The 1094581-nt window shown below is 37.5% G+C and overlaps 2 protein-coding genes and 1 long non-coding RNA gene across 13 annotated transcripts; 2 read left to right on the top strand and 1 right to left on the bottom strand.

Moving 5' to 3' along the window:
- The first annotated feature begins 84938 nt into the window (after positions 1-84938).
- Positions 84939-101398, top strand: TIGIT (T cell immunoreceptor with Ig and ITIM domains). Its single transcript, XM_057697941.1, has 5 exons — positions 84939-85002; positions 86009-86338; positions 88481-88587; positions 92581-92583; positions 101162-101398. Exons 1-5 carry the CDS (start codon positions 84939-84941, stop codon positions 101396-101398), a joined length of 741 nt encoding a protein of 246 aa, XP_057553924.1.
- Positions 101399-121267: 19869 nt separating this feature from the next.
- Positions 121268-890604, bottom strand: ZBTB20 (zinc finger and BTB domain containing 20). 5 transcript variants are annotated; one of them, XM_057696835.1, is made up of 13 exons: positions 890555-890604; positions 783004-783142; positions 778131-778184; positions 669798-669843; positions 569484-569557; positions 461121-461168; positions 420192-420211; positions 287048-287087; positions 177782-177882; positions 170218-170381; positions 169654-169841; positions 140722-142326; positions 121268-129973 (listed from the first exon to the last, which is right to left on the bottom strand). In XM_057696835.1, exons 10-13 carry the CDS (start codon positions 170226-170228, stop codon positions 129552-129554), a joined length of 2226 nt encoding a protein of 741 aa, XP_057552818.1. In that variant the 5' UTR covers positions 170229-170381; positions 177782-177882; positions 287048-287087; positions 420192-420211; positions 461121-461168; positions 569484-569557; positions 669798-669843; positions 778131-778184; positions 783004-783142; positions 890555-890604; the 3' UTR covers positions 121268-129551. The 5 variants fall into 5 exon arrangements, with proteins under 5 accessions (XP_057552818.1, XP_057552819.1, XP_057552817.1 ...); XM_057696836.1 differs by lacking the exons at positions 420192-420211; positions 569484-569557; positions 669798-669843; ... (1 more) ...; positions 783004-783142; positions 890555-890604 and adding an exon at positions 523839-524114; XM_057696834.1 differs by lacking the exons at positions 420192-420211; positions 569484-569557; positions 669798-669843; ... (1 more) ...; positions 783004-783142; positions 890555-890604 and adding an exon at positions 523839-523913 and having other exon boundaries at positions 169654-170381.
- A 338-nt stretch (positions 890605-890942) lies between these two features.
- On the top strand, positions 890943-914601 carry LOC130830644 (uncharacterized). 7 transcript variants are annotated; one of them, XR_009047816.1, is made up of 6 exons: positions 890943-891077; positions 897988-898098; positions 904750-904835; positions 906471-906574; positions 912180-913479; positions 914312-914601. It is a non-coding gene; the product is annotated as an uncharacterized LOC130830644 (long non-coding RNA). The 7 variants fall into 7 exon arrangements; XR_009047815.1 differs by lacking the exon at positions 890943-891077 and adding an exon at positions 891163-891288; XR_009047813.1 differs by lacking the exon at positions 890943-891077 and adding an exon at positions 896537-896854.
- Positions 914602-1094581: the final 179980 nt, after the last annotated feature.

Here is a 1094581-nt window from a genome sequence, read left to right as displayed (position 1 = left end):
AGCTTTTGGAAAAATACAAAGCTTTCTGATTGTTCAAGGATATTTTCACCTTTGAGGCAGGCTCAGGCCCAGAATGCCTTTCCTTCTGCAACTAGGCCATGTTGGAAATCAATGGCCAGAAATTACTCTTTCCTGGGGTCTGCAGTTGGCTAATGATATCTTAGCCTCATCTCACCTGTCAGGTAGGAGGGAAGCATAAAACCTTGGGATACTTGTTACCATCTTACTGGACATTTTACTCTGCTGGGGTTTGACAGCTACTTAAAAATAGTACAGCTGAGTGTCGATGACTAATTATGTGAAGGGAAACCCTCAACTCTGAAAATCAATTCTGAGCCTGATGATGGAATCAGCATTGCATGAATTTCTGATCTACTTATTTTTTGCATTGCACTGTCTCTGGTCTTAGATTCTTTACAGCAGCAGGTGGGGGTAAGCCTTGGTTGTCCAGGCAGTTCCTGATGAGTTGTGGGTGTGGGAGATGAAAGCAGAAAATGAGTGAGATGCTAGATTACTCCCCACTTCTCAGCTAATTGTTTCAACTTCCTCCTTCCTTAGATTTAAAGAAAAAAAATTTTTTTAAACCAGCATTGCTTATATAACACAGAACTGAGCTGAGTTTTCTCCTTTCTTTCTCCTTTTCATAGATATGCTATAAGATAGTAAACTGGTCTCAGGTAGGAGAAGTAAGGAGCCTGGAGAATTCATTAACTTAATAATGACTCTCTAAGTAATTCATAATGATCACCTAGTTTCCCCATCAGCAAAATGAGGGTAATCATACTCACTCCAGAGGGTTATTGTGTAATCAGATAAAATTATATATGTAGAGTCTTGGCACTGTGGGCAACTGGGCCTGGATAATTCTTTGTTGGGGCAGGCGGTGCTGTCCTCTGCATTGTAGGGTTTTTAGCAACATTGCTGACATCCACCCACAAGATGCCAGTAGCACTCCTCTACCCCCAGTTGTGACAGTGAAAAAAAATCTTCAACATTGTCAAATATCCCTTGTGGGGCAAAATTGCTCTCCTCGTGGAGAATCATGGCTCTAACATAGTGTCTGGCATGTTGCACTTAAAATATTATAGATTTTATTGTTTAAGGGCAAGTGGGAATAGGTGAGGGGGTCAAATAAACTACAATTGCAGAGTGTCTAATGGACTTGGAAATTAGGAGATTACTTATGACCTCAGCAAAGCGTGCTAGTTAAGAGTGGGTGGAAGTGAGAAAGTGGAGAAGGCAAGGACTAGAAGATTATTGCTGGTCTTACTCTTTTAAGAATCATTACATATAACACTACTTACAAATTTTAATGGGCCTTTGAATTTCTTACACAGTCTTTATAGTTTATTCTAGCATTTCTCAGAGTAAGTGCATGATCTACTTTAAAAAAACAGAGGGACAGAGCATGGTCAGGCCCCCATCAGCTATGACATACATCCTGCTTTGATGATATTCAGTCCCTCACTGTGGAACCACAGTCTGCCTGGAACATCTGAAGCTTGCCTCACTTGGGTTCCTGGTTCCATACCAGGCTCACATTGAGTTTGTTAGGAAGTTATTCATTCAGATTCACAGGGTTTTAATTAGTCTCTTTCTTCAAGGCTATTGAGTTAAGCAAAAACCAAACAAGAAAAACAAAAACATCTCAACCTCCTTCTGAAGACAATAGTCACTACCACTTTTGGCTGCTACCGTGTGCCAGGCACTAGTACTTTACAGATATTACCTCGTTTTAATATTTATAGTAACCCTGAAGGTGGATATTGATATCTTCCTTTTATAGATTAAAAAGTTGAGACAGAAGTGCAGTAATTTTCCTAAGATTATACAATGTATAGGGGGGCTACGTTGAGCCCAGGTTTCATCTTGTGTGTCCCTGTATTCAAATCTCATGACTTATTTAATGTGTCTGTGCTGGGGTTGGAAGTTGATGTGGGCAGTCATCTCCAGATAGAAATGGTTTTTCCTAAACCCAGAACAAAACGCCTTGATAGCAGGGTTGTAAGACCAATTACTTGTATCATAGATGGTCTTTGACTGTCTCTAAATTTTCACTCAGTTACATCCTGACCTCTAGTCTCCAGAGCTTTTCTGGCTCGGGGCTTCAATGCAGACTTGCTATATTGCCTGAAAAAATTAATAATTATAACTAACATAATCATTATCTTATTTAAACCTCACAACAAGCTGGTGAGGGAAATAGGTGCTATTATTATGCCCATTTTTGCAGATGAAGAAAGTAAGTAACAGAAAGATTAAGTATCTTGCTGAGGTTATATACCAGTAATTATGGAGCTGATTCAACCCAAGTTCTGTCTGCTTCCAGAGCTTCATGTTCTTAACTTCCCCATTATTCAGGGGAGGGAGACAAATCTGAAATGGAGGCTAATTTTAAAACCTTGCTTTTCCAGAGTATCTCGTGCACATGACCTGACCAAGCTCAGTGAAGTCAATGCAGGTGCACACAGCACATAGAAACTGTGGGAGTTACATTGTCATTATTATTAGAGGTAGTCTTTAGCATTTCTATGGCACTTTATACTTGAAAATTGCTGTCTAGTTTATTTTCCTAATGAAAATTCACAAGTGCATTGAAATACAGAGCATATTTATATATTTGGGCACCTTTACATTGTTGGCAAATATACAGAGAAAAATCATAGCTGGTTACTGAGATCCAGTAGCTAAGGCAATATAGTTTTTTCTTCTTTAAACTTGCCCAATAAAGCAGAACGTCCCCACTTTCCATCACAAATTCTAATGTCTGAGCATCCTAGGATTCTATCCAGAGATAAAATGGGGAACTCAATGGATCCATCAGTCAATCAATAAGTGAATATTAATTGATGACAAACTTCAATGCATTAGAAATTGAATTTAGCATCGGGTAAAATCTACTTGGTATTTGTTTTAATTCAAATCCCATAATAAGCAGGCTTCTGTGTGGATTCTTTAATATCAGGCATGCATTTGGATTCTCTCAGTATTTTCTATGCTCAACACCCCTGCACACTGCTAGCCAAGCAGATCCTTGAAAATGTTCAGCTACAAATAAACAAGTGTCTGAGTAAGAATCTTTCTCATGTTGTATCTGCTTCTCTTTGGCTACAAGAGATCCAATGCTGCGTCAAGCAGCGATGCTTTACTCCTACCCAAGGACAGATATTTTCCTGACCTTTTAGTGTCTGTAAGCAAAGGGCTTCACCTGTAAAGTACAAACAGGCATGCAGAATATGTTTAGAATCCAAGTTTCACTTTGCTATTACTGCATTATTTGTGCATTCATTTTGATAGTATTTGGTTAAACTAAAGTCATAAACTGGAACAAATGTCTAATTGCAACGACTTTCATTGACCCAATAAGCTATAGTAAGTAACAAAAGTCCCACAATTAAACAACAACAATAGCCTCAAAATCATATGCTGTCATTAAAGAAAATATACACAGTCATCATCTCAAGTACTGCATATCTCTATTGGGAATAATTGGATTCTGACTTGGAAACAGCCTGGCTTAAAATAGACCATTGAAAACAGTGCCTCTCCAAACCCTCAGCCCTGGATTACCAGGGTGCTGAATTGGGGAGTTTAAAATAACAGACCCTTTCAATTAAGTAAAACCCTTAAGAGGAAAACAATCAAATTCCATAGAAATCTCAGCAATAGTAACAGCTTTTTATTTTCCGTCTTTTAATTCTTCCTTGCTATAGCTTCTAGAGCCCATGAGGATCTAATTTTGGGGGAAAGAAAGAGAAAGAGAACAGGTTTCTACCATCCAAAAAATGAGGAGAAAATGGAAACAGTTTTCTCAGTGGTTCAAGTTTTCAAATAAGAGAGGGTACAGAATTTTAATGCATGTTCTCAGAGAACCACAGAACCCCAAGCTGCTTAAATAACCTCTCAGAAAAACACTATGTATTAAATTAGAAATGAAAAGAAAAATTACTTACCCTGAAAATTTCTTCTGATTTCTGGAGACTGTGGGGTTTAGCACCTCAGCTCCTGGAGCCATTTACTAACAGCAGACATGCCCAAGCAAAGCAAACTTTGCCTTGCCCAGGATACAGAAACTGTGGAAATGAACAGAAAGAAAATCACCCATTTTTGTCTCTAAGTTGCAATCACTTGTGTGCTGCTCTTCCAGCTTCCCTATTAGACCTTACTGCATGTTTCATGGCAGTTTTCAAACACATCGTTTTCTCTAGAGGATTTGGGAGGGACCCTAAGCTGCACGTTGCTTGGGTCAGCCCTTCAGAAGCTCTGTCCTTGGTGCTGAAAGAGAAGTGTAGCAGGCAGAAGCGGGATCCGTTTTCTACCTTGCTCTTCTCTTTTCCTTCTGTGCCTCTATGTGCTTTGTGCTATGCTTTTTAGTACATGTGTACTTTCCCCTGTGCTCTTTTGAATCTCAGTTTTCTCTCTGTCTTTACTTCTTTGCTTTAATTTCTCTTGAATAAGTCTCACCTTCCTGAGTTTAATTGTCATTCCAGCTTTTGGTGGGTGTAAAGATGATTGGTTCAGAAGAAGGAGCAGATCAACAAATTGATACCACAAGTGGTTAACAGAAATCAGTACAATTTAAAACACAACTGACAGAATAATTGAACTTGGAGGTGTAAGCCTGTCTTGGAAAAGAAGGGTAAAGGAAATATATTACAGTGGAAGCAAAACTGAGGCATGAAGTATAACTGGTGATCAAGATGATAAGCTTCATACTGTGAGAAATGTTAAATGTTTATTTAGCGGCGCTCCTTATTTTCAGACATTTGCCAACAGAAACATTTGCCAATTCATTCTTACTGCTCTTCTGAGGTAAATGTGAGTAATTGTTAAAAACTCAACTTCGGAACTGGCTAAAAGGAGATGCAATGAAGGACAGTCAGGGAAAACGTCAGTTTCTGAAGCAGCCCTAGAACTTAAACAATCTTAATTCATTGCCACCTGTTCATATAACATTTAACCATGAAATCCTAACTATTCCCTACCTTCTTGTTTTTGATTTCTTCTCCTTCCTTCAGAAAGGGTGGTACTTCTTTTACTACTTTCTCGGCCAACAGTGGATATGTTTGGCAGCTGGAGTCCAGACTGTCACGGGGAAGCAAGTTCCAGTTTGGCTATGGTAGAGACCTCTGCTGGCTGAGAAAGGCAGCAGCAACAAGGTCTAAATGTTGCTATTAGTAACAGCCATCATTTATTGAGCACGTGCTAGCAGCCAATCATTTTAATGCATTCTCTCTTTTAGTCCTTTCAACAACCCTAAAAGGTAGGTACTGTTTTCCCATCCCTAATTGATAAATAGGGAAATTGAGGCTTAGAGAGGTTAAAGTAATTTATGAAGGTCACACAGCTAACAAGCAGTAGAGCCAAGATTTGGATCTAGATATCAATTAATTCTGGAGCACGTTGTCTTAACTGCTATGCTACAATTCTTCCAAAGATGGAAAATTTAGATTTCCAGGAGACTGACAATATATTGTAGAGAATAATAATTATGATGACAAAAAGGATGATATCAATGATACAATATTGCTATGGTGACATAATTTATAAGGCATTTTCTAATTCATGCTCCCATCTGCATCTTACATAAATCCTATTGATGCCCATTTTTACAGAGGCTGTTATGTGTGGAATTGTATCCTTCCCAAATCCATAATCTCAGAATGTGACTATATTTGGAAATAAAGTCTTCAAAAAGGTGATTAAGTAAAAAATGAGGCCATTATGGTGTGCCCTAATCCAATCTGACTGATGTCCTTGTAAGAAGAGGGAGAGACACCAGGGAGACACACAGAGAAAAGGCCACATGAGGACACAGCAAGAAGGCAGCCCTCTGCAAGCCAAGAAGAGAGTCCTCAGGAGAAACCAGACCTGTCAACAAGTTGATCTTGGACTACTAGCCTCCAGAACTGTGGGAAAATTAATTCATGTTGTTTAAGCCATTCAAACTGTGGTATTTTGTTATGTATACCCTAGCAAAGTAATAGAAAAGTTTAGGGAGTTTAGGTACCATATCCAAGGTTGCTCATGATTTACAGGACATAAATCTACTATTATGTGGCATAAACATATTGAATATGCACTAAAGCTGGAATTCCCAGCTTGAATGTAAACCCTGAGGCTCTTCTTCCCTTGGATTAGGGGACCAAGAGAATATGAACTGTCAAGGTTTGGCATGTCTCATGTGTAACAGCAGAGAGTGTGCAAGTAGAATTAAGCAGCGTCAGGTTAATTAGCTCAGGGTCATCACTGCTCATTTTCAGCATCATGGTTCCACTTTGCATATGCTAGGTTTAGTTTCTGTTACATTTGATGATATTGTTTCTGATGATAATGCTTCCCTGAAAATGTGTGGATGTAGCAGGAAAGGTCACATTTTTAACCTTTCTGTGTTGGGAGTACATGGTGTATCCTCACAGAACTGCTATAAATGTTGCTGGCAGAATTTTCCTTGGCATTTTTGTAATGCCTTTCTTGGCAAAGTTCAAAGGAAGATAAAGAGGGGTGAAGACTTATTCTAATTCTATGTAGGAGCAATAGATGAAGAAATTAACTGACATGCCCGAAGTCACACATCTAGGCAGTCAACTCAGTCTCGACTCAACTGTCTCTCTAGTTAATTCCCTGAATGCCTTAGGGAATGGAAAGGGGGTGGTAAGTGAGGGGGTCTTTTCTCTCAGGACTTCAGTGTAGATGATACTCAGCAATGGCTCCTTTTAATCGGGCACTTTCCATTCATACAACACTGGGCAGGTTTCATTCTTTTAAGTAAACAGAACACTTATTCATGATTGGCATTGAAGATTTTGAGATCTGCCTTCTGGAAAGGACTCCAGGACGCCTACAGAACAGAGATTCTTGGGAAGAAATCAAGAAAAATATAGATCATTCTCATTTTTCTTCCAGGAACCCGTCTCAATAGTATGACTGGAACATAAAATGTTTCATCAGGGAACAGTGCTTCATTAGGGAAGTCTTCATCTTTTGAACCTGAACTAGGGGTTTGGAGCAAGAGGTAAGAGGTAGTGGGTTTCTGATACACAAGCATACTCAGTGGTTTTGTTTGAAAGGGAATTGGTATGAAGTTTGTGGTAGAAATATTCCCTTCTAGTCTTTGAGATGCTGCTCGAGGGTAGCAATTCTTCAGTTTCATCACAGGAATCTTGCCTTCAGCATCAAACTTTGAGTGCAGCATGACTGTCTCACATCACTTTAAGCTGCCACAGAGCTCACACTCAGCAGGACAGTGTGGACACCAAATGAAGCAGGGTGGGGAGCCAATTTTCAGGGCCCAGTGTGAACAGAGAGACATTTTGTTTCCATGTTTCAATGTAACTAGGATTTTTCATTGTGAACTGGTAGATTTGATTATTATGACAATCTTAAATTACATAAATACCATAAAAGGATAGCAATTGGGTATTTTTTACACTGGAATCAGACCTCAAGTTATAGAGTACAAAGGTAATTTGGCAAGTACAGTAAGTGATCCAGGTAGTATGGCTGCATTTTCCCAATCCCAGCCCCCATTCCTCACCAGTGACACGGTGGTCTTGCCATAGATGAGAAAGCCCTAGGTTTTATGTTTGAATTCACACTGCTGCTGTAATAAATGTATGAGAGAGAAAAATAGCTCAATTCATTTATTGTTGTCTAGTACTGGGCTCGAATCTTTCTTCCTTTTTACTCGAGAAAGGCAGCAAGTTACAGTGGAAGCTTCCCAACCAATCAGATTAGTACCCACTCCACTCTTTTACAGGTAGCAGATTAAGAGTAGGGAAGGAAGTGAATAAGTGATGTTTATATTTATATTTATATCAACTTTTCTGTGTGCTTGCATCTTCCTTCCTTTTTATACTTCCATCTTCACTTTTCCACCTATTTTCTTCCCGTTTTTTTCATACTCGCCATCAGATAATCTTTTATTCTTTTACCTTTTCCTCATTTCCCCCCAATATTCTATTTCTTTTCTTCTTTTCCAAATTACATATAAATGGGAATGCGTATGGGATAGAATGAAAGAAATTTCTATCTTAATTAATTTATCATTTGTTCAAAAAGGACTTTGGGTTGATGAGTAGGGCAGATTATATCTTCCAAAGATGACCACTATTACATCTCCCATCCTTCCTGCTCTTCCAGAACCTTGCCACTCCACCATCAAGAGTAATCTGTGTCTCTCTTCTTGAACCCGGTAGGTCTTTTTAACTGCCTCAACTAATAGAGTATGGCAGAAGTGACACTATGTGATCTCAGGTCAGGCCATAAAAATGCCACATACTTCCATTTTGTTCTTTTGGGACACTTGTTCTTGGAACACACTCACCATGCTATGAGAAAGCCCAAGCAACCCCTGCAGGGGTCCAGATGGAGAGGAACCAAGACAGTTGCCCCATAGCCCTGGGCGAGCGTCCAGCTAAAAGCCAGCATCAACTTGCCAGCCCTAAGAGTAAGTCATTTTGTAAGTGGCTCCTCCAATCTCCAGTTGAGCTGTCCCAGTTGATGCCATATAGAACAGAGACAAGCTGTCTCTGCAAAGCTCTGCCCAAATTTCAAATTCATGAGCACAATAAATGTTTGATACTGTTTTAAGCCAATAATTTTATTGTATAGCAAACGATAATACACTGAGATTCAATTTTTCTAGAACTTGTCATATTTAGTGTTCAGAAGAGCACATCTCAAATTCTATCAAATCCCATCACATTCTGAAGCAATTGCCATTTAATTATTTAGCATGTTTTGTTTGAATCTCAGATGCTATTTATGTAACTGATTTTATAAAACTGTGTTACTCAAAGTATGGGCCATGGACCAGGAGCAGCAATAACAGTTTCACTTTGGAAGTTGATAGAAATGGAGAATCTTGTGTATCACCCCAGACTTGCTGAATCTAGAATCTGCATCTTAACAAGATGCTCAGGTTAAAGTTTGAGAAGAACTAGTGTAAAAAACAAACCTGTAAAAGAGATGCAGTTACAGACACGACCTGAAGAATTTATTATTTATTTTCCATTCGTTTTTATTGCTCCCCTGGAAATCAGGAGGCTATATGTGTGTGTTTGGCGGGGGAGATGAGGGGAATGGAGGAGAAATGTTATTACAGAAGTAGAGATGGCTAAGAAAGCAGGGATCTGGGAGCCCAAAAGGGGCATAGAAGCTCTAGACTGGCTGAGGCATGTTTCAACTGTTTTACATTAAGGGGTGAGGGACATTATGGGGAATAGGATGGAGGGATAGTAGAGGTTCTTTAACTTTTTCATAGTTGACAACATTCTTTATAGAATAGGTTGTGCTTTTTTCTTTTTTTGCAAATGCCTAAATATAAAGGAAAAATGTGTTTATTTTGTAAGAAGAAAAAAAGTTTAAAACCCTTTAGGATTTCCAAGGAGGAAATGTTCTCATGGATTAGAAATAGACTATTATTACTGTTGCCATAAATTGAGGTTTGAGTGTTCACACACCATGCCTCTCTTGGGTAAGTGCCTTTATAATAGTTTGATCCCTGCCCTAGAGCACAAAGGAGCTCCTTTATCTTCATATCAGATTTTTTCAAGATTCTCAGCATGTATAAAGTATATCTGTAGTCCATTCTCTATGGGTTACATTTTCTAATCCTCAAAATTTCAGTTCTCCCCAGCACATAGGACTTGTAGAACTTTGTATGTTAATGACAATAATCTTGCATTCAGTGGTAGCTTTTGTCCCCTCCACAGCCCCTTTGCAAACGTGTCATTGATGTCCAGATATCCTTCTGTGCTGCCATGATTGAAATACAGTCACTCCCAGAGTAAAGAAAAATGACAGATTATTACAAAGTAACTGGTTTGAAAAAGGACAAATACAAGCATCCAAACAAGGGTATCTGGTGTCACTAGAACTCTTGGGGGAATTCTAAAAAACTCAGATTTATTGGGATGGCATTCCTATTCCTAGTAATGCTCATTTCCTCCTCTTTCCTATCTTATTTTCTCTAAAGAGAGGGTTTCTCTTTCACACTGGTTTCAACTCTCTTATGGTTTAAAGATGGCATATTAAAGTGCTGGTGATCACCAAGCTCTGGTCATATTATGGTGCTTAGTAGAACCGTAACTGTAGCTCAGGCACAAGAATTGTGCTTATATCCATCTTGATCACACCCCTGAAATAAGACACCAGAGAATTTCAATGCAGTTATGCTGCTTGTACCTTAGGAAGGGAAAAGGAGAAGAATATATGGGGTATGCTCCTCTCTCCACAAAGGTATCCTGCTATGCTTCCCAAAATACAAGGGGGAGAATCAAGTTTATTATTTTGGCTGGGGCTTTGGCAAACAACAGGAAACCTCCTTCTCAACTGAATTAAGTGGTAAGTAGTTGATTATCACACGTAAGATGTAAAGAGGTAGGTAACTTCACACTTATTCATTAGGGATAATGTCTATCTTTCTGCGCTGCCAGTCTTAGCATGTAGGTCTTGTTCTTAGGCTGGCTTGCCTCATGGTCACAAAATGGCTGCAGCAGTTCCAGGTGTTCATATTCTCACAACAACATCTGGAAGTGGAGAAGGAGACCTGCTTTTAAGATTGGGAAACTCATTCCAAGTAGTCGTACACCAAATTCTTTTTACATTTCATTTGCCAGATTTATGTCATATGTCCATGCTTGAGCCAATCACTAGCAAAGGGAATGGAAACACTGTTTTTGACAGATTTAGCAGGATGTTTTCCTTAGTCACAAGGGAAAAGCCTGGATAACTGAACAAAATATGAGGTTTTGCTAACAAAGGAGAAGGTAGGAAGTGGTAAATGGCTACCTTTGAGATTAAAATGAACCCTTATATTAAAGAGAATAATCTAAAATGCCATAAGGAATATTATAACAGCATTAAAATGATTTTAAAAAGAATGACGATAATCATGCCACTCTAATTTCATTTTGCAAATTTCATTCTTTGTCCACAGGCACACATACTTTTACACAGTTGAAATTTTAATTTTGTAATCAGTTATCACATAAAATAATTGTGAATAATATTTGTACACTTTTTATATTATTGTTGTCTTAAATAACTAAATTCCCTTTTATTGGATTGGCATAACTTTTTTTTATAGTTTCTTTCTTTTTTTTTAAGAACTTTTATTGAGATGCAGTTGACATACAATAAACTACATATATTTAAAGTGTACAATTTGATATTTTTGTCTTGTTAGTAATGTATATATGGCAATCCCAGTCTTCCAATTCATCCGCCTTTCCGCCCTCCCCCCGAGGTTTCCCCACTTGGCATAACATTTTAATCCAGGCTCTATCATTTGCAGCTTTTACTGTTATTAATATCATTGTGATAAAGCTTTAAAGTGATATTTATATTAAGCAAACATGAAGCGTAAGTTTGTTACTGACACATAGGAAAAGTGATGGCAAGTAGCTGAAAAATCATGAGACTTGGAACTGGAGACCAGAGTTTTGTCTTGACTCTGCTACATGCTTACTGTGTACCCTTTGGTTGGTTTATCAACCTTTGTGTTTCAGTTCCCTTACTTGGAAAGATGAAGTTGAAATAAATAAATTCCAAGATCATTTCCAGGTTCCATTGTCCATAATTTTACGAATTCTGAAAATCTTTGGGAAGCATCAGTGCTTGGGCCTCAGGCTAGGACATTGACTTAATAGAAGCATAGAGATTGAAAACTGGTGGCCACATTATGCCTGGCCACATGAGACTTGGGTTTACCCAGCACATTTTTATGTAAAGTGGATGGAGCATGAAGGATGCATTTTGGCTGCAGTTTTCTCCACTCTGTTATTTTACACTAGGATGCTTCTGCCTTTCATAGTACCCACTTGCCCCTGAAGGGCTTTGAGTTTGTAACTCCTGGAAGGAGGTGAGACTGTGGTGATTAAATACATCATCCACCTGAACCCAGCACCTAGGTTTCCATGGAAGTCTTCCTTTGGAGGATTGTGAAAGGCAGCCTTACTCTTTTGCAAGATCTAGTGATGGTTTCCATGTTATACACATAAACACCTTGTCAGGCACCAGAGACAGGTTGGAGAGGATGATTGATGGGAGTGGGCTTGTGAAATCACACCTGCTGTCACAGCAGATGGGGAAAAAAGCCGGAGTAACCTGTGGAATTGCTGATCTTTTTTGAAAATTCACTCTTAAAAACATTATTTTAGCTCTTTTACATACTTTAGAAAGAGCTAGTATCACAAACCAGACACTAGGGGAGCAACTACTATGTGAGTTTTCAAGAGTATAATTTCAACAAAATAGCAAGAAGCCTTCACCAACCAGGTAAACCAGTGTTTGAGCTCTGGGGTGGTAAAGTAATGCTTTCTTTGCCAAGCAAAAAAAAAAAAAAAAAAAAAAGTCATTCAAGCTGCAATTTCTGGCTGGCTGCCCACAGGGCATATAAGCCTGTCCTCAATAATGTTATCCTAATCCATGCATAGCATTGCTTTTGGAGCACAAGATGCATCCTAAAGAGGAAAAAAGAGAAGAAATAACTGCGCAGAACAAACCAGTGAATGGGCAATGGAAAACATGGGCCATTACATCAATAGGGAATCCATGTGGATCTGAGGAAGTGCTCTGAGGTCGTTGGCTCTGTCTTACACAACTTAACCTTATCCTAATTTTACCTGGTACGCATCTGAGAAAATTTATTCAGCAATTAGTTACTGAGTTTTCACTATGTTCACTGCACTGTTTATGGAAGGTACAAAGACGTGTGTTTGCACGTGTGTGGGGGGAACATGCACATGTGCTAAGTTAAGAAGCAAGGGGAGAGTTTAACAGGACTAGGCAGCAGGCTGCACGGAGAGGTCTCAAGGTAGGAGATGATCAAATTCAAATGAACCCTTCAGACAGAGCTGTGTGCAAGGGAGAGAAAGTACAGCCTCTGAGTGGAATGGGAAGACTTTTCAGAGAAGCTGGAAACTGATTTGGGTGCTACAGTGCATGGGAGTTAGGGTCTAGCTGGGATATGGTGAGGGAGAATGGTTTCACCTACCAGAGTTGAAAGTCTCAGGCAGTTCAATTTTTCATGCATTCACTTACTTGTTCAACAAATTTACTGAGCATCGATTTGATACCAAGCCTGTTTTAGGCCTGGGGATACTGTGGATAATTATGGCAGACAGATCCCTGCTGTGGTAGAGGGAGACAGAGAATAAAACTGACTAACAAAGGAAAGTCTCGGGTAGTGGTGAGCTTTATACAGAGGTAGAATTGGGTGATGTGACCGTGACTATGGTAGAGTAGGTGTTTTCTTTGCTTCTCTGAAAAGGGGATGTCTAAACTCAGATCTGAATGACAAAAAGCAGCCAGTCATGCAGAGGTCAGGGGAAGAGTATTCCTGGCAGAGGCAACAGCTGGCACGGAGGCCCCGAGATGGGAACACGTTTGACACACTTGAGAAGGCCAGTGTCACCGGAGTGTAGTGGGTGACAGGAGGGGTGGAACAAGGTGAGGCTGGAGAGGGTGTATGCCAGATGGTGTAGGCATTTGGATTTTATTCTAAGTGGAATGGAAACCATTGGAGGACTTAAGTGGAGGAGAAATGATGTATCTGATGTGCTGATCTCTCTGGCTGCTGTGTAAGAATGGATCACAGCAGGAGCAAGAGAGGAAGCAGTGACCAGTGAAGAGGCCATTGTGGCAATCCAGAGCACATGGAAGGTTCCTTGGACTCCAATGGTGGTACTGGAGATGGGGGAGTAGTGACTCCACTTGGGTTACATTTTGGATACAGACTTGACAGGACTTACTGGTAGATTGGATGTGGGCATGAGGGAAATGGAGTTGCCAAGATAGTGATAGAATTGGACTTGGTTATTAAGGATATGCAAATTTCTCTGAAATGCTTCTGGAAACTCTGTCATCCATCATGAACAACGCTGAGGTCTCCAAACACAGGTAAGCCTATTGTGGAAATAAATGAAGACCAACTAAATGAGAAAATCAAAGACTATTCAGGGTGTGCTACGGCAAGTGAGTCAGCCACTGTCGTTTGTATTTTGATAGAGACTCAAAGTTAGGCGGAGACCCAAAGGCAGGTAGCTTTATAGTGAGAAAAGGGAAGGTATGCCCTGGTATGCCCTGATTAGCGGATGTTGGCACGGGGAAGCTCTAAGTGGGTTACCTGGAATCAGGGCACCCTGTGCAATTGGTTAGGGGTGCATATTTGGCTTTTTCTGGTTGGTTCTGAGCTGGAAGAGGGGACAAGAATTAGGGAAATCTGTCAGTTATTAATCAAGTCCTGGCCGTTTTTGGCCGATGGTTATATAAGTTACTGTTTAGCTTCCTGGATGGTTACTAGAGTAGCAGTCTGGCTTCCTACAAGTCTGACTTATAGCAAACTGGCTTCTGGGGTTACTTATTGTAAATAACTGGTTGGTTTCCTGGGCAGGTTGCTGCAGATTATAGGGCAAAGTTCGGTTTTATATATGGTCTGGCCATTGTCTGATTGTATATTCAGTCTTTCAGTGTCTTAATCAAACTTGTTTTTCTTTTTGAAGCAGGTCATAAATTCCTATATATTTCTTTCTCCAAGCTTCTGTGTATCTATTTCTCTCCTCCTGTTCAGTGTTCCCTGTTCTTTCTCTGTTTCAACCTCAGTTTTCTACTAGAGATCAGGCTTTCCTTCAGTGTCTCTGAAGGAAAGAGACAGGTCTCACCTCTCCTGGGTGACTAATTTATCACAGATATCAGTTGAGCTTCCAATCCTAAGACCCAGGGTTGTCTGATGACATTTATGTCCACCTATTCCAATTGTCAAAAGAACATTCTCTAGGATTCAAAGCGTGGTTTACCAAGTGGGGCTGGTAGGTAAACTTTGTTACTGGTCTGAGATAAAATAAATACAGAAATTGAAAGTAAGTGTTCAAAAACATTTATAACAATTTGACAAAATGATTTTAACTCTGTTAAACTTATACTTAAATTTTAGGCTTATATGCCTTTTTTTTTTTTTTAGTTTAACCAATCCAGTGCACGGGTTGGAAATTTTAAAAAACTCTGAACTTTCTTAACATAGAGCTTGAGAAGTACAGTGCTGGATTTCTTACAGTAGTCAGCACTAGAATACCTGGAATGAGAAGGGAAATAAAGAGGATAGCAGACAGTAAATGCTTACTTGGGCCGTCGGAGACAGTGGCAGGCCTCACCGAAGAAGGGCTGCTGCTCCAGCCTGGAAGGCTCCCTCTCCCTACCTCTCAGAGGGTTTCCTGAATCAACTGGGCCTACACTGGACTTCTGTTTCTCAAGCTCTGCTGACACAGAGCATCTCTGCTGCATATAAGAGCCTTTGTAGCTTGGTGGCCACAGTGGGGTGGGGGAGGGGTTGAGGAGGAACACACTTTCCTTGTATCCTAACTGGAATTTTCTCAAACACTCTCCCCTCCCATTCTTGTGGTTTATGTGTATCTAAACCTTAGAATCCTTCCTACACTAAAGACATAAAGGGATACAATATCAAAGTCTAGAAAGCAAAATCTTAAAATAAGCATCTTAAATTTCATTTTTTCAGTCTTTTTGGGTATGAACGAACATGTACCCACAGTTCGAGTGTGTGAACCAGTTTCAGCTTAGCTTTTGTGCTGAGTTCACTGAATAGGTACAACTTAGATGGTCTTGTTGCCCTATTCTTTTGTCACCACATATTCTAGAGGCTCCCGGTCAGTTTTAATTTAAAATATTCTATCCTGTAAGTAAATTCACGTCTGTCAGATCATGTGTTCTGATTTTTGATTCATAAAATATGGTCAAGGTGTCAACCAGCTTCTGTCCCTGTTCGCCTGAGTGACCGAGACAATATGCCTTAAATGATATCCCCAAATGACACAGCCAGTGTGACCTTTGTCCACCTCCAATCAGTGCGTTAGACTCAGTTTCCTCTTTTTTTCCATCCTGGTGGTTTTACATGTAGTTGTGTTTCAGAAGGCACGGCCTGCCAGGTCCCCTCTGAATCCTGAATCCATTATCCTTTCTGCCCTTCATGTCTCTAAAGATGTGTGGGGAACACCACCATTTCTGATCGTACACAACCGTGTTGTCAGTTTTCCATGTGATGAGCTTCAGACTTAGTACCTGCTTTTCTGTGTTCCTCTGAAGGCAGGCATGCTGCCTTGTCGCAGAAAAGTCACTTCCTACCTTGCCTCCTTCCATGGGAAAGACATAGTCTTGGAGCATATTGCAAAGGTTTTTTTTTTCTTCTGAAATCACTCAAGTAAAACAAAGTCTCCTCTTGCTTTCAAGTCATTTATCACCAATGTTCAGAGCAAAATCTCCTTCATGTAGTCATCAACAATGAAGAAGGAACAACTTTTCTAAGACTTGGGGGAGGCTTGTCTGCTCTCAATTCTTAGGAAATTCCCCCAGGCAGGTATCTCCATCAGCTCTAATCTACTTATCAGTGATTTTCTTTCAAAAGAAACCACTTGAGGTCGAGCCAGAGGCTTGTCAAGTGCCTTAGTCCTTGTGGGGGACAAGGAGGAAGGGAAGGAGGGTGGGTGAAGAAGACGATGGGGGTGGGGTGGGGTGGGGTGGGGTGGGGGGTGAGGGGGAGGGTGATGGAGGAGCTTATGAATCTGCTACTAAATAGCAGGAAACCTTTTCTGGTGGAAGATTCCCTGAATTCTAAGGGGAGAATGTTATTGCACATAGTTGCTTTTGTTTTATTTTTGTCTTATTTCTTTGCAGTAACTGGGAGATTCTTTCAGAAATCTCTGTAAAATGAAAGCCACGTAGGTGTGGCCCTAGTCTAGTTAAGGGATGTCAAGTGACATTGCACTGGGTCACCAGACACATCCAAGGATGATAACAAACCCTAGCAAAAGTGTGAATGTTGAAATAAGAAGATGTTAAATGTCTGTAATCACAGTCGATAAAATGTGTAACATTAGGAAATACCTCAATTACTCACAAGTTAGCTAAGCAAAGTAACCAAGTTGCATAGCAATCTTTATTACTCATGTAATAACAGAGACTGGCAAATAGAGACAATAAGATATCAAATGACTTTTTTTTTCCATTATGGTTTGTTACAGGATATTGAATATAATTCCCTGTGCTATGCAGTAGGACCTTGTTGTTTATCCATTCTATATATAATAGTTTGCATCTGCTGGTCCCAAACTTCCAATCCATCTTTTCCCTGCTGCCCTCCTGCCCCCCTACCTCCTGCGCCCCTTGGCAACCACAAGTCTATTCTCTATGTCTGCAAGTCCATTTCTGTTTCATAGATAAGTTCATTTGTGTCATATTTTACATTTCACATGTGAGTGATACGGTATTTGTCTTTCTCTTTCTGATTTACTTCACTTAGTATGATAATCTTTAGGTCTATACATGTTGCTGCAAATGGCATTATTTCATTCTTTTTTATGGCTAAGTAATATTCCATTGTATATGTATATCCACATCTTCTTTATCCATTCCTCTGTTGATGGACGTTTATGTTGTTTCCATGTCTTCGTTATTGTGAATAGTGCTGCTATGAACATAGGGGTCCATGTATCTTTTTTTTTTTCTTAATTTTTTTTAATTGGAGTATAATTGCTTTACAATGTTGTGCTAGTTTCTGCTGTACAACACAGTAATCAGCTATATGTATACATGTATCCCCTCCCGCTTGGGCCTCCCTCCCACGCAACTCCCTCACCCCACCCCCGTCCCACCCCTCTAGGTCATCACAGGGCACCGAGCTGAGCTCCCTGTGCTATACAGCAACTTCCCACTAGCTATCTTATTTTACACATGGTAGTGTATATAAGTCAATGCTACTCTCTCAGTTCGTCCCACCTTCCCCATCCCCTTTGTATCCACAAGTCCTTTGCTGATCGTAAGGCAACTCTATTTTTAGCTTTTTCAGGAATCTCTATACAGTTCTCCAGTGCGGCTGCACCAATTTACATTCCCACCAACAGTAGTGTAGAAGGGTTCCCTCTTGTCCACACCCTCTCCAGCATATATTATTTGTAGGCTTTTAAATGATGGCCATTCTGACAGGTGTGAGGTGGTATCTCATTGTGGCTGTGATTTGCATTTCTCTAATGATTAGTGATGTTGAGCAGCTTTTCATGTGCCTATTGTCCATCTGCATGTCTTCTTTGGAGAAATGTCTATTTAGGTCTTCTGCCCATTTTTTGCTTGGATTCTTTGGTTTTTGTTATTGAGTTGTATGAGCTTTTTGTATATTTTGGAAATCAAGCCCTTGTTGGTTGCATCATTTGCAAATATTTTCTCCTACTCTGTAGGTTGTCTTTTCATATCATTTATGGTTTCCTTTGAGGTGCAAAAGCTTATAAGTTTGATTAGGTCCCATTTGTTTATTTTTGCTTTTATTTCTATTGCCTTGGTGGACTAACCTAAGAAAATGTTGATACGATTTAAGACATCAAGATGACTTTTTAAAGTTATTGGTCTTGTTGTTGAAACATCTAAATAGTTTTACTTTCAGGTTTGAAGTTAATTCAAAGTGAGGAGGGGTAACTAGTATATTGCAATGTGGCTAGTTCAGTTAGGATTCAAAAGTGTTAAATAGAAAGCATTTCTATTTATAACACTATAAAACAGTTTAAAATTATAAAACATGTTAGTTGCATGTAAAATACCAATTGATTTAAAAGCAGAGGTTGGGGAGATCTGATTTGACAACACTTACGGGACTAAGACTTTGAGGGCAATGATGGATTGGATTCTAAGCTTAAAAAGATTTAGCTGTCTGATTAAAGTAAAGAAAATGTCCACCAAACTTCAAAACTGTGCCACCTTAGGCAGTATAAACAAAAGTTCTTAAAACCAGGGAGAGAATATTCCCTTTGTGTTCCATACTGTCCCTGTCACCTTTGCAATGTTGCTGTGAAACAAGGGCACAGTTTGAGCAGGATGGCCATGTTGGTATCCATGACGTAGGACTAATGCAGTGTCTTTCACGCCAACTATGCTACACAATCACCCCTAGAGTTTTTATTTTTCAAATTGGAGTATAACTGACAAACTACACATATTTAAAATATGCAATTTGATAAGTTTTAACGTAAATTTGATACCCTCGACTATGATCAAGATAGGCAACATTGTCATCACCCCCCAAAGCTTCCTTGTGCCCATTTGTAATCCTGCCCAACTATCCCCTCTGTATCTAACCCCCTTCCCCAGGCAACCATTGCTCTGCAATCTGTCCATATAAATCAGTTTGTATTGTGAAGAATTTTTATTTAAATAGAATCATACAGTATGTACTCATTTTTACCTTTCACTTGGCATAGTTATTTTATATCCATTCATGTTGTTGTTTGTATCAATAATTCATTTCTTTTTATTGCTGAGTTGTATTCTGCTGTTTAGTGGCAGCTGTGAACATACCTGTGCAAGTCTTTGTATTGATGCTTGCTTCTTTTCTCTTGGATACATTCCTAGGAGTGTAATGGTGGGATCATGTGATAGGTGTAAAAACAGTACCACACAAGTGGTTGTACTATCTTTACATTCCCACCAACAGTGTATAAAAGTTCTAGTTCCCCCATATCCTTATTGGCACTTGTATGACCAGCCTTTATAATTTTAGTCATACTAATAGATATGAGATGATATCTTATTGTGGTTTTAACTTGTGTTTTCCCTAATGAATAATGAGGTTGAGCATATTTTTATGTGCTTATTTATCACCTCTATATTTTTGTGTTGGAGAAGTGTCTATTCAAATTCTTCCCCTATTTTATATTTATTTTCTTCTTATTGAGTTTTGAGAGTTCATTACGCATTCTGGAGACAAGCTCTTTATCTGACATAAACTTTGCAAATATATTCTTTCCAGTCTATGTCTGTCTTTTCATTCTTTTCATAGTGTCTTTTGAAGGGCAAAAGTTTAATATTTTGATGAAGTATAATTTATCAACACTTTAAAATTAATTAATTATATTTATTTATTGGCTGTGTTGGGTCTTCGTTGCTGCTCATGGGATTTCTCTAGTTGCTGCGAGCAGGGGCTACTCTTCAGTGTGGTGAGCGGGCTCCTCATTGTAGTGGCTTCTCTTGTTGCAGAGCACAGGCTCTAGGAGAGTGGGCTTCAATAGTTGTGGCACACAGGCTCAATAGTTGTGGTGCACGTGCTTAGTTGCTCTGTGGAATGTGGAATCTTCCCAGAGCAGGGCTCAAACCTGTGTCCCCTGCACTGGCAGGTGGATTCTTAACCACTGCACCACCTAAGAAGTCCATCAACACTTTCTTTTTAATGGATTGTGTTTTGGTGTCTTATATAAGAAATTTTGCCTAACCCAAGTTCACAGAGATTTTCTTCTTTTTTTTCCTAGAGGTTTCATAGTATTAGGTTTTCCATTTGGGTCTATGATAAATTTTGAGTAATTTTTGTTTATGGTACAAGGCATGGCTTGAAGTTCATATTTTTACATAAGGATGTCCATTTTTCCCCTACCTTTACTTGTTGAAAAAGCTATTCTTTCTCCATTGAATTGCCTTTGCTCTTTTGTCAAAACCAAACACCCATGGGGGCTTCCTAGGTGGCGCAGTGGTTAAGAATCTGCCTGCCAATGCAGGGGACATGGGTTCGATCCCTGCCCCAGGAAGATCCCACATGCTGTGGAGCAACTAAGCCTGTGTGTCACAACTATTGAGCCTGTGCTTTAGAGCCCATGAGCCACAACTATTGAGCCCATGTGCTGCAATTACTGAAGCCCACGTGCCTAGAGCCCGTGCTCCACAACAAGAGAAGCCAAGGCAATGAAGAGTCCGCGCACCACAACAAAGAGTAGCCCCCACTCACCAGAACTAAAGAAAGCCTGCACACAGCAAAAAAAGACCCAACACAGCCAATAAAATTAATTAATTAATAAAAAAACAAAACAAAACAAAAACAAACCTCCATGTATGTATAGGTATATTGCTGGACTCTCTCTTTTATTCCATTGATTTGTTTATCAGTTAAAACAATCATGATACCAATACTGCACAATCTTTTTTTTTTTAAATATTTATTTTGGTTGCGCCAAGTCAATTGCAGCAAGCAGGCTCCTTAGTTGCAGCTCACAGTCTCCTCAGTTGTGGCATGTGAACTCTTACTTGTGGCATACATGTGGGATCTAGTTCCCTGACCAGGGATCAAACTGAGGCCCTCTGCGTTGAGAGCACAGAGTCTTAACCACTGTGCTACCAGGGAAGTCCTGTACATAATCTTGAAATCAGGTAGTGTTAGACCTCTCTGACTTTGTTCATCTTTCCCAAAGTTGTTTGGCCATTCTAAGTACTCTGCATTTCCATCTGAACTTTAAAAGCTTGTTACTTTCTACCCCAAAAGTATGTAGGGGTTTTGATTGGAATTGCATTTATTCCATAGATCAATTTAGGGTCTTCCTTATAAATCAATGTTGAATCTTTCCACATGTGAACAAAGATATATTTCTTCATTTATTTAGGTCTTTCTTAGTTTTCCTTAGCAATATTTTATAGTTTTTAGTGTATAGGTCTTTCATTCCTTTTGTCAGATGTATCTCTAAGGAGTTAGTATTCTTAATTCTATTGTAAATGATATTATTTTGTAATATCAATTTCCAATTGTTTGTTGGTAGTGTGTAGAATATACAATAAGATCAATATATATTGATCTTATATCCTGCAACTTTGCACTTATTTGTTCTAGCGTGTTTTCTTTTTCTTTCTTCCTTTCTTCCTTCCTTCCTTCCTTTCTGTCTGTCTGTCTTTCTGTCTTTCTTTCTTTCTGTCTTTCTTCTTTCTTTCTGTTTGTTTTGTGTGTGTGTGTGTGGATTCTTTTGGATTTTATACGTAGATAATTGTGTCATTTGAAAAGAATGACAGTTTTCTTTCTTTCCAATCTGGCTGACTTTTATTTCTCTCCTCTTTGTCTCTCTGTCTCTGTCTCTCTCCTTCTGGTTCTCTGTCTATCTTTCTATAAATATACATATACTAAAAAACTCTTCTGGTGTTTCGTTTTTGATAGTTTCTGTTTTTATGTCAAGTTCACTAATATTTTCCTCTGTGATGTCTAACCTGCCATTAATCCCATTCAACAAATTTTTCATCTCCCATATTGTAGTTTTCATTACTAGAAATTCAATTTTGCTGTTTTTCCTTTGCATGCCTCTACTTAACTTTTTAAATATAAAGAATGCAGTTGTAATAATGGCTTTAATGCCCTAATCTGCCAAATTTAATATCTGTATTAGTTCTGGGTCACCTTTGATTGATTTTTTCCCCCTGTCATTATGAAAAGTCAATAACTATTGGAAATAACCCCTGAATGAGATTAAAAAATTCTCCTGGTTTAACAACTGCTCAGTATGCCTAAAATTAAACAGCCTAAATTATAACATAATATCAGAAGATCCATGAAAAATGTCTTTAAAGAGTCGTATATATTATGAATTGATTGTTAAGAACCTGACAGTGGAAAGTATGATATTGATGAGATGAAGCAAAAAAATGTCTCTATGAATGAAAAATAGTAAGAGCAGCAACTGCAAAGAAATACAATTAGAAATTCAGAGAAAACCAAGGGCATATGAGAAAATCATGTTATAAATATGAAGTAAATGACACTGTATGATTAGAACAATTGATGGAAATGAAAAAGCAGTGTTTTCTGAAATAATGAAGCAAAGTATCAGATAGTTCAGGAAAATGAAGTGGATCAACTGATGTTTTGTATTCATGTGTAGTTTCTTAGGGCTTGTCCTAATTACTAGATTTAATCATGTTCCTGTGATGTATTTAGTTTTCCTCTCTTGAAACTAATTTTTTTTTTTTACAGGCTATTTTTCCTTTCAGAGCAGTCTGTCCCTATTAATTTCCTCCAAAGTTTCAAATTTTGTTCTTTCTTTAAATTAAAAAATAGTTTTGTTCTTGCTGTTTAACCTCAGTGATATCTTTAGATACTTAAAACACAGTTGATGAAGTATTAGTTTTAGAAACTTAAACTTAGGTCTGTTGAGAAACATTCCAAAAAAAAACAACAACAACAAAAAAAAACCTCTCACACAATCACTTAACCCTCAACGTTTTTTCTTTCTTTTTCTTATACCTCAAAAATTGTTTTGGATGGAATAATTATTGTTTCAAAGAAATAATTTTCTGAAGGTCAGTGATGCCCAAGATTTCCTTTTACAATTGGTCTTTGATTTATGATGGTTCCAGTTTAAGATATTTTGACTTTATGATGGTGTGATAGCTATTTAGTAAGAACCACACTTGGAATTTTACATTTTGACCTTTTCCTGGGCTAGTGATGTTTGGTAAGATACTCTCTCATGATGCTGGGACAGTGGCAACGAGCCGTTGTTCCCAGTCAGCCACGTGATCACGAGAGTAAACTACCAATACACTTGCAACCACTGGTACCCGTACAAACATTCTGTTTTTTACTTTCAGTACAGTATTCAATAAATTAGACGAGATAGTCAACACTTTATTATAAAATAGGCTTTGTGTTAGATGATTTTGCCCAACTGTAGGCTAATGTAAGTGTTCTGTATGTGTTTAAGGTAGGCTAGGCTCAGCTGTGATGTTTGGTAGCTTAGGTGTATAAAATGCACTTTCGACTTGGGATACTTTCAACTTATGATGGGTTTATCGGGATGTAACCCCGTAACAAGTTGAGGAAGATCTGTAGCTGCTTTCTCTTGCGATTTCTTTATGTTCTTAAAGGGAAAGCTGTCTGTTGGAGTGTTACACAATTTGAACACTCACACAGGGGTTCCTTTGCCTTCCGGTCTAGCCATAGAACAATCATCATGAACAGTACCAAAGTGAGACTTGTTTCCTACGAAGAGGGTTAGAACAGACTTGGTCTTCATAATTAGTCGTATCCAGGAAGCAGTGTGCTCTATTTAAAGATGTTGACACAGTTATATTGATTTTTCAAAAACATTTGTAACATAAGGTGACCTGGATACTAGAAGCTAACAGGAAGATTTTAATTGCTTGAGGAACTTCATCTAATTCTTACAGTGACTCCAGTCCTGGCTATCATCCTGTTCACACCTCCTTTCTCTACCCTACTTCATCCGTTGAATGAGGCACGATTGTATAGTCATACAATAGAATAGCATTCACATAGGAAGTGTCCATTAAATGTTTGAATGGAGGAATAAGTGGTCTATTTTATTCATCAGATACCTGGAAACTAAAGTTAAATAATTCTTCCTTCATTTAAAGTTCCACAGACAGGTGTTGATACCTTTGGTAGGAAAGTAATAGTGCTCTAAAATAATATTAGCTGTCATTTGTTGAGCTCTTTGATGTTTGCCAGGCTCATTCCTGAATCCTGTATATGCATTGTTGGATTTATACCTTACAATACCTTATGAGCTAGGCGTTGTTCTCCTCATTTTACAGAGGAAGAAACTGAAGCATTAGAGAGATTGGGTAACCAGCTCATGAACTCTCTCTCAAGGAACTGCAGACCTGGGATTCAAACCCCAGGGTGTTTGGATTCAAGCCTTGAGCCCTTAACCACCGGTCTAGATTCTCATGGGGAAGTAGCCATTATAAAAAGACAGCTGAGCGATTGTAGAACACGTCAAATCCTGAAGGGAACTGAAATGAAAGATGATCTAACAAAGGCAAATGTTAATTTTGTGTAAGTTTTACCTGAGACCCTGAGCTTATGTCTGTCCCCCAAACTATCATAGGGAATACAGTAACGTCTCCCCAAATTCTTCCTCACATTAAAGGCCTTAAAATCGTTTGGAAAATGTAGTGCCCCAGAAATGGCAACCCAGGAAGTAGCTGTCGGTAGAAGCAAATTTGACGTCCCTTACCCCTCTCCGTAACCTTTTCCACATCCCGGATCTGAGAGGGCTATAGTCCAAGGCATCCAAACTATTTTCTGTGTAAGTCTCTGCTGATGGTTAAGTATTTAATATTACAGTTGGTTGAGTACCTGCTATACTAGACGACAGTCATTATTTTAAAAATTATGGTAAAATATGCTTAACATATAATTTGCCATTTTAATCATTTTTAAATGTATGATTCAGTGACACTAATTACATTCACAATGTTATTCAACAATCTCTACTATGTATTTCCAAAACCCTTTCATCATCTCAGAAACTCTGTATCCATTGAGCAACAACTCCTCCTTCCTCCCTTCTCCTAGTCCCTGGTAACCTCTAAGTTACTTTCTGTCTCCATGAATTCACCTCTTCTAGATATTTCATGTGAGTGGCATGATATAATCTTGGTCCTTTTGTGTCTGGCTCACTTCACTTAAAATAATATTTCCAAGGTTCCTCCATGTTGTAGAGTGTTTCAGAACTTCTTTCCTTTCTATGGGTGAATAATATTCCATTGTATGTATCCTGTATACCACAATTTGTTTATCCATCCATCTGTTGATGGACACAGGTTGTTTCTACCTTTGGTGATTATGAATAATACTGTTATGAACATTGGCATATAAGTATTTGTTTCAGTTCCCATTTCACTTATTTTGGGTGTATACCTAGGAATAGAATTGCTGGGTCATATGGTAATTCTATGTTTAACTTTTTGAGGAACAAGCTCTTTTGCATGGAAGCTATGCCATTTACAGTCCCACCAGCAATGTACGAAGGTTCCAATTTCTTCACCTTTTTACCAACCTTGTTATTTCATTTTTTAAAAATAATAGTCATCTTAGTAGGTGTATCTAATTTTGGTTTTGATTTGCATTTCCCTAAAGACTAATGACGCAGAGCATTTTTTTAATGTACTTATTGGCCATTGTATATCTTCTTTGGAGACATACTCTTTCAAGTGCTTTGCCCATTTTTAATTGAGCTGTTGTCTTTTGTTTTTGAGTTGTAGGAGTTACAGTCATTATCTTCAATCTTCATCACGACCCTGAAAATTAGGCATTATTACCCTAACGTCACAGAGAAGAAAACCAAGGCTGGGAGAGGCTGGGTTGCTTGGCTGTGGTCCTACCATACGGAGCCAGAATTTGAACCCATGTCTGGTAGGCAGCCTCTAAGATGCATCTCCACGATGCCCCTTCCTGGTATTCACGCCCTCGTAGAATCCCCCTGAGCTTGATGAGGGCTGATGTTGATGACTGATGTGAAACAGAATACAGCAAAAGAGATGAGGTGCCACTTCTGAGACTGTACTCCAAAAAACTGACTTCCATCTCGCTCACTCGCACTCTCTTTCTTGTCTGCTCGGAACGAAGCTGGTTGTCATGTTGAGAGCTGTGTGGTGGAGAGACACGAGTGGCAAGAAAGTGAAGGAGGCCTCTATTCAACAGCCAGGGAGGAGGTGAGACTTCCCGTCTACAAGACTGTGGGGAACCGAATTCTGCCAACAACTATGTACGGAGTGTAGAAGTGGATCTTCCCTCAGTCAAGCCTTCAGAAGAGACGGCAGTCCTAGCCAGCACCTCGACTGTAACCTTGAGATACAGGCATCTGGCTAAGTTGTGCCCAGATTCTTGATCCACAATACACGGGACATAATAAATTCTGTTTTAATCTGCTAAGTGTTGAGGTAATTTGTTTTGCAGTGATAGATAACAAACAGCCCATGTTTGCTGCTCTTTGGTAAGAACCCCAAGTTGATTCATATGTCAGGAAAAGACATTTTAAAAGAAGATAAGTGAATACTTTCTCTGGGCCTGTTTGGGCATAGCAGCCTGGGCCAGCTTATAGGAAGAGCTAAATTGGGGAGTGGGAGTTGTCCACTGCTCTGTGGTTGTGAACAGTACTGAAAATATTTTTGTGTATTGACCTTTGGATGGTTCAGGTATAGCCTACACTCTAGTCTCCTCTAGGGGCACAGAAGAGCTATCTTCTGAGGTATCTTTACCTATTTCCCTGGCCTCTGTTCTCTCATTGGGTGGAAAGGTACCAGGAAGAAAGATAAATGGGTTATGATTTCTTCCTACTTTAGAACTTGCTCCATTGAAACCCCAATGTTTATTTATCAGCGTCATTCAGGCTTTGGGAAGACTAACTCACACAAGGAAAATAATCCCTCATCAGCTACTGATGGTGCCTGGTATTCTGAACTTGTTCACAAATGAACTATAAGGGGTTCAAAGAAGCCTTTGAAATTATAGGCATGACGGTGTATGTCTGTGCAAATGTACATTTTTCTGCAGAGAGGGCCATGACATTCATAGACTCTCAAAGAGTTACAGGATCCTGAAACATTTAAGAACCACTACTTAAATTTCTTATTAGCATGGCCTACTCCTGGTTGCAACTCTCTCTTTATTTTGAATCTCAGATTGGGGATAGACCTTTGTACTGTCTAGAGTCTCCTGTTGCTGTTATTCAGATCATCAGACTGGACTCTTTGGATACTGACAGAAGCTCACGTTGGACTCAAGGTATCTCCTCAAGATACTGTGCCTGGGATGGCCAGACAAGCTTCTAATGGGACCACTGGTCCAGCCAGTAGAGTCTAAATCTCTCTCCCTGCTGGCCCATGGTGAGGCTCCTTTGTGCTTTTACTTCTCTGTCTTTCATGGCAACTTACTCTTGGCAGTTGCCTGATAAGTCTAAGAAGAGACTCTGGCAAATTCGAATCTCTAGTATATGAATGATAAATAATTAGCATTGAATGTAGAAAACCTCTCATCCAACATCTATATTATTTTATAATAGTCTGAAATTCTCCAGTGTTGAGAAATTTCCATCACCCTTAGAAAGAGGCTATCCTACTGTTGGAAAACTTTTGTTGGAAATACCTTTCTGACTTTTAGGTCCCCTGTGTTTTCTGTGACTTCTACCCATCAGTCTTTGTTCTCTCCCTGGGATGGCCCTAAGGTTGTTCTCTTTCTTCTCCCATGTTGGCAGTCTTTCCAATAACTGAGGACAACTCTCGACTCAAGTTACTTTAAGAGTTGTTCATGTCATGTTTTTGAGCCTGCTCATCTCATTCAGTTTGAGAGCGTCTGATTGTCATGGTTAAGGAGAGTGTTTTTCTTTTCATGTATGTCTGGAAATGAGTGGTATTCATTAAGCCTACTTTCCTCCATCAATGTTTTGTGACTTATGGGTGGGAGGCTCTAGATGCTGGAGGAGATGTTGCTAATATTATGTTTATATATGCATGTGTGTATGTTTACATACATCATGTTTATACTCACACATCCACACATATATATACCATTCCTAACAAGTGTTAACATCTAATTTCCCCACCCTGTAAAGAGAAGCCAGCATGTAGTAAAGTCTTACTCTACTATCCCCATCATAGCTGTGATGGCAGAGAGAGTAAAGAACTTACGTTTTCCAGTCCCACAGGACGTGATTAATCTGAGGGTGTCAGATGGCAACGTGTATTCTTGGAGTTGATCAAGGTGCCCCTAAACTGATTGAAAGGGAACTTCCTGCCTCTCAAGCCAGCAGAAGCTTGGAATAGATTGTATGACTAAAGGAAATAAGGAGATAGAATGTTATTTCACACTTGGGGGCTGTGGACTAAAATTCATGCCACTACGTAAGATTATTTAGTTATATCTTGTTTATGGAGGTTTTCATAGCAGATTGCCCAATTGCAGTTTTAACACTACACCAAGGAGCTTGTCCATTTGAGGCATGTGTCTAAACAGTGATGATCCTTTTAAGGTGGTGTACAATCTGTATTCCTGTAGCTCTTTCTAGTTTATGAAACTATTTTTATTTCCTCCAACAATATTACAGGCAGGAATCATTACTTTCCATTTTAAAGATGAAGAGACAGAGCCTCAGAGAGATGAAGGGCCTATCCCAAAGGCACAGGCATGGTGAGTGGAAGGCAGGGTTCCTGATGCAGGCTTTGGATTCCAAGTCCTGGATGTGATCTACTTGCACAGAGTGGGGCACAGGGAACTGGGAATGGAACTTCTGGGCTGCCCTTTTTCAACCGGTATCAGAAAGGTAAGTTGAAGGTGAGGAATATCAAAGTTGCTCCTCTTGTGGCCTCCTGTAGGAGAAGTAGAAAAGCTTTTTTTATAATGAAAGTATAATTTACGTACAGCGAAATGAACAGAGTGTGCAGTTTGATCACTTTCGGCAAATACAGACACTCATGTAAACCACATACGATCAAGGTGTAGAACATTTCCATCACTCCAGAAACATTTCCGTCACTTCATGTCCCATCTCTATCAACCCCCACCCCCCAATCAGGTCTTCCTGCCCAAAAAACTCAGGTCTGATTCCTGTCCCATAGATTCAGAAAACTCCTTTAAGATGGTTCTGTTTTGGTCACCTATGGGAGGGGTTGGACTGGCAGCAGGGACCGTGTCATCTCTTTTGGTTGCCATGGTTGTCCTGGTACCAGGTTACATGCGAGCCCCTTTGATAGAGCTGCCAGCTTATGTCACTAAACAGAAGCAGTGTCTCTGTGACAACAGCTCCCTTCTGCATTCACTAGGCAGCAAGTGACATTTAAGCAGCTTCCAGACCTTGCCTGTGGCTCTTGTTGGCTGGGATATAACAAACCACCGGAATCAAGAAAATGTTGCGACAAAATAAAACATCAGCCCCGTCACATTCCCCACTCTTGGGAGAAGGGGTTATAAGCTCCTAGACACCTACTCTGGGGTTCCCGCTCAAGGGACAGGCTCTCCGCTGCATGCAGGGCTGGGAAGGCTGAGCCATGCCTGAAAGCCCATTAGCCAACAGCATGGTCTACAATGGCAGTCATCACTACTCCCATCTATTAGTGGTGACTGTGGTGATTCTGTCTAGGGGACCTGCGTATGAAGGCCCCTCCCTTCTGGGGGCGGAAATAGGTTTGGGAAATTGGACTCTACCCAGAAAGGTGGCAGGTTACTGACTGGTCTCAGACTTAGGACGTGCTTCTAAGGAGAGAGGCCTGTGGCCCAGTCCTGTATCCCATACATGAGCCCCATTTCTAGCCTGGGAAGCTCTTTTTGGGGGCGAGGTGTCAGCCAGGATGGCCCCCCTTGCACCCCTACAACTGTCCTTGCCAATTCCTTGAAAGAACATTCTTTATCTGCTTCTATCCCACGCACAGCTTGACTGAGGCTGCTTGTAGCTGGAGCAAGATCCGGCTCAAGGTTTTCCCATCCTCAGCTGAGACCACTCTCTGTCCTGGTTAGAAAAGGCGCCAGGAGAGGCTGGAGAGTGGAGCACACTGCCCAGCCGAGCTGAAGGCAGCAGAAGGAGGGACCCATTTCTTTGGAAAGTGCCCACGACATGCTCTTCTTTGTCATCCTGGTGAAGAGCAGGGGTGAGGACCAGTTCATCTGCACATCCCTAGTCATGCAGGAGAAAGTGGGTCCAGACAATAACTTATTTTCATTCATGATTGCTTATCTTCGCCTGCAGTTGGCAAGTTAGAATGAGGCTGGCACTTCGGCAACAGCCGCAGGGAGACGCAGCCTTTTCACAAATGTGCAGAGGCACGGGGGCGGGGGGTGGGGGGGCCATGGCTCAGGTGGGGCCCGGGGATTTTATGATCTTAAAAAAAGGTTCCAGTTTCTTCTTTTCTCCTTGGTAACTGATAGTCCATTTTCCCAGCTGCTTCTCTGTTGCCCCTGTCTTATTCAGAACTGCACAGATTCAAACAGCCCCACTTCATCTAGACAAAACACATAAAAAGAAAAGATGGTCAATCAAGGTTCTGCTTGCTGAATGTCTTGGGAGAAGGCTAACACGCGTCTACAGGGATGAAAATAAATGGTGCTGAGTCTGGGCTGTGGTCCTAAGGCTGACCTTGTCACTGCCTAAGTGAGAAAGGTGATGGAGGGAATCAGAGCTCTGGCGTGATTACAGGTGTAGCTTTAACAGGACATGGCCATGGTTTCGGCATTCAGTTATGTTTGCTGTGCATGTGTGCATATACACACAGGCACACACGCACACATCACACACGCGCACACACACACGCAGAGCTGGAATTGAAATCATCTCAAGTGAGAATTCTTGTGATGCATTTAAGGGGCCTGCATTTGACAGGTTGCTACCTAGTTATGGACTAAAATCTCACCAGCACCCCCATAGCTTATCGCCTGTCATTTCAAAACAAAGACATCCTGCTTTCCCTTTCTGTGTCACATCTCATCAGCTCCTCAGCAGAATCTTACTTTTATGACGAGCTCGGTGCCACCTCCCTGACTTTCATCAGATGAGAACTTGAAAAAAAAAAAAAAAGGAAAAGGAAGAAAGAAAAAAGAAAAAAAAACCCATTGCATGTTTTGACTTGGATTCTAGGTGTTATTCTCTCAGTCCAGCTTGAAAGAAAAAAAAAGGCCCACCCCAGGAGGGGGCTGGCCTGCTTTCCTGTCTTCTGCCAGCACACAGCCTCTGAAGTGTGTGAAGAAGAGAGGAAGAGACAATTAACACTCAGCACCAATCTGCATTTCCTTTTTAGCTGCCATTTACACGCTGCTCAGGTTTTGAAAACCAGCATTTCATGCTACTCCCTAGAGAGCCCGCACCAGCTTCAGCAGGATCCATCCGCACAGCAGTCACAGTGCTGAAATCTTCAGCCAACCCAGAATTCATTTATTTATTATTTTTTGAAAAATGAGAGAGAGAGAGAGAGAGAGAGAGAGAGAGGAAGAGAGAGAGGGTGTACGAGCCAGCAAGCTGGGTGAAAAGAATAGATTAGAATCTGGTAATATTTCACACGCACGCTTGACCAATCCCTGCGCTGGTCTAGGCGGGGGTGAGTCAGCGGAGTTTTCCTTTGATCATCTTCTAGATTCGTGTGAGCGGTGAGTGAATGAGCAGGAGCGTGTGCCCACAGGGGATGACAGGCTGTGGAGTTCTAGGCAGGAAGGACACACTGGCTGAGCTTTTGCGCCGCTTGTCAGCGTGTGTGTCGGCACGTTCTTGCTAATGGGGAACGGCGGGGAGAAAAGCTGTCCTGGGAAGTCGCTGCTGGGGTAGGACGAGCTACGAGATGCTTCTGGAGGAGGGCAATGTGTATCATCAACTCCTCGGTATGGCCAACTCACCTTATTTCCTCCAGCCCCCAAAGGGTTGAGAATTGAAGCCTAATAGCTTCGATAAACTTGCTTATTTTATCATTACTACCTTTTAAACTGAATTCAGCACCACAGGAGGTCATAGAGTCAATGGTCACAGCTGGCTTTTAAAAAGGGGTTGAGTCATTTTGTGATTGGTAAAACAGAGACTCAGCCTGAGATGGGGCCATCAAATTTCCTGCTTCAAGGGGTCAGAAAGAAGTGTTTTTCTCATGCAGGTCCTGGCATGAATATCTAGGTGAATGCAAAGCAATGTTTCAAAAAAAAAAAAAAAAAAAGGTTAGCTTCTTTTCTTTTTTTTTTTTGAGAGAGCAGCAGGGCTGAAAAACCCAGCCTTACTTTGACAGACCAATGAGTGCTCTAATTCCATCTAGCTCTGCTCAGATGGCAGTTGTGATTATAGCGTTATAGACACATTTCCCAACTGAGCAGGGCAAGATGGTACTGTCTACGTGGGCCCAGATTTGCCCATGGTTGGGCACAGGTGTGCTCAGATGGGGAAAATACTTTAGGGAGGAGTAGGAGGTAGGGTGAGCACATGGCAGTTGAAATAGAAATTGGTGCGTTAAAAAAAAACAAGATTCGTAAGAAGCTCATGGTGATCTCTGGGTGCAGTTGTCAGGTCAAACCACACGTTCTCAGGATTCAAGGGTGTTTTGCATCTGTTGTAGCAACACAGATGTGCAACTCAGCTTTCTCAGTCCACCAGAGAGGTGGCAAAAAATAAATAAAAAACAGCTTTTGCTTTTCTGGCTCAGTCTGTACTAGGTGGGACCTCCAGTCCTTCAAATTCTCAAATAGTTTTTGGCGTACCCCATGACAAGGATGTCCCTCTTCTACTGTTTCTGACCAGCGCCACTGCAGTCAGACTGTGTGGGTTCAAATCCCGACTTCGTTCGTTCAGTCAAAGTACATTGAAAAGGAGTCCCCACTATGAACCCGACACTATAGGAAAGAGCAGTTCAAGTTCTCATGGAATTTAGATTCCAGGGAGGGGAGACACATAAATAAATAAACAACTGAGTCGGTAATATTCCAGGTAGAGATAGAGGCTATGGAGAAAAATACATTGGGGTGGTGGTTAGGGAGGATGGGTAGTTCCGTGCTGGATCAGCTGGGCGCTGAGGGGCTTACAGCTGAGGTGAGTCTTTAGTAGAGACCGAAAGGAACAAACCATCTGGGGGACAGAATCCCGGAGGAGAGGGCAGCAGGCGCGGAGCCAGGGGGCAGGTGTGCTCAGCATGTCCCTGGAACAGCCAGGAGGCCGGCTGACCTCATGACTCTGGAGGTCAGAGGGGAGGTGTAGGCTGGAGCTGTCACCCGAGGCGTGGTTGTAGCCAGAGACGAGAAAAGACCTAAGGACTGAAACCTTAGGAGATTCCAACATCTAAATGTTGAGAGAGACGAGGAGGAGCAAGCAAAGGAGACTGAGATGACCAGCTGGTGAGAGAGTGGTGCTCTGGAAGGGAAGGGAGGGAAGGATTTCAAGAAGGAAGGTGTGAGCATCTGCGTCAAATGCTGCTGGAAGGTCAAGTTAGAATTTAGCACTGCATTTAGCGTTGAGTGGTCATTGGGGACCTTGGCGAGAGCTGCTTTAGTAGGATGGAGGGAACAAAACTCTACTTGTGATGTGTTCAGGAGAAGACAGAAGAAGGGATTCCCTGGTTGTCCAGTGATTAGAACATGGCACTTTCCCTGCCAGGGCCCAGGTTCAATCCCTGGTCAGGGAACTAAGCTTATGCAAGCTGCAGCATGGCAGAACAAAACAAAAGAAAAACAAACAAAAAACCAAAAAAACACAGAAGAGAAGAATGGGAGAGAGTGAGTGAAGACAACCAGGTTAAGCAGTTTTGTTGTGAAGTGGAACAAAAATAGAGCAGTAGTTTGATTTAGATGTGGGCTCAAAGGACCTTTTTTTGTTTGTGTTTTGATTGGTGAAATAGCACTGTGTTTGTATACAGATTCAGTGGATAAGGAAAATTGGTACAAAAGCAATATCATTGAGTAGGCATGAGAGGATGGGATATAGTGCACAGTGCAGAGGTTGGCTTTAGATAGAAGATGGACAGTTCATCCACAGCAACAGGTGAGAAGGTAAAGTACATGGACATAAGTGCAGAGAGATGTAGATGTGATGGTAGAAACTCGTGCCAATTCTTTTTCTGACTGCTCAACTTTTCTCAGTGAATTGGGAAGTGAAGTTATCAGCCAAGAATTCTCAAGGAGGAGGAGAAGGTGTTGGTGGTTTGAAGAGAGAGAGGAACAGGTGAAATGATCCTGGGAGAGGATTGGGGAAATATAGCAGGTTTCCAGGCAACACTGGGACCCACTTGAGGCCTGTGATATTGTCTAAAGTGAGATCAGCCAGCAAGGCTGTTTTCTTCAGTCACACGTAACTGCTCAGGTGCAAGTATGGAGTAAGGGGAGAGTTGGCTTGAACTAGGCTTAGGGTTTTGCCAGCTGAGTGCAACGAAGGGAGAGCAGGTTGAGGCCACTGAAGGTCTACACAGGGAATAATACAGTGATGGAATCTAAGTTGGGTAAGAGGGCAGGAGGTAGGGCAGGGGTGGGAGGCAATAACAAGGTGCCAGGATCAATGGTTTGTTGGTTCGGATGTGGTCCAAGAATTGTTGGAGCTGGGAGCCTAGAAAAGAGGAGCTGGAAAGAGAGAAGGCAATGGTCTCGGAGGGAGATGTTGGAACAGAGAATGCAATTGCATTGCAGTCAGTGATGTCCCGGCAGGGGCCTGAACACGGGCTGGCCGGCCAAGATGGTAGCAGCAAAGTCACTGGAGGAGAGGAGCTGAAATAATGGGAGAGGGGCGGGCAGCACTTGGGGAGGGAGGAGCATCTCCCTGCCAGGCCCCTCCCCCTCGGGCTCCCCCACTTCCTGCTGTGGTTTACATGGGTGGTGCCTTCTGGAGCCCAACTCCCTGAAGTCTAGTTGGATGTTGAAAGCAGACAGAATTAAGACAGAAGAAGTAGCTTTGGAAGGAGTCCAACTAACTCAAATCAAGCAAAGAGTGGGAGGGACGCCGAGGGCAGTGATCGGGAAGGGACACGAGGAAGCCCAGCTCACCCCCAGCCCAGGGCCTCCTGAAGAATGGAAGTAAAGACAGATTCCATCATGGTGGCTGCAGGTCCTCCGTTTGTTTGTTAAGTGACTCTGGGAGAATTATTTAACCTCCTCGTGACTCAGTTTTCCCAAATGGAAAATGGAGGAATTAATTGTACCTCCCTCACAGGGTCATTCTGGGGATTCAGTGAGATAATGTATGAAACGTGCTTATAATACAGTACATGGCCCAGAATTTTTTTTTTTAATTATTGAAGCAGCTCTATCAGTTATCTGGGTTACCAGAGCCCAGTGTTTTCGAAGGGACAGAACAAGCTCTTGGCAGGTGCTGAGATGTTGCTCAAGGAGGGCGAGGTGCGGGTGAGAGTGGACGAGATGCCGACTTCGCCCTGAGAGCTTCACAGAGGAGGGCGCAGAAAGCAGGCCCTCTGCCAAGACAGAGCAATTACGTATGTAGAGGGCTGAGAGGCTTGACAGGAAGAATGGAAGTAAAGCATGTTTCTAATCAGAGCCACGACGAGGGCTGCCTGGAGGCTCTGTTGGTAATTGCTGTGCCTCTGACAATAATTAGAAACAATTTCTGGGGACTTACAGCACAGAGTCACCTAGTGATATTATTTACCGCGGAGAGTAGTGTCTGGAGTGAAAATGGATGTTATTATTTCCCCAGAACACGTTAGAAGGTGACTTCATGGTGAATAGAGTTTTCAAGATATTCGACGTTCTCTCCCTTTCCATTTAACTCCTCGTAGTCACGGAGGCCATTACCGTGAGGACAGTCCCTGGATGTATCTCCGTGAATGGCAGAAGACGTGTGAGAGAGAAGTCCTCCTTGCGCGGGCCCTGGACCCCTGGGTGTAGCCACTTTGCCTCCCCAGCCCCTGAGACCTGAGGGGTTCCAGGAGCACAGGTGGCCCGAGTGCAGCTCCAACCCAGGAGCGCCTCCCCCACAAAGGCTGAGGGGCGGGATCAGCACGGATGGCGTTGTTGCCTTTTTCTAAGGTGACCTTTATTTTATGTCACTTGGCATTGAGAGTATGCAAAATGCGGAGCACGGAGCCTAGCACACAGCAAGTGCGCAGAAAGTGTTGGCTCATTCATTCTTTTTTTTTTTTTTTGAAGAGTTTTTGCTGTGGACCATTTTTACAGTCTTTATTGAATTTGTTACAATATTGTTTCTGTTTTATGTTTTGGTTTTTTTGGCCGCCAGGCAGGTGGGAGCTTAGCTCCCTGACCAGGGATTGAACCCGTGTCCCCTGCATTGGAAGGAGAAGTCTTAACCACTGGACCGCCAGGAAAGTCCTGACTCGATTCCTATTTTCTTGGGTTTTTTTTTTTTTTTCCTGAGAAGACTTAGGGGCCTTCCATATTTGGCGCTCTCCAAGCCCTGGGAAAGCGGGAAGAGTTGGGGGAGGATCAGTGGAGCCACAGAGCAGGTTATACTCTCCTTGGAAGCCTCAAGTTTCAGCGGCTTGAGTTTTTTCTTTCCTTTTTTTTTTTAAATTAATTAATTTATTTTTATTTATTGGCTGTGTTGGGTGTTTGTTGCTGCACGTGGGCTTTCTGTATTTGTGGAGAGCAGGGGCTACTCTGTTGCAGTGCTCAGGCTTCTGAGTGCAGTGGCTTCTCTTGTAGTGGAGCACAAGCTCTAGGCCCACGGGCTCCAGTAGTTGTGGCACTTGGGCTCAGTAGTTGTGGCTTGTGGGCTCTAGAGTGCAGGCTCAGTAGTTACAGTGCACGGGCTTAGTTGCTCCGTGGCATGTGGCATCTTCCTGGGCCAGAGCTCGAACCTGTGTGCCCTGCATTGGCAGACGGATTCTTAACCACTGCGCTAGCAGGGAAGCCCTTGAGTTTTTTTCTTGAGTGGGCTTTCCTTGGGGCATCTGCCTGCAGGCAAAATGCCAAATGGCAGTTCACCAGCGAGGGTACCGCATAGGGGTCTGAAGTCAGAGCTTTATAGATCAGACAGTATGCACTTGCCTTCTGCCCTCCCTGCATCAGCAGTCAGGTAAGTGGTGATGCGGTGCCTGGGGAAGAGGCAAGGAGTCCAACACCTATAATTGTAACCCAGCCTCCAGGTTGAAGGAGCAGAGCCCACTTTACCAGGATGGGAAACAACAGTAAAGGCTTTGTGAGGTCTAAACCCTCCAGATGGTTCTCAAAAGTGTTATTAGCATTTCAGGAGGGACAGTTCTTCAGCGGGTGGCACTGTCCCAAGCAATGCAAGATATACGGCACCTGTGGACCTTACTCACTAAATGTCAGGAGAACCTCTCACCTCACAGGCGCTGCAATAACCAAAAAGACCCCACACATGTCTTAACCTCCCCAGGCGGGGAACCCCAGTATGAGGGACAACATGCGTAGGGTGTCCTCCCTGCAAATATGCCTGCACACCAGCCACCTGGCCTTGGCGGGGCCCCTTCCTGTTCCTGGTTCTCAAACGGGCGAGGCTAGCGGCGCGAGCTCTCATGGTTGAACAAGTATTTAAAGATTGCAGATGCTGACTGTCTCCTCCCTGGGGATGTGACCCGCTCTGAAAGGGCTGTGTTAATCGCACTACCTCCAGCCATGCATAAGTGTCCCACTTGGTCATATGCCACCAGCAGAGGGGAGGATTGTCACTAAAGCTGAAGAAGCTTAAGATTCGGAGACTCTGCCAAGGTTCATGTAGGAAAGAAACTTGATAAAATCCCCAAATCTGAAACCCTTCTAACATTTCATATGATGTTACTATCATTTGAGAAGTTTGGCTGCGGAATGATATTAAGAATAGCTACAAATTATTACCAGTCTGTGCGTGTGCACCAGACACTGTAATACCAGGTGCTTTCAACAGTCCTGTGAGTTCATTTTTTTTCATTACTATCTACTTTATGATTGAGGATTGAGGTGCAGAGAGGTTAAATGCCTTGCTGAAGATCACCCGGCCAACAGGGTTAAGAGTCAGGTTTTGAACCCCCACGTTTCTGATTCCAAAGCCTCACCTACTCTGCATTTGGTGACACTGCCTCTCAGGCAGGGGCGTAGTTAATACAAGGAGGCGCAGGTCAAGTGCAAGGGGGAGTTGGTAAGGGGGCAGGAGGTAGCAGCCCGAGGGAAGTTGAAGAGTTTGACGCGGTCCAACTCAATCTGGAAGTTACTCTTTCTGGAAAAAACAGCGATGTTGCCCTCCTCATGCTGACCAGAGTGCACGAAGCCATCAGGTTGGCCAGCTCTGGAGCAGAGGCTCAGGCCTGGCAAACAGACAGGAAAATCAGCAGTGAACATCTCGCCGAGGATATTGGAGGGAACAGCTGTTTGAGGAGAGTTGGTAAAGACGTGGCATTTGGAACACATGTTGAACACATACAGGTATCAAGAATGTACCTCTTCAGGAAATAGTAAACAAGGCACATCCACAAGAAAGATATACCCCAGCATGGACTCGTGTGGGGCAAAAGCAGTGCCCAATAGAGAGGAGAATTCCAGAGAAGCCAGAAAGAGACGCATTTTCTTACCCACAACAAGCAAAGGTGTTTCTTCAGTTTCCTGGTGGGGAAGACTTTGAAATGTACAAACCCCTTTTATATCACTTATTCAGTGTTGTATACAATTGTGCTTAAGCTGTGTGCAGTTTTTATTACGTAATGTAGATTTATTATCAACAACCACCTTTTTTTGTCGTTACAAAGATCCACTGGGTAATTTAACAATTAGCAATGAAAAATGCACATGTTCTATGAGCCACTTGTTGGAATGTGTCTTACAGAACTACTAGCCGGGGCACATAAAGCTGTATAGACAAAGGTATTTATTATAGCACTGGTTGAATAAATTATGGTTCAGCAGACAGTGGATAATTATGCAATTATTTAAAAAAGGTTTGAATAGATGTTATATTAAGTAAAGAAAGCAATATGCAAAATAATCTTATTATACAACATACAAACACAGTCTTATCATTAAAAAAAAACCACTGTATGTGGATGTATATGCCTACACATACTTGTGTAAACATTAAAGACAATAGTCTGGAAGGACTGTGGATACCTTTCTGAGCTGAAGTTAGAAATAAGAAGGAATTTTCAGTTTTTACTTTATCCCCTTCCCCAAAAGGTAGAAGTGATAGGATTGCGGGTGATTTTTATTTCCTTTTTATGCCTTTTCTACATTGTCCCCAATTTCCTGTAATGACCCCGTATTGCTTTTATGATCAAGCTTCATTTCTGCCTGCGTGGTGCAGATGCTAAGCTTGTGAGTCTGGAGTCAGACTGCCTGGGTTCATACCCCAGCCCTGCTGCTCTGCCGTGTCGGTGGATGACTTCACCTCTCTGGGACACAGTTTCTTCATCTGTAACGTGGAGATGACAACCATGTGCACCCTGTGAGATTGTTGGGAGGATTAAGTGAGATCCTTTGTGTAAGGGGTGTGGTCAGGATTGCGGAAGTGTTGGCCATTACTGTTGAGCGTGGACCTCTCTACAGGAAAGCTTAAGCTCATGGGCATCGGTAGATGGGTTGGTGTTGAGCAAAGGGCTATGCTTTGCTGTCTTATCTGATATTGGAGGGACAGGACCCAACTGGAGGCAGAAACTTGCCGATGAGAACATGAAAGTAGTGGCAGGACCTCGATCAGGGTGCTTTTCCTCTCTCAGTAGAGCCACAGGGAAAAGGTCCAGAATAATCTTTTCATTTGGGTTCTTTCCCGCCTTTCTTGTGGTCCAGCAAGGTGTTTCTTTCCTCCTGCAGGCTTCACTCCCGCCTGATAATCTGCAAATGAAGTCTGAATGTTTTGAAGAGGACCCACCCTCGCCCTACTCCACTGGCAGGCAGGGACAAAGGGAGTCCATCCTTCCTCCCAAGATCTACAATCCCTTTAGCAAATCTGGCCAGGCTGGACCTGTCACCGAGGCTTTCCTCAACTTTCTTCGTTCTAAAGCTTGAACAAATGATCAGACACCAGAAACTGGGTTCTGCCCACAGCGAAAATTGGTTTCTCAGAATTTACTGTTGGGCTCTAAAGCTGTGGACACTGAAAATGGTCCCATTTGGGAGTCCTTTTCAGAGACGTCATAAGCCAGACAAGTCCACACTTTGACTGGTTAATGTAACAGGAAGGCCTCCAAATCACTGAAAATGGTCGCCTGGATGCGAAGGACAGCTACACGCTGAAAAGCAGCCCAGCCTGTGGAAGCTCCAGGTCTGAGGGCAGCCCTGCCTCTTGCTGGGTTAGACCGCAACTGTGCCAGATCGCCTCTTGAGATCCCTCACGGCTCTGAGAATACGGGGGAAGGCACGTAGGGCCGCAATGCCTTGCAGTGTGGCCCCGGTCAGGACAGCAAGCTTCACCTCCCGCCAATTTCCCTTTCCGGCCCTCCACTCCCTGCCCCCCAAGCTGTCGTGAGACCCGCTGGTCTCTGACATCCAGGTCACGTTTCCCTCTCCAAGCCAGCTCGTGCGCTCCCACCCACAGTGTTTTTATGTTGCTTCTCTGATTGGCTACTTCCAGTGCGTCTTGAACCCCCCATTTCAACTATAACCTGTTCTATGATGTCTTTCTAGAGCCTTCTACACAGAATCGATTGTCTCCACTTTGGTGTTTCCTAGCACTTTGTTCATACTTCTCTCTCTAATTTTCTTTTTTACTGCATTAATATTTTATTTACTTATGATATGATTTTATTACCTGCACTTATTTATCTTATCATGGTGTGTTATATAGTTAATTAGTAGTCCTCAAACCTCAGTGGGCAAAAGAATTTAAAAGCTGCAGCTAAAACAACAATCTATTGAACATCTATGATGTGCAGGCCTAGGATTAGAAAAATAGTGGCCTCCCAGATAGACGGGGCCCCAGCATGTGTCTTAAGATAGTGTGTCCTCTCTCCCAGGTGGGACTTCTGATTAGGTGGCTCTCCCACGGAGCCTGGGAATCTGCATGTATTAGTTAATTATAATCCCACTGGATTCTGATTCAAGGGGTCAGAGAGACACTCTTTGGGTAGCAATATAGTAAACATAGCTTATATGGATGTAATGAATATTATTTATAATATTGGTGTAGTATAAATTTGAATCCAAGTGTGTGAGAATTAGACATTAACTAGTGAGTGAAGCTAACTAACCATCTAGGCCCCTCATCTCAATGATGCTTTGTGGTTTCCTTCCAGTCTTTGAATAAATGGTGCTGTAGTAGTTCCTAAACAGGTATGCTGGGCAACTCGATTCTGCAATACGTGGAAACACGTGCTAGGTGCTATAATTGCAGCGTAAAGAAAGTACTAGTGGGCAACAGAAGAGGCAGAAATTAATTTTGACTGGGATAATTAATTTATAGCTAGCAGTTGAATGAAATGCCAAAAGCAAACAAACACACACAGGTGTTGAGGATTGTTTTTCTGACACCATGTGCTATTCCCTGTGTGTTGCTTGCTGTGAGCAGGAACATGGGCGCAACTGGAGATCTGTGACTGCCAATCTTCCAGACAAGAAGCTGCCAACGAGGACTTCGATACGGTCAAAGGATTTTATTTTGCATTTCAGAAATCTCATTACAAGTATACCTGGACAGACAGTATTGAGATATATTCAATTCCAAGCCCAAGAAAATCATAACCTGGGGAAAAGGCTTTGCAGACATTACATAATAACTTACCTTTATAGAATTTTGACATTCCCCAGAGGAAGAATGAAATTATGCAACTTTTGTATGACTGATTAGTTCCAGAATAGTCTGTGTGTCTGAGCAGTGGACGTTTGGCAGTTCTCTCTCTCCCTGTAGCAGAGCTCTGTTGATCAGCTGAGGATTTAGTCAGGGGAGCTAGGGAAAGACCCTGGGATTTTGCAAGAAAGAATCATATTTACACCAGACATGTATGTATTCATTAACACATTCTAGAATTATTTGTTGAGCACCTACTATATGCCAAGCATAGAGTTAAGCACTGGGAGTCAGTACTGCACAAAACAGGCCCGGACCTCACTCTCATGCAGATACGGTCTAGTGGGAGTTACGGAGAAGTCAACAGGTAGTTTACAAGACAATGTGACAAACTCTATATCGGAGTGCGTACAGAGTGATATGGGGCACTTACGAAGGGTCTCTATTTACATTTGAAGTGATTGGTAAAAGCAGTGAAGACTGGTTTACGGCCTCAGAAGTAGGGGTAATGAGATATTCTTTGGGAGAACCCATAAGCTGACTCACAGGACAGACAAGAGAGGAAGTGCAAAGTCAGTTATCAGGGGTAGCAAAGAGGCAATTAGAGGCAGCAGTTTAAGGACTGCCTGTGAGTGAGCATTCCTGAAAATGATCCTTTACTCTGGTGTCTCTAAAAGCTGGGCATGGGTTTGTGGTGTCTTAAGGGTGCCGTCCAGGGACTAATGCTCGCAGATGTGAAATGGCCTGGGCCTGGGACAGGACCTCCGGGTAGACTGAGCGTATCTCTGCCTAGTGCCCCAGAGGCTCACAATTCATGCTTTATATTGGTGGATTCAGCTTCATAGAACGAAAACCATTCTAATTAAATTCACTAATTTAAGCAGAAATATTACCAGATACTAATATTGCCATATATTTGGTGGCTACAAAATTACTTGAGGGCTGGAAGAACTGACTCTAGGATGAGCTTCCAAAAATAATTCCATCCTCCGAAGTCATATAAACCTCAGTTATAATCAGAACAGTTGCATTTCTGCTGCAGGAGACTGCTGAATTAGGAAGCTACTGACTCTGGAACGTGCTGCCTCTGCCTTAATCCACGCCAACAAATGGATGGATGCTCTGTCTCCCTCCTTTCAAGTTTCTTCGGTGAAACTTGAGTCTTTCTGGAATCCTGGCTGCAAGAGGATCTGGGAAATGTAGTTTCTGGCTTTCTGGACCCTTTAGCACAGGCAGGCACACCAGGAGGAGGTTAGAATAAATTTGGACCCAGCTAATTACAATATCTGCTACAGGTGCATATCCCTCCTAGGTCTAATCAGGTACTATGGGGAGATATGATAAGCCCTAAGAAAGTGGAATATTGGATCCTTCTGGCCCTGAAGGGTCAGGGACTTGGGGGAACTTGGGGGGTTGTGGGAGCTGGAGAAGGACAGCCATGGAGTTGACGAGGATGTGATGGGAAGGGCCAGGCGCATCCGACAGAGTATTAGGGGAGCAGTGGGGGATGTGAGAGGAGTAATGAGGGTACAGAACTCAGAGAGAGAGCAGAGTCTCAGCAGAAGAGAAAGATGTTGAGATTTCAAGAACAGGAAGTCAGGAGTGGCCACCTGGTTGTTCTGATTAATTCTGCTAGAAGTCATGATGTTGAGCCACTGCTGAACTAATCAGGAGGGCACAAGCATAGCACTGGTGTCTTCCCAGCTTCCTGGTCACTCATTGGTTGATTGCAGCCTCCAGATTTCCCGAGAGACAGATCCCTCAATTCGATTACCTCGCTGAGCAGCTTGACTTCTGAGACAGGCCTTGCCTTTGTCTTTCCTGGTGGGATTAGGTTATGAGCCCTCATCTGCAGCCTCAGTCTGATCCAGATCCCTGCCATCCTGTGGCAGAGGCAGGGGGTGGAAGAACTCCAGCCTCATCATTCAGGAGGGTTCAGGATGACGACTACATGCCAACAGATCTGGGATGTAGGCCATCATAAAGATCTATTCCTTTATTCACTCACTTAACCACATCTGTGGAGCCCCTGTCCTGCAGCGGGCACATATGTGCTCTGCACGGTGATACACTGGCAAGCGGTCTGGAAGATGAGTCAGGCCCCTTTAGGCGGAGAAGTGATGGAGAGTAGATCGGGCAGAGAGAACAGGAAGTTCACAAGCTCCGTGGCTGAAGTGGGAGTAACGTGAGGTAGCATGAGGGATGGGCAGGGCCTTATTGGCCCCATTAGGGAGCTTTGGCGTCTCCTAAGGATAAAGGGAAGCCACTGAAGAGGGTTTTAGGTGGGAGGATGGGCATGATCAGATCATGTCTTTTTATCAATCCCCTCTTTTCTCTCTTTCTTGAAGGACTGATAGAATGGAGAGGGACAAAGTGGATACTGGGAGATCAGGTAGGAAGGCTTTGCGGTGGTATTGAAGTTAAAAAATGATAACAAGTCAGAGGGTGATGGTGATAAGAGAAGAGAAAGGGACAGGACAGAGATATTTGGAGGAGGAATACGAAAATGAGAAAGAAGAGCAGTTTTGTTCTTTCTCTCTACTCTAGTCACTTCAAACTCTATTTTCACTTTTGACTTGGCTTTCTGTTTTTATATTTATCTTTTCATCTTATATCCTTGTATAAGAAAGTGTCAGGGAGTAGATTTGTTTAAGAACAGTTACATCACACAGTGGATATGCTTACATAGGACGCATGCTCAAGACTGAATTGGTGTAAAAATCTGTATTTTTTTAAGTGCCATGGTTAAGAGCATGGCTTTTGCAGACAGAGTATTCACTATGTGACCCCAGATGAGCTATTTCACCTTTCTAAGCTTCAGATTTATCATCTCTAACATGGGGGAAAAATAGTACCTACCTTGATGGGTAGCTGAGAATTAAATGAGATAATGCACACAAGGCCATCAGCATGGAGCCTGGCATAATGAAAATGCTCCGTGAATATCAACTAGTGTGATCACTCACAGCGTTCAGCTCACCATCCACGGTGCAGCTGACTGAAGCTCTTGCGGGCCTTCAGAGCCAGCACGGAGCACGGTACAAGCCGTTATGGTACGACAGACTCGTGCACAGATTGCAAGGACTCTGAAAAGGTGGCTCAACATATTGAATCTAATTCTGCCTGTTGTCTCCCAAGTCAGGTTCTGCCTCTGAGACTGTGCAGAACTTGTTGGAGAAGCGCTGCCTGGTGGGGAGGTTGGGGAGAAGAGGAGGCAAGTGGAGGGATGAAAGGGAAGACTGTGAAGTGGAACACAGGATTTCTGCTCCTGTTGGCTCATTTTGGCGGTAGTTTTATTATGGCTCATTTTTTAAAAATAGGGCTCTGATTTGTTTTCTTATTCCTCATTCATTTAATGAACAATTGCAATGTGCCAAGCATTGTTACGAGTACTGGAGATGCAGCCATGAACAAAGTCCTAGCTTCTGTGGAGCTTATATTTTGGTGGGGTTGTCTCTCTTGTTAGCAGATGTTATTCTCCTGGAAGTCTTAGCTGGCCCAGACTTCTTTCTCCATGATAGGAATGAAAGGAACCCACGGGACACGTTGCTTGTTCTAGATCCTTATTGAAAAGAAAGTTCTGTTGTGTGGAGCTTGGACCTTACTCCTCTTGGGGGAATTCAGTTTCTGTTTTGTAAGGCGGCGGGGGGTGGGGGATAATGGAGAGGTCAATAACCCCAATGAACATTCCTCCTATTAGTCCTCAAAATATCCACATATATAATGTATTAGTGTCACAGATGAAGAAACTGAGGCTAAGATGTTGCATGATTTTCCCAGTGGAGGTGACACTCAAGATTTAGACTTCACATCTCATGCTTTATTTCTTTCTTTTATATATTTGGAGTTATTTGCTCAACTGCAAACAAATAAATTTAGTGACATTGGCTCAGCTGGCTGTTGATGTTGGTGGTTGGAATTTCTGTTTAATAGATTTTATGCTTTCAGATAGACTAGTATTCATGAAATGAATAGAACCAAAAGCATAGCTTAGTGGTTCCCAAATGCTAGTCCATGGACCAATGATGGTGTATGACAAAGTTGTCACCAATCTCAGAAAAATGCAAAATAAATTTAAGTTAAAGGCTGTCTCTTTCATAATCTGTCTACCCAAATTTCCACTATGGAATGATTGTGTTAGTAGGAGGTAGTTAGGTTTTTGTTTGTTTGTTTGTTTGAAAATGTTACTTTACAAAATAAAAAGTTGGCAAGCCTATGTCTGTCAATTCTTTTTTTGTTAAAATTTACCGTTTGGTAAATTCAAAAGGCTGGGGAAACCTGATATAGCTAACTACATGAAAATAGAAGTTCTGTTTCTGGCAATATGGAATACTAGATATTAAAAAAAAAGTCCTTCTGGTGCAGAGCACCTAAAAAAGAATGTAAAATTGGAAAAATTATATATTTTAAAAAATGCATAGTTGTATTGGCAAGAAAGGAAAATTCCTAGAGGCCAAAAATGACAAGAAAGCAGAAATCAGAGAAAACTACATTTGGGAGAGAAGAAACAAATCTCAAGGTGTTAGCAAGGTGGAAAATAGGATCAAATACTGTTGCCTAAAGCTAGTGTTCCCCAAAGACAACATCCTTGGTGGAAAGAGGAAATAGGAAAATAATGTGCCCCTCAAAGGAAGCCCAGTTAAATACAAATTCTCACCCTTGGGATGCGAGGAAGGGTAAATTTCTTCTGAGAAATTCATAACCATGAGCCACTCTCATTGGATTTAAGGCTAGAATTCCTATCATTAATATGAGCTGAAGAATCCCAAGCTGAGAATTCAAAATAACCTGACTTGGGTAGTGTCTCCAGGTACCTAATAGGAGCAAACATAAATTTTCTCTGAAGGCATGTACTTTGATTTCAGGCCTCAAAAAATCCCTGCAGTTATGATTCCAATGAACATTGGTTCAAAAATTTTAAAAAATCATACAATAAATGAGGAAATAAGATGATAGGGGAAGAAATCAAGAGAAACGTCAAGAAGCAGAATCAGAACTTTAAAAACTTCAAATATTAGAAACGGATACAATATATAAATAGAATTATTGAAAGGATAAGAAATTACCAAGAATATTTAATGAAAAAAATGAATTAGAGGGACTTCCCTGGTGGTCCAGTGGTTAAGACCTCGCCTTCCAATGCAGGGGGTGTGGGTTCGATCCCTGGTTGGGGAGCTAGGATCCCACACGCCTTGTGGCCAAAAAACCAAAACATAAAACAGAAGCAATATTGTAACAAACTCAATAAAGGCTTTAAAAATGGAGCACATCAAAAAAAAAATCTTAAAGAGAAAGAATCAATTAGAACTTTTGTAAATGAAAAATATAACCACTGGCATTTAAACGTTTCAGTTACACAGGTGAAAGAGAGTTAATGAATGTGAAGATAGATATTTTCAGATTACTTTGAAGGCATGGAGGAACAAAGAGATTGAAAATATGGGAGAGAAGTTAAAGAGAAAGGGAAGATAAAGTGAGAAGGTACAATATACATCTAATTGGAATTAAGGAAAGTGATAACAGAGATAATGGCAGAGGTGCATATCCCAAGTTGTAATGAATGAAAAGTTTCCAGAATTGATGAATACAGGAATCAGATTCAGAAATCCTTATGAGCACCACACATGATAAATTAGAAAACCACACCTAGATACTTGAATGTATTGAATCCTATTAAAATGATAGAATATTGAAGATAAACAGATCTTGAAAGAAGCTATATAACCTGTAAAGGAATGATGATAAGCTGATAGCTGACTTAACAGCATTGATGAAAATGAGAGATATACATTCAAAATCCTTCACCCCCCAAAATAATAAATAAATAAAATTAAAAAAAATAGTTAAGAAGCCAAAAGTCCTGTCTAAAGAATTACACCTGTAAAGCTTTACATTTGATTAGCTTTAAGAACACACATTTTCACCTGTTAAGTGGAATGAATTGCCTCACAAACTTGGAAGTTGGATATGGGCCTTCCCCTGCTATTTTTCCAATTAGCCACTAATTCACATGTCCTGCAGGCCTCATTATTACGAAGCTTAGCATCTTCTGAGAGTTCTTATGCCCCTTGAATTAAACTAAGAACATCGAACGCTTACTCCAAAATGGGTTCGTCCTCGAGGGACGTGAAATTTGGTCCATTTATGCCACGTAGTGCAGTTACCATTTCACTGCCACCTGCATTGCAGTCGAGCAATCCTATGGATCTCTGTCCATTACAAGGACGCCTTGACAAGTTCAGATCATTGCATTCACACTGAGATCCCGCTTGGGGTCTCTTATGTCACAACCTCCTGGAGCGACAGTGATAACTTCCCAGGGAGCAGGAGGTCATACTAACAGCCACCACGCCTTCAGATGCAAAATTACTTTTCCTGTTTCTCAGAGTGGCCGCCTTCCTTCCCAGACTGGAGATAGAGTTTTAACCATAAGAAACACCAGGGGTCTTCTGTTCATTTTTCCCAGGTGATGCTGATTTTAGCCATGTAAATGGAGTCTGAATGAAGTGCCCCACAAACCTGGAATTTAAATGTGGACATTCTCCCTGTTTTTCCAATCAGCCGCTTGATGGCCCACGTGTCCTACAGACCTCAGTATCACAAAGCACAGCGCCTTCTCCTGAGAGTTCTCCTGCCCTTTAAATGGAATTATCTAATAGCATTGGGCACTGACTCTGAAGTCTGCTTAGCTTATACGTATGATCTGGGGAGATGACTCAATGACTCTCATAGAAAAGAGATCTCTAGGTGATCTTTTCTCCTCCGCTATAGATTGTGTCTCCTCAAAATTCATTCTCTGAGCCCCCATCCCTAACGTGATGGTATTTGGAGATGAGATCTTTGGGTTGTGATTAGGTCATAGAATGGAGACCTCCTGAATGGGATAATTATCCTTATAAAGAGACCCTAGAGAGCTCCCTTGTCCCTTCCACCATGTGAGGACACAGTGAGAAGATGGTCATTTTATGAACCAGGAAGAGGTCTCTCCTCAGATACTGCTAGCACCTCGATAGTGAACTTCCCAGAACTGTGAGAAAAAAAACTTGCTGTTCATAAGCCACCCAGTCTATAGTATTTTGTTATAGCAGCCTAAACCAAGACATTCTCCTAAACCAGTAAGGTCATCTTATTGCTCTTTCACAGTCTGCTTTAAGGAACTGACCCCAAATGGACAGAAGTTACATATATCACAGCACTGCTGCTAATTTCTCTTGCTAAAGGAGAACAAAATTCACGAAATCAGTCTCTTGCAGGCAACTCTATTGGGCAAACTGTTTCAACTGAAATACCAGAACAGGGTTTTATCTGTGGGTGACAGATTTTCTTGTGGGAAAATCCCACTCCTTGTTTATTTCTAAATAGGGAAAATATTTCTGATGGTATATAATTCCCAATGAAATAATGTTTGTAAATATTCACATGTATTGTGTGGGAAAATCCTAAGGTATAATCAGTTGATATCGAATTCGTTTTCCTTACTGGAAAATAGCTCTGATTGCTTGGCATGAATATTATGTTGGAAAAAAGGCAGCTAGACTTCTCTTCACTCAGAACACTAATATATATCACAAAGTCTGAAGGTAAGTACAGTGTCACAAAACCACATTCATTCAGTAGTAAACGTTTAGAAATCAGCTGAGGCCAGCAAATATGTGTGTGTAGGTCCGCGCGTGTGTGTGTGTGTATGTGTACACAGCATATTGATATTAACACAAATCAAAGTACTTTCCTTGTGACTAACTCCAAGAAGATAAAAACCCAACCACTTACTAAAAGGCATTTATAAGTTAGCAGGATTTTAAAAGGAAATGAATGTTCATTGAAGAGTGCCTATTCTGAACTCTCATTTTTTATATTATTGTATGTTGACTCATTTTTAAACTACCTTATTTATTAAGTGTGGCCAAGCAGCTCTGAATCCTTGATCACAATTGTTTTTATTTTTTTAAGGTATAATAACACCAGGATTTTAAAGATCCTGTAATATAATTCATGTTTTATAAGAAATAATAGGAGCCACTTTTATTCCAAGGTGTCTTTTTTATTAAAATATTTTAAATATTTATTGCAAAATAATACATGCTCTTTATTTCTAAAAATGCAAACAACACTGGAGTATATAAATTAAAAATGGAAAGTTCTCTACAACCCTGGTCCATCCCATTCCCCATAAAGAGTCACAGGGAACAGTGTGACATTCATCCTTCCAGATCTGGATTTATTTCTGCACCTTGCTCTTCTATCTAATGCTGGATCTGGGAGACATTTAAACAACACTACATAGGGAGATACCTTATTGTTTCATAGTATTTCATAGACCAGATGTACTATAATTTCCTTATTGATGGACATTTAGATTGTTTTCAAAATAAAACATTGTCAATATATTCAAAATAAAACAATATAAAACATTTGTTTCATGTAAAAAACAAAATTACAGTGATTTTGTTTTTGTACACATATCTGCACATTTGTGAGAACAGCTCTCTAGGCTAGATGGCTAGAAATTTAATTAAATGTCAAAGGGTCTACATGTGTTACATTTTAATACATTGTATGCATTTTTTCAAATTTAAAATTTTTTCCTGAGTTTTTCATTAGTTAAAACTTAGCTGGATTTTATTTAGTTTGTTGTAGCTCTAGTTTAGCCTCTAGAAAACTGCTGACATGGTTTAGAGAAGCCCCCCTGCAGGGGAGTAAAGGAGCTGGGAAACCAGGGAGGAGAGAATTAGGGCTCACCTGGGAAAGCCACACAGCTACACAAGCACCCCCACGTCCCTGAGAAAATGTATCAGAGCAAACTAGTATATGGAAGAAAAAAAAAAAAAAGAAAAAAACCGTAAAGGCTTAAATAATCTTAAATGATGCAGTAAAATGTGTCCATTCATATGTGGATCCTTATTTCCTTATATAGAAAATAAATGCGGCAGTATTTTTAATATTCTAATTTCCTACAAGTTTCAAGTGTTTCATGACTTAAGCCTGCCTATTTCTCACAAAGACTTGTGTTCTTCAAGACTAGAGATAACATTTTAGAACAAAGAGTACTTTCAACAAATCTTTATAGCGCTGCCTTCAACTGCCCAACTCTCCTGTCACTAGACAGAAGTGAATGTATATATATTCCAGCTCCTGGAACCAAAACTCTCAGTTCCTAGTTGGCTAAGGACTGAAGTCCTGGACAGTGACGGGATATAATAGGAGCTCAAGACTTAGCTACTACATAGCTATATATATATATATATATATATATATATATAGAGAGAGAGAGAGAGAGAGAGAGAGAGAGAGAGAGAGAGTCACAGTGACTTTCTATGGGAAATGGGATGGACCAGGGTTGTAGTGAACTTTCAGTTTTTACTTTATATAATTCACTGTTGTTTGTCATATATATATGACAAATAAATGGTCAAGGCCCTTTTACCTTTCAGACATCCCCAAAATAAAGAACCAAATTCAAATTTCTAGGCTTGGCTTTCAGAGAAGTCTGAGAGAAGCTGCTCATACATTTCTTTTCTTCTCTTCTACAGCACTCTCCTCCTCATTGTTTTTAAAATATTCCTGAGATGACTTAGTGATATAGCCTGTGGAGAGAGCTATGGCTGAAGTTTCTTCTAAGTGCATGATAACCATGAGATCTCTCTCCTGGATGAATTCTCAGATGCCAAGTAAGGTATTTCCTTTGGCTCAAAGAGTTTCCTTAGTAGTTGTATTCAAAAGGTCTTTTCCCAGTATAAGTGCTCTGATGTTGACTGAGGTAGACCCATGTGTGGAAGGTCTTCCCATGTATCTTACATTCATAGAGTTTCTATCCAGCATGACTTATTCGAGGGATGAGCAGCAGCTTAAGCCTTTCCTATAGTCACTGCATTCAGAGCAATTCTCTGAGCAGGACTCAAATGTCAAGGGTGAGAAAAGCTATCACAAAAGGCTTTCCCATGTTATTTACACTCGCAGCTTTTTTCTCTAGTGTTGATCTTATTATGCTGGAAAAAGCAGAGTGGTGGGCAAAGGCCTTTCCACATTCCCTGCATTCATAGGACTTCTCTCCAGTGTGACTCCTACTGTGTCAAGAGAGGAAATAGCTATAGTAAAAAACTGTCCCACAGTCTTTACACTCATAGGGCTTTCAAGCAGTGTGGGTCATGCCATGTAGGAAAAAAATCTAGTTGTAGGTGAAGGTCTTTCCACAGTCACTGCGTTTGTAGGGCTTCTCCCTGGTGTGAGTCTTCACGCGTCCAGTTAAGGAAGTGTTATAGTGAAAGGCTTTCCCACATTCTTCACATCCTAAGAGTTTTCTCCAGTGTGGGTTATGTTACACCGGACAAAAACAGATTGGTAGTTGAAGGTCTTTCCACATTCACGGCACTCGAAGGGGAAGGGCTTCTGTCCAGTGTGAATCCACTAGTGGTACACAAGGTGTGACCCACAACTGAAGACCTTCCCACACTCTGCACACTTACAGGGCTTCTCCCCAGTGTGCATCCTCCTGTGCTGGACAAAGCTGATCTTTTCATGAAAAGCTTTCACACATTCCTGGCATTTGTAAGGCTTCACTCCAGTGTGAATCTGCTGATGTCAAACAAGGAGGTAATTCTTGTTAAACACTTCCCTGCATTCTTTGCATTTGTAGAGGGTCTTCCCTGCAGAAACCAAGGTGTCTTTATTTGGTCCCTGTGAGTCACGTTCATGGAGAACGTCTCCTGCAGAGTCTTGTTTTTGTAAAACTCTTGAGCACAGATGATCATCCTTCCCCACCCCACTGTGTTCCAGGCTCATTTTCTTTAGGAGAGTCTCTTTGTGGGAGACTGTAACTGGCTTTAAGCATCCTTCCTGTATTTCCAACAACCCTTCCTGCTCTCTGGCTTGCCCCAACCTAGAGAACCTTCTGGCTCCCTGAATCAGTCTTCCCTGGAGCAAGGCTCACCTGGACAGGTGCTTCAGCAAAGGCTGCTTCTGCTGTTAGATCAACTCTGGTTTGGGAACAGTATGGCCCACTGAGATAGAGTCTGTAGGTCTCTAGTGTCACTTCTCAGGACAGGGTCTTCTGGGCCTAGTCCAGAAGACCCCACTCTTAACAAGTGAAGGTTGCGGACATGTCCAACACCACTGCCTGGGATGCTGCTGCAATGGAGAAAGACAGAGATCCATGAGGCATGGGCTTCTGCCTGCGCAGAGCATGCCCCTGACTACAGATACCAGGGAGCCCTGCGCTCAGCTGGCAGTGGGACTACAAGTCCCAGAGGCCCCTCTGGGAATTGAGTTTTCAGTTACTCTGGAAGGAAGTTCACAACTGTGGTTGGAAGTTGTGGCAGGGAGAAAATCCAACATGCACGCGAACATGCATGCTAACATGCATGCAAGGAATTTAGTCCTGCAGGGTGTGGGGAGAGAAAGAGCCCTACTTACTGCTTTGCTTTATCCTCTGACCCACATCAAACTGTACCCAGAGGATGGGTGCTAAAGTCAGTTCAACTGACTTTAACACCCAACTACAGAGTTCAAGAAAGCTGAACATTCAGGATCTCTTTTACGTTGCTAATGGTTCTGTCATCAGTAGAACCATGTTGAAAAGTTTTGACCTTGCCTCCTAAACATCTTTTCAAAGAGAAGCTTTCCCACACAGGTACCAGGAAACATGTACCAGAAATTTCATGATCGCAGGCTCCTGGAGAGAGCCCAGGAAGGAGGATGCATAAACAGCTTCTCCACAGAATGGAACATTATTCAGTGGCCTGGCAGTGCTCTAGTCTGCTGCTGCAGCTGGGGAATCAGAAGCATCACAATTTACACTGCAGAATCTTCCAAAATTAAGAGCTTGTCAGTTCCAAGTCCCTCTGGAACTGGTGAGGAGGGGAAACCATCATGTGGAGAATGGTGACAGCAGTTTGCACAGGACCCTGATCCACTGCCCTGCCTGCTCACGCTGGAGCTGGTTATTAAGGTGAAGAAAGGATCTTGGAACTAGAGAAGGAGAGGCAAATTCGAAGGTTCTGGCAAGCAGTGGAAAGAAGCAGTTTGATGGTCACTGACATCGATGAGGTGCTGAGACCTCCACCATCTTTGCTTTTCCTGGCAGCTGTTTGGAATGTTCTTCTCTGAGAATCTGAGTAAGAGGAGAGACTAAAGATACTGATGTTGCAGGTCTCCCAGTGAAATGACCAGGCAGGTTGACTTTTAGCAAACATTTAAACCTTGTTTTGTTTGTCTGTCTCCTGTGCTGGCCAGAACCTCCATCGACATTGTTGAAGAGGAGGAGAGATAGCAGCTGATCTTTTCATTTTCCTGGTGTAAAAAATTCTTCTAATATTTCATAATTTAGAATGTGTTTAGTATGGATTTTTGTTGGTATCATCTGCTTAATCACTTTCATAATATATACAAATATTAGAGTCAGAGAAATGAAAGACTTGGGAAAATCCAACAGAGTTTCTCACCCAAAAGATTTGGTGGAAGTCAGTTCAGTCAGGTTACAAGCCAGAGAGCTCAGCTGTGTTTTGCAGATGGCAGGACTCTCTCTAGGATGGGAGGCAGTAGTGAATGGCCATGACTTAGGTGGCTAGGCAAGAACTGGTCTGAATAGGTGCTGGACTATCTTGCCTGGACAGGCGTCCCCATCAGTCTCAGGATGCTACACATTTGAGACCAAGTTCTCTCCAGCAGTGGTTCTCTAAGTGTGGTCCTTGGTCTCAGTTATGTCTACTTTTAAGAGTTCAAGAAAGGCTGATGTCTAAATACTGGTGTCATAACTGTGATAATGTGGGCAATTCCAAAATTAGTTGGCTTTGCTTCTTGGAAAAGTCTAATTTTTTTCTTTAGTGAATTTGTCTTTCAATGTATGGTTTAAATGGTATATAACAGTTTCCAAAATGGTTAATACTCTCAGTCATTTAGGCTACCCTAGTGGCAGTGCTTTTAACTAACCTGAATATCTCAGCAGGAGGTTCGTATAAATTAGGTCGCATCAATACGTAGGCTGCACTCAGAGTCCCATCTGGGAGCTCTCAGAGGGACTTCGCCTGAGGGCTCATGTGTCAGCCTGGGCTACTGCAGGTGACTTCACTATTGTGAGTGGACTGTCCACCTGCGCTTTTCAGTTCTTGGACACAACCTTGGGTAGAGTCTCTACCACCATTCCTCTGCCTCCCTTTAGCACTGCAGTCCAAGCATGAACAGAGACTTTTTCTCTCCTATTAGACAAGGCTGTGAGTTTATTAAGAGCTTGCTGAAGACTGGGGATTGCAGAGGGACGTCCACACGGAGAATAACTTACAACTGGCCTCTTGCTGTGGCTGTTCTTAGACCCCTTGGGTCCCAGTCTGTCCTCCTGGGGCCTCCATAGGACTGCTTTTCTGTACAAAATCCATTCTTCCCACTTAAGGAAGAGGCCAGGTTTCCTCTACTATCCAGAAGCACCTCAGACATGCCTCCACTCCCGAGTCTAGGCCCAAGTCAAGGTTCAGAGAGAGGAAGAAATTTCCTTCTCAACCCTGTTTCAGGCCTGTCTTCCCCACTTTTTATTTCTGTCTTTTACTTGGATGGGTGACTGATTGGTGTAGTACCTAATTCCTTTAGTGGAGACTCCATCCCCGTTCACACAGTTTTGGCCTTACCTTGTGTCTCCAATAGTATGAAACACAACAGAGTAACGTTTCTACAAGATATCATACTTACTGTTATGGGTTGAACTGCATCCCCCTTCAAAAGATGTTGCAGTTCTAACCCCTAGTACCTGTAAGTGTGCCTCTGTTTGAAAATAGGACCTTTGCAGATGATCAAGTTAAGATGAGGTCATTAGAGTGGGCCCTAGCCTAATATGATTATGTCTTTCTTTTAAAGCTTCAGAAAAAAAGAGAAAGCTTTAAAAAAAAAAAAAAAGATTGATTATCTTGGGAAAGAATAGTGTTTTCAACAAATGCTGCTAAAACAACTGGATCCGCATGAGAAGGAAAGACTTTGGATCCTTACCTTACACTATACACAAATATTAACTCAAAATGTGTCATAGATTCAAATATAAGAACTAAAACTATAAAACTCTCAGAAGAAAACATAGGAGTAAATTTCTGTGATTTGGGGTTAGACATGGCACCGAAAGCGTGAGCAACAAAGAAAAAATAAATTGTGCGTCATCAAAGTTAAAAACTTTTCTGCTTCAAATGGTTCTGATGAACCCAGTGACAGGGCAAGAACAAAGATGGAGATATAGAGAATGGACTTGAGGACATGGGGTTGGCCAGGGTGCGAGGGGGAGGCTGGGACAAAGTGAGAGAGTAGCATTGACATATATACACTACCAGATGTAAAATAGATAGCTAGTGGGAAGTTGTTGCATAACACAGGGAGATGAACTTGATGATGGGTGATGACTTATAGGGCTGGGATAAGGAGGGTGAGAGGGAGTCGCCGGAGGGAGGGGATATGGGGATATATGTATAAATGCAGCTGATTCACTTTGGTGTAAAGAAAAAAACTGGCACAACAGTGTAAAGTAATTATATTCCAATAAAGAGCTTTAAAAATAAATAAGTAAAAACCTTTCTGCTTCAAAGGACTCCACTGATAAAGTATTGATAAAAAGACAACACACAGACTAGGAGAAAATATTGGCGAATTGCATATTTGATGAGGGATTTGTATCCAGAATATATAAATAACTCTTACAACTAAATAATCAAAAGACACAAAGCTTAATTCAAATGGGCGAAGGATATGAACAGCTATCCATAAAGGGTAAACAAATGGCGAATAGTACATGAGAAGATGCACTAACACCTTTAGCCATTAGGGAAGTGAAAACAAAAACCGCAATGAGAAAATCACTCCACACCTGTCAGGATGACTAAAATTAAGAACACAAGAATGAGTACTGGTGAAGATGTGGAGAAACTGGAAACCTCACACATTACTGGTGTGCATGTAAAAGGGCGCCAGCCATTTTGGAAAGCAGTCTTGTAGTTCCTCAAAAGTTTAAACACAGGACCCAGAGATTTGCTTATTCATTCATCAAATGGGGTTTCTTTTGGGGGTGTGGAATATGTTCTAAAATTATACTGTGGTAGTTGGACAGCTCTGTGAATATACTAAGAACCATTGAATTGTATACTTTAAATGGGTGAATTTTATGTATGCGAACTGTATTTCAGTAAGACTTTTTTTAAAAAAAGAGAACCATATTCAAGTGTTCAAAGAATACTTCATCTCAGACATATCAATGATAACATAATGACCACTCATTATTTACTATGCAGCTTAATAAAGAAAAACCTACAGATGTGATGGAAACCTCCTGTGTGTTCTTTCTCGATTCAGTGAACCTAAAACCACCTCTGGAAGTAACTAGGTTGTTTACCAGAGGTGAACTTGACATTTATCATTTGTTAACATTTCTAGAGCATTTTATTCTTTTGCTACATTTGTATTTATGTATTTATATGAAAACATGTATTTATTCATAAACAGTTTATAATACTGATATTCATACATTACCCCTTTTATTTCTAACTTTCCTAAAGTTTAGGTTGTTCAGTTTTAAACAATACCTTGTATAGGACATGCACAGTGTAATTCAGTCTGAGTTTCCACAATCCTTGTGGGGATCTACTTCCAGAAGCCCAAAGAGAGGTGAAGATCACTCTGCCTACAAGCTACAGGATCAGAAAGGAATTCAGCTCCTTGAATGATGGCTGCTCCGTTACCTCTACTTCTCAGTGGTCTCCAGTTCTTTTAGGAGATGTTTCAGTATGGTTAACATTCCGCGGGAGAGCTCTGTGTTTCCCGTGTTCTAGAAAAGTGTGCATTTTGTTATCTACATCTGTTCTGTTGCCAGTTAGCAGAAAGAGAGTGCTCCCATCACTTTGTTTTCTGGTCCTGGAGTCTGTAACAAAGGATCCCAGTTCTGTCACTGAGAAGACCTGGAACAGGTCGTTTCCACCTAGGAAGTCCCCGAGCACAGCAAGGTGCCCTTGGGCTTCTTTCCCCCCTGGCACTAGGTCCTTCATGGGTCCCTCTGTGCTGATAGGCCTAGAGTCTCTGCACATTTATCCTCTACAAACCTTCGGGTGAGAGAGAGTGTCCCTCACCGCACCAGATTTGTCTGCCAGGCTCTGTGTAAAGCACAGAGGTGGGGAGGAAGAGGAACTTACAGTGTGAGCACATCCAGGTCTGAGCTGTAGAGCTGAACCGTCTCCTCCCTTCACTGGGTGCAGGTAGAGAGGAGGGAGCAGATGGGTCAGGAGTAGGTCTGGAAAACGGAAGAGAATGAGGTGGTATCCAGCCCTGCCAAGATACTCCGCTTTGGCCTTTGCGGCCATCACTTCTCATTTCAGGCACAACCCACAGATTAGCTTGAGTGCAGCCAAGTCCCATTCCTCCCACCATATCAGGCCAGTGAAGCTGGCCCTTGAAGTTCTTCAATAAGGAGACGATGAAAGAGAAACAAGAAAGTTGATGGGCCCTGGGCTCTTAGCAACAGGGTCCCCGACCTTCAGGCAAGAAAATGAAAATCAAAATAGTGACTTTTAAAGAGAGTGACATGGGTGATATGTTTCAATGCTGACACATTTTCTGCCTTCAGAAGAGAAAAAAGGAAGTCCAAGAGAAAGGGAAGGTCTTGAAATGTTTTAGAGGTGTGTTAAAACAGCTTTAAGTGCTGGTGGTCTTTTGATTTTTCCCTTCCCCCATTCCCACTCCTGGAGGAAGGAAGCCCAGTGGGAGCTTGAGACAGTATTAAAGCAAAGGCAGACAAAGAAACAGCTAAAGCTCCTTAGGCACTTCTGGTGGTCTGCCAGATTCTAGAAGCTTATTAACTCAATTTCCTTCTTCCTCCTGTGGAACAGGCCTCTTGAAGTACTCATCCTTTCCAGACTCACATATGTCTTCTTTCACCTCTCTGTGTCTTGCCCCTGCCTGGAATGTTCTCACTCCCTCTCTAAATGTCGCAGGCCAAACAAAAACGTCCTTGTACCCCCAAAATACAGATTCTCCTTGATTCTCCATGTTAGGAATAAACCCTCCTTGTATTTCCCTAGTCCTTTATGCTTAATCTCACATCGTTAACCTTCACCTTCTGCTTGGCGATAAGGCTGATGTGGGCGTAGCCTCACTCTCCCCAGGCCACAGCTCACGAGAGCAGAATTCCTGTGGAATTCACCTTTATATCTCCAGGAGTAAGAAACGCTGTAGCTTGCATGCGAGCCATGAGCAAATACATGTCTGGTTCAAGTTGATTCCTTTTATAACTCAGAAAAAATTGTTCTCTAACCTTTTGACCAACTAAGAGAAGCATGGCCACAAAATGAGACTGATCTGCCCACGTTGAAGTCTTTCTGCATCGTTTACTGCTTCAAACAATATAAAGCCTAAAAACAATCAATAAAAAACCCGAATGTCAAAGCCAGTAACGCGTATCCATTGGTTATCTGTTTTGGGAGCCAACTTCCCTTTGTGTGGCTCAGCTCTGTTTCTGCATCACCAGGAAGCCAGTTCACTTCTCAGGCAGAAGCACAGCGTTCCTGCTGCCACAGTTGAGGACCAGCTCCTCTTCCTTTTCTGCTTGTGGGAGTTGCCTCCGGGCATTGGAGCTACTTGAGGAGCTCAACACCTGCTTCTCAGATGCCCAGAGGATTCTGAAGTCCTTCCCCATGGTGGGTGCTGTAGGGAAGGATGAGTTTCTGTTTTCCTCAGAAGGTATTCTTTCTGACTGGAGGTTTCCCATGTGCTTCTTGTCTGTTCTACTTGTCTGTCATTTGCCGACAGGTTGCCTGACTCCTCAGTTTTTCATATAAATAAATAAGTAAGTAATTAAATATTTATTTGTTTATTGGCATATTTCCCATTACCAGGCCAACAGCAAATCCTTCAGAGGTTGTTATAAGGTGTCAAAATCTCTTTCTGTAACATCCCACTAAAAAGATTCAGAAATAGGAACCAGAGAAAGCTTCATTGCTTCTCGGTCTAAGAGGGTTTGACACCTCAGTGTGGGGAGACCCAGGTTTGTCAGTTTCTTCATTGAAAAACGGGGATTAGATCAGATTATCCTGATCTATGAATTTTCCATCACCACTTTTAGGCTATCTCAATTAGTCTGCAGTGAGACTGTAGGACGTGGGTCATATAGGTCCGAAGGTGAAAAAAAATGAGTAAATCTCAGGCTAGGAAGCGAATATCAAAAAGAAAATGTCCGAATCAGAGTTTGTGAATTCACAGAACCGTAATTACATTTATAAGTCCAATTTGGGATATAAAAGGCAAAAATTAGATGGACCACCATTTTCACTTTAATTCAGCATATCTCAGGATTCCCCACGTCAAAACTCTCGAAGTTCTTTGCCGAAAACTCTGGTCCAGTCTTGGCAGTCTCTAAGCATCTGGATGGATGAACATGCTATCCCTAAGAACTCCTTCACTAACTCCTCCCATTCCCATATTTCCCAACAAGCCACACTCAGCCACAGGATGCGGGCTAAGGTGAGGAAGAAAGGACCCTGGGTAAAATCCGTGTGAAAGTCTAGCGGAGGATGCCTGAGCTGTGCCTTCCCATTCTGGGCTCTGCTAGCCCTTGCTCATCACTTGTTTTCTTGTCCAGTTTGAGGCTGCTCCATCCTGTTGCCCAAAGCTGCCAATTGAAGCCTCTGCAATTCGTGGCTAGACCCGTGTGGCTGTTACTATTTGAGAACTTCAGCTGTGCCACTGAAAAATTTTTCGGCCTCCCTTCCATAAAGGGCGTAATGGAGTGCATCTGGGGACATGCTAGGACTTTTTAAATTTTTGGTAGGCGTAGAACGGATTGCTGTGGGGCTGCTCTCTGGAGCTAGCTTCTTCCAGCCCAGTCTCTTGCTTCGGGCTCTTCATAAGGCAGTGCTCAGTTTTATAGTTTTTTATCATGCCCAGAGTTTGAAATTCCTCCCTAGGAGTTGATAGAGAATAGCTCTTCATCGTTCTGACATTCTGAGTACATCCCAGAACCCCGGAGCAAGACTTCCTTGGGGAACCCTCTCTTCAACATTCTCTGTAATAGAGGTGTATATATCCTTTAAAACACCCAACTGATCTGGTCCCTAAGTATTTCTCAAATAGCCTCTTTGATGTATTCATTAACGCTTAATTGATGGACTCTGGTTCTGGCCAATATAGAATAGATCCATTTTTCGCTAGTCTTCCCTCTTACAACTGAAAAAAAAAAAACCCCAGACATAATACAACAAACACAAGGGAGACTCTGAAAGTGGAAGGAAAAAGGTATACTGCTTCCAGTCGCAGGACTTGAGGAGAGACATAACGGTGAGTTCCCTGGGCTTTCCTCCAGTATATCCCAAACTGCAGGATGCTAGAGAAACCTTCAACCTGGGACACTAACAGGCAGAGATGAAAAAAAGCCCCACGATTCTTCTCTCTCTAGTCAAAAGACCAGGAAAAGAGCAGCCTAGTAGAACAGAAAGTCTTTTTGATAATACCTGACTCACTGCAGCCAAAAAGCCAATATGTTGGAAAACTGAGGATCAATTTGTGGTAACAGATATAGAAAGTACAAGAGTGAATGATGAGAGAGAAGTCTGAAGATGTAAGCAGGACATGCATGTGTCGAGGACCCTGAGTACCAGATGAAACATCTTTGTTAAAAATCTTTGGACTTTGTCTTGTAGATTTAGGGGCACTACAGACATGATTTAAGGAAATAAGAAGTTTAGATTTGAATTTTAGGTGGATCACTCCAAGGGCTAACTCCAGGTGAGAGATGAGGCAGGCTTCTTCCTCTTGGGCAGGGACACTGGAGATGTGGAGGTGGAGAAAGATTCCGAAAGTTTAAGCACCTGGTAACTGGATGTTGAGGGTACTGGAGGAAACACACTAAGTGTCAAGAATGACTTCTAGGTTTCTAACTGGGTGACTGTGTAGATGGCATGTCATTGACTGAGACAGCAGGGGAATGAGCATGTCTGGAGGTGGAAATGTTGAATTCACCGTTGAACATGGTGTGTTTGAGGTGCCTGTGAGTCACCCAGATAGAGAATTCCCCTGCCATCCTCAGCTGTCCCAGTCTGAATGGGAGCTGTCTGAGGGGAAGAAGTAGATTAGAACCCAGTGAGCATGTCGCTGACACCCTGGGGCTCCCGGTCCCTTGCAGATGAGTCTGGGGCATATGGTCATGACTCACCCATAGTTTTCCCCTGGAGCACGTAGGTATTTGGCTCAACCAGGACCTTTCAGTCATTTTCTTTCCATGGTGCTGCACATCTAAGAAAGAGCCCGGGATTTTTTTATTTTTTAAGACCTGGGCAGCCAGTATTTATGTAGTACCGATAATTAGATTCAATTAAACTCTCAGGGAGCTCCTGTCTCAAGTTGAGCCCTTTGAACAGAGGTAAGGATTTTTAAGGTTATCAAAATGGGAGCAACCTCACTTCCCCTGAAACTCCCCCCTGATATCTGGCAGGAGAGAGAAAGAATGAATCACTGCTGCAACAGCAGACGTCTTAAACGAGAGCTGCAAAGGACACTAGTTTTACTATTAGTTGAGTTGAGGGAAGACGGCAAATTTGCCTACAGAAGAGGCGATTGTGGTCAGAAACAGCCTTGACAATGTGCCTTCCTCTGATGACTCAGATAATCTTGAGTCGGCTTGGATTACCAGGCCCCTGGCAGATGCAGCCAGCAGCATTCAGAGCCACAGATCAGCAGACATCAGCTTACGGAGAACTCGGGAGTTCTGCTACCAAACCTTGCGGAAACTCCTTTGTGCGCAGGCGGAGGGAACGTGTGATTCACACGCGCGACCCTGGATAATGAAGGCAGTCCCTGGGAGAGGACACAGCTTCAGGCCCCACAGTCCCACGGAGGCGATGCTCACATGTAGTCAATTACTCATGAATGCTGTGACTTAATCCTGAAAAGAGACAAGGTGGTTGATTATGAATTTAAGAGCTGTCTCATGATGAGGGAGAATGGGGTGGGGATGTTTTAAAGTTAAGTTGGTTATTAAGGATTTATTAAGCCTCAGTACTTTGCTAAGCCCTGCGGATGGTGCATTAGAGAGGATGAGGATACAGAAGACACTGTCCCTACATTCGAAAGGTCTACAGTGTGGGGGCAGAGAGAGATGTTCACAGGTGGAAGTGAAGTCTAGAAGATGCTGTTAAAATCTCTCCATGCCATTTGAAGTCACAAAGGAGAGAGTCAAAGACATAAGATGGTTAGAATCCTTATATTTATGTAGTGATTCTCTTCAAGTCATTTATATGTTTTGGTTCGTAAAATGGCCCTTTGAGGTTAATAAGTGGTATAACTCACAGTTTATGATGAAGAAACTTAGTTCAGTCAATTCCTAGTGCATGAGGTAACGGCTTAAAAGTGGCAGGGCCTGTGCGAGAACTTACACCTCCTTGACTGGGCCTCGTGGAAACGGCTTGCTGGTAACACGCAAGGAAACACCGCTGAGCCGGAAGCGGCCTTGCCCACCCGGGGTTTGGAAAAGGAGAGCAAAGCAGGGGAAGGAGCAGAGCAGTGATCTTTCTCTTTTCACCTGAGTTCGCCAGGCCTCCTCTGCAGACAAGAATGGGGCTGATTGATTTCATAATTCGAATCTCATTCCCTTTTGCCTGTTGGTGTAGGCTTCCTGCCCCTGGAACACTCTCCCCTACCCTGGGGAGGGGGTTCACATGGACTCTCTGCCAGGGAAAACGTCATCACAGGGTATCCTGGGAAGCCCCCTCCATGGGAAAGCAGAAGAAGACCCCCACCCCCTCCTTAGTGATAAACTCAGTTGTAAGGAGGCGTTAAAGTAGGGACAGGGAAAGCTCTTTCCGTTTTTATTCTAAAGCCTCGTGTCTCACTAGAATCCAGGCTCCAGGCTGTGTCTCAGGGTTGCGAGCTAGGAAGCAGCCAAGTGTCGCGTGCCGTCAGGACCTGACCATCCCAGCGATTCTGAGGACCGAGGTTTTGCTCCTAAGTCAGCTTGGCAGTGCCTTGCGCTGCCTTCTGTCTCCTGGGCTTTCTAGTCAGTCTCTCCAGCAAATAGGTTCCTGGCAGGTCTGCCCCATCTGGGTCAGACATACGCAAATTCCAATTTCTATGATAAAAAGAAGGGGCGGAGTTGGAAGCAGGGCAAGTAGCATGTGAGATACAGAACAGTAGCTCTGAAGTGGAGGACCGAGGTGGCTGAGCCCCGTAAAATAGCTCAGAAAGGAAAAACAGAGGGTGTCACAAAGTATCTTCCAGACACGATGAAGAGACGGGGTGGGGATGGAGACCTGGGGGACGTCCAGACTTCCTGTGACCAGGCACAGCAGCCTAGTCAGTGAAGAAGGACCCAGAAGGCCAAAGTTGGCATGTTTGGACCCCTAGGAAAGGATCTGAAGGATTGATGAGGTCAGATGCACTGAAAGGGACCATTTGATTCTTTTTTTTTAATATAAATTTATTTCTTTATTGGATTTACTTTTTTATTGGCTGTGTAGGGTCTTCGTTGCTGCACATGGGCTTTCTCTAGTTGCTGCGAGTGTGGGCTACTCTTCATTGTGATGCGGGGGCTCCTCATTGTGGCGGCTTCTCCTGTGGAGCACGGGATCTAGGCACGTGGGCTTCAGTAGTTGTGGCTTATGGGCTCTAGAGCGCAGGCTCAATAGTTATGGCACACAGGCTTAGTTGCTCCACAGCATGTGGTATCTTCCTGGGGCAAGGGCTCGAACCCGTGTCCCCTGCATTGGCAGGCAGATTCTTAACCACTGCACCACCTGGGAAGTCCCACCATTTGAGTCTTATAAACCTGTACCACCTCCAAGAGCCCTCAAGAAGCAAAGAGAAGCCCAGACAGTTGAGAATAACGGTAGGGCTAATCAAGCTCTTTTCATCTGGGTCTGGAAACATGGTAGGAAACACTGTGGGTGACATGGCTGAACTGTAAACTGCTCACAGCCGTTTAAAAAAAGGTCCCCAATGCTGTGAGACTCCTTCCACTGAGAGGTAGTGTCCATGTCCCCTTCTCTTGAATCTGGGTGAGTTTGTGACTGCTTTGACCACTAAAGCATGGCAGAGGTGGTGCTATGTGACGTTCGAGGCTAGGTCATGAAAGGTCATGCCTGGCTCTCTGGAGGCAGGTGCCAGCCTCCACGTAAAATGTTTGACTAGCCCAAGGTGGCCAGGCTGGAGATGCCACCTGAAGGCTCTCCGGTCAATGGGCACAGCTGAGCTCAGCCTTCTAGCCATCCCCACCTAGGCACCAGGCAGGTGTTTGAAGCCATTTTGGACCCTCCAGACCATCCCATCTGACAACTAAGTCCAACTGAGTGACACCAGTGAATGCACAAGGAGCAAAAAACCCACTATATGGCCGGAATTGTATTCCCCTCAAAGTTCATATGTTGAAATCCTACTCCCCATCCAGTACCTCAGCATGTGACTGAATTTGGACATAGTGCCTTTAAAGGGGCGATTAAGGTAAAATGAGATTGTATGAGCAGGCTCTAACCCAACATGACTGGTGCCCTTCTAAGAAGATGAGATTAGGACACAGACACACACAGAAGGAAAGACCATGTGAAGACATATGGATAAAGTGGCCCTCTACAGCCAGGAGAGAGGTCTGCTAAAAGAAAATTCTCAGGACTTCCCTGGTGGTCCAGTGGTTAAGACTCCACGCTTCCGATGCAGGGGGCACAGGTTAGATCCCTGGTCAGGGAACTGAGATCCCACGTGCTGAGCAGCGGGGCTGGGAAAAAAAAAAGAAAGACGTCTCCACAGATGACTTACTGCTCTAGTAAGCTTCATTCGGCAGCACCCAGCCTAGTGGGTAGAAAGGAGCTCCAAAGAGTTGTAGAAAGTGACCAAAGTGAGCAGGAACGAAGAAGTTACGCTGGGCTTTTGCTGATGGGTTAAAGCAGGGTTACTTTCCTGACCTGGAGCAGAGGGGCGTCTGGGAGCTGGTTCAGGTCACTTGTGCTGAGTAGGCAAGCCCTCCTCAGCTGACCTCACTCTTCCTTTCCTGGGAGAGCTGAGGGTGGAAACTCAGTTAAGTTTTGGTTTACAAATGTGGGGTTTAGCATGAGTGATTCCATCGTGGACTCATGGTCACTTTACTAGGTCTCAGAAGGAATCAACACCTGGTCTTGGACTTCCAGCCTCCAGAGCTGTAAGAAAGTTAACCTCTGTTGTTCAAAGCACCCAGTCCATGTTCCACTGTTGTGGCAGCCCTTGCAGATTAATATACACACAGAAACTGTGAAAAATAACAACATGGCACTGTTTTAAGTCACTACGTTTTGGGGTAGTTTGTTCCACAGCAATGGGTATGGGGACAAGCTTGGACTTGTAAAGTGCCTCTTCTTTTAGGGCTCCCTCTTCTTCTCTCCACACTGCCAGTTGAGGACGGACTGCAGCGGGCGACCTTGAGGAACTGATACCACCAGAGAGAGGGAGGGTATGGAGTGAAAGGCCAGAGCCCAGACTCGAGGCTTTGGTGGCGCTTGAGAACCAGAAACTTTTAAACAGAGGTTTAAACATATTTTCTCATTAGCCTGGGAAACATGGAAAAAACGGTGCCTACAGCACAGCTTTCTATAGCTATTTTATGGGTATGACATTTGATCAGGTGGGATTCCTCGGGAGAGAGAATTACAGTACGAGACTGCAGGCTGAGGGCCCCATCTGACCCACATGCGGATATTTTAGAAGAGTGATTATAGCTCTGGAGGCAGGGGTGAGGTCTCACGGTCTCCACCAGGAAGCACTTTTCTGAGCCATGGGGGATATTACATTACAGCTAATTACAGGCTGTCTGCTAAGATTTTCTAATGACTTCATTTACATTCATCTTGCTTTCTAAGGAGCCCATACACTTTGGGTAAGCATCTTGAGGACAGGGGTGTGCATCTCTGGGTTTTCTTCCCCAGGAAGAGCCCAACTTGGTGGTCCCACCCAAAAGACATCAGATCGCAGAGGCAGGTGGTGGATGATGAGTCACGGCGGGCATGGGTTCTGGGGTCAGCCCGGCTGGGTTCGCATCCAAATTTTTCCTCTTATTAGCCACGTGACCTTGGGCAACTTGTCTAACCTCTCCAAACCTGTTTCCTCATCTGCAAAATGGGAATACTAATAGTAACTACCTTATAACGCCGTTGGGACTATACCTGGCACCTAGTAAAAGCTCCATTCACATTGTCAATATTCACATTAATAACCTTTTGTTTTTCCTTTCATTTGGCTCTAACAGTTCAAGAGCTCCCTCCGACTCACCGCCTGCAGGTGTGGGGTTCGCACGTGGGGAGAGGATCAGGGAGCCGAAGCTGCCGGTGTTAAGGGGTGTGGGCTCTGCAGAGATCTAAAACCCAGCTTCCGTTTGTGGAGGTGGAGTGAATCTGCATACACCCGCCTCTGTGTCACAGGGCCTTGAGGCAAGGATTTCTAAGGCAGGGATGTCCCTGCTTCTGTTTCCCCCTGCTCTCGCTCCCAAGGGGACAAATCCCAGGTGACCATCAGGCTCCCGTATGAGACAGGAGGCCCCACCAAAGCCAGAAGGACTAAAGATCTACCTTAGCCGTGGCAGGGGCTTCGAGAAATGAAAAGGGAGCAGGTTAATTAGAAAATGCTTAATGAGGAAGCCAGTTCCCTAGAAGAAAGGGAAATAAATGAAACATAGACCTTAATCAAGAAGATTTGGGCCCCCAAATCCAGTGCTGGCGCTGGCTTGTTTGAGATGATTGGGCACTTTCCAAACTTCACATTCCACGACATCTTGTTGGTGGCTTGGTAGCTAGAAATTACCACAGTATTTAAGCCACTGATATTGACCAAGGCTACAGACCTGGGACTTTTTTCTTGGCGATCTGTCGTTAATCATTTACTATCATGCAACTGCAGAAGTCTAACCTGTGCTCCTAGTCACAGACCCATGTGCCTCTGCGCCTAGAAACTTGTAGCACTTGAAGCACCGTCCTTGCAACGTCTTGATGCCTTCAAAGCTGATGTCTCCAAAGTAATCTGCACAAGATGAATCATTGGGGAGAAAAAAGAAGATCTCACATTCGTTATTTTTAAATATTTTTAGCTAATACCTAATTTTGTTTTCTATTCTCACTTTTTGTTTTATAATGTATAAAATACATTACTACAGCCACATGTGTACATACTTTATGTGAATATACACATTTCGGAGGTCAAAATGATTATGTGCAGAATACAAAGGAAGACGTGGACTCCGTGGTTTTAGGGTAAAAGAGAAGGGAATTAGTTCTAAGAAATTCAGACAGGATGATTCAGGAGCAGTGTTTTTGTGTATGCTGGGGGTGGGTGGTGATATTAGAAATTAGAGGTGAAAATAAAAGGTGGAAAGGGTGGCCTCATCACTGTTTTAGGGTGAAGTATTAATATGCAAGAAAGAAGGCGGGTCTGTTCAGCGATCCAGGTGGTGAGATGGGTCGTTCCTCCAAGACTTGGAAGGAGAGTCCTTGCAGGTGGACGTCACGACTGCTCAATCACCTGGGGACTTGTCATTGCAGAGACGGCTGCCCCCAAGCCCCCATCCCCAGGATGTGGATTCAGTAGGTTTGGGGTGGAACCTGGGAATTTGCATTCTTTCAAGTTTTTAAGTGCTGTGATGCTGCTTGGCCAGGCCCACACTTTGGCAACCAGTGATTTAAAGAAGAGTTTAGGAATGAAAGTGGTATTGCTGATGACAGTCTGTGAGACCCAAGAACAGAATGGGAGAGTTTGGGGTGGGTGAGGCCAGAAGGGCGGGAAATCAGGTCGGATTGGAGCCTTAAAGGAAGGGAAGCCAGGTGACGAGCATTGACCTAGGCTTGGACTTCTGACGTTGGCCAACATAAGCAAGGTTACAAGTCGTGCTGGGCTTAGCCCTGCATAAAATCTCCTCGTTGGCAGTAGTCTTTGGGGGCAGATTGTAATGGTGAGGCGGGAGGTGGTTTGGCTTGGCGGAAGGTGGGGTGAAGTCTAAATGAGAGCCAAAAGAGCTCAGGAGGGCACACCTCAATCTTGACCCCTCTTTGTCCTCCGGGCAGAATGCTCTGTGCTCTTGGCTATTCATTTCTCAGATCATGTCTCACCTCATTTTTGGAAGTCTTTTGTTGGACACTTTGGAAGGGTAACTTCCATTCCATAAGGTGAAGAGAACGTGTGTCTGTTTCAGGAGAGGGCGATGGTGGGGCCACCGTCTGACCCTCCTACTCGCCCTCTGGCTCCACAGGAGGCAAGCTAACCCTCACCACTGTTACAGGAGCATCAGGTATAAGTGTTGACACTTCATCCCTGGCCAAGGGAGCAGGCTATGTGCACGGACCCGGTGAGACCAGGCAGGGACTTATGAATCAATAGATCCCTCTTTTACCGAGACTTCTGTCGTACCTTCCCTTGAGCCACGACACCTTCCACCTCTATAAAGTTTTGTTTGTCATCATATATGTTTGTTAGCATCGTCTAAGCGTGCGGGTGTCCTCCTGTATTTCTGAGGGGTTGCCTAGGAGCACACGAATCTGGGTATGCGGGTTAACAGTGTTACTGCAACTCTGTCCGTGCATTGGCTGCTTGCCAGTGCTTGTTACTGCTTCTGCATTTACCTTTATATTATTTGGATATATCTCCTTGCTCTGAGATGAGACATCCTAGCTTCATCCTCACGACTACCGCTTTCACCTTTTACTGGATGCAAATAACTATCCTATAAACCCACCATTGTTCCTGTGTATGAGTCATTTGCACCTATTACCTAGCTTATATTTTAAATTATTTTTGTTTGGGTACAAAACTTCCTAACTAGATTGTAAACTCCTTGAGTAAACTTCTTCCTGTCAACCATAATGTCTAGCACAGCAGTTTTGCAAAGTAAGTGCTCAATATTTGTTGATTGATTGACATGAAGAAATGTGTTGAGGCTGTTAGATTTGTTATGACAGAGAATCAAGCAGCCTTAGCTCAGACTAGAAACTGCCTATCCAATATGAGGAATTTGGCTAAACACTGAAAAGCTCCTTCAATTATCATGACATTTAAAATTAATTATATATTTCCAACTGTATTTTTCAGTTGTACCCATAATTATTATGCTGAATAGTATTTACACTTAAATGTTTGGTAGTTCATGTAAGCGACTGAAATTAGCAATGTTTTACAGCTAAACCAAATTCATTTTTAATTGTTCTTTTCTCAGCCTTACTATTGACAATTTCTCTGATGCAATATGCACGTGAATTCTAACCACCCTATCTTACGGGCAGATGGAATAAAACACAAGGGCTCTGAGTTCACTCCTACAACAGGCAGGGGTTTCCTTGTAAGGGGTCTTCCCCCTGGGCTCTTCGTCCTCGTGATCCCCCAAACTGCCTGCACAATCTGTCTGATGCCCTGTTTATCCCAGCTGCACTTGAACATTTTCTTGCATTTAATTTTGACTTTTTACTACGAATTTTGAAATGACAGAGAGGTAGAGAGATAAAAGTTAATACCCATATTTCCATAGCTTAAATTTAACCATCAACATGTGGCCACCCTTTCTTCATTATTTAAGGATTGAAAACTTACAGATATTAGTACATTTCACGCTTAAAAACTTCAGCAGAGATCTCTAAAAAAATTTTCCTGTGTAACCACAATGTCATTGTTACACTGTGTTAGTTTATCAGGACTGCTGTAACAAAATGCCACAGACTGGGTGGCTAAAACAACAGAAGTGTATTTTCTCACAGCTCTGGAGGCTGGAAGTCCAAAATTAAGATGTCAGCAGGTTTGATTTCTTCCAAGGCCTCTCTCATTGGCCTGCAGATGGCCACCTTCTCACTGTGACCTCACTTGGTTGTCCCTCTGTCTGTATCTCTGTCTTTCTGTCCAAATTTCCTCTTTATAAGAACGACAATCATATTGGACAAGGACCCACCCTAAAGACTTCATTTTAAGTAAATCAGCTCTTTAAAGACCTTATCTCCAAATACAGTTACATTCTGAGGTGCTGGGGGTTAGGACTTCAACATAAGAATTTGGAGGGAGGGACACAATTTAGGTCACAACACACACTTAACAAAACTATCAGTAGTTTATTAACATAACTACTGCACAATCCATATTCAAATGTATTTGTTCAAAATTAACGGTCAGTTGAGGACCATGAATTGCATTTGGCAGCTATAGCTCCTAAATCCATTTTAATCTAGAATAGTCCTTTTCCCATCTTTTCCCCCATGACATTATCTTATGGAAGGCGTTGCCCCACATGTTGCATTTTGGGGGAATTTAACTTGTCCACCTAGATGCTGTACTGGGTTTTGTATAAGCTAGAAGTTAGGAATAAATGTCTGCATAGATTCAGGTTAAACACTTTGGGAATGAGTAGTTCATGGATGACATGCCCACTTAATATTGGGTTCCCTTACGTGGCACAGTACATCTGGCTGTTCAAATTTAAGTGGTGTTTATATGAGTCACTGGGATAGAGTGGGGACAGCTTGATCCCTCCCTTGAGCAGTTACACTCCCCCCTTGTGACCAGAAAGCAATCTGTGAGGCTGCTCTTAGCCCCTTGGAACACCCGCTTTCCTGTCACATTTCACCGAGTGATTTTTGTTTCCACTGGTGATCCTTAACTACATGAATTATTTCATTAGGGTTGACAAATTTTATTCTCTATTTATTAGCTGGAATTATTCTGCAAAGAAGTGCTTTCTCTTATCACCTAGGGCTATTTAGTTATCCTTAAATACGTTTCCAAACAGAAAGATAGGATAAATCCTTTTAACTTTACCAATTTTTAGAACAAGAAGTTGGTGTAGTCACTGCCTCCGACAGTGACCAGTGAGGCTTGTTTTGTTTAGAGTTTTTTGTTTCTGGGGTGTCATTTATAGATTTGTGGCCTTTAATATATCCTTATAGCCACTTTTCTTTTTCACACACTAATTGACCCAACTTTGGCCGTTTGTGGCCCCTGCAAATTGGTCTGGTCTTTTTGACATGACCCCATGAATCTTTGAAAGAATGATATCGCCCAGGCTTGCCTTGTATATTCCTTGATCCAAACCTGGAGTCAGTCATTTTTCTCAGAAGCCCTGGTCCCTCAAATGCAGAACGGGTTTTAGAAAGCCTTCTGCCTCTAGGGACACTCATTGCTACTGGAATATGGTTGTTTTGGGGCTATTTCAATGGGCCACGCTAGACAATATATATATATTCTTTTAATTCATGGCATTGTATTGTTCAAATTTAACGTTACAGGGTTTTACTTAATTATTTGAATTTATACTTCTATCTACTTTCTCTTACACTGAAAAGCTCAGCTTCTAACAACATTCATGTAACAACTTTGTTGTTTCATTATTTCAAAATTGTAATACAATGGAAAGACTGGACTGTATGCTTTTTATCCTAGTACATATTCCACTAAGTAAATACAAAGTGCTAAGTTTTAAACTCGGTTGATTATTTTCTCCGTGTGATTGATTTATTCATTTTAAATGTGATTAGATTAATTTGTTTCTTTTTTCCTTTGATTTTTAGGGATGGTTTTTCTTTTTCATTTTTACATAATATTAATCATTTGAATGTGTAAAACAGTCACATGTCAGAAGTTAAAAGCTATATTTTGGGACTTCCCTGGTGGTGCAGTGGTTAAGAATCCGCCTGCCAATGCAGGGGACACGGGTTCTATCCCTGGTCTGGGAAGATCCCACATATGGCGGAGCAACTAAGCCTGTGAGCCACAACTACTGAGCCCACATGCCACAGATTCTGAAGCCAGCATGCTTAGAGCCTGTGCTCCGCAACAACAGAAGCCACTACACTGAGAAGCCCGCACACTGCAAGAAAGAGTAGCCCCTGCTTGCCACAACTAGAGAAAAGCCAGAGTGCAGCAACGAAGACCCAGTGCAGACAGAAGCCCTTCCTCGCTGAGGAGTTGGAGCTGTGGCAGATGCAAGCCCCTTCTCTGCTGCCTCATTCTCTTCCTCAGGGCTCCCTGGTCTGCTTGCTCTCCGATGCTGCCCAGGACAAGCAACCTCTGAAGTCTGGACTACTCCATCAGAAGTCAAGTAGGAGGCTCTGGGGAGGGAGCACTGAATCCAGGAGGCTAGACTACTAGGAAGTCCTCAGACACAGAGAAGATTAACTATAGAGAACTCTCATGGAGTCCTGTATCAGAGTCTAAGACCTGGCTTTGTCCGACAGTCTGCAACTACCAGTGCTGGACATCTCACACCAAACTACAAACAAGACAGGAACACAAACCCACCCATCAGCACACAGACTACCTAAAGCCATATTAACCTCACAGATACCCTAAAACACACTGCCTGACATGGCCCTGCTTATCAGAGAGAAAAGACACAGAGCCACACACCAGAAAGCAGACACCAGACCCCCCCACCAGGAAGCCTACTCAAGACACTGGACAAACCCCACCACAGGGGGCAGAGGGCAGAAATAAGAGGAATTACTACTGGGCAACATAGGGAAAGGAGACAGCAAATCCTATAAATTAGACAAAATGAGAAAACAAAGAAACACCATGCAGGCAAAGGAGCAGGAAAAAAACCCACAAGAGCAAATAAATGAAAAGGAAATGGGAAAATTGCCTAAAAAAGAATTCAGAGTAATGATAGTAAACATGATCCAAAAATCTCGACAACAAAATACAGAAAATACAAGAAACAGTTAATAAGGACACAGAAGAACTAAAGAGCAAACAAACAGTAACGGACAACAAAATAACTGAAATTAAAAATACTCTAGATGGTATAAACAGCAGAATAACAGAGGCAGAAGAATGAATAAGTGAGTTGGAAGAGAGAATGGGGGAAATAACTGCCACAGAGCAGGAAAGAGAAAAAAGAATAAAAAGAATGGAAGACAGTCTCAGAGACCTAGGTGACAACATTAAGCACACCAACATTCAAATCATAGGCATCCCAGAAGAAAAAGAAAAAAAGAAAGGGTCTGAGAAAATATTTGAAGAGGTTATAGTGGAAAACTTCCCCAACATGGGAAAGGAAATAATTAATCAAGTCCAAGAAGCGCAGAGAGTCCCACACAGAATAAATCCAAGGAGAAATACACCAAGGTGCATATTAATCAAACTAATGAAAATTGAACACAAAGAAAAAATATTAAAAGCAGCAAGAGAAAAGCAACAAATAACATATAAGGGAAAACCCATAAGGATAACAACCGATCTTTCTGCAGAAACTTTGCAGGCTAGAAGGGAATGGCAGGATATACTGAAAGTCCTGAAAGAGAAAAACCCACAGCCAAGAATTCTCTACCCAGCAAGAATCTCATTCAGATTCAATGGAGAAATCAAAAGCTTTACAGACAAGCAGAAGTTAAGAGAATTCAGCACCACCAAACCAGCCTTACAACAAGTGCTAAAGGAACTTCTCTAAGTAGGAAATACAAGAGAAGGAAAAGACCTACAAAAAGAAACCCAAAACAATTAAGAAAATGGTAATAGGAACATACATGTCAATAATCACCTTAACTGTAAATGGATTAAATGCTCCAACCAAAAGACACAGACTGGCTGAATGGATACAAACACAAGACCCTTCTGTATGCTGCCTACAAGAAACCCACTTCAGACCAAGGGACACATATAGACTGAAAGTAAAGGGATGGAAAAAGATATTCCAAGCAAATGGAAGTCAAAAGAAAGCTGGAGTAGCAATACTTATATCAGACAAATTAGACTTGAAAGTAAAGACTATTACAAGAGACAAGGAAGAACACTACATAGTGATAAAGGGATCCATCCAAGAAGAACATATAACAATTGTAAATATCTATGCCCCCAACATAGGAGCACCTCAATACAAAAGGCAAATGCTAACAGCCATAAAAGGGGACATTGACAGTAACCCAATAATAGTAGGAAACTTTAGCACCCCACTTACATCAATGGACAGATCATCCAAACAGAAAATAAATAAGGACACACAAGCTTTAAATGACACATTAGACCATCTCGACTTAATTGATATTTATAGGACATTCCATCCAAAAATGACAGAATACACTTTCTTCTCAAGTGCACACAGAACATTTTCCAGGATAGATCACATCTTGGGTCACAAATCAAGCCTCAGTAAATTCAAGAAAATTGAAATCATATCAAGCATCTTCTCTGACTACAACGCCATGAGACTAGATATCAATTACAGGGAAAAAAAACTGTAAAAAATATACAAACACATGGAGGCTAAACAATATGTTATTAAACAACCAAGAAAACACTAAAGAAATCAAAGAGGAAATCAAAAAATATCTAGAAACAAATGACCATGAAAACGCAACAGCCCAAAACTTATGGGACACAGCAAAGCAGTTCTAAGAGGGAATTTTATAGCAATACAGTCCTACCTCAAGAAACAAGAAAAATATCGAATAAACAACCTAACCTTACACCTAAAACAGAGAAAGAAGAACAAAAAAACCCCAAAGTGACGAGAAGGAAAGAAATCATAAAGATCAGAGCAGAAATAAGTGAAAGAGAAATGAAGGAAACAGCAAAGATCAATAAAACTAGAAGCTGCTTCTTTGAGAAGATAAACAAAATTGATAAACCATTAGCCAGACTCATCAGGAAAAAAAGGGAGAAGACGCAAATCAACAGAATTAGAAATGAAAAAGAAGTAACAACAGACATCGCAGAAATACAAAAGATCATGAGCGACTACTACAAGCAACTATATGCCAATAAATTGGATAACCTGGAAGAAATGGATACATCCTTAGAAAAGTACAATCTTCCAAGACTGAACCAGAAAAAATAGAAAATATGAACAGACCAATCACAAGTACAGAAATTGAGACTGTGATTAAAAATCTCTCAACAAACAAAAGCTCAGGGCCAGATGGATTCACAGGCAAATTCTATTAAACATTTAGAGAAGAGCTAACACCTATCTTTCTCAAACTCTTCCAAAATACAGCAGAAGGAGGAACACTCCCAAACACATTCTAAGAGGCCACCATCACTCTGATATCAAAACCAGGCAAAGATGTTACAAAAAAAGAAAATTACAGGCCAATGTCACTGATGAATATAGATGCAAAAATCCTCAACAAAATACTAGCTAACAGTATCCAACAGCACATTAAAAAATCATACACCATGATCAAGTGGGGTTTATCCCTGGGCTGCAAGGATTCCTCAATATACACAAATCCATCAATGTGATACATCATATCAACAAATTGAAGGATAAAAACCATAGGATAATCTCAATAGATGCAGAAAAAACTTTTGACAAAATTCAACATCCATTTATGATAAAAACTCTCTAGAAAATGGGCATAGAAAGAAATTACCTCAACATAATAAAAGCCATATATGAGAATCCAAAAACCAACATCTTTCTAAATGGTGAAAAACTGAAAGCATTCCCTCTAAGAACAGGAACAAGACAAGGGTGTCCACTCTCACCATTATTTTTCAACATAGTTTTGGAAGTTTTAGCCACAGCAATCAGAGAAGAAAATGAAATAAAAGGAATCCAAATTGGAAAAGAAGATGTAAAATTGTCACTCTTTGCAGATGACATGATATTATACATAGAAAACCCCAAAGATTCTACCTGAAAATTGCTAGCACTAATCGATGAATTTAGTAAAGTAGCAGGATACAAAATTAATGCACAGAAATCTCTTGCATTCCTATACACTAACAATGAAAGAGCAAAAAGAGAAATTAAGGAAACTCTCCCATTTACCAATGCAACAAAAAGAATAAAATACCCAGGAATAAACCTGCCTAAGGAGGCAAAAGACCTGTATGCAGAAAACTATAAGACACTGATGAAAGAAATCAAAGATGATACAATCAGATGGAGAGACATACCATGTTCTTGGATTGGAAGAATCAACACTGTGAAAATGACTACACTACCCAAAACATTTACAGATTCAATGCAATCCCTATCAAATTACCAATGGCATTTTTTACAGAACTAGGACAAGAAATCTTATGATCTGTATGGAAACACGAAAGACCCTGAATAGCCAAAGCAATCTTGAGAAGGAAAGATAGAGTTGGTGGAATTAGGCTTCCTGACTTCAAACTACACTACAAGGCCACAGTGATCAAGACAGTATGGTACTGGCACAAAAATAGAAAGGAAGATCAATGGAACAGAATAGAGAACCCAGAGGTAAACCTAAGCACGTATGGGCACCTTATCTTTGACAAAGGAGGCACGAGTATACAATGGAAAAAAGACAGCCTCTTCAATAAGTGGTGCAGGGAAAATTGGACAGCAACACATCAAAGAATGAGATTAGTACACTTCCTAACACCATACACAAAAATAAACTCCAAATGGATTAAAGACCTAAATGTAAGGCCAGACACTGTAAGAGTCCTAGAGGAAAACATAGGCAGAACACTCTATGACATGCATCAAAGAAAGATCCTTTTTGACCCACCTCTGAGAATAATGGAAATAAAATCAAGAATAAACAAATGGGACCTAATGAAACTTAAAAGCTTTTGCACAGCAAAAGAAACCATAAACAAGACAAGAAGACAACCCTCAGAATGGGAGAAGATACTTGCCAATGAAGCAACTGACAAAGGATTAATCTCCAAAATATATAAGCAGGTCATGCCTCTTAATAGCAAAAAAGCAAATAACCCAATCCACAAATGGGGGTAAGAGCTAAATAGACATTCCTCCAAAGAAGACACACAGGCAGCCAACAAACACATGAGAAAATGCTCAACATCACTAATCATTAGAGAAATGCAAATCAAAGCCACCTCACACTGGTCAGAATGGCCATCATCCAAAAATCTAGAAACAATAAATGGTGGAGAGGGTGTGGAGAAAAGGGAACTCTCCTGCACTGTTGGTGGGAATGTAAGTTGGTACAGCCACTATGGAAAACAGTTTGGAGGTTTCTTAAAAAACTAAAAATAAGACTACCATATGATCCAGTAATCCCACTACTGGGCATATACCCAGAGAAAACCATAATCCAAAAAGAAACATGTACCATAATGTTTATTGCAGCACTATTTACAATAGCCAGGACATGGAAGCAACCTAAATGCCCATCAACAGGTGAATGGATAAAGAAGATGTGGCACATATATACAATGGAATATTACTCAGCCATAAAAAGGAATGAGATGGAGCTATATGTAATGAGGCGGATAGACCTAGAGTCTGTCATACAGAGTGAAGTAAGCCAGAAAGAGAAAAACAAATATTGTATGCTAACTCATATATACGGAATCTAAAAAAAAAGTGGTACTGATGAACCCAGTGACAGGGCAAGAATAAGGATGCAGATGCAGAGAATGGGCTGGAGGACATGGGGTTGGGGGCAGGGGGCGAAGGGGAACCTGGGACAAAGTGAGAGAGTAGCATAGACATATATACACTACCAACTGTAAAATGGATAGCTAGTGGGAAGTTGCTGTATAACAAAGGGAGACCAACTCGATGGTGGATGATGCCTTAGAGGGCCAGGACAGAGAGGGTGGGAGGGAGTCGCAGGAGGGAGGGGAAATGGGGATATATGTATAAATACAGCTGATTCACTTTGGTGTACCTCAAAAGGTGGTACAAGAGTGTAAAGCAATTATCTTCCAATAAAGAGCTAAAATAAATAAATAAATAAATAAATAAGTAAATAATAAATAAATAAATATTAAAAAAAAAAAGTAGCCAGAGTAAACAAGAGGATTTTTACAGGCTATAAAAATCCAGACTAAATATCCTGGATAAACTTTGATGTCTTATAAAGTTTGTTTGTTTAAGTATCATAAATTAATTTTCTTAATAAACATGCAGTAAAATTGTAAAAAAAAAACAGACCCAATGCAGCCAATAAATAAATTAAGAAATAGATAGATATTTTTTTTAAAAGCTATATTCTAAGAAATTTCTCTTCCATCCCAATTCCCCCCGCCACCCCTTCCCCACCACCTAACAGTAACCAATTTTTAAAATTAATTCTGATCAATTCTTACAGTCCTTCTTATTACAAATACGGGCAAATTTGTACTCATATTCTTACTCCCTTCTGCCCCTTTCCGCAAAGATTGCATACTGCATACACTGTTTGGCTCATGATTTTTCATTAATAATGTCTCCTGGAGATCACTCCACATCAGTACACTGAGATTGCTCTCGTTCTTTTTGTGTTTGCCGGGGTCTCCATTATGTGGGGGTACTATAGTTTATTCATCCAGGAACCTATGGATGGACATTTGGATCGTTTCATGTTTTTTTTTTTGTTTTATTTTTGGCTTTTTTGCTAGTGAATGATGCGTCAGTGAATAACTTTGTGTGCATATCATTTTCTATTTGTGCAGTTATGTCCTTAGAATATATTTCTAGAAATGGGATTCCTGGGCCAAAGGGTAAACACAGGTGTGATCGTGATAGATATTGACCAATTTCCTGCAAAAGAGTTGTATCATTTTTTTATTCCTAACAACAATATGTGACATTACTTTTTCCCCACAGCCTTACCATTAGAATATATTGTTAAAATTTCAATTTTTGCCAGCTTCGTGGGGGAGAAATGGTATCACAGTATAGTCTTAATGTACCCCCTTCTCTCTTTATGACTGGAGTGAACTTTTCAAATGTTTAAGGGACATTTGTATTTCTTTTCCTGTTAACTTTTGGTTCATGAATTTTGGTCTTTTTTGTATTGATTTCTAGAAATGCTATATGTTAAGGAAATGAATCATTTGGTTGTGAAATAAGTTCCAATATTCTTTCCTAGTTTGTCACTTATCTTTTGAACTTTATGATTTTTTAACAAAAAAAAATCTTTATGTCTTCAAATTGTGCACCAATTGTATTTATTGATTCCAGATTTTGAGTCATAGTTTAAAAAGTTCTCTCAGTGCTTAGATTTTAAAGGAATTCACCCATGTTTTCTTTCTGTATTTGTAGGTTCCATTTGAAAGTCTATTTGGATAGCTCATTCATTGGGGTGAAGTTTTCTTAATATGGCTTTTGCGCATTTCTTGCTACATTTATTTCTAAGTATTTTATTTTTTGCTGTTATTGTAAATGGGAATTCTCTTCCAAAATATTTTCTAACTAGTTAATGATTGTATGTAGAAAGACTCTTTATGTATTTATTTTAATTTTATATCCTGCCAATTTTACTGAATTCTTTTGCTTTTGATACTTTTCCCATTGAGTCTCTTGTGTTTTCTATGAGAACTAGAGATAGTTTCATATCCTTGTTTCTAATTCTTACTCCTCTAACTGCTGCTCTTAATTGAATTGGCTAATACTTCTGATAAGTTAACTAGTTGTGGCAATACTGAGTATTCTTGTCTTATTCCTGACTGTAGCGGGAACACCTCTAGTGTTTTCCCATCATAAGAGATGTTGGCTTTGGGGCTGGTGTGTGTGTATATAATTATGTTAAGAAAGAATTAATTTTTATTTTACCGAGTGGTTTGTTTTTTTTTTCAGTCAGTCGTAGGGATTGAATTTTCTTTTCAGCTTCAGGAAATGACCATAGGCTTTTTCTATATAGAGCTCGTATTAAATATTAAAGGATTTCCTAGTATTGAATCATCCTTGTAATCCTGGAATAAACTCTACCTGGTCATTATGCATTTTGCTTAATTTGCTATTGGATCTGTGTGTCGATATTTTATTTAGAATTTTCCCCTGAATATTTGTAAGAGATTAGGATCTGATTTTCTTTTATTGTGTACTGTCCGTCTTTTTTAACAACAGTTTGAAATTCACTTCATGAAACGAATTTGGAGGTGTTTCTTTATGTTCTATGTCTGTATATTTTAAGTAACATTGAAATTATCTGCTCTTTACAGGTTTGTTTTTGTCCCCTTGTGAAACCATCTTGGTCTGGCATTCTTTTTGCTGGTGGAAGGAGGATGCTTGATGATTGAGACATTCTTTGAATGTATTTCTGTCCCAATCCTAGTTGTCCTGGGTGCTGAGGGATGCAGGTAGTAGGAAGTAGGAAGTAAGTTTCCAGGGGTAGAAGACATCTTTCCCACGGCAGATGGGGCTGGGGGGGGGGTGACTGATAGCTTCATCACATCTAGGATGGGGGAGGAGAGAGGGGGAAGCGATGTTGGTGGGTGGGAGGGCTGTGAAGAGAGGCTTCAGGAAAGGCCTAAGCTGAGGACAGAAGATCAGCTGCTTCCCCCCAAAGACTTTTCTTCTGATTACATTCCAACCTCTCCTGGGAGTCTCTGTCCTATTTTCACAGCTGGGAAGGCAGAGGAAATTTCCCATAAGCCACAAACCTTCTTGGCAGCCTTTGTTGGGGAAGGCTCTCAGGGTCACCTCACCCAAAGGAGCTGGACAGATAATAGCAATCTCACCCCTGAACTGTCCCTGTTTGCATTCACTCTGAGCCAGGGGCAGCCAACAAACCGCACGGCTCACAGACTTATTAGAGTCTCAGGTCAGAGATATTCCTTTCATGTTGAGTCTTTGATTTCCCCTCTCCACAGGGGCTTTGGCACTGCCAGCCACTGTTTGGGTGGCTCCGCTGTGAAGTGACTTTGCTATGGCAAAGGGCGTGTGGGGCTGACGGGGATGCAGGACAGGCTCTTCCAGGTACCCTGGGTGCCGTGGTGACCCCTTCTCGCGCTGGTTTCCTGGCTCCCTGCTCCCTCAGCCCTCTGTGGGACCCTCGGCCACAACACAGCCCACACCAGGAGGCGCTGGGCCGTGGGGCAGAGAGTGGGAGCACTGGGCTGGGAAGGTCCCCGCCCCTGCAGCTCTTGGATGCTGCACTTGGTAAGAGGCCGGGAAGGGCGGGGAGAAGACAGTGGCGATATCCCGAGGCTCCGCACCCCTTCTGAGCCAGAGGGAAGACTTTGGAGAGTGTGAAGTTCAAAGACACAATGGAGAGATTGATCTGTGCCCCGAGAGAACCCTAGGTTGTGTTTCCGGTATGTGAGTCATGGGCCTGGTGGAAAGTGTGACCACCCTCAGCCCCCTGGGCCCAGGGCTGGGACCCCTGCCAGGCCGTGGGCTGTGGGCTCATGAGGGGCTTGCAGGGCGAGGGGAAAGCGGGCTGTGGAAGGGCGTGCGGGGACTGGGGAGTGTTTCTCATTCTAGGCCAGTGCTTCTTCCCCTTTCACGTGCAGTCCCTTCCGCCGCACCCACCCCCGCCCCACTGCCTCAAGGCTAACCATATCTGTTCAGCCCACAACCCCAAGTTCCAGGAGAAAAATATGGGGCTCCTGTTAGAGCTTTAAGTGGAAAAGTGAGTTAGCACCAGACTCACCACAGGGGTTCATGCTTTGCTGCAGGGGCTGCCAAGGTGGGGCCTCGGAAGGCTCAGGGTGGCCTGGGGAGCTCTTGGTCCAGACCTGCTCTTCGCAGTTGCGGGCCGATCTTTCCAGGAGGAGTCCTAGTAGGAGGGTCCCAGAGGGATTTGGGAGTTTCCCTGGGGAGACTATTCCGTCATTCACCTTCCTCCAAGGCCTCCTCAGGGTTTGGCTGGTACAGTGGCTACTTTTCTGCAGTAACATTTTCTTCTCATATTTGATATCCGATGCCTAAGCCAGAATGAAGCGGTTTGTAGAACTCTGGCCTTGGGGTCCAGAGACCAGGATTTTACTCCTGGCAAAATACATTACACAGGGGACTTTCCTGGTGGCACAGCGGTTAAGAATCTGCCTGCCAATGCAGGGACATGGGTTTGATCCCTGGTCTGGGAAGATCCCACATGCCACAGAGCAACTAAGCCCGTGCGCCACACTGCTGAGTCTGTGCTCTAGAGCCCGCAAGCCACAACTACTGAAGCCCGCCTGCCTAGAGCCCAAGAGAAGCCACCGCAATGAGAAGCCCATGCACCACAACAAAGAGTAGCCCCTGCTCACGGCAACTAGAGAAAGCCTGCCCACAGCAATGAAGACCCAACGCAGCCAATAAATAAATGAATAAATAAATAAATTTCATAGACAGGGATAGTCTCCTCTGATTTTCCTTTCATTTCTTTGATGTTATTATCAATACTATCATTGATGTATTGAACCCTTCCTGTGTTCTAGGCACTGTGCTAAACACCTTACCAGACATCAACTCACTGAATCCTCATAGAGACCTTTTGGGGGTGGTGAGGAGGGGGTACTATTGTTTTTATTTACAGATGAGGAACCCAGGGCTTAAGGAGGTTGAGTAATTTCCCAAGATCACCAAATCAGGATGAATTTGAACCCAGGTATTTTTCATTCCACAGGGTGTTAGTCACCACCTTCAAATGCCTCTGGAGAGCAACGCTGATCCAAACAGGCTTGACCATGCTCCTCTTTGGACTGATTGCTTTAGAGAAAAATAGGACAGTTCTTTAACCCAGTCTAAGTTTCTTTGGATTTCTCATTATACAGTCATCCTTCAGTATTCATGGAGAATTGGTTCTGGGAACCCTGAAGATGCTCAAGTCCCTTATATAAAGTGGCTTAGTATTTGCATATAACCTAGGCACATCCTACCATATAATTTATATTATCTCCAGATTATTTATAATTCCTAATAGCATGTACATGCTATGTGAATAGTTATAATCACAATGCAAATGCTATGTAAATAGTTGCCAGTGCATGGCAAGTTCAAGTTTTGCTTTTGGGAACGTCCTGGAATTTTTTTTTTTTTAATATTTTCGATCTGTGGCTGGTTGACTCTGCAGATGCAGAACCCATGGATACCAACCCTTACAGAAACACAGTCTGTAAGTATTTTATAGTCCAAACCTCAGCGTCCACCTCTCTCTGGGCTCTATTCCCGTGAGCTGCTCTCAGTTCTCCCACTCCTGGCTCCTCTGCCTTGGCAACCAGTTTCGAAAACACCCCTCCAGTTCAACCTCTGCCTCTGCATTAGGTGGACACGCATTAGGTCTCATGGCTTCTTCAGCTGCAGGCTCTGTGACTGTAGAGAGGGGGTGGTGGAGCTGCGTCTTGGTGTGAGCCTTGAAGGACAGGTTGAATTGGGGTGGGCAGAGAGAAGTCGGTGAGGCACATGTTGTCTAAGGGGCTGGGGGTGGAGTGTAGGGGGTGAATGGGTCACAGTGTGGGGTTGGGAATAGGTAGTACCCGGGGAGGGGAGGAAGCTGGTTAGAGATGGAGCATCCTGCAGAAGAGAAGGAGGACAGGAGCGCGGAGAGTGTGGAATGCTCAGGATGCCGGGTGGAATGTGGGGCAGAGCACCAGGGTCTGCACGCCCCCCCCAGCAGAGCAGCAGACGTTCAGGGTATGCAGCACGGGGCTTGCCCACGGCAGCAGTGGTGAGCCCCAAAGGCAGATGCGTGTGTCCCCTCCACGCCTCTCCCCAGGATGTGGCTTTACCAGAGAGCAAGCTTTGACTGTGGACTGTCTGAGAGCGGGGCCTGTGATTATCCAGGCTCACATCTTCAGAGCCCAGTCTCGTGTCTGATGCTTTGCAGACACTCAGGGACTTTCAAATGAATGAACAGAGAAGGCGGGGCAGGAGTGGGTGGGTGGTGGAGAAGCAGGAAAGAAGGGTGGGTCAACAGCCTTGAGGGTGAGCTGGGGGCCCCAGACAAGCGTCAACCAACCCCCACCCAGGGTCAGGCAGCTGGGGCTCACCCTGCTCTGCATGCCGGATTGTCACTGGGTCGCGGTACAGGAGCAACGCACTCTTCCCGTCTCCTCTGATTCTACCGGCAACAAGGTCTCAGTTCAAATAAACAAGACAGAAGCAACAAGACCCAAGGAGAGGGAATCTTAGTGCTTTCCTTCATTCAAGGGAAAGTTGCTCTGTTTGACCAAGACTTTGGTCCCACGTATGCCTTCTTTCTGAAGTAAATGCCTCTAGTTCCCTCAATCATTAGATTTCAAGTGCAACTCCTGGCCTTTAGGTGCACAAACTTAAGTTTCTCTTACCACTGCACACCCTTCAGTAGGAGGAAGTCGGGGCAGCCCGGTGAACCCCATCAGGAGCAGGTCTCCAGAATCTCGGGCATTACACAGGTGGCCTTGAGCTCGTTACATAAAGGCTGATTTAAACAAAAAGTGCATTGAGAAAGACCTTAAAAACTGCAGGTTGACGAATAGTAATCCAAAGACCAGTGTACCTCTAACCACATTTTTGTTTATTTTTAAATGTGTTTCCTTCATGGCCTTTCTTGTGGCTCGCCCTGTGCAGTTTGTGAACTTGTTGTGAGCTTTGTCTCTGACGTTGTTTCTGCTGAACTTGGTTTTTCCGAGACCCTCTCTCCTCAGAGGCTCCGTTTCACACTGCCATCAGCAGTCGGCCAGTTTCGGTGGCAGCAGAGGCCACAGCTGCTTCCTGTCGGCCCCCTGGGCAGAAGCATGCAGTGGTGTCTCCTCCTGCTCTGGGCCCAGGGGCTGAGGCAGGCTCGCCTCCCTGCCTCAGGTAAGGCCTGAAGTCGAGCCTGGGACGGGACGGGGAGGGAGAGCGGGCAGGGGAGTGGGGCGTCTGCAGCCATTGCCTCGTCCCTCTGAGCGAAGGAAACACAGTTTTCCGAGTCCTGTGTCCCCTGGTGTGAGAAACGGCTGTCTCTGAGACGGAGATACAGTTCTTTTTTAGGAGGCAGATGAAGGACTTGGGGATGGGGTGGGGGGGTACCTGACTGGCCCACCCAAGAGAGGAGGCAGGAGGAGAGAAGGGAGCTAAGGAGGAGGGCTGATGCGTTTGCTGGGAGACGTTCACTCCTGCTCCATCGTCCTTTCTTCTGTCCTTGAGAACTTCTAGGAAAACACTGTATGTTTTCTGTGGATCAAAAATATCTTTGTCACAAATTCCAGAGATTCTGCTATTATAGATCGAATTTATGTTAAATCTATTTCCGTCTATATTAAAAATCACAAACAAATGTGTCTGGGGGGGCAGAAATATTTAAAAACCGTAGTATAATTTTGTTTTCCTGTTGCTTTCTGAGCCATCTGAGGCGGGTCCGTGCCGAGGACAGCGGTTTTGTCTGGGAGAAGGAGAGTTGCTCTCCAAGCCTCCTTTTCTTTGGATGTTGTGGCTTTCCTGAAACATTTTCCAGGCACCCCAAATGGCTGTCCACCAAAACAGCCAGGTTTTATTTCAAAGGATAATGTACCCAGCACATCCTGCTGGAAGATACAATCAAACAGAAGCAGTGGCTGACAAGGGCTTATATTCTAGGTAGAGAGACCAAATAAGTGTGTGGAAATAATCAATGAGCTCATCGGAAGGTATATTCCAGCAGAACATCCTGAGAGGGTGAAGCGCTACCTTGTGTAGCAATTACAGTCTGTGTGGGGGAATGACAGGGCCGACTGGAGAGACTGTCTTTCCAAAAACCAGTTCTGGCCTCAAAGCTGCCTTGCATTTTCTACAGGAAGGTTCAAAGCCAGCTGTTAAAAATGCATGTTTTTTTCCCTTTCCCTAGGAGCTGTGACAGGCAGGATAGTGACGAGGGGGAACATGTCTGCAGAGGAAGGTAGCTCTGTCACCTTACAGTGTCACCTCTCCTCCACCACTGCCAAAGTGACCCAGCTCAACTGGGAGCAGCAGGGCCACATTCTGGCCATTCATCATGACAGCTTGGGATGGCACGTCGACCCAGCCTTCATGGAGCGAGTGGTCCCAGGCCCCGACCTGGGCCTCACCGTCAGGTCGCTGACCAGGAACGACACAGGAGAGTACACCTGCATTTATCACACCTACCCTGATGGGATTTACAAAGGGACACTCTTTCTGGAAGTCCTACAGAGCTCAGGTATGCCCTCTGGAGTAGGATAGAAGATGCATTCCTGCCCGACACTGCAGGGCAGGACCTCCCAACCCTGGCTCAAGTTCAGATCACCTGGGAGCTTTTAAATGATGCTGGTGCTCGCACCCCATCCCAGACCAGTTCAGCCGGCATCTCTAGGGGCAGAGCAGCTTGTGTCAGGTTCCAAAAGCTGCCCTGATGAGTTGAATGGGCAGCCGGGACTGAGAACTGCTGTTTGGGAACAAGCATACCTTACATATATTTGTTAGGAAGGCATGTTGTTCAGATCATTTGAGAAAGGATCTCATTGATTAGTTTAGCATTGATCATGCAAATTAGAATTAGCCTCTAAGTTTATAAAAGATTAGAGCTCAGTATGTGCTAAGTGTAAATGTATAATAATTTATATTTCCGTGGTACTTCTTAGTTTCCAAAATGCTTTCACTTTCATTATCCACCTGGATACTTAACCCAGCTCTCTGGAGGGTGCGAAAGGGTTGTTATCATGGCTGAGGGACAGGAGAGCAGAGTCACGCGGGCTCAGGCAGCCTGGGTCCAAATCCTTGAGCTGCTGTTGACCTCAGACACGATTATTGGGCGGCTCTGTGCCTTGTTTTTCTCGTCTGTGAAATGAGGAAAAGATGAAAGACCGCGTGAGGAGCTGACGTAGGATTGAGTTACTTATCGAAAAAAAAATGCCCTTAGAACAGCCCCTAGAACATGAGAGGTGTTAGCTATGAATACGATCCCTCGATTCCCACCTGACTGTTGGGTGGTCCCATCTGATTGCTGGGTGGAGGCAGAAGCTGAGGCTTGGCCGTTGCTGGGAGCGGTGCAGCTGAATGTAACACAGGTGTTCTGGTTCCACTCGACCACACCCTCAGAACTGCTCTTTGCTGACATCAGTGGTGTTGGAGGTTAAGTTTTATGAGTCTGCAAAATATATGTAAACTGAGAGGACAACAGGCTATCTTAAAGTTTTTTCTCAAGGGCTGCTTCTTGAGGGGCCCTGGCATCAGCCAATGCAGCACGTGGGGAAGAGCCTACGTCCTTTTCTGGTTCTACGGACACCTTCTGCAGCCCCTCTGACCCCCTCCAGCTTTACTCTCCATCTGTCCTCTTTCCCTCCCTGTGGCCAAGGCAGGAGACTGAGTCCTCAGGGCAGGAGGAACACATTCTGGGGAATTTGGGCTCCCCTCCCCCTCCTGACACCTTGAGGGTACCGTGGGCACTGCCCTTGTCCTAAGTGATTGGCATGCCTAAGCCCTCTTTCTGGCAATCTAAGCCCTTTGTTAGAAGGAAGAGGGCCCGGCCTCTGCTGCACCCCTCTCCTTTTGAGACTGCCCTGAACACCTGGGTTCTGCCCAAGTTCCTGGGAAGGACGTGGGATGGGATGGGATGAGGCGGCCTGGAAACCTGTCCGCCTCTAGTCCAGCACACATCCTGGCAATTGTCCTTTTTCCCTCACACTCTCCTTGGGTCAATATCACTCATCTTTTCACAACCATCTTCCTGACTCTTCCTCTTCGCATTTGCATTTTACGTCTTAATAGAGATTCACTCGTTCGTGCTTTACTTCATGTCGTGAATATTTATTAAGTGCCTGCCAGGTGCCAGGTGCTGGCAAAACAGCAAAGGAAAAAGCTCCAGAACGTTACTCCCTCCCTTTCACAGCCTAGCTGGAGCAAGTGTTACAGGCTTAAGGCGAAAGGTTATATGCGTCTTTTCTTCTTTGCACCTTAATGTTCTTTTAATTTTTAATTAAACTGTTTTTACACTAGTATGATTATAAATAAGAAGTTTAATAAAGAAAATGTTCACTTGCTGTTTTTTTTTTCTGGATGTTATTTGTTTTATTTCACGCTTATGACTGAAAGTGATTTTGTCAGAGAAGGGAGTGTTAAAAACGGTCTGCTCTGGTGTCAGAGGTGTGGGGTACAGCTCCTGAGAGATCAGTCATTGATTTCATGATGGGCCAGGTGGATGCACTGCTGTCCAAAGAGCTGGACTTGAAGACTCCCATCCTGTGGTCAGAGAAAGGCCTGGCCAATCCCCACGCCCATGCCCTGACCCTGAGGCTTCCCTGGGTCATGGTTACCCTTTGCTTCCGGCCTCCACCCACTCACCTTTGTTTTGTCTTCCCTCTAGTGGCTGAGCACCGTGTTGGGTTCCAGATCCCGCTGCTTGGAGCCATGGCCACAGTGCTCACCGTCATCTGCACAGCAGTCATCGTGGTGGTCACATTGGCCAGAAAGGTAATGGCTCAGGCTGCCCATCTCAGTCCTGGGCGTCCCATCCCTGCCACCCTGGTCCTTTCATGTCCCCTTTCTGTCTGGATGTGATCTCTCCCACTGCTCTTTGCGCCTTCCTCATGGTCCTTGCTCTGCCTTTCAGTGGCATTGTTTATGCTTTTTTGCTCCCTTCCCTTGCCTGGGAGCTCCAGAAAGGTTGGACCTGTATCCTCCCCATCGTGCTGTCGTCGACAGTTCCTGGCGCCTGCTTGTCCCTTAAGCCACTCCTCTGAGAGTCTGGTTTATCTGCTGTGGGTCTGATGCACCTTGGGCATCTACTCTGTGATAGGGGTCTTTGAACATTAGCTCCTTTAATTTTAACAACCCTTCAGTGGTGCTGGGTAACCCTCCGGAGGATGAGGCATAGAAATAAGCACTCCAAAAATTTAGGGATAAAAGGTACATGGCACGATCAGTAGGTTATACATCCTCCATTTCTCTCGTTTGAGAGGGCATGTGGCTGAAAGTGTATTGGATGGGGAATTGGAGGTTTCTAATCTCAGCACTGAGTGTGTGATGATAGGGGTGTTGTTTCGTCTTCCAAATCTCCATTTCCTCATATATAATATGGGGATTATGATTCTGCTTGCTCTGTATCGCAGCGTTGTGAGGAACAGGTGGCATATTGCATGTGAAAGGTTTGTAAACAATGAAGAAATATATCCACATCCTTGTGCTGTAACTGGCAGTTAGTGATTAGAGTGAGCTAAAGAATTCCCACTCCTTGCTTTGTCTGCCCTCTTGGGTCTTTTAAGCCCTTGCAGGTTGCCTTAATTTAAGTTACTAAACAAACACCTTGGGGAACACAGACCTGTGATTCCCAACACTGTTTTCCACCTTGTTCCTGATCCCCCTCCCTGGTGCCTGGCTCACTTTCCCTCCAACACTGGTTCCCCTCAGTTAACAACTCGACTCTGCAGCCCTGCTTTGCTCTCTCTGGACTGGTACCCGGTGCTGTTATTCCTGATACCTGTGGGTTTACAGTTACCGCCTTATTTTCTTCATATTTGTTTTGCCTGTTTTTTTGCCCCAGTCTTTCTTGCTGCCTTTTGAGTGAAGTGCTTTTTATTATTAAAAAGATCTATTTAGTAGTTATGCATTTTTCTTTTCTTTTAGTGGTTATACTAGAGATGACAAAACAGACCCCTGATTTATTAAAGTCTAACATGTATTAGTACTTTTGTTTCTTGGGTTTTTCAAGAACCTTAGAACACATTAACTCTTTTTTTAAAGAATTTTATTTTATTTATTTATTGGCTGCATTGGGTCTTTGTTGCTGCACACGGGCTTTCTCTAATTGCGGCGAGCGGGGGCTACTCTTCATTGTGGTGCCGGGCTCCTCATCGCAGTGGCTTCTCTTGTTGCAGAGCATGGGCTCTAGGTGCATGGGCTTCAGTAGTTGTGGCACATGGGCTCAATAGCTGTGGCTCATGCGCTCTAGAGTACAGGCTCAGTAGTTGTGCACAGGCTTAGTTGCCCTGCAGCATGTGGGATCTTCCTGCAGCAGGGCTCAAACCCATGTCCCCTGCATTGGCAGGCAGATTCTTAACCACCATGCTACCTAGGAAGTCCCACATTAACTCTTTACCTACCTCCTCAATTTACTGCTTTTATTGTCATGAATTTTAATTCTCTATTTTAAACCCCAAAGAAATGATAATTGTCTTATGAGTCAGTATTCATTTAGATTTGCCTTTTCTGTTGCTCTTCACTTCTTCCTGCAGTTCTGTCTTATAACTAGGACAGTTTTCCTTTTGCCTAAAGAATATCCTTTAGTATTTCCTTGTGGGCAGGCATGCTAGTGATGAATTATCTTGCTTTTTGTTTGGCTGAAAATATCTTAATTTTTCCTTAATTTAAAAGTGATATATTCTTTTTGCTGGGTATAGAATTCCATGTTGGCTGTTATTTTCTTTCAACACGTGGAAAATATTGTCCCATTGTCTCTGGCTTCCCATATTTCTGTTTGAGAAATTATATGAGAGTCTTATTTTTGCTTCTTGGAAGGTAATTTTTTTTAAAATTTTATTTATTTATTTATTATTTTTTTGGGGTACACCAAGTTCAGTCAACTGTTTTTATACACATATTCCCATATTCCCTCCCTTCCTTGACTCCCCTCCCCTTGATTCCCCCCCACCCTCCCTGCCCCAGTCCTCTAAGGCATCTTCCATCCTCGAGTTGGACTCCCTTTGTTATACAACAACTTCCCCCTGACTATCTATTTTACAGTTGGTAGTATATATATGTCTGTGCTACTCTCTCGCTTCGTCTCAGCTTTCCCTTCACCCCCCCCCCCCCCAAACCTCGAGTGGTAATTTTTTTTTTTTTTTAAATTTCCTTCTCTTTGGTTTTCAGCAATTATACAGTGATGTAATTGGATATGGTCATCTTTACATTTATTCTCTTTGGGGTTTGGAGTGCTTCTGGAATTTGTGGCTTGATATCTTGTGTCAGTTTTATATCATTCTTGGCTATTATTTCTTCATGTATTACTTCTTTGTCCTTGCTTTCCTCTCCTTCTGGAATTCTAATCACGTGGTATTTTCAACATTTTCACTTTTTCCCATGTCCCTTACCCTCTTTTTTTTTGTATTTTCCATCCACTTGTCTCATCAAATGTTTTCTTTGGACGTGCCTTCCAGTTTACTAAGCCTCTTCTTTGATGAATCTAATCTTCTGTGAAACCCATCCATTAAGTTCTTAATTTCCATTATATTTTTCAGATCCAGGACTTCTATCTTGTTCTTTGTTTGAATAGTTTACATTCTGCCAAAATTCCCAACTTGTTTTTAATTCTTTGAAAATATTGATCATAGTTATTTTGAAGTCTGTGCCTGATAATCCTATTAATTTGATTCTCTATGGGTCTTTTAATAGTCTCTCTTTTTTCTTGCTTTTTGGACCTCTCATATTTTTGACTGTTTACTTTTCAGTGAGTGCTGTACTTTCTACATGAAAATCTGTGGCAATAATTTGAGGCTCTAGATGATATCATCTTCCTCTAAGGGAGATTCCTTTTTGCTTCTATCAGATGACTAATCTTCAGGCACTAGCATTCTCATCACCTTAATTAAATCAGTTGTGAGAGGATTTAAAGCTGGACTTAATTGCTGGTACTCCTTACTTGTAGGGTGTAGTCCTTTGGGGTCCCACCTCAAGGCCTGTAGTGTTTGCTGAAGTCTCCTCTCCTCGGTGGTTTCTGAACTCCAAATTTTGTCCCTCGAGCCAGAAACTCTGTGTAGCTTATTTGCCTCTCAGCCATGACTTTCAGGCAATTTCTCTAGGAGAATCACCCACCCCCCAACCCCACAATCCTCATCTCATCTCTCTGGGCTTGCTACTCCTGGATCTTGTTCCCCAGACCACAAATTTCTCACTGATTTGATAGATTTCAGAGTAATACAAATAGATGTTTATAATATTTTGTTCAGTTTCTCTAGCTATTCTAGATGGAAAGTTTGGTTCAAAGCAACATAGGCAGTCATTGTTCTACTAGAAGCAGAACTCCTATTTCTGATGTTGTATTTCTATATCTGCACTCAAAGGCTGACTCTTACAAGCAGGACATATTTACCTAGCCCACCCACTCTGTACCTTGGGCTATGGTGGGTCAAGACCCTAAATTTGAGTTCTAACCCCTCTGTACCTGGTTCCTGACCAGCCGTTTAGCCTGAATGTGGCCGGGTCACTGCCAGTCCCAGAAAGGAGGGATTTGCACAGCTGTGTGTTCTTAGGCTCTGGTTCCATCCTGCTTGCTTATTGTGAGGTCTTGTCCTCTTTTTCCTTTTTGCCCTCTCTCAAAAATGGACCATCCTTTGATTTTCTCTTCTTTCTTAGTTGATATCTATTTGACTATTTTACTCTTGTCACTCCTCTGAAGACCATAGAACGCTGCTTCCCTTTCCAGGCCTCAGAGTTGAGATGAAATTGCACAAACTAGAATTTCTTAACAAGAAAGTGTTACTGTAATGTTCTTCCATTTAGACCTCATGGTATTTTGCATTTTAAACAGCCTTAATTCTATATCCCTGCCTAGACTTCTTCATGTTTGTTTTCCTACTGTTAATTCTGCTCATGGAGTTACACTTTTGTCCACACTCATGTCTATTACCAGTGACTAATCTTGAACTTTTAGTTTAATATCTTATGTCTTAAATTCTCTTAGTTTTCTGTGTAGACAAACCCAGTTTGCTTTCTGTAACCTACCATCAAGAATAAGGGTATTGATGTAACAATAACATGTTCAATTTGACACATATTCTGTCTTCAGTCATATTCACAAATGAAGAGAGCCCAGGAACGCTTCCTCCAATCTTATTTTACTGAGAACAGATTGGAGTGAGGACGGGAAAAGGCATTTTGGTAGCACAACCAAAGTCGTGTTCCCCTCTGAGTTACAAATTGCCCAGGTCTCCCCCAGTCAGTGGTGTAACAGTGCTCCAGGCACCTGTTGTAACTAATTTGGTCCAGAGGAAGTAAAAGAGATTCTCTGAATGGTAGGAACGCTCATGTGATAGGTGAAAGTTACATAAAGTCTGATACCAGCAGATGACTGCTTGGTCCATCAATTCAGCTGCAAAAATCTCTTGTCCTATGGTTCAGACCCTCACTTCCAAGTTTAGGAGGCAAATATTGAGATTGCTGACCTACTTATTTCATAGAGATGTGGCTACTTATTCCTTGTCATTCAACAGGCCTCATGCAACAGCGTGCTAGAGATCCCACAGTGGCTGAGTTGTGGCTAGTGCTATCGAGGAAGCCAGTGACTTATATATATAGTATTTTCATTTACGTCTTGGCTATCACAGTAGACGGGTTTAGTAAAAGAAACCTCTAGGGGAAGATGAGGGCAAGAGAAGTAACTGACTAGAGGGGAGAGGTGAAGAGAATGACTGTTGATCTCTGAGCTGGGCAGGGAGCGGTTATAGTGGTTGATGAACAAATGTCCTCTGCTGTCACCAGAGCTCTGCAGCTCTGGCATGGAAGTATGGAAAGCTCTTTGGAAGCAGCAGAACACATTTTCCTCTTAAGGATTAAGACTGGTTCATTTTCAGGCCAGTATCCCAGACTAACTTTGGTCATCTCTGTACAAGGGAAAGGGGAAAAGAAAGAGTCCAGTAGCTATCAAGTTCTATGGCTCCCGCTCTTTGACCTGTCCACTGCCTGTCTAAATCAGGTGCTCTCTGTTTTGTCATGTGCCTTCGCTATAGTTTCCAGTCTTCTTTGCTCAAATGCATTTTATACTTGTATTATTTAAGGTCCAGCAGGGAACACATAGTACTCTCAAGTGGAGTAGTTTGAGGACAGTTTGATAAGGAGATTTACAAAGGACTGGAAGCATATAAGGAAACCATATGCTCTCTAATTTGGAGTTAGCAAAGTCAACACCAGTTAGTGTTGTTACCACCCCTAGTTCTTTAGGGGAAAGGAGAGAGAATGATTACTGGAACCTGGGAGGGAGGGTGATTATTAGGACCTGGAAAGAGAGAGTGGTGTGGAGGGGACCACCTTGAGACCTACTATAACCTGCTTCTTCTTTTTTGGCTGCGTAGGGTCTTAGTTGCAGCATGTGGGATCTTCGTTGGGGCATTTGTTGTGGCCCGCAGGCTTCTCTCTAGTTGTGGAGCTTCTCTCTAGTTGTGGTGTGCGGGTTTTCTCTCTCTAGTTGCAGTGAGCGCAGGCCCCAGGATGCATGGGCTCTGTAGTTGCTGCACGCAGGCTCCAGAGCTCATGGGCTCTGTAGTTGGCAGCATGCAGGCTCTCTACTTGAGGCATGAGCTCAGTAGTTGTGGTGCGCAGGCTGAGTTGCCCCGTGGCATGTGGAATCTTAGTTCCCCGACCAGGGATCGAACCCACGTCGCCTGCGCTGGAAGGCAGATTCTTTACCACTGGACCACCACGGAAGTCCTGAGAAGTACTATAATCTTTGATTGAAGGTCACAGCCAGTCCAAGTCCACTCTGCAGGCAGAATGCCAGGAGAATATATACCCTCACCTCACACACTTTCCCTGCATTCTCCTATTGTTGCTTTGCATTGACTGAACCCAAGCTCAAGCCAGAGGGCAAGGGAACTCACGGATTCAGTATGCGTAGTTCAGTCCTCTTAGGGCATAGAAGAGGGCGCAGAAGGTTGGACAGTGAACTTGAGGGGTGAACAGACAGTATCCACACCAGTACTATTATAGACCTGTAAATGGGTAAGAAATCCTGACTTTCCATGCTTTAGACTTCTCTCATGTATCCTTGATCTCTTGATTATACATTCAAGCAATACCTTGTTGGCTGTCCCTCTATATTTCTCCTAGGAACACTAGGCTTTGCTAGCCATCTTAATATCCCTGTGGGCCAGGCTGCCTTGGTTGCCATCGCAGTAGTTATATCTAAGTGCTGCCATCTGCCCATCTATTATTTTGGGATTTCCTCACCTCTGTTGCTACCGGGGATCCAGTTCTATAAAAGCATCGCCTGCTCTGGCCCCAGCCTGCAGAGGAGAGCTGTCTCTGAGCGCCTCGGTGACGTTGGTGCCCCCCTCCCTAGCACATTCCTCTCCAACTTTGTAAATGGGTGTCTCCTGGCTCTTCCCTAGAAACACAATCAGCTGTTGGATTTTAAAAATTATGCAGTACAGGGATTGGCGAAGTTTCTTTGTAAAGGGCCAGGATCTTTTAGCTTTTGTGGGCCTTCCAGTCTCTGTTGCAATAGTTCAGCTCTGCCATCGCACTGTGAAAGCAGCACAGACGATATGTAAATGAGTGTGGCCGTGTTTCAATAAATCTTTATGTATAAACACTGAAATTTTAATTTCATAGAATTTTCATGCTTACCAAAATACTATTCTTTTGAATTTTTTTCAGTCAGTTAAAAATATAAAATCTCTTTTTAGCTCGTGGACAGTACAAAAGTCTGTGGTGGCCCAGATTTGACCCATGGGCCTTAGTTTACCAATCCCCGGTTTAGCAGATTGTATTGGGAAAAACTCTGTTTGTCTTTTCCTCTTCTCTACTCTTAGCACTGCACAGAACCCTTCTGACCCCAGATGTGTGGGTTTTTCTTTCCACACTGACCAATTCTTCTACACCTGAGTGTCCTACGATCAATCCAGTTCTGACACTATCTACCTGGAGTTAACATCAGGTTCCACAAGTCAGGGGCTCAGTCCTCCAAGATTGCCCTCACTTCAGATGCCAGTTGCAAGTCCCAGGTTGTCACCTGTACCTCTGACTGACTGGCTGTAAACTGAGGTTCCCATGACCCCCTCCTCGGATTCGATAAGTTGCTAAGACAACTCACAGAACTCAGGGTAACACTTACTTACATTCACCAGTTTATTATATAATAAAGAATTTGATAAAGGATGTGGATGAATAGCCAGAGGAAGGAAATACATAGGGTGAGGTCTCAAAGGGTCCTGAGCACAGACGCTTCTGTCTCCATGGAGCTGGGTGTGCCGCCCTCCTGGCATGTAGATATATTCATAACCTCCGAATCTCACACTTGTGGGGCTGTTATGGGAAGTTCATCACATAGCCATGATTGGTTATTAGCTCATTTTCCAGGCCTCTCCACTCTCTGGAGAATAGGGAGTAGGGCTGGAAGTTCCAAGCTTCTCATCATGGCTTGGTTGGTCTGGTGACCAGGCTCTGTTTAGGAGCCCACTGAAAGCTGTCTCACTGGAAGAAAAGACACTTCTGTCACCCAGGATATTCCAAGGGATTTAAGAGCCTTGTGTATGGCATGCCTATTGCTTAGGATATTTGGGGGGGTTTAAGGAGCTCTGTATCAGGAACTGGGGTTAATAAAGGCCAAATATTAGCAGGAACTGGGGGTAGAGACCAATACATGCTTCTTACTATTCCACACGGGCCCGTGATAGCATCCCCACTTCTCTGAGCTTTTTGTTTCTTTTTTCCCTAGATTTCCAAAGCACTGTTGGCATCTCTGTTGACAGCAATGCCCTGGGACATTTGTGAGGCTGTTAGATCTTGAGTCATAGGATGTGTCCTAATATTCACAAATGATGTCCCTCATCCAGTCTTAAGTTCTACTCGCCCAGCCCTGATACACACCGCTCAGGATTCACTCCCAAACATACTCTCCCAGTTCTACCAGACATGTGAGCCCCTTCTGTTACAAACTCTTTCCTCCCTCAGCATGCCCGGCATCCCCTCAGTTAGTGTAGGCTGAGCTTTTAGCATAATCATGGGCCAATGGCCAATGGGGGAGGTGAAGGCATGTCCTGACGGGGCCCGTCTTCCCTCCAGGGGAAGTGGGTCACCTCTGGAGCCCCAGATGGTGCAAGAGAAGCAGGTGGCTCAAGGCTCCCAAATGCATCTACCCAGATTTCCTCCTCCCAAGTCACAGCGACCCCTCCTTCCCCACCCAGAGCCTGATTTTGGCAAGGAGTCTTGCCCAGGCTCAGAATTCAGCCTTCTTTGACGTTCTGTCTCGCTTATAAGTAGGTCCCCCCCCCCCCACTCTTCAGTGTTGGAGATGAGTGTCTCTTTAAATGCTACCGAAGAAGAGGAGCTTTGAGTCTCATACTTTGCTTTCAGTTGCTGATAAACCTGTCATGTTCTCTTCTCAGTCCAATAGTGGAGTTTAGTAAAAGCCACCCAATCCCATGGTCCTAATAAGCACTACCTACGCCACACTTCTCACACGTCAGTGCTGTGGCACTAACGCATAATCCCCTTCCCTCGGTATCCCTTCCCATTTCACCACCAGTGGTGGGGTCTATATTCCCCTCCAGCTGATGAGGGATCCCCACTCCACAAGCCCATCCTCAGAGTCTGCCTTCTAGGGCCATTCTCAGAAGCAAGTGTTTTAGATTAGGTCCCAGACGTAAAATCTGGCATGCGACTTCCGGTGTGAGTGACTTATTGGGCTGGGCTCCCAGATGAAGGGTAGTGAAGGAAGCAGCATAGGGCTAAGGAATGTGGTCTCAGCTGGAGATGTGGTTGAAGCAGACTTGGTCTCACCTTGAGGAGGAAGCCAGCCTTTTGAAAACCCACCTCCGTCAGTTGTTGCCTGCTGGCTGCTCACCAGGAAAGGTCCAAGAGCAACTCTCCAGAAAAGGGCAGCTGAGAGCCACTCACAGCCTAGATTCCCAGTGTCTGGGGAATGGGAGCACTGGTCAGGTGGAAAGGCTATCTGAGCAAGGCACCAACAGCGTTCCCTACAGACCCTGAGAGCCAGTAGGTTGCATTCTTTAGGAGTTTGGCCTTTGGAATCAGACGGACCTAGGTTTTGGATCCTGGTTCTACCACTTGAAGAGCTGGGCCACCTAACTTTGCTGACCCTCAGCTTCTTCATCTGTAAAATGGGAATAATTATGGTACTGCCCTATTGGGGTTGTAGAAAAACTCAAGGCAAATAATTCATGTAAGGCACCTGGCATTTTTCCTGACATGGCTTAATAACTATTATTTATTAAGTTCTTATAATTATTATAAAATTTATTTACCATAGCACCTCATCATACCTGGTGCTCAGTAAATAGTTATATTGCATAGATTGATTATGAGAAAATGAATGAGTGTTATTTGCCAAGCAACTATTGGGAAAAGTGCCCCCAGGGGACCTTCTGCGAGGAAAGGAGAGATGGGTGTGTCCAGGGCCAGGACAATGACTACCAAGTGTCTGTCTTCACCTTCTGCAAGAAGGCAACATTTGTCCTGCAAATCTCCATAGCTGGCATCTCTGTAGCTCTCTTTGTTCCTTTAGAACAACATCAGTGCATTAATCCCAGACTTGTTTTTCACACTGATTACAATTACAGGGTTCCCTACACAGGATGGAATAAAAACAGAACAGCCGAGACCCATCTCAGGCATATTTATGTTTCCCAGAGGATATCTGGAAGCCAAAATAGTCCTAAGATTCAAAGGCAGGGGTAGGCAGCCTAAGAAGGGGAACGAGAACACCCCAACACAGAAAGTCACATTCAGCTCTTTGAGAAAGAACTGGGTATTTGCATTTTTGAAACAGACAGGATGCATCAAGGGATGTAGGACTTCTTGGAAGTACAGCATCAGTGTGACCTACAATAACCAGCCTTTTCTTCACACCTGTAGTCAGGCACAGCCACTTCTACTGAAAAGGAATGAATGAAACAATCCATGCGCCCAGCTCCTAAGGGCCTGCAGTGTGGCCCCGCCTCTGATTTGTGATAGACACCCACCCATACAGCCCCATCCATCCTCCCGCTCAGCCTCTCTCCGTCTATTCGTGCCCTGCTGAGCCTGACACTAGCCGACAAGGGTGGTGACGGTTCCCATCCTGGAAGAAGTGGGGTGGGCAGAATGAAACTCCCTTTGTGTTTGTTGTTATTTTCCAAGCCTGTGTATGGTGACTCCTTGTGATCCTGTCATTCGGACCTACAGTGGGGCTGGGTGACCTGCTTTAGAGCAGTTTCCATGAAGGCTGAGCGGATGTCACGCGTGCGTTGCATGTCATGAGGCATTTCTTCCGCCTTCCCACTTGTGCCTGCTGTCCTTTGATTTCCTGGCCTCTGAGCACAAGCCTCACCTATGCGGCTGTCGTATGGATGTGATGGCTAGTTCACATCCTTGATTTTCCCAAACAGGTTCCACTGTCTCGTCTCATAAGTGCAAATGTACTTGCCTGACCATGACTCCATATTTTGATTTGGAAAATCCTGTTCATTTAGATTTGGGGCTGGGGGAGCGGGCGGGGGGTGGGGGAGGAGAGAGAGAGAGTTTGTGTGGGTGTGTGTTTGTGCGCATTTCAGTCCTAAGACATATATGGAGCATCTGTTGCGAACTCTGAGGTTACCAAGAGGAATATAGCACAGATCCTTCCCTCAGGGGAGCTCACAGTTTGGGGCCTGGAAGAGACAGAAGGGTAAACAAATTCCAGACAGCACTGAATGTTACAACAGAGAACACCCGGGGCTGTAGTGGAACACACAGGAAGGATGTTACTCTCCCGGAAGAGTCAGGGACGTCGTCGTGGACAACGTGTTGTAGAGCTGAGTCTGGAGGAATGAGCAGACAGCTTTTCAGGGAACTGTGGGGAATGGACAGTGGCAGTAACATACACCAAATTGGAGAGGCAGGAAATAGGGCAGGGCATTCGAGAAACTGCAAGATGAGAGGCAGCTTGGCTGAGAGGGGCATGGAGTTTGACACACACAAGTCAGAACTGGGACTTCACCTGTCTGAGCCTATCAGCTCACTCAAAAGTAGAAACTTCAATAGGGTTGTTGCTGAGATGACATACAGAAGCTAGGCCACTTGGTGCTCATAGCAGATTCTCAACAAATAGTGCCTCTAGGGCATCTAGGTCCTATACCAGAAGCTGGGGTGCTGCTTGCGGAAGCACAGCAGGAAATGAAGCTGGAAAATGAGTGTGACCAAATCGCATAGGGCATTTGGGGAGGCACTGCACACGGCATACAGTGAAACTGTGGACCTTCTTCCCAGAAGAATGCACTTTACACGATGTTGTTTATACAGCTTCAGGGGTCTGAAGGCCACCTGTGGCTTTTATAGGCAGTTAAGCACCCACCCATAGACAAGGGGGGCCATGGATGAGTCTCAGGCAGAAGCATGGCAGGATCCAACTTTCATTTTTGAAAGATGGTGGCCGTGTGAAAGTTGGACCTGAGGTTAGAGGGACTCTAGGAACCGGTGAGTCTGAAAGTGCAGGTGAGAGATGAGACCCAGAGGTGGAGGTGGAAAGGAGGGAATCGATTTCAGAGCTACTTGGGGGTAAAATTAGATGGGATCTTCTGGCCCACGGAAGTTTAACACTAGCCTCCAGGTTTCTGGTCACCTGGTATCATAAATCAGGACAGAGGATGCAGGGACAGGTGGCGTCTGGGCTTGCTGTGGGTGGAAAGGCCGTGAGACCGAGCCGGCAGCTGGACCTCTGGGTGTGGAGCTCAGGGCAGAAGCCTGGGCTGGTTTGGATAGGGATTTGGGGACCCTCAGAAGACAGAGGGTGGTTGCAGATGTACACGAGGATGAAGTGTTGAATGTGCTGTACAGAGGAAGAGAGAGTGGCGGGTGTGAGAAAGCAGAGGCCGGAACCCCGAGGAACTTCTTTTTTTTGGAGAGCTGAGGTGTAAGCAGAAAGAAGAGCAGGCCTGGCCGCGGAGGAAGGTGGGGTTCTGAGGCGGAGGACAGCAAGCGGGAGAGAGGGATGCCCTGGGAGCCAGGGAAGGAGAACATCTCAGAGAGGAGGCGGTCAGCAGTGTCAGAGGCAGCGAGGAAGGAGTAAGAGAGAGTTGGGACTGGAAGCCGCCTCCCCAGGCTCAGGCAACAGGAAGCAGCGCACGAGGGGACGCTGTGCGCCTGCAGCCGGAGCCTTTTGGGGGAGCGGTTAGTGCTGAAATCTACTGTGAAGAGGCTGAGAAATGAAGGGTTAAGGAATTGGTGTTGATGAGAATACAACTGTGTGTGTGTGTGTGTGAGAGAAAGGAAGAGATCATTATAACTATGGATCATGTTGGGGAGTAAGTTTTAAATAGCATCCCCACATACTCACTTTGTAGTTTTTTGTTTTTTCAAGAAATCTCTCAGAATCCGTTCTGCGGAAGGTGGCCTCGGGAGGAGGCCGGCTGAACAGGAGGAGTGGAGGCCCAGTGTCCTGTCCCCGTCCTCTCCGGGCGGATGTGTGCAGGCGGATGCTGGCCTCTGCGGGGAGCAGCAGGGAGAGGACCACGCGGAGCCGGAGCCGCACGACTACTTCAACGTCCTGAGTTACAGAAGCCTCGCGAGCTTCAGCTTCCCCTCCGAGAGGGGTTAGCTCCAGGGGGCATCCTCTGGGAGACACAGTCCTGCCTTTGCTATCACAGATGGACGTATTGGCAGCTGCACATCACGGCTTTGTGTGTGTATGTGTGTATAGGTGTGTATGCATGTGTACGTCTGTGTGCAGCTGTGTTCAGTTGAGTGAATGTATGTCATCCTCCTCTGTGTGTGCATTTGCTCTCCAGTGCCATCCTGGCAGACCCCGGTGAGGAACCTGTATCTTGATTACTAATGCAAAGGTAAAAACCAGACACACACTTGACCTGGTTTTGAATCTGGCAGTTGGAGCAGATCTTGTGGCTGAGATTTGCATTCTGCCTAAAAGCGCTGGGCAGAATTTGGGGCTACAGGGCTTTGTGGCAGATGATGGAGATGGGGTGACTACAGAGCCACCTCATCTCATTTGTCACTGTCATTTTCATCAACGTTCGTCTACTCAAGCATTTTAGAAATAAGGCATGTAACCAGCCTCTGTGGGGAGATTGGAGGATGACTAAGCCATCGCCTCGGGTCCCAGCCCTTTAAGAACTTACAGTTAAGTGGGGAGACAACATTTATATTAAAAGGTAGTGAGGAGGTAAGGGTCCAAGACACAGGCCTTTGGGAAGGGATGTCGGTTCAGGGTGAGGCGGTCAGGATAAGCTTCTCGGTGGGGAAGTGGCCTGGGAGGATGTAGGGAACAGTGAGGCCGGGCTGGGAAAGCAGGGGTTTTGTCTAGGGAATTCATAGATACTGAAGTTGGGAGCTGAAAGTCCCACATGGAAGACCCTGGCAGCAAGAGAGCCAGCAAGACTTCAGATTTTATTCTTTGGGCAGACCGTTCAAATCTCCTTTTGCTGGATGTACTCAGAGGCCAGTGATGGCCTGATACAGAGGACTCTAGGCTCGTCCAGTCATGTGCACTGGGGAAGCCCACATAAATGATGCATGTCCACTGCAGGAGCTGTAGTTTGGTCCTTGGGCGTGATCTACCTCTTTTGTATCAATCTACCATTAAGCCTTTGAAGAAAGAATCTGTTTCCCACCAAAAGGAAAATCTAGATTTTTAGAATAGGGACTCTTCCTAGAAAAACAAAGGAGGGTGATAGAAAGTTTAGAAAATGAGCACCCTCAAACTGGTTGCCCGGAACCCTTAAATTCATGCCCTGACCTTTTTGTGTTGGGGTTGGAGTGGCATCTGAGCTGCTCATTCCTGTTTAGCTGGTATTCAGGCTTTATCCTCCCACCACCTCTCTTAGAAGAATGAAGGAGGTTGGGTTTCCAGGAGACTGATTTTCTTTCATGGGCACAGGAACTGAAAGAAAATGTGAAGCAAGACTGTCCTTTGCCAATGGTTAAAACAGAACGTTGCTCTACTCCCTCAGAATTAGGCTGGTTGAGGGAGGAGATGGGTCGACTCCTACTCCTCCTTGGATTTCTCACTTCTCTACCAAACAGGTATGTAGTCAGGAGCAATGAGCTGAAATTTGTCCAGAGTGCCAAGTCCTTTGGAAGAAAGATGAATATCTGTAAAAATGCTGTTATTTGCAACGGCAGTTCACAGCTTTTTTCTTACAAAACTAGTGGAGACTGGTTGGGAGTAGACGATGAGTCACAATTCACAGTTCACAAATGAACTAAAACATAATGACAAAAAGGGAGCGGTGGTTTGATTTGGAGAAGATGTGTATTGGGCTGAGGCTGGAATGAGAGTTGGGTGTTATTTAACATGATTAACATGATTATGGTAACAGGGAAACATTTACAAATGCCATGTGGATGGTGTTAAAAATACAGAGGGACCCACAGATGTTGTAAATGGGTCGGGTTACTAAAATGAGATTGACTTAGACAGAAAATAAATTTGAAAGTGGAATTCATTGAACTAGATTTTCCTTGGAGAACTGAGAAGACAATCCCCTAAGAGCCAGATTCCTGGAGACATGCCTGTCCAGTATGGCAGCTGCTCTCCCTGCGTGGCTGTCACGGGGGATGTGGTTAGTCCTACTGAGATGGGCTGTGCTAGAAGTCGAAAATACATATCAGATTTTGAAGACTTAATGTGAATAATAAGAATGTAAACTGTCACATGAGTAATTGAAAAATATTGATTACATGTCGAAATTATAATATTTTGTATATAGTGTGTTAAATGAAATGTATTATTAAAGTTAATTTCACCTGTTTCTTTTTACTTTCTCACACTTGATCTTAGCCAAAAGGCCGAGAAGCGATCTTTTTACTTTCTCAATGTGGCTACTGGAAAACATAAAATTACATGTGTGGCTCCCATTATATTTGTGTGGGACCATGCAGCTGTACACTCTAAACCCCAGCCAAGGGGGTACCTGGTGAAGGTGTCTATCTCTGACTGGTGGCCTCTGTCTCTCTCATTCAAAATAGGGCTTGAGGAGGCTTTACCCTCTTATTATGTCTTTTGAGAAGTATAGGGAAGGATCACAGGAGGGACTGAGGTGGGGCACCGCTAAATGCAGACAGGAAGAGATCCTAAGCTCTCTTGGATCCCCTCTTAGATTCCATGATAGAGATCAAAAGAGCAGTAGCTGTGGTGTGTTGCGGATTGGGAATCAGGATACTTGTCCAAGTGCTGACATGAGAAACACTGGTGTGGTACATATCCCATTGGATTTCAGAAAACTTGACCTCAAGTACTAGTTTATGAATTGTTTTATATTGGGAAAGACACATATTTCTGAACTTCTGTTTCTACAAATTTGTGTAATGATGTTTCACAAGGTAATTGTAGGGATGGATAAAGCATGTGAAGGAGAAACTTTATAAACTGTAAGTGCCTTATGAGTAGTCTCTGTGCCATTTACTACCGTTATGGTCCATACATAAGCCACACCGCCACATTCTCAGCAGGCAGGGAAGAGGGCTCCGGAGTCTGTGGATGGTGCACAGAGAGATCAAGGAGGACTCTGGGTGAAGTTGGCCGTCATCATCAAGATGTTGCTAAGATTCATAGAAATCAAATAGGGGAAGATCATGCAACAGGAAGGTGCTTTCTTCTTTGTTTTCTACTTCCTAGAATATCAGGTGAATTTAGGGATTCAGCGATTAAGCAATAAGTCAATATTTAAATATAGAGGTCACCTTCTAGCCCAGAGTTCTCCCCATCCCAACCCCATGTCTGGGTATCTTTGTGTTTTTCACACTGGTGAAAATGTCTGTCCACAATTACCTCCTCCAACCCAAAGCCTGCATGTTCTTGGGGGTCCCCAGACTCGACTGTTTATTCCTTGGACCCTTCCTTGAAGTACCTGCCCACGTATCTTTTTGTTAGTTTATAAACTCCCACGGCACTGAGAATCTCAATGGTACAATCTAACTCTTGATTTCTATGAATCTTTATTTCTTGTTGTTAGATTTTAAAGCTCACCAGAGCAGAAATAATTTCCTCCATTTATTGCACACACTGCACAGTTTTGAGTGACACGTAGATGCTTACTGAAGACAGAAGATCTAATTCAGTTGGGTTGACTTCACTCGGGACAAACAAGATGTAAGTTTCCTCCATCACACCAGCAATTTCTGTGAGAATGATGAGGGTAGGGAGCCCTTATGGGTAGGGTCGAGTATGAGAAAGGGCCTATGGAGCAAACAGGAGTCCCTCATTTTGAGCCATGGACTTTCTTTGGATACAAAGATACAGGGATAGATGGGCATAGTGTCATATGGGATTGGTTATTTCCACAGTAGGCAGAGAGATACTGATTTGCACATGGAAAAGGTGAAAAAAAGGTGAATCACTTTAGACAACAGTAAATGAACCATGTGCCATTTATGAGGTGAGGACAGGAGAAGGAAAATGCCCCAATGGGCCTTATATTTCCCCAAAGTGATTTCAGTATCACCAATCCTGGATTTCTTACTTTTTGTAGCAAGAGGATTGATATGTTGAGAATTTTCCCAGCCTTTTAGGTATAATCCTCAATTTGGATAATCTCAGATTAGGCCTAGGCCACAATGTATGGAAGAATGTGTAGAAACACTGCCACAATATAAAGAAGACACAATAGGAAACCAAGAGAAGAGTTTTTTTTTTTAATTATTCCTTCATATTCAAACTTCACAAACAGTGTGAACTTGTACAATACCTCGGAAAGTGAAACTTACAAAAAAAGTGCTGGTAACATTTAAAAAAAAACAACAAAAACCCCAAAAAACAAACATCATTCTTAGCAACATCAATTACTCTTCCACACAAAACAGAAACCTTGTAAAATTTATTTTCGTATTTTTAAGGCGTAATACTTCCGTATAAAGTATATGCAAGAGATAAAACTTCACAGTATTCCAAAATGTCACAATAATAATAATAATAATATAGTATAATGAAGCGCTACAGTTAATTTTTCTTTTTTTTGAATGTTTTTTTTTTCCTGTTTAAATAACAAATACAAGTCACAGGTAAATATACGTGAGAAAAATACGAGGCTAATATTAAATGGCAGGTAAGGATACTGTCACTGTAAGAAAAAACTGGCAGGATGTGTGTATTTAGTCTATATTTTAAAGCACTTGATAGAAAAGGCGTATGCAAGGTTTTTCAAAACAATTTTTTGTTTGTTTGATAACTGACAACAATTTAAGAGTATAATGAGAAAAAAAAGGAACAAACTCCCTCTCAAAACTATTGACCTGCTCATCCCAAACCACGTGTATATATTGATGGGTGGATGGGTGTGTGTGTTCGTGTTTCCATGGGTTTTTACGGTACACAGACTGATACAAGCAGTGTCCCCTGCCCACCCGCAAAGATTGGAGGGTACAGTCTCTGCAGTCATTGAGCCCAGATTCCTTGTGGGAAATTATTCTTTCAGTTTAAAGCTCTCTTTTTTCCTTGCCTCTCCCTCTTTCCAAACTCTTCCCCAATTCCCAGGTCTTCAAGTCTGAAAAGACAATCTGGTTAGAAAAGTTGCCCTCCATTCAAAATTCACTGGGAAATAGAAACTGCGTAAACAGTGACACCCACACAGACACTGAAAATACCACTTGGACGAATGAATCTGTTTGTACACGTGTGGTGTGTGTGTGTGTGTGTGTGTACAGTAGCAACTGCAAAAAAGGGACCATATTCCTTTCCATATGAAGGTACAATGTGATAAGAAACATTTCTGTGCAGGGAATAGGGTTTCTTTGAATCTTATCACAACACTGTGGCGGGAAGATCAGGAAACAGGTTCACCTTTCAGCAGTCACCACAGTAAACTTCACTGAGAACACACATGCCCAGCCCACTGGTCTGTGTGCATGTGTGTGTTAACAGCTAGCCATTCAGCCAACAGGTAACAGAAAGACAGCAGATAGCAAAACACGTCAATAAGGTGCTCAAAGAAAAAAGTGGCATCCATTCCCTGAATGGATGGCCACATTAAGGTGCTTCAAAAAAGTTCTTTTTTTTTTTTTTTTTTTTTCAGTTTTATTTCAAACATTAAGAGAGTACTGATTTGCACATGGTAGTTCTGAGTCAGGCCAAGGGTTTTGAGATTTCTGACATCTTCCACTGAAAAGGGCTTTCACTGTAGTTGCTTTTTTCAGTTTGCTGTGGGTCACTTGAGTTTAAAAAATTTAATAGCGAAAAACTGAAATCAAATCAACATGACTAAAAGAAGTAGGTGAAATGGTATAGAACACTACCGCATTCCCATTGGATCAAGATGGTTTCGCCCATTTTTCCTCTTTCACTAACACTGTTCCTTTTTTTCTTTGTTACAATCCATTCCTTGTGAACATACAGAAATGACCAAAGTCACTGCAAGTGGCGGTTTTTAGTTTTTGTGATCTGTTGCAAGAGTCCAACCTTGTTTCCTCTGCTGCTTTTTGTGTTGCATCTGGTTTTGTAATGAGCATCTGGATTTGTTATGTGCATGTGTGTATATATGCACATATACACACCTATACATGTATAATATATACACTATATATATATATGGATATATATAGGAAGTGTGTATACATTTATACATAATATAGTGTATATTGTTTCAACTGGAGATAAACTGAACTGGGTTCAGACACTAGCACATGTTTATCTTTTCCCTGCCCCCTCTGTACATTTTAAACAGTCTGGAGCTTTTATTTATTTATTTTTAAAGTGCATTTTCAATGCAGAATAACTATAATCCACTGATTCCTTGGAAAACATTTTTGATGAGAAAAATCCGATGGTTCTCAGCCCCCAGCAAGAGAAACCCCAGTTTGGTCGCGCCAGGGGCTGATGTGGCAGTGCCAGGCTCGTGCCTGAGTGATTACTGGGCGTTCTGGACTCTGGGCACCTCAGCAGCAGCAGCAGCAGCACCTTTACGAGAAGGCAGAGATAGAAGAGGAAGAAAGAAGGAAAGCTCAGATGCGGAAGGATGAGTTTGCAGTGTGTTACAGGTCAGAAGTGTTAATTCTGTGTGGATTTGTGCAGTTCCTGCTTGGCGTTGGCTAAGAGATGCCATCTAGTCCCTTCCCCACCAACGGACACCAGCCTCCCCACGCCCTGCGTGCTTCAGCATCACCCAGGCGTCCCCATTCCCGAGGCTGACTTACGGGACAGCTCTGTGTGGGGATGTGAGTGCCAGCGTCCAGTAGGAATAAGGCACCAGAGAAATCAAAATGTTACAGAAAAGATGCAAAATCCCACTTCAAAGAGCCTCTCCCATTGCTCCATTAAAATATTGCATGTGATACCATTCGTGTGTAAAGTGTGTCAAATGCAGTCTCTGAAAGGAACTGGAAGCCCTTCAGCACCAGAGATCTTTAGGAATGCACCCTTTGTCGAAACACCCCCACCCCCCACCCCCCACCCCCACGCCCACCCCATGCCACACGCAAAAGCACCAAAGTGGGAGAACAAGGCTGTGTGCCATTGCTCGCCTCATTTTTAATAAAGATCAAAGACGTCTACGAAATAAAATTTTCGGGAATTGCTCTAAAATTAAAAGGGGTTTGGCTGTCATGTATCTGGTTATTTGATGCTCTAAAGGTCCAAAGAGTATGATGAAGGGGTCGAAATGTTTGTGTTAATGTTTGGGGGAACGTGCTAAACAAAAATTACTTCCTAAATGACACCAAAGTCCTCCACTAACACGTCAACCTCCCCTATTTTTTAAACATTGTAAAAAAGGAAGAGGTTCATCTAACTGCAAAAGGAAAAAATGAAGGCACATGATTTTATTCGGTCCCACAATCCTTAAGAAAAATGGTATTTTGCAAGTGTGTGTGTGTGTGTGTGTGTGTGTGTGTGTGTGTATACATGTACACACAAGTGAAATGGAGACCAAGGGCCATTGGGGCAGTAATCCAAGGAAAGCTGGAAAAGGAGAACAAGAGAGAATTTCAAGGCAGAGAGAAGAAAGGAGAAAGGAGGAAAGAGAGGGCTCTCTTCAGCTTTCTGTCACAGACAGTCTCAAGATTTGGCTGCTTTAGGGTCCAGAACGGAATTCATTTGTCTTGGTCTAGAAAGTGCCCCCAGTTAAATATCTCCAGTTAATCATGTTACAGCTTTTGGTGTTTCCTTTTTCCCTTCCCTCCAGCCAAATGATTTTTTTTTTTTTAAATCACAGTTTTAAAAAATTATTTTTTCAAACTTGAAAAAATATGGAAAAGCTATTGAACAGCCTTACGGCACTCTGCCTCTTCATCTTCACAGTGAGCAGATGGATGGACAACCCCCAGAGTCAAAGATGATGCAGGCAAGCTCCCTTGTGCTAGAGGGTCCCTTGTCCCACCTTCCCCGGGGCTGGGGGTGCCTTCACAGCACCCACAGCCATTTCTTTCAACTGGATCCTTCCTCCCCCCGCCCCATCCATGGAAGGTGGGCTGCCGAGAGAAGCAAAGCCATTCTAGAGGGCAATGTTAACAGGAAGGTCTTAGAAGCCAAGGATGGAGGCCATGGGGGAGCGGGGTCTCTCTTCAGGCAGGTCATCACTGCTCTTTCAGCGGCCTCACTGCAGGATGGGAGAGCGTGGCTGCCGGCTGAGAAGTTGAAGTTCCACTCACACGGTCTTCATGAGACCTCAACTCTCAGGCTCACCACCTTTCTGCCTCTGTTGCATCAGAATTAGCCCCTAGTCCTTAAGAAGGCAATGATCCAAGACAGAGAGGCAGAGTCAGCCGGCTGTGTCATACAAAAAAGGGCTACGGACAGTGGGATTTCAGAAAGAAATTTAACTTTGGTTTCCCGACTTTTTCAAACCATAAAAATTAAAGCAGGGCTTCAGTGGCTTCGATCATCTGACAGCTGTTACATTTTTTTTCATTTGGCAAGGCTAAGGCGGGGGGTGGGGGGAAGAGAAAAGGGATTTCCCATAATTGGTCGAAGACACAGGGTGGTAAAATGCTTCCACACTTAAACTCACAGTCCAGTGTTTTTGACATTTCATAAATAGCTTTTTTTTTTCTCTAAAAAAGAATAAAACAAGAACAATCCCTTTACTTACTCATCTGAAACAAAATAAACAGCAGTGGGTACAAACTTCTTCTTGTAACAATTACAAAAAACAACAATATAATCCCAACTTTTAACACGCATCTTGAATCAGTTATTTTTTTTTAACCTCAAAACTGCAGCATATCCTTAAGGGCAAACTTTTCGATTAGTTTTTTTCTTTTTTTTTTTTTAAATAATGTCTTCACCAAAAAAACAGTCTTGTACCAATAAAATGCATTCAAAAATAGAAAATATTACACAACAAAAATATGTATCCTTCCTTTCCAAAAAAGATTCTTCACAAAAAAATGTAGAAAAAATTCCAACAATTTTTTTCCTCTCCTAAACATTAACTTTCAGTCTAGGGCACGATTATTTATTGATTTAAATGTCTGCTTTTGCATAAAACATGGAAGATGCAAAACAATTACTGTATTAGGTTTGTAAAGTTACGTCCACTCCCACCCCGACTCTAAAACAAAACAAAACCAGAAAAACCCAGCAAATATTAGACAAAAGATACAGCTGGTTGACTAGACAAAAATCTCTCTCTTTCCTTCCGCGGTGCATCTGCATGGGTTAACTGGCTGGCTCGGTTGGTATCTGGGAATGCTCAAGAAGGGAGATCGGTTTGGAATCAAGAGGTTCTTTAGCATTAGCTGATGCTCTGAGGAGTCGTTTACAGTCTCCCATGTTGTGGGCCTATCTGCTGCAGATCCTCAAGGAGACAAGAAACACATGAGGATGGGCAGAGGACTAAACTGTGTCCATGTGTGTACTGTACAAATACCTCTATACAAGCCAGTTTCTCCATCGTAGCACCTTTTTCTTCCCCCTTACAATGGAGCTCAGGCATAGGATAAAATTTAATGGAGAGCTCCAGTGGTGTGTGGAAGGCTGGGGCTATTTCCTCCGTAGTCACCTTGTCCACATTTAACCAGTTTGGGCATTAATTGGAACAAAAATGAGATCTCAAATCTCAAAGCAATGCCCTATTTTCTCCATCCTCATTGAACCCAGGTATCTTCTCTATTTCAGTATTGTAACTTAAACGATATATTTTTCTTATTTGATGGTATATAAAAAATAGATTTTTTTCCCAAGCTTTTTTTCCCCTGTTGCTTATTTGATTGCTGGTTTTTTCTTTGTGGTTTTTGTTCTGTTTTGTTTCTGATTTTTTAAACAGTGAAATATGTCCAATTTTATTTCCAGTGCATTAAACAAATTTTTAAATTAAAAGAAGAAATAAAACTTTTCCCCCATCCTTCTAAAGGAAATGACTGATAAAAGTATAATATAATAAAATCAGGCATTGCCAAAAATAACATGATGTGCAACCTCAATTACATCAAAGAAAAACAAACAGACAAACAAGAATTATAAAACATAAGCATGAAGGAGCCAAGACTATATAATCCCAACTATGGTATGATTGGCAAGCACTGGTTAAAAAATAGGTAAGGCTACTCTTAGATTTCTAACTCAACATGGTTAACCACTGCTCTTCTGTCTTTTCCTTCAACTCTTAATCTTTCACTCACTAGTTCTTTATATCTTTAAAATGAACAAATTTGTTTTTATATTTTTGGTCTACAGTAGAATTACATATTAATAATATAATAAAAAGGTATTTCATTAACAGGTTGGTACTGCATCCATGTGGGGAAAATAGAAAAAAAGCACTCAAAGAGACATAGCAAATGGACTCTATTCTTATAAAAATAACCACAAATATGATAGAAATTATAATCAGGGGGCAACAGATTCAACAGAAAACAGGTGGAAAAAGATATATTTTGGATAATACAAACTCCTGACAAGCTATGCCCTAGAATCGCAGCCTCCAAACCTTTCCTGTGATTTCCACCTTTCTATAGGATCACTCAAAATTCAAATGGAAATGGAAACAAAATGAAAATAAAGTGGACAGGTGGTTGAGCCAGCCAAAGCTTCCAAGTTATCTTAGTTGACTGGTCAAGACTAGCTGGACAGCATTCAAGAAACTGGTAGGCCACAGGGGAGCTGCTCATGGTATTTGTTTTTAATTTTGGAGGAGTTCCCAGCCCACTAATAAAGAGAGAAACCAAGGAACCAAGTAATTCTTCTGGTACCATATAATATATGAGATGAAATATAATTCTGATAGAGGGGATATGAGGGTGAGGTGGGAAAGAGAAGAGAGAGGAGAAATAGGCAAACTTTGGGCACCACTTCCCTTTGTTTTCTTCCACACATTGGTTTCCTTCTTTCTGAGCATCCTTTAGGATTAGCTCTGGGCCCCAAAGTCCTCCGAGCAAATATGTGTCAGCTCAGCTCTTGACATGCCATCTATGCTTACTGGCTTTCCTCAGGGCTCGGTGGCTCTGGAGGCTCCCCGCCCCCCCATGCCCTTGATGAAGCAGAGAAGGGGTGCAAAGTTGTAATGACAGAGGCCCTTTCTATTAACCATTCTTACCTGATGGTTAATTCACACCCATGGTCCCAGTGTGGGGGAAAAGAAATAAGAAGGAAAAGACTTGGTAAGCGTTGAGTTTGGAAATCAACAAGTGTGAAGTTTTCTTTCAGGAAAAGAAGAAGAAGAAGAAGACGACGACGACAAAGAAATGGGGCATCAGTCAGGAAATACTGCTTTTGGTTTCTTTTAACTTTGAACTCTCCTTGGTTTTTCTCTCATTCAGTTGCTCCAGTTTAAAGTTTAGAATCTAGTGCAAATATCATCACATCACAGCATTCCAGGAGCAATACCCTATCCCTTCATCCTAGGTGAATACTATCCCTTCAGACCTCCTCAGAAGACTGGGGGCAATGATCTAGAAAAGTATAACTGAACAGATGACTAACCGAGTACTCGCTACAACAAGAAAGGCACTATCACAACAGATCAGCCTCAGCATTTTCCTTGCTGCAGGCATGGATGTTTTCACCACCCCAGCAACCACAATGAACCCCAGACTGCGGCTTTTCCAGTACTTGAACTCGTGGGTCAGTTGTCTGACTCCCCCACTGGCCACTGCTCTTGGCTCCGGCCGTGCAGAGCACTGACCCGCTCTGTGTCCCTGCTGCCCACGTTTCACCAATGATCCTTGTTTGCTTCTAAATGATTTAGCTCACTCTCTCCCATGAAAGTTTCTTTCTCTCCATCAGTCTCCAGGTCATGACTCTATTAAAGACTAGTTTACAGTGTCAAGTACTATCGCTTATTTATTTTTTCCTATTTTTGAAATACCCTAAGTCATAAAGACAATTCAGTAGCTCCTCTAACAACAAGTCTCCTGTAAATATCACTGTGAACAGAATGAAAACCAAAGTATCATCCCTTGACCACCAAAGCATATCCCTTGAGCCAGCTGTATTACTTTTGTCTGCAAGAGAGGAGATGGGGCTCTGGAGAGTAAAATCTTTGGTGACAAAACTGGAGTGGGTATGCAAGTTTTAAGGAAGAAGTTATTTTCCAAAAGCCTCAAGAGAAGTATCCGAGGACAGTTCATGTGAATGTATTTTAAAAAGTCAATTATTTCTGTCTATAACTTTGGTTTGGTGCCGTTGATGTCTTCTCAGTGCTTACCCAATGAACATCTCTAAGCACCTGTTAAGAGCTCTGAATTTAGGGTTTCTTATTTAAAAGGGAGATAATACTTTGAGTGCTTAAGGGATTGCTTACATTAGCTTTGAAAGCTCTAAATGGAGTTTTTCTGCCTAGCTAGGCTGACAGCTTCCTTAAAAATGTTTTAACTTGGAAAAGTCGACTTGGATGGATACTAAGGAGGAGAAAGAGGTAAGTATCAATGTAATCTTAAGAAAGGTTCTCAACTGAGAGTTTTCCCAATTGATGTCCCAACATGTGACTGTGATCAGAGAAATTCAACATCACTCATTGATACAGGTTGTGACCCTTTCTTACTGAACCAGAATCCTCAAAGCTGTCACCTCGGATTCTGGACGAGTCCTTCAGCATCTTCACTCTCCTGTTATTATTCCCTACACAATCTATTGCTTTTCCTGCGGTAGAAGATTCTTTTACTAATAGTCACTAAAGAGCTGTCAGATTCTAATTACTTCTAAGATTTACAAAGGCAACAAAAATAAATCCAATAAAGAAAAATTGATAAAAAAAACAAACAAACCCCAACAACTTCAAAACTAGGCTTTTAGGCACTGTTAAGGTCTTCTGCTTTATAAAGGATAGTTTCTGATGGAGCAGCTAGTAAGTAGGTTCTGATTAATCCTCCAACCCTTCCTCCAATTTCAAAGTTGGCCTAGCTTGTTGAAATAAACCTTTCACCTCACTGGTTTTCAATATTTATTGCACTGTTCCCTTACTGTCATCTTAAAGGATTTTTACCACATGCATGGCCTTCCTCTTTGGTTAGCCTGATCTAGGTTTCATCCAGAGATGAAAAAGAAAAGCATGCTCAAGCTGAAAGGATAACTCCAATATGGACAAGGTGAGCTTCTTCTGAAAGGAGGCCCTACCCCTGGTCAAGGCGAAGACTTTCTGGTCCCCTCAGTTGGCTTCCTCACCATTGCAACTCTTACTGAAAGCTTAACTGGAGACAACATCGAGCAAACTTCTCCTTAAACATGTTCAATGTACAGTACTAACTCAGCTTCTTTATAATAAGAAAACAGATCCTTATCAGCATGGCAGTTTCTAGGCTTGATCAAGAGCTGGCAGATTGCACAGATTCTCACCAACCCTGCTAAGACCAAGCATGATGGAAATAACCCTCCATTTTTGTGGTGCTTCTAGTTTCAAAACTTGCCTCTTTTTTTCCCATACCTCACACACTCTCTCCCGGCACAAGTAAATACATTTCAGTAGTGCAATGCAGTGCAGTCATATTTATTTAGTGCAAAAAAAAAAAAAAAAAAAAAAGCCCTATTACAGACCCAAGCTCAACTCTAAACAGCTCTTACTAAAAGTTACCAGTGCCACAAAAGTGGGAAATTCAGTCTTTGCCTCACACTTTCGTGAGTCATCTCTTTTGTTGCCCCTGTTTGTTTCAGCTCAAAGGAAAGAAACAACTAGCACACACCTAGGCATTATTCTGTAAAACGTTAAGCCAGTAGACAGAAAATAAAGGAAAGGAGTTGAGTTGAAACCAAGGGTAGTATTTTGAAGAGGAGAATAGCTATTTAATGCAAAGGTCAGTAGTGGTTTCTATTGAATGGTTTACATCATATCAAATGGCTCCAATGCTAAAGGGAATGGGTACAGAAAAAGATAAAGCTTTCCTGTTTCCCAAAACACGGTCCTAAATTTAACAGTGCTGGGTTCTTATTTTTGAATAGTGCAATCAGCTATTCCTCAAGGGCTTCAGGCAGCAGTCACCTTACCTAACATAAATAGGGACACTAAGAGCACTCACTTTTTCACATTGAACTTCTCTCTTGCCTCATTCTTCTCCTGTCCACTTTTTCTGACTACACATTAAACACAGATCTACATACACATATACAGAAATTCTCAAGGCCCCTCTCAGGATGATAGATTAAAAATTGGTACAAATAGCTCAAGGACACACTCACACAAAAAGTATAATTATTAAATATAAAAGTGAATTATTACACCAAAATTGAGAGTCTGCATTGTACCTCTTCTTGTATTATTTTGCAAGAAAAAAAAAATCATAGCAGGATGTCTTACGGAGCTTCCTTTTTGCTTAAGATTAATCTGGCCCTAGTCTGGGATATGGCACGATTGAGTGATTTTGGAGAGATGCCTTGCATCTGGTCATCCTCCAGAATCGTCTCTCCAGTTTGTCTGGGTCTCCACCCTCCAGGCATAAATCTGCTTGTTTGCACAAACCCACATGCACGCTGGAAGTCTCAGGAGAATCAATATGCAGTTTAGAATAGATTATAGAAACATTTGGCATAGTGGGGTCAAATTACTTTGAAACATTATGTTACTGTAGAGTTTCTTGATTCTATCAACTTCTTGCCTTTGTTTTGCCATGAGGAGGATTACCAAGAGACTCTGCTTTCATTTCCTCTGAAAACCAGAATTCTTTTAATGATAGTGCAAAAAAACAAATTTAATTAGATATGTGAAAGTTACCCTCAATTTATATCTCAACAGGCCCCTCGGTAAAACGTAATCAATGGGACTAAGGAAGGAGTTTAATTGTTGACAAAGCTTTTGATAATTCTCTCCTACAAATCTGCATATAGATGGTTCCAAATCAAAGTTTGTCTCAAGGAGAGCAGGAGCAGAGTAACTTGCCTTATTTTTCAAAGAACCCTCTGGCAGTGAACATGTACTAAGCACTTTAGTCTATGTCTAAATCTTGTATCAAATTTGACCCCTTATTTTACTGTCCCGTTCTCCCTCTGCATGAGCCCTGGAGGGCAGATTAGTAATAGGAGCAGCCAAGGGTTTCTAGAATTTCTCTCTGTGGGTTTGATAGTATTAAGAGAAGTCTTAAATCACAAAGAAGTGAGGTTATTTTACTAATTCTCAGGCCTACAATAGTGAGAGTAGGCAAGAATGACAAAGGATGAGTGGTGCTGACTTTCCCTGCTAACCCTGAGAACTGGCTTTAGGAATCCAGACCTGTATCAAATTGAGTCCCATCACATTGTCCTGTTCCCCCTCTTTGCTTTTCCTCTCTTCACTTAATTGAAATTGCAACCATTTAAAGAGTCAGCTAGAATGCAAATTATAGCACAAAAGACAGGTTATAAAAAGGTTGTCAGGCTATCTGTAAATTGAATTGAGTTGAAAACAGTATGCTTTCAAATGAAGCACTGCAATTTCCTCTTTTGTTTTTTTTTTAAAAGTTTCTAGTTTGGTTTTTCCCTCCTTTGTGGTGGTGAGAGTACAGATGGGTGCCAATCTCCCCTGTGACTATCACCTCCCGTGCCAGGCTGGGGAGATGAGAGGCAATGGTGTTCCACCATTTAAGACCTCATGAACACACACAGTTTTGAAATGAAGAGAGCAGAAATCTGAACAATTATAGCAATCCAGAGATTGACTGATTTTGGCATTTTAGTAGCATCCTTTCTTTTTCTTTTCTGGTGACTCTATACTATATTAATAAGAAACATCCAAAGAGGATTTTCATTACATTAGTTTATCTTCAGCCTTATTTCAAAAATTTGAGGAGACAATAAGGATTTGTAGTGTGAAACTGCATGACCTTCACCTGCAATCAGTTCCCATCCTTAGGCCTCATATCTGTAAATTTAGGTAAATGGGGTTTCTTTTTCAAGAAATAGCTTTTATTTTAACTATTCTACCCTCAAAGTGCAGAGGGAATCTTTCTCCTCAAAGCTCTCACGTGCTACTAGAAAAGGAAGATAAGATTTTCATGGAGAAAAGACTCCTTAATGATAGAATGGAAGGCTTTTCATTCTCAGAGGGAAAGGAGCAAGGTGAGGGTGGGCAGTGATTTGACCGATGCCTACAGCCATGGACAGTATCAAATTACAGAACCAAAACTACTGTCTCGAGAAGAAAGAGATAGAGGGAAACAAACAAATCAACAAACAAACTTTACTAAAATACACATTCCTCCAGTTTCAGGTTTCTAAAAAGCAATAATGATGCTTAAAAATCAAGGTTTACAGATAGCGAACAACTGTTTTAATGTGTAAAAGTATTATCCCTTTGCTTTACTATGTTAGTTTCACTTTCTTTGAAGGAATTGTATCTGTGCACACTTGTCCTAAAGTCCAGTGCAGAAAATAAACTGGTTTGCTACCAGCCTCAATCTCAGAACATTTCCTAAGCTATAGCTGCAAATCCTAAAACTACATATCTGTAAATTGTGATGCAGAGTTTCTGAAATGCATTGTGGTGGTGGGGGGCGGGTAGGGGAGAAAGCAAGCTTTTTATGGAGGAAAAGAAAGAAATCCCTTCTTGTCCTCCCAACTACATACTGCAATGTTTCTGACCGTTATTTTGCTGCATTAGTTACCATTAGGGCTATTGGTTCTCCTGACAGGTGTCAGCTTAGAAAAGCAGGAGGCTCAAAAGCAATAAGAAATTCACATCCTGGACTCTCTAGAACATTAAACAGGATTTAACCATTAATCTAGACGAATGCAGAGGCTGTGGTGAGAAATCTGGGGTCTCAGGGCTAGAGCTCTTCTTGGGGGACTAGAAGGAACAATGTCAAGAAGACATCCTGGAGGAATTCCAGTGATAAACTGGACCAAATGGGACCTACCAGAACCAGATCCTCTCCTCCTCCACATTATACTTTAAATGATGGCATTTAGGATTTAAGAGAGTCTTTTATTCTTTCAGAAGTCAAGGCCTGAGGAGAGGAGTACTTTAGATTAAGAGTACTTTAAAAAAAAGAAGGAGTCAGAATGGACAAAGGGAGAGAAGGAGATAGGACTGATGGGAAGACAGGCCAAGCGAAGATAATAGTCCTAAGCAACATAAATACTGACTTTAAGAAGTGTTGGTTTCCTACCAGATATGTGACTCAGGATGAACCTCTTCTTTATTTTGCTGCTCTCTATGGTGTGAGATGACTTTAAAAATTGGTTTGATTAAGGTAAAAGCTGGGTCAAGCCTCAAATCAAGACTACATTTCTGACATGAATGTTGCTTCTGTTTGTCAATGGGTAAAGCAAGAAATGAAAGCATATCCCTGTGTGCTCAAAAGCAGGTAGTGCTCTAAATGCCACAAAGAGCCGAGAGCCAAAGCAGTATCACAGTAAGAGTGTTGGACTGGGAGTCAGGAAAGACGGTTACAGTTGTTCAGACTGTGTCATAAATATCCTGTAAAGGGGTAGACTCAGAGCTCTGTGAATCTTTCGGACAATGCTCTGGCAACGAGACAATTGTAACTCACTGAAATGAGATCTAGCGTGATGACCGGATTACATGGTGAATGTTTAGGTACTGGGGAGTGTATTACATGGCTCTTCAAGTATCCGTTCTGCTCTATTATTATTTCATTTAAGCACATATTAAGTTTGTGTTTAAAACTATCTGGTTGCAAAATAGACACTTTAAAACCTCTATGGGTCTTTTCCTCCCTTAGTAAATTACCGCTTAAAGTTCTAAACCAATAATCAACAATTATTTGTTTTTCGAAAACATAAGAAATGGAAAAAATTCTTCCTAATTGTCTCCTATGTTGCCCTTGAGTAGAATTGGATTTACCTGTTTTAGAAGAGCTCACTAAGGCTTGAGCAGTTATCAAAATTATTCTGAAATGTGACCCCTTTCATTAAATTTCTCTGTCTAGTATCTGGTAAGTATGTCATTTGACTCAATATTAGCAGGAGTTGAAAGAGTCATCATTGATGATTTTTTTCTCCCTCAGAAACGGTCTACTCATATCAGGAATCTGAATACTGTGGTATTTGAAAAAGAGGGAAAAAAACCAGAAAATAATTTTCTCTTTATCTTTGGCCAAATGCAAAGGTGAAAAGAATTCATGACCTCAGCTAGTGTGACTAACATTTAAAACTGTGACTCAGGTCCTCCCACTCTCAAAAGGATATTGATAACTTTTAAAACCTGAAGGTACAGTGAAGACATGCTTCACTCTGCCTACGAATCTCATGCTGATAAACTCACTCACGCCAATGCTCTTTCAGTACATAAAGCTCAAAGAAGGACATTCAGAACAGGGTAGGAGGAAGGAAGGGAAATGAGCCCTCAGGGGTCATGATGACTAGAGTTCTTAAGGCAGTGAGGAGAGGAAGAGGTAATTTAAAATCTTAGAGAGAAACAGGAAATAAAGAGAAAGGGTGAGGAAAAGGAAAGAGGAACATAGTGAAGTTGGTACAATTTGGGTATTAAGTGATCACCCTCAATTCACTATTATTTGTCTAGTAGAAATACATTTAGTTGAAAACTTTGGAGAAACAGATAGGTAATTTTGCTTTCAGACTTAATACTAGCCCCTTCCAAGCAGATTAGAGCAGGTAATTCCTTAATGAGTCCAGCAAGTAGAGGGCATGGAGGGGAGCTGGATGGGGGGTGGGGAGGGCTTGTTGCAGGGGCACAGCAGAATGGAGTGGGATTCGAAAATTAAAATCTGCTGGGAAAGATGAAAGGAAGGAACCGGTGTTATTCACACTGAGAAGACTTAATAGTGGTTCACTGTGTGAAGGGCTCTCATGCTGATCAACAGCTGTTTTCATCTTGTCCTGAATGTAGACCTGGTCTCAGGCACCCAGGATGAATGCAAAGTTTCTTTATCAGTGGGGTTTTCCAGGTATTGGGTTGGGTAGCTGAGGGAAGCTGAAGAAGCTCTTTACCTGAAAATACTATTTGAAAATAGTTCTTGCTAGGAAGACAGGATGCCTGATTTCTGACGTTTCCACGATGGCCTGGCTGGAGAAGAAAGGCACTAAGTTCCCACCTTAACAGACAAATGTAGATATGGAGGGCTAGATACCCAAGAATCACTATTTTATGGATTCTGCAGACGAAAAAAATGAACTGTGCATTTCTGAGTTCTAGTTCTATCAGCCTCTGTCATGAAAACATTCCTCAAATTCTGATTTTATTAAAAAAATCTCCTAGGAAAATGAATATCATATTGCTTAGCTGCCTCCAGGGAAGCATTGAAGACTAGTCAACATAATCATAAGCATACTGAAAACAGAAAGTAGTCAGTAAAGAACTAGTATTAAAAATCAATATTTGAAAATATAGGTGGGACAACCAGGCATTTAACTGCCTTCTGCTTCTCAGATGAGCAGCCCTTTGAAACGCAGCCTATAATTGTTGGTCAGAGCATGTGGAGGTTAAGTGGCCCCTTGGTCATATTTTTAAAAGTAAATATAGATAGTGACAGTCCTAGAGGGGAAAATCACAGATACATTCATATGCACTTCTTTTGTTCTTCAGATATTGAGAGGGTCAGCTAAACAAGATCACTTTGACCATAAACCTCTTTGTGTCGGCCACACCAAAAAAGAAAGTTTTCTTAAAAAAAGTTTTCACTTTCCTACATTTGCTAAGTCTGAGCTTAAAAAAAAATTCTAAAGTCCTGTAAAGACAATACTGAAGCTGATAATATAAAAAGCAAACTAGAGCAGTAATGATTATTATTAAATGCACCAGATTAACTGCAGCAGGTTGGTGATGGGTGATAAATGCAAAGAAATAATATTTCAGTCAACTCATGATCATAGGCAGATTCAAAAGTTAAAATGAATATAATGTAATATATATTTCAATATAGAGTTGTTATATATAATGTGTATGTTCTAGCTTTCAGAAATACTGCAATGTAGTGTACTGTACTTAAGTAAGCATACCTAAATAGTAACTCATATTTTTCCACAAAGTCACTAGTACTGTTAATTAAAAAAAAAAAAACTCATTTTTTTTCCAGTAAAAAGAAATACCTATGGTTACAGTCACAGACTTCTTTTGGATATAGAAAGACAATATACATTTAAAAAAATAGTAACAACAAAAAGATTGCAACTGTAAGTAGCCTTACTTAATGGGGGAGGGGAAAAGTCACCAAAAGAGAAGAGGAAAGAAAATGTCCTCTGAATTCTGTAAGTGAGCAGAAATAATCTACACGTCATAAAAAAATAAGAAACCATTGAGTAAAAGAAGGGCGTGGGAGTGAGAAAACTGAATCTGACTGTTTCCAGGCCACCCTCCAAAGTGAGCTATGAGAGCCAGGTCCGTTCGTTCAGAAAAGTGCACTAGAGCACATGCTACTTTAACGTTTGAGATGGGCAAGAGCCACCAATTCTTAGAGATTACCAAAAAAGATTCTTCTGAGAGTCTATTGGTTTGCTAGACATGGTAAACAACCCACTCCTGGAAAGACTTGGGCAAAGGCCACATTGGTTTCAGGAGACACAGTTTGTGAAGATGACGGTTTCCTGCAGATGCACGCAGGATGAGGAAGCCTTCGTTTGGGAGTCAAACTTACAAGTGGCTGGGTGTTTGTGTGCATGCACTGGGTTGCATAGAGGAAAGGAACGGAGGCTTTTAAGCCACGGAAGGGCTCAAGCAAGGTTTGTGTGGCCCTTGCCTGCCTGACCTCGGTGCCCCCTCCTCCACAGGAAACCCGGGGAAGAGGGGGTGCCCCAGACTGCTGCCCCCTCTTGTCTACCTGCCAGTTAAGTATGTCTGTTCTGCCTTCTTCTGGAGGAAAGCAGCCTGTCGCTGCGGGTTTGCTGTGGATCCAACAGGCTGCCTTTGTTTCTCCCAACTCTGAAACGCTACAGAAAGCAACAGAGTGGGCAGGTGACTGCTTCCTGGGAAGGGAGCCACCAGTCTTGAGCACGATGGTAGGAAGCGGCAACTGTATCTACGCACCAGGACCTATGCTTGTGTGTGCTTTGTGTGAGACGCACGCACACTCATAGACTACAGCAAGTACACACGCAGACACACACGTCCACACGCACGTCCGTAAATCCAATAGAAGTGCGATACATTAAGTGCACTCTACTCCACACAGGCATATTCAAGTTTCTCATGAAAGGGGTACATAGAAATTCCTGATGGTCGGGCTCCTTCCGAATACCCTAGAGCCTCATCACAGACAGTGGACCGCACGAACGCACCCAACTGAGGCCACGGAGCAGAAGCAGATGCGTGAGATACGTGAGACCTCTGACTAACTGGAAATTCCGGACTCTATCTTGTTGTCAGTGGCGAATACGAATGTGGAAGAGTTTTGTACAGAGAGCACCTCACACTGCGTGTGTACATGCATAACAGAGACTCACGTACAGACATTTTGGACAGCAGCTGTGACATACTAGATGGGTTAAGTCCCTTTCATTACTAGAATCTACATATACATTGCGATGGTTTTGCTGGGCAACAACAAACTTCTGTTGCCACAGTAGTAGAAACACGTCTCCTATGGGGTTAATTTTTTTTTTTTTCTGTCTTGGGTGTATTAGAATCTCATTGAAGCATTTTGAATCAAGGAAACCTCTGAATTTGAAAGAGGGCTAGTTAGGGACTTTTGACACCCTAATTAGGTATCTCAAAAGCCAGGACTCCAATAACTGTGGCTAGATTTTGCCTATGATCTGCCGATTGTCCTCCTTCATTGAAGACTTGAAAGTTGTGAGTTTGCATTTAAACAAGGAACCACCAGATAAACCAGATGCTCACTGAAACTGAGAGAAAAAAAAGTTTAGAGATATACACTGTACAGGAAAAGAAAGCTTTTCATTGAGATTGTTCTCCCTGTTGAAGAAATGATTCAAACTAGCATCTTAGGCACCTGTGATCATGTCTTATGGGACTCACTATTTAGCTAATAGGATGTCTATTTTACATCCAGTCCAGACCTATGTCACTGAAATAGGAGAGGAGATAGCAGCCACTTCCTGAGAGCAGCCAGGTCCTGACAAGTTTAATGCCTCCCCCCAAAGTCACCATTTCCATAGTCTTCAGTATTGAATAGGGCTCATTTTTTGTAATAATGCAACCATTAAAAAGCAAGAAATGTTCACGCCTTCACACCTTTCCAATCTCTCTATCTTCTGTTCTCTTCCCTGGGCTTTCTGACTTAAGGCAGTAATTTTTTATTATAAGTGGCTTCCTGTGAAAATACCTTAACTGAGGTCACTTCAGATTAGATTTAGTCTGAAATTATTCAGTTTTTGGAGCAACAGGCCGGGCCTGAAGAACTACTGGAATCCAGGCGTTTTTGGTCAGTGGTGTGAAAAATAATGTTTCTTGTTTCAATTCAGGGCATTTCTACGCCTCGTTCAGTGAAACACATCGTTCTGAAAAGGAACCCATACCGTGCAGCCCTCATCTTCTCCCTCTTCACCCTAAAAAGAACCCAAACAGACTCTAGTGTTCCACGCCACTTTCTGGGATCTGTTAACACGCACTGCTGACCACGATGGATTCAGTGTTCCAGGAGGAAAAAATATTCAGAGACTTATCAAAATCTTTGGGGTGTTTTGGTCAGGTTAAGCATTTTAGTACCTAGTGCTAGAAATGATGCTTTGAGTTAGTGATTTCTAGGCTCTGTGTTTATAGGAACACAGAGTCACCACAGCTTTCCTGCTTGAGGAGGTTTAAGCAGTATCAGAAATGGCAACTCTACACAAACAGCTGTTGGGAATCTGAAAATATTCTCTCTAGAGCAAGAGTTCCTCTGTGCCCCTTTTCTGTCTCCATATGCGGCCTGAGCACCAGGGTAGAGATTGCTTTTGAAAGTTTGCCCTGTGTCATCTATTTCCTGGGTGCCTAAGAGGACAGCCCCCTTTTTCAAGAGAATGCAGAAGAGAAAGCAGCTGCTGCTGGACCACTGTGAGGGTGCGTCTGGCCTCGGGGAGCCCAGCTCAGCTCAAGCACCCCCTTCACACACTGCACACTGAGAGGCACTGGGTTGCCTGGCTCTTCTGTGGAATCAGGGAGTCTATTGAAATTCTAGTGCGCCCTTCCTTTTGTTTGACACCAAGTCACATGGTTCTGTCTTTAGTGTCCTATTTTTCTCTTTATAAAATTTCTTTCTCTGGGGCACAAAATTGGCCATTTAAATAAAGTTCTTTTATAGTGAGTAAAGAGGTTTCTCAGAGCCAGAAATCACTCAAAAGAAAGTTTGTCGACCCTACCCATGGAAAAGCCCAGAGCTTTCTCTAAACACCTCTTGCCAAACCTCCTAGTATTGCGATTGGATGCTTTCTGGCTTTGCATTATTGGTGCTGAATATGTTTCGCAATCCTTCTGTTCTCTTCCCTAGGGCTCCCAGTACCCTGGACTTCAACTCATGACTACATTAAAGAACTCTTTCAGAAGATTCTTCTTAAGAGTCAGGCCACAACAGAAAGGGCACCCTCCCTTCTAAATCCCAAGGGCATCTCAGGTGGTGCCTACTCCTCCCTTGCACCTTCATTTAGTTTCTTTTTGCTGCGGCAGCACACTGGCTCTAGCAGATGCAGACCTGATGTGGGTATCTGATACCTTTGCTGCAGAGTTACACATCCTCTGCTCCCAGCCCCAACTGATTAAACGACACCTTCTAGAACATTAGAGGAAGGCTCCAAAATGGGCATCGCTAGTGAGAATCCAGGCCAGATCTACCTAATTGCTCTCTTTTCTCAGGACAACAGGTATTGGGAACATTCTGGAGGAGCCATACCAAGGACATGACATGACCCTTATCATGTTCTCTGGGGGCTCTGAGGGATTTTATAAGGAGCACACCTCACTCTCAACTTCTGTGCTGAGGGAAAACACTGATTTGGGGCCTGGGCTGGGCACATACTGTTGGTGTGCTTGTATGATGGGGAACAGGTAGGTGAAGGCATTAGGACGAACATGAAACTAACACACCCAGAGGAAACCTTTTCTCTTCACATATCACAATGCACAAATTCTAACTGTTCATGAGTTGGAAGAAGTTTTCTTGGTCCTTACAGAACATTGAGTTGATACAAAATAAAATCCCCGTGACTTTTAAACAAAGCAAATTCAAGTCTTTCTTTCTAAGGCCAGGAGCTACTGTGACCTCCGAGATGCCTAGGAAGAAGGAATGGGCTTCAGCCTGAACAACAGCAGGGAAGTATCCACCACAGTTACTCATGGCACAAACAGATTCAGCACATTAGGAATTTGGGGAAGAAAAAGTCTATAAAACTGTTATTAGAAGCTAAAGGTTATAACTCAAACTGTATAGTAAGAAATACTTTGATGTAGAGATTTTACTTCAGATTCTTTTTTGGCCTGGCTTGTTTCTCAATCTTTTCCCATGTGTAGATCTGTATCAGATCCACGTGTCCTAATTCCTTTCTTTCTTGGGACTCTATTTTACACATTTGGGGTTATGGGGGGGTACAAATATTGGCACTTATTATATTAATAGGGGAAAATTTGCCCACTCTGTTAAGTTGCTACTGATGTTTTAGTGCTAGGAAATTTTATTTTTCATAAACTGTATCTAAATGTCTTGAGATAAACATTCCGCTTTGACTATTTTTTCCTTTACCTTGTCCAGCTAATCCAGTTTTAAATCATAAATTGCTAAAAAAAAAAAATGTACTTTTCCATACCAGTTCTTGTTCTCTGTACTTACCCTAAGAGGTCTTAAATCTGGAACATTTGCTTCCATTTCATCTATTTTTTCCCCCTTGGCTGCTGAATTTTTTTTTTTTTTTTTTAGCGCTCATAGCAACCTAGCATAAAGTTACAAATGCAAGAAGGTTGTTGGATTTGAAACTAAGAAAATAAAAGAATCCATGCTCATCTTCTATTCTTGAAGCAAAATGTTACCCCTTTCCTAAGATGTTGGTGATTAAGGACTGACAAACTAAAAGCATCTCTAGCCTTCTGAAACAGGGGCAGACTGGTTTATTTCCTAGAGTGTAGGTCAGTTTGGAAAGCAGCCCTTTCAGAGGCCAGAGCATGGCCCCACAGCAAGCTCCCCAGCTTAGATCTTCCATTCCAGTCTAGCTTCTTCTTTTCTCCAGAGAACACTCTGCCAACTGTTTTGGACTATGAGATGTCTGGGAAGAACAGACACATGGTAAGAAAAAGTCTACTGATGCAAACCTGGGTAGTCCATATTGTGATAATGATTACATCACCTCACCAGGAATTCATGGGGAGTCCTCCAACATTTTAAAAAAAGAGATACTTCATTTGAAGGGAAAGGATGAATATTAGGATTTAAACCCAACTGGTATTCCACCCCCCCCCCAAGTGTTCTATAACAAAAGTAAATTTTAACCCAATTGCTTAGTTTTTTACATGGCAAATCAGCGTTAAGGCAAATGGGTCTCCCTCAGATTTGAGAAGCAGATAGCCAAATGTGGCCCATACTGGCACCCAAGATCAAGTTCCTGGAGGTCTTATAACATCTGTCTACTTTGCTAAGGTTTGAGCAAGGACACCATCGTAAACCAGCTACTGTCAAATAACTCAAAATATTTTAAAAGGGCTTTTGGCCTTTTTCCATTTGTAACATATGCCGAGTGATTTCATGTCATTTTCCTCTAGATTAAAATGATCTTTCTTTTTAATGTTAATTTTTTCTCTTTTTACATCATGGGTTGAATGACACATTTTTCAAAATATCAAAATTCTATGACATGGTTAATTAACTAATGCTCCCTCTATTGGTAGTAAGTGGAAATACCGGAGTCTTAAGAGCTATTTCAAAAAGCAAAATTAGCAAGAGAAAATGGACTCTTTTCTTATTTCTGAAGCTGTTTCCCACTAGCTTTTAAAACAGGTCAATTTTGGACATATAGTTTTTGGTGGACTCCTCTTAGAAATCACGATGGGTGATACTTAAAGGTCAGTTAATCATCCAAGTCTACATTAAAACTTCTAGCAAAATATTTACTGAATTAAGGACCACAGGACCAAATCAAACTCACATATACGCCAGTTGCACTAACCCTACTAAACATCACCAAGAACTTATGGAAAAGACACAAGTTAACCAATTCTAAAATGTATGAGTAAAACCAATTTAGTTATTATACAGTTGCTTCCCTTGGAAGATTTCTCCTCATTTGTTGCACAGTTTTTGTAAATAAGGAAAACTTGCTGATAGGAAAATTAAATTAAAATGCAAAGTAATTTTGAAACTGAAATACTCTTTCCTTTTTTTTTTTTTTTTAAATTGTAGTTTAGTGTTTTTGCTTTGTTTAAAGATTTACTTTTCCCCTTAAGTGTGTTAAAATATGCCCAGCAATGAAATCACCTTTGGAGTTTTCATTAGGTTTAAGAATTCATATATTTGAGTTGGAATCCCTTTAGGACACTGTCTATAATGGAAAAAACCTCTATTCTGATACCTTGATCAGGACCGAGGAGAGAAATCCCAACTAGGAAGAGAGAGTGGCATCTAAGATGATACAATGAATTGGTGGCCTCTTGAATGGTGGATGTTGGCATCTGGGAGATTTTTGTTAGTTTTTTCAAAACCTTACCAACAAGCAAGGGTTAATAACTCATCTTATTTAGCCCTCTCAACCATGGTGGAAATAGTCGGAAGGTGATCTTTGAAAGGAAGAAAGTAATTTTGGCATCAGGCATCGTGATCTGCAACAGGCTTCTGATAAGGCCGCCCTCTGCAGTTGTGAAGGGTGAGGAGGGAAGGCAGAGTGTCATGAACTCCTCCTCCTGGCTGACCGCAAAAGGAAAGAACCCATTTGTCAAGGCCTCTAGACGACTAGTGTTTCATCAAAGAAAGAAGATAAAGTCAATAGAAATTCTAGAATCATAAGATCTCAATGAACTTTCAGAGAAGCAAGAAATCTGTTTCTGAAAGATAAAGTCCCTCCCGTGAAAAAGAACAGAATTCTAGATGAATCAGTTGAAAAAAATATTCAGTGGAGCAACATAAGCTTGCTAAAAGTCGAAAAACTACATATCAAAATACAAAGCAGCAGTTCAAATTACAGCAGGGATGGGCTGGCCAGAGGCCCTCATCAACCCAGGCAATACTTAAAATAATAGAAATTAAGAAAAATTTAAAAAAATATGAAGAAAATATCCTTCCTCTCTTTCAAATATAACTTTAATTGCCTTTTATTCTTTCTATCTGGAAGCAGTATCGCTAACCTTAACAGTCTTGACTTACCAAAAAATATATATATGTGTGTGAAATAAAATAAAAGAGAAGGGATTGGTGGCGGCAGTGTATGCAAAACCAAAATGAAAAAAAAAATTACTTTAACAATCTCACTTTTTTTGTTTTTTTTTACACAAATACTGTTGTAAATATATTAAAAAATCAGCATTCTATCTGGTAAACGTCACTTTTGCCCCTCTATAAAATTTTGAATTAAAAAAGCCTCAAGAACTTTTTATTTTCCCCCCACCCTCCATTTCTCTTTCTTTTTCTCTTCCACAAGAATATATCCTGACACTTTTTTTTTGTTTGTTTTTGTTTTTTGCAAAGATTGTTGGAAATAATCCTTCTCTTGTACCTAGAAACGTAGGTGCAAACCTCTGATATCTTTGTTTTATCTGCATTCCTGCCTTTCATGAAAGTCCCTCTTGATTGTGCTGAGGCTGGGGCTCAGCGAAGACACTGAATAAATACGAAAGCCACTGCTGCTTGATGCTTGTCCAAGTCTTCCTGGCTTCTGCTGAAAGGGGGTGGGGTCTGGAGGAGGTGGGCCAGGGTGTGTGGACCCAGCAGAATCTGGGGGAGAAGCCTGCCATTTGCCTTTCTCACACCACCAAACCCACGCCCCTTCCCACCCCCACAGCCCTTGTATGAAATCAGACAGTGTGGTAGGTGGAAAACAGCAGGGCCTTTCCTCTGGGTTTTCAACCAGAAAGTGATATTCCACAGTTTTAACTGGTTACTGTGAAGTCCAAGCGGCCAGAATTGTGAAAATGTCCACTGAAACACTGCAAGCGGTGTACTTAAAAGACAGTAGGCCTTTTAGATTTTGTTATATATTTTTGTAGTGCTCTTCACAAGTGAAAAAAAAATTTTTTTTTAACTTTTTTTTTTAAAGATTTTTTTGTAAAGAAGGGTTGTATTTAGAGGCCAGTAGCTAGAGATCCAACCAGTGGACCTCTTGAAGCACTACCAGGCCTTAAGGCCACCATCCGAGGGAGACTGGGAGAACGCTTCCTCCCCCGAGCCTCCGGAAATGTAATGTACCAGCAGGCAAAAACAGTTCTTCATGTAGTACAAAAGGAAAAGAAACAAAAACAAAAACAGAAAGTAAAAACGAAACCAAAACATTTCTTAAATTCTAGTGCCATAGCTTTTTTTGTTTGTTTGTTTCTTTTTGTTGTTTTGTTTTGTTCATAAGAAAGAGAGAAAGATACTACTTATCCGTCAGACACATGCATCCTCATGTGGTCGTTGAACTGCTCGATTTGGTCAAACTTTGCTGGACAGACGGAGCAGACGTAGGTGGTCCCCTCCGTGCAGGCCACCACCCCTGGGGGGCCTGCACGGGCCCCCGGAGGTGTGCCCGCGGGAGGGGTCCCGTTGCTGGCACTGTGCAGGGCCACGTGCCGCTCCAGGAGGGTCTTGTGGGAGAACTTCTTTTTGCAGATGTAGCACTCATAGGACTTCTCGCCCCGGTGGAGGCGCATGTGCACGTTGAGGGAGCTCTTCTGGGTGAAGCGCTTGTTGCAGATACTACACTGGTACGCCCTCACTCCCGTGTGTGTCACCATGTGCTTGATAAGGTAATCCTTTAAGGAGAAGGAGCGCCAACAGATGCTGCATTGGTGGGGCTTCTCACCTGTTCACGTGGGAAGAGACAGCAGGCGGGACAGAGCGAGACACAGGGAGGGAGGGAGAATGAGAGACAGAAAAACGACAACAGAAAACAAAAACAAAAACATTAAAAAAGAATCTGATCGGTTAATGGATCACCCCTGATTGGAAAGATCCAGTCCTTCCTGGCCTCTCATGTTCTGGGAAAAGCCTTGCTTTAAGGTGCTGCCAGGACAGTCTAGAGTTTTCCATGTCCCCATGCCAGAAAATGGCTCTCTTGGAAAGCTACTTGACATTCCCCAGTAAAAGTCTTCCAAGGTCATTCTGCGGAGAGAAGGGAGTGCTTCTTTAAGGGGGTCGCTTCCAGTGCCTTCATTAGGGGATTTAACTGTCTGTTTGCCATTTGCATTATCAAACAAATATAAGAAATAAGAGAAAGAAAAGTTATTTGGAGGAATAGGGGTCTCTAGAATCTTTGGGAATGAAGGATGGTGGTGACATAGCTTGGCTCTTTGTGGACAGTCTCCATTTCCAATATTTTGTCTGGTAGATGTACTCATGCCTTGATTATAGGTCTGGAAAATATTGGCCAACATGGGAATCAATCATTCTGAAGAGCCATGCCTTTGATTTTTTACCTATTTTAGACAGGAAGCATCCTAAAATGTAACTTAAGAGAGTTAATTGACTATTCTGTCTGGACTGCCCTGAGCTGCAGATTGGCCTTGTCTGCTGTGGAGGTTGAGTAGGTGGTAGAGAACACGACGGTCTCAGAGTCAAGTGGTCTTGTTCAAATCCAGGCACCAGTGCACTGCCTGCCACTCTGACAAATCTCCAAATGCCTCTGAGGTGTATAGTTCTGCTTACCTCACTGTGCTGGTGTTGACATAAATACATATGAAATCACTTTGCAGACCACCAAGAGTGGTGTGGGAATACTTGCCTGGTATTCTTATTACAAGACTATCCCTCCCCCCCACTCCTCAACCCCCCCCCCCCCATTAAATGGTTCCATACGCTTTTTTTGAACTTTTGGGTCAATTTAAAAAATAGTTTTCTCTTTCTTTGCTCTCAGTGTGTTGGCTGAAACCCTTCTTTCTCCTCAGTTTACTGTGTTGGTTTGCTGTTGGCTTAGAAACCAAATAATAAGCTTGCTAAAAACTGTAACGTAAACAAGAATATTGTCACTGAATGACCGCATGAAATGTTCCTCTATAAGTAACATCCATGGGCCTGTATCTCTTGGATAAATAGAGACTTGTTTTTGTTGGTGCTGTTTGTTCTCAGCTCTGCTCTCGGCGGGTGAGATAAACTACATTACGGTGTTTCCATCTCTCCCACCTCACCGCTGACTGCCCAGGGCAGGCACCCACCTCTGAGAGGAAAGCCCGTCCACGTACTCTTCCATAACCCAGCCTAAAGCCCAAAGCCTCTGAAACTCTCTGCGGTAAATATTTCAAGATCTGGATGAGGTGTCAGGGTAGGAAATCTAGTTCTTGAATTTGAGTTAACTTCCACTTAGAATATATGCCTTGACCGTGCTTCCATTTTTCGCATCGTGAAACAGAAGAGGTTTGCTGTGTCGTGGGGAGAACAGCAAGGAAAACAATCACCACGTGTTCTGTGCTTCCTGTGGGCCAGGCTCAGGGTTAGTGCTTTCTGCTCTATGTTTTATGAAACCTTATCTCATCAGAAAGCTTTCTCGTTGTGTTTATAAACATAAAAAGATATATTTTGAAGCACACGGTCCTGAGAAATGGCTATTTGTTTCAGGAATGACTCCACAAATTTCTAAACCAATATTTCCTTGATCTTTGAACTTTTTCCTGTAGTTATTCACAAATGTTTTGGCCTAGCTCCTTCTCCCCTCTGCTGTCTTCCAGTTTCCTTTCCCTTCATCCTCACTGATGAAACAGCAGTGAGCCACAGGATCGCAGGGTTAGAAGTTTCACTTTTAGCCTAAAATGGGGGACTTTAGGGAAGCCTCACTCCTAAACACAGACTTCAGTCTCTGCATGGTGTTTACGTAGGTACATTTTTATGAAATCAGAGATTCCCTAAGAGAGATAGTCATGCATGTTATTTTTAGTTGGAACATTTCTGTCGGCTGTAAACATGCGTGGAACTCAGGCTGGTCTTTGCCATCCTTGTGCTTTTAGTACACTTTCTAGAGGCTATGCTAGGCCGGCCAACTATCTTTTAAAATATGTCCACATGTAACCTTTAATGGGAAATGTGCCTTCTTAAGTTCCAGATGGTATTTTGGCTGCTAGGAAGCTGAAACTTTATCTGTGTTAAAAATTCTCCTGCTGTTTGGAACTTTCACCTTCTTATAGTGTATTTTTCCTCTAGGCAAGGTCAGGGATGATGGCTTTTCACTTTCACACCCTTCTAATCTGACTGTAAACTGATCCTTCACAGTTGTCAGTTTTCCCTCCATAGCATACATATGTCTTGATACCTTGTTTGTATGTACCTAGTATTGGTTTAGCTGTTAATTATCCACGTGACTCTGGCTTTCCTAAGTGTTTTCACCTCTCTGGGTTTGTTTCCCCTTCTCTAAGTGAGGAGTTGGACCAAGCTCTTGCCACGTCCCTCTGCAGATTTAGTGGCCTTCTGCCCACCGTGGTCCACGCCCCAGAGAACTCTGGCCCGGGTCTTGTCAATGCATGAGCCCAGGGCAACTTGTTTTAATCACTCCATGCATCCAGCAGTCCCACATTTTAAATAGGACAAAGTATCCTGCTTCAGAAAAATGGTGTTATAGTTAATGAGGGAAAATGTTTGCAAAGCACTTGGGAGCTCCAGAAAGGAAAGTGCTCTAAAGTTATTCAGGTGCTGTGTTGGTGGACCATAGGCATTCCAGGAACTGTGCTACTAAACAGGGTGCATTTTCAGATTAGTTAGGTGTAAACAGCTCATTTCTCTATGTATGGATTTGAAACAATATCACTCACTAGAAATGAGTCATTCTTTCCCATGATTTTCCTGCATGTTACTAATTGCGATCCCCGAAGGGCTTTCAACATTATACAGGAGAGGGATGTGGCCTGGTGATTACTGCTCGCAACGTGGAGAAATGAAGTTAAGACGAATGGTAGTGGGTGGCTTTCTGGGCCCGAGCCTACATCCAGGAATGGCAAGTCTGACTTGTTAGAAGAGAACACAAATTACTAAGCAGACGCTAGAATTAGACGTAGGACGGGGAAGCTCATATAAACCCTTGCACTTCAAAATGACCCATTTGGGGACCGTACAGATGCAGAAGTCAGATATGAATTCCATTTCCTTGCTGAATGACCTGGGCATGTTACCTCACCTCTCTAAGCCTCAGTTTTCTTATCTGTAACTTGAGAATAATTCAGTTATGCGCTTGTCTTGTGAAGGCATTTTGAAAATTAAAGTGATAAAGTTCTTTGCACAGAGTATGTGATCATTTCAAGAAAAATCCAACTGTTCCCTTCAGTACAAAGGAACTGGTGATAAATGAAATCAACTGGAAAATGACTTGCATGGCATGGGGAAGCCAACGTAGGATTCTGAAAAAAATTGTTTCAGGTAGTCAATAAAGCAAGTGATTATACGGCAGCTATGCAATTCAGAGTCACGGGGCTAGTCTAGTTTCAGCCACACATGCTAAGGGAAAGAAGTGGCACCATGGATAAAGTGTCAGCAAATAGCATAGACAGAGGATTCCTTAGCAGGCAGCAGCGGAGCTCTGGAGGCTGAAAAACCAGACAGCAAGTGAGGAACAGACGAGGAGGCAGTGTCCTTTACAATCCCATGGTGGGGGAGTAGTGAAGGCATATACTTTTCTCCATTTTTGGATGCCTGCTCTCTAAAGTGTCACTTTTCAACTCCTTCTTGTGGACCAGCACTGACACTCACTCTCCCATGACTGACAGGGAGGGAAAAAAAGAGCAAGAAAGACACTGTTAGGTTAGTAGATGCAGAGGGTCTGCCCAAAGCTTGGGGCTGAGCCACCCCAATTCTGAATAGTCACCGCTGTACTGCAGCGCAGCAAGAACCCATTTATTCTGCTGATTCTTTTTCACTCTAACCAGGCTTCTCCTAGGCTGCAGAGAGAGGACAGTGAATGCTGTTGCCAGGACACTTGTTTGAAACACTGTTCCCGCCTGTATCGCGCATTCTCTCGGGCTCTCCATCACCTGCTCTAGCATACACCTTCCTTCAGGTGAGTACAGTGTAGGGGTCAGAAAACCAAGATGGGGTGCTTGGTGAGAGGGCAGACAGCAGGGGAGGAAGAGGGGAGTAGGGGCAGGGGCAGGGAGCTCCTGGCGAGGAAAGCAGAAGGGGTCCTGGAAACTGCAGGTCCTCTGAAAGGGGGAAATCAAGACTGGAAAGGAAAATGGGAAAGGTTCAGTGACACGAATGGAAGGTGCTCAGATCGGGTCATGCAGGGCCTTCACTGGCTGAAGAGTTTGCTCTCCACCAGAGAAGTCGAGTTGGAGGGGGGCCTTTGTGATTGCCTGCCAAGCCTTTCTCTCCAGTTCCAGGGGTGTGACCCTGGTGCCAGCCTGGACTGTGAGGTGTCTGGGGAGGACTGCTTACTGGGGACACACTGTATTCACAAAACCTCTGTGGCTTTAGTGATAACTAAAAAGTTTTGGTGTCAAGTAGAATTTTAAAGATCTCAGGGACTTTCACCCACATGACTTGACTTTTCTTACAACTTTATGAGGGGGTAGATGTTAACATCCCCAGAAGATGCTGTCTCCATTAGAGAGGTAGAATAGCATCCTACAGGTCATTCTGCAAATCAGTAATAGCTGAAAGTGTGACACCAGCTGAGCCAGATTACCCCCTCCTTCTTCGGTGAACACATTTCCTGCTCTCTGGATTATGCTGCAAAATGTATAATACTGCTATAATACATAACAGGTAAGTTTCCTAAATGGCTTGGGTAATTTTAAAGTATTACAGGTAAGTGCTTTCATATAAATTATGTTACTTGATTCTCAGAGCAACCATGTAAACTAAGTACTATTAAAATCTGTACCTATGTGACCAAAAACTGAGGTTCAGATTGATTACAGAATTTACCTAAAGTCACTCCATCAGAGAGTGGTAAAATCAAGGCTTTCTCACTTAAAACCTTAGACTTGTTCGTTACTTTACTGGCTTGATACAATTAATAGCCCAAGCTCTCCCTGAGGATTATCACATCACGATCTTGATCTCACTGTTATTATTATATGAATGACATTGTTATGTTACTATCATCACTATATCTATTTATAGAAAATTCATGGCCAGAAAAGCTGAGCTTCTCAAGGTAACAAAGAAAACGATCAGTTGTCCAGAGGACACTAATGGGCGTTAGTGACCATCAAGTGGGCTGCTGACTCTATGATTCAGAAAAGGCCTAAACATCTACCATTTGTTGGTGAAGAAAACACAAGTGCGAACACAGATACAATATAGTCTTTGTATATAGAAAAAGAAGAAAAGAAAAAGAAATTTAAGTCTTGCTGAGAAAGAATGCATTTATGTATAAGTCCCCTGAATTAAATTATCCTGGAAAGCATGCTCACATATTTGAACATACATTCACTCACTCAACAAATATTTGTTAAGCAACTATATATGCTAGCCTGTATTCATCTGTGGATTTTAAAGCAAAAGTCCTAAGATTGGGTCTTAAAAGAAAGTTCCACCTGGATAGCACTGCTAGATAAAATACATGGTACCCAGTTAAATCTAAATTTCAGATAAACAATGAATACTTTTTTTAGTATATCACAAATATTGAATGGGAAACACTTACACTAAAAAAAATTTGTTGTTTATCCAAAAATTCAAATTTAACTGGGCATCCTGTATCTTTGTTTGCTAAATCTGGCAACCCTATACCTGGTGATAAATAAATACCCTGAATGCCACCTTAGTCAGTCTTGTAATTATGCGTGCAATTCTGTTGCACAGAGCAAGGCACGGATGAACAGAACGTGGTACCTGAAATGTGTTCAGATCCTTGGAGAAAGTACTTAATATGCAATTGTGCAAAGTATTTTTGCATTATTTCTATGGAGCTATATCTTACAATAAATAAACAACTCTGTGGAAACAGACCACTTTTCCTTTTGCAAGTGATTAGATATCATTGGAGAAGGATTCAATTCTTTCACTGACCAACTGTTTCTTGAATGTTTACTATGCGTAAGGTATCATGCTGGGTATATTGAAGTATAAGATATACGTTTCTTTATATATCATATATATGTAATTATGTATAAAATTGTTTCTGTTTCCACAAAGTTCACATCCTAATGGACACCCACGTAATGATAAGTCATTGTTATAAGTCAATGCTAAGTGCCAGCAGGGGTGCGCTTGCCATGGAACCTTGCATATGCAAGATATTTGCTTCCATAACACAGTTTATCACTATAAAATCAAGCTGTTGTCCATAACTCTGATTTACTTTTTCCAAACGCATAGGTTCTTGTGAGTGGAATTTTGGGGAACAATGTTATGTAACAAAAGCAACCTGAAGCCATCCTCCTCCTATTCACCCAGGCCATCTAGGGAAGCAATTCCCTACTTAGTGTGAATCAGGGCTGGTTACAACACAGATTCCTGGGTTCCCTCACCAGAGTTTCTGACTCAGGTCTGGGAAGGGCTCAAGAATCTGCATGCTACTGCTAGGGGGGTCACACCTTGAGAAGTACTACTCCTGCGTTATCTTTGAATGTTCCGTATTGCTGGGCTTCCACATCCACATTCACACCCAGGCTTATCCTCCTATCTCCTGTCTTTCCCTTCCATCCGGTTCCTCTGACTTTTGCTTTTTCTCTTAGGAGAGGGCATAGAGGAGTCCTGCTTTGTTCCATGCTAGGATGGTTTGTGTTATCTTTGCTTTTTTCTAATTCTCTTGTTTTCAAATGTGTCCTTAACTCTCGTTTTCCTTCCTCACAACTTTTATGAAGCTGCAGTAAAGCGAACTTGAGAAAGTCCTAGAAGAGGTGAAGTCCTTCCATGGTTTGTTTGGCAGTAGATAGAGTGGTTTGGTGAGAGATTTTCTTAAAAGAAAATCCTTAAAGAATGAAAAAAAAAAGGTAACGTTATCGAGGAAGTTCAAGGGAAACACTGCTTCAGCATTTGAATTCCAGCGAGGAAGGAAACATGTCGAGAGTTTATTACTCACAGATTGGAGACAGAGCAAAGAAGCTCAAAGTCTCTGGGAGGAGGGGGTAAAGTAAAGAGAATGATTTAAAAAAAAACATTAAGTAGCACTTTACCTTTTATGAAAAGCTCTCACATGCATAATACATTTACAGCTACTCAAAAGGCAGGAAAATTATTATTTCCACTTTAAAGTCAAAGAAGCTGAGGGTAATGAAATTAAGTGACTTGCATAAAGTCGCAATTAGGGAAACCAAAATCAAACCCAAATAACTCTAATTCCAGCACAGCCTTCGTTCCCTACAATAAGTTTCAGTGTTACAATCATTATGGAATATGCTCTACAACCAGGGCTTCCTTGGTTCTCTAAGGTAGAGCTTAGTTCCAAGGTCAATACGATGGACTACTTATTTGTCACTCACACGTCCTTTCGGTGAATATGTGGATCATTAACATAGAGTTATACAGAATTTTATTTGGAATTCAGATTTCAGAATTGATTCTCTGCAATTGTTGAAAGCAAGTATCAATTACATTAAAACTTGCAGTTGCTAAACTGCAAAGCCAGGTACCATGCCTAGTATCTGTGATGCCAAGAACCTAAACTTCTTTCCTTTTAGCTCTGTCAAGCTACTCTTTCCTGGTAAGATTCTTTTTGGTTAGACTGTAGGTGAGACTATAGAATCCATCTCTACTCTTCCAAGTACCCCGTGTACTTTCTGGAATCTTATTTTAGGCTAACATCTGGACTCTTGCTATGGGTTCTTATCATTTCTACTAGGCTCCTATAAAGTTGGAAGGCACTTTTTTGATGTTTTCCCAAGAAATTGGAGAGAACTTTGTTTTGAAATGTCAGCCAAAGTGAATCCAGGTCTTGAATTACTTCCATATGTTTAGGCTGTCTTGCCTTTTGAAAACCTAGACCAGTTGTTCTTAAACTTTGTTAAGTTATGGACTCTTTTACTCAGACAAAAGTCTTGATAGAGAGATGACTGCTCTAAACTGCCACTGCCAAATGATTTGGGGGTGAAAGGGAAGAGTGTTGATTCTTTTAAATGAAGTGCTCGAGTGATATATGTACATTATTTATTGTTCCTGGATGTGGCCAGGTTACACACACCAATACAAAGACCTTTATAAGTTACTGAGGAACTTCATAGTTTACTAGAGATGTGAAGGCCAGCCTTTTAAGCATAACTCAGATTTATAAAATGACTTTACTTGTAGCTTTTGTATCTATGATGTCTAAATCTGTAAACCCATTGCTGGTTTTCTTATGGGCAAATCTAGTTATCTGGGTGAACTACAAAATCCTTTGGTGAATCCACTTAATAAATGTGTTTATACACCAACAAGACAATTTTCTGTAGTACACTAAAAATTTTATGTTCTAGATTTAGGGCCTTATTTCAATATGTGAACTAATACTGTATGTAAATTTTATATCTGCTAAGTCTACTGGGAGAGATGCAGAGAAGGGCAGAGTGGAAATGTTCATGAATCCAAGACCAGCAAAGTCAACTTTGGCGAAGAATGCACTTCCACAAATTGTCTCCTTCTTTCCCTCTCAGTCCTTAACGATGGATTTGCATGATAGCTGCTCAGAGGAGGAAAGGATGTACACTATGGGAGAATACTCTGTGAACCATAATTGCCACATAAATAAAAATATTACAATTTGATTAATTTCCTAAATAGTGATGATACCCTTATGACATGGAAAATGTCCTTGATTGATCACAGATTATTAAATATTCACATTTACTCCAAGTAAACATAGTGACTTACCACTACCTAATCTTCTTCCTAAATTCAGTAGTGAGTCACTGTGTTTTTGGAGGTAGGAAAACTGTCATCCTTAAGAACAACTGATTCACATAAAGGCACATACATGGATCTACGTATTGTCTTGACTTAAGTGGAACTGCAAAGAAGGAAAAATTCATCTTAAGCGATGTTCTGTTTCAGTTGTTCACTTCCATGTTGATGTGCCTGTTGCTGTCCTTCTTTTCCATTCCCCAATTTAAATTGATCTACTTTGTGTCCTGTCCCCTACTTATTCCCATTAGCTGACCTGAGAAACAAGGTTGCTTTAAGGAACTAACTTGTGTTCATGTATTGTAACTCACATATGTAATTCCCCCCTAACAATTTATTTGTCATTTAACAGGGATATTCTGGAGCTAGAGGTGTACCAGATGAGTGATTCTCATAATAGGAATCTGAAATACAGTGATCATCATTGGGGTAGGTATTTTCAGGTTCGAGAGAATCCATGTGAAATCCTGTCACACATGTAGTCCCTTATATGGAGGGGCATCCGTGCAGTTTTCACTTCTATGTCTGTCCCATTATGGAGCTAGGATAGGGCACTGACTGGGTGGGTCAGGAGACCTTAGCTCTAGAATCATGGACTCCAGGGATGAAACACCACCTTGCTCAGCTACTCACCTGATGTGTGATTGAATCCCCTCTATAACATTGCTATGAAATGATCTTCCATTCTCTCCTTGAACATCTCTAATTATAGGAACTCACTCCCTTTGGAGGTTGCCTATCTATCTTAGAGCAACTCTACTTGTTAACAAACTTCCTCCTTTATTTAATTGAATCTCTTTATAGCTTCCATTTATTGGTCCATTTCTACATTTTGGCCCCAAACAAAACAAGCTTCCTGTGTCTTACCTTCAGATCATTTAATAATGCTAATAGTGTGAACAATAGCTACCACTTATACAGTGCTTATTATGTGCTGGAAACTGCTTTAAGAACTTCATATATATTTATTCATTTAATCCTCAAAATAGCACAAGAAAGATATATCACTATTATTCCCATTATATAGACAAGGAAACGAATGTATGAAAAAGTTAAGTAACTTTGCCAAGCTGACAAAGCTCGGTAGGCACTTTCAATTCAAACCTAGGCACTGCCGAACACTTCTGGCACCTTCAACCATGACTCATATGCCACGGCCCCACGGCCCTTTCCATCTGACTCACGCTCCTCTGAGTGTGCCCCAGTGAGTCCACTGTCCTCTTAAAAGGGAGTACCCAGAAACTGACTGTGGTCTCTAGATGTGTAAAATAGAGAACAAGCACTAGAAAACAGAGTCTATCACTCCTCATTTCAGGGACCATAAATGCAGCCTCTGCTTGCATCAGCCTTGCTGTGTCCTCTTCAAGGGGATGGTTCACATAAACCTTACTACAGACTAAAACCCTTATCCCTGTTCTGCCTATATGACTTTGGTCTGTAACAAGGGGACTGGAGTATATGATCTCCAAGGACTTTTCCAGTTCTAAACCTCAAAGATATATTTCAAAATATATTTCAAAGCTCAGTGTATCTAAGGGATGTTGTGCCTGCAAATTCTGTATTAGGTTTTCTCCTTTGGCCCCTTTCCACAAAGGGTTTCTGTGACTTTGTCTTTCCGTGACAGGGTTCTTGGTTCCTGTGATGGGGGCACAGTTAGGGCTTCTAGAAGATGGTGTACAATGGGATCTTCCTTAAAATCTGAAAGATGACTCCATACTTTCCCTTCCACCTGCTGTCCTGTCCCTCCCTTTCCCAGCCCCCTCAGCCCCTCCTCCTGCTGCCAGGCCTCCGGAGGGGGCCTGTGCTCACCTGTGTGTACGAACATGTGCTTGACGTAGTTCTGTTTGGCGGTGAAAGTCTTGTTGCAGAGAGTGCACTCATAAGGCTTTTTTTCGCCCTGCCCACTGGCTGTGCTGTGGCCTGCGGATGGGGCCAGGGGCTGTGGCGCTGGCAGCTGTGCAGTAAAGGTCGACAGGCCGGGCTGGGACACTGTCACAAACTGGGTCTGCTGGCCTGCTAGGGGCTGTGGCAGGCTGAAGAGGAAAGGCTTGGGGCCGCTGCCCGCGGGCTGGGTAGTGAAGAGGGCCGGCAGGTAGGTGTTGCCGGCTGTGCCAATGACCTGTGTGTTGCTGGTTAAGGTCAGAGGCATCCTCAAGTTGCTGGTGAGGGTTTCCGTCTGGCGTAAGTAGAGCTGAGTACTTGGCAATGGCTGCCCGATGGACGTGTTGACCGAAGGCTGCTGCAGGACGCTCTTGTCGGAGCTGTTGCTGACAGTGATCACCGTGTTGTCCATCTCCACCTCGCTGCTTCTCTCCGGGGAGGAGGCACCGGTCTCCAGCTGGTGCGGCTGCGGGGCGCCCTCGGCAGGGGCTTCCGCAGCCTGCTCAGGTTGCGCGGGTTCCGGCTGGCCGTCCCGCGCCGCCCCGGGCCCGAACTGCTGCTCTACGGAGTCGGGCTCGGTGCCTATGGAGGAGCTGACGCCCGAGTCGAAGCTTTCGCCCTTGGGCTCGCTCTCGGTGCCCTCGGCCTGGTCGGTGTCTTCCGTGCACTCCTCGGACTCGTTGCGCTCCAGGATCTGCACCCTCTGCTGCCCGTAGTAGTCGTAGTCGTCCTCCATCTCCTGCTTGATGTGGATGTTGCCCACCAGGGTCTGGATGCGCACGGGCCGGGGCTGCTTGCGGCAGTGCGTGGTCTCGGGGGTGGTGGACAGGTAGCGCTCCATCTGCTGCGAGCGCTCGTGGATGCGCGTGATCCAGCTGGGGTCTTCCATGTGGTGGTCGCGGGGCAGGCCGAGCGCCGTCTCGTGGTGGCTGACCACCGCACCGCTGTAGAAGGAGCGCTCGCCGCTGCCGTTCTGCATGGAGCAGGCGTAGAGCGCCGAGTAGATCCTGTCCACGCTGTGCTGCGGGTGGCTCTGCAGGTAGCCCGACTCGGTGTCGCTGCTCTGGCCCGAGGTGCCCGACTCGGGGGTGCCCCGCGGCGTGTCCTGGCCCGAGTCCTGGATCCCCGGGAACACATCGCCCACGTTCTGCGACACGATGCGCGTGCACTCGTCGATGACCGTTTTGATCTGCAGGATGCTGGCGGCCGTCAGGATCTGCAGGGCTTCCGACTGCGAGACGCGCAGCACGCCGCTGTACATGAAGTCAATGAGCTTTTGCACCGACTGCACCGACACCACGGACGGGATCTCGATGTCGCTGTAGCCCAGCAGCAGCTTGTCCTGGAAGAAGGGGCTGCCGGCCGCCAGCACGCAGCGGTGCGCGCGCAGCATGCTCCCGTGGATGCGCACCGTCACGTCACAGAAGTGGCCACGGTTGCGCTGCTCGTTGAGGGTCTCGAGCACGGAATTGCTGAAGTTGTGAAGGTTGATGCTGTGAATGCGCTCGGTCATCCCCTTGCAACTGATGTCACCTGCACGGCAAGACAGACACAAGACAGGGCGTGGGTCAGAGCTGGCTGGCTGCATTCCTAACATCTACGTCTCAGGTGGGCGATGCTCATGGCTCCTAGAAGCACCCCCCGCCCCTTGCACACAGAAGCAGGCTCTGTGGCAAGAGGGACAGGCTTTGCACCACGGTCCACTTGTGGGTGCGATGTCCTATGGGAACAAGGTCTTGAATTTTGTTCCAACAGTGCCCCAACTTTTCTGGTGTGTTGAATCCTTATTAATCCCCTAGACCTTCAGCCATGGTTGTCAGTTGAAGCAGAGCAGCCTAAAAAAACAGATGGGTCATTGCCTGCTAATCCTACAGCTTCAGGAAAGATCTGAAAGGCAAATGGAAGACCTGTTCTCATGAAACTCTGCCTCCACTTTAGACAGGCTTAAGCAGGTCCTTTAAGAAAGCTTACATTTTCCTTAATTTATCAAAATTTCTTAATTTATTCATAGATAGCAGCAATATTTATAGTTAAATTCCCTTCCTATTAATTTAAATGGCACATGCGCCAAATCCACCCCATGTACGCAAAAATTCTTGGAAAATCCAACCCAGTCTAAGATATCCACCAAACAGCTGCCACCATGTTTTCCATTTGAGGCACAGGCTCTAGAACACAATCTGCTAGCTAAAGGGGCACCTGCCCACTGCTTTCTGTATCTACGCATCTTTCTTGTCATCTCCCACAATCTGTTTGAGTACTTTCTAGGGTGGTTGTATGTGATTGTCTGAATTTTTTGAGGCTTACTGAAGAAGAAATGTTATAAAGGGCAGAGATGGCAGCATTGTCCTGGGAGACTGGAGGACGCTAGGTGACCACATTTTCCATTCCAACTGGGCACTTTTGAGAGTGAAAGGGAGCACTGTTAATAATTAGGTCAGGACAGCGGGACTAAACCCAGGGTGGACTGTACGATCACCCAGGAATTGGGTGCTCTCTGTGCTTGCTAGAGGGACGTATCAAACAGCTCCCAGTAGGAAGGTAGCAGTCAGCCACGTGCAGCATGTGGATAGCCTGACCCATTGCCGCCCTACACCCCAGGCTGTGCAGACAAGGGATAATATTGGTAACATCTAGACCCCAGATTGAGAAGGATAACAGGTGTCTATAACACTAAGTCTTAGGGCTTTCCTATTTTTCTACTTCACCTCTCTAAAGAATCCCTCTCTCCAAACCACTCTTCAGTCAGATTCCCCATTCTTGCCTTCACACTGAATGATCAGCTTGAGGGTGGCCAAGTCAGTAGGGTTTCAAAACCAAGGTGACCCGAGTATGGCTGTGACCCAGATCCCTATGTCTTGTTAGAAGTAACCCGGAAGTAATGGCCTACACACAGAGGAATGCCCACCTCCTCAGGGCTCTCTCCTCTGCCTTGGGAGAGAGGACCTGCTCAGGGAAGTCTGAGCTTAACTAGATTTTCTACCTGGCTACACCATACCGCCTCATGCTGAGTTCAGTTGGTGTGACCACATCCTTATATACTCACTCATTTCCTTTGCTCTCAACCTTACATTAGTCAGCCTCACATATATCCACTTCACTTAATAAATGTCTACGGGCTCTGTGTTCTCTTTCAGTGATATGATTTGTGCAGATTTTTACGTAAGGGAATTCCTTCTCATTCTGACTCCCATTAAGTCTGTTATACGCCTAAAATATTTCATTAGGCTACTGTTTTTATTTTTTTCCTTTATATAAAACAAAGTGTCTTTGCCAGATTAAGGAATCATGGTGAATCCTCTATAGCTGTGTTAATACAAAACATGGCACCAGAGGAAGCCCCAGTAACCTAGGAAGGAAAATTCAGGAAATCAGTCAGCAGATCAAATTCCAGTGTCTTGCTGAGTCCCCCATGCACGTATATTGCAATAAGCATTAACAAGAGCAAACATTTTTTAAGATCTTACTATGTGTCCAGTTCTAACTACTTTACGTATATTATTTCATTGAATCCTCACAACAACCCTGTGATGTCAGCAGTATTATTATCCCCATACTTCAGATGAGGAAACTGAGGCCAGAGAAATTAGGAAATCAACTCAAGGCCATGTAGGCAATTGGTGGTCGAGCCGGCATTTGAACCCAGGCAGTCTGGTTTTAGAGTTCACACTCTTAGCTGCTTCACTGTATTGCACGCTGTACCACTGAATGAAGTCTGGCCCTTGGGTGTGTGAAAATGTTTGATCAGTATTCCCTCCAGCTACTTCTATACCTACCCGTAAACTAGCATGCTGTTCATGTTTCTAGGCCTTGGGCCTTCAACATAGGCTCAGTCATCTAATAAAGAACATTTTTTTTAAATAAAGCTTACAAATGGAACAATGCAAGAGATAAAAGGGAGGCCTGGCACTAAAACATAGAGTTTTCTATATACAATTTTACTATCACCAAGATCTCTTTCATTTAAGTAAAATGGTAAGCACTAAACTTGGTTGTGTCTCTGATAAAATCACCATCTCTGAGTAGGATGTATTTATTAAAAAAATTTTTTTTCCACACAGGTAAAAACACTCTTTAAATATACAATTGCTCATAGCACCAGTCACAGTTATATCACTAGAGGTATCATATATGACAAAGAGTTGTTTTCTTTCTGATAATTCTGGGAAGAAGCTCAATCACAGTTATCATGATAATTAATAACCATGTAGCGTTTTACAGTGTACAAACTCTGTCACATGTATCATCTCATTTACTCCTTATAATAATCCTGTATGTTTTCAGGACAATTCCTATTATTACTATTTGATGTAAGAGGAAGTCGAGGCTTTCAAAGTCTCTAAATGACTTGCCCAACATTTTACACAGCTAGTAAGGGGCACGGGTGCGATTTGGACCCATGCCCCTTGATGCTCTTTTTATCACATGATACTGGATTACTGATGAATGAAACTTGGATTACTCAAAGGCTGAGGGCCATCCTAATTCTCAGGACATAGAAGAAAAGATAAAGACACTGAAAGGGATGATGGAAGTTGCTTTAGAGATGGAAATGGTCAACAAGAGCTATCATTGTATCCCACACACTCATACACACACACACACACACACACACACACACACAGTCTCAAGAAAAAAAATTCAAACTGCTTGTTGGATTAACTTGAACTGGTCAAGTCTACCTAAATAATCAGGTAACCCTATAGAGATAATCATAAAAAGATTGTCTGCTAAATAGTCTGAGTTATGGTTATTGCAGTAATGTTGTTACCAACTTCATTAAAAACCACAGAGAGAAACTCAGACCTGCACATGTATACAATCTGATGTGACAAGCCTAGTCAGATTTCTATAGACACAATTTTTAAGCATTTCTCTGAGTGTACTGGTCCTGCACTGCAGTGAGCGAGCAGCCGTGAAAGGCTGAATCGGTTCTGCTGATATGTGTACAGATGCGATAGGGGACCCTGCCGGGCCATTCAAGCTTGCCTTGTCCCTCCAGCGCACAATGCTGAAGCAAGTCCTTTCCCAGGCTTCCTTTCATTTTTAACACTAATACAGTGGGAAAAAGTTTTTGCCACGGCAAGGCAATATCCAGGCTTTTGTGAAACAAGTCCTTTTCATCCAGTGGGCATTAATGTATAGATTCCAACGGAATAAATCTGAAATACTCTACTGTAGAAGATTTGTTCCCCATTGAAAACAAATCTTGATTAGATGGTTATTCACAGACTGTATAGGAAGGAATGGTGTGAAAATGTTAACACCATTCTTTCTTAGATTGGCACTGAATAGGCATTTGGGCTATTCAAAAAAAAAAAAAAAACCCTCAAGTCTACAAAACCATACAACTTTACAAAGATTTTGTGCATCTGGGGTTGCTACGTCAGCTTCTCTTCAAAAAAAACCCCCACATTGGTGTGAACATAGAACTGATGGGGCAGAATGAAAAAAGTGATAAAAATAGTTCTCCGTGTGTTTTAAAATAGTAACCTACCTTCTTTCCACTAGAGTAAAAATGTAGCATCAGCCTGTGATGGCATTCACTAGAACACACAACAAACTCTGTTCCTGAACGTGGTCATGTATTCTAAGTGATTGTGTTCTGTGAGTGAGCACTGTATGGACCAGGCTGAGGCAGGAGTGAGTACCAGAGGGGGATTCTCTGCTTGTGGTGAAAGAGCTGATGGAGCGCCTGGCTCTCTGTGTTACAGAAACCCAGCTCCTGCCTGTCCCTGAAACAGCAGGTGTCCAGGGATAGGACTTAGCATGAGAATAAAAAAGCTGCCTGTGCACAGGGAAAAGGAACAAGAAAGGAAACAGCAGGCAATACAATCTCTTTTAATTAGGTGTGAAATCCAGTCCTTTCTCAGCCCGGATGTATAAAATGAGACTAGTGCAAGGGCGAGGTACTGTAGAGGGAGATGGGAATTGGAAGTCTCTGTGGCTTGGAAAGAAATACCACCTCTCAAATTAAACCAAGATGAATTTTGGTCAACAGGCTGAAGTCAAATGTCAGGGACGAAGAGCCCTTGAACTTTCAATCTGGGCCACCAGGTTCACGTGTGCTAGGTGGGTCAGCACACGAAATAGGGCCAGGTGGCCAGGCCTCCACAAGTCAGTCTCTTAACACACCCTTCCCCAGACTGTGCTTTGATAGCATGTTGAAGTTGCTCTTTCATATATCAGGTGATAAGTGAAGATGTTAAACTTTTGCATTTCGGTGCTACTTACCAAGCTGGTCCCACTAGGAAAGAGCCAGTTCTTGCTGGAGAAAGCTGGGATGCACGTGGCAACTCAGGCCTCTTCCTCCCCAAATTGACATCTGTTGCCCTGCGAGGGGCAAGACCTCAGTCATGTCTATACTTCACCTGTGTGACCAGGGGACATCTGCTAAGCTGCTGCACCATAGGAGGTTAGAGATTGCTTGCTTACAGTTTCCACCATCTAGAACAGATGGTCCTGCATGTCCCTACCCTCTTGTTCTATCTCACTGGCATCTTTACAGTCTTTTTTTTTTTTTAACAAGCTTTGGAGATTGGATTTTATTTTTTTAACTCAGCAAAATTCTCTGCAGAGCCATCCAGATTGTGTTATGTATCAACGGTCCAATCCTTTTTACATTGCTGAGTAGTAGTCTACAGTGTGAATGTACCACAACTTATTTCCCCAAAGAACATTCAGCTATTGAAGGACATTTGGGCTGTTTTTGGTTATTATAAATAAAGCTGCTGTGGACAATTGTGCAGTTTGGTTTTGTGTAGACTTAAATGATCATTTCTCTAGGATAAATGCCTAGGATTACAATTGCTGGGTCACGTGATAAATAGACAGACTGATAGATAGAGAGATATTTTAAGAAACTGCCAAACTGTCTTCCAGAGTGACTGTACCACACGTTCCTGCCAGCGGTGCATGAGCCGTCACTTCTCTGCATCCTTGCCAGCATTTGGTAGTGCCATGAGTTTCTTTTATCAATTTTAAGCCATTTCAAAAGGCATATAATCTTTCATTGTGGTTTTGTTTTGCTTTTGTTTTTGCATTACTCTAAATATTTTTCCATGTAATTATCTGCCATATGTATATTGTCCTTGGTGAAATGTCTCTTTTCCTGTCTTAAGCCCATTTCTATTGGGCTTGACTTTTTTTTTTTTTACTGTTGAGAGTTTGAGTTTCTTATATATTCTGTATATTGTACTAATCAGTCGCTGGATATATGATTTGCAAATATATTATCCCATTCTGTAGTTTGTCTTTTCATTCTCTTAGCAAAGTCTTTAACAGAGCTAAAGTTCTAAATTTTTATAAAGTCCAGTTTGATCAATTTCTCCTTATATGGATCATACTTTTGGTGTTCAGTCTAAAAAGTCTTTGCCTAGTTCTAGATTCTGACAATTTTCTCTTATGTTTCTTTCTAAATATTTTTAATTTTATATTTTACATTTGAATATGTGATTCATTTTGAGTTCACCTTTATATAAGGTGTGAGACAGGTCAAGGTTCTTATCTTTACAGTCTTTGGAGGGTGGCTCTGGGAAAATCACTTGCGCAAGTAGAAGGCAGCAGGCAGAGCAAGACCTCATTCTTCTACCCTGGCTCCACACACCTAGCATATCCCAGCTCTCATTGCCCCTATAGATGAACTATGGGAAGGTCTTCTTACGAGAAGGAGAGGTGCAGTGTTTTACTTATCCATTCCTGGTGATAAGGGGATGCTTTGGGCCATCTCCCAATTAGAGTTCTCCCCTATCTTACAGATTGTCTAAGCCTGGGCCACAGGAATCATTAGTGATTTCATTTTTTTTTTTAATCACCAGGAACAGAATTCTTCTCCTAAAACAAAGATCAATTCTTCAACTTTCAGAACTTTGACTTTCAAACATATTTTCAAGAATATAGGACCAATGAAAGTTGGGAGCATGCTGTATCTACTTTTTATAGTCACTGCTTATTATTTCAGGTAGACAGAGATATTAAAATTACTAACACTATTCTATCTAGATCTTACTATTACAATTGGGTATGTCTTTTATATTATTTGAATTTTCATTCATAGATGTAGTTCATACATTCGTTCTGGAGCACATTTTAAGTATGTAAAGGTCCTTAAGAAGCATATATAATGGTATACATATACAATGGAATACTACTCAGCCATAAAAAAGAACAAAATTTTGCCATTTGCAGCAACATGGATGGACTTGGAGGGCATTATGCTAAGTGAAATGTCAGACAGAGAAAGATAAATACTGTATAATGTCACTTATATGTGGAATCTAAAAAAATACAACAAACTAGTGAATATAACAGAAAAGAAGCATATTTGCAGATATAGAGCACAAGCTAGTGGTTACCAGTCGGGTGGGGGAAGGGGCAGGATAGCAGATGGGAGACTGGGAGGTACAAACTATTAGGTATGAGACAGGCTCAAGGATATATTGTACAACACAGGGAATATAGCCCATATTTTGTAGTAACTGTAAATGGAAAGTAACCTTTAAAAACTGTATAAAAAAATAAAAAAAGTTTTAAAGTGTGTATCTCATATACTTATGTGACTGTAAACTCAACAAAGGAAACAACAGTATCACCATCATCGTTGTATGAATTAATGAATAAACTGTGAATTTATTAATGAATAAATTAATAAATAAATTGTTTTGTGACAAATTAACATTAAAATTTTACTTGAAAGAGTGAAAAAACCTTTAGGCCACATTTTAGCAACTGTATAGGACCTATGGTATGTTTTGCGTGTAAAATTTACCCTCAGCCTCACTCAATTCCTTATTTCACTTCTACCCTGATTTCTTTTTTATAGCTATATATACATATATTTTTCTACTTATTAAAGTATTAAATATTCTTTCAAGCCAACTTAAATTCTTTTAGTTATGAGGTGAGGATATTAGCAAACAATTAATCAACAAATGATTGTACCTCAACTGGTATTATCAAGCTACATGCTTTATGAATGTATATAATTTGAGCATCTGATTCCAGTGGAATAAAACTTTGAAAGTTCAAACACCTTTACTCTCTTACAGTACAGCTTGTGAAAGCTAAGTTTTAACTCTGTGAACAAAGGCATTGGATAACTATAATTCTAGACAACATTCTGAAAGACACCTATGCCCTCATTCCAAAGCTGAAATGAAATGGCTTCTTCTTGAAGAGGGAGGACCTGCTGGGACTAAGGAGAAAAGTCAATGAAATCTGAGGTTGATGCCTTTAAATCCTCTTATATCGTAAACCTTTTGAGACACCTTTTAGGAGTTTGATTTTTTTTTTTCCTAAAGCTCTTTCCTTACAAATTTAGCCGCTGCCCTATTGTAACCTTTTCCTTTGTTCACTAAATCTGGGGAACAAAAACACAGAGATACAGCATCTGTGGGTGGGATAAAAAAATGAACAAAAGATCTACTTAAATTCACAAAGTATGCAGTTTGAACTTGGCTTTGGATAGGCCTTAAAGAAGGGTCTATAATTCAAATGCACAGTTAATAAAGTTCTTTTTTTTGCTTGAGAAGAAACTATACAGTTAAAACGTGTTTATATAAAAACAAGCATCTTTTTACTTACTAACCTGTTCAGCTTTTGATCTCTACATCATCATAGATTTATTTTTAAAGGAAAAACAAAATTTTAACTTCATTGAGTTCAGAGATCCAGTGTAACTCCCAGGAATGGCATTCCTTTGGAAAATATCAAGTGGGTAATGAAGTATAGTTAGGTAAGAAATTAATTTTTTGACTTTGGGAAAATATTTATCTGAACTTCAATAAATGAGAAAACAGAACTCTATAGTGTCATTTTAAAAAAAGCTTTTTGACTAAAATAATCACAGAGCTTCCCAATTCACAGAACTGCCTCTGTTGCTCACTCTTCTGAAACTGCTTTTGAAGCAGATTCAGATTCGTGGGCAAATGTTCTCTTTGCTTATGTCTCCCTAGAAAAAAAACAAGTTGCTTCCATTGTGACAACTGGTTTTTAAGCATAGCTGTTTGTTGGTAGGAGGAGGCTAAACTCATTCTCTATGGAAAGTGTGGATTTTTGCCATGATAGATTGTTCTAATGAGGAATGAAGGCTTTCTATTTCAAAGTCACAAGGAAAAGCCAAGGAAAAAGGTAACTTTGTTTTACTGGATGACTGGTTAAGACAGACACACAGAGGTGATTTGATGTGGGTCAGTTTTAAGAAAGTGGCAGAAACTACATCTCAACAGCCCACCTAGGGTGATCCATTATAGAAGCAAGGAACAGGATTTCCTTAAGATGTAAGTTCCTTTTTGGCTCATGCTGAGATGAAGAAGAGTCTAAATAAGTGTTGTCAGAATTTAAAACCTTTGGAAGCACTTGTAAGTAAGTGAAGTAGAAGGCATACCTTTTATTCTCATTAGGAGTAAGGTATTGTATTTTTATTTTATTTTTATTATATTCTTGATGTATTCTTTTATATAATATTTTATTATATTATTTACATATTACAGGAAAAAAGATATTAAGCTGTAAGAGTCTTCTATTGCTATAGGTAACATTCTAATTATCTTGACTTACGTTGCTGATATGATTTGATCTTATTTTCTCATTTTCCCCCAAATAAAATCTCTGCATTAATCCAAGAAGTTGGACATTTTGCCATCTCTTGATGTATTGCATTCATTCTTAATTCTCTTCTGATGAATTTGTCCTGAGTTCTGAGATTATTGTGCTTTCTCTACTTACCAAACCTGATGTACCATTTGAGAACCCTATTCAAAGTTCTTTCTTCCCTGTGGAGCTTTCTTTGCTTACTGAACTCCATCCTGAGTTCTCTCTTTTCCTAGTTTCCACTAATGCATGAGATAATAAACAGAAACATTAATTTCTTTTTTTTTCCCCAAGGAATTAGAAGACTTTCATAAAAATAAGGCGATTAAGAAAGACCAAGCCTTGCAATATGGTTTTGGGCTTCCTTACACCAGGGACTTATGACTTCAGAGCCCAAATCAGAAGCCCTAAAAACAAAGGCCCAAGACAGAAGGCTTTGTTTTTTGAATCTAGGTCCTCTAAGGGGAATTAAGCTGGGCCCTTTCTGGAGTGAGGAGCGGGGAGGCTGGTACTTTGGAGTTAGACTGAGGTGGCCTGACAGAGGAGAGAAAGAATCAATCTCCCCCCAAATGAGGAAGGTGCCAAGGTTTGAGGTCTCTGCCTGTACACAACTCCAGCTGGGATGATTGCTTGGCACAATTTTGGAGGCTGGACATAAAAAAAGACGCTTCGTTGAGAGGAGCAGTGATGATCTTTGGCTGGGTCCATGGTCAGTGGTGAGGACCATCGTGAAGGATGGGTGTAAACCCAACTAATGCAGTAGTGCCGGGCAGTCAGATGGACCAGCCAAAATGGCATCCTTGTCAGGCAGACAAGCACTGTTGATGGGGGAGACCATTATAGACTAAGGACCTGACCGCTTCCTCAATTTCATGAGTCTTGTGCAAGTCTAGGGAGGGGAAAGGAGCCCTAAAACGTGAGTAAATTTCTTGCTAACTTAGTGATAGGGGCCTGGGGTTTAATTTTCTGTGGAAAAATAAGGAAACGTTCCTTGCACCTGAGTGCTGTCAGATAGGTCTGAACTTTCTAATGGTCCTTAACAGCATATTATTGAGTATTGCGTCTTTTCATTTTTCTTCACTTGTGCCCGCCTCATCTCCATAAGAAGACTCCCAGCTTCCTGAAGGCTAGCCCCTTGCCTTGTGATAACTACAAACACCCCTGCACATTATCGGATCCCTCACACTGCCCAGCACACTTCCTTCCACTGAGTAGGTCTTGTCTCAGGATTTACTTGCTCTGCTCTCCACCACACGTCACGAACATGCTAATGAGGGTGCACCTTCTCTCTGAGCTGTGTCTGCATGCTGTAGTCCCCGGGGTCTTTGTGCCCCTGAAGCTCTGGGTAATGCTCTTCCCCCTGTCTTTTATCACCATACCCCCTCTCATCAGGGAAGTTCAGTGTTTAGTATGAACTCAAGGTCTAAGGCAATTGATTTTTTATGTGTTCACTGCATTTCCCACAATATGTGCTCTTTCACTTATGACTTCTGACACATGCCATACTGTCCCCATCTCTTTGGTTCCATTTCTCCCAAGAGACAGCTCACTGGGTCCTCCTGTCATCTGAAGATTCAGTGGAACCTTGCAACTCAAAGTGAGAAGAGACGGCCAATCTGTGATGTGATGGAAAAGTGATCAGGCCAGATTCCCACCACTCTCGCCTAACTTCAGGAAGCTAAACTGCTTGGTAACAGATGTTACAGAGATTATCTATCAATCAACTTTGATAATGGGTGTTTATATTTGCATAAACAGTGTCAGGGATTGTTTAGAATATTTTCACTTGGTGGCCACTGGGTGTCCTCATTTACAAAGTAAATATGCAATATTTAGTGTGGGTCACCAGAGAGAATAAAAAGACACTAGTTTTCTCTTTGGCCTTTCACATACTGGGTATAAATTTACTGCTGAACTCACAACCAGGTCACATATTAGTACTGTTTAAAAACCTTCAGGTCAGCTGTTAAAGTTTATAATCAAAAGTAACTTCTGCAGATTCCAGACATGAATTTACAAGGCTGCTTCCTCAGCAGGGGGGACTGTGATCCAGCCTATTAGAATGAACCCTTATTCATTTGGAAATTGGCATGGGATTCTGACTGTCTGCCGAGAGAGCCAGGAGAGAGGAGCAAAGAAGGTCTTAATTTATTTTTGAAAGAAAAGAGAACACCAAATATCTCCATGGGATATTTGTTAAATTCTGTTTTTATCTCAACTTTTCTGAAAACCAATTAAAAATAATAATGAGAAAGATAAAATATGTCCTTTGCTTGGGAAACCTGAAATAATGTGAAAAGTAATACAATGAGCTGTGTCATATAATGGTTATCAATCATTTCATATTTAAAGACAAAGAATTAAGTTATTCCTTTGTGGATCAGTTATCTCATGTGTAAAAGAAAGACGCTTGTGCTTCACAAGGATGTTGTAGGACAAATAAAATAGAATATGAAGGCACATAGGGTTCCTAAGAAGAGAAACAGTGTACAAGATAGATTTAAGGCATTACTAATCTTCTAATTATGGGTGAGTCACAGTTGTGTGTGAGTTGTTTCTGATGGCAGACAGGAGTCAAGGCCAGAGCTCACGCAGCAACAAATATTTACTGTTTCGACCACACCAACGCACTGTGTGTGACATACTTCTGGGCAATCACTTCGTGCTCCCTAAAGTGAGTTTTGCATGTTTAGGATTGTCAGTGCTTCTAAATTTATATTACATATATCTCTGCTGAGATTCTTTCCTTGCATGGCCGAAAGATTTCTGTCTCCCCACCATGCAAATTCTCAAACTTGAGATAGAGAACTACTACTGAATATATAACAATACTTGCCTTCAACTAGCTAACGTTTTTAAAAGCAAAATTAACTGTAATATTTTTTCACTAGTGTATATCCACAGATTAAGAACTATTCTCTGGCATGTCATTTCAGTACATAAATTAGCAATATGATTCTGTGCCGTAACCAACAATTTATACAGATAATATCAGGGAAAGTAGAAAGATCTGAGAGCTATTCACTGCCTTGCAGAGATGTTCTCTGGTCTTACTTGGCTTTGCTTAACAGCCTTTTCTGTTTTTAAAGGACCACCCACCCATGCCTCTAGTGCAGCCATCTGTAACTCTTAATCAACTGTTTAAATCCGCAACAGTGAACAATAGCCAGGTCACTTTCACCCTGAGATTCTACTAAAGGACTGCCACATATTCAGAGTGTGTGGAGAAGTGTCTCATTTCTTTGAAGATCCTTAAATTCCTGGGATCTATAGCATTTTCCGGCCCTTTAATTAGTAGATTCATTTCTGAACTACTGTAACCCTAAGACACATATCTGCAGAGCCCTCCTGATCGCGTTTTATCCTAAGCCTTTCTCCTTTCAGTCTCCTTAGTTCGCTCCTTTAATTTCACTTTGAGCACTTCTCGAGGCTGGGTGACTGAGCGCTGCACAGCGCAGGTCTTATCTGATGTGCCGGCGCCTGGTGTGGTCTAAGACACACTGGTGTTTTGTTCTTGAAGTAGGGGACGGACGTTCTGAAACCTAGACTCCAACACAAAGGAGATGATTAGCCCATTTTGAGTGTCTCTCTTCTTCCTGCCTGGCCTCCTCCTACCGTCCCCAGTCCTTCCTTAGTCCTGTGCACTGGCAGCAGATGGCAACCATATTCCCAAGCTGAGTATGTACGAAAATCGTGCCATGGAGAACAGAGTGGCTTCAAAGTTAGCTTTCTGTTCAAGTGGGATGGCGGAGACTTCCGGAGGCGTGAACTCATCTCTCATTCATTTAATCCTGTATGTATTCAGCCAGGAATTTGTTTTTCGACACATCTTTCTACTCTCTGGCCAGTGGAGGGAGGGTGGGCGTGAAGAACTCTCTGGAGGGCCCTTCCAGCAGGAGGGCACCAGGATTCTACGCCAGCCTCTTGTCTCCCTGGGCCAGCTCTGCCTGCTGCAGACCACATCACGCCCTTCCCGTGAGAGAGGCCTGGGAGCACTGTGTGTGGAGTGGATTTCTCAAGAACTGTCTCTCTGCTAGACTGACAGTCACACGCTGTATTCCCTAGGCAAAGCTGAGACTGGGGAAAAGGGTGAGACGAGGAGGGTGTGGGGTTGCAGACGGCTGTGCAGGATGGTACAGTAATGGGAAGTGGGAGTGGGAGAACCTTTCCTTCTTGTTGTTTCAAGGTTTGCTGGAGCTTTCGCCTAATCATCTGTTTGAGCATCTTGAAAATAAGTGTCTATTTTCATGATATCTATCAAAAACAGGCACCAGATTATCCTACAAAGTCGACCTTAACCCTGCCATATTGCTACTAGAATCAAAGCATGTAGCAGCCTACATCCAACAGAAAGTGATTCTGTTTTCCCAGCATAAAAACCAGAGGGTATCTGTGATGCACTTTGTTTTGTAGGTCTGCTGAAAGAAAAAATCACATACAAAATCAGCAACTCTCCTTTTACAAAGGGGAGGAATGCTCACAAACACACTATACTCTCACTTTTGCTCAGTTCTCCCTACCACATTCATTCACTCTTTTATTTGTTCAATAAATGTTTGCTGAGCACCTACTATGGCTAAGCACTTCTCTGCTAGGTGCTAAGAATTCATCAGTGAACAAGATAGACAGAATTTATACCCTTACAAATTCTTCTACCTATCCGAAATAAACAGTTAATCATTTAACTGCTAGAATATTATTTGAGAAACAGGAATAATTAATTTGTCTTACCTAGTATTTCCTCTGACTCTTTCTCAAACATGTTTCTTGAAGGTCCAGCCTCCTTTAAGCAAGAAGTTCTGTCTTAAAACTCTATTGTTATATTCATTCCTTTCTTGGCTACAATGTTGAGAGTTCAGATTGCAACTGCTACTTTTTTTTTTTTTTTTTTTTTTGGTGGGATTGCAACCCTGAAGATCGTTACTTTTCAAGCTACACATATTTTCTCTGTAAATATTGTATCATCTAATTTGTGTCTTCTGATTCTGCTGATTAGCCATCAACATGTGATTTAAGGAATACAGCATATGAGATGTAGAAAGTATGACTCAGTAAGTTATTACTTTAAAGCTCTGACTTGGGATTTCTGCCGACTTGCACACAATCTAGTTAAGAATTTGATCTGTGACTATTACTAAAAGCCTTATAGCTCAAGTTCCATACCCATGTGTTTTTGGAATTCTATACTCAGCAGCAAAAGTGCTCCAGAGTTGGGAGAAGCAAATGTCTGAAATGATCTCCATGCATTACCCCAAACTATGGGGGCACCACGGAACAGGAAAGGCGCACTAGGTACAATCAGCCAGCAGGTTGTACTGAATTTCTTAAGGTTATGTTTTTTCCCCAACTATTGCAAACTGCTTCAGAATAGAAGAAGGTAAGCGAGCTGAGTGATTAAGAGACTCCTCCTCAGCAGTGGAACACATTTACTCTTCTAACTTTACTTCTATTTTGATTGATTTCAAAATACTCTGAAGCCATCAGGCAGACTGTGTTTCAAAAAGATAAAAGATGTATTTCTTTTATGCATCATTTTGGAAGGGGCTCTCTGATGTGGCAGCATGACAGTTTGCCCATCCTCAGGACCTGATGTTTTGGTCTCTTCAGGTATCAGGGCTGGAAGATGGACAGTTAAAGGATGCCTAAGGGGGCACAGTAGGGGCACAGGTTCCACAGTGCATTCTGAGGTCAGACAGCACACAACCCACTCTCCATAATTTGAAAATCTCTCATTGATTAGAATGTACTTGAGAACAAGAAGGAACTTAATAGGTTAATGCTATAATGTAAATAACACTCTAAGCCTTCCCTAGACCAAGAAGAAAACATTCAGAAATTTTTTTTTTAAAGGAACCACAGTTTCCTTATCTGTAAAATGGGGTGTTTTGTAAGCATGATATAATGTATTTGACAAAAAGTAGATGCTAAGTAGTATCAGTTCTCTTCCAATGTTAGAAAACACAAGAAAAATGGGGGAATAAAAGAAGACAAAAAGGTGATGGAGAGGCTTCCCTGCCCGCCCAGGCCTGAATCCAAGAAGGGACAAGGAGAAGGGCATTGGCCTTTTCCTGACGTGAACAACAGACTCTCCTACAGGCCCACAGCTTTTCTCTCATTCTCAGGGGGAGGGATGGAGCACCTTCTACAACCTTCATTTATGTTGCATCAATTTTAGTTCATATATACTTAATAATTTAAAACCCTTAAACTATAGCTAATGCTCAGATTCACTGAGTGCTGTCTGTCTGGTCTGTTTTACGATCTTTCCATATAGCACTCCCTCTAATCCTTACAATAACGCTATGAGATAGATACTATTTTCATTCTCACCATGCACTCAAGGACATGGAAACAGGGAGGTTAAGTAAAGGCACATAAACTACATGGATAGGCTGAAGTTCACATGAGAAAGGGCAAACCACCAGACCAAGGGGTAAGAAAACATTTTCGGAGCAACACATGGTCCAAATCTTAGTTCCAAGTCTGCTAGCATACCTGCCCCTGCCCTGCAGGCACACTGAGAACCTGAAGGAGCTTCCGGAGTCAGTCCCCATTGGACTTTTCCTCCTTTGCTTCTTAGTTTACTCTTGGGGTCCAGGTTTGAGAATGCAGATTCTGACTGGGGTTCGTCCTGGGAAAGTGGCTCTTTCCTTCTTTTAGTTCCCTGACCCCAATCTGAGGAAAGTGATACACTCGTGTCCAAGAACAGCCTGCACGTCGGCATGCCGCTACGTGTGCCTATCTTCTCAGGAAGTTCATAGACTCTGTGGGGGAGGCCCAGTCAAGGTGCCAGTGGAGTTTAAGGCCTCCAGCTCAGGAATTCCTCTTCTGGAGGGAGGGGTTACCCTCTCGTAAAGTCTCTGCCCGTGTCACAACCCAAGGACACCAAGTCTGCTGGGGAGTGCCACTCGGCACGTCAGCCCAGGATTAGGAGGCTGCTTCAGGAGCATAGGACCCACGCACCCCTCTCGGACTGAATGTCAGGAATAAAATGGAATGGGCTAGATTTGGGGGGGGCGGTTCTTAAAATTGGAAACAAAAAATATCCAGGCCTGCCTGGAGAGATCCGCGACATTTCCCTGAAAAAAAAAAAAGATACACTTCCTTTTCCGTGGGTTTAACTTCTGGGTTTAACTTCTCGTGGTTGAAGTCCAGAATTTGCATGTGCATTTTCTATGAGATGTGGGATTACACTCTGTAGCTCAAATTTATATACACCTTTCTGTCATTATCTCCTTTATATCCAAGTACAGGTTGAGATACCAGGCAAAGAGACATTAAGCGATTATACGGGAAAGGAAATGATTACAGCAGAAAACTGAGTGACAAAGTTAATTTAGTTACCACTTCCTGAATTCTTCATGTGGTGTTCTACGTGCCACACCAAGCTTTCTTAAAAATTATGCATGCCCTCATCTAATACTGCATGAGATCTTGGTATAAAATTGATAACACGAACCTAGCTAAAACCACTGAGGATAAATGAGTCGGAGGAAATTCTTTTTTGGAGTTAGAGAGGAAAGGAAAAACTCCTCAAGGTCCATTTTGACGTCAGCTATGAATTTATTGCTCCCTGTGAAATTATAAAAACTCATGTTCATAATTCCTCCATGTGGTTGTTTGTATAATTTCTAGTAGTGATAAAATAATTTTCTTATTTAGTTCTACAGTAATTTACTAGCAGAGCAAAATAACATTTCATTGAGTTGGTTCCAGAGCACCACTCTGAAGTAGGAGTAGCTGCAGATACTGTGTCCAGGGGACCACGGCCCTAGGGATGTCTGTAACCATCAAAGAGAACAATACAGACTAAATAAACAAGTTAAAAATGCCCCATAAATAATGAACTTGACGATGTCTTGTGACAATGAAGGAGTACATGAGAACAACACATGGGCTTGTTATTAGCAGCTACTCGAATTGGATCTATTATGAAAGAGAGTAACAGAATGTGGCATTTTAAAAAATGGATTATGCTTTGAGATAACTTGTTTTAAAAAATTTTAGAAAAGTTAAAGGCTCAAAGGATATAATACCTGTCCTCTACCTAATGCTCAGAGATTACTGAGTGTTGGTGAATATTTGTGAAGTCATCCGAAGAGGATGCAACAATTCTTGCAAAACATTAGTTCTTATTAGCTACAGGGAAGAGAAACCAATGTCGGGAAGAAGTAGAGAAAGAACTAATATAATAAAATTACTGATTCTTTGGGCTTGGGTAGTGATTTCAAATTTCCTTTACATATATTTATCATCCCAATTGCCCTGTAAAAGGAGAGATCTAATTCTATCACCTTGCCTATTCAATTGCAGAGTCTCCCTTAACACTGGTTTTTATTATTCAGTCTATAAGTGGGACTGGGGCTTTTGTATCATAAAGGTATTCACCACCCTGCTTTTGCATTACCTGTTCATTATTTCTTTTCTTTCTTTTTTTTTTTTCAAAGAGTTTATTTATTTCTTTATTTTTTGTTAGCTGTGTTGGGTCTTCATTGCTGCACACGGGCTTTCTCCAGTTGATGTAAGCAGGGGCTACTCTTCATTGCAGTGTGCTGGCTCCTCACTGCAGTGGCTTCTCTTGTTGCGGAGCACGGGCTCCAGGCACATGGGCTTCAATAGCTGCGGCACACGGGCTCAATAGTTGTGGCGCATGGGCTTTGTTGCTCCGCGGCATGTGGGATCTTCCCAGAGCAGGGCTCGAACCCGTGTTCCCTGTATTGGCAGGCGGATTCTTAACCACTGTGCCACCTAGGAAGTCCCATTATTTCTTTTTAAAGTATTAAACTTTAAAAAAAAAACTGGTTCATTGTTGTTGGTTTTCCATTCATTGTGTTTGTTCCTGAACCCTTTTTTTTTTAAATGTATAAAAGTACTCATTTAATTTGCCTTTTCAATATCACAATGAAAAAACTCATCATCAAAGAATAAGAATGCAACTTTGAAGCCTATAATAAGGTCTGACCATTCAGAGTATCTATGTGAACATCTCTGCATCCATCTTCAGAAATCAGCAAACTCTCCGGAACATACTCAGCATGACTTGACTTGGGTCCTCTTTATTCAGTGTTGAAAACATCCACGTACCCTTTTTTTATGGTGTTTTTGTGATGCATCTGACTCCGTTCTCTTGACAGCCTCCAGGAAGCTACCAATCTTTGGCATCTGCAGCACCTAACACTGCTTACCTTTCCTCTCCCTGATGGTCTCTCTGCATTGTCTGGCCATCTTTTCTTTCTCTCCTTTGAGGGTTCTTTATTTTCTTTCTCTTTCTTATCACACAGTGTAAATAGTTCCCAAGGTTCTATTTTCCTTTTTGTCTCTCAACAACATCTTCTTTGAATTTACTCCCACGTTCATGGCTTAAAGTATGGCCCTCTTGGCCTAAGCACTTGCTGGCCCTAATTTCAAATCTTCCTGCTCTACGCCGGTACCCTATTTATAACTCTGTGTTAGTTGTCTCCACAGGATCTATCCCTGGTATCGCATACTCAGCATTGTGTAAAACTGAATTGTATTCTCTTCCTCTAATTGCTTCATTTTCATCTTCTCTCTTTGATATCTTGGAATTATCTTTGATGCTTTCCTCTCTCTTATCTAATACCCTGTCAGCTCCTGGAGCTGTCCACCCTCACCCACAAAGTCCGTTGAACCTGGATCCTCCCCATCCCCCATCACCAGCCCCCTCAGGTTACCAATAATCTGAACTACTGACAAAGCCTCTTGGGCTCTGTCCTCTCTCGAGTCATGCCGTTCCACATCCAAGCATGTTCCACATCCCTGTTGCTAGATTAGATCTTCCCAAAGCAATGTCCAGATCATGGCAACCCCTACTTAAAACCCTTCCACTGCTTTGCTCCAGAATACAAACACCTTAAACCTCACCCTAATGCCTTACTTCTAGTGAAATTCTATTCATCCTTCAAGAGACCTCAAATGGAACCTTTCCTGATAAACTAAACTGGATGTTAGTGTTAACTGGATTATAATGTATTTTACGAACTTTCTAAATTCTATCTAAGATAATGGTGATTTGGGGTCATGTACTAAGTCTTAGAATTCTTGGTGGCAGGGTCTGTTTGTCTCTACCTTTCTACGCTGCAGAATGCAGTGTAGTGCCAGACACCTAAAACGTGGTCTACACATGCTTGCCAAGCCAGTGAATCGAGGAAATCGATGCTCTGGTGTATCAGGGCGCACAGGGACGTACTTTTAACCACCCTGCAGGGAGCTTGGTTGTGAATGTAACTGATCTTCTCCATGAGACTCTAAGACTCTGGAAAAAGGGCTGCAGTTCACAAAACTGCATCCTGTACAATACCTAGGCTTGGTCCTCTACATGGAAAGCATTCAGTAAATTGATGGATGAATAGTCCTGACTCCTTCTGGTTCAGAAGGTGTAAGTTCTCTTAGATGTAGACTCAATAACAGGCAGCACAGTATGGTGGGGATGGAGGCAGTAAGGTTCTATTTTTGGCTCTTCCACTCACTATGCTGAGAACCTTTTGGTATGACCTTTGTTCTCTTTGGGCCTCAGTTTCCCCGTGTATATAGTAATAGGTTTAGACCAGTTAAACTTAATCTCTTTCAATGCTGATAAAAAGTTCTAACTGCTATACATTCCTTAGAGAGAACAAAAGATGTAGGAGCAGAAGAACAGCAAAAAAGAAAGCAGACGTGCTTATTCAGCCGACGTGGTAATAAGAGGTTTCACTACGGGACCTGGTATGAAGTGATTGGTGGAAGGATCTGACTTGAAATTTCGAGACTTTTAAATGCATGCTCTCAATTGATCAAATGATCCATCTCTGAAGGCTGTAGTACATTTTTTTTTTAAGTCAGGATGTGAGAAGCCCTGACAGATATGGAGGAACACTAATTTTATATAATGAAATTTGCCATGAGGGGAGGAAGCACATATGAAACTGTCACCAGCAGCTGCAGATAAGAATTAAAGATGTGCTTCAGCAAGATATGAGATGGGAAGATGAACAATGGAGCCCTGAAGATCAGCAATCAGCCTTAATTACACTTGGACAATCATGAGCACACACTCATGCAGTATCTGGCAGAGCTACACGGCATGGTGTGACTCACAGCAATGGGCCATGAGGCCAGATTTCCCAAGGGACCTGGGAGGCTTTCATAAGAAGACTGATTGCTAGAATCTGGAGGGACCACAAGTCGACGACAGAGCTCCAGCGTGGCACTTACAGGTGACTTTGTGGCTGCAGGAATGAACCTCTCAATAGGAAAAGTTATTTTGAACCATTCATCAATAAATTATCACTAGATTTTTCCTACTACTTTCCCACATCTACTGACCTCATGCAAAGAGAGGCACTTTTTTTTTACCCATTAGAAAATAAGTGGTGTCTTTATTATTCATTCGGAAAGCAAATGTCTCTAAAGGGACATGCAGTTCAGCCCAGCTGACGTGTAATGACAGGCAATGTTACCCAAATACAAACTGCCCTGTGAGTTTATATTAAAATGAGGCGAACCATAAGAAGGTCTGAGTCTGGTAACTGAACTGTTCTGTTTTCTGAGAACACCATGCTCTTTTTGTGCCTCTGTGGTTTTGCTTATGTTCCTTCTGCCTGGAAAGCCGTTCCCTCCCTCTTCTGCTTTACACACACCGACTCCTTCCTGGTCCAGGTCTAATGCCACCTGCCCTGCGAAGCCCTTTCCACTGCTTCAGGAGGCTGGGAGCTTCATGTCCATCATCAGAGGCTTTCACACCGCATTTGTGGGTCCCCTTTACAGGTTTAAAAGTTGGGAAAGTGTGGGGGACCACTGTGAGTTCCTCAAGGGTGGGGACGATATTTTGTTTGTATCTTCATGCCTGGCACAGATACAGGGGTTCAACAGCTTTTGATGCGTGACTAAATGGGGGAAGGCATGACTGAACGAGGTAGCAGGGACTTCTGAAAGTTACTAAGTCAAGTGGCTATGGAAGATGTCCAGTTACATTCGCACTGTAGGGAGAGGACAGTTTTCATTTAAAAGAGAGACAATTTCACAGAAACAGGTAGATTGTGACATGAAACTTCAAGATGTGATTTTTAAAAATAAATGTGTCTCCAGATATACTAAGTGGAAACTCTAGGGAATTAGAGCAAATAAAAAAACTTAACTGGCCTTCTAATGTATAAGTGTGGGATTAAGCACTGAAACCTCTCAATAAGAGGGTATCAAAGGTAATAAAAATAATTCCAAAGAGATTATGTATCAATTAACTCAGAGAAAGAAAGGTGACTTTTAAAACGGGAAAGACTATCTTTAAAGAAATTAACTCACACTTAATAAGTAAGAGGTTTACTTGGTTAATGAAATAGCAGGAGAGCAAGTTTAAACTGTTAGCAGTGAAAAGGTAAATATATAATTCTTTATGGGAAGTAGAATAAAGACGAATGTGAGGCACTCTGGGGACAATGAGAGCATTTAGTTACATCAAAAATGCTCTATTTACTGTTTAACTGATATGGAATCTATTAGAAAATGAACAGCAAGCCATAGGAGAACAACGATCTGTGGTGGCTTATTTCATCCCATTGTGGCTCTATTTCTTCTGCAAATTAGTGGGACCCCAAAGTGTTTTCAGGATTGTCCAACTTGTCCTAAATTCCATAAATAAACTCTTTCAGAGGATGCTGTTTTTTGCCATGTCTCTATTACAGTTCTTCACAGATGGACCATTTTTGTCCTTCCAAAGTCTAAGAATAACTCTTTCAGTTATCAAGACATACCAGAATCCAGTTCAGCTGCTCCTGTGGGATTCCAGTTAGTTTAGACACATCTGCTGAGATACATGCATTTGAATCCAAATGAAGCTTTTGTTTGATGATACATTTTGAACATTTATGGAGGTTTTTTGGGGGCCAAAATGTTTTTCATTTTTTGGCACTCCAAACAGAGATCTTCAGTTATAAACACTGCCTTCTGAGCACCTCCAGAAGAAATCCAATCTTTTCATGTGAACAGGTGCCTCAGGAAGTTTTTGGAAGGTTTTACACTGAATCAGCTTTCTGATTGGAAACTTTCTGAACACGCAGTCGAATTTGCCAAAGAGACCTTCAAACTTGCTTGAGCAGTTTTCACTCATAGAGACATACATTCACACGTACAGACAGCCCAAGTAAAAGCAAATCAGAGCCCTGTAAAACTGAAGTCTTTTTCTTAAAGGTTAAATACTACACCCAACCAAACTAAACAAAAGGAATATATGACAGGAGAGAGAATGAAGAAATAGCAAGTACAGAGGCTCAAATTTTCCATAAGCGTGTTCCTCTTAAAGCTTTACCTGAGAGGTTAGATGACAGATCCCCTTCAGTAAAAATTCTATCTCACCCAGTTTCAAATAGGCCTTCAAGAATTTGTGCTCTTAAACACTGTACCTTCGAGTATTGCTACTAATTCTCTTCACTAACAAACTTGTTAAACAGTTATTTTTGAAACTTCCTTCTCTAACACAAATGGGTCAACCAGATTCAAATCTAAAAGAATTAAAAACACTACTCTCTAAATCAGGGGTTCTTTGGAAAAACCTCTATTTTACCTGATTCCCTACAACTTTTACTTTCCAGTTTGAATATAAGCTGAAAAGCTGTTATGGAGGAAGACAGCTTTTTAAGCCTTAAGCCTAAAGAGTTATTACAGAGTAAAATCACTCCCCCATTGGGCATGCCCGGAATTCAGGGGGAAATCTGCTTTCAAGTTGTTCTGATGGCCCTGGACCAGATGCTCTAAGGTGTCCAGAAACCTTTGTCTACACCCACTTAGCAGATTTCTGGCTCTTTATCAGGGACCAAGGTTTATTTGCAGAAATGAATCATTTCCTTCAAAATATCCTTTACCCTATTTACACGCTTGCCTATTCCTTCCATTTTGTTTTCCCCCTACAGCTTTACTAAGGGAATTAATTATCTACTAGAACAGGAACATACAGTAAGTACATCTGAGATACAGGATGAGACACAGTATGTCATCTATTAGGCCTGGCTAAGACCAGCAGCTGATGCTAAATGGGAAGGAACATGCACCAAATGTTTTTTAATCACAAAGTTAGTAATTAATTGCTCTTTAAAATACATTTTATGCTTCTTTCTGTCTGTGTACATGAAATGCACATTTATTACATGCCAAAAATTACAACATTATGGTTTAAATGTGACTGGCACGGAAGTCCGGAAATCAGAGTTAATGTTCCCACAGCAACTTTAATTCTGTCCGTGCGCACATGTAGAGCTCTAATCCTCTTCCGTTCCAGGATAATACGTATAGATGGTTTGGGAAGGGAAGCTAAAGACCCATATCCTCAACTGTAGTTACAGGAAAAAAACAAAGGATAAAAGCTGTGTTCCTTTCCACGTACGTGGATGAAAAACAATGTCCCCATGCCTGGTGTTGTGTAATCCGGGAATGAAAGAATCTGCTGTGATGCCGGCACTCAAGGGGACAGTTTCTGTTGCTGTGGGAACCTGAACTTTGCATTTCCTGACTTTGGGGTAATTAAAATGTCAGCCTTAATGTGGCATTAATGGAGTTTGCCATAAAAAATCCTCTCTGTTTTGTTCTCTAAAAAAATTGCTTAAAAGTTCATACTGAACCAAGTGTCCTAAAATCTTCAGTCTTGGGGACTGAAGCAAAGGGTTGGGAGGGGGAAGGTCAGTGAAGGTGGATGGCAAGAGAGAGCAAAGGAAGAGCCCACCAGGCTCTTCGACAGTATTCAGCCCCAGCAGATCATGCTACCTACAGAGCTCAAGTTAAACCCACCCACACAACAGTTTGGTAATGTGTAAAGGTTGAATTAAAAATAAATAAAAACTGTGACTGTGTAAGTGCATCTTGGCAAGGATACAAAAAAATGAGACAATCCGATGAGGCCAGTGCAAAACACAAAAAGGTAAGTAACCACGGATGTCGGCTTCCAACAAAACAAAGACTTCGGACTAGGTGGTTCTACAGTCCAAAGCTGGGATACAGCCAACGGTGGGGAGGTGGCTTCTCCCTTCAATGGGAGCCTAGTTTGGGGGAAAGCAAAATGAGAGTGTCTATCACATGTACATGATTGTGATGTGCTACGGCTTGATAGCTGTCAAGAAAGGTTTTCCCGTGGAGAGCTTCCTCTGCTCTCCTGACTTGGTTTAGTCGTATTTAGGAGTTTAAAGGGAGAGCCTGGCTCAGCTCATCCTCAGCCTGTGCACTGGGAACTGTTCTGTCAGACGCCTAGGGGTTTGGTACCCTTTGCAATCCGAAACTCGTCTTAATGCCTTCCATTCCCATCATCTGCGTTTGTTTACCATGAGATTGTCAGAAATGGTGATGAGGTGACGAGCTAGGGGGTGACAAGGGAATACTGCTAAAAGGTGATTGCAGTGGGTGCACTGAAAGCAGCACACATTTCAGTGGCGATATTAACCTCATCATTTCACCAAGGAAAGCGTTTCTTAGCCATATTCCCTTTTGTTTTGACTTTTACTGGGATCTTCTGTTGAATTTGAAGTGGCTCAGCAGGTTAAATAGCCAGCTGAGAATTTAAGGGGTCAGACTTGTTCTCTTTGCTCCAAAACATGGCCTGTGTCCTTTAGAGGCAACAAATGGCTTGCCCACCCTGATCAGTTTGTATGCAGAGCTGACTTTTCTTTTGCTGGGAATGCTTACCCATTGTGTTCTATAACCTCGTCACCAATATGAGTAGCTGCACATTTTCAAGATGCCTGTTTCAAGCCAGGAATGCCATCTACGAGCTCACAACACAGAACTCAGGCTGCTCACAGTGAGGGCAAATCCACAGCCATCTCCCCTCCCCCTCTCTGTATCTGAACGAGTTAACTACCAAGCATGGCATTCATCTATCTGGGTGTCGCTTTTCTCAGTTTTCTCATCTGTAAGTTGGGAAGAATGATAATGACTGATGGGATATGGGCATTAAGGCATGACTAAGAATAATTTTGCTAAACACATGACAAATAAAAAGGTGCTATAAAAATTCAGGCACTTGTGAAAGCTTGGAACACCACATACTGGTGGAATATTTCTGAAGTTAAAGATACTAACAAGTCAAGGGCACTATTTTTAAATGCCCCAAATCTGTTAGTTCTAAATAGAAACCGAATATTTTACCTTAAAGAAATTAGGCTTTTAAATTAATCTATGGTAAGAATGACATTTGAAAGTTAAAAAAAAAAAATCCTCTTGAATGCAAGAAGAGCATCCAAAAATTTTAACAGCTTAAAATAAACCTCTTTCCTGTCTTCTCTCAAGCAATCTCCAAATGGACAGATTTCTGTGAATCTTTCCTCAAAACAATTTTCTTCTAAGTGTAGGCTCAAATCAGGACAAACTACAATCCAAATATATTTGGAGAAAAGTATGATCAATTTAAACAACAGGTTGGCGCAGAGAAGACTTACACATCTTAATGGCAAAATCAGAATGACTTTCTGAACAGCTGGAGATTAGGCTTCTCCTCCCTATCTGTTCTCCTTCCAACTGCATTCAGACCTTACTGAGCTCGGATCCACTGGCTTCCTCAGGGTCACCAAGGGGCTGTGCCTTGTACATATTCTAAGCTAAGGCCAAGGCCTGGTCAGAGAATGCTTATGGTAAACTATAATAAACAGAGCCCAGTGCTCTTTCTGTTCAGCAAAATATTCATTTTCTTGTAGCAGGATTTCTGGGCCGAGGCCATCCTATGTCATCTTCCCCATAAGCTGTGGCAGAACGCCAGGCGTTGGAGGTCTGCACGCAGGAGCTCCAGGCCCTTCTCCACAGGAACAGGCTACCTTCCTGGTAGGTAGAGGCCGTGCACACACGGCTATGGGCACCGCGCCATGCTATTTTCCAATTCTTCCTGTAATTACTATTAGGCTGGAGACTGCCAGGCCAGAGGGCCAAGGATGTTGCTGTTTTGATGGTCCACAGAACACAGTCCCTGCTTCTGGCCCCCAAGTTTCTCTATAGAAGCAGCAGCTTTGTACAACTCACACAGGCTGCAGAGATTTGGATCTCGTTATTTCTTGTTTCGTTTTCTAGCGACAGCTGGAGTGTGGTCTCGGCTCAGTCACGAGTAGAACAAGGCTCCTTCACCCGAACCCCAGCCCCTAGGTCATGTCCCTTTATCTGGAGACTACTATGATGAAGAAAGAAGGGAACGGAATGTCCCAGCCCCATTCACCTCTCACCCTTTTTGCTGAGTTACGTTTGCTTTGTCAGAAAAATAACAATAGGAGATTTAGAATCTCATTTCCTAATTAATAACTTTTGCTTTGTGGACAGGATAAATGGAGTCCTTTTTTGAAAATAAAACTTTCTTGGTCTTATCTTAATCCAAAGAAGAACATGCCAGCTTTATGCCTGACATCCCTGTGGAGATCAGTTCTGCAGAGCTGTCGGGGGTCTCAAGACTATAAGGAATATTCTTTCCGATTAGACTCCAAGTTACTCCATTCCTTTCCTTTGTCAACACACGTGCTTCTTTCTGTCTGAAGTATTGAGTTATGTTTCAGAAAGAGAAAATATCTCCTAAACGTGATTTATCAACTTTCTTAAAATAGAACGTGAAGAAGTGACTCTCAGCTTAGTCGTAAGACAGCAAAAACAAACAGCAATGGAGTGATTTCAATGGCGACAATCTCATTAAGCTGCCCGTTTCCAAATTTAGCCCGTAGGCAGTTTTTTTAATTAAAAAATATTTTTAACCTGAATTCTTATTGGCTATGTGAAGTCTGGGTGGCTTCTGAATTCTTGGAAGCCATACTCTTTTCTTCTGTAAATTTATGCTGTCCTTTAACCACTTCAAAATAAATTAAAAACTGGAAAGACAGAAATTCAGCCAAGCTACAACACCTAATGCAAAGCTCATTTGTGTTATGTAATTTCAAAATGGAAGTTTCCTTTTGAGGTCCATCTTTGGTTGTTCAATTTCGTCATGGTGAAAGTACCATTATTCAGATCATGGGGACAAAAGAATAATTAGAAAACAGCAACACGGCAGCTTCTGTTTTTGAGTTAATGTTATGAAAGAGAAGGTGGTTCATGTAATCAGCCTTTTGAGGCCAAATGGTTGGTCACCTGGTTTTGAAATGCACTCTAGCTTTGAAAATATAGATGTTGCCTGACTCAAAATGGTGGCAAGTTACTTCTGGCTACTTGGGAAGACCAAATAGAAACAGCTTGCTCTGAATGCAAAAAAGTCCGAACCCAGGGGAGAAGCCTGCTCCAGACACCGCGAAGACACCATCACCCTGGTGGTGTAAGTGGTGTACTCACAATCAGATGACCCGGTGTGAGCGTGAGAGTTTGTCAGTGAATGTGTTGAGTGGATGAGGGCTGGGCCTGGAGACAAAACAGCTTCAAAGTTCAGGCAGGGAAGGCCGGGCTTGGCGCTGGATCCGCCCGGCTGAGTAATCTCATTCTCCTCAGATGCCTTCTGGTTTTCAGCTGTCTTGGGTTTCTTCCTGAAAATAAACAAAGGGCCCTTTGAAGGAACTGACTGCATATTTGGGAAAAGGCATTTTTAGAATCTGTTAAAGATAACTTGATTTTTTTTTTTTTTTCTGAGGGGGGATGGGAGGGAGTCCAGTATGTCCCTTGTTTTAAAACAAGCTGATTCTTGTTTTTTTCCCTCCAGTAATGGCCTAACTGGGAACACATGAAAGCATATGGGCCAAGCAAACAGCACCACATTTGGACTCTGTTGGCTGCATAAAAAGACCCTGTCCCAGAACTTTAGACAGCTTGAGCTACGTATGGCTGACATTATCCAAGAAAGCATCCTTTTTTCCCCCTTAAGAGTTTTAACATGGTCTGGAAAAATACTAGTGGAGGTTTTACCGTTCTAGCATTTGTCAGGAAGCTTAGAGACAGGACCCGTGGAGTAATGGGAGGAGCACTGGACTGGGAGTCTGGAGACTTGAGCTATGGTACTAGCTGTGCCTCTAACTTGCTGTGTGGCCTTGGGCACCTCACTTCACCTCTCTGGGCTTCAGTTTCCTCATCTGTAAAATAAAGGGCTTGGATTAGAAGGCCTTAAAGGTTCCTTCCGGTTTTCAGTTTCTATTCATGGAACACATTATGGAACAGTCAACTTTTTTGTTGTTATTAGATTTTATTTTAGATCAACACATAATTTCAAATCAATCTAAATTTGCAGGTTGTACAGATGAGAGGGGTAGTGATGAAAGGATTTGTTAAAGCAGCAAATGAAAAGTGAAAAAAAGAGCTTAGACTCCAGTAGGTAAAGAAAGAAGGGGTCGCATAGAGATCCTCTATTCCAACTCTTTACTCACCCACAGCTTAAGATTCCCTCTGTTTTTTGATTTAGTGTATGATCCTGGAATACAGGAGTGTGATCGTGTGTTTGGGATTGTGTGTTTGGAAAGAGATGGGTGAAGGGAATTAGAAAGTTACTGTCACTAATTGTGATTTGGGACCAGGAATAAGAAGTAAAAGAGCTCAGCCATCAGTCAGCTCCTCTCCCGAGGACCATGCAACTGATATAAATGAATAAATACTTAGCTTATGCTGCATACACCCTAGGCCCTAGCCAAACTGGATTATTTGTCATACCCGGAACACCCTCCCCCCCCCAATTTCCTTGGTTCTGTGCCTTTTCTATGATCATGTATATGGTGAACAGAAAAAGGATTTCATTTTTTGGTTTATGTTAGGAGATTATGTGTGGTACAGAATTTGTTGTAAGTAGGTCTATTCCCATGTTTCCCTTGTTTCTCTAAGCATGGCAATGGACTTGTTACACAGAATATTTTGTATTGAAATTTGCTGTACTGGGTAGTTAAATCTGCCCTCGCAGAATATGGTGTTATGATTAGCATGCTGTGTTCCTGGTCCAACAGGTTGTGAAATCAAATCTGCTTTTCCAGAGGGCAGGAGGCAGAGATGGCATGGTAAAGATGAAAGTAGAGGGAGAGCTTTCAGACATCATTTTCAGGATGGAGGAAGCCAATACAAAAGCAACAAGCTGGATTCCTTTACCCACTCTTTGTTGAATGGGTGACTAAGGAACAGACCCCCAAATCCTGAGTGTCTACATGGACCTTCAAGGAGCTTGTTTCTGATTTTCAGTGTAAGGGAGTATCCAAGATCAAAGTTTCCAAAGCCCAACTCCTTTTTTCCCATGAAAACCAATGCTTTCTCTATGGTCCCTATTTCTATCCCTGCTGTCTGTCGCCAGGTTCGTCCCTGGGTTGGAAACCTCAGGGTCATGCACCTTCGTCTGCCTTAAAGCCAGTCTGTCAAGTCCTGACAATTGTGCTTCCTTCATATTTTGCACATCTATGTGTCTTTTCCATTTCCATGGCTCTCAGCTTAACACTTTTTATTTAGACTGTTTACTTTCTGACTCCCATCCTCCTTGACTTCTCTACTCCCACAGCTTTGCATTCACTAAATCTGAGATGACCATGTTAGGCTGACATTCAAGGTACATTCCATGTCTATGAGACTGTAAACTCTCTGAGGGTAAAACAAATGTCGTGGTTCGTTTTTAATTCCCTGTGTTCACCCATTCGTTCCTTCTTCCTTCCCTCCCACTATTCATTTATTCATGTATTCATTTCAAAAACACTTATTATGTGCCTATGAGGTGCCAGCATGGGCTAGGAAATAAAACAAGCCTGGTTTCTGCCCTCCCAGATTTGCTGTCTAGTGTACACCATTCAGCAGAGTTGCTTAGACAAAGCTGTCATTCAATATAGGTTTGTTGATGGAATGAAATTGAGTTGAAATTAAAGTATATTTTGAGAATAGTTATAGTCTGAATCCCAATTAAGTTTCCTACTCTTTATGCAGCACGGAAATCTACCCTGACTGGCTGCTTTTCCTCTGAATCCATGAAGTGCATTTGGTAAGAGTAGGACCATTTTCCCCACTGCAGCTAGGCTGTTCCTCATGAGTTATTTAAACATCGGGATGAAACACTAATGACAGACATCACTTCACAGAAAAAAAAAATTATTTCCGATGCTCATAAAGGCCTAGGTAGTTTCAGATGTCTTCTTCAGGAAATTAAGGAATCCCTCTTTCAAACATGAGTATATCATCAACCCACCAACATCACTCTATTTTTAGCTTTGTAAAAGTTGTATTGTTCTTTATTATCAGTGGCCTTGCTTCCCTCCCTAGATTTGATCCTGCTTCCTGACTGACGTCTTGCTCCATACTCTCCTGTTTGTTGTCTCAAGGGTCACCCCTGGAGAACATTCGGAGCACAGAGGCACTGAAACCACCTCTACAAACAGAAAATGTTGAAAACGCAATCTTCGGACTCACCCCTTCATTTGCCTAATATCACTTTACTTGTCCTTAGACCACTGGGCTGTTTCCCAACTGCACAGATAACAGAGAGACACTCATTGTCCTTAGAAACAATTCATTTTCCATCTCACTCTCTCTAATAGTCCTTTTGGGCTCTTTTTTCCAGAGCTGAGAAACACTAAAACATAGCAGCAATCTACGTCTAGACATGCACAGGTGCTGTTATTTTGACCCTATTTTTTCAGTTCATATTTTATTAAGGAGGGAAAAGCAATTCCTGTAGTAATTAATTGAAAATACCTTCTTTGGTTGTGTTACAGAATTACATAAACACGGCACATCTGAGGGGAAGTCGCTCCCAGCCTCGGTGGCTATGCACTATTCCCTGGAGCCTTTAGAGGGCAGCAGCACACCGGCTGACTCCAGGCAGCACGTCAGGCAAAAACTCCCCACCACACCAGAACCTTCCTCCTGGTCACCATGCCAAAGGTTGCTTTGCCAAGCTCTGGCCGCTTAGCCTCTTCCTTTCTTTTCTTCCTCTCTCCCTCTCTCCGCGCCACTCTCTCTTCCTCTCTCTCTCTCCCTCCTCCCTCCCTCCCTCTCTCCCTCAATGTTAAAATTATACACTCTGATGAAGTCGCCCCTCAACCGGAAAATGAAAGCTCCAATGAAAAAGTTAGACGAGCCAACGACAACAAAGAAAGAAACTGGAAGAAAGGGGAAAGGGGGCTGTGAGGGGGAAGGATTTAAGAACAAGAAAAGGGCAGATGTTTCGTAAATATATGCAAAGCAAAACTGGGTGTACCCTGAACACTTCCACAGAGAAACAAACCAATCATTGTGCACTTCCTCCCGCCACACTGGCGGAGCTCTGCATTTAAAAAAAAAAAAAAAAGTGTGGCCACAGGCACCTGCCTTTCAACGGTCAGTTCTGACATTCTGACTATCTCCCAATTGTCTCAAGAGAACAAAAACATTTTCATCTCCCCTTTGCTAATATTTCTGTTATGAGAAAAAAGCTGCTTCAAGAACTGGGAAGGCGATTTAAGGTGACGGGTGGCTCAGTTCGCCAGCAGGACCTACTGGTTTTTAGCTCTCCTTGTGCTGGCCCTGGCAACAAGTTTTGGGCTGAAACATAGCAGTGAGCAAGGTTGTGGATGATGTTGGCTCTTGCCTTACTAGACCATATTGTATGTGGCAAGAAATATACATGAAAACATATTGAGGAGATGGTAGGTATTAAGCATGCTAAATGCATGGAAATTAACTAGATCGGTGGCATTTGATGTATAGATTTCACACTTCTTTGCAATAGTGCACACATACAGCAACGGCAGTGCTTTCTGCAACATATGGGAAATAAATATTTTATCTGTGTGAGCTCTCATCCATCTCTGGGGCTGCCGAGGGGAGAGTGTTCTCCTCTGTCCCACTCTCCCAATTTTCTCTCTTTGCTGGCCTCCCACCCTCTCCTGCACCTTAACGAGCCTTTCACTTATCAGCCTGGTTGGATGGAAAATAATTTGTCAGAGTTCTTCCTGAAAAATACTTAGTCATTGGATCAGGACAATTTTGACCCATGACCCTCCTCATCACTTCCTCTACCCCGGCCCTGATCTTTTTGGCGTGGTAACTATTTCTTTAGCCTCCTTCCCAATCATACATGGAAGAAGTTTAGTAGAGTGTTTGGAGAGAGGGGCAAAGGGGAGGTGGTAACAAACCACCCCAATGGGGGTTGGCAGTAGAACTGAGCTCTACCATCAGTAGCTGTGCACCCTAGGTAGATTCCTCTGCTTCTCTGGGCCTCCGTTTCCTCATATGTAAAATGGAAATAACAGTACCGTCTAGGGCTGATGTGAGGATTAAATGAGATAATTCCTATCAAGGGATTGGCACAGCCCTGGCACACGGTGAAGGTAGCTCTTTCACAAAGAGCGTCAGTTCTGCGTTTTTCATCATTTCAGCTAGACGGAGGCACTTCCTTTATCTTAATAATCTTTTTTGATATCCAGATTAGGGCAGGGGCAAATGGATTGTAATTGTAGCCAAGGCAGAAAGAATGTAGGGTAAGCAACCTCTTCTTCCACACTTTGATTTTACTGTATCACCCTCCTGACACCTTCTTTCTGTTCACATGGTTGTCATTGCTGCTGCTACACTATTAGCTCCTCTTGAAGCTGAGGGTCAAGCAAGCTACACTTGGCCTAGAGAAGCCCATCAAACCTGAGCACTATGGTCTATTCATTGAAACCAACCTTTGGCATTCTATCTTATCACGTCTTCTTACAATTTATCCTTTCACTGCTTGGTCTAATGTTCTCAGATCCATTTAAGATGTTTTCATGATTGAAATATTTTATTCTCTCAATTTTTTTAACTTTCTTGGCAAGGTTGATTTACAATGTTTTTCAGTGTATTTCTCCCTCACTGTATCAGTCAGGATCTTGGCAAGAAACAGGTGGTACACTCAGAGGTTTTAACTGAAGAGAGTTTAATAAAAGGATGCCCTACTGAGGTACAGAGGAGGTTAAGGGACCCTCGAGGGATGGTGACACCCCAGGGACTAGCAATACTGCGAAGCTGTTACTCTCAGCTTTAAACTGCTAAACTGAAGGAGCGAGGAAAGGTGTGGAGTCCCCTAAGTCCAATCAGAACTGGAGTTGAGAAAGGGCTGGACTGGTAATACCCTGACCCCACTCTCCTACTACTCTCATGTCTCTTGCTGATGCCTCCTTTTGGCTAAATTTAAAGGGAAGCCAGAGGAGAAGGCAGCCGAGGTCCAGAGAGGTCGGTCTCCTGGGCCATGCGTCAGGGCAGCGGCTGTTCTGGGGTCCTGTGTGTGTGTGCTGGGGGTGAGGGGGAGATGAATCAGCATACCTATTCCTCCCCTCTCCATTTCCTTTACCCTTTTCTTCCCAATTATACTTTCTGGAAGGAAAGACACCGCAAATAAAATGAAATCAGTTCTTTGTTAGTGTCCATTTACCTATGTTGTCTATTTGCAATTTATAGGGGAAGAAAACTGAGCATAAGCTCTGTGAGAGTAGGGATTTTGTTTTGTTTTGTTTGGTGCCATAGCCCTAGTGCCTAGAACAGTGCCTGGCACATAGTAAGTGCCCAGTAAATTTTAGTTGACTGAGTAAATACACTCATGTCTGCTGTGTTGGACACTACCTATACGTTATCTCATTTAGTCATTGCAACAACTCAGGTTAAGTAGGCAGGTTGCTGAGCATGGTTGCGCAGGTGGTGTGGGAGTGGGTAGGTTTTAAAATCTAGCACTCACCCCCTCCCTACGCAGATCCAAGCCTTGAGACTCCGCTCAGGTATTGTGAACCCATAGGGAGGGATACGTTAGTAATTAGGCCACGTTTATATCATATTCATCTTATTGAATGAGGTTTTGCCCCTATCAAATCTCTGTAAGTTTTATTATTTCTCTTTTACATATGTTTCTGGAAAACAAAGGCTGCAAGGATTAGAACCCAATTTGTCCACTCTCCAGCACCTGCGAAATGTGAATACAGACACAGGCATTCTACACAGGGGAAATATGTCCAATGCCACAGAGGCTCCCTTGTGGGCTTCCCAGAGGTTTTTAGGAAATTTTAGGTCCTGATTTCTGGGTTTGGTTCTGGGTTCTTTGCAGTACAGGAAGGTAGGAGTGGCAAAGACTCTTTTCCCTCCCAAAGGATAAACCAGGCTGAAACTGTGATGCAGCACCAGGCTGCATCCTGGTGTGCCTGTGATACTTGCACCAGAAATAGTTACTCTGTGATGAAGAAAAACTCAGAAAATTGTCCGGATGTGGGGATTTCTAAGGCATTCTTTCGCTTGAACTTAAGGATAAATGAAGGTGCTTACACAAGCAAGTTCCTTGCATGGATATGGAATGAAGACACTCTATTTTTGACCTTTTGTCATGTCTTTAGTCCCCAGTCCCTTGAGCCCATTAGTACTGTAGATGAGTCTGATGGTTCCCGTCTCCATTCCGGCCAGGCAGGCCTGCCTATCGCCTACACATCTGCCACAACCAATATACGATGCAGGTGACTGACAGCATTAAAGTTAAAAAGCAATGCAAAATAAAACAACACAAAACTCTGACTTCATCCCTTTGGGTTTGATTTATGCCAGAATAGCTAAAGACATGGAAAATATGAATGTGAAATTCCTACCTGAAGCCTGAAAGGGATGTTAGTCTCCCAGGTTTAGCGTTTTCCAGTAACAGAGATGTCTGTAAAACACCATCCCATTACCTGCCTCACATCATACAGGAAAATGTGTAAATATAACAACCAGAATGAGTTTTTGTTTTAAAATGTATAATTATTTTGCATGCGTAGCCTCTAAATAATTTAAACTTCTGGTTTTCCTAGTAAAAGAGAGCATATATTCATCTGTTACTTCTAGCAATGATAATGTCACTCTTTCATCAGTATTTTCCTGTAGGCATCATAGGTCCTCCCCCAACTTATTTCTGCAACTCGACTTGCAAGGGTTGTACTTCTTCTGCGTAAATGTCTGATGTGGAGGGAACTAAAATAACTACTCAGAGCCATGCACCCAGAGGGCAGAGCTGACCTGGGCACAATGGTTTAGAGATGTGGCTGAAGGAGCCTGCAGTCACAAGGGTGGGCACTGGCCTTCTTGATTAGCAAGGAGACCACAGCACAGGGCACAGAGATGAAGCTACATTACAGGCACGGAAAGCTGGCTCACGGATGTGTCCAGGGTGGCGTGAAATGACAAGCTGCAGTGAGATTCAACAGAGTGGCACAGAAGGGTGATGAGAGGCAAACAGATAGGGCTGGAGCTGCCACCGCTTCAGGCAAAGGCACAGATGACCAAGCAGAACAGCACGGGTCCCTGCAAGGTGTACTCAGATGCAGCTCAGCACAGCCACCCGGCAAGGCGGGTGCCATGCTGCCCAGGGCGCGCACTGCAGGCTGGAAGCCGAGAACCAGTGTGGGTGCCTCAGGACTGAATCTGGTTTCCTCGCTGCATCCAAGAGATGAAGCCATCTAAAATTTCATCTGTTCTTACAACTGTGTGAGTTTTTTTTTTAAAAATTAAACAAAATGAACTAAGAAGCCTTTCATTAGAGGCATAATGTACTCACAGTAGTTTTCAAATAAATGGTGTCACTCTTCAGGTAAATCACTCCAAGGCTTGGGCCTAGTGCAGATGTTCATTGGGGCAGGGAACAGAGAGTGGCTGCATCTGGATCAGACAAGAAACAAAGAAAAATAAGGCTGTTAAATGAAGAGGTGATGGTGCTCACTCATTCTGATAGAGCCAGAACTGTGGGACTTGGTTGAGAATCTGGTCCTGCACTTTGCACCAGAGAACGGTGGCCGAGTCAGGGGACAGAGATGGAGAGGTGTTGTCCAGGCCCCACTCTCAGTGCTTCTACCTGACTGCCTGTCTGATGTGAGGTCACCAACAGCACCCACCAGCACAGATGGAGCTGACAGTGTGGTCCTGAGTTGGAGCTGAGGTGGAGTGTGAGGGTAGGGGAAGCGGGGGTGGTGTCCCTCTACCTGGCCACAGTGGATTCTTCTTGGAGTGTTCATTCCACTGCAGTCTCTCTCTTGTTGTTGCTCCGGGATTTCTTGCCTATCTTAAAAACGCCCACTGACCTGGCCATGTTTCTGAGCCCTTGTCTTCTCTCCAGCCTTCACTACAGTCTCTGTTTCCTGCCATATCCTCTAACCCTGAGGAGTTTAGCCTCGGGGGCTACAGAATGGACCCCTGTCTGTCTCAGAGCCTCAGACTGAGGTTTTTTCCTAGGACTTGCCCCTTTGGCCACACTGGGCCCCAGTGACCACTTTATTCTGGAAACTCTCCTCCCTTCTCATTGGGACGCTGCATCACCCTCACTTTGTTCCCACTCTCAGTTCTCTCTCCTGCCTCTTTTACTTGCCTGCCTTCTTTCTCCTGTTCCCTAAATGCAGACATGCCTCAAGATTCTCTCCGCAAGCTTTGCCCACACACCCACCCTCCACGGCCTCAACAATCACTTCTCCACGGAGAACACCCACTTGGCTATCTTTAGTTCTCCCTTGTCTACAGAGTTCCAGACCCATATTCTAAATAACTGCTGGTTATTGGTCCATTGATTCATTTGCTTGTTTGTTCATTCATTCATTGTTTACATAGACTCTACTAGGCACCTGGAAAAGATGAATAAGACGGGGCCTCTAACTTTGAGAAGCTCACATCTCCATCATACGCTGCACAGGCACTTCTATTTCAGAAAGTTTCCAGCAGAATTCACTTCCGTTCCTTCAAAATATGTTCCCTCTCCAGCCTTCCCATTTCCTGCTATTGGTACCATCTTCAACCAGTTACTTGTGCCTTCCAATGAGGAGTCTTCTTTAATTCCACCTTTTCTTTCATTTCCCATGTCCAATCAGCTGCCGAGTCCTGTGGATTTTACTCGGGCTGTGAATCAATACTCACTTTTTATCTCCACACCTATTTAACCCTTTATCACCTGTTGCCTGAACTTCTGTGAGTGCCTCCTAACTGGCTTCCCTTCCTCCAGATCCTCTTTACCTTTTGTCCATTCTTCACACCAACACTACATTTACTGTTCTAAAATACCACTCTAAACACATCACTCCTTTGCTCTTTGCTTACTGGATTAAATGCAAACTGCTCAGCTTGGCATTCAAGGCTCCTACAATATAGCTCCAATCTAATTTCTTACTCTTTTTTTCTACAGCCCATTCTGCACTGCAGAAATTCTACTCTTTTCCACCATAGTCATGGTTTTTCCTCTCCTTTCCCAATGTCTACATGCAGCTTCCTTTAGGGGTCATCTAAACAGCACCTCACTTATGAGACATTTCCCAAAGGAAAGTGCCCTTCTCAAATCCTTAAGCACTTTTTGTACCACTCCCTTCCCATGTTCTATGGACTCTAATAATTATTTGCATAATTTGTCTCCCCCCCCAAAGCTTCTTGAAGGCAGAGGCCATTTTTACTTTGTATACTTTTTACTTTACACCCATAGTGTGCAATGCCTTGCACACAGGTTAGCACTCAGCTGGTGTCTGCTGATTCAGACCCTGAATAGCCAAAGCAATTTTGAGAAAGAAAAATGGAGCTGGAGGAATAAGGCTCCCTGACTTCAGACCATACTACAAAGTTATAGTCATCAAAACAGTATGGTACTGGCACAAAAATAGAAATATAGGTCAATAGAACAGGATAGAAAGACCAGAAATAAACCCACACACCTATGGTCAATTACTCTATGATAAAGGAGGCAAGACTATACAAATGGGGGAAAGATAGTCTCTTCAATAAATGGTGCTGGGAAAACTGGACAGCTACGTGTAAAAAAAGGAAATTAGAACATTCTTTAACACCATGCACAAAAATAAGCTCAAAATGGATTAAAGACTTAAATGTGAGACCAGACTATAAAACTCTTGGAGGAAAACATAGGCAGAACAACCTCTGACATAAATCACAGTAATATCTTTTTCAACCCATCTCTCAGAGTAATGGAAATAAAAACAAAAATAAACAAATGGGACCTAATTAAACTCAAAAGCTTTTGCACAGCATAGGAAACTAGAAACAAAATGCAAAGACAACCCACAGTTTGGGAGAAAATATTTGCAAATGATGTGACCGACAAGAGATTAGTCTCCAAATTTACAAAGAGCTCATGTGGCTTAATCATCAAAACAAACAACCCAATCAAAAAAAGGGCAGAAGACCTAAATAGACATTTCTCCAAAGAAGATATACAGATGGCCAAGAGGCACATGAAAAGATGTTCAACATCGTTAATTATTAGAGAAGTGCAAATCAAAACTACAGTGAGATATCACCTCACATCAGTCAAAATGGCCATCATCAAAAAATTCATAAACAATAAACGGGTGTGGAAAGAAGGGAACCCTCCTAAACTATTGGTGGGAATGTAAATTGGTACAGCCACTGTGGAGAAGAGTATGGAGGTTCCTTAAAAAACTAAAAATAGAGCTAACATATGATCCTGTAATCCCACTCCTGGGCATATATCCAGAGAAAACTCTAATTGGAAAAGATGCATGCACCCCCAATGTTCATTGCAGCACTGTTTACAATAGCCAGGACACGGAAGCAACCTAAATGTCCATCGATAGGTGAATGGATAAAGAAGATGTGGCACATATATACAATGGAATACTGCTCAGCCATTAAAAAGAATGAAATAATGCCATGTGTAGCAACATGGATGGACCTAGATAGAGATTGTCATACTGAGTGAAGTAAGTCAGACAGAGAAAGAGAAATATTGTATGATATCGCTTATATGTGGAATTTAAAAAGAAATGATACAAATGAACTTATTTACAGAACAGAAACAGACTCACAGACTTAGAGAACGAACTCACTTAGGGTTACCAGGGGATAGGGGGGAAGAGTGGGGGTAAGGGATAGGTAGGGAGTTTGGGATTGACACATACACATTCCTATATTTCAAATGGATAACCAACAAGGACCTATTGTATAGCAAGGGAACCCTGCTCAATATTATGTAACAGTCTAAATGGGAAAAGAATTTGATAAAGAATAGATACATGAATATGTATAACTGAATCACTTTGCTGTACCCCTGAAACTATCAAAACATTGTTAATCAACTATACTCCAGTATAAAATAAAAAGTTAAAGAAATTGTTTTAAAATAAAAAGTTTATTAAAAAAAATAAAAGCAATAGAGATGCTTGCTTAGAGCCATGAGATTGAACTGGAAAGACCTTGAAGCTCATCTACTTCAGCCCCTCACTTTTCAGATGAGGCAATCAAGGGAACTGACTTGCTCAAGGCCACATCCTTGCTAGTGGCTGAGCAACAACAATTGATAGGAAAGGTCACAAATCTCTAAATATCTACCTGTTCTTGCTTGGCACTAATAGACCCAGCAGACCATCAGCAGTCACCAGACCAGGGAGAGTGAGGGGTTGGGGTGCATAGCTTGCAAGGCTACACTGGGTTCCACAACATGAAGAACTTTGTTTCACTTATTCACTTCACTAAACTGAACTAATAAATGTCCTTTTATACTTAAATGATATTTAAAAATGAGAGTGGATTTAAAGAACAAGGAAGCAAATCTTTTTATCATTACCAGCAGATGGGATTTTCCAGGTGGTCCAATGGTTAAGAATCCACCTTCCAGGGAATGCGGGTTCAATCCTTGGTCGGGGAACTAAGATCCCAAATACCCTGGGGCAACTAAGCCCACAAGCCGCAACTACTGGGCCCATGCACCACAACTACAGAGCCCAAGTGCTCTGGAGCCCACGCCACAACTGGGCCCATGCCACAACCAAGACCCGACACAACCAAAAAATAAAATAAATATTAAAAAAAATTACCAGCAGAAACAACTTGTGACAATATTGCAATACCACTGAGGTGATCAACTCAGGGTGAAAAAGGAGAATGAAGAAATTTCTCACGCTTTGGAAAAGCAGTGGATTCAGCTGAAGTTCTTGGTGAGAACATGCTGTGGTGATTCTACAGTTAAATTCATCTTAGAGAAACACAGGCTATTGGCAATCTTGCTATTATGCTACACCAATAAATCTTTTCCCATCTAGCTTTGCCCAGTATTTATCCTATAGGTTTGTTTAAATTTTTACTTATTTTCCTTTCATTATATCACCAAGCTACTTGTAGAAAAGGATAGATGACTACTCCCAAGTCTGTTCTAAATTTTGTCCCTTGTTCTTCTCTTGAGGTAGAAGAAACATTGTTTAATCTCCTCTCTACCCTCATTCTCAAACAGAATCATTTTCCTTCACCTGAAGATGTAAAGCTCAACCAAACATGTTGTGGTGATAAAAGTGTTTACCTAGGTGAGGAAAACAGACTTTTCCAGGTGCTCTCAGTAGTTTTTACTTGTCCAGAAAAGCCCAGCTCTTAAACGCTAGCTCCCAGTCCTACAAGACCGCACCTGCCTCCCCCAGGTGAGCATGTTACTCACTGTTACTCGGCAGAGGAAAAGCTTGGTACTGGTCACCACATTCTCTTTGGCCAGTGTGGTGGAGCCATGCTGTGCATTGAGAGATACATTAAATAGTAGCAGCCAGGAGCCACATAAACAGCAAATGGGGCTCAAGAGCTCCCCATAGTTCTCACTAAACCATCACATGGCCGGACAGGTTATGAGCATTTTACCAGACGGAGCTTCCTTCTCTTTTCTTCCCTTGGCAACTACATTCAAATGACAGGGGAAATTGCTGGTCGATATGTCTAGTATATTGCAGTGAAAAATCACCTGGAAGCATACATGCCCACTGTGTAATTACGTAAGCGTACATTTCAAATACGCCTAACATTTGATTTAAATTGTGCATTTTATAATTAAATGGAGACATACTCTTTCCGACCTTTAATCAAACTTCTCTTTCTCAGCTCCACATCGTCTTGCTATGATTTTCCTTTCATTTCTGGGCAAATTGTCACCTCTCTCCTTCTTCTTATTTCCCCTCTTGCCTTAGCACACACCGAGGATTTTCAATTAGAACTACTGCATGGTGTGTCATGTTTTATTGCTTAAAGAGTAGTTATACTCTAAAAAAGACTCAGTGAAAATGATTTCATGAGGTTTCATGTTTATCCTTTCTCAATGGTGTCCCTATCCAATGTACTCAGTTTTTAAGTCAAAAGGTAAGAGCCTGCTGCAGTTATACATTTTTCCCAGAATCTGGAAATCCAGCTGTTCTCTCTGCCTCTTACATCATCACTGTAATAAAGAATTTGCTCTGGGAGGCCCACTGGCAAGGTTCTGGATGGTGTCAGAAGCAGAGGAGACAGTGGGTCATTGCCATTCCAGACTGCTATATGTTGACAGCTCTGCAGATCTGTCTTGGAAGCCCTTAGAGAGCAGAGCTGTTATGTAACACACTGCTACAGATTGCTGTGAGGAACTTTCTGTGGAGATCTCATTTCAGTATGGCTATTCCCATTCTTTGGAAATCACACAGAATCATTCTAAAATGATGGGGGCTTCTATGACAAAAGCTTACAAAATAGATAACAGTAACAATACTTTGTTAGATGTATAAAAATTGTCAGGGATTGTATGAGGAATTTTTATGTGTAAATTCATTCTTATTTAATCCTCACAGCAATGCCATACTGTAGGTATTAGTATACCCATTTTACAGATGTGGAAAAGTGAGACTCAGAGCACTTAATGAACCACTCCAAGATTAGGAAGTTGTGGGTAGTGAGACCAGAATTCAAACCCAGATCTTTCTGACTAAATCTGTGCTTTTATTTTTTCTTTTTACTATATAACAACTACTCCAACACAGCATGGACACATTTCTAGTTCCCACTGTGATTTTAGCACAAGAAAGAGGCTTATGTTATTTCCATAATGGTTTAGAGTCACTGAAAGAACTGGGAGCACAGACCTCAGGTGAAGGAACTCTCAGAAACCATCAATAAGTATAACTCCTTCCTAGCTCCTTTCTGTTTGAAAAGGATGCCTTATATTGGTTTTCTCAAACTCTAATGAGGGAGTGAGTCACCCAGGATTTCTGATTCATCGTGTCTGTGATTCTGCATTTCTAACAAGCTCCCAGGTGATGCTGATGACACTGATCTGGGTACCACAGGTCCTATGTCTGACACTCACCTTCCTACTGAGGGTTGTTTTCAAAGGAGCAGTTCAAGCTGAAAAACTTGGCTAACAGCTCACACGACATGACTGGCTTCTGATTCTGGGCCAATTTGTCAGGTCATCGGGCATTAGACATAATTCAAGGAGTTTCTGGCATAGAGCACATTATGAAAAAAAATCGTTTCTAGATCCCACAGGGCTTTCTTCCCCTCCACCTGGAAATTAAAATGATAATGTCTCTAACATGTAAAGTTCCTATTTTTTTACATTATTGTTATTTTTAACAATAATTATCTGGTAATAATTCAAATAACACCTTTCCTCTGAGAAATTCAATGAGCTTTACTAACCTTAATTGTCTAACAGCAATTCCCAGGTGTAGATAAAGCTGTCTCAAAGATCACAGTAAATTTAAAATTGTTCCACCTCCCTCCTTTCTTCACCACAAATGTAGTGATGAATTAGTGGTAAGGGGTTACTAATTGGCAAAGACCCACTAGCTCATAATTTGAGGCACAGAAAATTTCATAAAGCAAGGGTAAATCCAAGAAATAATCAGCAGAGAGGTGATTGTGGGTGCAGAGAATGTTGGTGAGAGAGAAAAGAAGAGAGTTAAAAGGAGTAAGAGTAAGGAAGGAGAAAGTAAGATCATAGAACTAGTGGCATGACCTTGGATGAGTCCTTTAACCTCTAGGTGGCTCAGCTTTTTCATCTGTAAGAAAAGGAGGTGGATTTTATGATGTTAAAGGTCCCTTAAAACTCTAATAGTCCCCTGAGAAGAAAGATGTGGGAATTAAGCAGCTCATCAACCTGTTAAACCATTAAACCTGTTAAAGAAATCTGTTTGACTTTTAACTTTTTAACTAATTACCTGAAATAAATTCCCAAGTCTATATTACCAATCCCACCTCTCTGGAAACTGGTGAGAAAACCATTTAATGAATAAGGCGCTAAAGATATCATGGCTAGAAAAACTAACCAGGGGACTTCCCTGGTGGCACAGCGATTAAGAATCCACCTGCCAATGCAGGGGACACGGGTTTGATCCCTGGGCCGGGAGGATCCCACACGCTGTGAAGCAACCAAGCCTCGGTGCCACAACTACTGAGCCTGCACTCTAGAGCCCTTAAGCCACAACTATTGAGCCCACAAGCCACAACTACTGTAGCCCTCGCACCTAGAGCCAGTGCTCCGCAAGAAGAGAAGCCGCCACAATGAGAAGCCTGCGCACTTCAATGAAGAGTAGCCCCCACTAGCCACAGCTAGAGAAAGTCTGCATGCAGCAATGAAGACCCAACAGAGAAAATAACTAACTAAATAAATATTAAAAATAATAATAAATAAAAAGCCCTTTCCTCTTGGAAAAAAAAAGAAAAGGAAAACTAATCAGGAACCCCATCTTCAGTTTTTTGCTGCTATAAGATATGTTTTACTTAGAAAAATTTTAGCTCCTTAATTAACCACTAGTTAATACCCATGTCCAGAAGAAGTACCTCTGATGGCCTGAAGACTCCTGGGATAGCCCTGCCAATAGAAGGTCTCACTGCTTGTCCCTTCAGATCTATGCTAATTTTCTCTACAGAGACCTTGATTCCTCTTTGACAATTCATAAACTCTGTGAATAAGAGTTGCACATCCCAGGAGCCTTAGTGCTGTCAGGTACAGTTGTTTTTTGTTTTTAAAATAAGAGATCTTTGGGATCAGGTGAGATCATATATATATATATGCATATATACATGTATATATATGTTTATACATAGGATGATACTTTTTCTGGTTTTAATGACTACCTGGTGATGGACACCCCTTCTCTAAGTCATTTGATACTGGAATCTTCTGGTTCAAAAAGCCTGCCACAGGACCTGGTCATAAGGTCACTTTAAGCTCTGTAATGAGGATTCCAATATGAGAACATTTTACAGTGCACCATGTTATCTGGTGTTATATCAGAGTTATCTACACTTTGCCCCTTGCACTGAGCACGTTTTCTGGACTAATCACTACATTTGTGGCTAAATGGAGTACCAAAATGGCATTGCCAGGAAGAACACATTGTCACTGTCTCCAAAGTGAAAATCACTTCCCTCTTCCTGCTCCCATCACCTCCGTAGTAATCTGGCCACCATTATTAAATGCTTATTGTGCAGCAAGTCTTGTGCTTGGCACTTTTTATACATTATTTAACTTAATCTTTTACATGTACTCTTTGGAGATGGGAATTATTTCTGATTTTATAGATGAGGAACCTGATATTTAGGAAAGGTGAAGTTTTTTTCCATAGATCACTAAAGCTAGAGGGTAGCAAAGCAAGATTCTGGGGCCAGGTTTGAACCACAATGTTCTGGGGCTTAACCTACACCAAGCTGTGATCACTGAACAACTGATCTCCTACCTTCATTCCACTGCTGCTCATTTGAGGTCCTCATCATAGGCTCATCTAACATGGTATTAGATTCTCCATCATGGTCCTCTAATGACTTCTTAAACCTGTTTTTAACCTTTTCCAAAACCATACTTGATTTATGTTTTCCCTCCCTACTTTGATTAATACTTCAATCCAAAACCCATTATCATTTTTTCAATAGAACTTTATCATCATCTTTTTCAGCTACCTCTCAGCCCTCATTCTCATTCCAAATTACTCTTTTGAGGCCTCACATCTGATCTCAAGTGTTCCAACCCCAGCTTGAGAATTCCCCTTTCTTAATGCCTAAGGAAACTACTCTTTTCATCTGGTCCATTAGTAGGCTCCTGCTGGTTTCACTGGATGTCTTTGTCCAATCTGACCTTATCCCATGATCAACCATTTCAACACTATTCTCAACTACTCTCCAGATTTCTTTGTTCCCCTGACTTTCCATGTACGGGACCTCTTCTTATGTTATTCAGTCATGAACCCATATCACCACTCACCATTCCCTCCTACTGTCAGTATAGAACCTTACACATGCCTGCCGTCTGTACCCTCACTCCTGCTCAGTATTGTTTCTAAGTACAAGCCTACAGTAGTTTTTCTTCACATGTTTTACTTTATCGTCTCATTCTTCATTCTCTTTTTCAGTTGATGACTTTACCTCCTACATTAGTAAGAGGATCTAGACCATCCAGTGTGGTAAGCTCACTGGCTCTCATCTCCTTCTCCAACATCTCTGAAGTTTCATCATTTTGTTTCTTCAAGATATTTCTATATCTTTTTCTACATTCTCCTCCCACGTTGGAGGTTATCCGCTCTACTGATCTCTACCCTTCCCTTTGGTTCCATCGGTGATATCTCCTTTTTCTGTACTTGAAGACATATCTATTCATAATAGTACTAAATTAATCATAAAAATATAGTGTTTTGTCCCGTCATCTACTCCTGCCCTTCAAAATCTTTCCAGGTGGTATATCTCAAAGTGAGTTTTGTAGAACACTAGAGCTTCAAGACGAACCTCAAAAAAAGTTCCTTAGTCAAACAAATACAAGAAACACTGAATACTATATGTCTCTCTTACAAACTCATAACGCACATAAGGATATTAAAGATGCTAAAGACCCCAGAATTGTCCAAACTTATTGCATTATAGATCTACCCCCACTCCCCAGTCTTTCTAAAGGCATATTCATTAACTTCAGAATATACTTAGAGAAAAGATGCTTTAGTGGATTTCCCTTGGTTCCAAACACTTTGCTTGGGTATGTTAGTTCACTGAGTCTATATCAAATAAGCCCTCTCAGATTTCCTTTCCATCAATACTCCATTTGGTCTAAACTAGTTAACTTACAGAGTGTCAGAAAGACTCAGCACGTTCGTATCTCTGAGCCCCTGAACATACCATTTTGGCTGCTTGGAAGGCCTCTATGACCTTTTTCTCATCTAGGCCTTTCCCTTCTTTCAAGGCCTGTATCAAATCATGTATCTCTTATGAAAATTGCCTCAGCCAATGTTGACCACTGCTACTCATTTAGCACTTAGGTAAATGGCTATAGTTTAACCCGTTTCCTCTATCACTGCTAAGAAGGTAAATTCTCTAGAACATGGACCTTGGTTTACACATTATAGAAACTCCACATCTAGGGTTGCCCTTTGTGCAATACTAGGGGGTTATAATCATATTAATAGTGGCCATGAACAGAAATAGTTACCACTGGGGCATGTTAGGTCAAAACTTGATTTCTAAAAAAAAAAAAAAAAGCAAAACAAACAAAACTTGATTTCTGTAGCTGTGGGGACAGTTAAGTATGCTAAAGGCCCAGGTGAATATACCACCACCTTGTAGGGAAGAAACACCACCCACTGTTACCATCATCACCTCTGCAGATGGTAACATGTATGCTTTGGGGAGATGAAGGCTCAATCTAGAAGAGCAAAGGCAGCTCTGTTCTTTGGTGAAGATCAGACTTTGCCTGAGTTGACACCAGATGGAGAGAAGGCTAAAATAATCTAGGACCATCAGAAGACCCAGGAAAGGAACCAGTGGAACAAATGCCTCTTTACCAACAATGAAATCACCATTCATAATCCTTAAATCATGGTACCTGGATGATAAACCAAAACTTCTTTTCCTACACAAGGAAGTCAGCCTCGTGCGAGGATGCACTGCCTGTCACCGCTCCTGGGGCAGAGAGTGCCATTCTGCAGGGCAGCAGCCGCTTGCAGGATGTCAAAGAACAGAACGTGCTCCCGCCTCCCAGGCATCTTCCAGCCTCTATCTCTTTGGGTCAATCTGGAGACACGTTACATTGAAGAAGTTAAGACAGTTTGGCCACCACCAGCACAACATGTTACCCCCCAAACAATGAATTCCATCATTCCCATAAAACTCTTTTTCTGCCACATCACAAAGACCACCAAGCAGGTTTTAAGTGTCAGGTGAGAGTGCAATAACCAGATATTAAGGGGCTTTGAGTTTTTCAGATTAGATGTTATCTGAAGTTAGGACTTAATGGATTCCCTAATAGTGAGTTTGCAGTGAGGCTAAGACTAGAAATTTGGTCTCTTGATGCCTAGTCAGAGAGTTTGATTATGAGAGAAACAGGGTATAGCTTTCTTCCTTAAAACTGCAGCAACATATAATTTTCACATTTTGGTAAGAGGAGAAAATGCATTTCATTAAAGTACAGTTTGTGAAGTATTTTGCTAACTTCCTGGGTAAAAAGTGGTATACAAACCAAAGATTTAATTAAAAACTATTTATAAATGAGAATGTTTACTTAGGCTTACTTCAAAATGGGTATAGACTGTATTATATATTGTATGAAAATAGTAGGATAATGGTAAAAATGCTATGATAGAAAATTCTGTGCGAGTCCTTAGTTAAAATTCATAATAATGTACTAGAGTATTTATTATTAGTAGTAATCAATAACAAACATTTTTAAAACTGGAATTTTTATTGTGGGAGATTACTGGGTGGGTGAAGCTAAGTAGCTTAGCTCTTTTTCTGTCATATCCTTGTTTAGAGTTGCCTTTCTGAACAATTTACACATTTGAGAGTGAAAATGAAGGGTAGCCTGATTTCTGAATGTGTCACAGGCCATTGGGTCAAGGCTGTTGTTCTCTGAGAGCCATGGGCAGTTTCTGCAGTAAAGTATCTTAACTTCTTATTTTTGTTGTAAAAATAGTTTATGTTCTAGGTGAAATCTGAGATCTCTGCATCTCTTTCCTGATGTCACACGTGGTAGAGACGGGGGGGATACTGTTGGTAATGTTTGCATTGATTTAGACACATCAAAGCTTATGTGGTACTTTCATGGCCACTCTTTAAAAGTAAGTTCTTCCCACCATGAGTTATGTAGCTGAGAAGACTGGAGTGGGGGAGGTAGCGTTAAGTTGCCCAGCTAATGAGCAGTAGAGCTTAAATCTAAAAACCATGGTTTTCAGCAGAAAATCCTTTTTTATCCCCCCAAATGCCATGGCTGCCAACAAGCTTTGCAGCAAATCCGAGAAGCAGAGCACTAGGTGGAGAATCAGAAGAATTACCTTGTCTTTTTGAATCTGGTAAGTGCTAGTTGTGTGACCATGGTCCAGTCACTAACTTTTCAGTGTCTTATAAAAATCACAAACAAGGAAACAACGAATGACATAATTACCTCCCAGCCATAAAACCTCTCACCTGTAAAATGGCACTGATTAGTCATGTGTGCTTGGCCTAGCTCCCAAAGCTGTGAGGTTACAACAAGCTGATGGACGTGAAGTGCTTTGTATCGTGTGAAGTATCAAATCAATGTGGTCTCAAAGAACAGCCTCTGGAGGAATGAGGAAAGGGCCCCTGTATGTGTCCATACACACAGCTGGTCCACGTCCATTCAGGCCTGGGGAGAAGCTGTAATAAAGCACTGGCAGCAGCTCCAATCCCACCCCATCCTCTCCCGCTTCCCGCGTGCTGCAGAGTGTCCCTGGAGCAAAGTTACTTGAGTGGGTGAGCCAACCACTCAAGTTCCAACTTTGCTGAGTAGGAGCCACAGAGAATTCTGAGCCACAGTACGGGTGACAAGCACTGTTCCTCCAGGTGTGTCTGAACACTAGGGAGACCCTGGGGAGGGATGTACAGGAAGCTGGGGAGGGAGGTCAGACATCCCTGTTCCTGAGGCCCAGTTTTCTCTTGCACTCAGCTCTAGCCCACATGATTTCACCTGGCAGCCCCAGGAGACAGAACAGACCCAGAAAGAGCAGCAGCCTCCTCTCCTGATAACCCAAGTGCTCTGATTGAAAGGCAGAGGGTATCAGCAGAATGGCTGTACGAGTCGGCATTGATTTCTCCAGCCTTTGTCTGCGTCTGGTTTCTGTCTCGTTTGGAGGTGGTTACTGTTACTACAAGCAGCATGAATCATGTCTCTGTTAAAAAACAGAGCTTCAATTGTCTTACATAACCCCTGGTAACTGAACGTCTAATAATAGCAAGCCATTTACAGGTAGGGAGTCTGTCTTCCTCCCAGACACACACACACATACACACACACACACACACACACACACACACACACTACTCCCAGGGCCTCACAGTAAAGTGCGACAGGCAGGGAGGAGGCAGAGGGAGAAAGGGGACAGCACAATTGACTTTCGGAGGGATTTTAAAACATATTGAATAATCATGCATCACAGGGCCTGATGACCAACATGTTTAACTAAGCTAGTTTTATAAACTGTAGGAATCAAACATTCTTCTTCAAAGTATTTGAAATAGCAAGGAATCCAAACACACCAGATAGACACCTTCTCTAGCATCCTATTACTGCATTAAAAACTCCAAACCCCAAAGATGGGGGGGAGTGCAGGGGGTAGGAAGGAGGAAGGAGTTTCACTGGATTTGAAACTAGCTTGCACCAGATAGGTTTAATTTTCCAAGGACTTTTTCTCCTCTCCTTTTTGTGTGACTAGATAGAGATATTTCAAAGATTCTTGGCTATAGTCATTGCATAAAATTCTAGAGAGTGAAAAGCCCTGAAAATGTGGCTGCAAAGTCCCACTCTGCAGGCTATACCTTGTCAGGCATTGTTACCTGAGCCACTTTCTTTGGGACGGAGAATTTTGCATCTGAAGACTTGTATTTTCCCCATCAGCATAATCTCTGCCTTGTAAGATAAGATGAGGTCTTTTCATACATGATCCCCATTTCACCACCCATTAAGGTGATGACCAAAATGCAAAATAAGAGGACAGGTTGAAAAACATGACTCCAAAATTATGAACATAAGTTTTCCTTTAAACTGCTCATTTGATTGAGAAAAAAAAAATGGCTCTAGACAGCAAGTTAAAAAGCGTATGAGTAAAAAATAATCTAAATTCGTAACATGCATGTCTCCATTTTTTCACTGCCTCATCATGGCCATCCTAAGAAAAATCACTCAGGGCTATGTTTTTGGAGTGTGCATTCCCAGGAGCCCGGTAGCTCTAGATATCATAGAAATTGGACCAGGGGAGGACTTCATGGAAAATTACAGAGAGAGGCTACATCCTGTCACTCATTAGGGCTAGGACCACAGAAGGAAAACTTCCTTTTCTATTTTGATTGTTCAATAACATGAAACAGTGGACTCGGCTAGCTCAAACCAAAGAATGCCCTAGGACACACCTACTTTGAGGAATACCACCTGGGCTATTGTGTATGCTCTTCAGCTGTTTAGGAATACAAAAAGGCATATGGATATAGTTATATGTCAAAATGGTTATGTTGCCCCCAAACAGGATTTGTTTTGATATTTCTTTTTGGAATACTCCTCACATCCATAAGCAAAAGAGTTTTGAATAAAAGGAGGAAAAAAGAGAAAGAAAGAAAAAGAATAAAAAAGAGAGGAGAGAGGAAGAGGATGGAAAATGACTAATGTCCTATTATCCGTGCCTGCAAACCTGGCAGGACTTCATAACAAAACTGCCACTACTGCTGTCTAGTAGTCTTGGCTATGTGCCATGTGGATATGGTTTCTGAAGGAAATGAGTTCTGGATTTTTCTCACAAATATCCAAATGTACAAGAATAAGGATGCAGATGCAGAGAATGGACTGGAGGACACGAGGTTGGTGGGGGTGGGGGGCGAAGGGGAAGCTGGGATGAAGTGAGAGAATAGCATAGACATATATATACTACCAACTGTAAAATAGATAGTCAGTGGGAAGTTGCTGTATAACAAAGGGAGATCAACTCGATGATGGGTGATGCCATAGAGGGCCAGGACGGGGAGGGTGGGAGGGAGTCGTGGGAGGGAGGGGATATGGGGATATGTGTATAAATATAGCTGATTGACTTTGGTGTACCTCAAAAACTGGTACAAGAATGTAAAGCAATTATATTCCAATAAAGGGCTTTAAACAAACAAACAAACAAACAAACAAATATCCAAATGTAGAATAGTAGGGATCTTGACCACTAAATCACCCCACATAACAACAGGACCACTAAATCATCCCACATAACAGCAGTGGGATGTAGCTGGTAGGGCTACACTCTTACTTCATTCACTTTGTGAATTATATTGCTCTTAGAGTTGGTATGCTGGTGGACTCAACGTTTTAATAAAAATAGCCACGAGACACCACAGTTTCTTTCACAAAAGGCTACCCTCTGACTACTGTGAATACATTGTTAAATGATTCCTTCTTCTGGAAGAGTAGGTGGTTTTCCTCTTCTCCTTTTCTTGGCCTCAAAAGCCAGGCTGTTCTACGTATCTGTGAAGTGATTACACCCACCCGAAATTTCAGGGCACTATGTCAGCCAGTCCCTTCACAGTGGTGTGTTTGGCACTTGAGCTAGGACTCGGTGGGCCAGACACAGTTAAAATGTAAGAGTGGACTATTACATTATTTTGCGTTGCAACAGTAAGAGTATTTCTGGATTGTGGCTGACAGATCATAATAACTGTATGTGGTGCAACAAGCCACACGACATTGTATCAGAAGCTCAGAGGTAATATTTTCAAATGACCCATAGATTTTTTTCTTGAAAAAGAGAAACGATGGATGCTTTTTCCCCCTTTCAATAGGCATTTATTGAATGCCTATTGTCAGTGATGGACCCTTTATTCCCAGAAGGGAGCTGGGCTATGTCAGACGCTCACCATGTTCTTTCTCTTCTATCACTGAACGAAATATCAGTAAAACACCAAGTACAGCCTTTTTTCAACCCGATAGGTAATCAGTATGTAGTAACCGGCCATGCTGATGAGAGCAGGAACTGGTGATACTGATGGCAGTGGGAAGGACTTCTTTACAAATGCACCTCAGTTTAAGAACATCTTAGGGACAGTTCAAAGGGGATACTTAAGCAGATCTGGTTTTACCTATTTATGCTTTCCAACAAAGGTCTAGAACTCTAGAAACCTTGAAAAATCTAATAATATGATCCTGCCAATTTTATAGGAATGAGAGGATTTTTATGAAGCAGAGACATCTATATTTATCTAGTGAGCTTCTCTGTAGAATACTCAGAATACTTCTGAGAACCCATCTTAATTTTTAGAATCATTTCGAAGAATCCAGCAATTTATTATTTTAAAATAAGCTTGAGTCCAAAGAAATTAATTAAGAAGCTTGTTGAAAATCAAGATATACAAAGCAAGGTTGGTAAGATAAGGCAAAGTTAGAGTTCTCCAAAATGACTGCAGAGAAACTGAAGAAATGACAAGAGTATTTGGCTGGAAGGCATCTGACCGTAGATTAGATAATGTGGGTCCCCAGCCATGTTTGTCAACGGCTGTAAGCATTACAAGTTATGAAACTTCTCCTGAGCCTCACTTTTCACCTGTGTAAAATGGGAGTGCTGGATTTTATGGTCTTCAAGATTCTTTCCAGTGGTAACTTTTGATGATTTTAAAGTAAGAAAAGATGACGCAGTGATTCCCTCTTCCTCTCGTTTTGGTAAACAGGTTGCTTTCCCTTCATCTGTCTATGTGGTGTGCATTGGGCTTTAGGTTTCTAGGTTCTAAAAGTCATATAGTACATTTTCAAGTCATTTTTCCTTGTGTACATGAGCAAACGATGGTGGAACAACACTCTCTTTGTTTCCATATCAGTGTCTCTTCTCCAATCAGACTTACACGCCTAACATGAAAACACACTTATCCCGACACTGACAAAGATGCTTCTCACCCTCGTCACAGGCCCTCACTCACGCTCATGCAAGCTTATCAGATTGGGCTATTTCTATATTTACGTCCTGGCTATTTTTTCTCTTCCAACTTGTTTATGAAATCTCTGGTAAGCATAAAGCTGCAAAAACAAAAACAAACAAATAAAACAAAACAGCTCTGTTTGAATAATTTACTTCAGTTAAGGGAGTATAAGAAAACATTCTAACACTCAGGGAAAAAAAGCTTTAAAAAATACTCCTGTATCTTAGAAAAGACTACAATAAAATGTTATATCAATGATAGTTTCATATGCTGGTATTCTTTTTCATCATAGAGAATGCTACCTATTGGGTTTATAGTCTGTTGTACAGATGTGGGTATTTTTCCCAATATTTCTCAGGCCACTGCATCCTTGAAACCAAGAAGGCCCAGAGCCCACCGAGCTAGCTTTACATAGACAAAGGAGCCACACAGAAAACCCAGTACCTGGAGCTTATGTTCACACCCTGCCTAGGCATTCGAGTTACTCATGACTCGCTCTTTTCCATCTGTGTCCTGTTCCTTTGCTGGTTTGACTCCTTTCACCTAGAATGCCCTCTGTTTGCCTCCTCTTACTGCTCAAAATTCCTGCTATCTTTCAAGACCCACCTAGCTCAAGTCTCAGTTCCAAGAAGCAACTTATGTTGACCCAACTTGGGACCCAGTGATAATTTTCATGGCTAGCAATCGATAATTAGCCCTTGCAGTAAGTAGAGTCACTGAGAACACATATCTAAAAAGTTCTCAGAGAACACCAGAGTAAAAGGTTGTAAAGAGTTGCAGGGTCCTCATAAAAGGGGGGAAAAAAATGCTAGCTTTAAGATCAGTCCCTAAAAGAAAAGTTGTAGCCTTGTAAAGAAAAGTCGTAGCTTGTACAGAAGGGAGTTTTTAGACTTGCCTGACCTTTTTTTTTTTTTTTTTTTAATAAAGCGAAAGATATTCTTTTTTAAAAGAAAGAGTTAAGACATTGGATATAGCAATGTACAGTATCATGAAGTTTGATTGCACTAATTATGAAGCTAAATTATCAAGGTTTTAATAGAAGGAAAATGGGACACAGATTAAAAAGGCAAAGACAGAGGTGTGTGTATAAAATCTGAATTTCATCTCCCCTCAGCCCTCCTCAGTCTGATGGCCACACCATGCATTGCGATAAACTCTGCCAGTGCTTAGCTGGGCTTAAGTGATGATATATTCTGATGGTAAAAGAGAAAGAAGCTAAGGAATGCTGGATGCTATTATACATGTATATGATTTTATTTATGTGTATATTTTTATATCTATATATACAAACATATATATTTGTATGATGTTTGGCAACCTCACCCATGGTATTCCTGTGAAGTAGGCATGTGGTAAACATAATTAGCCCATTAAACAGATGGTAGGGCTCTGGCATATCTCACCATATTCTAAAATGGTGGAGCTGTGAGCAGGGACTGGAGAGAGAGTGCAGTTTGATATACGGGTAACTGCAAAGCTCTGTGAATTGCTACTTTCCTGAAGACAATCTGGGTAGGTTGTATTTGGCTGAGAACTGGGGATGGTTTGGGAAGCTTTAAAAATATACAAGGGGACAACTTTTCACATTCATTCAGATATAGTATCTTCATTTTTACTTACTAGAGACGTTTTTTTAAAAACAGCCTTTTCTCTTAACTCATCTGTGTTCCAAGCAAACTCAAATTGCTGAGCAGATAAAAAAACCAAAAAAAACCCTATACACCAAGTAGAAACACCGGGTAAAAATCTTTTTTCATTGTCTTCACAAAGTGCACTCTTGGAAAGGATCACGTTGAACAGAGGTTTGGTACCATAAACATGAACACATAGCTCTCATTGTAGCTCAGTGACCAGATATGTGCAAAAGCACAAATGATGAACTTTTACCCAGCTGAATTATGTGGCCATGGCATTGCCACTCCATGGTACAGCTGGCTGCAGAGAGCCTGTCATCAAATATTCTAGCCCAATATTTGGTCAGTTGAAATAGGGGCTAGCAGAAGTGAAAGGGTTACTAAAAGTTAAGACTTGAATGTACAAATGTATTTGAACTGGCTTCAAGAAGGCATGAAACATCAATACATCTGGAGAATAGAACTTGCAATTGACTGTTCTTTACCATCTGGTCTCAAGAACATTTTCTGCTTGGAAGTTGCATAAGCAATGAAAAAACACACAAACAACTTCCTGTACCATGCTTTTGGTCACTCATAATGACGGATTACAAAGTAAACCAGCTAAATATGAGCAACTCTGCTTTACTCCAGATGACAACATACATTATACGACTAAGATCAATGACAGGGAACATCTTTATTTTAAGAAATCTAGGCTAGAAAAATATTCAAGAATAAATATTCTTCCTTCTAAGGTGTTTGTCTTGAGTAGTTTTGGCTAGATTGGTTTTTAATTTCATAAAAAAATCATGTCTAATTTTCTCCAAATTAAAAAAAGAACAACAAAAAAAGTTATACTGGGGAATGGAATGTTCCATATATATATTTTTAATGATATAAACTTGCCTCTTTAAGCAATAAAATATATGCTACACTTTTTTTTTAAATAGAAAACTTTTATATATCCCTGGTTTTTTAAACAGAGTAGGCTACTATCATTTACATTTTTCCTTATAATATAGGGTCATCCTGGTGAATACCCATCGCTCCTGTCTTTCAGAAACACACTTTTCTTTCTCTTTGGGATCAGCCTCATCTCTCACTGCTCAGTCTAACGGCCACAGGAGGTGCAGCCCACGGTCCACGGCCATAGCTCAATGATATCATCACTGTCCCAATTTTTAAGAGCCATCTCCTTCCAACTCTTTATGCTCAGTATATTTTCTACTCTGCTTTGGTTTGGAAAATCAGATAAATGAGTGCTATAGAGACAATATTGCCTGGAAGGGTTTGGTTGGAAATTTTGGGATGTTCATTTTGATGCTTGAAGGTCTTCATTTATTTTTTTGTTCAGGGTTGTAATTCAGAAGTCTGAACTGTAAGAAATCAGACTTCGAGATATTATTGTAAAGCACAGAGTGTGACATTTATGCTCTTTTATTGAAAGGGTTTTTATTTTCAAAGAGGTTGCCCGGAAATCCATTCTTGATCACTTTATTTGTAGGTCTCTGATCCATTTCATTTCACTCCCTTGATTTCTTCAGGCAATGGAACTAACATGTTATCACTGAGAAGTAAAGAAACAGGACATTTTTTAGGATAAGATGGGAGAGTCTTGGTAATTGACTTCAATGAAGGGATGGACAAAAGTATATAGTCAAGTTAGAAAATGTCTCTGGACTTCCATATTTTCCCCTAGATTTTGAACGGGACTCTGGCCTTACTGGACATTAGAAAAACATAAAAAAATTGTAAAGCTATTTATGTTAACTTAAGCATTCAGAAAAGTAACATCTGATCATCTTTTTTCCCCTTTCCCCAAGGGAGAAATCAATGTAATTCAAAATCTGTGATAGTTGGGATAAGGAATTTGTTGAAATTTACCTTTTCCCTAATCTCTGAAAATAGGATTTCTAAGTAAATTAATAGTGTTAAGATTGTTGGGAGGGAGGAATGAGAACCATGTTTAACCTATAGGAGAGGAAAACGAAAACGTAAAATATTTAAAAATACACACATCTGATACACTACTGACAATTCTTATAGAAATCTGTGCTTAAGAAACTCTACCTGTGAACACTTTGAAATCTCAGTTCAAACCACATTAAAATATTCCATGATTCACACTTTCAGCCAATTCAGATTGGTATCTCTTTCCCAGTTTATCTGAACTGGTGAAGTTCTACAAAATAAACATCTTTAGCTTTCTAAAGTTACATTTTTACTTGTTTGAATTATTTGCTGATTTGTAATGCACTTCTATGATAAAAAATACTAAATAAGTGCTAGGACTACTGGTTAGAGATTACTTTTAGATCAAGAGAGTTTGTAAGAAACTGTCAATTTCATAGCAGCCAAGGTTATGCAGACTAAAGCAGAAGTTCTCCACAACAGCGTCTGAGGACATGGTTAACGAGTTCTGAAATTCATTCACAGCATTGCTAATCTTTTAGGACTCTTATAACCTTGCCTGACCTTTCTATCATCAAGGGAGAAAAACCTTGACAGGATTAGAACTACTTGTCATGTCTCCCTTCCTTCCAGTGATACACTTTTTTTTTTCCCGGTATTGGAACAGTCAAAAGACTCCATGTTTTTAAATTCCATAGAAGACTAACGATTGAATAATTTTCTCACATCTCTGTTTGTACTTTCGCAGTCTGGTTGCATTGATTTGTGTCTCGTAAGTAGACATTTCCTTTGTTGGTTACAAATCAATGCTATAGAACAAACCTGCCAGCACATTCCTACCTCCCCGTACCCCCGCCTTGCAGTTTGAAAAACAAAGCACAGTTTTCTTTTAAAAAATTAATTTCATTGGTTGGTAATATATTAAAAAAGAGAGAGCCCTAGAGTTTAAAAAAAAATCCGTGGGAAAAAGAGCTCCTCCGAAGCAGGTGTCTGTGTCTTCCCCACCACCTAAAGCAGGGGCTGCCTCGCGGGAGGGCAGTGCCCAGCCCCACCCTCCTGGCTGCTCCCTTAACCCAGTCACGGGCCTCAGCTTCACAGGTCACAAGGCTGCCCAAAGCAGCTCACTGTGATGTCACAGCCAGATGTGATTTCAAGGCAGGAAAGAAACAAAAAGGCAAGAAAGGTTGAATGTATTCTGCTTTTATTCAAGTCTTCTAAGAGGGGGCAAAAGGGAAGATAATTCTTTTTTTCTAGGAGAAAAAGACCACACGTTCTCTCAATGTGAATGTGAAAACTCAGTTCGGAAGATACCCTGATGCTTTTACCCCAAGCGGATAAGCACAAAGAAAGAAGCACAAAGAAGTACTATCATGAATCCGCATGCTCTTGCCTGCACTTAGCTACAGGTGGAAAGCAAGCAGGCACGATTTGATTTACCTAGATTAAAAGAGCAATTTTCTGTCCTCTGTTTTTCCTTTTAAAAATAGTCAATTGATTTTGGCCTAGCTATTGCTGACTGTACCAGGTCCATTTTCATACACCACTGATTAAATGGTATGCTCATGGCTGAAGGCACTAGAGCAGGAACAGGCAGACGCTGCTGAAGGAATGGGGATGGAGACCAAAGGCCAGAGCTCAGAAAGGCCACGGGTTCACGCTAGCTCGGTGCTCCATGAAGGCCACCGTTACTAGCACTGGACTGTTGAAAGCACCTTTTAGACTTGGACTAGCTAATATGATTCTGGGAGTTTGAAGCCTGGGATTCATTTAGCTTTTTAAATTGTGACCTTAAGTATCAAGGGAAAAAAACAAAGAACAAAGTCCTTTGTGTGTGTATGTGTTTTGTTTTTTTGTTTTATTTTAATATGGATGGGGAAAATATTGTGTCCTAAATTGCAATGACATCTGACATGAAGATGGGAATTTGCTTCAGGAACAAGCTTATTTAACTGTTCTATGAAAAAGTTAAATTTTCATCTGTTACAGAGTGAGAGTCATCTACCAAAAGAGGATCTGATTGTTTTGAGACCTTGGTGGTTGAAACTGCATGAAAATGAAACACAGAATACAGGACTTTTAAATAGGGAGACTTTATGCTGGGATTCATTGAGCAGCCCTCTGAAAAGAGAGAGCTCTACTAGTTCTGGGAAATAACCATCTTGGTTATGATGAGAAAGTACAATCTTAACCAAAATCCGTGTGGCTGGAAAAATAAACTCTGGAGGGATTCTCTCAGGTAACTCTTAGAGAGACCCAACATCCACAGATGTGTGTTCAGAAAAAGGCAAGTCCACCTGACAGGTGAGGCTGTAGCTAAACAATGGATCTGAGGACACTGGGGCTGGGGCTGGGAATTAGTAAAATCCATTTCTAAAACGTGAATCTACTTTTTTTTCTCTTTCGCCTACTGCTTCCCCTCTCCCTTCTCTCCTTTTTTTCCCCTCTCCCATTATTGTTTACTTAATTTGAATCCTGGCCTTAATGCAGACAGAACTGTATCCAGAAGTACTATTAAGATAAGAAATTTCAGGAAGAAAGATTTAATGAAGGGCTTAGGAGTTTTTGGAGGAGGAATAAAAAATTATTCAGAGAGAAACGAGGGAAAAACTAAGAAGTTAAATATCAGAATCAGCAGGATGGCTGGAGACTAGCTTCTGTGAGACACAGACGGTCTGCATTCTCCAGAACAAAAACAAACAGGAAGTAACAGGGCCAGCACCCCCTCTCTCCTCCGTTCCTCCCTCCCATATAAGTTGAGGGAAAAAAACAAAGCTGTGTTCAGATCAAAAAGTTTTCCTTCAAACGCTGGAAAGTGACCAAAGTAAAAGAAATGAGAGAGAGAGAGAGCTGGTTCTAGCAGGTAAAATGCCGAAGGGACATCACGTTTTGGGGGTGGGAAAGAAATTAGGGATCAAATGCACACACAGTTTGGAGAGAAGTCAGGGTTTATAGCTAAAGAAAGGTGAATGTAGCAGACAGGTGGTAAATTAGAAGTCTGGAGCAGAGAAAGGGCTTCGTTTTGGGCTGTCCATTTCCTGGAGGAGGGGTTGGGGATGCTTGGGAACATGACTGCTCTTGGGGTGCAGGGGACACAAGAGGCTGAGAGGAGGGCCGAGAAGAAACTAAACCAGGGAGTCCTCTGGGGACACAGGGCCAGGTCGGGGTTCATTTTGGACGATAACAAGCTCTCAGAACATGGCTTTGAGTCTTAGAGAAAAAGATCGCTGGAACAGATAGCTATTTACAGGGTTAGCAACACACTAAGCTCTTCCAATTCCAAATCTGATGCTGAAGTCCTGCCTAGAGCAGCGAGCATGCATGTACACGCAAAACATCAAAACCCCGTGAGCTGGGGGTTCGGGGCCAGAGGGGAGGTGTGTGAAATGCGCCACCACCTCGTGTACACCCCAGGACAGCACAGAACCCTGGCAGGGGAGTCGCCAGTGAAACTGTAGACTTCCAAGCTATCCCACAGAGATAAACCACCCCAGGTCCCCAGCGACTTCAGGCAGCAACGAGGACAGTTTTCATGTTCCAAAACTAATTGGACAGTAAGGAGTGTCTGTAAGAATAAAAGAGGGTGGGAGTGGAGGATGGAAATAAAAGGGGAAAAAAGTGTCCTTGTTGAAAGTTTTAAATTACAGGCTCAGTAAAAAACTGGCATTCCACCACATCCGGTCTAGTTACCAAATGGAAAAACAGGGTCATTAACATGTTTATTTGAATTACATTAGTCCTTCTCTTTCATATTTAATTTATTCTGTTAGAAAAAAAACACAAGGCTTTGCATGCTGGTGAAAGGCAGGAGTGTAATGGATCAGGGAGCTGAAATGCAATGATCTTTACCCGTTATCTACCCTGCTAAGGCTTTTCAGAACTTACTAGGATCATTCGGGGATTCTGCCCCTCAGGAGGAAGGAAAGGGTACAGAGAGATGTAAGGCTCGGATGCTGCTGAGTTATTAAAATATTGAGGTACATTTGAACTAAGGAGTGGAAGTAGGATTTTAATGGAAAGGAAGTTCAGGAAAAGAAAAAGTTAGGATAAATGACCTCTTCTCTGGATTGAACGTCTGGACTCAAGGTCCATGCTAGGCTTATTGAACATTCTCCACATGATATGCATGGTGTAGGACGCAGAGAAGTCTCTGTGTTACTGGTATTCTGGGTGTTAAAAGGTCAAGTCTTCACGATGATCTCATGAGCTTTGCTGTTGTCCAAAACAGCTCCAATCAACATAAGTATAAGCAAATCTAATGCAATAATACATTTAGGGGAAAATGAAAGAAAGTATATTTTAGGATGGTGTCTGGAGATGACCTGATTATCACTGTGGTAGTGACAAGACCAGTCCTTACTCTACAATTTACTCGCTACACGTGCACACATAATTTAATCAGTTTTCCTCATCCACAAAATGGGACCGTGAGCATTTACCACAGAGTTGAGAGGAACAAGTAGGATAATCTATGTAAAAGTGTTTTCCAAAGCACTGTACAAATGTAAGACATTCTTATTTCCTCAAGACTGCGGCGCCAAGTACAGGCTGAACAATGTGCCAAATATCCTTAGAAACAGGATTAGAAACAAAGCAGGAAATGCTCTGACTAAACGGAGGGGGACATGGATCTTCCATCTCAGTGCTGACTGGCTGTATCGCTTGCTACCTGCAGGGATTTCTCACTGGGATGCTGACCTCGGGGTCACAGATTGCCTCCACAGTAGGCTGCCACCCACTCACAATGAGTCGTGTAAAGTTCAAATCTTCCTTCGTGCTAGCGATGCTGAGGCAGAGGGAAGCAGGTTTAGGCTTTTTAGTTACAGATTTCTGCTGCAATGGTCAAATTGGTAGCCCCTGCCTCTCACTGCAACACGGGCCAGCCAGCCCAACCTACACTTGGTCCTGGGCCCAAGAGTGCTCCAAGTTCAAGTTCCAGTTCCAATGGAACAAACGGGATAGGGAAGCATTACCTTGTGCCTCTTCCTTAGGATCTCCAAAATGAGTGACAATTTCAGTCTCCACCTTTCCCTTCAGGCTAGTTTCTCACTTTGCCACAGACAGAATCACATTTTCTGTGATGATTCTTTCTTTTGGTCCTGTTTGTTGAACATTTTGCCAGCTGCCTCTAAGCTGAACCCTGGCTCAGATACAATTGCATTCACATTAAGATCATTCTGGTTTGAGCCCAGAGTGCACTTGGGATGCAATTTTGACAGAGGATGGGGAGAGTTAGATGATAACAGCTGTAGTAAAGATAATGGTAGCCCATTTGTGGGACATGGTTTCTGGATGAGGCACTTCAATAAACAAATAAACAAATAAGCAAATAAATAGAGAAGAATAGAAGAGCTCAGAACCAATGGAAATAGTCATCATATAAGAGGAAGGTTTTCATTGATAATGACCAAATCCAGGAAGGGATATGATAAATGTCTATAAAAAATGAAAGACCTGGGTAAAGTGAATACTATGGATTTGTTTATAAAATTCTAGTCTATGTGAGATAGAAATCATCTTATTACTCTTTAAAAGAAACAAATTAAGACAAAGTAAAAAATGCTTTATACAGTAGGCAGTAAACTTATAAAACTCATTAAAGGTTGATGACAGAAACAGCATCATGAAGACAGCTAAATTCATGGATAATAAGTCTATAGTGGCTTATTCAGGGAAACTAGGATGTCTGGAGGAAAGTAACTAATTCTTGAAGTTAGCAAAGGACAACCGTGTCTTCCATAACAATTTCCTGGTCCTGTGATCAGAAGGTGAGTGCTGAGCTGAAAGGTCCATGGGCCCACCCAGTGGGGCTTTTCTTACAACCATATGCTCATAAGAAACTAGCAGCTGGGACTTCCCTGGTGGTCCAGTGGTTAAGACGCCACACTCCTAAAGCAGGGAGCCCGGGTTTGATCCCTGGTCAGGGAAATCATGCATGCCACAACTGAGTTCGCATGCCACAACTAAGGAGCCTGTGTGCTGCAACTAAGGAGCCAGCAAGCTGTAACTAAAGACCCCTCCTGCCACAACTAAGACCCAGCACAACCAAATTAAAATAAAGAAACAAACAAACAAAGAAAAGAAACTAGTGGCCCACTCTAGTACTGGCAGTAAGCATGCTGGGGCCAGCAGTGCCACAAATTCTGGAAGCTACAGCCACCTGTGTGGGACTGCCTAAGTCACGTCTTTCTCTATAGCAATTGTCATCATCTCCATGTCTCAAATGTGGGAACTACGGAGCAGAGAAGTTCAGAGAGGAAAAGTAATCTAACAAAGGTCACACAGCTGGGAAGTGGCAGACCTGGGATTTGAACTCAGGATTATCTGCTTCTGAAGCTCTGCTGCTCCACTGTTGCTGTTTCTTTCCCAGTAGCCTGATATATTGACAGCTTACGATGACCAGTGTCACCTGTTAAAGCTACGGGAAGTCTTGTTCTGCATTTCCCTCCATATCTAAATTGTGTGTACAGCAGCTTCTTGCTAAGAAACCATGTGAACATCCACAACTTTACATTAAGATGACTCCAGGTCTCATTAAGAGGGAACAAAAGAAGCAAGCAGATCATGAGAGGGGAAAGGCACATGGTCAGTAACACATGCAGCCCTGGATTACTGTGGAGTACCGCTGGCTGCAACGTACACTAACAGCACTTCTTTCTTCTCTATCGGCCCATCTAAGGATGCAGTCTTAGTTTTCCTAATCTAAGCTCATATGTTTCAATAAGAGTAACATCTAAGAAGTGAAGGGATATTATGGATGCCAACAACCTCCTTGCCTAATTAATTCTAATGATGATGGGATTATCTAAATGGAAGATGGGAAACAAGAAAGATCTGGATGGTGGGGAGAGGCATGGTGAAGAGGAGAAGAGGAATGAGAGGAAAATCCAGGGTTCACTTTCCCAGACTCTGGGTGATTAAGTCCTCATGAGCTTGGTTTCCTCCGTATTTTGAAGAGTTTAAATGCAGTTGCAGGAGACTTTGTGATGTAAGAGTGCTGCTAGCCTAAAGGCTATGACAACGTATTTCAGGAGCTTTCTGTCCCTCATAACAAAAATAAGAAGCCTTTCAAAATTGTTTATGCCTTTGAGTATGCTGGTAAACACCTGTATCTTGATTTTTGTTCTTGTAAAGTGGGGCCAGTTTTTTTTTTTAATATATTCAGGATTACTGTATATGTTTATAAGTGAATAGGAGAGCTATTTCTGTGTATTATTAAAAACTCAGGTAAAAGTAAAGTCACCTATAATCCTTTATTCAGAGTTCTCTTCCATTTTCTTCTTTACATTCTTGTTCCTTTTTTTTTTCTTTTTCCATGATTTTAGCCACAAGTATACGTTTCTTTAACACTTTCTGGGAACTCACTGCTTTTACAAATACTCCCTTGGAGATGGACTACACAAATAGAGACTATCACTTGCCAATGAAAACTCAGTGTGGTATGATGTTATTTAGAAAGGACTGGAATAATTCCCTGAGCAGAAATTCTTTTATTATTTAAGAATACTTCCTACCTAAAGACTCATTTTCTCTCAGCACTGATTTGACAGTCTCACCCCAAATAAGGCCTGGGGATGTGGCATTACCAAACCTGGCAAAGCTATGTCATGATGTCAATGCTTAACTGAATTAAAGAAACTGGTAAGTGCCCAAGCAGAAAGAGGATATGAGAAAAATGTCAGAGGCTATTGTCTAGACTCAGAGAAAAACCTCTCATTGTGTTAAAAGACTCACAACCTCATGCATTGACTGGACTCGCTTTGCTTTCCATGAAGCAATATTGACTGTAATATTTAATTTTCATAGTTTTTTCCTACTGATAAAATATCACTGAAGACTGGTTAGCTCAGCCCCTTGACTTTAACCCTGACCGTGTTCAGTTGTGGGATTGATCTCTGCTCAGCTCACGCGCTTTGACTCGGGGGAGGAGGGACATACAGTGGACAGAACGTTAGAGTCATGACCAGCAGTTTTGAGTTCTGGTTCTGGCTCTTGATACTAATTAGATGTGTTGAGTTGGGCAAAATGACTGAACTGTCTAGGCCCAAATGCCTTCATCTGTAAAGTGAAGGACTCCTTTCAAATCTAAAGCTCCGATTCTGTCTGACTGGTTTTCTTGGTTAGAACATGGTTTCAATGAGGTTAACATCATAAATTCAGTTCTCATACAAGAAAGATGGCCTAGTATAGAGCTTCACACATAGCACTTGCTCAATGAACATTTGTTCAAAGACTAAATCTCTTAGTATAGAGAAAAACTCTGTTTCATAGTCAAAGATTCTAATTTAAGTTAAAATGGAGAGCTGCCAGGAGAGACCATAGCGCTTAGTACCAATGCATCTGAGCCCCTGGGCAAAATAATCCAAAACACAGGTCTCACTAATGTTGAGTCAGTGGTATTGCTATAGCTGGTTGTGGTATAAGAACAAAGTCACCATTCGTTATTCCTAAAATCAGCCAAGAGCGCTCTTCCCAGTACTATCTTCCAAAAAGATACTAATTCTGAAAGAATTCTCTGAAATTGAGATTGCGGGATAGCTCAGCCAATCCTCATGACACTCACTTGGGGTGTGAAAATCACAGATAACTTGCTCTTCACTTTTCACGTGGGAAAAGAGAAGCCTGCTTCCACTGCAGGTCACCTTAGCTGCTGCCGGGGTGGGAAGCAAGTAACCCTTTAATACTTTAAAGCCTGAACCACAATCTCTTTGTAAAATACCTGAGTCTCGACTTCGCCCATATGTAGGCTATCCTGTGATTCAGATGCCGATATACGCCCCAATTTTGCCTCAGATAATGAGAATCATGTCATGAAAGAACATGTAAAAATATACGTTAAGTGAGACAATATTGGGCACCTGACCAGTATGATCAGATAAACCATAATTTGAATTATTTGGCAATACTTTAAAAACTAACTAAAAAGAGGGATTAGAACCTGGAAGATGAAGGATCAACCATTAGAACAAGTCACCTCAGATTATAAATATTCTCTGACCTCTTCAATTTGCTTCTAACATCTAGGGTTTCATTTCGTTTTCTTTTGTTTTTGGTTCCGTGAGTGTATTGTGTTTCCCTTCTCTTCTTCTAGAATCTGGCCAAGTATAGATGTGGAGGGTGAAACCTCATCATAGGGGGCTGACAGAGCTCCACCTCTGGCCTACAGAGCACACCCACCAAGTCTCAGGTCTCTTGGGCTGGCCGGCAGTGACAAGGAAACACTGGTTTTATTTTAGTAGCTCTGTTGTAGTTCCACAGGCAGCTGTCCTTACTGCATACAAGCAGTCCCTCTTTTCAAGGGGTTATAACTCAACCATCAAAATACCAAAATATGCTCTGGTTTGAAACTTGGTGTACAGAGTCCCAAGCCCCAGAATGACTGTGGTTTACTTCCAAATTTAAGAAAATATTGAGTTTTGCAGGTTATTTGTTTACTGTTTTCAAATATGTTTGAAGAGTCTTTTAAACTTTCCATAGGAAAATGTACTAAAAAAGACACACCATTTTTTAGTACCTTTGGTAATTCACTCTGAATTTCAGCACACCACTGAAAGGACCAAGTGATGGGGAAGAAAAGAATTTATTTGTTTTATTTTCTTACCAAATACAGATGTTTTGACCACTTGGGTCCTCATCAGTGTTCAAAATACTGGTGTGTTGTAATACAATAAAATAAAGGCGTTAACTTCTTTGTTTCGTTCCTTTCAGTGACGTGCAGAATGGATTAATGAGTTCTTGTTTGGGCCCTTGTATAACTCAAAAACTCATTTCAACTTAAATAAATTAAGTAAGTAATTAGTTCATAATATGGCCTAATCACCTCTGGTATTCTGAAACAAACAAAAACACAAAAATGGCTGTTGTACATTTGTACTTAATTACTTCCATATAAAACACCCGTGCATTTTTTTTATTATAGAAGGCATACATTTCAATCTAAGCTTTGTTTGCGATAGAAAACCTGGGCTAAGGTATTATGTAGATTCTGTACCCTTCCCTACTATTTTCCTAAAGAAAGACAGTCTATCAACAAGAACACATTCTTGTTCTCTTAATTGGCAAAGGAAAGCACTTTATTTCAAAAACTCTGGAGAATAGGTTACTTCCTACAGAGGCTCAAAGGATGTTAATAAAAAAAAATAGTATCATTTCTAGAATGTATGCAATGTTCAGTTTTTGCTCTTGGAGTCTGAGCTGTTCTTGTTTGCATACATGTCTATCTGGGGATTGCTCTTGGTGATCAGGACAGCCTTATGGAAATCCTTCCAGATGAATACACCCAATAGAGCAAAAAATCTTGCTATGTCTCTAATGTAAAGGAAGAAAGGACTTTTAACAACTGTGTAATTGTGAGTTTTAGCCTTAAAGGAACTTTCTTGGCTTGGATTTCTTCCACCCTCCCCCTCAGATACTTAATAATCAAAGTATATGCCAAGAAACTAATGATGCAAACCAGAGTATTGCACATAAACCTGGACCTCTTTCCCATCGTGGGGTGTGCATAGTGTGACCAAGATTGGACTCAGGAAGTCAGCGACAGAAAATAGACAATCCAACATGATCTATCGGAAGGTGCTGCTAACTTGGGTAGACTCACAGATGTATTTCCTATCCTCCATAAATGGGTAAAAAGAGCCCCAGTATAGGTTTTGAAGCTTCTAGGCTAATCTGACAACCAGCTGCAAAAGAAAGAAAGAACAAACCTTCATTTGTAAACATCCAGGTCACTTCCTTGGCATGAACCCACTGCTGTGTCAGATGCATACCTCGCTGTGCTTTGGTGACATTTATAACACCTGCTGAGTTCTGATACAGAAATCTAAGCAGAAACAAAAATTTTCTCAAGCTGTGACAGCTTTATGTATTTCACTCACTTTAGTACTTAGGCCCACTTTTCTTTGGATGTGTGGCCTGGTAGTGCTCCAGCTTTAGCTTTCTAACTCACACAGATGCATCTAATGCAGATCTGCGACCCTTGTCAGTTGTGGCCACCCCTTCACTTAGCGATGCCTGACACGTAGTAGGTACTCCATCAACACTTTCTTTCCAGAACTGAACTAGCCTTATTGTAAAGGAAAAGGGAGTACATAAGAGAGATCTAAATGAACTTGAAGAAGGACTGATAGATCTTGAGTACATTAAAAAAAAATTCAAACAGTGAAAACAGTTGGGGTTTGATACAGCTTCCCAAGGGAAGTAGTGGAAGTTTCAGGACATTTTAAATGAGAGTAGACAAAACACTAGCGGGGTATGTTGAAATAAAATATGTGTAGTCCGTCTGTGAATTAGTGTTTACTTTCAATATAATTGTAAGTGAAGCAACACTGTAATGGGAATTTTTCATACACAGGAAAGCTATGGCTACTATGTTTCCCCATCGACCATATGTTGCACATACTGGTTGGTGTGGATGTGTATCCCTACTGCCCTCTAGTGGATGAAATGTAAGACCTACCTGATCAGACCCATCTAGCAAGCTACTATGGCCTCGGGATATATCAATCCTTAATCATTTAGGGTAGAAAGAAAATAGCTGTGTTGATGCATTTTCCATCAAATTATAAAATTGAAGGGCATTAAAAACAACAGAGTCAAACTCTGTAATTAAGACTGCCATTTAATGTTTGTTCGCACACGGTATTCATTTCTGTGTATCCCTGCCAAAGATCCATTGTGTAATGTTGTCCTCACATGACATTAAAAACACCAGTTCCCTGGAAAATGTAAAAAAGAAATCGTGCTGCCTTGAAATACATGGAGTTTACTTTTGGAAACAGAAAATTAATACAGACGCAGTAAGATAATTTGAAACACAAATAATGGCTAGAAGAAACTTGAAAATCAGGACTACTCTTTAAATCTGAGCAAGCCTGTTAGCAAACAATGGCTGTGCTGGATGATACTCAGAAGAGGGCAGGCAAAATGGGCTTCAGGACGGGGCAGCCGATTTAAAGAGGACGGACAACACACTCTTACCCATAGTAATGGGCAGGAAAATAAGTCAAAACACACGTTTGGTAGTGTGGGTATATATTTAATGCCGTCATATTGAGGCTGCGTTTCAGGTGTAGAATCCAGAGGCTCTATCCACTAAAGAAAGATATGGCTCAGTGTAGTTCTCTAGTGTTTTGGCGTTAAGACAAGGGATAAATCTAAAGGCAGTTCTCTTTGTATAATATTAATTGCTTTAAAGAATTTATACTTTAATCACTAAACTTTCATTTCAAACATAGCATGTAAAATAATCCTCCTAAAATACTGAGAGGGAACAGTTGTAAAATCTGAGTTGCCAAAACAACTGAAATACCAGTTAGGGTAAATGAAATCGGAATGAAGAGAAATGTATCCTATGCATGTAGAGTGTGGCAGGCCAATGGCCATTACTACAAATGTGTGTGTGTGTGTGGGGGGGGGGTGGACTAGTTCTTTAAATACCATACATTATTAGAAGCTGGTGATGTGGATGGTATAGGTAGGTATACATTTGAGGGGAGGGGGATCTGGATGGCATGAAGACAGATTGCTCCCTTTGAGGGAGTGACAGTTTCACAGCACCTGATTTGGTAAAGGAGTGATGTTTAGCAATCAAAGGTACATTCTAGAGCACTTCTTATCAACTTAAAAAAAGCAACAGACCTTCCTAGATCAAGGTGAAGAACAACATGAAATCTCTCATCACCTGAGTGACCGGGAGGAAAATCTGACCCAATAAATATCCTGGAAACTTGGTTTTCACCTCAACCAGATTTACTGTGCAGCAATTAGCATCCCTATAGACAGATGACTGGAAGCCCCAGGAGAGCTTGGGGGGAAGCAGTATGGGCCACAGGGAAGAAACACAGCCAATTTCCTACTTAGCACCACGGACAGAGCTGTCAGCAGAAAGGAACATCCTTGGAGTTAAAGAAACACAAAGAAATCAGTGCTGCGTTTTAAAGATGTTTCTTATCCCCAGTATGACTGGCTTGTGGGATTGTGTTGGAATTGTGTTCTGCTGCTTCCCTACAGTGTAGCCACTCGAGCTGAAAAGGACTAGCTCTGAATAAAAGGTGTCTTGCCCACCTGTGCACATGGAGAAAGGAAAGGTTGATACTGGAGGATGATGTCTCCTTGACCTTTCTGTCACTTCTGGTTTTTGAAAAATCACAGTACCCGGAGGAATAATACCCAGGCTTTCCTATGACAAGATGAGTCTACATGTATTTCAGCCCTAGGACCTCTAGGGCACAGAAATAGCTATGGGGCGGAACTAAGGGAAAAGACTAAGTAAAAACAACCTTAAAAGAAAGTCAAGCACCTCTATTCCATCTTCTGTCATGCAGATCACAGATCAGATCCTCTTTTTTCTTTTAGTTCTGGTCCTTACACAGTGAAAGGCACTGTTCAATTCTGTAGCTGAATAACAGAATCTGGGAAATTAATGTTCTCTCTCTCACACCTGAGCAGTGTGAGCAGTGAGTGGGTCTCCCTTTCTGCCCTGCTGAAGCTTGATGTAGAGCCCTAGTTTAATGAAAGAAAGCATCGTGGCACAAATTATCTGACAATAAATCTTATTGTCACGCTGAAAATTTGGTCAAAGTTTTTCCTATTTGATTAACAAGAAACTTATCATTTCTAAAAGAACCTAATTCCAGGGAACTTCTGGGTTGCAGTTTTAATCATTTTTTTTAAGGTTTTTAGGGTCTTCTTTGATATCTTTTGTTTCTTAGGCCTTTATGTCCACAAGGGAGTTTAGGGGGGCTGTAAAGGGAGCTGGAACTTGGAATTTCTGTCAGCTCACTACACATGTTCACCAAATGGTAAAGTCTTCACTTGAAATCCCAGCAAGACAAGATAAGCTCTGTCTGCCCAGCAGCCTTTCAGAGGCATTAAGGGTAAGAGAGAAGGTAAGTAATTCACTATGCGTCCCCATTTCTATAATGGGGAAGGACGTCTTGATACATTTACAATACTCCTCTGGGGATATTTCATCAGTTATACCTAAACTCTAATGGACAATAATTGATTTGAACTTTCCACTTAGCACAGAGCTGTAAACAGCTTCACTGCAGACGGCAGCAATGAGCTGACGTTTTGTAAAGTGGAGAGAGATTCAGAAAACTTTTGTACTGGGTCAGGCTGTGGACTAACAGCTTTTGTATCCAGGGAAGAAACAGTTTGTCCTCCTGCTTTTAATAGCTGGGCTAATCGAGTTTCAAGCGTGCAGCAGGTATAGGTTATCTTTTCAAGGCATTCCATTTTAACCCCTCACTATGATGACGGGTTTATAACGCAGCCATAAAAATGCATTCCTGATTTAGGCATACATCAGGACACACTCCAAAACTTAACTTTCAGCATGCCAATTTCCTGATGAAGGGAAAAAGAAGACATTAAAATCATTTTAAGGCTATAGTTTTTTTTTTTTTTTTTCCCCCAACCTCTCAGAGAACATATTCCCTTTCCTCAGTGTCCCTCATCTGGATGACATCACTCTGTCTCTTCCCCTCTCCCTGGGCACCTCACTTTGCCTCCTGGCCTTATCCTAGTGCAGTTTTCCACAGAATGACCCTGAAGCCTCACCTGCTGGGAGGCTTGAGCCGAGCACGAGGGTACCTATGTTGCACAGCTGCTTCTGCAGCCCCTCCCTAGCCCTGCTGAACACAGAAGTAAATGAAATTTGAGGAATTTTTATTCTATTTAAATCAGTTTTTCTCTCCCCCTCGGGCATGACAGCAGGATAAAAAATAAAGAAATGAAAGATGAACTACATTTTGCTTAGACCACTGCATCTTCTGTTCAAATTTCGGCTTTCCTACCTTGTCCTGGGATTTCTCAAAACAGGATTCAAAGCACACCTGGCCGCTGCTCTAAGACAACAAAGGGCAGAGACCCCTTTGGAGCTGTTGCTGCCGCTTCTCTGGTGTCAAAGATCTGTAAACCTCATGGCAGGGCCTTACACAGCTTTGTAAAAGCAACTTTGGTCTGCTGTGTGCGGAATACACAGCAAGAAGGTACATTTTGTGAATATAATGCTACCTGTCATTACTCACCTTATGTGAGTTTGACACAGAATATGAATTTTCTGGTAATTCAGCTGATGAGATTATCAAAGCAAAAATATCTCATTGTCAGAAAATAGATTTACCCTTCGCCCCCAAGTGTAGCTCCCTTTCTAGAAATCTACAGGTAAAACAAGATACAATCAGACATTTTGTAAGATGTCCAGATTCTGAAATGGGTTTAAATCCAACTAAACATAACTTGCTCCACTTGGCCCTGAAAAAACCAGTCTGTGGATTCCAGACATCAAGCCTAGTTCTGGTTTTGAGTCTCATTGATTATATAGGTTAACACTAAGCCCTGGCTTTCCCATTTCTCATTCTTCATTCATATTCATAACCATTAGTATTCATATACATTCACTTACTGATGAGATGAATGAAATTACATGATAAGCTCCTAGACAAAAAGATGTTATATATTTAAGGTCAGTCACATTTAGAGTAGCATGACCAATGACTGACAATAGTCAAAGTTCACTGCATTTTATTCCCTTCTTGGGTAGAATGCCACACGGAAATGGCATTTTCTACTTCTTGGCTCTAGCTCTACCCAAGTTCTTCTCTAGGCAAGCCCTTTTCTTCCATGGTCAAAGGGAAACATTTTAATATTTGACCTTTGAATCAAATGTGGCATCCTCAAATTTGGTTTTACCAGTGTTTAAAATTCACCTAGCTTTCAGTTGAATCACCAAGACTCTCTCTCAGCATTAAGCATCCACGAAATACTCTTTAACTACAAATTTTCATATACTGGTACCCAGTGTTCTCAAATTATTTTCTCGATAATCAACAGTTTAACAATTATTAGTCTGTGGGTATTTATATTATAGACCATCACTGTATCAGGTTCTTCTCTCCTAGATTTTGCTAAGCATAAAGTGTGCTTTAAAAAATAAAATGATGACAGAAGTTAACAAAGAAGTGGATAACTTCACTCCATCTTTTATATCAACCTTAGGATCCAAAGTTCCATAATTAATGGAGATGGGAAAAGCTTAGAGTGGGTTCAGGGCAAAGGTAAAAGAACTCTCCCTCCTTCCTTGCCCAAAATATTTTAAGAGGTGATTTGATAATGGTCAGCAGCAAGATGATGTGTTAATAGATGTTTTTCATCTATAACTCAGATCAAACATTTAAAAAGGGGGCTTAAGAAACATCAGGGATTTAGTTTAGTTATAAAATTCTGACATAGTTCAGGAGATGTGAAATCCTCATATGAAATACTGTGATGTCCTATTATAAGTTTAATGAAACACATTTGGTCTCCTTTTGTCTATGACAATTTAGCTACAAGGCAGGGTAGGTAAACAAAATGAGTCCTACACTTTAACTTGTTATAAAAGTTAAAAATGAGTTGTAGAACTTATCTTAAAGTACTGTTTCACAAAAAGTGTATGTGTGATACAAAGACTGACACATCCCCCATGCTAAGTTGACTGCTGTCACAGGGAACCGATCTCATATGAAATGTTTGATTCCATTATTGATCAGTCTTTATAAATGCTTGGCAGAGGTCAAGGAAATAGATCTAACACCTGTAAAACAAGTAAGAGATTTATTTCCTTGTTTGCTTTTAAAAATGACATTTACTGATTTTTTTCTCTATAGTATTCAGCTGTATGCAGCCATATGATAATTGTCATATAATAACCTTAATTCAGGGACACATTTTTTAAAACAATGTATTATTCAGCAACCTTCAGCAAACATGCAATTTAGGAGTGGAAAATATGCACACAGAGACAAGTAATCATAGATACAAAGCATGGTGAATTTCTGTGCCATGCACTTCACACCCCAACTCATCTCACAGGGAAACTAGAGAAGGGGCAGAACCATTTCTATTATGATAATTCACAAAGGGAGGCCATATAGATATGCATGCAAAGTCTCTCCCCACCTCTCCATTTACATGCCAGGATTTCAACTCTGCGACACTGAGTCCCTTCATTTAGCCAATTAGTCTTTCCAGCTTCATGTGATGCACGCCAAGAAGAAGGAGAAATAGAAGTGCTGACGTTCACTGCTTTGAAAGTTGCTATTCTAATGCCAAGGCTGCCTCTTGAGCAATTTCCAGAATGTATTAACATGGGAGCAAAGCTCTATTCCCAAAGACATGGATCACATTATGCAGGAGAGCCCCCTTCAACGTGTCACAATTGCACAGAATCTCCACCATCTCTCACAAGACCTTAACCGTTGTAGTTAGCATGGACTCAAGTTTATGGTCCTTACTCAGGCAAAACCTAGGAGGTCTTCCTGAAGAAAAGGGGCCAATTTAAAAATATTTAACAAGCAGGTATTAAGAAAACGACACGTTTTCTGGACTACAGCACTGGCCAAGTCTTTGCGTGGCTGTACTGAAGAAAGCCAGTCAAGGTCCAAAGCAAACCAGTTTCTCAGTTTAGGTTAGAGTAAAGGATTCTTCAGTTTCAGCCTTTTTTTTTTTTTTTAACCAACCAAGTCTAGTTTCAATTTTAATTATTTTAATTCAACCCCTGGAATTTTCTCTCAATATTGAAAATCAAGTTGAAAAGAGTTGATATTTAAACAAAATATAAATATGCTTCTACACTTGCAAAACTGTATATCTGTGCATCTTGTGCCTGCTTACACATATAAGTCTGATACTTAGCAGGCAAGAAGAAGTTGCTCTGAAATACTCAAAACTATTCATTCCCCTTCTTCAGTTGACCATCCTGGCCAGAGCTGAAACAGTGATGGAGACTTCAACATCACCCTCTCCTTTTCTCTTATCAACGATTTATACAAGGCATTTTGTGTTAGTCTGGCCTCTACAAATTCAGCCTTTCTTTGCTTAATTCATGACATTTGCAAGGAGTGATTGGACAGGTCCTTCACAGAGGGAGCACAGCACAGTGGAAGGAACAGGTGACCATGGTCAAAGACCCCTATGACCTAGTTCTGGTTCTCCTACAAGTTAGCTCTGCTTATATGACCACTTCTCTCTTTGAGGCTTCCTTTTCACCACACACAGAATTTGGGCATTGGCTGAGATGATATGGCAAGGTTCCTTCAATTTCTTGCTGTTTCCCTAAAAAGCTTCTCAAAGTGGTTTCTTACTTTGTCTTTGCCTTCCGTAGTTTAAAATCTTAGCTCAGTATTCCTTTACTATCTCCTAACTGTGCTGTCCCTTGAAAGGCACCATCTTAAGACTCATAGTTTTTTCTTTATCTTCCTACAATCTACCTCTCTTAGTTTTGGTTAATTAAGTTACTTTAGTAAACACTTCTTCAGAATACCTCTGATGAGATCTTCTGCTAGCACCTCAACTTCCCTATAGAGCATTCTCTCTTTTTAAATCATTCTGCTACTCAAATGTCATAAAACCGCAGTCCATGACACCATCCAATTCCCCAAACTTCTGCTAAACTTTCACATTTTAAAGTATTTTGCTTCTATATGTACTCAATTATCAAATATAGAAAATTTCTTAAAATGATCTTAAACATACATTTTTTACTATTGTCCTTGGCTAGCTCTTGATCACAGTATACCTAGGATATGAAAATTGCCTCCTCACTCCAAACATCTTCTCAGTGCTTTGACAGTCACAGTTCCCCCTTCAGTCCTCCAGTGGCTTTCTGTCCTACTTCAGATCAGTTATGAATTCCAAACTACCAGCACTGAAAGCCCTTTACAGGTTTGTTCATCTAATCTGTCAGAAAATGGTGCCATGAAGGCCTCCCCTATGTCCACTGAGGAAATCTCCTTTGCCTTTTGGCTTCTTCCCATTGAGAGTCTGTCCTTTATGTGGAAAAGTCCATCTCTGAACCTTTCCCACATAAGCCTGCATCTGTGGAATAATTCCTCAGCACTGAAGAATGTCTGTCCTTCCTTCAAATGATAACTTAAACGCTGCTTCTTCTAGAGAGACTTTCAAAATTACTGTCAGCCAATTGTCAATCCTCTAAAACAGGGTAAAAACCACCACATGTACTTTACCACACTTTAAAACATTTATTGTATTTTAAATGTATATTGTAATTGCTTATAAATTCCACTGGTGGTAGGAAAAATATAGTGGGTATTCAACCAATACAGTTTGATTAATTTATTGTGTTGCAACTTTAGGCCTTGATTTCAAATCAAGCAAAAAAAACTGTTTTGCTACTTTAAAACATGTAAACCTCCTTAAGTCTCCTGATTTTTGAGAACTGTCAACTGCTATGCATGTGGTAGGTATCAGCAAAACACTTGCTGAATTGGGTTGAGGAGGAATCATCTTAAACAGTTTACTCTTGGAGAAGGGAGTGATCAGAAGAAGACAATTAACATGCATATTCTATAATAGCATCTAAGTGTAATAAAAAATAATACTCAATGAGAGTTTCTCAAATTTCTCTCATCTTCGTGATTATTTAATATTATATTGATAAAAATACACTTTTCAAAATAGCTTTGATTTTAAAACACTAAATTTACACACCAAGAATTAGACACTAGCAAAATCTCATAGTCTGATTTATTTCTCTGTAATATATCTGTCTTGAGAACATCAGCAGGAATACACCAAAGAAATATGTCCCTCACGGGATCAACTATATAAAAAGACAGAACACATCATCAGCACAAAAATCATTATCCATCTAATTTCTCCCATTCTAGATGGCTCCGGTGAGCCCCTCCATCATTACTGACTAGGGTTAAGATAGACCTTAATGGATTAATTAAACCAAAGCAGGACTGCACTGCAGACCAAAGAGGAGGAGATCCTGACACAGACGAGGCAACAACCCTGTTCTTTCATTCAAATGTGTAAGACTTGGCTACCCTCAAGTGCTGTACATCTATACTGTAAAGTAGTTGTCTAAAAATAAGATTTGGCGTCTGTTGCTTGGGTCTTCCCCTTAGCACTCATAAAAATCTAATACTTGGGTGCTTATCAAAATTTATCATGTAAGAAATTAAATGTCAGGACTTTTGCTTCAGGAAGGTGGGGGGAACATCTGCAAGGGAGGCAAAGCAATAGAGGCAGCGTGGTCATTTTGGTAATCCAGAAGGGCCAGCTAGGGGAGAGGTGATTGTTGGAGTGCTAGTGAGGCTCTGAGAGAGGGCCAAGACACAGAACAGTCACAAAGAGCTGAACGGAAGAAATGCCCACCATAAAGTCACCAGGACACACCCAAAGGCAGCTGTCAGTAATGGAAACCTTGAGAATTGCTCATTTAAAGAGCATTTTGAAATTCAAATGTAAAAGGAGAAGATGTTAATCCAAAGGCACAATTTAGGGTCTTTTTCTTCTTGTAAAAGAAAGAAAAAAAAAAAAAAAAAACCCCAAACAACCCAGAAGTACTGTACCATACTGGCAGTTTACTCTTTCAAGAACTAAATCAGCATGTTAATGACATGAACACCTACTTTCTTGATGGGGACAAGCAGGCTCTATCACACACAACATTAAGTCTGCAGGTATTAAAAGAAAAGGAAAAAAAACAAAAACCACTAGAAACACCTCACTCTGGAAATGGTGAGGCTGACTAGGGCAGACTGTCATTAATATCAAACATACCCTGAGAGTCTAGAAAAGCAACTATGAAGACAGACTGGAACTGGCAGGCCTCATTTTCACCAAAGAGGAAGTATCCTTAAGGATCCCAGAAGTGGAAATCTGGGCAGCTTTAGTTTCTTTTTTGAAATAACAGAAGCAGGGCAGGCTCCTCTGGGGGTCAGGCTGGCCCCACCATGTTGAATCCCTGTGTCTAAGTGATAAGTAATTGAAATAAACAGACACCAATTTCAATGGTTGCTCTGAGTTTTAAAAGCAAGTACAAATTCCCAGCCCCCTAGTAGATTTCATTTGTGATTCTTGCATTAGGGGAAAAACTCGCACGAAGTTCAAACAATAGCATAGCTCTCAAAAACACACGTCATTTCTCACCAGAGAGAAAAAAATAGAATTATGGAGTTGGAAGGGTTTCCTACCTTAGTGATTATTTAATCTAGTCATTTTGTAAATGAGGAAACTGAGGATTTGCCAATGGTCACAGAGTTAATGATGCAGCTGGCAATTTTATCAGTAATGAATTCACAGATAGATTCATGGCTGTCAGTGATTCAATGGAACTGTGTCCCTTAAGGCCTTTCATTTAAACAATTATATATATATATATACATATATATATATAAACACACACACACAGAGGGAGAGATCCATAGATATAGATATGCATGTATAAAATATATTGCTGGACAGTAAAAACTAGGATCCTGTGTCACTATCATGGCCACTATCATGGTCAAGAAGCCACAGGCTAAATTTGTTTACTTGACAAACATTTATTGAGCTCCAACTATGTGCAAGTATTATGAAAGTAAAAAATGTATGATTAGAAATAGTTTGTGCTGTCTCAAAGAATTTTACATCTGCAACACAATCACACGGAATAACTGAGTAGTCAAACTTGTTCCCATTGGCTGAATATAAAACCTAATCATTAACTTTGAATCAAGAGAGAAGGCATTATGTATTGTCAGAGATTGGAAATAATTTGGAATGTTTCTAGTACCCCAGATCTAAAGGTTGAGTCATTGACTTCAGCAGTTCTATGCATTTAGACATGTTTACTCTTCAGAATCTATCCCAAATTCACTGCCCTAAGTAGCTCAGAAACAGGGATCTCTAGGCCTTGCTGCTCCACTCCTGACGGCCTCTGAGAGGGTATTTAGGTCAAGGATGAGGGTGGGGCTGGGGATAAAGCAAAGAACCTGGCTGAGCCATGCGTCTATTAGCTTTAACACACAACTTCATCTCCAAGTCATTTCGTTAACAGTTATATTTCAGTATACAGCACAGCAGAATGATTTCCTTCGAGATGAACAAAAACTGAGTGGCTAAAACCTAATGAATATGATTGGTTCAAGTAATCTGGATATGCAGAAAAATCACTAACACTAAGCTTAAGACCAAAGAAGTGATCATATCACCCAGGCATTTCTCTTAAAAAGAAGAGAGCAGAGAAATAATAAATATAAGTGCCTACCATGTTTCAGACACTATGTTAGGGGATTTACATATCTCATCTTATTTAATCCTGACAAAAACTTTCCAGAGTTGAGATTATCATCCCCCTTTCTTCAGGTAGAGAAACTGAGGCACAGCAAGATTGTGGTTTAACCAGACTCACAAAGTAGAAAGTATTTTATGACACTCATATATGGATCTAAGTTTGTCCAGCTACAAAACCTGTGCTCTTTGCCAAAGTTTGCTAAGAGGGAAACCCAGAGGTGAAACAACTATGAATGCCACCGGAAAATATTTTTAGTGAGTGTCTCCTATATGCTGCTAAATTGTGTAAAGAAGTTTATACAAATATAAACACACATTTTTCTACCACCTTGACATTTAAATATGCTAACATGAACAAACTGACATTGGACCCACCAAAAAGAATATTAAATGTAGAAAATTCAAATGACTCATGTACAAAAGGGTATTTTTTTCAACGGTAGAAGACAGTCTATTTGACATTGCAAAGCTTTGGTGCAACTAATGCTTAAAAACATAAACAAACAAACAAAAAATCCCCACACTCTTTCAATACCAGAAAAACATGCATAGTCCCCACAAAAATCTAGCACAATCAGTTCTCCAATAATTGCCAATAGACAGGGATTCTTCCTCAGAAAGTACTTTAAAGGTAAGCACATAGTTTGCACATAAAGGCTTCATTTTCAATCCAGGGTTGCCATTATCACTGCCTCTGCTTACCTTGTCTTCGTAAAGTGTGGAAAGGGAAAAAGGTTTGAGTTTTTCTTCCACATATGAAGGCTTAGCTGTGGGGAGAGGTTGTTTAAATAAAAACACCGAGTTTCTTTCCTAGTGGTAGGCTCAGGCATCAGGAGATCCCCTCCTCCCTGCGCTCCACCATCCCCACACACACACACACACACACACACACACACACACACTCCAGTTCAAGCTTCCACCTAGTTGCATGAGGGGTAGAAAAAGAAAGGGAAGAAAAGAAAAGCGGGAAAGGGTGAAGAAGAGGAAGAAAGAGGGAGGGATAGGAAGAGTGGCTAAGGAAGTAGTGCCGTTCGTTCTCCAGAGTGCTCCAGAAAGTGAAAGTATGCAAAGAGCCAGCTTAGAAGCACGCAGCTCCCAGATCTCCAGGGATGGCTCTCTCAGAGCATCAGCTGCAGAATTAAAGCTTTCTGTGGTCAGGATGGCACTGAATGAAGGAAGACGCTGGATGGGGTTGGAGAGTGATACTAGAGAGCTTTCCAGCCCCTTCTACCCCACCTGTAAACACAATTATTCGCAAAATACTGTAACTTCCCAGGGTCTATCCAATGCAAGGAAAAAGGTACATTCTAAGATGAAATGTGATGGAAGAATTTTAACTATTTATTATTATGTCACAATTATTTATTTTAATTATCTGTCTATGACACTGCAATCTTTCATTGCTACTTGATAATCATGATTGACAACACGTCACTTTAATTGCTTTGCTAAAGAGATTAAAAAAAGAGGGGTTGAGGCGGAAGGGAATTGTATTGCAATAATAAGGAAACATGACCGAGATCCCCAAATCAACAACAAAAATGTCGATGGCAAGGACCTGAGATCATGGGGGTTTGTCCAATTTTTCCACCATCAGAATCAAAGGTGAAATATACGTTGTGATAGGCCCTCAATAAGCTACTGCAGTTAGTCTTTTCTGAATAAAACTCATGGCTGGGATTCCAAAGATTCCCCCTTGCTGGAAACTTCATTCACATTAGCTTTTGGGGGGGGGGGCACCCAGGGGAGGGAAAGGGTAGAAAAGGAAGCATCCTCTTCTACCACCTTGACGGGGGTTAGCTGAAGGCCATGGAGAATAACGGAGGTGCAGTGGGCTCTTTCTTACACAGACAGCAGAGTGGGGGAAACCACACAGTTGTATTTTGCTAATGTAAAAGTCCCAGTGGAAACATTAGCACTCAAAGACATTAATGTGGATTTGGGACACTCCCTGAAGGATTTTGATTCCATTAGAAAAAAAAAAAAAAAGACGGTGACAGATATAATCCTGCTTTGATATGTTTAATGCCATTTAAAGAGAAACTGCACCCATTTACCTCAGGCCGGGACACCAAGAGTTCAAAAAGTGAAATATCATTTCTCAGTGCAAAGAAAAAGCTTGGAAAATATTATGTGAAAATTAATTTGGCATGCTTCTTTGAAATTTTAGATTTCTGGGATGAGCAAATGGGTACAGTTTTCTTTTAACTGTTTTTGAACACCATGTGTTGAGAAGAAAACAACAGAATGGCAATTGCTCATCCAAAATGCTAACTTGTGGCATGGCACAGTCAAGATGGCCCGCCACAGCCAGGAAGCAGGTGTAGGCTGTGCCTCTCGCTTCAGTAGCACGCGCGCCACATGTCCCTGCGAGCGGCAACCTCTTGCATTTGCTTTTGGAACCTTTCTGAGGGGGACAGTAAACATGACTCAACAGAACGTCTAGCCTAGGAGGGACTGGCTCCCCTGGCTCTCTGTGAGACAGACTCTCTGAGGAAGAACCGAGGCAAAACTGGAATAATGTATCTATTTTGGAATTCTGTGACCTAGTACAAAAGTGACTGGTTTCAGATCGTTTTCTGTGCTTGAAGTGCAGGATCTAATCAGGATGGAGAGTAATGGTGACGCTTTTGTGTGGCCGGAGAGGGTCTGTGCAATTGGCTGTCTCATTTGGGCTGAGGACACGGTCAGTGCAGCTCGTACAGATCATAGGCATCTAATGTAAAAGCTGAGAGTAATAAACCCCTCGCCTCTCAGGTTCACCAATAAGCTCAACACATAGGATGTTTAAAATCATTTGGTGTGCTGGGATGCCAAAGCTCCCTCAATCTGACATTATGAATCTGATATTACATTTGTTCCAGAAATTAAAATGCTTTTATATAGACTAGTTCTCATTCAGCTATGTAACAGTCCTATGAGGAAGAGGAGAGGACAGAAAAAAAGAAAGATTTTCCCTCTGCACTATAAGAGGCCTGATAAAGAAGCCAAATGAAAACTTGTAACCATTTCTAAGCCTAAGCCAGGTACCATGTGGAATGACATCTCAAGATATCTATGTTGCAAGGGTTGACAAGGTCCGAAGGTAAAGATGTAGATGGGGGTCAAAATGACTATTTCAACATAAAGAAATGGGAAATTACTGCCTTATTCTATGATTTTAATTGATTAATCAAGGACCATTTATTAAAAACCTACTATGTGAAAATATTGTTAGCGAAGAGTAGGGAAGAATGAAACCTATAAATAGTAAACTGGAAAAAAAAATCCTAGAGTTTTATAGATATAATTGAATGATATACTCTGTAGGTTACCTTCCGGGTAGGCATTTATGGAGTTTAGAAAAGCTAGTTTGTTGCCAATTACTTATATGGTATTGTTAATTCCATTCATTAAAATTACATTATTCACCATGTACCTTTTATTTCTGATTGTACATTCTAGGTGTTGAAGGAGATACAAACTGTATAAATACAATCTCTGTATTTATGAGCTTGCTGTGCAGTGGTGGGAGGAGTGAGACACACATAAACATACTCTACTACAGGACAGTGTGTAATCAGTGCCAACTGAGACATATAAATAGGTGCTTTAACAGTTCAGAAGAAGCAAGGCCTCCTGGCCACGGAACAACCCTTTCATAGATTTACTAAAGTTGCTCAGTGCGCAAAAAGGAAGGGATTTGGACCAAACTTTAAGAAACCAGCCATCCGTGTGCATAGGGGTTTAGCTAGGCTCTGAGGGCAGGAATAGGTACCCTGGATTCATAACACCTCTTGCACTGAGTTATCCTGTAATTAATGTTGACCAAGAGCGTGCATGGCTGAAAGAGGACTCAATATGGATGACAGGCCAGGTCAGTGGGTCTGCATTAGGCCTGGATATTAAGATGATTATTAATTCCCTGTTTGAAGTTGGCATTATAATGACATCATTTTCTTCCCATACAACTTGAAAAGTTCAGTCTTTTATCCACTCCAGAGTGATGGGAGGTACAATTCAGGGCTCAACCTTCCAAGTGTGGGAAACACTTTGCCCATGTAAAATGCCATTGGTATAGGAATCACAAGGTTTTTCAGAAGAGCAACAAATGAAATCTCCCCCACCCCCACCACTTAGGAGGATGAGTCAGAATCTACGTTCCCTAGAAATGACAACAATGGAGTTGGAGTGAAGCAGCTGTGTTGGGATCCACACAAGAAGGCAGGTGACCATTCAGTAGGAAACAGAATTGGGGTGTCCTGACTTCTAGGTCTGGGTTCTATCTATAGAATCACCTTCTTTTTCAATTTTTTATTCCTCTTGGATACTCTAGCCCTTTACATCATGAATAGTGGCCTTCTGTAGTTGGTCTGTGTGTTTGTGTGTGTGTGTGTGTGTGTGTGTGTGTGTGTGTGTGTCTTTTTAAGAGGGAGGATGGCATTACTGATGTGCTTTTGTAAAGAATTCAAGGTTGTCTGGATCCTCAAAGAATGCAATTGAAAAAAAAAAATACTGTTTCTTTGATTCAATGGTGCTTACATTTGGGCAGAGTTTTCTTTTTCCATCCTCAAATACAGTATTTGAGACAATTTGCCCACAATGGAAAGCTTTTAGAGCTTCAAAAGTGTAGGCGAACCAAATCAGAATTAATCTCTGAAAACGGAGACTCGGGCACATGGAAAAAGTTTAGAAAAAATTCTGGGCAGGAGGCAGTCCCACAGAAAGATGCCTGACATCTCTCGTCATTTAAGGTGAGCTGGAGTAGGACAGGTGAGGAAGGGTCATGGAAAGTTCCAGCTGCCATATGATCTGCTGTCTCACCTATATCCATTTAACTTAAGTCTGTGTTATCAGGGGGTCTGGTTGATCTGGTTAAAATGTGTCCTATGATCTGACTGCATGAACCCAGAGGAGGCTAGTAAAGGGAAGTCTAGGCTAACTGGGGCGAAGGTGAAGTGGCCAACAGCTATTTGCTCAAAAAGGACTGACCAGATCAGTCTGCAGGGTATCTCCAGCAGTGTTGCCTTTTATTACCATATTAAAAGCTGTGCATTTTATTGGGAAAAAATTAATTAACTAAAAAAAGCAGCTTGCAAACCATAGAAGCAAAAAGGGTAGAAGATAACAGTAATCCCCTTTAAACACTTGGTATATGCCCATCGGTTTTTCTTCCTATGCGGACTTCTCTACGTATGTTATCTTATTTGATCCTCATGATAACCATGAAAGATTGATATTTTGCCCATTTTCTATGTGAGGAGACTAAGGTTCAGAGAAGTTCGGTGAATATCCTCTGGTCACACAGCTAGTAGAGGCTAAGCTGGGATTCAAATCTGAGCGGTAGGACACAAAGCCTGGGCTCTTTTCCGTGCCGTGTGCTTCTCATGGCATGAACTCAGCGTTGGGGGAGCTCTGCCCAGCATCTCCGGTGAGCAGAGTGAATCACTTTTAGCATTTGCCAACATGCCATAGAAAAAAGCCAAAACAACAAAAAAATGAAACCTCCTGGCTCTAGGAGATCTCCTATCAACCACCTGAAGTTTGGCTTGGTTACATATTATTTGAATATCTGACACTCGTATAAAAAGTTTAACAAGAATAAAGATTTTTTTCATTTATGCTAGCTCCTATGTTAGTTAAAAATCTCCTATTCCTCCAGAACAATGTGCCTGGGGGACGCTCTCACTGACAGAAACTTATCTGAAAATGCTGAAAAGGCAGAATTGGGGGCCTATATACTGACTAATATTACCAGCGGTGAGTCGGCTTGAACACCAGTAATATGATATTTCCCGCTACACTTTGATTTGGTTAAAATGTGTTTGAAGTTCACCCTTTTATTAACTAGAATTACCATCTCCTGAAACGGGAGGGCCCCTGAGAGCAGGCTGCTAGTGCAATCCAACCTCCCACCCGCCATCAGTGCATTTCCTGGCAACAAATACTATTAAATTGATAACTACAGAAATAGGTCAGAATGTCTTTTCAATAGTTGCTAATGTTCCCCTAATGCTCCATCGCCTCCCTTTGATTCTCCTGCTAATATTTTCTCTAACATCAGAGGAGCAAAAACTAGTAAAGAGAAATGACTAGAAGATGGAGAAGTTGGCAGCAGTGGATGCAGGAGGTGTTAGGACTTCCCCCAATTATCAGAAAAGGTAAACTTCTCTAGGGGCCAAGGGCCCCAAAATCAGAGCCGCCACTGAGTGGGGTGACCCGGAAAAAAGGGCTGTGTCCCACATGAGCCTCGGTACCCTCCTCTGCAAAAGAGGAAATTCGAGATGACTGATTATTCAAATTTGCAAAATGCTCAGAGTTCACAGGAGATAGGAGCCTTGACTAATCTCAAAGCAGTGGGGTTTGAAACTTATTTACACTACTTTCATAGCCATACCCCTTAGAGCCTTGGCTATCCAAGATAGAAACTTATTTTTATGTAAAAAAAATGAATCCGTGGCATATTTTTTATGAGAGGGACCCTCTGCAATCATCCCGGGTTTGATTACTCACTAGGTAAACCCACATTCCCCTCTCCCCGCCAAAGAAAGTTTGCTTTTCTGAATTTACATCACATATGTGACCAAAGATAAAGAAGCAGTTGGGCGGGTACAGCTGTATCAGGACATGGTTGATTCTAGGCAGACAGTCTGGCTCAGAAGGGACAGCCACCTACTGCAGGCAAGGAGCATAAACCCCCCTGTTAATGAGGTACATTTCAATTTCCAGCACCTCTTCTGAGATGTAAACTTAAGGTAGAGGGGTTAAGCCCTTCGTGCCTGGATGCTCTAATCACTTCAATCCCAAGAGGGTTACCTCAGTGTAAAGTAGCTTTGGATTGGAGCTGAGGGAGGGGATAGGGTAATTTGGGAATGGGGGAGGTTGAAGGAAGAGATCAGATCAACACTGGGCCCTGGAAGCAGAGAAGAGGAAGGCAGTGGTCATGACTGAAAGGACTCAGTCTGTTCAGCAGTTTTTGCTCAGGGCCTTGTCAAGAGCTAGTGAACCACCGAAAAATCTCTTGGGAGATGCTATGGTCTCTGAATAATGCTCTTGACCTTTCCTCTGTGCCACGATTGTGCTGTCACTAGACAGGAGGTCAGCATTCATTTGAAAACTTGCAAACTTCAGCCTACCTGGTTCAAGCAAATAAAGGTTACTCTAATCTCCTGTAATTTAAACTTACAGAGACTGCCCAGTCTGGAACCTCTCCATTAGATGCCTCCTGCCTTCCTTCCTTTCGTGGGGAAGGGAGACAGAGGTGTGGAAGAGTGGGCACGGGAGAGGAGGAGGGGCGGTATAAGGGGCTCGCCTTCCGGAGTTTTCGCTGTGAGTGAGGCTTTGTGTCAGATGAGCCTCTCTCTGGACCCTCCCGGTAACCCAGGAGACACTGTTAGTGGTAGGAAGCATTTTATAGGTTCAGGGAGGCTAACTAGCTTAAGGGGGCCATTCAGGTTCCTTCTCCTAGCTCCAGGTTCCTCTGGCATATTTCCTCCTCCTCCTGCTTATGGGTGCTTAGAAACTGGTTTACAAACCCGTCATCTAGAATATATCTTTCGGGCATATTGAGGAGGCCCTGAATAATCAAAAGCATATCTAGCTGGGAGTCAGGAGCCTTGAATTCTCCTGGTTAAGACTTAGTCCCAAAAAACTGTCACTGAGGACAAATCCAGGCACCTCTATGGGGTCTGATCCTGACCCTACAATCCTGCCATTCACACTCATCAAGGTGGCGGCAGGGGTGTGAATGCACAGAATTCAGCAGAACCACTCTCATCAGACGTCACCTGCAGATTAAAGAAAGGAGCTCCCTCCTCCTCACGCCAGTTTTGGGTGAGAAGGATGAAAGGACCGATAGCAGCTGAAAGCATGAGAAGGTCATAAGAAGGGTGTAGAATACACAGCAGCAGCAATGGTAGGAGTTTAAGAAGGATGGGGTCAGGGCTGGGAGATGAAACTGCTTTTTGTGTACACTGACGTGTTTTATCACACGATGCTTGGGAAGTCCTAGCCTAAAATAAGCTGAATGTTAGATGTTCTTTGTAAAATCTCAATTTAATGGTTGAAGCCTATTTTAACTACCCAATAACAGGCAAAACCTTCATTACCACAACCACTTCGCCCACGTATTAACCTCTAGCGAAAAAGTATTTGGCTGAGACCACTTCAGAGTTTCTGATCACAAAACAAGACCATCTTGATGATAACCATCTTGTCTGGAGGAAGGAAGGAGAGCTGGCTCCTTCTGAACCATATTGTATGGACAGAAGTCCCGAGAGTCGAACACAGGAATTAGCTTCTGAGGAACTGAAAGAGGATCATTTTCGGTAAGAGAAGATAGGTGACTGATACCTGAAGCTGGCATGCCAGGAAAAGATAAATTCCAGGCAGGAATCTGTGGGGCACAAGGCAAAATGAAAACGCGGGGCCCTTTATTAAAAAAAATCATTAAGAATTTCAAGACAGCAACAGCAGCACCTTAAACCAAGCCCAGGGCCCTTCTGAGCGCAGGGCTCAGTGTGACTGCACGGGTTGTACAGCCAGGAAGGTGGTCCTGATTCTAGCTGTATTGTTTTCACCAAGGCATTCCAATCCCATAGTCACCAAGACCTAAATTAAGAAAGATGCACCACCACTCTCAAAACTCTGTTAACCCTGTCTTTTTAGGGTAAGGACGCAACTGAGTTCTGCAATAAGGATCAGAAAGATCTGGGGTCTGCCAACGTGTTTGATAGACTGCACTGCGTTGGCTTCTGCTACATTTGTTACAGCCACCAATCCCCACTTCTGTCACAACCTAAAGATGCCCAAGATATCAATGTCTGGGAATTGAAACATATTTTCTAAAAACACAAATTTCCCTGAAAAAAAAAAATCAAGCAGAAGCTACTAAAAAGAAGCTGAGTTTCCTCGATATAAGTCCAATCCCTGATTTCTTTCTGGCCTTACCTTGAGGAGGTCTTGGGCATGTGCACTCAGGCTCAGAAACACAGGTGAATTACCACAATAACTCTTTTCAGTTTGGGAAAAAATAGAGGAAACAGGAGAACCTTGTCTTAGCCCGGTAAAAACTCACTGAGTTCACTAACAATGTGCTCGCTCCCTTTCTCTCTCTCTCTCTCTCTGTCTGTCTCATTATGCTAAGTTGGAGCTATGACTTCACTCTCCATGGAAGCTAAGTTTCTCTTTCCTGGATGCTTGGAATGGACCAGAGAAAAGCTATTAGAGGGTAATGGTCATGTCTAAAAAATCGCATTTATTTATCTTCACCTGCCCTCCTCCTGTCATTATCATTCCACTGAGGTCTGTATATAGAAAGCAGAGATTAAACAGCCAAGATGAACATCAAAAGAATAACAGCAGTACTGAATAGATGAATGAGACCTCTTTCCCAATGATCTTAGGGGTTTTATACATACTGAGCCTGATTCTCATAGGGACAGACCAGTAGCCTGGGCACATGCCTAGGATGTTTGTGTAGGCTGCTGCTTATCCTCCCCTTACTATACATCACCGTCCTATTTTCTAAAAAATAAGTGTCTAATATAGAGAACTAGTTCACTTCCACAGCCAGACTTATACCTTGATACTAGACCTTGATTTAGGATTTTTTAAAAATATATCTATTGGCGGGGACTTCCCTGGAGGCGCAGTGGTTAAGAATCTGCCTGCCAATGCAGGGGACACAGGTTCAAGCCCTGGTCCAGGAAGATCCCACATGCCGCGGAGCAACTAAGCCCATGCGCCACAACTACTGAGCCTATGCTCTAGAGCCTGCGAGCCACAACTACTGAGTCCATGTGTTGCAACTACTGAAGCCTACGCACCTACAGCCCATGCTCCACAGCAAGAGAAGCCACCGCAGTGAGTAGCCAGCGCACTGCAACAAAGAACAGTCTCTGCTCACCACTAGAGAAAGCCCGTGTGCAGCAACGAACACTCAACACAGACAATAAATAAATAAATAAAGTAAATAAATTTATTAAGAAATATATATCTATTGGCAAAACTAATTTGTTACTTTGCTTAATAGGTTTGTGTAAGGCCACTAGGGTCCATAAGTAGATGGAAATGTGTCTGAACCTCTATAATTATGCTTAGGTTTCAAAAAGTCTTCCATTCCGCAGAAGTGATATAGGCTCAGTCATCATTTTCAAATGTTTTAACAATAGATAATTAGCAGACAAGGTCTTAAAATTAAAAAAAAAAGTGAGTGACCTTCACAACAGATACATATATAAAATCCTGATTCATTTATTTTGAAATCATTCTCCCCTGCTGGAAATAGATAGCTATAACATATACATTTATATAAGTGTGCACAAACAGCCCTAGCAATACCACTGTGAAGGAGATGAGGATAGATGGTTTTCCCTTTATTTGACAAATACGCCATTACATAGACAGGTTATGTGATTTGTCCTGTAAGGAAGGGTGGAGCTGGAAAAAAAAACCTGTCACGTCAGCTCTCAGGTTATACCACTCTGGAATTGGGTAGCCATTATTGTTTTTGAGCAACCTGATCTAAATGTTTGGCAAGGCAATTTTCCTGAGAAAAGATTTTACACTTCTTTTTTTTTCCCTTGGTACTTTCTTTCCCTCTCTCTCTTTCTCCTCTCTAGGATTATTATAAACTATTGATAAATGTGGCCACTCTAAGTTTATGCTTGCTCTTCATGGATTTGGATGGATTTTAGCTCTTAAGAAAGCATAAGAAAAAAAGTCACCTCCGAAAGGTAATAATGATAAATAATGCTGGGACAGTGGGTTTGAGTTAATGTCACTGTAATAGTAGAAATGGGTGCAAGTGAGGTCTTGGACTCACCTTTCACAAGAGCTAGTGTATTGGCTCTGAACTGACCCAACAAGAAGCAAAGGCTTCTATGAGGCAGAACTCACTTGTCAACTCCTGGTTCTTCTCCTGGGATCTCAGACATGGGCCAAACCTTTCTGCTGCATCTTTCTGTGAACTGCTGCATCTTGGAAGTGCCCTCTATTCTGCATTAGGGCTACACCCTCCAAGTTCTTGAGCTTAGATAGTCCTTCTCTATTTTGGTGCATGTTTGAATGATGCTCACAGTGCTATATTTGATTTTAAAAAATGGCCTGTTATTTGGCCAAGGAAAGACTATTTTGGTATTATTTTAATTCTTTATTATGTATTTTGTTAATTATTTGTGTGGATAAAAAAAATCCTAGATTTCTTGCCTCTTGTCATGCTACTGTTTCCCAATGTTATCTGGTAAATACTTAGGAAATACAATTTTATTTTAATAAGTCCTAAACAAAACACAATTGTGAAAGAAAACCGATAGAGAAAAACATACAATAAATTTTGAAGATAAATGTAATAGCAGTTAATTCTGAAATATCTGCCACTCTTACTCCTTTATATTAGAACCTAACATTGCCAAGAAATTAGTTATCCATACTGATGTTTTTTTTAATGAAGGGACAGAATAAGTCTCTTTTCTGATGATAAGAACTGTAACCCCTGCAGTATGACAGCACCTGAGTAGCATCTGGGATGTGAAACTGGCTTCTGTGATTTCTCTTAAAAGAGACTGCTCAGTCAAGACCTTCAAGAAAGCTGCTGCTGTTTAGGACCCAGACTCCACGAGGAATGTCCCGGTTCCCTACAGAACTTAGGCTGGCTGTCATCCCATCCGGTATCCAGTCTGCAGTTGCCACTCAGACATGTAGAGCGTGTGCCTGGGGACGACACACAGTGGAATAGAAAAGGATACAGAGCTCTGTCGTACCAGCACATTTATTGTAAGGAACTAGTTATGCTGCAACTGCTTTGCTCTTTTATATTCTAGGCAACACACCGGTGAATATAAGTCATAATGAACATATTCAACATTTTTTCCATCAGTTCAATACATTATTCATAAATATTAGAGATGGAAAAGACCTAGTAGATTACTGAGTCCAAGCCTCCTTTCTGTATCGCCCTTTCCCCCAACTGTTGATGCTAGCTCAACAAAACAACAAATTACACAAGGAAAGCTCCAAATTCACAAGTTTTACAAGTAAAACGGAAAGCTCCAAAGAAGTCTGTGCTGAGGGTGAGCAAGTTCAAGGCCTTCCCTTCCTGCTGGTGGAGCTCTGAAGACTAAAACTACAGTGGCCCTTTCCTGTGAAGGCGAGCCAAGGGAGAAAAATGCCAGTTTCTCCTCTTTAGAATCACAATTCAAGGTAAAGCCCAAGGGGCAATCCCATGTCCTTGGCCAAGTGCTTCCTATCTGTCTCTACAACCTGGTGTGGACTGAGGCATCCTTCTCTCCTGTTAGAACTTGAGATACTGGCGATAATGATAAAAGAAAATGTATAAATGAATAGAGAGTTAAAACTACTAGAGAATGCTCCCTGGGATTATCTGTACTATCAAGAAAGGAAAACTTTGCAGATGCTACTGTCTCTCTAGAGGAATAAATGCTTGCTTTTTAATATTCTCAGCAGCTGGTTCCTGTTGAATGCCATCAGGATGATTCAGCCACCCACCAGGAACACCAGTAACAGCAAGTGCACACAGAGAAATCTGCAAAACTTTCTTCTCTTGATGCCAACACTATTACTCTGGCAAAGTCAGAACCCTTTATTGAATTACCAGTTCTACTAAATGTGACCTTGTTCCCCTCACAAATACCAGCTCGCACTCAAATAAATGGAACTTCTGGCTGATTAAGATGCAGCATTCTTCTTGATTTGAGCACACCCTGCTGTCAGACTCTCCTCAGACATGGCCATGTGATCTGCCCCTTCTTAATTTTCTCACTATTCACTGTAACCCCAAAGAACCAGTAAGATCCATATACACCCTGAATTCACCTTGTCTTCCCTCCTGCCTCTAGCTGATCCTAAGCATTTAATTCTATATCTCTACTCTGACATGCCACAAGTTATTTTATCATTTCCAGTTTTTAGAGGTTTCTCATTTCCACAGAATGGGGCTGCATGCCAGGAATGTGTAGATGAACTGTATTGACCCCACACCACATTAATAGAGAATTAGCAGACCATATTCAAGTTAGACAGAAAATCCTTTACTCAACCCCTTCTTCAAACAGACCAGATTAGACAGTAAAAGGAAGAAATGCCAAAGATGACAGCTAGCTATCAAAAATGTCTCACTGCCTCATTTGCTTGTCCCCAAAGCAAAATCTAAGGACTTTCAACACAGATTCAGGTGCTCTCAATAGCCATGAAAATATATGGCTGGAGAGGGAATCTATAAATGTAATGAATACACAATTGGCTTATAACAGATGCAACTAAAATTAAATTCGATATCTTGACCTGCTCTCCAAAGTGAAAGTTTCTAGTTCAGGCTGCAGACAGAGGTATAACCAGCTCATTAATCACATGAACCAGAACTATAAGCTGACACTTCTGGGGATGCTGCAAAGAGCAATCCTACGTGGTTGGGGGGCCTGTGGGGAACCTGAAAGGGAAGGCAGCACTGACAGTCTACAGTGAGCAATACTGATATCTTTTATGGTGTCCATAGGTCGGCCAGGACTCTCTATTCTAAACTTCCAGGAAAGAATTGAAGGATTTTTGTAAAAAAGTAATGGGACCTATGCACTTGCACAAAAAGATTCAATATATTTTTATACAATTCCTATTATGTAAAAGTCACTGTGTTTATTGCTTGCAGAGATTTTGAACTCAATAAGATCAATCTATGAGCTCAAGAAGAATATTGTTGGGGAAGAACTAGGGGAAAGGGACTACTACTAATAGTAGTAGTAGTCGTAGTAACACCGGTGATGATACTGAGCGATGACCATGCCCTAGTCATGGCACTAAGCACTCGATATACTCCACTTCAGGAATTCTTACAATATCTCAGCAAAGTAGTTATTATTTTCTTACTTAATAGATGTGGAAATTGAGGCCCAGTGAAATTAAAGGCATTGCCCCAAATTACATAGACCTGTTCCTTACATTACAAATAAGCACACAAATGGCTAGTCTATAAGAGAGAATATGACAAAAGCCATTGAAAGATGGAGTATTATAGAAATAAAGGAGGTAGAATTTGTTTCTACTTGGGAGCACCAGGGGAAAAGAAAAAGGGCGTGGAACTGTAGTGTGTGCTTAGGAAACATGGAGGAGCACAGATAAAATGTGTTTAAACTTGTTAACTCAGCACCCTCTGATTAGAACTCACATTGTGATAACACAGTAAGATACATTGATCTGTACAGGAAGACTTCCAAGGAGGACTTCTTTCTAAAGGATTTTCTGACTACAGTTTCTCAAAAATTTTTGTTTCTTTTCTTTTTTCTTTCTTTCTTTTTCTTTCTCTTTCCCCCCACTTTGGTGGAGATAGCGTGAAGAAGAGAAATGAGATACAAGGTCATGTTGGAGGGATATGAGGGTGGCAGGAGGGAGCCATGTTAACAGCAGAGGGTGTCCATGGAGTGCCACGTGGGTGCATTTTCTTTCCCTCTCCAGAATGCCTTATCCTTACCACACACATTTGCCCCCTACCCCATGTAGGGGGGCGGGGAGGGGCGTTATTCGTATAGAAATAGGAACCATAAGGGCTTGGTTACTTTGCTATCTTCCTCAATTACTTCTGGAATATCATCAACTTTTTATTTTTATAAATTTATTTTAGGGGTCAGGCTTGTGGTGAAGAGTAGAAGCTAGAAAACTTGAGTTCTAGTACAATTTGCCTTTCTCATCTTGAGAAAGTTTTATCACTTTTCCGTTTACATTTTCTTATTAGCATGGTGTAAGCCCAAATGGCATTTCTTCTTCTGTTAAACACCCTGGCCCTCTGTTGAAAATAAAATCTTGCGCTTTCTTTAAAAATTTCCACTCCTCTATTTAGAACCCCTGGTTCACAGAACCCAATGTACAGCCCCACTAGTCAAAATGAAATTGTAGAGCTTTAGTTTCTCTGTTTTTTAAGCTTTTATTTTAAATAGTGTTTTCCAAATATAAGTCATAATATATCAAATACATGGGCCTGCACCAGATATTCAGTATTCCTTTCTGGAGCGTTTGCTAACCCACTCACCCTATTGAGATATCTAAGCCTCCTTCAAACTCTAAGATGCCATGATTACGATTCTATGATGCTGACATTTGCTTTGTTGACACTTAAAGTGGAGCTTTTCAACTTCAAACAATAGCATAACAAGTTGCAATAACAATTACACTTATATGAATCTTTAAGCAGATGTGCATAACAGCTCTTTACAACCATTATCACACTGGACCGCCAAAGCTTAGGAGGTTGTTAAAATTCACTGCAAAAGTGAATTCTACAGTTGATTATATCCTATAAGGAAAAGTATTGCCTTTCTATCTACTTTTAAAACCGACTCACTCTTTTTTTTTTGGTATCTGTTAATTTTGCAGCGAGCTACGAGCTTTAAGCATCACCCATAACTTTCATCATTAGCCTCCACTCTGGCATGGCTCCGGTGTCTCACCCTTCTGACCTTGCCCACTGAGGTCACTCTTCCTGATGTAATCACACATGCTTCTCTGTAGTTACATTCGTCACAGTGCTCATCAGAATTATCATCACTCCTACTGCACCTCAGGTCAACGGAATTAAATGTGCTTATGCAGTTTGTTGTCATTTTAATTTTTCAGCCAGGATTTCTTCATCCAGAAGGACAATTTTGTTTTATCTGATCAATAAATAACTAGCCAGTTGAATGACTCTGGTAAGATTGGTAGAAAATCGTTCACTGGGGCAAAATCTTAAATCTAGAGAGGTTTTTGTAAACTTGGATAGTGGCATTTCACTGACCTTGAATCCACAGGTCCAAAATGTATTGATGTCAATTAGTCTTTCAATCTAATAAAGCAATAAGGATAAAATATGAGAGATTTATATTTATGTGTGCTGAATTTAATAAATTAATTGAGTCAAGGTATTTGTAAAGAAATATTCAGTCTGTTCCACAGGGACTAATTCACCGACTTTCAGATATAGCCTAAACTATTCTTTTTGCTGTAGCTTTAACCTTTTTTTTTCAAATAAAGAACATACATAGACTGTGCAGTGGCAATGTAGTCCACTGTGACATTCTATATATTCCTCAACTTTTGCTCTTTCTATGGTCACGGTATGTACAAATAAATAAATCTACAGTAGTTTAAGTCTAGAAACTTTTGTTTGGCTAACCTCTGAAAACAGCTTAAATAGAGTTGAAAGCTTGGCATCTCATCATTTCTTTATATTACAAGGCTTACAATGCCACCTTATAAAAGATAGATTCGTTTATTTTCATGTTCAATCAAAAGTGTAGGGTTTCAGGTCTAGGAATGGATTACAGATCGTTCTCTCCTGGTTATTTTTGGCTTTAAGTATATTGATCATTTTATCATTTTCTTGTTTTAAACTGCTTTAAACACAGCACAAATGTTATTCTCATCATGCCAGAAATGGGTTTGGAATTGATTTTGAGTTTCCATCAATTTTACTCCTTGCTCTCTGTGAGAAGTTTTTCACTTGCTTAAATTCAAAAGGATAGTTTTGTTCAAAAGATATCAGAGTACAGCCTTCAGAGATCCTTAGCTGGACAAGAAAACGGACATTTTCTATTTTACAAAAAAATAAAAATCATTGCATCTATTGCCATGGACTTTATTGAAATTAGTGAAGAATCATTCATACGAATGCAATGTCAAGGGCTTCCTCCCTCTTTCTCTTCATGTAAATGTTCGACAAAAGCATGTACCTTCTGAGAAGCTGGCCTGATTGGTCCAGGTTGGCACTGTTTCAGTGTTTGGCCTACGGCGGCTGCTTAGGAATAATTTTGTCTCATCCTCTCTATTTTCCTGGACCGTATCGGACTCAGACACGTGGTATGCAAAGGAAATCCAAGTCCCTTAAAAATGCTATTTCTTTTGGTACTAAAGCCAAGCCCAGTTCTACTTTGGCCAAATGATCTTATCAAGATTTAACAAGAGATATTCAGTAATATCTCCAATCTGGGAGAAGACATTCCACTAAGAAATATAATTTACTACAGAATACATATATTTTCCCTTCTGGTACCAGGGAAGGACGTGATCGAACTTACCCTACTGGTAGTTGAGAATATACTGACGCAAATTTTATGGCAATTATTCATTTCAATTAATTTAAACAGAAATAAGCATGTAGTTCTTTCCATATTAAAGCAGATTCTGGAGATCTATTTTCAGTTACTGCTGCAAATATCTTGGCTTCCATAAAGGTAGCTTCCTAACACAGCTGCTTTGCCCTCCTCTGCACCGTCACAATTCAGAATTTGCCACATTTCAGCCAGGTTCTCTAGACTAATCGGATGAAACAATTGCATTACGGTATTAAGATTCCTTTGTAGAATCAAATGAGAGGAGGTCTGCACCGTTCGGATAGCCTAGAAGATTTGCAACAAACACAGCCCAAATCCTATATGTTCCATACATCTCTCTACACTCACAGTAAGAATCACTTTCATAGCAAGTGTTAGGATTTAACTTCACACTCAAGAACATCAACAAACACAGGGAGAAATTTAGATATGTAAACTTCATTTCCCACCCCATGCTTACTTCTTCCCTGTGCTGTTTTGTGTTTTAGAGCGAAATGCTTCATCTTTTTTGAAAAGTATCAGTAAATCTCTTCTCTAGCAATCTAGGTCCTTGATTTTATATGTGTAGTATGACACACCTTGAAACAGAGAGCCCCACAAACCAGAGTGGGATGTTAATTTAAATACAGACTTAGGGGGAACAGCTCCATCTACTGAATCCGTTAGATCACAGTTTGCACCCTACAGTTATCCCAATTCACTGCTTTCAACCTCTTACAGGCTCTGCGGAGAACTGAAAAGTTACAGACCCCCAGACAGCTTTGAGTCTTATGCCATTTTGAGTATTTCACTGTTACCCTGAACCCCTTTCCTTTGCCCTTCCCAATCTCCAAAGCTTTCCATGTTTTAATGTAAAAGAAAAATGGGATGCTTTGCAGTATAAATCATCCCTGGAAAAAGGTAGAAAGCCATTGGTAATTGAAGGAAAAGCCCCAAATATCTGAAAGGAAAGCAACAGAAAAAAATCGCTCTACCTGACCAGTTGCCAGCCCAGGTAAGAAGCAAAGGGAGGAGTAGCCTACTTACTCCTCCTGCCTTGTATCATTGCTGGGGAAGTCTGCAGCCACCCAGGATCAGCTCTTCTGGGCTCTCCCCAGCTGCACAGTGTTGTTGTGGCATTGGGAATTTGCTGTGGCTTCGTAAGATTATGGGGATATGCTGCAGCAAGCCAAAAAAGTCACAAACAAAATTCAGGAGAGAAAAAAAAGTACAAAAACAGCTGATCTTGCTGGAGAAGCGCTTGGCATTTTCCTACATATGCCACAATTTTCTTTGGTATTTCCTGGTTCTATGATCAGAAAAGTTATCATATCATGTTTATTATTGCTGTGTTTTCAGGGTTGCTGGTGGCGAGGGGTGGTACAGCGAGAGCTAACAGAGAGGGAAGTGGCAAGGTAAAGATTACTTCTACTTGTTTGAAAGCTTTCCAGGGGATCACGAGGTTAAAAAGTTTCTTCTTCAGAAGACTGAAGACATATAGAAAAAATATATAGGAAAAAAGAGCCATAGCCTTTTAGATTGGGAAAGCAAAAAAAACTTTTTAACACAGTAAGAGATGCGGAACAAAGCAAATCATATCTGAGTAAACCTGAATGTTAATACAGCTGCATAAAATTCAGGAGTATGTAAGACATAAAAATACTTTATAAGTTAAGATAAATTATTAGAGTACAAAAAGACATTGATAAGTATGTACATATATCAAATAATCAGAGGGAGGCAACAGTTAATTGGATTTTAAAATTACAGAAAAATAATAAAATATAATAAATTAATAAAAGTTTGCATTAATGCTAATCCTATTTATGCAAAACATAGAATTAATATAAATGTAAAGTGAAGCTGTGCCTCTGTATCTGTGTGTATGTGTGTATATATATGTATATTTGCACAAAGTATTACTGACTGACATTGAAAGGTGGTATGTTGCATAGAAATAAAAACTTTGAATTATTTTATATTGAGCATTTAAAGTATCAGCATTAAACTGGCAGGTTCTTTTCTTTCTTTAAAATACATTTAACTTTCAAGTTCTATTTTAAATCACGGAAAGAAAAAAAATTAGAAAAGCATTGCATAGATGCACAATATGTATTTTGTAATAAATTTCATTTGCATTTCTTAGAATATTTAGTTCTCAAAAAACGGCTAGTTGGCTTTTTCTTCAAGCCTCTGCAAGACAAGTTCAGTTCTGAGTCAAGAAAAACTATGAGAAATTTCACCTCAAAATGAAATTTGTTTGGATAGTTATAAAGGTCTGAAAAATGAGATTATCTCCACCATAACTATAACAACCAGCTAATGAATAAATATATTCTGGCAAGAATCGATCAGAATTGCAAAGCCTGAGAGGGTCATCACAGACTTGAAAAAGGTAACCAAGTGAGGAAGCATCAAATGGAGTTAATGGAGATAAAGCATCCTGAAAAATGGAAAGTGCTGACAATCACCGGCAGGCAAGAATATACTTTCCACAGGGATGACAACAACAAAATGAAACAGAACAACCCCAAGCAACTGGAAATACACATCTCCTGGAGCAAAGTGTGACTACTTATTTAGCAAGAGGAGAACCTACTGCTTTGTCATTCCCTTTGGAAGCCTGGCTTAAAAAAAAAAAAGGTTGCACAAAAGATACATGTGTTCTTTTTCTGGTATTATTACAGGCCCACCTAGATTTAGCTTTCGATTCCAGATGAGATCAGGCGTGTTCAGACTAGCACATCTTTGCTCTGTAAGCACAGAGCTGCTATCATTTCAATAGCAAATTCTCGGATCCCAAATCTATGCACAATAGATGCCCTTAAAAATCTGCAAATTTTCTACTTCAGTCAAATACCTCATTGAGTTCAATTTTTTTCTCGTTTTGACTCTGCTAGTATTAAGCCGAAAAGTTAAGGCAGGCGACTCCCATAAGAAAGGAAAGTTGAATAGTACTTACCCTAAGTATAATGTGCAAGCCTTAATGGGGGCATCTACTTTTGCTCTATGGTTTTTAGAAGGGAATCCAGGTCTAAACTCAGCTTTTGCCCTTTTCCCTTCTGGAAAACTGAGTAGACTCACTGAAAGTGGCTCTGCGAAAGATCCTACAAATCAACAGCCTTACCTGTGGCCATTCAGAAGACTGCAGTTTGGTGTGTGTTTAAAACTATGAATAAAGTCAGATACAGCGCATGCTCAGCAGGCAATTTGAAAATATTTATAACATTGTTGTTTCAAAAACAAATTTCCTCAAACAAAGCAAAACTCACATTTCTGGTCCATGCCAAGTTTAACGTTCTGAGACAAAGCTGTTTTGGAGTTTTCTGCTGGGGAAAAAAAGGGCTTCTAAAATTTTTTGTTGAACGAAAAATAGTTCTCTCTTCCCTTCTGGGTACTCTTAAAGCGGTGGAATAAGATATCCTCTAAGTTTCAACAAAATTCATTTTGGGCTGAGATAAGACAGTAGAAATTTAAGGTCTGTAAAAAATAATTTTGGGGAAAGTAACAAGGAACTAAAACTATGAGTTTAAAGAATGTAATGGTCATCTGTACCTTCAAGGCAGTCTATAAAAAAAACCCTGATACAAACAGGATATATTATGTTATGTACAGATAAGTTATACGTTGATGAGAATATTGTATAGACAACGATTTGCATACCTAGAGAAGTTATGTTTTTCTTTTGCTAACTAAAATCTGAACTCTTGAAAACTGAAAAAGAAATACATTGAAAATTTAGGGGAAACTCAGTAATAATGTCAGTATAATTCCTCTGTTTTACATTACAGGCATGGAGAGGAAGGCAATCACATATCTATTAGCTAAATTTTGAGTTACACAAAATAAAAATTGGATTAAATACGGTTTTTAAAGTCCTAATTGCAGCAGGAATGCCTGTTATCCCTGGCTGGGAATTTTTCCTCTTTCTCCTCCTTGAGTAACCCTAAGTATTCCATTTTCCCATCTATCACCAAACCCTGTCCAGCCCACAATCTCACAGATCTTATTTAAATCTCTCACTTAATTCTTAAGTCTCTGAATGACTTTCAGCCCCTGCTCTACTTTCCAGGGGTGCTCAGCTGGCCTCACAAAAGCTCCACAGACACATCTTTCAGTATCTCTGACGCTTTCAAGCTCAGCAGAGGGTGCCAAAAAAAAAAAAAAAAATCAACGATTAAAAAAAAAAGTTTATTAAAGTGAAACTAGGAGTGCAGATTTGAAGAAGTTGCTTCTACTTTTATTTCCCTCTCAACTCAGCACAGGTGTTTCCTAACTTATACTATTGTGCATGCTGATGAGGGGAAGGGTGAAATTAAGGTGAGGGATTGGGCCAAGGGCCGACCAGCAGGCATTTGGGATCTCCAGGCTCATGTGTTAATGGACATGTCTAAAAATGGACCCCCCAAAAAGCCTAGAATGAAGTTTCTTTCTGGCAAATGATTAAACCACTACACTGAAATAATTAAAGCTTTGTCCTTAAAGAAAGCATCAGATCAACAGAACAAAAACAAAGATAAAAATTGCACACACATACGCACGCGCACACACACTCTCTCGCACACACAGATACACAAAACTAGCGGGTGAGGGGGGGAGGAAATTAAATAAAAGAAAACAAACAGAGTCCTAACAGGCCATTCTCCGAAAAGGAATCTAAATAAAAAGTCATATGATATCTGATAGTGCAGGACACGTCGCCAAGAACTGGAGCGGATTGCCTACAGGAAGAAAGGGCCAGTGTATTCCAGCTCAAAGAGCTTTTCTTTCCTCCTCCTCTATTTTTTTTTTTCTCTTTTCTCCTCGACTGTGAATGTGTTACTCTCAGGTCAGATGCATGAAGAATCCCAGAATGACAGCTATCACCTTTCACTGTCCTCCTGGCGGCACAACTGGCTGATAGGAGCTGCCTGAGTTGGGATCAAGAGGGGTTGGTGCAGCTTTCAGAAACAGCCTCTTCCAGTAGCCCCTCCGTCCCTTTCATAGACCCCCTTGGTCACATCAAAAATAGACCAAAAGAAAAAAAAAAGCACAAGCAAAAAATCAAAACAAACAAAAATGCAAACACCACAGCCCACAGCAACAAAAGAGTTCGGGGGAAAATAATCAGAAACAAGCCAAAAGGGTTGGGGGTGGGGGGGCGAAGCTCTTGCTTTCCGTGTAAAACTTTTTCAAGACCGAGTTTCTTTTCTCTTATTTTGATAACTTTCTTTTTAAAGATCTTTTTCTCCTTAAGCACTCTTAACAGCATTAAAAATCCCTACAAAAATATAGAAAAGTCTCAAGGCAATACAAGAATTTTCTTGAGGAAAACACGTAACTGTAAGAAGTGAGTTACCCTAGAAAAATTTGGATTTGCCAAAAGTTCCCCTAATTGTAATGTCTTTCAGCGAGTTCAAGTGCAAACACTGGCCACCTAGCTCTTGTTTTTTCTCTGATGGGTCATTACTGAGGCAACACATACACAGTAAGGTTTCACGAAAAGACTCCTTGTTATCAAGTTACTTTAAACATAAGGCGCTCACACCTCCCAGCCAGAAGGGCTTACTGACTAGACACCACTCTCTGCCCTGATATGCATTACACCCTGAAGAGCAGTTATTTAAATGTATTCTAAAAATATGGAAGAATGTATATATCTATATTTTCCCTACAGTTTCCCACCCCAAGGACAGGAACAGATTATATTTTCAGTGAATGGAAAAAAAAAAAAAGAAAAAGAAAAGAAGAGTTCCTGAATCTTGAAACAACTGTTGTAGCTGGTTTCCACTTAGTAAAATAGTTATCTGTAGTTAGGTATTGTACATAATACATATTTAAGGATTTTTGTGGTGCTTGTGAATTTTCCCCCTGTTCAGTTTTGTGTCTGTTAAGTATCTTAAAGAGATTTCCAAATAGCAATCGAAATATAAATGCATTAGGAGGAGAACTTTTAGAAAGAAAACATTTTCTTGAGTTTATAATTCAAGGATGTCCGTACAAAGATATAAATGTACAGCATATGTAAAAGGTGGAAATGTTTACATGTTTTGCACAGACAGTTCACATGATTTCTTTCTTCTTTTGTTGGAGTATTAATTTGAAAATGATAAGCATTCTGGGAAGTTTGCTACAAACACAAATTCATGGTGAAAATATACATGCATAGGCAAAAAATCAAACAGAGAACACGCAAAGCTACGTGGCAATCAGAATCGTAGAAAAATCTGTCTAGACTATATTTCGCTTGAACTAGTGTATCACGGATGGGGCAGTAATCTCTCTGGGGGTTTTGTAATTTACATTATTAAATAGAAACAAAAATAAAATACAAATATCTGCTCCCTTAGTACCTTTATTCTTAATAACTGACAAGTGACACAAGCGGTACCTTTTAAACGGATGCAAAAACTTGTGAGACCGAACGAACTAATGTACCCCATTGGTATTTTGGAACCCAAATCCCATAATTAACTTTTTACCCAAGTGGCAAAAGTGGAAGATGTTCTTGCCACTAAATTGATTATATTGTGGAGTCTTGTTCTCTTCTCCACAGGATTTTAGGCACCCAGAATGGGTAAAGAGATAAGAGAGGATGCATCCTGAACAACTTTTATTGTGAGTAGAAAAAAATAGCATAGAGTGAGCATAAGAACAGTTGGATTTAGAAAGATTAAAAGACGAGAAAAGAGCAACATATTCAACTTAATTAGTCTTTTTCCTTTTTATTTTTTGTGTATATATATTAGGGTGATGGGGAGAAAAGACAACTGGATTTCTTTTGAATGTCTTTGTGTCTTTATAGAGTGAATGTTCTGTTCCTGTCTCTCTCTTTTTAGGCGAAAAACTAATAAAAATAGAAAAACATATATCAGACATTAAGCTCACTCCCCCCACCCCCCCCCCCACCCCTTCCCTTTGTAAAGAACTCTTTGTTCTCTAGTGAAAATGCTGAAAAATCCCCGGGCAGCTACTCCCTGAAACAAGTGCAAAACACTTAGAGGCTTTTGGGCTGGCTGGGAGCCAGGAACCCTCCCGCTGTCTGGTTAGAAGAAGAAAAAAAGAAGAGAGAGGGAGAGGGAGAGAGGGGAAGAGAGATGGGGGGCAGAGAGCGAGAGAGAGAGGAAGAGAGAGAGAGAGAGGAAGAGAGAGAGAGAGAAAGAGAGAGAGAGAAATTGGAGCTTCCTTTAATAGACATAGGAAGCAGCGTTTTTTTTTTTTTTTTTTTTCTTTTTTTTCAAAACTGGCGGTCAAGCGTTAAGTAACTCCCGTCTAAATCCACCTGCTAGAAATGAACTTGGGTAACCCCCCAGGGGTGCACAAAGACAGGGAAGACAGTAACATAGTCCATACTCTTTCCCACCCCCCGTCGTACTGCTTCCATTCTTTCTGCTCCCATACACAAATGCCCACAGATCTCACGCCACCCCCTTACCCCCCAACAACAAACACAGAGAAATACATGCTCCCTCAGTCTCCTAAAAAAAAAAAAAAGCCTTTTTCATCTCGGTTGCGACACAGTGATAAGGGGTAGCGAACATCTCATACCTGGTGTGAATGCTAATCAGTCAGGAGTTCTCCTTTTCCCAAGACAGGGAACTGTTTCCTTCCAAATTTATTAGAACCTCCTCCACTGCCTCTTTGAAAAACCTTCTTTGTCACCCTCTCCCAAGTCCCGATACTTCTTTAAAAAAAAAATGGCTTCGGAGCTCCTTCTATTCTTGATATTGATTCTCTCTCTCTCCCCCCACCCCTCCTCCTCTCTCCTGTCTGTGTCTCTTCTGAGTGGTCTATTGATAAGTCCCTGGAGGCACTGGGTCAGCCTGCCCGTAGGAAACCAGACACAATGCACAAATCTCCGAGTGCCATTCTGCCATCAGCAAGCAGACCACGTTTAGGAGAGAGAGAGAGGGAAAAAAAACAGTAGAGCAAGAGACAGAGAGAGAGAGAGAGAGAGAGACCAACCGAGGGAGGGAGAGACCGAGGTGGGGGGGGAGAGAGAGAGAGAGAGGGAGAGAGGGAGAGGGGGAGAGAGACAGAGGGAGAGAGAGAGACACGGAAGGAGAGAGAGAGTGTGAGAAAAAGACTGATTGGAACAGGAGGGAGGGAGAGAGAGAAAGGGAGAGGGAGAGAGAGCGCGAGAGGGAGAGCGACACTGCCAGTCAGGTTAATCATCCCTACTTTAATTAGCTGTTCGGCTTAGACATAAAACAATTGAATTTGAATGATCTGTCAGCAGGCTCGGCTGAACCAAAGGGGAAAAGCGAATATTACAAAAAGACTGTTGGTGTGTTCTGATAAGCAATACTGCTCGTACTGACAAATCCTCAAAGGAGGAACTATTAAAACTTACAACTAAACAAAAAGTGCAAATACGAATGGCACTAGATAGAGGTCTTTTTAAAAAATGGAGTTTTCTCCCCTAGTTTTATCCACGGTAGATATTTATGTGCAGGTGCCAACATATTAGGGTCTGTGTGTAATGTGTGAAAGTTTATTAACGCTGGTCTAGGAGTGTAGCAGACAGATGCTGCAGAGAACAAGACAGGTACAGTCGGATGCCGAGTCTAGATCTTGGAGGGAGATGGATGCTGGGAGAAGAGGCACGGTGGCAAGAGATCAGCACAGACAAAGTCAGTGGGCAGACAGGCAGACAGATTTTAGGCACGGCACGATCTCGTCTAAAAAGGCAAAAGTTCTGATGCAATAATAGGTGCAAAACAATCCATCCATCCTCCTCTCCCGGGAGCACTCCAAGGTACAGTTAAAATGGATTAATCTTTGTGACAAACAGAGCTGGCAAGGCAGACTGTGGCAGACACTGAAGGCGATTCGCAGACCCAGAGAATAACAGAGCCGGGAAAAGCCACAGAGATCAATTTCTTTAACACCCTAATTTAGCGGATGAGGAAACTGAGGACCAGAGACTCAGGCTAATAAATCACAAAGGCAACAGCAGTGTCAACATTGGAACCCAGGGCTCCAGTGGCCCACCAGTGCTGTTTCCATCATACCAGCCAACTTCCAGCTTTCTTGAAAGATTCTGGCCCAACAGGTATGGAAATCACCCTTGTCTCCAGAATAACAAGATTCTTTCATCTATATAGTTAGTGCACAGACCTCCAATTTTTAAAAATGTCTAAATAGCTAAGTGGAAATTATTTTTGGTTCATTTTGAATTCTAGGGATAGGGATTTAAGTGTTTAATTCATTCTCAGAGAAAAGCAGAAATATATAACAGTGTACAGGCCCAGTCTCAGCAAGGTATAGCTGGTGCCACATTCCAAGCTAGTGAAGGCCAGTTGATCGATCTACAAAGACCTCTCCTAGAGTTTGCAATTCTCTTTGTGAATATTGTCTGCTATACATCACCATGTAAAAAGATGTGGTTCTTTGATACAACTCATTTTTAAAACATAGGCACACTGTGGGTGAAAGAGATTGAGTCTTTCAGCTTACAGTGTCCTTTTCAATCACTGGTGAGACTTTCTACCTGGAAGATTAGCTATAGGCAACTTTTCCTATGTATTTCAACTGAAACGAGCTACTAAAATAGAAAAAGGGAAACTGTAGTATCTGCCCATGTATTTGATGGTATCTTTTTTGGATGATCATATTCAGGAAGGATCTTCGTCTTACAGCAGATAATTGAAGGTAATTTTTTTTTAAGGGGGAAAGAGGTGCTTATGAAGAGAATAGTGCCATCAGATGTTACTGGAGAGATTAAGTCTCTTGTCCTAAAACAAGAATCATGGTGTATATAAAAGCGAAAACTCTCAGTCATGCTTCAGCAACGACATTGCTACTTGGGGTAAAAGAAGAAAACTGAAAGAAATGTCAGGCACCTGGGAGCCCACTCAAAGGCAAGTAATCTGAGAGAAGTCATGGCCAGAGTAATTTAGTTTATTTGCATGCCAACCTCTTTAACAATGGCTACTGTGACATGTCTAAAACACATGGTCCACCGTCAATCAACTAAGGGGAAGGAGAAATCAGTGATTTTGACATTGGTAGGTTCTCCTGCAGGTCTCAAAGCACCTGATAGGCAAGAACCCAGAGCAGAAAAGTGCAGTCCTTAGTGAATGTGTTTTGTGTGAACTGTGTGAAACGGGAATTAGCTTTGGAGTCAAACAGACCTTTATAAAAGTATGTACGTCATAGCTGCTCTCAGAGTCTCAGTTTCCCTGTCTGTAAAAAGGTGGTAATATTCATCCCATAAGGTTATTTTGAGCATGACATGAGCTAACACAGATTGAATCCGTGGCTGGTCATGACACGGTAGTTTTTATTGAGGATGGCAGAAAATGAAGTTGTGAATAAACAAAACTACATATTATGGACGTGCTGAGTGTGTTATGTTCAAAGCACGCGAATTCAAGACATGAATGCACATAGCAAAGCAAGGATATGATACACAGACTTCTGTTGGAAAGGGCAAAGTTTAGAACCCCTAAATTTTGGAATGTAAACTTCAAGGATCATCTGATGGGTGTTTGATCTCTTTGTTTCCAGACTTTGGTATATTTCCTGGCTAATAATAATAATAATAATAATAATAATCAGTTTATCACTGAGCACGCGATTTGTGATAAGCACTCTTCTAAGTACTTTACATTCTTCATCATACTTTAGTGCCAAACAACTCTCTGAATCAGGTACTACCAATCTTCACTTCATAGAAAAGAAACTCGAGGCATAGAAGAGCTAGGTGACTTGCTCAAGAGCACACAGCTAGTAAGTGTGGAGCCGGAGATAAAACCCAGGCAATCTGACTGTAAAGCCTGTATGCTTAGCCATGATGCTGGGCTGGCACATGGTAGGTGTTCAGTAAATATGTGTTGGATAAATGAGCAAAGGCATAAAAACTATTACAAAATTTTGATTTCATTACAAAATAAATGAAAATCCATGCACGATCACTTGAGAGAATCTTGTGCTTGGATTATACAATCTGTACCTCCTCTGTAGCTCACTTCTGGCCCTTCCTCAGAAGCCAGGGTCAGCCACGTCCCTGGATGGGGTTGCAAATGGATGAGGTGAAGATCGCTGGCTATGACCACCCAGGGCATTTAAGTATCTGACGGCATTTTCAGCACTTTGAGGGTAGTGTTAGCACACGGGTTATTAATTGGCTTAATTCCAGTTCGGATAATTACATCGTGTCTCTTTAATTTTTCCCTGACTATGCCATTCTTCACTTCCTGTCACACACAAAAAAGCATAGGAACACATACAAACATATAGTTATATTTAAGGTTTGTATAATCATTTAGGGTGTTCTTTTTTCTAAATGATTAGTATATAGTAGCCATGTAATGAATGAATGGGCAAAAGAATTAAAGTCATTGCAAAATAAAGATAACTAGTTGAAGCTGAGATTTTCGTTTGGCACTGAAATAAACAGATTTTTAAATCATTTCCTTGGTGACAGGATTCCAATCATTTTTTTTTTCTCATGGGCAGATATTTCAAGAGCTGATAACCTGCTCATGATAAACTGATTTCCCTATACTGTGTAGTTTCCAGAATAAAAAAGCAGCAATGAAAACTAACCTTTTATAGTAGAAAGTAAGACTAGGTCCTGAGTGGCATAGTATATCGAACTCACAGGTTTTAGAATAGTCATTAATCCAGTTATTAGACCCTGACTTATTTAGGAGTGTTTTTCTTCACCAAATATATGACTAGAATAATCTTCAAGTTAAGAAGAAAAGGACAGGGTTCCCAATTTAATAAGCTTAGGAAAGTTTGACAGTCATAAACAGACACAGCCCATCTCCTTTTCCCAAAGAGTTCTTGACTTTTGGAACACTGGCTGTGTCTACATGATACCAAAGAAAATCTCCTAGAGGCATCCATTTAGAGTCATGTGCACAAATAGTCCAGTCCATCCACGGCAGAGCATGGTTTATCAGTCCTTTTCAGTGTACATGTGTACAAACAAGTCACCAAATAGGAGGAGCATAGAAAGTAAGAGAATAAAGGGTTAGTTTATTTACTATGCATGAGAGTTTCTAGACCTTTGCTTCCTCAGCTTTCAGTTCAAAATTCCATGCATACTCCGCACATAATAATAAATGCCATAATTCAACGTATGCCATAATTTGATTTACTCTCAAGCACCTTTTCTGGTTCAGCTCTCAAAGCTTTCCTTCCTATAAACTTCCTCCAAATTATTCTCCGTGGCCCTCTGTAAATCATCATTTGAAATTGGTGTTTGTGGGATAACTCTGATGCTGTAGAGAGATTTGTATCAAACTAGCCCTGTTTCCTTTTGAGAATCAGTGGTCAACTTCCATGCCCTTATCAGAGAACAAGCCAAATTAAATTAAAAAAAAAAAAAAAGGAATAAAACCGGAGCCCTTTCCCACCTCTTTGACCCCTGTAATGTAATAATGACAGCAGTCACTCAGTGACTGTCTTCTAGTTTGTTACTCATGCCTAGAGACTGAGCTCTTCGGGACAAGGTCTTTATACCCTGCTTGGCATATTTCCCTTATTGTCTGGTATCACATCTGGCCATGGTGGTAGATGATATCTCAGAAAAGCTGGAGGCAACAACTGTTAACCCTCTTAGTTCTTCATATGCAATTGCAATTTATTTTCTCTGTGCCTCAAGTTTCCAGCATGTAAAAGGGGTACACTTATTGCCCTAAGACAAGTGATTTGATACTTAGACTAAAGTAGTATTATTGGGTAAGATATTTAAGAATTAGCAAGGGAAAAGCACTTGTACTAGAGATTTTTATAGCCTCACCACTATTTTTCACAGCAAGAAGTCCTTGGATAACACATTCTAAATTCAAATTAAATTTTGAATTCAAAACAAAAGTGAATAATATTTATATTGAATATTAGAGATAATAAATAAACTCTTGGTTTTAAATTTAAATGTCATCTAGAAACAGCCTGATAGATTTTATAAAAGCATAGAATCTTAGACCTAGATGGTATTTAGCAGAGTCTCTGGTTCTTTCAGTTTACAGAGAAGAGCTGAGTGACTTAGACATTTCATCTTATAAGCACTGGAACCCAGTTTCTCCATTTCCTGGTCCCATGCTCTCCTCAGCCACACTGAGGCAAGACGGATGTCACACTCTTGGCTTTCACAGTCCTGACCACTCTCCTTTTGGACATATTTTATTAAAGAGCCTCTTAAACTCTGGTGCTGAGAAAGGAGTTCCATGTTCTGTGTGTAGTCTGATAGACATGCCACAACGGGACTGTGGTAGGCTGAATAATGACCCCGAAAAAGATATCCATGTTCTAATCCCCAGAACCTACAAATGTTACCTTATATGGCAAAAGAGTCTTGTGGATGTGATCTAAATGTAATGACAAGGGTTCTTATAGGAGGGTCAGAGCTAGTAGTAAGAGATGTGATGACAGAAACAACAGGTGGGAGGGGTTATGAGCCAAAGAGTACAGATGGCCTCCAGAAGCTAGAAAAGGCAAGGAAATGGATTCTTTCCTACAGCTTCCAGCGGAACCAGCCCTACCACCAGCTACCTTGATCTGGACATTTTTTTTTTTCTTGTCCTTGATCTGAAGATAGCTTTTTTTTTTTTTTTAAAGCAGATATATTACTTTTTTTTTTTTTTTTTTTTGTGGCTTGCACCTATTTATTTATTTATTTTTTTCTTTAAGAGCTTTTATTGAGATACAATTGACATACAATAAATTGTATATATTTAAAGTGTACAATCAATTTGATATATTTTTCTTATTAGTAATGTGTATATGGCAATCCCAATCTCCCAATTCATCCACCTGCCCCCCTCCCACCCCGTAAAGCAGATATATGACCTTATTGATTTAAACTGAGCTTGAGATACAAGATTTCTTACTAGTCTTCAGAAAAATATTGACTAGGATGGGTCAAGAATTGGTCTCCCCTTCTTGCCTGTAAGAACTTCCTCCTAAGCTGACATGGAGAAATCTATCTAAAGATTATTGGTTAATGGATTAGTTGCCTATGGATCTATCTAATCACATTTGCCTATGTCCAATCTTAAAGCAGCTCTTCATTGGTGGGTTGGTACTTATCTCCAAGTTAATCTACAACAGTTGATGGTAGGTTCTAGTTAGAAGCAAACTGAAGCGCTTGCTAAAGGTAATTCTGGAGTGCCAGAAGATCTAAACTTTTCCTAAACAGTGAGGTGCTCTCTTGTTAGCCCTCTACCCTAAATTTATCCCAGTTTTTCCTAGTGGAGGTCAGAAATGGAGCTTATGCTGCTTCATAAGGCAATATCATGCAAAACAAACTTCCTTCTTAGGACTATCTTGCCTTAACACATCATTGCCAGTCAGATGTGCATACAATCTGTAGGACAGTGCTCCTAAAAGAGTGGTTCTTGGAAGCATCAGCATTGCCTAGAAACTTGTTAGAAAAATAAATTCTTGCACCATACTCTAGGCTTACTGAATCACACACTTGGAGGTGAATATCTGAGTGCCTATGTTTTAATAAGCCCTTTAGATAATTCTAAAGTCTAGCTGAGAATCATAGGGCAAATCTGTGAGGTCTGGCAAGGCTAGTGAAAAACATGTTGGACTATGAGTGATATCACCTGTTCATCTGGGTGTAATTTAATTGTGGCTCTGTCGCTTGCCCACTATGTGACCTTAGATCATGTTCTTAGTTTGTTTATCTCATCGTGTACAAAATGGGAATGATGGTATTATATTAGTATTAGTATTAGTATTATTGCCTTGTCTATGCAAAAGGCTAATATAGGACTTAAGATCATGAAAATACTATATACTTTATAACTGCAGCATTATTATTATGGAAGAAACATCAATTTGGATTGCGACTGTCCTGGGACCGAGGTATTGGGGATATCACCTTGATATTTCACATTAACTGAGGCTCTGAAGTAATAATAGTAAAAAAATTCAAGAAGTAATAATAGTAAAAAAAGTTCCAAGCCACAATGAAGCCTGGGAGTATGTAGACTTTCAAAGGATGTGATCGTGAATGGAGGACCCACTGACATTTTTAGCTTTTAGAACCAACCAGGTGCTGATTTTTTTTGTTTGAAACTCTACCTTTCTGTTCATCAGGTAGCAAAATGCAGTGGCAGTTTTGAATGCTATATTGCCAATAAAAGCCTGTGGCTTGTGAGATTCAGAGTCACACTTCTTTATAAATTCCCAGTGCCACTCAGGTTTAGTAAAGTGGCCCATGATCTCTTTCATTTCCATACCATATTCTTAAGTAAGTAAGAAGCTCCAGGAAGCCAGCTCAAAGACAACTGATTATATTCACAGATTTTTCAATGGAAAAGACACAAATCCTGGTAGGTGGAAAGGGTTGTCCAGATCAGGATTGAGACTTTGTTTGAACTCCAAGCTCTTAAGGAGATGAAAAAACTCACACAACCCGGTTAGACACAACCATGATTTTCATGGAAAATCTTTGGGATTTTATCCAGTCTCTTAGTAATGAAAACTCACAGTGTTTACCAAGGGCTCTGTATAAGTGGGGAAGAAACATCTTACAAAAGATAGCTAACCATCCCTTTTCCTTCTTGCATGAAATCATAGCAGGTATGCCTTTTGGCCTGAAGGCTCTTCCATTCTCTCACGACTAAAGTCTACACGTCACATTTTGGCAACTCTTCAGTGCCTGGTGCTTTGCAGGACCGTTGTGGTGTGTGAAAGATTCTGTTTGGGTTGCTGCTTCCTCTGAGCCAGTCACAATGTGTGCATCAGGGGAAGCAGCTGCACGTTTTAAGAGTTCTGTGTCCTTAAGCACGTCATCTGCCCCTTCATAGATTTTTCGCTTGTAACATGTGGATATGTGACTTAATCTCACAAGTTGTTGAGATCACAAGTTGAGGATCAAAAGGAATGATATATTCTAAATGCTCTGTAAGCTAAAGGTCCCATTTACTTGGCATTATTGATGTTATTATTTACACTTCAACAGAAGAGTAAAGGTATATAAGGAGATACTGCGTATGGTAGCCTATATACTTTCAGACATTTAAGTTGTATATACCACTACGGTTTTCTCCTTAACTTAACATTAATCTCTTTGTCAGGTTATAGCTAAGGTGGTAACTAAAGATGTAATTTCCTTTAAGTCCCCATATGATCTCTGGGTTGATTATGATCAGTTTTACATTAAATAGACACTGCTGCATAATTTATTATGGTTCTGTTCTGGCCAATTCTACTTTGAACATAGTCCCTAAGTAAGAACAATTTCAGTTTTATAAAATAAAAGAAAACATAGCATCCAAAGCTGGTATCGAAGAGTGAAAATATCTTCAAAGGCCATTCCTTGGTTGCTTAACATCAAACATCTACTTAGAAATATCTATTAGTTCAACAAGCATTTCTGAAGGAAAATCTGTAGCAAAGCTACTGGGTGTTCAACATTTAAAAAGGAGGAATGTGTATTTTGCCATGATGCAAATTATTATTGCTTGAATTGCCCAAACTTTGTTTAAACTAACCTATGAGTCGAGTTCAGCTGAAAAGCCCACATGTTGTTGCCACTCAGTAGCAATAAGAATATATACTACCCAATCAATAAGTCCTTCCAATGGAAGGGAAATTATCTGGTATATTTTAATATAAATAATTAATGCAATTGTGCAAAGAACATATGTAAATACCTAGAACTGTTATTTAAATCTTTGATTGCTATATACCACCCCATCTTTTCGGTCATGCATCCTTAACTAGACTATATGTTCCCTGAGGATAAACCCTGACTTACACTTCTCTGAATTTCCCAGTGCTTCCAGTACAGTGGTTTACAGATACCATTTGCTTCCAAAATATCTGCTTTTTAATTGGATTCACTTCTTACTGGCTTTTCTTGGGGGTAATTAAGCCACATAAAGTGCCCATAGATAAAGGCATCATTATTACTGAGGTGAAAGTTACATTTCTTAATTTTGTTTTTAATTATGGATTGGGCCACTTATTTTTCCCGTGTGACACTTAACCTGGCTAATTATAGAAGTGAATAGAAAAACACGATTCTTTTTTAAAAAGCTCAATTTACATGCGACATTTTTAGGAATTCAGCTAATATGTCAAGCAGAATCATTCTGCACAATGAAGGTGATGGTGAGTATGTACTACAGCTTTGACAGCAAATATTTTAAATTAAAGCAAGCTACCCACAAAATTACATAAACATAAATATGCACTCTCTCACAAACTCACATTTGCACATCCTTAAACTTGAATTAATGCAAAGAAGAGATACATTCTTTTGTTCTAGTGGAATACAAATGATGAAGACTAATGAATGAATAAGTAAAGCCCTGGGTAACCAAATCAGTGTCTGCTCAATGCTGGTCAAGGAGGTGAAGAGAGGTTTCCCTTTGAGTCAGAGAATGTAGTGGATAAAAAGGACGTGAATAGCTGGGGGGATTTCCTGAGGCCATTGCAGACCAGTTCATATACTGTTAAAAGGCTCGTTTTTTTATGAGACTTTTGGTTGCATTTGTAACGCTTGCTTGAGGTCCCCTAGAGCATTAAGTGCCACATCACAGCACTACAACTACAGGGCTAAATGTGAGAAGGTACATTCCAAGCTTCTTTATCTTTCAGATCCAAATATCTGGGAATTTATAGATATTTTCAAGACCGTTTTTCCTCCTTTGTCCCCCTGCCCCCGCCAAATTCCCCCTGACAAAAATCCTTTCTAATAGGACTACAGGGAAAGGACTCTCTGTTTTCAGTACAAAACTAAATTCTTGTATTTAAAAAAACGACCAACTGTAAAACCTGTGGATTAGTACTGTTAATTATTACCATAGCTAGAACGTATTTCATTAAAAAAAATGCACAACAAAACCTGGTCTGACTGGTAAGTTTGTTCTAGATTAAGGATTTAGCCACAGTTTGATAAGTACTTGTTGTCTATCAGGCTTGGTGCATATTAATTGGTGCATATTTTAACATTTCACTACTGCATTAAATTATTGATATTGTGAAATTATTAGCCGGTTCAAGTTTGGCTCAAAACAAAAAGTCTGGAATCTAATTTGTCAAGAAAACTATGAAGTTCAGAAAAAGGATAGGAATCACCAAAAGAATGAGATCCAATCTTAAAATCACTTAATCCTCAAAGCACATGTAAAAGCAGACATTCTGGTTTTGTTGATGAGGAAGCTGAGGCTCTGAGAAGTTAAGTAGCTTCCCCAAGGCACAGAGTTGAGAGGTGGGCAGCACTGTGTGTCACACCTTGGTCTGTTCTATTTTCTCTTACACTCTCCTTCCCCAGAAAGTCTCCGGTTATCCAGGAGCTTCTTTGGAATCTGCCATCAGGGTCATGGGGAGACATAACAATCACAACAATTACAATACTTGTTGAATGTATATGTGTATTATTATGTATTAGGTACACACACATATGCTTAATATACGTATGATTACATATACTATATATGCCAGGTATATGAGTGCTTAATGACAGGCAACACTTAGCACTTAGAGTGTGCCAGGTATTATTCTGAGTACTTTATTGTGTAGTGTTTATTATTTGCTGTTTAGTATTATTTACTTAGTTCTCATAACATCTCTGTAAGGTAGAAAGTACTATTATTATCTCGTTTTACAGCTGAGAAAAGTACATACAACTAGAGAGCGGTACAGCCCCAGCTACTCTCCATTACCTTACCCTCTCAGGTGCATTTTCCTATTTGTTACTACCTTGAGAACATACCTGACCTCTGCCTATTCTTTCAAGACTTTGCTCCCTCTTAGGAGGTAATGAGTAGACCTTAGAAGGTAGAGTAACTTCACTATTAAATAGCCAATAATTTACTTGCTAGGAAACAAAAAGACACAACTTAGTGGAAAATTCCCATTTGCAGAAGAGAAAGTCTCCAAAGCAAGATATTATGACCTGGAAAGTAAGTCAGATACTTTGGGTAGGTGGGCTTTCTGGGTCTTTCAAACTCTAACACACATACAACCATTGAGACATAAACCTAATTTAATTCAATATATATTTAATGAGCACCTGCTATGAGCAAAAGACTCTGCTAGAACCTAAGCTCTAGAAAATAGCTGCAAAGATGAGTAAGAAGCCATAAACCTAATGTTTAGAATATGGGAGAAAATAAACATCACGTAACTAAAATACAATGCAAAAATAAGGCCATTACCATAAAGCGTGGCTAACAAAATTCCGTAGGTTCAGTGGTTTGAGGAATATCATTTGATGATGGACACTGAAAAAAGTTACCCTAGGAAGGCAGGGTTTGAGATGGACTTTGGAATGTGGGAAACATTCCAGCTGTTAGAATTTAGGCAAGGAGCATGGAATGAATAAAAGTGTGGGGATAGGAAAGCACAAACTGTATTTGGGGCTGATCTGATCAGCTTCTAGCATACTTGAAGGATAGCAGCAGGTAGTTTGAGATGTTCTTGGTGACACATCCAGGTGGGAATGTATAGTTGGCAGTTGGAAACCCACGTCTGTGGTACCAGAGTCTGCAAGCCAGAACTAGATACTTAGATCTTCAGGGAGGTGATCCGAATGTCTGGATGAAGCTAAAACTGCTCACAGACTTCAAGAATGCAGTGAGGGAAGAAAGAAAGGCAAACTTACATTTTGTGGGCAGATGAAGGAGGAGGGGGTGAGGGGGCAAGAAGGAGCATTCAGATGAACAGGAGAATCATGAAAACAGATGTTATGAAGCCCAAAGGTAAAGAATAATCTAGAGAAGTGGAGATAGATGGTCAAAACAGTCAAATCAATAATGGTGAAGAAGCATATGTAAGAGCTGGAGTCTTTCTTCATCACTGAACTCATCTTTGAAAGGACTACCTTTTATCCCTTTCTACTTTTCCCCTAAACTCATACATGTACTAAACAACACACATAAACAAACTATTTTTTTCTGGGAAAAATTTATGGCATTATGAACTCTGAAGCACCCAACCTATGTCTGGAAGTTTTATGAGTAAAGTTCAAATTTTATTGTTTGATCTTTATTTAAAAGATGACTGACTTTTTGATGTGCAAGCCAATTGTTTTTTTTGGTGGAAGTGCAAATTTATTCATATTTTATTTAACAAATACTTTTGGAGCCTTTCTTATCTGCCAGGTATGGTGCTAAGTGCTGGGATCAGAATCATTTCTATAAATGCTTAGATGGCTTTTACCTGTGAGTTTTGCTTCCTATGGTTGGAACAACTTTGATGCCTTTGCGATGATGACTTTCCATTCCAGCCCTTGAGAGTTTTTGTGTTCATATTATAAAGTGCATATTTATGTGAAATGTTTCTGCTCCAAGATGCTTTCAAAATGTTTTGAATAATTTTTGGTATCAGCAAAGGGTGCTTTAGAAGAACAAAACAATTCCAGGTCAACGTAAGAGTTAGTTCTCTTGCTTTGTCATGGTGGTAGTCTAGTGTGTGGGCAAGCAGGAATAGCTTCTCAAGTATTTAAAGCAACTCTGAAAATCGTATTCTTAATTGTATCCTCTAAAGAATAAAGGCAAGAAGAATAATCAGCTTCAGACAGAGAGCTAAAAAATAGCCTCAGGGTATGTTCCAACTGTTGGGTAAAAATGGAGTAAAGTCATATGGAAGGGGGTCTACAAAAGATACTCTTGGGGCTTATTTATTAACTTATTTGTATACATTTTTTTTGTATATGTATACTTTTTTAAGCCTGCCCTGAGACATCATTTTAGCCTTTTTCCTATGTGCATAAATATTTTCTCTCCTACAAAACAGAAGTCTTGCTGTACACTTTGTTTTGTAACCTCCATTTTTCAAGACATATATTTTTAAGCCCTGTATAGTATCTCATTCTATGGGTATATCAACATAGTTTTAAGCTAGTCCCTATTCTGGACATTTTTATTGCATCTAATTTTTATCATTTTCAATAATGCTTTGTTGAGCACCAGCAGGCATAGCCTTTGTAATACTATCATTTATTGGAAAGAAATTTTCGGAAGCTTTAAAACTTAATACCACAAGCAAAGAAAGCAAGGAAACGATACATATACTATAAGCAAAGAAAGAAAAATCAAGTGCCTCCAGGAGCCGGCATGATAGAGTAAATCAGTTTAGTGTATGTGGCATAAAATGTGGGGCAATAGATACTTTGTCTAACTGGAGATGACATGGCTTGTCTGAAGGGAACAGTTACTACCCAGTTCTAGGTACTGGTCCTGTGTAAAATTGCAGGTCTAACATTTCAAGGTTGCCACATTTTTTTTCAAGAGAACCTGGAAAAGATCTGGATTTCTTTTTGGTGAGATCTCTTGATCTTTAAAGTTTGGCTCAAACTCTCAAATTTCTTTAAAATACTGTATGGACAATTTTTTTTTTCTTCTAAAGGCTAGTTTGATGCAGCTAACAGGTCACTGGTTTGTAACCTTCAAATTAAAGAAAATGAAATATGGTGTTTGAAAATGTATTTCTAGGCAGTAAGTTAAGCAAATAAAGTTCGCTTCAAGTTTTTGTAGTAACAAGAGCTGCGACTGGAGAAACTGAACCTAAATATGCAAATCTTGGAAGACAGGTAAATTCTGCTCTTCATTTAATCATCCATGAAAGATTAGCTAAGAGAAGCTTCTAAAATGTTTCAAACTTCTCAAAGAACTATGCTTTAATTATACAAAACTTTAACCCAGTGTACTCTATGATGACATCTAATGATCATTTCCCTTCATTTTCCATCTGAACACATATTTTCACATTAATATCCACCTGCACTACTTCCTTTCATAAAGAAGAGGTGGTATTTGGCTATTCTCTGGTTCTGATTCATGAGAAATCAGCCCAAGACCAACATTTCTGTTCTCAACAGATTTTGGTTTTTAAATCTGAAGAACACAATGTTTCCCTGGGCTGAGTTCTAACATGCCAAGTTTTGGCTGGCCACAGACTTTGACATCTGAGTGAAAAATCTTTCAACAATGGCATTTAAACTGAAGAATCAACAGACCTTTAATTATAACACTGCTTGTAATCTCCCCACCTCCCCCCTCCTTTTATCATGATGTTCAAATTGCCTAAAATCACTAACTGCACGGACAGCATGTTATTTCATTTGCCATTGGAAATATCATAATTTGGAAACTTGGTAGCTTGAGATCGTGTATTAATTTTTGAAAAATCAGTACTGTTTTATTCACTATAAATTAAAGAGGCGTATGGAATGAAGTTCAAAATTATTGATTCATTAAAAATAGGAAACATACAAATTTTCAGTTTATCTAAAATGTTCAAGATTTATTTAGATAAGAGTAATATTTCTACTTAGAAATTAGGCATTAAATATCTCAAAATATGGAGTCTTTTTCTTGTGAAGTTTCTCTAAGTGCCTCGGTATTTTTCCATAAAATGTTAAGTGATCATTTTTTATGGCTGTTTTTTATGACACAGCCAGAGAGTACCCTATGTTTCCCTTATATAATAACAAAAGACACTTCTAAACTGCTGAAGTACATTAGGAATCCTTTGAAAACTTCCTTTTTAGAAATCAACGTTGAAAAAGTATAGTTTATATCCAATCTGTCTATCTGGATATACTTAATGGACAAATTGGGGCTAAAAATATAAGTGCAGAAAATATTTATTTCCATATACTATAGTAGCTAGATAGTTTTTTGTTTGTTTTTAAATTTAGAGCTTGGTTATACGTGGAACTTAGGCAAAATTTCAGTTCCTTTTCATCTTGAAGAGAAACCTGGCTCTAGATTTCCAGGAAATGCATTTATTTAGAACAAACAATATGCCAGCTTTTTATGCATAATTTCTAATCTTCATAATATGTCTGCAAGATGGGTATCATTAATCTTGGTCTAATTATTTGATTTATCTGAGCCTCAGTTTCCTTATCGGTAACAGATTAATTACAGGGGCTTTTGAGTATTTTTGTTATTGGATTTTAAGTGGTGGAGTTTGGTTGTAACCCCACATCTGACTTCAAAGCATCTGCTTTCTCTTTTGGGGGGAGAAAAACACCTCCCTGAAGTGTAGAGAACTGTCTCCTGTGTTACTGACCTTGCTTTCTTAATACAATGGGTTATCAGAGAGGTCACTTAATTATGTTTAGCACTCCCTTGTGACTCTGAAATTCACCTTCATTCAGAGTATAAAATTCACAGTATAAGAAGTCATGTCTCTGATTTCCTGCAACAGACCTGGTTTCAAAGCTTGCCTTTTATTATCCCTGCAAATATGCTTGTATTTATAAAATTATATCCTGTTTTTGTTCAGAAAATATGGTCCCTATCATGATCAACATTCTGTGTAAAGTAGCCGAAAAGGTCAGGTTCAGGGAACGGGTTCTGGCCAGCACATCACACTCAAGGATTAGATCCTCCAAGGTAGAACCAGTAGAGGAAAGCCAAATCAAAGTTGTTGAGGAAAGTGGAGATAATAAATAATAGTAACTACATGTATTGAACTCTTAACAAAATATTCCTGATCCTATTTATATACCATAGCTAATTCTTACCGTATGCCCATTTTACATATGAGGAAACAGAGGCTTAGAGATGATAAATACCTTGCTTAAGGTCATACGCCTAGGAAGTGGCATCTGACTCCAGAGCTAAGCATCAATTTTACTAAACTATCTCCAAGATCAGGGGAACAAAATCTAAAGAGGTAAATTTAAAGAGCAGTTATAAGATTATAAATAGAAAATGGAACCAAGACTCAGAATCTGGAGTGGGAACAGATTATGAACAAGGTGGTGGGTCCTGCGTGGTGGGGGCCAGCAGGTGTTTGATACATGGAGGTGTCATGTGACATTGAAAGTATAACAACATGCAGAGCTGAGAGAGAGGCAGGGTGGGAAGGCTGAGAAAGAGAGAGAGGGAATACGTGTGGGAGTGGTAGAAAAGATACAAAGGGCTGCTTGGCTGATTTCCTATGTTATTATTTCTTACATATGTAAATAAAGCTCTGTGTGTTGGGGCACAGAGGGCAAAGAGGATGGGTCTGAGAGCCCTACTCAAAAATATCTCTCTTTACATGTCATTAACTAGAGGGAAAAAAAAAAAAAGGTTCTCTAACAAGCTTCTTTTTTAAAATACAAATTTCTCCAAGAGGGTTAAACCTCATTCACACCTTGGAGTAAATTACTTTAATGAGGCTACCAGACCACCTAACTGAGTGTAAATAGTCAAGATGCCACAGTTTGACTGGGGACAGGTAATGGATAACGTGGGGCTGAGGAGTAGAAGAAGGGTGATGAGTGGTGACACAGATGAGGATGAGAGAAGGAGTCCCCTAGGGGAGAGGTAGGGGACCAAATCTGATTCTGTGAAAACACTGTTAAGATCCATGTGAATGTCATTATCATTAGTTCTCCTCTGCACTTAGGTCTACAATTTTGGTCGTAGCCAGCGCTCAATCAAAATCACAATTTGTTGCTAATTTTCTGATGTAAATAAAGACTCAACAGAATGCCCTACTTATAGCAGCTCCTCAATAAATACTAGTTGGGATGTCAAAATTAGTTTGGAAGTTGGAAACATTCAGATTTCCTGTATTCCAACCTGTTTCTCCAGTCTAACCTGACAAGTTCAGGAGACTGTTTCCTCAGTGGGAGGAAGGAAGGAAGAAAGAATACGGAAAGTGAAGGAAGAATTGGCACTTCAGTCCTTTCCCTTCTTCTCACCTGCGTGGCCAGGACAGCATGCTGTAGATTCTGGGGCCTTGAGAATGTATCTTTTATTGCTGAGGCAATGCTGTAATAATGGAGCTATGCACAAGTTCAATTATGAAATGCATGATGAAAAACGAACAAAACAAAGAGGGTATGCTAAAGGTGAGCCCTTTAACCAAGCAGAGGGCTCATCCTCCACTGGAATCTCAATAGGCTTTAAAAAAGTTTCACTCTAGGCCTGTTCTGGGTCTGCCCTATGGTCTAAATGTCTGTGTTCCCCTCACCCAAATTCATAACTTGGACTTCTAATCCTCAGTGTGATGATATTAGAGGTGGCCTTTAGGAAGCGATTAGGGCATGAGGATGGAGCCCTCAGGAATGGGATCAGTGCTCTTCTAAATGAGGCCCCACAGAGCTTTCTAGTCCCTTGTGCCACGTGAGGACACAAGAAGTCTGCGACCCAGGAGAGGATCCTCACCTGATCATGCTGGTACCCTGAACTTGGACTTCTAGTCTCCAGAAATATGAGAAATAAATTCCTGTTGTTTATAAGCCATCCAGTCTGTGGCACAATATTTTGTTACAGCAGCTCAAACAGACAAAAATAGGGTACACAGGTACTTGTGAAATGCTGATATATGCAATCTCAACAAGCACGGTGGGAGCATTACAATCAACCGTAGAGCACAGGCATAGCTGCGTTCTGGCTGTGTGGCTAGTCCCCGGGTGCACAGAGAAGCGCTGCTGTAAGTGCGCGCATTCCTGACCCTCCCTGGTTTTCTGCCCCTTCCACCTCCCCCTTCACACTTAGCTTTCACATCTTATAACATCACAGGAGACTTTTAAATTATAGTGCTTTTCAGATATGTTTTCTGTCTTATTCTTAAAGGAGAGGGGGAGTATTTTGTTATAGATGGAATTTGTTATTTTGGATATGTTTTTTTATTAGTGAATTGTGGCAAAAATGTCCATTTTGTCTGAAAGATTGATAACTCTTTAGAATGTACGACCTGGAATGTGTAGCCCAGTGGTTACCAACCTTGGCTGCATATCAGAATCACTTAGGAAGGTTTAAAGAATACAGATTCCTTGGCCTCTGCCCCTCCTGTTCCCAAGTGACTCTTACATAATGTCAGTTTTAGCTGCTTGCAGCCAGTTATGGTGACCAGGGATCTTAATTGACATCTTTATTTAACTGATGAAGAATCTGAGAGGTACAGTGATTTCTCTAAGGTCACACAGGAATATATTATATGTGAAGATAAAGACTGTGGATAATGTGAAATCAATATCATCAGCTATATTCCAAATTGCTTCATAACTTTAGAGTATATATTGTATATTTTTATGTATAATTCACACATCTGCAAGCCACTTACGTCACACCTGCAAGCAGCCAAAACTGGCATCAAGTACACTACACATTAATCCCTCAAGTCTCTCTGATAAGCTCTGCTCTTGCCACTTTGTCCTCTCTGTCTTAGAGACAGAGATAAAATCTTGATCTCCAAGTCTGGCCCTTCTGCTGCACTGTAGCCTCCAAAAGCCCAGTTGAACTCTCATGGATACCCCGTCAGTACCTTCATGCTGTATGTTCAAAATTAAACTCGTGGTTTCTGCTCCCAAATCTGCTCCTGCTCTTTAGCCCTCTGCTTCTGTTTATGGCCCCACTTAGGCTCAGCTTCGTAATGATGTCTTTGGTGCCTTCCTCTCCCTTGCTCCCCAAATATAATGGATTCATTCTCCTTCTGCCACGTCTCATCAATCAGTTTACCAGCTCCGTTTGTTCCCTCTGCCCCTGCCCCTGCCCCAGTTAGGGCCCTTGTTGCCTTTTCCTGGACTATTGAGAGAGTCTTCTACCTGATCTGTGTCCTCTGGTTTCTCCCTTCTCCAATCCATTTTGCTCACGGTTGCCAGATTAATCTTTCTGAGGCACAGCCCTGACTATGTTACTCTCCTACTAAAAACTTTCAATAGCTCCCTATTGTCTACTGAATAAAGTCCAAATTCCTGGCCTGGTAATCAAGTCCTTTCACTTTCTGGTCCCAATTTATTTTTACCACTTTGTTTCCCACTACTCGCCTTCACACACTCTATGCTCTAGTTAAACCAACTACTTCTTTGCAGTCATTACCCTTTGATTCTTCCAGGCTTTGCTCGCAGTTTCAGAAATTTTCTTTTCTTCTGTCTGCTCAAGTCCTCCCTGCCTTTTAAGGCCCGATTGCAGTGTCACCTCTTCTGGTAAAGCCCCCAGTGAGCTCTTCTCTGAACTTCAATAATACTTAATGTGTACCACCTGCATAGAGCACATCACTTTCTACTATGGATTCTAGCAAAATAGGCACAAATCTCAGACCTGCTGCTGGATTAAACCTTTTCTGAGGGCAGGATTTGTGTCTTGTTTATCTGTGTATCCCCTCCACTGCTGAGTACACAGTCTACTGTACTCGTTTACATATTTATCAAGTAAATGAGTAAACGCAAGGACTTCATGTGCAACCTAAGTGATGCTGGCTGTTTTTTTTTTTCCCCTATTCTGAAACAGCTTAGAAGCAGTGCATTAGAGAAGGAATGAGGATTAAGATGAAGCTTGCACAACAAGAAGAAACGATCACTATAGAACAGAAATAAAAACTATAAAAAGAAGGCATGAGAACTAAAAATATTATAGTAGTCTGGGGGTAAATAAGCACAGAAGCAAGTAATCTTACAGACTAAGGACCAAATAGTTAATGCCACATGCAACTGTTTGGAAACCACAAAACAATATTCAAATACACAGCATTATTTTTATATTTCCACATCCTCATCAGCACCAGTAGAAACAACACAATTGTTGTTTAATGATGACCCTCAGTCATTGAGAACAGTATGAATTATGGTAAATATATTCTAAGAAAGCTGGATATGAATATCAATTTAAGATACCATACATCAAAACTTAATATTAATAAAATAAAATATCTTTTGATAATTAAGAGGAGATAAGCTTGTACTATAGGGGACATTCTATTTGCATAAACTCATTTCCATAGTGAAGTCAGATAAATAAGCTCTCTCCCTTCACACATGAATACACCTATATATTTTTCTAAACATAAGAGAAATACTTTTTGTGTTATTAAAAATAAAATATGCTCACAATATACAATTTAGGAAAACAGAAAAGGGGTAAGACAAAAAAACAGAGTTTTCCAGGATCTACAATTTATTACTAAAAAAAAGTTAGGATTACACAATATGTATAATTATGTATGCCACCCTTTAGTATATAGCATAAGTAGTCCAAGTGATTATAAACTATTCATTAACATTTTAATGACTCAAAAATTCTATCTGATGACTGTCATAATACACTTAACCAGTTCCCTAGAGTTGAACATATAGCTTATTCTTATGTCTAAGAAGATTTGCTATGAGCTGATAATTGTTGAAGCTGAGTGAGGAACTCATAAGGGTTCACTATGATGTTCTTCCTACTTCTGTATATGTTTGAAATATCTACAATGAAAAGGTAAAAAAAAATTTATGATAAACATTTTCTGTACAGTGGCTTTTATTTACTTGTAATTATTTTCTTAGGTTAGGGTTTAGTACTAGCTGCCTGGTTCAAACTCTGACTCCATCATTACCTAGTTTTGTAATTGCAGGCAAACTGCTGATGTATTCTCAAATTTAGTCCCCCCATCTGAAAAATGGGTGTAATAATGATAACTGATAGGGTTGTAGTAAGGATTATCACATGAGATGATATACATCATGTGCCTTGCACAGCATCTGGGATGGTGTTAGTGTGCAATAAGTATTACCTTGAAAAAACAAAATGTTGGCTGCGTAATTATACGTGTTGTGGTTATAAAAATTCATCATGTATAAACTGAGAAACATGCCAGAAATAACACACTGAAATGTGCATCATGGCCACCTCCAGGTGAGGCATTTATTCTAAAGATACTGCCCATGCTAAAATAATTTAGGCTCTTAACTACCATTATGCAGCATTTCCTCTGTGGCCGATACTGGACGGAATGCCTCATGTGCATTATCTCCTTTCATCTTCATGAGAATTCTGGGAAGCAACTACTACCACTACTATTCTTATTTTATAACTAAGGAACTTGAAGCTTAAAGATTAATTAACTTGCCCCCAAGGACACAGAAACAGACAGAGCCTGTTGTCAGACATAGGTCTGAACCCCTGGACTTCACCCCTCAGCTACTGGAAATGGCCTTTGGACCTTGCTCTCTTTTGTAAAGACCTCTGTGTTTCCAATCTTTATCCCTCAGAGGCAGATTTAAGTTTCGGGCAAAATTTTGGCCCAACTTTGGAAGTTAAACGAGACCTCTGGTCAGAGCATATTTTCCTTCCTTTCACTTTCGTCAGTATTATTTAATTAAAACAATGTATTCTAGGAAACAATTTTAGAGAAGAAAAAGAAGTACTCCATAAAATAAGCTGCTCTTTAAGAATGCATATCTCATGGCCCCCAAAATTAATATACATATTGGCTTAGAACAATGATTTCCCATTGGCTTAATTTATGTCCACTATAAAATAAATCATTATCAAACATACACACATATGCACACTCTTTAGAAAACCTATAAAGTGGTCCATATTACATACTTCACTTTAAATATATAATCTCTAAATGTGTCTGCATATGTGTATATGTGTAAGATACAGACAGTGAAAGTTTGAATTTGGAAAATGCTTCAAAAGTCTGAAAAAGGTGGTTTTCTATAAATGTTATGAGAAATTAAGTTACAGGTCTTAATTAAAAAGAGAAAAGGTCAGATGGCAAATTAAGTCTTTTATTTTGGGTCTGGGGAGGCTAGTCCTGTGCAACGTCCTCTAGACAAGAAACACCAAACGGGATGCTGCATGTCTTCTGCCTCAGACAGCACATTTAGGCATCTGTATTATAAAAAACGTGCCAGCTCTCACAAGCTCACAGTACTGAGCAAAGTGCTACAGTTACAGCTGGGGATTTGTCTTTCAGGGCTGGTTCTACTTACTGGTTGGTGGTTTTTTTTTGGGGGGGGGAGGCCTGTTTCTCTCTGGGGGTCCCAGTGGGGTGTTTTTTGTGTGGTGCAGTGATAAAGGGGGGAGTTTTTGTGAGTTCTATTTTGGATTTTGGTGAATAGGAAAGCAGGGAATTTGCCAGCCTGTTACTCAGTTATACTGAAACATGATGCAAACTGCCTCAATTTGGAGCACAGAAGGTGCTGAAAAAATTTTCTGAGGAGGTCTTGAAATATCTAAGCCTGTCTTCAAGGAAGGACTTGTTTTTCTCAAAAATCACCCAGTAAATAATAGAGTATGTTGTTGTTGCCTCTCCTCCCATAAGTGGCCCCCTAAGTCACTACCCAAAGTATCACACTCGAAAGGTGGCCATTATGATATTAAAAAATTACATGGTGTTCTTTAATTCCCAGGAGAGTATTAAGAGGAATATGCTTGAGTGTGGGTCTTCTTTACAAAGTCCCTTCTACATATGTACACTGATAGAAGTAAGGGCTGCAAATGTTTGAACAAGCTGTATTTCCATATTTGCATTGTCCAGTCTATTTTTTCCCTATTTTCCTGAATCTGCCTGAACATATGTGTCCAGTATAAACCTACAATTGCATGGCCATGTCTACATGTGTTTCCAATTCCAAACCATCTTCAAAATGGTTCAGCTTTCTAGAAACACAGCCACATAATTTGTTTTGATTTGAAAAACTACTCAGCAAATGCATGCAGGGCATAATGGCAGGTAACAGACCATTTATTGAAGTGCTGAAACAAACAGAAAACAAAGTCCAGGACACCATCACAGTGAGCGCTTCCCTTGTGAGATCCTCTCAGCTGAGGAAGGATTGAGTGAGACAATAATAAAACAAATACCCTTAGGCTTTTCAAACAGTAACAACCAGCTCAGGGTTAGCAGCGTTTCTAGACCTTGATGGTACAATGATGTCCTCAACCTTTGCTTTCAGACACTGGATTGCTGCTTAAGTAGCCTTTATCATTTCCTCCCTAATTTTTGTTTAAGATGCCCTTGAAATTAGATCATATTTGCCCCTGACAAAGCATATGCATATTGTGGCATCACTCTAAAACCAGCGATTGGTTTTAGCTCTACGAAGAAAAAAAATTCCAACAACCTTTCATGCTGAGACTTCTCATGCTAGTTCTCAGCACAGAAGTGATTTTTTTTTTTTTAAAGTTGCATAAAGCCTAGCAAGGTTTAAGTTTTCCCAGCACGGAGAAAGTGTTTTTCAGCTGTTAAATTTTTGAGATGCTTTTTTTAAATTTGGATAAAACTCAAAAACATGTTTGTTTTAAAATGTAAACCTTTTTATGTACACAGGTTTGCATATAGAGAAATGCTAATACTATGTTTAAAGGTACTGGCTTTTGAAATAAGGAAGTCACGGGCACTTAAATATAACAAACTATACGTTGCTTTATGGACATTTCATTAGGCACTAACATAAATATGATGTTCTGGAGGACCACGGAGCACACATTTGCTGGCAGGATCACTTACGACACTGGTAGTGGGTGTATTTCTGTGTGAGAGCAAATGGTGGCCAGGTTTGGACTGAAGAGCATTCTTACAGTTAGCTGGTATGCTTTCTCAAGACCCTTTGCTCCAGTTGCATGGCACTTCTTGGCCCTAAACTTGCTTAATTGCTCAGCTTGTTGTCTGTGCCAAAGTTGATACAGCATATGATATTTTAAGTGCAAAAATGAGGAAACACGTTGAGGTCTCAGCAGAGAGGCAGAGATGAGGGTAAGTCATCAGAAGGTCTGCTGTCTGCCTATTTAATGGGTCTAGTCACTTCAATTTTAAGCACCTTATAGATATGCTGAATAGAAAAAATATATTATCTTGATCTACCCATTTGTTTTCAAACATTTTTATTGAAGATTCACAATAAGAAGTTCATTTTACATGTGACCCAGTGATTGTTTACATACATACATGGAGATAAACACACACACACACACAGACGTGTGTGTGTTCCAGAGACACAAGGTAACCAATCTACCCACATTTTAAATCTTAAGATTCTTTATAATTCTATTGAGTATTTTTAAGAATTTTATTTTATTGAAGTATAATTGATTTACAGTGTTAATTTCTGCTGTGCAGCAAAGTGATAGTTATACATATATATGTGTGTATATATATTTACATATATATACACACATACATACATACATTCCTTTTCATATTCTTTTCTATTATGATTTATCACAGGATATTGAATATAGTTCCCTGTGCTATACGGTAGGACCTTACCATTCATCCATTCTAAATATAATAGTTTGCACCTGCTAATTCCAGACTCCCAATTCCCAATCCATCCTTCTTCCCCCCCCCACTGAATAATTTATTGCTTGCAATGTTGAATATCAAGGATTAGAAATTCAGCACACTTCAAACTTCTAATCAAGTACTTTCCAAAATTAAGAAAAGTACCTGATCTGCTGGTTTAGTCTTTGAAATGCCAACAAAATTCATTCTTTCCTGTATTCCTTCATAATTTATTCATTTATTCATTCTCCAAACATTTATTGACAGCCTACTATATGCCTTACGCTATATACCTGCAACATGTTTCTAGGCCAGTTACTTCACAGTTGCTTTAGAATTTATGGCAGGGTTGGCCAGATGGTTTCTGAAAAGGAGAATCTTCCAGAGTAAAACAACCTGTTCATAGTGCTTTCTATCTAGCAACTAAGAACCCTGATAGCATTTCCCCTAACCTCTTATCATGGGTCTAGTATAAAACCATGTCTATTTTTATTTACTTTTCATATTTAACCCTCATTTAAAATGCTGAGTACAACTATGAGACTTTAATATAAGAAATTTGAAAATAACTTTCTCATAATAAGGTCTTCCTCACATCTTACGTGATACATAGAGAATATTTACACAGATTTTCCCATGCTACTGATACGCAGAAAACTATTACCTACTTTACAGTGATTTTGAAAATAAATGCACTAAAGCATGTGAAGTTCTAAGAAGCAGAGTAAATAAACATTATCATACTAGAACCACCAGAGACAGTGTGTCTGCTCCCCTCTTGATGAGGGCAGTATATGTACAGTAAGAAAACAGGTTCTAAATATTTATTACTGGACCTTCTTTAGGTGGGCATGTCCTTCTATGGCAGTAGAAAGCATTAGATAAGGATAGAGTTGGAGCCCAATTCAATTACTTACATGTCTCTTCCAGAAAATGGTTAACTCTGTAGACCAGGGACTTAGAAAAATGCAGAAGACTGACAATACACACAGGTGGAGGAGACATGAGTCTCTCTCCTCATCATGTAGGTCATAATTCAAGGTCATGGAGTTGCTACATTTTAAGAGTAAAATGTTTTGAGACTTTTAAGAGAATTTTAAATGAATTAACTTTATTTTGGGAACTATGATTTGGGCATTATTAAAATATTACAATTGGATATTGTTTCATAAACATAATTATAGGCCACCTTTTCAAAAGATCTTAATAGCTCAGTTTTTTTATGGGTACAGTCAGTTGTCTGCTTAAAGTTATTCCATCTTCCAAAGCATGTTACTTTGCACAAATGACAAACTGGCATGTGCATATTGACACAGAGAAAGACGGAACTTCTAAGGTCATATAAGTAGGGACCTGGCAGGCTTCAAGCATGGAGGCCAAAGGCGCCAGAAACATGAGCAAACAGCTTAAAATTGTCCCTTCTTATGTGTGTGCATTGTTTCTATACGGAAAATTACATTTCTCTGAGAGTATATGTGTAAATATGCATCTGCTAGTGTTTTGGCAACTCTAAGTTACCTAAATTAGTTTTGATCAACACTGTCGGATTTTTAAACCCACCAATGTAATAAAAGCAAGTTTAAAAAAACACAAACAAATCCTACAGTACATTGTGTGCTCTGCTGTTCCAAGCCTCAGTTTCAAGACAAAAGGAGAGCGAGACTTTGTCATTCGCTAGCTGTTAATAATCAAGAGAAGATCTGCCAGACAAGCTCTTCGAGGGCTCTGTCTGTCTGGACCAGGTATATACTGCAATACACAAAGGGCTTTGCAGGGGGAGAAAAATGAGTGTTCATGGACAATGATGCAGCTTTCTTAATTAAGATTTTCATTACTGATACATACATTAAGTTCTGCAACTGCAAGAGCCAAAGCACTGTCATGTGCAGGTAGATGTCCCTGATTCCATCTTCAGGCAGTAAAGCTAAAACATATTAAATGTGCACCCAGTAAATGTTGTGGGAGCCAGGAGAGCTCCAGAAATATTTCTGTTGAATGCAGAGAGGCCCCATTAAAAACAAATTTGTAATGCATCTAATAGGCAGGAGAAAAGCCCATACCAAGAGACCGTGTGCGCATGTGTTTTTGTACGGGACTGCTTTGAGGGCCCAGCCACAGACAAAGGTAGCTGTAGCTGACCTAGAAATAATCTCGACTATCACATCAATAGCTCAGGCCCAAAACGGACCTTTGATCTTTAAGTTTTTAAATGCCTATGGTAGAGAAAGGAAATAAATGACTGATTTGAGGTAGCTTTTGGAAGATGGTAAAGACTCCTGTCTACAGCTGGCCCTGACTCTGTCCCTCTGGATCACTCAGTCTGTTTTCCCTGGATTCTCAGGCTGGTCCACAAGTCAGTATGATCTGCCAAGGGTGTACTGTTCCCACGAAATAATCTGACTGTGGTGTGGGGAAATCTTTCTACTTCGATCAAGTTATTTTTTGCTAAGAGATGAGAGGAAAGTAAACCCCTGCACAATCCTAGAAATGGATGAATATCTAGAGTACATGTTTTCGATTACATCTTAACTAAAGCCTAACTCGTTTCAGGGTTGCTGGCACTGTTACTGTGCACCCAGCTCTCCCTTGTTTTCCTAGCTTCTAATTGTATCCCTTCCTGTTTCAAAGTCTGTGTTCCTTTGGGACCCACAGAACTCCTGTCTCCTCTCTAAAGAAAATCTCTATCTCGTGGTCATTACTAAAGAAGAAATGATTATTATACACTGACCTCCATGAAAGATCACTGTATTAAAAGTCAAAAATTGTACTTTCATTTCTTATTAGGTAAAAGCATTTATCTGGAATTTAAATGTAATCCCTCATTTTCTCAGAAAGAATAAACCAGAATCCAACACCAAAATCGCTCAAAAGGAAGTCTTTAAAGTGTTTTGGCTATAGTTATTTGTTGTTTGGGGAAAATTCCCAATAATAGCGGCCAGTAAGATTTCTCTTGAATTTCTGCACCAAGATTCAGATCTCTGAAGTAGTTTTCTGGATGTTAGCATATATTTCTGAAATTCTTTTCATAGGTATATCAGAGAGTTGGAGTGGAGTGGTGAACACACAGCCTACTGTGAGGTGGCTGACCTCTGTACTGATGCTAGATGAGCCATGCTAATGACTAGTGATAATAAGATGATCAAGAAATTGACTCTTGATAAACAGATAGAGATAGACAGATAGACATAGACATCTTGTCAACAGATACTTAATGCATTTTGGGAAACTAAACAGTGTTAAGATTCTTCCTAATCTTCACCGAAAAGTGCTATTATAAAACTGATAGACTGGTAGTCATATAGGCTCAAACACATTCTAGAAGAAAAATCTACATTGTCTTACTCTCCTCCACCACATTTTATGGTTTTGATGTCTACTTTTGCACCTTCATGTTCATCCTTTTGCTGTTGATTGTGGTTTATCATCATTTTCACAGATTTTTTTTTGATATTTTAAAGAATATATATATGTATAACTGAGTCAGTTTGCTGTACAGAAGAAATTAACACAACACTGTAAATCAACTATACGTCAATAAAATTAAAAAAAAAACTGGTAGAGGAGTATGTGGAATCTATTGGTGAAGAACTAATGTAGTGGACACTATTCAAGTCTGATGATGATGGAAAAAAGCAGGGGGAAAATCCCAGAAAATGATTCTGACTAGAGACTTCCTGTTACTTCTCTTATGCATCCTTGACTAGCTTGTAAGGCCCACAATGAAGGACATTGTTAGAGGGTTTAGGTGCACCTTTTACTCAAATTCTGTCATGAGACACATGCTTCTCTCAACCCAAAATACAGGGTTAATTTTAAATTGGAGGTGATAATTACGTTCCATGTCCCAAAAGCCTAGAAATTTCCAGGAAGGAAGGAACTAAAGGTGGAAACAGTTTTAGCCTACCAAAATGTGAGAGGTAAGGTGGCCCATTCTAAATAAATATCTGGAAACAATTCTCTGGAGCAAGGTAGGTATGCCTGACTTGTCTTCAATAACCTCACGTTAGAAGAAATGAGAAATAACGAAGAAACTACAGAAAGAGTGCGTAAAAGAAGAATCTAATGAAAGAAAAAAAATCCTTAATTTTATCACTACAAAGACCTCCTGTACAAGAGAGTAGAAACATTAAGTAGGTGGCATATGTACCATATATATATATATATAATGTATACCCTATATATATACCCCTGCCCAGCTTTGAATTGGCAACCATGTTTGGGGAAGAGAAGAAAAGGGTGAGAAAGAACACAAGGAAGACTCAACGTTAATTGATAACACTCAACATTAACCATCATTATTGGGTTCTGGTTTGGCCTCTGAGTATAGGCTAGGTTACAGAGGCAGGAGTATAATATGTGAAGTTTTCTAAGGGCATCATTAAGAAAGCCAGACACTTAGGATTCTGAGCCGGCAGCATGGCAGCGCAGCCTCTGCTCCAGGGCCATTGCTGAAAGCTAGCTCGTACACGTGCTCCCACCTCCTGGGCAGTTTCACTGCCCAGGTAGAGGAGTTATTTACTAGGCCTGGTTCCTATCACTTGCCTTAGCTTGTGATTGGCTTACAGGAGCTTCTGTATAATTTTGAATGTGATTACCTCTTTTCTGCTTCCTTTCTGGATACTGCCTAAGGGTTTAAGGCACTGCACACGACTTTTGGACATGGTTTTCCGTTAAAGAGGGAGAAAGGATGCCCTGGAGCACATGTCAGCCCTTATCATCTGCAAATGAACTTTGCGTGCTGAACGGATGCTCCAATTACTACTCAGAACAGTGTTGCACAATTCCTGCCCCTCTGAGAGACTTGGGACACACACTCCAGGAATCAGATGCTCTCTATCCCAAAACACAGGGAAGATGCTCTGTCAGTCTGCACTGTGAAGGGTAGGGGCTGATGCTGTCAGTGTGGCATTTCTGCCTCTCTAGCATCTTTCACTTTCCCTGAAGTTGCTGAAAAATATTCCATTTCATTAAGTATGTAGTGATACACATGGGAGTCAGAGAGAGAGAGAGGGAAAGGTGGAGGACACTGATGACATGGCCTCTAGCACTTTATTTATGAGAACATCCAGAAATCTCTATCTACATCTGGTAGAAGAAGAGTGTCAATTCTGCCCTGGAGACATGGATCAGGCAATGTTGCCAGTGTGTATTTTTCCCTTCCCAATAATTTACTGATTCTGGAGTCTGATGGCAGAGCTCAGATGATCATTTCCACATTCATGTGAGTGAACAATTAGCCTGCCCCTTTGGGGGATGAAATGTATGTAACCAGGGGAAGTACTAGCTGTCCCTCACCCAGAAACTCCGCAGATCCCCTGCGCGGTGCTTTTCTCCCCACAGCTTTCCCTGGGAGGGCGGTGAGGGTGGTGGCTGACGGCAGAGCACAGCAAATAGTGCTGGGGGTGACCTCGCAGGACTTGAGGGAGCACTGCCTTTGACCAAAAGATGAGATTAAACAACTAAACACTTTTGAGGCTGCTCTTTCCAAGTTTTTACTGTATTATTCACTTTTTCACTCTTGATTTATACCTACTCTTAAAATATTAGGGATATGTCAAAATATTTTCCCCGTTTTTTTAAAAAAATACTTTCTACCATAGTGATTTTTATTTTCATGGAATAAAATTTAATACATTTTTCTTTAAGTTTTCAGACTTGATTGTATGCTTGGAAAAAGCATCTCATACCCTCAATACGAAACTCTTCACTTACATGGCAAAAAGTACAATTGACAATTACAGCACCCTCTTCCCTTGCTGGTGGGGGTTTACATTGATACAATTTTGCTGGAGGACAGTTTAGCAGTAGATAAATTTTACTTTGGCAGTTCCACTACTAGAAATTTATCCTAAGGAAATAGCCAGGCAAATGAATTTTTTAAAAATGCATGTATGTATAGAGATGGTTACTGTAGCATTGCTTAGTTAAAAACAATTTCCAAATACCCTAAACGTCCATCAACAAGTGACTTATTCAATAAATTACTCTCTACTGGAGTACAATGTGGTTGTCAAAAAGATAATGTAGATCTGTGTTTATTAACATGGAAAATGCCTATTACAATGTTGAGTAGAAAAACAGGTTACAAAAACAGCCAGTAGACTTTCCTTTCATTTTGAAAAGAGAAAGACAAAGAGAAAGAAAAAGAGACAGATTAAGTAGATATGTTTGGAAATACATTCCCCAAAGTGTTACCAGTGGTTATCTCTGGGTGGTGAGATTCTGAATGGATTTTTTTCTTTTATATCATCATTGTAACAAATGCAAACCACACTAAATGTATACTTTAGAAGTAGAAATTAGAGTTTTAACTTTAGGGGAAAAAAGCTTAGATAAACCCTGCAACAACTACTTAAAAATTCAGATATGAATTTCGTAGTCATTAGCAATTAGTAACTCTCTTAATAGGGTGACACTATTGCCTGACCATTCTCTTGATGGGTGGCATCACTGCCTGCCTCAGGTATCCTCCCAGTTTGACAATACAGGTGACACATCATAGTTCTTACCTTAAAAGGCTTTAAAGTATAAATCTCAAATACTGGAAATAACCCAAATATCTATACCTAGGGCATCGTTAGGAAAATTCTGGGGGTTTTATGTGATAGAAAATTAATTAGACATTATGGTGGCATTTATAAAAAGTATGTAATTACACTGAGGAGCATTTATTATATAGTATTTGGTTAAAAAAATAGGATACAGCCCTATACATACAATGCATCCTCAATTATGTTAAAATTCAGAGGAAAGACTAGAAGGTGATCTAAAAAATTGTTAATAATAGCTTTTTACTGTTTAGTGGGATTGTGGATGTTTTCTCCACGCTTCTATACTTTCCATAAATGTGAATTATAGAATCATGAAAGAAGTAAATATTAAAAAAAAATACAGCTGCTTTGCTCGACAGCTGCCAAATTTTACCCCAGATGTATCTGCAATTTAGTTTTGAGGCAAATAGTCCTACTGTCATTTCCTAAAAGGAATCTAGCAGAATGGAATGTGTTCAAATAAAGGAAAGCTGTCATTGCCACCACCTCTTTGTAAGCCACCACTTCATAACACTTAGAATAAATTTGAGTGAGGAATCCTACTGCTATTGGAAATTAGGAATTTCTGGATTCTTCAGGTCTTCTTCATATGTTGTCTTACGTTGCCAGAAGCTGGCAGGTAATCTATAGTACACTGGAACGTCTCCAGGTCTGGAAGCTGTTTTGGAGGATGGTGGTGTAGGCCACCATTAGGAATGGAGGCCCACCTACTCATTTCAAGTGGGAGTTTCCTTGAATAAAACGGATGAACTGCTACATAAGGTCCTCTATAGATAATTAGCTTTCCCCTCTTCTTTCCTTCTTCTCTTTTAATTACCTACTCTTTCTCTCTCCATCCTCTTTTAAATAAACAGCCTTTCTGTATAGTTAGATGGAAGCTCTTAAAATTTAGAGAAAATTCACACAGTACCAATATTACACTTCAAGTAGATGATCTAATTGTTCCTAAATGATCATATTTTAGCAAAATGATGATGGGAGAAATCAGAATTGTCACTCATGTATGTATGATGCATATTAGAGTCTTGGCAATAAGGCAGACAGTAGACATTTTGTAAGAAAGCAAGAAAACAACTGGGTGATGCCAGGATGGGAGGAATGAGCAGGCAGAAGAAAGAGAAGTAATGACATGGGTTTATGTGTCTTTTGGCAAAGATTCTAATCACCTGCTCCTGGCCTTTTGGACTACATGGCAGCCTTTAAACTTCACTAGACAGTTTTTTCTGTACCAAACACAGTGCCTGGTGCAATGTAAGTGCTCACCAGATGCTTAGAGAATTGAACTGAGCCCTCATGCTGCCTTTATATTCTGGTCTCCAACTGAACCAAAAAGAAGCTAAAACCCCTAATATCTTTTATGCATATTAGGTAAAACTCCATCCTAATTTGAACTCAAACGCACATGTCTGAGCTTCCACCTTTGTCACTGAACTGCTGGAGAAAATCACACAAGACAGATACCACATTAACCACCAGACTCACCTAGACCTTCTACACTGCCAAGGAGAATCCTACTATGTTTTTCTGGTCAACCTACTATCCTATTTGTTCCGAGGACTATTTTAAATCTCTACTTTCCTCAAATATCCTCCTCACTCATTCTTAGCAGCGTCTTGCTCCCTAGGAGCTGTCATTTGGGAAACCTCTCAACAGCTCAGCACCAAACCTACATGTGGCTTGCATCTATCTTTACCCTGCCTTTTTCTTTCTTGTAACTATAGAAGAGATGTCACCCCTTCTCTCCTTCCATGTCTGTCCTCATTAGGAATCTTCCACCCCCCCCCCCCCCAATTATCCCATCCTCTTGTCTCTCCCATACACTGAATCTCTCCTCTCTACTGTATTCTCCTAAGCATATAAAAATGCCAGTCTCCATTTATTCCCAAAACTTCTTTTGACCTCACTCCCCCATTCCTAAGATATTATGCTAGCTCATTTTCTTTTCTTTTACTATAAAACTTCCAAGGTAGGTTATTGCTTCTACCATTTCAACAAACCACCTTTTGCTAAGGTCAACAATAACCTCCAGATTAATATATAAAGTGACATATTTTTCAGTCCTTAACTTACTTGACTTCTCAGTGGTCACTACTGACCACTCTCATTGAAACACTTTCTTCTGTGCCAATGTTTTCTCATTTTCTTACTACTTCTTAGCTGTTCCTTCTGAGGATATTCAAAGCCTCATTTTTCTCTACCAGCTGATTAAATATTAAGAGTTCTTCAAGTCCCAGTCTGGGCCTTCTTTTCAATCTAACCTTGTCCCTAGGCAATTACCATCCACGCCAACAGCTTCATTCGCCTTTACTTTACTTCTGAATTCCAGCTGTATATATTCATCTGCCTACTCTATACGATCACTTATCTCTAGCAAAAGCATCTGTCGCTAGACATTTCAAAAACAGATCTCAAGGTCTTTCCTCCACCCCAGCTCGCCTCTGGTGCTTCACACGACCCTGAGAGGCGCCACCCTCCGTACTGATCACAAGCATAAAACCAGTAGTCATAGTTGCCACTTCTGTCTCCTTCATCTCCCACATCCAGTCCACAAGAAAATCCTGTATATTTTGCTTCTGGATTAGCTCTTGATTCCATGTATTTTTCGTTCATTCCCATTGTCACTACCCTAGTCTATCTCTTATCTATTCTACTACAGTAGCCTCCTTACTTTTGCTCCTTCTAAACCATTTACCACAATGAAACTGGCTTGATTTTTTTTTAACTTTTAATTTTAAGATTATGGTAGTTTATCATGCAATTATAAGAGATAATACAGAAAGATCTGGTACACCCTCTACCCCTCTATCATACTGGCCCAATATAATAACTTTAACTGTAGTACAATATCACAGTCAGGAAAATGACATTGGTACAACCCACCCGCCTTCTTCAGGTTTCACTCGTTTTACATGTACTCATGTATGTGTGTGTATGTAGTTCTATGCTATTGTATTCTTATGTATAGATTTGCATGACCATCACCACAGTCAAATACAGTTGCATCATAAGATTATTTTGCTCTATGCTTTTATAGCCACTCCATCTCTCTCCCACTCCGCAATCTCTGATAACCACTAATCTGTTCCCCATCTTTATACTTTTGTCATTTCAAGAATGCTACATAAGAGAGACAGATATAGAGAGAAAACACATGGACACCACGTGGGGAAAGCGGGGAGGGTTGGGGGGAGTGAATTGGGAGATTGGGATACCAAATGGTATGCTCTAAATATATGCAGTTTATTGTATGTTAACTGTATCTCAATAAAAGTTCAAATAAAAAAAAAGAATGCTACATAAATGAAATTGTCTTTTTCACTGCGTGTAACACCTTTGTCATTAATCCAAGTTATACGTATCAAGCGTTCATTTGTTTTGAGTGCTGAGCATTTCCATGGTATGGCTGTACTAGAGTTTAACCATTCACTCATTGAAGGACATCTGCGTTTTTTCCAGTTTTGAGCTATTACGAATAAAGCTGCCACAAACTCTGTTTGTTATGTGGATATGTTTCTGTCTGTTGGGGATAAATGTACAAGAGCAGCATGATCTTTCCAGAATACAAACTTGATCATGCCACTTTCATTCTTACATTTGCTTTCCCATTGCCCTGAGGCAAGTCCTTAATGTGGCCAACAAAGATCCTGACGTCCTCTGGCCCTGTATTTTCTCCTCAGCCTCAGATGCCAGCTCAGTGCCACTTCCTCAGAGAAGCTTCTCCTGTACTTCCACACTACTTAGATCCTCCTCCTGTATTTGCTCTTAGGGAACCTGGCACTTTTACTTCACAGCAGTAAACACAGTTCACAATTATAAGTTCTTTTGTGTGACCGTTTGATTAATATCTGTCTTCCATCCCCCAGATTACAAACCCCAGTAGGGCAGAGACTATGTCTGTTTTGCTCACTATTATATTTTCAGCACTTAGTAGACATTCCCTTTGTGTTTAATGAAATTCAGCCAAGGCCTTTAAGATAGATAGTCTTGGATTCAAGTTCTATCTCTATCACTTCCTAGGCATTCTTGGAAAAATTACTCAAACACGCAAAATCTCCATTTTATCTTCAAAATTAGGATTGTAACCATCTATTTAATAAGAGTAGTTTAAAAGGTTAAATCATATAACCATTAAAAGTATTCTGTCCTAATGAGAACCTGCTGTACAGCACAGGGAACTCTACTCTGCTTCACTGTACAGCAGAAACTAACACAACATTGTAAAACAACTATATCTCTGTTGAAAAGAAAAGAAAAAAAAAAAAGCATTTTGTCCAGTACCTAAGGAAAGGCAAGCACTCAACAAATGTTATTTCTTATTGTTATTACTAGTTTGACAAAAGATAAGAGTTTTTGTATTTTTTTTCCCAACTAGGTTTTAGCCCATTATCTTCATTTCTCGCTTGTTCCTGGGATTCTGATTCTGGTAACTTTGAGAGTCTGAAAAGGAACCCTCAGTTTAGATCTGCAATAATTCTATCTCAGGTATGTCCCCTGAGGAAGATGAGAACCTTATTTGGTCTCCTGGCTCTGGTTCCTATTTTCCTCTTACTCAATACTTCCTCCTCTTGTTTTCCAGCCTGTGAATCCTAGGGTTTGCAGAAATGCCTCTTCCCACTCCCAGTTTCCCTAAGGAAGTTTTGTAAACATATCTTGCCTCTGGCCTCATTCCTTATACTTCTCCAAGGAGAAGAATCATCCTCTTGGCAAGACAGCCCTTGGTCCATATTTCTCAGTTAGATGGAACTGATGGATCAAAGTTTATATGTGCAGGAATTTAGTCTCTCTCCTTCCTTGACTACTTAGATTTGTGGGAGTTAGTGACCTGGAAAAGTGTTGTTCTTATGCAGATCCAAGTTTTCCCTTGGGAGGAAGGGAGTCAATGAGCCCCTTTCACCAGTACCTAAGTTACACCTGTCCACCCAGCCTTTAGCAAAAATTTTGGTTCCTCAGTTCTTTTGTCTTATTTTCCAACGGTTTAGAATTTGAGTGTGGAAACACAGTGCTATTTATTGTACCCCTTCAAAGAGTCCCACAATTAGGCTTATGATTTTGCTTGGGATATCATTCCCTTACTCTTCATCTTTCTTACATTCTAGCCATTTTTCAGCATCCAGCTAAATCACATTTTACGTGAAGTTTTCCAGCCCTCAAGGCTCTTTCTCATGAATGAAATCCTATTGTACTTATTGGAGTCTCTCACTCCTTTTGGAATTGTTATTTATTATCTTCTATGCATATGGAACACTCAATAGTATGACTTCTTTTCCTAACTCAATTTTAAGTTTCTTAAGAGCAAGCAAGGGCAATGTCCTAGTTTATGTTTAATTCTCCATTAAATGATTCTTTGTATATAATAAGTACTTATATCTTACACGTATTGGTGTGTGTTTGGATATATGTATAGGTAGCGGAGTTGTACCCTATCTTGTGCTGTGTTTTCATTTTAGTAATTTACTCTTCCCCATTTCCTTCATGAAAAGCATATGGAAAGCATGGTCTAATAGGTAGAAAGGTTAAAGGAAATGCAAGCAGAGGGAGGCAATGCTCTTGGCTGTGGTAGACTGGTCTGTGGTGTTTGGATTCTCTGAAACAGAAGACGGAAAAAAATAGCCACTACTACTACAGGAAAAAAAAAATGAGGAGGAAGGGTCCTGAAAATGGTATCTGAGCAATGAAAGACAGTGAATATTTTAAAGATCACTGAATTTAATTTATTCAACCTAAATGCATAAAAGTACAGGTGGGGACATTATTTATGCAGGTATATGCAAATCACTTTATAAAATAGGCAAAGCCCTTCTGCTTTTTATAAGTTGCCAAGGTGGTTCCTGATATTTTAAAAGCTATGCACCTTTAATGTAATTTCCTAAGAGTTGGAATCCCTCTGTCGGAATCATAGTCATTGTCAGAGCAAGTTTATTTTTTTTCTCTCCTCTGGGACATTTACAAGGCTCTCATAACCATCACAAAAAAGAGTGGTTTCCACAGAGATGTGACTGGAAAAAATCACTTGGAGATCGCTGAGGAGCAAGTCACAATGTTCAAAGCAGAGAACATGGGCTTTGAAAACATGAACCCATCTGACCCCTTGAATTTAGAACAGTGAATTCCTGAGCTCTGAAACATGGGGCCCGGCTGTGCATGCCATATTGGTGCTATAAGACTGGCAGTAGGTTGGCTGTGGCATGGTCTATTTCAAACTCCTTCACAGTGCCCAGTGTTGCATGTTCCCAGATGACATTTGGTTGGCAGAAGCTGGGCCTCCAAAGCTGGCAGTCTGGAATGGAGCCCACTGTGTTTTGACAAACACATAATTGACCATCTGATCACCAGCCTACGTTCTGCACTCAGGTCACTGAGGGGCCCTGGGCTTTCAATAGGTCCCTACTCCTTATCTTGTTCATCTCCTCAAACCTTTCTCCAGAAAGTAACACAGAGAAGACTTAAACACACCCACACACATCCTCCCATTTGCAAAAGAGAACATGGTACATGCAACATAAGCTGTTGAAAATTTCCTTTAAATTGTCCTGGCAGCCCAAAGTGAACAAGAGCAAAGCACACTTCCGGGGAACTCTAATTCAGAAAGAAGGAACAGATAGACTGCACTGTTCAAACACCAGGCTGTGCATCAGCTGCAATTCAGGAACGTCTTCTCAGAAAAGGGCAGCAATGGGCGAGTGATAGGAACCTGGGGCACTGATTGACTTTAGGTGGAGATTACTAAGAAATGGTTTCATTTTCAGGGGAAAGAAGGGAAAAGCTGGACACTGGCAATGTCCTCTCCTTCGTGGTCTGCCACTCCCCCAAGGCCACTATGGGAGAAGGAGACACACATCTCTGGTGACCTGTAGGTCAAACTCAAGTTGAGGTGTTTGGTGAAGGTACCATAAAGGTGTATTTTGGCCTGAAATTTGGCCCCCCACAGCACATCAGCCTTTATCCTACAAGGATTATGCATGGGTCCAAGCCAGGCAGGCATCAGGCAGATGTCAGTGTCTATGCCAGCACTACAGAACCCCCTCCACTCCCAGCCCCACTGCACAGTTCAGGCCCTTGGTTTTCACCTCTGACCCGGTCTCCATTTTTTCGGTCAGACACCAGACCACTCTTTCTCTAAAAGATAAATCTACTTATGCTCTACCTCAAAGCCTCACCGAGCCTCCCGCTTCCAGTCTAAACTCCTTTGCTCAGCATACAAGGCCCTCCACGACCTGCCTCCTGCCCACTTTCCAGCCTCACCTCCTTTGAAAGGATCCCCTTTCAATCACCAAGCTCCAGCCACGAATTCGGGATCTGGCTGCTGTGCGACACCTCCTGACTTTGTAAATGCTCTGGCTTTTTTCCTAGTTATGATCCCCTCTTTCTCCCCGCCACCCCCCACATCCACCTGGTAAATTACAATTCATTCTTTAGACTTTTAGGCCCAGCTTGGGCACCTCCCACATGCAGATGGGTGCTCCTTTCTTGTTCCCCTCACTACATCTTGTGCGTGCCTCCATTCCAGTGCCTATCACATGGCATGGCCTTTATTTACTATATATCTCCCCTAGGGGACTGTCAGATTTTTAACAACTGGGAGCATTTCTTATTCATCTAGCAGTTTCAGGAACCGAGCATAGTGACTAGCTTTCTGAAAATGCTTGTTGACTGAAAACTGAATAAAGAGCTGTGCATGATAACCAGTCAAAACCTAAGCCAAGCAGTAGTAGTAGTTTCTAGAAGGAGGGTAGGGGCCTACTAGCAATCTAATGAAGGCCGAAGACCCCAGCAGTAAGGCACTTTAGATGGTTATCACAGGGTGAAAGTAAGAGTGAGGGTTAGAGGGTGTGATGGAGGAAATGTCTTGATAACAGAGCCTGTAGGCAGTGAACTTTCAGCCTTTTCAAAATTTAGTTTTCAGTATGGAAAGGTATTGTTCTGAGAATGAATCTGAGTCCAAACTGTAGAGAGGTATACCTTTTTTTTTTTAATATGGCTATCCAGTTATCTCAATACCATTCTTTTTTTTTCTTTATTGGAATATAATTGCTTTACACTCCCGTACCAGTTTGTGAGGTACACCAAAGTGAATCAGCTGTATTTATACACACATCCCCATATCCCCTCCCTCCCGTGACTCCCCCCCACCCTCCCCGTCCCGGCCCTCTAAGGCATCACCCACCATCGAGTTGATCTCTCTTTGTTATACAGCAACTTCCCACTGGCTATCTATTTTACAGTTGGTAGTGTAAATATGTCTATGCTACTCTCTCACTTTGTCCCAGCTTCCCCTTCGCCCCCCCGTCCCCCCAACCCCGTGTGGATAGGCCTAGAGTCTGTCATACAGAGTGAAGTAAGCCAGAAAGAGAAAAACAAATATTGTACACTAACTCACATATACGGAATCTAAAAAAAAAAAAAAAAAAAATAGAGCGGTATGCCTTTTAACAACCTAGTGTCTTGGGACTTCTGGTGGCGCGGTGGTTACGAATCATCCTGCCAATGCAGGGGACACAGGTTTAAGTCCTGGTCCGGGAAGATCCTATGTGTCGCGGAGTAACGGAGCCCCTGCACCACAGCTACTGAGCCTGTGCTCTAGAGCCCGTGAGCCACAACTACTGAGCCCAAGTGCCACAACTACTGAAGCCTGCACGCCTAGAGCCTGTGCCCCACAATAAGAGAAGCCATCGCAATGAGAAGTCTGTGCACTGCAGCAAAGAGTAGCCCCCACTCGCCACAACTAGAGAAAGCCCTTGTGCAGCAGCGAAGACCCAATGCAGCCAAAAATAAATAAATTAAATAAATAAATTTATTTTAAAAAAAAGAACCTAATGTCTGAAATATGGCGAGTCTGAGCTCTCTGCTTCGAGGCAGCATGGCAGATGATGGAGGGCTCCTCTTTGCTCTGCTAAAGATTAATGGGATGAAACACTTTGGGGGGAACATCTGGGAGCTATTCAGCTCCTGTCGAAATCTGTGTCAAATCCAGACTGGGACTCTGGACTAAATGCAGTGCTGAGGAGAAAAAGTCGAACAGGCAGAATGCTGCACCTGTCTGAAGGAGGCCATTCAAGAGGCACTCGGAGCTACAAGCAGTGAGGAGAGAATGTTTCGATCTGTCCCCAAGGAACTTTTCTTCTTTTGATGGGCACCTGGGGCACCACCTCTGGAGCCATCAGCTCTGTCTGTGGGGCACTTGAGGACAGCAGGACTGTCATAGGCCCTGTCACCCTTGAAATAAAGTCAGTCTCAGGATTTGGAACAATCTAAGCCAGCACGGAGCTTGGTCTGGGGGCCGGGAAAAGGTTAGTGGGTGCGTGGATGGGCTATCAGCCCATTCCAGGTCATTCACTCAGCCTCGTCACTGCTGAAAAACTTGGATCTCTCTAGAAGCTGTCGGATTGATGGTTGATGTAGCATAGAATCAGTTTCCCACTTTCCTATGAGCCAGAGACAGCCTTTCAATTACGTTTTTTATCTCACAGGTCTCCCCTCGATTTCTAATCTCTGACCCAGGTCTCCAGGCCCCTGCACGGCTTGTGTCTGAGGCGTGCCCTCCAGTGCTGACGTCATAATTGCTGAGCCGCGGGGGCAGGAGTGCACGGTGCTGACTCATCCCTGGTGATGTGAGGATTAATGCCTTGTCTAACACAGAGCCATTACGTGAACTGTTTTTACACAAAGGAACTGTAACAAAAATGATTTGCCAGTCAGAGAACTAGAAACACGCAGTGCTAGGTAACTGGAGTAAGGACGCGGAGACACAAAGTGGTAACCACAAGCACACATACGGACACCCTCCAAAGCACTGACAGACCCACTCTATCAACACCAGGAACGAGGAATAGTGAGACTTGTCAGGGGCAGAGAGGACTCACCCCTGCTGTATAAACGCATCACACACAGCACCAGTCTTTGGGGAGTTTAATCAATCTCCTTTCTCTGTCAAATAACTGTCACTTCAGACTTTAGCCTTAGCATCCTTTGGAAGATTCTGCTCCCCTAAATATATTTGCAACTAGCTTCTAGGAATGTGAGTGGAAACCACACACAAGCAAAAGAGCCATGGGAACCTCCTTTCTCTGCAAATGACTGTAATACGAGAAATACCTCGGAGTGCAAAGGAGTCAGCAAAGTAAGATAATACGTTGTAAAGAAGGGACAGTGTTAACCATAGAGTGAGAAGCACTTGGGAGGACGCTGATACTATTTATCATGTGAGGTGACTGCCACTACCTGTAGCATCTCTTGGGTGGTGTCTCATGTAGTGATGTAGTGACTTTGATTATTTGGGTTCATGGCCCAAATAATCAAAGTCTCTTTCAAGCAGCTCAGGGTAAAATTTATCCAAACCCACTCAGTACAGCCTGATTTGGGCTTTAAATAATAAATGTTCTCTCTTTTCATCTGAAATCAAGTTTTGTTTCTTTTTCCTTCCCCCAAATGACTTTCCATCTTTTCTAAAAGAAGAATGGTACCTTCTATAAACTTCCTGGCACATGTAATCCTGGATTTCTCCCTCTCTTTTTTTTTTCTGGACTTTACAATTTCACACATAATTTTAGCCTAAACGACTGAAGTTTTGTACTTCTGTCTTGTACCTCCTGTAAAAGGATATTACAAATTTTGTCCAAAAAATGAAAGCTCTGATCTAGAAGTTGATATTAAAAACTATCGGACCTAGGGACGGGTGTATAACTAAAGCATAAATAATTGCCCATTGATTGACAGCAGAGCAAAAGCCCAACTGTGGCTGGTATTCTGGCTGAAGAATGTAAGCTGTAGTTTAGAAGAGCACTGACTTTTGCAAACAGCAGCTGTGGCTGAGTCAAAGGCAGTCTTTATGTAAGTCCAATGGCTTGGGCTGCTGGTCTTTTCAGCCCCTTCATGATGGCAACTACTACTACCACCAACAGCATCAACTCCAAACACGAAAGAAGCTAATTCACACTGAAGAAGCACTGGAAACCACAACAACGTCAACTGGAGAACATGCCAATAAAGATCCAAATTTCCCAAATCTGGCACTTTTTTGAAAAGGGAAAAAAAAACCACTTTTACTTACATAAAGAGAAGGGGCAGGCCACAGACTGACGGTCAAGGAACTGAAAATCAAAGACAAAACAAGGAATTAAAAATAAACCCAATGATACTGTGGTGAGAAGGAAAGCAAATCTACGTTTAGACAGGACTAGTTGCTCCTAAAGCATGAGCAGTGAGAGCCAACTTTGTCACCTGGAGCCCAAGAAAAGGGAGATTCAGCATCATAAAATTTCCAAAGATGTGACCTCCTACTATCTGTCCAATACAGAAGGAGTGCCAACCTCTTTCTTGGTTAACTTCATTCTGATCGGAATCATAGGAGCCTTACCTAGAGCTGTGCTGTTCAATACAGTAGCCACTAGCCACATCTACCTATTTAAATTTAAAATACTTAAAATTTAATAAAAAATTAAATGTTTAGTTCCTCAGTCTACTAGTCACATTCCCAGAGCTCCACAGCCACCTGTGGCTACTGGCTGACTTACAGATAGAACATTTCTATCCTTGCATAAATATCTATTGGGCAGCACTGACGAGAACAGATAAAAGCTTTACTATGCAGTTAGTGCATGACATATCTTAGCTAATTTTGACAAAGATGAGTTGAACTGATAAACTTTGCTTCTTTTAAGGGTAGATTTAGTATGTTTAATGCCCAGAAGATCCTCTGGACAAATTCAAAACCTCCATGTGTTGTCAATTGCTAGTTGAGGGCTGCTACTGCCTTGTCAACCCTGTCTCACCAGACTAGGAGTGTCGCCTCTGACAAAATGATTTTAAACAAAGCATCTGTCCCCCAAAATGCATTTTTAATAATGAAAACTTCAGGTATGGTGGGAGTTGACCTTAACAGTTTCTCATTTCTCATTCTATATTCAAGCCTGATAATTCTCCTTTGTAATCTTCAACACACAAACCAAATAAGTGATTACGAGACTGGCCTGCTCATCATTGGTTTTGGTAGCTTTTCTTACAGAAGAATAAAACTGAAGTAACAGAAGGTCCAAGAGAGATTAATAAACCAAACAAGGATGCTGAGAAGACAAAGCAGGTCTCCCTATTCCACCCCACTCAAATATGTCAAGGACTTCATACACGCTGATTGAATTCTTGCCTCTCTGACACCATGATTTTAACCACTTTCACATAAGGCTTCCAGAAATATGCAAAACAAACTGTATTGAAAGAGATCAAGTAGAAGGACCTGACTAAACAACTTAGCATAGAATAAGGCTGAAGTAAAAAATTGGCAATTAGAGACTTCACTTCTCAGCAAGTTTTCTGGACAAATGTACCACCATAGAGGTTCCTCCAAAGAAAAAGTATTTCCTTTTATGGACAAGGTGAAACCTTGTTCCATGAACGTGCAGGAGCGAAGGATGGTATTCCTCTCTTTGGACAAGAAGAGTTAAGATGAAAATCTGTATCCTGGACCATAATGTATACTAACACAAAAGAGGTTGGAGGTCTCCAATGCTTTTTTTTTAAATAAACAAATAAATAAATTTATTTATTTATTTTATTGGCTGTGTTGGGTCTTTGCTGCTGCACACGAGCTTTCTCTAGTTGTGGCGAGTGGGGGCTACTCTTCGTTGTGGTGTGTGGGCTTCTCATTGTGGTGGTCTGTCTTGTAACAGAGCATGGGATCTAGGTGCGTGGGCTTCAGTAGTTGCAGCACATGGGCTCAATAGTTGTGGCTCATGGGCTCTAGAGCACAGGCTCAATAGTTGTGGCGCACAGGCTTAGTTGCTCTGTGGCATGTGGTATCTTCCTAGGGCAGGGATCGAACCCGTGTCTCCAGCATTGACAGGTGGATTCTTACCCACTGCGCCACCTAGAAAGTCCCAGGTCTCCAATGCTTTTAAATTCTTTCGCAAAATTGATGAGCTTAATGAAAATTTTAAGCAACATAATAAACTTATGTATGATTCACTGAAAGTACATAAAAACTTGAAATTATATATATGTATTATATATATATATAATTTTAAAAAAAAGACCAACTAGCTTCAAAGACTATAAAGCTCTAAGTTTTGCTACATTCTAATCCCTTCCACAAGCTAGGATCCTAGACCATTGCACTGGTGCATCTTCTAAAATATTTTTCCTTCCTTCCTTTCTTCTTTTCTTCTTTCCTTCCCTCTCTCCTTCCTTTTTTCTCTCCCTCCCCTAACTTTTTGAGCTTGCTTTCTTTCCCAACCTTTGAGAAAATGGAGAAAAATATTAGTGGTTATCTATGCCATGTGCTCACTTACTTTGCTGCTGCATGTTTTAAACCCAATAAGTCTCAATAATAATTATGCTCTTTTTGAATAATATTTAGTATTTATGCTCTTATATGTAAGCACATAACTTTCTAAATTTCAAGGAGTATTTATTCATAAAAGTTAATTATTCAAAATTAAATTTTTGATGTGATCAAAAGAGATCGATGTAAACTGTACCCAGATTGACTAATACATCCAAGGTCTGGAATGAAAAGCTATCTTTCCTGGATGTCAAATGACATACAGGCTGTCAATGATAGGAATCCAAGATGGAGAGAAAAATCACAGTGTGTATGTCACAGTCTAAGACAAATTAAAGCCAAGCTAAATTGAAGATTTTATTGGATATAATTGTTGTCTTTATGTATTAATGAAAAACAATAATATCTATCCCAAATTTTATATTAAGATCAAAAATTTAATCTCAGCGTTCTTATACAATTTATAAATGTTCATAAACGTCAAAAGGCCGTTTCTTGATTGAATTACAATCTGCTATGCAATTTTGAAAATATGTATTAATCTACATGGGTTTATTTTTGTCCCGTTCAAATTGTTATTTTATTGATATGTGCCCTTTCTGCCTAAGTGATATTCACCTTGTATGCTTGTAAATTGTTTTCATCTGAAATGCAAAGAATTATCTATAATAGTTTTGCATAAGCTTATAAACATTTGCATTAGGCATGCTGGGTTCAAAGCACAAATATCTAGCAAAGAATATAGGACTGTAAGGCCCAAATGAATCAGGACCTTAAAATATGGTGGGAGAGGCAAGACTGGAGAGGGGGAGAAAGGGTGACTTGTGGTGAAGTCTAATTTTGGTTTTGTGATTTCTGAATAGAAATTATTATACAGTATCGATCTCCAAGGAACTAAAAGTATTATTAACTGTGACTTAAAGATTAGTCTATTCTGATTCCTGTGTATGTAATGTTCTAGGGCAATGGTTCCCAACCTTTGAGGTGATACAGATCCCTATGAGAACTTCTCCTCCCAGAAATTCTTCAAAAACACCAAGTTTCAACTATCTCCCACACTCCATGTAGGTCTTCTAAGAATTACAGGTGCGAGAGGGGAGAAAATGCTCTTTCAGTCCCCCTGTTCATCACCTGTAGCCTGTTTTAACAAGTCGCTATAAAGTTTAAGCCAGGAGTAAATGAAATGCATAGAAAATGGATCTCTACGTGGGAGAGCGGGTGTCACTAGAGACACACAGACTCCTTTACGGGACTTCCAGATTCTGCCTTTCCTAGTCCTTTATAACTTCTTTTTAAAAAAGTCCATAGAGACTTAGGAACAATGAGGTAGAGGAATAGTGAGGAAAGAAATGATAATAAGAGGTACTATTCACTGAATATCTTCTGTGGTTTCAGGCAACCCAAGTAAATGCTTCTTAAATTTGAATATGGGTGTAATACCCAGGGAGGTGGGGCAGTGTGACAAGAGTACGCAAAGCCACAAAATAAATAATAAAGACATGGCTGTCTCTTTATAGAGGGTCAGTTGTCTTTGTGGGTAAGTAATTTAAAGTCTTATTTGTACACGTACTCATTTATCCAGTAACTATTTCTTGGATGTTATAGACAAAAAGAAGAGATCCTGTTCTTGTCCTTATGGAACTTCCAGTATAGAGAAACAAACAAGGATATATTGAAGAGTAGAATGCAAAATGTGTGCGTATTTTTAGGGTGAAACCTGAGACCTCCCTGAGAAGCCTCATTTGCGGTGGACTGTTTCAGGCGATGTCCTGGCAGCCTGAATACTGGATGCTCAGGCTAGCTTGAGGATGACCTCCCTGGAAACGTTTGAAAAGCAGCATTAACAGTATATCATTTAATCTTGACTACAAGAGTAAATATTATTATTTCCACTTTACCAGAGGAAAAAGGGAGATTTGAGAAATTAGGAAACTTACCCTAAATCAGACAGCTGCTGGGATCTGAATAGGTCTGTACCATTCTGAGGTCGACATATTTATAACCCTTAAGTTCCAGTATCTCTAGCTGTTTCCCACTTTATGTGTGCCCTTGAAATCTGGGCTCATTCAGTATTTTGTAGGCCAGTTTAAGCTTCTCCTTTGGAAGGAGACATGCTTGACCTAATTTGCATTCTAATTATTTCATGGTGGTAAGGGAAAGCTATTATTACACCCATTTTTTTGGCGTAGAAGCTGAGCCAATTGCCAGCTGAGGTACCTGGCTGGGTTAAAAAAGGAGTCCTGGTTGTCAATTGCTCATTCCTCTTGACCAACTCTGAGCCTAGGCAATGGTACTGTCCAAGGACTTTTCTGCATGTGGGATTCACACTGGCTGATAAAGAATGAGAGAAACTTTGCTAAGGGAAAATAATAGTGCAATAAAAAAATGGAAAATAAGTAACCATAACTCACAAAAATTGGTTACTTTTAGCATTGTGAATAGAAAAGGGAGAGCTTACTCATCACAAATGAATCAGAAAATTAGAATGTGTCACAGCATTGATGACAGAGCTGAGGAATTGAGATGAACTGAAGTTCAACACTTATCCTTCTATCTGAAGAGGGTAAATGGTGTGACAACAGGATGGAAATGACCTCTTAGACATGACTTTAATCCTTCAAATCTTTTTTTTTTTTTTTTTTTTGCTACTACTCCCTTTAGCGGTTAGGTGGGTTTATATCTTTATTTTCTATGGGTAGAGATAACATTTTAACATCCTTTTAATGTTCTAGAAGTATTGTGTTAATTAATTCTTATGTGGGAGTCATTCCAAATAGTAGGATGAAGATTTTTACCTTATTGATTTTTCTAATACCTCTCTGGCTTCCAGTGTTTTCAAAGGATGAGGCACTATTGGATTTTTAGATTCATATGTCTCAGAATAAGTGCCAGCTTCATAGCTTCCTGTCAACTGATATTCCATCTTCACTCTGGATACATGATTTCCTTTATCTGACAGATTCAAGAAATTTTATGCTAGATTTAATGACATTTCATGCACCCTGAATTTGGAGGTTTTTAATTCTCTATTTTCTACCTGGCAAAAGATTTATAAGTTAAAGTCAGATGGAAGGGTTATTCAGATGTGCATTCAAAGCATCTCAATTTCCCATTAGGTACTTTGAGGTTTCCTGAAGTATTCTCATTGCTTTGGTTAGTCTTAAGGAGACTGACTACAAATGCCACAAATGGGCATTCATATCTTCGGGCCTGCTTTTCAAGACCATCTTGAGAAGAACAACAGAGAAATCACAGTGATGCTTTACCTTTCCTTAATATGCTATGGTCACTCTGAATGATGTCTATCTTCAAAAAATGAGATGATAAAAACATGATCAATAAAAAGAGAGAATTCAAAAACTAAAGTTCAGCAATTAGGTCTAGATAACTGTTTCTGAGGCTGACACACTGCTGAGATACAACTTGACACTCTACCCTCTTCCATACAAATCCTCTTGAGTCTTCCTGATTCTTACAGGTATAAAGCCCGAGAAATTAGCACGAAGTAAAAGCAGTAGGGCTGGAAGGAGTGGCAGGGCAGGGTGGGGAGCAGTGTTAGGAACTGAATTTATTTAATATATTAGTATGATTTCTTACAGCTCCTAAAACAGACCTAACTCAATGGCACGATGACATTCAGGAGCTCTCTACAATCTGATTTCAAACAACTTTTCCTTCCATATTTCAAATGCCTGAAATTATAGCTTTATAGGTTCCAAATGGATTGGTGTACCAGGACCTTTTATTATTGTACATTAATATCTTTTAGGGGATGCTGAAAAGATCCGATATTGTTATCACGCGGTCCAATCAAGTAGAAACACTTGGTCATAATGCTCCTCACAGCCTACCATTAATGCCATTTGGTACAAAAAACTTGTGCTTATTATAGGACAAACTCATCCCAAGGCTCCTTGGTATATAAACACAGAAAGTAACATGCTAGTGGTACAGAGGGCTTTGGAATAAATATGGGCACAGCAGGAGGAAGAAACATCCAGATCAGTGTGAACAGAAGGCTGTCTTTACTCAAATGGTTCGCTTGAATTTTTTTCTGTTACAAAGGGAAAAATTATGACACAAAATTTGTATCAAAAGATATAAATTAAGCAGGTACTTTTACCCAGTAGTCTGTTAGATACTATACCAAGAAGACAACGTGGACACAGTCTGAGTTTTAAAGACTTGATAAAAGCTTTCCATAATACAGATTGGAAAATGTTACTTTTGTCCTTGTCGCCACCAACTATTTGCTTAAGAGCAATCCAAGATCTTTCAAGATCTGGCCCCAATCCACCTCTCTTGTTTTTTCCCCGCCACTGCTTCCTTATGTACTGTGACAGGCTATTTGCTCTCCCTTAACATGTCCAGGACACCTTTGCCCCTGAGCCTTTGCCAACAGTTCACACTAGAATCTCCCAAGCCTAGCACAGTCTCCTAAACACAGCATGACACTCCAGTGTTTGTTGAATAAATGCTGCCCATCTATTTTAGGAGACAAAGATGATAGAAAAACGTTGTTAAATCAGTAAATGAATAGCACCAGAGAGAGGTCAAGGAAAAGTTAATTTTAGTGCATTTTAGGAGTGGGGGCAAGATGAGCCTTTAAGATTAGGAAAACCGATGCTCTTTATTCTTGGGTCTAGCCAATGCTATGAGTCAGTTACTTTTTTGGGAACTAGTTTCAACCTCAAGGTTAAATGAACACAAATGCTCTGTCCATCAGCATATAATGAAAAAGCTGTGGCTATTTCCACATCAGCACAGTGAAATTAAAATATGCAGTGCCTTTCGCAGGGGCATCATGTATGACAGAACTTTTTAAAATAGTCCCCTTTGCCACTCTTGTACAGAAATAGCTATAAAAATAGTAAATGTTTAAAAAAACTGGAATAATTCCGCTTAAGAAAGAAAGAGCTAAGGTGTATCATCATGGTTTTCTGGCTATAAGAGGAGTTGTTATAAAGAGGATAATGATTGGCATTTTTGTCCTCGGGCAAAACGATATGAAACTGTCCAGTGAAGAATTTAAGTTAAGACTTAAGGATGAACATCCTAAAGGTACAACTGGTAAATAATCAAATAGATTACTAAGAGCTGTTATGAAATTTCTATCTTCACAGTTATTTAAAAATAGGAAAGATCCTCATCTGTTTTGGATGGAATAAATGCAGCTCTGCCTCCAGCCAGGAGGGTGAATTCAAAACTTCTCTAGTCTTGTTTTGCTCTATGTGACTGCAACACAGGTGAGTAAAATAAATTCTATGGTTTGAAGGGGATAAGGCAACAGAAAGTCTGTAAGTTACTAAATTCAAAATAGTGTATATAGTGCTTATGTATCAATTTGCCAAGAGTATATTAATTACTCAAGTAGAATCAAGCAAAAATATACTGAATCTGCTATGGTTTTAACATAATGATTAGCTACAGTAAGACATTCTAACAATTAATTCTTTCATGTCCAAGGAATATAGCTGAATACTTCATAAACCTGTTATGAATATGCATATAAATTCAATATCCAATTTTTTTTAAGTTAGAAAAAGACCAGAAAATAATATAAGAATTCACTGTTATTATTCCCAGGACTATCTTCAAAGACATCAGGAGAACCGGTGAACAAATACTTTTAAATGGCCAGAATGGGCTCCATATGATTAAGAATGTAAACCTAATGACAGACTCGGGGAAAGTTCTACCAGGGGTGGCAAGTTACTGGCTTTCTCGTCTATTTACCTTGCAGCTTTGGAGCTCAGCAGAAGTGTCCATTACATGCAGCACACTGGATTAGACGAACAGTTCCAATGACCTTGTCTGAACCAAATTCATTTAAAGCCGTTTGCCACATTTCTTAAATAGAAGATGAGCCCTTTCTATCTATGGCCCAGATTTGGACTGGATCACTGAACTATTGCCCAACTCTTATAAGCAAAGCATTAACATGTACCAATCAACAGGCAGCCCATAGCAGAGGCATCAGGAAGGTCAAAATACACACACATAAGAAATTGGCAGTACATTATAGAAGAAAGCTATTTCTAAAGATGGACTTTGGCTACTAAAACATTTGAGTGTTATTCAACCTTTGCTAGGAAAAAAAATCAGTCCCAATGTAACTTGTTAAAGATCTGGTTTAAAAAAAAGATTTAGACAGAGAAATGTTTTATTTTGCAAAACACTATTTTCATAAGGACACGAATCAGAGATCAACTACGCCAAGTTCTACATAGCTGACTTGTTATAGGATTATTGTTCTAGGCTTCACTAAGACTTCTGGAGGTTGGTTATTGCTGTGATCAGGAGCTGGGAGGATAGAGGTCTAAGACCTTTCAAGAGAAACATTTTGTTCAATATCAGTACAGAAAAGAAACCCAGCATTAAGCTGACTTTGACAACCTAACTAGGATAATGGTTGGTGCATGCAGCCATTGCTTATGCTGTTTCGAATGTCAAGAATGAACTGAACAGCAAAGGTGTCAAGCTAACCAGCAACTGGAATTTTGAAAGGCTGTGGTGCAATAGGCTGATAATGTTAATGTTAGAATTCATAAAACTTACTCTTGGTTCCCTCCCGCCATCCCTTGCTATTTCCACATCCACATTCCTATCATCAGGCAGTTGAAGAAAAAGAAACAAATGTGACCGGGACTGCCTCTTTGGGGACACACTCAGTCAGCTCTCCAGCCTCCCCAACCCCAACCTGCTCTTAGTCATCAGAAAAGTTATTAATTTAACTGCTTTAATACTTCTTCTTAGGGGAGTCAGCATTTTCTTAACTGTCTCTGTAAGATCCAAATTCAGGTTTTTCCAAGGTAATGAAAGAAGTATTTGGTGATTGTGTGTGTGTGTGTGTGTGTGTGTGTGTGTGTGTGTGTGTGTGTGTGGTGGTGGTGGTGGTTGTGGTGATGGTGGTGGATTCTGCTCTGGACTCTACAAATTTTTCAGCTTTACTGTCCAAAGGGTTCACCTGATTCCCCATCTTAAGAAGCAATGTTGCCTATAGTTTAACTGCAAGTAAAGTATACACATATAAAGTATATATGTGTATGTATATAACTCCTTTTGAAAGTTACAAACATTTTGGGACTTTCTGTCTATACACTCAATGAAGTGTCCCTGCTGATGTCAGAGTAATTTAGGCAGAAACATAAGAAAATATAAACCGTTTGCTCTGAAACTTCATGAACATGATCTTTGTTAGTGATTTCCTCCCCATTAATCTCTGTTGGTTCCTGGCTCTTTGGAGCATGTGCTGAAGGAGACTTTTTCTTTTTTTTTAAGCTCTTTATTGGAATGTAATTGCTTTACACTCTTGTACCAGCTTTTGAGGTACACCAAAGTGAATCAGCTGTATTTATACATATATCCCCATATCCCCTCCCTCCTGCGACTCCCTCCCACCCTTCCTGTCCTGGCCCTCTAAGGCATCACTCATCATTGAGTTGATCTTCAAGGAAACTTTTTCACAGTATTTTTTTGCCTCAGAAAACCCTGTGGGTGCAATTTACTTATAAATACCTGAATTCTTGTATTCACTTATTAATGATCTAGGAATTGAAGATGTTTTCTGTCTGCTCTTTCACCTTCCACTTCATGAAAGGATTAGATTGTAAACAACCTAGCGGAATCCTTCAGGCCAAACCCTGGCTGAGCTGATCTCAGCAGGCGGGGAACCCGTTGCAGCCTGTGAAACGCAATTATGAAAATAGAAAGAATTCACCCATACTTTCAGGAAGAAATTATGTTGTTTCCAAGATGAGACCTAGAAAATACAGCACATTGAAAGCAACTGAGCAAGATATGATTCTAAAAAGAGTCAGCAGAGGTAAATTTCAAAAAGCACCAGATTTGCCAGAGCCTTCTCAAACTGCGGATTCATGTTCAGTGTCTGACAGTGGCCTGCACCAGATATTTCAAGGGAAGTCCATTCGTCTCTGACCAATGAAGCCCAAAATACTCACTGCACAAAAGGCAGTGAGTATTTCTCATCTATAAAGGCAATCAATTTGTGCCCCAGTCTGAGGGTTCCGGGCTTTCTTTTATTTTTATGTCTGAAGGTGCGTGGTTCCTCCTGCATGAGTGGGTCCTGAGGAAGTGACCCACCCACAACTCCACAGAGCTAATTAACCCCATACTGAGCTTTTTTTTTTCCCCTCACTTCACACATCCACTCAATTTTTTAAATGACCAAGCAGTAGCATGATTAGATGATTTTTTTTTTCTTCTCAGTGAGGAAAGCATGGTGTTGGGAGAGCTGGGATATATCTGCTCTAATTCAAAACAGCAGTGTGACTATAAAACATTACTAAATAACACTTTATCAGCAGTACAGAAATGCTCAAAAATGCTTGAGTGAAACCCTTTCGTGTTATTCATCCAACTCATTGAAGTTTCTATTTTTAAATAACGACTAATACATAAATACTGAGGTAGAGAAATTTGAGCTATATCCAGAAAAATTTTCTAAAATCCCGTTTTACTAGAAACGAATTAAAAAGGCCCATGGTCTTCTCCCCCATCTTTTAACAGCTTTAAAGAGAGGGGCCAATGAGAATAATGATACAACTCATCCTTTTTTCCATTTCAAAGAATAGGCTCATGTTTTTCCAGATTTATTTTTGCCAAACTGAATGTCTTGAAAACTCTAAGATGATCGCTGTTTTCTAACTTTTCAAAAAAGAAAAGAAAAAAGTGAACATGATGATGGTGGGTGATTTAATGGAATCAGCTTGTCAACGTGATGAAACTGAAAAAGCTTTTACAGAATATGTCCACATGCTAAAATAAAAAATCTTTAACATAATGTATATAGTGTAGCATGATTTTTGTTATGGCAAAAGAAGAGAATATCATTAATTTAGACAGTAAGTGTAAGGTTCTGCTAAAAACTCCACGGATAAATCATAGAAATACATCTTGGCCAGACAAATGGAGCCAGACAAGTTCTAGTTCTTTCAGAAGCTATCAAAAGAGCCATCGGATTTTAAGTCTGTCATCTCTGGTATGTGATAAGAAAAATTCTGAGCTATTTCCCTCCGTTACACTAGTATATAGCTTCAAAGTTTTAATGATTTATACATAACTGGACAAGAAAACGACCTCTCCTGAATGTCCCATTTTAGGCAAACTATCAGATCTCTTTTGTTCTCAAAAGTTAGTGGCAAATTGGCTCATTTTGGTAGGACTTGGTCATAGAATATGCATGTCTTGCATGAACTTTTACCTCTCTTTCCTATGCAGAGTGATTTATATACACAATGCCCAGGAATTCTGTAATTCTTAGCACAGTGGTCAGTCAGTACAAGGGGAAACCTATCTAATATTTAAAGTTCATGTTTGAAGTGCCTTAAATCCTATGCTTTTGAACCGAAGACCTTATGCCAGTTTTAAAACACATTCACTACTTCTCCCTAAGGGTCTTGTAGGTGTGGCTGCCAACTGAATGTTAGGTTGGTAAAACTGGTTCAGGAGGCATAAAAAGGGAGTCCAATGAGACAATGTTTTTATTTACACTGGTTGGAAATTTTATATTTGATTTAGAGTCCAAATCAAGCTCTTACATCTGTGCCTCCCGCCTTTGGCTGGAAATGCTTCATCTGATCATTCTTCAGTGGGATTGTTGTTATGATTTCAAAGATTCCTGCCCATCACTGATTCTTGGGATTCTAAAGGACTTCCCATGGGCTATGAGGCCCAATCCCTCGCTACCTCTCTAATCTCATTTCTTATCCCTTGCATGCAAAATTGGTCCAAATGCAATAAAATATGGTTATCTAAGTGGAAAAAGAATAGGAATGGGAATGAGGTTGAAATGAATAAACCAACAACAATTAGTGACTCTATGCCCTTGTGAAAACTCAATTCTCTCATTGGAGAGATACCAGTGTTTATAACTGAGCCTAACGAAGTGCCTGAACTTTCCTTGAGAATTGGTTAGATAAGGGAGGACATGCAAAAGCACTGTCCAGATGGGGGCATTCATTCATTCATTCAACAGAAGTTTTTTCAGAGTCTACTATTAATTACTCTGCTAATTGGACTCCATTCCTGCTCTCAAGGACCTCCACTCTAATGCACAGTTTAGAGGGTTTTTATGTCTCCGTTATCAGTAGCCCACTTAGGTCAAGTTACCACAAACATAATCACCTGCTTATAATAACTTCTCTTGTTCCTTATTCACTCTTTTCAATTGCCTTGTGACATCCGTTAAGCCCTCATCAATAACCTCACCCTCTGTGAGCCAATATTATCAACTCAGCTAATTTCAATTTAGATAAGAAACCTTTTCCCCACCACAACTACCTTTTCTTTTTCAAATAGCCAAGAAAATATCATAAATGTCTGCTCAGAACTATTTGTTTGAAATGGGTCCTTACAATCTTATCTAAAACAGCACTTTTTCTTTTCTTTTCTTTTCTTTTCTTGAACAATTAGTGGAGCATATCTTGACTTACAGCCAAATTATGAGCCAGTGGTGTCCTAGACACAGCACTCACTACTCTCTGGGGGTAGAACATTTCAGCACCCAACACAGGGTCATCATCTTAAATAAGCTCAGTCTCAGGAAGGGTTTAATGGAGCACATGTCTCTGGTCCCTATGCTCCTTGTGTAGAGGTACCCCTCCATCATAGTTCAGTCTTTCTGAACTTAGCTGTCTTAGGTCAATTGCAGTGAACATGGTATAAAGAACACTAATTCCTCCTCAAGGTGTTAAACTTTTTCTCCCTCAAATTCTTTATAAACAAAAATACAAGAATTTAATGTATGTACATAGCAGCAAATTTTCTCTCCCTGTTTTTCTGCAGATATTTTCTTCTTACATAAACAGTGGTGATAGAATTATAAGTGCCATTGTTCTGCCTCAATATTAATACTCTTATTATCTTGTATAAACAGGAGTGAATGAATACGTACATGACACCAATCAATCCCTTTTTTTAAAAATGCAGTCCTCATCTTTTTAAACAGCGGAGGAAGAATTAATGAATTCAACATGTAGTTTACCTGTTTATATTTTGAATGTTAATAAAGTAAAACCAAATTATTGCCTAAGTTCTTTTCAGACTTACATCAGCCATTAACACTCTCCATGCCAGCCAGGGGAAAGTGGAATTAATGGCCTTGGGTCCACGTCCCTGGAGTCAGCTGGCAAGGGGCTTGGCAGGCTGGAGAGGATGTTAAGCTCCTAGGGCAGGAGATTTTGGCTTGCTGGGTAGATAGGAGACATTCGCTGGCAGTGAAAGAAATTTTTTTTGTAGAGCACATTGCTAGGGAGAAGGTTATCTGGGGGCGTTAGGTAAGAGGAATATCAATACCAAACATAAAAGTGCTCTGAGGAAACCAGGGAAAAGGGAAAGCAGTATTTTTTCCATCTCCTCATAGGCTTCCCCTCTTCCTTAGCAAGCTTTCTCTTTCCATCATTTCATACTTCTTCCCCCTCCATTCTTCAGGTTTTCCTCTGCTTCTTTCTAACAAAGAAGCATCTAGGAACAATTTTAGGGTACAATGAGACCAAAAACAAATTAAAGAAGACTTACGATAATATACTGTACATTTATATATACGCAAGAAAATACAGCCTATGTTTGATTGACCAAGAACTAGAAACTGGGACTTTTGAGATTTAAAAAATTCATGGTATGTCTGGTCATATTAAACTCCAGAACAGCTGGTTTTTAGCATCACTGGAGAGAGCTATAAGAGAATCATGAGCAGAAAAAAAAAAAAAAAAAAAAAAAAAAACTGGGGAAAATGAATTTTATAAGGATTTATATTTGTAAGGAGGAAGGGACTTTAGAGTTGTCTATTGAAATTCCCCCCAAATTATTTCTTGGACTTATATATGACAGAGAAGGAGCTTAGGAATTCTCATTGAGTTCAGGGAGCTACTAAACCCCACGTGTCACGTTCCTCACAGTTGCTCAAGCACATAAAGGATAACTAGAGCATGGCATCTCACAGTGAATAACGTGGTTGGTCACTTTGCCACGCTGACATATGGAGGCAGGGCCCACAGGAGCAGAGGTCTCCTTATGAATACTATAGAGAAACACTCAAGTTCATCTGAATGCATAGGGAATGAAGGATTCGCTGTACGGTGTCATCTGTGAAGTACCTAAATGTATTCTCTAACCAAGCACCATCATTTTAAGCCTCGTCTTATTGGAAAAAAATTCCAATACAAAGCTTATGGGAATACTTCATTTGGTCACTGGGTGGGGGAAGATGCTGGGACAAATGACAACACTCAATGGTCAAAGACAGGAGGAAGCAAGAAGAAAGAGGAAACCCAGAAGGGCAGAGTGAGTGCCAAAAGAAGGGTGCCAGCTCTGGAGACTCTCTAACCGAATAGACAGTGAATCTTAAGAGACATAAAACAGCATGCTTTGAGGGAAATGTCAGTATACTTTAGGAATCTGAGGCAAAAAGGAAAACTGTTTGCCTCTTGTCAGTTTTCACCAGTGTCCCATGGAAGGTTCCTCTTTCTTTCACGTCTACATACACAAGTATATTTTTCTCCTAAAGATAAGCCTTCTGTGATAATGGTGGTAACCATGGCAGTCAAATTTTTGGCAAAGTTGGGAACGAAAGTCTGACCTCCAGGCTCTGTTTCTGAGTCCGGTCTATGTTCTCCAAAGTGTTCAGTCTTCTTTCTGTGGTTTCTTTGGGACCAGTGGCAAAAGATACACGTGGTAGGGGCAGGGCAGACTTCCTTCTTGGGATATATATGTCTCTGGGAAATAAATACCATCTCACCATGACTTTTAGATTTTCATTATTTTCCTTTTTTCTCCTAGGCTATTAATCTCCAATTTCTTCTCTACCAATCTGGGCCCTCATGGTTAACTTTAAAGACATCCACCATCGGTTTTCTCATCTATGGCTCTCAACTGTACCTCACTAGTTCTCGAGGCCAGATGGATCCATTCACGTGTGTTTGCCTCAGCACCCAGGCTGCTGAGTAACGCTGAGGAAAAATTACAAAACTGGTGCCCCTCCAGAGTCCTGGTTTCCAACCTGAGCTGGGGTTTCGGAACTACTTTACAGTTCTTTTGGTTTTCCCCAGGCAGTTTCCTTTTTCAGTCCCCAGTTTCCATTTATCATTATAATTAACTCCTTGTAACCTACCTCCTACCCTTTATTCTCAAGCCCTGTATTAATCTTGCCTCTTTTTTCACAGAGGAGACAGAAGCCATCAAATGCCAGTCCCATCATGCTACCTCTGTCAGAATGCTACCCTGACATCTCAGAGACTTCTTCCTCTAGCGCTAATAGTCTCCTCCAGGATCTTAATACATCAGTTACTCCTTCCTTCTTTTTTTCCTTTTTCCTACTGCATGCCAACATGCTTCAGTTGCCCACATGTAAAACAAACGGTAACAACCATAACAAACTAACAAACAACAAACCATCTTCTGTGACCCAATCTTCCCTCCTTTCCACCACCTTCAAGCTTCCTAAATTCTGATTTATTCCTCAACACAGTAAACTCTGGTTTCTCTACCTGTGTTTCCAATTAAACTACCAAGGTCTCCAAAAACCTCTGAAATGCTCGTTCCTAATGTCCGTACTTGTCATTTTATTTCTCCTTTTTAAAGTCAGGCTCATTGATGAATAATTTACATACTACAAAACTCACCCTTTTAATGCCCTTCTACAGTTCAATAAGTTTCAGCTTCTGTGTTGGTTCCCCGATGTCTGTAAAATAAAGTCTAAATGCCTTGAATTCATATACAAATCTCTTCAAAATCTCTAGCAGTCTTGCCCATGTAACCCATTGTTTGGTCCCATACACCATTTAACGAAATGTGCTCTGTACATTCATGCCTCTGGGACTTTCTTCACGTTTCCTCTCTATAAACACACATGTTTTTGTGTAATATAGAAAACACTATTAATATCACTACCTCAATTTCCATATAGAATTATAAAACTAGATGCTATTTTGAGAAGTTGATGTTTTCAAAATAGAAAGTAACCTTTAAAATGTAACTACCTGAAGATCTCTGCTGTTTTAGTCTTAATGGGTTGAAATGTGTCTTCTTCAAATTCACATGTTGAAGTTCTAGCCCCTAATAACCACAGAATGTGACCGTATTTGAGAACAGGGTCATTGCAGGTATGATTAATAAAGATGAGGCAACCCTGGAAGAGGGTGGGCCACTAATCCAATATGACTGGTATCCTTTTAAAAGGGGAAATTTGGACATAGACAAGCACACGAGGAGAATGCCATGTGAAAATGAAGGCAGAGATGAGGGCGATGCTTCTTTAAGCTGAGTAACACCAAAGATGGCCAGCAAACCATCAGAAGGTAGGAGAGAAGCAAGGAACAGATTCTTCTTCAGAGCCCTTGGAAGGAACCAATCTTACCGACACTTTCACCTTGGGTATTTAGCCTCTAGAACTGTGAGACAACAATTTCTGTCATTTAAGCCATCCAGTTTTGTGACACTTTGTTATGGTAAACTATCAATAAATACATTTAGCCAATAAACATCTTTCAGTATGCTGGAATACTGAGTAGCTCATTCACTCATCAAGTCCTTAATAAATACCTACTATGTGCTAGACACTGCTCTAGGATACGAGGATACATGGTATACATGAAAAGCTCAAACTATATTTGTTGAATGAATGAATAAGGACTTCAACATGTTACTGTATTTTTTGTATACTAATAGGCAGTTAATCTGTTAATCAACATTGCATTGACTAAATGCCTACCATTTATTCACTGGTCAAATATTTATGGAGTATCTACTGTGTGTCAAATAACATTCGAGGCACAGAGGATAAGGTTATAGATAGGACAAGTTCTCCACCTTCATGGAACTTAAATTCTAATCAGGGTACAGACATCAAACATGAAAACAAGTAAATAAATTATGTAATTTCACTCTGTGCCCCACACTGACAATCATAAGCATTTATCCTGTAAGCCCTCTAACTCTTGAACAATGCCCAGGTCAGTACTAATACTTAAAAATATTCCAGTACCATGCCCGTTAGTTCCTTTACCTTCTTGCAATCTCATATAAGCCTGAAATACCCCTAAGATTAATGGCCTTAGGCTGTTCTTTAGACCTTCTGATTTAAGCATAATGTTAGTAGTTTACACATTATTTCAGAGTCTACAAAATAAAGATCAACATGGGAGTCCGAGAGCAGAAGCAGGGTGATCCACGGGCAGTGCACAGGCTAAAACTGTCTGAGTAGGACACCTCAAAAGTTGGCTTTCTCAGTCAGTCAATGTCATTCAACACACACTTCTTTAGCATTTCCAGTGTGTCAGCACCTGCGCGAAGATAGCAGAACTGTGGGCAGAGCAGGCATGGTGCTGACCCCCGCTGAGCTTACATGCCACAGGGAAACACCTGAGCAGCTAATTTCACAGCCTGTTTCTTTCTTTTTTTCTTTTTTATGATAATTGTTTTTTATTTCAATCTTTAATGCATTAGACTTATAAGCATATTCAGATAAAAGCTTCTTGAAGACAGGGGCCAACGTATATAATCCATACAGTACATAAATCACTACACAGTCTGTTTCTTATTTGCAGTTGTGATGGGGCTGTGTGAAGAGAGCTAGGAGAGCTCCTGGGTTAGGGAACTTGGCCATGAGGGGTTAGAGAAGCTTCCTTGAGGAAGTGGTACCTCAATACTGGCTTTGGGGCGGGGGTATGGGTCTTTGAGCAGGGATCACGAAGTCTTATGTTTCTTCTCCCTCACTTCCTTTCATCCACGTGCACGCATTTCAAATACTTAAAAGCATTCTTCAAATATACTAAGAACACCAAAACTAAACACAAGAGAAGGACTCTCCAGAGGAAGGGGGCCAAAAATAGAAGGGAAAAAACCCCTAATCTCACCATTTGTTTTGAAAACACCCAAAATGATTAAAACACATTATAAACTAAAACATATGAACTAATCACTTGCCAAGTTTCATTTTTAAATCATAGCTGTTTTTGAGGTTCATAAACTGAAAAAGAGTCTTCCATAAGAACTTGTGTTTTTCTTTTCTTGGCCCTCAGTTGGCTTGAAGCATTTGCTGTTAAGCTGGTTGGGGGAAAGGGATCCAGCTCGTCAGGAACACGTGGCGTACCTCCACTAGAAGGTAAGCTCCGTGAGATCAGGCCTTTGTCTCTTCACAGTTGTACCCCTAATACACAGAGGAGTGCCTGGAAGATAGTAGGGGCTCCACAAATGCCTGCTGAATGACTAACTGAATGAACATTCTGGGCCTTTGCAGGAATTCTCCAGCTCTCTTTTCTTACCCAAGCCACACCTTGCTTTAAGCCAGTGGTTCTCAGGCAGTTTTTGCCCCCACAGGAGGCATGTGGTGATGTCTAGAGACATTTTAAGGTGTCAAGACTGGAGAAGTTGCTACTGATATCTAATGGGTAGAGGCCAGAGATGCTGCTAAACATTCTACAATGCACAGGATAGCTCTGCATACCAAAAATTTATCTTTCCCCAAATCTCAACAGGGCCCAGGTTGTAAAACCCTGCCCTAGGCCCTTTTTACTATTGGGCTGTACTCAGGAGTACAGCCCTCCGTATGTTCGGAATAAGCTCAGTCCTAGAGGAAGCACCCAGAAAAGCGTCCTTGCTTCATCCTCATTCCCTCCATGAACGGCTCCCACTGGGACTTTTGGACCCACTGGATCAATATGCAGTTGCTGGGGAAACCACCTGAAAAAATCTGTCTCTACAACTGTAGGGAATAATTTTTACAGTGTACTGGTAATTTTCCTGAGCTTACCTAAGAATATAACCTAATTTAAATAAAATTAATCTGTTTAGAGTCATGTGTCTGTAAGAAAAAGGAAAGTCCTCCCCTAATTCAACCAGTTTCTCCATGTCTGATCAGGATCTGCACACCAGTCTGGCTTTATAATAAATACGATCAACTTCAAGAATCCACCAAAACCCAATAATGTGCCTCTAGAGGGACTGGGTTTACAGTAGTTCCTTTGCTCCCTTCCTTGCCCTGCATATTAAATCAGTAGTATCTGATTCTGATTTCAGTGGGGAAACTTCTGTGCTGCCAGAGGAGTACATGTGCCGATTTCCCCATGATGATGGTTGCTCCAGGAATCTTGGTATTGTGGCGTGTGTCCCAGTTACCATAGAGACTGCATACACTAACAGTGTAGCATTAGGATTGGTGGGGAAAGCACATTTTGCAGAAGCTTTTTGGAGGGATAAAGAGAAGACACAAGAAAGAAAGTGAGACCGCCAATAAAGAGGCTCAGCAAAGAGAAGTCCCTGATGATACAGATTCTAGAAAACTGGGACCACAGAGATTACAACTACTATTATAAGACCGACATAAACTTTCCCCCAAAGGCTGCCTCTGTCAGGATAATTTCAAGTAAGAGGAGAAAGAACTAATATAAAATATTCTAAAACAAAACAGTAAGTAAATGAACCTAGCAAGGTCTAGAGGTGGCAAAAGTGGTATGGCAAGAAAACATTTTTAAGTGATTCAAGTCAAGGGAAAAAAAATAAATCTAAGATAACAATAAAATTGGAAGTTACATTCCTGAGGATGGCTGACTTACAGAGAGGCTGGTTGGCAAGGGGTAACTTAAGTGCTGAGTGCCTATGTTTCCTGCCCTGAAAGTGGAAAGAAAAAAATAAAGATGAGTCCCCTCTCATTTTTTAAATAAGGGTCTCCTTAAATCTCCCAATGGTCTGACATGATAGCAGATGTACATGATGCATGCCAGTCAAAGAAAATCTGACAAAAACTCTTAGCAAATATACAAATTAGGGGACATTTTTCACAAAGCAAACAGGCTCATTCCATAGTTTCATAAAATAATGAGAGCTTAAAGTGCACTGACAGTGCGTTCTCATGCACACACTATTTCTCTGCATACAATTTTGAGGTATAGAGTTTTTATAGAGATCAAGGCATGTCTGCAATATAAAGGGTCCAAGTGTTGAATTGTAGGTGTTTTTAAATAGAAAGGAAGGCTGGAGATAGGATGTGGGTTGGTGCAGGGGATGAGTGGGAATGAATTTAGGAGAAAACCAGTCTAGGGAAATGTCAGATAAGTGATTATGTCTAGGTCTCTGTCTGGTAATGTTTCATTACACATACTTCAGCCTAATATACCCACTGCCCACTGGAAATTCCTGTCTCCAAGTTTTAATTATCCTCAATATATTAATATTCTTTGAAATCTACATCTTGAGCCATTAGTTCTCTCCCGACCTCTGGCCCTCTATATCAAATGACCTACTGGACAATTCCAATTGGATATCACAACATGTCCAAAGCTCAATCATCTTCTCCTTCATAGGTTCTCTCCTTCCTATGTTCCCTATGTGAGTGAATAGCATCAATATTCACCCATATGCCCAAGTCCCATACCTGGGAACCATCACCCTTCAAATCATCACCGGATTTGTAATTCTAATGCAATTTCTTTTAATAAACAATGGTGGCTTTTGTGCATAGAAAGCAATATTTACAGTTCATTGGATTTTAAACTATTAGATGTGTGCATGTGTGTACCTATATATATACACATAGATTATTCTGTTTATTAATCTAACAACTTTTGTACACAATAAGAAAAAACGCTTTCAGGAAGGGTGAGGTTACTAGGTAGAAAATTTGGGACCTCAAACTATTTCAACTATTCAGGGGGTTGGAAGAATGAGAGTTAGGATCTGATCTGGGAGCACCTTCCAGAATGATTCTTTAGGGTCACCAATGAACACACCAAATATTCTTATAGTGACTATGACGATGATGGGTTCTAAGACAACATCCTGTAAGGGGAATTTTACAACTCATGTCCTCTATGTCCAAGTTCCACTCTTACCTAATTCTGTATAATCGCTTTCTACTTTATAGCCTGATAAAGGTAGACAGCATTTTGTTTTCTCCATCAACCAGGTTTCTTGACTCTGGCGACCTTTTACTTGATGATGACTCTGGTGACCTTTTATTTGATGTTGTTTCTTACATTTCTAGGTCTCCTGTTCCCACTGCACGGCATTAGCTTAGGTCTCCATTACCTGTCCTATGGTAACTGTCCATTGTACTAAGTTCTCTTACATTTCTGAGCCTTCGCACATGTCACTACCCATGTCTAGAACAGCCATATCCCCTGATAAGCATTTACCAAATGAAAACAAATAACAAATGCTTTAGATGTTGCTGCTTTGGGTGGTAAACAGAAATAGTGGTCTATCTAATATTCTGGATAAACCTGCACAAAGTGCTCTTACTTTAAAAATTAATTTTGAAGAATTTGAAAATTTTGCCATGGAGAATCACAGGGCCCATGCTACAATATTAAGTTTTGCATCTAATAAAAACACCTGTAAACTCAGAAGAAGAAGCACTGATTTCTTTCTTCAATTCACCCAGCAAATATTTACTGAACACCCTTTATATACCAGGCACTGTTCTAGATACCGGGGATCTCTTAGAGTACAAAACAGACCAAAAAACCCCACCAAGATACAAAACCCTGTAACAATGGGGCTTATATTCTATGACAAGGGGAAATAAATATGTAAATAGAACACTTATCTGAAAGGAATAATCGCTATGAAGAAAAATGAAGCAAAGGAAGGGGGTACAACTTTAAATATGGTTGTTATGAATGAACTTACTTAGAAGTGGAAACTGAGCAAAGACCTGAAGACGGTGAGCAAACAAGCCTTATCTGGGGAAAGCACTGTAGGCAGGGAGAAAAGTAAGTGCAAAGGCCCCGAGGTGAAATCATGTATGGTAGGTGACCAGAGCAAGGAGGTCGATGAAGCTGGAGAGGAGTGAGCAAGGGGTTAAGTGCTAAATGAGGACACAGAATTAATAGGGGAAACTGAATAGAGGGCCTTGTGGACTACTGTAAAGGCTTTGATTTTTCCTCTGGGTTAAACGGGGAGCCATTAGAAAGTTCTGAGCAGAGGAGAGATGTGGTCTGACTTAAATTACATAATATGCATTACAAAGAATCGCTCTGGCTACCATTTTGAGAATAGACTGTATGTGGCAAGTCCAGAAACAGAAAAGATAAAGATGGAAGGCTATTTCAATAATCCAGGTAAGAGGTGATAGTAGCTTGAGTCAGGATAGTAGTGGTGGTCAGGATAAGAAATGGTAAGATTCCGGATGTATTTTGAAGGTAGAACTGCAGGATTTGTCGATAGGTTGGATTTGTGAGATAAAGGGCTGGGAGAGAAATAAATTTTTGACTTGAACAACTCTAAGGATGGAGATGTAATTTCCTGAGGTGGGAAAGAATGCCTATGTGTTAGGTAAAATAAGGAATTCCATTTGCAGATAAGTTTGTGGTACTCATTAGACTTCCAGTGGAGATTTTGAGTAGGCAGTTGAATGTGTGAGCCTAGAATTCACATCTTCTAGCCCAGGGTAAAGGGCTGGACTAGAGATACAAGCTTCAACTGTAAGCTTGGGTATGAATATTAAGGAAGTGAACAGAGATTAAAAAAGAGGTTCGAGGGCTGAGCCATAGGACCCTCCAGTGTTTACATGTTGGCAAACATGATGAGAATCTATCAGCCACGAAGAGTGAGAAGAAAGGCCTGTGAGGTTGGAAAAAAAGTCAGGTGAGTGTGGAGGACTGAAAGCTAAGTGAAGAATGTGTTTTAATGGAGAAAGAATAACGAGCCATGTAAACAATGCTGAGAGATCAGGAAAGACTGCGAATGGGTTGATGGATTTAGCAACATGGAAGTCACTGATAATCTCAGTGTGAATTGTTTTACCACGTTGGTGGGTGCAAAGCTACCCAGAGAAGGATCGAGAGAAAAATTAGAGAATACGACTGGAGAGTGTCTATAGTGAGTATCCTGACATTTCTTGAGAAGTTTTGCTATAATGGGAATCAAAGAAATGGGATAGGGGGTGCGGGGTCAGAAGAGAGTATTTTTTTAGGGTGAGAGAAATTACCACATTCTTGTGTGCTGATAGGAAAGATTTGGTAGAAAGGGAAAACTGATGAAGGAAGAGAAAGAAGGAAGCTCTCTCAGGAGGCCTGTGGATGAGCGCATGTGAGGGGCGGGGTCCGATGCACACTGAGGGGTAGGCCGGACACGAGCAGGCAGAGCTGCACGAGAGAAAGCAGAGTGTGTGGGCACGGATGCAGATGGGAGGGTAGGTGTGATGGGGAGCGAGTGTTTGTGCAAGTTCTTTTTTGATGGCTCCTATTTTGTCAGTGAAGTAGGAATGAGGGTCATAAGTTGAGAGTAAGGATGGGAAAGGAGCTGTTGGAAATCTGAAGGAGGGAAAGATGAGGAGTATTTTTGTAGTGACATAGGAAAACAAATGGACACGGAAATGTAATGTAATTGCAGGGCAGCACGAAGAGCCTCTCTGAGGGATCCTGAGTTTAAAGTAAGAGTCGTCAGGTCACCTGTGTGTTTTTCTCCAGCCACACTCAGCTGGTACCCTGGCCTGGAACTGATGGGGAGTGGCATATGATTGGTGTAGCTGAAATTTGCCAGTTGAGGACAGTGAAGCAAGAGAAGATCAAGGGAGTTAAGGGTGTATGCAAAGAAATGAGTAAAATCATTTCTCATGGAATCTAGGCTGCATAAGGAAGGGAAAATATGAGGGGTGAAGGGGCAGCATCAATGTACTGGAGGCCCTAGTAGGCTTCGGGGATTGGTGGAATAGAGGGAACAGTGGGATTGGGCTATGAGAATATTAGGTGGTTGGTTGGAGAGGGGGATGCTTGAAATTGAGATTCTGGAAAGTTTGTAATTGTTAGCAAATAAAAGGTCAAAAGTATAATCACGGGAGTGAGTAGCTGTGGTAGGAGAGAGGGCAGACCATGAGAGAATTAAGGAACTGAGAGGCAAAGTATTGGAAGGATTACATATTTAGACACTGAAATGACCAAGAACTGTGATGAGGTAGAAATGAAAAGAGCGCTAGTGAGCCAGTGGCTAAGACCGTCAAGGAACTGGAGGTGGCAGCCAGAGGTGTAGCTGATCACTGCACTGAGAAGGGGAGTGGGAGCAGTGAGCCTTCCTACCCTCTTCCCAGGTTTTCCCCTTTCTCACTTACCATCTTCCCAGATCACACGACTGGCATTAGTACACTTTTAATTTCCCAGACTAGCTAGCTGTAAGTAACTTGTAACTACCCTGTGTTCTATTTAAATTATTTCCAAGTCTGAAGAATTTCCACTTTCAAATATTTGCTCTCCTTTCTCCCCGTTTTAAGCCATCAGTACACTTGCCAATCACTCTTTTTTCTACAACTCAGTTTATTGTTCTTTATGGTACTAATCACCATCATAAATTATCTTGTTCATTTATTTATTTGATTCTTGTAGGAGCGAGGTCCCATTTTCCCTCATTAGAATGCAAGTTCTAGAAGGAGAAAAGCCTTGACTGTTTTGTGTTTGAAACATAATATCCTCCTTAATAAATATTTCTAGAATGAATCAATGGATGGTCCCCTATCACATACTGATGAATCCTAATTTTCTCAGGTTCACACACTGGCCTTACTTTACTTACTGCCTCTTTTTACTTCCTCTCCTGCTCAAACCATCCATTTCACTCAGTTAAGGGTATTATACTGCTCTCCTAAACATCCTGTTAATTTCTATCCTGGTGATTTCATCATATTTCTCCCCTGTTTTTAATGTCAGTTCCCCACACCCCAATTCTTCAAGGCTCAGCTTGGGTCTCATCTCCTGGATGGCTTTTCCATGATCACTCTGAGACCTGCTGATGTCTCCCTTCCCAAAAAATTCTGCTATGCCTTATAACTTCAACTGCCTTATATTTTGTAATTGTTTAAGGGGTGTTAATCTTATCTTTTCACTTTGAACATAGGTTTATTTTTGGCTCAGGGATCCAGACTTACATCCATGGTATGCTCCATAATAATTAACATAACGAAGGACAGATAATGAATGTTCCAAAAGATACCACGGATTGTGTCATTGACCTCTAACTTCCTCAACCATCTGACACACTTGACTCCTTTCATTCTGCTTTCTGCTAAATCTTACTATTCTTCCTGCTATGCCAATATTGTCCTCAGGACCACGCCCTCTGTCTGCCATGCAGAGTTCTGCACCCCTGCATTGCAATTTCCGTAACTAGATAATTGTCTTTGCCATTATCGTTCCTAGAGCTTCTTGGCAATTTTACTACGCTCAGGACAGAGCTGCCGAGATCATCTTTCTTCGTGGTTGATTTCATTCTTTCTTTAAAAAGAAATCTTTGCAGTTCTTTTTCATCAAACTTTATGTATCCCCTTGGGATTTATTTTTCCTTGGCTTCATCCTTGGCCTGGTTCTTCTCCACTTTCTCTGTGTTCAGTCCCTGATTCTCACTCAGTTTGCCCTTTGTCTCATTTGAGGGAACTGGTTTTCATACCTATCAAACCACTTGTATATTTAGAATAGTTTCTCAAATAATATAAAATTTATAATATTTATGAATAAGTGACACAATGCCAAGATATTCTGTCTCTTCTTTCAAATAACATCTGAAGATGCACCTGTACCACTGAGTTCTATATTTAAGATATTGAATAAGTATCATTCATCCATCTGCTTTCATTCTGTCTTGCATTTTTCAGGACCTGCTTAAAAGTTGCATTGTGAGGTCTTTGGGGCTGGGGACTGCCCGGCATAGTTCACAAACTGGACTTTGCTCTGTATATTCATGTTTCATTGACAAATAATAAATAATAATAATAGCCCATTGTGCTTTTTTACATTCCGTGAATAAGTCTCTGGAAAAAGAAAAACTAATAACCAGGGATTATAATAGAAACACTGAAACAAAACTAACCTCTTACCAGGTTTTGCTACAGTAACATAGACTTCTATCGGCCTATATTCTAATAAATAATTACCTACTTAAGTCATTTGTAAATTGTTCCTTTGCCAACATTATGTATCATATCAAATGCCTATGTGGTTTTTAGGACAGGGAAAAACAACTAGAACATTACAGCTATGTGGGGGATCAGAGCAAAAGCGGCAAAATAAGAGGTTTACTCTGCTGGGTGCACAGTTTGTAAGAATTAGTCTCACAAGTAGAACTACTTGACAGAATACAGCCTGCTCTCCAGCTCCCCTCCTCCCCTTCCTTTCCCTTTGCCACTCCAGGTCTCTTCTCAATAACGCAAGGCTTCCTTTCTTTCTTTTGCTACTTCTTCTTCTTCCTTTTTTTTTTTTTTTAAATTCCAGGTGGGAAATGTATCGTTTTGTATGAGAAATCTGTTTCTCCTGTGAATATAACAACTGTTCTGATTGAAGCTGCTCTATGAAAACGACTGTATGTCTAACGGAGGAGGAGGGGACTGTGGCAATGGGCGGAGTGCCTCCATACTTATCCACAGATGAGCCACATTTACATGCCAGTTTTCAAATGCAGACAAAAATGTTACCATTGCCTGGTTACTGCAATGGCCACTAGATGGCAGGTCCAAAAATCTGACTGGAACTTCACAGGAGGGCAGTTCTTACATGGGAAGTAGAATAATTCTGACACTGAAGCATTCGTTTGTCTATAAGCCTCTGTTGTTTGCCAAAACATGGGGTGGATAAGACAATATCCATGTTACTTCACAGGGCTGCGATGAGAAGGAAGCCCTTTGATACCTAGGTTTGTAGAGCTCTGTCATCACATACTCATACATCCAGATACAGCTAGATCTTTAGACTTCTACTAACAGGCTTTATCAGACCTGGTTTTTAATAAATGTTCAGTTGTATTTCATTATTTTATGGCCTTGGCAATACCTTGCCATAATCTCAGGGGTATAAAAAGTAGTTGTCTAATCTGCCTCTGTAAGAACACATGGAAAAGACTGTCAAAGAGGTTGGGGGTATGTATAACTACCCTCCATACCACTTAGCAATACATATTTACCAGCAATTCCAATTTAGTATTTTATATCTCTACCTCTATATGTCTATCTATATCTGTATTTCCTATACCAGAGGCTGACCATATATTCAGGTAAATTGTCTTGGAAAAGACAATATTTGCATATAAAAGACCTGTTATTTAATAGGAAAGACAATTAAGCCCCATGATTGAAACGGATATGAGTAAATTTAGAACAAATTCTTTGTTGTACTCGGTGTCATTTCCATTTCCTGCACTGAGATGGAAGACTTCTAGAAGTGGATCTTATGACACTGTAAAAGAAGTCATTCTTAGGCCAGTTATTCTGAAGATAGATTGAATCTCTCCCTTCATGGTATTTTTCTTTTTCTGGTTACTAGATCATCCTGATATAAGTGCTCTGACTACATGGACATTGAGTACTTTTCTTTACCTTTTAATTAAACAACTGACCTTATGATTTTTAAAAGTAAAGAATCACAAATTCTGAGATAATTTGTCCTTCTCACTTGAGAAAATATGTTCTAAAGTCAAATTTATTTTTGTACAAAAGCTGTGACGTGCATTTTGATATACATTTAAGCATCCATGCCAATTAAAATTCTGTAACAATGAAAGCAACATAAACTCAATTATAGCCACACAACTCACTCATCACTCATCTTTTGTTCCCTCTTTCTTTCAAAATTTAGGTAAGAGAATAATAGTAAACAGGTTGATTTCATCTACCCTTGCTCTGTATATTTGGACTGTTCAATGTTTACATGAGACATGAGAAGAAGATGGCATATACACTGATATTCAGAATAAGAAGTAAGCTTTTTTTTTTTTTTCACACGGAACAAATATGGACTATACTGATTATCGCAGAAGAGATTTTACATCAGCACTAGCTGACTTCCTTTCGTTTGGCAGTAGAATTTAAAATACGATGACAGGAACAATTTATGATGAAGCTCCATGGTTATTTCTAAATAATTGTGGTGAATGGAATTTAACTTCCTCTTTCCCCCCACCAAAAATGCTAAAGCTTGTGCCTCCCTCACAGAAAAAGCACTGGAATGGAAGCTGAGGCCTGGGCTCCACCCTGGTTTTGACAGGGCTTCACAGGGTGAGATCTGGAAGCTATGGCCTCCCAGGGCTCCTCTTCTTCACCTCTGAAATGAGGCTTTATTAAGGAGAAAGCCTGTGATCCTTCTCTGCTTTAACATTCAGTATCCAGTGAAGAAAATTACCATGCATTGCAGACTTTTTTTTCCTTGGAAATAGGCTAATTTTCTCAGATGAGAGAACCAAGTTAAGGAGTTTGTACTGAAACCTAATATGTCCCAACATCATGGTTCCGACTCATGAAGGGGAAGCTGGAATTGTTTCTTCCTTCAACCACTCCTTTCCCCATTCTGCATCACTCTTCCAAGGACTTCCCCACGGTCTGTAAGTCTAAGTGCTGCCTCAGAGGCCCTCCCTGATCCTTAGGCAGCCACTGGCAAATGATTCAAAAAACCCTTTACCTCTCCTCTTGGACATATAACCAAACTCCATTTCCCAGCACCCACTGCAGACAACTACAACCTCATGACCAAATTCTGGCCAGCGGGATGTCAGCAGAGGTGACGTGCTGCTCCAGGGCTTAACCCATAAAAGCTCCTTTGCAATGATTGCCCTCTCGCTTCACCAGTCTTCTGGCTGGATGTCGCACCCAAGGGGACCTTGGAAGCTACGTGCCGAAGATGACAGAGCGGTGGCCAACCTGGATCCCTGACCAGTCTTTACAAGAGCAACAGATAAACTTTTGTATGAGGCCACTGAGACTTGGAGGTTTACACATTATAGAAACTAATGGTACCTTAACGAAGAAGCCCTCTAAATCAGAGATTGACTCTCCCTCCAAGACATTTTATTTATGTCTCTTTGATCATGTTTTCACCTTGCAGTGGACTCTTTACTGATATGTAAGATCTTCGAGTACCGTATGTATTCTATTCATTTCCTCATCCTCCATAGATCTCTAGCTAGTTGAATAAATGCTGAATAGAACATGGCCAGTTTGGGAATTGCAGAAGGTTGTAAGAGAAGTTTTGATTAAAAAAAAAAAAATCCTAGCTTTTTTCTTGTCCTATTTGGGTGGAAGGCAGAGATGATGAGCTTCTTGAGAGTGGAAATTTATATTGTGACAGCCATAGCCATTTAATATATTTTGGGTACCGCCTTCCTAATAACCATGCTCCCAAAATAAAGTGCAAATTAAATATATTGAAAAATTTTTTTAAATGCCAATGAGGGGATAAGTGAAGAGATAAATTGGGAAATGTGAGAACTACAGGATTAAAAAACATGTCTGGAGTTACAGGGGGCTTCTGCTAGCCCAACCACGTATGAAATCATAGCTATAAACTATTATCTCAAACAGATCATTGCACTTTAGGCACCTTACTCTCGGTGTTAGTATTGACCTCTTTTGAGCCAAATTCCTTGGACATTTTCTGTTTTCTATTTACTTGGCCTCACCACAGCCCCTCCCTGAGACACTTCACCCTTGGTTTCCTCAGTACTGGCTGGATTCTCTGTCTCTGACTGTCCTCTCTCACCTTTTCTTTGGCTCTCTTTCTTATCCACTCTTTAAGTATTAGAATTTCCTAGTATTCTGCTCTGGGATTTTTTCCTCACAACTTGTCCTTGAGTCATCTCACCCGGTCTCATGGCTTCACCAACCACTTCCTAACAAATAACTCCCGAATATCTCCGGCCCAGCACTCCCTTTCTCTGGAGCTTCGGACCTATGTTGTCTATGGTGTCCTGGACATTTTAAGACAATCTAAACCTCTTGCAGCAACCTTAAATACGAGTCCCAAAACAAGCATGACTTAACCTTTCTTGGCAAACCTCTCCTTCCTTTCTCCTGTGCTCTCTCTCGGTAGATGACATTGAGTCTGACACATTAAACTCTCCTTACTCTTCTCTGTCCCTGATTTAAATTAGCTAATTAAATTCTAAATCCTAAAGTGTTTTTACAGTCTTTTTGAGATTTTTAACCTAAGTTTGAGGACTAGAGGAGTGAAGGCAGATTAAAAATAGGACTTCTTTTAACTCAATGTCAGAGACTTACCAATATGAATTTCTTCACACAAACATATAAAAAAGGCAAGAAATACAGAATGACAAAAAGAATATTTTCATACCCTTCCATCATACCTGAGTTACCCTGTAAACCAGCAGAGTATCATGAGAGCTGTTCTGAGAGTGTACATTCTCACATTCTATTTCTTAAATTGGGACTGCTTTGAAACAAAATTAAATCAATGGAAAGAAAGAATTTCTGCAGAGGTGACAGGAGCTTTGCTCACTGCTGTTCCTTCCATAACCTCTGCAAAAGAAAAGTTTAAAAAATGTCGCTGATGTCTAAACCTACAGAAACTCTAGGCCTGTGGTTTTCATTCCTCCCTGGGTATAATTGTAAGGGCTTGCATTGATTTTAAGTGTTTTATTTTCCATTGACGTTCAAATGAGATTTCCCCTCATGTAATCAGCTGCTTTGATTTCTTTGCCTTAAAATTCATTCTTCAATGTTTTCTACAATTCTTCAACATTAATAATAACTTCCTATAGCAACTGTGGTCCTTTTTCTTTCCCTGGTGATATATTTATCATCTATTATACAAACCTCCTCTTTGCTTCCTCCCTTTGCACCACCAGCTCTAACATCTTAAATTTTCATTTGACATACTGCTTACGTAAATTATTTCATGTGTGTTCCCATCCATGGAAATTCATTTTTGTGTGACATAAATCCCTACCCTATTCTATTTCACAGTAATAAAACTTTATACTGAATTGCCAAAGAGATAGGTAACCAACCACGCAGTTTAAATTAAGTGCAAGATACACGTTTGAATATTCTTCTCTCTAAGATGTGTAGAGACAGGTCCTGTTTGTGTCTGAGTACTCTGTCATCTTACTCAAACTGTTCAAGTTAAACCACATAAGAACTGTTTTCTCACTTTGAGTCAAAAGTAACTTCTGCTATGAAAAAATAAAAAGCACAGTAATGAAATCATGTGTGGGTTAAAAAAATCTCTTATAAATAATGCTTATGATTGGGTACAGTCTATGAAAGGAGCAGCTCCTGACTCGAGCACATGCCAGCGAGATTACAACTCATCCAGGGGTGGCATTCTCATTGACTGCTGTCCCTCAGCACCTGCAATGGCTTCCAGTCCTTGTCCATGCTAACCTTTGCTAGTTGTTATAGCCACGGTAAATATTCTGTTTATTGGATTTTATTAGCATTTTAAATTTTGACATTTGGAAAAAGCACAATCCTCCTTCTTTTTCATCCTGTCATTTTTAATGTATAAGTGTCCAGGATTTTTCCAATTTTAAATTTCTCTCTCCTAGCTTCAGAATTTTCAAAATTATAATTTTGGAAAGTCACAATTCTATTGCTAGAATGTATCAATTCCATATAATAAAATTTTAGTCAGAGGCATGATTCATACAACTTAAGCACCAAGGATTACTTTTGTTCCAGTTTTTTGGCATTTTTGGTGAAATGGGTTTTGGTCTGAATCACCAATTTAACTATGTTGATTCTCCACCACTTTTGGTGATATAATATTTATAATGCTAGATATGTGCACAGCACTGTTTTCAAAGTGTTGTCATATACACAGTTCTTATTTGACGCTCAGTACACATCATGTTATAAGCAATCAGATATTACAGCCATTTTATAGATAAAGAAACACAGGAACAGAGAGTAACACTCTGGATCATACATGGTTAGCAGCAAGGCCAGAACAAACTCCTATTCCAGGGTTCTTTCTACTATATCACATTATTATTATTATTATTATTGTTATTATTATTATTATTTAATTACTATTGCATACTTATTACTGCTTTTCAAATATGCAACCATCACATCCTTCTCTGCACAGCAATGATATTCAATTTTGTTTTTACCCTATTCTATTTGATCTCTTTATTAGGTTGTACCCACCCTTCTAGTTCCCCACAGCCCTCACTAGACTGTGAGCTAGTCAAGGACAATGTTTCACCCATGTTTGTATCTCTAGAACCTAGTGAGATCCTACCATGTGTTTGGCAAGTGACTGTATTGTAAATATTCACCTTCTCTTAGTTGTAAACTGATTTCAACCCATGATTTTTAAAAATACGATATAAAGGTTAGTATTATCTGAGAGGAAGACGTTTCATCCATATCACAAGTAGGAGAATGGAAATATCAAGAGAGTGAATATGGTTTATTTGAGAGTATCGGTGAGTCAGTCACAGAGACATAAAACAAAAACAACCCAGGGGTCTTTGTGCTCAGGCTGCATCTCTACCACCACAGTCAAACTTACTGGGACCAGACAGTCTGTGGGGGATGTGTAAGCGTGAACAGTATTTCCACATCCCTTGTGCAGACTATAACTGTTTAAAAGAGCTGTGGCAAACTGGACATTTTGTTCCCTTCTAATTTATCTGTGTTCCTGTAGCCATGTCTCCACTTCTAAACACTAATCACTTCTCTAGGTGAGCTTAAGTACCTAATTATTAAGAGCCCTCCAAATTTCTAGTGCCATCTTCAATACAGTTAGTGCCCTTTCTGTCCCATTTGCCCCCTGTGCTTGGTACTGAATCAGTATAGCAAATATCCCTAATGAAGAATCATGACACAGGGTTAAATTTACAAATTAAGCAATTCCTTTCATTTTTATGTCGATTCCTTTCATCTTTGAATCCCCATCCTCCATTTGCTTAAAATACATCCCACTGTGAAACTAAAAAACAATGCTACCATGACAGTATTCAAAGAGAAATACTGAAACCTAGGCCATTTTCCGGAGAGAGATTCTTGTCACCTGGAAGCTCTTGCATATAGCATCAGATAACCTAGTCTTCCAGGGAATGGTAGGACAATACATTAGCAGATTTAATATTAATCTCTAGAATCCCAGATTTATTCCTGTCCAGGTTAAGTGCTCTTTTGATTATTAGAGCAAAAAATAATACAAAAAATTGATTACAACCATTAATGGAGGCTTAAAATATTAACTTCCATAGCTTTAACCCAATATCTATAATTAAATGCAAAAAAGCTAAGTTAATGCAATGTTAAGGTTGAGCTTCTAATTGCACAAAAGTCATGAAATTTAAAATTAAGGTTTCTACTGCCACTCTCTGTTAGTTCTACAACATTCCTTATACAATTTTCTACAATATATATTTCATTTAAACGTGTCAGGAGTTCCTAAGAAAGAAAATAAAGTACAATAGATTAGAATTCAACTCGTACATAGATGTCTACTTAGAGTTTTATACAATCAAAAGTACTGGAAAAGTGCAATTAGTTTTAAATTACAATGCCCCATTTGAGTGATTACCATATTCTTGTTTAGGAGTTTGTCCATTTCCCCTATAAATCTTTTAACCTTCACTACTAGCCATCCCCTGGAGAAGAAAAGAGAATGTATATAAAAACAAAAACAACCTGTTGGCTGGGATAGTGCATATGGGTCTGTTCTTTCAACATATGACAAAATGTATTCATGTGAAACTACTACTTAAGAGAGCAACTCAGAATATTCAAGTTTATGGGTACATCTAATAGGACAAGCCAAGGCTCTAGAGATGGGTAGATAGGGATTCAAGTCCTTTTAATGCTACTTACTAGCCCAGCTGAACTTGAACAAATTACTTAACCTCTCTGAGTCTTATTATTGGAGTAATTATACCTACTTCATAAGGTTATTGTGAAGATTAAATGAAGTGACATATCTAACACAGGTTTTGCAAATCTCTCTTGGAATTTACAATACCATCTCAACTGTTACCGTTAAAGAATGAATGACTACAATTTAACCATCATTTGGTTGTCCATATGTATTTCTGAAATACAAAATAATCATTTAAGATCTATTCCATTGAAAGGTACATAGAGCTGTTATATATATTTTTCATAATAGTTTCTTTAGGATAGGTACCTGTCTGTGGCTTATTAATGAGCATCCAGATATGTTCAATACATGATGCATCGGGTACATCAGCTAATTCTGAAGGCAGATGAATGAAACGAATTCTTGGATATTGGGCTGCCATGCTCAATATTTTCTTCAAATGTTATGAAACATTTGTGTCTAAATAGAGAATATGCTTGAGAAATTCTAGTCCAACATGTAATTTAGAGAGAAAGTTATAAATCATAAATATAAGGGCTTAAAGCTAAAGTGCCACCTCAACCAAAACAATCATAAAAACTCCTAAGTGCATCCTGGCAGGAATAAATAAAAGCAGCAAAGCCTGCTGTGGAGGGAGCAGAGCCCAGGAAGGTAACCAAGTGAGTAAACAGTAAGGCAGGATTATCCTCATTTGGGAGGAATCCATTCCAGACAGGAATTAAAGGGGAGGGGGGTGAAGGAAGGAGAATGGAGGTTGGGAGGAGGGGCTTTTGTATCTGAAAGTAGCTAGATTACCTTGTGGAATGAAAAGAAATTTGTTCTTCGCTGTCAACAGTAATCTTGTGTGAGGTCTAGCAGACAGGTACACAAAAGATACATGTGTTCCACCTGCTCAGTTGTTCTCCTCTGGTAGTGGGGTGTACAGGCAAGGCTCAGGTTAATCAGACCCACTCAGAGTAACATGGCCAAATTCCTTTTCAAAGGTATAAATACTGATTCTTCAATAGCTTTATTCAATAGACTGATAATTCATTGCACAGTTCCTGGCACATCCTGACAGAATTTGTTCTTGGTGTACTACAATGCAGTAAATGGATTTAAATGAAAGGTGGGGAGATTTATATTGAAACCATGAATCACAACTGATAATTAATTACTGAAACCAAAAAAATCTCATTCACATGGAATACCCAGAAAAACAGAAATAACCCATAATTTCTGAACCCTGTTAAATCAATGGTATAGATGAGATTTCGAACAGAGGGGAGTAGTTGGATCAATGACCTCAGCATCACGTATCATCTCTGACTTCCTGTGAAGTGGAACAAGTTCCTGATACTTCATTTTCTTAAAAATTAATAAATTGACTGTAAAAGCTTTAGCTAATATAAATTTGATTAGAAAATGGCCTGTTTCCAGAATAAGCCAAGGACCCTAGCTACCTATACCCAAAGACTTATATTCCCCTTGCTTTTTAACAATATCAGCCTATGTTTATAATATTACGGTTTACACTTTTAAGAACAAGAAAATAGTTAAGGTTTCAGTGGTCATAAAGAAAACAGTGGCTACTTTCTGAGAAAGGAAAGACTTCTCTTTCTATGATAGTTTAACTCAAAAACTTTTGAAGTCCTTTAAAGATTTTCATATTTTACCTTTGAGAGTAAGCACGCAAAATCTCAGGAAATAGGTAAATATTGTTAATTTAAACATATCCCTCCCCACTCCAGGAAACCTCACAAAACTAGATGACAAACAAATTGGAGGTACTTCATTAATTCATTCAGCAACAATTTATGGAGCACCTACTATGTCTGACATGAGGCAGTGAACCAGAGGGTCCATGGATAGCACAGAAACCCATCTTCTAGTACCATGAAGGGAAGACTAGTCACCGTTAGGCTTAGTGGTTTTGGTTATGAGGTAAATGAAGTTCAAAACAGTGATCACTTAAGTTTCATTTCATTAAAGAATTTTGAAATAATCATTTATTTATATCATTTAAGTGTTTGTTTATGAATTATCGCCTTGCTAAAATGTTGAGAATTGCCAACTCTAGCCATTTTTGAAATAACAAGTCAATAAAAAACACAGGGATGTGGGGGGAAATTCTATTTTATAAAAAAGGCACATTACCTAAGACCAATAAAATTACACAAAATGTTCTTAAAAACTATATTTTCAAATGTGTAGGTTATCTCCCAGCTATGCTGAAAATTCACACATTCAGTCCGTATTTCATTAGTGTCTAGAACATGCAAGATAGTACCTCTAGGAGCTACTTTTACTCCACCAATATATTTAGAAGTATGACTACCTATTTCATGCAGTTATCATGAACAAACCATGTCAGAAAATGAAAATGAAAAGGCTCATGAAGTTGACACATATATTAAAATATATGAATTCTGCTCACGCCTCTTCTTTCTCCTTGGGATGGCATTATCCATGACCAGCCCTGTATATGAAGGAGGGAAAAACTGCTTTGGATATTTATGCTTCTGGCTAGGCTAGTCAAAAAGGAATATGAACTTCGTTGTTACTAGATGCTTCTGGATGCCACAGAAGAACAACTTATGGCCTTTCGTACATAACCAAAAGGCCTGCTAGTTATCTTTAGAGTGTTTAGAATAAAAGCCATTTATTCTCTTTTCAGGGTAATCTGAACATTGACCTTCTCAGGACTTTCTGTTTCCCACATAAACTACCATTTATGTGCCACTATATAGATTGCAAAATGCTTTCACGTGTGTTGTGTCGTTCAGTTAGGAGGCAGAAGAGTGGGGACTAAGAGAATTGGCTTTGGCACCAGAGTGACCAGGGTGTTTACCAAAGTCACTTACTAGTTGCGTACTATGTGCAAGCTGCTTGGTCACTTTAAACCTTTTTCTTATTTGTAAATTGGGGATAATAATGCCTACCTTGCAGCGAGGTAGAGGTTAGCTATGCTGCAGTAAAGTGTGATTGTCACCGACGACCCACTGCAGGGACACCAAAGGCTTCTCCATAGTCTGCTTCTCTTTATCAGGCTGGAAGAAGTGGGGTGGGGGGAGGTCTACACCAGTACTTAAGAGTACATAATCCAAGCCTCTAGTTAAAGTAATGGGCTCCTCAAATCTTTGATCTGAACCATCTTCATAAAACGTTTCTTTAATTCATGGCCAAAACAGGCCTTTCCATATACTCTCAGAGAGACAGGCCTTCTTTGGGAGCAAGATATAAAACTTAATTCTAGGTCTTTTTTAACCCTGAAACTATGTTCCCTGAAGCAATCCATGTGCTTCCATCAGATTTTATTAGGTGGGCCAAGATAGAGTCAGAAGGAGCTTTTCTTACATAATAGCTGTCCCCATGAGAACTTCAGAGAGTCAGTTAAAGTTTTCTAATGAAGAATTTTTGAGATCCATAAGTAGAGGAAGAATCTTGATGGTCTCTCCCCCTTACTGATTCATTGATAATTCTCCAACATGGGGCTGGCACAACTAGAGTAAAATTTTGCACAGTGTAAAGTGGTGGGTGTGCATGTTTTTGGAGCCAGTCAGTCTCTGGCAGCTGACTGAGTCACACTTGTGCTTTGCTGCCCACTTACATCTTCAGAGAGCAGCCTGGGTGGGGATGCTCATCAGATGTGCTCATTTAAGGACAAACCCATTTGAATATGACAACAACATTTGGCAGACTTCCTCTACCGAATGGTGAACCTGGCCCACTGCCTCTGAGAACTATTGCTTGATTAGGAAACATAGGTCCTTTGACGTTCTTCACATGGTAGACCATACTCAAGGCCCCCCCAACTAAACACCCTGTGTTAGAGTCCTGCTCCTCAAGCATCTTCAAGCTCCTGGCCTGGACCACTGGGTTACAGAAGTGCAGTGAGTCCTTTTACAACATATGGCTATTTTTAACCGTGTGTGGAGAATCCAAATGTCTTATGGAGATCTAGAGGCCACATACTTCATTAGGAAGTCAACAAATGTCTGCTGAACTCCATGTGGAGAGTTCTGTACCATACTTACGGCAATGCTCTCTACTCCCTTAAGATGTTTTTAGTCTTTTTGAGAATGAGAGGACAACAAAACCTCTACAGGCAAAACTACTTAACACTTCTAGATCAACACACAAGTGAGTACAGACAGGATATATAAAGACTTCAGGGTAATAGGACAAAAAAGAATGTGGAAGGGAGTGATGGATCTACATTTTCTAAAGCAAGAAAGACGAGCATCACAGAATGGAGAGGGGGCACGGGCAAGGGCATGGAGGTGAGAAAGGGCCAGCCGACTCCCCTTGATGTAGAGAAAGCAGGGCAATCAGAACAGGAGGGTCACTGCAGGTGCAAGGAGCTGCAGGAGGAACTGACCCACCCGGTTATAAAGACTGCCAAGATGACAGCAAAACTCCTATTCATTCTGCTTTGGGGGAAACAGAAGTTAATGGGGACCTTGGAGTTGAGGAAGAAAGAGAGGCCAAGGAGAATAACTGGTAGTAGAGCAGCTTACAACCAGATGAGGAATTTGGATTTTAATCTAGAGGTAGAAAAAAACAACAGTAGAATCCTAAACCAAGAAATGAGATAAAGAAAATGATGGGTGAGAGCAATTATTTTAGATGCTTAAAGGATTGTTTTCTGAAAACAGCCTGCAGGAAGGGTGGCCTATTTCTAATGGTTCAAAAAAGAGATGAAGGCCATCTTCTCCAGGCCCACTCTGAGGTCCTGAAAATAAAGAGAAGAAAGAGGCCAACTCAAGAGATGTTGTTGGGAGAAGACTGGTAGGATTTAGTGACTGATCAAATGGGAAGCGAGGGGCAAAAGAAGAGAATTTTAAAATGATCCTAGTGCCAGGGCCTGAGAAAAGGGTCTTATGGACAGCAGCTGGAAAAGAAAGTGGATTCCTGGAATGGAAGACGCTTTGGGCAGTGATGAGATATCCAAACGATTAGAGGTGTGTGTGTGTGTGTGTAAATTATAGGTATGCAGATTTAGGAGTAAAGTCCCCTTTCCCTAATGTTACACAACAGCTTACAACTTTCATTCAGTTACCGACTATTTTATTAAACACATATTTATGAAGCGCCTCTAAATGTGTAAGGTTTACAATACAACTATGTGTAAAGCTTACAATAAGGAGACATAAAAGTTCCACCACTGAATGGAAAATGGTTTAAACCTATTTGCAACATTATTTAAGGGGTACATTTTCATTTTTTATATTAATTTTCTATTGTTTGTAATTCTTAGGCCACTGACATAGCAGTGCTTTCATCAGTGATACATGCGCCATCTCGACACAATTTATAATCAAGTAATTTGTGTCAGTATACTTGGATATCCTCTTTTTCCTCAAACAGCATTTAAATGAAGCCAGTGAATATGACGGCTTTTGGTTACAGCAGGTTTAAATTTCCACTCAGATCAGTCCTGATCAAAAACCACGTAGCTCCCTGGAAAGGATACATGTCTATGTGTATATTCTAGGCCTCACTCAGGTTTTGGTGTTATGGCCATGGTATTGGAACTACTATAATCATACTGTGAATTCCGGTTTGTTTGGGGTTGAGAGGAAAAAGGAAAATTCACAGTTATTTTGTACAAAGCACTGTGTGGGAATCCAATGGCTGTAGCCTCTGTTCATCCTCAGTTCAGGTATGATGGAAACCTGTGGGGAGCTGACCTACAGCACTGATCTCTTACATCAACTGCCTTCTCTCATGCAACTGATGTCTAAGGAGCTGCCGAACCCCAGGCTCTAGTTAGTCTCAGAATCGAGTACACCCATAAGTATACCAAAAGGAAATCATTTTAAAAACATGGCTGGATTATTTCTTAAACATTAATATAAAGCAAAAAGAGCACAAGAAATGGATGTAGGAGCCTAATTTCTTTATAATTATTAGGACCTGAAAACCTACTTTGAAGAAAACTAGTCATGGATAAGAAAATAACTTCTTCACAATGGTTAAAGAAAAAAAGTACCCAAAGAAATAAACAAACATATGAAAGCCTCTTAATATACCAAGGTATTACTATATTTATTTCTGACCTTTGGCTACTGAGAAAATATGAAGTGTGACAATTCTATAAGCTATTCTATATAATGGCAGATGCTCCTCTTATTCAAGGAAACAAAATCCTTTTATGACATTTTACTAAATGTCTATCCAACCAAAGAGCATTTTATGTGTTCATTTTAGATAGTCTTGTTCACCAGTCCTTATAAATATAAATAAGACCTTTTCTTAAGCAGTCCACCTTGTGTATGAATGTGTTGAATATTTTCTTTAAGTGTTAATTTTGTTGTACATGATCTAGTAGAGTGGGACAATTATATACAATAATTCTTCTATCAGTCCTATACTTCTACTTCCTTTTCTAAAATATATTTAAATTAATGGCAAAATTCTGTTAAGTGTTCAGAGCATATCCTCACTGCTGATTTTTTCACCATGGTACTATTACAGGTACCACAATGGCTCCTCATGTCTTAAGTCTATGCAGTACAATCCACTCTCTACTATAGCATCATTTTCTTTTCGTAAACAGAAATTTGGCTTTCACACAGCAATTTCCACCAAACTATAAAAGTGCTAATGATGCCCAATTTAGGACATAAACAATTTACTACTGCCCTCCTTTGAGCCCTCCTCTTTTTTAATTTCTCTAACTCACTACACTAAGAATATTCTTTCCTGGAAAGCTGTGGGCAGGGTTGATTTCATAACGGATTACATGTTGACTTTTTTAAAAAATTGATGCTGATATTAGACTTTTGGTTAACATATCAGTTAAGAAGTGTACTTTATACTTGCATTTTACTTGCTTGAGCAATTGACTCCAAATATCCTTCTTCTGTTTTGCTTTTCTCACTGTGCTCCCTCAAATTTCTTTCTATAAAATATCCTTTCTACTTCTGTATAACTATATCTTTATTTTTTCTCATTTTTCACATCTGATTCTATTTTCCTTATGCAATTACAATATTTCCTGAGTACATTTCAGTAGTTAGTTATATTTACATCACTTATTCCATAGTTTGTTTGATGTCTTGCATAAAGCACATACATTTATCAAACTGACTCACATTCACTGTGAATAAACAGAAGTCCAAATTGCATAATGGATTTGTCTATAGCTTTGTGTAAGCATGATGGTGGACAAGACTGTCATTCTTCAACTCTGTTTCCTCTTCACTTATGGAGGAAGCCTCGAAGACAATAAGTGTGTTGTTTTAGCTTTATAATTTTTTTTGGGGGGGCGGGTTGTCTTTAAGAACTTACACTCACCCTTTAGGAAGAAAATTATAATTTCTTATTTTCTGGTCCCATTCTTGATCTCTTTATTTTCTTCCGGTTTGTGTATTTGTTCTCCATTTTAAAAATCATCATTTATGAGTTATCTTTGGAACATGCAGAGCTTAAGATAAATTTTCTAAAGGGGATCTAGAGTAAAAAATGCCTGAGCATATGAAACAAAGGAGCTTATAGACTCACAAGGATTAAATTTACTTTCATTGTCTTTCTAATTTTGAGTATAGAGATGCTTCTATTTGTAAGTCTGTCCTTCTTTAAGTAGTATGACTCAAAAAATTTCCTGTTTGCAATAAGAGATTCAATTTGAGTTATAATATTTATTGAGAATCTACTATGTGTCTAAGACATTATACCAAGTAAACTTCTTTCGCTTACAGAATTCACACCTAGCAGAGGAACTAGTCTAATATCAGATGATGACACAAATTAACTACTAAGTTTCATACAAGCACCACCAAAAATTTGTGGAGGGAGGGGTTCCTAGAAGAATCAATGACTTTTGCTACAGAGAAAGGTGAAGAGAAGTAGGCATGAAGGGCTGCTTAAAAGCAGTGGACTTTGAGACGGGCCTTAAGGCAACATATGACAGATGGAAATGAAGAAAGGGGTATCTATGCAACTAAGTAAAGAAAAGAGTATTAGATCAAAAGTGATATTCGGAAAAAAGTGCTCTTCTATGGAAACCGTAGATAATATTCAGATTCTACTCTTATAAATTATTCTAAGCAAAGTTGCCACTCATTACGTGGTACTCAATGTAAAATCTCCTAGCCTGTAAGGTACATTGCTAGTGAAGCCAAAAAGGATGTAAGTAGATGTGAGGCTGTGACTAGACATACCCTGATTGTGCCCCAGATGTTTGTGTAAACTTCTCAATATGGTCTTTAAAGAAATAAACCTCACAGAACTTTTATTGTTTTAGAACATTTTTAATTCCATAAATAAATGGAAACATCTGTAGCTAAAAACATGGAGATTCTAGATATCTAGGTATCTATTTACTATTACAGTTTAACTATATTTCCTTATTATTTTGTCTCTAGCTGAAGTTCTCTGGCAATAGACATCAAGGGAAAAGACCTCGAGAGTTATGAAATCTAATCCAAAAAGATGATGGAGTCAAGGACAGTGGCACTTTTTTGAACTTTTTACTGGAATCCTCCTGTTTTTTTACTTTCCTAAGTCATTCACTACTCCGTTCTACTTTACAACCATCAAAATAACAGAAAAGTCACAGAGATTCAGTAAATGTTCCTATGGCTCGTTTCCAAACAGCCCACCATTAATGAGGGAAATAAAGTCAAAAGAGCTTTTTCTCTGACATGAGTTTCTAAACAATATAATTATGGTTCACTCCGTGGTTATGTGCTTTAGGAGCTCCCACAAAAAAGTCTTTGCTGCAGATGTGGCCACTGGTTGCTATACCCGGCAATTTGATCCATGTTTGCTGTTGTTTTAAACACACACACACACACACACACACACACACACACACACACACACACACACACACCCCTTCTCGCGTTTGGTAGAGTAGGATGAAGCTAGACACAAAGGTCAGGTATTCTAATATGGTCTCTCTCTATTTGCTCATTCATGATAAAGGTGGAAGCCTACACATTTGATGCATGTGAAGATTATGCCTATCACTCTGTGTTACATTTCTGACCTCGGAATTATTTTTTTTTTTTGAACAACACTATTTTATATAAGCACAAAACATAAGTCCAAGCTGGACTACTGATGTTGGGTCACTCCAAGAAGTATCTTCAAGGTAGCTTCAAAAATTTATCCTCTTCTCTCTAAACCTAGGTTTATTTCATGGGAGAGTTATATGGTGTCTTGCCAAGAGAGTAACAGAGTAATGCCTCATGTGTAATTGGGAATTTGGACTTGAGAAGCAATCCAGTCCAAGACTTTACCATAAGAATGCCAAAGCAACTTGATATCAGTAACCATATAAAAGACCTTAAGCACTCCACCATTTTGTTTTCTACCTAGATCTAGGATGTGGCACATAAAGTATTAACACTTCATGAGCATAGTAGCTCAATTTTTACCAATTTCTGGCATGTACATTATTTTGTAGGAAAAATGTAATAAATTGAAGTATAATTTAACTTCCATTTTCCCAAACACTTAGCATCTTCTTACCATGCTTCCTAAAGTATTTCTTTGACCCTTGGCAAATCAGTGAAAAAAAAAAAAAAATCAAGATTTTGTGTTTGATTATGTGTCCATTTATTAAAAGCATACTGGGTTTCCCTTTTCTGATGCTATTAGGGATTAATTATAACTTTCCTAACCCAACCTTAGTATTAGACTGGTAAAATTTATTAGTTAAAATGAACACCATAAATTTACAGTAAAACTTATCTGGTATATTCCTTCTACGTGTAGTTTGAAAATGTTCTGTTCAGGGCTGAATGGCTCAAATATAATCAGATTTTATTTCTAGAGAAGCAAAGACTATAACTTGTATGTGACCCCATCAGCAATTAACTTTGTCCTAATGGAATTAATACAGTATACAAGTTCAGAACTGGGTAGACGAGAAGAGGAAGGGAGAATGAAACTCATTCACTCTCTTGTTAGGTTCTCTAAAATAGCTTCCTTATTTCCACAGTGTGATATTTCTCTTCCTTATTTCCAGCATAGTTAAGGTCAGTAGCCCTAAAAATCTTCCACATAGAGATTTATGTTTTTTTCCCCTAAAAATATAAAGATGAGCTTGCAATTAAAAAAAAAATGAAGTCTCCTGCTAAATTGTAGTGTCATATGGAACAGTTACCAAGCAAAATTTTGAAGAGTTAGTCATACTTCATGCTACCTTTCTATCCTTGCCTGCTTCACTGATTTGAGGACGGGGGTCACAGCGAGTTGATCTCTTTGGGTTAGAAAGCCTTTCCAGATGAGGTCATCATTTTCATTACTCTGTTTCCTTCTCTCTCACCAGAGTGTCTTTCTAAAAGCAACCGAGGACCTCGTTAGTGAAATAGTGAAGGCCGGGGATGCCGAGAATGATTAAAAGACACAAAGCTTTCCCATAGCGCCTGTCCTTTTTTTCAGGAGATGAGGTAATATATAATCTCCTTCCTATATTACTACCACAAGGGCAATTTGTGGGAGGAAGAGATGGATTTCTGGGAGTAAAATCCTATTGCATGGCCAGGGCTATTTTCAGAAGGGCTTATCTTCAATATCCTCATTTCAGAATTGCTCTCTTTGCTCAGAGTGGTACCTTGGGCAACACTGAGAACCCCCATCTTCAAGGTAAGAATAGAAGTTATTTCCTTGTGGTTGGAATATATGATGAAGAAAAAGGAAGATGCAAAAACAAGAGATTCTGCTAATATAAAAGGATCTGTAAGAATAAATGTCAAATCTTTCTGCTATTTCTCCTGTGGTTTGTGTCTGATACCTCTATTGACTCTTTTGCTCTGCAGTTTCTACTACTGGACAGCCCACATGTGTAATCTGGACAGACAGCTAGTTTGCTTTTATATAACTTAAATAGCCTCAAGTGCCAGCAGACCTCTGTATCTTTTTAATACCCCAATAACCGCTTCAAGTAGGAACAGTTACACAGAACCTTACCATAGGACATGGAATTTGCACTTGCTAAAGAAATCACTACATGTATAAATTAGAAACTAATCATTTCTTCCTTTCTGGATACAGTGCCAGCTTTGCCTCTGAGTTTATGTTGAAATATACATTTTTATGAAATATTTCTCACTGTAGTCAGCATCAGTTTAGCAGTATCAAACACTGATTCCCAGTGTCTGCACACCTGAAAACTGGAGAGAGTGCGAAGAGCTGAAAAAGGTAACTGACAAAGACTGGACTTTTCCTACATTTTAAGAGGCCAGTTGTATTTGTAAATTCCTGATTAAAAACCTGACAATTGTCGCTGCCAGGCTATTCCTGGGCTTCTTCATCATACATCTTCCCCTAATGTCTCAAAGAACTGAAGGGCTTCCAGAGATGAAAATAAATTTGACAATCATGCTGCAACTCAAACAGATCCTGATTCTTTTCGTCACTTTTTAATTCCTTGCAGATGGTGTAAATGGGACGCTTACTGGCTGGCAGGTAATGAGTCTTGTTGTAGATAATAGTGATGGACGGGCTCTCACGCCTGTTGACGGCCTGGCACCTCAGCAGCTGTATATGGCTATCACCTATTGCTTGGTAGCATGTACCATATCGTGACAGGATACAAAGTCAAGTCCATTTCCCTCAAGAGACATGATTATTCGTACACCTGAATCTCACTAGTCACATATGAGTTGCACTGATTTCATGCTCACTGTCCGCACGCGTAGACAGTCTAAGATGTGATCTAATGTCTACTGCTCTAAGAGGAAAATGTAATCTGTTTAAACATCCAAATACTCCTCTTCCCAGGTACCGCCATTCATCACAACTGTCAGTGCTTCTGTGGAAGAGTAATGACCCTCAGGCATGGGATGCTGCTCCGTAGGGGCCTTATGAATGCCACTGCCAAGCACAGACATTGATCGGTTTTCTGTGGAGTTGGTATATGCGTCATGAAAGACCTGCACTTACTCACTAAATTACAAGTGGCTGTTTACTCCTTATACAATAAAAGCCTGGGTTAGGGAGCCACAGACCCTGCTGACTTTAATTGTCCCAAACATGTGAGCACTAGATTTGGGCCTGTCAGTGAGATAGATTTAAACAGCTTGAAGCTGAAAGTTGGATCAGAGTCATTTGAAAATGCATTGGGAGATAACGTAGGTATTGTTGCCTTCCACTCTTCTTTCTTTTCCTTTTTCATCCTCTCTAGTATGGAAGGTAACAACATCCCACTATCCAATACAAACACAATTAAAAAAAATAAAAACAGAAGTGTGCCCCTGAAAAGTTAATTCTTTGTTTCCTTCCTGTGGGCTTCCCTCCATTTCTGGATTTGCTCACACATTGTTTCCACAAAGTAGGATAAAGATGAACAGTTACATAGTATGAACTCCTGATTTTTCAAAATATCTCCCAGTAGCTCTATTTCCTCATTTAACCTATATTGACCTTTTCCTTTAAATCCTCCCTACACTCCCAATCTCATCTACATTTACTATCAAATCTCCTTGGGAGACAGACTAACTTGCATTCTAGATAGACTATTCATACCTTGGTAAATGCTCTATCGTTTGAAAATTTTACTCAAAATATATCTCTTGCTCAGCTCTCAGACATCATTTTTAAAGCTGGATATTCTCTTGTGACCTCTCTTTTGATTCTATCTCCTTTAGTTCTAGTACCAGTACTATATTTTCAGGGCTTTTAGATTCTAGAAAGTCACCATATTTTTCATATTTCTGCCATTTATTCCCTTATATACCTTTAATTTTTAATTTCTGTCCAATCTTTTTTGTCAGTAACCTCGACAGCACTAAACACTTAATGACTATAGTTTATTTTTCAGTAAATAGGTTTTGGTAGTTCTCTTATTTTACTAGATCATAATATTTTTATGCTTTTCTTTTTTAAACGGGGGTAGAGATAGCCAAAACTGGAGGGAAAATAAAAGATACCCTTCAGAATGTCTCATCTACGTTAAAGTCGCAAAACATTAGTTGCTCTTTCCTTGAAAATTGTTTTCCAACCTATATGAGCTGAGTAGTTCAACATAAATAAATGAAGGAAACTAAATCTTTTACTCACATTGACTCATTCCATTCAAAAAAATTTTTACTAAGTAATGAACGGGCCCTTATGAAATCGTTATAGATGGGAGAGCTCTTTCTACTTGAGAGTTCTCTGTTCCTTTGGCAGTTCAGGGTTATACCCAACTTAACTACACTTTTGGTGTTCACAATATTCTGATTGTTAGTATTTCTAATGATGGGACTCAGACACTTTCCTGGGAAGAGAGACTTACAATTAGAGAGATCTTAATAATTAATGAAATATACCAATGAGATAATGAAATTGGAAGCTCTCAGTGTACTGCCAGGATGAAGAAATCTTTTTGAGAATTAGGAATACGCTAGAAGACAATAAAAAAGATCAGATAGTGAACTGAGCAAAGTGACCTTTGATGTAAAGTGTCAGCTAGAAATGTCAATCCAATTCAGGACTGGATACAAAGGGACATTGTGTTGCTGAGCAGAGAGGTATTAAGTTACCTGATTATCTTCTCTGGAAGAATGCATTATGGTTTAGACACTTTTATTACCTGAAAGATGTAGACAAATCAGGAAAGATTAACAACCAGTTTTATTAGGAGGTAGCAGATGAGCTGGCATGAATAGCTCTGGTTGTTAAAAGTTCTGTATTCTCTTCTCAGCATTGATATGTTCTCACATGGGAATAGTCATTCTTGAAATTTAGATAGGATAATTTATATTCTGTTCCCCAGAGACAGGGCGGTTTGGGAACTGAAGGGAGGGAAGGGTTTAAAACAGCAGAAAGACCTGGGGTGGCAGAAGGACTGAAATTCTATTATAAGATTTTCAACTTTAATTAAAACAACAAAACAAAAAAAACAACCATTTGTTAAATCTTTGTTTAAGTAAGTTCAGTACATTTATTATGTGCAATATGTTTTTCATATTTAGTACCTAATTGTTTTTGGTACATGGAATAAGATTATTCCATAATACTACACTATTATGCTCTTGTTTCCCTGGAAATATAATTTGCAAGGCTATTCTAGAAACTTTGATTATGAAACTCAATATCACTTTCAGTTAGTTACCCTTAATTCTAGTGCAGTTTTCTCATCTCTTCACACTTACCCTGAAGCTATAACCTCTGGTTTCATAGGAATGTCCCGTTGGAAAAGGCTCCTGCCCCTGGCCTTCTGAATGATTTTCTAGATATATTTTCATATATAATTGCATATTTTGCCAATTAACATTATTTATGAATATCATTGAGAAATGATTCGTATAATTTTCTAGTTTATTAGTGAAAATAAGTTGTCCAGAAGCTAACAATTAATTACCATTTTTACACAGGCCATTATTCCTGGGTGTAGTTATTAAGATTTATCACTTATTAAAGGATTTCAATTGGTTGACAAAGTATAATAGAACTAACTTCTTTCAAGCAATGTTGGTGACTCACTTAGGTCCCAATACATTGTACTAACATCTACCCTGGACTTCATCTTTTAATTCTATCGGGAAACACCTATGAACATAACATAATTTCCTCCTTTTTTGATGTTCATTCAAATTACACTACATTTGCCTCCAATCACTATAGTACTCTTCTCAGTAGACTACTTCGAGGGGTAGATGGTTGTAAAGAATCAGGACGTTTAAACTCATATTTAAAAGGGGCAGAAGAAGAGTTTAGCTGACATGTGATCTTAGGCAGGTTTTAGGAGAAGAGGCAGACTTGTGATGAGCCCTAGTAAAATGAGCCCAAGCTCTCAGTCACTCCCTTACCTATCGAGGGGCCCAGTTGCTGGTGACTTTCTCAGTTACTTTAACAATCCTCTCCCACCAAATAACTCTGCTTCATTTGCAATCATTGTTGGACTGTGTCCACATTTCCTTTTCCTCTTCCTCTAAGGAAGAACATTTTTAGGCCAAAATAATCCTTTAATAGACCAAAGACAGGAGATGCTACATATCATAAATCAGTTTCTGCTCTCTTGGGTGTTCAACATAAGACATCTCAAAATCTCCATGAAGCAATATATTACACTGTCATGAGATTATTTCCTATCTTCAATTTTGGACATTTTCTTAACTATTACTTGGGATTACTTCTCTTCTTGCTCCCCTACACTTCATTATCTCTATACAGCAACTACAATGATTTCCTCAAATGTGAAATCAGATCTTACTACATAAATCTCCAATAGCTGCTCACCATAACTAGAATAAAATTCAAACTTCTCATCCTGAAGCCTGCATAATCTGGTTTCTGACTCCTTTTCTGATCACATCTCCAAATATATTTCTCCTTATTCCCTGACCTTATTTCATAATTCACATGCCTAACTCATTTGAGTCTCAGAGTCTTCGCTGTTGCTGTTCCAGTTTCCTCTAGATCTTCACATGGCTTGTTTCTAACATCATTCAAGTCTCAGACAGAGGCCCTCTTTGTATACGCTCCCTCTATTAGGGTGCACTCTCATTTTCTTCGTTTCACTTATCAGTGTGTGCTAGTATGTCTGCATGTTTATTAACTATCTCCTCTAACTAGAATGTTCCATGAGGAAAGAAGACCTTGTGGGTCCTGCTTACTATTATATTCCTAGCGCCTAGAACAGTAGGGGTTCATTAATATTTGTTGAATAAATGAACACAAGAATGAATACAACAACAGAATGAACCGTAAACAAGGGCACAGCAATGCTTTTCATCCTGATGGTTCTTTAAATGCACCTCAAATGCTTAAAAAATAAAAATGCACTTTCCTAGCACGTTAGCATCAAAATTACTAATTTTACTAATTAAAAGACTGGACCTCAATGTAAATTAATAACTGGTACAAAATCATGTGACAAATAAGGATTCTACAATTCTGGTGTCAAATTATGTCAGATGAATTAGTCCCACAGTTTTTCTTAGAACACAATTGTAAACCAGGGATAATTAATCTGAGGTCCACCATTAGGCTTTAGGGGTTCTGTGAATCCTCTGAAAAGGCATTATGTCCTCTTTTGGGGAGAGAGTCCACAGCTTTCACCAGAATTTCAATGGAAGACAAACTGGAGGAGGCTAGGAATCCTTTCAAGCAATATCATTCTAAAGCACTATGCCATCCCACTCTCCTTTGTGATAGTATACTTTCTTTTGAATATAAAGATGCTAGGTAGCAAGTTTCAACCACTGTCTATTTGAGGTTTTTTTTCTAATCATTGCCTTTGCCTGTTAGGGTGAAGCTCACTTTGCCCTGCAGCTTTCTTATGAGTTTTAGACTGTCATTTTTTGGGATGCAATACATGCCTGCATCCTCATCTCTGCTAAAATACCTTTGGCCAGTTGGGATTCAATATCATCTTTACCTGAATATGTTATATATAAACACTTTATTAGCCTAAATTCTACATAACTCTGACATTTATCAATTATAAAATTAGGGGAAAATTTTAATCCAAATCCTAGAAGATCCACATGAAATAACACTGGGTAAAAAAAATAACATAATAGCAAAGCAAAACAAACAAAAATGGATATGGTGAGCCATATGAAATTGCCATTTCTGTAGGTCAAAATGTTGGAATATTGGCAAAGTGAAATGGTTCAACCTGTGGTTCAGATGTTAACTGCTATTGTTGTTAGAAAAATTATTCTCACTCTCCAATCCTCCCTTCCTGTAAGCATTTCTATTCATGTGGAATGTATTGCAGCTAAGTGGTGCTGGGGAATGAGGTTGAATTTGCCCACGATTTTAATTCATAATAGATAGGCTTTCTTAATCCTTACCATAGCAGGTACCTCCAAATGACAGAGAGCCTGGAGAATGGGCCTTAGAAAATTAAATTCATAGAAGCTTATTTTTCTCATATCCAGATGCACTTTTAACTGGACAACTTTTAAATAGATACCAAATCCACAGAGCAAATTCATGGGGACTGTATTGACTTCCTATTGCTGTTGTAACTAAGTACCATAAATTTAACGACAACAGAAATCAGAGTTCTGGAGGTCAGAAATCCTTAAATCAAGGTGTCAGTGGGCTGCATCTTTCTGGAGATTCTAGGAGAGAATCCCTCTCCTTGTTATTTCCAGCTTCCAGAGGCAGCCTGCACTCCTTGGCTCATGGCCCCTTCCCCACATCTTCAAGCCAGCAGTCTAGCATCTTCAAATCTCTCTTTCTCTCTGATTCTACTTCCTTTGTCATATCTCATTCTCTGACTCTGACCCTCCTGCCTCCTTCTTTCCTTTACGAAACCCTTGAGATTAATTTAGGCCTACCTAGATAATCCAGGGTAATCTTTCTATCGCAAGATCCTAATTTACTCACATCTGCAATGTCTCTTTTGCTATGTAAGGCAATGTATTCACAGGTTCTGAGGATTAGGAAATGGACATCTTTGCGGGAGGGGGCCATTATTCTGTCATTAGGTTCAAAATATTCCAGGTACTCAAATTTCAAATGGCAAGTAAGATAGAATCATATCATTTCTTTATAGCTGCATAGAAAATTTTACACATACCCTCATAATTTTTAAAGACATAGTAACTTACAACGCTCCAGCCCCACCTTCGGCACATGTGTATAGAAATCATAGTCTTAGTTTGGTTTGTATAGTCTTATTTTATCCCTTTACCCAGTTTCAGTTAATCCTACTTATATTCCAACTTGTCCTTTCTGTGGAATCCATACTGCTATCTCTAGCCAAAGAATTATTAACTAGTTCTTTCAGCACTACTTTCTATTAACTCTAAACAAAAACAAAAGACACAGATTTTTAGCCAAGAAGCAACCAGGACAGATTCTGGCACTTCCCGTCACACCTTTGTTGTGCCCATCCCTCAGGCACTGTATACAACCTGTCTGAAAAAGCTAACCAGCACTTGCAGGTGTTAACACGTGACTATACCATGAGAAATTCCCTTCCTCAGATCCTTGCTTGGATAAACTTAACTCAAATGTCTTCCTTCTTCTCTCACCTAAAAGACCTGCTTCCCTGACCCGCATCTCCCCTGTCCACTATCTCAGTGAACATTAGCCCTTAAACATTTCGGCCTCATCAGCGCAGGCCCATCATGACAGCATAACATCCTTGTCCTGCTAGAAACTATTCAGCATCCAGAGGACCATCTTTATGCTGATAACACTAAAATATAAAATAATGCCAACAGCTGGTGCTACAAATGGCTTTTAAAAACGATGTTCATTCACTAAAATTCCTCTTGCTACTTTTGACATGAAACACGCAGTCTCTAATTATTCTGATCAAGACGGTGAAATACAAAAACAAACTTTAATTGTGTTTAACAGATATTTAATCAGGACTCACTGAACTACAGATTAAAGCTGAAATTCATAAACCATAATTACCCGATTGTCGCAATCTTTTGGTCCACATTCTCCTTCCGTCTGGGCGTCTGGCACCTTGCCCCGAATTTCTTTTACTGTCTTCTCAGCTTCGTTACTGTTCATGTTTTCCAGCAGAGATTTAGCACAGATTACAAAATATCTGTTCTTGGCAACTTTCTTCATTAGCTTTTTTTCCCCCTTGCAAAAAAGTTTATTTTTTTTTTTTCCTACCAGAGTAGCTGGAGCAGGCATACGTTTAGGGTGCTTTGGTGACACAAACTAATTATATAGTTATCAGGAGATAATAAGGCAATGATAACGAGAGTTACTATGGCTATTATGTAGGTATCATGCAATTTCTCCAGTATGCCATGCGGTGTGTCCCAGTCACCATGTAATCACCTCATGTCACTACCACGTTGTTTTATGGAAAATGCTTATCTCACCCTAACAAAACCTTTTCTGCCACATTTGGGAAAAAAGTGGAATTCTTAGTTCTTATTTCCAGTACCACTTATTCGCGGTAAGATGCTATCTTGTGGATTTAGGAGAAACACCTGTCCTCTCCTGAAAATTTGCTTTTCCATGGAGCAAATGGAGCAATACTATTTTCTTTTGCTTTATTTCACCCAGGTGAGAGAAGTAATTACCAACAATACATACATTTTCTCTCTCGATTTTTTTTTAAAGCAAAAAGACAAACAAAAACACCAAAAAGAAAAAAAAAAGGACCCAACCTCACCCTATTTACTTAGGATTCGTTTAGTCTGGCACGTCCCCCCTACTCTTCCCTTTCAAATCTCAGTCACTCACATTTGTTTTTTCCTAGAATTATGGTGTAAATCATTCTTAACAAGCTAGCTTGAAACATGTCTCACTCAGTAGAAACACATAACGCCACTGTAATTGAAACGTGGAACTGCAAGCTTGAAACTCTCTCTAACTATTTTTTTGGGCTACTCTTCAGAAGGACACGCCGAGTTTCCCTTGCAGTGCCATAACCCCTGTGTCACACAGTGAGGATAACATCACAGACCAAGACGAGAGGATAACGAGAAGGCACTGGCAAAAGAAGAGGTCGGTGGTTCCTTTATTCCCCCCAGTTGGGCAGACAACCCTACGAAGCAAGGATTGTAGTTACTACTTATTTATCTCAAGTTGATGGCTTGAAGTTTGACCTCACTAAGACCTCTGGATATGACATCCCACCTGAGAGTTCCAGCTTAAAACAGGATGGAGTGGCTTACTTTGCAGCACAGATGAAAGCGGTTTCCAATTCTGCTTTTATTAGTCACCTCCCAGTCTGATAGCTTCCCATTCAATTGTACACTTAACTCAGGTTGGGGTCAAAATCACCTCGAGATTTAGAAGGGCCAGAAAAATTGCTATCCTATCCTATAGCATTGCTCTTCAATCACACAGTTCCTCTAAATATAGTTGACGGCCTTTGAGATGCAAAATGCATCACTTTAATGTAGTAGAAGTCCCTTTCACTGCATTGCCAAATCTATTTAGCAGAATCTTCTTGGAATAATCTGTCCCTAGACCTGAGGATGCGCAGTGATTTTAAGCATTTTAAGCTAACGATAATGGTTAGTGCTGAGAACAGATGTACCTGGCTGTGATGTGATCTATTCCAGTAGGCTTTTATGAGCTGTTCATTCCTATTGACTTAGCATTTTATGTCTGTGCTTTTGCCTGGTGTGATGGTTGCATAGGGGTGTCATGTGTGTATTTTCCTGATGTGTGATGGCTGCATGGGGGGCTGTGTGTATTTTCTCAGTGCAATGGCTACACAGGGTGTTGTGTGTGTGTGTTTGCCTGGAGTTATAGCTGCACGTGTGATTGTGTGACTCTTTCCCCCACCATTTGATGCATACTAGCAGGTCCTATGTGTATCTTTCTCCTAGTGCAGTAGTGGCACTCGTTGCTCTGCTAATGATGGACATTTCTAGCAATTATCTATCTACAGGGTCCTGGGGAAAGAACTGCAGTAAAATCAATAAACAGTTCTAGACAGGGCCTTGTAAACATGAAATGACACCCCTGCATAAATGCCTTTTCCTACCATAGCATGTTAAAATCCAAGTGCTGTTACCTTATTGGCATTGGGATAAAATTTCTATGGTCTCTCCATCTCTTTCATATATTGCAATCGTTTGGGGGAGTTGAGATTACTGCTGGTTGGAGGGCTTTTACACATGAATCTATCTAATGACATTTTTCACTACATTGTCCTACGCATCACCTCTTATATTCCATCCTGACTTGCTCTGGTATAATAGCTGATGTTCTGCAAGTGAATGTGGCTTTTATTTATTCCTGCATTCTCACCAGGCCCTCCCCACATGCCCACTACATCACACACACACACAACCCCCTCCCTTACCACTTTCTAGTCTCTGTATCCCTCCTGCGTCCACCAAATGGAACTGACAAAGAAAAGAACCAATGAGGTTAAAGTCTTTTGAAACCCCTGGAATACAGATGAGCTGGGAGGCATCTGGAAACAAAACCAGACACTTGAAATCAAAGAGACAAGTAAATTACTATCCTAATCTAGGAAGAATAACTAAAGGTGTCAGTGGGGTTCCATTGATAGCACTTGGCCCTGGGCCAGAAATGCCAAGGGTTCAAGCTCCACACCAGCTTTGGGCGCAGGCCCAAGACTTTCCACTGCAGGGTGCAGCAGCATGTGCAGCAGTGTGAAAGGTGTCAGCCTTCTGCAGAGAGGTTAAGCCCAAGTCCTTCTGCCTGCTTGTCATTATACCCCAGAGGGATGCAGAGATAACCCTTGCTTCCTCTCCAGTGCCTTTCTTGACAGGACAGGCTGCGGGGAGCCAGTGCTCAGCAGCAGTATTTACTAATATCAGTATTGTACAATTAGTGAAATGCCCCTTTTCTGATAAGACTGCTTGAAGAAATAAAGTATGTGCAAGAACATCCAACTGCCTCCCCCCTTCTCCCTCCAAAAAACCTGATGTCTGTCCTAAAGATTCTTCTATCAATGCAAAGAGCTAAGTTTGGAAACCTAAAACCACGTGTCTAAATGAAAGGAAATGTTTTCATTGGAACAGCTTACATGTCTGGTACACTTGCATAAAAACTATTGCATAGCATTTTAGAGCTAAAATTGCTATAAAATGCTTAATACAGTAAGAATAATTATGAGATTTTGCACGCACAGCTGGTATACAACTAAAGTCTCAGCCACAGATTCAGTGGAGCATGGGAAAACCATTTATAAAAATTCCTGGTATGCCAGTTTAACTCACCGTCAACAGCTCATCAACACTTCCTCCATTCTTTAGGTGGATGGGGAAGATTTTTACCTACCGAATGCTTTATTTCTCCTGTATGGATGTCATTAGTACTCGATTCAAGGAATTCTAGTCATTACTTGAAGTGGCAATATGAATAAATTGTAATAGGACACAAATGACCTGAACACAAAGCTTTTCCATTGAGCACAGGACTTACAAATACAGTAAACAATGAACCAAAAGACCACATTATTAAGTCTACCTGCAGTATCATCCCCCTTTTTCCTTCCTTTTTCTCCTATTCCTTCACCTTTTCTCATCTCCCTTCTCCTTCTTTGAGATTCAGATCCTTGAGTGACTTCCTAGGCACTCTGGATGCCCCTGGTCACAGCACACCTGGCCTTGCCTTCCCCTGGGTAACACCCAAGGGCAGAACTCCACATTCTCCTCAAATTATAACGGTTCTTTCTTCTCCACTCCCTTCAGCATCAGCTAACAATCACTTGAAAAGGAGCTAAAGTAATTTGGATGAGCTGTTAATGGTTAATAATAATTTAATATAGATTATTTCTTGATAAAAATTGAATTAAAAGATATGGAAGAACCTCTTTATTGTGGCTTTCTCGGGTCTATGGAAAATGCCATAATAGGTGAGAGAAGTGTAAGCTGGATGCTTCACTGCCTGGCCTAGGTCAGAGAAAGAGAAGCCACAGTGGGTATACGGGAACCCTCAGGGAGACAGTCTGGGGACACAAAGGCAGCATTGTACAATATAAAATGAATTGGACCAGAATCAGGAAATCAAAGTTTGAGTATCAATAAACGTTGCCAATATGTGTTTGGGTAAGTCATTACGTTCTCTCAACTGAGAAATGAGGCCATTGGACTAGAGAATCTCCATGGCTCCTTCCAGGTCATGTCATGGCTCTCTGACTGAAGACTGGTTGTTTCTCCTAGTTTAGCTGCTTCTTCTAGCTAAGAATTAGTGGGTCTGAATAAAAATGACTGACATTCCACACGGAGCCATCTGACTAAAGGAGTGTTGATGTCCATAAATAAGTTTTAAGTTCTTTGCCTACTACCTGCACATACTACTTCTGAGATGGCTCCTTTATGCTCTACAGATATTTTCTTAGCATTGCATTTACTTAATCTGACAAACATTTAATGAACACTCTCTGTATATGAAACACAGACCTAGTCACTGAAGACAAGGCAGAACAAGACACCATCTTTGTTTCCTAAGATGCACAAATGAGTCTACTATTCTTGTCCATTGTCTCTCTCTCTCTCTTTCACTTCTGTGCATAAACATGGATACTTCTAAAACTATAAGTGTAGTATAGAAAAAAATACGGGGAATTAGACTTATCTAATCTGTGCCCAGTTCAAAGTACTGTTTATCTTCAGCAAAAGACTGAAAATAATTGGTATTAAAAAATTATAGTCATTCAAATATGCACTTCAATTGTATAAAGGGCATTTATCAACATGTATTTTGAGGTCGCTGATGTACAGTAAGAACAGCAATTTGGGTGGTAAGAAGATTATAAAGGCAAAACAATCCATCCTGTAGGAATCCTGATAAAATTGTAGGATAAAATTGGTGACTCTTGTAAATAGTCTCTGGGGAAGTTTAGAACACTGAATCTTTTTGTTTAGTATTTTTTTCTTCTGAGAATTTTGGGTTCTTATCCCCTTCTGGAATAAAAATAATAACTGTCATTTAGTGAGTGCATATTAAATTACAGGCACTTCCAATACAGTATTGCACAATAAGAAAATCATTCTGTAATGTAGATATTATTACCTTCATTTTACAGATGTGGAAACTGAGGCTGAGGAGGGTGAAATAATTTGTCAAGGATAATACAGTGTGCAGAGTTGGGATTTAAATTCAGGTTTGTCTTTGTGAAACATAGCTCCATAAACATGTCTTGGTTCTGCCAAATCTACTTAAAAAATAAATAATCTTGCTTGAATGCTTTGTTAAGAAGCAAGGAAAACAACCTTCATATTCTTTCTTCACATTCATTCATTGCATCACATATAGCACAATGAAAACAGGAGATGGTTAACATTTTTCTAAGATTTGGCTGCCTTTTCATATTTATTTGGACTGAGATGAATAATCAGATTTGGGGCTCTCAATCAAAGTAAAAGAATGAGCTATTTGCTATCTGAATAAGTATTTGTTGTCAATTGATCAGACATGGATAAGGTGTGTTATTACAGCTATATTTGTGAGATATGATTTACGTTATTCTACTATATATTACTCTGTGCTGTTTTTCATTTTCTTGTGCTTTGGACTTTTTGTTTTGTTTTAACAATTTGGTCACAGTTGGTTGTGTTTTGAACTTTGTAAAAATGTAATTCTAAGAAAATTAAAAAAAGAAAAAGAAAATATTTTCAAAATGATGTCAAAATCAAATCTACCCCTCACTAATTTGATTTGTAGGAAATGGAGAACAAAGTATTGCAAGCAGAATGCTTTTAAATACATCATAATTACTTCAATGTGCAAATGCATTGACTAAATCAAAGCATGCATTTAACACTTTGCACTTCAATTGTGCTTATTCATCTAAGTTCTATAGATAGCATAAAAAAAAAAACAGGAGATAAACTTCACTATAGTCACTCATTCTACAGTTATCTGGGGAAAACTATCATTCTTAAATTCAGGCTTACCTCTCAAGTCCACTCACTTTTGGACTAATGATCATTAGTCTGAATAATACAAAATAACAGATAACTTACTGCAGCTACTCAGTTTCTCTTCTGCTTTTAGTGGGTGAGGCGAGGGAATATGGGTAGTAAAACCACACAGTATGAAGCAGACAGAGTGAGTCCTTAGGAGTGGTGCCATGAGCTGGAGGTGATACACAATATGGGCCGGGATGGAGTCATGATGTCAAGGTTACCTAGGGCTTGGTCTGGGACCCTACACCAGAATCTCCTGAGGAACATGTTAAAAAGACATATTTCAGAGTCTCATCCCAGAGCTACTAAACTGAATGAGTATCTCTTGAGGGAGAACCCAAAGATATACATTTTAAACAACCTTCCCAAGTAATTCTTATGCTACTGAAGCCTGAAAAGCACTGGTTTATGAACTTATGCAGGTCTCTGATTTCTGATTCTATATGCAGGGACTGCCCTGCTAGTGTGTACCTTCTGTCCCAGTTGTCAAGATGCATGTGCAGGTACAAAGAGCTGACCTGGGAGGCATTAACTGTAGCAATAACAGCCCAAGGGCTTAGCCAGGCATGGTGCTGTTTGATATGCAAGATCTCATCAGATCCCCACAACAAGGACTACAGTTAAGTATTATTACTATTCCCATCTTTAAGATGAGGAAATTGAGATTCAAAGAGATGTAGTAAGGTGTTGTGTCACAGTAATTATTGCAAGAGCTCTCAGGCTTTAACTCTTTAACTCTTAGCCCTGTGGAAAAAATATGTTCTCGAAAGATGTTTACTCCCAAAGATGTTCATGATTTGGTGATAACATCATTGTAAAGGAACTTACCTAAATACTAGCAAAATTTGTTATATGATAATACATACTCTTCCCTTAGGAAATTTTTAGAGTTACTAAAATCATCTAAACTAAGTTGCTGATCTTTCATTAGTTCATTCAATAATTATGCACTTTGCTAGAACCTGAGGTGAAAAGGATAAATAGGACAAGGACTCTGCCTTCGTTAGACTCACAGTTCAGCAAGAGAGATGAGCTTGTGTACAGATGGTTCTGGGTTAACTTGTAGTCAGTGGAGGCCTAAGCTGGAGAAAGTGGTCATTCTGCTGGCAGAAAGGAAAAAAGGGTGCAGTCTGGAAATTTTTAGTTACTCCAGCACTATGCCATTGGCCAGTGAAAGGAATTTAGATTTTTTTTTTAAGATTACATTTTACTTATACAGTTTTGTCAGAAGAAGGGCAGACTAAGTCACTTGTGTATTTTGGGCTGATAAAACTTTATGTGGTTCATTCTTTCTGGCATCCAACTGGGTTTCTTTTTTGGCTAAATTCTGGGTACAGAGCCAAGTTAGTTGTTATGTTTATTCATTCTTACATAGAGCAGCGGAGATTCTCCTCTTGAGATGGGTACCTGATAAATGTTATCGGTAGTCATTCATGCCACCCAATAAAACTGACTCTATATAGACATATTGGCTGTGTCCTTTACTTCATTTTCATCTGTTTCAATTACTCAAAATGCCATTATTAGATTATGAAATTTTTACAATATGATAAATTTAGAGTTAAAAACAACTGAAAACATAAAGAGTGCTCCAGATTTCCTCCCTTGTGATAATCTCACATACATGTAAATGTGGTCTGAGCATATTAATGTCAGAGCTGATTGATGGACTAAAAAAATGAGGTTCTGGAATGTTAAAGGTCAGGCTGCTAACCTAAGGCAAATGTACAAGAATCCAAAGAAGAGAAAGAAATTCTGGGAAACACTAGGCAATAGAAACTATATAATTCAGAAAAAATATATCAAATTATGTTAATATGATGATTCTAAAAATTGATATCTCAAATACCTCAAAAGCTTAATAAACTGGAAAAGCAAAACATTTTAATCCATTTATGAAGTGATAAATAGTAGACATATGTTCTTAAGTTGAATTATTATCAGATTTGGAATTATTTTTATTTAGATTATTTGCTGTTTGCTTAAAAATTTTACTTTTCTAATCATTGGAGTAATTTTAGAATATTTAGAAAGTTTAAGAAAAAGAAGAAACAAAATATCACTTAATTCCGTCATACACAGGTACTAGTCCTATTCACATTCTACTGTATTTCCTTTGATTGTAACCAAATACTTGCATTCGTTTTTCTAATTTGGTATCATGTTAGGTATACAAATTTCCTTTGGATCAGGCATTTTCAGTTACAATGTTTCATGAACATTTCCTAGTAAAACAATTACTTAAAATACCTTTAATAACTATGTAGTTAATAACTATTATACAATAACATGTATGTATGTTCCATAATTTGCTTAATAATTTCTTTGATTAAATATTTAAGATATTCTCTTCTTTCACTTTTATAAGTGATACTGTGATGAACAGGTCTTTGTATACAAATCTTTGTCTGAGTTTCTGGTTCCTATTGATAGATTTCCAGAAATTAAATGACTGGGCCAAGGGATACAGTTTTAAAGAAAGATTTTTGATAATGTAATACCATATTACTTTGCAGAATTTTGTGTCAACACATGCCCCCCCCATCACTATTATATGAATGACAGTTTTACTGCACATTTATCAGCACCGAGGATTATTATTTTTATAAATCATGTCTTTGAGTGCTAGTGAGTTAAAATACTTTTTCATATGTTTATCAGACATATGTATTTCCTCTTTCATAATTATTCTTTTTATAATCGTTTTAGAGTTTTTTGAACAAATATACACCTCAGTACCTTCACATCTTTTGCTTCCACTTCATCTGTGATGCTATCACTATACTCTAGACTCTCCTTACCTATCCTGAACCTCGGCATCATGTCTGCCTAGTCTGTAGTTCAAATTTCTTCCATTCTGATCCATTCTGTGTACTACTGCCTAACAGTACTTTTGAAAATACTGCTTTTGTCATGTCAGTCCTTATCAAGAACCTACAGTAACTCCCACCTATTTATCTATTGGCTAAACTCAACTGCCTTCTTCAGAGGGAAATTAATCCTGTTCTTGGATATCTCCTTATGAATTCTATTGATTAACTTAGGTTATCGTTGTATGGAGCTTATATGCAGTTAAATTTTTATATGTAAGTATTTATATACAATAGAGAGAGAGAGATACACAAGATCGAATACTAGACATGAGCACTGAAAGGGGATTTACAGAGCATCAATCCAAACTCTTCACATTTATAAATGAAGAAACTGGCCCAAAGAGTTCAATAAATTACCCAAAGTCATAGAGCTAGTTAAATGATAGAAGTGGGACTAGAAAACACGTCTCCCAATTCCCAGTTTAATGCCTTTTAAATAGGGAATACTAAAGAAAATCATCTTTACAATTTAAAGAATAGAAACAGCTAGGAAAACTGTTTAATTTCAATCTATTCTTAGGTGTAAAAGATTGTTAAAATCATGTCACATAGAAGGCTTGAGTGTTCTTGTAAACATGAAAAATACGTACTTATAAACTGATCAAAGCGTCATTAAAATTTTCATAAAATTTGCACATCAGCAAAGGACCTAGTTTATACTAGTATGCTTTCTTCTTGTTAATCTACATTGTTTTATTTAATCTGCTTTGCTACAATGGAAGCACGGTATTTTTATTCTAGTATGCTGCAGATCATCATTAAGTTTGTTGGTAATATCTAGCAGTATTCAATGGAAAATCCAATTTTCCTAGCAACTTCTATAAAGAATTTCCTTTGACAATAATTGGGGATCTTTAGAACCACCCTTAAAGAAGAATTACTTCAAAATGCCTCTATTCAAATAGTAAGCAACATAAACTATTTTGTAAGAAAATGGGCTGTGAGACTGTGAGTCGCCAAATATAGTAATTATTCATAGGGATAGGGTAGGGCAGAAAGGGTAAATGTGGGAATAGCTATGCATTGAACTAACTTCGAAAGGAGCTCTCATTGATTGTGAAGGGTTGCTTCACAAAGCATGTGTTTGCCCAACAAAAGCACTGACAGAAGGAGTAGTTATTAAATTATGTGGCAGTTACACAGTTACAAAATCCAAGGTTTAAATGAATAGGTGGGTCTTCCGGCCATAGAGGGAGACTAAAGAGATCTTAGCTATGTTTTCTTTCTCTGTGTGCACATGTGCACACAAAGTAGGTCTATTCATTTCATAATAAACAAATATTTATTAGGCACCTACTTTGTGCTAGAAGCTAGTATTGAAATAAATGATCCAGCTTTTTGTGATTATATTCTCCACAGCTGTATCATAGAGACAGATAATAATCTATACTTGACTAATGCATTATAACAAAAACTTAGAAAGTGGGTAGGAGGAGAGGAATGAAGAAGTGGCATCCTAAATTTCTCATTTCATACAGCATACAATTTCGCTAATGTTGATAATTTAAGAAAATATGTCTATATGTTTTTTTTTAAAAAACAGTACTATTACTAGAAGACTAAACTGTGCTTTAAAACTTTCAAATTGCTAGATTGATAACAAACAAATAAAAAAAAACATATACCACAAGAGAAAAAGAGAGAGAGAAAGGACCAAAGATGCGGAAAAATATAGGAAGTATTAAATAAAATTTCTAAGACAGTACCAGATATATTTTTTACAACAATAAATATTAAGTTAATTAACTTATTATTAAAATAAGCACCATAACATAGGCTTTAAAAACCCACAAAATCTAACCATAGCATAGTACTTTAAGAATACTAGTTTTGGAAGTGGAAAACACTGAGTTCAAATATTACTTCTGCTATTTACTAGTCATAACCTCTTTCCTAAGAGGAAATTTATTTAGCTTATTTATATCAATTTCCTAGTTTATAAAATGTGAATAATGATAACTGAGTATAGAGAGGATTGAATAAAATAATATTTATAAAGTTCAGTGCCCAGCACCACTAACCATTCAATAATAATAACTATTATTTATAATATTTGTTTTAAAATAATGTATCTAAATGAAAGAGAGGTAAAAATAAAAGCAGTGTTGTCCAAGATATACTGATAACTGAAAAAAACTGATACAATATAAAGTGAAAAAAACTAAAGAGGCAGATAAGACTTAGAAAGTAATCATTTCTGAAAAGAAACAAAAAGTAGTGAGAAGGGTTGAAGCCATAAGCCTACTGAAATCTAGATCCAGAAGCACACAGAGGTGACTGGGAGCCTAGGTCTTTGGTGGAGTAATGGGGCCAAAAAGTTCCATATGGAAAGGTGGACCTAAGTCTATCTCACGCTTCAACAAGAGGCTGCACAAAATATGGCCAACTGCTGCCTGGGGCAATAGCTTATGTAGAGCTGTTGGCACTGAAAGGTGGAAGGATGAAGATACAGCCTCAGCCTCATGATGAAATGTTTTTAAAAGTAAGCTGAAAGCCACATTTATAGGATTTGGATTGGGACTAGAAAGCCAGGAATGCAGATGGGGCAACTGGAAAACCACTAGTCAGGAAAGTATGAAAAAATTAAGAGAGAGAGAGAGGGAGAGAGAGAGAGAGAATGCCAAGAGGCAAGACAAAAATGCCTTATGACAGGACTCCCTAGGTGGTGCAGTGGTTAAGAATCCGCCTGCCAATGCAGGGGATGCAGGTTCGATCCCTGTCCCAGGAAGATACCACATGCTGTGGAGCAACTTGCCTATGTGCCGCAACTACTGAAGCCCATGCATTTAGAGCCTGTGTTCCACAACAAGAGACACCACCACAATGAGAAGCCTGCGCACGTTAATGAAGAGTAGCCCCTACACGCCGCAACTAGAGAAAGCCCATGTGCTGCAACAAAGACCCCCACTGCAGCCAATACATAAATAAACAAATAAATTTTAAAAAATCCCCATGTCCAACATTAACCTGCAAAACAAAATTCTAAAACATAGCAAGGTAGGTTTATTCCTAGGCGTTTTATTCTTTTTGATGCAATGGTAAATGGGATTGTTTCCTTAATTTCTCTTTCTGATCTTTTATTATTAATGTATAGGAATGAAAAACAACCAAAATATTAAAAATTGGAACATTCACTCCAGATGAATTTGATTTTATAGTATTGTCTGACAATGACCTCAAAATGAGTATATTTGCAATGTTGAGAGATAAATAAAAGAATCATATCTGTAACAAGAATAAGAAATTATTAAATAAAAATAGACAGCAATAAGATAAGAATAGGTGAATAAAAATCAGTCAGAGATCTTAAAAATGAAAAAAATGTTCACTGACATAAAGATGGGGTAATAGATGGGATAATTTAAGATCGGGCATTTTTCAAGGAGAGGATTAAGTGAGTTGGAAAGTGATATTAAGGAATTCACTCAGGAAAAAAATCACAGAAAGTAAAACACGTTTTTAGAAAATCAAAGAGCAGTTGAGATATGGTAAATTGACTGGGAAATTCCAATATATAGCTATAAGAATCCCAGAAGAATAAAATGAAGGTAATGACAAAGAAACAATAAAAGAAAAAAAATAGCTGAGAATTTTCCAGAATTAGAGTCTTGAGATTAGAAAAATATATCCTTAGTTCATGACTGATAATTTAAAATAAATCCACATCTAGACACATTTCAGAGAAACTATAAGATATTAAGGATACAGAAAAACTCTAAGAAGCTACCAGAGGGAAAAGGCAGAGTACTTAAAAAGAGATGAAAAACAGATTGATAGCAGACTTCTCTTAAGTAATGGTAGTTGACAGAACAATAGTCTAAGATATAACTGAGTAATATCTTCAAATGCTGAACAAAAACACCCAGATAAATTGTTATTTAAAGTAAAAGATAAAATAAAAACATTTTTAGATATACATAAAGAGTGTACTACCCAGGGACCTCTCTAGAGAATTACAAAAAGATGTAATTTGACAAGAAGGAAAGTAAATCCAGAACGGAGGTTATAGAATCCATAAATAACGGTGGGTATAGTAATAACTAAAACATATGAGTAAATACAATTAAGTATTGATTATAAAGAAATGATAATTATTTTTGATATGTTTAAAACAAATAAGTAAAACCAAAACTCTATTCAACAATTATAATAATGAGATTGATACTTAAGAAGTAGATAAAACATGCTAGACACCTCGTTTTTTTTTTTTTTTTTTTCATTAAGGAGAAAGTCAGAAATACTATGAAATGGATTTTATTTTTTATTAGAAAAATATGTAGTTAGGTATACATACAAAAATTTTAGCAGGAACACTTAAGAAAAAGGTAAGCCACCTATGGAGTTCAAACCCAGCAGGAAAATCCATGTACTAGGTCTGAAAATAATTTTTAAAACATTTTTTTCAATCAAAATTATATAAAACACATCTCATTACAGTGCAATTAAATTCAGAATCAGTAATAAAAATAGAGCAAATATATGTTTAGAAAGTAGGAATATACACTTTTTTTTTTTTGGTCCATATCGAGTGCTATATGGGATCTTATTTCCTTGACTAGGGATTTGAATCTGTGCCCCCCCTGCAGTGGAAGCATGGAGTCTTAATCAGTGGACCACCAGGGAAGTCCATAGAAGCATACACTTCTAAATAACTTAAGGGTTAATAATAAATCAAAAGAGATATTACAAAATATTTAACATTGAACAAAACTACATATCAACACATGCTATGCAGCTAATGAGATACTTGTTACACAGCTAATGACAAACTTGAATGAGAATTTAGAGACTGACTCATTTTAAAAAACAGTAAAAATTATTAAAATTAAGCGCGTAATAATTCAACTCAAGACGCTAGAAAAAATGATCTAAATAATAAAGTAGAATAAAGAAAAGTTGACAAAAGCAGAACGTAATGATATAGAATACAAAGACACAATAAAATAGATAAGCAAAATCGAAAGCCAGTTTTTTAAACAATTAAATGAAACAGAAAAATGTCTAATGGCCAGTAAAAGAAGAGAAGAGGCTAACGCAAATAATATTAGGAATAAGAAGGGGACTAACTAAAGATGAAATTAAAAATCATAACATGATGAAGAGCTTCATGCAAATAAATTTAAAAGCATAGATTAACTGTTAATTGTTTATTTTCCAAAAACAACTTCTTAAAATTGACTTAAGAAGAAACATAACACTTGAATAAACCAATAGCCATGGAAGGAAAGGGACCGATGATGATCAGCGGTCCATCCTGCACCACCTACCCCCACTAGCAGCAAGTAGCAGGCCCAGATGATTCCAGAGGTAAATTTAACCACATCTTCAGAACAGGTAATCTGTATAATATAAAAACCATTTTGGAAATAGAAAAAAATAAGAAAGAAATGTTGCTCAACTTATTTTATGAGGCTAGTATCACCATGACACCAAAACTCTACAATAACATTTTTAAGAAAAGAAAATTAAAGACTAATCTCCCCATGCAAATATACCACATAAACCATCAGCAAATTAAAGTCAAGAGTGGATTTAAAAAACACACCAGGACCAAGTAAATTTTTTTGCAGGAATGTAAGAAATGTTTACAATCAAGAAATGTATGAATATCACATAAAATATTAACATGTTAATGGGAAATTTTATATTATTGATGCAGAAAATGCATGAGATAAAATTCAACCAGTATTCTTGATTTAAAATGCTTAGCAAACTTTAGAGCTTCCCTAGTGGCACAGCAGTTAAGAATCTGCCTTCCGGGCTTCCTAGGTGGTGCAGTGGTTGAGAATCCACCTGCCAATGAAGGGGACACAGGTTCGATCCTTGCTCCAGAAGATCCCGCATGCCGTGGAGCAACTAAGCCCGTGCACCACAACTGTTGAGCCTGCACTTTGGAGTCTGTGAGCCACAACTATTGATCCCATGTGCTGCAACTGCTGAAGCCCATGCGCCTAGAGCCCGTGCTCCACAACAAGAGAAGCCACGGCAATGAGAAGCCTGCGCACCACAACGAAGAGTAGCCCCCACTCACCGCAACTAAAGAAAGCCCACGCACAGCAAAAAAGACTCAATACAGCCAATAAAATAAATAAATAAATAATAAATAAATAAATAAATACATTTATAAAAAAAAAAAAAGAATCCGCCTGCCAATGCAGGGGACACAGGTTCAATCCCTGGGCCGGGAAGATCCCACATGCCATGGAGCAACTAAGCCTGTGTGCCACAACTACTGAGCCTGTGCTCTAGAGCCCATGAGGCACAACTATTGTGCCCATGTGCCACAACTACTGAAGCCCACGTGCCTAGAGCCTGTGCTCTGCAGCAAGAGAAGCCACCACAATGAGAAGCCCTTGCACCACAACAAAGAGTAGCCCCCACTCACTGCAATTAGAGAAAGCCTGTGTGCAGCAATGAAGACCCAACACAGCCAATAAATAAGTAAATAAATAAATAGATAAATAAATTTATTAAAAAATGCTTAGCAAACTTTAAATAGATGATGGGATCTTTCTTACAATAATTTTGATTCATCAAAATCCTAAGCAAATACCACATTTCCAAAGCATTTCCATTAAAGAAAGAAACAGAGCATTCCTAATATTACTGCTTCTACTCCATGCTATATAAAGGTCACAGTAATGCAATATGACAGGAAAAAGAAACTGAACATTTAAGAACTGAAAGTTAAGAGACAAGTTGGAATTATTTACTGATGATATACATGTCTATGTAGAAAACCTAAGAGAATTTCAGTTTAGCTAGTGGAGCTAATAAGAGAGTTCAGCAAATTTGCTGAGTATACACCAATAATAACCAATAAACAATAAAGTGGAAAACAGTTTCTATACATAATATCACGAAAACTTAGTCATATGAGAGGAAGTCTAACAAAACAGGGTCATGCAAGACCTTTATGGTGAAAAGTATAAAACATTATTAAAGAACTTGAAGGAAGAGCTGATTAAGTAGAGGAATACAGTCTCAATGCCAGAAAGACACAATGTTATAAGAATATACATTCTCCTCCAGATTATAATCTAAAGTTAATGTAAATACAAATAAAATTCAGCAGGGATTTTGCCAAGCTTGACTAACTAACCCTAAAATTCATACTGAATAGCAAAAGGTCAGAAGAACCAAGAGAATTTTAAAGAAGAACAATACAGAGAGATTTACCTTACCAAATAATGAATATTGTAAAACTATGGTAATTAAGGCACTTTGATGTTACACAAGAATAGAGAAACAGGCCACTGGATGAAATAAAGATCCTAAAAACAGATTTGATGTAGGCGAAAGATGGCATTACAAATTAGTGGGTAAGGATGACTAATTTGTTAAATGGTGCTGGGATAATTGGGTTACCCACATGGAAAAAGAATAAAATAGGATGCATGTAAGATACCATATACAAAAATAAATGCCAAAAAGATAGAGATCTAAATATAAGAGGCAAAACTTTAAAACTGTTAGAAGAAAATATAGGAAAGTTTCTTAAGAATATTGTCATATGGAAGGATTTTTTAAAAATGATATGAGCACAAACCATAGAGGAAAATATCAATAAGCTTAACTGCATCAAAATTAGAAACTTTAAAAAATAAATGCTACTACAGACTCAGTTAAAAGAGAAACTAAAAATTGGGAAAGGATCTTTGCAATCTATATTGGCCAAAGGATGAGAATCCAGAATAGTACAACCATGACCAAAACCAAAACCAAATGCTGTCCAAAACAATAGCAAAACAAACAATCCAATAAAAATATGGGTGAGGGTACAAATAGGCAACACCTGAGGAAATCCCAGTGGTTTACAAGTGAAAAAAATTTTAAATGATATATTATTCAATTCCCCTCAGTCTGACAAAAATGTAAAACCATTGGCCATTCCAAATGTTGTGAAGCATATGGAGAAGATCTCATAGATTGCTAATGAGAATATAAATTGGTACTACCAATTTAAAGAAAGATGTTTTATAGTTCTTAGTAAAGTTAATAAACTCTAATTTAAAACATAAAAAATAATAAATTTCAAAATGCATTATTTCTTACAGTTTAGCATGTCCTCCTCTCTGTACAAACATGTATAAAAATGTTAACTACAATTTTGGTGGTAATTGGGAAATACTGGAAATAATGTCTAACAATTAGAGACTCAGATTTTAGTGGTACATACAGTAGAATGCATTTTATATGTCATAATATATGGCTTATGTAAAACTAACTCATGGTTATAGAGATCAGAGGAGTTTTGTTTGTTTTTATCCTTTTGTTAAAGTTTTGGAGGATATTGTCTATCAGGGGGCATGAGGGATCCTTCCTAGGTATTGTGAATGTTTTGTATCTTGGATTGAATATTGTTACATGGTTGTATACTTACATAAAAGCTCATCAAACTACACACTTAATTTGTGTACTTCACCATATATAACTTAGAATAACACATGATAAAAACAGGTTTGGAAATATATTTTCCACATTGATTGAGGTTTAACTTGGGAGCTGGATTCTTATATGTTCGCATTATTCTTTATACTTTTATATGTTTGAAATATTTCACATTAAAAAATTGATATGACAAAGCGTAATGCTTTTCCTAACTAGAATTAATCAAGGTAAAAGAAAGCACCAGTGTCATCTTCTCTTCACTATCCCTCACACTAGGTCCAACTATTGCAGGAATCAATAAACACTTCACAGCCAAACATACTTACAAAGTGATCATTTTGCTGAATCATAAGCAAAACTTTCATTTCCTGACTATATGTAGAATCTAGGCTTTCTTAAGTGAATGACCAGCAGCATATATTGTTGACACGATGCTACCAATGCACAAAGATCATTCATCCATTTAGGTTTTTCGACTGATGAAGTGGGGGATGCATTGCCAAGAAGTTTTTTGATGTGAATCAACAGGTTGTTTGGCATCAATACTGCTATTTCTTTCTGGGCTTCACCTCTGGTTTGAGAAAAGAAAAAGAGACGATACCTTTTCAATGCTGTATTTCAAGTCAACCATATGGAAAGCAAGGTTTTATTCCAGCCAATTCTCTTTCTCTCAAAACGTGGAGGAAAAGTGCCAGCCACTGCTACTCTCGCCACCAGCCACGGTACAGATGTTTGGAAAATGCAAAAATAGAGAAATGAAACAAAAAGAAAACCCTCAAAAATAAGTTTTGCATAAATGAAAAATAGAGTATATAATTATCATAGCTGCAAAAAGGTAAAATGCATTTTGTATTTTTTTCCCATGTGTTAAACTAAAAGAACCAAAACAAACAAAAACATTGATGTTCTAACTTAATGTTTTGTTGAAACTGATGATTACAAGGACCAACTCAAATGTGGCTAAAAGTGGGAATACAAAACAGATTTCTTTTAATCTGATAAAAGATTTTTTATCTCTAAGAATGTTAGAATATGACCTACTTAAATGAATACTTATTAAAGGAACAGACTCATTTAAAAATACATGTTTTCAGGTGCCAAGATGGGAATGGAGAAGTGTTTCTTTGAAATCTTGTAAGAGAAAAGAAATAATTGGAATTATAATGGTTGCTTTATGACTCAGGGAAAATATAGCTTGGGAAGAAATGTCTCCAGACTGTTCAAATGTATATCCCTGAATTGGCTTAGCCAATTCGCAGACCCAGTTTTTCCAAAAGCCAATGTCCTATTAGATTTAAGCACATCAGTGTAAATTATTCTTTGTTTAAAAGAAAGTTTTAAAAAAATGAAGTAATTTCTGAGAGAATATTGCCTGCATTCTAAGTCAGGTCTTGATTTAGGCCTAGCTCGGCCACGATCTTGTTGTGTACCTTTGTTGCTGATATAGAACATGTTTGAGTCTCAACATCCACATCTGTAAAGCGGGAGTATGACACAAAGACATGGCCCTACCATCAAGTTCCTCTCCCGCCCCATCATTCTATGAGTCTAATGAAATTACTCCAGCATGAGAGTTTTTTTCTTCCTTCCTTTCTTGCTTTCTTAAGATAAATAAACAATCAAATAAGTAAATATATTAAAAGCATATACACTAATCATCCATCCCTTTGGATAGGAAGAGAGAACATTTTTTTTGTTGTTGCCACTATCTATTCCCTAACGTGCATTTAAAAAGAGAGTTCCCATAAAAAAAGATTTTTATTTTCTCCTGAATCAAAAATAGCATATCATTTCATTGCCATTTACGTTCTATTAAGAAAGAAAACAGAAATTCATTACAGAAATCATATTAGGAACTTCAAGAAGGAAGAAAAAAGTCACTAAAATTCCATTTAAAATTCAAATGGTTCATTTACATGTTTTCTTTGACAGAAGGTATAACTGCCACCTCAAACTACCTTCACTTCCTTTGCCAGGGGCAATATCCTTAACTGTGTGAAACACAGGACCCTCTTCACACACCTTTCCCACCTGTCTTCTAAGGTAACAAAGCTAAGGTATAGATTACAGCCTGAGATACTTGGGATGGGAGTAAAACATTTCACCTGGGAGACAGTACTGTGATCAATTTGCCAAATCTAAAAGAAAGTTAAACCCCATCACAACTTTGGCAAGAAATTTCGGCTCTCATGGCTGAACAATGATCATCATTTTTACACAAGACTTTAAAAAATGAAAGCACCTGGGGCACCAGCCCGAAAATAAGTCTGTGAATGCAAGTTTTTCTGTCAATATTTAAACCAGATAAGACACTATTGATGCACCCTTAACGAAGGGTTTGAAAAGAATGCAGGGCACCTGACACCTTGGTGAGTAAGAGAAGCTCAGCTTTATGAAAAGGCTAAAGTCCTTGGGGCGAAAGCACCATTGTTCCAAGTGCTGATGCACCTAAGGCACCAGCAGGGGCAGAATGCTTGGAGGCAATAGGCAAGGCTCCTGTTACAGGCTCCAGCTCTGGTCTGTATGCTGATAAACCTGGGACCCACCAGATGCATACTCAAGGAACACCTAGGGTGGGTCCCCCTGGGACGGGAGGGCTCCTCAAACGGAAAGGCGAGAGTCGGAAGTTGCACAGTGTATGAGCACTCCCTACTGGCTGCTGAGGTTGGAGATGAACTGGTGATGTCTTAGAAAGGGCTGTCCGGGGCTTCTGTGAGGAGGCTGATGGACGTACCTCATTTTCTAGGGGATAAGAGCTCTAAGTTTAGATTGCTCCAGATGTTATGCTGAATGATGAGGCGGTGAGGAGAGGCTACTGATAGGAGGAAACCCAACAACTGACAAAACCTGTGTAAAACTGGTATATAATTTTCATTAACTCTTCCAGTTACAGTACTCCTCCCTTATCTGAGGAGGATAGGTTCCAAGACCCTCAGTGGATGCCTGAAACCACGCAGAGTGCCAAACCCCATATACACTATATTTTTCGCTATGCATACCTACCTATGATAAAGTTTAATTTATAAATTAGGCACAGTAAGAGATTAACAACAATTAATAATAAAATAGAAGGAATATAACAATATACTGTAATAAAACTTATGTGAATGTGGTCTCTCTGTTTCTGTCTCAAAATATCTTTTGGTACAAATTTAATGACTTTTCCACCTTAACTAAGCACTTATGTATTGTGGCCGTAGCTACTGCAGTTTGAGGTGGGACAGCAAAACTAGAATGCATTTCTTTTTCCTTCTTCAAAATCTCATGGATAGAAGATTCGTTCTTAGTATAGACCTTAGCAACCTCAGCATACGACTTTTTCCAACTAAAGGAAACACTTTACAGCTTCTCTTTGGCACATCCGATTTGCAAGCTTCACTAGTCTTGTGCTTTGGGGCCGTTATTAAGTAAAACAGGGTGACCTGAACACAAATACTGCCGACTCAGTCGATCTGATAACTGAGCCTCCTACTAAGTGACTAACTGTTGGGATACACTAGACAAAGGGATGATTCACATCCCGGGTGGAATGGTATGAGGTTTCATCATGCTACTCAGAATGGTGCACAATTTAAAACTAATGAACTGTTTATTTCAGAAATTTTCCATTTACTATTTTCAGACTGCAGTTGACCATGGGTAACTGAAACCAGGGAAGGTGAAACCATGGATAAGGGGGGACTTCTGTATTCATGTTTTATAAAGTATATACAGACCTGTGTATGCGCATGTGTGTGTTTGGGTGGAGAGGGTGCGGGAGGAAATGAATTTGTATGCAGCTCCTTTTATCCCAGCAATAGGAATCCCTGGGACAGTCCAATGTGTTTATACCATTTATGTTTTACCAGAGAATCCCATCCGTACACTTGATGGAACTGCCTGGTATGTTCGCTATAGCGCTGCACCTAAGCCCTAGACAGGTGGTCCCAGGCCTGGGGCGGCGATACTGGTATGTCTCCAGTGCCCTGCTCTGTTTGGGTTCTTCTGAATAATAAGATGAAGGTCAAAATGGCAGTCTGCTAAAAGCAGAAGCATTTCAGTTGCAGGAATAACTTGCTTGTCATCAACTTGTTAATGCAATATTCAAACATTTCTTTGACATGTACAGTATCAGCTAACTTCAACAGATAAAGGGTCTAGAACAGGGAGATGCTGCAGATGCTTTAGCTTGGAGGAAGGCTTAGCAGAGCCAAAACGTCAGCAGGGCCTGTTTGTTCCATACTTTCCATCGGGCTTTGTGAAAGAAATGTTAGATTACTGCAATGACAAGTTTGTGACAAGCAAGTCATTTGTGCAACTGGTGCGCTCCTGTTTTTATCTGTTTACCATTCAGACTTGTGAATGCCATTTCAAGCACTTACAGGATTTCTGGCTCCCATTAAGGGGAAATGGTTTCTCCATGTTTAGAATTTTCTGCCTCAAAGAGAATTACTAAGCAATTATTTATCCCTGTGGTCACAGTGTCACACAAAAGCACTCTTGAGTTGTTTAGTTGGACTCTGAATCATGAAATGGAGTCCTGGGGACTGGATAGCTTGGAGCATCAGAAATTTCTCATCGAGTTTATTGGAATGACTACAAAGCAAGTCTGTAAGAGTCAATAAAATTGTGGCCAGCTTGAAATACCTTGCTCTTTTGCTCTGGGATCATATATCAAGGCCATATGCTTCAAGGCACATAAACTCACTTGTAATGAGTAGATCCTGAGAAGCCAAGGCCTGACTATGTCACAGACACTGACATGTGATCTAACATATAATAGTTTTGGTGACAAGGACTGCTTTAACTATTGAGAAGGGAATTTACATGGCCTTCTCCCTGTGTTCTTGGGGTAACCAGAGGCCCAATCCAAATCTGGAAAACACTTTAAGTGTGTGGTAAAAGGTAATCACGACCTAAAATTAACACTTGGGATCATCCTTCCTAGTCTGACTTTTGCATAGTAAATGGCAGATTTTGGATAAAGAATTCAAGACTGTTTTACTAGATTCTTCATCTGAGATTGCTGAGTGACTTTTAGTGAGTCATTTTAACCTCCTGGGAGGAGGGTACAAAATAATAATAGCTATTCCTTGTTTAACTGACATGAACGGTCTCGGGGTCAATGTTATAAAACATGACGAATGCCTTCAGAGCTCAACAACAATATTTCCTAAAAGTCATGTATTCTTTTTAGGATTTAAAATTTTTGTCTATTGTTGGTACAGAATTTATAAATGATTCTAGGTATACCTCTTAAAGAACATGGAAGGATGAAGTTTTGAAGCCAGGAGACAGACGCTCACAGTATCTAGGAAAGCAACTCAAAACTGGAACAGAGGTTGGAATGCTAAGAACCAGCCAGAAAGTGATGATGCAAAATGAGGCAGAGCTTGGTATGGGTGACTAGAGAATGTTACAGAAATGGATAATTGTCCCTGCTGAATAAAAATTTCATTATTAAAAGTCATTTGCCAGATACTACATGCATTACACAATTAACATATCTAATATAATCTTTATAACAGCTCTATGGTGTGCATATTATCAATTTTTTCACTTGTGGAAACTAAAATTTAGAGAAATTTAAATACTTTACCATAATCTGTTTAAAGCTATTTTCCCTTAATCCAAAGCCCTGATACTCTTAACCACTGAAGAACTGAAATCACTTCCATTGCCTTCAGAAGACTTTTTTTCTCTAGTTTACTGGAACACATATTAATCTGAAAATGTAGATATTCGAGAATTTGATATAAAAGGCTTGGTGAGAATATTCTGGCGCTAGCTGTGTTGCCATCCTTCTTAGGCCTCTGGGAAAGCTGAGCTTCATCAAGATGTCATTCCTTTTGCCTCAGCCTGACCTATTCCAGCTTTAATATGCTGGGGAAGAGGTGAAAGGGATTCTAACCTAATCACGTATCTGTGTGCCGTGAATGCAGGGTGTTTGGCTGCATCTCCCTGTGTCCATGCCAACTCCTTTCTCTCTCTTCGTGTGTATAGCCTTTAGTTCACCCTACTCCTTGCTCCTATGTTACCTCCAGGGAGCCTTCTTTTGTCACTTGTCTGCTATTGTTTTTAGGTGGGGGGAGGGGCGGACATCTTTCTTACCATGACAAAGATTACCGAAACAGTCTAAACTTCAAACTTTGCACAGAATGTATCCTTTGTTCAGTCTTCTGCTTTGTTTCTCTATAATGATAGCTTTGCCACAGGTTCTTCCTATGTAACTCAGAGCTATGCAAATCAAACTGGTAAGCAAGACTTTGCAGCTGTTCTATCTTAAAATGAGTATGTGTCCAAGAGGTGGAGCCCTGAGTGAGGCATGTCTTCTGAATATCTCATGTCTAATGGCTGCTTTCCTTGCATGAGTGGCAAAGAATGAGCTCAGTGAGATCTGCAGTGACATTCCTTGGTCTCTTTAGTGTGTGTTCTAAGTGGATCACCAGACGTTTTAGTTTACACAAACTTTTTGTTTCATGATATTTCTACTTTTTAAAAAATTAAAAAAAAAATTTACTTCTAGGGGTTTCCCCAAGAACAAGATTTTTGCTTAAAAGCTACTCAAAAACACACCATGCATCATGTAGAATCATAAAATCACAGGGCAACGTGTAAAGGACCCTAAAAGCCTGTGGTCTGGGTCTTGATCTGGTGCCTGAGTTTGCTCACTGCGGTCCTTCAGCCTCAGCTGCACACCACCAGGGGCACGGTGCTTTCAACCTCACAGGCAACCCTACCCTGCTCTAGGACACTTCTATTTGTACACAATGTTCTTCCTTATATTAAACCTTAACATGTCTTTCTAAAATTCCCCACCATGGCTTCTAGTTCTTTTTTATTGCATCTTTCAATCCTGAGAGCTTCAGAGAATTAATAGTTTAATGGCTCATTTAATGACAATTCTTGTGCATTTCATATACCAACAAGAGGTTTAGATTGTCTTGCCTTTGTCCCTCTTCCCTCAACACACATAAATTAAATTCCCATTCTACCTCTCTGACAACCCTGGGAGAAATGAAAGTCAGTCAGTCTACCCTATTTTTTCAATTCCATTTGGATGTAGATAACATGTGTGACAAAGCATTCTTAATCTCTTTGATATTCTGTCCTATTCTGTGGAAGTTCTTGCTAGACAAACCTCAGGCAGACTTGACAGCTATAGCTATTCATAGGGTGACCATACAGTTTACTGTCCAAATGGGACACTATTTGAGGGTGAAAGGACCCTATAAATAATCATACCAAGACCACAGGCAAAAAGCAGAAACGTCTCGGGCAAATCAATACAGTACTTTTCACCTACCTTTACTCCACCACAGATCTCTTCACACCATTGTTCTCTATTTCCATGTCTGCTTCTCCCGCCAGTCTGTGAGCACTCTTCAGCGATAGACACATTTATCTGTGTACCTCTAGTTCCTAGAATAGTACTTGGCAAATAGGAAGGACTTGGTATATGCTTTTTTTTTTTAATTGAGGATATACTTTTTCCTACTTGTATACTGTGGACTTCTCCCCTTATTTTATAAGCAAATTCCACCAACACACATTGGCTTCATATTTTTGGAGATGAATCAAAAATACTTAGTGTCGTAAGAAGGGAATGATTTAAGTTTAATAGAAATGAGTTTGACTTTGAATATTGAGAGCAACAAGCAGAGAGTGAAATGTGCTAACTTTTCCCCTAAAAGTCTACTGTACCTCTTCACAGAACACTGAAAATATGTTCTAATCTCGTTGTTCACAAGTAATTTTTTTCAGCAGCTGTACCCACAATTCCAAGTTTGTAGTAAATCAATTATTATAGGCAATGATGGTAACATAGTGTGACAGTTACATATGTAATCATATGGAACAAAGGGTAACATAGCGTGATTTCTGAGAATTCTCCACTAAAACATTGGTGACATTTCTGTTGCTTTCACCTTGGCCAAGCACGTTTAGCAGTCCTGGTGGCTTTTAGCAGTGTTTGCTTCTGAATGATAGTAATTTTTAAAAAGAGAGAGAAAAAATTCCTGGAAAATGAGAATCAGCTAGAGAAGTCATTCCTTTCCTTCTCACTGACACATTTAAACCATTCCATAAAGATGTGAGTCTATCTATTCTGTTTAGGTTAAAGAGCTCTAGAGAAGACAAATCCAGAATTTCCCTTTCAGCGTTTAGAAGCCTCACTATCAAGAGCCTACCTTATTATCAAACCTAAAGATTTTCTATTGCAATATAAGCCTATTTCATCACTATGTGGCCTCAGTGAAGTCTCATTTCTTACTTCCCATAACTTGCCTAAAAACTAGTCTTAGCTCACTATCTCAATCTTTTTTTTTAAGATGAAAAAAACTCAATGGTTTGACTTTTCCTTAAAGATTTTTTTCAAAATTTTATTTTTTTAAATTATTTTTTATGGCAGTATAGTTGATTTACAATGTGTTAGTTTCTGGTGTACAGCAAAATGAATCAGTTATACATATACATATATCCACTCTTTTTTAGATTCTTTTCCCATATAATTCATTACAGAGTACTGAGTAAAGTTCCTTGTGCTATACAGTAAATGCTTATTAGTTATCTATTTTATATATAGTAGTGTGATTACGTCAATCCCAATCTCCCAATTTATCCCCTCCCCCTCGCCTTGGTAACAATAAGTTTGTTTTCTACATCTGTGACTCTATTTCTGTTTTGTAAATAAGTTCATTTGTACCACTTTTTTAGACTCCACATATAAACAATATCATAAGATATTTGTCTTTGTCTGACTTCACTCAGTATGACAATCTCTAGGTCCATCTATGATGCTATAAATAGCATTATTTCATTCTTTTTATGGCTAATATTCCACTGTATATATTTACTATATCTTCTTTATCCATTCATCCATTGATGGACATTTAGGTTGCTTCCATGATTTTGAATTTAAATTTTACTGGGAGGGGTTTAATAACTCTTCCTCTCCAAGATGTTCATATCCAATTTCAGTTAAATTTCAAACAAGCATGATTAAGTGTCTGATCCATGCTCAGAGGAAAAAGTAGAAATGTCTATATTCTTCATGCTTCTTATATAGTCCGCTATTACAGCTATGTTTAAATTTTGGTTTTACATTTCACACTCTTAATTAACTTTCTATGCTCTACTTCTAGATACTATTTTGCCCACACAACTAGCCATTCTTATTTTCAATCCATCAGTGACATTTACCAAACCATCATGGATAATGGAAAATATAAGACTTGCAAGAAGTTTCAACAGAAACAAAGTTATAAGCCTTCTCTTACATATAACAAACTTATAGAGAAAAAAGACAACCTTATAGAAAAGAAGCAACGTGGATATGCATATTCTGCTACGTGGTGTTAGCTTAGTAGCTATTAAGATATGCAAGCTAACATGGCTATATGAAATCAGATATAAATGATGAGAGAGTAGTGGAACAAGTTGCCACTTGTGATGTTTATTTTCCTTCCTGAAGAATATTAACATTAACCTTCATTTAACAACATTCTGTTGATTTTTTGTCTTGGGGGTGTTCATTTCAAATGACTGTCCTTTTTCTGAAGTGGTTGGTTATACCTATGTCTCAAATTGCTGCTATTTAGACACTGTGCATAAAAGCATTGCACTTGGAAAGCATGCATTTCCTGTCCTCAACATCTAAAACAGTGATATACAACTAACTGTTTAGAATCTCAGGTGTCCTGCTGTTCATGTGATTTTTGCATCACTCTTCCCTGGCTATTCCTTCTTAAAATATAATTTTATATTAAAATTAATTTTGTTTTGAGATTTTTGAAATGCTGCTACCAATAATTTAGAATACATTGGGTTTGTTAATATTGGAAAACATGTCTAGTTAATCAAGGTAATCAAAAACTAGAATCCAGAATGGCATACCATTTCTACATTTCTCCATATTGACTCCTGAGAATTCTGAAGTGCTCGGCACCAAATAAACAGGTCAGAAATTGTCTTTGTTTGTTTGTTTTTTTGTCATTTGAAACAAAATTAAAAGCTCTGCTATTTAAAATTTGTGGAGTTAGATCATAACTCTAGCTTTGCCCTAGTTCACCAGTGCTCTCGTTGGACCAAGAAAGAAGACAAGGTATTATGCAGCATGGCATTGTGCTGGTTAACACCTAGAGTCCTGGTACTGTCAGAGAATTGCCGAGTAAGTTTTACCAGGGCTTTCCTGGGATATTTTATTGCACATAGGTTAGATTTCCATGTTTATAACTTGACGATAGCAGGATTAAAATGGTTGTAAATGGTGCAGTTTCCCAAATAGTGAGTTTCATTTTGGCAGAGGAGAGTGAAGGTAAATATAAAAGTATCATCACTCACAAACCAGAAAGGTGAGCTAGAGCATGACTATACCTTTCTTAGGTGATCAGCCACAGAGCACCATTTTTTTTTTTTAATTGAAGTATAGTTGATTTACAATGTTGTGTTAGTTTCTGGTGTAGGGCAAAGTGATTCAGTTATGTGTGTGTATATATATACATTATATATATTCTTTTTCATATTCCTTTCCATTGTGGTTTATCACAGGATATTGACTGTAGTTCCTTGTGCTATACAGTAGGACCTTGTTGTTTCTCTATTTGATATGTAATAGTTTGTTTCTGCTGATTTCAAATTCCTTTTTCCCTCTCCCATCCCCTTTTCCACTTTGGTAATCATAGTTTGTTTTCTACGTGACTGAGCACCATTTATACAAGAATTTGAATTTCTCTACTGATCCTATTTTTAAATTTCACTGAATATAAATACAATAATGTTGTTAATAAGCAGTTCACTTATTAACTTTATAGAGAAACTTTCTCCAAAATAGATTACTTAGTCCAATCTATTACTTTATCCAATCTATCCTCTATTTTGACCCATATAGTTATTATAGCATTTTATTCTATAAAAACCTACATTATATATTTTCTAAACAGTGTAATCTATTCTTATACCCAATCTATTCCACTCCCAACATACAATTCCAAGAGACTCTCACATATAACTCAACATTCATTACTTTGGGGCACAAAAATGATCTCTGGGTCCTTGACTTCTAGTTGAGCAGGTAGCTTCCAAGCCACTATTATATTAGTAGAAATTGAAAACTATATGCTTTATAATTATTGAGTAAAAGAAGACTTTCATTATGGAGGATCATATAGTTATTTCAAAAGCAGCAGCTTTCAAAAGCAATGGTCCCCACTGTGGTGTATGTACCTCAGAAATTTGGTATTATATCCTCCCCCCCTCCCCTTTTTTAAAGTAGATCTCAAGGTGAGTACTAAAAAGCACTCCTTTGGTAGTAATAACACCTCTTACTTGCGGTACTTTTGGGTTAAAACTTGGCAAGTGGACTTTTTAGGAAGGCAGAAGTAGTAATCATTATAAAATAATTCAATCATTCATAAACTAAAAATAAAAAGACCCAAAATAGAGGGGGACAGATGTCTGAATAAAGGTACTTTTGTGACTGGGATATAACAAAACTGCAACTAGATAGGTCATTTACCTCTGGTGCCTTTTTGGGTGGGGGTTGTGGGTCTCTGAGTGGTGTCTAGCAATAAGGTATCACAGAGTCATCAACAAAGCTCATCTCCACAATAACAGTAGATTTTACTTTATGTTAAGATAGACATCTGTTTTTAATTTTTGAAAAAATGTTTTTTATTTTATTTTTTGATTGTTAGGTTAATATTGTGATTTTATTTTATTTTTTTTAAATTTTATTGGGGATTGGTGATTTACAATGTTGTGTTAGTTTCAGGGGTATAGCACAGTAAATGTCCATCAACAGAGGAATGGATAAAGAAGATGTGGCACATACATCCAATGGAATATTACTCAGCCATTAAAAAAAAGAACAAAAAATGCCATTTGAAGCAACATGAATGGACCTAGAGATTGTCATACTGAGTGAAGTAAGTCAGACACAGAAAGACAAATATCATATGATACTGCTTATACATGGAATCTATAAAAAAGGCTACAAATGAATTTATCTACAAAACAGAAATAGAGTTACAGATGAAGAAAATAAACTTATGGTTACTGGCGGGTAAAGGGGAGGAATAAATTGGAAGATTGGGATTGACACACACTATTATATATAAAATAGATAATAAGGACCTACTAGATAGCACAGGGAACTCTACTCAATATTCTGTAATGGCCTATATGGGAAAAGAAGCTAAAAAAGAATGGATATATGTATATGTATAAAAGACAGACTTTTAAACAACCCCATCAAGTGCTCTGTTGATTATCAACCACAGAGTCAGGCAGCTGTTTCTTTTTTGGCAGGGGCAGCCAAGGCAGAAGAGTCAGTATATGTGCTTTCCCTGCTGAGGTGGGACCAGGCACACTCCCTCAGCACTTTCGTCCCGCTGTTCTCATTTCTCTCACTTCACTCTGCGATGAGTAAACAAAATACACACCAGGGAAGAAAAAGCTGAAGGAGTTGCTAGGATTTCTAAGGAAAAAGAACCCAAATCTTTCCTGCTTTTAGGCAAGAGGACGTTTTAGTATTAATGAAAAGAGATGGTTAAATTACAGCCCATCAAATTTCAAATACAGTTCCAACGTGTGTCTAAAATGATCCAAAAGAAAGCAAAATTCCTCCTGTCCTTAGCTACAAATTCTGCCGGCTGATCCCATGTTCCCTTCTCATTCCTGTTTCTCGCTCTGCTGCAGAAAGGATTAGTGTCTAACATTAAACAAATAGTATACAATAAAGAACAGATATAATATATACTTATAACATTCTGAGTTCAGAGCAAGAAGAGGCTAAGTTCTTAGCCCAGCAGATGAGCCTTACTGACAGTAATAGAGACCTTTTCTAATCCATCCATAGACGTGCTGAAAATGTTCTCTAATATATCTTGAGATGAGATTTTGGTGGTATAAAAATCTTGTGGTTAATATGTCATATTGTTGCTGTTGATTTTCCTCCTCTCTGGGACCAAAAGAGCAGATCTAAGTACAGACAGAAGCAGGAGGGCATTTTTATTTCTTCTTTAGAAGCTTTAGATGTTACTATATTCTATTGTAAATGAATTAAAAAGAAAAATACCAAATCCCTTGATGCAGGCCATGTTACAGATTCATGGATTCCTATACTTTCCTTTTTCCTATTCTCTCAATCTTTGTGCCCACTTTTTTCTTGTTTGAATTTGAGGCTTGCCCTTACATTGCCAGATTATTTCTGGTGGTCAGAGCCCTCATGACATTCCTTTGTCCACCCATGCTGTCTAGTTCAATACAAACTCCCAAGGGGCCTTTCTCCTACCAAAGATGGTGACTGATTGAACTAAAAATGATTACTTTTGTATTATGACACAAAAGCTGGAGTCAAAATGAACTTTTAGTTATACAAAAACTCATCATTATGAGGCAAATAAATATGTGTATTTCCCTTTCTGAAGTATAACTAAAGGCCCTAGAGGTCCTAAGTTTGTCTCCAGTTGTATTGAAACTGCATTAGTGCAGTTCATTAGGCATTTCTTTTCACAGTTCCAACAAGAACCACCCTGAAATCTTCTATGGTGTATAGCAGATCCTGGCAGCCCATATGAAAGCAAGTGTTCAAATGTTAGGGACTTAAATTGAAAATCCAGACTGGGAAAGATCTTGAGTGACATGAAACTTGGGTGAATTCATTCAACTTAAGAGTTATTGCTGGTCCAATGGATCCAAGGAAAAGGCCATTACTGACCCACTCAAGGGGCATCAAGAGTTCCAGGATAGTCTCTCGGAGAGCTGGAAATCTGGCTTATTTGCTCTGAGCATGACCTAAAGCTTGGCCAGTTCTTCTGTACTTATTCTACGCTGGATGCAGAGCTCCAAGATACTCTCATCTTCCTTCTTCCTTTTTTTAAAGTTCAGATTCTTGACATATTTTCATTACACAGGGGTTGAGAGCACATGGTAGTTCAGTAACTAAAGTGTTACCTTAATATTGGTCTCCCTTAGAAACCATGAAAGGCCAATATGCTATTATCTGGGGCAGTTCATGGGAAAGTTGACATAATAATGCTTTAATGATTCAATTTATAAATGGGCCATTTCATTGGCACAGTAGGCAGGACACTAAGAAACATTTGAAAATGTAAATAGTTTTTGTTTCAGAGAACAACCTTATCTCTCCAACTCATTAACATTTCTTCATAATGTAGCTAAATCTCTTATCACACTAGGTTCATATACAGTCTAGGAAGACTTTACTTAGAAAGTCCTAACATACAGTCTTCTTTCCATATCCATGAATGCCATTTTATACAAGAGACTTGAACATCTGTGAAGTTTGGTATTTGTGGGGATCCTTGAACCAATATCCCAGGGATATCAAGGGTCAACTATATATATATTTCTACCATGAAATGGCAACAACAATCCTGGTTCAAATATCATAACCTAAGCAAAAAGAAACACCTAAAATATAATAAAAATGTATTACCTATGTATATAGCTATATACAGATCTTCCTTGATTTATGAAGGGGTTACATCCTGACAAACCCATCATAAGCTGGGAAATATCTTACGTAAAGAATGCATTTAATACACCTAACCTACTGAACATCACAGCTTAGCCTAGTGTACCTTAATGTGCTCAAAACACATTAGCCTCCAGCTTGGCAAAACATCTAATGTAAAGCCTATTTTATAATAAAGTGCTAAATATCTCATATAATTTATTGAATACTGTACGGGAAAGTGAAAACCAGCATGGTTGTGTGGGTACAGAATGATTGTAAGTGTATCGGTTCTTTACCCTCATGATTGCCTGGGTAATTGGGAGCTGCAGCTCGTTGCCACTGCCCACCATCAGGAAAGCATGTTGTATGTACTGCATATCTTTAGCCTAGGAAAAGATCAAAATTCAAAATTCGAAGTAAGATTTCTATTGAATACATATCGCTTTCGCACCATCATAAAGTCGAAAAATTGTTAACTGGAACCATTGTAAGTCGGGGACTGTCCGTCTATAAAACCCACCAAATCAAGATTGTGCAATGATGCTGTTTACTTCAGTTTCATTATAGTATTCTTTGAAATTCCTATTTTTGTATATAGAAGGAAATGACATCATATAAATGAAGCAGACAAACAGAAAAGTGCAGAGGGCGAATGCAAGATAGCCATATACTGTCTGTCTACCAAGTGTTGCCAGTTGTGAAAGGATTTGACATGCTAATATCCACTCATTTGGACTCGTTACTGAGACACTAAGAGCTTGATGGCTGGCAGGCACTACATTTAAGTGCGGTTACTGAGGCCCCCAAATATTGACAGAGTGCCAGATTCTAAGAAACTATTGATGTACACAGCCGGCCACAGCTCCAGACACCTCTCAGACAGAGTCTTTAAATGTCACAGATAAATGAATTTTCATGAAACTGGGAGAGAGAAAGAACACTAAATGGGAAGCAGGATAAGAAAAAAAAAAAGAAGAAAGTCATTTTTACAACACTGACATGAAAGCATGTGGCATCCCATCTCTAAAGAGCCTTACAAAGGATGTGAGATCAAGCCTTCTGAATGCATTCTGTGTTATCAAACACTAAATCACCTTTAATAATTTCACTGTGTATTTAAAAAGTTAAGGAAGATACATGTTAAAGAATAGCTTCAACAAACTATTTATGAACAAAATTTGGTTCAAATATATAGTAGAATTCAATCATAAAAAATTCAAAATAAAATAAAGTAAGGGAATCACAGGTACAAATAAACATGAGAATGACTCCTAAGCAGTTCTCTACGTATATTAAAGGTTAGAAGTCAAGGTGCCATGAAATCCGTTTTTCGCCAAGGCACAGATGTGTCTTCTGACAATTTCCTTCCAGAGTCCCACTGAAAGCAGTGACACCTAGTGGGTTTATAACAAGATATTGAGGAATATCTCTCTCTTTCCCTGCCTTTCCACAGAAAACACCTACCAGGGAAATATGTAAGGTAAGTCAGTTACTTGACACATGATAACAGAAATGAGCCATGGTTATAACTAGAACAATCAAGTGTTCCTTAGAAATCATGTGTAACTCAATACATTTTAAATGTAAATGAAGCCTTTTCACTTTGTAAGTCTTCCATCTGCTGAGGCCACCTTCCCTTGACCTTGATGTGCTGTGTCATCAAAAGCAACCACATTTTCAAGGTTAGAATAGTTAGAATACGGCTTGCTTGTGCATTTACTTTTCCGTGTTAGAGTTGTGCAATCTCCACATTTTACATAGAGCAATCATGCCAATGCCCACAAACAAAATTCTTCCTCCTACTGAAAAGCACATGAGTAATTTTTTTTAACCTGCAGCAATATGATTTTGAGAAGGCTCACTTGCCTTATTACTAGCATCCCAGGAAGTCTTGATATACATTATTTTCCACATCTGGTTCTCTGTCTTGGGTACCTGGGACATTAGCAGGTACTTGGAGAATAAAGTTCCATAGCTCAAATATTCAAAAGGGGTTTTGTTTTTGCATCAACTTTTCAATGATTTCTTAGTGCTTTTCTTTTTTATGTTAGGAGATAAAATGAAAGAATTTAGAGTTCCTGCCATGAGAAAAATAATTATTTTCTCTGTTTTTAAAGGCTTTTATTTTGAAGACAAAATCAGTTTTAACTCAAGTGGAAATTGCAGTAAAATCTCAGATACTGTAATCAGTGACTGCATTAAAACTCTCAAGAAGTATGCCAACTTCCATGTGAAGCCACAGTTCAGCCAGAATCACAAAGAGACATCACCCACCTTACCTCTGGCCATTCTAATATTTTATACAGTAAAATTAGAGGTGAAAACCATCTCTAACATGTTCACACAAATACACTCACACACATACACACACACACGCATATAGTGATTTTTTTCTTCTGTGGCTGTGTAATAAGCAGAGAGGTTTTGGTTTACTCTAGGCTAAGGTCTAGCAAATACATAAAAATGGGTATTAATTTTTTCTTACTATAAAAGTAGGAGTATTTACCAAATATTCAGCAACTGATTTAATACCTGTGGTATACCCCTACAAGGAATACTGTGAAGTTGTTAAAGACAGAAAAGTAGATTTATATACTATATGATAAGATATAAGACATAAATGGGCACAAGACATATAAGACATTCATATGTAATCCCTCTTGTATGAATAAAATGAGGACACATGTAGATATATACTGGCACATACGTAAAGACATTTTTTTGGGGTACAAGACACTTATGATTGGAGGGATGAGGAGAATTTTACTTTCAATTAAATATTTTTCAATTATATGTTTAAAAATTAATGCCAAGGTGCTGGGAAAACTGGACAACTACATGTGAAAGAATGAAATTAGAACATTCTCTAACATCATATGCAAAAATAAACTCAAAATGGATTAAAGACCCAAATATAAGACCATAATACAAGACTATATAACTCCGAGAGGAAACAAATATAAGACCAAATATAAGACTATAAAACTCCTAGAAGAAAACATAGGCAGAACACTCTTTGACATAAATCGTAGCACCATTTTTTTGGCTCTGTCTCCTAAAGTAAAGAAAATAAAAGCAAAAATAAACAAATGGGACCTAATTAAACTTAAAAGCTTTTGCACAGCAAAGGAAACCATTGACAAAATGAAAAGACAACCTGCTGAATGGGAGAAAATATTTGCAAATGATATGACGGATAAGGGATTAATATCCAACATATATAAATAGCTCATACAACTCAACATCAAAAAAAAAAATAAAGAAACCTGATTAAAAAATGGGCATAAAATCTGAATAAACATTTTTTCCAAAGAGGACATGTAGATGGCCAATAGGCACATGAAAAGCTGCTCAACATCACTAATCATCAGGGAAAAGCAAATCAAAACCATAATGAATTCATCAAAAAGAACACAAATAACAAAGGCTGGAGAGGATGTGGAGAAAAGACAACCCTTGTACGCTGTTGGGCAGAATGTAAATTGGTGTAGCCACTGTGGGAAACAGTATGGAGGTTTCTCAAAAAACTAAAAATAGAATTACCATATGACCCAGCAATTCAACTCATGGATATATATCTGACAAAAACAAAAACACTAATTTGAAAAGATAAATGCACTTCAATGTTCATAGCACTATTTACAATTGCCAAGATATGGAAGCAACCGAAGTGTCCATCAACATATGAATGGATACAGAAGACATGATACACACACACTCACACACACACACGCACATACATACACAGTAGAATACTACTCAGAGATAAAAAGAAGGAAATTTTGCCATTTGCAGCAACATGGATGGATGGACTTGGAGGGCATTATGCTAAGTGAAATATGTCAGACAGAGAAAGACAAATACTGTATGATATCACTTATATGTGGAATCTAAAAAATACAACTCGTGAACAAAAAAAAAGAAGCAGACTCAGATATAGAGAACAAACTAGTGGTTACCAGTGAGGAGAAGGAAGAGGGTAGGGGCAATACAGGGGTAGGGAATTAAGAGGCACAAACTATTAGGTATAAAATAAACTACAAGGATATATTGTACACAGGGAATATAGCCAATATTTTATAACTATAAATGGAGCATAACTCTTAAAAATTGTGAGTCACTATATTGTACACCTACAACTTATCTAATATTGTACATCAATTATACTTCAATTAAAAATTAATGCCAATAAGGCTGAGTGGCAAAATTATGAGGAATTTTTTTCCTCGTTTTTTTCTGTATTAAAAAATATGATATTTTAAAAGAAAAAATCTCCAAAATAAATTTTATAAAAGTAATTCATGTTAGTTATAAGAAACTTGAAAGCACTAAAAAAAAAATAAAAATAAAAAAAACATAATTCTCTGACCCAACAATAACCACTGTTGAATTTTTGGTGGGTTGTGTCCAGTTTGCAAAGTTTCTTCTCTGCTCTCCTTTAGGAGTAAGAAGAATCTTTTTCATTCTTTTAGGCAGAGGGATCCAAAACAGCTCTATAGATGCTTTGCTATATAGCTTCCTGGACACCCTCCAACACCACACAGTTTTTTATTTCTAGAACATTCTTGGAGCAGCATAAGCTATATGTGACACTTCTCAAAATTTCATCGGTCTTCCTTCATCTGGTATTGCTCCCTGAAAAGCATGATCCCTGTGGCACCTCACAATCTCCACGAAGTTGGAGCAGAGGGGACCTCCTGACGCCATACAATTATTTGCATTGAAATCGTTTCTAGAGGACTCAGAAATGCTCTGTTCTTCTGAACACACAGAGATGCTTCTCTGCAAGGTACCTAGCCTTAGAACATCTTCAAAAGTGAAGGAAGAACACAGAGAGGTGATATACTTGGTGTTATTTTTTAGGCAATTGACCTAATGATCACAACACCTTCAAGTACTTTGGTCAGGATCATTTTCTCAAGAAGGGTATTAACCCTCTCTTCCACACAGACACCTGAGTGTTACTGTTACTGTACATCCTTTAAGTACCTTATGCTCCTCTCAACAAATTTAAGCATCTTCCACCTTTGTTGCTGCTGTTATTAAAAATAATAATGATTATCATTATTTTTACTATGGTGAACTTCCATTGATTGCTTTCTATGGGCTGGGCAGTTTACTTACACTATTTTCATTTAATTCTCAAAATACTTCTGTTGTTGTTGTTGTTATTATTCTTCCTATTTTATAGATGAAAAAACTCAGACTCAGGAATGTTGAAAAACTGCCAGTGTCACAAATCTAGCAAGAAGCAGATGAAGACTCAAATCTACATCAGACTGATTTCAAACCTTCCTTAAGATCATTTTCCAGATTAGATTTATGTGACTCCTTACTCACAGGTAAAAACCATGCCCAGAGCTTTCTTATCTCTCTATTATCTTTCTCATGCTGTGTGTGTGTGTGTGTGTGAGAGAGAGAGAGAGAGAGAGAGAAATTCAAGTAAAATGTTATAAAATTTCTCTAGAACTCCATTTTCCTCACCTCTAAAATTGATAGCACCTACCTCAGAGGTTTATTGTGGGGACCAAACAAGATAATATAAGGGAAAGCACTTAGTACACCTAAAATAAAACATCATCATTATTGCCATACAAGTTTCCCTCCTTTGCATAATGTATGTGTTCTGGAGAAGGTGATTATGAAAATGTATAGGCTTAACTTCTATTATCAAATCACAGAGCAATTGCATTATAAAATCATAGAAAAAAAGACTGAACAGATTGAGATGAAGACTTGATGTAAAGCAGGGGTTCAGGTAGAGGTTGGGTCTGTGAATGTTATACTGGGAGCAGTCTGTGTGTTGGCAGCACTTTCTAGATACTCTTATCTCCCTCTCCTCAGACTCCTTGGTCTGGTAATTTCCTAATCTATCTACTCCAGCAGTTTCCAGAGATGATTTTCTCCTTTTCCTTTGCCTGGTTATGAAGTCCATTGGAAGCTGTATGCAACAATACTTCACCTGATGGCCTTATCCCACACATGACAGACAACAGTTAGGAAGTGATTTAATTTGAGATTTCCAATTAGGTAAATTCCTTAGTGCCCTATTTACTCTGTATGTTTGGTTATAAGTTTCAGTCATATGTATTAATAATATTCGCATTAGTTTCATCATGCTTATTATTTGAAAGGCTTCTGGGTCAGAAACCATGTCTTCTACTTTTTTGGAAACCCTACACTTACTAGTGAGTCCTATAAATAAAATGAAACTTTAAATAGTACTGACTTCACCTTCAAATCATAAATAAACCTGACTCTGGGCTTGAAGTGCTATTTTCTCCCTATAGTCTCATCAGATGTGAGTGTGTCATGTTACTAACTGAGGCCAAGCTATATGCTCCCACAATTCACTTCTAACAACCAGCTGCATCTTGGTGCTTGCCTTTTCTTCAGGTACCAGGACTTCTTCTTAAATTAATCCCTTAATTTTTCTCTCAGCACATCCTTTACTTATGGAAAATATTCGGAAAGAATGGAATTTTAAAAATAAACCATGTGCTGCCCAAACCTTGGGAAAAGCAGTGATGTTTGAAAGCATCAGATTCAACTAATCAGAAGCACAAAAGCCTTATTAAATGTTTTCACTTTCTTATCTTTAGAGCTCAGGTAGGAATCAAGATCCAGCCTCAGCAAACCAATGGGTATCAAGTGAGAGAGGTCAGCATAGTCCACACTGTTATGAGCTAGCTTGAATACATCAGCTAGAAGTATTCTTAAATTCTAAAAGGAGATCTTGTTCCAGATTATCTCACACAAGACAGCAGCCTGGGAAGCCACCAGACAGCCTCCCTTGTTCTAGACCAATTCAGACAAAGCTCATTGGTATTTTATTTAATATTTTGTCATAAGACTACAGGATCTACTCAAGACCACTTTAATTTTACTGCTGGTCATAATTTCATATCCGTCTGCTATCCCCCCATTTTATCACTCATCCATTTATTCAGTATATAATAAATATCAAGTACCTTAGGGGATGGGTAGATAGATAGATGATCAATAAATAGATACATCAATCAATAGACAGATAAATCATTTCAAGCAGAATAAACCGTATGAACGAAAAGGTTATCAGGCATTGGGAAAAGCAAATCATTTGGTTTGTGAAAGGGAGTAGCAAGGAATAAAATTGGTAATGTTTAGGCAAATTAGGGCTAGATCACAGGGGGACTTGAGTAGCAACCAATTACTCTGTCAATAATCTAATTCTGAAGAAAGTTCAGTTAACAGCTCAAAAGCATTATAATTTCAGTAGAGAGTACTAGAATACATCACAGATTCTGAGGCTTTGGGTTCCATAGGGGAGATGCTGTATTAGTGGTAAAGAAAATGTCTTCATATCTAATGTCTTACTCCAGCTAAGATTATTGTGTTTCATCTATTAAGATCAATCATATCACATGACTTAAACAAGAATCTTACCAGTCCCTAATCACATTGACATTGGTCCTTCATTCTCTACAATAAATCCTACAGAGTTGCCTAAAGGCTAATGGTTAGTCTGGCTTAGATGAGAGAGGTAAGTAACCTAAGCACATGTGAGACATCTGTAGAAAAGTTTGACATAAGCTGTCATTTGAATTTGAATAGAACTAACACATTCATAAATAATTGGATACTTATGTAAGTTTAGTTCTGGTTCTTCCTATGATACACAAAGTCATTTCAGTATGTTTGGAACTCTGAGATATCCTTACATATTCTTTAAAGGTCATTGCTGAATGTGTAGGATTTCTTGATTCTAGTCATCAAAGAAACACCCCTTTCCCAGCACTTCCTATCCCCCTCCCTCTTTCTTGCTCTCTGTTGTACTTATAGACTTCTGATATGCTTTATATTTTATGCATGCAATTGTTTATTTTCTGCCCTTCTCCTCCAAAAATTAGCTCTTTGAAGACAAGAATTTTCTAATGTGTCTGTTTTGTTCAACGTGTAACCCCAGCACCTAAAACAGATACTTGTTGAAAGACCATTTTTGAACATGAAGGAAAAATGTAGAAGAGTGTGAGCAAATGTTAACTGGAGGGACTTCTATGGTGGTGCAGTGGTAAAGAATCTGCCTTCCAATGCAGGGGACACCGGTTCCATCCCTGGTCAAGGAACTAAGATCCCACATGCAGCGGGGCAACTAAGCCCATGCGCCTCAACTACTGAGCTCATGTGCCTCAATTAGAGAGCCTGTGCTGCAAACTACAGAGCTCATGGGTTCTGGAACCCGTGAACACAAAACTAGAGAGGAGAAAACCTGCATGCCACAACTAGAGTGAAGCCCGCACGCCGCAACGAAAGATCTGGCGTGCCTGAAAGAAGATTTCATGTGCCGACCCGATTCAGCCGAAAAATTAAATAAATAAATAATCAAATAATAAAATAAATATTAAAAAATGTTAACTGGAGTGTGGGAAAATAAAGCTTTCCACATAAAACTTCCCTCCAAAAATTTATATGCCTTATCATTTGAAAATATTATCAGCTAACTTCATGAACTAATTTTGTATAGAACTCAAACATTTAAAAAGATATCTATTTGCTTTTTTACTGTTTTTGAAATAACGATCTCTCTCTTTCCATTGACTACAGATGGAAATCACAGCAAGGAGATCTGCTCTGGGGTACACCAAATGAATTCAGGGCTTCTGACTCCAAGGGCTAGGTTCTATGCAGTATTTTATACCAGTTTGTATTTCATAATTAATAAGATTTTAGTGCTGAATTGCATAGGGTACTAGAATTTGAACCAATAATGCCATTAGCTTATAGCCTCTCTGCTAGCACGTGGGCTTCTCACAGAAACAAAGAAACAAACAAAAAACAAAAACAAGCAAACAGCAATATAGAAAGAGGAAAGGTGAAGACCTCAAATGGCTAAACATGGTTATTCTTAATTTTCCTTTTAAAATCCAGATTGGCCTTTTCATCATAATTGTATTGCATCCTGCTGGCAGAAAGGAATGAGATTTAGTGTACTATCCAAATGATAGCAGGTTAGCCACAGCTTATTAAGCTCTGGGAACATTATGGCTTTCCTTTCCTAGATCCTCTTTTATCCCAAAAATATCTTTTGGATTAAAAATCTCATTCAATAGATTGTATTTTTCAATATAAAAATCTAAATTATCAAAGTACTAAAAGAAAACATTGGCAAATCCTTTCATAATCTTGGCATGGGGAAGGACTGTCTACCTGACTCAGTATCTAGAAGCCATAATAGAAAAGATCAGTAAATCTGATTATATTAAAAGCAAACCTCTGTATGGCAAAAAATATATATATATGTCATAAGCAAAGTGATGTAAAAAAAAGACAAACTGGGAAAAATATTTGCAACTTGTATAGAAAAAAGAAGTATCCCCTTAATGTGTAAATAGCAAGAAGTCAGTAAGAAAACCAAGAACCGAATCAAAAGAAAAGGCAAAAGATGAATAGCCACCTATCTAAAAAACAAACACCAAAATTATTAAACATATCAAAAGATGCTTGGCATCACTCATAACAAGGAAAAGGCAAATTGAAAATGCAGTGAGATATCATCTTTTACCTATAGAATTGGCAAAAATCCAAAGTTTAAAAAAACTACTTTGTTGAGGCTGGGAGTAAAATGGCACTTTCATATATTGCCAATGGGAGTACTCAGCAATACAAGCCCTGCCGAGATCCATTTGGCAAAATTTCTCAAAATTTAAGATGCATGTAATCCTTTGACCAACAATTTTACCTCTGAGAATTTATCCTGCAGAAAATTGGCGCATCTATGAAATGATTTATGTACAAAGTTGTTCACTGGAGCATTGTTTGAAATGACAAAAATTGTTTATAAGTAGGAACAGGTAGAATAAACTATGATACATTTACATAATGAAATACTGTGCAACTGAATAAAAGATTAACGTAGCTCTCTATGTACTGAAATGAAAAGATCTCCAAGATATACTGGAGAATGCAAGATTGAGAACTGCACTGAAAATGCATTGAAAAATGTGAGATTGACTAATTCAAGAACAATATCATAAAGTGAGAATGAAAGTGTCCTTGCCATGACTAAATGGCTCCCTTGCTCCCCCATCTTTTAGCCACTGGTGTAGCCAACATTTGGGGAAATGTGGCCAGTATTTAGCATCACTGGGACTCTAACACCTTGAACCATAATATGCTCTAGGTTCTTCCTCCCTAGCTCTGTAGCATTCTTATGATGTTATTAAACACCTGCTCCTTTCTAAGCCCAATGGAATTTTTAGTAAAATATAAAATGTCATTAAAATGTTTCAACTATGAACTAGTTGGGACACATCCCATCTAAAAGCCTGGGGTGATTCCCCATATATTCTACCACCCACGTGTTGAGTGGAGAATATCTGGTAATCTACTCGATGCTATATAAGAAAAATAAAATACATTTCTCTAGGAGTTTAAATGTATGAGATTACTGAAAATAATGAGTGTGATATACGTATTTGATAATATTTATCAAGATTCTGAAGTGCTCAGGTGATGTCTCCAGTAGGCACAGGATTATTAACATGAGGCAGAATATAGCACTAGGTTGATGATGTATGTTGAATACTTGGGGGTTCCTAAAGGAAAAGCCTATGTAAACAGTGCATTATAATTAATAATAAATTTAATAGCAGCAGCCTAATTTTTGTGAAATAAGCAACGCATTCATTCATTACTCAGAAATTATAGCATCAGTCCAACAAACTGTTTCCCCACAGGTTTCCTCGTATTTGTAGTCAGAATGCTACCTGGAACAATCTAGGGGTCACAGAAAAGAGCATGAGTTAAACTCCTAAATTTGATTTCCCATTTCCTTTGTTCTTTTACTTTTTTGGTAAACAGACAACAAGTGGGTTATCCATTCTGTGTAAAAACATCTTCCTCTGGGTTCTGTTATTTATTTTAGGCAATTACTTTAAAACAAGGAGGTAGGTAGGGAGGTAGTATTGATTGATTGATTCATTCACTCATTCTTCATTAGTTAAACACCCAATACATTCTGGCTATTTTGCTAACATTAAAGATACAAAGATAGAGGATACAGTCCCTGCCCTCAAATATTTCAGTCTACTGGGGAGAAGGCAAAGTAAATATCCAAATAATTATAACATGGGGTGATGCCTGCTGTAAATGAGTTAAGCATAAATCACCATGGCAGAACAGAGGCGTGGGACCCTGACTTTTAATGAGGAGAGATGGAAAGAGACACCAGGTAGAAGTGACAGAAAAAAAATTACAGAGCAAGACAGAATATAGTCCATGCAGGGAACCGCAGCAGGTGATTCCGGACAGAGCTCTGGGTAGCATTTGGGAATAGCAGGAAATGAGGTTTCAGAGGTGGGTTGGGCTCACCCAGGCTGTGATGGAAGCAGCACTTTAGATAAGGTGATCAGGGAAGGCTGAGAAACTGAATGAAGAGAAAGTCAGCCATACAAAGCTCAGGGAGAAGAGCATTCCCAGCTGAGAACTGTACCTAGTGTACAGATAAGTCTATTCCAAGGAGTGGTTAGAGAGCTAAGGGCTCTGATTCCTGGTTGTCAGAGATGAGCAGAACTATTCCAAATACTGCTCCCCTGACTATTATCTAATCTCTTTTGTTGTCTCTGGAACCATGGCTCTTTCCCATCAATGAATTCATTCAGTCCCTGTAATCAACTCTGATTAGTGTTGTTTAACATCAATCTTTTCTACTTTTTTTCAAAGAAAGATACCAATCAGTTCTGCACACCCCTGCTTGTTAAAAGCAGCACCTCTCCTGCTGACTTACCATTCTCTTAATCAAAAGGGCAGGAGGAAGCAGTTGGGATTCACTTTTCTCTTTTTTTCTTTCAAAGTACACAAATGTCAACTTCCTCAAGGATGTTTGGCATAGCGGAGTTCAGTCATGTAACGTACAAAGTCAGCTTGATCAAAAGGTTGCAGGCTGCCCACTGCTAAAATGGAGGAAGAAAAGGAAACCGAGGGTTTCCTTGAAGTGTGAATGAGTGCATAGGCCACTGTCACATGTGTATTTACACTGAGGACATGCTGAGCCAACAAGGGAGCTCAGGAAATGTAAACCTCTACCGCTACGCTTCTCTATCTTCACCTTCCAAACTCGAGCGGCACTTTCTTTTCTTTTCTGCTTTTATTGTTGTGCTCAGCTAAGGACTTTCCATTTAGCTTTGTAGCAACCCCAAGTCATGGACATGTATACATATTTGGCTACCAGTCCCCCAATGTTTAGCTGAAGAGTGTAACCGTCCTTGCCTCCATGGAGTTGAAAGTGTTAGCACAGAGAACAGGCACCAGGTTGTTCACTCATTCACTCATACCTTCTCTTACTCTCTCAACAAATCAGTATCCATCATGTGGCTGTCACTATGACAAACCCTTGTCAACAGTCCACATGGAATATGCTTCTGTCAAAAGCAGAAAATAAGTTTTCCAAAGAGTTTATTATCTTAAACAGTAACTCAATTTGGTTTCAGAAATAGGTAACAAGTCTGTAAATAATACTTACGGACATGTCTAAACCTGAACACACATTCCCATCAAGCACAGAAGTCATCATATATGGTCTCCAAACAAAGTTACAAAAGTTACTTACTATTTATAGCAATGTAGAGCTGGTATAGTTCACAAACAACATTTTGTGCAAACTCATCATCATTCTTAATGTGAAAACTAAAGTGACGAGAAGGTAAGTCACATAGCTCTAAGTTCCAGACAGAACTAGAACTCAAGCTCCAAATTTCTGATCTAAGGACTTCTATTTCATGACAGAACCATTTAATAGGTAGGGATGAGGGGTAGGGAAGAGGGGAATACAAAGTTTTAAGGTCACTGATTTGGAGGGACAAGGAGAGACAAGAGATGCTATAAAATCATTGGTATAAAGAAAGGCTCTTCTTTTACTCTCTTGAAATGCCTCTGAAATCTTGGGAAGAACATAGGAGAAGTATATATATAAAGTCATCATTCCCCCTCTATATGTTCTAAAAATATCTCTTAGAGCTGTGTTTCCCAGACTTCCCTGATCATAACAATCAACCTGTTTCAGATACAAATGCCAAGGTCACTGCATGGAAGTTTCTGATTATTTAGGTCTGGCTGCATCCAGACATGTGAATATTTCACATGTAACCCTGATGATTCTTAGGATCAGGGATGTTTGGGAAACACTGTCCTAGAGAAACCTTTGCCACAGCAGCTAGAAAATTCCTTGTTCATAATGAATTGTCCCATTTCAGCGTTTCTGTTGTGACTTTTAAGCAGGTGCAGACTCTCATAGGAAGCCATGAACTTACATGTTCATTTAACATGACTTTGATACAGGTCCTGAGTTACAGGGCTTTTAGCAATAGCAAAAAGTCAAATGGGGTTCTTACCTAGCTCATTTTCACAGAAGCAGCAACATATAACTCCCAATTATCAATCCCTAATTTTTTTTAATAAAAGCCTTTGCTTGGGCAACATAATTTAACTGACTACAGGATTTCTTTTTTTTTTTTCATTTTCATTTCACTGTCAATCTTGTTGATCAAATTACTAATTTCTACCCCACTGAAGGTGATCTTCAGAAAAATCAGTCTGCCTTTGTTGCATAGTAGAGATATTAAGAATACTAATAAGAGGAAAGCACACCAAATAAAAATAACTAGGAAAAGAAAGCTCTACCTTTGAACCCAGTCCATCTCCTATTCAGTGAAATATCTGTCATATCTTTTTGACATACAGAAATAAGCCCTTTTCATATCATCTCACCTCTCTTTGATAAGACAGTCTATTTCTTTCCAAATTTTGTCTGAGACAAAACTCTCCTGCTTTCTCACCACCTTTTAGAAAGGCAAAATCAGGAAACACTGTCTTAGATGAGCTCACTTCTTGTATCTTTCAGTCAGACTTTTATTAAACAGATACTATGCAAGCCAATCAAGAAACAAAAATACTCCTGTCACTTGCAATAATGCCACAATCTTGAGGAAACTTGAATTTTGGGGAAGATGATGGTCCTTATCCTCTTATAAGGATGAGAGGAGGGGCAATGACTAAAAAGAAGTCTCTTAATTGTGGTTGTACTGCAGTTAGATTAAGAATTGCACAATTAATTTCCACTATCAAATTAAACTGCTGAACAGGCCTAGATTAAAAACGCAAGTTTGCTTGTTTTTCTCAGTTGTATACAAAGTAATCATAAATTCACTTTGCCATCACTAGCATGTTTTTACTTCGGGGGAAAATATCTTTTTCCTCACAAGGAGTATTCACTTTGAGATGATAAAGACCATGGACAATGATGTATATAGTTGCAGGGGTGTGACAGCTGCTAAAGTAAGCACCTAGTTTAGTAGACTATGAAGCATGATAATTTCTTCCTACTGGGAGGGAGTGTGTCTCTTGAGTGGGGCAGAGGCTGAGAGGCAGCCTGCAGCAGGAAACACACTTAACAGGCAGAACCCAGGAGGATCAGACAGCATCAGAACGGTGTCAGAGACAGTGCCTGGAGATAGCAGAGATGTGCGGACTCTTGAGGTATGATTGAAAGATGACAGATGGTGGCTGACCATGGTTGTAAGTGTCCATCATCACTGGCCACAACAACACTGGCAGTCAACATTTGCAAGGTCTCTCTAATTATGTCAGTGGCCAAAGCTAGCCTCCCAGGTTAGGCTGGAACAACAACGAACAAGCTGCCCCTAGCCTCCTTCAGGATTCAGATGATAAAGCCACAGCAATCCACGGCAGCACGAGCAAGAGCACAGCTCTGACCTGCAGTTCTTGCCCATCAAAGAGCTGTGCCCTGCCTGCTGCCACTGACAGGCAGATAAATACAGAGATCTGTTGGCAAGTACATATTTATGTGTAGCTACAGCTCCTTCATCCAGACCTACAGAGAATGCATAACAGCTTCCAGTGGTGTAACACATGCAACCCACTAATGGGGTGACACCCATTACTCACAAATGGGTGAAAAGAAGCATCAATGTGCAGGTCTTAACCCCAGTTTGTGGGCAGAAACCTGTCATTCCGTTGCAGGCCGATAGGTCCCCTATTCAGACAGTGCTTGCTTAATTTTCCAAACACCCTTCCTCTAAATGGTGCCATTCTACACTGTGCAGACAGACAGGCTTGACAAGCGGAGCCATCAATTTCACATTCCCTATGCCAACCGCTGGGGAAAATTAGGCTTAGTAAGTACCTGGGATTGACTGGCTGGGGAGCCAAAAGAGTTTGGCACTTAGGAGGTATCTTCCACATCAGAAATCAGGATGGAAACCTCACAGAGGGTTTTCTCTGTTCAAAATGCACGAAATCAAGAGAATTCAAAAATGTGTACTGGTGGTCTACTGTGGGGCATATGTTACCATGAAACCAGAAGATAAAGAGAAAAGTAAAGCATGGTCCTGTCTAGAAGGAGCTCTGAGTAGGCAAGAAAAGGCAGTCACTCAAATAGCCATAAGATAAAATGGGGCACTTGCCTTAGGAATGAAACACAGCAATGTGTACGCACGATTCTTGGCCAATAAAAAGTTGAATATAGATGTGATATGCTGGCCAAATTGTTACCCTTCGAGACATGTCAGAACTGTCCAAAGAAAGGTCAACTGAGTGCATGACTGATAATGGTGACACACAGCAAAAGGCAAATTAACGAGCACTGTTTCTCCCAACAGAGTACCAGAATACCCTTGGAGACTCTGAGACTGTCTAGCAGTAAGACAGAGCTTAGATGTTCTTGAAATCTCTGCTAGCATATAGTCTCTACTGAGGTTTCCCTTTGGTGTTGATCTGGTTCAACTGAAGAAGGGAGAACATGTAGAAGGGTTCTATCACTATTACAGGAGTTAGATAACGAGAGTTAAGAACTATACAGTTAAGAACACTCCTTCAGAATCTCCCTGAACGGATCAGCACTCTTTGATGTGCAAGATTTCCCACAGAGTCTTGCCTATCAGGAACTCATAAGTGTGAACCCAAAGGAGTCTGTGTCCTCTGAGTTTATTCCCCAAGCAGTCAAACTTCGAGAGCATGTTCCATTGTTCAGGAATATAATATAATAAAGCCCTCACTGATTAGAGGCTTAAGTAAGCCTGAGGGTCCATTCTTCATACTGATCCTGTCTTATAAGTAGTGATGGACTTCACTAAAATCAAATCAAAAAGCAAAGAGGATCCCACATGTAGGAGATATTTTCCAGTTAAAGTTATGGTGGGACTAGGGTTACGGTTGGTAGGAAAGAGACAGAGAGAGTGCTGTTAATGTTTTTAGAAATGTCCCTCTTTTATCTCCACAGTCATGACTGTGTTTGAGCTTTGGTTGCTCTACATCTGAATGACTGCAATTGCTCTCAGCTGGCATCTCTGACTAGTCTCAACACCCTCAATCTACCCTGTACACTGTAGCCAGGTTAACTCTTACAACACCACTTTCATTAGTTTTGCTTGCCTCTCTAAAACATGTCAATTATTCCACAAACCCTTACTGAGTTCTAACTGTATGCTAGCTATTGTTCTCATCATCCACATAAAATAAATTTTGGGCCCCACCTGCCTTTCCAAATTCATGTCCTAATCTTCGCCAATATGGATCTTATTTCCAGCTTCATTACTTCCCGTACACATCAAATTTACTCCCATCACTTCTTTCAGGTGAAATTTTTTCCTTCATTCTCTCTACTTCCCTATTATCTGATATCATATGACTGCATTCTGTCTTCCCTTCTCTCCAAAAGACCCTTTTTCCTTCATCCTTCGAGGCCTAGATTTTACATCTTCAGCCACAGTTCTCCCTGTTATCAAGCCTTCCACATACCATTAGAAACCACCCTGATGTGAGTTCTTGCAGCACTCGCTGCCTTTCTGTACTGCTCATTTTGGTGCATAGTAACAGGCTAGTGATGTCCACCTAATTAGTTTTAGGATCTAATTACTAACCTCTGCAATAAGACTATACAAACTAGAAGCTCCTTGTAAGCAGGTATAATCTCTGATAATAGTAAAATTGTTAACTATTGTGAGAAATACTAATTAAGTTTAGCATCATACTTGTTTCTAAATTTAAACTGTACCACTTCTCTTCTTTAAAAAAGTTTTTCCTCTCCTTTTTATGAGTCTGTTCCAAAAAAAAAGTGACAATAAGAGGAACACAATAAATACAGCAAAATATAATGGTGAATGGTGTTTACCAGCTGCAGCAATGTTGTATTTTGCTCTTAGTTTCGCTCCCTTTTATATGTGATATTTACTATTAGATGTACTCTACACTATGCCAACATTGCCCAATTAATTTTTACATTAATTAAGTTTTGGATGTTGTTAGTATCAGCCTAGGGGTAGAGCAGGTATAAGGCAACTGAGACCAGGTTCAAGATATCAGATCTCTGATATTTATCAAGGGACTAAGATAAGGACCATTGTGGAGGCATAACAAATGGTACAACACTTGGTCTGCCAAAGTGGTTGAATGCTTTTTCTTACAGATAGGGCTTGATATCAGCTTTCACTTACTTACTGTTGATGTAAGCATATTTTCCTCAAAATATAATGAAGATAGAAAAGGGTGTGTGAATAACATGATATGAAGATCAAAATCAAGGTTAGAACTAAGGGCATCAGATTAAAATACAGATGGGTAACAATCACTTGTAGGATTAAAGTTCAAATTTCAAATGGGAAGAAGCTATAGACAGAGGCATAAAGAACACAGTTCTAAGGATAGTGACCAAGGTTCCACGAAGGAAAAGATGAGGCAGATAGGAGGGTAGGCCTACTATGGTAACTGGATATCAGTATTGAGAGTTTTAAATCAGGCAAGAGGAGAAAACTAGCAGAATCTGGATTGGAAGACAGAATAATAATTAGGGTTAGTGAATGCAGTAGCCTAGGTAAACAATGAGGTTTTACATTTACAACAACAGGCAGCCAGCACTAGGATCTAAGTGAAGAGGGTGAAAATAGAACATTCATTCACTGCACATTTATTTGTTGAGCTGCAACTATGATGGTGAACCCATCAATAGACTGGGACTAGATCATGCTAAACAGAATTTATGATTTAGGAAGGACTTAAGTGACGAGATGAGAACAACTAGAGTGAGTAATAAGAGTGAGGACCAGCCACTGAGTAATTCTGCATCAAGTACTTGAAACCAGTGAGAAGGCTAAACTTGGTATCAGGTCCACCTCATCCAAAGCATAGAGTCCTTATATGCCCTCTGCTTAGGAAGACATTGCAATTAACATATAGGTGAGGCTTAAGCCCACAGCTGAGGTAAGTAAGCACTGTTAGGTGGATGGGGTGTTTGCATGTATATTTGCGTGTGTGTGTGTGTGTGTGTATGTGTGTGTGTGTGTATGCACACACATGTGTAGGCATTTTCCTAACAGGTATTAACCAAGACTCTATAGTATAGGAATAAGTGATGAAAAGGAGGATGGAAATGGTGATTATAATAGCAGCTAATGTTTATTGGGCGCTAACTGTGTACCAGGTATTGGTTTAAATATTTTACACTTATTAGATCGTTTACTCTGCACAGTAACTGTATAATGAAGGTATCATCATCCCCATTTTATATATAAGACACTAAGGCACAAGAATAGCTTTCCTAGGATCACAGAACTAGTAAGTGGCAGAACCCAGAGAGTCTGCCCTCTTAATCACTCTGCTATGCTGCCTAAACCCAGGAGAACAATAGGAGAATTGTACTTCCTCATAACAGAGTACTTATCTATGTCTACATAATATCTCTTTTTTTTTTTTAACTCCCATGTATATAAATGATTTGAGGATACTCTTACTAGAGCAGTAGCACTTCTCAGAAATGTGACCATGGCATATTACGTCGTTCAGGAATATAATGAAAACATCTTGGTAACAGATGAGAGAGATTCAGCTCTTACAGACTTTAATTTTTAATTATACTATTTAAGCAATAAAGAAATATTGTGATGAAGCAGTAGAACAATAGTCAGGCTATCATGGAAAGTAAAAATTTTAGTCTTGGCCACTAATTGTGGGTCCATCTATCTATCTACCTCTCCCTCTTCCCTTCCTCTACAGGGTGATATAAGGGTTAATAACATCACTGAAAACACATTTACCTTATGGGGAGTCATAAGTTCTATTACTATTGTGGTTTTCTGAACCATGATAATCCTGCCGGGATTTCGTATTTAAGACAGTATGTAGATAGATGACTCCCAAGCTCAGGAAAGAGGGTGACCAAATAAAATATCAGCCATAATGACTGAATAAATTTAAACTCCAGTGTCTAATTTTGTAGTGGCCTCTCTGGACAAAGTTGGTAGTTAATGTAGGGGCACAAACGTTTTCATTAAAACTGAAGAGAAATATACATAGCTTTGAATCTTTCCTTGCTGGTCGCCTGGAGTCAATTCCAAAGCATCATCTAATAAACACAATTTGACAATTTGCAATTTTATTTAAATTTATTTTCTTTAGAATTTAAACACTGAAGTCAGCTATTACGGCTTCCAATTTTCAGCTTGACCTTATCCCAGGACAGAATGGACCCTTTAGACATCTAGGGAATTACTTTTGTGGGGCATTGTATACTCTGTACCTTACTGGATACTACTCTAAGACTATCCAGACCTGGTATTTTCATAAGTGAGCATGGGTCAAGACAAAGAGAGGAAAGAAGGGGCAGACACTTATAAGCTGTAAGCTCTGAAGGACACATAAATTTAAAGGTCCCTACTTTTCTAGCCTCAGCATGCTGAGAGATTCTGACCTTCAGCAGAATACAGAATGTCTTCAAGCAGAACAAGAACACCTATATTCTGAACTCATTTGGGGGCTTTCTGGCCCCTTTTAACATTTGACCTTCAATGAATAATATAACTGCTCCTAGCCCTTAAGCTATACCAGCTGCAAAGGTGACAGATACCTGTCATATTTTAGGACAGCTCATCACCTCAGCCCCTGGAGTGATTGAGTATTTATAGACACAAAGATAGAAACGTAAGACACATACGTATAGGCAGGAGTTCCTCGGAGGTGGCGAGTAGGACTAGGCAGTAATTTTAGCTTGAGGTTCCAATGACTTAAATAGCCACTTGAGCTCCGCTCTTGCCGTTTACGATGTCAATAGCAGCCCTAAATGAAATTACAGCCTTCTGATACGCAGCAGGACATCCTTTCTTGGCCGTGCAACGTACACGGCCAGGAGAAATTGCTCTGTATATGGAGTTTCACTAAAGCAGAATTTATCATAAGGCTGCTCTGCTAAAATATCATTATGCTGTTATTCACTGGATAACACATCTAATGACTCGGGGTGCACTTGATAGCCATGTTTCAGTGAACACAGACGCACGCCCTGATGTGAACTGGGCACTCTAGTGCTTCAAAGCGCTATCGATTTCAATTCTACCATAATTTACACCTGGCTTGTTTTGCCAATAGCTTGAACCCATGCTAACACTGGAACATACACATACAAGTATTAGAGAAATCAGAAATGAACTGTATGGCAAAATGCACGCAGCAAACTTTCCAGGAATCTGCCTTTATAATCTCCCTTAATGCTAATTAAACATTCTGTACTACTTTCTCTGTTATGCTTGGGCATTTCCTCTGCTAGCACTGTCCATGGTTGGTGGTAATAGTAACCTCATATTTTTACAAACTCTGGGTGCTTCTACAGCAGGATCTGGGTGCTAGTCATCTTGGTTCCTCCACCATCTAGCACGATGGCTGGCACTTAATAGTTGCTCATAATAATCTCTAAGGCTCCTCTTCTTCTCTCTGTTTCATAAACGTGGTTTACTCCAAGGATCCTCAAGAAAATGTATTGACAGAATTTAAACTGCTAACTCCATAATTTTAACTATTACCCTGAAACTGATGATTCGGATGATTGCCAGACTTTTCTCTATCCCTGACCTATCTCCAGCTTTCCTGACTAAATCCAACAGACTACCAGGCATCAGTCTGGATGCTTCCCCAACATCTCAAAACTAACACATTCAAAAGCAAATTTATCATCTTCTCCCAGCCTACAAAACCCATTCCTCCCCCTCATAGCTTTCCTTGCTTAGTTGTATACGGCAGAAACTTGGGAGCAATCCAAAATTCCTCCCTCTCTGGATGCCCAGCCCAAAGGTTATTAAATTGTGTCCATCCTACCTCTTGTCTCTCGAACGCGTCTCTTCCTCTCTATTCCCATTGTTATTGTCCTAGTTCAGGGCTTCATTGTGTTCTGTCTGAACAATTTTAGTTGCCTCCTAACTCATTTTTCTGTCTCTATTCTCCCATTCCTCCAATCTATCCTCCACGCTGCTGCCAGAGTGATCTTCTATAACACACTTTGATCATTAACCTTCTCTACTTAAAACCTTTCAATGGCTCCCCAAATGCCCCAAGATGAAGTTAAAACATTTTTGCATGGCAATCAAGGCCCAACATGATTATTCCCTGCCTACATCTATAGCATCTTTTCTCCACACGTCTCTACTAAACATTAGTGATACTGGTCCCCAACCCTGCTATGCTATTTCCTATTTAAGTGTTTTTCGCCCTGCTGGTCCTCTTACTGAATGTTCTTCTTCCCTCTGACCATCTGGGAAAGTCCTTCAAGGCCCAGAAGGGATTTATTAGCTCTTTTATGAAGCTTTTCCTGACCCTCTAGCGCAAGGTACATTCGGGTAAACATTCACTACTTTGTGCCTCCGAGGTTCCTTGAGCATCCTTCAGTTACAATACTTAGCATATGGCATTATCCCAACTCGTTTCCCTATCTGTCTCTGCACCAATGAGCAACCTGAGGTCATGTCTTTTCATGTTTGTATTGTCAGTGACAAAGCCAAAAGCTTCTCAACAGCATATAAAGAGCTATGTACTCAGGCCACTACTGCCTCCCCCGCCACATCTACCATCCCGCTGCTTGCCCACTCTGATCCTGCTATACAGACTTGTAACACTCGAACTTGCCTGATATGTTCCTGTCCAGGGCCTTTGTACTCAGTAGCTCCAGGCCAGAAATGCCTTTGCCTAGATATCCACAAAACTTGCTTCTTCTCCTTTCTCAAATGTTGTCCCGTTAGTGAGGCATTCCGTTTCCATCCACCTTACCCCTGACATACACTCTCTCTCTCTCTCTCAGTCTCTCTTTCTTATTTCACTTTTCTCCCATAGCACTTATCACTAGCTAATATACTATATATTTTACATATGTACCTGTTTGTCGTCTTTCTCCCCTGCCTGAAAAGTATTTTGAGAATATAGACTTCCGTTTGTTTTGTTTACTGTAGAATCCTCAGCCCTCAGAAAAGTGCCAGGTGCATAGTATGTGCTCCTTAATAAATATTTGTTAATAAATGAACCAATCTTTAGCTTCTAGAAAAATACCTGACACAGAATATGGTTCAAAAATGTTTCTTGCATTAATAAATAAATGAGTGAACGAACGAATGAATGTTAAATCCATGTTTAATGAATGTAATGAAGAGACAGACTTTGTAATTTGATCCTCATAACAATGCTGGTAAATAAGTCAAATGGGTACTGTTATCCTCACTAGACAAATGAAATAGATGGGTAAGGATAGGAGCCTAAGTTAAGGCAATGCGAGTAGTTTGTTTGCTACTCTTTTCAACTCACTGTTAAAAGGAAGAGACTTTTTTTGCACTCTGTTCGTGATGTACGTCTAACATTTATTACACTATTTTGGTTCCTTTTGACTAGGAAGGCAATTAACAGGAGATGCAAGGTGCTAACACTTTTTATTACAATTTGTGTCTTTCCTTATTAGGTGCTTTTCATAAAAACAGATCCTTTTCTTTCATTTTCAAAAGTGGATTAGGCACTCATACAATTTTGCCCCTCAGAGTAGTTTGTACATGACTACCCAGGAGGACATTATGCTACAAATCCTGCCAGAGTGAACTGAAAGGTGCGTGTGGCATTTGCAGCTCGAGAATGAACAGCTTGCTTGGTGCCAAGCTTGTGTTAATGGAGATGTCCTCTACGTGTTAACACCCAAAGGAGAACATATTCAACAACAAAACATTTCAGTTTTTGGCATGTCTATGGGAGTTAACTTTCCATTGTTCAAGGGTTAATTATCCATTATGTGAATCACGCCTTTTTCTCCCTCTGGCTGCTTACATCTAGGGATTCAGTTTACTAGAGGATAAATAGGAAAAATAAAAAGAGATAGAAATAAAACTAGTACATTTCATTTATACATATTAGAAGCTCTAGAAAAGAATTCAGTGTAGGAGACAGAACTAGATGTAGCCTGAGGATCGCTCAGTTGATTGACCACTGATAACAGATGTACTTAAATTTCATAAAATATTTTGGCTTCTTTTAATTATTGTTTATTAGGGTCAGCTTGTAGTATATTGTTAGTCTAGGGATGTTATTCATGTCAACAGGGTACCATTTAGGTTGCTGGAATGGGCCCCTCACCTCCGATGTGCCCAGAGCACCAAATGTGCCTTAGTGTGCTGCAGCTTACTAACTGAAGAAGCACCAACAGATCCCACCAATTTCTTTACTCATTCATGAGAAGCTATTGCACTTGGCTATTTTCAGTGATTATTTGCCTAAAACCGGGCATTTAATTAGTGCTTGTTAACATAATGGAAATGATTTGGCTGCCTGTCCTCTTGCCCCTCTCTTTATGGTGCTGTCTGCTCAACCCCTCTCCTGTCTAGTTCACGGGCATTCATAGCTAGTCTTCATGGCTTTCCATGTCTGACGTCAGCCTGAGCTCCTTAGATGTTGAATTTGAGGAAAGGAAGAGCCACTGACTGACTGTAAACAAGTATTGACAAGCTGGAGGAGCCTTTGGTCAATGTGACACATTATAGGCGAGTCTGGTACTTTCAGACTGTAGGAGCAGACCAACCTGGGTATTTGGCACCCTCACAAGTTCTGGAAAATGAATGGAATTACTGCAAGTTCAAGACTCCATGTCCCATCAGAAATCACCTGGGCATTGTGGAGTTTAGAAAAGCTATGCTGGCAAATGACTGGAGTGGCTGTCAACTAGTTGGAAGGTCTAATATGGGAGTTTAAGGGATTCAGATATAGAAGAACCTGTTGATTTGTTTTCTGGACGTATTTCTTCCTCATGGTAAGCAATATGTACTCAGTGTCAATGCACTGCCATATAGGTAACATCCATCCATCCATCCATCCATCCATTCATCACCTATTAATTGATCCTCCATTCAGATTAAGGCAATTTGACATTGGTTGGAAGGGAGATAAATAAACAAAATGTAGTGCCTGCCCTCTAACCACTGGTAGTTTCATATATGTAAAGAAACCTCAGTTCAAAGCAATACATGATAAGTGTCAAGTGAAAACTACAGATTTTTTAAATGCAATTAATGTCAGAAGGGGAAATTCACTTTTAATCTGGGTTATTACAGAAAGCTTCAAAGAAAAAAGTGTGACTTCACAAGGATATGTTTTGGCTGCATATCTTGAAAAGATATTTGGGAAATTATAGTTGCTGATGCTGATATGTAAATACAGCATCAAAGTATTTAATGCACAACTAAGTAGCCGAGAAACTAGAATAAACTGGGTCATTTGTATATAAACTCATTCTTACAAAATAAAGTGAATCATTAAATATATTCTCAATTTTCAGATAATTAAAAGCAATTTAATTTCTTTCTACTTAATTTTAAACTACTTTATACATATGGCAATTAATATTATGAAGTTGTACACAAATAGAATTTAGGCTTATAATCTAACATGTATGTTTGATGAAGGATAATTACCAATCTTATCAGCTAACCAAATCTTATCTTTTGCAGATACTGTTCATAAATATTTGTGTAAAATTTCTGTGTTGTCAATGTGATAAAATGTCAACTACATGTCACTTACGGTCAATTTGCAAAACACGATACAACAAATCAATGCCTTCTTTCTAACGTTTAAAGATACGAGTCTTTTAAAAGGAATCACATAAATATCAAAATGCATTTCTATATAAATAAGAAAGAATAATTTCTTATTGGGGCAATAATAATTCTGTTATTTAGCAATGTCATTTTTGTCTATTTGTGACTGCCTAATTAAATGAATATAACACACGGGAAGTGCTTACAGTGGAAATGCACAGGCAAGAAAATATACATTTTATAATATGCATCCTCTGAAATGAAATTAAAATTTTGGGGATCAGCACTGGAAAATTGAATTATTGATAGTACACAATGAAGGTTTGTAACATAGGTTTTGAAAAGATCAGGTAACCATTTACACCATTTAAACGGAAAGAAATACATCATCTTGCCTTTCTATCAAAGGTGTACTGATCAAATTCTGATTTAAATACTCTGACTTAGCCATAGAATTCTTTCTTCCACAGCCATGTGGAACTACAGATCTTGGCAACAATAAGGAAAATTTCTCTGTCAGGTTATATTTTTAAAATGTCATCTCTTGGGATATACTCAGATATTTGTGTTTCCCTATTTTCTGCTTAAAGATGCTCATAAAAATTCACGTACGGGCATACAGGATTTCAATAATAAAATATTTTCTAAGTGTTAGATGTCCAGCTTGCCTCTGCAGTCCTAATAGACATCACCCCTACCAGAGATTAACAGACAATTCTCCCAGGAATCTGTGCAGCCTGAATGTTAACTGAGGAAGGCACAACTTCACATAGGTCTTGGTGGCAATGGAGTAAAAGCTAGTTACATTTTTTACATCGCACTTTTAAGAAATTTTAACACTATTTTCCCTTCCAGCTCCTTTCTTTAGAGAAAAAGAGAACTAATAGAAAATCCCCAAGAAACATGATACATGCAAGTAGTATGGTCATATCTAATATGGCCTAACTGAAATAGACAAGTTTCCATTATATACCATTAAACTTTCAGCATACTGATCCTAATAAAACTCTGGGACTGCTTCATATCACAATGACAGCTCAGGAATCTGATGTGCCTCACAAACTACAAGAATTGTGAAAGAAAGCCGACTCTTTGTTCCAGGGGTCACTGACAGACCCTGACGAGGCTGTAGCAGGGGTCAGTCTCTGTAGGGACCATAATAACATATAAGCATGCATGAGTTCTATGGTTAAGAATGTGGATCTCCCGGAGTAGCAAACAAAATTCCAAAGCTAAGTATCAATGTAATATGCTGGATGGCTGTACCAGCTTGGATAAGAATACACACAACAGGCACACACAATACACATCTGGTTAAATGTAAAATCAGCTATTCCTAAAGCATTTTTAACTTTTAGGAGGAATCTACTGGCAATGTGTTAATAGCAAGGAAAACTAAAACAATAAAATAGCATCTCTTTCCAAATATTTAAGAACATCGAGTAAGTGCCCCTTAGGCTGGGTTGTGGTTCTTGGAAGTTTTAGCCTATGAGAACCATATTGGGGACATCAAAGACTCCTCCCTCTCTCCAAAGAGCAATTCACTTCAGATGCTGCCACACAGTCAAATGCTTTTATGGCCACCATGTTTTTTTGTTTTTTGTTTTTTCCACTCAATATTTTGGAACATGCTGGATTCTTGAAATTGGAAAGAAGACAAGAAAACACAGTAAAATCAAATACCTCTGAAAGAGCAACTAAGTAGGGACCTGATGGTAAAAGACAAATACACATTCCAACTGAAACTCCACTTCCAGAGAGAGTGTGAATTATTAACAAGGACATGGAAGGCACGCATTGGCACCAAAAGCTGGTCTGTTGACTCCTCTGCTAGTCTCATATCAGACAGCAAGCAACCACCCCCATTCATTCCTTTGACAACTTCCCAGAGCACACTCAATCAGAGTCTCTTATATTGAGGACAATACTATATTTGGGTTTAATACCATGAGGACAGTCATCTAGTTTTCCTATGTCACGATGATAAATTTCCTTGGAACCAAATAAGGATTCTCCTTGCATTCTTCTGTTCGATATCATGAATGCAGAAGAATAAAGATGAGGGTATGACAAACAATATTTTCTAAAGGTCTGGTGGGGGGAGTTACCCTAACATTTAAAAACAGCCAGTTTTTAGCAAAGTGATCTTTAGAAGAACAGAATCAACAATATTCTTTTGCTATGCATCCACTTTTCTTCCTTGCTTAGCTGGGTACGTTACATATTCTGAGCATAATGTAAATGTGCAGAAGAGAGACGCATGAAAAGTTGGTAGAGAGAAACTCCAAACAAACCATGAATCCCACTTTCACTTCCCCCTCCTATCACCCCAACTACTACCTCCCAGCCGCACTCACTCACCTATCTTCCTCCTCCCACAAGCATGTTTGCTAGGCATGTCAAGGCTGACATCCATCAGTGGCAGCATGAAACCTATGCCTGCAGGCTCCTCCTGAGCACAGACTCAAGGCTCAGCCATTGTCCATAGAGTGCTCTCAGCTGTGCATAGTAAAATCGGGCCGTTGGATTGTTTGGTAGCTTTTTAAAAAAATTGCATGGTTTTCCTTTTTAAAAACACTCGTTATTTCCTGACTGCCTCAGAGACACCAAGAATAGAATCCTTGACACATCAAATTCTGGAACCTCACCACTCACCAGGACTGTGGTTCCTGATCCAAAGAGTATCGACTGAGAATCAGCACAGTCTCTTGAGAATGTCCAGGCCTGGCTGCTAAGCTCCCTGCTCTGATTAGTTTGTGGAGTTCACAGTGTTCCAGAGTGCTGAAGCACAGAAATTAGGGAGGGGAGGTGGAAGGAAAATCACTGGAGCCTCTTACGATCTAACTTCCACTAACTGAGAGGAAATGTCTTATAAATAAACAACAGCAAGAGAAACAAAAAAAAAAAAACCATCCCATCCTGCCAGAGGAATGTACATGATTGTCTCCCGACGGAAAACTTTATACCACACCAGAATGCAGCCATGTCTCCTGAAACTACCTCCCTCAAAACAGAAAGAAAAAGAGAATCAGAAAGAAAAAGAGAACAAAAAAAGATTTTTTTTCATCTTCTTGAATTCTGTTGGGAAGTTCATGTCAGTTCCCAATAGACAAACTAAACTAAGCAGTTTCAGCAGTGTCATTGTTCTAGGATTTCTTGTGGAGCCTGCTTATTAGCAAAATTTCATTTCTGCCCAGATCACTGCTGTGCCATCCGGACATTTTCAGAAGGGAAGTTCAGGGAAGGGGTGGGGGAGGGTGCGATGGTGGAGGAGAGGAAGAAGAGAGGACAAAGGAACATTCCTGATGAACCGGAATGCCCTAGACACGGCCATGAAAGAGCCAGCCCCCGCCCGCCACCCCACTACTGCTTGTTGAGGACTTGGTGATGCAGTGTGTTTAATCTACTTACTCTTTCTGCTCGGGAGGCTGAGGTTCCTACATTTCCAGCTCATGCTGGACTGTACCGTAAGCAACAAGTGAAATGAGTTCAGTGATCTCATTCTAGTCCTTCGACTCCTGTCCACATCGCTAAGCGACTGCACAGCTTGGCACAGGCCAGGATGAGTCAGCAGTCTCTGGTCATGAGAGGCCAGGCCTGGAATAGCAGGGGGGTGGGGGGGGGTTAGGTCAGGAGCAAAATGAAGCAGAAAGGCAGTCTAGATGGCAGGGCTCAGCTCTGCAATTCACGGAGATACTGCAGGTCAAAATGAAAGAGCCTCATCAGCTCTGGGGAGGAGATTGTAGGATTGTACAAAAAGGAGCAGCAAGGGAAAAACTTAGAACAGCTGCCTACCAAACATAGCAAGAACAAATTAGAGTACCACAGACAGAAAAAGAGGGCACCGGTAGAGCCCTGGAGGAGAAAAGATGCTCATTAAGATCTCTGGAATACCTTTTTTTCCATGTGCTCCTGAATTTCATTTAAGAAACAGTGGTTACCTATATACTATCCTGGTATTTTGGCATTGCTTTCCCAATTTGGTAAGCAGCAAAACAAACAAATAAAAGCACTGCAGTAAAATAACAAGAGGGAGGCTCATGTTCCATAAAAGAATGTAATTATAAGTAAAAGCCTAATATCTCAAAGACGTGCATTTGGGTCAATAGTGTCCTTGTATAGCCTGAAATATCTGGTCACAAAATGGTTAAAGAGAAGCACTCCTTATATTAAGCTTGGATGGCAGTAGAGAAGAGCTAAGAGAAAAGAGAGACATAAGTTCAATGATGAAACACAAGGGAAATATGAGATTGTGTCTATATTTCTACTCAATGGGGTCAGCACAGACCTCCATAAGCAAGTGACACTTCTCGTCAACAGGACTTTCAAACACCTCTTTCTGTGCAGTAGTACTGTCATACAGCAAGAGGAGAGGGAAAATAAAACAGCCAAAGGAAAAAATCAGGTTCAACATGAAAAATAAATCAGTAACAGACGTTTTGTTTTGGAGGAGGGAAATCGCCTGAATGAGTCAATGGATAAAGAAGAGTGCATGAAACACACTTAGAGGAACCATTTCTAGGTAAGGAAACAGAGGTGGGGACAGAACTACCCGCAAACAGTGGTGATGGCCCCAAAATAAGGAAGAAAGCAACTTCAGGTCAGATGGGGTGCAGCAAGAACTGAAAGGAAAAGAGAATACCACCAACAGAGCAGGGAAACACTAGTAAAAGATGCCTTAACAGTGCTTTGAACAGGACTCATAAGGACCCACCATATATTCCTAATCGTTATCCCTTAAAGATGTACAGAAGTGTAAGATGTGTAAAAAAATGTAGAGTAAATGTTATTTAGTTTTCATTCCAGAGATCACCAAATCATCTCAAAGCGTCTTTGATAAATGCTTAACTTTGAGCAAATGAGCGCTCTAGCCTCAGTTTTCTTTTCTTTGAAATGGAGTATTATCACTTTGAATTATTATAAGGACAGAATCAATGTTTGTCAGTCCTACCACAGTAGTATCTATCACAGGTTGAACACTCAATAAAGTGTTATTGTTTGTATTTGATTATCATATCATCTTCATAACGGCCCAGGGAAAGAATCATTTCCACTGTCATTGCACTGGATTGAGTGGAACCAATGCGAAGACTCTAGTAAAATCAGATGAGTAACATTCCTCAGAGAACGCTGCTTTAAAAAGCTTGTTTCTCTCTGGATATGTTAAGCATTATGCTTGAACACAGAGGATGTTAAAAATCTATTATGTTAAATTCTTGATTTGGGGTATCTATATTGTCAAAGCAGCTTGGAGCTTAATAGCATTCAGTAACTAGAGACCTAAAAAAGAAAAAGAGGGATTTTTAGAAGCTTCTCCAAAAGCAACAGGATAAAAGTGCTATCGGCCTTGACCGCATGATGAGGGTTTTTTACCAAAGGGAAAACTTAGTCCAGTTGATCATCCTAGCCTAATTGATTAATTGTAGGTCTGACCATCTGGCTGATGAATGCTGACACCCAGCAGTGATTACTGTGTAACACAAATCCGGATGTGCTCTCCCCGATGCCTCCCACAATAATGGCAACGCTGAACTTAAGGTTAGTTTATTCAGGCCTCTTGGCTCAATCTCTTCATGGAACAGTGGTTGTGGCAGGGAATATTTTACTAGACCTGGTCAAGCATTATCTTCTCTTATTTCAGTTACCCATTCCTTTCCAACTCCACGCCTACCCGCTCCTGAGCCCTCTCTTGTATATAATCACTTTTCATGCAAAGCATTCCATCTGTAGTTTTCATCATACTGTCTGATTCTCTCATTTCCGGTTGCTCTATTCTGAAAAATATTCGACTGGTTTAAAAGGCCCATACTGATATTTCACAGAATAGCATCTGTGAAACAGAATCCTATTGAAACATTTTTATTGTATCTTCTTTGCTACTGGTTTACTTCAAATTATCCTGTGCTTCCAAATAAAGAAAATTATTTCATCTAACTCATGAACCTGATTATAAGGCCACATATGGTTCAAGTTCCCCATGAGGTTAATAGAATACAAGGGTTCACAGAAGATAAGTTTTGCATCTTAAACCTACATCTGATCCTTAGTTAGGGTGTCCCTAGGAGAAAATTCTTCCTGCAAGGACTCTGGAGTACATTTCAGAGCTAGAGAAAAAAGTCAGGCTCACATAAATAACAGGAATCAATAGCAACGCCACCCAGAAACCAATCAAGATAACCTGTACATGGGCGAATTCGCTAAGCAACTCATATCTGAATGCATAAATATAAACCCTGGGGAATTACAACCAAATTATTTTATTATTTTTTGTGGGAAGGCACAGGGGAGTAAACAAACATAAAATGTCTTGCAGAAAGTTGGTCAGAGTCACAAGGAAGGAGAATCATCTATTCTCCTCTCTTTTTCTCAGACTGATTTCCATCTCAGAATTCATCATTTTTCTTGCTCCCCACAGATGCTGAATTCTTCTATGTTCCGGGCTGGGTTAGTGTTAATTTTCAGTAGAGGATGGCAGTAGCATGCTGAACTACAGAGTTCCAGACTGGGAGTTGGGAAATGTTTTTGGCCTGACTGTCAGTAAACAACTATGTGTCTAGGGCAAGTCAAGTCCCTTAACTCCCCATGTCTCAGTGTCTTCATTGAAAAATGATAGGGTTGGACTGCACGAACTCCATAGTCTCTGCCAACACTAAGATTCTATGGTTCTATAGCTCATTTCCTTTTTCTCTCTGGCACCAATTGCTCAACAACTCTGCTTATAGTCATTTTTCTGCTCTCAGTTACTGATGGAAAAATATCGCCTTCATTTACTACCCTGTATTTGGTGTTTGTAACCTTTCTCTCTTTTTTTGATGCTAGATATTTTGAGTCATAAACATGAACATATCCAGATAGATGCTTTAAATTTGAAAGCATTTAAGGAGAATAGCTTTCCCATGTAGAAGCATTTAGTGCAGCTCGGCATGGAGGAAGCCAGGCATCCAAAAGTGGAGCAAAGGGGCCAATTCACAAATGAGAGGAAGCCTTTCATAATAAGAGTCTCCAGACTCTTCAATTTAGATAAAGCTACCAAGTTCCAACTACTTTTCCAATCAATCCCAGACACCCTCACAGACACTTAGGACTACAAATTTGAGGACCAGCACTGGCAGTGATGCAGTTCTTATTTCACCTCCACCATGTATTGCCAAGTAGGATTTAGGATGGCATAGTAATAAGAGCCAAGAGGACAATCTGTCATTTATTTTCCTCCAAACTTTGAAATTTCCCATTTGGGCCCTGTTTCCCAGTTTTAATTTGGTAACTGCCATTTTTCAGCATTTCTTTTAACAGGTTACTAATAATTTCTGATACAGGATCTCATATTTCATTTTGTGCTGCTAGAACTGCTGTTAATATTTCATCTGCCTTCAGTTCAGCTCTGAATAAAGGCTGCTGGGTTTTTGATACACAGTTAACACCTTGGTTCTGGGGATTTGATCACAGTGTTCACCCAGTTTGTCCACATCTTGTTAGGTAAGAGTAATAGGTTGTCTCAGAAATATCTCAGTGTGTGCTACACGTTCTAGGGATACAATACAGTTTCTTTATCTGGATCTTTGATGAAAACAACACAAACAAGTGTTCTGTGTTTGTTCTCCCAGGTAGCTGGCTATTCACTTCAGTATGAGTGTTCTGGAAGCAGAGAGCAATGATCTAGAGCCAGGGCTCAAAGGCAGATATAAGTTCAAATTCTGGCTCTGAAATGTAGTATATATACCATGTTAAGCCAGTTCCTTAACCTTCCCAAACCTCTATTTTCCTATTTGTAAAATAGGGATAATAACCTCTATTGCTATGAGTTCTCAAAAAATGATGGGTATCATTATTTCCCTAGCATTAATAATCTACATATTCACATTATAGTGTTATTATTTTGCCACAGCTTTTGGGTCCAGACTTTCGTTGTTTGCCTTATTATAGTTTACATTTTAAAAAACTCTCAGTGAAATTCAGTAAAATATTTTAAAATTGGGTCCTTAAAACCATATATACAGTTAAAAATAGTATATAGCATCATATTCTTATGTCACTTTTCAATCTAGCATCAAATTCTCAAAGCTCTTTGTTCACCTAACAGCCAGGCAGGCCTGGATAAAGCATATCATTCTAATGCTAATCCATTCCATAAAGAGATGATTGACTTCCCCTACTCCCAAACAATACAGATTATTCCAATATTTCTTGGTCATGTATCAGTCAGGGTCCAACAAGAGAGGGAACCACACAGCAACTGAATAGGAAAAGTTGAATATAAAGAATTATTAACTATAACAAGGGATTGGAGTAATGAGAGAGTAATTAATAAGAAGAGAACTGTAAATTACACAAGAATAAGCAAACATAAGGAGCAACCACAACTTCTAGGGCTGACAGAGAACGCCCAGGGAAGAGTCCCTTATGCCTCTGGTCCTTGTTGGACGAGGCACAGCCAGTGAGTGAATGAATGGCAGAGAAGCTGCTGGAGAGCTGCGTCAGGAAAACCTCCTGGAAATCTATACTCTAGGGTTCCAGGGAAGCTGTTCACGGGGAGGCTGTCTCACTTGAGGCACACTGCTACGTAAACCACCCAATGTGGGCATGTGCGCACGTGTGTGCAGGTGTGCAGTGTGGGTGCTGGGGATAGCTGTCAGCTGCTGGGCACTGGAGAGGTGACCTGTGCTTCAGCTGCTGGGTACCAGGGCAGCTGCGTGTGCTGCAGGAATCAGGCCTCGGAGAACCAGGCACACTGCAGGAGGCTGCCAAAAAATACGCAGGAGCCAGGAAGGGAAACCTCTTCCTCCTATAATGTCTGAATCCTCACTGACACGGTTATTCTCACACAGTTAGGAAAGGAAAAATATTTAAAGAACCCAGATACATTTTTGTAGGGCAGGAAAGGAAGGGTAAACTTGGATCTGAGAGGCAGTACATTGATAACTGGTAGAGATATTTGCCTACATACTTTATGAAATAACTCACTTTGGAGGTTACGGGCCAGTGTTCTTCCTTACTACACTACTTACCAGACCTGCTGTTTACCTTTACTAATATGCTGTCTTTGCATAACTAAATAAATATTGTCAGAAGTAAGGAAAATAATATTATATTAAATAAGTGGCAACACTAGTATTTGTACAATGCTGCCCACATGTTTTAATTGTTTATAATTAACAGATTAGGAAAAATGTAAAGAAATACTAAACTGTTGACTTAAATTTATGCATTAGTGATCCCGTCCAGAATTTCAACTAAGTGGGTAATCAGGAGAGTCATTACAAACAACCCACAGCTTCAAGAGTGGTAAAAATGACCTCAACTAATATTTTTCCTTTCTCTCTCATTTTCTTTTTATTGACTCTAGAACCCAAATTTGCTGTTCCCATGATTCATTTCTGGGGAGGCTGTTAACTATAGGTTGCTATTTTTCAGAAAAATATATCACATATTTAGCAGGAAATTTTTCCTATGATTCTTGTCCTATATTGTTCTACCTTCAATATTAAATTGAAAAGCATAAGTAAATGACCAGTTTAATACATTTCTCAAGGTATACAGTGATCATTCTCAGAAGTAATTTTACATATGGATGGGGAGGTATACTCAAGTACCTCCATCTGTTTTCACCCAATTGCTTAATTCCTTTAAGAAGAAGACAGAACCGTTTATTCTATAACTAGAGGTAGGGTTTAAAAACACACAAACACTTGACATTAGAAAGGGTTGTTGGTGATGAGAGGCTGAGAGCACACAAAGCACCCGTCTCACCCATTCATCTATTTATACTGATGCCTGGCTATTTCAGTACTATCTGTTCTCACTATTATGGGAAGTATCTACTTGTTTCCTTCAGTTGTGTTTTCTGAAAACCAGTGGTATTATCAAGCAAAACAAGCCCTGTTGGACTGTCTCACGATCACATTGTAGGCACTGCTGCCAGCTGCAGGCAGTTGTCTTTAGGATTTTCTTTTGTTTGTGCTGTGTGTGAAGACTGAGGATATACCTAATGACCCTGCATACATTTGATCCCCACCTCCCCAGCAAACACATACACACACCTCTCCCCTGCAATTCCAGAGTCCAAAAGGAGATGATGACAAAGGAAAATAGCAAGTCCATGTGAATCAGGAAGGCAAGTCCGTTTTATTTTAGTTTGCCCTTCTGTTCAGCTGGCTTTTCTGCTCTGACCCACTATACTTACCCTGTCGGCTGCTCTTACTAGCAACATGCCTTTTTAATCAGCCTTCCTGGGGTCTGCATTTGATTACAGCATTTGTGTTCTATTTTGATTCTTTTGTACTGTGCCCTGTGGTGTTAGCTTGAAAGGTGTTATTTATAAAATGAAATTCTATTGTATTGCCACTTGGATTCAAAGAGGACATATAATATTAATGCAGAATGTATTTAATAATATCTTGAATCTATTAAATCAATTTCTTCATGAGAACACAGAATGGGAGGGAGGCAAGGGGGTTGGTAAGCCAGGTTATAAGACTTAAGAATCACCTGAACTTTCCTTCACAAGCGTTCATGAAAGCTGGCATGAGAATCTTTCTCTTAACGTCAGGGTTTCCAGAAGGAGGAGACTACCTTTCCTCAGCCAGACCAGTGCAGTATGCACCTGTTTAAACATTCAGTCGTGAAGACCAAACATTTTCCTAGGCCTCAGATGCAAATTTTTTGACTAAGGAAACCATGAGACGAAACACGGATGTGACTTTTTTACTACCTAGGAAGATTTAGGTAAAGAAGGAAATATAATCACCTGTTTCCAAGGAGCTGCTTGTAGGGTTTGTAAAAAGAAGTCAATTCATTATGTCCCTAACTCCCTTCAAAAGCAGGCTAGGAAAATTCTAGTGATGCTAAGAACTGAGGCAGAGTTTCCAGGGTGGCATGTTTAGAATGACATTCTCACCTAGCAAAAGCATAGGTTTCTGTATGGCTGCTAGGCCTATAGTCAGATGTTAATGGATCAGATTGACGAAGGAGTCCCCAACTTTTCTTCACTTCTAATTGTAATGCAAACCGAAGGCTGGAACATTATATCACTATATCACAGCTTGCATGTCACATCTGTTGCTGTACACATTCCATTCTCTCACTATAACCCCCCCCCTTTTTTTTTCCTGGTGATACATCTGAAATCATCAATGGCTAAGCAGCTGTTTAGATAAAGAATCAGGAAGGATCAGGTGTGGAAGATAGTTTAGCAATCCAGCTCTGCAGAACTTGCTAAAAGAAACTGTCACTTACAAGGGAAGCTGGTTATGCAGTCCTGGAGTGAGGGTTCCTAGATTTTCACCTGTTCTCCCTCACTTGCTCATTTGTATAACTCCTGGAAATTTAGGGTCCAGTTTTCTAACCACTAAAATGTGAATAATTCTATTTACCCATTTCTACTTGCATTGGACTTCTTTAGGGATGAATGAGATAATGGTCTGGAATGCTCTAAATTCTCTGCAATGCAATTGCACAATATCATTAAAATGATAGTTCAGACCCCCTTTTCTTTGTTTCTCCAAATCCAGATATGAGAAACATGAACAAATGAATGAAGTTCCTCCCCTTTGGGAGTGAATCATATGCTGTCATTTGTAAGGGACCTTCCAAACATGAGGAGCTAGGATGTGTTGGGAAATATATAACTCAATCTTGAATGCATCCAGTAGTAAACTTCTTGCATGAAAAAAAATCACATTATTTATCTCTGTATCCATCTAGGTCCTACCATATTGATTTGCATTATGTAAGTACTTCATTAATATTTGTTTAATTGAACTAAAAAATGAGACCATGTAATTTCAGAGTTGAAAGTAGCTAGAGATCACGTAAGTCCAATTACCTTATTTTGCAGATGAGAAAACTGATGCCCAGGCAAATTAAATGACTTATCCAAGTGCAATATTAATAATGTTACAAGCCTTTGGAGGAGTTAAAGATCTGTCACTGGAAATATATAACTCAATCAATTAAAACAAAATAAATGTTCTTTTGTCAAAATAAAAAGTACTCTTCAGCTAAATAATCTGAAGTATTCTAATGTAACCAAGGAGGCTGAAGCCTAAAGCAATAAGTAAACTTCACTGAATGGCTATAGACCATAAGTGTGCTAGAAATGCCATTACTAAGGTTACACATTTTAATACTGTACCTATCCCCCACTCCACTGGCATATTTTTCAGGTAAAGTTAAGGTCGTGAAAACAAGATGTAATTGCAAGTTCTTGAAAATATGTGGGGTTCACAGAGGTGCAATTCAAAAATGAAATTACTTTTACTTATTATTTCAGTTTACTATTTAGCCATATTGTAGATGATAAGCCAAATTTAAATTCTAGGGTTCGGGAAACAAAATAGGACAAGACACTTTATCCTTTGTTAAATAGAAAGTGAGCAGGACTATGAGAAAGATAATTTCCCTTTAGTGGAAGTTACTCATGTGGTATTTGCAGAAACAAGTTTGTTTGACTCTGGCCTGAGTTGTCTGGTTAAATCAGTACCATAACAATAAAAGCCAGTCAAACTATCCTTTTGACCGACTTGATTTTTTTTGAACAGTATTAAATTTTTTTCTGTACTTAAATCAATCAAGATATTTAAATCCTTGATTAGAATGTAAACAATTTACAGTCAGGTATTTTAATGATCTCTGAAAAACTGCAGCAGAGGTGACTGGCATAGAACAGAAACTGAATAAAAGTAAAATGTCAATTACTGTAAAGTAGGAATCTAGGAATCTCCTATGGACTACTTCTCATTTTTCCAAAGCGCTTCTCACAGTGGAAAATCTTGAAGGTCACAGAGAATAGAACTTGGAGAAAAGGGGGACAAGTGACAGTAACAGACATGATGCTTCCAATAGTTGGAGGGCCTGTTGGAGACTATCATTTGTACATTACCACAACTTTACTCCAGAAACATAATCAGGTTTTCACAGATCAAGTTCAAATTATTAACTTGATATTTCAGCCTCTATTTCTTGCTCTACCTTGCTTAGGCATCCCAAGTTCCGGTACCACCCAACAAGTATTCTAGAGTGTAGCCAGACTATATTAGTGTCCCTTTATCTTGGTATTGCCAAGGGAGTCCTAAATTTTAAATTTTGTATTCTATTATCTCCATGATTTATTAAATCATGTCTGGACTTCTGGGTTGGACTATTATGCATTCATTTACTATGATTCAATAAGCATCTACTATGTGTGAGACACTAGAAAAATAAATAGGAATAAGCCTTACTTCCTGCCTTCAAATGCAGTGTCTACTTCCTCTATGTAGTGTATATGTTTCTGACTTGAAGCTTTTGTTCTTGTTAGCTGGAGTGTCCTATTGTCATTCTTTTATCAATCTAATTGCTTTAGTTATCTTGTAGTCCAGCTCATGTTCTATCACAGTCATAAATCATTTTCCAGTTTTTATAGTCCACATTAATATTCTTTCTTCTTCTTCTCCTTTTTTTTTTTTTTTTTTTTGACTAGTACAGCTGGAATAGATACTATTGCCTGCTCAGTATCCATTCCCCCAGTTCTTCCTACCTTCAGACTCCTATTTTGTTCAGAGTGGCAATGTGCTCGGTCCTGAACGATGAGTTATGATATTTCTAAGCCAATTATGACAAATCTGTTCCCTGATTTTCTTGCCTCCCTAGCAACCGAGGGTGGCCTTGGGACCCGGTTCTAGTCAATAAGATCTATGTGGCAATCTGCTTGAGAAGCTGGTTTCTGAGAAAGCTTTTTCTTTTCTGATAGAGGTAGAAAGTGATCCTTCTGCTTTTTTCTTTTTTCTTTGAATATGGACATTATACTTCCAGCTGCAGCAACTATTTTGTGACCATAAGGCAACAAGCACCAAAAAAAAAAAAAAAAGCAAAGAGAAACCCGGAGATGTTGGCCCTGACTTTATCACACACCAGCAGCTCTCCACCTCTGGACTTGAGAAGCACAAACCCCTATTTGTTTAAGCCATTCAAGTCAGAATTTCTGCTACCGAACACGTTTCTAACCAAGAAATAACTTTCATAAGTTGAATTATCCAAACTGTTCTTCCTAACTAGATGGTAAACATTGGTCACAGTCTTGGTATTTAATAAATATTCATTTGCTTCATATCTTGATTATATATACTAGACATTCAATAAATGTAATGAAATGCTCGCTCTGAAAACATGGGGGAAATCTGTATTAAGAAAAGAGGATTAAACCAGGTCAAAACAGAAAAATTTGAGTCTAAAAATAAGAAGTTCTATGACAACAATTTGTTACAACCTAGTTCAGTTATTAATACAACAAAAACAAACTTGTAAAAGTTTTCTAAAATTAATAGAAATATATTTTAAGTAAGAAATAAGACATTAGACTAAGCCCCAAAGGAATGGATGTTTTAAAGAAGAGATGATATAAATACGACTTCTATTAAATATAGAGAAGACAATGCAATGCAGTTCTGGCTCTGTTAAAACTAAGTGAGGAGCCAGCACTCATTACATATCACTAGCGACAAGACATTTTCTCTGTCCCTCAGGTAGGATGGCTGTGACTCAATTGCTCCACACTCCTTAGCATGCTAATTAGCATCCAAAATCTTTCACCTGACATTTGAACCCACCCATGAGGAAACTATTACGGTATAACACGTGCTTTTGGAGGAAAGGCTACATAAGTTAGGACAGAAGCTATTTTCAAGTCTTCCAAGTATTACAAATAATGGGGAACTGTTGAAGAGAGAATTAAGTAGCTTTGGGTCATTTTAGGTTAGTGACCTTAAATATAAGGTGTGATTTAATCAGAAGCCAGAGTAATCATGGCAGGAGGTGGGGAAAAAGACTCAGAGCTGCCTGGAGTTGAGGAGGACTTTGGTGGCAGCTTTCACCTCGAGCTAAAACTGCAGGATTCTGTCAGAGGCTCCACAAACAAAGCGCTGCATTATGTAACACATCTTGTATTCCTTTGTGAACTATTCCACAACAAAGTTTCATTAGTTTTTTCCCCCCAGACATTTTACCACTTCCAGGCTGCAACTTGTTGTCCAGAAGGGAAACTTTCTACCTCGAATAGAAGTTTAAGTTGCAAGAAAACTGACATTTTTCCAGGAACTAAATCAAGTTAATTTGAACTTTATACAGACTAGGAAAATACTTCTTAAGCTAGGTGGACTAAAGTAATCTCATTTGAAGAATTTCCAGATAATTCAGCAATAGTTATAAATAGTTATCAAACTCCTTCGAGCTGTCATTTTCTGGTAATGTTATTCTGTGTTAAGCGTACCACTTTTATAAAATGCTATAAAATATAGCCTTTTATAGGCAAAATTGGAAGACAGCATGTTGCATGGATGGTACATATAAATACATCCTCATAAATAGTATCTTTTTTTCAAAACAAAACTTATTTTTGTGACTGTCATGAGGATATTTTAAGATTAAATACAGTCCTACATTATCAAATTTAGTTTTAGTACATAAAAATCTGTTCTTAGCAGTTTAATGATTTTATCAATTACTAATATAATATTACATAATATTATTTTGATCAGCTGTAAAAATAATTTAACTGTTGGATAGATTTTCCCTCTTGACATTTCAAATGATGGCTTAATGCTTGTCACTTAGACGTGACTAAGGTTTACTGGGGAATACTGCTTAGAACACGTCTCTTGGTCTGAGTATCTGGGTTGTGCATAGTCAAAGTTTAGATTGGAGCCCCCAACGAGCAAATGGTATAAAAAAAGGTGGAATGTGAATCTCAGCAGGTGGCACTCTTCCTTCTGACTTGGTCTTAAATGGATGCCCCCAGACTCTGTCATCTCTTGGGCAGAGCATGAGCCTGAAGCATTCAGTCGTGCTTCCAGTGCTTAAGAACCAGCTTCACGGGAATTGGGAATCAGGGCAAGTTACAGGTCAGAAATAGGAATTTTCATTCAAAATGTGAGATCACTCTTAAACCCAGAATTATGTCCTTTAAGCTGAGTGATCGTATTTCCCTGTTTACTCAGGATAGTTTCAGTTCCAACTGTTCAGGCTCAATTTTCTCTGAAAAGTGCCTAGTTTGGATGATAAAGTATGGGGTTACCCTACATATAAGCTTTAAAAAAAGTTATTTATAACACTATTTACAGCGATAATCATTCACTTTAGGGCAAATTAAAATAGTCACTATTTGTCAACTTCTGTAAAGAGAAAGAGATGAACTAAAACTTTATTACTTTAATCCCAGTGCTTCAACCAGAGATATCTTGCCATATAAAAGCTTATTTTAAGATAAGAATATCTTATCTTAAAATGGAAAATCATATTTCTATGAATTATTTAGGTTTCCTAATCTTAGGTAGTACTGTTTTGTTTTTTTAGCCCTATTTTATACAAGAAAGTATACATGCCCCTAAACTTTGTTGTAATGAAAAAAGCACAGTACCTGAAGTAAAATTCTTTAACTCTTGGATCTGAATCCTAATTCAACTATTTGCTCAGTTGGCAAATTCAAATAACCTCTGTGAACATCATTATTATTAACCCCTTCTAAACTGCCTTTAAGGATATTTTAAAAACCATTCTGTAAAAAGTTGATGATTTCAAAATACTCACTATTATTATTTTTTTTGGGGGGGGTACACCAGGTTCAATCATCTGTTTTTATACACATCCCCGTATTCCCTCCCTTCCTTGACTCCCCCCGCCTCGAGTCCCCCCCACCCTCCCCGCCCCAGTCCTCTAAGGCATCTTCCATCCTCGAGTTGGACTCCCTTTGTTATACAGAAACTTCCCACTGACTATTTTACAGTTGGTAGTATATATATGTCTGTGCTACTCTCTCGCTTCGTCTCAGTTTCCCCTTCACCCCCCGCCCCCTCCCATACCTTGAGTTCTCCCTCACTATTATTATTTTTTTATAATAAAGACAGCTTTTGGATGGACTGTAGAAAAACTGCAGTAACTAAGACTGAGCACACATGTGGGAACAGGGGTCTTTCTCTAGAATCTCCTCCTTGTACAGCTTCATCACATTTCTAGGTGACACATGTGCATGAACAGTGATGGCCCACAAAGATCTAAGGGGGAGCAACTATGGACCTCATGCAGAGGCCAGAGAATGAAAGGCTGAAATTTCACGTACACAATTCTGGTCAAAAGTTTTGTTAGTGGTTTCATGAGTTTCTGATATAGTTAATCTTTCCTCAAAGGGAAAGGAAAGGGAAACTTGGGAGCAAGAGGAGCTGGAGTAGAAGGGCTAGTTTGTAGAACAGAACAATTTTCTCTTTGCTCCTCACATTTTAAAGGGATTCCTGTATCCCTACTGATATACTCTTCTTTCTTCTTCTTGATGATTCTCCTCTTTCTTCTCTGAAATTCTAAATTCTTTGGCCCAGAAAAAAATCTAGGTGTTCAGAGTTAATTCTCTTAGTCTGACATCAAAATTATATGGAAAGTGTTTTTTAGTTTTTCTTTTATATGAATGTAATCAAATGATTTTATTTTTTAAAAGGTCTCTGACCTTTTCCCCCAATTTTTAAAAAGACATTTCTTTCTTTTAGTAATAATAGGAACGTTCTTTTAAATTGCCCTTCATTTAAATAATTAAACAGGTAAATACACTAAATGGAGAGGTAATCCTTTAACGTATAGCATTTTTTGTCTGTTCAAATTGACTACTATGAGATTTAGGGCTCTAGTAACTAATTTGAGGCCCAAGACCTTCAGGTTTGTACAAGTTTTATCAAGCAACTCTTTAATAATTCTCTGTTTTAAATATGTACTATTTGTAAAGGTTACTGGTAGGATAAAAGGAGTGAACGGTGAGAGCCTGCAGAGGGGAGAGGAATGCCAACAAGACTGTACTTGGTACCTCTGAGCTGAGAAAGAGCACTAGAAATCTTCTCCCCATCACTTAGAAAAATCTCTCTCACACATTCCATCTATTAGAAGTTCATTTGTGTTTAACAAGCCCCTGTTTTAAAATGCAAATCTGCCTTGTGAACCTGTAAACCTCATTCACACCTTATTGTTAATTACTTTGATGTTCTAGAATCTGATCAACACTTAACTGATATTGGCAATCTAGGAATGAACAAATAGCTCAGGGTGCAAAAAAGGAAAATTTGGGTGGAGTGGGGCTGGAGGTGGTAGGGTGCATACTGATATTTTGCAGTTTTGTCCAGGAGAGTGGCAGTAGCTTGGCATACCACAAAATGAGAACTGTTCTTGATTGCCAATGCCTGGCTGAGATCAGAACAGGTCTGGACCTGAAAATTTCAGGTTTCAAATATTTAGCCATAGCAAGTTAACTGAGTTTACTCTTTCCTGGAGACCTTACTAGCTAATCCTCACTATCTCCCCAACTTGGCAACCCTGGAATCTAAGACTCATGGTTCAGCCTCCCAGGTTTGAAGCTCAACTGATAAATGAATTAAAAAAAAAAAGTGAATGCAGCCATCATTCACATTTTTGGAGACTATGGTATGTAATCCTAGAACATACTATAAGCAGTTTCAGAAGAATATAAGATGATATATGATTTCTGTATCTGTTTTAGTAGGTGCCATTCAATCTGATATCAAAGGGTTGCAAAATTTGAATTAGACTTCAGTTGACTTAAACTGAAAGTCTTGGTTAGGCAGAAATTCAAGGAAAAATATTTTATGACATAACATTATTAATCACCTCTCCTTCTATATGAAAAATAAATATGCTAAAATCATTGCTAAGAAAAGTGGTTATCTTTCCCGCCAAAATGGCTAATTTTAGTTTTTATGTGGTTGGATACATTTGTAAACTATTACATGAAAACATATGGTTGGAACATGCTTATTCCTTCATGAGTATTCTTTTGAGGCTGCAAAAATTTCCTTAGTTGTTCCATGTGTTATTTTGTGTTGATGACTTCTTGTTCTAAACAATTTTCTTCCTTTTCCATTGTTAATGAAATGAATTCTAATTAGGAAAAAAGGAGCCCTCTAATGAAAATCTCTTTCTTGTAGATGTAGGCTGGGAACTGACACAGGTCACAGGGGGAGAGCAAACATTATGTCACACATTCTTCAATCAATTGATCCTTTTGTGATTTGTTCACCTGAATGTATTTTGACAAGTAGTGAAGCAATAGTGGGAAAGGGATTATTTGTGTGGCTAATTTTCAGTTACTTATAAAGTACTACACAAGTTTTTCTTTTCATTTCTTATTATCTACACACTTTTATGACCCATAAGATCAGTGAACCACAATTTTAAGCTATGTCATCCATAAGGAAGAGTGAAAAGTCCCAAAGATATTAAAATTTCACAAAGCCTGAATTTGGAGTTTTGGTATATGATTCTCAGTTGATCTTTGAGTATAATAGTCAACTATTAAATTGGCATGGTTAAAGTGCAGCTCCTCAAATACTGTAGAAAAATTGAGAATCCCTCCAACCATTTAATTTGATTTTATACTTTATATTTTGCCTTTACCTTTCCTTATTATACTCTTCTCTTTTCCCCTACATGTATTTACTCCCATACCTTCCCAATTCTGTTTGACAGAGAGACTCTACTGTCTTGGCATATGAAAGATTCTCTATAAATACTTGTTGAATGCACAAAAAGCCACTTGGACAAATATTTTGAAGTGGAAAAACAGAAAAACTTTAAAATAAGCAAATTAACAAATCTACAGCTTTGGGGAAAAATCCATGAATAACAAAAATTATTAATTTTAAATATATTTAGGAATATATTATATAATTTTTATATATTATAATTTTAAATATATTTAGCAAGGATGAAGCCTAGAGGTTAAAAATTAAAAATTCTAGAATTAGAAAAGAAAAAAAATGATATAGTTCAACATAATTGAAAGCACATGCAGAAGGAAGCTAATACATTGTTTATTACAAAATTAAATGAAAAGACTGAAATTAGAATGCTAGTATTATTATATCAAAAGCAGAAAGTTATTTCTTTCTTCTCCAACTCCAGAGAGAAAATCAAATTCTCTAATGCCAACAAGAACAGAAGTGAGAAATGTTTGGAACTTAAGAGCTGCAGTATATCTAGTTGTTCAAGGTAAGCCAGACTGGTTTGTGTGGTACCAGTTTCCAAGTTCCCTATGATCCCTGCCTCCTGGTATTCACACCCTTGCATAGTCCTGCCTACAACCCCTATCAGGATTGACTTGTGTGACCAAAACAATGTGGTAAAAGTGATTTGTATGATTCACAATGTGAGGTTAGAAAAGCTGTTGCTGTTTCTCCTTACCCTCTTTGATCACTCACTGTGGGCAAGCCAGCCCCTGTCTTGTGAAGACACTTAAGTAGCCCTATGGCAAGGTCCATGTGGCAAGAAACTGAGACAAACGGTGAACACTGACTTCTGGGTCATGTGAGTGAGCCACCTTGGAAGTGGATCTTCTAGCCCTGTTCAAGCTTTCAGATGACTGCAACCCCTGCTGACATCTTGAATGCAGCATCGCGCAAGATGAAAGATCTGAACCAGAACCACCCCGCTAACCTGCCCCTGAATTCCCGATTATGAGAGATTCCTGAAAGACAATACATGTTTTGATTCAAGTCACTAAGGTTTTGAGGTAATTTTTTTTAAGCAATAGATAAATAACATAATGATTGTAGCTTTTTTTTTTTTTTAATATTGTACCTCTGGTATATGTAATTGGATACGTTGTAATCCTTGGTACATGATGCATACTCATTATTGGGCCATACGTGGCCTACTTTTATTCATATAGTTATTTTTAATGAATTAATAAGCACTAGCAAACTAAAGAAAGAGTTAGGAGCTTTATAAACCTATGTCTATCCATATAGTTTTCCCCATCTTACACCCTTGCCTCTTCCACACAAGATAACCATTATCTTGTATCTTAAGTTTATCATTTCTTTGTTTCCCTTTTCATGTAGTTTATCACATCTACAGGTATTCTTAAATTTATGTTTGTGTATATATATACACATATGTATATATATTATGTATGCAATATGTATATATTTTGATTTCTTTTAACTTTATGAAGTGCTATTAGGCTCTAAATAATGTTTGGAGATTTATTTTCACTTAATATTATACTGTTAAAGTTTATCCATGGTGCATATCACTGTAGTTCATTCATTTTGTGTCTAACTATTGATGTTGCCAAGGTGGTAAGTAAGACAGAAAAATAGGACTAATAAGACCTTATATTGTGGAATTATGTAGTTGTGGGTAGGCAGGATAAAGTATATTTAGGGTATAATTTAAATGAATTCACTAGCTTTAGAAATGAAAATAATAAACAGAAAATTGATATAGAAATTTTAAAAACTCTTTCCTTATGGATAATGGACACTCAATAGCATATTTTTTAAACTCTACACATTTATTGTAAATATAATACAGTTTAACACACAAACATATGAACTATGGGCCTCACAGATGTTTGTTGAATGATTATGACAAAGATTAAAGATACATAAAACTATAGTAAAAGTTCCTTGTATGAAAATAAAATGTTACTGTTCTAAAGGACCCATTGTAGAAGACTATATTGGTGAGTAAATACCAAAGATCAACTAGTCTTATCTTTAAGAATTCACATAATACATTTTTATGTAAATAATAATTATGTACAGAAATTTTCTTTACTACCATCTGCTCTCAAACACATATACCTGATCAAAGAATTCCTATATAGATTAATTAATAACTGCCTCGAACCTTTATAACTACAATCTACAGCATTACTAACAAATCTAATTAATTATCTAGCCAATGATGAGGAGGATCTCTCAACCTCACCTATCACCCTCTTCCTAATCTCTCAAAGACTATATTCCTTTGTCTTGATAGCATTATCTGGAAGCTGGACTCATTTGTTAATTCCAGAAATGTTTCAACTATATTTGTTTCAGCCAGCTGTTTCCTGATATCTTTCAGGCTAGTATCATTTTACAATGGATAGTATTGTTGAAATTTAGTTATTTTATTTTAATATTATTATTAGTTCCCCCACATTTACTCCCTCCCTCACCCTCACCCAGTGCCTCAAGGAGGGTTGTTGAGTCATAGAGATTTAACATAAGCTAAATAGACTTCTAATACAAATAGACTTTTGTTATGGAGTAGCCAAATTAATTTTATCCATTAAACTAGGATTTATCTAGCCACTTGGCTTTACAAAATAGACACAACCACTTTCTCTGACTTGACACAATCACAAAGAATGTGTATGAAGACTCTAAAGCAGGAGATATTTCATTCTTAGTTCTTCACTAAATAAATTATGTAGGATTGAGGAATAGAGGAAAACAAATTGATGAAATAGAGCCATCAACTATGGTATAAAGTCCAGAGCATGGTCAGAAAAGAATGTATAAGATTAGCAGAATTATTGAACCGATCAGAAGTACTGATAGAAGAGAGTCACCTTTTTATCCTTAGTCATTTTCCTAAGGCCTTTTATAAAAAAATAGGGCATAAACATTTTAGGAACAATTTTTTCTCAAATTCCTCAGTTTTCAAGAAATCTCTACACAAAAAAGGATTATATGAAAAGCAGAGAAGTGGGAGAACAACAGGAACCTGTGGACCAAAAAGGAGGATACCCAAGCCAGCCCTTGTCTTGATGCCCTCTCTCAGTAGGACTGCAGTGGATGGGAAGGAGTTAGGAAGACATATTTGTGGAGATGAAAAAAAAGGGGAAACCCTAGTTTAGAGTAAAAGGCATATCTTCTCTCTCTTGTATTAGAGTTAGTATTTGGAAAAGGAAGTGTCTACTTTCTTCTAATGAAACTACTTCTTCCTAATGAAAACTCCACTAGGAACATTTGCAATCGTCAAGGCACAAGGCAACGGCAATAGGAAAGAAGACCAGTTTTAAGACTTGTTTTGGAGGCTGAGTTGATAGAATGTGGTGAAAACAAGCTATATTGAACAATAAGCCAAAAAATAGAATACTCTCTTTCTTCCAGTCTATTGTATAATGGAGAGTTAGTTGACTTTTATACTGCAAATATAAAGAAAACAAACGTTTCATTCAGCCTCCTGTAATAATGCCAATCTAATTTGTTATCAAGTTTCCATTCAAGTGCTCTATTTTGTTTAGTTACAAGGGATATGATCCCCTTAAACTTTCCCAGACAGTTTGTATGTAAGTCAGTTGCTAAGGGTATTCCTAAGGGAAACTGCAAAATGTTGGAAGATAAATAACCTCAGTACAATATGCAGATTAAGTAGAGGAGAAGGCTTAAGAGTTACCTTTAGTAAGGAAAAGAAAAGACTTAGAATTCTGGGCTAGAGTTGCTAGTTAATCACTGATTGGAAAGAACTCTGGCAAGGTAGTTTTTTACATGTCTTAAGAAGGGAGGACTCTTACATTTTTCCTTGTAGGAATAAAGGTAAGAGTTATGGAGAGGAAGCTGAAGAGGAGTGCTCATCACTCCCAACCTTACAAAGTTCCTTTTCTTCCTCCCTCTACCTCTACAGCTCTTCCTTGGTAACTCAAAGACAAAGAGCCTCAGAATAAGAAGCCATAGATGGCAGCTAGGAGGTCTCAAAAGGTCTATAGTGAGGTGAAACATCTAGGAAAAGCTTTTGGCAATTTACTTAGGTTGAGTGAAAGAAGCCACATGATACGCTAGGAAAAGCATGGGTTTTGGGTCAGAGAGCCATGAATTTGAAACCAACTCCACTACTTATTATCAGCATGGCCTTGAGCAAGTTAACCAGCCTGTTTAAACCATAATTATCTCTAAGATGATGACTACCTATGTGTTATACATACTACGTAGGTACTCTGTAAGTACTAAGCACTACTCTAGTATCTCTCCAAACCACATTTGGAGTAAAGAGCTAGTAATTACGACATTTATGTGAGAGAAAGGGAAGGTGTCTAGTCCTGAGAATAGTCACTGTCTGTGACAATCACTTGACAATTGACCAGAAGGTACTTTGTTGACATCTCTTCCTTTGCTAACTGATAAAATGCTAGGGGTAGAAGAAAAAGGATTAATTTCTAATTTCCATCATTTGAAAAAAACTAAAGATCAGAACTAAGAAGACAGTACTAGATTATTTTTAAGGTTAATCCTTTAGAGATTTTTCACAAGCATATCGTGTTTAGGGTTCCCACATTATAGAACATGTTTTCCACTTATACTTTGATATGGTTGTCTATCAGAACAGTAAAAGGATGTACTTTAAGTGTAAATATTCACTAAATTTTGTGCTATGTTTTGACTAGTCGTTTTACCTGTATTATTGAATCTGTTATGACAGTCCTTCCATTATTGCCTTGGCACTCCAGTTAATAAAAATTTTACTAAGGAACTTATTAGTTAACATAATTAATATTTGTTATTTGTTACATACTAGACATTGTACTAATCACAGTCTTATTAGAATTTTAAGACCATTAATAGCTATGAACATACATTTATTGAATGCTTATTGTGCACATTTTTCTAAGCATTTTGTATACATTTTCACAGTTAATACTTTCAAAAACCTAATGAGCGAAGTATCATAAGATAAATGAGGAGACATGATAATCTTCTCTTATTAAGGAAAAACTCACCATAGCCAGTCTTCTAAGCACTGAAAGAACAGAATGGTAATATAAATTTAGAAAGTGCCATACAAAAACGTGTACTATTAATTACTTTACTAATTTGTGCTCTATACAATAACAATGTTGTATTACATAAGACTGGCTTCCTCCTAAGAGATAGCATTTGATAAATCATATACAATAGGCCATTAAAGTAACAGCTTAATAGAGGAATGAAATTCCATTTGAAGCACAGAGAGAGTTTAGAAAAACCAAACACATTAGCTTGACTAGAATTTGTCCCAATGTATTTCAAAGTTCATAAATATAGTAGGCAAAGGTCACTAACACTGTCAGGGAATTATCATTGAATTTCAACCCAAAGGCAACAAATTCAAACAATGCAAATACAGAAAGTAGTGTTCTCCAAATAAAAGTAAAGCAAATATTATGATTTTACTCCAGCTCTTATTCCTTTGATTAACCTGAGGCCTCAGAAATTTAATATTTAAATATTTTAAAATAATACAACTTTAAGCAGTTGACCAATATGTTACTAAATAAATGATCCCAATTACATTTGAAGTATCTCCCAGTTCAAAAATTTAGCCTATATCCATGCATCTCCTATCTCCCCGAATAATACAATAACTTACTTATGGCATAGTTTAATCTGGCAGAGGAACCAAAGAAGATATGATGTTCTTTCATTGTTACTTTACTTCAGGGAAAGCAATACAATACAAACCTTATGGAAAACCTTATGTGTGTGTGTGTGTGTGTGTGTGTGTGTGTGTGTCCCCACCACAATCCTTTCACTACTAACTCTTGTGTTGACCCAACACAAAATGTTACCATTCAATTAGATGAGTCTCCACAAAGTTAGAAAAATTCAAGTGAAATTCATAAAATAAAAACTATAAATGGACTCCAGAAATTCTAGTTCTTGTGAAGCTGATTGCACACAAAAGGGCTATTAAAAGTGAAAGGGTTAGTAGGCTTATTGAATAAGAGAATGTGGAATTCTATCAGATTTTTTTCTAAAGAAACCACTAACAATGTTGTAGATGTATGAAACCTACAAGGGCGCGTAATGGACTCGAGTCTCTGCTTTGTGATACGTGGATATGTTTTATCAGGATGTGCTTCCTCTTTTACAGGATCATATAAGTGAGTGAAGTGACACAGTCCAGAGAGAGAGAAGTCCATATGTGTCATAGGAATAAAATTGATTTGATCTCAAGTACTATATACATAAAAAAAAACAAAACAAAACTAATTCCAATCCACACCTTGGTGAACTCAGTACTGTTGGTGGTGTTTTGCCTCTAGAATGTCCCCCTTCTTTTGCTTCTAGAATTCTTTAAATTTACACTAGATAGATTACATATTTCCCAAATCTTTTATAAAAAGATAGGCTTAATAAGAGAACTTCTAAAGACCAGTTGGAAATGTCCTTTTGAAAGTAGTAACAATAACAGTAGCAACACTAATAGAATAAGAATGAATAACTGAATACACACTATGTATCAGGCACGATGCTTAGAGTTTTACATGCATTCATAAACTAATAAGGCAATCAATACTTTTGAGAATCTACTCCAGACTAAGCACTATACAAAATGTGTCACACACACACAAAAGACAGAAGCAATTTTAATTACACAACAGAGCTAGAAAATATAATGGATAAGGGTACCACGGGAGATTTTTGGTAAAACTGAATAGGTCCTTTCATATTTCTCCATTTGAATCTTTCCAAATGTCCCTAATGTCTGCTTTTAAAAAGAAAAAAAAACTATAATAATTTTGAGAAAAAATTATTCACAAAGAAAACTCCCACTCTTTTATATAAAGCACTGATTCTTAACTTCTTAAGGCACACAAGATTCTCTACTATTTCTGAAAAGTCATTGACAAGTAGCCATAAAAACTTAAATAATAACTTAAAATAGTCTTCAGAGATTAACAGGCTAAGAAGAATTCTTAGACTATGCATTGGCCTCCACACACACTTTTCAAAGCCCTGTACTTTTATCTGTCAGCACTTTCTTCTGTTGTTTTTTTATATCCTTAGATTGAGGAATACCAGCATTTGTTTACTGAAAGTACTTCCACAAGTGCATATTCTTATGAAGACCAAGAAAACAAGAGGAAAACATGAGAGTCATAGTATTAGGAGGTCATTTAGTCTTTTTTCTTATTACTATCACTATTATTAGGCCTACTGCCTATTTCTAATGGGCTGAATCTTTCATTAGACCCAAAATACAGTGCTCTTTATTTAGGACTTGGATACAATAAATATCAGTTGCTCAGTTGCTATTTTCATGGTCATTTTAAGTGATTTCAACCATAAACGCTTTAATTTCCTGAATATCCTAAAGCTGTCTAAGTACAAATATACTCCCACTACATTCTTCTATGCTAAAATAGTAATGTAGCTGGAATAAAGGTTCATTAAAATAAGTGAGGGAAATTGGTACATTAGTAACATTTTAAAAATGTAACAATATACATGATAGTCATAGGACATGAGATGTAGTCAGGACTTCAGAATTTCTGATGCATCATTTTAAAACATCTTTTATCATTTTGATAAAGCTGAGGTCAAGTTTCTAAAAATGCAACTTGTTAAAAGCAGGAATAAATGAATGAGGGATGAGTCAGCTTATTTGATGGAAATGGTAAAAAAATACTTCAGAAGCACACCACATGACTTGGTAAATATTCAGTATATCAAAATGCAGTTGCCATCTGGCATTGATAGACGGGGGCTAGAATATGTGTTTTAAAAAAGCAAGAGAGGAAGTAACTCAGCCAGGTTAATGTGCTTTTGTCTATGTTTCATAATTCAGGTATTAGGTGCTTTAAAAAAACATTCACTACAAAAGAAAGGCTCTAATACAGTCACACTTGTGCAGTATTTGTTGGGGATGGGTAAAGAGTCAAATAAAACCTGATGACACCTATGTAAGCTAAAAACAAGAGTGTTTTAGGTAAAGCAGAATTCTCGATCATATAATAATACTGCCCAAACACCAGCTTTACCGTTAAATGCAGGGAAGTGCCTACATTTGGAAAGAAACTGAAACCTTGCTTATTGTCATCTTTGAATATTCAATTATTCTTTTCTTTGACTATGACTCTTTAAAAGTATAGCGTAAACCAGAGAATAAACAAAACTATTGTTTGGATAGTAGAAAGAAGGAAAAATTTAAAAGCCCTGAATTTGAAGTTTTTAAGCTTAGAGTGCTATTAACTTTGCAATATGTAATCAAACAAAAAGTGAATGTGAAGGACTTTATATTCCTCTTGCTCAAGAAATGAAGCAAATTTAGAAAACAGTATAATTCACAAAAAAAAACTGAACATAATCAGTGAAAACTTGCCTGAAGTAGCAATGCCTATCCAAGGCCATATCTGGGCTTGTTATTAGATTCCTCTTTCCTTAACCTTGAACATTTCTTGGGTTTCAAATCTTGACAATTTATATTTTACCACATCTCTTGGAATCAAGGCAATAGGCAAAAGGAAACATTTTAACATAGCTTTGAAGGTTAATTAGGACAGTGTCAGGGGAAACTGTTAGCAAAATGGTTGAAGCACTTCAGATGAGAGTTGATTAGAGTCAAGCATACATTTTTTAAAAAATTGAGGTTAAATTTACATAAAGCAAAATCCATGGATTTTAAAGTGTATATAGTGCAAAGAGTTCTGATAAATGTACACACCTATGTAACCACTATCCTAACAAAGTTCCTTTGTGCCCCCCTTGCAATTTCCATCTCTCATAACAATTAATATTCTGATTTTTATCACCATAGTTTTTGCCTTCATATAAACAGAATCATACAATATGTAGTTTTTTGGGTTCTGGCTTCTCTTGCACAACACATCTCTGAAATTCATCCACGGTGTTGGTTGTGTTATAGTCCATTTTGTTTTGTTTGCTTATTAGTAGTCTATTCTAGGAGTATACCCCATTTTGTACACCATTTTCTATATTTTGGTGTTTCCATTTTAAGCAATTATGAATAAAGTTACTATAAACATTCTTGTTCAAGTCTTTTTGAGGGCATAGTTTTCATTTCTTTTCAGTAAATATCCAGGAACTCAATTACCAAGCAATAGGGTGGGTAGGTATATGTTTAACTTTATATGATACTAAGTGTTCCAAAGCAGAACATTCCCACTAGCAAATGTAAGAATACTGAGTATTCTACATCCCTGCCAACACTTGAATGTGTCAGTCTTTTTTGTTTTAGTCATTGTAGTAAGCATGAACTATGATATCCTTGTGGTATTAACTTGAATTTCCCTGACGACTAATGATGCTGAGTACCTTTTAATGAGTTTATTGGCCATTTTTAGATCTTCCATTGTGAAGTGCTTATTCAAGTTGTTGCCCATTTTAAAATTTCATTTGTCTTCTTGTTATTGATTTGAACATGAGTCTTTTTTTGATACATGTATTGCAAATATTTTCACCCAGTCTGTTGCTTGCCTTTTTATTTTCTTAACAATGTCATTTGATAACCAGAAGTTTTTAATTTGGATGAGGTCTGATTTATTGATTTTCTGTTTTATGCTTAGGACTTTCTGTGTCCTATAAACAATCTTTGCCCACCCCAAGGTTATGGGGTTTTTTTTTCCCCTATGTATCATTCTAGAAGCATTTACAATCTTAGTTCTTGCAGGTGTTTAATACCTATCAAATTAATTTCAGTGTGTAGTATGAGATAGAGGCCAAGTTTTAATTTTTTTTCTGTATGTTTATCCTTAATTGTTCAAGCACAATTAGTTGAAAAGATTCTCCTTCTCCCAATTAAATGATGTTGTCATCTTTGTTGATATTAATCAATCATATATTTGGAGTCAATATCTGGATTCTCTATTCTGTTACAATGGCCTATTTGTGAGGTAATTTTTCTTGGTAGGGGAGGTGTTAGTATAACCTGTCTTTATATTTATAGAAAGTCTTGAACTAGATAGTGTGAGTGCTCTTTGTCCTTCTTTTTCTAGGTTATTTGCAATTCTATATGAATTTTAAAATTAACTTGATAATTTCTCCAAAAGGTAGGAAAAAAAAACCCTGTTGAGACTTTGACTTGAACTGTGTTGACTCTATAGATCAATTTGGGGAGAAAACATACTTTAAATATTGAGTATTCATCAACAAACAATGGATATTTCTATGGCCTTTTTAGTTTTGAGTGTAGAGGCCTTATATCCTTTTGTTAAACTTATTCCTAAGTATTTTGTATTTTTATGCTCTTGTAAATTAACTTTACAATTTCATATTCAAATTATTTGCAACTAGTACTTAAAAAATATAATCAATTTTTGTATAAAGATCCTGTCACCTTCCTAAATGCACTTATTAGCTCCAGTAGTTGTTTTGTATATTCCTTAAGATTTTCTAATGTACACAATCATAATATATGTGAATAAAGACAGTTTTCTATTTTTATTTTATTTCTTTTCTATTTTTTAAATCTTTATTTTTCTTGCTTTATTACTCTGGCTAGGATCTTTAGTATAATGTTGAACAGAAATAGTAAAAATAGATACCTTTGCCTTGTACTAGATATTAGGCAGAAAGCATTCATTCAGCCTTTCATCTTTAAGTATGATATTAATTGTAGGTTTTCATAGAAGCCCCTCATCAGATTGAGGAAGTTCCTATCTCTTCCAGTTCTCTGCGTGTTTTTATTAAGAATGCCTATTAAATTATTTAAAATGTTTTTTTCTGAATCTATTGAGAAGATCATATTTTTCTCTTTTATTCTAGTAATACGGTGAATTTACAGTGATTTATTCTCAAATGTTAAACTAAACTTTCATTCCTGAGATAAACTCCAGTTGGTTGTGAGGTATTACTCATTTTACATATTGGACCTTTTCGACTAATTTTTTTTCTTTTTTTCTTTATTTTAAACTAAGGTATAGTTGTATTTGCTAATATTTAAAAAAAATTATTGTTCCCAGACCTATGAGGGATACTGGCTTGTAATTTTCTTATCTTTTTCATCTTTTCAGCTAATTTCATCTTTCAGCTAATTAGGGTTATGCTGGCCTAATAAAACAAGTCAGGAAATGTTTTCTTCTATACTTTCTGAAAGAATTTGTGTAGGATTAATATTATTTACCCCTACAATGTTTTACGGAATTCTTCAGGGAAACTCTTTAGGCTTGATGTTGTCTTTTTAGGAAAGTTTTTGATAACAAATTCAATTTCTTTAATAAACATAGGGTTATTCAGATTTTCTGTCTCCTGTATCAGTTTTGGCAACATGTTTTTTTAATGAAATTATCTATTTCATCAAAGTTATTGAAATTATTGGCATGAAGTGTTCATAATATTCTCTTGTTACCCTTTTTATACCTGTGTAATACATAATGATACCCTGCCCCTTTCATTACTGATATTGGTAATTTGTATCTCTTCTTCTTAATCATTATTTCTAGAGGCTTATCAAATTCATTTATCATTTTAAACAATCAAGTTTTGCCTTTGTAAATCTTTATTGTTTGCTTTCTGTTTCTTGGATTTTTGCCTTTATTATTTATTTCCTTTTTTCTACTATTTTAGTGTTTAATATGATCATATTTTTTTCTACTTCATTAAAGTGAAAACCTATGTCATAGATTTGAAACCTTTCTTCTTTCTTCTGATTAAGCATTAAACCCCTAGATTTCTGCCAAGACCTTCTTTAACCTGTATGACAAATTCCAATATATTGCATTTCCAGTAAAACTTGATTTAAAATATTTTATAATTTCTCTCATGACTTTATCCTTTCAATTATGAGGTATTTTGAAGTTTGTGGATCAATTTCCAAGTGGTCTTTTCTAGATATTTTGTTTTTTATTTACACTTTAGTTACACTATGATCAGGGAACATATTTTGTAGTATCTCAATGTTTTGAAACTGTAACTTATTTAATGGCCCAGATCATGGTCTACCTTGTTAAAATTCCATGTGTAATTGTAAAGAATGCATATTTTGCAGGTGGGAGTAGTGTTCTATTCAGGACAAATAAGTCAAGGCATTTGATGGTGTTTTTAATATCTTTATGTCCTTACTGATTTTCTGCCTACTTATGCCATCAAGTACTGGGAGAAAGGTATTAAAATCTCCATTTGTTATCATGGATTTTTCTAGTTCTCTTTATTTTTCTGTCAGTTTTTGCACATATGTTTATTACTTATATCTTCGTGATATTTAGACACATAACATTATAAAAATCCCTCTTTATCTCTAATAAAACTCCTTGTCTTAAAGTCTACTCTGTCTAATATTAATATAGCCAATCCAGCTTTCTTATGCTTACTCTTACTGTATGTATATTTGTATATATCTCCCTATTCTTTTACTCACAAGATAACCATAACTTGATATTTAAAGTGCTTTCCTTGTAGAGAGTACGTAGTCAAGTCTTACTTTTTAATTCAGTCTGACAGTCTCTGTCTTTTAATTGCAGTGTTTAGGCCATTTACATTGAATGGAATTATTACTATGGTTGAGTTTAGATTTACCATCTCATTATTTGCTTTCTATTTTTTTCCTTTTTGTTCTTCTGCTTTCCTTTCTGTTTTTAAGGGCTTAGTAGATAATTTATTATTTCATTTTAAATCCACTATTGGCTTTTTCGCTGTACTTATTTTGTATTGGTTTTTAGCATTTGTTCTAGGGATTACAATATGCTTCTTTAATTTATCACTGTCTATGCAGAAAATATTATACCACTTCATGTAAATGTGTGAGTCTTACAGGAGTATAATTCTTTTTACCACCACTCTGTCCTTTGTAGTATTTTTATATATTTTTAAATTTATACATATTACAGATTCATGATAAAATAATAATTAATGCATTAAACAGTTAGTATTTTTTAATTAGCAGAATAAAAACATATTCTTTTACATGTGCTTAGATATTTACAATTTTTAGTTTTTTTATTTTTTAAAACCAAGTTTACAACTGATGTCTTGTCAGCCTAAAGAACTTCCTTTCACATTTCTTGTATGAGTTCTGCTAACAAAAAATTTTGTTTATATGAAATTCTTTATTTTTTCACTATTAGAAGATATCATTACTGTAGGTAGAATGCTGGATTGACAGTTTTTCTTTCTAATCATTGTTTCTAGCCTCCATCATTTATGATGAGGAGTCAGCTGACATTTACCTAATTGTTTCTCTATAGGCAATCTATTCCCCAAATCCCTTTGGTTGCTTTCAAGATTTTTCTCTTTATCTTTGGCTTATAGAAGTTTGAAAACAATGCCTATGTGTTTTGTTTTGTTTTGTTTTTGGTATAATTTTGCTTTTTTCACCAAATTTTGAACATTTTCAGCTATCATTTCTTCAAATACCATTTTTGACCCATTTTCTCTTCTGTCATTTCCAATCTGCTGTTAAGTCTTTCCAGTGAATTATTTTTATTTCAGCTATCACACTTTAACATTTTGGTTCTTCTTAATAATTCCATTGATTTTCTCTTCTGAGATACTCCAAGAATATCAGACTGTTTGATATTGTTCTACAGAGTACTGACACGGCACATTTTTTCAATCCTTTTTCTCTCTCTTCTTTATATTAATAAATTTTTAAATCTGTGTTCAAGTTTACTGACACTTTCTTTGGTCATCAATGATATTAAGCCTCTCCAGTTTTTGTTTGTTTGTGTCAGATATTGTACCTCAACTTTTTGGGTTTTTAAAAAATAATATCTACTTCTCTGCTTATTTTCTCATGCTTCATCATTATGACCATATTTTTCTTTAAGTTCTGAATATATTTATAACTTTTGCTTTACAGTCCTTGTATGCTGATTTAAACATCTAGATTACCTAGGGATTTGTTTCTATTGATTGCTTTGTATTTTAGGTTAGAAGTCACATTTTCCGGTTTCCATGCCCAGTCATTATTTAATTGCATTTGTTCCTTAAGTATGATATAAGACCCTCAGTTCTGTTATCTTCCTCTAAAGAATGCTTTTTTTAATTCTAGTAAGCGATTAAATTACCGGTTGACCACTTTGACATTGTGGTGGCTGAGTTTTGTGCTTTGTTAGGGCCTTTCAATGTCGTAGTTTTTTCCCATTTTCTCAAATTAATTTCTTAGTCCTGATTCATCATCTATATTTCTAAAGTGTACCCCTTCTGTGTTTTAAGTAAATAAAGCCTTAGATATTTACCAAACCTTTTCAACTTAGTTAAACTCATACTCCTAATTTGGTCTTCCCTTCATCAAATATATGTTCTCAGCTCTTTTAGCCTTCTAGTTTTTCCTTTTCTCTAAGTCCTTATAGACTTCCCTCTGCTTCCACAGTTCACAAATCAGCCAAGACACTGGAAGAATTTATATGCAGATTTATAGGTGCCCTCCCTCTGTGGCTCCAGCCTTTCTGAAATTTGCTCTCTCAATTTCAGCCACTCTGCCAGCTCTGAACTCCATCCTCTGACACTTCAATCCAATAAGACTGTGGCTTGCTGCTTCAATTCTAACTGTCCCACACCACGCAGACTGGGGAGTTCCTTGAGGGAAAAAGCTATCAGAAATGTAGATTTCACCCAGTACATTTCACTTCAGATTCTGTCTGCTTTTGGTCACTTTCCAGTGCCTTCAAATAATTGATTATCAATTTTCAATTGTAGTTTAGTTGTTTCTTAAAAAATTGTAACCAGAGTTTAGAATTGTTATCTGTGGATATGTTTGTCCTGAAATAGTACAAGCTACTCCTCCATTACCAAAATCAGAACTATGTTGTTTTACGGTAAACAGTATTTAGAAATTGATTTGGAAAATTGCATTATAATCAAAGTGTCAGTAAGTTTTTCTCTCTCAATAGACTACTTTTTCCTTATGAGAAAAGACATATTTTTTTTTCATCTTTTAAAAAGTAATTCACAGTGCTTAGGGAAATGGTATGTATTCCACTTACTAAATATGGCCAGGAAATATTTGTATAATTAAATTCAACAGAATACTCTATATAAGTGAAAAGAAATATAGTTAAAAATAAAGAAAGGCACCTTAATGAACATGCTTGGGAGATTAGAGGTGTGAGATATTACTGATTATGACAGAGAATCTGAACATGTGGTACAGTTGTGCAGGGCAAATAGGTAACTTCATCCTTACCATTCATAAAGCTTTATTCTAAGACAAGCATTTACTACATATTTTATATAGATGAATTTATAAAGTGGCCCAGGTGGTCAGACTCCAGAGTTAAATTTCAACCATTTTCTCATATTGCCTACTCAGAATTGAGATCAAACTCAATCATAGTACTCATCACTTGTCCTAACAATATGCATTTCCTATTAATATTCTTCCCATCTCCTACATTAGCAACTTGCTTCTTCTGTCATGTAAGTTGCTCTCCATCCTTCCCATACAATTCTTGCTCATTTCATGGAGCAGCAGAAGAATGGAGATCTCAGACTGAATCAGTGCATGGTCAAAAAATACCGCTGGAATCAATGAACCTGAAACAGCCTGTCTAGTTCTGTCCACCTCTTTTGTCTTTTAGAAATCAGTTTCAAATTCATCTTTTCCAGACAGCCTCCAGTATTTAACCTGGAGTATTTAATCTACTACTCCATCTCACCAATTACCATGGCAAATTGATATAACAGACCAATTATTAATTATTTATTTTTATGTCTCAACAACATTCCAGGTACTGTGAGGAAAACAAATTAGGAACAAGACAAGGTCCTTAGCTACAAACAAATTACATTTTGGTTAGGGAGATTCTTACCCATCACACAGTCACCTACAGTGTAACCTTCATCCAACTTATCTCATCAATCTCTGTGTATGTATATATTCCAACATGTTATTTCATTTTCTTTCTTCTTTGTAATAATTTTATGCAGGCTATTCATTTCAAGAACCTAACTGGCTTCCTGTTGGGGTACCCATCCCTTAAACCCTGAAAACTGAGGGCTGAGTGGAGCCCTGGGGCACCTATCAGGTCCCCTCTGGTAGAATTCAGTTCTTGCTGCCTCATTCAACCTTCCTCGCTCAGCTTGTAATCAACTTAACTTTTACAGTCTTTGTACACATTAGGTAATATTTGTCCTCTGTTCTCCCAGGGGACTGTGGTCACTGCCCAGCTAGGAAGCCCTACCCTTCATTATTCAGCCACAGCTTGAAGAGTATTCTAATTCTAACCTTCCGCCCTCTGACGGACCAGCTGCATCAAAGGCTGTGTTTCCTTATTTGTTTGTTTTTTTCCTAACGCAGAATCACTATTTCAAACTAAGTCATTTATTAGAAAAGTAAGGGCTCTGGGTCCAATTTTCAAAACATGTCTCTTCTGTGAACCACAACAAATCTAAACTGAATTATGCTTCATATTAGAGTCAGGACTCATGTGGTCCCTTTTTCTCTGCCCCTCTGGATCCCTGCATGCTGTTCAGGGGAAGTTGCTGGCGTTTGAACTGACAGTTGGAAATGAAGGCATTTTTCTTTTAGGGAGAATAGTCCTTCAGTGATTCAAACAACGAGCCTTGTGATCAAAATAATTCATAAAGGAAAAGATTTATGAAGTGACTTCACTAGCACACAATGCATTTTTTAAACTTTGTTTTTTAAATAAATCTGTCAGTACACAAGCCAAGACAACACATCTGAATGCAATATCAGTGGACACACCCTGAATCTCTTCTTCGCTTGTCCGAGACTGTGGCAGAAAAGGAAAATGCTTCTCGCTGTCTTTTTTAAATTTAATATTAGTTTTTTAAAATTAAAAACGTGAGTTCTATGAAAAGACTTTAAAAAACTGTGTATACTATCGTTTCCTACATAAAACCTGTCTTTAAAAAATGCATTTTTTCCATCTGACACTTGTGCTTGTTTAAGAGAATAAAAAATAAATAAAGAAGTCTAACTTATAATGAATCCCTCTGGCATAAGGAAGCTTATCCTAATCTCCCTTTATCAGGTTTGAGTGATAGTTCTGCTCAACGAGTATTGACAAGGCCGTCCTGTTTCTCAGGCTTTCATTTCCCTCAGTTGGAGAAGGATACAGTGCATTTTCACATTCTCAAAGTCTGCAGTTGTTTTTATATAAGAAGCAATTTGCTTGGGTCACGTCAGGTCGAATGGGATGCCTGCCCAGCTCTTGGTTTTAAAGGAAAAACATACAGAAAGACACAAAAACACAGCAGTTTCCTTCATTAAATTCCACTCTACCTGCCATGGGCTTCTAGCCACAATGGAATTTCCCACCCTGGCCTAGACTAGCCTAACTTTTATTTTTAGGGATTTTTTTTTTTTCCCCTTAAATCTTATGAGCTTTCTTTCAAGTGAACTTTGAGGTAAGGATTATTAAATGATAGAGTAATTGCCTGGTTTAAAAAGAATCAGACATGAGAAACAAATGCCTGGTGACCTTCCATAATATTATTGGATAACCACCCCCTAGATAACAGCCTTTCAAAAAAACTGTTCATAATCAGCACAACAAGACAGGTACTGTAATTCAAAATCGAAACCTGAATCATGAAATGAAGAGGGGATGGGCACCTTTTCACTAATACTCTCTACTTACCATTACATTGGATGGACAGAATTTTAGGGGAAAAAATGTAACTCAGTAACTAAAAAAACGAGGAAGTATATAGATAGAGAGAAGAGGGAAGAGAGAGAGAAAAAGAGGCAGGCTTTTGGACCATTGTCTCCTGAAAACCATTTATGCTTTTGCCCATAGCCTGGGGGCAATTGATTTAATCAGGGTTGTTCATGTGGATTATCTAAACTATGAAAAGCAACAGGGAGAACTTCCCAAGAAATCCAGACTGGGTCTGCTGCAAAATACTTGGTTTGCAGCCTGGAGCTAAGTAGTCTGTTCACATTGTACTCAGGGTCTTAAGGAAAATGGATCAATGCCTCTATAATTCTTTGTCCCTTTGATCTACCTCACCATTTGGTGTCTCTTGGCATTACGAAAGCTCTCGAAAATGACCCTGCCTAGTTAACTGGTTTATAGTCTGGGGACAAAAAAAGCAAAGAAAGAAAAAAGGTCTGGTAATGAGGGAGGAACAATGTACCTTCTTGCTATCTTTTCTCAGCATAAATAAAGATTGAAAGATGTGATTTTGGGGATGTGAACCCCACTCTCCCCACATTAACAACAGCCTTGTCAAAGCCAGACTAAGGCCTATCTCAACCAACTCTCCTTAAAACATATCAAGTTGGCCCTCTCATTCATTATTTTCAAGTGGATTTTGCATAATCTTCCTTCAAATGAAGAAGTTTACTTTTCAGGCATGTCATTTGCTTTGTTGTTCTTCTTCACCCATTTCAGCTTCTTATCCTCAAACCCCTGTTTCCTTGTTAAACTTGATTGTTAATGCAGCTGTTCCATTAGCATCATAGCACATTTATAAACCAAAGACCGGTTCACTCTACCTGGCTTTCAAAACCATTTGCGGATTGAGACCATTTCATGAGTTTGTCTACTCATGTAAATAAACAAAAATTTGTCTATAATGTGAACTTGGAGAAGGAAAGAGCAGCTGCCTGGAACAAAGTCTACAGAGGCCAAAATTACTGCCACAGGATTCATGGCCGCTTCCCCTGCATGTGCTATTCTACATTAACTTCATCTTAGATAGTAGGATTTTGGTTCTTAAATGGATTCCATTTTCCTCCAGTAAAACCAAGTGGTTTACCCTGACATTTAACAGCGATTTAGTGATCTTAGAGTTTCTTCTAACTCTAAAGTAAATGTTCGTGAGACTCGTGAACTTGTATCTAGACAATTAATCTGAGTATTTTAGCAGTTCCCTGAGGCTGCATATGGTCTCTCATAGACCCTTGCAAACCCTGAGATTTGGAACCACAGTCTAGTGTGTGGTTGTGCTGCCAAGGAGTAAAGCAAAATCATTACTTATGGTGACTCCCCCTCAAGCACAGTGAACTGAGACACAAGGAAACCTTTACTATGCTTTAGACAGAACATTAGGATTACTGCTGAAAACCGAGGAACTAAGAGCCTGTAAATATACCAACTCAAGAAGGAGAAGACAACAAAACAATATTCAAGTTTAGAAACAAAAGTAGTGCTGGGTGAGTATGCCACTATGCTTCAATCATTATGACAACAGTAACTGAAGGCCAGCCTCAATGCCAATAGCGATATTTTTGTGTACAATTCTTGAAGCACAACTTGAACTGGATCTATAGGAAGCAATTCTCATAGGTCTGTTACTTACCCTTCTCTATTTCTCTCTCTCTCTCTCATATGTACATATATCTACACATGATAATAGACTAGGCCTGTGGCTGCTGTGTTTAATTTGCACCTGTGAGCCACTAAGCAGCTGCTTTACATATACACCATAGAAGAACGAAAGTGAGAAAACTGGCGTAGCCATGGTTTTTGTGTACTATCACAAGGAAACAAAATAGGCTTAGAGCAAGTTCAAGGTAAGTGGACAGTGATGAGTCTAGAGAACAAGGTAGAGTTCCTCAGGAACCGATAATAGGACTAACCTTACTTAAAACCTTTATAAATGACTTGCTCACCCCAGCATCTTGCACTATGCCTGGCATATAGTGGAAGCTCAATTAATTTTTATTGAATTAACCAATGAGTAACCTGAAACTAAGAATGCACAATAAATTATCCAAGTATGTGGATGGAATTAAACTTTCCTGAGCAGGGTAAAGCTAAGCTGATGGGGCACCGTATTTGTCCAGGTGTGCAGAAAGGTGGCACTGTGAACATGGACAAGCAAAAAATTCAAATATGTGAAAAGGGAGTCTTAACCAGGAAAGGGAGTTGAAGGTCACTGGGCTTTTTCAGGCAAAGAAACTAAACAGAACAAAAACAACACTTCAAAAACTTGGTCATTATTAAGGGAAGTATGGAAAATTATACTTCCTTTATTAATATAACTCTCTGCACTTACGTAAAAACTTCTGCACTTAAGAGTACAAAGTTTCTCTGATATAACATTCCAGAGTCTCTTACACAGGGAAGTCATTAAATTCAAACTAGATTAATATAATGTAAGCTAGTAGAGAACAAGTTATTTTGTGATTTCATAACAATTCATCGACTATGAGAAAAATGCAAACAAACACGGCTGTTAATAAATGTTATTTAGCAGACGTCATATTGACATTTCTTAGTAATTGGCTACCAAGGCAGTTTCCTAATAAGTCTAATTTCCCCCACTCTCTGCGCTTATGGACTAGTAATCTTGTAGTTTTGGGTGTTTACATTCATTTATCCATTCAACAAACTTTTACTGAGTGCTTCCTCCAGCTGTACCAGTCTGGTAAGATCAGACTGGATCCTTTAGGTATTGTCGCTATCTTAAATGAACACCATGCTTCCTTTGCCCCCTGCATTCTCTGGTTTTTACTGGAGGTTAACTCATGATTGCACTTTCAGATCCCTGATCTTAGCTCCTGCCCCACCTACTTTTTTTTTTTTTAATTTCTCTTCACCCTATGTCTATCTTCGTATAGGACAGGAGGCTGTACAGTTATTAGCAGTGGCCATAGTGCTATTTGGAGTGGAACACCATCAGCCCCACACACACTTCCTTGTTTCAGAGATATAATGTACTTTCCACACTTAAGAAATGATTTGATTTCTTTTGCCTCAGTAGAAATAGTACAAGCTAACAGTGGTTCACCTGTTATAAACCACAATAACTATTTGTTCACCAACATCAGTTGCTAAATTGTATCATAATAGAATACTAAAATACATGTTAAACTTTCTTTCTACAAGTCGCCTGTTTCCTCTGAATGCAGCCAATTCACCTGGCAACAAAGATTAATTAGCTGCTGCTTTTTTGTATGCAAAAAGAAAGAAGTATGATTTCTCTTTGCTTATAAGAACTTCTGGTAAGTGGTGATAGGTTTCAAAACCCCTTTCCTTTTTGGCAACCACAGTTCAATTATCAGCAACTCCAAGTTCAGAATCAGAGAACATTGATTCCATTCTGTGATTTTACAATTGCTAGGGATTGGTTAAATGCTAAAGACTTCTCATGTGGAAGATGAGATACTGTTCTCTTCATTTTCAAGGGACAAATAGGTATATTAAAAGGGGTTTTAGAGTATCCAAAACATGATAAACTCTTGGCTTTCTTTTAAAAAACTATTCATGAGGTTCTTCTTAGAAATAGGAGAGACTGTCTAATTTCTATGGGTGGAAATCCCATCTGCAACAACATTTTGCAAAGTGACATGCTACCAATACCTTTTCCAGTGAGATGCAGATACTAAAATCACATAAGCTAGACAAGGTAATTTTATAACATAAGCAGAAAACAATAAAAGCTACTGTGATACTCTATATTACATATGAAATGTATAAAAGAATAAAATGAAAAGTTCTACAATTTTTTTTAAAGCTGCATCAGAATTTCCCTTCCATACTGTAATCATGAACCTAGTAACTTTGCTAGGTTCATGAAGAATGACCTTGATAAGCATGGCATAACTGTAAGCAAAATAATTTTTAAAAGAATGAGTCTACATATATAATTTCATCATTTCTAGAAACATGGATGTTATTAGACTTGAAGATAACCAGTGGATTAAACCAACTTATTCTGATATGAACCGAAATGTGATCTAATTGCAGGCTGCAGAGATTAAACACATTTGGAAAGAAATAGGACTCTCCTCTACCTCTCCAACTGCCCATCTCTCTTTTCCTCTTCCACCACAGATCTGTGGCAGCCTTACTTTCAGCTAACAAGTTAGAAAACTGGGTGAAGCATCAGTTTGGCATTATTTTTTTAAAATTATTAATAGTCAAAAGAGGTGACAAATGTTTCAGGTGTTACTAAATATTTAGTGGGTATCAAGGTACAAATTAGTAATTAAGGGCATTAATCTGTTGACTGATATTGGTGCTTAGAAAATTAGAAGTGTCAACATGTTTTTTCAACCACAGTATTCCAGATCTAGGAATATTTTAGTTGGTTTAGTATAGGGAAGAAGATGCTTAGAAATGCATAATTAAAAAAATAATAACACCTGATTTATTTATCATCTTGTGTTTTCTGGAAAATGTATTAATGAGAGGTGGCATTATCTGACAGTTAAGGAAGGAAAATGGAAGTCATCTGTTATATGCCAACTATGCTCATAAGCAAAATAATATTCTCTTAATCCTCAAAAGGAAAGAGGTGATTATAAAATAATTTGAGACGCTCTGGACAAAACTGAGATATTCTCTGAAAATTTTGTAAGGGCTATATATTTTAAAAATAGTGTAGTATTACTGTAACATAGATGATTACTAAATATATAATTCTTTCCTTTCCGATAATCCATCTCCCTTAAATCTGAAGAGGTGATTAATTTCCTCATTTACTCTTTTGGATAAATATTCTGCTCATAGATACTAGCAATTCAGCTCATCACTTTCCCTTTAAATTCTAACATATTTTAATGAACTTTAGAAGATCATGAACTCTGGAATACTGACTAATTTGGTACATGCCTCCATCTCTTACAGGCTGTATGACTTTGACCAAGCTACTAAAATTCTTAGTAGTCCAGTTTCCTCACCTGTGAGAATGGCAAAATAACCATAGCTACCTCCTATGGTTACTGTGAAGATTGAGGGGTTTCATACAGTCATTGTGAAATTGCTTTTCTGAGTCTTTGGAGGTGTCTGAAATCAGGCTGACTGAGTCAAGCAAAGCTTTGGTGTTTTTGTTGGCAGGTGATTCCCAAATTTCACTTTCAGGTCTTGGACCCTCTCAAATCAGTGGAGCGAAGAGCTCCTTGTGTAATTGCCATCTTTCTGCCTCAAAGCCAAGGTGGATTTACCTGTTTTAGTTTTCACTAAAGATCTCTCTTCTGCTGTGTGCACTAAGGGTAAAATATCAACTCTTAAACTATTTGAAGCAGGCAAATGTTGAAAGGGGAGTTTAGTTAAGTCAATAGCAGTGTGCCAGCTTGGTCTGACTTTCAGAAAGATCACCGTAATAAGCAGACCAATAAATAAATTAAAAGTATAAAATATACATCTATGCAGAATCTTAGAACCCTTTCTCTCACATATAAGTCATTAAAGGAAACTTTGTGTCCTGCCTATTAATTCAACATTTAAAATAGAACCCATCACAGTTCTTTGGAAAAAATTCACAGGTGAGAATAACTGAATTCCTTTGGATCAGATTTTTCTGTACTCCATTAACAATAACAACAACAATAAATGAATAATAACAAGAAACCGTGCTTCTGGTTGTATGTAACATATACTACTAATCTAGTGGTTCTTAGATTTTGTCCTGCCCCTCCATCCCTGGGGGACAACTGACAATATTTGAAGACAATTTTGTTTGTCACAACTGAGGGGTGCTATTGACATCTAGTGGGTAGAGGTCAGGAATACTGCTAAACATCCTAGAGTGCACAGGAAAGTACCAATCCGCCCCCAACAAAGAATTTTCTGGTCCAAACTAGCAATAGTTCTGTGTTGAGAAACCCAGTCTTGATTTGATATACCAGAGACACTGGCTTTGAACCATCAGCCACATCAACATTTAAGATAGTCAGTCTGTGGAGCAGTCTGACAGCTGAAGGATACACCTAGAAGGAATATCACTTTGAATATATAACTGACAAATCTGGATACAGTGCTAAGGAAAGAACTGGTAAAGCAAGTAATTGGTAGCTAATTATGCCAAATAGCATAAAAAGATAATTTTACATTACTGAGTAAATTAGACTAATATTCTTCTTTAATCCCAGGGGGTCTAAAAATATGAAGTTAGGGACTATGAAATGTTATCCTGACACAGATATTTTGAAACAGTTTATAAAAAGCAGTAAACATATTTTTAAAGCAAGATAGCCCAAATGAGGTATGAAGAATTAGAAGTCATTTTCTAGGTCAGACTTTTTTTCCTACGGATCGTATTTTCCGTATGTATCACAAGCATTCATTCCTACAGATCACAAACTACACTTCTAACATTATTTCTCTCTGAAGGCAAATTAGGCTAAAACTAAGAGTTTCTGTACAAGAGTGATTTTCAGCTAAGGGAGCACAACACAAGCTCTAAGGTAGGTGTGAAATTTATTTTTAAATTAAGCCACAACTATTCTGCAAACATTTAACTCAGAACCACACCACTGTAAAAGAATACTGATTCCATACGAAAGGAAGAACCAACATAAATGAAATTTGAAAATGAAGGAAATAAAATATGTGAAAATTATTTTTAATATGGCTAAAATTCAAATATGCAACATTTTATTTTTTAAAGCTTTCACTGTCAAAGACAACATGTATATTTTTCTGATGAAAGAGGATGACTGAAATTGACATTCAGGTGAGCATTTGGTTACTACCAGTATGTGATGTTGCACAAATTTACTCACCTCTGGAATTATCCTCATGTTTTTGAATTTTATTTTGGTTAGTGGCACTGGGAGTTAAAATGTAGTGAGGGCCTCAGAAAAATTGGCTCTTATAGATTTCCACTTAGAACCCTGAGAAGTTGCTTCCTAGGCAGGCACTTCTTACAGATGACGAAATCCAAGGTGAAATAACTGGCTTAACCACAAAGAGAATGGAAGGTCACTGATTTCTGAGCTGCCAATATCTTTTCTCATTTTAACTTCTAGATCTAGCTCCAAAACATTTGCTCTTTCTCCCTTAAGGAGAAATTCTAGGGTCAGAAGGTTAATGGAGGGGAGGGTAGAGATGGTTTTAGGTTTTTGTAGCAGCTCAATTCAAAACTGTTAAGTACCTCCTACCAAGAGACCTCCGCTAAAAATTGTTTCTAGAACAAGGCAAAGGCAGAGATTTAAATATGGGGAAAAAATTGGAAGGAAACAACAAAGCTCTGGCACTGTGAAAGATTCAGAAAAAAAAAATCCAATTTCTGCTCTCAAGATGCTTACAATCCTATTCTAGAGAAAAAAATGAATTCCACTTTAAACAACTGAATAACAAAAAGAAATAGTACAGTTAAGTGTAGCAATGTCTTGTAGAAGCAAAATGCTGTGGGGAAGCCATGTCTCTTACATCTTTTCCAACTCAGAGGAAAGAGACAGTGGGTCAAATGCAAGCTACTCCAGTTTTTGATATTAGTTTCATAATACAGCTATAATCCCATTACAAAGAACTTCAAGGAACTGTTGACATTTTTTTTCCTGCCCTGTAGTTTATTGTCTCAAGTATTGCTTGAAATACCAGGCTACATGCAGAGATGTCTGCTCTAATGGTATTTGTTGACCTGCATTAAGTTAGGGTCAGCCTGAATAAACGGAGATGCACACTACAGGGAACTGGTTAGCCAGATTGTGGTTAGGCTTGCATCATTTTTACAATGCTTTATTACTTTTAACCTAAAGACTAGACATTATCCTCAAATAATCTTGTTATTATATGAAACAGTAATATTTATTAAGAGTGCCTCTGGAAAGCCCCAAATGAAGATATGCGGAGGTGGATTTACTATGAATTTAACGGAACTTAAACTTCAGGGGCTCTCATTTGCACAGCCCCTCCCAGGACCCTGTACTTAATTTGTAATCATAATTCTGTATTCTTTTCCCAAATAGTTTAAGCTTCTGGAAAAATCTTGATCCACCTTGAGTAGAAAATAATCTTGCAGGAATCAAACCTGACTATCCTGACAGGCCAATTCAGAGAAGGATACAAAATGTACTTTTACAAGTGTATGTAAATTTCATTCCAAACGTGTCCCTCCTATTGTTGCTGTCCTCCACCCCTGGCAAAGGATAGATGCCATCTTACCACTGTTACAAGGTTTCTAAAGTCTTTTAAATAAAATTGTCTGTTCAGTGACTGGGAATAATCACAGTGTTTAAAATTAAAGATGAAAAATTCAGAGGCAGAAGATAATTTCTAAGCAAAAAGAGAGACAATTTTTTTTTTTTACATAAACAGTAGTAATTACTATTCAGAGCTAAGGGATACATGCATGTGAGGAAAGGAAGGACTTGGAAATTCTCTCAATACAATTTATAGTGGCACCTACTGAAAAGTGTGGTGAGTTTACGCAGAGTGTGGGATTTTTTACCACGAGTAACACCACGTGTCTGTTTTTCTGGTTTCTGAAAACCCCAAATAAATCCCACAAGCACCTCTAAACCCCACCATGGAATTCTGACACTTCTGAGTAAGAAGTTCAGAAGAAAATAGAAACCTTGGATGTACTATGTCTGTCTATAGTTTTTCCTATAATGCCTTGTCCTGCTTTTTAAAGAAAACTGAAGAAAAATTAATTCAAAAAATGAACAAAATTACCCCAAATGGAAATTGAAAAATAATAATTAAATTGTTCATAACCACTTCCTGTTATATATTTTTTCTCTCTCTCTTAGAAATGGAGTAAGAATGCTTCAAATAAAAAATGTAAAACCCATCCCATCCCATAAAGGGCCCACTCACATAAACAGGAAGCTTATTAAAAGCACTGTTCTTGATTTCCTGACAAAGTCGCTTTTTAGTCTGGTGGCAGCACCTATAAAGTAGAGGATTCTTTTTGTGGGCAGGGTGAAAAATTAAACATTACAATCCATCAAGTACTTGGATTAGTATGAGCTGGTTGAGGCACTCACTGCCTAGAAGGAACAAGGTAGCTCTGAGATCAAGGAACAGGCTTTGGTCTAGCCCTGTCCTACAGATGATGAGCTTCTCTGTCCAGGCAACACAAATCAACTTGAAGTTCCAAAAGAGCCAGTAGATGCCAGTGCATAATAGTGCCAAATGTTTCACGTGTACAATGAACTATTCTCTCATTTCCTTTACATTTAAATACTGTTTTATTTGTTTCTTTCTTTGCTTTCCCTTTCTGGGAAGCACTGTAGCATAATGGAAAGAGTACGGTTTTGGAATTTGAAATCTTGGTTTCTAGTCCCTGGTCTGCATTCGAAGCCTGCTTCCCAAATGATTTTTGTATACACTAAAGTTTTAGGGCCATATCCTAACTCGTCTGAGTCAGAATTAAATTAAATCATGTAGGTAAAATTTATCTGTTAACTTCAAATCAAGACGTGTATGCTTTGCTGCTTTCATTAGTGATACTTTCCAGGGTAGCTCAAAGAACCAAAACACGGGACTATTTTCCCAAAGATCTTGCTTCAAGCCATTCCTGCCTTGCCAACAGCATTCTGCTTTATCTTCAGTTAGGCAGGTAGGTTCGCTGGGGGTTGGTGGGGGGAGTAGAGCTGAGAGCTGTGACACAGGTGGGACTTCTGTAGAATTTCATTTCTGTGACTGTACCTGCCCCACAGGGTGATATAAGGATTAATTCCTATTTGGTAATTTACTGTGTGTAAAACGCCTTGAGCCCCTTGGAGGAAAGTGCTATATAAATGTAAAATAATAATTATAATAATAATAACCTCAACTATTTAACTGATCAGTGAATTAGCCAGAAGATTTAGGCTGCCAAGGGACAAGGCTGAAACCATTATAAGTAGGAACATTTTACATCATCATATCTCATAACTGTTATCACAAAAAGGGGAAACAAAGGGTGAAAATTAAGATAAATCCATGTTCTCCACTGATTTAAATGACAGAGGATCACTAGTAATGGTTCATGAGAGCCAGGAAATGCAAAAATGAGAGCTGCATTGTAATTCTAACTCAGGCGCACATCCTGAGATTTTATACACTTTGGTCTTTTATTTGTATAGAAAATATCTCATCAGTGCAACATCTAAAATTTAGCATTATTAAGGCACTTGATTGTGCTTTTGCTCAGTTGGAATATGTTCATAATTCACCCCTATTGGTAGATAAGGGTTTTCCTATCTGAAAGGTAGTGATGTTATTCTATGAAGTTCCAGGTAATATTTGAATCAATTGTTTACAAACAACTTGATTCCTATGTATTTTCCTAAGAAAACTAGGGATTTTAGGAAATTAAATTATATAGGAGGTAACTTTCCTTCCAAGGAATAAACTATTTTGGTGCCTAAACTTGCAGAAGTTCAACTGCCCTCAGTTCTTACATTATTTGTTTTATTTATTTGATTCGTTTCATGCAGACCCTTCCACTAAAAGCTCAAGGCGCTCAACCCAGAATGTTCATATACTGAACATGAATCACTTCTTATATCACAAAAAGCAAAAGAAAAGGCTATAGAAATCTTAATGGGCAAGCTTCAGATGCTCAAAAGCAATTGTTTAGTTACTCTACTTAGTTATGCATCATTCAAAACACTTTCTAAATCGGGCAAGAAAGGTTCTTTTGTGAAGAACAGGCTTTGGGGCCTTGGACAAGTTTTAATTCTAGTTGTTTTATAGCTCACACACAACAGTAGTTTCGATGTGTATGTAAAGAGGTACTTCCATGCGACAAGGTTTGCAGTTAAGTACTAAAAGGGAAAGGAAAAGAAAGAAAGCAAGGAGAGGAACTGAGCATGTGGTACCTTGTTCTATTTTTAATTATTCATTCCTAGCCTTAAGATTTACACTTTTAAAAAAATCCAATACTGAGTGTGTAAAAACAGGTGTAGACTAAGGTGAACGAATACCAGAAAATAAAGTTAATCAGCATGACTTCAAATTATCTTATAAATACAAAAATTAAGCTTTACTCTGTCTATAAGGAGGAAGAAAGACAAAAAATAAAAAATAGTTTGTGACGAATATTCTTTGCCTGAAGTAGTAAATATTAGACATGCCTTCTGATTTATGAAAAGTCATGTGATATGTAATCCCCAACATTACAAAACATTCCAAATGTGATGTGTGTTTAAACACATGCATACACAAACACACGTGCGCACACGTCAGAAATATGGGTGTTCTGGTATAGCTTTCTTCCTTTAAAGCGCCTCTGAAAAGAGCAGAAGAAAATGGGTATCTGATAAAATGTTTCTGTTGGGGTCACCAGCAGAGAGCATATCTAGTCAAGTGCTGCCAATAATCATTTCTATTACAAACATTTTTAAAATCCACCTATTCTTGAGAGAGATTTTTTCATTCGGTATAGCTAATATGGTGGCCAATGTCCTGGTCTTCTAGTCGCATTGGAATTTCTTGCCCTTGCATCACAAGCTCAGCTGTACTCATCAAAGTAGAAAAGCTGACAGCATTGTCTGAAAGACACAGCTTGGGATAATTGCTCCTTGTAGTTCCCCTGTCAATGAATATTATCATATTCTTCTCACCAATAAGGTTACTGTACTTTTTTTTTCTTTTTATTTTGGATTTCTACACACTTAACCACTAAGCACATTACTGTTCCTTTAATGAAATGGACTAAACATGACAGTGTGAGCTATGGCCTAACATTCTCATGATTCTGTTTTAAAGCCTCTGTGTTCATATTTTTTAAAATAACCTTTGTCCAGAAGAAGTAAAAATGTCAATAATTTTTTACTTGATATTACTGTTTTCTTAAAAAGGCTAACTGAGAAATATCAATGGATAGGCACAAAGCAAAGAAAAAAAAAACACATAAGGCGAGCAAACATACTCTCTTACTGAATTTCTTTCACCTAAATATACAACAGAATCCTCTGACATAATGTATTTTCTTTTCCCATCATGTTAGGCTGAAGAATAGTTCTTGCGCAAAAGTAGAAAAACCATGCTTTAAGTCTCCTAGGGATCTACACCTTTGAAATATTAGCCTCTCTTTAAATTTTAAATGCTAGCTCATTAAGAAGGAAAAAAATTTCAAAGTACTGCAGTCACTAATAACAGCAGCAGCAACAGTAAGAATAACGACATTAACATCAACATTTATCAAACACTTAGATGTCCTAGGCACCACTATAATCACAGGAACTGACTCATTATATCTTCACAACAACTCTACCAGGTAATACTATTATTACTCCCATTTTATGGATAAGAAAATATAGGCACAGAGAGACTAAACATTTACGCAAGATCACACAGCCGTTAAGTAGAGTCAGGATTCAGATGGAGAGAGCCAGACTCTGCCACATAATGAATGTTTGACCCCATAGGGCCCAGTGCTCCTTACTTCCCCTGAAGCTCTTCCCCATGTGGCCAGTGATCAGTGTTTACTTTCCCTCCTGAACACTTACACACTTGTTGGCATATAGCCTGCTGTGACACCCACGGTTAAAAGCTCAGGATCTGGAGTCATATATAAGAGATTTACCCCACATATCAGCAGTGCTTAACTCTACCAATATCTGTGCCTCAGTTTCCTCCTGTGTAAAACAGTAACAATAACACCAGTGTCATGTAGTTGTTGTGAAGGTTAAATGGGTTAAATAGGGCTCAACGGAGGGTCAATGCTTAATAAATGTTAACTTCATCATTACTGATTTTTATCTCTTACTATATATGAGCCCTTTCCCCAATTAGATTGTATTTCTTTTCAGATAAATTATCAATATGAATCCTCATTATTTTGTATTGGGCTTTCCAATTGTTTAATATATGTTGTTGAAAACAACATGTCCTAGGCACCACTGTAATAACGTGTAATAACTCATTAAATCTCCCTAACAATTCTATCAGGTAATATATTTATTTATAATATTATAAGTAATATAATATTTATACCAACGTCTAAAATTTAGTGAGCACTCATTATCTGCCAGGAGCTCTGCCAAGTGCATTATGGTATTATCTCATGTAATTCTCCCCAATCCTTTGAACTAGGGACTTTCAAAATTTCCACTTTACACAGGAGGAAACCGAGGATCACAGAGGTCACACAGCTAAGTGTTCAAGAATGTGAACTTTTAGCCACAACCCTATACTACCTGCTAAAGAATGACTGTAAGGTGGGTATTCAATAAATATTTGGTCCTGATGATGAATCAGCTGTATTCTTAATTACTTCCATTACCAGAAAACTGTGCTTAAAGCAAACTGATGTGGCCTAGCCAATATCATTCATTTATTAGTTACTATTAAAAAGAGATTACTGTGTGCTAGGTACATGCCAAATACCGGCAATAAAAAGAAAATACTATGGATCTAAAATTTTCTCATCAAAAGCAATTAAGGATTTAATATAATTTCATTTACCATCATTTTCTATGTCAACTCTTATAAAAATATAACTTTCTCCTCTCTCCCTTTCTCTCCCTGCCCACTCTTTCTTATTCATTCTTTTAAACCCAAGTTTCATGGTATTAAATTTATACAGATTTTTGCCGATAAGAAGCTTATATGTCAAGGCAAGGAACCATTTTAATTATATTTACTCTTCATTTTGAGGATATTTCTTTTTCATATCTGACAAAGACTTTTGAAGTGACTAAAGAAAGGCAAAGCAACCTGATTAAAAAAAAATTATTTCATGTACAATCTTTTGTCTGTAATATTCTCATAACAGCTTCAAAATTTTAAAAGAAGGTTTTAGCTGTTTTTGTTCTTTTCAAATTGGCAAAATTTGATTTTTTTCCTTCACATGTTTAGATTACCTTTAAAATCAACAAACAAGAAAATAAGGACATATTCAATTTTAAAAATACACTCTTCATTGGTGCCTTGGCGTCATCAACTAATATCAGCATCACTTTGAAAACTGTTTCTATTCTTTAAAAAAAAAAAAAAGAGTTGAAAAATGCAACCATAGAACTCACACAAAACCAAGCCTTCTATCTTAAGGAGAGAAAAAGTTCAAGGGCAATGGGAGACCATAACCATTGCTATTAACAAACGCTCCAATCAGCTAGCAGATTTTGGCAATATTTCCTTCACCTCCACACTGAAGGTATTTCATTTTGTCTGTGAATTTAAAAAAACACCTACTTAAGGGTTTAGGTAGGCAATTCTAAATTCAGTAGTCTTCAGGTAAATTTTGCAGAATCATTATTTCTTATGTATGACTGTAAGTTGTACTGAGTTTATGATAAAAGAAAGTCTCCTGAAATTCTGTCATTAAATAGCTCAATTATGCAGAATTATTTAAAATGTAATGCCAAAGAAGAACATTTTATATTTATCTAGAGTACATTACACATAGAAATGACCTTAGGAAGTTAGTTTAATTCATTAATTCATTAAAGATATTGTGTATCTGCTAGGCATTATAATGGACAATAAAAATACAAAGAACAATCAAATTGATCTGAAAAATAGTAGGGGGCATATAAATGGTACTGATGAGAGAGAACAGAGATGAGCTAATAAAGTGGCAATCATACTTGCCGTGAGCTGAGGGCCAATCACATATCCAGGGAATGTGTTAGGGCTTTATAGGAGCCACTTCACACCAGCGCTGCAGGACGGGTATCATAATCTTCTCACAGATGAGAAATCAAATGGTTGATGGATTATAAAGAGCTTGGTAATGTATAACAAAGTTTTGATTTTATTTTATATGTAATGAAGAAACATTTTCAAGGTGAGGAATGATAGGATTGAATTTTTGTTTTAGAAAGATAACTTTGGTGTTGCATTCATTTTCAATATAGTACCACTTTCACTGGCTAAATGTCCACCACACAAAGATATGATATTTTGGGTGAAACTGTGTGATTCTCTAACTAATCCAGAGTTCATCACCAATAGAGCCCAGTAAGAATAAAGTACTATATGGTTTCTAGAAAATATAGATTGGATATCATTATTCTTTATTTTTTTTAAAAGTCACCTTTAATGATTCCCGTTAATTAACCAATAGAAATTCATACTGAGACATCCACGATCTGCTCCTGAAAACTGAACAGCCTTGTCTCCCACTAAATTCCTTAATGCCCTAAAGTCTTACCACACTAGTCTCTGCACCATTTCTGAAAACACCAGATTCTATCATGGCTTCCCACCCCAGTTCTCCTGATGTTCCATCCACTTAGATTGCCTTATTCTTTTCTCTATCAGGTGAAAACCTCATTCATTCTCCAACATCTACTTAGAAGATCATGTCCTTTCCAGAGTCTTCCCTCTTAAACATCTTAGATCAACCACGTTTCCTTCAGCACTTCATCCTTCCACAATAGCACCTTTTCATTTTGCTTTATATTGAAGCTATTCGTTTCTAAGTCTCCCTCCTTCTAGAATCTATTTGGTAAACATTCTGAGATTATTGGTCTTGAATCTTTCATTCAAGTTTTACAAACAAAAAAGGAAAAGAAGCAAAGCGTATTGTATACTTGGCCAAGTAATAATGTCCAAACGCTGCACCGCCATAACCAATGCTCAGTAACTGGCTGGTGAATGAGAGAGAGCCATTCGTTCAATCGCTTACTCGCTCCCTTTCTCATTCATTCAACAATTCTATATGTTCATATTTAGAAGAAACTAAAGGCTGCTTTATAAAACTTTTCCTGTTCATTTGGAAAAGAATCTTCTACAAATCAACAGGATAAGAAAAAAATCCATTATAATTACTATTATTGAACCAAGCAATGGGACAGCTGAAGAGTACATACCATGTTAGAGGCAGGAAAACTTGTGATAAACTGAGAATTGTACCAGCTCACCATTTAATATCACTGCCTCCATACAGCCTATAGGTATTTATTGACTGTCTCAAACTAATGTATGAGAGCCTGTGGTACTGGCAGAAGTATATGAATTACCTGTCCAGAGATACTAATAGATATATGTAGATGTTAAAACAAACAAAACAATTTTATAGTACCACAGGAGAGAAAAGACTAACGTTTACAAAACTATTTATTGTCTAGGCAAGACTGTAGACTCCAAACATAGCACCTCATTTACATCCTTATCAAAACACTAAGATGGCTAAATAAAAACATAACTGAGTATGAGAATCTTCATCAAATTCCCAGAGGCCACAATATTAGGAGGCTGAAGAGCCAGAATTAAAAAGCATAGAGACCTTAGACTTTTCCATTTCCATTACATTACTTCTCCTTTGAATCTACTTCTAAACCAAACAAGTTGAAATCAATGTGAATATATGTTTTAAAAGAAGGGTTCATGGAAGAGTGGGGTTTTAATGTAGGCATCAAAAGATAGAAATTAGTAGGTAGTGTTTATTGAGTATTTACTACTGTTCTAAACATTCTGGATATATCCACTCATTTAATCCTTACAGAAATTTTTTGGAGGTAATATTATTATTATTACTGTTGTCACTTTGCAGTATGGACACTGAGCCAAAGAGAAAATAATAAACTTTCCCACAAAGTCACAAAGCTGGTAAGTGGCTGTGAAGTCAGACATCCTTGTCTGTAGCCCACAGAATTTAACTATCATGCTATACTGCCTCATTAGGCTGTAAGGATATTTCATGTGATGGCTTGAATAAAGTTCCAAGCATGGGGCTATTACCACCACATTGGAAGTTAGGGCTTATACATATGAATTTTGTGGGCGACACAAACATTCAGTCCATAACATAGCACTTCCCAAACTCTTTCATGTCATGGTGTACCTAGAAAGGGGTGATATTTGTCTTGCTTGCTTGCTGGGATAAACTGGGCAGGATCTGGAGCTTTAGAGAAGGCTCTGCTGGGCTAGATATGACTAATCCCTGGAGCTCTAGTTGCCACTAGGCCTCCCTGAGGGGATCGATAACTATCCTACAAAGTTTAGCAAACTATGCACTGTACAAAACCACAAACTCTTCAGCACACAAACAGCATCAGCCATTATAATCACTGTCTCAGAGCCTCATTTTGGATCTTTCACAATTGAGCTGATATTTTTCTGGAAAACAGCATTAGTGTGGAAAGGGGTTTCCTAGGAGGCTGATCAATAATCACTGGAGAAAAGATGAGGATATTTAGAAAACTGCTGCAAGGCATAGTACAAATTCCAAATAAGTCCACTTTGGAAAAGAGCAGATCAGATAGTTGACTTTTCTTAAAGAGAATGTTTCTAAATATTTATAATTTTATAGTTCTCCAGGTGTCAGCAAAAATGTTTAGAAAGTAAATGGAAATCACCATTTCTTCCTGAAACAGATACTTTTTTTCTTTTTTGGGCAAATTCAGTAATCATCAATAGTTTAATCTTCCTAGAATAAAAGTTGAAGAAATTTTCTAAAAGTGGGGAAGAAAATCTTTCTTTTTTTCCTTAGAGGAGTACAGCTAACACACAACATCAGGCCCTTTTGTACTCACGTGGGGCCAAAATAAACTACATGGAAAATTAAGATCCCTTTTCCTGACATGTCCTTCTTCTTCAGTTCAGAGTGGGACATTGGTTAAAAAGAAGGAGGCTTGTGGTGTTAGGGTGATCATCTTGGTCACCACACCCTGGACGTAACTTTAAAATGTCTACGTCTTTTGGACCTAGAGACTGTCACACAGATTAAAGTGAGTCAGAAAGAGAAAAATATCGTATATTAACACATATAAGCAGACTATAGAAAAATGGTACAAATCAACCAGTTTGCAAGGCAGAAATAGAGACACAGTTGTAGAGAACAAACATATGGACACCAAGTGGGGAAAGTGGGGAGGGTTGGGAGGGAATGAATTGGGAGATTGGGATATCAAATTGTACACTCTAAGTACATGCAGTTTATTGTATGTTAACTGTATCTCAATAAAAGTTCTTTAAAAAAAAATGTCTATGTCTTAGACACTAAGATGCAGGAAGACAGCTTTAAACTTTCTATCTCATTATTATTTGTGTTCTGGAGCTTCATTAATCTCTCTTACAGAAGGTAGACTCTTCCCTGGTGATTATAGATATAGTGGATTTTACATTTCTATCTAGAAAACAGATATCAGCAGGACATCATCAAACAAGAGTCATTCAAAAGCCTGTTGAATTTGATTAGATACTTCAGTACCTGCCACTACTCCTACAGTATGATTCTGAAGTACTCAACTTTATTTTCCCCACCTTGGCGTACAGGAAAGATGATATTGAGGTTCTAACACATTCTCATGGATTTACTTAGGGTTATTTGTAATTTCTAGAGTACAAACTAAAACATAACCCATTTTCTCCCACTTAATAAAGCATATTAGAAACCACAGGTGTATACCTATTATAGGAACAATCTTGTGTTCATTTTGATTTTTAAAAGAATAAATCATATATATATATACTTCAGAAATTTATTAATAGCAACAAATTTGTTGTTACACATCTCACATAATTGAAACACACCAGTATTTCTTATTACTGGAAAGAAAAATCATTGTGCAGATTATACACCTCACCCAACAAACATTAACTGAGTTCCTACTATGTGTTAGAGCAGGGCTAGATATAGGAGACCACAGATGAATAAACAATGTCTCTCCCTCCAAATGTTACAATCTATTGATGTGAGCAACCAGGCTTCTATCTAGTTTTGGGAACTGGGATGTAAATGGGCAATAACTCATTGCGGGTAGTAGATAGTAGAGAAGCAGATGCTGTGAATTGACTAATTAAAAAAAACAAAAAGTCTTCTGACTACCTGTCTCATTCTGGGTTCCCTCCAAAGAAGAGTCTGAGACAAGGACTTGGTGCAGAAAGTAATTGGGAAGGTGACCTCAGAAGGCAGGAGAAGGAGTGATGAGAGTGAGTCAGAGAGAAGGACTGACAATAATAAGGATGTGTCAAAGAGGCCACCAGCAGTGCAAGTCCATCAGGATCTTGGAGACATATACATAATACCTCCAAAGGTATCCATCTGAAGGAAATGGAGGCTAGAACATTTCTCTTCCAGCTCTGCTCCTCCTTTGGTTGAGAGTGGCCCCCACAGGGAATTAAGCTGCCATCCTAGTTCCCCAATCCAACGTAGATTTATTGAGTTCTCCCAGCATTGGAAAAGGCCCTGGGCCAGAACATGGAAGAGCACCATAGAGGCCGAGTCTGGGCTAACACTGAACTGCTCCAATGTGGCTGAAATTATAGGCGAGCTAAGGGATATGCCTGACACACTGGCTAAAGCAGCCTGTAAAGATGTCTGGGGGTGGGGCATAGACACTGTGCAATCTGATCCAGCACAATCTAATCTAAAGCATGGTCTGCGGAAAGGTTAGACTGACATCTTTTTACTAAATTATATCCCACATAAATTGTCTCTGGCTCCTGAAAGAAGTCAAACTTTGGGATAGTAAATCCTGACACTGTCCAGCTTAGAAACAAAAAAATGATAATTTGCTAATTGGCTTACCTGATTCTCTGGCTATGATGTCAAGATCAGACTCTCAGCAGTTCTTATGAAAATCCTGACACTCATTCACCAATTACTTTCTAGGAGTTGATATATATTGATCTCCCTGTGTTTCAGGAGAGAAATCTTTGAATTGCATTAGGGAGCTTTTCTAAAAATGGTGATGCACTTTTGCGTTGTTCTGTCATGACTGGGCCTATTGAAAATTTCCTGACATTCTGAATTCATGGCAATATTATCTGTGCTGTTGTAGTTGGTTTATATTTTTTCTGTTGTTGTTTTGTATTAAGGTAGAGGAGAAATAAGAAAAGGTTAAGAATTGCATCTAAATGTATTAAGCTTGAAGGCTTTCAACATAAATGAGAAGATTTATAGAAAGTTATTAAGACCTTTAAGCTCCTATAAACATTTCATCATTGCTGACAATATCTACTTTTGTTAACTCTGCCCAAGCAGTTCCTGTGTTGCTGTAAGGCTGAAGGTGAGTTTATTTTGCAATTTACCATGCAGCATAGAAGCTTTCTAGAGAATTTTGGTTTGGGAGCCCAGATCATAAGGTAAAACAATAGATATTTTATGGTTACAGGAGAAGAATTTATAGACATTTCATTCTTCCATTATAATGTATAAAGGATATGACTATATTCCCAATCCCTAGAAAACGTGGTGATGGTGGTACATTATGGCCCTTGATACGAACATGTGTCATCTCCCTTTGACCATGAGTCTTTAAAAAAGTTCTGGGGAGAAAAAGAGCCCCAGGGACCATTTAGGTTCTGTCGGTGAGTTCCATTTTGAGACATCAAATCCAGTTGCACAGAAACCAAATGTCAATATTTTCAAAGCTCTTTCCATCTTATACCCCACTTCCTTTTTGTTTTATGCTTTTTCTTCCCCTTTTCTATCTTCCCTTTTCCTTGATCCTCTTCTTCACTCTTTATTCCATTTGCTCTCATTTTCCCCATGCCCAGTAGTCAGTCCACAGTCTGCATCCTGAAAGAGGCTTCAGTGATGGAAAAGAAAAGACCTCAGACAAAGCCATCAATGTCTAAGACAGGGAGCTCTGGAGGGTGGTGGATGGTGATTGGGGCCAAGCCTGAGGGAGAGTGCTCAGGGCTCTGAGGCTCTTAACCCAACAAGCCATCAGGCTTCTGCAGGCTTGATGGCTGTATCGAGCCTCCAAAGCTTTCCTGAGCTGACAAGGACTTGCTAATTTCAAACTTTCTAACCAATTACAATCACAAAGAACTCTGGACAATAATCAGTGAGCAAAGTGAAAGTGCTGGGGTGGAGCCAGCGGCCCTAGCAGGTTTCACTCTGCTGGCAACATGCAGCTGGGACTCTGCTCGATGAGTAGATAAAAACGCAGTATAAAATATAAACGTGCTCAATGTGTCCCTCTGGCTGTCTTGTTCCCAGTAGTGGGGTATGTAGGAACCTTGTCCTGCATTTAGCCTGTTAATTTCTGGTGGTGTTAATTTAAAACTTTTGATGATGATTTGAATGGAAAATACCTCAGTGTTTTCTTTATTGAAACACCAAGTTCCAAGTCTTGGATTATTAGGTTAAGCTCTGTCCGTGAGACCAACATAAATGCTTTTCATATCATCTGCCTTGACAAATAATAATAATAATAATAATGATAAATGCAAAAGAAGAAGGGAAACTATTTAGATCGAACCCCCCTTATTTTAACCTGTTTTTTTTTTTAAAGGACTAAATTGAAAATCTGGGTCCCTGAATGTAGAACATATGATTCAAAAAAATCTTTTTTCAAATCCTTACAGAACATTCAAATCACCCAATGTTCCAGGACCTGAATTTTTTATATTTTAAAATGGGAAAAGCTGCTTAAAATAAGTGAATCAGCTGTTAAGTGATTTCTCTCTGTCTCTTCCCCTACTCTCTCTTTCAAATGGCTGAAAAAATGCTTAAAATGGTGTATGCAATTGATATGTGCTGCTTAAGAAGCTTAATATAATTACTGAGGACTCAGAGTTTCTATTTGAAAACAAGATAGGCGAGGGCAATAGAAACTAAGTTGTGAGTATTCATCCCTGTGAGGTGTGGGGAATGTTTCCAAGGGTTTAATCCACTGAGCAAGGTAAGGGGTGCAAAGCAGTTATTCACAGATTTCTCTGTCCTCCTGGAAACCTAGGGAAAACTGGGAAATCCAGAGAGCAATGTAAGGGGACAGTGTGACAGATGCTGTGCAGGAAGCGAGCAAATAAAAGTCTATCTCTGCAATCCAACGCTTTTGTTGCACTAAGCACACCACCAAAATATCCTGATTGGTTTCTGAGACTCTTCTCCAATTTTACTTTTTAATCATATTTCCTCTTACACCAGGACCTGAAGCCTTGGACATCTAGTCTGAGAGGTTCCATGAATGTCATCTCACAGATGACATCTTTTTCTCCTTTGTGTTTTCATATACCTAACTCTCATTTTCCATCTCCTAACCTGTTAATTCACTGTCGGCAATATTATCTGAATCTTTAAAAGATCATATAAGACTTTCCTTTTTTACCCTAAGGTCTGCATCACTCTTGTTCTTCTTTTGATCTACAGATCTCTAAAGAGGATGAAGTTCTCTACAAAGGCTAAGCATTTTGGCAGAACTCCTTTCCTTCCCTCCCTAACCGCAGGCTGCATTGACCTCACCCTCTTGGAAAAGTTTGCAGAATTGGTCTCCCAGCCTGATGGGACATGAGAGTGATCCTTCAGCAACAGCAAGGACAACAGTGACAGCAATAACAGAAAACGCTCACTGTAAAGCATAAAGCAGGTGAGGGGAATATGCAGGGCAACAGAACGAACACGCTCAAAGGGAAAGAGGCCTGAGCGAACCACAACATCAACGTCACTGTTCACAAAATTTATGATTTTTCCCCCAGAGAAAATTGATAGGTGATATCATCTATAAAGAACTAGTAAATGTAAATTAACAGATATGTAGCAAATGAGTGCACTTAATGATGATTTCCAGCTGAAATGATTTTTTTTCCTAGAGACCAAGTTTTTGTTAAACTTAATCCTTACTCTCTTCTCTCTCCAGCAGCAGAAACATCTGGTCGGTTTTAGATTCCCCTTGGATTTCCAACTTCAAAGGGAATTACAAAGAATAACAAATTCATGTACTGGCACTAAAAAAAAATTAGAGCAGCAGGAGAGAATGGTAAAATTGTCCTTAGTTGACTGCTAGTGACAGGTGCCACAGGCAGAACTACGAGAAAAGACAAAGGCAAGATCACTGGTTGACAACCCGAGTTTCTGGAAGGGACTGAATCTTTGGCTACATACAAATATGCACAGGGCCCTTACAAACTATAAGGAGCTCTCTCCTTGCTTAAGTGAAAAATAAATAAATAAATAAAGTATAAGGAGTTAGAAGGTAAAGGAAAAAACAAAAAAAGAAATGGGTTCACATGTACCTGTCACATAGTAAGCATCAACAAAAGTTTGTTGAAAGGGTGATCTGGAGACAATCTTAATGATTCACTTAACCTCTGGGTTTTTTATTTAATTTGCAAGAAAATGGTGTGAGTTCTGATTCAACAAAGGGCTGGATAAGCCATCCCAGAAATAACTCAGGCTCCTAAGAATCTACTAGACCTATCATGTCCTCATAGAAGATTAGACCTCTAAGGGTCTCAAAAGTAGTCTGTTTCTTCTTTGCTCTGGATCCTTATCAAAGGATGGCCGGAAATCGAAGTCCTACCAGAGTGGAGGAAAAGAGTTTGAATGAACTACTGATGTTTGTAGTTATGCCAAGTTGTGCCTGACATCACTTTATAGAACTGGATTTATCTTTCTCCTTTGTCATTTTCCTAACAAAACTGAAACACATTTCTTAGAGCGCAGGTCTTGATGTAATCAAACATTAGAAAATGAGAACAGTGAAAGAAAGTACAGTTTTGCCATGTAATTACCTCTTACAAATAACCTTTCTTCTTTCTTGTTTTATGTGCAATGTTGTGCAGCAACAACAATAAAAATAAAGATATGATTAACCAATCAACTTGTGTGTGGACAAGGAGAGAGAAAGAGTTAAGGGCTAAAATGTCTTTAAATAAGTAATTATAAAGGTCTTTAAACTTAGTATTCAGAGGTTACAGATCCCCACACCACAACTATGTTGATTCACAGAATGACCATCAAAAATTCAGAAAGCGAATTGCTTTTGATAAAAAGGACACATCAACAACACATTAAGAATATTTTGTAGAGTAGGATAGAACAAATAGAATCAGTTTTCTATGGGGCCTAGCATGGTTGCTAATGCAGCAGTCCCTCAAAAGCAGACCATCTCCAAAGGAAGTTCTTTATATCACAGGCTGTGAGTAATCTCAAGGGCAGGGTGAAAAAACAGAGACTTCTCAGCATTTTCAATGGGAAAGGACTGAGCTGGCTGCAAAATCACCTCCTTGAATATCTTTGGCTTGAGTGGAGTTTTCATCCTTCTCTTACCACTCCAGGTAAGGCAGAATCACCAAAGTTATCTCAGTAAAAGAATGCTGTAATTCCCATCCTTATGTTAATTATGCGTGATGGTAAGTTATGTGTCTAATTAAGTTTACCAGAAAATATTCCAGCTTCTTGAAACATGGGTCTGATGACATAAACAAAACTTTTTTTTTTCTTTTGTAACTATCTATATTTAAGTCTAAAATGAAATTCCTGGCTTGATGGGGGCATTTGCAAAGGATCCCCCGCTCTATCTAAGCAGAATCATCCAACCATGATTATGAACTAAACTAGAGGGAAGGAGGTATAAGATATGGAATACTACTCTATTCCAAGAAATGTTGTTTTATGGCCAATGTAACAATTGAACAAACACAAGACCCAAAGGCCAAGCATAAGAAAATGCCACACACAAGAAGCAAACAGTGTCATTAATCATCGTAGTTGTAGTAATAATAATAATAGCTGTTATCATGATAAGACAGTTAAGGTTCACTTGGGCATAATGAATAATACTTTAGCTACAAAGAACGATGGGTAAACTTACCCTTCTCTTTAAAAGTCAGTTTATATTCTAGGTTTACATGACATGAGCTACGTAATCCAACACCATATGTAAGAAGAGGATGCAGGAAAAAGTGAAGATTTATGCCCTTATTTCAGTTGTTGTGTTGTCAATATCAATCTTAAAATAATGATGAAAAGGTTAACTGTTTTAAAATTTGGATATTATGGGTTATGGTAAAATATCCTTGCAGCTTTAAAATAGTACAGTAGCTAGCTTCTACCTATCTTTTCTTGGAACGCCTGCTTCAACCCCAAGCCATCAGATACATTCCTGACCTTTTGAGGACATTTTAATGATGGTAATGCCAGGCCAGGAGAAAGAGAAACAGAAATGATCAGAAGACTGAGGGGAAAAAGAAATGAGATGGAAAGAAAAAAATAGTTTGTATTGTTTACACCATCCAGTCTGGCAATTTTTACAGATGCTTTCTGTTTGCTTGGGATAGTTTATTGCTTATGTTATTTCTCTTCTTTCTTTTTTTCCCCTGTGCTTTCCTCCACCTACTTTGAAAATATTTTGTATGTGTCCATACTGTAAACCTTCATATTTTTCTAGAGATTTAGTGCAGTGGAGAAGCTCTTTATTTTTTTTTTCCTTCCCCAAGGGTTAGGCACATCAATATTCTAGCTACTCACTTTCGAGGCCAATGGAAAATGTGCTCCAAAGATTAAATAGACTTGAGTAACACATAAATCCAGTTTATACTGATGCAGGATGTTACGCAGTTACTCATATCCTGAATCTCTGATGAGTGGAATACACCTGTTGGAACAGTCACTGACCTCCAGGTCAAAGACAGCCAGGCAGGATAAAACCTTCACCACTGGTCCTCTGCAGACAACCTATTTGCATGAAGGATTCCTCCCCGTGGCTCTAGGTGTAAAAGAGGTGGTCTAGCCGTGGGAAACTAACCTACAAGAGGTTCTTTAAATATTCTCAGGATAAACTGGAGTAACACACACAGCCACACAGGCAGCGGGTGCCCTTGATTCTGTCGCGCACTATCTCCCTCCATGCCCACTTCCCCAAACACAGCCCTTTTTAAAAAAATTATTCAGACTATTAATGTATAATTCCTCCTTTTTCAGACTTCCTAAGTGCCTCCTCAGAAAGAAGTCTTCCGTTTCTGCCCATAAATCTTAAAAAAACTATAAACAGTTAAATCCAGTGTTACCTTTGGTTTAAGTCAGTTTGCCATATTTATCTAGGATGGGTTGGCTGCAGTCACGCTGGACTTCTAAATAGTCAGAGGGCTGTTTTCCTTTCACCTCAAATATGGAATTGTATATAACACAGCATATATCCAATAAGGAGTATAATGAATGCTGCATCGATCTGGCATGTAGATTATCATCCTAAGTTTGAGTCAGGTAAAAATGTACCAAAAAAAATTTCATCTAAGAAACCCAGTCAAATCTTTAAAATGTCTCTCTAGTCAACCAAGTTGCCCTTTGGCTTACAGATATGCCTAAGAGTGTCATGAAACACTGATGAGATTTTATGATCAATCGTGTTACATTTTAGAAAATATGATGACTCAGAAGAAAAAACTCCTCTATACAGTGATTAGAACTATTTATCTGAATGTTTTTAACATTAAAATGTAAAAAGTTCTAATGGGCCTGAAATACTGATGGACTAAAGTGCTATAATGACTGGGGTTTGCTTCAAAATAACATGGTGGTAGCACAGGAAAACGACAGGCCATGAGTTAATCACTGCGCAAGCTGGGTGATGAGTATGTGGGGGTTCATTGCAGTGATCTGCCTACATTCATGTATTTCAAACTTTTCATAGTAAAAAATTTAAAAACGTATACTGATTTGATTCATTCATTTACTTATTATTTATTGACTGATTCATTTACTTTTTATATGTAAGATTATGGAAACAAAAAGTAAAAAAAAATACTCTTGTTGGACATTTAGGTTAAGTAAGCTATTCCTCTTTAGAAACAGTATATATTTATTTAAAATGATGTTTATAAGGACTATGTAGTTACATGTAGAATTCTTAGGTTAAATTTTGAAAGCAGGACATAAAATTATATGGAAAGCATGATTACAGCATGTTTTAAAAAATATATCCTCAGGGGAAAATGAGAGTAAGGAAATATATCAAATGGTTATTAATGGTTGGATTTAAATTACAGAAATAATTACCTTAATTTTTCTTCATTTTACTCCAATGTGTTTTTCCAAATTATTTTTAATAAGCATGTATCATTTTTAAATGAAAATAAATATTTATTCATTAGTGGATAAGATGTGCTCTCCTTTCCCAAGGAGCTATTCATTTACTAAAACAGAGAAACTACAAACACACAGCATTGCCCTGATAGTTTAAATCTTCATACCTAGAAGTGAAATACACCCACAGGAAAAGAAACATCAATACAGATTTTATCTGATCATAGAAACATAAAGAGCTTTCTGTGTGTTGGATAGAAATAGGAGGAACTGGCTTCCCTGCAAGCCAGAAAGAGTGTGAAATTCAGGCCATTTTGTGATGAGATCATTTCACAGTGAATGCAAAGGGAGTGACAAATAAAGGTTACTAAATGAGCCTGTCCCTTGAGTTCATATCATTCACACTGATATGAGTTTCTTTTGGGGCAGCATAACAAGTAAAGCTTGAGAGAGGAAGTGGGGAGTTGCAGTCTAAAGCCTTGTGCCCTTCACTGGCAAGATGGATACGTTTAGAGAGATAGATAGATGTACAACAGAATTAGAAACAAAAATACAGTGACAACTGTGGATTACGTGCAATGGATATGGAAAGTCTCTGCTAGAAAGCTATCTTTATTACCCCAAGAGATTATTTTCCTCATTTTAGATAAATTCCTATAAAGTGAAGTCAAGAGTATAGGTGCTAAAAGTTTGGATGAATATGATGTTCAAGACTAAATAGGCTTGGCTAGAACAAAGTAGAATATATTCAGATGCCAGGCAAGTCACCCCTCACTCCTCCCTCTCTGATATATCTGCCAGTGCATTTCTGTGCAGGCCAATCTCTAGCAAACTCAGCTCTTTCAAGTTCTGTCTGACTTGATGATGTTCTACTAATATATCCTCAGTCCTGACCTGCTCTCTCCTCCCAGCCACTGAACTCTCAAGAATTCTAGAAACTTTGAATTTTGAAACCTTACAAATTCTCACTGAAAGACACACAGACCTCAAAGTTTCAAACTTAGGGTCACTTGCAGCCCTGGTGTTGGTTCTCTTACTTAACTGTTATGGTGGTAGTGGTGGGGGTTGTTCATGTCCCCTTCGTTTGTGGGTATACACAAGTAATCATGTCTGATTTTAAGGCTGATCCACATGAAGCAAATGCATTTCAAATTTACAGCATATCATCAAATAATAACATGTAGCTCAAAGCATCACAAAATATGTTTGGAGGGCTTTGTTTGCATAATGCCAAAACATTCAGTGTTCCACATGGAAACATCGGTTCTCACCTTTACCAAATCACCTTCTCTGTCCACTCAGGTGTCCTTTGGAAATATATATATATTTCCTAAAACATCTATATAAAAACTATGTATTATATATATAATATATATTATCTCTGGAGAGTCTTCCAAGCAAGTCCCTTGAATAATTCCACCCCAGTGAAGCAAAATCATTGTAAACCATTTGTTGAACTCTGTGATAATAGGTTCTAGAGATTGTTTCTTATCATTATAAATGATGATATTTCAAATGAACAAATAGGATATGAAATAGGTACCTTTCACCAATGACAAAATACGTTCCGTTCAAATTTAGTACTTGAGGTGGCAGACTCACCACAGCTTTAGGCCTAATTCTTTCTGAGGTTGGGAGAAATATACTTGACTTCTTTGCACCGCAGTATTTTGGGCCATCACTTAGAGATGATGAAAGTTGCTTACCAGACAGTAATGTCACGAGGAAAATCCAGTTAGTGATGGTGAAACATTCTGCAATGAAAAGAGTACCATCAATGCTAGGTATTTAATAACTGTATGACAATGTGGCAATCATAGAAAATAACCCATTTACTTTTCACTTATAAAAAGTAAAGGATGAACCCCTTTGGGAGTGAAAATACAACTGTGCCCTGAGAAAGTCCTTTTGTAGCTGTCTGTGTGCTTAACTTTAAGGCTCTAACCAGTTGCAACCGGTTGTGAATGACTTGCTGCCTATTTCTGTAATTCACTGTAACTTGTGTTGAGAAAGTTATGTTTTATGGTTAATTATCCATGGTCTGTTTAAAAAAATAAATCAAACCATTGTGAACCACCAGGATTTGCAGCTCCATTTGAACTTTACTGTACTTTTGATTAAACATTTTGTAAATACAAACAAACTGGTTTCTCCTTGTTTGGGGTTGTTTGATACTTGCGTTCTGCATATAAATATTGTGGCAATAGTGGTAGAACAAGCTATGGATTATTTTCCCCTGGGTTCATGAGTTGTGAGTTACTGGCCTTATCCTCTTTCATGAGTATAAATAAACGTATAGCATTATATTCCAAGTCCTGTAAGACAACTGGAACAAGTGAACTGAAACCTTTTAAAACCAAAACCTTTTATGCTAAGTCACAGAGCAACAAAACAAACCCCAAATTAACATTTAAACAGCTTCTACTGTGGAGCAACAAAATCACCAAATATTATATAATCTGCATTTAAAAAATTGCTTCCCTAACAAGCAGCAGTCTACCAAGAATTCCACATGCCAAGTCTTTTCACTGCTTTTATAATGGAGACACTGTAGGTGGTTTTACCATAGATCACCTCCCACCCCCAATATCACCACCAGAATGAAGCCTTGAAAATAACCAGCATAATAACTTAAGCCAAAACTGATTTAGCAAGATCAAGAATTATTGTAGCTAAAAGTAATGAAACAATATATAAAAGAAGAATTCTATATAAAATTTGTCTGTTGGCATCATCCTACGACCTATATAAATAAAAGCAGTCTAAAGAATAATTGCCTAGAGAAAATGAGAAAAGCCGAGATTCAAAGGCCCCTGTGGCAGAGAATTAAGAGGAGTGTATTCAGGACCCAGAATCACACGTCCCAAACACATCTGCATGTGGAACTTAACCAGGATCACCAAAGCACTTTGCCCAAGATTATGTTTTTTAAATGATCCAATGGTCTGTGCAGCACTGACCATTAAAAAGGACCTCTAGGAAAGACATAAAATTTCTTTCCGCAATTTGTTGTTTTAATAAGACAGAGACAGGATAATAAGGGATTTCTAATAAAATGGGAGGGTCGTCCCTTGCTGAAGCTTGAAGAGCACTGCATCTGATTTCATCTTATCCTTTATTACTCACATGGCCTACTGCTTACCTACACAAGCACTAAGAGGGAACAGCCACCACTGCTCACCAAAATGTATTCATGAAGCAGCTACTATGTGCCAGGCATAACGAGAATGATTCTTCTTGAAAAGGAAAGTCAGTGACTGAGGTTCTTGTTGCAACATTTAAAAATATCTATTACTGCCAAGAGCAATGAGAAGCCAGGTTAAAAGAGTTGTGAAGTACTTATGAAAAATTAGAAAATGTCTAAAATTTGCCCTAGCTTCTTGTATGCCCAGAGAATAGAAAGTTTAGGCCTGCCAGACCTTCCTAAGCCTGGATCCCATATTGCAGAAGAAAAGCTAGAAGTAGCCTATACATTACCAGGGACGTGGTTATAACAGAAAACGAGGGCTGTATAGAATTAGCTGGCATTCATTGGGTGTTGAAAGGTCAATTCTGTCCTGAGTATGGTTCAGAGAGTGCAAAAACTCACCGCAGTAGAATTGGAAGCTATTCTGATAAACTGAGACAGGAAAAAAAGTCCAAAAATGTTTTACCCGAAGATGTTTTCCTCTACGTCTTTGATAACCAGATGGCTCCAACTATTTGTGACAATCGAGAAAAGGCTCCTCTATGGGCCTTCCCTGGTGGCACAGTGGTTAAGAGTCTGCCTGCTAATGCAGGGGACGTGGTCCGGGAAGATCCCACATGCCACGGAGCAACTAAGCCCCTGTGCCACAACTACTGAGCCTACACTCTAGAGCCCACGAGCCACAGCTAATGAGCCTGCCTGTCTAGAGCCCATGCTCCCCAACAAGAGAAACCACTGCAATGAGAAGCCCATGCACTGCAACGAAGAGTAGCCCCCGCTCACCGCGACTAGAGAAAGCCTGGGTGTAGCAATGAAGACCCAATGCAGCCAAAATTAAATAAATAAATTAATTAACTTAAAAAAAAGAAAATGCTCCTCTATAGAGGTCTAAGTTTTCTTTTAAATCCAGGCAAACCCATGTGAAAAGCAGGGTATTCTAAATGATTCCCTGTACACAGAACTATGCACCAAAATTAAGTGCTTGGCTACAGATGATTAATCATGTTACAATTACATTACAAAGAAACATTTTACATGGTGCAGAATTCATTTTGATAATCTGGTACCCACATACAAAACTGCCTATTGGAATCCACAGTCAGCTATAATTGAGAAAACCATAATTCAAAAAGACACATGCACTCCAATGTTCACTGAAGCACTATTTACAATAGCCAAGACATGGAAGCAACCTAAATGTCCATCAACAGAGGAATGGATAAAGAAGATATGGTATATTTATACAATGGAATATTACTCAGCCATAAAAATAATGAAATAATGCCATTTGCAGCAACACTGATGGACCTAGAGATTATCATACTAAGTGAAGTAAGTCAGACAGAGAAAGACAAATATCATATAATATTGCTTATATGTAGAATATAAAAAAAATGATATGGATGAGTTTATATATAAAACAGACATAGACCCACAGACATAGAAAACAAACTCATGGTTACCAAAAGGGAAAAGCAGGGAGGGATAAATTAGGAGTTTGGTATTAACATATACACACTACTATATATAAAATAGATAACCAACAAGGACGTACTGTATAGCAGAGTGAACTATACTCAATATTTTGTAATAACCTATAAGGGAAAATAATGTTAAAAAGCGTAGGTGTATATATGTATAACTGAATCACTTTGCTGTACACCTGAAACTAACACAACACTGTAAATCAACTATATGTCAATAAAAAAAGTTAAAAAAAAAGGATACAGAAAAAATATACATATGAATATACGTGTGAATATCCTGCTTAAAGGCTAGACTATTATGACCAATTTTCATTATTTTTCCACAAACATATCTATCTGAGCTATAGATTCTTTCAAGGAAAAAAAAGCTGAAAGGAAATGTATTTACAGCATACTTGAAAAACATATGCTAGCTTAGTCATTATTCATATTAAGACAACAAATACGTCCCCATGTCACCATACATACAGAGATATGACAACCCCAGTGATCGTGATCATTCAGTTGTTACAACAGACAGCCACGTATTTAGGCAATGAAACCTGAAAAACCAGACAAAACTCTCCTGGCTTTGATTTTTATCTTTATGTACTAGATTCTTCCATACAAAAGGAATCCCAAATTCAATAGCTAACACTTAAGAGATAAACTAGGAAACAGCCTGAATCTTTTATAAAAAAGAAAGAAAAGCTCACCTCCTACCTTTAGTAAATTTAAATGAACCAGTTTCACATGGTCTTACCACCCAGAAGTAAAGTGTGACCTAAAAGAATGACACTGATCCCAAATACACTGAGATGAAGAGCCTCAGTGGTTCCTACTCAGATCCATCCTCTCTCCCACCCACTTCCACCTTTCCTGATTACATTAAGAACACACAGAACTACCACCACACTACCCCTCACACACCTGACCTTAACTTTCTTTTAGCAGAAACCTCACAATGCCTAATGCTATGCTCTCTCACATTTTGTATCCATAAAAAATCATTTGATAGGCAGAAACTAAAAGGGAAGAACAAACAAATCCCAAAAGCCCTCCAACCTTCCTCATCAGACAAATGCCTGGTTCCCAAAGGACATCAGTCAGTTAAGTGAAACAAAATATTATAACAGGGAAGGAAGACTGACAAATCTCACTGTGTTCCCATTTGGGAAGGGAGTTACTCCAATGAAAAAGTAGTGGGTGTGGGAAACAAGTGAGAGATACAAAGGAGAAAGAGAGAAAGAAAAAGAAAAACTTTTATTATACATTTGAGACTTAAAGGCAGTACAATGAATCCAAAGGTGTTCCAGGGAATGGTGTGACAGAAAGTTTTAAATGAGAATTCCAGAAACTACAGGTTCTTAAATGAACTGTTGTTCAAGGGGTGAATTCTCCAGAGAGTTTGAATTAAGTGTCTCTGCTGTAGTATCTAGATGTTTTCTCTTTAATTAAGACTTTGGGGTTTGAATGTACTTTGTCATGAAAGAAAAAAACAGTAGAGCTTTATACAGCCCCCAAAGTAAAGAGCAAGAGAAAGACATGGTTTATATAACCAGCTTTTTACATAAATATTACATCAGGATACATTTCAAATGAAAACACACACACACACACACACACACACAGAGCTGTATCCTTATCCCTTCTATTTTAAAATCCATTTCGTACTTTAAATGTTGTTGATTTTTCACAAAATAAGTAAAAACCAAGAAAGCTTTAAACACCTCAGAATAATTTTAGTCTTATATTACCTGGAAAATTTACCACATCATGGAGGGTCACAAAATCTTGCTTTAAAGCCAGTTAAGGCACTGACATTATGGGATGTTTTGCTGCAGCCCAGTGCAACTAGAAATGGTCATGAATGTTAGCTAACTCCCTTCCCAACAGTCTGAGAAAAGGAAAAAAAAACTGTAAGTTTTCCCCATCTGTCATTTCCTTTTTTTTTTCTTTTTGGCTGTGGAAAAGTAAAATTATGCAAAAGCTTTTGAATGTAAAGGCTGTGTGTGCTTTTTCCCTTTTTGTCTCTGTGTACCGGTTATGTGATGTTGCGTAACTGAGTACAGAGTAGGCGGTTAGCGTTTACTATTGATTTACACTATGCCATCTAATGAATTCAGAACACTAAAAAGAAAGGAGCAGGAGTGGCGGGAGGTAAAAAGAGAAAGAGAGGAACAGGGAGAGAAAAGGGGAGGACCCAACAGAAGGGGGAGAGAGAGCTCATTTACAGAAGCAATTCTAATGCCTGGGATAGTTTCATTCTTATTCCCCCTAGCTCTGACTTTCCCTTATTGTTCAGGTCTCAGAAAAAAGGATTTGAGCTAGTGACCCCAACATTCCAATCTTATTTCTAATGAGGATTACTGGCAGGTGAGTGTCTGAAAGTACTAATGTGTCAAATTACTTGAAAGCAATTCCACTAAACTGTCAGACTTCTCCATATGCACCTATTTGTCATTCTCTTGCTGCCTTTGGGAATCTGTATCTGTGATAGCCAATGATTTGGTTCAACTAGTTTACCTAGTAGCAAATATTATTTGAAAGACACACAGGGATACCATCAGGGCAAAGAAAAATATGTTCAATTTTACCCATCTTCTTTAAAAATGCATTAAGAACGCGTATAGAAATCTTTGAACAGATCACTATTTTACTTTGGAAAAAGATATGTCACATATTATTTGGCTAAACAGAACAGCTCAATATAGGACAATGAAAGAGAAATGGGCAATGAGAAAAGATTCTAAACTGATGAACATGCTTGTAAAAGAAATTTAAATAATTTCTTATATTACACTTATGGAGAGCACTTAAAATTTAACTTCTGATCTGGATGACTACAGACACCTTCAGTCCTCGGAGGCTGCCTGGCGCTTCCCATGCCATACAATGAATTCCCAAAGCTGAGCCTAGAAAGCAAGGGTAAAGTTGCTTCTGTTACTAGGCACAGGACCATCCTTTACCTGAGCGCCCTTCTATGGCTGAGGAAGATCACTAAACTGAGAGAGAGAAATAGAAGTTCTCTTTATTAGCAGCCAGCTAGAGAGCAAGGCAGGGAGCTTGTACCATCCTTGAATCTGTATTTGTAAATGGTAACTAGAAAAAAAAATCACAGGAAGTCATCTAAAGGAAAGAAAGAGTTTGGGGTTTCATTTCTGATCATCCAATGATCTTCTCTTTTCACCCATTTTAGCTTAGAAAATAGTAAACAGATGCCTACTCCATCCATTTTTCAAGGATGCTTTAATGACGGATGGCAGTGTGCACACAATTTATACCAAGCACCTAGCGCAGTGCTTGGCACATTCTCTATGCTCAGCAATATTTGCTGAAACAGTAAAATGATTATGGGAGAAACAGCTCTGTAGGAAAAATATACTAGAAAAGCTTCAGAAAATATATTCCAATGACATACAGGAAAACTTAGGCTGTGCTTAGGCTGTAGATATAAAATAATGATGTAGATAAAGTGTCAAACAGTTATTTGGGGATCAGTTGACTTTAGTTCCATTTTATTAGAAAAAAAGCTTAACAAAATTATAAGATTGGTAATATCAGCAAAGTTTTGTGTTCATTTCTACCATCACTTTGGGCTATTTGTCATTTCAGTCTTGGGCACAGAAAAGTCCATTTTAATTTCCATGGACACATTCTAAAGGAAAAGTCATGGGATACTACCATAATTCATCTTTTAAAAAATACTGAGAAGAATGTCGCCATTTAGTAATGGGAGTGAATATAGCTTTTTGTTGAAGGGCAAGGCAGGTTGAGTTTTGATTAGGTTATGCAAATTTAAATTAATAGAAGGGCAACCAAGAATGTACTGATTTCCATTTTCTTGGTTAAACAGGAGTTTTAAATTTCTGGATTATAAAGTCAGAAATGCCATCTTTCAGTTAATTGGAGAATAAGACCATTAGAGAAAGAATTGCAAGTATAATCTCTCAAAAATTCCAGTTGAAGATTTAACTAAAAGTGTGTTTGGCAATGATAGCCATAGTACTTTTTATAAAGTGGGGCTACCATCTTGTTAACTCATCTGGGACTAAACATGTACATATCAGTAAAAACTTCCAAACTTTTTTTTTAACTTTGATCATTAGTATAACCCAATCTAATTCAGCAACTTCCTTCAATAAGCATCCTGGCAGTAAGTCAACAAGATCATACCATGTGCTGTTTCATTTCATGAATTCTTAAAAGTGGATGAGAATGTTCCTGGTCCCCTCATTTTACATATGAAGATTCTGAAGCTCAGAGGGTAATTTTCTCAGGAGTATATATTTTGAGACAGATCTGGGACTAGTACCTAAAGCTCACAGTTCACTTCTCCACAGCACAGAATAAGTCAAAGTTGCATAAAGTGAATTTTATTTTAAATGCTATAAAGAGAGCATTCAAAAGATTTTTAATAAGATAAGGACTGCTTACATTATGTAAACTGTTCATCTCAAAGCTATCTTATACTTAATTTTCCATCTTTAATCTGAGTCTCCTCTTGCTTCTCTTTTTCTTTCTCCTCCTATTCTTTAGATCTTTGGATTGAGTCTGTTTTACTCTCTTTCTCACTCATTTATCTCCATACCTGACTTCAAATTCTTCCCTCTTTTCACTTTTCACGTGTTTCTCCAACTTTTTATTTATTACTCTTCCTCATAAAAATCATTTCTTTTTTGTTAATGTGTTTTGAGATCCTCAGAAGTCATAAAGGAAGAAAACGTCTGAATTTAGTACTTATACGATAAGTAGGTCTTTGGTATATACTTTAGTAATTTTTTTAAAACTGCAACAAGATACCGACAACCTGAGGGTAGACTATAGCTAGAGGCTTTGCCTGTGATACAGCTGTCTAGACCTCCACACTGCCAGGGAGGAGACGGGGGCCTTGTGTTACAAGGAATCTCATTCAAGACAGAGAGCAAAGGCTCACAACCTCCAGACCTGACCACTCATGCTCCTACTACACCAGGTCACCTTTTTGTTTTCTCTTCTTTCTGTTCATTCCACAGTGACAACTATTCTGAGATGGATTACGGCATAGCAGGAGGAGACCCAGAGAAATCCTAGTGGCTTAACGTGGTTTAATGATACTGGCCAAACTCTCAGTGCCAAAAAGAGACAGAGAGTTGAATACTAAATTTGTAGTTACACAGAAAGTGAGGTCTGAGGAGGGTCAAAGAGAACTTGGACCTGAGAAAGAGGTCTCTGTATAACAGGGACATTGCTGCCAGAATCATTTAGATTGTGTCATTTTTTCCCTTACAAAGCTTAACTCTTATGGAGTCTACAATTCAGCTAAAATGATCAGCTCCAGGCTGAAATGCAGCTCTATATATCTTAGAGTGGGTTTTTTTTTTTTTTCTCCTTATTCCTTAACAAAGAATATATACAGCAACTATTCAGCTATTTCAATGACATTTGGATTCTGACTACACACCTCTCCCTAAAAAAGAGTAGGTGCTAATCAAGGAGCCTAATCTACAGTGAGCTAAAGGGAGCAACATCCACTGTGTAATAAAGGACATGAAATTGGTATATGAAAGGGCAATAAACAGATGTTCTATTATTTTAAAAGGCTTAATGTACATCACTTAGATAGATGTTTCATTCCACTTTATTGATGTGAATAGGATTTTGGCAATACTTTGGTGACAAGTCTCCCATTCCTATTTGTTAACTAGAAAACATTACAATTAGAGGAGGCAGAAATTCCTGGTGGTTTCCTTAGATCTCTTTCCTTAAAAGCCCATGCCCTGGGTAGCTCTAAGGTAAGTAATAATTTTAAAAACTCCTTGCTCCTATGTCTCTAGCATTGGTTGTAATATCTACGGTATGTTGCTATGCCACAGTGTTGAGAAGGGATAGGAGGAGGAAATCCCAGACAAAAATTAAAATTAATAGGTTAGAAGGAAACTAGCATTTATTGAGTACGTATTATGTGCTATATACTTCATGGATATTATTCCATTTAATACAAATCCCCTGTGAAGTAAGTAAGATTGGCTTAAATTTCATATATGAGCAACCTAGTTACAGAACTGTTAGCTAACTTGCTTAAGGACACAGAGCTAATTAAAGAGTTGTGCCGGGGAGGATCAGGACCTGTTTGACTCCTAGGCCCACATGTATTATAATGCACCACAAAGCCAAGAGCAGAATATGAAGCCATCTAATCAAAAAAAAATTCTCCATGCCAATGAGGAGAACTACCAAAGGTCCCAAGTAGGGGGTGGGAAAGATAAATGACTCCTAAGAACAAATAGATTCTTGCTTTGCTCTTGGCTATGATAAATCCCTGTTTTCCAAATGCGTATTTGGAAAATGTTCCTTGTCATATGTAAAGAAACGCACAATTTCCCAGGAACATTGAAATCAGACCAGATATTTGAATGTTTTTAAAAATTCCTTTAAAGATTTATACTGGATAAAGGTAAAAAATATAATGTATATAAAATCTGATGATTAGTATATAACAACTGAATATACCTGTGCATGTATATGTATACGTGTGTTTGTGTGTGTATATACAATTTTTTTCTCTTTGCTAAAGTTTCTAGTGATTGCTATAAAGTACTTGACAAAATCTAAACAATGAATATGTTAAGCCAGGAGAAAAGGAAAGCAACAAAGAATAAGAAAAGGAGAGGTGTGTATGTGTGCGCACGCGTGTGTATACATAACTTTCCTCAGAATTTTAATCCTAAAATATGTCTTAAGCTAAATAGGTCATAATGCTGTAAGTCTACATTGTGTGTATGTGCATGTGGTGTGCATACAATTTTTTTTTCTCCTTGCCAAAATTTCTGGTCATGACCATAAAGTACTTGACGAAATCTAAACAGTGAACATATTAGACCAGGAGAAAAGGAAAGAAACAAAGAACAAGAAGAGGAAACATGTGTGTGTGTGTGTGTGTGTGTGTGTGTGTGTAAAGATAAAGGAATTTTACTATGTTAATTTGGTAAATGATTATTTTTAAAAAGTCTACTTTTCTATACTGAACCTTTTACATGTAGACATATTATTTTATAATACTCATAAATAAACACTTGAAGATAGCATTAGAACTCTTTAAGTAAACAGCAGCAGTTTTGAAAAGTCTACAGCCTGAAGCACTATAGAGTTTACCAACTTTACATATCGCTATAAAGCATTCTTTCAAAAGAATAAAATGGAGAGTATACTCCATTTTTCACACTACAGGGTTTTGGAATAAATCTTTCACAACTGTATTATGTTGTGTGTGTGTGTGTGTGTGTGTGATGTACTATTCTCAAGACCTCTGGGACACTTTTCTTAATATATTTTAAAAATCATAGTTCGCTGAAGAAAAAGTAATAGCAGCCAAACAGATGTGAAAGGAAGAGTTAACAGTTCTTAGACAACACTAATTTATTCCTCAACTTTTAATGAGTCCTTCTTGCTCTGTCCTTCTCTCCTTTTCTCCCTCAAGTCTGAATTTGTTTGAGAGCAAGAAGAAAGAAACACTGGCTTCTGGCTTAGAAGAAGCACAAAAGAGAAGAGAACTAGACCACCTTCTGGGCCCCCAATTTCTCATCCTTATAAGGAAAAGCAATAGTAAACTGAACAACAGGAAAAGCAATGACAAGGACTCTGACACTTGTGGTGCGAGGCAAAAGCAGGATTTGCATCTGCACGATTTCAAGGACTTTCTTCAAAATTTATTTGTTCTTATAAAGATGCTGAAGGAGACACATGATCTGTTGAGGGAAATAGGTGAGATCTGGGGGAAGGAGGAGGCGCTCCTTATTTTCATATGGTATTTAAACACGTTATCAAGATATAGCTTGCAACATTAAAAAAAATTATCCAGTTAACTCAAACCTGCTAAAAATAACTCACAATACCCTCCCCACTAAAACAAAACAAAATAAAGCAAAAACTCACAACCAGTTATTTTGACTGGTGAAAACAGTGACATGAAAGTAACAGATGGAAGCCCAGTTTTACTCACACAACATACTCACTAAACACAATCACAAGCATCGCCACAAAAATAACTTTACAATGGTGACTTTGGCCTTATGCTTCAAAGTATCTCCTTTAGGTGGGTTTCCTTAAAGACTTCAGGGGGCTTGTGAAAAATGACATAGAATGAAACTAACTCATCTGTCCATACCTAGAAACAGGAAAGAGCTGCCAATCACAGCCTGCAAGAAGAGGAATCTTGTCACCTTTGTCAAGTCCTTTCTCACGATTGGAACAGGTGTTCTTTTCTTATGTATTATTTTTTGTCGTCTGGTAGTATTTTTAGGAAAGGTGATATATCTGTACTTTTAAAAACACCACACTACATAGCTTCTAAAAACTTTCATAAATCAAATAATTAAAAGTAACAAATCTTCCTGCTAATTGCTCCTCGAAGTTGAAAGAAAGGTTATTTTCTTACCTTACACCAGGCCTTCTGATCTGACAGTGTCATTCAATCAATAATTTCAATGTCAGTTACTGATTTTCACCTCTTTTATTACAAAGACTTCCAGCAATAATGAAATGGTGCTGATCTGCTTGCTTTCACTCTATATAACGTCTATATTTATATGCTTTGCTTCTATTTGGATCTATATTTATCTGCTTTATCTGCCTACAGTGCATCTGTTTCTCATACACACAGACATATATTTATATATATACACACATACTGTATATATATAGGTTATATATAAACACACATACCCACAAAAATGTATGAATGTGTGCTAGTGTGCTTACTTCAACAAGCATGCAGGTGCATAAATACTCAGACACATGACAAATATACAAAGAAGATAAAAGTACATGTAAACATAGCTGCACAGAGAGAAGGATATCTCAATAATAGGCCTGTCTAGATACTTGGCTGTTGGCCTTTGAGGCTTACACACTGCTGAGTGACAGCCATAGAGTACTCTGGGAAGGAGGAAAATCTTCTATATAACTAAATGGAGAGCATTCATTCTGATTTATTCATTTTAAAGACGAGGAAACTGAGACACTGAGGGGCTAAGAGCAAAGATTTTACAGCTTTTTAGTGGCAGAGCTGGAAATAGAACCCGAGTCTCTGTCTTCTAGACAAACCGCTCTCCTACTATGCTGAATTGAAACAATGAAGACTTTTTTTTTTCAAACCCAGTATCATCTTCTAATTTCCACTCTTCTAGTTTTCCCTTTCCGTGCTGCATGAAATCTAAGTAACCAACATTCAGTGAGGGTCAGGCACTGTTCCAAATGTTTAAATGTGCTATGTCATTTAATCTGCACAATATCTCCATAAAGTAGGTATTATTATTTATGTCTATCTTTCAGATTAAAAAATCTGAGGTTTGGTGGGTTAAATAACTCACCCCAAACAACACAGCTCATAATCAAAAGAGCTGAGCTCCTGTGATACTCCGAAGCCCATGTTTTTTCCACTAGATGGTAATGCTTTCCTTAATACAGATCTCAATGTCCTACGAACCTCCCCCGACCCAACACAGCCTAACCATTACCCAGACCTAATAACTGCTCTGTTTCAGAATACATGCCAAGCCTAAAGCAGAGATTCTCTCAGATTAAGAAAAAAGTAAAGAAGAGTGGGACAGGTATAAGTTACATATCCCCAGTATGTAGCACATATCCACTACTAGAAAGCTGAAATACGCAAAATTCATACCGAAAAAATTACCCCACAGGTAGTCTTATGTGATTTAAAGTCTTAATAGCTTCTAGTCTGTGAACATTTTATGTCATTTTCATCAAAGGATTATAGCAAACTGATACAATTGAATTGTATGGGAAATAGAGGCACGAGAAAGCAAAGGGAAGAGAGCAAAAGGAAGAAAGAACCACATCCTCTCTTCTTCCTCTCCTGGGGCAACACGTCCAAAAACAAATACCCATCAAAAACACAAAGCTAGTACCAGTAATTGGTATTTTGCCCCCACTGAACAAATTCAGAAAAGAAACTGCGTCTACATATGGTAAGGTAATTTTACACAAATTTCCTCAGCTAGTAACCAGTCATGAGCTATCCCAACACACAGGAGTTTTACACTTTGTTCAGTTCACACAGAACCCAGTACTAGGAGATGCCATGTGTATCTGTGAAACTCCCTGGGGCATACTGCATCCATAAGCCAAGGAAACAGAAATGACACTGACCCATACATGCCGCTCTTCATCTGTGGCATATTGATAATTACTCTTTAATCTGTGAATTATTTCCAAGTTATAAAAACAAGTTTCAGACATTTTTCACAAACGGGGTATGTTTTATTTAACTCTTTCAGAACAGCATCTTGATATAGTGTACAGGAAATGGGAGATGTCGTACGATGGAGTCTGATGTTGTGGAAAGATTATGGCCTTGAGAGAGACCAACGTGAGTATGAATCACATTTCTCCCACTTATTAGCAATCTAAAGTTAGGCACATCACTTAAACAGTCCTAAATCTCAGTTTCATCACCTGTGGAATGAAGAATAAAACCACCTATTTTGCAGGAACATTGTGAGGATTAGAGAAAGTCCCAGTGCAATGTCCTCCTCATAAAGAGGGGCATTAAATATTAATTATTATATGTTTAAGAAGGCCTTTTGGCTGTGACTTTCTATTGTAGATCTGATACAGAATTCTTTCGAGATACTTTTTACGTTCATTTAATCAAAGATAAACTTTTCGGTGATCAGGTATGTTCCAAGTAATGATGGAAATAAAAGCGTTTCAAGGAGTAACATTTTCACTGGAAGATCTTAAAGTACTTAATAACCCTCGACTTTCGTGATTGCTGGTACTCTCATTTAACAGTTGGGCAAAACGAAGCTCAGAGATACATCCCCCAAATGAATTATAATAAAAAAAACTCACCAGCAGGCGTGAGTAGAATTTGTCTCTAACATCTAAACCCCTTAGTGTCCAGCTGAGTAATAACTGCTGCAAGGTCACAGATACAAAGGGCCATGCTTTCCCCAAGGTTCTTTGAGCTTATTCACTGAGGCCAAAAACATTAGGTAATGCTGTGTACATCTGCTGAGATAACAGGGCTGAGTCAGGGTTAGGTCAGGGTTTCAGGTTATAGGGGTGGGTTGAAGAGTGGCTTTCAGATCAGATGAGGAGAGCAGTTTAATTTAAGCAGAGAACAAGCCAGGCAGTATTTAATGTAAGAGGAAAGGAAAGGGGAGACAACCACAGCCAAGACAAGGTGGGTGGGAAACAGACTCCGTGGGGCCCGAACGGGTACTGTGCCGCACAGAGGAAACTCTCCCATGTTCACCCACACTGAGATGTGAACAAAAAGGCCCAGGGTGCAGCATAAATCCTGCCATCCCAATAACACACACAGATGTTCCACCATTGTTTTCTTTTATGCACATTTTAATTAAGAGATCAGAATCAAGCATTAAAATGTTATTAAATGGCTTGTTTACATTTTCACTATATGTCATTTATTATGCACTTCTAAATGTGCGCATATCTATTCAGAAGGGTTATTTGGAATTATGTCACTGTTACAACTGTCCTTCTAACTCAGGCCACATTTAGCTACACAAGTAACTGTGGGAAAGCCCTTTTGGTCCAAGCTGCAGGGTAGAGACTCTTACTTCTTTCATTCTCAGTCAAGCAATGCCCATCCCCATCAAATCTCTTTGCCTAGTGACAAACCGCATTCCAGTACTCCAGTGATATAGGAGGTTCCAGGTCCACCACAACCTTTTTGATTACTACTGAGAGACCCAATTTCAAATATTGTCCCATTGTCCTCACAGGAAAATAGTCTTTCTATCCACACCACACACTTTCCCTAAAGCAGTTTTGAAAACTTCAGAAACTCTAAGCTACCACACGTAGGAACCTGGCCTCCTATCAGTGGCACTGACTACCTTGGAAGGGACACAGTAGGAGAAATGGGAATAAGTAGGTTTTTCTCTCCTCAATCCATCACCTAGTTCTCATCTACCGCTTATGTCTGTTTCCTACTATGGGAGTCCCTTGAGTTTTCAGTATTATTCTAGAGTTGAAACAGATAGACACACTTTTCCTTCTCCCAGACTCCACAAATATTAACTTATTCACACAATCCACCTGCAAGGGTGGATCACAGGTATCCTGTGGTCTGCCTGTACCATGTGGTTCAAGCACTTTAACAACAGGACATTGTCCTAGAAGCCCACAATTCGTATAATGCCTTATGAATAATGGTACGTGGAGTTGTATGGTCTCAGAGGGCAGGACTCATGTCTCCTGAATGTTCAGTTCAGTGCCTAGCACATTGTGAGTTCTCAATCTGTCCATATAAAGAAGTGAGGTTTTTTGTTTCTTTCTCTTCATTTTTTTTTTTATCCTGGGTAAGCAGAACACTTGTATGGAGCAGGCATAAGACAGGAACACATTCTAATCCCACTTTCAAATTATTTTCTTTAAACTGTCTCAATTACAGCATAAACGATCTACAAAAGGTTTGGGTATAACATTAAGGTAAGAGTCAAATTGAGCCTGCTATAACCGACCAGACAGGACTCAGAGAAGAGTAAGATACAGCTTTAAATCAAGTTTCTTTTGGAAGGAGACTTTAAGATGTTACCACAGACAGAATAAAATTGGCACAACTCTCAGGAGACCGTCTTAGCAACATGCATGAAAAACTTTAAAAGATATAAACGCCATTTGATCCAGAAATTTCACATCTAGGAATTTATCTAAAGGAAATAAAGATCTGCACAAAGATTTAGAAGCGAGTGCTTATCATAGTTTACTTACAACTGTGAAAAACTAGAAACCTTGTCTGATGATAGAGAGTTGATTAAATAAATGATAGTACATCCATATATTGGAATACTATGCAGCTATTAAAAACAATATTTTGAGTACTACTGAGTAACATGAAGAAATGTTTTTGGTATATTAATAAATGAAAGGGCATATTAACCAATCCTACATTAAGGTTGATCTATTATATAAGTATTGCTAAGTTAAATATTGTTTATGAAGTGATAGATGTGTACACAGGTAATGGAAAGACTGGAAAATATGTGTGAAAACACTAAAATTCGTTGTTTCCGGACAGAGAAATTTTAAGTAATTTTTGTTTATTTTGAACTTTTCATAATTAACTTTGCAGCAAATTTTACTTAGAATATTAATCTACACTAACCTTCCTTCCCTAAAGTCCTAAAAAGTTATTTTCTATAGGCATTTTTGTCCCTAGTAGTCTTCTCTCTCCGATTTTTAGACATAGTATATGTTGCTTTCTAAAATCTTTAGTGTTTGAGACTATTTAGTTACGATAGATCCTTTACTTCTTAAATCAAAATCTTTAATAGCCCTATGATTTTTGTCTTAGGCTTCTACTTAGAAAAATTTCAATGGCCTGCGAGTTAATCTTAAAAATTAGAACAGGGCTGCTGTAGCTATTTATCCTAAATTTTGCTTTCAATTCAGGCTCCATAACAGAAATTAATATCATTAAGTTATATTATTTAGGCTCACAGCATAACACTTATGCCCTTTAGGATTTCCAAACTCTTTCTTTTATTTCACCAGTGCTCTATTGTTTAACAGATGCTGATGCTATAGAGAATAAATAAAACATACAGAGTCAACCATTCAGAAAAAAACGTCACAGGTTTGGTCAAATAAGGAGCTTAGTTCAATGCAGTCTAATTCCCTATGTGGTATTTGATGTAGTAATTCCTGTACTTCTCAAACTGACAGCTCTTTGTAAGAGATACTATCCCTTCCACAGCTTTTAGTCACCTGCGTACCCATACCCAGCCACAGGTGATCACGCAAGGGACCATAAATTAGGAAGAAAATGGAGGAGCCATGACAGGCCACAGGTGATTTCAAGTTATAAAAAGCAGGAAAAGGATATACAGTCTATTAACACTAAAAGAAAATTAGGCAAAAATGTAGAGAAAAACCAAGCCATGACATTTAGTCTCCTATAGTAAAGTTCCATGAACTCCTGCCACAAAGGTTCCTCTGTGGGTCGGGAATGATCTCACCAGAACCTCTCATTAGAATTTCTTTACTGTGCCATGTATGTCTCAAAAACATATCCCCATCACTTGAGCAAATTGAGTCTCTATTCCTTTAAGTAAAATAATAAAATAATAATAATAAAACAATAACGATAACATCTAACAGCCAAACTTAGAGGCTTCATTAGAATCCAAAACACAGACTTTCTGAAACCTGAGTTTCTGATCTCACTATGGCAATTTCAAATAGCTGAAGTGAAGCATCACAAGTTTGTACGTCAGGTCTGTGGGATTATAGATACATGATGTACAGTAGTGTAGCAGCCACTTACAAAGACAGGGAGTTACTCTTGAAATCAATTTATAGGCTTCTGGGTTCCCACTGGATAATGGCAGCAAACTAAATTTGAACCCTCCAAACATCTTCCAAAAGTAATGCAGATCAACAAGGAGAGAAAATAAAACCACAACTTATGCCTATAGCATAAACTAAAGACAAAAAGCTTCAAACCTCAACTTCTGTGCAAGTAGGGAAATAAACATTCTCAAACAAGAAGAGCCAGTGTGAGAGCCCACACTAGAATGGTGACTGGAGATAACTCTACCTAGGAGTCCAGCTAGTAAATAATCACAGCTTTAGGGAGAAGATGTGTTCTGGAAGAAGCTCCCGGTGAAAAAAAACAAATGCTAGGGGCCTTTCCAAGACCTATGGAATCAGAATTTCCAGAAGTGATACCCAGGCATCCATATTTTTAAGCTCTAAAGTGATTCTGAAATATTCTAGAGATGAGGACCAATGTGACTGGGTAAGTTCAACCATTATAAATTCATCTCTCTTAACTTCATGAACAAAAATTCTGCTCCTGCCTGGCCAGTCTCCTTGTTCTCCATCCTTGCTTTCCCCTAAAAAGTTAATTTATGTCTTTCCACATCTGCTCCTGACTTCTCCCTATCTGAAAAGCCTTGCCTGCTCCTTGCTGCCTAAGTCTTCCCCAGTTCCAAAAGTGGGTTCGTTTTGCTTCTCTTCTTCTAACTCATACTAGTTCCACCAACATTAATAAACTACAGAAAATGTGTTTTCCCCTCTGTCTTACATCATTATGAAAACAATAAGTTATGTTTGTCTTACATCCCAGTGAGATCATAAACCATATGTGTCCTCAGGAAGTATTCATATGGTTTCGTTGGTACCTCTTTGCTATACATATCTGGGATTTTCCACAGACAGTGGATTGAATGAAAGTGACACCTGTATAGTCATCATCGAATAACACAGGGTGTGCACATCTACCTCCAGAAACTGCTCAGTGTCTATTCCTCGCATTCCACAGGCTTACATTCTAAAGAAAATGCTTATGTAAAAATGAAAAAATAAAAAGTTTGCATCTCCAGTCCTAATCCCTCCTCTGAACTCCTGAGTTATGTATCTATCTGCCAACTCAGTTTCTTCACTTGGATGAGAATCTCCAAAGTCAACATGTCCCCAGATTAACTCATAATTTCTCTGTCCCCACATCCACCCTTTCCTCCATATCCCCATAGCACCCAATTGCATGGAGTTACTGATACTGCCATTCATCCACTTGCTCAGGCCAAACACCCGTGACTCATCACACCTGATGTATTTCTTTCTAATCTACACCACATCAAGTCCCTCAGCAACTGCCTTTAAATTATGGCCAAATTATTCAGAATTTAATCACTTTTCCTCCCCTCCACTGCTATGGCCCATCTCACACATGGCTACCACAATAACTCCTAACTGGTCTCCCTGCTACACCCTTGCCCCCTTAGGTCTATACTCCACAGAGTAGCCAGAGATCTCTTTAATCTATAAATCAGATCACACACCCTCTTAAAAACCCTCTTATGACTTCCCATCAGTCTTTACTATGCTCTTCCTGGAATATTTAAAGTTGTTCTTACTTCACAATATCTACTCCCTCTGCCTAAAATCCACTTCCTCCTGATCTCCTCATGCTTAGCTCCTTCTCATTATTTAAATCTTTGTTCAAATGTCTCCTGCTCTGTGAGACATTCCCTATTAACCTTATTTTAAACAGAATTTTCTCCATTATTTATCCCTATTTTCTACCCCCTTACTCTGCATTCTTTTTTACCAGATCTTATCATTATTTAAAATGATACATTTTTTTGCTTACTTAATTATTGACACTCTCTCCTTTCACTACAAAGTAAGTTTTATGGGGGGACTTGGTTTAATTTCTCACTATATTCACAGTAATTAGAACAATGCCTGAAACATTATAGGTGGCTGATAGAACTTAAGTGACTGAATGAATAAGTAGATGGGTAAAGTGTTCCAGTACTTATCAATCTCATCCCAGTCACATCAACTTGAAATAGAAAATCTTTGTTCTACATTAGGTGGTGGCTGCTGTAGATTGTCCCAGAGCCCTCTGTTCTTTCCATCTCACTGCACAGACCAATCTGGACACCCGCTTACACGCTACAGCTCAGGTCTTAGAATACTATTCATGTGATAAGTAAAGTCAAATTAGATAGTTAACTAAAAATACTATCTCTGAGTCAATAAAGGGAATAGTTTTCCCAGTGCAACTGACCCTGGTGACTTAGACTGGTATGGGACACTGACATGGCGATCTTGTGCCTGAGGCACTCCCAATCTGGAGGGGAAGTGAGGCATCCTTTTATTTGTGAAAGTACCAAGTACAACTCCTCTCTGTGTCCAAAAAGTTCAGAACATTTCTGAGTAGATAGCACGGCTCCAATAAATGTTTATTACACAAATGAACAAACTGATCTGTGAAACATAAAATAATATAATTTTAAGTGCTATTCTTCTATGTCTAAGCTTTGTAATAGCGTTAACTAACCTCAGTGCCTAAAGCAATTGCCCCGATTAGACATATGATATATAAAATTCATTCTTGCAGTCTTTTTTCCTTCGAAGATTAGACTGAAAAACTCACTGTGAGGGACCATATCTTGTCTATCTTGCATCCCCAGTTCTTAGCATGTCATCTAGCTGTAAAAGGAGAAAAATTCCAAAGCAAAGGATAAAGAAGTTCAAAGTCCTGGCAGGAATCAGTGAGTATTAAAGAATGCCAATCTGATATGATTATCAGATGTTAGGTGATGAAAATCCTGCCAACTAACATATGGATTCCTACCCTGTTTCTATGGAAGACTTGAGCTCTAAAATTATTTCCTGAACACAGGGGATCAGAGCTGACTCTGATTATTTACTATGAGACTGCTACTTTTCAGAATATTGCTGATCAAAGTGCTAGACACTCAATACATGAAAATCTACACCTCTTAGCTCTCTCTTATAGTTAGGTAAAATGCTTTGGCAAACGGATGTTTAAAAAAGGGTTCCTAACAGCAGTGTGTTCACTGAATACGAAAGCCTTTTCAAATATAAGATGATATATATAACACAACCATTAGGTCAAATGCCTTGAGAGTATCCATCATGGTTGGGGTACTAACTGCCTTGGTTTGCCTGAAACAGAGGAGATTCTTGGGATGTGGGACTGTCAAGGCTAAAAGGGGAAACTGAGACGAAGCGAGAGAGTAACACAGACATATATATACTACCAACTGTAAAATAGTCAGTGGGAAGTTGTTGTATAACAAAGGGAGTCCAACTCGAGGATGGAAGATGCCTTTGAGGACTGGGGCGGGGGGGGGGGGGCTTGGGGGGGGGAGTCAAGGAAGGGAGGGAAGATGGGGATATGTGTATAAAAACGGATGATTGAACCTGGTGTACCCCCCCAAAAAAATAAATTAATTAATTAAAAAAAAAAAAAAATCTGGGCTGTCAAAGGTGACTAGTGTAGCTTGCTAATTTAATTATCAGCTTTCATATGTATCTGTATGTAGGATTTATATATAACTGTAGAATATAAGATAAATAACTAGGTATAACCAGGCTACAAATATCAGAGGATGAAGAATTAGCCTTGTCCTAGTATACCACATGAAGTGCAAATCCCTTCTCCTTTCATTTTCTCTCCATTTCCCTCCTATGTTGGCCCTCTGACTTATATTTTATAATTGTATGTTTGTATTGATTTTATTTAGTCAAAGGATATTAATTTGGGTGTTAGGACAATTTCTGTCTCTTCAGAAGAAAGGGGAAAGTGAGAAGCAGCAGTGGAGGCTGGTCTCGATTGATGCATAGGCTCATCTGTTTTTTACAACCCCAAATGTGGTAATTTCTGATGGTGATGTCACTGTGGGGTATTAATATTTTCCTAACTCAGAATATGTGTTTTCTACGTATTCCAGAACTGAACACATGCAGATTAAGTTCCTTAATCCAAGGTGAGAGCTAAAAAAAAAACAACTATCTTAGCCCAAATTCTGCTGAGGTATTTCTTATGACAAACTGGGACAGACCCTTGCAGTCTCCTCCAGATTCTGTGGCCCCCTTGCAAGCATCATCTGGCTTTAAGAGGCTCCAAAAGAGTAACAATCAGTCTTTGGGCACAGAATAGCCCTCAGAATCTGGACTGCAGTCTGAAAAATATTGCATTTTCCCAAGAGTTTAAAATGCCAGATTTTAAATATTGAAGGACAATATTTTCTTCCTAAATATCTCTGGTCAGTCTTAGTAACTAGACCTACTTTTGAGGCTCCATTTCTTTTGTGTCTCTTAAATTTAATGATAAAGAAGAAACATCTAAATTTATAATACCCATGAAACAGTGAAATTAGGAAAAAATTCTACTTGATGTGAGTCTGTTTTTTTTTTTTTTTTATGCTCCCATGACTAAGAAGATCAACAGTTACCTACATTTGTAATATTTATGCCTCCTAGACTCAATGTAATGAGTTTCATCTCTGATCGAATTTTTATAACTGACTTTCATTTACCTGTGAAATAGAAAGCCTTGGTAGGCTCTTGCCCTACAGAATCACAGGCAAAAGTTAGTTCTATTGCAAGGAACAGAAGGAAAAAAAAAACTGTCACCCTAATATGCTGCTACAGCATTCCTCTGGTTTTTGCAGGAGAGAAAAGCTATGGGCTCCAGATATAATTGCCGAAATTCGTGAAGTACAGAAGACTGATTAACCTAAACCTGAAAATCACAGTCTTCAGCTCTCTTCATGAAACTGTGGTGTATCCTCTTAACTTTGACCACGTGCCCAGTTAAGAGAATTCTTCCACGAGATGAGTGTGTTTCAGAGCAAACCCTTATTCTAATTGATGGTTTAAGGAAGCCCAACCCTACATTCTGTTCAGGGCTTTGCCTAAGTAGGTAAGCCAAAGCAGAGGAGACATGACTTCCTGCATTTAACTGGCTAGAACCCAGGTTAAACTAATTCAGACTTCATAGAAAACCTCTGCTTTTCAATCCCTTTGTTCTCTTGGATGTCACAGCTCCCTGCTCTATTCGTGCTTCCTTTTATAGTCTTTCCTCACCAAGCATTCAGGAAAAAAAAAGCTAAATAAAGATCACAGCCTGTTCCATTGTGTCCCCTTCTTCTTCATCATCTTCTTTTCCATTAGTGCAATGTTGTGGCACCTATTAACTACCAATGTTTTCAGAATGACATTATACAAGGTGCAGGCTGTACCACTGTGCCCTAAAAATATCAACAACTGCATTAGTCTCACAATAATTAATGGCAGGCATTATGCAAATGACAACTTTTTCGCTGCAAAATAATGACATTTCTTCATTTTGAGCAGAGTTATGCAAAACAATGAATTTAGGATGATAAATCACACAGGAGAATTAAGAAAGCCATAACGTTCCTGCCCAGGCAGGCAGAAAGATAGACAGACCAACAATTTAGAAGACATTGTTTGTTCTCACACCACTATAAAAAAATCATAGCCAGTCGGCCATTAATGTGTGTGGGTTTTTTTCCTTCTCCCCTTTAGGCAACAATGCATAAGGGGATGCTAAATTCTAGCAATTGGATCATTACAAGTCACAAGCAAATTTTTCTTTATTAACCTTAATAAGTCATTCACTCAGAGACTATAGTCATCAGGCAAATAAAAAGTATCACATGCCATTCTGCTACACATTAACTAATTCCTTATGCAAACATCACAACATATAGCAATTACTGCTGCTCAAAAAAACAAAGTCATTTTCAATTTATTTTATTGCTTTTATACTTGGCCATTTCCTGTAGCACATTATCGTTTCTTTCCATAACAACCCGAGGTGGAATGGAGAAGAATTTCAGTAGAAATGAGCACTTCCCCTAGCCACCTCTGTCACACCTTTTCCCCTTCCTGAGGCTGTGAAGGGAGCTTACTAGGGTATGTGTGTGCTGCTTCACAGCACGTCTCCAGCAAGCTCTGACTGGAATGGCTCACTCAGCCCCTAGCCCTATAGCAAAGAGGGTTGGGGGCAGGCAGAAAGACTGGCTCTGACTGTCTCCCACATTTGCCACCATAATGCTGCCAGCTTTCCTTGACTCCGTAAAACAAGGTAAAAGCGCAGGTTTAGATTTGCCATTAACAGGTGAACATTAAAGTCAATATATTCACTGTTAACCTGCAAGATGCCCATTATGTTTAATGAGAATTATAAGGCTAGTTTGTCGTGCTTCACTCAGCGTATAACATGTCCCTTCAAGAGATCTAAGTGAAGAGCAGTCATATATATTGAAACCCCATCCCCAACGTTAAATAGACCCTCTTTGATTTTTCTGTTTTATCCCACATCACCCTTTATCAAGGCTCTCAGGAAGTGAAACAAACACTAAATAAACCTTATACACGCCTAGTAGATTTTTTTTTTAAGCCCATTTTACAGACTGACAAATGGATTCTAAGCAACTAGGGGCTTTTCACAAAGTTGGACGATGAAACAGGTCGGATCTGACAAACTCTCCAGTGTTCTAACCTCTGAGGCCCACGGCCTCTTTCTCATAATCATGAGCACTCGTTTCTGCTGGTAAACAATTATGCTGAAAACGGTCTGTACATGTCCCTGTTCACACAATAGGATCATCATCTCCCTCTATTCTCCTAAATCCACAATCCATTCCCCCCATTTTAAGGTAGAACACTTCCAAAATACATGAGGGAAAAGCTCCCTTTTTTAGTTTCTCTTCCTGAAGGTAATACCATTTTGCAGTTCTCCTTAAATAAAATCCAGCCCATGCTGGATCAATAAGAATGATGCCCATTTCCCTAATGGCAGCCGATTGCCATTTGCTATTCAAATCAGACTAGATAAATTACAGTACATGCCAGGGAACAGGCCAGTGAATTAAGACAGGCCTCCAGAGGACCAGCGATATTATTAATCTTTTAAGACACTATCATATTTCTTCTTGACAGTGTGCGTAGACTCACAGACACACTGCACCCAGATTGAAATATCAGCTGCTGAAAAAATCAATAGTGTTAGAAACACAATAATTTTGGTCTGCAGGGCCTACACTAAGCAACACTGTGCCTCTCTGTGCCATCTCTTCTCCTCCTTCTCATTTCCCATTTGCCCCTCGTACCTTCTTGGGCTTCCCTTTTCATTCTCTGGTTTTAAAAGCTTATGTGCCCAAATGACGAGATATTATGAAGTTTCTACTACCAACACTGGTGACTGTGGTCAGAGCATTGATTTTCCATGGGCTGTTTGAAACAAAATTTCACTAGACTAGTAAACTGTTTTGGTGTGGGGTTGTTCTTCCTAAGGTCTTAATACAGAACCCCCAAACTCTGTGCACTTGGTTCGGCTTTAAGAAGAAATGCAGATATTTAGGGAGGTGGACATACCCAGAAACCCTGAGGAAAGTAGAATGGAAAGACAGAAAAATAATGGGAACCTGGACCAGAAATGAAAGGGGGGAAAAAAGCACATTCACTGAAGAGTGAGGGGAAGAAACAAAACAAAACAAAAGACTACAGGACAAGTAGAGAGAGAGCACAGCATGGAGGGAAGAACTTTGAATTATATTCTGAAAATTTGGATTTAAAGCCCTGCCTCTGCTGTCTGCACACTGTATGATTCTGCCAGTTACTTAGTCTTTCAGAGCTTTGGTTTCCTTATCTGTTAAATAAACCAATATAACCACTTACCTTGTAACAGTCTTGTGAGAGTTAATTAGCAAGATGTGTGTGCTTTTGAAATAATACAGTGTTTTGTAAATGGTTAAAAATGGTATAAATTTTATTTCTGCTAAAGAGAGATTTTTGAAATATGTCTGATAATTTTTCCTTCATAGAATTAGTATACCATAAATGAACTTAAGATATTATCAATAAATAACTAGACTGATAGTCACAGAAATGTTATTTAGAGCCATTTTACCAACAGCTCGTACAACTTGAGCTGGAACACAGATCTGTTAAATATTAACCAATACCTTTTACATTTTACCAGACTGGCTTTGCCTTTTCCATATTTCTTTTTACTTAGATTTGAGGCTTTGATTCTTGTTCATGTTGTTTTTCAACTGGGGAAGCAGATTAAACAAACAAATGCAAAACATAAATCAAGAGAAAACAACTACCATACTCTGCAAATCTTCATGATACTCTCTTGATCCCAAGTCTCTCTCCAGTTGCTTCCCAACTGCCTTCTTCCTTTCATAGCAAAATTTACTGAAAGCATTGTCTATATCAGCTATTACCATTTCTTCACTTACTTTTCTTTCCTCAACCTATTTCAATGAGACTTTATTCATTCTATTTTACCATGTCTGCTGTTGCCAAATCCAATGGTCACATTTCCATAATCATCTTACTCAACTTCTCAGCAGCAATTCAACACGGTTAGCCACTCCTCTAACTTTAAACCCTGTGGCTATCTTCTGGGACACTTCTCTTTCCAATTTTTCCCACTACCTTATTGGGGGCACTTAAAACTTATTTAAGTCTCATCAAACTTGAAATCTGTTGCTAGTAATTCAACCTCAAGTTACTTCTGATTTGGGATAAAGATAGCATATTTGGCAAAATAATCAGCTCTTAGAAAGTACTTGTGTGAGATATCTAGGTTTTGAATGTCTGGCTTTATGACTTTGAAATGCAGAATAGACCAGAAAATCTAGCTCTTGGTTGGGCTTCAAGCTTGTTTATTCTTGCTGGAAAAATTATTAGCAACTAGCTTTAGAATGTCCATAAATTGTCCTTTACCTAGAAACTTGCCGAATGGACAGATTTCTACATATCGGCAAACAGAGCATATTCAATGGCCCAGAAATTCAGAGGCCTCCATACAGAACTTAAAATTCACATGTATGCAACACCTTATAGTTCTCCCAGATTTATTTAATTGCTCCATTCAGTTTCTTCTTACAGTTGTTCCTTGAGGTCTATATTGGAAGAAGTAAAGATGAAAACCATTCACAAGTAAACCAAAATAACCTGAATATGGTTTCAGTACTAGATTGTACCTCTGAATCCTAGCCAAAGCATAGGATTTCATTTTAAGATACGCTCTAGCAGTCACCAGATGGAGCTTGAGTTTGTCTTTGTCTCAGGAGAAGAAACAGTCCTTCTTAACTTACAAAAATAGCTGGAGGGCAGTACCTGAACAGAGTGATTTCTCACCCCAAGTTTTGATCATGATGTAATATATAAAGTCAATGACACAATAAAATATCATAAGATAGCACAGGGCTGATCAAAGCCAAAAATTATTCATATACACTGTTTGTTTGGAGAGAATCCCAACAACTTCTTTTGAATGTGATATTACCAGGTATGAATAAAGGGCATTTTCCTAAGAAAAATAGGATGTTCCCATTATTTGAAAGTCACCTGCCATCTAGGAGTAAACTCTGGTTCCCTTTCTACTTAAATTCTTCCACAAAGTCAGCCTGCCAGGCCTATAACCAAGGTCTTCTTTTATCTAGACTAGAACAAATATTCCATGTTGAGTCATGAGAACATATCAGCAAAATTCCCAGAGTTAATACTTTTATTTAATTACATACATATATATTTATTTTTTTTTTAATGTGTTGTTCCACTAAGTTAAACTTTAACTATATTAATCCATGGAAAAACCCCTGATTATCAACTAACAATTTTGTAAACAGTTATCTCATGCATTAAATATTAACTTGGAAATTTAACTCAAAACTTGTTTGGCTCCAAACAAGCAGGAGCCAAAAGGCCAGTAGCAAGGAGTAAAGTTTTTTCTGCCTCTAGTATATTAGGTTCCTTTGCAAGACTGTGACATAGTAAAGTGAGGGAATATTCTGGTGGTAGCTGCACGGTTTATAGGAATAGGGGCAAAGGAGAGGGGAGGCAAGGAGGGAGCCTGGAAGACACCTACTGCTTATCATCAAAATCTCTAAACTTAGAGCAAACAGGTCAGACCTCATGGAAAAGAAAATTCATGGGAATATGAATACACTGGTAATGTCCATAGGCATTCAGCGATAATAAAGATATGCACTTCAAGAATATGGACACGTTAGGGGCTTCCTAGGTGGTACAGTGGTTAAGAATCTGCCTATCAATGCAGGGGACACAGGTTCAACCCCTGCTCCAGGAAGATCCCACATGCCGCAGAGCAACTAAGCCCGTACGCCACAACTATTGAGCCTGCGCTTTGGAGCCCTTGAGCCACAGCTACTGAGCCCATGTGCTGCAACTACTGAAGCCCACGTGCCTAGAGCCCATGCTTCACAACAAGAGAAGTCACGGCAATGAGGAGCCCGTGCACCACAACAAAGAGTAGCCCCTACTCACCGCAACTAAAGAAAGCCCGCGCACAGCAAAAAAAGACCCAACACAGCCAATAAAATAAATTAATTAATTAACTAGAAAAAAGAATATGGACACTTTGAAAATATCAACATAGTTTAAGCTATCCGATACAAGACTGGCTGACCCACACTGCCAGCCCACAGTAAACCTCGTGTGGAGCATTCTGGTACCATTCTCTCACTAGAAACAATAGAATAAAGACTGATCTACTTGTCCTGGTTCCATTTAATAATAAGAAGAAAACAAAGTTGTCTTCCTGCAGTACTGGGCTGTTAGGGACTGTGATTTCAAGTTACAAGCCATCATCCAACTGTCCATCAATTTACTCCCTGATAAACAGAAATACATACATATGAAAAAATTAATCTAGGCAGTAGAGTAATGTCTGAACAGCAATACTATAAAAATTGACATTGGTTAGGTTTTTGACTCAAAAGTTTCAAAAGAATCCACATGGCCAGATAATCTGCCCAATCTTATATCTGTGGTGTAGGATAAAGTTGATTTATTTTTAATGCTGTTTAAGGAACAGTTAGGAACTATTAAGATTCTTCCTGTCAGTCTGTTAAAGATCAATATTGCTTCCTGATTTCTAAAAAAATTATGAAAAAAGAAAATATTCTCAGTGGGGATCTTTTAAGGAAGGCTCCCATTTGCCCTGTAGATGGAAAGAGTGAAACCAAATAATGTGAGTTGTTCATGAAAGGGCTGAGACTAGATGGAAAAAAAGGGGAAGACGCATGAATGTAGAAAGTACCATCCTTAGATACACATGTATCTCTTATTTAGATTCAAGAAATATGATATGGCTCATCAGAGCTCACTTTTGATATTTTTAATTATATATTTAATATGGACACATGCTTGTTGGAAAATGTTTAGACACCATGGACTATATGTTGTACTCATAGAGCTTTTTACAGTTTATAATGTACTTTCACTAAATTAGCTTTTGATTTTCTGACAACTCCAAAAAGTAAAAAAAGAGCAGGTTCTATTATATCTGTTCTACAGACAAGCAAGTATCACTCTGGCATTGTAGTTGGTACAGAATGAACCTGAACAGAGGAACCCGGACCCGTTAGCATCCTGGCCATTCATATGAACATGAGGAGGGAGGGGGGAGCATGAAGACTGTGAAGTGGAAAGGCTTTACAAGGAAGTAGTCCGAGGAGGGTAATCATGGAGAGAGAGGTTTCAAAATATTCAAAAGGAAGTATAGACAAGCACTAGGAATAAGAAAAAAAAACACAGAGTGATCTGTGGGAACGAAAAAGTGGCTAGAGCAAGGAAAAAACTCCAAATTCAGACCACTTATTTGCTTGGCATATATGAATTGTATAGCTACTATGTTTGAATTTCTCTGGATGCCACTGGATAAACAATGATGACCTGTGCCTGAGGTACTTAATATTTAATTTTTGAGACAACGCCCAAAAATAATTATAATACAAGGCAAATCAGATATTCAGAATAGAGGCTTAGAGAAAACCATGTCTAATAGGCTGACAATGGAAAACTTCACTATAGTGAAGAAATCCAGCTGAACTTTGAAAAATGTGTACGATTTGGGAAGTGATACGAAGAGGGATGCTATGGGAAGGGCATGACAAAACGCATGGAGACAGAAAATTAAAAGATATATTTGGGAGCTGTAACTATAATAGGAAACAATGCTGGAAAGATAGGTTGAGCCTGGCACGGGGAGTCCTTGAAGATTGGGCTGAGCAATCCGTTTTTATTTTGTGGGCCAAAGAGGTCTATTAAAGGCTTGTAAGTAGGGCACAGGCACATCATAATGGTATCTTAGTATTTAGGACAAATAATTGGGAATGGTGGGCAGAAACAGGGAGCGCCTAGAGGAACTGAGAGAGATGGAGAGAGAGAGAGCGCGCGCAAGCACTGCAGTGACCTGGGCAAAGTCTAGTAGGGTTGGTAGAAAAGGAGAGAGAATGACATGTTTTAGAGACATTGTGAAGGAGGAAATGCTAACTAATATTTATTAAACCTCTACTATGTGCCAGGCACTGGACTATTGAGTTACATAGAGTTAAATGAGTTACACAGATTAACCCATTTAATCTTTAGGTTAGCCCTAGAAGACAAGTAACTTTATTGTTTCTATCTTACAGATGAGGCTTAAGCACCTTTTCAAGTTTACACAGTTAATATGTGACGAAACAGGATTCAAACCCAAATCATCTGCCTCCAGAGCCTGCTGCGTAGCCTCTATGCTTAGCGGTTAAGCACAGGCTTGGGGGTCTTGGTGGTGCATTATATGTGACAAGATCCGACAGAACACAATGATTGGTTGATTACATATGAGTCATAAGAAGCTGCGATTCTTGGGAAACTTGCTTCTGAGATTTTGGGGTGATGAGTAGAATGATAATACTATGAATAAAAACAGGCAAATAAAGAGTTTCTAGATTTCATATTTTACATTTCATAGTTTACATTAATGGTCCAATTGCTTTTTGTATTTAAAATGCCAATTTACCATAAAAGTCACAAAAGCAACTGAACCACCAAACTTAAAAACTTTTGAAGGTAAATACTGGCTGATTCTTCCCTCCTAGTTCTACTCGTGAATACGTGGAGTATAGTACAGTGCTTGGTATATAGAAGATGCACAACAATAATGGGTTAAATAAATCATTGGAGGGTTATTAATCATAAGTAAGTGAGAATAAAGGGAGGGCGGGTAGTAGAGTCAAAAGTGTATGACCCAGAGTCAGACAAATCTTGGTTCAAATTCTGGCTCAGCAACTTTACAACTATAGGACCTAGGGCAAGTTACTTTAAACATTATACATTTTGTATATATGGGGTAATAATTCATGGGAAAGCCAGACATCTTTTTGGATTCAGTACTTCTTTGTAAGGCAGTGGGTCTATGAAAACCTAGAAAGGATGCCCCTAAAGGCCATTACCTCTGACAAAATCTGCAACACTCTTCTCTTATTGAGTTTAATTTACAAAAATTACATTGAGACCTATACAAAAAAAATCTGCCAAGTAATTGCCAGTTTTAAAAGAAAAATTATTTTCAGAGAAGTGAAAACTGGAGTTTCAACTGAAGGGGAGATTTTAATTGCAGGGAGACATATCAACTGAATGGCTTAGCTTGGACTTGTGGGATCAGTAGCAGCCAGTAGGATATATATTAAAGAAAAACCAAGTTTAATTAGCCTTAAGATTTTATACAGCTTGGCTCTTCCCTCCCACACCTAGTCTGATTTCAGCGGGTCAATATCCTTTTCAATCATGCTCTCTTCCACCTTTTTCTCAGTTGCTGTCATGACAGGCCAATGGAAGAATGACATACAGATGAAAACAAGGCTTGAATAATTACTGCACTGCGGCTGGTTGTTGTTTGAGCATCATTTTATTTCTTCCAATCACACAGGTCCTTGGACTTCACAGCCCCGTGTTTCAGATGGGGGTGATGCTGATTATATTATGACATTACAGCAAAGGCAGGCAGATCAGACAAAGTGAATTTCACTCCATAATTAAACTGCAGTATCTTTCGTCTAAAGTCCAGGACAGGATTAATCGAAAGGTAGCTCTTTATCATCTCGATTAGTGCTGGGATTTGAAGAGTGAGCTCTGATTTGATAGCTAGCTCTGAGTCAAGCTGGCTGGTGGCCCCATATCTGGCTAACTGGCAAAAATAATATCAGATCAAGATACATTTGCAAGGTTATACCCTTTCCTTTTATTTTTATCTGAAGGAAATGCAGATAGATTCAAATACGCTGGCATTTCCATTACCCTGTTTTCTATTACAAAAATGTCTATTGAAATGAACAGGTCCTTCTAAACCCCACAGCATTTTACAAATGATTTCCCATAATTCCACTTAGCTCCATGCTCTAATGGCTTCTCATTTCTTGTCTTTTCTTTATGTGAGACTCAAATTTGAATATTTGGATGGCCCAAGCAGCTGCTTCTCAAGCTGCTCACAGGGTCCCCTTTTATTTCAAAGGACTCATAGTTGTAGAATTTATGAAGGGCTTTTGCTTCCTTCAACTGCTCTTTTAATATATATGATATTCCCAAATTCCTCATAAACTAATGAATTGCATCAGTGATTCTCAATCCTGAATCCCTATAGAGGCACCTGTGAGGCTTTGTAAACAATCAGCCATCTAGCCCCCACTCCAGACCCAACGATTCAGTATTTGTGGGGTTAGACCCAAGCATCTGTATATTTTTAAAAGTTCATAGTTGATTTGAAAGTGCTGCCAGGGTTGAGAACCATTGAGTCTGCTATACAGCACATCAGCTGTATTTGCAAAAGAGTTATCAAAACAAGCCATTGTTAAGGGAAACTAAGCCTGATATTGTGAAAATTTTCTTAATAAAATTATAAAAAAGTTTTTTCTAGTAATATTTGCATAGAAAAATACATATCAGGTCTCTTAAGGGCTACAGAAGACAAGGCAGATTATAAAACAGACAGGTTTATGTCAACAATGCTTCCATTGATCCATCTGATAACATTGAAGGTGATGATTCACTGACTGAGCTCATCACAGGATAATACTGTAGATAAAAGCCATATAATTTAAGATGACTGGACTAACATCATAAAATCTCAGTCTGGACACAAACTTGGAATTAGCTGTTATCTACTTTAATACTTTTACTGTTCAGTTGTCTTTTTTAGAAAAAGGCAGGATTGGAAAGATCTGATTTTGAATTCTGACTCAGCCTTGTTTTAGCGTTTAAGAACACACATTCTGGAGTCAAACAGGATCCAATTATCAGTTGGTTGGCCTTCAGAAAGATATTTACTTCTCTAAGCCTCAATTATCACATCTCTAAAATGGGGCTAAGAATCTTATCTCACAGAGCTATTTGGGTTTTACCCTGATTAATTTAGATAAGAGTGCCTGGCAAACAAAAGGATCAGAAATCTGTGTTGAAGGCAAATGTAATATTTACTAAAGATTGGCATTGAGCCTCTGTGCCTAAAAACTGTCAGTTTTGAGATTCAAGGATTAGTTTTCTAGAAGATTTGATCCACCAGAGGAAAAAAGAATGACTCTGAGTAAGAATGGTATTCAGATTTTTTTGTGCATAGCATCACCTGGAAGTGATTGTTAAGAATGTAAATTGCTGGACTCCAATCCCAAAGATTCTGATATGGTATTTAGGCATGAAATCCAGGAATGTGCATTTTAGCAACCATCCAGGTGATTCGGACTCAGGGTTGAGGATCCTCATTTGGATAAAACAGCTACAAAGGAATAGAAATTAGTCAAACATTTATCCCCCTCAAAAACACAGTGTGGCCTGTGGCCTGACTTGGAGGAGACCATGCTTTGTCTTCCTTAGGTCAGAATTCAGTTAGATGAATTTGTTATGCACAAATATAACATGTTCACAGAGTATGATTACACTCCAAGTAAAAAGTCTATTTTTTCTTCAATTAAATATACCTCCTGAATAATTAGCATTTAGCCGCTAATATTATCTTCAATTTTTTCATCACCACTAGGTACATGTAAGTATATAGTCATTGGTCAGATTCATTATCAACTCATCCTTTTTCTTTTATAAAATCATAAAGTAACTTTCTGAAAATTGGTAAATGCTCTAAACAGAAGTCACTATTTCCTCCTTTAAACGCTTTATAGAATAAAGTATTTTTGAAATGTCTTAATTAAAATTGATAATGGAAATCAGTACACAATTGTAAGTTGAATACTTTAAATGCAATTGATAAATTAGTCTCTAAGATGAAGATACCCAACCTATTACTGGAGACTGTTCTGAATCTAAGGGGACACTTTAAACATTTTCACTTTCAAGATTTTCCTCAGGAAAGACAGTGAGACAAATGCCAGAACTAAGTTGAGTTTGTAATATAATATGCCCACAGATACACATTAATTCTCTCTATTCTCAAAGTTATTGTAAAGACAACAAGAAAATTAAGGTCTCTAATTGCAACTAAGCATATACTTAGCTGGGGAGAAAAAAAATGCCAGTATGAGAAAAGTTTATCAACATTAAAGGACAATATAGCTTAGTGGTCAAGCATAAGTCTTTTTAATACATAATGTGTAACCTGGGGTAAGCTACTTAAGACCTCAGAAACTCAGGCACAGCATTTCTTTGAGAGGTTTGAGGTGACCATAGTGGGTACTGAGTAAATGTAAGCTGTTGTTTATTGTAATAGCTGACAATTTCTTAGATGAGATCTGTCACAGGTAAGACTTAAATGAATGGTGCAGACATTGAGAGCTATAGAAACCCCAAATTAAGAGAATGTCAGCATGACTGGGAAGGTTTTTGCAAGGAATGGTATTTGAGTTGGATATTTCAGAATGAATGACATTTGGCTAGACAGAGGTACAAAGACAATTTTAGGCTGGGCAGGGGATGGGTCTTGATATGAGCTGCAGTTCAGAGGCAAAAAGTGTTTAGGGACTGTTAAATAGTTTAGGATAAAACTGTGAAAGATAATTTGGGATAAAACAATAGAAGGTTCTGAATTCCAAAAGTCACTTTTGGCTTTTTGGTAGCATTTTTAATTGCACAACTATTTACCCAGTGTAATTCAATATTTCTTTATAATAGTGGTTCTCAAATTTTAGTATGCACCAGAATCACCTGGAGGGCTTGTTCAAACCCAAATTGCTGTACACCACCTCAAGGTTTCAGATTCGATAGGTCGGGGTGAGGCCCAAGAGCTTGTGTTATAATGTATTCCTGGTGGTGTTAATGCTGCTGGTCACTATGAATCATGGCTTTAGAAGTTAAGACAGGGTGGGATGGAGGAGGTTTCCCTTAAAATAAGAAAAAATTCAATAACTGAATAACCCTCTTTATTTACTATAAAATTTCATCCTCACTTACATGCCAAGTCATAGAAGAACCTACATGGAGATTACTTATAGAGAAAAAAAAAAGCTTACTTTGACTTCCTAATCTCTCTATCAAGTCTAGGTCCTTAACTGTGGGAATGAGGGGCCCCTGAGCCAAAGAACCCCAAGCCAACAAGCCTGAACTCTTAAAGAAGACTTAATCAGCATTAAGGATGCTCAAGAAATGAAAATAATAAAGCCAAGAGACTGGAGAAGGTGGGTGGACTTTTTATTACAAAGAGCCTCTATCAAGCTGTGCTAGACATTTTGTACTTGGGTTATGCTTAACTGCCTGCCTCATAATCCACAAACTATTTTCAACTTCCCTTCATTTACCTGTTTCTTTTCTTCAACCAGCACTCAGAAATGAGCAAAGGGGAATAAGACCTCTCAGCTTAGGCCTGGGTCACTGTTTAAGAATCTCCATCTCCTGCTTCAAAATCTTTCTCCAAAACAAACTTCTAGTATGTACTGACTATACTTTAAGAAATATTTTAAAAGGCAGAAAGAGGAAATGGAATGCTCTGGGAGACTCTATTTTCTATTCATGACTCCAGGGTACTATCTCACAAGTGAGTACTTTATTTTCAATGGCAGACAAAAAAATGTTGTGTTTTAAGATTCATGTAGAAGTCTTTTACAAAAAAAGTCAAAAATGGATCTAGAATGTATGAAACTCTCAAAATCTCTCAATTAGAGCAGCTTGTTTACTTCCTAGCCATTTATCTTTTCTTAAAATAAGAAGTTATATAATTACAAAGTATAATTAATAATAACAACAACAATTACCACAAGTACAACAGAAATAATGATAGTAAGCACCGTGGGCCCAGATCCGCATAGTTATAAAAGATAAGAATTTGTCTCAGTATTTTCAAGACCAGACAGCAGCCTAATAATACAGGGGAAGAAAATGAAAGGAAAAAAAATCTTTCCTATGCTCCCTGGAAAATACCACAGAAAAACAGACAATAAACTTTCATACCTGTTGTTAAGGATCTTCATTTTACAGATCAGTTCAGGCAATTTAAATAGACAACAACATGAGGCCTCTAACGTCTCTTAGGAAGCAGTATCAACATTAATTCCTGTCTGGTCCCAATTCCATTTCTAGTTAAGCATCCCCATCCACTCATAAGAAGAAAGAAATAGCACTTGTATAGTGTTTTACAGTGTATAAAGCACTTTCACAAACATCATATTATTTGATTGTCTCAACAATCCTGTGGGATATGTAAGTAGGGAAAGTATTAATATTATACCCATCAGAAGATGAGAGAATTAAGGATCAGAGAAGAAGGAAATAAATTAATCTTTACTAAATATCTACATTGGGTCAAACCCTATTCAGACTTGAAAAGAAGCCTACATATAACAGAGTTTTATGTAACATGAAATAGGCTCCGAGAATCTGACACCTGCCCAAGATTATAACTGGCAGAGCTAAGACTTGAATGTAGATAATCCAGTTCAAGATGCCCTGCTCTTCCACCAAACCCTAGACCTGACTCTCAGTTGTAAATGTCTAGTTATAGTAACTGGGCCTCCTAAGAGCAGGCTTGTTCAGTTGCCAAAAACCATAACCACTACTAGTTTCAGGGTTTTGTTTGTTTTTAGTTAGTCTGATGAAAAAGGTACACATTTCTTGAGAAAATGTGCAACTTTATAATATCTAGTATGTCAAGAGAAAAAAAAAGAGAATGCATTATTTCATTGGCTTAGAATATTGACTTTTAAAAGTCAATCTAACTACCCGCAGATATAAGAGAGAACACAGTCCCATTTCCAACAAAATACTCATTACAAGAAAGAGAAACCAAAAGACAAACCAATCTCAAAGACTAGATTCTGACATAGGCTCAACTTTAAACTGTTATTATCTAAATAAGTGGCCAATACATATGCATGCTAAAATGAGGTATAACAGCAGAGTGTGTATGAAGAAAATAAATCAGCCATGCCTTGTTCTGTCTCAAAGCTATAGATTCAGATTTTGAAACCTCTTGACAATATCACGTTTTATTTTTAGTTTTTACGTGCATTTACTTGTATGATTTGTCTGTTTTGTTTTTTGTTTTAAGATACAAGCTACAGCCTCCCTCTGCTTACGCATGCACAACTTGTGACTTAGAGTATTTAAAGGTTTTCACAGAGAAACATCTTCCTACAAAAGAGACAGAGGTTTCACTTAGGAGGTATCTTGGGAATTTGGGCAGCAGAGGTTAAGGGAGGTCTAGGATATAAGTAAATATTTGTGAAATTAGATTGAATTTTTGAATATTAAATGAAGGCATTTATTGAAAGAAGATTGCTGTATGTGCTAAACAATTACCTTGCTACTGAGCATTTTCAGAGAACTGCAGAATTTCAGAGTTGATGCTATACTGGGGATTTTATTTTTATAATAAAAAGACAGAATATTCATGTTGGACTTCATGAAAATTATATATTACAGTCATCTGTCTAAGGCTTGACTATCCTGTAAACATCCATGTAAAGCAGTGGTCTATGCTTAAACTCCTTGATCTTAGGGAATTAAAATGTGTTGATATTAGGGACTGTTGGAAACTGAATATGTTGCCTTCCTCTCCCTTTCACATGTTGAAGCCCTAACCCCCAGTGTGACTGTATTTGGAGATAGGGCCTTTACAGGAGTATTTAAGGTTAAATAGGGTCATACGGGTGTGGTTCTAATCCAATAGGACTCTTGTCCTTAGAAAAAGAGGAAGAGACACAACGGATGAGTGCACATAGAGAAAAGGCCATATGAGGAGACACAGTGAGAAGAAAGTCATGTGCAGGCCCAGGAGAAAGGCCTCATGAGAAACTAACCCTGCCAACACCTCAATGCTGGACTTTCAGCCTCCAAAACTAAGAAAAAAAAATTTCTGTTGTTTAAGCCACTCAGTCTGTGACATTTTGTTATGCCAGTTCTAGAAAACTAACACAGGCACTAAGGTTTTCACAACAACCTGCAAGGTAGGAATTGATTAAATCTACTTTACTGGCACAGAAACAGATTATTTGGAGATTTGAGAAATGTCCCAAGAGTCACAGAATCAGCAAGTGGAATAACCAAGATTAAATGTAGGTAGGTCTGCTCTCCAGACCAATATTTTCTTTTCTTCCTTGTCTATTTTCTACCTTTGAGCACATGAGTGTTACAAAGTTAGTTTTTATATTGACCTGAATATTTTATTCTTGTATGTTTCATTACTGGCTTGTGTTCTACTTGGAGTCACAGAAAACAATATAATTTATCTTCTTTGTGACAGTCCTTAATATCCTAGAACATAGTTATCATATTCTTTCCCTGTGAATTTCCAAACAATCCCAGTTCCCTTAACCATTCCTCATATCATTTGTTTCATTTCCCTACCATTCTGGTCACTTACTCCTAAAGATGTTGCTATTTATTCAGATTTCTTGTACTGGATGGTTAAGCTATATCTCCATTATATCATTCACGAGCAGCATTTTAAAAATATAAAGACAAAATCTTGTATCTATCCATTTAAAAAAATTTATCTGGTTAGATGCAGCACATCATTCCAGTCTTTCAAGATGTCTTTGCAACTTGATTACATCATTCAACAACTTTTCTATGTATTCGGATTCACGTCATCAGCAACACTGATGAACGTGCTTTCATCCAAGCTATTGGAAAAAAAATGGTGGTCAAGGCTTAGGATACTCCTGCAATATTCCATAGGAATTCCTTCCACTTTGGCAATAAGCCATTTGTTTGTACCAGACAGTGTGGTCACTCAATCAGTTACTAATCTATCTGTACTTAGATTAGTTACCAATATATCTGTACATCTAACCCAGATGAGATCAGATCATATATTGTAGACATGCTTTCACTGAAGCCATTCTGGTTTCTAGTAAGCACCACTTCTTTCTGGGGATCACAAACCATTGGTTTATGCTTTATTGTTTTAATAATCCATTCTAGGCTCTTGCTCAGGACTGACATCAAGCTGTTTTTACTTATAATCTGCCTTCTTATACCTTCTAAAAATTAGAACATTTTTTATATCTCTAGTGGCCTAATATTTTTCCTCTTCTCAGATATGAATGGCAGTAACTGATGTTATTAACAAATCCTCTCATTAGCCTATGGCTCTCTAGCCCTATTTCTAGGCTCCTTTCTTTTTCCTTTTTCCTGTGTCCTTCCAAGAAATAGAATTGCTGTATGTAATCATGGACCACATCCAGAGATGGTATGTTGGTCAGAGATGTATCTGACCAACAAACCAAAAGAGTAGAGAGGACTTAGGGTGCTGACTTGGGCCTGGCTGGTCTGGCAGAGGAGAAGGAGCTATGATTAGATGAGGCTTTGTGCTATCTCTATGCATGGCTCTGCCTAACTTCCATTTTCCACTTCTGGCTGTGTACCTGGACAGGGTTACATCCTTTTCCTATTCACTCTGGATGATTTCCTTTGCCAGAGATTCCAGATAGCTTTGTATTTTTCAGTCTTTAACTGAGAAAGGTTGTGATATATGATGCTTTTATTTTCCCATGAAGACTTTCTCTGAGGCAGGCATGTACCCTGACCTTTACCTAATCAAGAAAAGTTGTTTGGGGGATGGGAGGTGGGGAGGCAGGTTGGACTTTAAATGCACAAATCAGTTCTAATAAAAACACTGAGATTCAGGTGCCTGAGGTTAGAAATACTGGTGGGAATTCAGTTACACTAATTAATATTTAAGAAGGGCTAGAGATCACATGCTGAATGTGGAAAACTAGGCCAGTCAGACATGAGCATATGGGGAGGGCAAGATCAACTGATAAAAGTAACAAACAAGTCATACATAAACACTCCAACAGGAATGAAAAAGAGAATATGAAATAAATGTTCCAAATGACACTGAAGAGGAGGTAAAGTAAATGGTGTACCAGATATAAAAGCAAAATGTTCTAACACACACAACACTTTTTATTGGTTTTATATAAACACATACATTATAAAAATGATATTTTCAAATAAGTTAGTAGGATGTATTACCCATTTATAAAAATAGACTTAGTTTGGGATCTGTGGATTCAGAGCATACTATATTTGCTCTTGTTTCTGCACTAGCTCATGAAGTAGTAGTCTCAGTAAAGCTTGACTTTCATAATAGGTAGTTCCCTAATGGTTTAGCCTACCTGGACACCCAAAACCTGATGGAAGGTTGGAAAGCAGCAGAGTATTCTAGGATCTACACAAGCTTTTTAGTTCTGGCTCTGATGTCATTTGATTGGTATCACAGCTTATACCACATTCTCTCATTGAACTTGATTTTTCATTCATGGCCAAGACAGTCAATTCTGAGTTATGGTCCCTCTTTTGTACACTTCAAAGCTTTCTAGCACAGGCACAAATGGTACAAGCATTACCTTGCTTCTACCATATACACAGTTCTTTCTTCTTCTACTCTAGCACTTACCTACCCTTTTCCAGTCCTTCTCTACCTCTAAGCCCTGTCTTCCTCCATCTGCTTGCTCTAGTTCATCGAAAGATTACGTGCCAAACCTCATACTACTACTCTGCCAGTCTTATTCTTCCAAAGCTCCAACCTCTGACAGCCACAGTTTATCAATTCACAGCCCTATCTTGGGAACTTTGAAAACTGGAAGCCCAGAGAATTCACTGGATTGCTTTTGCTATCGCCACATCATGAAGAAGCAGAAGCACTGTGTAGTAGATGGGAGGAGGACTGAGACTAAGATTTGGGTCCCTTTTTCAAATTCTCTAGTGTACACAGACAGTAACTAAATGACTTTGGAGAAACCCTATGTCTATGTACAATGTGTAAATGTTAGGCTGGTGGAGAGAACAAAGCAAAAAGACAAAAAGAAGATTCTTGCTCTTCAGGAGTTTAACCTCCAGTTAAAGAAATAATTTAAATAAACCAAAACCCACCAAATAAAGCATCCCCAAATGATCAAATTGTCCTTAAATAATAGAAGAACAGAGAGAGAGAATAAGGTTATTTCCTAAAAATTTGAACCAAATTAGTGGTTTTCAAACTATGCTTTATTGTCCTCAAGCTTAAGAAGAGATGATTGCAAAGAGATGATGGAGCAGTTAAATATGTAATTAAAATTTAAAAAATTACAAAAGATTGCATATTTATATCAATTTACAATTGTGATTAAAAATGACAATACAAATTTAAATAATCATATAAATTTTTAAAAGATCAATGTGTTGTTACAAGTTAAATAGGTACAATAAGGTTAACTAGTTTTCATGCAGGCCTCAAATTAAGACCCTGAAACTGGAAGGCAAGTTGTTCAAAAAAAAAAAAAACAAAAAACAGAAAACAAACCAAAAAAACCCTCTTCCGATATGCAACTACTTAACTGTATACAGTGGTTTTCTTGACACCATATAGTAGTCCATTTCTCATATAAAAATATGCTGAATTCCGAAGCCAATATAATAATCTGATCCCAAGTTTCCATTTCTTTGTATATTTGCCATTATATTCTTATTGATTGACTTTACAATATTTAACATGATAAATGATTTGGATTTATAAAATGAGTTTATTTTAATAAAATGCTATTCATTATTTCATATGTAAAGGCTCTAATGAGATTTATTTTGAAAAGAGGGTTCTGCTGTTTAAAGAAATATGAAAAATCTCTACATCAAATAATAATGTGCATGAACTCTCCAACTCAAGACAATATGATTCTCATGCTTCTGACTCCAGGCTATTCAGTTTCTGAATTTATCAACCTGCTGGCTCAGACCACTGTATACAGCAGATACATTGGGCCCAAACGAGATTTCATACTGGCTACTATTCCTTCAGTCTTAAGAAAAATGCTAGTTTTACACTGAGGAATAGATTATATATCATGAAACCATCACATGTTGAAAGAGGTCACCTTATCTTAAATTTATATGAAATTTATCATATATTCTTAGAATGCCAGTTATCAGAATTTAATATATTAGTTTAAAATTTGAACAGTAGAAGCAAGAACTAAGTTAATGAAAACCTCTTTAATTATCTAAGAACCATCGTTTAAATTCATTATGTAATATGTGGACATTTATTCATTTATTTTACATTTACTCAAAATATATTATATCAAAAGACTCCAGAATATTTTTCCTAACATCAATCAGCCATTATCTATAGTTAGGAAAAGAGTGAGCCAAAAGTGACTTTATACCACCACAGAGGGTGAAATTAGCAAACCTGAGGGAAGATGCATTTTCCAAAATCTTGACTATACTCTACTATGGAAATGTTTCAAACTTCTGTGATATATAAGTAAAAACTAAATTGACTTGAGATGGTCTCTGTATAGAACAGTTAAACCATAATTATGTACATATTTGTTTGTTTTTTAGAGGCTGTGATTTGAAAGGTACTACAGTATAAAGGTTAAGAATGCACCTGTGTTTCTATTCTGGCTCCACATTTCCAGCTATGAGACCTTGCGCAAACTACTTAAACTGTCTAAGCCTCAGTTTTATTTTCGTCAAATGGAGGAAATAATAAGAATACCTCTCCTTATAGATCTGTAGTAAGAAATAAGTGAATAAATGAAATAATGAATGAAAGTTACTTAGCACACTGCCTAGTACATAAAAAGCTCTTGATAAATATTATTAACTGTAATAAAATTGTTAAACACCTAAAAGCCAGTTGTTTTCTTCTGGTTAATTTTTTCTATGACCTGATTTTAGTCATAATTTATTGACTTCTTCCCTTCTGGAATGATGTTCTATTTAGATTTCTTTTTCTTTGTTTCTAGAATATTCTCTGACTAACATCTCTACAGCTCCACCCCAATCATCAGATAGGATTGCAGGGCTTCATTTTGATAGTTCTGTACTTGCTTTTCTGTCACTGCTTGTGTTATTTTCTCGTTCCTACTCAGTGGTTTAAAAAGTAAAACTCAAGGAAGAGCTAAACATTATGAGCAATATATTGAGATGAATGGCTTATCAAAATTGGACAAAAAAGGATATTATTAAAAATAAATCACACCAAGGGAGAGCAGCAAATGACAGCAGCTGTGAAATGGCTGTACATGGTGGGAATCAGTGAACCCCAAAGAAACAAAAGAAAAAATAATGGAAGGCCATGAAACTTACATGATTTACAAGGGAAGTATAAACTTAACGAACAGTCTCTGAAGACTGTAGGAGCCAGGAAAGTCACTTCTAGATGCATATTTGGACAAGACAGTAATATGGAAAGGACTCATGTTCTCTGATCAAATGGGAATTACTAATAAGAATAGAATGAGAAATAAGACAAATGGAATTTTTTACTGTATTTGATTTCTTTACTGCATAACCTGCAATGAGGGGACAATATCCTTGTGTATACCAATATATATGGGATGCTTAGAAAATGCTTGGTAATGATGGCAATAGCAATGAGGATGATATATTCTTAAGAGCCAAAGTTAGATTTCATGGACAAGATGAGCTGAAATTAGAACCCATCTTGGCAGGCATTGGGGTAGGGTATTATATGACACAAACGCTTTTCTTAAATAGGACTCTAAGGATTTTGTTGTTTGAAAAATATTTCATGTAGGCAACACAAAAACAAATAGTTGGTTTACTGCAAAGATGCATGCAGATGTATGGCTTTTTGTCTTGTACCTGGATATGGACCTGCCTCTCAATTTCCATGAGCATGAAATTCAGTTAAAAACTAAAAACAAAGATACTGCCAAGGAAATTGAGATGGTAATATAACATCACACCTGAGAGAACAAACTATTGAGATAAGATGAACAAAACCAACTGAGATGAGACAAGCAAACTTAACACAAGTGTAGGAAGCTGTCTATAGTGTTAAAATAAAAATACTACTAAACAGAACCAAACTTGCTATTCATGCGAATTCATGGGAATAGCAAGCAAAGAATTTTTCTTAGAATCTTGTAGATGGTTCCTGTGAGGTTATTCCAAACATGGGGAATTTCTTCAGATTGTCTTTGTTTCCAGGTGAAATTTTAAGACATTTCATGAAACAAATGAAACTTTATCAGGAAAAACCCTTTAAATTACTAAAATTAAGAGGCTAGCCTACTTAGGAAAAGAAAACTCAAGTCAGGCACAAATATTGAGGTAACTGTGATTTAGAGAGACATAGTAGGAAATATTTTCATTAATGCCCGATATCTTCCCTTCTTGAGGAGAAATTGCTCCACTCTGCTGAAAACCTATATTTAGTTATAAACCAGTACTCAAGGAATATTCATTTGAAATCTCCATTTAGAAAAAAAAAAAAAACCCACATTCATTCTCATTCCAACATGAACTATGTGAACTTTTAAAATCATCTTAAAAAGAAAAACATCACTCTTTCTCCTAATTTAGTGTTTTCGCATTTTACAATTGTGGACATTTGGAAAATAACAATATGCAAGAGGACAATGTCATAGTGAGTATAGTCACCAGGTCAATATGATAATTTAATGTATAACTTTAAAATCAAGCTTTCCTTTCTTGCTACTGTTCTATAAATAACTTCTTTATTTTGCCACAATTAAAATATCTTTTCATCAAATTTGATATAAATGCACTAGATATGGTAAATATATTTCTGGCTTAAAATGACAACAATGTAAATTATATGATAAAGACAATATCATTGTCCCATTTTTATTTAGATAAAATATCTTTTTAGGTGATATCATTTCATATTAGGCTTTTTTGTGCTGCTTAATATTATAATTAATAATTCATATTTTTGTCTTTCCCCTCTCACTCTGACAACTTTTATTTTTAATCGGTGGGCATGTGCCAAATTGGTTTGTTATTTATTTATAATGTAAAATGACAAGGGAATTGAATATGTGAAATAAGATAGAGAGATTTTCTTTCATACGACAAAAATTTCTCAGTAATGGGGATGTTTCTTGCTTACCCTTATGGACTCATGGATTTTGGAGATCAGACGGCACCAGTACCTCATATGACAACATAGGATAAATATATTAAATTGAATTGTTCATTTATATTTTAAAATTCACTTTAGTTTTGTGAAGACAGCTGGGCACAAGCATGAAAAGAGGACAAAAAACACCAAAACTTGTAAAAGACTCCCTATTTTGATAGATCCTTAAGTGCAAATTAAGTAAAAATTCTGACCAAACAGATCTATTTGCATTCTTTCCTAAATGCTAAAACATGCAAATTTAGTAGGAACAAAGAGAAAATTTCAAAGATATGGAATTTCCATTGACACAAATAAAAAGTTCTGTCTGTAGGGCTTTATAGAGCTATTAAATAGGGCTTTATAGAGCATTAAATAACCCCTTCAGTTCTGCCCATAACCAGAAACCACATAATCTGAAGGCTACAGCATTGAATGGCTGTGACAGAAAATTCAGAGTGTGGTCTCAAGGACATCAGCAACCCAATCACCAGGGTCTATTAGAATGAAGAATCAGAGCCCCACCCAAGAACTACAGTGGAATTAGAATCTATAGGGACAGGGCTCTTGAATCTGCACTTGAAATCAGCTCCTGAGCTAGAATGAAGTTTGAGAATAGTCTTATGGAAACCCCTGTAGAGCTTCTCATTATCAGACATACTCTTTCAATTCATCCTTTGTGTGGAACATTAGAGAATTCACAAGATGTAACACATTTGATCAAGCAATATGCTTCCTCAAAGATTCCAGTGTCTCAGGTTTCTTCTATTAATTTAAAAACCATAGTCTACACTGCCCTACTTAAGCCAGCCCCTTATCTCTGGCTCTACCTTTGTTGTCAACCTGTGCAGGCTTTGACATCAATTAGTCCCCAACATTTGGAACAGGGGATCTTTTCCCAAAAATTCGGTCCCAATTCCCGTTTAAAACTTGGTTAACAGACTACATTCGTATATAACATTGAATAATTCAAAATAATTTTATGACACTAATTGTTTTGACATTATTAAAATGCAGGAGGTTGTAGGTTGATGTTGAACCAGATGAGGGAACTGATGCACTGGGAGGTTAAACCCTTTAACTAAGGTTGATTCATCAAGTGGCAAAGTATGAACTAGAGCATAGGTATTCTAACACTATACCACACTGCCTTCCAACCTTCTTCCTGAGCAAACCTTTCCCTGCCTTTAAGGAATACACCCATTTCATGGGCTCTGTATCTTTCAGATATTTTCATCTATACTTACATGTACGTGGTATTTATCTTTCAGAAATGGACTATGGAAAGCCTAATTTTACTGTGCTAGTATAGGATTATGCAATCCGGGCTGGTCCAGTTAAAAATGGCAATAATGATGATACTAATGCCAGTCTTATGAGGTACTATTTCTGACCTGGTAATAGCTACATTTTAAAAAAACTTATTTTGAATTTTCATAATTGATTTTAGAGTTTAGTGCTACTGTAGATATGAGAAAGAAAAAAATAATTGCTGTCATGTTGAATAATATCAAAAAATTACTAACAGCCATGACTACTATACTGTATCTCACTATTTGAATGTAACCATGGGAAGTGGTGTTCTAGAGTCTGATTCACAACAACTGCCATATAATGAAAGGAACTAGAAGCTATTAGCATAGGTATAATATTAACAAGACGGTGAATTTTCAATAGAGTTCCATCAGACCAGATTATCTGAAAAATGTGCCTCCTCTCAAGCATATATCAAAAATCTTCATATTTAAGTTTTTAGAGAAGAGTGCCAATAGACCTGTTTGTAAACACTTTACTTAAATGGTATCATAGAATCTTTCAGAAATGGGAGTTGATTTAGATTTCAGTAATTTTGACCCCCAGAAGTTAGGGCAGGGGGACAGCCAGAGGAAGATGAGAGTAGATGAAGGGTATGTATAGGGGTGTAAAGGCGGAGGGAGGTGCCCTCTTGTGTGAATTTAAGCACTCCGAATTTAGCAAAGAAAAATGTCATTATTCTGTGTCTATGTATCTTTGTGTGAATCAACTACTGTTCTCTATAACTAGGGTTTACATAGGCTCTATCATCATACCCTTTGAGAATCTCTTTAAACATCAAAATGTATTTTTCCAAATAAAAACTTCCATGATTTAGCTTTATTAAAATCTAAATGAATGTTTCCAATGATTTGTCCAGAAGAGGGGTCTGAGTACAGTTTAGAGAGCAACCTTTTTAATGATGATCAGTAGCACTGTTCCCCTTCTATCAGATAGCAAGCTATAGAAACACAAAGCAATAGATGTACGCCCAGATAAAAATAATGTTGGAGAGTCCAGCTAGTATCTGAGAGGTGAGGACAGGCTGAGATGGACTCCTTGGCTTCCTTCTGTCCAAAAATTTTCTGTTTCCCTATTTCCTATGGTTACCACCATGGAACATGTTAAAATCTCAGTAGGGACTCTGTTTCAACTTTTCCTTTAAAAACACAGTGAAAAAGCTTAATGGAAAAAAAATGTCCTTCCTATCTCCATGCCAGGCACAGTGTAAGATCCACAAACTTAAAAGCCAGGCAAATAGTCTTTTATGTGGCCCAAAGCTCAGCAAGTGACCTAGTGCTACAAAAATTCCCAAATAGGCATGTGACCTGACTAATGTGTGCTGTGAGATGAGTCAAGGAAGATGGAACTATCTGTACTTTTATTGGACAGTCAAATAATTCCTCCTCTCTGTCTGTCCAAAAACATAATTTGTATACTTTTAGAGAGATACAAGGTTTTTTTTTTTTTATTTTCCAAAAGGATCTAATTTTTAAAATTGGTGATATAAAATATAACCTAATAAACATAGGTAGAGATAAGCAAAAAGTGCTTAGAAAACCATGACTATCCTCAGAAATTGTTACTACTCATCTATGTACTAAGGCTTCTTTAAGACTTAGAGGAGGACAGCCGCCAAAATGAAGGGAATTAACAACATGGCATAATCTTTAAGGAGTGGGGTGTGGGCACCCTTCTTCCTCTGTGATGGAAGCTACCAATGACTGAATTCTGAGAGTGGGTGATGGCATAAAAATAGCAATCAACTGTAGGGCCATGTTAGTTTTTGTAGGTTTACAAAGCTTTGCCATTTGTTTCTTTAAACTTATATGTCAACCATGCACCACACCTCCATTACCCTATATGGGAATTTCAGTGGATTTATTCTACTTTACAAGTTTTCAATCTTGATGGAAAAAAGGAAGACAGAGTATTGATAAAATATGGTAATAAGTGTTGAGCCTGTCAAAGACAGTACCTAAGAAAGTGTGTATATTAAGGAAGTAAAAAGGCAAGATGGAACTAAGCAGGACACTGTGGATAAGGTGACAGACGGGTATCTACAGAGAATCTAAGATATTTGTCTTCCATTTCATAAACTAAAGTGCCCCCCTCACTTTATGGATAAAGAAATCAAAGTGCAATATAATAACAGCAGCTAACATATAATACATTCATACCACATGCAAGGAACTACGTTAAATATTTAAATGAATCATCTCATTTAACTCTCACAAATATCCCACAAGGCAAGTATTATTATTTGGATTTTACTGATGAGAAAACTAAAGCTGATAGAGATTAAATAACTTGTTCAAGTTGCACAGTAACTAAATAGAAGAGCCAAAATATGAACTAACATCTGTCTGATTTCAAAATCCAGGCTCTTATCCACAAGGTCAATAGTTCTTAACCTGGACTGCACATTAGAATCACCTGGGAAGCTTTTAAAACCTACCCCTAGAACAATTAATCAGAATTTCTTATGCATGGGACCCAGACATGGGTGTTCGTTTCCAGGCTCTTCTGGGTGATCATAACATGCAGCCTGGATTGCAAACCACTGCACTATGCTCAGTGTCTTTGCAATGGCTCTTCCCCTGCCCCACCATGTACTCCTTGCTACATTCCTTCATCATGACTATCTGGAGAAGTAATACACATGTGGAAATTTTTACAAAGCATTGTCACAGCAGGATATGGTCACAAGTCCAATCGAAGAGAAGCCTGTTCATATCTATCTGCAGGCTATGATGAGTGAACACAAAAAAGACTCGAATTTATCAGTCTCATCCCCAAAAGGGAAGTATAAGGCTGGCCTTAGAAGCCCTTCATACCAAAGCTTATCACTAAAATTTGGAAGGTCCTCCTTCTTTTCTTTCACAAATCCAATGAGAGTAGCTACCAGATCCTAGGGGTAAAGATCCAGTCACCACTCCTTTACAATGATATTTCACTCAGGATCTCAAGGCAACCGAAAGTAATTCCAAACAAAGAAGTAGTAGAAGTAAAGAGAAAATGTATGTAGTAAGAAAGTAAGATTTCAAGTCAGAAGTTTTTGTCTGTACTCTACCACTTTACTGCCATGAGTTGAGGCTACTCTCAGCCTTGGCTTCCTTTTCTGTACTTAAGCTCCATTTTCCTTACTGCGGTGATTTTAAAAGTGTGGTCCCCGCCAGCATCACCTGGGAACTTGTTAGAAATGCAAATTATCAGTCCCTACCCCTAGACTTAGAAACTCTGGGGGTGGGGCCTAGCAGTCTGTGTTAACAAGCCCTCCACGTGATTATGATCATTTCCACATGATTCTGAGGTATCTCCTTCACAGGGTTGTTGTGTAAGGACAAAAGGAGATTGTGCATAAAATTGTTAGTTTCTGCTTAAGTCAGCAATCTCAAATTCTTTAGCAGAAATAGAGAAATAATGTTATAGCCTACATTAGTTAGATTAATAACATCATTTCTGAATTTCACTTTGAATGTGTAGACGAGGCACAAGTCAACCAGAGGTTATGCAATTAACTTGGAGTCAAAGAGAAAGCAAGGAGTAGAGCTGAGAAGGAAACCCCAGAATGAACTCGATTTTAATTCAATTAAACTGTTAAGGTACCAACCACGCACTTTCATCTATAATCACAATGAACCTTTTTATAAACAAGTTTCTATCTCTCAGCTTAAAAAAATATAACAGTAGCTTTCTGGATTTTAAAATGGATTGACTTCTATAATTCTGGGCTAAAGGCAGCTCAAGAAGCAATAAGAAATCACAAGCTTTCTACAGTGAGAAGGTGCAATGCTCCAGACCTCTCTATGCGTGAAGTGCAGACAGTACTCCCCTTGCTCACTTCACATTTCTGATTATTGCAATGGTGGAAACCACGAGAAATAAAAGTGCATATCTAGTGGTTGAGTTTTCACTCTAATACACACACTTCTGTAATATTATTATTTGGATGCTATAAAACATAAACTGGATTTCAGGAGATGCTTTGGAATGTTTTTCCCCCATCCTCCTGTCAGCAGCACTCTATCTTTTTACTGTAATTTATCTGATATAGCTACTAAGATCCTTGATAGTTTTACATGCAAGGGTGCAGAAAAACAAAGAGCAAGGGAATGGGTTGTTAATGAAATTCTCTGATTGTAAAAAGCACTTTGGAATGATCAGGTGGTAAATAATAATAAGAGGAAATAACATAAAGTGCTTAGATGCTACAGCAATAGTCATTATATAAATGCAGAAGAGATCAGACATGAATAGAATTTGCATTTTATGCAGTTCTGTGTGTGTATATAGAATATACAGTTGCTAATTTTTCAATAGTGCTGGTAAAATATTGTTCAAAATCTATTCTTATTATCTTATCACTTTAAAAGGCATCATATAGAAGCACCCATCTGCCCTAGTGAAATGGTGACTGTGTGTAGAGGCAAGAGAAAGAGCCTCTTTCACATGATAAAAAAGAGCCCAAATAAAAGGAGAAAATGAAGGAGAGAAAATAGTAACACTATTATAAGAGCTACAGAGACATACACAAAGATGATCTCTGAGAAACATCAGGGACAAATAACTCTGTTAATGTGTGGCAGAGGAACTACAATGAAGATATATGGTCATACACCGAAAATACGGACATGAGCTGTTTCTCTTTGCTGGGCTATTTTTACGGTGGTGGGTTTTTTTAAATGAAACTAGAGAGAGGGGAGTGAGAAGTATGTTTGTTTTTATTGTTGTTATTGTTGCTGCTTAGTTTACCTATATCACTAATAGAAATTCCATACGAGGTATTTCCAACAGTTGCATGACCTCAGTGCTTATCATAAATTTGCCTTCAATTTTCATATTTTCCCTTTGTACTTGTTCATAACCCAATGCCCATTCATTAAGGTATACCAAACCCTAGTCTATGGTTACTCTACTTTTGAAGAGCTAGAGAAGATGCAAAGAGTTGGGGATTCTCTTAGTTACAGGGGAAGAGTCTGATTAGAATTCTGAGAAAGCAGAGACCTTAATAAAAAGAGCACTAGCCAAACAATAGAGCACTGAAGATTGAATCAGCCAAAATACACAATTCTCTCCCTTCCTTTGTCCTCTTCCTTTGTGGATTCTCCTGTCTCTAGGATCTTTTCTATCTCTGGTCATTTAAAAAGCACATCCAGCTATATTTCAAATATCTCAGATTTCAAACTTGGAAGAAAACACAAACTTTCTCAGTGAAACTAACTCTGTGTATTCACAAAATTTGCACTTATTTCTGGAATAAGAAAATGGAGAGAGAATTACCAACGTAAGGAAGGAATAATAATAGCAGTAGTAATAATGATATTAATACCAATACTTTGGATCCTAGAGCATGTTTTATCACAAAGATTCGCCTGTATTAAGACAACTGCAGGACAAGGAGTTCATTAAGCCAAAGTCAGACTCTTTGGAAAGCTGTAAATGCTCTAGGAATAGACTTTAGTAATGAACGAACACTGGGACTGTGGCATAAAAGCATCTCCCTGTCCCTTGTTCTAAAAGTTAACTATTAAGCCATATGTTGTTTGTCCTGGTTTGGTTTACTCAATTCTGGAAACAAGGACGCAGTGATCAGATTGCACTGGACAATTGAACACCTAGTGAAGGTTTCGCGAAGACAGTGTTCTTCCCACCAGTCCTACCCAAAGGGCTTCTGTTATCAGACTATCAATTCTGTCTTGCTGACGAAGGATGGAAAGTATCTTCTTTTGAAGAACAAGTTCTTTTTCTCGCTGAGTTTTCTGATTTTGGTACATTCAACATGTGACGTGTTTAATCTCCTCCTCAACCCCACCCCTCCCACACCATTTCCTCTTTTCTACTCCAGTTTATTCTCTTAATTATTTACAGACTTGCTTGTCTGGACACTTCATTCTAGTAGAAGTTGGCTGATTTTTTTCAACACTTTTCAGTGGAATGCAATAATAGACGAATAGAGAGGGAATTGGTCTTTAATTATATTTTTAGGTTTCACATGTGACAAATAGAGATTTTTTTCTGTTTATTGATTTTTCCTGTGTACTGTTCACTCTACAGCCTGAAATAGCTACAACGGTGCTTGAAAAATTGGTTGTTCATCACTGTTTAAACCACTTTTTAAAACAGTTTTTGCAAGCCCCATTTTACTCTCTGTTTTAAGGAAGGTTTTGTTTAGTTTCGTTTTCTTTGTGGAGTCATGCTGGCAGAGAAACACAGTCTAGAACATTGCTTTTAAATGTGGTATGATTGGGATTATAACCATATTGAATCTATATTCAAAATTTATTAGATTGAGCCATGTGCAGCTAAAAGGAAAAAGAGGTTATAAGATTTTAATATTTTTTCACAAATACGAGCGCCAAGGGATGCAAATATTAAAATTCATCAAGCACAACACCATATCCCACTGTTGGAAAGACATTTTCTCATGTCCAAAATTCATCTGGTGGGGGCAAGGAGTTGGGACATTTACATGTGGGATTTTCCTCCATGTTTTTGATAACAAGTATCTGGGAATGCATCTTAATATCTATGTAATATTACATTTGTGAAAAATGATACATTATAGGTTAGAAACAGCATGGCAAAATTCATTTTGAATACAGCTAGGAATAGGAGATTTTCTTATGCTAACCTTCTGGAACTGTTCATTTTCACTCATATTTCCTAGACTCTATGCCTTACAGAGAGGAATAACAGTTGAAGAACTTTGGGATAAAGAAAAAGGATGAAGATAGTCCATGGTATTCAGATTTGTGAGAAAAAAAAAGCAATATTTATTTGCTTAAAAACAAAATTTGGGGCTGAGTTTTACAATGATTTTTGATAAATATACAGTAAAATGTTCTGAATCTTCAAAAAGTCAAAGAGTGAAATATCTACCCTACTTTAAATTTAGAGAAATAAAAAATAGTGTAGACATATAGCAAAATTGGCAACAGCCAGAATTCAAGAGAAGGAACTTGAACATTCACTGTGACTGGAGAAAGGGCGAGCACGAGAAATGCAGCCCAAGAAAAGCACTCATGATGTGTAATCCAAAACCCAGCACCATACAATTTTTTTGTATTTTTCTTCTCAGGGTAATATTTGAAGAAAATGGTTACAGGATTCTTACTATAGTTTTTCTTTTCTTTTTCTTTTTTTTTTTTTTTTTGTTTTAGTTAAAATTTCACTCTAAATTCTAGGGAAATTTCAAGAGCTCCTCTTGGAGGTAAGTGGTTGTGGCAAAGAGACAAATTAAGCCAATCTACACTAATGCCAAGGTCCTTGTTCAGAGCAAGGCCTTGAGATTTGGATTGCAAACTGGCAAACTCAATGGTCCAACTGCACAAGAGCAAATACTAAGTACTCCCCTGGAAAATAAAGATTCTCAATCTTGCTAGGAGGGTAGTCCTACCACTGCTTTACTGTATGTGCAAACAGTAGCTAGATCATATATCTGCATTTTAAGTGGCTCTGAGGAAAAGACAATGTGCTATCTGTTTGGTAAATATTTTCCAAACTGTAAAGTGCTATATAAAAGTAAAGTGGTATTAATTAATGCTTCCTAAGAAAAACATATAGCTTAATGATGAATGGATTAAAAATGTATTACAGGTTTGCTTTATAAGCACTAAATACTGCCAGTACTACTAACAACAATTCTTCAGAAACTTGGTGGGAAAAAAAATCTGTAAAATACATTTGATGAGAAAAACCATCAGATTTTACTATTGGAGAAAGAGACTAGAAGTCACAGGAGGCTTTTGATGGGAAGTCTGAAAGCCCTGGTCTATGAACCTCCCATTTTAAGCTCCAGTTTATACAGAACTGATAATAACCTATCTCCTGAAACCAAAGGGATCAGTAGTGAAAGTTACCTACACTCATGTGCTTCAGCCTTCTGGAGATCTAATGAATCCACAGCCTGAGGCTCATATTTCTATAAAAATGGTAACAGTGAAATCTCATCATCACTTTGTTTGCTTTGAGGAAACTGGTCATGCCCCCAATTAAATTATACTACAAACTTCTTTTCCACTACCGATAATGTAAATAACATAACCAGGCATAAGAATGTGGTAAAGGAGAAAGGATGCGTTTTAGAGTCTTAGAACCTTGGGTTTGTATCTTATTTCCACCCCTTAACAAGTCATTTAACCTCTCTATGTCAAAGTTTTCTCATCCATTAAGTGAAGATAATGGTACCTATCTCACAGGATTGTTTTAAGAATTAAATGTAAAATGCTTGCTGTGGAGAGGTCACTCAATAAATGGCAGCCAAATCACTGCCTGCAGTAAAACATATTTCGCCCGGACTGTTGCTCTGTGAGGTAGGTCTGGTATCCAAGCTACAAAATCCATTAAGCCAAAATAATTTGGTCATTTTAGCAATGCATTTTAGAGATATTTTTAAATGACATTTCCTCAAAGTCAAGCTAGCTTATGGTTATATGGAATTGCTGTATTTAAAAGGGAGCTTTATTCAGTTCATAAAATAATGTGTCTAGTCTTGTTCCCCAAATCTAGGATTGTAAAGACCTTCCACCAAAGAGGATAACAGTGACATTTAGAAAAACAAGTTTTTAAAAAAACTATAGCAGGAAATGAATGTAGATTATCAGGATGACAGGAAGTGCCCCAAGTCAAAGCAACACAGAGAAGAAATATGTCCTGCAGATGAAGAAGAATGGAATGACACTTTAAATACTCGAGAAAGATGGAATAAAGAGCAATACCAAGCCCCAGAAGCCTGTAGGTTAAAAAGTGATTGAAACTCCAAGGTGAGATGTAAAGAAAGATTCAGGAATACATATCAGTTGGAAGAAAAGCAGTGAGAGCAAAATTCCTAGGAACCAAGAAGCGTTTGGGAATAAAATCCCTAAAAGTGGTATGCTCCAAGGTGGTGCTAGCTTCAGAAAATACAAATATTGATGGGTTAAATCAGGACTGGAGAAAATATAAAGCCAAATATGGGCAGCTCTGAGGGAAAAAAAAATAGGCAGTTTGGGACTCAACTGTCATCACAATTCATTTGTGTTTCACATCCCACTGTTTGTGACATTAACAGAATTTCGAATTTAGCAATAAACTATTTTTGTATTGTGAATTTCTGCAGCCATTTTCCATATGTAGCTACCACTGAAACTAGAAATAATAGCCCTATGATCTTTAAAATACTTCCAATTAATACTATGCAAATTAGGGGTCACCTAAGAGTTTCTCAAGTTAATTCACTTTTTCTATCATTTGAAGTGAAGTGTTATCCCTCCTCTTTATTTGCATTAAGTCCAAGTTATTTGACTATGTTAGTAACAGATCCTTTGGTAGCTTTTGCTTTTATTGTCATTTTTCAAAAGATAAGGTTAGTCTTAGATTTTTTAATTTTATCTTCTTTAAAATAAATAAAGCAAATCTTTTCATAAAGGCTTTTAAATAGGTAAAATTTACATGTAGCGCTCCTATGGTATGTCAAATATTAAGCAAGGCAGTTTCAGGTATTAGTATTTATTATATTGGAATGTATACAGAAATTTACATGATTCATATCTATATTTAGATAGATGTATATTCTACATATAATGGGCTTATATTCATTGTACACAGGGCTTTTCTGTCTTATTGTTGTTATTGCTGTTGCTAATGGCTATCACTTAGCGAGTATCTATCATGCTCCAAGAACGCTTCTAGCCACTATGCACGCATACCATGCAATGAGGCCATCATTGCTCCATTGTCTGTTTAAGGACTCAGACACAAGAAATAATGCATCCATGACCACCTAAGTTGTAAATGGTGGAGGTGATAATCAAATACATGGCTGTGCAACTACAAAGTTACATTCTTTTCACTATATAGTTCTAGTTACATACTGAGGCAAGCCAGCTATTTTAAAAACTTAACATAATGTGTTGTCAAGATTCCACACAACTGATTTTTTTCTAACATATTGTTATTCCATTGTGTAATCTTTTTCTTAAAATCATTTACACTTCTACAGAACATCTACATTGGTGTTCACATGCTTTTTCTTGTAAACTGTAAATCAATTCAAAAAATTACTTAAGCACCTAATATGTGGCACTGCTAGGCTAGGGATCTTTGTTCACTATTACGTTAAAATACAGATCTGGACAATGCATAAGTCTCTCCTTCCTGAAGATGCCTCTTTAGGTCAATTTATATTTCTAATCATTTTCAGTCACTGATGGCATAAAAAATATAGCACTATGTGAAAAACATTAGGGCTTTGGATTTTTAAGTTCCTTTTAATAAAACAAACCTAGTTAGCCACAAATTGTTGAAACAAAATCTGTAACATGAAGGGCATTTAAGGCAGATTTAAACATCATTTCTATCTAGAAACAGAAATTTAGTCTGCATAATGTCATTTATCTACTGAGCTAAATTATATTATAATTTTCAGCTATAAATCCGGATTCTTAATGTGTGTCACAGAGATGATATCTCTGACCCACCCTCAGTAGGAAGCATGTTTTGAGTTGTTTTGTCAGTAGTGACAATGGAGTTGCACTGGACAAAATATGTTTTCGGCAAGTTTCCTTGGTAATGATAATAACTGTAATAGTAATAATAATAGCAGTAATCAGCATCATAATAATGATGGCACTTACTGAATACTCTCAAAATGTCACATGAGGTATGTACTGTTAATAACCCAGTTTAACAGAGAAGGACACTGAGACACAGAGAGGCCAAATAACTTGCCCAAGATCACACACACAGAGAACAAGCAGAGCCAACAAAGGTGACTTTCACACCTATACCAGGTGAGGGTGACAGCATGTGTTATGAGGTTTGTTCAGGAGAAGACTCATATGTGCTCTTCTATCTACATCAGCTCCAGGTGGGGCCCAGCTGGTTTGTAAGCCCAAATCTGAAGACAGCTAATAGGAGTTCAAGTTTGAGTTGCTTCTATTCATATTGCCTGCTAATTAAATTGTTCCCTTCTGAGAAGACAGTGGCTGGCTGGCATAACCCTAGAACAGAATACATGCTCAAAAAGTATCTTATGAATGTTAACAATGGTTTCTCAAGTGCTGAGCTAACTGGCGATTTCCACACCCCCCATTTTGAAAAAAATAGGCTGTCTTATTGTCTAAAATATTTTCACCAAGGACACATATTACCTGGGTGATCAGGTGAAAATTTAGAAGTTTACTTTAAAAAATCCTTTCTGTTTTGTTTTACTCTCAGGTTGTTAGTCTCAGCTGAAACCTGACCCCCTCTGGGAAACCTTTCCTGTCACCTATGCTCTGATCTATTCTAGGACAGTACTCCTTACTGTGTCCTTCATAGAACCTTATCAAAGCCACACCACATACTATTGTTAATTGTTTGCCTTCTTTATCTCTATTCACTTGAAGATCACCCCTATAACTTATCTACATCTTAAGACACCTGGGTATCCTGAGTGCCAGCATTCAGTTCATTAAACAATGAAAAACAAAACCCAGGACATACACACACACACACACACACACACACACACACAAGAATAAGCAAAAAGATGAAAAAGAAGGATCTTGCAGTTGACTGTGCACACATTTTGGTCCTTGCAGGTGGCTTGTTTTTCCCCTTACATTATGTGCAGGTTTCCATGAAAAAGGGCTTCCCACAATAAGGAGAGTCCTGAATTGACTGGTCTGTTCCCCAAAGAAGTTCATAAATGCTTCAAGAAATGTATATATATTTATACACACACACATGCACACACAAACATAAATACATACACATTATTAAATAACATGAATATATTTGGAAGTCATGGAGAATGCAGTAGGCAATGTCTCAAAAATGAAGCATATTACATTTATATTTATATTACTTTACCTTTTATATTTAGTAATTTTATTCCCTTTCTAACCCTAATATATTACATACCCTAATATAAATTTCATGAAAATAGAAACTTTATTCATCCCTCTATCCCTAGTTCCTAGAAGAAAGCATGGCACTAAATACACTACAAATATATGTTGGAAAGAAGGGAAGGAAAGGAAAAAAGGATATAAAAGTTCCCATATTTCTCATATTGTTCTGGATATAATAAAGGGGGAGGGTGTCTCCAGTACTTTTCCAGGAAAATATGAATCATCGATGAAATTGCAAGCTCTCATCCTGTTCCTCAGACCAGCTACCAAACTCCTTTATGCACAGTTGCCTCTTCTAGCCTGTTGATACCAGTTTCTGGTGCTCATGGGACTTGGGAGCAGGGTACCAAGCAGAAGCAGCTCAAGTTCTTCCACATTCTGCCCTACCTGCCAGCTGGGGAGGCTGCTGCCATTGGCTCCAGCATTCCCTATAGGTGAGCTGAGGCCCCAGGGGGCAGTGCAAGAGGACATACGAGTCTTCATAATGTCAGGTGCCTTCACTTACACATTTCTCTCCTCCTCGCAAGAGGAATCCTGGTAACAAATCACTGACTGATGAAGAAAGAAATGGAATCAGGAGGTCCCCATGATACCTCCCATTCCAGTCTTGGGGGATGCAGCCTCCTGCTGAGGGGAAGAAGGAGGAACCGACAATGGTTTCTCATGTTTTGCAGCTTCCAAATTGTAGCAGGGTCCTAGTATATGAAATTTCTATCAAGTACAAACTCATACTGATATAATACAATGGAAATCTTCAGTTTTACTCAAGAGAAGATTATGTGGCAATTCATACTTATTCTAGTACAGAGAAGACAATATGCTAGTAGTAATAAATTATCCTAGAATATGCACTTCTTTCAGACAAAAAAATGGATGGACTTGTTCTTTTTCCTCTTTGTATCTCTAGTATCCAGACGCAACATATGACTTAGCACATAGTAGTTCAGTAAATGATAGCTAAAAACTTAAGAACGTTTTCCTGCAATGGTGAGAAATGGCTTGAAGAGCTCAAAAAAATGCGGAATGTTTTTCTAAGCTTGATCTTTCCAGTCTCACTTATTATTGAATATGCATTAGTGTTTTGGTCAGTGTTAATATAATAACCCCTCACCAACTGTGGTGTGGAAATCCTACCATTTTATGTCCATATACTAGAAATTTTAAAGTCACAATCTTGAAATAGTGGTTTTCAAACTTCAGTGTATATAACTAACCTGGGTAGCTTCCTAAATTGCATATCCTCAGACTCTATCCTCAGAGCTTCTAATTCAGAAATTCTGGAATGGGGTCCAGGGATCTTCATTTTGACAAACACCCTCTGGTACAGGAGGTCCTTGGGCTACTTACTATGGATTGGGCTACAAAGGTAATGTGAAAAGAAATCTTTTTGCTTCACCTTTTCAATATGGAGAAAAGACTGGCCTATTCAATGTGACTTAACCATCAAAATTACCTGTGGAAAGACCAGGCAGTTTGCTAAGACTTTTAAAAATGAACCAAGGTCAAGACCATTATATTCAAGCCAGAAAGGTTTCTTTTCAAAACTTCACAAAGACTGACAGTCTGCTTAAAGTAAAAGTAGGAGAAGAATGGCAGCAGGGCAGCAATGTTTCATTAGCAATTTAGGGAAGTGATGTTGATACAAGATACTTGATACTTGAAAAAATGTGTTTTAATGGCTATTATAAAAGTGGATGCCTTCTAAATCTTTGATTTACTGTTAAACTGTATATGTATATGTATATTTACATGAAATAATTTTTAAAATTTCCTCCTTAAATCCCTATTTTCCATAGGATCTTGGTCTTGCCCACATAATTGCACTAATTGAAGCTTCCCCCTCCTCCACCCAAGAAACTTCTCCCCTGGGATTGAAAGGAGATTACTGCCATCTACTCCTCCACACATGTCCCATGGAAGGTATAGCTGCTGATTCTGTCCTGACCTCTAGGTCTCTGCAGCCTGCAATTATTTTAGTGGGAGTTGTCTTAACACTGAGTTCTCTAAGTATTCAGAGTCTGTCATTTTTCAAGAACCTTAGCAATAAATGGTGGAAATTTTTAAATTATTCTTATGAATGTTGTAAATTGAATAACTTACCATGGTTTTCTCTTTGACTTGACTACATCAAAGTTTAAAGGCAAATGTATAGCACTTCACTGAATGTAGTTTGTGTACCGACTTCACTCGACTCCTTTTTATATCCTTGCCCTTGTTTATTGTTTTTTGTTTCTTTGTTTGTTTGCCTTTCTTATCTACTTTTAATTCATGTATTTCATTGTATTACTTATTTCTTTTTCTTTGTCGGCCATTTTAATTCCCCTTTTTGGAACTAGATGGCAGAAATAAATGAGGAAAACAAAACAAGACAAAATGTGTGTGTGTATTATATATATATATATATATATATATATCTCAAACTCACCTAAAATATAAAATAAAAACTAACCCCCTGAAATAATGGAAATATTTTGTAGTCTTTGAGCTAATAGATTCATTTGATTATTTGCAGGATTGAAATTTAGGGAGGCATAAAGTTAAAATACCACTATGAGAATATCCATATGAAATTGAACATAGGTATTTTCAGCACCAGATCATTAATTCTGACATCCTTCAGTTCTGAAAGCCAACTATAGCTGTGTTAAAATCTGTGTGTTCAGTCTTTTAGACTGACTGTATAAGAAAAAAAAAACCAACAACCAACTCCTAGGCTTAATCAGCTTAACAAAGTGTGCAATTCTGAAAGTATTTTTCTTTTAAAAATTATATATGTATGCATGTAATAATATATGCATATATTATTTACTGATATGTATTTTACATACATATATATGTATATGTCTTAAAATCTTCAACCAAACTCTTCAGGCCTTTGACTTCATTATTATTTTCTCTTAAATAATTTTCATTAAGCAACAAAGAGTGATAAGTCATCTCAACAATGAAAGCTTATTTTCAAGCTGGGTTTAGTCTATTTTCTGCATTTCCTCTGATAATGATCCAGCTAGTCTCAGACTGATTCTAGTAACAACTCAGGTAAGTTAGAAGAACCCTAATGGGGCACCAGACAACTTAACAATCATACTCATCTTAATTTGTCCTCATCTAACCACTTTGGGCTGAAATATTACTGTTTGGTACCCAAATATGACTTTTGTTCTTGTATTAATTTCTGGATCGTATATTCTTTCAAATACCAAAGGAATATAGTACCATGCTGGAATAATGCCAAGTTATGCTTGTTTTTTTGTTTTTCCCCCCATCATGGGCAACCAATAGTTGATTCATACTTCCATTACATCACAGTTGGACTACAGACATGCTCTTTAGTCTGACCTCTGCATGTCTCTTGCAACTCATCTGTAGATAGTCCAGAAGCTAGCAGCTGGATTTCATTTTTGTTTCAGCAGTCACCATTTTATAATGTTTCTCCAATTCACTGTGAATTTCACTATTGACAAGTCAATCCAAAACTCCAAAAGGCATTTAAACATAGTGAGTTAAATCAGAGACAAAATATTACCATTAACTTACCATAGGTTCATGTCACTCAACTACATTTTGCCATTCACTCCCCATATATTAAAAGGGTATAATGATACAATTCTCCCACAGAAGACTAATGAAATACTTAGCAAAAGTAAGTGGTTACGAAACACTTTTTAAAATAAAAGTGCTGTATTTTTTTTAATCTTGCATAGAACGCTGGTTCAATTTTTGAGCCTTTCCAAGTCCTCATAATTCTGTGGTATTCATAATAAAGCAGGCAGATGGTTTAGTCTTTGAACATATGCTTTAAATGCCCCCTTTGCTATTTGAAAATAATGGGCCAAATTGTGCCCTCAAATAGTCACAAGAAACTTTAAGGAGGCTGCCTCTTGAAATTTGAGGACAGAGGGAATTAAACCTTTAAGAAATACATTTTTTAAATTTTCTTCTGAGCTCTATTCTACATATTAAAAGCCATTTTTTAATTTAAAAAAAGTATATAGTAAGGAAAAATCGTAACTAGCACAATATTGCATGGTTCAAAGAATAGATTGGAAGGTAAAATATGTTTCATATATTTATGTTTTAAAATTGTGATTGTCTAAAACCGTAAGAGAGTTGTCTGATTTAATTTTTGAGTGATTGCCAACTTTCCATTTTTATTATTATTCCCATTATTCTTACTATCATGTAGATGTTTTATTGTTAAAGCACTTTGCAATTATTATTTAGTTAATTTAGTTTAAATTATGTTTATGCCTTTGTTTTAAATCCATGTTATTCATAGTTATTACAAGCCTAAAAAGGTATTTCACCAGCCAATTACTCTCATTTTGAAAACAGTTTGTTGTTGATGAAAGCACGTTTTTCAGGTTTTTACAGAATATGAAATTCATCCCCAATGGATATATGTGTTTTGATAATGTTGTCCACATAACCTAGCTGTACTTAGCAGCATACCTCTGCTTCTTAATGTCAACATTTTATACATAGAATGAGCCTTCATTTCCACACTCATATTTTTATGTATTTAAATTTGGTTTTGAAGAAGGCTAACCTAGTCTCACTTATTTTACAATGTCCACAAAACTCAGTAGTCTGATTAACACTTCAGATAAAAAGACCACACAATTGACAATAAGGACACTTTGGTTACTACAGAAGCCCGAGGTTTAAGTAACTATTCCAGAACTGTAACGCCCCTTTAGAAACTCTGAACAAGGACTAGCTCGGTGCTAACGTAAAACAGAGTTTACTTTGAAAAATAAACGCAATAGTTGTATCCAACTGTGTGTGGGACACTGTTAAGACAGATCATAATTAACAATATTGAGAATAACTGAAGAGCCTTAAATCAAGCGATAATTTTATACAAATATCCACAAATACCTGAGCAAAGTTTATAACTATTCTTGGGGGCAAAACATTAACATACTCTTCTGCTGATAAAGACACAAAGTAACTCTGAGAAAACCTCCCTCCTCATTTCTCTAACTTTCACAATAAATGCAGCACTGAAACTAAATTCTCAGTCAACGTAGAAATACGCCGAACAGTATTCCAATAAACAACAAATTGATTTTTAAAAACCCACCAGATTAAAAATTCCCCCTTTCCCTTGCTTCCCCTTGTTGTTTCACTTTCCATGCACACACAATCACACTTACCTGCACAAGTCTGAAACATCAGTCTATGTAATTTTTTTGAAATGTACTCTGTACCGATGCATTTTTCTGTGTTTCTTTCTAACCCTCGGGAATGTCAAGAATTTAGGAAGAGAGCCACAGCTTAAGAGAGCAATTATTTGCCAGTAAATACTCAATTTGCTTGTCCTGTGATTTTTCTTCTAACTTGCATATTCAATAATCCGTCCCTGACTGCGTCACGAGCACAAAAAGTCTTTTCTGCAAAGGAGAACACTTTCGCCAATCAACCTTCAGCCATGCCAGGGCACAGCTCGTCAGGATGATTTGTTAGCTTTAATTAATAATTCCTCACGCTGGCCATTTTAACAAATAATGCAGTGAGACTGGGACGCTAGATGGCTATGATTCAGGCTGATAAAACTACGGTGGAAAAGAGGTGGGGAGGGGTGGGGGTGGGGGAAATTCAAACGCCGTTTATAAACACCTCTAATCATACTCTGTCAGTTTACAATATAGAGGACATCTCTGCTGAATTACCATGTTATGTCCACCAATTTGTATTCAGATGGGAGCCATATGTTCTTCCACTTTATCTGCTAAGGCCTCCTCAGTGCCAACACAGTCATCGAGCAGACAACATTTACAAAAGAGGTCTCTAGCCTCCAGATTGCAAAAGTTTACTTCAGGGTGAAGTTGAGAAATCAGGCATATAGGGCACTTCTCAGGGAGCCTGTGTAACAGTCTAGAAACACAGAGGTAAGAGTTATGAGTGTCAGATTTGCTCTCATCCTGCTTTCTGATACTGGGCATTTCATTTAGTCTTTTTCTTTTTTTTTTTAAATCTCACCTTCAAAACAGTTAACAATAATGGCTGATTTATTCATGCACTCCACAAACATTTTTTGAGTTCCAACTATATGCCAAGCACTGTATTGTGTTGAGAACTTTTTTGAAAGTAAGACTTTTCCAGTTAACTGACACAATCCACGTATATAACATACAGCGTATGTTATATGTATATAACATGCAGATAATGTACTTGAACAAGCCACCAAACAGGCAGCGTGTGAATAAAACTAAGGATTCATAACACTGTATGGTCCAGTCAAACAATCAGTACTTGACAGCACACTCGAATCCATGTGCAAAAGTGACACTCAAGTAAAAACAAAGAATAAGAAAAGGTTAAAAAAAAAAGTTTTTTCAAAGATTAGAAAATGTCCCTCTCAGTGACTAGAAATTCAGAAATAGATCAGTCGTTCATGGGCAATGTTAAAAGGTTCACAAGCACGTGAGGAACATGCAAAGATATAGGACATTTTGTTCATGCCCTGATCTAATGTGTGTATATGTGTGTATGTGACTGCAAGTTCATTAAGTTGTTGGGTAGATATTTACTGAGCACCTACTCTATCCTAGGAACTGAATAATACTATGTATCAAGAGATAAATAAAGCATAGTCCTTGTCTTCAAGAAGCTCACAATTTAGTCAACCCATTCAAGAAGGGAAAATCTAAACAGAAGACTATTGGGCTGGCCAAAAAGTTCGTTTCGGTTTTTCTGTAACATCTTACGGAAAACCGTGAACAATTTTTTTTGTCAACCCAATATACTACAATATAGGAAAAGGAATGACATAAATATGCATAAAATTATGAGGCAGGGCTTTTGGAAGTGATTCATGGACTGTTTCTAAAGGTAGAGTAGGAATATCACTGGTAGAAGAACATTCTGGAGAGAGGCAAACCTTTGAACCCTTTCTAAAACTTTTATTAAAATTCAATTACCAGTTAGAAAGTATAGTATTTAAAGCATGATAAATTTAGGAACATAATGATAAACATTTCAGGATTTTAAGATGAATTTCTTAAGAAAAAAACACTCCCTAAACTGTAATATCTTGACATCACCAGAAAAGTAAGCAGTATCTCCAGAACTGGTACAAATAGTGACAGTGTATGTCATTCTTAGTTTCAGTGTGTTTCAGTTGTCTTAGGCAAATAGGAAGCATTCATGATACATACTGACTTTTTGTTTTTTTTCCAGCCCATTTATCTTCTTTCACTATGTACATACTTGTACAGCTTCTGTTTTCATTGTACCATAAGATAAATCATATCTGCATGACCAATAAAGGGAGGAGGAAATCTGTATCCATTTAGTGGTCACAAGGATAACTCTAGCCAGAGAGTACAGGCTATACAGTACTAAGGGTGAAAATGTTGAGGAAAAGAAATGATACCCCAATACCAAAAAAAAAAAAAAAACAACCTCTTTCAGAGCTAGGAAATGCTCCTGAAAATTGCATAGAGCTCTTAATGACATTAAACATTTTGTTTTATATTAAACTCAATAGTGAGGCAGCCACCAGAATACTGCATTTACCATAAATCATTAACAACTAGCCAGTTTGAAGAACTGATAAAATTTATTAACTTATTCAACACATATGTACTGAGCTCCTGATATGTACCAAGCACCTACCAGTTATTGTTTGATTTTTATTTCTGTAATACTCATATATAATAAGTTTACCATTTATTGAGGGCTTGCTATATACTAGGAACTGATCTAAGAACTTTACATATATTATCTCATTTAATTCTCACAATAATATTATGAAGTAGGTACTAATACCATCTCCATTTAATAGATTGTGAAACTTACAAGTGGTGAATCTGGATATGCACTATGTGGATTAATTCTAAACAATGAGACCGGTGCCACTAACACCCACCAAAAATCAGTTCCATTACTTATAGTTACCTAGTCACACATAATGTTTATGTTGGTATTTTTAATCTAGCAAAATTAAGGTAGTTTTGAGGTTAATTTGAGAATTAAGCTAAACTCCAATATCTAATGAGGCATGTATCATAAAATAAGACTGGAAAATAGCATTTATGGTATCAACAGACTAGCACCAGGAGACAAACCAGCAACTAGCTTGAGATGGGCATGTTTTGGATGATAAAAACTAGTACCGGAGAACCACATGCTATGGCAGCCCACTTCTCCCTTATTAAAACTTCACAAACTCTTAGAAGGTAATTCAGAATCTTCTACACCTTTAGAAGCAGAAAGGCTTAGGTTTGAATCCTAGTTTGGCCACTTATTAGCTGTGTGCCCTCCGTCGAATTAATTAGGTTCTCTGAGGTTCAATTCTCTTATCTCTATAATGGTTTGTTGTGAAAATTAAAGGAGGTAATGTAGTAGAGTACAAAGCATAGCAATTAGCCCAGAATAGGTGCACGATAGATGGCATTTGAAGTGTTCAGAGTTAAAGCTTATTACATACAACTAAAATTTACTGTTTCTGAACCAAATGACACATGTAATATGTAAGTGCCTTAGACAATAAATGTAAATAAGTCTTAGCTAAAGCAAACTGGACTTGGTAGACTGACAGAATTTCCTTTGAGAATGTCAATATATTGCTGAAATGGTTGTGTTTGAGAAAACAGAGCTGACCCACAAAATACAGATAGATGACACAAAAATTTACCAGTTAATAACAGAAACAAAATCTTAATTTTCCAAGTGATTAATACAATGCTATATTTTATTTAGTGGAGATGTACAAGACTCACCGGGGAAGCCAGCACCCAGTACAGTCACAGGCTCTCCTCAGACAACCCTATGCTGCTAAGTTTGCTAACTACCAGCTAACTAACAGCATTCTCCAACTCCAGGCACCCTGATGCCCTTTCCACATACTTTCTTCTCACTTGACCTTGATTTAGCCCAGCCATCTCCAGTTCTTGACCTAAAGTATAGAGCAAATATTAGTGGAACACACATTTACTGATGGTGATAAAGGTGAAATGGGGGTATTTCTTCATGGAGGGGGCCTTTGGAGGGGCTTCACAAAGGCTCTTCTTATTTACTTGAACGTGTGTGTAAGGTTTCCCCTTTGAGGATTCCTTTGGGATAAGGGACTGTCTGGATCTTCCATTATTGGCTCTTACTCGATGGCCTCTAGCTGAGATCAGTAGATGGGGGAATCAGCAGATCAGTTAATAAGCATAGGAATGTTGTGAGCCACCCTAGCCTGAGTGGGATATCCTGGGCAGTTAGAGCTTTCTAGAGTTGGCTTATTTCTCAGCTAGGAATCCTAGTTGGTAGAAAGAAGCAGTATGGAAGTCTACTTCATGTACTCTTTCCCTGGGATACCTGGATTGGTAACAACGACTTTTAGTAAAATTCTGACCAGGTTGAGTCTCTCTTTTTATTAACTACCTGATTCTCTAACCTTATTTAGGGAAATTTAATCTGGTTAAAAATGATGAGAAGCAGACTTTATTACAGAATATTTCAAAGTTGATGTTATTCTTTGTAACATTTTCTCAAATAAATTCTATATACTTTACAGTTTCCAAACTTGTGCATTTTTACATATGTACATAAATACTTAATGTTTTACTAAGGGATAACTAGATAATGAAGGAGAGGAGGGGTGATTTAATACCAGTTTCAAATTTAGAATTCTGTCTAAACAAGAATTTTGGAAATATTCATAAACTGTTAAGTGGTGGTCAATATATTTGCTTGTACTAGGTTGAGATTAAAACTTTAAATTTCTCAAAAGGTCCTTGTCCCTCAAGGCATTACTTTTTCAGTGAAAGTCTCCAACCTTCACAAATGTAAAAACTGCGATTCCCTGAAGGAAAAAAATATTTCTTGACAGAAAACTAGTCATGGCTAGTTCACAGAGGGAAAGAGTCAAAGATCTTATCATCTTTCCTGTGACCTTGCTGTGTGATTTGCTACAAGTCATTTAATATCCCCTTATGTCTCAGTTTTCTGTCTCCTTATCTCTGATACCTAAATGATATTATCAAGATAATGTGGAGAGAATATTTTGATCACCTCATAGAGCATATGCTAAAGTCCTAAATCTCAGAGTATCCAAATGATACTACCAGGATCAAATGGGCAGAATGACACCAATACCCTGTACAATCTTAAATAACATACTTAGTACCTCAGCTTTTCATTTTTCAGCTACAAACTGGGTATAGTCATGTTTACATTTTTGATCAAATACTGTATTAGAATGGAGAGACTACTGCATAATCTATTAAAACTTTTCAACAAAAATTCCACACAATCTAAAAAAATATGACCAACATAATCAAGTCACCAAAGCTGATTTTCAAAAATTGATATACTAGAGGAATTGATCTTAAAATATCAAGGCATAAGATGAAGTAAATATTTCTAAGCATATTCAGATATTTATGAAGAAGACTATTTCTAAGATGCGAAGTAAGATCGCCTTTTATTTGAATGGCTGGCTGCATTTTATGGTGGCTCTAAGACCCCGGCAATCAGAAAGCCAAATCAGGGAAAGTGATTTTTAGCAGATTGTTGAATGATATATAAAATAAAATGTATTTACTAATGGGTTGGAAGAAATGTTATACATGAGCTTTTGGAACCAGAACTGCTTAAGAAGCTTTTCATATTTGGCAAAGCCACATTCCTGAAGTGTCCCCTCACAACCTCCTCCCACCTCTCATTTTTTTGTCCTATAGTGCCAGGTGGGAGTAATGAAAAAAGGGAGGAGTAAAACAAACAGAGGCAGTCACTGTGGCAGGAGGCACTCCAAAGATCAAAGAGCTGATCTGGCTGTGGCTGCCAAAACTGGAACCACAGTGGGTGGCTCACCAGCATGCTGTTGGGCCGCTCCTGGTAGGTTAGCACCTGGGGGCATAGGGCCCTCATCCTGCCAGGGAGGACTACCTGCTAAGAACTGAGTGTGCACATTTCCTTACCCACTCACAGTATTTGATTTCAACACAGTTCTGCACTACCATTGTGTTTATTGAATGATCTCAGTGCGATAGACACTATACAAAAGCATAATTCTGTTCTGCTCATATTTCACACCTTACAGAATTCTAAGGAGAACTCTGATATTCCTATATTAATGAGTAAACTCTTGGGCAACTAGTAGACAGGATAATTCAATTTCTAATATTTTAATCAGATATATTGCTTTAACTTTTATATCTGCCATGAGAAAATAATACATTAATATCCCTATTACCCAGCCTTCTCATATTTACCTATGAGTATATCTCAATTTAACATGGTCATGAACCCATAAAAGAGAAAATAGAGTCCTTAAGAAACTTAAAAAAAAAAAAGCCATAAAGTACACACGATTGTCCAAACTTTTTATTCATCAGTGAGACTTCAACTTGGAACCTATATATTCTTCCTTAATACACAGTAGCATCAGTTATCTGGGCCCTCCATTCATGTTAGATGGAAAGATGGGACACTTCCAGAAGAAAGCACAATGGGAACTGTAAGAAATAACCACTCTGTGTCACAAAATGAAAAGGAAACAGAAGAGCAGGGAAGGGATAAGTTTCCAAGGCTGAGAACTATGTACAGTTTGCAAACCTATCTATAATTGTGTCCTACAGAAATCAATGTGGTAGAGCTCTACACAAAAAAATTTATATTTGTTATGGGTTGAATTATATCCCCTCAAAATTCATATGTTGAAATTCTAACGCCTAATAACTCAGAATATGACCTTATTTGGAAATAGGGTCATTGCAGATATAATTAGTTATGATAGGTCACATTGGAGTAATCCAATATGATTGGTGTCTTTATAAAAAGGGGGGTTTTGGACACAGATATGCACGTGGGGAGAACATTGTCTGAAGACGAAATCAGAGAGATACTTCTACAAGCCAAAGAACACCAAAGATTACCAGCAAACAATCAGAAGTTAGGGAAGAGGGATGGTACAGATTTCTTCTCACAGCCCTCAGAAGAAACCAGCCCTGCTGATTCTACCTGCCAGAACTCTGACACGACACATTTGTGTTATTTAAGGCATGCTGTTTATCGTACTTCGTTACAGCAGCCCTAGGAAACTAATACACTAATGATGATCACAGAATCATTATGTGAAAATTAACTCATATTTGCAACACTTTGTTTAAGAAGGCTGAAAAATATAAGATTTGCTTCAGAAAAAGTATCACTGATATGCTTTAAGTAAATAAACCATTCAATGTTAGAGTGATAGCTGGATGACCAATATACATGCAACATACAGTTTTCAATTTTTGCTAATGCAATGAGATATTGCTACCTTTATTAAAAAAGACAAAGTGATATGCACTCTACAGAAGACACCAAAGAGTTCCCAACCTCTAAGAAAAGCATTTTGACTAGTAAGGCAGATAAATTTGAATTTACTTTTGCTTATTTGTTTAAACTACATACATAGCCTAATGAGGTTGGGATGGTTACCAAAAGAAATTATTGGTAGAGAAGAGGCTGGCTACTTAGAAGAGAACAATTAAGAAATGGGATTTGAGTTCAGGTCAAACCTAGGAGATGTTTATCCTAATGAGAAGTTACAGACCATTCTAAGTATAAGGAATATAGGGGAAAAGTAAGAAGAGTGAGGCAAAGCAAGAGAAAGAAGGAAAGCGTGCAACAGTAGTGGAGGAAAAATGAGAAAAGGTAGCTGGTATTGAGAGCAAAACAATCTGAACTGGGCACAGAAAAGGATAAAAAGTCCTACAGATGTTAAGGAAGACAAGAAAGGGTAGCATTCCTGTGTTCTGAACAAAAAGAGAGTTAAAAACATCTAGGGCAAGAATTAAGCTCTCTTTAAAACTAGTGCTCTGAATGCTTTTGTGTGAAAAAGAAAGACTGTACCTTGATTTTTCTTTAAAGATTCAATAGTGGAATGGAAACTTTTTTCTTTAAGTGTAAGCTAAGCAGTTATGGCAGGTAGGTCAAGGAAGAAATACTTCATGGAACAGGAAGCCATATCTTTATACAATGTGTTCTCTGGAGAACTTACACACAAAAAAAGTATAAAATAGTCCCACAAAGTTTGTTTTGTTAAGGTAGCTTTAAAATCCTACCTGTCCAAAATGTTATTAACATTTTATGCAGCCAATTATCAACTTAATCTGGAGAAAGAAAAAATGAACTTAACTTTTTGACAGCCAAGTCAATCCAACTGGAAAATTCTAATCCTACAAGAAGAGGGCACAGGGAAATCTCTGCATAGTAACATTTTCAACTGTCAACAGAAATCCATAATATTATAATCATCTTTTCCTTCCTTTCCCAAACTCATTCTCTCTAAAAAAATTAATGATGTTACAATAATATTCTTGGGTAAAATGAAAAAGTGAAGAAGAGCCATTCATTCTTTATGGTAATGGGAATTTCTTTTTCAAGATGGTAAAAACTGTAATCTTTTTTATCCTTCATAGAAGTTAGAGATGGCCTTGTCCATGTCTCTAAAATTATTCAATTATACCACTAAATAGAAGAAGTACAGTTTCATTTCATGTATTTTCTATGTTAATTCACAAATCAATTTATTTGTTTTATTTATTCATTGGGGGAAATTTTAGCTTAAATAATGATATTCAAGTAGGGAGCTAAAATGTTGTAAAGGAAAGTATTTTTTTTACAGGTATTACTTTTTCTTTCTGATTTCTAAATGATTTCCACTATAGAATTGACTTCTGTAGAGCACTACTGCTTCTGGTAGATGGGAAATAATGCTCTCAAAGCTAAGAGAGTAGCAAAATGAATAAATTCAGATCAATGGAAAAGGAAATGAGAAGGGAATGAAGAAAGGGATACTGCTACAGCATTTAAAAAATACATTTTTTGAACCTTAGTCAAAATAATGCTTGCTTAACTTTTCTCCTCTGAAGAGGAGTAATTGAATAAAAAAACAAAAAGGAAGGAGGAGGGAGAGAAGAACAAAAGAAAAGAAAGAAGAAAGGAAGGAAGGGAGGGAGGAAAAGCATGAAAACAATTGAGTGATTAAGCATAAAAGCAATACAGTAAGAAGGTGAGAAAGTAGGAAAGAAATAGAGAAAGCCATTGTGGAGGTACTCTCTTATCCCCTTCCCACTGGCTGGCCCTCTAACCCTTATTACCTGCTATCTACTCCAACTCAAATGTTTGGGACACAACTGGGATAGTTGAAAAGAGAGTGGGGAAGGAAAATTACTCCCTTTAATTGATGCTCACTTAGGTACCAATATCTGCAATTCAGCAGCTCCAGGAGCTTTTAAGCTCATGTACCCCTTTGAGAATAAATAAAATTCATGAAACTCTCCAAGGAAGAAAGAAAGGGCACATCTACCAATACATATAAAGTACGTGCTGCATACTTTAAAAATATGCATACACATACATACGAAGCATATTTGCATGCATTTTCAAGAGGCTCCTGTAAACTCTAAACTGATCCCTGCACTCTCTAACCATCCATTAGCTCAGCGTAAAGAACTATTGGCTCTAGAATCTGAATCAAGCGAAAATAAATAGATGAGTAGAGGGACTTGGAGACATGGAAATGGGATATAAAACAACCAACCAACCAACAAACACATATATAAAAAAAGTGTCCCTTGTCTCCAAGTCAATCCTTAAGCTTCTGACTCTTTTCATTGGTTTTGGAACTTAAGACTAATGAACTATTTAATTAACAAAAATGAAGTATGTGGCAAGATATATAATATTTTAGTGATTCTGCATGATTTTAATCAGTAAGTTTACATTCCTCGCTGTTAACTGTCTTTGATAGTGCACTGACATCTAATACTGTCCTGATTTTGAATATTAGCTCTAACAATCACAATAACGTTGAAAACCAACACTACTTAATATCATGAATAGCAAATCGTCAGACACATAAGAAATGACATGGAGACCTGGCAACAGATATGAAAAAAATCAAATAAAGAATAATAAACTAATTTCAACATTTTAACTAGACTGCATATATTTGAGGACTCAGACCATGCCTTAGCTATAATAATGAGAATTATTTATATTCATTTAAAACATAAGTTTTTCATAGTATTTCTTTAAATGCCTTAAGGTATCTTTATTTCATCTGATTTGGACACCAATTCTGCAAAGTAAATGGGAGAGATACTATCTTTATTCTACCAGTGAGGAAAGAGGCTGTGTATAATTAACTGACATGCTTAATATATATCTAACATGTGGCAAGGCAAAGATGCGAATTCAGGAATTTTGATAACTTTCTCAGTAGTTTTTCTGCTAGCTTATGCTGCACTCAGAAAATGTTCATTATATATAACTTATTTAGGCATTTTATTGTCTTACTGTGGAAATGAGGATGATGCTATATAACCTCATCTGAGTTCAGACATTGTGCATGACATTTGTTTCCCATTCTGGGATTTTGTGGATGGCATACAGTGAAACAAAAAGTATTAGCTCTTTTATTGGTGTACACAGATATACTTAAATATATACTGCACATGTTATGGATACTTTCTATAAATGGGTACACATATACCCGCATGCCCATGTGTATATGGGTGTATGGGAATTAAATGTGTTTACTCATCCCATTAGAAAACAATACTGATGGGACTTCCCTGGTGGCACAGCGGTTGGGAATCTGCCTGCCAATGCAGGGGAAAAGGGTTCAAGCCCTGGTCCGGGAAGCAACAAAGCCCGAGCACCACAACTACTGAGCCTGTGCCCTAGAGCCCATGAGCCGCAACTACTGAAGTCTGTGCCTCGAACCCATGCTTTGCAACAAAGAGAAGCCATGGCAATGAGAAGGCAGTGCACTGCAACTAAGAGCAGCTTCTGCTCACAACTAGAGAAAGCCTGCGCAGCAACAAAGACCCAATGCAGCCAAAAATAAATAAATAAATAAATTTATTAAAAAAAAGAAAAGAAAAAAAAACAATACTGTCAAGTTAAGCTTGCACTTTACTATTAATCTTGCATTTAATAGTGGCACACGTTGACAAATAATTTATAAGTCAAATCAACATGAATACACGAACAGCATAGTAGAACGTATTTTGAGAAAAAAAGATAAATACACATATATCTACCTTCAACTATGCTTCCTATTAGTTGATAAGTGATTACTTACATTGGATTTATTAAATTAGAAGTAAAAACTGACTTTAAAAATATATTTTCAACCTTCCATTATAATTAGAGTCCAAAATTTAGTTATTGTTAAAGTTTTACAATTTGTCCCTACATTCCCTGTTTTCACTTGGGAAATTAGTCTTTTAGCTGGAAAATTCTCCTTCATATTTGTTATTCTAATCTGAGATATATAGTCATATTTTAAAACAAATAAGATGGTAGATTGCTAGGAGGAGCTAATTTCTGACTTGAAGAAAGGGTATAACAAATCACAGTCTAGTGGATTTACCTGTATTTATCTTTAACGTCCAAAGCAATCCTTATATCCCAGACATCAGAACCTACCTTGAGCAAAATTGTGAAATGTAGACGAAATTTGTCCCCAGTTCTTATTCCTTACCTCTCTTTGACCTTGTTTCCTTTGACCTTCTTAGCCCTTCCCTTCAACCTTATCGAAATATTTATTTCTGGTCCCTTTTCCCTGGGATGCTAGAAATTTCCAGTTTAATTTCAGCTGTAAACTGAGGTCCTTATTCAACTCGGATTCCTTCTACTGCATCCTTAGCCCACCTTGCTAACCCCCAGCATCGGAATGCTGCCATGTTCCTGACCAATTTCACTAGGCCTTATGACATGCCTTCACTCACCACATCATACTTTTAGATGCCAGTGAGAGACTTGAGTTTCCTATTTCCTGGCAAGGTACAACTGCATTTATCTCAGCCCTCCATGTAAATCATCTCTACTTACATTTTAGTAATCCCATTTTAGGTTCATTCAGTCTTGGCTTACTTCCCTTCATTGGGCTACCACTAAGGTTCTAGCATGCTCCAGGGAGAATAAAAGGGTGTCAATGAATAAAATCTGTCACCATAAGCTTGGAAACTTCCAGTCTAGCTCAGGCTTAAACATGGTTTTTCCTGTGCCCTAGTTGTTCTATTTTTCAAGTGAGAAAAAAATACTCTTTACCATGAGATATATGAGGATGAATGTTTAAGTTTTCTAGGAGAAAACTTACTAATAGATTTTGTAAGTATTCATACTGCCTTTCCTACTGCTTCTAGAGCATAAAAAGAATACTCAGAGTACTCCAGAAATAAATATTGGAAGTGACCCATTATTCTAGAATTCATCTGTAGTAGGCAAAATAATTGCATCCCCAAAGTGTCCACTCTCTAAAATCTAGAACCTTTAGTACATGGCAAAATATTATGTTACATGGAAAAGGAACATTGCTGATACAGTTAAGGTTAGGGATCTTAAAACAGAGAGGTATCCTAAATTATCCAGGTAGTCTCAATCTAATTACCTTAACAGCAGAGTAGCCTCAGGACAAAAAACCAACAAGGTATGAACACAGCCACACTCATTAGCAGAGAAGCAGATTAAAGTTTTACTGAGCTCTGCCCACCAAATCGGATTAAAGTATTACTGAGCTCTGCCCACCCAGCCCAACCCACCTTCAGTCCCTCCCATCAGGAAGCATGCAGCCTTCTAGATAGCTTCCTCCACAAGAGGTCAGACAGCAGTATCAAGCAGTATCAGCAGTATTTTGTCTTGTGGAACTGAAAACCACAGCCACAGAAAGATAAGAGAAAATGAAAAAGCAGAGGACTTTGTACCAGATGAAGGGACAGGATAAAACCCCAGAAAAACAACTAAATGAAGAACAGATAGGCACCCTTCCAGAAAAAGAATTCAGAATAATGATGGTGAAGATGATCCAGGACTTTGAAAAAAGGCTGGATGCAAAGATCAAAAAGTTTACCAAAGACCTAGAAGAACTAAAGAGCAAACAAACAGAGATATGCAACACAATAACTGAAATGAAAAACACATTAGAAGGAACCAACAGCAGATTAACTGAGGCAGCAGGGCAAATAGGTCACCTGGAAGACAGAATGGTGAAAATCACTGATGTGGAAAAGAATAAGGAAAAAAGAATGAAAAGAACTGAAGACAGCCTGAGAGACCTCTGGGACAATGTTAAACACACCAACATTCACATTATAGGGGTCCCAGAAGGAGAAGAGAGAGAGAAAGCACCCGAGGCAATATTGGAAGAGATTCTAGTTGAAAACTTCCCTAACATGGGAAAGGAAATAGCTACCCAAGTGCAGGAAGTGCAGAGAGTCCCAGGCAGGATAAACCCAAGGAGAAACACACCAAGACATATAGTTGTCAAATTGACAAAAATTAAAGACAGAGAAATGTTATTAAAAGCAACAAGGGAAAAACGACAAATACAAGGGAACTCCCATAAGGGTAACAGCTGATTTCTCAGCAGAAACTCTGCAAGCCAGAAGGGAGTGGCACGATATATTTCAAGTGATGAAAGGGAAGAACCTACAACCAAGAATACTCTACCCAGCAAGGATCTCATTCAGATTTGATGGAGAAATCAAAAGCTTTACAGACAAGCAACAGCTAAGAGAATTCAGCACCATCAAACCAGCCCTACAACAAATGCTAAAGGAACTTCTCTAAGCGGGAAACATAAGAGAAGAAAAGGACCTACAAAAGCAAAAACAAAACAATTAAGAAAATGGTACTAGGAACATACATATCGATAATTACCTTGAATGTAAATGGACTAAATGCCCCAACCAAAAGACACAGACTGGCTGAATGGATACAAAAACAAGGCTCATATGTATGCTGTCTACAAGAGACCCACTTCAGACCTAGGGACACATACAGACGGAAAGTGAGGGGATGGAAAAAGATATTCCATGCAAATGGAAATCAAAAGAAAGCTGGAGTAGCAATAGTCACATCAGATAAAATAGACTTTAAAATAAAAAATGTTACAAGAGACAAGAAGGGACATTACATAAAGGTCAAGGGATCCATCCAAGAAGAGAAGAGAACAATTATAAATATATATGCACCCAATATAGGAGCACCTCAATACATAAGGCAAATGCTAACAACTATGAAAGGGGAAATGCAAGGCAGAAACAGAGACACAGATGTAGAGAACAAACACATGGACACCAAGTGGGCAAAGCGGGGAGGGATGGGGGGGGGATGAATTGGGAGATAGGGATACCAAATTGTACACTCTAAATATATGCTGTTTATTGTCTGTTAACTGTATCTCAATAAAAGTTCTTTAAAAAATTAAAAAAATAGAGAATTATTTTCAAAACTACAATTATGTATTTTTACATGGCATCAACAGAGCTATTTTTCAAATGTAGATTCCAAACAATTTTCTTTCTTATTCACATTTTTTTTTTGCATAGCCAGTTTCTGGCCTTGACAGAACAAAACAATATTGGAGGAAAGGTAGCAAGTTCCAATGATTTTTCAGCATAGAAGGTTTAGAGAACTTGACTTTTGAAGATATACTCAAGTTCAGAACCTAAAATTTTTTGAGGTATATATAACAACATGCTGAAAACGGATACTTTTGTAATCAACTAGAAATGATTCTCACAGTAAAGGGTAAATTCTCAGCAGGTTGTACATATTCTACTTTATAATTATATCACAGTATGAAATAATACAAATGAAAAAAGAAAGAAAAACAAATATAGTGATTAAAAATTCTTGTAGAAACAGGATAAATGCACTTATTTTTTTTTTTCTGTAGAGACAGGAAATACAAGAGGTAAAAATTTCTAACATCACATTTTGCAGCTTTCCTTTTGTGTTCCACGAGCCCACAACAGGAAGTGTAGCTCTGATAACCTGGTTGAGAACTGTGCAGGATGACGACCATGTGAGAAAAAAATACTCACCTTTCTCTTCTTTTGAACACTACATTCTGTTTACTATAGGTCTTTGAAAACTTATTAAAAACTTTGGTCAGTTTATGAGGAGATATCATATTCTTGAGGGACTTTGAGTCTAGTCACAGCAAATTAATCCCCATCTTATGTGTGTCCCAATTTAGTGTTTCCAATGGGGGTGGATAATAATAAATTCTGCCAACTCTCTTTTTTAGGGCTATTCAGATACTAAATAAACCAGGAACATTTAAAAATGCAATCTCACAAAAATCTGCTTTGCTTAACCTTCTCTCCTTCTTTAAAAAATAAGAAAGGCATGATGTTCTTTTTTTTGTTAATTAATTCATTTTAGACAATTCCTTAAATTTTCATTATAATAAATTTTTGTGTGGGTGCATTAATTACTTTCAAAGACGCTTTACAACTGTTACCTATTAAAACCCTTTGTTAGTGAATAAAAAATAAAGGAAGAAAAAAAAAAAAAAAACTTCCAGCATGCCCCCTCCCTTCTCCATTCTGAGCAGGTCCTTGCTATCAACTGCTGGAGTATGCTCGCTTTGCACCTAGAGCTATAATTATTTTGCTTTAATTTTACAAAACCTTTTGTTCCATTCCCACGAGCCCACCTGATCCTCATATTACACTCGCTCTATTAAAACACTCATGCAGAACAAAGCATGGCTGTACTGATTCATAAGTAACTTTTTTTTTTTTCAGTAAAATGCCACTGGCTAGGGTTCTGGACATAGTCCTGGGCTTCACCCTCCTCTGCCAATTTTCGTGTGTTAGAGAAAAAAAATATGTTGTTTCAGAGTGTTGTATTCTTCCCAAACGTCCTTTCTTTGTCCCACTTGTTTTTTGTGTGTTTTAAAAAATATTTTGTTATCCATAATTTTAATCTGCTGCAATGTAAGTGATACAATGTTAAGGTTGGTGGGTATATGAAAGGATTGTAATCGTGTTGAGATTTCTTTTATTCATGTGGTTAGGATCTTTTAAAAATCACTTTTGTTGCCTTCTTTAATTTTCCTTCTCTCTCCTTACTCCACCCCTTTTCCTTGAGATCGTGCAACATATGTGGGCTTTTGGCAGAAAAAAATTGCAGTGACTCATCAAGAGAACTGTTTGTTTGCTCTGAGGAGCACCCTGAGGACCCTCTGGGCTGCACAGGGAGCCCTTTGATCCTAGGAAATTTATTTCTTCCAGATGTTTCCCCACAGCCACCTTTCTGCAATGTCCCTCTTCATTATGTAGCATAAGGATAAACACTCAAGACCCGCTGTTATAGCATACGGTTTTCTTGAATGGAGTATGACAGGCAGTTGACATTTGATTGAGCCATTGGATTCCCCTTGCCTTAGGCGCAGTGATGGAGGAAGGCTAACACTGAGGAAGGCAGAACTGGATCTTTTCAGGCAAATGTCCTTAGAATTAAGATGGAAATTATGTGAATCAGGCCAAAAAAAAAAAAAAAAATCTGCAAACCATTGCTCATGAACCTCGCCTTATCCTATCTTACAAAATCTTAATGCTTGGATCTGTCATGTTACTTGCGCCCTTGTTCAACCTAAAGCATAAAGAGTGAATAGGAAAGTGAAGTCTTTAGACATCTCTCGTATTTTCTTGGTCCGGCTGAGTGTGCTAGTAGAAATGAAGGGAGGACAAGACAAGAGATGGAGAATAGGTGCATAGGGAAAAATGGTCTGCTAGGCTAAATAAGTCCCCCTCCCCACAAATGATAGCCACATCCTGATCCCTGGAACCTGTGTTTGTTATCCCATATGAAAGAAAGGACTATGCAGATGTTATTAAGTTAAGGATTTTAAGATGGGGAGACTGCTGGATTATCTAGATGCACCCTAAATGCAATCAGATGTATCCTTATAAGAGGGAGATTTCACACAGACACAGGAGCACAAGTTAATTGACCATGAAAGCAGAGATTGAAGTGATGCAGCCACAAGCCAAGAAATGTTGACAGTCACCAGAGGCTGGAAAAGGCAAGGAAACACATTCTCTCCTAGAGCCGCCAGAAAGAACAAAGCCCTCCCAACACCTTGATCTCAGCCTATTGATACTGATTTTGGACTTCTGACCTCCATAATTGTGAGAGAAGAAGTTTCTGATATATTGTCACCTAGTCTGTAGTAATTTGTTATGCAGTTACAGGAAAATAACATAGATGGTAACTGCCTCAAGACTCCATTGTTCAGCACATTCCTGAAATCACCAAAGTCTCAGGTAGAAGGAGAAGTGGAAAATAGGGTGCTAAGACTTGACAAAATTCTTTGTGGAGATACTGGAGTTCTTAAAAGCATCTGTGATCTACAGCATGGTGAGAGTGAAATAAACGCAGAGAAGAGAGTACATGAGGTCATTTAACAGATTTTACAGTACAGTAAATACTCCAATTTTCTAATACTAGTTTACATATTTTATGAAGTAGGACAAATCTATTATATTTTCCCTTTAAAATAAACGTATATATAATGTATTAACAGTCATTTTCCCCCTAAATTGTCAGTATAATATAATGAACTACAACAACAATTGATTTGGTGTGTATATATCAATATTATATCTGGCACATACAGACTATGCTTTAAAAGTGAAGATCTCCTGTCTTCACTTGAGGCAATTTTCTTTTGGCTATTCAAAGGACAGTCAATTTTAAAGATTAATTTAGAGATAATTTGGAACCTAAACCAAAGAATTCTTAAATAGATATATTAAAATAATAACTTAAATCTGGAAAAGTCCAATAGCAAAATGACTATTATGTGACCAAACTGCTCAGTTTATCAATTTCTCTAGTTCATCATTAAAAATCTATAGCAGCTGCATCATTTAAAAGAACAAGGAAGACTCCTACATTCCCATGATTCTTTTCAGCTATTGGGCTTCTCAACAACCAAACCATTAATCTTTACAAACAACATGAGGTCAGTAGACCTAGACCACTAATATAAATGAAGAAATAAAAGATACAGAAAGCCTAAAGAGATTCTAGATTAATCAGCAAGTGATAAGAATGGAGAAAATCGAGTAGAAATGCTGACTCTATTCTCTAGTACCTTTGAAAAGCAAATAGAGTTTGAGTTGTTCTTTTGAAGATAACACTCCAATGATAAAATATGTAAAAGATGGTCATTTATTTTTTGCTTTCATGTAACTACCACTGAGTATTCATTAGACAGTAGGTTTAAAGACAGAAAAACATAATACTCCATCTTTCAACAAAATAAACAGATGATAAACTGATGATTAATATAACACACTGAAGAAAGATATACCAAGGCAGTCAAAGTACCAGGAGGCTAAAGAAATTGGTACTTGTCCCCATGAGCCTGCATTTGGGGAAGCACGAATAATGAGAATCTCCTTGCATTCTTTCTCCACTTCCCACCACTACCAGCTGTATCCTGACCTGTTCAAGCTCTTATGACTTCAGAGTTTCACTACCTGGGGTGAAAAGCAATCAATGCAGATTCCACCTTCATACTCCCATGTCTCATTGTTTTATTTGCTTTAACACTATGTACACCTTATCTTTGGAAGTTCGGAATGCATATCTTTGCTTTGAATGTGGTACAAGTTTTCACAGCACCACGTAATTATAATTGCTCTTTACTCATTTATTAACCCTTCCAGCAACTCAGGAGACAATTGTTGACATTCCCATTTATCACCATCCCACTTGTTTCTATGAGTTCTTAGAGGACAGGGGATATGTTTTTCTTTCAACTAGCTTCCCTTAGCTCTATAACACCTAGTAAATTCTTAAGGAGTAACTAGGTGATATATAACTCAAGGCACAGGAGAATGGGTGGCCAGGATCAGTGGGGATTGGTCCATTTGACTTTGCAAACTTTGTAATAAAACATTGTTTGCTAAAGAGATAAACAATAAAATAATTTTTTAAAAATCCTAATACAGGGTCTTCCTAGGTTGCCCAGTGGTTAAGGATCCGCCTATCAATGCAGGGGACATGGGTTCAAGCCCTGATCCAGGAAGATCCCACATGCTGTGGAGCAACTAACCCCATGCGCCACAACTATTGAGCCTGCACTCTAGAGTCGGTGAGCCACAACTATAAGCCCGTGTGCCGCAACTACTGAAGCCCATGCGCCTAGAGCCTGTACTCTGCAACAAGAGAAGCCACCGCAATGTGAAGCCCATGCACCACAATGAAGAGTAGCTCCCGCTCGCTGCAACCAGAGAAAGCCTGTGCACAGCAACGCAGACCCAACACAGCCAATAAGCAAATAAAATAAATAAATAAATAAATAAATAAATTTATTTAAAAAATCCTAATACAAAAGTTCTTAACTCCCTTCATATGGATTATAATAATAACCTGTACTGTTCCATAATGAAAGCACTAAGCCATAACAAATACAGGAGGATGAGTTTAGCATAATACAGTTTGCTGTGATGGAGGAATGGTTGAGATGAATGGAGCTTTAAAAATCAAGAGTCAAGGACATTTGGGAAGATATAAGATGTAATTGGGTACCTTTTAAATGAACAAGGACTTATCTCCAGCGTTTTAGTCATCATGTTTCTGGGACTTGAATTAATCAAAGTGCCAGGTTATCAGTTACTTAGTACAAGTTTTCCAATAAGCACTCTTTGACTATGCATTTAGATCTCCAAAGTGGGTAGACTTACACAGCCCCTTCTACACAGGCAAATTACATACATGAAAAAATATAAAGTTAATTTTTTTTCTTTGAAGGAATTTAGTGAAATTTTTAAAATCTGTAATGAATAAAACCAGACTTTAAACTCTGGGTAAAAATGTTTTACATCAATGACTATCATGATGTGTGTTGGTTACAGATCACTGTATATATTTTTTTCTTAATAAAATGGGATCTCCATCAAATATATAGACAGATCATAGAGTCTTCCCATAGGAACCTTTAAGATCACCTAATTCAACTGCTCATTTTACATATGAAGAAACAATATGTGAGTGTTTTAATAAAGCATACTTTAGTATTTGCATTGAAACAAAAAGGACGTTACATGAAGAGGGAAACAGAAAAGACAACAGTAGAAGGTTGATGAAGGACAGGAGAAAGAAAAGAGAAGAGCTTTTTCAGTGGAGTAGAGCACTAAGCAGAGATGCATTTTCCAATATGCATCCAGGTCTTTGTTGACTTAAATATTACAAAGATGGTAGCATCCATTTTTTAAAGAATTGCTTAGATTATTGACATAGAAACAGTTTAGACAGATTTACCTCTAGGGAATCACATAACTTATCATAAAAAAAAAACATGTTCTGTATTTCTATCATAGTAACTGTCCATTCATTTATTCTGCATATCACCTCGCACTTTGCCAGCATATATGCAAATTGAAGGGAAATACAAAGACCATTGTTAAAGTCTATTTTAAGATAAAGATTATCTCCCCCAAAACATGGAAAATGTGAATACTTTTTAGAGTTATATAAAGATAAGTTCTGATTTGGATACTTGCTATTAGGAAAAGTTGTTAAAAGTTTAGGCTTTGGAATCAGATTTCCTGGGACTGAATATTGGCTTTGCAACTTGGTTGACTTTTGGGCAAATTTATTCCTCTCTGTGCCTCAATTTCACACCAGCAAAATTAGCTAACAATAGTGACTCTTTAAAAGAGCACTAGTGAGAGTGGAATAATAGAACTCTAGATATAAATCTCTTAGATCAGGAACTGGCACATAGTAATTACTCAATAAATAGCTATTACTACTAACATGTACAAGCCTGTTAAACATTTTCAGGGGGTAAGGGTATTCTCATTAATGAGACTTGTTTAAGTATTCTGTCTTTCAATTGGTGGCCTAATTTAATTCATACCAATATTCCATCTCAGCATGAATAATGTAGTATGAGGAAAAGCCTCAGTTTGGTTTACTTAGATGTGTTTGAGACAGGGATTATCATCCTTTTAAAAGGAATAAGCTAAAAGGCTGCACCTGGTTCTGATTTACAGCAACTAAGAGGTGACTCTTAAAAGGCGAAGGAGAAAATGAGAGAGCAGGAGAGGCTTAGCAGGATGCATATATCATCTGATGCTGTGGGGAACATTAGAGGACACTCTAAGAGAAAAGTGAAGGTGCAAATCCCCCACTTACGTGACCCCACAGTCTCTTATGCATGTCTTAAAGTCATTAACCTTCTACAACCTAATTATTTGTTTATGTATTTTTTTCTCCGATTGTATAGTGATCCACTTGAGGACAAAAAATTGCTCCATTCATTTTTGTTCAAAAGTTGCTCAGTAAAATATTCATTGAATGAATGAGAACTAGTTAATTAATAACAACTACTACAATGGGGGAGGCTAGTTAGCATCCCCAAAAGGAGAGCTAAGACTCTCGTAGACACTCCTACTCAATGGAGGGAAGTGTTGAGGTAGAAGTGGCTGCCATGGATTTGGCAATGGATCTGTGATCTCTGTGCTGGGGATAAATGCATTCAGCAAGAATAAAATATTTTTGAAGTCTTAACGTGTAAGTTTTGTGAGTTTTTTTTCCATAACTTTCTTTGAAAAAAGTTTACAAATACTTAAGAATCTACTATGCGGCCCTTTACAAGGCAGAAGAACTAACTATAATGTGGGGAGCAAATGTAATCAGACTAATAAACCATGGCAAAAGTCTGGAAGTAAATTCAACAAAAGAATCCTAGACAATGTGTTGCATAAGATCAGAGAATAAATAAGTACTTATAGCTGGCGAAATAAAGGTAATTTTAGTAGAGAGGCTAATATCTCAATCTTGATGCAAATACTTAATACAAATCTGTGAAAATAGAGCATTATATCTTTACTTTGGACATTGATTGATGTGCAGATATAAGTGAAAATATCTGTGAATGAATGACAAACATCAAAGGCATTCCTTTGTACGAAACTCAAAGTATTAAAATATAATTCATGGCTATTAGTTGATATATATGTTCCTGAAATGGCAATAAGTCTAGGTAAATAAAATAATAATAATGCTCCTTAGAAAATTCATCCATTTGTGAATATTCATTCATCCTTTCGTTCATTCAATCTAATGTGAGGACCTACTGCATATCACATTGTGAACTGTGCTCAGTACCTTGGATAACACAGTGATCAAGACGGAATAGGTGTTCTGCACAAGAATTAGATTCAGACAATTAAATTAATAACTACAACATGATGCATTCTATGTTAGATGAAGAAGTGGATGTTATGGGAATACATATAAAGCTATTTATACTTTAACTCATTCCAGAAATATGGCAGAACTATATTTGGACAAATATAAAATATTAGTGGTTTTTATTTACCTTGAATTTCTTCTGATTTGGTCTCGTTTAAATCTACAGAGTAGATTGCCACAAGTGGGTGTTTTGCACACTGCTTGCTGTTCAAGATTTTGCCTTTTAAACAACCTAATTATGGGTACATCGAGCAGAAAAAATTTATTTTTTTAATTTCTTTAAGACTCAACATGGCAGCATTTTTCCGACCTCAGGGTTTTGTTCTTTGCTTTTTTTTTTTCCTGTTAAGGTATATCTTTTATTATAAATGATAGCAAACCTCAGGAAGATGACTGTGATAATGTATGAAACAGAAGAAAATATGCTTTCTTTGGTGAGATTATATCTACAGGCCTGAGAAAAGTAAAATACAGTGAATTGAACAAACATAACATAGGAGTCACAGAGGAAACAATTATAGGCAACACCAATTCTTATCATTTTAATAAGTAAAGGTTTGAATTGGTTTTTTTGTTGTGATTCTTCTTCAAATCCAAACCATAACCTATTCCCTACACCAAATATTTCCCCCCAAATTGTCAATTGTACAGTGGGTCTGTCTTAGAAACATTTATTAAAGCAGAAAACATACTGCCTTCCTTCATTTCAACTCTGAGGGAGGAATAAAACTGTCTTCTTTTTTTTTTTTCTTTGCATGAAAAGTATAGTTAACTAGAGCTGCCACAGTCTAGAGGACTAATAGGGTAAAATACTAAATGATCCAATACATAGGGCATTTATCTCACTGGATTTCATCTAGTTCACCATCACGACTTTGTAGTCTAAGCAGTAGATGAGGAGCCTCAATAAAGTGGGCAGATAATGTTTTACGTGGATAACATAGGAAAGAAGGGACAAAAACATACCTCGCCATGGCACAGAATGCAATTAAATATTGTATTGTGTTGCTAAAAAAATAGCAAATAGCAGCTGACTCTCTGCCCCATCACTGAAAGGAATGTGATCAGTTCAAACAGTCTTAAATATGGTGAAAATGTCCTTAGGATATACAGGATGAGAGAACAAAACAGTCTCACTCTCATCTGTTGGGCTCAGGGCAGGTGTGCTGTGTGGCTGTCATTTAAGTGCTCTGTGTTTTTTTCTTATCAAAACCATAAATTATGCATGCATGTTTGTATTTTAGAAGTACATTTCTTTCTGGATTAACTCATGGAGCTATTGTAAAGAAGGATGAACACATCATGCTGAGAAATGAGAATGTGAATAAATGCCAATTCTTCCGCAGATTTGACGAGATATCCTCACTCCTATTGTAAGAAAATGAAAGATAGGATCTGAATTAATCCCTTCTCTTTAGGATAGCCTACTAATTAAACACATTGACACTAGTGATAACAGTAAGTAACAATTTTTGAGCACTTATCATGTGCAAGGCAGTGTTATAATCATTTCATATATATTATTTTATTTAACGCTTACAACAACACTACATTACATATAAGAAACTTGAGACAAAGAAGGGAAATAACTTGTTTAAGATTAAGAGGCTAATTGAAGGTGGAGTTAGGATTCAAACCAGACACTCCAGAGCCCATACAATATTAGGATATTCTGACCCAAAGAGATGAAAGGGATCTAACTAATACCTTCGGAATATCACTCAGCTTTTCTCAATTTTAGGTCCTTCATCTAAGACAGGGATCAGCAAACTTTTTCTATAAAGAGGCAGATCATAAATATTTTAGGTTTTGTGGGTAAAATGGCAATATCAGGAATGTTATGTGGGTACTTACGTAACGAGAGAAAATAAATCACAATATATATTTCAATAAAAATTATTTAAAATATTTTATTTAAAAATTTTAATTTTAAGTAAAATTATTTAAAATAAATCATATTGTTATTTCATTAACAAAATTTAAAACATAATAATAATTAAATCTATTTTTTTTTCAATACAGGTCTCCTAATGACAAGAATAGAATTCTTTTTTAGAGCATAACATTTTGCTTAGCTGAGGTTCAAAGACATGCCCTTATCATGAAATCAATTGCAAATGTTCATTTGCAAGAACCATTCTTACCTCACTGGCTATGTAAAAACAAATAGTAAGCTGGATTTGACTCACAGGCCATAGTTTACCAACCCCTTATCTAGAAAACAAAGTTACTGTACTAGAAGATTTCTGAGAACCCTTCCAATTTCAAAATTTTATGGCACTATCTTACTTTACAAGTATAATAATTTTGATTTTTCAATGCCTTCAGTAAAGTTAGATAAAAAGTGAAATCTAAAAATCTTATCCTCTATATATTCTAATAATTAAATGAATAGACAAATGTAACTACAGCATCAAATATTTATATCTGCCTTGCAGATTATTGTTTTCTTAATTTTCTTAGAACAATTTAGATTTTATTGCATTTCCACAGGCCTCTTTGAATCTCATCACAGGAACAAATTTTCTGCTGAAAAAGCATTTGAGTGGTATGTTTAAGGCAGGGAGAGAGACACTCAATATAGCCTCACAGTGAAACAAGAAAAGAGTACCTACCACATACAGGTAGTTTCCCTACTAAAGGGAATGTTTATGTGATTTAATTCTGTTTCTATACTAATATTTGGTACTTTAAACTAACAGTATAAATTAATACTTCACATAAATTGGCATTGGACTTGCAAACTCTGACTTTTATACTGCTTTATTATTATTATATTGTTATTATTTTTGAAACTCCTATGGTTAGTCATGGGAATTTCTCAAGAAACTTCTAGATTCCATGACACTTTTCATAGGAGGCTGTAAAAACAGATGGCTTCCAGCATACATAGAATCTTTTCAACACACAAAGAAGTAGTTTTCTTGCCCTTACCTAGGCAAAAATATCAAGAACTTATTGTCGCACACTTATTTACACTTAAGTGCCTGTTTTCAAAAAAAAAAAAAAAAGAATTAAAAAATCAATCCCTGGGACTTCCCTGGTGGCTCAGTGGTTAAGAATTCACCTGCCAATGCAGGGGACATGGGTTTGATCCCTGCTCCAGGAAGATCCCATATGCCGCGGAGCAACTAAGCCCGTGTGCCACAACTACTGAGCCTGTGCTTTAGAGCCCTTGAGCCACAACTATTGAGCCCATGTGCTGCAAGTACTGAAGCCCATGTGCCTTGGGCCCATGCTCCGCAACAAGAGAAGCCACAGCAGTGAGGAGCCTGTGCACCACAACTAAGAGTAGCCCCCACTCACCGCAACTAAAAAAAAAAAGAAAGCCTGTACACAGCAAAAAAAAAGACCCAACACAGCCAATAAAATAAATAAATTAATTAAAAAAAAAAAGATCCTACATGTCGCGGTGCAACTATGCCCTGTGCGCCACAACTACTGAGCCTGTGTTCTAGAGCTCATGAGCCACAACTATTGAGCCCATATGCCACAACTACTGAAGCCCACGTGCCTAGAGCCCATGCTCCACACGAGAAGCTACCTCAGTGAGAAGCCTGCACACCACAATGAAGAGTAGCCCCCACTTGCAGCAACTAGAGCAAGCCTGTGCACAGCAATGAAGACCCAATGCAGCCAATAAATAAATAAATAAAATTAATTAACTTATTTATTTAAAAAATCAATCTATGATATTTGAGGTTAAATGTCATGATTTATCAATTATTTAAGGTATAATTGAACACTTCTGTAACAAAGTAATAGATAATTAACAATTCTGGATGACTTTATAGAAACTTACAGAAGAAATATGTTTTCCTGTTTCTGATGGAGTTAAATATCTATAAAATAGTGCTTTTATACAAATTCCTTGATGGTCCTAAATAAGGTTGACCCTAGCAAAACTGCGAAGTCTTCAAAAAGGCTTACTTTCGGAAATGAAAAAGCAGAGGACTTTGTACCAGATGAAGGGACAGGATAAAACCCCAGAAAAACAACTAAATGAAGAACAGATAGGCACCCTTCCAGAAAAAGAATTCAGAATAATGATGGTGAAGATGATCCAGGACTTTGAAAAAAGGCTGGATGCAAAGATCAAAAAGTTTACCAAAGACCTAGAAGAACTAAAGAGCAAACAAACAGAGATATGCAACACAATAACTGAAATGAAAAACACATTAGAAGGAACCAACAGCAGATTAACTGAGGCAGCAGGGCAAATAGGTCACCTGGAAGACAGAATGGTGAAAATCACTGATGTGGAAAAGAATAAGGAAAAAAGAATGAAAAGAACTGAAGACAGCCTGAGAGACCTCTGGGACAATGTTAAACACACCAACATTCACATTATAGGGGTCCCAGAAGGAGAAGAGAGAGAGAAAGCACCCGAGGCAATATTGGAAGAGATTCTAGTTGAAAACTTCCCTAACATGGGAAAGGAAATAGCTACCCAAGTGCAGGAAGTGCAGAGAGTCCCAGGCAGGATAAACCCAAGGAGAAACACACCAAGACATATAGTTGTCAAATTGACAAAAATTAAAGACAGAGAAATGTTATTAAAAGCAACAAGGGAAAAACGACAAATACAAGGGAACTCCCATAAGGGTAACAGCTGATATCTCAGCAGAAACTCTGCAAGCCAGAAGGGAGTGGCACGATATATTTCAAGTGATGAAAGGGAAGAACCTACAACCAAGAATACTCTACCCAGCAAGGATCTCATTCAGATTTGATGGAGAAATCAAAAGCTTTACAGACAAGCAACAGCTAAGAGAATTCAGCACCATCAAACCAGCCCTACAACAAATGCTAAAGGAACTTCTCTAAGCGGGAAACATAAGAGAAGAAAAGGACCTACAAAAGCAAAAACAAAACAATTAAGAAAATGGTACTAGGAACATACATATCGATAATTACCTTGAATGTAAATGGACTAAATGCCCCAACCAAAAGACACAGACTGGCTGAATGGATACAAAAACAAGGCTCATATGTATGCTGTCTACAAGAGACCCACTTCAGACCTAGGGACACATACAGACGGAAAGTGAGGGGATGGAAAAAGATATTCCATGCAAATGGAAATCAAAAGAAAGCTGGAGTAGCAATAGTCACATCAGATAAAATAGACTTTAAAATAAAAAATGTTACAAGAGACAAGAAGGGACATTACATAAAGGTCAAGGGATCCATCCAAGAAGAGAAGAGAACAATTATAAATATATATGCACCCAATATAGGAGCACCTCAATACATAAGGCAAATGCTAACAACTATGAAAGGGGAAATGCAAGGCAGAAACAGAGACACAGATGTAGAGAACAAACACATGGACACCAAGTGGGCAAAGCGGGGAGGGATGGGGGGGGGATGAATTGGGAGATAGGGATACCAAATTGTACACTCTAAATATATGCTGTTTATTGTCTGTTAACTGTATCTCAATAAAAGTTCTTTAAAAAAAAAAGGCTTACTTTCCCCAAATTCTATTTTATACTTCCCCAAAATACTACATTTTATTTTCCCTGGTAAGAGTGATTCAACTATTCAGTTAATGCTATTTTGTTCTTCCAAGGCAACATCTTAAATTTTGATGGCATTTTTACAACAAATTTTTTTTTTGAAACTACTGAAAACTATCCATTCCCCAACAGACAAATACAAAGTGAAGTTAAAAAAATTACCTACTACCCCACCACTTAAAAATAAATTTTAACAAGAAGTGAAAGAAACCCCCTCTGCCTGTGCAATCTTCATCAGTCACCCTCTAAGAGAATCAGTTTGAAATGTATTCTTCCCATTCTTTGTGACAGTTGAGTTCACTTGTAACAGCATAAGATAAGAGAATTACCTATATCAAACCTACAACTTTGTAATTTAAACTTAACATATATTATGTAAAATTTTCAGGGCAGTATATATGATCTATTTTATGCTTGGAAATAGCTAGATATAGTCTAATGTAACAACATGTTAAACCATTTATTTTTTGATGGAAATCTAGTATGCTTTGAAGTTTTTGCTACTTTGAATAAAGCTGCAATAAAAATTGTTGTAATATGTGCAAGTATTTCTTATGAAAAGATTACTCGAAGTGGCTTGCTGAATCTTAAGATATATTCCTTTCAAAACCTTTTTTTTGAAGATTTCTTTAAACATTAAAAAAAAACAAGCAAATTTGTTAATAAAATAATTACCATTATTTAGCACCTAACATTCTAGGCAGTGCTTCATGCCCTTTAAGTGTATTAATACATTTCAATATATAAAATTCATTATATATAGAAATTTCGATGATCCAATCTGAAGGACCTTAATTGGCACACTTTGGAGTTCGATTACACTCCTACAAGCAATGAGGAGTCATTGAAAGTTTGAGTAGGAGAATGACCTATCTCCCTCATTCAGGATAAATCATTTCTAGGAAGGGGAGAGAGGAAAGAGACCCATCCAGTTGGAGGGAATATATTAAATGGTATTTAGAGGGCATGGGACCAGACAATGGAGAGCTATCCTTGCAAAGAGCTAAACTTCTGTACCCAAAGTAAAGCATCGTGCCAGCCTTAACAGGAGGTAAGCATCTTCCTTCAAGTATTACCTGCCAAGTGTAGGTTAAGGGTGTGCTTTCCTATCCCCCTTATTATTTCCAATGGCTCCTGATAACCACTATTAAATTGGAAAAAGTGGAGATGAGGAGAACACAGGGCCAGTTAAAAAATAAACACAGAGTTTCCAGGTTTAAAAACTATCCGGTTGAGAATTGTGCTGTGGTTATTCACATGTGGAAACGGCCTGAAACAAATGGACCAGAAGCCAATTAAGTTTCTGAGGAAACTGTATTGCCAAAGATAAAATAATAAAAAAAAAGATGAGATAGAGCATTAACTGGAGCAGGCCTCTTCCACCAGGATGGTGCTATTCACAGAAATGAGGTGGGGAATTAAGATCTCTCATTCAATTTAAGGTGCCTACTGGACATCCAATGTAGACAGAAAGTAAACGGTTCTATTTATACGTCTAGAGCTCAGGTGATAGATTAAGGTCAGGTCTGAGATAAAAATTTGGGAGGGTCATAGACACATAAATAGTATTTAAAGCTATTGGATTGGATGAGCTCCTCTAAGGTGTATAATGGAGCAGAGAAGGAGGATTGAACAAAACAGATCAACAAGTCAGTGAGGTAAGAGGAAAATCAAGAGAGTGTGAGGAGTGTGAGGTCATAGAAGCCAACGGGTGACATTATTACAGAAAAAAAAAAAGAGGATTATTTCACATTTTGAAATGATACTCAGTGGCTGAGTAAAATGAGAGTAGGCCTCTGTATCAGGATATAGACAATGTCCTACAGCAAGGACGCGTAGTAAACAAATTAGTTAATTATGTTACATTGTGATATAAAGTCCATCTTTGTTAAGAATAATAAAAACGTTGCTTTTCATGCCATTCTTGGTAGTTAGATGTAAATCCTAGAAAGACAGTGTTAGTTTTTAACTTTTTAATCTGGAAGGAATTTTAGAGATCATCTAGGTCAATTTTCTAATCTTATGGACAAAGAAATGAATTTGGAGAGGCAGAATGATTGCTCAAACTCCAAAACTGCAAAATGGAAGAAGTGGGGCTGTGATGCAGGTCTCCTAACTCCAGGACAGGGCTCTTTTCTCTAAAAGAAAATGTGTATTCATTGACATAAATTTGTTTTCATTTTTCCAAAATGTTATTTTAAAGTAGAGACCAAGACCCATTCAACACCTGATGCGCTGATCTCAAAGAATTTTATTTCAGCAACCACATTCTTAATATAATTTGCCTCAACATTAGAAGTACAAACAGAACTATAATTTGATATTTTTCAGATCGCCCTTTCCTGATGTACCACATATTTTTCACCTAACTGGTTGAGATACAGCAAGTATTCGACAAACGTGAGTTGGGTGAGTACATTAATTTTCTTACACCTGATATCTAGAATTTATATAGGTACATACACTATTTTAATCTATACTAGAATTTGATATAAACAGGTGATTTTTTTTTAGATCTTCAAGGAAGATTTCTGAAAAATTAAATTAATGCATTATCATAGAGAATAATAGCAATTCTGGGAAGAGTAGGGTGAAAGTAACAGTATCAGAAATATAAAAATAGTAGACCACATTTTGTTTCCTGTGGAAAAACATTCATAGGAATAGAATATCTCTAAAAATAAGAGTCAGGAAAGCTTATGGCCCCAGAATCACATTTTTATCTATAGCTTTAAAAAATGTATTTAAGAGAAAAAAAAAAGTGTTTCCACTGCACACCTATTACAATGACTAAAATTAAAAATATTAACAATACCAAGGGTTGCCAAGGATGTGTAACAACAGGAACTCGTCTACATTTCTGGTGGGAATGCAAAATGGTATAGCCACTCAGCAAAACTGCTTGGGAGTTTCTTGTAAAATTAAACAAACATATTACATCTGACCTAAGTATGACTCATAGATATTTACCCTAGAGAATGAAAACTAGCTTCATACAAAATCCTGTACACAAATGTTTATAGCAATTCTATTCATAATTGTCCCAAACTGGAAAAAACAAAATATTTTCCGATGGGTAAATGTATCAACAATCTGTGGAACATCTATACTAAGAAATACTATGCAGTAATAAAAAGAAACAAACCACTGGCACATGCAACAACATGGCTGAGTTGTAAATACATTATGCTGAGTGAAAGAATCTAGTTTCAAAAGGTTACACATTACACGGCTCCATTTATTTGACAATTCTCAGACAAAACTATGGTGATAAAGAAGAGATCGTGCTTGCCCGGGGTTGGTGGTTAGGGGAGGAATAAAGGGATAGCATAAAGGAGTTCTTTTGGGTGATGGAACTGCTCTGTATCCTGATAGTGATGGTGGCTGTTACAAAAATCTGCACGTGTTATAATTCATGGAACTTTAAACCAGGAAATTTATGAGTCAATAAAAATGTCCAACATTTTCAGGAAAAGAAGAAAACAAAACAACTGGTTCACATATTGAATTATTGGAAAAGTATGGACTCATAAAAAGCCATGGCTTCTTCTACCAAGAAGATAATTTGGTAAGAGATATAGTACTGTTGGTAAAAAAGAAACCTGTAGTTCTGCCTCTGTCATCAGCTGATGAAAAACAAGAATTCTAATACAGCCATAAGAATTTAATAATAATCCTGCTTACTTAAGACTTGGTTTCTGTAGTTTATTATAGTATTACTGCTTGAGAATCAAGGATAATACCAATGCTTTGATTTTATAAGTTTAACTGGCCTCAGTAGCAAAGTAGAGACTACACTTAAACTAATAAATTATTATATTTCATGAAGCCCTAATGACTCTGTGAATAGACTACTCAGTTCAATTGTGTTGTCTAACCCTGTAGCTACAATCCATTTTCACTGAAATTTCTTAAAAGTTTTCAAATGTACATTTCTTTTTGAAACTGTGGTAAATATATATGTATATATAACATAAAACTTATCATTTTACTGATTTTTAGGTATACAGTTCAGTAGCATTAGGTACATCAATATTATTGGCAACTATCACCACCACCCACCTGGAGAGCTTTTTAATCTTCCATACTCTGAACCCAGTAAACAATAACTCCCCACTCTTCCCTCCTCTCAGCCCCTGGTAACCTCTATTCTACTTTCTGTCTCTATGAATTTGACTGTTCTAGTACCTCATACAAATGGAATCATACAATATTTGTTCTTTTGTGTCTGGCTTATTTCACTTAGCATACTGTCTTTAAGGTTCATCCATGTAGAATGTGTCAGAATTTCATTCCTTTTTAAGGCTAATATTCCATTAAATGTTTATACCACATTTTATTTATCTATTCATCCAGCAACAGTCATTTGGGATGCTTCCACTTTTTGACTATCAATTTTACACCTCTTTGACATTGTTGTCAGCACCATTTATTTCCCCACAAATCAGACTCAAGGCATATCCTGGTACTCTTGAGCAATGTACGGCATTTCATTTTCAATAGTCAGGTTTAAAGAGGACTTTTCAAATTTCGTTGATTATGTTTAGTTTCTAATTAATTACTATGGTAAAAGCAATTCTATGTATATCAAATTTATATTCAAGTTTGGTCATTAGTTTAATGTGTGTGTGTCACATGCACGTCTGTGTGATGGTATATAGATACAGCTGTATTATGCGTAATGTTAAAACTTTATTATTGCCTGGTTAGGAAAGTAGTCATTATCCAGAAAACATGGTCTTCCAGTGTGAAGAAGCATGTTAAACTTAACTGAATTGAAAATTTTGAGATGAAATAAGAGTTTGGTTCCTGTAAGGGTTTGGCATTGTAGCTAAACATCACCCCGACCAATTAAAACGGAACATCTAGGATGAGGTCAATGCATTGTTTTGTTTTGTTTTGTTTAAACTTCATAGGTGATTTTAATGTGCAACCAGGAATAGGAATCTCTGAGCTGGAGAAAGAGATCCTGTGTCAGGGGAAGTAAACAAATGAAAGTAACTATAAAAGGCAGTTTTGGTCTAAAGCACAGAGCTGTGGAAAGAGTTCAGAATTGTAAATGACAGAAGAACCATTCAAACTGGGAGAAATTAAGTAACCTTTTAGTTAAAAGCAGAAGAGCAGAAGAGATGTCAATTACAAGGATAATATCTAGATTTTAAAGAGCTATGGAACCTAAACTAGAACATAAGCCATGAAAATGGTCTAAGGACTTCATAAGGTGAGAATAAAATAAATAGGTAAATATTTAGAAGACCAGGAGTTACAGAGTTTGGGAAATATCAAGTCTCTTGATTGTGTATAGTTTTTTTGCTCCATTTAAATGTCGGTACCAACTGAGCTTTATAAGTGGAACATGAAGTAATTTCTCATTTAAGTAAACATTTATTTTATATATAAAAGCATGGTTTGAATATATCCATTGACCTACCTTGCTTCTCTTGACTATTCTCACCTGAAGTGACACGTGTTCTGTCTGAGTTATATTAATCTATCACCAGTAATTTGATAATGAACCATCTATCTCACAACCTCCTTCTCCTAATCACCCCACCAAAGCTGAAGGGCTGTCTGAGCATTAAAAATGACCAGAACAGGGCTTCCTAGGCGGCGCAGTAGTTGAGAATCCACCTGCCAATGCAGGGGACACGGGTTCGATCCCTGCTCCAGGAAGATCCCACATGCCATGGGGCAACTAAGCCCGTGCGCCACAACTATTGAGCCTGCGCTCTAGAGCCCGTGAGTCGCAACTATTGAGCCCATGTGCTGCAACTACTGAAGCCCACACGCCTAGAGCCTGTGCTCTGCAACAAGAGAAGCCATGGCAATGAGGAGCCCGCACACCACAACGAAGACTAGCCCCCACTCACTGCAACTAAAAAGAAAGCCCATGCACAGCAAAAAAGACCCAACACAGCCAATAAAATAAATAAATAAATAATTTAAAAAAAAATGACCAGAACATTACACTATAGTAGCATCTCTAAAGAAGAAAAACTTCTCCACAGGAATCTCACTCAAATTTGAGACGAAATCTCTTCATTATAAAAGATGCGACCATTAACATTATTTCATTGATTAAAACTAAACAAAGAAACTAAAAAGGCAGGATATTGCAAGAGCACTTTTCCTTTTCTTTTCTCTTTCTTTCTTGCCATTTTGGAAAATGAAAAGAATGGAAGAGAAATGAACAATAAGCACCTAGAAATAAACACAACATTTTATACAAGTTTTGTATCTTGCTTTTATCCCTTGACATTATATAAGCATTTTCTTATCTGATTAAAATCTCTTCATAACTATTATTTGTTTTTCTAACCACATGTCTATTATTTGTCACATTTCTAGCTAGACTGACAGTTCTCACAAGACTACTGGGGCTCAGGTAGGAGTTACATAAGATAAACAAGAACTCATATTTTTTTTCTGCATAAATTCCTTAAACTAAAGGCATAGGGCAAAGAAATGAACCTACAACTTTGGGCAAGCTTGCCATGATTGGCTGCCTATTCACTTCTTCAGTCCCCTAGAGTTAAGAGAGACAAAAGTAATCACGAGCATATTATAAAGGGAGTTTCCCACAACTGTAAATGGTTCACTCTGAGTCAGCACTCTCTAAGCAGAAGGAGTGGACAGCTGACTGGCTGGAAGTGCCAAGAAGACCCAGCCCGCCCATGGTTGGACTCATAAGGGACTGGGGAAGATTTGTGCAGATGTAGAGAAAGGCTGGGGTATCAAAATATATTTTATTTTTTTCTCATGCTTCCTAATCCCATAACCAATCACCTTCTTCCACTCTTGTACCCTCTCTCCTTTTTTCATTTGGGAGGAGGATGTTCTCTCTTTCTCTTTATTCCTTCCCTCTCCCAGTCCCCCCATCCCTCCTTTTCTCCTCCTCCTTTATCTTAAAGCTTTTTTCATAACAGTATAACATGAAGTAAAGTACATTTGTTTAGCTATGGTTATTATACTACAATTTTCCTGTGTTTTTAATTTAGCTTATGGTACCTCTGCTCTTTATCCATAAAGGGTGAGTCGTTGTCAGAACCACTCTGTGAGGGGATGAGAATGCACTGATTCTGCGACATACAGTAGCTCAGATTGTACATTCCTCTCTTGCCTGATTCCAGGTCAGATGTTCTCCCCATCTCATTGGCTCAAGTCTATTCAAGAATATTCTGAAGGGGACGTCTGAAGTTTGTTTTTAACCTAAGGCTTCTGGGTCTGCTCCTTCAGTTACTTAAACTTCTATGAATTTTTGTTGGGAATATAGTCCTGAAAACTTATCTTGCAGAAGGTTTATTTACTTGTTTATTTTTCCTCAGTGAGTAAGAGAAACAGAAGTCAGAAAGTCTAGTGAGATTTACAACAGAAAAAGAAGAATAAGTCAGATCTAGCAAGGAATTTCGAAGTGAGCAGAAAAATTAATTGACCCGAGCCGAGGAGAGTTAGTGAGGGCTCTTGAAGAGGAGAGTGAGGAAAAGGTAGGAGAAACATTGGGGGCATCTATAATGGAGAGATAGACTGTGGATGAAAGAGATGACAAAAAAAGAAAATTCTTAAGTTTTTTTTTTTCATTGTACGTTATATATTGAGAGAAACTATAGCAAAGAATCAAATAACTGTTAATAACTTTTGCTTGCTCAACTGTTATTTCTTTGTATGTGGTTCCAGGTATGAATCTGCCTCACGAAAGGGCTCAGCTTTACACACACACACACACACACACACACACACACACACATCGTGCTTGTTAACAAGAACTAATACCATCATTTTTTTCATGTTCATGTTCATACAAACACTCAAATATATTTACTCATAAATATTTATTATTCTGAAATTTACTCGTTCACCTAATAAATTATGGTCATCCTTCCAGGTTGATAGCAATAGATACAATTCACTCTTTTGCTAATGGCTGTATAATCTTCAATAACAACTGTACATACCACACAGTATACAGGTAGTCAAATTAATGAATTCAGTATTCTTTTTTTAAAGCAAATTTTATTAAAATTTTACTAATTTTTTTCATAGGCTACTCAACGAACACTTACTGAATACCTATCTGGTGCCAGTTTTAGTGAGTGAGAAAATTAGTAAATTACCCATGGTTCTTTCCCTCAGGAAAAAAAAAATCAGCCTAATGTGGGAAATAAAGCTGTTTAAAAATATTTTTTAATTTGAGAGAATCTGCTCAGAGAATTTATAATAAAGTATGGTTTAAAAATAAATCTTTAAAAGAAGTAATTTATCACTGGCAATTCATTCTTAGTCATTATTTCCAATGCATGAACAGTACTTAGCAGCAACAGAGTACTTCCCTATAAGGCAACTCAAGAAACAAATTTCTAACCACTAAGGGCTCAGATAAAGCACCTTACTCCTGAGACCTCAAAGTGATTTATAATTCTACTAATACTTTTACTGTGATAGTAATACATGATATTTTTGAACTATCTTTATTCCGTGGAACTCTAAATACTTAATATGTATCATCTGACTCCTTTGCATAATGTCTGTAAGATAGAGAAAAGTGTCCCCTACAGATAAGGGAAATGATCTTAAGACAAAACTGTTTGACAATGCCTGAATCAAATCTCCAGATAGTCAGCCCCATGCTCCTTCCTCTCAGTTACACTGGCTGCCTCTCCAGTGGTAACTGCAATGATTATGTGGATAGCATCATGTCATCAATCAGAGTCTTGTATACCATGCTAGAGTCAGTTCTTATTAAAAAACAAGAGCTTTTCATGCAAACTATTTCTCTGTCTGCTTAAAGGACTTATACATAAAATTCTGCTGACAAGTTTTCTAAGTGAGATGAATCTAAGTTAACTTTTTAAGCAACCAGTCTAGTTGGTCCCTCCCACTTTCCAGTCCTACAAGAGGATGAGACAAATGTGGCACTAAATGTGTAACCCAGGCTCACAGCTATTCCTGGCAGCCCTAACCCATAGAAGAATACAGACTCAGTAACAACAATGGCAATGATAACAACATTAGACATATATTGGTTATAGATTATTTAATAAAGTTCTAAAATATTCAAATAGGGTAAACAAAGAACAGTTCAGTAAAACTGTAGCAAAGGTTAAGCAAAGTTCATGTGGTTAAGTTAGTGCAACTGCAAATAAGTAAACGACTTTGTCAAAAATCTAAATCTTCTAACATTTGGTAACTACTACTTTCCTACATCTCTGAAAACATTTTATCATAAGAAGTTTATAACCCTGAGAATCTGATACGAACAAGAAGGCTGACTTCATTCTGTATCCCAATTCTCATGACCTCCTGAAAGAATGTCAGTTCAGCATGGCCTCCTTCCTCTTCCAGTTGATTCAAAGAATGGTGCTTTCAAATTGCCATTTGGGATACATGAAGCGGTGCATTTGGAGCCAATGTGCTGCAACCTGAAGTGTAACACTCTTTATTGTTCTTGAGAAACATGTGCCTAATTCCCTGGAAATTTACTGTTTCAAAGAGTCACAAGTCTCCTGATTGCTTCTCATCAGTCTTGAAGAGATTAGATAAGCTTCCTCCCTCTTACAAAAGCTTTTTCTTCATTCAAAATTCCTTTGAGAACAAAATACTGAACCAGAATTGGATTTTTAACAAAATATTACAATATTGTAGAAAACATTTTTTTTCTCCTGAGGAGACCCAGCAATTTAAAACATATACTAATGTACTTTCTGATTTAGGGCTACTAGCCACATATTGGAAAGGAGCAAGGCTGACGTAGAAAAACAAAGTCCCTTCTGTGAAGCAGGAAAGATGTTTTTCACTGAATTATTTTAGAAGACTTGAATGGACTGCTAAGGGCTTTCACACAGAAAGACTTGAAAGTCAAACTCAAGAAATAAAGGGGAAAAAACAACTACAGAACCATAACAGGTAGGCAATGCTTCTAATTACCATAAACTCGTTATGCATACCGGTGCTATTCTATAGTGACAGTTTTAGAATAGTCGTTCAAGTGTATCAACAATAGAAATGACCTCCTCAGAAATGGAGGTATATATATGTGGTGTTGCAAAAGTTGACACGGAAGGAAATTCAGGATCATGTTTGCAGAAGGACATGCCATCAACAAATGTTTCAAACCACTCCCTCTTCTTCTTCCATATTCTCTCTCTCCCTCTCTCTGCCTTACTCCTTCCCTCCCCCCTCTCTCTCCCTCTCCCCACCCCTCCCCCTTCTCTAACTCTTCTGCATTCACCAAGGAGTTCACTTCTAAAGTAGTCCTCAGTGGTCATTAAAAAACAATACTAACAACTGATAAATTGTTTGGATTTTCTGTTTTGCATTTTTTTTTTAGTAGCAGTAATGAGCACTTTTATTGACCTATATCTCTGATCAGGCTTATAAGGCTTCAATTAAGTTAGACTTCAGAAGGAAAATGTAAACCTTATTCTTTCTTATTGGTCTAATAAATACAATATTTTACTTATTTCACTTTTCAAAGATGTTTTCAAGTACAATCAAGGTTAGTAGTACCATTGTCTGAGATATTATTGGGATCTTGAGCACAGACACACAGTGAGTCAAGATGATGTAGAGATAAAAGGCTAATGTCATGAATTTGACAAATCTTCCAGCTCTTCATTTCTCAAAGATGGAAACACATATAGGGGCTCTGTATTTATTTCCAAGCAAAATGATATAACTTAATCATAAAAGCATCCTCTCAACATATTCTCTTTTTTTCTTGGGAAATCTATGTGAGCATGTATTAAATTCTACCTTGCCATATAAGGAGTTGAGGTATGCAGACCATAGAAGACTAGCATCCAGAAGAGCAGCCTTGGAGGTGGGTAGAATAATGGAAAGAATACTTGGGGTCAGACAGATCCTGGCTCTGGCTTTTACTAAGATGTTGCAGGGGGACTATTTAATCTCACTGATCCTCAGCTTCCTAAAACGTAAAGTAAAGTTTATAATATCTATTTTGAGACACTGTTGTGAGAATTAAATGTAAAGAGCTTTATGCAGGGAGGGCACCTGCTCAATGTAACTTTTTCCTTTATTTTCCTAACTTTTTTCAGAGTTTTTCAGACATTAGGACCGTTAGAGAACTAATGGCCTTTGTGACCGCATGACCTAAAGCGATAACAAAATGCAATAGATAAAAACACCAAGCAGGAGATTGTACACGGTTTGAATCAGTTAGTCTGGCATCAGTACAAAACTCACTTACTGGCTTTGCTATCGTGGATGTTACTTAATCTTTCTGGATCTCAGTATTCTCATTATAAAGTGGAAATTATTCCTACTTTGCTGAGTAGTTGCTGAGCGTGGTAGCAAGGATTAGAGACAACTTTTATAAAGCATCTGGTACATTAAGTAAGCAGATTGTGAGTAATATTTACTGTTCAGATTTTTATTAATTGAAACTTGTCTGTAGAGTCATCGTCTATATTTAATATTCCTTTTTCCACCCAAGACCTTGAAAGGGTTACAATAGGGGCTTTGATCACAGATTAGCTGGTTTGACTGTGGTAATCTACCTCCTAAGAATTAGAGTTACAGTTCCAGCTCTGCCATTAAATATTTAACTGTATGACTTGAACAGACATTCTAGGCCTAAATTTTGTTCATCTCCAAAATGAGGAGACTGGAATAAATAATTCCTAAGGTTCTTTGTAGACACAATATTTTAAGATCCTAGTGCCCTTTTACTGTTACAGCGGATAAATACTCATATCTTTAGGTCTTAACCTACTTCTCTATGGTTTAATTTTCACATTCCCTCTACTCTATTTCTTCTTTAATTGCAAAAGGGGATAATTTCCGTCACTTTCCAAACAAACCAATATCTGTATTCTGATTTAGTGGCATTCTGTAATATTAATGCATCGTACTTTAAAACAGTCTGGATTTTTTTTAACCCTGAAATTCAGTCATATTATAGGTAGTATTAATGAGGATAATGATGATTCATTTTCAAGGCTTTCTATGCCTCCAGGCTCCTGGCCGTTGCACATGATAAAATACATCAAAATTAAAAATAAGATTAAGGTTTAACAGTTAAAAATACATTCTAAGAGTAAAACACATTTTTGGTACTCATTTCTACATTACACAATGAGCTCTTAAAAATAAACAAAAATAACAGATTCATTAATCAACAACAGAATTTTAATAATTATTAACTAGAAAGGAAATAAAATTAACTTGACCTTATCTTAGAAAGTTGTCAGAGACCTATTTTGGCTATGCAGATGGGAAACGTTGTGAACTATTAGACCTCTGTTGCAAAAGTCCAAGCCCTCCTCAAATTCAGAAGTAAACCTTGAGTGAGGATTCAAAATAAATATATAGATGCTATAAGCTTATGTATATTATGTAACTTCGAATTATCTTCACCTTGTTCTATTCTTAAACTATTCTTCAATTAATATTTATTTACTCAGTTACTTTTTTTTTTTTTTTTTTTTGGCGTGCCTACTATGTGCTTTTCCAGTGTATTCGGCGGAATAAAATCCAAATTCCCCACCCTGGTGACTTCTCTGATCTCACCTCCAGTTACTTTCCTCCTTTGCTCCTTTTGCTATAGCTACTCTAGAATCCTTTTATTTCTTTGAATACAGTTTGTCCTTGCCTCAGGGCTTTGCCCATGCTATTTTTGTCTAGAGCTTTCTCCCCCTCTCATGCTTCCATCCCCACTCCAAATTCTTCTCACCTGGCTGATCCATTTTGTCTTTCAACTCTTACCTTACATGACACTCTCTGAGAATTCTTTCCTGAGCACCCAGTGGATAGTATAATAAGTTTTCCCTATCCATTGTTGTCTTGCTTACCTATTAGCTCTTCTCCTGGACTACAATTTGTAATTTTGTAATTATTTGCTTACTTATTTGATGTCTAATTCCCTTAGAAGACTACAAATTTCATGAGATCCCAATATATTCCTAATACTAAGCATGATTCCCAATATTAAGCATGATTAAATAACAGATTAATAATTCTATCGTGATATATTCTATAGGGTTGAGAAATGTTAATAATTAAATATGGACTCTATCCCTAAGAATTTGCTTTTTAGTAAAAAAAAAATAAGGCACGCCCATAAATATTCGTTAAAAATATAGGAAGTAACTCATGTCTCAAAAGAAGTGTAGGTGGGTGCTAAATTGGGTTTTTAGGCTGCTGTAACAAATTATTACAAACTTGTTAACTTAAAACAATATAAATTTATTCTTTCACAGTTTTGAAGACTAGAAGTCCAAAATGAAATTGTTGGCAGGGCTACTGTAGGTGCTAAGTGAGTTTGGTAAGTAGTAGAGAGTGGATTATCTCTGCCTAGGTGAGGGAGAGAAGGTTTAATGGAATAAATAGCATTTAAAGTAGCCTGGAAGGATGGATTAGATTTGTGTATGGAAAAACAGAATGATGGCTATTGCAGATAACAGAAACAATACTAATAAATGTGGGTGAGGAAATTTGGCCTGAGTGTATGGTATATTAAACCATAAAATTAAGTCAGAAATGGGGATAGAATTAGATTTCAGAGTGTCATGAATATTGGTTAGGAATTGTTTGGTAATTAATATAGAATATTAAAGTTTTGTCTGAACAAAAGTGACATGATCTTAGGGCTCCTGCTTCATGAAACCTAATGGGGGAGTAGTGTTTAGGATGAATGGGTCTCCCCTCCATGTTTCTCCCACCTAGGAGATTAATACACATGAGAGAAGATGAAAACCTGATGAGAACAGAGGTGCCAAAAAGGGAGAATTATTGACCACTTATTAGATACTTGGGGGGATAGGAGAGGCAAGAATGAGATATTTTGAGTCAAGATGACCTGGAGAATTGGGGTGAAGAAAATTAGGATAGTCAAAAGGAGAATGATTTTTAACTAGGAGGATGATTACAATTTTGACATACTGATTCTGAGAAACTGGTGTGATATCTATATAGCTGAATATTTAAACAAGGAAATTGGAAATACAGGACTGTAGTTTGGGACTTAAGATATAAATGTGTGAGCTATCAACAGTGAAATAAAGGAAGTCATACAACCCTGCAAAATGGTGTTAAATCATGGGAAAAGTATGCATGTGGAATTTGACAGACATATTCACATCCTATCTCAACTATTTACCTTTTGTATGACCTGGGACAAATTGCTTAATTCTTCCACTTTCTCATTTGCCAAAAAAGGGGGAAATAATATTATCCCTTAGGATTACATGAGTTGAGTATTTAAAAGACCCATTATCTTTAGATCTGCTTTCATATTTTGGTGGCATGATTCCCAGTAAGAAATGTATTTCTTTCTCAACCCATTATCTTAAAAATATGTAACACACTCTTTTTATAAACTTTTTTTTCTTTGATTTTGCTTCTTAAAAGCATGTTGACTGGACTTCCTAGGTGGCGCAGTGGTAAAGAATCCGCCTGCCAATGCAGGGGACACGGGTTCGAGCCCTGCCCTGGGAAGATTCCACATGCCACGGAGCAACTAAGCCCGTGTGCCTAAAAAAAAAAAAAAAAAAAAAAAAGCATGTTGACTGTGATCCTCTAATCTGATTTCATAACCTATGAATGAGTGGCAACCTGTACTTTGGAAAACACTGGCCCCAACCGGCGTTCTATACTCAAATCACACCATTACCATTGTTTCCTCAACTTCCCCATGCTTAGGCTGCTTGTTAATATGATATTCCTTGGTGGTCTAGAAGAAGTGGTAACCATTTATTACTTCTACTACAGCCATAAAATTTTGTCTGTAAGAAAGATGTATCCATTGTCCAACTAGAATATGAACTTCTTTATGATAGAAAATAGGTGTTATTTATCTATATATCCTGGTAAAATTATTTGCTCATAAGAGGCATGGAATACATTTTAATCCATTATTATAAAACAAGAGAGAAAAGGTCTGAGGAGAAAGCTTGCTGAGCACCTACATCCAGGCCCTGCTCTGGCATCCTCATTCTCCAATCTTCCCTTCTTCTCTATATGCCAAAGTTTTCATGAAATGTTTTAAGGCAAAACAATGTCTCCTTGTTTGGGACACAAAGACTTAGGCCACCAATTTTTTGTACACAGTGACTTGAGTTTCTTCATGGTGGGAGGTGGGAAGGTCTGGAGGGGATAAATACATTTGAGAAAGAAACCAAGAAGTATCCAGGACTTAGCTCTGGGTAAAATAATAGAAAAGTTCCTACACTGGTCTCTTTGGATTGCTAAATGACAGAATCCAATAAAGGAAACCTGAAATAAATTACCAGGGCAAGTAATTCATTTTAAATTATTAAAGTTTATTTCAATTTTTTCAGACTCTGAGAAACTTTTCTCTGATGGAAATGACCCCTCTGGCAACAATGACATTCTGACAGCATGCATGACACACCCTCTTGGGAAGTCTGAATTCCACATCACAATGGCTCTGTTCAGATTACTGGTTTCATCTTGCCTTTAAGCCCAATTAAACAATTGAAGTTTCTAATGGTCTTCTGTCCACTTTGTAAATCATCATAAAGAATATTAAATCAACCACATAAATTTGCCTCTTTGTGACTCAATGCACAACCAGAGACAAAATATCAAAATCCATAATAAAAATAACTTTTTGATAATAATAAATGCTTTTAGAATACCCTCTATATATGAATTCTGGACTAGCTGATAGAGGGGACCACAGTTCAATGGGTCTCAAAAGATGAGCCTAAGGCATTTGTTCTTCAGCAAACACAGCTCAGACCCTGAGTGTAGAGGAAAGATCAAAGCCTCAGAGTCTAAAACTGTGCCTACTCTCAGGCCCAGATGTCTAAGGATGATTTGCATTGGTGATCAGTATGGTTTGGGTAGCCTGCATGCCCTACCCTGGGCCTCAATTTACTTATTTCAAATGGAATGATTAGACTTTTATTTCTTATATCCTTTATACCTGTAATGCTTGATGATGCTCTACCCTTAAATCCCTTTCACCTCAATCTTTTAATCTTAAAAAATGTGAAATGTGTTTATAAAGTTCTTTGATGTCCCTAAATGTTATTCAACATGATAACAGTACAATTCATGAAGCCTAAATTTTATCATTTTAGCTTTGCCTCAGAGGCCAAGTTTTATGAGAGCCTTAATTTGCATCACCAGAGGCTAATTTAATAAAAATGAAGGGACCCCTTTTAGAAATAAATTAAAATTGGTGGAGGAGGGCAGATAACTTTATGCAAAAAAAAAACCCAGGAAACTAAACTTAGAAGGGGTCTAATGGTTCTGAGTTCTAAAGAATGCGGTGGTCTTATTTGTGCTGAGAAACTGGTCCTGGCTTTTGACACACTTACAGTAGAAGTTTCTAATGGCAATTTCTCAAATCTCTGGCCTCTTGGCCCAATACCTTTTGTACCATTTGCCCCATTTTCTTGAAACACAATCTACTGCATAACAATTAGACAAACAGGTACAGAGCGCCAGCCATCCTAGAGTCCGGTAGATTTATCTTTGGAGACAACTTCAGTGTAAGGGATGTAAGACACAAACAGAAAACTAGTGAAGACCACTTCACAGACAAAAAGGATGCATATGAATGGGCACTTCCCATTCTGGTTAGGAGAAAAGAAGCCTGCAGTCAAAGAAGAGAAAGACTAGGAGGCTGATGCCTAATGTTATATGGTGAATAGTAGGTTTGTCTCTGACAAATTCCTTTATAATTATTTTCCTGATGGTCAAAAACTTTATTCAACCCATCTTCACAATAAATATTCTCTGAATGAATGAATCCTAAAGTTCTGACTTAAATTTTCTAATTGTACTAATAACAACAGTTATTTCTTGATTACTATTATTATGCCAAGCACTGGGGATTACAAAAATGAATAAGAAATAGACCCTGATTTTAGAGACTTTACTGTCTATGGTTTTGGACTGTTTTAGTTAGGACAAAAATAACAATAACCATCATTTATTCACTCATTCCAGCCAGGCACTGTGCTCAGTGGGCAACATATATAAACTGCCAAAGTTCTCCCCAGTTCACCAGATACCCTGACAATGAAGTGATTTTGCTCTGTCCATGTATCATCTCTCAAAAAAAAAAAGATGGGCATAGCAGGATTTCAGACCATAGACAGAGATATTTAAGCAACGTCAGAACTGTCCACAGTAAACATACAAGAAGTGTAGTCAATAATGAAAAAGTGCAGTAAACCAAAGTGAAAAATGGAAGAAATCATCTGAATCACCTTTAGTGTACTCTGTCGAGAGGCACTGTGACACTCTGAAAACCAAGATGTGGTATACCCCCCATCGGGCATTCCAACAATGACACAAGGAGATGAATGCTATTTAAGTGTTTTAAGACCCTCTAGCAAAAGACCTCGTAACACATTAAATTGTGAAACTTAGGAAGACATCATAACCTTCTGGATTTCATTACCAAAATGTACATTTTGATCTAAAATTAAAAAAAAAATAACATTGCATTTCCTTGTAGTATTTCATAACCTTTGAGTGCAGCATTAAAACGCTTTTCTTTTTTCCCCCACCAACTATAAGCTTCTGTTTTCTTACCCTGGGCGTCTGAATCTTTTATATGCTTGGGTTCTATTCACTGCCTGTTATTCAGACATTGAAATCCCAAATGTTAATTGTTCTTCCAAGTACATTGACAAAACAGCAGCTAAATAAGGGTAGACCAGACTGTGGTAGACTCTGACATGCATTTATGGAACAATGGGGCTCTGAGAGACAGCCTTGTAGCTCACGGGAAGACATAAGATGTGCTATTTTGACTGCTTCATAGCAGAATGGGGAACACACGCACACAAGGGAATTATGCATTTTACTTAGTTTTGCCCAAAGTCCTCAAGGCAACAGAATCTTGTGATGTCATCATGAACTTTCTTTCTCTCCATTTACATTGACACAAAGGCTAAAAATTTCTAATGACATCACAAAGGAAAAAGGAATCTACTTTGATTCCATAAGAAATCTGTTACCTTCAAAGAGACTTGTACCAAAATGTAAGACTCCTTCCTGACAGGGTGTATGTCACTGTGCTGATGCACGGTGGGTGACACCCTCCCTAAAGCAATTCAAACCAGCCAAAAGAAAGGATTCACAATTCAGGTTGGATAAAAAAGACATACTGAATATTGAGCCTTACAAATTTTCTTTTTTTAAAGAAGGAAATCATTTAAACATGTATATCTTCAGGGATATTCAAATTTTTACTCATGTCTGGTTACTATGTTACCAATGTTTTTGTCCTTTTTTGAGTTGGTCACAAAAACACAGAGGAAGGTAGAGGAAGCTTTCACTTACAGGAATGCAGTGCAGCTCAATCTTTTGTTTTTAAGGTGCAGTGATTTCAGTCTCTAAATGTAACTTCAGGCAGTCTGAAAAGAAACAGGTTAAAATCTCTTTCAGTTATAATTGGTATTTCAGATTTAATTAAAAATTAAACTTTCATAATGTTTCACCATCCAAAGCAATGCATTATCAGTCAAGCGTGGCTTTTTTTTTTTTTTTTTTTTCTGTTAAGGAAAAAAAAAAAACCCTCTTCCCAGAGTAGTTTTTTAATGAAAAGAAAAGGATCTAAAGAGGAAAAAAAGCAATTGTGAAAAACAAAATATGCCGCCATGTTAAGGACTTCATAATGATATGACTAGAAACTCACTGTTTCTGAATTTTACCTATATCCTGATTTTTTAAAAAAAACTCAAACAATTTCAAAGCCTAGAGATTACATAAAATGTTATTTCAGAGAAAAAAGAAGAAAATCTACAATCTGAATACACATATTAAAGGGAAATTATAACTTCAAATAAAATTGGAAAAAAAATGTTAGATCTACTACTTTCAAATGACTGAATTGGTGGTGGGGCAAATGGTGAAAGAGAGGTAAAGGAATATTTTTGCAATACAAATGCCCATTGCAAAGTATTGTGGGTTTAATGCACTTGAGATCACATCATATTGTATAGCCTGCCACATGCAAGCACTGCTGTTTGAAGCAACACAAGCAGACCATCAGGATTTGAACCAGCCCTCTTGGTTTAAAACTTTAAATGGATTTGAAAGATACCTATTTTTAATCTTTGAATTAAGAGTCCAGGCATTAAAATAAAAGTATGTCATAAATATTTGGGCTTAAAAAGTCATACTAATTTTTTCAATCCTTTCTTTCTTTATACAACACCATCTATAAATAAGATAATAGTTAAAAAACAGACGGGATTAAATCATCCCTATTTTTAGCTTCAAATAACTGACACAACAGGCTTAGAAAAATATAGCTTTTTAGTGTAAAATGGAGATAATACAATTATCTTTCTTTTACTTTACAGCATGGCAGTACATTTTTTATATATTTGTAGCACTAAATGTGGTATGTTTATGTCCATCTTCATATTAATGCAAGGTAATATTTTAATATCTCCATATATGAGAGTATGATCATAAATCAGCCCTGAAATTGCATCTATTTTTAGAAAATGCATCTAGTTCTTACTTGCGAATTCTACTTTCTTTTTCCCTTGGATTATATAGAGGAATATTTTGGGTATTGTGCCTATTTGATGCATACAGATTTCAAGTTCAAACTGGTTTAAATTCACTAGATCTATCCATGAATGGATCAAAAGAAAAAAAAATCAGTGACATTGACTAACTAAACTTTTCCCCTGCTTCTTATATGCCTGAATTAGACTAAAAATGCACCAGTGTAAAGACAGAAATTATGGAGGCGTCACCAGGGACAACTGACTGAGAGGAGGAGAGTTCACATATTTCCTTATAAGGCAACAAAACATTCATAAAAGAAACTGACAAAAATAACTCATGCTCAGAAATAATATGGAATCACAACAATCCCCAATAAATGATTCAGAAATATAAAAACTGCCCACCTTTATACAAATCTGAATCATCAATTGTTATTGTTCTACTCTCGGATCACATAGGGTTAGTGAAACTGATTCACTGTCTGGTTCAGACAAGAAAAGGTGATGGAAACTAGGCTGCATATTTATATATAAACTACTTAACTGACAACTAGCAGTTCAATTTAATCAGTCAGATTTCCTTTTCCTTAATTCACCAGATGTTGAGTGAATTGAACTCTTAGTTCAAAACAATAAAGCAGTTTCTATGAATAGAAAGTCTACTAAGTTCCATTCTCTTCTCATGTCATTCCTCTTTCTCCTCTTTGACCTTTCTCTTCCCTTCTCTGTCTCTGCCTGTTTCTTCCCTACTTTCACTTTCTTCCTTATTTATCTTTCCCCCCTTGGTGAGGGTAATGAAGCTCAAAAATAACATCTTGTATCCTGTTGAGGGAAACTTGGTCACAACTATCCTTCCAGATGACAAACTCATTCTTAAATGTCTGTTTCCCAATCCAAAGAAAACAGAGCAATTGAGAAAACAGAGACGCAACATCGCTTACCACTACCAACATCACCACTTTTAATTCCCATGCTATATTCATCACAAGGAGAACTGAAGTTTATTTACGTTATCCCCTAACCTCAAATAGGACCACAAATAAGACTAATAACAGGACCATTTTGTGGCACTCAGGCAAACGGCTGGGCAAAACAGATGGATCTTACTTTGCGCCAGGACTCAAAAAATGCAGTCGCCAACTCACTGTTGGCGACTACATATCTTGGCCCAAAGATGGACCTGGAAGTGGCACCAGTTGTCTTTGATATGAATACTGTTTCTATTCATATCTGCCTCATGAGAAATCATTAACTCTGTTACTGTGTAGTGGGGTTAAGTATTGGGTAGAAACTGTTTGGAAGATTGGTCATCAAGAAAGTGAAATATTCTGAAGGCACGTCAGATTAGATTAAGGAGCAGAGAAGTTAGTACTGGAACCTTATTTTTGGCACTATTGTCTACTTTTCAACTTCCTGTTTTTTTCGCGTTCAGTACTGTACACTGAACCCATTCAAAATACTAGATGTCCAGAGTACATGTCATCAATAAGAATAACTTGTCCCTGACATTTCAGGTTCCAAAATCTGTTAAAATTTTTCAAGTTATCTGGATCAACCTCAGCCATTATTAAAATTGACAAGAAATGTCAGAGTTCTTTAATCAAGACGGAACTATGTAGGCTTTATAGAATACAGTCAACACCCAGTGATGCACTGGGGAACAGCTCAGTAATCAATGCAAATTACAACGCCCGGAAGAATGCTTCTCTTGGCAGAGACCCTTCAGCAAAAGAGTTGTACATTCTGCACTAGTTAAAGATTTCCGAATGGCTTTCCAGAGAAGTAGCAAATGCATTATATTACAGTAACCCATCCTTTAGGTCACAAGGCCAAAAAACAAAGCCCCAGGCAATAAAAAACTGAAGAAGGGTGAGAAATTATAGATCTTAATACTGATTAGGAAAAAAGGACTCTTCTGACCACACTCTACGTTTTAAAATCCTCACATAGGTAGGAGTTTTAGATATCACCAGGCCACAGAACTTCAAGGAAAGAGCTACAAAGCACTCCAGTTTAGGAAGTCTGTGCTAATACAGGCAATTCTCTTAATGCTCTCCCAACTATTTAGCACCGATTGTATCTTGCTCAGATTGTTTTTGAGAGTTCCCTCACCTCTCTACGATTTATTCATTCTGACACTGTTCAGATTTGATTTTTAGGAGACAAGCCCTGTCTGTGGTCAACATAGAGAGCAAATTATAATATTTTAATTATTTCTCTTAGTCTTTTTTTTTCCTTTCCACTTAAAACATTTCTTATTGCAAAAAATTTCAAACATATGCCAGAGTAAAGAGTATAGTAAAATGAACTCCCCACCCCCAAAGAAAAGAATTTCTATGTACTTATCACCTGATGTCAGTGTTTTCTTCATCTATACTCTGACCCACTTTTTCTTCCGTCAGATCATTTCAAAGACAATCCCAGATGCCATATTATTCCATCCATGAATACGTTAGTATGTATTACTAAAAAATACTTTTAAAAGTAATAACAAATATCATTATCCCATATCAAAAATAATAGTAATTATTTAATGTTATTAAATATCCTCTGTCAAATTACTGACAAAAAAATTTTTTTAACAGCTGGTTAGTTTGAATTAGGATCTGAACAAGATCCACGCATTACATTTGAATCACAATTCCCCTTTAATCTATACATCTCCCATTCCTTTTTAAAATTTTAACTTTTAATATTGGAACAATTTCACATATATGGAAAAGTTGCAAAGATAGTACAGAGAACTCCCATATTCCATTCACTACTTTCTCCAAACATTAACGTCTTATGTAAGCATGGTAAATTTGTCAAACTAAGAAATTAATATTGATACAATACTATTAACTAAACTACAGACTTTATTTAGATGTCACCCACTTTTCCACTAATATCTTTTTTCTGTTCCAAGGATCTACTTCAGGATACCACATTGCATTTAGTTGCCATTTCTCCTAAATCTCCTCTGATCTGTGACAACTTCTCAGTTTTTTCTTGTTCTTCAAGATGGTTTTTGATGGTTTTGAAGAATAGGGGTCAGATATTTTGTGGAATGACCCTCAGTTTGAATTTGTCTGATGTTTCTTCATAATTAGATTGGGATTACAGTTCTAGAGAAGAATGCAAAAGAATGAAGTGCTCTTCTTACAATATCATATCAGGATGTCTATGTTACCAATATGATATCACTAGGGATCTTGGTCATTTGGTTAAAGGAGTATCCGCCATGTATCTTTTCTTACGTTTAATAAGCATGATTTCATTTTTCACAGTTTACTGAGGTATAATTATGTAACAAAATTCCCCCCTGTAAGTACAATTTAATGATTTTAAGTAAATTTAGAGTTCAGCAATCATCACCACAATCCAGTTTTACATTTTTGTTACCTCAAAAAGATCCTTCATGTCCTTAGACAGTCAACCTCCACTCTCATCCCTAGCCTGACAACAACTAATCTGCTATCTGTCTCCAAACATTTACCTTTTCTGAACATTTCCAATAAGTGCAATCACACAATATGTGGTTTCTTGCATGTGGTGGATAGCTCACTCACAATATTTTTCAGATTGATCCATGCTGTGGTGGATAGCTATAGTCTGTTCCCTTTTATTGATGAATAGTATGCCACTGTATGAATATATGACATTTTGTTAGTCTACTCATCAGTTGATGGACATGTGGATTGCTTCCAATTTTTTACTATTATGTATAATGCCATGTGCATTAGCAAATATACAAGTCACTCTGTGAATACATGTTTTCATTTCTCTTACGTAGATACCTAGAAGTGGAATTGCTGGGTCAGAAAGATAAGTTTATTTTAACTTTTAAGAATTGCCAAGCTATTTTCTAAAGAGGCTGTACCATTTTAAATTCTGACCACCAATGTATGAGGGTTCCAGTTTCTCTCCATCTTTACCAACACTTGTTACTCTGCCTGTCTTTTTATTATAGCTACAATAGTTGGTATAAAGTAATATCTCACTATGGTTTTACTTTTCCTTAAAGATAAATGATGTTGAGCATCTTTTCATGTATTTATTAGACAATTTTATATCTTCCTTGGTGAAATATCTATTCAAATATTTTGCCCAATTTTTCACTGGGTTGTTTGTCTTTTGTTTAATTGAAGAATTCTATATATATTATAAAAATAAAAATCCTCTATCAGATACATATTTGCAAATCACAAATCTTGCAAATATTTTCTCCCAGTATTTTCATTTTAGTGGAATCTTTCGAAGTGCAAAAGTTTTTCGTTTTGATGAAATCCAAATTAGCAAGCTTCTTCTTTTTTGTATCATGTTTTAGTGTCATATCTAAGAATTCTGTCTAACCCAAGAAAAGATTTTTCTCATTTTCTTATAGAAGTCTTATAGTTTTAGCCCTTCCATTTAGGACCATGACCCATTTTGAGTTAACCTTTGTGTATGGTGTGAAGTAAAGATCTAAAATCTTTTTATTTGTTTTTGTATAGTCCTAGCACCATGAATACTCATTTATATTTCATATAATGAAATCACTTACAATCACATTCCTTTGATCTCTATATCAGTACTGTACTCTCTTCCTTACGATAGTTTTTATAGTAAGTTTTAAAGCCAGGAAGGGTAAGTCATCTACCTTTGTTCTCCTTTTCAAAATTATTTTTATTGTTCTGGATCCTTTGCATTTTCACTTAAACTTCAGAATCAGCTTGTCAGTTTTTACAAAAATTCTTTATTCTTTTTGATGTTATTGTGAATAGAACTGTTTTCTTAATTTCATTGTTTGTTGCTAGTACAGGTATACCTCACTTTATTGTGCTTTGCTTTATTGCACTTTATAGATACTGCATTTCTTACAAATTGAAAGTTTTTTTGGCAACCCTGCACCAAGCAAGTTGAAATATTGCAAGAATTACCAAAATGTGATACAGAGATATGAAGTGAGCAAATGATGTTGGAAAAATGGCACTGGTAGATGTTGTGTGTGTGTGTATATATATGCATTCCTTAATATTCTCTACATACTTATTATATTTTCTGCAGATAAAAGTTTTACTGTTTAGTTTCCAATCTGAACGCCTTTGATTTCTTTTTTTTTCTGTTTATTTCTTTCTTTTGTTCTTTCCTTGATTTATTTCCTTTTTCTCTTTATTTTTCTTACCTTTCCAGACAGAAATTCCAGTACAATTTTGAAAAGAAGAGGTGAGATCTGACAACCTTGCCTCATTTCCAATTTTAGAGTTAAACCCATCAGTTTTTTATCTTTAACTACATTAGTTTAGGTTTTTTTCATAGATGCCCCTTATTTAGGTACAGAAGTTCTATTCCTAGTTTGTTAAAAGTTTCTGTCACAAATGGATATTGGATTTTTCTCAAATTTTTTGTGTGTATCTATTGCAATAGATATGTTATATTACATATGTTATATTACATAAATTGATTACTGGATGTTACACCAATCTTGCATTCCTAGGATAAATCCTGCTTGGTCAGATTATATAATAATATTACAGATTGCTGTATTTGGCTTGTGAATATTTTGTAGAGGATTTTGGTTTCTATATTTATGAGGAATATTGGTTTACTTTCCTAAGATGTCTTTGTCTGGATTTGGTCTCAGGATAATATTATTCTAATAGAATGAATTGAAAAGTTTTCCTTATTCCTCTATTTTTGGAAAAGTTTGTGAAAAATTGGTATTATTTATCCTTTAAATATTGGATAGCATACAGTGAAGTCACTTGCATCCAGACTTTTCTTTGTGGGATGACTTAGTTAATAATTCCATCTTTTTACTGTTATAGGTCCATTTAGATTTTCTATTTCTTCTTGAATCAGTTTTGGTAATTTGTGCATTTCTAGAAGTGATACCATTTTACCTAAGTTGTCTAATTTCTTGGAATATATTTGTTTAGTGTTACATTTTAATCTTTTAAATTCTATGGGGTTGGTAACGTCCCCTCTTTCACTTCTGATTTCAGTAGTCTGTTACGTCCTCTCCTTTTTCCTTGGTCAGGATAGCTAAAGATCTGTCAATTTTGTTTATCTTTTCTAAGAATCAACGTTTGGTTTCATTGATTTTTCTCTATTATTTTCTTGTTATATATTTCATTCATTTCTGCTCTAATTTTTATTATTGCCTTCTTGTTTAATAGAGTTTTGTTATATAATTATACTATATCTATGGTTACCTACATAATTATATTATCAGTGGTATTTATCTCTTTGGGTGTATTTCAATTACTGTTTGCTGTCATTTCTTTTTAGACTAAAGGATTTCTTTCCGTATTTCTCGTAAGGCAGGTCTGCTAGCAGTGAATTGCCTCAGTCTTTATTTATCATACAATATCTTTATTTTTACCTTCATTTTGAATAGTTTTGCTGGATATGAAATTCTTGATTGTCATTTTTTTCAATCTTTATTTCCCTCAGCACTTTGAATATGTCATCTCTCTGCCTTCTGACTTTAAATGTTTCCGATGAGAAGTCAATTGTTAATCATTGTGGTATCCCCTGTATTGAATTAATCTTTTTTTTCTCTTGCTGCTTTCAAGAATTTCTCTTTGGCTTTCTAAATCTGACTATGATGTGACTATGCATAGTTTTTTCATGTTTTTGATACTTGGAATTTGTTGAGCTTTTTAGACATGTAGATTAATGTTATTCATAATATTTGGCAAGTGTTTGGCCATTGTTACTTCAAATGTCTTCTTTCTTCTTTTTCTCTTCTCTCCTCCTTCTCTCCCACTACACATGTTAGTGTGCTTGATGGTCACAGATCTCTGAGGCTCTACTTATTTCTTCATTATGTTTTCCTGTTCTTCAGATTGGATAATTTCTACTGATTAATTTCCAGTTCACTGATTTTTTCTTCTGCCATCCCAAATCTGCTATCATGCCCCTCTAGAAAATTTTTTATTTTAATTAATGTTTTTATTTATTTTTTGTTTCTTTGTAAAAATAATTTCTATCTTAAAATTCTTTATTTGAATAGTAATTATAGTAATTTTATTTAATTAATATGATTTTGTTACTTATTCACACATATTTGTAATAGCTGCTATCAAGTCTTTGTCTGATAAATTCAACTTCTGCTCGACCCCACAACCTAGAGGTAGTTTCTATTGACTGCTTTTTTAACTGGGTGTGGGTTAAACTCCTGTTTCCTTACATGTCTCAAAATTTTTTTATTGAAAATTGACATTTTATACAATATATTATAGTAATTATGACTTCTGATTTTTCCCTCCAGAGGTTGTTGATGTTATTGCCATTTATTTGTTTGTTTGTTTAGTGACTTACCAGTCTTATTCTGTAGGGTCTGTCTCCCTCATACTATGCAGCTGCTAATGTCTCTGGTCAGTTTTTATAATTCCTATTTTTCATTTCTTAGCTAAGACTTAACCCTGTGCCAGCACAATTTGCAGTTTATATCCAATGACTGGTCAGAAGTTGTACTCAAACAACTTAGGCCAATAAACTAACACCCTTTGCTGATGAATATGTCATGGGTTGGGGAATTCACTCAAAGTTCAGTCAGTTTACAAGTCTTCCTAGCCTCTTACATTCCACTGGGCTCTCCCTTATCTCCTCTGTACTAGGCCTTAGGGTCAGTCTGGGGTATGTGGATATCTTGGACCTTCTATGTTCTTCCCTGAAATATGTATGCAGACTTCCAAAACATCAGAGCTATGTGTTAGTTTTATCAAGGCTCAATATGGCAGTCTCCTCATCCAATTCTCCTTGTTAAATTTCTGGCTAATATGCCAGTATATTGCCTACCCCAACCTGAATTGCAATCTCAGGCCAGCTATGATGTTTACACTTTTTTTTTTTGTCTGCCACTGAGGTTGCTACTATTTTGACAACACCTGGAGGCATGTGGTTTTTCATGTTCAAGTCAGCCCCTTTCAGCAGTGAAGGTGTGAATTTTCATGGCTTGCCCTGCCCTGGTAGAACTATTGTGCCAGTGGAGTTTGGGGAGAGGTAAGGAGTGGAGGTAGTCCCAGCTAAAACACCAAATCTCACTTATGCCTGTTGTCTCACAATAATCTCTAATGTTGCTCCTTTTACTCTGAAAAACATCCAATTTAGGTAATAAAATTTATACTCTCCTTCTACATAGTGATCACAAACTACTTACAGTATTCCTTTAGCAAATGCCCATTGCCCAATTCTTTGCCTTGTAATGCAAGAATCAGAGGCCCTGCTGCAAGGGTGTGTGTGTGGGTGGGTGAGGAGGTCCAACTGATACTGAATGAAAAGTCTCCATGATGGTTACAAATGTACAGAAAATCCTTAACTGCCTGTCTCTCTACAGCCCTAGGAAGTACAAACATTTTGGGGGGTTAAGAACGTCTGTCAATTCTGAAAATCCTTTGTTGGGTTTGGCCATGAGAACCGGGAGGTAGATGGAGGATGAGGATGAGGGTGCTAAACTTCTCCCATTGCAGATAAATAATTTTGCCTTACTTTATGGAGCTTAGAGGAATCACTCAATGAGAAGAGGTAGAATTATGTTGTTTATAAAGCATTGCTAGGAAATTTAGAGCTTGAATGAGCTGAAATAAACCCATTCCAAGTGGTTGTGGAGAACATGTTATCTAGGCTTAATCTTGTATAAAATAGTAGCTCAGAGATCTCACTAAAAAAGTCCAAATACTTACTTGGATCAGGTTAGTATTTACCAAATTATTCCTTCATGGTTTCCTGTCTCACTCACTTTATATCTACTCAGGAACATACTGCACTCCTCTGGGAGCTTAAATAACTCTTGTAAATCAGAAAGTTCCCATATAGAAATAGGAAGTAATATGCACTTTAAAAATGATTTTTGCTTTATATGATGATCCACAGTAAAATTCCCTTGAGAGATTCTCCCAGAGCATTTAAATTATGAATAGATTTAGAAAATCACTCCTATCACATCAAATGAGATAAACATGTAGTATCTACTTCTAGGAATTATCAAAACTGTTTTTTTTCTCCTCCAAAAAGCCCGAAAGGAATGGGAAAATCAGCAACTTTGTGCACTAGAAATTCAGAACGTATGATGCATTAACTTCGAATATCTTACTGATATTTTTGGATCAACATTATGCTTCACGATTTACCAAGTGTTGAAGAAATCAAAGTATTCACCAAACTTCATCTAATTAAAATGTCATAATAATTCACCTTTGACCAAGGAATGTGTAACAGTAAATATTACTATTTCTATTTAGAAAACAAGGAATCTAATCCATGAAATAAAACATGTAAACATCACATAATTGCTTAATGACGTGAATAAGACTAATGAGAGAGTATATGATGAAATTGCAGCACCTTGTAGCATGAGATTATCAATTAGGCAATATCTAGGCTATGACAAAGAAATAACTTGGAACCTCCATCTCCCATTTTGTGTATATTAGAGCAGAATCAAAATAAATGTGTAAAGATTTCTTTTGGTCTTATGAAGTGATACTGAGAATGCCAAATTGCACATTACTGAAATGTCATCAATCTATATTGAGGGCCACAACAGAAGTGTACCTATAAAATATTCTTTGTTTCTCATAAAAGTGAATATTGATCATGACATTCATGATAAAATACAGTGATCACTTTATATATCACAGGAAGATATTTCTTTCTAGTCTTAATATCAGCAATGTATTTCTTCAAAGCAGATGATAAGAATCTAACTTGTAAATGTATGTAAGATACTATATAGGGTACTTTTTTATATATGTCTAATTCTTCTCATGTTTTCCCTTGTTTACCCATTTTAGTTGTTTTCATTCACTTCATTTATCTTATATACTTCACTTAAATTTTATTTACTTTCATTCACTTTAAATGAATATATGTATGTATATATACACATATATATTTATATCATATACCTTTGTATCCCTTTAAACCACCTTTATTTCTTTTAAGAACAAAGAGATGTCCATCTGTCTCTCTGTCTTTCTATCTACACTTTCATATACCAAGTCATTTAAAGTTACTATAAGATAACTCAAAATTTAGGTGTAATTTCAAAATGCTAACCTAGTTCTTCTAGGAACTGGACTTGATAGACTTATTTATACTTTTGTGGTGACTTTATTTCATTTTCTTCTACCCTCAATGCTATTCAAATCAGATGTCTGAAGCAAAGTAATAGACTTGTATCATGAGGGTCCAAGACTAAATTAAAGTTTAGATAAGCATCTTTTTGCTAACTCATCTAAAGGTGATTCTTGGTGTTCTGTGCAAGAATAGACTAATTTAGAACCTATGGAGGAATAGTAGCTATTTTCAAATCATTAAAAAAACATATAAAATAGGGCAGCTATGACTGACTGTGCAGGTTGTGCCCTGTACAAGGGCACCCAGTACAGTAGTGTGTTTCAATTTAGAAGCCATACTTCTGGGCCCAAGCTACATCATCTGCAACAGGGTTTCCTATAATAATTTGCACAAAGGTGCAACATTTTCCCAAGTTGTTCTAAACCTCTGTACAAGTAACAGAAGCCCTCTACAGTATTTTTAACAAAATGTAATTAATTAATATGTAATATAGTATTTGTAACAAAATATAATATAATTAATTGATATTTAGCCAGCTCTCTAGCTGTTACACGTTACATGAATGTTTGGGTAAGCCTCCTAGTAATGACCTCACCACTTGAGTTTGAGTCTACATGCCTTGGACTAAGCATTCTGTTTAAAAACAGAGTGTTATAAGTACAGTTCTCTTCAGGGAGACTAACTTTGAAACAATAGGAGGGAAAGGATGCTCCTAATACTTTCTTTCTTTGTAGGACAACAACATAGATTCTATTCTCAACATACTAAAGGCTGTTCTTCTGAAGAAGAGTTGAGAAGTGGGTGCAGAACATAATGCTATTCACATTATTATTACCTCATTGATTAAACTGTCTTCAGTTTGGAATTTTCAAGCAATGAGAAAAGTGACTTTTAAAAATCTTCACTAAGTTTTGGGACAATAGATTATTTGTATAATGGAGTACTTTGCCCTTAAATTTAGCTCATGGCTTTCACTCTCCCTGGGAAATTTTATACAGTTAACTCTCGATAAATGATTTACAAGTGAGCTATGCATGAAACATTTTACATTAACTTTTTTCTGACTACAAAATTAACACATACTCATTGCAAAAGAATTGGAAAATACAGAAAAGTATAAGAAAAAAATCACAAATACCAAAAGTCTGATCACAGAGCCAATCAATCACTGGCACTTCAGAATTTAATTCAGACATGACAAAGTTTAATCCCAGTTTGGCTTTCTTTCTTCCCCCTGCACATCACTAAACTGCCTCCTATTTTCACTATTTGGTTTTTACTTAAGCAGTAGCAATTATTTGCTACAAATTAATTTAGCAATTAACCAACTATGATTGCATTTCATAGATCTGATATAGATTATTATTCATTTTTACTATTCATTAAAACATGAGTTTAGTTTTATCTAATCATGCCCTATGAAGATTATCTATTATACATAACAATGTATGACATTACATACTTTGTGTTAGGTCACTTCTGTTTCATAATATGCATGCTAGAAATAGCTTCATTAACCCATGAAAAACAAAAGTAAAATGGTAAATTTGATGCTAAAAAGTCAAATATTGTATACAAAGACCAAAGACAAACCATTTTAGATAATACTCTTGCTTCTTTATTTTGACTTTTACTATCTTTATTTCAAAACTACAATATTAGTATGGAAAACTGAGAGTTAGCTATGCCTATAAAGGCAAACCACCATAAAAGCCCCAATGCATCTCTCTCAAGAATCTAATCCAATTCTGAGGAGCTTTCCTCTTTCTGTGAACTCTACCATGTAGAATTACATCATCTCCCATGGCTCAGATTATCTCCAATTCATAAAACACTTTAACAAAAACTATTATGAAGTGGGTTCTGTTATATATTCATATAACTTCCTCCTCACTTTGGTTTAGCATAGAAATACACAATACATCAATATGTGTTTCATTAGGACAGTTGTTTCAATATAGTAACAAGCTGGGCAAATAGCGGAAGTGTGTTGGATGTAATTTACTTACATTTTAGTAAGATCTCAGATGAATGATACCACACAGGAAGCTCATAGTGAGGTTAGGAAGAAATGGTGGTTGAAAAATACCTGAAGTTTGGAAGCTGTTAATTGTTGCTTAATCAATAGTATCGCTTCTGAATTAAGATAGGATAACAGTTCCACAGGGACAGATATTGTGGTCCATGACAAACATTATTCAATGCAGGCAGTAAAAATTAAGGGGGGATATAAATTTTCCAAAATATGATAAATTTTTAAGGTTATCACTTAGAACATACATCAAATGCTAAAGTTTAAAATGGCCCTATGATGTAAAAATCCCATCAAATCTCAAAGGATGGGACTTAATATACCAAAGCTTACTGCTAAAATTTCCGTTTAGTAAAGATGTTAACTTCGTATTAGCATTTGGATTTCTCCTGCTTTGCATGTTAATTCTTTTGTGAATGATTCTAAAAATCAAAGCAAGTCTTTTAATGAAATAAGAAATTCAGAAAGCAATGATTTTCAGTCCACAATTATAGTAGCCTACACTATTTCTGTTCCCAAATTATAAGCAGGGTCACCTTTGTATAAGACAAATTATCACTGGTAATATTTCAGAGATTAATGTGCATGGCATTTGTCTATCCAGTGTTGTCCCAAAGAGAATTTTTAAAAATCTTGCAAAAGTAAATACAATTTTCAAGCAGAAAGTGAGAAAATAATGATAAAGGTACAGTAACAATAGGAAAAGCATGAAGAGGCCAAGGTAAGGCCAATATACAAAAGGTATATTGTGAGTTCTAATATATGTGCTTATACATAGACTAAGGATATGACTATATTTGTATTAGCCACTATAAAGAATAAGTATTTCATTAGCATTTGTTGTTTTTGCATTTTCTCCTTATGTATATCTTAATCTGCCAACTAGAAAGTAAGCTCATTGAAAGTATGTAACTTTTGTTTTTCTGTACTATAATTCATAATAACTAGCATGATGCTGAGTAGAAAATTGATTTTCAATCAATATTTCTTTATTTGTTTTGTGTGAAATATAAAGAATCTGGCAAAGGGTATAGTTTAAAAATATCGTATGTTCATTCACGCATACCGCATAAAAGAACAAAATAAAGAATTCTGAAAAATAAAATAAATTATAACATGAGATGGGAAAACATGATAAATTATGTTAAACTACACTGAAGCAGTAAATTAATACAAAGAAACCCACTTCAATTGAAAATAAATCAATGTAAATGCATACTTAAAGCCTACAATTAAGACTTCCAGAGAAATGAAAATACAAGGATGGCATCATGAAAGTGACTTGCCCCAATATCATATACCATTTCTGTCATACTATATAAAAAGTGATAAATTATGATTAAGAATTCCAATTTCCTGATTGTATAGAATATGAACTATCTATATTATAGAAGTCTATAAAATTTCAAGTTTTATAGATGTCCTTGATTAGAATTTGGGCACTATGACTTCAGATGTAAAAACTCATAATTTTAATTGTAAATCAAAATGTTACTTTAGAAATTCTTAAAATTCACATTTTGACATGGTAAACAATTAGGTAGGCTTCAAAGTATTCTCAATAAAGTCTTAAATGTAAAGCTTTTCCAGTGATGCAGAGGAAATTTAATAATGAGAAATCAATTACTATATATCCCTTGCTGAATTATGAGCAGGGTCCCCATCATAATCTGAATAATCCTGTAGTGTTTTTAGTGAAGGCGCTATGCATCTGAATTCCAATGCCTAGTGAACAATTGCTGACACATGGTAAGTGGTGAATAAATCTGTGTTTGAATTGATTTTAATTGAAAAAGGTAACACAGGAAAAGTTGATGTTCATCCACCAATTAGAGTTTGAGAATATTTACCCCAAAAGGCATGTAATGTAATTCAACACATTCCTAGTAAACAAAGAAAGGGTGAGAGAGTTGCATTCTAACTCACCTTACCAATATAATAAAGAATATCTGTCTTAAATCAACAACAAATATCCACCTTAACAATGGAGTATACGAGAGGCATTATCATATAATCAAGAACAAGAATACTTCCTAACACCATGATTACTTAACTGATTTGGAAATTCTAGTCAATTAAATAGAACATTAAACAGAAGTAAGAGGGGGGAGAAGATAAAGTCATCAATGTTTGCAGACAATTTAATGACCTTGAAAACTCAAGAGAATTTATGACATTAAAATTATTAAGAAAGTTGAATAAAATAGCTAGATTATAAATATAAAAAGATATGGCTGGACTTCCTAGGTGGCGCAGTGGTAAAGAATCTGCCTGCCAATGCAGGGGACACGAGTTCGAGCCCTGCCCTGGGAAGATTCCACATGCCGCAGAGCAACTAAGCCCGTGCGCCACAACTATTGAGCCTGTGCTCTAGAGCCCGTGAGCCACAAATACTGAGCCCATATGCTGCAACTATTGAAGCCCATGCACCTAGGGCCCGTGCTCCACAACAAGAGAAGCCACTACAATGAGGAGCCTGCGCACCACAATGAAGAGTAGCCCCCGCTTGCAGCAACTAGAGAAAACCTGTGTGCAGCAACAAAGACCCAACGCAGCCAATAAATAAATAAATAAATAAATTTATTAAAAAAAAAAAGATACGGCTTTTCTACTGAACAATGAGAAAATAGAAAGTAAGAAATTAAGAACAAGAACAAGAACATAGCATGCTTATATTTGAATTAAATAAGGAATTTGGGGACCTATATGAATAGAAAGACAGTTTACATATGAAACGTTATATAAATAGAAACATATGATGCTTCTAAACATGATGGCTGAATATTGCAAAGATATGAATACAATTTCATGGATCATTTTTATGAAATCAATGAAGCAAATTAATCTTAAAGGATAAGTAGGTGACAATATTCAAAGTATTTTTGAGAAAAGAAAAAAAGGAAGGATTTGACTTAACATATCTGTAAACTGTGAAGCTCTAATGGAAACAGTATGCAACCAGTGAGAGTAATGAAAAAATGGGTAGTCCAAAAACAGATCCTAATGTTGATTACAAAAAAAAAATTAAAGAATTCCCTCTAAGAACAGGAACAAGACAAGGGTGTCCACTCTCACCATTATTATTCAACATAGTTTTGGAAGTTTTAGCCACAGCAATCAGAGAAGAAAAAGAAATAAAAGGAATCCAAATTGGAAAAGAAGAAGTAAAATTGTCACTCTTTGCAGATGACATGATATTATATATAGAAAACCCTAAAGACTCTACCAGAAAACTGCTAGCACTAATCGATGAGTTTAGTAAAGTAGCAGGATACAAAATTAATGCACAGAAATCTCTTGTATTCCTATACACTAACAACAGAAGAGCAGAAAGAGAAATTAAGGAAACTCTCCCATTCACCATTGCAACAAAAAGAATAAAATACCTAGGAATAAACCTGCCTAAGGAGGCAAAAGATCTGTATGCAGAAAACTTTAAGACATTGATGAAAGAAATCAAAGACGACACAAACGGATGGAGGGACGTACCATGTTCCTGGATTGGAAGAATCAACATCGTGAAAATGTCTGTACTACCCAAAGCAATTTACAGATTCAATGCAATCCCGATCAAATTACCAACGGCATTTTTCACACAACTAGAGCAAGAAATCTTATGATTTGTATGGAAACACAAAAGACCCCGAATATGCCAAAGCAATCTTGAGAAGGAAAAATGGAGTGGGTGGAATCAGGCTTCCTGACTTCAAACTATACTACAAGGCCATAGGGATCAAGACAGTATGGTACTGGCACAAAAACAGAAAGGAAGACCAATGGAATAGAATAGAGAACTCAGAAGTAAGCCCAAACACATATGGGCAACTTATCTTTGACAAAGGAAGCATGAATATACAATGGAAAAAAGACAGCCTCTTCAATAAGTGGTGCTGAGAAAATTGGACAGCAACATGTAAAAGAATGAAATTAGAACACTTCCTAACACCATACACAAAAATAAACTCCAAATGGATGAAAGACCTACATGTAAGGCCAGACACTATAAAACTCCTAGAGGAAAACATAGGCAGAACACTCTATGACATACATCAAAGCAAGATCCTTTTTGACCCACCTCCTAGAATCATGGACATAAAATCAAGAATAAACAAATGGGACCTCATGAAACTTAAAAGCTTTTGCACAGCAAAAGAAACCATAAACAAGACTAGAAGGCAACCCTCAGAATGAGAAAAAATAGTTGCCTATGAAACAACGGGCAAAGGATTAACCTCCAAAATATACAAGCAGCACATGCAGCTTCATACCAAAAAAGCAAATAACCCAATCCACAAATGGGCAGAAGACCTAAATAGACATTTCTCCAAAGAAGACATCCAGATGGCCAACAAACACATGAAAAGATGCTCAACATCACTAATCATCAGAGAAATGCAAGTCAAAGCCACAATGAGGTATCACCTCACACCGATCAGAATGGCCATCATCACAAAATCTGGAAACAACAAATATTGGAGAGGGTGTGGAGAAAAGGGAACTCTCCTGCCCTGTTGGTGGGAATGTAAGTGGGTACAGCCACTATGGAAAACAATTTGGAGGCTCCTTAAAAAACTACAAATAGAACTACCATATGATCCAGTAATCCCACTCCTGGGCATATACCCAAAGAAAACCATAATTCCAAAAGAAACATGTACCATCATGTTTATTGCAGCACTATTTACAATAGCCAGGACATGGAAGCAACCGAAATGCCCATCAACAAACAAATGGATAAAGAAGATGTGGCATATATACACAATGGAATATTACTCAGCTATAAAAAGGGATGAGATGGAGCTATATGTAATGAGGTGGATAGAACTACAATCTGTCATACAGAGTGAAGTAAGTCAGAAAGAGAAGGACAAATATTGTATGCTAACTCACATATACGGAATCTAAAAATGGTACTGATGAACTCAGTGACAAGAATAAGGATGCAGATACAGAGAATGGACTGGAGAACTCGAGGTATGGGAGAGGGCAGGGGGTGAAGGGGAAACTGAGACGAAGCGAGAGAGTAGCACAGACATATATATACTACCAACTGTAAAATAGTCAGTGGGAAGTTGTTGTATAACAAAGGGAGTCCAACTCGAGGATGGAAGATGCCTTAGAGGACTGGGGCAGGGAGGGTGGGGGGGACTCAAGGGGGGGGGAGTCAAGGAAGGGAGGGAATACAGGGATATGTGTATAAAAACAGATGATTGAAGCTGGTGTACCCCCCCCAAAAAAAAGGGATGAGATGGAGCCATATGTAATGAGGTGGATAGACCTAGAGTCTGTCATACAGAGTGAAGTAAGTCAGAAAGAGAAAGACAAATATTGTATGCTAACTCACATATACGGAATCTAAAAATGGGATTGATGAACTCAGTGACAAGACAAGAACAAGGACGCAGATGCAGAGAATGGACTGGAGAACTCGAGGTTTGGGGGGGGTGGGAGGTGAAGGGGAAGCTGAGACGAAGTGAGAGAGTAGCACGGACATACATATACTAACAACTGTAAAATAGATAGCCAGTGGGAAGTTGTTTAACAAAGGGAGTTCAACTCGAGGATGGAAGATGCCTTAGAGGACTGGGACGGGGAGGGTGGGGGGGGACTCGAGGGAGGGTGGGGGGGGAGTCGAGGGAGGGAGGGAATATGGGGATATGTGTATAAAAACAGATGATTGAACTTGGTGTACCTCCCAAAAAATAATAAATAAATAAATAAAATTAAAAAAATACACATACAAACATATATATGAACACATACACTTAGAAATATACATTAATTAGAAAGAGGCAGAGCAAAATCTTGGAATTGTTCATCCTTTATTTAAATTTTATTTGATACATATATTTCTATTTTCACTATTATATTCAATGAGCATACTTTACTTTTAATCTGAAAAGTATTTATTTTAAACCTAAAAAGAATTTATATGTGTTCAGAATCTACTCAAGAGAAAAAAAATTCAAACATCAATAAAAATCACTTTTCCTATACATATGGAATTACTATGCCCATTCATCTGTGAGTCTCCATAATTCTGTGTATAAAGAACATCTATTGAAATATTTGATTTTCTTATTTTTATTTCTGAAAAACATAATACTTTCTCTAAATTAAGAACAAAGAATGTAAAGTCACTTTTAAGTCCCATATTTGACCATAGTGTTCTTCAAGGCTTCTGACGGCCCTTCCTCTAACAAATTCTAGATAAAGTTTACCTGTTCAGCAGTATTCAGTCTCAGAATATTTATTTGGCCCCTTTAGCCAACACCAAGGAAGTCACCTTCAACCAACTGTGACCAAAATAGTGAATAGTGCACTTGATTTTCACATTTCTTTTGCCTGGAACACCAATCATGCTGAGTATTCTGAGAGTAACAATGGATGGGAGTTGGATTTTTCATCAGTGCTTAAAAAATAGTTGCCAAAGTCAAGACATGCAATAACCTTCTAAGTAAGTTTGCTGGCTCCATATTGTGTTTGAAGGCACACCCCCTCCAAACGTCTGCACTCACCATCTGCTACTCAACTGCAGAATAATGCACTCAAGTCTGGTGTTGCTTGGCATAGGCAAGGATAGTCAATGTCCAACTCCATTCAGACATGTGCGCCATATCAGGAACCTTATGACACAGTCCTCAACATCAATGCAGCACTTTCAAGCCCCACTGCACATCAATCAAGTACGTATGACAGTCAAGCTGATAGAAAAAATCTAAGCCAACCCTAAACACCTACTGTGCACGGATCTCTCCAGTTTGCCTGCAGCTCACCTTCTATTAAGATGATAGTGTTGGCCTAGTCTTCCATGCCAAAACAAGTCCATGGAGTCACTCTGGCAAGAAGAAGGGTCTATATCAATGTCAAGAAACAAGTTCCTTGCTGCCGACCCTACCATCTGTCCTTCTGCTTCCCACCTACCTTACTTTATGTGGACCTTGATGAATGGGATTCTAATAGTCCAAGATTCTAGTTTAGCCAGCCTTTGCAGATGGGGTCAACATGACTGCCCTCTGGCCAAATACCCAGGGTAACATAGCTGAACGGTTACCTGGAGAATGTCTTTTTGCAAATTTGATGTTAGAAACAAAGCAAACAACGAAGTCCTATCAGTTTTTGAGTTTTCCGTTTGTGAATAAAGCATTGTGTTCAGTGCTTACAGTGAAGGTGATTTCCCATTAAATTCTTTGAAAATGTTAAACATGCTAGAGAATAAATTCCATTTCAACACTATGGATATGGGAAATAAATAAATAAAAATAAAAATGAGATTCTTTTAAAGTATTTACAAAGAAGTTTTAAGAGAAAGACTTGAAAAAAAATCTCAGAAATATGTAGAAATAAGACTTTATAATGTAATATTAATATAGAAGTAGAACATTTCATTCTGCATTAGATGTAACAATACTGGAAAATATTGCACATGCTAAATAGAGAATAATAGCTTTCAGATTTGTTCTCCAGAAGTTGTATAGCACTTACAGAGACTTCATGGTAGAGTAGTAGAATTTGATATAATCTTAAACATGAATAGTTTCTGGGAAGATCAAATTTTTTGATCTTAAAAAGATATATGAAATATAATCATCATTGCCTTAAAAGTAGTAAAAAAATATTTTTATGAACATTTTGACAAAACTTTTCAGTTAGGTCATTAAAAATACACTTCAGACTGAACTTCATGTCATATAAAACAAACAGAAAATTTCAGGAAACAACACTGGTTCCAACCAAAATCAATTTAATATGATGATACAATTATATGCCTTTATTTTTTGTTCAAGGGATGCTAAACGTATTTCTAGAATGATCTCTGGATTCACCAAAAACAAAACAAAAATTCTACCCCAAATTCAAAATACAACTCATCTGAAACTCTAGGCTATTTAAATAAATAATAATTGTAAGGGGAATCCTTACCACACAAATGAGATAATAAATGTGAAAATATGCTATACACCATAAGGCACCATACACAGAATTATTCAGATCATCTACCACACTGTTTTGTACATAGTAAGTACTTACTAAATGTTTATAGAATTGATTAGAATTTAATTGAAAGGAGGGGTATAATGAGACTTCTATAAGTAGAATTCGGATCCTTTCAAGATCATGGGAAAAAGTTCAATCGAATTATATTACTAGGTACATCTGTTGTCTTTGATGTTATGAATCAAGATGAGCTCCTATTGTATTTAAAGAAAATTTTTGTAGGATCCTCTTTGGAGAAATCACAGTGGAATAAAAAGCATGATTATTTTTAATTTTTAAATATCTCCAAATTTTCTAGCATTCTTTGGTCAAGTAAGATAACGCTATAGAAATTCTACATAAAGCCCGAACTTACAATGTCCTGGCCTAATCATCTGGATAATCTCTTTGAGTTTTCCTAAAATATGCTCCCATCCCATTTTCTGTGGGAATTCTCCCACTGATTAACACAGAGAATGAGAATTTGGCCTGTGCTCTATAGACACTATTGAAATGTGGCCACCTGAGGCATGTAGGGAGGGCATCCAGCTGGCACACCACATGTTGCCCTGGAGTAGTGTACAGTGAGAAGGATATTTTGGCGAAGAATACCTGGACAGTCTCTACAAAGGCCCTGATTATGAAAAGGACTTCAGTATCATCATTGTCTCTTGAGTGTAATACGAGCCAGGGAAACTTCTGTTTCTAAGTTCATATATTTTACCAAAAAAATCACTTGTAAGAAAAATCAAAGAAAGCTGGGCCATTTATACTAGAATTTGAGCAGTATTCATATCACTGGTAGAAACTTTACTGAGAACCCCAGATACTTTAAAATTGATGCTAAAGCACATCACAGACTTGACCATAAACTAAAACATAGCAAACTGTGTAAAACAAAGAATGAGAAAACACAGAATGAAAATTTATGCCTGTAGTGCAGTTGTTGGACCATATATTATGAAAATCAATTACCTTCATACTCATTTAAGAAATATCTGTTGGTTTTATTTTTATTTTAAGCAACTTGTGAGAAAGAAAAACCAGACATTTGAACTGCAATGCCAATGAAACAATTTTGTCAATTTTGAATCTATTTTTTTCAAAACACCATACGTGATTAGAACACATAATGCACTAGTATTTTTGCCAATTTTTGTTTTAAAACCAAAGCTGTTTTTGTATTACATAAGCACAAAATCAGAAATTCAAAGCCAGCAAACATATTTAGGGGCGAATTTTAAAATAAGCCCACTTGATGCTTTGTTAGATCAACTTTGAGTGCCAGGAACATTTTTATAAAATTCCACTGGGGTAAATAGGGTAGCTAGGAAACACTCCTCGTAGTGAGAAAGAAGCATATGTATTATTTTCAAGTTTTGTTTAGAGTTTTTTCATTCTCCTACTGAATGTTTCTGGTGATATTTACAATACAATACAAGTATAAATCTTAAGGGATTTATGATGTCACCAAATGCTGAGAAACAATTACAGCTGGGATTTACATTTGTGTTTATGTGTTATTTTGCCTATAGATTCCAAAAACCAATGGAGAAAAACTTTGATACAAAACACATCCTAGAACTGAAAGACAGATTCCATCTATCAATACAATCAGTTGATAGTAATTCTAGCACAGAGTTTGACAGTAAGTGAAACAAACAAACATAATGGTTTAACTATGCCACCTCTGCCACTAGAGCGGTCATTCAAGAGGCTTCTTTTTTGTCCATTTAAACTTACTTAAAATATTATAATTTATTTAATTTACACTTTTTCCCCCTAAAAGCTCAAGAAAACCTCAATGATCATAGTGTTCCTAAGACTGAGTCCCAATTATGTCAGAGAAAACAGAAGCTCAGAGAGCTGAAGAGTATTGGCAGGGATCATACTACAAGTCCAGCAATATACTCAGTGCAGTCACATGGAATCCTAATAAAACCATACAGATTACCATCCTACATTTTTTCATTAATTTATCATTTTACTTAATTCAAAACATTGTGTGGAACAGTTTTATTGCAAGCTTAAGTCACTGAAAAAAAGTTATTAATTTAATTATTTTTGTAGTTCATAACTAATAAGCTTTGGCTTACATCTTGCCTTTTTCTTCAGGAATTTAAGGACTTCACAAACCTTAATATCCTGATGGATATTTAAGTCCTAAGAGGATAGAGAACACTTAGATTGAAGTTGGTCCCTCTTCTATCTTTATTGACAGAAATTCCAAGTGCCAAAATCCTGCGCTGCTGGTTACCCATCCTCATATCTAAAAACTGATTCTTCTAAAACTTGTATTTTGAGACTTTCCTCATTTTAGAATTACAGGTGGAAAGTCACTTCTCTTTGATACAAACTGCTTGAAATAAAGTAGGAGGCAGTCCCACACAATAAATATGTAGGGAATGGTTTTCCACCTCTGCATGCCGTAGAAAATCCCACTGAGTTAAGTAGGGTTCTACCAAGGCCACTTAAACATATTAGCCTATTATGCTCCACATTTCTTTATTGTTCTCAAAAAGCTAATGAAATGTTCCAGTGTAATGTTTATGCTGGAGTACTTTTAAAGGCATTTTAGAAGTGATGTTTCTCTCATAACTCCAGAAGGGGGTTCCACTTCCTAGAAGTATTTAGTAGACCAGGCACAGACCATGCAGTCTCATTACTCAGACTGTTTAGTTGCATAGCTGGAGAAAATCCTTAAAGATAATCACTTAAGAGTTTCCATGTGGGTTTAATATCATTGCAAAGTGACAGGAATTAAAAAACTGGCTGGCATACATGGTATACTGTACTACTGAATTAGATAGGTTTAAAATACTATGATTGTCTATTCGTAGATAACATTAAATTATAGTGTCAATCTAGTGGTTCACTGTATCAGCGAAAAATTAAAGAATCAATTGTTTCTCCAGATTCAACTGTTTTTTATAAATATAAGGAAATATAATCTTCAATCACTGAAACTCAACTGTTATCTTCCCTGTTGGGGTGTCAGTTTCTTCATCTGTAAGATGAAGGAATCAGACCTGTTGTTATCCATGATCACTTCTAGTTCTAACATATGCTGTTTTTACGATTCTAAATACCAACACTGTGTGTTGAGTTATAGCAAAGTAGGCAAAGCACAAGGTACAAAATTTTAAGGTACTAACTTCCCAGCAAAATTGAAGGCATACAATTATGCCTTGAGTTGCCATACACAATCACCTCACCTACAAAACATCACCAATAATATGAATGAAAGGTTGAATATTAAGGTCACATGTGATGAGACTAGGGTTAAAGCCAAGACTAAGAATATAATAATGAATTGAAAAATGAAAGAATTATAAACTTCTATTGAACTAATATGTGATATGCCTTGACAAATGGCAATTTCTTATACAACTACTCTCACTTAAAAACAACTTGGAAAGATCTTGGAGTTTTCGTTTTTATTTTCAAGAAATCAAACCATACTAAAAATAATATCTGACAGAGTCCATAGCGCTGACCTCTACTGGATAATCATAAGAATATCCTGTTCTTTTTTTTGAAATGAGATGCTAACATTTAATACAGATACTGCAATTAATTAATGCCAACTGTGTTCCACCTGCTTTATTTGCATTAACTCATGTAATCCTTCCATTAACACTAGAAGGTAAGCGCTATTAAAACAGAACCAAAGAGTTGGCTATCAGTAGTGCTAGAATATCAGTGCATACCCCCATTTTTGCAGTGTGCAAAGTTAACACAGTGTGGCACAATGTCTCGGTAAATAAATATGACTCATATCAAATGGTTATGGTTTTGTATTCTTCCTAACAGTAACCACATGAGTAACTTATTCTTCCATACCTGAAAGTAAAAACTCTAGAAGACATGAAATTGGAAGGTATATACTCTTTTTCTCACTATAAGTATGAAGACTTAACTATAAATTATTAGAGGCATAAAAACCAATAACCAATGTGAATGAAACTTTGAAATTATACAGCAAGCTTTTTAATAAGTGAATTCTTGTAGCATAATGAACACTAAAATGGGCACAACAGACCTATATTATAGTCCTGAAGCTGCCAACATCAAATTGTATTATCATGGACAAGTTACTTAATTTGATAGCAAGCTACCTATAAAGTCAAGTAATGATTTAATTTGATTTATTCTGTAACAGTTACTAATCTAAGTGAGTGGCATACTCTCAGCTTTACCTAAATTACAGCAGTGATCTGGCCTGCTTTGTAGTCATCTCTCTAACTGCAGCTCTGATATAATAAGGTGCTACCTTGAACACTGAGGAATATGTCATTTCCTTTTCTGCTCAAGATTTAGGTGAAAATATATCTTTGAAGAAATTAGATAATATAAAATCTCAGTATTGCACAAGTACTAGATCTTAATCTTCTTGAGCCCTCCTATAATTTTTGACCACCATTTAAAGTCTCAGCCTGCTACTCTTGACCTCTAATACTGCCAAGTACTAAAAAATAGTTCCTGGATGTAGTACCTGAACTAAGAGTAAGAGGCTTGAGAAAGGTGGAGGGCGTGGGAGAAGTATAATAATTTGGTAACACATCATGTTTCTTAGTATTTCTTTAGTTATATTAGTTCCAGGAACTATTTTAATACATGACTATTGGTAGAAGTCTTGCGTGGCAGGCTGGTATTGTAAGTAAAAACAAAAATCATGGGAACAATGCAATTTTAGGTCCTAGTGTTTAAGCATTTCTACCACTAGAAATTTTTGACAAGCATATCACTTTTGCTGTGTTCTGGAAATTGTCTGAAGATAAAGCCAGATAGTAGAAATCTGGCTTCTATATTGTGGGCATGAAAAGGTCATTTGGAAAGGAGAGCCCAGGTCAAGCGCAAGCCCCTTGGGCCTACTCCAGAAATTTCACTAGAGGGCGCTCTTGGGCTTTTATGAGTTGTCAATTCTCCTGTAAGAAAACCAAGTATCTCTTAGAAAACATGTTCTGCCTTAGCACGACTTGGACTTCATCATTGAACCCACATCCAATACTCCAATAGAGATGTAAGGATATCTCAAGTAGACCTTGAGTCTCGTTCTTATTTTCCTTTGTAATTGTCTTGTTTCTACTGGTAGTACACTTGTAGGCTTCACGAAAGTCTATATTCTAGTGCGGTAACTACAGAAACTTCCTGCAATGTCGAAAGTCAGATTAAATGGGGTTAACTGATGCAGTTTTTTGCAAATATATTTTTGCAAACATATTTTAATCTTGTGATACGTTCATAATTTATATACCTACTGAAAGGATTTTAATTATTCTATAGGACCTATAGAGGTAATCTTTCTGTCAAATAGATCAATCTGAAGCAATTATTTATATTTATTATTCATATTTATAATGACATCAAATATTGAGCCCTGAATAAGTACCCAATAAATATTTCTTGATCCTTTATTGCATATAGAAATTTCTGTACTATGTTCCTGATAGGATGACATATGATTAAATCTTAATCTTTACTCATGTTAGAATTTTTTTCAATAACTGTACTTTCACCTTTCTTGACTTTATACTAAATGACTTATTCTAATTATTTCTAATGACAGCTGCTTTCTATATGTTTCCTGTTCTTGACATGGTCTTAAGAGAAAATGGAACATGGAAATTGTTTTATGTATTAACTTTTTAAAGTTTTTTTTCATTTTTACTAGAAATACTGAGTTTGCCTACACATTAAAAAATTGGGAATGACATATAACCATACATAGTAATGTTCTTCTTCAGAATAAAAATGAAAGACTAAGTAAAACTCTTCTTCACCTTCATATTGTAAAATTACTTCTGATCCACTGATGGCCACTGGCCACTATACCTGGTATCATGTCGACCTTCTCATCACTCATGTTGCAATTTTGATGACTTTAGCATCTTTAGGGTTGACAAGATAATTCTAAAGATGATTATGGAATACTAAGGCTTTGTCTGCATTTCCAATTTGGTTAAATTTGAAGTTCCATTATGCCCAAGTTGAATTAAGCTTAACAGTTTCTTTCCAAAATCACCTTGAAACTTCTGATAAATAAGAAATTCAGGGCTAAATAGTAGTCCTTTATGATGTATACATTTGTATAAAAATGTGTTTTAAATTTCATTTAATAAAAGATAAGCCAGTTTCATTTGTGAATTCTGGTTCCTTTCATCGCCCTGCCTGGAATGTAGCCATCATGAAAAGTTGGGAAACTCTGAAGTGGATTCAGAGCTCTTATGGTCACCTGAGCTCTTAAGCAGCCCAGTTTGAGAAGCACTGGAGAGTTTAAACATGCACATCTGATGCATGTTATCCCCCCATTCACCTTGCAGAGCAGAGTCACCAGCATATATGTAAAGTGTACTTTATCGAAGCTGGTTATAAACAAGCTTAAAGCACTCTATAAAGAATTGGCAAAATTCCCATGGATACTGTGAAAATAAAGTAAATCAATGAAAAGATATAATTATTTTAGCCTTATATGTAATTAATTGTGGGTAAGGTCATTTTCTCTCAAACACATTCAAGTTTCTCCAAATACAGGTCAATATTCACTGGCTAATGGGAGAAAAGACCCATTTGGTTTAAGTTTTCCCGTATTCATATCCATATCTATATCATAGCAAAACAAAGTGTTACAAATCATCACAACTGCAAAAGAGAGTTCAAGCTGAGGCAGAGTGACAAGTGTTGTTGACTGGGAATAAGAAAACCTCTTACCTATTCATAAATGTTTCTTTCTATGATTTCCTGTTCTATTCTTTCTACTAGACGGAAAGAAACAAAGTAGTTTTACCTCATTTTATGAATCAGATGCAATATAATTTTTATCTAGAAGTGATAAAAATTTATCTCTTGGGAGATCTAAGTCCAACCTGATTATTTTACAATTAGGACACTAGGACACAGGAAAAAATAGTAGCTTTCTATCCCAGGCCATGCAATTAGTACATGGCAGGTCTTATTCAGGCTTCCTAACCCAGTGTTCTTTCCATTTCACAACTTTCCATTGCTGTTTGTTCTTTCCTGAAGGATCTAAGTATCATGTACAATGTCATGTTGATTTCCACTGAAATTTCAGAGAAAGAAAAAGAGATATAAGGAAAATTACTCTTAAGTATCCAACTCTTCAATTTAGGCAAAATTCTTATGTGCAATGGTCTAATGGTCAACTGACCTATGAGCTTGTATGCTCATTAAAATTGTATGCATCACAAAGTACAATTAATGTACTAACTGACTAGAGTGACCTTGTATGTTCCCGTGGTTACCCAGCCTATGTCATCATGAATCTAAGAGGCACCCTGTATTTCTGTGAAAGTCAGTCCAGCATGAAAATACTGCCTACCTTGTAGGAATAAGAGTGCAGGTGTACTCTTTGCTTTAAGAAGACTTAATAAGCCAAATTCTGAACTTACCAAACAGATAAATTAGGGGATGATTATTCACATTGTAAAAGGATTCACCGCAGGATGCTTTTAAATCATAAGCTGCCCTACTGCATTTTAAATAAGTTGATTTACAAAGCTTCCTTTATAAGTACTTTTCACAGTCCAGAGTCCATGGTGACCTTATCCAAAGGCAGTGAGAGATTGGTAAGCATAAAGTCCTACCACTTATTACCTATTAGGCCAAGATTCTTTTTCTATATGAAAGAGTACTAGCACTGTAGTTCATTTTTGAAAAATTAATCTTTCACGCCTGAAAAATTAATATCTTCTGATATTACTTACTATGTGCCTGGCACAGTGCTCAGCAGTTTACAACATGGTCTAATTTACTCCTCTGCAGCACAGCTCTAGATTAATACAATTATCCCAACTATAGGTGAGGAAATTGGGAAGAAGTTAAAGTTAAGTAACTTGACTAAGTTTATGCAGTTAATAAATGATGGTGCCAGAATTCAAAGCCAGATCTGCCCAGAGCTCTTGCCCTTACATGCCTTATAATACTGCTTCAGATTAAACTAATGGTGTCCCTTACTTGTCACCTCACTGAGCATAGTTGTACTCCAATGTGCTATTCCAGTGCAGCAACTCTGCCTACAGCAAGGGACCTGCCATGCAACCTGTATGAAGAGAGACAGGGGACTCACTAACAAGGCTGCCTATTCTGATTACTGCACTGCTATATTAAACCAGAACCTATCTCCTTAAAATTCCCACCTATTGGTCCCAGTTTTGCTATATGGTTGTCAAAAACAATTACAACCTGATTTCCCTATAGCTATCATATTTCTCTCAAGGTTTTTTCTTTACCAGGTGAAATTTTCCAGTTCTTCCAACCTTGTATTTTATGCAGTGGGTATGTCTACTATTCACATAGATCTTATTATTTCTTGAAACTGGTTCTTCTGGAGCACTGAGAACTTACCTATGACATTTCTAAGCAGGTATATAACTAACAAATGCTTGAGAGGCTGCATAGCATAGTGGTTAAGACCACAAGCTCTGGAACTCAGACTGCCTGAGTTCATTCAAAATGAAGCTTTACCACTTAACACATCTGTTTCCTTGTGGATTTACTTAATTTCCCTCCTATGCTTCAGTTTCCTCCTCCAACTACGAAATGAATATAGCAATAATATGTTCTTTGTAGGCATCTTATGAAGATTTAAAAGAGACACTGTCAGTAGAACAATTAGGGTCCTGCCTAGCAGATTGTAAATGCTGTAAATGTTTGCCATTATCGATGTTAAAGGAGTGGACAAACACTTAACTGCATAGAAAAATTTATGACCTATAGCATTCTATGAGTGACTTTATTGTCCAGATATAAAGAAATGAAGCTCTACTAGAAAAAGCACTTGACTGAAGACCAGAGACTTGCTTCTAGTCCCAGCTCCTCCACACACCCCAACTTAGAGATCTTGGACTAGTCACTTTACCTACATCATATATTAATTACACAGAGGAATAGGAGTATACTTCTACCTCTAAAATGATATGATTTTATTCCAGGAGTCTAGGATTCTATGGTCCTATTCCCTTAGGCCCTACTTAAATTTCATTATTAATTATGTTTGAAGACTACCATTAAAAGACTAACTTTTTATCTGAACATTTGTATTAATCTGTTGAGATTTCAATCAGCTTAACCACATTATTTCCATGACAGAGAATAAGCTTCCTAGATTCTATTGACAGGTTTCCTGGAAAATGAAAGATGCTATAATTTCATAGAAAGGAATTTAATGTTACTTCTGAGGTGATAACATAAAACCCTATTCTGCCATGTCAGCAGATCCTGCCCTCTCTCTGCCCCACCTGGCCCAGTCCATTTTCAATCATCTTGCTGAACCTCAGAGTAGTCCTGTGGATAAACACAAATTCCAGGTTTGGATGGAATGCTAAGTTAATATAATAATCATTAAGTGTTTTTTTCCACAAAAGTGAATCCAAGTTGGACTACTTCCGTACCAAAAATCACCTTATTCTGTGATATGTATAACACAGCTAATTTTATAATGGCTGAATATGGCTGTGCTACTCACATGCCTTATTATTCATTTCTAGATCTAATGAAGGCCTGGTATCAGTATCAAAGCAATTGTCTTCATAGAGAGTGACAATCTATTCCAACAAAGTAAATTCCACAAGGGGGCAAAAGAACAAGCACCCCAAAATCACTGGTGACAAAATCTTTGACATTTTTAACTGAGTACTTTTTAAAAATGCACTTTTCTATAAATAAAAATGATGTCATTGTATTCCTAAAAGCCATGAAACATTATCTTTTCTGTTTCTAAAAATCTCTATGCCCAAAGTCAACATGTAAGGTTAATTAAGTTCTCTTAATTGCATGGACAGCTATGATGTTTCAAATCTTAGATACTAAATTTATGCATTGAATGAATCTCCCCTCTCCCACTTATATGTGACCATTTCTGTTCTTACATAAAAACAGATGAATATTTTAGGCCAGTGTTCTATGTTTGATAATTGACTTACATAGCAACTGTCTGAGCAGGAAGGTGACAGCTTATTTCAGGATATCTACAATTTCATAACACTAATATGGCCTTTAAATAATTCTGCTTAAATAATGCTTAACTTTCATTCTATCTGTAGCCCTTGCATTATGAAGAAAAGCTTGATGCTGAAGTCAAGATTTCAGTAAAAAGGATATGAGCTTTATATTCTGAAAGGTTAGAAATATTAGAAAAAACGAAGAAATGAAATTAAAAATTTTGGAATCTGGTTTTCTTTCTATACATAAGAAAATAGTCTGGCCCATATAAACTGATTCACTGAAAAATCATTACAGTATTACTCAGATTGTCTGATGCTAACACTGCTTGTTACACCTGCTTTGTTTTGGTTAATGTTTGCACGATAATTCTGGTTGTGTTATAGTAGAACACTCAGCAGAAACAGTCATTTTTATATATATTACATTATATATGTACAAAATCATTCCTTAAAATGCAACAGTACTGCTTTTGAGAAACAGACTTTATATAATATTCATTAAAATGGTTAAATCAACATTTTCCACAAAAGTGAATCCAAGTTGAACTACCTCCCTACCAAAAATCACCTTATTCTGTGATATGTATAGCACTTTAAGCTCCCCTAAGAACTTTCCTGTTATTTCACTGAATGGTAAGAGAACCTTATAGTAGTTATTATTAACCCCATTTTACAGCTTAATAATAATAATAATAAGGCACAGAAAGGTTAAAATGAATAGCATAAGATCAACAACTACCAAGTGGAATTAAGCCAGACCTTGAACTTTGACCTTCTGTATTGGAATCTCAGTGCTCTTTCTCTTATTTCCAAAACAACCTCGCTAATATACATATCAGACTGCACTGAGGTACTGAGGGTAAAGGAGACACATTATCTCCGTATATGACATTGCTCCTAGAAAATACAGAACACTACTAAAAACACCATCCCATCAAAGAGTTTGGTAGTACCTACTGAATGTTTAAAGTCTCAGCTCTATTGTAAAGTATTTTAAATCTTGAAAGTTAAAGAATAGCACCAAATTTCAGTCCCTCTAAATTTGTAACCCTTTGAAATCTAAGAAATCTAAAATGAATGTCTAATTCCTGACTTATAAACCCTGAAGAAGGAAATTTATAACAAAACCAGAGACAAAGCCCTTCCAACTGTGCCTATGACGCCATGGATATACAAATCTGCCCCATTTTATAATACACAAAGAAGACTGGAATTCAGCTGTTATCAGAGATAATAATAAACTTCTTCTGGTGAGTCAGTCTCTCAGCTTCATATTTACATTCCCACTGTCAGCAAGAGTTTTTAAGTTAAACATTTTTTAGAAGTAAAAATTCAATAAACAATATTTATATTACCAACAGAATGTTTTCATTGCTTTGGTGCTAAAATATCTAATTTTTTTAGACTCTGCTCTCTTCTTTCTCTCTTTTGTCCATCTCTTAGCTTCCTCGCTAAAAACCATGTCCCCTCTCCACACTTGTTCTCTCCCTGAAGCTTCAGGAAAGAGGACTGCAAACTGCCTGGATGCCTGGACCTTCACGCTTCTGAGATTAAACCCAGACCCACCCATGGCACGGGTCCCATTCTTTGTCTGAAGCCAGCGTCTGATTGAGTCAGATATGGAGTTATTATCAAATTGAACAGCAAGCCTGAATTTTTTTTGCTATTTGTATAAAAAATGTAAGATTTTTGTATAAAAAAATGACTAATAAACTCTCCCAAAGAAAACAGTCTCATTATATTTTCACCTTATTTCCTCATTCCATTCTTAAAGCCACAGTGAAAGGAAAATTGTTGTGGTCACTCCAAATATTCTTTTTCACTGCCGGTTAAGGTCTGGTTTGGGCAAAACCAAGAAATAATTTCTAGTCTGTATTTAGAGCTACTAGTTACCATTTATCTATGGATGTTACCTGGCCTAGTGAGGGGTCCTTGGAGTGATGCCTAAGTTTGCCCCTTCCTTGGCATTATGTTGTGGGTGTTAGCAGGGATTTTTGTAAAGCAAATTTTCTCTCAGTACCATTTTATCCCCACAGGGAGCAAACAAGATGGAAGGGTATTTTCCCTCAAAGTAAGGCTTATGGCATTGACCAAGGCATTTAAATGTATCTTTACAATCCTCAACTTGGTCTCCCAGGGACAGCTTTTATAGATTTAGATTTTTTTGTGTCATAAAGTATTCTATTTATTTCTCAGCAGCTGGTGTCAAAAAAGTTGTTGTTGTGTTTTTTTAATATTCCTTTTAAATAAATAAAATCTGTTTTCATATTGTGTAAAATTAGTTTTGCCTGCTGTGAGTTTGTGGCATTATGAAGTGATCATTTCTTCCCATGAATTATTTAAAGTGAGGATATCAAAATCTGACGGAACAATACAATACACTATACAATACAATTTAATTTTATAATATACCAGTTCATACTAGTATCTCACAATGCATAGCAGTTGCAATACCTTGGCTCAGAATTAGCAAATCAAACCCATGCCCCTCAGTTTATTATTTTAGTATCTGAGAGGCAAGTCTAAATTTTCTAGTGGGCTGGAGAATCTCCCCACATTTGTCAACACATAGATACCTAAATACATTTTTGCTAACTATTCATGCAGAGCACTGATGTTCAACTAGCCTGGGTGATATTTACCTTTTTTAAAAAAATTCTTTAAGCTGTTGTTCACCCTCTCATTACAAAACGCTGTTGGTATTATCAGCATTTCCTCTGGATTTGCTGATCACTTTGTCTTATGGGACAAATGTACACATGTAACCACAATTATTCTCACTACTTACTCCTACTACAGAGTTTGTAGAGGAAGGGAAACAACGATCCACCCAAATTCCCCACTGCACTTACAGGACATGGTAAAGCTGCTACTAAGTTTTAAGGTGAGTGAGGTGGCATGAATCAATTACTGATAAATATGGAAATATATGATTATAAGCTGTAACAAAGTTTGAATCAAGGAGAGAGCAAACATTATCCTGTATGTGATATCTGTGATGTAATAAATTATAACCAAAATACTATACTGATTGTTTTCTTCAGTGGACTTTGTAGCACTCCATAAGAAAAATTATATCTGACTAACTCGCTATATTGAGAGGATGAAGTTAATGTTTGCTATTTAAGCATTCAAATAGCCTCTGACAAAATTCCACCATAAAAGCTAAAAAAAGTAAAACTTATCAGGACACAACATATTATGGGACATTAGAGGTGGTTTTCCACAGCAAGAAACTGGCTTAAAGCACCAAATAGAGATCAGTGGGCACTTCCCTTGCTAGGTTCACATGCTATGCACTAATATAACACACCTAAAACAAAACTCCTGAGTCCTTAACACCCATGTTGCCACTTCCGCCTCCAACCAAACTGCATTTCCTTCATCTCAGTGAAAGGTGCCACCACCCACCCTATTGATCAGGCCAAACATTAGAGCCTTCAGATTCCTTTTGCCTCACTCAACACATCGAAGCCATCAATAATCCGCATTATCTCAACCCAAAAATTACATCCCAAACAACCATTTCTCACCATCTCTGCTATGGCCAACCCAGAACGTGATTGTCTCTTAACTGCTCTCCTAATTGATTTCCCTGTTTCCATTCTTGCCTCTTACAATCCATTTTCTAAACAGAAGCCAGAGAGGTCTTGAAATGCAAGGCAGACCATACTATTCCCTTGTATAAAATCCACAGTGTATATATGTTGCAAGAAGAATGACATTCAAATTCAAAACCCTAACCAATAAGTCCCTCCATTATCTGTTCCTGCCCACCTATCTGATCTCATCTCCTACCACTCTTCACATACTTACTGTGCTTCTGCCTCAGTGACCCATTGTGTCCCTCAAACAAGCCAAGACTATTCCTACTATCCCGCCTCTAGCTACCCCTTCTGGGGACTGTCCTGCCCCTACATCTTCACATGGCTGATCCCTCATTACTCTTAGCTGACGTTGCTTCACAGAGAGATCTTTCTTTCCCTGATCAGGGTCTCCAGAGCATCTACAGTTCACTCTGTCCTGCTTTATTTTTCGTCTTAGAATGAATTACTAGTATCTTCCTCATTTATATATATTGTATATGTCGTGGGGGGATGTAGTCTCTATCAGAGTGTAAATTTCATGAGAATGAGGCTCTCAGCCATATTGCTCTACTAGTTACCTATTACTGCATGACAAGTTATCCCAAAACTTAGTAGCTTAAAAAAAACAAACATTTATTATCCCGTAGTTTCTGTGTGTGCAGCATAACGAGATGCCTCCGGGTCAAAGTTCAAAGTCCCTCATGAGATTGCAATCAACCTGTCAGCCAAGGCTGTGGTTCTAACTGAAAACCACATTCTGAATCCACTCACTTGGTTGTTCGCAGGCATTTGTCCTTTGTCCTTTGTCAGGTGGGTGCCTCCACAGGGCTGCCTCACGACGTGGCATTCGGCTTTCCCCAGATAAAGTAACACAGGAGGCAGTGAGAGAGTCATTCAAGATGAAAGCCACGGTCTTTTTTTTAACTTAATCTTGGAAGGTATATCCCATCATTTTTGTCTTGTTTAGAAATGAGTCACTAGGTCTAGTCAATACTAAAGGAGGGGGAATTATACAAGGGGGTGGGATATAGGATATAGAGATTATTGAGGACCAGCTTAGGAGCTGCCTACAACAACCAATTACCAGTGTACTCTCAGTGTGCATAATAATTCCCGGAATTTAATAAGTGAATGAATTAAAAATGAAACTCCCATGGATTAGTACTGGAGCCTGTCCTAATTCAACATTTCACCAATGATGTAAAAAGTAGTGAATAAAATCTCACTCAAAGCAGTGACATTAGAGCCACTGAAACCAAAGAGATAACCAGCTGGAAAATCAGGTTATGTGAGTAAGCAAAAAGTAGCAATACAGTCTCAGTTTCTTCACCTGTAAAATACAGAAAATACTTGTACATGTTGGAGATTTACTGAAGTAACTCATACGGAATATTTCATACAGAGCCTGGATATCCAAAGGCACTGGATAAATATAAGTTATTGATGACTTGAGATATCAGATACTGTCAAAAAAGTATCTATACATCACTTTGAACTGTTTACTAATTATATTAGCTTAATATGCACCTGTAGCCAAAAAAGACTAATAAAATGTTGGGACTCATCACATGTACTGAAAACAAGCTAGAAAGATTTTCTTATTTTTATGTAACATTATGATACATTTGAATGTATGTGATGATGCATTTCTAGTCTGTACAACCCATGAAAACTTAAATGGAGAGGGGTGTGTGCAGTTTTGGTATTGAAAGATTCACAATATGACTTGGGGTTAAAGTGTCTGAAGAGTTAAAGGAAGGGCATTGAACCTGATCTATTACATAATGGGATTATGGAAGTTATGGAGAGGATAAGCACAGAATTATTCATGAAATACTAGAATATTAATACTATAGGGCAAAATTCAAGTTTGGAAAAGTACTAATAGAGTCAGAGAATGAAACACTATTCAGTATTTCAAAGAATACCTACCTTGAAAGATAGCAAAGATTTAGAGATTAAGTAAGCAGTTGGAGAAATTTCATGGAAGATATACCAAAATAGATTACAATGGTATTTATATTTGAGGTTGGCATCATGGAAGAAAATCAGATGTCTTTCAACCTATTTATTGATGTCTCCTTTTGCAACCAAATAAGCAGAATGGATCATAGCTTTGATGAAGCTACTCCAAAAGTATGAGCAGCATTCCTTTAAGATGTTCTCATTCTTGTCCTATTAGCAACAGCGTAACAGTCACTGTTCTACTGCTGGTCTTCAGGGAGAATCAGCATTAACTGGCTATTTGCAAATCTCTCTCTTTACATTTGCAAACTTTGATTTTCTGTACTTTGACTACAAAAAATTCCAAAGATAAACCTACTGTTTTGAGAACAAAACAATTCCTCTGATATTGAGTCTCATGGGTTGAATGCTGGCTCCCTAAAAGATATACACACATCTCACCTCCAGAAGTTAGGAATGCGGTCTTATTTGGAAAGAGAGTCTTTGCAGATCTAATTAGGTTAAGGATCTCTAGATGAGATTATCCTGGATTATCCAGGTTTGTCACCTGGATTATCCTAAAAACTGTGACATGCGTTTATAAGAGACAGAGGAGAAGACACAGACACAAAGAGAAGCCCATGTGAAGAAGGAAGCATAGACTGCTGTTATACAGCTGCAAGCCAAGGAATGCCTGGAACCACCAGAAGCTAAGAGCAAGTAATTCTCGCCTAGAACCTTCAGAGTGAGTGTGGCCCTGCTGATTCACTGATTTTAGATTTCTGACTTCTGGCCTCCTGAGCTGTGAGAGACTACCTCTGTTGTTTTAAGCCATCAAGTTTGTGTAATATGTTATGACAACCCTAGGAAACTGATATACCTAGAACAAGTAATTGTTTCGCAGAGAGGTAATGGAATGGACTAGAAAGAATATTCATGGAAGGCAGACTCAGATTTAAACCTAGATCTTCTCTGTATAAGTTGTGTGATATAAAAATGGAAGTTACTTTAAATCTCTAATCTTTAGGCTTCTCATGAGTAAAATGAGGGTAAGTTCTCATTGTAAGATCACTGTGGGATGTGGAGGTATGAAAATACCTCACTTACTGTAAGCATTACAACAGCAGAATATTATTCTGATCAATATTCAATACTCAATCTATTAATAATAAATTCAAAAATGTGCTACATATCTATAAGAAATTAAAAACTGTTGTTTTCCTTGAGAATCAACATTTTAGCAAGGTATTAATTAGAGCATAAGGGATTGATTAATGTGGAAACTGGTTGTGCAATACCAAATGTTTTGACAAACCTTTCTTTCAAACTTACTATTCATGCCATTTTAAGCAACTTCCTCGGTTGTCAGTGGAACCATATTCAGTCAGGTTCCTTTACTGTGTGATCTTTAATATCCTCCCTAGTTTCTTATAGGCAAATAATGGAAAGTAATGCCAGGGTATTACTGGAAAATATTTGCATCTAGCTTAGGCTTAAGACAGCCAGATATAGAAGCGAAGACTGTGATAATAGAATTTGCCTAAATTTTAGTCTAAGAAAATTGACAACAGCATAATAATCTCTAGGACGTAGTTGTTAAATTCATACCAATCATGAACACCTTTGGTTATCCCTGACATTTAGGGAGACAAAAAAATAAAAGGAGCTGTAACAATAATTTTCCTAGAGGAACAATATAAGAATCACGCAGTTAGGGTGTTTCATATTCTGGAATAACTCCTTCATACCAGAAAATTGAAACTCTAGTGAAAGCTATTGAAAATATACACAACAAAAGTGAAATAAACTTTTAAGAATTGCTTTTTTTTTTTTTTTACTTTTCTAAGGACAAACATGGCAAATAATATAAAAAATAAAATATTAAAGTGAAACATAATAGATTAGTTGCAATATTATTTGTGGCTGTTAAAATTTATTTATTTATTCTTTCACTCGTTCATTCTCTCAACAAATATTTATTAAATGCCTCGTCAATACCAGGCATTACGTTAGGTGCTAGAGATACAGCCTTAAATGAGATATCTATTCTGTATCTTAAAGGAGATTTAGATAAAATAATCAATTACAATAAGGCAAACATTATAGGAGTACAATGTAAGGCAATCCTAATTAGTTAGGGAATGAGGGAAGGCATCCAAAGAAAATGAGCTTTAAGTTGAGACTTGATAAGTTACTTCAGTAAGGGCTGGGGAAGGGGAAAATGGAGATGTATTCCGAACGAAGGGGAGGACAAAGACCAGAAATGGCAGTGAGGTGCGCACTGAAGACATGAAAAGAAGTTCAGTGTGACTGGAACATAGAAAGCCAGGTAAAAAGTGACATAAGTCAGTCTGGAAGAGGAGACAGGGCCAGATTTTAAGAATACGGACGTCAGGAGAGTGTTGCAATAATTTAGGTAAGATAAGATGGTACCATAAACTAGAGTGGTAGCTTTGGTATGGAGAGGAATGAACAGATTTAAAACATACTTAGGAGGAAGATCAAAAGAACTTGGAGGCTGAATGAATGTGAGTACAGTAAGGGATACGGAGAAGGTGAGGCTAATGCCAGGTTTCTAATGTAAGCAATTATGCTGCAACACTGAAGGTAAGGTCATGTCTCCAGGGAAGATTATGAATTTCCTTTGGAATATACTGAATTTGGGCTGTCTATTGGTAATCAAGAAAAGATGTCTAGAAGGCAGTACTCAGAGATAAGTCTGAGCTAGAGAGAAAACTGTGATGCCCATCAATATGAAAATACTAATTGAAGCTCTGGGAGGAAATGAAATTGACCAGGAGTTCTATCCAAAGTGAAGAGAGAGCCTAACAGAGAGTCTTGAGAACAATGATTTATATAATACTGCAAAGGTTAAGTAAGACTGCCCTTAAAGGACTTCGTAATTCCCCTTCATAATAAACTCTTACTTTTCTATAGCAATTCAACACTTTCCCTTACATGCATTCTCCTTTTTGGCTCTCAAACAAGGTTATGAAATAAGCAGGGTGGGCAGTATAACTCTTTACAGATAAGAATCAAGGTTCCAAGAAGTTAGGCCTGAGGTCACTGCACACCAATGTGAAGACTGCAACTTGAAAATTATTTCCAGCTTAGTTTTCTTTCCATAACACTACTCTGCTCTCAAACATCAGCTGCTTACAGCTTCTTCCTTAGTGCTAGCCTGGGAAACATCCTACTTGTCATCACTAAAGGTGTTAAGCTTTGTATACCTATCATATCAAAAACCTCTCCATCTAGAATTGCTCTAAGGACAGAAGGGCTAAACTGAGGCAAAACTATGAAGAGGGAGAAGTTTCTCAGAGCTTAGAGCTGCCTAACTTCTCTATCTCTGTCTCTCTTCTCTAAAAACATTTGTTCATTCACTCACCAATTAGTTACTAAGCTAGATACTTTGTGAATACAGGAGTTACTAAATCACACCCAATCTCCACCTGCATGGATGGCAGACATAATACTGATACACAAAGTCACCACAGAGAGAAGTGAGGAGCTGGAGGAGCAAACAACAAGCAGACTCAACCTACCCTCAAGAGGTTGGGGAACACTTCTTAGTATAACTAACATTTAAACTGAGGCTTAAAGGATGGTTGAAGTCAACTACCTTGGCCACTGTGAGCCAATTAATTTATTCAAAAAGTGATAATAGAAATTCATAGGTTAGTGTGCTACCTTTCATACTGTTCAAAAAGGAAATCCCAGAGTTTCCTATGCTTGATTCAAAAGAAAGACTCCCCTTAAATAGTGAAATTCCTGGAATTGCAATATCCAACTCTAAGAGATAGAGAACATTACTCACACACACCTCAACTCACACCAAGTAGGCAGACATTTAATTTACCTTCTCCTGAGTCCAGATTTGAAGGCAGGGAGAGAATTTTAAAAACATTTTCTATATTCCAATAAAGAGCTTAAAAAAAAAGAAAGAAAAAGTAGAAAAGAAATAACCTTACAAATGACCACAGAATTAGGTACTAATATTTCTTGATATTTAAAAATATAATTTTAAAAATCTCTGAATGACCTTTAATACTTTTCCTTTTTATTTCTAATAAAGTGGATAAAAAGAGCAAACAAAACATTTTCTTACTTAGTCCTCATGGTTCTGAGTTATATTATTCCCATTTTACAGAAGAGAAAATCATCTGAAAGAGTAGGTAATCTGCCCAAGATTACAAGCCAGTATATGAGGTATCCAGAACTTGAAATTAGTTGATTGGCTTTAAAGCATCTATTTCTTCTACACCACACCACTGCTTTTGCCAAATAAGTGCTATGTGCTAATGGGAAACTGTTTTGAGGGGGTTCTTTCAGCAAACGATAGGGATGCTTAAAAATATTTCTAAACATACTAGCCTGACTACTCTATTTAAATTTACTACCCACCTACTCACTATACATAAGTCTCCATCTCTTTTGCCCTATTTTTAAAAAGAACTTTGTTAAAGTATAATTGAAAAATAATAAATTGCACAAATTTAAAGTGTATAATTTGAGTACAGCAGAAACTAACACAATTATAATCCAATAAAGACATAAAAAAAAAGTAAAGTGTACAATTTGATAAGTTTTGGCACAATGACCAATGAAATCACTACCACAATCAATATAGTAAAATTTCCTTATGCAACCACTGATCTACCTTCTGTCATTAGCTTATATTTTCCAGAATTTTATATAAATGGAATCTTATAGTATGCATTATTTTGCCTTTCTACTTTCACTCAGTATAATTTTGAGATCCATCATGTTGTAGTATGTATCAATAAGTAGCTCCTTTTATTGTTGAGTAGTACTCCATTGTGTAGATATACTACAATTTGTGTATCCATTCACCTCTTGATGTACATTCAGGCTGTTTATAATTTTTAGCTTATACAAATAAAGCTGCTATGAAGATCTGTGTACAAAGTTTTACAAAGATATATACTTTCTTTTGTGTAAATACATAGGAGTAGAATGACTGGACCGCATGGTTATGTCTAACTTAAAAAAACTGTCAGAATGTTTTCCAAAGTGGCTGTACCATTTTACTTTTCCATCAGTAATGTATGAGCGTTCTGGTTTCTCCACATCTTTGCCAATATTTGGTATGGTCAGTCTTTTTAATTACAGCCATTCTGATAGGTGTGGAGTAGTATCTCATTGTGGTTTTAATTTGCATTTCCCTAATGACTGATAATGCGGAAGATCTTTTCATGTGCGAAATTACCATCCCTATATCTTCTTGGGAAAGTGTGCTCAACTCTTTTGCCCATTTAAAAAAGATTGGGTCATATTATTATTGAATTTTGATATTTCTTTATATTTTCTGGCTACGAGTCCTTATGAGATATATTATTTACAAACATTTTCTTATAGTCTGTGGCTTGTCTTTTCATTGTCTTAATAATGTTTTCAAAGAGCAGAAGTTTTTAATTTTGATGAAGTCCAATTCACCCTTTTATGCATCATGGTGTAAGTGGATCGTACACTTACCTCCTAACATACCTCATGATTCACTTATCTTTTTCACTGATGGATTCCAAGTGTCTAGAATGGTACCTAATACACAGTAGGTATTCAATGAATATTTGATTAATAAATAAACATTTCAAAAAGTTAAATGCAAATTGTAGAGACAGTTTGTAGGCAACACAGAAAATAAAGTAGTCTTAAGTACAAAGGCACGTTCGATTTTTGTTATCTGATCTAATGCAAACGTTTATTGATATAAGTACCAAAATATATTAAATTCTCTCAGTTAAAGAACCTGGTACTTTTCACCTGGAGACAATTCTTTCTCCCCCAAAATATAAATTTGAGATTCTGTAGAACTTGAATATAAAGTAGCAAGTCCCCTACCCATCTCCATCCCCCACACCCCCAGTAACTCAAATCCTATATGAATCTTTGTAAATAAATTAAAGCTGCTGAATTCTCAAAAACTCTAATTGTGCCAATTATAAATAAGCCTCAGGATGGATTTCAAACAGCAGCGTCCCCAAAACCATTATCTGCAACTCTAATCCATTATTTTTTCTTTCATAATTAATTTTTCTAAGTAGGTCAGTACTATTCATTTTATTTAAGTGCTGTTCCAGCAATCCCATTTTCTCAACATCCAAAGTCAACTATAACTATATACATTTTTTTAATTAAATACACTAAAAACGTTCCTATAATATGCAAAACAGTAAATTAGGCAGTTAAAGTTTTTTCTAATAAGTAATAAGATAATGTACTATATTGGTCCTCAATTGCACATCTTGACCATATAAAGTCTGGTAGAGTCTTATAAGCACTTCAAGGATTTCCAGATATATGAGTGCTTAAATAGGCAATTCCCGCAAGTAAAAGCTTATTTTATAATATTTTAGCATCTAAATCACTAGGAACAATTACCAGAGATGTATATAAGTAAACAGATAAACACATGCTGTTGTAAACATACATATTATATATGTATAATATAACTATATATACCTACATTGTGTGTGCGCGCGCTCTGTGCGCGTGCGTGCATGCGTGTGTGTGTGTGTGTGTGTGTGTGTGTGTGTGTGAAATCAAAACTCAACTTACTGAAACACAGGAGATAAAATGGTTAAGCAGTCAACAGAATTCACCACATTAATGCACTTTAGTCCTAAGAGAGCTCCTCAGGTCCTCCTCACTTGGAGCTTACATATTCTCCATTTAGACACAAATCTAAAAACTTTGGGATCTGCTATCCTATCCTCAACAGATTAAGTGTTGATAACTCAACAGTATAGGTGAGTTTGTGGTTGATACTAGCTGCAAGCAGCCTGATATGGGGAGAAATGAGAGCTCTGCTAAGCAGTGTTCTGGTGGTAGCACTGAGACCTGCTGGTTAGGAAGAAGCCTAGTGGAAATGGGCAAAATTTCTGGGAGGAAGGGTCTGATTCTTTTGGATGTTCTCAAAGGATGAAATGTTCAAGACTCAGTGACAAGGTGACATGGACCCAATAGGAGACTGACAGCAAATAGAAATTATTTTGTTTTATAATGCAAGTTGCTTTTTAAATTACTGTTTCCCTATAAATTTTACCACCAGGTATTTGTGAACATTCTGAGTGAATTAATGCTGCCTGATTTTTTAAAGTACTTTTCACACTATAAATTAGCTAACTCTTTCTTAAAAGATAATAAGAAGATAAGCCTTTGCATCTCTCATAAAGAAAATAAAACCACCACAAGTATATTCATTACAAATCACTGAGGTATGGATTTAGGGAAAATTAGGCTGAATATGGAATACTATCCTAACTTTCTGCAATACCCCCTGAACTGTCACCAGAGTTCTTAATTCCAATATGTACTCTTGATCTAAAAATATGCTAGCCCAAGAAACTGAATGATTACTCTTCAGCTGAAAGCATCATTAGTGATCAAAGATAGGAGAAATTTCATTTCAGTCAAGCAAACAGTTGTGATTTTCCAACCAAAGGAAAGCTTCATCATGTGGGAACTATCATTATAAGGGAATGTGACAGAATTTTTTTAAACAGATATATTTTAATGTAGGCCTCTAATAAGGGCTATTTTTGATAGCAGTCATCCTGGTAAAAACTTACTCCAGGGATACTGTCATTATTTGAAAGTTCAGGCATTGCCTTTAGAATTAGTTCCTGGAAAAAAAAAAAAAAAAAAAACTAAAAACAGTCATTTTGCTTCATGGTTACCCTTCCTCTACCACCACACGTCACTGATTACCCTACTATGAATGTGCCTCATTTACACTGACCAACAAAAAGCCTCCTCCTGGGATTGGTATCATGGCCTACTTATCCTGGGCTTTGCTGAGGGTTGGGAGTTGGAGAGGGTTTATGGGAATTCAGAGAGTCTCTTTTTGACCACTGCACCTGTGTGGCATACAAAACTCCTTTGGCCAATATATATATATATAATTGAGATTACCAACGGCCCTATTCCTGGGACTAGAGAATGAGAAAAATTCTCCATGACAAAATAGAGGACTTTTAGGAATCATTTTTCCGACTAAAGTTTGTGTGTGCGTGTTTCCTGCTTGGCTCTTAATTGACCTGCTCCTCCAGTATCTGCTGCCTTACCAAGACAGTTGTCATAGAGTAACACAGTAAATAAAGTATAATGAGTTGAGTTTAAGCACCTAGCCTAGGGTTCTATGTACCCCTGTGGGTCTTCAGTAAGAATCTGTTGATTATGTCTGACTCTCTTTCAATGTGAATAAGCCACATACATATTGCTATTAAAATAAAACAATTAACACAAATACTTTCTAACTTCCCGGAAGTAAAGTAGCAAATTGGCAGAACTGCTCTCACCCTTCCTAATCCCTACTCCCTGCAAACCAATTCAAAGGAAGAAAAGAATATAAAGGGAAAAAATGAACATAAGAAAAACAATTAGCCATTGCAGTCTGCAAAGCCTGTAACCTTATCTAGAATGACAGAATAGCCGTTGTTCATGCTACCAGAGGCCTGCATGTTTGCGAGCTCACCCGAGGTCCTGGGAGAATAATAAACTAAGCAGATTAGATGTAGACTGATGCCTCCATGCCACCACCACCTCACACAACAAGCACACTGTTCTGAGTGTCTGAACACATGCAGGCAGGTAAACCCAGAGAATGGGCACTCCATGTTGGCGGGAGGGGAAGAGGCTGCCAACAAACAGGGCCTGTTTATTATTTAACAGTTGGTACTGCTAGAGGCCTGGCACTGCTATAGAGCACTCTCTGTTTCAGTGCAAGTCAGCCTGATTATGAGAGCGTGTGAGCCAAATCGTGTTTACCATAGTCTGTGAGAACTTCAATGCCCCCAACAGATATGGAAATTCTTACAATAGCTCTCATCCAAACAGAGAACATCATTCCTGAGACGGAGTTAAAGGGCTTTGTGTGCTTAAATCTTGTCTGATCATCTGCTCAGTGTCTCCACATATACTTGCTTTTCTCCTGCTTAAGACTAGTCATCCCTCTTTAATGATATATTCCTCTGCGTTTGGTTACTCTACTTTGGGACATAAATCAACCAAATAAGGTGTGAACCACCCATCTACTAATAGTGCTCATGCTGTCCTGTACGCTTTGGCTTTCCAGCAAGAGAATCTGCTGCCCAGGACAGCTACCTCCTGCTTCACCAGGACTGCCTCTGAAGTAAGTCTCTTCTCTGCCAACGTGGGCCACAGGTGGATACCTTCCTACAAATCCAATCAGCAAGATAATGTGAGACTATCACAAGAGTGGACCTTAATGACAAAACGCCCTGCTTAGATGGTCACCCCATTAACTTTGATTTGATTATCCTGCCCAAACAGTACACTTGGCTTTACAACCACAGATGGCACCAGCCCAACATAAAACCTGTAGAGAAAGTAGTTGGGTTCATAGATTTCCAAAATATTAAATATGATATAAAATATAAAAATGGTAAGTATCAAGATAGTCCCTGGCTCCCTAGGAAAGCACTAACATTTTTTAAAAAATAAAAAAGGTCAGAGCACATGAAACAATCGTGATAACTAGGCAACACAGATCATCTAATCATTTCCTTTGAAATTCAACATAAATCAACCACTCTTTTAAGTGTAAGAATCTTGGCTTTTATCATCAATACCAAGGCAGCTTTTGATATTATGTGACTCTATTCTATACAATTGTTTAAAAATTTGAGATAAAATTGGCTCCATATAAATTAATTCAATATTTTGAAACTTAATTATACCTTGGATACACTTTCCCTATGATCATGTGTAAATCACCAAAATGCTCTCTACCAATGAAGATAGAGGCATACACTATATTGTCTTACCTAAAACAATGCATATTAATTTTTGTGTTTTTGTTTTCTAATAGACAGTTGATATTTACATGCTGAAATATCCAAATACTGTTAGTTTTTCCTTAATAATCTCTCAAGTTTAAATGCCACTCAAAGAAAACAATATAAGCTAAGTATAAAGTCATAATATTATATTTTTCATTTTATTATGTTTTCAAAGAAAGTACTTGTCCTTAGGTCATAGATCATACACACATACATAGTAAATAAAACTACAACAGAGAAGGTATGAAAAAATAATTCCCTGTTTAGAATAAAGTTAATTCCTGATTTAATTTAATCACTTCCTCCACTGATCAGAGATGCTTCATAAATAGCCCCAAATTAAGAAAGTTGATTCTAAAATCAAGGGGCTTCTCCCAAAGCATCCTGCACATAAGAATGCTCATAACTACTAGTTTATAGCAGAGCAATGGATCCAATTATAAGTTCACAAAGGGAAAAGTGCTTTTTCAGCCATGACAAAAATATGAACAGGGATTTTTCACAATGAGTAGATTAAAGACAAGTGACGTGTGTTTATCTTTGTGTTAAAAGATATACTTCACAACTAGTAAGAGACATTAGTAACAGTTCACACTTGTTGAGAGCTTACTATGTGCTAGATACACTTTTAAGAGCTTTATTTGAATGTACTCATTTAATCCTAACAACAACAGAATAAACATGTACTATTATTTTCTTCATTTTACAGATGAGGACACTGAGGCACAGAGGGGTTAACTAACTTGCCTGAGGCAGAGTCTAATAATAATCACTATGTTGGGCTTTTCATAGTGCTGATCCTTCCACCTGAGGTCTGTATTTAATTTAAAGCTACATGGTCCCAGAGGCAGTAAAATGTTAGAGCTAAAGCAATTTAAAATTATCTAGTGCATGGTTCTAGAATTCCATGTTGGAGGAGGTTTGGGAAGACTGTGAAGCCTCAAAATTTTGTTGATAGATATATTTTTATGATAAAAGAATATGAACCATGAAGCTAGTCTAAATCTCTCAATTGAGTCACTAAAGAAATAAAGCCATGGAGCAATGCATGTAAATGTTATATATTATAAGAAAAAAGTAGAAGAACCAAGCCTAGAAACCGGAACTCCTTTCATTACCTTCTCAGCCCTGCCTTCCTCAAGTGACTGGCCTCCCACAGCAGAAGAAACCTGAGTGAAGCACACAAAGACTCTACTTCTGCCAGTTCCCCATAACTAGTAAAGCAAAGCAAGGAGACAAGAACAGAAACTCTAGTGGAGTCTGTTCTTGGATATTCAATGCTAATGGAAAAAAGGTGTGGCTACACTTAAGCGATAAGAAGAAAAAATTCTCTAAACTTCTTTTTACTTCTCTTGGATCTCTTAGTGGTAATTTATATTTACCCAGAAATCATCTATTGTGTCCAAATTGTTCAAATTTTATATGTAAAGTATTCATAACAATTATTTTAACTTCTATTTCTATGGTTACTTCCCTTTCTGTATTTCTAATTTTGTGTATTGGTGGACTTTCTCATTGCGTAATTAAAATGTAATGTTGATTTGTGTATTGTCGTGTCATTCTCTTTGTAAAACCCAATTCTGATTTATTAGTGTCTCTCTTTTTTGTTTTCTAATTCATTAATTTCTGATTTTATTTTTTTATCAATTTTTTCTTTCTGCTTTGCAGATTTTTTTTCTTTTAACAAATTTCTTAAGATGAATGCTAGCATGTTTATAATTATTTTTCCCCATGTTAATATTTAAAACCATGGATTTTCCTTTGAACATTGCTCTAACTATACCCACATATGCTTATTTTCTGTAGATTCTGTAATCTCTCTTTAATTAAAAAATGGATTTTAAAAGTTTAAATTTTACCAAGAGATAATAGTTTTAATTTTTTCTTTTAATATTAATCTCTAACTCATGTTGATAGAACATAGCCTGAATTTTCTCAAATGTCCTTCAGGCATAATAGTTTTTCTTCTTTGATCTATTAACATGGATCATTGTATTAGTAGAATTCCTAATAATAAACTGTATTTTTAATAGATGACTTTAGTCTTATTGCTTTAAAATATATTCTTGATCTTAATTCTGCCACCTTATTTTGTATTATTTTAAAAATCACTTCCTTTCTTTTCTCTGATTTGCTTCATTACTGTTTTCTTTCTAATAGTTTGGCAGTTTTATCTTAGTTTGTTAATTCTTCTATTGCAGTGCTTCTCGAACTTAAGGGCTTTATTTAAAATATATTCAATGGATTCCTAATCTCATCCCTCTACATCAAAACATTCAGTAGGTCTGGATTGAGATACTGGGTATTTTTTAAAAGCTTTTATAATACTCATTCTAATGGTGTAATGACCACATCTTGAGTACACTGTTCTAATGGTTAACTTTGTAAATTTTAATAATGGAGTTAAAATCCTATTTTTTATTTCATATAATACTATTTTGGATTATCTAAAAAATTACTCTAAAAACCATGAAAATACTCCCCTGCACTTCCTCTTGCCCTTAACTCTGTCTTTCCAATCACAACTGGATTTTGATTAAATTGTTATTTTTAATTCTTGTTATTAGTTTTATAGCTTTAAATAATGTAACTACATCTCTGTTACTTAGTTTGCCAGATTTAGACAGTATTGATCCCTCATTCCCAGCTCTGAAACACAGGTGAAATAATTCACCCTTGCCTCCTATTATTTCCTCTTCACCTTTCAAACCTCTCAGGTGCTGTCATGTTATTATTTCTAGATCATCAAGGTTTACACCATTTACATTCTATTCTGTAACAACCTCCCCTCCCCACCCACATTGTTTAGTCACTAGTCTATTTTTAAGTTGATTTGAGATTCACTAATGTTTATTTACCATGGCTTCTCTAAATATTTGGTAGCCTATACTCATTATTAAACATTTTGCTTTGTTTTGCTTGTTTACCAGAATAGTTCATGGTGTTATAGTCTCTATTACACATTGAAATCATTTTCCATTGCTCTGTTCTGTTTTTCCTTCACAAATATCAGTTGTCCCTATACATCCTTTGCTTTTCAAAGGTATAACATAAAATTTTATTTATTCAATATTTCTACAATAAACTGCATATATATTTATTCAATTTTAACAGATAACACATTTACAAATATAAATGTATGAAATGATATGCAATAAAAAGACTCTTTTTCATCCTGTTTTCCATCCACCCAGTTCTTACACCACCCTCTGACAGGTAACTACTGCTGTTAGTTTGTTTGCTTTTTAAAAAAACAGATTTGCCAGTAAAAACAAAATATTTTCTTCATGTATATATTTTTATATAATACACACTACTCTACATCTTGCATTTTTCACTTAAAATATATATATTGCATGGATATCCAATAGTTCATTAACCTAAACCTCTATTGACAAACATTTGGATTGTTTCCAATATTTCCAACAACAAACAATGCTGTAGTGAATAATCTTGTGTATATATTATTTTACTTGTAGAATAAGTTCTTAAAGATATGTACTTGTTATTTTGGTAGATATTATAAAATTTTTCTCCATTTGAAGTTGTTTATATTTGGCATTTTGATAGATGAAAATGCATCTAGGTGTTTTTATAATTTGCATTTCTCTTATCATGAATATTTTAATCTTTATTTATCTTACTATGTGTGAGTTGAATATATATAGTAGTATGTTTAAGAGATATTTGAATGTTTTATGCCAGTTTTCATTTTGAGTTATTGGTCCTTCTTTATTATCAATTTGCAGAAGCTCTGATTTATTAGGGAGATAATATTTTTATTTGAGATATGAGTTGCCAATCATAATTATCACTTTCTCACATAATTTAAAAACTATTTTTAAGTTTTTTTTTTCCTCATTCACAGTTCTGGTGGTATTGTTAGAATTTGTTCCTTCTGCTACTTTCTACATCTAATATGGTTTTTAGCCTATGACAGTTTTATTTTTCTCTTCCATCTCTTTCCTGTTTTCTCACAGGTCATTTTATTTCTCTTTTTGTTGTCTTACCTCTTTAATCTTTGACCTCTCATTTTTAAAAAGCTACAATTTCTTCTATATCTTTACTACTATGGAGAAAATATATTATTTTCCGGTATAACTCTTTTTCTGCTATATATCTTGATCTGCTTTTCCTTATGTCACTTTTGTTTTAAATTAGCTAAGAATGGGTCCAATGCTGGTTCCTTTCTGATTATTTCTCATTTTTCAATCAGCCAATTTTATCAGCTTTTTGCTGAGTAGAGGAGGCTGGAGGAATGAATTAGAGCAGTATGAAGTTTCATTTTGGTGTCATATTTGCCTGCACATTGTGTCTTTTCTCTCCAGCTCTACTATGCACACTGTTCGAGGAATATGCATCTGCTCAGTAACTTCTGCATTTGGGTTGATGGGAGCTCTAAAGGACTTGTATGAAGTCCTATTCATTACGGATTTTGCTGGTCATAATTTAATATTTCTTTTTCTTCTCCTAAATGTGATCAACAAGGCAAAAGCTAATGTGGGTTATGATCTCCACCTTGCCACCCTTGCATCCTGGTCTGGTACATGTGGCAGGCTGGTGCCATTGCTTTCACTGCCAGCTTCTCCGTTGACTTGTGCCATAGAATACAGCTCAGGGCTGCATCCACAGACCACCTAGAGCCCAGACTTCCCTGTTTCATGTAAGTAACTGTAGCATGTGTCCCTCAGGGTCATTCCAACTACTTTCGATGTTCTGGCTACCACATATGTTTAACACACTCTCAATATCCCCCTTAACTTTGTCTAAATTTCATAGTATTCCACAGTTTGTGATTTGGAATTATGCCTGTCTTTTAAAGGAAGGGGGGTTTAATGTGTCTCATTTTTGTTTGCTTTATTTGTTTGTTTGATAGCTTATTTGGTTTTTGCATAAGAAGGTATGAAGTAGAATTGCATTTACTTTTTCATCTATGTCCTCTTAATTGCCAAAAAGAGAACTTCACTTATTAGCTCCTCCTCAACTCTTTCCTCAATTAAGTGCTTGGCTACTTCTGTCTCCCAAACTGAACTAATCCAATATAAGGTGTCAACTAAGTATTTACATTAGTTGACCATTGTAGGTCTACCATCGTAAGCGTATTTGCAAGAGGATGTTAAACCCTAGACTAAACCTAAGACTTCCAGATGGAGCTATGACATAAAACTATGGCTGTAGAATGACAAGCAATATGGAAGATGTGGGGAAGAAGTTAGAGGACCACAATTAGTACCTGCAAAATCACCTCATGTGGGTGACAGACAGATATGTTTGAGTTGCTTTAATCTCTAGAATTTGCTAATGCGATGCCTCATTTTTTCTACAATAAGAGAATAAAAGTTGAAAATAAGTAAATTTTCTAGTTAACTATTTAAACAATTTTCTTCTAAATATTAAGGCAGAAATCTTTATAATTATTTCCTATTTTCTAAAGAAATGACTTGACATAGTGAAAGTACACTGGCATGAAAAGTTTTGAATTCTTACACTGTCTGCCATGTATTATTAATAAAATTTTGGCAAATCACTTAACCCACTAAAGCCTCACTTCTCCCATCTATAAATTGGGAATAGGAATACTCCTTCTCTTTTTATATAGCTTTTCTGTGAATGGCAAATGAAATAATATATATCGAAATGCTTTGTAAATAAATAACCAGAAAAATAAAAGGTTTTTAATAATAAAAAATAATCCAGACCAAAAAAAAGGTATTATGATACTGTCAAAGACAATACAGACATATGGGGCCATTTATCCTATAGAATATAATATGCCTTTGTGACCCTTTTGGTGCCTTTTCTAATTGTTCAGCTAAGCTCTGAACTGCCATTTCACTTTTCACTGCTTCAGTGAATCTGCCTCTAGGAATAAAACTTCCTCTCTCCCTGCTTCCTCTTCCACAGTACACTTATATAGTTCTTGTGTATTTTTTTATATTTTTTTATTTCCTCAAATCTGCTGTGAAAGATAATATAGAGTAATGAAAAGAGAAAGAAGCTCTGAAGTCAGACAGGCCTGGTTTGAATCCTGGCTCTCTGTCCTCATGTGCTTCATTTAGCATCCCTGATTCTATTTCCTCATTCATAAAGTGAATGTTATAAGCATTGTTATGAGAAAAATACTATCATATCTACATAAGGTTTGGTGTATAGTATGCATTTTAAAATCAGAGAGACTCTGAAGGGCTATCTAATACGTAAAGTTCTTGAGTTTCATCAGATCTCATTTGCCTTCTTAAAAGCATATTTTGCTTATTTCTGTGTTCCTAACTGAGGTTTTAATACACTTGACAACTGATATATTGCAATACCTTGATCAATAGCTTTTTTCTAATGAACCATTTCACTTTTTTCTAAATGCCACCGTGGAATCTACTTTTCCTTAAGATCTATTTTTTTTGTTTGTTTGATATCCTTGACTAATCTTAGAGTTCCAACAGTTTCTCTATTTCAATTAACTTTTTGTCTTAATTAACTTTTTCCTCTCTCTTGTAGAATAATATATCCTAATCATAAAGCTTCAGGACAGAGCCCATATTCTCTCTGTTCATAATGCTCTGAACATTATGAAAAACGATACCACTATTAAGTAATGATTATGTATGTGAATATTATGGATTCCATAAATTTACCCACTCTGCCTGAACTCTTTCCTAGAAGATCACAGAATATTATTATATGGCACTTACATAATCCTTTATCATTTTGGAAATATCTCCTAATCGTTTAATGGAAGTCTTCAAAACACTAGAATAGGTTGATCTTGTTATTACTGTTGCCAAGAAGAGGAAACAAAGATGAAATGATGAAAACTTGTCAGATATCACATCTCATGCTACCAGGAAAAATAGGATTAGCACTCAATCTCTTATTCTCTGATCTGCTGATATCTGTTGAGCTAGAGTTATCTTAGAATCAGAAGAAGAAATAAATCTATTCATTTCCAAGTGTCATTATTTGGAAAAGATCTGTTCAGTGTTAAAGAGGAGGTTCTCTTTATTTTCAGAATAAATAAAAGGCAAATCTCATTGATTCCTGGAATTTGGGGGTGGAAAGGGAGGCAGGATAACCACAATTTAGGGTCAGAGAGCAGGAAGGAGGTAAAGCAGATAAGATTGGTGGTGGGTGAATCCTCAATCCATCATCACATGGGAGAAGTATTTAACAAGCAAGGTTTCTCTTTATCTGAGATTTCCTCCAGAACCCTGTAGGAGAGGAACTGCTGTGCCTTCATTTGGGGAGCAGCGGGACAAGGCAGTGTCTCCTCAGTCAAAAGAACCCCTTCCTGACAGCTGTGGGGATAAGTGTCTATACCACTAGGTCCCTTAGAAAATTATTCCCTAACATCACTGTTGTTTAGTCAGCAAAAAAAAAAAAAAAAAACAGTTTCAAAAAGAAAACAATGTGGAGAAAGTAAATGAGAGTAAATAACATAGAAAATTTGATGTGACCTTCCTAGGATTTTTGTGGGTTTAGGGTAGAGAATAGAAAGACCCTGAATTTTGATTTAGAAGTCCTGATTTTATATTTTTATTTTTCTAAGAATTTTATTGATATAATTCACATACAATAAACTGCATATATTTAGAGTACAACTTGATTTTTTTTTCTTATTAGAAATGTATATATGGAAATCCCAATCTACGAATTCATCCCACCCCAATCCCCTCAGCTTTCCCTTCTTGGTGTCCATATGTTTGTTCTCCACATTTGTGTCTCTGTTTCTGCCTTGCAAACTGGTTGATCTCTACCATTTTTCTAGATTCTGCATACATGCATTAATATATGATTTTTTTTTCTCTTTCTGACTTACTTCACTCTGTATGACAATCTCTAGGTCTATCCATGTCTCTACAAATGTCCCAATTTCATTCCTTTTTATGGCTGAATAATATTCCATTGTATATATGTACCACATCTTCTTTATCCATTAGTCTGTTGGTGAACATTTAGGTTGCTTCCATGACCTGGCTATTGTAAATAGTGCTGCAATGAACATTGGAGTGCCTGTGTCTTTTTGAATTATGGTTTTCTCTGGGTATATGCCCAGTAGTGGGATTACTGCATCATATGGTAGTTCTATTTTTAGTTTTTTAAGGAACCTCTGTACTGTTTTCCACAGTGGCTGTATCAATTTACATTCCCACCAGCAATGCAAGAGGGTTCCCTTTTCTCCACAGCCTCTCCACCATTTATTGTTTCTAGATTTTCTGATGATGTCCATTCTAATCAGTGTGAAGTGATACCTCATTGTAGTTTTGATTTGCATTTCTCTAATAATTAGTGATATTGAGCAGCTTTTCATGTGCCTCTTGGCCATCTGTATGTCTTCTTTGGAGAAATGCCTATTTAGGTCTTCTTCCAATTTTTTGATTGGGTTTTTTGTTTTTTTTATATTGAGCTGCATGAGCTGTTTATATATTTTGCAGATTAATCCTTTATTGATCTGTTTGCAAATATTTTCTCCCATTCTGAGTGTTGTCTTATTGTCTTGTTTATAATTTCCTTTGCTGTGCAAAAGCTTTGAAGTTTCATTAGGTCCCACTTGTTTATTACTGTTTTTATTTCCATTACTCTAAGAGGTGGATCAAAAAAGATCTTGCTGTGATTTATGTCGAAGAGTGTTCTTCCTATGTTTTCCTCTGAGTTTTATAATGTCTGGCTTTACATTTAGGTCTGTAATCCATTTTGAGTTTATTTTTGTGTATGGTGTTAGGGAGTGTTCTAATTTCATTCTTTTCCATGTAGCTGTCCAGTTTTCCCAGAACAACTTATTGAAGCGTCTGTCTTTGCTCCATTGTATATCCTTGTATCCTTTGTCATAGATTAGTTGACCACAGGCACATGGGTTTATCTCTGGGCTTTCTATCCTGTACTATTGATCTATACTTCTGTTTTTCTGCCAGTACCATAGTGTCTTGATTACTGTAGCTTTGTAGCATAGTCTGAAGTCAGGGAGTCTGATTCCTCCAGCTCCGTTTCCTTTCCTCAAGATTGCTTTGGGTAGTATAGTCATTTTCACAATATTGATTCTTCCAATCCGAGAATATGGTATATCTTTCCATCTGTTTGTGTCGTCTTTGACTTCTTTCATCACTGTCTTATAGTTTTCTGAGCACAGGTTTTTACCTTCTTAGGCAGGTTTATTCCTAGGTATTTTATTCTTTTAGTTGCAATGGTGAATGGGATTGTTTCTTTAATTTCTCCTTTTGATCTTTCATTGTCAGTGAATAGGAATGCAAGAGATTTCTGTGTGTTAATTTTGTATGCTGCAACTTTACCAAATTCATTGATTAGCTCAAGTAGTTTTCTGGTGGCATCTTTAGGATTTTCTATGTATAGTATAATGTCATCTGTGAACAGTGACTGTTTTACTTCTTTTCCAATATGGATTTCTTATATTTCTTTTTCTTCTTATTGCTGTGGCAAGGACTTCCAAAACTATGTTGAATAGTAGTGGCAAGAGTGGACATCCTTGTCTTGTTCCTGATCTTAGAGGGAATGCTTTCAGTTTTTCACCACTGAGAATGATGTTTGCTGTGGGTCTGTCATATATGGCCTTTATTACGGTGAGGTAGGTTCCCTCTATGCCCACCTTCTGGAGAGTTTTTATTATAAATGGATATTGGGTTTTGTCAGAAGCTTTTTCTGCATCTATTGAGATGATCATGCGGTTTTCATTCTTCAATTTGTTAATATGGTGTATCACATTGATTGATTTGTGTATATTGAAGAATCCTTGCAGCTCAGGGATAAACCCCACTTGATCATGGTGTATGATCCTTTTAATGTGTTTCTGGATTCTTTTTGCTACTATTTTGTTGAGGATTTCTGCATCTATATTCATCAGTGATATTGGTCTGTAATTTTCTTTTTTTGTAGTATGTCTGTCTGGTTTTGGTATCAGGGTGATGGTAGCCTTGTAGAATGAGTTTGGGAGTGTTCCTTCCTCTGCAATCTTTTGGAAAAGTTTGAGAAGGATGGGCATTAACTCTTCTCTAAATGTTTGATAGAATTCACCTGTGAAGCCATCTAGTTCTGGACTTTTGTTTGTTGGAAGATTTTTAATCAGTTTCAATTTCATTACTTGTGACTGGTCTGTTCATATTTTCTGTTTCTTCCTGATTCAGTCTTGGAAGGTTATACCTTTCTAAGAATTTGTCCATTTCTTTCAGGTTGTCTATTTTACTGGCATATAGTTGCTTGTAGTAGTCTCTTATGATGCTTTTTATTTCTGTGGTGTCTGTTAACTTCTCCTGTTTCATTTCTAATTTTATTGATTTGAGTCCTCCTCCTCTTTTTCTTTATGACTCTGGCTAAAGGTTTATCAATTTTGTTTATCTTCTCAAAGAACCAGCTTTTAGTTTTATTGATCTTTGCTATTCTTTTCTTTGTTTCTATTTCATTTATTTCTGCTGTGATTTTTATGATTTCTTTTCTTCTACTAACTTTGCATTTTGTTTGTTCTTCTTTCTCTAGTTCCTTTAGGTGTAAGGTTTAGATTGCTTATTTGGGATTTTTCTTGTTTCTTGAGGTAGGATTGTATTGCTATAAACCTCCCTCTTAGAACTGCTTTTGCTGCATCCCATAGATTTTGGATCATTGTGTTTTCCTTGTCATTTGTCTCTAGGTATTTTTTGATTTCCTCTTTGATTTCTTCAGTGAGCTCTTGGTTATTTAGTAGCATATTGTTTAACCTCCATCTGTTTGTGTTTTTTACAGTTTTTTTCCTTAACTGATTTCTAATCTCATAGCATTGTGGTCAGAAAAGATGCTTGATACAATTTCAATTTTCTTAAATTTACCGAGGCTTGATTTGTGACCCAAGATGTGATCTATCCTGGAGAATATTCTGTGTGCACTTGAGAAGAAAGTTTTCTTATGGATGAATGTTTTCAGATGGAATGTTCTATAAATATCAATTAAATATGTTTGGTGTATTTGTGTCATTTAAAGCTTGTGTTTCCTTATTAATTTTCTGTCTGGATGATATGTCCATTGGTGTATGGTGGGTGTTAAAGTCCCCCACTATTATTGTGTTACTGTCAATTTCCTCTTTTATAGTTTTTAGCATTTGCCTTATGCATTGAGGTGCTCCTATGTTTGGTGCATAGATATTTACAATGGTTTTATCTTCTTCTTGGATTGATCCTTTGATCTTTATGTAGTGTCCTTCCTTGTCTTGCTACATTCTTTATTTTAAAGTCTATTTTATCTGATATGAGTATTGCTACTCCAGCTTTCATTTGATTTCCATTTGCATGGAATATCTTTTTCCAACCCCTCACTTTCACTCTGTATGTGTTCCTAGGTGTGAAGTGGGTCTTGTTTTTGTACCCATTCAGCCAGGTTGGAGCATTTAATCCATTTACATTCAAGGTAATTATCAATATGTATATTCCTATTACCATTTTCCTAATTGTTTTGGGTTTGTTTTTGTAAGTCTTTTTCTTCTCCTGTGTTTCCCACTTAGAGAAGTTCCTTTAGCATTTGTTGTAGGGCTGGTTTGGTGGTGCTGAATTCTCTTAGCTGTTGCTTGTCTGTAAAGCTTTTGAATTCTCTGTGGAATCTGAAGGAGATCCTTGCTGGGTAGAATATTCTTGGTTGTAGTTTCTTCCCTTTCATCATTGTAAATACATCATGTCACTTCCTTGTGGCTTGCAGAGTTTCTGCTGAGAAATCAGCTGTTAACCTTATGGGAGTTCCCTTGTATGCTATTGTTGTTTTTCCCTCTTGCTTTTTTTCCCCTGTTGCTTTTAATAATTTTTCTTTGCCTTTAATTTTTGTCAGTTTGGTTACTATGTGTCTTGGTGTGTTTCTCCTCGGGTTTATCCTGCCTGGGACTCTCTGTGCTTCCTGGACTTGGGTGGTTATTTCCTTTCCCATGTTATGGAAGTTTTTGACTATAATCTCTTCAAATACTTTCTCGGGTCCTTTCTCTCTCTCTTCTCCTTCTGGCACCCCTATAATGCAAATGTTGGTACATTTAATGTTGTCCCAGAGGTTTTTTATGCTGTCTTCATTTCTTTTCATTCTTTTTTCTTTATTCTGTTCCACAGCAGTGATTTCCACCATTCTGTCTTCCAGGTCACTTATCCATTCTTCGGCCTCAGTTACTCTGCTATTGGTTTCTTCTAGTGTAATTTTCATTTCTGTTATTGTATTGTTCATCTCTGTTTGTCTGCTTCTTAATTCTTCTAGGTCTTTGTTAAACATTTTCTTGCATCTTCTCCATTCTTTTTCCAAGGTCCTGAATCATATTCAGTATCGTTATTCTGAATTCTTTTCCTGGAAGGTTGCCTATCTCCACTTTATTTAGCTCTTTTTCTGGGGTTTTATCTTGTTCCTTCATCTGGTACAAAGTCCTGTGTTTTTTCATTTTGTTCTCTTTCTGTGGCTGTGGTTTTCATCCCACATGCTGTAGGATTATAATTCTTCTTGATACTGCTGTCTGCCCTCTGTTGGATGAGGCTATCTAAGAGGCTTGTGCATGCTTCCTAATGGGAGGGACTGGTGGTGGGTAGAGCTGGGTGTTGGTCTGCTGGGTAGAGCTCAGTAATACTTTAATCCACTTGTCCACTGATGGGTGGGGCTGAGTTCCCTCTCTGTTGGTTGTTTGGACTGAGGAGACCCAGCACTGGAGCTTACAGGCTCTTTGGCAGTGCTAATGGTGGACTCCGGGAGGGCTCACACCAATGAGTACTTCTCAGAACTTCTGTTTCCAGTGTCCTTGTCCCCACAATGAGCCACAGCTACCCCTTGCTTCTGCAGGAGACCCTCCAACACCAGCAGGTAGGTCTGGTTCAGTCTCCTATGGGGTCTCTGCTCCTTCTCTCTGGGTCCTGGTGCATGCACTACTATGTGTGCACCCTCCAAGAGTGGAGTCTCTGTTTCCCCCAGTCCTGTGGAAGTCCTGCAATCAAATCCCCCTGGTCTTCAAAGTCTGATTCTCTGGGGATTCTGCCTCCTGTTGCTGGACCCCCAGGTTGGGAAGCCTGGCGTGGTGCTCAGAATCCTCACCCCAGAGGGTGGACTTCTGTGGTGTAATTGTTCCCCAGTTTGTGGGTTGCCCACCCAGTGGTTATGGGATTCAATTTTATCGCAATTGCATCTCTCCTACCATCTCACTGTGGCTTCTCCTTTGTCTTTGGATGTAGGGTATCTTTTTTGGTGAGTTCCAGTGTCTTCCTGTCAAGGATTGTTCAGCAGTTAGTTGTGATTCTGGAGCCCTCGCAGGAGGGAGTGAGCACACATCTTTCTACTCCACCATCTTAGAAGTCCTGATTTTAGTTCGAGCAGTTTCACTATCTAGCTGTGTGACTTCAGACAAGTGACTTAACCTCTCTGTACCTCTGACCCTTCACATTTAAAATGAAGGGATTGGTTAATAAGTAATGTCTAAGAGTCCTTCTAGAGATCAAATTTCCCCAATTCATAACAGTAATAATTAACATTTTATGGTGCTTTACCACCTACAAATGGTTTCCACGTACATTATCTAATTTGATTCTCGTGCCAGTTCTGAGTATGCCCATTTTAGAGGAGAGCTTCAGAAACCACAAAATGGCAGAGCTGGCATTGAAAAGATGTTCCCAAGGGGAAAATACCCCTTCAGTAAAAGAAGTAGCTAATGCTAACAAGGATAAGTAACAGCAGATAATTTAGGCCGTGAGCTCTTGTTTAGGGGTGCAACAAAATTGGTGGATGCTGCATTGGGGCAATGATTATCCACCCTGTGGAATGTTATCTGATGATGTATTTATCAAAAAAAAAAACTAATAAAAAGAAAATTAAAAAAAGATACAATAATTGTTACTGCACTACACCCTAATGAATTATTGTGTTCAAGGTTCTTAAAAAAAAAAGTAATATTATACTCGGCTTATGTTTTAATTGATTTATTAATATTTTATCACAGGAATGTAATTTAAGCTCCTCATGATTTAGATCTCATAAACCTTTAGCATTTTGCAAATTCAAATTCCAATTTAAAGCCAGGGCGAGCAATTAACTTTTCTATCATCTTGTCAGGGGAGAAGGTTCGTGTTTAATTTGAGACAAAGTGACAGAAATATATATACACTGTATGCATTACTCCAATTTAATTTATGAGTCAGCACCATCCACCTTCGAAATGTAGATTTAATAGAAGGGGAGGAAGAAAAGGCCGTGCTGTCATCATAGGGCTGTGATATCTGCCCTGAATTTCTTACAAAAAAAAAAAGTCCCTGGTTTGTTAAGATACCAGCAGAGATTGATTGCAGGCCTATTTCCAATTCTTTTGTTTTAAATCCATTTACTAATTCTTTGCTCATAGAGCATAGTTTCATGGATATCATGGGCAGCTCCTACCCCTGACTTCTACCTCGGCTCCTACCCAGTTCATGGTTTCATGTAGAGTTGCCCCTCCAGGTTTATCCTAAATCTAGACAAGTGAGATACACTATGGAAAATATTGCCTTCAGGTCATTTCTTTATCCCCTTTCTCATTTTCTAGAGCAATCTTTTAAATACTCTCTACCTAAAACAAGCAAGCAAAAAAAAAACCTCCCTATAACTTTATATTCTAATTTACAGGATATACGTGGCACCTTGCCACTTTCCAGTGATCCTTTACAAAATATTTAAGGACAGGATCAGAAGAAATGAGCTCAAACCACAGAAGGTAGTCAGGTGAACAGAAGGGAAGTACTTCCCTTTGGTGGTTATTAAACACTGGAACAGGGCTGCAGAAAGAGGTTAAGGAATTCTTCCTAGCTGTGTTATCCTATAATTCACCAAAGGCACACAATGCTCTATGCTGATGAGATGAGTTACATGACATCTCCTCCCTGGTTCAATCAAAGGGAAGCAATTTACATCTCAAACCAGTTCTCTCATCAGTGGAACATAAAAACTGCAGAAAAGAGACACAGCAAATGTGCTTATTTATACAGCATCAACTCAGTTGCCACTGTTCTTTATTATTTTCCTTCACTCCCTCCTCCCTTGTATGGTGGCCATTTTTAATAGGATGCTTTAAATTCTAAAGTGAGAAAAACACAGGACTAAGAACAATTCAGGACCAAAATTAACTAAAGATTTCTCATGATTCTGACAATCACTGGCCCTTGTGCTACTAGTCCAGTCCCTTTGTTCCATTTAAAAGTAAAATCGAATTCCCTCTGCACACCACAAGAAGGGAATTAGAAGACAGTTAATGGAAAACTCTGGAAGGTAGCCTGGCAAATGTTTATTCACTTCCCAGGCATACAATGCTGTGCTGCATAAGTGAATGCAGTGCATTTGTCAAAGAAAGACTATGTTGAATGAGTGTGAGGTCTCCATTCATAAAACAAGCTTATTTTACTAATAGTCTCTATTAATCGCAGCTTAATTATGTCAGATGTTTTGCACTTGCACACAACAGTGAAAATTGCCAAAATGCATTTACTGCACCTGCTTAAATGCAGTCATATTCCTAAAAACTATTCCAGGGAAGGGGAAACAGCTCCTACAGACATGGCTTTTAGGCAGAATATGGGCTTATGGCAGAGGGGTTTAAATACATGAGGTAAAAATGGTAATCATATTCATCAAGTACACAAAGAAGTAAAAACAAGAAGCTCTAGATAATTCTTTTTAGTGGACTCACTAAAATAACAATAACAGCTTGATGAAGAGAACATGATTGTCGAAAGCTTGTCCATTTTACATTTTCTCTTTACATAGTGCAATAAAAAGGGAGCACCTGCAGTTTCTACTTGTGGTTTTTTTTCTTCTTCTGATGTTAAAAGAAATCATGGGACATCGTATTTGCTTTAGGAGCTACTAGTCTAATCTCAAGCACACTCTCCCTCCCATAAAGTTACATTTGAGCCCTCTAGGAATACCTGTGCAGTACAGAGAGGTTCTGCAGCCTACAAAGTACAATCTTTGCTTCACACACTTTCTCTTCATTCAAACACACCAGCCCTTTATCACTTTGGACATTCAGCTAAAGCAGACTTCTCTGTCATGAACATTTTAAGACATATTATACCAAAATATCTTGTAATTTCCATTACTCTGGTATCTGTTTTACTGACCAACATCATCCCACTACAGTTTCACTGTTGTGGTATCCTAACACTTACCTAAAAAAATTCTATTAACTAACCATCCTGAGTACTTGAAGTGCATTAAAAAGCCATACACTTAATTACATTGGAGGGCTGGTGTGATCTCATATGAAACTTGAGCTATCTTTATTAAAATAGAAATTGCATTTACTTAATGCTTCTTACAGTAAATCAGTCAATTTTAAACTTTCAAGATTATATAATGAAACAAAACAATATTTAACAAAACAGAAAATGTCTACAGATTTTAATAGAAGTATTTTACATGCCAAGAGAAGCATTCTGGCTCCCTTTTCTCCCTTTTAACATTATTTCCTTCCTCTTCCGTGCTTTTCCCCTCCACCTCCTTCCCGCCTTCCCTCCCTCTTTAATTTGGGGGAGGTGGTGGTAAACTCTGAGTAAGGAAATAATATTTTTGTTTCAGAATCCATGTGCTTTTACGACTTAAAAGCTGATTTAGAGGAAAATTTTTGGTGACTTCTTATGGCATTCTTTTTTTTTTCCTTAGAGGCCGCCAATAGCCTTCCAGGATCAAGCTATTTCCAAACATTCCCATCATGGCCTCCAGTACCACACACTGCAGTTTGTGACGTACCCTAACAAAGGTAGTCTTTTACAAAAGACTGCAATAGCTAGTGAAGAACTATTTTTTCAATCACTTTTGTAAAGGCACAAAGTAAATGATAGTCGAGTGTGTGCATAAATGAAGCAAAGGTTCAGACTGTACTTTACAACTACAATGTCACTAATAGACATCATCCCCCTGCTGTTCTACATATCTAGATTCAAGTCTGAGGCTTTAAACTATCTTTTACAGACAAAATAGGGTAAGGGATGAATGCATCTTTCTTGTTCCAATACCAAAGGAGGTATGGGAGAATAATCTGTTTCAAAATAAACACCCAATATACAAAATTCTGAAGTTATCACCAATTGAGAATCTGATTATGTGTTTTACAAAATGATTTTCCATAGGCCTCTATTGAGAAGATAGTAGCTCCAAGTATATAAAAAATTGTGGCTTAATTTTTTTTTATTTTCATAAAACTTTTTAAGAAAGATCGCTGTCATATAAGAAACATCAGTTTTCAGGACAATTAGAAATTCCCAGAAACAGAACGGCATTACAGATTACAACATTACAACACACACCCCTCTTACTCATGCATCTAACAAGATCAGTTAAACCAATGGGTAGGAGGTACCTACAGGTGAGTGTGAGGGCAGATGCTCTCTAAGTGGAGGAGGCTGAAAATAAAGTCACACATTCAGTGTTGTGCTTTCATCTTTCTTCTTGCCCTCCCAGTCACCCTGCATCTCTCACTGATGTGCTTTAACTGTCTTGTGGCATTTCTTCTTCTAGCACTTTTGGAGGAGTAAGCTTGAAGTCTTATGAGAATAGATTCAGTCCTGTGCCTGAAGGCATTTGGTACTTTTATGGTTTTACTAAAATTAAAAGTATCATAAATACATCTTAAAACCTAAGACTGGAAATTATATTATAAAGATGCCTTAAAGTTCTCCAGGCCTACAGGTTGCATAAGGCAATCATGTGTACATCATATGGACCAGTCTCTACCTGGCTCTCCAAGATTTGGAAGATTGTCAAAGTTCATAAAGTGTTCTTTTTTTTTTTCTTGGCACACGCTAGGCTAAGTCTTACCTCAGGGCCTGAGGACATCTTTTTACCTGTGCCTAGAATGTTCTTCCTCTAGAGTTGGCATGTTCACTCTCTTTCTTTATTTTCGTCTCTACTCAAATACCACCTTTTCAGGAGAGCTATATCAACCATCATATTAAAGTAGCTTGCCACCTTCATTCTACCCTACCCTGCTTTGTTTTTTTCATAGTATTTATTCTTTCCTGAAATTATGTATTTATTTGCTATTATCTATCTTCCCCACTAAAATGTGTTTTGTGAGCCAAATACTTTCATCTTACTCCCCATAGCATCACTAGTGACCAAAACTGTGTCTAATTATGGTAGGTGTTCACTATATAGTTCTCAAATAAATAAAACAGGGCTAATATGCTTTCTCTTAAATTTTACAACTTAAACTCCATCTTTTGCTGATAAGAGAAGATAGCATACAATGACCTTTCACACATTAGGCAATGAATGAAGTCAACACAGAAGAGTCACTATTCTAGGAAGAGTGTGTTCAGACCTGGTTTGCAATCACAGCCTGTTGGTGTGAGGTGTTTATTTTCTGACATTTTAGTTAGACCACTGAATTGATGGAATTAACCAAAGACCTGACAGGACACAAGCACACACACACCAAAAACACAAACAAAAAACCCCCAAATCCTCCTTACTCTTGGAATTGGAGTGCATACTTTACTCCATGCCAACTCTTGGAATTGGAGTGCTGCTTTACTCCATGCCAACAACAGCTAAAGAAGAGAGGCATAAATCGGGAGAATTTTGAAAGCTATTTCACTGAACCTGCCACCTGTCATTCATGCAAGAAGAGGCAATCATCCACCTACCCAGACTGGTGGGTTGTAAGGTCTTAAGTGCCATTTATTTACCTGAAACTAGTGATTTCTTGGAAATTTTTTATTCCACATAATAATAAAATGACATGATCTTTGTTTTCCCTTTAGAAAATGTTGAACATTTGCTTTAAGATTGCATACAACTTTTAAAATACAAACACCAATTAGATGAGGTATTTTTTGTTAGAGAAAAAAATGTCTATCATAATTTTAGTGGCAATAAGACTTCTGTACATTTCTCTTAGCAATTTTAACCTCAAATTTCTAAGCACTAGGCAAACATTAATTTACTAAGTTTTGCTGTGTTCTCCATGTGAATTTGAATTTTATCATTTCTTCATTATTTTCAGATGAGAATCACATGGGCAGGTCCATGACTTGCCAAGACCACATAGCAAGGACATTAAAAAAAAAAGAGCAATATCTTTCCTTTTTGAAAGTGGGTGTTCAGGGAAGAGTAATGAAATAAGATAAGAAAATATCTAAAATAGCACCTAGTTTTTCTTACCCAGTGCTTCCATTCAAATTTCTTTTGGGAAGTGAAATAAGCTGATAGCTCAATTCAGAGGCTAAGGACTTTGAATAAACATCCCTGAAAATAGTAGGGTCAATCTTTAAGAGTAGTAGTTAGCAATTATTGAGCATGTGTTATGTGCCAGGCACTGTTCTAAGAGCTAATGGAAATAGGGGATTGTGTCTTGTTCACCACTGTATGCCCCAAGCCTAGAACTGTGCCTGGGCCAGAGTGAATGCTGAATCAGTACTTGTTGTAATACATGTATGAATGAGAGAAACATTCTTGGTTCCAAATAACTAAACTGTATGAATTTTTAAACACAACCTGTTTGTAAGTTATAAGCAGCCTATATAAATGCTTGCTCTTAAAAGTGGAGGAAAAAGGAAGTGATTTGATTTGACCCAGCGTGTAACTAAGTCTAGGGTAGCAGTGAGTCTCTTTACAATAGAATCCATTGCTTTAACAAATATTAATTGAACACACACTGTATGTCAGGTACTATAAGGGCTTCTAGGAATAAATACAAGGTCTTTTCGTTATGGAGCTTAAATTATTGTTTATATACCTGAGAGGAGGGTGTCTTTATATATATGCAATTATGAGGCAAGAATTTTTTATAAACCAGTGATTCCTATTTGTTTGGATTCACCGTTTTATCATCCTACTTTGCCAGTGCTTTGACAGTTCAGTCTCTTTCTGGGTGTCCATGAGGAAACTATAGAGAAATGTAGGTGTACTGATTAATTAAAATATGTATCCATAAAATGGGTGGTTAGCTGACAATTGCTTAGACAATCTGATCAATGCCGGAAAAGTTAATTTAGGTATCAGGGTGAGTTCTGAAAGGTCTGAGTTATCTATTTTAGTTACCCATATTGTCAATTATCAACTTCACCTATACAAATACACTCCAGAGCTTCATTTGGACTGCATAAAACTGGAATCCACATACATGTCTTAATGTATAAGATCGAGAATGATGCCATTACAATGAAAAGAAATTTGAAAGTACACAAAATATCAGAAGATAAAAAGGTCTTAAAAACACCACTACAGGGCTTCCTAGGTGGCGCAGTGGTGAAGAATCCTCCTGCCAATGCAGGGGACACGGGTTCAATCTCTGCCCCAGGAAGATCCCACATGCCTCGGAGCAACTAAACCCGTGTACCACAACTACTGAGCCTGCACTTTAGAGCCTGTGAGCACAACTACTGAGCCCATGTGCTGCAACTACTGAAGCGCACGTGCCTAGAGCCTGTGCTCTGCAACAAGAGAAGCCATGGCAATTGAGGAGCCCACACACCACAACGAAGACTAGCCCCCACTCACCGCAACTAAAGAAAGCCTGCGCAGAGCAACAAAGACCCAACACAGCTAATAAAATAAATAAATAAATAAATAAATAAATAAATAAATAAATAAATAAATAAAAAACTCCCCTACAAAGGCTGCCAATTTCATCTATGGTCACCCTTTGAGTGCGATCTCTGTCTCTACTACACAGATTCTCTCAAAACATAACTGACCAAAGTGCGGCTTGTTGATGAGTGTGCGTAACTGACTTCATTTCACTCTCATAATCCACCAGAGAGGTTTAGTTTTTCGAAAACTGTCTCACTTCTTTTGGCTTCACTTTTAGGACACAAAATCAAGCTTTACAAAATACTTCTGCTTGTGAACTGTCTCTTCAAGATGTGCTATGGAAGCTTTGCTCCATAAGAAAACCAAAGAGATCCAAAGCAACCTAAATTTGATGCTTAACCATTGCTAGCAGCATACTTAAGGTTTATTTCTCCTCCAAAAATTAAGCTGAAATATATATTTTAGTTGGGAGTTCAGCAATGCCAGGAAAACACTAAACATTTGTTGGCAAAGGAAGAAAAGAAAAAATATGGTATTGATGTATTTGATTTTCAGTATACTGCAATCAAGAACTGGATTCAAGTGACAGATTTGCTTCAACCTGCTGGCTCTGTGCATTTGAAACACTGAAATTTGATATCTAAAAATCACTATTATATTCAAAATTACTCAATATTCCTTTTCTGTTTATTATATTCAGAATTATTCAACATTCCTTTTCTGTTTATATACATGTCAACGATACAACAGCCCCAGGCATTCACTACCAATCTCCTTGTACATGTCCATTGGCATTGTCTCTATCAAATTTGATCCAATAAAATTAAATGGAATTAAATAAAACAGTCTGCTTGAACCTCAGTATTTCTCATCTCTTATTATATTGTACTTATCATTTCTTATTTATTTAGCTGAGGCAAACAGGTTTCCAGACTCAATTACATTTTCCCTCTTGGTCTCCTATTTCTTTAGTATTTTTTAACTTGAGTAATGTTGTTCCTGTCAATTGTCCCACCCCATCCCCGCCAAAAGAGAGAGAGAAAGAATCCCTATAATTCTATGAAAATAAAAAGGGTATAATAATAAAGTAACTGCTATTGTATAGCAGAGAGGACATTTCCATCTGATGTTTACCATAAAATTTCCATCTGATTCCAAAAGTTTTCACATAATAACATATACAACTATTGCCTATTTTGAGAAGATTCCAAATTGCCAAAGGCAGATGGGTGGTAGGTAATTCAGGGAGAAACTGGTAAGGAAGACCGATTTCTAGCCATGGCTTCAAGAGTTAAATTTTTAAAGGAAGTAAGGAGTAAGTATTGAAGATGATATGCAACTGGCTTATGATTTCTCCCATCACTTTTAGACACGAGGGTAACCCTACATTTTTCCCCTTCATTTCCACATTCCCTTTAAACAGCACATGGATTTTATGCTTCCCCCTCAGAGCTACCCTTAATATTAATTTTAACGTGATTTCACGTGTTTATAAACCTTTGGGGTGGGGGGGCGGGTAGGACACACAGTATGATTTTTCTTTGGAATTCCCTTTGTAAGAGCAACAGCCAGATGACAATCAAACTCTCATTAATCTCTTGAAAAAAATCATTAAGTTTCTTGTGTCCTTCATACAGGATTGCCATTTATTACAAATCATTCTGAAAGACCACACGCATAGCAAACTGAAGCATGTGGCATTTAATCCATCACACAGAATGATCAAGGACTGAGTCAACACTTCTGGGGCTTCTACCCCCCAACTATGCATTTCCATGGTGCCCATTTCCATGGTGTTCAGACCGTCAAACAAACACATTTGTCTAAAAACAAATACATATGCAGGAAAACAGTTCTCCAGGGCTCTTGCCTTTTCAGCTGCTTTTGGTTGACAGAAGAAAAGTCAGATACAACATTCTGAAATTCTGAGTCTTCTTGTCTTATGCACTGGAAAGGGAAATATTTGGCCTCAGGTAGTGAATCTTTCTTGGCTTCTATTAAATGGGCAAGAGAGTCACAAAAGAGGCCCTCAGGTTTTCATCCTGTAACACCCTCTTCCTTGGTCTCCCACAACCTCCTATCCACTGGTTTCAACTTCATTCTGAGGATACATAAAATTATTCTAAATAAAAACCATCATTTTCATTCTCTCTCTCAAAAAAGTTTCCTAAGAAATTTGTTTCAAAATAAGGCTATCTGTAATATTAAGAATATATTAATATCTTTCAATACTTCTCTAGATTTCATAAATCTTACCATCCAGGGATTAACTAGTATAACTTCAGGGCAACTGAAGAAATCTCTCCTCCACAGTCTTCTGTGCCTGAAACTCTATCACTTAAAATTCATAAAGGCAGTGTCCTTAGAAAGCATTTGACTCTGTGTTACTCTGAGAAGGGCATCATTTTATTTCTGTTTTAGAGATAAGGAAACTAAGGTACAGAGAAGTTAAGTAACTTGCCTAAAGTCTTTTGGTAAGTGAAAGGGCCAGGATTTGAACCCAGAGTCTGATATCATAGCCTTAGCCATTATATTATACTGATTCTTTGTATAGTAGAGCTTAGTAGAGAAGAATTGTTAAATGCATGATTTTGGAGTCAGAGAGCATAAGTTCAAATCCTAATTTAACCACTTACTGGCTGTGTGAGCTTGGCCAAGGATCTTAACCTCTATAAGCCTTTATTTCTTTGTGTATATAAAAAGTAGCTGGCCTTCATTGAGTAGTAAGCTGTGTCCTAGTCATCAAAGTGAAGTGTTTTACATGTATTAGCTCATTTAATTCTCACAATACCTTAACAAGGTATGAAGTATTATTATCACCAAATTCGAGATGAGGAAACTGAGGCTAAGTAACCTGCCTACTGTTATATCTATTGTAGATGCTGGAGACAGAATCTGACAAAGGGTAACCTCACTCCAGAAACCAATATGTTTACTCATTAAGCTTAGTGATAATAACCAACAGCACTTACCTCACGGGGCTTTGGGCTGTATTTTGGTCAGGATTAAATGAAGTAAAGCATGTGCGATGGTTACTTGTATATGTCAGCTTGTCTGGGAAAAGGGTACACAGATATTTGCTTAAACATATTCTAGGTATGTCTGTGAGGGTGGTTTTGGATGGTATTAACTTTGGAATCTATAGACTCAGTAAAGCAGATTGCTCTCCCTAATGTAAGTGGCCCCCATTCAATCAGTTGAAAGCCTGAATAGAATAAAAAGGCAAAGCCTCCTGGGATTAATAGGGAATTCCTCCTCCCTGCCTTTGAGCTGGGGCATTAGGGACATGAGCTGGGACATCAAGTCCTCCTGCATTTGGACTTGAAGTAAAACGCTGGATCTTCCTGAGTCTTGAACCTACCAGCCTTTGCATCAGAACTATACAATCAGCTCTCCTAGTTCTCAACCTTCAGACTGTACTGGAACCATCCCACTAGTTATCCTGGGTCTCCAGCTTGCCAGCTTCAGATCTTGGGACTCTTCATTTGTCATAATTGTGTGAGCCAATGGCTTATAATACATGTGGATGTGTGTGTGTATAGATATATAGCTAGATGGATGGGTATAGATAGATAGAAATCTGTCTGTCTGTCTGCCTAGCGATCTATATATCTTATTAGGTTTTTTTCCTCTGGAGAACCCTGACCAATACAGTATGTAAAGTGCCTGAAATAGTCATACAGAAATAGTCAATAATTATTTCTTAAATTGATTTCCCAAGGAAAGCCAACAGAAAAGAAATTATAGGATGGCAAAGCCTCCTTCAATAATGAGAGTAAAGATAGGTCCAGAGGAGGAGGATAAATAGTCTGTAGGCATTAGGCTCTTAAGAAAGGAGGGGGCAAATTTTAAAACACAATCTGCAGCTAAGTGAGATGATTAGTTTCTTTATGTGAAATAAGAGATGACAGAGAAACTACTTTGATCTGGATATCAAAAATAAAAGCTACTCACATCCTCCCCTACACTGACCTGGAAGGGAATTTTTGTTCTTTACCATCATGGCAAACTCATTGGGAATACAGATGTGACCTTCCTCTTTGAGGGGTAAGAGACAATAGGGAAGAGAAAGAATTAACAGAAAAGGTCAGGTTTATTTAATACCTGACTTACTGTGAACTAATTCAGCCAATCCAACTTCTACATATGTGTTTTGTTCCCAGTTATAAACTATGAGGAATAAAAAGACTTCTCCATGGAAGAGGTTAGGTCCCCAGGGTTTTCAGCTAAAAACATCCTGGAGATGGCAAATTCAAGTTTCCTAATGCATGTCATTTACACTGATAGCCTTAAACTACTGATCCAATTACCCCCACCCACTGTGGTCTTCACCCATGAACACACCTCCCTGACAAATTTCCTTCTGAATGTATCATCCAGTTAGAGTTAGCTAGTATCGTGACTTCAAGCAGTTCACATAGGAAGAAAAGAAATGAGCTTCCCTCTGGGTCTCAGTGAACATGTGTTACTCCCATCATCTGAGCTAAAAATCAAGGAAGCTGCAACAGCTGGGAAAGGAAGGAAAAGCAAATTTGATTTTTAAAGAAAATAGAAAATAAAAGCAATTCTTCCAATTCCAATGTGTGGCATCTATGCTGATTTTTCTCAAGGAAAAGTGCTTATCGCCGCCAAAATCCCCAGAGTAACCACAGCTGACACACTTCTCAGCATTAGAGCACTTGACAACTGGCAATAAGGCCTGCTCCTTTCCCAAGCAGATGAGAAGTCAGGCACTCCCCAAACAAAACCAACTCAGCTTTTCTTGATTCTTCAGCTGCCTTCATGTCTCCTGAGCATAGCATTTTGTCCTGTGCAATGGAAAGCTCATGGAGCAAACCTAGTTCACCCAAAGAATCAAAACCAATATAATGAATTTTTTATATTTTTATGACTACATTTACAGAAGAACTTACCAACTGCACACTCAAATGTTGCTGCTGCTTATGTACACATTATAATTGTACAAAGGACTGAGAAATACTGTCAATAAAAAGGAAAATAAGTCCTGCTAAAGAATGTCTAAGTATGCAAAGGGATGCAAATATAGGTCCTCTACCATACACAGGATCTTTGTTTATACTAGTTGCACATGATCAATGGAAGAGGACATTCAAAACACTTTTTAATAAACAAATTGTCATCTTGTATTAGCTTATACCAATAGAATTCTCCCAAGTATTCTTCATAATAAAATGTGTATAGATTGATTTGATTATTTTTCACTCTTATCAGAGAAAAAAAATCATCTGACTTAAGGTGTTTCCTTTTACATGAAAGCCAGAAGCCAATTTCAAAGGCTACCATTTTCATAACAAATGCTTCCATTTATATTTTTATTAAAAAGCCTATTTCCTTATCTAAGTTCTATGTAAGTATTTCTACTTTTCTCACAATGAACTACATGTGTGAAATTCCATCAGTATTATTACCAATATTTATTTCTGATGGCCACAGCTTTTCTAATCTTTGTGTAGCCATATGCTTAATGTTACATAATCCACTGGGAATTACTTTTTTAAAAACAAAAAATAAAATGTAAACTTATGGAACTACATTCCTTTTTTAATGCCAAAAGTAAAAGCAAGATAAAGTGTCTAAAATGAACATTAGATAATGTATAAAATCCACTTTATAAAAAGTGTGTTGTTTACTTCAGGAAGTCTTCACATACTCCTTGAAATCCAAGACCTGGGGTGGCACCTAGTTCCCAGACACATCAATTGAAGCACATCCACATATGTCAGTGGTTAATCTAACAGAGAACAATTTCATGACTCAATAATTACCCTGGTTGAACTCTTTAATTCCTAAATAATAACAATGACTAATAGTACTTTACTGGATAATGTTTATTTGCTAACATTTCTTATAGGCATCTTGATTAATTGGCTATCTAATCCTCCAAAGATTATTCCAAAACATAATAATGTCTAAAATGTAGAGTTCCTTCCTCTGAAACTAAGCACAAATTTGTTGTGACTAATATAAAATTGCTTTGCAAACCTGACCCCTAACAAGTATAAGCACATGAATTAAGATCAGCATGTAGGTGACATGCACTAGAAAGTAGGCCATATTGAGGGGAATGCTGTCTGGTATGAATCACATACTTGTTGGCCATCACTCCTATACTTTTTGGGGTTAAACTTAACATCAAGAACAACTGATGGAGAGAGCATAAATCGTAAAAGAAGTCTATAGACTATTTATAAAACACTGGAACAATTCTGAGCCTCACTTCTTCACTGTGTTGTGTTGGTGATGGAGGTGGGAATGCGGGAACAAAGCTGTGGTCCAGATTATACCTAGTCTTGATCCAAAGAAATAGTAGCCAAGCATAAAAAGCATACTAAAAACAATTTCAATTTTTGTTCAGTTTCTCAAGAAAATACCATAAAGAAGAAGAGAAGAATCTCTTTCCTCTGTTTTGGCCACACTGGAAATAGACAGCACTTGAGCTTCAGAATCTCTTTCTACTCTTCCTTTCCCCTCCCAGCCTAGACCTTTCCCCATCCCATCAGTCCCCCACAAGCATTTCCTCCTCTTCCCTGTCTATTTTCCTTTTCATCTCTATTTTTTTCCTCTTACTCTAGTGAAATTCTGGCACTTTATGAAGAGCTCTCCACCATTCCTCCCAGCCATAATCACTTTTTAAGTTGTTTCCCATTCCCCAGGTCTAAGTTGCCAAAGTCTTGACACCTAAACAGCTTAAATACAGTTCTCATAAGGAAGGGAAGGAGGAAGAGTTGAGAAGAATCCTCTTCTGTGGAAGAAGAAAGGGGAGGGCTGTGAACATTTACATAAGAATGTACAGACCTCAGAGCTTTGCAAACCACTGGCCCTCTTATCATCTCCTCTGCACATCTCCCCTCCCATCTCATATTTTGATTAGTTTCAATCATGGGAGTTAATGCCCAACATACAGTGTAAAGAAATTAGGGTACTCCATGGTCTCTGTTTTTCTTCAGGTTTATAGGTTTATGTCTATCCCCCAAATGCAAAAATGTGATAATTTCATCTTTCCATATCTCTGTGTTCTTAGATAATTTGAACAGTAACTTTACTTTTACTTTTAGAGGTCCTTTTCATCTTCTTCTGGTAAGAACAATACTGTTCTTAATCAACTTCCTTTTCTTTCCAAATATCTTACCCCTGGCTTAAGCTAAATGTGCTGCTATTATAGAATTCATCTTTCTCATTAAGCAAGACCAACTCTCTTCAAATTCTGAGACCAAAAGTATCCAAAGTAAGAAAAAAAAAGTATCCAAAGTAAGAGCCCTCTTTATTTATAATAAAGAAAATTGACAAACTCACATTAGTTTAAATAAGAGGTAGTGAGTGATATTAATGGATACATGGTTCAGGAAGATGAAGTGAATTGTTTAAGGTCATAAAGCATGTGTGGAGTAGAGCTTTGACTCAGATTTGGACCTTCTTTTTGAGATGATCCCTCATCATCCTTTTTCCTGTATTCATCGGCTCCTAAATGTTACCATTTATTTTTTCACACAAAAAGCTAATGTCTATATTCTTGCAAAGAAATGTTTTCTTTACCACAAATATTCACTTATTTTTGAAAGCTAGGATTATTCACACAAGACTTTAAACGGCTCACAGGTCCTTCGTAATATGCTCCCAATCTACCTTACTAGTCTTCCTTTGTGTCACACAATCCTCTGCCTTCTAGCTACCAATCAACTTTTTGTACACATGAGCTCTTATTTCTGCCTGGCATTCATTTTCTCTTCCCTTTTTCCACAAGGAAAGAAAAATAAAGTGCTTTTCTAAAAAAGTCAAACTCAAACATCATTTGTTCAGGAAGTCTTCCCAATATCTGTTCCATGAAGCTTTCAACACCTCCACTTCCACAACATTTCCCTCACATATATGATCCACAGTAGAGCATATATGTTACTTCTTTAGAATTCTTGTCGCTTGCTAGGTTGTGGAATTCTTATTGGTAGAGCACACTCTAAATACTGGGATGACACTAGCCTTGGCCTGCAAAAGTTTTCAGTATATCAGGAGGTTAAAAGTATAAACAACTCCAGTTCAATTCTGACACAGACATAATATTTCTATATAATTGCCTTGAATTATAGTTGTACACATTTTTGTCATAATCAAGGATATGTTATATACGGTGAATACAGGTACCCCCAAATTGACTCAGAATAAGTAGGGAAGTGGTCAAAGTACATAAAAAGGAGAACAAAGAAAAACAAACCATAAAAATTTAATGGGAGGGACTGCCCTGGTGGTCCAGTGGTTAAGACTCCCTGATTTCACTGCAGGGGGGCGCAGGTTCAATCCCTGGTGGAGGAACTAAAATCCCACATGCCACATGGTGTGGCAATAAACAAATAAATAAATAAACAAATAAATAAAGCAGGCAATGATCACTCTTTATAAAAAATGTAATGGGAGAAAAAATACTGAGCTAATTGAAGTAAAGGCTTAATGCAAGAAAACGTAGCTTGGGGAAAGGAAGCTGAATTTTCAAGATATTTTTGGTAGCAAGAGCCAGAAAGACTACAGTTGCCAGAAATGAAAAAGGGATTGACTATGGAGCAAAGCTATGCTCCAGTGTGCCACTGGGCATTAAGTTCAGTGATTTAAACAGTTTATTTGAACTAATACTCATAGTCACCCTGTGAGGTAGGAACTATGAAGAAACAGAGGCTCAAAGGAGTTATGACTTGCTCAGCTAATAACTGAAAGAGCCAGGATTCAAACTCAGGACTGATTCCAAAGTCCACCCTTTATACATTCAATACTGGCCTAAATCCAAGGAGGCTGTGTCCACAGAAGTAGCCTAAAATTATTTTATTTCCTCAAAGACAAAAGCCTAATAAAGACTTTCTGTTATCCTAAGGCTCTTAGTATGGTAATAGTATAATCAGCTCATACATTTATAGTATAATCAGCTAATACACTTTAGCATAGCATATTTGAGATGGAGATACCTTGGAAATCTTGTAGTCCGACTTCTTATTTTGTAAATATTGAAGATACTAAGACCAACTAGTTGAATTATACAGATTTCTAAGGAGAGAAGTTCTGAGAAGAAATAAAGTACAAACTCTTTGTTCCTAAGGCTGAAGATCATGAGAAACACACCATCTCGTGCAGGTGAGCTCTATACTGCCAGGCATCTTGTCTCTTTTTATCTAATTGTATCTCCATTATCTAGGACAATAAATGGTATTATTACTAACACATAGTTACTAGTCACAGTTTACAAAAGGGGGTGCCCAAATAATATTTGATTCATGAAGGGAGGAGTGGGTCTGTGTATGAGAGTGTGTATGATGTAGGTGCAAGTGCACAATTAATCAGGAGATTGGCCATATTAGGTAGAGGTTACTAAATTAATTTTTAAGTGCCATTTGCATGACATCATTTCCTGCTTGACACAGTGATGTTTTAAATGCCTTACATAGCAAGGTCTTTGGGTTCAAATGCCTTTATCAGGAATCAAGAGTTTAGTATACCACCAATAAATGGAATTGGCAAGTTGTCCTTTGGATAGAACCATTAAGAAAAAATTTTTTTTTTCTTTTTTTCTTTTTTTTTTCTTTAGAGACGGGGTCTCGCTATGTTGCCCAGGCTGGAGTGCAGTGGCTATTCACAGGCGCGATCCCACTACTGATCAGCACGGGAGTTTTGACCTGCTCCGTCTCTGACCTGGGCCGGTTCACCCCTCCTTAGGCAACCTGGTGGTCCCCCGCTCCCGGGGGGTCACCATATTGATGCTGAACTTAGTGCGGACACCCGATCGGCATAGCGCACTGCAGCCCAGAACTCCTGGGCTCAAGCGATCCTCCTGCCTCAGCCTCCCGAGTAGCTGGGACTACAGGCGCGCGCCACCGCGCCCGGCAAGAAATTTTTTTTAAACTTATCAAGAAATAACTCAATAGATTTTGATAAAGTGGTATATGAACATTTCATCCTTATCTTAGATTCAGGGGGATGGGAAATACAGAAGCAATGTTTCATTTATAAAACCCTGTTCCCATGAAGCTGAGCAGAAGGGTGGCTTATAACAGAATTTTCCAGCCAAATTCTCGAAGGGCACCCAACAGGCTTTCTCAATTTGTGGGCGCTGTCCTCTAACAATCTATTCCTTTCCAGACTCTCCTTGGAAACCAAAGATTTATGTCATTCTCTTCATATTTTAAAATGAAATTGGTATTGGTTAAAGAAAAAATGAAAACTGAAAGCTTGTCTTTATTCCAAGTACCAATGCTGCCTGGACAAATACCTCATTAATATGCCTTATTCTGAAGACATCACCAATGACTTTGCCTCTGCAGCATTCTTACAATTATTTAGACATTTCTAGAAATTAAACTCACTACAGGCATTTGTGAAGATGAGCTGTGAGACAGAGGCCTAAAAAAGGAAGGTAAATAAATACTCTGTCAGATTATAAAGGGGAAGCACACTCTTCTTATATAACTGACTTATAAATGTGCTGCTCAAATTCCAGACTAAAGGAAAAGTTACATGGACTAAAACCATTTTTTAAAAAAATTACTATTCACTTAGTAATCCTAAAATGCTTTCTGCTCTTTGAATACATTCAAACAAGTAGGTATTGCAGCATTTCATTGATAGCTTATCAAACCACAGAATAGAACAGGAAGACTGAATAAAAAGTGCTTTCCTAAGGGAGCTCCACGGTCATTGTTCCACAAAAACATATGAACATATTGCTATAAACTCATCTTCACAGGAAGTCACCCAGCTTAATAAGCACAGACCTGCAAGTTAATATTAAAATTCACTTTGATTTCAGCAGCAACAAAGCTGATCCAACTAGGAGCTATTACATAAAACCCTTAGTGTCATATCTGTCGTCACCGCTCTCAGTAGAGACCACCGCCAGCACTGAGAAACCCTCAGTTCACCTCAGGAAATATGCTACACAGACAGCCATCCAAATAACAATGCAGCGGTGAGATGGCCCTGTTTATTTTATCAGAATGGCACTCCCTTAATTTTTCCATTCTCTTTATTGATGTCCTCTTTCATGTATAGGTCTATTAGATTCTACTTCCTCTACTGTCCTCCCAGGAATTGGTGCTTGCCAACTACAATAAGTTGTTTTGACAACTTGTCTAGCTATACAATACTCTGTTTCTTTCCCTCTGCAGTCTTTTTGGCTTCAAATGAGTGCCTTCAAAATATAGCAGAGACTATCTAACCAAACTATGCAACAGGGGGAAAAAAGAGCTTTCTATGTGTAAGCACCATCCTGCCAAAACCACAAGCTCTCCTGTGCTCATAGCTATCTTTCCTTTTCTCTTTATTTTTTGTGGATAAATTCCCCTTGCTATCTTGTCTACTCCTATCTTAATAAGGAATGACTACCGTGACTACCCCCATCTAGCTTACGCCATTCACCGCCAGCACCTCTGCTCTCCTCGTGTGCTTCAAGAAGAACTGATTAGCACTTTGCATAATTAACCTGATTAGCACTGTGCATAATCAAACTGATTAGCACTTTGCATAATTAAAAAGAAATAATAATAATAACAATAATAAGCACTAAGTAATATCAAAAGCTGTTAGTCCCACAGCCCTTTGGTTACCTCCAAGATGAGTTCAGTGCAGCAAATTTTGCACCTTCACATTGAAATCTTTTCTTTTACTAAAAAGTCAAGAAAATAAATTAAAATGCTTCCAATCCATAGACCCATTATGATTTTTCCTATCCCTATCAGTTACCAAAATAATCAGCTCTTGTCCATGCATGCCTCCCTCAGTTTTAATCATGCATATTTCACCCACGCCAAAATGGAGAAAATGTGGATATAAAACCAAACCAATGAAAAATACTTGGAATAAAATTAGAATCAAGATGTATGCTGATTCTCTAGCTATATAATTCTCCCAAACACTGTTTCTAGGTAATAACAAGGCATATGAAAAGAACTGGACAATCTGTCAGGAAAATCTGGCTCTGACACTTACTGTGCGACCCTGGCTAAGTCATTTAACTTCTCAGAACTTCAGTCTCTTCACTTGTAAAATGGAAATATTAATGCCAGTTCTATAACCTTAAGGGTTGTTGTGAAAATAAAATGACAGTAGTTCAGGAAGATATTTTGTAAACTATAAGGTACAAGACATACATGAGGTATCCCATTCTGTCCCTAAACCTCTTGTCCCCTAAATTTTATTTCGTACCATGGAAACCTTACACATTATGAATAATAATAAAATTTTATATTCCTAATACCTTAGAATTAAAAAGTTATAAAGTCTTTTGCATTCTTTATCTTATTTCCTATTCAATGTCTAAATGTGACTAAAATTTTGACTTGGAGTTATAATTTAACTTTAGTCATTATTGTATCCATCACAGCCCTCATTTGTGCTGACTTTAACCCTCACAGAGGTTAAAGTCAAGCTGTTGCTGGAAATTCATAAGAGAATAGAGAAAAATCTAGTATATTTCTATTAACTTGGGACTGCAACTTAGAGAATTCTGCAACTCTGCTTTTCTCCACCTCACCATAAACAACCATCTCCTCCTCATGACTTTCAAGGCTTATTACTTCACTTCCGCTTTCCTCCAAGAAAGCATCTAGACACTCTTTAATCAGAATTTCTCTCTTTCTCTCTCATGCTCTCATATTTTATCTGTAACTCTACTTTGTACAATTTGCTATGTATTAAGTATGTATATGTTGATTCCTCTAGAAACTAGGAGCTATTAGAGAGGAACTACTCTGCTTACTTATCTTTGCCCCCACAATAGCTACCACAAGAAGTGATGCATGTGGTGAGAACTCAATGCATTTGTTACTTGAGGAAACTGGACAGCAAAGTTGTATCATTTGCTATATGCAAACCTGAGCAACTGCTTCACAAACTGTTTTCTGGGGACTACAAAGGTATTGACATACCCATAACCATTTTACTGACCAGTAAAATATTTAATGTATGCAATATTACATTTCATTTATTTATCAACTCATTCACTTAATCATTCGAAAATAAATGTGACTGCTTACTAAGTGCTAGGCATTATGCTAAACATTTAATACAGCATTGAGGAAGTTCAAAAGGAACTGTTGGTTGTTCTCAAGGAGCTTATAGTCTACATCACTTTAAAGGAGCCTATGGTAGCCTTTAAGAGGCTAGGGTAGAGAAGTGTGAAGGGGGAAACTTAAAGTAGCCAAGATGATCAATTGCAGGGTACCCACCATGGAGCCACTAAGCTTCTATCGACCTAAAGGAAAGGAACCCAAATAAACAGTCAGTGTTTCTGGGCCAATCACCCATTTTACAATTCATTTAATTCAAGAAAGAAAATGCTGCTGTGGAGATTATTCAAGTCCAAATGTTCCTGGTGAAGGTGCTTCCAGTAATTCTGGGAAAGAAGCCAATCCTCTAGTTTTATATGTAAATATTTTAAAAACACACACATATATATAAGCACAAAGGAAAGGTCAGGAAGACGTAAGTCTTTTAAAATCTATTTTAATAATTTTTTCCTATAACTGTCCACAAAAGTTTGGGCTGTTTTGTAGCCTTGCATTTTCTTTTACACAATACACCTGCTTTTTTTTTCTAAACTAAATATTTCTTCCATCTAATGACTCTCTTTATTAGACAGCATCTAATTTGCATACATTTACATACAATTTAACTGCTAGCTTGTGAGAACAAAGAAATGGCTCTGTATTGTATTGAAGGACAATACTCAGTAAAGGAAGGTATAAAAACCAACCAGCTCGGTGACTGTGTAAGCTCTTTGTTTCAGATATACCAGGTTCTTTTCTTTGTTTTTTTAAACATACCAGTTAAAAGGGGCAAAAATTATTTCATCAAACAATGAAAGAAAGATACAGCACTACTTTGTTTAACTGCCCATTTCCTCCCCAGCTTGGTTACTACAATTCAGGGGTCCAAGTTCCCTGAATCTACTACAATTTCCTTTATTAGATTTGATGGATTCAATCCCTTCATGTATTTTTGTTTCTGAGTCTTACACCTAAAACAACCTGGGATTCTACTGTGATAAAGCCCTGTTCTGATGCTAATCTGTGCTGCCGCCCTCCTTGAATATGGCATACTGTTCTCCAGTGAACAATACACACCCTTACCCTTAGCAAGTTCACAGATTTAACTGAGACTTCAGGCTTTTATGTTATGAACCAGCTCTTTAAAATGTTTTTCGTTGTAATTGTTTGTTTGTTTGTTTGTTTTCCACTGTCCACTGAGGAGGAGATGAGAAAGGAAGTCTTGAACACAGGGAGGGAGTATATGCTGGTAAAAGAGGAATCAGAGGTAAAAGAGTACTTGAGTCAACTGTTTCTCCACTTAGCAATGCTATCCTTTGTAAGCCTCCAAACTTCTCATTTGAAAGTGAATTCACATACTCTGTGACACAGGCTAAGTCACAAGTCATCAGGAGCCTCTCATCCTTGACTCACAGAGAGGGAGATTAGGGGAAACAATCTTTAAGAATCTGGTCAGGTGTTTTGTAAATATTAACTATTGAAAACACAAGAAATAAGTAATAAAACTGAAGTCAAAATCAACTGAAAATAAATACCAGAGGGATTCAAGTCTTTGAAATCCCATATGTAAAATGTCACAAAAAATATGATATACAAAAATACTTCAAAATTGTAACAAGTGATACAAATATAGGGCAGGATATAGGATAAACTGAAAAACATAAAGCCACGTATGAACTGGTGCTGAAAGTTGTCATGGGAGATGGCACTTCTTTGGAAATACATTTAATATTAATTTGGCCTGTTTTCTGCATCTGATAATGCAGATTTACAATTTTAATGACCAAAAGAGGTGTGAACTTGTCAGTGATAAGTGAAGAAATTCTACCACTCTGTGGGGCTGCAGAATGCCTACATGATTTGGAACTTTCAGCAGCCCAACAGATTGCACAATCTCTACCAGCAATCTTGAAGCATGTCTGATTTTCCACCTGGTGAGAAGAAGCCTGAGTTAGAGACTTGTATTAATGCTGGAGTGCTGGCATAGACCAAGTCTGCCAACTTCCTAACCCTTAAACAACTATGAATAATGATAAAAAAAAATAGCACTTAGAAGTGTTTAGATGCTGTCCTTTTAAAAAAACCATTAGATACTGACTAGATTTTAGTCACTAGAATGAGTAGGCAGGAAGGTGTTGACACCCTGAAAACCACGGCTTGTTTCTAAAAACGTCCTTAAACTCCAGGGAACCTGGCTCAGTCTTCTAAATCCCTTACTCCCTGAGGAAATGAGACAATCACCTCATGAGTGATCATCAGTAAGTTTTACTGTCCTTTCAGAGATTATAAGTTTTACTTGAAAGTTCTATTTCTGAGGCTCATTAGATCTCTCTAGTTAATATAAATTTTAGGTAGTACTTATTTTTATGTCACAGAATATCATCTGTTGGTACCCAGCACCAGACTTATTTTCTGTACTCTAACGTATTAAATTCTGCCTTGTTTGTAAAGCATCTCTTAATACTAACTCAGCCAATGTCACCTGTGCTGGAGGTGGTTAAGATCCACCTCCCCAAAGCATGTTACCACGGTGACAAAGTAGTGACCTAATTTGCACACACCTGCTGGGTTAATTGGGCCAAAATGAAAGATGATATATATGCTCAAAATCCAAAACTGATTTTTTTCCTCAAAATTAAATATTTGATTTTTTTAAATTAGCAGTTTCTAAAGCTAAGTAACATACTCCAGGTGTGCATTTGCCAGTTATATCCTGAATGTTTCATGACACTTGAGGAGCAAAATATATTGAGTAATGACTACAAATCTTTTATGTATTTTCTGTGTGCAATCATTATTATGTAAGTGGTCTCAATCACCGAATACATGGGGTGTGCCTGAAGGGTCAGGCCACTGCCTCAAAGCAAATAGGGACATCAGAACTGTGGCAAGTTAACACGCAGAGTCTGAGCTACCTAGAAAAGTGCAAGTTTGCTTTGGAGAAAGCTGCTCTCCATAGCCTGCAGCAGCCTGCAACATCTCTTCAACAAAAAAGGCTCTTACCTCTGCTTTACCTCTTCCCACCTCTTTGTACTCATCCTTTCCAGACCACCAATAGCTTTTCTTTGAACCATATAAAGTTATGTATCAAGAACTGATACGATATGAGCAAACAGACACTGAGATTGCTGGAAAAGCCACAGCAATGTGTAAGTGATATAGTTAAATGCACCAAAAGCTTAGAAAATGTGTATATTTTTGACTCAACTGTTCTATTAGTAACTTGTCCTAAGGACATAATCAGGGATGTTCATACGAATGTGAGCACAATGATATTATTCAATAGGTTACTTGCAATAGAGAAAAACTGGAAGCAACTTACATGCCCAAGAATAAGAGATTGGCTAAATTATTTTAACGCATCCATTGTATGGAATACTATATAATCAATAAAAAAAATTATGTCACAGAAAAATTATTTATTAACAGAAACAAATGTTCATAACATATTGCTAGTTGTATAATCCTATGTATTTTACACACATACATACATACACATATCAAAATGTTAGTAACGACCTATTTCTAAGTGGTAATAGTAACATCAAGGGTGATTTTATTGTTGTCTCTCTGCCTTTTTTGGTGTTTTCCAAATAGTTTTACTATGATGCTGTGTTACTTTTATAATAGAAAAAATGAATATTCTGTTAAAAACAAAGTGAAGGATAGGAAAAGTTAAATTGCATTTCTTGATCCCCCTCCCTCACTTAGATTTACATTTCATCTGTCCTTACTTCGCTCTTAGTCAATTCCAGTTATAAATATAATAGATGTTAAACTGAAAAAGGTTCTTTTATTGGTAAATATTCACCTTTCTAACTGAATGGCTCCTTTACTTATTTACAAACCTTACAAAGATGTTAGCTATCAGAATTCTTAGAGTCTCCAAGCTGCTTTTCAAGCTTCAATAAAACATACAAAGTAATTGCCTTTTAGTAATGATGATGACTTGAAGTGAACTTTTCAAGGAACAGATATATCTGTTCACTACCTGGCTATGTGTGCTATTTAAATTCGAATGGTCACATTTTTATTTTATTTGTACAGTCATAGATCTTACTGATAAGTAAGTGCTTTTATTAAGTAAGTAAAATTAACATTACCATATGAACTGAAATTGCTGCTAAAAGTATCTCACTAGGGGTTTGATTTATTCTATGATACTTTCACTGATTTAATCATTGCTTACATTATCAAAATATAATAATTTATTCTCATAAGTAAAAAAGTTTCATGGGATTTTCCTATGTCATAAGCAACAGACATCAGTGATTGATAAATAAAGAAAAATATGTCAATTTTGACATTTCAGTTCTCATTCTACCAATTTTTTTTAAATTTTGTGCTGATCTCTGCCTTTCTAAGGAACTCAGGGGGCCAAAAAAAAAAAAGAGTGTTTTTTCAAGTGATAAAATAAAAATTCTTTATTTTAATTCCCCAAAATGTGTTAATAATTTAAAATATATATATATACAAAAATAAAATTTCATTGAATTAAATTTATAAATATTAAAAGAGACTAAAGCACAAATGTACTAGAAGAAAATATGGGTAAATTATATGAATTTTCTACACCATAAAGGAAATAACTGATAAGTGTAGCTAGATAAAAAGACCATAACAAAAGTTAAAAAGCAAATTAAAAACTGAGAAATATTTTAAAAGCTATTACAAAAAAAGTGCTCTTTTCCATATACAAAGAGGTTATACAAATCAATAGAAGACAAACAAAAAAAAACCCCAAACCTATAGGAAAAATGGAAAGTAACAGCCACCCACAGAAAAAGAAATACAAATAGCAAAATTTTAAAATGGTGTTTAGTCCAACTCATAAATAAATAAATGCAAATCAACACAGAGATTAAATATTATTTTCACTTTTCAAACGAACAAAAAAATTGTTAAAACCAAGTACTGATACGGCTGCAAGAAAGTAGGTATTCTCATACACTGTTGTTAGAAGTATATATTAGAACAAGGTTTTTAAAGGAAACTTTTTAAAAGCTATCGAAATTTTAATTATACAGGTATATGTAGGAAATTATACTATGCATACATTAGAATAAGTACAAGATATATTTAGAAGGCTGTCTATTGTAATATTTTTTGAAGAGGGAAGAAATTGAAAATAACCAAGTGTCCATAAATTAGACCATGGTTAAATACATTTTGTTACACTTATAAAATGGAAATATTAGGAAGCTATAAAAAAGGAGATGATATAGCATAATATACTATAGTATAAATTTTATAAAATCTCTAAGATATAGTATTAAAAAGAAAACAAAATACAAAGGAAACTTGAATGGTGTGATTCCTGCTCATTTTTTAAATGCAGGTCTATAGGTACATTTTTGTACATGTACACTTGAAACTATCTCTAGTAATAGTACTATAAGTTGGTAAAAACATACTTTTCATTTTACATCTTTGTGTACCATTTTATTTTAAAAACTTTTCACCATGTGCATGCATTTTAAAAATAAAAATAGCAAAAAAATTGTGGTAGATGGTGAAAAGTGAAGTAAGAATGGTGAAAATGGAAGTAAAGTGTACTGCATTGCTCAATTCTTTACTCTGCACTTGTCTAGTCCTATTTAGCTTCACTGTGTTTCCATTTCCTCATCTGTAAAATAAATGAATTATACTAAAAAGATAACATGTAAGTTTTCTTATAGTTCTAACAGTTTATACTTTTAGGTCTTAATAATCCAATACAGAGCAGTGGAAAAATATGTTTGAGCATATTTTGAGCATCTGTAGCTACTATGATGAACAAATCTCTATTTGGTACTTTGTAGACAGACTGTAGTCATGTCTTTATGACAATAGGAAACAATGTATTATTATGAAAATCTTGATAAGTTGAAAAAACTAAGTATTATTGTAAATACTATACCTACTGTACAAGTAGTACCTCTAGGTCTCCACAGTTTAGTTCTGTGGAGGTATTGAAAGGTATTGAAACGTACCAAACAAGAGGAATCAGAAATGTATTTCTTATATAATTCATTGCCAACTTTCAGTATTGGCCCTGGAGTTTTCCTGAATCTATTATTTTTATTATTATTAGTTTTTGTTTTTGGTTTTGGTTTTTTTTGGCTGCATTGGGTCTTCATTGCTGTGCATGGACTTTCTCTAGTTGTGGTGAGTGGAGGCTACTCTTCATTGCTGTGTGTGGGCTTCTCATTGCAGTGGCTTCTCTTGTTGTGGAGCATGGGATCTAGGCTACACGGGCTTCTGGAGCTGTGGCACGTGGGCTCAGTAGTTGTGGCATGCAGGCTTAGTTGCTTCGTGGCATGTGGGATCTTTCCGGATCAGAGATTGAACCCATGTCCCCTGTATTGGCAGGCAGATTCTTAACCACTGTGCCATGAGGGAAGTCCCAATATTTATTCATTTATTTGGTTGCGCTAGGTCTTAGTTGCAGCAGGTAGGTTCCTTCGTTGCAGCTCGAGGGCTCCTTAGTTGTAGCATGTGAACTCTTAGTTGCAGCATGCATGTGGGATCTAGTTCCCTGACCAGGGATCAAACCTGGGCCCCCTGCATTGGGAGCGTGGAGACTTAACCACTGCACCACCAGGGAAGTCCCTATTCTTGACATATGCGTTCAAATATACAACTTGAGTAGAACAAAAGGTCAAAATTAGTTTATACTGTAATTCAGGTATATTTTCTCACAAACACTCTTTAACTGTTTGTGATATTCTATAACATTATAGTGCATGCTTACAAATTATAAAAAGTGCTCTGTATCTTTTTAATTTATGGTATTTGAAGCTTCAGTATGATAATGGCCTTCTTCCACTGTGACTTAATATTCTTGACACTTGGATAGTTGTCTTTAAAAGCAAAATCTCTCAGTCATTTTGGATAACGAACTGTATGGTTACCTAAGTTACATAGTGGAAATTGTGCACTGCAATATTTCTGAGAAAGAAAGTAGTTCTTGCCTTCATTTTTGGTTTCCATTATTGTGATAAGAACAGAACTATGGAAATTTCTGTGGTAATACTCAACGATATAACTGCTAACAATGTTGTGTTATCAATCACACCACAGTTTGGCTTATAAATTAGAATGTAGGTAAAGCCTATAAAAATTATATTGAGAGATTTTTAGTTTCTCTAGTCAAAAAAGAATTTAAACCCTCTCATCTAAAAACCCATTTCTGAAAATGTTATCTGGCTCTATTTTTCAAATGCTAACAATACAGTGTGTACTTCCTTGTGCATTTTTTTCATATGGTATCATCCTGGGTCCTGGAAATACCGTCATCTGTTATAGCAGCAAGCAATGGGAAAATAATAATGCCATGAGTGCAATGTTGATTAGACACATTAAACTCAGGAAAATTCAATCAAATCTCATCAATTTCAATAATTTACCACCACACATCTTTGTCTAGTTATGGATAAACAATTTAATTTTGAATGAAGCATTTGAAGAAATTTCTGCTTGAGAATGAAAGTAGAGATGAGAAGAACAGATTTCTTGTGCTCAATTCAAATGGACAGATAGCTACATATTCCTAAAAAGTTCTGTGTTAAATCTTGACCCACTATGAGACTAATAGTTTTAAAAAAATTAAATCTAAGGAAATTCTGTTTGACATTCTATTTTCATTTATAGCCTTGATATATAGAAAAAGAAGAAAAGGGATGACATTACTCCTAGAAAAAGATGATTTGCCAAAGAGAGAAATGACTGTTCAAAATTCCTATGGCTCCTCTACCAATCCTTGGCATCAAAGTGGGCAATGGAATTGATAAGGGCAGCTAAGAGTAATGAACAAATCCAGTCCCTCTCTTCGTGGCCTGATTTTGGCTTTCACAAATAAGAAGTCTGTAAAATTTTAGGAAGATATAGTTAAGCCTCTTTAATCCATCCTGAATGCTTATTTTTGCTGTGTTTACTATCAGGATGAAGAGGAGGGTCAACTGGATGCCCTCGAAGCAGACCTCCTAATTGTACACTGTTAACAGCTAACAGACAGGACATACATCCCCTTACCTCACTACGCTAATATACACACACCTTGGGGGCACAACCCTTAGCAATCTATAAGAATATAGAGATCAAATTTCTTGTACTCCAGAACTTTCCCTGATTGGCTCCTTTATATTTTCCTGCATTATTTCCACACAGTCCACCAATGACCACTCTCCATCCCTAGCCGTTCCTATATTTTCCCTTGTACTTCCTGAATAGCCTACACCACTTTCTAAATACATCTTATTTATGTATTTGTTAATTCATTTATTGTCTCATCCCATACACACACACGACCCCCCTACTGCCATGTTAACTTCCTGAGTTATAGTATCTTGGTCTTCTTGTTCAGAGCTATATCTCTAGTGCCTGGAACTAGGTCTGATTTTCACCACAGTGTAAGAAGTGATCCATGCCAGAAAGTAATCTGCAATTTAGCAAAAGGATACTTTCTCCTCTTTGGTTCTTACAGTGAGAGGAACAAAAAAGATCAGAATAGGTTAATCCAACTAATCTATTTTGGTTGCAAATCATAATTTTGTAAATCAAAATCACTTTCACATTTAACTATATTACTATTTTGGAGATTTTTCATTTTCATTTCCATTTAATCTTTATTTTTTTCTGGCAGGGATATCTAATACCTACTTCTGATTTTGTCTGTCCTATGAGCACGCAATTATATTATCCAGAACAGAAGTGCACCAGGCGAGTTCCAATTTTTAGGAATCGTTCAGTAGATAAGATGTCATAATTCATATAATTACTAATTATTTATTTTTAAAATTAAAATCGTTGGCTTACTGAGTATTCGTAAAGAAAACACACCTGTAATATACCATAATCATGAGGTGGAAAAGACCAACAAACGCTTCCAATTCTATTCCAAGTCTTTTAGGACTGGCTTTACTTTCTGCTCCCTCTATTTACTCTCACCCTAATAATACTCCTTACTTACATTTTCAACATAAAAATATTTCAACACTTTGGGAATCAACTTGGGAGAAGTAGAAAGAATGCAGGTATTTCACTTGAATAAAGCTGAGTTTAAATCCTGTCTCAGCCACTTACTGGCTCTATAAAGTTAGAAATTAACTTCTCTGAGCTGAGCCTTGCTTTCTCAGGCTGCTCCTGGATACTCATGACTTTCAGTTACCACTTAATGGAGGTATATTTTTATATACAGCCAGATTCATAACTCTCTAATAAAGACCTTACCTATGCTAAATACAAAGATTAGATTATCACATGGTTTCAACAAGCTATTATTTAGCACAATGCTTTTGTCACTCTATGACACTCAATCTCAGGTGCATACTTGGCTCATAATGTCTGGAGATCATTACAAAAAAAATATGTAACAGAATTTAGGTCATGAGTAAAGTTATTTGAAAATACTATGGACTATAAAAGTATATTTTGTATCTCAACACACATGGATTCACAGAAAAGTTACATGATACCAAAGTCAGCTTTTAATTTTGCACTGCATCTGTGGAGTAACTGTAACTCTGTTGATTACCTATTCTATCCCTTAAGTTCAGCATCTGTAATGAAAAGGAAGTTTTAGTAGTTTAAGAGTATGAAAAAGAATGACTGCTAATTCAACTACACCTATTAAAAATACCAAGATTTTAAGGCAGCATGTATTCTACAAATGCTGAATAGATAAACTTTGTCAACTACAGAGGAGAGAAAGGATTATTGTGTAAGTATGTAGATAAGCCTTCCATAGTTACTTACTACAGAAAATTTAAGTTACACTCTATAGTATGTTGAATATATCCTCCAAAGTTTCACATCTGCTGGGGAACTCAGAATCTGACATTATTGGGAAATGTGGTCTTTGCAGACATAACTAGTCTCAAGGATCTTGAGATGAAATCATCTTGGATTTAAGGTGAGCCCCAAATCCAATGACTGGTGTTTTTATAAGAAGAGGAGATAACAGAGAGACACACACAGAGGGTGAGGCCATGTAAAGACGGAAACAGTTTGAAGTTATGCTGACAAAAGCGAAGGACACTTGGGGCTACCAGACATAGAAGAGGCAAGAAAAATTCTCACCTAGCGCCTTCAGGGGAACTGTGGTCCTGCTGTACCTTAATTTTGGACTTCTGGCCCCCAGAACTGTGAGAGAATAAATTTCTGTTGTTCAAAGCCACTCGAAGTTAATACACTTTCTCTGTGCTTTCCAGGTCTAAAACAGAGAAAGAGGGTACAGCAGTTTCATAAGTGTAAATGGTGACCTTGAAGTCCCTAGTTGGCAGGAGCATCCAAGGACAAAGAGAGATCAGTGAGAAAACTTACTGAGAGGTTGTAATAATGATCGTAGTAGTAGTAAGTCAACTTTTAAAAACGATAAACTATTCTCTGCTTGGAGTTGTTCCCTCTTAAATCCCATAAACAGATGCCATCTAAAAGTGATATAACCTCTTCTAATCCCTTGCTTTCAAGAAAGCCAGAAACTGGTCTTAAACAGATGTTAGTCATTTTTATTTTAATTATGAGATTTATATTTTTAAAAATCTCGTATACCATATTGACATAAATAATTAATAAATATGACAATACATGATCAATAGCAATGGTATTCTTGAAATCACTTAATTGGACATGATTTAAATCATTCATCAAATGAAAAGTTATTTTTTTTTGAAGAACTGGATGCAGAGTGTAAATATACCTATTTTTGATCAATGGGAATTTAAATATAATATCAAATTGACAAATTTACAGGGGGAAAATCAACTTTCTTTTGGCTGAGGGTATATCCTATTCTGACACTGGCAAAGACTCTAAGTATACATTGCTTTGCTTGAGGCATCAGACCAGCATGATTGAAGATTATGTTTGAAATGTCTCCTAATATCCAAAATTAACCATTTCTTAAAGTAATACTGAATTCAGCTATCCTATTTGCTACATAAAGCTAACATATTATAAAAGCAACATTTTTAGTTAATTTTCAGCCTATCTACTTTTTTCTGTACATATCATTTTGCATCCATACTTACTTAAATCTCAAAATTCAGAAGACTCTAACTCATTTACATGTTTTTATCTTAAAAAGTCACAATGTATAGGGGCTCCCCTGGTGGTTCAGTGGTTAAGAATTCGCCTGCCAATGCGGGGGACACGGGTTGAGCCCTGGTCCGGGAAGATCCCACATGCCGCGGAGCAACTAAGCCTGTGTGCCACAATTACTGAGCCTGTGCTCTAGAGCCTGGGAGCCACAACTATTGAGCCCACGCACTGCAACTACTGAAGTCCATGTGCCTAGAGCCTGTGCTCCACAACAAGAGAAGCAACCACAATAAGAAGCCTGCACACCGCAATGAAGATTAGCCCCCGCTCTCTGCAACTACAGAAAGCCCACATGAAAGCCCATGCACAGCAAAAGACCCAAATGCAGCCAATAAATACATAAAATAAATTAAAAAAATTTTTAAATGTCATGATATATATTACAATTGTTTTGATGTTCTTAGCAAAAAATGAGAATAGTAAATAATGTGAAAAGTTAAAATACTTTAAAGAAAATATATTTTGAGACATGAAAGATTTATTTACATATTTTTACCCTAAATATACAGGAATGCATATATTTAGGAAATTAGAAATTATTTTCATAAATTCCCTTAAAGACCCTCAAAGTCATAAGGATGATACAAGTATCCACCATTAAACACTGCATGTTCAAAGAAGGAACTGTTGAAGGGATTATCTTTCTAGGAAAGAGCAAACATCAATTATTATTTTTTCTTTTTTTTAACCTAAGAGATATGCACTAATCACTAATAGTAAACTAAATTGTCTCTGCAGTTAATATATATTAGTTAGCCAATCTTCTGATCAACCTTCTACTCACCAAATATTCTAAAGGTAGAAATAAATGGTTCTTACAGCTCAGAGATGAGCCTATTTATATTTGAATTGTTTTCAGAGGCATTGGTCTCCCAAGACTTTATAAGCTCAGTAAGATGTAGATGATTATGGTATTCACATAATTGGGTGGAGATGAATACAGTTATGTCAATAGCTAGAAAAATTTGTGTTGAATAAATGAATGAATGAATGAATGAATAAAACAAAAGGTGATGTTTAAAATAGATCTGTATAAAACAGTTACTTTATAAATTATTAATATTAAATCATTGTTACAGATGAAAGAAAATTGTTATTGAGAAGCAAATGATTCAACAGTATTAGTAATGACTAGGTTATAGAGTGTTTCTTAAATTCTTGTTTCTATTTAGAAAAGGGTAATGTTCTATTCAAAGTGCACAATAAATCTGTGAATCTGTCCTATGTTTCATGTTATTTCAAGGCCTAGCTCTGGTCCTGTGTTTTACTTGCAGCTCACTAAGCTCTATTTCCACTGAAAATCTTTAGTATTTACTTAATGACTTGCTCAGCAAAGAAAAATGGGTTTCATCTTAAATCAACGGCCACCACTTTGTAATGGTTAGCTAAAGTGTTGTCCTCAGGAGAATTCTTAGATCAAGTTCTGGTTTAGTGGCAGAGGGAACCATGATGGATTTAGTGATTTCCTTCATGGGCAGTGAAGAGGAGGGAGTAGGGGGACATTGGATCTAGGGCCTTCATTTCACAGCAAGAGTACTGATATTGGTACTTTTATAGTATTTATTTTTCACCAAATCCAAGTCTAGAGCATGCATTTAATACAAACAGTGTCTTACTTTTATTTAATTTATATCATGTCCCTTCATGTATACCATAAGATTCTTGTAGTCAAAGACCATATATACTCTTTTGTGTCCATAGCACCTAGTCACACCTTGCAAAATAGGCACATGCTGATGATAACAAATGACTTTTTAGAATTCACTCATTACTATTATTCATGAATTGAATAATCTCTCGAGATCAATATTAAACCATTGTAAAGAAACTTTACTACATAAACTGTAAATTTTAAGTAAATGTGTTGTTTTTATCATCTACAGGTTCAAATTAAGCATCGGTAAATCGATAGTATTTAAGAATTAAATATATGCCTGCCAAATAATATGTTGTTCCAATAATGGAACAAACAGAAGATAAAAAAATAAGCATTTTAAAAACGGATTTAAGCTTTAAAAAAAATCTAAATATATATCTTTTAAAATATATTTTATATATTTAGTACATCCTAGAATTTTTATCCCTTTTTTAGTAGACTGCATCTTCTTGCACCTAGTAAGTGTTGAAGAAATCCATGTTGATTAGTTTAGAGTTACATTAGAGAAACAGTTCCATTTTATATTCCCTCCTGCTAAGCGAATGTATTTATCATATTCCATAACAGCTCACAGTTTGTTATACATTAACTGCTCATTCTCTGTGCCAATAAGACTGTGCTGGAACAGCAAATGAATTTGGTACGTTCATTTAAATGATTCTGCAAACCACAGGCTACCCAGTTGTCTAATGATAAGAGAGCCCCAAAGCCACCTGATCACCATTATACTCCCTTATTTTTTTGGACCAGCATGGTCAGTACTGTCAGTATCTCAACACTGAGAAGAATGAGAAGGAAAAGTTACCTCAGACATAATCATGAAAAGGGGTTTTATTAATTCAGGCACCAATGATGATGTGGCTAGATTGGAAGGAGAATGGAATATAGAATTTGAAGTGCTTTATCTGCTCCAAGACCAATGCTGGTTTTGGCACTTCTTTCACTCTAGTGAGTTGCAAAAAAACAAGCAGGTGCTAGCAATCTGAGAGACCACATGCCAGCTACAGCTGCTTCAAACTGATTCAATTACATCTGCCTGAATAGTCCCAGGACATCAAACCAGTTGAAGAGATCTGTAGGTTGCAAGGAGACCTAGTCTATCCTGAGACAACCACCTGCAAATCTCCATGTTTGGATAAAAGTGATCCTTCTATCCCCAGACACAGGGAAAAAGACCGGGGCGGTGGGGGGGGGGGGGGGGGGGTGCGTGGCAGGGAATGTGATTTTAATTCTCTTTAAAATTAAAAATTGGTTAGAGAGAGCACAAAAGATCCCTTTGAATTTTCATGTTTAAAATCTGAGAGAAGCTGAGGTCTTAAGGATGCTTTGAAACAGCCTGATTTTGTGATAACATTTCCCAAATCATTGGGTACAGCACATTTACAGAACATGCTCTTGGGATCCGGACTTCGCTCCAAACCTTGTTTGTACAAAAAGGGGCCAAGCAGCTGGGAAATTCTGGAGTGGAGTGTGTCCTCATTAGTTCCCATCTGCCACCAGAACTCAGCTCATGGCAAGTTTGGCTAAGTCCTGGTGTACTCAGGTCCAAATGTGGGTCAGTTTTAATTACACTATACAGAATTCAGTGTGCAGTTTTTAAATCCTTATTATACAGCACAGAGGAATGGGCAGCTCTCCAGCTAGTCAATTTTTTAAAAGTACATATATAAAAATTTTAAACCAGGCTAGACAGACAGCGGGTGGAAAAAAATCTTATAAATGAGTACAAGGGTTACTTAAGAGAATTATTAGTGAAATTGGGTCATGAGCAAGTCTGCTTTAAAACTTCAAAGTGAGACCAAACTGTTCCAATGGTAAGATAGAAAACTTAAGGTGTACAATGCCCCTTGCTCCTCAGTGTCAATGAGTAACAACAAGGCTGTGACCAGTTTATAGTAAAAACCTATGGCAGCACTGGCTTTCACATATGCAGAGATATTCCTTATCTTGATATTCTTTGCACTTACTCTCTTTCAAGGAATATCTCATGGCAGGGATTGTAAAAAAGGGGAAAAAAGTTATAAACTACCTGTTAAGAGTGAAAACAAAGATGAAGGAGAGGAGAGAGAGAAAGAGGAGAGCGGAGTGCACATGTGTTGAGCAGCAGACTCTGAGCATGACTTGGCTCTCAGTGCCATCCACACAAACTGGGGCCAGGATCAACGCATGCAGTCTATGTTCAGAATCCATCCTGTCCAAAAGCTTCATCAGGTGCAGAAGAGCTAAAACACTAAACCTTCAAAGACAACTGTCAGCAAAAAATGCAGGAGTGAAGATGTAGGCAGTCAATGTTGGGCATTTATATAATAGCTTAATGCACCATTTTTGATGGATAAAATGTCCTTTGGCACAAGCCCTAAAGACAGAAAAAAAAAAGAAAGAAAGAAAGAAAAAGGAAAAGGAAAAAAAAAAACCTTAAATGCTCAAAGTATTTTGGGGGCTTTTGACTGAGTTGTTTTGAAACTTATCCATTGAAAAGGCAGAATTGAATTCTGGGTTCAAATACTAGCATTTAACATTTACTGGCTGCATAATCTTGCACAAATTGCCTATTCTGTCTAAGTGTAAGTTTTTTTCATATATAAAATAGGGGAAACAACATCTACCTAATAACATCCCTCTGGAATATAAAAGTCATTCAGTAAATGTTAACTATTTAACTCAACTGTTATAAGTTGAATCATGCCCCTCACCAAAAACAAAGACATGTTAGAGTCCTAACCCCAGTACCTCAAAATCTGACCTTATCTGGAGAAAGGGTCTTTAGGAAGTAATCAAGTGAAAATGAGATGATTATAGAAGGCCCTAATCCAAGATGATTGATATCCTTATAAAAAAGGGAAATTTGGACACAGAGACAGATATGCATACAAAAAAGACAATGTGAAGAGACACTTGGAGAAGATGGACATCTACAAGCCAAGGAGAGAGGCCTAGAATAGACCTTTCCCTCAATTGTTTAAGCAGCCCAGTTTGTCAAAGACATAACTTTGCCAAAATTAACTTTCTTAATGGGTAAATCCTATATTTCCTTCAAATTCCTACACTGCCTATCATAACAATTTTTATATTTTAACAAGAGGGGAGAAAAGAAAATTAATATTTATGGAATACTAGTTTATAGTATGCACTAAATAAAGTATTTTGTATATGTAATCAACTTCAATCTTCACATCCATCATTGAAAAGGTAGACATTGTTACCACCAAATTTTAGATAAGAAAACTTGAGTCTTAGTAAGGTTAGACGACCTTGATCAGGCCACATAGGTACTGAATTGTGGAACTGGAATTTCAGTGCAGGTCATTTGAACTCCAAAGCCCCTAAATTCAAAGTCAGGCAAGAGATTTAGAATCCATACCCTAACAGTATTATTGACTTCTAAGATGCTGATTTACTTAAGGTATTCACAGACTCCTTTAAAGCATCTGAAGTCACTTAGACAGTAGATGTCTTGCTAAACTTGACTCAGTTTATTCTCCTTAAGAAGAAACCAGTTATTCACAAACACAAACTGAAAGGCTTCAATCAACTTAGATGAAATTAATCCCTTTATGAGAATACCTGAAGGTCTTTTAGATTTAGTATGGTGATAGCTTGTCTTGTGGTTAGTATTCCAACAACTTGACATAGTCCATTTACTTCCTGGGGATAAGGAATTAACTCTCCAACCATTAGCAGAAAAAAAATTTAACTCTTTATTTTTCTACATGAGGTATCTCATTAGATCAAGAATTCAGAGTTTTGGTTTCAAATTCTACATCTCTCATTTACCACACTGACAAGTACATGAACTTTTCTGTGCTTATTTTCTCACCACAGATTAAACAAAGATATTAAACAGATGACCATTAAGGTCCCTTCAAGTTCTAACACTATTTGATTTTTAGAATTTCTTCTAATTCCCTAGAAACACAGGTAACTAGGTAGAACCTTTAAGACAATCAATGTGACGACATCCAGACCAGGATACCTGCTCTCAGGCAAGTAGATGGTCTTTCTTCAGTATCTAAGTTGTAGTAGTGGTGGTGGTGGTGATAGAAATAATAGTAGTGTAGCTAAGATTTACTGAGCACTTGCTATGTGCCAACCACTGAACTAAGAATTTCACATATATTGTGCTATATCTAACTCAACACAGCAATATATAATGTAGATACTATTATTTTTCCAATTTTCCAAAGAAGTAACAAAGGAACAGAAAAATTAGCTAACTTGATTGGGTCCATACTAATAATAATTGGTGAAGACAAAAGGAGCTCTACTGAAATATCTTTGTTTCCTACTATGCTCTTGTATGCTCTTTGAGGGCAAGGACTTTGCTTTATCTATTGTATGCTCTTTGAGGGCAAGGACTTTGCTTTATCTATTTAGCATAGCTCAGTGTTTAACAAATAGTAGCTATTCAATGTTGTACGGAATAAAAGGAAGGAAGGAAATGAGGAAGGAAGGGATGAAAGGAAGGGGAGAAAGAAAGAAATTATATCTAGACAGCTGTTTTCAATAAATATTGACTTTCTTCTTTTATTTCTTTAACCCTGAAATCACAGGGAAATCTGCAATTATGCTCAGGAATCCTAGGTGATTTTCCCCTCCTGGGTATTCCATACTATAATTCTTAGTACAAGTCACGGAAGCATTTGCTATCATCTGGTTTAGTATTATAGCTAATACATGTTTTGGCTCCTCCCTTAATTTCTAGTGTTATTCTAACAGAGGAATATAGTTGGTTCTACCACACTAAGTTTCTGGGAAAAAAAAGTATTGTCCCTGATAATGGCCTCTCACCCACTGGTGTAAACTAAGGTGAAAGAAAAACTGTTCTCAGAGGAAAGGTACTCCCAAGCTTAATAGTACCCACGAATATCATCAAACAGTGGTACCAGAATTTGAGAAGCCTAAACAAGATATTTTGATGCAAGAGATACTGGCTCACTTTGCTACCTCTGCCATTGTTATGTGACTGCCTCATGCCATACAAAATGGAACTTTAGAGGGGCCAATCTAAAGCAGGTTGTAACCAGCACTATTTTGACTCTATCTCTACTTGGCTTTATCTCTACTTGTTCACAGTTAGAATTCAGTGAATAATAGAAACTATAATTATAAATATGTATATGGTAAACACAGGGCCCATTACTCCTGTTTAGCAAAACACAATTTTTTTAATATGATCTAATCTTATCAGACCCTAAGTCAGCATAAAGTTTTTGTGTTTTCAGTGAGATAGAGGTAGGGTGGGGATAGGGAGATTTGGAGGAGAAAGTGATTGCTAAGGAAACCAATGGCATTGCTCTTATAACACAGAGATATATTTATTCCTATGCTGAAAATATTTCCAAGGTGACAAGTGACTTAGTCATTGAATGCCTCAGCATTGTGTGTAAAATAGGGATAATATAAAGACTTTTCTCATAGTCAGCAAAATGAATACAAAGCATATTACAAACAGTGTTATGACAATTCTTTCTTTTGTTTTTTTTTTTTTTTTTTTTTTGGCACACGGGCTTAGTTGCTCCGTGGCATGTGGGATCTTCCTGGAGCAGGGATCGAACCTGTGTCCCCTGCACTGGCAGGTGGATTCTTAACCACTGCGCCACCTAGGAAGCCCCCAGTGTTATGACAATTCTTGATTGTGACAATCAAGAATCTCAAGATTGGGATCAATTCTTACTTATTCATTTCTTATTTTAAGGACAGAATTTATCAGTACTTCCATCTCCATCTCATCAGCAGTATGACAACTAAAGGAAGTCCATCAAAACTATCCAAAATACACAACAAGTAACAAGTTTCTAAGACTCTCTATCCCTCCAGACATGTTTTATTCATGCATGCATTTATTCAACATTTACTGACCACCTACTATGTACAAGGCATTGTATTAAGAGGCTGTGGACAACTGTATATTTAGCTTAGTACCTATGTTTCCTACTCTCAAAGAGGGCAGTTAAATTCATATATGGCAGTTTAAAAAAGATTTATATGGGTCAATAAAATGAGAAGATACACAATCTCTAAGATTTTATGTTACTAAATACTGATGGAAATGCCTTAGCACTTTTTATTATAGCATTTTTAAGAAAAATAATAATGCAGGTTATTTGAATGTTTTCAATACTGGGAATAAATAAATTATTTAATTAAATGTTTTGTATACTGAGTTGCCGCTTTTTATATTATATTTATAGAACTTAACTAGTATGAGATATAGTTTATAATAGATTGTCTATATTAAAAATATGGATATTTGTCAGAAAATATATAGAGCTTTACCCAAAAGAAACTTAAAATCACTAACAGCAACACTTAGAAAAAAATATCAGGTGATTAGGATTTGATAAAAGTAAATGATATTGCAGCCTTAAAACTTACATCTGGATTTTAGCCCCTTTTCTAAGATTATTGTTTAATTTTTGCTTTTTTTCTCTCTCACTTCCACCCTACTGCAACAGAGACACATGCACAAATCAGGAAATCATCTTACAATATACACTTAAATTTTCTGAATATGCCCCATGTGTCCACTAATAGCCAAATGCTTTCAAATCTGTTCAGCTAAATGGATCAATAACTACATCCAGCCTCACACAGTGGGGTTGCCAACATAGTGAAATTGAGCCAAACAGAAAATGTCTCTATGAGGACAAAAATTATTAGCAACCCAGTTATCTTGAGAGATCTACTCTCCCCAGGTATCCTTTAGAGAAGTTAACATATACATTTATTTAGGGCAGCTGCTAAAAAAATATTTGAGACTGACAACGAAGAATTTGGATAAAATATTTGGGAGCTAAAATCAGTGAGTTTTATAGTTTAATAGTTAAAGGTCTACATCAAGTAAGATTCTTTCAAACTTGGAGTACACAGAATACGTAACAGCACAAGCAAACTGCTAACAAGCTTCTCTGTGCTCTCAATCATATGACACAGCTGCAAGCAACAATTGAGCAGGTGCAACCAAGTTTTGAGAATTCCTGCCTGTTGCCCAGGAACCACAACACCACACAGTTGAGATTTTTAAACAGGTGCAAACATTTTTTTTTCCATTACTCTAGTGCTTGAGACAGTGTAGCAGACATCTGCAACTATTCCATACCTAAAGCAACCACCACAGAAAATAAACTCAAAAGCAGCACAAAAAAGTTTGAAAATAAAACGATAGTGTCAAAAATGGTGGTTTTACAATCGTCTCTGACCCATCAGGAATTGCTTTAATAGTACAGTTCCATAAAACACTCTCTAATCTCTTCACTAGATGAATGCTTTGTAATTAAAATTATTCTGCTTCATCAAATCTTAGAAATTTTTTTTGATTCTTACAATAGGGTGAAATGCAAGGTGTGCATAAAATGTACTATCCTTTGATGCTGTCAATATTTATAAGTACTCAAAAATTACCATTTTCACATTATGAAATCTGTAAGCAATTTTAATACCCCAAATTGTAATGACTTGCCAGTTAATATGTAGATTAATATAACTGTAGGTAATTCATATACATACCTGTGCAACTATGGGGCACAAACAGACTTGCAAGTTAACAGGTACTCTGAAATGCAAAACAAATATATTTTGTAAGCAAAAATGCTTTTCTAAGTGGAGTCAGTATTTATGCTGAGACAATTTCTGCAGAGAAGTAGAAAAGACTGCAGTCCTTAAATAGGTGGGTTATTTTATATCTGTATTTTCCCTATAGGATATTTCAGTTCACCTTAAATTCATATGTGTGAATATATACACACATAGCATCCCAGAACGATGTGATCAAAAACAAGTACCGGCAAGGCACTGAGACTCACCATGGCCTCTGAAAGGAAAATGCTTTCACTAGAGGATGAGTCAAACACTACAAAGTGATTTTTTTCTTTGGTATTCTTCCAAGACTATTGCCTTCCTAATACAAATATGACTGCTACTCTCTAAAATGAAACCACTCAGATTCATCTACACTCAGTTTGGATTGGTAAGGAAGAATGGTGCTTTTGTAGAGCAGTCCACAAAAATGCATAAATAAATAAAGTAAACTCTATGTTCATTAACTTCAAGTTACAACAGCAAATGGAAATGATATTGATTGCTACGAGGGAATGCTAAAGCCACACTAGATGTGATGCCCCAAAACAACACACTTAGAGAAAACTGCCAATGAAGTAGGCATTGATAAAGTCCAGCTTGAACCAAGTATGCAGAGTTTATAATTAGACCCAAAAAATACTTGCATGTAGGTGGAAACTGTATTGCAAAATGCAGCCTCTGAACTACTGTGACCCTTAAACATATTTCATAATTCTCTCTGAAAGCAAACTAAAATATTTATTTTATATATTTCTGAATATAGTTGATGATAGTAGCATATTAAAGTCATTAAATCTAGTTGATAATACTTGCTTAAAAGTGTAGAAGAAAAGTAGAAGAAATAATCAATTTTGATGATGTCTCAATGAAACACCTCTTCATACACTTCTGATAAGGAGTGTGAATTGCTAAAAATTTTCTGGAAAACTATTGAGTAATATGATCAAGAATTTAAAGTTCAGAATCTTTACTCAGCAATTTTAATTCTAGGAATCTAACTTACATAACTGAAAACCAACAGAGATTTATGTTAAAAAGATAATTTGTATGATAGCAAATAACTAAAACTAAACTAACTGTCCAACAGTAGAAAAATAATTAAATAAAACATAGCACATCCATATAAAGGAATATTTTGAAACAATCCACAAGGTTGCTTGTGGTACTTTAATGTCTTATAAACACATAAGAGAACCAATTACATGGAAATAATGAAATTGTGTGGCTGGGAGGAAAAAAAAAACAAAAAGAACACAAAAATATTGAGTGATTATATCTGGATAATAAGATTATGCATGATTTTAATTTTTTCTCTTTACTTTCATATATAGTTAATCTCTACAATAAACATTACTTTTACAATAAGAAAAATATTAGTTGTCAGAGTAGGGGTAAAGGAAAAAAGTTTTAGAATGCCATATGGAAATGATAAATCTAACCTTCGTAAGTGAAATAAATTAAATCAGTCACACATAAAACCCACTAAGTATACCTACAGTGAGAAACTCATCCTCACTGGTTCCTCATAGGGGTATAGCCAGGGTCTCTTTTACCCCACTGTTTAAGAATCTAAACCAGTAATTCAATGACACATTTTTAATCATTTTAGTAAAACTTCCTTAATTATGCAGAGTGAAACGATGGCAAGAACAATTTAGGACTACGAAACTGTTCAACCTATTACAAATTTATTCAATAGGTCAACAGTATATAGTGAGCATCTATTGCATGCAAAGTGTTGTTTAGCCTTATGATATTCTAAAAGATAAATGAGAAAGCATCTTACCCTCATAGGGCTAACAATTTAAAAGTGCTGAAGAGTGGGTACATAATACCTTCCTATTGATTTTGCTCTGAATCCAAACCTGATCTAAAAAAAAAAGTCCTAAAAATAAAGACCAACAAAAATTAAAACTCCAAAATATGTACATACAGCTCACGTAAAGATGTAAACACAACACATACAATTTGTGACAGATCTGGTATACTTTAAACTAAGAGAACTTATGTCAGCTTTGTTTGGGTTATTGACCAAAAACTGATATTTACATAACACTCAACAAAAGTCTTAAGTTATGAATGTGTATCACTTACAACATGCCCTAATAAATTACTATGTGTGTATTTTTTATTCTCATCTAGTCTGCATTTTGTTAATAGAGTTATACAATAGGGGACCAGGTATGAAAGAATATTGATTCAATCTCAGATACCGGATGTGTGAGATTGTCAGATTATCTAAAGCCACATAAAACATGTGCACAATTATTAATAGGATATAGTTATTTATTGTCAACCAAAGTAAATAAATGAGTTACTTGCTAACCTTGCCAAAGACACTGCTATATACCACTTTCAGGGAAAGCAAAGAAGGTAAGGGTGGATAGATGAGTGTTGAGGGGATCCCTAGAGGGGGGTGGTGGTGATGTTGGAGGTGAACCATTTTGTTGTGCAGATAAAATAAGGCAGCACAGAGTTTCTCTCAATGACAGTTCAATTTCTTTGTGGCTTGTAACCATAATCAGCATTTGCCTCTCTGAAGCTAGTGTCACACGATGGTTCTGAGGTTCAGTCAATGGGGTCAGCCTGTGTGAGGCAGTGCCAAGCAATAACAGAAGCAATTCATGTGATCAGTGATCCATGGGTCTGAGACAGCATCAGAGTTATACGAGGTAGGATGGTCATTAATTGATTAGCTTTTGCTATCAGAGAACTCTGGAATCAAGTTCCAGATCCCTCTTTTCAATTGTGTGATCTTGAGTGAGTTACATTTTCCCAGTCTGTAAAATTATGATCATGTTACCTACCCTACAGGATTGTGCCTATTACACGTTATAGGCATGTAAAAGAACTAGCGTAGTACCTGCTATAAAGTAAACATTGCTGAACAGAAGCTATTAGTACTGTCCTAGTTGTATGAGAAAAGGAGAGGATGTCTGTACCTTTAAGCTAAAGAGCTAAGCTAAAGAAGGAGTAAGGAGATAGAAAGACAGCTTGCTCAAGATATCACTGTATAGTCCACACTCATCCAAGAACCAGTCATGTGCTGGCTGTTCACAGAACATCTCTGAATCAGGAAACACTATAACAATATTAATAGTCACAATAAGCAACCCTAACCTGCATTTTAAAGCACCATTTCTATTACTAAAGAGGAAGGCAGCAGGATCTAAATAATTTGTGGAGCAATACTGCCCATTTTCCTGAATGAAAATGAAGGATCATTGTCTATACCTAACTGAAACAATCAGGAAATGGAAATATAAGGACATGAGTGAACATAATTATTCAGCTGTAATTAGGACCAGGGGTTATAGGCTCCTTAAGCATCGCTTTTTTACGTATTCTAAAGAGACCCTACAAATGACCTGAGCTCATATACAACACAAGGTTTGCAATATAAATAAAAAATATTACAGTTGGTGTATATTTCAGGGCTTGAAATATATAAATGAATGCATACTAATGTTGTTCTAGACCTTATTTCTGTTTTGATTTGGAGGACAGCACAGATTCAAAGTTGTTACATGGTGTCTTTAGAATCCATTGCAGTTTATATAATCCCTAGAATTGTTTGGGTCATATGAGGGTGAAGTTACTATTAGTATCATTCCAGATGGAGAAATACTATGGAGGATTTTTTTTAAGTTCTTTTTACTTCTAGGTTGGCACAGCTGTGTTCCCCAGTAGGAACTGAATAGGTCCAACTCTATGTTGTGAAGTGCAGGAAAGTTTATCTTCCCTTCATACTGGATGAGCCTGGCTAATGATGGAAGAAGGGGTACTTAATGGTGCCTCTTGAGCCATTAATAAATCTAATACCTAATTCACTTAGGGCACTCTTGGCCTCGGCTGGGTCTGCAGGAGCAATGGCTCCATAAAAGAACTCTGAACCTAAAGTTAGACTAAAAAACATTTCCCCCATGACTGAGTAAGCATTCTTAGGAATATTTAGTGCTTTACATTTTAAATTTGACGTATTTTGAGAAAAGACACTATGTAGTCCAACATACTTTTATTTTATTTAATATGTATTTACTTCTTCCAAACCCACAACTGATCTGGGTGCTCTATAATTATTATATTATTATAAAACGTAGATTTTAATCATCAATAAAGCCAATCTATTTTTTTAAATTGGGGTGCCCAAACTTCTGGAGTTTATCTGAACAGAAAGTCTATGAAGATTAAGAGAAATTATAATTTTAAAAGTAGGCTTGAAAAACTTGTTATGCTTATTTTTATAAATTACAGAGTTAGGTTTAGCCCTATCAGAAACAAGAAGGAGAAGCAACAGTTATCTTTTTACCAACTCTGTGAACTGGAAACAGATAAAGGGCAATAAGGAAGGAAAAGGAAATCATACGATAAACACCCGTTAACCCAAGGGCACAGTTGGTCTGTCTAGACCCTAGGTCAGACCAGCTCTAATAAAGCTACAGAATGTATGAAAAGCTAAGCTTATAAAATAATTCTATATATAATTTTCTATTATTATTGACTACTACTTAAAATGAAACAATTTAATATCAAATTTTATGTATAATCATGGTAAATTTGAACTCTCCAGTAGAAACCTGATCCACAATACACTAAATCTTAATAACTCTATTCCATATGTCACACTTCAGAGTGTATAGCTTTTCTACTAGGTGCTTTTTAAAAACTTAACTTCTTACTTTAAAGTTTAAGAGCTAGCAAAGAAAATTAACAAAATTAGAATTTAGATAAATGTTAAGAATAATATTTTCAAAACATTCTCAAATTGAAGCTATGACTATGGAAAGGATTTATTCTTATGAATGTGAAAATTCTACTGACCAGCTTGTATACATTCCTGGGCTTTTAATTTAGGTATTACGTCCTCCAGAATCTGATGTCCTGTGCTTAATCCTGTCATAATAACCATCACACTACACTGTAATTGTCTTTCACATAAGACTGTAAACATAGGAACAGAAGTTTTGTCTTATTCACCATTATGTCATTAGTCCCTAGTATGGTACCTAATGAATAAATAAGAGGTATGGGCTAAATATTGGGTAAAGGACTATTGAATGAATTGTGTCACCATCTATTCCTGATGATTAAGAAAATACACAACACACCAAAAATTTAAAGAATTGCATTCTCAAATTATTTTTCAATCTTTAAAGGACTAATCTTCCAACCTTTTCTTTTACTTTTCCCTCCTACTTCTCCTCTTAATCAATGCAAAACTAAATGATCAGAATCTGAGTCTCAAATGTTAACAACAGATTAGAAAGCCTGGTTGGTTTGGCCCCAAGGTGGACAGGAGTGATCCAAATCCCATTCTTTAGCAGACACCTAGTACAGAAGAATTTGAGACACAGAGTTCTCTGAAAGAGTTCTGCAGTTCCTAACCAATTGCATGGTTCTTCTAGGTCTCGGAGAGGCTGGGTCTGACTACTGTTCCTGAGACAGATTCAACCATTATTTTATTCTTTTGTGGAATTCATTATAGTTTGCATTATCCATGCGATTATGGGTTATTTGTTTATTCTCTCTCTCCCTCACTAGGCTGTACACTCCACAGAGGCCACATTATTTTGTTCGGCACTATATCCAGGGTCTGGTTTAGTGCCTGACACACAAAAAACACTCAATAAGTATTGGTCAGATGTGTAAATATGAGGTTTTGGAGCAGCAATTTTCAGTAGAAAGAGACTGTAAAATTAGATAGGTAACAGCTACCCCTACTGTTGTTTTCTCTACATTCCAAGACTATCTGTCCTGTGGGAGAATTGATGCTGTAGGTACTCTTTCAATATAAATTCTGTTCAACCAATGGCAAGTCTGGAAAATTTCAAAAGCAATACTAGGTAGGCTGGAGCTACAACATCTAGGAGAAGCAATGGAATTATAATGAGAACAGCAACCACTTCTAATTAGAAGTTTATGGTTTGAATTTCAGCTTACTAAGTGTGTATCCTAGGGAAACTTACATAATCTCCCTAAATATTCAGGATCATCTTATTTAAAATGGGGGGCTTTTATCTAGCATGCAGAGTTTTTAATGGTGATTGAATGAGATTGTATATATGAAAGCAACTGCTAGTATAATTCATGGCATTTAGGAGAAGGGGCTTACTACAAATTAGTTCTTTTGTGTTGCCCTGCAGTGTCTGCAGCAAAATAGAGATATGATTTGACTAAAAGCCCAGAAGCAGACATTTTGGGTAGAAAAAAAGGAAAGAGAAAGGATTCAAAGGCAAAAAAAATGTAAGTAGATGTGAGGGACAATAAGTAATAAAAGCATAAGACAGAGCAATAGGAACATAACAGTGGTCAGAAATGGAAAGACATTTTAACATGATAGAAAAATTGCCAAAGAAAATCTATTAGCTTTTGCTTAGGTGATACAGCCTTTCCCACATATAAATAAAATAATTGCTACCATTAAAGTTAGGAGAAAAATCAACTGAAATTTACATCAAAAACACATATTAGAGATTTAACATTCTTCACATGAATTCACATGCTAGAAACCCAGCCTGTGTAAATATAGCCATGAACTTTATTATTTACTGTGATAAGGTAACAGCATATCCTCCTCTGTGTACTACCTGCAGAGTTATAAAAGGCAAATGTGTACTAGCTCTTTAGGTACAATCACAAGGCATCAGAATGTAGAGTTAGGCCCTTTCTTTGCATTTTGTGATTATCAGACAGTAGCTACCAAGATTAGACGAGAAACTGGCTAGCATGAAAACTTCATTGGAAATTCTTTTCTCGTACTTAGTTGCTTTCATTTTCTTACTACTTTAGTCAAACTTATGTCAGCTCCCTCATTAAAATTGTTTTCTGGCTAAATTATTATCTTTCTAGTCTCTGTGTGTGTGTGTGTGTGTGCGCGCGCGCGCATTCTTTGGTCTGCTCTTGGATAAAGAAAGAAAACAAGAGGTCTTAGATGCATTGCATACCAAAAGTAAACACCACACAACCTCAAGGAATGCCCACCTGGTACCAATAAGTTCACTGAAAAAGTTCATTTGAATTCATAACCTTTGTCCGCTGTGGTGATAAACTGATTTTTAAGTCTATCTATGTTCTCTTTAAGGCTGTCATCTTCATGAAGGCTGGAATCTTGTCCATTTTTCTTTACTTTGTATCATCACCACCTAGTTCAGGGACAGGCACACAATACACAAACATGAATATTTCATCTGCTATTAAACAAATATTTATTGAGCATTTACTATGAGCCAGTCATTATTCCAGAAGGTGAAGATATAGGAATGAACAAAATGGATGGAAATTTCTGATTTCATGGAGATTATGTTTTTGTGTGGGCGATTGACAATAAGCAAGAAAAATAAGTTGAATACATAGAATGATAGACAATGGTCCATGCTAAAGAATTAAAATAAAGCGACGAAGGGAGAAATACATTCTAGGATAGGGGAGTTGTGGTTGAAATTTCAGATAGGATGACCAGTGATGATGTCATTGAATGATCACATTCAGGTAAAGACCTGAAATAAATACAAAAATGAATTAGGAAGATAACCTTGGAGAAAAAGCGTTCAAACCAAAGGAATGGTAAAAAGGTCCCTGGGAGGAGTATGCTCTACTGTTTTCTATAAAATGTTAGGCTATATTCATACAGAAATGTTCCTGTTAAAACACAGAGGTGCCATATTTAAAACAGAAAATATACAAACACATACACAAACAAAACTTTTAAACGGTTTGATCTTACAATAAATTAAAATTCCAAAAAGATACAAAGAAAGGGGATGTGAAAGACAAGGCATTATTATGATGTTACCACAACACCCCAGAGGTATTATCCAACTCAGTAATAATCAGGAAGGCTCAAGGACAAAAAGCAGGTTTACAATAATGGTAATCACAGAGAATGGCAACCAAATAATACAACTGGACTACCTAGGAAAAGAAAAAAAAAATCTCTAGCAGGACACCTTCAACAACCCAGGTCTTGTGGGAGTCTCACAGGAAAAGCAAACTCCAATTAAGAAGAGCTAACATATCAAAAATATCAAACACATAAGGAAAAGCTTTTTCATACATGAGTCAGCAGACTCAAAAGTGCTAATATGAGCATTAAGTTAGAATATGAATAGAGATGGCACAGTCTTAAGAATTGAAAAGAATATTAATCTCAGACTTCAGTGGGACAAAATATTTAAAATGATAAAAAATTTAAAAGAAAGGCAAAAATAAGGAGAAAAAACATGAAAAAGCAGATCTGATAAAAACCAAAGAGATTTATAGGAATGAAATTTGTATTAAAGTTAACATCTGAAATGAGGCTACATCACATAAGATGCAGATAAGGGAAGAATTACTGAAATGAAAGATAATTCTAAGGAATTTACCCAAAAGAAAAAGAGAAAGATCAAAAATAAAAAAAGAGATTAAGAAATATGAAGAACAGAAAAGATTTAACATATGTCTAAAAAGTATCTGAGTATGATAAAGACAAAAAGACAATATCTGAAAAAATAAGGGATCTTTTCCAGAATTGAGAAAGACATGAAACATCAGATGCATAAAGAAAGTCCCAAGAATAATAAATAAAAATGAATCCAAATCTAGAGACATTATAATGAAATCTAGAACACTTCATCATTCATGATCCAATCAATGAAACATACACCACTCACAGTGTTTAAAATGAGGCAATATAAAGTATGCAGAAGAAGCGAAGTGGCACAACCCAGAAATTAGCAATGGCAAGGGACAGAGGGGTAAAATATCAAGTCCTGGTGAACCAATTCATTAGGAGTGGGATCTACTACAGAGATGCAGCAGTGTTTGGAAATGTCACACAGGCTGACAAAGGAGAAATATTTTTATTTCTCCTTTCTTCCTATCTTCAGTCAATCACCAATGATTTCCACTAGATGAAGGCAGACAGAAGAAAATTGATTTGGGAGCCTAGGAAATTCAGCCTGAATCGTCAGCCCTCTTCAAAAACAATCAAGAAGAAGACAAAAGAATGAATTTTAGAGCCAAACAATCCACAATCTGTACAAACACCAAAGAGTAAGGACAGATTATCTATAGAGGAAACTCAAGTAAATAGATAGTTGACGTCTCAACAACAACAATAGAGTCTAGAAAACAAGGAATAGTATCTTCAAAGTAATGAGGGAAAATAAATATGGTAGTTTATATAGGCAAATAAATTGTCATTAAAAAGTCAGAAATCAAAATCAAAACTACAATGAGGTACCACCTCACACCAGTCAGAAAAGCCATCATCAAAAAGTGTGCAAATAATAAATGCTACAGAGGATATGAAGATAAGGGAATCCTCATACACTGTTGGCAGGAATGTAAATTGGTGCAGCCACTATGGAGAATAGTATGGAGGTAACTTAAAAAATTAAAAATAGAGTTACAATATGATCAAGCAATCACACCCCTGGGCATATACCCAGAAAAGACAAAAACTCTAATTCAAAAAGATATATGCACCACAATGTTCACAGCAGCACTAATTACAATAGCCAAGACATGGAAACAATCTAAATGTCCATTGACAGGTAAATGGATAAGCAATATATACAATGGTGTATACACACACAGAAATACACACATACATACACACACACACACACACAATGGAATATTACTCAGCCTTAAAAAATAATGAAATAATGTCATTTGCAGCAACATGGATGGACCTAGAGATTATCATATTAAGTGAAGGAAGTCAGACAAAGCCAAATATCATATTATTTCACTTATATGTGGAATCTAAAAAATGATGCAAGTGAATTTACTTATGGAAATAGAAATAGACTCACAGACATAGAAAACAAACTTACGGTTACCAAAGGGAAAGTGTTGGTGAGGGATAAATTAGGAGTTTTGGATTAACAGATACAAATTACTACACACAAAATAACTAGGTAAGGATTTACTATATAGCACAGGAAAACTAATAGAGGGGTGAAAGGAACTTAAGAAAACTGAATACAACAGTGAAAAACAAGAACAAAAATTTTTAAAAAAGCATTATAAATAGAGGACACAAGTTAGGATTTTAGTAATTAAACATATAAGTAATCACAATAAATATACACCAATTAAATTTCTTATTAAAAGTGAGCAATAGTTTGAATTTTAAAAAGTCAATGACATGCTGTTTACAAGAGACTCAGCTAAAATATAATGCTTTAACGTAAATAAATGGTAAAAATTAAGGAAGCTTATATTAATGCCTAATAAAGTAGGTTTTAAGTAAAAGCATTAATAAAAAATAAAGATGGTCATTAAAAAATGAAGGTGAAACAAATCATCAACAAGATATAATAAACTGCCCCCTAAGCATCTAACAGCATAGACATAAAATATAAAAAATACAAATGGCAAAATTCTCAATCACAAGGGAAGATTTGATCATACTTATAACATTAATTGCTAGAGTAAGCAGGCAAAAAAAGTAATCATTTAACAAGGCAAGATCTAATTAACAAACATAAAGCCTGCACTTAAGAATTACAAGATACACATATCTTCCAAGCACAAATGAAAAATTTACAAAAATTGACCTTACATCAAGCCACAAATTGTCTTAACATACACTAAATAATTAAAATCATTGTATCACCTCCTCTAATCACAATTAAATTTAGACTTTAATTACAAAAATATATGCCTGACCCCTGCCAAATCTCCAATAATTGTAATTTTTAAATTAAAACTTTACATAATTCATAGGCAAAAAACTAATAAATATTCTGAAAATTAAAAAATATATAGGACTCAATGACAAGGAACACAATATATACCATAACTTGAGGGATGCAGTTAAAGCAGTTCTTAGGGGAAAATGTATAGTTCTAAATTTATGTGTTAAAAAGACTAAAAATTACCAAGTCAGAAAAGGTACAATAAAGTAAAACCAACAACTTTCAAAGCAGGAAAATAACAGAATAATATCAGAAAAAAGTGAAATGAAAAACAGACATAAAGACAGTTAACAAAGTAAAATATTTTGGTTTTTTGAAAAGACTAATAAAAAGATAAATCACTGGGAAGGTTTATCATAAAAAGGAGGTATACCAATAAATAGCATTGAAAAGAAAAAACAAATCTATTAGAAGAATTAATAATTACTGAATACTATGAAAACTTTATGCTATTTGTTTGAACACAATTATTCAAGCTATTTTAAAACTTAGATTAAAGGACATTTCTGTTGAAAATATAACTGGCTTGAGGGGAACTAGAAAACCTGAATAGACTTTTATAAAGAAAAATATTACCTAAGAAGTTAGAAATCTATATAAACACACACACACACACACACACACACAAATGCAGGCATGCACACAGGCCCAAATACATTTAAAGGCAACACTTAATAAACCTTCAAAAACCAGTATGGTCTGTTATAAAAACTATACTGCAGAAAACAGAAAAACACCTTAACTTATTGTATAAGACTATTAAACATTCATTCCAAAACTAGAAAAAGGCATTATAAGAAAGGAAAATTATTTTCTATAATAAGGATTAAGGAGTACAACCAAACAGAAGAACACTGTCGGGGAAAAAAAAAAAAAGAGGTAATAAGAGCTATCATTTATTTACCTTCCACTAAGTACTTTGCCAAGAGTTAGGTATGTATAATTTAATCTGTACATCATCCACATAAGGTAGTCTTATTTTCATTTTTACCATCATTTTACAACGGAAGAAATGCTTCTAAGAAAAGAAACTGGCTCAAGGTCACAGACTTATTAAGTGGTAGAGCTTGATGTTAGGAGACTAAAGCCTATTACTTAAACATTACATTCTACTATTTCCTCATCTTTTTAAAAATATATTCAAATACAATAATATATTCAAATACAACATATATTGTACAACATATATACAATATATTCAAATACAATATACATTTTAAAATATATTCAAATACAGTTAAAAATATATTCAAATACAATTTGAAAAATATATTCAAATATCTACATAACACTAAACATAATTTTGAATGCAATACTATTTCTGGCTTTCAACAATTTTACTATGATATTCCTACACATTGTTTTCCTCAAATGTATCATGTCTGGGGTTTGCTAAACTTCTTGAATCGATATATGTCTTTCACAAAACTTAGGAAGCTTTTATCTTTATTCTTAAAATACTTAAACATTTTTTTCTGCCCATTCTTATTCCTCAGTTGCATATATACTAGATGTTTTAAATTGTTCTTCAGGCTTCTGAGGTTCTGCTTATTTTTTTCCTTTCTTTTTTTTCTCACTCTTTTTTCAGACTGGATGAATTCCATTGATCTATCTCAAGTTCACTGACTTTTCCTTCAGCCAAGTCCATTATGCTATTAAGCCTACTCAGTAATTTATTTATTTCAGATAATGTATTTTTCTGTTCTAAAATTTTCTTTTTTTTTGTATAGATATATATTTTAAAATTTCTCTGTTGATATTTCCCATCTTTTTATTCATATCAACCATATTTTCTTTTACTTCATTCAGCAGGTGTAATAGCTTCTTTAATTTTCTTGTCTGAAAATTTTAATATCTGTGTCATTTTTATCTATTGATTTTCTTTCACTTTGAGAAAGGTTTCAAGTTTCAAACTCTGTCCTATTCAGATCTCAGTTTGGATTGCTTTCAGTCTGCCCTATGCATGTGTGATTCAGGGGTCAGCCAAAGATTTAGGCAGAGCTTGTATATGGAATTTGAGTTTTCCCATCTCTATCTCTTTCCTTTCTTGAGCTACCCCTCACTCTCTGGCATCCCTGTCCCTTCCCATGTTCCTCTAGTTTGAAAGCAGCAGGCTTTCTTTTGAAGTTTAGTTTCTCTATGTTGCTACTACAACTGCAGATACTCTCAGAAAAAGCCACAAAAATGTGAAACTCACCCACCCTATGCTAGTTGCTTAATACAAGTTTCAACTCCTGTCTAAAATCTTTCTACTATTGTTCATTCTCCAAAATGCTCATATAACTGTATAGTATTTTGACTTGTTTGTTTTGACTTGGTTTTGTTTTCGGTCAGCATTTATGGTTGTTATTTGTAGGTGGGTTGTTTGATTAGAGATTTATTTCTCCATACCAGAAGCAACTCATGAATTATGATTAATTCTGGGAACAGAAGGATCTAAATAGGTATCAAGAAGTACAGATAAAAATTGAAGTCAGTGGGCTAGAAACTTGTCACTTGCTTCTGGAAGAGGCCTAAACAATAACACAGAAAGGAAGGGAGAAGTGAAATGGATAATAAATAGATTTAAATAAATAAGTACCACCAAATGGCTAAGAATGCAAATGAAATTTATGTATATCAAATTCTCAAAAGTTTTGAAAGTGGAAAAAAGTGATAGTTAAATGTCTCAAGACCAACACCCTTCATCAGATCCCAAAACCAAAGTAGGAAAAAAAAAGAAACATCAAAGAATCTCTGTCCAAAGTTCTTTGCCAAGATTGACAGTAACCCACAACACATCTCAAAGCTTGAAAAAAACTATCTCAAGAACTGGTAATGGTTAAACTCCCAAATAAATTATATTTTCTAAATTAAAAACAAGCACACACTCAAATGCAAAATATTTTTTAAATTGATGCTAAAGCAAATTCGCTTTAGAGTTGAAAATAGACCTGTATATCTCTATCATTACAAGATCTGTTTTCAGATCTTGATGCATTATAGGATATGTTAATATCAGATAGTAAGGAAAGAAATTCTTACTTAAAACTCGGCAAGAATATAATTTCTACAAGAGATCCATCATTTGAAATAATTTCATTATACTTTTTTCTCCTTTGGTATGCCTCTGGATTTAGTTCTATTAGGTTATAGCAAAAAACACTGCCTCCATCTCCATCAACCATAGGAAGATATGGTTCCACTATCAAGCAGCTGTGGGACCTTGGACAAGTCCTTATCAGGACTTCAGATTACTCATGTGAAATGTAAGGCTAGAATAAATGTTTTCTACTTTCCAATTGTAGCATTCTACCACTACATAAATAGCCTTCCCTTCCTTCCCCGCAACACCCCCCCATCGGCCACTTGGCAGGTGGGATCTTAGTTTCCTGACCAGGGATCCAACTGGTGGCCTCTGCAGTGGAAGTGTGGCGTCTCAACCACTGGACTGATAGGAAAGTCCCTAAATAGCCTTATTTCTGGACTTTAATGTTTGAAGACTTGTATGATTTCTACAAAACAGGTCTGGTTAATTCCTCAGATTTCAGGCTGTGGAGAATATTTCAAGAGAGGAAGATTGTCCCTTTCAGAAAAGTGAGAAAAAAATGCAGGTTCTCACATATAATCTTAAGTAAACCAACTGACACCTGAAGTTGTCATACCTACAGAGTTAAGAAACTTGTTTTCATAAGTACTTCAGCTGAGTGGGAAAATTTTGTGAATGGTGTATTAAAAATAATTTTAAGTTTGAAGATTAAACAATTGGACATTGGCTACAAATTTAAAGGAAACGATGCTACAGATTGTTTAAGATCTGAGAGCTTTACATCTATCTTCTGATAAAAAATCTGCTCAGAAACAAAAAAACAGGATAAGTAGTATAATGCTATTTATAACTGCTTGGATTACATTCATTCGAATAATAGTCATAAACATTTATTAAGCAACTGGTTGGTACAAGGTGCTGTACTATTCCCTGTGAGACACTTACATGTAAGAAAGAGTTTTGTATCTGCCTTTAGAGAGTTTGTAATCTACAAGAAGAGATACATATGAGAAGATATACATAAGTAAATAATAATATTGCATAGCAGGAAGAGGTAAATACTATGAAGGAGAACAGAAAGAGACCTGTGCCTCAGGCATGATTCCCTGTAAGGAATTAAGGTAGCAGGGGTCACACTGCAGAAGGGGGTCAACCACACAGCATGCGGGACACTCAGAGCTAGCCAGGGAAGCAGGAGATGGGAGGATGGCGAAAGGAACCTGGAGAAGCGGGGCAGAGTGGTGGACCTAGAGGGCCAGTAGTCAGTTGAAGATCTAACAGGTACCTGTTAATTCCCAGGCCAAAAATCAGGACTCAGGGATGATTCTGTGCGAGTTGAGAGTTGAGAAAGGTGAGCAATGGAGTGAGTATTCTGTTATGGGAAGAAGAATATTCCAAGTTGAGGAAATATCAAGTACAAGATCATAGCAGAAGGAATTTTTTTTTTCTAGTTTTCTGCCTCATGAACACGCCAATAAAAGCAGAAGTTATCTGAACAAGTAACAATTTCTATCAGTTTACAAATTCTGGCAGGCTAAATTAAACTTGAAGATGAGGAAAAAATTACCTTCAAGTTCCTATTTACAACTTTCTATCCCCTAAAAGGCAATTTATATAGTTCATATGTGCAACTGAGTTGCATCCTTTCTAAATCATTCTATTTAATTGTGAAATGGTTGGAATCAAATATCACTGGTCTTCATTTTGTTTAAAAGGGCAGTAAGAATGAATTAACCTAAAATCATACTAATGACAAAAATAAGAATTTTAACTCCTTCTTTTGAATGAAGAGACAAATAATTTAGCCAAGAGTTTCCAAGATTAATTTACAAGTTACAAAAATCTACAAACATAAATTATGTAGTGAAAATTTCACTTATTCTTACTTGAATATAACCATCATCTTTTTAATATCAGTTTTAACAAAATGAATAAGAGTGCAACAGAGTTCAGATGAAGCTTATTTCTTGCCAAAATCCATATGAATGCCAAATACCTTCCAAGCAGATTGTTTGGCCATTTAGTAACAAATGAATCCTCTTGCCTTCCATTTAAAGTAAAAATAATAATAATAATAATAATAATAATAATAATAATAATAATGCTTATATTGGGCACTTAACCACTAAGTTACAGTCTCCCTCATCACTGCTTAGCAGTGAACATGAACTAGAGGAGACAGAGTGAACCCTTTAGGCCACAAGAGTACTTACAGCAGACCACATGTATTATGTTTTTCTAGAAACAAGCTACAACAGTAGAAAGAGAAGGTATGTTATGCTTTACATATGAATCTTGGCTTACAGGATGGGGGAAGGAAGATTGGAAGCAAGTGAAGTAATATTCAATCGTGCCTTCTTTTGAGCTAGGCACTTAGCAAATATTTTACAACTTAATCTTATCACAATCAAATGAGGTATTAATACCATGTAATATAAGAAGGATTGGGTTTCAAAAAGGCTAAGTTACTTTTGTGATGTTATGTATCACTTAAATGGTGACACCATGACGTGAGTCTAATTTGACCCTGAAGCTTCTTTTATTTCCCTTCCATTTATTTTTATGTCCCAGTTTTTAAAAAATAGCATACTTCCTTAGGGTTGAAGCTCTGATAGGCAGGAGAGTCCCCTCAAGCTGTTTTGGGGTGTCCTTGCTTGACAGGGAGAGTGTACTGACTGTGTTAACGGCCCCTCTCCTCCAGATCTGGTGTCATGGATCATCATAATTGCACACTCTCTTTCCTGATCTTTCTCCTTTCTCTCCCACTGAATGTAAGGTCCTCCAAGCCAGGTAATTGCCTTAGAAAAGTTTTTGAACCTCAGTCTCTATGCTTAGAACACAACTGGTGTTTAATAAATATTTACTGAATAAATAAATGAACAGGGTCCTCTCATTCTCTCCTCACCATCCCAGAGTAACTTTAGTGAAAGCTGCATGTAGGACATAACATATTGTAGCCCTTCCTTTTAGCATTATCTTTGCTTCCTTTTAGTCCACTATAAAGTATGATACTGTGGCCCTTTTTAATTTGCATGCAGTTTAATAAAAACTAACAGAACAGAATGCACTTGCTTAACAGCTCTGGAATCCATTGCTAACTTGGAACTTTTTGTTTTGTTATAATGCTATGAAGAAACAGACTTCAACAATGGATTCTAAAATGGAATTCATATTCTCATCAACAAAAATTCAGAACTTAAGCTTTAAAAGAATTTCCAGAGGCAAAAATGTATACTTGTATATTCACAGTGAGTTGTCTAAAAAATGTTTCTAGAAATGTATAAGCTCCTTTCTTAGTAGTCAGATTGATGGGCCTATCTACATTAGCTTTTATAGGTATGGTTTTCACTTTCATCAAGAAATGAGCCCTCAACTTGAAGAGAAATGAAAAAAATCAATTTGGGTTTATGGCCACTTCTGAGCCCTAGTACCCAGTCCCAGAGTCTTCTTAAGCCATAAGCCAGATTCCCTGTGAAAGGATTTAGAACAAAGAATATATACTTCTTTGCCTCTTCCCTACCATGTTCTAAGCAACCGAGGAATGTGGCACATTTTAGGTCTTTCATATAATATTAACCCCACTGCTTTAGAATGCCTCAAATCTGCTCAGAGTGAGTCCCACCTTCCTCCCCACCCCTCATTGCCATCTTTTGGAATAGTGAGGGAGATGAGATGGCTTTTAAAAGCTGGTCTTGAGGGAGATAAGGACATTGAAATTCTACTCCAATTATTTTTTATTTCCTGCCACCTCAAATCCTGAATACATGTGATATTACAGTCTCTGTGTTCTTCATTAAAAGCAACCTTCTAATTAAGATTTTTAAAAATTTAAAGCAAAAATGCAGAAAAGAAGGGTGAAATCAGATTAGCAAACCCTCTGAAAAGCTTTGTCATTTACAAAAATTGGTAAGATGTGGGAAGAAGCATGTTTCCCAAACTGTTTTCTTGGTCTGTAGGTACCTGGAATATAGTTCAGTTTTTCATCCCTTGTTCCCAGATCAGCTCACTCTGTTCAGCTCCATCTTCATTCTGGCATATAATTACTTCTTCAGCTCCTATGCTATTTGGTTTTAAGCACCTCTTACCCCCAAGGCCTCATGACTCTAAGGGCTTGTTGAATTTAAACAAGCACATTTAAATCCTTATCTTTAAACGAGTAAAATAAAAGTCTTAGCACCTAACACAGAGTACTCTTCTATCCACCTACACTCTAAATGTGCATGTTATAATTGTTTACCAGTTCATAATGAGTATCTATCCATCCTCAAAATCAGAGAAAGGAGGACTCATTCTAGAGGTAAATTTACAATAAATGGTTTTATTCTTGATTAGCTATGTGTGTTTGGGGACACAGAGATTGGCGTGTGTATAATTTAATAACTACCTAATAAATATCAGATGATCATGAACACCTTGGAAATAAAGGTGTGAAAAAGATAATGAAGGAAAAACAAAAGAAAAAAGCAAGATGACTAACAGAAAAAATTATAAGACAAAGAAGTAAAGGAATTTTAAGCCTTACCTCTCATCCAACAAATTCTGCACATTTACACACACCTGCTACTCATGCATGTACATGCATATGTACATACACACACACACACACATATTAATTATAGAAATGTTAAACTATATGCCTTTCCTGAAGACATATAGTAGGCCTGGATTCTACTACTCTTGCTACTAACAAATCATAAATAATATCTATGGTCTTAGTTTAGGCTTGAATAAATGAGTGATCATGATACTTGTTCTATATTCTTAATTTATCCCAACTACTGATAAATGAGTATTGAATGAGACTCTCATTCAAATATACTATCAAAAATGCTGCAAAAAGAAATATTATAATTATGACTATGAATTATAAGAATGGTTTCTTAGTGAAAAAAACAATAGATTTTAAACAGAAAAAAAGGATATTTAAGCTAATGAAGGAAATAAAAATTTAAAAAGTGGAATACCATTCCTTCATCTATCAAATCAATGAAAATTCTAAAAGAAAAGAAAAATATAGTGTTTGAAAGCTGCACTGCTGTGAGGGTGTAAATTGGTACAAAGTTTTTTGAAAGAAAACTAGATACTATGTATCAAGAGACTGAATAATGATTATATGCTGCACCAGTTTAGGTCCTCTGGTGCCAAGACCACTTGGGCTTAAGACATATTTATTAGGAGAATAACCTGTGAATGAAAAAGGAGGAGAGGCTTAGGCAAGGAGAGTGCTCAGACCATGATGCAAGTCTGACACCCGTGAAAGGAAAGAGGGAAGGAAGAGTTTCACATGCAGAGGAGTTCTGAGAAAGTCTCAGTCAGGCTGGGGGGAAGTCCTTGAGCAAAAGTTACCCCTTAGAAGAATCTCCTATAGTGCAGGAATGTCTCATTTCTAGTATTGATGATATGCTCCTGCAGCCCAGGAGAAGTACACCTTCCATGTGAATGTCTGACTGCTGTGGTGAATCCAAAGGTGTGGCAGCTAGAGGCTGTCAATCATCTATGCTCTCCATACTGCCTCTTTTGAAAGGAGATCTAAAAAGGACACCCCCATGGCCACTACATAAGGCTTTATTACAAGTCTAGGAATTTATCTCAATTAAATACTCTAAATACTAGGAGGAAAAATGTTTTATGCACAAAGCAAATCCTCAAATTCTTTTTTAAAATAACTGAAAGCTGAAAAAAATTATTGTCCAAGCATAATGAGCAACTATGGTATATCTACTTAATAGAATATGCTGTAGCTATTAAAATGGAAAATATACTTACATTTTAAGTAAAATTAAAAATTAAGGTGCAACAGTATAACCATTAAGATTAAAATATTTGAAAAGATATATATTTTTTTATGTTGAACTTTTGCTTTTCTTTTTTCTTTTTTAAGCTCTTAAGTGTAAAGCAAAAGTGAAAAGATATATTTTTTAAGACTGGAAGAAAGTAAACCAATATGGCAATAGGAATATTTTCTCTCTCTCTCTCTCTTTCTTTCTTTCTTTCTTTCTTTTTTTCTTTCTTTCTTTTTTTTGGTTTCTAAATTTTTGCAATTTTTGTTTAAAAAGTGAGGACCTTCAATTGGGAGAATGAAGTATGAAAAATAAGAAAAAAGGCTTACTATTTTAAATAATTTAGAATGGGAAGTAAGGAAAACATGAAGACATATATGGCTGAGAAAACAAGACCAAAAGAATTTGAAGAACACTGTCTTTAAGATTCTGGAAAACAGCTTCATGGATCCAACATACCATTAAACACACCTAAAGATGGGAATTGAAAGGGAAGGGTTTTAAAATTTTAATCAGGTTGCTTGAATGAAAATTAATGTTTCATGCACTCTTCTATGACTATGCAGTATAGGTGTTCTACAATCACTGTAAAGCATGTCTTCTGCATATTTGTGTGTGTGCTCACTAGTGTATTCATTTTCAAGCATACTATTGAACAATTTTTTGAGTCATCAAATGCCAGGCACTGTGCAAGTAAATCAAAGGTCACAGTGTAATGTGATAAAATGTATGCTTTAGCCCTGAATTCTAAAATTGTTTATAGTAAATACATATTTCAACTACAGTGCATTTCATTGCTTTTCATATTCTCTTCAATATGGACATGAGTGACAGATTCTGATTACAATTTTATTAATTCATATAAATGAAAAGAAGCAGGACATTATTCTAACAATTAGAAGTTGGAAAGGAAGATATGTTTCTAACTAGCAGGACATTATCTGACTCTCATTGGACTGTGGAAAGTATCCTGAACTGCTATAGTGTGCCAAACACTCTCAGGGTAGAAACCTATTTACTCACAAGCAATGGTTTCATAGATTGCTGTCATGCTCCCTAATTATACAAATGTGTTTTCCAGGTATATTTGAATGACATCTCAGATGTAATGCATACCTATCTTTGTATTCAGCTTATACATACTTTTTTTCACTTAAAATCCATCAATTAATGATCTGTGATCTTCAAGTAACTAACTTAATGATTATATGAATCAAAATAATGCATGCCCTTCAAAGGAGCCAATATATTCTATGTTTATGTTACAAAATTGGCCTTGGGTGAATATCATTCATTCCTGGAATTTCATAATGGTTCAAGGATAAACTGTTTCTTCTTTGTAATTCAGTAAGTTTGCTCCAAAGGAGACTATTGCTTCTCCACTCAACAATGAGTAAAATGCATTCAGGGACCTTAGGGGACCTATTCTTAATAAGATAGAATCCTGCCCCAGTTTGTTAAATTCACTGAATTTATAACTCATTGTTACTGATGAAAGGATTAATCCAAGCATGTTACTTGATTGATCTCATAAAACCCACAGATCAAATTTGGTGCCATTTTCAAAGAAAATAACCAAAACAAAAGTACAAAGGATGTGAGTAAGTTATGGATAGGAAAGCAGACTTTATCAACAGGCAAACTTGAGAAAATTTGTATCAAAACTGTTTCATGCTTCTAAACAGTGCCATAGTCACCCACTAGCATCAGTACCACTAATGATGAGGAAGAAAACAATAATAATCTCCTACCTTTGCATAATACTGTTACTTTGGGAAAAGACTTCTACATACATCTTTTCATTTGATCTTCATAATGACTTTTTGAGAAAGTAAGGTAAATACTTTAAAATGTCTCATTTTATGAAGGAGGAAATTAGAGTCCAGAGAAGATAAGAGACTTGCCTGACAGCAACACAAAACTGGAGCTAGGTTATTGGCCACCTGACTCCTATTTTAGGGTTTGTTTTTTAATACTTTCAAATCAAAAGAATCCATGATTTACAAAATTTTTCCAGACTTTGTAAAAACCACTTAGAGCCATAAATGTCTATCAATCACAGCAGTTTAAAACAGACAATTGGTAAGCATGTGTGTAATAAACAATTAGAAGTTGGAAAGGAAGATATGTTTCTAATTAGCAGAGGGGAAGGGAAGATAAGTCAAAGATATCTAAGGATTCTACAGCCCTTGGAATAATTAATGGGTACCTTTACTTATTTTCATTCTTTGTTTCAAAGTGTATTCAACTTTTCAGACTTTCATCACTATAAAATACAATGGATTGTTACTAACAATAAATAAATCTCCAGTTGTCTGAATAGGTATGCTTATCTAGGTTCTCACTGTTCAACTTCCATTATAACTGCTTCATTTTACCCAAGTTTCCAGTACTGGATATCCTAGGACAAACACTGTTATTTATCTGCTGCTACTGGTTTCACTAATTGAATATTACGTTATATATGGTGTATCACATTATCCAGGGAGGTAAGAAAGTTCCAGGGGAAAAAAATCAGTAAATCAAAATAATTTCAAAAACTGTTGTACCCCATTTATGAAACTACTTTCTATGCCTGTTCACTACTATTACCACAAGATACACATGAATCAGTTTTAAATAACATTGATTTCCCTTATAAATTACTTTACCCATTGTTAAAGGAATCTGGCACCAGTTTATGACACAGGAAAACATTAATAATGGTTCAGTACACAAACCGGAGAAGGATATATAACCTACTAAAACAATTGGTATTATTTGGATTCTCAGAATGCATGCAATTACCTAAATTAGAAGATTTTCTTTGCACCAGGGAAACCAACTTTCTTTTAGAAAACAACAATGCTATGTTTCGTAATTGTTAAATTTCAGAGGAGTATAGCTTTAATGAGAGTGATTAATGTAATCATTCAAATGGAGATTGATCAATTCGTAAAAGTCAAATGAACTTCAGTAACAAAGTCTTCTTGTACTTGTAAATACTGAAGGAATAATATTTAGATCCAAATAAATGTAAGGAATTCATATAAAGGGGATTTTAAAATATATTTGGAAGAAGGATATCTTTATAAATTACTTTGTAAAGAATCAAAGTACTCAGCTCCCACCCACCCTTAAATAACCTGTTAATCATAATAGCATTATAAGAGAACACCCAGTTCTACCATGACAGGATGGCTTGTATCAAAATACCCCTCTTGCTGAGAAAATTATAAAAGCTGAACAAAAGAAAAAATCATCTTAAAAACTGTTGGAAGGCCCAGGGACCAACCAAAGTGGTTTCAATTTAAAATTTAAGATATTGTAAAGACGGAAAACACATTGAAGCAAGCTCTGTGATGTCAACCACCTTTGCGTTCAAGGCATTTAGTGATCCTAAGTATTATAGGGCTGAGAGACTGAGCACAAATCTCTGGATCAGAGCATTAAGTAGTCTATTGGAGGGGGAAAGTCAAAAACCATACTTTGGAGCTGTCAAGATAGTCACAACATGAAAAGCCAAAATCCTGGACAAAAGGTAAATGCAAGGAGATGAAGCTTATATTCTTTTTTTTTTTAAGCTCTTTATTGGAACATAATTGCTTTACAGTGCTGTGCCAGTTTTTGCTGTACAACAAAGTGAATCAGCTGTATTTATACATATAACCCCATATTCCCTCTCTCCCGTAACTCCCTCCCATCCTCACTGTGTCCTGGCCCTCTAAGGCATCACCCATTAAGTTGATCTCCCTGTGTTATGCAGCAACTTCCCACTAGCTATCTGTGTTACATTTGGTAGTGTATATATGTCAATGCTAAGCTCTCACTTCGTCCCAGCTTCCCCTTCACCCCCCACCCCATGTCCTCAAGTCCGTTCTCTACATCTGCATCTTTATTCTTGCCCTGTCACTGGGTTCATCAGTACCATTTTTTTTAGATTCCACATATTTGAGTTAGCATACAGTATTTGTTTTTCTCTTGCTGGCTTACTTCGCTCTGTATGACAGACTCTAGGTCCATCCACCTCACTACAAGTAACTCAATTTTTTCCTTTTTATGGCTGAGTAATATTCCATTGCATATATGTGCCACATCTTCTTTATCCATTCATCTGTTGATGGGCATTTAGGTTGCTTCCATGTCCTCGCTATTGTAAATAGTGCTGCAATGAACAGAATGTTCATTGCCAAGCTCTTATGTTCTTATGGTGCCAAGGAGGCAAAAACTGGAGTTTAGGGACCACTTGAAAAAATTCCATAATTGTATTCAAACCTCTAAGTGGCTATTTATAGGAGTAATGGGAGAACAGAAAGAGGCTAACCATTGCAAAGATAGAAACTCAACTTCAAATTATCTCAATTCCTGATTAGATCAAGGTGAATTAACTTTAATTATCTCCAAGAAGAAAATTATATCCTCCTTGGAAAAATACAATTTCATATAAAGCCTTCTCAATTTTTTATATGCAAAGACCATCAGGCATGCAAAGAATCATGATCAAATAACAAAAAGCCAAGAAAAAAAATAAACTCAAAAAATAATACTAGTAAGAGAATAATCAGACATGACTTTTAAATACCAATTAATTGGTTTAATAATAATAATTGTTAATAATTATATATTAATAATTATTATTTATTAATTTTATACTTAGTAATTAATTTAATGATTGGTTGATTAATTAATGATTAATATGTTCAGAAAATGAAGAAAAATATTGATAATTACCAGAAAACTGATCTATAAAAAATATCAAATGATATTTTAGAATTAAAAATAAATAACTGATATTAAGAATTCAATAGATGGGTTTGACAGCAGATTAGATACAGCAGAAGAAGGGATTCAGGAACTTGAAAATAGGTTAAAAGAAAATAGCCAAACTAAAACACTGAAATAAGAATGAAAAATACAAGAAGAAAGACATATGAAACAGGGTTAGAAAAAAAGTGTCCAATGTACAAATAATTTTAGTTGTAGAAGGAAAGGGTAGAGTGAATAGACAGAAGCAAAATTCAAGCAATAATGCTCAAGAATTTTCCAGACCTGACAAAAGATATCAAGCCACAGATTAAAGAATGTCTAAGAATTCCAAGCAGAATAAACACAAAGAAATTGACACAAAACAATGTTCTGTGTTTTTAAAAACTGCTTAGAAAATAATAATCAAAGAAGAAACATTAAAAGAGCCAGAAGAATAAAAATGCATTGCTTTCCAAGGAGTAATGGGTCTGATAGTTGATTTCTTGTGGAAAACAATGGAAACCAGAGAACAAAACAGTGATAGCTTTAAAGTGCTTTTAAAAAGTAACTACAAACTTAAAATTCTACAACCAATGATACCATCTTTTAGTTGAATGAAGGCAAAAGAAAAATATTTTCAGGAAGATTACAGTGGGAAAAAATTTCACCAAGAGAATCACACTCTCAGGAATACTAAAGGATATCTTTCAGGTAGAAGAAATATTACCTCAGACAGTGATATGGAAATTCAGGGAGAAATGAAGTACACCAGAAAAGGTCAATATCTGAGTAAATATAAAACAATATATTCTGACATGGAAAATCCCAATAAAAATAATTTCTTATAGGAATCAGAGAAACTGAAGAACTATAATATAGGACAATGGCACAAATTGTCCTACATTTGGATAGGGACAAATACAGTTTCCTTGCTGAAAGGAGATAAAAGGTATGATTTATAGCAGGCTTTATTTGGATAACCAACCATTAAAAAATTAAAAATATATAATTAGCAAGGCAAAATGGAAGGAGTGAAATAAAAAGACTGACTAATAACAAAGAAACTAAGAAAAGAGAAATGGGAAAGGTAAAACAGGTAGAAAAAGTAGAAAAATATAGTAAAACAATAATTAAATCCACAAATATTACTAATTTTATTTAATGTAAATAGACTGAATATTACATTTTAAAAACAAATACTGTTGAAATGCAAGTTAAAATAAAATGCTGTTCACAAGAAACACACCTTAATATGAGCTTACAGAAAAGTTGAAAGTAAAGGGGTGAAAAAAAATTACCAACCAAACATCATTTTATCTTAGAAAGCTAACTACACTTTATACTATCAGTCTAGGTAGAATTTAAGACCAGATATAGTACAAGAAGAGCATTTAATAATCTACTAGAAAGAAATCAAAATTCTAAATTTATAGAAAACTAATAATAAAGTCTTAAAAAGCAAAAACTGACAAAACTAAAAGGAGGAACAGACAAATCCACAACCACATAGGAAACTTTAACATAACTCTCCTAGCAAGTGAAAAAACATGAAGATAGAAAATCAGTATATTTAAAATATTTGAACACCACAATTTAACAAATTCGACCTAATTGATATGTATAGAATCCTATACTAAACAACTATAAAATATACATTATTTTCAGATACACATAGAACATTTATCAAAACTTTCCTTAAACTGGGTCATAAAACAAGACTTTTAAATCATATAACATGTGTTCCCTGGCATAGTCAAACTTGAAATCAACAACAAAACATTAAACACAATATGCCCCAAACTTTTTTTTTTTTTTGCCCCAACCATTTTTAAATAAAGCAATAGATAAAAATGAAGAAATCCAAAAACTGTTTTTGGAAAGATAAATAAAAATAATAACACTTAAGAAATATGCATTTTAAAACAAAAAGGAAAAAGTACAAATAACCTTAATAGGAATGAAAAAATGAGGCATTCCTATAGATGCTATAGACATTAAAAACATAATGAGAGGATATGATGAACAGTTTCACATCAATAAATTTGAAAATCTAGATGAAAGGGTAGATATTACAAAGATAATAGGAGGATATGATTAACAACATAACATTAATAAACTGGAAAAATTATATGAAATGGATAAATCTCTTAAAAAACACATATTACCAAAATGGACAGAAGAAGAAATAAGAAAAATGTATTGTATTTTTTTAAAGAAACTGAAATTTTACTTTAAAACCATCCCACAAGGAAAACTTCTGGCCCAAATAGCTTCACAGGTAAATTTCTTAATTAGTTAATTAATTAATTATTTTTCTTTTGGCCACAGCATGCGATATGTGCTATCTTAGTTCCCCAACCAGGGTTTGAACCTGTGCCCCCTGCAGTGGAAGCACAGAGTCTTAACCAGTGGATCACTAGGGAAGTCCCCACAGGTAAGTTTTTTCAAATCTTTAAAGAAAAAAGTAGCACCAATAATACATAAACTCTTTCAAGGGTAGAAAAAGAGTAACACTTTCCAGCTCATTTTATGAGAATAGTATATGCAACAGAACCTGACAAAAACATTGAAAAACAAAAAACAAAACAAAACAAATCATGATATTATAGGCCAATCTCCCTTTTGAATGCATACAGAAATATTTTAAAGGAAATATTGGTAAACTCAATCCAGTTCCCTATTTAAAATGAAAGAAAGATAACATATCAACATCAAGTTTGTTTATTATAGGAATGCAAGAGTGGATTAACATTCAAAAATAGATTAATTAAATTTATCATGTTAACATAATAAAGGGAAGAATATCCAATTATTTCAATGGATCCAGAGAAGTGTTTGGTAAAATTAAATACCCCCTCATGATTTAAACACACACACACACACACACACACACACACACACACGCGCACACCCCAACTCAGCAAACTCAGGAATCAAGAGCAACTTTTAAAATCTGATAGAGGGCATTTACAATTAAAAAACAAAAAACAAAAAAAACCCTAGAGCAAATATTATGCTTCTATTCAATATTGTACTAGACATCCTAGCTAATTCAGTAAGTCAATAAATAGAAATTAAAGGTATATGGAAGGCTCAAAATACTAGTTATAAGATAAATAAGTTCTGGGGATCTAGTATAACAATACCGTATTACATACTTAAAAGTTGCTAAGATAGTAAATCTTAAATGTTCTCACCACAAAAAAGAAATAGCAATTATGTGAGGAAATGGAGGTGTTAACCAATCCTACAGTGGTAATCATTTTGAAACACATAAGGGTATCAAATTATCATATTTAACACCTTAAACTGATAGAATGTTATATATCAATTATCTCAGAAAAGCTGGAAAAAAATAAAATAAATGTATATGGCGTGTACAGGTAGAAATAAAACTGTAATTATTCACAGAAAACATGACTGTGTTCCTTAAAACTCCAAAAAAAAAAAAAACCCCCACACAAAATCTAATACAAGTAGTAAGTATCAAGATGCCTGGCTACAAAGTGAATAAATACATAAACTAATTGTTTTCTTATATACTAGCAAAAGACATTTAGAAAATAAAATGAAACAATACCATTTACAAGAGCATAAAATAAAAAGTAAAAATAAATCTAACAAAATTATGCAAGTGCTCTGCAGAGAAAACTATAAAACATTACTGAGAGAAATTAAAGACTAGAATAAGTAGAGACTATAATGCATTAATAGATAGGATATCAGTTTCCCCAAAATACAATCTCAATCAAAACTCCAGGAAATTCTATCTTGTAGATATTGACACGCAGATTCTAAGCTTTTTATGGAAACACAAGGCACCAAGAAATACCAAAACAATATCTAAAGAATTTATACTACCAGATATAAGACTTCTTCTAAATCTACAGTAAAAAGCAATGGAATATTAGTACAAAGATAGACATACAGACCTGTTCAATGGAACAGAACAGAGAGTCCAGAGACAGACACACAAATTTATAAGCATTTGATTTATGATAAAGTTACTGCTGAAGTACCTGGGGAAAGGTCTAGCTTTCCAACAAATGGCTCTAATCAATTAGACATTGACCTCAAAAAATAAAATGAATCTTGTCCATCCTAATCCCCACTTTATACCGTACACAAAAAGTGAATTTCAGATAAAATGAAGACCTCAACATTAATGGCAAACAATAAAGCTTCTAGAAGATGACAAAGGAACATGTATTCATGGTCTTGTGGTAGGCAGAGGTTTTTCTTTTTAAAACAGGATATGAAAAACACTAATTATAAAAGAGTGATAAATTGAAGGTCATTAAAATGAAAAATTTTGTTTATCAAAAGACAACTATAAGAAAATGAAAAGACAAGCTTCAGAGTAAAAGAAGATATCTGTAATATGTATATCTGACAAAGGACATACATCCAGACTACAAAAGAAACACCTACAGGTCAACAAGTGGAAAATGGCAATAAACTTTAAAATGTACATCACAAAAGAGAATATCTAAATGGAAAGTAAACACATGAAAAGATGCTTAACTTTCCTAGTCATTAAAGAAATGCAAACAAATGCCACAACGGGCTACCATGTCACACATATTAGAAAAGCTAAAATGAAAAAGATAATACTAAGAGTTGTCAAGGATTAGAGCAATTGGAACTCTCATATACTGATATTGAGAATAGGAATTGATACAATGTCTTTGGAAATTATTTGGCATTATCTACTAAAACTGAACATAAGCACATCAGAAATATTACTTTTTAGTACATTTCCAACAGAAATATTGATACTTAAACATGTAAAACAAAACATGTTCTAGAATGTGCACATGGTAACCACTATTCATAATGGCTCTAAAGTGGAAATAACTCAAATTCCACCTATAGTAGAATAGCTTAAAAATTAAATTGTGATATATTCACCCACAGGAATATTATAAAGCAATGAAAAGTTTTTAAATAATCTGCAACTACACAGAGATGCACCACAACATGAATGAATCTTACAGACATAAGTGAAAGAAGATATACCACATGATTCGATTTATATTGGGTTGGCCAAAAAGTTTGTTTGGGTTTTTTCATAACATCTCACAGAAAAACCCAAACAAACTTTTTGGCCAGCTCTATACATTGTTTAAAAACAGTCAAAACTAATCTCTTGTATTAGAAATCATGATAGTGGTTGCCCTGGAAGGACAGGGAGTAGAAGGAGGGATGAGGAGACCTCTGTGGTCTGGCAATGCTTTGTTTCTTGGTCTGGGTGCCATTTATATGGGTATGTTCACTTTCTGAAAATTCACCTAGATATATACTTATGATTTCTTCACCTTTTTATATGCATGTTTTATTGCAGTAAAACATTTAATTTTAAAATTAGCTTAAAAAATAAACTTGTGGTCCCAAAAGCGTTGGGTGAACTCCCATTGCTTTTATTTTTATCTCTTTGTCCTCTCAACACTTGGCCTTGAACATATGCACAGTCACAGAAATGTACATCAGAGTGCAGTAAATAAAGCCACAGCTTGCTGGCTGGAGGACCACAAAGTGGAGTACCAGGCAACTGAAAAACACTAGTAATATCATGGAGAGAAAAGGACTCAAAAAAGTAACCTCATAAAGTTGTTATTCTGGACTCATCTTAAGCTGCATATACATGGATCTGATTTTAATCAGCATATAAAAAGAAAATGAGGACTAAATTAACAGATAGACCAGTGCCTACCAAGACTGACCACTGTACACGTACAAAGCAGATCTGAAAAACACTGAAAATAAAATTGGCATTGAAACCACAGAGGCAGCTTATAACTTGTGACCTCAACCTAACTAGATCAATTACCTGCTAAAACAAAAATACCAACATTCTCCATAGAATTCAAATGACTCAAAATCTCATAATATTACAAATGTCCAGGTTGCAATCCAAATTACTAGGCATATGAAGAACAGGGAAAATCTCAACTCACATAAGAAAAGATAATTAACAGTCACAAACACTGAAATGAGACAGATGTTGAAACTGTCTGACAAAGATTTAAAATTAGCTATTATAAGAATGCTCTAACACAGAACAGTCTTGAAACAGAAAAATAAAATCAACAACAACAACAAAATCACTCAATAACAAAATGAAGATGACAGAGAAAAGAGTCACTGATCTTTAAGACATATCGGATCCAATTTGAACAACAGAGGAAAGTAAATAAGAATAAGCCAAGGGACCTATGGGACAATAACAAGAAGCCTAGCATTCATGTCATCATAGTATCAGAAGGAAACGAAAGAGAGTTTAGTGCTGAAAAAGTATTTGGAGAAATAATGACTGAAAACTTCCCAAATGTTGTGAAATTCATAAATCTATAGGTTCAAGAAGTATAGCTAACTCCAAATAGAATAGAAACAAACAAAAAAACCCATATCCAGATATATGAAAACTAAACTGTGGAAACTGAAAATAAGGAAAAATATCTTAAAATCTAGCGGTAATTACACATTTCCTGTAAGGAAACAATGATCCAAATGACTGGAATTCTCATCAGAAGCCAGAAGGAAATGACATACCTTTTCTAAAGGGCTGACAGAAAAGAATCATCAACATAGAATTCTATATCCAGTAAAAATAGCTTTACAGAAGTGAAACAAAGACATTGTCAGGTGAAAAAGAACTAAGAAAACTAGTTCCCAGAACTGCTCTAAAAGAATTGCTAAAGGAAATTCTCCAGACGAAAGGAAAATGATACCAGAGGAAACTTTATACATCAAGAATAAAGGAAAAGCAATAGAAATAATAAACGTGTAAATAGAATGAACTGTTTTCTTCTTTTGAGTTCTTTAAAACATGTTTGATAGTTGAAAGAAAAATTGTAACATTATCTGATACAGTTTTCAATGTATGTGAAGATAATATATATGACAACAATATTGTAAAACTGGGAGAGTAGAAGAACTTATATGGTGGCAAGATTTCTACATTCTAATTGAAGTGACAAAATATTGATTCTAAAAAGACTGTAAACCTAAGTGGAAATCCAAAAGGGAGGGGATAAATGTATGTATGGCTGATTCATTTTGCTGTGCAGCAGAAGCTAACACAACATTGTAAAACAACTATACTCCAATAAAAACTTAATTAAAAAACCCCAGCAATTCCTATTAGCACCTGAAAACAAATTTTTTAATAAAAATAAAAATATAAAAAGACTGCGAAAAGTTAAATATACATATTGTCATCTATAGAATAACCCCTAAAATATACAAAGATATACAGTCAAAAACACAATAAATTAAAATGAGTAATAAAAATGTTCACGTAATCTCAAAATAAAACAGGAAATGGGAAATGGAGGAATGGAAAACAGAGGGAACAAACAGGAAACAATCCAAGCATGTCAATACTTACAATAAATGTAAATGTAATTATTGATACATACACACATTTACAATTTCCTGGAGCCATATACAGTTGGTCCCCCATATCCACAGGTTCTGCATCTAAAATACTCAAAACAATTCCAGAAAGTCCCAAAAAACAAAACTTGAATTTGGCCTACACTGGAAACTACTTACATAGCATTTATATTATATTTACAATTACTTATATAGCATTTACACTGTATTAGGTATTATAAGTAATCTAGAGGTGTTCTAAATTATGAAAATAGAGGCACACAGGTTATATGCAAATAATAGGCCGTTTTATACAAAGGACTTGAGCATCCTGGGATTTTGATATCCTTGGGGGTTCTGGAACCAATCCCCCCACAGATACAGAGGGACGACTATATGCTAAGAAGGACGCAAACACAACACTGTGGTGATATGGACTCACAGGAGTGTCCTACCTTAGACAGGATGATCTAAGAAAGTTGTTTTGGAGAAGTATCATTTAAGCTGAGATTATGGAGTCAAGAAGAACCCATCCAAGAAAAGAGTGAGTTTAAGAAATGCCAGTTATAGCATGCTTCAGTGAGAACACTGAGAGAAAGTGAAAGTTGAATAGTCACAGGTCTCTTTCAAAGCAAGATAAAATTTGCAGCACCTCAAGGGCACTTAACAGCAAATAGTATTAGAAGCCAAGCACTCCCTCAGGGAAATACCAGATGAATAGAAAAACTTCACTGGGTCCTGGCTGGAACAACATCTTGTGGATCTAGAAAGATTCCACTCTGCCCTGACTGATATTGGGCAACAAGGGAAAAAAAGGTGCCTTGACTGCAGCTGTCATTGCTGCTAACAGAGCTCCTAAAGCACTTTGACCATGGCTGCCAAGTAGAAGTCTAGAATTTTGTTTCATCCCATAGAAAAATCTCACCAGAGCAGGTGTGTCCTGAAGTGAACCAAACTACTGCTACTATGGTTACCTGGAAGTTGGAGGTGAAGCATTCAGCCCCTCATCAGCACAGGGTAACCAGCACGATGAGCCATTCCATGACTGAATGAATTCTGACAACTCCAGCTGCAGTAACTCCTGGGCAAGATCCTAAATGGCAGTAACCAGTGACAAAATAGCCTCCTGCTTTCTCCCTGGGCACTCTAACTCTCGATGTACCAAGTGGTTAAGGACCAATATAAACAAGATTCAGTTTCCCAAATTCTGTTCCTATAGCTTACTCAGAAACATCTTCCTTTTTCTCTCCATATTGCTTTGCTTCATGCCTAGCTTTTGGATTGAATTCACCTGTTAGTTGCACTATTGTGCTTTGGATTTGTCTTCTGATCTTGGCTTCACCGACTTAATGATAACCACTCTCGAAGGACTTTGACAAAATAAAAAAAATCACTCTTTCTTTTCATGCCGCCCAACTCAAGTGGGACAAGTCTTCATTATCTTAGCTCTTTTACTCAACCCTGAAATCATCCACAGAGATGTCTCACTGGTAAGGTTTTTCTCATTGTAAGGGAAGGTTAGGGCACTGGTAAGTCACCTTTGTCAAAGAAGAAATGATGGCTCCAAATGAAGAAAGGGAAAGAGAACTGTCACTCCATCACTCCATCTCTAATTTTGCCTTTCTGTGAAATCTTTTTTTCTGGGCAAAGGTGAACAAAAAACTTGGAAACAAGAGGATACACTTTATTTTGTTTTGTTTGTAAAGAAATGGGCCTATTTCCACAGATGGAACAACATGAGTGGAAAGTAACTGGGAGGGGAGTCTACTAAAGGCAAAATAAGAGAGGCTAAATTTTGTAACATACTAAGTCTAATTGTTTAAATCACTTTTAAAATTTGATGCCAAATAGTGTTGTTTTACTTTATAAATGCATCTGAAATATCCATGTATGATGCTAAAGATTTAATACTAAATGCGTTCTATTACTGCGAATAGGACCAAGTTGTCTAAACAACCAAATAAGAGCATGACAAACTGACAAAAGTGTGCAAAAATGTTAATAAACTCAGGTCATAGGAAGAGGAACTGATTGTTATGATCTCATTCCCTACATATAAATCTCCAACTCAAAGCATTCTGCAATTGTCACTGGGTCAACACAACAAAAGCAAGGGATTAAGTTAAATCCTGGCCTTTTCAGTCAAACGGCAATCAGGTTTTATACGAGGACTGCTGGCATATGGGCTCAGGCCTCTCCCCAAAAGAAATCTGGACCACAGTCACATATGGAAATTATAAGCCCTGCTTAGAATAAAAGGAAAATAAGTCATATTAAAGGCAAGTTATTCTGTCTTTTACCCTTTTCTTACTAGGAAATTTAAAGATCTCTAAAACACTGTTTTCAAACTGTCCAGTATATGATTAGTGGTCTTGAAGTTAAGATAGTGGGTTTTAGACTTTAAAAGAAAAGGAAAAATGATAGGATAGGATAGGATAGGATAGGATAGGATAGGATAGGATGAGATAAAATTGATAGAATGGAAAATACTTGTAGGTATCATGCATAGAAAGGGTAAATACAGTGAAATTTTTGTTTCAATTTATAAATGTCTGCATAAGTAAAATAGGTCATGATTTAAATGCATTTCTTTCTATGGTTTATGAAAATGTTTGAAAACTACTGCCATAAGTGATACTTATGTGATTCCCCAAATAGCATGTCTCTACAGAAATGCTATTGGCTTTGGGAGCTCGCCAAATCTCCTTTGTAAATAATTAGTCCACATATTGAAGGACTTAAAGTCATGTCTTTTCCCTGTTTACTAAATCCAGTAGTGCTTCCTGGTCACTGTAATAATCACACATTTCCAAATGCTACCTGGGAAGTGATGTCACCCTCTGTAAAGAAATGTGAATCCATGGATCAAAGGTTGCTAACTCAATTCATACCTGCTGAAAAGAAAGTGATGCCAAGTATCCTTCTGTATCAAGAGCTTGACCTCCAGTGGAAATCGCTTTGTAGGCCCTTATCTGAGAAGTATATACTGCTCTACTTAATCTGCAAATTAAGTCTTCTGTTCCAAGCATCCATCAATCTGATACTAAATTCATTAGCAAAATGAAATGAAAAGAACACAACATAAATTGCTATTAATGGAGTTCCATGCATGTCACTCCCCACACAATGTACTAAAAATGGACTCATGTCTATTTGAGTATCTCCACACAAGTATCTGTGCTTCTCAAAACGTAGCATTTCAGGAGAGAGGTTTTTTCCTTATGGCTACAAAGATATTTTATAAAGCTCCCTTTCAAGGCTAAACTTCAGGAATTTTCACCATCAATTTATGCTGACTGAGTATTTACTCTTCGGTGGATTCTCTCTTCTATAAACAGGGTCCAATAAGGAGAAATCATGGTTTCTGGCCTAAAGAATCGAAATTGTAATATTCTTTAGAGTCCAGATATTTCTTACTTCCTATTACTTATTTTGTATGACAATGATAAACAGCTAATAATGCTTCATCTGCCATTCTTATCCACAGAATCTAGAAACAGTATAATATATAAAATTTTTAAAATGAAGACAGAATCAGCTGGTAGCATCCTATTGCAGCACAATATTTATACTTGCATTTGAGTGGGGGAATTCTTCTTCTTTGGATTATAGTCTTTAAAGTCTAAAACTTAGTTACCTTTCCCAAGTTTGAAATAATAGATATTTTGAATATATTAAGAGAAATAGCCTAAATTTATGAATTACTCAGAAATGGTAAAAGTGCACTTGAATTTTTCACAAAATTTCCTATCTCCGGCTAGCTGGGGACCAAACTATGTATAACCAAGATTTAAGTAGAACAAAACCTAAAATTCACAAATACTCTGAATTACCCAGCTATTTTCTTTCCAGGACCCCAAGAGGAACTGAATAGAATTCCCACTTCCCTCACTCACTTCCCATAATGAGCACCAATGGACAATTAGTTAGAGACGGACAAGCAAAACCTAAAGGAGTGTTTTTAAGACAGAAAATCACACAGTTTGCTCAAGGCTTACCTTCAAATATTTTATTGGATAAAATGTGAAGAAACAAAAAAATGGACATGAAGGGAGATAAAAGTGGAAATGGGGAATATCCTACTGTATGTTTAAATGATAAAGTGAACAAAGAAGAATGAGAAAAAAGACCATTTATTTTTTAAATGGAAAGACTGCTCAAATGAGTAAAAGAAGGCCATGTAGCAGAATACCTGTAGGATAAATCCAGGTAGACTGCACACTGCAAGTGTTCAGTAAAAATCATTCAAATTGAGAATGAAAATCCATTCGATATTGGGTAAGATAAAAAAAAATAAATACATAAGAAGAAAAATGAGGGGGAGCAAAACCAATTGGCAAGGGACAGCAACACCAAAATTAAGTGGGTTTTCTTTTGTTGTTCTTGTTGTTTCAATTTTGTCTGTTTGTTTCTTTTGGTTTCTTTGTATGCCAAGGGAATAAATCAGCTAGCAATACGTAGGGAAATTCAAAGATGCTTTATTAAGTTAATAACAAAAAATGTATACACACATACTAAGCAAATACACACACACACACACACATACACACACACACACAAGAAAAACATTAAGTAGATTCTCAATGCCTCAGATGTATTTTGAAGCACACAAATTTGGAGGTTCTAGATTCAAAATAATGACAAATACAAAGCATATTCTACAATTCATTAATAAGCTAAATGTAAATGAATCACTAGCATTAAATGGGCTCTGACTAAGAATAAAACTGTGTCCTGAATATCCACCTAACCTGTCCTTAAAGTGGCTATTTTCACAGAGAACTGAAAACACATTGGCAATGTGACCCAATCACACACACACACACACACAAAATATGTTTAGAAGTAGCCTTGATAAACAAAGAAAAATGAGGAGAATATGTACAAAAGGGTAAGACCCTTGAATATCTTAAGTCCTACTTGGTTAATTGAGCCTCTCACATCTGGGCTGCCTGTGGGGTTAAATAAGCATTGGTGAATGCACTAATCATAATATAAAATCTACTCAGGTTTTCAAAAATGTTCTGATAAAATTTCATAGCAAAAACTGTGCAAAAAATTGTAATTAAACACGGAAGTAGGAATAGTTCCACAAGCATGGAACTATCTTAAAAATAGGAAGTAAAGTGTGAAGTGTAGATGTGGAAAACACAGGCAACCATTTTTATAAACTTTGATTATATAATTCAAAGTGATAGCTGCACATCCTTTAGAGTTCACTGTCCTCTTCAGGTAGTACAATATCAAACCATAGCAACACGGAATCCTAGGGAGCTAGTATGGTTCCTCATACACTATAGATTAAGAAACTGAGATTCAAGGAGGATTAATAATTGGCTAATATTAAAACATAAACATCAGGAAGGTTTTCTAAGATGTACAAATTAGAATAAAAGTTACCATATGAGTTCCCCGTGGGCATGTGTTGAGTATTACATATTACTAGTAATAAATAATACAAGACTACATACTAAAATACAACCTTTGAAACATGGTCCCCCAAAAAGGACCTTAAAAGAATTATAGCACATTCTCTGAAAACATCTCAATGTGCTGTGGCTATACAGATGCCAAAAATACTGGGCATCAACAGAAGCACTTTGGATCCAGACTTGAGGATCTCCAACATTTAACACCTGGATATCGGAGAAGACGCCTGCAAAGGAAACATCAAGGGAGTAACAAGTGGCATAGGAAGAAAATCAGAAGAGCATGATGCCATAGAAAAGAGGGCAGAAAGCATTTCGAAAAAGAGGAAGTGGTCAGCAAGATGAAATGCTCAATGAGATCTCAATAAAAGTTCCTTTGGTGAAGTGATAGAGGTCTCAGAAGCAGATGGAGTGAATTGAGGAAATGGAAATAGAGAGTATAAACATGTCTTTCGTGAAATTTGAGTGTAGATAGGGAAAAGAGCGAGGGCAGGAGCTAGCTGCACTTTCCATCTTTATAAATGACCCTTTCACTCACCAAATCCAGGAAGCTGACTTATTCGTGACTCCTTCACCATCCTCCATACGCACTTGATCATTACGTGGTATAGATTATATTTCCACGCTCTTGAATATATCATCTTATATTCATCTTCCAGTGACTCACCAATGGTGGCAGGATAAAATCCAATCTCCTTAGTACGGGATTGAGGGCCTTTTATAATCTGACCAACATTACCTATCCAGCCTTACTTCTTACTTTCACTCTAAGATGCAGCCATGCTAAACCAGGTGCCATTTCTGCCAGGGTTTCTCATTCCTCTGGGCCTTCATGAATACTGTTGCTTTTTCCTAGAATGTTCTCCCCCAATGAAACCACCCACCCACCACCCACCCCACCTGCCCTTCACCTATTCACTTTTCAAATTTCCATTTGAACATGATCTTTGTAAACCCTTCCTTGATCTCCTAAGTAGATTTTAATGTTCCCACAGTAACTTTTTTCGGCCCCTCTTAAGGTATTAATATTTACAGAATTCTTTTGTGTTTGAGACCCCAGCAGCCCATAGGTCTCTTGAGAGCAGACACCCTATATTTCCACTTGTATATCTCTATGCTTTACACAAAAGTTAGCACTAATATTTTTTTTCAGTGAATGAAAGGATGTATTTGTCACCAAAGATGTGTTATGCCAAAATACAACTAGCTTTAGTTTAGGTCATAGGTGGGATATATATAATTGGCTAAAAGAGGAAACTAATAATTCACAAGTTGCAGGTGAATTTATTTCCTTGAAAACTTTATGTATTTGAAAATTAAGATGAATCATATTCTGATGCAAAAGAAGTTCGCTGAACTACCTTTCAGTTTGGTGGCTCTCCTCAGTGACCTCAGCTTCTCTGCATTTAAAATAAGAATCACCTAAAAAACGCACTGCATACCTGTAATATCCAGACCACTAAAGAGAATATAAAGTTATAAAGGATATATTGCCTGCTCCCACTGTTCATAATCTGGTAAGGACTTAAGACGTGCAAATATACACTGTTTTGAACCACCTTCAAGTGCTATTTGGGCAATAAGAGCCTTATAAGTAGCAAAAAAAAGGTATACAGTGACCCCGTCTAAAATGTATGCTTTGGTTAATGTCCCTAACATGAGAAGACATTTCATTCTAGAGTTCAAAGCCAAGGAATCTCCTGAATCTTGACAAGGATGATCTCTCCTATTTTAAAAAGGTTTTAAGTATCCCCCGACTTAGAGTTAGCAGAATAGCCACAGGTAAAGTCACTTTGCCTATCTTCCTAGCATCCAATTTAAAATGTATAATAGAAAACATGAGAAATTAAAAACAGACAAATGATTTTTTAAAGGATTCAGCTTAAGTATTTCAAGGTACAAAATAGTTAGGTCCTTTCCTATTGCTGTGCAAGATAGATGGGTAATTAGGAGGAATGTAATGATTTTTCGGGGCTCATTCAGGAACTTGGTCTGTATTACATGTATTTAAACCCCAAACTTGGCAGCCTTTTTTTTTTTGAGGGTTTATGTGTTATTTTGTGGGTTTTGCTTATTTTTTCACTGAACCCCCAAGCTCAGTCTCTGTTAACATAAAATAGGAAGATATGATGAGGGTAGATGAAAATGCTGTGATTTAAAAATCTCTGTTTTATTTTCTATATTTAAACTTCAAAAGATTAAAAGTAGCTTAATTATCAATTGGTCAAACCATTTTCTAGTATTTTTGGCTCTCAGACAAGTGTCTATACAAATAATTGTCAACTTAGGGCAGGTTAATTTGAAAAGAAAATACCCCACAGGTGGTAGTTGTGATCTCTACTTTCTCCACTTTGTGAATCACTGTTCTCTTTTTTCACTTGATGTATTGCAGTTGTAGTGATTCACCTATTTTCTTTTCAGTAGTATCATTTTCACTCTTTGGACTTAAAATTTTATCCTAAACTCTGGAAAAAATAAATATATAGCAACTGGTCAGTTTTTGAACAGCCACATCCTGTGATTTTAAAAAGCAATTCAATTTTACCCACAGTCAGGCTTTTCCCACCATAGTTCCCAGTCACACCTATCATAAGCCTGGGAAGAAGACCTCAAAAGAGCGAACTTAGAGCTGTCCTTTTTTAGGATGAGAAAAAAAAGTCATCTGCTTGCAGTAGGGCTATAGACCTTGCAAGTCTTCTGCATTTTGGTTTAATCAGAGATTTTCCAAAAGACTAAAGATGATGATACATCTCTTAAAAAAATAAGAGAACCATACAGTTAACATAGCTCTGTAAACCATGGAAAAACTATTATTTAAAAGATAATTTATGGGGTCATTGTATCACTTGATAAAGCAAGGAGATTAGGGGGCCACGTCTTGGTTAGAAGTCTTGGATCACTTGAATTGTTCTAACTAATGAATCTTCTTTGAGGAAAAAAGTGGGCTCTATTTCTGTTTTCAAAAATCCAGAGTGTCTGTAATAGTGCAACTAATGACAACCTTCCCGTTATTCTCACTTAAGAGGAAACCCTATAATAAGAGCTTCCCAAAATGTCAAATAATACTTGTCTCATAACAGGGCTTCTTTGTTCATTCACCATGTCTCTTTTGATACGCAGAGATAACAAAAGTTCATGTAAAATTAAAGGTAATATAGAGCAGAAGCCAACACTAATTCTGTATAAATATGTCTCATTAATAAGAGTGCCATTATTATGGTTATTTCGTAATGTCATGATTGTTACAAGAATGGAGGATAGAAGTACTCTTACTCTAGCTGTTTTTGTTCATCCTCTGTCATCTAACCAGTTTGTGAATTTTTGTTCAATGAGGGAAATGAAGGATAGATTTTTGTCCATTAATTATTTCTGTTTCATTAGTTCATCTCATGAGCTGTGAAACTAGCTTTAAATTCAGCGGGAAAATTAGGGTTTTATTCTAAAATTAAACCTCACATCCTCTAAAAAATAAATAAATACGTGCCCCAGGCTTAATTTCTAGGCTCTCTTTTCCACATACACAACTAATATATCACTCTGGTGCTTATGAGCACCAACGATAAAATTTAGCCTGACAGCACTAAGATATGGCTAGGAGCCTAACATGTTAAACCAAGGCTGATTGTGAGATTCAATTACAAAAATTAGAAAAACCCCATCCTGTGAATAAGAAAGTCCAGAAGTGAGTATATGGTTCCTTATTGGAAAGGAAATAGAAAACAAGTAATAGATAATAGCACACATTCATGGTAAACAGACAGGCTGATAGATTTTGAAGAGGTGTCTTAGGCTGGTTAGATAAGTTTGTATTGTCATTACTGTGCTTTTCTCTTTAAATTCTTATCTCTCAGATCCTGGCCTCCCCCCTTGGGGTAGCAATATAATATAAAAACTTAACAGTTGATCTTAAATTTAGCTGACATTTTTATATCCTTCACAACATACTCTTTAGATTGCACCCAAGAAGGAGATTATTAAATAGTAGCAGGAGACCAGTTACCAGACCATTTTGACTGAACAAAAAACAGCACTGTGCCTTCTAGCTGACAAATCCAACAACACTTATACAATCATTATAATCAATTTCATAAATAAAGAGCTATTAACAGCTGGAGAAAAATGGGAAAGAAATTCTATTTCACCCAAGTTGCTTCATCCTCTCCTCAAACCTCACATTAGTTTCAGCAGTGGAAGAGGCTATGCATGAGAAAGAATGGACTTGGCTGAACTGGAGTCTCCTGTGAAGCAGATTCTGTCAGTCAGAAGGCAAGGACACATATCTGTGATGATTTCAGCCTTTTTTTTGTAGTAATTAGCCAGAGTTCCATTTTGCTGGGGCTGGCATTGCTCACAGCTCACTTATTTTTTTTTTTTTATTTTAGGCTTTTCTTTCCTTTTTATAAAGTAAATTTACATATTTTCAGTCTCTCAATCACTTCTATGTTTTATTTATGAATATAGCCCTTCTTCATGGTAACTTTAATGTGAAAGAGATAGTAATCAATGTCCCAATATGCTAGGTTAATCCCTTTCCACATTCTCTACAGAGAAGTTTAAGTTAAGTAACAGTTTACAGTCAATATTAGGTTTAATTACGCTTAATGAGAGTTAGTGTCTCTGTTTACTAACTGCATTTAGGTGTGTGGATCCTAGATGAGTTTTCCCTCGGCCTCATTCTGATTTTTTAATAGTGCCACTGTGTACTGTAAACTCAGTGCTTAAATCTATAAAGCTGCTCCTGGAGAACAAAGCAGGGAAGGCACCTGTTTCAGCTGAGACACCATTAAAATGAGTGCAGCCTTAACACAACTGCATCTTTCTTTGGGAAGGGAGCTCTTATTTTATAATGCTTTCCAAACAGATTCATTTGAGAGGCTAATTATTGCCTAAATTTCAGATCCTGGGTAAGTCTATATACATAAAAAGCTGTTTCATACTAAGTACTATCATCACTAGTGGTTGGTGCAAAATTATAGAGTGTTAAACACTTCTAAGACTTTATTACTCCTTCAATGTTACCATTTTGAGTTTTAAGATATAAAACTACTTTGACAAGCCATTGGTTTGTTTTGGTCCCTCTTTTTTTTTTTTTTGCCAAAAAAAAGTCTCATCTTAAAATTGTATATAAACTCATTGCAGCATACAAGGCAAAACTTTTGTTTCCTTACTGAGCTATAACAATAAGCACCAAAAACAAATATTCAGACCTAGAAGGAATCCTGTAGTAGTGACCCAAAGGCAATTTAGTACACATATTTTTCTTAAAGGATTCCTTTTCGCTATGTTTGTGTTATGGATAAATTTTGAGTAGAATTGATTACTACAGTTAGTTTCTCTAAGTCTACTGATAGGCTAATCAATTCAATAAACATTTATTAAGAACCTGATCTGAACTAAACACAAAAAATGAAGAAGGCATATTCCCTTCTTTCAAGAAGCTTACTGTCTGGGAAAGAAGACATACTTGGTGAAATAAAAATTTGCTTATAATTAGTTTCAGAAATTTTTTGTCTTTTGAAAATTCTACTTTTAGTTAGTATAACCTGAATTTACTTTTGCTTCTTGAAAAAAAAAAAATAGAGGCAAACATTTCCCTAAAAATCACAGACCAAAGAGTTTAAAAGGAAAATAATGCAATCCCAACTATGTGCTTAATCAGAAAAAGATTTCCTACTGCTTAGATCCTTTTTAAAAGTATTGTAGAAACAACGAAACACATGTCCTGTGATAAGTATCTGCCTCTTTTTTGAACATTAATTTCCCCTTTTGGGGTTTCTATAAAGTTTTTTTTTTTTAAATCATAAAGTAGTACACTCAAACATAGAAGGGAAATTTATTTTGTAGGAAACAATTTTAGGAGCAATACTATAGATCCTATAAGAATCACTTTCCTTAAGAGGTCTTTATTTTCAATGTCATCAATCTAAATTATTAACTTTTCATGTGAAATACATCATGCTAACAGTAGCCTGGAGAATAATTTGAATGAAACCAAATTAACCATTTCTAAAATACCTGAAATACAAAGGGATGGTTATGTACCTCTAAGAAAAATATTCAGATGTTTTTAAGTAATCATGGTCTCCATAATATTTTAGATTTAATTTTATGAACTTAGCCACAAAGAACATGGTTTAGTACAAAATGAGAAAAACTGCTTTAGAAGTGAAGGAATCATCTAAATATTATTAGATTTTTATTACATAGCAACAGAAAACTGTATGCTGAACTATTTTTGGATATATGCATATCTTCTTTATATCCAATAAAAAGATACTAAGTTCCTCCATTTCAAACACTGAGGATACTAGCAAAGTGTTCACACATCTGGATGTCTTTCTGCACTTACCTAAACTGACCTTCCTGCTATGTACTTTCCATCTCAGCACCTTGAACTATGCACATTTGCTGAAACTACCTGACTAGTTTATATTCTCCCTCATCATGCTACTTTGAACCATCTTGAGGACTTTCAAATTGCTGACAGACACTGAGAATTCATAGGCACCTAGTTCTGTATCCCTGCTCAGCAAAAAAAAGGGGAAAAAAACCTAGAATCAAATAGTAATAAAGTCCCTGTCACCCTGATAAACATTATTTTAAAAGGCAGTCTCATCCTGACACCACTTACATGAAACAAGTCTGATCTTAGTGTTAACTCACAGGTTATTATATAAAAATCTCTATAGATGTATGTAACAGGCTTATATATAAATATTCATAAATATATTTGAATATAGCATGCATACGCAAGCAAGCTATTTATTATACTTGAACGTACATATTAGAGATATATATTTATATACATATGTGTATATATATATCTATATAATGCTTTTTTTAACATGTAAATATTTATTCCTGAAATTTAAAGGGAAAATATTTAAACTGTTTTCATAACACAAATTCTAACTGAAATAAAATGTCCTTTAAAAACTGTAATTAATGGCTGCTGTGTCAAACAGTGAATCAAAGGGTCAAACCTTATAATTCACAGTTTGAGAGGTCATAGCTTAAATTATAACTTTAAAAAACTGATTATCTGTGAGTAATTTGACAAATCCATCTAATACACTCTGAATGCATATAAAGTCTTTTTGAGAGTAAAAAGGATCTATGTCCAAGTGGACAGCTGATGGAGGAAATGGCCTTTTTACTGAACAAGGCTGAAGTCTAGCATAATGACCTGGAATGCCTTTGAATGAGCACGCAAGGCTGGAAGGCCAAACAGTACACACATCCAAAGGGAGCATAATGAACAATCTGATAGGAAGACAAAAATATTCCACACACATGTCCAAAGAGAAGAAGGAAAAAATATACATTTCTATTACCAGCTCTTACATCACTGTTACTACTACCTAATTCACAGATAAACTCACTCTGGACTATTAATAAACAATCTTTAAATAAATAACCTTTGTAACAAAAAATACTAGAAATTCCCATGATTTTTCAATCAGAGATTGAAAATACTTATGGAGGTCACCTATATCATATATAGTAAGCCAGATTTATAAAATTGTTTTCTTCATGACTCACCTTGAAAGCAGATATTGCTTCTTCTATCTTAATTCCATGGCCACCCACCCCTCAAGACATAATCTGAAATAATTTTGCCAGCCTGTATTTTTTAAATCTAGAAGTAATCCTCTATTAAGAAGGTAGCCCATTGAAGATAATTCCTCTATTATAGGCCAAACTTCTTAACCTATGCCAGAATTAAGAAGTCCAGAAAAATATGTCATTTAATTATGTCTATGTTATAATGCTTACTTATATGTGTAATTTATTTTATTAGTCCTTCTTTCTTATCAGTTCCCCAAAAGGGAAAGGCCATGTCTCACTTTTCAACAGTTATATCTAACCCCTAGGAAGTTCCTGGCACAGAGGAGACATTCAATAAATATTTGTTGGAGGATGGAAAGAAGGAAGAGAAGGAAGGCTGGAGACCTATAGTTAGTTAATCTCTTCTAGCATTATTTATGCAACTGTGGGAAGAAAAATCTGAAAAAAAAAAAAAAGTAAACTGTAGTCAATTTACCTACCCAACAATTCACTGACCCTTGTATCTATTCTAGAAACCAAAAATATTTAAAACAGCTTCCAAAAGTACATATTACAAGATAAAATAAATTAAAATAGGTGAAAAATGAAAAGGATGGAAATCAGAATGGGAAATAAGATGCTTATATATATATATATACATGTAAAGACAATTCAATCATGGGAAAGCAGAGAATTTGCTTTCTTAATGTCTTCAGTTTAAATTAATCTTATTATAACCACTTATAATTTTCTTATTACAACAAAACACTAAGAGGTATTTACTAGCTCCTCATCCGGCCATGTACTATAGCAAACATTACAAAATCAGGTGTCATATCATAAGCTATAGAGTCTACTGGAAGAGACAGATTTTCAATTATAATAAAGTGGAATAAGTAAGTTACAATAGTAAAAACACACATTTTTGTGAGAGAACAAAGAAGAATTCTTCTCTGAATCAGAAAAAAAATGCTTGCATGGTAATTGCTTTACTTTGATGCCATTATATTCTGTTACATGTATCAGAAAAGAGGCTTTTGCAAACACTGTTGGCTCTTGATGCACAGGGATATACACGCAACCAAATGTTACCAGTACAAAAGGAGATCCGAACATGTAAATCATTATATGTCACAAGAAAACACATTTGAAAAACATTATTTTTCTTATAAGTGAGAGCTGAACTCTGATTCCACTTAGCCTGATAATGTTTCTGTCATTCCGTTGGACCAGCCCACACACACTGGGCTCTTGATAGGTCCTGGGCTCAACCATCTGGCCCTTTATTTACTTAATTCTTTTTTAACACTGACAAGTGTATTAGTAACACTTCCTTGATCACTGGTAAATATAGAGCCACCACACAACTAAGATTTTCCCTAATTCTGAAAGTCACTAATGAGTTGTGGGTAGGGGTCGGGGAGTATTACAAAGATATGTTGAGCAGTACTACAATAAGTAATCTAATTCCCAAGAAGAAAGCATGTTAATCTGCTTCCCACTTCATTAGATGAATAAAAAACATCTTGTCATCACTAAAGGATACAAAACGAGACCTGGATATTTGGGGAAATGGTAGATAGGGAGGAAGAATGAATACAGCATTTAGTCAAGAAACACAAGCCACCTACACATCTTGGACAATGGTCATGGTTTTTCTTGGTATCTTTTGATTGCTCTATTCATCAGTGTGTTTCATGAGAATATTTTATTCAATTAACACAAACACAAGCTTCCAAAGGAAACAAATATGGTAAATGAATGCTATTTAATAGAACTAATCATTCTACTCGTACTTAAGTTATACATTAAGCAACTTTGGAAGCTGCATTAATATTTCCAAACCAGTAAAGTCTCAATTACTTGACCTTCTAGAATAAATTACTGTAGGTTTAAAGAAGAGAATGCAGTTTCCAAAGGTGCTAAAAAGTCATTTAGAGAGAAGATATGGTCTAATTATAAGTACTAAGTACTAAAACTGGAAATTTCTGTATTTTAAGTCCATTAGAAAATATATTTATTTTTAGGGTTTTTTTTTTTCTGTTGGATGAGCGAGTCTAACCTGTTTAATTTCCTATCAGATTTATTTATCAGCTGATTGTGTTAATTCAAGCATCAAGTTTAAAATATCATAACTCAACTCCCTGAAACTAAAGGTTTTAACTGTTTAAGGTTGAATCAGTTGTCCTCATTTCTAGAATCAAACAACATAACACCAAGCAAAAGCCTTTAAGAGACTATTTCAAGTTTCAATCTATCTCCTTTGTTCATTCTGGGGAAAGGATGATGTTCCCTTATAGTATTTACTCCAAATAACTATAATCTCAACTAAAAACTTATAAAACTATGGATTGTAAGGTAGGTGTAAGTACTTCCTAATCTTATAGCTAATGAATAAAATTTAATTGGCTCATATGCAGAAGTAAATTGATGAAAGGCTGAAGAATAGAATAAACAAGGGGGAAAAAGCACTTTGTTTACTATGTAATTTAAGAACTGTCAAAGAACTGGGGCATGTCTTATTTACTGGTATATGAAAAAAGAAAAATGAATGCTTTTGCATACAAATAAATGTAGGTATAGAAGCATAATAGAAGCTTTGTGTTACAGTGGAACTTAAACTCCTCTGGGCAGTGATCAGCTAAGAAGGAACAGAGACAGTTACAGTGCAGTGATTAACTAGCTGACAGATCTATTATTCATAGCAGGTATGTAAGCAGTTAGGGCAGAGATGTTGGTGGCCTCTCCTCATCAAGTAGCTTTGCCAGGACAGACTGGATGCCTGCAACCAGGCAAGACACAAAAACAATAAAACCTAGAGCCAGCTAAGGGAAGATTCAGCATAATCCATCTCCAATTTTAAATAGTACTAGAAATCTCCATTAAAGATTGTTTTCACTTAGGACTGGCATATATTGTATTTACAGGATGTTAACCAACACTTCTCTGTATTTATCTTACTATGCTTAGCAACATGCCTGAAACACCTGCCCAGAAATTCCCAGCATAACAGAAAAAAAGTGATTTTAATATTAGTTGGCAAAAATTTCTGTTGATAGGTATGACCATCATGTCATTACATGAACAGATGGTCAAAGTGAGTCCATTTCACTGATAGTATATTATGTGGGTCTTTTTATCTCTGAACAACCAAACCAAACAAAAGCACAGCACAGAAGAGGCCATAGTGCCTTCCCTCATTTGGTTGGCAGCTTTATCTTTGAAATACGAAAATAAAACCAACATGGACTAAAATCCTCCACAGTACCATTTCTGCATAACATTTAATGTAATATTTAAGTATTCCTATTCAAAAATCATCCTGATATTTGTAAAGGTGGAAAAATACATGGGATATTTTTTATCTCTCAACTAAATGATCTCCAGTAAAAGGAGAAAAAATAAAATAGCCATATTTCTTAGTCTTCAGTTTTTTATCTAACCAACTGTTTATAAGAAGAATGCAAGCTACAACTCTTTATTGGTATTCAGGTCTTTTAATGAAAGCTCAGGAAAAATATATTTAAAAAAAAGCAAATCTCCACAAAAGAATCTACTTTCCTTTGATTTTTCCTTAGATATTCTAACCAAATGAATTAATAATCTAGCAGATATCCAATCACCAATTACTACATTTTACACCATAAGATCTCATGAAATACACACACAAACTATTTGGATTCTTAGTATGAGTATGATAGTTTCATCAATATAACCAACCCAAAATATAGTTTATCTTGTTTTTGTGAAATAAAAATAAATAATATTATGAGGCAAAAGAGAGAGAAAAACTAAGAATGTATGTATAGCAGCTAGTCGTCTAAACAGCCAGCTGAAAATCATATTGCTAAAATGCATCTACACATGTGGCTGTGAAAACTTAAGTGCAAGGAGAATTCTGGTTACCTACCTTCAAAAGCAGCTGATGAAGTATGAGATTTAAGAGTACATCTTTAGTACTTCTGTACCTTAAAATATTGCCAAGTATTAATTTTTCATCAAGTTGTCATTTTCTCTGACATTTGGTTTTATTAATCAAGACATTTATCATTAATTTGTAGAAAATATCATAATTAAGCCAAATAAAATAAAATCCTTAAAAGGTTAAAATTAGAAAGCAGGTGAATAAGAACTTTGACATTACCCTGTTGACATACAGGAGCTTTTTGAAAGTATGGGAATCAAGTTTTTGCAGTGAGTTTGATGCCTCAATCTTGGGGCTGGCTGGTTTTTAAAAATGTTATAAAGATTTGATTTAAAGCTCTCTGACAGTTTTGACATTCAGGTGAAAGTACTGCTGCTGCATTTGGAACAATTTGCATATTCCACTGCTAAACGGAATGTTTGAGGTGTGCACTGGTGTAAAGAAATTAAAAACAAGCTATCACACATGCTTAAGTGTATGTATTCACAAAACTGATGGTTGGATCACACCACCCCATCCCCCTCCAATGTAATCTGTGATTTACTCTTCTATAATAAATTACCCTACCATGTTATTCTCGCTGGAAGATCTAACCATGCATGTAAGAAGCAAAGTAATTACAGCCCCCTCTTGTCTCAGAAACCTTCTTCAATCCCTATGAGCTCTTTATACACAGCGCAGCAACACAATTCTATTGTAAACTTCTTACTTGGATTTCTGGATTTCTGACTATGAGTAGCCACTAAATCTTGTCTGTATGGTTTCATTGTCACCCCAAAATGCATTTTTCTTATAGTCAGTTGCAAAGCTCTTGCTGAAGAGGAATAGGTACTAACTTTTTGATTTTCAGCCAATGTGTCTATTTAAGAAAAGGGCATGTTATAAAATCAGAGTTCCAAACTGATTTAAAAAACAGGGGAGGGGCCATAATACATTCCCAAACAGAAGAATGAAGGGGGATAGCAACACCAAATTAGGAGGACGTATTCTGAGATGAACAAGGTTTCTTCTTTTTTGACTTATAATTTCAGATTGTTTTTTAGGTAGACATAGAAACTATTATTTAATGTGCTAAAGGGCAATAAAGAAAAGAGCTGAGGCAGTAAATCCAAGGCCTTTAATATTATGAAACTTTCCAGGAAGATAAAAACCTATTGAAGAAAATATCATTGGATATTACCTCTAGTCTTCAGAGTCTCAAAGGGCAATTCTTAACACTTCTTTTTGTGTGACTGTAAAAGAGAAATACTTAAACTTGGGAATCTGCCAAGGAAACAATTTACATTTCCATAATATCTTTATGACTAGTCATAAGAAGTAGGTAGTTGAGTTTGTGTATGTCAACTAATATCTATAGTTTTCGTTTTGCTTTGTTTTGTTTTGCTTCAGCCAAGCCACATGGTATGCAGGATCTTAGTTCTCCAACCAGAGATCGAACCCGCGACCCTTGCACTGAAAGTGTGGAGTCTTAACCACCGGACTGCTAGAGAAGCTCCAATATCCCTAGTTTTAAAAAGAACAATAAAGGCTACCCATTAATTTGTCTATGGGCAGAACAAGTACTCAGTAAAATATGGCATGAACTTACAATTTAAACCACTGTGTGTATAGGGTTTAGAGGGAGAACAGGATATTTACTACAGTATTATTAGAAGCTTTATTAATTTACACAGATGATTTTACATTTATATTTTTTAAATTAAAAAAAAACTAATCTCAGACAAAATCCTAATCTCAAATAGTCTTTATCCCATTTTTTTGTTTATTCTTAATTACCAGAGATTTTGCAAAGATCTACTACCCATAATACACTGGTAAGCACTGGTAAGTTAGGAAGCATACAAAGATAAGACACAGGCCCTATCTTCAAAATATGAGTGAGGGACTTCCCTGGTGGCACAGTAGTTAAGAATCTGCCTGCAAATGCAGGGCACACGGATTCGAGCCCTGGTCTGAAAGATCCCACATGCCATGGAGCAGCTAAGCCCGTGTGCCACAACTAATGAGCCCATGTGCCACAACTACTGAAGCCAGAGCACCCAGAACCCATGCTCTGCAACAAGAGAAGCCACTGCAATGAGAAGCCTGTGCACTGCAACGAAGAGTAGCCCCTGCTCTCCGCAACTAGAGAAAGCCCACGCGCAACAACGAAGACCCAATGCGGCCAAAAGTAAAATAAATAAATAAATAAATTTATTAAAAAAAATATGAGTGAGGTTGGAGAGATTTTCATAAAAAAGACAATCTAAAGAAAAGAAAAAGTAAATGGGTGGAAAGAAACAGGGAGTAGCGGGTAACATTCAGTAGCGCTTGAACTGGTCTTCAGTACCTAAGGCACTCATATTAGAACATGGCTTTCTGTGTCCTGTCTCAGCAAACAAGGATAATCAGAGGTGCCTACTCAAATTTGGAGGGAGAGATGTCAAACAAATGGATCAGTCACTTTTAAATTATTTTCTGACCAAATGCGTTTGATAGTTTGGAATCAAAACTAGGAGTGGGAGCAGTAAAGCAGGCAGGACACTGAGATGCGTTTAAAGCCAATTTGGTGAGTTAAAATATAAAAAGATTTAACTAGAAACAACTCTCCTATTAAAAACTGAGCTTGATATTGTATGTCCTTGGAAAGTGATCTCTCTAAATTTGCTATGAAATCTCATTGAGGACCTTGATGTCATATTTACTATTAATCTCCACAGAGATTCAGCCATTCAAAGTCTCAAAAGCAGTCTTACTAATGGAAATGCATACATAAACATAAGACAATCCTGTAAACCAGTACATCTACAGTAAAAGTTCTATTAAAATGAAGAAGATCTAAGGGTTTTAACTGATTGGATCTTTAAGATACAGAAACAAAGGGAAAACAAAGAATCAAACAACAAACCATACCAGCAATCCTGAGCTGATGCTGTACTAATAAATAAACAGGATCCAGAAAAGGAAGGTGATAGTTCTGCTATAGTCATGGTGCCTGAGGAATACCACACTTATTTTGCAACATCAGACTTTAGAAGAGGCCCTGAAAATTAGAATCTGCTTGAAGGAGTAAGATAATAACCATTAACCATGGATAAACATAGGATAACTAGGAATGGAAAAGAAAAAATCAATGTTCAGGTTGTAGGGATGAGGTGGAGAAGGACACTTTGGAGGAAATTAATTTGGCCATTACATGATATGCTATAAAAGTAATTTTTATTTATTTATTGTCTGTCTTCCCTAGTAGAATGGAAGTGCCATGAGGTCGGGCCCTGTCTCTTTCATCATATCCCCCATTTACATGAATAGTGTCTGCCACATAGTATGAGATCAGTGAATATTTATTTTAGAATCTACAGCCTGACCAACCTATGAAATAGGCACTAAGTCTACATCTATTTACAGATGAAACAATTTAAGCTTAAAGAATTTAAAGTTTATATATTAAACTTTGAACTTTTGCAAATGCAAACTTCTACAACCCATTTTTCACACTTTCATGCAATATTCATTCTAGCAGGCAAAACAAACAATAAGCAAATAAATCATTAAACCAATAATGTCCTATGAGGACAAAGCAAGGTAATAGTATTGAGAGTTACATGGGCTGATATTTAGATAGGTCTGGACAGAAAAGCTTCTCAGAGAAGGTGACAACAAGAAAATTCCTGAGTGAAGTAAGGGAAAGAGTCAAAAAAATATCTTGGGGCTATACTGGCTGTTATAAGGATTAAAGGAGATACTACCTTTCTTAGTATAATGCCTTGCAAACAGTACTCTCAATAACTATTATTTGATTACATTGCTATTATTTTTATAAATGGTGAATTCCCCCACTAGATTATAAATTTGTCAGACATCCATTTTTATTTCCCTACAATTCTTTAAATTGTCCCTAGAAAAAATTCAATAAACATTTATAGAACTGAAAATATGAAGACACAATTATCAGTTCATTAATTAGAAAACCAGACCATATGAATACGAGAGTTACTGTATTTCACATGCCTAAGTCAATCTAATTCTATAAATCAGTCACAATAATTAATCATTTATGGATTAAAAAGAAAGGAAAAAGGGAAAACACATAAAGTGGTTAGAGACAGTAAGTTATAGATTTAAAAAAGAGTAAGAAATAATCAGAAAAAAATGAAGATATTGATACTAAGCCACCGTCTTGACCATTCACATGCTCTGTCTGCCTCCATCAGATTAATACGTTTCTAGTGCAAGAACCCTACTACACAGGTATCTGATTCATTTATGTGTTCCTAATATAAGCACAGGGCCTAGAGTATAGTGAACATTCAATAAATCTTTGTTGAACTGAATTGAACTAAAATTATTTTTACTAGTTTCGATGCTTTAAAGCTAGTTTAATTTCTTTAAATAATAAAATAGAACAGGAGATTACAATAAAAAAATAACAAGCATTAGGTATTGGCTCTGCAGCAAAGGAGTAGAGAACAAGGTTAGATTTTACCAAAGATTGAAATATAAGTGACAGTGTGATAATTGTCATTGGAAGAGACAGAGCTGTAGAAAAGACCACAGGGACTCCAATATGGGGTAAATATTACAGGTTGCATTTCCACAGTGTTAAGATAGTTAACTAATTAAATGACAAAAAAAATTTTATTCCCTACCTTTTTCCATGCACCAAAATAAAAATCAGATTGAATATAAGTAAAATAATCAAAGAGCTTTAAGAAAACATATGTATATATTTTTCTGAACTCCAAGATAAGAAGGCCTTTTGAAGCACATAAGTAATAGTATATAACATAAGCACAAAGATTTATGAATTTGACTACTTAAAATTAAAAATATTTATAAATCCAAAAGTGTCTTGAACAAATTGATGCCCACAACAAATAAAGATAAATATTTTAATGTATATGATATTCAAAGGGTTAATAGTGTTAAAGAAAGAAAGAAAGAAAGAAAGAAAGAAAGAAAGAAAGAAAGAAAGAAAGAAAGAAAGAAAACAAATATCTCATTTTTTCAAATGAATGGGCAGTTCACAACAGAAGAAACATAAGGTATATATGAAACAATATTAATCTGTAATTGCAATGAGACAAATGCAAGTTAAAATAACCTAAATACTCCATAACAGTGAACTGGTTAAATAAATTTTATGTGATATAATGATAAACTTCCATTAAATATGGCAAGTAAAGATTTACAATGTACCATTAAGCTTAAAATTCAGATTGTAAAATGGTAATGATATTAAGATAGCAATTTTTAATAATTTGTGTATATATAATAAACATAGACTATGCAAATTTTTGTCATATGCATATATAAATGTTGATCTATATGTATGTGTGAGTACATATGCATTAGAAAAAATATATGTATTAGAAAAAACATATGTATTATAAAAAGCATGTAAGCACCTATATACTAAATTATTCCTAGTACTTATCTCAGGTATTAAGAGAGATATATATATATATATATATTTTTTTAGGTATTAAGATATAATAGATATTTTTCTTTTTATAATTTCCTTCCAAATATTCTACAATACATACAAATTATTTTTCATAAGACAAAAAACACTAAAACAAGACACAGTCTATGGTGCAGAAAAAACATTAGATGATATATCATTAGATTTCCTGAATGTTAAGAAGCCATTTGAAAACGTCTATCTGTCCTATTTTTGGTGAAGGTCACCTCCATTAACTGCACAGATTTTAAAAAAAGAAGGAAAGATGGAGTGAAAGAGGGAAGAAATAGAACAACAAAGCAAAAAAGAAGTAAAAGGAAAGAAAATAAAATATGTTAAAAAAAAAAAGCAATCATGCATAATGGTACCTATTAGACTCCTAGAAGCCAAATTTTAATTGCTCACATATTTGATCAAATTTTCAAAGAAAGGCACAGCCTGGAATATAGAAAATTTAAGATGTTTGAGGTTATATTTATACAGTAAGCATACTATTATAAGAGAAAACAGGTAAAACATATATCAATTTCAGTAACAGAACCACTACAGAGAGAAAAGCAAAATTTGCCATGAGAACAAATGAAGCATCAGTTTTGGAGGTAGGAGGAGTATAATTTCAAATAAGTCAAAATTCAAACTAAGCAAATGATACGCTGGGACAAAATGAATAGAAACTGTTAAAGACTATTTGCTGTCAATAATTATAGAAAATGTCTTCATCATTAAATGAAAATTTAAATACAAACTTTGGTTGTATCTGATCAAAGACACCAAATGAAAACCAATTTACAATCCTTAAAGAACATCAGAAAGAAAGAACCTGTACATACATGGTCAAAAGAATAAGATATATTTTAAGACTAGAAAAGATGAATTTAGTTCTAGTTCATCCATAATGGTGCTTCTGAAGGTGGAGGTATTCATTCTGGCTTTGGGTATTATCAGAGTTTTTAAACTACCAGAGAAATCTAAGTCCTATGGTAGACTTCTCTAAGAATCCATAAAAGTGACCTGGCTAAACCCTACACTAAAGCCATCTAAAATCAAATCAAATTCCATTGAGCCAGAGAGCTAAGGCAACAACAAAAGACCATTCACTTGACTCAATTATTCTTTCTGTTAGGTATTTCAGTTTCCCTTCCAAATAGAGGGGAAAAGTTCAGAATGATTATGTACTAAATACCACTTTTAACCCTAAAATCCAATCAATTCCTTTTTTTTTCTCACTTGTCTTTTTAAAAGTAACCCAAGCCATTTCTTTATTATGTGCAGCTTTACTCTGTTTATTTTTATTTCCCAATAGCAGGATGCCTTAAATAAATTCTTAAACCCAACACACCAACAAATAAATAAATTAAAACTCCATGACTATAAAAAGTACATAGTCTAACCTGCTTAATTATTAACAGGTAAACAGAATGCATTTCTGAATTATTTACTTAATCTCCTTCAATTAAAAACTTTAAAGTTTTTGAGCTTGGAATGTGTACCCTTTCTAAGGACCCATAAAACAATTATTTCAAAATATTCTATTAAGCCATTTTAATAAAAGCAATTAAAAACACCAAGGTAAATGTGAATTTAAACATTTGCATAAGTACATAAGAAATGCAACACATTTTTAAGATTTCAGAGATCAATAAAATTCCCTTTTTTCCAGCTTCCACTTGTCTTCTTTCAGATACTTTATTCCATAATACATTTGGACAGAATGAATAGATATATTCTGTACTAAATTATATTAATGAGATTGATATAATAATGGTTTTGAAGCAAGCATTCATATAATGCTTTTACTCCTAAGCATAACATAAGAAACATGCAATTATGAAACCATTGCAAATGTTAATAATTCTGAAACTAGGACAAGAAGAAAGAATGAACAGCAGACAAAAATCACCATTTTCTCTGGACAAAATACCAGCTCAGCTAATATACTGAAGAATGATTGCTGCTTGACACAAGTAAACATTGATTACCTGGTATTATGGTTAATTAAAGTTTCTGGCTAGCTAAGGGTTCACCAGGGAGAATAAAATTTTCATTTTGATCCTTTTAACTAAAAATCTGAAATATACTATTAGATTTTTCTGCCTCGGTAAGTAGGGTATTATACTTTTATCTTCATTGAAGACAAAAAAATTTATATTGTTTGAGAGGATGGTTCTTACTCTTTTGGGAATCATAAGTCCCTCTGAGAAGATGATAAAAACCAAGAATCTCTTTCTCTAGAAAAGTGTACATGTTCACAAAATTTTGAATAAAATTTCCAGGAGTCCACGAACCCATGTAAAGACGACTTGTCTTATTTTACAGAATTCTAAATAGGTAGACATAAGAGATTGTACTGACTATACAGTGACCTCAAGACATAACAAGGATGTTTAAAGTTGCTTTTTGAAGACACCCTCAATAATGAACTATCTATCACCTTATGATTTGTCTCCTTTTTTTCAAAAAGAGGAGTATAAAAATAATTCTGCTTAATTTAACCTTAATCTAAAGGTTAAATAATGTCTCCTTATAAGACAATTGCACTACCAGTGCTTTCAGCTTTAAAACAAACTAATGCTGTTTTCAAATCATTCCACGTTCTAGAACTGGCAGCAATTTTCTTATACTTTTGTAACTCAGAAAAGGCAGGATCAGAGAGAAAGCTACTTAATTTTTCCCTTTACTTCTGAAAATAGCAAATACATAAGCATTTCCTATATTCAGGTTTTGTTCTAAGCACTTTTATGCATATTTACTTAATGTAAAATTAAAAAGAAAAACCTCTAGGAGGTAGCTACCTCGATATCAGATATCATTATCACTATTTTATTGTTGTGTAAACTAAAGCACGAAGAGATTAAGAAATTTACCAAAGATCACCTCTCTACGAGTGGCAAAACCAGGATTAACACCCATTCAATCTTCTTGCAGTCTGTACTCCTACAAACCACACTACATTTCCAGTTTCAATCCTTCATGAGCTGATGGATTTTCTTGTGTGGTTTTATGTTTAATACATGTCTACCTCTTCACCACCATACAAGAAACATTCATAGTGTTGTGCCCAGACATAGCCATTTGGGGAGCTGGTCACAAGTTGCTGACAAAACTGACACCACCTTTGTGACAGTTATATATGCTTGTAAATTTCCTAGAGTCAACCACCCAGAGGAAAAATAATACACCATTACATCAGTAAATGTGGGACCCTATGATAAAAGCTGATCCCTCATTTCCTTTTTGGAAATAGCTCTGATGAGATACAAAAGTGAATGATTTTACATTGTGAGGGACAACCAAGACAACAAGATGAATGGGCCATATTGTCATAATATCACTTCCCAAAGGTAACAGTTCCATCTGTTATTCCTAATTTGTCTGAAGAGAGGAACAAGCCAGGTTACATGATTTTTAATTCCTAGTCTGAAAGAATTTCTATGAAATAGAAATATTAAAGTAAAATGTATATTTAGTAAGGGCAAGTAAGTTGCTTCAGGGGCCAAACTTGCCACAACATGAAAATTTTCTTGGCATATCTTTCTCACTGACAGATTGAGTGTTGTCAGAGATAGCAACCAATTTGTCTCTCAGGATTTGCTTTTAGTGTACCAACCTTTACATTTTGAGTAGTCCCATTAAGAGTAAACGCTGATGAAAGAAAGAAAAAGAAAGAAAGAAAAAAAGAAGAAAGAAAGAGAGGAAGAAGGATCCCATCTTTACAGTTTGTACAGAAGTTTTCCGTTATAAACTTCTTCCATTTAATTTTTATTGAATTACTCCCTACATGTAAATACAATCAAGGAGGTACCAGTGAGAGGTAAATATAAAAGGGCAAAATAAGGCAGAATGTTCAGAGTCCTGAAAAATTGTTAAAGATCAGATAGACAGGAAAGAAGGTACAGCACAAGTCAAATACAAATACAGATGCAGACTACATGACAAGAACGAACCCTGGTAATTGAGACAGCTTTTCTTTATTAGACCCCGGGACTATTGAGAAGTAATTGATTGCAATGTAGCCAAACCAGGCTGAGAATGAGAACCTGATTAAAACAGAAAGTATGTCTGGAAACAAACATCATCCTTGGCTCCTTAAATCATCCTACACACCATAATAAAACAAATATTTTGAAATCATCTAGTCATTATCTTATTCCCTATAATGATTCCCAATCATTTACAATACCAAATCCTTTGTGCTTGGTTCTCAGAGTCCTCCATCATCTGGTTCCATCATGTATCCTCTCTTCAAATAATGTAGAAATTGTACTCTCCAATCCAATCAGATAAGATTTCAAACCAATATACCTTGATTCAACAAACGTTTATTTGGGGCTACAGTGTGTCTAGGAGTGTTCATGTAACTGAAATCTACACAGCCTTGGAGCCAAAGAACCAAGGGCTAACCTCCAATTTCTCCAAAATTCTATGTGAATTCTTTCTCCATTCCCACTCTTCTCTTATTCTTATCAAAACTCCTATGGATGACCTTCTCTTGGATTCAACAAAAATTGATTCAAATAAAATTAATTCAATCACTCTCATTTTAATTAAAAAACCTACATATCTGTTTAGAAAATATTGATTATTTGGGTACCTAAGAAAACATACAGAAGGCTACCTTGTTTCTACTAACACTCTCCCACCAGACACAAAACACAGTGGATCCTAAATTAACACAACACACATGCACACAAACTCTTTCACCAGGATCCAGACACACTGGTCTTCTTTCCACTCCTTTGTTTGAGGCTTTTGAACATGTTCTTCTAAAGGTTCTTCTCCCAGATCACTCCAAGGTAGCTTCCCCTTCTCGTCATTCAATCTTAGTTCAAATGGTAACTCATTACTCTTTATCCCATTATCCACCCTTTCTGACACAAGTCATTCTTTATCACTCTCTGCAATCATTTTTTTTATTTATAAACTCATTCACTGCCCGTCTCCCCACATTAGCGGCCCTATCAGTTTAGCTACACACTATTCATTGCCAAATCACTTGCTCCTGGGCATTATCCCTGGCATGCAGTAAGCACTCAAATATCTGAGGAATAAATAAACAAACACAAAAAAGTAATTATGAAGTTAATATTCAAGCCATAAATATTTATCAAGCACCTACATGCACAGGTGATTTTTTTAGTTGAATCGCAGGCTGAAGAATGTTTGGCTCCCCATTTAAGTATATTGGGAGAAAGGTCCAAGAGAAATTTGATGACACTAATTTTGAAAGATTTCTAAACAAAATAGATTGTTACAGAATAAGACCTAATGTCTTGATACTTAAGGTGAACAACATTGTTTTTCTGAGTCACATTTCCCTTCACATTCCCCATTAAACCTATTGATATATCATCATCCACTTTTATGATGTCAAGAACAGTTGAATGAAACTGAGTGAAGGCAGTGAGAGTGTCACATATCTCATTTTTTATTGCTGAAACACAGAAGATTTAGGATAAAACTAAACCCTAAGAGTGGTAACATGTACAAATTCACTCCTTCCTTTATACGGTATACAAACATTCTAGGTATGCCCAGACTTGACAATTCTAATGCTTCTAAAGGTTAAAAAAAATTCATTTAAACCAGGAATCAGCAAACTATCAGTAAAAGGCCAAATGATAAATATTTTAGGTTTTGTAGGTCATATGGTTTCTGTCTCAACTACTCAACTCTGCCATTGTAGCAGGAAAGCAGCCAAAGGCATAAATACATAAACAAGGATGCCTGTATTTCAATAAAACTTTATTTAAAAAGTAGAGAGTGGGATCATCAGGTAAATGCAAATCAAAACTACAATGACATTCTGCGTTAGTGCCCACCAGCACCAATGTCCACATGGCGGGGAAGCTCCCAGGAGTGGCTGCTGCCAGTGTCTACATCCACAGGGTGAGCTGCAGTTGCCTCCTGCTTCTCTGGGAGACTCTTCAACACCATTTGGAACTAAAGGCCCCACCCAGGTGGAGGATGGTGACACCATGCTGAGACCCTAGACTGGTAGGAACCAAAGGTTGATGATTGAGATTCTTGGAACACCACCCTGTTACTTCACCACCAAGCAATTAAGAAAGTCATAAACCTTGAAGTCATCACCCCAAATGTTGCCTTTAAAAACTCTTCCCTGAAAATGATCAGGGAGTTCAGGTCTTTTGAGAGTGAGCCTCCTGTTCTCCTTGCTTGGCCCTTGCAATAAACCTTTCTCTGCTCCAAAAGAAACAAATAAAAAACCCACAATGAAATATCACGTCACAACTGTCAAAATGGCCATTATCAAACCGGCAAGAAATAACACGTGTTGGAGAAAACGGAACTTCTATGCTCTATTGGTAGAAATGTAAATTGGCACAGCCACTATGGAAAACGCATGGAGGTTTCTTTAAAATTAAAAATAGAACTACCATACAATCCAGCAATTTCACTTCTGGTTATTTGTCCATAGGAAATGAAAACACTACCTTGAAAAGATATCTGCACCGCCATGTTCATTGTAGCATTATTTACAATAGCCAAGACTTGGAAACAACTGAGTACCCATCCATGGATGAATGAATGTTTTTAAAAAACTGGTTTATATATACAATGGAATATTATTTAGCCATGAAAAGAAGGAAATCCTGCCATTTGTGACAACATGAATGGACCCTGAGGGCATTATGCTAAATAAAACAAGTCAGACAGAGAAAGACAAATACCGTATGATCTCACTTATATCTAACGGAATCTTATGGAATCTAAAAAAAAAAAAAAAACTAATGTAGATACACAGAACAGATTGGTAGTTGCCAGCAAGGGGGGGGGGGGGGGGATGGGGGGTGGGAGTGGGCAAAATGGATAAAGGTTGTCAAAAGATACAAACTTGCAGTTATAAAATAAATAAGTCCTAGGGGTGTAATGTACATCATGATGACTACATAGTGAATAACACTGTATTGTATACTTGAAAGTTGCCAACAGTGTAGATCTTAAAAGTACAAGGAAAAAAATGTAACTATGTAGGGTGATGGGTGTTAATTACACTTATTGTGGTGATCATTTTGCAATATATACATATATAGTATCAAACAATTATGTCGTACACCAGAAACTAATATAACATTATATGTCAACTATACCTCAGTAAAAACAAACAAAACAGAGAGAGAGTAAGACAGATTTGTTGACCATTGATCTAAACCCATCAATAAAGCCTATGGAATTTCTATATAGGGCAAACATAGCAACAAAATATGATTGGAAGGGGCATTAGGAGGACTTGTATTAGAAGCCATCTTTATGTGATCTGCATGTTGCTTTTACATGAATTGTATGAGTAATTGGGGGAGATCAACAGAGATTATGGGGGATCCAAACCTCTCAGGTCACCCTCGCCACTGCCACCTAATCCCAATTTGGCTATATTTTTGGCACTACATTTTGGCCTTAAGCAGATTCATTGTCTTTCCATAAATATTCAATCCATTAAATTATTTGTATTCTAATTTTTTAATTATTTTTGAAAAGCTACAACAAATCCTTAGCTGAAGTTAAAAAATGCATTCCCTTTATCAATGCTAATTCTGCAATTCTATTTTAAACTATTAATTTTGTCAGACATGATTTGTTTGTAATAAACTCATCTTGTTCATTGCTCATGATTCCTTTGTCTTCAAGATGTTTACTGATTTTTCCTCCAGTATTTTATTGAAAATGTTGTCAAGCCACTTCAAGCTACATTTTCATTACATTCTTTACAAGAATTGTTTCTTCCTCAAATCTTTTAGGTCTTCTAAATTTCCTGACTAGAATAAACCTTCCTATATCTGAAGTACTAAATACTCCTTTACCTGATTCTGGCTGATAACCATCTCAAAAGGTATTTTAAATTCATTTTTTGCTTCTTAAAATAGTATTCCAACATCAAAATAGCTACATGATTAAATAAAACTTGGTTGGTAAAGATTCTAAATGATAGTACATTGGTCCACATTGTCATAGGATGCATTATTTATTAATTAGTAACTATCATTTTCTATTCTCTGTATTACAGTTGCTATGATAAATTCTACTGCCAATCATCTTTCATTAAGTTATCAGCCCTTCTAATTGTGATGACCAATAAATCGTACTCTACCTTCGCAACATGCAACTCTGCTTTATCTGTTCTGGCCACATAAATCTCTAGAACCTATGGTGTCAAAAGATTTTTTAAGCTTCAACAAGGCTTTTGCACAAACACTAAAGCTATAACATCTAAATGTAAAGTTTACAATTAAATTACATCAGCATGTCATACAACCACGAATTTTAAAATAAAATAAGAAAACATAAGATTTTAGACAACATAAAAGCTGCTTCAATTGGATTCAGTATTCAATAAATGAAAACACTTGAGAATCCTAGTAAAAGTAAACCTTGAGATGGTTGAAATATCCATTCTAAATAATGGGAACATTTAGGTAATTGTCTGACAAAACAAGGATGAGGCTTTTTGAGGTCATAAAATGCTTGACCTTCCCAGGTAAGATGAATGTGGAAAGCTTACCACTAAATTACACAATAGGAATAAGACCACTGAATCTATCTGAAAAATAACATTTTCAAAAGCTCCATAAAGTAACTGATTCATTAAAGAAATAATTGGATTTTTTTTCTCTTTTCTGATGTGAAGGAGAATCACAAAATATTGCAATATTTGCAAAAGAGGATGAAGTGTTCACATCTCATTTGCCAGACTTGAATACTTTTATTACCTATGCTCCTGCTACGTATAGAGACTATTGAAGAAAAGCAGTTCCAAAAGAACACAGATTTGCTAATACTGGGTTCCTGTTAATATCACATGATAGAATAGAAGCTTTTGCACATAATCAAGCTGACAGTCACTTACTCTGTACTCATAGGGACCAATTTTCCCCTGTAGACATGAGTATACTACAAATCAAAAAGTGCCAAAAATTGAGTGTAAGTGCAAACCTCTCAACTTCACTCAGATATCAGCAAAAAGCACCAGTTTAGCTACATGTGAAAAGAAGTCAAGTTTAAGGAGTTGAAACGGAGGGCAGACTGGAATTAGAATAGTTTATTGCCTCTGCTACAGTTCATCTGCCTCACTGAAAAGAATTAAACCAACCTTGCCAAAGATTTGTCTTGTTTAGGTACAAGCTGTCTTCTCTATGCAGTCTCACCCACTTCCCATGCTCTCCCTTTCTCTCCTTCTCTCCTAAATGACCTTTTTCTTCATAAAAGTCTAATAGTCTCTTTTTCTACCTAAACTCTTTAACCTCTCTCTGTCTCCCTCTTCCTCAATCCCATTACACACACACACACACACACACACACACACACACACACAGAGTCATTGCATGATGTTAACTGTTAACTTAAAGGATATTTTCTTTGAAAAAAATCTCATACAATTATTGATATGACACAGAAGTATGACAGCCACTGAAGAATTAGGGCAACATGATCCAAAGCAAGTGCTAGATACATTAATATACTTACTGTGCAACTTCTATAAGGGGACTATCATGCTATAAACATGATAAACAACCTCAATAAAGATTCATATAAAGATCCTATTGGACATACTAGAAGAAAAACAGCAGATTCCACTGATGTGATTTTATCTCTCTTTCACCTCAAATACACAGTACTTAGGATAATTTTGATAATTAAAAACTGAGTCAAATTAGAATGAAAAATAGAAAAGGAAATTTCTGAGTCTCAGGAAAGAACAGATAACTCAAAGCCAGAGCCCATGGTGGGGCTCAAGGCTTTTTGGATCCTAGGGCATAATACACACATGTACACAAATATTTTAGATGATTCATGGAGTATTAACACCAATGTGTGGACAACAGACAAGACCTAAAGCCAGTAAGAGGGGTGGAGCAGCATCTGAGACATGCTTATTAATGGATGTACCGCCCATAAGCTTAGGAGTAGAAAAAAATCTATAGACTGGCTTAAAGAACTAGTAAGAAAACTTAAATTTGTCTTAGTGTTCTGGGTGGTAAAAATAATAATAATAATAATAATAATAATAATCACATAAAATAAATATGAAAGCCAGATATGTTCCATGGTCACCTTAGGAACCAGCATAATACTATATTTTGGGGACAGAAAATCCAAGTTTAAAACTTAACACAAAAACAATCAGGATTTCCTTAGACTTTTATGGGCACATATCTTACGTCATGGGATAGAAGAAAATGCTAAATCACTGGAAGGACCATCAGAACTCTCATAGAAAACAACCTCCTTCAACTGAAAATGAGCTCACCTTAATATCAGAAACTGCTATTCTTTTGTTCATTCATTCAACCGTATATTAAATGCCTCTTTTAGGCAGGTATTATTTTAGAACCAGAACACACAGTGGTGAATAAAACATAGTTCTTGTCTTCAATAAGCTTATATTCTAGTAAAGGAGACAGTGAACACATAAATATAAAATATACCATCGAGTATGAATAAATGCCACAAAGAAAAAGCCGGATAGGGAAAAAGAGACCGAAGATATGGAGAAGTAGATATTTTATTTATTTTTTTAAATTTTATTTATTTATTTATTATTTTTTGGGGGGTACATCAAGTTCAATCACCTGTTTTTATACACGTATCCCCGTATTCCCTCCCTCCCTCGACTCCCCCCCACCCTCCCCATCCCAGTCCTCTAAGGCATCATCCGTCCTCGAGTTGAACTCCCTTTGTTATACAACAACTTCCCACTGGCTATCTATTTTACAGTTGGTAGTATATATATGTCTATGCTACTCTCTCACTTCGTCTCAGCTTCCCCTTCACCCCCCACCCCCCCCAAACCTCAAGTTCTTCCATCCATTCTCTGCATCTGCATCCTTGTTCTTGTCTTGTCACTGAGTACATCAGTACCATTTTTAGATTCCGTATATGTGAGTTAACATACAATATTTGTCTTTCTCTTTCTGACTTACTTCACTCTGTATGACAGACTCTAGGTCTATCCACCTCATTACATATAGCTCCTGAGGCTTGGACAGTCTTCTCTAAACACCTCTATCACTGGGACAAGCAACCCCAAAAGTTTGGACAACCATGAGGAAACAAAGAAACACCATGCAGGCAAAGGAGCAGGAAAAAAATCCACAAGACCAAATAAATGAGGAGGAAATAGGAAAAATGCCTGAAAAAGAATTCAGAGTAATGATAGTAAAAATGATACAAAATCTTGATAACAAAATAAAGTACAAGAAGCAGTTCATAAGAATTCAGAAAAACAAACAGCAATGGATAAAAAAATAACTGAAATTAAAAATACTCTAGATGCTATAACCAGCAGAATGACTGAGGCAGAAGAATGAATAAGTGAGTTGGAAGATAGAATGGGGGAAATAACTGCCACAGAGCAGGAAAAAGAAAAAAGAATAAGAAGAATAGAAGACAGTCTCAGAGACCTCAGTGATAAGATTAAACGTACCAACATTTGAATTATAGAAGTAGATATTTTAATACAATGTTGACAGAAAGGCTTTCTAAGAACATGAAATTCCAGTAGAACACTGAAGAAAGTGAAGGAATAAACCATGAGGCAGAATACTTCACGAAGTAAGGGGAGAAAAAAAAAACTAGTAAAGATACAGAAAATTTTAGCAATATAATTTTGAACTAACTTATGTGTAGAAAATTTTCCCCCCAAGGACCACATATTCTTTTTGAGCTACTGTGTAGTATTTATAAAGTTTGATAATTATTGATTCATTAAAGAAGACTCAACAAACACCAAAGAATTCATATCATACAAACCATGTTATCTGACCACAATGCAATAAAATCAGAAATTAAGACAAAACAAACAGATTAAAAAGCCATATATATTTGGAAACTAGAAAACACAGTTATAAATAATCCATGAATCAAAGGAAAAAATCATAATTGAAATATTAAATATTTAAAACTGAACAACAATGAAGATACTACATATCAAAACCTGTGGGATGCAGCTACAGTGATACTTAGTGGAAAATTTATGGCCTTTAATGCATATATATGATATTAAAGAACTGTAAAATTAGTTAAGGATCTAACTTAGCAAGTCAAAAAATAATAGCAGAATAAAGCCAAATAAAGAAGGAAATGAATAATAAAGATTAGCACAAAAATCAATGACATAGAACAAATATATAATAGAGCCAAAACTGGTTATTTAAAAAGACAAATAAAATATTAGGTTAAACCATATGAAATTGCCAAAACTCAACCTGATAATAAAACCTATACTTATCAAAATATTATTAATTATTAACTATTAAGCAAGAAAAAAGGCACTAATTAGAAACTTAAGAAATGAAAAAATGGGGACTTCCCTGGTGGTACAGTGGTTAAAAATCTACCTGCTCATTCAGGGGGCACAGGTTGGATCCCTGGTCCGGGAAGATCATACATGTTGTGGAGCAACTAAGCCTGTGCACCACAAACTACTGAGCCTGCAAGCCACAACTGCTGAGCCCATGTGCTGCAACCTCTGAAGCCCATGTGCCTAGACCCCATGCTTCATAACAAGAAAATCCACCGTACTGAGAAGCCCACACAACACAATGAAGAGTAGCACCCACTTGCCACAACTAGAGAAAGCCCGTGTGCAGCAGCAAAGACCCAACACAGCCAAAAATAAATAAATAAATAAAAATAAAGAAATAAACAATGAAATAAATTTCAAAAAGAAATGAAAGAATGTATCTCTAAAGATAGAGGAAATTAAAATATCTAAGCGAATATACTGAACAACTAAAGGACAATCAATTTACAAAATCAAAGGAGATGGGAAATTCCCTGGAAAACTGTAACATACTGAAATCAATACAATAAGAAATAGAAACACTGAATAATGTTATGATCAATAATTGGTTATGAAATTGACACTAAAAGTAGAGAACATGAAAAAAGAAAAGTATACGCTGATCCCACTTAAGAACTTAGATGAAAAAACTCTAAATAAAATGAGAGCAAACCAAATAAAGCAACGTGCATATGCATATGTGTATATATACACATAAATTTATAATAACTATAGAGAATTGATCCCAGCAATTTAACAACTGTCCAACATCAGAAAATATATTAAGTGACACACACCATATTCATAGATTAAATTAGTAAAAATATTATAAACATGGATAAAAGACATGCAGTAGACTAGGAAGAAATGTACATTTTCAGTGAATCATTTCTATTCAGAAAATATAAAAAACTACAACAAATCAATAAAAAATAAGCATTATAATTTTAAAAATTGCTGAGAGAATACAAATGAAAAAAAAAATCAGAGAAAATAAAACCTAATTTGGCCAATAAGAACATAAAGAGAAGCTCAACTTTGTGTAAAAAATAAAATAAAGTAGCAAATATAGTTTTATCTTCTTATCAAAAATTTAAAAAGTTTGTCAATATCTAGACTTGGAGAGGGTAGGGAGAAAGGGGAACTCAGAAACAATTTTCCATTACCTTGTAAAGTTAAAAAAGTTTATTCCCTGAACCTATCAATTAAAATATAGAAATCCTCTCACATGTACCCAGGAGATATTAACAAAGATGTTTAGTGTGACACTGACTGTAATAGAAAACTAAAAAAGGAAAAAGAAAAAGAAAGAACAAGGTAAAGGAAAGAAGGAAGGAAGGAAGGGAGGAAGGGACTACATAAAGAATGAAGTTGAGTGTAGTGAAGGGGAAAGGAAGAAACACTTAAATGTGCATCAGTAGGAAACATATAAATTGTGACTCAGTAACACAATAGAATAATACACAGTACTATATACAGCAACTAAAATGCCTTGGGTCTACATGTACCAACACAGATAACCATGAGTGAACATAATGTCAAGTGGAACCAAAATATGTTGCAGAATGACACATACATTTTCAGTTGATATGAGCCCTCAGTGTCTCATAATTACTTTTTCTAGAGCCCTCAGTGTCTTAGTAATGTTTTACCAGCAAACTTAGCCTAAAACATCATCTAACAGATACATTTATTGAGTAGTTTAGTTCTAAACAACTCAGTTAGTATTTATGTCCTAGTAACATAGTGGTCATACAAAATTAATGAACATAAATTGAAAGGAAAATGTTATCTTAATTCCATTCTTATATAACCATTCTTAAATTGCTTATTATTGGTATGTGTGTACCTGTGGAGCACTACACAACTTCTCAAAACTTTAAATCATATTAGATACTGCCAGTCATTTCCTGTACTATATTGATTTTCACATGCTTCTATATTGATTTTCATATCTGCTTTCTACAACAACAACTGACAAAAATCCAGCTTCTCAAAGACCTGGCACCATCAAGACGAATGTGCTAAATGTTAAATGTGTATTCTGCAACTTTACTGAATTCATTTATTAGTTCTAATAGTTTTGGGTGGAGTCTTTATGGTTTTTTATATGTAACATCATATCATCTGCATATAGTAACAGTTTTACTTCTTCATTTACAATTTGGATACCTTTTATTTCTTTTTCTTGTCTGATTGCTGTGGCTAGGACTTCCAATAGTATGGTGAATAAAAGTGGCAAGAGTGGGCATCCATGTCTTCTTCTTGATCTTAGAGAAAAATCTTTCAGCTTTTCTCCACTGAGTATGATGTTAGCTGTGGATTTGTCATATATGGCCTTGTTATGTTGAGATATGTTCCCTCTGTGCCCACATTGCTGAGAATTTTATCATTGATAGATATTCAATGTTCTCACATCCTTTCTCTACATCTGTTGAGATGATCATATGATTTTTATTCTTCATTGTGTTAATGTGGTGTATCACACTGATTGATTTGTTGATATTGAATCATCCTTGCATCCCTGGGATTAATTCCACTTGATCATGATCCACTTTAATGCATTGTTGAATTTGGTTTGCTAGTGTTTTGTTGAGGATTTTTGCATCTATGTTCATTAGGGGTTTTGGCCTGTAGCTTTCTTTTTTTGTAGTGTCTTTGTCTGGTTTCAGGGTAATGCTTGTCTTGAAGAATGAATATAAGATCTATTGCATTTCTATATGCTAATAATGACCTATCAGAAGGAGAAATAAAGAAAACAATCTCATTTACAATTGAATCAAAAAGGATGAAATACTTACAAATAAATTTAGCCAAGAAGGTGAAAGACCTGTACTCTAAAAACTGTAAGACATTGATGGAAGAAACTGAAGAGGACACAAATAAATGGAAAAAATATACCATGCTCATGTACTGCAATAATTAATATTGTTAAAATGTCCTTAATACCTAAAGCAATCTAGAGATCGAATGCAATCCTTATCAAAACACCAATGGCATTTTTCACAGAATTAGAACAAATAATCCTAAAATTTGCATAGAAGCACAAAAGACCCAGAATAGCCAAAGCAATCTTGAGAAGGGAGAATAAAGCTGGAGTTATCACATTCCCTAATTTCAAATTATACTACAAAGTTATAGTAACCAAAACAGTATGGTAATGCCACAAAAACAGACACATAGATCGATGGAGCACAATAGAAAACCCAGAAATAAGCCCTCATTTACATGATCAATTAGTCTGTGACTAAAGAGGCAAGAATATAAGATTGGGGAAAGGCAGTCTCTTCAATAAATGGTGTTGGGAAAACTAGATAGATATATGCAAAAAATGGAACTAGACCAACTTCTTACACCATATACAAAAATAAACTCAAAAAGATTAAAGACTTGAAAGTAAGACCTGAAACCATAAAAATCTTAGGAGAAAACACAGGCATTATGTTCCTTGGCATTGGGCTTAGCAATGTTTCTTTTTTTTTTTTTTTCACTTTTTTTTATTTATTTATTATTTTTGGGGGGTACACCAAGTTCAATCATCTGTTTTTATACACATATCCCTGTATTCCCTCCCTTCCTTGACTCCCCCCACCTCGAGTCCCCCCCACCCTCCCTGCCCCAGTCCTCTAAGGCATCTTCCATCCTCGAGTTGGACTCCCTTTGTTATACAACAACTTCCCACTATCTATTTTACAGTTGGTAGTATATATATGTCTGTGCTACTCTCTCACTTCATCTCAGCTTCCCCTTCACCCCCCACCCCCTCCCAAACCTCGAGTTCTCCAGTCCATTCTCTGTATCTGCTTCCTTGTTCTTGTCACTGAGTTCATCAGTACCATTTTTAGATTCCGTATATGTGAGTTAGCATACAATATTTGTCTTTCTCTTTCTGACTTACTTCACTCTGTATGACAGACTGTAGTTCTATGCACCTCATTACATATAGCTCCATCTCATCCCTTTTTATAGCTGAGTAATATTCCATTGTATATATATGCCACATCTTCTGTATCCATTCATTTGTTGATGGGCATTTAGGTTGCTTCCATGTCCTGGCTATTGTAAAGAGTGCTGCAATAAACATTATGGTACAAGTTTCTTTTGAAATTATGGTTTTCTTTGGGTATATGCCCAGGAGTGGGATTACTGGATCATATGGTAGTTCTATTTGTAGTTTTTTAAGGAACCTCCAAATTGTTTTCCATAGTGGCTGTACCAACTTACAGTCCCACCAACAGTGCAGGAGAGTTCCCTTTTCTCCACACCCTCTCCAACATTTGTGGTTTCCAGATTTTGTGATGATGGCCATTCTGATCAGTGTGAGGTGATACCTCATTGTGGCTTTGACTTGCATTTCTCTGATGATTAGTGATGTTGAGCATCTTTTCATGTGTTTGTTGGCCATCTGGATGTCTTCTTTGGAGAAATGTCTATTTAGGTCTTCTACCCATTTGTGGATTGGGTTATTTGCTTTTTTGGTATGAAGCTGCATGAGCTGCTTGTATATTTTGGAGGTTAATCCTTTGCCCGTTGTTTCATAGGCAATTATTTTTTTCCATTCTGAGGGTTGCCTTTTAGTCTTGTTTATGGTTTCTTTCACTGTGTAAAAGCTTTTAAGTTTCATGAGGTCCCATTTGTTTATTCTTGATTTTATGTCCATGATTCTAGGAGGTGGGTCAAAAAGGATCTTGCTTTGATGTATGTCATAGAGTGTTCTGCCTATGTTTTCCTCTAGGAGTTTTATAGTGTCTGGCCTTACATGTAGGTCTTTAATCCATTTGGAGTTTATTTTCGTGTATGGTGTTAGGAAGAATGTTTCTTTTTTGAATTATGTCTTATTAGGCAAGGAAAACAAAAGCAAAAATAAACAAATAGAACTATATCAAACTAAAGAGCGTTTGCACAGCAAAGGAAACCACCAACAAAATGAAAAGGCAACCTATAGCAATATCTAAAATATACAAATAACTCATACAATACCATACCAAAAAAACAAGAAATTCAATTAAAAAAATGGGCAGAGGAACTGAATAGACATTTTTTCAAAGGAGAATTACAGATGGCCTACAGACACATGAAAAGATGTTCAATATCACTAGGTAAATGCAAATTAAAACCACAATGATATATCATCTCACAACTGTTAGAATAGCTATTATCAAAAATACAACAAATAAAAAGTGTTAGTGGAGGACAAAGGAATCCTTGTAGAGCACGGGTGAAAATGTAAACTGGTGCAGTCATTATGGAAAATGGTATGGAGGTTTCTCCCAAAATTAAGAATAGAACTACCATACAATCCAGCAGTTCTAACCCTGAGTCTATCCAAATAAAGCAAACACAATAATTTAAAGAGATATATGCACCCCTATGTTCATTGCAGCATTATTTACAATACCCAACACATGGAAGCAACCTAAGTGTCCACTGATAGATGACTAGATAAAGAAAATCTGGCACATATGCACATACACACATATGTACAATTAAAATGTTACTCAGCCATAAAAAAAGTGAAATATTGCCCTTGGCAACAACATGAATATAGAATGTATTATGCTGAGTGAAACGAGTCAGACCAAGAAAGACAAATACCATAGGATCACACTTATATGTGGAATCTAAAACAAACAAACAAACAAACAAAACAAGAGTCACAGATAAAGAGAAGAAACTGGTGGTTGCTAGAGTGGAGAATAAATGAAATAGGTGAGGGGGATTACGAGGTACAAACTTCCAGTCATAAAATAAGTCATCAGGACATAATGCACAGTGTAGGGGATACAGCCAACAATATTTTAATAACTTTGTAGGGTGACAACTGGTTACTAGACTTATAACACTGAACATTTCATAATGTATATAAATGTCAAAGCACTATGCTGTACACCCGAAACTAAAACTGATAAAATCTTGTATGTAAACTATATTTCAATTAAAAAAAAGAATAAAATCAAATGTTGATACTGTGAACTACTTCCAGCTAGTACTTGATCTGGCTTCTGACAGATGTTGGATATTGCCATGTTTCTCTTGAAAATTTAAATATCCCACAGCACATCAATAAGTTGACTGTGGCACTCCAGGAACACCCTGCCACCTAAAACCATGGCATTACAGTGAGATATGACATGTAAATTTGTAAATGTACAAAACTATGCCAAGTGTTCATGGACACACACACAAACACTATAGCCATATATCACTATATACATAGTAAAAATATAAACTGAAAACATATACATTAATCTCAGGAGAGTCACTAACTCTGGGGAAAAAGATAAAGAAATATAAAACAGGGACTTCAACTATTTCTGTGATGGTTAATTTCTGTAAAAGTTTTCTTAAGCAAGTATGATTAATGCTAATATACTAAAAATAAGTGATGGGTGTTTGATATTTATATTAATTCTGTACCTTACTATTTTTAAAAAACTTTCATTAAAATAATAAGAAAGGACTGACATTGTAAGTTTTCAAAAGCTTTACTAGGTTGCTACTTTTAGCATATCATTTTTTTATTATTTTTTAAGCTCTTTATTGGAATACAATTGCTTTACACTGTTATGTCAGTTTTTGCTGTACACCAAAGTGAGTCAGCTGTATTTATATATATATCTCCATATGCCCTCCCTCCCACGACTCCCTCTGACCCTCCCTATCCCAGCCTTCTAAGTCATCACCCATCATCGAGTTGATCTCCCTATGTTATATCATACCATTTAAAATCTCAGGATATATGGTTACTGTTAGACCTGCTTTTCCAGTTTCCACATAGGATCATTAACCTATCCACTGGAAGTAGTCTAACATTTAATGAAAAAAAAAAAATCAGTGCAAAGACCTCTATTTCATAATCTCCACCCTAATTCACAAATATTGCTTTCATTTAGTAACTTTGGTAAAACTGTCAGCATAAATGAAGTATAAACATTTTTTACCCTCTTCCTTCATAAAATAACTATTTGCTCATTTTACTTATTGAAGATAATGTCACTGTAATGATAGAACATAACATTTATTTATTTGGTGCTATCACAAACTCCACAAATATTTGGCCCATTTCAAGAAACATACCTATTCCCAGCCTTAATCTTAATCTATTTATTTTTTTGGACCAGCAAAGTCAGAAGTGCCAACTACAGTGAATCAACTGATGTTTCATGGTTATGTTGGGTAAACACTGTTTGTGTTAGTCATGTGCGCCAATTCCCCATATTCATCCCTCTGCCCTCTCCCAGCCCCAATATTTTTCTAAATTATTATTGCCTTCATTAGAAGAAGGAAACTACAGATGTAGTGGGAATGTTGGTAATATTGACAGATTTCAGGATTTCTATGTATCAGTCAAGGCCTTATGATCAATAATATCAGCTACAATAATAAAATAAAGAAGATAGCCATTATCCCATGTGCACTGGTCAAGCCACAGCAAGTGTCTTAATTCAGACACTCCATTTTGATAAGGACATTACCATACCAAAAAGCCCATAAAGAAAAACATGCAGAATGGTGAGAAGTCTTGAAGTAGTGGGGTCAGTTGATGCAACTAGGGAGGGATGGCTTGAAAAAGGGAAGACCAAGAGAGATCTCCAGCCTCAACATATTCTTCATAGACTATTAGAAGGATCAGATAGTTATAAAATCACTGGAATCTCACAGGCTGGATCTCCAGGAATGACTACTAGGACCACACTGTAGAATCTTTGGGGTGATGAAGATATTCTAGAATAGATCATGGTGATGTTTGCACAATCTTCTGAGCATACTAAAAGCCACAAAATTGTATACGTTAAGTGGTTGATATTTTACAGTATGTGAATTATATCTTAATTTTTTGAAAAAGTATCCATTAGATTTAGTATAGTATAAGCATAAGAATAAGTGAAAAGTCAAAAAAAAGGAACAATGAAAACTGTGGTTTCAAACAGGGAGAAAAGAAATAAGGTAACACAGCCCTTCTATCAATACTAGCAGTGACATACTTATGTCTACATTTAAGTGAACTAGCATAAACTTTCTCATATATTGATATGTACCCAACCCTTGATTGTTTCTAGGAAGAAATGATATCTAGAGTAGCCCTTTCTAACCCTAATGGCATTTCCCACAAATCAAAATACCACAAGAGCCTATGTTCCAAAATATCACAAGTGCTGTGGAATTCTGGAAAAAATGATACACTACAGTGTTTTACAAGTTCTTTATAAATGAGTACTTAAAATAATGAATGAAATAATGAAACAATAAAAATTTCAGAATACAGTTAAATATGAGAATAAAAATATGGTCTTGTGACCAACAGCAGTATTATAAATTTATTATGGGAGGCTGTTTGTTTTCTAATCACATATGGAAAAGAACAATTGGGAACCATATGCAAGCAATGAGTAATTTAATGTAATTACACTAGTTTTGTTTTTTTGTTTTTTGTTCATTTTAGAAAATCAGAGTCAGGCATTACAACTATACAAAATTTAATTGCCTTTTCATATGTCACTAATTAACTACTGGAATTTGAAATTAAAATATAACACCATTTACATTAGCACAAAAATATTAAATACATTCTTAGGTATAAACCTAATGAAATATACAAAATATCCATATGAGAAAAACTAGTAAACTCTGATGAAAGACATCAAAGAACTAAATAATGAAGAGATATCCCATGTACATGAATAGGAAGATTCAATATCGTCAAGATGTCCGTTCTTCTCAACTTGATCTACCTATTCAACGTAATCTCAGTCAAAATCCTGGCAAATTATTTTTTAGATATCAATGAACTAATTCTAAAGATTACGTGAAGAGGCATAACTCTATATTGAAGGAAAATAACAATGTTGGAGGACTGACACTACCTGACTTCAAGACTTACTATAAACCTATGGTAATTAAAACAGTGTGGTATTGGTACAAAAATAGACAAATAAACCAGTGGAACATAAAAAACAGTACAGAAATAGACCCATATAAATAAGTCAACTAATCTTTGAGAAAAGAGCAAAGGAAATACAATGGAGCAAAGATAATCTTTTCAACAAATGGTGCTAAAACTGGACATCCAATGTCTAGACATTGACATTGTACATTTCATAAAATGTATTTCAAAATAGATCACTGAACTAAATGTAAAACCATAAAACTTCTAGAATATAACATGGGACAAAATCTAGGTGATATTGAGTTTGGCAATACATTTTTTTGATATAAAAAGAATAGCATAAAAAAATCCAATAGCATGATCCATGAAAGACATAAATGATAAGTTGTATCTTATTAAAATTAAAACTTCCATTCTGTCAAAGATAAGTCATAGACTAGGAGAAAATATTTGCAAATCACATTTCTGATAATGGATTGGTATCCAAAATATACAAAGAATTCTTAAAACTCAACAATAAGAAAAACAACTCAAAATATGGACAAAAGATCTGAACAAACACCTCATCAAAGAAAACATACAGACAGCAAATAAGCACATTAAAAGATGTTCAATATCATAAGCCAAGAGGGAACTATAAATTAAAACAATGAGATACCAGGACACACCTATTAGAATTGTTGAAAGACAAAACAACTGACAACACCATGTGCTAGTGAGGATGTGGAGCAACAAGAACTCTCATTCACTGCAGGTGGGAATGCAAAATAAACTAGCACAGCCACTTTGGAATATAGTTTGGCAATTTGTTGCAAAGCTAAATATAATGTTACCATATGATCCAGCAATCATGCTCCTTGGCACTTTCCCAGATTAGCTGAAACTTATGTCCACACAAAGTCCTCTAAATAAATGTTTATAGCAGATTTATTTATAAATGCCAAACATTGGAAGTAACCAAGATTTCTATCTTTCAATAGGTGAATGGATCAACAAACTGTGGTACATCCATACAATGGAATATTATTTAGCACTAAAAAATAAGCTATCAAGCCATAAAAAGAGATGGAGGAATCTTAAGTGCATGTTGCTAAATGGAAGAAGTCAATCTGAAAGGCTACATACTGTAAGATTCCAATTATATGACATTCTGGAAAAGGTAGAACTGTAGAGACAGTAGAAAGATCTCTAAGGGTTTGGAAGTGGGAGAGAGAGTAGTGTAGGGGAGATGGATAAATAGGTAGAGCACACAGAAGTTTTAATTTTTAGGTAGACACATGACACTATGCATTTGTCAAAACCCATAGAGTTGTACCACACACAGTGAACCCTAATGTATTTGAGTTAATAATAATGTATCAATATTGGCTCGATTGTTTACAAATCATGTCAGAATGAAGCTAGTTAATATGAGGGAAAACTGGGGGCAGGGTGGGAGGGTAAAAGTGGGTATCTGAGAACTGTATAGAGTGCTCAGTATTTTTCGTAAACCTAAAACTGTGCTAAAAAATAGTCTGTTCACCTATTTCTAAAATTAAGAACAGGAGACATAAAAAAACTAAGTTTAACAGATACATTTCAATTCCAGTGACAGACAATCAAAATGGAAGGACGACTATGACAAGGGAATGGAAGAGATAGGGAAGATGAGTAAGCAATAAAGAGGAAAGGAAGGAGACAGAGCAAGAGTAAGACACGGGCACGCCCACTAAGAAAAGACAAACAGGCGCACACACACACACAGAAAGACAAAAAAAAAAAAAAAAAAGACAGTGTTTGTGAGATTCAACTGCATTAAATTGAGGCATATCCTGTATTGCTGATAAAGTTGAAAACAGCACAGTTTTTACAGTGAAATCTGTGACTAGAAAGTAAAATGTTCATTTTTAAAAGACATAAACCCTGCTCTACAATTGAAAAAGTTACTTCCTCTTCTTACAATGTCCTTTCTTCTATCTCTAACTGTCAAGGTTTCAATCCATGTACTTCTAGGTTCATCTTGACTGTCATACCACAGTTACAATGAATCCCTCCCTCTCCTGTATTAATGTACTGCTTTTTAACTCTAAGAACTCTTAAACCTGTCTTGTAGTCCAGTCATTGAAGGGTATTCCCCTCCCTCACTATGGGTCCATGAGTCAGGGCTGGACATATTATTTCTTCATCTTTGCCTTTTGCATTAGTGCCTGCTACAGTGTTTTGCACAATACAAATAATCAAGAAATACTTAACTGCACTGAACTGAAAATAAATATCATATACACAAAAGTTAAGGATCCAAATACCCTTTGTCACAGTAGAAGTAATATCTTTATTCCACTGATTCTATTATTCTCGAAGTACTACAAGTTACATCTCTTTTGAAATTGTCTTTAGAGACTACACAAAACTGCACAAGATAAACGGCATTACTATGTCCACAATGTTTAAAAAAAAAATACTCTTTTTGATCACCCAAAACTGAGAGGCCATAGCCTTAGAAAGAGTAGTCTGAATGAAGTGGATGGGGTAAGGGCACTAAATTGGAGTTGGCTGAAAAGTTGGAGGTGAGGAAATGAAGATACAGGATTTAGACAACGGTACCAGTCAGAATAGGCCAGGTTTTTAAAAGTGGAGATCACTTGAATTATCATTTGGATTAGCTTCTAATCTAGAGAACAAATGTCTCAACTTTCATTCAAATATTTTGAATAATGAGCTGTAAAGGCCAAAATACTGCTATTATTCAGAAAAAAAATATCAAAATGCAATGCATTCCTAAAATCATTATACTAGTTGTACATTGCATATTTTGCTGCTTGTTCTTTGTATCTGTTTCTCTTTGATTATGTTTGTTAATTTGTTTTGTGTTTTAGAATATACCAATTTAAAGTAATGCTGACTTTTTGTGTAAGGAGGAGTGAATTTTTTAATTTGTAAAAGTACACCTTCTTGATGACAGAACAAGGATAATGGCATTATCCCTTAAACAGACCTCCTCAGTTTGTATAGCAGAACATGTGCAAATTTGTTTATTTTAATAAGGAGTCATGTTTGGACAGCAACTCAAGTGCATTCATTTTACAAAAAAATTTAAATCAATTTTCACATTGTAGGAAATCTTTGAAATCTTCATTACACAGAAATTTTATTTAGTAATGATTTTAATTTTGCATAAGTGTAGGGTTTTTTTTACAAACTTTCTGTGTATGTGTATGTACACATACGCTATTTATATGAAATATTATAAAATATATATATATACATGTTACAGTAGGCTTGTTAGAGAAAGATAGCACTTTTTTAATAAGGTTGCTTGCTTTTGTCTTTGCTGCTAACCTTCATAGGTTTAAGCCTGATTTCAATGAGAAATCAGGATGATTATATCTGAAATTCAAACATCAAGTTCTTTGTAGTCATACAACCTATTTTCCTAGAAAAAAAACTGTTAAATATTTCTCTTAAAAATACTCTAAAATAAAAATGGCATTCCAGGGAATTCCCTGGTGATCCAGTGGCTAGGACTTGGCACTTTTACTGCCTGTGGACCCAGGTTTGATCCCTAGTCAAGGAACTGAGATCCCGCAAGATGGCCAAAAAAAAAAAAGTAAATAAATAATAAAAATTAAAATGGCATTCCAAATACATGAAGGAAAAATCAAATAGCACACACATATAAAGTTGACTTTTGTGACAAGATAAAAATTGACCATTAATGTAAAGTACAAATTATAGAAATAACTAAAGGATGAAAAACTTGCAGTCCATGACTGCGTCTTGCTCTTTACTCCATCTAACAGCCACCAAAAATTTAAATTAAGCTCTACAACTAATAGAACATCCAACCATACAAAGTTATACTGTAGTAATACAGCTCTGCCTCAATTCAGTGTTAAAAGGAGCTTCCACGCAATAGAAGGGAAGTCTTTCGTTTGTAATAAAACTATCTAACTTAAAATCCACCTAAAATAATTATTTCAATAAATGTTTTAAAAGACTCGCTAAAGGAACATAAGTGGAAGAGAGTATGCACATGCTTGTATACGTACATAAAGACTAATATATATTATACATACAATATGTTTATTTAAAAAAGGAGATGAATAAATGTACAGAATAAAAACAGATTTATGAATAAAGAGAGAAGAGAGACTATAATGTGTATAGAACAATGAAGTCCCCAGATTTCATCTTTTCTTTATCAGCCTCCAAAAAGACAATTAAATGTTTTACAAAGCAAAAGGAAAGAAAGAAAAGATTTCTTCGCTGAACTGCTTTTAAGATTCCTTCACACCAAGGTAAAGACTATGGGGTCATCAATTTATCTAACCTGTCTAGACCTGCCTGCAGTGTTCTCGTTACATGTCTCCAAAGTCATTGTCATCTTCAAGGATCAGCAACTTTGTCACTGAAACCAATTTCATGGAATTTAACAAAATATTTTGAAGAGTTTTTTAAATACTGAGGCTAAATTGACTGTTACTAGTATTATTTTTGGTACTCCATAGGTGTAGGATAACCATGTTCACACACATATAAATTTTAAAATTATATTTGTCTTTATTGTATAAGCCATAAAATACTAAAGGCAAGGTATTACATAAGACCCTGGGTACTTCAGGTGGCTGAGGCATTTGACTTTCAGCTTTTTACTTCAAAATTCATTTGAGAAAGTGCAACCAATCCTAGTGCAGACGTTGTGTTGCTCAGGAATCTCTTGCTCTTCAACTCTTACAGGAAAGATCAAGTACTTCGTTTCCATTCATGTTGTCTGCTTTTTGCACACAAAATTTTAAAATCCTTTTCCATCAGCTAGGCTACTCTGCATTAACATCCTTGAATTTTTGTTGTTCCTATTTTTGTTGAAACATTTTTATTTCTTTTCTAATTATTTCTAACTCCTCTCTGCATTTTTTTATTTGCTCAGTTTTTCATTTTATTGCTTCATTGCCACCTCTTCAGAGCTCTGACCAGAAGTTTCAGTGCAGTTTTACATAACCACATTGACACTTCCTGTTGCTTTATGGATGCCTGGCGCTTTGTAGGAAGAGAATGCACTTATTCCATAAATGTTTCTCCAAAATCTTCCACCTGCATGCAGTATATATTCAGACTTCATTTAACAGTTTTCTAAATTCCCTTTCTGTCCTTAGTCCATTAATTTTCTAATGAAACAAATGTTCCTAGGCACACTGAAGACTAAAAGAATGAATAAGGTACTCACATATCCTCTAATTTTCCATGGGTCTAATGTTAACATTGAAACCATTTCAATTTCTATTAAGTCTGTAACTTTTTATTATATGTACAGCATGAATATTTGAGTTTTGAAAAACTAAAAAATAGACAGCGCATACACTAAATGCCTCAGGGCAGCCCTTATTATATAATTCACTTCATTAAATGCCAGGCAATTCTCAGCCTTCACTGTGTTTAAAATACAGTAATTTCTTTTGGTGCATCATAATTCTCTTTTTAAAATACAGTCCCCAAATATGATCATTAATGATTCAACAACAAACTATTTAAGTTCTAAATTAATCCATCTCAAATTGTTTTCTCTGTCAAAAAGAAGGACAGATTTAAACCGTTATCTTAGATAAAGGTAACAAAAGAATTGGGGAAAAATTAGATTTTTCTTTCTTTGTGGCAGTACTTAAAAAAAAATGTAGTCAGAGTAGGTGATGTGAACTGCTGAAGTCCAAACTAACTGCAACTTGACCTCAGCTCAAAGGACAAAGATCATATAATTTGGAGGGGAGAAAAGTTAACCCTATATTGAAATTGTCAAGCAACTTCTAAACTAGATCAATTGCCTTCATAATATTCTCAGAACAAAACATTCTCTAAGAGCAGATCTGATATGAAGAGCCAAAAAATGGAAAACAGTCACTATCAATTTACTGCAGTCACCCATAAACTATTACAAGAACATTATGTATCGGGGTTCAAGCCAGCAAGCTATTAAAGCGGACTGCTCTGGTGTCTTTTCATTTTACTTTAATGCTATTGAAGCATTACTGAGTCCTCAGGGAATTGTAGGCATATTGAAATAGTCTTATCATATAATCAATTTTTTCAAATAATCCAAGTCTCTTAAGATGAGCTCTATTTCTTTATTTTTTCTTGTTGGTCAATGTCATTCCACCTTCACAAATGCCATCATCATTTCTGTTTGTTTGGTCCCAGTCATGCTTTCATCTTGGAAATATATCAATCTAAATAGTGCTAATTGCCATAGTTAATGAATGCCAAGACATTGAGCACCCTTGGTCCCACTGCCACTTTATGTGCTTCTGCTCATGTAGAGATCAAAGAACAAAGGATAGAAAGAATCATCTTCAAAAAATAAGAAGATGCCACATATACACCTTTTTTGGTCTGTTTGTTTAAAAACTTTGATTGAGGGCATAAATAATTCTGCTAAAATTACTTTCCTTTATAGTCCCTAGTTAATTTTAAGTTGTTAAAAATTTTGTAACTTAATTTTTTTCTTATTTAAAGGATAGTAATGATACTCTGTCAAAACATGATTAACCCAATGATCTAATGCCTTTAATTCACTTTTCACTGTTTTCCCTTGGTGACATAAATTCCAGGCAATTGAGGCATCTGTCAATCTATTGTACTAATGGAAAATATTAGTGCCTATAAACTTCCTACAAAATAAGAAGTCTCAGTAACTTTCATGGATACAGATCAACAATGATTCAGTTTGTAAGTAAAACTGTAGGAGAAAAGAAAACTAGGCGTAAGCAGGTTTAAATTTGGAAAAAGTTACTGAAATATAAATCTCAGCAAACTAGATATTTCTTACCAGCAGAAAATTAACCACAATTTAGTAGCACTACCTGAAAGTAAATATTCATATATTTGTGTGATTATTTAATATGTTTATGTGTGTGAGTATATATGTATATGTGTGTGTGTAAATACACATATCTCAATTAGGCTGTAAGATTCGTGAGCCATGCTTCTTTTCATCACCACTGCATCTCCAAATTTCAGTACATTGCCTATAACACAGAATTTCCTCAACATATATTTGTATAAATGTGATAATATGAATGCAGTAGTACAAAATTTTAAATTTTAAAGCGCTTAATATAAAAGAAATCCTTGGGAAAGCATTAGTGATCACATATTTCCTCAATGGGTAGTTCATTTTACGTCTCTTTGTGATAGCTTATTGTTATCTTTTTCTTGGCCTGCTGCAATGAAGATTGCCATCTTAAGTATTAATTTATACCATAAACTTTTTTTGAAGAGATTTATTGACAATTGAGCCCAAAATAACTTTATCAACCCTATCATATAGTAATGAAACAGTATGTTTCTTTAGTTGTGCACAAACCATACCTTATTTTACTTCATACTGCCTATCTTAATTAGCAGATCTAGAATATCCCTGTTTTATGTTTCTTGTATAACTCTCTTATGTAATTAGTCACATTCCAATCAAACTTACATTAAAATAATAAGCAATGATTTCTACCTGCAACTGTGTATAGGTCATTTGAGACTCATCACACAGCAGGTAAGCAAACATAGCTCTAGCTAAACTTCTCCCCATTCTTTCCATGTTGTCTTCCTCATAACAGGACTACAAGCAGTGATGTCATTAAAACAGTCAATAAGGTTTGTGTTGAAATTGTTTTCTCAGATTCTTATCAAGTGACAACATCTTTATAAGCTCATAGGTGAACACCACACAGCAAAGAGCTAGTTTGTTTTATCCTATTTTGTTTTGTTTCACCACACTTCTTGACAAGATGCTTACTTAAACCAATGTTTTAATGAGAAATGTTTTAATACTCAAATGAAAAACAAAAATTAAAGACAAAATAACACTGAGAAACATTCTTTATAAACAGACACTGAATTTTAGAGCCACCTCTCAAAGCTAACACCAGACTATAGACTCCATGAGAGTGCTTTTTTGGTTCACTGCAGTATCTGCAGTACCTAGGAAACTGTGTGATTCACAATAAAACCTCTATAAATATTTATTGAAATGATTTGCATATATGCTTTAATGATAAAAATACAACAGACCAGGGCTAAATGAGGCAAGCAGTTTGAAACTATAAGTGCTCTGTGTTCCTCTACCTTTCCGGGTATTCTGATTAGATAAAGTCATAAAATAGGCTACAGATGAATTAGGGTGTTAATTTAATTTAAAGAAAGCCTACAAAGAGAATTTCTCTAGAAAACTCTTTTTAGGACAAAGAAAGAACTTTAAAAACTGTATCTGAGATACTGACAGTTTTATGAATGAATCTTTTTAAAATTTATTTATTTATTTTATTTATTTATTGGCTGTGTTGGGTCTTCATTGCTGCACAAGGGCTTTCCCTAGTTGCTGCAAGTGGGGGCTACTCTTCACTGTGGTGAGCGGGCTCCTCATTGTAGTGGCTTCTCTATTGTGGAGCATGGGCTCTAAGCGCGTGGGCTTCAATAGTTGTGGCACATGGGCTCAATGGTTGTGGCTCACGGGCTCTAGAGCGCAGGCTCAATAGTTGTGACACACGGGCTTAGTTGCTCCGTGGCATATGGAATCTTCCCAGAGCAGGGCTCGAACCCGTGTCCCCTTCATTGGCAGGTGGATTCTTAACCACTGCACCACCTAGGAAGTCCATGAATGAAATTTTATGATATCTTGGATTTGCTTTAAAATAACTGAGTGTGGATGTGGTTTATTGACCACTTACTGATATTGAAGCTATGTGATGGACACATCGGGATTTATTAGATCATACTCTTCTTTTGTGTAAACTTAAGTTTTTCCATAATAATTTTTAATGAGAATATACATACATATATTACATATTTTATTATTTCCAAAATAAAATTTTAAAAATTTGGAGGCTTCTGACAGCTTTTCTCACCTCCCCGCCCCCAAAGTATTGCCAGCAATAGTTAATAAAAGGAAGGGACACAACTTTCCTCCATCATTCTAGAAAAGCGGCAGCCAAGAAAAGCAGACAACTTGTATAGCCCCTAATCTGGAACATCATTCTCCCCCACCAGAAAGAGTTTTTTAAAAATTGAGTGGACAAAATCCTGAAACAAACTTCATTAATAGCCTCCAATTTAGAAAAACATTTACTGAGAAGTGTGACAGCCTTAAGATGGGAGTGAGGGGTATTAAAAAAAAAAAAAAAAAAAAGACTAGAGAGCCCTTCACATTTCCTTAGCTGGGAAAGGCAAATGGTCAAGGCTCACCATTTTGTTTTTTCTTTACTGGGAGGAACATAGAGAAGGAAAGACAAAATCAGTAGTTTCTCAAAACTAATTACCTTTAGTAATAAATAGGCACTTAATACAATGTAAAGCAGAAGAGAAAAATAAAGAATACACAGTCCTCAAAAGACAGAGGAGTCTGGAGGGAAGAGCCACATTAATAGGCACAAACATAGTCCCTAGTTGCCAGTTCCTAGACTATCATGGACTGAATGTCCGTGGCTCCCCCAAATTCATGTGTTGAAATCCTAACCCCCAGTATGGTGATATTAGAATGGGGTGGTGAGGGGTGGCTTTGGAAGGTAATTGAGTCATGGGGTTGGAGCCTTCATGAATGGGATGAGGTCAGAGAGCTAGGTAGCTCTGCCCCCTTCCACATGAGGATACAATGAGAAGTCAACTGCTTGCAACCTGGAAGACAGTTCTCACCAGAACCTGAGCATGCTTGACACCATGATCTCAGACTTCCAGCCTCCAAATTTCCTGGTTGATAAGTGACTCCATTTATGGTGTTTTTGTTATAGCAGCCTGAGCTAAGACACAGTCTAATGTTGTAATAGCAAAACCCAACACCTGGGCTGAATGGCTGTTAAATTAACATTTTAGTTCCCAAACAAAAGCTCAGAAGATATCAGCAAGTTTGGATTCAGGTGGGGTGGGAAGAACATCAAGGAGTTTTTACTCACATGGTTTTCAAGCATACAGATTAAGGGCTATACAGTAATTTGTACATTTCCTATTAAATGAAACAATTACATGAAAATAGCAGAGGGAAAAGTATGTAGCATGAAAAAATAGAGGTGAAGAATGCATTCCAGAAGAAAATCTAACCCAGGTAACAAACAAATAAGTCAAGAAGAAAAAATACAAATAACCGAATAGAAAAACGGTCAAAGAGGATATGGAAACAAGTCTCAAGGAAAAAATATATAAATGTCCAAGAAACATATGAAAAGATGTTCAATCTTATATACACACATATCATTTTCCCTTATCAGGTTGATAAACTTCTTAAAATTGGATAATATTCAGGGTTGGTCATCATATAAGAAAAACATACCATACATAGTGGGTGAGAGAATAAATCTTTTGGACGGCAACTTAGAATTAACTCTGAAAATTTTAAATTTATGGTAAATTTCACTGCTTCATATACTTTTATGATTTATCCCCTACCAAAAAGAAGTCTGTCATCACATAGCTTGGGGATAAGGAGGAAGATTGGTTATTTCTAACAACAAAGAGATACAAAAATTACTGAAGCAAATCTCAATTTTAATCCATGTTCTCTCCTTAACTTGTCTTTATATTCATATAATCTCCCCTCTCTAGGACTGTTTCTTCACATATAAGATCAATATTTGGGATTTTTAGAATGTTCAAGGACCCTTCTGCCTCTCAAATGTTCAATGTAACTTAAAAAGAAGTTTCCCTTTATATTTGACTTACACATCATCAGGAACACTGTCATGGTTATTCTTCCAATATTGGTGGGGTATTGATGATAGATTTCCTCTAATAGAGACATACATTCTCTCCCAGCCCTGCCTTTAAACCCAGCGTAACAGATCTACAGGGCAACTGTAGGGGAATAAAGGAAAGGACTTAAGGTTTTTCCAGGACATCCTGGTAGATGATAGTGACATTCAAAGACATGGGGAGGACAGAGGAAATATCATCTTATAGAGTGAAGATAAAATCTGCATTTTGAGCCATGTTAAGTTTGAAGTGCCTATGGAGCACTCAGCTGAAGATATCCAGGGGCCAGCTGTATGTATAAGTTCAGAGAGAGATGGAAGTGCTAAGATATATGCTGGAGCTACAGATCTAAGAGTCATCAAAATAAAGATCATGAGTGAAACAAAAGATGTGAATATAATCACCTAAGAAGAAGAGGTGTGATGTGAGGGCAAGAGAAGAAGAAAGAGGCGGAGGAAAAGGGAGAAGAAAAAGGAGGAAGAAGAGAAAGAAGATAAAGGACAAGAAGAAGAAGAAAAGAAAGAGGAGAAGGAGAAGGAGGAGAAAGAAGAAAAAGGAGAGAGAAAAAGGAGGAGAAGGAGAAGGAAGAGGGGGAAGGGGGAGGAGGAAGAAGAAACATATAGGGACAGGAAGAAGAAGGTTACAAAGGAAACTTAAGAGAGGCCAGAGAGAGCCAGGAGAAAATCAAAAAGTATCATGAAATCAATGGGAAGACAGGGTTTCAAAAGAAAGGCACTATCAAAAATGTTAAAAACATCCAAGATATAAAGTAAGGTCAAAACTGAATATATTCTATTGGATTTGACATTTTTATGATTTTTGATCTCTGTGGGAATAATTTAAATTACACTCTAAGGACAGAAGTCAGTTTTCAGTGGACTGTAGAGAGAACGAGAAGTGAAGAATTAAAAATTCCTTCCTGAAGTTTTGAATAGAAATGAGAGAGAAGAAATTGGTAACAGCAAATCTTTTAAAAAATGGTTTTCTTCTTTTTGTTGTTGTTTGCTTATTTTTCTGTATATTTGATGGAAGATGCTTGTACAAGTTTATATGCAAAGAAGAAAAGGTTGAATATACAGTTGAGTAAAAGGGATAAGCAGTAGAACACACAGCAAGTTTTGAATAAGTATTTACTCAAGAGCTAACTGTGATTAGCAAAGTCTTGGGGGATGAAAGTGTGATGGCATTCAGAATACATGTAGTACACTTTATTTAAAATGCTCTCTAATTTTCTTTTCTTTCTATTTTTTTTAAATTTCATAAAATGGTATATCTACATTATTCAAACTTAGTAGGCATTATTTGGTAAATTAAATAATGAAACATGTTGGAAAATATTTTCAGTAGTTACAGTCATAAATTATATTTTACTTCATTTTATCAATAAAATTGATGTGTTTTCCAGAGGAATCCAGAAGAAAATATATTTATTTCAGAATTTTACTTGAAACATCACACTGATTATGATTTGAATACAGTGACTAACTGAGAGAACTGGCACAATGAGAAATGGAGACAAATATAGATAGAACTATATTGCAGAAAATTTTCAAATACTCTTACTCTCATCAAGTTTACTAACAATCTAAAAGTCTGAACCAAAAAGAAAATTACCTTACTTGAGTTTTTAAATAAAAAGAAATAGCAAAATTAGGTTTAACTGAAAAAACTTCAAATTAATATAAGGGCATAAACAGTTGAAAATAGGAGAAACTTGAAATGTAGTAATGCCTAAAACTCTAAACATAAATGTCAGGCTATTAAAATAGATTAAAAATTGGATGGGTTTTCTTAACAGGTACTTAGTTCCTTGAGCCTGGTGATGTCCAAGCACTGTCTCCAGGACCGCTTGCTGGAGGATCTGCAGAGGAGGCTCAGGCTTCAAAGGGGTGATGAGAATAGGTGGGTTTAGGGTGTCCTTTAGCTCAACGACACTATAACTTACGGTTCTTTTAGATATTTTGCTTAAACATAAAGCCACAATATATTTTGAGTTGGCCAAACAGGAAGATAACATGTTCTGAGCAAGAAATAATATTCAAAGGAAATAAAAGTAGTGCCATCATTTTACATATTCCAAACTTTTCTAAAGGACAACAAAATACCCAAAATGGTAAGGAATAAAATATACATTACCAAAAGGATAAATTTTATGACTACACTTAATTAATATGAAAACATATTAGAGTTGAGAATATACATGTACATATGTATGTATATATATATTTAGTTATATATTCTTCTAGCAAATATTTACTGAGTGTCTACAGTGCTGGACACTGTACAAGAGCAAGAAATAAAACAGAATATTTCTGTCCTCATAGAGATTTCAGCATACTATGGGGAGAGGGGAGGACATATGGTAAACAAACAAAACAGTTAATTACAAATTAAGAAGATCCTCTGACAATAACTAACAAAGATCCAGGCAAGGGGGAAAGGCTGACTATTTCAAAAAGTGGTATTTTAGGATGAGAGGCATCCAAAGATTCAGAAAGCCAGGGCATGGAACAGTACATATGAATCCTCTAAAGAAGAAAAGCACCCCCCCCCAAAAAAAAAAGAAGAAGTAAAGCACTGGATATTGACTAGAAACAAAAATGACATCAATGTGGCTAGAAGGTTGTAAGCTAAAATGAGAGTAGTTTTGGATGAAGTTAAAGAGAAATGGAGATAGGCCTTACAGAATTTTAGTCTAAGTGAAATGGGAAGTCACTGAAGCATACTTTTTGGACATAAACCAAGAATAAACCTGTTTCTCATGCAGAACAGGTTGCAAGCAGCAAGGCAGTTAGTGAAGAGACCAGTTAGGAGACTAATCTGATGGTCCAAGATAAAGATCAAAAGAGGGAGAGGACTCAAATCAATAAAATTAGAAATGAAACAGGAGAAATTACAACAGACACCACAAAGATAAAAAGCACCATAAGAGACTACTAGAAGCAACTATATGCCAAAAAAATGGACAAGCTGGATGAAATGGACAGATTCTTAGGAAGGTATAACCTTCCAAGACTGAATCAGGAAGACACAGAAAATATGAACAGACCAATCACAAATAATGAAATTGAAACTGTGATTAAAAATCTCCCAACAAACAAAAGTCCAGGACCAGATGGATTCACAGGTGAATTTTACCAAACATTTAGAGAAGAGCTAACACCCATCCTTCTCAAACTCTTCCAAAAAATTGCAGAGGAAGGAACACTCCCAAACTCATTTTATGAGGCCACCATCACCCTGATACCAAAACCAGAAAAAGAGGACTTCCTAGGTGGAGCAGTGGTAAAGAATCTGCCTGCCAATGCAGGGGACATGGGTTCGAGCCCTGCCCTAGGAAGATTCCACATGCCGTGGAGCAACTAAGCCCGTGAGCCACAACTACTGAGCCCGTGTGCCGCAACTATTGAAGTCCACGCACCTAGGGCCTGTGCTCCACAACAAGAGAAGCCACTACAATGAGGAGCCTGTGCACCACAATGAAGATTTAGCCCCCACTCGCAGCAACTAGAGAAAGCCTGTGTGCAGCAACGAAGACCCAATGCAGCCAATAAATAAATACAAATAAATAAATTAATTAAAAAAAACAAAGATACTACAAAAAAAGAAAATTACAGACCAATATCACTGATGAATTTAGATGCAAAAATCCTCAACAAAATACTAGCCAACAGAATCCAACAACACATTAAAAGGATCATATACCCTGATCAAGTGGGGTTTATCCCTGGAATGCAAGGATTCTTCAATATATGCAAATCAATCAATGTGATACACCATATAAATAAATTGAAGGATAAAAACTACATGATCATCTCAATAGATGTAGAAAAAGCTTTTGACAAAATTCAACACCCACTTATGATGAAAACTCTCCAGATGGTGGGCATAGAGGGAAACTACCTCAACATAATAAAGGCCATACATGACAAACCCACAGCAAACATCATTCTCAGTGGTGAAAAACTGAAAGCATTCCCTCTAAGATCAGGAACAAGACAAGGATGCCCACTCTTGCCACTACTATTCAACATAGTTTTGGAAGTCCTTGTCACAGCAATCAGAGAAGAAAAAGAAATAAAAGGAATCCAAATTGGAAAAGAAAAAGTAAAACTGTCACTGTTCACAGATGACATGATATTATACATAGAAAATCCTAAAAATGCCACCAGAAAACTACTTGAGCTAATCAATGAATTTGGTAAAGTTGCAGGATACAAAATTAACACACAGAAATCTCTTGCATTTCTATACACTAACAATGAAAGATCAAAAGGAGAAATTAAGGAAACAATCCCATTCACCACTGCAACAAAAACAATAAAATACCTAGGAATAAACCTAACCAAGGAGGTAAAAGACCTGTACTCAGAAAACTATAAGACACTCATGAAAGAAATCAGAGATGACACAAACAGGTGGAGGGACGTACCATGATCTTGGATTGGAAGAATCAACATTGTGAAAATGACTATACTACCCAAAGCAATTTACAGATTCAATGCAATCCCTATCAAATCACCAATGGCATTTTTCACAGAACTAGAACAAGAAATTTTACGATTTGTATGGAAATGCAAAAGACCCCAAATAGCCAAAGCAATCTTGAGAAGTCAGACTTCCTGACTTGAGGCTATACTACAAGGCTACAGTGATCAAGACAGTATGGTACTGGCACAAAACAGAAATATAGATCAATGGAACAGGATAGAAAGCCCAGAGATAAACTATGGTCAACTAATCTATGACAAAGGAGCCAAGGATATACAATGGAGAAAAGGCAGCCTTTTCAATAAGTGGTGCTGGGAAAACTGGACAGCTACATGGAAAAGAATGAAATTAGAACATTCCTTAACATCATATACAAAAATAAACTCCAAATGGATTAAAGACCTAAATGTAAGGCCAGACACTATAAAACTCCTGGAGGAAAACATAGGAAGAACACTCTTCGACGTAAATCACAGCAAGATCTTTTTTGATACACTCCCTAGAGTAATGGAAATAAAAACAAAAATAAATAAGTGGGACCTAATGAAACTTCAAAGCTTCTGCACAGCAAAGGAAACTATAAGCAAGACGAAAAGACAACCCTCAGAATGGGAGAAAATATTTGCAAACGAATCAACAGACAAAGGATTAATCTCCAAAATATATAAATAGTTCATCCAGCTCAATATCAAAAAAAAAAAAAAAAAAAAAAAAACCAATCAAAAAAACAGGCAGAAGACCTAAATAGGCCTTTCTCCAAAGAAGACATATGGATGGCCAAGAGGCACATGAAAAGCTGCTCAACATCACTCATTATTAGAGAAATGCAAATCAAAACTACAATGAGGTATCACCTCACACCGGTTAGAATTGGCATTATCAGAAAATCTACAAACAGTAAATGCTGGAGAGGGTGAGGAGAAAAGGGAATGTTCTTGCACTGTTGGTGGGAATGTAAGCTGGTACAGCCTCTATGGAGAACAGTACGGAGGTTCCTTAAAAAACTAAAAATAGAGTTACCATATGACCCAGCAATCCCACTGCTGGGCATATACCCAGAAAAAACTGTAATTCAAAAAGACACATGCACTTCAATGTCCACTGCAGCACTGTTTACAATAGCGAGGACATGGAAGCAACCTAAATGTCCATCAACAGATGAATGGATAAAGGAGATGTGGTATGTATATACAATGGAATATTACTCAGCTGTAAAAAGCAATGAAACTGGGACATTTGTAGAGACATGGATGGACCTAGAGACTGTCATACAGAGTGAAGTGAGTCAGAAAGAGAAAAACAAATATCATATATTAACACATATGTGAGGACTACAGAAAAATGGTACAAATCAACTGGTTTGCAAGGCAGAAATAGAGACACAGATGTAGAGAACAAACATATGGACACCAAGTGGGGAAAGCAGGGAGGGTTGGGGGGGAATGAACTGGCAGATTGGGATACCAAACTGTACACTCTAAATATATGCAGTTTATTGTCTGCTAACTGTATCTCAATAAAAGTTTTTAAAAAAGAAACAAAGAAAAAACAGAAAAAAAAAGAATACTTATTTAAAAATAATATTCACTCCAAGTTCATACTAGTGATAAGCAACTAAATATCCAGTAAGATATGAACTGTTTGTCTTTCAAACATATATAATTTCTGAGGTAATGAAGGAAAATGTTTAGATTACTGATTTATAAAATATTTGGGGTTATACAAAAGTTAACACAGATATTAATCCAATGTTTAACTGATTACAACAGAAAATAAATCAAAAAGGTGAAAATTTCCATTTAAATTAGTTTCAATGACATTGTAACAAATATATAAAAAACCTACTAATTTAAAAGTGAAGAATTAAAAACAAATTCTGCAGAATAAAATCCTTCTCCCTAGAAATGAGCCTAAATCGTTGGAATGCAGTGACAGCTCAGTTTCCCTCTGTCGCCACTTCTCCTCCATCTAAACACACACACACAGACACACACACACACACACACACACACACACACAGCTTTTAGCAACCCTGTTTAACACATGGAAAGAAATAACTGACATGATAGAAGAGGGATAAGTAAGCATGATGCATGGGCTCTATATAACTGAACATTCTTCAAATTCTTTACATAGAAATTTCAGTACGATGCAGACCCTTAAAATCCTTAAATGAAAACAGATAAAGGAGAAAAAGATGGCGGTGAAGTAGAGAGACGTGGAGTGCATCCCTCTCCACAGATGCATTGGGAATGCACGGAAGGACGCAGTCATTCCCACAGAGAACCAGCTGAACACCAGCAGACGGCCTCGGACACCAGAAAGGGCTGCGGGGAGCCTAACATAGCCGGTAGGGAGGCATCTACGAGGGCTCAAAGAGGGTGAAGCGGCGGAGCTGTGGCAGACGGGAGGGAGTGAGAAACATACGGAGGGTCCGCAGCGCAGCTCAGCGTTCCCGGACCGAGACATCGATCCGCGGCTGAACGGAGGGTCCAGGAGTGGGAGCGTGGGAACCGGAGAGCTGGTTCAGGACTGAATATTCATCTAATCCAATACTTGGACATTAGTCTGAGGCTTGGACAGTCTTCTATAAACACCTCTATCACCAGGACAAGCAACCCCAAAAGCTTGGACAACCATGAGGAAACAAAGAAACACCATGCAGGCAAAGGAGCAGGAAAAAAACCCACAAGACCAAAGAAATGAGGAGGAAATAGGAAAAATGCCTGAAAAAGAATTTAGAGTAATGATAGTAAAAATGATACAAAATCTCGATAACAAAATAGAGAAAGTACAAGAAACAGTTCATAAGAACTCAGAAAAACAAACAGCAATGGATAACAAAATAACTGAAATTAAAAATACTCTAGATGCTATAACCAGCAGAATGACTGAGACAGAAGAACGAATAAGTGAGTTGGAAGATAGAATGGGAGAAATAAATGCCACAGAGCAGGAAAAAGATAAAAAAATAAAAAGACTAGAAGACAGCCTCAGAGACCTCAGTGATAACCTTAAACGTACCAACATTCGAATTATAGGCATCCCAGAAGAAGAAGAAAACAAGAAAGGGTCTGAGAAAATATTTGAAGAGGTTATAGTGGAAAACTTCCCCAACATGGGAAAGGAAATAATTCACCAAGTCCAAGAAGCACAGAGAGTCCCATACAGAATAAACCCAAGGAGAAATACACCAAGACACATATTAATCAAACTAACGACAATTAAACACAAAGACAAAATATTAAAAGCAGCAAGAGAAAAGCAACAAACAACATATAAGGGAAAACCCATCAGGATAACAGCTGACCTTTCTACAGAAACTCTGCAGGCCAGAAGGGAATGGCAGGATATACTGAAAGTCCTGAAAGAGAGAAACCTACAGCCAAGAATACTCTACCCAGCAAGAATCTCATTCAGATTTGAGGGAGAAATCAAAAGCTTTCCAGACAAGCAAAAGTTCAGAGAATTCAGCACCACCAAACCAGCCTTACAACAAGTGCTAAAGGAACTTCTCTAAGTAGGAAACACAAGAAAAGGAAAACACCTACAAATACAAACCCAAAACAATTCAGAAAATGGTAATTGGAACACACATGTCAATAATCACTTTAAATGTAAATGGATTAAATGCTCCAACCAAAAGACACAGACTGGCTGAATGGATACAAAAACAAGACCCTTCTATATGCTGCCTACAAGAAACCCACTTCAGACCAAGGGATACATATAGACTGAAAGTGAAGGGATGGAAAAAGATATTCCATGCAAATGGAAGTCAAAAGAAAGCTGGAGTAGCAATACTCATATCAGACAAATTAGACTTGAAAGTAAAGACTATTAAAAGAGACAAGGAAGGACACTACATAATGATCAAGGGATCCATCCAAGAAGAACATATCACAATGGTAAATATCTATGCCCCCAATATAGGAGCACCTCAATACATAAGGCAAATGCTAACAGCTATAAAAGGGGACATCGACAGTAACACAATTATAGTGGGAGACTTGAACACCCCACTTACATCAATGGACAGATCATCCAAACAGAAAATCAATAAAGACACACAAGCTTTAAATGACACATTAGACCATCTCGACTTCATTGATATTTATAGGACATTCCATCCAAAAACGACAGACTACACTTTCTTCTCAAGTGCACACGGAACATTTTCCAGGATAGATCACATCTTGGGTCACAAATCAAACCTCAGCAAATTCAAGAAAATTGAAATCATATCAAGCATCTTCTCAGACCACAACGCCATGAGACTAGATATCAATTACAGGAAAAAAACTGCAAAAACTACAAACACATGGAGGCTAAACAATTCACTCTTAAACAACCAAGGAATCACTACAGAAATCAAAGAGGAAATCAAAAAATATCTAGAAACAAATGACAACGAAAACACAACAACCCAAAACCTGTGGGACGCAGCAAAAGCAGTTCTAAGAGGGAAGTTTATAGCAATACAGTCCTACCTTAAGAAACAAGAAAATGATCGAATGAACAACCTAACCTTACACCTCAAACAACTAGAGAAAGAAGAACAAAGAAACCCCAAAGTGAGCAGAAGGAAAGAAATCATAAAGATCAGAGCAGAAATAAATGAAAAAGAAAGGAAAGAAACCATCAGAAAAATAAATGAAACTAAAAGCTGGTTCTTTGAGAAGATTAACAAAATTGATAAACCATTAGCCAGACTCATCAAGAAAAAAAGGGAGAAGATGCAAATCAACAGAATTAGAAATGAAAAAGGAGAAGTCACAACGGACACCTCAGACATACAAAACATCATGAGAGACTACTACAAGCAACCATATGCCAATCAATTGGATAACCTGGAAGAAATGGATACATTCTTAGAAAAATACAATCTTCCAAGACTGAACCAGGAAGAAATAGAAACCATGAACAGACCAATCACAAGTACGGAAATTGAGGCAGTGATTAAAAATCTCCCAACACACAAAAGCCCAGGACCAGATGGATTCACAGGCGAATTCTATCAAACATTTCGAGAAGAGTTAACACCTATCCTTCTCAAACTCTTCCAAAATATTGCAGAAGGCGGAGCACTCCCAAACTCATTCTACGAGGCTACCATCACCCTGATACCAAAACCAGGCAAAGATGGCACAAAAAAAGAAAACTACAGACCAATATCACTGATGAATATAGATGCAAAAATCCTCAACAAAATACTAGCTAACAGACTGCAACAGCACATTAAAAAAATCATACACCACGATCAAGTGGGGTTTATCCCTGGGATGCAAGGATTCTTCAATATATGCAAATCAATCAACGTGATACATCATATCAACAAATTGAAGGATAAAAACCATATGATCATTTCAATAGATGCAGAAAAAGCTTTTGACAAAGTTCAACATCCATTTATGATAAAAGCTCTCCAGAAAATGGGCATAGAAGGAAATTACCTCAACATAATAAAAGCCATATATGACAAACCAAAAGCCAACATTGTTCTCAATGGAGAAAAACTGGAAGAATTCCCTCTAAGAACAGGAACAAGACAAGGGTGTCCACTCTCACCACTGTTATTCAACATAGTTTTGGAAGTGTTAGCCACAGCAATCAGAGAAGAAAAAGAAATTAAAGGAATCCAAATTGGAAAAGAAGAAGTTAAATTATCACTCTTTGCAGATGACATGATACTATATATAGAAAACCCTAAAGACTCTACCAGAAAACTGCTAGCACTCATTGATGAGTTTAGTCAAGTAGCAGGATACAAAATGAATGCACAGAAATCTCTTGCATTCCTATACACTAACAACGGAAGAGCAGAAAGAGAAATTAAGGAAACTCTCCCATTCACCATTGCAACAAAAAGAATAAAATACCTAGGAATAAACCTGCCTAAGGAGGCAAAAGATCTGTATGCAGAAAACTTTAAGACATTGATGAAAGAAATCAAAGATGACACAAACAGATGGAGGGACGTACCGTGTTCCTGGATTGGAAGAATCAACATCGTGAAAATGACTGTACTACCCAAAGCAATTTACAGATTTAATGCAATCCCGATCAGATTACCAATGGCATTTTTCACAGAACTAGAGCAAGAAATCTTACGATTTGTATGGAAACGCAAAAGACCCCGAATAGCCAAAGCAATCTTGAGAAGGAAAAATGGAGTTGGTGGAATCAGGCTTCCTGACTTCAAACTATACTACAAGGCCATAGTGATCAAGACAGTATGGTACTGGCACAAAAATAGAAAGGAAGATCAATGGAATAGAATAGAGAACTCAGAAGTAAGCCCAAACACATATGGGCACCTTATCTTTGACAAAGGAGGCACGAGTATACAATGGAAAAAAGACAGCCTCTTCAATAAGTGGTGCTGGGAAAACTGGACAGCAACATGTAAAAGAATGAAATTAGAACACTTCCTAACACCATACACAAAAATAAACTCCAAATGGATTAAAGACCTACATGTAAGGCCAGACACTATCAAACTCCAAGAGGAAAACATAGGCAGAACACTCTTTGACATACATCAAAGCAACATCCTTTTTGACCCACCTCCTAGAATCATGGAAATAAAATCAAGAATAAACAAATGGGACCTCATGAAACTTAAAAGCTTTTGCACAGCAAAAGAAACCATAAACAAGACTAAAAGGCAACCCTCAGAATGGGAAAAAATAATTGCCTATGAAACAACGGACAAAGGATTAACCTCCAAAATATACAAGCAGCTCATGCAGCTTCATACCAAAAAAGCAAATAACCCAATCCACAAATGGGCAGAAGACCTAAATAGACATTTCTCCAAAGAAGACATCCAGATGGCCAACAAACACATGAAAAGATGCTCAACATCACTAATCATCAGAGAAATGCAAGTCAAAGCCACAATGAGGTATCACCTCACACCAATCAGAATGGCCATCATCACAAAGTCTGGAAACAACAAATGTTGGAGAGGGTGTGGAGAAAAGGGAACTCTCCTGCACTGTTGGTGGGACTGTAAGTTGGTACAGCCACTATGGAAAACAATTTGGAGGTTCCTTAAAAAACTACAAATAGAACTACCATATGATCCAGTAATCCCACTCCTGGGCATATACCCAAAGAAAACCATAATCCCAAAAGAAACTTGTACCATAATGTTTATTGCAGCACTCTTTACAATAGCCAGGACATGGAAGCAACCTAAATGCCCATCAACAAATGAATGGATACAGAAGATGTGGCATATATATACAATGGAATATTACTCAGCTATAAAAAGGGATGAGACGGAGCTATATGTAATGAGGTGGATAGAACTACAATCTGTCATACAGAGTGAAGTAAGTCAGAAAGAGAAGGACAAATATTGTATGCTAACTCACATATACGGAATCTAAAAATGATACTGATGAACTCAGTGACAAGAACAAGGAAGCAGATACAGAGAATGGACTGGAGAACTCGAGGTATGGGAGGGGGCGGGGGGTGAAGGGGAAACTGAGAAGAAGCGAGAGAGTAGCACAGACATATATATACTACCAACTGTAAAATAGTCAGTGGGAAGTTGTTGTATAACAAAGGGAGTCCAACTCGAGGATGGAAGATGCCTTAGAGGACTGGGGCAGGGAGGGTGGGGGGGATTCGAGGGGGGGGGGCGTCAAGGAAGGGAGGGAATATGGGGATATGTGTATAAAAACAGTTGATTGAACCTGGTGTACCCCCCAAAAAATAAAATAAAATAATAAAAAAAAAAAAAAAAAAAAAGAAAGGGTTTGGAAAAAAAAAAAAAAGACAGATAAATGTGACCAATTATAGCAAATACCTCTTGTCAAAAATTTAGAGAGATCTTCCATGAAAATGATAAATAAATAAAAATCTCACTTTAAAATTATATCTGTCCCTCAGTTCAAGAAATATGATACCCTTTAAAATAGAGCAAAAGAAAAACTGGCTGTCTTCAGTGTGAGAAGAACACACAGAAGGAAGTAAGGAAAAGGGATGGGAGGGAGGGAGGGAGGGGAAAAAGAATAAGATGCTTGATCACAGAATATTTCCATATAATGAAGTGTTCAGTTCTCTACATACAGAAATTATAGGCAAGGCATTGTTTCAGTCATTTTCAACCATGGTAATGCTGGGTATGTAGATAGCCCTCCAAACTCTTCAGGACTAAACTCAAACTGGGTAAACTCTTACAACATGAAATTTTCAACAATTCCTTTCTCTTTGTACTTCTTTCTTTCCTTTTTAATTTTTCTTCTCTCTCACTTCATTTCTTTGTACTACCTCTAAACTTTACACTTTTTTCCCTTTCTCCTTTTTCTCTCTCTCTTTCCTAATTTTACATTACACTGCTGATAGACCAAATAAAGCAAACGGTCTTTCCAGTCAGAACATTACTAAACAGTACTTCCAAGCACTGCTAGTTCAATCATGCAAATTAAGTTAGGATTTTAATGATGATTCTAAGTTACATCTCCTTTCTGAAATCAAATACTAAAAGACTACTAATTTAGAGATAAACATATTTTATTAAATTACTTTTTAAGAGAACTAGTCATTTATATTTGTTATCTACATCCTATTCCCCAACTATGCTACACAGTCTGATTTGTAGTACACACAAAACTTCTATAGTTCTCCACTTCTTACAGGAGTAAGTCAGAGATCTACTGCTGGCATAAAGCAAAGTTGGTCAAGGCAACAAAATGTACCTGATAGTGTTTGTCTTTAGATTCTCCCTTTTTCTTCCTTGTAATAAACCTGATCTCCTAGATTCTCCTTTTTTCCTTTAGTCATTCAATAAATATTTACTGAACCCTAATTATTTGCCAGGAAATATGGTAGGTGCTATAGATAAAAGACACGGAATAGGCCTTCCCTGACATGGGAAAATTTACAATCCAGGTGGAGAGGCAGGAATGTAACTGCAATATAATTTGATAAGGCCCTTAATGGAAGTAAGAATAGATTGCAATCCCATTACACATCTGGCTATTTAGAGTCCTCTACTTTATCCCTTGGGTTTTCCCTGTACTTGGAACCTACCTCTCTATCCTCTTCATTAAAACTTACTTGTTGGTTAATCCCATTTTTCCCCTCAAGACATACCTTCTGGATAGGTGTCTTGGAAAAACAGTCTCACAAATTAAGTCACACTGGTTATTAAAAGAGTAAAGCATGTATATCACATCTCTTTTGCATATTAATAACTCATTCCATTTGAAAAGAACTGGTTGCTAATGCTGGGAATTTCAACTGTATAGTAAGCTGTTATGAAAGGAATTTTAGGAAGAACTTTCTCATACACTTCAATCACAACAGCAAGGGGTTAACAATTCCACATAAAACGTACCTTTATATGCCTTGACATTATTATTTTTAAACAAAACAGCATGCTACAGACTTATTCACTTAGGAAATACAATTAAATCTAATTATTACTGTTAGTAGTAGTCGTTAGTGTTAGTAGCTGCTGTTACTAAAATTGGGACTATATTGATTTAAAATTATAAAAGTTTGCCTTATTGTTTGATGTTATTATGAAGGCTTACCTCAGATACAAAAAAATAGCACAGGATTGTTTTTTAATTGGAAATGCGTGATTCTCACAATAATAGGAATAAAATAAAATCAGACATATTTAAATATATCAAGAAAAATGATTCATGGAATCACAATCAAAATTGTACTTATTAAAGAAAACAGAGGTTATTTAATATAATGCCTACAGGAAAAAATAATTTAATATCTGTGGACTTAGGTTTTCTACCCTGTAAAACGAAGGGTTTAAATTAGAAAAAGCTCTGTTTTCTCCCAGGCTTGATACATATGTGAATAATTTGCATAAATACCTTCCGATTCTCCTATGACATGAAATTTTACAGATTCCACAATATCATAATGGAATCTGCATAAATAATTGAAACTTCTTCCATATTTGTGTCCCAAATATTAACAGTGCCTAACCCAAAGTAATTGGCTTAACACAATTTAAGTGGATAGATTGAAGACTGTATAAACAGAAAAAAGCATTGATGTAAAGGAATGTTGCGAAGTCAGGGATATATCTAAATATCTAGAGACATGGAAAACCCAGGAATGAGTATTCTTACAGGTTTCAAGGCTCAATAGGAAGTTTAAGAAATAACTGACGTTTAGTTTGGGGGTCAAGGCAAGAAATTTAAAAATGCAGAAAATTGAAGTAAGTTGAATAAGATCCTTTCTCACTAGGACTATTTATGATGATTCTCCCTCATCCATTTTCTGCATGTTCACTGTACTGTGCTTACTGACAATCTATCCCAAATTTCTCCTGGTAATTTGAAATCATTTCATGTATAATATATAAATGTCTCATTTACTTCAGTTGTACAAATTCCAGATCTCATCTCACCAAATTTTTCTGAAAATTAATTGTTCTTCACCTAATATCTGTAGAACTTAATTTCCTCATCTATAGAATAATAATACCTAATTATAGAGTTACTGTGATAATCAGATAGACTCAATGCATGTTATATTTTCATGCATTTATCTTCCAAACCACTATCATTACCCTTCTACTTGAGGCCAACACCTCCACTTGTATACTTGATTTTTATACCCTCCTAAAATCTCTGAGTGTTTGCTCTATCAATTATCACTTCTCTCTTATTTTCAATGTCTTCTTTACTAGCTCTTTATTTTTCAGAACATGTAAATCGCCTTCATCCTAATGCAAATCCCCTTCACCTTGCACCTCCCTTCAACAATATCTCTCCCTTCTTTTTTCACTTCTGTTCACTGATTATATAAAGAAAAAAAATTAAAGATTATTTTTCAATATGAAAAACATATCTGGGTTTATAAAAAGAAAAATATAGAAACCAAAAAGCAAAAATAACAAGGGCAAAAAAAACCCCCAAAACCAAAACAACAAAAACACCAGTTGTCAAATATAGGCATTTCTTTATAGGTGTAATGTATAGTTACATAGAACTAAAATGGACCCTTCATCTAAACTTTTGATCCTAGTGTTTCCACCTAACAAACCTATATGTCAATTCTCCCCAAAACAATTCATAAATATAATGCAACCCCTATCAGAAGTCTAATGAAATTGAAGGTTGGGCAGGAGGTGTTGGGGGCTGGGTGGGGCGTGATTAAGTTATTCTAAAGTTCTTATGGAAGATTAGCTGGATAAAAATAGTCAATAGTCTTATAAAATGAAAAATAATAAAAGGGAGCTCTCATTAACAGGTTTAAACTGTATTGTAAAAGCCACGATGGTTAAAATAGCACAGTCCAAGTAAAGTATACAGAAACTGAAAGAACTGAAGAGAAGAAATAGAAAGGCTGGAAATGGAATAGAAAGGCATGAAACAAACCCATTTGTAAATTAAGTATTTAGCATATGATAAATAATGCATTTCAAATCAACAGGGAAAACATAGATTTTTCAATTGATGGTGTTGGGACAACTGGTTAAATATTTAGAACAGAGTAAATTTAGAGCCTATCTCACACTGTATATCAAAATAAAATTCCAGATGGTTTAAAGAGTTATATGTAAACAATGAAACCATAAAAGAACTAGAAGCAAATATAGGAGAATTTTTAATCTAAGTTGGAGAAGGTCTTTCTAAGCATAAGAGCAAAGGCAGAAGCCATTAGGAAAACGTAATAGATTTTTTAAAAATAGAAGATTTGAACATACTAAAAAATGAAAAGTTCTATATAGCAAAAACAAACAACATTAAAAGGCAAATAATAAATTCAGAAAAAACTATTTGCAACATGTGACAAAATACCATGTAGCAATTTTTTAAAAGTCCTTTGTAAAATAGATTGCTAGTGGGAAGCTGCTATGTAACACAGGGAAATCAATTCGATGACTGGTGATGACTTAGAGGGGTGGGATAGGGAGGGTGGGAAGGAGCCATGGGAGGCAAGGGATATGGGGATTTATGTATAAACACAGCTGATTCACTTTGTTGTACAGCAGAAACTGGCACAACAGTGTAAAGCAATTATACTCCAATAAAGAGCTTAAAAAATAAAGTCCTGTGAAAAATAATTAAAAATATGGGAAAAAATGATCAGTGTATGTATTAAGTGAAAAAAATGTTATAAAACAGTATATATGTTATGATCTCAACTTTGTAACATATTTGTTTGTTTGGGTATAATGGCTTCCCACACACACCTTGTTTATAATCTCCATGCTTTTTTACTCATGCAGTTCTCTCTGACCTAAGAGATATTCGCCCCCTCGCCTAGTCATCTCCCATTCATTTTTCAAGAATCATTTTCCATATCTCTACAGACATCAAGAAGTTTTCCCTGAATTACCAGGCTGCAATAGGTGACTTCCTTTGTTCTCTAGTAGCACATTGTTGCACACAATCAAGTTAGCATTACATAATATTAATACCTGTGTGTGTATATCATTCTACTCCTATGAGTAAAATTCCTCAAGAGAAGGGACTCTCTTATTCCCAGTGCCTATTACTATATCTATCATGTACCACACATTCAAAAAATATGAGTTTGAAATATTGCTGAAATCTCTTTTAATCAGGATTATTCAAAAATAGAGGTAATGTCAATTGGGAGTCAAACAGTGTAAGAAGGATCAAACAGTATAAGAAGGCTGAAAGAAAAAAAACAAAAAAACACAGCTACTTAATGAGAGTTCATTCTGTCCTTGCCAGGACAGACCAGAAGCTTCCTTCAGTATAGAACTCAATGATTCACCCCAGAGGACCTCCAATACATATTGATCTTTTAAAAAATCTAAAGACATACACCACTTACAGACTGTGTCCCACAATTTATCACTTACATTATGTTGTTATTTAATTATTTCTCATTTGTGAATATTTTCTCTGATCAGATATTGAGCTCTGTAACAGGAAGAGGCCATGCCCTATTCTACTTAGGTATCTTATTATGCATTTGGCTAATAGCTTAGTATTTGAGTAAACTTTCAATATACATTTATTTTATCTATAGCTGTGAATAATTTTCTATGTTTTTATATATATCTCTTCATTATTCTCTAGGACAGGGCGAGTCAACTCCAATTTCCTTCCTTCCCCATCACCATCTAAAATGGTATATATATACTGAGTTATATAGAAATATTTGCACTTGCTGAGTGAACCTGATATATCTCATCAGAAGAACAGCTTCATCGGTCTTATCATAGCTGTGCTGGGCCACAAATCTTTCAGAGTTTTCATGAATAGTAAAGGTAACATTGCCTCACTTTTCTAGTAAGAGTGTATGAGGATATCTAAATAAGCTCATCTCTATTCAATAATAAGTCTTCTTGGTCTAAATCATGAAAGGAGGAATTAGTAAGAATTTTTTTTTGTTAGTCAAAATATTTTTCTACATATAGCTTAGTATATACAATGTCTGAAAACACTGTAACCGTACTATTTACTGTTAATGCCAATTTACTGCAACATTGCTTGATATATTCCAAAGTTTTCCAATAAGGTACTGACCTTCTATAGATGAAAAATAAAACCATTATATGTAAATTATTTAATGTCAAGGAATAAAGTTATCTTTTTCTCCTTCTCATGTCTTTGTTTCAAAAAACTATTATCATACAGGACATGAAAACAACTAAAAACAAAAAATTATATGGTGTAGTTAATTGAAAAAACGCTTTTGCTGCACACAGAAATTGACACTAAGTGCTGTATTAGCAGGAAATCAGTGATTTTCAATTGACATTGCACAGGAAATCGTTTAGTGTCAATTGATATTAAATGGGCAAAATTGTACTGAATTAGTACAAAATGATTTGGCAGAAAGAAATGTGCTTCCATTAGGTGACTTGATATTAAGTGGACTCAAATGTAATAAGTTTTAGAGGTCACTAGTCAACAAAAATTAGGGCATGCTATCCAACCCTGAATACATCAGACTGGTTGCTTTTAATATATTTATCAAAAGATAAGTTAGTGTCATACTATCAGACAAAATTGTCTCCCTTTGAGCTTTCAAGGGAAGTGGTAAAATTCAAATGGTTTAAATGAGCTAAATTAACCAGTGGGAAGAATCATGACTCCTTAGGCCTATTTGGTGCTCCTAATCCTTTTAAAAATATATTTTATGGAATCTTTCACGTGAAATAAAAGGCAAAATAATAGCATCTGTTTTATGTAGTAAGGTCCAGATTGAGTTCTTTCTATAAAATGGCCTTGACAGTAAGCACACAATAAATTATTGGTTGAATGAGTGATATCATTGGTATTATGAAGAAATCACTTTATAGGTCTTTAAAGAAACCTATGATTTTTTAAAACCTGAGTAATGGGGAAAGAAAAGTATGTAGATGCAGGAGATATGGAGAGGAGGAAGAGGCAGGAGGAGATAAGTTATATAGTAACTACAAAAAGAACAAATTGCATAAATATTTTAGATATCTGCTGGGGATAGAAATGCAGATATTTGATGTATAAAAAAACTATAAAAACCAGTTGTTATTAGTCATACAAAAACAATTATGGGGTAAAAGACAAGTATACAATATTCTTGAATACCCAAAACAAACCTGAAAAAGAACGAAACTGGAGCACTCAGATCTCATGATTTCTAAACTTACTAAAAAGTTATACTACTCAAAACAGTGTGGTAGGGCATAAAGAAAGACATATGGAACCATAAAATAGACTAGAGTCCAGAAATAAATCCTCACATATTATGGTCACATGATTTTCAGTAAGAGTGCCAAGACCATTCAATGGGAAAGACAGTCTTTTCAACAAATGGTGCTAGGAAAACTGGATATCACTACACAAAAGAATGAAGTTGGACCCTTACCTAACACCATATGGAGAATATGGGGATATATATATAAATATAGCTGATTCACTCTGTTGTACAGTAAAAACTGGCACAACAGTGCAAAGCAATTATATTCCAATAAAGAGCTTAAAAAAAAAGAAATCAATATTTAAAAGGCCTAAAACTAAAAAAAACCAACCAAAAAATAAAAATAAAAACAAAAAACAACTTGCCAAAATAAACTGAAAGAGACAAAAAAAAAATTAACTTAAAATGGATCCATGACCTAAATGCAAGATCTGAAACTATAAAACTCTTAGAAGAAAACATAGCATAAAACTTCACAACATTGGATTTGGCAATGATTTCTTGGCTATGACACCAAAGGCACAGGCAACAAAAGGAAAAGTAGACAAATTGGACTTCATAAAACTTTTTTAATCTGTGCATCAAAAGACACTATCAACAGTGTAAAAAAGGAACATATACGAGTAAATACCTGCAAATCATATATCTGATAAAGGATTACTATAGACCTACAGTCTGTCATACAGAGTGAAGTAAGTCAGAAAGAGAAAGACAAATATTGTATGCTAACTCACATATACGGAATCTAAAAATGGTACTGATGAACTCAGTGACAAGAACAAGGACGCAGATGCAGAGAATGGACTGGAGAACTCGAGATTTGGGGGGGCGGGGGGTGAAGGGGAAGCTGAGATGAAGCAAGAGAGTAGCACAGACATATATATACTACCAACTGTAAAATAGATAGCCAGTGGGAAGTTGTTGTATAACAAAGGGAGTTCAACTCAAGGATGGAAGATGCCTTAGAGGACTAGGACGAGGAGGGTGGGGGGGACTCGAGGGGGGGGGAGTCAAGGGAGGGAGGGAATATGGGGATATGTGTATAAAAACAGATTGAACTTGGTGTACCCCCCAAAAATAATAAATAAATAAATAAAATTAAAAAAAAAAAAAAAAAAAAAAAAAAAAAGAATATATAAAGAACACCTAAAACTCAACAACAAATAAACACCCTGATTCAAAAATAGGCCAAAGACTTGAACAGACATTTCTCAAAAGAAGATACACAAATGGCCAATTAACATACGAAAAGATGCTCAACATCACTAATTATCAGGGAAATACAACTCAAAACTACAATGAGATACTACCCTTACTCATTAGGATGACTACTATCAAAAACAACAACAACAACAAACCTTCCAGAAAATAGCAAGTGTTGATAGGATGTGGAGAAAGTAGAACCCTTGTACACAATTGGTGGGAATGTAAAATGTTACAGCCACTGTGGAAAACCACAGGGCAGTTCCTCCAAAAGTTAAAAATAGGATTACCATATGATCCAGCAATTCCATTTCTGGGTATATACTAAAAAGAATTGAAAGCCAGGTCTCAAAGAGGTATTTGTACACCCATGTTTATAACAGCATTTTCACAATAGCTAAAACACAGAAGAAACCCAAGTGTCCATGGGTGGATAAATGAATAAGCAAAATGTCATGTATACATACAGTGTAATATTATTCAGCCTTAAAAAGGAGGGAAATTCTCACATATTCTACAACATGGATGAACCTTGAGGATATTACGCTAAGTGAAATAACCCAAACAAAAAAAAGACAAATTCTGTGTGATTCTACTTATTTGAGGTGCTTAGAGAAGTCAAAATCATGGAAACAGAAAGTAGAATGATGGTTTCTAGGGGAGAGAGGAGAATGTGGAGTTATTGTTTAATGTGTATAGTTTCAATTTTTCAAAATCAAAAAAGTTCTGGAGATGGGTGGTGGTGATGGTTGCACAACAATGTGAATGCCACTTAAAACGGTTAAGATGGTAAATATTATGTGTATTTTACCACAATAAAAATAAAATAGGTAAAAAATGGTAGGAGAGCTTTGTAAATTTTTACTTGCTCTTGTCCCTCCAAAAAAGAACAAACAAAAATTAATGGGCAAATCACCCTGGTAGGCATTGGGCTGAAGAAATAGTATGACTCTCTTTTTCTAATCTGGCCAAGAGAATGAAAAGATAATCCTTTGAAAGAACTCTAATCCCTCAGAGAACTTATCATGTATGCACAAAAAGTACACCAAGAATATTCCCTAAGATTAGTAGGAAGCAATCCAAAATAAAACTCAGTTTCATCCCTAAAGGAATGAAACTAGTTTTCAATGAAGCAACAGCTACATTCAGGACAATCTTTAAGAGATAGGGGAGTTACTAATTCAAGTGGATAATACAGAGAAATTTGATGGGATAACGATATACAGTTATGATTATTATTATTTATTGAGCTCTTACTAACGACAAGCACGATATTCAGTATTCTTCATAAAATATCACAGTTCTTTCCTTAACAATCTGATGAGGGCCGCCTAGTTTAGAAACAAAGACCATGAGACCAAGAAAACTGACCAAAGTCACAAATACAGAGCTCTGTATTTATTAAATCTACATCTATCCGAAGTAGTGAATTTTAACTAAGTAGGACTTTCAAAGCAAAAATCCTCTTACAAGAATATCTGAAGTTAAACTATTCTAAGAAAACAATTTTAGCTGAGACTCCTAAGAGCCAACAGGCTTTGAGTAGAAATATGAATATACTGGATGACTTAATCTGGGGTGGGAAGGGGTTTTAAGCAGTGATTGATAGGAGATTAGTATAAATTGATAGGAGATTAGTATACCTGTATCTAAATGTGGCTATTCCTTTAAATCTTGCTTTGAGTGCTATTTTTTAAATAAAAATAACCACTAGAAACATTTATTCTTTGTTATTTTAATATAGAGAATTTCATTTTAATTTGTAAACAGTGCAAATGAGTTGAAAACAATGATTGAACAATTAACTCAGTTATCCTGACTATAGAAAATTTAGCTATATTCCAACAATGAAGTTTCACACAGGTGCCACTGCCATCTACATAGTCACACATTACTAAATTATAGTAAAATGTATAAAAAAGAAATTTTTTCGGGATTAAACTTTCAATCTAAAGCCTACACATGATAATAAATGTCACAGGTTCAAAGACCTGCAAGGAAAATCTATATAAGTTTTAAGGGAGGTTAACCAGTACACATTAATCCAAAACGCATTTGTGAAGAGAGCAAAGCAAGTACTCACGAATCCAGTTAACAATCTTCAATGACAAAGCTTGTTCCTTGTGTGCATAAAACACTAAAAGAGCAAATACAATATAAGTAGAAAACTGACTTGGTCTTATAGGCTTTAAAATCTAAAAATACAGTTAAAAATACAAACAAATAGATGGAAACACAAGCAGTCACATCAGTAAATATACTGTACATACTTAGTAAATTCCTAAGTATTCAAGAAAGTAACAAGTGAAAATAACATGCATTACTTGTTCGATGGACCAAACTCATCCCAGGGAAGTTTTCTTAATATATTTTTTGCTATATAAATCATATTTTTCCTTGTATTTTTATTTTAAAATTGAAGGTATATTTTCTTGAAACAAGTTTATCTCTAAATATCTCTAAATATGTATCCAACCTTAGAGAAATCACAAATTTCAGAAAAAATATGCTTTTATAAAGTATTAACATTGTTGTGCTATATTCAATGGAAATGCTAAAAAATATTGAAGTTTAAATTAGACTGTAGTTCTAAAAACTACTAAATACTTTCCTTAATATGTCTCCAATATGAAAGTGGTGAAATCTAAAAGTTTAGCTTTTTAACGTAATGTTTTCAATAGTTTTTAGCCAGTGTATGGTGTTTATATTTAATTCACACAATTTTCATCCTTTTGCTTAATTTTTTCTCCTTCTTTACTGAAGATTACTTGGCTTCTTCTCTAACATTATTATTAGATACTATCTCAGTGACCTGTTACTGTATCCTTAGATAGAAAGAGAGAGTATCTCCAGTAAGGGCAGTATGAGTCAACTGTGTGATACGGGCATTTAAAAAAAATCAGATTAAACCTTAAACTGTGCTAACAGAATAACAGTATCTAGAATGAGAGACACAACAGTCCCACTCTTGTCAGCAATGATCAGATGACATGATCAATACTGTGATACAGAGTGACCCAGAACTACTATAATATTTGAAGAAAGGGGACAAAAATGGTGCAAGACTAGAATCATAACAGACAAGAAATAGTTGAAAGAATCAAGGGAATTGCATGTCACTACTTATGGGATTGGGGGAATAATTAGAATAAGAAAGGTTTCAAATATTTGAAAACTTCATATTAGATTTACTCTACATGGTCTCAAGGGATATACTAAAATAATGCGTTGAGTGTACTAGATATAGATTTCAACTCAAAGTAAATAAGAACTTAGCATCAGAATTGCTCACACACAATATGATATCTCACCTGAGATATTAGTGAGAATATGGAGACTGGAGGTGTTTGTTCACAAAGTAGAGAGTTGGACTATATTACCCGTAAGAGCAATTTACCATATGATTCTATGATTCTTCTCAAAGCTAAGAACTGAAATGTTTAATCTTGCTGAGCCACGAATGTTTTTCTTATGGTGCCTGGAATCTGCAGTTATCAATCTACTATTGTCTGATTTTTATTAGCAAAAAAAAAAAAAAGTTGCTCTTTTTCCCATTTAGTAAGTAGTTTATGCAATAGCGATAGCTTTTCAAAAGCTGTCATTTTTTTGTAAACTTTTTTTTTATTGGAGCATAGTTGCTTTATAATGTTGTGTTAGTTTCTGCTGTATGGTGAAGTGAATCAGCTATACATATATCCCCTCTTCTTTGGATTGCCTTCCCATTTAGATCAGCACAGAGCATTGAGTAGAGTTCCCTGTGCTGTACAGCAGGTTCTCATTAGTTATCTATCTAATACATAGTATCAATAGTGTATATATGTCAATCCCAATCTCCCAATTCACCCAGACACCTCTGCCCCCTTGCTATCCATACATTTGTTCTCTACGTCTGTGTCTCTATTTCTGCTTTGTAAATAAGATCATCTATACCAATTTTTTCAGATTCCACATATATGTGTTAATATACGATATTTGTTCTTCTCTTTTTGACTTACTTCACTCTGTATGACAGTCTCTAGGTCCATCCACGTCTCCATGGTTGATTTTTTATTTCAATTAGTGTGGCCTGACAAAGTGCTAAATGACTCACTGACTGAATCATTCAGTCATTCATTCAACAAATATTTATTCAGAGCCTGATATGTGCCAAAGACTGCAAGGTGGTAGACAAAAAGAGAGAACAAGATAGGGCCTCTGCTAATAATCTGTTGGAATAAGTAGACACATATAAAAATTGTCATTTTATAAAGTGCTGGGTCTTATTCTAGAAGCATGTGCTCAGAGAGCATACTGAAATGGTGTTTAACTTTCCCAGGAGAATTAGGCAAGACTTCACAGAGGAACTAATATTTAAGCTGGATATTTTAAAATCACTAGAATTTTGCTAGGTAGTAAGGGAAGAGAATGACATTTTAGGCAGAGGAAGTATCATGTTCTCTGAGGCATGGAAGTTCATGATGTGTTTAGGAGAAATGGCAAAAAATTTGGTAAGGCTAAGTGTAAGAGGTAGTAAGAAGATATTGAAAATAAGATTGATAGAGTAGTCTGTGCTTAAATACCTGAGGACAATATAAGGATTTGTGTTTACCTTGAACAAAAAAAGAAGATGTTTCCAGGTAGAAGGATGTCATAATCAGATTTGCATTTAAAAGAATTTATTAGCAACAGTGTGAGAAATTCATTTCTTTCAAATATTAGTTTTTTCTTTGAAGCATATTTCAGGGGGAGTTGAATTCTCCAAATACTGGCATCAGCAAGAGTAAGTTAATAGGCACCAGATGGCAGAATAGAGTGCCCAATTCTTTATAATATCAGTTATTATTTCTGAGCCTCTATTTTTGACTTAAATAATTCCTTTACTCAAAAGTTCCATTAAAAGAATAAATACTATTTGGGCTGATTTGATATAAAGTAGATTACTGTAAAGGGAATAAGCAATTTTAAAGGTTAAAGACCATATTGATGCATAAAGGGGAAAAGGCATTTAACTCAAGGAGGATAAAGATATCTAGACCCAATTAAAAGTACAACCTTCAGTTCATTGGGCTTTTTAATTTCTCTTGCAGAAGTTGCCATTTATTTTGAAATAATAATAAATATATGTGTACACCCCCTAAAATTTGTAAAGCCATTTTAGATTCATCATCTCTTCTCTCTGCCTTGATACCCATCATGACTATATCAAGAAATATTACTATTCTCATTTTATCAGGAATGAAACAGGCTCATATAAATGAGACTACATGCTCAGTTTATGTTATAGTTAATAAATGATAGTGGCAAAACCAAACCTCTAGTTTCTGATTATAAGTCCAGTTCTTGGTTCACTGTCATGTTTCCCAACTAAAAACAGTTGTAGAACTAGGACAAAGTTAAGATAAGGAGAAGACAGAACCAAATAACTCTATGCAATTCTGTGGAAAATGGAGAAAAAGAGAATGCAAATAATATAAATTGGATTGTACCCTTCTCTGATAATTATCTTGGAAGAACTTTCATGCCAAAGAAAATATGACCAATATTTGAGTCCACCAGGAAATTTACATTGGAGAACTTCTTTACATTTTTTTTAGTTGGAGTTAATAATTTATTGATGAAGTGATTGACAAGACACATAGATGATTTGTAACTTAGGACCTAAAAAATTTCAAGTAGCTATACATTCCTTACAGAGAAATCAGTTCTGCCTACTTTATATCATCATACCTTTGAAAATAGGCACAAAACTTTGAATATTTAATAGTGAAATTGCATATTTAGTAGTGTAGAAGGTCTCCCTCTATTTTCTAAGGAGAAAATCTATAACAACTCATCATAGATTATGACAATAAAAAGCTTTTCTTTTCCAGAGAATTTATTCTATAAATGAGAGGTAACTTTTTGCAAATTTGAAAAATCTTCATGAGATCTACATCAAGAAGCTACATCTTTCTCATGCATTATCATCATACTACATTTCTGCAACCAAACCAAAAAAAAAAAAAGTTATGCAAAGAACAGGGACTAATACCTTTGATCATAAGTGTTGTTAATCCAAAGTTAAATCTAACTTTGTGAATTAACACAAAGGGAGAAAATAATTACCTAAAGATATGTCATTTGAAAATTTTTCGTTAACTTCTATCTCTAGAAATTCAGATTTTTCCAGTTTTTCGCTGCATCTTTTTAGAAATATACATCCATTTCCTTGCCTTACCCTGGAGATATTGTTTCTATTCATAAAGGCTCATGTTGACAATATTTCAAATCTTGACATAATTCTGTATGATATCAGAATGAATCAGCACATTTCATATGTGATAACTTAAAAAACAGTTTAACCCTGAAAATATATTCTCTGAAAGAGTTTATAACTTCCTTAAACAAATTATAAAAAGGTATCTGGAGCCAGAAAAGAATCCGTCGACTACATATGAGTAGTTTTGAGATATAGTTTTACTTTACATTTTCTGTGTCTCTTTCTTCATCCTCTATTATTTCTATTTCCTTGAATTTATAAGCCCTATTTTCAGGACTTATTCTCCAAGAGGTTTCAAATCATGTAAGACTAAACATTGGCATGTTGCTGCCAGTGAGCCCACTTGTACCCTCTTTTATTTCCTAGTGAGAAAAACAAATCACTTAATCCACAACACTAGTTTTCATTTATAGCGGTAAGCAGTATATCATTTTGTTTCTAGGTATCACACATATTTTTCTCCAAGCTTCAGATTGTAAGTGTGAAGTTAAAGACTAACGTGGCTCAGTCCTATAACCTGGGTAATCTGAAGGTGAAATAAACACTAAAATTTTTAAAAATAATTTTTAAAAACAGCAAAATCAAATATTAATTTGTGGACTTTAATGGCTGTTTATTAAAATACTGCAAAAAATGAAATTACTTTGGTTATTATCTATGTCAGTGATGACCAATCATGGCTAACCATAAGAATCACTTTGAACTTTTTAAAACATACCAATGCTGGTGTGGCCAGGATGACACAGTAGAAAGATCTTGAGCTCACCTCTTCACACAGGCACATCAAAATTACAACTACTTAAGGAGCAACCATCTATGAGAACGACCTGAAGAGGAGCAGAGACGATTTTCCATAACTAAAGACATAAAGAAGGAATCACAACAAGATGAGTAGGATAGGCAGAGAGGTGGTACAGTCAAGACCCACATTCCCTGGTAGAAGACCCACAAATGGGAGGATATCACAATTACAGAGGTTCTCCCCAAGGAGCAAGGAGTCTGAGACCCACATTAGACTCCCCAGTCTGGGGGTTTGGTACTGAGGCCCCAGAATGTCTGATTTTGTCAGCAGAGCTTGAGTACAAGAGAGAGAGGGCTGTATGAAAGAGAGACTCTACTCTTAAATGGTATGTGCAAAATCTCACACGCAATGAGTTCCAGCACAGAGGCAATAATTTGAAAGGAGCCTAGGTCAGAAAAATTTGCTGATATTGGAGAGCCTCCCAGAGAGGAGGAGGCAACTGGGAATCCCTGTCAGGACATAGACACTGGTGGCAGCGCATTTTGGGGAGCCCTTTCTACCATAAGGACACTGGTGCTGGCAAGTGTCATTGTGGAGTCCTTCCTTTAGCTTATTAGTGCTAGGCACTTACCTGCCCACAAACAAGCTGCCACCAACCCTTTGCCCCCTGGCTCTGTAGCCAGCTGTCCTGGGACCTATAACCACCCACTAGTAGGCTGGCACCAGCCTCCGGGCCAGATGTGCTGGACCCTGGCCATGCCCACTAGCAGGCCAGCATTAGCCCTGACCCACAGCCAGTACACTGGGACCCAACTTCATCTACCACTGGGCTGGCAGCCACTGCAGATGGCAGAGCTTGGCAGCCAACTAGGCTGGGGACTACACTGCCTACCAGCACTTCCACAGTAGTTGACCCCACCACAACCAAAAGGCCATGAAGGCCACACAGGGGGCATTCCTAGAGCATATAGCTCTGGTGACCAGAGAGGAGTGTGCTACTGGGCGCCATAGGACATCTCTTACACAAGGCCACATTTACAACATCAGGCAATGTAAATAACTTACTGAATATCTGGAAATAAACATAGAGAATTAGGCAAAATGAGGAGACAAAAGAATATATTCCAAATGAAGGAACAATACAAAACTCCAGAAGAAGAACTAAGTGAAGTGGAGATAAGCAATCTACCTAATAAAGAGTTCAAGGTAATGATCATAAAGATGCTCATGAACTCAGGAGAAGAATGGATGAACAGCTTTTCACCATAGGGTATGATGCTAGCTATGGGTTTGTCATATATGATCTTTATCATGTTGAAGTATGTTCCATCTATGCCCACTTTCTGGAGAGTTTTTTTTTTTTAAATCATAAATGGATGTTGAATTTGGTCAAAAGCTTTTTCTGTATCTATTAGGATAATCATATGGTTTTTATTCCTCAGTTTCTTAATGTGGTGTATCATATTAACTGACTTGAGGATATTGAAAAATTCTTGCATCCCTGGGATTAATCCAACTTGATCATGGCATATAATCCTTTTAATGTATTTCTGGATTTGGTTTGCTAATATTTTGTTGAGGATTTTCACATCTATATTCGTCAGTGATACTGGCCTGTAATTTGCTTTTTTGTGTGTGATATCTTTGTCTTGTTTTGGTATCAGGGTGATGCTGGCCTCCTAGAATGAGTTCAGTAGTGTTCCTTTCTCTGCAGTTTTTTGGAATACTTTGAGACAGAAAGGTGTTAACTGTTTTCTAAGTATTTGGATGCCCATTCTTGTCACTTTTATTCAACATCATTTTGGAAGTCCTAGGCACAGCAATCAGAGAAGAAAAAGAGATAAAAGAAATCCAGATTGGAAAGGAAGAAGTAGAACTGTCACTGTTTGCAGATGACATGACATATACATAGAATATCCTAAGTATGCCACCAGAAAATTACTAGAGCTCATCAATGAATTTGGTAAACTTGCAGGATACAAAATTAACGTACAGAAATCTGTTGCATTTATATACACTAACAACTAACTATCAGAAAGAGAAATTAAGGACACAATCATATCAAAAAGAATAAAATACCGAGGAATAAACTTACCTAAGGAGGTAAAAAACCAGTACTCAGAAAACTATAAGACACTGATGAAAGAAATTAAAGACAACACAAACAGATGGAAAGGTATACAGGTATACCATGTTCCTGGATTGAAAGAATTAATATTGTTAAAATGAACATACAACCCAAGGCAACTTACAGATTCAATGTAATCCCCATCAAAATACCAATGGACTCTTTCACAGAATTAGAAGAAATAATTTTTAAATTTGTATGAAAATACAAAAGACCCAAAAAAGCCAAAACAATCTTGAGAAAGAAGAAAAGAGATGGGGGAATGACACTCCCTGACTTAAGACTATACTATAAACCTACAGTAATCAAGAGTATAGCACTGGCACAAAAACAGATCATGGGATAGAAAAGAGAGCCCATAAATACACCCAGGCTTATATGGTCAATTAATCTATGACAAAGGAGAGAATATACAATGGGGAAAGGCAGCCTCTTTGATAAAAGGTGTGGGAAAATTGGACAGCTACGTGCAAGATAATCAAACTGAACTACTTTCTCAGACCATATATAAAAATAAATTCAAAACAGATTAAAGACTTAACTGTAAGACCTATAATCATAAAATTCCTAGAGGAAAATAAGCAACATGCCCTTGACATCAGTTAGCAATATTTTTTTGGAATTGTATCTTCAGGAAACGGAAACCAAAGCAAAAATAAACAAATGGGACTACATCAAACTAAAAAGCTTTTGCACAGTGAAGGCGACAGAAAGCCTACTTAATGGGAGAGGATATTTGTAAATGATATATCTGATAAAAGGTTAATATCCAAAATATACGAAGAACTCATATAACTCAACAACAACAACAAAAAAAAACCTGATTAAAAATGGGCAGAGGACCTGAATGTCTTCCAAAGAAGTCATACAGATGACCAAAAGACACATGAAAAAATGCTCAACATCACTAATCATCAGGGAAATGCAAATCGAAACCAAAATAAGATATGACCTCATATCTATCAGAATGGTTATTATCAAAAAGACAACAAATGACAAATGTTGGCAAGGATGTGAAGAAAAGGGAGCCTTTGTGTACTGCAGGTGGGGATGTAAATTGGTACAGCCAGTATGGAAAACAGTATGGAGGTTCCTCAAAAAATTAAAACTAGAAATATTATATGATCTAGCAATTCTATTTATGGGTATTTTTCTAAAGAAAACAAAAACACTAATTTGAAAAGATATAGGCACCCCTATGTTCACAGAAGCCTTATTTACAATAGCTGAGATATGGAAGCAACCTGAGTGTCTACCAATAGATGAATGGATAAAGAAGATGTGGGGGATATACATTTATAGGTGTATAATAAAGGGAGACATATAATAAAGGAATATTACTCAGCTATAAGAAAACAATAAAATCTTTCCATTTGCAACAATACGGATGGACCTATAGGGTATTATGCTGGGTGAGACGTCAGACACAGAAAAACAAATACCAAATGATTTCACTTCTATGTGGAATCTAAAAAACAGAACAAGTAAACATAACAAAGCATAAACAGACTCACAGATAGCAAGCTGGTAGTTGCTAGAATGCAGGTGGGTAGGAGGATGAGTGAAATAGGTGAGGGAAATTAAGAGGTACAAATTTCTAGTTATAAAATAAATGAGTCACAGGGATCTAATGTACAACATCAGGAATACAGTCAATAATATTGACTTTCTATGATGACAATTGGTAACTAGACTGGTGATCATTCAGTAACGTATAAAAACATCTAATCACTATAAGTAGTACATCTGAACCAAATATAATATCATAAGTCAATTATATGTCAATGAAAAAGGGGATTAGGTCAGAGACAAGGTGATCTGGGGATGTCAATTTGGATAGTATGAGAAATAGGAAGGCATGGGACATAGGGTACAGAGAGAGTGGAAGAACAGAGAAACTCTCAGGTTAAGGGATATTAGCAGAGAAAGGGGGAATCAGCTCCCCAAACCGGAATTGGTCCTTGAAAATTAGGACTCAGAAACAGTCAAGGTCAAATCTTAATTATTCAGTATATTCCACAATGTGAATGATTTCTTCTAAGATCCACCCCCCCCCCTTTTTTTCCCATTTACTATATTTCATCACTTTAACTGGAGGTGCAGAGTTAAGAGAAGACAGGCAAGAGGAAAGTATAAGTCTAATGTTTCAAAATCACATACATTTTTAAATAGAATTTTTGAACGTATAATTTGAAAGTTATTGCTAAATTGATGGATTTTTTTCCTTCTCATAATTGTTTTCTTTCCACATCTTTATTTTATTACTTAAAATATATTACAAAACTAGAACATGCTCTTTGTTTCAAGTCAAACAACACTGAAGTACCAAAACAAAAAATGAGTATTCTCTCCTCCTTCCAATAACACCCACTAAAGAGCAATACAGTTTTGATGTATCTTTTTACATTTTTATAAAATAACATATATAAGAACCCCCTTTTTTACAAAAATGAGAATACATACTATACTAACACTGTTGCACTTTCATTTAGTTATATATATATATCAACATATCAATGACTACATAATATTTCAGGCAATAGGCATACAGTTCTTTTTCATCCCGTACCCTTCCAATAAATATTCAAGCTATTTCCAGTGTTTTTGGACTATAAATGTTGTCCAAATAAAAATGTTTACAATAAATAAATAAACATACAAATGCCAGAGCCCACTGTTCACTGATTAAATCACAATTGGCAGTGTCAAGTTTAAAGCATACCTGGAATGGTTTTTTGGTTGTTGTTAACTGTTTAGAAAGAGTTATTAAAAACACAGACTATCAGAGTCTCAGTTTCCTCATCTCTAAAATGGGTATATGATTACATTATGTGGATACTGTGAGGATTGAATGAAATAATGCTTATAAGTAACCTAGAACAGTGACACAGTATACACTCAAACATTTGTTGGTGCTGTTGCAATTAGAGCTCTTGCTGTTCTGCATGGGTAGAGCTATAGACATATATATATATATACTACCAACTGTACAATAGATTGCCAGTGGGAAGTTGCTGTATAACAAAGGGAGTTCAACTCAAGGATGGAAGATGCCTTAGATAACTGGAACGGGGAGGGTGGGGGGGAGTCGAGGGAGGGAGGGAATACAGGGATATGTGTATAAAAACAGATGATTGAACTTGGTGTACCCCCCCAAAAATAAATAAATAAATAAAATTAAAAAAAAAAAAAAAAAGGAAATGGTGTGCCTGTGAATAAGAAGGAAGAATGTTCTTCCAACATCAATTTCAGCAAGTAATGTGCTACATCCATAAAACACAAGGGAAAAAGCAGCAAATCATATTTGGGCTTCCTCTGATGTTACCCTCAGTGAAGTATCCTCATGTCACACAGAGGACTATGGTATCCAATACTGAATTTCTTCTAAGAACTTGTCAGTCCCATTCATGAAGTTAATCATATTTAACATTCTTCTTCAATTTCCCTATATCAAATTCCAACCAACTATAAAAAATGTAGCCTATGCTCTTATTTATATATGCATATAAACATATATATAAACATAAATATATATACATATATACATACTATATATGTATATAAAATACTAAAACAGGTGATTTTTTCTTTGGTTTATTTAATTTTTTTGCAATGATTGGGTTTCCTACAATAAGTATATATCATTTTTGTAGTATCTAAAACAATAGAGCTATTTTCATTTTAATTAAATAAAATTTATATTTATTAAGAAATACAAAGATGGGTGGACCTAGAGTGTATTATGCTTACTGAAGTAAGTCAGACAGAGAAAGACAAACACCATAAGATTTCGCTTATAGGTGGAATCTAAAGAAAAAACTCAAACGAACAAAGCAAAACAAAACAGAAACAGACTCACAGATACAGAAAAATGGTAGTTGCCAGAGGGGAGTGGGTAGGGAGATGGGTGAAATAGATGAAGGGGATTAAGAGGTACAAATTTCCAGCTATAAAATAAGTAAGTCACAGGGATGTAATATACAACATGGGGAATACAGTCAATAATATTGTTATAACTGTATAGTGACAGATGGTAACTAGACTTACTGTGGTGATCATTTTGTAATGTATAAAAATATTGAATCACTATGTTGTGTACCTGAAACTAGTATATATTGTATGTCAATGACAACTTAAGAAAAAAAAATTTAAAAAAATAGAGAAAATACAGTCTTCTAAAACTACATTTGTACAGAAGAAATTTGTCTACTGATATTTTAACTGCATATACTGACAACAATTTCATGAATAAAAAAAAAGAAAAAAACTGGCAAGCAACTAAATGTAATCAACTCAGTCAAATTCAGAGAGCTACATATTCTCCAGAACATCATTAATAGGAAAGAACGTATAACAGGTAAAGAAAAACTAAATAAGAAAGGAAGGAGATATGAGTATAGCATTTAACTCTCCCTTTCAGAAAAGTAGGAAAAAATTTTCAGGACAGAGACATTTCTTTTTCTCTACCACTTTCATATTTTACACCTAAACTCAAATTCTGATCTGAATCTTTTCCTCTACTCTTTCTTCTCATATTGTAAAATTCTAAGACTGTTTCTCAAACTGCTGATTTCTGCTAGATGACTTGATGTGGGCTCAACAAATGCAGACCACCAATTTCAGTTGAAAGAATGCTACCATTTGCAGTCTTTCATCAGCGTATCTTTATCTGGCTCAATGATGTGTTGTTTAAGCCATAGATCAACTAAAATTTTTATGCAGAAACAATTTTTTAACTTTTTAAAACTGAACAGAGAATCATGATTTACAATTATAGGTCTTTGGGGTTAGTAGAATGTCAGAGGTGGCTCTGGCAGGTAGTTCTGGGTTACTCATCATAACTGTTAAGCCCGAAGTTATGAAGCTTCTCTTTGAGAACTACCATTAGTATGTACCAGGTGCTGCATCAACAATTATTCAAACCTCAAACGCTTAAAGTTTCAACTTGGATTATTAATTCATCATTTGCCACATTAAAAATGTAGCATCAATCCTTTGCCCTCAAAATGAAAGAAGACATCAAATGTTGAGTAAGGGTCACACTCTCAGTGATCATGGAGCCATATGTACCAGAGTTTGTATTCTGAAGAAATCCTGTTTTCTTATCTCAACTAAAAATCATGTTGACCTTAAATTAATAACTTAAGGCCACTTAAGAAGTAATATGTACAACCTGACTATGCTACTTGCAATTATTGAAATAGTCTTTAGCATTATAAGTTTTATGAAGAAATATTTCTCTCATCCCCCATCTACATTTCTCAATGTAGTTTATGAATTGGCTTTTAAGAGAAACCATTTTAATTCACATGGAACAAAAATCCCACCTTGCTATATGGGTAAGACCATTCTGCATACTGTAACAATGACATTTTCCAGTCAAGATCACTGCTCAGAAAATAATTATTAAAAACAAACAAAATCTCTATTGTAGAGTATGGGTTTTTAGTGATAAATGGAAGAAAAAGCAAGTACTTGTCCCTTAGATATTCTCGGCACAAATGCCAAGAGCTGATTTAGACCTTCCAACTTAAAATTTAATTATATGCTAGCACACACATTAGATGGTATCTGTTTTTCCACATTGTATTAATGTGTTGATGTAATCCGAAATCAAACAATGTAATTTGATAAAGTAATTTTATCAAGTCTCTTCCACTTTCTCTTTAAGCATATTTGTGACTAACTTTAAGGTTGATTTACCAGTTTTAAAGCAATCCTGTGCATTACTTGGCCACAAAAGTCATCAAGTTTTTTACCAGAAAGTGTTAAAAATGACAGAAAGTTTCAAAAGCTTCTTTTGATTCTTTGACAAAGTTTGAGTAAAGACAACACTAGGAAATAGTTGGAGAAAGAACTACTGGTATTTATCATTGGGCTTTTCTACTTGAACTGTTTAAAGTGCTTGTTTGAAATCATCATAACTGCATATTCACTTTTCCTAGAATATAGTAAATATATGGTCTGTATTGCTCTAGAATATTCACTATTCGTTTTGGTAATATTGTTTTGAATTATTTAGTTAAAAATTCCACCAATACCTTTATATTTCAATGAATCTATTTTTAACTATTAAAACATTTTTCTGAATTGGGAATATAACAGGAAAGTAACAACAAACATCTGCAAGTTATATAAAAACATATCAGCCAAGACATATCAATACTGTATCCTATTAACTTATTATTGGTTGAGATAAATTGTCTTTGCAATACATATGTGAACTTTAAGCACAAAGTCTGTGAAGGTATAATTTCTTATGCTGTGAAATGATTGTAAAATTAATGTGAGCAAAATTATTTCATTGCTTTTTTTTTTCTCTAAAACTACCAACATTCATGGACCCCTTGATAAATTGCCAGGTCCACAGGCAACAAATTAGGAAAATAAAGGACAAAAGCCAAAAGTCTGAGTTAGGATAGATGGTGCAGCTAAGACAAATCTTTACTATACATAAGAAAACTACTTTAAGTAATTGAGAAACTTTCAAAAATAGCAACTCATTCACGTCATAAACAATCTTCCTTGTCACCTGTGACTGAAAAACATGCTTCATCCAAATACCTTATTATGAAACACTATGAAAGAAAACACCAGCTATAGTTACAAACAATGGATTTCTTGAGTAATAAAACTCAGATACACAGTCTAGTCTGTATAAATGTGGCCTTCCTTGGTATAAAATGGCTTGAATGGCATCTGAAAAGGATCTTCCTTTAAGCAATAGCTCAGACAAACAAGCAAAACAGAATACCACACTGTGGATATGATTTCAGAAGATTTTGTTTCTAAATGTTTGTTTTATTTTTACAGCAAGCTCATGCATGTGTGTGGCACTTAAAGATTCAAATTCTTATGTAAATTCTCACCTTCTAATGACCATACACTTCAGTCACAGTACCACGACTTCTTTAAACATATTGCAAAATGAGAGGCCTAGGAGGGGATGGGAGTAGAATCAAGAAAAATGAAAACTGTAAATATGCAATGCAGGTTCTTTCAAAACAAATAGGTCTTTCCTTCTTCCATGCTATCAACTTTCATCAATTCTTCCTTTTTTCTACTGCAGTATTGATATAATGTCTGAAGTGGTAATAACTTTTTTCTGCTCATTAAAGGGACACTGTAAGAGGTTCTGCTTTTGTGAATACCTGACATTTCTGCCCCAAATACAAATGTTCTACAGGCTTGTTTGGTTAACAAATATAACATGAAGAAGCTACCTCCTACTCTTTCCCCTGCTGATTTTCCTTACCCTACACATATTGCAACCAAAATTTCCTTAGGAAAAACAGATGTACTCAAGAATACAGACTATAACTTTTTTTCTCTAGTTATTAAATTCTGAGTGTTTTCTGATATGTGGTTGGAATTATTGTATTTTATAGCAAACAATAAGTTTACCTTATGTACAGTGGAATTGAGTGTTTACAATGCTTGGTCCTTATGCAACTACCTGTAATTGTGGTAATTCCCTGATCCCAGAGATAGTATGATCATGAAGTTGGAATAAATAAAACAAATAATTATTAAAAGCTGAAAAAAATTTTCTGTATCAAATACCAACTCTCCTTTAATTTGAAGAATATCTATACACACAAGGAAAATCTATTATTTCTATTTCAATCCAATTAGCCTTTTATTCTTGAACTAATTTGGCTACGACAGGAAAGTTTCCACACACGCCTGTGCAACATCCCATTTCAAGGCCATCTCAAGGCCTGTCTACTTAATGTGGTTTAAAACCTATGCCAAAGTCAGGGCCTTGGGTTCATATGTTTTATATTGATAAATCATAAGGATAATTATAATAATATCCCAACAGAAGTATCTGTCATTTCAGGTAAGACAAATAATCTTGGCTTAATTAAAACAAATGTTGAAATGATTATTACTGTGTACATTTCAAAGCAACCATAAGCTTCACAAAATGAATCAAATTCACAATTGTTACTCTCACAGAGTTTATGTATTAAGGACTACTATGAAAGGTCATCCATCTTTGTGTGTCTTTGCTCACACACATAGGAAGCAAAATCAATGATCTGTCCTTTGTTTATAAAGATGTGACTATTTTTGAATTTTTATTTTCATTTTAATAGAGTATTTCTTAAACAACTGTCAAAATAATTTTTGATGATCAACAAAAGGGTATGTATTAAAGATTTAAAAGGCATTTATAAAAATACATGCATTTTCTAGCTTACCTGTACAAATTCATTTTTCACAAGTACACACACTCTTACTTGCAAACTTCAGCCATACTGAAGTGTCTGTACACTCACGAAACTGTCACACACACTTTTTTTTTAAACCTCCAGGCTTTTGCACAAGCTGTTTTCTGTTTTTACAGTATCGTTAACAATTCTATCTTTGACTAACTCCTTTTCAGTGTCATCTTAGCCATCATGTCCTACAGGAAGTCTTCCTGGGCTTGGGTTAGGTGCCCTCCTACTCCTACATGCTTCCGTACCTCTCTGAGGTAACTTGTTTCCATAGCAATTATTGTACAGTAATGAAAATATCCAATGACATTGGGACATTTTCATTACTCTCCCTCTAAACCATACGTTCTTTGAGGACAGAGGTATTTGGTGATTACTTTTATATCTCTAGCATCAAGACAAATAGAAGGTATTGACAAAATATAGTATATTTCAGAATATAAGATAAACTGTTTCCTCAATATTATTTCTCAGAAGAGAGGCTCCATTTATGTGGCACACTCCCAATCATTTATTTTAAACAACAAAGTTATTTAAGAATGATGTATTATCTAGAAATAACCTCTGTCATTATTGGTTTTGGGTGGTCTTACAGGTCATTCTGATAAAATAGTTTAAAATGAAGGCAAAAAATTTTGATACAAGTTTACTGTTTCTTCCTGGCAAGTTTACTCAAAACTGCAAGTATTAGATACCAATGTAAATAAGGCTTTCACAGCTCACTTAGAAAAGCAAAAAAAGTATATGGTTACATCATAGAGGTGATAAATAAATACTTAGGGGACAAATGTTAAAAACAATCTTATTGTTACACAAATGGTATTTGTGTCTTGTAATGAACTTTTAGGTGACAGTATGTAATACTGTATTGGATTGGATTTAAAACATGCTATAACTAAAATAACAGATAAAATTGAAGATTATGTACTTCAGAAAACTTAGAAAAAGATACTAATTTTAAAAATGCATGTGAAAAATCTGAATACAACTGGTTCATAAATTTTGATTGAAAAAATAATATCAGTAATTTAAATATTATATAATGTGACATTTTAATTACAGATATGTTACTAAATTACCGAGTTAAATAAGTAAATATTCTGTATTGCATCCAAAGTGCCCCCCAAGGGAATTTCCTGGTGGTCCAGTGATTAAGACTTTGCCTTCTAATGCAGAGGGCACGGGTTTGATCCCTGTTTGGGGAGCTAAGATCCTACATGCCTCTTGGCCAAAAAACTAAAACATAAAACAGAAGCAATATTGTAATGAATTCAATAAAGACTTTAAAAATAATCCACATCAATAGCATATATATGCAATGGAATATTACTCAGCTATAAAAAGGAATAAAATGGAGCTATATGTAATGAGGTGGATAGACCTAGAGTCTGTCATACAGAGTGAAGGAAGCCAGAAAGAGAAAAACAAATATTGTATGCTAACTCATATATACGGAATCTAAAAAAAAAAAAAAAAAAAATGGCACTGATGAACCCAGTGACAAGACAAGAATAAGGATGCAGATGCAGAGAATGGACTGGAGGACACCAGGTTGGGGGGCTGGGGGGCAAAGGGGAAGCTGGGACAAAGTGAGAGAGTAGCATAGGCATATATATACTACCAACCGTAAAATAGCTAGCTAGTGGGAAGTTGCTGCATAACACAGGGAGATCAGCTCAATGATGATGGGTGATGCCTTAGAGGGCCGGGTCGAGGAGGGTGGGGGGGAGTCACGGGGGTGGGGAGGGAATATGGGGATATGTGTATAAATACAGCTGATTGACTTTGGTGTACTTCAAAAACTGGTACAAGAGTGTAAAGCAATTATATTCCAATAAAGAACCTAAAAAAAAAAAAATGGTCCACATCAAAAAAAATCTTAAAGTGCCCCCCTAAAGTTTTTTCCATGATAAAGCAGGGAGTCTACTGACCTGTAATCAGAGTTATCTTATTTGGGGGCATGTATGGAATTTGATAAATGTATGATTAAATAAGTGAGTGAATGAATTAAGCTTTCATCTTTTTTTAGAAACCAAAACTAGCATTACATTATTAAACACTTTCATGTAAAAAATTTATAATACATTTTACAAGTTTAAGTAACTTGGTAAATATGTGTATTCATAGATTGATCCTCTGCATTTCACAATGATTTTGGACTTCTATTTCACCTTCTATAATACATGCCATAAAGAGTAAAGCACATTTAATTTCACAAATATAGACTAAATGGCACATAAACTTGAAGAACTTTTTGACAAAATTTTTTATATATGGATGCCAGTTTTGATTAAAGGCTTGATCAATAGGTCAACTGATATGGACATATGGCTAGAATTTCACTATATAGTTTCATCTACAGAAAAGAGTAACAATAAAAGGATGGTAATAAAACAAAAGCTACTATAAAACTCAATTAGAACAACAGGAAGCTAAAGTCAACACAGAATCATAGAAAGACAAAATTACAGAATACTGATTTTTAAATGTTGCTCTATTATTTTCAAGCACTTTCTTCAATTTTAGATATAAACCTTTGTCCTAATACTCAAAAATTCCAAATTGGTGATATATAAATTATAAATGATTTAATCAAAATTTTATAATGCTAAAGCTTTAGGCTGAAAGTACCTTGGCCAAATTTTTGTCTGGATATATTCATTCAATTATTCATTCAGATATTTAGATACTAATTCAATAAGTAAGTATTGAGATTCTATTATATTTTGAGTATATGTTAATTTTTAGAATGACAATGAGAAGAATAAAGCAGACACAATCCCTGTTTTCATATAACTAATGTCTACTGGGAGGCAGACACTAATTTATAATCATAGAAATGATTACATACCTATTAGTAGAGAGATGACTTTGAAGGAAAAATTTAGATTCTATGATAGTCTTTGAGAAAAGGATCTTACATATGCTTAAGAAGATTCCTTTGAAGAAGTGATGTTAAAGCTGAAATGTGATGGATGGATGGGAGTTTAGCAGCTGACAAATTAAAGCTGGTAGGGGCCAGGATTAAAATTCAGAGGTTTTTTTTCTTAAATGAATATATACACTAGTAAGAGCTGTTAGTTCATTGTTGGAAGAGAAATTAATGTTGCTAAAGTAATATTGTAAAGATAGTTCTTCTAAGTAGGCTAGAAACTAGTCATGTTGGTCATAATCTCAATGTGCTTTACAAACTCCTTTTTTCATAAATTTCAGCAAGTTCTTTTCTCAATTATTTTAAATTTGGAATTAGTGATATCTTATTGGATAAGGTTTAATCAGAATTTAATAACACTAAAGCTTTCTAAAGATAGAAGTGCCTGGACCACAGTACTATTTTTTGTATTAAAGAAATATGGAGTCAAAAAGATGAGGTTAGAATTATATTGTACTATTAAATGGGAATTCATCATCTTTCTTCTTGAAAAATTTAACTATAAGATAAACTTTCCGTTGGGAAGAGGCTTCTCAAACTTTCAATCCTACCACTGAATATTGTATACAAATAAAGAAACAAAAAAACCTAATTCAATTTTAAAATTCATAAATTTAAATCTCTGAGAGTTTTATTATAATTTCTGAAGTATACTTAATTTTTATTATAAAACCATAAATATTTTTTGAGAAAAATTAGAAGACATAAAAAAGTAAAATTTCAGGAGAAAAAATCATTCAGAATCCCACCACTGCAAAACAAGCACTGTAAATATTTTGGGGTTTGAATTGTTTTTAATTACTAATAATAATGTTTCATTGTTTAATTGGGTTTTTAATTAAATATTAAAATCTTTATAATTAGTCACTCTGATTATTCAGTTTTTATTACTCTATAGTAAAATCTACAATAAAGATCAAAGTGAACACTAAAATCTGTGCCTATGATTCTCTCATTTAGAAAGCCACTTTGGTTCACTTTGTGAAAGATAAAAAACAAAAGAAACACTAATCTAAATCATTTGATCTATTCCTTTAAAAGATGTAGCATAGTGGAGACTATACACCTTTTTTCTTTAAATCCAACAGAGCCTTTTTTTCCTTCATTATTAGAACTATTTTTGTTTTGTTTTGTTTTTCTTTCAGTTCAACACCTTAGAATGTAGTTGGATTGATTTCAGAGGCTATATAGCATTTTTAAGTGTCATCAAATACTAGAAATATTCAAATCATTCGGAATGGCAAGATGCTCACATGAGAATACAGGGATCAAAGCCAACTACGTCTTCCTGTCTCACTCTGAGGGTGATGAGCTCACCAGTGAGCAAGAGCTCATTTCAGTGGAATATGTACTAGATATTTTTTTTTCTTTCAATGAACACTAAATTTGTATGTTAAAAATACTTATATTAACATATCTGTTGATGAGATTCCACTGTACTTTTTCCTAACTTTCACTGCAGTGAAAGTTATATATTCATTATACATTTTGGGAATATCCATATTGAAAGCTGAGAATCATTTTTCCTCTTTACTTAAATTATCTCAATACCCTGTGAACGAATCCATTACCCTTAAACTCTGAATCAAACTTCTAAGAGATACAATATGATAATACCCACAAAAACAAGGACAAAAAAAGATGAAAATAGACTACAACAGAATTTATTATTATCTGGGTATATTGCACAGTTTTTATTCGGTTTAGTTTGTGGTCAGTTTGGCACTATACTGCAAACAAACAACAAACAAACAAATAAAAAAACACCATCTTTACCATAAAATACTAATGATTGTAATTTCAATTAAATTGGGCTTTCATCTCAAGTCTTCAAGTTTCTCACCTAACTCCTAATATTAAAGATGGAGAATTTAGGTTCAGAGACACTCAGAACTTTGGGAGCTACTTAGCTGGCTGCTAATCAGATTTTTGCAGTTATTTGACAGCAGCATTAGAACCCAAACTCAAATCTTTTCTCGGTCAGCTGTTCTATGAGAACACTATATCATGTTCTATTTTTAGTCTTTCTAGGTTTAGTCTACACAGTTCAAGTGGAAATCATACGAATAACTTAAAGTTATCCACTATCATGCAAGCAACAGTTACTTGGGTAACACAAAATTGGTTGATTTGACACTCTGATCCATACAAAACTTAAAGCAAACAAAAAACCAGAAAAGGCTCCTGGGTTGGCTCCTAGAGGAATTATTAGTATCACTACAACTATTCTTAAAAGTAACACAATCTTATTGAATTTTTCTAGCACTTTATCCTTTTTACACTAATTTTACTCTTATACTGCTTTATAGGCATTGGGAAAATGTACAAACTAATCATAAGAACTATTAACAGCAAGACTTGCTCCAGTTCTCATGCTGGTTCATTTTGAAGGTCTTCAACCTCAAGTCTGAGCTGTTGCAGAAGTCAGAATTTTTACAGATAATGATATTTTCCTGACAACATATAAACACTCCAGAGGATCCCTGAAATCAGAGCCACATACAAAACACAGGTCCCAGCGTTTTGGATTTCCTTTTCCTATGACTAATATATAAAGCCACAAAGCAATTTTTACTGTCACAAACTTTTGCTACCTCCTTGCAATCTCTCCCTCTCTCAGGTTACTTGCCATGGAAGAAACCAACTGCCATGTCATAAGGACACTCCAGCAGCCCTATGGAGAGACCTCTGTGGTGAGGAACTGAGGGTTCTAATCAACCATCAACAAGAAACTGAGGCTTCTTGCCAACAGCCATGTTTATAAGCCACTGTGGAAGCAGATACTCCAGTTCTCATATGACTGCTACTCAGGCTAGCATCTTGATTACAACCTCATATGAAATTCTGAGCTAGAACCAGCCAGCTAAGTAGCTCCCAAAGTTCTGACCCACAGAAATAATAAGAAAATAAATGTTTGTTATTTTAAGCCATTAATTTTGGAGTAATTTGTTATACGACAATAGATAGCTAACACCCACTATGAGAAATTAGGTAAGTTATCTAGCTCTCTGAATGTTTCTTCATTGTTATGAGAAAATAGACATACTAATAGGTAACCTATAGCACTATTGTAATGATAAAGAGTATAAAACACCTTTCATAGCAGACAGCAAAAGCTCAGTAAGTGTTATTTGTTACTTTCTATTAATATTATTATAAAATATTATCATTATTAATCACAGAAGTTTACCACATTTCACAATATTTTGCTTGCTCATGTTTACTTCATTAGCTAAGGGGATGAAATTCATACACTAAAATAAGTACTGAGAATTAAAATTAATAACAGAAAATGAAACAATAGAAGTATTAAAAGAAAATACTAAAATTATTTGTATAGCCTTGAGGTAGGAAAATTTTCCTTAGTATAATGCCAAGGTAAGAAACCTTAAAATAAAATATTGAGAAACAGGACTACATAAAAATTAAGACTCTCTGCAGAGTAAATGATTTATATAAAAGTTAAAAGTCAAATAACATAAGTGTGAAAATATATATACGTGGAGAGATATATATATAGTGTGTATATATATACAAAAAAAGTGAATATCTTCAAAATAGTCTTACAAAATAATGAGATATATAAGTGAGTATGTGTGTGGGGAGAAGTGTATAAAACAGAATCCTCACAGTGAAATTAAAAAAAAGATAAGAATTTCACAGAAGTTCAGATGTTCAGTAAACATACAGAGATCCTCAAAAAAATAAAATAATTACAAAATCAAAAACGTCATAGAGTATCTCTTTTTTACCTAGCTTAGACTGAAAATATTTAGTATTGATGAGGTGGTGAAGAAACTATGAGAGGATAAACTGGCCCAGAAATTCTGAAGAGCACTCTGGCAATATATGTCACCATCTAGTACGTGCCCCACCCAACTCCTGAACCGGCAATCATCTTATCCTAAAGAAATAATCACACAAGCATGCAGAGAGTCTTGCGAATGATACACAAATATTCTTGTAAGACAAACATATCTCTTCTATTACTGAGGGGTTTTTTAATTAGCATAAGAAAGATATGTATTGTATATTGAAATCTGTGTTTTTTAAAATGTCTCCTCTTCAAAAATCATAAAAATATACAGAACTATAAATAATGTTGTCTATGGCTATGAGGAGAGTATTAGGGGGATCTTCAGTTTATACCCAGATAATTAAATCATATAGCTATCTGGCTTTTTCATAGCCAAATCTTACCTTTTCAGTTTTATGGCATATTTATTAAAACAGTGATTACTAATTTTCCTTAGAGCATGTTTGGGCTTAATATGAGAAGTGGAGGAGAAAACACATAGAAAAAGAAACAGTTTTCCTCTTTTACTTCATAGTACAATTGGAAATGAAAATTATCTGCATAATGATAGGTTGTGTCTAATTTGTGCCCCAAAGTGTTTGATTTATTCTGTTGGAATTTTAACTGAGATTGCATTGATTCTACAGATTGCATTGGTAAGAACCAACATTGTTAACAACACTGAGTTTTTGAATCCATGAACATGGTTTATCTCTCCTTATATTTAGTTCATCTTTAATTGCTTTCAGCAATATTTTGTTAGTTTTCAATGTACAAGTCATATGTATGTAGATGTCCTATCTATCAGCCCATTTTATACCTAAATATATCTGATTTTTATGCTATCATAAATATTTTATATTTTCTCTTCTAAACCTTAATGTTAATCATTTTTAAGCTCTTTATTGGAATATAATTGCTTTACACTGTGGTGCCAGTTTTTGCTGTACAACAAAGTGAATCAGCTGTATTTATACATATATCCCCATGTCCCCTCCCTCCCGCAACTCCCTCCCACCCTCCCTATCCCAGCCCTCTTTAAGTCATCACCCATCATAAAGTTGATCTCCCTTTGTTATGCAGCAGCTTCCACTAGCTATCTATGTTACATTTGGTAGTGTATATATGTCAATGCTACTCTCTCACTTCATCCCAGCTTCCCCTTCGCCCCCCCCCCACCCCATGTCCTCAAGTATGTTCTCTACATCTGCATCTTTATTCTTGCCCTGTCACTGGGTTCATCAGTACCATTTCTTTAGATTCCATATATATGAGTTAGCATACAGTGTTTGTTTTTCTCTTGCTGGCTTACTTCGCTCTGTATGACAGACTCTAGGTCCATCCACCTCACTACAAGTAACTCAATTTCATTCCTTTTTATGGCTGAGTAATATTCCATTGCAAATATGTGCCACATCTTCTTTATTCATTAATCTGTTGATGGGCATTTAGGTTGCTTCCATGTCCTGACTATTGTAAATAGTGCTGCAATGAACATTGTGGTACATGTTTCTGTAAAATAGGGACAATAATGCAGAATCTACCTCAGAAGGATGGTTGTGAAGAATATATAAAACAGAGTAATAGTCAATAAATGTGAGCTAATGTTATTACTTGCAAAAGTTTTCCCTATTTCTTCATATACACATCCTATTCATAATTCAAAGTCCAGTTAAAATGCACCTCTATAAGCCTTTCCCCTACATCCAAGCTGATAGTGTGCTTTCTGAAGTAGATCATTAATAAATATTTGCCAAAAACAAATAACCAAACATAATCAAACATGACCACCTAAAAAAAGTTTTTCAAAAGTTTATGAATCTACTCAAACCTACTGCCATCATTGTATCAAATCCCTTGCTTACACCAAGATACATATGCTTGCAACATTTTCTTATCTAATACTCTAGTTTATTTATCAAAAAGGAAAATGAGATTGGTATGACATGACTTGCTCTTGGCAAAATAATGATATGGCTCTTAACAATCACCTTGGTTTCTACATGTTCACAAATAATCTATTCAACATTTCATTTCAGAATTTTGCTGGAGATAAATTTTACCCTGTAGATTACAGAATTCACCTTTATTTTATTTTTAAGACTTCATACATTTGCTTATATCCAGTATTTTATACCTTCCCACTCTTTAAATGTAATCATATCTGGGAGTTATGAATTTTCAGTGGAAAAAACATAGGCTTCAGAGCAAAAGTTCTAAAGTTTGAATTCCAGGTGCTTTGATGGACCACTGTGTGGCTTGAAAAAAAGATTAATTTCAGTTAAATTAAATGGAGATAATAGCATCTTCTTGGGTATAGTGAATATTAAATGAGAGTAAGTATTCAAAATTCTTTAGTTGCTTGTTTTTTCTGTTTCCTCACCTATGAAATAGGAATAATCATCCTTCCTTACTATTCAGGATCACTATAAGGACCCAGTGAAATATATATATTGATAATGATTTAAAAACACATTATATAAATGGGCAGGAGTTTTTTCAAAAATATGATTATTATCATTCCAGAAAAAACTGCCAAACTCTGTAAGAATTTGATTTTAAATGTGCCTAAATGGCCTCTTACTAACCACTTCAATCATTGATTTCGATTGCTTTCTTCCAACTTGAATGTTATTCCTCTTAGCAGAGAAAAACATAAGCAAAATAAATGCTAATTATCTCTTCCTTCTTTGTATCACCTCCTAACATTATGTCATATTCCCCAAGTAATGGCCCCATCTATTCAGTATGTATGACTTTTCATATCCCTTCTCAAGGTTTATTATTCTAAAAGAGTAAATTAGAATGTTATTGGATATACAGAAAAGAAAGCTGAAAAAATTTGGAGTAGATTTTCACAGATAGCAGAAAAAATTTCATTGAGATATTCTAAAAAATCAATAACTATTATAAACAAAAGTCAATTATTTTATGATGAAAAGATTTTAGTGTAGCTATATCTGAGCATATACTGGATTTTCTTTCAGGCCATAAACAGTAGTCTTTTCTACCAACCACCATACAAAAAGTAAATAATACGCGCTGTATACCATAAAAAGACAATATAAAAATACATATTCCCATCTCTATTAATTGACCAGAAAATATCTTCTCACCCTGAACTCAAACTGACCACAGTACAGAATCTGTCATTAAGTGTTCAGTTCACACACATACACTCCAAACTGGTCCAACAACTTCTATTATGCCAGTTACCAGCACTGCCAGCCCCTTTGCCCTTCACTGCCTGGAGAACGTCCATCAGAAACAGGGAAGCAGAGCAAGCTGCCACAATGCACCATTGATGCTTGAGCAAGGCTGCCCAAGCAGCTGCAACAACAGGGCAACTCTTCAAAGTGTCAGCATTGAAACTTAGAATTCTCCCTCCCGTACAACTATCAATGAAAACCTTTATAAGCTACAATCAATTACAAAATAAATCTCTGAGACAAATCATGTTCTTTCTTCATTTCTCCTCTCCCCCTTCTTTCAACACCAAATGTCCTTGGTTTAAAAGAAAAATTCAAGGAGAAATTCCCTCCTTTTCTACCTCGATCTCTGTCTCTGCCTCTCTTATGTTCTAAAAATTCTCTCAAAGAGGTTTAAAGATTTCTGCTAAACACTTTCGTTTACAAGACATGTTCTGGGTTTTTTGTATTGTGTTGTTTTGTTTGTTTGTTGTTGGGTTTTGTTGTTGGAGTTTCTTATTTAAAAACTTCAAAAGGTACTTGATATTTTGAGCATACTCATACTGGAATTTTTGGCAAAGCATGTTTTTGATTATTGAAAGATAATCTAAATTCTGAAGTGCATGCACTGAATCACATAACCTCCATATTTTTGTAAAGCACAACAAAAGTGGTTTTACATTAACTATAGATGAATAAGTAATGAGTCAGTGAACAGTTAAAAGCATTCCATGAGAATGCATGAACTAGCCATGCGAACTTCTTGAAAGAAAAAATCCTAAGTGTTTAGACATTACTTAGAAGGAGGGAAAGCTATTTAATAAATGCACTATGTTTAATCTGTCTAATGTGACTATATCTACCAAATCAAATGAAAACTTACTTTTGTTTTTTCTATGTCTCCTTAGCCATCGGTAGTTAATGACTTTTATTTGGAACACATACTTGAAACCTGATCATTGTAACAACTTCTAGACTTCACTCCATAGCTTTTACCAAGTAAACAACATGAGTACCTTATAGGAAAAAAAGGAAACCCCTCTAAACAATATATTTATTCTCAAAAGACAGAATGTCCAAATTTCAGTAATGCCAAGGTGTAAACCATTTAATTCCTCCAGGTAAATAAAATATGCACATTTCGAGTCATTCTTCTATCTGAAAATCAAAATCCAAAGTATTTATGTTCCTACGTTGTTATAATTTTTTAATTATAATTTCTCATTGTTTTCAAAGTAATACATCTACATAGTTTACTAGTTAAATAGTACCACAATGTTTCTCAAAAAAACAAAAAAACAGCAGCCTGTATCCCAACTTTTGAGACCCCTGTCAAAATTCTTTCTAGTGTTTATCTCTTTATCTCTAAATAATATGCTTATATTCTTATTTTTTATTTGTAAACTGTACACATTATTTATTTCCTATCATGGAAGATAAAGTCTTAGGTCTCTTACACCACCCATTTTCCCTTCCTTTCACTCTCCCAGTATTCAGCCAACTGGTACGTTTTTAATACATTTCCTTCCTTGAGTAACAAGTTTTCCTTCTTAGAGTTAATACTGCCAGTTTCCCCCCATTCTTTTTTTTTTTTTCCTAAACAACTTTAAAAAGTTTATTTTCAAAGTAATAAATGAGAGGGTTTCCTTAATTTCTCTTTCTGCTTTTTTGTTGTTAGTGTATAGGAATGCAAGAGATTTCTGCACGTTAATTTTGTATCCTGCTACTTGACTAAATTCATCGATTAGTGCTAGCAGTTTTCTGGTAGAGTCTTTAGGGTTTTCTATGTGTAATATCATGTCATCTGCAAAGAGTGACAATTTTACTTCTTCTTTTCCAATTGGGATTCCTTTTATTTCATTTTCTTCTCTGATTGCTGTGGCTAAAACTTCCAAAACTATGTTGAATAATAATGGTGAGAGTGGGCACCCTTGTCTTGTTCCTGTTCTTAGAGGGAATTCTTTCAGTTTTTCACCATTTAGAATGATGTTGGCTTTTGGTTTGTCATATATGGCTTTTATAATGTTGAGGTAATTTTCTTCTATGCCCATTTTCTGGAGAGTTTTTATCATAAATGAATGTTGAATTTTGTCAAAAGATTTTTCCGCATCTATTGCGATTATCATATGGTTTTTATTCTTCAATTTGTTGATATGATGTTTCCTCCCATTCTTAAGCTCTGCAATAGAAATGTAAAATCTCTCTGAATATATTTCACACTCTTAAACATGAAGCATTCTATCAATTCCAACTCTTCTATCTGAACACATCCCTTTCTGGAGTTTTCTGTCTTCCTGCTCAGCTAAGGACAGATTATTCTTAAAATCAATGCACAGATGCTGTCCAGGAACTTCCTTTTACCTTTCTCATCTCATTCTCATCACTTATTTCCTGAATCCTCTGTCTTCCTCTTTCTCCTCAGTTTCTCCTCATTTGGATATAGCACAGCCTCCAAAAGATTGCTGAGAAAGCAACCACAGAAGGTAAAAGCTGAGCATCATGTATCTAAAAATGTCTTTTGTCTACCTTCCCACTTGATTAATAGTTTGACTAGGTATAGAATTACAAGTCCAAAGTAATTTGGCCTCAGAACTTTAAAGCCACATTGTCTAGCTTTGAATGTTGCCATTTAGAAATCAGATACTACTCTGATTCCTGAACCAATGTGTACGTAGGGTTTATATTTTTTCTCTAGAAGGTTCCATCATCATCTATATACTGCTGGTAGTCTGAAATTTTCCAGTTATGTATGTTAGTACAGGTCTGATTTACATTTTTTCCAGTTTTATTAAGAAATAATTGACATACATCACAGTGTAAGTTTAAGGCATACAGAGTAATGGTTTGATTTACATATATTGTGAAATGATTATGGCAATAGGTTCAGCTAACATTCATCATCTCACATAGATAAAATAAAAAGAAAAAAAGTAAAGAAAAATATTTTCTGCTTTATACTTTTTATGGACACCAAGCAGACCCTTTCAAAGTGCAAACATGTCCTTCAGTTTTGAAAAAATTTATGATACAATTTCATGCTAATCTCTTCCGTATCATTTTCTTTGCTTTCCCCTGTTTTCTGGAACTGCTATTAATCAGGATTTTGGTTTCTTAGACTGTCTGATTTTATTTTCTGTCCTATTTTCCATTTATTTGACTTTCTGCTCTATTTTCAGGAAAATTTCAGTACTATTGAAATATGGATTATGAAATAGCTCATAATCAGCTATTATGAGCTCTTATTCTCTTATTATTCCTTTTTTATATTATCCTGTCATGTTTCATGCAAGTACTATCTTCTATGTCTCTGAGTATATTAATTATAATATATTTTTGCTTCAGCCATTGTCTTCCAGAGGAAGTACTGCCTCCAATTCTTGAGCCAGTTCTGGAGCATGAACTGGCTTGCTTTCTCCTTGGCACAATACTCTCCAGGCACTTGTATTTAGCTTTCTCAGTTCTGCTAATTCCTTCATCCACTTTACATCTTTCAAAAATTGTATCTCTTTCACATGTTGCTTCCTCTTCCTTATGCTTGTAGATTTGCTTTTTGTTTGTTTGTTTTGGTTTTTTTTTTTTTAGTTTTTACTCACACTTTTAGTCCCTTACTAGGAAGGAACAAGAGGAAACGTTCAATCACCAGGTTTAACTGGAAGTCTGTTGTTAAAGTTTTCTACGATGTTAATCCTATAGGTATGATCACGCCATTTATAGGGTCATAAAATCATAGGGTTTTCACTGTTAAAAAGCTTCTCAGAGATCATCTGATTCATTCCTCTTATTTTAGAGATGAGAAAATGGAAACTTCAAAAGTTAAGTGGTTTATGCAAGGTTATTCAACTAGCAATTCATACAGCTGGTACTTGAACTTACCTTCATTACCCTACTGCCTCTTCAATAGATAACCCCTTAAAGTTCCTATTCTCCAAGGACTCCCACACACATAATAAAGCTAAAACACTTGAATACGGTAGTCTAACTTTTGGTTTTTGGTTTTTTTTAACAAAACGGAGGAAATCTGCCATTATTTAAAAACCTGAGAAAAGAAAGACTCCAATCATAAACATCTGATTCCAAACCTTCTATTTTTAACCAAAATTCCCTAATCAATACTCTCCCATGAAACTCACTCTCCTGCTTCAACATGCCAGACTTATCCTAAGTTTTACTCTTTCAGGTCACAAGATCACACCGTATTTTCTCAAAGCAAAGTAAATTTATGTTTGAAATCAACCAAATTCTTTATATCCTTCTTTATCTCCCACCCTCACACTCTCCCTGACCTCAGCCTGACTGCTTCTCCTAAAATAATCTTTTTCTCCATGAATAGCACCACTCAGGTACTTAAGCAAAAGAGAGCTATCCTCAACTTTTCTTTTTTCTTAACAGCAACCAACTCCCACCCCTCCATCTAGGCAGTCATCAAATTTTATCAATTCTACCTCTTAAAGATCTCGTGAATCCCTCCCTCTTGAGGTTCCTCACAGCTTCACAAATACTGTTTCAGTTCAGGCACTCACTGTACTTCATCCTGATTACCATTAATTGTCTGCTAACTGGTCTCACAGACTCTAGTCTCTTCTCTTTACACCCTTTCTTCTACACTTAATTGCTGAAATGTTTTTTCTCAACAGAACTAAGGAGCCATTTCCTTACATAAAACCCTTTAGTGGATCCCACATCATTTCCAGCTCCTTAGCATGGCTTATATAAGGTATTTCATGGTAGCACCTGTGTATTTTTCCATCTTCATCTCCTGAGGCTCCTAAACTTGCACTTTATTGAATTAGAGACCAGGTAGAAATAAAGAGGCTTCTTTTGGGTTTTCTGTTTACATTGGATTTTCACTACAGAATGACAGCTGTCTTTTCCCATCTTTTCTCTCAAATAAAGAAGGAATCAGATGAAAGGAAAGAGGGTGATATGATTAAAAACCAGTATTAACCCTATAAAAATATTTAATAAATTTCTGTTTACCATGTTTTATATTTATATTTATAATATCTTATGTTATCTTTTTGGGATTATAATCTGTTTAAAGATATTGGCAGTACATTGAATTCAGTATCCAGAACACTGAAGATGCAAATTAAATATTTGATCACAACAATAGCAATTAGACCTTCTGGATGTGAAATAGTTAAAGGATCAACACATTTTTACAGTAAAGGCCAAACCTAAGAATGTTTTATACAATAGCCACTAGACTACAAATTTTAGTAGGCAGGGGCCACGTCTTAACCATCTTTGTATTCTCTAGTGTGCCAAATACAACCCCCAACGTAACAGGTGACCAGTGAATGAATTAATGATTAAATAAAATTAAAGGTAATATCAGGCCAACAAACCCAGGCAGCAGTAGCTTATCTACTATTTGATAAGCCAAATAATTCAATGGAATTTGTTATTATAGCTGATCAACTTAGTCAAAATGTCATGAATATATATTTTTAAAAAGTGTGTGTGTGTATATATCCAGCAGATCTTTATATGGAACATCGATCTGATCTTTATTTGGGCATCTGTTAAATCATTCAATATATAACATAGCAAAAATTTTCAACATAAAAAAATAAATATATTACTTGAAAAACAAAGATGTTTCCATTTTTTTATTCGTTTTTTTTTTAAGAACTTTTATTGGGATACAGTTAACAGACAATAAACAGCATATATTTAGAGTGTACAATTTGGTATCCCTATCTCCCAATTCATCCACCCCCAAGCCCCCACCCCGCTTTCCCCACTTGGTGTCCATGTGTTTGTTCTCTACATTTGTGTCTCTATTTCTGCCTTGCATTTCCTCTTTCATAGCTGTTAGCATTTGCCTTATGTATTGAGGTGCTCCTATATTGGGTGCATATATATTTAAAATTGTTATCTCCTCTTCCTGGATGGATCCCTTGATCTTTATGTAATGTCCTTTCTTGTCTCTTGTAACATTTTTTATTTCAAAGTCTCTTTTATTTGATATGAGTATTGCTACTCCAGCTTTCTTTTGATTTTCATTTGCATGGAATATCGTTTTCCATCCCCTCACTTTCCATCTGTATGTGTCCCTAGGTCTGAAGTGGGTCTCTTGGAGACAGCATATATATGGGTCTTGTTTTTGTATCCATTCAGCCAGTCTGTGTCTTTTGGTTGGGGCATTTAGTCCATTTACATTCAAGGTAATTATCAATATGTATGTTCCTAGTACCATTTTCTTAACTGTTTTGTTTTTGCTTTTGTAGGTCCTTTTCTTCTCTTATGTTTTCCACTTAGAGAAGTTCCTTTAGCATTTGTTGTAGGGCTGGTTTGGTGGTGCTGAATTCTCTTAGCTGTTGCTTGTCTGTAAAGCTGTTGATTTCTCCTTTGAATCTGAATGAGATCCTTGCTGGGTAGAGTATTCTTGGTTGTAGGTTCTTCCCTTTCATCACTTGAAATATATCATGCCACTCCCTTCTGGCTTGCAGAGTTTCTGCTGAGAAATCAGCTGTTACCCTTATGGGAGTTCCCTTGTATGTTATTTGTCGTTTGTCCCTTGTTGCTTTTAATAACATTTCTCTGTCTTTAATTTTTGTCAATTTGACTACTATATGTCTTGGCATGTTTCTCCTTGGGTTTATCCTGCCTGGGACTCTCTGCGCTTCCTGCACTTGGGTAGCTATTTTCTTTCCCATGTTAGGGAAGTTTTCAACTAGAATCTCTTCCAATATTTTCTCAGGCCCTTTCTCTCTCTCTTCTCCTTCTGGGACTCCTATAATGCGAATGTTGGTGTGTTTAACATTGTCCCAGAGGTCTCTTAGGCTGTCTTCAGTTCTTTTCATTCTTTTTTCCTTATTCTTTTCTGCATCAGTGATTTCCACCATTCTGTCCTCCAGGCCACTTATTTGCCCTTCTGCCTCAGTTAATCTGCTATTGGTTTCTTCTAGTGTATTTTTCATTTCAGTTATTGTGTTGCATATCTCTGTTTGTTTGCTCTTTAATTCTTCGAGGTCTTTGGTAAACTTTTCGATCTTTGCATCCAGTCTTTTTTCAAAGTCCTGGATCATCTTCACCATCATTATTCTGAATTCTTTTTCTGGAAGGGTGCCTATCTCCTCTTCATTTAGTTGTTTTTCTGGGGTTTTATCCTGTCCCTTCATCTGGTACAAAGTCCTCTGCTTTTTCATTTTCTCTGTCCTTCTGTGGCTGTGGTTTTCAGTTCCACAGAATGAAATACTGCTGATACTGCTTGATACTACTGTCTGCCCTCTTGTGGAGTAAGCTATCTCCATTTTTAGTATTTTTATCTTTAGATTGTCCTCCACACATCTCTCCAATGCAGAGAAATAAGAACTGTCTTAGCTAGAACTTGGATCAAGTTACTGCCTTTCATATTATTGTAATGATATCCAAACTGCCTTGTAAACCAAATAAAAACAGCACCATTGTGCATGCACATACATAATTGTGCATTTCTTCTACCATAACAACCTCATGTCCCATGATATCCTGACCACTACTAGGCACTAAAGTTAACTTGCTTGCCTGAAGTTTAGCAATTCATCCCAGGCCAGTTACAGAAACACCTTAATCCACAACCTAAAATTTAAAATATCGAGGGGCTACACTAGTCGGTACCCCTGGGGCCCACAGCCAGCTGCGCCAGGACATGTATTCACCCACCAGTGGCTGGCAGACTCTGAAAGAGGCAGGGCCTGGCAGCCAAACATGCCAGGCACCAGCCCTGCCTACCAGTGACCCCACAGTAGCTGGCCCGACCACAACTGAATGGCTCATTTGGCACACATTGGGGCAGCCTTAAATCATATAGCTCTGGTGACCAGACGGAAGTGTGCTGCTGAGCCTCATAGAATGTTTCCTCCAAAATGCCACTTCTCCAAAATCAATAAATATAACTGACCTACCTAATACAGACAAATAAACAGAGAATTAATCAAATTGAGAAGAAAGAGAAGTATGTTCCAAACGAAGGAACAAGATAAAACCCCAGAAGAAGAACGAAGCAAAGTCGAGATAAGCAATCTATCTGTTAAAGAGTTCAAGGTAATGATCATAAAGGTGCTCAACGAACTTGGGAGAAGAATGGATGAACACAGTGAGAAGTTTAACAGAGTTAGAAAATGTCAGGCACCAAATAGAGCTGAAGAATATGATAACTCAAACAATAAAATACAACAGAAGGGATCAACTGTAGATTAGATAATGCAGAGGAACAGATCAGTGAGCTGACAGATAGAGTAGTGGAAATCACCTAAGCTGAACAGAAAGAAGAAAAAAAGAATTTTAAAAAGTGAGGACAGTTTAAGAAACCTCTGTGACAACATCAAGTATCTAACATTCACATTATAGGGCTCCCAGAAGGAGAAAAGAGAGATAAAGGCAGAGAACTTATTTGAAGCAATAATAGCAGAAAACTTCCCTAACCTGGGAAAGAAAACAGACATCCAGAAGTCTGAATACCTAGCCTATTGTACTATAGTATAAAGATGGCTATTTTCTGGGATACTACATAGATTTTATAAATTCCACTGTTGTCCTCATGTAAAATGACTATGGAAATGGTATAGCTAAAGAAAAATGGGTGAAATTTAAACCAACAAACTAAGGAATAAAAGTATAGGTTAGAAAGAAGTATGCATGTTAACAAATGCTGACATACAGAAAAGCAAAGAAAAATTTGTGAAGACACACCTGAGGGCCAAAGGCTGAGGACAGCCAAATTAATAGGACATACAATGAATGAAATAAAAGCACAGGAAAGAAAGAGTAGAGGAAAATTTGAATATTACTAATGGGTAGGAAAATGTATGTTGTATGAGCGGAAGTAATGCCAATGCAATAATGAGCCATGAAGTAGAAAGATAATATTTCTTCTGTCCAAAAGTTTTACGGCAAGTAAGGATGGACTACAATATGAAAACCAAATAGACCTAATTCCATAATAGGCATAGACAGTGACCAATAGTGATACTTCTATTGTTTAAGAACACAAAAGGGTATTTAACAACTTTAGATTATACCATTTAAAAGTTTTTTTCAACTTTGGAGAATGTCTTAAATTCTACTTTGCTACCTATTTGCTTTAGTTTTTAAAATTATGGAAGTGCCAAGCAAATCATCTACAGGAGGTGAATAACATCACTTATTTGAATAGTAGTAATTAAAAAGAACCTGTTGATAGTGCATCCATTCCAATGTTACCAGCACTGAATCAACCATTGTAACACCCAAATCCAGGAGGAAACCATCAGCAGTGTTGCTATCATCTCTGCCCCTGGAGCTTGAGCCTTTTTTCTATGAGGAGCACATTCTTACATAGGACAACAGGATGTGAAATGATATGAAAATATGTGTGCCAGCACTTAGAAAGAAAGAAGGTAAATTTACTTCTCCTAAAAGCAGTTTCTAAATGTGGATTCATTAATGAAAACCTGTAACCTACTGGTCAGCAGAAGCATTTAGGAATTGAAGGCATATAGTACAATGCCTACCCTTACAGTCACTGTTTGACTACCACACAGCTATTCCAGTTTAGCTATCAGGGTTTTTTTTGGTCAAGATTTTTTCTTTTCCTTTGTTCTCTATTTAAAATTATGACAGAACTATGTAGAGAAACATCTTGACTAGCTCTAGGCTCAGTGTGGGTAGGTGTCTTGTAAGCATTCCACAGAGCTCCACCAATATACCTCAAACTCTTCACATTTCAATCCTTTTGATAGTCTTCAGCTAAGACTACATCTAACCCTTTCACTTATGTCTCACCTACAATAGTTAAATGTTCTCTTTTCATAGATCCTGAAAAAAAAGGGTGGGGTGGTGGTAAGAAATGGATAGTTTTGATGCCAACCCAAACAGAACTATTATGTCCTTCTCCTAAAATATTCCAGTCGCTGGCAGCATTGATCTAGAAGATTATGTTTTTTAGTATTGGTGTATATACGCCCTTTAGCAGATACGCTCAGAGGGGGAGGAGGCGGGGGCACAATGATGTTGATGATGATGATGATATCTAACATTTTAGTGGTTGTGCCAGGCATCGTTCTAGGTGCTCCTCATGTACTATCTCATTTAATCCCCACACACTCAAAAAAAATCTTTGTTAGGTAAAATTATTTTTATCTTCATTTTAAACAGGATACTGAGAAACAGAAAGAAGTTGTTTAAAGGAACTTAAACATATTTAGCTCATTTAAAGTTAAAACATAAAACTTTACACTGATTGATTGACCAATCTTTTGATGTAGGGCCAAGGACTGTCTTTGCCTCTTGATCTGCTACGTCACATTATTCTTCTCATTTAAACTGTACCACAATGTATCATCTATTTAAAGTCAGTGAGAGTTTAAAGGTTCTGGTTTATTTAAAGTCAGGGAATGTTTAAAGAGACTTGCAAAGCAAGTTGAATGCAGGATCCTTCCAAATTTTTACATTCATCCCCTACCCCGACCCAGGTGATCTTACACTGTTGTCCAGCCCACACCCATTTAGACTCTAATTTGTTATAGTGATTTACCCATAAAAAGTCTTTCCAAAGCAGTCAACTTAAATTTCATAAAATCAACAACCATTTACACTTTTTTACTCATATTTCACCAGTTTGCATAATTAAATTACAATTGCACATTTAACTGGCATAAACAAATTTGAAAACAGACACAAATGACTCTAGGTGAGCATACATCAGGTAAACAGATTAAACAGACATGCACCATATTTCAGAGTTTCCTATTGGCCTAAAGCAGGGATTGACTAAGAGGGCATCTACTATATTCATACCTTCCCTAGTCACAAACAATACTACCTAATAAGTATCTCAGGTTTCTGGAAGAATGGATTACAATTGAAAAATACAATCAAATTTGATAGAGGGGTTTACAATAACACCATAATTCTATACTGGAAAGGTAATACATTCCTTCTTATGTTTCTTAAATAGAAATCCTAGAAGACTCCTTCACTGATAAAAACTAGTCATAAAATCCCATCCCAAACTCAAGTATAACAAGACCCCTCCTCAAAGCATGAACTTACATACACACATAAAAACATACAACTAATAAACGAAGAAACTCAGACTTGAAGGAAGTTCCTACCAGAGGAAACTATCACTTTTATGTGGAAAAAACTCTAAAGTTCAGGTTCAACCAGTTACTACTTATTTGATGTGGAGTAAGTCACTTCCCCTCCCTGAGCTACACTTTCCTTATCTAAAAAAAGGAGACAATAATACTCGTTCTCTCCATCTCACAGAACTTATGGTCAGAATTATATAAAATAAAATATACAAAAACATTCTACAAACTATCAGTCATCACACACCTATAAGTTACTGTTACTGGAAATCCTAGCTTGTATTTTGAACCCAGAACTTTAGAGTCAGGGGAGGTCATTTTACAAGTAACAAGGCTGAGACTCCAAAGCCTAAATTACTTTCCTACTTACAGTGGCATGGATGACAGAACAGAAATAGAAATCCTTGATTAACCTGGAAAAGGATATCACAGTCATAGAAGTGGGATCAATGGGAGATTCAAGGAAGGCAAAGTGCCCAGAATGAACTAATGCTGCAGCGAAGACTGTGAACAGAGATAAAATTTTAAAGGATGAGTAGTTTCATACAATAAGTTCTAGCACTGACCTTGGGTAAAATATTAGAGGAGAGACAGAAAGATCAACCCCCCCAAAAAGTTCAACTATACAAAACACAGATTATTATTTCATCTTATATAACAAAACTTTGATGCCTTTTATAACTAAAGAAAATTGCAAATTTGAGATAATTCTCTTATTTATGCTACTCCTTTCTACTGGTTGGAGTAATTAACCACAGGTTAAGAAGTTAAGAAAACAATAGGATGTATGTCAGTAAAGTTCAAGTACTTTAATTGGATTGCTTTGGGTAGAGTTTGTTTCCCTTTTTCTCCGGCCATTAATCCAGCAGGGGAAAGTGATCTAACACAGCACCATGGCACGAAGGGACAGACCCTGAGAGCCTGTCTCTATGATGACTGTTCTTGTGCATCCAGGCCGCCTATTGAAACTAACAATGCCTGCCGCTGCTGCCGAAGAGGATCATCCAAACTCTGAAAATGAAACACATCACACAAAGGGATGAAAGAATTCTTATTGCACAGGGTTTAGCTTGCAGCTGGTCATGCATGCCAGAGGGATGTGCCATGAGGATGAGAAAGAAGCTTCCAAAGAGAATGGCTGGGGCAGCCAGTCGGACATTTTGAAATACTTAGGGAATTATTCTTTTGAAACTAAGGCAAATAACTAGACTTCTTTACAGTGGAACTTGGAAGAGTCAGGGTTTTTTGTTTTTGTTTTTTTTTTTTTTCCCACTGCAATTCACCCAGGTGTGAATATGTTTGGCATTAAAAGAAACAGACAATTTCTAATTGGTTATACATTTTGGGGATTCCCCACTTATAATAAGAGATCATATTATATAATTGAGTTATTTTTTTTTCTCTGGCCTGGTGCTCAAAGTCACTTTGGAGTTTAAAACTGTACGCAGGAATAGGTTTTGGGTTTTTCAGCAATTGATGCAAGTACACTGAATAATATGCTTGTTACACAAAATAAAACACAGGACCACAGACTTTCAGGGCAGATCAGTGGAGAAACTGATGTTTCAGTTGGGTTATGTTACATGGCATTGGGCCCCACAGGCTCTAATAGCCAATAACTGTGCTAAGTTTGCCCACAAAAGATGTTCCAAATAGGGTTAAAAGTTATAAGAACCTTCCCTGAAGTCACCATTGCTCCTGGCCCCTCAACTGGCCTCAGCAAGACATAATGCAGTTTTTCAGCTGCCCTAGACATCACTGTGCAAAGTAGTGCCAAAAGCAGCATCTAGAGCTCTGTAGAGACCCGCCATAGTGAGGAATCAGCCTTCCCTGATAAACTCACTCCTACCAGTCAGAAACATAAGCCTGCACACCTAGAGCCCATGCTCCGCAACAAAAAAAGCCACTGCAGTGAGAAGCCTGTGTACCACAACGAAGAGTAGCCCCTCTTGCCACAACTAGGGAAAGCCCGCGCGCAGCAATGAGGACTCATCACAGCCAATAAATAAATAAACAAATAAATAAATAAGTAAATAAATGTATATATAAAAAAAGTTGTTTAAAAAAAAAAACATAGACACATTAGAGTTAGCAATCTATGTTTACCTATTATACCACTGATTCCAAATAACTCTGCCATAACTAGATATGTAGCTTCATGGAAGTTATTTAATTTAATTTAGGCTTATATTCTCTTTTTTTTTCCTCCTCAGATCTTTATTGGAGTGTAATTGTTCTACAATGTTGTGCAGTTTCCACTGTACAACAAAACGAATCAGCTGTATTTACACATATATCCCCATAGCCTTAGATTCTTCATTGATAAAATGTAAATAATATCTGCCTTATGAGGCTGTTGTGAAGAATAAGATAATATTTACCTCATAGTTCAGTTACCAGCTCAAAGGGTGACTCAATAAATGGTAATCACTGTGTGTGTGTTCTCTATAACAGGAGTAACAAATAGTTTACATAAGAAACTAAAATGAGAAATGGAATGTAATATCAAAAATATTCCCCTACCCTGTCAGGATGATATTGTTGATTCAAACATTGTATCATTCTTCTCAGGTTAGATCACACTTTGTAAGAAGCATTACTTCCTTGCAGGATTGAGTGAATAGAAATACCAGGAGAAGAATATCCTTTCCACATATTCAATCCATTAGTTCTAATTAATGTTCTTCAGACCATTGTAAACAAGTTCTTGTTACAGGTGTTTTAACTTTTCAAATAGCTACATGTTTTATACATAAATGTTTGACATTGGAGGGTTTCCATAATTGTTCTAATGCTTCTTGATCTACTTCTACCGTGGCTTTCACTCTCTCAGTAGATTTTATAACTTCTCTCAAAAAGAGAGGACAATTTGGATGAAAATTGATACTACAAAAACAAATTTGAAATATATTTAAGAAAAATTAATTCTCACTCTCAGTCTTTCTACAGGTACTATCCCACACAACTATACAAAATGAACTGAGTCGATTACCAACATATTCTAAAGACTAGAAGAAGGAGTCTTTCAAAAAACCCTAAAAACTAACAGGAAAAGAGAAATATATACACCTATAGATATAGTATCCAAAGAAAAGAGATTATAATGAGGAAAAATGTATGTAAAGAGAGACAATGATATGTGTAGTATAATGGGAAATTATCCTTACACAATAAAATAAAACTCACAATTTATTTCCCATAAGAATTATAAAATATTTTAAATTCAACCTTTATTCTAGTAAAAAACTAAAACAATTTAGATAAATTCCTATCATTAATTACTTCTTTACATTGTGAATTTTTGCTCACAAATTTTTGTACTAAAATCCTTCACTTACATGCCAAAGAAGACAAAAGAAAACGAGTCATCATTTTTCTCACCATCGCTTTTAGCAGCACCCATTCAAACAATCACGAGATCCTGTCAATGTTCTTTCTACTCCCATTGTTATTGCCCAGAATCCTAAATAATGTAAGTATTTTCACCCTCTAACCTCTGTCATCCATCTTTATGCTTCCAGAGTTACCTTCTTTAAAAATAAAGCCTCAAGGAATTTCCCTCACCTCCTCAAAAAACCCTGGGTGGTTTACTGAACAAAGTACAGACTCTAGTATAGCATTCAGTATAGTATGGTCTTTCACAGTGTAGCACTAAACTACACAGTAATTAAATTGAATGTAAAAGATACTCAGTAACTGCCTGCTATATTCTAGACTCCATAGCATAGGGTTGGCAGTAGGATTAAAACTGAATCAGACATAGTCCCCATTCTCAAAGAAGCCAGTACAATGAAGAGGCAAATAAGTAAACTAAAAATTGTAATGCAGTGTAGTGAGTACAGAAAAAGGTAACTAACTACAGGGTGCTTACAGAATTAGATGATCTAAGTCCCAAACTCAATGAGGAGAGAAAAATGAAAGTAATATACTGGTCCTCTGCTTCTGAAAATGATGGAGTAACAGAAACAGGACTTAGCCTCCTGCCTTAAACAACTAAAAACTAGACAAAATACTTTACAGACATTGGACAACAAGCAGCACAGGACGAGGTCAGCCCCATAATTGCTATAGCTTACTGCCTAGATAGAGTTACTGGACCACATCTCAGGGAGGAAGAAATCAAACAGAGCCTGTCGTGCCCAGGGCCACACTGCTAATAAGGAGTAGATCTGGGCTTCAAATAAGAATCTTTCTCACTGCAAGGTCCCAGAAGTTTTAACTTTTACTTCTTTACCACCTTTAAATCATTGCTTAGACTATTTACTCAGCCCAGAAATCAACTCACTCCTACCCCTCTATATTCCCATGTCCTGTAGAAATCATGTTTCAAGATTTCAGTTTAAACATTACTTAATCCAAGAAAACTCCCCTAATTCCATTGCCCTCAGCCATAGTAAAAATCAGTATTATCATCCTCTGTAATACTGTATTACTTCGTTTCTATTATTTTTGTGGCATTAATTTTATTCTGCTTTATCTAATAATTATATTAATGTTACCAACATTTATTGAGAGCTTACTATATTATTGCTCTAAATGATGTACATGAACCTAGTCACTAAATCCTCAGGACAGTCCTTAGAGTAGGCTCTTTTTCAGCCTCATTTTGTAGATAAGAAAACTGAAACACGTTTAGGGTAAATAGCTCACTTAAAGTTATACACAACTAGTAAGTTTCAGAGCAGGAATTCAAACCGAATAATCTGACTCCAAAGTCCTTGCATATAAGCTAGTTGTTTCCTGTCTGAATAGCCTACTAGACCTCTTGAATAGGGACAGTCCATCTAAATAATCTTGCTATTTGTATATTTCATACCACCTGGGTCTATGTATGTTTTATACCTAATACATATTCTATGAATGAATGAACAAAGGAGCACTATGAAGCTGTGGAGGAGTAATGACACTGAGTGCTAAACCAGATCTCTGGGAATCTCTGAACTATGGACAAAAGGTATCTGTAATTCTTTGAGAGAAATTATTATTCATCCTTGCAGCTCCTTGGAAATTCCATCCATAAGCAATTAAAGCTCTCACACGCGGCAGTGATAGAGTCTTACTTCACCCTTAGCTAATTTCAATATTGACAAATTATAGACATATTATTTTATGTTTATTTTAATCACCATTGTAAGAAATATTTCATACATTCATTCTAAGCATAGAATAACACTACTAGTAAGAATATATAGAGGTGGGAAATACGTGTGGGAGTAGAGACCTGGCAAAGGTAATAATAAAATAGTAGCAATAAAATCAACAACCATTTTCAAACACTTACCATGAGCCAGGCACCTGTATTATCATTATTATTAATGGCATTATAATGCCAGTACATCATCTTACTTAACCCTCACAACACCCATGAGGTAGGAATAAGAGGAGTCCTGAAATTCTGGTATTTTCATTTTTTAATAATAATAATGTCAGATGCATTAAAAGAGTATATTTGCAAAGGTCGTAACTATTTTATTAAATTAGAGTAGAAGCTTACAAATCATGGGACTATATTTTTATCAATTATTGCTTTTCATCAGTGTTATATCATGGGCTAGCAAGCACTATTATTATGCTTACAGCAATGCCATCATGAGTTCTTATATGTTCAATATCTACTCCACACAAGCTTATTCACAAGTTAGTATATTGTTTACTAAGAAAATGTAGTAAAGTTGCCAGATTCTTAAGGTAGAACATAATGGTACAGAACTTCAAATTAGATGCTCTCATCCACTTATGTAGATAACAAGTGCTAGAATCAATGCATGCCATGAATTGCTTTGAATAATGTCTAGGTGATCAAGAAGTTCCCTCCACTTCCTCTCCAGAGTTAAGGAGTTTTGTGTGCAATAATCATAACTAAAACAGAAATAATAAAATGTATGTGCACAGCTACAAAATACTCTAATCTCAGAATTAATCTTCAGTCTCTAGTGTCTTGAATCACAAAGGTTTATCAGGAAGTTTGTTTTTTTCATTTCTTTAATTCACTCCATTCTTACAGTAAAAACTCTGATATGATAAACTTGCAATAATTCAATAGCATATTAGCCATATTTAAGAACAATAATAGTCCACTATACCTCAATAAAACTGGAAGAAGAAAAAACACACATATTCACACACACACACACGAATAACAATGATAATATTACATCATGTCATATCACATTATAGTACATTATTAATGGATATGCATTGGACAAAATATTAGGTACTTTACAATATGACCTCAGTCTCCATCACTCTGGGAGTTTGGTTTTCTTATCTGCATTTTACAAGTGAGTAAAATGGCTCATAATAACTTGTCCATGGTCTCACAGATACTAGTGGGGGCTCAACACACCTCTGGCTACCACAAACAATGAGAGAATTTTCGCAAAGTGAGAGTCTGCAAAATTAACATACAAAATAAATAGCCTTCCTACACAGAAACAAAAAGCCAGTTATAAAATATTATGGAAGAGAAAACTGTTTAGGATAGTGAGGATGTAAAAAAGTAAAAAAGCAATTAAATAAACGAATGAATAGTACACCAAGGAGCAACCTTAGTAGCAAATGTTTAAAACCTCTATAGGGAAAATTGTACAACACTTATGTAAGACACAAAAGTTATTTAATAAGTGGAGGGAAAAAGCAGGTTCTTGAATAAGGAGACTCACCCTCATAAAGATATTAATTGTCCCTATGTCAATTCATGAATTTATCATAATTCCATAAAAGTATCATCAGTTTTATTTTCCCCTTGAAGTCTGCTAGTTTATTATAAAGTGCATTTGGAAAAACAAGTAAGCAGGAAAAGTCAGAAAAACCCTGAACAAAAAGAGCAATGGTGGGGGTGAGGTGGGAGGCTAACACTTCAGATATTAAAACATGTTCTAAAATCTCCATAATTAAAAAAGCAATAATAGCACATGAATAGATAGCCCAACATAGAATAGAATAGAAAATCTAAAAGTATGCATAATTGCATAGGAAAATCATGCAAATACTGGAAGAAAACATAGATGAATTCCTTTACAAAATTCAAGTGGGAAAATTTTTTCCTAATTATGTCTCAATAACATAAGACCTAACAAAATCAACTAAATAATATTAAAGGCAAATGCCCCTTTGGCCAGTAATCATCATTGTTATGGATTCTATGAAAAGCTAAATCCAACACACCTCTGAGAATCATAGAAATTGCAGAATTATTCAGTAGAACTAACTCTAACACCTACTCTTTCTTCACCACCATTTTTAAACCCCAGCAGGACTGTAGTAATAAAACCAAAACCTAGGAGAATCTGAAGCACACCTATAGAATTCAGTTGGAAATAAACTACACTACCCCCATTTACATAGAAGACATCTCCCTGCATTTCAGTATTATACTTACTTTTAAAAGGTATTACAATCCTTGAATATCTTAATCCACTATTTATATTAAAAAATATGTAAGTGGTTTCTATGTACTATGAGGCAAGGTAGATATTTAGATTTCTCCTATAATTTAAAATAATAATGCCAATATATACCAAAGCCCTGTAAACAATATTAAAAAAACAAAAATAAACAAACAAAAAAACTTGTGGAGAAGGACCCCTGGTGTCCAGCTGGATTCAAGCCAGTCTATCGTGTAGCCGTTGACTATATAGCATTTGAGTCCATGATGAGACAGCATCTTTGCTTACTTTGAGATGTTTTACTTCCCCCATAAAAGATGTCAAGCCTCTAAAATTTGTAAAGAATATGTTTAGGAAGAAAAATCTAGATTGTTTTACATTTTTCTCAACATTTCAAGAAGCATGATATAGATTCTTTGGACACTGAACATACCATTACTGACTGACAGGAATGTATCTCAGACACAATAATTACAGCGTCTGATTAGTGTCTCCAGAACCTATAGATAACGTCTCCATTTATAAAAATGAGAAGTATCTCCACAAGTAGCTTCTGAAAAAGCTTTCAAAAAAACAACATAAAAACGGTGTGTTGGCAAAAGACATGATCACAGCCTTGCTGTACACTAACATTGCCTTGCAAATGAAAACCTGTGCTATTCCTTATGATCAGGGTTTCACCCATTTATTTGGTTAATCATTCAAATGGCTAAACAGACCTCTAATTTGAAAATAAAAACCAATTGATGCAATCACAAACAAGTTCTAAAATTGAGGTTTATAAAAATTGAAATCTTGTTCTAAGCCAAAACACACACGCAGTTACCTTTTCCTAATCAGAGCATTCATTTCTCCTCATTATGATCTCACAAGCACATTAAAATCTTATTAACATTAATTACTTCTCAGCGCCTATGCATGAGCAGTGACAGTCGTGAGCGTGCGCGTGTCTGGATCATATCTACATTTATATACCTTGCTGCACTTTGCTTATAAAACATGTGAAAATATTTCTGCTAACACCAATTAGCTAATTTCACACACACACACACACAGATAGTAAACTGCTGTCTCGCTGCACAGCCTATCAGAGACTAGTAAACATATGGACAAACGGACGAGAAAGAAAGCAGAAACACCTCTTGAATGTGAGAACTAAAACGCCTTATACTTGCGCCTTAATTCTTGAGGTGAAAACAAGTTGAGAGAACAAAATAATAAAAAATAAAAAATCATTAAAATTCTAAAAACCAAGCATTCTATTTTCTACGCAGATGGGTTCAATGATAAAAATGATAGAGACAAAGAAACTGGCAAGCGAAAAGCAGCAGACACAGGAGAGATAGAAAGAGACATAAACAAAGACACAGAAATGAAAGTGTCCTTTTTTACACATGTAGACACACACACACACACACACACACACCTGCTTCACATAATCATATTCACATTATAATCTGAACAAAAAAATATAATCCTTACTGACTGTAAGGTAAGAATAATAGCACACCACACCTCAAAATCAGGTCTACCCTCACAAGCAATACAATTCCTACTCAACCTAAATGATTTATGGATTCTTTTTATACCAAGAACATTATATATAGGAGCCACTCATTCTTTACAACAGAAACTCTATGTAAATGTAGAAAACTAGGTAGTTATAGCCATAAAACTACATATAATCCTTATCTCTTTTTCTTCACATTCTCCTCTCAGCATCCAACTATTTTACCATTCACACACAGTCCATCAAATTATGTCCTTCTTTCCCCCATCATCTGTTCTTTAGTAGGAATATTCATAAAGAATATTTTTTGTTTGATCCATGTACCTATCTCTTCAGAGCCTACAGTTTATACTAAACCCAGAGACCTATATGATACCATTGTATCTTTACCCGCACATTCTATCCTGAGTCTTTCTGCCATCTCTAAGTTTTGTTGCCATTGACCACTATCCCCACACGATATCATTTTCCAAAGAAAATATTTCAAAATTCCTGTGGACAACACGAGGCAATGGCCAAAAAACTCATGTTTATATCCAAAATGACTTTTTTGGGGGGGAAAACAACCTCTTTGGGTCATAATACCTGTTTGTAGGAAAAAGGAAATAACTTAATTCTAAGATTATTCACATTAAATAATTTTAGAATATTTGACTAAGAGTAAAATATAGAAAGAATATGAGACATTCAACCATCTAATACAATTAATGCTCAAGATGATTTAAGCAATATAGCTCATTCTATAATTCCAATGTTCAACCTATTGTCCAGCAGCTTCACTGGCCTATAGCATGGTGGTAAATTACATACAGCAATACAAGTGTGCACCCTATAGGTGTGTTATGCAACAAAGGTCTAAGTGCTCCCTCTGTAGTGTATAATGCATTTTGGAGAAGAAATGGTAGGGAGAGAGATTTTTTAATCTTTATGGAATAGTATTTAAAATATATGACATTGGTATCAATATAAAGTTTAAATGAAAGCAAAGAATATACTGAATTTTATTTTAATTTAATGTTAAATAACATGCTAATAACTGAACAAAATTTAGTGGACATTCTCTGGGAAATCTAAAACATGCTAATATAAACATCATTAGCAAATGAGGTATTAAGAGTTTTTAAAAAAAATAAACTGGAGGATAATAAAATAATGCCAAATATAATAAAATGGTGTTTAAAGATGAGAAGGAGTAATTTCAGTTAATTGACAACTTACCATAACAATTTAAAATAAAACTCAAATTACCATCCTTATGAAGTTTACATAAACTTTGTATAGCTCAGTAGCAATCATTACAGTACTATTTATGACTTGCAAGTGTTCTGATTTACCAGATTTATCAAATAAAATTAAATGTGCCCTTTACAAGAAAGCTTACAGAACTGAGAAAATTAAAACTTGAAAACCTAAAAAAACAGTGGTTGCCTTTCATAACATAATAGCATGCTATGCTTAAAAAAATATTAGTTTTTAATTAGTAAACACTTAAATATTTGTTTATAGGTCATTAATAGCTTAACAGAATCTGGGAACCAAAAATTAAACTGTTAGCAACCACTGCCAAATGAAGATCGATTTTATTTTATTTTATTTTTAAACCTCTAAATTTATAGATCAGGGAAAAAAATATGAGATTTATCAAAAAAAAATCAATTTACATCGACATTTTAAAGAATATATTGCATTAAGATATACCCCTAATGATCAGAGAAATATGGAAAAGGAGGAGGCAGCGAAGAAATAATCTTGGGTAAACATCAAAAGAACCACAAGTTCTATTATCAGTCTGCTATGTTGCAGATAGCTTCCCAACGATCCATTGACATATGACCATGACAAAACTAGAAAAAAGTGCAAAAATAGATTGAGACTTAGAACCCATCTTCTCTCTCAAAAATGCTACATCACAAACTGCAGATTAGGTAGCCAAATTTCAACGTCAAAGGTACACTTGGCATTTGAACCAGATCTAAGAATTTATGGTCTTTATTTTCCAATAAAAGCTAGTAAGCTGAGGTTTACTTAACTCTTTCCTATGTTTTTGAGCTTCTCAAGGATTACTGAAATTAGAGACCGCATATGAAAAAGATAGTTCATCATTTCCAAAAAAGATATTCATCCAGATTGCCCTCCAATCCGTGAAATCTGAGATGCCTAAGGAGTCTTCTTTGTGAAAGCCTTACAAATATATCCAAAGATGGTGAGTCCCATATGGCTCTGATAAATGAAACCCATTATTGTGAATTTCAAGCTCTTCTTTAAAACAAAACATTATTGGGTGGATTTGGTGCTCATGAAATAAAGCACTAATTGCATGGCCTAACAACACTCTGAATCCTCTCCCTAGCAGACATTTTAAGTTGTGCCAAATTGGTTTTGGGATGTGAACAAATATTCTGGAGCCAGACTCTCACATGCACGCACTACTCCCTGGAAGTAAGTTGGACACTCTTGGAAACTGCATTAACTCTTTCAGGCCACCAGGGAACCTAACTGTCTCAAAAAGAAAGTCCTCTTTTAGGATGAAAATAAGTCATTCAGTCTCAAGCCAAACTCAAGTAAAAGGTAAAATACAAAAAACTGATTTGGGGCCAATTCAGTAATAGAGTATCCATAGACATTAGATAGCCCCTATACCCCAGTGGATGCTTATTCAAATGTATCCAGAAAATCTTATTCCTTTTTTCCTACGTGTGCATAATTTCCAAGACATTAATAAGAGTTGTGTGCATTCAGGAGAGGAGAATTCATTTTAAGCTTAATATGCCACATTTGCCTCAGGCAGAATGATAAGAAACTTTTGTTTCTTTGGTAACCACTTTCACCTTATTATAACAGAAAACTTGTTGAGTTTTTGTTTCACCACATGAAACATAATTTCCACACTAGGATTTTTTCTATACTCTTCCCATCCTTGTTCAAAAAGATGCCTACAGACCTGGAACTGCATATCTAAATGGCAACTAATCTAATCCCATCTCCCTCTCACTCGAATTTAGAAATTAATAAAAACACTTTTTAAAAATAACAGTGTAAGAAAAAGTTTATAAATACCAGCCTCTTCTTTCTTTTTTTCTTTTTTTTCAGTTTTAATTTCTTCAGAAGCAAAATAATTTCTTAGGAATAGGGTTACTTTTTAGGGAATTTTAGTTGAGCATTTTATTTGCGGTATGCTGAAAACAGCATTTCCTCTTTTAGCTCACTGATAAATATCCTGGCTTTTGTTTGTCTTCAAGATTTACCCAAATTCCAGTAACTATAATTTTACACTTTTAGGTCACTGTCATTCTGTGGCTATCACTCTCCCCTTTCATCTAAAATGCTTAGTAAAGATATAGATAAAAGGAAAATTTACTTTTTTGGGTAGAAAATACCTAAATGCTTGTGGAGAGTTCCTTTTTTTTAACCAATTTGCTTCTAGCATACTCACTTCTGTGACATTTTTCCTAGCAAACCATATTTAATTTCCTGCCAATTGGTGTGAATTTAGGAGTATTACCAGAAGCCTGTGTTCCATTTCTAACAAAGACTTATATCCTAACAATTAGTATGTGTGTGCTGCTGCCAATGACTCTATTGCTAAGACATAAAAAACAAAAACAAACTCATCAGATCCTAAAAGGAAATGAGCTGCTATTTGCAAGTAGATAGGACACATTTGGTGAATCAAACGTGTAGCTGATTCTGACCTCAATTAATTCAAACTGAAATTCTTAGAATAGAAACCAAGTTGGCAGATGTGTCAATGTGAGGACATATACCTGATTTCCATTGGCGTTTTGGAGCTCTGAATAACTCTTAAATATTTACCAATAAAAATCTGGAGGCTCTGTTAGTGCATGGGGGCCTATCTGTACCACATCTGATATAATGGCATTATTTCTAAGCTCTGTGGCATACTTGGTTAGTTACTTGCTGGTAACTAATAAAACTCATGTTCTAGTTGAGTTTGATATCTAGAATCACACTAATGACACTAAGAGGTAAATTGTAATACTCAACAGGTAGCTCTACATCAAAAATGTTTTACCTATTTTTTAAAGCAAATACTTATTGCATCAGTGAGAAACTGACTGAATACATATTGAAAACTTCGAGGGATACTAGGGCCAAGCAGCAATTTTCCCATAGAGTCCAAAGGAAAGGGATATTGGAGCAGTTATAAACCCTTTATGGAAGGCTGAAGTTTGATTTATGTTTTTACCATGGTCCTCTTTTCCACTCTAAATCCATATAATGACATCAATTTAGGAGAGGGAGTATCAAAACTTGGCATATGTTCATTTCAAAATCCTGTGATTAACTGTAATTAGGACTTAAAAAAAAAAAGGTCTTTCTTTAGTAGTAGTCTTATATTACTTTCTCTTTTTGTGCATGTATTTACTATAGGTTTTTGTTTTGTGGTTACCATGAGGCTTAAGTATGGAAGAACAAACAAAATTCAAAGTTAGAAGAAGGAAGAAAATAACAAAGATTGGATCAAAAATAAATGACTAGAGACTAAAAAGATAATAGAAGAGATCAATGAAATTAAGAGCTGGGTCTTTGAAAAGATAAAGTTGACAGACCTTTTAGCTAGACTCACTAAGAAGAGAGGGGACTCAAATAGAATCAGAAATTAAAGGAGATATTACAACTGACATCACAAAAAATACAAAGAATCATGAGAGACAACTATGAACAATTACATGCCAACAAACTGGACAACCCAGAAGAATGGATAAATTCCTAGAAACGTACAACCTACCAAGACTAAATCATGATGAAATAGAAAATCTGAACAGACTGATTACAGCTAAGGGGATTGAATTAGTAACCAAAAGCCTCCCAACAAATAGAAGTCCAGAACCAAATGGCTTCGCTAGTAAATGTATCCACATTCAAAGAAGAATACCAATTTTTCTCAAACTCTTCCCAAAAAATAGAAGAGGAAGAAACACTTCCAAATTCATTTCATGAGGCTAGCATTACCCAGATACCAAAACCAAACAATATGCCACAAGAAAATTATAGGCCAGTATCCCTAAGAACATAGATGCAGAAATCCTCAGCAAAATATTATGAAACTGAGTTCAACAATATATTAAAAGGATCATACAGAATGATCAAGTGGGATTTATTATAGTGATACAAGAATGGTTTAACATCCACAAATCAGTGAATCTGATACACATTAACAAAATGAAGAATAGAAATCATATGATCGGGACTTCCCTGTTGGTGCAGTGGCTAAGAAATCTGCCTGCCAATGCAGGGGACATGGGTTCCATCCTGGGCCAGGAAGATCCCACATGCTGCGGAGCAACTAAGCCCGTGTGTCACAACTACAGAGCCTGCCCTCTAGAGCCCACAAGCCACAACTACTGAGCCCGCATGGCACAACTACTGAAGCCCACACACCTAGAGCCCATGCTCCGCAACAAGAGACACCACTGCAGTGAGAAGCCCACACACTGTAACGAAGATAAACCCCTGCTCGTGGCAACTAGAGAAAGCCTGCACACAGCAGCAACAAAGAAGCAACATAGCCAAAAAAAAAAATTACATGATCATGTCAATAGATGCAGAAAAAGCATTTAACAAAATTCAATATCCATTTATGATAAAAACTCAACAAAGCAGTTACGGAGGAATGTACCTCAGCATAATAAAGATAATATACAACAGGCCCACAGTTAACATCATAGTCAATGGTGAAAAGCTGAAAACGTTTCCTTTAAGATCAGGAACAAATGAAGGATGCCTACTCTCATCACTTGTATTCAATATAGTATTGGAAGTCCTACCCAGAGCAATTAGGCAAAAAGAAAAAAAACATACAAATTGGAAAGGTAGAAGGAAAACTGTCTTATTTGCAAATGACGTGATATTATACATAAAAAACCCTTAAGACTCCTTCAGAAAACTATTAGAACTAATAAATGAATTCAGTAAAGTTGCAGGACACAAAATCAATACACAAAAATCTGTTGTGTGACCATATACTAATAATGAACTATCAAAAAAAAACAAAAAACAAAAAAAAAAAAACCAGGAAACAATCCCACTTACAATTACTTTAAAAATGATAAAATACCTTGGAATAAGAGGTGAAAGACCTATATATCAAAAACTACAAGGCATAAAGAAATAGAAGACACAAATAAATAAAAATATATTTCATGCTCAAGGATTGAAAGAATTAATAATGTTTGAATGTCCATATTACCCAAAGCAAATACAGATTCAATGCAACCCCTATCAAAATTCCAGTGGCTGGCCTTACATTTAGGTCTTTAATTCATTTGGAGTTTATTTTTGTGTATGGTGTTAGGAAGTGTTCTAATTTCATTCTTTTACATATTGCTGTACAATTTTCCCAGCACCACTTAGTTTGGAGATTCCTTAAAAAACTAAAAATGGAACTACCATATGACCCAGTAATCCCACTACTGGGCATATACCCAGAGAAAACCATAATCCAAAACGAAACGTGTACCATAATGTTCATTGCAGCACTATTTACAATAGCCAGGACATGGAAGCAACCGAAATGCCCATCAACAAATGAATGGATACAGAAGATGTGGCATATATATACAATGGAATATTACTCAGCTATAAAAAGGGATGAGATGGAGCTATATGTAATGAGGTGGATAGAACTACAATCTGTCATACAGAGTGAAGTAAGTCAGAAAGAGAAAGACAAATATTGTATGCTAACTCACATATACGGAATCTAAAAATGGTACTGATGAACTCAGTGACAAGAATAAGGATGCAGATACAGAGAATGGACTGGAGAACTCGAGGTATGGGAGGGGGCGGGGGGTGAAGGGGAAACTGAGACGAAGCAAGAGAGTAGCACAGACATATATATACTACCAACTATAAAATAGTCAGTGGGAAGTTGTTGTATAACAAAGGGAGTTCAACTCGAGGATGGAAGATGCCTTGGAGGACTGGGGCAGGGAGGGTGGGGGGGACTCGAGGGGGGGGTCAGGGAAGGGAGGGAGTACGGGGATGTGTGTATGGAAACAGATGATTGAACCTGGTGTACCCCCCAAAAAAAAATAAAAAAAATTTTAAAAAAAAAGAGATTAAAAAAAAAATGGGAAAATTACAGAGATTAAAAAAAAAAAATGCCCATCAAGAGATGAATGGATAAAGAAGATGTGGCACATATATACAATGGAATATTACTCAGCCATAAAAAGGAATGAAACTGAACTATATGTAATGAGGTGGATAGAGCTAGAGACTGTCATACAGAGTGAAGTAAGCCAGAAAGAGAAAAACAAATACTGTATGTTAACACATACATATGGAATCTGAAGAAATGGTACTGATGAACCCAGTGACAGGGCAAGAGTGGAGATACAGAAGTAGAGAATGGACTTGAGGACACGGGGCTGGGGTGGGGGGGCGAAGGGGAAGCTGAGATGAAGTGAGAGAGTAGCATAGACATATTTAACTACCAACTGTAAAACAGATAGCTAGTGGGAAGTTGCTGTATAACAAAAGGAGATCAACTTGATGATGGGAGATGCCTTAGAGGGCCAGGGCAGGAAGCAGGAGAGGGAGTCACAGGAGGGAAGGAATATGGGGATATATGTATAAATACAGCTGATTCACTTTGGTGTACCTCAAAAACTGGTACAAAAGTGTAAAGCAAATATATTCCAATAAAGAGCTTAAAAAAAAAATTCCAGTGGCACAGTTCACATAAATAGAACAAAGAAGAACAAAGAATCCTAAATTTTTATGGAACCATAAAAGACCCCTAAAGCCAAAGCAATCTTGAGAAAGAAAAACAAAGCTGGAAGCACCATGCTCCCTGATTTCAAACTATATTACAAAGCTATAATAATTAAAATAGTGTGGTATTGGCATAAAAACAGACATGTAGATCAATGGAATAGCATAGAAAGCCCAGAAAATAAACCCATTCTGTGGGAAGACATTCTGGAACCTTTTTGAAACATTGAAAATGTTGAAGTATGTGGGCCGAGCGATGGGATTCAGAATGTCCTGCTTGAGCAGTGGAGGAGCTGAGGGTGCGGGGCGTGGAGACTAATATCACCCTGTTTGGTCCTGAGGGATGGCTGGTTAGCCAAAGACGGGTAAGATTCCTCAGAGGAGGAACAACCTAAGACAGGCACAGCCATAGAGGGGCCAACAGGGGTGGTGCCTTCCTTATATCACCCTGTTTGGCCCTGGAGGATGACTGGTTAGCCAGAGACGGGTAAGATTCCTCAAGGGAGGAACAACTTAAGACAGGCACAGCCGCAGAGGGGCCAACAGGGGTGGGGCACAGACCCCTAATATCTGAGAGAGGTCTCCTGCCCCCAGGGCTGTTTTGCTCTCCACACCCAGCTCAAATCCACACCTGCTCAGCTCGGACCCAGGAGGCAAACAAAGATAATTGCCTCAGTCATGTGAGGCCTTTGATTGTTTATGAGTGTAACCTGAGAATGTTAGCCCACGAACTCAATAAAAGCAACCTGGGATGAGTCAGCAGGGCTCTTGATCCGAGAGGTCTTGAGCCCCCCGGTCCCACTTTTCTCTTCAGTCTGTGTCTGTGTCTTCTTCAAGCTTGCGGCACCCATCACTCACCTCGAGTCGCCGAGCTGGTCTCGGCACCATTCATATACGATCAATTAGTTTACAACAAGGGAACCAAGAATATACAATGGGGAAAGGACAGTATCTTCAGTAATGGTATTGGGAAAACTGAACAGCCACATTCAAAAACATGAAACTGAACTGCTAATTTATACCACACACAAAGATTAACTCAAAATGGATTACAGAGTTGAATATGAGATCTGAAACCAAACTTCTAGAAGGAAACATACATGGTAAGTTCCTTGACATAGATCTTGGAAATGACTTTTTAAATCTGCACCAAAAGTAAAAGCAACAAAAGCAAAAGTAAACAAGTGGGACTACATCAAACTAAAAGGCTTCTGTGCAAATGAAACCATCAACAAAATGAAAATGCAACCTTCTAAATGGGAGAAAATATTTGCAATCCATATATTTGATAAAGGACTAATATGCAAAATATATAAAGAACTCATACAACTCCATAGCAAAAAACATACAATCCAATTAGAAAATGGATAGAAGATCGGAATAGACATTTTTCCAAAGACATACAGCTGGTCACTACATATATATAAAAAAAAATGCTCTACGTCATTTATCGTCAGGAAAAGCAAATTAAAAAACCACAAGGAGATATCACCTCACATCTGTTAGAATGGCTATTATCAAAAAGACTAGAAATAACAAGCGCTGGCAAGGATATGGAAAAAAGGGAAAATTCTGCATGGTGGGAATGTAAATTGGAATAGCCACTATGAAAAACAGTAGGGAGGTATGTCCAAAAATTAAAACCTTGTACTAGAACTACCATATGATTCAGCAAATCCACTTCTAGATATTTTTCTGAAGAAAACAAAAATGCTAATTTGAAAAGATATATGTACCCCCATGTTCACTGCAGCATTATTTACAAAAGCCAGGATATGGCAACAACCTAAGTGTCCATCATTAAATGAATGGATAAAGAGATTGTGATATCTATTTATCTACCTATCCATTCATCCATCCATCTATCCATACACTTACACACAGGAATACTATTTGGCCATAGAAAAGGAATGAAGTCTTGCCATTTGGATGGATCTTGAAGGCATCATGCTAAGTGGAGTGAGAGAAAGACAAATACTGTATAATCTCTTTTACATGTGGAATCTAAATATTGGTGGTTGTCAGAGGCAGGGGGTTGGGGTGGGAGAAATGGGTGAACTGTTTTTGTTTTTTGTTTGAATAAATTTAATTTTTAAAATACTAAGAAAATTTGAATAAACTATGAACAGTACTTAATAAAAATATATCAATATTGGTTCATTTATTTTAACAAATGGACCATGCTAATATAAGATGTTACTAATAGGGGAAAGCATGGTGGTGAGAGAGAGTGTTACAGGGACTCTACTCTCTGCTCAATTTTCTTTTTTTTATAAATCTAAAAACAAACAATGGCCAATCTTTTCTTTGCTAGTCATCACATTGTTCATGTTTAGAGGTATGCCATGAGCTCAGACCCAATTTATTCCAAGCCATTTTTTTTTCTGGTTCCATGTTCATTACTTACATAACCCAAATAAAACAGAGCAGAAGGCTTAACATGATGCGTGCTGTTCTTACAGCTCAGCTAGTTCTAAAAGGCCTTAATAATCAAAATATATTTATTCAGCTATCTTCTAAACTTGAAATTATAAGCAGAATCATTTTTTTTTAGATGTTAAAAGATAGTAGCAAAACAAACAAACAAAAAAGAACAACAAGAGAGAGGGAAAAAGGGAACAGGATATTAGAAAGACATCTTGATCGACAGAGACACTGGATGGTCCAATTGTCTTATTGAAGCAACAAGTAACCTTGTTCCCAGGACTAACCTCAACATTGGAAACTACTATGTAACTTTAGGCAAGTTATTTAATATCTACTGGTTTCTATTTCTTACTCCATAAAACAGGGGTAAATTTCAGACACCAACTGCTTTCTTTATCCCTACACTGGCTAGGATGTTTTAAAATGTATTCCCTGAGCCAAAACCTCACCCACATGCCATCAGTTATCCCCCCTCCCCCTCCCCTTTTCCCTGTCTCCTTTGCCTCTGCAAAGAAATAAAATTAGCAGTCAAAGTTAAACAAGCCCAGCGGGCAAGACAGTCTTTGGTTTAAGGAAAGGGATGGACTAAGTTGTGTTAAAGCGCTCTTTGGCCCCAAAGATTCATTGTTGGGATACTACCTCCCACAGCTAGCTCCACTGGAATTTTTCTCAGGAAAATGGAGAACTGTTTTAAGATAGACATGCCCTTTAAGCTGGTCTCAAATCAAAATAAATTTAGGATATTCAAAAACACCCTACAGGATTTTCTCTGTGGAGCCTAAGTAAATCACTGACCAAATTTTACAATTTATGTTCTACTGCTAAACTGGACTTTCTGAAGAAAAAAAAATCCTGTTTTAATTTCTGCATCTGAAAAAGGAGTACTATAGGTAAAAGTCTTCTCTTTTCATGGTAACATTCATTTGCTTGACAGAATTTAAAAGAATACTGTTTGGGAAAGACCACCCCTAGAGAAGAAAGTTAAATAAAACCTAATTTTCCAATAAACTTGAAAGTCTGCTAAAGACAACATTACATCCCCTGGTTAGTGATTTTGTGGGTCTTTTAAAAAATAATGTATGTTTTAATAAGTAATTACAGGCATCAATAATATCCCCAAAATATATACATATCAACTTTATAAAATCATGATTACTTTCACACCCAAAAGATATTTTCAGAGCTCCAAAATGGTTAACACCTCTACTGCATTTAAAATATTATTAAATCTATAAAAACTCATAAACATAACATTTTTAACAATTCATATACCAAGTGAATGAGAAGTTGTATTAGTTTGTACACTACACTGTATACACAGGTTGTCATTTTACATAGAGGCATTTTTTTTTTAAAAAAATAAGAATATCAGGAATGCTCAGGAATCAGTTTGTGGATTTTATAAAGCACTGATTCATTGATTCTATTAATGTTTGATTTGATTTTAAATGCAAATCAATTATTTTAAGGCCAATAACAATGGCTATGGAAACCATGAAATTATTGTGTGCATGGTATGTCATACAAGGTAAGACAAATTTTCATTCAAATAGTCTGTTCCATCAAAGAGTTTCAACTCTCAAATAAAAATATAAACAAAATACTGTTCACTTCAACTGACTTCCTTAGGGTATAGTTAACGCCAAACTTTACAAGACTTAAAAAAAAAAATAATGGACTGATTAAGTATGGCAAAATGGTTTGTTCCTACAAAGAAAATGAACTTAATTCCACAAAGTTTAATTAGAATTTAGTAGTGTGTACTTACAAATTGAAGGTCACCCTGATTCTACAGGTTAACTGTAAAGTAGAGTTAGAAACTGCATATATTGGGGGTTAAGAACACTAACTTTGATGTCAAAGTTAGATTGAATCACAGTTCAGTTCTGGTTCTGCCACTTCTTAGATTTGCAGTCTTGGGTACGTCACTTACCCATTCCAAATCTGACTTTCCTTATCTGTAAACTGGGTTAAAAAATACCTCACAACAAAGGCATGGGGGTTAAAAGAGATCCCATACAAAATGTTTTATAATAGCTCAATAATTATGATTATTATTTACAGTTAAACCCCTTCTTACCATTCAGAAAACTTGAATTCTACCTCCAGTTAAAAATTATTTTTCAATGGAAGAATAAGAAAAGATTTCAATTAGTTTTACATGGTATAAGCAATATTTATTATACTATATCAATAAAGCACTTTGTGGCCCTCAAAGCTAAACATTATCACTTAACATAATAGAAACCTGGTAAAGATTTATTGGATTAGGGAAAAAATAATATGATATAGTAGAAAGAGTAAATAAAAAAAAAAAAAGTAGAAAGAGTATAGGTTCTGAATCCTGGCATTGACACTTAACAGGTACGTGAACTTGGCAGTTTATAAGGCTCAGAGTTTTTGCTTGTAACATAGGCAGAAAATCAGAGTATACAACAGGGCTGTAAAGATTAAATTAAGCACTTTATGTGAAAGGTGCTCAGTAGCTTCTCTTTTCCTTAATTTTCATGTTATACGGCCGAGTGGTAATTACTGTTTTTCAAGCCCAAACTTCTCTTACATAGCGGTATCAACTTATCCTTCTATGCAAAATGAGATTATCTTTAGTGAAGGAATAATGTGAATGACGAGAATGAATTCAGGTGCAACAGTAAATATATTTTAACAATATACCCTAAAAACAAGAGCAATGTATTTCAAACCTTGCAATATTATTAGAATCTATGAAGTAGTTTTTGCAAAAATATAGATGCCTGAATATCAGCCTAAAAATTCTAATTTAGGATATCTTGGAGTAGACCCTAGAAATCTGTGCATTTAAGAATCCCCTAGCTGATTATGATGCATAATAATAGCAAAGGAAAGTAGTGTTTTCTAACACGTGTGGACCAACTGACACCCAGGATGGAACCCTATTAGGAATGGAGCTCAGAAATCTGAATTGTAACAAACACCCACAGTAATTCTTAAGTACATTAAAGTTTAAGAACCACTGGACTAGAGTCCAATACTACAATACCAAAAAGGTTTATAAAATTTTCCATCATATTTTCATTATTTAAAATCTTCACCTCATCAAGGGAGGGAGGGAATACGGGGATATGTGTATAAAAACAGATGATTGAACTTGGTGTACCCCCCAAAAAATAATAAATAAATAAATAAAATCAAAAAAATAAAATAAATAAATAAAATCTTCACCTTCTATTTTAAGAAATATCACTCTCAAAAATGAACTTACCAAAGAATATATTCTACAGCACAGGGAAATATAGCCATTGTTTTATAATAACTTTAAATGGAGTATACTCTAAAAAAATATTGAATCACTATGTTGTATACTTGAAACTAATATAGTATCATAAATCAACTATACTTCAATTTAAAAAAATGAACTTATGAATGATGCATAAGAAATTTATGTAAAGAAAATACTAATTTTAGACTCATAAGCATTATCATTATTATTATTATTTTATTATTATTATTATTATTACAGGTTTTTAAATCAAAACTTAGAAAATTGGGTAAACATATCAAGTCATCTCCAAAGAGCCTATACCACTGAGAAGCACTCCAACTAAGAAATGCCAGGAATTTCAGTGTTTTTCAAATTTGTGTGTTTTGTTTAGATTTAGGTTTCTATTATCCATTCTTTCTTTAATTAGAGCAGTGAAAAAAAATGTTCTTAAATTGGTATAGTGCTTTACTATTTATAAAGAAATTCCATATACATTGTCATTTAATCTTCACAATAACCATGTGACGTAGATAGGAAGGGTAACATTTATTATCACCTTTCTGCAAATATGAAAACCAAGCTTAACAAGCCTAAGCAACTTGCCCAAAGTCATACAGTTTGCTATTTAAGGTAATATATGGGCTGAAAACTCCACATGTAAATTCCATGCAAAAATTCTGAAATTTAAAACTAAGCACTGATTTTTAAGTGTTATAAAAATTTTTAAATAGCATAAAAGTCTCTAAATTGCAAGTAATCTATAGTGCTATACCAAAGCATAGGTTCATTTCGCTATTAAAATTTATTGTAACTTATTTTATATTTAAATGTTAGAAGGAAAGTGAAGCCCAATTAGCCAAAATCAAGCAAAAATATTGACAAAAAATTGGAATGTCCATCCGTTATACTATTTATACTGCCCATTTGCAGTTCTGCCCTCTGTAAGAAAAGGCTTTGTGTCTGTTTGCTTTTCTAAAACATGAAATATCAAATGGTATTTTCATAGGCTAGCAATTTAATTTTCAGCTATCATGGCATTTTAAAAACTGTTAAACCACATATACAACTACAGTAACACTATGTGTCTAATCCCTATTAAAAACCCTGAGTAAAAAGTACCTTAAAATCAACTAGTCCAGGCTGCTCATTTTATGCATGGGAAACAAACCTAGAAAAGTTAAGTATCTTACCCAAGGTAACACGGCAAATTGGTTGTAAAGGTGGAACTAGGGATTAACTATATTTACCCCAAAGTCAACTACAATATATACTTGTGAAAAGGCAGTACCTTGTTTTCAAAATCAAAAAGAGAAACAATCATTTTTAATGTGAGAGAAACTAAATTTATAAAGGGATGTTTGGAAAGTAGGTGCTATCAGAAGATATTTTGCCAAAGAGAAAAAGCTCTAAAATTATTTAAAATTTAAAAGATAAACAATAAAAATAAAACAAATAAGTTAAAAACAAGCCAGACATAATCATTTATTTAGACCTCAAAGATCTGAGTGCTTCTGGGCTGAATGCCATAGAAAGTTCTAGATGCAGAAGGATGACTAAAGCACAAACACTATCCTGGAGGAACTCATGGTTTAGCTGAAAGATATGCTTACAAACAGTGGCAGTACAATGTGAAAAGTGATGTTACCAAGGTATGCCTTTAAAAGTTGCTCTGAGAATGTGCTGGAAGGATCACCTTACTGTCTGAAACGATTGAGCTGAGGCTTTACAAGTGGTAACAATTCAGTGAATATCTCCCACAACCCCTGCCTTCATCATCCCCAACTCTAAATTGAACGCGTCCCTGTTTGTGCCTGGAATTTTTAGTGTTTTTAATATACAATGGAATAAGAAAAGGGGTAAAGTGAACACATCCTAACTTCCTTCTGGGTAGTAAGAATTGCCAAATACACTAAAACATAGATTTTCGTGCAGCTACTGCAAAATCAGAGCTTGAAACAATTTGCCTAATTTTTGCAAATGTCCTGTTCTTTCCTTTTCACTGTCATGCATCAGGTACTCTCACAGCAATAGGGACACAAGGTGGCACTGTCGTGCTGACATTCATTTCAGGACACTTTCAAAATGGACAAATTGGAAAGAAGCAAGAGGCCCTATTGTGACAACTAAAACCAGAGTTGTAACAGTGGCCTTCTGCTAGGTCTACCAGCATTAACAGCGGCCAAAGAAGGAGCAAATCATTTTGCATTTCATGAATGTCACATCATGCCTGTAGAGAAGAGAACATATTTTTTGATGGTTTCTACAAATTGTCATTTGTATGTTCACAGATTCGTTCAAATGCATATAGTGCAACTTTGCCAATAGAAAGTTGGAAGTGAGCTGTTTACTATGGGCAAGGCCATGGACATGGACCACCTCTCCACCTAGTGGCCAGTGGGGAGGAATGAAGCTATAGTAACCACATTGTGCTTCATTCAGTTAAAAGGAGCCCTTTTATCAAACCACCCATAGGCAATTATGTCACTTTGTCTGGTAAATGACAACTTTTGGTTTATTGCATTCATTGACTTATTAAATAGACCCAATAATATACTGTGATATCTACTTAAGCTGAGGACAACAAACACCAAAAAATTAAGGTACGTGTGTGGTCTCTCAGATCACCTACAATTCTCTTTATTCTTCCATCATTACCAGTCTAAACGTCTCTCCATACATTTGTGATCTATAGGTAGAAAATGCAAACAGAATTACATATATATATATATTTAGCTATTTACAATAAAAGCACACAATCCTTAACATAAAAGAAAATCTAAAAAAGAGATTTTCCCTTCATTTTACAGGCAAGGAAACCGAGGAACAGAGAGACTACAATTTATTCGAAGTCATATAGTCAATTAGGACTAGAAACCAGGACTCCAAATTTAACCACTTTAAATCATTTTTGGCATCTGTTAATGCCTCCTATTCTCCAAGGCATTGTTTTCTGTTGGGTTGGTTGGTTAGCTGGGTTTGGTTTGTTTACCACACCACAGGGTTTCTCTCAACATACTAGGAAAAAATTAGTTTCTAAAACTTTCATTCATGCATTTTCATGCTGTTGGTAGGACTGTATATAAGTCCTAGCACATCTTTATATTCATGGGTATATTCTGAGCCTATTATAAGAACATGCTTTTTTTTAACTAAGGAATTATACACATTCATTTAAGATTTAAAAAGCAAAGCAGCAAGTGGGCAGGGAATGGAGTAGAATGGGCTGGTTTCAGAAAGCCACTCTAAAAAGAAATCTGAATCCTTTCAGATGGATAGGAAGTTCAGAGGTGTTTTTGTTTTGTTTCATGTAAAAAATATTTAACTTTATTTTAAGAGGGGAAACATACGCACATATATACACAAAAACTTATTCAGTCCATCATCCGTTTTAATTAAACTGATGATGCTGTTCTGTGGCATGCCTTGGGAATGCTTTGTTGGGAGGCCTTCTTATCAAAACAAGTGAAATCTGTCCACCAACTATGAAAATCTGCTCATGACTTCAAACCCAATGCTTAAAAGGAAAAAGGTATGAAGAAAATCTGGCAGTGAATGTATTAGAAATGTGATTCGTTATGACTTTCTCTCCTATGATCTTCCCTTGGTGGCACCATTGGACTCTGTCTTGGAGTGAAGGGAGAATTTAGGTAGATCTGTTTTAAACGACATAGGGAGAAGAGAATAATGTGTGCAAAAGGTCAGATGGCTTTTACTGAGGGTTGCGGAGAAAGTCTTTTTTCTTTCATGAGACTTCTACATTTAGAAGCTTCAAAAGCCCCCACTTTCTCCACCCTCAGCTTTACTTATATTCTTATCTCCATTTTCTTCTTAACCATCTCTATTCTTCTCCCCTCGAGAAATAAAGTGAAGGGATAAAGATCTTTGTTGATTTGAGGAACTAGAAAAGTAAGAACTATTCCAGCTCTTTTTGCCCAATCTAAAGCTGGGGTGATAAGTGCAAACAACTGAGAAGACGGAGACATTAATAAATATGTGCAGACCCAAAGTACATTTACTGGGCCAAAAAGAATTTTAGTGTGTCCAGTATTTAAAAACAAAAACAATAACAAAAAGAAGAGCAACAAGCCCAACAGTATAAAACTACCCCTGAGATTATATTTGCCTAGTTCCTATTTAAATAATAAAAGAGAGGACCATATTCTCACTGTTTAAATGTCTTGGTGTCTAAATAAGGGCATTTTGTTTGTTTATAATAATAACCATACAGTTTTCATATACATACATACTATCTACCAGAAAATTTACATAGCCTATGACATTCATAGTTTTCTGCTAGTAATAGTTTTTGGTTTTTTTTTTTTTTTTTTTTTTTTTACTAAGTTTTAATTTGGTACCTGAGCAAACTGGCAACATTACTTCAATTTTCTCCCACTTGCATTTCATTTACTGGAAAGAAGCTCATACTATAAAAGGAATTTGCCAACAACAAATCATAATTTGATTACAATAGTAATTCAGAGAACATTTCTGAAAGGAAAGGAAAATATAGCAAATATCCAGGCTCAATTAGTAAAAAACTAAAGCCTTCTAAACACTAGAGAGAATTAAAATTTAAATAATTTAAATTCAAACATGTTTTTTAAAACAGTTTAGACGAAACATTTCTAAAAAACAGATAATACTATTATGTATAAGATGAATAATTATTACCATTTTTAGTTTCAATTTATTGGACATCTTTTCAATTTCCAAAAAATGCCAAACTCCATTAGATAGTTTCATATTTGTTGACTGCAAATCCTTCCATTAATTATTTAATATGAAAGGCTTTCAAATAAATTTTTAACATTTTAAATGCATAATGTGTAATATGTATGTTAAATTCACCATACCTCATGACAGAATTACTCAGCAGCAAAATTACTTCTATAAACACATTATGCTATAATTACCACCCTCATCAAAGTTTCAAAGGTAAGACAATATTCAGAAATTAGTAATAATATCTTCAGTTTCCATCTGGTAACTAGAGGAATCAATGAATTCAGCCCTTGCTCCTGTATCAGTATACTCACTTGGAAGTCAGTAGCTAACTTTCCCAAAGTTAAAACAGTTATATAAGGGTTGCATTAGTTAGCAGAACTACAGAACACCCGAGCTGAAGTTTCAACTGAGTGTCAAAAGATTCCAGAAAGGCAAGGTCCATGTCTTCAAGCTGATTACTTTCAAGTGAACTGTAGAATCACAAAAACGCTTGAGCCTGGAGTAGAAGAAAGGTTATGAAGCCAAAGTCAAGTATAATTTTTCCACCGTTTAGTTCAGAAATAGCACGCCACATATCCTTTATTATAGTTGAACAGCTAGAGTGGCAGAAAAGCCCTTTTTTCTTATAGACCCTTCAATGTTGTTTCCAACATCTGCTATAGTGTTTATACATACATGATAGTGATAATAGATGGCATTATTTCTTTCCACAACCTCAAAATATTGCCTATGTTGAAATCAGAATAGAGCTCAAGGAATATATTTTGATACATTAAACATAATTGGCATCAATGTTATTTGATGATTAAATGTATAATATTTATGTTATATGAAAACATATGCATTCAGGCTTTCTCTAGAAATTCTAGGATATAGATATTACCCTTGGGTTTTTGGTAAAGAAGTAAAAGGATTTTGCTAGTTATTTGGCATTGCTATAATCCCTGAAGATTCTGCAAAATGCTAGAAATTACTTAAGCAATGGAAATGCATGAAATATAGGTTTTCAAGGAAATTGCAAATTTCAAGTTTTGCCAGATAACCTAGGGATTGTATATGTGATTTGAAAGTTTGGAGCAAAGACTCAAATGGTCAATGCTGACTCTAGTAACACTGTAAATAATACCTAGTGATTGCACAAGCTAACCAAAATGGCTTACACAACGTGAAAAAAAATCATATAAAAGGGTTGATTTCTAATTTAAGAATAACCCTTGTATGTACTCATCTGCTCAACTGCTAGTGTTTATTGTCCTTGATGTAGGGTGAACTATTACTATGTAAGCAATATATGATTTCTATGTGCTTGCGATAGTCATATGGCAATGTAAATAAAAAATACTTAGGTTTTTTTTTTCAGCGCTATGCAACTTTTCGTGCTAATTAGATTCTCATTGGCTAAGGACCTTAGGATGAACGTACTATTTTATTCTTTTGTAGAAGCTTAATAAAGTATACTTTCCCCTGAAAAATGTAGTTTGTTAAAACATATTTTTAAAGTGGCCTTCAAGACAAGTCAGCTCTAATATTCATTATCAAATTTTAGACCTAAAGAGGCCACCCTTGGGACTGAAGAAGGGTGGAACTAGTGGCATTCAAAGAATGTCAACATCAGTCCTTCCTTTGCCAGATAGGATCACTAGTTAGCAGTATCAGCCAGATGCTGCTTCCACACACCTTGCCAGACCCTGGGGTCCGAGCATTTGTTCAGGGTCCAAACTTGGCTCCTATGTGGCAGCATGACTAGCCGCTACTCAAGCTTGGCCAAGTTCATGAACACATCCACTGATAATTTCTATATTTATAGAAAGCCAGAACATGTGTAGATAATCACACAATTGGATATTTATGAAGTGCCAGATTTTATGAATACGGGAATTTGTTAATTAGCACAAGGACTAATCATTAAAATTCAAAAATAGACAAATAAACAGGAATACCATCTATTTGTTCATATTTCAGGGGAAAATATGCAGCTGCTATCCTTTTGATGAATGTAGGCTTCTGGAGAAAAATGTGAAGAAGAAAAGTATCCACAAGTTTCAAAATCTTAATGAGTAAAATCCAAGAAATTACTATATAGTCCTTATGTTAAAAATAATCATAGTGATTCTCCCTTTAAGTTAAAGAAAAAAAGTTTAAACCAGCATATGCTTAGCATTTAAATTACACTGTCTTGCATTCCACTGTTTTGGTCCTTTGCAAGGAGCCAAAGCTGATTTTCATCGGATAGGAGTTAAAAAGCACACACACGTCACTCAGTACTAAATTGTTTTAGCTACAGGGCATGGCAAAGCATGAAATAACTGCTTTAGAGCACTTCCTCATGTGGGTGTGTTAGATAACTGTCTGCTCCAACATTAAAACGAAACACACTGTGACCTGACCAAGACTTCGGGGCTTTCAACAGGCAGATTTCATGTACTGATAGGAAAAACCCACCATAACCAGCAAGGCTGGTTAATGAATTCTTCTGGCACTCTATAGCTCTCCTGTGATGCAAGCCTTTCAGCTTTCCAAATCCCTATATAGCAGAATACACTGGTTTTGAGTTTACTTATGCACATTTTATAATGTCCTGCTGTATTTAGATTGTGACAGTCCCTCCCAGAAAAGGCTAAGATTATTTTTCATACTAAAAATATTTTAGATCTACTGAAGACTAAGAATTATAATGCAAAAGAAAACATATACACATTCTAAAAATCAAGCCAACCATAAAAATGACTAAATGTTTATGCTTTTATTCTTTCTAGGTTAAAGGAAATTTTCATCTTCTCTTAAAAACCTCTCTGTTTTTTGTTTGCTTCTAATTAACATAAATATGCTTAACATGAAATTTTAAGATGTCATATCCACAACAAATCTGTGATTTCTTTATCCACACATGTATGAGAATATGTACATAAATGCACATATATGCACACAGATATCTCCGCACACACGTCTATAGAAAAAGAGAATTATTGGTCAAGTGATATATTAAAGATTTCTTTTGGAAAAAAGGGATAGAATTTTAGGTAGTTCTCATAATTTTAACATAGAAAATGACAGGTGCATGACATGCACACTTTTGACATATTAGCTTTAAAACAAATATTTGAGTCAAGAGTATGGAATGGAGAAAATCACATTTGAAACACTATGTATTGCATACCATATGAACATATACTTTCAATCGATTCCCCCCAAAGTTCCCCTTTAGACCTGCAGGGTTAAAAAATTCCCTGACTGAGTATACTTAGCATCTGTACTACTCTGGGTCAAAGCTGGCCTTCCAGTTTAAAAGACAGGTTTAGGTAATATAAGCAAATTAAAAATCTCAATAAATTTTTTAAAAGAAAGGAAGAAAAGACTTTCAGCAGCAAAAGTTCACCACCCTCTTGGAATAATGGATTTTTAATAACCATTTTCTAGGTTTGAACCTTGAGAATGTGTTTGCGAATCTGCCCTAGCGTCCCAGGTGGGTTAAGAAAATTGCTTTATGGACTTCTTTGTGTTGTCAGAGAGGCCTAATGGAATTAAAAAAAACAAAACAAAACAAAACAAAGAAAGAAAGAAAAAAGAAAGTCTGCCACTTCTATTAAATAAATAATTTATTATGAAAAAGGTGATTGCTATTATCAAAGATCTCTATAGATTAGCATCCACTTTCAATCATTGCTTATGTGGATGCTGAAAACATTTGTGTATCTTATCACCTGACAATCATTATCAAAGGAATAACAGTTTTACTTTCGGACAAATCCAAATAAAACTCCACTAAGAAGACCATTTCAAATGGACCTATTTAACTACTTCTTTGAATTTTGAAGAACACTGTTCTGGGAAAACTCTTCAACAATGTCACCTAGTTGTGAATGCAACTTTTCCCACCATGGATAAGAAAAATAAATAATACAGGAAAAAGAAAGCACCTCAAAACTATGCTTGAAATAACAAATACATTATTTATAGTTCTCAAAACATTAAATGAATACTTACAGTTGTTGCATAAGATGGCCTGATACACTTCATAGCTTCCACTTTGTAAAAAGATGGCTAGCCCCCCTCCACTTCTCCCTCCCCAAGCATAAATAAACCGTAACATGCTAAAAGGAAACTGTCCTAGGATAAAAACTGCTTGTTAAGAAAGTTTGCATTCTTACTAACCACAGTGCTATCCCTATAAATGTTAACAGTCCATCTGCAAAATAAAAGTTATAAAACAGAGTAGCTTATTCCTTTCAAAATACACCCCCAAATGTAATATAGAAAAGTATGTAATAATAAAAATAATTACTAGATTTTTACCCACCCTCAGTGACAACCGCTCACCTTATGGCCAATGTCATCAAAAAAATATACTGGCAAAAAGTATTCAACCTGCTTCAAGGATTTACACTGTAAATATGGACTTTAAACTTCAATGTAAAACAAAGAACAAGAGTCTCACTTTAGTAATACCCACGCTGTCACTGCAGCTAAAACTCATTGGCACATAACTAACAAAACCCAGCTAGCAATAAATAAGGACAACATGATATACAGACAGACAGATGGAATTGAATAAACAGAGAAGAAAAGCAAAGAGACTGACAAACATACAGAGGGGTCTGTTTTAAAAGAGTGAAAGATACTGATTTATTTGGGACTTTAGTGAGAAAAATAGGTTTGTTTGTAATTATTTTTAAAGTAATTAAACTAAATCACAAGGGCACACCCTTAAATAAGTAGGAAGAAAATTAGTAGAGGATAGGCCTCCTACAGATATTCTAAATTTTAAGCTAGCAATAGCTCTGTCAAACTTAAATCTGGAAATTAAAATTCAAGGGAGAAAAAATAAAAGCATTGGGGGCTAAAGGAGATGATAGGTAGAGGGGGGATTGAGGAAGCAGGATTTTTTTTTTTGAAAGTTGTCTGCCCTACCTTCTTCCCCAGCGCTGAGTTTCTCTTCTCATAATCGGTGTCTCCCTGGAAGTACAGTGTGAGTGGTAATGACTGCCTGCCTCCCTAATGAGTCCATTTTCCTGCTCTTGATGTTGTGTATATACACACACTGCAACCTACCTTACAAACCACAGAGACGGGAAGAGAGAGAGAGCAAGAGAGAGGGAGGGAGAGGGGGGGCAGAGAGGGAGAGAGAGACAGAGCAAGCGAGTGAGAGAGAGGGGGGAGAGAGAAGAGGAGAGAGAGAGAAAGAAAAACAGAAAGAAACAGAGAGAGAAAGGCACAGACAAAGCCCTCCTACCAGACAGCAGACAGCCTTCCTTCCCCTATCCAGCAAAATGCAACTCGTCTAATGCAGCAACAGGTTCAGTATTGCCAGACTAACAGAGTAAAAACGGTATATTCTCTATATCATTACTGCTTGCAAATAAACAGTTTAAGAGCTGCTGGCTCCACCTTCTTTATTTATGCTCCATTATGAGGAATGTATTGTTTCAGTTCTGGCACAGAGTACATGTAATTATCATAAATACATTTTTTGCATATTAGCAGGAAATAGTGAAATATATAGCTTATTTGTGCAAGCTTTTAAATTTATTTTTTTGATGTGAAAAGTGTGTCAACAAATCTGCTCTGACAAAAGCCTAGTAATGATTTTAAAGTCAGAGCAGTCTTAAAGGAGGCTCTGAAAGAAACAGACTCCATACAATAGGAAAACTGATCTCAGACAAAACTGATAACTGCAAAGAAGAAATCATCGCTCAGTAAATAAATCAAGACCATAAGTGAAATTACAGACAAAAACAGAATTAAGTTTAAGTAACTAATAGATTGGTACTCTAGAAGAAGGCATATTGGTTTCTTATTTGAAGCATCTATCTGTAAAAACATCACAATGCAATGTACTCTGTGTGAACAGGTGCAATGCATATAGTACATAGTGTTACAACAACAGAAATAAATCCCGTAAGGGGCTTCTATCATAAGAAGGACAAGATTTCATAGAATATAGACCTGAAACCACAGCAGAATGCCCTTGTTCTTTTATTAGGAAGAAAAAATAAAAATAATCAATGCTTCCTTAAAAGAAAAAAAGAAACACCTGTTTTTCTTTGTCTGATGCCTCTAACCATTTTTTTTCTACATGCTAGAACCAAAATAATGCTGATATTGCACTCCTTACCCCATCATGTGTTTCCCCACCCCTTCCCCCACTCCGAGGTGCCTTCTCTCCCATAAGTGATACATTTGCAGCTATGGAATTACAAAGATCAGAAACAGAACCAGTTTCAAGCCCTTCTCCTTGTCCCTCAGTTTTTTTAAACTAGACTCTGCTTGTCTACCTAGACAACCACCTTCCTTAAAATATTTCTGTACAGTTTGGCCATGTGTTATTTCGATGGGACTTAGAAACATTACAATAGAGGTTAAATATTCTAACAAAAATTTACATAAAAATGAAAAATATGACTGATTCTGACCCATTCAAACCCTGCATTTTGGCACCAATAATTAAGTACATTAATTGTAAAATCATCCTTTTCACATAGTTTAGTGTTTTACCATGATTCAAAAATTAGGATGTATTCCTTTGCGTACATGGAACTACTTCAGTATATAAGCATCAATTCCTTTGTTTAAAAGTCAGTTTTCAATTAATAAAATGAATAAGTTAATCACTTCAATATACAACTTATAGATTAACTATATCTTCATCTGGTTCACAAAAAGCTTTTAGACTGTCAGTTAAATCTTGGGTCATGTTCAGAACAGAGATCAATATTGTTTTAGCTATTTTAAGAGTAGATAACCCATAGCACAGAAATTAAAATGTGATGTCTGGACACACATGCAAACTGTCCTGGGAAAATTCTAGCAAGAAACCAAGACTCCAGACACTCCACTCTCTTTGTAAACCAGTTCTAATTCTCTGATACTGCAGTAGTGTTGTACCCTACTTAGTGTAATTAGTGGTTGCTTAATAAAGAGGGGACAGACACACATGAAAGGGAATGTAATAGCCCCCTACTTTTGGTCACAGGTCTTGAGAAAAACCTTTCTAAGACTCACTTAGTGTACCTAAGTTACCAGCATGCATCTCATTCCTTACTGCTCAGTCAGGCAGCTCTGTTTTTCTACTACTGCCCTATTGTTTCTCTGAAGTTTTGTTCAACTGTATGAAGAAAAATGCCACTTAAAAAAGCACACAGTTTGACAGACTGATTCGAATTATATATTAGTATGTCCCGACTTTTTAAAATAAGGTTCTAGGTATTTTTGTTTTGTCTAGTTTGTTTTAACCCAAGGAGATTGAGAAGACTATATTTGATTTCTATCAGCAGGAGTCAAAAAGAATGTCAAGGACCATGAAGGTTATTCACCTTTTCTAAAGAAAAACCAGGTAGTTGAATTTAAAAAAGAAAAACAAATATTTTGGCTTAGTGGAAAATGCACAACATCTCAACACTTTCTCCATATCTGCATACTTTACTAGATTCCAAGCACAATAAGTACTTATTCTTAGTACTCTCTGGAGTTCAAGATACACTTTCCCTACTGGAACTGGAGATCCATGTATTAAATTAACCATAGCACCACATGAAACAATAATCCTAACTGACTGTCAGACTCTGAAGTTATAAAGTTATTAAATTAAATTGTTTCATATGTTGATACGCCATGGGGCAATTTTATCCTGTAGAAAGATCCTATAGTGGGAGTTAAGAACTGGTTTTGGTCCCAGTGTCACCACGAGTAGTTTGTGTAACCTGGGCAAGTCATGTAGCCATCCTCAGCTTCATGTAAAAAATTTAATTTAACTTAATTTAAAAGGAAGGAATTGAACCAGTTAACATAATATCATTATTATGATGATGATAGCTAATACTTAAGTCCTTACTATGTGCAAGGCACTCCTCTAAGTACTTAGCATTTATTAACTCATTAACTCATAAGAATGACCCTATGAGGTAGGGATTGTTTTTAGTTTCATTTTCCAGGTGAAGAAACAGAGAGGTTAAGTGATGTGCCCAAGACCACACAGCACAGCACTAATGAGATTTGAATCCAGCCTGTCTGGTTTAAAGAGCACGTGCTTCATCCCTTCACCATATTGTCTTCCAACATCTAATGCTAGCTCAGGCCTCATCTAGCCATAAGATTCCGCAATTATGAGTCAAATCTAACACATCCTGATGATTCCTCCTTCCTTGTTTACTAATACAGCATAGTGCAAATTTGCTCTTCTAATTTACATCCAGAACTCTCAATACATTTGGTTTAAGAGCCTAGCAAGTCTATTTAAAAGTTTACATAATCTATTCAGTCACCTTTCTTTGTTTCCAAATGTCCACAAATGTGTGCAACCATTTGCTTGAAGTGGAAAATAACTTGTAACCAATAAGGCTATCACTTCACAAAGCCTACTGGCACTACCTGTAGTTTCCCTACATTATTCTCCTGAATGCCCTGTGCTTAAAACAAACAAAAACAAAAATAAAAACCTACAGGGTTCTTAAAGGTTCCCTAGTTCAAGTATCAAATATCAAATACTAATGCAAGTAATTGTTTAAAGAACTAAATAAAAATAAATTATAATTTTAAAAATTCCTGTTTTCCATAGCTTGAGAAGGGCATGGGAAAAAACAAGGATTTAATTATAAATGATTTGTAAGAGATGCTGAATAATATCCTATGATTTTATATAGTTGGTTTTAACTGTGAATTACTTAGAGATATATTCTGAAGACTTTTATACTAATGTCTCATTCTGCAAGAAAGAATTTATCCGCTCTGGTCTTTGTGCATTAACTAAACATGTATTTTGTGCCCACTATGTGCCACACACTATACTTGAGGGAGAAAAGTAAAGATAAAATGTTATGATGTAGTTCTCCTTGTGAAGACTTCACAGGCTGGTGGAGGACAAGCATGTAAACAATATTAGTCCAAGTAAATAATCTTGCCACTACTTAATGTTATATCCCATGTAATGCAGTGCCTTAAACTTCCTGCAATTCCCTCAAAAAGCTAAAAATGAAATTAAACAAAATACATATAAATATCTACATTTAAAATGTGGCTTATGAAAGATGTGTGTGTGTGTGTGTGTGTGTGTGTGTGTTGTGCGTAGCAGGGGAAGGTACTAGGTAGATTGGAGAGAGTTTTTTCTCTAATAGTGTAGTTGATAGCCCATTGAGTAAATTTTGCCCATTGTCCCCAAGGTGCCTAGTAAAGTGTCTTCTACAAGTACACAGTACATGTACTTCTTAAATGATTGTGGAAATCAGTGATACCTATTGCCCTGGAGCATAAAATTTCATTAATTTTAGGGTTACAATGTACTTTGATCAGAGATTGTTGACTTGGCAAATGAATACTTCCAAAAGTGCATGAAGGGTGAGATTTTTTTTTTTTTAATTTTGGAAAGTCAACTAAGTTCAAAAGCATTTTCCTCTACCCCAAGTATACTTTTGCCAAGTTCTTTATCAGGCATCATTAATGTTTTTATATTATGTGAGGCTGAACACGAAAAAATGTTGGGATGGTTTAAGATTGTTCACAAGAACATTCCCAAAAGATACTTTTATTGCACAGATTAAAAAGAAAAAGAAGGGAGAGGAGTGAAAATAAGAGTCATGTTGCAATGATGGAGAGAACAAAAGTTTTAGCTCTGGTACATGGGTGGAAAACCAAAGACTGGGATTAGTAGGTCAAAATGAATGTCACTAAATACTGAGGCCACCATCATAAAGTCAATTCCATGTGGCCTAATTAGATAATGATCCTTAATCTTAGTCATCTGTCATAATATTGTATCTCATCAGAACCAAGAAAAACTAGAAGAGATTAGAGAAAAATCATAGTTTACTAGGGGTAGGCCAGTGGTATGACACTTATGTGGGAAGAGATGCATATCTAATGTCAATTCTAGTCACAAATATTTAATTTTAAAACAAAAACAAAGCATTCCATATAAACTACATCACTGGGAGTATCTTTATTATGCCCTTTGCAGTGCTGTAGACATCTATCCTTTAATATGCCCCACTGGACTAAAGGAACCTCCTAGAACAGAGGCTCTACTTATTAAACTTTGTCAGCCTAACACCTTGCAGAACACCTAGAATATAGCTGAAGCTCAATAAAGTTTTCTTTGAATGAATGAATAAACAAATGAATGATTGAACAAATGAACAAAGCAATATATGGGATTTATAAAACTTGGCTAATTAAAAACTTTAATAAATTTGAGTTGCAAGGATGACATAAACAACCTGTAAATAGCATTTTAACACATATTAAATCACAAATAAAACATTCTTAATTTAAGATCTTGGAAAAAACAAAAATGGTTATAATAGACAAAAAGTAATACTTGTCAACTTTTCTGTGTCTAAAAATTTTCATAATAAAATGTTGAATAAAAAAGGTATTGTCTTATAGCTAGCAGAATTTTAACTTCTATCATCCCTGAGAAAAAAATTCAGCTTCCCTTTACATTTTGCTTATCCATTATTTCTTTCACATCCAGAACATGTGTTCAAGTATAAGTCTGAAATTGGCCTTAGAGTTCCTCATAGGAATGGAACCATATCCTTTGAGAAAAATACCTTTTAAGCTGATTAGAGTCAAAGAGTGGGACCTGAATAATTTTTCTTGTGTGTTTAAAGTGTGCTGCAAAGAAATTAATAACAATTTGAAGGTAGGGGAGCATAGAAATGAGAGGAGGGGAGGAAGAGGGGAGAATGACAGGAAGGGGGGGGCAGTGAGAAATTCCCCAATGTCAAGGTGACCACCTAATATTAAAGTTTTTTAAAAAGAGTGACACCTAATATTAAATTCTAAAAGGTTTGCATTTTTGCGATGCAAATATTCTTCTTCTCTCCAAACCTGGAAAGCATGGTATATCCTACAACCCCATTTAATAGTACAGTAAGGAATAAAAAGATGGAAAAATAAAAGTACTGCCATACATTCACTCCTATGCTATAACATAGAAGCTTCTTAATGAAACAGAAAATACTGTACTCCAGGAGTCGCAGGGAGTGACCAGTGGCACTCTGAATAGGGGCCAGTAAATAGTGAATAGTTAATAGTAAAAAGTCAGAAGTATGTTTAACATAGAATGACTCAGATATGGATATAAGTCAATCGCTTTTTTTTCCATAAAAACACAGGAGAAATATGACCATGTGGAAAAGAGGCACAGAGATTAATGGCTGAATTGCAAGACTATTATGACTATTGTTGTTGTTACTACCCCTATAAACTGATCTTAAATGATATGAATAGAAAATCAGAAATTCGGGGGAGGAGAGTATTTTTGTGACACAATACATTTTGAATCAAGGAATTAAAAACACAAAAATGTCATTCTCGATATCTCCCGGGCTCTAGAAAAACGTGTTAGGTATAACATGAACTCTTTCTGCTCCCTGCTCAGTCTTCTGTCCTAAACAATCTATAACAGTGTTAGCAACTGTCTTTAAAGTTTCCACACTTAGATAATAATTTATTCATATGTTCAGGTTATATTCGGTGCACAAGGAAAAAGAAACAAATTACAGAGTGTATTCTATAAGAAAAATAAAAGTTACTTGGATGATATAAAAGAGGCATCTTAATTGCTATAGATGTTGTTTGTCCATCAGGTTAGTGAAATCCCCACTGTCCTGCTTGGTGACTCTACATGCAAAAACTCAGTCTCTGTATTCTTCTAATCTACGAAAGCTGCTACTATTAGTAAGGATGCATTCTTATAATAAAAGTTAACACTATTATAACGTGTCAGGAACTGTGCTTAGTGCTACATACACTAACTCATTTAATCCTCCCAACAGCATTATAGGAAAAGTAATACTAATGCTTTCATTTATAGATGAGGAAACTGAGGCCCAAAGTCTTCTAGCTAATAAGTGGTAGAAGTCAGGCCTAAACTCAATCCAAATGGAATTTTTAAGGGATAAAGGGGGTGGGGGTGGGGGGAGCTTGACAAAATTACTCCAAAAATTTTCTATAATAATGAACTGGAGAGATTAGGAAGAAATTTTGAGAAAAAACTAATCATGAGAAACAAGTTTGAGAGCATACATATTCCCCAATAATTTCAATATTTATTTTACATATATTTGAGAAAAAGTATATTTGTCTCAAAATAAAATTTAAAGAATGGAAAATGAAGAAAAGCAGAACATAAATAAATAACTTTCAAAAGTGATGAAACATACGAGGAACCAGTTTGATTAAAGAGTTGGAAACACTAATAACAATCTGTCCAGTAATACTGAAGCCAGATATGAATAATAGAGTCAGCATGATAAGAGCCTGCTAACTTCTCTGAGGCAACAAGCCACAGGGACAATTCAAAATAGGTAGAAACAGTATTTCTTATCTTTAAGAAAGCTCATTTAACCCTGGTAAGTTATAGGCTTATGAATATAACCTTTTAAACGAATAAGGTCATATCAAGTTTTTGGAAAAGAATCTACATAAAATCTCAATCTTCTTCATTTCTATTAATAACAAATAAAGGAAAATGTCATTAATCAGAGTATATACAATCAGAATGTATAATGTATCAGGTACATTTACAGGATTCTTGTGAAATAGAAATTTTGAGATGAATTACATTAAATTTTATTTTAATAATTATTGGGTTGGCCAAAAAGTTCATTTGGGTTTTTCTGTAAGATCTTATGGAAAAACTGGAACAAAATTTTAGGCCAACCCAATATATTAGGTGTTTCAAAATTATCAAATTATCAAAACAAATTCTATTTTATGTTGAATATCTATAAACTTAGACTTATCACTAAATTCAATGTGGTGTCCTCCTCTATTTCAAACTTATGACATTTTACCACTTAAAATGAAAAACTAATTGGACCTTCCACACCACAAATAATACTCTCAACATCATTTAAAACTATGTAGAATTTGAACATAAAACAAGTGTCTCACCAGGAGACTTTTCTTAGTAATCAATAAGAGAATACCGCCCATAATTAAATCTGTATTAATTATGAAAAGGGTTATGAAAGAAATAAATCATCATTGTGGATCTCATTTTAGAAATTTAATGATCTGGGTTTCCAATACACACTTCTTATGAAGTCATATCTAAAAGTTTGTAACTGAAATAAACTGCAAAGCACTCTAAGCTAATATTTTAATAAAATCCATGTGGTTTTTGCCTAAAATAAACTTCTTTAACTATACTCCCTCCCCCAATAAATGCATTTAATTCAATATGCCACTCAATAATTACTTTGTGCTGTAGCAGTTTAACTGAATGTTTACAATATATTTTACGACAAAATAGTAAATATTATGAAATATTTGTTATAAAATAAAATGTTTGACATTATTTTAAAATTCTGAAATTTTCCAGGTGCTACACTTTTTAAACTATACTATTATTTTTAAAATTAAATTAATAAGTGTATAGAAATAAATAATAAATCAGAGCAGTTTTTAGGCAATGGTGGGTGATAAGCAAAATATTTGTAGCTGGAAAGGCATGGGCACAGACCAATAAGAAATGTTACAGTAACTAGTAATCAAAACAGATACTGGCTGTAAATAAATGATATATCGCTGGTGTGTGCTTCCTGAATAACAACCCTTGCTTTAGATAACAAACCAGAATCCATTTTCTAAAACAAGTTAATAAAATTTGGAGGAAAATGTAGTCTTACTACTGATCTCCTACCCCTATACTCTAGATCAATAGCTTCTCCAATTTTTAAAAATTAGACATCCCATCAGTAAAAATATTTTGAACTCTACATACATCATTTGCCTGTTGGTTCTCAACTCCATTCCCACCTCTTCCATGCTCTTATGTGGTGAAACCTGAAAACTACATTTCCCAGATTGGTTTGCCAGGATGGGAAGCTCTGGCAGAATATCAGATAATTTTTTTTCCTTCTGTTTTTGGCGCCAGCAATCTCAGCCATGGTGCTTCAGCAGCCTCTGTAGCACAGAGCTCTTGCGATCTGGCTCTCAGGACTGCTGACTGCAGCAATGGTATCAGAATTGCAGAACAGCAATAGCCATCACAAGTGACTGGAAGCTCTACCAGCCAGGGAAAGTGTAACAGTATTGGAGGAACTGTGGACTCCTGGGCTCTTGCCTTGTCAGTAGGAGTGTGGTCACCTGGCTTCCTGTGAAGCAGTGCCCGTGGTGATTCCAACATTTACAGCAACAGAAGTGCTCCAGCTGCCTCAGCAGCACAGTGCTTGTAAACTCTGGGAAACAAAATTCTCCCTTGCTTTCTCCAGGTACGCATAGCTAAATAACACTGCCACCTTCTTTTCCCTCCACCAGACTTTCCCACACTTTTGTAACCAATTCCCTGGATTAAAGTACCTCTGTTTTGAGTCATGTCTGTTTTTCTGACTAGGCCCTGATTAAATATCAGCCCATACTCAAATATATACAGTTATTTATAAATTATAGATATACTACTATAGTATACATATTATAGAACATATGAAGTAATAGGTGTTTTGAATAATGAGGTAAACAAGAAATAAAAAATATTTTAAATAAATTTTAATTTTGTTGTGTTTATCAACAATTTTCAAACATTTTTGTTCTGATTAAAAAACAAAATTTTTAGGGTAATATGATTAAATATTTGTCATTCTTTGTATCTTGGCTTGGTTTTACACTTTGTGAAGCAGTCATTTGAAAACCTGGTACTATGTTCAGGTTACTATGATATTTAGCTGTGATGGTTGTCATGGAGGGGGGGAAATCCTCACAAAATAGTATATCCAAATGGAAGAAAAGCATCATTAGCTGTGCTTATTCAACCACAATACTCAATTTTCAATCCCAACCACCAATTGTGTTAAAGATTTTGTTGAAATTTGGCTAGTAAATTTTCATTTTCCCGACATCAATCAGTCACTCTTAAAAACTAAGAGGTACATGTACCATTTTTTTTTTAACAAAATAATTTTTTAAATTTAAAGATTTTAGATTTAAAGATTTCATTTGGAAGATTTTAAAACAAATTATAAAATTCTGTTCCAAGTTTTAAAAAATATTCAGATACAATTTTTGTGCAGTTTTAAAATTATACAGAAACTAGAGTTTTACAATTACATTGGTTTTGACAACCAAATCACATTATCTGAAAAAAACAACAAACATTGAGTATGAAAATGTCCTCTCCATACTATGGATCTTTCAAAAAGTAGTATCTTCTCACTCATTGTTAGTGTAATTATTAAAAAAAAAAAAAGATCAAGTATGTTTTTTTTTTTTTTCAAAAATATATGTTAGCACCTGTGATTACAGAAAAGGTCAGAAAAATTAGAACTCTTGTCATTCTGTAAAATAAAAATGCATAACTGCAACAAATTTCATATCGCTTCTCAATGATCTGAATAACCAGTTAATAACTGCTGAATAATCAGTGAACCTCAAGTGGTACAAACAATATTCGTGGCCACTCTTCATCTTACTAAAAAGTATCGTAAAGATTCTACTTCCATATTTGATTCTGTTTTCTACCACATTTTAAAGACTTTATTTTAAAACAAAAACAAAAACAAATCAATCACATCGATGACACCCTACAGCACTTGTGTATCCTTTCACTTTGATTTGCTAAAATAGCTTGCTTATAAATTATGAGCGAATGAATTTCATGAGTAGAGGTAACTCTGTAACTTAGCAAGAAATCTTCCATTCCAACAACCTCAACTACTCCAACACTACAAAACTATGTTAACATAGTTTTTTCAGAATGCATTATTTTACTTAGGGGGTATTTTGATGCTTGGTGGGTTTCTTTTCCAGTAACCCTTTTAGTTATTCATAAAAACACAGTTCTTCGTATTACCGAAATTGAGCCTAATAAATACATTGCTTGAAATGTTAGAAATATTGATACTTTCATTTAACTACAATTAAATGTGATATAGTTTGTTGTAATATTATTTTTCTTGCATTACTGCAGTCATTTTCCTTAAGGCATGCCATATACTAGGGGTGAGGTTCATTCTTAATGAGAGTGAATATAAATCCACGTTTCAAATAGATTTCTTGATCATTATTTTTGGTTGACACTGTCAAATATGATTAAGTCAACATTGAAAAAAATTTTGTAATATAGCTGACAACAAATCATACGATGTATTAGAGATATTCTTGTTCAAATGTGTTTATTAGTATTTATCTTTATTCTGCTATTTTTTTCCAGAGTTGGTTTGTTTTGTAAGAGTTGATTTATTTAACACCAGACAATGTAATCTGTGACTCATATCAAGGCATAGATAAAATTCAGTACCCCCAAATCTTAAAGCAAATCAACTCCCACTCTCCCCTCAGTATACTTTATATAACTTAATATGTGTGTAAATGATATTTTAAAATTGCCAGCAACAATCTACATATTAGTAAACTTTAATTTCTTAGATTTTTTAAAAATAAAAATATACATAAAAGTTTTGATATCTTCTCAAATATTTATTGTATTTTCTAGAGTGCATGCAGTATTTTTGAGACCACTGTTCTACAGCATGGCCCTTGTACTCAGATCTGAATAACACATATTGGCCATGTATTTTTAAGCAAGTTACTTTTCCATGTGTGGTACACCTCATCTATAAAATAAGAGTAAGAATAGCTATTTCACAGAGTTGCTCTGATTATTATAATAAATTGATAATAACAGATAATATTTGTTGACCACCTACAAAGTGAAAGATACTATTCATAGCACATTGAATGTGTTAATTTTTAAATACAGTGACTACACATTATGAACACTTGCTAAAAATTAGTTTTCTTCCCAGGAAAAGAATGAGATTAATTGTACAAAATCAGGAATATTTATTAGGGCAAATAGAGTTGGTTGTTTACATGCTTATCTATTTCACAAAATTTCAAGATTCATGATGGCAAAGTCATGTTGTAGCCATCCCTGTATCTTAATAGAGTGCAAAGTACAACGCTTCTGATGTAGTAAGTGCTAAAAAATTTAAATAAATGGTGTTGAATGAATGTATATAGGGTACCTCTATCACTTGCTGTTTATTGTTTGTAAAACTTCTGGCAACTCCATTATTGACAGGAATGATCAATTAACTGCACAAGCAATGCAAAGCATGCTATTGTTTTTATACAAATTCCATTATACCTTTTCAGGAAGGATAACACTCTCCAGAGCTTTTGAAAATACTATAATCCTCAATTTTTTGTACTAACAGATGGAACGTAAGACACGAAAAATCCAAAAATAATTTCTATTTGGATTTGGAAATGTATTTCCATATTTACATTTGATAGGCCTAATGTTCTATAAAAGCGAATATATTTCCAAAAAAATAAGCTACACTATGAAAACCTGACTTAGAAAGAAGTTGAATGTAATCTTTCCCCTTTACTTAACTCATCTGTGTAACCTATACCACTTTGATTACTCAGACTACATGGAACTTGCCTTTTCAAAGACCATCTCCAGAGGGTAAGAAATGTTTAAAGGTAGATTTCCACTGGGATATTTTGTGCATAAAGTAGCAATTCTCATCAATGAATTTGAAATCATGATTGCCCAGGTATTATAAAATATCAATTGAAATATATTATAAAATATTCCATTTGCATCACCAAAATTAAGAATTTTGTTTTAAAAAAAAAAAAAAAAGAATTTTGGTTTTTATAAAATATTCATTTGTGAAACGCATTATAAACCATTAATGTTCTTCATGACTCTTTTCTCAGATAAGTGATCTGAGATAGAGAAAAACTAGCTAGTGATATACAATATTTAGTTACTTAATCACAACTGAAACTTCACAAAGTTTTCTACTCAACTCAGAGCTGTTGAAAAAAAGTAAATCATTTTGAAATATTTAGAGAAAGTTAATGAAGGAATAATAAATATAAGGCATCACTGTATCTAAATGAAAATATGAAAGATTAGCTTTTCATCTTACTCTCGTTTATCTATGGACGGTACACTCCATCTCAAGGTATGTGGGAAGCAGAGTGTTTTGGTAGAAAAAACATGAGCTTTAAAGTCAAACAAGCCTAAATCAAGTGGCCACATTCACTAGCTGTGAAAACCAAGTTTCTCATTTTCCATGATTTCAGTTTCCTCATTAGGAAAAATGGAGCATACATAGTCAATAAAAACAGATATAGGGCTTCCTAGGTGGCGCAGTGGTTAAGAATCCGCCTGCCAATGCAGAGGTCACGGGTTCGATCCCAGCTCCAGGAAGATCCCACATGCCATGGAGCAACTAAGCCCGTGTGCCAAAAAAAAAAAAAAAAAAAAAACAGATATAAAGTGTTTGACCCATAGCAGTAATTCATTAAATAATACATTTCCTCCTTTTATTCCTAAACCAGAGTCTTCAATTTTTTTGTACTATGGATCCCTTCAAACTAGTAATGATTCACATCAACAATTTACATTTTGCCTATCATATAACAGCTTAAAAACTTTCTTCACATAATTACTGAATTTACTCCTCCCAGCCACACTATGAAGTAATTTGACATTATCCTGATTTTTCACAGAAATAAACTGAGCTTCAGGGAGAGTAAATAATTTGCACAAGATCTTGCAAGAAGTAAGTTACAAAATTGAACTTCCACCTACCATTCCATTAAGCCTGGTTCCCTAGCTACTAAAAAAAAAAAGTCTAGCCAGAACTAACGAACAGAATGTTTCATACTAAGAAAGTGATACTTCTAATGATAATAAACATTATTAAACTACTTACCTAGGCCCAAAGTGAAGTACATATGAATATGAAGGACATATTCACATTATTATTACTAGTGGTTCTAGGATCTGAGAATTTGGTTGGTGAAGCCAAATATTTTCCTAATATATTCCTAGAAAATAGCGTTTTGTGAAAAAAAACCAAAAACCAAAAAACAAAACTGAATCAAGGAAGATATACCCATATGAAAACCTGCAATAGCTAGTATGGTCATTCAAGATGGGAAATGACTTCCAAATAAAATTTAGAGTGCAATTTTATACACTAAGTTTCCTCAGTAATCAATTTAGTTCTTCCCAAATGCTATTATAAGATAAATAAGTTCTGGGGATCTAATGCACAGCATACTGATTATAGTTCATAATACTGTATTGTACACCTGCAATTTGCTAAGAGAGTAAATCTTAAGAGTTCTCACCACAAAGGAAAAGTAACTATGTGAGGTGATAGATGTGTTAATTAACTTGATTATGGTAATCATTTCACAATGTATAGGTTTATTAAATTATCACGTTGTATACTCTTTAAAAAATCATGCTGTACAACCTTAATATATTCAATTTTTATTTGTCAATCATACCTCAATAAAGCTTGGAAAAAAGTTTTAAATAATAAAAAGTGCACATAATCTTTAAAAAAGCAGTTGTCCCTGAGTACTGGCATGATACACTTTGTTTCTGAATACTTTTCTGTATTTTTCATACTTTTTATATAGTACATATATTATTTTATGACTATAAAAATATCTTAATAATTACTGTTCATAAAAATAATGTTGGAAAAATAGGTATGTCTAAAATATTGGGTGGTCCGTTAAAACAAGATCACCATTTCATCTAATCAATTCTGAAAGAACAGCTTAACAACTTAGATGACCACAAGACTCTCAGGATCACACTTAAAGAATCATTTCTTTGAGCCCTTAGTTTCTCTTGTATCTGTTTCTTACTAGTTAGGAGGAAATAGAGCGCAAAAGTTAAAGATGTGTAGGTTCTAAATTCAGACTGCTTAAGTTCAAATATTGGCCCTACTATTTCAGACAAATCCGTTAATATCATTAAACATTTTGTCCTCTTCTTTAAAATGGGGAAATAAAAGTACCTATAGCACAAGGGCTTTTGTGCTGATTAAATGAGAAAATCCAAGTATTGGTAACAATTAGCATTTATCAAGCATTTTACCACATGACAGACACTATGTTAAACATTGTACATATATTATGTCATTTAATCATCACAAAACCCTATAAACACTATTATTAAACTTCCTACAGATGAGAAACATGAGGTCCACGGTCCCACAAGTAGTACACCAGAACCAAGATTAAATCCAGTAGACTAAGTCTAGAGTACAAACCCTCAAACGCTAAACCCAGTAAGGTCAGGGACATAGTAAGCATTAAAGAAATCTTAGCTTGTGTTTTTGTGCTTATTCCTACTCTACCTAAGTGTCAACCTCTTATTTAACAGTCCTAAATTGAATGAAGTAGTTCCCAAATATTTCAATTTTTTAAATTCTTGCTTTTACCCTACTCAACACCATCATAGATTACTGAGTGAGAGAGAAAGGGAGAAAAGAGCAGGTGCGATGAGAGTGAGAGAAAAGAGAGAATACTAAATTGTGAATTATTTAGGGTTACAAAAAAGGATCAGATTTGTATATGGCATTTAACCAATAAAATTCAATAGGAAGGCTTTCATGTTTTTGGTTCCACACATAAGGAGCTTGGAAGTCACCACTCTCTCCTAACAACAAGTAAAAAGCTGAACAGACAGAAAAATCATCTATTCCTCTCTTAGATCCGTAAGATTGAAGAGACAGACAAGTGAATACAAGGAGTCACAGCTTTCTGGAACAGAAACTCATGAGCAGAAATTATCACAGGAACCAGGAAAACCTGCACTATAATTGCCCCAGTTGCTAGAGGTTCACTGTGAACAACTCTCACAGTTAAAAAATCCAGGGGGTCCAGTCATAAGGAGGTCCCCACAACAAGCCGATAAGCTGGACTTCATTAAAATTAAAATTTAAAACTTTTGCTCTGTTAAAGACAGTATCAACAGAAAATACTTGCAAAAGATACACTGGATAAAGAACCACTACCCAAAATATACAAAGAGCTCTTAAAAGTCAACAATAAGAAAATAAACTACCCAATTAAAAAACAGGCCAAAGAACTTAACAAATACCTCACCAAGGTAGACATACAGATGGCAAATAAACATATGAAAAGATGCCCCAGTCATATGCTCTCAGGGAAATGCAAATTAAGACGAGATACCACTATACACCTATTAGAACGGCCAAAATACAGAACACTAACAACACCAAATGCTGACAAGGGATGTGGAGCAACAGGAACTCTCACATATTGCTGGTGGGAATGCAAAATGGTAGTCACTTTCGAAGATAATTTGGTGGTTTCTTACAAAACTAAACATACTCTTACCATACAATCCAGCAATCATGCTCCTTGGTATTCACCCAAATGAGACAAAAACTTAGGTACCACACACACAAAAAAAACCCTGCACACAGATGTTTATAGCAACTTTATTCATAATTGCCAAAATTTGGAAGTAACCAAGATATCCTTCAGTAGGTGAATGGATAGACAACTATGGTATGACCAGACAATGGAATATCAGTCAGTGCTAAAAAGAAATAAGCTATCAAGCCAAGGAAAGACACCTCAAATGCATATTAATAAATGAAAGAAGCCAATCTGAAAAGGCTGCACACCGTATGATTCCAAGTATACAACACTTTGGAAAAGGCAAAATTATGGAGACAGTAAAAAGATCAGTGCTTGCCAGCAAAGGTTAAGTAAGAAGGCAAGGAGATGCCTAGGCAGAGCACAGAGGACTTTTAGGGCAGTGAAAATATTTTGTACGATATTATGATGGATATATGACATTTACATTTGCCCAAACCTATGCAATGTACAACACTAAAAGTGAACCATAAGGTAAAAATTGGACTTTGGGTGATTATGATACGTCAATGTAAGTTAATCTTTAGTAAAAAATGTACTATTCTGGTGAGTGACGTTGATAATGGGGGCGTCTATGTATGTGTGGGGGAGGGGTATATGGGAAATCTCTGTACCTTCCTCTCAATTTTATTGTAAACCTAAAACTGCTCTAAAAATATAAAGTCATTAAATGTAAAGTGGTATCCTGGATGGACTCCTGGAACAGAAAAACACATTAGGTAAAAACTAGGGAAATATGAATAAACCATATACTTTAGTTAATAACAGTATGTTAATGCTGTTTCATTAATTGTGGCAAAAGTACCATACTAATAGAAAACATTAATAATAAGGAAAAATGGGTGTGGGATACATGAGAACTTTACATACTATGTTCTCAATTATTTTGTAAATCTAAAACTGTTCTAAAAAATAACATATGGGGCTTCCCTGGTGGCTCAGTGGTTAAGAATCCTCCTACCAAAGCAGGGGACACGGGTTCAAGCCCTGGTCTGGGAAGATCCCACATGCCAAAGAGCAAGTAAGCCCATGTGCCACAACTACTGAGCCTGCGCTCTAGAGCCCGTGAACCACAACTACTGAGCCCACATGCTGCAACTAGTGAAGCCCACGCGCCTAGAGCATGTGCTCTGCAACAAGAGAAGCCATTGCAATGAGAAGCCTGTGCACCGCAATGAAGAGTAGCCACCGCTCTCTGCAACTAGAGAAAGCCTGCGCAGCAGCAATGAAGACCCAACAGAGCCAATAAATAAATAAATAAATAAATAAATTTATTTTAAAAAATAACATTTATTTGAAAAAATTCAACTAAAAGAAATCAGTAGGAGTTGTTTAGGTAATGCAAACATAAAAATGAAGACTTGAGGGGGATGATACTATCGGGATGCATTTCAGTCAGACAGGGGCAAAATACAGTGTCATAGTACCTTAACCCAGTAAAGGCATTTTTTCAATATATAGCTTTGAATGGTTAAAAATCCCCAAATGAGAAATTGTAGAGAATTAAGATTAGAAGCTTTTAAGGAGTAAAATAATTGCCCAGAGTCATAAAGCTAGTTTATGAGAAAGCTGGGACTAAAAAACCCATGACTCCTAATCCAGTGCTCTTTCTACTATGACACACTGGCAAAGTAGAACGTTTGCCTTAAGACAGTAATTTAGTACACTGAAGAAAAAGAAAGAAAAAAGTAACAAAATAGAAAATCTTTGAGTCAGACTCAAGACCCTAGTATGTCAAAGAACAGCCACAATGTATAAACAGCTCTAACCAGAAAAGAAATAAATAGACTAGAGATTTGAAAATAGATGAAACTTCAGAATTAATGGAGAATGATGACAGGCTTCTGTTTGTTAGTTTCAGACCTGAGCTTTTGCCTTTAACATAATAATTCAAAATACTTTAAAGCCTGGACTGACCACACTAAAAACATAAAATTATAACCTGTTGAGATAAGGTCAATTTTACAGTCTGTGCCCTGAAATTCCCTGAATTCATATCTAGTTATAACTGGGCAACAAACCCATCTATTGGTTGAGCTAATTTATTTAATTTTATTTTTCTGACTGCATGTAAAAAATGTTTATTATAAAAAATTTCAAGCATACAAAAATAGTGTACAATGAATGAATTCTCTTGTACCCATTATACAGTTTTAATAGTTCAAATTTTACCATTTGTAATTCACCTATTGCTTGCATCTTTTTCTTTCTGTAGTGACTGAAATAATTTAAGATGAAGAACAGAACCATCTTTGGGAAAAGGAAAAAGAAAGGATGGAAGCAATACTTTCAGTCTGTAATTCATTGAGACTTGAACCAGAAAGATTCCAGACTGTAAGGCAAATAAATACAAGAGTCAAGAATGATAACAGTGAAAATCTGTTAGTGGGATAGCCTAGCTCTGTTATTTGACAATCAGTGGCACTACTGCCTATGGGGAAGGAGGGCATTTTAAAGAATTGTTTTCCAACTTTTTTAGTTTGACACAAAGAAGTAGGGCAAGAAAGATGGTAAAGCTTCATTGATGTTATAGTTTCTAAAGATGGGCTTATCTTTGAGGAACATAAAGATTAGTTTCATCATGTTTAAGTTCACATATCCAATAAGCACCTATAGAAAGAATAGGCTGTACTATTTGCAAAATTTCAGTTTTACCAAGTCTCAGTTTATTGTGAAAGCCCAAGTTTATTTTTATAGTAAAACATTGTATTTCCCATTAAGTCTCCTTGTGTGCTTGAGAAAGTTTTCCCATTTTTAGATTTGAGAATTTTAAATTAGAATATAAAATGACTTTGTCAAGTTCAGTAGTCTTTTTTGCAATCTTAATAAACGTTTCTAGACCTTGGAGAATTCTTTTGCACATTTAAAATCTCCCCTAAGTTTCCTGTCTAACTGTTGAAGGCAGAGATCATTAGAAAGAAGCTGGCTATGCAGCAAATATAAGCATATCTAAAACATCTTCACTGAAAAGACCATGTGAACAATGTCATGCTGAACTGTCTCAATTTTCATCATGAAACAAAAGGCAAAAATCAGCTGGTAGAGATGGGAGATGAATTAAAATGAAATAACTAGCAAGGCCCAGCTAAAGTTTTAAAGCATGAATCTAAACACCAAATACACATTCTTTTTCTCAAATTTGGGCCCTTCTGACGGACTTTAGATTGCAAATCCAATGAACAGAGATTCATTCTTTCCTCTATCTTCATTAGCAAAATGTTAGCATATAGCTATCTCTTGCTCTCCATTCTCCCTTAAACTTAAAAAAATTTTCTCAGTGAAAAATATTCTTTAATATGTTGCATATAAATTTAGTTAAATTATATCTCTGTACAGTCCTATATCTCTGAGGATATCCTTGGTTCTCCACAGATTTTAAGTCATTCAAAAGGTATCACAATCCCATAATACCTTTATGCGCCCTGTTTTTCCATATAGCCTAAGCACCTTCTTTTTCAATAAACATCTGTCTATAAAGACCATACACACATTGATCCTATTCTTCGCTCTTTCTGACCACACATTCCTACAATTGCTATATAGTCTGAGTAATATATTTCTATATCTTCTAAGTACCCCAGGGTCCATCCCCTACTGGCAATCAGCTTTTCACTAGCCTACACTCACACAGCTAGGTCACTTTCCAACCATAATTCATCCCTCTAAATTCTGCCTTCTCTAACACTGATTCCCAATATCAAACATCCACTCTTGAGGTAAAACTATATCAATTAAAAGGTCAGGGCCAAGTAATTCATCTCAAAATTCCAATCATTGTGAAAAACATGCATGATTTTCCATTAAGTTCTAACTCTTACTCCTCTCCAAATGGTCACAGGCTAGCTCTGTGTGCTGTGCCATCATACACCTCTCTCTATTGCAGCCATTCCAGGTCAATGAAGGTTCTTTGCCCTACTTTCTCAAATCTATATCCCCTTAAGATATCTGGTCAGCACACAATAGAAAAATTAAGAGTCTCATATATCAGCTCTTTGTCACCATCTCTCTTTTTTTTTTAGCTCTTCATTGAAATATAATTGCTTTACACTGTTGTGCCAGTTTTTGCTGTACAACAAAGTGAATCAGCTCTATTTATACATACATTCCCATATCCCCTCCCTCCCGCGACTCCTTCCCACCATCCCCATCCCAGCCCTCTAAGTCATCACCCATCATCGAGTTGATCTCCCTGTGTCACCATCTCTTAATATTTTTGTCAGCACCTATTTTCATTCCATCCCACAGAAACCTCATTCTCTTTAACATCTGCCTTTCACATGATTTAACAAATACTAATACCGAGAGTAGCATATTAATAGTTGAATATATTTTAATATGTGACATTAATAAAACATATAATTATTTACCTATCTGATTGTATATTTTTATTTTAAGAATCAAAATAGACACAGAGTAGAAAACAAAAGAAGCATTCAAGGACACAAAGGATTAAGAATGGAGGCAGATTAAATTGTCAAAAGTGTGTCTTTACTAGAAAGAGTAAGCAGAATACTTGTCAATCCTCTGACAAATATACCGCTATATAAACTCTGGACATCTAAGAAGGGAAAAGGGCAAATGAGTGAGGGAGGTTCCACCAGCCAAAGCTAAATATGACCTGAGCTCTGATTCCACGTCACATATACAATCACTCTGTTACTCAAAACCAGTAACTACACATCCAATCTTCCATTTCCAAGGCAATTTTACATACTTCTTCAAAGTTATATACTTATAGCTCTCCAGAATAAAAATATTTGGTGCTAAGGCAGAACTGAAGGAAGGCTGAGGTATTTAACCATCATAGAATTAGTTCTGTTGAAGGATAGCTCAGTGAAGTTTTCACAAGGAAACGTTTTTAGTACTACGTGAATTTACCATCTGAATCCCTAATAAGTGAGCTACCAAGCTACTTAACCTCTTTCAGCCTTTGTTTCCTTATCCGTAGAATGAGGATAATGATATTAACTACCTCATATAGAGCTGTAAGGAACCAATGACTTAAATAATTTAAGTACTTTAAACATTATCTGGCATTTAGTGATATTAAAAGACAGCTAAAATTGATAATAATAATCCCTGAATGGATGAGATTTCATGGGTTAATTCATATTTAGATTAATTAAAAAACTAATAGCAATCTTAAGTGAATAGCATATACTTTTTAATTTATTAAGAAACTATGACATCAACTTGGAATCCTAAAATAAATGATTGAATTTGGAGTGATATTCAAATTGAGTTAATTTGAATATTATAAGACTGGCATTACATTTTGTTGGTTTTTTGCTTTTAAGTTTCATAGGCTCGTATCATTAACAAACTGCAGACCAAAATAAGCAGTTACTATAAGAAATGCGTTGCATAAACTTGAAGATATTTAAAAAAATTATGTATTGAAAACTAGGTTGTATACATAAAGAATGAAGCATATAGGTTCTAAATTAAAATTTAGCTGCTGGGGGGAGGCTGACATGTAAGGAAAAGATAGACTAAAAAGATGAATTCTGGGAGATCCTCCCTACCACACATAAGGACATATTACAATATAAAGCTCTAGTAACTAAGAAAATGTATTATTGGCATAGGGACAGTCAAATAAACCAAGATTACAGAAAAGAGAGTCTATAAACAGACCTCATTTATACAGACTCTTGTTGTACAAGAGGTGACAAAGCAAATCACTGAGGAAAGACAAGAATATACATTAAACAGAACTGGAAAATTGTGTATCCCATTAGAAAGCAACTTAAACTTCAATCTCCACATAACATACAAAAATCAATTCCAGAGTAGGATTTAGTAAAAGAAGATTTAAAAAAAAAAGCACTAACCTTAAAAGAAAATAATGATAAGTGTGACCACATAAAAAATTAAGAATTTTCTGTTCATTAGAATACCATGCAGGTAAAGAAAAGATAAGCTACAAAGCAGCAAAAGAAATAGAATAGGCATCTAGAATATATGAAGAATTCGTGCAAACCAGTAGCAAAGACCCATAAAAAAATTAAAAGAAGAAAATGGCCAAAGAACATGAACATCATTTTCAGAAGAGAAAATATATATACATATATATATTCACAGTTTCACTGGTAAACGAAAAAATGCAAATCAAGACCACAATGAGATTTTTTGTATCCACTCAGGGGGCAAACATTAATAAATCTGACAATACCATGTGTTAAGGATCTACAGAAATATTTTACACATTGTTGGTGAGAGTGTAAGTGCCATTTTAGAAAAATAATTGGACAATCTCTTGCAAAGTTGAGCATTTACATACCCTATGATCCAGCAATTCCAAACTCAGTCTATTCTAAAAAGAATGTATTACAAACATCACCAAGAGACATATACAAGAATGTTTATACCAGCACTATCCATATTAGCAAAAAAGTAGGAAATAACCCAAATGGCCATTAACAGGAGAAATAATAAATATACTGTGATGATGTCACAAATATAATACAAAATTTAAAATAAATGGTATGAATTACAGTTACTTACAAAAACATGGATGAATTGTAACAATGTTGAGAGCAAAAAAAAAGCACATTCTAGAAGATAAACACAGTGTTATATTAATATATTAGTCACACATTTATAAGTAGTATAGCTATATATATTATTTTTTGAAAAAATAATGGAACAATAAACATGAAATTCAGAATGCTGGGGAATGATTGATAAGAGTAAGAGAAGAACACATAGACAGATGTAAATTATTGTTAATGTTCTAATTCTTTAGTTGGGTCTTGGGTTTATAGGTATTTATTTTTATTAAAAAGAACAAATGAATGAAAGTATGAAATAAAAACAGAAGAGCATAATAAAGTGTACAATGATTATGAACCATATTATAATCCACCAGTTCTGTGCACCTGAAGTCAAATTTTTTTAAATGGCAAATGCTTTAGCAGTTTCTCAAACTTTAATGCATGTATAAATGACCTGTGATCTTATTAAAATGAAGATGATGATTCATTAGGTCTGGGATGGGGTTTGAGATTCTGCTTCCTAAACTCCCAGGTGATACAAATGTTGCAGGTTTCACAAACCATAATCTATACCATCCACTGATTTCCAAATAAGAGGTCCAAGGGATGCTAAAAAGATTTATACTGTTCAAGGCAGTAATAAATGTAAAGCCTTAAATGTAAAAGTTTAAACAAGTAAGCATTTTTATTTGGTCAAGTTAAAACAATTTTAAAAAAAAGAACAGGAAAAAAAAACAAAAACATGGTTTTAAGATTGAGCATCAGTGACTCAAGAAAGTCAGACACTTGGAAGGATAAACTAAATAAAATAACCTGACCACTGAATGGGATAATAGGTGACATATTTGGGAAAGCTGATTACAGTGTTAAGAAATAATGATTTGGGGACTTCCTAGGTGGCACAGTGGTAAAGAATCTGCCTGCCAATGCAGGGGACATGGGTTCGAGCCCTGCCCTGGGAAGATTCCACATGCCGCGGAGCAACTGAGCCCGTGAGCCACAACTATTGAGCCCATGTGCCACAACTATTGAAGCCCACGTGCCTAGGGCCCGTGCTCCACAGCAGGAGAGGCCACTACAATGAGAAGCCTGCGCACCACAATGAAGAGTAGCCCCCACTCGCAGCAACTAGAGAAAGCCCGTGTGCAGCAACGAAGACCCAATGCAGCCAATAAATTAATTAATTAATTAAAAAAAAGAAATAATGACTTGGTATCACTTATATGTGGGACCTAAAACATGATACAAATTAATTTATTTACAAAACAGAAATAGACTCAGACACAGAAAACAAATTTATGGCTAGCAAAGGGGAAAGGATGGAGGGATAAATTAGGAGTTTGGGATTAACAGATATACACTACTGTATATAAAATAGATAAACAAGGACCTACTGTATAGCACAGGGAAGTATTAATAACCTATAATGGAAAAGAATCTGAAAAAAATTATATACATATATTGAATATGTGTGTATGTATAACTGAATCACTTTGCTGTACACCTGAAACTAACACGACATTGTAAATCAACTATACTCAATAAAAAATTTAATTAAAAAATGAATTAAAGGGTTATTACTTTGGTTTCTTAAGGCTGAGATTAACAGATTACTTGAAGATTTCCTTGTAACTTCCCATCAAACTGCAACTTGCATTTGGGGGAGTGATCATTGGTGGTTAGAAATTTTCTTGAAAGGAGTCAGAAAAGAACAGAATTAAAAGATGACAGGCAATGACACATACATCTAAGTATGCACACAGAGTATTCTAAAAACTCCTGCTCTAGTAACACTAGTATTGTTCACTTCAACAAAAGTGAAGAGAGATACTTAAAAATATATCTGTCACAATTACTGTTAATTTCATATTTAAGATAATCAAAACACAAATAGAAAGCGCAAATATATTGATTAGAATGACTTCATTAAGTGAAATATAGGATATTAAAAAGAACTAATTCAGGTAGTTCTTACTGCCAGCCTTGAATAAGGTCTATTCAAAGAAATGCGGAGAAAGATTGATCTCTTTTAAGATCTTTTCAACTTTCTTATAACATTGTTGCCACTTCTGGAAGAATAGCAGAGAAACGGATGGAAATTAGACTAGTGAAATAGCAAGAATGTTTACGGAAAAAGTAAAAGACAAATTGTTGGGGCAACATTTTAAAATGAGAATGTATTCTTGGAAAGAGTCAGGTATAATGTATTTAGACTTAGAGAAATAAGTCCATCCATTCCATTTTTTCCAAAACAGAATCTAGGTATCTTTAATAGAAGAGTACAGTACAGTCTCTATAGTTTTAAGAGTATACCTTTCTTTAATAAAATAATGTAAATGTTTTTACTTTTCTGTAGTATTAGTTTCAACAAACAAATCATAATGTAGGTATTTCCTGACAGTCACACACGCACCCGGAATCAGCCAACGGCACATCTGATGTCTGTTTACTAAAAGATGATAAAGATTTTCCTAGTCAGAGTGCTCATGCTGCAGTTGCTATTAACTGCAGCTGTAAAGCACAAGGAGAGGATTTCTAGCGAAATATAACAACAGATTACACCACTGCGCTCAGCCGTCCAAGGCATTTATTAAGTCAAAACACAACGCAATTTAGGAAAGTACAGACATAGATATAGAGAAAGTAAAAATGACCCATTAATTACACCATAAGGAGAAAACCATGGTTAATGTTTTCTTTTGTGAATTGTTAATAGCCCTTTGCCCACTACTGGAATGCTAGTGGTTTCCTTAACTGATTTTAAGAACTAATTATATACTAAGAATATAAAATCTATGTACTTTGTTTAAAAAAAAAAAAGGCACAATGCAACATTATGATGTCCAAATGTGATGAAGGCCCATACTTCCCACAAAACACTAATATCTCTATACTAGACAAGAAGACATCAGGAGATATACCTATATAAAGAATTTCCCTCAATGACCAGCAAAATAAATTCTGCAGACTCATCTTAAACTTTAAGCAATTAAATGTATTTACACCTTCCATAGATCCCACTGTTTTGTCTCTTTGAGGCTTTGATAGCTTCATCAGTAACACATTCTATTATTGGAATGTCAAGAGGCTTAATATCAAACATGCAACTTGAAATATATACATATATATTATATAAAATGCATGTCCATTAAGTGTAAAAAACGGCTGCCTTCAGAATTTTATTATCATCAACATTCTCTACACAACGAATCATGTTTTTCAAAGCACTTAAACGTTACTTCACTTGACCCTCAGACTGTGTGAAATAAGTGATGAAAATACACTATTTTAAAGATTAAGATTCTGAGACACAGGAGTCAAGTGATTTACCTGAAATCATATTATATACTGACTTCTAGTCTTATTTTTAAACACTCTTGAATGCGTTCATTTCTACACTTCATTACCTTGTTAAAATCATTAATGTACCTAAAATCTATTATGTCAATCAGCAAGTATTTATTTATTAAGCAACTTCTATGTGCAAATCTTCCATTCATGCATAATTTTTGTTATAATTAATTTGTGAAATGACAGGGGTAATATCAGAAATATTTAACTACTGACACAGAAGGTACCAACCAAAGAAAATGAACACTGAACAAACTGAAACATACCACCTAATTTTTACCAAGGGATATCAGCTGTATGTCAGCCCTGACATGGGAATGATCCATGTAATTTGATTTGATCTCAAACTATAAATCATTAAGTTTATTTGGCCTGAAATGCTAAACAATTATATAAAGATTGTTCAGAACACATAGAAGATTCTTGTAGCATGTGATACAAAATTAAATAAGCAGCAAATGTAAAGGAATGAAAAATTCCTTGGTGCCAATATTCAGAAATATGAAATCATTACCACCAAAAGCAGCCATAACATTTTTAAACATTTTAATTTGACTTATTCTTACATGTATAGCCAAATGTACTTAATTTTATTAAAAAGCATAAATAGGATTTTGAACATGTTTTAGTGCAATTTTTCTTTGCCTTTTATTGCTTGGCTCTCTTGCTTCTCTCCCTCTACATTTCCTCCCAATTCAAAGCAATCCATTTTCACAACTTAGGATGCACCTTTCTATATTCTTCTCCCTTTGCAAATAAATTACTATAAAGCAGATATACACATATAGATATTTACATACAAAATACATACTCAAGGATTTTGGTCATTATTTTATAAAAATGTAACATCAATACACATTTTTTCTATAACTTGCTCTTCTCATAACCAATAACTCCAGAAATTCCTCAAGATTATCTGAGATAGCTTTAATTCACATCTTTTAATGACTGCATTATAATCCATGGTATGAATTTCCATTATTTATTAGCTTTATCTTATTAATGGGATTACTTCCCCCCTCCCTCAGTTTTACCACTACAAAAAAGCTGTAACAACTTTGAAACCAAAAAACACATATGCCCTTAACTATCAACACTTGTATTTCTGTTATTTCTATGGGATATATTCCCAAGAATAAGATTGTTCAATCAAACAATCTTACCAGACTGCATTTCAAAAAAGTTAAAACATACCACATTTCTACCAGTAACAAATAAGAGTCCCTTTTGGCCACATCACCACTGTCAATAAATGTTAAACCCATCAGGCTAATAGAACTTTTAAATGCTAAGACATTATCTCACTGCTACTTAAACTTGAATTTCCTTAATTGCTAGTGATTTTGAGCATTTTCTCTTATTTTAACGAATAGAATGTGCTTTTCTGTGAATTATCATTTTCATTTCCATTGGGGTGTTTTCATAACTTTTTTCTTAGCATTGTTTATGAGCTCTTGGATATTAACCTTTCATGTTAATAAAAGTAAAAATTACAAATACTTTTCCAAATCTACATTTTTCTAATAATTTCTATTATATATTTTATATAAAATTTTTTAAATTTTTATGTAATCAACATTAACTCATTTTAAACATTTTACATTTTCACTCTTGTTAAAAAAATTTTGAGCGAAGTAAGCCAGAAAGAGAAAAACAAATACCATATGCTAACTCATATACATGTAATCTAAAAAAATGGTACTGATGAACCCAGTGACAGGGCAAGAATAAAGATGCAGAGGGAGAGAACGGACTTGAGGACACAGGGTGGGGGTGGGGGCAAAGGGGAAGCTGGGACAAAGTGAGAGAGTAGCATTGACATATATACACTATCAAATGTAAAATAGATAGCTAATGGGAAGTTGCTGCATAACATAGGGAGATAAACTCGATGATGGGTGATGACTTACAGGGCCAGGATAGGGAGGGTGGGAGGGAGTCGCGGGAGGGAGGGGATATGGGGATATATGTATAAATACAGCTGATTCACTTTGGTGTACCTCAAAAACTGGCACAACAGTGTAAAGCAATTATATTCCAATAAAGAACTTTTAAAAAAAAAGGTATCATTTACAATATTGTCAGTAAATATAAAATACCTAGGTATAAATCTAATAAAATATGTCCAAGACTTTTATGGACAAAACTGTAAATTTTTTATTCATAAAGAATAAATAAAAAAAGAGAGAAAAAAATGTTTTATAGTCTCCTAGATTTTTGTGGCATGTTTTTTGTTTTATATTTTCATTTAAGCATTTCATCTTAAATGATTTTTGTGTAATGTGCAAAATGAGAATATACTTCCATTTTTTTCCACAAAATAATCTGTTATGCCAATTCGATTAATTAAATGATTCATAACTTTCAAACTAAATTGTCACTTGTTTCAGGATTCTCTAATCTATTCAATGGATCTATTTGTCTATTCCTATGCTATTACCATATTGTTTTGATTAGCTGGCTTTGTAATATGTTCTAGTTTATATAATGCAAATCCCTCTTCATATTTTCTTGCCCTTTTTTTCAGCACTTCATCTTCTATGTAATTTAAAAATAACATTGTCTAGCTCAAAAAAAAAAAACACCTGCTAAAAATTTAATTGGAATTTTATTCAATAAATGTATTAACTTTGGAAAAATTAACATTTTGCCATTGTTTCCCCACACAAAAACATAATTTGTGCATCCTTTAATCAGATCTTGTTTTATGTCTTCAAATAGTACCTCTTTTTTACATACAGGTCCTATATTAATGTTGGTAATTTTATTGATAAGCATTTTATAATTTGTGTTTCTATGGAAAATTAAACAATTTTTTTCCTGTTGGGAAAAAAGCTTCCTAGATGCCTATTTTCTTCCAGAGAAAAGTTATTCATTTTCATCTAAGTATTTTCCATCCAACTACCTTTTAAATTTCTTACTAATTTTTCTAGATTTTTAAATTAGAGTTCTAAAATTTTTAGGTCAGATATCAGCCAAAAATACATGTTAAGTTCATCTCTACAAATGTTAGTGTTATTTATATCATTTGACTATTATCTATGCTAAAACTCCCTACTTAATGTTAAATAATTGTGATAAATAGTTCCTTGTCTAGTATCTGATATTAATTGAAATATTTCTAGGATTTAACTATTTTGGATTATATTTTCTGTTGGCTGTGAAAATATTATATTTAAGCAATCTTACTGAGGAAGAATGTATATTTTTTCCCTTTAACTTGATGATGTAATGAACTATATTGATATATTTCCTCTTGTTGAATCATGCTTGAATTCTTACTTAAAAACAAAAATTCTAGGTCATAGTATATTATTCTTTTGATTCATTGCTGATACTATTTGCTAATCTGTGTTTTATATAGAAATTTTGCATTTATTTCATAAGTGAGATTGAACTACAATTTCTGTACAATTTTTATCAGAGTTAGATATTAAATGAAGTTAGGAAAGATTTCAATATTCTTCAATTGTCTAGAATAATTTAAATTATATCAAAATTAGTTATTTCTTTAAGTTTAAGTGATCACATTTGGTCAGCTTTCCAATTTTTTCAGTACTAATAGGTATGTTTTCTACTTCTACTTAGGCCAATATTTATAATCTGCATTTGACCACATGATGTTCTGTTTCTCATGGGTTTCAAATTTATTGCCAGAGAGTTGCATTAGATTTCTTTTTTTTATCTTTCAGTTTTGTCTACTTTTTCATTCCTAACTGTTATCTATTTTTGCTCAATTTCTTTTTCATAAACATTATTATTATCATTATTATTAGGATAAAATTCATATGACATAAACTTCACCATTTTAACCATTTTAAAGTATACAGTGTGGTTGCTTGTAGTACATTCAAAAGGTTATATAAACATCACCAACTATCTAGTTCCAGAACCTTTCATCACTACAAAAGGAAATCCTATACCCATTAAACAATCATTCCCCATCTTCCCTTCCTTCAGCACTGACAGCCACTAATCTACTTTGTCACTATAGATTTGCCTATTTTGGACAATGCATATAAATGGAATTATACAATATGTGGCCTTTTGTGTCTGACATCTTTCACTTAGCATAGTGTTTTCATGTTTCATCCATGTTGTAGCATGTATCAGCATGTCATTTCTTTTTGTAGCTGAATAATACTCTATTATATGCATACACCACATTTTTATTTACCCATTCAATAGTTGATGAAGATTTGAGTTTCTTCCACTTTTGACTATAATGAATAATGCTCATAAGAACATTTGTGTATAAGTTTTGTGTGAACATATGCTTTCAATTCTCTTCCACTTGAGAGTGGAATTACTGGCCTCATTTTCTTTTTTTGCTTTTTCGTGTTCACAAGGAGTTTATGCATTGTATCAGTCTTTTCAAAGAACCAGATTTTAGATTGATTTTTTTTATTACAATTTGTTTTCCATTTCATTAATTTCATATTTTAAAAATTTAATTTCCTTTTCTTCTCTCATATTACTGTTTATTCTAATTTCTTAAAGTTACTAGATAATCCTTTATTTTCCATCTTTCTTAATAATGAAGGCATTTAAGGCTATCAACCCTACTCTGACAACCTCTTTACCTGTTTTCAATAGGTTTTTACATAAAACATTCTCCTTTTCATTGTTTTCCAAATGACTTCCTCTTTATCCATGAGTTATCTAGGAGTGTTCTCTTTAATTTCTAAATAATTAATAATTTTTTGTCACCTTTTAGAAAAACTTCTATAATTCTAATTATACTAGCTTATAATGAGAGGATGTGCTTGCAAAATCTCTGCTTTCTAAATTTGTGGGCCAAACACAAAGATGTTTAAAAATATTTAAAGAATATCAGAGTCTACAAATATATTGTTTCTGAGTTACATCATTCCATTTCTATTAGTCATTGTTTGCATGTGTTTAACAGAGCTGTCTAGACTTTTCCAATAGTTTTTACTTTACATACTACTATAAATAAATCTGCTGTATACAGATTTATATGGTTATTTTCTTCATAAACTATGCCTTTTATCATTACAGTGCCTTTTTGATATCAATGCTGTCACTCATGTTGTTCTGTTTTCCTTTTGTTTGCCTTTGCCTGATGTCTTTTATGTCCACAATTTTACAAACAACATTTCTTTATAATTTTGACATAGGTGTTCTTTTTGTAATATAATTTGAGTGGCTTATATTTTTAAATTCAATCTGACATTTGTTTTTTTAATGGGAGAATTTAGTCCATTACATTAAATGTAATAATGTGCTTAATTTCATATCTTCCAGTTACTTACATTTATTTCTTATCTTACATTACTGTATTCTTATTTCCCTTTTCCATATATTTTCGTTTGATCAAGTGGCTCTGCATTCTATTTTCTCCTTGCTGCTATGAAAGTTCTACATGATGTTCTATCGTGCTAACTTTCCCTTTCTCTACTCTAACAGATGTGCATATATATATATATATATATATTTCATCTCTCTCTCTCTCTCAGACAATTTCTCCCCCACTAAGAGGTTCTATCCCCCACCCTTTTTTCCTAAATAAATGACAGCTTTAGGATACATTCACTTTCCTCCTCTTCTTTCCTCCTTTCCTCTTATCTCCCATAACTCATTTTCCTTCTTTTTTACATTCCTCCTATCCACTCCCTCCATCAACTGTTTTGATAAGATAGTTTAGTACATTAAAAAATTTTCTTTACATAAATATGATCCTTTTATATCAGAAGCCTGAAATTGTCTATTTTACTACACATTTACTAGCCATCTATCTTTATCTCTTAAATGAAATTATACACACAACACACACTCACATACACACAAATACACACAATTATATATAAATTCTCATTATTCACCACTATTTCCTTCCCTTTTCATCTTGAAATCTTTGTCCTGGTTCATTTCTTGTTTGCTTATAGTCTATTCTCAGGCATTTTCTCCAACAGGGAATAATAGCTATATGTTCTGAGTCCTTGGTTTTCCCTAAATGTATTTCTTTCACCTTGACTAGCAAATGACAACCTTCTGGGTGTTGAGATTCTTGGACTGCAGTCATTCTCCTTTTGTAATCTGTAGATGTCATTCCACTATCTTCTTGCTTTCTGTGTTACAGACATGAAGTTCTATGATACTTTGATATTTTTCCCCTTTAAAGGAGAAACCTGTTCTTTCACTTGGATGTTTCAATTTATTTTTAGAGTTCAGAACTTAAGTGTATCTTTTCTTTCAATCAAGACCATAAATCAATAAACCCTTTCAATCCACAGACTCCGGTTCTTACACTCAATTTTATTCTATTATTTAATTATTTCTCTCCTGTTCTTATTTCTCCCTCTATAATTTCTATTATTCACATTTTGATTCCTAAACTATCCTCCAAGACTCAACCCTTTTATTCAAGATTTTCATCATGTTTTATTTGTGCTATGTACTTAGATATATTTCTTGCACTTGGTCTTTCAGTTCACTGAGTCATGTTTCAACACTGACCATGTTCTCCTCTGATTTTTCCACTGAGTTGCTCAATTGAGATATTTGTCTTAGTATCTGAAATTCTTTTTTGTTCTGTATTTGAATTTCCTTAAGTGCTCTTAATATATTTCAAAATTCAGGTTTCATTTATTTTTGCCAATAGTACTAGTTGCTTGGAGTATGTACTCTAATTTTCTTGGCTGATCTTCTTCTCTCCCTCACTACTGGGTCCCTTTTGATGGATTGTTATTTTCCATTGATAACTCACTGAAGCTCTGATCTGGTTGTTGGACTATCCTAAATGGCAGAAGTATAACACTTGGAGAAAGGGAATGTAGACAGTCTATCAATTGCCTGCCAAGTCAAGAGGAGGTAGATCACTGCTGCCCTATCTCTGAATTTCTTTTTAGCCTCAGGGACAGAGAAAATGGCCAGCACATTCAGCTACTATGACTTTTTAGCTAGTTGGGGAGACCTGGATACATAAAATAGGCAAATATTAACCTTCTCCCATAGTGGTTCACAGACCTCTGAAGCCCAAGCTCTTCTTTACAATGTCTAATACTTTCTGATCTTTATCCCTGAACTTCAGTACTGTTCTCTAGTTGCTTGCCCAATTGAAGGTAAAAACGTTTTCAAAGTAGTGTTTCTCTGCCCAAAGTGGCATGGCAATTGTTCACAGATCTCAGTAGAGATCTGATTCAGAAAGACAGTCAGGATTTGGAAGTGAAGGGGAAGATGGCCATACATAGGTCACCTTGTTTTCAGAATCCTTAATTTTAAAAATATTGGGGGGGGGGGTGTATGTGTCTGGGGTTGTCTGGGACTTCATTATAATTATTCCCAAGGACCAATACTTTCCTCAGAAAGCATATTCTTAAATATATAAAAACAACAATATGCTCTCTTTATGTTCTTAGATACAAATTCCAAAATACACTACAGCTATTAATCACTTGAAGTACGCTTTAATGCAACCCCGGTTTTAATTATTCTAGGACATAATTATCTTTTGTTTTAGAAACAACTTCAAATCAATTTGCTGTAGTTACAGTTAGCAGAAAGACAAACTATGACTTTGGCCAATCATGTTAAGTTTCCCACTCTCTAACAAGTAAGTCTTATAAATATGAAAAAGCATGTCAGCTGTTACATGCGAATTAAACATGCATCCTACACAGTGGTTTACATGACATTGCCCTCCATATTGCTCATAGCCCAATTACCTTTTTTGCTTTCTAGAAGAGCTAAGGATAAAATATCAATAACATTAAAGTGTTTCATTGGACTACACTTCTAAACAACTTAGATAATAAGGTAAAATAATCTAAAGCTCTGTTTTTTAATTGTGTGAAATTTTATGAACTTATTTTTTTAAGAATTAGGAAGCTCATATAAAATGTTCAAACTCTCATTACAATCTATTAAGTACAAGAAAAAGTACTCCGGACTGTCTGTCCTACTCTCCAGATAGGAATCACATAGGATATGAAATTTGGATTTCATCCTCGAATCACTAGGTAATGTAATTCTGTGTACTCTATTCAATACAATATCCTGAATTGATTGTAGTAGATTTCCTTTACCATTGATGGGCGATATCTGATATATTTCTTTTCTGAATCATGGTAAATATAATTTTTTATTGGAACTTCTGCCATGACAGAATTTCATTAAGTATCTGAAAGGATAAAAGATCATGAGCATGTGTAAAAATGTTTGGGTCTTAGAAAAGTATAGAGAAACCCTGTAATAGGTAATAACAATTGTAACTGATAAATTTGAATCAGTCAAAAGAAAATAAGGAATGAATAGCCTGGTAAGCAAGGTTCAAAGTCATCTTTGTAGGACAGCTACAAAAGAGTGTAATCAACATTGAATCCTCCAGTGTGCCAGGTTGTGCTAAGCACTAGACTTTAAAGATTAATACACTATGGCAGTGCCCTTAAGGACCCACAGTTCAGTGTAGTATAATTCTGAATGCTATCTTTCCTGGGTGATGAGTGTCAAAGAATGGTTGCACTCATTTTTGTGTAATAAAATTCATCATTACACAAATAATAGAAACAGAGGTATGCATAACACAAAGTTACAGAAAAACAGTAACCATTTATTTTTGGCTTTTATACACTCTTCCAATTCACTTTATAACAACTGTTGAGACTGTTATGTGAAATACCTGAATCAGAAAGATCTGGAATCCTGTTCATTTTTCAGCTCACATCACCCCTTCAACCTAATACTGCCTTGTTCTCAACCCTTTGCTAGAACAAGAAAGATTGTTGAGAGGATGAGTTTTCAGAGTTATTTCTCTAAGGGTCAGATATATAAAGGGAAGGTAAGATGCAAATAACAGAGCTGTTAAAATGACTAGATACCACAAGATGTCAAAAGAACGAGAACAAAAGACTACCAATGACAATAAACCTGAAGGGAAAGGTGTCATGTACAAACTGAATGTTGATTATTTTTCTAACTTCACAGTACATTGTATTAGTGATGTATCCATTTGAAACATACAAAATGATTATTGTAATATATTTCCTAATGCACTAGAAATAAGAGTCTGAAGAAAATATCAGAGATATTGTAATAGGGAAAACTGAAGACGCATAAGTGATAGTAGAGCTCTTCCATTATTCTTTGACTCCATTCAGACAATCCAACTCCTCTCTGCCTCTATAGCTCAACAATGAATATTATCTCTTAAAAACTTTTGAAGTTTCCAGTACCTTGTAGAAAAAGGGTATGAGTATGTATACATGGCATACATAACTGTATTTGGTTTGATATCATTAAAATTCTTTGAAATAACAAAAATTCACTTTAAAAGTTTATATAATTCCCTTTTCATTAACTCATGCTGGCAATCATAAATATAATTCAAACTCACGCACACTGACTTTACCTGAGCTGATCATGTGATCCTGTTACTCTGATAGAAATGCATTTGTCCTATCAAAAAAATTGAATCTTTCTTTCTGTATAGCGACAAATGAAGGAAAAGTTACAGTTGCATAAGAGAAGTCTATACTCTATTCCACCTTAAGTCTGGTAGAGCCTGGCTCTATGAATGTGGGAAGAGAACATATTAAAAGCAAAATTACAAAATGAAATGAAATAAAATTAAGGTATAGTTTGTTTTACCCATTAAATCCTCAGAAAAGCTAACAGGTGTTTTCTTACATCTGAAAACTAGAAGGCAGACAATAACTTACACTTGTACTATAAATGCTCCCCAGACACGATGATTTCAGAATTGAATGGTACACAGTAGGTACTCTATAAATGACAGCTATCCACACAGATTTTTGTGCTAAATTGCATTTCTTTGTAATGCATCTAAACTTACTGCCTAATTCTAGGTTAGTACTGATGATCATGTTTTTTGTGCTAAAACCATAGCAGTCTTTGTATCCCAAACTCTAGGTGGCCCCTATTTAAGCCAGCTGTTGGTTCTGAAACAAATGTAAGGGTGCAAACAACAAACAATAAACGTTAGGGCCTTCCAAAGTCAGTAGGATTTACCAAAGTTTTGAATATATTCTGTTTCTGTTCTGCCTCACTCTTCTTTCCTGTATGATCCCAATTCTTGGTTACTTAACCTGTTAGATTTAGGTCTCCTTTTTGACCTCTACCTTCCCAGTACTCCCAGTATGTAATGCTTCCTTTGACCTACTCCTATTCATGATTTCCTCCATCTGCTTTAACATCTGTTACCCAGCTCCACTGTTGTCCATCCAACCAAATCAGGCAGCAACTACCCAGCCCATCTACTGTTAAAACCTTTGGATTCTCTGGAACTTTCCCCCAATCCACTATGCCCTTCTTGAAATAAAATTACAAGTACTAATCAGGGCAAACACTGAAAACGGTCCCAGAAGACAGGTATGATGAGGTGATGATTAAGAGCTTAGGTTTTCTAGAGTTGGACTTGAATTTGAATTCCCAGCTGTAATACACCAGCTGTGTGACTTTGAACAAGTTACTTAACCTTTCTGAGCCTTAGCTTATCTTTAAAAATGACATAATAAAAGTGCCTGTCTCATTGGATTATGGAATTAACTGAAAAGAATGCAATAAAGCCATTGCCTGGTACAGAGTCAGTGCTCATAAATTTTAGCTACTGTTGTTTAGTACAAGAACAGAATGTATTTTCTTTTCTTTTCACTATCCTTACAACCAATAATTTTGCTAGTCTTTTTGGTACCAATGCCTTTAGAAAAGGGTCTACATTAATTCCTCAGTTCATGTGCTGGGTTTCAGTTAACTTATAATCTAAAATCAGCTTCCCTTCTAAACATCTCTTAGAATTTTTTTTTCCCTTTATTTGCATGCACTGAAGTACTCATACCACCTTTTCTACCCTATGGTTGATCTAAAGCTTTTCTTGCCATTTCACCCAAATAGCTTAGCATTAACTAATACATTGTCAAGTTTCTTATATATTCTGTCTATGAGGTAATTTATAAAAAATGTTACAAACAGTATCAAGAACATACAGTGCAATGGATAGGTATAGAGAAGGGGAGGAACCAAGTATTATATAGCTTTCTCCAGATAGCTGTTTCCATTTGTGGATAGGTAAAGGGCTTGATGGTTTTGAGCCTCTCACTACTATTCATACTAGCAAAAGGAATGTGAGTCAATTAAAAAGAAACAGAGGAGAATTCTAAATGAAAACTCTGAAGTCATCATTAAGTAAATACCTACAAGTAGTACACACAAATTGAGTGCAGTTTGTTTCAGATTCTTCCCACTATTCATCAAAATAGAGTCAACTTTCTTTATCTATCTTATCATTCCTCCTGTGTAAATCTATCCCTGGATGGGTATAATGTAGAATCAAAAATCAAATGCAGCAGTTAAAAATCACCAATTTTATAAGATCTATATGGAGATGGCTCCTGATTACTCAAAGTATATTTATTTTTTGCTTTAAAAAGGCACAAAAACCAAGTTTACCTTTTTTCTTCGAATATACCTATCCATATATTTTATAGAATTAGAAAACAACTGAGTTAATTCATTCTGTTATTACCTGCTTTTTCCAGTTAAGCAACTTTATGCAGAGTGAGACACAAAGAATCATGTTTAAAAATTCTATTACCAATATATCCACATGAATGAAGGTGAGCTGGTAAAAATTTATATAAACTAATAGTCTTATAGTTATCAACTATAAAATATTATCAGTACTTAATATTGCGGCCGTTATGCTTGTACTACTATGCTATGTTTGAAAGCAAGCTTTATTAAAATAAAACTTTTATCCAGGACTGAAAGTAAAAAGCAAAGTCAAATATTTTACATATATTCTTTCCTGATGCCCCCTGCATATCACATCCACTCACATTATCTGAAGCTAAAATAAAGATTCAAGTATCAAAAGAAACATACTCATATTATTAGAGCTAAAAGGGATCCTGAAGATGAAGGAAGCTAATGCAGAGATCCAAACAGATGATGTGACATGCTTAAGATCATACAACTAGTTAGTTGCAGCACTACACCTAGAATAATATTTCCAAACTCTACACCTGAAATTTTTGACAATGTGCAATAAAATGAAAGCGTTAAATCTAATATGTGAGGGATTGGCCAATAAGTTAGATGTTGTCCCCTCAAGTTAAAAACCATTGGATTTAATGACTTCTACTTACTGGATTTTATGTTCCTAGGAAAATAAGTTTAAAATAACATAAAATTGTAAAAACTGACTAGAAGTAATAACAGCTACAAAAACAAAATTTATGCTCTTTCTTAAATCAAAACTATGTAAAAGGGTAGTTTTTTTAATGCCTAAAGGAAGACAGAGATTTATTGGTTGTGTGTACATGTATGGTAGCGGTGGGGTTTGCTTTGTTTTGTACTATTTTGTTTTGTAAATTGTTAGCGGTTCCTTTTGTGATGGTAATTTGTGTCCCAGAAACGGTGGTACAAAGAAAATGAATTTCTGATCATTTATAAAGCATATAATATATAAATAAATAAGCCTCTGGAAAGTTACTAATGACAGTCAGTAAGAAAATGGTTGCCAATAATTTCAAAACTAAAACTCTGAGTCTTTTTAATATTGTTTGAATTTAAAATAAAGAACATTTAAAAAAAAAAGTCAAAAGTAATTGAAGAGAGATTAAATCAGTACACTTAATTCTCTAAACTGTGTGTATGTTTTTCCTGAAGTGCATATTCATGAGCTGACAGTAGAGACAAGCTGGCTGCTTTGTTTGACTATAGTTCTGTTTACCTCATACTGTCAAGAATGGATTTTGACACTCACAGTATTAATATTGCTATTTTTATTGATATAATTAGCACTGCTATAAATAATTCCTCGGCCTGCCATATCTAGATATATCATTAAAATCAACAATATTATGGCTTCTTTTTCTTATATGATGCGTTAGAAACAGTCTGCTGGCCCAAAGAACCATGGTGACTTCATGATGTGGAAGTTACCAGAAAAAAAAAGTTGTCCTGTCAATAGGGACTACTGTTTTGTGTATGACTTCACTAAACAAACTAGTTTATATTTGTTTGAAACTAAAGTTTCTCACCGATCTGCTGTTTCAATTTCACATCACACCATATTGTACCTAAAACTGGCAATCTGGATTCCTGTTGCTACTTCCCCCCACCCCCCACAAATAGCTCAGGAATGGGTTTGAAATATGAGGCTTGAATATATAAAGCAAAAGAATTAAGACATCTAAAATTGAGAATGGGTGGATGAAAATACGTGTGCTTGAAGTCACTTATATAACTGTTAATGGGTGACCCACTTGTGACTTTTTGATCATTACATGAAAGCAAAATCAAAACATATTTTATCTTGCCTCTAGATCACATCAGCTGCGACAGTAACCTTATCTAGACCTTGAATAGTTTGTTCATAAAACAAAGTGGGGTGACTGACCCAGTGCATATTCAACACAGAATATGAAGGCCAAAACAAAATGACAATACAATTCAAAACAAGTTTGTGGAAATTTTAGGCTAGTGTATTAAACCTTTCTTTGTCTCTATCACTTGACAGATGGTTAGCCTTCACACTGCCTAGTATCTCTGGCAAAGAAATGACTGTGTCTAGCCAATAACACCCCAAATTTTGACTTAAAATGCACTGTACACATACTTACACTTACCTTAAAAATATGAATATTAATATAATTAGTCATTATTTTATTACTATAGAAATTTGACAGGTGTCAAGATTTTACCTTTTACTCTATGAATACCTCTTTCTGAAACTCTCAGCTATCTTATTATGTGGATCCAGGGTTCTAACGACTCTTCACTTTAGATTTCATTCATTTTATATGCTGCTTAGTAATCATGCTTTAAAAGACTTCCAAAAATAAATTTTAATCCAAAATTATTACAAAATTTACAAAGATTTAATTAGCTTGTTGTTCAGAGCAAAGTTTTGATAAATAACAAAGTATGTTAAACAAAATCACCTGAGAACTTTGAATGCCTTCCACGCCAAGGAACACAAGGCAGGACTGGAATTATTTATCCAGTACTGAAATATGTCTTTATTCAAAAACTGATCATATATATATACTTACATGCACATAAAGACACATTGATCAACCACTCTTATTAGAATTAGGAAAAGTTCTTAATTTTTAACATTCTATTAACCATTCTTCCACTTTGCTTTTTAAAAAAGATTTCAGCTAAAACAATATATTTTATTAGTCATAGTCTCTGCTTTTTGCCCTCAATCTTCCTATTTATAGGAATCTCAAAGTTCTCTAAAGTGCATTAATACGTACCCTTTCTGGAAGAGTTGATTATGCTACAAATTAGCATAGAGATCTAGTGTAGGTATAGAAATTCAGACCCTTCACAGTGAGGGATGGGAGGACTAGAGGTAGGAGGATTGAGTGTTAAAAAAAAAACAAAATCATCCTACTTAAGAACTGAACTTGTATTTGACTAACAAAATAAAACTCACGGTGACAGAGAAAAATAAAATCAGAACTTGTTATTTGAGAACTATGAACTAGGTTTTGGAAAGGTGAGACACCCACTACATAAAGCAACAAACTCAGCAATAAATCATATACTTCCTTAACCAGGCACCAAGTTTCCTTCAGCTAGAAACCTAGGAGTTTTACACCTACAGACTAAATGATTAAAGTAATACTAAAATATTCTGTAATGTTCCTCTTGCATTACAAATGGTCTATTAAATCAGAGAAGTGCCAATCAAATGCTTTTGTAGTTTGAAAGAAAGGTTTAAATAACAAAGCATTTTTTGCAGGTCTCTTTTTCCCTCTTTAAAGTCACCTATAAATTAACTACAACAAATTTTCATCTTCTCTTGATAAAATCACAACTGAAAAAGATTCAGGCACTTGATTTTTCAGACATATTCTTAAAACAAATTCTAACTAAAAAAATTAAGATATTCTAGTTTACCACAATTTGCTAACAAGACAAAAGCTCCATAGGAATTTTACAGTAAATTCCAAGACACAGATTTTTTTAATATAAAAAACATTTTATTTATTTCAATGGCAAGCTTAAAATTATGAAAAAATAAAACCCCTATCTGTTAAAAAGACCTACTGAAAAGTATGGAGAATGTTTCGTGACAATAACAAAGGGTACAAATAAGAAAGTAAACTCTTCTTATCATTGACAATTGATAAAACCTCCCTGTGCCTTGAACTTTCATAGAATTTTTCAAATCATATTCCCCCAAATGAGAAAGCTAGGTTTTAAAGTTTCATCCAAAAATACCTTCTTCCAGCAATCTGAAGTACACAAAGTGTATGTGACATTAGAATGTAAACTCCACACGGGCAGGTAATTTTATCTCATTTACTGTTACATCCCAAGTATCTAGAACAGTGTCTAGAACAATTTGATGAATTTAAATATCCATTTGAGAAAAATCATTATTTCAGAGAATAAATCAGAGCCCATCAAGTTCCACTTCTGTATTCCAAATGTTTTGAAGAATCTCTTCTTACCACTTATTCTAAAATATATGGAATAATTTATAGTTCATTTATAAATTTTAGATCAGTTATAGGAACTAAGTTGTGTCTTTTATTATTCTTCTAAAATGACCTAATTTTTTCTAGGAATTCCAATTTGGTTGGAAAGTCTTCTGAAGACTGACTACTGAGATAAAATTAATTTAAATGGCTTTTTCCTTGGATTTTAGTCCTATATCAAGTAGTCAAAGTTGTATTAATTTCACAGCAAGAACAGTTGATATTTATGGGTCTCAAAAACTTTCTGACCTAAGCACTTAGGACACTGGCATCCCATCAACTAGTAGTTCTGAACAATACCCCTCCTCCCCCCCCCCCACACACACACCAAAATTATAACCCTCACACGTAAGTTGTTTTTTCCTCTAGTATTCCATTTAAACTCATATTGTCTTTCAATAGCTAGTTGCTAATATCTAGTGTACACATTAACTATACCTGTATTTTCTTGGTATAGTAGTAATTTTAAAATACTGGCATCTTAAATGAACTAAACAGGTAAGCATAAAGAGTTCTTCCTAAAAATGGATAAGATTTGACAATTTTTAGTCAAACTTTTTTCTTTAGTCTGTTAAAATTGGGACCTCACCATGAAAGGGCGTATTGCTTTGGAGGCTGGTAGCCAGTTAACTTGTCACCTGATCTTCACATGCAAAAGGCCTTTATTCCACTGGTCTGTGAGATCTGAAATCACAAAACCAAAAATACCCAACTGCTGGACTCACTGAGCAGAAAATTATATTTCTAGAAAACTCACTTTTTGTTCTTTTCCTAACCTGTTGCAGCACGAGGTTGATTCTCAAGCCTAAAGCCCTCCAAAATTAAACTCAATGGAACTCACACCCTCAACCTTAAGAATTAAACCTTGAGCCCTAAACAATGAGTAACATAAGCAATTCTTCAAGGACAATTCCAAAATTTCTCCTGAGAGAAGACTACTTCCAAGAGGGCACAGTGAATGGTATTACCACACACTATATGTGCATCAACTTTGATACATTCTCATTAAGAATGACAAAGAGCAAACAAGGGCATTTTTTTTAAAAAAATGTAAATTGTTCTTGTTCTTTTCCTAGAAATATAGAAATGCAGAATGTAGTCAAAATTGAACTGGTCAAATTTATACTTGGTGTGGTGGGGTGGAAGGGTGTATTTTAACTATTTCCAAGTGATAGCAAAGGGTACGTGGGATTAGGAGCAAGAGGTAAAGTCAACCACTTATGAATTTGTTGATGATGACTGAGTATTTAATGTGTAAAGCTAGAGAATTTATTTACAAAATGGTCCTTATAATTCATGTTTTAAAACTTTTAATAGCAACAAGTTAAGAACAGTAACTAGAACAGAGTTTGCTTGAAAACACTGGGGGAATGAGTGGTCTCTGTTAATTTTCTTAGCTGAAATTTACAGATGACCACGCGGTGACAAAACTCCACCTGAGCAACGTTTTGGTATTTTTAATGGAAAGAAGCAGTTAAGATGATTTTCTCACGTCTAGATTAATTTCATTTAGCTTAGGCCACTGCTGGTTCTGAGGACAGTACTTAACCCACTGGCTGCTTCCATATTACTTCGTTTCTTTCAGATTTTTATTGGAGAACTGTCAACCTGCAGCTGACCCCATTCAATCGGGCTGTGTTCAGAGATCAGCGGATTACCGCGCTAGGTAGCGTAGCTGTACGCCATATTGTGTTTCTCGCCAATGTTTATAGTTTGTGTGTGTGCCTAGCATATGTTTCTGCAAGTGTGTTTATCAATAGAACTTTTAGAAAATCCCTGCCTCCTGCCTCTTCAGCATCCTTAAAAAGGATAACAGCTTCAGGAGGGGCGGGGCGTGGGGCGGGTGGTGGGAGAAGACCAGAAAGCCACACGGACAGGAGCGCATTAAACAATGTAAAAGACAGTGCATTTCTTTTAAACTTGCAAAAGCTTCCATCCGTTTTCTCTCAGCTACGGAGAAGCATCAACATTTTTTTAATGTTTCCAAAGGGGCCCAAAGGAGGAGAGAAAGAAGGAAAGGTGTGTCTTCCCTTCCCAAGTCCCCTTCTCTACAGTCGTAGCAGCGAAGCAGGCGGCGGCCGGGAGCTCCGGCGTCCGGAGGGGCGTCCAGCGGCTCTGGGGCCAGGACCCCTCCCGCCCCCCGGTTCTCTGAAGACTCTCCAGAGACCGCCAGAGCCACGGCAAGCGGGGGAGGGCGAGGAGGGAAGGGGCGGAAGACAAGCGGGCGCCTCTAGCAGCTCCTGAGCCCCGGCTAGTCCCCCTCAGCTCCTCTTCTTGGGTAGCAGCAGCTCCAGACGCGGGGAGTAGAGAGAAGAAGGCAGAAGACACGTTTCCAGCTGCGGGACGCCCCGCCCGCTCCTGGGACCCCGGCCCCTTCCGCGCTCCCTCCCTCAGCGCCGGGTCGGGTGAGGCCGCCGCCGGGTGCGAGGAGGGGCGCCCGGCTGAGGGGGGCGCGAGGGGGGGCGCCCGGGGGAGGGGGCGCGCACTCGGCCGGCCAACGGCCCGCCGGCTCGCCGCTCTAACTCGCTCCCCCAACCCCACCCCGCGCCCCTCCTTTCCCGTCCCGCCGCCCCCCACTCCAAGCGCCTCGCAGACGCCCTGTCCCCCAAGGCACGCACACACCCCTCCCTCCCGCCCCACAACAAATTAGTTTTTGGCGTTACCTCCTCGCGCTCTTTAATCTTCTTTCCTCAACTCCTAAACTTCCCCCCGCCCCTACTTCTTCGGCAGAAGGCCCACATTGGGCGCCTCACGCCGCGAACCCTCTATCTTTCCCTACTATTGGGTTGCTCTCACGCCACTCTTGGCTCAGTGAGCCAATAAGAATGGGACGCCCCTCGTGAGGTTGCCGCCCATAAACAAAATACACTCTTCCTCCTCCCCTCACCTGTCCCCGCCCCCATCTGCCGCTTTCCTCATCTCTACCGGCTTCGATTGGGTTAGAAGAGGCCCAATCCGCTATCTCAGGCACCCATTGGAGCACGGAAACTTCGCTCAGAGAACTGTTAACAGGCGATTGGCCACCAGTCTTCCCACTTCCCCCCCCTCTGGCGCACCTTCGCCCACTCTGGAGAGGTCAGTCATATCTGGCTGTTCAGTGCTCCGAGAGGTGGGAGGCTATTGGTTGAGAGAGCCCGTCAGACCGGACTGGAGTGAGTCGTGATTGGTCAACACAGACACGATCAGGTTTGGTTGTCTACTCCTCCTCCCCGCCTTTCTTTTTTTCCTCCACGCCCCCGCCCCCTCCTGACTGCTTTTACTTTCTACGCATTTCTATTTCCTCCTTTATTTATTTATTTGTGATAAACTTAAATGACCCGGCGACGGAGGCGGGACTCGAGGCGAGGCCGAGGATGACGAGGGACGGCCGGGGGCCAATTGCCGAGGGGGCTGCCGGGTGAGGGGCAGCGGCGGTGGCCAGTGAGAGGCAGGTGTCTGGAGTGCGCTGGGCCTATGGAGCTGGGATGCCCCAGCGGAGGCGGCGGTTACCCGCTGTCTGGCGCGGCGAGCTGGCGGGGGGAGCCGCGGAAGGGGAGGACGGGGTGTCGCTGTCGCAGACAGCCGAGGCGGCCGGAGGGAAGCCGGGTCCCGGGCGGTGGGAGGGAAAGCGGCAGCGAGGGACTGGCGAGGCGGCGGCGCGCTTGGTTCCTGTGGAGCGGGGTGCAGGGTGCCAAGGCAGGAGGTCACCGGAGGCCGCTGAAGCCGTGCCAGTGCTCAACGGGAAAATGTTTTCGTTCAGGAGGTTTAGAAAAATGCTACGTAAAGCAGTTTGGCGTAAACTGCCCTTAATATAAATGAGGATATTATCCTAACGGGGAAAGCAGATTATGTTTCCTATTACTAAACGCCTGAAGTACCAGCGACCCAACCGGAGCCCACAAAATTCAATATCCCGAGGGCTAGAAGGAACAAATAAAGCAACACGGAAAATTAAATGCGGTTCAGATGCTTCAATAAAACCTTCATCCTCATCCATTTGTCACTCAACATAGCACTCCCTAGAGCCAAATTCTTACCAAGCCTTGGTCCAGTACTCAGGCATAGGGGAAAAAAAATGAGGCTTACAGCCGGCAGGAAGCTCAGGGAAGATTCCTAAAAAGGATTCCTAAAAAGGGCTAAGATGGGAAGAAAAAAAAAACCCTTTTCACTATACAAAAAAAAAAAAATCTGCCAAAATTAAAAGTTGCGGTATTTGGGGAACTCAGTAACAATTTATCACAAAGTAAGGGACTTTATTAAAAATACCATGCATACAAATAGTATACTGTATTTGCAATTTAAGAAGAATATTCTTTTTTATGGGGCGTATATTTGAAGTATAGTTTCCAGTAGACTCAAGTCCTCTGAATTTTATCCTGGGCTTCCTTGGGACATACAGCATACCTTGAAGAAAAACATTATTCATGAAACTTGTTAAAGATGGTTAGGTAGACTTTATTCAGGACCACTGAGATAGGCATAGATAGGATCATTGCAATGGAGTTTTGCAGGGGTCTAGAGAGATTGGACTCAGTTTTGTATTTGGAGTGGGTAAGTGGGAACTTTAGGTAAGGAAAAAGATGCAGGTCAGTGGATGGACAGTGGCTAAGAGGAAACATTAGGGGTAAGGGGGATTTTGGCTAAACCAACCTAGCAGGATTCTTGCTGAAGATAGGCCAGGGTGATCAGAGGTCATCTTGGGGACGGTGGAAAATGAGGAACCCGATCATATATCCAGGGCGGATGGGGGGAGGAGTTCTTGCTAAAATGTATTGCAAGAAAGTGTACAAATGCCTGGTTTTCATTAGCGGTGTTTGGCAGAACCTAAGCAAAATCAATTGGCCCTGGAGGAAAAAAAAAAAAAGTACAAGGCCTTGACCTGATAAATAACATTAGGTCTATCTTTTGAAGAATTAATTTATGAGGGTCTCAGAATCACAAAATTGTTGCATCAGTTGTCAAATTTGAAGACCAGTAAAGTGTACAAATTTCTGTTCCATCTGGAAGCCAAAATATTTTAAAATGTATGTATAAATATTAGCTACAAAGTGATATAGTGACCGTAGTTTAAGTATTCCATACAGAATAATCAGCTTCACATGAGAAAATTCAGTAAAACTTAACAGGGTGTTTAAATAGTTTAATTCCACAACTTTTTCGAAGTGCAGTGGCCGCTCCCTCTAAGTACTACTTAAAATTCATCCTTTTCAGCAAGTTTTTAAAGCTGTTATTGAGCATATGGGCTTGAGAGCTGTTAGGATTATAATGATAAGGCATTAGGTAAGCAGCGTATAATATTCTAATTCAGTATTAGTGATCAGGTAAGGCCTTGGATGTTACTGCTCCTATTTAAGATGGTGGTTATTTATACCAGTTCTTTTGATGTTAGAAGCTGGGGTTAGAATGCTTCTGTCTATAAGGAATGCCTCAATCTTTATATTTACATTACACATGCACAGACCTCAACCACCAACTCCCACCCCCCCACACACACATATACAAACATCGCAAACGATGTAGCAAGAATTCCATAGTAATGTTAAATAGTTTTATACACAAGCAGTAACAGAAAATATAATGGAAAAAATATCCCTTTTTACAACGTGGAAAAAGCCATAAAACATTTTTAATGGTAACAATGAAACATTGTGTGATCTATGTAAATGAAACTGTAAAATTCCCATGGACGTCAACTAAGACTTAAAGATGTCAAATTGCAAGCGACAGAAACCCAATTCAAACCACCTTCACCAATTAAAAGAAAATCATTGGCTTGTGGTACTGGAATGATAGGACTGTCATTGGTCCCAGGCACAACTGGATCTGGGACTCAAGGAGGTCTCTGAGCCTTATGCTGAACATTTATATTTTTGTGTGTGTATGCTGTGCTCTTTTGGGGACTGTTCCTCCCAAAATCCAGTCATGTAATTCAGATAGAACTACCAATTTTAATGTCCACCTCCTGTTAGCAGGTTGAACACACAATCTAGTCCCTATAGGACCTGAAACTGATTTTTACATATACTATGTAAACTAGAGATTCAGTTAATTTTATGTGTTTACATATTGACTTTGTATCCAGAACATCTTGGTGAACTCTTTTATTGCTTATCATTTATCAGTTGACTCTGCAAATTCACAGCATCTAACAGTGATAGTTTTTTGTCTCTTTTCAGTGTTTATACTATATTGTTTTTCTTATTTTGTTGGTCAGACTGACAGCAAATGTTGACTAGTAGTTATAGTAGTGTGCATCTTTGTCTTATTCCTGCATTTTTGATGTTGCACCTTTAATTTTTGTTTCTTGCTGGAAGTTCTGTTAAAGAAGTTGCTGTATTATCATAATTTCCAAAACGTTGTGTTTTAAAAATCATGAATGAGTATTGAATTTTTCAAATACCTTTTCTAAATGTATAAAATAATCACAATTATTTTTATTCTGTTAATGTATTGAATTATAATGATAGATTTACCTAAATAATTTTTTAATTTTATTACTATTTAATAAATGTGTTTAATTTACTATTATTTTTATTTTGGAATTTGCACACTTTAGACATTGATGTTCTCAAGCGGCATGGACCTTGTTGAACCTTCATCCAATTTTGAAATTTTTATTAGACTACCCTCTTAGAATTAGTTGGGAAAACTTTGTCTTTTACCACACCTGGTTTTTTTTTTCCTTTTTTAGAAAAGGATCTTTATTTTCTCAATTCTTTAGTTTTTGGTTACTGTACCTTTCTACCTCTTCCTTAGTCATTTTGATAATTTAAATTTTCCTAGAAAAATATTTATTCTGGATTTTCAAGGTTTTTTTAATTTATTTATTTTTATCACTAATCTTTCTAGAGTCCATAATTAGTATCTATCACAGCACCATATTTATTTCTTAGTGAATAGATTATTTTATTTGTTCATGCATTTATTTGTTTATATAATTGTGTTTGCAGGTTGTTTAGTTTTTAAATTTTTTAGCTACATACATCTGAATCATCTTCCTACATAAGGGGAATTTTATAATTTTACCTTATCTATTACTGTGTAATAAACTATTCCAAAACTTAGTGACCTAAAACAACCACCCATTTATTTGCTCCTGATTGTGTGAATTAGCAATTTGGGCTAGTTCTGCTGAGTGGCCCTTCTATTGGTCTTCCCAGCTCTGTGTTTGGGGCTTCACTCCAGATCACACAAATGTCATAAGTTCACTTGTTTCCCCTTTATGCTATCAGCGTCACTCTATGGTAAGCCTTCTTAGTACATGCACAGACTCAATAGATACTCCTCAGGAAAAAGTAGTTGGAAAATTCAGCTTACTCAGGAGAAGCTCCTCTCTTTAGTATTTTTTTTCTCTAGTACTTTAATTCATCAATTCCTCTTTGCATCCACAAGTCTCTGATGTTTTTAAAAATATAGTTTTTGTGATTTATCTGATTTTTTTCCTAATTCGAGTGGGAGTTATGGCCTGTTACTATGTTTTCCATCCTGTCTGGAGGCAGAAATGAATGTTCTAATTTCAGATATTGTATTTTTCGGTTGTAGAATATCTGTTTGATTCCTTTTGATGAAGTTGCGTCTAGGCTGAAATTTTCCATCTTTTCTTATTCTAAACACATTAAACATATTTATTGTAATATACTTGACTAAAACTCCCACACCCGTGAGCCTGTTTTTATTGTTGTTTTCCTTTCGTTTGAATCATTCATTCCTGTTTTTTATCATGACTCATAATTTTTTACTGAATGCTGGAAATTGTGATGAAAATTATGAAAATTAATCTTCTTCTGGGAGGCAGAGTGCAGGCAGATCACCTTGATTCCCATGAAGGTTGGTGTTAGTGTTTATTCAGGCAGGTCTGTTTCAGGCAGATTTATTTCCATAGACATAGCCTTTCTGGGGTCTCAAATAAAGGCCTGAGCGTTACAGGTTCTCCTTTACTTTAGCAATCTCTGAACGCCATCCTCTGTCTCCCAAGCAAAGAATTTCTGCTCAATCATAGGGTCATAGTTACTGTTTTGTTACTCTGTTCCATATCCAGCTTAAAAGTTCACAAATTCCTCAAGGGGAAATCAAATATAGAGTTTTAGAGTGACTTCTCTGTCACTCCTTCCACTGAAATTTTGTCACTCAAGCTTCAGTCACTTTGGCAGAGTCAAACCGTATCCTCTCTTGCCCCTTCCCAGTGGGACTATAGCTTTACTCAGACTGTTCCCTCACTTTGTAAATGTAGAAATGCCTCAGGGAAAGGGCCAGGTTGACTTAAGAACTTTTCTTGTGCTTCCCTTCTCTCAGAAATCATATCCCCTTAATCCCTGTCTGTATCAGTTGTCTTCAAACAAATGTTTTATATATTTATATTTTGTTTGAGTTTTATAGTTGTTTCTGACAGAGAATTAATCTAATATGAACACTCCATTATAACTAGAATTCCTGTGAATTAATATAAATCCCTTCACCAAGCTGACCATATAAAACCAGGTCACAAGTCTTTTAATACTCAGATGTTTCTAACCATTGTCAGAGCAAGTATGACTTTCATCTAAACTCAGAATGTCCTAATGATAAGTCTGAGATTTTCAGAGTTGCTTACTAAGTCCAAGGGATCATTTTTACTCATTGTATCATGACCAGAATATGTGATTTATTCACTAGGGAGGGTTTCTGTTGATGCTGTTGTTTCCATACAGTGTTTCTTTGAAAATTGATAGGTCTCTGTTTATGGTAAAAAGTGTTTACATGTGTCACTACAGCTGGTCCCACCCTGATTTCTATAGTGTGGAAACCCCTTTCCCTGTGTTAGTATCACAAGCCTGAGATTCAAATCTTATAGTGTTTTTATTGTAGGGATCTTTCAGAGAGAGGGGTTGGGGTCAGAGAGAGAGTTTTCTCTTGGAAAGGTGGTGGCAACAGAAGGATTTCTTGCTTCAACCATATGCTGAACCAGAACAAGCCCTTTCCTGCAGTCTTTGTGTCCTCATCCTCAGGTGAGAATGGAATTAATTCACTCGTCCTAAGGTCTGCTCCAGTTTCTGTCACTGATTAAATCACATTTTGGCTAAGGAAAAATTTATGATGATACCAAAGAGCAGTTGTTTAAATGTAATTTACCCAACAAGGTTCTCTCTTTTGGGGGCTCTGTTGTTCACTGAATGCCTCGGTGTTGACATGAGAACCACTTTTAGTGATAAAGAATGTCCAAAGATGTGGTTTACATTGGAAAGCTACAAGAGAAGAGGTATTCATTTCCTATTGTGTTGGAACAAATTATCACAAATTTGGTGGCTTAAAACAACACAAATTTGTTATCTTACAAGTTTGGACATCAGAAGTCCAAAATCAATATCAGTGGGCTAAAATCAAGGTGTTACAGGGCCTTTTCTAGTTTCTGGAAGCCACTGCATTCCTTAGCTTGTGGCCCCATCCTCCATCTCCAAAGCCAGTAGCGTAGCATTTTCTAATTGCTCTCTCTCTACTTCGAACATCTTTTTCTAACTTTCATCCCTTGCCTCCCTCTTATGAGGATCTTTGTGATTACATTGGGCTACCTGAATAATCCAAAATAATCTCTCCAACTCAAGAGCCTTAATCACATCTGCAGAATCTCTTTTGCTGTGTAACACATTCACAGGTTCTGAGGTTTAAAATATGAACACCTCTGGGGCCAGAGGGGACAATTATTCATCTTACCACAGAAGGTTTATTGCCGTTTTCATCATTATACTCTCAAGCAAGCCCAAAGAATGTAGGTTTCTAATTTTTAAAATTGAATTTAATATTCTAAACATAATACCCTAGGTCTTTTTTTTTTTTTTTTTTTTATACCCTAGGTCTTAACAACAATCCTTGAGTGGATCTTTCTTTTATAGAATTCCATAACTCAAGGATTAAACTGCTGAATTTCTATAGCTCAAGAATTTTTGGACTATTTCCTAATGTGTAGACCTTCAGAGGGTTAGGGTGGATTAGGTAGAGGTGGCAAGTAGGATTTCTGCACTGCTAATTGTTTTTTAGAGAATAGGTTTAAAATCTGTTCTTTTAAGATCTTTTGAAATTATGCAGCAGGCATTGGTTTGGAACTAGCTCAGTTTATCAAAGATTAATTACATATCTCTTACAGGCCAGTGGAAAATGCAATGACATCTAATCAAGAATCAAAGCCAGGAAGCTAGAGTCAGAAGAAAGACTGAACTCCACCAAAGTTTCTTCTTTGTCTCCTTCCACAGATCCAGTAAGCCTGTTCTCATTATAATAAGAGTTATTTTATTTTTTGTCTATTTGTAATTGGCAGAGAGAAACAAAAAGACCTTTGGTGACCTGTTTTTTCTTGAAGAATATGATTTTTATATTATGACAGAGGTCTCTAGCTTTGTGAATCCTTCCAAAAGTGGATCATACCTCTAGGTAAAGAAATACTTAAACATCATCACCTGCTAGAGAAAATATAAAAGAAATTTGAGAGATTGGTTTCTTTTTTTCAAATTGTGCATCCCTAAACTATTTGTGCAGAAAATTAATATGCCCTGTATTAAATCTCAGGAGAAAATTTGTTTAAAACTTCTTTTAGTAACTCCAGTGTTTCTTCAACATCTTAGTTAGAATTTTAATGTTTCCAGTTTTATGAAATGCACCTAAATGAATGTTATTCTAAATGCCAAGGACATTTTAAGTTTCAAAACAGGATGCCTTTCTGAGATTCAGATTTAAGCAACTATCTTCATAAAAATCATTGGAAAGTACAGAAGCCAAAGGGAGAAATGACAATAAACTTTTAAGTTTGAAGAGTGAACTGGTATTTTGAAAAAAAAAATTCCTATTTTCAGTGCCTTTTAAAGATATACAGTAAATCTGGTTGTTCAAGAATATACATGTTTAACTTGATTTTCTTGGCCCATTTAGAGATCGTAAAGCCCCCAAAAATGTAAGGGTTTTTTCCCCCAGTTTTTTTAACAAGTCATCACGAAAATGTTTTCCTTGCCTTCTAGTTTTATCATTTCCTTCAAGCCTTCATAGGCTATACACTTTGCAAATAATATTCAAAATTTTGAGACTGTAGTACTGTCATTTTGAATGAAAATTTTTCTTTGGATTCATACACATCTATCATGGCCAGTACTGATAAGCTCACTGTGGGGCAGGAGGCTGATTTTGAAACCAAGAGCTTTAAAAATGTTCAAGGGTTTGACTGAAAGGCTAGTACTGTTGAAAGCATATAAGAACTAAACACTTGCAGTAGGTGGTTATATTTTCAGGAAACTGGGATGATTTGGATTTGGAGGACAATCAAAGAAGTGGTTCCTTATAAATAAAAGGTCCAGGAGCATATAATCACAACCCTTGCTAGCTCTCCTATTTCCTTTCACTCCTCAGGCATTTTAGTGCTTGCCATATCAGCAGTGTAAGAGAAGTGGTACATATGTCTGAAGTAAATTTGAGTTCCTTCCTAGAGGAGCAGAAGACCAAGGGAAAGGGAAGGAAAGCCATTTAGATCTATTTCCTCATTTTGAACACCTTGATTTACTTTAATTTGTACATACTGGATCAGTGTTTGCTTTCCTTGTCCATATTACCTGCACTTCAAATTCAGAGATAATATAAAATTTGATTTGGTAGGAATGCAAAGCACAAATCTTGAAAATTATTGCATTATGCATTTTTCTTTGCATTTATATACGATTATTTAAGTGTGATTTGTATAAGGCTTAAATATTGTAGGAAAAGTCTTTTTCTCATTCTCTCTCAAGGCTAGTAGAAGTTTGAACTCTAAACATTCAATTATTTATGTATTGAACATATGTTTATTGAGAACTTTCTAATTTTGCTAAATATTGCGCATACAAATACAAATTAGTCATGGTCCCTATTCTCACTAATCACACAGTCTACTAAAAGAAACATGATCATTCTATTACCGTCTAATAAGGGCCATGGTGTAGGCATGTTTTAATACCTACCATTTATTAAATACTTAGTGTAAGCCTAAGAACTGTATATACAGTTGATTTTTCTAATAGTTTTTTGACTTAAGTGCAATTATTATCTTCAGTAATACAGATGAAGAGTTGAGTCTTAGCAAGGTTAAAAGCATAGTGAATTCAGGGAGTGTCAAATAGTTTGCTATGATTGACTTCTGTGTTACAGTTGAGGTATCCTTTATTGTGGGATAGAATTGATTCTTGAGATATTTCTTATTTTAATAGACTGGTTGAAATATCTAATACAACTATCCTGTCTTTCAGTCTCTATGTTAACCATCAAACTTAGCCTGCTTGTCTGATTCCGCCAATGTTCTGCCCATTTGTCAGAGCCTAAGGGTGATTTGGGTGAAAAAACTCTTAGAAAGAAGGGGCCAAAATCTCTCTGACAATAATAGGTGTATGGGAGAAGAGAAGAGTCTAGAAAAGGATAAAAACAACACCCAAAGAGAGATTTCCAAAACAATAACTGCAGAGGAAAGAATGAAGCCATGGGGATGTCAAACCTCTTGTGTCATATTGGAAGTTTTAGCCCTTAGCACTGAAGCCCACCGGTGCTCTTGGCCTTGATCCACATAATCTTTCTTTATTCATGATGGTGTTGGAAAGAGGGGAAGCCTTAAGCCTCCTTTGGAAAATGGAGTATAAAATAGATAATCATCATCCAATGGGGGCATGTAGAATGGGTACCTAACCAGGTATTGAGAGGGTAATGAAATTTATCTAAACCATTTTTGAACTTTTTTTGTGAATTGTAGTCAGTACTATCCTTTAAAATTTAAAGTAGCAAATTGGTTATCTTGCCTGAATAGTAATGTAAGATTTTCTGACCAATGGTTATATTATAGTCAGCTTAGTTGTGAAAGATCATGATGTTTGCATTATTTCTGTTTTATTTCCAAATCTCGTTCTTATAATGGCCCTTTCAATGAGGAATAATCCAGTTTTGGAGCCACTGAATTGTGCAAGACAGAAACATACTGAATTAGTCAGGAGTCTACATTTGTAAGTAGAAGAAACCCAACTCAAATTATTTTAAATGATAATGTGCACGATATTAGCTTACGTATGAAGATGGTACCTCATTGCTATTACCAGAAAACAGTTTCCTGTTCTTTCCGGGCTTTTTCCCTTCACTTTGGCTTTATTTTCAGGTGGGCTATCTTTATGTAATGACATAGATGGTAATGAGAACTTCAGGCATACATGATCTTCAGCACAAACTGGTTTAAGTAATAAATATACTTGCTCAGATAACAGATAGAAGTCCAGATGTAGTACAGTTTTGGATGTGGTTTGATCAGACTCTTTGGGATTCTCTTAGCCCATCTTTGTATGTTAACTGTAGTTATAGTGGTCCTAGGCCTTACAGATGCCACATCATCAGAGTAAGAGAACAAATCTTTTCCCTCAATTATTGAACAAAAATTCTGAATTTCATTCTGTGAGGACCAACTAAAGTCATTGCCCATTCTGGAACCAATGTCTGGATCAAGAGATTTAGGAACTCGGTTGATTGGCTTGTACTAATCAGGACCCACTTCTGGAGTTGTATCAGTCCAACTCAAACCAAATGCCTGTTATATAATGGGTAACAGGTAAGATGGATACTGAAAAAGGTAATAACCAAAACCATGGAAGAACAGAATGCGTATTTCTGTAAAGTCCTGGAATGTTTCCCATTGGGAGAGTTCCATGGACTGACACAAGCCTCAGGCTTATCTAGGCCCCACTGGATTAATAGTAGAGAATGAGTGGGTCTCCATAAGGCAGAGGGGAGTTTGGGGAGCAGGCCAAACAATAGCTCTATGTACTATAATATACTTTTAGATCACATCTCCAATTGCTCTGTTTTGCATTCCACATGGAAATTACTCTTGTCTACTGCCATGGACACACAAACTAGAAAAATTACATTTTAGAATTCTTGAACACTAACAGCTGAATTTTATTTAGAGTATGAAAATATTAGATAATATTTTCCAATGGGAGGAAAAAATTGAGATTTATAGCAGCATTTCTTACATAGAAGGAAGCAATATTTGTTTTTCTGGAAATGAAAGCTGCAAGAAAATAAATAATGTTTTAGGAGAAATGGATAGAAAAAGTTTCTCTCAATCCTCTCATAAAATGTGAGAATTAGCATGGCTTTCAAAGAAATGCAGTGGTGGCTGATACAGGGACTTAATTCTAATGGAAGGACACACAGAGTAGTCTTTGGTATTAGGAAGAATATGCAACTTTTTTCTTTTTGTTAATTAGACAAATATAGCACAAGTAATTTGATCCTGGATACATTTTTAAAAATATAGTATTGCCTTTCTTGCATCTTTATTGGTACTTTTAAAGTTGAAGCTTTAAAATTTTCTAAAAGTTTCAAATTCAAGTATAGACTTCCAAGGAAGGATCAAAGTTATGAGATGTAATTTAAGAATATTGCTAAGTAAAATACCTCCAAGGTACCCTGCCTTTGATTTATCTTTTCTATTAAAGATTAATAGTTTGAAATGTCAAAACATCACAGACTTGAGAAAAACTTAAGCCTTGTAGAGTTATTCTGTATACTTATATTTAATGAGCCTCTAGTGTGCCGTCAGAATGCAGTATGGAGCTGAAGGTTGAGAGATAGTAACCTACCTCGCCGGCTTCTATGCCCCAATGTGGGTGTGGCTAGTGGTGGGACATTCAAACAGCTGACAGTATAAATAGCTAATGTTTTGTGGCCCACCTTCATTTGTCATTCTGCCTCCCCATAGTTATTTTTTCACCTCCAGGTATGATTTTTATTTGTGCAGAGAACTGAGAGATGAAAAGTTTTGCCAGGAGACATTTAGTGCTGTGAATACACAGTAGTGGTTTAAGAAGGTTGCTGGTTAATTCTTCATTTCTAGTGGAGGTAAATTAAATGCAGGAGAAAATAATAGATTAGATAAGCTGTTCTGTTCTTCTGCTATTTGGGAAGAAGTCTTATAGGACACCCCACATCTGAAAGAAAGAATTCAGCTGTTGTTATTGAAAATAGCATATAACAAATACATTTGGGATAATTTTTAAATTAGTTTTAGAAAGAATATTGGGATTGAACGTCACTCTGATTTAGTATGTCCTCCCTGAGGATCTCAGTGTGTGCGAATATTGTGCTAGTTCCTTTGGGAGGATACATAATACCTCTACCTTCAAAGAACTGATGGTCTTAGTAACCAGAAAGACAAATGTGCAACTTGCAATAAAAGACACAAGAGAGCATATAGTAAATGGATAGTGTTTTAGTCAGTTATTTTCATGTCCAGTCATAGAAACTCTCTGGGGTTTTCATTAGAATTCATGTGATAAAAAGAGAGATGACATCTCATGGAGCTTGAGGATGAAAGTCCATGCCATGGCAGCATAGGAAGGTGAAGTGCTGGAGATTATTCCTGGATTCAAGGCAGCTGGTAGGACCCCTGCACAAATGCTCTACCTAGTGTGAGGTGGCTACTTGCTGGATGTGTTTTTTTCTCTGTCTTCCTCTCTGCTATACTTTCTTCTAGAGTTCAAGTTCAAATTCCTGAGAGAGAATCTGTTTGACCTAGCTAATTTTGTTGAGCTTTTCTTGGCTGATGGGTAGATAAACCTGTTTGTTGGTGTCGAGGAGAGGAAGACTGGTCTGTGATGAAGGACACTGCTCCTTTGGGGTATCTCTTCCACCAGGCTTTGTGAGTATGTGGCCAGGGGTACCATAACCAACATGAAAACAGCAATAAGCATATTGATAATAAATGCTCTGGGAAATCAAAGAAGGTAGTACTTAATATGGAATTCTTAGCCTAGTGAAACTTCATGGCAAAGAGGGATTTGAACTATGTCCTGAATGGTGAGCAAGAATCTAGTTGTGGAAACTAGGGAGGGAGGGATTCTAATATAAAAGTGTTGTGCCACCTGAAGAATAGCTATAAAACTCATAGTAACTGGAACAAATTTTTAATATAACTTAAAAAAATTTGACTGTGAACCCAAAAACAGTTATAACATTTAATTAGTCAGATTAAGGGCTAATTTTCTAGCTGTGGAGGTGAAGCCAGGAGCAGGTTTGTTTGGTTTTTTTTTTTCTGCTACTAATTGAGTGGGTCTTTATGCAGAGATGTGATCTCAAAGTAGGGATAAGCATATGCTGACTATATTGCCATCTTCACATGAACGAAGGGGAGAATAAAGGAGAAAATCTCTAACAAAGAGAAAGAGTTGGGAAGTATGGTTTCTTACAACTCCGTGTGAATTATTTTAGCCAATGGATTGAGGCAGAAGTGGAAGTATACCAGCACTCAGCCTAGGTCAAGAGGACTTGCATTTTTTTTTTTTAAATCTTTGTGCACTTCTGCAATTGCCACAGGAAGAACAGGCCTAGCCAGCCTGCTGGACCCAGGAAAAGGAGAGACATGCAGAGCCCCAGCAAGGTTACTCCCATCAGCGCATTCTAGATAGCAAACTTCTAGTCAAATCACTGATGAATGAGCTAAGTAAATGCCACTGAGATTTAGAGGTTCTTTTTCACATAGTGAAAGCTGACATAGGCAGATTTCTTCAAAATATGTCTGTAGATTTGGTAGCTTTAACCAGAATGGGGTTGTGGGCATGACAGGCACTCAAAGTGCCACAGACTTCCCTCCGGCAAAGAGGTATTTCCCTTAAACTCCAAGACAAAGAGACCACAAACCAGTCAAAAGATCAAACAAGAAACTCCAATAAGGAAGAATGTATTTCCTTGTGTAACTACATATGCAAAAATCTCAATCCTTGGTTCTCTAGGTTCTGAGTGTGGCTGATAAATTCAGTGTAATGATTTTAAACCAGGCAAGGGAAGGCGTTCCAGGCATCTGTTGGAAGGGCAAATCTATTGGTAGCTGAGACTTTCTCATACTTCTCCATAGTGTAAGCAACAGCTCATGGGGAGCTGAAGAAAATGAAGGACAACATAGATATTCGAGAGGATCAGGAAGTGCACATGGAGTTTCAGGTATGACTTGGGCCAAAACCCAGGATCTAAGAGCAAGACTTGAGGGGAAGGATCTTGGCTTTAAGGGGTGGGAATGTCAGTGTTCCTGTTAGAGTATCCTGGAGAAGGTTGAAACTACAGAGAAGCTTTTCATATGCATCGCTTCTTATGGCTCAGGGCAAGAGTGACCACCATTAATATGCTTGTGGCATTTGTAAGTATGATAGCCAATATTACAATTTGTCTCCCACATGCTATTTAATCATTTTACCTTGATCTTATTTAAATAATACTTTCTTTTGGTACTCTGTGGGTTAACATGTTTTTAGGGAAAAGAGGGGAGTATGTGTAAAGCTTCTTAAAATGTAGAGTGAGATTTTCCAAAGCACAAGGTATGGCTCAAACCTAAAGAAGTGTATAACACTTAAAGGTATAAAGAACAGTTTATACCATTTTCTGTCTCTACATGTCTCTCCTGTGGTTAAAAAGGTAAAATTCTTATATATATGAGAACAGTTATTAACTATGGGAACAATCTTAACTGACCAAAGAACTTTCTGGAAAAGTCTTATTCTATAAAATCTTTTAGGATAATATTCAGCATAATAAAGGTAAGGTTGTAACAACAGCATTTAATTTTTTCTCTTTCTAAATTGGTAAAGATGTTAGAAATAGTAAACTATGCTATAGTGTAGGACAAACTGTACTATTAATTCCTTAAAAGCCTTTTAATTTATGGCTACGCTGTGGCAATCTGGTCAAATAAATGAAGATTCATAGGTATTAGTCAGACAGTCAAACATTATTATTCTTAATGTATTGTACTTTTATGACCGTACATGTAATTTCATTTGAAAATTTTAAACTTATGATAATGCAGAAAGGACTTCTTCCTTACGATGTTAATTCTGAAAATTTTAGGCTTTAAGAACCAACTTTGCCACTTATGAAATGTGTAAGATTTCTTGGTTCTTTTTATATTGTTAATATTTGTAGGATAATATACCACTACCTAAGTGTCTCTTCTTCAGACATATAAATAACAACAAATACTACTATAATAACCACCTTGAAATGAGTTTTTAATTGGTTTGATGACTATAGTAGCAATTCCCAAAATATGCTAGCTCTGTTTACTTTTTAATTTTATTCAGCATATGGGCATAGGAAATCATTAGCATTTTCCAATTCCAAGGACGAATGTGTTTAATGTTAAAATAACTCAGAACAGTTTTATGTTTTTCATCATGAAGTTCAAGCAAGAAATATAAATACAGACACTTGGGTCTGCTGCTGTTTTTCTATATAAATTTGGTCAAGCTGTCAAGGATATGATTACAGAGAGCTTGTGGATCAACTATTTGGGCTTCCTTTAACCATCAACTCAATTGAACACATGGTACAATATTATTTTCACCAATAAGCCAGTTATTGGAAAACATTCATACTGTGTAGACATGTTTTTAACCTCAATTTTATCTGTCATCAGTTCTGAATATCCTTTTCATACAGAGACGAGGCTATAGTGGTTGGTGCCATACCTGGTAGTGGAATATCAGAAAATGACAGGGGTTTGGGTTTGAGTCTTAGTGCACACAGCCAGCTTGCCATAAATGTAACTTGCACCTCTTATTTCTCAACTGAATTTAATTTCAGCTTTGAGACCTCATTCTACTGAGTGGTGGAAACAGTCACTTTGGGATTATACCCCTGTTCTCCCAGTGTTGAGTTCAAGATCCATGGAACTTGTAAAATGCCAGGTAATTGGGGGTGGGAGTAGAGGGAGAATTTGGCATAGGTTGTCATCTATCATTCCTGGCGTATTCAGTAACAGCTTCCTTCTCATCTGATCTTCAGTTGCCTATCAGCACAGAATACTTCTGAGTTTTTATTTTTCCTGACATTAAGATTCTTTCAAGTTTTCTCCATAAACTTGTAGAATACTTTTTTCAAAGCCAAGCAGAGCAGAAGCTTATAAAGCTTCTCTCTTCTCCACTCAATCTTCAGGGGCTTCCAGAGCCATGAAAGTGTATCTGTGGCTTCCTATAGAAGCTTAGTCAACCTTTTCCCTGTCCTTTTTAGCTTCTACCCAGCAACTTTGGCTTGACTCAGGCTGTGCTGTGTGCAGGAGAGAGACTGCCACAAGCTGGCGACCTCTGTCCCTTGACCATTCTTTGGAGTGTCACACTCTGCTGTGCTTTTGCCCTTGGGTAGGGCTTTTGCTTTGCACATTCGCAGAGATGCATACTTGTCTTTTGCATTTGTATTTTTTTGTGCATGTGAGACTATGGAGGGTTTGGGAAATGGGACAAGGGTGAGTGGGACAAGGGGTTGATGCAGGAGGCAGGAGATAAACTGACACTTTTCTAATATAATAGGGAAAGTTGAGCCAATCCCAGCTACTTTCTGTTTTATATATAAATTGTAAAAATGGACTGGAATGCCCAGTGCTGAATAGGGTATAGTATAGCTGGTTCTCTTACACAATATGGATAAAGTTATAACCAAAATAATTTTAATATCTATCGTCTTAAAAATATCCAGAAATTTCAATTATATTGTTTTTGAAAGAAATCTGAAATGGTGACATATTTTTGCACAAAGAACTTCATTGCAAGGTTACTTCTAACAGGGAGAGACTGAGGATAATATAAATATGCAATAATTACGGATGTGGTGGGAATGGTTCTATAATACGGTTATATACATGTATAATGGAATATTATATATCCATTAAAATGTTTACAGTTTTTATTAACAAAGGGGAAATTATTCTGATCATTAAGCTAAAAAAATCATACTACAAAATTAAATGTGTAATATGACTTTATGTAAAAGTATGCATTACAAACACAGGAATAATGTCAAGATTAAAGCGGTGTTTGCCTCTGAATAGTGGGTGCTTCTTTTCCCACCTGCTCATACTGATATCAGCAGAGTTTCAGCCCGTGATCCTACAGGATGTATTTTCTATAGCATCATCTTCAAATACAAAATACCATGTCATTATAATAGATGGTGATAATTGATCCAGATAAGTCACAATATAGTCTTACTTTCCACCATCCATCTTTTTTCCCTGCCAGATGATCTCTCTAGGAAATCTTACAGTGCCCATGTTAAGTCTATTTTAGCTCTTTTCAAATGTTACAAAAACAAGGGAGCAGAAATGATGAAATATAGCCTTTAGTAGGTTTTCTGAGTAAAGTGTGTTTCTGAGACTAGCAGCATCAGCCTCACCAGGAAGCTTGTTAGAAATACAGATTCTTGAGCCCCTCCAGAGACCTGTCTAATCAGGAACTCTAGAGATTAGGTGTAACAGCCTGTGCATTAACAAGCCTTACAGGTGATTGTGATGCTCGACTGTAAGACAGCTGGCCTGAAGGCCAAATCTGCCCACTTATTGTATATAAAATGTTATCGGAACACAGCCTTGCTCACTGTCTACAGCTGCTCGTGGGCTACAGTAGCAAGCTTGAGCAGTTTCAAGAGAGATCTTAAGGCCCACAAGGCCTAAAATATTTATCCTTTACAGAAAGTTTGCCAATCCCTGGTCTAGAGGATAGAAACCTCTTGAATTTTAGCTCATACATGTTTCTTTCTCCATTGGAAGTACAGAGTCTATGTTAAGCATTTACCCCATGACAAGTGTTCTATGACAAAATATCTTTGAACTTATAACTGTAATTGAATTTGCTGATGTGGATTCCATTAATGTAGAGACTTTCTTGGGGAATGTAGAATGATCGTTCTTGCCTACTGTCATTAACTTATGTTTATAAATAAAGGTTAAATAAAAAATTCTTAAAAATGAAAGAAATCACAAAGGCATATATGTTGTGTTAAAGTGAGAAACAAAATCTAAAGGGTTCCACCTGCTGGTAGAAATTAGAAATGACTACAAATTAAAATAATGCACTTTATAAGTCAGAAAGAAAAACAAATATATAGTATCGCTTATATGTGGAATCTAGAAAAAATATACAGATGAACTTATTTCTAAAGCAGAAATAGAGACACAGACATAGAGAACGGACATATGGATACCGGAGGGGATGGGGCGGTGGGATGAATTGGGAGAATGGGATTGACATATATACACTACTATGTAGAAAATAGATAACTAATGAGAATAGATTATATAGCACAAGGAACTCTACTCAGTGCTCTGTGGTGACCTAAATGAGAAGGAAATCCAAAAAAAGGGGATATGTGTATACGTGTAGTTGATTCACTTTGCTGTACAGCAGAAACTAACACACCATTGTGAAACAGCTATACTCCAATAAAAATTAATTAAAAAATAATATGCGCTTTCAAAATTATTTGGTAAGTCAAAAGTGATAGTCATAGGACTTCCTAGGTGGCGCATTTGGTAAGAATCTGCCTGCCAATGCAGGGGACATGGGTTCAATCTCTGCCCCAGGAAGATCCCACATGCCGCAGAGCAACTAAGCCCGTGAGCCACAACTATTGAGCCTGCGCTCTAGAGCCGGTGAGCCACAACTGTTGAGCCCATGTGCCACAACTGCTGAAGCCCATGTGCCTAGAGCCTGTGCTCTGCAATAAGAGAGGCCACCGCAATGAGAAGCCCACGCACTACAATGAAGAGTAGCCCCCGCTCACCGCAACTAGAGAAAGCCCATGTGCAGCAGTGAAGACCCAACACAGCCAATAAAATAAATTTATAAAAAAAAAAGATAGTTATAGAACTTTAGACTGAAAGGACGATCATCTAGTTCCTTTATTTAAAAAAGGAACTGACATTGAATATGAAAATAGAATTATAATCCATTTTAATAGATTACACAAACACACAGATAACAAATTTTTTTTTCTGACTGTAAGCTTTGTGGAGGTAGGAGCCTGCGCATCAGGATATTCCCATCACTAAGTAAAGTGCAATGCAAATATGTATAGATAATTGTCATATGATTTAGTTACATAAAACACTCAATTGTTAAAGTTTTGTATTTTTAATTTAAAAAACCATAAAGTTATGTTAAGAAACTACAGAAAACACATTTAGTAGTAATTTTACTCCTTAAGTGGAAGTTCTTCATTAAAGAATTCATCATAAATATGTCATAATACATTTTATTTCTTAGATAAATGTGTCAGTCAGGATAGGCTCTGCTATGCTGTGATAAAGATGTCTAAATCTCGGTGGCTCACAACAACAAAGGTTGTTTTCTGGTTCACATCCATTATGGCTTGCCTGCAGTTCTGCTCCACATGTGTCTTTAAGACCAAGATTATTGAAACAGCTTTATCTGGATCCTAACTAGTCATCTTGACACAGAGAAAAAGACTCGACCCATACACAGACTTTTTCCTTTTTTAAAACATCTTTATTCTGGTATAATTTCCATACCCATAAGTCTACCCATTCTGAGTATACAATTCAGTGACTTTCAGCAAATTTACAGAGCTGTGCAACTGATCACCACAGGCCAATCTTAGAACATTTCACTTTCATCATCCCCAGAACATCTCCCAATCCCATGTGCAGTGAATTCCCATTCCTATTCCTGGCCCTAGGCAAAAATTAATCTGCTTTCTGTCTGAAACTTTGCCCTTTATGGACATTCCATGTATATGGAAACATACAATATGTAATCCTCTGTGTCTGACTTATTTCACTTGGCGTGTTTTTGAGGTTCATCTGTGTTGCAGCTTGTATCAGTAGTTTATTTCCGTTTATTACTTATTTTCCATTGTGTGGATATATTGCATTTTTTAATCCATTCACCAGTTGATGGACATTTGTGTTGCTTCAAGTTTTTTACTATTACATTTAAAGCTGCTGTGTACATCCATACACAGCATTTCTGTGGACATGTGTTTTTATTTGTCTTGGTTAGATACATGGGAGTAGATTTGCTGGATTGTATGATAAATCCATGTGTAACTTATTAAGAAACTGCCAAATTTTACAAAGTGACTAGCCATTTTATATTCCCACCAGCAGCGTATGAGAGTTCCATTTTCTCCATTTCTTTGCCAACAGTTCTTAGAGTTTGTCTTTTTTATTATAGCCATTTCAGTGGATATGGAGTGGTAGTTCATTGCAGTTTTAATTTATATTTTCTAGTTCAAATGACTTACATGGTTAAGTATCTTTTCAACTGCTTATTTACCATATCTTTGGTGAAATATCTATTCAAATCCTTCACCAGTTTTTTTTAATTGTCTTCTTATTGAATTTCAAGAGCTCTTTATATATTCTGGATAAAATCTTTATCAAATATATAATTGGAAGATATTTTCTCCCAGTCTGTGGCTTGTCTTTATTTTCTTAAAGTGTCTTTTAAAGCACAAAAAATTTTAAATTTTTACAAAATCCAATTTATCAAATTTTTTTCTATTATGAATTATGATTTTGATGTCACACCAAAGAACTCTTTGCCTAACCTGAGGTCATGAGGTTCTCTATTATGTTTCCCTCTAGAAGTTTTATGGTTTTGGTTCTTATATTTAGGTCTGTACTTCATTTTGAGATAGTTTTTGTATTTATTTTAAGGAAACCTGTCTCATTCTTAATTCTCCCCGTTAAATTTTTGACTAGTTTGCCAGTCTGTTGCTTGCCCTAAATGTAATTCACAACTTAAGGCTACCTATGATATTATCCTTCCTGTTTGTCAAAAGTTCACTATTGCTTTCGACAGCGCCCTGAATGTGGGAGTTTTCCACTCTGTCCAACTCAAGTAGTCTACTTCCATAGTAAAGATGATGATTTTCATGGTCTGCCTGTCCTGAGGAAGGTATTGGAGTAGTCCAAGGCTAAAATGCCATAAGTTCCGACTGTTCTTACCCAAGGTTCAGCAGTTTTTCTTGAGTAGATGTTTCTTGGTTAATTGTATGCCTTTGGTTGATTTTCACAGTTTTCGGATTTTTTTTCAAGGGTTTTTTTAGGGAGAGGATTTGCCAAGCTCCTTACTCCACCATTCCAGAAGTCCCAGCCTTTCAGAAACAGTTTTCATAACAGGATTTTAAAAGCTTTAAAACATAATAAAGTATGCTATTTCTATCTAGATTTCATGAGTCAAAGCAAGTCACATGGTCATTTCTTTGTTCAACAAGATGGGGATAATCGTCCCATAGAGGAACATCACTGGGTTAATGTTGTAGGCAACTTCTAATGTAGTTCCCAGCAGTCTCTGCCTTCTGATATTCACACTGTTGTTTCATCCCTTCTCGTTGTGTATGGCCTAGACTTAGTGACTGTCTCCTAATAGAATTCAACAGAAGTGATGGAGTAGCACTTCCATAATTGTTTTCCAAGACTGTTACTTCCATCTTATTAGCTCTTACTGGCCTTTCCTCATTCTTTCTCTTGCCTTCTTGGGTTGCTCACATTGAAAGCAAGCTGTCATGTTGGAGAAGCTCACATGGCTAGGAACTGAAGGTGACTTCTGGTCAACAGTCAGAACAGAACTGAAGTCTTCCTGTTGAGTCCAGTAGCCTACAAGGAACTGAATGCTGCCAACAGCCAAGGAGTGAGCTTGGAAGCCAAATCTCTCTCAGCTGAATCTTGAGATGACTGCAGCCTTGGGCTGACACCTGGATTGCAGCCTTGTGTGAGACTCTGGAACAGAGGACCCAATTAAACCATGTCCACATTCCTAATCCACAAAAACTGTGAGATAATAATTGCTTGATGTTTTGTTTTGGTTTAATTTTTTGGCCACACTATGCAGCGTGCAAGATCTTAGTTTCCCAACCTAGAATCAAACCCGCACCCCCTGCAATGGAGTCTTAATGCTTGCAGTTTTAAGCCACTGAGTTGGGGGATTAACTTCTTATGCAGCAATAGATAACTAATACAGATAGTAACTAAAATATTTGGTAAAGAGTCAAGTAATCTGCCACAGTAAACACAGTAGTTATGGAGTTGCATAGCTCTTTTTGCCATATACAAGATCAGTACTTCTAAACAAATCAAATTTTATTCAGAGTGGTTTTGCATAGGACTTATAACCTGGCATTTGCCCTGAATTTCTGTTCTTATTTTATAAAATCATAAAATGTTGGGGCCACAATTTCAGTAGCTCCAGAAATTAATTATAGAATTACTGCTAAGCCATAACAAAGTATCTTTTTGTAAAATGAGGTTGAAAACATTAGATTTTCTTGGACATTGTTTATGGAGTACTCTAATTTCTCATTGATTATTTTGTATCTGGTAAATATTTTGGTAGCTGTCTACTCTTTATAATTTAAAATAGTATAGAAATGCTGAAGTCAGTCCTCACTTGTATAAAAAATTCTCAGTTCGTTATATAGGTGGAGATTCTTCCAAAAAATAGAATATGGAAACGGAGACTGAAAAAAGTAACTTGATAATGGAGAAGCCTGACTAACATGGCCTCTAGCCGGATGACCAAGGTTAACATCAGTAGTAATAAGTCATATTGGCAGTATGTATCCTTGATAAGACGTGATGAGAATGCCACTTTTGCTCTGTGGTATTCCTCTCCAAAACACATTACCCCAACCTAATGATGAGAAAAACATCTAATAAATCCTACTGGAGGGACATTCTACGAAATACCTGACCAATAATTCTCAAAACTGTCAAAGTCATCAAAGCCAAGGAAAGTTTGAGAAGCCATCATAACCAGTACTGAATATAATGTGGTATCCTGGAGCAGAAAAACAAACAGTAAGTAAAAATGAAGGAAATCTGAATAAAGTATGGGCTTTAGTTAATGACAACATATTAGTTCAATAATTGTGACGAATGTACCTCACTAATGTAAGATGTTAATAATAAAAGAAACTGGTTGTGGGATAAAAGGGAACTCTGTTATCTTTGCAATAAAATTCTTTAAATATAAAGTTTTAGAGACTTAAAATATAAAGTCTCTAAAATAGTTTATTATAAAATACAAGGGGAGAAAGATCTCATTCTTAATAGCAACAAAATTATGAAATTTCTAGAAATTATGCAGGAAAATTTTCTAGAAACATTTCTAGAAAAATATGCAGGATCTATATGAAGAAAACAATTTTTCTAAATAAACACAGCAATCAAAACAAGACTTGAATAATGGAGAAATATGCCATGCTTCTGGATCAGAGGGCCAAATATTATAAAGTTGTCTTTTCTGTCCACATTTATTTATAGTCTCAAAATCTTTCCAAATATATTCATAATATTTCTCATTGAACTGGAGAAAATGCCTTATCTGTTCAAATAAATGGGCAAAAGTATTCAAACTGTACGCAAATGGGATAGGGGTTCCCCAAAAAAAGAAAACCAGGCATGGCCTTCTTGACATTAGAGGCCTAAGCCATTTTGTGACCTAAGCCTGGCCATAGTGCTTGCCCTTGAACAAGTCTCAGTAATTAATAATCTTAAGGTAACAAAAGAATGCAGGAACAAAGGACTATCATCAGGCAAGAGAAGTAACAATAGCAAAGATAATAAATCAGTTGTAAAGACTCCCAGTTCTATTTCCACGGTAAAAATGAGCCTGAAATATTTTCTTGAGTAATTTTGCAGAATTCAAACCCTGCTGAAGCACTCAACCACCCGATCAACTAGAACCTAAGGATTGATGATGACCTTTTTTGACCCTCATGACTTCAATCAACTAAATCTTGGATTCCTTCAACTTTTGCCCCAATTCTGTTTCCTATCATGAATATGCATATACTCCCCAAGCCCCTTCATGTATATGCATATACTCTTAAAATTCCCCAGTTTTACTGTTGGGGAGACACAGCTTTGGGAAGGATTCCTGATGTTTGCCTTGCTGCAAGTAATAAATCCTTCTCCTGATCTTTGGCTTGGTTGTGTCTTTTGGTTTGAGACTCACCAGGAGGCGAACCCAGTTTGGGGTTAACAAAACTGCATTTTAAAAATAGAATAAATGTGATGATGTATCCAATCAGATATTAAAACACAAAGCTATACTCAATAAAATGGTGTAGCACTGGTAAAATAATACAGTCTCTTTTTATTATATACTGTTTATCAGTTTCATATAGAACTGTGAGTACAGTCTTGAGGAAGTCAGATATTAACCCTGCCCTCATGGAGTTTACAGTCTGTTGGGCGGCACCCCACAGGCCTGCAAGCCCTGTACTTGCCCAGCCACAAGACTGAGGAAAGAACCCGGAGTCAGCAGCAGAGACATCAGTGGTTTAATGGGTGGAGCATCTGACACATCTGAAGCACGTTCCTGGAGTGACATTTCAGCATGTGGGGCAGATGTAGAGACAAGAACAGGAAGGTAGGGATGGAGAGGGAGGTTACCAGTTATAGAGGGAATTGATGTCAGGGAAACCAGCAGAGGAGCACATCCCTTTGATAAAGTATCATAGTGGAGATGGTTCTGATCTAAAGATTAGAACAATCACTAGCAGGGGCTCAGGGCAAGTACATAGGCACTTACTGATTAGGCACTATGATTAGGAGGGAAGGTCAGTCAGGTGAGTAGGGTTAGGTGAGGCAGGGACTGGTAGAGCAGGGGATGTACAGAGACAAGAGAACAGCCATCTTGGGTGGCCTGATCATACACAGTCTGTTGGAGAAGTCAGCTGTTGTTTACAATTACAATACAAATGTACTTAGTAAATCAGGGAGGATGTACTGGAGGAAACTGCGCTTTAGTTAAGGCTGCAGAAATTTTAGTTAGATAGATGTAGAAGGGAAAAGAGTTAAAAAGATCATGATAGGCAAGGTAAACAATCCATGTGAAGGCCATCTGCAGAAAGATGCCCAGTATTACTAGACATGGAAACCAAAGGGAAGAGTCATGAGGTCAGTGGCTAGAGAGTTAGGCAAGTGCCACATTGCATAAAGTCTTGGTAAGAGTTTTAGTTTTTACCCTAAGGATGTGGGAAATCATTGGGGATTTTTAAACTGAAGAAAGATCCAGTTAGATTAACACATGTAAAATATTACTTTGATTTCCTGGACAAAAGTGAATTAGAACGGAGCCAGGAGGTATGCTAGGAGATAGGAAACTATTGCAATATGAAGAGATTGCAATATGATGAGATTATGAAGATTTAAACACACAAGGAAGAATAGAAACATGATGAAGATTTGAGTTATGGCAGTAACAGGGAGGTTGAAATGTACAAATAAAAAATTTATTATTGTTATTTAGAAAATTTATTGGCCAGGTTTTCAGAAGGAAAAAGACTTTCTAAACATAGTAATAATAAAAACACCATGTAATTGACTTGACTGTGTTAAAAATGATTTTTACTTTGTACCTAAAATATTTCAGGTGTGTGGTAAACAGTCAAGAGAAAGGAGTTAATATTTGTAATAAAATAAGAAAAAGATGGATATTCTAATGAAAAACAGAACATTAATAGACATTTTGTTAAATGAGATTTACAAGTGGTTGAGAAACAAAAATATTAACAACTCAGCATAATTTCTATAGTCATTAATAATAACTGCAGATTTTAAAATAAGAGTCAAATTTTAATTTCTGGAACAGGTAGATAAAAATCAGTGATAAAACCAGTGTTGGTGAGGATGTGGGAAAAAACGTTATCTCACAATTCTAGTGGAAGTTTAAATCCAAACTCTTTTTATACAGAACATTTTAGCCATACATATGTATGAAGAGTTTTTAAAAACCTTCATATCTTTTAACTCAAAATAATTCCAGAATTTAACCTAAGGAATTAATCTGTGATGTGAAGAAGTATTTATGTAATAACATATTTTCACTACAACACTACTTATAATGGCAAAAACAGTTTTTAACAAGATAAATGCCCAACATTAGGAAACTATTTAAATAATAGCAAGTGAGAAATTACTTGGAGTCATTGAAAATGATATTTTTGGAAAAATTTAATGACATGGAAAAATTCTTATGACCTAATTTTAAAAGAATAAAATTTTAACCCAATATTTGTATGGTAATATGCCAAATATATAATGATATATTTGTAAACAATGATTTCATACAAAATTAATACATATTCATGATAGAAAATTTGAAAATATAGTTAATTCTAAAAACAAAAAAAATTTAGGTAATTTATACTTTCAGCACCGATGGGTAAGTACTATTAATGTTTTGGGGGACAATTTTGAATTTTCTTTTTAAATTTTCTGGGTATATTTATGAAGCTCCAAGACTCAGTTTTTATTTGTTTATTTTTTATCAGTAATAAAGCTCTCCTTGCAGATCTGATGTTAGAATTAATGATTGTATTATTTAGAACTCTTGGTTGCAAGTGACAGAAACCTACTACAAACTTGATCAAACAAAAGAAGATTTATTTATTGACTCACGTAACTAGAAAAAAAGAAAAAACAGGGAATAGTAGAGCCTGTCTTTAGATACAGCTAGATCCAAGTTGGAACATATTCTCAGCAATTTTCTCTACTTTGCTTTCCACAGTGCAGATTTCATTCTCATGCAGCTCTCAACAAGTTCGACCTTGGTGTTCCAGGTTTACATTTTATAAGCTCGTGCCTCTTTCCCAATAGTTATAGCAAAAGTTCAGAATTGATGTAGCAGGGTCCCATACCCCATACTGAATCAATTTTGTAGCCTGAGGGGATATGCTTTGTTGAGATACAAAGGGGTCAGCTCCAGCTGAATCAGCAACTGAGAGTTGAAAAAGGGCAGGTGTACCAAATCAAAATTAATGCTGTAATCAGAATAAGGTGGAATGCAAAGTGGGTTTACAAAAACAATAGAGATCCGCTACAAAGATAATGTGCCTAGTTCTTTGCCGGACAAACACCAAGGTTCCTCAAACTGATACTTAACATTTGTAGTATTTTTAGATACTGCAACAACTACTGCAGTTAATTTCTGTGAAGGCTATAAAACTACAGCCCTTGAAGCAGGTTTTGAGAAGTCATTTTTAAATGCTTTCTTGCTTATAGTCTAGTTATTCTCTAATCCCATCATAGCTCTTTCATTCTTTTATCCATTCATCTGCCAATGATCAAGTATCTGTATGCCATAACTTGTTATAAGGCTAGGGAAAATTAAAATCTGTTTTTAGTCCTGTTCTGTGAGGATGATATGTGCATATATTACTTGTTAGAAATTGTTAACAATTACAAAAGAGGTTCAGAAAACATACTTTGGGCATTAGAGACTGCTTCCTGCTTGGGACGAAATCAGGAAAAGCTTTAAGAACTAGTTTATGTCATAAAGAATGCAAGAAATTGGACAAGTGGAAATGAGAGATTAAACACTCCTGTGTTCAAATGAACACCTTGAGAAAAAAAACATAGAAGCTGGAACGTGTAGAGTGCTCTTTGAGTGTAGAGAGCAGTTCAGTTTGCTGGAGTATGAAGATGACTTGTGGAAGAAGATTACAAAATGATAGGTTGGCTTTTCTGATAGTGAAGACCACCCCAGGAGAACACACCTCTGGCTGGATGGCTCAGTCCTTCTTTGGAGGAGTTAAAGGAAACATGAGAAGGACTTGAAGCTGAGTTCTAACTCCTTCTCCTGGCTGCCATGAAACTGAAGGACTATCAGTCTGAGGGGCTTCAGCTTACTTCACGAATGTGTGGTATTGCTTTCGGATGAAAAGTCTGACAACAGCAGGAAAATGAGAGATAGAAAACAGAAGAAATGGTAAGGAAGGCAACATCAAGGTGATGATGATTGGTGGTTGAACTGGAAAACTGTTGGTGAGAATAAAAAGTGTGTCACAGATATTGAGTGGTAAAATCAATTGGATTTGTAATTGGACCTATAGATACAGGAGGTGGTAGGATTCTTAAAAGGTCATTAGAAGGGTGATGTCTTAGTCCATTAGAGTCGCTATAACAAAATAACATAGACTGTATAGCTGATGCAGAAACAGAAATTTGTCTCTCATATCTGGAGGCTGGGAAGTTCGAGATCAAGGAGGCAGTAGATTCAATGTCTGGTGAGAGTCTTCTTCCTGTTTCATAGACTGCCATCTTCTTACTGTAACCTAACATGAAGGAAGGGGGCAAGGGAGCTCTCTGGGGTCTCCTTTTTAAGGATGCTAGTGCCATTCTTGAGAACTCTGCCCTCATGACCTAGTCATCTCTGAAAGGCCCAAATACCATCACATCAGGAGTTAGGTTTCAACATACGGATTTGGCAGCACAGACCTTCAATCTAAGGCCGATGATAGCCATCTGTGGAAGTGTGGAAATTAGGCTTGTTGTGGGGGAAATTGATGAATACTCTTTCAGAAATTCTGAGTTTGATGGACTAATGGGGTAACACCAAGTGGAGATCTCCATCATGAAGGTGGCAGTTTAGGGTTTGGGCTGTGAGACAGGTGGGGCCAGTAATAAAGGTACTCTCTCTTTTCAACCAACCATGACTGCTTAGTAGAATCAGTAGAAATCGTGCAGGTGGTTGGAGTTAGCAAAGAAGTCAGCATGGAAGAACAAGCTGGTACCAGAAACTATGACATTAACCACATTTAAGGGCTAGTAGGGAAAGAGGAGCAGAAATGAAAGGAGATCAGGACACGTAGGCAAGTACAGGAAGTTGTGTCTGAGTGTGAACCTCTGTATAGAACATTAAAATTTGGGCCTAGTTAGATTGAGGAGTTAAGAAAGAAAAATGGAAAAACAAGTAGGATTTTATGTATTTGAAGACAATAAAACAGTGACTATGATATAGGGTAAAAACAGAATGGACAGCAGGTATTCTAAAAATTGTTATTAAAGAAATGCATCAACAAATAAACTTTTATATTTTCCTACAATTTCCAGTTTTTCTCCTTTATCATACGTTACTTTCTTAAGATTATTCAATAATATATACTATAAATCTTTTACCTAAAAGAACAAAAGAGTATGGTATTTTTAAAGTATCTTTTACAATACCAGGAGGCAAATGTGCTAGAAAGGATTAAGAACTGCCTTATCTAGCTAATATATCTCATCTGTAAAATGGGGATAATAAGACCTGTCATCACCTGCTCTCAGAGAATTGTCATGTGAGTTAATTGAAAAGAACCATGCAGCATTGTATGAATGTAAAAGCTACAGTAATGTGCAACATAATTAATATTTAGGGATGTTTTTATTTTTGATCTTATGCTGGTAAAATTATTAAGCCATAAATATCTATTTTTTGCTTTATGTTCAGTAAATAAATGTTCTCATCTTTGTTGCACTTATAAATTTACTGTAATTTTGCCTTCTGTGAGATGTTTGCATTTATCTTCTTTTTGCCCGCTTCTGTTCTGGCAAACACGTGCCAACTAAAATGTTAGTATCAGCAAACAAACATTTTTGCTGGGTGTGTCCACACTATCCAAATGTTTGTTTTTAGCCAGAAATATTTGTTTCAAAAGCTTTCATAAAACATGCATTTGTTTTTGAACCATCCCAGCAGTTCAAATATTCCTGTCTACATTTCCTTAGGTCACCTTCTATTCAGCACTTCTTATGAATTCTCCTGCTGGCCAGAATTTTTTCTGAGGCTTCAGTAGTTGCCTACTAGGAATGCTTGTAAAAACATTTGTGGATAGCCCAAACATTTTCAATAACATTTGCTTGGAAAAATTTTACTGGCAGTCAAGGCACATTATTTAAACATATTTCAAAATATTTATGCATCCCTGCAATACTTTGGCAGTGTCTGTATATCAAGGCTGAATTGATGGTTTTCTAGTTAAGTCTTTTTGTTTGTTTGTTTTTGGTCATTCATAATGGTTGATTGATGAGTGTTTGATAGAATTTCCATGCAGTTGATTTGATTAAGTGGATAGTAAGGTGGCTAAATTAAAACCAGTGAGTTTTGAACTTTCTTCTCAGAGAAAGGAGCTTAATAAACAAATTAGATTGACTTTACCGTAATCCCTTCAGATGCTTGATTCTGAGTTGCTATTTTAGCTCTTTCCTTCATCTCCTTCCCAACAGTAATTCAGAAAATGGTAGATTTGTTAGGATCATTTTAGCATTAGTGTTTAGTAAAAGAAGTAGCTTTAGTGAGACCTATGGTTCTTACATGGGATTTTCGTCATTTTTAAAAATTCTTTTTCATATTCCGTGACTATGTCTAAGTGAAAAGAAAATGGGGTAAATTATTTGTGCATTTATGTGGAGTAGATAAAATAATTTGTTTTATTTTGTGTATGTTTTATTAGTAGGATTCATTTTTGTATTTTTCCAAAATAAAGAGGGAAATCTAAGCCTGTGATTATATGTGGTCCTTGATTTTAGATGCTGTGATCTATAGAAGAAAGAGTAAGAAATAGTACCTTAACTCTGGCTTGTCAGAGATGATAAGGCCACATAAATTAAAAAGGCTTTAGTAAGCGCATCTTTAAAGACCATATTAAAGAGTTTTAATTCATGAAGTCCTCCTCTCTGATTTTGCCTATCCCCATATTGCTATGCATGTTTTTTCTTGCATCTCTCTTTTCTGTATTTTTGTGTGTAGATGTTTTTTCACCATGTGTTTGTGCTGTATTTTTTTATGTGACATTCTCTCTGTATACCACTGTGTATACTCATCTGATGATGTGTCATTTTCTATGCCTATATATGTATGCCCAGTCTACTTTTTCTTTGGGTGTCTCTACTGTGATCTCTGTCTATGCCTTTATCAGTGAGTATCTCCACGTATCTTTGTGTCTGCATGTCTGTCTGTCTAGATGTATATAAGTTTTGTGTTCTCTGTTTCTGTGTCCATTTCGATGTATTCCTCTACTTCATGACTTTGTTCTTTCCCTCATTGTCTTTCTGTGTTTCATTTTATGTATGGCTTTCTCAATTTTTATCTGATTTCAGTTCTCTATATATGTGTTCTTTCTTTTTTGATTACAAACACTGGAGTTTTGCTGTGGTGTTATATTTATCAATTAGAATTTAAAATTTCCTGATCCATTCTATTAGAAAAACGTGTTAAAGATCATGAATAAGCAATTCATAAAAGCAATACAAGTGGGCTAATCAGTTTGTAAAATAGATCTATTCTCACTAGTAATTAAGTACATGTAAATTAAAATAATGAGATTACATTTATTGACTATCAGATTGACAAAGATATCCATTGGGGGAAAATAGTAATAGTAATATAATAGTATTGAATCAACATTTTAAGAGGACAACATGTATTGAAGTTTTAACTATACATAAGCTTTGATTCAGCAATTCCACTTCAGGTATTTGTCTGCCAAAAATAACCAGACATTTGTATAACTTTGTTTCAGAATTGCCTTTAGTAGTATAAATTGAAGGTCAATGTCCATTAGTAGGGAATTGGTTAAAGGAATTATGATACAACAAATACAACAGAATGTTACATTTCTGTTGTTATAGAAAAATTCTGTTGTATTTTGATAACCAGAAAATAATCAAATTCAAGAAAGTATGTGAAAATGTACATATCGTATATGCCATTTATTCAAACAATATGTATATTTTGTGTTCCTTCTATGTACTAAGCCCTATAGAGGCACTATAGAGATATCCATATTGTTTTATATGGGGTGTTAGATAATGAGAGAACTTCTGCCTTCTCTTTATCAGATTTAACAATCATATATTATGAAAAATAACAAAGTAGCATCAATTTTGAGAAAAGAGTTCTCTTAATTTTAAAACAGATGAGTTTTTTTCTATTTTAGAATATTAAATTAAATTGATCTCTCCTTTTGTGGTTTTTCTTTCCCTTTTTTTTTTCTCCTTCCCCCACACTGTGGATCAGTGACCCTCTCTAAAAAGTGATTCCTAATCATAGCCAAGGCAATATTCTTAGGTGTTCTGGAAATGCTATGCCTTAGTATGTATTGTATTAATTAGTTGTCAAGAAGAAATGTTTGTTTAAAGCCTTTGGAAAGAGAGGGAAAAAATTAAGCCATGTGTATGTCCAAATGTCCTTCCAACATGAAGCATGGAGAGTTGGAGTGAATATGATGTGAAACTATAATGGGGAATGCTTTACTCAGTCACTGGAAATTAACCCTACGTCCGTGGAGAACCAAACTTGAAAATGTAATGTTTAGTATAGTAATTCTCAAACCTTCCTGTGATCAGACTCACCTAAGGAACTATTTTTAAATGCAGATTCCTGGACCCCACCCCCAGAGAATCTGATTTGGTAGGTCTGAGTGGATCACAGATTCTGTATTTTAGTAAGCTTCCCAGGTGATTCTTATATCTAATGTGAGAGGTTTAAGGTCTACATTTCAAGAAACAGTGCCAATGAATAAGTTTCAATAGCTAATCTACTTTAAAAATGGCAGATTTTTAAGTCATATCTGCTAGGTACATTTCTAGAAGAATTCTTTGAACAAGGTTATTTAAGGGATTGTGGAAGTTATTTAGGGGGGTTGTGAGTTCATAGGCAGGTGTACTTTCCATTAAAGACCTATTGGCTTTCTCGGCCACAACTTTAAACCAAAATTCTAATGAACTTCCCATGTTTACTTCTGTCAAATAAAAATTGCCATGCCTTTTCCTCAAATATTTATGAGTTTCTTTTCATTATTATTATTTTATAATAGGTAGATAGTGTTCCCAAGGAAATTGTGATAAAAGAATGAAAAAGTGTAAATGACCACTACAAATGCAGAATTCTGATCAATGAAAGCAGCTATGTAATAGCATAGATAAAAGACTACTTTAGAGCAGTTACACACAATAAGAATAGCAAATCTATGTCTTAAAAGACTGAATTATATACAGTAATTATATCAATCACCAGAACAGTTTGCCTCAAAAGTAACTCTGCACTTCCTAAAAGGAAGGGTCATGAGATGTAGTGCAAGAATTTTATGTTTTTACAACATATAACCTACCTGTGTATAACCAAGGTGTATGCTAAACATACAATTTAACTATTCTGTGATCATTTAATACAAAACTATTTATAATTCTATTTTAAACAAAGTTTGTATGAGTAGGAATCCAAAAAGCCTTCCACAGTGAAGCTGATATATGAAAACACCTGACCAGTTCAGACAATCAGAGAGTTTTATGGCTGGAAAACCATTCAGTTAAGTGTTTCTCAAACTTTAATATGTGTAAGAATCACTTGGGGGTCTTGTTAAAATTAAAATTCTGATGATAGTCTAGGGTGTGGGACCTGAGACTCACATTCCAAAAAAAAAAACTGCTGTTCCAGGGACCATACTTTGAATTGCAAGTATTTATGTCAATGCTTTTGTTTAATAGAGGGAATTGGGCATGGGAAGGGCATATAGCTTTGCAGAATGTGACTGTGACTCTGGTGGACATAAAGTCATTGGAGCTGAATGGTATTAATGGAAGTTCCTCAAACTCTTATCACTGTGGTGTCTGGTGGGTCCTTGGTTGCTGCCCTTCCTGAGTGGAGCCTTTCAACTTTTCATTCTGTGAGAGAACTGAAAGATTCCTTTCAGTGAATTTCCTTGTTGCTTGAGCTATCCAGAGACAGTTTCCGATGCCTGCGATTAGAAGAATATAACCAATACAGGCTCTGGGTGGGGACTTGCACTACAAAGAAATACACCATACTTACATCACAAGGAAATATTAAATTCTTCTTCCCCTGGAACATAGTAATAAATATATTTTCTTAAATGTTTATGCAGGTCCACTAGTGACTCCCAAAAAGCCTGTCTCCATCATGACTCTCCCCTCATCTTCCAGGTTCTATCCAACTTCCTATTTGATATCTGCATCTGAATGTCTAATAAGCATCTCAGACTTAACATATTCAGACCCAAAAGTAAATCTCCCAAATTTGACGTTTCTGTAGCAAATGGCACATCTTTTCATGCAATTGCTCAAGTAAAAACCTAGGAATCATCCCCATTTTTTTCCCCCTTCTCACATTTGATCTATTAGCAAGTCCTGTCAGTTCTGCCCTAAAAACCTAGCCATAAATCAACCATTTTCCATCTCAATTCCCTCAGTCTATTCTAAACCATCTCTACCTTGGTCAACTGCAATATGTTCCTAACCTTTCTTTTTGCTTCCACTCTACGTGTTCTGTGTAGCAGCTAGAGTGACACTTTTAAAATGTAAACTAGATCATGTTACGTTCATCCTTAAAACTGGTCAGTAGCTTCCCATAGCACTGAAGAATAAAATCTAAACCCCTTATCATGATCTACAAGGTCTTATGTTATCTGGCCCTTTACTAACTCTCTTACTTAATCTTTTTCCAATTTCTTCCTTGCACATGCTGCTCCAGCATACTGCTCTCCCTGATAACTCTTCAACTAGAATGTAAGTCCCAAGGACAGAAAATTTGTCTGTTTTACTCACCGTTGTATCCTAGTACCTAGAATAATGGCTGGCACAAAGTAGATTTTCTTTAGTAGTTCTTGAATAAATGAACAAAGAAATGTATATCAATGTAATCAATTAGGCATAGTAAATAAAATTGATACAATCACTGGACTTCTGAAAGGAAGTGGGTGGTTGGTCACAGAAGTGAGACAGGATCTCAATTATTACTACTAACCACTTATACCTCTAATCATCCGTACATGAAATTAACCCCAATTTTGAAGTTCAAGGTCCTTTTTAATAGACATAGAACAAGATTAGCAGTAAGGTAGGTTGGCTGTCACCTGAGCCTTTCAATTTTTCCAAACCAGAGGAATACACATGTTGATGGCCTTCAAGGGACCTTAGCAGGGAGTGGAAGAGCAATGCTAAGGAAAGCAGCCAGATAGATGATTATGTTACTGTTACAGATTGAATGTTCGTGCCCCTAAAATTCATATGTGAGATCCTAATCCCCAATATGATGGTATTGGGAGGTGAGGGCTTTGGGAGGTAATCAGGTCTTGAGGGTGGAGCCCTCATGAATGAGATTAGTACTCATAAGAAGAGACGTAAGAGCTTGCTCTTTCTCTCTCTGCTCTCCACCATGTGAGGATATAGAGAGAAGATAGCCATCTACAAGCAAGGAAGTGGGTTCTCACCAGAACTGAATCGGCTTGCACCTTGATCTTGGACATTCCAGCCTCCATACTCTGAGAAATAAATGTTTTCGTTTAAGCCACCAGTCTATTGTAATTTGTTACAGCAGCCTGAGCTAAGGTAACTCCTGTTACTATACAGAGTTTATGTGCCTTTAGTAAGGAAATAGAGTGGATACCTTGCAACATATCAGTTAACCAAATGAATTGCTTGTCATTCGTTTCTAAACCTGTTCTTAAGGGAGGGCCGAAGACACCTATGTTCATAAAATGTTATATAAGCGAGTTGTAGGTGAGAAATCTTGATTGAAAAAAAAGATATGGGTATGTTCACAAGGACAAAGGAATAAACAATATACAGATTTTTTAAAAAATCACTCAAGGGCTCCCCTGGTGGCACAGTGGTTAAGAATCCACCTGCCAACACAGGGGACATGGGTTTGATCCCTCGGCTGAGAAGATCCCACATGCCACAGAGCAACTAAGCCCGTGTGCCACAACTACTGAGCCTGTGCTCTAGAGCCCACGAGCCCCAACTATTGAGCCCACGTGCCACAACTACTGAAGCCCTCACACCTAGAGCCCCTGCTCCACAACAGAAGAAGCCACCGCAATGAGAAGCCCGCACACCGCAACGAAGAGTAGCTCCCGCTTGCTGCATCTAGAGAAAGCCCATGTGTAGCAACGAAGACCCAACTCAGCCAATACATACATACATACCTAAAAAGTTTACTACATGATAGACTTTTTTAAAAAAATTTTAAAATTAAAAAATCACTCAACAAACCTCTGTCTTGGAAAGAAGGCATTCCAGTTTCTATGCAGTAGTGTCTGTGAGTATTGCTGTTCTATAAGCATGTGTCTTCTAGTCCTATGGCCCTTGTTAGTTCTGGGATATATATTAATGAGTTCTGTTTTCCCACTCTTATCCAGATGCAAGCTCCAACGGCCTTTCTCCTATAGGCTCAATTGTGCAACTACCTGAACCAGTGGAAAACAAGTTTTAATTGCTGAAATTAATAAGTAGATTGCGCCTAGAAATAGCAGGCAGCCTCCAGTCTGAGTTTTAGTGTCCTGGGTAAAATCCTTTGCCACTTGCTTTTGCCATGAGGGGTGATCTGCCCAGTAATGTTCAACATTTATAACTAGTCCATGTGCCAGGGTTTGCTTCCTTTCCAGTGTGCAGTCCAGCTTCCTGCTGGGACTGTAGCCGTGGCTTTAACCTCTGCACCATTTACCTGGTACTCTGATTCTCTTTCTTTTTTCTGTTAATCTGCTTTTCCTGAGGCTGGGCCTTACTTTCAGGCCCTCTTTCAAACTGGATTAACCTAACTGCAACCAAAATATTTACCCCATGATGAGTATAGCTACTATCCAGAGACTCTTTTTATAGTGCCCTGTCTTCTTATGAATCCCAAGCATCAGCATCAGCCTGGACTGGGTTCAAATTTGTACTTCTCTTTGAGGACCAGCCCTACTGCCAAGTCAATTCCCTTTGACTCAGTTCTGCTGGTCTGGCTAACTCTTTCATTCCTTTTTTTCTGCTATTGATAGCATTCCTGAGCACAGAGTCTACAGGGCTTGGGACATGTTCCTGAAGGTCTGAGAAAGAACGCGATAATGAAGATGCCTGTGAATGCTGCTGTGTTGTGGGCTTGAACCTACACAATTCTGTGTTCCGGGGAAGGAGGGAGAACATTGGTGAAAGTTAAAGTTTCATAAGACTCTATGAGGACTTTAAAAAGTTTAAGATTTTACCTGTTGTTTTACTACAAGTAGGACAGTCGTAATAAAGATAGAACCTGTATTCTCAAATGCATAGAATAATAATGCTGATTTATGGAAGGGCTAATAAACCCCTAGTTGGAATAAAACCATTCTTTTTTTCTCTCACAGTTGAAATCCCTGATATTCATAGAAGGATGACCACTGCTAGTATCCAGTTTAAGATTAATCAAAAGATTTAAATCTACTAAATAATTTGTGTCCTCTAGTTGGGATTTTTCTGCCTTGGAGATAACAGGATTGGGATCCCTTTCCACTGAATTCAGCCTAATTAATTTATTGCCAACATTAACAAAAATGAAATGATAGAGACGGCCAGGATAGACGTTTGTCATAGGAAGAAAGACTGATAATTGAGTTGCTTCATAGACAATTCCAGGGTGGTTATGAGACCTGTGTAGATTAGGACATCAGCAAAGGGTAAACTTAGTAATTCAAATGAAAATAATTAGTTGATAAGACAATGTAACATTTCTCAGTGGATTGCTTGGTCAGAGGGCATTTGCTTTTCCAACTTTGATACAACTGTTAAAATGTTCTCCATGTAAGGAAATGATTTTTAATACTGGATTTTAAGAAATTACTATCATCTGGGAGTATATGTCACAGCTCATCAGAGAATTAAGAGCAGTTTGGAAGGCTGTGTCTACTTTCTGGAATGACAAGTGGGAGATGGAAAAAAGGAATCAAACATTACTTTATTGGAGAATTTCCTACAAAGTAGTCTAAGGATTTGAGCAGGTGACAATGACCAAATCTTTGTTACAAATCAGAAAAGGGGGAAACATTTAATCTGGTTACTCACAAGAACACCTATCCCTGGGATATCATAGTTATGTAGCTTGTATATATTGTATGGTGTTTAAGTCAAAAGGTTTTGTGTACTGTGACTAAGGTTTTCTTGTTCATTATCAGAAAATGGAGTGAGCACAAAACATCAATACTCTCTCAAGCTGCATGTTCCTAGTTGTTCAAAAAATATTTTAAGAAATTCATTCATTCATTCATTCATTCATTCATTTATTGAGTATGGATAGGGTACTTACTCACTGCTAGGAACTGTATAAGGCAATTTATACAAAATAGTCATGGTTCCTGACAGCTTACGATTATAATCTAGTGGGGGCATTTAACACAATGAAAGATTAATAATTATAATAAACTTGTGAATTGTGCAAAGAGGTAAAGATGACAGGGTTATTTGAAAAGCTACATGATGCTCATAACTTTGATTTTTGGGGTTGAGGGAGCCAAGGAAAGCCTCTTTGGGAAAGGGACATTTAAGTTAAGAGCTGAGGGTTGTAGAAGTTACCCAAAGAGTGGAGGCAGGAGGAATTCAGGTAGAAAGATCAGCATAGATGAAAGCTCTGAGGCAGGAGAAAGAGCTTAGTGTCTCCCCTGGAACTGAAGGGTCACTGTGGCTAGGACCGAGAGTAAGGATGATAATGGTTTCCAATATAGTTGGAGAAGCAGGCAGGGACCCGATCCTTGCAGAACCTTGTGGCTGTGAGAAGAAATCTGTATTCTAAGCACAATCAGAATCAAAGAAAGAAAAAACTGATGTGGATGAGGAATCACACAGACACTATCCCTCTACCACAGGTGGTACCAAAAAAAAAAAAAGGCAGATTAATTTAGAATGGCATGAGTTTATTGAATTGTGAACTAAAGATTTAAGTAGACCAACACTCTGCATAATCTACATAATAGATTATGTCCTGCCTTTTCCTTGTTTCCTTCTAGTTAACCAGTTATTTTTGGCATTAGATCTACATAGCAGGTATTTCCAAATATATATATGGCAGTGTGTCAGTCTGAGTCCTCTAAGACACAGAAACCAAGAATGGATTAATTAAATGTACTTAATTGAGGAAATTCCTGGTATGATAAATAGTGAGGGAGCCATCATACTAGATGCAAGTCTGACTCTGCGTGAAGGAGAAAGGGAAGGAAGTTTGGATAGAAGCATCCTAGACTGCAGAACAGCCTAAGCAAAACCCACTAGGGGTTCTAGAGCCAAAGTTGGCCTTCAGAGGCATCTGTCATCTCTTGGAACCAGCCTGCTAAGATCCCTGCCAGCTTAGTCTGGCTGAAAGTGGCCCTTGGGAAGCATGGCCTCAGGACAACCATAGAGGTGGATTTCAGAGCACAGCAGCTGGACCCTTGGTCAGTTACATGCCCTATAGTTGGGGGCCTTTGAAACACAACTAAAGGCCACCAAAGGCAGAAGGTTTTTTTCAACAACTACCATTATCTGATTTGGGGGCTTTTACAATTTGAGAAGATGCTCTAAAATTTAAAGAGAATTTAGGACTTTTAAATTGTAATGTGCAAAATGGGCTAGATCTTTGAGAGAGTAATCTTGCGATAAATGATACAAAGTGTTCCAGTCTACTAAATTCATTTTTAAAAATGAGGAAGAGAAGAAGGAAAAAAAGAATGTAAAGTAAAAGAGTTCCAAATACCTCCTAAATAAATACCAATAATGACACAATTTTTTTTTATTGAAGCATAGCTGATTTACAATGTTGTATTAGTTTCAGGTGTACAGCAAATTTTTCAGATTCTTTTCCATTATAGGTTATTACAAGATATTGAATGTAGTTCCCTGTGGTATACAGTAGGTCCTTGTTATCTATTTTGTATGTAGTAGTGTGTATCTTTTGATCCCAAACTCCTAATTTATCCCTCCCCTTCTTTTCCCTTTTGTAACCATAAGTTTGTTTTCTATGGCTGTGAGTGTTTCTGTTTTGTAAATAAGTTCATTTGCAACATATTTTAGATTCCAGATATGTGATATCATATATACATATACACACACATATATATATATACCACATATTCTGTATCCATTTATCTGTTAATGGACATTTGGGTTGCTTCCATGTCTTGGCTATGCACATTGGGGTGCATATATCTTTTCAAAATAGAGTTTTCTTCAGATATATGCCCAGGAGTGGGATTGCTGGATCATATGGCAACTGTATTTTTAGTTTTATAAGGAACCTCTATACTGGCTGCACCAATTTACATTCCCACCAACAGTGCAGGGGGATTCCCTTCTCTCCACACCCTCTCCAGCATTTATTATTTATAGACTTTTTGATGGCCATTTTGACTGGTGTGGGGTGATACTTCATTCTAGTTTTGATTTACATTTCTCTAATAACTTGGGCATACAGATTTTTGAATAAGAAATAGTGGTGCTATCAGAAGAAGTAACTGAACTTTAGGGTTTTCTTAGTCATCAAATAATGGAACAATTGATATTGTGTAATACAAAATACATAATACAAAAATACTGTGGTGAGCATATAGAGGAAGTGAAAATGCTAAGAAAATCTATACATGGACTAAAATAAAATAGGAATTATTACTATAAGAAACAAAAATTATGTTTTGGTTTACAAAAACATAGTAATGCAAGAAAAAAACAGAACTAGAAAGGAAGAAAGAAACCAGAAACTTTGACCTGAAGATAATTAGGAATATTAGAGGAAGATAAAAGCTTCTAACAACATAAAAACTATATCAAGAAATCACTAAAGGACATTTTTATTGAAATAAAAGATAGTTTAGGATTTGGGTTCCAATCAGAAGATATTCTCAAAGAAAGACTTCCTACAAATTCAATTCTCAGAGAAAGACTTCCTATACATTCAATTCTTAATATTTTAAATATTTAAATATATTTAAATCACTAAGTAGAAAAAACTGTATTTATACATACAAATATCACAATGATTTTGAATCTCATTCTCAGAATAAAGAGGGGGAAAATACAGGAAGTTCCCTTTTTCTTGTGTAATTTCACTAAACTGGTTTTTTTTCTGAAGGTAGAAGTATTTTACTGAAATATTTTTTCAACAAAATCACATAGCCAGAAAGATCAGAATGAGGAGAAACAGAAGCTTGAGAACAAATCAAAGTCACTCACAAGGTGATTAGAATATTAACATTAATTTTTCAATTAGATGCTTTATTATGAGAACTTTAATAGTTTCAAAAAAATTTTTTCCAACTTCCAAAATAGAGCAACAGAGAATGTGAAAAGAAATGTTAAACTCTGTCACTTAAGAAAGTAACTAAAAAGTTACTAAGTTCATAGTAAGTTTGAATATGTAAATTATTTAAATAGTTATTATTATACCAACAGTGTTAAACCTCGATAAAAGTTGAGGACAAATGAACCATTTTAAAATTTATTAAATGTTTAATAAATGTTTGCTAAATAAACTTATGATGTGCCAAGTCTTGTTCTAAATTCTTTGCAAACGTTAACTGATTTAGTCCCCACAGCAGCCCCGTGAGGCAGGCTCTGACATTACCCCAGGGGTATAGGTGAGGAGAAGTTAGGCAGTTTTACTTAAGAAGTGGCAGAGCTAGAATCTGAGTCGGACTGGTTTTGACAACTCTACTAGACCACCTTCCCAGTGTAGGAAAAGTGTTTCTGTAGGGTTAAGCTAAGGAAATCTCAGTATGTAATATTATTTACATATTTTTTTAAAAAACTTTATTCTTTTAAAATAATGACCAGCTTTTAGAAGTGCTTACAATGTTGTAATCTTAAAATAGGGAGCTTATCCTGATGGATGGCCAGGTAGACCTAATCTAATTACATGAGCCCTTAAAAACAGAGGTCACTGTCTGGTAGTAGAAGGGGGAAGTAAGATATATTCTAAGCCCAAGAAGGATTAGAAGTACCCTTATTGGTTTGAAGGTGAAGGGAATTGTACATCAAGAAAACAAGGGAACTGAATCCCTGTAGCCACAAGGAACTGAATTCTGTCAACAACCAGAATGCGTTTAGAAGTAGAATCTTCCCCACAGTCTCCAGGTAAGAGTGGAGCAGACACCTTGATTTCTGCCTTGTGAGGCCCTGAGCAGAGAATCCAGGTGAGCTACTCTGCCCAGACTGCTGACCTACTCATTATGAGATAATAAAACAGGTGGTCTTTTAAGTGGCTAAGTTTGTGGCAGTTTTTTTTGACACCAATAGAAAACATACACAGAAGGAGAACTGGAAGAATCTAGTATCACAAAAGCTAATGTAGAAAGAAAAGATCTATTTGTTCATTAAGAAGTTGTTGACATTTGAGAAAGTAGTTTTTCCTCTTAATGAATAAGGTTCTTTTATGACTAGGGCTAGTTCTAGTAACCACCATGACATATACAGCTTGGGTTTGAAGTACAGTACCTGGCAGACTTAGCCTGATATGAATCATTTCTGATAGACAGCACTTTATTTTTCTAATGCACTTCACTTCAGTTGGGTACTGGATCTTTTTCCAAAATGACCTTGAGGATGGGATGCAAAAGAAGATGATGCCAGTTGGAGCAGAGTCCTGTGACAGAAGAGTGGGCAAAGGGCTGCTGCACGTCATAGGAGGCAGGGACTTCTCCCACGTTCTGCACACTGCAGGATGCTAAGTGTGTTCTGGAGTGTGATATTGTGATTTTTGATAAGAAATGTATATTTGGTCTTTGTCCCTGTTGCTTCTGGCACAGAGCTCCTAAAACCTGTGGAATTTCCTAAGTTTTCCTTTTTCAGCAAAGAGACAAAGGTGTCTCTTGTTATGTTAAAGAGGTGACTTTTGGACTGCACTGGAGGATGGGGGCTGGTTGCCAGGAGAACCATGTGACTGAAGCGTTGGAACCTTCAGTCCTACCCCGGACCCCCACCCCTACAAGGGAGGAGGGACTGGAGATTGACTCCCTCACCAGTGGCCAATGATTTAATCAATCATGCCTGTGTAACGAAGCCTCTATAAATGCCCAAAAGGGTGGGCTTCTGAGAACTTCTGGGTTGTTAAACACATGGACATCTGAGGAGAGTGGTGTACCTGGAGAGGGCATGGAAGCTCCACACCTCTTCTCACATACCTTGCCCTACACATCACTTCCATCAGGATGTTCATCTGTATCCTTTAACATCTTTTTACAATAAACTGGTGAGTGTAAGTAAACTGTTTTTCTGAGTTCTTTGAGCCACTCTAGCAAATAAATTGAACCCAAGGAGAGAGGGTCATGGGAACCTCTGATCTATAGCCAGTTGGTCAGAAGCACAGGTAACAACCTGGGCTTGCAACTAGTGTCTTGTGTGTGTGTGTGTGTGTGTGTGTGTGTGTGTGTGTGTGTATGTTGGGGTGGATGGAGCAGGCAGTTTGGTGGGACTGAACCCTTAACCTATGGAATCTGATGCTATCTCTAGGCAGACAGTGTCAGAATTGAGTTGAATCGTAGGACACCCAGGCGGTATCTGAGAATTGCTTGGTGGTGTAGGGAACCACCCCATGTTTGAAGTGCGTCCAGGAACCTAAAAGTGCAAGACGGAAGTGCTTGTATCACAGGCTCATGCCAAGGGAGGCAGTCCTGAAAAGAAGGAAGCAGTCATGAAGCCGATGCCAGGGTGTGGAGTTGCTTGGACCATAGCTGCTCATAGTGAATTCACCGGGTGTTACCTGTGCAGGAACTATTTGTCATCACCCTCTGGGAGGGAGCAGGGAGAGGCTCTTCCATGGATGATGCTAATGAGGGCCTGAGTCAGAAGACAGTTTTTGGTTGCTGTCATGACCCACATACAGTAATTAAAAAAAAAAATCTTTTCAGATCGGTGGAGCCTGGGGCAGCATGTGTTGTGTATTTATAATTTTTCTGCGTCCCTCTCCAAAATGTTTCTTCTTTGATGGTTAATTCAGGCTCTCACTATTTATCTGAGCAGTTTGTTATTAAGTAGGCTTTCACTTCCTTTACATACTTAACACAAATATTTTCTTGATGTTGGGTTGGAAAAACGGCTTATTCTTTCCATTCCATGTTTTCAGATGCCAAGATAACATGTGATGTTTCTAGCTCTTTTATCTTAAAGTTCTAGTTCACTTTCTGTATCATTTTGTCATCATCATCCTCTTGCTCAAAACTGATAATTACATCATTGACACAAGTTAAAATGTATGACCCTCTGTTAACTTGTTTCTGGAATGTAAGCATGGAAAGAATATCCTTTCTTTATGTGAAGGTTTCTTTGTTGAGTGCTTCGTCTTGTGTCTTGGTTTGTACTCTGGCAGCTTGCTTAAACACACCTCTCTTGAATCTGCACCTCCCTCTTTATTCCCACTGCCATTGATTTATTCAAGCTCCTATTATTTTCTCCTGGGACTATTACAATAGTTTCTCCACCTCTGGCTCCACCCACACTTATGATCCATACTGTATACTGTAGCAGGAGTGACTTTTTAAACACACAAATCTAATTTTGTCAGTGTGTTCCCTTCAGTGCTTAACATTGCTCATTAGATAATGTCTAAATGCCTCAGGGTAGAAAACCAAGCCTTTAATGATCTCTGCCTACCTGTCCAGCCTCATCTGCTTGCTTCTTCTAAATAAATTCTGCATTTAAGCAATACTAAACTACTTGCAGTTCCTGGCCTCTGTGCTTTTGTATATGGTGTTTATTTTTGTTTCCCTGCCTTGTTAGTCAGGTCCCTGTCTCTGTGCTGCAAAGCACCATATTCATATCTCTGTTTTGGAGCTTAGTCATGTGAACAGCTGCAAACAATACCTTGTGTCTTCAAACAGTGAACTTCTAGAGGGCTGGAATTAGATCTAGTTATCTTTGTTTATTAAATGAACCATTCAGTTTCTAGCTGGAATTAATAGTGATTTGGTATTTGTCTCATACTGTTAATGTTTCTTTCTCCTTTCAAAATGTGCATGTTTAATACTAGAAATATGGCCAAGAACCAACATCCAGGTATGGACATCACCCAGACACTTCTTAGAAATGCAGAATCTCCAGCTTTAAACTTAGTGAATCAGGATCTTCATTTTAACAAGATTTCCCTGTGGTTCTTATTTACAACACAGTTGAAGAAGCACCGGTGTAGGAGATACGTCACCTAATGGAGAGTTCTTTTGTATTTAGGATGCACGGAAACCCCTTGCCAGTGTCTCACGTATGTACTTTAATGGAGTATACAGCTTTGGGGAGTTGATAAGATTTTCCCACCACCCAGAAAATTCTTGCCTTACATGACAAAGTCAGTTTCTCTGAAGAAATCTTTATCATTTGTTAAAGAAGTTTATGCACCTGAATCTAGGTAGTATTCAAATGGCGGATTCTCCAAAGTAAGCTTTCAGCAATCACCCTCTCAAATGGGAGTTAGCCTCACTCATCACAGCCCTGCCCTTTCCCGTGGACAGTTCTGACATTTGCGTTGGCCTCTCCAGCCTTCCCCAGATGAAAATATCTGTGTGTTTTTTTTGTTATCTATTATTCTCCACAAGAATACTCATCTTCAGTTGCTTCTTTCTGTCACTCTGTTGTCTTAGAAAGCTATCTCTAATTTCCCATTTCCTTTTTTTCTCATATTTCTTCTTTGCAATTATATTCATGCATCACTCTGTCCTTAACATAGCATAATCCTAGTTTTACCCAGCTCTTTGTCTCAAGTATATTAATGAGGTGACTATGAAAGGCTACATGTAAACAATTCCATAGTCCTTTGTTTATTCTTTAGTTCTTTTCAGTTGTCTCAGAGTTTTAAACAAGGCGTAGCATCTTTGTATACCTTCTGATCCCTTTTATATCTTTTCTTATATATGCTATTACTAAACATTTATGTTTGGGCATTAATATAGTTTCTGGAGCTGTTCCCATCTACCTCGAGCAGTGTTCCTCCTTGCTTTTAGGACTTGACCATTCTCTAAAAGCAGATTTATATTGGGTGGGCCAAAAAGTTTGTCTGTGTTTTTTTGTAAGCTCTTACGGAAAAACCCTGATGAGCTTTTTGGCCAACCCAATACTTAAAGTCTAAGCTCCCAGTTTTCTAGCTAGCCTTGTGCTTAAAATATTCCACAGATTTTTCTTGAATAGCATCATCTCCAGTTCACTTTTTTATAGCAATTGGTTTGCATTGTTCTACTTTGCTTCTGCAAATTTAATAACCGACATACTTCCTTTTAAAACATCCTCTCCTTGCTGTATCTTTCAACACAGGCCAAATCATTTTTGTTTTCTCTCACTACCATCATTTTCCTCAAGTGTGTCAGAGGACACGTCCTGTTAGGAGAGCTAACCAGTCAGTCACAAAGGGCTTAAAGTCTCCTTAGAGTCCTTTTCTTAAAACTTCATGGTCCAGCAACACAATGTGGTTAAACAAGGTAAAAGGAAGGCAGGGGAGAAAACAGGAAATTATACTATCACAGGAAATTGTGGTAATAAAGTGAAAAGCCAAGGAAGCAACTGGCCAGCAAGTCATAAAATTCTAATCACACAGCAGGGATACATTGAAGCTCTGCTCACTGGCTGGCAGTTTCTGTATTGTTCTTTTACTCTTTTTTCACATCTAAGTGGTTACCATTGAGACTTGACGCTCATCTGGTCATTTTACAGTTGAGGTAACTAAGACAGACATTTAGTGATGTACTTAATACTTGACGTTTCATCAAATGACTGGTAAAACCAGGCCTAGGATGTGGATCCTCTGACTTATAGAGCAGGACATTTCCCCTGATAATTTAGGACATTTCCTAAATAAATTTATTAAAAGATCAATAAGTTGTTAAGTTCTGTTCTCTTCATATTTTAATGCAGTAAATCCTTCCCACAAAGTCATGAAGTCTACTTCCCATTTTACAGATGGGAAATCTGAGGCTGTGGGAGGCAAACATGAGGTTCATTATGAAAGTGTTTGCCTTGTCCCCAAAAGACAGGGTCACGTGCATAAAATGATTTCCCAGGTAAGGAATAATATCTTATAGACCTGAGAGGATAGGAAGATGAACAAACTCTTTCTCAAGGAGGAAAGGTGCCCTGTAGTTGCTATAGCAACTGGGAACTGATGCAGAGGCATTCCAGCTAGAGAATCTCCATAGATGGACAATGTCTTTCTGTCTGACCAGGACCTGAAAAAGTTTGATTAGCTTTGTTAATTAGAGCAGAGGTATCCCAAATAGGGAGCATGTACCCTAGGAAATATGCAAGTCAGTCTCCTGGAGTTTGAGAAAAATATTGTTTAAAAATCTTTTTTAATGAGATAGAATATGTACAGATAAGTGCACATAAGTGTATAGTTTAATAAATTTTCACAAACATCTGTGCAGCTAGCATCAAGATCAAGAAATAAAACTTTAGTAGCATCTTAGAACTCAGTGGTGTTCCTGTCTCTAATCAGTACTCCTCCAAAGGTAATCACTAGCCTGGCTCCTAATGCTATACATTCGTTATGTCTGTTTTTTGAGTTTTATATCAAGGGAATCACACAGTATGCCCTCTTTTGTGTCTCGTTTGTTTCGCTCAACTTTATATCTGTGTGGAGTGTGACTAAGTTTTTCATCTTGTTTAATTTTTATTTTTGTGTGTATTTTTGATATGTATAACATAGTAGTTCTGTATTACATTCATATAATCTATAAATAAACATAACATTTATTGGAGATGTGTGCTTAAAAAGTCTAGAGTTCTTGGATTACAGTATGACACCACTTCTGTGAATATCCTGACTTTAAGCCCCAGGTAGACTCATTAGCTTTGCTCAGAGAGAACTATTCATAAGTAGACTATGATCTTGACCTCAGCTAGACGTTTGCTTTCAATAAACATATTTTTTGAACAGCCATTATGCCCTAGTCTTTGTAGGTACTGTGACACTTACATAGGCAAAAAAAAGATATGGCCTAGGATCTCAAGGTGTCTATCACTAGTGGGAAAAACAGAGTAATAAACTCAAATGATTAATACAGGCAGAATTAAGTCTATGAAACAGGCAGAATTATAATAATGTAGGAGGCTGGATGAGGGATGACCAGTCTTCCAGGAAGCTAGTAAAGTCCCATTAAGAGTTTTACTAGATAAACTTTGAATCCCCTTATGTTTTCCAGTTTCCGAGATTTAATCAGATTTCTCATTACAGAAATGGTATCTTTATTCCCACAGTCTATCCATTGCATTATGTATGAATTCCAGCTTAAGGCTGCAGGACTATCGATAGCTTTTAACAGTCAAAAGGGGGCAGCATTCACCCTTTTTCTGAAAATCAGAAAACCCATTGGCCACATCTCTTTCTTTCTAGGAAAAGAATACTTTTATCAGATAGCATTAGAACATACATCTATTTTAAGTGCCCTGTTTTAATTGTTCATTTGTAGAGATAGCAACTGATTTCACCTTCATGTCACTGAGACCAATGTATTACACATCTATAAACAAAGTCAGGCTGTCTCTGTATCCAGAGTTCCCCTGTATCTGCCTTTGTCCCATGATTGGGTGTGGCAGTCTTGCTGAGACACAGATTGCTAAAGGGCGGTGGCTGGAATGAACAAAAGGAATCAGACCTCTACTTTTACCCTGAGAAAAAAATTGCCAGGGGAACCTTGGGGAGGAAGAGAAATGCTGTGTGCCTCCATTATTGTTTTAATTGCCAAATGCATTTTTTTTTTCTCTTCCGAAATCTTACCCTTTTAAAATCTCTATTTATATGCATAAAGACTATATCAAAGGTAAATAAATGAGATATGTGCACTATAGGGATCTATGACTGCACTCAATCTTAGGGCCAGGCTTTATTAGCCAAGTAACCTTTAGAGTTTAAGTAATACACAGTTGCCTGCAGTTCTTTTCTTGCTGATGCAGTAACAGAGGGTGTGGTGGTGGAAACTGCAGAGGTTTTAATGCTGAAACTGTCAGACTGCTATCTCTCTGACCTCTAACTACCAGACCACCAGATGACTAATTCCGTATTGTTAGTTGAAACACTGATTTTAATGACTAACTTATATTGCCTCCCATGTTCTACTTGATTGGTTTTGAGAAAATCAATGCTGACAGCCAAAATTCTAAATTAACTATCCCTTTCTAGATTTCATCGTACTGTATACAGCCCCAAACAGTCTTCTGAATGACCTTTTATTTTTTAATTTAAAGAGTAGACCTTAACCAAATGTCTCTGAATGATAAAGGAGAGTTGGCCCACCCCATAATTAGCTTTTGTAAATATCAAGTCAAAGGTCAGAGCAAAGGTCATCTGATTTCTTGCTTTTGTGAAGAAAACAAGGGTTTTAGACACTATGACTGATTTCAGAATAGTAGCTAAGGATGAGGTCATTGCTTCCTTTCTAAGCAGAGACTGCAAATGGAATGAATTTGGAAGAACCACAGAAATAATTACATTGATATTAATATCAAATAACAGCTGATACTTTTTGTAGCAGTTACAAATACCCATGACCCTTAGTTGTAGATTTTGTGAAGTGTTTTGCCCTGTCAGATAAATGATGCTGGGAGAACAGCTCTTGAAAAGATCGCTGATGACATCATGTCACTGTGCTCTGCGACTTTTGAAAGATGTCATACCACAGTCAATCAAAATAAGTAATATGGTATATCCAAGCATTTCACAAGGCAAAACAAACAAATGAGCAAACAAACAAAACCCTCAATCTTTGACTCTGTTAGCACCCATTTACCTAAATTACCTAAATGAAAAATATATAAGGACTAAAGGCTATGTGAGAAATAAGACAAAAATATTTTCATTTCTGCTGATATTAAACATCATAAAGTTGAGACTGTTACCATTTAAACCAGAGTGAATATAAATACATTTGTATCGAGTTAACACTTGCTTATGGACCAGAGGAGAAAGCTGGGTGACCAACCATCTTACATCTCCAGACACTGAGAAAGTCTCCAGGAGATGAGATGTTCAATTTTAAAATCAGAATCATCTCAGGCAAAACTGGAAAAGTTGGTAACCCCAGCTGGAAGAGATCTTTGAGGCCATCCAGTCCCATTGCCTTATTTTACAGTTGAGAGAAATGAGGCCTATGGAAATTGAAAGATCTACCCTAAGATCTCTGCAGAATCATATTTCTCCCTCATACTTGTCTGTGTTGTGCTTTTCCCATTTTCTCAGGCCGCATATTAAATTTAGACCATCGGATCATCAATGGACACAACTGGCCCTTCTCGTCAAGTGGGCCTAGGAGGGAGCTGAGTGTTGGATTAAGTGGTTTCAAGAGTAGCCATTCTTCTTAGATCTAAAGGTTATTTGGCTGGCTGTGGGAATGCCTGGCTACTCTTCCAGGAGAGTAGAGAACACCCTTATCGATAGCTTGAACACTGTTTTGTACCTTTCCGAGTGACACTGCAAAGTACCAAAGACAGAAGTGGAGCATTTACAGTCACAGCAGGGGAAAACTAGGTTCTGAGACTTGGGCTACATCAGGGATTCACAGCCTTTCAAACGTGAGGGACAGGTTGCTGACACCTGTTCATCTGGGTCATAAGGAGGGCAGAAAATGTAATTAAAACATTCAGCCTGATTTAGGGGCTTCATTTTTATGGTCACTCCTAGGAGGATCTGCCTTTCTATGAGGACCATGGAGGGTAATAATTAAATGAATGAAGTGGTTGAGTGGGAGGTTTTATACAGCTCTGTGTATTGATGAGTTAGATGGTAGAGAGTGGGATAAAGACTGCTTTCAGCATTTTCTTCAAGTCATTCTACAGAGGTGACTGCCTGTACCAGAAAGAAAATGAGAGCTACTAACAATATTTCATTTCCATTCATCAAGGGGAATAATTATAGAACTGAAGAAGAGAACAAACACGGTAAAAACATGATACAAATAAGTTAAAGTATGCTCAAAATAGAACAGGTGGAGGCAAGGGTAATCAAAGCCACTCAGAATCCTGGTACAGGTTATCTTTCACTGAAATAGAGACCTGTGTCTTCCATCCCTAATTGATCTGCCAAACACGTTTCCCCATCTCATTTCACTGGACCTTTCTGTAATCATTGTTAGTTCTCAGCCTGAATATTACTTCTTAGGAAAGCCTCCCCTAATTGTATTTTAGGTCGTCCTGTTAAAAGCCTGTGTAGCATTCTGTACTTTTTTTTTTTTTAACCATAATTTGATACAAAAATTAAAGTTAGGATGAATTAAACTAAAATTACACTTATAATAATTTAATATCTGTATCCCTGCTAGACTTTAAATTCCTTACATACACAGACTGTATCTTCCTTGGTCATTGTTGATTGAGACTCCTGGCACATAGTAAACACTCAATAAATGCTATTTCCTGAGTTAATGAGTTAATTCCAACCATTTGGAATGAGTTCAGGTTTTCAGATTTTGTGTAGGCTTCCTATTTTATAGATTTATAATATTTGAAAAAGCCTCATTTCTATCATTTGCGAAATGAGGATAATTGTGTCTACTTTAGAAGTTTCCTCTGATAATTAAATGAAATAATGCAGGACAAACATTAAGCATAGGACCTAGAACATGATATGTTTTCCATATTTATTAGGTTATTAATTTAAGTAATTAAAATACAGAAACAGGCACATTCCCCAAATTTCTTAAGATGGTGGAAAATATGATTGACTATGCAATTGGAAACAAGAATTTAGTTCAAATTTTCCCACTGAGTCAGCATATGATCTTAGGCAAGTTATAAATATCTCTTAAAAATGAGAGATTTAAACCATTTTCTTAGGGTTCATGATGAAAATCAGAGTGCTATGAGTGTCCTAAATGTGTATGAAGTTGAGGGTAGATGCCATGTTCTTACAGACTCTGCCACCTTGCTACTATTGATTGTTCCTGAGTTGAGTACCTAACTTAAACTTTGGATCATTTGAGTAAATTTTTAAGTTTACCTGGGAAAGAGTTAACCTCTGGTGATAGGGGACAAAAGGTGAAACTCAGGATCTAGCCTTGCTTATGACCTCTGTGGGTGAGGAAGCCATGATGGACTTCAAAACCTACCCATGCATATTACATAACAAAGAATTCAAAGTCACAAAGATTCTAAAAATGTGTGCACCTAATAGAACCTCAAATTACATGAAGCAAAAATTGATAGAACCAAAAGCAGAAATAGATAAACCCACAATTATAGCTGGAGAATTCAACGCTCTCAGTAATTCAGAGAACAAGAAAACAGAAAAACAGTAAGGATATAGAAGACACAGACACTATCAACCAACTTGAACTAGTTGACACCTATAGAACACTCTACTTAACAACAAAAGAATATGCATACTGTTCAAAGGCAGATAGAACATTCAAGGGAGACCATGTTCTGGGCTATAAAACAAACCTAAGGAAGTTTAAAAGATTGAAATTATACAGAGTATGTTCTCTGACTGTAATGGAATTAAGCTAGAAATACATAATAGGAAGATATCTGGAAAACCCATGCATATATTGGAAAATAAACAACAAAACTTCTAAATAATCCATGTGTTAAAGAGGAAGTCACAAAGGAAATTAGAAAACATTTTGAATTAAATGAAAATGATGCAACACATCAAAATTTGTGGGATGAATCCAAAGCATGCTATATGTGCAATTTATAGAATCAAAAGCTTATATTAGAAGAGAAGAAACATCTCAAACCTATGATCTAAGTCTTAAGAATCTAGAAGAGAAACAAATTAAACCTCAAAGCAAACAGAATGAAGGGAAAAATAAAGTGTAGAAATAAAAGTTAAAAACAAGAAAACAGAGGCAATCAATGACACAGAATACTGGTACTTTGAAAAGATCAATGTAATTGATAAACTTTTACTCAGACTGAGCAAGGGAGAAAAAGAGAAGACAAAAAATGACTAATATCAGAAATGAAAGAAAGAATATCACTGTTGATTCTACAGACATTAAAAAGAGAAGGGGTTATTACAAACACCTATTATGTTCATGCATTCAGTAACTTAGATGATGTGGACAAATTACCTGAAAAACAAACTATCAAAAAGCTCATGTAAGAGTAAATAGATAACCTGGATAATCCTGTATTTATTAAATAAATTTAGTTCTTTTTACTGAACATTTAGGAAACAAATAATACCAAGTCTACACAAAGTGTTCCAGAAAATAGAAGAAAGAACACTTGTCAATTCATTTTACCTCAACACCAAAGCCAGACAAAATACTGCAAATAAAACTAAAAATCAGTCTCTCTCATGAACAGATAATAAAATCATCATCAAAATGTTAGAAAATTGAGTCCAACAATATATAAAAAGGATAGTACATTATGACTAAGTGGAGTTTATCCTGGAAATGCAAAGCTGGTTCAACATTCAAAAATCAACATTACTCATCATATCAGCAGATATTTCTCTAACAGAGAAAAACATAATATTTACAATAGATGCAAAAACATAAAATTTAATATCTATGCATGATTTAAAACAACAATAATAAAACTTTCAGCAAGCTAACAATAGGAGACTTCATCAACCTGATAGAGGGTATGTACAAAAATATATACAGCTAACCTCATACTTAATAATGAATTACTGAACGCTTTCCCCCTAACATTGGGGAAAAAAAGCAATGATGTTCTCTCACACCATTCCTGTTCAATATCACGCTGGAGGTCCTAGTTAATGTAATAAGGCAAGATCAAGAAATTATTGGTACATGCAACAACATGGATAAATCTCAAATATGATTATGCTCAGTGAAAGAAGTCAGATCTAAAAGGCTACATACTGTATGAATTTATGTGACATTCTGGAAAAGGCAAAATTGTGAGGACAGAAAATGGGTCAGTGGTTGCCAAGAGGTGAGTTTACAGGGAGAGTTTTGAGTACAAAGAGGAGTTTCAGAGGGTCATAGGATCATTCTGTATCTTGTTTATAATGGTGGTGACATGACTGCATGTGTTTGCTGCAACTTATAGAATTGTATACTAAAAAGGACATATTTTCTATACGTAAATTTTACCTCAATACACTTCACAGATGAAAGGAGACACCACCCACAGAGAGAAACTCTGATGAGGGTTTTTCTTTGGAACAAAATTGGTGTTTTATCTGTGGTTGCAGCTTTTTTCAAAGAGTGTATCTGGGTGTATCTCTGGTCTTCTTTGAAGTTTGGTAATTCACATATTTTATGAATTGCATGAGCCACCCAGGGTATTTTCAATTTAACCTTCATATTTTTACCCAAGCAAGTTCGAATTAGGTTTCTATCACTTGCAACAGGCAGTCCTGAGTGGAAATAGACATATGCACAAGTAATTGTTATGTGAGGATATGTGAAAAGTGCTATAATAAAGTAAAGTAAAAAGTGTATGGGAGCAGAGAGGGGAAAGTGTCTGACTGGGGATATCAAGTGTAGATACTAATTAAGTTGTCCTTGTAGCCTTTTTGTAGTTGTAGTGAGGGGAAGCCTATCCCATTTTCAGGGAACAGCAGGAACATATGATATGATTAAACAGACAGATGAATGAGAGTGTATGGTGTCTTCAGGGATAAGAGGTGCAGTAGGGCTGAAATGTAGAGACCATGGGACCAGGCAACTGGTGGAAGATTAACTTGGAAAGGTAGACTTTTGCCAGGGAGCAGAGAAACGTTTCTGTGGGGAAATGTTTGAACTTTATTCTAGAGTTCTGTAGAGAGTAGGGCATTCTCAGATAAGAATTTTTGAAAGATCATTTAAATGCAGTTTGAGGAATTATCAGACAGGCTTATAGATAGGTCAGTTGGGAGGCAGTTGCTCTAGATTAGGTGGCTTAAAGATGACATGCCCTAAATAAATAGGATGTGATGATGTTTATGTCATTGCTATAGCAGTTACCATTTACCACTTCTGATGAGCCAGGCACTGAGCAAAAGTGCTTTAGATACATTATCTCATTTAATACCAACACTCATATAAGGTAGGTACTTTATGCCAATATATTAGCCAATAACTTTTCACTTAGTCCATGTGGGTACAGCTGACCCCACTACCTTTCCCACCTTCCCAGAGGTGGGGACATTAAGGATGGGCATGTGTCCCAGGCCATCTAAAAAGTATATTCTTTTTCCCTGGTCAGAGCAAATGGTGAGGGATAGGTATGTAACTCATTATATTTATTCAGATTCGTCCTATGACTTTGGTAGGAATTATCAATTAGACAATATTAATCTCATCTACTTTGATAAAGGATGGACAGAAGCCGCCTGGAGACATTTATTAATTGATATTCATACTTTAGCCCTGTGTTTCCCAGTAGGTTTTCTCTGAACATTAGTCCTAAGAAATACTCTGTAAAAAAGTGTTCTATTTTACACATTAACTGGGAAAACATTGCATATTATATCTCCCTCAGAAAATATTAAATGCTCTAGAAATCCTACAGTAGAGAAATGAATTTAACTTTATGTCAGCTTTCTCAAAGGTATACAATGAAGGTGACCTTCTCACAGACTTGTTGATTACTATCTACCACATTTTAGGGAATAGAACTGTAAGCATTTATCTGCCTACCTGTAGTTACACCATTCAGAATTTTAATAGCTGGAGAAAAGGCACTGCTCACATTTTCCCTCATATCTTTCGAGGCTGCATTTCTCAGCCTTGCCCTTGGAACACTTACAAAGTCGCAGATCATAATCTGAAAACAAATGATAGAATGTAAAAGCCAGGGGCGTATTTTGGCCAATTTGTACTTACGCAATCCCATATAACACCATTCTGCTGCCTTAAGGAGACCCTGGAATTCATCACTTGACAACTGTGGAGAACACAGTGTCCCATCTGGCTTATAACTGTGCCCAAGACTCTCCCCCAAAAAAGACCTAAACAGATTACTTAAGAAAATGAAGGGTTGTTGAACGATAATGTGAGGTAGAAGTAGAATTCGACATTCTCAGCAGCCTAGGCACCTGAAGGTCTCGTTTATTAATATGGATGTGAAATAGGCTTAAGGAGTAATTGAGAAAATATCCAGCATGCTTGGCATAGTGCTGGATGTGGTAAATACAGCAATAGAAAGATCCAACCATTGTTATCTTCATGGAGCATTCTTGTAGCTTCAAGTGATGTCTCTGAGAAACCTCCCATCAACTTATAATTTATCTCAGATTCCCTTCCTTTTAACATTTGATGGTGTGAAATATAAAATGCAATGAAAGTGAGAAAAGGAAGAGCAACATCATTTCTAAAAGAGAAAAGCATTCTACAAGATAAAAATAAAAGCAGATTCATAGGAAAGGTCATCAATGGGGCATCTGTGACTAACATAGGATCTGAAATAATACCAGTGATAATTAAAAACATTTCTTTCTGAGGCATTTTAAATGCAGAAGAATTCTTCTCTCCTCAGGAAACTTCACAGTGTTTTGCTGATGACAAACTGGTGTAATAAAAATAAAGACATATTGAAGTGGAATTTTTACAATTGTGATTCTTAAACACTTAGCACTGCTGTGGGAAAAAATACAATATACTTTTACATACCCAAGCTATCTTATTTTAGCACTGTTTTGCAAACAATTGAAAAGTCTTAACAATCAATCCATGTTAAAATTAGCTCAAAACATATATTCTGTGAATGCATTATGTTGAATATGCTCAAGGAATCTAAGATGGTTTTAGTTTTTCATTTAGAAACCCCCACAACTGGTATTTCTCATCTTGCTTAGCAGCTTTTTGCCTACAGAGGGTTGAAAATAATAGAAAATAGATGATGGTGATTTTGAAGCTGAGACAGTGTGAGGGACGGAAAAGACAATGGGCAGTGTTTCAGAGGCAGATATCATCTCTGCTCTGAGAGAGCTTACGGATTTGGGGGTGGGAAATAGATGTGTACACAACTGAATACAGTTAGGGGTATCATGGAGTGAGAATGGAAACCATCCACACAGCTTATTTCTACATTAAACTGACTTTATTATTCACTGTTGCCATCAGAATAACATTTTCATTCCCGTGTAGGGGAGGAAAAAACTTTCCCCCTCTAGGTTCTCTAGCTGGTGCCCTGTAAATTGACTGCCAAAAGACAGCTGAAGAGAAAGATAAACAGGTTTGTTAACATGTGCATTGCACTTACAATAACTCAAAGGGGTGGTTCGTACTTGGGCTTGTGTAGCGTCTTAACAAAAGAACGACAGATATTTAGAGAAGTGACAAGACAAAGGAAAAGGACTTTGAGGTTCTAGGAGCAGAAAATTGTGGTAATATAAATGTATGGGGGAAACTAATGGATGATAAGGGCTAGTTAGTAAAGTTATGTAGATTCCTCTGGTGCTATCTCTGGGCTGATAAGAGTCTAGAGTTCTCTCTGGTGATTAACTTCTATCCTCCTGATAAGAGAGTTGGGGAGGGACAGCTTTACAAATTTATGTCCCGCTTTTAGGAAAATAAGGCAGGGAAGGGAGGGGTGTTTTGTTTTGTTTTATATCTACTTCTTTTCGATTGCCTTCAGCTCAAAATAATCCTTATGCCAAAGTGTATGTTTTGTGATGGCATATCCTGCTACTCTTCACCAGGATGCTCTTGCCCTGGAAGACAAAAATTACAAATAATATTATTGCTCATTCCAGGAACTTCCTGAAAGACCCATCAACTCTTTAATAGAAAGCATCAAAGACAGTTTACACCACAAGACCTCAGAACTCTTCACTTCAAAATACCTGTTTTGCTGTGTCTACCAATTCTAAACCATCATCCTTGCCCAGTTCTAACCAAGCCTCTACACTGAAAGACCTGCTTTAAACCAGGCCTTAAAATCTTGATAAATATTCCTAGCTTCTCTCTTTCCCCTCTAAGATGCTGCTAAGACTGTCAAGGCAGTCCTCTCCCTTACCACAGTGAGCTTTGGCTTATTAACAAGTTGCTTTGGTAACACTTTGGATATTTGGGAGATCCAGCATTTGACAATCTTGGAGGCTCTAGGAAATTCATTTGAAATGGGAACTCGACACTAGTTTTGACTTGAGCACAGCTGTTCCCCTGTGGCCCTTCAAGCCTTCTCTGAGCCCACCCTGGTGTGAGTCTCACATTGGCTTGAAGTTTGGTTTCTTTTCATTGAGTAACCCAAATGCTGAGTTTATTTTTTCTTTTAGAAATAAGAACCCTTTTCAGGAATCTTTTTGTTTATCTGATCATATTTGAAAAAAAATGGTATCTGTGGTGGAAATCTGTCTTATTACCAACAACATTATTCTTTGTCTCTGTGGTTTAAATTTTGTTCTTTCCTGTCTCCTAAGGTGAATAATTATTACCAGCTTCTTTAGTGTATCAGCCCGGACTGCTCGTGTAGTATCCACAAGGGGACTGTCAAGGCAGAGCAAAAGTCTGCTAGAGCAAGGAGTTAATGAAAATACATATGGGTTGGTCAGCCTCATCATTCACTTCTTTGCCCTTCCCCTCCCTGGAGAGATTGTTCCCTTCTGGTGCTGTCCTATAGGTAGAAAGGTGAAAACTTGAAACCGTTTCCAAAAAGAATGATAGCAAACAGTGAACAAGAGTTGCTTGGTGTGGTGGGGAATGATCGTGTCTCAGCTCAGGCTGCCATAATAAAATACCATAGACTGGGTGACTTAAACAACAGAAGCTTCTTTCTCACAATTCTGGAGGCTGAGAAGTCTGAGATCAAGATGTCAGCCGGGTTATGAAAGCGTGCACCTCAGACTGGGACTCAAACACAGCCACAACTCAGACTGGGACTCGAACCCATGCAGCCGGCCAAAATCCATGGTCTTCAACTGAGATCACGCACCTGGTTTCAGGACTTAATGAAGCTCAGGTTCTTGATGTCTCATCAGAGAAAGAATTCAGTGAGAGACAAAGTGATAGGTAAGAAGAGGATTTATTTAGAGAGAAACGTACTCCACAGACAGTGTGGGCCATCTGAAAAGGCGAGAGCAGCCTTGGGAGAAACACACTCCACAGACAGAGTGTGGGCCATCTCAGAAGGCGAGAAAGGCACCAGGGTATGGGGTTGTCAGTTTTTAGAGAGGTGGGTAATTTCATAGGCTAATGAGTGGGAGGAGTATTCCTGCTATTTCAGGAAGGGGCAGAGATTTCCAGGAATTGGGCCACCACCCACTTTTTGATCCTTATGGTTGGCCTTAGAACTGTCATGGTACCTGTGGGTGTGTCATTTAGCTTGCTGATGTGTTACAGTGAGCGTATACTGAGGCTCAAAATCCAGTGGAAGTCTACTTGTCTGCCATCTTGGACCCATTTGGTTCTGATTAATTTCTGTCATGTCCTCGGGCTATGTCATTCTTTCAAAGGTTGTGCTGTGCCCCCTTCCCTCCTGTTTCAGTTGGATTCTGGTGAGAACTGTCTTCCTAGCTTGCAGATGACTGCCTTTTTGCTGTATCCTCAACCTGGCAAGGAGGGTGGGGGTAGGGTGGGGAGGGAGAGCAAGCTCTTTGCTCTCTTGCTATAAGGATATAAATCTCATCCTGAGAACTCCACCCTTATGACCTCACCTAAACCTAATTACTCCCAAAGGTCTCATCTCTAAATACCATCACGTTGGGGGGTAGAGTATGGGGCACAGTTTAGCCCATGGCAGGTAGTAATCAAGATAGTTATGTTCTTCTCCTGGTTTCTCCTTTACCAGGTTCATCCCTGCACCCTCCTCCGTACCTGTAGTAACTTCCAGCACAGTGATCTCACAGATACAGTTACTAGGTGTTAGCTGCATAGCCTGGAGCTTTGGAAACCACGAGCACTAGGATCCCTGGGATGTATTTTGAGGGACGAGGGTGGTGGTAGTAGTAAGATCATTTAGCTGAAAGGTGAATCAAGGAGGAAAGAACTAGTTTCAAATGCTTGGAAAGGCACAGATAGTCTCAGCTCTGAGAGGGAGAAGAATAAGATATCAGACTTGTATGAGTTTCAGGGAGTCAGAACTGTTGGGAAATAAGTCATTTTAGGTAACAGGTTTGTCTGCTTAAAATTTTATTTAAAATTTAAGGCATCTATTAAGGAAAGATTTCTAAAATGGATTGCACACTTTGCTGCCTTCTTAATGAAAGAAGACTGAACGTTATTTAACCTTTTCTTGATGATTCAAGGTCATCATTGTGCACATCAGTGATTATTCTGTGAGGCGATGATGCCCTCAAGGGCCATCAGGGTATACCAGGCTGCTCACTTCTACATTACTCTTTCTAGATTGCTGTGATATTTGAGTTTGTATCCACTCTTAATTGCCTTTAATATTGCAGGCACTACACACATACCTTTTCTCACTACTATCCATGTACAGTATATCTGATCAAATAGATCCTCTCCCTCATAAAAATGTGTGCTATAGTCTGCTGTGGTCTTGGCAACCATGAAGACAAATGTTCAAATTGTACACTGAAAGTGATTAGGTTATGATCGGGATAAAACAAATGAGTGCTCTAGCTCACAGCATTTGGTGACAGTGTCGTTGGCTGCTACTTGTCCCCCATACATACCAACACTACTTATATTCCAGTTAGGTAAAAAATAGATGATGCTTTGCTCCTGCTAGGTGAGGTGCTATTGAAACAGGGAAAGCGCAGACAGATTGCATTGTGATTGTCAGTTCATTAGTGACATCATGGCCCTTCTAGAAGATTAACACTTGCTTGCCTCTCTGTTTCATGCACCAACTTGAGTAAGACGCCAGCATCACTCTGCTTGAATAGTCACTTAGAATAGCCTAAGTGACCATTTTATTCAGTGATTTTTAAAAAAGAAGATAAATATGATAGCAAATGTATTAATTTGGCACCATTATTAGCACTTCAGTAACAATCCTCTTTAAGTTGCTTCGAAGTTTCCAGAGTATTTTCCCATGTATGTTCTCCTGGATTCTCACCACCACTTTCTGCAGCAGAACTGCCCAAAACCTGGCACTAGATCAGGGCCATTAATTTCCCAACAGACAGGCTAGATAGATTGTCTCTAAGCTCAGTGTCTCTGAGATCCTTGCTGCATGTCAATGAGGCAGTCATCGCAAGCAGTCGTAGCAATTTTCCTACTCGGAAGTAACAGATACGCTAATTAAAAAATTGCTGAGGAAAAGGGCACAAACCTTGAAAGCCTCCATCAAAAATAAATAAATAAAACAAAATTACTGTGCACACTGGTTTAGAAGCCTCTGAGGAATTCTCAACGAATGAATGACTATCTCACAGCAGCCTAGCTGCGTTCTTCAGTATTATTTTAAATAATCTTCAACCTAAAGGTCGCAAAAAGCAAGCACTATTTATTTGCAAGAAGGAAAGCCACTTTTACTTTGGTGTATTTTTCAGTTCAACCTCTGAACCTGTACTTCTGCAATGCAGCATGTCTCTTTATCTTATAACCACCTTCTTCTTGCGTGAAGGGCTTTTTTTTTTCATTTTAAATCAGTACAGGAGAGAATGCAAGAGTAGCTGTGGGCCTGCTTGCTTGCTTGCTTGCTTCCTTCCTTCCTTTCTTTCTTTTTTTTCAGTTTTATTGGGAAGTAATTGACATACATCACTGTACAAGTTTAAAGCATATAGCATGCTGGTTTAATTTACATATATGTGAAATGATCATCTAACATCCTACATATAGATACAATAAAAAGAAAAGAGAGAAAAAGGGAAAATAATTTTCTTTTTATTAACACTGTCCTTGAACATTCAATGTAATCTTTATTTTTTTTTATCTTTATTGGAGTATAATAGCTTTACACTGTTGTGCCAGTTTCCGCTATACAACAAAGCGAATCAGCTGTATTTATACATATATCCCCATATCCCCTCCCTCTTGAGCCTTTCTCCTGAGCCTCCCTCCCACCCCTTTAACCCACCCATCTAAAAAAATGGTATTGATGAACTCAGTAGCTGTGGGTCTTGCACTGAGGCAGTTTACTATGTTCAGAATCTCTTATCTGAAGTAGCTATCTAGGTCAACACATTTCTTGAGCTCCTATGATGGTCCAGACACTGTTCTGGGTGAGATCAAGGCTGGAGGTGGGAAAGGCTAACAGGTTCTCCTGACCTCCAGTGTATGGATTAGTTTATAGACAACTTCATACATGTAATGGTAGTAACAGGCAAGAATCCCAAGAATCAAAATAGCTCACTGCTTTTTTGTCTCCAATTCCACATTGATGTAGGAGAGCCTGGGAGATGGAAGAGTTTAAGATTTTATTTATTTCACTGGACACCAGAACCTGTTTCTTGTTCCCTGCTGGATTTGCACTAATAAAACTTTAAATGTGGGCTTTAAGATGGTGCTGAGTTGCAGTGGAAAGATGAGAGTCAGTAGACCAGGGTGGAGCCCCAGATTTGGAAGACTGCATGATTTGGGGCAAAGATCATGGCTTTGGGGTCAGACAGATTTTACTTGCATCTAGGCTCTCCAGCTTCCTAACTGGGTGACCAAATTATTTAAACACTCTGATTTTTGGTCTTGCCTCCACAATGAATATTATAATATTCAGTAGAATTATAAGTATTAAGTTAAGGTTTATACAAATTGGTCTACTTCTAGCTAATAAATATTAGTTCTTTTTGTTTTGTTTTTGTTACTAAGTGGGTAATGTGTGTGTGTGTTTATGTGTGTGTGTTTGTGTGTGTGTGGCAACTTTGAAATTCATTTAGTATCTCTGGGAATTTAGATGTTAGCTGACTTCCCTTCCAGCATTGTCCATCTGTGACTGTGGCAGTACTGCCTATTATTTACGTAGAGTCATCTATTGTAATGTGTCAGGTGATTTAGGGATGCTGTTTCAGAATTGTTTTGTGCCTCAGAAACCCATGTAAATTTGTGCTATTTAGGTTGAGTAAAGATGACAAGAAGTACAGTACATACTGTTTAGTAAGTTTTTTTTTTGCAGTTGTTTTGGTAATGATTAAATGTTCTACCTAGCATGTGTTATTCCTCTGGGGAAAATAGTGGTCAAAATAAATTTAGTCTTCTCAACCAGGATATGAAAATACATATTATAGTTTTTCATTTTATATTGAAAATACATGATTTAGAATGCAGAAAAGGCAAGTGTAAATAACAGCATGGATTGGACTACTTAAAAATTTCAAATGGTTATAAATGATGAATGGATATGTTATGCTTAAGTTTAAGCCAAGAGGGTGCTTACTCAGTGATTTAAAACATCAATACCCTAACAGTGTTTATTAGGAATAAAAACATTTCTCTCATCCTCTTCCTTTAAAAATACAATGTGTGAAAATATCAGCTGTCTCTTCATGAGAGATGGAAGCACTTATGGACTGTAGAGTTATATACATAACTATTTTGAAGCAAACCCAAGGTTCAAGAAGACAGGGAGCAAATTGGGATGTCATTCAGGGGGCAGTCCTGAATCAAGAGTTCAGAGTAGCATGAGGGGGGAGCTGCAGAAGGAGGGGGTAATCTATTTGCCTCTCCCTTCTGGCTGGTTATGCCTGATTGAGAAGAGCAGGGTGTGTTTACAGTAATGGGTGAGGAGTGGAGATGTATCATGTTAGGTGAGAGCAGTGGGTTTCAACTTTGGCTTATTAGGTGGTTGGGAAAGAAATGGACTTTGCAGTGGTGTTTTGGAGCTCGTTCATTCCAATTCATGAGAGCAGATTCTTAAATCTTCAGGGATCTTTTGAACCAGTTGTTACATAGCCATTATTAAAAAGTAAATTACACTAACATACAATTAAATAAGTAAATTATATGAACAAAGGCAGTAGATACTTAAAACTCATCACTTCTTAATTGTTTTAGTACATTTTTACTTTATGTTGTTGACATCTACTATTGGTATGGTGAAAAGATCTTCAAACAGTGTGCTGCCGTGCTTCTCTTTCCAACTTTGAATTCAGTGGTATGACTTTGGTAACCTGAAATTGGCCACAGTAGTATTTACACAAAGCAAATTAGCAAATGCTAAAAATCAGGTTTGTTTGTTTTTTTCCATAAAGTTGGTTTTCAAACATTTACCAGTGCGCCCCTGGATATGAGGGTGACATATTAGATTGGCTTGGACTAAACTTAGAAAAAAGTACTTTATTAGGAAAAGTTTCAAATATACACAAAAATAGAATAACGTTAAGAATACCCATGTACCCATTCTGCAACTTCAATAATTATCAACATTTTGTCTGGAGTTTTATAAATCAGATCCCAGATAGCATAGTTTTTAATCTGAAAACACTTCTGCATACATGTCTAATGCTTAGCTACTTTGAAAAGATATAACCACAATTTTATTATACCAAATAATATTAACAATAATTTTATGGTTTTTTAAATATTGATCCATGTTCAAATTCCCTGGTTGTTTCAAAGATGTGTTTTGAGGGTCAGGAGCCAAACAAGTGAACTGGTCTTTTTAATAACTGAAAGAGACCAGAAAGCTGTGAGATCTGTCTGTGTCATTAAAGAGCAGGAAAGGAAGATTTGACAGAACATAGTTCAAAGTAAGGATTAGAGAAAAATAAAACTGTTTCATGTTTATACCCTCTGAGATCAGGCTCTTCAATAAACTGGTTATACAAAAAAAAAAAAAAAAAGCACACAATATATTCTGTGCCCTTAAAAAGCTCATGGTTTAGGGCAGTAGCGATATTTAACTTCAGAGGGGTCATAGACACTCTGAGAGATTATGAAAATTACCTGCATATGTGTACCCACACTTGCACACAAAATTATGCATGCTATTTGAAGCATAAACTCATCCTGGAGCCACTGGAACCAGAGTTAAGACCTAGGCTTTAGAGGGCAGGAGGAAGACATGTAACTGAGTAGTTGACAATCCAAAGCAATAATATTAGAACCAAACATGTGGCTACGGGAGCACAGAGCAGAAGAGCGGCTAATTTCTCTTAGGGCACAGCGAAATTGATGTTGGAAGTGAAGTCTGACATTTTGAGGAAGAGTTGCTCAGTCAGAAATGGTGACTAAGGCTGGCAGGCTGACATGCTAAAGTTGGGGGTGACGAGATATGGTGCTCAACAGACAGCTTAGCTGGCAGGTCAAGAGCCACACAGAGCCATATGAAGGAATTTGAGTTTTAATTTGCCCCAGTCATTGCAGGATTTTGAACTAGGGAGTGATGTGATCATATTTTCACATGGGAAATGCAGCAACAGTGTGGAGGGAGGAATTCCAGGTAGAGAGACTGGACACAATGAGGTCTGGTAGCTGCTATTATATTGGTTGAAGTAAAATACAACAGTCTGGACTGTGGCACAATCAATAAGGTCAGAGAAGAAGGAAGATTTTAGGAGTTATTTAGGAGATAGAAGGAAGTAGTACATACAAATTAAATGAGAAAGAAAAAGGAGAAATTGGGGAGAGCAAACATTTCTAGTTTTAAAGTTCTGGTAGAGAAGATAATACTATTTACTAAAATAAAGAATACGATATGCATAGCTGTGGTCAAGGAGGGAGAAGGAACAGAAATAGGCCATTAGTTTGGGGCATGTTGAATTCGAGACATCTATGGAACAAACAGGAAGCGATTTCCAAAAGGAGCTAGAGAGCAAAGTGCCCCTCTAGGAGTTGGCTCAGTGCTTTAAGTGCAGAACAAGCATGGTCATTTATGGTCAGAGATAGACCACAATTCATTTTGGGACCCAGTGAACCTTTAGGCCTCCTCCATGGCCAAAATTTTATCCTCCAGGACTTTACCCAAGAAGCACTTAGATTTAAAAAATAATTGTGAATCTCCCTACATTCTCTCCCTTTTTTTTTTTTCCACTCGAATCCCATTTTATGTCCAAACTGCAGATCTTCCCAAAGGCAAATCTGATCATATCCTTTCCTGTTTACAACCTTTAAATACCTTCCCATTGCCCCAGGACAAAGTTCAAGCTCCTTACCCTCTCTCCTTATGATAATAATGACTGTTTTCACTGTGGATATTAATTCTATGGGGAGCCCTTCTCGACTCCTCAGAGCCAGGTCTCAGTGACGCAGAAATTGTGATCAACTTTCTACTTAATCTACATTTCCTTCTACTAAGCAACTTGTCAGGAACTTGCCTCCTTGAGTGACTTAGAAGAAGGTGGTTACTGTAGAGTAGAATTGAAGGCCTACGCTGTGCCAAGTAGTTTGAAAGGGGTTGAAACTACACTGGTGAGGCGTTTGAAGAATAAATTCTAAATTGTTTTGTCTCAATTGTGTATTGTGTCCTCAAGAGATTAAAATGATGAACTTAGTTTTTAGACATAGGATGTGCTCCTGATCATCTCTTCTGGGTTGATTATAGAATTCTCTCTGGCTATAAAATTGGACTCTTTGCTGGCCCGTTTCTGCCTTCTGCTCACTCCCAGTAGGACTATTCTTTAACCTGTCCTCAATTTGATTTCTTATCCAAGAATGAGAAATGAGACTTTAAGAGTTGAAGGTGAAAGTGAGAAAGGAGGCATAGAAGCTGGGTGAGTGAAAAATAAACAAACAATGTGTAATTTTTACCTTGGAAATGCAGCAAGTGAAATGAGCAAAAGAACAGGCTATTTGAGTCATGTTAAATTCTGTGCTGTGCTGTGTAAACACATCATGAAAAAAGTGTTAATTTAATGCTGAGCATACTATGAAAATCTGTCAGTCCAGAACTATTTTCCATTTTCAAGGGACTAGAGCTTTGCATTTCTTGGAAGCATTGATCAGTGTAAAGTGCAGGTCGATCAAGGCTTTTGTGTTTGCATTTAAATGTTAATCAATCACATTTTATTAAAAATTTAAGGCAAGCATAAGAATGGAAAAGTGTATGGGTCTGTGCTTATGACAAAGAACTCAAGTTAAAATCCATTCAGAAATGACCTGAGAATTTCATAATGTGTGGAATATTAGGGACCCATCTGGACAACAGAGACTGGTAGTAGTAATGATGAGCTGGGTTTGGGGCAGGACTAATGAACATTTATTGACAATTTCAGCTTTGCAGGATGAGAAAGTGCCTTCTATGATGTCTGGACAAATCAACAGTGTATCTAAGCATTCCATTAATCATTCCACAAACAGCTATAGTAATAATTGTTATCATCTAAAGTGTTTTGAATAATGCCATTTAAAAATATGTACCTTTTTTTTTTCACTGTGGTAACATATACATAACAGAATGTACCATTTTAACAATTTTTAAGTGTACAGTACTGTGACATTAAGTACATTTACATTGTTCTGCAACCATCACCACCATCCACCTCCAGAACTTTTACATCTTTCCAAACTGAAATTCCATACCTGTTGTACAATAACTCTCCACTGCTCCCTCCCCTGAACTCCTGGCAGCCACCATTTTTCTTCCATCTCTATGAATTTGACCACTCTAGGTATCTCATATATGTGGAATTATACAGTATTTGTTTTTTTTATGACTAGCTTATTTCACTTATAATTTCTTCAAGGTTCATCTATATCGTAGCATTTGTCAGAATTTCCTTCCTTTTTAAGGCTGAATAATATTCTATGGTATGTATGTGTCACCTATTTTGTTTATTTATCAACAGACACTTTGGTTGTTTCCATCTTTTGGCTATTGTGACTAATGTTGTTATGAACGTGGGTGTACAAATAAATGTTCACATCCCCGCTGTCAGTCCTTTTGGGTATAGACCCAGACGTGGAATTGGTGGATCACATGGTAATTCTATGTTTAATTATTTGAGAAGCTACTATACTATTCTTCACAGTGGCTGCACCATTTTATATTCCAACCAGCAATGCGCAAGTGTTCCTAAAAATTTTTTTTAACTGAAAGTTAGTAGAAGGAACACTGCAAAATGTTGGAAAGGAGAGCTGGGTTATGAAAAGCGGGGGGCACATCAGGCAGGGCTGGGGCTAGCAGCCTGCAGTTTAGAACAGCCTCCCCCATTTACCGCAGGGTGCCTAACAAATGCTATCATTTTCTGTATAGGCTAGTACGCGGGGTATAGGAAAAAGTTTAGGATGCACTAGGGGTAAAGCCAGGATTAAAATCAGGAAGAGATGTAAAAGCATAAAATATTTGTTCAACAATAGTGTTTATTGAGCACCTGCTCTATTCCAATGCCTAGGTCAGGATGTGTGGATACTATGAGATAAACAAGATAGAAATATTATGCTTTCAGAGAGCTCAGTCTCTTGAAGGTGAGGTATAAGTAAATGGGCAGTGGAAATACAGTTTGTAAAGTAATCTACTGAGGGATGAGAAAACTGCAAGGCCCTCCATATATATCCCAGCCTCCAGCCCCCACCCATTCAGGTCTTGAGATTTGAGGAGAGATCCCTCTGAACTCTTCTCATTTTCCCTTCTGTGGGGGGCCAAGTGTAACACTTACTTCCCATTTTGTGGGATGTGGATGCTCAAGGTAAGCTGGCCATGTAAGAAGACACATGGACTGTATGGATTGAATGCAGCCACTTATTAAAAATTTTAGAAGTAGTGTTTGATGAATAAAGTGTCAGGACTTAAGAAAATACTTTGCATTACAACAGAGGAAGAATTATGAAAACTTAAGGAAGCCATCCCTGAGGACTTCTCTCTAACTGGTCTCCAGGCTGAGTTGGACTCTGATTCTCCCTGCTCTTAGCAACCTGGGTTTATTTCTTAGGAGAACAACAACCACGTAATACTGTGGTTGTTTGATTACTCACCTAGCTCTCCCATTTAATCTCTAAGCAGAAGGAATCCTACCTAGAAATATTTTTTGGGTAAATATTTTGTAGGTAGAAAGAGAGCTACAAAATAATTGGGACCATCCACATGAAGCAGTCAAGATTCTCACAATAACTTAGAGAAATTGTTCTTGGAAATTAGACACTAAATATCCATTGTTGGGAATTCTGACAGCTCTGAAATGGTGGAATGGTGCTACCACAGTTCTTCCACTGCAGCACAGTAATTTCCAAAATGTCCTGTTAGATTTCTTCCCTCAAGTCTCCCCCTCCCCACCCCCCAAATAATCAATATATGACTTAATGTCTACATAGGTTGCAGTTTTCTGAGTTCATGATGTTATTGTAGTTTTTTTTGTTAAATGGGTAAAATCTAGCAAATGAGACACAGAAATATTGCCACACTTTATCTAGAGTGGTTGTAAGAGATTATTATAATTAGCACAATCATCTTGATTTTTCATCCAACTATGATTGCTTATACTATACATGTTTGATTTGAGGTAGAAGGATGATAGAAAGGCCTCATTTTAGCTTTCCCATTTATAACCAGAACTAAGGTTATTGCTAAAAAATCAAAAAAGGATATCCAAGAAGAACTGAGGAAATATTGGATGAGGGCTGTGATAGAAAGTCCTTTGGTGATAAACATTTTGATCTGAAATGTTGTAAAAGCATACACATCCTGATGGGGAGAGGATAAGTAATATCTTTTTAACTCAGAGCATCAGTATTCCAATCTGGCTGAAATTCTGGGAAGTGCTGGAAATTCCCAAAGCAAAGTGCCAGATGTCATTTCTGGACCCTGGATACGTGGGCTTGGTTGCTAAGAAGATGATGCCTTCTCCCCTTCGCCACACTCATATGACGCCCGGGCAACAGGGAGTTGATGTAAGCAGAGCAGGGATCTAACAGTGTCAACTGTGCTGACATCATCCTAGCTGTGTGGGGCTGATGGGAATTCAGAATATCAAACATCATATCAAGGGCAGCAACCAGGTGTGACTCATTTCCCTGGAGAAGTGGGAGAGAGGAAGGCAGAGGGCAGGATTATCTCACACTGACACACACACAGCCTTTCAAACTGAGCAATTTGACTGGCTTACTTAAAAGTAGCAAAGCATTGTTCTGTCTCCCTCATTTTATACCGGAAACACTTTGTATTCTGGTCCTATGTGTTTCAGTATAAAATCAAGCATCTCAGCATCATAATATATTAAAATACACATTCCTTAGGATCATTAATTTCTATTTTACATAAGCCCAACTATGAGAACAATTCATACAGAGAATTTTGCTTTTCTCTACTTTCCCTTCAACTATCACCTGGTGAACTGTTGAGATATCACTGAATTAAAAAGGAGCTGAACCAAAGAGCATGCTATAGGACTGATGACATTGCTTTGGGATTGCTAAATGAGTACAGCACTTCAGCATCCTAACAGAGTATGTTGCTTGGTGCAGGAGGAGGGGATGCACAGTGAATGTTTCTTGGGTGAATAATATGAAAATCCTGTAAGCTTGTGAATGTGGGTGCCAGTATATAGGCTGTCACCTACTTCATGGAGTTGATTATCTATAAATTGCCTTTAAGGGATAATGGACAGTAAAACTGGGTACTGGTTTCACAAAGTTCTTGTCCATTTGGAAAATTTTATTAGAATGACAGGGCTAGGGTAATTAAATCCGAAATAAATGTACATCCAAGCAGTCAAAAAGCCTTCTGCTTCCAAAGATTTAGTTTTAGTAACCCAAGAGGTAGAACGGAACAACTGAGAGCTGTATGCTCTCCAAAGTGATCCCAGTGTGTCTTATCACTCTGTCGAATACTGATTTATCTATGTCTTATGTTAGCCATAGCATGAGGAACCGAAGAACAATAATTATTGTTACCTTGTATTCAATGTTAACAAATGAAAGTACCATTTATTTTTGGTTCACTGTGAATGTTTAGTAAAATGGCATATGCATGATGGATTGTGAAACGTATAGGAATCGATGTATATCAGTTGTGATAGGTATAGACTGGACAGAATCAGAATGATATGTTTCAGATCAATCTGTAAGATAGTACTTGTACAGCTTACATGGTGTTGGAGGCAGTGGGAGGGGAGACTGTAAAAAGGGAGGGGTGGTTTCTTTAGGATGATATCTAGAACAACATAAAGAACTCCAGGTTGGGAACTTCCCTGGTGGCACAGCAGTTAAGAATCCGCCTGCCAATGCAGGGGACACGGGTTTGATCCCTGGTCTGGGAAGATACCACATGCCGCAGAGCAACTAAGCCCATGTGCCACTACTGAGCCTGTGCTCTAGAGCCCTCGAGGCACAACTACTGACCCCCGTGCTACAACTACTGAAGCCTGCTTGCCTAGAGCCTGTGCTCCGCAACTAGAAAAGCCAGTGCAACGAGAAGCCTGTGCACTGCAATGAAGAGTAGCCCCAGCTCGCCACAACTAGGGAAAGCCCATGAGCAGCAATGAAGACCCAATGCAGGCAAATTAATTAATTAATTAATTTAAAAAAAAGAACTCCAGGTTATTGTTATGAGATAGTAAGTTGATAACAGAGATGAAAGGATGTTAGCATGTTCCTAGAGGCATCTTAAATGTCTGAAGCAGATGTTGGGAAATGTAGAACAAATTTATATTTCATTTCCTCTCCTTTGAAAGTTACTTGGTAATGGATTTCGCTGTCTCTTTGTCTCCAGTCATAATTCCTAATAGGGAGACTGATAATCATACAATAGTTGCCAGCAATGTTTGATGATGATGATTTGTGCACCCTAGACAAGTGATTCTCAAACTGGCTCTGAGGAGCCTCTAGAAAGTCCCAGGGGAATATCTCCATGTTCCTGAAGAGTTACTGTCATAATATTCTGTGGATCATGACTGCTATAAAAATCTCCTTAAATTTCCAGAAGGACCTACCCAGTAGTTGTTATGGGTCCCCTGTGGGGATGACGTGATGTGCTGCTACAGGGTAGAAAGGGTAAAAAGATGTGAAGTTGTTATCCTTGAGACAGAACATCACCTCAGTCGAGAGCATGTGGTTATCACTATTTTGTAAACATGTGGACTAAGGCAGATCTTCTCCATGTGTACCCCACAGGGAAAATAGTATTCCTTACCGCCAGTGGGCAGAACAACACTGTAACATGTCTCCCCTTGGGGGTCAACCTTAATACTCAGGCTGAGATGTAAAGAAAATATTTAGAAGCTATAAGGGAGCAATTTTTATAACTGCTCAGAAAATTCCTCCTGTTAGATTTTGTTTACGGAATGTGTGATTGGTGGTCATACCTATATTTCTTTTGAAGGGTGACATAGTTGTTTCTCTCTTCAAATAATCACATCTGGTAATCAAAGCTCCTATACATTTCTGCTATTGTATCATGCTGAATTAGAATGGATGTAAATGAAGAATATGGAGTTCTTGAAAACTTCTTCAGCTTGAAGTGCAGAATAGAGATCAAAACAGTTATAAGCAGTGTTCACTGTTACTTTGCTGACCACACGGGATTATAAAACTATTATTAGCCCCCTTCCAGGTCCTTTATGATAGAATTGTGTAATCAAGAATTATTACTAGAGTTGAGCTTACTTATTTGTCTTGGAAAACTCTACTAGTTATGAGATTTGGGGAGAGTATATTAAGTGAATTTGCTATGTACACACTAAAACTGCTGTCATAAATGGAGCTCAAAATATAGAGGTTTAAACAAGATAAAGTTTATTTCTCTCTCATGTAATAGTCCAGAGTGGTAAGGTGGCTCTGTCAATCTCAACCTCAGTCTTCTGTCTCTGGGTACAAGAGAGCAGTTCCATTTCCCTCCATTTCCCAGGCAGCCAGTGAAAAGGAGGAAGGAATCAGAGAAGTGCATGTCTGATAGTTTTAAAAGCAAGACCTGGAAGGGACACATATCACTTCTTACATCCCACTTGTTCGAGTTTATAATATGGACAGATTCACCTGCAATGAAGGCCAAGAAAGGTCTTTAAATACTCAGGTAAAACTAGTGCTATGGAGAGCAGATATTGGGGACAACTAATAGTTGTCCACAAGGCCATATTGCCAAGTCCCTAGGAGATTGGGATTTGGGGGATGCCAAGAAATATCAAGGGACTCTACCATAGTGCTCTTCAAGGCACCTGCATAGCCTAGAAGAATCAGTGTAACCTAAAGGAGAGTGTAGTAGGTCTGTTTCAGTATTCAGAGGAGGATCACCTATGGGAAGGTGATGATATGTGCTGCCAGTAGAACTTGTTTCACCTGGTGACTTTAAGATAATGATTGCAAAATGTGGCCCTAAAAATCCCTTAGAAGGCTTAGCAGGGAAATGCGTGTTCTCAAGAGAGGCTAAGGAAGCCTAAGCTTTAGCCGGGGAATGATAAAAAGGATAGCCAATAGGCTTGGAAGCAGAGTCATGAGGAGGAGAGACTTGGGAACATTAATGTGAGAGGCTGATGGACAGAAACGTGTAGTGTGTAAGAGATGAAGCCTCGGGGACATTGATCTGCACCCTATTAAATCTTCAGGCAAGAATGCTGGGAGTTCTACTTGGGAGGTTGCCAAAAAGCAAAAATCTAGAAGCCAGTAATAGCCAAGGCTCTACGAGCAGAATAAAGAACTGCTAGATTGGGCCAAAGAAGACTTGGAGGCCACAGATTCTTTCTGCTGTATGAGTTGCTGTGAAGGGAAAAGCGCATGCCAATCACTTTAGAGGAAGTTGTAGTTAGCTTTTGTAGAAACTACTTGTTAGAGGGGATGATTACTTCTGCTAGCAACATGTTGACTGGAGTCATAGAAACACTAGATCTTCAGTGATTAGAGAGTTTGGAATAAAATCTGTATAAGATAATTGATGAAGAAGGTGGTACCAGAAAGGGATTGGCAGTTGTATGTTCCTTTGAAAGAGGCCATATTAAGTGGAGGCATGTTGTTAGCTAATGTGACTGGTTCCTTAGGCGTCCCACTGTTGCCCAGAAGACTGTCATACATGCTGTCTAACTTTAAGAGATAAAGGATTTGCCACAGAGGTTTTAGTTAAAAACACACCATGGTGCAAAATTACAAGGATTTCACGAATCCTAGAAAGACCAGATGTCTATTGCTATAGACATGAGACATGGCCTGCAAAGTTGGTGATGGTGGTGGTTGGCAGGGCAGGGTATAATGTGGAGGGAAAGTTAAGAGTGATACACACAGAACCCGTAGTTAATCTATAAGATTTTCCTGGTTCAAGTTGTCTACGAATCAATGTTCTTCCAAAGGTATATAAAGGTTTGAGGATGCCTTAATGAATTTACATTATTCTGAGAATCTGTGAAAATCCTTGTCTTACTTAGATCTCACAAGGCCCTCTGGAATCATCTTAGACTGACAGAGGTCACTGGGTCTCCAGAACTTGTGAAAAGTTAGTTCTGACATTGATGCAAAAGTATCAATAGATGCCTTCAGCCTGGCCTGTTTCCAGTCTGAACCCTGGTATGGTTTTTGGTCACAGGGCCTTAGCCAAAACAGTGCCTCAGGCAGTCTACACTTTCTGCAAAAGGTGCAAGAAGAGGTGTTTCCCCATCCAGGTAGAAACTACTTCATATATGCTTACAGGCTTCATTGCTAACACAGTAGTAGACTGAACGCACAACTCCTAGAGGATTTATAATTGTTTGCTCAAATGTTGTCAGTATATTTTGTACTTTTTGTAGCAACGGAGTCCTGTCAAAACGGTACACAAGTGACCAGGCCGTTACGTTATTAAGATGGTCTTATGATGATATTTGGCCAGGGGATCCAGAGTATCTACATGCAGATCTTACTGGCTATTCTCACCTAGGAAGACGCCAAGAGATAGTTGCAGAGAGGAGGCAAATCAAGGAAAAGTAACATATTGTTATCATCTGGAGCTTTAGATCCAAATGCCAGTGCAGAACTCTGGTGGGTTTAGCTGGACTCTGTGGAGAAGTCCTCTGCTTCAGCAATGTGTATATTGAGTGGCTTAAAACAAGAGGCTGAAAGAGGCCCACTTGCTTCATTTTTACCTCCCAGCTAAAACCTGGGCATGGATATTACAATTCAGGCCTCACACACCCTTGAGAAGTAGAAGGGAAAGCAAGGTTGAGAGACCTAAGTAAGGTGGATAAGAGTACGAATTTTTGGATCATATTTTAAATTGCCAAATTCTTGGGACTCAGTGTCCAAAAAGGAACCCAAAGGCCATTCCTAACTGCTTTGATATTTTCAACACCTGAAACTGAGGCCTAGTGTGCGTCCTCTTATTTGACTGATTTAGATCAGACCACCTCCTATTTGAGGGTGCGGAGGAAAGAAGGCACTGGAGAGGATATAGGCAGGGAAGGGTTATCAGTGTGCCAAGAAGTCCAAGACGCTCCTTTAAGAGGCCCATAGTTACCTCATTCTCTCCAGAAATATTATATTATTCTTGGCATAAAGCAAACTGAAGAAATAGGCCACATTTATTAGATAATCCCAATTGAGGACTCTGCATTTATGCTTCTGGCTTTACCTGGGCTCATTATAGTATAGATTCAGTGGATGAATACTGGGAAGGGGTGAATGGAAAATACTTGGGACCCCACCCACAGACACAGCGTGTGGCTCAAATCCTCACAGTAATTTCAATGGCATAATGTAAAATAGAACCCAGAGCTTTCACCATCAGGGTCATTGCCCTGACCAGATCAAGCTTTGCCCCTTCCTTTGAAGAAATGCTGCTTGTGGTGAGTTCTGCACATATGCTTTAACTAGCTCATTATTTTCTCACAGAATCTTTTGCTAATGTTTAGTCATTTAGATATTATTTCCCTGATATATATTTCAATCTTTCTTTCTTATTTTACAGCATTAATTTTGTTTTAAATCCCATATCTCCTGAAACGCACACTTTTCTTGCCTGGGGATATAGTTTTCCATTTGGCACTTCCATTCTGATTGAGGGGTTGAACAATAAAGGCTCATCTTTGTACAAAAGACAATTTATTATTTATGTGAGTCAGAGAAATGTGTAGCTTTTTGCAGTGTGTGGGAAATGAAGGGAGTGAATATCCAACCCATCTGATTGATAGTTATATTAAAGGCTGTAGTCAGTTAAATAAGTCCCTTTGGGTTGATATGATAAGAGCCTATGTTTTCCTCGAAATGTTATTTCAGTAAATATTTGGTACTTATAATTTATTGCTTATCCTGATGTATTTTCCAACTGCTGTCCACCAAAGGAGCACAATAAGAATATTGTTGTACATTGTTAATTGTTGAAAATGTGTTTTGAAAAATAATATCTAACAAAACTATATTTTTGAAAATTGTGTGCCTCCTAAAACTAAATATTGACATTTAAGGTCCTAAGTTATTGCACTGATCTTTCTCCAGTGGCTCTGAAAAAATCCCTTCGGGCAATATCATTTAACATAATCGGCTTCTTACCATACGGAGAGATAAGGGACAATGTAATCTGCTGTTCCAGTTTGGAACTGGAATGTCATACAGACCAAGGCCAAGCTGTGATTCCCTCCATAACAGGGGCTGGTGTATTTTTCTAGGTGGAAGTATTCTTTATTGTTTTCTTTTCTTTTGAATCTCAATCCATCTTTAATATTAGAGGATACTTTCTGAAAGAAAATAAAATTCTCCTCCAAAAACACACTGTGAAGATTGATAATAATAATTCTTTTTTTTTTAATGTCATCAGGTTGCTTTTAACTTTTTTTTCCCCATTTGGTTAGAAGTATTTTAGAAGTTGAAAAGCATAAGCCTGATTAATATCCTGAAGTAGTGACACTAATTCACTATTTGAATCGGTGACAGTGACTCAGATATTCTTCCTACCTTCTACTGAAGAGTCTCTAAATGCTAAAAGTAACCCTTTTATTTACTATCAACATTTACACCCATTTAGAATTCCTGAGTCCTCACACTCACATTGAAATAATAGTAAATTGCCTTTACGACATTAAAACTACTTTGTAACATACTGTTTTGGGGGGGAAAATAAAATGGGCCATCAGAATTATCTTTAAAATGACTATGTGATGGGATAGTTTTCACACTGCCCAGTCCCATCAAAATACAAATGCTGGGGACTTTGCCACGCATATTGCTGTCAGTTAGCTTTTGGGTATCAGGGTGCACACCATTTTTTTAAGGGGCTTTCAGGTATCTTGGAGATGTTCATACCGGAAAGTTCAAATGGAATTCAGTCAAGTCTCAGGTTATGTTTTTTTGTTTTGTTTTTTTTAACTTTTTATTTTATATTGAAGTATAGTTGATTAACAATATTGTGTTGGTTTCAAGTATATAGCAAAGTGATAGTTCAGGACATCATGCAGGACTTAACAAAACTGAGTGGAATATCCAACTTGGACCTCAGCACATGTGTTGTGCTCAGTTGAATGGCCACAGAGAGTCTGCATATGTGGGTTTGGCCTCCCATGTGGGTCCCTTTCAAGGAATATTCTAGGTGTTTCCCCTTAGCTTTAGGTTCTACCCATCTCATCTGTGGTCATGCTCCACCCCATTCTTTTTCCCTCCTGCCAATCTTTGTAACCCTCATTCAGAGATCCTTGGTCAGAAGTCTCCTGGGACTTTCTATATATTGTCTGTCCCATCTACTGTTATGTATAAATCTATATCTTCCCTGTTTTTCAAGAACTTTTTGCTGTTAACAGATTTTACCTTTTGCAAATCCAAATTCATATGAATCAAAGCTATTGTCAAAACTATTGTTTCTGAAGAGGGCTTTAAGAGGCCATTTGGAAGTTAAAAAAAAAAAATAGAGAAGAATAATGACTAGCTGAATTTTTTGTACTCCTACTATAAATATTCCAGTTCCCCTCGAGGCTGACCAGGAGAAACTCATGTCCAAGGGAAAGAAAAGCACAAAGAATAATCCAGGTTTTCATATACTGCATTCACTATACTTTGGAGATACATATTCTTAGTACCTCTAAAGTACAAGCCTGCTGTACCCAGGCAAGATTAGTGAACATGAACACCTTGGTGAAATTATTGAATTACAAAGATAAAGAGAGAATTTTTCAAACGTTCAGAAAGTATAGAGTTAAACAAAACACACCTCCCCAAACATACAAGACCCTCCAGTTTATTTACAAAGGAAAATGAGACTAGCATGAAACTTCTCATCTCAGACATTGGAAGCTAGAAGATAATGGAACAATATCTCCAGCATATTAAAGAAAAGGAATGTGACCCAAATAAAATGATTAAAACAGTTAAAGAAAATTTAGAAAAATATTATATGATCATGCATTTGCAGGAACCTAAGAAAGCAAACTCAGAAACCATGAAGGAAAAATAGATATATTAGACTTCATTAAAATAAAAGTGTTTGAGTGTTAATAAATTACATAAACAAAGTTTAAAAATAAGAAATGATTGACTAAAAAAATTATTTGAAACCCAAATTATAGACAAAAAGCTAATTCAATTCGATTCTACTTATTGATGAAAAAAAAGATCTAATAGAAAGATGTACAACAGGTATAAACAACTATGAGAAGAGAAAAATCTAAGTGGTCTGTAAACATTTATTAAAATGCTTTTCCATATTAACAAGAAAATAAAAATTAAAGCAAAAGGAAGATATTTTCTACCCATCAGATTAGCAAAAACTACAGAGTTAGAAGGTCTAGTGCTGTCAAAGATTGCTTTGGCACCTGACAATGTGAAATGCTGTAACCTTGCTATGAAAAATAATCTAGAGATTTCTACTAAAATTTAAAAACACATATCCATAACCCATTGACTCCTCAATGGAGATTCATCTAAGAGAAAAGCAGGATATAGGCCATATGCACAAGAATATTTTACTGTGGTGCTATTTGTAGTGATAAAAGTTTCTATAGAAGATTTGATTGACTGTCAATAGAAAGGTGGTAGAATAAACTAATGTATAGTTTTTGACCATTTTGTAACTTTTACCAGGAACGAGTTAAGTCCTTTATCTATTGACCTAATGGAATGTCTCTAATACACTATTGAGAAACAGTATTCATTGAAGAGTAATATGTAGTCTTTGAGATCACGTTTGTATAAAACAAAAAAATGGCAGCCACCACAAAACACTCTGTAAATGTATATTTCTGTTTGCAAATATATGTGTGGGTGTTGGACAAGGTATAGAAAGAAAAATAAACTGGTTAGCTTAGGAAAGTGGGAACAGAGGAAGGGTGAGGAAATAGACATCTTTTTTTATGGCTTTGCTTTTTTTCATCACTTCTTGTGTTTATCTTGTATTTACAAATTAAAAAAAAACACAAAATTAATACATTTTGAAAATATTTGTTGTGTTTATTGGATGTTTGTATTGAGAATATTGAGAAGGGATCTATTATTTTGACTTTCTAATCTATAATCCAATCTATGGAAGGTTTTTGTTGAATGCTTGAGATGTGACAAAATTCATAATGTCTAATTTTTTAGGTTCTCACAAACCAATTTATCCTGTGGATAATGAAAAGCTATTTTAATCAACCTTTAACTGTTAGGGTGTAAACTCCTTGAGGGCAGGGTCTTAAAGATTTTCCTATCTTTCTCAGGATTTTGAACAGCATTTATTGAAAATAGGCAGAATGAAAATATCTCCCAAATTGTACTGTTTTTTTTAAAAAATTACCATATTCCTTCCAGACTTCAACAAAAGAATAAAATGGATTTTATTGTATTTAGAAAATCAACAATTGCAGTATGGATTCAAATATCACTGTTTGATGCAACCAGCTTGAGTCGAAGGATGCTTCAGATCCCTCTATGCTGGGGATAAATACACTCAAGGCTTTGAGAGTGTCTCTTGAGGGAATTCAGAATGAGGCAGACTCTCGGCTTCACTTCACAATTCTAACTATCAAAGGCAGTAAATAAAGTAAGACTCTCTTGTAACCAAGTGAGGATTGCTGGGCCCAATCTATGAGTTAATTTTACTCAATTTTAAATAAACTTAATTTTAACACTTTAAATGATTTTTATGACATGTATATATAGTCAAGTCTTAAAAGAAGCATTATGTCTCATATAGCTTAGTGATTCAGAATGTGGGCTACATATCTAGCCTGCCTGGGTGCAAAACCAACTCTGCCATCTACCATCTCTGAAACCTTGAGCAAGTTACTTAACCTCTGTGTGCCTCAGTGGCCTCTCCCACAAAATGGGCATAATGAGATTATGTACATCCTAGGGTTGTTGGGAAGATTTTAGAAGAGTTTCTGGCACATAGGAATGCTAAACAAATGACAGTCCCCAATATTTATAATATGCTTGATAATTAGGATTAGTACAAATATGGTTAGAGATTATGGCTCACAAGTCAGAAACATGCAGAGATCTGGATACTGAAAACGGTCTTTCGTAAATCGCCTCTAAGCAGTAGAAAAATCTTGCATGCACAGCTCAAGTATTCAAATTTTTTAACTCTTCTCTCTTTTTTTATTATTTCTCATTTTTCTCTTCTCAAACCCCATGGAAATTCTTTGGACTTTCTGATTCTTGTGTTTACAGCTACCATTATGGACTTATGTATTAGCTATGTATTGCTTTGTAACAAATTATCATGAAATTTAGAATCTTGAAAAAATGATAGACATGTTATCTCACACAGTTTCTGTGGGCCAGGCATTCTGGAGCAGCTTAGTTGGGTGATTCTGTCTTAGAGTGTCTTAGGAGAGTGTAGTCAAGATGTTGGCTGGGGGACTTCCCTGGGGGTCCACTGGTAAAAAATCTGCCTTCCAATGCAGGGGATGCAGGTTTGATCCCTGGTCAGGGAACTAAGATCCCACATGCTGCTGGGCAACTAAGCCCGCGCACCACAACTCCTGAGCTTGTGCACCAAACTTACAGAGCCCACGCGCTCTGGAAGCTGAGTGCCACAATTACAGAGCCCATGTGCTCTGGATCCCATGCGCCCCAACTAGAGAAGAGAAAACCTGCATGCCACAACTAGAGAGAAGGCTGTGCACTGCAACAAAGAGCCTGCACACTGCAAGGAAAGATCCCACGTGCCTCAACGAAGATCCCACGTGCCGCAGCCAAAAAAGACAAGCTTCTCTGAAAAAAAAAAAAAAGGTGTTGACTGGGGCTGTAGTCATGTGACGACTTGACTGGGGTAAAGCCTACATTGCCAAGATCGCTCACTCCTGTAGTAAACAATTTGGGGCTGGCTGTGGGCAGGAGGCTTCAGTTCCCCACCTCATGCCCAAGCCATAGGACTGCCTGAGTGTTCTTATGACGTGGTTGCTCCCCAGGAGCAAGTGATGGAAGAAAACACAGAGTGAAAGCCACAGTATATACTTTTGAAGATTTTATTTTCTTAGCACAGTTTTAGTTTCACAGGAAAATTGAGAGGAAAATACAGAGATTTCCCCACATACTCCCTGCCCTTTCACATACATAGCCTCACGCATTATCAACATCCCTCGCTAAAGTGGTGCGTTGTTACAGTTGGTGAAACGACACTGACATATCATAATCACCCAACATCCATAGTTTACATTATGGTCACTGTTAGTGTTCACAATATCTCTCATGACTTTACCTTGTAAGTCATATTCTGTCATTTCTGTAGTATTGGTATTCAGTGTGGGAGGGAATTACACAAGGGTATGAATACCAGGAGGCAAGAATCCTTAGGGATGGTCTTGGATGTCAACTACTACAACACTTTACCTGTTTCATATATTTTATTTATTCAGTTAGCATATCTGTGCATTATCTCTTACAGCCAAGGCACTTGGCCAGGTGCTGTATTGATGCATAAAGATATGTAAGTTGTGAGTTCTGCTCTTAAAAGCTTAATACTTGGTAGGGAGAATGGAATCCCTGCTTGCATAGTTGCAGTACAAGGAAGTATGGAATATGTATCAAGGAAGTATTGATATTAGTAAGCTCCTTAGGTGTTCAGAGGAAGAGGAATAATTTCTGGCTGGAGTTTCAGATGAAATGGAATGTAATCTGAGTCCCTAAGGATGAAATAGAATGACTGTGAGTGGCAACAAGGGAAAGTACATCTCATACAGAGTAAACGATGTGAACAGGATCACAGAGTTGAAAAAGCAAGCTGAATTTAGAGGCCAGCAACCAGGACACTTTAGGGTAAATTTTATGTAGGGAGGTAAAGGGAGAGAAAAGTAGACAAAGGCCAGTTTATCCAAGTCCTTAGAAGCTTTAAAAGTTTAAACTTTTAAAATCATTCAGTAAATGATGGGAGCATATGGAGTTTTTTGTTTTGGGGGGGGGTTTAGCTAACAAGTAATGCAATAGAAAGGGTCTTTTAGGTTACTCTCAAAGAGGAGTTAGAGAGGGAGAAATCAGAGACACAGGAACTGGGTAGGAAGAACTTATAATAGTCCTAAGGAGAGCAGGTAATACGAGAAATGCTGTAGCAGGATTATAAAGTAAAAGACAGGAGTAATCTTGAAGGAGGAATTTGCAGGATTTAGCAACTAGTTGGATACTTTATTTGAGGAATATGTCCCAATAACTTGGCTTAAAGAGGAAGATGAGTTTGTAATAGGGTGGTGACTTGCAGAGTACTGGAAGACCCCTCTTCTGCTCTCTTTCCTTTTTCCTACACTGAGGCTGAGTCTTCCCGGGAATCCTAGCACCGAGGTGAGGAAAGAGTGCAATGGGGGACATAAATGGGCTAGGACATCAAGAAATTGAGTTCAATTAGTTGGCTTAAGATTCTGTTGAGCTCACTTCCTAACCATAGTGGTGGGCAAGGGATGGGGAGGTGAGAAGATTATGCGATGAGAATAATATAGTTGAGGTCACATGCTTGGGATCATCTAGACATGGTTTCAAGTTCAGCTCTCCATTTCTAGCTGAACTAGCTATTTAATTTTCAGGAAGCTCAGTTTCCTAACTTTAAATGGGATTCATAATAGGGTCTTGTGAAGTTTCAGTGAAATGTTTGACATGTAGAGCTCTTGGCATGGTGACTGGTAAACCCTCTATAATAAACAGTAGGTTTATTGAGATGGTGAACTTTATGCTCCTGCAGCAGGAGATTGATATTGTCCCAGGATGTTTCAGACCAGGTCAGCCAAATTGCTGATCTCCTTTGGAATTTGATTAGTCCCTTACTGCACATAATTGGGGGAGATGAGTGTGTTTCTGTTGTCAGAAGGTATTAGGTGAACATGCAGCATGAATGTGTCAGTGTACCAGTACCCTAATATTCATTCTCATTCCCTGTGAACTTATGTTCTTGGTCGATGGTTTTAAGTATAGCCTTCCCTTACTCCAAATTAACAAGTGAAGCTTGGCATCCATCTAATGTGGGATCCATCCCAGTGGGAAGGTGTATTAAGATGAATTGTGGGAAAAAAAAAAAGATGGCGGTGAAGTAGAGGGACCTGGAGTGCATCCCTCTCCATAGATGCATTGGGAATGCACGGAAGGATGCAGTCATTCCCACAGAGAACCAGCTGAACACCAGCAGACGGCCTCGGACACCAGAAAGGACCGCGGGGAGCCTGACATAGCCGGTAGGGAGGCATCTACGAGGGCTCAAAGAGGGTGAAGCGGCGGAGCTGTGGCAGACGGGAGGGAGTGAGAAACACACGGAGGGTCCGCAGCGCAGCTTAGCGTTCCCGGACCAAGACGTCGATCCGCGGCTGAACGGAGGGTCCGGGAGCGGGAGCGTGGGAACTGGAGAGCGGGTTCAGGGTGAGAAACATTGTTGCCAGTAGGGTGACGGACCGAGAGGACAGGAGGGAGGAGGTCCGCGGAGAGGAGTGCCTGCCCCTGAGAGCTGCCCGGCCATGATGGCGGCTGGAGGCTGCAGGCTCACGGGCGGGGGCGGGGGGGGGGGGGAGCCGCGCGCGCGTAGCCTCTCTCTCTCTTTTGGCGCCTCTGCAACAGGCAGTGGAGAGACGCCCGTGGCCCACCTAAGGCGCTCAGGGATAACAAGCACCCTCAGGCACTCGGGCGGGGCTAGATTAAAACCCCTTGCAACGCCGCCAGCAGCAAGGAGTCTGCAGAGAAGAAAAAAAAAAACAACAGCAACAAAAAAAAAACCCGAGAGAGGCCCAACTCTAAGACTTTCTGTGTACGCCTGAGCCACCAGCGTCCCTCTGCAACAGGCACCTCCAAGCCCGACTGAAACAACAGTGCGCCACTGCTCACTCCCAGGAGAAGGAGCCACTATTGTACCCTCTCCCTCCCTACACATCGACACTTGCAGACGAACAATAAAGGAACCTCTGCTGGTCACAGAATAATGCAAAAAAACCCAAGGCAAGGAGAAGGACACCTACAGCTAAGACGCTAAGGAAACAGAAATAGTAGTATCAATTCCTATTGAACTGGTCCATTCTGGGATCAGGTCTGGATTTTTTTTTTTTCTTTTTCTCTCTCTCTTTTTTTTTCCTTTATTAAATACGATCTTAGCCCTAAGGGATCTACAAGTTTTATAACATAATTTTTTAATGATATTTTTTATTCTTTTTTTTTTTTTTTTTTTTGCCTTTTTTATATACTTCTACATCTAGCTAAGTTTTTGGTAGTATATAAGTTTTTGGACAATATATCTCTCATACTTTCCTTTCATCCCTATCTTTTCTACATTTCTATTCCTTTCTTTCTATTTCCATATTTCCAACGACACTACTCTCTTCTGTTCCCCTTTCTTCCAGCCATTTTAAGTTTATTTTATCTTAACATACTTATAAGCAACACTATTGATCTGCTCAGACTCCTTGCTCTATTCTCTAGATGATGCACTGCCTTGGTATTTAATGTTAGGCTTTTGTCTTTATCTTAGTTCTTAGTACAGTTGTCTAATTACATTCTGAGAATCTCCATTCTCTCTGGTGGTACTCTGGCTCTTTTCTATATTTGATCCTAGCTTACAAAATCTCCCTGGATTGATGTTTGTATGTGTAAGGTGTTATTTGTTTGTTGGTTTGCTTTTGCATTTGTCTCTGATTTGTTCTGTTTCAGTTGTCAATTTCTGTTGGGTTTCTCTTTGAATATCTGACAGCACACTGGGGTTCTGTCAGGTCTTTCTAGAGCCTTATGTCCTAATGGATTCAGTAATTGTGTGTCTTATACATGTATGTGTTTCCTAGACTTAATATTTGTTTAATCCAATACTTGGACATTAGTCTGAGGCTTGGACAGTCTTCTGTAAATACCTCTGTCGGCAGGACAAGCAACCCCAAAAGTTTGGACAACTATGAGGAAACAAAGAAACACCATGCAGGCAAAGGAGCAGGAAAAAAACCCACAAGACCAAAGAAATGAGGAGGAAATAGGAAAAATGCCTGAAAAAGAATTTAGAGTAATGATAGTAAAAATGATACAAAATCTTGATAACAAAATAAAGTACAAGAAACAGTTCATAAGAACTCAGAAAAACAAACAGCAATGGATAAGAAAATAACTGAAATTAAAAATACTCTAGATGCTATAACCAGCAGAATGACTGAGACAGAAGAACGAATAAGTGAGTTGGAAGATAGAATGGGGGACATAACTGCCACAGAGCAGGAAAAAGAAAAAAGAATGAAAAGAATAGAAGACAGTCTCAGAGACCTCAGTGATAACATTAAGCGCACCAACATTCGAATTATAGGCATCCCAGAAGAAGAAGAAAACAAGAAAGGGTCTGAGAAAATATTTGAAGAGGTTCTAGTGGAAAACTTCCCCATCATGGGAAAGGAAATAATTCACCAAGTCCAAGAAGCACAGAGAGTCCCATACAGAATAAACCCAAGGAGAAATACACCAAGACACATATTAATCAAACTAACGACAATTAAACACAAAGAAAAAATATTAAAAGCAGCAAGAGAAAAGCAACAAACAACATATAAGGGAAAACCCATCAGGATAACAGCTGACCTTTCTACAGAAACTCTGCAGGCCAGAAGGGAATGGCAGGATATACTGAAAGTCCTGAAAGAGAGAAACCTACAGCCAAGAATACTCTACCCAGCAAGAATCTCATTCAGATTTGAGGGAGAAATCAAAAGCTTTCCAGACAAGTAAAAGTTCAGAGAATTCAGCACCACCAAACCAGCCTTACAACAAGTGCTAAAGGAACTTCTCTAAGTAGGAAACACAAGAAAAGGAAAACACCTACAAATACAAACCCAAAACAATTCAGAAAATGGTAATTGGAACACACATGTCAATAATCACTTTAAATGTAAATGGATTAAATGCTCCCACCAAAAGACACAGACTGGCTGAATGGATACAAAAACAAGACCCTTCTATATGCTGCCTACAAGAAACCCACTTCAGACCAAGGGATACATGTGGACTGAAAGTGAAGGGATGGAAAAAGATATTCCATGCCAATGGAAGTCAAAAGAAAGCTGGAGTAGCAATACTCATATCAGACAAATTAGACTTTAAGGTAAAGACTGTTAAAAGAGACAAGGAAGGACACTACATAATGATCAAGGGATCCATTCAAGAAGAACATATCACAATGGTAAACATCTACGCCCCCAATATAGGAGCACCTCAATGCATAAGGCAAATGCTAACAGCTATAAAAGGGGACATCGACAGTAACACAATAAGAGTGGGAGACTTGAACACCCCACTTACATCAATGGACAGATCATCCAAACAGAAAATAAATAAAGACACACAAGCTTTAAATGACACATTAGACCATCTCGACTTAATTGATATTTATAGGACATTCCATCCAAAAACAACAGACTACACTTTCTTCTCAAGTGCACATGGAACATTTTCCAGGATAGATCACATCTTGGGTCACAAATCAAACCTCGGCAAATTCAAGAAAACTGAAATCATATCAAGCATCTTCTCAGACCACAATGCCATGAGTCTAGATATCAATTACAGGAAAAAAACTGCAAAAAATACAAACACATGGAGGCTAAACAATTCACTCTTAAACAACCAAGAAATCACTAAAGAAATCAAAGAGGAAATCAAAAAATATCTAGAAACAAACGACAATGAAAACACAACAACCCAAAACCTATGGGACGCAGCAAAAGCAGTTCTAAGAGGGAAGTTTATAGCAATACAGTCCTACCTTAAGAAACAAGAAAATGATCGAATAAACAACCTAACCTTACACCTAAAACAACTAGAGAAGGAAGAACAAAGAAACCCCAAAGTGAGCAGAAGGAAAGAAATCATAAAGATCAGAGGAGAAATAAATGAAAAAGAAAGGAAGGAAACCATAGCAAAAATAAATAAAACTAAAAGCTGGTTCTTTGAGAAGATTAACAAAATTGATAAACCATTAGCCAGACTCATCAAGAAAAAAAGGGAGAAGATGCAAATCAACAGAATTAGAAATGAAAAAGGAGAAGTAACAACGGACATCTCCGAAATACAAAACATCATGAGAGACTACTACAAGCAACTATATGCCAATCAATTGGATAACCTGGAAGAAATGGATACATTCTTAGAAAAATACAATCTTCCAAGACTGAACCAGGAAGAAATAGAAACCATGAACAGACCAATCACAAGTACGGAAATTGAGGCAGTGATTAAAAATCTCCCAACACACAAAAGCCCAGGACCAGATGGGTTCATGGGCGAATTCTATCAAACATTTCGAGAAGAGCTAACACCTATCCTTCTCAAACTCTTCCAAAATATTGCAGAAGGCGGAACACTCCCAAACTCATTCTACGAGGCTACCATCACCCTGATACCAAAACCAGGCAAAGAGGTCACAAAAAAAGAAAACTACAGACCAATATCACTGATGAATATAGATGCAAAAATCCTCAACAAAATACTAGCTAACAGACTCCAACAGCACATTAAAAAAATCATACACCATGATCAAGTGGGGTTTATCCCTGAGATGCAAGGATTCTTCAATATACGCAAATCAATCAATGTGATACATCATATCAACAAATTGAAGGATAAAAACCATAGGATCATCTCAACAGATGCAGAAAAAGCTTTTGACAAACTTCAACATCCATTTATGATAAAAGCTCTCCAGAAAATGGGCATAGAAGGAAATTACCTCAACATAATAAAAGCCATATATGAAAAACCAAAAGCCAACATCGTTCTCAATGGGGAAAAACTGGAAGAATTCCCTCTAAGAACAGGAACAAGACAAGGATGTCCACTCTCACCACTATTATTCAACATAGTTTTGGAAGTTTTAGCCACAGCAATCAGAGAAGAAAATGAAATAAAAGGAATCCAAATTGGAAAAGAAGAAGTAAAATTGTCACTCTTTGCAGATGACATGATATTTTATATAGAAAACCCTAAAGACTCTACCAGAAAACTGCTAGCACTAATTGATGAGTTTAGTAAAGTAGCAGGATACAAAATTAATGCACAGAAATCTCTTGCATTCCTATACACTAACAATGGAAAAGCAGAAAGAGAAATTAAGGACACTCTCCCATTCACCATTGCCACAAAAAGAATAAAATACCTAGGAATAAACCTGCCTAAGGAGGCAAAAGATCTGTATGCAGAAAACTTTAAGACATTGATGAAAGAAATCAAAGACGACACAAACAGATGGAGGGACATACCATGTTCCTGGATTGGAAGAATCAACATCGTGAAAATGTCTGTACTACCCAAAGCAATTTACAGATTCAATGCAATCTTGATCAAATTACCAATGGCATTTTTCACAGAACTAGAGCAAGAAATCTTACGATTTGTATGGAAACGCAAAAGACCCCGAATAGCCAAAGCAATCTTGAGAAGGAAAAATGGAGTTGGTGGAATCAGGCTTCCTGACTTGAAACTATACTACAAGGCCATAGTGATCAAGACAGTATGGTACTGGCACAAAAATAGAAAGGAAGATCAATGGACTAGAATAGAGAACTCAGAAGTAAGCCCAAACACATATGGGCACCTTCTCTTTGACAAAGGAGGCATGAGTATACAATGGACAAAAGACAGCCTCTTCAATAAGTGGTGCTGGGAAAATTGGACAGCAACATGTAAAAGAATGAAATTAGAACACTTCCTAACACCATACACAAAAATAAACTCCAAATGGATGAAAGACCTACATGTAAGGCCAGACACTATCAAACTCCTAGAGGAAAACATAGGCAGAACACTCTATGACATACATCATAGCAAGATCCTTTTTGATCCACCTCCTAGAATCATGGACATAAAATCAAGAATAAATGAATGGGACCTCATGAAACTTAAAAGCTTTTGCACAGCGAAAGAAACCATAAACAAGACTAAAAGGCAACCCTCAGAGTGGGAAAAAATAATTGCCTATGAAACAACGGGCAAAGGATTAACCTCCAAAATATACAAGCAGCTCATGAAGCTTAATACCAAAAAAGCAAATAACCCAATCCACAAATGGGCAGAAGACCTAAATAGACATTTCTCCAAAGAAGACACACAGATGGCCAACACACACATGAAAAGATGCTCAACATCACTCATCATCAGAGAAATGCAAGTCAAAGCCACAATGAGGTATCACCTCACACCAGTCAGAATGGCCATCATCACAAAATCTGGAAACCACAAATGTTGGAGAGGGTGTGGAGAAAAGGGAACTCTCCTGCACTGTTGGTGGGACTGTAAGTTGGTACAGCCACTATGGAAAACAATTTGGAGGTTCCTTAAAAAACTACAAATAGAACTTCCATATGATCCAGTAATCCCACTCCTGGGCATATACCCAAAGAAAATCCTAATCCCAAAAGAAACTTGTACCATAATGTTTATTGCAGCACTATTTACAATAGCCAGGACATGGAAGCAACCTAAATGCCCATCAACAAACAAATGGATAAAGAAGATGTGGCATATATACACAGTGGAATATTACTCAGCTATAAAAAGGGATGAGATGGAGCTATATGTAATGAGGTGGATAGAACTACAATCTGTCATACAGAATGAAGTAAGTCAGAAAGAGAAGGACAAATATTGTATGCTAACTCACATATACGGAATCTAAAAATGGTACTGATGAACTCAGTGACAAGAACAAGGACACAGATACACAGAATGGACTGGAGAACTCAAGGTATGGGAGGGGGCGGGGGGTGAAGGGGAAACTGAGACGAAGCAAGAGAGTAGCACAGACATATATATACTACCAATTGTAAAATAGATAGTCAGTGGGAAGTTGTTGTATAACAAAGGGAGTCCAACTCGAGGATGGAAGATGCCTTAGAGGACTGGGGCGGGGAGGGTGGGTGGGACTGGAGGGGTGGGGAGTCAAGGAAGGGAGGGAATACGGGGATATGTGTATAAAAACAGATGATTGAACTTGGTGTACCCCCCCCAAAAAAAGATGAATTATGTGCTTATACAATTATATATAAAATAATAAACATGATTTCTTAATGATTTATCTTTTTTCAATTAACTAAGATTAATGGAAAGAAATTTAGTATTCTTTGGGATGATTCATCAAATATAGGGATGTTTGTCAAGAATCTTGAAGTTGCAACTGACAATAAGTCCAATTCAAGCTGGGTTAAGGAGAAGGGGAGTTTATTGGTTCAGTTAACTAGGAATTCCAAGGGAAAATGGCTTCTGGAAAAGATGGATCTAGGAACTAAAAAAACAATGGCTTCAGGGTTCTCTCTCTGGATACTTGTCTCTGCTTATCTCTGGATTAGGTCTTTTCTCAGGCAGTCTCTTTCTTTTAATGGTAATATGATTGCCAACAGTTTGGGGCCTTTAATCTTATGTTTTTAGAAACCTCAGCAGAGAGAAGGCATCTCTCTTCTTGTGGCTCCGGAAAATAGTCTCAGGATTAGCTCAGATTGTCTTTGATATTATCATGTACTCTTCCTGGAGCCAATCACTGTGGGAAGGTCATGCTGTGATCGCCTTAGCCTGCTTCATATGCCTTTCCCTGTTACTGCTGATGGAATCAGTTTTACCAAATGTCATGGATTGAAAGTGGGAGGGAGTGTTTCCCAGGGAAAATCAGTATCTTATTAACAGGGGTAGGGGAAGGGATACTCTGAAGGCAAAACCTTCCCATAAAAATTTCCTGTAATGTGTGAGTTAAGTTCTTAGTCAAGATTCAGGCATACAAGCACCAAGTACAGCAGGTGAGAGAGCCTTAATCACTCTCCTCTCTGTAGGTTTTCTGCTTTTTACCCTGCTAACCTTGTGATAGCACATCCTAGGCAGTCAATCAATACTTGTTGAATTGAGTTGAACCTGATTCAGACTCATGCTTTCTCTCAGTGTTGAATGATTTAGGTTTGCTCCCACAACCCATTCTATTTAATTTTCAGAACCATTTCTAAAGATACATGATACAGAACAGAAGATCAGGGGTTCTGAAAACAAAACTTACCTTTACATATTCTTCCAGATTGACCCTATATTCCTCTCTTCCTGCCCTTCACGCCTCTCAGAGCTTTTTCAAAGAAGGAAAAATGGATGTCTCTGTATGACCGATGGTTTTTAAGCCGAAGCCCTCTGGAAAGTTGGAAAAACTGTGCCAGATGTAGAAAATTAATAGATGGACAGAGAAACTTAAGCTTCCCTACATGAGAGAGGAAGGCTTCTCCTTCCAAGTGCTCTGGAGGGGTAGCTCAAAGCACTTTAATCTTTGATGAATGTGATTGAACTCTTTCCGCTACTCAAGGAAAAATAAAAGTGCTCACAAGGGCTCATCCTGTGCTGGCTCCCTGCCACCGTCAACTCTGCCTTCTGCATATTTATTAGGCCTTTAACTCTCTCTGCTTCTATTATTTTAAAATTCCTCTTTCAGACAAGAACATATAATAGATGAGACACGTGTGCAAATGGAAACCAGGTATTACAGTAAGCCAGCACTAGCATGAGAGCCAAGAATATCGGGTGGGGTGCTGCATTAGGGGACTTTGCACAGCTGTAAGTTTTCAGTGTCTGTTCTATCTTCTAACACTGCCTCTACGCCAAGGGTGCCTCCTAGCTATACCATGCACATCTCATGGAAGATGTACGTGGCCAAAGATGCTGTGGTGTTACAGATCCAGTGATGCTAGTATGAAGACCAATGGATAAAACATGTCTTCTGCATCAATATGCAAGACATTTTCTAGTTACCTAAAATATTGTATCTCTTAATTTGATGGTAAAATACTTACAAGAACACAGGAAAAGATAAAAACACAGGTCAACTATACACCAAGACTGATAAACACCTTAATGCTTCTATGTAGGAATATTCTCTACCACCTATAACACATATGGAACCGTTCTGAAGAAAACAGATACACACACACAAGTCAGCTAACCAAATGATGGTAGATCCAGGCTTAGAGAAGACCTGAAGAAGGATACCAATCACCAGGATCTGTGCCTACCGCAAATCTAAGGTATTCTTCTGTCCACCGTAGAATGCTGCTTTTGTGGTATCTTGATTGACACTACCATTTCCTAGCAATCCATCTACATGCATTCTGAGAGCACATCCAGAAATCAATTAAACTTCAGAATAGGAGGAGTATTTGCATGTGTGTGCACGTGTATGTGTGTGTAGACTAATGTGGCACATTCCATTTTAGAAGAGGTACTCAAAGGCATGTGAGTAGTGGTATATACTGGCATTTCCCTTTCCCATGTATTTTCTGGATTCAGAGAATCAGAGACCAACATATGAATGTGACAGATGCTGCCACCTTAGTGGAGAGGAGCTGCCCAGGTGAATGACTGCACAGAAATAAAGAATGAGACTTTTTAGGCATGACTTAAAGCTCTAAGTCCATGTTTGTATTTGTTTTCCATTTTTTTTTTAAATCAAGAAAATATATTAAAAAGGATCAACTCCCATTGGTTCTACACTTTGCAACTTATAAAGCATATATTCACCTCTTTTGATTCCTGAAATAATCCTGTGAGTTAGGGATGGTAGATATTATTCTACAAGAGGAGATGGCAAGGCCCTGGAAGGTGTTTAATGTCTTGCTTAGCTTATAAGAAGGGAATGTTATCAAATGTTCTTCCTCAAGTCCATTTATCCTTCCATAAAGTTTCAGACAAACAAACCAGCAACAACAAAGACAAACAAAGGGTTCAACGAAGGCCCACCAGAAATATTTGGAGCCCAAAACAGAGTGAAGGGTCGCAGATGGCTATCTTGTAATTATAGTCTGCTTGTCAAGGTAAGACAGTGCTGTAGAAAGAATGAACTAGGAAGGCAGAAGCAAGGGTGAAATGAGGAAGTTGGAAAAGACAGTGTTGTGGAATAGCTTTTGCTGTTGTTTTCATTGATAGTGTCATTGATAGTACTCTGTTTATAACTTTTCAAAATCCATATAGACATAATACTTATTGTTGAATTTTTGGCACTCTTTTAAAACAATTGTTTATTGTCTCTTGTTTTCTTCTGTTGCTTAAAAATAATTATATTAAGTTTTCCTTGCTACGAAGGCATCTCTCCATCCATAATCAGAAACTCCCAAACTTCCCTGTTGGTTTTACTGAAACACCTGTAAAAACCTCCCAACAATGTTTGCCTAATTTAAATTGCAAACCCGTGGGGTAGGCACTGGGAATAATGATCCATTCTGGAGCATACTTTGAGCAGACTTGTGGAATACCAAGCCTTGTTTTGCACCCTCTGTCCTGCTGCCTTTGTGCTCCAGTCCCCTTTCCCATCTGGCACTCTGCACCTTACTGGGAAAGTAAGGCTACAGCCAAACAGGTGAGCATGGAGCTTTATTTATGAAGGGCACACGGGTTTATCTCTCTGTTTCAACTCCTTAGTGTCTGATTTCTCTTTCTATACAGCTCTGCAAACTTAGGTCTGAAAGCATGCTCTCCTGAAACTAGAATCAGATGAAACTCATCAGGTCACACCAGTGCTGTTACTGATCTTCACCCCAAACCTCAGGAAACAAAGCCAGGCATGATATCCTCAGCTTTTATCTTCCTTTTCTTACCTGGCCTGGAAAGTTGCAGACAGGATGCATCTAAGATTGGAGTTTAGGAGGAATACTTTTTCAAAGGGTTTTCACTGGGCAGGAAATGCCATATCTTAAAGAGTAGCCCTGTGTTCCTATAGCTAGTACAGACATATGAAACCATTTAAAACCAGCATGAAAGATAACTAAACTTTCAGCTTATAAATTCACAGGATAGAAGAAAGAGTTGGCAATTATTTGGATTGCGTATTCACTGTAAAGAGCCAATTAAAACAGATAATTCAGGATCTTTTGGACTTAGTGGGCCGACCAACAGCATGAATGGATTACAAAAATCATTATTTCTATTACCTTAAATATGTAACTGCAGCTATAACTTCTGAAATGTTGAATGAATACGAGGACCACAGTTTTGGTCGGTGCGGAGTGAAAGCCTTGCAGTTGGCACCCCTGTGGTCCCGGCTTCTCTTCCTGGCACAGTGCTAAAGTGGCACCCACAACGTTCATCCGCACGTTGCTCATTTAGCGTTGAGGAGACACAGTGAACAGCGATTACCAGCCAAATAGCTGGGAAGTGAAAATGACCTAGTAATCAGAGTAAATATACATTATGCTGTCATATTATAATGTGTAAATATTGGAGAGAAAGAGCAGAACATGGACATTCAGAATCTTTCGTTTGAAGGCTTGTATGAATGCAAGCACCGTCTTGGCTCTCCTGCGTGCATTTTGGATGATAGCCACTAAACATGCCGATTTGGTAAATACTAGGTCATCCTCATCATTTGCTCACTTAGAGGTATCATGACCAGAAAAGGCATTGCCCTGATTTTTATAAATCCTAAACTTGGCTCCCAGTGACCAGGAGACATATGGAGAGATGATAGCAGCTTGGTGGGAGTTAAAGACATTATAAACCTTGCACAGCCAGGTGCTTTAGCTGCTTATTCCAGTCCAGCTGTATGTTAATATTACAGAACCCTTCTTCCTTTGTTAAGACTGGAGAAATGTCCTTTTCTTTATCATCATCTTCCAAGCAAATCAGGTGGGGGTAGTATCCCTGTAGCAAAATGTTGCCAAACTGAGCACCTGGATCACATGCTGTTGATACATAGGGGCACAGAAGAATAGGCAAGATATTTATTTTAGAAGCTTGTGTGAATATAGTATACTGGGAAAATTAGGATAGCTGATGGGACAAGTTCATTAGCAAGATTCTAAACAGCACGCACACATAATTTCCCCACTTTTTCTATTAAGGCTAACAGACTTAGAATAGATCTAATAATGCCTCCACAGCAGAAGAGAAAGGTGGGTGATGGTTGTAGGAGATATTTGTGGTTTTGGAGGCACCGGATATACTTTTCCCATTGTTTAAAACTCCTTGATACTTTGGGGAGTAGAAGGCTGTGGGTTCTCTCCCTGTGTTGGGTGAAACCTTGGTGAGTTGGTGAATTCAGGTGCCTGTCCCATCTCAATAGAATCATGGGCTTCCCTAGAGGTTTCCTCTGCCAGACTCTCTTTCTAGGACAGTCAAGCAGTAAGTATGTACCCTAACTTTGGCTAATCACACTCTCCTGAGAGACAAACAAAAACAAAAAAACCCCAACAAAAACAAAAGAAACCAAAAGAGCCCACTCACTTCAGAGGAAGTGTATCTACTGAGATTCTGCTGAGACCTTCAGGAAGTACCTGCGCTTTATTGTTGTAAGTTGAATTCTTCAGTCTTCTATTTGATCATTTGCATTGCCAAGTAGCATTCTAATAATATAGCTCTTACTCAAATTAACTAGTTTTTTCTGTCCTTAGCAACCAAAGAACCCTAACCAGCTTTTTTTTAACCTGAAATACTGAGAATAACTATTTCTCATAGGAGCAGAAGATCAGAAAGACCACCAAGTCTGGAGTGGATCTTTGGTAGTAACAGAGTCAGTTTGAAATGGAATTATAACATTTGGATTATCTAAATCATAGGGATAATCTTAATACTTCAAAGTGGTGCTTCCTCCCATTTTTCTAGGTCTGTCTCTACTTCATCTTGTCACAGCTTGATTAATTAGGATGGAGTTGAGCCATCTGTGCCTTCTGGCCTTAATAAGACCCATAAACATAAGACAAAGTTACTTAGAGTGATCTTGATTCAGTGTATACCTCGAACACTGTCTGTACTCAGTAGGCAAGGTTGCAGAGAAAACTGCACCAACTGTGACCAGATGGAATAATTTTTATTGTCCATAACTCAGCATCAGTTGCGAAGTGTTTTATTAATTTTTGAAAAGTCTTTACGGAACCCTGTAATCAAAATATTTGTTAACAAGGATATACAAGTTATTTGTCTTAGCTGCTATAAGGAAAACAAACAGGAGGTACAGTTTCTGCCCACAGAAAACATATAACCTTTTTTTAAAGAGGTTGCCAAATAAACAGACTTGAAAGTTCTTTGAGAAAGAAAGTACATTTCTAAGCTGGAGACACCAGGAAAAGCAGAATTCTATTCATTGAGAATTACTGTTGACTGTCAGCACCCAGCTAATGTCACAGAACTTCCCAGTCTAGGCTAGGCCTGGGCAGCATCAGTACTTTGTCAGGCCATTCGTTTAGTTGATTTTACCCAGGATGCCCTCTGTGAAGGACTTGGACTTGGGATGGTGATAACTAAATGATTTTAGTCTTAGGGGTGTGTATGTGGAGGGGTCGGCGGACGGAGGGGGTTGGGGAGAGTCAAAGAGCAACTTATCAGTTTGCTGCCTTCCACGACCTTCCTTGAAAGCAGAAATGGCAGGCAGAGCGTTATCTCAAAGCCGTGTATTTCGTAATGCTGTAAATTGCTGTGAGGAGGAGGTTTGTGAAAAATCAGTGGCAATGCACAAATAACTATTGGAACTGAGGCTCAGAGGAGGAGCACCCCTCTCTATCTGCTTGTCCTCTCGTTGTGCCCAAACATGTCTGAATTCTTTTAGAATGTGCCATTTGCTAGAGGTTTAATCTCTGACACTTGCAAGGTCTGTTTGCACATGGCTAAATCAGGCTGGCTTGGTTACATTTACTTGCTCTTATTTTGTAGAATAAGGAGGCAGTAGAACCGGTACTTAGAGGTTCCCATTTTAAGACAACATGTGAAAGAATTAGGATTCATTATAACATTTAACCCTTTTACTCACCTTCAGTATAATAAAATATTTGAGGCAGGAGCCAGTCTTCATTTTTCTTTCAAATGGGGAGAAACTGAGGAACTTTCAAATATAACTCAATGGCAGAGTCGGAATGGGAAGTCCAGTTTTCTGACTTCAAACAGCTTGTTTCACCGGGGCATGTTGCTTCCCTTTGAGCATAAAATAAAAATAGCCCAACTTAATCAAACTATGTCTGCCAAGTTCCAGTCTACAGGGTACTTTTATTTTTATAGCCAAGAGAAACAAACACTTTATATGCGGCAATTTTAATGGCAGTATTGGGACAACCTATACTATAGCTTCACAAATGGAGTACAAAAGCCTGTGGGCATATTTACCTATTAAGAGTTGTGTTAGAGAAGGAGAGCAGTCCACAAGGATAAATGTGTGTCCACCCCACCCAGCTGGGAAAAATCTCTTGTTTAATTCTGAAGCTGAAATACCATTTGCAATGCTTTCCCTCCTCTACTCTTTTTGTCAACATTAGTAAATTATAACTTCTACCAGGCAAGGCCTACATCTTGTCCCTGCCTCTCAGAGATAAATACTTGTTGAAGAATGAATGAATAAATGAATGAACCATCTTTAAGGCAAAAAAATAATTTATATCTAAACTAGGAAGCAGTAAGTATATAGAGAAATTGAATCCAACTATAATGTAATAATTGTATTTGTTGAGTGCCAGGCACTGTACTAGGTGCTTTATGTATATTAGTTCATTTAATCATTGAAACAATTCTATAAACGAGGTATTATTATTAGCTCTATCTCAAAAATGAGAAAAGATGAGATCAGTGTGATCAAGTTTGTACTCATTGTCTCACAGCTAGTAATGGGAGGAAGAGGGATTTGAATCCAAAGCTAGTGCTTCTGTGATGTATTTATACACAAATAGCCATGAAAAATGCCAATCAGAGTATGAGTCGCCCAGCCAAAGCCCCTTACATTGACTGTTATGTAGGTGAACCCTTCACTATCCACACCATGTCCTAAGGCTGGTTTCTTTTCTAGAGAGGCGTTGGCTCTATTTCATTTAGAACATAGGGGGAAAAAATGGAAAAGTCAACAATTAAGCAGTCTATAGACAAATTGTAGTATTTCAGAGAAAACATTGAAATGTGAGCATTCCAATGTCACTTATATTTTCTGGAGAAAGTTTAGTTTCTATTTTCTTGGGTAGTCCAGGGTCAGGACAGCAATGTGAAAGCCTCACTCAGAGGTGCGTTCTTTATAAAATGCAACCTTTTTCTGAACAAGTGTTTACTCTGACTATAGGATAGCCCTCAACTTTCAGTCTAATGTTACCCTGACCTTGGAGTCTTTCTAACTTCTCAACAATAGGCTAGAGAGTCTTTCCTCAAGGACTTCCTATCACCTTCACATTGGCTTAATGAGGCACTTTCATTTTGCCTGCCTTTCTCCTTCAACTTATATTTTACATAAACACTGAACATGTAAATAACCTAGGATTCACAGTGAAAAGAAGGGTCACCTCCGTTTCCCTTCTCCCATCACTGGTAAAGTTGTGTTCTCTGTATCAAAGTTTGCTTGCTCTGGAGCCTGCCTTCATTCTCCTGAGCTCTGAGGGAAGAAAGGGCACAGCAGAACATAGAATCCTTGTTTTCACAGAACAAGATACTTGGAAAAGAAAAAGAGATCATTTTGATGTTTGGTATAATTTGGCTTTTAGTTGAGAAAAATTTGTTTTGTTTTTGCCCTTTTTTTTGGGTCAATACACATGAAAATCTATTCTGAAAGCTACTAGTCAACATTATCTGGCTCTAGCAACTCCGATCCAGGACAGAGATCCCAAGAAAATGTCACTGTGTGACATAACATGGTGTGATAAGGGCACCAGGATCAGGAGGTGAAGAGGTACCCTGGGACATCTAGGGAGGAAGGTAATGTGAGAGCAAAGATGGTCCAATGGATCTTGAAACGAGAGCTGCTTTGTATATATTAAAGTATGATTCTCCTCCAGTGTCCAATCACTTGTGGAGGCCACACTCTGGATGAAAATCTGGACACTGCCCATTCTTACCATCTTACCATTTTGTGTGTAAAGAAAAAAAGGAAATAGGATGGGCCCACAGCTCCACCGTGACCATTTCCCATAAGGTACCACACACTCCATTAATGGTGTAATTCCAGAAATACGTATGATTCTTTCTGTTGCTTCTAACGTGACACATGTGATCCACAAATCTCTAAAGAATTCTGCTCTGCTAAATATTCTAGAGGGCGTTTGACAGACGGAAGAAAGGGAAATTAGCAGAGACAAAAAGGAACTGGGTAGAAGAAATAAAGCAGTTACGGGAATTTACAAAATAGGAAGGAACTTTTTATATACCAAAGATTTTGCTGGATGCTATTGGGAGAAACATATCTACCATATCAATTATTAGCATTTTAACCATTATTTCCATTAGATTATAGTATTTCAGAAAAGAGGATAATCAGCTTATGACAGCTTGATTCCCTTATAATTCCTTTTTTTTTAAAATTTACAGTATTTTTTGGATAAGTTATTTGGAGAAAGTACCCTATTTCCTAGTGAGAGGAAAACCCCACCCCATTTTACATGGTGTGATGATTCTAGTCCAAACGCAATGAGTTTCTGGAAATGGCAAGTGAGACACTTGTTGCCATGGTGATTGTTAATAGTTCTGACTCAGATATCATGTTGCTATAGCAACTGCCTTGAAGCTCTTGGGAGGTGGTGCAGTCTTCTTTTTTTTTTTTTTTAAGAAAGAGGCCAGGAAGAACCATTTTAGTAGCTTCTTGCTGCACTGCAGTGACGAAGCTTTCAAGGCTATTTCATCCAGATGAAAGATCGTGTTGTTCCTGCACTGATGAAGCAGATATGTTACACTGCAGGATAAAAATAGTCTCATATATCTTAGTAGCAAGTGTAATATCTGCCTGTTAATAAATTCTAATTTTCTGACTGTAATGGTTTCTAATAACATAGGTAGTGTCAAGTGAATATCTTGAAGAATCCTTAAATGTCACTGGCGGTAGAAGAAAGCCAAAGGTCAAAGATCAAATAGTGCAAAACCATTGAGATGTAGACTGTTTCAGCTGAGATGCATCCCTGTAAGGGTGGGACACATGGCTAACAAAACATTTGGGAGGTCCATTTTGGATGGTTTGGGTTTGGTTCTCTATAGTGTCTGCTTATATAACATCTTACATATACACTGTTCTTAAAATAGTGATTGGCATACAGAAGGCCCTCAATAAATATTGTGAGTGAAAGAATCAACTTGTTAGGCAGTGGACAGTAGTGTTTACTTTTCTCTAAGACCACTCATAAAACTTTGCATCATTCAAGGCCTTGGATACATTCTGGAATTTTAGAAGCAACCCCTCTGTGTAGCCTCTTTTCCAGTCAGTAGATTAGAGCAAGTCTCTAAAGACTCTTCACTGCTCAACCAGGATTTGAAGATGTTGGGATAGCATCATTGACTAGACCCTAAGACTGCCTTTTCCCAATATAATCCACTATCAGCTGCCTCTTTTCTTGTTTCCTCCCATGGACTCTTGAGCCAAGGTACGTTTTCCCTCCTCCACTATTAAGCTCCCTTGAAGGCTGAAATAGTGCTTTGTTCATCTGTGCATATTTCGCAGCACCTACGAGGTGGTTTCAGATAGTAGGAGCCCAATAAAACCCAGTCAAATAAAATAAAAGGAAATTAAATGTTTCCTTCTACTGCAACTTACTTTTTGATTGAATTCCTTCTTCCTGCCTCTGAAGGCAGCAACTAGTTAATATGAGAAAAGCATAGGTGTTAATGTGGATGGTTGGCATTAATGGGCATATTGTCTTTTGGGTGAGAAGTGAGAAAGGCCTCTGAATAATTTGAAGAAGCACTGAAATTCTCTGTTGTCACACATCATGGAAGCAAGCTGCTTGTTCTGCTCATTTCACATCTAGACCTGATGCTGTCTATACAGTAAATATTTGTGGTATGAGTGATTATCTTTTTTCTGAAATCCATAAGCTTTATACACGAATTGTTGATTCCACAGAAGAGGAGGCTGTCAGTTTTCTCTCTTCTTGGTGCTCCCTGCACAGCTGGAAACTGTAACAGAATGTTGGCTATATGCTAATGAACAATCTAGCCCTCATTAGGCCAGTAATGAAACAGTAGTTATTCCCTTAAATAAAAATCCCTGTGCAACAAGCTTACCAGGTTCGCTCTTTGTAATGCTTTCTTTCCCCATGTTGTTAGACTGTGCTTTAAATGTTTGAAAATGCCTGGAACCTATCATTTCCCATCTTGATAGTTCATAGCTGCTTCTCCCTTTCTAATCAGTTTCTAAAATTTTCAGAAGCTTGTTATTAGGCTGCTTTTTTTCTTTTTCTGAGTTGAAAACTTTTAAACACAAATGGAAAGGTGACTTGAAGTTTGTTTAATGAGCTTTTTTAAAAACGGGGCTTCTTGCGTAAAATAGCATCTGGATAGTGGCTCCTAATAAAATTGTGTCATGTCTCCCTGTGAATATACAATACCTATGAAGATGAGAAGGTGGAAACGCGCAGTGACCCTGAAAATGGATGAGTGATAATCAACTTATTGCTGGCATCTGAGGGAATTTCCATTAGCTACAAGAGTGTTTGGTTCTAGATTGAAAGACTCACTGGTGGCTTACCTTTATTATGTTCAACTGAAAGTACTTAGGAAAGCCTTGCTCTCTCCTTCCTCACCCTCCCAGAATGCCCCTGGTTCACAAAAGCTAGCTCTGTTTCAAATAAAAGCGTGGGCAGCTACCCCTCTACCACTTTGGTAGATGCTGTCTTCTCCCCTTTCCCTTTTCTTTGTTCCCAATCAAGACTTCTCTCTCTCTTGCTCTCTTTCTAATTGTGGTTAAATATATATATATATATATATATATTTATTTACCATCTTAACCATTTTTTAAATTTACAGTACAGTAGTGTTAAGTATTTTCACAGTGTTTGAAGACCTCTCTTTTTATATCCAGCTAGAACCTACAAAACCAGAAAAGAAGGGGGAAATAATTGAGGAGGGAGGAGGGGAGATTCATAGAGCACTGCCTCACAGGAAGTGGGGAAGTGTAGTCTTCACAAGTAAAATATAGTTGAGAAAAGAGACAGGGAGAGTGTTAGCTATGGTATAAATGGACTCCATCTGTTCAGAGTGTCAGAAAACCAGGAAGTGGGCCATTTCAGCTCAGTAGAAGTTTATAGAAGTCCCTGTTGTAGATGTCAATCCAGACCACTTGAATATCTAAGGAGAGGATTCAGCAGTACTTAACTATATAGGGACTAGGAACCAACATGGTGGACATGAAGAAATACTACAGGACAAGGGGAATAAAGTTATTGTGAAAACTCAAAAGCATACCTATGAAAAAGATTTTACAAGACCCAGAAGAAAATTTTAGAAAATTGACTTTTTCAAAAGAATAGAATACATAAAGTCTAGGGAAGGGAAGCAGAAATCTGAAAGCATCACAAGATAGAACGCAAAGGCAGATGGATAACACATAGCATGTGTCTTAACACGGTACTCAGCTCTCAGACTGGAATAAATCAGCTGAACCTAAGAAGCTATAAAATCTTAATAGGTTAAAGAATGCATAGACATCTAGATGATATGAAATAACCTGTTAATTAAGGGCTAAGGTAAATGATACAGATCTTCTATGCTCTGGGCAGTCAGGAGGAGGCAAGATCAATGCTGGCTGGAATTATCAAAGAGAACTGAAAAGATGTGGCTCAGTAGCATAGAAGCCAGAATAGAATTCCAGAAAGAGGCAGTAGCATGAGCAGAAGCTCTTATTGGTTTTGGGCGAACGCCATCCTCCTAAAACTGTCCTCAGATAGTCTTATTCTCACAATCTTTTTCATTCATGTGTTTGTTTCAAAATCTGAAATATTAAAAAGATACCACTTTCAGGCCAATATCGTCTTACTTGTGCTCCTGAACTTCCACCAGACAGGACTCTAAAACATCTAACATCTCAATAACATGCTAATTTTTCTAACTTCAGTCAGAACAAACATTGTTCAGGCATTCTCCTCTCACAACAATGTGTCATAGTCAGGGTTGATGATAACCATCCCATTCACAGGCAAGAATAATAAAAAGTTAATGAATTTTCTAGATTTTTCTTCTATAAAGCAAGAAAATGGTTAGGATTTAAATCCAGGGTTTTTGATTCCTCATCTCATGGTCTTTTTGACAACATATGTGACTGAGTAGCAAGAGTAAGGGAAGAGAAAGTTGTTGTAAATGAACAACTAAAGATGTTTTATTTATTTTAAAAGATAGGAGTAGGACTATGGATGTTTGAAGACACTGAGAAAGAACTTGACTTTCCTCTCCAACCACAGGCATATCATATCCACCCCAATTATTTACTCAGCTATGGAATAAAGGATGTTAGGATTAGAGTGTCATTTTTGAGGAAGAAAGGTTAAAGCACATAAGATATGGGTCCAGTGAGAAGGGGGAAGTCCATCTGGATAGATGCTGGGACCATTCACCATGTTCTGGAAAAGCAAAAGTGTAAAATGTAAAAATCACTTGATTTAGCAAGTGAATACAGCTAAGCAGAAGTGAGAAAGAAGCAAAGAACAGGAAGACCAAAGAAAGGAGAGAAGCAGAGAGGAATGATGATCCAGGGAAGAGCCTAGTGTCATTAGGGGACATTCCAGGTAAGAGAATATCACATACCCAGAATTGTGATACAAGTTTGGTAACAACCATTTGACAACTGACAGTCAAGAAATCATATTTACTTTCAAGGAAAGATAGTGTGCCTCTCACTGCTTCTTTCCATGCTGCTTCTGACCGTGGTCTACGCGAGGAAGTAGTAGCCATGCCTTACTAACAGTAGAGAACTGTTGTGGGAAAGCAGGATTCTGGAATGACTGGAGGGATAATTGGTGATATGAAGTTTTCACATGACAATGAAGTAGCTTAGTGTAGTCAAACTGGTTTAACAGTCTGATGTGACACTTGCCAATCCGTATGTTCTTTGTCCTCCATGTACTCTTATGTGCTTGATTTTTGTTTAATGTGCAGTACTGTTAATTCCAGCGGTCACTTCTCCCCTGTCTGAAAGGTTTGTGAGGAATCATATGCAGGGATATAAAGGCCAGAGGTCCTGTAAGTGAGAACAAACATGCTAACTCTTTATTTATCACGCACAAAAAGTTACAGAGCTGCACTTAGCCATACTTTCAAGAGAATAGTTAAAAATTAACACGCATTTTCATTTTGTTCTGTTTTGCCCGGAGAATTAGTTGCCATTCAGGCTGCAGGCACTCAGATTCCCGACAGTATTTTAGACCTGGAGAAAACCAGGCTGCTGGATGAATCTGACTTTTCAGGCTTATCTCATACTCCACCTTGCCTGACCTGTTTACTGCCAGAAATATAATTCTGAACCCTAGAAGCACTTGGTAACCCTCTCATTATTTTAATGTGTTTTGGATATACATAATAAAATGTTTGATTTTCCTCCTTTTTTTTTTCCATTGAATTAACACTAATCGGCAGTCAGTTTAGCTGTTTGTTCCCTGTCTGCCCTGCCTTGAATTCTCTCCAATTTCTACACCCTCAGCAGAGAAATCCATCTTACCTGACAAATGGACATGGGCCCATTTTCTTGAAGACTACTGCCACCACTGCCTTGGAATTATATTCATTTTCTGGGGCTGTGATAACAAATTACCACAAACTGGGTGGTTCAAACAGCAGAAGTTAATTGTCTCACAGTTCTGGAGGCAAAGAGTCCAAAGTCAATGTGTCAGCCCAGTTGGTTTCTTCTAAGGGCTGTGAGGAAGAACATGCTTCATGCCTCTCTCCTCGCTTCTGGTGGTTTGCTGGCAATCTTGCTTTGGTAGAAGCATCACCCCAATTTCTGCCTTTACCTTCACATTGTGTTCTCCTTGTGAGCTTGTCTATTTCCAAATTTTCCTTCTTTATAAAGACACCAGTCAGACTGCATTAGAGCCCACCTTAGTAGCTTCATTTAAACTTGATTACCTTTGTAAAGACCCCAACTCCAAATAAGGTCACATTGTGAGGTACTGGGGATTAGGCTTTCAACACAGAAATTTGGGGGGCACAAAATTCAACCTATAACAGGAGTATAGACTTTCTACATCAGAAAACAGGACAAAACACGTTAAAAGAGTTACTTTGGAATGTGTTCTTTGCTGATTTGGCTTCTTTATTTGGTCTTTATCTTTTTCTACTTCTGTTCTTTAATCCTTTCTTGTCCAGGACCCTCCCTTAGAAATCTATTCTCTTTCAATCCAAATCATCTCTTTTAAAGTCTTTGTTCTTTCTTATGCTTGGGTTTTTGTTTTTGTTTCTTATTTCTACTTTCTTTTCATTGTGGATACCTGCTCCTGCTCTCTTTATTCAAAAGAAGGGTTAACATCTCTCTGAACCAGTGATTTATCAACCAGAGAGGTAAAATGCCTTGGGTTGAGTGAGTCCCAGGAATGTGAAACATGTTCAGATAATTTATTCCCTATAATTGGTAAATACCCAATTCTACCAATGATTTGCCTTTTTAAAGTATGTATTTCAGAATAAACCCTTAATAGTCGGCCATGTATTTATACAGTAAGTCCCCTACATATGAATGAATTCCATTCTGAGAGTGCGTTTGTAAGTTCAGTTTGTTCGTAAGTCCAACAAAGTTAGCCTAGGTACCCAACTAACACAATCAGTTGTATAATATTGTACTGTAATAGGTTTATAATATTTTTCACACAAATAATACATAAAAAACAAACACAAAAGACAAAGAAAACATATTTAATCTTACAGTGCAGTACCTTGAAAAGTATAGTAGTACAGTACAGAAGCTCTACCATCTTTTCACCTTGCTCTGCTCTCTCAATTATTTTCACTTTCGTTTCCATCGTTATCGTTTGACACTTATTAGCAGTACCAGCTACATCACCGCTGCTTTTACCCGTGCTTCTGGGAATCCTGGGCTTGAAATAAAGATACTATACTACTGTACTCTATACAGTACTGTACAGTAAAGTACACAAAAGCACAACCACTTGTAGAGGATGCGTGCATGTGACAATGTACACCAGACATGTGAACTAACTTACATGTCTGGACATGAGAACGCACGTTCACATCTTTGAAAGTCTGCAACTTGAAGGTTCATATGTGGGGCACTTACTGTATTCTGATATGCTGCTCTCTTGAAGCAGAAAGTAAGGGAAGTTATAGCCAGCATGTGGGAATTTGTGTGTAATGAATAGACAACCATATCTGTGCCCATAGGAATGTGTCACACATGTGACTCATCCATCATGTGTCAAGGCAGAAAAAAGGTTGAGATCTGAAAAGTTCTTGGGTCCAAGGGGCCTCCTTGGGAAGATAGAAAGTAATTTGTTTTCAGTCTAGACATGTTCTGTTTAAGTCTAAATCAGGTATTTTATATATATATATTCTCAGGTAAGACAAGACTAATTTTGTTATATGTGGCAAAATTTGACTGACTTTACCTTTATACGTTGATATTCAGTAAACCTTGTGTGTTAATAAGTGTAAATCTTCTCATCAAATTAGAAATAACAGTGATCCGTTTCTCAGATGAACGTCATCAATACTGGGCAGGAAGTTGTGAAATTTGAGTTTTAATCATGGTGCAGATACTAACAATTTACTGTCACTTTGACATGTCACTTAGATTAGGTAGACTACAATTTCTTTATCTGTGAATTATGGTGTTGACATCAATAGCTGCCAATTATTGTTTTACAAGTTTTAAAGGGTAATTTATTCAGATATAGAATTATGAATATCATACGAACATAAACAAATGTCAAAGACTTTTATTCAACTCATTAATTAATGAGGGAGCCAGTAAGATGCAACAGTTAGTTCTTAAGATAATTTAAAAACACACACAAAGTAACAAGAAGTAAGTTTACTAACAGATGCTAAACTGGTCAATATCCACAAGGCAATATATCAGGCAACAAAAAAAAATCATTTGCCTTTCTATAGACAAGAATCATTTGCATTACTGTAAGTATTCTATAACTTACAGAGTTGTGAAATACTGCAAAGACAATAAAAGGTGCAGTCTTCTTTGAATAAAAGAACCTGAAAGGAGGCACTTGACAGGATATTCAGTATTCTATTTCTGTCCATTTTAAAATTCTTTACAATTTTTCTGAGATAAATATTGGAGTCCTTTGTTTCAAACAGACTGTTCTATAGAATCAATCTCTAGTCATAACTCATATGAAAAGCAGAATCACTTTGGTTGAAATGAGTATAGGGGCTTTTGATTAAGCTCCCTCCTTAATTTTTCTCTTGGATTTTTCAGTGAGACCCTAATCCAGAGTTTTTAGAACTGTGTAAATTACAGCTCTATTAAATGATTTCTATAATTATTGATTGGCCTTATATTCAATCTCTCCACTTTCCTTTAGTAGTTTCCATGCCCACACATTGTATCCATACCTCTACCTGCTCCCCACAAAACACACACACACACACACACACACACACACACACACACACACTGCTATATCAAGGAATGAAGGTTTCCCTTTCAGGGTCCTTATGTATTCTTACAAATTATCTACAACTCCAAAACTTCCCACAACTGTAGAATTTTCCATCTCTGAATTTCATAGAATAATTGCAAGTTACTTGAAAGATAACTTCCCACTTCACTGAATAACCCACACCCTAAAAGCCTTAGAGTATTCTTAAAAATAATTTACAAATATATCAGTTGGGTTTTAGTGTGATGCCTTCTTTATCATTAATGTATTCAGTTTATTTTCTTAATTTTGAAAAACATGGTCATATTTTTAGATGCCTCTGGGCATGTGTACCAAAATATCTTTGTAAATTCTGCAATCATGTTTTTCTGTTCTTTATTTCTATTTCAAATTATACAGATTGTGAAAGTCTCTTGTCATGTGAAAACTATGAAGGACTTCCTTATAAATAGGACACTACTTCCCTCACTACCCATTCTGGCCTAAAATCTTTCCCCCTGTATCCTGTCTGTAGACTTTACAGTATTCTGGCCTCAGTCCTGATCCTGAGCATGACATACGTGGGATTCTTAGTGGCAATGGTGAGTTCATTTCTTAGAACCCAGGGCCATGGTTAGTAATTGGCATCATATAATCCAGTCTTACAATCCACAGCTCTTTATACTGAAACTCAGATCCTCAGTTAATTTTCTGATTCTTGCTACTTGTTCTTGCAAGTAAGCTTCATTTCATTGACCTATAATCAACTGTCTGTTCAGCTGATCTCCTAGGCTTGACCCTTTGCCTGCCTGAACCCAAGGTGCCTTCCCACTTCCTTTTTCTTGGCTTAACCAAGAATAACTCTGTAAGTGCTCTACACTGTGCCATTTTGGCTAGTTTTTCCTGTTCTGTCTTGTCCTTTAGCTGCCCAAATCCTGGCCTGACCTTCTTTTTTGTATAATCCCAGAGTTGTAAGAGATCAAGATATTAAACCTCACTATTACCTATCAAAATACCAAAAGTTGCTTTTCTTGACCTAAAGCTATCATTATCCCCCATTTCAACATCTATCAGAGTGATATGAAGTATTTTCATGAGATCAATATTTTTTTTAAAACAGCATTAAATGAAATCACTTGTTTAATTCTGTTAGGTCCACTGAAAAATGTTTGTTTTTCCTTCCCCTCTAACCTTGTCTCTTGACTAGGGCAGAAGCATAGACCAATGAAAAAACCTAATAAGATAGCTAATTTTGCTAAATAAGGACTCTATACTAGGTGTTATGCTAAATGTTTTAAAAGTCTTATTCTACACAATATCCTCTAAGGGAGATACTATTATTATCCCCATTTTACAGGTGAGAAAAGGCTGAATAAGTTGCCAATGTCACATAAATAATAACTTTTACAACCAGGACTCAAATTCAAGACTTTTTGACTTCAAAGCTCACTAAACTCTACATCCTCCCAGAGTAACACACTGATATCATGATCTATTACTAAATGAGTGGCAATCTTGACTGCTTTGCATTTCAAAACTTTTACGTTCATTTGTGGTAGAAATGTTCAGAGACAAATCATTAACCAGAGGGAAATTTTAGAAAAAGTAAAGCATCAGAAAGTAGTGGCAAGGGCATAGGTCAGAAGATAAGGAGGCCCAGATTCTAGTCCAAGCTTTTGTGCAAGGAGTTCTCAGGGTTTCTCTTTTCTCATTTGTAAAATCAGACTTTTGTACTAAAGAATCCCTAAGATTTCTTCCAAAATGTAACTGTTTACTTCCTGAGGAGGGCTAAAAATTCCACAGACAGTGTAATCAGTGTCTGCAGCTGAAAGAGAGCTGTGACAGCACTGTACCTGGGTTGGGCTTGCATGGTGAGATTAATTATGCAAGTCAGTCCAGCTCACCTGTTGGTTTTCTCCTCTCTAGCCCTATAGCAGGGCAACTGCTGAGTGAGTCAATGAGAACCAGGCAAGTGTGGCAGCAGTGTTACTTCCTAGGACTGCTGTCATCAAAGTGGCAGGTCAGATCACCACCTGGAAGGTGGATGTGCATTCTACCTTAAAGTCAGTCTCTCAGCATGGAAGAGCCATTCCAACCCGAAGACACTGGGTTGGGCTCACGTGGAAAAAGGAAGAGATTAAGAGAAGTATCCCTAGCAGATGATGTATTGTAAGTGAAAGCTTAAAACTATAAGATGCAAATCTGGAAAACATGCTGTACAGATTCCTTGGAACACAGCTTGAGGGAGGGAGGCCTGGATGAGTATTGTTGAACAGCAAGAGCAGCAGACAGATCACTGGTGAGCGGTAATCACGAGCGAGGGTGTCGGCACATCTGTTGCTGTGTCCCCCGGGCTCTCCTTTCTGTTGGAAACTGCTCCTCTACCACATCAAGCAAATCTGATGTGGCCGTCTTTCCTCCAACCAAGCGTGGGCAAATGACTCAAGGTGGCCAGAGTATCTCATTTTCCAGGGCCCAGATATTGATTGACCAGAAGTGGGGCCAATTAGTGTCTTTTGGGGAGAATTTCTATTGTTACAGAAGGAGAGGAATTCGTTCTGAGTTTATGAGCTGTAAAGATCTTTGTAATACGGAAGCAAATGGTGGGACCCAGCACTCGGAAAGAGTAAGCCAACGTGGAGGAAGGAAAGACAAGGGACGTTGCTTAAGTACGCAGCCCCAAATATGCCTGAAACCAGAAAACACCCAGATATCTTTTATTTTAATTTATTATTTTTATTTTTTAAGAACTTTTATTGAGATACAGTTGACATACAATAAACTGCATATATTTAAAGTGTACAATTTGATATTTTTTTTCTTATAAGTAATGCATATATGGCAATCCCAATCTCCCAATTCATTCCCCCCACCCCCGCTTTCCCCACTTGGTGTCCATACGTTTGTTCTCTACATCTGTGTCTATTTCTGCCTTGCAAACCAGTTGATTTGTACCATTTTTCTATAGTCCACATATATGTGTTAATATACAATATTTGTTTTTCTCTTTCTGACTCACTTCACTCTGTATAACAGTCTCTAGGTCCATCCATGTCTCTAAATATGTCCCAGTTTCATTCCTTTTTATGGCTCAGTAATATTCCATTGTATATATATACCATATCTTCTTTATCCATTCAGCTGTTGATGGACATTTAGGTTGCTTCCATGTCCTGGCTATTGTAAATAGTGCTGCAATGAACATTGGGGTGCATGTGTCTTTTTGAATTATGGTGTTCTCTGGCTATATGCCCAGTAGTGGGATTGCTGGGTCATATGGTAACTCTATTTTTAGTTTTGCAAGGAACCTCCATACTGTTCTCCATAGTGGCTGCATCAATTTACATTCCCACCAACAGTGCAAGAAGGTTCCCTTTTCTCCACACCCTCTCCAGCATTTACTGTTTGTAGATTTTCTGATGATGCCCATTCTAACCAGTGTGAGGGTTAGAATGGGCATCCTTGTAGTTTTGATTTGCATTTCTCTGATAATTAGTGATGTTAAGCAGCTTTTCATGTGCCTCTTGGCCATCCAGATGTCTTCTTTGGAGAAGTGTCTATTTAGGTCTTCTGCCCATTTTTTGATTGGGTGGTTTCTTTTTTTATATTGAGCTGGATGAACTGTTTATATATTTGGGGGATTAATCCTTTGTCTGTTGCTTCATTTGCAAATATTTTCTCCCATTCTGAGGGTTGTCTTTTTGTCTTGCTTGTAGTTTCCTTTGCTGCGCAGAAGCTTGGAAGTTTCATTGGGTCCCACTTATTTATTTTTGTTTTTATTTCCATTACTCTAGGGGGTGGATCAAAAAAGATCTTCCTGTGATTTATGTCGAAGAGTCTTCTTCCTGTATTTTCCTCTAGGAGTTTTATAGTGTCTGGCCTTACATTTAGGTCTTTAATCCATTTTGACTTTATTTTTGTGTATGGTGTTAGGGAGTATTCTAATTTCATTCTTTGCCATGTAGCTGTCCAGTTTTCCCAGCACCAGTTATTGAAGAGGCTGACTTTTCTCCATTGTATATCCTTGCCTCCTTTGTCATAGATTATTGACCATAGCTTTCTATCCTGTTCCATTGATCTATATTTCTGTGTTTGTGCCAGTACCATACTGTCTTGATCACTGTAGCCTTATAGTATAGTTTGAACTCAGGAAGCCTGATTCCACCAACTCCGTCTTTCCTTCTCAAGATTGCTTTGGCTGTTCAGGGTCTTTTGAATTTCCATACAAATTGTAAAATTTCTTGTGCTAGTTCTGTGAAAATTGCCATTGGTAATTTGATAGGGATTGCATTGAATCTATAAATTGCTTTGGGTGGTATAGTCATTTTCACAAGGTTGATTCTTCCAATCCAAGAACATGGTATATCTCTCCATCTGTTTGTGTTGTCTTTGATTTCTTTCATGAGTGTCTTATAGTTTTCTGAGTACAGGTCTTTTACCTCCTTAATTAGGTTTATTCCTAGGTATTTTATTCTTTTTGTTGCAGTTGAATCAGCTGTATTTCCATGAATCTTTATCATTGTATAGCGATTGTATAATCACCACCACAATCAAGATATAGACTATTGCTGTCACCCCAGAAAGTTTCATCATACCCCTATGCAGTCAGTCTCCTTCTTCCACCCTGCCCCTTGGCAAATACTGATCTGTTTTTCTGTTTTGTCTTTTCCAGTTTTGTCTTTTCCAGACTGTTACATAAAGTGGAATCGTAAAGTATGTAGCCTTTTGAGTATCAAAAGTTTCAGTAGTTTGTTCCTTTTTATTGCTAAGTAGTATTTCATTGTTTGGATATATCACAGATTCATGAGCATGTGGACTATTTCCAGCTTGTGGTGAATAGGAAGAAAGCCAAAATAAATAATTGCATACAGGATTTTGTATGGACACATGTTTTCATTTCTCTTGGGTCAATATACCGAAATGTTGGATTGCTGAGTTGTATGGTAAATATATTTCTGAAGTTACAAGAATGTTCCAAACTATTCCAAAGTGGCTGTACCATCTTGCATTATAACCAGCAATGAAAATTTCCATTGCTTCTCTTTCTCACCAGCATTTCATGTTTTCTTTTCTTTTTTAATTTGAGTAATTCTAATAAGTATGCAGTGGTAGGTATCTCATTGAGATTTCAGTGGAAAATCATGTTAAACATCTTTTTTAAAAAATATTTTCTAGTATTTATTATGAATAAGTTGGTCTCCTGGAATTGTTCTACAGAATCATGATTAAAAAAATAACCCTAGCAGTGCTACCCTGTCTATGTGAGGAGCAACTTGATTTCAAATCAAAATCAAGCATCTTTTCATATGCTGATTTTCCATCTACATCTTCAGTGAAGTATCTGATCAAATCTTTTGCCCATTTTTAATTGTATTTGTTTTCTTATTATTATATTCTTTGAATATAGATTCTGCATACAAGCCCTTCATCAGATTTATGTTTTGCAAATATTTATTGCTAGTCTATGAGTTGTCTTTTCATTTTCTTTGCAGTGTTTTTCAAAGAACAAAAGTTTTAAATTTTGAAGAAGTTCAATTTACCAATTATTTTATTTCATGGGTTATGTTTCTAGTGACCTATATAAAAAATTTTTTGCTCAACCCAAGACCATAAAAATATTTTCCTAATTTTTTCCCTACTTTCTAGTTTTATACTTTACATATAGAATTATGATCAATTTTGGTTTAATTCTTACATATAGTGCTCCTCCCTTTTAAAGATAACTTAATTTGAGTTTTGGAGCCCCTAAAAACCAGAGTCTTGACTAATATAAATGGAGTTGTTCACAAATGTTGAATGAGAAACATTTTAAGAAGGGATTTATTTAGTGGAAGAATAAAGGGGTGAGAATAGCAATGAATTTTATAAAAATAAAGAGACTTGGGCTCTACATATTAAACCATGCAATAAACCACAAGAAGTATGGTGCTGGTATAGGAATCAGTGGGGAAAACAGACAGCCTAGACACAGGCCAGCATAAATGATTTGTATCAGTATAAAATTTTTTTCCCAATAAACAGTGCTGGTAAAATTAGTTTAAAAATAAATTATATTATTAACTAACATAAAAATTCCAGGTGCATTAGAATGAAATATGAAAGACTAAAGCATTTAGAGGAAAAAATTCTAAAATGGCAATTCAGAGCTGGCATCTTCTTGGTGTTTTTGAAAACCAGTTTTGCTCCTTTTAGGCAATTTAACTTGATTGCATGATTGCCCATATAGTCTGCATCTCATTTCATTGTACCCAGGGTACACAAGACTCTAGATTATATCTATCTTCTTTGTTGAAAGTGTAAGCGCTCGGTTTTGATGCATAATTTTATTTATTTTTGTCTACTACTTGTCAGAAGCATTTGTATTCAGGCAAGATTTGTGAAAATATTTCCCCCAGCAAATTAAATATGGCTTCTAATATATTCCAGAAGGAACATTTTATAATTAACTCTGAGGGTGTGGGGTCTAGGGGCAAAGTCGAGGGCCTGAATTGACTGCAGTGTTTCTGTGAGGTAAAGCCACATTTTTCTTCTCTTCATAGATGCTCCAGCCTGGGGGATTAATGTTTACCTTGATTTAATGTCTCATCAGAAGCATGACATCCACAGCAGTCTGGCTGCAGCAGGATTAAATGAAGCATGGCCGTTTCTTTCAGAAAGACTTGAACCTCAAGCCATCAACCCTAGAGGAGAGGGGCAGGAGATGAAGAGAGAACAAAAATCTGTTGAACTACCAGTGATACAGAGTAAGAAGGAACAATTTAACCCCCTTCACCACAGGCACAATTTAGAGACAGAGAAGAGGTTTGTATTCAAGAAATCTAGTAGTTAAACTCAAGTAGGAGGCTTTAGGCTTTCAGGGAAACTGCTCTGGGAGGCGAAGTAGGGGCTCAGCTGCTCTTGGACCACTCCTACCCCACACCACACTGTGCAAGTGACCTTGAGACAAAGGGACAAGCTCTGTCTTTAAAGGAGAAAAAAAGGAAGATTATTTTCAGTGTTGACTCCAAAGCCCTGTCAGGACAGATTTTGCCAGAGCAGCACATTCCTTCTCCCAGAAGCAAGCAAGTGAATATCAGCAGTGCTAAAGCAGGGCGGCATGAGGGCCAGTCCCCCCAGAGTTCTGCCTCTGGCAGAACATCAGGGAAATGCTGTGCAAACGGAGCGGTATGGGGTTCTTTTTCCACCCCCCAACCCCCAAATCTTCCGAGTTCCTTCACCAAATCATTAAGGATCTGGTGCTCATGAAATTACTTGTTTCTTGTAACTCTTGTATTTTTACTATTTCAATGGGATAATGAGTTCTTTAAATTCACTCAATGTTGTGTAAAGTTGTACTTCTTATTTGTCCTAAAATTAACCACTTTAAGTTTCAGGGGGTGGATGTAAATTCTTACATAGCAGAGTGTTAGGATTCTTACATTCATTCTCTCCATCTTTTTCATGACTTCACAGACTTCAATTAGGTCTTTCCTTTTGTGGCCACTTCCCTCCCTTTCCAACTCTTCCTTCCTTCCTTCCTTCCTTCCTTCCTTCCTTCCTTTTTCTTTCTTGCTTGCTTTCTCCCCCTTTCTTTCTTCTTTCTTTCTTTCTTTCTTTCTTTCTTTCTTTCTTTCTTTCTTTCTTTCTTTCTTTCTTTCTTCCTTCCTTCCTTCCTTCCTTCCTTCCTTCCTTCCTTCCTTTCTTTCTTCCTCTCTTTCTTCCTCCCTCCCTCCCTTTCTCTTTTGTCTCTTTTTCTTTCTTTTCTTTTTCTTTCTTTTTCTTTCTTTCTTTCTTTCTTTCTCTCTTTCTTTCTTTCTTTTTCTTTCTTTCTTTTTCTTTCTCTTTCTTTCTTTCTTTCTTTCTTTCTTTCTTTCTTTCTTTCTTTCTTTCTTTCTTTCTTCCTTCCTTCCTTCCTTCCTTCCTTCCTTCCTTCCTTCCTTCCATTCTTTCTTTCTTTCTTCCTCTCTTTCTTCCTCCCTCCCTCCCTTTCTCTTTTCTCTCTTTTTCTTTCTTTCTTTTTCTCTTTCTTTCTTTCTCTCTTCCTCTCTTTCTTCCTCCCTCCCTCCCTTTCTCTTTTGTCTCTTTTTCTTTCTTTCTTTCTTTCTTTCTTTCTTTCTTTCTTTCTTTCTTTCTTTCTTTCTTTTTCTTTCATTCTCTCTCTCTTCCTCTTTTCCTCCTTTCCTCTTTCCCTCTCTCTTTTTCTCTCTCTCTCTTTCTTTCTTTCCTTTCTGCCATACTCTCTTTCTGTCTGTCTTTATCTCTCAAGATCTTTCTTAGTAATGCTAAGGAGAATTATACACAGTAGGCCTTTGGACCATGCCCTTTCTTCATATTATGCTCCTATTTAAGTCAATGCTTAGCCCTATAAGCAGCAGTGAACTTGCAGATAGAACATAGGCTTAAGAGTGAGACAACTGGGTTCAAATCTTCCCCATTATCATTTACTACTTGCATGACATTGAGTAATTAAGCTTCAGTGTTTTTTTTTAAGTTGAGAATAATACACACATCTTGATGAGTCATTATGAAGATTAAGTAATTTGAAAAACATTAAATGGTTTGAAAAAATATATAGTTCAATATTATTATAATAAAACTAACTAATCTAATTTTTTAAACAAATCAATGCAAGGCTCAAGACAGGGTCTGATTTGTTATCAAATCTCCCCTATACTTTTTAAAAATATTTTTTAATAAATTTATTTATTTATTTATTTATTGGCTGTGGTGGATCTTCGTTGCTGCACACAGGCTTTCTCTAGTTGTGGTGAGCAGGGGCTACTCTTCATCATGGTGCGTGGGCTCCTCATTGCAGTAGCTTCTCTTGTTGCAGAGCACAGGCTCTAGGTGCATGGACTTCAGTAGTTGTCGCACATGGGCTCAATAGTTGTGGCTCACAGGCTCTAGAGTGCAGGCTCAGTAGTTGTGGCACACGGGCTTAGTTGCTCCACGGCACGTGGTATCTTCCTAGGGCAGGGATCAAACCCGTGTCCCCTGCATTGGCAGGTGGATTCTTAACCACTGTGCCACCTAGGAAGTCCTTCCCCTGTACTTTGAATAACAAAACTAAAACTTCCAGTAGGGCCAGGTAAATGGTGAAAACTTCCTTTTTTGCCTGACTGTCAAGAACATGGCAGTCATTGACCAATAAGTAAAGAAATTGCTCACCACTTCCCCATCACACTTGGTAGTAGCTAGCAGTCTTGAGGGAACATAATGAGGAAATCTTCATCAGAGTGAACCTAGAAGCTGGCCAGATATAAGCTAATGCTTGCCATCATAATCTACAACCACAACAAAATTGTCCCTCGTACAAACATTTGCACAAACTTATTTAAAAGATTTGGCCAATCTCCCCCCAGTGGGGAGCTCTTGAGCAAGAATTGCCCATGAGCATTTCACCTTTTTGGACTGAAATTGCTGGGACTTTGTATTCCCATCTCACTAAGTCACTGAATGTGGGCTTCCCTAAAAAAGGCATGACCTTGGAAGAGGCATTGCTCAGTAGCTGAGGTAAACCCTGAAGGAGCTGACAGTTGAATGCTGTCTGCTAACTGCATTCCCACAGCTGGCGTCAAGTCCTTCCTTGAAGGAGGGTTTAGGCATCATATATTCTTATCTATCACAGTAAGATATTGTCTTCGAAATATATTCTGGTGCTTTTTATGTCTTTATTCCTACTTCTTTAATGAAGTACCATAATGAAATAATATTGCAGCATGCATTATTGATATGTAATAAAACTCTTCAATATTTAGTGACTTAAAATAACAATGATTTAGGATTTCTCAAAATTATTTATGTTGGCTGGGATCAGCTAGATAGTTCTTCTGGGGTCTTTCCTGAGATCATTCATGCAACTCCAGTCATATTCTCTCTCTGTCATGGATAGAGGATCTAATAGGATCTTATTCACGTGTCTTGGACCTTATGTTGACTGGGTTTCTCTCCATGTGGTCTCTCACTCAGTAGCTTAGCCTATTTCTTTACGTGGGAGTGGAGTATTCCAAGGGGCAAATATGGAAGCTGTGGCACAGACATCAGAACTGGTTACATTCCATTGGTCAAAGCAAGTCATCAGAGTACTCAGATCCAAAGAGTGGAAAAATAGATTCTACTTCTTAATGGTAAGAGCTGTAAAATATTGTGGCTCCATTTTTCAATCTACCACATTCTATTCTCTGGCTTCCAAATGCAAAATGCACTCACCCTCTCCCCATAAAGCTATTCAGTGCAGCATCAATATCAAGTTTGAAGTCCACAATGTCACTGTAACATGGGACAAAACATGATCATTTTCATTGCCATAGATCTCTTGTGTTAAAGAGATCTTCCATCTTTTAAGAACTGCCCTTCTTAAAAGAGAAACTCGTTTGATAATCCTTAGTGACACAGTTACTACCTAATATCTACATTGGGTTTAGCTGATTTTTCTGGGTGACTTATGAAAAAATCTTTAGATCTTCTGTAAAGACTGTAAGCATCCTACATTATTAAACACTAGGGCTTATCATTGTAGAAAATCTGTTTCGTTAATGTCCAATCAAATTCTGAACTTGATCAGTCTGTGTGGCAAATAGGTCTTTCAGATGGCTCATTCCACCATAAATCTTATTTGAGACAAAAAGTGGAAAAGGATTGTAAAGGATTGTTTGTCAAGTATACCTTGAAAACTGTAGCACTTTGAGAAAAAGTTGTGGATAGGTGTTCATTTTCTAATCTCTGAGCCATCTAAAACTTATATACATCTATTGTGGAAAAGTATGCATGGGAAAGAGCCATCTCAAAATTTCTTCTGACTCCATGCAGATTTCAGGAGTCATGAACCCATTAAAAATCTAATAACAGCCAAAAAAAATGATCATACACTCAGGATTTAGGGATTCATGGATTCCTTGAAATCTTTCATGATAATGCTTGAGTTCTTAAAATTTAGAATGCTTATAAATCAGCTCAGATGCTTGTCAACAAAGACGGAGTCCCAGACTCTAGGAGGCAGGATTTGTGATTGGATTAGGCCAGATAAGGATCAGGAATGTCCATTTTTTTTCTTTTTACAAAAATACCAGATGAGTCTGATGCAGGTTAGTTTTGAGTTTGGTTTCATCTGAGAAACCTAGGAGTTCATAAACCTTCCGATTAAATTCTTTGTTCTTTCTGGAGGTAGATATGTAACTAAAAACAGCAAATGAATTTTTTTTTCCTTTCCTCTGTTCCCAGAACATTTAACAAGGCTTTCAGTGGTTCATCTATTACATCTGGCTCAGCTAATGATGACACTGGAGTAGAGGTCAAATGGATAGTTGTCTCATTGTACAAAAAAATGTTACATGGACTTGATTACTTAGTTGCACTTTTAAAATCCTGATTCCTTGAACATACCCCAAACTGCTCTTGAAGACTAAATACCAACTATTAACGTTCTTCAAATCACCTAATTGCTGTTAATATATCTGTATTCATTTTTACATAGATGGAATCAGTGTGTTAATCTTCTTAGAACATTTTCCATATAGAGGCTACAGTTAATTCCCTTTATCAACATCATCCACATACTTGTATTTTGTATAGCCATAATATTCCACTGTGAAAATGTGTCAGAATGTGTTTATTTCTCATTAGTTAGCTTTAAATCTACACCCAATTTAACAGCAGCTTTATACAGTGGTACCTCTTTTGTAGAATGGTTATTGCGAAGGAATTATCATGTGAAAGCATCATGGAAACTGATCTTGAAAGATACTTGAACCTTATATTGACACATAATTAGTCAACAAAAAATGGGTAATAAATTGAACCCAAAATGTTGTCAAGCAGGTAAACAAAATTTTAGGCATCATTAAGCATGATGTTAATAGATTCTAGACAAGAATATGGCAAGTAGAAATCAATCTAAAAGAAGAGGTGGGGAGAAACTCCTCCCAGAAAAAAAATATATCAGCTGTATGCAAATTTATGAACTTGGGTTTGTAAGCATAGCAGAGGGCAGCTGGATGATATAGAAACAGAACCAAATTGAAATGATATTGTGTGATGTTTCACAGGCTTCCTCAACAGACAAAATATGCTTCCTTATGGCAGATTAAAAAGATATATATTGTTTTAGGAAACTTCAACTCTCTTGGAATCTGTTGGAAGTCTAACTTGGCTAAAAGGAGGACATCTGATAAATTTTTAACTTGCCTGACTATTTTATTACTGAGAAAGTAAGAGATTAAATGTAGGCAAATTCATCCTGGACTTGATTTTAACTAAGAAGGAAAAACTGATTATTAATGTAAAAGTAAATGCCTAATGCAAAAGAAAAGGAACACTGGGCTTAGTTATTCATGTGTCCTAGACTTTAAAAGCCAATTGTTAAAATGCTTCCTTGAGATTCTCAAAGGGAAAATAAATGATGAAGAGCAGATAGTTCTATAAATGTAATTCAGGCAGTACAAAAGTTTTGAAAAGTTCAATGAGAAAGGCAAAAGGAAAGACATCTAAGGAAAATAATGTGGTTGCATAGGTATTTCACTCTAAATCCAGGTTCATAAAAGACTTTTACAAAAGATATAAAGAGAGACATATAATGAAAGATGAGTATATAAGAATGACCGGAATATAAGAAAAGCACCAAGAAGCCTAAAGCACAAGTGAAGTAAGTGAGGTGAGCTTTAGAGAGAGAAAAAAATGACAAAAATGGTTATTCTAACTATGCAGAGTAACAAGCTATAGGTAAGCAGGACAGAGAGGTACCAAGAAACTTGAGACTTGCATATGCTATTCCAACTTTTTAAATTAATTTCTATTGGAGTATAGTTACTTTACAATGTTGTGTTAGTACGCCATTCCAATTTTTAAAGATTTATTATTTATCTATTATTTTATTTATTTATTTTGGCTGCACCAGGTCTTAGTTGTGGCACTTGGGATCTTCATTGCAGCATGCAGGATCTTTAGTTGCGGCATGCAGACTTCTTAGTTGTGGCATGTGGACTCTTAGTTGTGGCAGGCATGTGGGATCTAGTTCCTTGACCAAGGATCGAACCCAGGCCCCCTGCATTGGGAGTGTGGAGTCTTGTCCACTGGACCACCAAGGAAGTCCCTGCTATTCCAGTTTTTAAAGGGAGACATGTTCATGCCAGAAGGTATGAACTGAAGAACTGAATTTTAGTTTTTGTCAGCATTTGGGATTGGATTTTTAAATAGAAGGTTGTGAACCTTTAGAAAAGAATGTGGTGATCACTAGGAACCAATATGCACTCACCAAGCACGAGTGAAACCATATTGATTTCATATCATTTTAAGATGATGATTGATCAATAATTCAGGAAAGTGTCATTGACTTAGTACCTATTGATTTCAGTGAAGGGTTTGACTATTTTTCTTTCATGTTATTTAGGACAAAATGGTAAAACACTTTATGGAATATCTAATGAATTAATAACCTATCTAATATCTACTGTTTAATATTTAAGGAAGGAGGTCTTTATTTGACTAGAAAATGGTCTATTCTTGGCAGTTCAAAATTTACCAGTGACTTGAATGAAGGAATATATTGTGTACTATATAGCACACATAAGTTTTAGATAAAAATAAATCTCACTAAAACAATTTTGTGTAGGATGTTTTTACTCAGATTTGAATTCTGAACACCACAAGTGAATCTGAGCAAGCTAGAGCCACATTGGACTATAAGTATGACAAGGATTTATTGACTATTCTTAATTAACCCTCAGTCTGTGGGAAAAAAACTGTTAAAGAGTTCACCCCACTGTGATAGGCTGAATGATGGCCTCTCAAAGATATCTAAGTCTTAATCCTTGGAACCTGTGAATATATTACCTTACGTGGTAAAAGACACTTTGCAGATGTGATTAAGTTAAGGATCTTGATATTGGGAGATTGTCCTGCATTGTTTAAGTGTACCCAGTGTGATCACAAGTGTCCTTGTGAGAGGGACCCAGGAGGGTCAAAATCAGACAGGAAGACAGAAGCAGAGGTTGGATTGTGTGGGCAGCCTCTAGAAGCTGGAAAAGTAAAGGAAATGGAGTCTCCCCTGGAGCTCCCAGAAGTAATTTAGCTCCTGACTTCTGACCTCCAGAACTGTTAGATAATAAATTTACGTTGTTTTAAGCCACCAAGTTTGTAGTACAGTAAGTCACCTAAATATGAACCTCCAAGTTGTGAACTTTCAAAGATGTGAATGTGCATTCACATGTCCAGTCACGCAGGTTGGTTCACGCGTCTGGCATCATTGTCACGTGCATGCATCCTCTACAAGTGGTTGTGCTTTTGTGTACTTTACTGTACAGTACTGTATAGGGTACAGTAGTACAGTATCTTTATTTCAAGCCCAGCATGTCCAGAAGCAAGCATAAAAGCAGTGGTGATGTAGCTGGTACTACTGTACTCTTCAAGGTACTGTAGTATAAGATTGAAAATGTTTTCTTTATTTTTGTGTGTTTGTTTTTATGTATTATTTGTGTGAAAAGTATTATAACTCTATTCCAGCACAGTACTATATAGTTGACTGTGTTAGCTAGGTACCTAGGCTAACTTTGTTGGACTTACGAACAAATTGGATTTATGAATGCGCTCTCAGAATGGAACTCTTTTATATGTAGGGGACTTACTGTAATGTGTTACAGAATCAAATGGAAACTAACACACTCATACAAAGAAAACTAAGGGATATGTGATAAGATCTGATATAAATTTCTAGTTTTTCCTCAGGGAGTATCAGATGATAACTATTCACTAGTGGGGTTAAAAGTATTGTCCTTATCAATATCCAAATATCAGTACTTTGGACGCCCTTCTGCAAATCTTACATTGCTCTTGTTCCATTTTGTCCTACCGTGGCATAACGGCTAACTCAGTGCCCGTGTTCCATGGCACTGTGCTGAATTTTAGTTGGTGAAAACATAGCCTTTTTTCCGCATAGACTGTTAATACAATTTCAGGCTTTACTAATATTTTCATCTAAGAGCTACTGCAAACATTTTGTGAAAAAATTTCAAAACGTACATTTACGCTATGGAGAGTTAACTAATCATTTATATTCTTCTTTTTCCACAGCTTTATTGAGATGAAATTGACATATTCTGTAAGTTTAAGTTGTACAATATGATGATTTGATACATATACACGTTGTGAAATGTTTAACCACAACAGTCTAGTTAACACATCCTCACCTTACATAATTACCAATCTGTTGTTGTTATGGTGAGAACATTAAGTCTCTACTCTCTCAGTAACCTTCAAGTATACAGTACAGTATTGTTAACTATAGTAACCATGCTGTACATTAGATCCTTGAAACTTCCTAATCTTATAATCAAAAGTTTATACACTTTGACCAATATCCCTACCCCCTCCTCCCCTGCTCCCAGCCACTGACAGCCACTATTCTATTCTCTGTCTTTACTTTTTTTAAAAGTTCCACACATAAGTGATAACATGCAGTATTTGTATTTCTCTGTCTGGTTTATTTCACCTAGCACAATGACCTCAGGGTCTATCCATTTGTCCTAAATGGCAAGATTTCCTTCTTTTTATGGCTGAATAATATCTTGTGTGTGTGTATATTACATCTTTGTCTAGTCATCCATTGACAAACACTTAGGTTGTTCCCATATCTTGGCTATAGTGAATAATACTGCAGTGAACATGGTGGCCCTGATATCACTTTGAGATGATTATGTAATCTCCTTCATATATGTATATCCATAAGTGGGATTGCTGGATCATAGGATAGTTGTATTTTTAATATCTTAAGGAACCTCCATACTATTTCCCATAATGGCTATGCCAGTAAGTATTCTACACTCCCTTGTCAAATATTCAATATTAGTTGACCATATATGGGTGAGTTTACTTCTGGGCTCTTGATTCTCTTCCATTTATCTGTGTAGCTGTGCCATATTGTGTTGATTACAAAGCTTTGTAACACAGTTTGAAATCAGGAAGTATGATGCTTCCAGCTTTGTTCTGTCTCATGATTGCTTTGGCTATTTGGGGTCTTTTGTGATTCCATGTGAATTTTAGGATTGTCTTTTCTATTTCTGTGAAAAATGCTATTGGAATTTTCATAGGGATTGCACTGAAAATCTTTAGATGGCTTTGGGAAGTTTAAACGTTTTAGCAATATTAACTCTTCCAATTCATGAACATGGGATGTCTTTCCATTTATTTATGTCTCCTTCAATTTGTTCATCAATGTCTTATATTTTTCAATGTATAGGTCTTTCACTTCTTTGGTTAAATTTATTCTTAGGGTTTTTTTTTTTTTTAATTTTTAGAAGCAACGGAATTGTTTTCTATATTTCTTTTTCAGATAATCCAGTTAGTGTATATAAATACAGTTGATTTTTGTATGTTGATTTTGTATCCTGAATCTTTACTGAATTTATTGATTAGTTCTAACAGTTTTGTTTATGCAGTCTTTAGAATTTTCTGTATACAAGATCATGTCATCAGAAATGGAATTTGGATGCCTTTTTTTTAATTTTAATTTTTATCTTTTTCCTTGATTGCTCTGGGTAGGACTTCTAATACTATGCTGAATAACAGCTGTAAGAGCGGGCTTCCTTGTCTTGTTCTTGATTTGACAGGGATATCTTTCAACCTTTCACCATTAAGTATGATATTAGCTGCGGGTTTGTCATATGTGGCGTTTATTATGTTGAGGTATATTTCTTCTATACCCAGACTTGTTTAGAGTTTTTACCATGAATATGAATTTTATCAAATACTTTTTCTCTGTCTATTGAGAAGATCATATGACTTTTGGCTTTCATTCCACTAATGTGGTATATCACACTAATTAATGTTCACGTGTTAAACCAACCGTAGCTACACACTCTCCGCATAAGAGTGTACACTATAGTGAAGGCTGGTGAGGGTGGACCAGCCCGGGACGTGCAGTTAGACAGCTGTGGGGCTAGTTGCAGGTGAGCCCAGTGATGCAAGCCAGTGACTAGAGATAAGGCTGAATCCAGGCCCAAAAGCAGATACGGGGGCCTCAGCTATCACCATGCACTTCCATGGCTACAGGGTCTTGCCACCCAGTGTACACAGCAGTGGGGGTCAGCTGCTGGGGTCTAGGCTTAGCACTTACATTCAGGCAGCTGCAAGACCTGGGGTGGCTGCCAGTGTGAATCCTGGACTCTAGCAGGGGTGGGGATGGAGGAGGAGAGAGCACAGAGGAGCTCAGGTGGCTGGCATCAGCAAGTGTGAATATCTGTGAGGCAAAAACCTGGAGAGATCTGCAGGGGTTCTTCAGCGGCTGTGCTGGCTCTTGGTTTCTTCAGTAGTGGAAGATGCTGGAGCTGTCTGAAGAGCGGGTCACTGGGAACTGCAGTCACTTCTGCTGCATAGATGATATTGGTAGCTCCTGATTTTCTTCCTTGTTCCTAGCCATCTCTGTGCACCTCAGCTTTACCTGTCCCTGAGTGGGGTGAAATGAATCTGGTTCTTTGTGTAATGCTTGGAAAGGCTGGGGAACCTGGTCCCTCAGCCTGCACTGAGGGTGAATGAGGGAAGCTCTTTCTAGTTGGGGAGTTCGCTCTTGCTGCTGAGCAGTGCTGGCTTGGGAGATGGGATGATACAGACAAAATGCAGCTGTTCTTCTTTCCCTTGTTGTGTCTGTTCTCAAGGTTTTTGTTCCACTGTGTTGCTGAATTTTCCTAAGTGAACTCCAGAGCGCTCCCAGAGGTGTCTTTGTTTGTGTCTAACTGTCCACTGTCTAACTGTTGATCTTTGTGAGAGGACAGAAGCTGGGATCTCTTATGCCACCCTCTTGGTGACATCACTGTAGAAATAGGTTTTTTGTTTTTAATAAATTTATTCACTTATTTTTTGGCTGTGTTGGGTCTTCATTGCTGCACGCAGGCTTTTCTCTAGTTGTGGCAAGTGGGGGCTACTCTTTTTTTGTGGTGTGCGAGCTCCTCATTGCCATGGCTTCTCTTGTTGCAGAGCATGAGCTCTAGGCGTGTGGGCTTCAGTAGTTGTGGCACATGGGCTCAATAGTTGTGGCTCACAGGCTCTAAAGCACAGGCTCAATAGTTGTGGCACACGGGCTTCGTTGCTCCACGGCATGTGGGATTTTCCTGCAGCGGGGATTGAACCCATGTCCCCTGCATTGGCAGGCGGATTCTTAACCACTGCGCCACCTAGGAAGCCCAGTCATCAGGTTTTGTTTAATGTGGCTTTCCATCTATCCTAGCCACATGTTCTGCATTGGTGTCCTTTTCTGTTGTGATAGGTGCTCTCTGCTCTGGCACCATAGTTCTTGGTGCACTATATCAATGAGTGGAGTTTTAAATACCAAAATGCACTCAGTTGAAAAAGAAACCTAATCATTATGATTTCAGGAGATGTCTGGAGGGACAAATTACATCAGTAAAATGTGGAGGTGTCAGGTCAATTCATGATAGGGGAGAAGTAGGGGAGAGAGCAGTAAGAACCAATTCTTCTTATGATAAATCACACAAACAAGGCCTTAAATGAAGGATGACAGGCATCTCCACAGAGAGGTAAAGGAAGAGGGGGGTCTTTCCTATCTTAGAACCACCCCTCTTACTGAATACTTTATGGGGTTAGTAATTTATTAGAGGACTCAGTGCCAAGTTTAACTAGCTTAGTCTAACCCTTCAAGTTTGAATCAAAAGACGACACCTACACAAAAGCCAAAAGTCATAACAAAGGCATGTTTTATATTCAAGCAGCAAACCAATGAGTAATCACTACCCATGTTCCCATTAAAAAAAAAGAGATAATGCTCTCTTTGTGAGGAAGGGAATAAAACCATCAGATTTCTACCAATACCACACTCTTGATAATGTTCAGTACAACATAAACAGGCCATGAAAGGGCAATAGAACCATACACCATCATAAAAAAGATTTAGCTTTGAAAGCAGCCATTGAACAGAAAACCCAGATATAATGCAAGATAAACTTTGGCCATATGGAACTTTGGTCACTGTATAGTCAGTTTTACAACAATATCTGGCTTTTTGCAACATGAAATATGTGTCTAGTCTAAGATGAAGAATGAAAATGATTTTTAAAAAGTATTCAAAAATAAGATTGGGGCTAAAATACAAAAATAGTTTGCCCAAATAAATATTTAGCCCAATTAATAGCACCAAAGATGCAAGGTTAGTCTGCAGCTTTTCAAGTAATAGGGTGAATTAGCTAAACTGCAAGTAAAAAGTACCTGATCAGTGAATGGCATTAGAATTGACCTAGTGCCCAGCACTGCTAAAACCCACAGCTCAATCTGTTGAGTCTCCATCAGAATTCTTAGCACTGCTTCATTTGGTTTCTATTATTAGTCAAGGGAATTATAAGAAATGATAGGCCAGTCACTTAGACGTATGCATCAAGACGAATGTCAAAGATAGTTCTGTCTTGAAAAACCTGCCTGGACTTGCCAAGCAAAGATGCTGTCAAAAAGGCCTTTCTGACCTAGCCAGCTGAGAATACTTTGACTCCTCATTCAACTAGAGAGAACATAAAGAGAACATTTACTTAGCATATCCACTAATAGACATCAAATACTGATAAAATGAGACTGCTACGTACTTTATAATTCAGGAGGATGGGAAGGAGGAACCTTCCAAATTTGTAGACCATGTTATTTGAATGTCCTGTAATTGAGCAGTGCCATGCCTCAGTGTTCTCACCTGCAGCTGCTCAAATGCCCACATTAACTATTTTACATGATAGTTATCTGCCAGAATGCCTGTCCAACCTCTCCCTTGCAAATCCTGTTAGTCCTTCAAGACACAGCTTTGATGTTATCACCTTTGAGAAGACAAGACTTCGGGGCCTGGGCTGGATGCTCCCTCTTAGGAACTCCTATAGGATGCTGTATTCTTTCTTTCTAGTAGCATTGCCAGTTTATTTCTCCTATGGGATTAAGCCATTCAAGGGAAGGGACTGTCATTTTTATGAATGCATCTAAAGAAAATTCTGATACATTGCGGATGCACAATGATTTGTTGAGTCAATGAAAAATGAGCACATGTATGACTTCTCCATAAACCAGAATAAAACAGACTTCTAAAAGGGCAGATTTCTTAGCAAAAGTCTCTAAAGATAGGGCTTTAGAGCTTAACAATCACTACTGGAGTATAAGTGCCATGAAGGCAATGAATTAATTGGTTTTATTTACAGTTGGGTCTCTAGCACCAAGAACATTGTTTAATAGACAGTAGATAGTAAGTGTTAAATGAAAAAGTGGAAATTGATGAACAGAGGATCATTTAAACTAAAACCTTGTTTCAAAGGCATCTATGAGAGGGTCTCAAAGGTAACAATAATTATAACTTGAATGGTATTTTACAGTTCACAGAACATACCTAACTTCATTTAATTCTCTTAACAACATTGCTCTGTAGATTTTATTGTAACCACTTCCATTATGCAGATGCGGAAACTTGAGCTGAGAAAATGGCACAGTCAGAACTGAAACCCTAGTTCTGTGACTACAAATTCTGGGATTTTCCCACTACACTGAACCTTCACAATCCATGACATTAAAATATAATGGTTAGGTGGGGGGAAAAAGGAGCCCCTCTGCAAAGATAACACAGCTTTGTTTCAAAAATAAACATTTAAAAGATCTGACTATTAAAAAAAAAAGATCTGACTATAAAATGGGTCTAGAAATAAAAATGTCACTATGGTTCCCTGAATAACATTAAAAGAAAGGTATAATATACCATGTCTAGGGTACAATCCTCCTTTCTAAAAATAGAAGAAAAGCAATAAGATCTTTAGTGAGATAGTCCATTGATAAAGAAAGTGGATTTGATTTTTAACTCATTGAGTGCAACTGTCCATATGCATGCCTTCAGTGACAAGCAGCTGACAAGTCTGGGAATAATCCAGCCAGAATAATTATTTGTGGAAATTAATACAAGAACTGATTATTCATAACTGTGTTCTAGGTGATAATAAATAATGATGACAGGTTGGGAAAACATGTTAAGAAGATTACATTCTACCCTATCTAGGGAAGAAGATATCAGTTCAACTTCTGGATATGCAAAGATGATTGGAGTTGGATTTGTAAACCAGCCCTCGGTCTCTGCATTCTATCAGCAATATGTTTAAGGACATTGTCTGAAATACTTGTATGAATGTGGTAGGTTTAAGAATCCCCTCCCCGCAAAGATATCCATATCCTAAGCCCCTGTACAAGGGAATTTTATCTTATATGGTAAAAAAAGGTTTTGCAGGTATGATTAAACTCAGAATTTTGAGAAGGGGAGATTATCTTGGATTATCCAGGTGGGGCCTATCTGCCCATGTATCCTTATAGAAGGGCACAGAGAAGCTCCCTCAAACAGAGGAAGATTTGACATAGATAGAAAAAGGGAAGGCGGTGTGACCATGAAGGCAGAGATTGGAGTGATATATCCACAAACCAAGGAGTGCTGACAGCTGTCAGAAGCTGGAAGAGGCAAGGAATGGATTCTTCCCTAGAACATCTGGAGGGAGAATGGTCCGGCCAACACCTAGATTTTGGCCCAGTAATACCAACCTCAGACTTCTAACCTCCAGATCTGTGAAAGAATAAACTTCTATTTTTTAAGCCACCAAGTTTGGGGTAATCTGTAACAGTTTTCATAGGAAACAAATACGCTCACTACACATATAGCAGCACTAGCAGGTAGTTTTGCTAAAGTGCTGCCTTGATTTAGCTGAGGGGGCTTAATAGAATGAAGTGCTTTTGAACTTGTCTCCGGTACTGAAAATGGAAAATCTGCTGCTTGAGACTAGAAGAGGACTCTGTTGCTTCTCTTCGCTAAACAATTCACATTGAATTTGAACTTTTGCGGTGGTTAACACATGGACGCAGTCAAGTGGAAAGCATGAAGGGGAAAACAGTTTTATGTTGAATGATCTCCATTGGAAAGTTGAGGAATGACTCTTAGTGTTTTAGCTTGGGCAAGCAGGGGCCATGGAGGAGACTGTTAGAGGAACCAGTTGGGATAGTGTGGGCATCGAGTTTCATTTTGTCACATTAAATTTAGGCTCTCTGCTAGATACCTAAGTATACGTGTCAAGCAGGCAAGTGAACATACGGATTTGAAACTCAGGGGAGAAGTGAAGGCAAGAGGTAAACATTTGAAAATAATCAGAACAGAATTAAAGAGAGAGTAAATGTTAGAAATCTGACTTACACTTTTTTCTGAGTAGCTAATATACTGGTGCTTATTTTATTGATCAGAGACTTATTTTTAAACAGTATTGCTATTTCTTGCCATTTTTGCCCTCTCTTTGTTAATTAAGGTTACATAAAATATCATTGAATCCCCATACCATTTTTTGTTTAAAAACTGTGATGCTCAGTGAAGTCATTTCCCTACACACAGAGAAAAGCGATAAAAATCTATCCATACAAGGTAGCTATTTCTCATTAGAGGTGACAAAGATCTGAGCATTTAGTTTTTAGCAGCTTTATTTTTTATCAGAAGTGAGAACAGACCATCCCCTTGCTAAAATAATCACAGAAATCAGAAAAAGAATATCATTATATGCATCATAGTACTACATATAATTATATATGTGTGTGTATGTATATATATGTATGTATTTTACTTTAGAAAGTTAAATGTTTTTCAGAGCTAACTCTCGTAAGAATAACTTGCTGTGCGAACTACTAGGGATAGGGATGTTGTAGAATTTTTTTTTTTTGTAACTTGAATTTTTTTTTCTAAATTATATATTCTCTGAGAAACTTTATGATAATCTCACTCAAAATACTCGTCTGTAGGTAATATGAAGTGTGCTATAGTGGTGGTGCACAAATATGGTCGTATAATTGTATATTTTGAATTAAACAGTTGAGTCTCCACCTTTGCTTTTAGCAGCATATCCAAACCTTTTGAAATGTCCAAGAATCACCAGGACTTATTGTTATAATCTATTTACATAGTCCAAAAATGGAACTGGCCTACCACTTTCTCATGGAAAGAGAATTGGAGTCTCATTAGTCCGCTAGCAGTGCAGTTTCTTACTGCCAAAGATGAAGCCTGGGCTTACCCAGCCTATTTGACTATGCTTATCCAATGCTCATAGTAGGGTGCTCCATCCTGGGGTTCTGAAACTTCAGCCTCTGCCCTCAGCTTAACGTCACCTTCCAGTGATTAGCTGGTGCTGCGATTCCTTTTCTGGTAGTTACCCGTGTATCAGAATGCTTTTCTTCCTAAATCTTTCAAACAACACCTTTGGAAAGTGGCTGTTATCAAAGAGTCAAAAGTGCATTATCCTTCCAAGGAAGACTTTATGAGCGATTCTGAAGGGATTTGGGGGCTCCTTATCCACGATAGGAAAGAATCACAGTTTAATTCCTTCTGGCTCATGCCATTTCATAAAAGATAAACAATTCCAAATAAATTCTAGCTTAAAAAATAAAATACAAACCACAAAGCATTCTTTGGGGTAACCTGTATGATTTTCTAAATATGGCAAAAGTTTAAATGATGTGCTAGGTATCATTGGGAAGAGAATATTTTTTAATTACAAAGCTCCAGCATAGTAACAAACCGTCTTGGTTTTATACTGCATTACTTTTTGTACATTCAAAAAATGATAGCAAGTTGGAAGGACATCTGCCTTGGCCACTCCAGAGTAACTTGTTTCAAACTTGCCCTCCCACTGTAATCCAACAGATAGCTGGAAACGAGAGTATAGGCTTGTGTTTCCTACACAAGGGAGACAAATAAGATGAGCCCTATGATAGCCCCAGTTTGCACCCTTGAGTTACCTTCTAGACCATAATGTAGGAAGAGAAGATCAAAGCAAAGCCTGATGTGCTGACTGAATCAAGGAGATAGAGATTAGAGGTAGAGTGGTAAAGATGGTTTCTGGAACTTGTGGAGCAGAGAATTGGATAGAGGGAAACTATACATAAAAAGGACTCCAGAAATTTGCATAGGGATCCCTTGTATATGTTGATGAATATGAAACTGTGCGTAATGGAAGTCAAAACTCCATGTGGTCAGACTATCACTGTTGGAGTGATATAAATTGGGCAATTCCAGGAGTTATCACAGAACTGAGACACTTTCAAGTTCTAATCAGCCAGAGTAAAGACTCTTTGTTGAATACCTGAGGTATTCAGTAGAGACCCCAAAAGAGCTGCACCTTAGTAGTAGGGTTAAACAAGCCCCAGAGAAAAGGATACTCTAGCCCTCCCCATTCCAACAAAGCTTAAAAACAAGCCTCAAAAGAATCAAGCTGATACACAAGTAAATTTAATGCCTGCCAGGACAAAATTCAACACTTTTTAAAAGAGACAGTAAAATCCAGGCACTGAACAACGAAAAACCCAATGTCCAGCAACCAACAAAAAATTAGAAGAGGTGGTACTAAGCAGAAAAAATGACCCATTACCAGGAGAAAAATGAATTAACAGAAACAGTATGATAAAGAAAGATATAATTAGCCTACAAAAATTTTAAAATATTATAAACATGCACATTGGTTAAATAAAAATGGAAAACTGAGCCTGGAAAGAAGAGAATGAGATGATATAAAAAAGAACCAGAAAGTTTCCACTTCTGCTTAACATATAGAAAACTGCAAGAAAACTACATTTCCACCCTGTAGAAAGCTAAATGATGACCCCTTAAATATATTTGAAACTCAATATTGATAAAGGGTCAGCTCTCCCCCAAATTGATCTATAGATTCAATGGAATCCCAATAAAAATTTCAGCAGACTATTGGGTTTTTTGTTTTGTCTTTTTAGAAATCAACAGTCTTAATTATAGTTTTTACATGGAAATGCAAAGGATCTAAAACAGCCAAAATTGTTTTTAAAGAAGTAACAATGTGACAGGGCTTTCGTTTCTTTATTTCAATACTTACCATCAAGCTATGGTGATCAAGATTGTGTGGGGATGGATATATAGAACAGAAGACTAAAAATATGGCCACAAATATATGTTCAATAGATTTTCTACAAAGATGTCAAGGCAATTCAGTGGGGGACTGGAGGGAGAAGTATACTCATTTAAACAAGTGATACTAGAAAAACTGGATGCTTATTTTGAAATAAAATTGACCCCCATCTCACACAATACCAAAAATTAAGGCTAAATTTATCATAGACGTAAACATAAACCTAGAGCTTTTAAAACTTCTAGAATAAGACAAAAACTATAACAGTACTAAAATGTAAGAGAAAATCTTCACAACTTTGGACTATGCAAAAACATCTTAGGACACAACACCATGAACTAAAAAAGACTGATAATCAGTCATCATCAAAGTTAAAAGTTCATACTCTATAATAAAATTAAAAGAAAAGCCACAGACTGGTAGAAAATATTCACAATATATATGTGCATGATATATATTTAAAATGAGTTGCACAGATACTTCACAAAAGCTACATGAATGGCCAATAAAAATATTAAACTGTTTAATATTATTTGCCATCATTGAAATGAAAATTAAAACCACTGCACGCATCCTAGAATGGCTAAAAATTTTAAAAGAGTGATAATACTGAGTGTGAAGAACACAGCAATTGAAAATCTCAAACATGCTGGTGGGAAGGCAAAGTGCTACAACCACTTTGAAAAAACAGTTTGCTAGTTTCTTATAAAGTTATAGATAAACTTGCATTTCAACCTAGCAATTCTATCCCCAAATACTTACCCAAGAGAATTAAAACATATGTCTACGCAAAAATTTATACACAAATATTTATATTCGCTTTATTTGTAACAGCATAAAACTGGAAGCAACCCAAATATCTTTCAACATGTCAGTGGAAAAATTGTGACATGGCATATATACAACACACACTGGAATACTACTATACCGTAATAAAATGGACAGAGATACTGCTATACAGAATAACAAGGGTATATCTCAGAAAATGCTGTGTGAAAGAAGCCAGACACAAAAAATACATACAATATTATTCCATTTGTCAGATAATGGAGAATAGGTAAATCTAATTTATAGTGAGAGAAAGCAGATCAGTGCTTGCCTAGTGCCACAGGTGTGGTGATTAATGATAAGAGGCACAAGGGAGCTTTTAGGGTGATGAAAGTGTTCTCTTCTTGATTGCAATGGTGGTTATATATATGTATACATTTAGCAACAGTCATGAAACTGAACACTTAAAATAGGTGCATTTTATTATATGTAAATTGTATCTCAATGAAGTTGACTTTAAATAAAGGCAGTAGACCTAGGGAGATGATACTAGATTGAATGATAAATGTTAGACTCCAGCTTAAAAAGATGAAGTCTGAGGGAAAATAAGACCAAAGGTTTTATTTATTTATTTTAATTTATTTTATTTATATTTTGGCTGTGTTGGGTTTTCTTTGCAGCATGCGGGCTTTCTCTAGTTGTGGTGAGCGCGGGATACTCTTCGTTGCGGTGCATGGGCTTCTCATTGTGGTGTCTTCTCTTGTTGTAGAGCACGGACTCTAGGTGTGAGGGCTTCAGTAGTTACGGCACTCGAGCTCAGTAGTTGTGGCTCACTTCCCAGACCAGGGATCAAACCCGTGTCCCCTGCATTGGCAGGCCGATTCTTAACCACTGCACCACCAGAGAATTCCCAAGACCAAAAGTTTTAAAATTTGAAGATCAGAAGTACGCTGAACACATACTTTAAAAAACAAAACAAAACCTTCAGTATTCTAAGAGGAAGTATCTGTTATAGATTGAATGTATTTGTTTCCCCCAAAATTCATATGTTGAAGCCCTAAACCCCCAGTGTGGGTGTGTCTTGAAATGGGGCCTTTAAGGAAGCAATTATGGTTAAATGAGATCCTAGTGTGGGGCCCTGATTTGATAGGGATATTATCCTTAAAAGAGACACCAGAGAGCATACACTGATATTCTCTGTCTCTGTCTCTCTCTCTTCACACATGCATCAAGGAAAGGCCATGTGAGGACAAAGTGAGAAGGCAGCTATCTATATGCCAGGCCAGAAACCAGATTTGGCAGCCTCTTGGTCATGAATGTCTAGTCTCCAGACTGTGAGAAAATAAATTGTTTTTTAAGCCATCAAGTCCATATATTTTGTTATGGCAACCCAAGACAACTAAGACATATCCTTTAACTTAAAATGGTAAGTTTAATTATGTAAAAGTTTATAATACTTCACGGAATAGGTAGCAATCTTATAAAACTCAATAATCCAAGCAGACAGAGTTCAGAATAAAAAGAAGCAGTTGCAGTAGTAGATCATGGAAAACAAATTTGTAATTTGTTGGTAGTCAGTACATCAGTATATTTTAAGGTTTAATGTTTTTAAGGTTTATTTTTGTAGTGTTAGGTTAGGAATAGAAATCTTCATCCACAAAGGCCTTGGTTCTCAGGTACTGTTCGTCTCTCTGTCTTGTAGAAGGACAGTCTTTCCATGTATATCCCTTGGTTTATCTTTTATTTCTTAACTACCCTTTCAGTATTCTGTACATTTGTATCACTTGTCGGTGGGTCCATGGCTTCCTTTCTTCCATTATAATACATATTAAGGGAAACATAAGAATGTATTTTCACATCTTATTATCTTATTATCACTGTCTTCAAAGCACCTAGCATAGAGCTTAACGAATCACAGGGACACTATACCTTATACCTGAATATAATCTTCAGGTATAATTCTCCAGTCCTAAAGTCCTTAGCACATTTATTATCTCATCCATTTCTCACAGCCCTGCAGTTTGACAACAGGGAAGTAGAAAGGACTCCAGGAAAGGAGTTAGTAAACCTGAGTTTTGGTTCTTGTTCTGAGAATGACTTTTTGACCTTGTAAATTTAATTAAACCTCCCTGCCTTAGCATTTTCACCTACAAAATGGGGATTAAACCCAACTTCATTATTTCAGAGGATATTGTGAGAATGAAATGAGACAACGTGTATGAGAGTGACTTCTAAACTTCCAAGTTTAATATAAGTGTCAATCATCATTGTATTTACCTTGCTATTATCAGGCCACATAGATTGCACCTGCCTCTGGGCCTAATATAAAGCATTTAGTCAGTTACATTCCCACTACCAATAATGACTTTGGAAAGGAGGGGGAATTGAGATCTCCTTCATCCATTCTTCTAAATAGTTGGTATATCAATGAATTAGTATATTCTTATTTTTAAGACATACAAAGAAAACTTAGTGTTATGACTATTCTTAATCTTGATTGATTCTAGAAAAAAAAATCATCAGTACTTTCTTATTTTCAATCAACCCAGCCACACATAAAGACTTTTATTTATATTTTGGAATACTTTCACTTAATATAATTCAAATGTATTAATTGACATGAAAATTATGTAAAAATGTATGAGTATAAGCTATTTCTCATCATTTACCTAGAATTAGAAAACAAAATTATATAAAAATATAAAATGTAGTCACACAAATACAACTACATTTTATGTACTGTCATATCAAAAATTCAGGCTTTGCCTTCCCACTAAATTCAGGAACAAGATGGGATGCCCAGTCTAACCACTGCCACTCAACATAGTATTAGAATTCCTTAACCACAGCAATCATACAAGAAAAAGAAATAAAAGGTATCCAAATTACCCAAAGGGAAGTGGTAAAACTGTCATTATATTCAGATGACATGATATTCTACATAGAGAACCCTAAAAACTATTAGAACAAATAAATGAATCCAGCAAGGTAGAAGGATACAAGATTAATATACAGAAGTCTATTGTGTTACTTTACACTAACAATGAAATATCAGAAAAAGGAAGTAAAAAAAATGTTTAAAATTACATCAAAAAAAACCCAAAAAACAAAGAACAAAAAACCCTAGAAATAAACTTACCAAGGAGGTGAAAGACCTATACTATATGCTGAAAACTATCAAACATTGATAAAGGAAACAGAAGATGATTCAAAGAAATGAAAATGCTCTTGGGTTGGAAGAATTAATATTGTTAAAATGGCCATAGTACCCAAAGCAATCTACAGATTTAATGTGATCCCTATCAAAATACCGATGACATTTTTCACAGAACTAGAACAAATAATCCTAAAATTTACATGGGGCCACAGAACACCCAGAATTGCCCACATAATCCTGAAGAAAAAGAACAAAACTGGAGGCATAACCCTCCTAGACTTCAGATAATACTACAAAGCTACAGCCATCAAAAGAGTGTGCTATTGGCACACACACACACACACAAAGACATGTAGATCAATGGAAAAGAATAAAGAGCCCAGAAATAAATCCAAACACCTACAGTCAATTAATCTATGACCAAAGAGGCAATAATATACAATGGAAAAAGACAGTCTCTTCAGCAAGTGATGTTGGGACAGCTGGACAGCTACATTTAAATCAGTGGAATTAGAACACTCCCTCACACCATAGACAAAAATAAACTCAAAATGGCTTTAAAGACTTAAATATAAGACGTGACACCATAAAACTCCCAGAAGAGAACATAGGCAAAACATTCTCTGACATAAATTGTAACAATACTTTCTTAGCTCAGTCTTCCAATGCAAAAGAAATAAAAGCAAAAATAAACAAATGGGACATAATCAGACTTAAAAACTTTTGCACAGCAAAAGAAACCATCAACAAAATGAAAAAACAACCTATGAAATGGGAAAAATATTTGTAAATGATGTGACCAGTCAAAGGGTTAGCATCCAAAATATACAAACAGCTGATACAACTCAATATCAAAAAAAAAAAAAAAAAACAACCCAATCAAAAAGTGGGCAGAGACCTAAATAGAGGTTTCTCCAAAGAAGACATACAGATAGACAACAGGCATGTGAAAAGATGCTCAACATTGCTAATTATTAGAGAAATGCAAATCAAAACAACAGTGAGGTATCACCTCATACCAATCAGAATGGCTGTCATCAAAAATCTACAAATAATAAATGCTGGAAAAGGTGTAGAGAAAAGGGAACCCTCATTCACTATTGGTAGGAATATAAATTGGTGCAGCCGTATGGAAAACAGTATGGAGGTTCCTCAAAAATCCCACTCCTGATGGGTGATGCCTTAGAGGACTGGGACGGGGAGGGTGGGGGGGGGAGTCGAGGGAGGGAGGGAATATGGGGATATATGTGTATAAATACAGATGATTGAACTTGGTGTACCTCAAAAAATAAATAAATAAATAAATAAAATGAAAAAAAAAATCCCACTCCTGGGTATATATCCAGAAAAGACAAAAACTCTAATTCAAAAAGGTACATGCACCCCAATGCTCATAGCAGCACTATTTGCAATAGCCAAGACATGGAAACAACCCAAGTGCCAATCAACAGATGATTATTTTATGAAGATGCGAGTGAGCGAGAGAGAGGGAGTGTGATATAGTGGTATATTAGCCATAAAAAGGAATGAAATATTGCCATTTGCAGCAGCATGGAACTAGAGAATATCATACTAAGTGAAGTAAGTCAGACAGAAAAAGACATATCATATGATATTACACATGTGGGATCTAAAAAATCATAAGAATGAATCTTTATACAAAACAGAAACAGACTCACAGACATAAAAAACAAATGTGTTGTTACCAAAGGGGAAAGGAAGAGGGGGATAAATTAGGAGGATGGGATTAGCATATACAAACTTGTATACATAAAGTAAATAAGCAACAAGGATTTACTGTGTAATGCAGAAATCTATATTTAATATCTTATAACCTATAATGGAAAATAATCTGAAAAATTATATATGTATATGCATGTATAATTGAATTACTTTGATGTATACCTGAAACTAACACAATATTATAAATCAATTATACTTCAGTTTAAAAAATTTAGATTCTGTAGTGTATGTCCTTTTCCTGAAAGATTCAATAAGCATAATGCAGCACTAAAGAAGTATATTAAATGTTTGTTTACCAGCAAATACCCATTTATTTGGAGATAAGTTTATGGTGAAATCACATATGATCAGAATTTGTTAGAACAGCATCTGCAAAACCAAAGAGACAGTGGTGGAAAAAACTTTTTGAAAATATATGCATTTGCCAATTTTTTATATCTTAGCTTTTCAACTTATTTTCAGCTTATGCACAATTATTTCTGTTCAGTGGCATGTTCATTTTCCCCATGAAATTTGTGGTATTCTCATAAAATGTAGTAGTCGCTGACAAATTTATTTTCATTCTCATTAAAATTCATGCAATAAATTTTCCTTATTTGTTGCATAGGTAAGGCACTATGACATCAGCACCAACTGGTCGCTTGTAGGCCCCTGTCAGTATATGCCAAACACCACGGCATTTTATTTAATTATTAACATGTCATGATTTTTTAAATGGCAAACTTAAAAAAATCTTTTCGAATGATCACATTGGTTGTGTGACATAGGAAAATGTTTTTGTGCCATGTTCTTGGAGAAAACTTAGGTGCTCAGAAATACCTAAAATATACAGTATGGGCACAAATTAGAAAATAATCACGTCTACTGATTGGGGGACTACAGAGAAATTGACCCTGGAGCTGGGTTTTTAAAAAGGAGTATGAATTTCCAGGACGATAAGGAATGGGATGCCATCTTTAAGAGAAAATAGATGAGCATGTTCAAGTGGTGAGAGAGAAGGTTAGGTAAGCAAAGTCTAGAGGGGCCAATTGACAAGTTTGGACTTAAATCTGTAGGCAAAAAGGAAATGTCAAGTTTTGTTGTTCTCAAAATTTTATTGAGATATAATTCACACACCATAAAACTCACCTTTTAGTATACAATGGAATGACTTTTAGTATATTCATGGAGTTGTACAATGATCACCATAATCTAATTTCAGAACATTTTCATTATCCCAAAAGAAACTCTATAACCCATGAGTAATCAATCATTATTCACTCTTCTTTCCAACCCATAGAGACCAGTAATCTCCCTCTGTCCATATGAATCTGCCTTTTCCAGAAACTTTATGTAAATGGAACCATGTAATGTGTGGTGTTTTGTGACTGGCTTCTTTCACTTAGCATAATGTTTTCAGGGTTCATTCATATTGTAACATGTAGCAGTACTCCATTACTTTTTTTGGCTGAATAATATCCCATTCTGTGGATATACTACATTTTGTTTATCCATTTATCAGTTGATGGGCATTTGGATTGTTTCACTTTTGGGCTGCTATAAACATTTTGGTCCAAATTTTGTATGAATGTATATTTTCACTTCCCTTAGGGTATACCTAGTAGTGGAATTGCAGGTTCATATGGTAACTTTATGTTTCATTTTTTGAGGAACTGCTACAGTGTTTTGCAAAGTAGCTATACCATTTTATGTTCCTATCAGCATGTATGAGGGTTCCTATTTCTGCACATGCTTGGCAACACTTGTTATTTTCTGTCTTTTTTTATTTTAGTTATTTAGTGAGTGTGAAGTGGTATTTCATGTGGTTTTGATTTGCAGTTCCCTGCCGACTACTGATCTTGGGCTTTTCATGTGCTTACTGGTCATTTATATGTCATTAGTGTATCTATTCAAATTCTTTCCCATTTGTATTAGTCTGTGAGTGCTACCATAATAAAATGCCACACACTGGGAGGCTTAAACAATAGAAATTTATTTTCTCACATTTCTGGAAGTCCAAAATTAGGGTGTCTGCAGGTTTGGTTTCTCCTGTGGCCTCTCTTCTTAGCTTACAGATGACCTCCTTATCAATGTGTCTTCATATGACCATTTTTCCTGTGCATGTACCTCAAAACTTATAAGGACACCAGCCATATTGGATTAGGGTCCCACCCTTATGACTTTATTTAGCCACAATTGCTTCCATAAATGCCTCTCTCCCAGTCACATTGGAATTAGGGCTTCAACATATGAGTGATGGGGAACACAGTTCACTTTGTGACACCACTTTTAAATTGGGTTATATGACTTTTAACTGTTGAGTTATGGGGGTTCTTTATGTATTCTGAATACAAATGTCTTATCAATATATAGACTTTCTCCCATTTCATGATTTTTTTACTTTCTTGATGGTGTCCTTTGAAACAAAATGTTTTCAATTTTGATGAAATCCAATTTATCTGTTTTTCTCTTTCATCATCTGTGCATTAGGCACCACATCTAAGAAATTATTGCCTAAACTAAGGTCACAAATATTTGCTCCTATGTTTTCACCTAGGAATTTTATAATCTTAGATTTTATATTTAGATCTTCAATCTATTTTGAGTTAATTTTTGTATATGGAGTGCAGTAGGGTTCCAACATCATTCTTTTGCATGTAGATATCTAGTTCTCCTAGTACCATTTGTTGAAGACTATTCTTTCCCTTTTGGATTATTTGTCATCCTTGTTGAAGATAAATTGACCATAATGTAAAGTTTTATTTCTGGAATATGAATTATATTCCATTGATTTATATATCTCACCTATACCAATACCACATTATCTTGATTACTATAGCTTTGTAGAAAGTTTTGAAATTGGAACATTTGAGTCTTCCAACTTTGCATTTCCATATTAATTTAAAGACCATCTGGACAGTTGCCTTTTTATAAGCATTGTGTTGAATCTGTAGATCAGTTTGGGAAGTATTGTTCTCTCAACATCATCTTCCAACCCATGAATATAGGATATCTATACATTTATTTAGTTCTTCTTTAATTTCTTTCAATAATGTTTTGTAGCTTTCAGTGTACAAATCTTGCACTTCCTGGGTTAAATTTATTTCCAGGTATTTTATTCTTTTTGATACCATTGTAAAAAATGGTTTTCTTAATTTCCCTTTCAGATAGTTCACTGCTAGTGTGTACAGAACAATTGATTTTTATGTATTGATCTTTATCTTGCAACACTGCTGAAATCATGTTAGTTCTAACAGTCTTTTTGCTGAGTATTGTAGATTTTCTATATATTAGATCATGTCACTACACATAAAGAGAGTTTTAATTCTTCCTTTCCAATCTGGATCCCTCTTATTTCCTTTTCTTGCCTAGTTTTCCTGGGTAGAACCTCCAGTACAATGTTGCCTATTAGTAGCAAGAGTGTACAGCCTTGTCTTCTTCCTTATATAGACTGAAAACATTCAGTCTTTCACCATTAGGTATGATATTAGTGGTGAGTTTTTTATAGCTGTCTTTTATCAGGTTGAGAAAGTTCCCTTGTATTCCTAGTTTAAGTATTTTTATTATGAAAGGTTGTTGAACCTTGTCAAATCATATGATTTTTGGCGTTCTATTAATGTGGTATATTGATTTATTTTCATATGTTATAACAACCTCGCATTTCTAGTGTAAACATCCCTTGTTTGTGGTATATAATACTATTTACATGTTATTGGATTCAGTTTGCTAGTGTTTTGTTAAGGATTTTTACATATATATTTGCATGGGATATTGATCTGTACATACTTTTCTTGTGATATCTTTGGTTTTGGTGTCAAGGTAATACTGGCCTTGTAGAAGATGTTGAGGGATTGTAAACAAGAGAATGGTGGTAAAACTTACCTTGGCCAGGAATAAAATAAATTTTCAGGAAGCTCACTCCAGAGCATGGTGAATGGATTGGAAGAGGTGAGGATGGAAGGGGTAGAATTTGAAGTCTTACAGACCAGTGAGAAGATAATAAAATGACGTAAATTGGAAATGATGAGGTTCTGAATCGAGGTTGCGGGCATAAGAATTGAAAGGAAGTGCTAAAAACAAAATATATTGAGGAGGTATAGGAGAAATCTCATTTCTATATTCTCTAACCTGTATTTTCTTGGTGTTCAGTGGATAGGTATGTAGGCCTCTGGGATTCTTTCATTTTATTTCTGCTGACACTGCTGCTCTCCCTTTCTTTATCACACAAGCATTGGGAAAACTATTCTCTGCTTTTATATAGCTGAGATCAGATGAATTTTAGAAAAGGAACTTTGCTAAAGGACTCATGGAGAAACAAAAGAGAAACAAGAAAAGAAAGCATGCAACACACACAAGTGTGCCTCAAAACACTATCAGACAAACAATATAGGTTGCTGACATTCCAATAGCTAATTCTTGCCAGGCGAGCAAGCCCAGTTCTAATCTGTATCCTATACAAGGACCAAACTTGGAGAATCCTCTTTTTGTTTCCCTCCCATGCCCTCTCTACCAGAGTCCATGTTCAAACAGAACAGATTATCTGTAAAGTTCACTGGTAAAAATCAGTGGTATGACAGGTACTTGAGTCATCCTTGGTAAACAACCAAACTTTCCTTAAGAACCCATCATCATAAAAATAAATTGTCTGTGGAGAGAGATTCACTTTTTTGTCTCCCATAAAGGATAAGGTCACTAAGGACGTTTTTTCTTTTCTCTGTGACAGAGTTCATCCTCAGACATTCAGTATCTTGACAGAGATATAAATTCTCACTTGTGTCTCCCAAAGGGCAGAGGGGGCATCTACTCACCCATTCATTAAACTAACTTTTTCTGACAGCTCACTATGCATCTGTCAGTAACTTACTAGGCCCTAGGTTCACAGCAATAAAAAGGTCCATCCATTGTCGCCAAGAGGCAGGAGTTGAGGGGAGCAGGGCACACACCTAAAGAACCATTGTAGTACAACATGATGAGAACACTGATAAAAGTTAGCAGAGAGAGCACACAAGAGCAACATCTCAGTGGAGTATGACGCAAAGAAGGGTGTCTGGGAAGGCTTCTTGGAAGTAGGGATTTGTGCTTAGACAGTGAGTATTTGTTAGCCAAGAGAGGGAAAAAAAAAGATGTTGATGTCAAGGAAAGACATTAAAGCAAAAAATAAAAAAACTATCTGAATTTTGTAGTATCTGCTTTCAGGACACAGTAAAATTCTAGATGTTCCCCAAAGAGTAAATCCAAATGGTCATCTGATAGAACACTGGAATGAGGCTCACAGATTGCTTCTAAACTCTTACACAATTATTTTACTTTTAAAAGAAAGAAGCTGTATTCTTATGAACTTTACTGTCCTAACATTGTATGCTCTCCTCAGAAGAGTATCTTCATCTCTAAATAGGTAGTAGACATATCCAGAAGGGACTTTTTGGAGTGTAATTGGAATCCTGGGATGGTTGGAGAGATTTTTGGTGGGGGGAAACTGAGAGGACTGGAATCATAGGTAGATTGAAAGGCAGTGCTGTGGCTTCATTTGGGAGTTGATCAGAGGAGAGAAAGAAGGTGGAGATGGTTGTAATGCACTTGGGCTGTAGTAGATTCAGGAAAGATCCACTTTTGTTTCCTGTACACATAGGGGTGTGTGTGTGTGTGTGGTGTGTGTGTATCATTCTGAAATTCATAAACTGTGATGTTGTATAGTAGCAGTGTGGTCTGTGCATCTACTCAAAAGACATATGGCCCAGGAATGAATGAATGAATGAATTTCTCTCTTTCTTCCTTTTCTTCCCTTTCCTTCTCTTCTTCCCTTCCCTTCTTTTTTGACTTGTTCAGAAGGAATTCTTAATCTTGTCACTTTTCCAGAAAGAAAATGCTAAAAATGCTAACTGAAGAGATTTCATTCTTGAGGAAGATGCCTTTATTAAGGTGTACTAAATACCAGAAACACAAGCTAGTGTCCTCTGGGCTGAATATTAGACATGTTTGGTCCATAAAATATGTTTAAAGATCACAAGCCATAATTTGAAACTAAGATTTCACATACAAATTTGAATTCCTAGCTTCTCCTATAAAGTCACAAGACTTGATAGCATTGGAACACTAATCTTAACGGCAAGGATTAGTTGGACTTGAGTAGTATTTGCCCCCTTTACATAGGTTATGTGCTTCTAACTTAAATGCTTTGTGTTTCAGTTTTCCTGCCTTTAAGTTGGGGGATAAGAAGGGAACCTCATGGTTTGGAGGGTTAAATAAATTACTATGTGTAAAAGTCTATAACCTATGCCTGGTACAGAATAATTGCTGTATCAGTGTTTCCTGTGATTATTCCTCCCCAGTTAACATGGCCTTTACCACTTGCTCTTGTCTTCCATCCATCCTGCGTTACTCGTTTATGTTTCCTGCCTGGCTCCTGTAAACATTTGTGTTTTGATGCCTGCCATCGGCTTTTCACATTTGTGGATTTGACATTTGTGATTTTAACCACTCTAAAGCCAACCAAATATCCATGACTCATTGAGAATTGTGATTTTGTTGAAGCACAAATTAGAATCACTCATCTTGAAAGCCTGGTCAGCAGAAGAAAACCACTTAATTTCTGAATGGGCCCAGCTCAGCATCTACTTCTCATGTGGTGCTGTTGTACTTCTGTTCTATGCAGTAACTCTTTTAGGGGGCTACCTAAAGGGAAACATCTATTGTAGTGTTCATTTGGCCATCAACACATGTCCTCTGTGCACCTCAGGATCTATGGTCTTTTTCACTGTGATGCAATGTTAGCTCTGCTTCCATAATAAACAGTCTAATAAAATATTATTCTATGGCTCAAAGGGTTGGAACACTTGAAAAATAAAGTTCTGAATACAACTGTGAATAATTTCTATGAGAAGGAAAAGAAGGGATCTAGTTAGAAACTAAGTGGCTGCACAGAGAGCATATGCCAACTCAGCTTTTTTTAATGGACCCACACTTAAGATGGCAAGATGAGCATCAAAAATGAATCCAAAAAGGCGTGTCAGGTACCTGGATAAATAGTTGAGGAAAAGAAAAATCCAGCAGGAGCTCACTGGAAAAAAAAAAAAAAGAGGCAACTAAGAATAACAAAGAATCTTGGGTTGAATGAAGAAGAAAAAGTACAGGCAAGGCCCTGTTGCTGCAGAAAGATAAATGTGATACTAACGATAATGGAGAGATACAGAGAAGGCAGAAATTCCTGACTCAGATCTTGTGATCTTCTTTTCTGGTAACTAGAGGTGTCCAACAATGGAATACGTAGCCTGGCAAAGTTGTAATTTTTTTAGACGTTGAAAGGGTTCAAGCAGTGGCTAGAAAATCACTGGTCCGAGTGCAGAGCTATCAGGCCCTTGCTCCCAGAGGTCCCTCTGCTCAGGTGGACTACGGACACGGGTTCTACAGAAAGACCCTGAATCCCTCTCCTGCACTAAGGAAGTACCACTAGGACAGACCCTACTCTCTCACTTCATCACTTGCTATCTTGTTTCTGATTCTCATCCCAGCTCCTTTGGTATTTTATTTGATTGGCTCTTGGTTTGATTGCACTTTCTTTCAGAAGTCTCTTAGGCATATTTTACCTATCTGGAGTTCATCCCAGTTTCCTGACCCTTTCCTGTAGCTTGAAAGTGCTAGTCTAAGGAGAAAAATTAGAGAATATGTTATCATAAATCTAGTGGCCCAATGAAGGAATCTCATTTTTGTTCTTCATTTTTATGGGCCTGTTTTTCTTTCCTGTTTGATGAGATTCCACTGTAAGTAGGATATTTGGCACCATTGCCTTTGTAGGTCAGTTCACACATTTGGAAGATGACTGCATGATTTTACAGCATTTGGAGAAACAGACCATCACATTTTCCTAATAAAGGCTAGGGAGAAAAGAAGGTGACTACAGAAATTGCAAAAGAGGGAGGAAAAGTTATTTTTCTCTTATCCCTTTCTCCTTCTACTAGAGTTAAGTTATTTCCTGGTAGTAAGAAGGCACACTGTTCTGCTTCCACTTCCCTGTGACAGGTCTTCAAGGGCCAGAAGTTAGCCTTACGTCTGACCATAGCATTATGCTATAGCTGCATTCAGGAGTCCTCATGGTTACATTCCTGTTTGGCTGCTGTTACACTCCTCTTTGGCTTTACGGGCTGAACTGAAGCGCAGGGTGGAAATTGGCCCTTACCTAAATATAGCTGCAGGTGTCGCTTGGCCAGTTCTATGACTATCCTCATAGGGATTGTTGCTTGATCGCAAGAGTATAATTAATGTGCCTTTCTTCACAGGTGACAGAAGTTACCTTTAAAGAATTGGCTAAACATATTCCTTCTGTAAGTTCCAATTCCCCCATCAGAAAATTATGAAATTCATTAACAATATTGAAATGATCATAATAGGTTACTTGCTATATGTGTGCTTTCAAGATAGAGAAATATTGCTGAAATTGCATTATGGGGGGGGAGGGGTGGCAGGATAGATGGAGGGGAGAAAACAAAGAGAAAAGTTCTTTCTAGTCCTAAAAAAGAAAATAGAAAACAGTTCTAGGCCATGGTGTTCCACAGAACATGCTGAATGGACAGTCTTGTGAAACTCAGAGGCACACAGTGGAGTTTTGCCCCACTGAGCTGCCATTATGGAGTCTCTCTCTCTTCTTCTCTCGCTCTCTCTCTGTAGGCAGCTAGTATCCTTATCTCCTTCCCTGTTTTTGAACCTCTACTGCTATCTACTTCTTGGACTCTGATTATTTCTCTTTTTCTTCCTTCCTCCTGTATCCTATAACTTAACTTCTTTGCTTCAGTTCATCTCTCTTTCATTCATTTATGCATTGAAACCACTTCTTCTGTCTTCCCTGTGTATGTGGCCACCCCCACCTGTCCTCAGGCATTGACTCATGGTATTGACATCCTTTCCCACACACCTATGCCCACACACTTCCTGTACTTCATGGCTTCAATTGTTCTTTTGTTGGTGTCCTCCTTTGCCAGTGCTGACTCAGTGGGGCTTCCTCTGCAATTCTGTGTTGGTGTCTGTTTGGATCAATGTCATTTTAGTCTGACTTGCAAATAAAGCACCACTCAAAGTTGTTCCTGCAGAGGGAAATGATCTGGGGAGAGACAGGCAATGCCATCTGACTCTAAACACAGTAACATGACTTTTGACCCTCACTGTTCTTAATGAGTCCTTGCACATATAATCTTTTAAATGAACTCTAGGTCTTTCCCCACATTAAATGGTTCAGTTCAGGAATTTTTGGTTTTTATTTACTATTTGGTATTGTTTGTAAAAATATCTACCTTAAAATTTAATTTTATTTAATAGTCCATTTACTTTTTTAAAAAGACTATTTTTTTAAGTAGCAGTTTTAAGTTCACAACAAAATTAAGAGAAAAGTCCTGAGGTTTCTCATATACCCCCTGCTCCCACACATTTATCTTCCTCCATTATCAACATCCTCTGTCAAATATGTAACTTTTTAAGCTTCTAGTTGTATGATTTTTTCCAAATTGTTGTGGCATTTATCTTTCAACCTAAAACCTTCTCCAGAAGGAGTTAGCTCTCTTTGTCTCCATTCTACTGTAGCAATTTGCCTACGTTTCCATTGTGCCATGCCTCATGCTGTATTATAATTTTATGTTTACATGCGTCACTTTCCTTGAGGACAAATTTTTATTTTTTTTCCTTAAGTGCCGAGAAGATTGTATAGCAACTACAGGGCTGACCTTTCTAAACGTGTGGCAGAATATGATCATGCCTGTTCTCAGAAAGTACCTAAATTAACAGAAATAGAAAAACTTAGGTCCTACAATGCAGGGTCAGATAATAAGAGTTGCATAATCTGAAGTGGAGGTTCAGAAACAGAGGGATCACACAAGAAAAATTTAAGTACACAGAACCCTTGAAATGAGTCTGAATAATGCTGCTTTGCTAAGGAGCATAATTTTGCTCTATATGGAAGCATAGGTTACATCTGGACACCATTGTGCCACTCCCACAGTGGGTAGAAAAAATCTTGGGAAACTCCTTTTCAGATATTCTGATCTGGCTGGTTCCTTTCCCCATGCTGACTGCCTGCCAGCACCGCCACCCTAGATACCCTACCTCCGAGAAACAGAAGGGGGCCCAGGGAGCATTGTTCACTCTGCTACAACTCTTTGTCTCTGTGCTTCTTCTATTATTTTGATGTCTGAGAAAGTTTGGACATAGAATTGGCCAGCGTCCATGAGTTTTTTCCTCAGTTCCTCAAATCCAGTACTTATCTTTTTAGACCTGGATCTAAGATAGAATTGAATGAATGAATTTGCCACAAAATTGTATTTTGATATTTTAATTCCCATCATATTCACAGATTCTGCCCACACTTAAGGAAAGAGGATTATAAAGGGAGTGCACACCAAGGGGTGGAAATCCTTCCTTATCAAATTTTTAGTTTTTTTCTCCAAAACTGAAGTTATTGTTATTATGTATGTCCCCCATCAACCAATAAAGACTTAGTGATTTGTACTTGAGGCTCCACAAATGTACAAAATATGATCCATTCCCTGAAGGAATTATAACCGTGTAAGAAAAGAGAACACTAGATTGGGGGAGTGGATTAAGATAATTTATGCAAATTGTATAATGTACACATATACTGTAAAAGGTAATGTGTGGGAAAGGTCAGTCCAGGCAGGAGTAGTATGGAAAGTTTCCTGGAGAAGGTAAATCTAAATTATGGACAGAAGCAGGCATTGACCCATGTAGAAATCTTATTCTTCCATTGGTTACCTACTGTAGGTAGTCAGGACAGATACCATGAAACAGGAAGAATACAGATAGTACAACAGAATTCATGTGCTTGAGGGAGCTATGGCTAAATAGTCAGGTGGAGAGCACAGGTATGGAGGAAGGGATTGGCAGGCAGTACAGAAACTGCTGTCCAAGGTTCTGAACCATAGTTAATCCTCCTAACCTTGGCCGATTGGTTCAAACTGTCAGGAATATTGAACCAGGCTTGGGCAGAGGTGTTGATGGGAGAAGGAGAAGAAGAGAGGAAGTAGAAAGTAAGACAGTGTCCCAGTGGTATAACCATGGAGAACTGTTAACAGTTTTCAAATAACTGCAGAGTTATGAAAGAAATCACAAGTCATCTCATGCAAAATAGTGGATAACTATATTGGTTTCTATTGTTACATAACAAATTCCCAGAAACTTACAAATAACATAATTTATCTCACAGTTTTTGTGGGTCAGCAGTCTAGGCATAGGTTAGCTAGGTCTTCTCACGGTGTTGATTTTTGCATTCCTTGCTGGAGGTAAGAATGTTCTTTCAAGCGCATGTGGTTGTTGGCAGAAGTCAACCTTGTGGTTCCTTATGCTTGTAGGACGAGGCCCCCACACTCTTGTTGGCTCTTAGCCAAGGTACACTCTGAGATCCCAGAGGCCACCCACAATTCCTTGTTACATGGTCCCGTCCATAAGTGCTTAAAATCTCTGTAACTTCAGAAAGGACCCAGTCTTCTTTAAGAGTTCACCTGATTGGGTCACGCCAACCCAGATAATTTCCTTTTTTATTAAAGTCAACTTATTAGTAACTTAATTATACGAGTGGTATCTCATAATATTCACAGGTTCTGCCTCTACTCAAGGGGAGGGAATTATACAGGCAGTACACACCAGGGTGTGGGAATTTGGGAGGCCATTTTAGAATTCTGCCCACTACAGTAAGCAAAGGAAAAATAAACTTGTGTAACAATTTCTATATTAAGATTCTCTTGACCACAAGTAGCTATATTAATTCTAAATAACTTAGGCTAAAAAAAGAATTAATTGGACATATACTAGACAATCTTACAGATTCCAAGGAAGAATTGGGCAACCAGCCATTGAGAGTAGGCTCTGGCGAAGTCCTAGAGACCTCAGTTAGTGGACCAGTTCTTCAATGAACCAAAGTAATTGTGCCTCTTAGTTCAAAAGTATAGTAAATTCCTGTGGGGATAGGTGCCCACCTTAAATAAGTCAAATACAACCTGGGATAGGGTCTCATAGTATAGACATAGTTATGGAACCCACTCCTCTATATTGGGAATAGTTATCAGAGAAATACTAATCACTGTGAACTGTGCAGCTACCCCAATGGGAGTCTATGCCACAGTGAGGCAAAATGATGCAGTGTTGACATATATCAATAAATGTTGTGTAGCTAGCATGAAAAATGTCAGCCAGATAGAAATGAAGTGGTTAAAGTGTTATGTTGTTTAAGATATCTTAAAACACTCAAATTTTCAGTGTTATAAATTTGTCTATTTTGATTAAACTGTTGCATTTTTAACTGATGCAATTTAAAGAGCTTTTAACCACAGTCTATATAATTTTATTTATTTTCAATAGTTTTAAATGTTTCCAATAAGTAGAGTATCTTCCCTTCCTGCCTTGGAAGTTTGGAAGTGGGTGGGAAATATTCTCTGTTGCCCAGATATCTTCACACCATGTCTCACTTGTGAGATGGACAGGTAGGGTTAGACTGGGTGGAAGTAATTTGAGAAAAATTTTGGCGTCGTATGCTAACTACAGCTGTCATTGGCAACACCCCCTCTGCCACCATACTTCAGCCTCTGACATAGGTGTGGTCAACATTGCAGTTTCTGATAGATCATAAGCATTACTGAAAAATTATACACATTTTACTTTTGCTGAGGCATGAATTGGAGCCATGTGTACTGGGAAATTGAGGTGGAGTAGTGAGATGCTTTGCTAGTGAGAGAGCACTGCTGACCACACAGACCCTGAAACATTTATTTAAACATCTATTTTGTCCCTGCTACTATTGTACATTGTATAAGATGAGAGCAATTAATTGCAATAGTGGTGTTTACTTTGGTTTCATTAAATTTCCAAGATTTGCTTGTTTTTTAATATAATGATTTTATGTGCAGTTTAATATATATTTATATAATACTTAACAGATTATAAAGCACTGTTCTATATATTATCTCTCTTGATTCTCACGTAACCCTTTAAGGCAGTCAGGTAAACTCTATTCAGAGGGAAGAACTCAGAGGGCATTGAAATTGAATGTTGTCAGATTCTGGAGCAGAATCCCTTGTCTTTTACTTCTACCCCTGTGCCTTTTCAATAAAAAGGTGCCTTTGTTTCTGTCTGAAATTGTGGCTGCCAGTGAAAATAACAAAAGCCTACCATTAGCATACCTGTGAGCTCTCAACAAATATTCATTGTGGTGTTTAGGCCATTTTTCTTCCTCAGTTGAGAGTCTAGGAATTTCTTAGTTAAATGTGGAATTATCCTAGTAATGTTCTTTCTCTTTGGGCTGTGTTCCTAGAAGCTCTTTGAAGCACAAACAAAATAGACTCATCCATTATAATTATTTTTTAATTTCTTCCCAATCTGGGCATCAGGGAGAGAAGACACTGAGCAGTAGAAAAGAAGTGATACAGAGCTAGTGACAGTTTGGGCCTTGGGGAATCCCTGGGAGTTCAACAATGCAAGACACCAGTCTTAATTAACAGAGTAGTGAATCGTACACAGTCATACATAGTTTAGTTACATCTTCTATTCCTTTGATAAGCTAAAAAATACTGGACATGAGTATATGTGTGTGTTGGGGAGTGATGTTGGTGACAAAGTGGGCCGGAAGGGGCAATGATAGATGATGGTTCCTATATTGCTTTTTTTTTTTTTTTTAAAGAGTTTCTTTTCCTTTTTTTTAAAATTAATTAATTAATTAATTAATTTATTTTATTGGCTGTGTTGGATCTTTTTTTTTGCTGTGCATGGGCTTTCTTTTTTAGTTGCGGTGAGTGGGGGCTACTCTTCGTTGTGGTGCACGGGCTCCTCATTGCCATGACTTCTCTTGTTGTGCAGCATGGGCTCTAGGTGCGTGGGCTTCAGTAGTTGCAGCACATGGGCTCAATAGTTGTGGCTTATGGGCTCTAAAGCGCAGGCTCAACAGTTGTGACGCACGGGCTTAGTCGCTCCGCGGCATGTGGGATCTTCCTGGAGCAGGGATCGAACCGTGTCCCCTGCATTGGCAGGCAGATTCTCAACCACTGCGCCACCTAGGAAGCCCCCTATATTGCTTTTTTTAACCTCAATAGTCTTCTGGGCTGGTTGTTAGTCTTTTGACTCACAGCTGTGTTCTGCTAGTTAGTTGATGTGCCAAGTATCTTTTTTGTAAGTGAAAAACAAAATGAAAAATAAATGCAGCATATCCGTTTTGTCTTGTTTAAATATACAGTGATGACTTTTTAAATGTACTGTTGCCCTAGGGCTCTGTATGGTCCTAAAAGTCTGCTATGTACAAGATGTGTACAAAGCCTGAAGGCGGTATTGCACGATTAAAGATTTTTGCCAAGGCAATAAACAACAGAGTGGTAGTAATTTCCGGGGAATTTGCATTTAAAAGAGGAAGTTTAAACAACTTTTGAATAGGGGAATTTTCTTAATCAATCAATAGGTTCCACAGACGAGGAAGTGGGCTCAACATTGGTCAGGAGTTAACAAAGTTAGTAAAGAATGCAGATGAGATTTGTCTTCCTCAAAAATCTGATCTAATTTTTTATTGCCTAGCAATGCTGACCACAAAGGAAAGAATTTCTTATAGAGGGAATTCCTAATAATGAGAATTGTGAAACTCTAAAGCAGCAGTCCCCAACCTTTTTGGCACCCAGGACCAGTTTCATGGAAGTCAGTTTTTCCACAGACGGGGTGGGGGGTGGGAGGGGTGAATGGTTCAGGTGGCAATGGGAACAATGCGGAGTGATGGGGAGCAGCAGGTGCTTGCCTCTTACCTCCTCCTGTGCAGCCTGGTTCCTGGCAGGCCTCAGACCAGCACTGGTCGCTGCCCAGGGCTTGGCAACCCCTGCTCTAAATCAAAGGATAGGGTTGTGAGGTCTTGCAAGGAACTCTCAGATCTCATTGTATTTACTTACTCTGCTCAAGGAAAACCTTGCTGCCCAGAACGTCTTTGGTAAAAAGTAAACCCTGCTTTTCTGTTTTTGTTAGGGTAGGCTCACTGAGGAAAAGAAAGAAAAAAAAAAGAAGGTAGGAGCCCGTGGGAAGTAGAGCTGCACCAGTTCTGTGCTGTCCTGAGGTCTTCAGTTTCTCCCTCACACAGTGCAGGTTTGTGTTTACCACAGCCTGGAGAGAATATGTCTGGTCATGCTCAGAATGGGAGAGCATAAAATAATCTACCAGTTATCTCTCTGAGGGACATAGAATCATTTTTAACCTGCCCACTATGGTCGGGGCTCAGTAGAGATGAGTGGTGGGGATGAAGCTATGTGTACAGTGCTGAAGATGGGAAGTCTGGTATAAGTCAGACCCAGGTTTGAGGCCTGACTTTGCCATTCATTAACTATGGGACTTCAGGCAAGTTAATTACTGTCTTCACTTATAAGATAGCATCAGGGCCTACCTCCTGGGCTTGTTGGGTGGATCAAATGAGGTAATGAACACAGTATGTCTGACATAGAGGAAGCGCTCAATAAATGTTTGCAAATTTTAAAATGCTAATTTAAATAACTCTTGTATGAGTTCCATGTAATTGTTCCTTTCAGTCATTGCACTGATGGTGTCACCTACTACTCAATGACATGCCCTGATGAAAGAGAGAAAAGAAGAAGGGATGTGGAGGCAGGGGAAGAGGGGTAAACCTGGCTAAATAGCCCACAGTTGCTAATATAACCCGTAGCCTCGGAAAAGCCCTGGATACCCTTCTCTTGGACCATAACCTGTGGAACAAGTCCTGCTTAGCTCTGCTCTGGGAAAGCAAGTGTAACATTTCCTGCAGCCCTGGCTGTGTGCTTTGTTGCAGGGTTAGCCCAGCCCGCACTCTGCTTGTCTTTGCAGGGCTGTCATTATGTGATTCATAACTCAATATTAACCACAGATGAGGGAGGAGTGAATAGGGGAATTTTCTTTCATGTGACATAAAGTAACTGGGATCAGGGCTTTTCTACAGAAGCATTAATTACCCTTGTCAGTCTAACCAAGAACAAATTTTACTTCAACCAAGGATCATGGTATTTCACTGGCATCCAGTGAATGTACAATGAAGGCTTTGCCATTATCCCTGAGTATAATAAATTTAGAGTCTCTTGTGATTTATGATTTCCCCCTTTCTGTGTAAACTAGTATGGTATCTATTAATAATAAGCACACAATTCCAGAACGTGAGACAGAAGGAAGGTTATTGATGACAAGACCAGATTAACAGTGTAGAAGTTAACTTTTTTCAGACTTCTCAATTCATGGCTTCTCTTACCCTTTTTTCTTCACCTATTTTTCCCTTTATTGATTGTGGAGATTAATTGAATATTAGAATTAGCAAGAGCCCAAGAGATCATCTAATTTATTTTAAGAAAAAATTGTGAAAGACTAAAATTTGATGAGTGCCCTGTTTGATTCTTATCTTTGATAAACATATTTTACAACTCTGCTAGGATAAAAGTTAATTTATAAAAAAAGATAGTAATGCAAATAATACCTATTTATAGAAATGCATCTGGTAGAGTGCAGTTAATTATCACTCTGTGGATATAGATCATTTTTACTAGTTTTACATTTGTAAATTCAGCACACCTTACCTGACTACAGTTGTGTGGCACTTTGTGCTCTCTTTTGAATCAGTTGTAATATCTTCTCGGGTCCCTCATTAAAATCTTGGACATGTGTTCATTTTACATCCGTACGAGGAACATGATTTTGTCATTTTAAAAAATGATGCTTTAACACTACAGATGATGAAAAATAGAAAATGAATTACACAAACTTTTTGTTATTATTGAACTCAAATCCATATTTCCTGACCTTGATTCCAGAAACTGAAATTTTACACCATGAACTCTTCCCCAATCTACTTGCCTGTATTCTATACTTCCTCACATTTTCTTGGTCCTTTAAAATCATACCATGTCTCCAAAGTACAATTAGTTGATAGCTTCAATATCTACTTGGTATGTATCATCCCCCCCCCCCCAACCATATGTGTAGAAATTACTTTGCAAAAGATGATGAGGATGCTAGCTATGGTGTATGCTCTGAGGAGCTACTGAGATTGTCTCTATTCCTTCTCCACACCCCTTTCCCTGACTACTCAAAATGCATCTCCTCATCTGACTCTCACTGTCACTTTGGTGAGTACTAACACAGCATCATTTATTTGACCAGAAGGAAGTGATCCGAAGTAAAACACAAATATACTTGGAGGAATAAATATAGTATTTAATACAGATGAGTTCATTGAATTATTTTCATTTCGAACTCTAGATGAAGGATGGTTGATTAAAAAGAAGACTGGTTTAAAGGATGTGGACATTTAGTGTTTTGGGAGAGAGGCTTAGTCTGTGACACTCATCATCTCATGGTATCTGTTTCTATAGTTTTGGTGTTTGAAAGAACTGGTTTCTTCTCCTATGTCGCTTGACTCCTTAATCATTGTGCCTCTACTTTACATGTAATTTTCCCTTCACGCAGGCTAAACTTAGTGGTGAGAGGTTTCCTAAGACTGAAGGTGATGACTGATGAAACCTCTGAAATTTATACCTGAGAACTTCAAATTAGTTTGCAAAGTCATATTTTTCTACAGCTTGCAGGGATTATACATTTTATACCTTTCTCTCTTTTAACCTATTCAGCATTAACATCTTCTTAAACTGATGTTTAACTCTGGTGCCCAGTCTTCTCCTATAAGTTTCCCTGATGGGCCTCATGATAATACATCCTCATTCCCCTAGACCCCAGGTTTTTATCTAGTTGTTGAGACAGATATCTACCAGCTTACTTAAACTCAGTTATAATCATCTCTGTTCATACATGGGCAAATATTAATGAAGCTTCACATAATATGGTATTATACAATATACTACGGAGGTACTTAATTTGTGCAGACGCTCTCTCGGTATTCTTATATTCTAATGAATACCTACTTTTCCATATCACAGGGGCATCCTTAAATTTCTTAATTAACTTCCTTCTACCTCTTCTTTCTTCCTTCCTTCCCTTTTCTTTTTTTTTCCTTTTCTCCCTCCCTTCCTCCTTCCTTCATTCCCTCACTAAGTACTTGGTAAGCTCCTAATATGTGTCCAGCACTTTGCTAGGCACCATGGAATATGCTATATCATCCAAATTAAACATTTTTCAAGTCAAAGTTTTAGAGGTTATATGAGCTTAGATGTACAAAAAGCCCATTTTTTTGCCTAGAGGTGATTTTTGTTTGTTTTTTATAGGGAGACATAAAGAATATCATTTGAAATTTCTACCATTTAGAAAATGTAGATAGAAAGGCCAACTTTAGGTTGGGTCATGACAAAATGTAATCTTTCAGCATGGTTAATGAGCACTTGTTTTAGTATATATTTTTAAAATATCAATAATTGTGAAGATAGTAATAGTTACATACATTCTGAGCGTTTTCTATGTTAGTCCTCAATAAGGCACTTTACATGGTTGGCATCATCAAATTTAGTCTGGGACCCAGAGCTAATGTCCTTAACTAAGCAAAAGGAAATCATATGCAAGGATGGAAGCAAGAAATTCAATTGAACAGACACTTCTAAGTGATTATCTTCTAGAATTGAGAAAGAACCTCTAAAATTGATATTTAGATGTTTTTTAAGCCAGGACTCAAATTGACCAATATCAGCTCTATTGAACTCTTCCTTTTCCTTTTCCTTCTTCATTCTGAATAATTCAACAGCATTACAAATTAACATTTGGAAAACCTTCCTTGAATTTTATGTTTGGGTGAAATTCCCCTTTATTAAACTGCTTCATGTGATAAGACGTAAGAATGAGTCCTGCTGGATATGGGGAAATTGGAACCCTCGCACCTTGCTGGTGGGAGTATAAGCTAGTGCACTTGGAAAACAGTTTTGGCAGCTCCTTAAAATGTTAAACATAGATTTGCCATATGACTCAGCAGTTCCACTCCTAAGTCTAAACCCAGAGAAATGAAAACATATGTTCACACAAAACTCTTGTACACGAATGTTCATAGCAGCATTATTTATGATAGCCAAAAAGTGGAAACAACCCAAATATCCATCAACTGATGAATAGATACATAAAATGGAGTATGTTCATGCAATGGAATATTTTGACAATTAAAAAGGAATGACGTTTTGATACATGCTACAATATGAATAAACCTTGAAAATACTGTACTAAGTGAAAGAAGCCAGTCACAAAAGACTGCATATTGGATGATTTCATTTATATGAAATTTCCCAAGGAGGCAAATCCATAGAAAGAAAATAAATTAGTGGTTCCTAGGGCTGGGGTTGGGGGTAAATGGGTGATTGCTAATGGGTACGTTTCTTTGGGGGCTAATGAAAATGTTCTGAATTAGTTGTGGTGATGGTCGCACAATTCTGTGAATATATTAATGCTACTAGAATTGTATATACTTTAAATGTTTAAATGATGAATTTTATGGTATGTGAGTTATATGTCAACAGAGCTCTTTCAGGAAAATATGTTTAAGTGTAAAAAAAAATCCTATAGTACATGAATTTCCTTCTGTAGCAGAACCAAGAATAGTACCATATATGTGAGGAAACCGAATAAATATTATTGATCTGGCTAGCTGGAAGTTTGAGTTTGAGGTCTTGCCAAATTCTAGGTGGTTATTTCAAGGAGAGATTGGGAGTTCAGTAAGGGCTGCGGAGATTACTTATACCACTAAGAGTACTGGCTGTGACTGCTGGCTTTTGTTTTCTAGTGCTTGAGAAATGACAGTAATGATGTCCCACAGTGGGGCATGGGGTGTGTGTGTGTGTGTGTGAGAGAGAGAGAGAGAGAGAGAGCCTAACACATAGTGGTACATTATTATTTTATTACTAGCATTAGCATTACCTTTATCTAGGAGAGCACAGCTTTAGTACCAGATGTAACACCTGGGACCTGTGTTTAGGGTAGGGAATATGTTAAAATAGCCACAGAGAACTGGCCTTCAGCTCTGCTGTATCTAAAAAATGTTCTTCTTTGTCTCAGTAAATTATTACTTTAACGAAATAAATTTTTTCTTTCTGACTTTTCAAAATGTAAGTTCTTACACTATAATACTTTGTTATGAAAGGATTTTTTTAGGAACACCTTTTTTTTTAAAAAATTGAGGACTACTGAGGTGAAGTACAAAATTAACTGAAAACTATGTGAATTTAAAAGCAACCGAATGTAGTTGTTTTTAAGAGTGAAAGAATTATCAGTTTAAATGCAAAGAACAAAGCTCTAATTAGATAATGCAGTCAATGGCAAAAATTTCCTTCTGAGATGAAGAGACTTTAGGGACTTAGTGAAGGAGCCAGGTGTAAAAGGAGAGAGAATTCAAGGTTAAAAATTATAAAGAGAAAGGCAGAGAATAACACCTATGCTCCCCAAAGTTCTGAGTGTTAAAAAGCTAGTACGTTTAATAAAACTGCTAATTAGTTTAAAGCTTAAAAAGCACAAATATTTGAAGCATACGTGGGTTTAAAAACATAACTGTTTTTCAAAGATAAATTAAACCTTTATTCAAGAAGGTAGTATGTGTTGTAACTCATATTTTTAGAACATAACTGTGGACACAAGTGGAATTACATGTTTTCTACATCAGAAGTCTAAATAATTTTCTACTTTAAAATTCTGAGATAAACATATTTTCATATTATAATATTCCTGAAGTTTAAAAAAAGTTGTATTGAGAAATGGTAGAATTTTCTTTTTTCTTTTTTTCTTATTTTCTGAAAAGCTGCTATCAAATCGAGGTTGCTATTCAGTGGCATCAGAGAATTAAGAAAATTAATAAATGTAGTGTTACATTATGGCTACAGAATGGAAGTTTCCCTAATAAAGCTAGACTTCATCAGACAAAGAAGTGTACTAGAAATATGGACCATTACAAGTCAGGAAGCTATATTGTGTTACCACCTGTGGCAGCACCTGTGGTGTGTTTAATAGCAAAACACTGGAATATATTTAATGTCCACTTATATTCTGAACCATATAGAATTGTGTTGTCTAATATATGTGGCTCCTTAATTTAAATGTAGTTAAATAAAACATGTAGTTCCTCAGTTACATCAGCTATATATTATATGGCTAGTGGTTACTGTATTTTATAGTGCAGATACACAGAATATTTATATTATTTCAGAAGGCTCTGTTGGATAGTACTAATATACAAAGCTACCAAAAAGATATTTGTTTTTGCTAATAGACTGGCTTTATATCTAAATTAATTGGTTTAGGTTACTAATAAGGCAGAATTTTGACACCAACCTTGGACTTTAATTTCACATAGAATTTTCTCTTCAGTGGCCATAGAAATGTCCTTTAAGCATATCCAGAAGCATCACAGATGTATGTTAATCCAGTCCTCATCAGGGACTGGATGAGAGAGTATAAAATAATCATTCAATCATTCATTCAGCAAACACTCATTGAGCACCTACTGTGTTCTGGGCATATGTTCACTTATGCTAGATCCACATAGTACAAAGAGGAAGACGTTGTCCTTGGCCTAAAGACTTTACCAAAGCAGACAGAATTCAGTCAGGCGATTATGGGGATAATAACAGAAGTGGGTGCTGTGGGAACACTGTGAAAGGAATTGGGTACCAAAGGGAAATAATTGTGAATCCTACGTTATTTTTTTAAAAAGTGGTTTGTGACACTAAAAAAGAAGGTGAGTTCCCTGGCAATAAGGGAGAAGAATTGCATGGAATACTTCTCTTTTATCCCCCATAGAACCTAGCATAATCTAAATTCATAATAGATGGTCAGTATATCAACTGAATAATTTAGCAAGTACCAATCACTTAACTTTTTTTAGGTCTTTAGAGGATTTTTCTTAAGGTAGCTATCTCTTTTAAAATGCAATTAAAAAAAAAAAAAAGAAGACAACCGAAGGAGGAACATGTCAGGATGACTCCTAGAAGTACAGCGTGGTTGTGTGAGCAGAAGTTAAGGCAAACATAACTTTCTTAAATTTCATGTATTTTTAATTTGCCCTTATTTAATATCAAACAAAAGGGCCTTGCAGATGTTAACTACAAAGGTTCATTTTTTTCCTGCTAATTTATGACTATAGATGATTGACAGGAACTATGTAAGAGGTGTGATCACTACCTACTGGCTTGGAAGTAGTCTGGACTTGGTAATATTGAGACCCTGATAAGAAAAAAAAGACTCAGGAACCAGGAAGATGCACTGTAGATTAACAGTTGGGTGACAGTAGGGTGGGCATCCACTCTCCTGATTATGGATTGGGCAGTTCCAAACAATCATTTTATTCTCATAGTTACCACCAGATGGATGGTCCAGTTCCTCCTACTCTGTATTAAACAACATGTCTAATAAATATTCAACACTTAGCACATGCAAACTGCACTTGTTGAGCCTCCCTAACAGCCACTAATGAGAACATTAGCTTTCAATTAACTGTGTAAAGCTTTGAGTTTGGACTAGAACATTCATTCAGCACAGGCATCAATTTGTAGATCATTACAGGACATTAGTTGGTTGCTAGACAACCACATGTCCTAGCAGATTTTAGGCTGAGCTCCAATGGTAAGCAAGGATTTAAACTCTTAAATTGTGTCATATTATCTCTTCTACCTGGACTATTCTAACAACTCCTCAAGTCTTACCAGGCAAAGATTTAGGAGAAGCAGCTGCTAAGTTCAAATGATGAAATAAAGTAAGAAAAAGTAGAATATTTCTCTTGAATGCACAGGTAGAAATGTTAGTGTAGTTTGAGACTGGTGACAATCTCAGCCAAACTGCTCAGCCAAACTGCCTCGGGGTATCAGATATAATTTTACAGATTAATTTTAATGTCTTCTTTGGATTTACTAGAGTTTCACGATTATTATACTATTATTTTAATAAAAATTTTCTATGAGAAATATGATTTATAAATATTTTCTATAGTTTTGTTTCATTATATAAAGTACTTTCCATATATATGCCTGTGATATTATAAAGGACCAATGTGAAAAATAGAATATAATACAAATATTACTTTGCAAAAGTAAATTGCTCTACCTCAATGATCTACTATTTTTTTTTTTTTGGGGGGTACACCAGGTTCAATCAACTGTTTTTATACACATATCCCCGTATTCCCTCCCTTCCTTGATGCCCCCCCCTCGAGTCCCCCCCACCCTCCCTGCCCCAGTCCTCCAAGGCATCTTCCATCCTCGAGTTGGACTCCCTTTGTTATACAACAACTTCCCACTGACTATTTTACAGTTGGTAGTATATATATGTCTGTGCTACTCTCTCGCTTCGTCTCAGTTTCCCCTTCACCCCCCGCCCCCTCCCATACCTCGAGTTCTCCAGTCCATTCTCTGTATCTGCATCCTTGTTCTTGTCACTGAGTTCATCAGTACCATTTTTAGATTCCGTATATGTGAGTTAGCATACAATATTTGTCCTTCTCTTTCTGACTTACTTCACTATGTATGACAGATTGTAGTTCTATCAACCTCATTACATATAGCTCCATCTCATCCCTTTTTATAGCTGAGTAATATTCCATTGTATATATATGCCACATCTTCTGTATCCATTCATTTGTTGATGGGCATTTAGGTTGCTTCCACGTCCTGGCTATTGTAAAGAGTGCTGCAATAAACATGATGGTACAAGTTTCTTTTGGGATTATGGTTTTCTTTGGGTATATGCCCAGGAGTGGGATTACTGGATCATATGGTAGTTCTATTTGTAGTTTTTTAAGGAACTCCAAATTGTTTTCCATAGTGGCTGTACCAACTTACAGTCCCACCAACAGGACAGGAGAGTTCCCTTTTCTCCACACCCTCTCCAACATTTGTGGTTTCCAGACTTTGTGATGATGGCCATTCTGAGTCGTGTGAGGTGATGCCTCATTGTGGCTTTGACTTGCATTTCTCTGATGATTAGTGATGTTGAGCATCTTTTCATGTGTTTGTTGGCCATCTGGATGTCTTCTTTGGAGAAATGTCTATTTAGGTCTTCTGCCCATTTGTGGATTGGGTTATTTGCTTTTTTGGTATGAAGCTGCATGAGCTGCTTGTATATTTTGGAGGTTAATCCTTTGTCCGTTGTTTCATAGGCAATTATTTTTTCCCATTCTGAGGGTTGCCTTTTAGTCTTGTTTATGGTTTCTTTTGCTGTGCAAAAGCTTTTAAGTTTCATGAGGTCCCATTTGTTTATTCTTGATTTTATTTCCATGATTCTAGGAGGTGGGTCAAAAAGGATGCTGCTTTGATGTATGTCAAAGAGTGTTCTGCCTATGTTTTCCTCTAGGAGTTTGATAGTGTCTGGCCTTACATGTAGGTCTTTAATCCATTTGGAGTTTATTTTTGTGTATGGTGTTAGGAAGTGTTCTAATGTCATTCTTTTACATGTTGCTGTCCAATTTTCCCAGCACCACTTATTGAAGAGGCTGTCTTTTGTCCATTGTATACTCGTGCCTCCTTTGTCAAAGAGAAGGTGCCCATATGTGTTTGGGCTTACTTCTGAGTTCTCTATTCTATTCCATTGATCTTCCTTTCTATTTTTGTGCCAGTACCATACTGTCTTGATCACTATGGCCTTGTAGTATAGTTTGAAGTCAGGAAGCCTGATTCCACCAACTCCATTTTTCCTTCTCAAGATTGCTTTGGCTATTCGGGGTCTTTTGCGTTTCCATACAAATCGTAAGATTTCTTGCTCTAGTTCTGTGAAAAATGCCATTGGTAATTTGATCGGGATTGCATTGAATCTGTAAATTGCTTTGGGTAGTACAGTCATTTTCACAATGTTGATTCTTCCAATCCAGGAACATGGTATGTCCCTCCATCTGTTTGTGTCGTCTTTGATTTCTTTCATCAATGTCTTAAAGTTTTCTGCATACAGATCTTTTGCCTCCTTAGGCAGGTTTATTCCTAGGTGTTTGATTCTTTTTGTTGCAATGGTGAATGGGATTGTTTCCTTAATTTCTCTTTCTGCTCTTCCGTTGTTAATGTATAGGAATGCAAGAGATTTCTGTGCATTAATTTTGTATCCTGCTACTTTACTAAACTCATCAATGAGTGCTAGCAGTTTTCTGGTAGCGTCTTTAGGGTTTTCTATATATAATATCATGTCATCTGCAAAGAGGGACAATTTTACTTCTTCTTTTCCAATTTGGATTCCTTTTCTTTCTTTTTCTTCTCTGATTGCTGTGGCTAACACTTCCAAAACTATGTTGAATAACAGTGGTGAGAGTGGACACCCTTGTCCTGTTCCTGTTCTTAGAGGGAATTCTTCCAGTTTTTCTCCATTGAGAACAATGTTGGCTTTTGGTTTTTCACATATGGCTTTTATTATGTTGAGGGAATTTCCTTCTATGCCCATTTTCTGGAGAGCTTTTATCATAAATCGATGTTGAACTTTGTCAAAAGCTTTTTCTGCATCTATTGAAATGATCATATGGTTTTTATCCTTCAATTTGTTGATATGATGTATCACGTTGATTGATTTGCGTATATTGAAGAATCCTTGCATCCCAGGGATAAACCCCACTTGATCATGTGGATGATTTTTTTAATGTGCTGTTGGAGTCTGTTAGCTAGTATTTTGTTGAGGATTTTTGCATCTATATTCATCAGTGATATTGGTCTGTAGTTTTCTTTTTTTGTGACATCTTTGCCTGGTTTTGGTATCAGGGTGATGGTAGCCTCGTAGAATGAGTTTGGGAGTGCTCCGCCTTCTGCAATATTTTGGAAGAGTTTGAGAAGGATAGGTGTTAACTCTTCTCGAAATGTTTGATAGAATTCGCCTGTGAATCCATCTGGTCCTGGGCTTTTGTGTGTTGGGAGATTTTTAATCACTGCCTCAATTTCCGTACTTGTGATTGGTCTGTTCATGGTTTCTATTTCTTCCTGGTTCAGTCTTGGAAGATTGTATTTTTCTAAGAATGTATCCATTTCTTCCAGGTTATCCAATTTCTTGGCATATAGCTCCTTGTAGTAGTCTCTCATGATGTTTTGTATTTCTGAGGTGTCTGTTGTTACTTCTCCTTTTTCTTTTCTAGTTCTGTTGATTTGCATCTTCTCCCTTTTTTTCTTGATGAGTCTGGCTAATGGTTTATCAATTTTGTTAATCTTCTCAAAGAACCAGCTTTTAGTTTTATTTATTTTTGCTATGGTTTCCTTCCTTTCTTTTTCATTTATTTCTGCTCTGATCTTTATGATTTCTTTCCTTCTGCTCACTTTGGGGTTTCTTTGTTCTTCTTTCTCTAGTTGTTTGAGGTGTAAGGTTAGGTTGTTCATTCGATCATTTTCTTGTTTCTTAAGGTAGGACTGTATTGCTATAAACTTCCCTCTTAGAACTGCTTTTGCTGCATCCCACAGGTTTTGGGTTGTTGTGTTTTCGTTGTCATTTGTTTCTAGATATTTTTTGATTTCCTCTTTGATTTCTGTAGTGATTCCTTGGTTGTTTAGGAGTGAATTGTTTAGCCTCCATGTGTTTGTATTTTTTGCAGTTTTTTTCCTGTAATTGATATCTAGTCTCATGGTGTTGTGGTCTGAGAAGATGCTTGATATGATTTCAATTTTCTTGAATTTGCTGAGGTTTGTTTTGTGACCCAAGATGTGATCTATCCTGGAAAATGTTCCATGTGCACTTGAGAAGAAAGTGTAGTCTGTCGTTTTTGGATGGAATGTCCTATAAATATCTATTAAGTCGAGATGGTCTAATGTGTCATTTAAAGCTTGTGTGTCTTTATTGATTTTCTGTTTGGATGATCTGTCCATTGATGTAAGTGGGGTGTTCAAGTCTCCCACTATAATTGTGTTACTGTCGATGTCCTCTTTTATAGCTGTTAGCATTTGCCTTATGTATTGAGGTGCTCCTATATTGGGGGCATAGATATTTACCATTGTGATATGTTCTTCTTGAATGGATCCCTTGATCATTATGTAGTGCCCTTCCTTGTCTCTTTTAATAGTCTTTACCTTAAAGTCTAATTTGTCTGATATGAGTATTGCTACTCCAGCTTTCTTTTGACTTCCATTGGCATAGAATATCTTTTTCCATCCCTTCACTTTCAGTCTATATGTATCCCTTGGTCTGAAGTGGGTTTCTTGGAGGCAGCATATAGAAGGGTCTTGTTTTTGTATTCATTCAGCCAGTCTGTGTCTTTTGGTTGGAGCATTTAATCCATTTACATTGAAAGTGATTATTGACATGTGTGTTCCAATGACCATTTTCTTAATTGTTTTGGGTTTGTATTTGTAGGTGTTTTCCTTTTCTTGTGTGTCCTACTTAGAGAAGTTCCTTTAGCACTTGTTGTAAGGCTGGTTTGGTGGTGCTGAATTCTCTTAACTTTTGCTTGTCTGGAAAGCTTTTGATTTCTCCCTCCAATCTGAATGAGATTCTTGCTGGGTAGAGTATTTTGGCTGTAGGTTTCTCTCTTTCAGGACTTTCAGTATATCCTGCCATTCCCTTCTGGCCTGCAGAGTTTCTGTAGAAAGGTCAGCTGTTATCCTGATGGGTTTTCCCTTATATGTTGTTTGTTGCTTTTCTCTTGCTGCTTTTAATATTTTTTCTTTGTGTTTAATTGTCATTAGTTTGATTAATATGTGTCTTGGTGTATTTCTCCTTGGGTTTATTCTGTATGGGACTCTCTGTGCTTCTTGGACTTGGTGAATTATTTCCTTTCCCATGTTGGGGAAGTTTTCCACTAGAAGCTCTTCAAATATTGTCTCAGACCCTTTCTTGTTTTCTTCTTCTTCTGGGATGCCTATAATTCAAATGTTGGTACGTTTAAGGTTATCACTGAGGTCTCTGAGGCTGTCTTCTAGTCTTTTTATTTTTTTTTCTTTTTCCTGCTCTGTGGCGTTTATTTCTCCCATTCTATCTTCCAACTCACTTATTCATTCTTCTGTCTCAGTCATTCTGCTGGTTAGAGCATCTAGAGTATTTTTAATTTCCGTTATTTTGTTATCCATTGCTGTTTGTTTTTCTGAGTTCTTATGAACTGTTTCTTGTACTTTCTCTATTTTGTTATCGAGATTTTGTATCATTTTTACTATCATTACTCTAAATTCTTTTTCAGGCATTTTTCCTATTTCCTCCTCATTTCTTTGGTCTTGTGGGTTTTTTTCCTGCTCCTTTGCCTGCATGGTGTTTCTTTGTTTCCTCATGGTTGTCCAAGCTTTTGGGGTTGCTTGTCCTGGTGATAGAGGTGTTTATAGAAGACTGTCCAAGCCTCAGACTAATGTCCAAGTATTGGATTAGACGAATATTCAGTCTAGGAAACACATACATGTATAAGACACACAATTACTGAATCCATTAGGACATAAGGCTCTAGAAAGACCTGACAGAACCCCAGTGTGCTATCAGATATTCAAAGAGAAACCCAGCAGAAATTGACAACTGAAACAGAACAAATCAGAGACAAAAGCAAAAGCAAACAAACAACAAATAACACCCTACACATACAAACATCAATCCAGGGAGATTTTGTAAGCTAGGATCAAATATAGAAATGAGCTGGAGTACCATCAGAGAGAATGGAGATTCTCAGAATGTAATTAGACAACTGTACTAAGAACTAAGATAAAGACAAAAGCCTAATATTAATACCAAGGCAGTGCATCATCTGGAGAATAGAGCAAGGAGTCTGAGCAGACCGATAGTGTTGCTTATAAATATGTTTAGATAAAATAAACTTAAAATGGCTGGAAGAAAGGGGAACAGAAGAGCGTAATGTGGTTGGAAATATGCAAAGAAAAAGAAAGGAATAGAAGTGTATAAAGGATAGGGATGAAAGGAAAGTATGAGAGATATTTTGTCCATACTACCAAAAACGTAGCTAGATATAGAAGTATATAAAAAGGCAAAAAAAAAAAAAAAAGAATAAAAAATATCATTAAAAAATTATGTTATAAAACTTGTAGATCCCTTAGGGCTAAGACCGTATTTAATAAATCAAAAAAAAAAAAAAAAAAAAAAGAGAGAGAGAAAGAAAAAAAAAAAAAAAATCCAGAACTGATCCCAGAATGGACCAGTTCAATAGGTATTGATACTACTATTTCTGTTTCCTTAGCGTCTCAGCTGTAAGTGTCCTTCTCCTTGCCTTGGGTTTTTTTTTTTGCGTTATTCTGTGACCAGCAGAGGTTCCTTTATTGTTCGTCTGTGAGCCTCGGTGTGTGGGGAGGGAGAGGGTACAATAGTGGCTCCTTCTCCTGGGAGTGAGTGAGCAGTGGCGCACTGTTGTTTCAGTCAGGCTTGGAGGTGCCTGTTGCAGAGGGCGCTGGTGGCTCAGGCGTACACAGAAAGTCTTAGAGTTGGGCCTCTCTCGGGGTTTTTTCTTTTTGATGCTGGTTTTTTTTTTCTCTCGGCAGCCTCCCTGCTGCTGGCGTTGCAAGGGGTTTTAATCTAGCCCCGCTCGAGTGCCTGAGGGTGCTTGTTATCCCTGAGCGCCTTAGGTGGCCCGCAGGGCGTCTCTCCACTGCCTGCTGCAGAGGCACCGAAAGAGAGGGAGAGGCTATGCGCGCGGCTCCTCCCCCCCGCCTGTGAGCCTGCAGCCTCCAGCCGCCATCATGGCCGGGCAGCTCTCAGGGACGGGCACTCCTCTCCGCGGACCTCCTCCCTCCTGTCCTCTCGGTCCGTCACCCTACCGGCAACAATGTTTCTCCCCCTGAACCAGCTCTCCGGTTCCCACGCTCCCGCTCCTGGACCCTCCGTTCAGCCGTGGATCGATGTCTCGGTCTGGGAACGCTGAGCTGCCCTGCGGACCCTCCGTATGTTTCTCACTCCCTCCCGTCTGCCACAGCTCCACCGCTTCACCCTCTTTGAGCCCTCGTAGATGCCTCCCTACCGGCTATGTCGGGCTCCCCACAGCCCTTTCTGGTGTCCAAGGCCGTCTGCTGGTGTTCAGCTGGTTCTCTGTGGGAATGACTGCGTCCTTCCGTGCATTCCCAATGCATCTGTGGAGAGGGATGCACTCCACGTCTCTCTACTTCGCCGCCATCTTTTCTCTCCCCTATGATCTACTATTTATTTAAGTGTTTTACAAGTAAACCTTAATAAACAGATCTTCCAGATTGTGTAAAATGGCCACAAGACAGAGTTGACAGACTGGAAAGGGGCAAATAACTTGACTTGTATGTCTTAACACATTTGAGTCAGGTTTGCAAATTTTGTGAGGCTTGTCTTTGGAGTGCCAGTCATGGTTGTAGCTTCTGGGATTATTCTACAGTTTATATTATATTCATTCCATGAAGCAGGATATAGGCCCCGTCTATTCCTTCCCTGTTGTTAAAGGTTGAATCATATTTCTCCAAAATTCGTATGTTGAAGTTCTAACTCCCAGTACCTCAAAATGTGACTTTATTTGGAAGTAGGGTTGTTGCAGATGTAATTAGTCAAGATGAGGTCATGCTGGTGTAGGGTGGAGCCCTAGTCCAATATGACTGGTGTCCTTAAAAAAGGGGGAAATCTGGATACAGATATGCACACGGGGAGAATGCCATGTGAAGACACAGATGAGGGTGATGCTTCCCTAAGCCAAGGAACACCAAAGATTGCCAGCAAATCACCAGAACAAGCTTAAAGGCAGAGAACAGATTCTTTTCCACAGCCCTCAGGAGGCAGCAACTCCGCTGACACTTTGATCTTCATCTAGACTCCAGAACCATCAGACAATAAATTTCTGTTATTTAAGCCACCCGATTTTAGGTATTTTCTTGTGGCAGACTTAGCAAACTAATACACCTGTAGTCGTAAAATGAGCAATGTGTATGTATTTTCTGAGGTGGTCAGTTCTACCAGATATCCTGCACTGAGGTAAAGCTTCAGGCTACTGGCCGTACAACACTTTCAAAATGTAGAGGGGAGAGAATCAATAGACTTAGATGCCTCTGCAAATTCATTTGTGTCATCCATCAATAACACAGCCCTTGTGGCTGATGCATATCCACTTCATTCCAGCAAGCGATTTTCAATGATATCAAAAGAAGCTACCCCCTATTCATTTTCAGAAGCATGTGTCAGCACTCCCTAAAACCCGCACTGATCTCTTTCCAATAGCCTCTGCTGCTTTGAGGAGGCAGAGAAGGACCTGATAAAAGCCCAATTAAAAAGATTTGCCATTGCCTGGGGCACTTTTCTGGATATAACTGAAAGCATCTCATACATCTTCAGTCCATTAGGGTAAGCCACACCTGCCAGAGGCTCATCCGCAATTAAAAGTTACAAGACACTGAATGTCCCCAGTGAGTCCTGTAAGGTGAGAGATAAACACACATTGAGCTGGAAAAGTGCAGTGCGTTATAATGCTCTTCACATTTGGTTCAAGCCCCTGGTTGAGCTCCATGGCCATTAATACCAGTATTATTTCTATCTGGGACTGGTCTCCTTCAAAGCAGTCTTCTAAAACTGTTCACCGCACATAGTAGGTGCTTAGAAAAATCTGTTGATAGAATCAGTGGAGGGATAAATAAAGAGAACTAATTCCCTAGAGGTAGATTCTAGATTCACCTCTAAGCTCTACCTCTGTTCCTTTTTAAGAGCCCCTGACTGGGCATTAGCAGTGTGATCACAAGGTCTCACACACTCACAAAATAAATTTCCTGTATCTCCTTGCTACAGGCTTGTCCTATTGCTATATCTCTTATCTGTTACTTAGAACAAGTTGTACCTCATTCCTCAAGATATGTCAAAACCCACCTAGCTCATTGTCCATTTGGTAGATACTACTGACCATGTGTTTACTCAGTTGTAAAAATAAGTTTTATAAGGTGATTAAAATTTGGTGAACACATAAGCTGCAGCACAGATTGAGGATGACTAATTTGTTGTTTGTTGGGATTTAGATTCACTTAATCTCCCCTGAAGGAGCCCTAGAACCCCTTCAGTTTATATTATTAATTAACCACTCTAATCATTGCCATGTGTGTATCCAGATATCAGCATCAGCACACACACTCACCATCATTCTCTTCACTAAGGCATCAGCAATGGAGAATGGAGTTCAGAACTCACAACTGAGATCCCCAGTGAAAGGGCAGTGAATTTGCAGACATGTAAGGCCAGCAATTTTTGGCTGGTTATTCTACTGAGAAAGCTGTGATTAGTCAAAATGCATCTGGCTCTTTCCTCTCCTGATCTAGACAAGCTGGAATCCTTAGAAATTTCTTCTTTGACATGGTGAATGATAGTGCCCTGTCATTTAAACAGCAGGGAGTGACATAAATTTATGGGAAGATAGAGGTCAAGTTCTGTTAGCCTTTCAACACAGCAAAGATGGCACTGATGACCCATCATCAATGCATATGTTTACCCTTGTTTATCCAGTGGTCAGGATAGGTTTCTACTCATCTAGTTTACACATTCTCATCTGGTGTCTTTTTAAACCACGCTCCGGATCTGTAAGGCTCTAGCCTGAATTTTGACGATGGAGGAGGGCAGGCTTTGGCCTAGATTAAAGCTGACGCAAGATAATGATCAACCTTACGTCCTTGGCCTCATCAGCATGATGTTCTCATCTGCGAGAAGCATGAAAAGTAGAAAAACCATGGTTCTCAGAGTCAGACATACCTGGAGTGGTATGTCTGCTACTCACAAGCAAATTCTCATTGAAAACTTATTACAACTCTCTCAGAAACACAATTTCCTTTGATTTTAACTCAGGCTAGTAGTAGTACTTTCCTCCCACATTTTGCATTTGTCTGTTTACGTGTGTGTGTGTGTATGTGTATCATGAGACAGCATATGTTAAATACAATAACATATTGGAAAGCATTTGCCACGGTGCCTGGCACCAAGCAGGTTCAATTGCTAATCCCCTTTTCTTCTTTCTTTTTAACCAAACCAGGATGCTGAAAATGTTCCCTCTGACTCACATAGCCCTGCTTGCCAAACACTGCCCCCTTTAAATCAGAAACACATAAACAAATATCCAATTTGGACAAATTCTTTTTAAATCAATAAAAATGAACTTCACCTCTATGAGACCTTCAACTGCTTGACAACAAAGACCCAATTGTTTTTTTAGCCACTGTGTAATTGTTACACTGTGGTCTAGAAGAGAGGTGGGTACTTTGCTGAAATACAAATGTGGTAGATGCTTTGAGTGTGTGAGTAATGCGTATCCAGTTATTACCTGTCTGCTAGAAAAATGTAATTTTTAAGACCAGGATTTGGGGAATAATCACAAGATACAGGTATTGATCATGAATAAACCTCTTCTCAGTTCGATGTATATCATGTTATGCTCCCTTTTACTCAATGTTATACATTTTCTTTGTTAGCAAAATAGAGATCACTTCATAGTAAGACATTGACACAGGTGTTTTGTCAAGAGAAGGAACTTGTTTATGTTTCTTTTGTCTATATTTAGACAGAAGGCCCTCAAGGATCTTGTGCTATTTTGTAATCTTTCCTCTTACTTGGCATAGTGCTGGCCACAAAGGAAGTAAATTCTCAGTGATTAGAACTGAATGAGTCAGAACAGAGAATTATGACCAAGAATAAAAGAGCAGGATGAGTCAGAGAGGAGTGAGAGGAGCCAGGGTTTGAATGGGGAGGTAGGAGGAAGAGAAAGGGGATACTAATGTGTAGAGATAGCAACTGCTTTGGGGGTGGAAGTTGTTTGGAGAAGCAGACGTACTAGAATCTGACAATCCATGTCTGAAACATCAGCCAAAAAAATCCTATCGTATACTGTCCTGTGAAAGTAGAAGAGGACCTAATTGTACATATTTGGTTCTTCATATTAGTCTCCTCACCTCCTAGTCTTTGCTCAAGCATCAACTTACCAATTAGTTCTTCCCTGACAACCCCACCCCCCAGTCTATCCATGCATTCCTCATACCTTTCATTATTTTTATGTTTTTCTCCATAGCACTTATCATCATTCAGCATACTATATGTTACTTATACCTCCTTTATAACGTTGGCTATATAATTGCAGGAATTTTTCCTCCACTGTTATATGTTTAGCATACAAAACAGTGTCCGGCACCTAATAGAGGCTCAACATGTGTTCAGTATGTGAAAGAAAGAACTAATGAATGGATGGATAAATTGAGTTTCTACATCCCTGGTACTGTGCTAAGTGGATACTGGGGATATAAAGACAATACGGCAGTCTCTTTGCCCTCAAAGTGCTTATAAAGGCAGACAATAAAAGTGATAATCTCCAAAAATTATTATTAATGTTCTAAGCATTTTTGTAGAGGTAAGTATGGGTTTCTGTGGGAACACAGAGAAGGGACCTCTAACCCTGGCTTAATTAGGACGTAAGAGGCTCCAGGAAGTATTCCTTGAATGAGTGAAGTCTGAACTGGGACCTGGAGAATGGGTAGAAGTTTGTAGGATACTAAGGAAAGCAAAGACCCTAATCAAGCAATATATGTCATGAGTGCATATAGCTGCACTTTGAAAGGTTAAAAACAGTGATCAATTAACCAAAACTATAAACTTAACCAGTTTTTGCATGCTTCTGACCATGCAGACCTTAATAGGGAAGGAGAGACTGGCCATCAGAGCTGTGATAGAATGATAGCTTCTGAAGCTGAGCATTAAAGATAAAGCCCTAGATTAGGCACCCAAAAATAAGGCAGATGCCAAATGGCAATGAGAAGAAATCAAAGAAGGTGATAGGCATCCTATTTCCTTTCTTAGAGAATACGTTAGGAATTTTTATTCTTAAATGAAAAGATTATCTAATTCAGTTTGAATAAAGCAAACCCGTACAAATTTTGATGTCCAATACCGTTAAGATACCAGCTATGTAAGAAGAAAGAACATCATCTAGTTTGAGCCTATGGTATATAGGAGTCAGCTGTTCAGCTCACAAGAGCCAATTCTTAAACTTTCAGAAATCCTGAGCCAGCAGTTAAACATCCATTACTAAAAATTAGATTATATAAACTTTCAATTAAATAAATTATATTAAACAAAGATGATAAGGACTCCAAACATGCTTTCCTGCATTTTACTATTAGCTCTGCTCTTGAGCAGATTTATGTTTATTATATCTGCATGGTGGAAACATTTTGGAATGAAGTGATACACAGCCTCTTCCCAAAACCCTGAATTCAGTGATGACGTGTTGGTAGCAGGAAGTCAACCATATTTGGAATATTTACTACATGGAAACTGGCAAACATTAGGAATCATGTGCCCCCCACCCCAACCCCCCCACATCCAGAGAGCTAATATTAAACATTTTCTTGCACATCACTGCTTTGAACCCAGAGACATAATCGTTGGAGGGTCTGAGAACTGAGTTTGTCAGATTCAGCCCACAGAGTAGACCTTTGTCATAACTATGTTGCTCAATACCTTTTAAATGCTTTTCTCCTATTTCGGTAGTGTATTAGGTGTCCTGAGGTGTATTAGAGTCCAAAATGCCTCTCCCACCTCCCTTGCCACTAGGCAAATGCGTGTGACCTCACAAGGGGGCTGCTGCTTGGAATCTCTGTTGCTGGCAGGGTTGGTGGAGTGTGGGGGAGGGGTATGGGGAGTCAGAGCAGTGGTGGAGCTGCTCCTGTGATGGCCTTCTGGGTCTCCTAGGCTGTGAGGACTGTGCTGTCTGCTTGTGCCACGTGATGGATAGAGCACACATTCGGGGACCTGACCAGGGCTAACCAACCTCAGAGCTGAGCTTCAGCCTGGTTTTCTGGCTGTGTGCTTCTGGAGATCCTGTGATCTTCCACTTTCATCAATTTATATTCAGCTTGAAATAACTAGAAGGCTTCTGAGATTTGAAACAAAGGACCCATTAATGTAGCAGCTTATTTCTATTTTAGCACACCATAAATAAAACTATAATTGTTTAAACTTTGACCTTATAAAACAAAAATGTAATTATATGGCATAGATTAAAATCTTTACTACCAATTTATTTTTTGTTAAAATATTAAAAAATGGAAGTACTTATTACCCATGACTCAGCACTACTAATACAATATTTCTTCCTTTCTCTTTTTGTGCTAATATGTGTTTTAACAAGAGCAACCTCACACTATTTATATTATACTATGAGGGTGAGTCAAAAATTATCTCAGGGGGGCGGAGTCAAGATGGCAGTGTGGGAAGACGCAGAGATCGCGTCTCCCCACAAATAGATAGGCTGCTGGAGGCCAGTGGGGGACCTGAGCCCCAAGCAGACCACAGGAACCCCAGAGCAACCGGGGTAGGACCTGGGGGAAGTCAGCGGGATGGGACGGGGAAGGGGAAGTCGAACAGGACTGGAGCCCCTGGGGGGTGGCTGGGGGAGGGGGTAGGTTCCCGCCTGGAGGGACCTTTGGGGGCTGGGGAGATAGGAGGAAACAGCAACTGGGTTCCTCCCGGCCAGGAGGCCTGCTGAGCTCCCCAGCTTGGGAGCCTCCTGGGCTCCCCAGCGGGGTCCTCCACCCTCCAAGGCCCCCTCCAGGCTGCCTGGGTCCTGGGGGTGTGGGAAGGAGGAAGGAGGGGCGAGGAGGTGGAGAGGCGGACAGGTGGGGACTGGGGCTTTGCGATTGGGGGACGGGGAGGCGGGAGGGCATTTCGCCTGCCCTCCTGGCCAGAGAGGCCGACTGGGCTCCCGGGCCTGGTCCTTCACTCTCCGGGCGCCCTTCAGGCACGTGGATCCTGGGGGCGTGGGGAGAGGGGGATGGGGAGGGGAAGGGAGAGAGGCAGACGTGGGGGTGGGAAGGGATCTCTCTAGGGCAGAAGAATAGGGGCGGTGCCGCCGGGTATTTCTTCTGGGTGGGTCCTCCACCTTCCAAGGCCCCTGCGGGCCTTTGCTCCTAGAAGTACCGGAGGGAAGCAGTGGGGGGAGAAGAAGAGAGGCGGGAGGGGGGAGGGACCCTCAGGGATCAGAGGATCTGAGGTGGAGCGGAAGGCATTTCCACCGCCCACTGGCCCAGGAAGCCTGCTGGGCTCCCGGGCCTGGTCTCCAACTATCCAGGGTCCCATCCCAGACACGTTGGTCCCAGGGATGCTGGAGCGTGGCAGGGGAAGAGGACGAGAGGCAGACCAGTGGTGGGATGTTCCAGGAGCAGAGGACCAGGGGAGGTGCGGAGGACCTTTCCCCTGCCCGCTTGGGCCAGCGGGCCAGCTGGGCTCCCGCGTCTGGTCCCTTGGTCTCTCCAGCTGAGTGGGTCATACAGGCGTGGGAAGGAGGGAGAAGAGGAACAGAGGCAGACAGTGGTGGGGGGGACCTTGCAGGACGGGAGGATCAGAGAAGATGCTGCAGGAAATCTCCCTACGCACCTGGCACTGGGAGGATGCTTTAACACCTCAAAACAAAGTAATCCACTACAGACAGGCTTCGAAAAGTTTGTGCAAGTTGGGTACCAAAACAACTCACAGAAGAGCATAAACAGAAGCATTTGGATATCTGCAAACAAAATTTGGACCGATACTCTAAGGAGGGAGAGATAATTTTTATTATCTGCACTCTGGCTGTAGAATTTATTTTAATCAACTTTTAGAAAAGACAAATACATCATTTTTCAACACAGTCTCCTTGCTTTTCAATACACTTTGTCCATCTGTCAACAAGCTTTCATATTCCCTCATTAAAAAATGTTTTAGGCTGAGCTGCAAGCCACAAATGCACTGCTGTCATCAGAAGTGAATCTTCATCCTTGTAGGGTGTCTTTAAGGGCACCAAACAGGTGAAAGTCACCCTAGTACATTGGTGGCATTAGTTATACATATTTAATAAGCATTACCTGCATTTGTCTTTCTAAATCAAAATTGTGATAATTTCTCAACTTAGGTGTAATTTATATGAGGATTTTCTTTTGAATCTGTTTTTTCTGAAGCTTTGCTAAGTTTTTGATTTGGGGAGAGACAGACTGATATTCTGGGACAAGTACGGCCTTTGGAATTCATTCATTCATTCATTCATTCATTCATTTAATAAATGATTCTTGAGTATATACCATGTGCAAGGCACTGTTGGTAAGTGATAGAGATACAGTAGGGAATACATAGGCAAAACTCCTTGCCCTCAAGGAGCTTATACTTTGATGGAGAAGAGAGACAATACAGCTAATGAGTAAGTACATTAGAGAGTATGGTAAAGGTGATAAGGTAACATGAAGAAAGATAAAACAGAGCAGGGGAGAGAAAAGATGGCGGTGAAGTAGAGAGACGTGGAGTGCATCCCTCTCCACAGATGCATTGGGAATGCACGGAAGGATGCAGTAATTCCCACAGAGAACCAGCTGAACACCAGCAGACGGCCTCGGACACCAGAAAGGACTGCGGGGAGCCCGACATAGCCGGTAGGGAGGCATCTACGACGGCTCAAAGAGGGTGAAGCGGTGGAGCTGTGGCAGACGGGAGGGAGTGAGAAACACACGGAGGGTCCGCAGCGCAGCTCAGCGATCCCAGACGGAGACATCGATCCACGGCTGAACGGAGGGTCCAGGAGCGGGAGCGTGGGAACCGGAGAGCTGGTTCAGGGGGAGAAACATTGTTGCCGGTAGGGTGACGGACCGAGAGGACAGGAGGGAGGAGGTCCGCAGAGAGGAGTGCCCGTCCCTGAGAGCTGCCCGGCCATGATGGCGACTGGAGGCTGCAGGCTCACGGGCGGGGGGGGGGGGGGGGGGGGGGGGAGGAGCCGCAAGCGTAGCCTCTCTCTCTCTTTCTGCTCCTCTGCAACAGGCAGTGGAGAGATGCCCCTGGGCCACCTAAGGCGCTCAGGGATAACAAGCACCCTCAGGCACTCGGGTGGGGCTAGATTAAAACCCCTTGCAACGCCAGCAGCAGGGAGGCTGCCGAGAGAAAAAAAAAACCAGCATCAAAAAGAAAAAACCCCGAGAGAGGCCCAACTCTAAGACTTTCTGTGTACGCCTGAGCCACCAGCGCCCTCTGCAACAGGCACCTCCAAGCCTGACTGAAACAACAGTGCGCCACTGCTCACTCACTCCCAGGAGAAGGAGCCACTATTGTACCCTCTCTCTCCCCACACACCCACGCTTACAGACGAACAATAAAGGAACCTCTGCTGGTCACAGAATAACGCAAAAAACCCAAGGCAAGGAGAAGGACACTTACAACTGAGACGCTAAGGAAACAGAAATAGTAGTATCAGTACCTATTGAACTGGTCCATTCTGGGATCAGTTCTGGATTTTTTTTTTTTCTTTTTCTCTCTCTCTTTTTTTTTTTTTTCTTTATTAAATACGATCTTAGCCCTAAGGGATGTACAAGTTTTATAACATAATTTTTTAATGATTTTTTTATTCTTTTTTTTTTTTTTGCCTTTTTATATACTTCTATCTCTAGCTACGTTTTTGGTAGTACGGACAATATATCAATCATACTTTCCTTTCATCCCTATCTTTTATACATTTCTATTCCTTTCTTTTTATTTGCATATTTCCAACCACATTACACTCTTCTGTTCCCCTTTCTTCCAGCCATTTTAAGTTTATTTTATCTTAACATACTTATAAGCAACACTATTGATCTGCTCAGACTCCTTGCTCTATTCTCCAGATGACGCACTGCCTTGGTATTTAATATTAGGCTTTTGTCTTTATCTTAGTTCTTAGTACAGTTGTCTAATTACATTCTGAGAATCTCCATTCTCTCTGGTGGTACTCTGGCTCTTTTCTATATTTGATCCTAGCTTACAAAATCTCCCTGGATTGATGTTTGTATGTGTAGGGTGTTATTTGTTTGTTTGTTTGCTTTTGCGTTTGTCTCTGATTTGTTCTGTTTCAGTTGTCAATTTCTGTTGGGTTTCTCTTTGAATATCTGATAGCACACTGGGGTTCTGTCAGGTCTTTCTAGAGCCTTATGTCCTAACGGATTCAGTAATTGTGTGTCTTATACATGTATGTGTTTCCTAGACTGAATATTCGTTTAATCCAATACTTGGACATTAGTCTGAGGCTTGGACAGTCTTCTATAAACACCTCTATCACCAGGACAAGCAACCCCAAAAGCTTGGACAACCATGAGGAAACAAAGAAACCCCATGCAGGCAAAGGAGCAGGAAAAAAACCCACAAGACCAAAGAAATGAGGAGGAAATAGGAAAATGCCTGAAAAAGAATTTAGAGTAATGATAGTAAAAATGATACAAAATCTCGATAACAAAATAGAGAAAGTACAAGAAACAGTTCATAAGAACTCAGAAAAACAAACAGCAATGGATAACAAAATAACGGAAATTAAAAATACTCTAGATGCTAGAACCAGCAGAATGACTGAGACAGAAGAATGAATAAGTGAGTTGGAAGATAGAATGGGGGAAATAAACACCATAGAGCAGGAAAAAGAAAAAAGAATGAAAAGAATAGAAGACAGCCTCAGAGACCTCAGTGATAACCTTAAACGTACCAACATTCGAATTATAGGCATCCCAGAAGAAGAAGAAAACAAGAAAGGGTCTGAGAAAATATTTGAAGAGGTTCTAGTGGAAAACTTCCCCAACATGGGAAAGAAAATAATTCACCAAGTCCAAGAAGCACAGAGAGTCCCATACAGAATAAACCCAAGGAGAAATACACCAAGACACATATTAATCAAACTAACGACAATTAAACACAAAGAAAAAATATTAAAAGCAGCAAGAGAAAAGCAACAAACAACATATAAGGGAAAACCCATCAGGATAACAGCTGACCTTTCTACAGAAACTCTGCAGGCCAGAAGGGAATGGCAGGATATACTGAAAGTCCTGAAAGAGAGAAACCTACAGCCAAAATACTCTACCCAGCAAGAATCTCATTCAGATTGGAGGGAGAAATCAAAAGCTTTCCAGACAAGCAAAAGTTAAGAGAATTCAGCACCACCAAACCAGCCTTACAACAGGTGCTAAAGGAACTTCTCTAAGTAGGACACACAAGAAAAGGAAAACACCTACAAATACAAACCCAAAACAATTAAGAAAATGGTAACTGGAACACACATGTCAGTAATCACTTTAAATGTAAATGGATTAAATGCTCCAACCAAAAGACACAGACTGGCTGAATGGATACAAAAACAAGACCTTTCTATATGCTGCCTCCAAGAAACCCACTTCAGACCAAGGGATACATATAGACTGAAAGTAAAGGGATGGAAAAAGATATTCCATGCCAATAGAAGTCACAAGAAAGCTGGAGTAGCAATACTCATATCAGACAAATTAGACTTTAAGGTAAAGACTATTAAAAGAGACAAGGAAGGACACTACATAATGATCAAGGGATCCATTCAAGAAGAACATATCACAATGGTAAACATCTACGCCCCCAATATAGGAGCACCTCAATGCATAAGGCAAATGCTAACAGCTATAAAAGGGGACATCAACAGTAACACAATAATAGTGGGAGACTTGAACACCCCACTTACATCAATGGACAGATCATCCAAACAGAAAATAAATAAAGACACACAAGCTTTAAATGACACATTAGGCCATCTCGACTTAATTGATATTTATAGGACATTCCATCCAAAAATGACAGACTACACTTTCTTCTCAAGTGCACATGGAACATTTTCCAGGATAGATCACATCTTGGGTCACAAATCAAACCTCGGCAAATTCAAGAAAATTGAAATCATATCAAGCATCTTCTCAGACCACAACACCATGAGACTAGATATCAATTACAGGAAAAAAACTGCAAAAAATACAAACACATGGAGCCTAAACAATTCACTCTTAAACAACCAAGAAATCACTAAAGAAATCAAAGAGGAAATCAAAAAATACTAGAAACAAATGACAATGAAAACACAACAACCCAAAACCTGTGGGACGCAGCAAAAGCAGTTCTAAGAGGGAAGTTTATAGCAATACAGTCCTACCTTAAGAAACAAGAAAATGATCGAATGAACAACCTAACCTTACACCTAAAACAACTAGAGAAAGAAGAACAAAGAAACCCCAAAGTGAGCAGAAGGAAAGAAATCATAAAGATCAGAGCAGAAATAAATGAAAAAGAAAGGAAGGAAACCATAGCAAAAATAAATAAAACTAAAAGCTGGTTCTTTGAGAAGATTAACAAAATTGATAAACCATTAGCCAGACTCATCAAGAAAAAAAGGGAGAAGATGCAAATCAACAGAACTAGAAAAGAAAAAGGAGAAGTAACAACGGACACCTCCAAAATACAAAACATCATGAGAGACTACTACAAGCAACTCTATGCCAATCAATTGGATAAGCTGGAAGAAATGGATAAATTCTTAGAAAAATACAATCTTCCAAGACTGAACCAGGAAGAAATAGAAACCATGAACAGACCAATTACAGGTACGGAAATTGAGGCAGTGATTAAAAATCTCCCAACACACAAAAGCTCAGGACCAGATGGCTTCACGGGCGAATTCTATCAAACATTTCGAGAAGAGTTAACACCTATCCTTCTCAAACTCTTCCAAAATATTGCAGAAGGCAGAACACTCCTAAACTCATTCTACGAGGCTACCATCACCCTGATACCAAAACCAGGCAAAGATGTCACAAAAAAAGAAAACTACAGACCAATATCACTGATGAATATAGATGCAAAAATCCTCAACAAAATACTAGCTAACAGACTCCAACAGCACATTAAAAAAATCATACACCATGATCAAGTGGGGTTTATCCCTGGGATGCAAGGATTCTTCAATATACGCAAATCAATCAACGTGATACATCATATCAACAAACTGAAGGATAAAAACCATATGATCATTTCAATAGATGCAGAAAAAGCTTTTGACAAAGTTCAACATCCATTTATGATAAAAGCTCTCCAGAAAATGGGCATAGAAGGAAATTCCCTCAACATAATAAAAGCCATATATGAAAAACTAAAAGCCAACATCATTCTCAATGGGGAAAAACTGGAAGAATTTCCTCTAAGAACAGGAACAAGACAAGGGTGTCCACTCTCACCACTATTATTCAACATAGTTTTGGAAGTTTTAGCCACAGCAATCAGAGAAGAAAAAGAAAGAAAAGGAATCCAAATTGGAAAAGAAGAAGTAAAATTGTCCCTCTTTGCAGATGACATGATATTATATATAGAAAACCCTAAAGACTCTACCAGAAAACTGCTAGCACTAATCGATGAGTTTAGTCAAGTAGCAGGATACAAAATTAATGCACAGAAATCTCTTGCATTCCTATACACTAACAACGGAAGAGCAGAAAGAGAAATTAAGGACACTCTTCCATTCACCATTGCAACCAAAAGAATAAAATACCTAGGAATAAACCTGCCTAAGGAGGCAAAAGATCTGTATGCAGAAAACTTTAAGACATTGATGAAAGAAATCAAAGACGACACAAACAGATGGAGGGACATACCATGTTCCTGGATTGGAAGAATCAACATCGTGAAAATGTCTGTACTACCCAAAGCAATTTACAGATTCAATGCAATCTCGATCAAATTACCAATGGCATTTTTCACAGAACTAGAGCAAGAAATCTTACGATTTGTATGGAAACGCAAAAGACCCCGAATAGCCAAAGCAATCTTGAGAAGGAAAAATGGAGCTGGTGGAATCAGGCTTCCTGACTTCAAACTATACTACAAGGCCATAGGGATCAAGACAGTATGGTACTGGCACAAAAATAGAAAGGATGATCAATGGAATAGAATAGAGAACTCAGAAGTAAGCCCAAACACATATGGGCACCTTCTCTTTGACAAAGGAGGCACGAGTATACAATGGACAAAAGACAGCCTCTTCAATAAGTGGTGCTGGGAAAATTGGACAGCAACATGTAAAAGAATGAAATTAGAACACTTCCTAACACCATACACAAAAATAAACTCCAAATGGATTAAAGACCTACATGGAAGGCCAGACACTATCAAACTCCTAGAGGAAAACATAGGCAGAACACTCTATGACATCCATCAAAGCAAGATCCTTTTTGACCCACCTCCTAGAATCATGGAAATAAAATCAAGAATAAACAAACGGGACCTCATGAAACTGAAAAGCTTTTGCACAGCAAAAGAAACCATAAACAAGACTAAAAGGCAACCCTCAGAATGGGAAAAAATAATTGCCTATGAAACAACGGACAAAGGATTAACCTCCAAAATATACAAGCAGCTCATGCAGCTTCATACCAAAAAAGCAAATAACCCAATCCACAAATGGGCAGAAGACCTAAATAGACATTTCTCCAAAGAAGACATCCAGATGGCCAACAAACACATGAAAAGATGCTCAACATCACTAATCATCAGAGAAATGCAAGTCAAAGCCACAATGAGGTATCACCTCACACCGATCAGAATGGCCATCATTACAAAATCTGGAAACAACAAATGTTGGAGAGGGTGTGGAGAAAAGGGAACTCTCCTGCCCTGTTGGTGGGACTGTAAGTTGGTACAGCCACTATGGAAAACAATTTGGAGGTTCCTTAAAAAACTACAAATAGAACTACCATATGATCCAGTAATCCCACTACTGGGCATATACCCAAAGAATACCATAATCCCAAAAGAAACGTGTACCATAATGTTTATTGCAGCACTATTTACAATAGCCAGGACATGGAAGCAACCGAAATGCCCATCAACAAACAAATGGATAAAGAAGATGTGGCATATATATACAATGGAATATTACTCAGCTATAAAAAGGGATGAGATGGAGCTATATGTAATGAGGTGGATAGAACTACAATCTGTCATACAGAGTGAAGTAAGTCAGAAAGAGAAGGACAAATATTGTATGCTAACTCACATATACGGAATCTAAAAATGGTACTGATGAACTCAGTGACAAGAACAAGGATGCAGATACAGAGAATGGACTGGAGAACTCGAGGTATGGGAGGGGGCGGGGGGTGAAGGGGAAACTGAGACGAAGCGAGAGAGTAGCACAGACATATATATACTACCAACTGTAAAATAGTCAGTGGGAAGTTGTTGTATAACAAAGGGAGTCCAACTCGAGGATGGAAGATGCCTTAGAGGACTGGGGCGGGAAGGGTGGGGGGGATTCGAGCGTGGGGGAGTCAAGGAAGGGAGGGAATACGGGGATATGTGTATAAAAACAGATGATTGAACCTGGTGTACCCCCAAAAAAATAAAAAAAAATTTAAAAAAAACTGAGCAGGGAAGATGGGAAATGCTGGGGGTAGGGAAGGTATGTACAGTTCTAAGTAAGACAGTTAAAGGAGTACTTGCTTTTTTGCAACCTCACTCCTGGTCGTATATCCAGAGAAAACCATAATTTGAAAAGATACATGTACCCCAGTGTTCACTGAAGCACTGCTTACAATAGCCATGACATGGAAGCAACCTAAATGTCCACTGACAGATTAATGGAAAAAGAAGATGTGGTACATATATATACAATGGAATCTTACTCAGCCATAAAAAAGAATGAAATGATGCCATTTGCAGCAGCATAGATGGACCTAGAGATTATCATACCAAGTGAAATACGTCAGACAAAGACAGATATCATATGATAACACTTATATGTGGAATCTAAAAAAAAAAAGATACAAATGAACTTATCTACAAATCAGAAACAGAGTCACAGACTTAGAAAACAAACTTATGGTTACCAAAGGGGAGTGATGGAGGGGAGGGATAAATTAGGAGGTTGGGATTAACATATATACACTACTATATATAAGATAGATAATCAACAAGGATCTACCATATAGCACAAGGAACTCTACTCAATACTCTGTAATAACCTATATGGGAAAAGAATCTGGGAGAGAATAGATATATGTACATGTATAACTGAATCACTTTGTTGTACACCTGAAATTACCACAACATTGTAAATCAACTATACTCCATTATAAGATAAAAAATTTTTTTAAAAATAGTAATAAAACAGGACTCACTGATACTGTGACAATTGAGACAGGACATAAAGGTGAAGGAGTTGTGGGGAAGAGCCTTCCAGTCAGAGAGAGAAGCTAGCGGAAAGGCCTGGGATAGGATATTGTCTGTAGTATTTGAGGAACACTGAGGAGGCCAGTGTGGCTGAAGTAGAATGAACAAGAGGGAGAATGGTAGTAGATGAAGGTGAAAGAGATGAAGGGGGGAGTTTGGATCACTTAGAATTGTTGGCCACTACAAGGCTTACAGCTTTTACACTGAGTGAAATGGGAAAATATTGGATTATTTTGAGCCAGAAGAGAAACATGATTTCAGTTATGTTTTAAAAGTATCCCTCTGACTTTTGGTATTCAAAGTGTTATCTGTGAATCAGCAACATTGGCATCTCCTGGATCGTGTTAGACATGGTGACTCTCAGGCCCCACCCCAGATCTGCTAAACCAGGATCTGTCTCTAACAAGATTCCCAGGTGATGTGTATGCACAGTAGAGCTTGAGAAACAGTAATGCAGACTGAGGCAGAGGGTAAGAGAAACATCCAGGGAGCAGTAAGAGACTCTTCTGTTCTCCTGGTAGGAGATGATAATAGCATGGGCCAGGGTAGTGTCAGTGGAGGTGGAGAGCAGAAAAACTGAATGTGGGCTGTAAGAGAAAGGACAAACCAAGAATGACTTCATAGCTTTGGGAAGGATGAAGCTCTCATTACCTGAGTTGGGGAAAGAAAACAAGTGGAGAAGATTTGGTGACATTATGTTTGAGATGTGTGAAGGTTAATTATATGTGTTGACTTGGAGAGTGTTTTTGGATGAGATTAACATTTAAATTGGTAAACTTTGAGTAAAGCAGAATGCTCTCTGTAATGTCGGAGGGCTTCATCCAATCAGTTGAAGGGCTGAATAAAACAAAAAGACTGACTTCCCCGAGTAGGAGGGAATTCTTCAGCAAACTGCCTTTGGACTTCATCTTTATCTGTACCATTGGCTCTCCTGAGTCTCTGCCTACCAGCCCACACTGCAGATTTGGATTTGCCAGCCTCCACAATCATGTGAGCCAATTCGTCAATTCCTTATAATAAATTATATATATATATGTTTATAATAAATTATATATATATACATATATATATGTTTTCCTATTGGTTCTGTTTAACTAATACCAGACGTTAAATGGTTATGTAAGTTTAAAGTTTAAGGAGAGACCAAGTCTCTGGACAAAAAAAAAAAAAAATTGAGAATCACCAGCATAATCTAAATTTAAAGTCATTGGATTAAATAAAATTACTAAGGAAGTGAGGTAGATAGAGAAGGGAGGAAGCCAAAAGGACTAAATCTGGGGGCCCTCCAATGGGGTCACAGAGAAAAGAAAAAGTCTGCAAAAGCTGAAATGAAGAAGTCAGGGAAGAGGAGAAAAACCAGGTGATTGTGATGCCTGGAACCCAAGTGAAGAAGTGTTTCAACAAAGAGGTTGTAATTAATGTGTCTATTGCTATTGATAAGTGAGGTAAGATGAAGACTGAGAATTACACATACCAACATGGAGGTCTTGCATGACCTAGATGAGGTCAGTGTCCATGGAGAGGTGGAACCATGGAAAACCTGACTGGAGTGAGTTTAGGGGAGAATGGGAGGAGAATGAATAGTTACATAATGTGTGTATGAATATTTTATTTTAAAATTATTTTTAAAATCAGTGACTTTTTATAGCAATAGTGAGTTTTACAGAAGAATTGAGCAGAAAGTACAGAGAGTTCTAATATACTCATCTCTCACAGTTTCCCCTAATATTATCTTGAATTAATGTTGTATATTTATTACAATTGATGAACCAATATTGATACATTATTTTTAACTAAAGTCCATAGTTTACATCAGGGTTCACTCTGTATTGTATAGTTCCATGAGTTTTGACAAATCTATAATGGGTCAATCCACCCTTACAGTGAAACTTTTGAATCACAGATCAACTGCTTACTAAGCTGTGTGACCTTGAGTGAATGACTTCAAGCACTGAATCTATAAATTGTTATGCTTAAGTAAGATAAAATAGATGAAAATACCTATCATAATTACTGGCATCTATTAAGTGTTAATATCTTTCCACTCTCTTTTGAATGGAAACCAGGAGGTACTGCCAAATACTCGCAGTTTTATTAAAATGCAACGTTGCAATTTTGTAATAATTTAAATATTTTCAGTTTAATGTGACATTTAAAAATTTTAATCTCAGGGCATCTATCTTTCGCAAATAACTGTTTTACTACCATAATTGTTAGTATTTGGTCCAGATGACTATTGGTTCAGGGTGATAAAAAGGCCAAGTCATCAGCTGATCTTTATATGGGTCGGTAATTCTACAATAAGAAAAATGGTTACATTGCCACAGACAACACATCTCATTAACCCTCGCCATCCATCTCTCAGATAGACGGCAAGAGGCCTCAGCCCAAACAAGCAGATATCTCAGTGCAATCTTATCCCTTTTAGAAAGACAGCAAATGCCATAAGGCTTTCAAGTGGTATAACACTTTTTAGGTGAAAGCCATTTCAATCTAGAGTCTTTTGTAGAAGGAGTTTAAATATTGTATGGGAAGTTAATTAAACAAATTTTAAGGACCCTTTCAGTCTGACCCCTTCACAAAATTTATTTAAGAGCTAGTAAAATAAGTGTGAGATTCTGGAGTCAGAGAACAGTACTCTTTATTAAGGGAGAAAAGAATATCGACTGTTAAAGGAAATCTATTTGAAAACTTGAAGAAGTTTTGCTGGTCTTTATAGAGCAGAAGAAAGGTGAGTATTTCTCTAGGCTTTACTAGAAGGAGATTTTTGGTTTGGTTCCGGAAGCTATAATGGAATCAAATTTTTTTTGTAACATAGTATTTTAGGAAAATATCTAGTTTGTGGAACTAATTACTAAGATGAGCTGAAATGGATTGGTTCAATAAGAATATGAATATGCGGCTTCCTAGGTGGCGCAGTGGTTGAGAATTTGCCTGCCAATGCAGAGGTCATGGGTTCGATCCCAGCTCCAGGAAGATCCCACATGCCACGGAGCAACTAAGCCCGTGTGCCAAAAAAAAAAAAAAAAAAAAAGAATATGAATATGGAAATAATTTTCTCGGTTTTTCTGAAAAATACATTAATTATAACCCGTCCTTTTGAATTCTGAGTTGGACATCTGATCATACTTCTTGGGTCTCAGATTGACAGTAAATTCTGGCAGGGAGGTGGAGTTCACTAAGAGAAGTATGTTAGTAGAGGTGGTGGTAGGGCCTCGAAATGGGACGCAGTCCATCCGTCAGGTAGAAGAAATTAAGTCAGCGGCAGTTTTTATAGCAGCCAGGATTGGACAAGGGAGGATTAGAGTGGGCATGGATTCCACAGCGCTATGGATTAGAGTTTCAGATAAAGACTAGGTAAGATTTAGGGTTAGGTTAACTAGATCAGGGCAATGGAAGTCAGGAAAAGCAAAGCCTGAGAGTTGCCAAAGAGAGCTCAAAGATGAGACAAAACCTTCTAGCTAAACCACGTTGTTTCATTTTGACTGGTTGCCCAGGTTTCCAAGGTAGTCATCTAACAGATAACTCTTTATGGAGCTCACATAGTTAAGTTTCCATTTACCCAGTCATTCGTATAACATCTTCATGAGTTTTGATGTATCCAAGTAGCATTATATGATTAGCTACCTAATATATATTTTCTTATATGGATTGATGTTTAAAATTTTAAACATTAAGTATATCTTCTTTAAAAGGGGACTTTTTATCACTACTTAAAATGTGGAAAACTTTTCACTATAGAAAGAAGATAACATAAATATCAATATAATGGAAACAAAGCAATGTTAAATTGTAACTATTCTTTCCAGCATTTTTCCAGACTCTGATATTGATATCCATTATCTCTTTATTACACAGGAGATTACCTTAGTATTAGATCACAATCAGCTAGTATCAGATTGAGTCTCCCTCTCTAGTCAGAAGGGCCAAAGGAAAACAGAAAAAGGCATGATAACTTTTTTTCACTATTTGATTCAATGCTATTTATTGCCTGTTCTAGACATGATATGAAACCTTCTCCCATGCCACCCAAAATCATCACATTTACAACTCAAATTCCTTTTTTTTTTTTTTTTAATATTTATTTATTGGCTATGTTGGGTCTTCTCTACTGCACACGGGCTTTCTCTAGTTGCGGCGAGTGGGGGCTCATTGCAGTGCTCAGGCTCCTCACTGCTGTGGCCCCTCCCGTGGTGGAGCACAGGCTCTAGGTGTGTGGGCTTCGATAGTTGCAGCACATGGGCTCAGCAGCTGTGGCTCACAGGCTCTAAAGCTCAGGCTCAGTAGTTGTGGCACACAGGCTTAGCTGCTCTGTGGCATGTGGGATCTTCCTGGGGCAGGGCTCAAACCCAGGTCCCCTGCATTGGCAGGCAGACCCTCAACCACTGTGCTACCTAGGAAGCCCTCAAATTCCTTTTAAATGTCATGTTTGGGGAGGTACTACTCTAGAATAAAATTTCTAAAATCTGGACAACAGTTTCAAAATCTTAGTGTATAGACTTCTGCTGATCTATCAAAAGATTGATGATGGTCCATATTGAAATAAATTTAATAAGGACAATATGTGATTTTTTTCTTAATGTTAAATTCATTTAATTTATGGTAATTATGATATTAATCTTATTTGTTAATGTTAAAATGTTTATTCATATGAAATGACAATGATGGAGGGTGAATTTTTTTCTAATTTTATATTAAAAACATATATAAAGGCTTATCATTTCTTATTTTGAGAAAATTTTTTTCTTATTGGTCAAGACCACAATTTTGGAAGCCTCAGGTCCAGGCTTTTAACTTTGAAAGACTGCAGGTTCTCTTCTTATTCTTATCCTTTTGCTCCATCATCTCAGAATGTGATCTCTATCCTCAAGGTTATCTTCTTGGTTCAACATGGCTGCTACAGCTCAGCTATCACATTGAAGCTTCAGGTTAGAGAAGGAAGAAAAGGAGAACATATAAAACGGGTGCCTGATGATTTAAACAGGCCTTTCTGGTTGTCCACACATTTTTGCTTATATCTCATTGGCCAGAACCTAATCACATGGCTACAACCAGGTGTATAGTACGCTTGCAAATGTCTTTTGACTTGGTTTCCTTACATATAGGATCAGGTTTTTTACTAATAATAAAGAGGAAAATAGATATTGAGTGGCAAGTGGTGTCTATACCACATCATCTTTCAATTCTAGCTCAAGTCACATGGCTTCTTTTTCTGAAACACACAATCTCTTGTAGATTCTCTCACCTGAAATAACATCTTTATTCTGTAGGATTCATTTGGTTTTTATCACATTCTACTTTCCTCGCCTTCTTCTTTTGTATCCAACTATATAGTAACCTCTTTGAGTGAGGAAGTTATTTTTTATACCTCTTTAGATCTGCATGCAGTATCTAGCACAACATCTTATATATAGTTGATGTTTAATAACTTTTGTCAATTATTTTATTAGGGTATCAAGAATGAGTAAAGAGGTATAATGGCAGAGTTGGGAGGATAACAAGTTAATCTCAACTCTCTGCACCAGCATACCTCTCCTCTCCCCAAAGTTTTTCTAGGGTTGACCCCGCCTGTACTTCTCAAAATCATCTGAGGCCATCTCTCCTGTCCATGCCATTGTTACCTTTTTCCAGGGCTGCTTTCCCTCATGTAAAGCTTCCTTTCAAACTTCATTTTTGTGTGTGTGATTCATGACCAAGAGAAAACTTTTCAGGAGTGTAGATGGTTCTCTGTGAAGCAGGAGTTGGTAGCCGTCCAACTTCCCTGGGCAGAAATCCACACTACAGTCTGTGAGTGTCCAAATTGGCAAGAATTCTCTGGATTCAGCAGAAAGGACACTACCTGGACAGAGAGCAAAATTTGAAGTCCAAATTGCCTTTTCTGGCTTGAGTGACTCCCTAAAACTCATTGCCAGCAAGGATGAGCTCGTGTGTCCCACTAACTCTAGACAATTCGTGTCCTGGGCCCTCCAGTCAAGAAAGGATTAGCCTGTATCCTCCTCCCAGGGCTATATTTTGAAAAAGAAGAAGAAAATTAAGAAGAGAGCCTTTGTTTCTGAATCACCTGCAAGTATATCACTATAGCCTAAGAGAAGTAAGACATGGCTAGTTTCCTGTAATTATTACCATATATTTACATATATTAAAGATTAATGCTAGACTAAATAGTGAGGCTGTGTGTGTGTATGTGTGTATGTACAAATCAGTATGTTAAATATATCTGGTAAATTTTTTGTGTTTTTGAGGGAGTCTTTACCTCTAAATGTTTTAACCTAGCGGGCCTTTGTTACTTTGAAAGAATAGATGAAAAAAGGAGTTTGTCACATAAATATATGAATCTGTGAAGGTCACAGTGAAATAAAGTCATGAAAGAATATCCAGAGCAACCAAGTAATACGTTTTACAGACCTTCTAAGAGACAGCTGAAATTTCCAAAGAAAATACATTGGGGTCAGATATCAGTGATGCAGCTATTAAAAATAATCTCAGCCATGTTCTTCTTTTAGGTGCTTGGAAATGTAGCCATTGTGGTGTGAGCAAAGAAATCAGTGATTCTTAACCTGAGAGGTTTTGTGAATTGTGCTATCCCTACTGCCTGAACTAAGATTAGAGCATTTGAACTGTAAGGAGATCATTTTTGCTAATCTGGACTATTGAAGGAGGGCACGCAAAGTAATTTTCAAGTAAACACTTTCTTAACACCTTTAGGTTTGGTTTCTTCACGTACAAAATGAGAGAACTGGACCAGGCTGTCTCAGAAGCTCATTTCAGCTCCATGTTTCATGGCTCTACAGAATCAGCTGAGTGGAATCAAGGTGGTGCATTGACTTCATGCCAAGTTTGATGAAATTTCTGACACCCTTAGTAACGTTTTCCTGTCTGAACCAACACAATCACACTGAACACTGATTACGTTATGCTTCCTACCCCTTCCCATTTCCTCATAAACATGGGTTGTTGCAAACAGTTTTCCTAAGGTTTAGACTCTGGCTTGGTTGAATTCTTACCGACTCATTTGGATGCTGTATCATTATCTAATTTTGTTCATTGCTCACCTAATCAGGTGCTTCTATGGGATACAGTCTCCAGAATGTAAAAAAGCAAACGGTTAGGCAGGGCAAGAAGTGGGAGACAGGTGCACTATGCTCAGCACCGCTAACTTAATATCACAGAAAACTATAATCTGGTTTCTGGGGGGCACCCAGCCCTACCTATTAAAACCTAGGTAACGTTATTGCTTCTCTCTCATAACTTAATCACTCACCTTCATTCTCAATATATATGAAGCAATAACAACATCAATACCATCTCCCCTTCAGGCTATGACAGCACCCATAGCTTGCATTTTCTGATTGCTTCAGACGTCAGTGAAAATAGGGCATACATTACATTCTTAGTGTCCTCTCCTTTTCTCTTCTACTTCTTTCACAAGAAAGTTGTGACTTTCTTTCTAATTAAAAACAGATAATCGATCTTAAATGGCTTCTCTTCCTTCCTCTACTTTTGCTCATTTCTCCCACGGATCTCAAATTTTCCCTGAAAATAGTATGTTTCCTTTTAAACGGTGAATGTATATTCACAGTATCCTTTCATAGACATCCTTTTAACTCTCCGAAAATTCAACTAACAAATATTTATTAAGCATCTACCAGAGATGATAAATAAAGCATGTCACCCCAAGGAATTCACTGTCTAGGGAGACCTGTAGACATGTAAACTAACAAATACAGATTGCATGGGCTATGTTAGAGGTAAGTACAGGATGTACGGCAACAAGTAGGAAAGAAGCACCTGAGTCAAGTAGGGCAGTCAGTCAGGGTCAAAAAAAGCTTCTCAGAAGAAAAAACACTGGCAGTGAGTTTTGAAGGACAATCGTGAATTAAGCACTGAAGTAAAGGAAATAGGCATTTCAGGCAGAGAGCGAAGCTGAAACCTACGCCAGGAAGTGAGCCAGAGCAGGGAGCAGTAGAGTAATGGCAAATGGCTGAACAGCACTGGAAGACAAAGTGGGAGCGGGGGTAAGGGAATGGCAAGAAATGACAGTGACAAGGTGCATGGGGGCCGTGACGTGGATACTCCAGTCAGCTCTACTATGGAGCTGGGATTTTATTCCAAGGACTGTAATTAAATTCAATGACTTAAAATAAGAGAATAACATGATCAAATGTGCATGTTAGTGATATCACACTGAGTGCAAGGTGGGGTCCAGAACCAAGAGCAGAGCTAGGCATGCAGTAGGCTCCTGGGAAGTTTTTGTTGAATGAATGAATGAAATGTGTCAGGACAAAGTGGTTGCAGGTATAGATAAGTCTGGAGCAGGGAGTCCTGGTGAAAGACTGTTATAATGATTTCAAATAACATTGAGGAGGGGGAGAAGAGAATGTATTTGAAAACAATTAAGGAAGTATAATTGATAGAACTTGGTGATTTTTTAATATAGGTGGGCAAAAGACAAGTAAGGAATTCAAGATGACCATGAGGTTTATGATTTAGAGAATTGGGTTGAGAAGTCTGTGACATTCACTTAGACAGAAAACACAGAAGGTAAAGTAAATACTGGAGGAGAGGATGGAGATGAATCATTCAAATGATTCATTCGTTTAATCTTGGTAAAAGATTTTTGGGTATGAAACTCAGGGGAACACGAAACTCAGGACGTGGTTGTCACTAGAGATGGGAATTATGTCTAGAGTATAACAACATGCAGTGTCCCTGAAAACCCAGGCTAAGAATGGGCTGAGTAGCCTGAGAATGAAAGTGATTGGATTTATAAAATTCACTTTTCTGAATTATGCCGTGGTAAACTAGATCCAATGCGTTAGCTAGATGTCATGGTTAGTTTCCTATATGACATTCCTATATGAAATAGGACTGTGACCCAAAAGTAAGTTCGTTTCCTTGAATGTTTGTGGCAGAATTCAGCAGAAGGTCTCCTGGAGGGTTTGACGTAGTAATATTGTCTAGGGTTTCACTAACCTTTGACTTAAGAGATTCTTTTAAATTTAATCATTTTGGTTGATAATAAAGCTTATTTACACTTGTTCTTCCCATAACAGGAGCAGAAAATAACCACCCACTATCAGTCCTACATTATCCAGTAATATCTTAAAAATTAACCAAATCTCCCTACATTTTTTTTCTTTGAGACATACCATCTCAGCTCCTTTGGAGTTTCATACTGGTACTCATTCTGCTAATCTGGAATTATTTTTGTTTCTGTCATCTTGAATTTCTCCAAGGAGCCCATATCACACTTCACTTGTGGCACCAAAATATGAACAGTTCTCCCCACTAAAGACTGACAAATATTAAATGTAGAAAGGAAATTCAAATCTGGTCTAATATACTATGCTTCAGTCTTCTAAAGCCTAGTAGTTTTTGTTCACAGCATTCCATTGCTAAATCATATTTAGTTTGAGGTGAAGATAGCATTTTAACCTAGTCAGTCAGGCTTGGGAAATAAAACCTTGTTTTCCATGTCACCTAAGCCAACCTACTTGATACCAGTTTTGTGTTAAGAATATGAAAATAATGAAAGAAATTAGGAGGTGAAGATACTGACATTTAAAGATTACAGTTGTGTTTGGATTTATTTATTTAAGATAGACGCTTACAGTGGGGGAAATTTTTTTTAATGAACATAAAGGGGACAGGGGAATTTGAAGATGTTGAGAAGTGGAGTGAACTAGCATGGTTTAGTCTACTGGTGGAAAAGTGGTGAGAGAGCAATTTTAATCACCCTTAGTTCATTCTCTTCTCTACCAATTCTTCCTCAGGGACCCTGTCCAAAGCTTCAATTCCCTTTCCTTCCCTGCTTTTCTTCTTCCATTCCCCTTTCCCTCTCTTTCTCCCCTCCATCTTTCTCCCTTCTGCCTTCATCCTACCTCTTCCTTTTCTTTTCTTTTCTTCTTTCTCTTATTACTGAGGTCTGTGACAGGGATTACAGAAAACTCGCCAGTCTACACACGAGTGTAAGGAATAAAGAAAGGCAGGGGTAAATAGGAGACAGAATAACTGGGAAACATGCCAAATAAATTCACTATTTGATACAGTTAATCCACTCCAACAATAATTTATAAAGCACCTCCTACATACAAGGCATCACAGTAAGCACTAGAGACATAAAGACGAAAGTTATGTCATCGTATTAAAGGATATTCCAGTATATTTAATACAGAAATTAATTCATTGACTGTTTTTGCTGAAGAGAATTGTCATTTTTCCACTTTTCATTTACTGTTTACTAAGGAGTTACTAAATGTAGCAGCATTTGAGGACTAAATAACGAAGATCTGGCAAGGATGATGGTTTGCTATTTTGTCGCCTGGCACAACAAGTGCTCATCAGAGGAATTCTTTACCTGCACAACCATCACAACCTTGGTATTTAAGACTCTAGCATTATACCATTATTTAATTTCATCCACCTGGAATCAAGAACAGAAAGGTAAAACTAAGTCCAAGGCATCCCTTCTTGTCTTTATTGTAAATGTGTTAAAAGTACCTCATAGTGAAGTTTCTAAACTGAAAGTTCCAGGCTGGTTTTGCCGTGTTTGGACACCTTTCCACTGCACAGAGGGGTAAGCTCGTGATGGTGGTGGTGCTAATCAGAGGTTTCTTTCCTCAGCACTCCATTCTTTTCTTCGCTCTTTCCATTTCTTAAGCATCTCTTGTCTCTGTACTACGAGCTAGGCACGATACTCTAGTGGCATTCCCTGACTCTGCTCTTTCTAACGTAAACTCAGACATCTCAAAGGCCACCAGTGGCATCTGAAGGCATAAATATATGAATTATGTAAGTTACACAATGTTAATTTCCATGTACAATTTTAAAATTTAATTATTTTTAATCAAAGTTAAACATGAATTTTATTTATGGAATCAAAGAATATATAACAAAAAAACTAACAGTGCTCTGTATCCCCATTTCCTGCTCTGCCAAGGAAAATCTCTCAACACTTTAAACTGTTTCCATTGAAATATACCTCTATACCGCTAATGTACTGAAATTGCTGCTACTTTTTTTTTTTTTAGTTTTACGCATTATCTATTGATTGAGCACTTTGGAAGGTAACTCTGCAGCTCTCCTTTGGCTGCTGCTCTCTACCACTTCTGCAGTTTTGGGGTGGGTCATGGTATAATTCTTCCCAGTGAAGATGGGACAGTCCACTGGGAAGTGTGTTAGACATCCTAGGTTCTGCCTCCCATTCTGTCAACTCACCTCTCTGCTCTGGCCATTGCTGCAACAAGAAGGAGTTCATCTCAGTATAGTTCACAGCACTTTGTCTCACTGAATTTCTTGTTTTCTGCCTTGGGCCCTGTGTGTATCTCCCTGTGAGGTACAGATATATTCATGCATTCATAGAATGGGAAGTACAACAGAGTTAACTTCCCTGAGTCAACCCTTGTCTAATGGAGGACAGGAGCTAGTAGACAAATGTTCCCTTCTGCAGTGTCTTGAACTGATAACCCTAAAGGACAGCTACATGGTTCTTCAGAGGACTGTGAAGCCACGGTTGCCTACGTTGGTAGCCAGCTTGATAACGCACCTTTGCAGTGACTTTCCCTCCTCCCTTGTTTCACTCATCCTAGCCCCCTCCCCACAGAAACTACCTCTGTGCAGCTCTTACTCTAGGCTCTGTGTTTTGGGGAAACTCAGGCTAGTATGGAGGCTTTGGGGAAAGATGATTCTCTGATTCAAAAGGAAGAAATCCATAAGGAGAAAGATCTGCCCTTTCTTTTCACTTTTGGACATTGTGTTGAGAATGCAACGCTTAGAGCTATGAAAAGAGAGGTCAGAGAATTGCAAAGGAGGGAATCCACAAAGAATCACAAAGGAGGAGCTCTGATATTGTTAAGCTGCCTAATTAACTAATTCTGGGACTGCCTTCTTTTGGATTTCTTGTTATGTGAAATAATAGTGCTTTTAAAATGTTGCTATCTGGTAATTTTAAAATTGCAGCTGAAAGTGTACCAACACAAATTGTGATCTGTCTTGGCTTTATACTCATCTTGGTGGGTACTGAAAGCAACTTCCTCCCATGTCCTGAACTTTGCACATGCTATTCCTTCTACCTGGAATGGTCTCCTGTTTTCTTCCATTTCTTCCTATTCTATCTGCTCTCAGCTACCTAATTCTCATTCTTCTTTCAAGATTCAGTTCAGGATCCACATTTAGTTTGGATTCAATGCCCCTCCTCCCATGCTTGCCTAATACTCTGTGTGTAACTCCTTCAGACCACCTAAAACACTGTTTTATAATCTGCTATTTGTCTTTCTGTCTCCTTTATTGATTATAATATTCCTGAAGACAGAAAATCCACTTTCAGGGCTTAGTACAATGTCAAACATTTAGTTATATATTTACTGAATGATAGGCTGTTGTTGGTGGAGGAAATATGGGCAGAGATGGACAAACACATATTGGACACAGAGCCAAGGTCATTTGGTCCATACTCTTATTTCATAGAAAACACAATAGGTTGCATATAGATAGCAAAGAATCTCTACTGTATAAAAACTTGCTAAGATACTTTACAAAACAAATGAATAGGATTAGATGGTCCTTATGATACCTTCCAAAAAACAACAAAAATATATTATTTATTTTTTCTTAAATTAAAAAGATACCAGAAGATAGGATTAAGATGGCAGAGTAGGAGGACGTGCGCTCACTCCCTCTTGCAAGAGCACCGGAATTACAACTAACTGCTGAACAATCATCAACAGAAAGACACTGCAACTCACCAAAAAAGACACCCCACATCCAGACACAAAGGAGAAGCCGCAATGAGAGGTGCAATCACATTAAAATCAAATCCCATAAATGCTGGGTGGGTGACTCACAAACTGGAGAACAGTTATACTGCAGAAGTCCACCCACTAAAGTGAGGGTTCTGAACCCCATGTCAGGCTTCCCAACCTGGGAGTCCAGCAACGGGAGGAGGAATCCCCAGAGAATCAGACTTTGAAAGCCAGCGGGATTTGATTGCAGGACCTCCACAGGAATGTGGAAAACAGAGACTCCACTCTTGGAGGGCACACAAAAAAGTGTGCTCACCAGGACCCAGGGGGAAGGAGCAGGGACCCCATAGGAGAATGAACTAGACCTACCTGCTGGTGTTGGAAGGTTGCCTGCAGAGGTGGGGGGCAGCTGTGGCTCACCGAGGAGACAGGGGCACTGGCGGCAGGGGTCCTGGGAAGTGCTCATTGGCATGAACCCTCCCAGAGTCCACCATTAGCCCCACCAAAGAGCCTGTAAGTTCCAGTGCTAAGTAGCCTCAGGCCAAACAACCAACAAGGTGTGAACACAGCCCCATCCATTAGCAGACAAGCAGATTAAAGTTTTACTGAGCTCTGCTCACCAAATGGGATTAAAGTCTTACTGAGCTCTGCCCACCCAGCCCAACCCACCATCAGTCCCTCCCATCAGGAAGCACGCTCGAGCCTCCTAGATACCTTCCTCCACAAGAGGGCAGACAGCAGTATCAAGCAGTATCAGCAGTATTTTGTCATGTGGAACTGAAAACCACAGCCACAGAAAGTTAGAGAAAGTGAAAAAGCAGAGGACTTTGTACCAGATGAAGGGACAGGATAAAGCCCCAGAAAAACAACTAAATGAAGAGGAGATAGGCACCCTTCCAGAAAAAGAATTCAGAATAATGATAGTGAAGATGATCCAGGACTTTGAAAAAAGACTGGATGCAAAGATTGAAAAGTTTATCAAAGACCTAGAAGAACTAAAGAGCAAACAAACAGAGATATGCAGCACAATAACTGAAATGAAAAATACACTAGAAGGAACCAACAGCAGATTAACTGAGGCAGAAGGGTGAATAAGTGACCTGGAAGACAGAATGGTGAAAATCACTGATGTGGAAAAGAATAAGGAAAAAAGAATGAAAAGAGCTGAAGACAGCCTAAGAGACCTCTGGGACAATGTTAAATGCGCCAACATTCACATTACAGGGGTCCCAGAAGGAGAAGAGAGAGAGAAAGGACCCGAGCAAATATTGGAAGAGATTCTAGTTGAAAACTTCTCTAACACGGGAAAGGAAATAGCTACCCAAGTGCAGGAAGTGCAGAGAGTCCCAGGCAGGATAAACCCAAGGAGAAACATGCCAAGACATGTAGTAGTTAAATTGACAAAAATTAAACACAGAGAAATGTTATTAAAAGCAACAAGGGAAAAACGACAAATAACATACAAGGGAACTCCCATAAGGGTAACAGCTGATTTCTCAGCAGAAACTCTGCAAGCCAGAAGGGAGTGGCATGATATATTTCAAGTGATGAAAGGGAAGAACCTACAACCAAGAATACTCTACCCAGCAAGGATCTCATTCAGATTCGAAGGAGAAATCAAAAGCTTTACAGACAAGCAACAGCTAAGAGAATTCAGCACCACCAAACCAGCCCTACAACAAATGCTAAAGGAAGTTCTCTAAGCGGGAAACATAAGAGAAGAAAAGGACCTACAAAAACAAAAACAAAACAGTTAAGAAAATGGTAATAGGAACATACATATCAATAATTACCTTGAATGTAAATGGACTAAATGCCCCAACCAAAAGACACAGACTGGCTGAATGGATACAAAAACAAGACCCATATATATGCTGTCTCCAAGAGACCCACTTCAGACCTAGGGACACATACAGATGGAAAGTGAGGGGATGGAAAAAGATATTCCATGCAAATGAAAATCAAAAGAAAGCTGGAGTAGCAATAGTCACATCAGATAAAATAGACTTTAAAATAAAAAATGTTACAAGAGACAAGAAAGGACATTACATAAAGATCAAGGGATCCCTCCAAGAAGAGGAGATAACAATTATAAATATATATGCACCCAATAGGAGCACCTCAATACATAAGGCAAATGCTAACAGCTATGAAAGAGGAAATGCAAGGCAGAAATAGAGACACAAATGTAGAGAACAAACACATGGACACCAAGTGGGGAAAATGGGAAGGGTTGGGGGGTGGATGAATTGGGAGATAGGGATACCAAACTGTACACTCTAAACATATGCTGTTTATTGTCTGTTAACTGTATCTCAATAAAAGTTCTTAAAAAAAAAAAAAAAAAGATACCAGATACTGGCAGAGCAAATCCTCCAAGAGTCAAGTTTTCTTGACATTTAATCTTTTTAAAAAATCTCCCTTGTCACTGGTTCAATGGACACATGAATAGATATCATTATTGAAGTTGGCCCAAGACAGCTGTGAGCAGAATATATAGGTAAATAACAGACCATTAAAAACAAAATAATGTGCTGGTTATCAAGGTACTATTTTTCAGATTCAAACAATCTCCTGTCCTCTGTTCTTGCTGTGTCTGGGACCCTTCAGACCACATTGCTGCTTTGCCAGCTGGCTGTCATGAGGTCCTGCCAATAGAAAATACTAGGGGGGGACGAGAAGGCAGGAGGAGGGAAAGAAAGCAGTCCCACTTCTCCCTGTCGGCTTCCTGTTCCTGTCACTCTCACGTGAGCTGTGGTTCTTTGGCCCAGCAGCAGTGGCTCATTCCAGGAGCAATTTGTTTCCGTTTCTGTTTTTCCTCCATACTCCCACAAGTGTCTGTACCAGCGGAGTCCCAGCTCCAGGGAGTCTTCTCTGAGCATCAGAGTCACCAGCATCAGCCAGGCAGTGCTTGTTCCTCAGCACTCTGGGTCTCAGCGTTGTGGGGCCATTCTCCAAACTTCTCTGTTCTAATAACTCATCGCCCTTTGTTACCCCAGCCCTAGGCGGAGTAGCTGCATTCGGCATGTACTAACCATTTTGCATATATTATCTCTGATTCCCCCACACAATCTTACTGGTCAGATATATATTACTCATTTTACAAAGTAAGAAACAGACTCTTACAGTCTAAGTAAATTTCCCAGGACTACATTGCTAGTTAGTAGCTAAGCTGTGATTTAAACCAGGTTTTTTTTTTTTACACCAAAGACCATAATCTTCCGCCATGTCATCCCAGGGCCTAAGATTTGGACTTGTTAAATTGAGATATAGAAAGATATGCTTGTATTTAGTGTTTTTATATCAAGAGCAGTGTGCTCTAATAAGCACTTGAAATTATTGTCAGCCAATATGAGAGAGAACAGTTTCAAAAGAACTTCAAGTTTGGAGTTTTTTTTCTTCAAATGCCAGTTGAAGAAAATGGTACTTTTCTTGCACTTTCCTAATGATCATTGATATAGTTAAATCTGCCACTCACCCAGTTATAGGCTTTAGTCAGATTATTCCCCTGAATCTGAATCTAATTCCCTGTTGAAGTCTGATTGAAATTTAGCTCTGATTATCTTGCATCCAAGGTCCTTGGGGCTTTTTCTTTTAGGGGCTAGTGGTTTTACTTTCTCTGTCTCTTTAAGATGATGACCTCTGTGTCATCATTGGATTCCTCTGTTAGCCATTGGTCTTATTGTTCAATCAGTGATCTTAGTTTTTTTTTAATTTTTTTTAAATTTTTTCTCTCTCCTCATGGCAAAGGCCAATTCACTTTGTGAGATAAATCAGATAAAACTATTGATCTTGTCAGGACTAAATCCCCAATCTGGCCAACACTAGGGGAATTTCCCAATGTGCACTTCTGCTGAATTTATTTCTCACCCTTTAGAAGAACAGAACAACTTTCTTCTCCTTTAGTTAGAACATGTATAAATTGATTCACATATAATAATAGAAAGGCCATTAGCCTACCAGACTGTTGCTACCAGTAGCTGGTTTCAACACTTATACAACTTCATCTCAAGGGCCCTTTATGTCTTACACAAAATATTTTGAACAAAAAAATTAAACAGAATTTTTGAAGTAAGATTTCCACAGACATAAGAGAATTAAGTTTTGACAATACTGTAGGCGGGGAAATACATGTTGAGCATGGAGCAAGAGCTGCTTTAAGTGAGTTGACATTAAAGGGACTCTAGGAAACAAAAGGAAACCGTAGCCCCTCCCCTAGGAATTCCTTGGGGGATGGTATTGGGAAGGGAAATGAGTTTGGGGTTCAAGGCAGGATGTATTTACCTCCCAATTTTTCTTAGTACTGGCCCTGTCAGTAATCTGCATTTCCTAGAAAAGTGCTAAGCAAACAAGGTTTTCTAGTTTCAAAATTACAGATGCAAAGTGACATGGCACCCACATATATCATCCATTTCTTCTAGTTTGTGAAGGGTGAGGGGTGCTAGTTAATTTATGGAGAAATTTCAAAGTGGGAAAAAAGATTAAATACAGGAATTGCTACAAAAATTAAAAGAACCCCAGTGGAGAAGATCCTATGATCCAGTAGCCTATTATAATTTAGTGCACATTCTCCTACTTCTTAATTGCTATAACTGTTTTTCACATCAGTCTCCTGGAGATGTGGGAGTGTAACACCAGTTTCATAGTTTGGCTTGAAGCTAACTGAATTTACCTTAGAGACGTATTTATGAATGCTTACCCAGAAACTGAAGAGGACCTGTAAGAATTTATATTAAAGAATACAGGAAGTGCAGAGTCTTAGCCACTGGACACAGGGTGCCCGGGATCAATCCCTGGCCAGGGAATTAGATCCCACTTGCCACAACTAAGACCTGGCACAGCCAAGTAAATAAATAAAAATAAATAAATATTTTAAAAAAAGAATACAAGGCATCTACTATGTATCAGACATTGTATTAGGTATTTAAAAAAAGAAAAAAAAACTTTTAATTTTAAAGTAATTGTAGAATCACATGCAATTGTAAAAAAAAAATGCAGAAAGAGCCTATGTATCTTTTATCCACTTTCCCCCAATGGTAACATCTTGCAAAACTATAGTATAATATGAAAAGCTTGTTTACTCTAGAAATCCAATCCTACCCCATTTTAAATAATGAAATTTGGGGGGGAGAACTTAAAATAATGCTGAACTTCACTTGGAAAAATAAATCAAAAGTTAAAATTGAATTTGTTTTAGATTCACATTTTAGCTACTTACCCCAAAGCAAAAGATATCTGTGGAAAATAATGTAAAAAATAAACATTGTTAATAAACATGAGCGAATAGCCAGGGAGAACCTAAAGAAAGAAGATAACTTAAAAGGAGTTAAAAATTAGAGGGTTTAGTCCCTACAAGCTATTAAAAGATGATAAAGCTACAATAATAAAAAACAGTTTGGTGTCAGTGAAGGATGCCAAAATAGATCAGTAAAATGGAATACAAGGTTCAGAATTAGAGCCAAATACTCGGAGATATGCAGTTTTAGTTTATTATAAAAGAAAAATCTAGAATTAGCATGGAAGAGATGGAATATTCAGATATGATGAGGATAATTTGATGAAGGAAAAAAAGCTGAATTTCTAGCTCACTATGTAAAAATTGTAGATGAAACCGAAATTTTAAAGGAAAAAAAAAATCTAAAAATATTATAATTAGCTAAAGACTTATTTTGAAAATATTACTAGAGCTGAGAAGAACTTTATAACCATGACACAAAATGCAGACGCTGTATTGGAAAAAGGATACATTTGACTACATGCAAATTGACTACTGAATGGGGAAAATGCCATTAAAATTTTAAAAATCAAACCACAAACAGGAACAAGTATTTGCACTATTTATGGAAAAGAGTTTATTTCTTTTACAAAACACTTCAGCAAATCAATAAGAAAAACACCAACAACCTGGTATTAAAAGGGCAAAGAACACAAAGAGGAAGTTCAGAGATAAATACAAATGGTAAGATATAAAATAATTCTGAACGTACTCATAATTATGATGTTACAAAATAAAGTGTTAGTGAAGTGCTGTTTTTCTTCTATCAGATCAAAAATTAGATATTGAACAGTATTAGAGAGTGGAGAAAAATAGGCACCCATGCATGTATGTTTAAAGATGCTAATTGCTGCAATTGTTCCTAATAGCAAAACAAAGCAAAGCAAAGTAAAAACAGATGTAACTTAAATGTGCCTTATTAGAGAAGTGTCAGTTGAGTAGAGATGGGTAGGCCTTTGTACCATAGTTTGGCTCAGTCATTGATGGAACCATGTTGGCTCAAAAGCTGAGGCCACATTTAAAAGCTGAAGGCCATGTACCTATGTGAGTACTACTCGATGATGGGTGATGACTTAGAGGGCTGGGATAGGGAGGGTGGGAAAGAGTCGCAGGAGGGAGGGGGTGTGGGGATATATGTATAAATACAGCTGATTCACTTTGTTGTACAGCAAAAACTGGCACAACAGTGTGAAGCAATTATATTCCAATAAAGAGCTTTTAAAAAAAAGATAATGATTGAACCTACCTTAAAAAAAAAAATGCTGAAGGCTTTCAGCTCATCGCATCCTTTGGAACTGGGCAAGAAGTTCTTTCCTGAAGGGGGATCTGAGTGGTTCAGAAGAGTAAACTAAGATGAAGCCATTTGTATGTAAAGGTTACTCACATACATGCATTTACATATGCAGAGAGAGGAATTTTTTAGAATACACAAGAAAATGGTTAATAATACTGCCCTGAGTCTTAGGGGTGGGAGGAGAACATTGGGCTTTTTATATCCTATTATGCTCTAAAAATGTTTTAGTAAGTGCATGTATTGCTTTTATACTACTATACAAAGTTCTTGATAAATTTAGAAATAATTCCCAGGCTTTACTGAGACCCTCCTTAGTTAAAGGCCATGTCCCACATGCTCAGGATTTCTTAGAACTTCACCTGCTCACAGGCCTTCCCAGATTCTCCTGCCTAAGATATTTCCCCTGCCCTATCTCAATCATTTTCTATCCAATTATCCAGTCTTATTTTTCTTTAGAGTTTGTGGACCGCATTCCAACATGGGGTTTGAGTTTCCCCCACCACCAACAAGTAATGCTTCAGACACCAGTGTAACGTCCTGCAATTCACCTCAAGTCTGTCTACCCAGAGATAGCATGAGACTCCACAGGTTAAGGGTTCAGCCCTGCAGGACTGCTTGTGCTTAACCCCCCAGCTCTGCCCCCCACCCCATTACAGTTGCCACTTGAAAGCCCCCCTTGTAACCTATGCTTCTGACCAGCTGGCTACAGATTGGAGGTTCCCATGACCTCCTTTTGGGTTTCCACTAATTTGCCAGAGTGGCTTACAGAACTCAGAGAAACACCTCACTTACTAGATCCCAGGTTTATTATAATCGGTTATAGCTCAGGAACAGCCAGGTGGAAGAGGTGCATAGGGCAAGGTGTGGGGAAAGGGCGTGGAGCTTACATACCTCCTCGGAGCACGCCATCATCCCCAAATCTCCGTGTGTTTATCAACCCGGGAGCTCTCCAGACTCGTCCTTTGTGGCTTTTTTGGAGGCTTCATTACATAGGCATGGCTGATTAAATCCTTGGCCACTGGTGAATAAACTCAGTCTCCAGCCTTTCTGCCCCAATGGAGGTCAGGGAGTAGGACTGAAAGTTCCAACCAATCACAAGGTTGGCCTCACTGGCACCAGCCCCCATCCTTAGGTGCTTTTAAAAAGTGATCTCATTAACATAACAAAAGACACCTTTACCACTTTCAACACTTAAAAAATTTGAACTGTGGAGGAAGAACAGATGTATGTGAGAAAGATATATTGCTCATTTGAATAACCAAATATATATATATTTTTACAAATCACTATCATAATTTTATTCATAACAATTCTCATTATCTGAAATTCTTGTTTGTTTGTTTATATGTTCATTTCCTGCCTCCACTGATATGTAATCAACTCCAAGAGGGCAGGACTTCCTACCCGACTTGTTTACTGCCTCAGTTTCTAGTAGAGTGCCTGGTACATAAGTAAGCGCTCAATAAATATTTGTTGAATGATCGAATAAATTTCAAGCAATATTAAAAAGAACTGGGGCTACATGTTGTCTCATTTCACTTGGAAGATAAATTGGGTTTCTC

Source organism: Hippopotamus amphibius, chromosome 10 (assembly GCF_030028045.1).
Source record: "Hippopotamus amphibius kiboko isolate mHipAmp2 chromosome 10, mHipAmp2.hap2, whole genome shotgun sequence".
Taxonomy (NCBI): Eukaryota; Metazoa; Chordata; class Mammalia; order Artiodactyla; family Hippopotamidae; genus Hippopotamus; species Hippopotamus amphibius.
The sequence above is the reverse complement of the archived record's forward strand: the minus strand, read 5'-3'. Positions and strand labels throughout refer to the sequence as shown.

What these genes read in the sequence shown, in the direction of transcription:
- ZBTB20 (XM_057696834.1), bottom strand. Translation starts at nt 169,882, where the DNA reads ATGCAGTCAGTTCCTTCAAAGGGCCCTTTGTTTATTTTCAGGAAGAAA. An exon ending in TCACACCGGGTCATCTGATT is followed by an intron (nt 142,327 to 169,653) that starts GTGAGTACACCA and finishes CTTGCCGTGCAG; the next exon opens with GTGACATCAGTTGCAAGGGG. An exon ending in GCACATGTTCGTACACACAG is followed by an intron (nt 129,974 to 140,721) that starts GTGAGCACAGGC and finishes CCACGTGAACAG; the next exon opens with GTGAGAAGCCCCACCAATGC.
- TIGIT (XM_057697941.1), top strand. Translation starts at nt 84,939, where the DNA reads ATGCAGTGGTGTCTCCTCCTGCTCTGGGCCCAGGGGCTGAGGCAGGCT. An exon ending in GGCTCGCCTCCCTGCCTCAG is followed by an intron (nt 85,003 to 86,008) that starts GTAAGGCCTGAA and finishes CCCTTTCCCTAG; the next exon opens with GAGCTGTGACAGGCAGGATA. An exon ending in GGAAGTCCTACAGAGCTCAG is followed by an intron (nt 86,339 to 88,480) that starts GTATGCCCTCTG and finishes TCTTCCCTCTAG; the next exon opens with TGGCTGAGCACCGTGTTGGG.